At 40.0% G+C, this 1,123,127-nt stretch overlaps 13 protein-coding genes and 3 long non-coding RNA genes across 79 annotated transcripts; 7 read left to right on the forward strand and 9 right to left on the reverse strand.

Moving 5' to 3' along the window:
- Window positions 1-126,437: 126,437 nt before the first annotated feature.
- Window positions 126,438-180,208, forward strand: LRP12 (LDL receptor related protein 12). Its single transcript, XM_054818508.1, has 7 exons — window positions 126,438-126,811; window positions 158,884-158,940; window positions 166,109-166,244; window positions 167,878-168,080; window positions 171,971-173,072; window positions 173,699-173,831; window positions 176,977-180,208. The coding sequence occupies exons 1-7, from the start codon at window positions 126,733-126,735 to the stop codon at window positions 177,838-177,840; spliced, it is 2,574 nt and encodes an 857-aa protein (XP_054674483.1). The 5' UTR covers window positions 126,438-126,732; the 3' UTR covers window positions 177,841-180,208.
- Window positions 180,209-186,944: 6,736 nt separating this feature from the next.
- DPYS (dihydropyrimidinase) lies at window positions 186,945-223,790 on the forward strand. Of its 3 annotated transcripts, XM_054818510.1 has the most exons (10): window positions 186,947-187,331; window positions 191,195-191,353; window positions 193,530-193,709; window positions 194,872-195,061; window positions 203,412-203,568; window positions 204,554-204,695; window positions 206,390-206,532; window positions 216,365-216,572; window positions 219,288-219,393; window positions 220,901-223,790. In XM_054818510.1, the coding sequence occupies exons 1-9, from the start codon at window positions 187,062-187,064 to the stop codon at window positions 219,360-219,362; spliced, it is 1,524 nt and encodes a 507-aa protein (XP_054674485.1). In that variant the 5' UTR covers window positions 186,947-187,061; the 3' UTR covers window positions 219,363-219,393; window positions 220,901-223,790. The 3 variants fall into 3 exon arrangements, with proteins under 3 accessions (XP_054674484.1, XP_054674486.1, XP_054674485.1); XM_054818509.1 differs by lacking the exon at window positions 219,288-219,393 and having other exon boundaries at window positions 186,945-187,331; XM_054818511.1 differs by lacking the exons at window positions 219,288-219,393; window positions 220,901-223,790 and adding an exon at window positions 218,737-219,210 and having other exon boundaries at window positions 186,946-187,331.
- Window positions 223,791-230,198: 6,408 nt separating this feature from the next.
- On the reverse strand, window positions 230,199-244,329 carry DCSTAMP (dendrocyte expressed seven transmembrane protein). The gene is made up of 4 exons (XM_054818512.1): window positions 244,295-244,329; window positions 237,018-238,092; window positions 231,565-231,885; window positions 230,199-230,658 (listed from the first exon to the last, which is right to left on the reverse strand). Exons 2-4 carry the CDS (start codon window positions 238,041-238,043, stop codon window positions 230,575-230,577), a joined length of 1,431 nt encoding a protein of 476 aa, XP_054674487.1. The 5' UTR covers window positions 238,044-238,092; window positions 244,295-244,329; the 3' UTR covers window positions 230,199-230,574.
- A 40,036-nt stretch (window positions 244,330-284,365) lies between these two features.
- RIMS2 (regulating synaptic membrane exocytosis 2) lies at window positions 284,366-786,794 on the reverse strand. 50 transcript variants are annotated; one of them, XM_054816666.1, is made up of 36 exons: window positions 774,543-775,547; window positions 679,099-679,309; window positions 643,462-643,772; window positions 564,912-565,837; window positions 519,116-519,324; window positions 517,642-517,761; window positions 515,746-515,845; window positions 514,833-514,956; window positions 509,128-509,174; window positions 507,797-507,909; window positions 502,186-502,233; window positions 493,862-493,992; window positions 490,899-491,070; window positions 490,213-490,366; window positions 482,549-482,575; window positions 474,703-474,771; window positions 460,339-460,495; window positions 455,990-456,106; window positions 441,487-441,552; window positions 438,976-439,038; window positions 430,057-430,236; window positions 428,822-428,931; window positions 427,958-427,990; window positions 421,667-421,720; window positions 419,945-419,989; window positions 409,985-410,074; window positions 399,939-399,971; window positions 390,138-390,173; window positions 385,084-385,184; window positions 365,058-365,230; window positions 344,306-344,547; window positions 291,048-291,189; window positions 289,634-289,746; window positions 288,777-288,878; window positions 287,732-287,871; window positions 284,366-287,299 (listed from the first exon to the last, which is right to left on the reverse strand). In XM_054816666.1, exons 1-36 carry the CDS (start codon window positions 774,710-774,712, stop codon window positions 287,081-287,083), a joined length of 5,148 nt encoding a protein of 1,715 aa, XP_054672641.1. In that variant the 5' UTR covers window positions 774,713-775,547; the 3' UTR covers window positions 284,366-287,080. The 50 variants fall into 50 exon arrangements, with proteins under 50 accessions (XP_054672641.1, XP_054672611.1, XP_054672595.1 ...); XM_054816636.1 differs by lacking the exons at window positions 409,985-410,074; window positions 419,945-419,989; window positions 421,667-421,720; window positions 774,543-775,547 and adding an exon at window positions 786,640-786,794 and having other exon boundaries at window positions 390,138-390,170; window positions 399,939-399,968; XM_054816620.1 differs by lacking the exons at window positions 409,985-410,074; window positions 419,945-419,989; window positions 421,667-421,720 and having other exon boundaries at window positions 344,306-344,523; window positions 390,138-390,170; window positions 399,939-399,968.
- On the forward strand, window positions 420,964-423,411 carry LOC129202934 (uncharacterized). The gene is made up of 4 exons (XR_008575874.1): window positions 420,964-421,051; window positions 421,622-421,739; window positions 423,134-423,255; window positions 423,350-423,411. It is a non-coding gene; the product is annotated as an uncharacterized LOC129202934 (long non-coding RNA).
- A 9,162-nt stretch (window positions 786,795-795,956) lies between the features above and the next one.
- Window positions 795,957-824,089, reverse strand: DCAF13 (DDB1 and CUL4 associated factor 13). The gene is made up of 11 exons (XM_054815098.1): window positions 823,963-824,089; window positions 820,889-821,088; window positions 819,514-819,621; window positions 817,623-817,712; window positions 816,565-816,720; window positions 815,779-815,856; window positions 811,834-811,916; window positions 808,638-808,802; window positions 805,075-805,210; window positions 797,446-797,609; window positions 795,957-796,511 (listed from the first exon to the last, which is right to left on the reverse strand). Exons 1-11 carry the CDS (start codon window positions 824,030-824,032, stop codon window positions 796,424-796,426), a joined length of 1,338 nt encoding a protein of 445 aa, XP_054671073.1. The 5' UTR covers window positions 824,033-824,089; the 3' UTR covers window positions 795,957-796,423.
- A 25-nt stretch (window positions 824,090-824,114) lies between these two features.
- Window positions 824,115-842,653, forward strand: SLC25A32 (solute carrier family 25 member 32). 2 transcript variants are annotated; one of them, XM_054815100.1, is made up of 8 exons: window positions 824,115-824,407; window positions 828,249-828,399; window positions 829,471-829,556; window positions 830,674-830,834; window positions 836,797-836,910; window positions 837,479-837,624; window positions 839,254-839,391; window positions 839,495-842,653. In XM_054815100.1, the coding sequence occupies exons 1-7, from the start codon at window positions 824,239-824,241 to the stop codon at window positions 839,387-839,389; spliced, it is 963 nt and encodes a 320-aa protein (XP_054671075.1). In that variant the 5' UTR covers window positions 824,115-824,238; the 3' UTR covers window positions 839,390-839,391; window positions 839,495-842,653. The 2 variants fall into 2 exon arrangements, with proteins under 2 accessions (XP_054671075.1, XP_054671074.1); XM_054815099.1 differs by having other exon boundaries at window positions 824,234-824,407; window positions 839,254-842,653.
- Window positions 842,635-850,620, reverse strand: CTHRC1 (collagen triple helix repeat containing 1). The gene is made up of 4 exons (XM_054815101.1): window positions 849,935-850,620; window positions 846,501-846,722; window positions 844,487-844,703; window positions 842,635-843,100 (listed from the first exon to the last, which is right to left on the reverse strand). Exons 1-4 carry the CDS (start codon window positions 850,244-850,246, stop codon window positions 842,958-842,960), a joined length of 894 nt encoding a protein of 297 aa, XP_054671076.1. The 5' UTR covers window positions 850,247-850,620; the 3' UTR covers window positions 842,635-842,957.
- Window positions 850,621-859,187: 8,567 nt separating this feature from the next.
- Window positions 859,188-889,119, reverse strand: FZD6 (frizzled class receptor 6). Of its 5 annotated transcripts, XR_008575946.1 has the most exons (8): window positions 888,570-888,854; window positions 888,024-888,415; window positions 869,068-869,264; window positions 865,602-866,619; window positions 863,361-863,509; window positions 861,680-862,108; window positions 859,753-861,190; window positions 859,188-859,364 (listed from the first exon to the last, which is right to left on the reverse strand). XR_008575946.1 is itself a non-coding variant. In XM_054817337.1 (7 exons), exons 2-7 carry the CDS (start codon window positions 888,201-888,203, stop codon window positions 861,034-861,036), a joined length of 2,130 nt encoding a protein of 709 aa, XP_054673312.1. In that variant the 5' UTR covers window positions 888,204-888,415; window positions 889,023-889,119; the 3' UTR covers window positions 859,188-861,033. The 5 variants fall into 5 exon arrangements, 4 of the variants coding, with proteins under 4 accessions (XP_054673312.1, XP_054673314.1, XP_054673313.1 ...); XM_054817337.1 differs by lacking the exon at window positions 888,570-888,854 and adding an exon at window positions 889,023-889,119 and having other exon boundaries at window positions 859,188-861,190; XM_054817339.1 differs by lacking the exon at window positions 888,570-888,854 and adding an exon at window positions 888,907-888,952 and having other exon boundaries at window positions 859,188-861,190.
- An 11,491-nt stretch (window positions 889,120-900,610) lies between these two features.
- On the reverse strand, window positions 900,611-934,718 carry BAALC (BAALC binder of MAP3K1 and KLF4). 3 transcript variants are annotated; one of them, XR_008576106.1, is made up of 4 exons: window positions 934,441-934,715; window positions 915,465-915,634; window positions 906,311-906,415; window positions 900,611-900,704 (listed from the first exon to the last, which is right to left on the reverse strand). XR_008576106.1 is itself a non-coding variant. In XM_054818497.1 (3 exons), the coding sequence occupies exons 1-3, from the start codon at window positions 934,604-934,606 to the stop codon at window positions 906,377-906,379; spliced, it is 375 nt and encodes a 124-aa protein (XP_054674472.1). In that variant the 5' UTR covers window positions 934,607-934,715; the 3' UTR covers window positions 905,595-906,376. The 3 variants fall into 3 exon arrangements, 2 of the variants coding, with proteins under 2 accessions (XP_054674472.1, XP_054674471.1); XM_054818497.1 differs by lacking the exon at window positions 900,611-900,704 and having other exon boundaries at window positions 905,595-906,415; XM_054818496.1 differs by lacking the exons at window positions 900,611-900,704; window positions 906,311-906,415 and adding an exon at window positions 907,531-911,701 and having other exon boundaries at window positions 934,441-934,718.
- On the forward strand, window positions 922,809-927,563 carry LOC129203677 (uncharacterized). Its single transcript, XR_008576107.1, has 3 exons — window positions 922,809-923,042; window positions 925,381-925,866; window positions 927,322-927,563. It is a non-coding gene; the product is annotated as an uncharacterized LOC129203677 (long non-coding RNA).
- A 26,584-nt stretch (window positions 934,719-961,302) lies between the features above and the next one.
- On the reverse strand, window positions 961,303-983,645 carry ATP6V1C1 (ATPase H+ transporting V1 subunit C1). Of its 2 annotated transcripts, none has more exons than XM_054817886.1 (13): window positions 983,519-983,645; window positions 978,009-978,191; window positions 976,514-976,581; window positions 975,276-975,361; window positions 974,199-974,293; window positions 969,111-969,202; window positions 967,956-968,054; window positions 966,587-966,655; window positions 965,115-965,207; window positions 964,933-965,026; window positions 964,303-964,400; window positions 963,083-963,209; window positions 961,303-961,912 (listed from the first exon to the last, which is right to left on the reverse strand). In XM_054817886.1, exons 2-13 carry the CDS (start codon window positions 978,138-978,140, stop codon window positions 961,817-961,819), a joined length of 1,149 nt encoding a protein of 382 aa, XP_054673861.1. In that variant the 5' UTR covers window positions 978,141-978,191; window positions 983,519-983,645; the 3' UTR covers window positions 961,303-961,816. The 2 variants fall into 2 exon arrangements, with proteins under 2 accessions (XP_054673861.1, XP_054673862.1); XM_054817887.1 differs by lacking the exon at window positions 983,519-983,645 and adding an exon at window positions 983,065-983,248.
- A 32,293-nt stretch (window positions 983,646-1,015,938) lies between these two features.
- Window positions 1,015,939-1,042,727, forward strand: AZIN1 (antizyme inhibitor 1). 2 transcript variants are annotated; one of them, XM_054817884.1, is made up of 12 exons: window positions 1,015,939-1,016,259; window positions 1,021,989-1,022,126; window positions 1,029,911-1,030,108; window positions 1,032,189-1,032,362; window positions 1,032,657-1,032,829; window positions 1,035,851-1,035,985; window positions 1,037,781-1,037,862; window positions 1,038,965-1,039,039; window positions 1,040,177-1,040,342; window positions 1,040,950-1,041,068; window positions 1,041,220-1,041,434; window positions 1,042,057-1,042,727. In XM_054817884.1, the coding sequence occupies exons 3-12, from the start codon at window positions 1,030,007-1,030,009 to the stop codon at window positions 1,042,166-1,042,168; spliced, it is 1,353 nt and encodes a 450-aa protein (XP_054673859.1). In that variant the 5' UTR covers window positions 1,015,939-1,016,259; window positions 1,021,989-1,022,126; window positions 1,029,911-1,030,006; the 3' UTR covers window positions 1,042,169-1,042,727. The 2 variants fall into 2 exon arrangements, with proteins under 2 accessions (XP_054673859.1, XP_054673860.1); XM_054817885.1 differs by lacking the exons at window positions 1,015,939-1,016,259; window positions 1,021,989-1,022,126 and adding an exon at window positions 1,031,041-1,031,211 and having other exon boundaries at window positions 1,029,978-1,030,108.
- A 10,737-nt stretch (window positions 1,042,728-1,053,464) lies between these two features.
- Window positions 1,053,465-1,064,784, reverse strand: LOC129203424 (uncharacterized). 3 transcript variants are annotated; one of them, XR_008576023.1, is made up of 3 exons: window positions 1,064,714-1,064,784; window positions 1,058,365-1,058,521; window positions 1,053,465-1,055,256 (listed from the first exon to the last, which is right to left on the reverse strand). It is a non-coding gene; the product is annotated as an uncharacterized LOC129203424 (long non-coding RNA). The 3 variants fall into 3 exon arrangements; XR_008576024.1 differs by having other exon boundaries at window positions 1,058,365-1,058,539; window positions 1,064,714-1,064,745; XR_008576022.1 differs by lacking the exon at window positions 1,064,714-1,064,784 and adding an exon at window positions 1,059,667-1,062,025.
- KLF10 (KLF transcription factor 10) lies at window positions 1,064,744-1,070,636 on the forward strand. Of its 2 annotated transcripts, none has more exons than XM_054817882.1 (4): window positions 1,064,744-1,064,996; window positions 1,066,971-1,067,210; window positions 1,067,313-1,068,210; window positions 1,069,121-1,070,636. In XM_054817882.1, exons 2-4 carry the CDS (start codon window positions 1,066,980-1,066,982, stop codon window positions 1,069,378-1,069,380), a joined length of 1,389 nt encoding a protein of 462 aa, XP_054673857.1. In that variant the 5' UTR covers window positions 1,064,744-1,064,996; window positions 1,066,971-1,066,979; the 3' UTR covers window positions 1,069,381-1,070,636. The 2 variants fall into 2 exon arrangements, with proteins under 2 accessions (XP_054673857.1, XP_054673858.1); XM_054817883.1 differs by having other exon boundaries at window positions 1,064,897-1,064,965.
- Window positions 1,070,637-1,096,946: 26,310 nt separating this feature from the next.
- On the reverse strand, window positions 1,096,947-1,100,746 carry ODF1 (outer dense fiber of sperm tails 1). The gene is made up of 2 exons (XM_054817725.1): window positions 1,100,508-1,100,746; window positions 1,096,947-1,097,259 (listed from the first exon to the last, which is right to left on the reverse strand). Exons 1-2 carry the CDS (start codon window positions 1,100,744-1,100,746, stop codon window positions 1,096,947-1,096,949), a joined length of 552 nt encoding a protein of 183 aa, XP_054673700.1.
- Window positions 1,100,747-1,123,127: the final 22,381 nt, after the last annotated feature.

The following is a 1,123,127-nucleotide window of genomic DNA, read 5'->3' on the forward strand; positions in this document are numbered from 1 at the left end:
TGGTAGTTAATGTAGTCAATCATTTTCCACAGCTACACCACTGTATACATTTGACTGACTAAATGCAATCCTGCTGCTATGACTTTCTTGATATCCAAGCTGGTTTTTATTTTGCATTTTATTGGTGTTAAGACAGCTACTTAATTGCACTTAAATAATGATTATTAGTTCCACGTTATTACACTAAGCAAAATATACTGTGATAATTGTAATGGACTTTTGATGTTATTTTGCTTATCAGTTACACCATTTTAGTAGTTTTCCACGTCTGTAAATATGACACTAGTTATTCTCTGGAAGTGTTAATTAAAGAGGAAAACAGAACTTAGAATAATATATAATCTCTGCAGCATGTGCAGCAACAAACTATGTGAACTATCTTTATCTCACATTTCTTTACATAGTGATGACCTTAGTCATATATTAAAATAAAGTTTAGTTGATGTTCATTTCTAATAAAAGACTTAATTCCTTTGTTTCTTTGTCAACATTGATTTTATTAACCTCAATTTTCAGAAATGCTTGTTAAATAGTCAGCAGTTATCATAAGGTTATGTAAATGAGAAACAAACACAATGTTTTCGTATATTCCAGACTGGAAAATAGTGCAGTATCTCAGAGCCCACCCTTGCTAAATGCTTTTCCCGAGTTCCTCACTTTGGTATTTTTTTTCCAATTTTGTTATATAATGTAATTAAGAGGAGTGCTGGAATTAAAATACAGTGTTTACTTTTAAAGACTGACTGGTCTCAGGAGAGTATCTCAACAGATTTGGTACTTTAATACTTGGGCAAAATTCATTCCTGGCTTAACTCTTGGTAGATACACCCAGGGATGAGCTGGGCCCTTTTATTTTGCAGAAATATATTGAACTGATTTATCCCTCCTTTATTCAATTTGGCATCTTCCAAGACTTAGAAAGATGTAGGAATATTATTGACTATCACTTTAAATCCCATTCCACTCAAAAATCCTTTGCGTAAAGTAAGGCAACTAAATTTAAAGTTTAAAATAAGACAATCCTTGCAGGAAAAATCAGTCACTTATCAGTATACTTCCATGCAGCTCATTCGGAATTCAGAATTTGGAACACAAATTTAGAATATTGAACATGGCATTATTCATTACCTGGCACACACTCATTCAAGGCAGTTAGCCAAACAAGCTATCTCTCTACTTACAGGTGAAACAACGTTTTTGAGAATCTTAAAAATTTGAAAACATTCATAAATCAAAATACGAGGGTTTCTAAGAGCGAAGCTAACATCATGCCAATTTTAAGTATACTGGATAGGAAAACAAGTCAGCAGTTTAAAAGGCTTCTCTGACAGGCACTTCCACTTATTCAGACAATATCAATTAGTGTCTGTAGAGCGGACTTACCAACGATGATATTTCAATTGGTGTGTTTTTCAGATGCAAGGAGACCCTATTTTTCCTCTCTTTGTTCTAGACTGCAGCAAAAAGAACAATTAATATTGAAGGTTAGGACATGAATTGGGGTATAGAATAGGTGCTTTAATATAAGTTTGAAAACCTGTCAGGTCCAGAAACTTTTCCACAGTGGTCATCACCACCCCTCACAGTGATTTTCTCTACCAGCAAGCTATTTTTTCTCTTTTTTCTGTGGCCGTACACTGAGAAGCATGTGGCAGTACTGCAGTGGTGGGAAGGGCTGGAGGGAAGCGGCCCAGGCGAAGACAGAGGGGTGGCCCCAGCCACATGACCTGGTCCTGGGGGAATGTGCAGCCTGCCAGGCCGCACGCCTGCGCCTCAGCCACTGCGCTGCTTCCAGGCCCTTTGCCCTCGCCTTTGTGCCTGCAGCCCATGAGCAGTGTTTACCGGGGTGGTGGGTGGAAGTGAGCGCTTGCCACAGGTCCAGGAGGACTGTTCCCATCCCACCGAGCTGCTGTAGACCCAGGATCTTCTTCCCTCCCTGTCGCCTCCTCACAGCACCACAGTTTTGGTAAAAGGAGAAAGACTTGGGAATTTGACATGAACATTTACTTTGTCACAATACTAACTGCTGACCAAAAGGAACAAAGCCCAGATGGGACTTAGAAACACTAAGTTGTGATTTCCAGGGTGGCCTCGTGCCCATGCAGGCAAGGAGATCCAAAACTAAGCTGTCAAGTAGCCCAGTGACCCTTCATTAAACTCCCTTAAATGTCTGCTGTGCGATGAACAGAGGCAAGGTTAAATTAGTGGCTCTGAGGCACCCTTCTGTTACGGTGCCTGTGCTCACCTGCCTCGCCTTACCAGCAGCGTAATCCTGGCTGAGAACGGAGAGAGACCTCTAGGAGAATTTGGACAATTGCTGTGGCTGGAAGAATGAATACAAGAAGTGCTATCTGACTAGTTTTTAAAAATAAGCTGTTAACACTCTTCAGCTCTTTATTTCTGCTGCTATAGCTGAATCTGTTTTAAACTATGCTGAAAACTGCCACTTCATTCGTAATGTCCATGATTCCTAAGACTGAGTAATTTCAGCATGAATATTTATACTAGTAGGGTGTTTTAACATTCACATTTCATCTTTTAGTATTCCTTTTTTTGGGGTAGGGGGCCTTAAAAAGTGTCAGCCATCTATCAGGAATCCAGAGCAATAGTGTAAGGTTTAGATGACCAGTTATGCCCCATGGACAGCAAGCACTAAGTATGACTGGCCTCCATCAGTGCATCAAAAATATATTGGTTGTAATAACTTGCTGAGAAAGTCAAAAGCAAATACTTGCAACTAAAATATATCTACATTAATATTATGCTCAGTTTATGATAGCCTTTATGATATTACAACGACGACAACAACAAGAAACAGAAAAAAAGTCCTAAATTCATGGGAAAAAAATCATTCATAACAAAGGATTTAATCACATCTGCAAATATTATTCTGTCTGCTTGGAATCCCCTGGAGTTTCAGCTGGATTAGTTCTCCTTCACTTCCTGTCCTAAACATTTGTTTTATGTTTCTGTCTCCTGTTAAACAGAAATTGCCTTTCACCTCAATGGATGCCAGCATTTCAGTGATGCATGACGAGTTTCACGTATGTATCCTATACAAAGTTAGACAAAGGGATAACAGATAGATAGATAAATGGGCAAGTATGTCGTGTGTTCATTAATATAAAAGTCAACATGTACTATGCAATGCTTATAACCTGGGTTGGATTCATATCAGTAGAAATGGGTATAGTTGCTGTAATTTCAGTACAGCTAGACTGATGTACACCCTTCTATACATAGGACACGCTATTTATGTAGGTCCTTCAATTCAAAAGGATCCTAAAGTGCTTTGTGTTTTAGTTAAAATCTCTTATCTGTATTATAGCTGGGTGAATAGTACTTAAGGAATACATAATCTAAGAAATTTTACCATTTTTCATCAAATAATGTGTTCAACAAGTAGTTTTATGAGGTGTTAGAGTAATTCTATGTGTAGTGGAATACTATACATCCCTGAATGAAGAATTCAATAAACAATGGTAATATTTATCAAAAATGTGTTCAATTATTTTGTTCCTCTAAAAATGTGACCAGCTTCGATTAATTTCTAGATAAAGAATTACTAATACAACTCTAATACTGACCACCTTGTAAATTTTGATCAATCTTTTTTTTCCCCCCTAAGACAATAAATATCTGAATGAAGTCTCCTATTCTCCTTTTGCAGACCTGAGATACAGGGATGTGAAATACAGACCTTGACTCGGATTTTTCTCATGTACACAAAGACACAATAAGTCCTTCCTAGGACCTGTTACCTGCTTACAGGTGACAAATGCCAGTAAATAGGATTTACACCTTAGACACCTCAGCAGAACCAGTCACCAAGAGGTGCTGACAAAGGGTGGGTGCTTCATACCCTGCGGGCCCTTCCCTCGCTCGGAGCTTTTCCAGGGTGCCTTTGTCCACCTGGGGTGCACAGCCTGGCTCTCTTGCTTTCCTATAGCCCATCCCAGCTTTTCTTTTAAACTACTGTAGCCTCTACTCATGCAACCTACCTCTTGTAAAATATCATTGTGATTAGCCCCTCAAACAAGAAAAGTTCAGACTTCTTTCAATGCCCAACTCACTCTGAAGCAACTTAAACATGTTTGCCACTGGTCAGGAGAGTAGACTGGTTGGCTTGGGAAAGGTGGGGTTGAATTTTAGACTCTGCTTAAGAACCATTTCTGTATTTAATACTGAGCAAAATACAGAAATAAATCTTGAATCAGGTCTTGGAAGGCAGTCGTCCCTCTTCTGTGCTCTCCCTCCCTCCTCGTCTTTTACGTCCCTCTCTCTCTCGCCAGAGAAGCCATGTGTTATTTTGTTCATCTGCTGCACCCTCAGCAATAAGGTAGGAGGTCAAATCCAGGCCTGTAGTTATGTACTAATTTCTGGATCAGCTGTCTTCCCCACTTACTGATACAGACAGTGTATATCTAAATAACAATGTACCTCTGATATAGACATAGCTCTTTTATGAGGAGCAGTAATAATTTAATGAAGAAGCAGCAGACATAGTTTGTTAACCTCTTTGGGATTCTGCACAATGAAAAGTGCCTTATAGGTTACTATTAGTGGTACTATGATTGCTACAAAAGCCTCCCTAGTGTCTCATCCTGGACAGATTCTTACAGCAGAAAAGACAAGGATATATTCAGCATTTTAAAAATTGTGATCTACCATGATCTTACCTAATTTTATCTTATTGGGAGTCTTCTGCATACATTTAAATAATGATCAGATCTTCCTTCATCTTTATCTTTTCACAGTGCTCATGCAGCCAGAATGATATCAAGGTATTAAAATTAAAGCATTATTCTTTTTAAAACCGATTTTTCTTTTTCTGTAAGTGTATGGTTTAATTCCATGTAAATTAATTTCACTCAGGAAAGTATTTTTTCACTTGAAGTATCTGTTAAATGCTTCTTTTTACACCCAACCTGCTGGCAAAAAAATTAGAAAGCAAACAAATGAGATGATTTGCAGTGAAGAGACGGGATGCCAAAAGAGCATAGTATATAATTGGAAGAGCACAGGAGAATGTTTAAAATAAGTTCAAGAACAGCGATAAGGCTAAAGATGATGTTATCTGTTGGACAGAAGAAGCCATTAACATACACCAGAGTGTTTTCAATCACTTAATCAGAAAACCCTTTTCCTGAGCACTGTTTCTTGTCCATGTGCCATGAACAAACATAAATATTTTGGATTTCCTGCATCCTTCACCCTGATAATGGGCTCTTAACTGTAAGCCCTTCCCACCTCAAAGAAGGAGCTAAAAACAAATGATAAAACATGAACCATAGAGATGATTTCTAGACCAGATGAGTTATGGAATTCAACTGCATGTTCAAAATGGCTTTTGCACTACACTGTTAGTCCGAGTTTACTATGAATGTAAGTTAAACTGAGAGACAAGGAGAAAAAGGCTGTGGATGAGGATGAAACTCCTCCCAGTGAGCTAAAATGACTGAATTATCACTGACTGCAGTGCTATATGTTCAGCAACACAGAAACAAGAGCTTAACTGTTCTATTTTTACAGCAAATACCCAATTTTAGTTTTCAATAAAATAACATTTGATTTCATGGAAGTATAATTAGAGAGAGAGAATCTTGTCCTTTTTTTTCCCTCTTCATACACATTTTATGTTGGGGGGGGGGGGAATGTTCGGGAGCTCAGATATGTACTTATTCCAAAGGAAGTCTCTGAGAGATCTTGAGGATGTGTCATTGTCTCTCCTGCTGGAGTTTTTTCCACCAGTTTCTGATGATTCAAGGAGCAAATTTAGGTGAATCTACCTCTTCTATAGAAACAATGATGTAATTATTTCTGTAACTGCACATCTCCACCAATGCTTCTTGCATACATGCTGCACATAGTCACTCCTCTTCATTACAGCTGCATGGCATTCATGTATCCTGCCCCACGCTTATAGCACTGCAATAATGCATCCAAATATTGCATCAGGAAAGGGCAGGACACAGTATATTATCAGAAACATCCCGAGTTTGGCAACAGCAGTATGGCTTCAGGAGCTGTTTTCAGATAATTCTGACACCACCGATGCAATGTTTTCCTTGGTCCAAATGAGCTGTATCAGTCATTTGAATAATAATGAACTAGAAACTGCACAGTGTGTTTCAACAAATAAATCAAAGTTGAATACTTGGGCATCAGGTGAAACTAACTTTAAGTGATCATTACATAGAAAAAAAATAGATCCATTTTAAAATGGTTTGGTACTGCTTCACATGACCAGGAGACAAATTTGTTTGCTATGTTACAACACATAAAAGAAATCACACACCACATAGTAGATTGATCACTAGTCAAGATTTAACTTCCCAGAAGTTATAGAAAAATAAATAGTGCTGAATAGTCAGCTGGTGTAAACAGCATCTGAACAATACCAACTTGCATCAGGTGAGGATCTGGCTGTTGCACTAGTTCAGAAACTTGAAAGTGGTAATTTGCATGGCTTTAAAGTACACACTTTTGGACAAAAGTTGTTTTAAATTCTGAATTAGACTAGAAGAATATAAAATGTATGTAAATAGAAAAACAAAAAAGGAGTATTCTGGCACTGAACCAAAGTCACAGAAAATAATTACTTAGTTCCACTAAAATATTTGGAAATATACCATTGACTTAATGTGCAAAATCTGCCTTTGCCCAGACAGCATGTAACAGCTATTAGGTTTACGCTTAGGTATAAGAGGTCATGAGTGACATTTTGCCATCACAGAATCTATTAATGGGCTCACACTTGTATTCCAAGTAAAACCGAACAAAACCTCCTTGAATACATGGGGAACGCAGAATGCAGAATCGAGTTGATTCAGTGATTTTGGTGTATGTTCCCTTTGTTTATGTGTCTGAGCTAGCAACAGGAAAATGTATGCGACTTTCAGATTTATGACATTTTCCACTTGTTTTTCTTACAGGTGAGATGCACTTTTTATAATAAAAAGGTGAAAAAAAAAATTCAGGGGAAACTGCTAAGGAAATCTGATGGCTCATTAGAGACAGTTTTCTCATCATAAACATTTCCTCTCATTACTGAGAAAACTGCCACTAATCAAACGTATTTCTGAAGTACTACAAAAGGATTTGGCATTAAATTTCAAGATAATGGTTGTTAAGTGCGGCTTGTTTCCTTCTTAGTCTTCATTTCAGTCTGTTATTGCTTTATTCATTTTCTGTACACTGGAAAATGTGCAGCATTGTTTGTTATGGAGTGTGGGGCATAAATATGAGTCAAACCTGTTTACATATGATTTTGATTTGGGGGGGAGGAATTAATTCTCAAAAAATCAGACTTAATAAGTGCTGTGGAAATGAACAGAATGCAAAGTTGGTTTGTTTTTTCATTTTAAAAAAATGTTGGTTGAATCACATCAAAATCTCAAGACAATTCCAAGATGAACTGACTCCGAGAGTAAATGACCTCTTCATCTCAGTGATAAAGTTCCAGCCAAAATATTCTCTCGGCCTGAGACGTGATTCATTAGAAATATGTGCATGGTGTGGAGCTCTACTCTCTATCTGGCAGAGTCCGGCCTGCAGACTGATAAGAAGCAAATGCAAATGTCCTGATAAGAACTGAATGCAAATATTTATGATATGATATTCCCTGGGAATTATGTGCAGATAAAACAAAGTGTATTATTTTCCCGCTTCTCTTTCAGGTTTGCCAAAATGCCCTTTTTCGCTTTCGGAATTTGCATTTCTTCAAAATTGATTCGGCTTGCGTATTATGTTAAGCTATTTGTTTGCTAAGGATGGTAATTAGTTACTGTAATTACAGCAATGACAGTTGCTAAATTGTTTTTAAAGCATTACAGTGAGCCTGTGCCAGAAGATTGCAGTATTTTTTTGGATTTAAGCAGAGGCTGGAAAAACTCCCACTCTAAGGCCAGCATGGGATTTTCAACTACAAAGCTGCTTTTCCTGATTGAAATATTTTTTTTAAGAAATCATTAATTTGCATTGATTGTAAGTACTAACTTTAAATTTTGGTTTATTCACAGATCACAGAAATATTAGTGATAGTGGGCCCTGTGGGAAAGGAGATACAAGGGGGACTCCCATCGTAAATAAAAGTGAAAGCTGATAGCAGAGGAAAAATGGTATAACTATTACTCTGAGCCTGTTAATTAAACTCTTTAGCCTGTTTTTAGATAAATTAAAAACAATTTAAAAATGCCTGATTGAAAGTCATTCCTGAACTTTTCTGAGGTGCTCAGAGCTAAGTAAGAAACTCAGAAACAACTATATTCACCAAGTCCTTACTGTATAGCGCTTTCTGAATCGAGACAGAGCAGAAGAAGGACATCGACAGCTCTTCCAAATAAACTCACAAAGTCACTTGCAAATAAAGGTTTTTTCTATGGTGGCTTGAAACTGTAGTCACTGCTTTTCCATTCTTATTTACAGACTAACACCGGACACTTGCATCCGGAGTACGTCCAGGGTGAATATTTGGTGATAAACCCAGAAAGCTCCAAGTTTCATCCTTTCCTCCTTCCCCCTAGCATTTCCTCCAAAGGAGGTATTGTCACAGCAGGAAGAGTGTGCAGCTCAGCAGTGGAAGAGCCCCAGGCATCTTAGCACGAGCTCTTCCTCTTCCAAGACATGTGGTCTCGGGAGATTAGCTGGTGTGTGTGTGGGAACCCTAAGGCTTTCACCCATCTCTTCATTCTGTTCCTCCTTCCACTCCACCCCCGTATAATCTCATTCCCCACAGTTTATAGGAATAGACATAATCACTGCATTTTTCTTCCTTCAGAGAAAAGGCAGTCTCCTTTGAGGCTTCAGTTCTGCTCTGTAACTAGGAAGCAGAACACCTGCAACCCACCTTCCATCACCTTCATCCCTCTCTTGGATGCCAATTCACCTAGAGCCCTAAAGACTGAAGCGCTGGGATTTATCTGAAGATTCCTCCCACCCCTAAAACCAGCCTTTCTTGGCTGGTCTTCACCATCAGTCTTGCTTCATTTTCTTTTCAGTCCCATTTTACCTCTTGGTGGCTCCTGCCCCTCTGTTGCAGATGGCCATTGCACAACACCCGTAAGCAGCACACGCTGCTGTGTTTGCACATGTGTGGAGTGTGCTCTTCTACTGAGCGTGCTGTCACTGTCTTTAAATTGACAGCACTCTGTGAAAGCAAAATTTGCTTCATGGTTTGCAGGCCTATGTTTTCATTTCAACATAAGAGTCAGTCTTTCAAAGGTGCACTGCTTTGCAGTATCATTTATCTAGTCTCCAGTCAATAGACATTTCCAGCCGATTAACTAAATATCCAGTTCTTGCCTCAGAACACCAGCCTGAATCAGCTATTGTCCTTATGCTTACACAAAATTCCATTTTTCTGATGATATAGAAGTCTTACATTTGTTTGGGGAAAAAAAAAAAGATAAAAAAAAGATTCTGTGCTGCATTGTCTTCATGAAGTAGCTAAAGATCCAGAGAAATGCACGTCCCCATGATACCACTGGATCATTCAACACAGGGGAATCTTGCCATTTCTAATCACGAGGGAATAGCATGCTAACAGCTCATGAGAAACACATGGTGTGACATTCTGAGGTCACTTTTCTATCCCATATATAAACTTAACAGTAGTGGATTTTGACTGAGCAGTATCGGATCAAAGAACAACTTCAGGAAACATAAGTTAAGATTCAAATATCAGCTAAGTGATTGCTTAGCTACAGAAAGAAAAACATCTCTCCTGAAGTGAGAGAGTTTTCTTGTCCTGAGTTTCAAAGGCTTATTCTTTACAAAGTTTATTGGCTTATATTTGGATTATACTCTTCACTTTGAAACTCCTACCAAGGATTTACTCCCAAGGCCCTACACTAGTTACATAGACAATATCTCAGGATATAAGAGCCCCATCTGCCAGTGAGTAGATTTGTATCTGATTTATACTTTTATTTGGATGATAGTGTTTTTAGAGAAAAATGAGAGAATATCTTTAAGCATTATTTTGGATCAAACTTTATATGGCATTTTCATTTTAAAATGGAAAATAAGTTGATAGTGTAAGCATGCATGGTATGTCATAGACTATTCTCAGAATCTCTATTAAAGGAGTTGTGAGAGATGAATATAAAAACCCTAATTACTCATTAGGCTTTGCAACAGCTCATAAGTATTGATAAATCATTTATTAGCACATCTGGTAAACATTTAGTACCATTTATTGGCCATTTATAAATCAATATATGAGATCTAATCAAGTGAATGAGAACTGTTCATATATTGTTGTTCATTACAGAAAGCGAATTGCTATCTGCTTTGGGTTTCTGAGAGCAACACAATGGCAGAATATATTTATATTTAATTTACATAGGAAACTAGCAAATATATTTGATTACTGCAAGACTGAGCATGACTGCAAAATGACATTTTAACTCTCTAATGACTTTCTTTTGCCTTGTGTGTGTGTATATATATATATAATGCTATCATTTGCATTGTGCATGCAGAGCCTTAAACTGTACTACTTGTGAGTTTAGCAGACATCATATACCCAGATGCATAGTTAGATGCATGTGAAAATATGCAACGTAAAGAGTGATATACGTATTTGCATAAACACACAAAACATAGCAATCCACTTTTTGAAATCAGGACCAGGTCTGTGGAAACATGCATTTGTCCAACTCAGGAGTTAGCACAGCAGGTTATAAAGGACATATGCAGGTTATATATAGCCAGCTTCATTTTATAGTAAAATTAGTCTTGCAAAACACTGTGGTAACAAATCAGTGTCTGCTTGATTTGTTCCTGGGTTACAGGAGGGCGACTGGGTGAGGGGAGAGCCCTGGAGGGAGGAGGCCGTTGCCCTGCCTCGGCAGCTGAGCCGCCCGCCCGCGGGAAGCTGCTTCTGAAATCCGGGCTGGCCGGGAATGAAAAACCCCGGGAGTCACAGAGAGGGTTTGGGAGACTGCAGCTTGGGAGGGGCTGCTGGGGAGAGCCAGGGAGAAATGCACAGCTAGGCTTTCGAGGTGATGGAAGAAGAAAGAGGCTGGGGATTAAAGAGGAGCGTGCGAAACTGGTGCAATCCAGATGCCAGTTTCTGAGTGGCCTGAACGAAGTGGGGTTGCACGGACAGGCCTGGGAGGACTCATGGTTGCAGGAAAGAGCTTTCTTCCCTCCTTGTTAATTCTGTGCACTCTGGCCTAAATACTTTGCTTTTTCTCTGTATAAGAATTTGTTAATTACCCTAGTTTAGATTACAATAAGACCTGGCATTTTGAATTAAAAGTCTTTGTTTTGGGTGGGGGTTGTCACTTGCAGTGTATAAAATGTAGGCAGATGCCTCTCAAAGGCCTGACTAAATCAGGATTCTGTTACGCTCTGTTATGGGGGGTTTTGCTGGGTTTGGGTTGGGTTGGGGTTTTTTCCTAAAAGCCTCAGATCTTGGAATAAAAAAATAACAGAAATAGAAATACATTCATTAAAAAGGAGTTCCCAGACCATGCAGAGGCTAAGGAAGTCCTGAAATGCACCCAACTGAAACCAAAGTCTCAGGAAAGAAAAGATCACAAATGGGGGAGAAAACCCCTAAACTGTATTCCTTTTTAAAATCTTGTTAAACTAGTCTCTTCGTAAACTTGAGGTTGCTAATGCCTTGACTGTTTTACTTCTGTGCTATCAGGGGACTGTAAACACAGAGCATCACAATACCATAACAAGAAGTTTTACACTCCCTGAATAATAAAGTGAATGCTTAAATAGATTTCTCTGATGTGATGCATTGTTTAAGGTGCTGTCTTCCTGTGTGCATCCTGGCAAATGATAGGGATTAAAATCCCACACAGCATTTAATTAACACCAGTGCTCTGGCTACAATAAAAGTTGAACAGATAGATACAATGCTTAGAAATGGGTGTTTATTTTCTAGCTTGAAACACATGAAAAGGATTAAGTTAAAAAAGGATTGCAACCCTCTCACTTGACCAACGCCAGTAGACCCCGATTATTGTAACAACTGTTGGTTTTATTCTAAATCAAATACAGAAGATTGTATCAGCACTTAAGTGCAATGTTCTGTGATATTATATTCTAACGCGACAAAATATGGATGCCTTGTCTCTGCCTAGGTGTTCGGAATCTGCTGTGGTTTTGTTCAATAAAGTCTCTTCTAGCATTTCTGTCACTGGTTAGCACAGGTTTGCTGGAACTGACAATCTATCAGGGAGGACTGAAAAAAAAGAGTTATGAAGTGTGGATCATTATTAGCGAACAACCTGTCGTCAGTCCCATGGTGAGCCGGTGACTAGATGCAGCTGTGGTGGGGACAGGGTGGGGAGCAGACTGTAGAGACAACACGGGATCGTTTCCCCAAGTAGGGCAGGTCACGCTAATGGGAGCTGAATGGAGAGGGACGAGTACAGGTCCCTTTGCACTTTCTCCTGCACCCACAGTAAATCCACCACTGACCCTGTTTTAAGTCAGAGCATCGTTACATTACTGCCTGAGGTGTTGTGTAAGTCCTTGATCCTTAAAATCTGACATTTCACTCCAAGAAGCTGCTTGCTCTCCACTTCAGCCTTCTGTACCAAATTTGAACTACAAATACTAGTTTGGCAGGAATTTTCCACCTGAAGTCTTTTTTTTCCTCCTCAGAGAATCTTCCAAATGATCAGTTTAGATGTTTTTCTCACATACATCATGAGGTCTAACTCAGCTCTAATGTGTGATTGTACTGCCGCTCCTCCATCACGTGACATGGAGCAAGCCCGCTGCACTAGAAGATGCTAAGAGGGAACAGCCTACAGCCTCTTAACCGAAGAAATTCTTAATAGCTTTTTCTTATGGTAAATGCTTTGCAGAAGTATGGTGAATTTGACAATTTCACATCAATACACAAAAAGAATTTCAGTAGACTGGAGCAGGCTGTTAGGACACGCTAGTCTGCCAGATTCAGTGACTCTGGGGCAGTACTGCCTTGGACTACCTTGGCCACATGGACTGGAGAGCTTCCAGGTTCCCTGCCAGCTGACCGCAGCTTAGAGCTGCCTGCACCACCTGCTTGTGATGAAGCTTGGATCTCTGTCGTAGCCAGGAGAATGGAAGCTCTGCAGGACTCGGTTTGGATTGTGACTTTCTAGACTTGTATCCTTCCAGCTTTGAGACAGGGGGCCTCCCTGAGTCATGCAGACCTTTCAGACAAGTCAGGTTTCCCCAGTTAAGTCCCATTAGTGAGAGACAGCTTCTGTGTCCTTTTACTGGGGACAGTGCGATCTGTTCCCAGGAGCTGGGATACTTGGCTTCTCCATCTTTTCCTAGAAAAATGTAAAAAAGCAAACCATTTTTAAAAAAAAAAAAAAAACAAAAAAAATGTGGCTATTTACTGAACACACAGTAGATCTCTGCTTTAGATGAGCTAAATCACTCTTTAGGCTCTAGTAATTAGATCCTCATTAACTATAATGAAAGCTTAGGCACTTAGGGCCCATGTGGGCATCTGCTGGTGGAGTCCTGAATTTAGGTGTCTCAGCCTAGACCTGACACCACTAAGAATAAGTTATATCGGTAGTGTGTAGATATTTACCACCAGTTCCCCTTAGTGCAACACCTATTTTAAATCACATAAAGGGGAATTGACAGCGGAACCCACACTTTGCAGCTGCATCTAACCATTTGATATAAAAGAAACTGTTCAATTGTCTTATTTGCAAGATTTTCAGTTGTTAGCATAAGAACACCATTTGTGGCAAAATAGAGTCATTTACGAATGAATTGTCTGAAGAAAAGCCATGATAGATTTTTTGATGACTCTGTGCGGGTATAAGGAATCTACATTTATTTTAGCTTACATCTATAACATTAGAGTGTTAATCGCACATGGTGCAATGTCTTAATGTGCAATGAAGACATATGTAAATAGGATAAAACCAAAACCAACAAGCTCGGGTACCTGTAACAATTCAGCTATGGAAGAGCAGGGATTGGAATTAGCTAATATATCCTGCTTTTCTACAGTCTGTTGGGTAGATACATCGTTATAGTTTTACAATGACTTATGATTAGGATTGTGCTACAAACACAAATACAATTTGTATGTGTACAAAGCACAGCAGAATTTAGCAAGGAAGATAACCTTTCTGATCAAATCACTAACAAATGAGTGTAGCCGAGGCTAACATTGAATGAACTCTGAAATATCCATGATGTGTCGAAACAAACCAAGTGCTTGCTGGCACAAATTTGAAGATGGGTCTGTTGTATTCCATTAAGAGGATGAATGTGTCCTAATCACAAGTCCTAAAATAGTCTCAAACTCCATCAAAAGAAATTCATTCAGTCCAGGTGCACCTCTTTTCCAATAAAGTTTTGATGGTAGATGATAGATGGTAAATATAAATTAGCTGTACTGGATCAAAGACCAGCTGTAATGATGGGGAGAGAAGAATGGCTGCATTCATCATATCATAAAGCGGAGAGAGACATAAAATGGTACTAGTTAAGCTGAGCTGAGAATATGTGAAGGGGAGAAAAAGGAAAGGAAAACTAAGATATAGAAGAGAGACTATGAATCATCACACACAATCAGTATCCATATCTTAAAAAAAAATGATTACAGAAATGTGAAAAAGCTATTATTTTCCAAAAGGACTCTGCAGATCACTTAAGATCATTTCATTATCCTTGTACTGAAACCTCTAAAAATATTGTGAAAAGAGATTGGAATCCTAGTTTGCTTTTGAAATGTTGCATGTTTTAATAGTAGCATTAATTTTTTTTATCAAAATATAAAATCCAAATACAAGCTATCAATAATCTTAAATGTTTTGCTAAGAAAGAAATCTGCCTGAAAATGAAGGAAAAACAATTTTTACACAATAAGAAAAACACACATACTATGGAAATTTAAGCACTTGGGGTTTTTCCATATGAAACTGTTTTGATTTGCGAAATCTTATACTAAAAGGAAAAAAATCAAGTGGCGGGGGGGTTGGGGTGGGGTGGTCTAATCTGACCGGTATTTAACACAGCTAAATGATCCCTTTCCCACAAAACTCAAGATGCAGTCGGAAACAGAACAAGAATTGCGTCCTGCTTTTCTCCTGGACTTCATTCATCTTTTGTCAGTAATTGACTTTCCTCAAGAATCTGTCCCTTTGCACAAAAGCTTTACTCCCTCCTGAAGTGCTTAATGATTCAAATTTATTGTTCAAAACTAGCAGCATTAAGATCCAGCCTCTGAGTTTCATTAAGCCTAATGACACAGACCTCAGAACTTGAAGGATATTGGGAATGTAAAGGGGAGTCTAAGTTGCTCATGGTAAAATGGCCCGTTGTGGGATATCAAAGACTGAAAAGAACACAAAGCTTTTCTCTAATGCTCAGAACTGGCCAGAGAAAGTTGATTTGAATGGATAGGAATTGCTTATGTTTGCATTGTCTAGTCACAAAAATAAATTATAAATGTATCATATGTAACATATCCTAACTACAGTAAATATATATATTAGATGTCACTGATTAACGCTGAAAGTCAGTCTCTCCTTTCTTCCTTTTCTGCATACCTGACTGTTGCTAGGGTTCATCACCTTAACTAAAGCAGACCCAGGGAAGATTGTACTAAGTTTGTGCTTTGTAAGCCTTTACGTCAGGGACCTTCTGTGTTTATATACCACTTACAGAAGTGGGGTCCTGTCTTATCCCAAAATTAGATCAAATAATTATAATAGCAATAATAGTCATGACAGTGGTAATAGCAGCCCATCAGGCTCACCTGACAGCTATATGTTAGCACGCCTGATGATATTTCAATTGATAGCGTGCTCTTTGAAGCATTTGAAAGCTCCTGGTGTTATGCAGGATTTCTTTGGCCTTTCTTTAAGAGCTATGCTGAATAAGGACACAATGGATCTAAAATGAATAGATAATTCATTTCCACACTTATGCAAAACAGTTTAACCTCAACACACAGTAAAGTCATTGAGGGTTTTATTTGTGCATTTCTTTGTGATTATGCCTTCGTTGTGAAGAAACTCTGCTGCTGACCTACTACCTGTGCCTAAGAACAGACTGGTTCTTCCCAGGACCTTGGACCTGTGAGCTACCTCTTAGATCATCCAAGACATAATTTACATATTAAACAAATTCTCCTTAATATGAGCAAGTGATGACAGAAGAAAAATCGAGCTGTTCATTACAAACCTCCTCTTTGATAGCAGAGAAGTACTTAAAAAGTTAACTCTGCTTCTGATTACCTAGTAAATAGGTAAATGTATTTGTCCTTCTGATAAACTATTCAAGCCTACCTGGAAACAATGCAGAAATAAGTTCATGGTTCAGCATGCTTATGGGCTGACTGTGTTTCCCAGGTTTATGAAAGATTTCTACCATGCTGTAGATGTTGTAAGACTTTACTTGAGTTTCCTTCAAAAACTATGGGAGAAATTTTGCTGCATACCAAATATTTTGTTATATTGATGTGGTTTACTGCAGTATAGCTGAAGTACAAAAATATGAAGAGGGGTTTTTATAGCTGTGAATCATTTCCTGGTCCCTAGATGGTAGCGTATTAGACATACTCTAGCACAACAGAGATAAATTTTGTCTGTATAATATGATGTGAATTATTTTCCCTATCAAATGGGTTTGATCCAAGTTAAGTCAGTAACAACATCATTTTGATGGGTGCAGACTTAGGCCCTAATTCAAGCAAAAGAGTAACAGCATGCCTAGGCTTCACGTGGCTTGTTGTGCTCTACATACGCTAGAAGACAATTTCAGTTGTTCATGTCCCACCTCCTCATAAAATGAGTCAAGCTGTACCTATCCAGTGATTTTTCATTTCCTTTAATGATTGCCTTTGACAACACTGATGAAACAGCCTCCTTTGAAAACAGAAATGCTCAAAACTGCCTTGGCACAGGGGTGTCCATATCGCTGTTGTAGCCACAATGGTCTGAAAATGCAAATGAAACCAGATTTGTGAATGACTCAAAGAAGAGGCAGTGCACCTGAAAGCATGCCTGTTTTTCCAGCTACTTATTACCTTTTCTTCAAAGTTGTGTCTCTCATGTGCTGGAATGCATTTATATATGCTCATGGACATTGATTCTGATCTCTGTTATCATTCACTCAGGAACTCTGACTATATTTTCCCATCAGCTCTCACATTGATACAAGGTCTTCTTCCTAACTTGTCTCTTTCACAGCTTCTCCCATAACAGTGTGGATGAGAAAAAGTTAGAATTTTTTCTGTGCTTGGCAATGCTTTGCTTATATGGAAGCGTCTTGGAGCTCCAGACAATTGGATGCAATTTAGAGCCATTTTAAGACAATCCTAAATTATGCTGTCAAGGCTCCCGTAGGAGCCCAGGAATGAATGCTGGCAAAGAATTGCTCCCCTGCTCCTTATCTATATGGGACCTCACTTCATCACCTAGTTACACATTTAGATATATTCTAAGAAATTAAAAAACCCACATGTTTACCTCAGAAAATACTAAATCAAGTGTGTACAAGTGATAGCTGTGATTTTTACCTGATGGCTGATTTAAGAAGGCTTAGTGAACTTCTTATTCTGAAAATGTGATGGCTACTTTGGATCTGATCAAATAAACGTTTCAAAGGTTGTGATTTCTATTCAGAACCCTTTAATTGCCTTGGATAAAACAGGTAGTTCAACAGAGTGAAATCTGCCTATATTTCTTACTTTTTTACACTTTGCCAACATTTGCACAGTTGGCTTGCCAAGCTACTTTCTTTCTATTGAACTGAAATGCACAGCTTGGGAAACACAAGTAGTTCTTTTTTTGCTGAGAAAAACATCATTCTGTTGGTTAATAGTAATCAGAAGTCATTGAAGTGTTTACTAGATGGCTAAGCAATGAGACTTACTAATAGCTCTTCCTTCAGAAAGGGTTATCAGCCTCTGCCTCACTTTCATGTTTTGTGTCTTTTATCTGAAAAGCACTTTTTAGGCCTACAATTCATGACAAACATAATGAAGGTCCATGCAGATTTCAGATTGCTAATCAACTCACTTAATTTGTCAATGAATGCCAACCTATCATATCTACTTAATGTATAGCATGCTTAAAATAAGCAGAACTGCAGTGTATATTAACACAAAGGGGGTATTTCACTGCCAACAAAAGACTGTTGTACACAAGTTTTTAACAATGTGTTACTGATTCCCAAATGGTGTGTTACTGATAGTAAAACTAGTCTTCATAATCGTCCCTAGAATGTGTAAAGCACAGCACTCTTGCATTTGCTGAGCATTACTTAGCCGTTTGTCTTTGAGAAAACAAAGCATTCCAGACCAAGATTCAAAATATTGGGTAGCTAAAACCTCGTGTTGTTGAGTTAGTAGTAGGTAAATCCTTTACCAAAAGATTCACAACTAAACAAGGAATTGCGGACCTCCCAGTGCTGCAAAGAAGATCATGCAGTTATCATAAATGAAGATGAAGCTATGCCACCTATGTCAAGCAGATTTGGGACACAGGCTTTTACTTTGGAACTACTACATCTGCTGTTACTAAGAATCAACTTTCAGCAATGTTTATAAGGGATATAAAGGGCTGTTATCAGGCTTATGGTATTTTTTTAAATTTCAGAATGCTTGGATTTGAGCTGCCAACTGAACAGCCATGTCAAATACAGAGTTAAAATTTCAAAACCAAAACTGGACATTCATGTACTCTCTTTGAACACTTGTAAAACTAAATGTATTATTGCAGGATTATCTTGGTAAAGGAAATATGACAAATGTCCATATGGTATTTTCTACATGTTTTAAAAGCGAACGCTGCTTAGTGTATATGTAATTGTTGCCAAATTATCATGTAGTTCTGCAGCTAGGCTGAATTTCTATAATACCATTTTGTATTGACAAATCCACACATCTTACACATCTGGTCAGAAATACTGAAACAGTAACATAGGTTGTAGTTTAAGATCCCTTTTCATGTTAGTATTGTTATAATACTTCCCTTGGCAGTGAGGGTTTGAAATTCAAGACGCTTTAGACACAAGCTTAGAAGTATGATTTCAAACTTATTTAACAAATTAATGCAAACTCCTTTGTTCATTTAGGAAATTTTCTATGACATGAACTGCCTTACTTATTTCGGACAGGGATGCTCACATGAGAAAAGAACACCCATGTGAGTAAAATTAGTAGGACAGAGGCCTGATTAAATGTTTAAGATCCTTGTGAAAAAGGAAAGTTCTTAAACCAGACTCTTTCTACTGTAGGCAATTTAGCCAAGGAGCTAAGCTGTCCTCTTTCAAAATCCAAAAGCCACAAAAGCCACAAGGATATGATTGATCATGTCAGCGCAAGGCTCTGTCTGAAGTCCATACATTTTTGCATTAAGCTTAGTTTTGCTATTGGCTGTGACTTGGAATAAATTGTATAGCTCCTTGGTACCCGAGCTTCGCTTTTTGTAAATGCAAAACCAACTCCTTTTTTTGCTGTCTACTGAGGTACACGATGCTAATGCTCATAGAACATAATGGTTTGCTACTGCTCATAGAACAATGTGAAAGTCTTCGACAAAAACTAATATGAAAGTACAACATATTATTTCAAGGACAAAAACTTTCAATAAATTATTCAATACAAATCTCATATTCAGACCACCCACCAACACACATAATTAATGTATTCATACTTATCATAACTGCTCCTTTATCATATTTTAACATCAGTCCTGAGTTGAAAATGGAGTTGTTAAGGAAGCTATGGTAAGCCAAACCACACACTAAAACTGCTATTCCCAACACCTGCCCCTTTACAGCTAGTGCTCTTCTTGGGGTTTAGGGCTAGCCAATAAATAAATAAAAAAAAAGAACAAAAGATGGGAAAACTGGGAAAATTAACAGAAATGCAAACTGAGAATATTAAGCCGATATTAGAATTATCTTCAAAGCTTGCCTGTTGGTATTACTGGCCTTTAAGCATATATTTGCAAGTTACATAAAGCAAAAAACCCCACAAATGAATGTTCCAAACCCTAATTGTTGTAACTTATCCATGCATTCCAGCAAAAATTTTCAGTGCTCTTCAGAAATGTTTGTTCACTTGCTGCAAACCATGTCACAAATCTTCAGTGCAGCAGCTAATATTTTACAATTGATCAAATAAACTGGGATATGTATTCTAAATATGTGACTTAATGAAAACAACTTAAAGATTTATGCTCCATTTAATGTACTTAGCTGAAGTCTCATGGGATTGCCAAAGGAGATAAAAACTGCAACATGGGTTAATGCGTAGTTATCTTTTGGTTAACTTATATAGCTTAGTAATCAAAGGACATGAAAGGAAAACCTTTGATAAAAATTAGCCTATTTTAAAATTCCACAAAAGACAGCTGCCTTTAAATACAATACAATGTAAACTTCTCTACTTCCAAACAAGAGCTCATAGCTAAACTTAATTTGCAATTTTTAGACAAGAACAGTATTCGTAGTTGCTTGGTATCCTATTAAATGTAAAAATGAGTTTGGGGAGAAAAATGAAGAATGTGAAATGATAAGTAGTGGTGATATGTCTACGTATCTTCTTCTTCCTGTTTTTCCCTGGCTTTTGCAAGACAATAGTGGAAAACGAGATTCTGCAATGTAGAATATTACTGAAGAAAGAGAAAGAAAGAAATTATGAGTAAATAGTCTTCAAGGTCTCTCTCAAATTCTCAGCATTTTGCAAACTGAAATAGAAGTATAAAATGTATTTGCTTAATCAGTCCACTGAAGAACAGTGTTATTGATTTTTATAATTATATCAACTTGTGGGTGAATATTGCTGTTGATCTAAAATGGTCAAGTAACACTGCTGTTACAAATGTTAAAATAAAAATCGCTCTATAAATAAGAATTGCACCTGATATTGATTCTATCTTGAAACCAACATGCCAACCCTCTCAGGATCCAAGGCAGACCAGCTACTCCAGATCTGCTTTCAGTCTTCTTAAACGCAGTGTTTGTGTTCAAATTCAGCAGAAAAACCAAATGCATATGTTATTAAGTACTGGTGACTGAAAGACTGTCTTCCTGGGATTGATCAGTCTACATACTAAGCAACAGAGGTTGGAACTGAAAGATTTCATTTGATGCCGTTATGCAAAATATGGTGGGAGTAAACACAGGGGATCAACCTATAGATGAATATTCCTTACTCAAGTGTTATATTACACGAAGAAAATAACTAAGACGACACTTAAGGTCAGAAAAAAGAAGAGAAAATGTTCCACATTTTTCTCTATGGGTGTTTTGGGGGGGAAGGAGTTGCAGGCTGGCCTGCTACCTGTGTGTGTATCTATCTGATAAATTTCTTTACTGCTTGCCCATGTATACCCATGAATCCTATCCCATTTTCATTTATGCATCTCACTTTCACAGACATGGCAGAAAATGATTATTTCTCTACAGTTTATTTGCTCTAGTGAGTATGAGGCTGAGCTTGCTGGTTAATAGTAATATGTTAATCCAAATCATAATAGTCACCACTGAAGTCTAGTGGCTGCTGTCAAATACAGGTTTTGACATTGAGAGATTTGGGAGATCCAAAAGAAAAAAAAACTTTGGAGGAGCTGTAGGACTGTATGCCTTGTAATATTCATTGTGAAACTCCATTTTGATGTTTGTGTCTTTTCCTGGTTTTGGCTGGAATAGAGTTAAATTTTCTTTCTGACAGCTGGTGTAGTGCTATGTTTTGGATTTAGGATGAGAATAATGTTGATAATGCACTGATGTTTTAATTGTTGCCAAGCAGTCAAGGACTTTTCAGCTTCTCATCCTGCCCTGCCAACGAGAAGATGGGGGGCACCCAAGAAGCTGGGAGGGGACACAGCCAGGACAGCTGACTCAATCTGGCCAAAGAGATATTCCATACCATATGATACCATGTTCTGTCTATAACTGGGGAGTTGGCCAGGGAAGTAGCTGAGCATTGGTTCCAGGTGGTGAGCAATTGTGCTGTACATCACTTGTTTTGTATATTCTTTTATTATTATTATTATTATTCTCTTCCTTTTCTGTCCTATTAAACTGTTTTTATCTCAACCCACGAGTTTTACCTTTTTTCTTTTCCATTCTTTCCCCCCCACCCCACTGAGGGGGGAGTAAGCGAATGGCTGTGTGGTTGCTTTAGCTGCCTGCCGGGTTAAACCACAACATGGTTCTAAAAGGACAGAGTTGAGGAAAAAAATTCTTTTTGGCTGTCCAAGCAGACAAGGAGAGACAGGAGGGCATGCTGAGAGGCTGTATCAGTAACACTAGGCTTCCCCCTTGCTGGCTTAATGTCAGCAGGGCTGGTCTTGTTGAAATTAATCCAGTCACAATAATGGCATAAAGACATGCATTTATACCTCTATTGACTTTTCACGTTCACAGGATAATTGTTGTAACATTTTCTTAAAGGCCAAAGACCTTTTGATGATAAATATATCTCATTACATGGAATTTTGTATGTAATCATCACATGAATCTCAGTGTAATTCAATGGATGTATTTACCATATGTTAATCCCAGCATAACAAGCCTTTAACCTATTTGACTTAATTATAGGCATATCATCATATTTATGGTAAAAAAGCTTTTTTTTTTTTCACATCTGCTTTTAAAAGCCTTTTCACTTTTTTTAACTCTTTGGTGTATTACCTGTCAAAGAGTCCATCTTGTCTGCTCCTCACCTTGCTTGAACACAAACTGCAGGGATGCATGATATCACTATTTGCTCAGCTGATATGAAGATAGGCAGAGCTAGAGAAGCTCCTGAGTGGAACTTTTGAATAAATCCAGACCTGGCAAAGACTTGTACTGTGTTTAATTTGAGAAACCTCCCAATTTGGCAATGTATAATTGATCAATTCTGATGAGATTTTTCAGTCAGCAGTGGTGATTACATTTTCATTACTTATGCACATGACATGTAAGACAATGTTTAAAGTCTTCCTTAAAAAGAAAAAATATGGATACCAAACTGTTTTAGCAACCTAAATCTATGGACAGCTAGAAATGAACAGCAGATACAAGGAAAAACTGAAGGAACTGTGTTTATTTAGATTAGAAAAAATTCAACTGCAGAAAGCTAAATTGTGGATACATATGAAAATATCCAAATGTTCTCCTTGACTTCTGGAAGAAGAATGAGATCACAGAATCACAGAATGTTTGAGGTAGCAAGGGACCTCTGGAGGTCATCTGGTCCAACCCAGCTGCCCAAGTATGGCCACCTAGAGCCAGTTGTCCAGGATCATGTCTAGATGGCTTTTTAATACCTTTAAGGAGGGATATTCCACAATCTCCCTGGGCAACCTGTGCCAGTACTCAGTCACTCTCACAATAAAAAAGTGTTTCCTGATGTTCAGAAGGAACCTCCTGTTTTGGTTTTTGCCCATTGCCTCTTGTCCTACCACTGGGCACCACTGAGAAGAGCCTGGCTCCATCTTCTTTGCACCCTCCTTTCAGGTATGAAATTGCCTTAATTTGCAGAAAAAAAAAAAAAAGAAAAAAAAAAGATTGGTTGTTAGCAAAAAGCAATCAATAATGATAATTGTGAAATACTGTGCTTTGATGGAAACTACATAACTTTTTAAGTTTTAAGAGCTGGGTATAAAATGTCAGCTGGAGCTTGTCTAGTCCCCTGTGATCTTCCTTCTGTGAAAATGGTTATACTGCACAATCTCCTGAGGTGTCTTTCAGCCTCACAGTTGAGTAATTCCATTACTTTCCTCCTGTTAGTTTCCCCATCTGATTTCTTTTGACCAGTTTTAGTGCACTACTTTCACTTGAGCATAGACATACTCCTGGGAGCCAAAGCTTTTCTAAACTAGTGCTTTTACCATATGGCCTCTTTAAAATGTAAACAGCTTTTTAGATATTCTTTCAAACACATACTTCAACATGGCAGAAAATAAACCACATAAAACCAACGCTTCTTGCATGAAAATGCCATATTCATATGATAGTATCAGCAATAAATTAAGAAGAAATCCAACAAAATCTTAATTAAATTAGGATAAAGTCCCAGTACTTACATAAGTTATATGTATTCAAGTTTACAGTGCCAAATGTTATTCAGCCACTGGGCTGTAACGATCTATATGAAGTACTGTCTGGATCATCAGTGATTGTGCCCAAGATTTTGTCAAGTATGGGGGAGGTTCCAGGGTACTTAGAAGGGCAAATATAGTAACTATTTTTAAAAAAGCAGAAGAGGACCTTGCAATTATAGCTCAGTTAAAGACAGTCAGAAAGAAACACCAACAAATTATTAAACAATCCAGCTGAAAGCACCAAGATAACAAGGTGAAAAGAAACAGCCAGCATAGATTTGTCAATAACAGATCACATCAATCTAATTTCTTTCTTTGACAGAATGACTGGATAACAGCATAGCAGAAGGCAGAAGATTTGATAAATCCTGACTTCAGTAGGGCTTTCAACACTGCTCTGCATTCTGTTCTCAAAAGCAAGCAAGAGAAATGTGGTCTGGATGATTTCATGGAAAGATGTGTGACCAAGTGGTTGAAAAACAGTACCCAACATAATAATTAGTACTGATTCTCTGTCAGACCGGAGGATATTTCAAATAGGATCCCACAGGCACAGGATCCCTGTGCCTCTGTTCTAGTATGATTTTCACTGACAATCATCTCGATGGTGGGATGGAGGACACGGTTATATTTTTTATACCTGACATTTGTGGGCAATGTCCAAAGAGTAAGTGGAATGAGACAAGAACTGCAAAGCATACTGGCAGCTCAGTCCGAACACAAGCTGCTCTTCAAGTCCTGGAGAAAGCATTCACAAGTGAATCTGAAATGCAATCAATATACATGTAAAATACTGAACTTCTCTAAGATATATGAGCAATTGTTAAATGAGGAAGAAATAGACAATATTAATGTAAACCAACCAAACTTAGTGTGCCATAAACTAAACTATTTCTTGCTGTTGCAATAAAGTCTGGAGCTCAAGTGGAAGTCAGGAGTGTTGTGTACAAGCTGTTGGAGGTGATGTTCTGTTCTCCTTGGGTATTGCTCAGACCTCAGCTGGAATAATGTTTCCCATTTTGGTCACCCCATTTCAGAAAAGATACAGACAATGTAGAGACAATCCAGAGGAGAGCAACAGGAATGATAAGAGGTTTGGAAAATGTGACCTACAAGGAAAGGTTGAAGGAGTTGGATTTGTTTAGTCTGGGAAAGGGAAGACTGAGGGGAAGCGTGATAACGTCTTCAAATATATAGAGCTTGTTAGAAAGAGTACAGCGATCAATTATTCTCAGGGCCTGAGTGGGATTTGTACAAGAAGAAAGCAGTATAATTTGCAGCAGAGGAGATTCAGGCTACAAGGTTTCCAATTGAAAGGGCAGTTAAGGGTTGAAATAGTTCACTGAGGCAGGTTGCAGATTCTCTTTCACTGAAGGTTTTTAAGAACAAGTGAGATATGTCAGGTTTGTTTTATGTACAGTCAGGATAGGGAATGAATTAGCTTATGTCTGTAGATACCTTCCAGCCCTATATATCTGTGATTCCCATGACAATGAAGCATTGATTCCACAGACACACAAAAGGATACTGTGGGTTATATCTATAGACTGCTTCTTGACAGTCATTTGTATGACTGCATTGTGGACTGTCCTGTGTGTCCCAGAAATTAAAGAGCTCAAATGTCCCCAGTAAAGGTCTCTACTATACTTGTTCTTCAAATAATAAATAATGTGAGTTTATACACATGGATAAAATGAGTAAAAAGATGTCCTATTTACTCTTCATATAAGTGAAATGAACACATTTCTCTTGGAAATATGAAATACGGAAATATTTTGTTTCTTAGAAGAAAAATGACTGCTTGTCAAACCGTGAACCAGTAAGTGGCTAAAATGAACATAAAGACAACATCCGCTGGGTTGGTAGCCTCCTATCTCATTACGGAGCATTAGATACCCATAAAATTCTGTGATTTTGTAGCTGATAACAAACACCACATAAACCGAGACCAACATCAGTCTTTGATCAATGGCAGGAATTCACTGCAGCATCTGAACCTTGGAGACTAACGTAGCTGTTCTTCCCATGTTCAGATGAATGTCTAAGTATAAACAAAGGGTGATGTGAGCCAGAATATGAACTAAGTACTGTTTTGCTCTAAGTATGCATAAGCATGTTTTTGCATTATCACATGAAATTTGTTAATGGTAGTGAAAGCTGAACTGCTCCCATGAGGATCTCAGAAGGGGAATAGCCCTGTTTTGGTAAATCAGCAGACAGGGATGCCTGATGCTGTCTTACCGACACCAAGTACTCAACACTCATGAGTCAGGCCCCTACAAACCATGAAATCGGCATTAAAACATGACTTTAAAGTGACTTACAAGGTTTGTTTCATTTGCCTTCTGGGTTTTGAGCCTGCAGTATAGACCCAGTTCACATTTTCAGTCTTTTCTCAACAAGCGTTAGAGACTCATTAGCTTTTTAAGCTTTGTAGGAAGGAGGAAAAGAAGTAAAGAAAAATATATATTTGCAATCAAATCTTAATACCAGTTCTCAGGATACTTCACTCTTCTTCCAGCTGTAGGTGAACTGCTTTGCCTTGGTGGACACGGTGACAGCCTGGTTTTCAGCACTATAATACACTGCTTCACTGCCCAGCAAAATTTGCACTCATGCCATTTAGTTTTCTTTGTGACAACACCTGGACGTGGCTTCTGTGACAGCACAAGTCAAGGACCAGCCTCAGGACAAAACAGAAGAGAAGCTGAAATTCTTAAGTAGGACCAAGAGCGTGCTTTTTGCTAAGTTTTACTTTCATTGGCCTAAGTAAGAGAAAAGTATACAAAGTGTGTGCACCTCCAAACAAAGCTAAGTGACCAGCACGCTTCAAAATCCAGATGCTGAACGCTCCACTTAAACTGCATGCAAATAAACAAGAAGGAAATCCTGCTACCATTAAACTCCCGCTGGCAGTATTTAACCTCTGGATTTTCACACTGAGCTTTATTGAACAGGAGGATTGCTATTGGGAGAAAGAACTGCAGTTAGTTCAAAAAGGAAGGAAAATATCACTTTGGACTTCTCCCGTCCTACATTATGGTTGTGATGGAAGACAGGGCAAGCTGGACACCACAGCCTTCATACAGAAAATAAGAAAATACAGTGAATAAATGCAAAGGGACATACTTATATCACATATAACCATACACAGCACATTAATAAGTAAATGTTGTGCATTTAGACCTAGATTGGTGTCACATTTTGATATATATTCACATAGAGATATAGACACAAACAAATATAAATATGGGATATATTTATAATCCAAAGCCCCTTCCTTATCTCCAGAGCACCCCTCAACAACAGCACAGTTGTAGACTTTCTTTAAACCTGTTTGAACTTTCCCTTTCCTGTGAGGACACTAAATTAACTTTAAACTAACCTCTAATTTGGGATTTCATTTCATACAAAGCAAAGTCAAAAGCCAGCAGGTTACCACTGAAGCATTAGAGAACACGGCATCTCCACTGATACAGTGGGTGGGGAGAGGAAGCTATTAACATGTCTGTAACACTTTGCTTTATACACAACTACCCTGCTTTTAACTCCAGACTTGGTCGCTAAGGTCAGGCAAGACAGAGCTGACTAATAGTGTCGCTTTTCTACTGCCTTGCAGCGTTCACCCCTGCCACAACATGACAGCCCTGAGCTGGAGGGGTAGTGTAACACCCAGCCGGGGCAGGGGGGAGAAGAGCTAATCAGGGCTTTTCATTAAATGGTGGATGTTAGGGAAATAAGTGTCCTACCACCATAGCTATAAAGCTGTTGAAAAGAGAGCTACTTAGCCATTCACGAAACATTGTTATGTTAACACAATAATGAATAGGACAAGGTCCCTTATTGTCAAGCAGGTGGTGGACTTTCACTCCGCATGAAGGCATCTGAGTGCCCAAATTGCTCTAACCAAGTGTAAAGCGGCTCACAAAACATAGCTGCCAGCCCATTATTTCAAGTTTAAAATAAAAGTATATGTGATGAAACGCTCCAACAGAAATTGAATCTTCCGAAGTTCCAGTTCATAAATGCATCCTCTAGACTGCTCTATGCAGTGGGGCAGTAGTATAAAGGTATAAACTAGTGGAGCATGAAGCACTCATTCAATCACATCGTTTTTTAATATGAAATAACAGCAGATGTTTTTTCAGAAATTTTAAGCATTCCTTATCGCTGTGGTTGTATTTGTGCCTGTCATTCAAAAGAAAAAATGAGCCACTCTGTAAGGAGCCCTTCTCAGGACGAGTCCACTGGCCCACCAGCAAAGAACAGTGCAGAAGACTGAGTGCTGCAGGCAATGCCTGCCGCCTCCACTTTTCCCCAACTTCATAACTTTCATGGTCAGCACTTCAATGTGGTTAAGGATCCAGTGCTCCCTACAGAAAACTTTCAGCAGGGAGGCAAAGTGAATTTCCCCCCACCGAAGCTGACTGTTTTGGCCATAGCTACTGTAGTAACTGGAAGACATGACTTGGAGGAATCTGGGCCAAACAGCACCGCAGAACTGAATCCATCTCTTAGCCTCAGAAAAATACCTAGACCAAGAAGGGCTGTCCTTCTTCTCCAGCAGAAGTGCTTGGCATCCTGAATCCTTGAGGCAAAACCCTTTTCACCACTCTTCTACGGTAATTCAGATTTCAAGAATTGGAAGGTAAGCGGTGTTAATTTTATAGGTGATCTTTCTGATTCATATTATTTTAAATCCTTTCAAGATTTCAAGCAATTCAAGATCCAATTTTCTCTTCCTAATACAGTTTTTTTATCAAATACAGCACTGGGTCATTTCCATTCATAGAGATCTGAATACACCACCCTTAACTAATGGGATAGAATACTTTATGCTAAATGCACTTGATATAACTAAATTTGTTACTCATGCTTATAATGCAATTATTGATGTAATGGATAAAAAATTGGTACCACAAGAAATTTTCTAGAAAATATATCTGGGACTTCAATAGCATTGTGAAACAGGAGAATTTATGCACATTTGCATAAAATATATCAATTAATGCAGAATCTGAATTTTTTTAATTAATGATCTTTACTGGCAAATGAAACATACATTTGCTTATGGTATATGCAGGATCACTTCTCTACTTTATAGAGAAAACTAAGACAATAGAATTATAGAATCAAATTATTTAAAACATGGCAAACACTTCTAAAATACAGAGAAAGAAAGAAAAACAGAATTAATATAACTGCTCAAAAATAATGTGCCAGATCCAAAATGGTTCTATTGGGCATTCTTCCTGAAGATAAAACTTTTTCTTCCATTAGGTATAAACTTCTGGTATTATATTTTCTCTACAAAAATAATGCAATATAGAATGGAAATGGGAAAAAAAGATCGCAATGACACTAAAAGGATTTCAGAGGTGTCACAGACTGCCCTGTGCAAAGAGCTGGCTAGACAAAACAGGATGGAGAATTAAACCAGAGGACTGAACCTCCCAATAAAACAGATTCTTTCCTGTACAAAGGAACAAGTAATTCCTTTAATGTACCCATGTGGAGCAGATTTTCTAGTTCTTTCCCCTTACAGTCTTCCAGCAATTCTTATCAGTTAGGTGAACTCACAAAAAGGGAAAGGGTATAACAATTGAAGTGCTTGCTTAGCCTTTGTCAATTAGAAATTTATTTTGAAAAATTATTCCTAGATTTAAAATCAGGCAAAAGACTTTCCATTTGTCCACAATACCAGATGATTCATTTTACTTTCTCTAAACAGACTCTGGATTAGATAGACATTTGTAGAAGATGATACACTGGGAAGCAATTACACATTCAGTAAGGATTCCTAGTCAAAGAATACAGACAGAGCTGAAGCTTAGTGAGACGTCTGACACACTGCATACAGTTTTGAGACCCCAGTGCAAGGTGGACGCTGATAAACCGGGGCCAGTTCAGCCCCAGGCTGGGAAGGCTTGGGCACTTGCCCTGTAAGGAGAGGGTGAGGGTGCTGGCTCCAGCCTGGAGAACGGGCAGTTTCAGGCACCTGAGAGCATCCTGCCAGTACCTGCTGGGAGGCTATGCGGTCTCCATCCTTTTTGTTTTTCAAGAACAATCTGGATAAAGCCCCATATACTAAAAAACATAATACAGACAATATTATAGCCATGTTACCCAAACCATCATTACTTTATATATATATACATATATATTATATTTTGTGTGGGCCTTGTCAATAGGAATCTTAAAAGCATAAGCCTAAGGAACTTCAGGCTCAAAAGTTTTTCCTCGCATCATTCACAGTCAATGGAGAGTTACAGGTTATGTCAGAGAATGATTCAGTGCAGCAGTCTCTGACTTGACCCCTGCAGGATATTGTTTCTCTCTGTGGATGGAGAGACGACAATATAACAGGGAGATTGATTTGATCACAAAAACTGGTCTTCCTTAGTCTCTCTATCATTCGTTCTTCTAGATCTCATGTAGTCAACTTAGAGCAGGAGGATTCTGAGTTAGCTGCACTTGAATTTTGCTGTAATATTTCCTTTTCTTTCACCAACGGTGTTCTCATAGCATAGCACACAGGTCCTTGGGAGATGCTTCACTACTTCAGTGTAGAAGTGGGAGTTTCAAAGACACCCCTCCTGCTACATGATTTAAAAAGCTTGGAAGGTCCTGCATAATGTGTCCAGTTGCGCTATTAAAAGAAAGCACTTACTTTTTCTTCATAGAGAGGAACTATTGAGTTAGGTCCAAAACCTCCTATTACTTCTGTGAGTCAACTCTAGAGCTGCCAGCCAGGGAGAGGAATCAGTCCTCAGTTTGAATGTATGAAGAATTTAATAATTTGTATAAATGTAGAAAAATTAAATTTTCATTTTCTTTGTGAACATTTAATTTTCAATGTTGTCTTTGATACTTACACTCCAGAAATCAATTAATGGGAACAGTGTGGCAATTAATGGGAACTGCAGAATTAGCGCAATGAACATCTGGATTCACTTAAGTGGAGTCAGTCTGAGTTTACAGCTGTGAAGATGGGTACAAAATCTGGCCTGTGTTTTCTTTTTCACTAGAAATTTTCAGCCTAAGAATGACACCATGGCCATCTTCATTACTTTAAATTGAAGTCTTTTCTCACCTGTATCACAGCTCAGTGGACAGTATTGGAGTCTGAGTATCAGGCGGGGTTCTTACAGAAAATCAAAGCAGTACTTCTCACTACAGATCCGGGCTACTGTTGTGAAGTGCAGAAATACTGGCTGAATACAATAAGAAACACCTGGGCTTCAGACAGCCCCTCATCAGGGGATTTATCGTTCTATTAAACATTGATCTGCACTTTTTAAATGCCACTCATCAAGATTCATAGTATTTTCAAAATAATGTAGATACTTGGTGAATCATTTCTGCCTTGGAACTATTTTTTTACCTCAGTTGTTTGCATTTGGTCACTGTCTCAGAATTCCAGAAAAGGTACATTTTTCTGACTATAAGGCTATTTGTAATGTGAAAAAGAAAACCACAAAACATAATTCGATAAACATATTCTTTGAACATGCCAGCACCCTGAATTTGTTCTTTTTTTCCTGCTAGTAACAAAACAAGGAATTTCTACTATATGGATAAAGTAAATGCTAATTAGCAATAAAATATAGGCCCCACATGGAAATGGCCAGGTGAATATATTTATTTTTTACAAGGCTAACCTGCTATAGACCTTAAATATTGCAAGCCTTGCAAAAGAAAATAGTCATTGTAAAGAGTGATTGAGTTCTCCATAGAGAAGTCTTCTAAAAAGCTTCAGACACATTTCAGAGTAGTTTGCATCAGCAATGCAACCTCACTTAGCTTCAGAAATGCCTGTGTCTACATGGGAATACATGTGCATCTGCCCTTGGGTCTTCAACCTATTTAGGTTTTCTGTTGGGCTGTGCTTTCAGGAGTTTGCTCCAGGCATCTCACTGACAGAGTGGTATAGACAGGATTATTTGTTCAGTTCAGGTCTTTCTCCCACCCCCTGCTTCTTATGCCAGCACATTTTTCATGACCTAGGTGTCAATAAGCAGTCCATCGGGACTTGATTTGCTGAGAAATCAGAATTCAAAGCAGGAACAGAAGAAGCTAGGAACAAAACTGGAAGATGTGTAATGATGTAACATATTGTAGTAAAAGAAAGCAATCCCTTTTTCTTCATCGTGTCACATGTGAGTCTCACAGAGCCTCAGGAGTACTTGCTGGCCATGGGTTAACAAGGTGCAAGTGGCTGAAGTGGAGGAAAACTGGGTAGGCAGGAAAAGGAAAGGCCATCAGAAATCCTCCTCGGTACAGAATAAAGAGTTGTGGTGCTGATAGTTGCCCTTGACTAGCTAAAATGGATAATAATGGGAAAGATATATGGGATAAGCTACAGCCACACAGTCCCACACATATTAGTACAATTATGACCAAGTTACAGCATACCTGTCAGGCCTTGTCCTTTCTTTTCTGTTTTTCATGATAATGTATTACAAGACTTTGTGGTAATAGCTAAAAAAATAGAAAGTAATTTTCTAAACCATTATGATTTTGAATACATTACCCCATCTCAAGCTCATTTCAACATTACTGCAGAATTAAAGGAAAATAGGAATTTTAACTGCACACTGAGAACAGGACTGGGGAAAAATAAAAATAAGGCAGCTGACCACTGTCAGGAGTGTCATGGATAGAAACCCTTCTTAACTTCTGTTATTCCAATTTGCATGCAATAGATTGTGGCTTAAATTTCTTACTCAACTACTCAGAGTAAATCAGTGAGATTTAAGCATCACTTAGGCATTGTTAAGAATATACATGGTGGATACAGAATTGTGTCCCAGATTTTTCTAGAATGACAGCGGACACTTCCTGGGCATGAGATTTAAAAAAATAATTAGAGGATATGTGAATCTATGCCTTACAAGTAGGCAAGTATATCATACAAAATATATGTGAGTCAGGATAAAAGGTCCTATTGAAATAGATTGCATTCTGGTATGGCAATTCTATGAATAACTATTTTGAAAGTTGGTTTAGAAAATAATTAAATGTAAAGTCATTTTAATATACAAATGTCTGACAGGAATTTGAAGTCCAACCCTTAACCCTGAAAAAAAAGATAAAATAAATTTAGATTAAAAAAGGATTTAAATTTCTCTAAAACCCACAGAAAATGTTACCATTTAGTAATGACATTCCCTCTCCATTTGACCCCAGCTTGACATGCTGAATTGCTCTGAACATCCACCACCATGTACAGAAAGTCTTACTTCTTAACTCTTGCTATTCTAATTTGCACACAAAAGTACATTAAAAGGGATGTTAAGGCTGTGACATAGAACAATAAAAGCAGCAAATTCATAAGTAATTAGGAAACATACTATACAAAATGTTCTCCAGTGCAAAAGGGCTGCTAATACATCACAAAGAAGATAGAGTTCTATGAGAAAACAATGGAGGTTTCTGATACAAAATGCCATGTCCCCATTTTACGGGGAAAAAAAGAGTAACTGCAGCTGGTAAACAGAGACTGGCATAGCTATGTATGCTTATAAAATAGTATGGCTAATTCAGAGATGAGGCCAGCACCATTCATTCAGAGGTGTGGAAAACCAAAATATTTTAGACCTCCATTCTCCTGTGTAAGCTATGTTTATGAAAGCATGAAAGGCACCTTCAATTCTTTCCTTTATCTTTACTCGTAGTTTGCTCCAAATCCCGTTGAAATCAGGTGGAGAGAAACAGTACAGAGCTGAGAGCACTTGATTCTTTGCATATATGAGCAGCTGTCGGCTTTCATGCAAGCAAGACTGAATGTGCTAGACTGATGCGAACAAAGACTTAGACACTTACTTTAATCAGAGGAATAGTTCCACCAGCTTCCCACAGGCTTCAGGCACCACCAGAGTTAAACACTAACATGTTGTCAGAAGGATGGCTCAGTAAGTAGGACGGGATTTGTTATTGGCCCATTGTCAGTGGGCTACATGATGGACCTCTGGAAGACGACATTGCAAGCTCTTTGGGAAACTGCTTTGAAGGAGAGGAGGAGTTGTTTTGGATTGTGCTTTTTTTTTTTTTTTTTAACATATCTGAAACACTCAGCCCAATTGTAAGAGCTAAATAATTTATCAGCGTGGTTCAGGAACATATAAATTTTGCCCAAGGGGGAATAAATTGATGATAGCATTAGCTACTTTTAGTATCATCCCATCAATTTATCAAGAAGGTATGAGGTCTGATATCCCTGAATACTGTAAGAAACAACAGGCAGTAATTTTTGCTTATATCTCCAAGCCTCATTTTGCTGGTACCTTTCCCCAGAGGTCTTTCACAGACACTTTCTCAAGGCCACGCTGTTTCTGCAGATGCAGCCCTGCCACAGCTTAAGACTGTCCAAGTTGGAGCTGCCATAATTACAGCCTGTGACTCCTCCAGTATCACCTATTTGTACTTCATTCACAATGATGACTCAGTAAAGGGAGCAGTGATATGAATGAAGACACAACAGTGATTATTTTTTCAACAGATTATTTCATTTCCTGAATCAGCGCACAGAGCAATTTCATGACCAAGAATAAGCAGCCATGAGCTGGTGAAGGGAAGGCCATTACAGATCCCACCTGGATGGGATCATGCCACTGCAGAACTGGGCTCTGGGTCTCCTCCTTCTTCTTTCTTGTGTTCCTGCTCTTTCTTGTCCTTGCACAAATTTTTCGGTAAATAAAAGCTAGTGAAACTCTTTCTATTTACACTTCACAAATATATTCTGGGTAGAGACATGTCTCTGTCGTTGGAAGGCAGGCTACTAGTTTCTTATAGACTGCATGCCGTTAAGATGGTGGTTACATATTCTTTCTTCAAAGGAACCCAACTCAGCCTAAAGCACAATTGTCAGCATTTGTTCATAGTACTTTGTTGGGTGTTTTCTGGGAATTGAGGAACAATGAAACACAGATTCATTTTTTTCCTAAATGAACAGATCAACCTTACGCTTATTCATAGGGTTACGGTGTTCATTTCTTGCAAGTATTCAGATGATCATCTAGTATTTGAGAAAATGTTTTCAGTTCTGAAATTATTGTACAAGCAGTATTTGTCTGGGAATGAATATCAGAACTGTATTATTTTTATTCACTATTTTTCATATGTCATTTTTCTATTTTAAAAATGTATTCCAATCAAAGAGCAGAAAAAGATCACATTAACTCAGGTGAAAAATGTCAGTCCTTCTACCAACTGGAAAAAGCAAACAGCCAGTTGACTAAATGGAACCCAAGTGAAGATACTCCTAATAGTTTCAATGGGATTTGTTATCAGGGAGCAGCAAGCATGAGGCCGCTCCTAGAGGGAAGACAACCCAGGAGATGATGACCCCAGCATAGGCAGAGGCAGTGCCCTCACCAATGAGATGCAAATAATTTTCTTAAGAGAATAATAGAGGTAAGAGGCAAAAAAAGGCCTTGAGCCAAATTTTCCTTCCAGATGTTAGTAAAAATGTTTTACCCTAGCTGATTTTGAGTATCTTAAGTAGTTCTGCCAAGGTTCTTTGTAAACACTTTCTAACTGCCTGAGTTTGGGAGACTAGTTTTTCTTCACAGTCCCTTCAAATTATCCACATTTATATTTCCTCATCCCAGTAGGCCTCCTAAATTATTTATTGGCTTTTTAACGTCACCCAGTAAAACAGTACAAGCTTTGTTCACCCACCAGAAGCTGAAATACACATACTCGGTTCTATGAACTCTTCCTCTTCGTTTAATGCTTCTAGAGTCTTTTCGGTATCCCAGGTCCCATATGCCTATACACATCTCATCATCCAGTTTGCTTTCTTCTATCACTCCTACATCTCTTATTCTATAACCGTAAGGTCTCTGATGCTATCACTCTGATAGCTCTTGTTCTTTCACTGTAAGGTCTCTTGTTCTCTCACCCCTAAATATCTCTTGGTATAGCAGGTTTCTCCAAGTTTCACCCACTCCTTAAGTCTGTTGTTGTCTGTTGTCTGTTGCTATCTGTTATTGCAAGCGTGAAACAACTAGAAAATTATGTATTTTGTTTGAAAGATAAAGTCATTTTGTTATTTCCTTGCCCACGTTTCTAACCTCTCTATGATCCTTTGTATCATTTCTTGGTTCTTGCAGTATCTCTCAGCCAGCTTAGTATACAATAATATTGTTAACATGCTGGCTGTTGCTTCATCTCGAGATCATTAAGTACACTATTAAAGGCTGGAGTTACTATTTAAGAGTACCACTGCCCTCCACAGGAGAGAATGGCAGACATACTCGTGTGTCCAAAATACCATCTCTGTAACAGCCATGCCTTATGGAGAGTCGTCTTCATCTCATCTGGCAGAAACCCTTCATTGTCTGAAAGGACAGAAACATGACAATGGTATGTTCCATGTATAGGTGAGATAACCTAGGGAATGAAGATTCTTAGAAACCCTGCCCATCTGTTCTCAACAGCCAGTACCAACTGGCTGTTGATTTTTTTTTTTTCTTCTGGGTAGAACCCAATGAATGAATACTCCTTCCTTAACTTTACCACTCGATCAACAGTAGACAGAAAAGTTAATCCTTTGCTCTTCTTCTCGTGAAAGCCTGCATCATGCAATTTCTTTCTATGGGTTGCCTCTCTGTCTCTGTTAATCTGTACCTCCCAGAGCAAACATTCCTTGTTCTTATGAAATGCTTTTTTTTTTTTTGGAAGCTCCTTACTTGCAGAGATGCCTTACTGTCTAGTCAGAAACACTTGAGCCTTAAAGCTGATGAAATAATTTAGTGGATGATTTCTCCTGTAAATCCAATGCAGTAATTATCCTACACTGAGAGATCTACACCTTCTTCCTCTCAGCTTTATCTTTACTGCAGAGACTATGAAGTGTCCCAGTCTTCTGTAAAACTCACTTTCACAGGGTCAGTAGCTGCTACTGAACCAGATCAAAGAGAAGAAAGCCCTTGGTGCTTTCTTAGTGCCACGTAGTCTACTGAACTGCATCCTTAGTTTGCTGTTATATGCTCTTGATTCACCACTACTCCAAGTCAATTGTACTGTAGTATGGCAAATGCTGAGTAACTGAATTTGAAAATAGGAAGTATTTTTCACAAGGTAACATTTCTTTGGGTGCCTGAATATTTTTCTCTTTATCTAGAAGCTACTGATTAACTGCATTACAAAAGATCAGTTCCCAACACAGAGAATTAGGACTGGCCACATCACTCTCATCAACATTAACAGACGTGCTCATCTATAAAGTCAGTCCTTCTTTACCTTTACAAGTACTGAAGTATTCTGAGATAAGACCATCACAGAGGGAAAGTGAGTAATATTCGCTCTTTCACTTCTGGTTTACCCTGGAGTGACTCCACCAACATCAGCAATGAGTTGTCTCCTTTTTTTTGTTCCCCTATAAATAAACAAGAGAGTGGCCAGTTTTGCTTCTCATTATTTATAAATAACAACGCTAAGTGTTATCTCAGAAGGGAATTTTGGTAGTGAAGTTGCATATCCTTTACAAGAGGGATTTATAAGGGAAATATACAGAAAGAAGCTATACCCTTGGTATTGTAATTAAGCTTTTAAAACATCTGATAATTTGGTGTTATTTGTTTTTCCTTTCTTTGATGAACTGATAAATGTCACTTGAATATTTACATGAACATTCAGTAGAGAAACTGCTTTTCTTCAAAAGAAAATAGCATGCACACGTATTCCTCCTCTACTGTATATAAATTCTAAATAGTACCTTGGCAGAATTATGAAATAAAAATGAATGCTTTTAAAGGCATTTGTGGAGTCTGGGGAATAAATGATAGAATTTTCTTATATTTCTCATATATGCAGATAACAGATACATTTAATGCAAGAAGGAAATAGAATTTTAATAGAATTTTTAACTAAAGATCTTGAAACAAAACTAGACATACATTTTAATTGAATTTCTGGCTCAAATTACAGCAAACCATTATAAATCATTAGGAATCAGTTTTAAAACTGCTTTCACTTTTACCCGTATTACAAACACAGAGGTAAGCTTTTACAGCTACAGATAAGTGTTAATAAATTACCCGAATTTCAAAATTAATGGCTGCCCGGCTGCTTTGGGGAGATATCATTGTGTTTCATGAATATTTTGATTTTGTGATTAGATCAAAATGCACTGAATTCCTAAACAGTCATAACTAAGGTCTGCTGATCATAAACTGTTCTTTTTTAACAAATTATATTCCTCACAAATCTGCTGATATGGAATAATTAGAAATTGGTTGCCTGCATTTACTGTAATATTTGCATGACTTTAGATCTCCACCTACTGATCTAGTGGCTGGCAGGAAATGTACATTTTGTACATTTCTAAATATACCTTGCCTGCAGAGATAATGGTTTATATTGTGATGTTAAGAAGGTTTTTATTTGCAAAAAACAAAGAGGTGTCACTTGCCAGTTCTGGAAGACATTGATTAGGCTGTTTATGTCATTCCTATTCAGAACTTATTATTTACAGCTTTCCTGTTTCCTTTCCTTTGTAGGAGATAATGATCTGTCTCTTGTAAACTGCTTAAAGTGTGCCTATTTTCTCTTTTTTAGGGAGTCTTGAAATACATTTTATAGAAGGCAAGCATATTGAAATGGAATGTAAACGGTGTAAAATACAGCATATTAATCGAAAACGATATCTGTCAGTATAATCTTTAAACTAAGTGGTATACAAATATTTATAGTTAGGGAAAATGAAAATTGCAAATCCATTTTTCATTGTGGAAGGCACATGTATCTGAATGTGATCCTGTAAGACATATATAGTCCATAATTAAATACACTTACATTTTGGGAACCATTCATTTTAACAGTACTGTACATGTGCATATCTGGTTTTTTGCTACAGATCTTCATTGAGGGAAGGGAGTATGCATTGCTATCTGGCATTCAGCTCTCAGGATGACCTAAGCTCACAGTGTCCCTATAGATTCTTTATAACCAGGTGCTTTAGGGCACATTTCAAATATAGAAAGGTGTCTTCACTTTTCTGGCATATGCAGTAAAGATTTAACACATTTGTTAATACTTACTGTACACTCTGCATCACAGAGGCAGGCTACAGCCTACTATATAACATACTTAGGTGATAGGAGAAGGACAGTATTTGGGATATTCGCATGCTAAAATTAGAATAATCCTCCATTTCAAAAAAAGCAAATAGAAATTGTTACCATTGCCATGGCTCTGTAATGTGAATGATGGATCAAGGAGAAAATACTGATGACAGGCAAACTCTTCAGCCAGTTCCCAAGACTTATAATTTATTCTAACGATACTATCTCTTTTTGAAGTAAAGTTAACCCTGCTGCCTATTTTCTCCCTATTGCTACTACAGTTGCTACTGCAGCCCAGTGAACAGCTTCTTACTCCCACACTGGACAACTGGTCCTGTAAACTAGAAGATATGTAAAACGATCAAGGACAAAGCTGTTAACTGCTCACAGTCATGCTCTTTTGATATTTCAGCCAAGTCTTTGTGCCTTTTATTTTATGGATATTTATCCCATTCTCCCTGGCAGTGTGATCTACTTGGATTAAAATTTAATATGGAGTTTCATCAGCAACGTATCATACACCGATTTCAACCCTCCCCCAAATTAAATGTATTTTCCTTTTTAAGATAAACTAAATCCGTATTGTAGAACAACTCCAGTGCCTCCACTTGTTGAATCATGTGTATTGATTGATGCTTTGTCATTAGCCCTCAAAACCGCCACAGAAACATTAATCTGTATAGCAAGTGCTTCTTCAACCCAGAAAAATCTCATCATTTGGCCAAGCACAGATTAATAAATGTGGTGATAAAAAAAAGGGAATCATATGTGTTACATCCTTTCCATACTGGAAATTAGATTCCCTGGTGAGGTCCTAGCCTGGCTCACTGGCTGCAAGTCTATAATTCAGAGTTTGGTGGTGTGTTGGCCCTACTTCAGCACATTGTTTCTAGCCTGTTGGTAACTTCTGGTCAGAAGCAAACCCAAATGGCAGGGTACATCAGGTGGAGGGGCTTTCTCCATCTGCAGAGGTAGGGCACATTGCCTAGACGAGGGGGTATGTGTGTGACCCACTGCCATTAGAGGCACAGAACGCAACAAAGAAGGAAGAGACTCTCCAGTCACCAAACCTTAGGTACTTCAGGTGCCTAAACTGGAAGTCTTTGGTTCTAACAAAGGTTTCTTCAGCAAATGTTTCAGGCAGGAAATTAACTTAGGCAGCCTAAAGTTTCCTCTAGAGGAGACTCTCTGTCTTCGTTACCTATATTGGAAGCTGAGAAAAAACAGCCTCCTGACTTAGGCATGCAATTTAGGCATCTAAAGTTGGCCAAGGAGAATATTAGTGAAAAGGAAAACTAATTATACAAATAACTAATAACTGTACAAAGACAGGACACAATGCAAATCATTAATAATTGAATTGAGGGTTGGGTTTTTGTTTTGTTTTGGGGTTTTTGTGGGTTTTTTTTCCTCTAGAATCTGAAAAACAAAACTGAAACAAGAACAAATAAATAACGAGGCTGATGTATCCTCCAGAACTCCTGACATCCAAGGAAATTTGGTGCTCTGTGGGATGGAGACCTATAGATAGAAAAAGCACATGGCCTAGACTAAGAAAAAACGTGTTTTACTTTGAAAGCTCTGTTTGACCAAGATATACTTAAAAAGTACTATGTAGGACATGAGAGCTGCTATGGTTACACCAGTGAAGATTGTCTTATTTGAATCTAAAGATTTCTGTGAGAATCCTAATTCTACCCTCAGCGGATATTGCTAACTCCCATTGATGTTAGTTCTTCATGGGACAAAGTTTAGGCTGGAGGATTGTTAACTGGTATAATTCTTATGAAAAGAGAATATACATTTCTTCTTGCAAAGAAATAACAAGGGATAATCTGAAGTGCTCTAAGCCACCATCAGGAGGAAGAATTATTATCTTTTCTTTTCACAAGAAAAAAGAACCTACATTTAAGCTAATATTGACAGATCTTTGCAGACCAGAAGAGAAACAATCCCGCAGCCTAAGCAAAGCAAAGAGATCAGTCTCCGACATCCATTCAGAGACCAGCTGCTGGTGAAAGAGAACAGAGGAGCCGAGAGACGGAGGAACAGATGTGTCTGATGAGACGTGTGCAAGGCATATTCCTGGGACCCAGTAAGTAGGCCTAGCTATTTAGCAGATTTTGTAAAGTACATTTTGTGTGGAGAATAAATAGACTAAAATATGATCCTGAAGATTTCAGGATCGTACATGGCATAAGAAACTTGGGTAGCATCAGTGTTCTGCTGCTGAATTATTTGTACCTGCGCATGTTTGCATTAGCGATAGTGACTTCAAAGCACTGTGGTGACAGTCATTCTGCATAATGCCAAACAGCCGAGCGTGTTTTAACAAGGGGGCAGGATTATATTTTCAACAGTTCTGGTGCTATTTGCTTTGTCCAAATGCTTAATTGTATGCTAAATTGACTGTAGACATGATCTATTAAAGCTTGGTTTTTCAAGGGTACCTCAGGGAGTTCACGTCCACCTCCCGGTGACATGCAGTGTGATTTGGGCAGGGAACTCCCTCAGGCTCCTGTGAATATCCCAGCCCCATTGTACGTTTCTGGGCAAACATGTGGCAATCATTGTCCTGATTGGGGTGGGCTAATTAGTTAATATTTATATTGTGTTCTGCAGACTGTGAAGTAAGAGAGAAGTGCTAACTGCTGTTGTTATTATTATTGAATTGCAACAAGACAAAGCTGAGGAAACCTCTGCTGGACCCCTCAAGTGACAGCTACGAGTCACATCCCTGTTTGCATGGGGTTTTGTTAAAATACCCAGCCCCAGGAATAGCCTGGGCAATTTTTTAACATCATATGTCTAGATGTGCTGAAGGTTTCTTTCCTTGAAATACAGGGAATTGCACACGTGCAAGGTGAAGAGGCAGCATTACGTCCTATTCCCAAGGAAACAAAGGCCAAATACCTTTTCCTGGGTCACAGTGAAATGCGGTGTTAAAGGTGGAGAGCCCTGACCTCTAGTATTGCCTAGCAGTACCCAAACGGCAGGACTACTTCAGTATATAAACCCAGTGCTTAGTCTGCAGCATGCAAACTTTGGGGATTTGGGGTTTTGCCTATATCTTTCCTAAGTCCTTCCTCAAGAAGCAGACTGATCCTCTTGGTGTCCTCCATTCCTACTTGGGCATCCAGAGTCTTTTTTCTTCCATCACTGGCCTGACCCTGTTCTCTGCAGATCTGAGCTCCCTGGACATGGTGATCATGACAATTGACCTGGTTTAGAGATTGGGAAGATTTTTTTCCCCTTATGGGACAATTTGGCAAGGATCACAAGGAAAGGACCAGTCAGGATTAAATGAATAGGAAGTTCATGTTAGCAGAAGACATGCAAATACTGAGCACGTTGCTACTGCAGTCCCCTGCAGATGAAGACAAAAGAGGCCAGTTGCCAGAGGTAACAGAGACGTGGGGCTGGTAACATTTGGCATATCAGAAGTCCCTCTTCATTTGCCTCCATTCCATTGGGACAGAGGATGGCAGTGTTCAGAAATGAACGGCATCTTTGGGACAGGATGAGAAAAGGCAATCTCTGCTTCTCAGTTATGTGGTATAAAACCTTCCAGCTCTTACTGGAAACGATTTAGTGCCTGATATGTGTGGGAACATCCCTATCATTACCAAGTTGAAATAGTATGCCTTCTGTTCAAATCCATTCTTGTGCCTGATTTTGTGCTTATTAATGCACATATTATTACAATGACACAGCAAAGTAAGATCATTCTGCAGTGTAAACCAAGATCAATTTAGGAAATGAAACCCTAGTCTCTACATACTTGGAGGCTTTGCAACAGATTAAGAGTGTTCCATGAAGTGGGAGAAATACGTTGCCTTGCACATACTTGTATTTTTAGAGTAGCCACTGACAATGGCTAAAGCAGGTAAATTATAGTTCTGCTGAAAAAGTCAGATGTGCAAAATACTAATGCATTACCTAGATTCTGCCTCACCAGAATGACAACTGGATATGGTAAAAGCAAAATCTGTTGAATAAGGGGAGCATTACCTATGAATATTTATTCATACGCATATGTGTGATAAATTTCTTCAAACTGCAGTTGCAATCATGACTGGCATGTGGAAAAGAGTTCACAAATCTGAAAAAGACTGAAGTTAGATAGAGAAAATCAAGGGGAAATGGGATATCTTTAAATATGTTCAATGCAGGAGAACAAATAAACCCAAGGCTAGACCCCTGCCCTAGCACAGCGGTGATCATCCCAGAGGCACCTGTGTTAAGTGTGAGCTGGGATGTGTACCCATACAGTAAAGAAAGATGCTTTGCCTGTTTGAGGGCAAGCTCCTTAGGCCAACATTTTCAAAATTAAGCACATCAGCCAGACACTTGAATCCACATTAGGCACTTCAGAGAGTGGACAGATTCCCATCATGTAAGAGCTATAGTTATCACAAGATTAATTTGGAGGTATTTGTGCTCAATAGCTTTTAAAAAACTAGGCCATTTTTATTTAGAGTCCTAAAGCCAAAATCAAATACTTAGCTTTAGGCAACTTCATCCTGAACCTTGGTTCTAATCTCTTTTTTAATTCTCTGCTAAGTAGAAGGATGCAAATAGTTACTGTGTACACAAATCAGTGTTGTTTCAAAGATTAGTTAGGCCTTGCAAAATGTTACGCAACACATTAAAGCATATCCATTTTTGTTCTGTACAGAGAATGAAAATAAAGGATAATCGCCTTTATCTATCTTTTTTATCACCCACATCACAGTATTATTCAAGTTGTACATTAAACTTGTGTTTTCCACAGGGGTTGACTCTCTCTAGAGTGAGAATGGAATTGTTGTAGAACAGTTGCTCTGGATCGTGGTTATTTTGTTTTAAATATAAAAGCTTCTTTGGGTTTCTGTGAGAGAATTGAATGAAGAAGTTTTCCATTTGCTAAGAATGACAATTGATGAAGCTGATGTGAAGAAGATCAAGAAAACTTTCATTCATACAGTTGAATGTTGGCATTTACTTCATGAATGAATGATAGAAGGGCCAAATAAAATAACACTAAAAGTATTTCATTTGTTGCTGTATCTAAACAAATAATGGCTAAATCTTTATTATCTTGGACTGGGGTAAAGATTTTTCCCATCTTCAAGGAGTTTAGAATTAGAGGTATGATAAGAGTTTTGAGTAAAAATTGGACTACAGAGTTTACTCTAAAAATCCTGGAATTTTGCCAGTAAATAATGAGTAGATCTTGGTGATAAGAGGGTAAAATAATTTAAGATTTTGGAGGAATCTATCTACATGAAATAATCTGTTCTTAAATTGCTCCAAGAATAAGTTAAATGTGTTCACTGGGCAGGCTTACACATAAATTCTGTTGTACGAGTAGTCTGAATTTACTTTGAGGAACACTGCAAACCCACAGCTCTGGTGATCCAAGTGGAACTACTTTTAGGAGTAATTACTTGCCAACAAGGAGCATATAATCAGGCTTACAGTCTTGTAACAGTGATTGTCTCTGATTCTGCATACCACCACTGACTCCAAATTGGTAACGCCCGGTATCTCATGGTTATACTATTTTAAAAAAAATAACTTTTTGCTAGTGTAAAGTAACCAACGAGGTTGATGCAGCTTTCTCCCCAGTCATGAATATTCATTGTTATTCATGAACATTAATTAGCCCTTTTCAAAAAATAGAATTATTTAAAGAACATAGAGAAAATTATGAATTTGAGGAAATCATGCAAAGGAATGTTGTCCAACAGAGGGTCAAGTATTAACTGTTGCTCAAGCTGTTTTACAGATGATTTGTGGTCTAAAAAGTGTATTTTATACAAAGCTCTCAATTTGCCCTAATGGCTAAAAAACCTTTAGCATCTCCAGGATATAATCATAACCTTTCAGTATTCGGTGGAATAATTGCTGGATGGTGTAAGGTCTTGGTAGAGCTGGGCATCTCTGACAGTTGGAAACACCTCTTTCACTTAAAAGTATCTCAAGGTCGTATGTTTTACCCCAGGAATCTGGCAGGATAATAAAAAAAAGGAAGATATATCATAGAACTTTATTAACCATAATGGAAAATTTCTCATAGGGTTTATTTGTGTTTGAAAGTTTGCCTATCGATTTTATATACCCAAGGTAAGAAACTATGGTGTATTTTTAAGGTACTTAACAGAACAATCACTCTCATAACAGGCTGCCCAGAGAGGTTGTGGAGTCTCCTTCTCTGGAGATATTAAACTCCCCCTGGACATGATCATGTGCAACCTGCTCTGGGTGATCCTGCTTTAGCAGTGGGGTTGGACTAGATGATCTCCAGAGGTCCCTTCCAACCTCTACCCATCTGTGATTCTATGATTCTGTAACATGCAATATTTAAGTAGGAAATACTGCTTAGAGAATACACACTTTACCATGTACTAAGCTAAGAAATCCATTGTATCATACCTGAGAGCACAGGTCTCTTCAAATGTATATACCAATAAGATTGATTATATTCAAAGCACTGCATGTTGTAATGGAAATACTATAGACCAATATTTATTCATTAAAATTAAATATTCATTTTCAAAGTAAATTAAGTATTGAAATCTTTTCAGCATATTTCTAAATCTAAAAAGTTATTTTAATTTGGTGGCTAATTCATGCATTCCCAGGCTGTAATGTTAGAAAAAATCATGTTGGTAATGTCATCTGACCTCCCACATGAGGCAGGTATATGGAAGTTAATATTCTTTATAATTAGGCAGGATTGTAACACCAAAACCAAAAAACCCAAATTCTCTAGTTATGTCTTTTCATTGAAGCATTCTGCATGTTTCTGCCCTAATTTCAGGCAAAGTCAGAAGAGATGATAGTAAATATTTTTTGTACTATACCATGAAAACAATCAATCCTTATGGAAATTTTCCGTATTAAGACAATTCTGGTGATAGTAGTTTTGCTAAAAAGTTGTACCATTTCTGCCAGAGGATTAAAGGCACAATTACAGACTAAGAGAAATATCTGCTCTAACAATCCTTTCATGCATCTGAAGAGGAGATACACCAAATGACCTTTCCAGCTCTTTAAAAAATTATTTCAGCAGTGCTACACAAGCAGCCTCCTGCCTCTGTTAGAAAGCTTTTGGCTTTTTGGGCTGCATATGAAAACTTCTATCAGGGTATCACATTTGGAATAGAAAAGAACCCCATCCCCTGCTTCCCACCTGTCATCATTCCCTCCTTGCCTCAACAAACGGCTTTGGGGTGGGACTGAAAAGAAATTGCATATCACTCCAAAATTTCTCTACTGTAGAGAAATCCCCAGTGATCCTATTATGGCAGTGTCAAAGAACCAGATACCCGCTTCTTGAAAAATGGACTTGTCAGTGACTTAAGTTGGATCCTAAAAGGAGGAGCTGCAGTCTCTTATTAATATATTAAAATTGGAACAATTTTTGAGGCCTGAAATTTTCAAATTAAGACCGAACTGGTCATGAGAAATACAGCAAAGTTTTCTTGTGTCATATGCTCATTTGACTAAAAATATTTAATGAAAAAAAGTTGGTGAAAAACACTTTAAAAATATGTAAGAATCGTGTTTTGATTTTTTCAGTGTGAATGTTTTACTTGTAAAGAAATTATTTATACATATATATTCATTTCAAAATACAAATATGCTTTAAAGATACCTAAAATATTTTCAATTTATTGAAAAAAGGATTCAAGTGGCCATTAATGAAATTTTAGAAAATGGTTTCCTCATTAAAAACCTATTTTTCTTTTATGTGAACCCCCAGGAGCTGCCTTTGTGTTCCTCCGTACTCAGCTCTTCACTTTCCCTTGCTGCTGCAAGATGACCCCTCTGTTCCCATGTAGGATGTAAACTCTGTCCACTCTTCCTTGAAAGCCGTGATTAGTGCCTGCAGGCAGCAGCACAATACAAATAATCAATACTCAGTAATGTTTTCTGAGGGACTGCAGGTGAATAACCTATGATCTGGGGCTTTTTCCCCCACATTCAATATGACCCTCACTCCTCTTTTCATATTCACTCCCTGTTTTCCTTTACCACACCTATTACTGCAGCATCATATTCGTGCACTCCTGACTTCCCAGAAGGTGAACACTTAGTGAAGACATAGTTATATTAAAAGCCAGATAAAGCAAAGGGAGTAAATTTTGAATAGGCCAGAATGTCTCAAGATGGGACTGGGATGCTCCCTTTTTTGAACATTTAAAATCAGCCCTCTGTCTTCACAAAGTGTGTCTCTGCCCCACAGAAAATTTTGGGAGGATGAATATTCTTCAGAGCATGACATATTTAGAGTTTATCAAAGGACTTACTGAATATTTGACAAAAGCTGATGATGCCAAAACTAGCTAGTAGCTGTTTGCATTTGAAGTCATGTATGCAGAACTCATCAAAAGGAAACAATGGTTTTGAGATGCTGGTAAGTACAAGCAGAGCATGGGGTTGACTGAGGAAACTGCTGGCTTTGATTGTACCTCAGTATGTCATTTTAGGTTGGATATTAGGAAACAAGTCTTCACCAAAAGTGTAATCAATCATTAGAACGGGCTGGCTAGGGAAGTGGTTGAGTCACCGTCCCTGGGGGTATTTAAAATATGAATGTGGTGTTTTGGGACATGGTTTAGCGGTTGGACTTGGCAGTGCTAGGTTAATGGTTGGACTCGATGATCTTAAAGGTCTTTTCCAACCAAAACGATTCTATGATTCTATGATTCTATTCTATATCCCGGGTAGATACCATTACACTGACCTCAAAAGTAGCCACAAGGTTATAAAGCAACAACTATTTTGAAGTACATTGTAGTCCAGTTGTCCTCTGGTGTTGAAGCTGTTCTGAACACCTGGCTTCTAGTCCTCTGCAATGGCAGCTTCAATGTGAAGTAATACCTATCACATGATCAGTCTTAAAAAATTCCACTTCTCTAAACCCTTTCAGAAATACGCCTTTTAAAATACATATCTTACGGGCAGCACAAAAACATTTTAATGAATACTAACATGTTTGTAAACACAATGAAAATGGTATTTCCTACTGAGCAGTATAAGATCATTTAAATAAAATATATGCCTTTGGACATCAGACCCTGCTGGTGATCCCAATAGGATTTGTGCTTCATTTTCCTATTGGAAAACACAGCATATATGGACATGTTTTATGAGAACTGATAAAAAGACAAATCTCTAACACACGACATCTGTACAGATTTCTCCTTTTTAAATCTCTGCATCTTAATAGACTTCCAAAATTCATCCCTGAAAATGTGTTGACTTGTTCTAAATGCCTCATGCTAAGAGGCGAATATCAGTATGAGAATTCATTATTTTAATAGAACTAAAGTTTGACAGAGGTAGGAGAGCAGAATGCAAATGTCAACATTGCTGGAGGTACCAGCAAACTGATAAAGCCCATTTATTTATATTACTATATTTTCAGTACAACAGTGTCACTTGAATATCTTCAGTCACCTTATGTTTATTCTAGTTTCTTTATAAAGTGACTTCCATCTAACACCAGAACCTGATGTCCTAACTCAGTAAATACTGAGTTCTCACTCAATAAAATATTATTTGGGCTAAATCCTGAAACCAATTAAAACTGTGAATAGAGACGGGTTTACGAGGTGCTGAGCCCTTCCACATAGTTTCAACACCCTTCACTCTGTGTTAGTGAGAGCTGTAAGTGAGAGCACATGAAAGTGACCACAGAACCTCCCAAGGTTCGAGCTCCTGGTTTTGGTGAGGAACCTAAGCCTGAGGGCCCTGGAGGGCGACCAAGCCTAGCCGCCTGCTGCCACCAGCTTTTTCACCCATCTGCTCTTACAGACCTGCTTGTTCTTGTGCACAGTGGCCTTTAGATTACATGGCCCCTCTCTCTGACCCCATTTATAGGCAGTAGTCATATCTTTCCTAAATACTGTAGACAAAGCAAACAAAGCTTTTTCTCTTCTGAAAGAGTTTCTTTTCTCCACACCCTACTGGTAGCCCTTTTTACACCTCTTCCAGTTGGTAGCCCTTTTTACACCTCTTCCAGTTTGGTTTAATTTTTTTTTTTAGATACCAGTGCCAGAATTTAGTACAGGGCAACAAAGGAGACTTCATTAGCATAGTGTGTGATGGCCCTAATATCTTTTTTCTCTCATAAGTTCTCTTCCGTATTTGCCTTCTTCATGGCTGCAGCCTCCCGGCAGCCTGCGGCCATTCTGGGAAGATGTGGTACACCAGGCCCTCCTCTGCTACAGGCATTTCCAGCTGGTGACCTCTCAGCTCTCAGGAGGGGTTCTGACCATATTTTTCCTAATGAAGACGAAGCTGAAACCGATGCATTGCTTTAGAAATGGCCCCGTAGGATATGAACTGTAGGTAGCTATCAAGTAGCTGTGCTTCAAACAACTTTAATTTCGTATGTTATAAACTGCCCAATCTGTTCAACTCACTATGAATTTTAATTTCTCTTTCGTAAAGAAAATATATTTAGAACTGATTTGTGGGGTTTACTTTATAAATATTATTTTTCTGTCCTATCGAGAAGAGCAGAAAGACTTAAATATATGTACCTGCAGCAACCGTATCTACTAGTATTTGTATAAGCCATTACTGAGACTAACGAAGAACTATTCACATCAATTTCAATGATATATATCCAGCAGCATAATTTATGATATTTGCAACACTGGATGGCTACCGACTAGGAAATTCTAGCTATGTGAGATACAGCACTGAAAAAAATCTGAAGGAACACATTTTTAAACGCAAGGTCTGAGTGCTGATTGACATGCTTTGTACGATAGTAAAATCTGGCAGGTGCATTAACTTGCATTCCTCTGATCTGTACACATCCACACTTGTCTTCTTAGGGTACTTGGTAATAAGCTTCTTTAAAGATCCCTGAGTAAGCACTGAAGATAATATCTGGAGTATGTAGCACTCAGTCCTTTTAGAATGGCTTTTTCCTGCTCCTTTCGTTTTCTTAAGAAAATGTCAGTTTAATCATATCTTAATGCTTTGATAATGCGTTTCTTTACATAGCTGTAGAACACTCACTTCAGTGTTTTAAAAGAATTAATGTAGATGTAAAAATGCCAGTTAAATGAGATTTCTTCCAACAGGCTAACAAAACTGAAGTGCAAGGCTTCAAAACTTGCAAGACATTTGCACAGCAACACAAACGTGCCATAACAGAGACCACTCCACACTTATCATTGTGGAAGAAACTTGTGTTCCCATTTGGCAACTTCAGAGACCTATATACAAGCTCACCTACTGTCTGTCAAATGCTGCAGCTAGTTTTTTCATAAAAGTTCACTTCTGATTTTTACCTAACAGTCCACAAATGTCAACCACCCAGGAACCCCGATGGCGGTTCTTTGGGACTAAATATTAGTTGCCAGAACTGGCCAAACTCATAACGGTGTACCCTTCTGTTGCCGAATAAAGCATTGTACCATGTTTTCACAGGCTCTTCTGTACCAATAAGTATGCTGTGAAACAAAAATATATTCTCTTAGAAGACAACACAATGAACACAATGAAGCCCCAGCATAGGTTGTCATCAAAGAGCAAGCGCACCATAGACAGGGTTGAGGGAAGAGCCTTCAGAGGCGGGCGCATATTCCTCAGCTGAATTCTGCTTGGTTCACAGGCTTCCAACAGATACATCTCAAACTGCTCGTATATGTTAGAAAAAGTAGCCATGATTTTACCTTTCAATGAATTTCTCCTTACAATACATGCTCAAATACAGCCCCCAAACTTTCTTATTAATTTACAGTATAAAATTAAATATTACAATGTATGTTACAATGGCATTCTTAGAAAACTATAGCACACTCATTTATAGATACATAGCAAAACAAGCAACAGGAAAAATAAAATCACAACCTTTTTTTTCCTGTTCCCCAGCTCAGGGAAGATTTATGCTATTTGAAATTTAACTTACAGAATCTGCATACTTAGGAGATTCTACAAAATTCCTTCTTCACCATTACATTTGAATATCACTAGAAATCCACTTTTTATTATTGATTTGTAGACTCAGCTCCTCTAATAGGTATAATTGAAAGGTTTTGTGAGTCTTATACATTAGTTTCTAAGATTAAAAGAGGCGCTTTGCTCCAGGAAAAGCATAATTTATGATGTACTGCAATATACATTGCATGAGATAAATTGACAACTTGCATGTCTTCAGCTGTAGTCACTTTCTATAAGAAAATATTTCTAATTCCCTGTGAGTCTTGTAAAAGGTAAATATCTACTCTGAAATCTAAATGCAATTTGGCAGAATACAACATCAAGTAAGATGATCCTATCTTCGATATTTTGCTTGAAATGTCAGCCAAGACTCCAGTGTTTCAGTAGATGTAGAACAAAACCAAGGAAAATCCTCATCCACACCCATATGAATTTAATGAAATTAATTTAATGGATGAATGAATACATGGATCTGGAATATTTGTGGTCTGGTATTATTTTTAAAACACTCTCACTGCAAATTGCTTTCATACGAATAAATGTTTGGAAGATGTGTTCTTCTTTTTATGCCCTATGTCAAAAGCAGCATGATCAAGGCTGTAATTGTAATAGAAATAATGAAACACAATGATTGAGAGTTCATCTTTCATTTATGCCCTTATCTAAAGCCTGCGGAAGTTAATCAAAATTTTTCCAATGATACAGTAGTCTTTGGATGAAGCCCTTACACGGACATGAATAAAAAAGAACAACCATGAAATCTACAAAGTTACACAGTTGTGTAACAAGTGAAAATGGGAGAGAATCAAGCCCTCCTTAACTGTTGAAGAGCCATTGTTCTTCACCCAGGAGGCTTAAAAAAAAAATCATGTATTGCAAAAAAATATATTTAATATCATTGTTTCAAATGCATTTTCTAAAGCAGTGATGGCAGCCTTGAGCTACTGAAGAGGCATTTTCAGAGAAACTATGAGCAGATTAGTATTTGAGCAAATTACATCTTTTCTTTTTGCTCCAAGAGGCTGGTTTATTCCTGTACTGATGAAATCTTCCACTGTTTTATTTTGTGATATGTCGGCTTGATTCCAGCTCTGTTGTTTAATGTCAATTCTTTTGGTCTCTTTCTTGTAACTATACAGGCAAGTCTGTTCTTGTTGGACCACATCATACCCAAGACAGTGCAGGCTGGATCCATCTTTACAATGCTTGGTTTGCATTAGGGAAAGGCAAGGCCACCTATCATCACGTAGAACCATTACTTCTTGGTGAACACTGTAAAGACTATTTTGAGGACTAATAATAGGACTGCTTAAGTAGTAAGTCAAGATGCACATATCCTTTTGAAACTGAGAACTGAGAAATGGTAACAGGATTTCAGAATTCAGAATAGAAATTAGAGTGATGGGGCTTTTGTCTTTAAACTCCAATATAGATATTCTGACAAAAAGTTCTTTGCCTGTAGAAGACATGCTTTATTGGCAATCCCAGAAATACAATTTCACTTAGATGAGGGAGAACAAAGCTTGGATGCCTAATGTAAAGTAGCAGAAGAAAGGAAATAGAAAGAACTACTACTGTTGAAACAAAGAAAGTACAAAATTTGACACAGAGATAAAGTCTTTCTAACAATTAACTTACAGGTTCTATTTCTTTAAGCTAATTTTAGCTGTTCTCCCCACCCTTCTCACCTCTTTTAAACTCAGTAGGGCTGAGCCTATGATTGTGTTTATATGGGTAAAAAACATGAGCCCAAAGATATCTAGATTTAGATTTCTTGCTTTGCTCTGCATCCAAATGTTATGGTTGGTTCTCATTTATAAAACAGGATTAATTAAGACTGCAGACTTCACAAGTATGTCTCAATAAGTTTGTAGGACGTAAGATGCTTAGAAGTAGACTTAAAAACTGCATTTTCTTCTCCCAAATGATGATCAAGGGCTATACTTGGTAGGTAGGTCTCTCACTAGGGTTATTGAGTTCAAATAAAATGTACTTAAAACACCTAAGAGAACATACTTCATCTGGATATCTCACATAAAGCAGATGTCACAGTTTTGACAAAAAAGACTTTTTATCAAGTCTAATGAATGCAAAGACCAGCCTTCCCAACTTTATCTGTACCTTCTTCACCAGCTCTTTTTGTCCTCCACTGAGCCAAAAGTTGTAAATAATTCTGAATCAGCAAATGATGCATCAGATTAAGGACGTGACCTTTTTATCATTACACACATCTAACATTCATTTTCTCCTGTTGTGTATTACATTGGCCTTACAATGAACAGCAAGTTCATAGGGCATGGACCACAGCATTTGGACTAGTGTGTTCTTCCAGTGAAAATCCAGTCCTGACAGGATTTACCATTGCATATATCAAGCAATCTTAAAAACTCAGTAAACTATTATGTTAATCTATCTGATTAGCCAAGACTATCTCCAACTGGTTTAGCTCGTACTATTTCATGCTGCATAAAGCTTTCAGTATATTTGAATGCTCGGTGTGGATTTGTCACTATAAAACTACCAAAAAGGAATAAAGATACCAGATAATTCAATTAACTTACTTTTGCCCCATTTCAATTAGAGGACCTAGATACTCTAAGGAAAATTTCTTAAGCGCTCCCCAGACGAGAAGTATGTTTCCCATGGTGAAAATTAGGGGAAAATACCTACTATTGGTAATTTTTCCTTAAGAAAAAGCATACTGCCAGAAGCATTCAAGCATGCATTTATTGGACCCTTACTCAATAAATCCTCTCCTGACGTTAATTTTCTTGCCAACTATTGTCTGATTGCTAAACCTCCCATTTCTGGGTAAGATTATTGAAGAGATGATAGATAGCAAATAGTGTCTAGCAGCATCTGCTCTTAATTTTTAGACACCAATCAGTCAGGCTTCAGACCTTGACATGGCATCTGAAGGGCATCAGTTTCAGTGACTGAAAATCTCCCTAGGGCAATGGGACAATGTTCAGTGTCCTTTCTAATAACTCCAGGTCTCAGTAACTTCCTATCTTCAATTCCAGAGACTGTCAGGTGCTGTTTATTTGACTGTGGAACCTGATGAGGGCTAAAAAAATTAGTTTATCCTTTCTTATGCTGGAGAGGATCCTGATGGGTTATGAACATTTGGTTTTCCTCTGTAGGGGCTTTTCTGGGGCTGCCTCTGAAGTACGGCCCTGACAGCCTCAATCCTTTTTTGCTGTGCTAAGGGGAAGACAAGCTAGGAAGCAGGAAAGTAATTTGAGCAAAACTAGGCAAATTTGCAAATACAGAGTTGATGATATTCCATTTGGCCTCCTATTTTTCCAGATCTTGGCCCTGAATTAAATTCTGCCAGGTAAAGGTCTTGGTGGCATGGAGGCAATGCCGGCAAAGGAAAGCCTAGTAGTGAACCAGCAAAACCTACAACCACTCCATTTAGGAAGAGTATCTCCCTGCACGTTTATAAGGTGCTGTGTAGATACGTGGTCATGCTAAATTAATTCTGCTTCTGGTTTCCCAAATAAAAAAAGGGTTCGTATACATGTTTCTGTTCTGCACTATGACAGAGGCAGATGTCACCATTCTCAGCCATACTTCTCTTTTGCCGGGGCTACACCACAACCTGCCTCACATATGACCTGCCCTGAAATGTTAGTGACATTCACATGCAAAACTTGGCAGCCAAAACCCACCTGTCTGGGAAAAAGTTCCTTTCTCTCTCTCTTGCAAACCCATCCGCCTACTGCTGTGCTGAGTGGAGCCAGCCAAAGAAAGGGTGGTTTGGTTGGGGCAGTTCAGAGAGCTCGTCTTATGTGTAAATTAAGTTTCAAAAATCCAGAATGCCATGCAGTAAGTACATGAGCAAAGGGTTGTGTCCAGGTGTTGGTAGCGGCATTTAACTTGTTCTGTTTTTGCTGTTTCCTCCCTCCCTGCCTGGGGGAAAGCAGACCTACCTTTGCCTTCTCCTGGGAAATGGTTGCTTGTTTACTCAGATGCAGTAGTGATGGATGTCTTGATTTGGGGGGGGGGGGGAGGGAAACAAAACCAAAAAACCCACACCACACCAAAAAACCCAGAGAGGTTAAAATAAGGATTAATGTCAACCAATGAGATCAAAGTAAGAAGCCACAGCTTTAAGACCTTAATGAGAAAAACAGATTCTGAAACAACCTCTGAAAAACCCTTGCTTGCATTGGGGGAAGCATCAAAAAATAGCTTGCTGCTGTCTCCAGGATGTGTTTTATGGACATTAAGGATTTGTGTAGCATTGTGAATCCTGAATCCCAGAATGACCTTCCATTTCCTTCTCCCTTCCCCCAGTGAGGGTGTCCTGTGTGATGAACGTTCCCTGGTTCCGGGTATTTATGATGTAATGTGGCTGTCAGCAACAGCACTCACCAGTCCTGGTCAGAGCCTCCCGCCTTTCACATCTGGGACACATTAGGGTTTTGGAAGTCTAAATCCCACTGGAATCAGTGAATGTGCAGCCTTCCCCTTCCGGCTTCACAGATTCAAGTGGTTACAGGAGACAGTTTATATGTAATCAGAGGGAGATCTAATAATATATGTTTAAATGTAATGATGAGTGGATTCCAATACATTCTTCAGAGTCTGCATAAGGCATTTCTTGCAGTACATCAGTGGCTGCAGTGCACTACCCTGAGAGATTTAAGGCATGTTGTATAATGAGAAGGGAGCAGGGGAGTAACTGAATTTGCAAATAAATAAGGAACGCAGTGCATATAGAGTTATAGGTATTGAAACATTATGGATTCTGAACAACATAAAATTTTAGTGAATTTGAGTCTTGCTTTCCTCTATTACTACCCCTGTTTGTATTATATCCCAAAATGCCCAGGAATTTACTGTAAGAGAAATCTGAGAACCTGAAGAGAACAGCACAGGAAAGCAGACCCAGCACCACAGGGGCACACAACCTGCAAATTCACATAAGGTATTTGCACCCATAATTCAACTTGAGACAAATCTTAAATTCATTTCCAGACAAAATCAGGCAAAAATACTCTCCTCGGATATTTTGACCAAAATTTTGTTTTGCAGACACATTTTCCTAGTATTAAATTGTTCTAAAATCATTGGAAATGTATATAAGAATAATTAAGGGAGGCTAGCATAATGGCTGGAAATATTAATAGCATATATTTTTCCAGCATAATGAGGGGTTCTTACAAATAAGAGACTGTATATCAGATTTATAGAATTCACATAAAAAGCTAAACATAACCAGAATGTCATGAAAAATATTGAAGAGTGGTGTGTGTTATACTTTGCAATGCTCTCTGAAGGGAAGTGTAAGAAGCTCCATCGCTTCAGTCTCTTAAGGCTGGATTAAGGAAAACAAAAATACACTTTGGGAGGAGAAAATTGCAACTGGTAGATGTGGAATACTAAACACTACTGTTGCAAGAGATCTCGTCTGTCTCCAGTTCTTTTTGTTTTATTAACGTGAGAAAAACAAAGATGCAGAAATATGCATCACAGCACAGTGTTACTTTCCACGGATAGAATTTCTCTGATGAGATTTAAAAAATCCTGGCGCTGCATTGGAGAAAACTGAAGCTCTCAGAAACCAAGCCGAAACCTGAACAGTATGTACCCAATTTCCAGTCTAATTATTCCATTCCATACAGTTGTGAGAAACTGAATAAGAACTCGTCTATTGAAAAGTCCTTGATTACTGCAAACAATTGCAGGACCACAGCCCCATTTAACTGTTTCTCTTAAAAGAATTGTCGAGCTTTTGAACTGCGAATATTAACCTGTATCTTTTGCCTTCTGCAACAATTAGTCAGTATTCCTGTTGTGGAGAATGTATAATAAATACCTCGATCACCTGAAAAACTGTCGTTTCAAGCCAGTACTCAATAATAGCCCTTTTACTCTAAGTAAAATTTTGTATGAGTGATCGTCAGATACAGGTTTCCTTTAACAACAAGCTACTGATAAAGCAAATTATTTTACAAGACACTTCACTGCAGAATCTTTTTTTCTCTATTGTCACTGCTGTTGTTTTTTGGTAAAAATCAATCCTAATGGTTATCTGTAACTGGAATATATATCTTTATTCACAAATCCAATATTTAATAATCTTTTGTACCCAGCAAATGATGTAATCACATCTCACTTCATTCCCCTGGAAAATGGGTGATGTCCTCTGCCCTGCCTCATATAGCTCAGCATCAAGCTTTGAGACCTAATTAGTTAGAGTCAGTTGAGTGTTTAAAATTCCCAGACAAAATACGTAGAGACAAACTGAAATCATCCTTGTTTTTTTGCAGGTGTCTTCAATTGTTCTAAATATACACAGAACATTTATTTCATTCATATTCTTTTTATTATTTTCTGATTCTGTCAAGGTTTTTTCCTTCTGCTATTTTAATATCTCAGGTTTAGGGCTGGGAGAATAAAAAGCCCCTGTGGATGTACACAGTGTGTAGCAGCAGCTGAGATACCACAAAATAAAGGTAGAGTCAAAGAAACACACTTACCTAAATAAAAAGGTGCTGGCAGGGAAAGTCAGTGAAAACCTTTACCCATCTTTCCTTGGAAATAATAAGAAAGGTATCAAAAGATTTCAACATTTCAGGATTTCAAAATAACTGGAATTCATAAGTCTTAAGAAAAAGGACTTTGCTAAAGTGAAGTAAGTTCAGTCTTTGCAATGTAATTCAAATTGCACTTGTAATTCAGGTCCTGGAATTAACCCACTGAAGCAAAGCTTGAAAAGATTTAGATTTACTCAGGCTACCAACAATACAATAATGTCTTACAATTTCACAACTCCCTGTCTGTTGGCGATACTGCCAAACCGCGGTAATCTGTCAGTCTGAGGCTCAGAGCTGCTAATTGTTAAAAAATTAACCTGGACATCAACGCTGAGTTTCTCTGCCTGAAAACTTATATGGACTCAAGCACTTTTTAATCAGGATGAGATAACAATTGAGCTCTTCATTGAGACACTTGGGGAATGACTTTAACGGTGATGTTTAAGTCCCATTTTTTACAGGAGAAGTGTGTTCAGGAGAGAATTCCTGCACTGTCCAACCACTGACTCTGATGAAAAGAGACTCTCACAGCATTGTCCTGCTTGAGGTACAAGTCATGTCACCTCAGCTACCGCTTTATTTCCAGGGCATTAATCCCTTGAGTAGTGAGCACGGGGACATTATTTCTTATATTATTTAATTATTCTAGTATTATTTCATTTTATTGTTGTTGTTGTTGTTGTTTATTATTAGTGATGATGTTGTTATTGTTGTAGTTATTGTTATTGTTGTTGTCGTTGATGATGATGATGATGATGAGAGTGGCAGGAACTAAGGAGGGAGAGGAGAGAGGGCAGAAGGGGCTGGGAGAAGGACCTGGTTGAGGATATCGGCATGTGGCAGAGCCCGGCCAGGCAGCCTTCCTTTTGCGGGGCTGTCCATACGAGCGATTTAGGCTAACTCTGCCATTGCACCTTTATCAAATTTGGCAACAGTTCAGACAGGAAAATAAATCGGGTTTAAAGCTTCATTTTTAATAGGTATGCTCTTTGCCTGCCTACCAAATAATGCTGCAAAATGAGTAACACTATTGTGACGAGGAACTTAAAATTTCAGCAACATATCCAGCTATTTTTAGAAGTTTTCATGATTATTTGGAAACCCATCTGAATCTCCAGGGGACACTGAAGCCATCACTTCGTTATCTTAACCTCCATCCCCAATGGCAAGTCAACTTCAGCTAACAGGGTGCCTCCACTGATTTCAGCGGGCTTTGGATCCGGCGCTCTCACAGTAAGAGAAAGCTGCAGTAATGTACTAAAATTGGTTCTATGTAAACAGCTAAAATAATAGGAAAACATAATGAGTTCAAAATTACACACAGACACAGATAATAAACAAAAAGCTTTGTGCAGATGCTATTCCCACATGAAAAAAAAACAAAAACAAAATAAAAAAAATATTCCTGGGAGTAGCACAAGGAAAGTACTGCTGGTGAAATCAGAATTCTTTCCAGCGTTTTATATGATACCCCTACAGGGATGATATTTGTTATCACAAAATATGTGTACTTTTTGTCTCATAAATAAGATATAATTTCGTATTAGAATATTGTATTTTCTGCTAAAAACACCCTATGCAAAGCAGTGCAGTTTTACATATATTTAGCTTCCTGCTTTCTCTCTTTTAAAACATTTATTAACCAGGAAGACCTCACTGACATGTAAATTTCATTTTCTATGCCCAGCAGATTAAAATACATCTGTTTCAGACATCATTCAGTAAAGAAATAATTTGAATAGTTCATTTTATTAGAAAAAGATTTATGTCAGCATTCAACTATGACAAGAGAGGGGATAGTGGCATGTGCACAATACTGGAAACAGATTTTCCATGAAAAGTATCTGTATTGAACAGAATTGTGCCAGAAATAACGTGGGCTTTCTATGAATAGGTTAACCTAGTAGGTTGTGGACAACACCGGTCTTTCCAGGTAGAGATATCCTGTTCCCGCCCTGGACAAATCACTCAGGCTCCTGCATTAGCAGCTGACTGAATCAAAGTACATTTAATACACGTTAGGAGAATGTGCATGACGAGGTAGATGGGAGTCAGTCCTGTCTGGCTATATGGAGCTCCACATGTCAAGGACAGAATATTTCGTTCTCTTGGGGGTTTAATTGTACTGTCTCAGGAAAAGTACCTTTTATTTTATTTTTATTTTTATTATAGTTTGCAACAATACCAGTAGGCTACACATAAAGGCATAGTAAATATAAAGCATAACAAATACAGGAATAACTGTAGGAATAATGTCAGGCTGCAGTATTCTGTGCTATATGATCTAGCAGCATATTATAACTGGGATATGAAAGGTGATAAAGTGCCATGCATGACTAGGTAGTTTAGGGAGTGATAATAGAATACAGATCCCATCTTATCTAGGTCACAAGTCTGAAGGCAACCTGGTTTTTTGTGATTGAAAGTCATTGCTATCCAATGGGGTTTTAGTACTCTACATGGGTTGAGACCATGATAACCTCATATTTTTAGAGAAAGTATTCCCCCTAACACCAGTTGAACTCTGATTTCTTCCAGGGCTGGACGAAAATGACTACTGTGTTTGTAAATATTTGATTCTTTTAAATGTCATGATAGTATGCATGCTATCATGCATTCATAATATAAATATAAAATAATTATTCAATTCCAGGCAATATTCACACCAAATTCAGGAAAATGCTAGAGCCTGTCAAAATTAAAGTATGCTTTTCGGAACTTGCCTAGATACAGAAGGTGGGAAGTTTTCTTGAACTGGAGCACACAAGGAAAAGATGAAGTGGAAGAAAGGATGTATCTGTTGACCAACTTATTTGAAAAAAAAAAAATGATCACAGCCTTCAATGAGCTGTTAGGATTGTTATTAAAACATACTGGCAGGTGAATTCAGAAGGGGGGGGGGGGTGTCTCTGCACCTCTAACGCAGTCATACAATGTTAGTAAGTCTCAGCTGTTGGTCTACAGACTAAATTACCACAAAACCTCAGATGCAAAATGCAAAATAAATATATGTTACACTGGTTGAGCATATTGCAGCATTGTAATGTGTTCCTGTTCATACAAATATTTGATAATAGTGAGCAGCCAATGCAGCCTGATAGAGAAAAACAGAGTACCAAGACAGAGGCAGAAAGAGAAGAACTTCAATACAGCCATCATTAAAGCTTGATAAAAAAAGCACACAAAAATTTTGCCTAGGTTGCAAATCCCTGCTTATGGAAGAGATCTTTTAAAACATATACACTCACTTTACATACCTATAAGATAATTAAAGAAATCTCAAGAAATAAAAAAATATGGATAGGAGATTGAGAAATTGAACTAATAAAATAGAGATAGAATGGAAGCAAATTTGGAGGAGAATGGTAAGGGCTTTTAAAGTGCTAGTTATGGTATTCAATAATCACCATTTGTGTTCTTTATAGACAAAGGCATACAGAAATTTGCCCCATGGAATCTCAAAAGATGTAAATCTCTGCATTGCTCTGGTTCCACCCTACTAAAAACAGCTGGTAAGGAACTGAGAATCTGGTGTGCTTCAGAACCCTCAGACTCAGCTTTGATTTTGACTAACTATAACTACAGATTTAGAAACCAGTTCCTCGCATTACAATACAGTTATAAATATGACCACTGTTACTCATGAAGGAAATCTTGATTTTGTACAACAATTAATATCTAAATACATTGAAATTCTCTCTTAAATAAGTTTGTTACATTTTCCTTTAAATATTTACATGATATATTTCCCATGTGTATCACTGTTCAATTATGTGTAATTATGTTCTGTAAATATATAAGCTAGTGTGAATAGTGAGATTGTGTTTAAATATATATTATGTTCTGTATATAAATACACAAACACAAACCATAAATTTTACCAACTGGGACTAATTTTACCCCAGTTTCATGCTCGTGTTTGGAAGCCATTACAATAGGTTGCTAAGGTATATGAATACTTCCCTATTTTCACATTAAAAAAAGGGAGTAATAAATGAGCTTTTGACCACGTTTTCCTCTCTGCAGTGTACTGCAGCACTTGATTAGAGATGTCCTGAGAAGGACATTTGTGATAAGAAGGTACTATATGTCTCAATTTAAGGATCATTTCCCAGTTAAATAAACCAAATTAAACTGGCCATAGCAAAATACCAGATAGGAAACTCTTTTGTACGATGTCAAACATCTGCATTCCTCCTTTTGCCATGGACGTCATTCCCAACCGTTTGTACCTCCTGAAGGATTTACAGTAAATGAGAAGTAGAGAAGATGGCCACTTCACTGTGAGGGAACAGGCTAGAACCTATACTCCATTTATTTCATGAATGAAAGCAGGTATGGCAAGTCTTGGTTTAACCCATTCCTGCTCTAGGCAATCCCTGTTTTATTCAACATAAAACAGCCTGAAAGAAAGCAGGCTGAAGAAAATCCTTCTGAGAACTGTGCATCTAAAGCTCTTTCCCTTAATTAAATTCTTGGCAATAAAAAAAATAACTTCTTATTATACCTCTGAATCAGATGCAGCGACATTCATCCAAAAGGACCGCAAACTGTCTCACAAAGCGTGTGTATGTGTTTGTCATGCCCACAGTTTCACAAGGAGGTGAAATTATCTGTCAGAATAATTTTCAGAACAATCAGAAGAGTTGCCTTTTAACACCGGCATGAAATAGGGTGCACAAAGATGCTGCTCGGCATATTTATATTTTTCTTTTACAAGAAGGAACCTGAGGGAGTTCCCATTGCACGGAGTTTGGAGAGAAAAGCCCAGATCCCGACCGCTGGGGCAGGCAGGTGGAGCCCCATGGCCCAGCTCGCAGGATTGGGCCCGAGCGTGCTGCTGCTTCTGCAGAGCGCCGTGGGGAAAAATTCCCTCGCAATGGTTTCATCACCCACACTTCTAGTTAAGTATCGTTCAATTATTAAGGCCTGTAAAAGTCAGAGAGACTAAAAGAAAGAAGAGATCTTGGAAAGATCTGAGGGGAAAATGGCATTTTTTATTAGTATAAAGATTATTTAACTTTGGAGCTCTACTAATGATAATTTCTGTGACCAAAAATGTCCCCTTATGATTAATCAATTATGCAAACCATCCCCATTTTAAGGCTAGTAAAGACTTATTTAATGACATTTTTCATGCATTTCATGTCTTTAATATACTATTTTTCCCTTTGCTCTGACAGAGCAATCTGCTCTGCAGAAGCAGCACTGTGTGCCATCAAATAAAATCATTCCCCATATCGAGAAACAATTGTTTATTTAGAATACATTCTAAAAATTGATCCTTTTACAAGAACTGATTCGGTGTTCAGCTCGTTTCTCTGCAGCACGAATTATTCCTCCATTGGCATGTTTCAGTACAGAGTGTTCCAACATTAAGGGTATGAGACACAAGAACAACAGGCCCACTGCAGGGCTGGTTTTTTTACTGTTTCTCCTTTCTGCTGCCCGAGGAATGATCCCACCTCACCTTGGACGTACCCTGTCTCTAGAGATGCAGCAAGAAGTCATTCAGCCCTTTCACTAATTTGTTTCTGGGTATCTTCTGGGCAGAGGCTGGCAATAATCCCCAACTGCGTGTTACACGGCGTGGACTAGCGTGTCCCTACGAAATGAGCTGAGACTGCCAAACTCATTTCAGTTCAGGCCAGTCCGTAGCAGTGTCCGAAGGGTTGCGGTCGGTGCCGTATGTGCTACTCCGCAGAGCAATTTGCAGAGCCCAGTTTACTGAAGGGAGGAGAAAGAATCCATCAAAAAAGGAACTATTTAAGACAATGGCTCTAAAATACAATTCACATTTTATGGCTGAGCTTGACATCGCATGAAAGAAAGAGGTACTTATTAAACAAACAACATGTTAACAAGAGAGATTAATTTATTATCGTGTGTACAAGTCATACGGAGTTTTGGGGAAGATTGAAGGAAAGCGGCTTTCACAGTTGTATTGCTCAGGTTTAGTTAGCACACAAAGATCCCATTTACGGAAAGAACAATGCTTGGGTCATCAGTACTGCCGCAAGTGAGCGACTCCGCCGTCTTTCCCCTTGTCATAATCTGTGCTACACGGCAGTAAGACAATTGTCACTGTAAACCGCATCCCGCACTGAAAAGTGAGAAAACAATTGCAATGTGCCATTGGAATTAAACAAATAATTAGGACGAAGAAGAGCATGTGCTCTACAGTTCCACATGCATTCCCCTCTCTTTTGAAAGATGCAGGGTAACCTTAATTAAACTTGTATGTTTAAAAGCAAATATTTATTTACTGTAGATTACCCTTCCACCAAAAAAAACCTTAGTAAAAATATAAATGCCTGAAGAGTAAACTTGCATTGCATGTACTCTGTCCATGATAAAACAGATTAAAATAAAGAAAAAGCAGGATAAAGGAGTCTCTTGCATGGCTGACTCAAGATCCCCATCTAGCGTCCACAAGAAGATTAACAGAACCTTTTAAAAACATTTTAAATTTAAAAAAAAAAAAAAAAAGAAAGAAAGAAAGAAAGAAAAAAAAAAAAACACCCACAAACCCAAACCAAAAAACCCCAACAAAACAACCACAAACAAACCAAAACCCAGATTTCTTTCTCTGACGTTTTAGGTCTCTGCATTTTATGGTACACCATGATATAGAAATTGCCATATTTCATTTTATGGCCACTGGCTGGTTTTCATCACTTTGCTTCTATTCTTTTCTATTTGATTCTGTTCTACTCTGCTCTGTTCCATTCATGTCCTTACACTGCCCTCCTCACCACTGCTTATGAGAATCTTTAAGGAGTACCCTAAGTGATATGACTAGCGTACGCCATGTATTTTACTCCCATCTTCTCTTCAGTAGCAAATTACATTTAGGGACATGTTTAACTAGGCTGTATCGTGGGGAAGAGTGGCTTGTAAGTCCAACTGGGTTCCTGTTAATTGCTTTCTCTTGTTGTCACTGCATACGCATATATTGGTCTGAATTTTTACCATAAAAAGCGAGATCAGAATGAAGTTCTCTGTGCTCACGGCAGCAGGTATCATGGTTTGAGAAGTTCCTTTTGCTACCAGTTGCACCTACCACATTCCCGTCCCATAGAAAAACCCAGCCTGATGCAGGGTGTGATGATCACAGGATGTTCCCACACCTGATCTGGCAATGGGCAGCAACACAGTATCAAAAATCTGGCAAATAAAAACCCCTAATATTTAATCCAAACTTTTCATACACACTAAAAACAGTCTTTAAAAAGATTTTTTGAAGTGGAAGGAAGGGATTTCTTCCATTTCTCCTCATTCTTGTTCTACTCCTCGATGCTTCCTATAGTTTGGGTAGAAAAACGGATGGGATTTAAGAAATCTTTTCACAGTATGCAGTACATACCTCTCAGCCAGCGTCCTGTAGCTAGCAACGTGGGAAGAAGCAGCAGCATGGACTTCAGCTCGGCTGTGCACAGGAAAGAGGCACTCTCCCCTCGGCTGCTCAAGCCCGGTGCTAGCTCAGCTAGACCCCAAAGTGCTGGCCCACACCTCCTGACTGCCGTATAGAGTCCTACAAAGGCTTGTTTATGGAGGGACACACGGGAAGTTACCCTTCTTTTTCCTGGTCCTGGATGAAGGGGTCTTAGGGCACATGGTGCCTTGATGGCTACGTGGCTCAGAGTCTCTCTCAGGTGGAAAGTTCTGGATGTATCTTCAGTGCTGGCCACAATCAACTCAGGAGAAGGCAGAAGAGCATTATGGGAATGCTAGTTTTACTTAAAAACAAACCAGAAAAGGCTGAGCTCCTGGAAAAGGGTTTTGGTTTGGTTTTGGTTTTGTTTTTTTAAATATTGTTTCCAACAGGTTTGTAATAATTATATAAAAATTTGTAAGAAAATTTCTTCTGAGATATTCCTGGACTAGAGCAGTCTGGATGAAATGAGCCTGCAGATACCTGGGTCTTGTGCTCCTTCCCTCCATGTGAACTAGAACACTTGAGGAGCACATTTGTAAAGCTGACCGTGGTTTTCATGATTTCATAGAATCATAGAAATATTTAGGTTGGAAAGGATGCTTAAAATCATCGAGGTTCCCAAGATTTTGCAATATTCCTTATATTGACAGTGGTGAATGCTCCTAGAATTGGCAATATTTCTGAAAGTGGAATCAATTTTTCAAGAGCAGGACTGTAACTAAGCACATTACAGCCGTGCTGAACTCAGCGAGTGAACAAGGCTCTCTGAGCTGGTTCCTAAATCCAAGTGGATATTCCGTAAGGCAAGGATAAAACACTGGGTCATTTCTATATTTAAACTTTCAGATCAGGAGTGGGCTTTCTTACACAAAAAGACCACATACTTCTGCTGCAATATATAGACTACTGCGGTAGTGCCTCCCAGCTCTGGTTAGAGACGTGTCCCAGGAGCTGCACGAATGCAAAAGATTTACTAGGAGTGAAGCCCACAAGCCCTATTAGCCAGAAGGATATAAACAGGCTTGAAAGAAGACGACAATTATTGCAGGTGATGGACAATGTTATCTATCTACCCGTCATCTCAACAGTGTCATATTGTCCTATAGACATCAAGTCAAAGGAATTTTAAGGATGGAGGTGAAGGAGACCATTCTCTCGGACATCTCCTAAGTCTGGGGGCAGCGCAGGAGAAAGAAGGAAGATGCTTCTGGCAAAAGGTAAAAGGAGGCAACAACGGCTGGCGTTCACAGGGTGGACGGAGGTGGGAATCCACCATGTGAAGACCAAAGCAAGACATGGAGGATGAGAGAGAGGACAAGTACCTGACAGCTGAAGTGAGTAAAACACAGGGGCAAAAGGAGGTGAGAGGAGTAAAGTCCCGTCAGCCTAGTGCGGCCAATGGACTTCATGGGGCAGAGCAGTGTCTTTCTTCCTCTATGGGATCACTAAAACGCCACGGGCTGAGGATCAAAGACGTGCTTTTGGCTATTATTAATAGTTATTTCTTTCTCAAAGTAAGAAGTAACCACACCTTTTAAAGAGTAACTGGAAAATTATAAATTCATATATAATTATAGTCTATATGCCAATATTCTTGGATTGTTAGAAGCATAAATATCTCCAAAACTTTCTAATTTCTTTTATTTTTAAACAAAAATTATTGACTTTTCCCATCGATCTGTCTCAGGGTAAAGTACTGTATTGCATATAAATATATACAGAGTATGTGTGCGTCCTTTAATTCACAAATCCTTAGCTTTTCCTTGTCTGCACTTACATAAACTGTTAAATATTTTGTTTAACAAAAATGATGGGGAAATGGCAAACTGACAAATAAAATGATTATTAACAAATTTCTCATGATCTTCTATGTACCAGTGAAATAATCACTTTGTCGCTGGTCACTACATCTCTTCCACCCATATCCATCAAGCCTTGTTATCTGTGCTCCTGGTGCTTTTAAGAGGAGTCTTCATATCCAAATTTCTTTCTTCCTCAGATCAGGTCTGGAATTCCTTCTCCACCACACTTTGCTTCCCTCATTTCCTATGATTACCCAAATCAGTTCTCATAGCTTCCCGTCTAGTATGTAAACATCTCCCCATTAGTAGTTTGGCCAGGATACATTTTGTAGGACTATGTGGTGCTGTTTGATAAGATAGCAGGAAAGAAGCTATTTTCTGATTTAAAGATAGGGTATCTCTCCTGACGGTTTGTGTGGCAGTTAAAAAGTTCTAAAAACATTTGGATTCCCATTAGCACTCTGATGGCAGGGCACAGATAAAACACGTCAAATTTTATCAACGTGCAAAAACTTCCTCAGTTCTTAAGGTGTAAACCAGGCCCGACTATAGCAAGCATGAATTCTTTGGCTAAACCAAAAGTCACAGAAATGAAGGGACCTGTAGGGTGGAGGAGACGGTATGACTAAAAGACATAGGCAAATTCTGGCCTTATTTGCAAAGGCTTTGTCCAAGAAAAGGCTGGCAGAAGCAGAGTGATCTCACTGCTGTTGGCAGGGTGGCCACTTTGCAGGGATTTCTTGGTGAAGAAGCAGCTTTCAGCTGTAAAAACTGACAAGGTTTGCAGTTACAAATTGATTCTCCAGTATCCTCAGTATCTGGCCACCTAGCACGCTGTCTCGCGAGGCACACTGGGATAGTTTTCCTGACAGCATTGTCAGCAGTCATTTTCTAGCATTGCAGGCTTGACACACACAAGGAGTATTTGCTTTCTACTGAAATTTTTCTCAAAACTTATAATTACATTCTTATTAATAATCACACCAGAGTGGTGTACTTTTCAAAAGTATCTATGGATTTGAGGGGCCACCTCCCACTGAATTTGTTGGAATGGCTTTGGTATTTGGGCTAATATGGCCTCATAGCTCATGGGTGCTCTCTTTCTTGGGCATGACAACAGTATTTAACAGTAAGCTCATGACCTTTTCTGGGGCTGCCCGTGCAGATTAAAAACTGCAGTAGTTTTTGCAAGCCTGTAATCTTTTCCTCAATTCCCTCCCACCAGTCTTCTTCTGATGACTTGGTATTATTAAGGTTATATTTATGTGGCCCTTAAGCGGTGTGCTATCACTCGGTACCACCACAAGTATAGTCAGATGCAGACAAAAGCTGTCTCAGACTCAGAATAAAAACAGAAAACAACATGCCCAACCCTCCACACTGCCAGTCTAAAACTAGCTGGGGCGCAGCCACAAAAGCTGTCGTCTCAGCTTTGGGTTGGTAAAGTCTCCCTGTGTGCTCTTTGTACCCCAGGGAAATCGTTACTCATCTCTGGGTATGAATAGTCAGGATCCGAACTATAGTTATATTTAAACCAGACATTGTTTATTCAAAAGAGACAGGGAGAGACAGAAGATACTGACAAAGCCAAGAAATAAAATAAAAGCCTGACCAGAGCCTTCCTAGAGGAATCTAAGTATCATTGTGAAATAGTGGTAGCAGTAACCTTCCACGGAGCTGACTCCCTTCCCAGTATCAGCAGTCCCTGACAGGTTGCCCAGAAGGGAGGCTGCTTTTCTTCATCTTCCAAAACATTTGGTACTTGCTTCCAAGAAGAGGCTGTGGCAATACCACCCCGGCTCCCCCGTGGGCTCCGGCCAGGGAAGCAGCTCTGAACTGTGCTCGTCTCAGACACAGCAGTGGACGTTGCTTGAGAACTGCTTTAAATCAACACATTCACCAGATGCTCGGCCCCGCCAGCTTTGGCAGCTGTACCATCTGTCTCAGTCCCCGTGATGGAGTAGACTTGGTGGGCTGCTTGCAACTCCCACGGGTCCCGCTGCACAGAGCGTACATCGCTGGGACTCGCTACCTGGGCTCTGCCAACAAAATGCGAGGAAGTAATCCATCTGAATGGCCCGGGGCAACAACGAGGGTGCTATCTGTTAAAAACTGTTTCCCTCAATCTGCATCCCAGAGGAGGTAATCTTTATTTTCATGTAGAACTCCCAGTTTCAGAAGAGATGACAGCCTTGGATTTAAAATCTACAAAGGCTTTTTAAAGTTCTACCAATTCATTCTTTCTTGTATCTTTTGGCTGAAGTCTGGAGAAATTATTATCACTTGCCCTTGGAATTCAATGCTTCTCTCTTTCCAGGCTGCCTGAAGGATCTTCTCCTTATCTCTCATTTCCACTAAAGTCACAAGCATTGTGTTCTTCGAAGGAGTACCCTTGAGTTGGTTGTGGGTGAGTATTTTACAGCATCAATCAATGCAGGAAACATCCTCATTCTCTGGCAGAATGTCATTTTTCTAGGAAATCCACTAGATCTTTTCTGTCAGTTCCAGCTGAAGATACTGAGACTTATTCACGCTGATGGTCTGGTTTAAATATCAGCTTGTTTCTGAGAATTTCAGCTCTCTGAACATGGATTACATGGTTCATTTTAACAGATCTTTGTTTAGCCTGCATGCAGAAGGCTTTTGTGTCTGAGCCATTGATCTGTGCAGTCAATCTGATTTCCCCCACATCGACGCAGAGCAGTAGTGCTCACTAACTTTGCTAGAAGCCAAACACCATCCATAAGACAAATCCAAGGTCTGCATCAGGATCTAAAGTAGCAATGCTACTATTGTTACTATTCCCTTTTCATTCTTTTTCTCTCCCTTACTTTGGAAATCAGTGAGTCATTGGCAGGGTATGGTGGATAGAGTGGGGGAGAAGAGAGTGTTGGCACAAAAGACATCTGATGGTATGTCATTTAATAGAATCGATTCAACCCTCAGAGGTACTTTTATGATCCAGAGTAAAAGCCGAGAGCTGTAATGGCTTAGCAATCTGCAGAGCTGTAAATTATTCACTTTATTGGGGGACAATCTCAGTAAACAGACAGAGGAAGGCAGGAGAACTGCATTCTGCTTCTGCCACCACCACTGACCTGTGGTGGGCAAACCACACAGCTATCAGCTATCAGCACCCCCCCCGGCCCCCTCCTTGTTTTGTGTATTTAGATTGGGGGTGGAGGGACATACCATGTGGTTAAAAAGAGGTTTCAATCTCTCAAGATTGCTTACAGTGCAAATTACTATTAATCATAAATTCCAAGACAAAAGAGTGTGTGTGACAGGCTGGATATGCACATCATCCCAAGGGATGCACATCATTTCCCAGCACGGTGTGGTGGGGAGCGCTGTGTACCTGACTGCTTTCCCCCCCATTTGTCTCTGACAGGGTTGCAGCCAACAGGGGTGTGGTGGGCTGACCCCCGCTGGAGGCCAGGTGCCCCCCAAAGCTGCTCTGTCACTGTCCATCCTCAGCTGGGAAGGGGGGAGAAAATATAACGAAAGGCTCGTGGGTCAAGATAAGGACAGGGAGAGATCACTCACCAGTTACTGTCATGGGCAAAACAGACTCAACTCAGGAAAATTAATTAAATTTATTTCCAATCAAATCAGAGTAGGATAATAAGAAATAAACTCAAATCTTAAAAACATCTCCCCCCACCCCTCCCTTCTTCCCAGACTCAACTTCACTCCCAATTTCTCTTCCTCCTCCCCCCAGCGGCACAGGGGGACAGGGAATGGGGGTTGTGGTCAGTTCATCACATGTTGTCTCTGCTGCTCCTTCCTCCTCAGGGGGAGGACTCCTCACACTCTGCCCCTGCTCCAGTGTGGGGTCCCTCCCACAGGAGACAGTCCTCCATGAACTTCTCCAACATGAGTCCTTCCCACGGGCTGCAGTTCTTCACGAACTGCTCCAGCATGGGTCCCTTCCACAGGGTGCAGTCCTTCAGGAGCAGATTGCTCCAGTGTGGGTCCCCCACAGGGTCACAAGTCCTGCCAGCAAACCTGGCCTGGCGTGGGCTCCTCTCTCCATGGGTCCACAGATGCTGCCAGGAGCTTGCTCCAGTGTGGGCTTTCCACAGGGTCACAGCCTCCTTCGGGCATCCACCTGCTCTGGCATGGGGTCCTCCATGGGCTGCAGGTGGATATCTGCTCCACCATCGACCTCCCCGGGCTGCAGGGGGACAGCCTGCCTCACCATGGCCTTCTCCACGGGCTGCAGGGGAATCTCTGCTCCGGCACCTGGAGCACCTCCTCCCCCTTCTTCTGCACTGACCTGGGTGTCTGCAGAGTTGTTCCTCTCACATCTTCTCACTCCTCTCTCTGGCTGCTGTTCCTCCTGGTGATTTTTGTTCCCCCTAACTCTGTTATCCCAGAGGTGTTACCACCACTGCTGATGGGCTTGGCCTTGGCCAGTGGCAGGTCCATCTTGGAGCCGACTGGCATTGGCTCTATAGGACATGGGGGAAGCTTCTAGCGGCTTCTGACAGAAGCCGCCCCTGTAGCCCCCCCGCTACCAAAACCTTACCACGCAAACCCAATACAATGGGTAACTGCAGGAGATGGAAGAAATTCATTCCCTCTCCTTTGGGGGCCTGTTCATGCAAAATTGGGGAAGTGGGGAGGGTGTAATAGCCGTCCTTCTGCTCTCTTTAGTTTCACCTGTGAGTAACAGAGAGGCAACCCTGCTCCTGTCGTTGGGTGCAGAAGGCCTGGCTGGGCAAGCTGTGCCTACGCACAAGCCATAGGAACAGCAAAAGCAGCAGAAATGTGGCTAGGAGGGGGCAGAAGAGAAGAGGACAGGGGACAAATCCCCCAGGGAACTGAATGGCAGCATGGCTGAGGGCTGTGAGGATAAGAAAGAAGATGATGTAAGGGCAGAGCAAGGGCAGACATCTAATGACAAACTCTTTTCTAGGAAACTTTAATCATAAAAGCTGACAATCTCTATTGAATGCTATAGCCTTCTGCTGATGACTACAGTGCCACTATATTCATTAACGTCTTCAAGTCATACTTAATTATATTTATTAATTGTCTCCTTTTCCTCTGTTATTTTCCTCATGGATTTCATTTCTTCATTCTCTTTCTGATTTTGCTTTCTGATGTTCATTTTTTCCTCTCTCTTTCCAACTTCATTAATTGGCTGAGATTGCAAAGATTTTGTAAAAAGTTTTATATAAAAATAAAGCATCCCTCACTGGGTGCCTGATAAAATGAAATTACATGTTAGTACGTGTTAGATGTATTACAGGAGTGACATCTTCACTGCAAAGTTTGAGATCTCACTTTGCTGAAGGGATGGAGCAGGAGAAATCCACAGATTCCCATTCTGTGACCCTCAGATGCTCAAAATAAAATGAGAGATGGGTGCAATGAATTCTGCTGTGTCACCTCCATGCCATGTCAGGATTACACCCAACAACCCCTTCTTTCACTGGATGTGGAGAGGAGCAGCCAGCCAGGGTGTGATGGAAACAACTGCATGACATCTCCACCAGCCAGAGCTCCCCTGCCCCAGGGATGCCACCGCAGGCACCTCCAGCTGCGAGCACTTTCTGTGCAACCCGTACCTTGTTGCAGACTAGATCGTCATCAGGAATAAATCAGTTTAGCTCCACTGACTGCAGGGAAATCATATCAGTGTAAATCAATTTGGAATGTGATAAAATCTTCTTGAAACTAATCGAAGTCGGCTTCATTAGGAAACTTTCAAGAGTCTAAATTGATTAAAATTAGGAGCTTATTATTTGAAATAAATCGCAAGAAACACATATATGGCAATTTTTACCTATTCCCATTTACAAATTAACAACAAATGAGTTACCAATTTGTCAAATATACTTATTATTTGAAGTCAGGGGAAATTTTATGAATAATTTAGTCCTCAAATCGTGTGTCTTCAGGACTTATTAAGAACTGAGTATTCAGAGTCTCAGATATTCATTTTTGTTTTGACTGAACATACAGATCAGTGATGGATTTCTGCTCATTAGTATGAACTTTATGTTGTTGCACATAAGATTTACTATACCATAAATAATATCAGCAAACTCATTTGTTAGTATAGCCTAACAAAATGAACACAAAAAGAGTGTAAGCACAGCTGAATATAATGTAGTTAGAAACTGGATAGTCACAGAATTTGACCTTTTCAAAGCCTCTTTGTATGAGTCCAGTTTTAGTACGTGGCGAAACAGTCAAATCTCTAATATATTTTGAGGGAAAAAATGTGAATTTATGTTCCTTTAGCACTTTATAAATAGTCTCAAAGGGAACAGAAAGTGTATGCTGATGAGATGCTGAGAACGTAACAGCTGGGGGAGAGGCAGAGACAAAGAACTGGGCAGAAGGTGGACCTTGGGCATGTGACGAGAAAATAATAAAGTAAATTCAATCTGTAAATATGTTCTGGGCTGAGGGAGGCAACACCTGCTCTGAGACTGCATGGTGAGCCAAGAGTCAAAATAGCCATGGCTGGTTAGAGAGATGGTGAGAGAAGATTAGCGAGGTTAGGAGCTGTCTTCTTTTTTCCACTCTCACCCCCAAGCTCTGCCCATTTCATGCCACGGTTCCTTTTTCTTGTGGGAATTTGCAGCAGCCATGGTGTCTTGCTGGAGGTTTTTCAGAGCTGAGGCAGCTCTGGGGTGCCACCGGGGTCAAGCCTGACCTGGGGTCTCGGAGAGGTGACCCAAGCCTCCCCAGGGAGTCTGTGGGGCTTTGTAGCTCCCTTGGGAATGCCTGTGCCACGCTCTGGAGAGGAGTATTTCATTTCCTCTGGGTCAGTTCGCTTCATTTAAAGCCCATTATTTTTGTTCTTGAAATAACTGCTCCTGCAGTGGAAGTCTCTGTTTGCTCTCATTTGATGTTGGTTTTCTCAGGCTGTTTGGTACACCATTATTCCAGTATTGCAAACAGTATTATGGCTGTCTTGAAAGCAGACATCTTCTGTCCAAGTAGTTTTAGAATTTGCTGGGAGCCCACCTACCTGAGCTGCTAGTAAAGGTATAGCAAGAGGTAGAGGGTGTAAATGGCTAGTTTCTCTCTATATGCAACTATAAAATGTCATGTTATGTTTAAGAACTAAATGGGGAAAAACCTTCTGTGGCTCTACCTGGGGTTTTTTCTTTGGTTGCTTTTTTTTTTTTTTTTTTTTTGTCTTTTGACTGAAGGACGTTCTCAGATGTTGACATTAAGGGTTTAATACTTCTGTCTGTTCTCTAAATTAGAAGTGTCATAGAGCACCAGGAAGCCCAGTGTAACAAATTTACATTGTTATGTGTGGATCTTGATGAAGCTAGTGACATGTGCTCAACTTACTTTCAGGGTTTCTGTCGCTCATCCTTCCTTCATGCTCCAGACTGTCTCTTTTCCTACATTACTTTTATTGAAAGATGAGAAAAATGCAAAGCCTCAGCTTACAAAGCATTTACAATCTCAGCTGAGAAATGAGTCATACCATCATGGACACTTCCCAATAATGCTGCAAGATTTGTGTGCGTGATTTGTAGTCATAGTTCGTAGGAGAAAGGAGAAACTAATTGTAAGTACATGTTGTTGGCAATGTTTCTCGATGAAAGATAGAAATACTGTCAAGGAAAAATGAAACTTGAAAGATCTTTTAGGAGGGAGGGAGTAGCTGACAAAAAAAAAATAATGGCGAGGTGGGGATGCCCTGGAGAAGCTGTGTCCTCTTGGACTGAGCCTGTGTTTGGAATTCCTCCGAGATGAGGTTGTTTGCGTAGCCCACTATCGATAAATAAAACATTCACAAACTAGGTCAAGATTAGAGCTATGAGACACTAACAAAACTGGATGATGAGCAGCTCTTTTATGTTGTTGAATAAATACACCAAGACTCATGAGCTGAAACCATTAAAAATTGCTTGTTATTAACTTTAAAAGTCCAGGGGAAAAATTAGGGCCATATGAAAGAAATCTCTGGAAAAATTCTTTAGGCAGAATAAGTATCCGGAGTACTACTGCACACATTTGGCTGAAGCTCTTCAGCTTCAGGAACTAGAACTTTGAACAATTTTTGTAAGTATTAAAGAATTTACAGAGATCTGTTTTGCATATTCAGCCTCTGCTGTAGAAATGAAATTGGGAATTAAATGGAAAACCATTCAAATAGTCATGTTTTGTTTATTGTATCACTACTCGACCTATATGATTCAGTCTATACAGTGTATAGAGAAGCATGCTTTGCACACCCTCTGTCCCTGAGGCTGGCAACTGGGACAGTGCCTTGAAGTTGTTTTCCAAGACAGTGATAACAAATAGAGGATCTCTCACAACAGTTTAGGAGACATCACAAATGGGGGCTGTTGGCTGGGATGAAACTTTAGTTGTGGTCTGGTTCCAGATCCAGACAGTGCAGGTCTGCTATGGGGTTGTTACGGCAGTTTAGTTAAACTGTGGGGTTATTACTGTTTCATTTCTCATTCCACAGTCTGTGTGCCTCTGGTGTTAGTCTCACACGCTACTCACACTTTGATTTCAATTTGTCTATTGCCTTAAGGACACAAATCATGCTTATTGAAAGGTTATTCAACCTCCAGCATGATGCAACCCTGTTCCCAACTCCAAAGCCGCTGACTGGTATACTAGTACGGATGGCCAGACTAGTGTGTTTGGAAAATATGCCTCAAGGGCTCGATTCAGAGCTGGTCAGTCCATGGATTTTCATTGAGATTGACGGTGTTGGTCTGCTGCAGGGTGTGCTCTGTTACCTGAAGGATCCACTTCCAAGATGTACTTCTGAAGAACCGCCCCTGTAGCTTGGGCTGCTTCAGCACGTGTAAATATTATTTACTGAATAGCTCAATAAATTGTAAAGGACAAAAGCAAAGTGTTAAACACATGGGATTCACAGATCTACACATCCGCAGAACAGACGTTGCATTTGGTCAGATAATGCAAATTGTGTGAAAGAGAAAACATAGTTTCATATCTTCCTTGATTTCTGGCAGAACACATTTTATGTTTATCTGTTCATTCACGAATGAATATGGATGTACCTGTTTGGCATTAACGAAGGGACACTAATCTGAGACGTGAGATAAACTCTGCTGGCAAATTGGCAGCTGATTGCCTATGCTATACTCTTCAGCAGGTTGTCTCACCCCCGCAGTTCCTGTTTCCCTTTCTCCCTGTTTTTGCTGGAACAGCGAGCGTTCCCCAGCCAGACCTGGCTCTGTGCACCTGGACGGGGAGCACGGGAACACGGGAAATTGTTGCCTGGAACAATGAAGTTAGCAGCAGGCTGACATGACTTACTTGAATAGGGATGGACTGCTGGACTAGGGCCAAAATCATGAGACTTTTAGCCCTGGTTGAGGCGTCTCTTAGTGAAGGGTCTGAGTCGGTCAGTGGGCATTCTCACCGCCTTTCTCATTCCTCCGGCTTATTTTAAAAGCCGCGTAATTCAGCAAGCGCTCCCAGCCGGTGCTGGCAGTTTACAGTCGGTGATGGGAGGCGTGTAACGGTTCACCAGCAGATTTTAACACGGAGTTTCAGAAAACAAGCTCCTTCACCCCCCCACCCCGCGCCGCGGCGGGAGCGCTGCGGGCGGGCGGGCGGGCGGGCGCCGCGAGAGGCCGCTGTGCCGCCAGGGCTGGGCGCTGCCGCCGCCGCCGCTGCCACCGCGCTGCCCGCCCTGCGCCGCGGGTTTCCCCCGCTCTTCAGCACGGCGTGCTGGCCGCTCCGGGTCTCACTTCTGGGGCAGGTAAAGGCGCGCTGGCTGCATTTACAGATGAGGCGTTTGACCAGAAACTCAAACAAAACATGGCATGTTTTGGGATTTTTTTTTTTTAGTACAAGATTAAATCCCTTATAGGATAAAAAATAGATAGTGTGTATATCTATAATCTATGAAACAATTCTAATAATCTGTGTTATTTGGGCAACCTCATATTTTCATGAAGCCACTGTAGTACTTACAACACAATGAACAGACGGAACCCATGCAGCAAGATTACGTGGAGAACGTAGGTCTTGCATCCCTGTTACTACTGTTCTTCCTCTGCAGCGACTGGTGAATCAGTGACTTACATAGGCACAGTTCTGTGTATATATATATTTGCACAGCTCTTGTGGACACTTTGCTTTCGGACACTTGGTGTAAGTTGATCAAGCAAAGCTCTTCCCTGTCACTCTGAACATAGGGATCTAGCTGATGGGCCTTGTATGCATGAGCTCGGGGCTTTTTTTAATTAAAAAAAAAAAAAAGTAGTTATTTTGTGCTTTAATATATGAACTTAACCAGCTCTATATTCTTACCATCATGAAAACTGATTTTCAAATCAAAATTCATTCAGCACCAATTTTTCTAAGATTATTTACACACTTGCGGTGAACTCTACGCTAAAGTACATATTAATGCCTCTGTGCAGCAGTGGTCCAAAATTACATTTTCTAACAAGAAAGCCAATTAAACCCATTTTTTTCTTTTTTCCATAACAGAACATAATTGTTTTTGTGAAACTTAATATAAATATATACATATACCAAAAAAAATCCATTAATTTCAGAATTTTCCTTTGCAAATCTGTTCAGTAAATCAAAATATGGGTCAGAATCTTAGCATCATGGCAACAGAATTGGTAGAAAAGGATTGTGTATAAGCCACTGCATGTAACTTTCAGCCACTGTTCTGTTGTTGAGCGTGTTGTTTCTTTCAGGGGTCAGGCTCTGACCATGATGCTGTTTGCACACTGAGATACCTTCGGCTGCTGCCGAGGGAAATTAATTACTTCTAAAGTTATCTCTGTGTCTTTCCGTTTGCTGAAGATCTGTATCTAGAATTTCAGAATTCTCCTTTGGAGACAGCTTTAGTTTTACAGTTTATAGCTATTGTTGCTAACAGTGTCTGGATGCTAGATAGCACCCTTAGTCCTTTGTTGCTGTTTGGATGTATGTGTATGTTTTTCTGTTTCAATGTTAAATTAGATTTAGTTAGAATAACTAAATCACACTGGAAAAACTCTCCAAAATCCTTTCCAGTATCTGACACCATTTATCTCACTGACCATGCTGGTTCCTACGAGTGAGATGGCAGACAGAGCTTTGTCTGTGCCTTGCTACGTTCATTCAGACTGATGGGGAACACTGTCTTTCTCTTCTCTCTTTCCAAGTTGCAAATACTACTGAGGGATTTTTGCATTTTATTTTTCATATAATCATAGAATGGTGTGCTGGTTTTGGCTGGGATAGAGTTAATTTTCTTCATAGTAGCTGCTATGGGGCTGTGTTTTGGGTTTGTGCTGGAAACAGTGTTGATAACACAGGGATGTTTTCGTTCCTGCTGAGCAGTGCTTGCACAGAGCCAAGGCCTTTTCTGCTCCTCACCCCACCCCACCAGCAGGATGGCTGGGGGTGCACAAGGAGTTGGGAGGGGACACAGCCGGGACAGCTGACCCCAGCTGACCAAAGGGATATTCCATACCATATGATGTCATGCTCAGCATATAAGGGGCTGGGGGAAGAAGAAGGAAGGGAGGGGCGTTCAGAGTGATGGCGTTTGTCTTCCCAAGTCACCGTTACCCGTGATGGAGCCCTGCTTTCCTGGAGATGGCTGAACACCTGCCTGCCCATGGCAAGTGGGGAATGAATTCCTTGTCTTGCTTTGCTTGTGCGCACGGCTTTTGCTTTACCTGCTAATCTGTCTTTATCTCAGCCCAGGAGTTTTCTCCCTTTTACTCTTTTGATTCTCTCCCCCACCAAGGCAGGGTGAGCGAGCGGCTGCGTGGTACTTAGCTGCTGGCTGAGGTTAAACCACAACAAATGGTTCAGGTTGGAAGGGACCTCAAAGATCATCTAGTTGCAACCCCCCTGCCATGGGCAGGGACACCCTCTGCTAGACCAGGTTGCCCAAAGCCTCGTCCAACCTGGCCTTGAACACTTCCAGGAGTGGGGCATCCACAACTTCTCCGGGCAACCTGTTCCTATGCATTCTTCAAGTCCTTCTCCTCAGGGCTGCTCTCAATCCATTCTCCGCCCAGCCTGTAGCTGTGCTTGGGAGTGCTGATTGATGAAAAGGTCAACATGACTCAGCAAGGTGCGCTTGCAGCCCAGAAAGCCAACTGTGTCCTGGGCTGCATCAAAACCAGCATGACCAGCAGGTCAAGGGAAGTGATTCTGCCCCTCTACTCTGCTCTGGTGAGACCCCACCTGGAGTACTGCATCCAGCTCTGGGGGCCCCAGCACAAGAGAGACATGGAGCTGTTGGAGCGAGTCCAGAGGAGGGCCACAAAGCTGATCAAAGGGCTGGATCACCTCTCCTATGAAGACAGGCTGAGAGACTTGGGGTTGTTCAGCCTGGAGAAGAGAAGGCTCCGGGGAGACCCAATTGCGGCCTTCCAGTACCTGAAGGGGCCTACAGGAAAGATGGAGAGGGGCTGTTTATCAGCGAGTGTAGTGACAGGACAAGGGGTAATGGGTTTAAACTGAAAGAGGGTGGATTTAGATTAGATGTTAGGAAGAAATCTTTACTGTGAGGGTGGTTAGGCACTGGCACAGGTTGCCCAGAGAAGTTGTGGCAGCCCCATCCCTGGGAGTGTTTAAGGCCAGGTTGGACGAGGCTTTGGGCAACCTGGTCTAGTGGAGGGTGTCCCTGCCCATGGCAGGGGGGTTGAAACTAGATGATCTTTGAGGTCCCTTCCAACACAAACCATTCTGTGATTCTATGACCTTGTACTTGGCCTTGTTGAATTTCATGAAGTTTGCACAGGCCCACCTCTCAAGCCTGTCAAGGTCCCTCTGGATGGCATCCCTTCCCTCCAGCGTGTCAACCACACCACACAGCTTGGTGTCGTCGGCAAACTTGCTGAGGGTGCACTTGATCCCGCTGTCCATGTCACCAACAAAGATGTTTAACAGTGCCGGTCCCAGCACCAACCCCTGAGGAACACCACTTGTCACAACTCTCTGAGTGCAACCATCCAGCCAATTCCTTATCCAGTGAGTGGTAAACTGTCAGATCCACGTCTCTCCAATTTAGAGACAAGCATGTTGTACAGGACAGTGTCAAATGCTTTGCACAAGTCCAGGTAGATGACATCAGTTGCTCTTCCCTTATCCACCAATGCTGTAACGCCATTGTAGAAGGCCACCAAGTTTGTCAGGCACGATTTGCCCTTAGTGAAGCCCTGTTGACTGTCACCGGTCATTGCCTTATTTTCCATGTGCCTGAGCATAGTTTGTTGTGAATTTAAGTTACTTTTAGCTTGCATACAGGCCTAAAAGGACTTTTGAAACTAAGTCAGAAAGCAGAAAAAATGAAATGAACTCTGACATGGACTGAATCATCGTCATGGACAAAGGAGCTTGAAGGGAGCAGAAACTGCCATCCATTCTTTCAAAGAAGCTGCCTCTGCTCCTGATGGCACTGAGTGAAGGAAAAACAGAGAATCCCATCCTGCAGGTGATTAACGCTGGTTTTGTCATTTCCCCGGGCTCAGAGGTTCATCTGCAAAACCACAGGGGAGCGTTATAGTAAGGCAGTGTAGGAGGGAGGGTGATAGGAAGGAAGTTTGTGGGCCTGAGTATGTTGGAACTGAACTGCCAGCTCCAGACCATTTCTGCGATAAAGAACATTTGATGGGGATGGAATAAAATATTTAATTTCAAGTTTCAGCCTTCAGTAGAAGGTAATTTTGAGAAATGCTCTGATTTTTGCTTCATTTGGAATTGATTTATCTTGAAAATATCAAAATAAATTTGAGATGAAATTTAGGGAAAAAATCTCAAATCTATTTCCTCCCTGCCTCAAATAAAATCGTTTTAATCTTTTTTTTTTCCTTCAGCTTTCTAAAGGGATGAGGAAATTTACCCCAAACAAATGTGTGTATTTTGCTGGCATCAGCTCATCACAGTGTGCATGCAGCATGTGATCCGGGGGTGCAGCTGATGGAGTGCTTAAATCTGGGAGGCAGGAGGGATAGCAGGCCTAGCATCTGAAAGGAGGGCAATGTACCACTCTGCTGTAAGGCACAAAACAAGTCGGGAATATGACACTAGTCTCAGAGAATTTGAGTTAAAAAAAAAAATGAAAAATGACTGAACTGTGAATTATTCTGGTGAATGGCCACCTTCTGCAGGATCAGGTTCCTCAGCTACATTAGGGAGGAAATGGTCTCTTATCTGCTTTGGTTTTTAACAGAACACTTTGATGAGAAACTGTACCTGCTCTTACAATATGGCATCTCAACATACAGCCACACTGATATTCAGCTGAGGACTGGATCCTGTCAATCCCTGTTTTAAGTAGCCATACCCACAAATTATCCTGCCCTGCATATAAGAAAATCAAGAGGTCACTTCAGTCTTTCCATTAGTTTCAAAAAAGCTCTTTCTTTCACGAAGACTCAATGCTTCTTACCTCCATCCTTGTCTCCTCCTGGCCTGCTTTTCTTACTGAAGTATTTGAATGCCTTCCAGTAACACATTAAGTGAACTCACTGAAGCCTGTCACATGTTGTTCTTTCCATCTTTTTCTCATTCCTTCCTTATGGAAAAATATTTATCCAACTTGTTGATTCATGCAGTTATGAAAGGTAAATAGCAGCATTGGAAGCAGGGCATGCAGGGTTTCACCTTTCATCCAGAAAGTCTTTTACAGACAGCAGGGTAGGGATCAAAACATGAGAAATACATTCCAAAATACAGAGGCTCACAGATTTCTCAACATCTTCAAAACCAGAACAGAGAATAAGCCATTGTAGCCATTCAATTGTTTTTCTGTTGTATTAGCATATAACAGGAATCAAAGCATATATAAGCAGAATTCTGATACTGTATTTCTGTACTGACATAAAATAGGACAGAAAAAGAGCACTCAGCATAGAGAGAAGGGACACATGCAGAAAGAGACTCACAAAACTGTTTTAGAAATAATGCTAAAAAGACTTGGCCAAGCCTCTGCACACGCTCTACATAGCACAGAGGAAAAGCACAGGCTGCTGTCCTTTATGGTTAGATACTGACAGTAGTTTTAAAAACCACACGTGGCAGGGAAGTGTCCAACTGATAGTGACTTTCAGAAAAAACTATGAGTTTAATAAAAAGAAATCACTTGGGATCCCATCCGGCAAGGTGGACCTCAAGATACACGTTAGCTGGCTGCTCTCCCTGCTCGGTGGGCGAGCTACCCGCCTCCCAACAGAGCACTGTATCGGGACAGCGTAAATGTGTGGGTACGCCTACTTAAAACACGTGTGGGTAGCGACAGCTGACACACCAGCTTCAGGCTGCTGTGAGCCCGCTCCCCATGTAGACCCAGCGGGGCATTTTCTGCTGCAGGTGAGACTGTGCCTCAGGGGAGTTTGAGGTTCAGCACCTTCCTGGCCTGAAACAAGTCTGCACCTTACCTGATCCAGAAAAGTACCATAACCACTGGGGTGAAATGAAGCTTTGGGGGACATATTTCTTCTACTGTTGAAGAACTGCCTCTGTGGGTAATGCAAACCAAACCCATGGGGTCAAAAACAGGAGTGCCATAAGAGAGAGTGTGACTGTAATGTAAGGACAGATTTTGCATTTTATACTAAACATTCATTAGGTTAAAAGAATAGAAATAGCCCAGGGAACAAATCCCCAGTTCTTTTCCTGTTGAGCTGACAAGTTCTTATCACTACTGATGCTTATTTTGGAATTTGACAAACGAAAAAAACCCATGTTCTTAGACATGAAAAAATTCAAGTGAGAAGTTACAGGAAACTTTAATGGTCATAAAATGTGCAGTCTCTCAAATTTGGCTGACAAAATCACTTCAGTTGACAGCTTCCATTGTTAGGGATGTAATGGGTTTAAAAAGAGATAGGAAGCAAATTATAGGCTCTCTACAAATCAAACCCACCCAGCACATTTCTGTGGTACGCAGCAGTCATTTCTGCAGGTCTTTGCCAGGCAGAGCCTGGGGTAGAAGGCATGCTGCACCTGCAAGAGGCTGACGTGAGACGTTTGTGAGATGAATACACTCAATCGCCAGAAGTAATTTGCAGGGACGTGGAATTAAACTTGTAAACTTTTATCCTTGGTTCACAGTGTTTAAGAATTTATTTTTTGGACTACATCACCAGGCACATACTTTTGAAGGACTGTTCCATACCCTCCCTGGACAGCATGCTGTAGTTTACCTTGCTTAGCTAAGGTAAATTTGACATGACCTTTTCCCCTCACCTCCACTGTTACTTTGAAAACCCCTTACTGGTAAAGCACGCTTGTTGCTGGGGAGCCGGTGTGAAGAGAGCGGGAAGCAGCGGGAGGAGGCAGCGGGGCAGGGCCGGAGCGGGAACCAGAGGGGAGGCCCCGGCTGGTTTATTCAGCGCCTGCTCCCCTCCCTCCAGCCACGCTGGGGATGGCAGAGGGGTGGAAGGTGCGTCGGCATCTGCTGCACAGATATGAGGTGACAGTCCCCTCCTGACCTCTTTCTCCACTCGGTAGTGGTGGCAAAAAGGTTGTGCCTGGCTTCGTGGCAATCATTCGCCATCACCATCTGATTTAAAGGCACTATTGCAAATGACACGCAGAGCTCGTTCCCGGGGCAGCTCTATTCAAAGTGGCACTTAACTGCGCTGAGTGAATGCTGATGAATGTCCTTTAATTAAAGCACTATAATAAAAAACACAGAACATCTGTGCCAAGGTGCTAAGTAATCAGTCTAAACAGATGTCCAGTTTTAAGCTCAGTCATATTACGGAAATATTATATAAAAATTTAAAATAGGAAATAGAGTTGCTGCTTTGCATATGTGCATTGTATTTCTCTTGACTCAATGCAAATCTTCTCAGCCTGCATTTGGTTTTATCTGAAGTTCAGTGAGCTATTCTCTTCCTTTGGGCTTCCAGTTAAGCAGCTGACATGCTCTGTTGGTAGAAGACTGAAAAAAATTCCCTTTTCTTTTATTGTGATTTGACATCCTAGTATTTATTACATCTAAAGTACTAGAAACAAATATACATGCAGACATGAACTTTTATGATAAATTTGGCTTGCAGAAAACATTTGGGATTGCTTGTGTTGCAAGCAATTTTTTTGAAAAAGAGACCTTTACTTGAAAAAAACTGACCTTGCTAAACAGCTCTGCAGTGCACCACGAGTCTCTCTTCTCAGTATTGAGCCTGTAGGCTCCAGCATAGCCTGACCGCTGACCTCAAACACACCAAACTGCAACATAATCCTGAACTCCGCATCAGGGAGGCAGCAGCCTGAGCTCTTCTAACAGGTGTCTTCTGCAAAACACAGAGCGAGATTTGATCCTGGAAGAAATTAGGTCAAAAGAGAAGAAAACTTATTTCAGGGAATCATCCAGCAGATATTCACAAGCCAGAGTCACGTATCAGCATCCCTTCACCCTGTTTATTTTATAGCCTTGTCTTCAGAAAGGAAGTTACAGACTGGTATACCTGCTGCTCCTCCTGTCGCTAAAACCTTTCCAGCTTCTACTAGTCACTAAAAATGCAATGACACCTTCCACCTTTAGATAAAGACTTCTCCTCTTTACATTTAAGGCTATCCCCGCTTCTGCTCCAGCCTCGGTATTGCAATTCATCTTGGGGCAAAATGCCAGCGCCGGTAGACTTCTGCTGAAAGGTCAGAGCTCTGCAGACGGTCAGCAGCCACCTGGGTGCCAGGGGAGCACGGGGTGCCCCGGGCAGCAAGGCACACTTGGTTTGGTTTTGGTAAAAGGTTTCTGAGATAAAGCCCTCTGCTAAAAATAGCTTCACTTAAGGTTTGTCACATTCTGCCACGGTTTTCCAGAAACCCAGAGAAATAAAAACATGTTTTGATTGTGCTTCCTGATGGCTGAAGCTTACCCCAGCTACAGCTTGTCACTCACTGCCCTACGGGGAGAATAACATGAAGAATAACATTAAAAAAAAAAAAAAAAAACCAAAAAACACAGGAAAAAACAAAAGGGGAAGTTCTCTAAGCAGAGGATTGTCAGCCTCACTTGCAAACCTAAATTATAATGGGAGGCAGAGGTGCCAAAAGACCTTTTGCCTGCCCGTTTTTATGTGAGATAGGTAGCTTTTTCCACAGGAAAGTGGAAATGACCCTGACACTCACCCAGTGGCCACTGGAGCTGTAATCTGGGTAGAAAAAATGAGGGGGAATAAAGCTCCTTCTGCTCTGGGGGGAAAGTGATTTGAGAAGGTGAGAAGGGGAAGGTGGGGGGGTGTAAAAAGAGGTGTAGTCTGTGTGTAGTGGAAAATTCAGAAAATGTTGAGTTGCCAGAAAGGACAGAAATGGTGCACAAGGATGACCGCAGCGGGGGGATGGAGGACCCACGTGCAGCACGGGCAGAGCCCTCCGTAGGTCAGGAGGGTGAATAGATCCAGATGTGGGGGGAGAGAGAAATTAGGGCAACGGCGAGTGAATCCCAGGGAGAAGTGCTGGGGCGGAAGAGACCAGTGGGATTGGGAAATGCAGGGAAGGCTGGAAGCTGGAAGGATTGGTGCTTTCCTTTCCCGATGGGCTGAGTGATCCTCATGTCCTCTGGACGGGCTGAAAGGTTGTCTTCTTCCAGACTACAGCTACTGCATATTAGGTTATCTCAGATGCATTCTCGTCCTGCCTGAAAACTTTCCTAGGTGGATTTTAATTTTTTTCCTCATGTTTGTCCCAGATTTCCTGGCATGCAGCAACCCGCTCGGAGCAATTCCCCAGGTATTCCAGCCTATGTGCAATGTGTCTGCAAATCCTGAGCAACTCCACTGCGGAGTGATTGCCAGCACTTTCAGGAAGAAGCAGCTGTGCTGCACATTAACTTTTCTGCACGAATGGGAAATCCAGGCTGTCCCAGGCCCGTCTGTATTCACAGTATGTGAACAGTGGGGGTCAGTATGAAGTTACTGTGGAGGCACCACACAGCCTGTGCCAGGCAGTCTTTGCATAAGGACCTTTAAAAAAGGCATGGGTTTGCTTGTTTTAATAAAACCTTCCTAGTTTTCTCTGTCGAGAGATGTAGAATTAACTCATGCCTCTGGCTGTCGATCAAGTAGGCCCCCATTGCCTCCTGGGAAAGCATTACTGAGGCATGCAGCAAAAAGCAGTGCATGCAATTTAATTCTTTTCTCCTTTGAATGCTCCTAGGCTATTTTCTTATGTTGCCTGAACATGGCAATTGGTTATGCCAGTGCCCCATTTCCTGCCCTTTATATAGTCGTGCTCTGTGACCTGGCCCATAATACCAAAAAGGAAACCCCTCCAAGGAAATCTCTGTTGCTCCAAGGAAATACCAGCTGAGCACTTACAGCTCTCTGCATGGGGTAGCAGTAAAAGGGAGGAGGCAGGGGCTGGGGGAGCAGATAATCCAGCAGGATGGGAGGACAGAGCCTGGCAGTCAGCTGGGTGCGATGTCCTGGAGGCCACCTGGTTTGCTGTCATGGCTGGGCTGCCGGAGCCCTGGAGCATGAGATCAGAGTGCAATAGCTGCCTCTCGTTTATGTCTGCAGTACCAAAAGTGCTGGGCAGCAAGGAGTAAGTGTTCCTGCGTGAATAGTTTCTAGAAGGGGAATGGCTTGATGGAATGAGAGGAGAGGAGATGAGCTAGAAAAGCTGTCACTTGATTTTATTGTGCCATTGACCCTGTCAGGATGTGGGTGCAGACAACCGGGTGTATTGTATTATGGCTCTACAGACAGCAGCTTGAGCTCTCCACAGCGCTCCTTAATCGATCCAAATGCAAATGGAAACCCAGTTCCTTGGGCAAGCAGCTACGCAAACAGGCAGCCGTCTCTCTCCTTCCATTACCATGTCTTAATGGTTCGTGCTTATGGGGCCTCTAGGCCTGAATGGATCTTACGTTTTTGTGAATGTTCATCATCTGGTCTTTAAGCTATGTCAGCCTTTGTCATTTGAAGGGTAATACTTTTGTCATCGTGAATTTATGGTAATTGCATGCAATTCCTGCAAATATACTTCTGCTTTTTCTTTGCTCTCCACAGACCTTCATACAGCCTTATCCAAATCTACCACAAGATTTACCTCCATTGTGACGCCCTGCTACCTGATTACAGCTTGGCTGCTAGTGAACTGAGTCGATTCCTTGTTTTCCATAAGGACCAAAGCAAGGGAAGACATAGCAAATGCCGTATTGATCTATTCTGTTAGTGTTTTGCAACTTAGCATACATAATTCTCAGAACAGCAAGCTTTCTAGAGCAAGGATTTTCTTTTTGTCCTTGTGTGTGTAGTTTCTAACACAATGGAGTCCAAATCCTTGATGTGTGCCTATTGTAGACCAACAAATTACCGTACTTTTTGGTAGTAAAGAGAATGAAGCAGACAAGAAGGAGATGAAGCTTTATTTCTAAGGGCAGTGAAGAGGAAATGACTCAGAGGAACATTCTGTGGTCCAGTGCACCTGAGTTTGCAGGTAGTATAAATGATCTCTTACAGGCTTCTTTGTCTTCATGCACACAGTGCAGAACCAGCATCAAAGAAAAAGAAAGTATAGGCTTACATTAAGAAATGGCTAGCACAAAAAAAAAAAAAAAATAAAGGTCTCTCATCCCAGCACGAATACTCTTCAGAGTGCTGCAAAGATCTGTGCTTGGATCTCTGCCACTTCTAACCTGCGTGAATGGATCCAGACAAATGTTCCAATGTGAACCAGTAAAAATATTAAGATCAAAGTGTTTGGAGAGCAGAATAAGCTCTGTGTGTATTAGCTGGAGAGGAGGAGATATCTGGAACAAATGGATTTTCAGAAAATATTTTCTGAGAGTGTGATGATATAATGGAGTACCAGGGAGGAGGCAGATACCTTATTTAATTAGACAGTCTTTGTCTTCTCTATTATTTGTTTCCTTTCCTACTACTTATTTATCTTAGAAAGTAATGCAGGAATTAACCAGAACAATGTAGGGAAAAAGTGACACTTGTGGAAAAACAAATGCTGATCGTACTGGCATAACGTGTGGGCGCAAAGGTCTATGCACAACCATGTGTTGACCGCTTTGCAATATCTTTGCTTTTCCTCTTGTTTATTAAGAAATTATAATTTAAGCAGTGAAAAAGCATCTGACTAGTTATATCCAATTCTGCTGCCTTTTTTTTTTGAAAGTGGGGGCGATTCACCATGTGGTTCATGTTTTGTAGGAATGCGGTAAGTATTTATGTAGCTCAAGGCCTTTCCTGGTAGCTGAAAGTCATGTTCGCATAACTGACAAGTCATAACATGCTCATTTTTTATTCTTACTGGGTCCTGAGGATGTTTAATCAACAGTATAATCTGAACAAGTCTAGAAAATTAATGTTCTTAATTAGTAACTATTTCAGTTGCAAAGATTGAGATGTTTCCAGTCAACATGAGTAGAAGACTATTCTATACCTTGAATGTTTTCCTATTTGATTCTACTTCAAAAATATAAATATTTAATTAAAATTGTTAGAAATAATAAACATTTTCCAGCTGCTGTGGTAAATAAATCCCATCAAGCCATTCAAAATAAATAATCTTTTCAGTCTGCAGTTGTTTCTGTTTGCAAACTATGCACAAAACGTCTTTAAGTCTTAGAAATGTTTGTGTGAGGACACGCAGCATGTACGTCAGCCCAAGGCTTCTTCCCCTGCTTTGGCTATTTGTTCCTCACTGTTGGTATATGGGCTTTGCCAAGTCTTGCCAAATGGGATTGCTTCTTATGTCTGGTCAGCTGAACCTTAATGAGGGAAGGGGAATCTGCGTATCATTAACAATAACTGAGTAAGCAGGATGAACTCGAATATGTTTTTGAAGTTAGCAGGTTAGCTGCCCAAATATCTGAGTTACCACACTTTGTGCAACTCCTCTTCCAACACTGTTCGTGAGTGGTTCTATAACAAATTTGACAACAGAGAATCATTCTCGTGAAGCTATTTTAGAAAGCAAATATAGCTGTGAGTGAGCAAATTCAGGGAAATTGAATTTGATAATAAATGTGGAAATTAAAAAGGCCTAAAATCAGCTAAAATGTATTTATTTTCCTAGCTTAACATTTGTACTATGCTTGCTGCTACCAATGGCTTCTTTCTTACATAAAATACACACCTGACTAATTGATACTAAACCATGTTCTTGCTGTTACGTTACTTCGTCATCCGACGTGTCCTGTCTTCATCACGCACTGATTTTTGTTGGTCTCATCCACGAGTTACAGATTGTCCGGCTGGGTGCCTGCCTGTTGTCTTGCATAACGCAGCTCCAACTTGCTCCAGCCATCTATGTACATCACAAAACAAATAATTACAGCTACCGTGCTCCACTATGTGTGATTTGTTTGAAAATGAAAATTGTCATACATCTGTGCATTTCAAATGAATTCTGAATGTCTGTACCATGTAGCAATTTATAGCAACTGAGTCTTTGCCCTTAATACTTGAAACAAGTCTTTTGTTGGGAAGCAAATTGAGGATCCTTCTACATCGGAAACTCATGCTTGTATTTTTTTATTGCACTCATGTACGCAGTGATTGCAAAAACACTGCTTTATGCATTCAAAAGGTGATACCAGGCACTGATCCCAGGAGCAGGAACTTGTCTGCCACGGGGACATCTTGATAATTAAACACGGTTGCCAGCTGTGGGCAGGGGCAGAGTTGGCGCTTGCTTAGGACAGCAGGCTGCTGAAGGCTGTTACTCGGCTATGACCCTCCTGCTTACCTTGCCTGTGGCAAAATCAGGAAAGTCACTGTTGAAAGATGAGGGCATGCGTGGGAAGCCCAGCCCCGCAGGAATGCCCAGTCCTCCTCTCCGACTGCAGCAAAACCAGCAAACTTTGTGCCTTCACCAGCTTCCCATGGTGGTTCTGCCCTTTCCCACGGTTGAAGGCCTGGCTCCTCCATCCTTGCAGTGGCAAAATTCAATTTTACAATGCATTTAAGGAGCCTTCAGCTGTCTCTGTATACTGCAATTCCACACTTCGTGATTAAAATCTTTCTCATCCTTCTCCAACACAGAGCCTTTTCTGTTGATGACCTCACAAAATTTTCTGCATGGCTTCTTTGGCCCAAAAAGCAGCACTTTAGGGATTTCTAAACTGCAGTGTATCCAGATTTTATCCAGCATTACAGATGATAAAAAATCCTGAAAGTTATGATCTTTAATCGTGAAAATGAGTGGTTGTGTTTTTTAAAAATATATTTATCATATGTCTTTTAATGATTATGAACAGCTAGGTAGATTACCCCTGGAATTGCATAATATAGCCAGCAGAAAAGTTAACATAGGACTTGATCTGAAAATGAGAATTAACCAACAGGTGATTAGATCATTATAACTATTTCTTTTAGCTCATTTGATGTTTGTTCAGTTCACCCTCCCATAAAGATTGTTAGACTGCATATGTGATCACCTTTTCACTTACCTGTTAAGGCTAGTAGGGAAGAAATGTAATTAACTCCTACTTTGTTAATGACTGCATGATTCTGGCCTGCTATTAATAAAGACAGACTTGATATAAAATCCAAATTCTAGATGTGGAGCCAAAGATAGACACCCGTAAAGGTCCATACTTGCTCAGAGCCAACTTGGGGATTAAGCTGCTTTCTAATTTTTTCTCAAAGATCAACTAGGCAAAGTACATATACTCATCTTCAACACCTTGCTCTCTAGAGGATCTATGCAACAATTCACCATAAGTTTTTAAATTTCAAAATTCTCCTCTTAAAATAGATAAATGGCCTGGCATCCAAAGAGACCCATAAGACAGCTAACTTAATACCATTTTATCATGCAGTTTTGGAAAACATTTGCACAACTGAGTATTTAAGAGTTATATAGATGCTTCATATGGTCCTTCTGAAATGTATGCAAACAACTTTCCATAATTACTGGCATGCTTAATTATCTGCATAATGATAATCTGCTTTCTTGCAGGGTTCAGGTAGATAACAGAAGTAGAAACCCGACTGTTCCGTGCCAACCTTTGGTCCTCGTCAGACTTCTGTGGAAAGGATTTTGCAGTCTCTCTCCAGAAGATAATGACAAATTCCTCCTGATCTGAGGGGCATGAAGGCTTCACTCAGCACACGCGGCTGCTGCCGGCAGGGCTGTGTTCACCCAGCCAGGGCATGAGAGGGATGGCCCAACACCTCGAGATCATCGATGACAGCATTGAAATGGTTTTGAGAGATCTCGGGGTTTATTGCTGTTTTTAACTGGGTCTCAGTTAATCAGTTAGCAAATGATACTAAGTTTTTAAGACCCATCTGGAGGAAAGACGTGTAAATGGAAAAAAGAGAAGCATATTTAGCCTTAAAGTTATCACTGAGTTTACTACCATCAATGTTGCATCGCTGCTTCTTTATAGCTTTGCAGTCTAGGAAAGAATAGTTGCTTGACTCTGGTTAGGTGTGTGTTGAATGTAATTACCTTGGTTGCTCAGCCTGTCAGGCCTAAAAGAGATTTAAAATAACAAAGTACGGCATAGGGTATAGTTATTTTCCATGGCAATTGTAAATATTCGCTGTCTATTGTAACTGTTCTTTGACTTTACAATTTTGAAGTGCTTATCCAAGCATACCTGGGATTTGTTAACTGGAAAGGGGCAGAATGAGAGGATATGGGAAGCTGTAAATAACGCAGCACAAGCCCTGGGGGGTGGAATTGCGTAGCTAAAAACTTTGGGCCGCACAACTTCTTACAACTGCTTTTATGTGTGCTGTAGTTCCATCTGTCCTACCTTTACCTACTACAAGATGGATGCAATTCACCTCTGGAAATGACATGCTGTGGCAGTCCCCAGAGAGGCTGACACACAAAATGCTCTTTCCCTGGGGGCACCTCAGCTGCCAGGGCTGGAGCAGAGCAGGAGGACGGGAGTGGCAGTGGGGAATTGGGGAGAGGAGCTGCAGGTCCTGTGCCTGAAGAGGCCTTGGCAGAGCTGGTCTCTCAGTTTTGTTTGGAGGGCTGAAGAAGGCAGACAGGAGCTGGGAGGACCAGATGCACAGGACATAGCTCGAATGCCATGCAGATGTCTCAGGGCTGTGTTCTTCCCCTCGCTAAATGAGGGCTTAGAGAAGAGTCTGGAAACCATCCTTTAATCCATCGATGCCTGTGAGATTTCTGGGTGCCATTCGTTTCAGCGTGACAGAGAAAAGGCTAAGGGCTGACTTGTTTCCCAATGATAGACTGTAATGGGAAATCGATAGGTGTGGAGTTTTCAGTGTTGGGGATCAAGATGTGACTGCTAGCCAGTAGCTCATGTTCAACAATATTCAGTCTAGAAATTGAACCCAGAGGCTTACTTCACTTCTTCATTTCATTTTTGTTTGAACAGTGATTGCAAACAATTAACCAATGAATGCTGTGGGTTGCCTACCACCTTTATTATTTTTTTTTTAATAGTTATGCACATTTTTAAGTGGTTGTTTATTCAAGGATATTCTATACTCTTGTCCATAAGAAAAGAAGATTATTGCAGCGGTTCATTCTAGCCTTTTAATCCAGAAGATTTTGTTGCTACTTAACATACAAAAGCAAAATTAATATGTATCAAACAAGAGTTTAATTTCCCACAGTGCCTGCCCACCAGTCTGGTGGGAAGAAGGAGAGACAGGAAAAAGATACACAAACAAATACCATGTGAACTAAAAATAGGATGCGCATAATGATTTTCAACTGGTAGAGAAGGGGTTTGACGAATTCCCACAGAATTGGGAAATAACATACATCACCCATTCTCACGAGGTCAGTAGTCATGGGGTGTTTCATCCTTACTCCTTCCTCCTGAAATCCACCCAAGGAAACAAAGCATAGGGGGGATACAAAAACCAGATAGAAAATATTCATTGCTGCCTTGTGAGATTTCCAGCTCTTGAACACTCTTCTGACAAACATAGTCAGGATAACCTTTATTCTGCTGGCTTCGAACCCATGTGGTACCTATGCATTGGTTCCAAAACTTCTTTGTACCTCACCCTGTGACCTTAAATTCAGTCTGTCGTGCTTATGTAGCTGGCTCATTTTCATTTTGCTATGGAGTACCCCTACCTATCACACAACAATTCTGTTTTGAAATCTTAAGGCCTGTAGAAATATTCCTGCGGGGGTTTTAATGTGTGCTACCACGGTGCCCAGTCTCCAGTCACTCCAGGATGCTGTTGTGTAGCAACAGTACAGAAGCACAGGGAGAAACAGTCCCTTTCCAACATATTAGCTGCTTAAGTAGCAAAGTGTTTTCCTTTCAGCTGACAAACGCAGAGTTATGGCACAGAAACATGAAGTGAATTGGTAAATACAAGAACTGACTCTGGGTTTTCTAATTGTAAACCCAAGCCTTTAATCTCATGGTGACCCAGACAATCTCTCTTCTAGCTTTCGGTTGTTCTTTGTTTAACAGAAAGTCTTTTCTTTATTATTTTCTTTTTAATTTTTAAGCAGATATTTTGTGCAGTGGTTGCTGCAGAGACCCTAATAGATAACACTTCCTTCATTGCGATCGATTGGTTTACTATCATTCCCCTGGTGTGACTGGAGAAAGGGTGATTTAAAAAGCTTAATGATGATAAGCGTATGCAAAATAACACTTATAAAACAAAATTTATTTGAGTCCAATTTTTCTAAAATGTATATACATAACAAAAACTTTCTGAAATCAGCACTGTTGATCTAATGATACATTAACTGCAAGTTATCTTTAATATAAGAGATTAATTGATACATCTAGTGTAGGAAGAGTGCTAATGTTCTTATTAGCAACTATATAAAAAGATCACTTAGCATAGTTATAAAGTATTGCTTTGTAGGATTTAAAAGCAGTTTGCAACTCTTAAGGACCATGCTATATAGCTAATCTTTTCTGTATGACTAGAAAATGTGCTTCTATTGAAATGTATGCAAATTTGACACATCAGGTCAGTTCTAAAAAAGTAAAGAAAAAAGATTAGCAGTAACTAAATTGAATGAATTATGTTCTTACTGACAAAGAACAGTGGTATTTCTAATCCCTTCTAAGGCTTTTTCTCTGTGTGCAAGATTATGGATATTTTTCCTGAATATCATAACATGTTTTCAAGGGTCCCTAAAGGCTGACACCTGAATCTGCTCACCTTTTAGGAAGAAGAATTATTTATTTAAATTATGGGGCATTATTAACACTTTCAAACTGGTTCAGAAAGAGATTAGAAAGTTATACTCTACCAGGCAAGAGTCAATATTTTTGAGAACAAAACCTACCTCCAAAGAAAATGAAGAGTTTCGTGTGGGGTCAGTGTATTTGTAAATCACACCACAATAGGCTTAGGTTGCCAACATTTTGTCAAACATCCAGGTCAAACAGTGATGAACCTGGCTTTTCCCAAAGCTCAGCAGTACTAGTATCAAAGACAGACAAACGGTTGCTGTTTATGCTAGACTTCAGCTGAACTCTTGGTGCCATCTTAGTGAAACATTGATATCTCCAGCCTTTTCTTCATTGAGTACAAGTTTCTTGGTTATTAAATATGTTGGCTCCTAAAATATTTCAGTAAATATCCAAGAACTGTTTTCTGGTCTAAGTAGTGAAGCAATTCACATTGGCATGATTCAATAAGGCTGAAGTACTTCAATTTAATTTTTATCATTTTAACTTTAGACTATAACTCTTCCATAAGTTTACTTTAGGTATGTCAGAACTTACTTTTTTTTAGATATTTTCTTCTTTGGGAAAATTGGAGGTTTTATTTCAATTTGGGGAATCTTGACTTGCTAGAATGTCCAAGGAGAAGACAATTCCAACTTGTGATGTGCTGATCTTTTAGCTTAAGCCAAAATATCATCATTTTTCAGGCATTTGAATATATCTGATGGACAAAATAAGACCAGATTAGAATGCAGGATTCTCATTTGAGGAAATGTAAGAGTCTTAAGAGAGTGTTGTTCTTCCTAAAATGTTTCTTTTATTTTTTTTTTCATTTCATTAATAAATAATAAGTAATTTTCCACACAGTCTTTTCTGAAACAAAAACCTCAGTTTATAAACTCTTAATGCAAGTAATTTTGACACATTTAAAAAATGTTTTTTATTTTGTCCAAAATCAGTTTGTCCATGCTAATACAATGTCATAAAAATTAACATATCAGTAATGTTTTTTGCTTTAAAGTAAAATATATAATCATAGAATCATTTACGGTGGAAAAGACCTTTAAGATCATCACCAGGTCCAACTGTTAACCTAGCACTGCCAAGTCCAACCACTAAACCATGGCCCTAAGCTCCACATCTACATGTCTCTTAAATACCTCCAGGGATGGTGACTCAACCACTTCCCTCGGCAGCCTGTTCCAGTGCTTGACAACCCTTTTGGTGAAGACATTTTTTCCCAATATCCAATCTAAATCTCCCCTGGCACAACTTGAGGTCATTTCCTCTTGTCCTATCACTAGTTACTTGGGAGAAGAGACCAACCCCCACCTGGCTACAACCTCCTTTCAGGTAGCTGTAGAGAGCCATAAGGTCTCCCCTCAGCCTCCTTTTCTCCAGGCTGAACAACCCCAGTTCCCTCAGCCGCTCCTCATAAGACTTGTGCTCCAGACCCTTCACCAGCTCTGTTGCCCTTCTCTGGACACACTCCAGCACCTCAATGTCTTTCTTGGAGTGAGGGGCCCAAAACTGAACACAGCACTCGAGGTGGGGCCTCACAATGATTCTAGTAATAACTCTGCAAAGCAGCCTGAGATTTGAAGTTGGAAAACTTTATGGGAATGTCAAATACAGTTAAAATGCAAGCACCAGAAAACCGTTTCATAAAGAAAATGAAACTTCATCTTGCTATAAAATACTATGGACAGCCTAATTTTTCAGATAGTTTGTTTCCTACTTCTACTGAGACCAATAAAGAAAGAATTGAATCAAGCCATAGAGAAGCCTGAATTCTTCTGTGCACTTTTCATCTTTCTGGCATACTAAACCAATGCTAGATTCAGAATTAGTTACTTCGGTAAAGCTTCTGTCATCATAAAACAACAGATAATTTAATATGCATTGATAATTCTCACAAAAACATGTAAGCTAGTAGATAATTTAATATGCATACTAGTAGATAATTATCGATTTCCCCAAACACTGTGCAATCAATAAAACAGAATTATTTTTTTAAAGTGTTGGGATTAACCTTTGGATTTCCAGCAATGCTGTAGTTCAGCAGCAGACTGAAACATGAACCATTTACAAGCCTGTGTGTGACAGCCTGTTAGTTCAGGAAGTTCAGTAAAGATCATTTTCTTCAGGAGGCAAGATTACACTTGCCCAACAATTTTTATATTGCATAGATGATCGTGTTTCAGCTTCATATCCTGAGGATTATAACTTGATGTTATTCCTAGGAACTGAAAGGATCTTTAATTCAGTATTTTGCGAGCGTGAATGACTCAGATTCCTTCCAGAACTGCAGGAAGGAAGGCAAGCTGGCATGTTAGTCCAGGCAATGGATGGCCTCGGACGAGAGCTGTCTGGCTTGCAGGGGGAGCCTGACTGGACTGGGATTTACAGTCCTCTGTTTCCTGGCAATTTCAGCAGCCCTAGCAAAGCACTGTTGGTTAAGTTCACACTTTATTTGTTCATGTGATTTATTTTCCAGATGTGACAAAGAAAAAAAGGAGACGCTATAATCTTGCTCCCTTCATAGCTACTTCCGCTCTCATAGAATCATAGAATCATTTAGGTTGGAAAAGACACATAAGATCATCGAGTCCAACCGTTAACCTAACACTGCCAAGTCCACCACTAAACCATGTCCCTAAGCACCACATCTACGTGTGTTGTAAATTCCTCCAGGGATGGTGACTCAACCACTTCCCTGGGCAGCCTGTTCCAGTGCTTGATAACCCTTTCAGTGAAGAAATTTTTCCTAATATCCAATCTAAACCTTCCCTGGTGTAAATTAAGGCCATTTCCTTTTGTTTGTTGTTCTCTGATTTCTCCCACACTTATTTCCTAATCCCCATCTACTTGGGAAGGAAGAAAATTATATTGGGGGATGTCCTCTTTTGGGAGGGAGGAGAGGTTTATTTAAGGGTAAGCAGCTGGATGAAGATGCAGCATTAGTAACAGTCACCAAAGAAGGAAGGTAAACCTCCCCTGGCACAACTTACGGCTGTTTCCTCTCCTCCTATCACTTGTTACTTGGGAGAAGAGACCAACACCCACCACGCTACAACCTCCTTTCAGGTAGTTGTAGAGAGCCATAAGCTCTCCCCTCAGCCTCCTTTTCTCCAGGCTAAACAACCCCAGTTCCCTCAGCCAGTCCTCATAAGGCTTGTGCTCCAGACCCTTCACCGGCTTCGTTGCTCTTCTTTGGATGTGCTCCAGCACAAAGGCAGAAGTTTCTGCCCCACAGGGTCTGCATGCGTATCGTCTCACAGCAGCGCTCCCTGTTCGCCCCACGCCTCCCTATCACACAGAGAGACTGCCGTCCATCTTGGAAATAAAATCAGTCGAGGTGCCAAGCTGCTAAACTCTGTGCTGGGCTTGCAAGCCTACTGACAATGGAGGGTGTGCTTAAAGTTGCAGTTGTTTTAGACACATATTTTAAGCATATCACCAAATAATGATCAGAAATGGCATTCATCAGTTCATATGGTACAGACAGAAAAATTGTTGCTGGACTGGAGGCAGGAACTTACAACTTTACCCAAGATGGCCCTAAGTGATAATTTCCATCGCTGCCATTTACTGGCTTAGTTAAACATAAATATTTTCTATTGGTCTTTTGAAGCATCACACGCTGCCAAACTTGTGCCCCATGGGCAGATCTGTGTTGTGGTTTTTTATGTGAATCTGAGAACTTCAGCTGAGAACAGTTAAGTCAAAACGAGCTTCATGTGCAAAGCATTTTTACACCTCTATTCAGATGCTGGCTTTGGTGAGCTTTCAGGGTACACAGAAAAGTTTCTCTCCAATTCTGTCCCAGAAGGGCTTGCTGCCTTGTGCATCAAAGGCAGAGCGGGATTTATAAGCAAACCTGTTCAGAAAACTTTCCTCCAGCAATGTCAATGTAGGGATTGTCCATCAGAAAGCTTTATTCTCAGAGTCATATTTCTTTGCATAGTAGAGCAATAGCCAAAATGGTATTTCTACTCAAAACCATGAAGCTACGATGATAACTTTTCAATAGGCAAATTTAATTTTTTTTTAAGGATAAAGCTAAAAAAAGGCCTTGTCTTGAATACATCTGATCTAAATTAAAATCTTTTGAACTGCTCTAAAACTTTTTATCTGAAGTCAGTTCAATCTTTAAGTGTTATGGATGGTTTCACGTATTTGTGCGAATGTTTTGTGGCCCTCCTTTCCTGTATGGTCTGAACTTCTCATTGCCTATACATCTCTCTCATGATGCATTATGGCATACTGTCACGGCAATCATGCACTGCAGGAAAGGCTGCCTAACCCTTAGGCAGGAGGGAGGGCTCTGGAATGACAGGTCCCATGAGGCACTTCAACATCACAGGCTGCTGCAACTTCATGTGGCCTTCAATAAACTTTTCTTCAGTTGGTTTAATGCAAGAAAATTAAATAAGTTGATATGAAAATGCTGAAATGTCTATTTCTGATTTCGGGGAAAAAATGCCTTTTCTGGGTTTTTTCCAAAAAATTTCAAAACGATTTCTCAGAATGTTTTGGTATTTAGTCTGTTCATGGAACAAAAGTAATATCAAAATATTTGAGCTTGGAAAACACTTGAATGAATGATTGTGGGACTCTCAATCATTCCCAAAAAGACGAAAAGATGCTCTGGAAGACAAATAAAGAGAAATTCCCAAAAGACAGTGATGGCACTGTGAAATGTTGGGTACGCAAACTGAATCAGGCTTTTATGTGAATGACAGAGAACTACTTGTCATCTATAGTTCAGTCAGTGAGACTGAGTGACTCTAATGGTCTTTTCTTAGCCTTTTGTCTAGGATGTGCTACTACTTGTTTCCTCTGTCTGGATGTACCTCCATAAATCCTCTTTTGATACCTGTACTGTGCTATTATTATTTTATTTATTTGAGTTTCTTGAGAAATTTTTTTTATTATTATTTTATTTTGATGACTAACACAGTCAATTGAAAGTAGCTGGATAATGTTTCTCCCAGCCTGTATTTGTGCTTGGGATTGCAAAATGTTTTAAGAGAAGGTCTCTCTCTTCCCCTCTGCCTGATGCTCCTATGGTAGTCATTCACTCAAAGAGGCAAGTTCTGAACCTGAATTAAGAAGCTGAGAGAGAAAAGTCTTTCAGCGAGATGTGATGTTCAACAAGGCCAAGTGCAAGGTCCTGCACATGGGTCAGGGCAATCCCAAGCACAACTACAGGCTGGGCAGAGAGTGGATTGAGAGCAGCCCTGAGGAGAAGGACTTGGGAGTGTTGATTGATGAAAAGTTCAGCATGAGCCGGCAGTGTGCGCTTGCAGCCTAGAAAGCCAACCGTGTCCTGGCCTGCATCAAAAGAGGTGTGACCAGCAGGTCGAGGGAGGTGATCCTGCCCCTCTACTCCGCTCTGGTGAGACCCCACCTGGAGTATTGCATCCAGCTCTGGGGGCCCCAGTACAGGAGAGACATGGAGCTGTTGGAGTGAGTCCAGAGGAGGGCCACGAAGATGACCAGAGGTCTGGAGCACCTCTCCTATGAGGACAGGCTGAGAGAGTTGGGGTTGTTCAGCCTGGAGAGAAGAGAAGAGAGAAGAGAGAAGAGAGAAGAGAGAAGAGAGAAGAGAGAAGAGAGAAGAGAGAAGAGAGAAGAGAGAAGAGAGAAGAGAAGAGAAGAGAAGAGAAGAGAAGAGAAGAGAAGAGAAGAGAAGAGAAGAGAAGAGAAGAGAGAAGAGAAGGGAGAAGAGAGAAGAGAGAAGAGAAGAGAGAAGAGAGAAGAGAAGAGAAGAGAGAAGAGAAGAGAGAAGAGAGAAGAGAAGAGAGAAGAGGAGAAGAGAAGAGAAGAGAAGAGAAGAGAAGAGAAGAGAAGAGAAGAGAAGAGAAGAGAGGGGAAGAGAGGGGAAGAGAGGGGAGAGGGGAAGAGAGGGGAAGAGAGGGGAAGAGAGGGGAGGAGAGGGGAGGAGAGGGGAGATGAGACTGTGGTGGGTTGACCCTGGCTGGGGGCCAGGTGCCCACCAGAGCCGCTCTATCACTCCCCTCGTTCATTAGACAGGGGAGAAGAAGTACAACGAAAGGTTGTGGGTTGAGATAAGGACAGGGAGAGATCACTCACTAGTTGTTGTCACGAGCAAAACAGACTGAACTTAGAGAGAAAATTAATCTAATTTATTACCAAGCGAAACAGAGTAAAGGAATGAGAAATAAAATCAAATCTTAAAACACCTCCCCCCCACCCCTCCCATCTTCCCGGGCTTAATTTCACTCCCGGCTTCAACCTCCGCCCCCCCAGCGGCACAGGGGGATGGGAAATGGGGGTTACAGTCAGTTGATCACACATTGTTTCTGCCGCTTCTTCCTCCTCAGGGGGAGGACTCCTTTCAATCGTTCCCCTGCTGCAACATGGAGTCCCTCTCACAGGAGACAGTCCTCCATGAACTTCTCCAACATGAGTCCTTCCCACAGGCTACAGTTCTTCATGAGCTGCTCCAATGTGGGTCTCTCCCACAGGGTGCAGACCTTCAGGAGCAAACTGCTCCAGTGTGGGTCACCCACGGGGCCACAGGTCCTGCCAGGAGCTTGCTCCAGCACGGGCTTCCCATAGGGCCATGGACTCCTTCGGGTGCCTCCACCTGCTCCGGCGTGGGGTCCTCCATGGGCTGCAGGTGGAATCTCTACATCCCCTCATCCTTCCTCCATGGGCTGCAGGGGGACAGCCTGCTTCACCATGGTTTTCACCACGGGCTGCAGGGGGATCTCTGCTCCGGCACCTGGAGCACCTCCTCCCCCTCCTTCTGCACTGACCTTGGTGTCTGCAGAGTTTCTTACATCTTCTCACTCCTCTCTCTGGCTGCAAAAGCTCTCTCTAACTGTTTATTTCCCTTCTTAAATATGTTATCACAGAGGCACTGATGGGCTTGGCCTTGGCCAGCGGCGGGTCTGTCTTGGAGGCGGCTGGCATTGGCTCTATCAGACACAGGGGAAGCTTCTAGCAGCTTCTCACAGAAGCCACCCCTGTAGCCCCCCCGCTACCAAAACCTTGCCATGCAAACCCAACACAGAGAAGAGAAGAGAAGAGAAGAGAAGAGAAGAGAAGAGAAGAGAAGAGAAGAGAAAAGAGAAGAGAAGAGAAGAGAAGAGAAGAGAAGAGAAGAGAAGAGAAGAGAAGAGAAGAGAAGAGAAGAGAAGAGAAGAGAAGAGAAGAGAAGAGAAGAGAAGTTATAGCAGCATTCCACTACCTGAAGGGGCCTACAAAAAAGCTGGAGAGGGACTCTTTACAAGGGCAAGTAGTGACAGGACAAGGGGTAATGGCTTTAAGCTGAAAGAGGGTAGATTTAGATTAGATACAAGGAAAAAATTCTTCACTGCAAGGGTGGTGAGGTACTGGAACAGGTTGCCCAGAGATGCTATGGATTCCCCCTCCCTGGAAGTGTTCAAGGCCAGGTTGGATGGGGCTTTGGACAACCTGGTCTAGTGGAGGGTGTCCCTGCCCATGCAGGGGGGTTGGAACTAGATGATCTTTAAGGTCCTTTCCAACCCAAAACATTCTATGATTCTATGTCTGTGTTACCACCATTCTCCAAAGCTTCCAGCCACCTTGCAGCAGTCCTGGCTGGAAAGTGTCAAGGGAAGAAAAGTAAATAAAAATATATGTTAAGTATAACTAATCTATTTTTCTCCACTCTGTCATGTAGCTATCTCAATACATGATCACGGGACGCTCTGGTCTCTGTTTATGTCACAGTGCCATGCTTGGAGCAGGGTTGCTACAGAAAAAAGAGTTGATGTTGGATAGGATGAGGTTATGAACTCTACTTTTTTCCCTTTTTGTTTTGACATGCTGCTCTCAAGTAGGTCTTCTAAGGAAAAAAGAGATGAGACTGTTAGAGAGGATTTCTAGGTCAGACTGGTATTAAATAGAAACAACTAAAATACTTGCATTTCATAAAGTATGGAGTTAATACTCCATGACATTTTGATTTAAAACTGCTTTGTTTCAGAAGTGAAAGACATTTTATTGTATTTATTAATACAAAGACCAGGGAGGGGAAGTTCCAGAAGGACTAAAATCCGTTTTTTAGGAACAATGCTATGCTATAAAACCTGTGCTAATTAAATTTGCATATCCTGCAAAGAGAGCTGAAATAACAAATTACTAAGTGATGGGTGTTGCTTAGTCAAATGTCACTTCGACTTTAGTGTAAATGTTCAGCAGAAAGCTTTTGTATGAGATTTAGATCTCTTTCGAAGAGTCATGCTTTATCTAGCTTCTGGGGGAGGGATTCAGCCTAAATATATCATGATTTGTACTCATCTCAGTCTGAAAGCCACTAACATTGAAAGTTCGTCCCCATCGACACTGTGAACTGAACCTAATAGCCATCCAAAATAAACACTAAATCTGTGAGGAGGTCCAAATAACAATTTGAATGCCATGGCTTATGTGTAATGTCTAAACTTTTCCTTCCATAGTTGGCAGCGTCTTAGATTTATCTCTATTATACTGCTGTCAGTGCTCATTGATTTTGCACAGTCCAGCTTGATGGACCATTTAATTAACATTAATCTGTTTTGAATATACAGCCTGCATAGGTAAGATGTGTAGACTGTAGTAACCAGTTTCTTGTTAAGTACTATCTTTATACAATTAACTCTTGATAGACTATACCTCATTTATAGATAAGCTCCTTATAAATTTCCTGTAGTGTGGCAATTCTTACTTTATTTTTTTTTTTAATGCAAGGTCACTGGCAAAGTTGTAGGTGTCATTTCTTACTGTAAAGGCTGACTTCTAACACCAGTCTGGTAACTGGACTATACAGCTGGTTCTTGAAGATAGGCCTTTGAATCATTTGCCATCTGGTTACTTGGAAGTTTATGGAAAATGAATTTGGTGTCATTCCCCAGATGTCCAGCCTCTTTTGCCATTTAAGTTAATTAACCCAGTTTGCTGGCCAACTCCAAAGAAGGGACAAAAAATGAATGGATTGTCATGATCAAATTTCTCTCTCACAGAAATGATTGAAAGGTTGGCAGGATGGAGCAGGAGAGCTGTCACTCTCATAATTTATGTTCCAAGAGGATTTCTTCTTGCAGTAGTCAAGGAATTTGTAGAAAATCTGAGATTTTTTGGGTTATTTAAAGAAAAGCTTTAATTCCCAGAGGATATGGTGTCTATTAGAGCAGTGGAAATGTACATTCAAGGTGAGCAACCAACATTAGCCAAGCTGAAAATTATTATAATGGGTCACAGAGGAGTAGCTGGTTATAATTTTTTTTTTGTCCTATGAGCAAGGTCAGGAGGGAAGAATTAAAGATTTATTCTAAGTTTTTCATGTACATCTGGAATAAAAAATTGTTATGAAGGAAGAACAGGAGTTGCCTACCTTTTCAATGTAGGTATCAAACTACAGAACCGTACTATCTAATTTGAATCATTCTTTAGGAAGAGGTGAATATAATGACTCAGAATTGTGGAAGGTGAACTTACCGACTGTAAAGAACATTAATATTAGAAATATGAAAAGATTTGTGGTATGCCTCCCTCTTATGAAAGCTAATCTCTCAAGTCACTGGGGTAAAAAAAGGATACCAATTTGTGATTTCTAGCTCTTTGATTCTAAGATTAACCAGGATCCAAGAATTTTTCCAAGAGGATAACTTCAGACATGGGAACTTCAATGTTTCTGGGATGCTGCTTACACTGCAGGCCTATGCAGACCATATCTTTACAGTGGTAGTCATGGGAAGCATGTAACTCCCAGGACTCAGTACAGTGGGGAACAAAATACACAGCTTCAGTTAAGCAAGTACAAGAAGTAAATCATTAGCTTTGCCTCAGGAGCTGATTTCTGTTTTTTAAAAGGATTTGCTAGGCAAACCTGTGATCTACATCTTAATCACTGCTTCTTAGGAGGATTGATTATTAAATGCAGACTTGTGATCCATATGGTAATCACTTTCAAAATTTTGGACACTCTTCAAGGCAAAAGGTCTTATGTCAGGTCTAGATCTAAAATCTCTTGGTATTTCACTGTCATTTTTTGGTTTATAGAGGCAAAGACTCCACAGAGATATGAAGCTAAAAAAGGGAAAAAAGAAAGCAGATGAAGTGCTACACTCCTTAATTCTGTTCTGGGAACTGGTAGCAGATGTGTCAGCAAAAATACTATTTTGCTGGTGTAAGCAAGGCTGTGGACATCCATCCTTGTCCAAGCTGGGCTGTACTGACTGGAGATAGTATTGTACCCAAGGTGCTCGTTGTTTGCCTGCCGCCATCCACAATCTTGCAGATGAAAACAGCCATGCCACCAGTTCTGACCCAGCTGGACATCCTGAAACTGGAGCCCTGGGTGGACTGAATACACTGGCCACGCTGGGAGCAAACAGAGAAGGGAAGGGACCCCTGATTTTCCGACCTGCAGAAGGGGATGGTGAAAGTTCCCAGCAAAGCGTAGGCAACAAACAGCTGGGAAAGCAACAGCACACTCAGCCTGCAGGGCTGGTGTGTAAAAATGTCAAAAGCTTATTTTAGGATGGTGTGCTGCTATGGTCGTTCCTGTGTAGAAGAAGGTTTTCCTAGTGAAAACAGGTTTAAAATATTCCATAGAAGTAGCATGAGAGTATGTGTTCAAAAAGCCTGCATGTAATGAATATGCAAGAGGTTGTGCAGACACATTTAACTGTGGCTGGTTTTGCAGTCTCTATGTATTCGGAAGATAGCTTTTATATGGAATGTATATATATAACGTACTTAACATAATCCAACGCTTTTTCTGTATGAAAGAGCATAAAATATCTTGACTTCCTGTGATGAAAAATTGCAAAAAAAAAATCTCAAAACTAATGTATTTAAATTGACTGATATAAAATGGAGGCTTTTTTTAAAAGGTTCTGAACATTTTCAGCAATACAGACACTTTAATTCACACTCTGTGCTTCACTAATGGCAGCTGTATTTGCCAAAATTGTACACTTGGTCCTGTCCTCCCACATGCTCTAACAGCTAACCAACAAAAGCTCTCAGGGGTTTAAAAATAATCTTACTGAGCTCAGGGCAAAGGAGGCTTTTACAGTGAAGATATGCTACAGGCCTTTTGTAAATCAGTTTATGAACTCCAAGATAAAGCTGCAAATCTAGAGATAAATTTTTAATTCTAATTATGCATGCAGTAATTATTAATAAACTGATGGACAGAAGTTGAGTGTTCATTAGGTACTGAGTATGAGTTCTGCAAATGTCTCATGTTGCTTTTAACATTCAGAGATCAAAATAAATCATTAAAAAAAATTGGCATTTCTAATTAGTGACAAACCTGGATGATTTTGATGGAGCCTTAATTTTCTGGAGAACTGATACTTCTCATCATCACTGATGCTAATTGACTGAGACCAGTGAGAAGCTTCACTGACCACAGTTTTATTTACACAATTAAGTTTAAGGAACCAGGTTTGAAAATAGGGTGCCTCATTTAAGCATATTTTTTGACAGTGTCATGTCTAGGACAACATACTGCTCAGAAGACAGATGTTTTAAAAAATGTTGTTAACAGTTGGTACAAATGATCATAACAAAGGGAAAAGAAGAAACCACCCCTTTTTCCTAAGGAAGCATTTATGTAGAAATTATATTTATCAGCAGTACTTGCTGTGTAAGGACATGTGTATTGGCACATGCTGCCTTGCAGTCATGGTATGAAAAATTCCAAGAAACTAGCCTGCAATGCACCCAGAGAAAATAAGCCGATAGCTAAAATATATTTGTATAAAACTATTTTGCTGGCTGTATTTTAGGTTTTTCAGGGGTTTCCCATCCATGTGGATGCATGGCATATCTCCAGCTATGTAGCAGCCTCTTGTCACTGTGTGGCCCTTTGTGGCACAAACAGTTAGTGCCTGTGTCACAGGCAGACTCTGTGTTTGGGGTGGCTCACCACCTCATCTTTCCTTCATGTTCATAGGAGTGCTGTGACTGTGCAGGGCACACACAGTCATTTCAAGGCTTTTATCACTTGGACCATCCATGGATTTATTAGATCAGGTTGACTAGTGTTTGACTTGATACGCATTTAGCTTAAGAGTTTAAGGGTTGCCCCTGTACCAAGGTCAGATCATACAACTGGAAGCAGGGTTGTAGCACTGCCCGGCACTGTTGGATAATCCAAATACCAGACTGGGGTCATCCTTGGGCCAGCGGTACACCCGTGCCCAGTTTACAGCTGGACTATTGTTATTCTCCTCTTTGTTAACCACTGCATTCAACTGTTGGTCTTTTGGCCAAGGGAAAATTTTGATAGACGGTTGTTAGGATCAGGATTAGGATCTGTGCTGCCAAACACAGAGGATGTGACCTTTTTGCTATGTATCAGCCACTAAGAGCAGCATCAACCTGATGTCATTTTGTGACAACAAAGTATAGTAGGGCCAACAATTTTATCATCAAAGGGCTTTCATATGTCAGACGTTCACCCAGAAAGATTTTGAGGGCTGGAGAAGAAGACAAGTCTGGGCAAACCGCAGACATTTGGTAGCCTTGCTTACATTCAAAGGTGTCCTGATTTACCCCTGGATTCTAGTGCAGTGCCACAGCTTGCCATGCGTTACAGGAAACAGTCAGTCACTCTTTAAGAGATGTCTCGTGATGCCATACGTGTCCTCCCAGCTGCGAGCTGCAGCTTTTCTCCTGCACCTTGACCCCATATGTAAAGGGGAGACACCTCTACATGTATATGGGCATGATGCAGAACTAACTGCAGAGTTTCAACTCCTTTTGAGCCTTACTGAGTCTGTGATTTTAATCACTGACAATATGGGAGTCTAATTCCCTTCCCCATTTGTGTTGCTATTGTAGTGCCATGCCAATGAAGTGCTTCTGGCTGCTGAAATAACAGGAGTTGCATTTAAAAACAGGAGTAGTCAGTGGTGAATCTAACATATGGTTTCTAACTGTAAGCAATTGCTAGAATTGAGCTGGTAAAAAGGGACATGAGACTAAGCAAGAGAATAGGGAAAAGTAGACAGAAATTAATGGCAGGAAGCTAGAAAAAAGCAGAAGGAAGGAAAGAGCCTGGGAAAATTAGGGAGGAAGAAAGAGGACAGAAACAGAAGAATCATTGCTGGAAGAGAAGGATGCATCGAAAGTGAACCTACAGACACTGGCAGCACAGGGGAAAAAAGAGAAATACAGAAAAAGAGGGAAATGAATAATGTATTCCTCCATTTGCACTTCAGTTCTGAAGTGGATTTTGGAGTTATTACTGCAATCTTAAAGTTTTCCAACTGAATTGGAATCAAGCCCTCACTTCACCCTTCACATCCTATTAGGCCGTTCTTAGATCATAACTTATTTATAGGTGCTCATAATCTCCCATCCTGACTATAGTAGCTTTGCTACAGCTTGACCTTCTTGAGCCTTAAATGTCTTCCCTCTGGCACAGACTAAACGCAGCCACGTCCACATCCATCTGAAGCTGGACTCCCTTTTCAACCTATTGCTCTGAGTTTCTTTTTCCCTTCTAGAATCTTTCTAACAAATTCTGTTTACCTCACGTCTTTTTGCATCATCCCATTGATTGTGTTTGTGAGGCAGGCTTCCATGTACAATGCCTGTCACATCTAATATCACATTGTCCTCTATGCCTTGAATCTCTTCTGAATACTCCCTTCTTCTATGAGGTCAAGAAAATCCAAACTGATATCACTGAAGTATGTTTTATGGACTAGAAGCTACATTTGAACAGAAGAAAATTTTCCTGCCAAGCTCGGTCTCTAAGATGCAGCCTGTTGTAAGCTGCATCCTTTCAAGTTCTGCGTGTTAATTTTATGCTCTTTGGGACAAGTTTTGCATTTTCTCCTCTGGTTGGAAAATACCTACCACATGGGCATGAGAAAACCATTTCAGAAAGTGCTGAAAGTTTTCATGAGTAATGGCCATGATAAACAAGCCTGGACTTGCAGCCTGGCTCACTAAGCTTTTGCTTTAGGCTACTGGGTTCTCTAAATCTCTCCAAGAAAAGGAAAAGTAGCACAAAGGTGATCTGATTTACAACTGAACGAGTTCTGAGACTGAGAAGAGACAGCTTGACTGCCCACCTCTTATCCACTTCTTTCTCACCTTTGGCCCTTCCACCGCCTTCACCTCTCCCTCCAGCACAGAGGGATTTAACTTGATGCACATTTGGTTATTTCATGGCTTGAGGTGAAGGAAAGACTTCGCTGCCTTCATCTACATGTGCCGTATAATGCAGGGAATTAGCAGTAGGTGGTGACACTGATATACCCTCTCTAACGCTGGAGAAAGGACTACCAGTGCAACAATTCACTGTTTTTGTAGTTAGCGGATTCCTGTGTCCTAATCTCTTTGGTGAGCCAAAGCTGTCATCACCAGAAACAATTTGCCCCACCAGCCCTACATCTGTTCACAGAGTGGACAGCCGGTGCTGTCCGTTGCACTCTTCGCCAAGAGAGGAAGAGCTGATCACACTCAGTGAGAAATTGAATTACAGTCACAGCAGAAGACCTGCTGTAATTTCATTTGTTTCTCATTGCATTCTTAAAATTAGTTGTTTGCTTTATTGTTTGGTTTCAGTGATCTAGCAGTCCAGAATTTTTAAAGTAAGCATTTTAAATATAATAACAAGATAAAGATGATAACACGGTATATATGATTAGCATATGATTCCAGCCTTTAAAACAGGAAAAATATGGGCATGGATAAGATGTCTGTAAGTCATCAAATCAAGTTGCTTTAATGGAATTAATATTTTTAAGCTCACTAAAATAGTCTTGTAAGCTGGTGCAGTTTGGGATTTTCAGAAAATTGAAAACTTCCGTTTGTGCTTTAGAAAATTGTCTTTGAACATTTTAATGACTAAAGATTTCTTGTAAAATTGTTTTGTATGTCTTTATAGTATTCTGACATTAATGGAGTTGCCAGTTAAAACCAGAACCATTAAAATGCATGTGAGCAATTAAATGTTTCCTTTGCACCAGGAAAGTCTGAATCCCAGTGAAATTACCTATTGTATCTGAGGAAATGTGATGTTATAAATGAGGAGGTTAAAGCCTGCTGAGATACTCAGCCCGTATTTCTTCTGTGTGTAAGAGGAAACAAGTGTGTGTGTGCGTGTGTGATGTTATTTAATATTTCCCCACAATCTAGAAGCCTTACTGAGTTTGTATTCAGGCATTGCTTCCATTGACTTTTGGAGACAGTGGGACCGCTACGTATACAGCCTGAAACTTAAGCACAAGAGCGTGGGCTACGTCTTCGGTGGTAATACTGAATGTCTAGTCTTACCTTTCATCTTTGTTGTGCACTTATTTCTGGTACCTCAGCTTTCTATGCTTGTCACATCAACTGGGGCACACTGAGATGCTCTTGTGGGTCCTACAAACCTTGAGGTCTTGTAGGCCCACCTAGTACACACTTTCCCAGCTTTATCTGCATCCCAGCCTTATCCACAACCCACAGTCACCACAAATCACTTTATCTGCCCCTTCACCAGACTGTTAAGCAACTGCATAACCATGCTGCCTCGTGCTCCCACGGCTGACAGCAAGTCGCATGAGACCTGGAAGGCCATATGATGCCTACTCCCAACTCACCTAGACTTACCTTTCCCTCAATATCAAAGGGAATTAATGCAGGTTATGCCACCCGGTAACCTGCTTCTGCCCACCCTACACAGCCAGCAGCTCTGGAGAGCCATCCCTGGGTGGAACTGCCATTGGGTAATGAGACACTACCAGCTGCTCCTAGGACCATGTACGCCACCACTCACACCTCCACATCAGGAACAACCACCATTATGGATTAGAATCTCTTTTTTTTTTTGTGACTACACAGACAGCAGAACTGAATGTATACCATTAGACTCATAAAGAATGTTTTCCCCTCTGCATAAAAATGTCAGCATCTGTATCTTTGGTATTGCTACAACTTTATTGGCCACCTAGCTCGTGCAATGAATGGACAAGTACATATAGGCTTTGACTCACTTTGGCACCTTATATTGATGTTATTTGACTTTGGAACAGTCCTAAGGTATTTTACAGTTCTGCAAGCATTTACAGTTTAAGGAGTTTAAGGCCAAAGTCTCCAGTCCAGGTTGGACCAGTGTCCCATCTTGGCAGCTTTAGAATAGGGAAACCAAAATGCATTAGTGAGACCACTTGCCCTATCGCATCTGCCACAACCCATAGTGTGCACAAAACCCCAAGAGGAGGAAAGTGTCCTCTCTTCTGTCTGCCAAGAGCCGACTCCCGTACAAAACCAAAGAGCAGACACTTTCAATTCAGCCAAACAGGGCAACTCTGCCTAATTAGCAGCAAAAGAAAAACCCATCTTTCACATCACAGAGAAGACAAATCTGTCCCTCTTAGCAGAATAGCCCTATCCACAGGGATGTGTGCTTTTTAACTGTTATTTTTGAGGTACCTATACCTGAAAAATCTCATTATCCTTCTCTCTTCTTCTTGGCCTGGAAATCTTTTAAAATATTCCCTCTGGAAATCAGGTCTGTGATTTCCAGAACATATGCTTAGTGTGGCCTCTTACTCTTTCAGATCTTAAAAAGGCCCAGATGCTCTGTTCCTCCCCATCCTCTGGGTCTGAGTGCTCTCCCTGACAGAGGCTGCTGCATGGGCATGGTGGCTGGGGGCTACAGAAGCCGTGAACACGCTGCAACACATACGCTCTGTTTATGGACAGTTTAACAGGAATGGGCAAAAATCAGGCACAGAAACTTGGCACTGATCTTCATATTTTTCATGTCTCCTACTTCATTGCCTTATCCTGCTAGTTCGAGCCTGTACTTGGAGATGCAAAGAAGTCTCCCATGAGCAAATCTTCAGTCTCTTTTGTCTCCCAATATGCTGGAAAAGAGGAGAGGGCAGACTCATGATTAGAAGTCAGGCTCCTGCCAGATCACTACTCACATTCCTTTGCTAAGGCTGGACTCATTTCTTTGCAGAGCTTGTACTAGCAGAATTGCCTGGAGAAGATCTCTGGCCCCAGGTGGCAACACCTGGGCACCTGGTAGAGATAGCTGTCTCCTTGATGGCACCACACTAATGGTACTACCCTGCTGTCTGTCTGTCTTAGATGCTTGACCTACATCTATGTGAACAGAGAACCTGTTGCTTCTTCATATGTCCTTGGTAAGTAAAACGGGCATTTGAGATTAGTGGAGCGATGCTGTGCTATGGTGACAGCACATCTGCTTAACTCTACGTTGACCCACACTGGACCAAAAAGTGCTCTAGCCTGGGGTGTTATAACTACTGCAGACTGTTGACCACAGCCCCAGGCACTCAGGTCTGCTCTTTGCCAGTATGCCATCCATAAACAGGGGTGTGCAAAGCATGTCCCTTCTCTAAAGACATTGTCTCCCCTTCAGCCTTGCTCCCCGCCCTGGCAGCGTGTGTACCTGCAGCAGCACGCTCGCAGAGCCATGCTGCAGAGATGGCTGGGCTGGGCAGCTGAGCTTCCCTTGCCCTGGAGGGGAGGAAAAGTGCCGCTGCCATGGCTTGGGAAGAAACAGTCTGTCTCCCATGTCTTGGAAACTAGTATAGATAGGATGGGTGATCTGGCTTGGTCATAGCCACTTTGTAAAGGATCTTGTCTGGCTTGTGGCAGCAAGGGTAAATCTGCTGAGCTGCTCAAGACTGAAGATTTTTGTCAGGGAACAATCATGTTCCACGCTGGAGTTTTATTTCAAAGTGAAATGATGTCCTGATCTGTGTGTACAGATTCACTACAACCAGATCATTGCTTGTGGGAAACTAGTGCTCATCCCCACCAGCTCTGCTGCTGTTACAGCAGGCGTGAGAAGGTGAGAGCTGCTCCATCCAGCACTGCATGTCACAGCACTGGGCACAGCCACGGTGCCTGTGCCTGGTGGCACAGAGCGAGGAGGGGCAGGATACCTTGGGGGGCGGCGGGCAGGCAAATCCGGCGATGTGCTGTGGCCGTCTGCGGATGCTGTGAAACTATCTGCCTGCCCCCAAACTTTTCCTCACAGGCATATTAACACGTAGGCAGTATGGATGACTGTGGTCTAGGACTCCCGCAAGAAATTCAGTACCTATTGCCACCGTCAGTGTTAAGAGAACTAAAGTCGTATTTTGTTTTGCAGGAGTCAGGTGATAGATAACTGTAGTTAGAAACTTAGCCAAAAAAGCATCAGGACATTATCAACAAGATCATATGAGAAAGCACTGCAATTCTGATAGAGGGGGTTTATGCCCTAAATAGTGCAAGTTTTCTTCTTTTCTTGGATGAAGTTTTGTGAGCAGAATCTTCGCTGAAAGGAATTCCAACTGCTTTTCCATCAACGATGCACGGTGCCAGCGCATATGTTCCTGTCTAAATTGTGAAATGGAGAAAATGGAATGTGAGACAGCTGTGACGAGGTTAATAGTAAATTAGCATTTTCCTATTGGAGTGTGAAGAGGGAGGTGAGAAGCATTGTTAATTCTCAGTCTCCCTAAAAAGTCTTAAGAAAACTAGTCAGTTATCTTGCAACTTAACATTTTGCAATGCTGCTTAACATTCAGCTACAGTAAGTGAAAGCCAGCATTGGCTACTGTGCTGTACTTATTAAAGCTAACAGAGCATTAAAGAAAAAGATTTATGGTTACTAGCAGGGAGGGAGGGAGTGTTTCCAACAAGAGGGAAAAGAAAATAATTCACAGTGCAAATGTTACTTTTATTTAGTTTGGATACTATCTATTATTTACCTAGTGCCCCAAACTCAAAATACAATGTTTCTAAAGAAAAAGAACCCTTCCATTAACGAAATGTGCTTTCATGTAAATAAGTGAATGACACACAATACAAATAAAGTTTTATATTACTGACCAATTGTCTCAAGATTGAAGACAACCATAGATTTAAACACTTAAGAATATAAACTGCTGTAGGTTACAGGGAGTAATTTCACTACGGTTGGTGAAGTTGCTTAGTGTTCACATCTCTATGAGGAAGATCTTTTGTTCCTCGCGCATTCAGGTGATACTGTACTCTTTTGACTGTAGCATGATAGTCTGTCTAATCTCGGAATAAAGCACAAGGAAACATGGGCTTATTGAATAATAATATTTATTTAGTGATATATTCTGAGTATAGGGCTTTATCAAAAAAGGCATATATATACATATATGTGCATAGCATCTTCTAAGTTCCCTGGGCTAATTGTGTATTGGGGTGTTACAGAAGAGAAGTGTTATGCTTTTGCATGATGACAGTAGGTATGGAGGGACAATTTGGGTGGTTTGTGAGCTGGAGGAAGCAAGCTGATAATGCTTTATATCTCTCCTGGTTCTTCAGCCCTCTGTGCCAACACAGGCCTTCGAATACCTCCCCTTCAAAAACAGTCAGGACTGGTATATGCCTTCCACACTGATGCAAAGATAAATAAACCGTGGTAAGAGATAACCACTCCTCTCGCTCCTCTTATGCCTCCACCCGTTTATTTGCCATCAGTTTCCTGCTTGTTAGGGGTGATTTTCCCATATAATCTGTATTTGGACTTTGCTCTGAAACCTGAAGAGGCATGAAAGAAATCTGCTGCAGGAAGCCAGGCTATCCCTGGTGTTTATGCTTTTCACATACCGGCAGTAAGAAAGGAACCTCTGAGAAGGGTGGCAGTGAGCACTGGGCATAAGGCTGGAGAAGAAATAAGTTTTGTAATGTTCCAGAATAGGCTTGAAAACATTCTTTTAGTAACCTTTCTACCAAGCTCAAAGCTTTATCTTGTTGCTTTTTGACTCAAATGCTTAGCCAGTATTCAGAGCTGTGCCCAATTACTCTGCTGGTAGGGGAAATTGATTTTTACAATAAGGTCTTCCTTTAGCGAAATTCAGTTTATTTACAAAGAAATCTACACAGCGTCCTGCTTGTGTGGACACGCTAAGGCCAAATAGCAGCAGGCAGTTCACTTCCTCACATTTCCCAAGCTGTCCTTTCCCGTGAGTTTCACCTCGGGAGCTCAGTCTGCTCCTTCCCCACACAGCTGCAAACGTGGCTCCTCAGGGTGATGACGCTGCCATCTCTCCCTTCTTCCCTCTTGCCTCGGATCAACAGATGCACGTGTCTGCTGTCAGTCCGTCCGCTGGTCCGGGCGGTTTAGCCATGCTCTGGCCCTGACGCCCTACCTTCTGACCTGCAGCTTCAGGTTCAATTGCTCCTTCATTGAGCAGGAACAAAGGCTGCCTCGCCTGCCCATGGACTTTGGCCAAGTGTCCTGCTCATGGCAAACACTGGCTTCTCCCAGCACACCAGCACAAATGCTTCCTCCAAAAATTCCGTAACTTCAATATTGGGAATATTTTTTTCTTTTTGTGCATGTTACCTTATGGCTAGTACCTGCAGAGAACATAAGAAAAGTCTGATACTGCCTGTTCCAGTTGATGTGTTTGTTGAATTTCTTTATATTTATGCTCACCTTACATAATGCATGCCTTTGCACATGTGGATTAAGAAAGGAACATGTTTAGAAGGGAAGTAGTGATAGGACAAGGGGTAATGGCTTTAAGCTAAAAGATGGTAGATCTAGATTGGATATAAGGAAGAAATTCTTCACCGTGAGGGTGATGAGACAGTGGCACAGGTTGCCCAGAGAGGTTGTGGATGCCCCCTCCTGGAAGTGTTCAAGGCCAGGTTGGATGGGGCTTTGGGCAACCTGGTCTAGTGGAGGGTGTCCCTGCCCATGGCAGGGGGGTTGGAACTAGATGGTCTTTAAGGTCCCTTCCAACCCAAACCTTCTGTGATTCTATGAGCACCAAGTTTGGGAAGAAATGTATGTGTCCCAAAGTAAGAGCCACAGTTTTGGTGTTGACCACCCCTGCTAACAGCTCTGAATTCCCGAAGATACAAAAAATAGGAGTGGGGGCTGTTTAATTTTATGCAAAAGACTCATAGATCCAGATTTTTTTAAAAGCACAATTGGATCACCTAAGAGAAAATACTGCAAAGTTTAAAGCAAGTATGAATGTGAAGGTTCCTTAGGGAAGGAAAGAGACTTCTGCTGATCACAATATGAGAAAACTTCAACAGAAGAATTGAAGTAAATATCTTACATGGTAATAATATCAATGACCTGTACTTAGAAACATTTGTTTTTATTATTTTTAACCTGGTAGCATTTAACCTATTACTGTTTATTGAAGGAAGTTAAAGAATTTAAGTTAAAATCCTAGGTGTGATGTCATTTTGATAGTATTTTTCTTCCAAGACTGTTGCCATCGTGTATTTATAATGAATAGGAATTTTTGTAATTGGAAGAGCTACCCAAAGAAACCCAGACTTTTCATTTCACAACTAAAATATCAATGTTTAGTAGCAGTCAACAGACTGAGCTATACCTTTGATACTGTAGTTATTTATTGTTTTAATTTAATAACTAAGATTTCAATGTGGCAGCAGTATGAAAAATACTGACTTTTAAAGTGGAGTGGAGGAGACTACCTCACTAGTTCATTTACACTGAAAATTTTCATGGTGTGACTTTCCCTAGATTTCCCACTGCTAAGGACATTATTGTTGTTTACGTAATGCTGAACTTAGTTTTTCCTGCAGGGAGTCCATGACAAACCAGCTGAATGTTTTAATAATTGTAACAACTAAATATGACGATGTTTAATTTTCTTCCATTTGTAATGAGACTTTGTTGACTTTTTAGGCTTGAATTCTTTTATAAAATGTTGCTGGCTACACTGGAAAAAATCACACCTGCTTTCTTCATATTCAGATCAATGCAGAACAGCATTTGAGGAAATGCTACGTCAGATCTATTATCAGTACTCTTCAAATTTATAAAATATGAGTGCTGCGTAGAGCTGGCAATATAATCTCCAAGTACACCATTTAAACTGAGTATTTACTAGAAAGACATAGTTTCATAGTATTACATTTGGATACCTTTAGACTCTACTAAAATTAAGAAATGGGCATTTTATTTTTTTATTTCCATAATTTTGTATCACTTGATTGCTGAAATTCTACCATCTGTATTCCACCAGTAAGCAGCTACAGCAGCATTTTGGGTTTGTGACTTTTTAAGAATTATGACAGTAGATCAAATGGTAAGTTGGTTATCTAATGGATGTTTTACATTTTTCAATTTAACAGTCTTTGATGATGTCTTGTTTCAAACAGTATTTTTCTGATTAAGACATTGTGTGATCCCTTTGTATGTCTGTAGCGGTTAACTTGACTTTTTTAATTTGTCAGTAATTACTCTTAAAGGGCTGTTTGCTGAGCCAGCTGAATAAATGTAGGTAGTCATTCCACCTGTGGTAAAACTCAGAGGTCCTGTGGTATAATCAGTACAAGCTACTCTTCTGAATTAAAAATGTACAAAGAGGAAGATTCTTACAAGTTAAGCTACTTTGGAGAGGATGAAATATAGGTCAGATAACCCGGCAGATGAAAGACTGGCAATGCAATGCTATGAAAGGGAAATGTGATTGTGACTTCCCTCCTCCTTGCAGCTGCTCATTGCCAGTACTGTCCAGACCACAGTATAAGCGTGTGTACAGTCAAGCTGGTGAGGAGAGGTCCCGGTATGGGCTCAGACCTTCTTCTTGGCAGCCTCTGCACGTCGGCATCATTGTAGACCTCCTTACAGTGGCCAAATCCAAGTGCTAGCCACATGGTATATGTGCCTGATTCCAGACAGACTTTACCGCCTGCCTCCACATGCATTGCAGTTTTTTGGTAAAGAAGCACTGGAGTTACCTGGAGGATATTTCCATGTCACCTCCAGAGCAAAGCGCACCACCCGGCACACATTCACTTCTGCCCCAGGGGAGCAGCTCAGCGACCACGTGTGACAGACAGTAGTCATCTTCCAAGATAGTCAGAGACCGCAGCAATACACGCAGTATAAAAATGTATGTTGAATAAAATAGCATGAAACATTGTCTGCTCCCACAGGAGCTCGTGGGTATTTTGCTGTTGACTTCAAATTCATGTAGAATTCCACTCATGCTGTTTCAAGCTAATTGGAAAGTTTTCCTGAAAATTTCTATCAAATTTGGAATTTTTTTTTTTTTTTTACCAAGGGCTTCCTCTGTATTTAACTAGGTAAGTTTGTATTTTACTGTTTATGTTTGTCATCATACTGTCTCACTGGAGAGGGATCTCAAATTCATGTTGCTGTTGACTATGGAATTGCTCCTCTCTCCATGACTCCTAAAGTCCTATGAGATTTTATAGCTGTATCAAATAGCTATCATCTGATCAAATTCTGAACTAAAATACGAAGGTGTCATATGCTTTTTGCATCTGCATCCTTTGACTTGTTGTTATTAGTCCTCACTGGTGTAGATACATATAGATTTTCTTGCTTATTACCTTAATGACATTTACTATAGTTCAAGATATGTTTAGCAAATTGTAATTACTAGTATTTCTTTATATATAACAAAACAATTAATCAGTCCATCTTTTCATTTCCAATTCCTTAGATATGATTCTGGCTCTCCCTTAGCTTACAAAATATAATTACAAATCATTCGGTAATTTTATTAGTGAATACCCTGAAGACTATGGGATACATATCTTCTAGACTGGCTCATCTTTATATATTCTGTTTCTTCATGTATTCCCTCACCTGCCAGATCACCAGATACAGTGACATAATCTTCATTACTTAATTATAATTATTAGTCAAGGGGTTTCTACCCCAGACATATAACTTCTGAGCAGTCTGTTGAACAGATTAGCAACAGGTTTAAAAAATAAACCGTTTGACGCTGGGGATATTACCTGGTAGTCACCTAAGAAGAACAGTAGGAGAATAAATACCCATTTGTTATTTGGAGAATGCTGTGTAATGAACAAGCACAGAGAATGAAGGCTGTATATGCATCCATTGCTAAAATTTATTCACTTTTGAATGCAGCTTAAAGTACTTTTTCTCTTAACGTATAAATTATGCAGGCATATATATGTATAAAAAAAAGTTTGTGTGTTCCTTATGTGGGCTGGGGCGTTTCTTGGAGGGAGGAAATTAAAGTGGGGGGAGGAGCTTGAAATTCCAATGAAATCTAATTTGCAAGCAATTTGCACTAGCAGTTATAAATTTCACTTGAGAGATTTCCAGGTGTTTGGTGCACATCTATACACGGGGAACATTTTCCCAGAAATGCGACTGAATTTTCATTTTCATTTCTTGGTTGCAGTACAATGAATCAGAGGCCTTATCTTGATGCAGGGTATTTGCGTCCCTACTCTCTGTGAATCTTTACTTCATGGATGCCTCTTTCGCTTTTGCACTGTCCTTATTTTTTTGAAAAGAAAGCAGACGAAGAGGCTTTCTACTATTGAGTTACGCTAAGAGCCTGCTGAATTGCCAGACATACATTTCATGAATGCACTTGTCTTTTATAAAATTCTTTAATTTAGTTTATTATACACATTATAGCATACTTGAAACCAGAATCCTTGAGCTATGGGGACTGTGCATTCACGGCACCATCAAAATCACCCCCGTTTAAATGGAAAAGGTGGGCAAAGGGGGATTATCTTGTTCTTTGCCTTGGAAACTGAGACTCAGAAAGACTTTGTTTTTTTCAGGGTCACGGAGGATAACTGTGGCAGAGTCAAAAAATTATCTCTTGACTTAGTGCCAGTTTGTGCCAGCTCCTGTGGAAGTCCTGTCAGCAGCATTCTGATCTTGTATTATTCTTGACCTTCCCTTTTTTCTTTTCTGGCAAAGCCTAAATGTCACAAATTGTCACAGAGCTAAGTAGGTCTTACAGCTAGGCTGGACTATCCTATGCAGAATTGTCTGTACTGAAAGTGAGAGTTTAGTTTGGGTCTGTTTAATAGGTAATTGGAGTAGGCAGCAAACTGAAATATATGTGATACATTCCACTTCTCCGTGCTCCTGGTTGGAAGAGCAAGGAATGAGTAGCTAATAAGCAGAGCTTTAGAGTCGACAGAAAAGTTGCAGCAATATGTGGAGCTTTCTGTGACCTTTCCTTTGTCAAGGACATTTTAATCCTTACAGCAACAAGCGCCATGTCTGTACGGAGCCTGGCCGGGAGAAGCCAGCATGATCGCTGTGCACAGCATCCGAGCTGGAAGCTGTCTTGATAGGTTTCTTGATGTCCCAGATTGTTGGAATGAAGGTTTATAGTTCTGCCCCTATTTTCAGCAGGTTTTATCTCCTCCTACAGGAAGAAATTGCCAGACCAAGACAGGGATTTGTTCCTGCACTTTATGTCAACATTCAGTCTAGGAAGTTGAAGTCTTCCAAGGAAGCAACCAAGTGAGTTTTATCTTCTCCTCAGTGTCTACAGCAGCTTCTCTAGAAAGCTTTATCTGTTTAGGGGATTTAGAGATTAACAGCATGGCCAGAGTGTATACTGTCTCTGGACACACAGATTAAGTGTGAGGAAATATTGGCTTCCCCTCAATTTTTATCCTTCCAGCTCTAGATTCGTGATGAATAAGGGGAGGGGGGGAGGCGCACAGGGGAGCGCAATGAGAGGCGGGTGCTGCAGCGTCAGCTAGCTGGGTTTCTGTGTCACAGACCAGCCATCAGGGACAGGATTGCAGAGAGTGATGGAGGGTTTATTACTGACAGAGCCTCTGTCTTTACCGTTTTGCTCTGAACAGTCGTGAATAAACAAGTAACATTTGAACACTGTGAAAAATAACAAAATGCCTTTCTGAATTTTAAGAGCCTCACGTGCTAATTCAGAAGAAAATGATCCCAGCTGCCAGCATTTCCAGGAGTCCCAGATATCTCCTGCAATGCAATTATGCAGGCTCAGTAGAAAACTATTCTGCACATTTGGAGCTAAAGGACAATATAATAAATGACTGCAGTGAACTACATTGCTATTGCATCAGATTGCATCTGAATCCACTACTAGTGGGTTTTCTGGTGCTGGAAATCTGCCCTTCAGGATCTCATTGTCCTCTTGTTTGTTTGCTTACATCCTCCTTGATACTGCAATACCAGTGTGAGTCCAAGGTAGATTAGAAGCAGCTGTTTTGTAGCAAACAAACAAAAGCCTTTGTCTATTAGCCGTTATCACTTTTTTCCAGTGGGAAAAAAAAAAGCCAGCTGTCTGCAGACAAGCGAAACTTCATCAAATGGTTGAACTTTTTACAAATGCAAAATTTGGAGCTTGATCCAGGAGTGATTTCAGGAAAACTTGGCATTAGCAGAGCTTCAGTTACTTTGGGGAACAATGCTAATTCCTGCAGTTCATGATACCGACTGTAGCTCTAAAATCTCTGAATATCGCCATGAAAATATTTCAATTTTATTGTGCTACTTCTCACTTGGAGGGTGTCAAAGACTTCTACAAGCCTGACAGGAATATATTGAAAACATCATTTCAATAAATAAGCAACATAACATAGTAGGACTAAAGCTTGAAAGGGAAAAATGAAGTGCAAAACTGTCTGGCACAGTGGAAAACTAAAATGTAAAACAACTGAGTCTAGTCCTAAAGGCATTTTTTAGTATATTGAAACGCTTCTCCAAATCTCTGTGGCTACAGAGGAGCAGGAATACGAGGCGATCTCTTCTGCTGTGGGTCTCCCACTCTCACTCACAGCAGATGCACGGAAAGATGCAAATGGGATTTAGAAACCCAGGCCTTAATTTACTCCTGTAGATTTAATGACTAGATGTAAAATGTACTGTTGGCATGTTCTCTGAAGAATAGGTGACAAAATGTGAATGTCATAATCCTAATATTCCTTTCACATTTTCTTGGTTTTTAATTAAAAGATGGAGAAATGCTAAAAAAAAAAAAAAAGAAAAAAAAAGACATCTTTCTTCACTACAAGATATCACCCTACCACAAGGTCCAATTAAAATATTGAATTATTATGCTCAAGACATTTTGTTTTAATTTATATTCATAGAATCATAGAATTGCGAACATTGTTCTTGAATATACTAACATACATCTTTTGGAATATGCACTTACTCTGTCTTCTGTGCAGTTTAATGTAGGTTTGATTTTACAAATAAAGTTAAGTTTGTATTTTAAATCCAAAAGCAGTGATATCTCTTAGGTGAATGTTCATGAGAACTGTGAGTCAGGTCATCTAACTAACTGTAGCAAGACCTTAATGTAACCCGAAGGTCAGCCAAGGTTAGAGGAGATGGCTTCTGAGCTTCTCTCAGGCTGCGAAATACAGACGCAGTAACTGACAGCTACTGGCTTGAGCAAAAGCATCCCAACGAGCACTACACTTTTCTGCCTGAACTACTGAACACAACAGTTACTCTGTCAAAGGTCCAAAATGATAGTAGATAACCACTAATGCTTCTCTAGTGCACTGGAAATCCTGTAGTAAAATAATGGTAATACAGCGGTTCTTAAGCCACTTCGGGGGCTGTTATTAAGGATGCAGGCGGAGGAACGAAGGTATCACCATACTTGTTGATCTTTGCCTGCCATCTAGGTCCATACTGCCCCAGTAAGAGTTAAGCTGATTTAGTTAACAGTAAGGAAAGAACAAAAGCAGTTTTAACGCTGGTGGTGTTACCAAGTTGTAGGTACTCACCTAAGCATTATGTTACGCAGTGTAATTGCAGGTTGAATTAGGTCACGCTTTGTCACATGGGTTATTCCAAATTGAAGTTCCTTCTGTTTGATTGTCCTTGCAGCACCAGCAATGCACTTTAATAAATGAACAACCTTGGGCAACATTTCCAGAAATGTCTAAAACTACAAAATTAGTCAATAGCAATTCATGCAGCATATGACAGAAGTGCTATTATTGTCAGGGAAACTACAGAGCCTGTGACTACAACTCATGATTTAATCTGAACAGTCAGTTGAACATAAAACAGTTGTAATAATATTTAAAGCATAATATCCGATACATGTAAGAGAGACAGTCCAGATTTGGATGACTAACAAGAAAAAAATAACTACTATTACATTAGAGACATGAATTACTTTTAACTGAGGTAACAAATTTTGTAGGCAGTTCTTAAAACTTGCTTGTACACAAATCCCTTTCTCCTGTGGGGGATCCAGTTACTCTGTTTAGGTTCCAGGCAAAGAGCTTACAAACTGTCTACAAATCTACAGTTCCCAGGTGACAGAGCATGGAAAAAGAGTACTGACTTACTCCAAGTGCTCTGCAGTGGTTTGAAGAAACCAGCGTGAATCCCAGAAGCAGTTAGTGCACCGCGCTGCTTAAACGAATATGCCCTACAAAATTAGTTTGGGTGCAAGCTACAGGGATGCAGCTACACTGTCACTGGCTCCAGACATACTTCATTTGCAGTTAACTGAGCTATATTTGGACTGTTTTCCACTGCAGAATGTACAGCACGTCCTGTTTGTACAGTCCTTAGCATAATGAGACCCTACTCTTGATTGGCCTCTGGACTGCACAGTGATACTAAAGATAAATATCAGGGAAATAAATGATTGCTTAACACATTTGATATATTTTCTCCAGCATGCAACAGCAATACTAATATGTACACCAACACAAGCAGATTCTGATGTATGCTATATATTTTTAACAGAATTGGCTTGACCCAGACATTTCTGACACCATCTTCTACTATATTTCATCATTTTGCAGTGAAGTTATGTAGAGTCCTCTAGATTTGAGGTAGCTGTGGTCTAGTATTAAAAATAATGTAGAATAAAAATCTAGTTTATTAGCACACTTGAGACAACTGCTGTACAACCAACTGTTTGTTAAAAAAAATAATAATAAATCACTGAATAGATGGAACAAATAATTTTTGTCCCAGTCTTCATATGCTGTCCGGCAAAACAAATGCAAGTCTGGGAGAGAAATCCACTTCCTCTGCTGCCTACTTTTTCATACTTTAAGTTTATAAATAATTGTTTTGGAAAAAAATAGTATCACAAAATAGGCCTATTTAGAATTCCATTGATGTCCTTTTTATGATAAAGTACTTGAGTTCTGCAAAATACAGGTGAAGTAAATTCAGATATGGTAGAGGTCTCACCATAAATTAATCACTGGTACTTATATGCCAACATTTCTATGACCTCACCTGAAGGGAGGTTATGGGACAGAAAGTAATGAGACTGGTAAAGGAAAACTATTGTTACTTCATTTAGCTGAGATCTAGTAAAAAACTTAAATTGTCTCCATTCTTATTGTGTATTAAAATGGTGCCGAGAGGTCCCAACCAGGGCTTGGCATTAGAGCGACACACTGTAAGATTTTCTCCTACAATTTTTCAGACAGTCAGAGCAGGAATAGAGAAAGAGGAATGAACTGGGGAGAAATTCTACAATGGGTCATAAAGCTGCTGTTAAATCTGTGGGTGGCATTTGCTAACAGCATAGTCTGAAGTGAGGAAAGGGAGAACTGCTGAGGAAGGGGTAGAAGAGAAAGAAGAGAAGATGGTGAGTGAGAAGGCAGCACGTGTGGCAGGCAGTGAAGTGACTGTAAACAACCAATCATTAAAACAATGGTGAAAGTAAAACTACAGGGGGGAAAAATCATATGCTGGTATCGTCAGTGGGTGCCTGATAATTCCTGCTGAAGCTGCTTCAGTAGCTTCATGTGCCAACCTTGAGCTTCAGACAGAAGAATGACTGCCTGTTGTTACAACGAGCTTGGTTTGGTTCAAGGTGAACCATGTGTGCACTTTCAGGATGTTTTATCTTACCTGCCTTCAAATACAAAAGAAAGATGGTGTCAATTTCTGTGCCAGCTTAAAATTATTCCTATTGATAAACTTTTAGTAGTCATCTTCTGATAAGAGTTAAAAAACCCCAAAATCCACAGTCATGATTAGAATCTCATTTATATAAAGTTATGTCTATGATTTACTGTGTACTTTTCAAGCACAGGGGAAACAATATTTTTCTGCCCAAAACATCAAAGAGATTAAGACAGACAGCTCTCAGCAGAGGCCACAGAAGGAGCAGCAAAAAAAGGAGTAAGATTTTTTACTCAGACAACTTTGCTGGAAAATAACTCTTTTGAAATACTTTAAAGTTTTTAGATTTGGTGAGACTATATGTGAAGATGTTGCTTGACATCTTGAGTGTCTTATCTGGACTACCAACACATTCTCTTTCCTGGACTTAGAAGATCCAGCTCACCTCATATGCAGGCAAACTGCTCCTGCAGAAGTTATTTCTTTAGATTATGACTTCAGTATCTCACCTTTTGCTTGCCAAGCTCATCTAGTACTGAGGCAGGACCCTTTTGCATATGATCCTTCGCTCTGTGTCTTTGAAAACAATGTTAAAGTTAAGCCCATGATGTCGGGGTTGATGCTTTGCTCTCCGCAGCCATGAACAATCAACCTGGGTACATGGTAATGAGTAGCCAGTAGTTTGTGCAAGTGATCGAAATCAGTTTTGCCAACAGATATATTTGGGTCGTTTGGAACAGCACTTAATCTGAAAAGGTAATTACTGCTGTCTTCTTTGTTGTGCAACTAAAATCTATGGAAAGAGAATCATATCGCATCACTTCTCTCAATAACATACGACTGGGTGGGAGAAACTGGGTTGAACTAGTCAGACCAAAATAACTTTGGGAGGAGTGGAGGACTGGTCCATCATGTCCTGATTAGTTTAATGTTGACCTATCTCTATGGCAGAGTTTAACAGGTTCCAGTAAGGACTTCCACCCAGCATGCACAGCCGTAATTACTGTGGGAGGGTTGGAAGTCCCTGTGTGTTTACAGGCTCCGTGTGGTGTCTGTTGATAAAAGCAGTAATGCTGCTCTCAGTGGCTACACGCCGGACTTCCTGAGCATCCTTCCAGTGCCCCATTGTTAATTATGACAAACAAAAAGAGGAATGGGATACACTGGGTGGAAAAGAGGATATCTGAGGTTTCACTGAAGAAGTTGGTTAGACTTGCAAGTGGAAAGAAGCAAAGAAGATTGTTGGCTAAGATGCTGTGAATGCCTTATATAAACCTGTAAATAAAGGTTGTGTTTTCTTCTCCCTTAAAGCATTAATTTTGTATGCATACTCATCACTTCTGAGAGGTGAACAGTCCCATCCCTCATAGGTTCAAACTGCAACTGAACAAATTTCCTGAAGATTAATCCACTCCACTGAGGGCTATTAAAACTCAATGATACCATCTTTAATATGGGGTGTTCCTGAACCACAACTTCTCAGACAGTTGGAGGTTTACCTTCCTTCTTTGGTGACTATTATTAATGCTGCATCTTCATCCAGATGCTCACCCTTAAATAAACCTCTCCTCCCTCCCCCCCTAAAAAGACATCCCCCAATATACTCTTCTTCCTTCCCAAATAGATGGGGATTGGGAAATAAATGTGGGAGAAATCAGAGAATGACAAACAAAAGGAAATGGCCTCAAGTTGTGCCAGGGGAAGTTTAGATTGGATGTTAGGGAAAATTTCTTCACTGAAAGGGTTATCAAGCACTGGAACTGGCTGCTCGGGGAAGTGGTGGAGTCACAATGCCTGGAGGAATTTAAAAGATGTGCAGATGTGGTGCTTAGGGACATGGTTTAGTGCTGGACTTGGCAGTGCTAGGTTAATGGTCAGACTCGATGATCTTATGCACCTTTTCCAACCTAAATGATTCTATGAAAAAAAGAGAGGAATAAGGAGAAATAGCATAGAGCATTCTCCGTAGCAATCACCATCTGCGGAGCAAGAACTCTGGTCCGATCCAACACACGTTCTCATGGTGTAGCTACAAAGCTCTACCAATGTAAGTTAACTTTTGCTTTTCTTAGGACTGGTAATATTTTCTTTTTCCAAGTAGATAGTTCATCTAGTGGAACAGAGGAAATAAACACTGCTCCCAGTCTGCACCAGGCACTGCGAAATTCAAGCTAAATATAGAAGTTGCACTGTGAATCCCACTTGCTTTTGACACTTGGTTAAACAAGGTAACTGTGCAACAGGAAAATGGTGTCATTAAAGGGTGAAAGACTGCAATCGTAATTGAACAAAAAGTCACGAGGAATTTCTATGGGATCCATAATTTTGGATGCTACACATCTACAGCGGTTACGCTTTTTGCTCCCAGGGTAGTTTATGGGTCTCACTGGTGAAATGATTTGAAGGTCAGAAACGCAGCGGCCGCCAGCTGCCGGGGTGTCTCTGTGCTTTAGAGACTGGGTTTGATTTCACACAGTTTTCTTCAGGGCAGAGAGCCAGGACACCCAAATACCCATTCCGTTATTTTGCCTGTAAGCCGGGAATCCAGGCTGCTCTGCCGCCGCACTGACGGGAAGAGTCACCCTCCCTCCCCCGTTTGAACTCTTCTCCTCGGCGGCCGCCTCCTCGGTCAGCGACACGGCGGCGCGGCCCGGCCCGGGGGAGGTCAGGCCGGCCCGCAGGGCCCAGCCCCGAGGGACGCTGCCCCCGCCGCAGCTCCCGGGACGGGGCGAGCGGAGCGCTGCCAAGGTCTCGCCGAAACCCAGCAGCGACGGCGATGGCGGAGGAGGAGGAGGAGGAGGAGGAGAGGGAGGCGGCGGCGGCGGCGGGGCGGTGCCACGCCGGAGCGTGGTGGCCCGGGCCCTCCCCCGCCGTCTGGAGGCCGCTGCTCCGCCCCGCCCGCCCGGCCCGCGGATGCCGGGAGCGACTCCATGCGCTCGGGCCGCCAGTGCGCAGCCGCGGCGGAGCTCAGCCGGGGAGGAGGAAGCGGAGCGAGGGGAAGGAGGCCGAGGCCGGCGGAGGTGGCGGCTCATGGCTCCGCGGACGGGCGGGCGGATGAGGCGCGGGTGTGCGGGCTGCTAGCGCTCCCCGAGGCAGCAGCTCCGGTGGGCGAGGCGCGGCCGGCCCCTCTCGCGGCGGCGGCTCCGGCTCCGTGTCGGGGGCGCGGCGGTGGCAGGTCCGGCTCCTCGTCGCTTCCCTGCGGGCTGGTGTTATGGCCCCTTGGGGGAGCGCAGAAAGCTCCCCGGCTTGGAGGTCAGCGCAGCTCCTGCTCCTCGTAGTCTCTTGCTGCGGTAGGTACCGGGGGAGTGACGCCACCCGTCCGCCTCCGTCTCCCGGCCGGGAGGCGGCCGCCTGCCGCGGGGGAGGGGGAACAAAGCGGCCTTTCTCCCGGCCGGCCTCCGGCGGCGGCCCCGGCCGGCGGTAGGGTCCCTCGGCCTGCCCCGGGCCCTGGTGCCTCCCGGGACCCGGGCCGCCTCTGCTGCTACCGCCACCTTCCCCGCGGCGGCCCTGCTGTGTCCCCGTAATTATCTTTCCCAGCCCCGTTCTCCCTCCGAGCTCGGCTGCTCCAGGACTCGCTCCGGTTTGCTTGGGTTTTTGTATCCGTGGGGGTGGGCGGAAATCTCCTCAGGGAAGTCCTTAAAACTGAGGCTGGGATTTGGCCCAGTTGCTCTCGGCTTTCTCTCTCGCAGATGTAGGTTGCCGAGAACTCCGGAGTTGGCGTGGGGCCGCGCAAACAATCCAACCCCAAATCCTCTGAGTCACGAATAATCCCTGTCTGTGGATAATGGGGATGCCTGGGAGATGTTCCACGTCCGGCTGGGCTGGGACAGACGCGGCCTGGGGGCAGGACGAGCCCCTCGGATCGAGGCGGGCCGGGGGGGGGCTGGTGCAGGGTGATGAGTTTGTGACACATCAGCGCAGGCCTTGAGGCCCTTCCAGGGACCTTTGCTGCTGCTCAGCCTGCTTTCAGTTCATACCCAAATGGCATTTCATTTATGGCCATAAACCCATCTTCAAACAGAACTGCCAATGAGAAATACTTGTGTAAGTGTGTTAAGGAATGTATTTACGTTGGTTTTTACAGTATGTGAATGGCCCAGTAATAAATGGTAGATCAAAACATAGCTACTTGACAATGAGCGTCATCGCATGTTTTCTCACGGAGTTGTGTTTGTTCTATGAACTCGAGCATAGGTTGTGTCTGTGGGTCCCCGACGCGAGAAGCAGCCTTTGGCACGGAGCTGGGCACGTGCCTTGCTCTGGAGAGGACAAGAGCAGGGGCCCTGATTTAGCAGTTTCTTAAGTAGGTCCCCTTGCTTTAAACGTGTGGTCGAGCATATGAAGTTGGAATGTCTTTTACTGTTTAGCAAAACAAAACTGGGGCCAGAACATCAAGATATTTAGGATTTGTCTGTGCAAAGGGCTTTGTCCAGTAGATGCCTGTGCTGCAAAGATCAGTGCAAACACTTGAATGTAGATGTACCACGTAAATTTGTAAGAACATTTCATATTTACACGAGTAGAAGTAACGTAGGCTTCTTCAAACAGAGCTACAGTTACACCAGTACGCATAACTGAATAGTTACGCTGGTATGGTTTAATATTTGAGGGAGCCTGCTTGTATGAACAAAGTGAGGTACTGACCAATCTTTTAAATGCACACAAAGTCAAGGAAAAGAGTTTTAATGTCTATATAGACTTAAAAATTTGCTGTGTCAAAAGCTAAAGTGAAAGCACAGCTGGAAAGGAGTTGGCTAATGTACAGGAGGAAGTGGTAGGGAAAATCTCAAGTCTGGATATATTAAGCTGTCCTTATGTTTGCATGCTTAGTGTACTTGAGAAATTTAATTTCTGTGCAAAGGTTTTTAACAAACACTGTATTCAGTTTATTATGCTTGCCACAGAATCGAAGTAAAAAGTCAAAATGGTAATTATGATATACCTCATCAGCCTGACTTCAGTAGAGAGATTCGGATTGGGATGCTGTAACTTAGGCAATATTGTCAGCATATCCACTATAAAAATGTAAACCACAAGCGCAATCTTCAGTTAGAGAAAAACCAACCAAATAAAATTCTTGCTGAATAACATTTGTCATAGACCTTTAATCAAGGCTTTCCAAACTGCAACAAAGAATGCAAGCTCCATAAGTTTCCTCTGCCTTGCTGAGAAACACATCGCCATCATTATTGCCACTGCCAGGAAGGAGAAGCTACTTCCAATTTCGATCAGTGTGCTGCCTTATCCTCATGAGGCATTAGTTTCTAACAGTTTTTGTTACAAACCTCTGAAGTTCTGACCAGTTTCGCTGCTCACAAGAAAAGAACTTTCTCCTCCTCAGGCTAGAGCATCCGAAGTGAAAGCAAGTGTTAAAGAAAAGAAAGCAAGTGCAGCAAAACCCTATCTCTACCTGTCATTTTGGTTTCTCCTGTTTGTTTCCTTTGGGAGAAGGAAGTGGGAGTGAGAACTATTCCCTATTAAAGCATTTAACCTTCCTGTACAACTGCTTTTAGCTCTTCTGAACTAAACTGATTTAATATCATCGTGAATTTGATTAAGGCACTTCTGACAGCAGTGCTCTGGACTGTGATGTTGATCCTGAGCACGGCCTTGTAGGTATCATTATATTACTGCGTGTTAAGGCTTTGAATACAGTAGGCGGGTGCTCAAGGTAAATGCACGCTTGGAAAAGCAGTGGTGCCTCGCTGTGGTTGCCTTCCATTATGTAGTTGCAAAGCTATAATATCTCAAATTTTCCACTAATTAAAATACTAAATTTACCAAGGTTGATATGTGGGCATTGAGCTCTCCAGAGAATGTTTCTCTGTTTCCCTGTAGTTAGTGGATTTTTCAAACCTTCCTTCTGAAGATGACTATAATTATAAAAATTTGAGAAGGAGGAATACTGATGAGTGAAATATTGGAATAGCACTGACTAATGAGAATTATAGCTTGGTAGGGTGTTGGGCAGTGGTATTTGTCTTTAATATATATGTCTGGCCTTCCTGTTGGCTTGAGAGTTTTATATCCAAGAAAGAATTGATTGTGTATGTGTCTATATAATCCTGGCACGGCTTGTACTGGGACAAATATGAAGACATTTCTGCATATCCCAAAGGCCTTGACAGTTATCTGAGTTCAAAACAAAACCGTATGTGGTGCAAAGTAGCTTCTTTATGGGAAAAATGTAATTTGAGAAATTGGTCCTCTTCTTGAGGGCAGTGTTTTTCAAAACGAAGTTTGACGATTGATCAGCTGGAAATCAAATGAATCTTACTTGTTTTCTTATTAAAACATAAGCTAGAGAATCAAATTCCTAATGTTACTGTTTTGTATGATTTTTATTTAACCCTTGGCAGGATGATGGTTCATATCTTACTGATACTGTGATGCAGCATTTTCAGGACCAGTTTGGGAGGGATTGGTGTTCCAGAGCAGAGGTTGAGTTATGAAAAATCTCTGAGGTGGTACAGTGCAAAAGCTACGACATGCATTCCTTTGGAATGGAGTCTGGAAGTGTGGGTACTCGGCTTTTTCAGATTTCTGCAAAGTCAAATTTTTTTATAGTCTTAACTATACTTGTCACCATGATATATCAATTTGAATTTCTGTCCCACAGAACAGAAGACTACAGGAAACTTTTATAGTGTTCTGTATAGTTGGTAGTAGTCAATGCAGTGGTACTGTAGGTAAATTTCCCTGCTTCTGGCTTTACCAGATGTAATAAGTATCAAAGAAAAGTATTTAGTAGGATAGCAAGACTAAACCAGTCCAAAGATAGATGTGGGGGTAGATAGAGATCAGTCTTAATTCTCCTTATCTCCAGGATGGGTTTGGCTTTAGTGAGTACTTCTTGAAGCACCAATGACTCAGAAACATTAGCAGAGATCAGAAAATTATTATTCCCAAAAATTGTAATTGAAACAATGTTGTATGTTCCTACTGAGACTGCAATGCTATTGACATTATTCTGGCCAGTTAAAGACAGACATATTACACTTATGTAAGCTTTAAAACACTTAGTTTTGGGTTAGAACCATTCCAGGTTTCTGTGGTACAAATGTTGCTTAACATTACAACGAGACTATGTATAAAATTCATTGTTCATTTGCTTTTAAGATAAAGTAGGTAAAATTGTCATAAAAGTTCACCAGTCAGGATCCAAATTTTACTTACCATCATTAGCAAACTGACATGTATGAGGAAGAATAACTAATTCTTCAGGTTCATTCACCTTGTTTGAAAGAATAGCCTGAATCATGTAAGCAAATAAAATCTGCCAGCTGGTTTATTTAATTTTCTAAAAAAGTTGAACTATAGAGCCAGAACAGACTGTCCTAAAGGAATGGCTTGGCTCAATAAATTATTGTACCTTAAACTCCTGAATGTCACTCTTCAGTGATAGTTTTGTGATAGTGATCTATCTATTTTGCTAAGCTATAAATAGTATTATTGGCAATACTGCTGCATTTAATTTATTAGAATGGTTTTGTAGTCCTTGAAGTGAAAATGTCCTGATTTTAATGGCATAGAAATTTATAATGTCTAATAAGTTGATCATATGTCTACTTGTGCAAGTACATATATACTCAACTGGCTGTTCAGAGCCATAGTTAGATCTGTGGTCAAAGTATATGTGAGATTGTGTGGACAATATTTAAAGTAGTGTTCATTCAAGGGGAGAAGAAAATAACTACATCCTAGACAACCTTGTAGCAAAGAGAGTTTGAAAATTTAATCTAGGGTAGTTGGCATGGTTGTTATTATGCACTAAATGAGAATGTCATCAGCCAGAGGAAGAGCGGAGAAGTACTTATAACAGGAATCAGGACAGAAACCACCTGACTCCATTCCTGTCATCAGAGCAAAACATATAATTAGCATGGCACTTTTGGCAGTTTCTGTCATTGCTAGGAGAGGAAGAGCTCTGCTGGGTTAGTGCTGGCAGGGCCCTACAGGTGAATCTGTTTGACTCATTTGCTTTAGTCACTCCTATTTTAGTATCAAATAGATGAAAACTATATGAGTATTATTTTCAACTAAGCCCTAAATACCTTGTTTTATATTTGTCCTGCCCAAAAATTGCACTTGTGATCAGTCTTGTGGTTCATTAACAGATCTCAAATTTTTAAACTTGGTATCTTTGGTATGTTCAGTACATCTCTGCACACATCATTTATCTTTTACCATATGCCTCAGTTTCCCAAGCTGTAGACATTATTTTCATACTTGTTAAGTATAATTCACTAATTTCCTTAAAATTGTTTAAAAATTCATGACTACTGTTTGTACTGTATAAATAGTGTGGGTTTGCTTTCCAAGATGTCTCTGCATTTTCTGGTTTTAGTTGTTCCATTTATATTGTCCCAGGTAGTTAACGATTATATTAAATATTGGAACAGCTGAGATATCTAGCTAGGCGTTAGTTGAAAGAGTGTGTGACTTGTCAACAACCCAGGATCTTTTTGGCTTGTACGCATTTCAGAATTACTAGCTGTAACGTTTTGCAGTACCGATTATTACTGAGGTGTCCGTTGGTCAGCAAGATTCAGCCTACTTAGTTTACGTGGTTGTAATAAAACACTGGTACCAATGCATTTGATACTGTGGAAGTTGGTTGTAGATCTGAGTTCCTGCGTTTATCCTCTCAGTAGAAATAAATGCTCCAAATGGTTTACAGCAGGCTATACAATACCATACTCTGAAGAATTGTGGTGTTCTGACTACATTGGGGTTTTTCTGCACTTGATTTTTTGCTGCAGTTGTTACTTTACTAATGCTTTATTACAATGAAGGTTTACAGTTGCATCAAAATATATAGTGTTGATTCTTGTATCTAAGTTTAAACTACTAAATTTAGCATAATTGGCAGATCAGTGCAAATACTTTCAAAAGCACTATTCTAAATTGTGGTTCCAACTTGTTTCTCTGAACAGATGCTTTAAATTTGCATATAACTTTTGCTACATTGTTAACATGATGATGATAGAAGTCTAGCTATCTGCTAGATTTTTTTTTTCCTGCTGTTCTAGTTGACAGTCTGAATTTTAGGTTATGAGGGAATTCCTGTATAACTTTCTCATCTGTATTGTGAGGAACAACTTTCTGGAAAAACTAGTCAGGAAAAAAAGTTTAGAATTTTTTTTTTTTTTCCCCTCTGACTTATTTGTTACTGGATCAAAAGTAAGTTAGAAGCAAGAATAAGAGCCCCCCAAAATAAAGAAAGCTTACAAGTAGAGTGTATTTTGAAAGGGGGTGGGGGGAAGAAGTCACACAAAAACATTTGGTATAGTAGCTTGAGTTGTCATAAGATGGTCGCTCTTTTCATTTAAGCATCTTGTGACTTGTCAGTACTTTCCCGGATACCTTTAGTTGGTTGTGGGATTTTTTGATGTGCAAGAAAGCTGAACTTGGTCACTCTTATAGTGAACTCTAAACTTTCTGCAAAGCAATGAAAGTGAAGTAGTTGTGTTTCTCTGTAAGTGGAAAGTACATTTGAACTACGTATTAGGATGTGAACTGCATGTTTTCAGTCATCTGATTGTGTGTCTGTAATTCATGACTACCCTTCCCTTAACCTCTGAGATGTTTCCTCTGCTAAGTGGAAGCCCCTGGGACTGACTCTGAGTAATCAGAGCTGACTTTTTAAGTCAGCTGCAGCCAGAAAACAGTAGAGTGATCCTCCAACAAGCAGTGTGAGCACACTTTGGCATGTGATGGAAGTCTACAATGAAGTTGCTTGTGTTTAAAAGTTAGGAAAAAATGACTCTCGTAGAGGCTTCTGCAACTTGGTTTTATTACTTGAGCTTTGTGTGAACCTATTGGGAGACATAGATAGGTCTCTCTGAAAGTACAGATAGTGAGAATAGTTCCTTCACTAAAAAAAATAGGATTTTGTTTTTCCTCTAATTTATACAGTATTGCTAGTAATAAGTTTGTTCTAGTCAATAATGTCTCTTAAAAATTTAGTGATCTTACTCATTTAAGGAACTGCTCCTTTAGAAAGAACTTTTTAGTAACTGAAGATGAGTTCAGAACAGAAAATGGAAGTCTCGATGCATCTTGTGCAAGGAACATGCTTTCATGTGCTCTGGCTTCTAGATTTTAGCTATATATGAATTTTCATGAGACTTTGAGCACCTTTTTCTACACTTTGTGAAGTGTATAAGAATCCAATGACTTGGTATACCCTGACAGGGTGTTTTCCTTCAATGAAATTGTATTTTGAGTATCTCAAGTAAAAGAAAGTAAAGTTTCAGTTAGGGATATTGCAGTAACTGGGACTGACACAGGTAATGAATAGGTCACATGCAGTAAACAAATCCATATAATTGTTCCTCTTATTGTATAGTATTAAGTGGAGGCTTTAACCCTCCCCTCCTTTTTTCCTGCACATAGAGCTAAATGCAGTATTTTCCAAAGAAAGAATGATTCTAGAGTCCTAATTAACATGCTGGTTTATTCATAATATTCTTGTATTTACTCCAGTCTGCTCTTCATACTACTAAGCAATTACATTTTTCCATTTGCTCTCTTCTGAAGAAGTGCTCAGAGGGAGTGCACAGGGATTTAACTCAAAATGCGTGTCTAAACTGTATGGAAATATTTGTAACTGGACTTGGGAGAGTACATTTTTTTTTTCTACAGTTGATGATTTTTTAAAAGTATGGAGGCAGAATATTTCTCCTTTCCATGATGTAAACATCAGTTTAAATATTCTGAAAGAAATCATAGAATTGTTTAGGTTGGAAAAGACTTTTAAAATCATCGCATCTAACCATTAACCTAGCACTGCCAAGGCCACCACTAAACCATGTCCCTACGCACCATATCTACGCGTCTTTTAAATATTTCCAGGGACAGTGACCCAACCACTTCCCTGGGCAGCCTGTTCCAATGATTGACAAACCTTTCACTGAAGAAATTTTTCCTGGTATCCAATCTAAACCTTCCCTGGCACAACTTGAGGCCATTTCCTCTTGTCCTATTGCTTGTTACTTGGGAGGAGACACCAACCCCCACCTGGCTACAACCTCCTTTCAGGTAGCTGTAGAGAGCCATAAGGTTTCCCCTCAGCCTCCTTTTCTCCAGGCTGAACAATCCCCATTCCCTCAGCCGCTCCTCATAAGACTTGTGCTCCAGACCCTTCACCAGCTCCATTGCCCTTCTCTGAACACGCTCCAGCACCTCAATGTCTTTCTTGGAGTGAGGGGCCCAAAACTGAACACAGCACTCAAGGTGCAGCCTCACCAGTGCCAAGTACAAGGGATGATCACTTCCCTAGTCCTGCTGGCCACACTATTCCTGATACAAGCCAGGATGCTGTTGGCCTTCTTGGCCACCTAGGCACACTGCTGGCTCATGTTCAGCCAGCTGTCAACTGCCACCCCCAGGTCCTTTTCTGCCAAGCACATTTCCAGCCACTCTTCCCCAAGCCTGTAGCTTTGCCTGGGGTTGTTGTGACCCAAGTGCAGGACTGGCACTGAGCCTTGTTGAACCTCACATAACTGGCCTTGGCCCATTGATCCAGCTTGTCCAGATCCCTCTGCAGAGCCTTCCTACCCTCAGGCAGATCAACACTCCTGCCCAACTTGATGTCACCTGCAAACTTACTGAGTGCACTCGATCCCCTTGCCCAGATCATTGATAAAGATATTAAAGAGAACTGGTCCCAGTACTGAGCCCTGGGGAACACCACTTGTGACCAGCCACCAACTGGATTTAACTCCATTCACCACAACTCTTTGGGCCCAGCCATCCAGCCAGTTTTTTACCCAGCAAAGCATACGCCCATCCAAGCTGTGAGCAGCCAGTTTCTCCAGGAGAATGCTGTGGGAAACAGTGTCAAAGGCTTTACTAAAGTCCAGGTAGACAACATCCACAGTCTTTCCTTCATGCACTAAGTGGGTCAGCTTGTCATAGAAGGAAATCAAGTTAGTCAAGCAGAACCTGCCTTTCATAACTCCATGCTGAATGGGCCTGATCACCTGGTTGTCCTGTACATGCTGCATGACGGCACTCAAGATGATCTGCTCCATAACCTTCCCCGGCAGCGAGGTCAGGCTGACAGGCCTGGAGTTCCCTGGATTCTACTCCCACCCCTTCTTGTAGATGGGCATCACATTGGCTAACCTCCAGTCAACTGGGAGCTCCCCAGTTAGCCAGGGTTGCTGATAAATGATGGAAAGTGGCTTGGTGAGCACTTCCACCAGCTCCCTCAGTACCCTTGGGTGGACCCTTGGCCCCATAGACTTGTGTGTGTCTAAGTGGGTGTAGCAGGTCACTAACCATTTTCCCTTGGGTTATGGGGGCTTCATTCTGCTCCCTATCCCTGTCTTCCAGCTCAGGGGGCTGGGTACCCAGAGAACAACTGGTCTGACCAAGGCAAAGAAGGCATTAAGTACCTCAGCCTTTTCCTCATCCTTTGTCAGTATGTTTCCCCTCGAATCCAATAAAGGATGGAGATTCTCTTTAGCTCTCCTTTTGTTGCTAATGTATTTATAGAAACTTTTTTTATTGTCTTTTATGGCAGTAGCCAGATTAAGTTCTAGTTGGGCTTTGCCCTTTCCAGTTTTCTCCCTGCATAACCTCACAACATCCTTGTAGTCCTCCTGAGTTCCTGCGTCTTCTTCCAAAGGCCATAAACTCTCGTTTTTTTCCTGAGTTCCAGCCAAAGCTCTCTGTTCAGCCAGGCAAGTCTTCTTCCCCACCAGCCCATCTTTTGGCACATGAAGACGGCCTGCTCCTGCACCTTTAAGATTTCCTTCTATGCTTATTTGTGAGTTAGGAAGATGAATGATAACATCCTCAGTCACCTGTCTCTTGATCACAATGACGTGCAGCTGGAAGTACTGACTGGGATGGATTTGAGTAGTTGTGTAATTAGTAGAAATTACTTCCCTCATCAGAGCACCTTCCATTGTTCATGTTTCTGATCTAAAGGTGCTGAAAATGCAACCAATCCGTGGCTAAAGCTCAGCTAGTGTCTGTGGTTAGAGATGTTCATAAAGACTGGAGAGCTGGGATGGCAAGGCAGGGAAAGACTGGAGCGTCTTGGGAAAGCACCTTCATGGCTAAAGGTGGCAGAACTGTCCTTCTGTGTGGAAGAGGAAGCCAAGCTGTCTGGGAGAGCAGCTGTTGTTTAAGAGGCTGTGCTAGTGGAAGGGAGGAAGGGAACCAGCCCTTTTATTTTAAGGGGTGTTATGGTGGCTGAGTGAGCATCTAATCAGTCAAGAGGTTACTCTTACAAGTTAGGAGCAAGCAAGAAAAGGGGTTTGAGTGCAGGAGGAGCTCAGGAGTCGCATGAGGTCTCACCCTCAGGCAGGGGAATGTTAGGGAAACAATAGATTGTTGCATTTTACCTGCGCTTTAGAAAGTAAGTGGATGAACAAACAGATTTTTTAAGCATTTTGTAACTCAGCATATACTTTCGTCAGTGTTTTGAAACGTCCTTTTTTGTGACCCTGCTGTGTATTCCTCTTTCTGGGTGATACTGGCATTTGGCAGTTGTGCACTCTTTAGCAGCTTTACTGCTGGATGTGCCTGGGAGCTGTGTGTTTCTAGAGTCCGGTTACTGCTGACCTCCCTGTTGCTGCTGATCCAGCTAATGCTGTTTCCAGTGCCAGTTGCCTAGGTGTTGTCTAGCTTGTCTCACTCCAGTCCCTGATTTCAGGTTATCTGTTGTGTCCGTCATTTGTGCATGCTGTAACAAAGCTTCAGTGGTATCACAGTTCTCATGTAAATGGCAATCCAGTATCCCAAAGCTGAGTGATAATGTTACTAATCTCTTGTTAACTCCACAATACTAGCTTTCTGGTTTTCATCCGTTGTGGAAATCTGGGACAGTACTGCCTGTACAGCCCTTTAACCTTTACACTGTAGATGAGAGAGGCTTGGGAGAAGGACTATGCCTTTATGCTCTTCCCTTAGTGAGGATCACAGTCTGCTTTCGCCACTATCTGTTGGAATCACACAGCTTGTGTGTAGTGACTTTGGGGTCGATGAGGAGTTTTCCTGGGTAAGAGATTCTTTGTTATAAATGTGCAGATTAGGAGGAGCAGCAGTGCTGCAGGCTGTCCTATGCAATGACATCTCCCAGGGATGACTCCCTTGCAAGTCAGATCTGCCCAGAGTGAAAAGTTAAGGTTGTGGCTGGGGAGTTGAGAGACCTCCTTCTGCACTCCTAAATAACAGAAGGTTCTAGTGGTGCTTGATAGTGACTGTTTGCCATGAATATCATTAAATATTCAGCTGTACATCTGTCTTAAAATGTTAATTAAAAGCATGGAGGCCAGGAAGATGTGTGTGGGAATCAAGTGAGCAAGTCTACGTTTGAATCTCTTTCACCAGTTTTCTGGAACTGACCCTAGTTTGTGGCTTTACAAGGGACGTTGATCTGAACTCTGGACATAGCCATTTAGAGCGTTGGACACGAAGGAATTCGGCATAAAATGCAATAGCTTTCAGAAATTATTAGTGACCAAAATAAAGCTGAATTTAAATTTTTAATCTGAGATCCTGCTTGCTGACCATACTGCACATTTGGAAGCCAATAAAGTGCTCAAAGCACCTAACTTGAAATAAACATGCAATTTCTTAGACGTGTGTGTTATTCAAGTAAAATGATCATATCAGTTTTTTTCAAGGGAGATGAATTGCTCTGATGGGAAGGAGGTCTGAACTAGCTTTAAACTTGTGAGTTGTTGAACATAGTTCTGTTCATTGCTGTGAACGTAAGGATCATGGCATCAGATTCTTATTGAGCAACTCCTTCATGCCTGTACTGAAATACTGTGTACTTTGTGGTTTTGAAGTATCTGAAGATATTTTAATTTATTTAGAGATGTAGTTGGAGTTTGTGTTTTGCAGTTTATGGGATTCCATTGTTCCGGGTCTGCTTTTCTCCCTATATCTGGAAATATGCTATTAAGCAGGAAGGACCTGTACTTGAGGGATATACTTCACTATATAAAAGCAGATAAATAGAAATTTGAACATGTAGGCAATATGTCTCACATTGATCTTGTACTTGTCACCATGCTGTGTCACATTTTTTGCTATTTTAAAATTCAGTGCCTCCCTTTAAAAAGGGTGTAGGAGCAAGTGCTGAATTTTGTTAGCAGGCTGGCTTTTAATAGAGTGGAATGTCTGCCTATATATGTAATTTTTTTACCCTTTATTTTACAGCTGAATTAGTGCGTTGAAGCCTAATTTACTCATTTTTCTCTTCAAGCTACGTTCCTTAAAAAGGAAACCCATAGCTATTTGAGCCTTAGAACCTTTCTGTAGCAGTATGGAGTGAAGCATCCCCTGTTGTAGCATGGTCATGATTATTTTTTAAAAGAAATATTACCAAGTACTGTATTCTTCAGTTAAACTTCTCAAGAGATAGGATTTGTGTATTTGTGCACGGCAGGCTAGGAACTTCTGTGATTAATCCACAACTCTGTTTCCTAAGCAAAGACTAACTTCAGGTTGTCTCCTGTTTTGTTGACCGTTGCCTTACCCCTTCCTTAGTGAAGTTAGTCATTGACTTCGTCCATAATTCTGTGTCAGCGGAAGTTGACAAAATCAAGGTAAATCTTTGGTTTTCCAATGCGATTATGATTTTGTGTAAATACTACTAAATCCTGTGGTTGCTTTGAATATGTATATACATATTTGGAAGGGGTAGGGTGTGGAATTTTAATCCACACTCAGCCTTGACTTTGCTGTGCTTTGTTGTGATCAGTTTGAATTTTACTGCTGGCATCAATAAGATCAAAGTTGAATTGAAATGTTTGCTAAAATGCTTTTAGAAGTGTAGTAAAATTGTTACCTGCAGTTTGATAATTGTCAGCCATGAAATTAACTTTAGACCTTAGGAACTTTCAATGGTGTGTTTATTCATTCAAAATTATCTTTATAAAAAGCTGTATTTGAAAGTTTTACCCACCCAGGATTATTGTAGGACGTTTATCTCTTGTAGGTGGTTGACATTAGAAACCTATACAGTTTGTTTTGCTTTGAGAGGACAGAGGCCAACAGGAATACCATCCGTACCATCACTTTTAGCTACAGCAAGCCTAACAGTTACCTTCTGGGGACTGAACTGGCTGAAATACTTGAAGAGTGAATACACAGATCTCTTGAGAAATCATGTTGTCTTGGTGCCCCAACACTGGTAATGATGGAATCCACGTAAAAGTTGTCTTGTAATGTCAGTGCTGAGCCTCTGAGTACTTCTGCAGACGATCCAGAAAAGAAAATCCAGTAAATAGTCAAGTGGATAACAATCAGTGGTGAAGTATCAACAGTGTAAGAATTTGCAAGTATTCTGTCTTCACAGTATCTGCTTTATCACAAATAAGCTTAGCTCTTCAGTTTTGCAATCTATATCAACTTGAAAGTACTTCCTAATTTTAGAAAGTAGTACATGAATATACTATCAATAAAAGATGAGGAATGATTACCTCAGATACCATGAAATATTCCAGACTTCCTTTACACTTCTTTCCCAGAACTGTACCTCTTGTAGGGATATCCTCTTCCTTTTTTGAATAGCCAACACACAGTGAAACCAATGCCCTTAAACTGCAGTTTATTATTATTCATTAGGCAGAGTTGCCAGTAAGGAATTGTAAGGGATGTAATCTGCTTTCATCAATGCACAAGTGTAACAAAGCTTTTCATGCAAATTGAAAAGAAGCTACATCCAAAAGAATACAACTGCCTGTCACGTTTGGTAAATGGTATTAACATAAAAACTAGTATCTTTTTCACATAGCTATTTTTCCAAAGCATTCTTCATCCCTTTCTTCAAAATATCATTTTGTTTCATTCATACACAGGTTGAATCTGAGTGTCCCAACAAATAGCTGCTGTTTGAGTTTCTTTCCCTAGCTGGCTGTTACTTCGTATGTGGCATCTCTTTGTAAAAGAACCCTTGTGTATCAAGCAGTGACTTGCTGGTACTGAGCTTTCTTCTTAAAAATAGGCTTATACCAAAAGAATATTATAAACCTAACTCACATCTAAATTTACAGTGCTTTACTGATGTGACATGCTTGGGAACAAACCTTCAATGAATATTTTTCTTTTAAAATAATCTTTGTGTAGATGCCTAAAAGCTCTTTATTATCTGGGGTTTAAGTATTAAGATAGACTAATAACCCCTCACACTGACAGTATTCCTGTAAAGTATCGTTGTTTGCAGGGTAGAAGCTGAAGCACAGAAAATAAATAGCTATTCCATGGTTGTGCGTGAATAGAGTTTGTTATTCCACATTTCTGGTCCTATGCTGATTTTATGTGTGAATGTGAAGTGGGGAGTATTGGTTTGGCTTAACTTAAGGCAGAGTCTGTGGGAAAAGTCAGGCTTATTAAGGGCATGAGAGGCAACAGGAATGTGACTTACTGATCTGAATTGCTCTTCAGAGAAGTCTCAATTATCGGTGTAGGGTGGTCCTAAAGTGTTTAAATGCAAAGAGCACCCTTTTGGGAAAGATGCAGTTGCTGAGTTTTCATTTAACTGGAAATAGGCTACTTTGCAAGCAACGTGTCTGTTCTACTTTATTTAAAACTCCAACTGCTACCCTTGTCTGTTTTTACAAATGTAACTGCCAACTGATTTCATCCCCGAAATGCCAATCCTCTTCTGCTCATAAGAAGCACAGTCCATTGTATGTTTTTGCTATTGTTTCTTAACCGAATGGATGCAGACTGCTTTAAAAGCTTTAGTGATGATCTGCCGCTGCCTCTTAAGAGAGCTCCTTCAGACCAGCTGTCTTTTATTGGAAGCAGAGAGGTAGAACATTTTTTTTTTCTCATGGATTATTGTATTCTGTGTGAAATCTCTTATGTTTAGTAACAAATTTTACAATGAAACCTTTACATTCGAACAGAAGTAGAAATGTTTAATTTTTTCGTGAAATTCTTACTAAATTCTTACTAAATCCATTTTTGGGACTGTTACTCTTCTGCCAGATGTGGTAGAAATAGTCCAAAGTATTTGGAAGTTGTGGGGAATGTACAGATGTGCACAACTGCTCTTATGCTGTGTGATCCATGGGAAACTGGGCTCAAGCTGATATTCAGATCACCAGATAACAGTGAATATGCACAAACTAAACAGCTGAAGTGGCTTTTGGAGTATCTGGTTGTGAAGTGGGTGGACAGAGGAGTGGGCAGTAATTATGTAACTTGACCTTCAGTCATCTGGTGTTTATCTGAATGATTCCTGGTGGGGATTTCCTCAGAGGAAGAGCCAAAACAGGTTTTGGTATAGCATCCCATGTATTTAATAAGATTTTTTTAGGAAGCTGGAGTGCAGGGAGAAAAAAAGAAGTTGTTAAAACTATTCTCAGGAAGGAAGTTAATGACTCATGTAAACGTGTAGTGAGAATATGTTTTGGTCGAGAAAGGAAGAGTTTGTGTCAAGGCAAAAGTGGAGAAAAGGTGTACTAGGTCTAGGGTAGTGTACTGGAATGTAATTATATAAATATGAATGTCAGGGTAAATGGTGATAAGGATTTTGGAAATACCTGTTAGATCACATTCTCTTCTCCAACGTGTTCATTCCTCTCATTATGTTTAAGCCTCTCTTCCTATTACTGCTTTTGTCACAGGAACCCTGTCCCAGAGAGAGCGCGTGCACGTGTGTGTGTGTGTGGTTCTTGGTGAACATCCCAGGACCTGGAGGGGCTGGGGAGCACGTGCCTGTGTGAACCCCCTTTCCTGGTTCTGCCGGTGGGACTGGCACGTGGATAAGCTCGAGGACAGGGGTGTTGGAAATCGGCAGCCTCACACCAGCCATATTGAAGCTGAGAGGGATGGTACAGTCCCAAGTATGGCTGTGTTGGGGTGAAAGGGGGCAGCTTATTTCTTTGTCACTCATCTCCATAGGGGTTTTCCATTACGGTGGTAACATTAGGTGAAAGTGAATAGGCCAGTTCACACCTCTGTACATGTGCCTATTTCAACTATCTAATTTCTTGGAAATCTGTTTCCTCTTTTGAATTGCTATGAACTTACATCTAAAACAGGAAAGTTCAGAGTGCATTGAGATACCAAATTTGGGTTTATTTGACCCAGAGATAAACAAATAAAGTGTGTATCATGAATTTTATAGATGTTTCCAATTTCTTGCAAAGTGTTCTGACTGAAATGATGATTCTCCTGCGCTGGGGTACACGTGTATGGTGGACAGAGGCTCATGGTGGGAGCATCTGTGCATGTCTGAGAAGGAATGCAGGATGTAGTTCAAATTCTGTGTTACGAAAAACAGTAAGATAAAGCTGAAGGATGCGGGACTTCTCTTGCATTCTTAGAGCTACTGTAATGTAATAAAACTTGGGATTTTGTGACTTGTACAATGTGAGACTTTTTCTTACTGGCTCTATAGAGAGTGGGCATGGAAAGTGTGTTTAGGGTCATACAAACAGCCTTTATTGTAAATGATGGCATCTACAAGTCATTGTGATCTTTTAATTTCTGTAACAAATACTAACTTTGCAAAAACCCCAAACTAGAATCCATATAGTAATATAGCTGTGTGCCCACTTCAACACATTCAAAGTTTTCCAGTGGTAATTTGTGCATCTCAGGGATGTAGTTTGACAGCAGGGAAAGATATACTTAAGTGTTTTGAAACAAACTTTGTTCTGCCCTCTTCGACTAATGTTTTGTAAACTATGGCTGTCTTGAAAGGGTGCTGTAGTCTGCTGAATTGCAGCTGCCTAAACTGACTGTCAAGTCAAATGCTTATTCAACTCTACAGAAAGGATTTCTTTGCTCCAGTTTGCAATTGTGGAGTCATAGTACTATCCAACACTCTTGTTTCTAGTTCCTGATAGCAAAAGATGGTGTTTATCTTTCCTAACTACTGGGAATCCTTGTGGCAAGAGGCTCCAGTACCCTATAGTACGATGTAATATGAAAAGAAGTATTCTGGCTGTTAGATGTACACTTCTTTTCATCGCATATAAAGGTGGCAGTGTTAGCTATCTTTATATTGTCATTACTGTTTTACAGCTGTTTTCACATAAGCACTCCTGTCTCTGTAGCTACCTCCAGCACAATTAATGTAATTCAGACTTGCCCAAATGCTTCCTGAAGTTGCCACTTTGGGAAAGGGACAAGCCTTTACCTTTGGTGGTGTGTTGGGTTTGCGTGGCAAGGTTTTGGTAGCGGGGGGGCTACAGGGGTGGCTTCTGTGAGAAGCTGCTAGAAGCTCCCCCTGTGTCTGATAGAGCCAATGCCAGCCGGCTCCAAGACGGGCCCGCCGCTGGCCAAGGCCAAGCCAATCAGCGCCTCTGTGATAACATATTTAAGAAGGGAATAAACAGAGAGGGCTTTTGCAGCCGGAGAGAGGAGTGAGAAGATGTAAGAAACTCTGCAGACACCAAGGTCAGTGCAGATGGAGGGGGAGGAGGAGCTCCAGGCGCCGGAGCAGAGATCCCCCTGCAGCCTGTGGTGAAGACTATGGTGAAGCAGGCTGTCCATCTGCAGCCCATGGAGGAAGGATGAGAGGGTGTAGAGATTCCACCTGCAGCCCGTGGAGGACCCCATGCCGGAGCAGGTGGAGGCACCCGAAGGAGGCTGTGGCCCGTGGGAAGCCCACGCTGGAGCAGGCTCCTGGCAGGACCTGTGGACCTGTGGAGAGAGGATCCCACGCCAGGGCAGGTTTGCTGGCAGGACTTGTGACCCCGTGGGGGACCCGTGCTAGAGCAGTTTGCTCCTGAAGGTCTGCACCCCATGGGAGAGACCCACGCAGGAGCAGTTCGTGAAGGACTGTAGCCCGTGGGAGGGACTCCATGCTGGAGCAGGGGAACGATGAGAGGAGTCCTCCCCCTGAGGATGAAGAAGCGGCAGAAACACCGTGTGATGAACTGACCACAACCCCCATTCCCCGTCCCCCTGTGCCGCTGAGGGGGGGGGAAGGTTGAAGCCGGGAGTGAAGTCAAGCCCGAGAAGATGGGAGGGGTGGGGGGGAGGTGTTTTAAGATTTGATTTTATTTCTCATTACTCTGTTTTGCCTAGTAATAAATTAGATGAATTCCCTCTCCAAGTTCAGTCTGTTTTGCTCGTGACAACAATTAGTGGAGTGATCTCTCCCTGTCCTTATCTCAACCCACAAGCTTTTCGTTGTACTTTTTCTCCCCTGTCTAGTGAATGAGGGGAGTGAGAGAGCGGCTCTGGTGGGCACCTGGCCCCCAGGCAGGGTCAACCCACCACAGGTGTTCAGAATTTTTAACTTTCTTCTGAGTGATTTGGGGGAGAGAGGGAAGGTGAGGTACAATGACGAGTGTTACCACAGGATAAGTGTAAGTCAAAGTTCTGTTTCATTTGCTTTTACTATCCTGTTCATCTGCAGTGGGTCTTTAGTACTGATAGCTTTATCACTTATTAACATTACTCAAGTTTATCCATGCTTTCCTTTGTGCTTCCCACTGCTTGGGTAGATCTGTCCGTCAGAAACACAAAGCCATCATGTTTGCTTTCTTCAAACCCTCTTGACTGTGCTTGTGGTTCCTGTAAAGCACTGCCCTCTGATTATGTTTTGGTACCTGGTGGGCTGAGATTTCACATTGTTTTATGTATTGTGCTTTTCTATTGTCTTTTCCTTTACTTGATAAAAATGTAGCATATACAGTTTTCACAAAGTAGTGAGCTCTGTGGAGCAAGAGTTGTTTTTCTTGTTTGTACTGTTCCTAACACAATAAAGCTATAATCATGATAAATGCTTTAGTGCTGTTATGAAAAAATGCAGTAATATGTTACTGTGTTTTACAGATACTGTGACTAAAGAGACTAAACTTTTTGCAAATTTATTTTTATGACACTGCATAGTGTCTAAAATAAAAGGTGTTAAACCCTTTTTACAGGTGTATTCATGCTAATGTGTGAGGTAGAGCACCAGCATCATTCTTGCAGGACAAGAATCACAGGATTAATAGCAGATATTGTAGAAGGGGGGAGGGGGGGGGGAAATCTGTGTTCCAAAGAGAGGGGATAGAAATACTAGCTTGGGTCTTAGAGATTTACACCTGTTTCTCTATTTTTTTTAATTATATAAATAGATATATACTACTTCTACACTTCTTAAAATATCCATGGGGCTTCCTGAAGTTTCCTATTTTGAATTAACTTGAATCAATGCAGTAGCTGTAGCAGAGTTTTCTCAAAGTGTACATAGGTCTTGCATAAAACACTGGAGATAAAGTAAGTTTTACTGGATTATAAATTTTACTGGATATTTCCCTTATCATTTGTTTGCTTTGAAACTAGTTTGTTTGAAGGAAAGAATGTAAAAGTAGCAAGGCTGCCACACACAGAATTCTTACATGGTTGCTGAGCGTAGTCATGCAAGTATGTGTGCACGCATGTTCGTACCAGGAGTATGCCTTGGCAATTTTAAGATGTTTCCTAATTAAAGTTATTAATCTAAGTAAAATCAATTTCATATCTTGCAGGCAATCTGTCTTCTATTAATGTCTGTCTTGTTTGAATAGAAGCGATCCACGGTGCATTTTGAGGAATGCAGTATGTTATGACTGGCAAGTTATAGCAAGTTCAGCTCTTATTCTTCCTAAGTCCTGAAGCTATTTAATAAGCAGCATAGTTTCAGCAAGTCTCAGAAATTAGTGTAGCTAATTAATAGCCTTTACTATTGTAGTGATTTGAGATTTTGAAGCTGACAAGAGCTATGTGGATTGAATGTCTTTTTAATAGTGAGAATGGATGCATCTACATGTTGTGGTTCCCTCGAAACTGTGACGTCTTCACTTCTGTCTGCTATAACTAGAACAGATCAAATTATTCATAATAAATAATGAAATTAATTTTGCACGTGGGTGTTTGCATGACATTAACAAACAGCTTTGTTTTACAGATGTTGAAGGCACAGGCAAGAAGTGAGTTGCCTTAGGAGTTCTTCCCTCCTTTGGCTGTGTTTTTTACGGTGTTGTTGCAGTTCATATAATTGGTGGCATGCTGAGTTACATTGTGGAAGGTTACTTCTACACTTTAATTAGTTCAGTGAAGCATTAATAAGGGACAGAGACTCTGTCCTGTATTACTGGAAAATAGTTGGGCAGACTGCATGACATTTTGTGTAAGTTCAGTTTCAGTCTGAATAGGTGCTAGGGGTCTAAAAACTCCAGTTGCCAGACTTTGCATAAACAAGTCTGCACCAGTTCTTGCAAGGTCTGTGGTTTCTGTGAACTTTTTTTTGTAAATTAAAGAAAAGAAGCTTTCTTGAGAACTCTGCAGTGCTTTTTAATTCTATCAGGAAGAAACCAAAACACATTAAAAAGTATAAAAGGTTGTCAAAATCAAAGTTTTATTTCTAGTAATAAGTAGCAAGAAGGGAAGAAAACACAGTTTTATCTTTCAAATGAGGATATTTTTCCTAGATGCAATAAACATGCTGTGCTTTTATGATTTTTATATTTGATGTATGTGCAAAATGTGCATGTAAATATACTGCTGCTTCACCACCCTTTCCAGCAAACGGCTTGCATTCAATTCAGTCATGTCATTTCAGTGAGTGCACTGGGATGCTTTGCAGTTAATTCTAATTTATTGTTGTTATTTTCGTGAGGGCAGGGTTGAAGCTCAGCGGGTATATACTCTTGGCTCCAGAATCCCCTGGTTTACTCAGGCCAATGTTCCAGAAAGAATCTAGCAAATCTGGAAATCACGGTTAGATTTCTCAATCGCCTGCTTTTGCTCCTGTCAGAAGTATGAGATTTCTTCCTCGATTTCTGCCTGAATTGTAACATCTTCACCCATCTGTTGAATAAAGACTTAAAATAAATAGATTTTGTAATTTTATATTATGAATCCAATGAACTTTCTGGATTTTGACACCATTATTCTCTGGATGTATCTTAGGCGATGATTTTATTTTTTTCTTTTTTCTTCTGACGTGACTAGTGTTTTTCTGTCTCTTCTGTTTTGAGTTGCTGGTCACATGAAATGTAGGCTCCGTAATAAAGATGCAGCAGTGGAGCAGTGTTTTCCTTTTCAAAAATCCTCGTGATTCTCCCCCACCCCCTAATATCAAGTACTCCTACACTACTTAAGTCTTTTTTGGAAAAAAATCAGTTGTAAGTCTGAGTCATACTGTCATCTGGAACAAGAAGCTTGGGTGTTTTGAGGGTTCCTGGTAGGGATTCATGGGGTAATAGCAGATAATATTTTCACTTCTGCAAGCTTATAATAGATTTATGATGGCTGCTGTTATTAGTTTAGGAATAATGATTTCATTTCTTCTGTTAGCACTTTTTCAAGACAGAATAGAATTAAATCATTTGTAGAAAACAGGATAACAAGCTGTATTATATCTTAAGAATATATGACCTGAAGCCCTGCTTTTACTGTCTAACTTCTGATCAAAATCTGGTTGACTGTAGATGTTTGGGTTTTGTTTTGGTGGTGTTTTTTGTTTAAATATAATATACCAGCTATGTGTAAACTGTTGCCTACTGCCATTTGTTCCTGTAGTTATAAGGAATTAAGGTGGAAATCAATCTAAACCTGCATGGAGCTAAAACAAAACTAGTATTTTTACTGTAACAGTGATTTAAAGAAACTGTAGTAGATAAAAGTACAAAGCATGTGGAGAGTATGAATCAAATCTGAAATGCTCTTCCCCCTACTGTATAAGCACTGTGCAGCCCACACATTGAAATTTTCCCCTAGTCTGGCACTTCTCAAATGTGAAATACTTTTAGTATCTGAAATGGAATTTCAGAAGAAAAGAATAGTTACTGCAGCTGAACATGTACAAAGGCTCTGAGCAGTCCTTTGTTAAAATAATTGAGTTTTATTATTTTAAATATAGCTGTTTAAAATAGCTAGAAACTTTGGCTTTTTCTGGGTTTGTATGTAATACAGCAGTGGAATGTTTTCAAATAGGAGGGCAAATTGTTAGGTTCACGTTCATGATAGGGTCTAATCAGTTAATAGGCACCTAAGCCTTATAAAGGAGATGGTCTCTCTTGGCTTTTTTTTTTTCTTTTTTTTTTTTTTTGGCCTAGTTTCTGGTCTACTCCCTTTTCCTCTGATTTCCTTATCTTTTTTTAAAGTTACTTGAGATTTAGCTGTAATTTAGAAGATTGTATTCACTGTTTGAACTGTTTAATTGGTTTTAGTAATCTGATTATTTTTTTTTCTACTCTCAGTTTGTCTAATCTGAAATGCTGCATTAGACAACCACCTGAGAACACGTACGACTTGCAGGCAGTGGTCAGTCAAGTACTACCTTCATATCTGGCTGGGCAGAAGTACAGGGTTTGACTAGACCTAGGTTGAATAGAACTACTTATGTGCTTAAAATTGGGAATCTTGTTGAAGCTGAGCCAGTGTTTCTGCTAGATTTCCAATTTGCACTGCTTGCTGCCAAGTATATTAGAGCTGTCTATAAATAGTTTGTGGAATTTTTGAGTGAGAATAAAAAAAAAGGCCAGGTTCTTTTCTGTCCCCACCTTTTATAACTACAGCTGAGATATTTTAACTGTTCTTGCTGGAACTTTCTTCTTAAGTTGGTTTAGTTATTAATTTTAGCTTTTGTATTTTAATAACAATTTACTCAATTAAAAATTGTCTCATGGGATTTACAGGTATGACCCAATATGGTTTTTTCCACCTGCAGCATTAAATCAGAGTTGCTATAGTTACTACTCTAGCTTCTCTTTTGCAACCTAGGATAAAGGAACCTCGGGTTATCTTGCTAATTTGGGGTGCAAAGATCTTTCAGAGGTGTTTCCTGTTCTCTCTTGTGAGAGTCTCTCCTGCTGGTACACCCAGAGAAAAGGTTTGTGCTGCATTAAACACAACCAAGTACAGAACTGCTGGCTGCTTCGCAGTTTGATTTGCAATGAGGGAGAGCTGTCCCTTTCTATGGAAGGGAGAAGGAAGAGTGGAAATTGACTGAGAAGCCACCACACCTATAGAGTAGGAATGCAGGAGCTCACATTGTAGACTGTAGTATCTTCCAAATGTTTCCTTGATGTATCCCAGTGGTGCTGAGGGCTGTGTTTGGACACTCAGGGTCATTTGGTTGGCAGTATCTGTGTCAAATTTGCATTAGGCTAGCATCTTGTTATGGTTTATATGGAATTGTGTAAATTTTCTTTTGTGTGTTGCAACAACATTCAGAATTGGTGTAATATTAGTGAATAATGTATGCAGTGCTTAATGAATCCAGAAAGGGAACTTGTGTTGCTCACACAGAATGACCGCGAAGACTATGAAGCTTATGCCTGAAGTTGAGGTGGAGCCTCCTGGGCAGCACTGGAGCTGTGGTGAGCGAAGAGCACACCTAGGATGTTGGGTGGCTGGAAGTATCTCTGCATCGGCCTGGCAGGAGCGGGTTTGTGGAGCAAAACAAGTTATGGTGAAGATCTAATGTTGTATACATTGCTGAAGGGTTTTCCTTGGACTAGCTCTAGTGTGGCCCAGAGGAGTGAGTACCCTTTACTAGTAGGAGCGTGTCATCTAAAAGGAACCCAGTTTGGTGGTTCCAAGGCCACAGTGTGATGTGAACCAAAGCAGAGTAAGTGGACCAGATCAGGAGATTAAGAAGCATGCCCCTTATTTGAAATAAAATACTAACGTAGACAAATCCCAAGTTAACACCATAAAATTATCAGGAATAAAGGATATATTTGGTAGTTTTGGTAGAGAAGTTAATGTACCTGTTATGACCCGACTGTTGTATATTCTTCAAATTCAAAGCATTAACTTTGATTTTTTAGAGTATCTGTTTTAATAGTCAATTTTTGAAGAATGAGCACAGACTTTTTGATGGAGGGAATAATGTTACAATGCTGAAGAATGTAAAAGAATTGGAATATTTTTCTTTGGACGTTTTTAAATCAGTGTTATCAAGATTATAGGAATAAAAGTATGCGCTATTGTTCAGTCAAGTACTGATTAACTTTGGGTTTAGACTCTGTACAGTGAATGTAGATTTGGAAACTTCCTGGCTGTGCTTATTCACCAAGAGATGAATAAAGACTTGGTTTTCAAAAGTATCGTGCAGCTACATGTCATTTAAAATCCCTCTGTGAGGAGGAAAGGACAGTATAATAATGAGGGGGTGATACAAAAATGCAATGTTGGACAACAGGTTTTAAGTACACAGCGCAGACTTTCAGCAGCACCATACCCATTGTTTTATACCCAAGCAATAATTTTCTAAGCACAAAATGGTAGATATTGGTTGTTGTAAAAAGTGAAAATAAGAATCTAAAACCTACATAAAACAATTCCATTGCAGAATTGATTCTCTAGTTCTTAGTTTTCTAAATAAAACTAAATCACAGTTGGTCTAAAATAAAAATGGTACTACATATAATAACAGCATTGAGTATTGTAAACAAATGTTGTGCTTTATCTGTTTTTACAGTGAAATTTTATGTGCTTATTTCCTGCTTTTGTATCATAAACATATTTAAATAAGCCACTATTTCAGCATAGTTTCATCTGTTAGTCATTTTTATTTTTTCCTTAATTAAAGAAATTAATTATGCCATTGTAGCATTTGAGTACACAACTTTCTCATTTCAGGTGAACATTTGCTTTCACTGTTTGAAATTTTAGATATATTTACTGTATCTTCTTTGTAGCAGATGTTCTTCTGTTGTAGGGATTTGGAATAAATCTTGTCACTCTGTTGCTCAGCTTGCCTTTAGTAGAGAATTCTGGCTGATGTCTGCACAGCAGTACAGCACTCTCAATGTTTCTGTCTATTGCATGTGTAATTTTCTATTAAAAGCAATGATTATTTAATCCTTCCCGTACCTGAAGGATAATTTACATCTTGCTGCACAGCTTGATGCTGTTTTACAAATGACCACCTGAAATTCCTATGACTTCCAGTACCGAATCCTAAGGAAATATGGAAGAGATCTGCATATAACTAGCTGACACCAAACTCTTGATTTAAAAATAATACAAAATTTTTCTATAACTCTTGCAAAGATTCTGCAGCTAACCTGAAGATTATCGATCAGTTAATGTTTAAAAGTCAATACTGTCACTTCTCATGATGCTTCTCATTGTCATGAAATACATGAACTTCAACAAAAGCATGTGTTGCCCTTTGTCAAGGAAGTAAGTAGCAGTTGGGTGTAGGACAAAAACTTCTGGTCAAAAAGGCAATGCACTGTATAAAAAAGAACAATGAAAATGTGAAAATATTAGGTGACTGTAGATCGTTAATCTTATCTTGAGTAGTTAATCCAAACACCTGTTGGTGCACAAACATGTTAATTTGATTTCATGCATAACTCTAATCAAAAGGATGCAGCGATTGCAAACTAAGCCATCAGAAGGCAGGAAATAATAAAATGGTGTCACCTGTAAAGGCTGTGACTGGTTTCAGTAGGAATCTGGGAATGACACTTCTGCTTCGCTTTGTTACTGAAAATAGAGACATAACAAATGTTGCCTGGCTTCAGTGGACTGTGTACTCTGAGCTCTGCCGCACCTTAGTTTCAAGCATTCCCTGTAGCAATAATACTGTTTATTTCATGAACTGTTCGGGGAGGGTAAGTTTCAAATGCTTAGACTGCGCTTTTTTTTTTTGCTTTCTTTTTTTCTTTCTATTTGCTCCACTTTCAGTTCCTTGTCTCTCATAATGTTGAAGTGCACGTGTAGTTCTGTTCCTGTCTTCTGAGGAAAGTAAAGCCTGAATTTCTGTAATAGCGGTTTAGCAGTGGTAGAACATGTTTTGCACAGACAGAAGAGAAAGTACAGAGAAGCCAACAAGGTATTCTCAGAGGCTTTTCTAGGTTATAAAGGATGAAATAACAAGTAGAGTCCCTTTTGTACAATCACATTCATTTGAGATTATAGAAAGTGGGGTTTTTTTTCTCAGTTACATAATCTCAATTCACTGTCTACTACTGCTCTTGCTTTACAGTTGAGTTTGGCAGCAGTATGGCCATATGCCTGTGGACATACAGGTTTTTGCTGTTACAGCGTTAAAATCCCTGCAGCTAATGCATTTAATTCTCAATGTGCAGTAGTTTAATAAATATAGGTGCAAAGCGTTCAGGAGATGAGGAGGTTGTAAATGATGAGCCAAAAGACTGAGGAGGATCTTACCTAATTTTTTCGGCTCATTGACTGCATGTGACCTACATCTAAATAATTCAGTGTAGTATTTTGGGTTAAATGCTGAACAAATATTTTTATCATAGAATGGCTCAAGTTGGAAGGGACTTTTAAAGATCATCTAGTTTATCTGGAGGAAGGTGATAGTACTTGTTTTTCTGTTGATCTCCTGCATACTTTGCTCTGAGCTGTAACATCTTAACCTTAGATTAACCATAGGTATGACGGGTAGGCAGTTAGCCTTTGCACTTTTCTCCCACAGACTCAGCAGACAAGTGTGACCGTGGTTCAGCCTGACACACAGCGTCTTCACGTGGAACTTGTTTCTGCACAATGGTGCTCAGATATTTGCAGGAAGGGAGGAATGGCCGCTGGCTGGGGGTGTCACAAAATGTGCTAGCAAAAGGGGTCATTTCCAAGCAGCATGCTGGAATGTTACAGAGGCATCATGGATGTTTCCAGCTTCCGTATCTCCAGATCAAGAAGGATATTGCTATTTTTAGACTGGGGCATCATAGGACCATTGCTAAGTGGCTTTTTAGTGGAGTGATATGTAAGGCAGCACCAATTTATTCATGGAAGTGTACAGTAAGATTCTTATTTTGGTGGCATCGTGCACACTTGGTCAGTTAGAAGCAAAATTTGGTGAAGATTAATGCAAGGTAACTTCAGCTGACAAGAGGCAGCATAAACAGGTTAACTGTACTCATTGTAAGGAACAGAGTAGACAGGAATTTTGGAAGTAGGATGAAGAAAGGAAGTTGGGTCATGAAGTACATTGTCTAAAGTAAAGCAGGTTGAACACGTACCATGATAAAGGGTGTTTGGAAGCACATGGTGTACAGGAAGTGTTGTTGATCTCTTGATCCTGATAATTGCAGTTCAAGAGAAATACCCTGTTCAGTCTGCTTATATAGCATTCATTGTGCACCAGAGTACCTTTTAACTCAAGGTAGTTTAGAAAAAGCTCTCCCTTCATAGCCATTCAGTTACAGCAGTTCCTTAGTTTATACAGTTCTATTTATAGGGGGGGTTGTAATTTGGCTGTTAAAGCTAATGGCAGAGGCTTAATCTTGAGATTGAAGAATTTAGCTTCACTGGAGATTTGTGTGCATGATTTCTGTTGTGGTCTAACAGCAAAAATAAAAGTAACTTAAATGTGGTGTTTGCCACTATGGATTTTTTTTTTCTTATGCTTTTTCATTTCAACAGTCAAGTTAATTTTTCTGTAAAACACAATCTGGATTTAACGGAGTCCCAAGTACATGATGTTCTTCCAAACTGAAGATATAAAATTTGATTTTACAATCACTGTAGACAAAGTCACGTGTACCAGATTTTTTGGGTGCGCTTTTACAATGTTCATCACTTTGTTGTGCATTTGTATTACTGGTTTTAGTCTAATTGAAATTAAAATGGGGTTTTCATTTAGGAGTCATTATTTGCTATCTCAAATACATCAGTATTTAGATAAACTTATTGTTCTTTGTCTGAAACCTCCAAGTTCATGTATCTGGAATGTGGAAGCTTGTCTTGTTTAATCTGAATGCTTTGACTAAGAGGGACACATAATTATTGGGGGGGAAGGGGGGGAAGGGGGAGAAATCTGTTTGGCTATCCTTTTTGAAAACTGCAAGAATATGAGTGAAACTTAGAGGAGAAGCTCATTTCAGGACTGTAGGCTTAGTTTTATGCTCTGAAGTTATATGCAGATAATCCTTAGAGTCTGATATTCTTCCCTGTCTGAGAGCAAGCTGTGCTGTGTAGGCTATGGGGACGGAGGGGTGTAGAGGGGTAACATCCTAAAGTGAAGGCTGCTGCGTTGTGGTTAGCCTCCACGTTAGTCCGAGCATCCCTGCTACTGTCTGGGTTTCAAATATGTAGAACTTGGCAGCTATTTTTTCCAAACATGTCATGTTTTTCAAGTGTGAAAGCATTGTTTTTTCCGCACTTTCCCCTTATAGTTTTCCTCTGTAGTTTGCTTGGAGTGATTGCTGCTGTGATGTTTTCCTTGTTGCCAGCCTTGTTCCCACTCCCCTGTCCTGTGTATATTTTCCTATCTGTGATGAAACTCAGAAGACGTTAGCGAGTCAAATACCTTCCAAGGCTATGTTTTTTTTATCTTCCACAGGGTTTTGTTCTCCTCTTCAGACTCTGTATAGAAGTATAGGGCTCATGGCTCTTTGCCCAGGATGTTTGGAAGTGGCGTTGTGAGGGCGTTGGGTTTTTCAGGGGCGGGTGGGGGGGTGTTTAATGTTGTTTCATATAGACTGATAGGGGAGAAATGCCCCAACTGCCGGAAAACCTGAAGGCAAACCTCATGTCTTCTTGCCTGCTTCTGTGGTCAGTCAGCTGTGAGACACAAATCAAAAGGAATTAATTCAAGTGTTCGTGGAACTACTTGTTGTCTATTTCTTCCTGTTCCTAAGACAAGACAGCATCTCAGCTCAGAAGATTTGAGTGGGGTAGAAAAAAACTGATGAAGGTCAAAGGGACTGGCTTTGTGCTATGAAAATAAAATAAAAATTTATGGATGAGTCCATCGGAATCAGTGACCAAGTTTGACCATAACCATACTTTGAACATTTAAGAGATTTAAGTTGTTCAAGATAGAAAGGCACCTCAGAAATTGGAGATTGTTCCATACTGTAAAAACACTCTATAAAGAATCTAACTCATTTAATAACCAATTGGCTGATGCTGATTTTTTTTTTTTATTGCAGTCAAGGAATCTTTAGAGATACTACCAGTGACGGTGGCAACAAACCCATGTATGCATAAGTAGAAAGCCATTAAAAGTATTTTCCGTACTTTTGTTTAACATGTAGATTACCAGTAGTTTAACATATCATGTATCCTATTTGTCCAAGATTCTATTTTGATATTTTTTTTTTTAGAAAAAACATAGTAGACACTTGTTTTTATCTTGAGCCTTGTCCATTTGAATTTTTAACTTAAATGCAGTTGCTGACCATATCTTAAGCTGTAGGACTAAAGTTGATAGGCATTTGTGGTTAATACTACCTAAAATAAGCGATCCATTTGTATGACAAATCATAAGTAATTATAAAAGGATCTGAAGGAGATGGGTATAGTCTCGGTTACACAAGTGATTTTTTTAATTTTTTTTTTTTAAGAAATCACCAAAAAAAGTGATGGAAGATGTCAGGTTTTGAAAAACTAACTCAGTTTCTTGCAGGCAGAATGGATTTGTGCAGGAACTTCTTGGTGTGCATCTTCCAGCACTGTGCTATCACATGGACTTAACCAGCTCCTGTAACTGATGGGGGCAAATTTTGTGTTAAGTTTTGTTAGGTGACACCTGTTTCAGTTTTAAACTTCAGGTTCAAATGGGAATGAAAAATAAATATTTTTTTAAAAGGTGAAGAATAGGAAAGCTTACTGGTGGCCTAAGGAAAAAAAAAATATATACTCAGTCTGCTGTATTAAATAGACTAACAGGAATTTCAAAGATAATTATGTTCCCATATCTTAATGGGAATTACTGATCTGTTATCTGATATATTGATATTCTAGTGGGCTCAGTTTATATGGAACCATGTGACATAATTGTTGAGATCATATAAGGATCATTGCCTAAAAATTTCATAAAGGTGTCAGCAGTTAGTAATGCTTAAATGGTGTCTGAACACACTCTTATTTCAGTGACAATTTCCAGTAAAAAAGGAAGTAATAATCTGAAAGGTTTCTAAGGTTCATCTTTCATGTAATGAAGGATTATTGGGAAGGAAATAATTTAATAAAAACCACCTTATTTTGATATTATGGTACTTGGATCTGAGTTGAGGCTTCATCATCACACATTAGTGCTGCTTCTGGCTAATCACTGAAGTTAGTTTGACAATAAATGTGACATCACTTTATGTCAAGAGATTAATTGTTAGATCGTAAAGCATATTTAAATGGAAAATATTAAAGTGTTCCATTTTGGATATTGACTTAAGTTTTCTTCTTAATTTAAGCCATTAATTCTAAGTCAATGCTTATAGGATTTGGATGCGAGTTCCCATTTTAGTGTGCTTCTCGTTATTACTGATTTATAGTTTTTTCTCAATTTTTTATGTACACATTGCTTTTCTTTCCATCACTTCAGTGTAATGTCAGTATTATCATGTTTTGTTATTGTAGTTTTATCAGAACTGATATCATTAAAATTCTGGGGTTTTTGTTTTCCTGGCCTTTATGTATAGGCAGCCTGTCTGTAATTCAGATTCTTGGGCTATCAATGGAGTGCCCAGATATTGGCTGTCTTCAACGTAATTACTTTGGGGGTTTTCATATTTCTAAATATTTGTGAATTCCTTCTTTTTTGTCATGCTGCTCATTTGCAGTGTTCAATAACAACTACAGGTATAGCTGTAGGTGCTAATAACCCCTTTTTGAAAGTACAAAAAAGTTGAATAATCCCTATGGTAATTTGAAAAATGGAATACTGGTAAGCGATTTTTAGCTTAAAACAAGAGATCTTGAAATGTGTTAAAGTTTTCCTTATGTTGATGGAAATAATAGAAAACAAGACAATCAGAAATGTACTTCTGTGGAATCAGTTACAGGTAAAAACCACAGCAAAGATGGTGTTTATTTTGTAAATTTAGAGCTAAGTGTTACTGAAGACATGAAATAGAGTGGCAAACATTCCTTATCATGTCAGTTTATATGGAAAATGGAGAAATTATTTGTAGAATAGCTTTTTTTAAAACTTACAGGTATTTTAATTTTGAAAGTAATTCAATTTTAAAGTAGTTGTTCACTAATACAGTATTTGAAATCGGTTTTGGTTTAAAATACTTCTGTCTTTTGAACATTGAGAATTGTTACAGTATGGATTTTTTTTTTTAAGTTGAGACAAAAAACATTTGTGAATATATGCAGTGAAATCAGTACATTAAAAATGGGGGGGTGGAAGCCACAAATGCATCACTTTTAAGGGCTTAAGAATTTGTTTTATTTTTTTCTTTAAAGAAAAATTAGACTTGGTATTTTTCTACAAATTCTGATCATCAAGTTTCTGACTGTATTGTGTCTTTAGGAAGTAAAAAAATACATGTTTGTGCATTTGGTGTCAATCCTGGGAGCAATTTCCAAAACGTTTTATTTGTAACCAGTGCAATGGAGGAACATTGAGATGCTTGCTTAGGTGTGTATGTTCTAGGTCACCTCTAACAGTCTTTAAGCTTAGTATAAAAGGAATTTGAGTTTTCTTCATGTATTTAGGGTTCTTGTTACCCAAACATATTGCACTTACATTGCAGTGCTGGTAGAACAACTGATTTTCCATGTATGAAAATCTGTGTGACATGGCAAATCCTCAATATTACAAAACTTTGAGGGATTAAGAGTTGTGGTTTTAAAATTTGCTTAGTGATGTATTTTAAATTTTGGATTCACTGCCTATATTCAAAGCAGCTTGTTTATGAAAGTAGTGCTCTCCTCTTGAAATGCCTGGAAGTTTTTATTAAAGATTTGTTGTAAAGATTAAAAGAAAAGATGTTGAGTAAAGGACAGGAGAATGACAGCTGTTCAGTGGGGAAATGTGCACAAATACAACTTGATCTGTCGCATCATGTAACAGGGCTACCACTTCTTTTACTTTGGAGGGGAGTACAAACTAGTATGAGATTTGGAGGAATAACTTTTTTATCTCTTAAGTCTTGATGACCACATGGATCTCATTGTTCACCTTTGGAAGCATACTTAGTTTTAATTAACATTGATGGGGAGTTACTCTGGAAGGTAGCTAGTTCCTGGCTGTATCTGAAGCATCCTTCTGGCGGTAATTCATTATGAAGTAGGTGGATGTCTTCCCCCAGATGTCTTTATTTGCATAGCATTTACTTACAAATCTTGATCTAGGAGGAGATGGGGACGATGCATTGAAATAAACCTTTCCTGAAAAGAAAATAGCACTTGGTGCAAAATCATGCAAAATCTACCGTCTAAAATACTTGAAGTTTCTCAAAACTCTTTGCTACTATCAGTCTCTCATTCCTTAACTTTCTAGTATATTTAAATTGTTCCTAGTACACCAATGATGCTTGTTTTTTATTTTCATTGTATAGTAACTTTTTCTGTAGTTCTTCTCTAAGTTTTACAATAAAATGAACATAGGACCTTTAACGTTTAATATTAATTAAAATAACTTCAGTTTTGTTCTTTCTGTTCTGTAAAAGGGTATCTGAAGAATTTTTACAAATTTTATCTTGGAAATTAGCTTATTCATTATGTTTAATTTTAGGAAATGGTGCTCTTGCAGAACATTCTGAAAATGTGCATATTTCAGGAGTGTCAACGGGTAAGTCATTTTTTGTAATGTTTAAATTTCATGCATGACTTAAATAGTAAATATTGAAAGCCACCTGGTATCTTATGAAGAGATATTTGGCTATAAAAATTATTACTGCCTTTTGCAGCATGTAATAAGGAATGAAGCAACTGGAACATGGAAAAATTCTCATAAGATAAAATTGATACCTGCATGCTCATGAACAGATTATGCCTTTCTAAGTGGACTGCTTAATTATTTTTCCATACAAACATTGAACTAAGAGAAAAGTTGGTTTAAGTTGAATTGATATTTTCTTTCCACAGTAAAGTTTTTGCGAAATGAAATTTATTGAAATGTAATTTTGGACACTGCTACTATCAAATAATATAAATCCAGGAGTTATGCGTTTCACCTGATTAGATTGAAGCAGTAACTGAAACTACAGTACACTTGACTGCACAGTTTCCTTAATACAAGAAAAAAAGAATTTTAGAACTCATGAAACTGAGAACCTGATGAGATGCTGGGAGAATATGGGGTATAAAAGCAGCGTGTGTTGCTCAAAGGTTGCTACATTCTCTTCCAGTAGGTTGGTCTGAGGCCTTTTCTGGGCAGCAGCCACCGTTGGGACTGGGCTGTCTTAGTGAGGTGACCGTATATCCATTGAGGCATTAGGTGATACCGATATATAGCCTCTTCTTCAGATGGTAAGCAGTGCCAGCTAAGCCGGAGTCGTGTTTTATGATACAGATACTCAGAATATGTGCAAATGGGGAGACAAACACTCTTCTTCAGCTGGTGGAAGAATACAAGCCTGATTGTTTCCATAGGGAAGCTGCTACTAATCCCTGGATGTCAAACTGATTTTCACACCCTTCTCCTAAAATAGGAGTCAAAATGCAAACTTACCCTTTTTGGCAACAGCTTGCACATCTTACTGTAGTTATCCTTGCTGTGTCACTTCAAATATTACATTGCTACTTGTGCACACAGTTAAGATTTTGGATAAATGTGCGGGCAGCGGATGGTCTCTGTTACACCATACTGCCTTCTTTTTCCCTTCCATTGTTTGCCACTCAAAGACTGTCAAATGGCTAATTATAGAAGATCTTTGCTATCCACTCTTGTGCTGCATCATGAAGAACGTTGTTGCTTTTCAGCAGTAGTAATGCACCAAGGATCATGCGTAGTACATTTATGGCACACTGTAAATAATAAATAACAGCACAGGTACTTGCCACTGTTGGAACAATTATTGCTGGAATTGGATTGTTTGAGATACACAGGCAGCCTAAAATCTAGCTATGCAGCTTTCAGGATGCAGCCCTTCACCCCTTTGTTTACTGCAGTAGTCGTGTCACAGGTCACAATACAGGCAGAAAAGCATCTGCTGGGCAAGAGGTGAATGGAATTTTTGACTCTGCATTCAGTGCTGTGGCCAGCATGCTTGAATAGGCAGTGCCAAGAAGAGGAGAACACAGTGTACGTTCTACACAAGATAACAGCAGCTGCTAGACAGACCTTTAACTACTGAGAAGAAAGATCCAGTGAGGACTTCCATTTAAAAATAAATTAAAAAAAAAAAATATATATAAAAGTAGTTCTGGCTGTCCTGTGTTCTAAAATAGCTTTCCAGCTGGGGAAAAATAAATGTTTTATTCTTGAGTTTCTATCTTAATATAATTTGAAAATTCTTCACTGGAGAATTTTGAGATAATGGGGATGGGGGTGGTCTGTTAATGAAAACCTGAAGACGGTGTGTAGGCAGACCCAGTGGCATTTTCCTTACAGTTCTTTTGTGTGTACATCTTAAATGTTAGGTGTATGGCCCAAGTATAAAAGATGGGGATGGATTTAGATGATTTTTGAGTTCCTTTGAAACAATCTGGGTCTCCCAAACATGGTTTTGAACTTGCAGATTATATATTTCATCAAGCATACCTGGAGAGCTTTATATTTATCAGAACAATTTTAAGCGGAGTTTCTGTAAAATAGAACCAAAGACATCTGGCCTTTTATCTTTCTAAATCCAACTTCAGCTTGGTGTTGAAACCAAGCAAGTGATTTTCTTGGACAGTTGCTACTGAGAAGGGATTTAAAATGAAATGATTGTCTTGATGGTAGATTTCCTGTCATGCTGCCACTGTAAGGCTACATGACCTACCTTCCTAAATTATGTTCTAATAGCACAGACCTCTGTGGTCTTTGGTATTTATGCTTCTGCTGTATATTATATCTGCCAAGTTGCAGGTACACCTCTAATATACGAGCACGCTTTTTCTACCAACAGCAATAATGGAATGTTGTCTCTTGTGTGTAAGCTATCACTAGAGAACAAGTGTTTATGCCTTTAAAATCTGAACAATTGAGAACTATTTTCAGATCTGTCTTTGGGGTATGAAGCACCATAATTGTCACAACTGCAAACCCAATCCCCCCTGTTCTGTTTTAAAGAACTTCTACGCTGGTGAAAGCACTTGTTCACAACAATTTAAAAAAAAAAAAAAAAAGAGTCCTTTTTACTGAGTGTGTCTCTATTGCAGAGCAAAAGCCATTTTAAATTAAAGCTTTACAGCTTGACCTGGAGGCAAAGATTCCTATGCCTTCTTCCCCTGTAGTTCTCCAAATAAGACTTTCAGTGGCTCCTGAGAGTTACAAATGCAATAATTATCCTCCCTATTCATGGTTTAGACTTTATCGCAACATTATTCTCTTTTTACTCTAAGCTGTTTTAAACACCTTTAGATCATTTATCCAGCTGCATTCATGTCCTTACCATGTCCAATATAATGCATACCTTATCATCTTGTGGTTCACATTGAAAGCTAATTCTTTTATCTTTTCAACTAATCTCCTGGCATTACTGTGAAGATAAATCCCTAATCTCCCTCTCCCTGCTTTTCTGAAGTGACTTTTTTCCTTGACATGTTGTTCACTGTTACTACTGGTACTTTACTTCTCTAGATCTTGCTACAGAATTTTTGCATAGGTTTCTCAATTATTTTCTTGTTATAACTTGCAAGCTGAATTTTGTACTGTAAAGTTTCCATTGGATCTCTTCTGTTTACCAGTCAACATCCCGTAGGTAGTTTACGGTCATATTCTGTAATGTGGGGTGGTGAACAAATTTCAGGAAGAAGGGAATAAGGAAACAGTTGTACATGTTTTTTAAAAAGTCTACAAGAAAATCCATATACACCAGAAAACCACGTGCACAGCTTATCCTCTCAGCAGAGTTTTTGGACTGTTATTTTGTTTGTGAAACATCTTCAGTCCTAATTACAGTACTGCAATCTACTGAACAGAGTAACGGCAGACTAACAGAGTTGCAAATAGATGGTTAATAAAATAAAGGCTCACAAAGGAAAGAGTTTAAAGCAGGTAGGAGATGGATGAGCAGAATTGTACCAAAGAATACAGGGGAATTGAGAGGAATGTAAGCAGAGACAACACCCATGGAGAAATAGTTGTGCAGGAGGGAGCTGCTCCCACCCAAAAATCTTAACAACCAGCAGCATGAGATTTGAAAACATCTTGGGCATGGATCAGACTCTATCTTTGCTGCTCTCTAATGCAACCTTCTCAATTTGTTTTGTGCTTCTACCTCCGTTGCAAACTCATCTCCTTTTTTCCTGACTCTTCTAATTTTCATTGTGCTGTTTTCTTATGTATTTTTAATACTTTTAATAAATTATTACAAACCGAGTCAGTTTTCCTGTAATTTTAAGTTCCTATAGGTGTAACTGACCTGTATGACAAATGCCTGCAGGGCCACTAGCAATTGAAATTAGAAGTGCAAATTCTTCACAACTTAGTGAAAAGATGTTTGCCTCTATTCATACATGTCTGGTTTATGTGCTGTCAGTTGAATTGCTTTTTTTGATTCCCATGCCCTTCTTGATGTTGCTCCCATTCTCCATGTTTACAAACACATGAATAAAATGTATGTTACATTATATTCTCAAAAGCTTTAGAAGAAACATTCTAGTTAAGCAGAGGGTCAGGAATTGATTTTAAAAGGCTTGCTATTATCTTTATAAAGTAAACTCCTTTTAAGACTGTTTCTATTTCAAAAGGTTATCCTTGATTTTAAAAATCTGTGAGAAATTATTCTTTCTCAAAATGACAGCACTTCTGAAGTGCAGCTTCTACACAGTTGATCTTGACCTTTATATACTTTTTAAGCAAGTGGGAGATTTCTGTTGTCTCCTGAGTTATAAGTAAGAGATTTCAGTGCATGAATGTATACCAAGTATGCAAGTACATTTAGCTTATCTGGCTAACCTTCAGTTAAGGAAGCTGTGATTCCCTTTTCAAGTCCATTCCTTTTTTTTTTTCTTTTTTTGAATCCCCACTTTGTGATATGCAGACTTTCTTCAGTTTGGTTATTGTCTCTCCTACAGCAGAAGCGCAGTATCATTCACTCCACCCTGTATCTTAGTGCCTCTGATCATTCTTGCTTCCTCATGCCCCTCCTTAATCTGCTTCTCTCTTCCCATATTGCATGGTGCTGGAAGCGGTCCTAGTTTGCCCTCAGCTCTTTAACGTTAGCTTTAGTGGAAACAAAGGAAAAGCCAGCTTAAACAACAGGATATGGAAAATACAGAGATATGGTTGGTATTGCAAACAAAGGCTAAAAAAACTGAATTTGAGTAAAACTGGAAGTTTTCATGGTGCTCTGAAAATACCACCTTGGTTATAGGGGCTTCCCATGTGTAATTTCTTCTGTTTAAACTCATGTAACAAGTAACAGCTACTGCTTGTACTACTGGGGGGATTGGATTGAGTAGTTTATAGTTGTCAGGGTACGCTGTGCTGGCATAGGAAGTTGCAAAGCTAATTGCATAGTAGTAATTTACAGTTGCTAGCAGTGTTTAGAGGTTCCTGTTCACCAGACATATGCTGTACATACATGTATAGCAGGCTTAACTTTTAGCAGGTGAACTTTGTAAAACTGAAAGAACATATGTTCAATAGATTATCTTCTGGTATAAGGTTTTTGTTAGGGAAATTTAAAAGATTCCTTAGAGGTTCTCAGTGACAAAATCTCATATGTCAGTTTGTAAACATCAAAACCCAGGTGAACTTTTAATAGTATAAATTTCACCCAAAGGCAAGTTATTTTAAGCGGAGCACTATTTCAGTTGTAACCAAGTAGAGCATGGAATTGCTTGCCAACATCTGCGAGCTTGGTCCAAAATGTTTTACACATCCTTCTGGTTTTTTTACATGTGTTTTTATTTCGATTCTGTGAAAACTGCTATTTTACTTCAGCGTTTAATTGTGAATAACCCGGTTTTCTTTCCAGTCCTTCCATTTCTTGTCTGAACAGATGTAAAGTATATGCAGATCATTCACACAGGAGCAGTGTTCCAAAATATCCCGGTGTTAGAGCACCACCTATAGGGTTTGCTCAAAACTAAACCAAGAAATGTTCCAGGGAACAGTTGATTGAATATTCAAATAAAATAATTTCTTTCTCTATTTTGAGATTTTTTTTTTTGTCCCTCGATATTAGGGCATGTCCTACATTCTATAGCTGAAGTATGTTAATACTTAACTGTGCAGCATGAATAAAGCTCTAATAAAAAACCTGTTTAAAACAATGTTTTCTTACAACTGTACATGAAAGCAGTAGATTTATGGAGTTTTATTTTTGTTTCTAGAGTTCTATATTTACACTAATACAGAAAATGCAGGAATATGCCAGCATTTTTGTCTTTTAATCCTTTTAAACCTATTTTTAGAAATGTATTTGTCATGCCATATAGAAATATTTTTAAGTAATGATAATCATTTAAGAATATAACTTCTTATTGTATTGGAGCTCGTCAATAATTTCAGGTCCCTGTAGTTTTGAAAAATGATCTTAAAAGTTTGATTGTGGATAAAAATAGAAAAAAATTAATAACCTGTTTACAGATTACATTATTACAACTTTGGCACTATTACAAATGCAGTTCATTCTTCATCGTGTTTGTTCACTGCATCAGTTCTGATTTGTTATTTTAACCAAATACATATTCAAAATTTAAAAAAAATTAAAAGCTTTTGATCATCAGACAATAATGAAAATGTCTCCTCATTTGTAATAGTTCTTGTGTTAAACTAGTGTGCATAACTGATTGTGCTACCAGTAAACTTCAAGAGTCCACAAGTTTTGGACTAGCAGTGAGGAAATTGTAAAAGAAAAGCACAGAAGGCAATTAATTTTTAATGTGTTTTTTGACCTCTGAAACTTCTTCATAATTTCAGACTCTGTAGCGAGAGTATTCTGGCCTTCCTATTTTTGTGAAGGTTGTGAATATGCTTTGTGACAGATGTTGGATATAAGGGTGCTAAAGGGGAAAAAAAAAAAAAACAGCAAAACAAAACCACAGAACTAATATGTACGTTACTTGAAAGAAAATGAACAGAGCTGAGAACGCGCCAGTGAAAGGAATGAGCAACTGAGTTAAGGCCAATACAGAAAGCTACACCTATAATAAAGTAAGAATACAAATGGCTGAGTTACTTCAGTTGCATAGAATTAGTCCTATAAATACAAGCTTTCTAGTCCATTATTGGAAATGTAGTTACAGAAGTCCCTATTAAGAATAATCTCTTGTAAACCTAACTTTTTTAGTATCTGTAAATGAAGTGTGCTGCCGTAAGTGCTCTTTGCCTTCCAAGCATTGGAATCATGTGTATGAAGACAATTTCCATGCCAAGGGCTGGAAGGGGTATTTAAATGAGGGCCAGGAACAGGGTCTTCCTAAGACAGGAAATTTCAACTACTTGATTATTTTGCTTTAATTTATTTTTCACCTTCTAATGCATTTTTTAGTATAAGGTGTAAATGCGTAGTTAAATTGAACTGAGTCTTTGTGAAGGCTAAAACTAAAATTAGGAAATACAAAATCTTTCACATTACTGATAAAGTTGTTAAAGTCTGTATAGAGTAATCTTTTTTTAATCTGTAGTACTAATTGACATTAGTATAAACTTCTATACTGGCAACACTGGAAAACGTCTTTTGGCTGACATGTTGTGACCTCTGTCCATTATGAACTCCTTTACACATTGCTTTTGATGCTACCTCATCTAACTCAGTAGGAGATTTTCCCTGATAAATGTTGATTGATTTTTGTCCTACTGGCTTTTTAAAAAAAACGGCATTAATCAAGTTGCTTTCAATATATATGTATTTTTTTAGCTTGTGGAGATATTCCAGAACAAATTCGATCACCAAGCGGGACAATCACAAGTCCAGGGTGGCCCTCTGAGTATCCTGCCCGAATCAACTGTAGCTGGTACATCCATGCAAACCCAGGGGAGATCATTACTATAAGGTAACAGTGCTCCTGTATTAACTACATGGATTGAAGAAGTACTGACTAGACATTTTTAACTGTCAATTATGTATTTATTTCCTCTTCCTTCCTGTAAAGGTAGGATTTCTGTTTTGTTTGTTTTCTGCCTTTTGTTTTTTCTGATTTGCTCTTACACAGCCATGTAGCATTTGTTTTCAACTGGAGGGTTGGCAACTAGAAAAAGTTTCTATGTGCTCTTTTATTTGATTCTTGTTAATGTCTCTGAAATACAAGAATTTTGCATTAAAAAATGTGTAGGGGAAATTCTATAATGCTTTATTGCTATGGAATCTTGTGGGTATAAATAGTAAATCAATAGATATGATTGCAATTTGGGAAATGCTGAATTTTGGTGCAGGGAGCTCCTCACAGTTTCACGTACCTTATAACTTTTCTGAAGTAATGTAAAAAAGTTGTATCGTAGGTTCAGGTTCTCATGAGTTCATTCCCCATTGCTGCCACAAGGGAAATCTAGGCTTGTTTTAGCATCAAGATACAAATTAGCACTGCTTCACAGGCTGATCATGAAACTGCATTAGCTGCAGATTTACTTCAGTTTCCAGTACAGACCTGCTGACCTAAGAAGCAGCTCTTCATTATGAAGTATTTGCTTTGACATCAGTTACTCTTTTGAAGTACTGCTTTTTAATTTAAACAGCCTTTCTACTAAATATTAAACTGGCATAAATGCAATGTAAAGTAGGTAGAGCTGTTCATCTACTAGAATGCTTTCTAAACTTTTTCATACAGTTTATTTTTCATAAAAAACTTTTTTTTTCTCTCACATTGTTGACTTCCACTCATCTACCTAGCATACACTTCACATTTCATTTCTGGTTTATTGCTGTGTTGTCTGTACTGATCTGTTTTGCCCAGACTGTCTCCCCTTCACACTTCATTACCATGGCAGCATGTCTTGATATAGCTGTGGCCATACCATGACATACCCATTGGGTAACTGAGTAGTGCAACTGGGAAATTGCCTGAAATCATAGCTTTGAACAATTTAGCTGTATTTATAATGTCAAGTCATATTATTGGCTAAGTGTAACATTAGCTAAAGTTCTGATGAAATTTGGGTTAAATAAAACCCCTTAGTAGTATATGAAAGTCATTAAGTGAGACTCATAAAGACAATTTCATTAACAGAATTATTTAATTTTTTATTTTTTTTAGATGAAGGCTTAATGTGTTTTTTATAGCAAAACTGATCTTCTTTAAGTAGTGGATGCAATATTTAGGTTAACAGAATGGATTCTTCCTGTCCTAATAAAAGTATCATCACCACAAGGTTAAATCCTGTTCTTACATGGTTAGAGAAGCTGCTCTTTTTATTTCAGACCAGAAAAGAACTTACAGCTAACTTCCATTTTTATATGTAGCAATTCATCAGCTTAGAATCTTAGAATGGTTTGGGTTGGAAGGGGCCTTAAAGATCATCTAGTTCCAACTCCCCTGCCATGGGCAGGGACACCCTCCACTAGACCAGGTTGCTCAAAGCCCCATCCAACCTGGCCTGAGCTTGTTGTGTAATATCCAGTTCAGTAGCAATTTTGACCTCTTTTTTTTTTTTTTTTTTTCTTTCTCCCCCCCCCCCCCCCCCCCCCCCCAGCTTTCAAGATTTTGATGTTCAGGGATCACGACGATGCAGCTCAGATTGGTTAACAATCGGAAGCTACAAGAATATTGAAGGCTATAGAGCATGCGGCTCCTCCATTCCTTCACCATACATCTCTTCACAGGATCATGTTTGGATCAGATTTCATTCAGATGATAGCATCTCCAGAAAAGGCTTCAGATTAGCCTACTTTGCTGGTATGTTTCAAATGATACCTAGTTCAGTTTTATGGTTTCATTTTTTTGTTTTCTGTTTCAAGAACTACTTCCTTGTAGCAGAGTATGGTATATGCATTTCCTGTAATTGATTCAAAGCTTATTGGAAGTATACATTGTGTAGATTATTTTGATCCCATGCACAACTTGACTATTCAAAGCGAGAATTAGTGTTCACAGTGATAAGCAGAGTAAATGATTGGGGGTGGGGAGTTCACTTTTAATTCTAGGCAATTTGCAAGGTTTTTTTAAAATAGCTTTAAGATTTGAAATTTTTCCATCAGAATAAAATTAGTTGTTAAAATAGTTGGGTAAACTTTTGAGTAGCATAAATAGGGCAAGAGAAGGAAAAAATGGTGGCATGTTTTTACATTTGCATCATTTTTTCCCATTTCTAGAAGGTATACTCTCTTTTTAGAAAAGAACCCCCACAATTTAAAAACCTTTTAACATGATTAATTACTCTAGCCAAGTATAGACATGGTTTTGTACATGCAAAACTTTTCTTATATAACTCAAGTATGCAATATAAGCTGTTTACCAGTAGTAATAGTTTGAAACTGTTTTGTGGACAATTCTTGCTCTAGTAGCTGTTACCAAGAGAGTGGAGGAAGACAGTCCTAGGTGAATACTAGCTCCAAACTTTTTTGTGGTCTTACACGATACTAAGATTTTATATAATAGCATGATCATGGTTTTCTGTGTCCTGATCATCAAAAATACTCAATTAGATTCCTCTTTGTTTTCATAATGGTTTCACCTTCTCTTGCTTCCTCAGTGTATGCCTATGCTCCACACTCTGACCTGCTCCACTAACACATCTCTGTGCACTAACTTGTAACTCCTCTCCTCCATAAAACAATTCATACTCTTACACCTATCCACTGCCACCCATCTTCAAAACTACTCCTCCAAGACTGAGTAAAATGAGCCTTGATCTCCTCTAGCCTAAGCCATGTTTGCGCCTGTTGTGTTCTGCACTCTTTCTACCTTCCTGTGATGGTACCTTCATGGCTTCCTTCACCGTCAGTGCTTCACAAACCTGAAGTTTCCAGGCAGGCTTATCCCTTTCTATTGCATGTTTTCAAGCCTACAAAAAAGTTCCCTCTAAGCTTTAGCCTCTTTGCAGCTTAGCAAGTCTTGGGACAAGTCATGCAGCCTTGCGTTTGATGCCGGCTCAGCTTTCAGGGCAATGTTCTACCTGGGTTTTGCTTACTGTCTCACAAAAAAACATTATGAGGGAAAAGAAAAAGCCACTGTCTTAATCAGTCATCCCCTACTACTGTTTCTGCTAACTGCCCAAGCACATGCTGTTATCCTGTGTGAGGCATTGGCTTCTGCCCCGCTTATCTCCCTCTCCTCCTAGGCACAAAGGGAAGGCAGCATTCCTGCCCGAGGGGCTTTGAGCAGGAAGGACATTTTGGATAAGGGTGTGCAGTGGGCAGAGGAGGCAAGCCACAGGCGTAGTAGAGTTTTTCTGAAAATCCTTTCCTCTCTTTTCCTCCGATCTTGAAAAAATTTCAATATGTAACCCCTTTTGAAAGAAGCCTTAACATTTTCAACAATAAGTAATTTTTACTGTTACGTGATATCTTGTTAGCATCATGCAGTGGTACTCAGTTTAAAGTACTTAAGACTTTAATGTTTTGAAATGTCTTTTAAAAAAGATTTTGGTTTGGGGTTTTTTTTGTGTTTGGATCAGGATCAAGTAGGCAGTTCTTTTCTGGGATGTTTAAAAGCCTGCAGAAGGAAGAGCTTAGGTTGAAATCATACCCTGTTTTGTTACTACAATGTTGCCATTAATATTTACAGCTCCATGTTACAGCTTTCTACTCAACCTTTTTCCAGGTTCTGCAAGGTAGAAGCATTGAGCTAGAGTATAATCGGTACTTGAGCAAGTTCAGTGACTTCTTATGCATATTCTACTATATTGCCTGCCACCTGTGGGGCACAGTCATTCAGTTTAGGCAGAACAAGTCTAGAAGTTCACTTCTGCAAGTTTCAAATTGAAGGCCAGGGTTCATACTAAGTACTTGCCATACTAATATTACGAACAATGTGTGTGTGTGTGTATATAATATATATAAAAATACATACATATGTAAGAGAACAAGAAGATCATATCATTTATACTAGATCTGGTTTGGATTTTTTTCTTACTGAAATAAACATATTCTAAAACTTTAATCACTAGCAGCACATAAATTTTGCTCTCCTTTTACTCTCTGTCAGCAAATTTGTTGACTTAAACACTCTTCAGCAGCGCTTATACCATTTATCAGTCTTGTTGATTTCATTTTTTTCCTGCATTCATTTTTTAAAAACCATAGCATTTGTGAAATTTTTAAAATGTTGATGTTGCACCTTTTATAAAAAATTATTTCAAGGTAGAGTATTTCTTTTTAATGCTAAGATACTAAAATAGCAAAAAGGAGAACAGAGGTGTGATATGACTTGACCTATCACAGCAGATTAGTTGCAGCAGGGGAAATTCAGGCTAGATGCGAGGACTTGTATCACTTTGTGTGGTTAGGCATTGGAACTTTGAAAATACTTGATTGGACAAGGCCCCAAACAAACCAATCAAACTTCAGTTAACCTTGCTTTGAGCACATGATTTGATTTGGTGACCTCCAGAGATCCCTTCCAATCAGAATTGTTATAAAGCAAGATAGAACATTCTACTTCTGGGAAAGTCTGTATTTCAGTAAGTTCATTGTGCTGTATTTTCTGTTTCTTTCTTAAAACCCTAAGTATAGTGTTACTTAGATTTAGTATATATTTGTCTAATTTGCTTCCTCAATTACTGCTGTGTAGGACTATCTGCATTGCAGATGTTTTTGAAAATTTTTGGAGGATTGACCATGACAGTTTGTTTAATAGCCAGTTTTACAGTCTGTACCATGTTTTTTTAGAAATCGCAGTGATTTTAAATGATACAGCAATATTTGACTCAGCTAAGTAGTTGCAGAGTTGAAACAGCTTGCTTCTCAGGTATGCTTCAGTGTTTAACATGGTTGGAACTTTAATAAATGAATCCCTGAAAAAATATTCTTGATGTTATAAAAGTGTGGTAGTAGCCTGTAGACCACAGTTTCTTAAATAAAGGTGTCTCTTGACTTTTTTTTTTCAGAATTAAAAAAACCCCACCAACACCCAAAACAAAACAAAGCCAAACCAACCAACCAAAAAAACCCCAAACCCTACACTTCCATATTTTCTGGACCATAATTGGATTCTTAACTTTTAAACCATAATTTTGTATGGTTTTGTATGCTTTAAATATGTGTTTCTGCTTTTGCTGCACTCTTCTCTTAATTGCTGGAGGAGAGGCTGGAACAAACAGTGGGAAGAGGTGAGGAAAGAGGTTTCTCTCTTTGGTTGGTGATAACAGGTAATCTTCAACTGTCAGCTTCTCTCTTGCCGTAGAACTTTTGGTACCAAGTAGGAACTTACAAAAATAGGAGAGAGGTCTGACTGCTTTTACAAGAAAGAATTTGAGGAGGTACCTGGTACTGCAGGACAAAATGTTTCTGTATTTTGAGTGATACAGAGGAGAGAAACGGTATTTTTTTGACTTATTTTTCGCACCTTAGAAGCCAGATTTTTCAATCACTATAAATGAGCATTGTTTTCTTGCTTGGGTTAAAGTTATTTGACTGAAAGCAGCTAAGGATGAAGCTCATGCTGATACGCTGGCAGAATTTCAACTTGAAAAAAACTTTTATCTTGAAACTTACTGAAAGTTGTGATGACTTACAGAGAATTTAAATAGTTCTTTTGCCATTCTTAAATACCTGGTGCAGCAAATAAATATGCGACACAGACCATAAAGTACTAAACTCTGAAAAGATAATATATTTTTCTTTCAGGGAAATCTGATGAACCAAGTTGTGATTGTGACCAGTTTCATTGCGCTAATGGGAAGTGTATTCCAGAAAGTTGGAAATGTAATAATATGGATGAATGTGGAGACAACTCGGACGAAGAAATCTGTGCCAAAGCTAATCCTCCAACAGCTTCTTCCTTTCAACCTTGTGCTTACAGTCAGTTCCAGTGTCTTTCTCGCTTCACCAAGCTTTACACTTGCCTTCCGGAGTCTTTAAAATGTGATGGTAACATTGATTGTCTTGACCTAGGAGACGAAATAGACTGTGACGTGCCAACATGTGGGCAGTGGTTAAAATACTTTTATGGTACTTTCAGTTCTCCCAACTATCCTGACTTCTATCCACCTGGAAGCAACTGCACCTGGCTGATAGACACTGGTGACCATCGCAAAGTAATTTTGCGATTCACTGATTTTAAACTTGATGGTACAGGTTATGGAGACTATGTCAAAATATATGATGGATTAGAGGAGAATCCACGGAGGCTGTTGCGCGTGCTAACAGCATTTGACTCTCATGCTCCCCTCACGGTTGTTTCATCCTCAGGACAGATAAGAGTGCATTTTTGTGCTGACAAAGTGAATGCTGCACGAGGATTCAATGCCACCTATCAAGTAGATGGCTTCTGTTTGCCGTGGGAAATTCCATGTGGTGGAAATTGGGGTTGCTACACTGAGCAGCAACGCTGCGATGGCTACTGGCACTGTCCAAATGGAAGGGATGAAACCAACTGCACCATGTGCCAAAGAGATGAGTTTCCCTGCTCTCGAAATGGTGTTTGCTACCCTCGGTCAGATCGCTGCAACTACCAGAACCATTGCCCTAATGGTTCAGATGAAAAAAATTGTTTCTTCTGTCAGCCAGGAAATTTTCATTGTAAAAATAACCGCTGTGTGTTTGAGAGCTGGGTTTGCGATTCTCAAGATGACTGTGGCGATGGCAGTGACGAAGAGAATTGCCCGGTCATTGTGCCCACTCGAGTAATAACTGCAGCTGTCATTGGGAGTCTTATTTGTGGATTGCTGCTTGTCATTGCACTGGGATGTACTTGTAAATTGTACTCACTCAGGATGTTTGAGCGAAGGTAAGTAGGACAGATCACCTCGAGAACTTAAATTTTTAAAATATTTTCATATCTTTTATACTTGAAACATTTTTATTGACATAAACTTATTGTTGCACATGATTTCTGAAGGCATTGCTCCTTCTTCTTTGACAGTAAAAAGAAGGTAGTTAAAAGGGGATAGAAGTATTCTGATCACTTAACTATTGAGACTTAGGCTTTCAGATGTTGTTACCAAAAAGAAAGTTTGGAAAAACTGCATTTCTGCAACTAAATATCTCAATTCTGTATTTAACAGCATGTTTCTTCTATTGTAGACTATCTCATACTAGGATTACACATTCTTCAATTTTTACAAAATAATATAAGCATCTCATGGTGCCTTTGATATTTAGCCCTTGCTTCTCTTTTTTTAGGAATTTATTGTTGGATTGGTTTTGTTGTTCTTGTCACAGCTGGACAGACCCATGGACTGACTGCAAGGACTTATTGTATATTCTTTGTCAATTAAATTTCAATTAAATTAATAAATATTCATCTGCTGAAACATTATTTTAGATTATAATAATCTGATGTAGTTTTACTCTTAAATATATATACACACATCAAAGTCTTATGTATTATGAAATTTCTTTTCTCTTTGAAAGATCATTTGAAACACATTTGTCAAGGGTTGAGGCTGAACTGCTAAGAAGAGAAGCTCCTCCATCCTATGGACAGTTAATTGCCCAGGGTTTAATTCCACCAGTTGAAGATTTTCCTGTTTGTTCACCAAATCAGGTAAGATTCCAAAACAGCAGGCAGACCACTTAAATTTTAAGGACACTGAAATAAAGATATTTTAACTTTCATCTGCATTATTTTTGTCCTGTAGCATTTTCCTTTTCTTCTTTTCAGGCCAGTACTATTATACTAAGGATTAGCCATGGGATAAAATCATGATACGCTAGTACCACACAGTTTTCTTTGCAGGTTTTTTTCTTGTTAAAGAATGCCAGTAATGCACACTATAGAATCCATCTTGCATGAGAAGTAATAGATAGGTAGATCTAGTTGTATGTTCTGTATTGATGTTGTTGTATAAGTTAAGATTGCAAGATAACTTTGAAATTTGGGAAAGAAGAACAGAGACTTCTAATGCAGAATGGTAGTTCATATCCACTGTGCATATGTGTTTAGGTACGATCAATTCCACTATGCGTAGAAAAGATGATGGCAAAGGCAAGGTTGTAATATCATATAAAATTAACAGGAATGAGTAACAAAGTAAAAGCTAGTAAATGGGAGTTAGTGTCTAGCCATCTTGATTCTCGGATCACTAGCACAATTCTTATTTGGTTGATGAATGAATTTCTGTCAGAACAATCTTTTCATTTAAAAAAGAAGAAAAAAGACTTTCAGTTATAATGCTCTTTTGTCAAATAGAAGAAGAGTCTCAGTCTAGGAATCCCGCTGTAGTGCTGTATTAAAGTTGGCATTAACTTGTATTATGTGTTGCAGTTAATACAGCAAAGTTTGCTGTTAGTTAATATTGCTGAGCATGTAAGAAAAATAGTTAGAAGACCATAAGAAGGGAAATCTTTTTTTTTTTAACAGTACTGATTTTATTACACTTACTCTGCCATAGATTTCACTTAATCTTTCATGCATACATGTGCACAAGCAGCAGCTGTGATCCACGACAAAGGATTTTGCAGAGGAAGAGAGGAAAATAAGTTGCAATTTGCATGAGAGATTTTGAAAACATCAGAAAGAAGACATTGTGAAGATTTTTTAGTAGCTAAATTAGCACTAAAACATCAATGAGCTTATTAATGAATGCCTTTAATGAACACTGTAGAATCCCTCATTCTTAATGGATGGGATATCACGGTTATAATAAAGATCAGTATATTTCTATTTAAAAACAATTTTGTACTTTTAGAAATTTGTCTTGCTGTCCTCTTTTCCAAAATTAGGCTTCACCAGTTTGTGATGCAGCTGTGCTCACAAAACCCTTGAGGTAGGGTTAACTGGTAGGACAGTGCAGTTGTTGTGCCCAGATGTGTAAATCCTTCCGGTACAGGTAACTTGGAACAAACTAATGCTTCCTGCACATCCCTACCCCAGATGGGACACTTCACGTTTGGTGCACATGAATATGTTTAGGAACCATTACAATTTTCAGGCAAACTTAGTTTTTCATCATGGAACCTGACAAAGGTGGCCTAAAGATCTTGGATTTTACTAATATGAAATCTCCTGATAGAGAGGACAATTCTGGAAAACCCAGACATGTAGTAACTGCAGTCAGAGATTGGTACTGGAGCTTTTAAAAAGTTGTGCAATTACTGAAACTTTCTTTTATCTTTAGTTTGACTTGAATTCAATTAACCACTGTTGGTTTGAATATATTTTAAATTATTTTTCAGAACTAAAATATAATGGAATTTGAAAGACATACTGCAAGTGACAGTCTTTCATAGGGACACATAACAAAACGTAGTTGCTTCTTAGTCTTTCTATGTAACCATAATTTCACACGCCATAAAAATACTGATGCATGTACAGTAGTTTGGAACAGTGGAAGAGTGTTAGTAAGTTCCCATTATGAAGACCAGTATTTCAGATAAGATTTGTGGCCTTGAAAACTTAAGTAGCTGCAAGCAATGAGCTTAAGTTCATTCTGTGAACTATTGGAAGGGAAGAGGTAGGTTGCACATGAAGTACTGCTTGGATACCCGACTGCGTACGCCCTGTGGCATCTGAAGGATTGTGGAAGGAAGCTGAAGGTGACAGCATGAGAACACTCAAGTTCAGTGTTTGTAAACAAGGTGAAATATATGCATATATGTTAAATGTTTAATTGGAAAAAAAGACTATTCTGAAAAATATTCTGTATTTTAGCCATAATCTTCATTAAAAAGTTGTGGATATGGATTTTATCCTGTAATTAAACACATCAGTAAATATTTTCAGAATCATGGGCATCTGGCAGATCTTCCACCCTAGTGTTTGAGAATTGAGCTATTTAGCTGAGGTACTGTTTTATGTAAGTTTGAGTAAGGGAGTCCCAAGTGAAAGATGTTAATGTGTTCATGTTACTTTACCATTTAAAAGTTATACAAGGTTTTAAGCAGAAAAATTCAGGCATGCATTGTTCTATAGCTGAATGACTAGAAAATGTATACCAAATTTGGGAAATGCATGGTTTAGGACACCCAAGATAATTTTAATTAAACAGAAGTATTAAAGCATTTTGAAACTGAAATTAACTGATTATGCCAAAATGGGAAAAAATCAAACTGCAAGCCCCTGCTAGAGAGGATACTTAATTTAGTCTCTATTCTAGGCAGCCCCATGGTAGTGGCTAAGGAAAGGTCACCTCCGTTAAATCTTTCTGGAAGATTTCATTTTTAAATTCCAGACTTTTTGAGGCATGTTTCTATGTACTGTACTCTAAAATCCACAGTGACTACTTTTATTTTCTTGGTGAGATTGCATGTAACAGATCTTGCCTTCCTGCTGTACTATGCCTTCTGCACTGGGTCTGTGGCTCTGCTTTTCTGTAGTCAGTGTTCCATATACAGGTTATAGTGCATTTCTTTATTTAGAGGTCCTTGATTTGGGCAGAACCATACCTTAGATACTTTATTGCTCTTTTACTCTTCTTTTTCTTCCATACATATTTCTGCTTAATTTCCCTGTTCATTTTTTTTTCCACAGGAGAATCTAGAATTCTTTCATGCCTGCTTTGTTTTTAAAATAGCGTATTGCTACATACAGCAGATCTTAATATTAAAGACACTTTTTTTTTTTAATATTTAAGACTCTACATTTAACTTTGTGATGATATGCCATTTTGTGCAATAGTTGTCATTCTTCTTTTGTTAGAATGGTGCCAATGTACTGTCAACGCTTGATTGTTGCTTGTCTTCTTATTTAGGCTTCAGTTCTGGAAAACCTGAGACTGGCAGTACGATCTCAGCTTGGATTTACCTCAATCAGACTTCCTATTGCTGGCAGATCAAGTAACATTTGGAATCGAATTTTTAATTTTGCAAGGTCACGTCATTCTGGATCATTGGCATTGGTCTCAGCGGATGGAGATGACGTTGCCAACCAAAGTACTAGTAGAGAAGCTGAAAGAAGTAATACTCACAGAAGTCTGTTTTCAGTTGAATCTGATGATACAGACACAGAAAATGAAAGAAGAGACACAGCGGGAGCAGTTGGTGGTGTTGCTGCCACCTTGCCTCAGAAAGTCCCACCTGCAACAGCAATAGAAGCCACAGTCGGAGCGTGTGGGAGTTCCTCTGCTCAGAGCGGCAGTAGAGGTAACACGGATAGTGGAAGAGAAGTGACGAGTGTAGAGCCCCCAAGCACAAGTCCCGCACGTCACCAGCTCACTAGCGCGCTAAGTCGTATGACTCAAGGCTTACGCTGGGTACGCTTTACTTTAGGGAGATCAAGCTCAGTGAATCAGAACCAAAGTCCTTTGAGACAGCTTGATAATGGGGTAAGTGGAAGAGAAGAGGATGATGATGTTGAAATGTTAATTCCAGTCTCTGATGTAGCATCAGACTTTGACGTGAATGACTGTTCAAGACCTCTACTTGATCTCAGCTCAGATCAAGGACCAGGGCTTAGACAGCCTTACAGTGCAACACATCACGGTGTAAGGTCATGCAGTCGAGATGGGCCCTGTGAGAGCTGTGGCATCGTACACACTGCCCAGATACCCGACACTTGCTTAGAAGCAACAGTGAAAAATGAAACTAGTGACGATGAGGCATTATTACTCTGCTAGGTACGGATTGTTTAGGAAAGATTGTGTACAAGTTGGAGCAATATCTGTCATTGTTTTGTACTTCACAGTTAAAACTAGTTTTTAGTTTTAAAAAGTCCAGGAGAACATTATGTTAAAACTATTTTTAGCCTGTGTGGTTGATTAAACATTTCTTATACTGGATGACGTTATGGAACTATTAGAGTGAACGTTTTAATGGCTCTGAATACACGATGTGTGTATCCAGTATAATCTGATTACTCTTTAAACCGAAGTTATCCCAGTTAGTTTCAAATTTAGTTTATCCTGGTACTGTAGTTCAAACCAGAAACATGGCTGCTCAAGACTTATTTGGCTGCCTGTTTAACCCCATATTAACAGGTGAATTTGTACAGAATTATTTTCCTTTAGGAATTGACTCTGTTGTATTATTGCCAACATACTTGTAACTTAATATACTAAATGCTGGTAAGGATTGTTAATGTAAAATATGTACTTTTCTTTGAGTTTATACAACACTTTGTCTAAATATTCTTGAATTTCATCATAATGTGAACTTATTTAAAGGGAGGAGACACTTTCTCCAGGAGCATTCGTTTTCCTTCAGAAGTACAAAATGCAATGATTTGTGAAATTTAGATACAATAGATAAACTGGTGGCAAAAGCTTTTATAGCCCTGACTTTCCTAAACTGCAGTCTAATATGGTACAGCCAAATAGTACGTAAAATCCCCAGTCATTAGTCTTTTCGATTTGAAGTAAAACAAGGCCGAAGATATTACAATATGTGTTAGTTCTTTAAATATCCGATATGTACAAATACACTACAGAATAAGTTCCAACTGGTAATAGATCTTTCCCTAATACTGTAGGGTTTAAAGCTTGTTTGGACTCAAGGGATTTGCACTAAAATCATATTAAGGTCTCTAATGAGCTTAGTGCACAAGCACTATCACTTTAAGTACTATTATTGTCTAATATTGCAATGGCTATATATTTTCATGGCTCTTTTCTTGGGGTGTTGCATTTTTGTTGCAATTGAAGTTGCTTTACTAATTCCCCTATTTATTCGTTGTATTTAAAAACTGGTTTACTTGGTTGCAGACTGGTTGTTTAAAAAAAAAAAAAAATCCCTTTTAATGTCTTTTTTTAATGATATTACATGTTGGAGCAAAACAGATCAGTGGGAAAAGCGCTCATAACTTCCAATTTTGTAATAAGCAGATTAATATGTGGCTACTATCGTGACAACAAGAATCTACACCTTTTAAAAACAAAAATGTCAACTACTGTTTTATTTATTCTTTGCCAGTCTGTTTTTAGTAGGCTTAAAGATCCAGTATGAAATGTATTTGTGTGTGATTGTATGCTATTTATTAAAGTTTAAATACTTTGTTGAATGTCATTTTAAAGCATGTTTAAAGTCTTGTGCATTTCTGTCGTGTTATGCTGTCGGGCAGAACTGACTAAAATATTTTAATATGTATCAAAATTAAATTGAATTTTTGTTATGTTTTTGAGGTACTTTTAAAGATAAATCCAAGATCTGTCTGGCTTTTTTTTATTTTTTAAAAATCCTCATCTCTGAAGTACAAATCACATGCAGAAGAAACAAATAATTGAATGGATTCCAAAGTGTATAAATCTTCTCCCTCTTCTTTTCTTTCACCGACACTGGGAAGAGAAAAATAAACAATTTTACTATCTGGTTGATTTTATTCATGAGAGTTAGCAGGTAAATTCTGAGTTCAGGACAAGGTTATGTAGATTTGTGCTTTTGAGGAACTTATGTGCAATACAGTTGTAAAAGATTTTATTATAATGACCCATGTGGTTTCAAGTTTCAGAACAGATCATGTCACACTGGTACCAGATCAGGTACAAATTGGCCCATAATTACACATACTCGAGTAAACATCATCAATGGCCATTTTTATTCACATTGAATAATATCTAAATCTGTGGGTAATCTTTAGTCTGATTTCAGTAGCATTGCTTACAGAGCAGGCAACGTTGCAATATGAACCTGGTAACACACCCTGAAATACATGTGAGCAGTATGTCCTGGTATAAAATACTGGGTTTTTAAACCTTCCTAACTAATTGTCATCAGAAAATGGTTATGGAAATGTTGGTCCCCAAGGCAGATACATTTTGAAGAAAGAGTCTTCACAGAATACCTTTGGTGTTATACACACACATAGCGATCTAAATTTGTTCCATTAGAAGCCCCAAATAGCATGTACCTATGGACTCCATATTGCAGATGTAAAAAGAACACAATGTTTCATTTGTTTTAAAGGAGAAATGCTACACGTTTAACTGAGAAGTTGGATTTGATTGAGAATTTGGGAAATTGTAAATAAAATTCATATTTGTATGAGGCTAATTTGTTGCGGTGATTTTTTTTCTTAGTGAATTTAAAGAGAATGATCAAATTTTCTTTTGATTAATATTGGGTTTATTCTTTTGTTTGTTTGGGTTTTTTGATTGTTGGGTTTGTTTTGGTTGTTTGTTTCCCACCTCTCCCCCCCCCCCCCCCCCCCCCCCCCCCCCCCCCCCGAGACTTACATTGAGTCATGTTACTTCATTTCTTCTTTGGGAGCTGCTCTTGTAAGTGATTATTGGTTTAGCTGTGCTACAACGCTAGGGCATTTTGAAGAAAAGTCAGAACGATTCATTGTGGAATTATCTTACTTTCTGTAATAAATCACTTTCATCTGAAAGCTTTGAAGAACGCAGGTTATTGTGAGGTGAGGTTTTTCCTCATGTAAACTTTCTAAGCAAGGAAGGAATTTGTCTTTGTTCCTTTCCACGTACCACGCTTTTCTTGTCATTTGATTTGCACTGAAACATTAAGGGGGCTGACTTAGCCTCCGATGCTACAAGGGCTTGTTTTGTTTCTAAAGTAAAGTCCATTTTCAGTACAAGTTCAGCGAGTATTGCTGATAACTCTTCTTTCAAAACAGGTTCCTGGAGAGGATGCTGGAATTACAGTATTGTGTGTTCCACTTCCTATCCAAAGGCCAAAGCAAGAACTTGTGACAAAGCTTGGATTCAGTCTAGGAAAATCACAGTTCAAATCTGGGACACAAATACTTTTTCAGTGAGTCCTTACATTAAATACTTTCTGCAGATCAAAGTTAATTGTGGGTTTTCTTGTCGAGATGAGGTTTTTTTCCTTTCTGAAAAGTGAATGTTTACTGGCCTGCTTCATTCTCCCGCAGCAATTCACCTGCTGCAGTTGTCCTGAGGAAGTACTGCACATTTTCCATAAATCTTTAACAGCTTTAATCTTCCTGTAGTTCTGATGAGTGGGGGGTTTTTTGGCTCTGTCTCGTCTCTTCCTCACCTGTGAGTTTCTGAAAATAAGCAGTTGGTAACTGAACTCCTCCAGGATATCATCTACAATCCAATTGCCCAAAAGGGGATATGTTCTGAAAGGACAAAGGAGAAGTCTGTCCCATCCCGCTACCAAGTCACTGAAGGTACGGAGAGGTAAGCAGATGGTAGTTAAAGCTGCTTTCCTTCTATCCTCTTTTGGGATTTGACTACTGTAGTTAGCTTTCCCTCATCAAAGTAAATTAATTGAGTTCACGCATATTGGTCTTGATACCGAGAAGTTTTATAGCAGAACATTCCTATCATGTCAATATATTTGCCCAGTTGAGGCTTCCATTCACAACCAGTACGACACCGTGGTCTATCTCGTGAATAGTAACTTGGGGGTATTCACTGAACTGAGGTATTATTTAACAATTTGGATAGACAAGATTTCCTCCATAACTGATGGGAGAAATGAGAGAAGCAGCTCTATAAGCAATCTAGGTTGGTGATTCTTAATTGCACTTTTGAGAAATGGCGTTTGTGGAAAGCCAGCGTTAACAAAACATAGCTAATCTTTGTGAGTATCCTGACACAAATTAGTGTTTGCAATATTCCCCCGTCCTGAAATCTAGCAGAAGAGCTTAGATTTCAGCATTAGTTCCTCCTTGTGACCGAATTGTATCTTATTATCAAAGTACCAAAGAAAAGATACAATCTGAAAGAACTTACTGCACCTGCGTTCAGTTTGAAAGATTACTCTGCATTACAGTCGCCTTGTATGCTGCTTATGCAGGAAGGAAAGGGGTGGAACACAGGAGGCAAAAAAATTAAGATGAAGAGATGAGTCACTGTATTTTGATTTTGAATGATGGGAGAGCTGTAATAAGATGGCCTAGAAACTCTAAAGGAATATAATTATTTTTTTCCAGATAATGCATTAGTGAAAATAACAGTTTCCAAAGGAAGCTAATCTCTGTGCTTTTGTGGTTATGTTTCTTGGAGTCTGGAAAAATCCCACCTATGAACTGGCTTTCTTTGGCTGAGATTATCCACCAGGAAGCAACTGACATGTCTGATGAGTCTTTTTCCCAGAATGTCCCGAGACCTAGAATTCCGATGCCTAAACTGAACTGCCTTTGTGGTCTTACGGATTTTTAGAAGGTGGCTATTTTATTGGACCCTTAGTAAGCCACTATGGGAAGTAAATAGTGAAAAAAAGCATAGTATTATGATTCCTTAGATGCTGCTCTGCTGGGTTCCTGGTCGTGCTTTTTTCGTCCTTGTTTGTGCTGTCTGTGATCTATCGTTTGTGTTGACCAAGTTCAAGGAGCAAGAAGCACTTAGTCTTAGGGAAATGAGAGAGAACAGTCGCTACCGGTTGTCACTTCTTAAAGTAGGATGGTCCAGCACATGCAACAGCTTTGGCTGCCTTCCTTTTTGTCGCAGATGTGAGGTTCAAGGCTGGATGCTAATGGGCTGCAGCATCACTTCCAATATATTTGGGGAAAGACTGGCACTAGGAGCTTGGATGTGGCCCAGTAGTACTTATACTAAGGAGAGCCTATTTATAATTGTAGAGATGACATGGAACTACATGATTCAACTCTTTTTAGATTTCAATCTTTTTTAGCCTTGTTTTATTATAGAAAACCAATAGGATGTACTTACTTGCCAGTTTTGTAAAGCATTTACAACTGAAGAAACCCTTAGAGATTAGATTTTAAAATACCACCACTTGTTTGTGTCTGCAAATCCATCTTATGAAAGCAGTCAGCACCAGATTGTTCAGAAAATTAGTTATGACGTTTTCACAAGGGGCACCTGACTGCTCTCTCAATTATGAGGACTTTCCAGGTAGAATTACATGCAGACCATCTGATTTTATTGAATGAGTATTAAATTCCCACTGCAGAAAAGAGGGGTGTGAAAGTAAATCCCAGGTGAACAGGTGTTATGGATTTGTTGTAGGAATTGCAGAGAAATGCCTACTGAGTATTCAAAGTCCTGACTTTCTGACTATGGCAAAAGATAACCATTCATTCCCTTCTGCAGATCCAGAGTTCGCCTCAAACTGACAGTTACACTGATTCTCCAAACCCAAGTGTTTTATCCAGCTTTACCAAAAGTCAGTGGTATCCTTTCTGTTAATTTTCTTGAATTGAGTCTGTCCCCATCCTCTTGACATCCACCCTTTAGATATTTATAAGCATTGATAAGATCCTGTCGTGGTTCAGCCGCAGCTGGCAGCTGAGCATCATGCAGCTGCTTGCTCACTCCCCCCTTCCCTCTTCCCCCTCTCCCACCCCCGGCCCCCCCAGTGGGATGGAGAGGAGAATGGGAAGGAAAAGGCAAGACCTCCTGGGTTGGTGTAAAGACAGTTTACTGGAATAGCAAAGGGAGAGGGGAAAAAAACAAACCAAACCAGTACTTAACAGAATACACAAAACTGGTGACACACAATGCAGTTTCTCACCCAAGGACCGTACAAATCAGACTGCACGCTCAGACCCGTCCCAAAGCCGGACCGTCCCCGAGCCACATGCCCTGGAGCTGCTGCCGCCCCTCCCTGACTAGCCCCCCTGTCATAGTGAGCATGATGTGACATGGTATGGAATATCCCTTTGGTCAGTTGGGGTCAGCTGTCCTGCCTGTGTCCCCTCCCAACTCCTTGTGCGCCCCCAGCCATCCCGCTGGCAGGGCGGTGTGAGAAGCAGAAAAGGCCTTGGCCCCGTGTGAGCACTGCTCAACAACAACAGGTCCATAGAACAAAAACATCTCTATATTATCAACACTGCTTCCAGCACAAATCCAAAACACAGCCCCATACTAGCTACTATGAAAACAATTAACCCTCTCAGCTGAAACCAGGACAGATCCCCTCCCAGTCTTCTCTTCTCCAGGCTAAACAGACCCAGCTCTCAGCCTTTCCTCAAAAGAGAGATGCCCCAGTCCCCTCATCATCTTTGTAGCCCTCCAATGGACTCTCTCCAGCAGTTCCCTGTCTTTTTTGAGCTGGGGATCCCAGAACTGGACACAGAACTCCAGATGTGGCCTCACCGGGGCAGAGTTGAGGGGGAGGATAACCTCCCTCGAGTCTGAATTAGCCAGGAGGAAATCAGAGGAGGAAACAAGGAGCTCAACCCCTATGCTGTTCAGAAACAGAAGTAAATAGGATTTTGAGTCATGCTACTCTTCATGCATTTAGGTGTCAAAGGTGTGAAATATCAAATGTCAGCTTTTTCCTGCACAATACACACAAAAAAAGGGAACTGAATATCCTGATGTTTACCATAGTCTGCTGTGATGTGGCAGGCCTGCCTTCAAATCTCACTCTCCCCGGTTTTAGGGAAGGATTTCAGCAGGAACAGTTTACCACTGCCACTAGTCCAAGAATATACTTGGAGGTGATTATCTAGGTCTGTCACGTAGAAACTCAGTAGAAATAACTAAATATTCATTAGCGAGGGAGAAATAGTAAGAAAGTGACTATTTTAGGTTGGCAGTTTTGATACCGAGCTGGGAGATGCTGGATGAAGTGTCTTAGCCAATAAGTACTTAATAATTTGTTGATGTTGTTCCACTTGAAGTCATTAAATACCATTGGGGCAGGCACAGGAACTTGACTGCTGCACCCCGCGTGACTGCACACAATCAAATGAACCTCTGTCTTTGCCATTCCCTCTCCTCGCGTAACAAATGTCACTTATTCATACAAAGCAGAACCTTTGTACCTGAGACACAGCCATCTCAGACCCCCTGCAGTCCAGCCATTCAGGTGCCCATCTGCATGGTGTGAGATGGGTTCACAGCCTCAGCAGCAGCAGAGATTCACAGTATAGCCCTGTTACCCAACTTCAGTGCCCTAGACCTCTTCCATCCTCACGTTTTAATGTTCACAATTCCTATCTTAAGAGGACCATCAGTTGACTTCCCTCCTGCATCTTTCTTTCCCTGCTCTTCATCTGAATAATCATATTCCTGAAACTCAGCTGTTCCTGGCTCATCAATACCATTGTAATTAGTGAGCCAGAGTTCCCACCTGAATTCCCATCACAGTACCTTAACCCTTGTCTTTTTACCAGCTTTAAAGGCAGCAGACATGGTAGGTGCAGCTTACCCTTTCCTGCCTGTTCAGCACCACGCAGCTGCCCTGGGAGCCTTGGGGCATTGCACCTTCTGTTGTTCCCATTCTCTGCCCTGCTTTTCCAAATGAGTTTTGACTTTTTCTGCTGCTGTGTGGTGCGATGTATCCTGGTGGGTCTCTGTCCCGCAGCACAAAGGTAAGGCATCAGATGAGACAATTTGGGATGAGCAGATACAAAAGCAAACATCTGGTACTGCTCTCCTACACACTGGGACAAGAGGAACAAAGGCTGATGGGAAGATGAGCATTTTCCAAATCCAGCGTTATTTATCTAAGTGTCTTTTTGGTAGCATGTGCGCACACTCTCATGGCCCTCAGAGACAACATTCTGCCTTCTGAAGCCATCATCGCTGAAGTAGAAGAGGTGGAGGGGATGAAGATGCTGGTGCTCAGCAGATTCAGGGACACGCTTGAGTGTGCAAAGCTGGGTTACCGGAGGAGGGAAGAGGGAAAAGTCCATAGAGCAGGTGCCTCTGGGATGGTGTACAACAGGTCTTTCCTCTTCTTCTGCTCCTAGTTTTAGCTCATTTTCTAGCTGTCTTAATTTTACTTTCCCATATTCTGGTCCATATTCTGAAACGCAAAGCCGCCCCTCCCAGCCCGGGTCACGCCAGCCCCGTACGAAACCCACGGCAGAGGCCCCGACTTGCCCCTTCCCCTGGATCCTTGCCGGGCGGGCCCCGCCGCGCCGGGACTCGGCTGGGGGCCCCTCCCGGGCGGGGGAGGCGCGAGGGGTCGGGCACAGCGCGGCGGGGCCGGCGGTTGCTGCCTCCGCGGGCCGGGGCCGGGGCCGGGGCGGGGGGTGGGGGGGCTGCGGCGGTTGTGCGGGCAACGGCGCAGGGGGCAGCGGGGAGCGGCCGGGCGGGGGCAGTGGGGGCGCAGATGGCGCAAAGCAACAGCTACCGGAAAGTGATTTTCACCTGGTCCTTCGACAGCGGCCACACGCCCCTGGCGCTTGAGCCTGCTGCAGAGAGGGTGAGGAGAGGCCTCGGCAGCCTCGGGAACGCCCCGAGGGGCTTGTCCCTTCAGCCCGGTGTGATGTCCAAGTAGTGGCATTGGCGGGTGGGGAGAGCTGTGTTTGGGTCCTGAGCGTTGTGCGTCTCAAGTCATCATACGAGAAACGGCTGGGGAGCAGTTCCTGACGGCCGGTGTCCTCCAGCGGCGGCTCAGGCCCATGGCAGCGGAGGGTCCTCTGCCGTATCAGCCTGTGGGGGCTCAGCTGAGATGGGCGGGACGCGTGGACTGCCCTGCACTCTCCCTGTCCCTCTGCGTGGGCAGGACCCACAGGTCATCTTTGGGCTCCCCAGCCACCTCTGTGGAGAGCTTGGGTCACCCTTGGTTTCTTCAAACCCCACTGTGAATTGCTTGGGTCACCTTTGGGCACCACAAGCTGATAAATGGCCACATTTTCAAAACAGCCCAGTGTGTTTCAAACCCCAGTGTGTACAGGGCAGGCTGGAGCGAGCGCCATGAGAACCCAGCCAGACTTTCCTGAAAGCCTGACCCCCCCTTTCTCCATGCAAAGAGAGCTAAAGCAGGAAGGGCCTGAAGCCAGCCCTCTGCCACCAGCCTGTTGTGCTGGCTGGGCAGTGGTGCTTCGCTGGAGGTGGTAGGTGGAGCTGCCAAGGGCAGCCTGTTTAAATAGCAATGTGTGGTGTGTGTTTGGGGCCATTTGGAGATAACTGGCTGCTCTGGGAGAAGGGTGGGCAGTGAAATACCCTCAGGCAAGAGCAACTTTCTGAGCAGAGGCTTCACTTTCACCTAGGCTCCCATGCCGCCCCAAAACCTGGCTCAGCAGAGACTGTTGATCAAGGGGGGAAAAGTTGTGAACGATGACTGCTCTGTGGCAGCTGATGTGTATGTGGAAGATGGAGTGGTGCAGCAGGTGGGACCGAACCTCAACCCTGAGCCACCCACGGGACTCATCGTGCTGGATGCGACCAACAAGCTGGTGATCCCTGGGGGCATCGATACTCATACGCACATGCAGTTCCCTTTTATGGGTAGCAGGTCAAAAGATGACTTCTATACAGGAACAAAGGTGGGTGCACATACGCATGCCTGTGTGTCTGTCTGAGCTTTCTTAGAAAAGGATATCTGCTGGTTGTTCAGTGTTTCTTCTAAAAGAGAGAGTAGAGTGTGAATCAAGCACAGGTAATTGTTACTGTGCCTTGGCTGAGACACTGTAATAAGTGGTTGGGGTACTCCGAGGTCGACCTTCGACCAGTATGTTACCTGGGTTCTTTCTGACACTTGTCTGGCTGCGGGTGGCAGGTGTGAAGCGCAGTCTTTTACCCTGATTGTCGCCATGCAGACTACAACTTGCATTGCTACGTGCAACAAGCTTCATACCTCTCCGACCAAAGGTTAACTAAAGCAACAGTTTAACTGCCCAGTGCGTTGGGAGCGCTTCTCTGGTAATCTGATGTTTCTCCTCTGTTAGCATGGGGGAATGCACGCTTTTCTTCTGTCACTCACTTCTGTCTGTGTCTCTCAGTGAAAGTCCATTTCAAACAGTTTCTAAAAGTATCTAATTTCTCCCAGTTTTACACTTGGAGTGGGGTTTTTTCAGCTTTTTCACTGATCTCATTACATTCCCTGTATTAGCAGTGTATCAATTACTAGTGTTAACAGTATTATGCATCATCTCCATAGAGTAAAAATACTCATACAGCGCTCCCTAAAATTTGTAAGGTACTTTTCTAAGAGCTTTGCTGTGCAGGCTGAAATGCTTTGCCCACAGAAGGGATCACATTGCCCTACTTGCCTTGTCTGTTAGCCAGCATCCTCAGGGACCCTGTTATATCCTGCCCTGCTCACGGCAGAATTGGGGTTTGCTAAAAATCAGAAAGCGATGGTGCATTTTTTTCTCATGTGCAAAATACTAATTTACTTCTTTGAAATAGTTGAAATAAGTTAAATTCAACTCGTTTTAACAAACGGTGTGGTGCAGTAACCACACAACTATTGAGAATCTTAAAAGTTTGTAGTCCTGCTTAGATTGACCCTATTCTTTAACAGGAAAATTCATTTCTTCTTTGTCCCATCATGTCATGAGAGTGCAAGTTAGATTGAGTGGTGTAATTGTACATTTCCATACTCTAACAAAGATTTGGCTTTTTTTAATGTTAAGCCCAGAGTACTGAAGGGAGGATTACAAATGACCTGTATGCTATCCTTAAATTACTGGTATATTTCTTTCAATAACTATTTATTCCAACTCAAGATAGATTTGCTGGTGTTCCTGCTGTTATTTGGAATGAAAATATTTTACACTGGATAGTTTTAAGCACTAGAATTGTTCTTCTCAATGAGCACAGAAGTTATTGCCTGTCAGAGTTCAAGGAGCGTCTGGATGATGCTCTTAATCATATGGTTTCCTCCTGCGAGGAGCAGGGAGTTGGACTCCAACTTGAGATAATCTGTGATTCTCTGATTCTGTAGTGGCTGATAATAATAGACTATAATTATTCTGCAAAACTTTGACAAATAATTATTTTGTCCATCACAGCAGATCTTTCCTGCCATAGCAAAATGGCTGCTATATCAAATATATCTTGTCTCTCCAAGTCAAACGTAAGATAAGATATAAAAGGAAAGCTGCAGCATTGAATTTCCACCTCAGAACTGATAGACAGAAAGGAATTATAAATTTGGTCGTGGGAATTTTTTTCCCCAAACGAAGTCTTTTCCACAGCGTTCCGGTAGAAATGAGGGACTCTATTATTATATGGGCCTAACAATGCTGTCTTTTTCGTGTGTCTTTGTCATTTCAATAACTAATCGTAGTTACTGAAATGACTTCCACAAGCAGTTTTTGGTTTTCACACTGCTTTTTGTGATAAATGGAGAGAAAAAAAAAATCAAGTGCACAATGTCTGTTCTGCTTGTCTACAGACATCACAAAGTATGTTTCCTGGCTGAATGAAGTGCAGAATTTGATTTCTGGAATACTTAGTTTACATGATTTACAGTATACATATATATATATATTAATGTTTTGTCATTTTCTGCAACAATCCTTTATTTCTCTGTGAAGACCATTTTTGTAAACTATCAACAATGTATTTAAAGATTTGACATCACAAGAGACATTAAACAGATGTGACTTGAAGCCAGAAGATAATTTTGATTAACAGGAGAAAACATATAAAAGAAACAGCAATGACTGTGGCTTTCTCTTAAGATGCCTTCTTATGGTGTAAGTGATCCATTCTTAGTGCCTCCATTGACTTTAAAGAGAGCCAAAGATGCAGACTAACTCAGATGTAGGTGCCTACACTGTGAAGTCACAAAGCAGGGGAGATAAATTGTGTGCTAACTTGCAAAAAAAAGTAATTTTTTTTTATGTTTTGAGGGGGGTTTTTAATAACTTTTTGAAGCACTGGACAGGGAAGCTGCAAAACAGAGACTGTGTTCACAAAACAGGATGGCCAGATAGTCACTTTGGTGCCTAAAAGAAGTCTCTAGATCCAGCCTTGTGATCAGATGTCAAAAAGTTAGATATTGTGGACCTTCTCAACCCAGGTCAAAGTGTGAAAAGTGTTCAGACCTATTTACTCAAGCTCATCATCTGACAAATATTTTGGCAAGAGAATCAGGGAGACAAAGTTTTGTTCCAACTATTGCAACATATGCTGCAATGATTAGCTAACATTTACCCATTAAGTTGAATAAATAAAGGTACAGAATACCTCTCTTTACACAGAGAGGGGAAAACAATATTAGGGGAAAAAAGACTTTGAGTGGAGTTGTGGAACCTATTATTTTTTTTTTTCTTGATGTCTATAAATTAATTCTAAATCCTGCTGAAGAAATAAGAAGTCAATCTGTCTTGTTGACAAAAATTGGACAGTTTGAACAACTTCTCTTGGAGAAAATGTTTTGCTGAATTCATCACAGATTCACAAATGTTTACGTCACTCTAAATTTCTTATTTTGCAAAATATACTGACTTATTTGCAATTTTGCTTCTGAATTGCTAAGTGAAGGGACTGATTCATCTAGAAATATGAAGAGCAATATAGCATGAATTTGCACTGTGTATATTTTTATCTGAATTGGTTGTACCTGTTGTGCAAAGGGATGTTGTTTAAAGCAGGATTTCTCTGGCTCATCTGGAAAACTACAACAATTACAGCAAAGGAATTTCTATATTGAATCAATTTCTGTTAGTCGAGGATGTAATTTCTGGCAGTGACTAACAAAAATCCTTCAAAGGATAAAAAAAAAAAATAGTAATTCAATTGTCCATAAAGGAGAGTGAAAATTATTGGTTAAAAAGCAATTTTTGATCCTCATTCCATACATAAAATAAGATTTTTGTTTATTTACCTGTAAGTATACTTAATGATACCCTATCAGTAACAAAAATAATTTTAAACCACTTTAAAAACCCTTTTGGTGTCGGACAAGAGATACTGGATTTTCAAACTGAATCTGCTTTTTTTCATTGTGTATCTGTCCCTTAATACTTTCCTGCCACACAGGCTGTTTTTTTCAACTACATAGACTCTGAGGAAGCATTTCTCAAGTTGGCTATGATCTTCTGGTGCTCTTCTTTTTTGGTGATCCCACCCACTTAAGGAAACTCACTGATGCATGAATGCTCCAGACTCATCTCCAAATCTTTGTTAAGATTTTGTTCATGTGCAAAAACTCCTTCATTCTGAGAATTTCCCCATGATTCTCCTGAATACCTGTTTGAGACCATCCTTCTCAAAGGAGCTGAAATTAATCTCCACAATCATTTTACAAGTTCAGACTTTACTGAGGGAAACTGTTCAGTGGCTTTTGGCTTTTCAGTGTATCATCAAGATTAATTGTTGCACAGGGAATCAGAGGAGTGGGAGGAAATTTGCATTCTCTCTGATGATTGCTAAATATTAACTTTCTTGCTTTCAGGCTGCTATAGCAGGAGGAACCACCATGATCATCGACTTTGCCATTCCTCAGAAAGGCTGTTCTCTAATTGAAGCCTTTGATACATGGAAAAGCTGGGCAGACCCTAAAGTCTGCTGTGATTACGCACTGCATGTGGCAGTTACGTGGTGGAGCAACAAGGTAGACACAATAGCTGATTTTCAATTCTGTGAATTGGTACTGCACCTGCTTTGAATTAGTCCTTACATGCTAAATATAGCTTGCTGGCAATGTAATAGTATATTTTTGAGTGTAAAAACTACATTTGAAGTAGTCCACATCCTTCTAAAAGTACATGTATTTGAAAGAATAAAGAAAGTCTGCAGATAGCCTACATCTTTGGAGAATACTGCATAAAGTTAAAGGAAGTAGTTGTGCAAGACCAAGACCTGGCAGACCAGAGGGGGCAAGTAGTGTTTGCATAAATTTTGCCTTTTGTTACTTGAACACTTTATAATCTATGCTCCTGTTGAGTCTTGGTGTTGTTTGCTTTTGTTTTGTTTTGTTTTTAAGTAAGAATATAAATGAAAAATATGGTACTGTATTTTATTTGTAAAGGAAGAGTTGTATTCCTGAGTAACTGCAGTATTATCTCCTTAAAGCAGGACTGGAGCCAATAATTACTTAAATGTGAGATTATCTAAAAAGCCCTTTTGGAATTTACATATGGGAGAATCATCCTTATTGCATGAATGTTGGCTGATAACCTGAAAGCTTTACTGAATAAATTAACTTTTCAGGTGCCTGACATTTATTTGAACCTGACCCATGTTTTACAAAACCACTTTAGATCCTCAGAGAACTTGCATGAGTACATAGATATATTAAGTAAATTCCATTTTTAAATATGAAATATGAGTACTTCCTCTAATTTTTAACTTTCAAAATATATAAAGCAAAGCCTTCACTCTGCAAACGCCTCATCTTTGGTATTGTGTGCACTGAGCACTAAATAGACTGACCTCAACTTCTAACTCAAAGCAAAGACTTGAAATAAATTCACCAGTGAAGTTTGAGGAATGTGTATTTGAAACAGCCTTAGTAGAGAACAATGGAATTGTACTGAAAAATCCAGTAAAAATAGGGAGGTGTAAATCAATGAAATGTCATGGTTTATGTTAAGAACTTAACTGTTTTTAAAAGCCAAGATCGAAAGAACTAGAAAGATCTGATGTTTTGTAGCTGTAAAAGACCTGAGTAAAGATGACTTTGATATTTCATGCCCTTCTAATTTGCTATCATCTCCTCAGGATTTAAATTATTTATTATAAACGTACATTGTTTGCAATGCCTTCCCTTAGTCATAGTAATTGGTCAAGAAGAAAATAAATAAGACATGCCTCTATATTTGTGCCAGAGCAGGGCCTCATGTCAGGTATTTATTTGTGTGATAATTCCCATTCAAGATACGTTCCCATCCCTCCTTTGTATACTTTCAGAAAATTTCCTTGAGTTTTATATCAGTGTCTCACCTTTCTTGGGCAGATACAACCAGACTAATAGAGAGAAGATGAAAAATAATGTTTTACATTTTGAAAGGAATTTGTCCCATGGAAATTGTAATAGCATCACAGATACATGTCAATTACTATCACCATCCTTTTACTGGGAAGGAAGAGTCAACGTTAGGTAGTGGATAGTTCTAGCTAACCAGCTGCACAAGAAATCTTTGGGCTAAAATCTGCATCTTCTTTCTTTAGGATGTAATATTTTGCTGGGCTTCAGAGACTCTAGCAGAAGCACGGAATCCTATCAAGCAGTGCATATAAGAAAAGAAGCAGGCTTGCATCTAGAGTTTTAGAGCCATTTTGCCTGACAACAAAATATTTCCAAAAGGCTGTGTGTTGTTTAGAGTCAGGACAAAGCTCTAGAAGATAAGATCTTTTCTGTCACTCTGTTATTTGCCAGAAGTGGAAGCCTATTACAATCCAATTTTGAAAATCAGTTTTGCACAAATCTCCATACTCTATAAGTTGGATACATTGATCGTAATATTGGGCAGTGTGTTTTCAATATCAGGAGGTTTATTTGGAATAAAATTCTACTTCACTATCTTTTGTAAAAAGCATTCCCTTCCTGCAGTTATCTTGTGCCTCCAATATCTGCAGTGGTACTAGTTTATATATTTTGAGAATCAATTTGATAAAAGAAGAATAGTATAAGTCAGTCTTTAAATATGTGACTTGGGCGGTTTGGACTGAACATATGTTTGACTGAGTAAAAGCTCACCCTTCATACTTACAATTTCTTTATACAAAATTATTAACAGGTAAAAAATAATATTGCTGTTTTTTGAAAATTGCTGACGGTCTTTCAGGTAAAGGAAGAAATGAAAAGTCTCGTTCAAAGCAAAGGTGTCAACTCTTTCAAGATGTTTATGGCTTATAAAGATCTATACATGGTCAATGATGAGGAGTTATATGCAGCCTTTTCCTGCTGTAAGGACCTTGGAGCAGTTGCTCAAGTCCACGCAGAGAATGGGGAGCTAGTTGCACAGGTAGGCATTTGACATTTTGTCCATCAAAGTCAGGAATATAAATGATCCTGTTATCTAAGCACTTCAATAGATATATTAGTACCATCATTGTATCATAGGGAATGGCTTTTCTACCCTATTTTACCTCCAGGGAACTGAAGACAAACATCTTGTCCCAGATCCTAAAGGATGCTTGTGGTGGGCTAAGAAATTGTAACCTAGAGTCCTGGGTTCAGGGTTGTCTGGAGGCAAATGATCCTGTTATAACGAGAGTTATACTTGCTGTATAATGTATATACTTGCAATGTAATATGTATACTTGACTGACAAAGAAAGCACCAGTCAGAGCCTGACCATCGACGAAGTCAAAGGGGGAACACTTGGTCAAGTATTTAGACATCAGGTGTGTGATGCATTACTGTGGGTCTCTCCAAACATAGTCGGCTCATCTAAAAGGAATGGATCCAGAAGTACAGAGAAGGCTTCACTAACTGGGCACAAAGTCTCAAGGTCCCTCTGTGCATAGTTAGCTTCACTTCACACTTGCTACTGCCATCTTAGTGCTGTGTGGAGGCTCTGGGAGCATAACTGCACTGATGTCTTTGAGTTTCTTCAGCTGTTCTAGTCAATAGTGCTTTGACTCTGCCCCAGGTCCCATAATGGAAATTAATTGATTGCTAAATAATCTCAAATCAGCAAAGTATAAATTCCTGGAATTATAGTAGGGACAAAATCTTACACCTCTTAAAACCTTGGAGCCTCCTTCAGAGGCTCTGGATGTGTATCTTTATGCTTAGTAAGGATCCTTCCATTTTTTTTTCCAATGAGGGGTTAGGTACTGTCATCTCAGTTACTGACTGCGATCGTTTAAGAGTACATATTGAGAGAGATAGGATTTTCAAAAGTGGCGGTTTATCCCCGCAAGCCAGCGGAGAGTGTTCTCTGAAGTCACTTAGGTATTCTGAGACTTGTGTTTATTGAGAGATACATTGGATTTCAGATAACACAACAATAGCTTCTCTTGAAAAAAAAATCATAACTGCCTTACTGCCTTGGGTTTGGGTTTTTTTTCCCCCTCAAACTAGCTGCAGTGGCTGGTTTAGGATTCATTTGGTGGGCAGCATGATCATGACACCATGGTTGAACTTTAACTGACTCTTACATGTTTTTGTGTGGTGTTCAGGGTGCAAAGAAGATGCTGGCAATGGGAATAACTGGCCCTGAGGGGCATGAACTGTGTCGTCCTGAAGAAGTGGAAGCTGAAGCTACACAGAGAGCAATTACCATAGCAAATGCTGTAAACTGCCCCCTTTTTGTAGTCCATGTAATGAGTAAATCTGCAGCAAGGGTGATAAGTAATGCACGAAGAGAAGGTAAAAGTCCTAATTCTTTTGTGCTTGGGCAATGGCATTGGAGGAAGGGTCACAGAAAACCAAACATAGTATCAGTGTCCTACCTGTCATGGGTACCACAACCCTCACAACATGAGTGAATTTCTTGGAGTGCGATGTCTAAACTGTGTGTGTGTGTTGTGGGGCCCAGGGGAGCTAAGCAGTGTGGAAGAACAGCAACCGGGATTGAGACTTTCTCTTCTCCCCAGCACAAACTTTTTTCTCCTTCATACTGTACCTCAAAGGTCAAAGTGATGGCCAGAACAGCATTATTGCATTAAAAATGATGTGACCAGTACAAGATTACACATGCTCTGCTATCACCCTCCCTTGAGTTACAGTCTGCAAGCCAGCTATTTAGATGAGAAATTCTACAACGGAGACCACACCATGTTTTTACAGACAGTGCCATGACAGGACCAGGACTCCTATTCACTGAGCACTTAGAAATTGTGGTGATGATGGCAGTGTCTGAAAGCCTCAATTCCCTCCAGGGAAGGGTTTCTCAGGTCATGCACTGCAGGGTTCATAAATAATTCTGGTCAGCCAAGGGAGCCTGACCCCCTTGACCATCTGTTGGCCAGGCTAGAAGCAACCGGAAGGCTGTAGGAATTCAGGATGTTTTGCCTCCTCATCTGTAAGTTCATCCAGAGCAGCCTGTGGAACCAAAGCACTGTGAGGAGACATTATATGGGTGGAAGGAGCAGGACAGAGGCCCATGATTTGGAGGGCCTAAAACTTTATGGAATATCTGTCTTCATCTTTTTACATCTCAGCTTGTGTTCATCTGACCTAACATGAATTGGATACAGACCTCAGTTTCCTTATTTCTTGACTTTAGATAATGCTTGCACTGGAGGTGCAGATTATTAATATCAAAATGTATCAAAAGAGTATGAGAGTTTGACATGACCCGGCAATGTGCGCTTGCAGCCCAGAAAGCCAACTGTGTCTTGGGCTGCATCAAAAGAAGCATGACCAGCAGGTCAAGGGAGGTGATTCTCCCCCTCTGCTCTGCTCTTGTGAGACCCCACCTGGAGTACTGCATCTAGCTCTGTGGTCCTCAGCAGAGGAAAGACATGGACCTGTTGGAGCGAGTCCAGAAGAGGGCCACAAAAATAATCAGAGGGATGGAGTATCTCTCCTATGAGGAAAGGCTGAGAGAGTTGGGGTTGTTCAGGCTGGAGAAGAGAAGGCTCTGGGGAGACCTTAGAGCAGCCTTTCAATACTTAAAGGGGGCTTATAAGAAAGATGGGGACAAACTTTTTAGCAGAGCCTGTTGCAATAGGACAAAGAGTAATGGTTTTAAACTAAAAGAGGGTAGATTCAGACTAGATATAAGGAAGACATTTTTTTTTTTTACAACGAGGGTGATGAAACACTGGAACAGTTTGCCCAGAGAGGTGGTAGATGCCCCCTCCCTGCAAACATTCAAGGTCAGGTTGGATGGGGCTCTGAGCAACCTGATTTAGTTGAAGATGTCCCTGCTTATTGCAGGGGAGTTGGACCTTTAAAGGTCCCTGCCAACCCAAACTATTCTATGACAAAAGTGCAATCAAAACCAGCATGATATCATGATGCTAATAGAAATGGATATGTTTATGTGGAATATGTATTGATTATGACTTCCAGTAAGACTTAGCAGTAATTCAAGTTTATAAAAGAATCTACCAGAACATTTTTTACTAGCACATCTTTTGGTACAGTGCTATACTAGATTCCTCCACTAGATGACAGTGCTGCTGGTAATGTGGATTATATCTGTCAATGTACGGTTATTTGTACATTCACAGGTGTGGCGTCAACATTAACTACAAGAAGCTGTAACAACAGTTAAGATACCCAGATTAAAGATGAAACACTGACTATGAACATAAAAGAGCTAAGATAGGAGGTCGTGTTTTATAACACACTATTCAAGTACAAAATTCTATGCTGATAGTAAATACTGTAAAATATTGTGTTGTAAGAATAGTCTGCAGTGCCAGTATAATAACTGATGTGATAACAGTATGCTTCTTTGATGTGTAAAAAGAAGAAATTGGTACAACTTATGCTTACTGTGGTGCAAATTGAATTTTATAGCTTCCTGGGTTCATGCAGTCAGAATCATCAGTGCTTGCCTTTGTTAACAGCAACGTATAACATCTCTCCATAATTAATTTCTGTTTGCACAGAAGTATGCTATTTAGGAAACAGAAATCTAGGATTGATTAAGAAATTTTGAAAAGTAGCTAGTGTACCACAAAGATAGGTACAACAATTATAGTTTTTAATGAGACTGATCTGTATAAATTCTGGCAATTAGAAATTAATTCAGGTTAGTTTCAGTAAAAGTGGCTCTCTGTTCTTAAAAGTGGTAATACAAAACGAGGAGTTCCAGACAAAAAACTGAAATTCTCTAAGTATTGTATGAATGACATAAATAAAACCCAAATACACTGCTGAAAGATATTCAACTTGATTCAACTGAGCTCCAAGCTCAGGAGCGATGCATCCCAACAAAGAGGAAGTTGAGCAAATCCACCAAGAGGCCCCTGTGGATGAACAAGGAGCTCCTGGGCAAAGTCAAACAAAAAAAGGAAGCCTACAGCGGGTGGAAGCAAGGGCAGGTAGCCTGGGAAGAATACAGAGAAACTGTCCAAGCAGCCAGGGAGCCGGTTAGGAAAGCCAAAGTCCTGATGGAAATTAATCTGGCCAGGGATGTCCAGGACAACAAGAAAAGCTTCTATAGGTATGTCAGTAATAAGAGGAGGACGAGGGAAAATGTGGGTCCCCTCTGGAATGAAACGGGTGAACTGGTTACCCAGGATATGGAGAAGGCTGAGGTACTCAACAACTTCTTTGCCTCAGTCTTCACTGGCAACTCCTTGAGCCACACTGCCAGGTCACAGAAGGCAGGGACTGGGAGAATGCAGAACCACCCACTGTAGGAGAAGATCAGGTTCGAGAATATCTAAGGAACCTGAAGGTGCACAAGTCCATGGGACCTGATGAGATGCATCCGCGGGTCTTGAGGGAACTGGCGGATGAAGTGGCCAGGCCACTCGCCATCATCTTTGAGAAGTCCTGGCAGTCTGGCGAAGTTCCCACCGACTGGAAGAGGGGGAACATAACCCCCATTTTTAAGAAGGCTAAAAAGGAAGACCCAGGGAACTACAGGCCGGTCAGTCTCACCACTGTGCCTGGCAAGATTATGGAGCAGACCCTCCTGGAGACTATGCTCAGGCACATGGAAAACAAGGAGGTGACTGGTGACAGCCAACATGGCTTCACTAAGGGCAAATCGTGCCTGACAAACTTGGTGGCCTTCTATGATGGGGTTACAGCGTCGGTGGATAAGGGGAGGGCAACTGACGTCATCTACCTGGACTTGTGCAAGGCATTTGACACTGTCCCGCATGACATCCTTGTCTCTAAATTGGAGAGACATGGATTCGATGGATGGACCACTTGGTGGATAAGGAATTGGCTGGATGGTCGCACTCAAAGAGTTGTGGTCAACGGCTCAATGTCCAAGTGGAGAACGGTGACAAGTGGTGTTCCTCAGGGGTTGGTGCTGGGACCGGCACTGTTCAACATCTTTGTCGGCGACACGGACAGTGGGATCGAGTGCACCCTCAGCAAGTTTGCTTATGACACCAAGCTGTGTGGTGTGGTCGACACGCTGGAGGGAAGGGATGCCATCCAGAGGGACCTTGACAGGCTGCAGAGGTGGGCCAGTGCGAACCGCATGAAGTTCAACAAGGCCAAGTGCAAGGTCCTGCACATGGGTCGGCACAATCCCAAGCATGAGTATAGGCTGGGCGAGGAATGGATTGAAAGCAGCCCTGAGGAGAAGGACTTGGGGGTGTTGATTGATGAGAAGCTCAACATGAGCCGGCAGTGTGTGCTTGCAGCCCAGAAAGCCAACTGTGTTCTGGGCTGCATCAAAAGAAGTGTGACCAGCAGGTCAAGGGAGGTGATCCTGCCCCTCTACTCCGCTCTGGTGAGACCCCACCTGGAATACTGTGTCCAGCTCTGGGGGCCCCAGTACAGGAGAGACATGGAGCTCTTGGAGCGAGTCCAGAGGAGGGCCACGAAGCTGATCAGAGGGCTGGAGCATCTCTCCTATGAGGACAGGCTGAGAGAGTTGGGGCTGTTCAGCCTGGAGAAGAGAAGGCTCCGGGGAGATCTAATTGCGGCTTCCCAGTACCTGAAGGGGCCTACAGGAAAGCTGGTGAGGGACTGTTTATCAGGGAGTGTAGTGACAGGACAAGGGGTAATGGGTTTAAGCTGAAGGAGGGTTGATTTAGATTAGATGTTAGAAAGAAATTCTTTACTGTGAGGGTGGTGAGGCACTGGCACAGGTTGCCCAGAGAGGTTGTGGATGCCCCATCCCTGGAAGTGTTCAAGGCCAGGTTGGATGGGGCTTTGGGCAACGTGGTCTAGCAGAGGGTGTCCCTGCCCTTGGCAGGGGGGGTTGGAACTAGATGATCTTTGAGGTCCCTTCCAACCCAAACCATTCTATGATTCTATGATTCTATGATTAAAGAGGTTAAAACCACTCTAATGTGAAAGCTGTATAAACTCTGAAATATGGGAAGGCTCTCAAGCATTTGAGATATTCACTCTAATGCAGTTTATTCATCTTTTCAAGATTATTTCTCATTCTTTTCATGCTAGCTTCCTGCTATTTACAGTTGTGAAATTTTTCATGTTTCTTTCCAAGCACTTAGCATGAAGTACAGTGTGTGGGTGCATATTCCTCCCATCCCATGTCAGAGGAAGATTGATATCCCTTCCTATTCCATCACTGACCTCATAAGGGGAAAGATTGATCTTCATTGAGCGTAATCTATTTTCTGGGTGACAGTGTGATACCAGAGTTGAAGTATTGCATGAAAGTCTGTCACCCATTCCTTTGGCCAGTAACACCTATGAGTAAGCAAGGCTAAGAAAGTGTGATGTAGCGATATAAGACTTACACTGCCTCCCACTTAAAAAGGCTTTCATTCTAAGTGTACAACAGACTAGAGATCATGTCCCTTTGCCCATTTAACTGTGCTGTTACAGCTAAGGAAATAAGACTTTCTAGTGCACATCAGAACTGGAGAGCAGCATCTTACTAAAAAGTCATTTTTTAAAAGGGTTTTCCCTTTAAAAAATGCATATAAAAATATGTACTTGATCAGATTACAAGAAGCTTGCTTGGACTTATAAAGTTGGTACCTCCTACTGTCAGTCATGGGTTAGGTCTGCTCCTAGTGAGAGGAAGGGCATGTCCATAGCTGTGGGTATAGTATACAGACTCTCAAGCTGATTGAGCACAGGAGTGCAACTAAAAATGCCAACTTTTTAGCTGGCTTATGCAGGACAGCTCAGGTCCAGACTGTAGATAGCCTAATTGATGCAATGCTATGCCTGATTTGATAAACCCTGCCTTGCAGTTCTGCTTCTTTCAGATCATAACCGGTCAGTGAGTATCTTTGCCCCTTATGACCTTACCTTAAGTGCTTCTGAAACTTTTACTAGAATAACCACACAGGAACAAGTTTCTCAAGCCTGTAAATGTTAATTGGTGTTTCTCAAGATTACAACTCTTTTTGAGTTCTGATAGGTCGTAAAATAAATTGCATTTGCATGTTCTTCTTTGTTATTAAGTAATTTATGTGAAATTAGCTCTTGCGAGTCAGTTTGGGCATCTGATGAAGAAGCCACAAAATCCACAGTTATTTTTGCAACAGCTCAGAGATGTCGGAAAGACCAAACAGCAGAACACCTTCTGCTTACTATTTTCATTGAATGCAGGAAAACATAACAAATGGAAAGAGCTGATTTATTACCACATTACTCCAGTTTTATGCCTATAGGCAATAGCCAATCGAGCTAGAAGAACCTTAATGCAGAATTTCCTTGTTGGCAATCAAGCTAAAAGAGCCTTAATGCAGAATTTCCTTGTTATTTGGATTAAAGCAGAATCTTGATATTATTGCACCCTTCAGCCTGGCTAGTCATGGTCCAAATGAAATGCAAGAAATTGCACAGTCAGCAGAAGTGTCCAGATGTAGTCTGTTGAAGCTGAAGTGTTCAGACTCAAAATCGCTTGAGGAAATGGCTTGTACTCCTTCCCACTCGTGGGAACAAGGGGAGCTGCTCAGGTCAAATTCTGACTGCAGAAATACTGTCATCAGCTGTGGTACATGAGTTAGAATCAACTCAGCACATACGACTGTGAGCTTGGAGACTTCTTTTCAATTTTATGTTGTGAAACTGAGGTAAGAAAATTATTTATGGAAGCTAAACATTTACTCCTTTCCTACCATTTTAACTTTTATCCTTTATAGGTATGTCCTAATGATTCATAGTTTAGGTTTGGATGCAATTTTCTTTAGCATGTTTAGATACAAGAGGAAAGACACACACCATACTACACTTCCCACTCCTCCCCCTTCCACTGACTTTGCTCATGAAAAATCTGTGAAAAGCCTAATAGGTAAATATGGGAGATGATTGGTTATATATGCGGGAGTTTTTCTGTATATATCTAGGTTTGTGGCAGCCTGCCCTCAAATACTGTGTTTAGAGTTGCCCAAGGAAGGCCAAGATCCCCCTAACTTCTGCAGCAGCTCTAAATTAGGAAAACACTAATCTGACTCAAACCTCCTCATTCTCTGAGTGGACATATCATTTCCATGGATGGCCTCATATCCAGTGCTTTAGGTTTTGAAAATAAGATGCAAAAATTAGCAAATAACTGCTTAAGTCATGATTTCTCCCCCTGAGCCCAAGTGTAAACCTATAAATATGTAGATAAGTGGCACTGGGAGGTTAGAATGCTCCAAACCTAAGTGTCAGTACGAGATAAGCACGTACAGCATGTCAGAGCACGCTGAGATGGTTATAGCAAATTAATAATGCTAATAGGGAGTCTTTAGGTTGTGGCAGAAGTTATACTATGTGGTACTTGGAGTCAGTGTACAGTAATGTCAGAGAAGGTCTTGAAACCTTGTAGAAGTAACCGTAGAGCTATAGGTGTTAAATAGTATGAGGCCATTTTGCAAGTCTAGCACAGAAAATTTAAGGAATGGCACTACTGCAGTGGGAAACGTATTTTGCAAAGAATTGAGCTCTTCAGTAGCTACCTCTGCTAGTGTAGCAGTTATAATCCAGTAGCTTACAGAAGTACTAGAATCTAATGCACAGAGAGAAATCTGCAAAGGTTTGCTTTGTTGTTTTCTGACAGTACAGTGAATGCCTGACTTACATGCAGAAAGCCAGAGAAAGGTCACTGTCTTGTATCACTGAGCAATTACCAGCTGAGCCCTTGCTGGGGTAATGTAATGACAGACCTAATAAAAATTGTTCCTGAAGTGAAATCTGGGATCTGTAGCAAGATACTCAGTGTTTGTAGGGAGCAGGGAGGGAGAAAGCTCTTGGTGGGATGCAGCAGAGGCTGCCTTAACCAGCACCGAGCAGCCTATGAGTGGGTGTGTGAGGTCCCAGCTCGCTCTGGTTCTTTGGTGACCATCACAGCCAGGGGCATTACCACCTGTCACCTAGAGAACTGCAAAGTGGCTGGACCCCCTCCTCAGGGAGTGAAACACCTTGTTTCATCTCCCATCTTGTTCTAATGAGTTTCAAACCCATGTTTCTTAGGAGGAAAAAGTAGTTAAAATATGTTAGCTCTGTCCAAAGGCTAACAGCTGGTCTGGGTTAGTGTCCTTTTCAGAGGAATCTGGAATACTGTGCAGCAAAGAATTAAAGATTAACATTTGGGAAATATCCTTTAAAATGAAATTATTTATAGCTTTTTATTTGGGAAATGTTTTTATACTCTTTAAATTTATGTCTGATGCCATATTGTTCTTCCTGGAACAATTATAGCCTGACAATTAAAAGTACCACCCTGCAAAGTCTGTATGCTGTATATATTAACTTACATTGTTACATAGTCAGTAATTTCAGAGCACCAAACAGGTGCTACTAAGAAATATATGGATCTTGAACATAATTAATGCAACTGAGGACTGTTTTCCTTTTGAAATCTCAATCACATGCCTGGTAAACAATGTGTAAAACCCATTATAATATATCTGTCAACAATTTAATTAAAAAACTTGCCCAGGCAATGTTCTTATGAGGAAATATATTGGGAGATCACCAGAAGAATATTCAGAACAGAGATGCTGTGTTATAGCTTAGTTTATTATGTCCTTGCATATGCTGGTGTTTAATTTGAAACACTCATTCAAATTTAAATCCATTGCCACCAAAAATCCGGAACAGAGAAAATACAAGATATGCATTTTTATGTTGTTTGATGATGATACTACTGCTTTGCATTTTTCAGGAAAGGTAGTTTATGGGGAGCCTATTGCTGCTAGTCTTGGCACCGATGGCACCAACTACTGGAATAAAGACTGGGCTCATGCTGCAGCATATGTCATGGGACCTCCGCTGAGACCAGATCCATCGACTCCTGGTTTCCTCATGAACTTACTGGCCAAGTAAGCAGACGAACAAACAGTGACAGCTGATGCCCAAATACACAGCAAATTCTGCCTGGAGTATATAATAACAAGTTGATGCCTTGGAGGTTTTCTAAGTACAGAATGTTACATTATCAAGAAGGAGAAATGGAAGGTGAAGCCATGGATGAAAAACATTTTTTGTTACAGAAATTAGAAAGTGTTCAGATTTTGTTTCTCTGAACTCTTGTGGCCTTCTGTCCCCATTTGATTTTAATCAATAAGCCTTGCCTTGCTAATATTGCAGCAAAAATTGAAACATGACTGGGGCGCAGTACGGCTGTAAGTTGATGGGAAATGCATAAAAAGTGGGGTCACAGCCAGGACTTCTGGGTTTTGTTGTCAGCTGCCTTTTTTACTTGAAATTTGGATGCTCCATAAAAACTAAGTCTGCTGACTACTGAAGGTACATATAAGTTTTCCGCTTCATAACATCTCCTTCAGAAGGAAGTAGGAACAGAAGTATCCTTCAGACACTTGCAGTTAACAAAATGTGCAGTTTGCTGGTATTTCATTACCAATACAGCTTAACACCACAAAAGGGTTGAATCTGATCGAAGAGTCTGTGAAGGTATGCCTTAACACTGACTGATGGTTATGCAGATCCATAGTAATTTCACAGGGTATATGGAGGGACATAGTCTAAAATTGCTGTAAGTGAGGATGGAACCAAGCCCCTTGCTCTGGGAAGTGGGACAGATATTTTGACATATCCAAAGTAAAAGTGTTATTTTTGGTGCTTGGTTTCTTCTGAGGGGTTTCTGAAGAGGAAACTGCTTTATAAAGGAACTGGCTGTTACTGTGGGGCTACTCTTGGAGGATGGGACTGAAGACAGGCTGGTGGCACATATCACTTTTTCCTTGCAGAAGGGATGGCTGGATCTACCCAGCCTTGCAACAGATTTTCCTGTGTGGCACTATCTGGTACATGTTCTGATTCATAATGAAATTTGTGTTTCCTTAGTGATGACCTCTCTGTGACAGGGACTGACAATTGCACCTTTGACATATGCCAGAAAGCTCTGGGGAAGGATGACTTCACAAAAATCCCTAATGGAGTGAATGGTGTGGAAGACAGGATGTCAGTCATATGGGAAAAAGGTGTTGTAAGTATATCAAGATGTCTGAACATGGAGGTAATTGATTTCTTCAACAAAATATAATCTCTCAGCAGTATCAACTCTCCAGTTTTATCAAGTGTATTTATCACAGGATAACTCCTTTGATCAAATACCAGAACAGAGTCCTTATTAACTCTCACCTTATTGTCCTAGGAAGTAGAAGAAGATTCTTAGTGCTTAAAAAATAGCACTAGAGAATCATTTCTATCATTTAGTGGCAAAGGACTGCTGTTGTTTCAGTGGTAGCTCACAGTACATTTACTTGCAGCATTTTTTTAAACAGATGAAAGGAAAGTAAAAGGAAAGAGGTGCCCACAGTTTTGACTTGGTCAGTTTTGTATTTTTTCCTCTTTGATCTCTCTCAAACTTAGCTGTTGGAGGAGCTTCAGCACTGAGTGTATGCCTGTCAATTTTTAATTTGTGTTTTCAGCCAGAGGAAACAAAGTAGAGATAAATGCTTCTCTAATGTATGGCTCAGTCCTGTGATGTGATGAGCTGAGCACCTTCAAGTCCCATTGACTTCAGATTCTGAGGGCCATCACAAAAATGCTTGGTGCTTCCCAGGACAATGCCCTTCAGGCTCTAAACAAATATAAATATGAAAGCTAGTGGCCAGACTTTTTGGATATGGGGTTGTCTGATGAGAGGGGAGGTGAGGCAATCTGGTGAGGCATCTGCTGCTTGCTAGTTGTTACAATTGCTCTGGCTAATACAATACTGTTAAGTTCTGGAGGCTCTAGTTCAATTTTCTTATTAAGTTCTCTTGCAGTGGTGAAGTCTTGTTGATAATGCAAAGCATATTTATTTGTCACAGTAGAATCATCTACCTCACACACTTGGTAAGGATGTGGTTCAGAATCTCTCTTGTTTATCTGTATTTGGGATTCAGCTCCTGTTGGCATGTACAAAGCGGACTTCTGCCTGTATTCACCTGTGGCATAGCTCTAGTATGTTTTTATGACATTCTGATTCCTAGACTGACCTATGCACAATATTACTGCCAATGTATCTGGCTTTCCGAGCAAATAGCAGTCACAGAGGCTGGATTAAATTAGTTATGTAGCATTGTGCAGTCCCAAGACACATGTGTATCCATTATTGTTTGCCATTTTGCTGATGTATCACATCAGCAAATCTGGTTTTTATACTACTTGATCTCAAATGTTTACTGAACAGTACTATTCTCTGTTTTATTGCTGAAGAGATTTGCAAATCACCTTTTCTATATCACACATTGTGCCTTGCCTCTCCTTTATCATCTTCTAGGCTCTCCTTAATACTGTCTCACCATTTTCCAAAACCTAGATACTTGAGAGATGTTATGTCCCCTGAGGAAACTGCTGAGCAGGATTACAGATTCAAAGCCAGCTAAAACTTTTATTTCAGTTGACTTGGGACTGGATCCACAGGAGCGTTTGGCTTTAAAGTTGTCTTTTTGTCCCTTTGCTGTGGGACAAAGTAAGATAAAGTTATCATATTCAGTGAATGTACACTGCAGTATGTGCATCTGAGACAAATAGTTATTTTCTTTCTTTTAAACTCTTCAGTATGTCATTAAAAAAATATTTATGTGATGTTGGCAGAGAGCTGTCACTCATCCTAGCCTTTTCAACCAGAGCATTTTTTTTCATTCCTTGTTTAAAAAAGTAATGAGTTTGCTTTTGTGTACTCTTCTGCAGTACAGTGGAAAAATGGATGAAAACAGATTTGTAGCTGTTACCAGCACAAATGCAGCAAAAATCTTTAACCTTTACCCAAAGAAGGGGAGAATTGCTGTGGGTTCTGATGCTGACATTGTAATTTGGGATCCCAAAGCTACAAGGTATGTATGGGTAGTTATTTCCTCCCATCCAGTCTCTCTGCAGGAAAAATGTGTCTCGAAGACTCTGTACAGCAATAAACCTTTGGGGTGAGGTTATGGTGTTTTTTACAGGTGAATTATTTACAGCTTATTTGTCTCCTACAATAGCATATGTAAGCAGAAATCTTTGATCTCTAGATGGACTTAAAAAAATTGTCCTAGAATGCTGACCAACTGCAAAAATAACAAGGTCTGTACATTACACTACCAGGGCTTGGTATCCTAAGAGTAAAAATAACAACTTTGGGATCTTAGAGTAACTCTGTTAAGTCCTACAGTATGTTTAGCTTCTTTCTACTGCAAAGAGAAGGGAGAGGAGCCTGCGTTCCTGCAGGATGACCCATTGCAAACTTGTGGTTTTAACTTACAGCTACTTCAAACATATTCAAAGGTGGTCAGGATGGGTGGTGAAAGTGTGTGGTCTTGCCCTCCTAATGTCTTCTCCCTAGCTGATGAAGCAAATATAGTAGTAGAGCCGGGAGTGAGCTTAGTTCTGAAGCGCAAGCTGTGCATGCTTATGATTTTATTTAAGGAGTTTTCTGATTTTATGCACAGTAGGTCTGCTGGAATAGAGCTTATCACACCAACAACAGATGCACAAAGGGTGTGCTTATGTCTCAGCCTGCATGACTTGATGCCATGCTACATTTTTGCTAGAAAGGGTATGCAGTGTCTTTCTGGGAGCCTCAACTCACACAGCATACTGTACATTACAGCTGATTCCTGTCTTCAGGTATATTCACACCATCAGCCAGCTCTATACTCAGGCCACTACAAACATCTCAGGAATTATACGTCTTGAGTCTCGCTCTGGCTCTTGTGCCCATCCTGGTCTTGTTTAAGCTGCCTGGAAATGGTCTGGCAGCCACCTGTCACAGAGCCAGCTCACCTGGAGAGTTCTCTTTCTCAGCTCAGATGCCTATGGGCTGTGTGAGTGCATCTCCACTGTTCAAGTGCTGAGCAGGCTAGCTTAAATACGCAGACTTTAACAGCCGAGTCTTGCATCTGATCACATCCAGCCCTGCGCGTAGCAGCAGAAGGTGTGCTGGGACAGTGCTTTTGTCTTGGGCTCAGCTCTAGTGAGCAGCATGAGCATACAACTGCTCTGAAGGCACACACTGACCCTCCTTGAAATCTATTCATCAATGTCACCCAAATAGTAAAGCCACAGAAGATAGCAATCACTAACCCTAGGTGAGCTTTGTGGGGTGTTGGGCATGATGGCCAGCTTTCATCAAGGTATGAGAGCGTTTGGTGTTCCTAAAACCTGAACTGTTGTAACTCAGATAGCATTAGATTTTTATTTTTTTATAATAAAAAGACTCCTCTCATGGTAGAGGAAAGTTTTGAAACATAACTGGGCAAATCTGATTTTGGAAGCCAAATGGAGGAAAAAAAGCTCTAATCCTAGATTTACTTTGCACAAACAAAATTTTCTTGACCAATCTTCTGTTTTTTGAATTTTTGATAATGCAATTGTCACTCCTTTCAGTATACTCATGAGTACAAACAATGTGTGAGAGTGAGAGGAAAAGCATTCTGTGTTTTAAGCTGCAAAGCTTGAGGACATGGACTTCCTATTCAGAAGTCCCACAAAAAACCGGCAGCACCAGCAAAAGAAGTTTTAGGAGTGTCAACCTCAATAAAGTTAGAGGCCTACCCAGCGGTGGGTCAGAGAGATTTTCATGTGCATTATGCCTTCTGGCATGTTGAGCAAGCATATTTTGAGATACGAGCAATGAGCTATTTCAGGACAGTGGAGCTATGAACTCTGATTTAAAAAAATCTGAAGGATTCTTTTCTGAGCTCACTTCTGCTCTGCCTGGGGACAAATGAATCTAGAAGGACAGGAGAGTTCTGACATTGTTCTCAAGGTGCTTTGTCAGCTCCAGAAATTATTTATTCTTTTGACTCCCAAACATTCCTTCTGCCTCCCTTCACTCTATGCTGAGTGCTCTCATTGCCTTTTTGCCCATTGCAGCTGTGAAGGTGCAGTTTTTCTTCAAATATTTTTTTCAAACATTAAACTGTATTTTCTTACTGAGCAAACTGATTTTAAGTTCAGCCAATGCTTTTTTCTGATCTGGTACTGTTCCCATTGTTTATCCCTTTGGCCTTCCTGGGAACAAGCCTCTCTGCAGGTACAATTGTGTGAACTACATGAGGAAGTATAAATAAATCTCACTAGTGCTTGTCTATTCATTTCACTGTAAATCCTGAAGAGGGCACAAACAGCCCAGCAGAAAAAAAGGGATCTAGCTAATGTACTTCAACCATTTAAGATATTACACAAGGTGCAGCCTCATGTGCTTTTGTTGACTCTAGGGAGTGATTCTCAGTTTCACAATAGGCTTCCTCTTTCTTGCAAAATCCTTCCTCTTTTGAGCAGGACTGTTTTTCTTGTTTGTAAATCTAAATCTTGTAATAGAGGAAAATGCAATTTTCCAGTTCTATTTTGATGCTGTGTTGCTGTAGTCTTAAAATACTGGCTGATACTAGCCGAAAGAGTTAGACAATTGCTGAAGTATTGCTGTGAGGAACTGGTATTATCACAATCTGTCAGAGGAAGTCTATAGGGAAGATTCTGAAGTCATTCTGAAAGATAGGGAAGGTTTTCAAAATACAAAAACTTATATCCCTACAAAATCTGCTGCATTTCCCCTCCCACATCATTGCACAATAGCAACATGTTGGGTGCTATCTGAGCATTCAGGATTTTCTCTTTGTAGGTTGCAAAAACCTAGTGAATTCAATGTGACAGCTCTGCAAGCTGAGAGCAATTGCAATTCAAGGTTCCACTTCCAGCACTCTGCCACTTTAGCTGAGGCTTTCCTTCTACAGATCAGCTTCATTGACTGGCCTATTTCTGTAGCATTTTCTGGTAATTTCTGCAAAAATATTATATGAACAGTAATCAGATTTGCTACTGTATTTAAAAGCTTCCAAATACTGGTTTTAGCGTGTCTGCATGAAATCAAGCAGTATTGGGAAGAAACACATTAAATGTGTAAATTCATTAGAAACTGCATTAGAAAAAATGGCTTGTGAACTCTGCCAGGTTAGGTCTATTTCTTCACTTCCTTATACTCATTGCATATTCATTAAAGAACACACAAATACCAAAGGGACCTGTTGGTTTATTTGGTAGCCATGTGCTACTAAACATCATCTGGCAGACCTCAACACCCTCAGCATCCCAAGCACAGCCTGTGCACGCAGGATTGTTTTGTGAAAACAGCAAATTGTTTTGTGAGGCAGCAAATGTGTACTCTTTAATCTGTGCTTTGATCAAGAATGTTCCTTGACTTCTTTCAGCTGCACACAAATAATATAACAGCCCCAAGTCTGTGAAACAAAAGCAACTGTAAAGACTGTTCCAGAAGAAGAGGGCAGAGTAAGCAAGGAAAAGGGAATGTCACCTGTCAGCAAGTCAGTGTCCTCTACAGCTGATGCCTTTAGCTATTTGAAAGCAAGCAAGAATACAAAATCTCTAGGGCTTGTTTCAGAAATGCTTAGCAAGGAATCTAAATACTGCAGTACCCAATTCAGACTGTGGAAAGAGCTGAGCATCCCATGTAAAGTAGGGGCAGAAGGTGCTAAAGATCTCATAAGAGACATTCAGCTCCTGGCAGATATAAGGGCCCAATAAACTCACTGTAGCCTGTTGGAGTCTTGCAAATAAGCTCTGGATCAGGCCCCAAAGGCAAGACCAAATATCCATAAGGATAAAAAACCCTGTCTCAAATGGTTTTTAACTTTCTAAGTCTAGCCACTTCAATATAACAACATGCAGTCTGGTCAGCTGCACCCACCAGTGTTTTTCCGCTCACCAAATATAGCCTAAAAGTTAGCCTCTTCTTGACTGCAGAGGCAGAGCTGGCTGTGCAGGTACCAGTCTCTCACCCCATCCTCCTTGGAGTGGCCCTCTTTGGCAGGCCCAGCACGTGCCCCACGTGTGCCAATGGAGCTGAGCTCAACCCTGAGCACAGCAGTGATGGCTGCAGCCCAAGCGTACTGCTGCTGGAGCAGGATCCCTGATTAGCAGGGAATGCAGGAGTCCTGAGTTGAGGAGGAGAGGGAGGAAAAGGACATGTTACTCTCTAATCTACCTGCTGTGACATGACTAGGGAAGATGTGGTTTCTAGCCTGTTTGCAGTGTTGTTTATGCATTTTAGGGGAAACGGTCACTGGATGCAAATCAGTGAGAAGTCAGAGTGCCCCAGTCTGCTGGCATGTGTTCCCTCAGTGCCTTTGTGTGTAGATATCTTCATGGATAAATCTTTTGCATTTGTTAGAACCAAAATCTGCAGCCTATGCCTGTCTCATTTGTAGTGAAGTCTTCAGCCTCAAAGGCTTAAGTGGAAACAAATAACAACATTTAAGCACTCTTTGCCAAGCAACTGCCTGTAATTTTTTGTAATGTGAAAGAGGAAGAAACCAAGATGTTAGCAGATGATTAGAATAAATAATACTGCAACTGTCTTACTCTTTTGATAAATGAGCATAATTTTGAATACTGAGTACATGGATAAGTACATCTAGACACAATGAGGCAAAATGAAATAATGTGGCATACAAATATGTATGCATAGGACAAATATGTTCTGGCATTTTCAATAGCCCCATATTCTTTTGCACAAGTGCAAGCGTGTGCATGCATGAATGTACACTAATTCACTAGAATCAGAGTTCCTGTCAAAGGCCTGTTATCTCAAATTAAAGGGACATGGAGAAAGAAACAATAGGCACAAATTATTATGCAGGAAATTCCATTTAACATAAGAAATAACTTTTTTTTTGCTATGAGGGTGATCAGACACTGGCACAGGTTGCCAAAGAGATTGTGGACTCTCCGTCTTTGAAGGTTCTTAAAACCCAGCTGGATACGGCCCTGAGAAACCTACTTTGTCTGACCCTGATCAGAGCAGAGAGCTTGGAATAGATGATCTCTGGAGATGCTTTACAACCTCAATGACTCTGTGATTCTGTGAACTGTAACAAAATAAGCCTCTCTGAGAGAGCATGATGTACGTTTCCCTAGTAACTTGCTGTCTCGCAAAATGTCAGCTGCTCTCTTTAGAGAACTGAATCTTAGAAATTTTACCAAAAAAAAAATTAAATCTTTCTTATTTTCTCCTTACATAACCTTGCCTTTTTTCCCTGGTAATCACTTCCAGATCTTCCTTAGTCATTGAATAGACTAATTTGTATTTTCCTCTCTTTTTATGCTTTTCTGCAATCTTAATTTCTCATTACTGTTTCCCTCCTGCCCATTATACAGTTTGACAATTTTCACTTCCATCCCATATCAGCTTGGAGTGATTGATAGGACCAGACTGATGGTATTGTTAACAAATGAGTTACTTACCATAATCAGAAAAATAATTTTATTGTCATTTTGTACCCATCTTAAAATGATCAATTTTAGGAGGTATGATCGCATGAAATAAAGATCCCATCCCTCAGATAAGTCACTTTGACTTGGAGCTCCGAAAGATTAACTTCCTACCTCTTCTTCCATCTGTTATTTTATCTGTAAATCTCCTCACTTCATATGGCTACTCAAAAGCAGTGCTTATTTAAAGATTTTTTTAAGAGGCTAGGAATACAATTTTATGAATAATTGCCTGCATATATTTGCATGTGCAGTTATTGCAATTCCTTTATATAAAATAGGCCATGGGGGTTTTTAATCCACATTATAGGCTTATAGCTAGCATTTTTGCACATAGATTTTAAGACTTTCTCCTTTTTTGTCTTTTTTTCCCCCCTTCCTTTGCTTTTCTTTTTAATAAAACTGACTCATTAACAAAGTTTAACTTATCATTATAAATAAGTGGTGGCTCAGGGTAGCACAGAAATGTGTACAATCTATTCTTTTCTAGATTTTAGAAAAGCAGGTTAACAATATGGAGAGTTCAAAGGCATCTGAAAGTGGTGTGAAGAGGCAACTCACAAAGGCCGATACTATCCTCAGCAAACCGGCATTTCTCACTTATCCCAGCTCCAAAAAGCTTAGAGATCCTGTACTGTAAGCACTGAGAGAACTTGCTTACAGCTAAATATTCGCTCTTACATAAGTTGGTTTTCTATGGCAGATGTCAACAAAGCAGTTGTCTTCTCTTCAACAATGGACTTGGGTTATTTTAGCTACCTTTATGAATATGTTTTTAATTAATTAATTAACTAATTATAAAATAGGTGTCCTCCCTTTACTGAGATGTTGAGCAGCTTGCCTAAGGGCCGTTGACTACAGAATTCCTTTTTATTTCTGTACCTGGAATTTTTTAAGAAAACTGTGTGAGGTATACATCCAGTTTCCACTGAAAGTAATTAAATTCTTCATTTTCTTAGGCCCACCTTGATAATTAAAGTGATAATCCTCACAGCAGTCAAAGTTTAGGTTCTAGAGCTCACTCTAGTCCAACAGATCCGCCTTCACTGGGCTGAAGTAGCTTCATGTCTTATGCATTATGAGGGGTAGAAGATCACTGTAATGTCTAATGGTCTCCCTTCATCCAGTTGCCCCTCCTGCCTGACTGCAACTCACTATTTAGTATTTCAGGCTCTGACTGAGGCGTAGACATGTTTATGATGCTCCTGAGTTGTGTTTGACTTGAAATGAAAACTGGTACCTCTAACTCCTTAACAAAACTTCAGGGCATAATTTTTGAGCTGACCACCTGTACAGTCTTGAATTTCACCCTACAGCTTGCTGTGTTAGTCTAATATGATGCTTTTTTTCTAAATTTCAAACCTTAATTTGTAGTTTATTTAGATATAATGTTCCAGGAGTGACTATAAAGCCCTTTCTCACATAAAGCATAAATACATACAGGCTTTCTAGTCACTGATTCCTCACAGTCAGAAAAAATCTGGTAATTGCTCTTAGACTAAAATAATTGCTATTTGACTAAATTAGTTGGATACAAGCATTGGATTGAAATAAAGACAATTTCAGAAGCATGTCTTCCTCTTTGGTAGTAGAGGAATGACAATTTTTATATTGATAGCCTAAAACCTCTTTGCAAGATGGATGTATCAAAAGCAGCTGAATTACATGGAAACACTGATGTAAGTAGGAACAAAACAGGGCCTGATGTCTTTGCAGTATCCTCTCTGTAGAGGAGAATGTTCTTTTAAATGTTGAAGTAATCATTCTAATCTCAGTGTCCATTTGAGAAAGGATTGCTTGAAACAAGAGCCACTGTAATTTATAACCAGAATTAGAGAATTGTACAAATTTTATTTAAAAAAATCCAATACAGGTTTTTGAAGCTGGGAGTCAGAATCTACCCTCTCACGTGGAGTAATCCCTTATGTCAGGCATCACTTCGGATGCTGGAGACAGCTGTTACATTATACTTCACTATGGTGGCAGTCTTGATTTCTTGTATTGTAAGTAGGTTACAGCCATTCTTGCCATTAGCTGAGTGGTCAGACATTCAGAGCAAACGTTGGAATTTCGCTGAGATTCCTGGCAAGCTACTGAAATGGATGATACAGCTGTAAACAGTCTGTTGCATAAGGTTGCTGAGTTGCGAGCTTCAGACCCAAGCATACCATCTATTTCTGTTTTAGTTGGTTGCTCACTTGCTACCTGAATCTTTCACTGCCATTGATTAATGTCAAGGGGTTAAATAACAGATGAATTTTGGTGATCACCATTAGGGAGAGTGCGCTTCACCTTCAGAAAGAGCAGTGTGATCTAAGGGCTGTTTCAACAGAAGAGTTATAAATGAGTTCTATACAAGTTTGTTGTTGAGACAACCTCTGGGAAAAGTGTTTTGTCATACTGTAAGGTTTATTTGTACAAATGGATATTTCTTAAAGTTGTGCTAACTTCCATTCATTTTGTATCTTTTTATGAAGGATGTACTTACCTCTGAGGCATGTTTACCTCTAGTGATCCTGCTGTAGCACATTTAAACAGCTCACATGTTTAGTTGAAGGATCTTGCCTATTTTTCTGTTTGTTTGCTCAAATTACCTTTTCCATTTTTCTTTTTGTGTCCCAGTGCTATTGTGCAAATAGATATGATGTATACCCAGAGAATGCTGAAGATAATTATGTTACAGTTGTTCTTACTTACTCTTCTAGCAATTGGACCCATAAGGGTAATGCAATAAGCTAGAGGAATATGTTCACAAACTCGTTGTAGGGCTGTTATAACACCCATGGATAAAGTTGTTTGACAATATTCATAGAACCGGTGAATACAAGAGAGGTCTGACTTCTACTGCTCGCTTTTTCCACTCTGAATCAACAAGATGATGCTGACACTGATGAGCAAGCATGCGTAAGTTTTCTGTCCAAGGTGTGCTGAATAATGAAAAGTTTTTATTCCTATGGCCAGATTGGCCGTAGAGAGTATTTCTATATATACAGACTTTGAAAAGTCAGTTGGCACTGAGATTTAAATGTAGCCCTTGGTCGAACCAATTTTTCTTAGTTCAACAGATCAATATGAAAGAAAACCAAAGTATCCCTCCACAAATTCTTTTTTCCTCTGTATAAGTAATCATTTGAAATATTTGATATGTGATTACTTTTGAAAATGGTTATACTTCAAGTAAGATACAGATTTTGTTGTGGTTTTCTCATTTTGATAACTAAAGTTTTAAAAAAACCCTCTTATCCAAATAGATCAATATTTTAATCTATTAATATTTCATATTAGTTTTTACTTTGATAATTCTGTTGCAAAAGATGTAGTCTCTGGACTAACGTTAATACTATTTATGCATGATAGGTTTTTGATTGTGTGAGCACCCATTCTGGAAAATTCTGACTGCTAGCCAAAAGCATGAAGCTTCCTTCCTTCTAGAAATTACAGATGATAATAAAAATATAAACTCTCCAAATTATAAAAAATGATCTGTAGATTGGAAACAGGAAGTTAAAATAATTAACTAAAATTCAAAAACTTATGACCCATTTTAGATACAGTAGACAGTAAGTAGCTCAGTAGGGAAAATAGATAGTAAAGGAAGTATGCACAGCCTGAATTTCTAGATGCTAATGTCAGCTCTAGCATTGACTGTGCCTTTAATGTAGCCAGTTGTGGTTGGAGAAATTGGCTGGATAAATGGTCATCATAAAGAATGAGGTCTATGCATAAAGCAAGCAATAATACTGTAGCTCAGATTAGCACTGCTGAGGTCTAAAATTACAATTTGCTTAATACTCTTGGAGGAAAGGTATGTAGAAGTGTGATGTTGTCATTGTTATTTAGCAACACTGAGATATTTGGGTGTCAGTCACTGGATCAATCCAGCTCACATTAAGAGTTACCAAAATTCATTACCATCTACTGACTTTCCAGTGAAATAGTCTTTGTCTTATTTGTGAGTCTCAATCTTTGAAACATTGCAGCCATACTTTTCAAACTTGAAATTGCAAGTCATTCTGGCTAAAAGGTCAGAGCTTTTTCTGACCTTATTGTGCATAAATATTTGCTTGACAAGGCAGAATGAAATCATGTTATCCAAATAAAATATTACAACCTGATATTTTTTCCCACTAATCTCTTTCTAGTGGAAAATTTTGTGTTTCAAGGCTGCAGAGTTCTGTCCTTTTGACTCCCTCTTCATTCTCTTGAAATGCAATTACTGTTCAATGAAATGTTAATGCTCTATCCTATTTTTACAGTTGTTCCATGATGTACCGTACAATGTCGTAGTTTAATAATGCTGCTAAATTTTCTTCCTTTATCTATCTCTCAAAATTTTATAATGAAGTAAAATGCAAGGATCATAGTAATTTTGGGTGTTGTTTTGTTTTGTAAACACAGGACAATATCTGCAAAGACACATCACCAGGCCAACAACTTCAATATATTTGAAGGAATGGTCTGCCACGGAGTCCCAGTTGCAACAGTTTCAAGAGGCAAAGTGGTTTATGAAGGCGGAGCTTTCAATGTCACAGCAGGAGAAGGCAAATATGTCTCCCGTCCACCATTCCCTCCATATGTCTACAAACGAGTCAGGCAGCGGGAGCAGGTTAATTAAACTAATAAATCTCTGTAATGCTTTGTACAACATGAAGATAACTAGCTCTTGGGAAGAGAGGTTTGGGGATTCAATGGTAATTTCCCTTACTAATCAAAATCTGCCAAGGTGGGAGGAAATGAAACTTAAGGACTCAATTTTTATTGCTCTTTGTCTTACAGAAAAATATCATAGACTAGTTCCTGCTCTTCGGGTAGTCTCTACAGCTCATAGACTAAGCCTGCATACTTTTAAAAATAAACACGTCCCACTTGCAATAAAAGTGAACAAAGTTTTGCTCATATGTAATCTGACTAACTGCCAGATTTCATCACGATTTCACTGAAAATCAGAGAGGCTTAACAACATATGCAGGAAGAAATCTTATACTGAGGAAGAGATCAATAATTTTCTAACTCTTTCATGGATGAGATGTTTGGAGCTAAACCCTGTAGAATATTGAACACTTAGCTCTGTTCCAGCAAGAATGTGTTAAAAGCTAAACGTGCAAAATGTACTGCTGGACCAAGCAAGATAGCTGTGTTCAAGCTCTTCTTCTACTTTTTTTTTTTTAAAAAAAAGATAAATATTGCAAAATACATGCAGATTGAATTCTCAGTGTGTATTTACCATGCACACCTTCATGAAGAATGCTTTTGAGTCCGTAGTGTTACTTATTGTGGGTAGGATTTTCAAAGGCATCCAGACTAAGTATATTTCAAAATCACAACCTCAATCAGTGGGATTCACTGCTGGATCTAAAAGTTGAATCAGACTAGCATCCATGTGAGATATGGCCCATTGAAATGCTTCCAAGATAATTCTGTATATTTCTTCCTGCTGTTGTCTTGAGAAAGGCAGGTAAAAGTGGCTGCGTGAGGCTTTCCTCCAAAGACCATACTTTCACAGGAGCTGCTGGGCTGTCTGCAAGTTGATACACATAATACAGTGGATAGGCAGGGATGTCCCCTCATGAGTACACACATTTTCCCTGGGAACTACAAACAGAAAACGGAAGATTGCATTTTGGGGGTTTCCAAACATAAAAGAACACTTTTTTTTCTTTTTTTTCTTTTTTTTTGGTGCCAGTAGTCAGTGTAAATTAGATAAACTGGAGAGATTTTCACTTGCGTTACGTTAGCACCTAATATACTGTTTCTGCTCTGCTTTTTATTTTGAAACCAGATACTTCATTTAAATCCATCCACAATTTTTATATATTCTTTTCACCTTTGCAATGTGAATGAAGGTTAATGTTTCTAGGGGAAAAGAAGGGCAAAGAAAAGTGCCTAGACTTCCCAGACCTAGTAGAAGTGAACCAGTAGTCCTAACCGTGAATTTGTTCAGAGAAAAAAGTCTTGCCTTTCCACTGAACATTTAACCAAATTGAAACAATTGCTCCAAAGGTCATGCCATTCGATGGCCAGCTGCAGATAAGATTGTCTCAGAGGCTAAATAGTGAGAATTGTTCACCTACAGTAGACTGTTTCTGCATTTTTAATCTAGATAGATTCTCTTTGCAGTGTTCCTCCTAGAAATCATAGTCCTTTGGCTCTTCAGTGGGATATGTATCATGCACAAAATTTCATGTGCCTGTGAGTCTACTCCACTGGACATTGAAGATATTTGGTACTTTGTTAATGAGGGCTGCTTATTATTATAGTGCTGTCTTTGTTGTGCAATGTTGATCCCTTTGACTTTTAATGCAAAATAAATGCCAAGTAATGGAAATAGAAACTAGCCACTGAAAACAGATTTGTACTGGCATTACACCAGCAAAAACTTTTCATGTAAGAGAACATGCTGCAGTTATTAAATGATAATTAGGTGCTTCCTCAAGTATAGCTGAGTTTTAGTGACTCCAGATCCTGGCATCTCTGCTAAAGCCTTATATCCCTAGTTAGAAAAAGATTAGTATCAAACCTGAACTATAATTTATAAGAAATTTGATAATTATAGAATTCTGAAAGACTTCAGTGAACGTGGTGATTTCCATTTCCCATTAAAGCTAGAGAGAATTTTCCCTTAAGTAAAACATCAAGCACAACATGTCTTCAAAAGTGATTTTTCAACCAGCTCAACCTCCTGTAGCCAGCAGCTGGGATGGTGGATGGTAGATACCCACGCAAGACAGGATTCACTGTGTTTCACTGATGTTCATTAACCTCCTTACCAGTACTAAGAGCATCACTGGAAAATGTGATTAAGAAAAAACAAGCTTATAGCTTGAACATGGAGCGAGTCACCTGTCCTGGAGAGCAGCTCAGGTGTGTTTTCTCTGTACCTGTTCTCTCCTGGGATATCCTGAAGTAGCTGAACCAAGATTAAAGAAATATACAGAAGCAACCAGATTAACTGATTTATGATTGTGTTTTAGCATATCCTAATTATTTATGTGCCATAATCTCTGGGGTTTTGCCACTCCAAGATCTGTTTGGACTAATGAAGGGAGAAGCATCAGTAAAAAGAGGTGGAACATGGTCAGTTCCTTCTTTAAAAAAATGGGTTTAGAATTGCTCTGTTACAGTGCTGAACAGATTGAGCCACCCAGCTCCTGATGAAAGCTGAGAACTGTTTAATCCCAGTGTAAAGGATCTTTTCAAGAGAGAGGTTTGATGAAAGTGTTGGGATGCATAGCATACAAAGCTAGGTTATCATAAGATATCCAATTACCAGCTGCAAGGGGAAGACAAATAATAGTGAAAGATTTGAAATGTTTTATTGCAGGTCTGTCAGCCTGTTCCTGTTAAGAGAGAACCATATAAAGACGTGGTCTCAGGAACATCCTTCACACCAAAATAATAGGCTCATTCCCCAGCTTTTGCTCTTGCAGGTAAATGTCTCTTCTGATTAGTGAAAACTACTTTCATTAATGCTTCTCTGAAATTTCAAGAAAACAAAAGTGCAGCAGGCCATCTAGCTTGTGACAGGCTTTTTGAAATAAGCCCTCTCAGAAGCTGAGTTGTCTTGGTATCTTTAAATTTGATGAAAATGTGTGGCAGCCCAGGTGGGGAGGACCTCTTTCTGATTGAAGCCTTATTTTAAAAGTTCAGTTGAGAGAAGCAAATGGAGTTTAACTGCTATCCTGAGACATGGGTATGAAGGCTTATAGAAAACCTGAGTTCAGTTAGCACCAGGAGTACAAACAAAGCATAAATGTTTGGCTTGCAAATTTACAGAAAAAAAACAAAACCAGCTTGTGGTGAAAAATTACGTTCTCTAGTGTCCCTGTGTTACAGACAGTAACTCTCCACCAATTGTACTGTTTGGGTTACGCTGATAGATCTGTTTTGCAAGGACAACAGCTGTCTGTATGCCACAGAGGTGCTGCAGTCAATGCCTGCAGTGGTCTAATGGATGGTTGACCTACTGTAAGGCTCAGTGCCTCAGAGGCTAACAGGGGAATACACTTGTATCTCCCCTTCCCTCCTCTCCAGTGTCCACAGTGTGTAGCTTGGTTATTGACACTCCCTCACCTGTATACACCCTGGTGCTTGGTAGATCGTTCTCTGAGCTGATTTACTTGCTAAGCCAGCAGAAAACAGTTATTAGCTTCCTTTTTCTGGGCTAGTTTTCTGTTGGCTTAGTGAGTTGAACTGTCTCTCAGAAGAACCTAGCAAGGATCAGTGCGGTGCAACATACAGGTGGGATAAGACAGCTGAGGAGAGGGACTAGGCGACACCACCTCACTCTTTAACTGTTTAAGAAGCAGAAGAAATGCTTCAGGAAAAAGTAAAAGAACTAGGTAAGACCTTCAGGAAGCACAACTGAGACAGGATGCTGCTGTATGCCAACTGCAGCTGAAATGTTGTCTTCTACAGCAGGGGAGCTGATTAATATGGGTTGGGGGGGACAGCGAGTGGCTGTAAGCATGACAAAATCCAGGCTGAGTTTTTGGGTGCATATGTGTACCGACAATGAGATTAGCTAGTTTGAGAAATGATTTCCCAATAGATGGAGGTAATGCCCCAGTTTGTACCTCACATAAAATGGGTCTGTTCTTAGTGCTAATTAATATGAGGACAGGAACAAACCTGCAACGGTGGGAGGGTGAGGTTAGCTTTTCCACATTTCATTGTATCATTCCTTTAAAGCTCCCTCACAAGGAACCTCATCCAGGGCATCAGTAGCAGCAACAGAGTGCAGCATGCTATTTGTTTTCCTCTGTCATAAGGGAGAAAGCTTTTGTAATAGAGAGGACTAAAGGCTAAAGCTGCAATAGAGTGAGGGAGGCTAGCTCCTAGCACTCTTTCTCCATTATTACCTCTCTGAGTGACAAATTGCAAAGCAGAGATTTTCTTTTGAAAGATTGTATCATATTGTCTTTTTCTCCTCTGTAGATAAAAGCAAATGAAATTGACCCTGCTGTCCCCACCAAAGCAGTGCATTCTGGGTCCAACAATCAATCCGCAATCAACTTCTCAAGAGCCAAAATGAAACAGGAATAACCAATAAACATTATACTGCGCTTCTGCATGAAAGTTGTTATTGCAATTTCTCTTTAAAAGGAATTTCGTTATTAGAACTGGAAGATTCTTTTTAGAAAATGGAGTAATAAAATAATAACTACAATGATAATGTGGCAGCAGCTCTGTAGGTTCTTAAATGTAGGTAAGTTTGGGGATGCTATTTCTCAATATTTATCTTTAGAAGGTATCAGCTAACTTACAAAGTCAAAGCAATGAGCAATGTCCTTTAAGCACTTTTTTTACATTCTTGCTCTGTTAGGTCACAGGAGATGAATTCTAATTCTCTAGTTTCATATGTTAGGAAGATCTCTGTTGTGTTTTGCAATGCAGAGAATTATGATAGCAGATGCTAAATTTGGGTTTTTGATTTTCCCTTCCTGGGAAAAAAAAAACCCAAAACAGAAAAATGCTGATTCAGGGGAACTGTCACTATTTTAGAGCTGCTGCTACATCTCCCTGTCTCTGTCTTTAAAGGAGTTTATACATTTTGTCCCTGCCAGCTGCACAGCCAAGCATTTATTGGAGTGTTCAAGTGTTTCCTTTGTTATACCCTAGGCAGACCTACAATAACTATACTGGTGAACTCACCTACAATACTGTTTTGTGTTCTTGCTTTATGGAGAGACACACACCCATAACTTGAAGGCTTATGAAGCAGGATCACCAGAGCAAAAGCATAATGCATTAATTTCAAAAAACATTTTTTCCTGATGTAACTAATATTTTCTTTTTTGTAGGATAGGATTCCTAATTTAAAAAAATCTCATTTGCTCAATTTATCTGATTTCCCATTTGAGAGGTAATTGTATTCTTAGAAACATGACTCTGTTACCATGTCTAGACAGGTTTTGCCTTGGAAACCTAGAATGTTCTTTAAAGTTGTGTTTTCAGATGTGATAGCCCTTCTTTTTAAGCAACTGTCACTAGGGAATATTTAAGAGAGAAATGAGGTCAACACAAAAACACCTGTACAGTGAGTTTATTGTCCTATATGTAGAAACAATATAACCTGTACCTCTGCACAACGCATGGGCCAAACAGGCACAGAAAGTTGTTCATATTTTCAGACACAGAAAACATATGATAACTACTCTTAATTTTACAGTGAATGGCAGACTTGTAGTTCCTGCTATGTATGAGCTTGTATGAGAAACAAACTCCTACTAGGTCTGTAGTTCTTGTGTCTCTAAATAGCAAAGGAGAATTTTCTTTGTAAGATGGTGGAGGATAATCAAGGGGATGCTCAGGAAGAGCTAGCATGGGTTCCCATTTCTTGGGTTGTCTTTGGGGTGGCAGAACAGCAAAACCAGCATCCAGCACTATTACAATGACCATTACAAGGGAGCAGGTCACTGGTCAGTGTAGACTTCCACGCTGCAATGTTCTGCATCTGAGTTTGATGTCTAGTCTCCCTCTGTAATCAACAGAGAAAAAGGTGCTTCTGGAACACTGTTCATCTCTGCATCAAGGTCTAAAACAGACTAGATGAACCTGTCCAGAGTTGTCCTTCTTTGGGATGAGATGAGTAGTTTTCTTGCAATGCCACCGCCTTCCACCTAGCCCGTCTTTGCCTCTCAGAACTGAAACTTTCTGGTATGAAGGATGCCTGTCTTTTCTTCTATTTTATCTCACCAAGAGTGCATGTCAAGCATGAATCCATTCTGTTTAATCTTTTGCTACCTTAGAAGAAGAGCAGAAATTTGGGAAGAGTAGCAGAAAAAGCAGGAGGGGAGAAAGGATCTCTTTCTGCTTTTAACAATAACTTGTATCTGTGCGGAGACTATCATCTGAGGCTTCAGGTTTTAACAATTATTAGAGCTTTGCAATTACACGATATACCTGTGAAACAAGTAAATATAATTAGAAATAGTTTACAGTTGTGAGAACTATAGATGCTCAAAGCTCTGGAATCAGTCAAGTGATTGAATTTTCAAGTAGTTGCCTGATGTTTAACATCCAGTGTTGGCTTAAGTGAGTTGCTCAAGGTGAAAATGACTCAATTATGACAGAAATGAAACCCAGGAGTAAAGCCTGCCAGTCCTTTGGATACTGTGGATGTGCTCAGGGCTTGCAAATGTCCTTTGGGCTCTTGGGACACCTACAGAGATCAAAGTGATACAACAAACTGCAGATCATGAAAGCCCAAAGGAACAAAGTTAGTGATTTTTCTAAAAACAGATGTTTTCACAGTGTGATAACAGCAAGTAGTTTTATGAGTTATATAAACACCCATTTTGTAAATGCAGCTCCTGTCCTGGTTTCAGCTGAGAGGGTTCATTTTCTTCACAGTAGCTAGTATGGGGCTATGTTTTGGATTTGTGCTGGAAACAGCGTTGATAATATAGAGATGTTTTTGTTATGTGGACCTGTTGTTGAGCAGTGCTTACACAGAGCCAAGGCCTTTTCTGCTTCTCACACCGCCTTGCCAGTGGCACGGCTGGGGGTGCACAAGGAGTTGGGAGGGGACATAGACAGGACAGGTGACCCAAACTAGCCAAAGAGGGTATTCCATACCATATGACATCACGCTCAGCATAAAAAGGGGCCTAGCCGGGGAGGGGGGTAGCAGCTCCAGGACGCGTGGCTTGGGGACAGTCCGGTTTCGGGACAGGTCTGAGCATGCGGTCTGAGTTGTACGGTCCTTGGGTGAGAAACTGCATTGTGTATTACCAGTTTCGTATACTCTGTTAAGTACTGTTTTGTTTTGTTCTGTTTTGTCTTCCCTTCTCCCTTTGCTATCCCAGTAAACTGTCCTTATACCAACCCAGGAGGACTTGCCTTTTCCTTCCCATTCTCCTCCCCATCCCACTGGGGGGGGGGGGGGGGAGGAGTGAGTGAGTGGCTGCGTGGTGCTCGGCTGCCGGCTGGGGCTAAACCACGACAGCTCCCCAAACCATGAAAGTGTATTATCTGTGGAAAAATATATAATCTTTTCAGGTTTCCTATAGCTTTTTATTTGATTAGAAATGAGAAAGTTTCTCCCTGTACAATTAGCAAAGAGCTCCTGAACCCTATGTTGGTATTTACTGCTCTGTACCATGGATTAATCTCCTCATAGTGAGTATCCTTTGGATTTTGTTCTTAACAAATGCCTACTTTTTAATTCCAATGGCTGTTTTAACTATTGTGCAGATGTCATGGAAAAAATTACCTGCATATTGGGAACTGGGATTTACACCAAAGCATCTGCTGTATTTTTACATCCTTGAGTGCAACAAGTTATTGAGCCTGTCAGGTTTGTGAAATTTGTGAGTATTTGTTTTGTCATGACACATGCGGGCCGTAGCACCTGAATTCTGCCTCTAGCCACAAGGCGCCAGGTAGTAGCCCTTGAGAAACTGTGTGACATCAAAAGTATTTCAGCTGTGCTATTCAGGCACTACTGCTAAAGTTGACACTGTCAGGCTCCAAATCCCTGCGGTCCTTGCTCTTTTTCCACTTGTGTGGGGTACACGATTATATACGTAATTCTGGAACTGCCCAGGTCCCTACTCCAAAACGCCAGTACTGAGTGATAGCAGAGGCAAACACAGGAGGATGGTTTTTCTAGTAGCTGTATAGTTAATTTGGGATGAAGAGGGATTATAAAATGCATTTATATCAGCACGGGTCCTGAACTGGAGCACTGCAAGGAGCACTGAGTGGTCTCTCAGCCCTGCTTCAGTTTCTGGACCCTGACAAGACTTTGAATTTGTCCTACAACCTCATCCCAGCTATCGCTTGTTCATTACATTCTCATGAAGTTGTTGCTGGGGCTGTGGTATAGCTGTAGTCCTAAGACAACAGATGCCCCACGTTAGGTTGGAAAGCTGGTTTAGAGATCACTTTTGCAGCACAGTTTCCTTGAGCCTTTCAGGGGAAAGTTAAGACAACAATTTCTTTCCCAGATGTTTGAATCCTACCTCATGTAGCCACAGTTGTCAGGCTTCTCCAGCACCTACTGAGAAAAATGTTTGCTTTCTTTGATTCTTCCTTCAGTCCATTGGTCACTCAGCAAGAGTAGACTATCTCTGATTGCTTTGAGAGGTGGCATTGCTGCATTAAACCTCTTTTTTTCTCTGAAGCAATACATCTCAGTACACAGGAGCTGAGGATCTGCTTTGTGAAGGCTGAAACGCAGAACAGCCTTTCCTTGCTTAGCACTGCTCTTTAGGATTCTGCTGGTTTCACCTCTGCTCATGTATGGAAAGGTAAAAACTCAAATACATTGTTACAGTAAGGAAAAAACCTCTGTTAACTATATTTTTATCACTCTTCCCAGCCAGACAGAAATTTGGGATCTTTAGTACCCCATTCTCCCTGGTGACGTAGATTCCAGGGCCAGGAGCAGAGAAGGAATTTGGAGATCTGATCCTGGCATACCTATCATTGCTTTCACCCCCACCATTTGCCAGAGAAGTCCTCATATGACCAGGATGTGTTTATTGTCTGCTGGCTGTCATTTCACTGCCTGTGAAGAGCTCACAGCTGTAGTGCAAGCACCTGCACCTGCAGGGCTCTCTCTTCAGCCTCAAGTACCAGGGGATCCCTGCAGAGCAGCAATAGCGGGGCATGTAGCTTTAGTGCGCAGCTGGAGGGCAGGGCTGGTGATACATGTCATGACTGAGATGAGAAGGAAGTTGCTCTCATGCACGGCAGCACCCATGAAGCATGTTCACATATTTTGAAGTCTGTGCCCATGAAGTCGACAATAACATCCCCGTTTTCAGGCTTTATTTCATCGTCAGCAGAGAGTGATCCTTTGATCCTTACTTTCCACTTTTGCAATGTAAAACAGAACTACAGGAAAGGCTTTGCCTGTTCATTTCTTCTTTAATTACAAGCATTTCTGGGCTATTTAAACTCTGATGAAAACAATGTGAGTCAGCGTGACAACACTGACAGAGCAGGGATCAGGGTAAAAGCAGTTGCAAACCCAGCATCCTCTGACTTTGCACACCCAGCTGCCCACACAAAATGCTGCAACAAAACCAGCACAGATGAAAAAAAAATAAAGGCCTTCAGCTTAGCGATGAAGCAAGCCAAGTTTGGGAGTATGGGTGGTGATGAGGAGAGTTCTGTAGATGTGGTTGTTGAAAGGAAATAGCCTCGTTTGTATCGTGCTTCAGGAGGGTCAGGAGCGCTAGCATGTCTCTCTGAATTATCTTCACAAGACAATGAGGTCAGCCTTTCATTAATTTTGCAAACCAGATTTGATCCAATTGGGGGATTTTTCACAGTAAATCAAACAGCTTCTGCACTAGTGAAGGACGTTTAAAAAGGAAGTTGAGCTCTGTTGTGAGCTGGGGGAAGGAAAGGGATGAATGAGTCAAAAGCCAAATCCAGACTTCTCCTCAGACTCTTGTTCTGAACACTGTCGGCATATGAATACATTTCTGGCAAGCCCTAGGGGGGCACTTAGAGACAATGACCAATAACATTGAAAGATATTAAAAATTTCCATTAAGCCAATAAGTGAATAAATAAACCCCTTAATTTCAACTGTACCTGTAGTTCACTAGGGCTCAGCAGAAGGAAAAAATAAATGCTTTTAGGTATGGAGAAGAATGATCTATCGAAGCAGAAGAAAACATACCAAAACAGGAAAGAAGACTTTGAATGACAAAGGGGAAAAGAGACAAAATAAAATGTAGGAAATATGAGGAGAGGGTAGGCAAGAGGAGGAACAGAAATAATTGTGGATGGAATACTGGTCTTTTATTGTAACTTGTAGACTTTAAAAAAAAAATAAGAGCAATGTAATCATGTGTTTGAGGGTAATGGTAAACAGAGAAGCCAAGGGGAATAGCTAAATGACTTGCAGAGGAGACAGCTGAAGATAAACAAACCCCCAGAATTCCCCGGCTCACAGGACCCAAACAAATGGGAGAAAACAGAAACCCAGTAAGGTCTGCAGAGAGTGAGAGGTATGTCTTTGTGTAATGCCAGGGGAGAGACAGACCTGCCTTTTCATCTGTGCAACTAAAGAGGACCTCAGTTTAGTGGATGTTTCTTCTACTCTCTTCTCAACCATTGGGCAGCTAAAGGAATAGGCCTAATACTGTAGATGGGGGTAAGAACTGTTCTACCACTGAGATAAAACTCAATGTCTTTGAGGCTCTGAAGGTGAATTTGGTTTAGAATTTTTAAAAAAAGTGCACGATGTGCTGTTTTTCTTGGTACCCCAGGTGTAGGAAGATGGGGAAGAGCAAACATCTCCTTTGCCTGCCATTCAGCTCACCTTCAGCACATGGGTATGCATGTGTGTGGTCACAGCAGCAAACTGTGCATTAGTCCACTCAAGTGTGTGACTCCAGGATGAGTGTAATGGCAACGATATTTGCGAGGTGGCACCCTGCTGCTGGCACAGTGCAGTCACAAATTAACACAAGCTTTTGCTGTGCATGTCTAATATGTTTTCTACAATGCTTTCTGTAAAAGTCAACAAGTCACAGAGTGGCTGACGCTGATAGGCACCTCTAGAGACATCTACTCCATCCCTGCTACTCTGAGTTGTTGCTCAGGGCCATGTCTAGTTGGGTTTTGAGTGTCTCCAAGGATGGAGACTCCATAACCTCTCTGGGCGTTCTGTTCCAGTGTTTGGCCACCCTCACAGTAAAAAAGTTTTTCCTATGTTTAGGTGATATCCCAGTCAAGTTTTGTGTTTAGAAATGGCTTCCAGGGGAAATTGCTCCATCACCTTCCCACAGATTGCGATGTGGCTGAAAAACCTCTAGTTTCACAGATTCTCCTTCTTGTCCTTTTTGAAGATGGGAGTGACGTTCACTTTCTTCCAGTCCTCAGGAACCTCTCCTGATCACTATGGCCTTTCAAAGAAAATTGAGAATCACCTCACAATGACATCAGCCAGCACCCTCAGCATCTATGGGTGCCTCCCATCATGTCCTATGGACTTAAGTATGTCCAGTGTGTTTAAGTGCTCTCTAACCATGTCATCCTCCACAGAAGGTGTCTTCCTTGCTCCGGACTTTCTCTCTGCTCTGAGGGGCCTGGTATGGCTGAAAGTCAGTCTCACCTGTAAAGACCAAGACAAATAAATACCTTGGGCTTTTCCATGTTCTTTGTCACCAGGAGTGGTGTCAAGCATCTAGGTAAAGTGTTTACCAGAGCTGAACATTTTGTACAGAAGTACAATTAGCTTCCCAAGAAGGATTGCCTTTTATCACTGCCACGACTCTTGCCAATTTGAGGGAGCAAGCTAAGCAATACTCGGGAAGCTGCCCTGCCAGTTAGTGGTGGGAGCCCCAGCATTCAGGTACAACACTGTTCTTTAAACCCTGCAAGGTATCACCTATCCTACCAAGGCCTAATGGCTCTTTTTCACAATCAGCCATTCCCACTAGGCTTAATTTCCTTAAGTAAATACAAAGTACAGACATGGTATTGTCCTGAGGGTGTACTCCCAAACTCAACAACCTAACCCATTTAGGTTTCTATCCCAACCATTGACCCCCATCTGAGTCATTTCGATGAACCGTTCCCATGTGCTGCAAAGCTTTCACTTGCTGCTTGCAGAACAACAGAGAGGAAAGGTATGCTGGGTGGCTACACACCATCAAACAGGAAAGGCAAGAAACTCCAAGACAAATTTTGCCTCCTGATGCCAAGTGAAGTGAGTAGTGTTTTGTGGTAGTGCTGTCAGTCAGACCTGTCCCTGCTTTTGGGCACTGTAATCAGTAGGAGATCAGGGCTTCTCACCACCTTGTCCTTTGAGACTGAAAGGAGCACATCCAACTCCTACCAGCAATGAACTTAACAGGACTCAGCCAAAAATTCTCAGCCCTTGCTGATGTTTAACTCCTTTTCTCCTTTCATCTGCAGTGATAACAAAACTAAAGGAATATATCCTCTTGTCACTAGTACCTGGACATCTAGTCTGTTTTGTGAAAACAAATTTAGAGCACCCTTAATTTTGCTCCTTTTTCACCAAAATGCTGTTTGCTACTGGTCTTTGACAGTTGTACCCGGGATATAAATGATGTTCTACTACTATCCAAGGCTGTCCCACTTTAGCAGAAGAGAACATAGCCAGGCCATTCAGAGACATTCAGCACAACCCTCAATAATGCATGGCATTAATCTAGCGCCCCATTTTCTAGAGACAAATTGCTGGCAGACTGGCAACCTGAACCACCAACGTCCATGGAGGAGTGAGGCTTTGTTTGGAAGACTCCCCCCAAAAAAAGGCTTGGTGTTTTTCAGTGTTTCAGGTGGAAAATAACGTCTGAGAGTTGCTACAGAAAAGCTTTAAATAAATCGACATTGATCGATGGCTGTCCTGGGACCATGCACATATTACAGAGGAACAGAGCAGAGTTTGCTGTTCTTATGCAGCCTAAAGAAAGAAGTTGGCTGTGGCTGAAACTCAAGAGTACACTGCGTGTTGGGTGAATTTTTTAGCTCTTCATTAGATCTCTAAGGCCACATCAGTCAAGCCATTCCTATGTGTTTCTGCTCTTAGCATCTGTTCTTGTGTCATCTGAAGGTCACATCATCAGTGTTAGTTGAACAGGTGAAGCACTCAGTACTGGCTCAATTTTGTTTCACTGAAGTCAATGGTGCCTTTAGCAACATAATTAAGCCCATTTTTGCCACTTCTGCAAGCTCCCTCAGACTGTAAGATCTGAAGCATTGTTCACCTCTGCTCATATGCCCCTACACCTCAAAACCAGCTTGTTTGCACCCACAACACCTGATTCCTCTGTATTCTAGCTCTCGTGAGCATTCTCACTTCTGCGCATGCTACATTACCTCTCTCATGATTACCAAAGATACAGAACAATCTGCACTAGCAATGCAGTCTACAGACATGTGAAAGTGAGAGACTAAGACCAAGTGAGGAATTCTAGGTGGGAGACTAAAATGAGAAACTTCTGAGAGACAAATCAGCAAAAGTAAGTGGGGGGAGAAGGTGGGAGTGAGAGGTCAGCTAGAAGACTGACAGGGCGTATAGAGCACTGGCCCTGCAGAAGAGATGGCTGCAGAGGCAGGAGCAGGTATATGAAACTAGGGATGAGAAAGAACCAGGCTGAAGGGTTTGGGGCAGCTGAGGGTTGAAAAATAGATAGAAATGTCGAAAAACATCCAAGCCCTCTAGTTAGGTTTTTGGCCAGCCCAGAAGCCAATGGACAGTCTCTGCTGTGTCTTCTATCTTTGTGTTTGGCAAATGTGAAGAAGAAAAACCTGCTGCTGCCATGATGTCTTCTTAGTTCAACCCAAAGAGGTTTGTGCTGCAATCCTAAAAGCTCCAAGCTGTTTGATTGCTTTTACACAGAAGAACAGACCCTCCATGGCTTTCTAAAGTACCAGACAATGCAGACCCCAAGTTGAAAAATTAGTATTAATGCAACACGGAGCTCTCTGCAACGGAAAGCACACTATCTCCCATGACTTTTTCCCCCAACATTTCCAAAATACTGCTGATTAGCCTTTGATCCTATTTTTACATTTTAAAATTGAAATTCCTTAGGAAAGATGGGTGTAAAACACATGTCCCTGTGGAGCTAGAGCTTCTCGGCCTTTTCCAAAGATTCATTTGGTCTCTTTCACACCATGTTGTCATTTGCCACAGTCCTTTCTCTCTTCCTCACTGCCTGTCTTGCCTTGAGTATTGGAAACCAAAAGTTGACCTGAAAAGACAGAAATATGATGCTATGATCATAGTATTATTGAGTTAGGGGTCAGCCAGACTCTAATATCATGTATAGTCAGTATCAAAGGCTATTAAAAAAACAAAAAAAACTATATGTGTCTGCAGCTATCTATCTGGATTTGCCATAAATATATGCATGTGTGTTTGTATTTCCATTAGTGCATATATACATATATACATATATATACAGGGTGAATGTTTTTGCAAGCAAAAAGTTCTGTTTCCTAATGGTATTTGCAGTTCCACTCCCACTGTGTTTTAAAACAGAAATCTATCACCTTCTGTTTTGCTAAGCAACAACTGAACATCTTTCTCAACATTAAGAGGCTGCTCACAAATGCCTAACATTTGTTGTCTAGATTGCAGGAATACTCTTTGTGCTGGAGGTGCTTTTCATATGTTCGTATGTTCATGGCAGCCACATCCCTGGAAGTGTTCAAGGGCAGGTCGGATGGGGCTTTGGGCAACCTGGTCTAGTGGAGGGTGTCCCTGCCCATGGCAGGAGGGTTGGAACTAGATGATCTTTAAGGCCCCTTCCAACCCAAACCATTCTATGATTCTATGGTTCTATGATTCATGGAAACCAAGTTTCTTCTTTGGAGAGATCTAAGTCTGAGGGGTATTTTCTTGCCAGCACATAGTCATTTGGGTGTACACATGTCATGTCTGATGCATGCGAGTTGAAGGACAGAACAAAACAATTATATGATCTAATCTCACCAATAGACAACTTGTCTCCGGCCTCTGTGCAGGAGAGCACTGGGGAAAGTCTATTAGCACATAATTGAAGTTAACAAGTGTTTAAGTATTTCCTGGATCTGGCTACCACCCTGAGAGAGGAAGATTTTTTTTTTTTTTCTTTTCCCTAGAGCTGATGGCTTACCGTTCTAGCAAATGCGTTCTTCCCACTTTTCTCTTTTAGCTTTGCTCTTTTCTTGAGTAATTTTGCATGCAAATAAAGTATCCGTTTCATCTCAGTGTCAGGATAAAATGAAGTTGATATGAGTACTTTTAGTTGGGTCAGGAGGCCAGAGAATAACCCAAAAATTATTAAGAAGAAGAAGATGACTCCAAGCTGGATCCATGTTGTGGAGAGAGTGAGCTCTGGCTGAGGGATGCAGTCATGCTTAAACAAAGAGATCTTGAAAGGATCAGTCTTTGCAATATGCTCTCTCATACCAATGATAAAGCTGTTCTCATTCCTCTGCACAAGAAAAGGGGAAAAAAGAGTTGATTATAGTACTGATTCCCTCCTTTCTTAACATTTCTCTCATTGGACATTCAGATTTACAAAGGACCATAAATCCATCCAGTGTCTATATATGCTATACTCATAATAATATATTTATTGGCTATTTATAAATGTTTCAGACTGCATTTTCAACATTTCCCTTGGGAGATTGTCCCACAATTTGGACTGTTAAGAACTTACCTCCTCAGTGGCTGTGACAGACAAATACTTAGCTAATCTGGCTATAATGGTTTAGTATATTCCCACTGCCATGAATCTGCTCAGATCCTCTGTTGGAGGGTCCTTCCTTCAGAGAACAACAGCAGAGCAGAGTGTGTCCGTCCTTTTGGTTGTGGGTCAGTACATGATCAGCAGTGTTTCCCACCCACCTAGGTAGGTGAGGTGCTCTGATGACAAGGTTATCATGCAAACAAAGCCACCTCTCCTCCTTGAACAGGTGCCTTTGCTTAGAAGAGCTGATGTCTTGCACTGCTTGTGGACTGAAATGCTGAATGAGAGGGACTAAATTAAACATGCTGCTGGGACCAGTATTTCATACTGGCAGGCAACTTTCTGCTCGGCGTGTAGGAAAACTGAATCACCTAGCCCTCTTTTCTGACCATGTCAGGGTGGATCTTCTAACCACCTTACAGAGGCTGGGCGCTTCTGTTTGTTAGATCAGGTGATCAAAGCATGCTACCCATTTTCAGCCCGTTAGCCTTTCCTTGACATTATCCTGTTCCAGTCGATCTCAGTACATTTTACCCCTAAGCTGAACCAACGTATGAGCAAGGGACTCAATATGAAACAGCGGTACAAGTGCATGAAGAACTTTACTGTTCATACTGAGAAGAAACATCTCAAGAAGTCGCTGAGTCTGTTCTGCTCACCCAGCCAGCTTTCTAGACTGCCTGAGATCAGCAGCCTTGAGGCTTGTTGTGACAATGCTGTTGAAATTAAATTTTACATTTTAATGTGACTAGCCTTCCTTGGGGAACTAGAAACAATCTGATGATGGCATAATTTTCTGTTTTGGGAGAGTCAACCAGGTTTCCACAGGAGTGAACATTGCATTCATGTCATTAATGAAGAGGTTAAACAGTATAGGTTCAGTGTCTACTCCTGGGGGACATCAGAAGTGACTTTGTGCCATGAATCAGAACCTTTTGGGCCTGGCAGTTCAGCCAGTTTTCAGTTCACATCACTCTCCATTTATCTAGCCCATGTTTCATCAGTTTGTCAATGAGGATGTTGTGGAAGACAGCATTGGAAGCCTTAATAAATGCACCATCAGCATCCACTGTTCTCCCTTAATCCAACAATCCAGTGATCATATCACAGAAAGCTGTTAGGATGGCCAAGCATGATTTAGCCTTTATAAATCCGTGCTGAATAGTCCTAATAGTTGTCTTGGCCTTCACATGTTTGGAAATGGCTTGCATGATCATATTCTCCATCACTTTCCCAGGGATCAAGGTGAGGCTGACCAGACTGAGGTTCCCTGCATCCTCCTTCTTGCCCTCCTTGAATGAGAGTAACATGTCACTCTTTCCAGTCCTCAGGAACCTCTCCCAGGCACCATGATCTTTCAAAGACAATCAAGAGTGGCCTCACAATGACATCAGTCAGCTCCCTCAGCACCTTTGACTGCCTCCCATCAGGTTCCATGGACTTACTTGGTTTAAATGTTCCCTAACCTGATCCTCCTGCACCAAGGCTGTCTTCCTTGCTCCAGACTTGCCCTCGTCTCAGAGGCTTGGGATTTCTGAAGGCAGGTCTTCATAGTTAAGGCAGAGCTGAAGGTGACATTGAGTACTTTGGGCCTTTCCATGTCCTTTGTCACCAGGACCTCTACTGCACTTAGCAGTGGACCCACATTTCTCCACGTCTTTCTTTTGCTGCAGATAGACCTGTGGAAGCCCTTTCTGCTGCCCTTTGCCTGTCTCACTGTGTTGGGTTTGCGTGGCAAGGTTTTGGTAGCGGGGGGGCTACAGGGGTGGCTTCCGTGAGAAGCTGCTAGAAGCTCCCCCTGTGTCTGATAGAGCCAATGCCAGCCGGCTCTAAGACGGGCCCGCCGCTGGCCAAGGCCAAGCCAATCAGCGCCTCTGTGATAACATATTTAAGAAGTAGAAAAACACTTGGAGAGAGAGCTTTTGCAGCCGGAGAGAGGAGTGAGAAGATGTAAGAAACTCTGCAGACACCAAGGTCAATGCAGCTGGAGGGGGAGGAGGTGCTCCAGGCGCCGGAGCAGAGATCCCCCTGCAGCCTGTGGTGAAGACCATGGTGAAGCAGGCTGTCCATCTGCAGCCCATGGAGGAGGGATGAGGGGGTGTAGAGATTCCACCTGCAGCCCGTGGAGGACCCCACGCCGGAGCAGGTGGAGGCACCTGAAGGAGGCTGCGGCCTGTGGGAAGCCCACGCTGGAGCAAGTTCCAGGCCGGACCAGTGGACCCGTGCAGAGGGGAGCCCACGCCAGGGCAGGTTTGCTGGCAGGACTTGTGACCCCGTGGGGGACCCCACGCTGGAGCAGTTTGCTCCTGAAGGTCTGCACCCCGTGAGAGGGACTCCATGCTGGAGCAGGGGAACGATGAGAGGAGTCCTCCCCCTGAGGATGAAGAAGCGGCAGAAACACCGTGTGATGAACTGACCGTAACCCCCACTCCCCGTCCCCCTGTGCCGCTGAGGGGGGGAAGGTTGAAGCTGGGAGTGAAGTTGAGCCCGGGAAGATGGGAGGGGTGGGGGGAGGTGTTTTAAGAGTTGATTTCATTTTCTCATTCCTCTACTCTGTTTTGCCTAGTAATAAATTAGATGAATTCCCTCTCTAAGTTTGGTCTGTTTTGCTCGTGACGATAATTAGTGAGTGATCTCTCCCTGTCCTTATCTCGACCTACAAGCATTTCGTTATGCCTTTTCTCCCCTGTTTAGTGAATGAGGGGAGTGAGAGAGCGGCTCTGGTGGGCACCTGGCCTTCAGCCAGGGTCAACCCACCACACTCACCTGATTCAGCTCCAGGTGGGCTTTGGCTTTCCTGACCCCATCCCTATTCAGTCAGGCAGTGTCTCTATATCCCTCCTGGGCTCTCTGTCCCAACTTCCACCTCCTCTATGGTTCTTTTTTACGTTTGAATTTTGTCAGGAGCTCCTTGCTCATCCGTGTTGGCCTCCTGCTGCCTTGCTTGATTCAGCTGGGATGAACCATTCTTGAGCTTTGAGCAGGTGATTTTTGAATATCAGCCAGCTCTCCTGAATCCTTTTTCTCTCAGGGATCATATCCCAGGGGACCAGGACCATTTCACATGCTGGTTTGGTGATGCTAAATCACAGCAGCTGTGCAGCAACAGGGTTTATATGAAGCCTAAAGGATCTTAGCATGTGTAGTAATCTGCCTCGACACATAGTAATCTGCCTCAATATATCCCACATTAGACTGACTGACCAGATGATGAAAGCCTCTCTGCTTTTGCACAGGAATGTGACCTCTCCAGGATGGGTCTGACTTGCTATACATATGATGATTGCACAGTTACAGTGAATCCAATGGCTTTTGCACCTACCTTCCTAAAACAAAGTTCAGGTAACAATTAGAAAGGTAACAATTACAAATTGACAGCCTCCACTAGGAAAAGTGGTTTTCCACTGACACAGGCTTGGAACCTTTGGCTTATGTCTGCCATACAGGTACTGAATTTTTCTAGTATTTGTTTCAATAAAACTGGACAATAATTTAATTTTTATCCCATGGAAGAGTTTGATATTTTGATATACAATACAGAATATCATCATCTGAAGTATGACAGAATTTGACCAGCGGCCTGACTTAATTTCAGCTAATTTCATTAGTAGTTCACATTTGCTTGAAGTGCTCCCATTCCTCAAGGATGCTGTGCACTGTGTCTCCCTTCCCCTTCATGGTTCAGTCCCAACCAGATGAACATCCCATGACACACCATACCACCAGTCTACCATGGCACTGTGTAAGCTGAACCTGCAATGGTTTAGCAGCATGTCATAGAAAATGTGGTCTGGCTGAAGAAGCCAGCTCAGAGGTTCAATATGTCATGAATGGAAAGATGAGAACAAGAATCTCTCTGCCAAAGATTGTATGTCCTGTTCTGTTTGATTGCAATTTCAAACAATGCATTTATTGCATTGCTTAATAATCTTACTCTGTGGAATTATTTTTGGCTGGAAGAATTTTTTGGGGATGGGGAGAAATGGGAATGAATTCTCATTATTATGAGCTCTAAGAGGAAGTAACAGAAAATGCTGAGTAAGAAAAAATTTACAGAAGAAGGACCATATATCATATTGTACTAACAGTAAAGTGTCCCTTTGAAATCTTTTTATCTTGAAAGTATCAAAGGGTTATATGCTTTTGGGAAACATTTTAAGCCTGATCTTGCAAGCTATCAAACTGGGCAGTTTTCCTCTGCCCACACAGCATCACACAGGTCACACGCTCCAGCGGTGAAATCTCCAGCTTTGGAAGTATTGACAGACACATCCCTCAGCCATCTGATCTGACTCTGAAATTGGCCCTCTTTTGAGCATAAGGTTGGTCTAGATGGCCTCCAGATGTCTCTTCCAACCTTATTACTCTATGATTCTCCATGCCGCTGCTGCTCCTGCTAGAAGAACCTTGAGATTTCAGCAACATGTTATTATTCTGTGTGTACGCAGCCATGCTTCTTTAAACGACGAGCTCCTCACACTACTCAGCTAAAGAAAGGTAGGCATCTCTTACATCAGTGCCACAGTGGCATTTTGACTATAAAAGTGGTGCTTCACAAATGTCAGCATTGTGAGTTTCCAATTTTAAGCTTCCAGTCTTCTCCACATATATAAATGGAGGAATGAAAGTCCTTCTCCCTATATTTACCATTCTCTGGAAATATGATGACACTTTGGAAAGTGCAGAGAACTGTTTGGTTCCATCCAATGTACGTATCTGTAAAGGCAATGGCCCTTTTTGAAACAAATGATAATGCCATGAAAGAACTGATGGCTTATTGGCTGTATGTCTGCTCATGCAGCTGCTGAAGATGAAGGGGAAAAAGGGAAATTTTTCAACACTGAACTAAGTATAATGTACTGATAAGTACTTACTTGCTGAAAGAGGCTGAGTTGAATCTCTAGATCCGGTACTTCTTGGAGATGTTTATTCACAGAAGTAATTAACCAATAAAACAAATAATCTACTGCAGCAAACAGAAGCCAGATGCAAAGATGAATAATTACAGGGAGAAAAAAATACTGCATGTTTTTTCTGTCCTTCCTTGTGAGGCAGAAAGATGGGATTGTCACATAATCTTTTCTTTCTTTCCTGTTAAGTGGCAGAAGACAGGGTCTTTGCTGTTGCTTTTGATGCTCATCAAATGCGATGAACTGTTTTGTGATATAAGAATTCTTAAATTTGGCACTGTTAGAGCCCAAAATTTTTTTGATAAAGAGGCCAGTTCCAATAGAAGCTAGAAAAATCCCCACTATAGGCAATACTTTCTGGCCTATACAGGGCAGTACAGTCAGCATAAAAGATATCTGGTTAGCAACTCTCTGGATTTCTTGCTTTGTGTCATTTAGCTCTTGTTTTAATGCATCACCTGAAATTGAATAAGATGGTGTGAATTCATGCTTTAGGAATGCTATATGATTAGATAGTTCGGTGGAAAGCTTGGCCGCCTCATAAATCCACTTTACTGCCTCAACATAATATTTTATCAAGGCAAATTGCTCATACTCTAAATGACAGGTTATACTGTCTGCCAGAACCTTTAGGTTGTGAAAAATATTTTGGATGTTGCCAGCCACCACGACACCTGTGCCAGCAGTAATAAGAGCATTCCTGCCATTTCGTAGTCCACAAGAAAGAAGGAACAGGATGCTAAAACAGCGCAGGTGCTTGGAACAGGAGAGCGCGACAGAAAGCGAGATCCAGATGAATCCAGAAATCAGTAAGGGACACAAAGAGTGGGGTGTCAGGGAGAAGTGCATGCCAAGGAATAAGAGAAAGCTTGAGAGGAAGCTAACTGCAGAGCAAACTGCAAAAAGCTGCATCAGATACTTCCAACCAGGCTTCCTTTTGGATATAAAAATTCCCCAGGCCTTCTGGGCTATTGAGAGAAACGTTCGCATTTTCTTCTGATTGCTGCTGACACTGCGATGGCTCAAACTAAAACAGAAACTAAAAGGAAAACAGAAATACTGTTAGCTACAGGGTCACACTATTGACAATGATGTGCTTTTAACTGCCTGATCAGTAGTACTTCACACTGCAAAAAATGCAGGTCTGACTCACACGGGGGCTGAACCGCCCCATGTGAGACCCAAATCTTCATCCCCAGTATCACAAAAATAAACATGGAAGAGATGACTCTAAAAGGTATTCTATCTTTTTTTTCCAACCGTGTCCTGGGCTGCATCAAAAGAGGCGTGACCAGCAGGTCGAGGGAGGTGATCCTGCCCCTCTACTCCCCTCTGGTGAGACCCCACCTGGAGTACTGCGTCCAGCTCTGGGATCCCCAGTACAGGAGAGACATTGAGCTGTTGGAGCGAGTCCAGAGGAGGGTCACGAAGCTGATCAGAGGGCTGGAGCACCTCTCCTATGAGGACAGGCTGAGAGAGTTGGGGCTGTTCAGCCTGGAGAAGAGAAGGCTCCGGGGAGATCTAATTGCGGCTTACCAGTTTCTGAAGGGGGCCTACAGGAAAGCTGGTGAGGGACTGTTTATCAGGGAGTGTAGTGACAGGACAAGGGGTAATGGGTTTAAGCTGAAGGAGGGTCGATTTAGATTAGATGTTAGAAAGAAATTCTTTACTGTGAGGGTGGTGAAGCACTGGCACAGGTTGCCCAGGGAGGTTGTGGAGGCCCCATCCCTGGAAGTGTTCAAGGCCAAGTTGGATGGGGCTTTGGGCAACGTGGTCTAGTGGAGGGTGTCCCTGCCCTTGGCAGGGGGGTTGGAACTAGATGGTCTTTGAGGTCCCTTCCAACCCAAACCATTCTATGATTCTATGATTCTATTTTTGTCCTTTTACTTTTTGTACACTTTGATTTCTCATTTGGTATAAAGACACAGCGGCTCATATGTACATATGTTTGTGTATGTATGAGGAGAGAATGAGGGGGATGCAAGCCTCCTGTGCTTCCCCACAGACGCTGGCTTTGCCTTACAGGGGCACCAGGGTGGTGCATGGAAACTTCTCACTGGTACCCCAATGTAGGGGAGCGCGGCTTGACTCACGGGGAGCATCCAGAGCAGCTGCCAGGGAAGGAAGGACAAGTGGAGCAGCATGAAGCTGGAATGAAGCTCTCCTTTTTCAGCTGGAGGTAGGTCAGTACAGAGGGAAGAAAGTGTGTCTCAGAGGCATCCTTCCTTCTTTGGGTCTCTCCTGAGATAGCACAGCTACCTATTGACCCATATACATTTGTAACCCTAATTGCTTGTACTTGTCACCATCTTTCCTGCCAGTACCAGCATGCCCGTACAGTAAATTACAGAGTATGTCCGTGAGATTCAATTCGGTTTGATGGGAGACAGTCCAGTGCACACATCTTTCCGTCGTCTTTTACAATACAATATTTATAGCGCAATTTGTCCAAGCTGCAAGACTAATTTATATGCATATTAGACTTTTAACATACTAGAACAAATAAGATACTAATTAAATAAAATAAACTGTTGCAATTTTATCGTATAATAGGGAACAGTTGTCTTCGCAAATACATCCTGAAGATATTACTTTGTCTTTTGTTTAGCTTGAACACAGCAGGTAGCCAGGAGCTAAACTATTATTTTGTACACATACTGTATTTTACTGGCATTTGCCTTTATGAATTCTGCTAGCATTCACTGCACTATTTTCCCCTTCTTCTCTTTGTAATTAGTTATTAGTTATGTCATTATTGGCTTTGCATGCAGCAGGAGCTGAGGGTGATCAGAGGAGGCGTCTGACCCCAGCTGGGACCTTCTTGGGCTGCTGTGCTTGGTGTGCTACTTTTCCGTGGCCTCACTAGGACCTGATCCTTTCCAGTGCTGAGGGCTATCCTGAAAGGTGCTGAGTGTTTTAAATAGCTTCAGTAGGGATTAAAGGGGGGCAATAGCTGTCAGGGTGGGCTGAGTCCCTGGCACTATCACTCTGCTTGGGAAGGCTGAGGAAATTCCTTCCCTCCAGGGCCTCGGTGAACTCAGCTGTAAAATGGAGTATAACAGCAATTAGAAGCTCCTTCACAGGAGCAAAATAAGTTAATTAACATCCCCCAAATATGTAGAAGTCACCATGTGTTTGGGAAAGCGGTGCAAGCAAAATGGGGAGGAGAGGTAGCACACAAGCCATGGGCTTTGCGGTGAGCACAGCTATCCTTTGCTTACGTGGAGTTTGCTTTGCCCTCTTCCTACTGAACTAGAAATTAAGGAGGCATTTTTAGGAATTAATTAAAAAGATGTTCATATCCTGAGGTTGAGCAGGACCATACCTAACAGCCAGTGAATCCTGAACTTCTTAGGTCAGATCCTTAAATGGAATGTGATACCACATCTTCTTGGTAGATCTAAGAAAAGTTGCCCTGTATTTTGAATAGATCTGGAGCTCTGATCTTGAGTTAAGAAGCCATAAAAAAATCAAATGCTAAAAAGATAGCACTTATGTAATATTCTGCAAAAACTTCCGTGTAAGAAAATAACACATTTTGATTTTTCTTTTGCAGCACTGATTTCACAGCTGTTCTCAAGCATAGTTTCTGCATGGTTTTGTGTGTATGGGTGTAGTGTATTCCTGTTAATGTTTATAAACATTCGGTAACTGGCTGCAATATGTGACTGGGAGATTGGCATCACTGCATCTAAGAATTGGAGAGAGAGTCATGAATGAAGCCTTAGAATTAACAAAAGCTGTACTTCTGGACCAGGAGGCTGGAAACTTGCAAAATATGGACAGAATTTAAAAATAATAAAAAGTCTCCTTTAATGGGCAGAGTCAAAGCTGTTACGTGAGGTCACCGCATTGCTCAGCACATCCATGGCAGGTTTGTCCCTAACCTGCATGAACCCAGAGTTTTAAGGCAGGAAAGGCATCATAAGGAGCCACTGATTTTTGGAGCCTGTGCCATGGATGCTCAGGTGTCTCTGAGTGATCGCTGGAGGTTGGGAAGGGAGCGTCCCCATCCCCGTCCCCTGCAGAGCCTGTCTCTGGGCTCAGCCACTGCCGGGGTCAGAGTCAGGCTTGCAGCGTGTATCTCTGTGTCTTGTCTGACACCTCTGTTTTCCCCCATAAGACATCAGCAACAGAAGTAAATATTCAGCACGGGAGAGTCAGACAAAGGATGAAAACTCTAAACCTAAAATATGCAGTGGCTGAAAATTCTTGTATCAGTAGGCACTTAAACAGCTGTGAATGCTTGGGAAGGGAAAATAACACTGGTTCAGAGGTACAAATAAATCTTTGGCTCGACTAAAAGAGGCTAATTCAGTGCTTAAAGAAATAGTAAACCTTGTGAGATTTCTGGAAGGATTCCTCTTGAAAACATAAATCACAAAAGCTCTCCTGAAGCTGCTAGGTGCAGATACAAATTCTAATAGGAGGCTGGCAAGAACAAAACCTTCATTTCAATTGCAGTCTGAAGCAAAGCATTTTTTTCTTCTGTCCTATAACATGAACTAATGTGGGGGTTGCTACCACTATTTATGTAGCATAAGGAAAGAATTATTCTTAGAAAGTAGTTTCTTGCTCTTAAGTGCCAGTTTCTTTCCACTGTAGTTTCTTGTGATGTAGATGTAGAGAGGAAATGCAAACTCTGCCTTTGAACTTGATTTTTCTGTAGGGTCCAAGGGGAACCTCTCTATACCTTAGTTTCCCTCTGTAGGAAAAACTCAAATCTGGAAGCGTGATATTCATCTACCATATGGCATGCCAAAAGGAGCAATTATGAGAACCAGCAAGGATTTTGGGCCATACTTCTTAAGGCTTGTGATGTACTGAAATTAATGCAATATAATTAAGAGGTATTTTTCTAGTTTCATTTTTAAAAGAGGAATATTTTAAAGAGTTTTTAAGATCCGGCTTGTGATATTTCAAATATTTGCTACAGTTTTTAAGTAAGCAGAGGATAAGTACATAGCATCAAGAGTCCTTAGAAAATGTCTTTCCAGCTGACCCAGGAGCCCTGTGCTAGAGCTATGTCATTTTTATACAGTATGTGTTCACACCGTGTATGATTTCTTCCCTACTTGCTATGCAGACCCCTCCATATTCATTGTCCAAGAAGTGGTGGCCATCTTCACCACCAATTTGGTCCTCTCCTAGTCCCCTTCTCACCCTGTATCTGATGGTGGCTTGCTACAGACGAAATGGAATGGAATAGTTCAGTTGGAAGGGACCTACAACAATCATCCAGTCCAACTGTGATAGATTGAAACTCCTTATATTGGCAGGGAGTATTTCTGAAACCTTCTCTACCCAGGCTACCGCTTGCTTAGAGGTGATCACCAGGCCTACATTTCTAGTACATGGATTAGCCACCCATGCAAACTCTTTGCCATTTTTTAATATAATGGAAGAAGCTAATGTCTCCTAAAAATGTATAGTGAGAAAAAGAATGGGATCTACTAAATAATTAGCTTTTTCAGTAGGGAGACAGCTGATTTGGGAAAGCATGACAAACAGTCAGAACTTGAAGTTTACTTTCTATTTTGACACAGACCTAATGCAGACAAATCTTGGGGACTACAAGTCCCGTTGAGTTGGGACTGCTTAGTACCACTCAGTTTCTGCGCCCTCAGCGAAGTCTGACACAGCTTTTCTCTGTGCAGCACTGCTGTTTGAGCTGATCTCAGGAGGAGTGTGGCAGTTTGGCAGGCCCTTTGCCCTGCGCAGTGCACAAGATCCTCATACGTAAAAATAAAGTCTTATTAAGAGAGACATTAGGCTAAATGGGAAACTTGTACCTCATTGATGCTAAAGCTTCAGCTATACAGTGATCTTTGCCTCATAAATCCTGTTTGGATTTTATACAGGAATTCAGGAAGAGAAAGGACACAATAAAAGTATAGAAAAAAAAAATTCCTTTTTTGGTAGTTTCAGCAGCCTTCTCTCCTAGCCTAGATCAGTTACATTGAAATGGAAGAGAATTACTTCCCTTTTTTGGATACCATCAAAAAATACATTGCAGAACTACCCTTTAGTAAGAGGCAAAAATACAGGAGGGAGTCCCACATTATTTCCTTTGGTCAATGCAGGGCATTCAGCAAAGAAACAAAAGCCCCATCAGATAAACAGCAACTTTACTGTAACTATCCCCAGGGCTTCGGTGAGACCCCTGTCATATCATGTTCATATTATTTGCTTTTAACTGCAACGGGAAGGAGAGTAAATGGTACTAAACACAACAAACACAGGCAAGGACTAAAATATCTAATCAAATGTGTGCACACAGAAACCTGAAATACTAAACAACACATCAATGCGAATAAAACAACGATTTATACACATGCAAAAAAAACCAAAACAAAAATAACGACTGATGAAGATCTCTTTTTCTTTATGTATTTAAAATGGCTTAGGAAAATTCTGAACACTGCAAGATATGACGAAGTCTGGACGATGCCACAAATTGGTTAAATGTCATCTAATATCAGATATTAATAGCATAATGTCCACAACTGAGCTATCTGTCTTTATGTCAATGAGGAGAAAAGGGCAGTTACCCAGAGCCATACTTCAGACCTGTTTTAGAAGTCCAGCCTCGCATGAGATGGATTGCATCCTGTGAGAGTTTTTGCTTTATCTCCACTATGAATAGAGTCTGGATAACTCAGACAGAGCTGTCCAAAGTCAGGTAAGATGAACCTCTCCCTGTGCTTCTCCATTTCAAGCACAGGTTACATTTGATTGAGCCGGGCACTCAGAGCAGGACACAGAAAATGTGTCCTGGGCATTCATAGAAAATGGACAGCTATGGAAGGAACATGGGACAAAAAATCAAATTTTCTCACTTATACCACTATGGGCCGAGTTACATTTGGAAGCTGTGATGCAGCAGACACACAGACCTATGCTTCCCTTAAAGTGCAGGCAGAGGCAGGAGTAGAGGTAGGGTTTCGGAAACTCAAATGGTTGTTTGCCTATTGACAAAAAAACCCTCTACAAAACACAGAAAATTCCACTGTGAGGGATGGAAGGGAACATGAGAGGTTATAGTCCCTTCTCCTACCCATAAAATCACTATACATAGTTCTGGGAGAGCTTAGGACTAAATTGCTTTATGAACTTTAGGAATAGACCCTCCAATCAGTAAGGTGACAACAATTAACTTAAAGCAAGTCCTTTTACCTTAGAACAGCTAACTCAATCCATGATTACTATCCACACTTCCTTGATATTAAAGCATTACTTACAGGCCCTCCTGTAAAGCGCATGAAGGATCTTCACAGTGCGGTTTGTCTCTTGATTTTGGTGAGGAACCGAGATGGGCACTAGTAAAAGAATTCACATGAGTAATTTGTTTCCTATACCCTCCCTCAATGAGTCAGGCACACTACAATTTTGAAATTATTCTGGTTTTGACAAAGATTTATGAGGAAGTAACTTATGCACAAGACCAAATTAGTATATAATTTGCAAGTGCCACTTTCTACCTTTTTTCTGGCAGAGTAATGGACATCAGCAAATGAGTTCTGGGCCCAGATTTCAAAGACTTAAAGTTATGTTGAATAATGCCTTAGGTCTGGAACATCTAAGCTATTTTGGTGCTTCCCATTGAAACTAGCAGCAACTCAGTGCCCAAATAACTTTGAAGTTCTAATTGTTTTTACCCTACAAATGTTCCTACTGAGATCTGTGTAAATAGAGGTGGACGCAAGGACAGGTAGCCTCGGAAGAATACAGAGAAACTGTCCAAGCAGCCAGGGAGCAGGTTAGGAAAGCCAAAGCCCTGATGGAAATTAATCTGGCCAGGGATGTCAAGGACAACAAGAAAAGCTTCTATAGGTATGTCAGTGATAAGAGGAGGACGAGGGAAAATGTGGGTCCCCTCCGGAATGAAACGGGTGAACTGGTTACCCAGGATATGGAGAAGGCTGAGGTACTCAACAACTTCTTTGCCTCAGTCTTCACTGGCAACTCCTTGAGCCACACTGCCCAGGTCACAGAAGGCAGGGACTGGGAGAATGCAGAACCACCCACTGTAGGAGAAGATCAGGTTCGAGAGTATCTAAGGAACCTGAAGGTGCACAAGTCCATGGGACCTGATGAGATGCTTCCACGGGTCTTGAGGGAACTGGCGGATGAAGTGGCCAGGCCACTCGCCATCATCTTTGAGAAGTCCTGGCAGTCTGGCGAAGTTCCTGCCGACTGGAAGAAGGGGAACGTAACCCCCATTTTTAAGAAGGCTAAAAAGGAAGACCCAGGGAACTACAGGCCGGTCAGTCTCACCTCCGTGCCTGGAAAGATTATGGAGCAGACCCTCCTGGAGACTGTGCTCAGGCACATGGAGAACAAGGAGGTGATTGGTGACAGCCAACACGGCTTCACTAAGGGCAAATCGTGCCTGACAAACTTGGTGGCCTTCTATGATGGGGTTACAGCGTCAGTGGATAAGGGGAGGGCAACTGACGTCATCTACCTGGACTTGTGCAAGGCATTTGACACTGTCCCGCACGACATCCTTGTCTCTAAATTGGAGAGACACGGATTCGATGGATGGACCACACGGTGGATAAGGAATTGGCTGGATGGTCGCACTCAAAGAGTTGTGGTCAACGGCTCGATGTCCAAGTGGAGAACAGTGACAAGTGGTGTTCCTCAGGGGTTGGTGCTGGGACCGGCACTGTTCAACATCTTTGTCGGCGACATGGACAGTGGGATCGAGTGCACCCTCAGCAAGTTTGCTTATGACACCAAGCCGTGTGGTGTGGTCGACACGCTGGAGGGAAGGGATGCCATCCAGAGGGACCTTGACAGGCTGGAGAGGTGGGCCTGTGCGAACTGCATGAAGCTCAACAAGGCCAAGTGCAAGGTCCTGCACATGGGTCGGCACAATCCCAAACACAGCTATAGGCTGGGCGAGGAATGGATTGAAAGCAGCGCCGAGGAGAAGGACTTGGGGGTATTGATTGATGAGAAGCTCAACATGAGCCAGTACTGTGTGCTTGCAGCCCAGAAAGCCAACTGTGTCCTGGGCTGCATCAAAAGAGGTGTGACCAGCAGGTCGAGGGAGGTGATCCTGCCCCTCTACTCCCCTCTGGTGAGACCCCACCTGGAGTACTGCATCCAGCTCTGGGGGCCCCAGTACAGGAGAAACATGGAGCTGTTGGAGCGAGTCCAGAGGAGGGCCACGAAGCTGATCAGAGGGCTGGATCACCTCTCCTGTGAGGACAGGCTGAGAGAGTTCGGATTGTTCAGCCTGGAGAAAAGAAGGCTCTGGGGAGATCTAATTGCGGCTTCCCAGTACCTGAAGGGGCCTACAGGAAAGCTGGTGAGGGACTGTTTATCAGGGAGTGGAGTGACAGGACAAGGGGTAATGGGTTTAAGCTGAAGGAGGGTCGATTTAGATTAGATGTTAGCAAGAAATTCTTCCCTGTGAGGGTGGTGAAGCACTGGCACAGGTTGCCCAGAGAAGTTGTGGATGCCCCATCCCTGGAAGTGTTTAAGACCAGGTTGGATGAGGCTTTGGGCAACGTGGTCTAGCAGAGGGTGTCCCTGCCCATTGCAGGGGGGTTGGAACTGGATGATCTTTGAGGTCCCTTCCAACCCAAACCATTCTATGTTTCTATGATTTCTGTAGACAATCTGTCAGAATATGGTGCTTAGAATGGTACCCACCTTAAATATCCAACAAAGACACACAGATTATATAGTCTGTAGAGCAGGATGGTCTCTAAATTTAAAATATTACTTTTGTATGAGATTTTAGAATTGTACTTCAGTATTTTTGAATGAGAGATAAAATAGCATAGATATTGATGTGGCACCTGCATTTTCAAAATAATCTACAAGTATTAACTGATCCTTGCCACACCCATAGTCTAGCAGGTATTCTTTCCTGTTTGAAACATCTCATTATTAATACTTATTATCTTTATTAAAGAAGACCTCTGCGGTCCTAGTCCCAGTCTAAGTTTGCCAAGAAACGACCACATGTGAACTGTGGTCATAGCCGACCAGACAATTAACGATTGTCAGGCTTTAATTTTTGTCGGGGTTTTTTCCTTCTTTACTTTTGTTTTACAAATATCCCAAGAAAGATAAGAAACGAGAAGTTCACCCATACCCCCAGCATTTATTTGAGAAGAAATTCCAACTGAATTTGACTCTGTGGTGATAAATGACTTGTGCTTAGTTATTGGTAGGAAAGAGAAAAAACAGCCATGCTGCTGCATTGGGGGTCATAGGAGACTGTGTGCTTAAACAGATGTCCCAAAGTTTTGGGGTCCTTTAGCATAAAAAATATTTGCAAATTAAATAAATTGAAATTATTATCTTTATTAACCAAGGACTTGTTTAATTCAAATTGTTTTTCTAGTCTTGGCTGCTTAACAGAATCACACCATAGGGCAGATTTTATGGCACTTAAAATTTTACTTTAAATAAACTATTGATTTCTGCAGACACTATAGTTTGTATGCATATTTGTTTGTATGGGAGAGAAAGAAGATACTTCTGGACATCCATCCTTTCCATTTGAAATGGGTCACATGGATCCTACCAATTATTGGATTGAACCAGTCAGTCCTTTCATTCAGTTGTCATCAGGGCCATCTGATACAGAGGACTACAGATTTACTTCAGAGGAAATCAAAGGCTGATACACTACTTTTCAAGGACAAAGTAACAGAAAAAGTAAGAGGAGTCTTATCCACAGTCTACTAAGTACTTATGATACCTTTCAAACAACATCCTCCATACCCTGTCTCTTACAGCCACTTTCAGAACTAACTTGTGATTAGGGTTTTACTGTTTATATTTAAACTTCCAGATCCATTTTTAGAATAAAATGTATCCTTTGGTTTTCTGAAAAATGTCATAGGTGCTTAGGTCCATTGCAGAGATGTTACCTACTACACTGAAGGAATTCTAAATTGGAGATTGACTCTGGTTTAGACTCTGATTTCAAAGATCCAGGACTGTACATCAGGCTCAGTTCTGTCCTCAGTATCTTTGTAAAGTCCAGTCCCATCAGCAACTACTGAAGTGCTGGCATGAACATTATCTATTTGCCCTTGGTTGAAATGTCCCTGCATGTAATTTTCCAGACAGCTGGTTTTCCAGCAGGTACCGATAACACTGAAGTAACGGGTCTTACTGGCTCACCGTAAGACCAGGCTTCCCCTCCACAGAGCAGCCATACCCCTGCTGTTTCAAAAGCAGCTCCTGAACAAGTTCAGAAAGCTGGCAGGCAGCAAGATGAACATAGCATAATGTTCACAGCATCTAAATTATGCATAATATAAGGGTATAATTAGACACAGTGGACCATCTATAAATGGAAAAAGTCTCTGTTCATTATAGGATGAACAAATGAAATGATCTTTTAGCAGAACATATCCTTTATAGCATTATATAGGGGGAAATTCTGCAAAGTGGTCCAGGTAAGTGTGTATTAAGTCAGACCAGGTCTCCATTGACCCTAGCATCTCAACCTTGATAGCCGCACATAGCAGATGTTTACAGAATCACAGAATGGTAATTCTGGACCATCTGGACATGGTCTAGGTGACCCTGGATGAGTGGAAGGGTGTTTGGATCAGATGACCTCTAGATGTCCCTTCCAACCTCAACCATTCTGGGATTCTGGGATTGTGAGATTCTGTGACAACTGAGATCCCTGTTGGTGCACTTCTCCAGCCTCTCAGGCCACTATAAATGGCAGCACAACAATCTGGTGTATCAGCCACTCCTGGTTTCTGCAAACTTGCTGAGGGTGCACTCTTTCCAGGTCATTAATGAAGAAAATGATCAGAGGGATGGAAGACCTCTCCTACGAGGAAAGGCTAAGAGAGTTGGGGTTGTTCAACCTGGAGAAGAGAAGTCTCTGGGGAGACCTTATAGCAGCCTTCCAGTCCTTAAAGGGGGCTTATAAGAAATACGGGGCTTATAAGAAAGATGGGGACAAACTTTTTAGCAGGGCCTGTTGCAAAAGGACAAGGCGTAATGGTTTTCAACTAAAAGAGGGTAGATTTAGACTAGGTGTAAGGAAGAAATTTTTTACTATGGGGGTGGTCAAACACTGGAACAGGTTGCCCAGAGAGGTGGTAAGTGCCCCATCACTGGAAACATTCACGGTCAGGTTGGATGGGGCTCTGAGCAATCTAATCTAGTTTAAGATATTCCTCCCTCATTGCAGGGAGTTGGACTAAATGACCTGTATAAGGTCCCTTCCAACCCAAACTATTCTATGATTTTATGTTATACAGTGTTGTCCCCAGTATCAACTCCTGGGACACACCACTAGTGAACTTTGGCTGGACATTGTGCTGCTGATTAAAACCCCCCTGAGCCCAGCAGTTAAGCCAGTTTTCAATCCATCTCATTGTCCATTTATCTCATCCACACTTTGTCAGCTTGTCTATGAGGATGTTATGGGAGACAGTGTTGACAGCCTTCCTGAAGTCAAGGTAAAGAGTATCGACTGCTCTCCCCTCATCCACCAATCCAGTCACCTCGCTGTTGGCTGTCAGGCTGGGTAAGCATGTCTTCCCTTTTGTAAATCCACCTTGAATACTCCCTGCAAATAGTTTCCAGGATTAGTTGCTGACTGTAGTTCCATGGATCCTCCTCCTTGTCCTTACTGAAGATGGGAGTGACATTTGCTTTCTTCCATTCTTCAGGAACCTCTCCCATGTTCCTGAACGGAGATAGATAAAAGATAATCAAGAGTGGCCTCACAATGACATCAGTCAGCCCCCTCAGCACCCTTGACTGCCTCCCATCAGGTCGCATGGACTTACTTTGTTTAAATGTTCCCTAACTTGATCCTCATCCACCAAGGCTGTCTTCCTTGCTCCAGATTCGCGCTCTGGTCTCAGAGGTTTGGGATTCCTGAAGAGAGGTCACCTGGGATGCTGTCTGTCTACTAGTCAAATTTTACACAGTGAATAAAATAATTTATAGGCATAGGTTTTACCTCTCAGCGATGGAAATTTTGCAGCACTTCGTAACCCCTTTGGGGCTCCAGGAGGGAAAAAGACTTCCACAGCATCTTTACAAGCAGTGGCAGTGTGCAACAGGAGTTTTCTTCCATGACCAGCCTGTTAGGGCACTAAAAGTTCATTCATAACAACCCAAATGCTGGCCAGGTCAGCAGCTTTTAACCAAAGATCTGGGCCCAAAGAGAAGGGTGGGGAAGTAGGAATTTTTGCATCCGCTTGGGCTATAATGAGAAAGAACATAGTTTGCGGTCATCTGCGTGGAATAACTTTTTCTACCCTTTATGTTTTCAAGAACAAGTTGTGGGCAGGCTTTACACATACTTGCCATTTTGAGTTGAATTGTGGCAGTGACTGGCATTAGCACTCCTAGCCCCTGCTAGAGAACCAAATAAACCTGTAAAGTACATATAGACAATGCAGAAATCAATCCTGCAGCTTGAAGAGAGTTCTAGCATTTCAATTACTTAAGGCCATAGCTCTCCTCAGTGATACAGCATGCTGATAAGGATCCTCATCTGGTCTTACCTAACCCATATGCTGCAACCAGGGACACCTCTCAGGTGTGCTGGTGTCACTGGGTGGTTTTTTGGCAGTTCCTTTAAAGCAGAGTATTTTAGTGACCCACTTACAGTCCACCCTTACAAACTGTCAGTACAACTGTGTATTGGATTTGCATGGCAAGGTTTTGGTAGCGGGGAGCTACAGAAGCTGGTAGAAGCTTCCCCTGTGTCTGATAGAGCCAATGCCAGCCGGCTCCAGGATGGACTCGCCACTGGTCAAAACCGAGCCTGTCAATGACGGTGGTAGTGCCTCTGGGATAACAGAGTTAAGAAGGGGAAAAAACTCCTGTGCAACACAAAGAGCAATTGCAGCTGGAGAGTGGAGTGAGAAGATGTGAGAGGAACAACTCTGCAGACACCCAGGTCAGTGCAGAAGGAGGTGGAGGAGGTGCTCCAGGTGCCGGAGCAGAGATTCCCCTGCAGCCCATGGAGAAGGCCATGGTGAGGCAGGCTGTGCCCCTGCAGCCCGGGGAGGTCGATGGTGGAGCAGATATCCACCTGCAGCCCATGGAGGACCCCACGCCAGAGCAGGTGGATGCCCAAGGAGGCTGTGACCCCATGGGAAGCCCATGCTGGAGCAGGCTCCTGGCAGGACCTGTGGCCCCGTGGAGAGAGGAGCCCACGCCAGGCCAGGTTTGCTGTCAGGACTTGTGACCCCATGGGAGACCCACACTGGAGCAGTCTGCTCCTGAAGGACTGCACCCTGTGGAAGGGACCCATGCTGGAGCAGTTCGTGAAGAACTGCAGCCCGTGGGAAGGACTCATGTTGGAGAAGTTCATGGAGGACTGTCTCCTGTGGGAGGGACCCCACACTGGAGCAGGGGCAGAGTGTGAGGAGTCCTCCCCCTGAGGAGGAAGGAGCAGCAGAGACAACGTGGGATGAACTGACCACAACCCCCATTCCCCATCTTCCTGTGCTGCTGCGGGGGGAGGAGGAAGAGAAATTGGGAGTGAAGTTGAGCCTAGGAAGAAGGGAGGGGTGGGGGGAGATGTTTTTAAGATTTGGTTTTATTTCTTATTATCCTACTCTGATTTGATTGGTAATAAATTAAATTAATTTTCCCCATGTCGAGTTTGTTTTGCCCAGGACAGTAACTGGTGAGTGATCTCTCCCTGTCCTCATCTCGACCCATGAGCCTTTCATTATATTTTCTCCCCCCTTCCCAGCTGAGGATGGACAGTGACAGAGAGGCTTTGGGGGGCACCTGGCCTCCAGCCAGGGTCAGCCCACCACAACACAACACACTTTCTGGGACCAAGGTGGATGTCTGCTGGCTGGAGGTGGCCAAGGCCACCGGGTCACAAACTACAGCATGAACCTCTGTTGGGGGAATATTTTCTCTAGCTCACAGCAGCTGCTGGGGCGGCCTGGCTCCTGGACTTCCCTGCTGATATCGTCCTGTATGGGCCACTGTAAAATGGGAGGAACTGACAGTTTACTAATCTGAACAACAGTACGGTAATGGCTGCTGGTTTTTTCTTCCACTCTGCCAGTGCAGTATAGATCCCTCTGTCTGCACTAAAAAAAGTGAAGATGGTTTCAGAATTAGTGCATTTCTGACCTCATCTCCCATTTTTCTTCTTAATCCTTGCAGAATTACTAGCAAACTTTGCTTGCACATACTAAGTATTAAAAATGTCACTGCACAAGATCCTACTGTTCTGGCAGTTCCTTAATGCATTTCAACTGATAACGATGCTGTGATTAACATAGTTTTGATAATGCTGTCCTTCAACTGTTGTAACATTTCTTTGGGTTTGTCTTTAGGGTGCTGAAGGTTCCTTCCTTTTGTGACACATCTGTGTGCTGCAGGAACAAAGCAAGTTCAGAGCTGTGTTGTGCTGAACTCACTCAATACTTTGCTCTGCCTGCTTCTGCCTAAGGAAGATCAGCTAGCAGCTAATAGTCCTTCCTTGTGGCTGGCTTCCAGAGGGCCAGGAAAGAAACAAAGATCAGCATTTATAAATATTTGTGCTCTTGTTTTTGAGTCATGGTTTTAATTACTGTTTCTGTTTTACTGCTACAGCAGAAATTGAGATTAAAATAAGACAATTACATTTTCTTTTCTAAATATCTGAGGAAATGAAATAATGACAGTGGATCATTACTCACAGTGAGCAGAACTCCACCGGATGAGCAGTATGTCTGGAGCCAGCGACACAACAGCTATGAGTAAACAGTTCTCAGAGTGAATCAGGATTGCAGAAACTCACTTCTGACGGGCTGTAGTGAAAAACTTGATCCAAATACTGCTGAGCTTGGGTAAAGCTTATATCTGAGGCCAGTAGCTGAAGCTAATCTTTATATGATATAAAGGTAGTGTTTGAGTCACTATGAAAACACTAACTCGATGCTTGCTATAAAGAACTGCTCCTGAAAGTTGAGCTGGGAAAGGTTCCTAACAGTCTCCAGGAAAGCAGTTTAACAGTTTTCAGCTGAATAATCATCATTGATAGCCATGTAAATGCTCCTGACTTGGTCTCAGGAAAATGAGATCTTGATACCTCTCTATGGAGTCTTGACTGAGTGCCCAACGGATATCATGAAGTGACTGCCCAAGGCACAGGTTTGTCACATCCTTCTTTTCGTGAAAGGTGGAAATGCCTCTTTTCACTGCTGTAAGCTACTTCACTTTATGTTTCATAACTTGTTTTGTGTTGGAGATGCCACTCCCAACAAATTATGCAGCCAGCTACAGCTGCTACCTCCAACTGCAGAGAGAATAGGTGGTTTTAATGAAACATAGGATCAATGTTTAAAAAAGCACTGGTAGCAGTTTCACAGTTCTAATGAGGAGTTGTGCCTGCCTAACCATCTCTGCTAAAAAGGAGAACGGAGCCTGTGTGAGACCCTGGGTTAAGGGGTCTGTAATAACAACCTTATTCGGAAATAACTGCTTGCTGGGTCATGGCTGCCCATGGGATTCCTTCCCTTCTGTCCACAGGCTGAACTCTTGGGTCAATTCATGGACACATGCTTTTGGGCTGGAGCTTCCCCTGGTGCAGTCATGCACCTTGTTTTGGACTCATGTGAGTCCCTGGTCTGAGCATTAGAGCCATGTGACCGATGGCTTGTGTATTGCTGGTTTAACCCATTTCAAAATCACATTGCTTAGGAAAAGTCTATTATTAAATTACCTTAAAATAAGTGGTTTGACACTGTTAGACTAGCTAGAGATTGCACAAGAGGTTATTCCAGAAAATCTGAGAGGGGAAGTAATCTCTGCCGCGCCATAATGATGGGGAGGGCTGAGGAGAGCAGGGCAAGTTCTTGGGCTGAAGATGGTGTGTAAGCTCCTGCTTAGTTGGGGGACATGTGGGGATACTCACAAAGCACATTTTCCAGGAGTGGGTTCCAGATCATTTTCATCAGCTTAAAGTAAACTCCAAGCTATTCATACATTGATAACTGATTTTTCATTCTTTTTTTTTTTTTTTTGTGTATTCCTGCTATTGTTCACTCAATACCCTATCATCTTTTTCATCAAAGCAAACGATATGCCAGACAAAAGAACTGACATTCTTAAACGACTCTAAGGTAATGAAAAACAAATAGGATACACCACAAAAAGGTTTACAGTTACACTGTAATGAAATACCAAACTATTCCATTCTAATTTCTCCACAATATATGCTATTCCAGATAACTGAAGTCAGCATTGCTCCAGTGAAGGTGCCCATACAGTAAAGACTGCCAGAGTGATAAAAGAAAAAGGTTATATGAAAAAAAGAGAAAATTGTAATAACAGCATTTGTTGGACCATATCTTACCAGGAAATCTGATACATTATGAATAAATTCCTTACTGAATGCTATGAAAAGAATCAGTGAGATAAGGAAAGAAATAATGTAGCCAAAGAACAGCAACTGTATAGCAATCTTTGCTTAGAATAATGTAAGTAGAATTTATAATGGATCTGTCAAAGCATCTGGCAATGTTGCTATAAAATAGGTCTGGCATTTCCCTCTTTACCCCTCAGTTACTTTGAAGGAGTTTATAACTTTGCTAACTTGATTCAAACTTGCAATAAAGTATTATTTTCCAGTCTTGGATGCTTTGGTTTTGTTAGTGACTAGTAAGAAAGTTCCTTCTGACAAAAAAGAAAAAAAAGAAAAAAGAAAAAAAAAGTAAAAAGAAGAATTAAAAAGTAAGTCAGCCTAAGGCTTACAAGACAATACTTGTCACTGTTCTTCCCAAAGCCTTTCCTTGTGTTGTCTTCTTCTGGCCAAAGACTAAATTCTCTGTCTTCTGTTTTCTGATTCTCACATAGTTTAGCTAAAGAATGGCTTCTTTAAATTAAAAAAAAAAGGGGGGGGAGGAAGTGGTTGGTGCAATAAAGTTAGTTCTTGTGCACAATAAGTATATGATACTAAAACCCGGTATAGAAATAGAGCGTTTTCAGGAAGAAGAACTGCTAAAACAAAGGGGAAGGCACAGAATGAAACCCACAAAGCATTATAAAACAAACCTCAACACATAACAAGAGTTATGGAAATAGTTAGAATTTCATTAGACATTAACATGTATAGTGTTATGGGGGGTTCCCATCTGTCCTGTAACTTTACGGGGCATGCCACCTTCCCAGACAGTCACAGACTATATCGGCTACAGAAAATATTAACAGTACTCTAGCCGTTCAGCAATGAACATCATAGCTCATCTCCTCAGAGGTATAAAACCAAGGACGTTTTGAGCCTGAACTACTTAGGAACTGAGAATATGCATTAACCAGCAGTTCCTCCAGTTAATTAGGGCAAAACCCTGTAGTTTAATGCTTCTGCATGGATGTGGAAAGGGATAGTGGTGCCTTTATTTTAGCAAGAAGAAGAAAGAAAAGAGAAAGACATGGATAGGAGAGGAAAGGGAGTGATCAGCATATATATGGTCCTAAAACTTAACCTTGGCCCTCCCTGTGATGATCCTCCTCTGCAGACAGGTTCTGGGGAGCCCCCGCAAAAGGGGGGACTCACAAAGAGCACCACTGTTAAAGCGATGCTCCCGTTTCTGCCTCAGCAGGGCCTGAGCTGCAGGACACCCAAGGGCACCGAGAGAAGACAAATATGATCAGAGCTATCCTGGGAAGGACCCGCAATAAGAATGATGACAAAGTGAGATGGGAAAGATTCATATCAGGCCATTACAGCTTCTGTAATGGATTAATTTTTTTTTTAGTTTATTTGTTTTGTCTGACTGGAGTCAATTAAATTATTCTTCATGGAAACAAGCAAAGAAAGACGGCATACATTCTACCAACTGGAAGTTGCAGCTCATGACAGTTCTGGTCAGAAGGAAGAAGATAACTCAAATATGGAGAAGTTAAATGTTTATTTATAAGTAATGTTACAACAGCAGTACAAAACGAGTACCTAGTGATAAAACATGAAAAGTAGTATGCCACTTTTCTTTTGACCTACCCAGAGATTTGCTGACCCCCCAAATTCACTAATAAAATCAGAGGATTACCTGTATGACATTTTCAGAGAAATTTGTGTAGTGCAAAAGTAAAAGAACAACTTTTTCTTATTCATGATAGCAAACGCAGGACAGTACTGCTAGCTGGCTGCAAAGAGGGGGAATGGAAGAAATTTTCTGTGGTTACATAATTTTTTGGTATCTTAAACCAATTCATTATAAGTTTTGAAATAAGAATGGTTAGGTTAACAGTTGGACTTGATGATCTTGAAGGTCCTTTCCAACCAAAATGACTCTATGATTCTATTGTATGCTAATGATGGCAGCAATTAATTAAGTTGTTACAGGTAAGCACTCTTAGCATACATCTAATGAAAAGAAATACAAAAAACAACACTAAATGTTAAAGTATGTGATTTATAAGAAAAGGAGTTTCTATTCTAGCAGATTTACTTCCTTCTGCATTTCTATGAAAAGCAACATTCAGGCTTCAGTATATTATCCTTTCTTCAGTAATCACAACTTCAATTACCATTTATCAACATTTGTACTTTGTTAGGAAGAAAACAGCTAATCAGCCATTTCCTTTCCTGTAATCAAGCAAAGATTGTGTTTAAGTTGAGATAAGCCACTTTAGAACTACAAAACATACTGTAAATATGGGAAAATTGGGGGAAACATACATTTTATGATCAGCTAACAGGTTGCAGCATGAAAGATTTCACAGGTAATAGGGCATTTGACAGAAAACAGGGGTGTGAGGAGGCTTTGAGAAAGTGTCCAGCTGAAGTTAGCCAGAGTTTTTCTCCAAGTACTCAAATAATACAGATCATATGCCAGCACTGGGAAAATACGGTTAAAACTTCTTTTAACTGAGAGATTTATAGGAAAGGTAGTTGTCTTGAGGACACATTTGTGTTCAAGTGTAATTACTAATGGGCTGAATTACACTGTGCTGAAAGAGCTTGATAATAACCATGACGCTAATAAGGATTGTTTGGAGACACCAGCCTGGAAGCAGGACAGGGAGAGAGCCTCAGGCTGGTTCCTCTCTCCTGACGTGAGGACCTGCGGCAGTAGAGAAGTACTTGGCAAAGAGAGTTAGCCTGGGATATGCTCAAAATCTGAAACATAGATTATAAGTAAAAAGCTCTACCATAAGAGAATTAAAATCAATAATTCTTGCTGAAAAACTTGCTCCTAGCTGACAAATGCCCTATTATGTACTTTTCAACGATCCCAGAGAAAGAATCAGTGCTATGACAGAATTACTGCATTTTCTTTGCTTCTGGCATGCTGTAAATGTTTGAGTCAATTGGATAGGAGTAAAGGAAGATGCTCAATACACTGTAATTACTTTTCCTTTTTCCTGATTTACCAGTTCTCGATGGATCTTCCCCACTCATCACAATTATACTGAAAGCTTTCATTCTATTTTCTTTAGCTTTTCTATGGAGATTGTCTAAATATTAATGAGGTGAAATGTCTGTAAAAGGAAATGCAACCAACTATTCTCAGTATAAGTTGGCGAATATCCTCCTTGTTTCACTGAAGTTTCATAAGAAGATTTATATCTTAGTTACTAAAGTATTAGGTAGACAGTACAGCTCAGATTAGGAAAGAAAAAACCCTTGTCATTCTTTTAGTCAAATTGATTTGCTACCATTTATTTGGAATACCAATGCCATGGAAAGTTTAATCTTCCTCCAATATAATGAGCCTGTAACTACTGAAGTCTGTTACGTATTAACTCTTCATTTCCTGTTGCTTGCTAAATGTTCATTCTCTTAAGACACAATTAGTTCCTTTCACATTGTTAATGGAGAAGCTTTTTTTTTTCTTTTAAAGTGCCACAGTCCTGATGTCCCTACTAAGAGAAAAGACCTGGTTCTTTACATCATTGGAATTTATGCAGGAGGTAATTGGTTTGAGCCAATTGGTTTGTCCTCTTTTTGGCAAAACTTTAGGGCAGTTGTAACTCACCTTCCTCTACAGCTCCACTCCTCCATCCAAGCAGAAAATCTAGTTTTCAATTAAGACACATGATGTCTCATAGCCACACAAACTATGTTAACATTTCTAATAAATTAATGATTTCTTTCTTTATGCAACACAGACAAGTCATAGTTCCAGAGAAAGCAATAAAATACACCTTCCCATGTCTCCATGCTTCCCAAATCCTGACTATGCTTCAGGCTAGCTATTTTTAAGAACTTTCTGAGGAGGGAGGAGGAAGGAGAGCTTTAGCCTTGGCCACCAGCCCTTGTCCACTTTCATGCCACTATCATTCACATACATCGTTCCCTCTTTAGACAGGGTCCGGGGGTCTCCCCCCTCTCCAACCCCCACAGCTAGTGTCAGCTGTGTGGTCAGGCTTCCCAGACTAAAGTTGTGTGTATGATGGAGAAAAAAAATGAGGAGACCTTGTGCTGTGAAGCACAGACCAGATAGTCCTGGGGCAAGACAGCATGATGGAACAGGCCGAAAGACAAGACAGGCAGGCAGGCAGGCAGGCAGGCAGGGGTGGTGACCCTCTCCCCTGCTTTACCTTGCATGCTCAAGGCCATGGTCACTCCCTCTCTTCCTGGGATTTTGGTGGGTTTGGGGGTTTGTTTTTCCTGTCCAGGCTACATTTCTCCTTTTTCCTGTAACATAAAGAAACCTCACATGCTGCCTTGGCTATCGACAGCTGGGCTTTTGCTGGGAGAGAGGAGCTGGCTTCCAAAGGGGTCTATCAAAGGATTTTGCCTCACCCATGTGTAAAGCTGTGTAATAACTCTATGCACATTTGAAGTTTACTTGGCTTTTTGTCAGTAAAATGCCTACCTACCCTTTAGGGCTCTTCTTTGATGGCCCTTTCTCATACATCTTTGAATTTAATGGATTTTTTTTTCAGTTTCTGAGTGGCAGGGTGTGCCTGGGTGTTGGTGTGTGTCAGAAGAAACATAAGACCCTTTTAAAGTCCAACTGAAATGTCTTCTTTCCCCTTGTCAGAGTGTTTTAAGGAATAAGAAGAATAAAGCATCTCTTCAGTTGATCATACATGGTGGATGCCAATACGATACACATTACCAACAGCGCTTGGTGCAGACAGTGCCCTAAGGTGCATCTGGGTGAGCAGACACGGTCATCCTGGGGTATCCCATGGTAAAAGAGTCCACTGTGCTTCCTATTCAAAATCAGGGTTACTCAGTGTGTACGCCACTAAACAGATTTGAAATCTCTTTGCAGGTGTAACTCCATGCATCTGGCCAGGATGTGTTCTGCCCACACCCTAAGCTTAAACAATATTTTTAATATAGCTGCAAAATTATAATTTTTGCTGAATATTATAATTTTGTTTATCTAAATATGAAATACTTCATTTATTTATTTATTTCCCTCCCTTTAAACTGCTAACCAATACTCGGAAGACAATACAAAATGGCCTGCAGATTTTTTCCCTCAAAGTTCTTTACTTAAAAAAGGTTTAGATAAATGGCCTTAGTGATACAAATGCATCACATTAAAACCAGTTATTAGCCTGTGTGGCAAAAAACAATGGGACTTGTTTCTGTTTCCCAAACTCAAAATTATTGTGTGTGTTTGATTTTGTTTTTGTTTTTAATTAAAACTCTAGTACAGCATCTTTTGTGTTTGTGGTAATTATTCTGAACTTTGTATCCCAAAGGAGAAACGTGTAAATAGTTCACTCTTTTGTGGCTATTTGTTCCTGCTATTAGCTCAGGAAATGTGTTTTCCAAGCTCTGCATTAGTTTAGCCAACTGGTGACAAAAGTAGTCATTTCTGTTAACACAAGCAGAGCAGAGTTAAGCAACAGAATAGACTACATTTCTGAGTAACATAATATGACCATCTGAGGAAACAGTAATTGTACAAAATGTTTTGTCTTAAGTGTATTCTTTATTATGCATGTGCTAGTTGTCAATGTGGATGGAGAATGGTTTGTAAATCATTGACAGCTGTCACTGGAAACGTGCATATTTTGAAGACTTTTCAATCTGCCCTGCTGTTCTTGCAGTCAACGTGGGCACTACTCTTGACTTACACTGCAACAAGCCAGGGGATTTAGGTTTTATCCAAACGTACATTGTGCTACCTGCTTTGGATTTGACAGATCCACTACCACCTCAGCCCCGAAAGGTGGCTGAGGCTCTGCCCTGAGCCAGCGAGGCTGCAGCACGTGAGCAGCGATACTGAGTGCTACCAGCCATCAGAGGGGAAATAACCTAGTGATCCTTCACCAGCACAAACACAACTGGTAGGGCAGCATGGCACAGCCATTCATGAGCTACCAAATCAATGATTTTGGAGAAAAAGAGGCGTAGGTAAAGCCACATTCATCTGAGACAGAAACTCTGGAGTCAGTCCAAGTCCATCAAATTACAGTGAGTCCCTGTGGAGGCAAAAGTTACAGTACAGACACTTTGCACGCTTTGGGTCCATGGAGAGTCCAGGGCAGGCCAGGATCCCAGCAGTGCTGTGGGAGTCAGGGCAGTGATACCTGCCTGGCAATGGGGACCTGCCCGCAGAGCCGCCCGTGGTTGCTGGAGAGCCCCGCGGTGCTCCTTGGTCCCTGCCAGCTCACTGGGACACAGCTGGGGACACAGCCTCTGCGCTCACGCTGTGCTGACAAACTCCTGCGGGGCTCTGGAACCCGCCGAGCTCTCCTCCTGGCCATCCTCCAGCTCCGCACCCTCCAAGCCCCTACTCCCTCCCCACATCCTTTCCCTCTCCCCACTTCTCCCTTAGGGACCCCTTCCGCTGCCACTTCTGCCACCTCCACTGCCTGCCTGCTATCTTGGCTGATCTCTGATGAAAGGCCAGCCTGAGTTTGGGCTGGCAGCACCCATGTCCCTGCGGGCAGCCTGCCACCACCCTGAGCTCCCGGAGCTCCCAGGCCCATGCTGTGCCAGCCCATGCCTAGCAGAGCCTCTGCCCCATGCCAGGCAGCTGCCTGCTTCTGCAGCCCTGGAAATCCCTTTCCGAGGTGCTTCCCAATTTAATATCAGGAGTCGGCATGGAATAACGCCAACAGATTATTTAGAGTGGCAGGTATGCACTCTCTCTTACAAACACCACCACTAAACCCCTATTGGTTGATGGTGTTTCAGATACTTCTGTTTTACACCAAAGCCAGGAGCTAGTCCTATAGCCAACTATTAAGTGCAATAAATCTTGCCAAGTAGTCTTTTGCAGTAATCCTGTAGGTTAACATTTCAGCACAATTTGCACTTCAGAACTGGAATCTCGTAAAAGGTGAGTGGTTTCTCAAACACGTGTCATGTCAAACTGAAGAGCCTCTCATCCCAGCCCATCCTACCAGGCCATGTTACCTGGACACTGATGTCGATACCCTCTCAAGTCCCCTGCCCAGCAGGAGGCTGGACTAGAGCCCTACTGAGGTCCCATTCAACCTGAATTATCCTGTTATCTCACGATTCTACTATTCCTCCCCAGGTACAGGACTTTGCATTTGCCTTTGTTGAATTTGCCCTTTTGGCCCATTTATCCAGCCTCACTGAAGGGCAGCACAGCCCTTGAGCATATTGGCTGATTCCCAGCCCCCAGTTTGGCGTTGTTTGCAAACTTGATGACAGCAGATCCACTACCTCCTCCAGGTCATCAATAAAGGTGTTTAAGTGGGCAGGTCCCAGGACAGACCCCCTGCAACATCCTACTTTTTACCAGCATCCAGATGGATTATGGCTCATTAACCACTGCCCTCTGAGGCTGACCACCCAACCAGTTTCTTACCCATTAAGCCATCTACCCATTCAGACTGTCACATCCTAGCTTTGATACTTGAAGGACTTAATGTTTGGAAAATGGACCACATGCTCTGCCAGCTCTTACTTCTTGAGCTTCCTAAGAATTGCCATGTGAGTTTGTTCGTCCATTTTTCGTGTTAACTCTAGAGCCTTTAAGAGCTTCATTGCATGTCCTTTCTTTGTCTTGAATGTGTCTCAAATGAGTCTGGCACTGCAAAAACACAGACCATCCAAACTTTAGCTGGAGTTTAAAGTCAGAGTCATCTTACGTGTCAACTAGGTTTAGAAAAACATTACATTGCAAACACCCTAAATAATGACTATTTTATTGATTATTTTATATGACGTTGCAGTTGACAGCTGAGAGTTTTCTTGTCTGACTGTTACCACTGACCTGTAACACTTGTATGTTCTGTAATGAATCAGGGACATATCAACAAGAGAAACTACCACTTCTCTGCCCCTCACAAAATACTGGTCTTTATAACAGAGTGTGCTAAGGAAATGAGACATTTGGGAACTAAAGACAAGCAAGGCTTGGCTGGTTTTGTGCTGCTTTGGCAATGCAAACATCGTTTTGCTGGCCAGTGTGCTCTGACTGTTTTGGTCTGTTCTGAATCTCTCCTTAAAAGTTGAAAAAATTTGAGTGGTTTTACCACCAGACTCCATAACAGCAAAACATTAAAAATAGCAAGGGATGTTGTTCAGTGTTTATTTATGAACTCTTTGCTAACTTCTAAAGCCCAAAGATATTTCTAGACAAACATGCATATTAAAATGGAAATAAAGCTCATCAGCAAGATAAAGGTAAGAATGAAACACATACCCTAAACAACCTATTCTGAGCCCAGAAAATTGAAAGCTGAACTCTTTGAAGTGAACCATGTTGACTGTTACTGATGTATCGAGACATTCAGAAAAGCTTAATGCTTCCCAGCAATGACAATCACAGAATCAAAAGAGTACTTGAGGCTGGCAGGCACCTCTGGAGATCATCTAGTCCAGCCTCCTGCTCAGAGCAAGGCTGGCTACAGCAGGTTGCTTAGGGCTGTGTCCAGTCAGGTCTTGAATATCTCCAAGGATGGAGACTCCACAACCTGTCTCAGAAACCTGTTCTAATGTTTGACCAACCAAACAGTAAAAATTTTATTTTCTTATGTTGAAATGGAATTCCCTTTATTTCAGCGTGCCCCCATTGCCTCTTGTCCCTGGACTGGGCACCACTGAGAAGAGTCTGACTCCTCTTCTTTACACCTGCCCCCCAACAGGTAATTACATGCACTGATGAGATCCCCCAAGCCATCTCTTCTCCAGCCTGAACATCCCCAGCTCTCTCAGTCTCTCCTCATAGGACAGATGCTCCAGTCCCTTAATCATCTTCTTGATCCGTCACTGGGCTTGCTCCAGTATGTTCTTGTATCTCTTGTACTGGGGAGCCCAGCACTGGCCACAGCACTCCAGATGGGCCTCACCAGTGCTCAGCAAAGGGGAAGGATCACCTCCCTCGACCTGCTGGCAACACTAAGCCTCATAAAGCCAAGAATACATTGGCTTCCTTGCCGCAAGGGCACATTGCTGGCTCAAGGTCAGCCACTTGTCCACACTCCCAGGACTTTCTCTGCAAAGTTGCTTCCCAGCCAGTTGGCCCCCAGCCTGTGGTGGTGCATGAAAATCCTTTTAATCTACTCTGTCAAGAAAAAAATAAAAGCAACATTCAAAATTACTTAGGCACCTCAGAGCAATTAGGTGAACCTTACATACCTGTGGTCCTAAGAGCCCTTCCAGTACTGCTTTCAGGTCCTGAGAGGCTGTAGGAGTGTGACTGGCCTCATCTGCTTTTACATCTCTGCATGCACGCTTGCCACTTGCAATTGTCTTTATGGGCAATGTGCACACGTAGGGTACAATTTGTCCTGACTGCTTTAGGTTGAAATGGGTCATATGGCGCAGCTGCTTGTGTCCTTCCATCTGCTGTAAAGGGAATCTAGGTGACTGCTTGGGTGAAATGAATCCATCCCTAGGTCTCCATGCTTTCACTGGAAAATGCAGAACACTAGATGGTGCTACTTGTTCCTTCCTTTTCCTGTGATTCCCACCCTTCACTGCCAAGCGAGGACATCACACTTGGAAGTCCAGGTGATGAATAGGGAACTGCTCTGGGCTGAAAATAACACATAACAGAAAATGGTTATTTTTTCAACTGAGCTATGTTTCTGCCCAAATAGTTGTATCCACACTGGGGAAGGTGGGAACCAGCAGCTGCATGAGCAGAAGCAGATCTACAAGGAGCTGCAGCTAAGCACAGCCTAAGTACACCCCAGCAAAGTCATCTTGGAGGCCTGCTTTTAGGAGTGCGCTGAGCATCTGACACATGCTGACAACAAATTGTCCAAATCCCACAGGTGTGATGCTGCCTCTTACTGCCATGGCTGTAATGGTCTGGCCTCAGAGGCATCAGAACATATTGCTTCTCCTTCATTCATCTGCCCTTCCCCAAGTTTCCCTGTGCTGAAGGCATTTTCTAGGGAAGAAAAAGAAAAAATTACTTTAAATCACCTTAGATAGTGCAAGGAACAGACACAAAGCCTTCCTTCACTGGGGAACTGGGCAAAAGATACACACAATGGCTTCTTTCCGGCTCAATTTTTAGGGCAAGAAATGTCAGTCAGTCATTCACATCCAAAGAACGTGGCTGTGCCAAACCCAGTCCCACAGAAGTGCCTCAGGGTTGCAGGTAGGTACTTGTACCCAGGAAAGACAGAAAGAGGAAGAAAAATCAGTTGCTTCTTGAGAGTTATAATTTCTTTATCTCTCTTTTTTTCCTCCCTCTCTAGGCTTGATGTGCTGATGCCAGCACTCTCTCAAGACAAATGGAATGGCTCTGGGTTTTCATCTCTGCAAGGCAGAGGTAAGGATATTTGGAGGTTTTAAAGATATTTTGGGTTAGTTCATTTCAAGTTACAATCCAAATACCAATTTCCAGGTTTGTAATGCACAGTTTTAGTAAATTTATAACTTTGTGATGCTCTGTCCTTCCTTCACTGTCTTCCTGCAAATCCATCTTAACGTGTTTAGGAATAACATAAGCAAACCAATTCCTGTTTTTCTATGAATTTTAAACAAATAAATTGCAAACATAGTTATTGGTAACTAAAGCTGCACCTTCCTCTGCAAGTTCTATAAATACACATTCGGTACTAGGACTAAGAAAAGTTCCTCAAATTCTGACTATTCTTGTGTCCTGGTTTTGACTGAGATAGTTAGTTCTCTTTGTAGTAGGTGGTATAGTGCTCTGTTCTGGATTTAGTGATAGGACAAGTTGTAATGGGCCTAAGCTGAAGGAGAGTAGATTTAGATTAGATATAAGGAAAAAATTCTTCACTGTGAGAGTGATGAGACACTGGCACAGGTTGCCCAGAGAAGTTGTGGATGCCCCCTCCCTGGAAGTGTTCAAGGCCAGGTTGGATGGGGCTTTGGGCAACCTGGTCTAGTGGAGGGTGTCCCTGCCCATGGCAGGGGGGTTGGAACTAGATGATCTGTTGTGGTCCCTTCCAACCCAAACCATTCTGATTCTATGATTCTATGCTGATAACACACTGATGTTTTTAGCTGTTGCTATGTAGTTGTAGTGTCTATACTGAGTCAAGGACTCTTCAGCTTCCCACACCCTGCCAGGTCCATGAGAACCTGGGAGAGCACAGCCAGGACAGCTGACCCAGACTGGCCAAAGGGATATTCCCTACCATATAATGTCATGCCCCATGTATAACTGGGGAAACTAGCCAGGAGGCAGATTCGCTGCTCGGAAACAGGCTGGGCATCAGGTTGTTGTTTTTTTTCCTTCCACATGTGGTGAGTGATTGCATTTGTGCATCACATGCTGGTTGTTGTTGTGGTGATGGTTGTTGTTATTATTGTTATTGTTGTTGTTGTTATTATTATTATTATTAATATCATCTTCCTTTGTAATCCTATTAAACTGTCTTTATCTCGACACAAGAGGTTTTTTCCATTCTCCTCCCCATCTCACTGAGGGGGGAGGGTTGAGCAACCGGCGGTGTGGTGCTTAGCTGCCAGCTGGGGCAAAACCATGACATCTTGTAATAAAGCACTTGTATTACTGAAGCTATACGTACAGGAATGACTGAACTACTGAACCAAGGACAAAGGGTTGGAGTTTTTTTGCCTGGAATATGTATGAGCCACTGAGAACTGCAAAAGCTCAGGGTCAGTCTAAGGCTCTGACAGTGGTGCTGCCCCCTTAGAAAGTGGAAGTTCCTCACACGCAGAAGAAGCTGTAATGACTCAGGCTACAGGATACACAATGACTGCAGGTTATAACATCAGCCAGTCAGGAGTGATCAAAAAATATCTTCTGAACCACCAAGGGTCCCAAACTGTGTTCGTGGTGATGCCACATTGAAGCCAGAGCTGATGTGGCTTGTTTCTGTTTCAGGTCTTGTCTGAGAGTGGGCGAAATTCCTAGTGTGCGCTTGTCATGCTACCTGAGCGTTGTAATGGCAGTTTCTTCTTTCTTTGACTACAAACAGAGAACACGCTGTACTCTATTCTTGATAGGACAAGGGGTAATGGGTTTAAGCTAAAGGAGGGTAGATTTAGATTAGATGTTAGAAAGAAATTCTTTACTGTGAGGGTGGTGAGGCACTGGAACAGGTTGCCCAGAGAAGTTGTGGATGCCCCCTCCCTGGAAATGTTCAAGGCCAAGTTGGATGGGGCTTTGGGCAACCTGGTCTAGTGGAGGGTGTCCCTGCCCATGGCAGGGGGGTTCGAACTAGATGATCTATTGTGGTCCCTTCCAACCCAAACCATTCTATGATTCTATGATTCTATTAAATATCACCAAAATCAATGATCATGCCCATGGGTTTCTAAATTCAGTGTGGATTTCATGTTCACAGCACCTGATCCTAAGTCTATTATAATGAATGAATTTCACATAAGGACTAAGTATAGAAAATGATGTTAGAAATGTCAGGTCAGATACTATAGCCAAACTTTTAACAGAGCTTATTACAGTTCTTAAACTCATGCTTTTTATGTGTGAGGCACAGCAGACATAGTGGCATAAACCAGTTGCGCACCAGTGGGGTCTCAGTAGGAACAATAAGTGACTCCTCAATCACACCAGCCTCTTCACATGGAGACAAGCTATGCAAAGCTCCCTTCCCAGCTGAGGCTGCAGGGATCCCCTCTGCCAGGAAGACACCGGGACAGCAGAGTTCCCACCACATTTCTCGCATAGCCCAGTTGCCAGAATGGCTCACCTTCGAAATCATAACCAAACCCACCCCTTTAGGAGAATGCTATGTCTAACTCCATGCTTAGGATTAGTGCAACAGTTCTTGGTGGGAAAAGGCTGTGTCCTACATTGACAGCGCTGCTTTTCTGCTCTGTTTCTCAGAGTTTCCCTGCCAGCTTCCTGCTTACCCTGAGACACCCCACTCAAACAGGCATGGTTCAGCTCAGGAAAGATGGATGAAACCAGAGCACATGATACAGCTGGAAACCATCTGCTCTCTGGACTTAGCTCTAGGCAATAGGACCTACAGATGTGTAAGCACGTGTTGCTACAAAGCACAGAACAAGCAATTGTATGTGTTGTGAGGCTGAAGCTGTGCATGGGAACAATTAAATAAGTGTAGAGGCAGAAGCAGAAGTAACTCCAGGATTTGTGGAAGCAGTGCCTAGAGCATGGGTCTCCACAGCTGTGTAGCAGTGCCCTGACCTGGTGCGTCTCTCTGGCCAGTGAATATCTGATTGTTACATGCAGAATAGAGGACATTTAACGGCATGGTTAGTATATTCTGAAAACGCTTCTTAGTTTGTGCCCCTCTGCCAATGTAGGCAGAAGATCACCTATTTTGTGGATTCAGGTAGCACTTAGGCAGGCCTAACTAAATCTTCAGATGCCAATGCAACTTTACTGTTTAAAACCTGACTGACACCTGAGGATAACTGTTAGCAGTTGCCTGAAGGGGGTTTTGATGTTTGTAGTGGCAGTTAACAGAGGGTAAGGGTAAGTGCACCAAGGTTCGGCTCCGTTGCTAAGGCGATACATGTGAGCTGCTCCTGCTGGGCAGCTCTGAAGTGTGGTGCTTGAAGCCAGCGTGGGTCCCTGGCACAGCAGAAATCCCAGGGCAGACCTGCCCTTAGGGTGAAGCTCTGCAGCCTGGGTGCAAGCTGCTGCCAGGGGAGGTGGTTCCTCCCTGCCCTTACCCTGTGCCAGGTATTCCCAACTCCACCTTCTGCCAGCCCCAGATCGATTACTGGATCCATCAGAGAACTAATGAGAGCTAATCCTGGGCATACTACAGCTTACTTTTGTTGGCAGCATGGCACAGTTCAGCCTAACCTGATCTGAAATCCCACGCAGATTTATATGCTTCACTTTGAGGGACAAGGGGCTGTTCAAATGCAATATCAAACCCAATATAGAGTGGGTAAAAATGACCTGTTATCATTCCAGAGGATCACATGCTGACTGTGTGAAGAAGTGGACTCATCTTTTCCTGATACCAAAATAATTACTGAAGGGAATTTGCGGATTGCTAATATGAGCTCTCTCTGCCAGTCCTTTTCTCAAGTCTCAGCTCAGGTTTTTATAAGGCCTCATCTGGGCTGATTCTCCTCCCTTTATCGAATAAGAAAATCTTAGCTTTAAGTTTAAAGGGAACTGAGTAAGGTCTGTATAGCACAGTTCCTCAGGTAAATATAAAAATACAAGAGTGTAGGTGAAAGTTGAAGTAAGCCCTTCTAGAGGCATCAGAACATGATTTTGAGTAGCATTTATCTGCTAATGATCCCTTAATGGTTGTGTCTGACAAATAACACAATGAGAGGAACTTAAAAAATGTCTCTGCTGATAGCTATGACTACTGTGGTAGGAGATACAGATCTGTCTCAGATGAGTCAAAGGTAGGGTATGGCAAACATTACAGTGGCAAGTACTTGGTTTCAGATGCTTCTCATGGTCTATGGAGAAACACCAGTTATGGAAGTGCTGCATTTCATCTGACCCTGACACTGTAGGAAGACAAGCTTTCACAGATCGGGGTGGGGATTGTAAATCTTTTTTCCCTTGCTTTAAAACACAATAGCTGGCTCAGAGAGGCAATCTTCACATTTTTGGTTTGGCTGCAGAACATGTTTGGCTGCACAACATAGCTGTGGTTTTCCTTCCTATTAAAACTAGGATATCATGTATTCAGCTATTACATTCCTTTATTTTTGTTATGTAAATGTATAATACCCAGTATTACAAGAGTAATACAAGAGTATTACAGCATGAAAACTACGTGTTATTCAGAAACCTTCCCACCAGCGTGAAGGAGAGCTTCCAGCCCTACCAGTCACCTCCTGCTGCCAGCGCCTGTCTACCACCACCACGGAGCCAAGCACAGGGTGCTCTCGCAGCCCTGGGGGAGGCTGGTAAAAGTAATTCCTTAAGCCAGATGCATTTTACATAAAGTGTGGGTATGGGAGATAAACCATTTCTTTAGGCTCCTCAGAGCTATGTTCTGGAGGAACCATTTTCCTAATCTTCCGCCAGTTTGTTTTATAGCGTTTTTTGTTTTCACGGCTGACTTAGCAAAGCTAAAGATCATAATTTATAAACATGGGAGGAGAAATTGCAGAGCAAACTCCTGTAAACTGAAGGCCTGGTACCTCAGGACTTTGTAGGCTGTGGTACTTTAAGTGTTTTTTCCAAGTTTTCTGCTCCCTCTAGGTTATGGAGGCATTTGCCTACATGTTTTGTGGAGTCATTCCAGAGCCTTCACATGATTCTTTTTCCCAGCATCATTTTGGCCTTCAATATTTACAGCAGAGGCAGTTTCTGAGCATAATGTTGGTCACACATTGTCTTAACAGGAAAAAAACCTCAGATCTGCTTCTGCTGTTGCTTTTGCTTTTGCTCTGCTTTCACTGACACAGGCAGCACATTCCCAGACCACAGCACTAGGACATCAGGGGACTGCGTAACCGTGTAGCCCTGTACTACAGGACTGCTATCACTAGTAACAGGCCATAAGCTCTGACACGAGTCTGCAAGGCCTCAGGACTGAAGCTGGTCAGGCTTGCCTTGTCTGAACTCTCCCTGACCTGCCTGCAGCTCAGGTTTACTTGGGTTAGCTGGGACAGCAAGGGCTGTAATTGTCCAGGTGTCTATGGCTAATGTCTTTTACTTTGTGTGACACAGCCCTAGATTTAGATGGATACCAGGCAGTAACAAGCAGTTACTCTGCACTGAATGAGATATCTATCACTCCAACACTAGGGTGTAGTGCAGAGAAATATCGACCTGGTGCAACAGCAGAGGTCTTGAGAAGTAGGACACAGGATGCAACGCAGAGGAGCATGGGCAAGGGGTGATAAGAGATGGGGTGCAGGCTGGCACCAGAGACCCTCTAGCTTCAAACAGTTCCCTAATGGTCAGTTAAAGAAATACAGAGCCGGAGCTAGAGAAAACTGGTTTTAGGGGTAACAAAGAGAATGAGTAGTATCTAACATATGTAGAAGGCACCATTTACAGTAAATTTGGATAAAATATGGAGCTGCAGACCGGTGAAGAAAGAATAAAGGTGCAAAAGCATGTTTGCAAAGGATGACCCCAGCTGGATCTTGGAGAGAGGAAGAGGAAACCATCAACATGAACATCATATTCCTCCAGAGCGGCACTCCAGGTGCTGGAAACTCCTCCTCCAACACCAGAATTCAACCACCAACTTCAGGACCCATTGGAGCAGCAGAAGGGTGAGTGGGGAAAAGGGTAGAAAATAAAAAGTATGTGCATAACAATTTTTAATTGGATTCTGGTTTTGGGAAGTACCGTCTAAGCACAAAAGCGAGGTACACAGAAATGCTCTGTGCTCTGAGCTGTGACAGTGTTATTATTTTTTTTTTTCTAAATTGGGAACTGAGGAGCACAGGAATGTGTTTTGTGTACTTAGATATGCCTTCAATGACTATTCCATGATTTCACAAGGAGTCTGTGAAAGGCAGGCATCCCAGAAAGGGTCACTGAGTACAGTCCTTCCAGTTATAGGCACCACATCAATCCCATTAGAAACCTGTGAAACCTCTCATGGTCTATCCATACAGAATTGCTTCTATATTTACAGAAAACTGAACCAGTTATCCCTCCCTCTTGACATAGAGCTTCAGTTCTTTCAGTGAATGTTTATACCTTCTGACTTGCTATTAATTTTATTATTATAAAATATATTCTTGGCACTAAGGAAATAGGTGGACAATATTTTATATGGCTACTGTATAGCATCTGGAAATCTCATGTTTTATGTCTCAGTCTTAACAATTCATGTAAGCATCCAGTTCCAAAAAAAGTCCCAATAGCCACAAAATCCCATTGATTTCTGTTGTATTCGGGAGGTCTGGAGCCAAGATTTTAGCGCAAGATTGCTCCTGAGATGTTTTCTGGAAATAGCGTAAGTGGTTTAAAGCCTACCAGCATCCAGAGACAGTGTGGGGATGCTGGCATTACTACTGCATTAGTGGGTAGAATGAAGACTTTACTGCCCAGGGCTATCAAGTCAGCCCTAAGTTTGTCTCCAACAACTTCAGTTCAGTTTGCTGAGAGAAGAGTTTGTGAAATCAGTTTTAATTATTTCAACAAGATGACGAAGGGACAAAACCCCCTTGCATGGTCAGTAGAAATACTCAGGCAATTTTCAGTGATGAAAGCAGTGATTTGGCATTTGCCTTCTGAGCAAAGCTTTGAGGAAATTTCAGCCAAGCAGCCACTGATGTTACAGCCCAGATATTTATCAGTCTGAAACCTGTTAAACATTGAATGTCCATACTATGACTGCATTTCTGAGGTTTTTGATCCCCAAACCCTTGGAAGTTAAAACCGGAACAGAAATCCAGTCCAGTACGGCATATGTGTTGTACACAGTTGCTCTTGCCTCATAGTCCAGGGAGACACTGCTGAGAAGTGAAATTTGTTGCTGCAATTAGCAGAGGTCAGTGCTTGTGAAACAACTGCACCATCTTAACATCAGTGGTTTGTAGAGCTTAGGATTTAGCTTTCTCAGTGTGTGAGATGAATAACTGAGCAGAAAGTAATGTAGCCTGAGCAGACTGCACAAGTTTCTTTTGTCTTCCCTCTCTTTCTTTCTCTCTCATGATTTCATGGCTCTCATTTGTTAAGTATTGATTCTTTTAAAACTGTTAATATGAGATTTTCTTCCAAGAAAAAGGTCAAAATATAAAACCATGTAGTCTAGCGGTCACATAACAAGGCTAAGTGGGACAGTGATGCATTTTACATCTACTGAAGGGGAAAGTGCCATCAGAGCCGGAGGATGGAAGAGAAGGTGTCAGGACCTCATTGAGCAGATGCATTTCAATCCATAGCCTGTCCGTACACTGGTGTGCCTGTGTATGCATAAGTCTGACTTATGCTGTCAAATACAGCATATGCATAAACATAATTCTGAATATGAGGGAAAGGTAGAATATAAAAAACTCAGAGAGAGGCATAAAAGCCTATCACTAAACAATGTTCTGTTCTAGCTGGAAAAAAGCAGTGGATGTAGCACAGTTCAGCAAAAGGCTTTTCAGAGAAGTGCTGTGATGGCTGAGTGCCTGGTTGCAGCCCTGCTTTCCACGGAGCCTTGCACTTGAAGAGCGAAATAATCCAACCTGCAGTTCATCTCCATCCTGCACATCATGTGCCTGGGAGTGTGACTGCTGAGGCTGCCACGGACAGGCAGCCAAGCAGGCAAGGGCTGTGTGCGTGCTGGCAGGAGAGGCTGCTGGCAGGAGAGGCTGCTGCCAGCCCGTGGGTCTGCTGGCGTGTGCCAGTAACACTTAGCACAAGCATCTGATGTAGAGACTTTTTTTTCCCTTTGAGTATGCTGTGATCTGCAGTGGAATAAATTAATCCTCCAGTACAAAACCACTATGAGAAGGAGAGCCTAAACCCTTTCTCCACAGGCGAGGCAGAGCCCTCAGAACTAATTAGCAGGGAACAAACTGTACTGCTAACTCTCCACTTTCCCTTTCCTGGGGCAGGGAAAGCAAAAAGATTCAGAGCAGCATTAAAATTGAAATTCATTGTAGGGAGCAAACCTTTTAACATAGGAAATGGGAGGCTTTAGTGGAGATAAAGCCTTTTACGTTTTGGTTTTCTGCCACTCCTCAGTGCACACGGCAAGCCTGTTATCTCCCACCAGTTTCCTGGGGCTCTGCAGGTCCCCCAGTGACTCAGAGCAGAGGCTGCAGATCTTCCTCCCATCCAAGACCCTCAGCTGACTGTTTCTTTTGGTGGCTCTGTCCTCAGCCAGCCTGGAAATCGTTTGCCCCTCTCAGCATAACACTTTGTTTACCTTTGTTATATTCTGGAGAAATCCAGCGTTTTAGCAGAGATAATGTATTACACTCAACAGCTGTTGTCAACACTAGTTTATTAGCAGGTAATAAAACTTTTATGGAAGTATTTTACAGTGAGCTGTCCTAAACCAAAAGCATGTTTAAGAGCATCCTTTTGAACTCCGGAGCCAGCAAACTGATGTTACACCACTGCTGGATCTGGCCCCTCCACTGCTCACCCTGACTGGCACAGAGTCCTGCTCTCCTTTCTCTGCTAAACCTTAGAGGTAAGTTTTAACAGAAATGAGAATTTTATTAGAGGGAAAACATTCAAGAAAGTGTCTTTTTGTGTTGCTCATCTTAGTAGTCACCATATAAAAACCCCAACTTTGCATACTTTTTTCCATTCCCAAGTGAAAAATCCTTAAAAGTCAATGGACAGAAGTCCACCGGGTACAGTTTTAACTGCATCAGTCAACAGGAATTTTGTTGTTGACTTTGCTGAAATAAGGATCTGAGACAGACATCTCCAGGGTGGGCTCCTCAAGTTTAAACAAATAAATTGTTTTTTAAAAAGAGAGTACAATTCTGGGTTGGTTTCTGTGTTCTCAGCTTGCACTGAAATCACAGAGGCTAACTTGCAAGTTCTAGTTCCTTCCTTTCCACAACGTCTTTTCTACAAGCCAGGGTTCAAAATAAGGTCCGAGTTAAATAATAGTCAGTTCAACTGAAGGTTAATAGCAGAGCCAGAAGATGGCCAGAGAGAGAAGCATAGATAGAAATAATGACATTTGGCTTAATTTCAGCTGCTTTAGAGATAATATATAATGATAAAAATAAACCTGCACAAATCTGCTCTCCAAGGTAACAATTTGTTGTTTACCTACATACCTGCACAAATCTGGTTTGGATGCCATGATCATTTCCTCTTCCTCTGAGGGCAAAGGAAAAGAGATGAATGTGAGAAGGGACGAGTGTATTTAGGCCACAGAACCCCTCTCTGAAATTCCTTTATGAAGCCACCGGTCTCCTCTCATGCTGGAGGATATCTTCTAGTACAACATCCAGACTTGAAAGACTCACAGTGATGCTGAAAGCACCATGTCTGTGGGTTAGCTGTGTCATTAACTGATATTTTTCTAGTGTTTAAGAAAAAACAAAGGATGCCATTTCATCATTGGAAAGTGTCAAATGCCTTAGCATTTTGCCTTTAGTCTTGCTAAACCTTTTCTGTAGGACTGGAGACCTGCTTATTAGCAGAAGTTTTGTTCCCGAGTAGACCAGCTCTGAAAATTTGGAAGGGAAGCCCAGGAGTTATTGGTAGCATATAGAAAGAACTTTAGGAAATAGAGATAGTGTATTTCCCTCAGTGTGTTCTGGCTTTCTCTCTTCTAGTGTCTATTCGGTTACATGCCTCTGGAGCAGCCTCACGAGGCACCGCTCTTCCTCTAATTGTGCTCTATGCTAGAGCATGGTGCTGCCACCTCCTTGGACTTGACTGGCCTCTTGATATCCACAGGATTCACGAAGAAACCTTTCTTACATGTCCATGTTTTTCTCAACCAATGTCATACGTGAAGTTTTAGGCTAGGGTCTGTGTTACAAAACCGGTCCACTAAACTCAGGCTCAACCTGCAGGTGTAGCAGTGATTTCTGCAGTCCTTACACAAGCTGGATCCCCTTTAGAACAGCGCCATAATACAGCCCCTACAGCCCCGCGTCCTCCTAGCACTGGGTCTGCCTCCTAGCACTGGGGCTGCAGACATCTGTCTTTGGGAGAGATGCACCCCAGAACCAACTCCTGAACCCCTATATTTTCAGACATATCCAGAGATGTCTTTGCCATCTCTGCTGAGTTAGCTCAAGACACTTCTTGCCCTGCAGCCACTGAGGTTATTTCAGCTGCCATCCTGCGGCACTCAATACGTGTCTCTGGCAACCTCGGACTGGATGCCGCAGTGGTGCCTCTTCTGTGCTGGAGCCACGTAGGAGGCTTCAGTCAAAAGCCCATTTGAGTCAATAGCAAGACTCAATTAATGGGATTCAGCTGACGAGATGTACATTTGAGCTATTCCCTTTATAGTCAGTGATGAGAATAGGTACAGCTAAGCTATGATCCATTTCTATCTTAAAGGAGACATCTAAAATGTCAGATAAATTTGGTTCTAAAAGTACCATTTCCACTGTCTATACAGGCAGACCATACTGAACCACTCAGCTACACACGTCCCCCGGGCTGACCTCTGAAATTAGGTGAGATGAGTCCTATCCCTAGAGGCTTGCCAGACGGCAGAGCACCCTCCAGCTGTACGTACCAAGGGAGCTTTAGTACCTAGGTGAAAGCACTGTAAAACACAGAGCAGGGAGCTAGGGGAAGTGGTGGTAAAGTTAATGTGGTGACACATGGAGCATGCATAACCCCAGATTAGACATTTATGCAACCCATGCAGCAGGGAATAGAGCTAAGAGCCAGGGTATGAGGAGAGCCCAATCCCTAATAGGGATCAACAGCCACAAAATCTGTCCCATGTCATTAGAGGCAAAAGCTGGAACAGTCCCTTCTTGAAGGAACGCCTATCAGAGCAATATAATGTGCCTCTTTTATGCAGATACCAATGGGCAGTAGGTAGACATGCCCTGGGGAGGCCCAGTCTGCTGGGGGACTGGCGCACTTGGCAGAGGGCACTTCTCAGACGCTGCACTGAAAGGGTTTGCTGGATATAACATAATTCAGTGCTGACTGGAGCAATAATTAGAGGGTAGGTCTTGCCCCACAACTCATGATGCCTCCATATCACTTGAGAGCCTAGAAGTCCTTCCAGCTCCTCCTTACCACCATCTCACTAGTCATTATTGGTACCTGCATTTTCTTTTTCAGAGAGACATCTAAACATTTCTAAAAAACCAGTGCTGGCTACATGCTGATCACCATCTAACTCAGCTGTGCCCATCATCCCTGAAGATCTCAAGGGATCTCTGTGATTTCACATTCCCACTAAGAGGTTCCTCTGAGGCTGACTTGAGCTCCTCTCTCAACAAAAGAAAGTTCCAGCGAAGGCTCAGTGGGAGACAATTGCATCGCAGCTTCTTCCAGCTGCTTCTCCCCCTGCGGAGCTTTGGGTAATAGTTCTTCTTAAAACAAATTCATTTTTGTTCACTTCCAGGGGAGATGATGTATGGGATTTGGCGTCATTTGACAATGGCCCATTGTGGAGCCTTGCAAGGCAGGCACTTATTCCTTAACTTTTCTTTTCTGCATGACTTGTGAGCTGTTTCCTTCCAATTTGCCATTTTCTTCTTGGCCTCTACCCAAGACAATTTTTTTTTTTCAGAGAAGAATTTGTCTTGAACAACTCAAGCTTTATTAACAGTTATGACCTGGATACATGTGCTCAGTAAATAATAGGATAGTAAAATAAAAACCATTGCCACATTTAGGTGAAAAGGAATTTGAGAAAGAAAGAGGGTGTCAATTGGAGACTCATAAACATGATCTTTACGCTATCTCTTTTCACTGTTATTTGGCACCCTTAAAGACTGCAGATCAGCAGCAAGATTAAGGCTAGAAGACCATGGGAGTCACCATCCTGGATCCCAGCCTCATGTTTCATCTCTATTTGACAAGTACCCCTGCTAAATTCTTCAAAAGAAAGTACGTGACATTCCTCGGTAGATAGGAGCAGGATAACTTGCACCACCAAAAGAGCTTATCCTTATCTCTGGTGCTTGGAGATCAGCTTCAGCGCTGAAACTCAGGTAACCACATCTCTTCCAAAAATCAGTTAGGAGCAGTTGTGGTATCGAGGTCAATGATGGCTCTTTATCAGAAAGACCACCTGTATGCTGGTTTGTTTCTTTTACCTGTTGAAATTATAATAGGACAATATCACAGGTGCTGAACTAGACAAGACAACACCCAGGTTGCAGCCAAAGGATGGAGAGGAATGAATTAAATTGCTTAGTAGGGTTGGGGTTTTTTTTCCCCTCTCCTTAGGCTTTAATTACTTTGCTTAGTTCATTCCTGTTATCCTTGTTCATTGTGATTAATTGGACATGAGTCTGTACTCTTCTTGTAAACTTGTACAAGGAGGACCAACTTGAGCAAGGTAAATATTTGGCCAGAACAGTGGACTTCTGGGAAATTGGAAAATGGACCCTGTTGCTCACTTTTTCTGAAGCTGGTCCTCAGCAAGCTGGCTGGCTCTTACCCTTCCTGCTAATGGTGGGCAGGATATGTGCTGTAGCCCTTTCTAGTACCCCCTCCAGCTCCCACACCACCCATCTCTCCTCTGGTGGCAGCAGCACATTGTGGCTCTTCAACACCACCCAGATGTTTCTTTTAACTCCACATAGCTTGGCTCTCCTGGGGCAGGGGAGAATTGGCCCTTGTACGCTTGGGTCCAAAGCCTCCACTTTTGCTCACAGTGCCTAGGAGCCTGGCTGTCTTACAACAGCTTTCCATTCCTGAAATTCTTGTTGAATTCAGTCTTTCTCCCTTAACAGAACTGCATTTATTTAAGCATTTATTTAAGACCACATTGAGTAAAGGAACAGGCTTCAAATCTGGCAAGAAAGGTGCCATGTTCCCAGTTTGTAAAGGACTGATCTATCCTTTGCTCATCCACTTGAATTCCCACCTGGCTCTGCATCCCTGCATGCAAAGGTGGACAGGCTGCATCTGTAAGCGAGGACGGGCCATACCCTAAAGCTCTGGCTTGTACCATCTGTACTGCGCCATCGCTGGCATGGCCCCGGCCATGGTTTTAACCCATCACCGACAGCGCTTTCTCAGGAAATGCTTTGGGGATAGCATAGGCCAGCAGTCTGGGAGAGGCAGTCTTCTTTGAGGAGGGGAAGGGAAGGGAGAAAGGAAGAGAGTTCGGGTGTACGGATGCAAAGCAATCTGTGCTACTGCGTCTCCGTGCCTGCAAACGGGAGCTGGCGCATTTTATTGAGTAGTGCAGATGTGACCTAACTGAATGAGGTCCAGAGGCTGAAGCAAGGCAGGGACGCCGGGACCGTGCTGTCGCAGGGCTCCAGCAGGCGGGTGGCATCTTGCCTGTCTGCAAGTGAAACTCAAGTAGCTGTTTGAGAGCAGAAATACGACCAGTCCTCATGCCATGGTCTGTCACCGAGGCCAGGGTCAGCCACAGTATTAGTCCAAAGTTCTGAGGTTTGCAGGGTGGAGAAGCTTCAGTGGGTACATTTTTTCACTTCACTACATTTTTGTCTTCACAACATTCAAATTCATTGTTATTCAAGTCTCAGGAGAGAGACTTTCCCAGGCGTTTTCTGGGAGCAGAACGTACTGAAGGGAATAAGCACCGGTTATTCTTTTATGTCTTATCCAGAGGGTGGCATTGTCATTTTGGGAGCTATCTGCATGGCCTACCTTGGAAGCTGAACTGCCTTAGGCCTCCGATGCAGCTCATAGTGAAAGGTGCTCAAAATGGCTTTCCAGAGGGTCCTAAATTAGAATTACCCTGGAGGGCCTCCTGTCTCTTTCCACTGAGTAGAATTAAATAGACTCTTAATTTTTGCCCTCTGAGTTTCACTTAAATTAGATGTCTGAAGACAGCCTGAGTATCCATCTTGGGCTGTAAGCGTGGCTTGCTGAACTGCACTGACACCCAGCTCTCACAATTAAGTTTGTTAATCAACACTGGTTAGGAAAGCAAAGCTGCTGAGGGAGGGAGAGAGAAAACTATATGCGAGATTATTCTGTATCTGTTGCCTAAGGCATCTGCTCACATTTTAAGTATAAACCAGACACATATTAGATGTGGAAAGGGCACGGGGAGGCAGCTCAGCCCTGCTCTCAGTTTACGGATTGTTCTTAAAGAAAACAAGGAAGTGAAAACTGTGCCTAAGCAGGTAAAGAAAACAGTTACTATAGAAAAATAAGTTCTTAGTTGCCTAAGTGTGTAACTAAAGAAAACTAGACCCACAGCTGTACAGATACTGTGATCTTTACTGATACCTCAGCATGTTAATTGAAAACAAGAAATCCCGGGTTAGAAATGAATGTAGTTCACGGAAATCTGAAATGGGGATTCTTGTGTTCTTTTTTTTTTTTCTCTTTTTCATCTTACTGAAACTTTGAGAGTTGAGAGCTGTGCCAACAGGGATTTTTTTTGTTTTGTTTAAGGTTCTTTAAGGTGCTGGCAGGAACATGTCACCTCTGTGTCTCCGCTCAGCATTTCCTTGTCTAGCACCTGGCTTGTGTTTTTGGGGGACAGGTTAGAGATGCGGTTGGTTTTTAGCTGATTTGGTGGCCTGATTCGCTTCATGAGATCCAGACACTTCTTGTCTTGACTCTGAGAACTACTCTTCTTAGCTCTCACTTTGTTTCAATGGCCAAAGTGCACAGGATATATAAAAAAATGTCTTTTTTCCAACTTGTATCTTTGCCAGTGAGGAATAAATTTATCTGCTGGCGAAGTGCCATATTACCCCTGGGCCGTTCCTCGGGATCCAGAGCTGTTGGCTTCCAGGCAGTTGGGCTTGTACAGCCCACAGTGAAGGATGGGACTCATTTGTTCATGCATGCGGCTGTGTAAATATGTGCATTGACGCCTCAGGCATGTGGCAGGTGGTACCTAAGGCTTCTGAGAGTCCCACTTAGCAAATCTGAGAGTAAGCAGTCTTGAGTTCTGACTCCGAAACAGAAAGTCACAGTTTGGAAGTTGGTATGGAATCAGAATATGGGCTGAGAAACTGTTAAATAAGCAAAATCTTTGTGTCATTTGCAGTGTGTGGTAGATTGTAAGGAGGCACTTGAAATGTCCCCAAGCTTCTTAACTGAGTTGCTTCCCATGCAGCAGCACTCTCAGCATGCTGGTCTCTGGGAATATATATGATATAATGACTGTTCCTCATCTTCAGGGAGCTGTCTGCCACTATTCAGGAATGCTGCAGCTAAAGTGCTAATTAACCAGAAACAAAATAGGGAATCAATAAAATATCTGCCCATTGTTACTTTGATAATTTCACATTCCTACTTCATCTCTCAGTCTTCCCTAAATCTACTTTTTATTCTCATCTTGGGGATAATAATTTTGGCCACTATTGGCATTCAGACTAGGTTAACATGCACTGGCAAGTGTAGTACCGGCCTTTTCTTTATGTGTCAGATGCACTGTTTGCATAGCAGGACCCACTGGTTGAGTTTTGGCCTAGTAAGTGTTGGTATTTTGTTTTGTTTTCATTTCAGTGGGTGGTGTCACCTTAATATAAATATCATCTTTAAAACACTGATTGTTCCCTTACCAAAACTGCTGCTAGACAGGAGGACTTTGACTAGCAGCTCTTACAGTAGCCCTGCTAACAGCTGTCCAGAGAAATCACAGAATCATAGAATATCTCAAGTTGGAAGGGACCCATAAGGAGCATCGGGTCCAACCCCCTGCTCCTCGCAGGACTACCTATAACTAAACCGTATGACTAAGAGCATTGTCAGACGCTCCTTGAACTCTGACAGGGTTGGTACCGTGACCACTTCCCTGGGGAGCCTGTTCCAGTGACTGACCACCCTCTCAGTGAAGAAGCTTTTCCTAATGACCAGTCTGAACTTCCCCTGACACAGCTTCATTCCATTTCCTCATGTTCTGTCGCTGGTCACGAGAGAGGAGATCAGCACCTCCCCCTCTGCTGTCCCCCTTGAGGAAGCTGTAGACTGCAAAGAGGTCACCCTCAACCTTCTCTTCTCCAAGCTGAACAAGCCAAGTGACCTCAGCCTCTGCTCATAGGTCTTGCCCTCGAAATAGTCTACCAAACCTGCCCCATCTTGTTGAGGTATCCTAAACCTCCACGTCCATAAATCTAATGGCATCCGGTGCCACTCACCCATTCCATCTTCATGCCAACAACAGTTCAGCAACATGTACATTTTGGATGGTATTTAATAAACTGTTCTCAGTTGCAGGAACAGTCACAGAGGACAGGCATTTATAACAAACTTTTCCTCAGTCATGTGTCATGCACTTTCTGCAGATCTAGGGTGCTCTTTTCTTTTTGTGTGACCTCATGTCAAATATATTTTGGGGCATTAATGCCCTATGGTTTAATTAGTATGGCTGTTTCTCTTTCTCCCCAGGGCTGGGCTGAGGAGTGACCTGACAGGGTAGTGTGTCAGATCTGGGAAATTAATTCCCAGCCATTTCCTCTGTCATCAGTCATGAGCTGCCTGCTGCCCTCAGACCTGATAATTATACAGGCAGTTCAGGTAGGACTTGCTAATGAAGGACCATGGAGTCTTTGTTCTTATTCCTGGCTGCTGAGTCTGGGTCCACTTCTCCTATGCAAAGCTGCTGTCAGGTTAGACATTCAACCCAAGTCAGTCATCGGTTTCTGCCTCTGTGGTCAATGGGGAGAGAAGGAGAGAATCTGATTTCTCCAGAGTGACTCAACCCATCCTAAACAAGACACCTAAAATAGGCAGGTATTAAGCCAATAACTCCAGAAGTTAATTTGTCTTTGGTATTAGTAGACGTATGAGGAGAGGCTGAAGTCCCTAGATTTGTTCAGCCTCGAGAAGAGGAGACTGAGAGGGGACCTCATCGTGGCCTACAACTTCCTCACGAGGGGGAGCGAAGGGGATCTCCTCCCTCTGCTGACCACTGATAGAACCCGAGGGAATGGCATGAAGCTGAGACGGGGGAGGTTTAGGTTGGATGTCAGGAAAAGGTTCTTCACTGAGAGGGTGACGTGAGGGAAGTGGTCACAGCACCGAGCTTGACTGAGTTGAAGAAGCATCTGGACAACGCTCTCAGTCATATGCTCTGATTCAGCTGGTCCTGTGTGGAGCCAGGAGTTGGACTCGATGACCCTTATGGGTCCCTTCCAACTCAGGACATTCTATGATTCTATAAGGCATATAGCTTTATTTTTTGCCAGCTGAAGCTAGCTCCCATTAATCTGTCCTAAATGTGGTCCGTTCTTGCCTGTGAAAATGTGCATCTTCTTTCTCACACAGCTGCTTGCTCCTGGTAAAGGCTCACTGTAAATACTTACCAAGGAAGGGACAGAGAGGGTAGTCACAGTTGGAAGGTTGTTATGAGACCTACGGCTCTGGCGTCTGCTCTTGGGTGCTTGGGTGAAAGGGAGGTGAGCTAAGGAAACAAATATGAACTGCTCTAGAGTCCCTCACAGTATTACCTAACTTTGTGAGGAAGCTGTGAAATCTAATGCTTTGTTAAATTTTATGTCATATTAAAGCATTGGTATTTAACCTTCTATATAAAAATGCTTATGTTTTAATTAGTTATACAGTTGTGAACAGCTATTCGATAGTAGCAGGAGGCTATGAGAATGCAGTGGTGTGCTGGTTAGCACATGCTGGCCCCACATTCACCTTCATCACGGCAAGAGCATCTCACTGCTTAAGCCTTGAAGACCTGCAGTAAAGGCATGGAAGCAGAAAAGCCCCACAATTATGGTGACATAGCATTTTACTGCATTTTTTATTGGCACAAACACTTCCCAGAAGAACAGCATGAATCAACTATCTGAACCAATGTTTAGTAGTCATGAGTAAAGCAGGACTGTTAAGATTAAAATGACCTACAGTTTAGTTTTGTTTTGTTTGAAATTAAGTGGAGGTGGGCAAGAATGTGTCGGTGAGGGGAAACAGCAAGCAATCTTGAGAAACTGTCTCAAAGAAGAAAAAGACCCTTTAGAAAAGTAGTATGTTGTGGGTTTTTTTTCCCTGTACAGCTGTATCAGCGTGCCTTCTCAAGTATTTGCTGCATGTAATTATGTGTATTTCTAAAGAGTGCCAAAGGCAGATGAGCTCTGGAGTGTTCAGCGCGGGAGGAGGTGGGTTTGCTGCCCTGCTGCCCATGCCACTGCAGGGCTGGAGGTGATGTGCTTCAGGGTACGGGACAGCCTCACCTGCTGTCACAGCCCAGCTCCCAGCCAGGTACCTGCCTGCCCTGTCACCCTTGCAACAGCAATGGAACATTAGCAGAGGAGAAGAGGGACCTGCTGGGCTGTTAGTTGTTTAACATGCCAGAAATTTGGGTCTGTTCCCCCAGCACCCCACTTTCAGATGCAGTACAACAAACGGAGTTTCCTTCCTCACAGTTCCCACCAGCGCTCTGCCTAAAACACACTTGCATGCTTTCTTGGTGGTTTTATCTCATGACAGTACTGCAGTGCTTTTCTTTTGCCTCCTATCTGGAATCAAATACATGCATTTTACTGTGCAAAGCACCAGCCAGCCTCTCAGTCTTCAGTAAATTTCCAAGGCATAGGTACCTGACTTTGTGGCAGTGCTCGTGTCACCACTGCTCTCTGAGGAGTCAGGTAGAGAGAAAAGCCTCCACTGCCAGCATCTCCATCCCCATCTTCACCCCCATGCCCTCACATAGCTGTAGTGGTGTTGGACCGCTGCCTCCTCCCTGCTGCAGAGGCTGCAGAGCCCCAGCAGCCACCACTGCCAGCTGGGTACTCTGTCCTCGTTTGTGCCCTGCTCATAAAAAAAAAAAAAAAGCAGCTAATATTAGGTGGTACCTAGGGATAGGGCGGAAGCTTACAAACTTACTCTTTTTACAGTCCAACCTGGTTAATATTATAGTCCAGTAGCTAAAAATCTAAGGCTATAGGTTTCCTAGTGAACTAAGCAGTGACAGGAACCGTACTTGGGCAGGGAACACAACTGGCATTGCTCTGGGGAAGTTAGGCAGTGACTTCCTGACACACTCGGGAACAGGACAGGCATTTGATCCACAACCATCCCCAACAGCCACCTTCAGTGTGGCCACCCTGTTTCAAATGCTGGAAGTTTAACCGGATGGCAGGAATGCTCCAGACCAGCTGGCGGTAGCACTTCACAGTCCCAGCACATTTAGTGTGCTGGTGATACCGGAGTTCAAGCGCGTCCCTGCAGCCAGGTTGGTGGCTGAGAACCAGCTCCAGTCCCGGAGCCACGTGCCTGTTTCTGCATGTGAGAGCAAGAGCACGGCCGGAGCGCAGAGCCCGATGCCTGGCTGGGGGACAGCCAGACCCAGCCTCCCACTGCTTCCCTGATGCGTGCGCACACACAGTCCGAAAACCTCTGGCAGTGAACGTGTTGTCTTAAAAATGGCATTTCATTTGCAGCACTGTTATGAGAGGAAAAGCTTGCTGGTTCTTCAGCTGCATGTGCTGTCACGAACTCCACTGAAGGATGATGCTGACCATCTCAGAGAAAAGCAACGAAGCGCTGCACACAAGTTCTGTAAAGAAAATGTTTTATTTAAAGTGTTAAATACCATCACCAGAATGAGTTTGATTTACATTAGTTGGTGTTCATTACAGGCCTAATCTGCCCCCTTTTTTTTTCCCAACTGTAATTCCTTTTAACTTTTTAAAACGGACTATGTACAAGACAGCAGTGATCACTGGAATAGTGCTATTTACATGACTAAACCATAAGTAGAGTTGCAGATGTGTGAAAATTAAAAAAAATACAGTAATTTTTTTTAAAATAAATACTGCATAATGACAAGTATGTACAAACCTTCCATGCGTCATGTCCTTGATTTTAAAATTTGAAATAATTTATATAGGACTATGCATACAAGAATGTGTGAGCACATCTCACAGTATCAGGAAAATGGTTATGTATTTTTGTTTAATATCCTAGGGGATATTGTAGACTGCATGTTAGTAGCATTTATTCGCTGCTGGTAGACAGGTGTCTAAATTACTTCCATAAATATAATTTTACCAGTCCGTCCATTAACTTAACAATAATCCATTATATAAACTCTGAAGACAAGACACAATCTTGATTTATATGATATTGCACAAAGTAAAAGGCATTTTAAGTGATACTGTTATTACTTTTGCCCTCTTATGAGGCATGTACAATTTCTTAATGGGAAACTTCAATAGATTTTCAAATAAAATCAGAGTAATTGTGTGGCCTTAAAGGTAAATGCAATGTATATTTCAAAAATTATTGCAAGGTTTCAGTATTAAACCTTAAATAGGTATTAAAGGCATACAAAGACCCAGAAAAAATGATATTTTGTTATTAAATGTTAGCCAGTTACATTCTCTTTAAATAATGTAATTTAATGAGAAGCTTGAACTTGCAGCACCACCCAACGGTAGTTACTGTCTGCTACAAAAAACAGGTTTTTGAAGAGCCATTGACTGCAGTGAGGGTTCTGGTAATGGTGTCAAATAGCTGTCCGAGTGGTACTGATAAGCTTTCTTTAAGGCTATTTTACGAACCAAAGACTGATATTTTCAAGACTGATATTACCTAATTATGTTTTTTGCAACACAAATGTAGTGTATGAAAATTGAACTTTACAGCAGAAGAACTGTATGAATTAGTAACCTTTGTCACTTTTGTAATCTCAGAAATGTAGTAATTAATTTGGTTTAGTGCAAATAAAAGTGTTTAAATTTATTTCCTAAAAATCAACCAGGTACTTTATTTTTCATCTTTCCAAAAACCTTCAAGAAATGATAGTTCAACCTTTGAATGAAAGATGCTGGTGCTGAAAACAAATTTATTGAAGACATCTTACAATGGCCACATGATTCCAGTATTTTGCTGTAGAATTCAATTTGAAGGTGAGAAAAAATGAAAATAAGTTACCATGCACTGTACAATAAATTGCAAAAAGTTCAAATATCTTCTTTATCAAATACATGCTGAATTACATTAATGTACTCCCAAGCCATGTTGCAAAATCCTTTTCAACATGCTTGAAAAAAAGTAAGTTCTTAAACAATATTTTTCTCAAATAATTCAGAAATGCAGAACAATCTGCAACCCTGAACCAAATATGGGGCATAAGAGAGTACTAAGTCAAAAGGTAGCCATTTTAGAATATGATGATCATCCTGGGAGGTAGAGGGGAAAAAGAGCAAAAGGAAGAAGGGAGACTGGGAGGAGAGATAGAGAAAGGAGGAGGTAAAAGAAGTGTACAATTTGCACATTATGTTGAACTTTACAAGGCTTGTACCTTTTACATTTAAATAAATTTAATATATTACACTTATTTCTTGTCACATAAACAGAATTTTAAATATTTGCTAGAAATTATTTTTTATTTTTAATATACGTCTGCAAAAATACAGACCATGACTGGTTTAAAGAATGATAAACGTGGTGTGTCTTTGTATCACCCTGTTGCATTCTCTTCCCTTTAAAACCATGCACTAGTGAAATTTATTTTTAAAAATAATATAAATTGTTGAAAATGGCTGATTTATTCTTTTTTTTTTTTGCAAGTTGCAGCCCCAAGAAAATAATTTAAGTGTTCAGCTAAATCTGTGTCCATGCAAAAAAGTTTCTTTAATTTCATACAGTACAGTATATCCACAGAATTTTATTTTTCAGATAGTCCATCACATCTGGGGTTTCACTGTATCTATAGCTGGAGGTATGAAGCCCACCACTTTAAGTCTTGAACTGTTTCAGTATGAAGAGTTTTCGGATCTCAAGCAAACTGTTTCGAGTGACAGCTGACTCTTCCAGCATCCTTATATTCTTCTTTTCTTCCAATGTCTGCTAATCCACTGACTTGTAACATGGCTTCATGGGAGCGTAACTCCATTTCTGTGGCATAACCAAGCTTTAGGAGGGGAGGGCACATAAATAAAGAAACGGGAGCAACAAAACAGATATGCCATTGAAAAGGACTTTTGTTGCATGAAACAGATTGATTCCTTTAGTTTAGTCCATGGCTTCAGATTGGACCAAAACTGAGTGTCCCTGAACTCCAAACCTATCAGTTCTTCATGACTTCAGTCCTTCACCTGAGGGCCTTCCGTAGGGCACAATGTGTGCAACTTCCTTGAGAACACAGGATCGCGTTGCAGCCCTAGAAACAGGCTCAGAAGACACAACATTAAGCATGCAGTGTTACCAGGGTTTGCGACCTGTAATTTTATTTTTTTTGTAACGCTGGTTGCTATGACAACAGTTTCACAGCTGCTATGAGCGAGCATACGAAGGTCCTGTTGAACTTTCAAGAGATGATTGGGAAGCTCTTCTAGTCAGAGGAGCTAAAGTTGGGTCTACTAGGGAAGAAGGAGGGAAGAGTTTGAACCACCCAATCACCATGTTGGACAGGTCCAGTTCATCTAAAAGTATCTGTGCCACTCCCATAAAGGATTTGTGATCCATACGTCCATAGTCTCCCCAAACAATTATCTGTTAGCAAAGGAAACAGAAGAAAAGAGAAAAAAATCAGCAAAAACTATGACAGCTTCCATCTGATTCGTCACGTCTCTGCTTATTTAATTACAGCAAGGAATTAAATACTTGACTGCTGACATAGTTTAGTTCTATGTATACTGATCATGATGCAGTGACAGAAATGACCTGGGCAGTTAACAGAGCAGTTATCCATGATACTGAAGAAGGCCCAGTGAGAGAAGGAGCCCATACAAATAGTAGAAGCAAAATAATCTACTCAGCACTTTCTACTTGCATGAACAGTTATTACTGTAGTATTTATCTGCTCAACAAGTATCTGAAATAGCAGAACTTGCCAAATGAAGCATGAAAGGAAGTTTGAAATTCATTCAATGAAAACTGTACAGGTGATATTTTCAGATTGAGAAGAATATCGATGGAAGTTACCTGTAAAACTTTTCCTTGGGGACTTTCTTCGAATGATAGAAGTTGCTGATAAAGTGGTTCCAGCGTTTTTCTTGCTACCTTTGTTTTCTTTTTGGCTATGCAGACTCCATTTTCTAATAGATACACCTTTACATATGGTGCTTAGAAGAAAGAAAATAAAGAACAGTAAGTAAAGAAGTCCAGATTTTTTGCATAACAGATGCCCTGTTCTACTGCCATATGATAACATCTGCCCTTTACTGGATGTATAATTTATATGAACAAATCTCCACAAGCAATATTAACATTTCTTCACATGCAAAGCATCCATGCATTTATGCTGGCATAATTTTTCTTTGCTTCTTTTTATATGTCTCTTTTGGCATGAAACAATTCAGATTTTGACCTGGAAAAATCAGATATTCCTATATATAGTATCCCTATACTGTACAGTATGCAAAATAGGCCTGTTAAGTAAATGAATGACTTGCATTGACTTTGGTGAGATTTGGATCAATGCTCCAAATTGTTAATAATTAAAAATTATCTACAAGGTGAAAATCAGGGAAGAAAAGACTCTGACACGATTTCTATTTTGGCAGAAGAGCTTGCTAAAAATATCATTATATTGTCCTTTTCACATAGTGTTATAGGACATCAGATTATAAAATAAGGAGTAAGTATCAAATACTGGTCTACTTTTTGAGTAGGTACCTATTCCACACCTCTTGTTGATTCCCTCTTCATCCCCAAGGTTCCTATATCACATCTTCAGTATAGACCTTCCTTCTACACCATAACCAAGGATGTATTTGCTATTACTAACTTTTGTGTCTTCTGGTAGCCCAGACACCAGTCTGATTTTTTTTTTCCTTCTGAAGTAGGGTTGGTTTTTTTGTATACCATTTCAATACATTATGCATTTCAGTGTACAATATTGTAATACACTGATATGTGAATTTTCTAAGAGTTTACCTAAGTTGAACAGTAAAGCTTCAGGAGTTGGGGGTTTGTGGGATTTTTTTGGTAGAACTCTATTCTTGTTGCTAAAATTTTCCTTCCTTACCTGGCAGTGTCTTTGAACCTGGTTTTACAACAAGGCCACGGGCTCGGATTATTTCTACTTCCAGTTGTCCTTTCTTGTCCATCATTCCCACCTGTATATCTCCTAGACAACAAAAAGAAATCCTGGCATTGTAATTCAGAAATAACTAAATATATGAAAAGCTATGGGAATTTCTAGGATGAATATGTGATGACTTGTATCATCTGCATTCCATCAATAACTATGATCCAGATTTTAACACTACTACAGAATTTAATACTTATCCTCTTCACCGCTATTTACATTAGTAAACAATTTAAAAACCCTGCAATAACATCTTGTCTCCCATTTCCCATGCCCCTATCACTTCAAATTACATTCTTTTGTTTTGTCTTAAGAGTTTCAGATTTAAAAAAAGCAGCAAGAGTATTAGTACAAAGCAGCTCTGTAAAACTTCTTGAAATCTCTTCACCATGCCTCTAGTTTAAGACAAGGTATGAAAAGATAGCTTGTGAATATAAAAAAGTCTGTAAGCACAATAATAACGAATACTTTGCACCTAAATTCCCATTTTTATTCAATACTATCCCAGTGATTCAGAGAAAGGACTGGTCTCATTAGCCACATTTTAAAGATGGAAAACTGAAGAAGAAGAGATAAAAGACTGAATTTTTCAAAGCACCTTTCTACTTTTGAGTGTCTTAATGAGCATCCACAATTATGTTCAACTTTGGCTGAGGTTACAGTTTTGGTCTTAATTGAGTTGTTCAAAACCACATGGGAAATCCATATTTAAAGACTTAGAATCTAGATAATTTCTATGTTCTAATTACCAGACTCAGTAGATTATATCATATGTATAGGACATAAATGCTTACCCATTGATGGTGTTGCCAAAGTCTGTCGTCCCACAAGCTGGGCAGGACCAAGTCCATCCAGAAAGTCACTGAACTGGCTGTCTGCAGCCAACCTCACACCAGGGAAAATCAAACTAAAAAATAATATTGAAAAAAAATACACCTGAATTTGCCCTTTTTTGTTTTCTAGATGTTTTGCATTTAGCATTTATGTTTTTGGTACTACTGCTAACAAGGAGCTTATTTACACTGACAAGATTACAAAACAATTACTGTAATTCTCAAAACTTCAGTGTTCAACAAGCAGCAATTTGGCCTCCAAAATATAAACAAACAGGTGAAGGAAGTACTAATCCTCACTAAGTCTAATTTCCACAGTAATGTTTTTCCATCATGCATTTTCCCAATACGTTAAAGACTACTGTTAATTATTGTAGTATTCATATGACACCAGTTCAATAAGATACTAATACATGCCCTTACCATAATTTAGGTAAGTAAAATTGCTCACATTTCTCAGTCAACGTGAACTTAATGGCTTAATGTCAAATGTATCCAGTGATATTATTACATTAGACTGAACACTGGTCACTGTTTTTAAAATCACCTTTTAAAATCAGCTTCATTATAAAGATTTTGTTAAAAATGTCTTTGAGAATGACATCTATTCAATAACAGAATGAAATCCATTGTGGCAAATGACCAAAGTAACTTAAAATTCAAATTCTTGCCATGAATTATCTGTGACCCATTACAAGGCAACAAGAACTAATGAGATTTGTGATGATCAACCATAAATAAATGTCCATCTCAAGTGCATATAGTGCCTCAACTTGGACGTGTAAGATATATTGTTCAGTATAGGTGTATCATCCAGTGCTGTGAATACCACTAATAAATCTATCCACAGTAAGATTTTTCTGGGCAATGTCTTTGGACATACCACTCAGAAGTCTTTAAACTGAGCTTTTATGCAAAGCATGATACATGACAGTCTCATATTTCCGCCCAGATGACTTCTTCAGGATTAATTAGCAGAATCTTGGAAAAACTCTTGAGCCCAGTGAATGACACCTGGAAATGCTCTGGAAATGCTTTGCTCTGCAAAGCACAGACGTATGCGAGGAGTTTTCAGAAGACAACTGTGTTTTACCCAGTGCACTGGATGTGCCTCTCCTCCTGCCACACCGCATGTTGGTGCTCTCACCCACCGGGTGCCTTTCTCATGGCACGGCAGAAATGATCCTCATCCTTCCTGCACCAACAATGGGATACTCTTTCGGTCACAGGGGAAGACTTAGGCTTGTTCCATCAATGACACTACCTTGTGAAGGGAATTCTGACTGAACAGGACCTACAGCACTCACTGCACTTTTGTCTAACTACCAGTGTCATGGAGAAATGTCAGGTAACCACAGGGATAGCTGCTGCTTACTTTCCCTCAGAGCTGTAGCTGTTCATGCTCCCATCTGTCGACTCCCGGCTGGCCTGACGGGTCATCCAGTTCCTCATCTCCACAGCCAGCCCTGTCTCAGTGCTCCTCTGGACGGTGCTCCGCAGCTTCTTGCCCCCTGCTTCTGCAGAGACAAAAGAGAAGCCCCCATCGCACCACGCTGTCGCACTGCTGCGGGCAGCACACCACCACTCCACGTGGCACAAAGAGTGGAAGCCAGAAACTAATGACTTGTACCAAAACTGCCATTTTAAAATTACTGTTTTTTTAATAACAGGCAAGCAGCATCATAAGTCTCTTAGTTCTGTCACCACCTGCTTTCCAAGGGCAGACAGCACACGCAAAACACAAGTCTGCCCACGGAGTTAACCAGATTTACACTATCCGCAGTCTACTGTGTTTAAAATATGTTTTCTCTGGATGAATATGTCCCTCCTAGGAATTCAATTATGTCAAAACCTGCAGTGTCTGAGGAATGTTCTAATTCAGATGAATTATTTGATTTAAAAACATTTGGTCATTATCTGCTAAATCAAGTTACAGATATCCATTAGTGAGAACAGTAAACAACAAATCAAGAACCCTTCCCATTCTTTCTTCTCTATTCACACTCTTCTCATTTCACTAGCTGCTTTAACTTAGTGTCTAAAAATACAGTACTGATTTATGCACAATATGTAACTTTATTTCCACCTCCAAGACTAACAATTTTTGTACCTTCTTGCATAGTTTAATTTAGTTGTAAAAGCAGCAGTGACAGCTGAGCATCAGACAATGGAAGAAATGCTCCAAACTTAATGCAGTAGCATTTTAGTGTAGGACTTTTGATCAAGACCTCGGCTGGAAGATATATTGAAAGTGCCACCAAAAAAACCCTAAACTACTGAGTGGGAATGAAGCCTTGCTTTTTCTTTCATGAATAAGACAGTTATTCCATGTCATTTCTGATTTTAAATTCTGTTCCCTGCAATGGTGCAGGGAATTCTGTATTCCAATTTCAATGGATAAAACACCCTGACTTCAGCACAGTGATGTGTGATATATTGATATCATAAAAGAGAAATAACTCTAAATGTACATGACACCAAATGATACGAGAATTCTTAAATATCAATACAGTGAGGGTAGAGTAATATCCAAGATCCTAGGATATCTATGGACTCGCCCTCTTCTGCAGTTGTTTGTAGCCTCTGCTACCCTTTCACCACCTCTGGCTCAGCACATACCAGATGGCAGAAGAACTGCTGGACCTGTCTGGTCGGTGAAGCTCTAGGGATCTGAGAAAGGAAATGACCAAGGGAGGAGACTGTCCTGGGATAAGGACCCTCACACCCCGAGGAGGACGGGTGAGCACACGTGCTGGCTTTGCATGAGAGGACCTGCACCCTCGGACAGGGAATAGGAGAGGGGCATTGATTTCGATGTGCCTACTCAGTGTCCCTCTGTCCTACAGGCTGCAGTGTGGGCTGACGTCTCCCAGGAGCATACCCCAGGCCCTCCAGTCAGGGGGAATATCAGGTCAGATAAAGAACATGGGAACTCTAGTGAAGTGGGAAACAGACATCCAAACCACTTTGAAAACCCACTGGCCCCTTGTCAAGAAAGATTTAATAACATTACAATATTTAGCAGTAGTGAGACATTTCTATAGCAGTATCATGAATGATTCAAATCATATTGCGTATTTCAAGCTTTCTATGCATTCCTTAATACCACAACTTTTAATCAGTATATAAAAAATAACAGAAGTAATAATTTTGTTCTAGAACTTCAGCTACCCACATGAATTTAGTACCCGACAGAGTGAAATAAATTTTTTACTATGTCAAAACTACTTCTGAAAACCCCCATCAATATCTGGTACAATAAATACAAATAAAAAAGATACGAGGCTAACATGACATATGAAAAATGAAGTGCAGAAGTCAACAATTTCATTTCTATTGGGTTGTACTGTTCCAAGTGTCTGCTGGTTTTATTATTTATATTAAACTAATGAAAGCTGGCAGCTGACTTCCAACACTGGTCCAGAGTTGTTCTAAAATCCAATCACTCATATCAAAGAAATATTCCCACAAAATTGCCTCAAAAAAACCATGCTATAGTTTTGCAGAAAAGGTACATGGTGTGTCATAATTACATGTGAAAAGCACACAACTCCTGAAGCCCCATGCTCTTTTCATTAAAGTATTGTTACAGGATGTTACTCTTCTATTGTAAGAGCTCTTTTGATTATTATGCATTCATTTTTGTTCAGCCTTATTGAATGGTGGTCATTCTCGGTTCATTGTTGCAAACATGAATTCGCTTATGCAAATTTAACAGAACATTTCCATCCTGCATGATTCTTCAATCTTTTCATATCATATCTTTCAAAGATTTTGGGGTTTGGGATAAGTATGAGTTTGAATATGTCGGTTGAATATGTGATATTTAAAGGAGTATATAGTAACTTTTAGTAAATAGTAAGACAGATTTTTTTCTGAATTAGAATTATGTCTGTATGCCTTTAGCAGAATATTCACTAAAAAAATCAACACATCTTTTGCACATCAATTTACTGAGGAATCAAGGCAAAAATGCTGCAATTGCCATTCAAGTCTTCATAGAGGCACATGTGTTTCACCAGCTGTTCTTAGCATCCCTCTGAATCTTATTTTTAAGCAGTTTTACTTTCCTGCATTCATTTTAACTGAAATAAGTGCTCTGGTTCACATGAAGACAGTCTGACAGCTGAGAAGATACAACTTTGATACAGCATGAAAGTTAGGCATGCATAGTATATCCAACTTTGTGTGTAAGTGTGGGTGGTAAACAGTAATTGTTTTGACCTTAACACTGAATTTAAGGAGGGCCGAAAGGAGGCTATGTAAATAACTGTTTCCCAGTTTTCAACAGAAACAGGCAGAGCTCCCTGATAGTCCCAAAAGAGAAAGATCTGACCTTTCAGCCAGAAGGCTCCTAATCATGATGTTGATGCTTCTTGAAATAAGAATTGAAGATTTAACAGCAAAATGGCAATTTGGAATAGAAGTCAGAAGAAGCCCCAGTTCACAGACATGACTCCTGCACCACTGCTTTGGAGATGAATATTCTTTCAGATTAAGCTTGGCTAAACTAATATGTAATAATACGCGTGAGAAATATCTACACTTCATTGCCCACAATCCTAGCAATACGTTGGTCCCTGGAAAAACATAATAAATAAAATATAATTCCACCATTCCTCAAACAACTGAAAAGCAAAACCAGTATTTATATAATCCATATTTTGTGTTTCATAAATTCAGCATTAAAATACTTAAAAGGTTGCAAGTAGCAATGAAAATGCAAAGTAGTTGCTCAACTCAAAGAAATAGCCTTTGGTGCCATACTTCCAAGCTGTAGCTGGTGGAAGGTCTGGTTCAAGGTTTTACCACTCCAGTAAATCCAAATTGTTTTCCTTCATCCCTGCCTAGAAATTAAAACCTCCTCAATTGTTCTGATTCAACTACTTGTGTGGCTGCATTCTGTACTGGACCCAGCCCAAAAGGAACCAACCAACAATATGCTTTAAAGTTGTTCTTTTTCTTTTAACACAGATCATTTCCCAAAAACATTTGTGAAAACAAACACACAGCTGAATGAGTCCAATTGAGGTGATGCTAATCTCTAGCTAGATGAATAACTTGGGAACTAACACAGAAGTAAAGATGTAACTGGTGCCACTGTAAAAGTAGGGGTTGGTTTTATAATCATAAAGTATTTATACATATACACTCACCTCATGCACGTCGGTTTTAATCCTACCAAATGAAAGGACGCAGAAACAAGAGAGTCTAGTAGTGTACTTTGTTGCTAAGTATCTTGCTGACCACCTACACTGAAAATCATTTTACTCACAAATCACTAAACTCTAATAAAGAACATTGAAAATGTTCTCCAAATTAGTATCATCTAATTGCCCTAGAAGGAAGAAATTTCTCTCAAGTCCCCATCGCAAAATATGGAATATAGTATCTGAAAAACACTAGTTCAGATTCTTGCAGCCATATTGTAAGGAATGGAATAAATTACCAGAAATAATTGCTTTGGCATTTATGAAAGCACACTCATTCTTACAGTTAATCATGCTGGTAATTTAACTAATATGGTTACTGCAAATAGACTCCACAGGCCACATTTTCTGAATTATACATGGAATTATTTGTTCCCACAACTTGGAGTGCAAATCACTTGCAAATTAGGGGTGCAAAACTACCGATATGATCTTCAATATGAGATGAGGACAAGTCGAAAACTGCAGCGAATGCAACAGATTACCTTCCATGATCTGGGATCTAGCCAGATGAAATCTGCCTCCGGTGGGGAGTGGGAGAGCTCTCAGCTGGCTCTCAGCAAGAGCTTCCAACAGCTGCTCACCAGCAGGCACAGAGCCCCGGGGAGAGGACACCGCTGGCGCAGGCAGAGGCAGGCTGGCTCTGACGGTCCCCAGGTGGTACGTGATCTCTTGGTAGGACTTGTACTGAGTACAGAGGAGCCGTGGCTTCAGAAACACACTCAAGTGCTTGAGGTGCCTCTTCTCTGCTCTCCCCACCTCACCAAAAAGGCTGAATAAAACCTGCTTCAGTATTTTCATTTGAAGTCAGGAGTTAGATCCACAAAGAGAATAAACCGCCTTTAAGAGACCATTTTTCAAGAGTAACGCTCTCTACATATCTAGAGATCTTCTCTGGGCATGTTAAGAATAGGCTAGATAAAATCATCAGAGACAGTCTGAGAACATTTGATCCTACCTAAGAAAAGGGGGACAGGGTAGGTCTCAAACTCCTTTGCAGCTGCCCAGTTCTGCGTCTGGAACAGCCCAGGTTTTGGCCACACTGAACGAGGGATTTAGCTTTTCCTGAAGCACTGCTTGGAACCACAGCTGAGTTGTTTCTTTCCTTGCGTCACCCACAGACCCCAAGCATTAGATATGGATTAGGAATTTAAGCATGATTTGGGAAACCCATGTTCCACTGTTACCTCAATTTGAGAAGCTTTGAGCCAATCTCACGGAGTCTTGGAGGCCAGTGCTAACCAGCAGCTTAGGAAGTGTTGTGTTACAGCCCTTCTGATGATGTTTTTTCATAGTGCGTGCTGTCAGCATTTATGAAGCCCAAAGAGCATTTGCAGGGCCAGGGAGAAACTGTCACCAGGGGCTTTCCCTTACTTTGCACTTGTAAGGAAGAAGGGAAGACCTGTGTTACAGTTCCTGCTCCCATGAACATAAAACACTTGAGAAATTCTGACTGGGATGGGAATGGCCTGCCTTGATAGCCAAAAAGCAGAGCTGCCTTCAGTTGGGAAGCTCTTCAGCATGGGAGCAGCAGTTTGCAGTACACATTTTTAAATTTCTTGGGAAGCCTCACTAGTTTTTCATCTTCAGTCAAGAAATACTTCACTCTTGTCCTGTGCCTTTGTGTTTCCTTCTCTCTTTCCTCTGGCCATACTGGAAGCATGGTTAATTAAGATTAAGGTTAATTAAGATGGTGTCTAAGAAAAAGTGGAAGAAAGAGAGAACTGAAGGAAATAATCAGCTTCAAAACTGTTGCTTAAGCTTCTAGTCAAAGGCTGGCATAGAAGCTTTTGGGTCCCGTTCTTGCTGAATCCCCATACACAGGACCCAACAAGAGGCAGCCATCACGAATCTCGGTTGTTCCTGGGGTATAAAGCTTTGGCCAGATTGCAGCATCCTTTGTCTGCATTTCACTTCCCTTTCATGGCAACACCGGTTGTACGTTCAATCCGGAAAAGATCCCCCCAGCTTGCTGTGGCCGCATGATGTGAAGTCAGTTTACCACACGCTGCTCCCAAGCAATGCTGTGGTGTAAGGCGGGCACCTGCTCCTTATTCTCTCCCACTTTTTAATGTCTTTAAAGTTGTATTCTGCCACTTTATATTCACTGCTGTGCTGAAGTCCATTCTTCAGTCCTAACTGACCCTTCAGCAAATTCTTAAGAGCATCAGACAATAGAAATTGCTTTTGTCTCCGTGGGGCATCCATCAGTTTAAGCTCTTCAACACTTGTGATCCCAGAAGTTTCTGAAATATTTTTACAAGCCTGAGTTGTTAACAAGAGCTTTTTTTTCCACATGCATGGTAATTACTTAATGTTTCAAAAATTGCTATCTCCCCTGTATTATTATTCAGAATCACTACTGAATATGCTACATATAAAAAGGACAAATAGCCGTCTCTGACAGCTTAGAGACAACTTCAATGCCTGTGCTATGTAACACTCATTGGAAATCCCAATTAAGTATATACAGAACCACAGCACGCAAGTTTGCGGCTTGGCCATTGCCTTGATAAAATTTTACCTCTGATAACAGACTTAGAGTCATCCCAGGGAAGCAAAAATAATTAACCACAGCTATCTGGATGAGAGGTGTTAGCAGTGATGTGATTTCCAGTTCTCTTTTGGTTACTTGGCTCTGACTATATAACAACAAACTGGCTACGCAGACTTCTGGTTGAATAATTTGTTTTACAGATGTTGATTAAAGATCTTGATTGCAATACACAGTAAGAAAATAAACTGTTTTTTATCTTTTTTAATCACCTATTTGGTACAAGAAAGATCAGGACATCTCTAGTAAGTCTATGCCATTTTTTTAAATGTGTGACTGTAGGACCAAAAAGCAATGGTTTCTTCAAATTTCTTTAAGACGTATTTCCAAGTCAACAGATATATTGAGATTTACTGAGCTAGTAAACTATCCCTTGGCTAGCCAGTCTAACCAGAGATCCATAAAGGTTTGAATCTAACTTGGAAAAATCCTGTTGCACACTGGAATTAAAAAAAAAAAGTTTAGTTCTGATGCAATATAAAACCAGCAGACATCAAATACAGAATTAATACGTTATCCTTATTACGTGTATTTAGAAATGCACAACTCCTGACAGTGAGATGTGAATCAGGAACACAACTGCACGCTTCTGCAGCAATCTGTTTCTGTTACTGATAAGACCATTGGTTTTCTAAGCGTGGTCAGAGGATGCACCTGCCAAAAGCCTTGTTCGATTGCTGTAAAACTGAACACAGAGATAGGACAATGAAGAAGCACATGGCTTTGCAGCCCACAGCTCTATGTCCCACGTGCCAAGTGACCTGAATGAACAGTTTTTCAGGAACCCTCATTTACACCAGTTACGATCTCCACACAGAGAGATGCTCTTATCATTCAAATATAACAGGTCTGACTTTGTGCACATTCTGGGCATGTGTGAAAACAGAATGGTAGCATTTTCTATCCACTTTGTACATCCTGTACAACAATCTACATGACTACAAAAAGTGCAAAGCAGTGGGAAATCAGCCTCATCCCTAAGCTATTAAAATCCTGAAAAAATAGAGCAAGCAATTTTGTGGAATTACATTCTAATTTTATATGCCATTTACCTAAGGAATCACTAAATAGGTGCACATCTTCACCACAAGAAATCTTTAAACCCGGTCTTTGATTCGGCCAATGACAAAGGGTGACCATCCTAAGTAAAAAGAAACCATCACTACAGTTTTGAGTTATAATGTTTTTATGTTTATACGTACATTCAATTTTCTGGATGTATAGCATTCTTATGCATTTATTAATAACAATTATTCCATGCAGTGCCAAGAGCAGATCAAAACTTCTTAAACAGTGAAGAGCGTATATATTGAGGAGCTTAGAACTGCTTTTTTATTTTTGTATTATATGTAATGAGAGATACTTTCTAAATACGCAATAATGACAGTAACACCATTCTTTAACCCAAACTTGATTATTTTTAGTATAGCTAGGGTCATTACATACAGTATCAGATGGATCTGTGCAGCATTTTTGAATGATGTAGCAAGTGTGTTGAAACAATTCAACACCCTCTATTAGGGTTTAATGAGATAGATGGTGCCAAGTAGTTGGATGGCTACTGAGATTACACAAATTAGAAACAGTTCTTCCTCCTAACTTTGTCTAAGATGAGTAATGATACTATGCAAATATCATTATTTAAATAACCACAGTTCTCAAAACTCTCAGCAAATTTCACACTGTAGTGACCCATTTTCAAACTACTGCTATTAAACATTTACCTCTCCAGTTGAAACAACGGCAACACAGCGTGCCACTGCTCTGACTACCCTGTTTGACCTTGCCATTGAAAAATGACAATTACAGCATGTAGTTATGTGAGACAGGTTTTTTCAGGTTTATGTAGGTACCATCAGAGATGAAATCTGTCATACACTGTAGCTTCACTGCTGCTGTTACAGCCATACCTGAGATATCTGTAGCTATTCAGGGACATGCTGCAGTGTAACTAGCAGCTAGGAAGAGAAATACAACAAATGTAAGAGAAATGCAGCTTTAAAACTCTGTTGGGCATTTCTGTTATATAGTCAGGTTGAAGTATGCTGTACTTTGAATGTCAGTCCTTCTGCAGTCTCTTCTACTTTTCTGTTGATTTTCCAGATGTTTCCCAGAACACACGTGTTTCATTTGGAGAACTCTTTAGTTCTCCAGCAACAGTATAGCTTCTTCTACGCTTCTTTTTTAAAAGGTCTTATCCATCTTGGCATCTACATCTACTTCATCAGTATAGTACCTCAGTGTAACTGGTAAAAACACTTGGGACTGGAAAGAGAGATGCAAATTGCTGGAAATGACTTCTGTACTGCCTCCACCCTGGAGTCAGCCCGGGGAGCTGCAGAAGCGGGAGAGACCCAGCCCCACCGCACAGACGGACAGGCTGCCTCAGCTCAGCCCCTGAGCAGTGCCCTAGCAGCAAGCATAACAAATTATCAATCACAAACAGATTCTGTACGGAATCATTATTATTCCATATTCGGAGTCATTTTTATCCTCTGAGATGAGCCACCCCACTGTTGCATGAGATGAGCAGGACACAATCTCTGGCGTGCTAGCATCAATCAAGCCAAGGTCTTTAAAGCTTCATCTTTTACAACAGATACCCTGCCACAGGGCAGTATACCCTTCTTTCAGATTCCACCTTGGCTCTGCCTACGAACATTCGACGTAAACAAGGTCATCTTTACCACCAAGGCCAAAAAGTAGGCCAATTCCCCCAAGAAGACATAGTTATTCTCATTTTCTTCATTGCCTGATACTCCTACTATTACTTTATTCTTTTTATGAGGATAATTTTAAAGCATAACTACTTCATGTGCAGGATTCTCCTCACTTTAATAATTACTGTGTTAATGAATTTATTGTTACTACTTCCCTCATTTTCTATTTCTGGTTAAATTATTGTCTGCTTGTTATTGTCTACTGGGACCTCCAGAGGGACAGTGTGATCTGGTGGCCTAACCACAGGAACAGAATCCAGGAACTGCCAAGCTTTATTCCAGCTCTACCAACGAGCAATGATTAATCGGTGAGAAATGCCACTGAAGCCAATAACAGTGCTCAAGTGAGCAGTTCAGCATACATGTAAGTCCTGACCCTTCACTCACTAGCATCAATGGCAACACTCCTGCTGATATCTGTGTGGGATCGAACAACCCCTTGAGCAAGTTTCCCAGATAGTTATCAGCCAGGTGACAGGAGCGTATAATGTGCTTCTATTCCTGCTGAACTCCTGCAGCAACGCTCAGATACTTCTGTCGGTAAACATCAATATGCAAAACTGTAATGTATCTTCTCCTCAGCTAACACAACTAATTCTTGCTATTTTTGGCATGACTGTCTTGGACTGAAGAACATTCTGTGGCTTTTTTTTTTTTAATTGCTTTTTGTTTTTCTAACATACTGGGAGACCAAGATGCTTTCCAGTTCTTTCTGAATTAATTTATGTCTTAAATTGTCATAAATTATCTGTTGAATTGTCTTCAGCACCTGCAAAGCATTTAACTTTCCCCTTGAATCTCATAGCTACACTACCACCCAAAAACTTTGGCAAAAGAAGACATTAAACTGAAATATGCTCCCTTTTGGAGGGCATAGTTCCTCACGCAGATCTTGCCGTGACTAGCAGTTCCACAGCAGCACTCCTGGCAACCTGCTATTTACGCAGCAGTGCTGTTTATATCAACACCTCAGTGTAAACGCAAATCAGAAGTGGATGCAAATAGAGTATAAAAAGGAAACTGCAGCACAAATTTATTACAGCAAACAATACACACAGTGTAATTTGAGGAAGCACCAAGTTAACAGCCCCACTCAAAAATAGACATAAGCTTTCTAGTGACCACATGCAATCTGAGCCTCTCTCTCCTTTTCTCAGTGCATGTTGGATAACTGTAATTCTTTTCCAGTAACCTTCCTGTACATAAGAATTCACTTGCTCTAGCACATTTTCCAGTTGTCCACAGGAAAGTTTAGTAAACTCATATCCATTACTTTTAAACATATTATGTGCATGAAATGTTGCACTATGACTACACAGACATCTAAAGGGACGTCACACACATTTACATTGGAAATCCCTTGGTCTTTTGGGTTTAGTGACAAAATTTCCTTTAATTTTAACATAGCCAGGATTTCAGACAAAATGTGATGCTTGGGACCCTTCAAGAGCATTCAGATAGGTACTGATTTGCCCTCTGTCCCCACACCTCTTCAACAATTTCCACATAATTTAAATCTGTTTCAAGCATTATTTGGTGCCAATTCTCACTTTACTATGCAGGCTGTACACTTTATCATCAACGAATCTAACAAAAAATGCAAAAGATGCCCTTTAATAACCTCAGTACTTTGATAACTTACATAATTTGCTCTGGTACCATATGAAATGTTAGTTCTGTGTATGCATATGCACACACACCAGAAATAAATTAAAGATGAAAAAACTGATTTTTCAATGCCTTTTACTAAACACAGTTAAAAATAATAAACTCCTTTAAAAATAACAAATGTGAATAAACTTGAAGGACTCTTCTAACTGATCAGCAAGTAGGCAACACTACAGTGAATCACAGTTCCCTGTGCTGCAAACCTGGCCAACCATGGCAAGTTCATGGCTACCAACCAGAAAACGAAGCCTTTCCACAGCCTGCTTCTTCAGTACATTACAGCTTGGATGCCAGGGCTTAAGAAGTCTCCTTCTTTAAGCAACTGACACTCAAATTCAAAAATAGTCTCTAAAATTTTTCTTATTAATACATTGTATTCAGTTACTTACTATTCAGTTACTTCTGAACTTGACAGTACACATATTCTTTCATACCCAAAGATCCACCTCTGGACCAGCGTATTCATTTCTGCAGTTAAGGAACAAAAGTCTTCAAGAGAGTATCACAAATAAATGCCTCAACAGGTCAGATTTTCTATTTGTATTAAAAATGTGACTGAGTGGGAAATGTAAAAGCATCCCTGTACAGGTTATCTTTTTTTTACCTATCCATCATATGCAGAAACAACTACATCTTGAAGATCTATCTTTTTCAGATTAAACTGTAAAAGAGCATCAAGTACGCGAACATGGGAGTCCATGTACCACACCCACTTACAGACACTGGTGGTACATAAATATAATTGCAGAGAAGCACTCAGAAGACAACAAATTCCAATTTGAGTGCAGAGGTGACTTGCCATTAAAAAAACCCCATCACATTTTTTCTTTCTAATCTCAGTGACAGCCCTTGGGAAAAGTTTAGCTGTCGTGCCTGTCATTCCCTCTGTAACCTGTTATGTCTGAAATCTCAGGTAGCAGAAACGCAGCTCCATAAAAACTCATAGCAATTTTCTCTCCATTTTTTCATTGGAATTACATGAAATGCATTTTCAAGTGTAGCCTACTTCTAAATAGGATCAGAAAACCTAAATCAACACAACACGTCAAAAATCAGTATATGTTCTTTTAACACTTCTGTTTAAATAACTTGCCAGCAAAAACTAAATAAATCATTACAAATACCCTTAAATTAATAGATATTCCTCCACTGACTTCCATATATCTCATATTTTTTTGAACCAGTGAACAGTTTTAAACATACACAGATCTCAACTGAGGAATAAGTTAAGTGTTTCCTAGAGAAGTAAAGAAAACAGACTAGAACAAAACAAATCAATACTCTGATTTCACACAGGATTAATGCAATTATTGTAATTAATAATCAGGACTGAAGAGACAGCTATTCTGGAATGATAGAGAAAAAAATCTTTAAGGAATACCTAAGCATGTTTAGCATAATTTATGATATTTTCAGTGTTTTAAAAAGGCATGTTTTCAGCCACAGTGTGTATTAGCACATCAAAAGACTAAAACTGTCCTCCAAGCCTACCCTGCAGTCTATTGGCAATTCTTTGCAGTTCACTTCATTGTTCAACGCAGAGAACGGATGAGAGTACTGAAGGACAGCACGTTGCACCCCAGGGAGCAGCTCCCTCTTTTCTGTGGAAAGGGGCAACCTGGCCAGCCCCAGAGTAGTGCTCAGGGGAAAGGTGAGGGACACACCTCGGCATTCGCTTCAGAAAAGGAAAGATGCTCTGGAGGAGACTTCAGGGACTGTTGCACATGAAATCGAGACATGTGAAGACTGGCGACAAACATTTGCCACTGAACTCAGCCTGAACGTAGAAGGTGATATATGCATATGCAGATATTTTAAATACAGATTATGAATAGTGTACATACATAGCTGACATGTTTGTCTAGCATTGCACAATCTTAATTTGATATTGCTGAAATGTTCTGAAGGTGCAATATGCTCAATTAATCTTAATGCAATTAAAAATCTTGAATTAGTTCTGATAAACACTAGGAAGACTGTAAGTTGATTCAATATGTAAACACACTTAAACACACCAGATGATTTTCTTTATGAAACCAGTATTTTCAAAACAATCTCCTGAAACTCAAGTTCTGTCCTGAGCAGTGTGTGGTGGCATGCTTAACTATACATACACATTTATTACCCAAGGTTTTCTGATAGCTCACTTAAGTTCTGGGTTTTAGGGTGTTTTGTGTGTGTGTGTGTGTCCTGCAGTTATACAGAAAATCCATTGCATTTCTTTGTTATGTGAATTTCTGGTCCTGCAACAAATATATGGAAATTACACAAGTATTTACTGGTTGGACTTACTTTTATTAACTGTGAGCAAGATCTGCAAGGTCTACTTGTACGCAATAGCCCTCTACCTACACCGCTGTTTCTAAGAAAAAGTTAACCAGGGACAGTATTTAATTGTTCAAATCTGGCGTTCTTTGTAAATTATGTAGGATACCTGAGCAAGTCCATGTAGTGCCAGAAAACCACCCGTGAGGAAGCACAGTTTGTTTTCCTCATGGTTTGTTTTCCTCATGAATGAGCAGAAAATGGAAAGACCCTGTACCCCCTTTTTTCTTTTTTCCCCACATAACTAAAGCTTAGCAAATAACTTCATTTCCAATGTGATGACAAACATCATCTGTTAGATCACACCTCACTCTCCAGCACGAGTACTGTGTCACCGACCCCCCTCCTAACAGAAGTAACTCTCCCGGAGCTGTGCCCCCGTACCGAGCCCCGCGCTCAGCACCGCCGCCCGCCCGCCCGGAGAGGGACGGGGCGACCGACCCCCGGCCCTTCCCGGGGTGCCACCGCCGGGCCCGCCCCATCCCCGGAGGCGACCCGCGGGGCCCCGGGCGGGGGTCCCTCCCCGCGCACACCTGCCGCCGCCTGCCCCTGCCCCGGCCCCGGCCCGCCGCGGCCCCTCACCTCCGTCCTCCTCCTCCAGGGAGTTCATGCAGGGGAAGTAGACCGCCAGCGCCTCAAAGGAGGCGGAGAGGCTGCTCCGGCTCTGCGACCGCTGCATGCTGCGACCGCCGGCCGCCGTCTGCCGGCCCATCTTGGCCGAGCGGCACCCGCCTTTGGCGCGGTACAAGAAGCGCGGCGTCTTGGCGGCGGGCGGAGCGGCACAGGGGCAGCAGCGGAGCGGAGAGGTGCGAAGGGGAGCGGAGCCCTCTGCGGGCGCTCCGTGCCGCGGCGGGCTGACAGCGGCGTAGAGCGCTGGGCGGGATGCGCGCCGCGGAGCTCCGCTGTGTCCGGCTCTGCCCCGCTATGCCCGGCTCTGCCCCGCTGTGCCCGGCTCTGCCCCGCTGTGCCCGGCTCTGCCCCGCTGTGCCCGGCTCTGCCCCGCTGCCTCCGCCGGCGCCGCTGCTCACGGCGGGGCGGGCCGCCGCAGCCAGCACGGGGCCGCCTATCAGCGGGGTAAGCCGTCAGCCGGCGGCGTAAGTCACCGGGGCGGGCGGGGGTGGGGGGACGGGACACGGCGCCCGTCGTGCGAGCCTCACCGGCGGGGCTGTAAATACCGACCGCGCCGGAGGGAGGACCGGGAAACGGCGCCGGCCGGTAGCGGCGGGCCGTCCCGCAGGCACCGCCCGCAAACTTTGTTCCTCCCCGCCCGGTTCCCGCTGGGCCGACGGGCGGCCCTAGCGCGGCAGGAGGCGGGACGGGAGCGCTGGGGCCGGCCGGGAGCCGGGAGGGAGGCTGCCAGCGGGGAGAAGGCCGTGGGAGGGGTGGCCCCATGCTTCGCCCAGGCGGGGAGAAGCCACCCCATGGCCCCGAGGGCAGCTGGGGCCCGTGACCGCTGGCAGGACACACCTGCAGCCAACGGGCCAGCGTCTGCTCTCTGGTGCTGTTCGTGCGGATCACTGAATGGCTGCAGGGCTGAGGTGGGAAGGAGCCTCTGGAGGTCAGTTGGTCCAACGCCTCTGGCTAAGCAGGGTTGCCTAGAGGCAGTTGCCCAGGTTTGTGTCCAGACAGCTTGGAGCGTCTCCAAGGATGGCGACTCCACAGCCTCTCTGGGCGACCTGTGCCAGTGCTTGGTCACCCTCACAGTGCAAAAGTTTTTCCTGATGTTCAGAGGGAACCTCCTGTGTTGCAGTGTGTGCCCGTTGCCTCTGGGCCTGTCAGTGACCCAGCATCTGGAGAGAAATCGGCCCCGCAAGCAACAGGCAAATCCTTCACCTCAAGCAAGCTGTTTACTCTAAAGCGCACCTGCCTCCTTAGCAAATGTGGGTGCATCTTTTCTGAATTCACAGAGTTTACTCATAGCTACAACACCTAGTTTTTATTTTTGATTCAATTTTACTTCCATATTTTCCTCACCACTATTTAACATTACCTTTCTTTTCTGTTTATCCAGTATATTAATGGAGTGTATAGCATTTGGCAACCTTCCCCCCAAAATGATAAGAAACTAAAGCACTGGACATCATTAAAAAGAGCTACGAGCTACTGTAGCAGTCTTTTGCAGTATCAATAACTTAGTCCACTATAGTTCATGACAGTGCAAAAGTGGTATCAAACCTTGCACACGGCTGTCACTTTCTTACTGGCCCTTTAAACAGTAAAGATAGTAAAAGTGATTTTTTTTTTTCAGTTTTCTTTCAAAGGTCTTTAACTCCCCCAGAATAATGATAAACAATATTTAGGGTTCTATCTAACAAACAAACAAACAATGCCAGTTTGAAGCCAACTGAAACTTTTCATGAAGAACGTGTATAGAGTCACACCTCTGGAGCTATTTCATTGAGTGGATGTTTGGAAAGGAATATTTGTGCCTCGATAATAAAAGAGATTATGAACAGGCAACACTATTATTCGCATGCTTTGCTAAGGAATGAAAACTAATCAGAACTTCAGCACTCAAGGATGGAACACGTCGTGACTCGATCTACAGGGAAGCAGTGAGTTTCGACAGCTATTTTTACAATATGCACAATATTTTCATATCTAGATAACTATAATCTCGTATTCCTAATAAAGCATGTTTCATGTGACACAACAGGCCCTTATTTTAGAACATCAATCCTCTTTTCCTCTGCACTAGCTAGAAATGATGTCCAGGGCAACTTGTCTAGGCTCTGACATCTTTGAGACATCTCATTCAGGCCACACTCTAAAATGTGGATTTAGTTGGTCATTCTAGATAAGTTCATGTTTCTCTGGCTGCACGCCAAAGGTTGTCACCTTCCAACGTATCGGTGACTCTTTGTCGGTTATCAAGAAGGTGAGCTGCTGGGACAGACAGACAGACACCTCCATCCTATGGCACAGGCGGGCCCGTGGGCAGGCCACGAGCACAGAAACCTGCTGAGCCGCTCGGGTTTGAGGTGGACGCCTGGTTAGCCCGCAATACCTCCAGCACTTCATTTAAAATCACCCTTTGCATTTGTACCAGTGCTACATCACATTAAAGTATATTCGAGTTGCAAAGTGAACTTCTGTTTACGGATTACTCTAAAAAGATGTTACTAAAAGACTATAAAGCAAACAGCTCTAAAATAAATTATAATAATAGTAATACTAATAAATCTCTAGAATACAATTAGCATGTAATTGGCAAAAATAAAATGTGTTTAAGTATTTGTTAAAGACATTTCAGAAAGACTTAGTGACTATAGAATTTTTTATCTATAAACACTAAAGCAGACAAAATAACTTCCTTCAGCGTTTTTATCAATGTAAGATACAGCAGAAAAGTAAACGTCTGTGGCTTGATTAAATAATAGTTCACGACTGCTTTTGGGAAGTTGGAAGCAAAAAAAAAGTTAATGTTCATTACATTTCAGCTGAACAATCAATGACTTTCATAAAAAACAGCTGAATAAAAGTGAAAAAGATGACAAGGCTGCAGAGAAAGGCAAAACAACAGTTGGATGACTTGGAGATATTTACAAAAATACAAGCAAACTCTAGAATACGTATTCAAAGAAGAGCAACTGATTTGTAACATCTGTTTAATCTACTTTCACTCCCATTTATAAATAGTCCTTTTGGAAGTACTCCCTTTTGAAGTGTCCCTTGTAGAAGAAATAACACCTGCCTAGGAGCCAGCAAGTTTTCAAGCAGTATATTCTTGTTTTCCCTCCCATCGAAGAGGGTAAGCACCTGTGCCACCACCCCCTAAGCTCAGCAGAAACTGGGGGTCCCCCTCTGACAGAGAGGCCTGACGTGCTGCCATGACGCGGCCATCGCGGGAGCGGTCGGCACGCCGCACCAAACGCGATGCTAACGGGGCACTTTGTTGGTGATGTGTGGCCTCGGTGGGAATTTGGCTGCGCCCTGAGGGCTGTGCCACAATGCCAGGCCCCCACATCTCTCAGCCCCTCAGCACTGAACAAGACCTAGCAGCCACAGCGAGTATAACGAGTTGATGTTTTTGCTAATATTGCACAGTATATAAAAAAATCAGCCTCTACCAAGAAAATCACTTTAAATACTCCACAATCTGTAGTCAATTCCAAATTACCCCAAACGGAGGTTGCGATAGAGGACACCTGTTCAGCAAATCTATGACAAAGCACCGGATCGTGATCCTGTCCAAGCTTCCTCGATACACTTTTCTTTGCTGATTTTCTTTCTTTAAAATAAAGGCTTAAAGGGAAGGATGAAAACAGAGACAAAGAACTGAGATAAGAAAGCCATAAATTGTCAGGATTCTGGGATTTGGAGAGGCTCTCCTCGAACAGTTGCTAACGATTGCATTATACAAATAACTTAATTGTCGGCCATCTAGACACATGCCTTGACTGCAGGAAACAAGATTACTACCCTGGCATTGATAACATCCCCCAGCTGTTTCGCCGATTTTTTTTTTTTTATTTATTTTAACTGCTACTCATTGATCTGCACCACCAGTTGCAAGTGAATCAAATTCCTGTTAAAGGAACTGCATCCAAACTCCCATCTCAATGCTAAATATCAAGACAAAGCATGAGGCTCCCAGGTATCATATTTCTTTAACATTTTCTGATAGTTTGCTGAAAGAACAGCACGTTCTAAGAATCCAGGTCAAACAGAACAAAGTCAAACATCTGCTATAAATGTATGCACTGTCCCGAGGCAATTCTATTTGCAGAGTTGGATATATTTTCAAATGTTTTGGTGGCTCATCTACTGAACTAGGAAAGCAATTGCTTACTAGTTGTATTCCCTGAAAATTACTGAAAAATGTCATGCAACATGGCACTGGATCTTCAGTGCCAACCTGCTCTAAATACAGGTGACCAATCATGGGATTCTGGATTTAATATAGGTATCTTTCTCTTTTTATATAGATATAGTATGTATGGTAATGAAACACAGGAAAAAATAATATGGAAATTAATATATTCTCCATCTTTTTCCATCTTGAGATGTGACTGGGTGAATTTCAGCAAGTGTGCTCCAACTAACCACAAATTATTAGACTTTAAATGAGGATACATGGGAAAAAAATGATTGGATGTTTCCTTCATGAAAACATATTCTGGGGAAAAAAAAGGAAAGTTTCTTTACTGCCTATTGTTACTTCTGTGTATGGAACCTGGAGGTCATAATTTCCTGGATTTGAGGAATGCAAAATTATTTGTGCAGATGATTTTTTTATTATTACTGTCTATATTATGAATTAATTCCTAAAGCCTGCTCAGTCTCCTGAATGCAAAATAAAAGCACACGTTGCCATAAAGAGGTTCTTAAGGCCTCGCGCACATTTTGGAGAGGATTCTTCAGTGCAGACACTATGGAAAGGTGATCTAAAGTTTCTGAACACCCCCTTTTAATGCTGTGATTAAGGAAGGTGTTCGGGGAATGGGACTGGAAGGGAGTTATTGCCCCTTTCTTCATCACCTTTTCTGCTCTCCTGTCAATCATTGCTCACAGATTTCTTTTTTTTGCTACAGAAGGGATTTGTTTTGATCATGGTTGTCTTCAGAAAAGACAGTGCAGCTGCCTAGCTTTTTATATGTTAATTATCTGTAACTTGCCCTACACCTATCAACTACTAGGTGTAAGATATTATAAGTGTAATTCAAACTCTTTCATGGCTTTCTACCCAAAGGTTTCATCACTTAGGAAAAACTTTGTGCCACGTGTTAGCCACGAGAAGGGTGAATGGCTTCGTCTTACAACGCAAGGGATAGTACCCCCACACCTCCCACTGGGGTGCAATCCAGACGTGTTTTATTTAACTGAGTTTTGGCCGCCTGTCATACGCTCAGCCTTCACTAAGCAGAGACAGCCAGTGCACTTCAGCAGAGAAGAAACACTTGGTCAACATCAAGGCCCTCAGAAAAAGTTACCTGAATTATCTCCCCCTCCAAAAAAATAACCCAGTTTGAAACCTCAACACTTAACTAATTCTAGAAAGACAGAAAAAGGAAAATAAATACCAGTATTAATGGGAGGAAATATTATTCTCCAAATAAGTTATTATTCAAGGAATTTCCAGTAATTTGTCCAGGTCAAGTATTGCTGGGAGATAAGACTGCAATTATTACTGAATTAAACTTTTTTTTCTCTTTTTTAAAAAGCTAAAACAATACACTGAAAAGATCATTAAAAATACTGCCCAGTCAGTGTAAAACAGTGTTTATGTATGAAAACTTGTAACGTGTAGTAATAAGCTGCTACTTACTGTAATTTGCTAAATGTTAGGACTGTGCTGGCTGTCCCCATACCTACTGAGAGGGGCCTGTGGCAACTTCAGCCAAGCACTCGGGAGGGGCAGATTCCAGAAAGCTACAAGGTCCTTCACCAAGTAATGGCTGGTTTTACTGTTTCCCATCGTATAACAATTCACTATTCTTGCCTCAGTACTTTCTTTTGATCATGACTAACATGATAATGAACTCTGTCCCAGGGCAGTGGCTCCCAATCCACGCAGCACTAACCTTCAGTGGTCTCCTACGCTCCTTGAAGTTTCATGACATAATGACCACTCCTACATCATTTCTATGCCCAGCAATTGAATATGTTTTCTAAATTCTATTTTTTTTTTTTTTAAATCAATAAATTTTGGATTTTCTGAGCATTCCCTGTTAAGCAATCGTGGAAAATGCAGCCACGCTTTTCCATCTGCTAACGTGGTAACAGTAAATTTTTCCATTCTCCCAATTCTTTTGGCATTTTCTACTTTAAGGTCAACTCCACTTCAAACATAAAACTAAGTACACAGTACAGATTTCTACCAAAATGGCTTTACTGACTGACACAGCTGTTCTGGGAGAATTCCCTAGCTGTTAGTGCAGGTGCACTTGTATCAGCAAACAGCATTCTCCTAGAGCTGCTTGTTTTGCAGCACATTAGGACTCATTTGCTGGGACCTGATTCCAGTATTCCTGCACTGGAAAAGTGCTCCCACTGTTCCCCTCGCCTTAACAGTCTGTGCCAGTGGAACACTACCTGTGCGTAATTTAGCCCTTATAAGGATAATTTCAAAGTCTTGCACATTTTCAGAGGATATGGATTTGAAGACCTGAAAGAATATTGCTTATTATGTCTCTTCCTAAAACACAGATTTCAATTTCTGAAAATAAAATGGAAATTTTAACATAAAACTCTTTTAAAAGGTAGAGATGGAAAAGTAAGAAGATTTTTCTTCCTGGAAACACAGGAAAACATGCTTTCAGATCTGTGTAAATACCAGTTTTAGTTTCTTAAACAACATAGTAGGATTGCTTGTCCAGCAGCTGACATTCTCTTCTGTATTATGCCTTCATTAATGAGCATGAAGGAAATCTGTAAAAATAAGTCTCTGTTGCTTTAATGCTAGTATTAGTCACATGTGAAATCTGTCTGTTCTTATTTAAATAAAATATATTTAACTTTCCCCTCCAACATTTATGATAAAACCACAAAACCAAAATAAAGTCATAATTTTTCTAAATAACAAAAGGAGTTGTTAATGGACTAGCATGCAGCAATTCAGTGTAGCTAGCTTACAAGCAACTAAGAGGTCAGAATTGGAGCAGAAAACCTTTACGCAGCTGAGTATTTCTGTTTTGATAAAAATAATTTCACACCTTCGTGATCATAAGACAATCTGCAAACCACAAGGTGTCTTAGAGCTCAGCAAAATTTATTACTTCATAATGCTTCATCAGAGTGAGAAACAAAGAGCACAGAATTAAAAATGTACGTGCTCTTCTAAGGAAAAAGTGCTTTTGAGAAAGAAACTCACAGGAAACAATATCAAGCTGTAAAAAAACCCAAACCAAGTGTTTGGATTTTTTTTTTTTTAATGCATACATAGAGGCTATCTGCTCTCTTTAGATCCTAATCCACTTTTTTGTCTCTGAGAGTAACCTTCTTTATAATTCATCAGACCCATCAGCTTAGAAACAAGCTGCAGTTATTCACGTATACTCTTAAATATTATTACAGCTGCCTGTATACCCCCCTGAAGTTTTTCAAAGCATTGTAGAGGAGGGCAGCATACTTAGTTTCTGAAGCTGTAACTTCATGAAACATGACTTGTTCCCCTCTATAATTTAGTCTTCAGTACAGAAGGAACAAACCCAGTACAGAACTATTGGCACTTGCGCAGCCTGGGGAGCACCCGGTGCTGCACGACGACTGCAGCCAGTCAATGCGCCGCTGTTGATGCAGCAGACTGCTTGTCTTACTTAAGAAGATATACTGGGGAACAAGCACCCTATGATCTTTATGCTTATATTTTTTTCCAGGAAAAAAGTACAAAAAGGAAAAAAGTACTGAGATGAAATGTTTTGCAAACAACGTGTGAAAATGACACGTGGAAACACGAAGACGGAAAGCGAGGTGTGTACCTGTCACGCACTGTTCTCTGCACTCCAGGGCTGCAATGTCTATAGAATACATACTTTGCTGAGGACGTTGCCACTACATTGCAGGTCTGGTGAGATACGTTCATCGTATAAAAGTATTACATTATCATCGAGTGGTGAAAGCTTTGGTGAGTTCGAATGTCAGCACTGCAGAGAGACATTTGACTTGTGAGTCTGTAACATAATTTTGACATAACCTGTAGAAGGTTAATGTTTATTAAGCAGGGATGATTTTGCAAAGTTCTGTGCCTATTAAGTTACCTGTTTTTCTTGAGAACACAGACTGCATTTATTGGAAACACTATATGCCACAGTCCTGTGCATTATTTTACTGCAAAACAACAAAACAGAACTTTTCTGAGGCTTCTTCATAGCCCTGCAGTGACTTACCACGTCTATCTTGTAAAGCATCCTCTTTCAAATCGCCTGCCCTGTGTACCGGATCCCCTCCGGCCAGCTGGCCTAGCTGCCACTTGCGTCCCTACGGCTAGTGCTGCCTGGTGGGTGGGAACCTGGAAGTGCCAGAACTTCAGTGGAAGCCACACCATTTTAATGAGGTAATGAATTTCACTTCTTACGGGTGCAAATATGTGTGGTGTGAAGTCTTGACAAGGATTTTACAAGGGGACCATATTTACAGAGTTCAATTCGCTAATGAAACACCTTAATTTTAATGGCCAGCTGTAAACTCACTGACTGGAGTCTGAGTCAGTTGCTGTGCACTGGGATCCGTCCATAAATAACAATAAAAAATACTCTCCAAGCAAAGTGTAAATGACCAAGAAGAAAGGCATATATTTTTATCTACTGATGTCATGTTTAACTGACAAAATCACAAATTTTCGTTTTACTATATGTTTTTACTCTGTATTTCTGGCAGAGGAATGTGTGCTGTTGTCATTACCCCGCTCTCGTTTCCATGGCGTTTGAGTCACAGCAGTGTCTTTTCAGCCATGATCACACAATCACATGAATCCCAAAATCCTATTACTGATGAAAAAAATATTTTCTTTTTAATTTGTTTTTATCCTGATTATTTTACTGATATATTTTTAGAAGAGTCTCTAGCACAGCATCGGCTTGAAGTTCTAGAGCACCTCCAATAAAGTCCTGGTTCAGGAGTTAAAATGTTCCAGAAATCACTTCCAAAAGTCTGAACTGGAGAGTAGGAGAGTATCACAGTATGGATTTGGGTAGCTCTGTGCCAGCTGGACTCTATGCCAGAGAGCAACTCTCTGTGTTTTAATGCTGTAGTACAGCGGAAACCTGTTTCTCTCAGATATGACACTACTACAGATTTAAAACTGCCAGGCAGGAATTGGATTGCAGGTACAAAATATGAAGTTAGCTTGCCAGACAACTTATTTGGCTTCAGAATCACTATGCTACAAATAACTTAGGAAACAAGTTAGCTGTTTGAAAGCCAGTTAGCCACACTATCACTATATAGTTGTAAAATTCCATAAGACTAGTATGCTATTACTAGTATTACTGTTGTTACCGCCACTAGTAGTACTAGCTAATATTGATCGCAGACCAGATGTGCTGATACAGATTTGGCCCCAGGCATGACCTGTGAGGATGATGAGGGGACCGGGGCATCTCTCGTATGAGGAAAGGCTGAGAGAGCTGGGTCTGTTTAGCCTGGAGAAGACTGAGAGGGGATCTCATCAATGCTGCTAAATATCTAAAGGGTGGATGTCAAGAGGACGGGCCCGGACTCTTTCCAGTGGTGCCCAGTGACAGGACAAGGGGCAACGGGCACAAACTGGAACACGGGAAGTTCCATCTCAACATGAGGAAAAACTTATTCACTGTGAGGGTGACCGAGCACTGGCACAGGCTGCCCAGAGAGGTTGTGGCGTCTCCTTCTCTGGAGATACTCAAAACTCGCCTGGACGCAATCCTGTGTGACCTGCTCTAGGTAACCCTGGTCTAGCAGAGGGGTTGGACTAGATGATCTCCAGAGTTCCTTTCCAGTGTCTACCTTTCTCTGATTCTGTGTATCCTGCAAAATGCTGAGCAACTTTAGCTTCTTCATCTACATTGGCCTTTAAGAAATAAAATTTGCTTCTCCAGCTAATAAGATCATCCAAGATGACCTAAAGACAACATAAAATACAGAGGATGTCTAGAAATACTGTAGAATGATATCGTAAAGGTGTAATAGACTACAAATTGCAAGCCACAATGATAGCATTTAAAACATTTGTACATCATAATCATAGAACCATGGAATCATAGAATGGTTTGGGTTGGAAGGGACCTCAAAGATCATCTAGTTCCAACCCCTCTGCCATGGGCAGGGACACTCTTCACTGGACCAGGTTGCCCAAAGCCCCATCCAACCTGGCCTTGAACACTCAGGGAGGGAACATCCACAGCTTCTCTGGGCAACTCGTTCCTGTGTTTCACCACCCTCATTGTAAAAAATTTCTTCCTTATATCTAAGCTAAATCTACCCTATTTTAGTTTAAAACTGTTATCCCTTGTCCTACTACTACAGACCTTGGTAAAAAATCTTTCTCCATCTTTCTTATAAGACCTCTTTAAGTATTGAAAGGTCTCCCCAGAGCCTTCTCTTCTCCAACAGCCCCAACTCTCTCAACCTTTCTTCAGAGGAGAGGTGTTCCAGGCCTCTGATAATTTTTGTGGCCCTCCTCCATGGACACAAACATTTTCATGGCCCTCCTCCTGTGCTCCATATCTTTTTATATATACACATTCACTTTAAATGTGTTTTTCAGACAGGTCCAATTCCAGGTCTAAATTCTTAGCACAATAAGGTGAAAATATTATGTAGAATGGCTATATTTTCTTTTTCTAAGTTAATATACATAGAACCAAATCATACCAATCATCGATGGTTATCATTCATCACATAATTCAGGCACTTTTGACTGAAACGAATGCAGTGACCCAAACGCTAAATGAAGAATAACAATATCACGTAGTACACTGCCATGCAGCTAGCAGATCCAGGAACTGTGACGCCAAGTTACAGGTTATGTTGGGCTGCAAGGATTACCTCTCCTGTAACTTGGTTACAAACAATAAACAAATAGCGCAGTCGGATTGCACACTCTACATCACTGAGTCATAGAAAAAGATGCAAAGTGAAAGTCCTAGGAAAAGTGCTTTGTGATTGCTAGGGTTTAACATAGCATACAGGGCTTTAAGCATCTCCTTCAGTCTTCCACAGATAATGAACTAAATCAAGTCTGTTGAGAAGACTGAATCCTTGATGTTCGAAGTCTTGCCACCTGTTCAACGCTATACAGCTCCTCTTAAATTTTTAGAAGAATCACTTTCGAGGAAACATTTTTAAAATTGCTATAGCAATATGCACATGTCCGAAGAGGCAAATACCTTCAAAATATTTTTCAAACTGCAGTCTGCTAGTAACACCAAAGGAAATTCATGAAGTCATAAAGTCCCCAGACCTGCTCTGCTTCTAAAGAAAAATGAGTGTGTGGAACAGAATGTCTAGAAATCGCTTTGCTTCAGCTACCTGAGCAGTTCCGGTGTGTTGAAAATACACACTGAGCACACAGCTCATGCACATAAGCAATACCTGTGGCTCACATAAACTATCAAAACAGTAAATTCATGCACCGATTGACTTTCCAAAGCTCCCTCAGATATGTAGTTCAATACCTTTCAGGCATAATTTAGGCTGTCACAAAGTATAAATGACTGAAAAGAAAAGATGTGAGAGAGATATCATTGATGTCAACCTCGAGCCACTTTTGTTCATCTGCAAAACCACACGTGAGCATAGGTCTGTGAATAATTTTGATCAATTTCGATCAATTTTCCTAGGATTATGCCATATTTGCTATTTGCTATATGACTATTTCAGAATGTTGGTCCTTTACTTTCAGCTGTGTACTTTTTGTTGTCATATTTAGTCAACATTTGCATAATGATAAAGCTAAATGACCGAGACAAGCTTGGACCCAAATATAGAAGACGCTGTATGAACTCATAGTTTGAGTTTTTGCTCAGAAGAGCTTAGAGTCTGAAAGACACAGTAGATAAAAATCAGAGGCTATAGAAAGAAATGGCACCAAATTTACATCATCCTCAGTAAATCAGAAGCAAAAACTTCCTGCCATCTGGATAACATCCATCAGCATACAATATTTCAAATATATTAGCAAATAACATCCTACTAGTCTTTGCCTACCTATATATATTAAGAGACAGTTTGTATCAATTTCCATTTCACTAATGTAAATTCAGACTGGCTTACTGAAGTGAGGACTATGATTTCCTCAGCGGAGGAAAAGTGAAATGTGTGCCTTTTCCCTTATCTGCTTGTATTAGCTATTTTAAACAAAAAACCAGCACTGGTGTAATTCTAATAAAGAGTGGTCCCTTTAACAGTACAAAATCCAGTAATTGTATTCTTTTTCAATGGTCACGGCAGTCCCCATTGCTAGTGGTACGTGACTCATCTAAGTGCAAAGGTGTTTCTCTGGATTAGAGACTTGTCTTGGTTTCAGCTGGGATAGAGTTAATTTTCTTCCTAGTAGCTGGTATAGCGCTGTCATTGGCAGTAATGACCTGGAAAGATGGAGAGGAACCAACAGTGGATGAACTGGCTGGCCAACTCTGGCAATACGAAGAAAATCTCTCTCCCTCCCTCGTCTCAGCTGTGGAGAAACTGGTCCAGCAACTCAAAGAGATCCTACTTCACACCTGTATGGACTGGTATCTCAGCTGTTGGGAGTAAGTGTTCCTCTGCTCAAGAGAGAGGATGCAGTAGGCCCACACCACTCTAACTAAAAAGAAAGAACAGATCATGCTGTGTGACATAATGTGTTTACTTAGGCAGCACAACGGAGCTGGTACTTTAGCCCCAGCTTGGGTAGTGGAAACTGCATCAGTGCTGGGTTTGGCTAGGCTAAATAGTTTTGCAGAATATGTCACTTGTTTGTCTGGAGTCAGCTCAGGTATTTGCGATCCTGCTATGCTGTGTGGCACTGACAGGCACCAAGATTCCTCTCATTGCGCTTCCACATATTAAAAGTAGGAGTCCAGTTTAAGCCAGCTGCCTAAGCTCCCTCTGCAGTCAATGGAAAAAAATTTGAAACAATCTGATTGTAGCAGATTGTAATGCCAGAGGACCAACTATGGCAAATGAATGAATTTTCAGTCCTGGAGAAGTTAACAGCCAATGTTAACTGAAAATAGAAAACCTATGGACTCAGTTAGGAACAACATACAGTCATAAAAATAATAGAATCAAATCTAGAGGATGACAGAAACCCAAACGACCAATACTGCAGGTGACTGTCAGCTATGTAGAAGATCCTATCGGACCTTTTTGAGCTATTGGACTAGTATAGTTAAGGCACATCAAGTTTTGAACTCACCAGAGCGCAAGGTAGTACAACACACAACTTCTGACTCTCTCACCCAGACGCTCGTGGGCCAGTTTACAGACAGACCAAATGGGCAGGTTGCCTCCCACCTCCCAGCCCAGGCGGAGCTGCCCAGCTACACTGTCACTGCTCCTTTGTGGTATATGCATGTGTGTCTGTCTATATGCACGTGTAGATTTATATACGTATATAAAAATACACACCCACACAAGAAATGCTGTTTTGTGTTTCTTTATACACACTTGCGTCTATATCATATTTTAGTGGTTTTATACTGCAGAAAGTGTAGGAGTTGATGACGGACTGAAAAAAACCAATCGGGATGACAGCCTATCTGTTTGCCATATCTCACAGACAACACGTATTTAATTTGAAATATCTTTATATATAAATGTTATGTTAAAAATAACCCCCAAATTATCAATATAACTATGTTTTCATTAAAAATATATGATTGTTAAGCCTTCCTCCATAAATTTCAGCTGAATTCTACATAAACTATTTTGCAGAGGAGCTGAGAAACTCTCCCTCCCACTTTTGGAGAGATCTGTCAGGAACTCCGGGTTCTCAGAACCCTAAAAGTCAAGCCAATAATTCTTTGCTTATTTCTTCCCCCCCCTACCCTGCTCCTTTTGTTTCAGAAACAAAATAAAATAGATACACATTTTGTTAATTAAAATTCCTTTTTTTTTTTTCTGTATGAATACTGGCTATTGTTACTTTCTAAAATAATCTTTTGTGGATTTAACAAATGTCAGACTTTCATCAGAATTCTGTACCAGCATTCTTGTTTAGAGAGTTCTACAAAATTCAATTAGAATAGAAGCAACCCACTAATGCAAATGAGTTATTTGAATACAGTTTTTCTACGTCTGCCTATTATGTAGTGCGTCAAAGATAGTTGACTTAATTTTTACAATGTGGGCCTTTAGTTAATGTTTTAATATAGTTTAGTTAATAAATCTCTCCTGATTTTCTGTATATGCTACCCTCATTCAGTCCCATCACGTTTAATAATCTTACTATCTTTGTGTTTAGTTTGGGGGATATCTTTAGATTCAGGGTCATTTAATATACAGATTAATTCAGTCCTGTACACATGAAAAAAGAGGAAAAATGTTCTTTAAGCACAAATGTGACAAATGACCACATGAGAACATTTTCTTCATGTAAATATTTAGAGAACATTTTAAATTTGAATTTAGACCTTATTTTACTCTGTGCAACTTGATATATTACAGAAAGGTACAGACTGCACAGGTAAACTGTTGGTGCCAATGTCTACTAAAGACATGGGGCCACCTCCTGGCTTTGCTTACACCTGTGAAAATATGTAGTTAGTCCATGAAACTCTCTAGATTAGCATTAAATTTGAGGTTTCATAGAAATATGTCAGGGAAGCACAGAAATCAGCTGAGTTATGCACCTATTTGCTTTAAAATCTTTTATAATTAAGGTAAGATCATGGTTAGAATATTGTTCTTAGGGGAAAGGTAAGTATTTTTAAACAGGATTAAAGACAAATAGCTTAACACAGTGTTAAGTTGTTTAACTGGGATAATGAAAAACAGCTTTAATACGAGCTACTCAGACTTTTGCAAAAAGCCAAATAAAATTTATAATGGATGAAATCTTCAGAGTGAGGAAAAAAAAGAGATGTTTCTTTATAGAGCTGAATCTGCCATGCTGGATAAATCACACAAACTTCTGGTTTCCAACATGCGTGACTGCTGTTTTCATATACCAGACCAGAGACAAATATGGACAAAACATAAGAGAATAAAAATGGCCATATCAGGAAAAAACAAAAGTCCAATTATTCAATAACCTGTCAGCATGGCTAGTACCAATGCCTAAGAAATGAATGTAAGGGAAAAAAAAAGTATAGGAAGGAATGCCTCTGTCTCACTGACCACTGGGTTAGAGGCTCTCTGAGTTAGAGGCTTTTGTGTTTAATTGCCATTGCAAGGTCCAGCCCACCTCTTTTTGTCTAATCTCTTTTTGAGCCAGTGTATACATCAGGTCCATACAGTATCTTATAGAGTAAGTCCCACAGTTTAAATTTGTACTGTGAAGTACTTCCTCTTGCTTGTTTGCCTGGTAATTGCCTGCAATGCCCCAGTTCTTCCATTGTGAGAACAGTGAAGAAATCATTCTGTAGTCACCTTTTTCACAGTATTCCTGACTTTACAACCCTCAATCATCTCCTTCAGTCATTTTTTTTCTGAACTGAACAATCCTGTTGCATATTTTTCATCACCATTGTTGCATCTCTCCCTACTTGCTCTAGCTCTGTGCGCTTTCTGAGGCTGTGGGGCCATCAGAGATGCATATAACAGGATAATGATATTTTCTGGTCTGCTTTGTTCCATTATTTTCCTAATAATTGTAACTGTACATTTGGGAAAAAAAACCCCAACCCCATTGGAGTTTGACTGTGGAGTCAAAACAGAGGCAGGAAAACATTAAATCACACTTTCAATTTGAGATGACTTAATAAGAAATATTTTTTCTTATTTTCTTAATAACTCCTAAGCTGCAAAGAGTGATGAAAATATTCGCCTTCTTTTTTGGAAAGCCTCAACACTTAAAAATCTGTGTTCAGACAGTGGTCTGGGAAAGCAGTGACCAGCTCCGGGTGCTTGAACTCAGGGACTTGTGCCTCTTTCAGTATACAAATTTTGACTCAGGTTCTATGCTTGCTTTGTGTTGCATCTGGCATGACTGAGATGTATCAGATAATCCCATTTCAAGTTCATGTATGATTGTACGAGATAGAAAGGTATAAACCTGGACCATTTTACTGCCGTATAACAAAATGAACCTATAGAGAAAAATGGGAAACTTTTGTAGGCTTCCTAACTACAAAAGTCTTTGAAGATAAATAAAATTTTGTGACAGGATTAAGGTAAATTAGTGGCTAAGGTGTTGGCAAACAGGTAATGAGATCCATCAGACAAAGCCAGCAAACAGGTCTGGAGAGAACTGAAATGTTAGGTGAAGATGATATGTAAATGGATGACAAAATAAGAGCAATTGCTTTTTAGGCAGACACCCACAAATGACAGAGTCAAAGATACATACATTTAAATAGAAAACACCTCAATCCAGGATTTGATGCAAATCATGCAATTAATTTTTATATAAGACTTGGACAAACCACTGATCATCACTGCCAGATTTCAACTGGAAGGGAAGAATCACAGAACCATATAATCACAGAATGGTTTGGGTTAGAAGGGTCCGCAAAGATCATCTAGTTCCAACCCCCCTGCCATGGGCAGGGACACCCTCCACTAGACCAGGTTGCCGAAAGCACCATCCGACCTGGCCTTGAATGCTGCCAGGGAGGGAGCCTCCACAACTTCTCTGGGCAACCTGTCCCAGTGCCTCACCACCCTCACAGGAAAGAATTTCTTCCTCATATCTAATGTAAATCTACCCTCTTTCAATTTAAAGCCATTACCCCTTGTCCTATCACTCCATGCCCTTGTAAACAGTCCCTCTCCAGCTTTCCTGTAGGCCCCTTCAGATACTGGAAGGCTGCTATAAGGTCTCCCCAGAGCCTTCTCTTCTCCAGGCTGAACAACCCCAACTCTCTCAGCCTGTCTTCATAGCAGAGGTGATCCAGACCTCTGATCAGCTTTGCGACCCTCCTCTGGACTTGCTCTGACAGCTCCATGTCCTTCTTATGTTGGGGATCCCAGTGGACGCAGTACTCTAGGTGGGGTCTCACAAGAGCAGAGTAGAGGAAGAGAATCACCTGTCTTGACCTGCTGGTCACGCTTCTTTTGATGCAGCCCAGGACACGGTTGGCTTTCTGGGCTGCAAACACACACTGCCGGCTCATGTTGAGCTTCTCATCAATCAACACCCCAAGTCCTTCTCCTCATGGCTGCTCTCAATCCATTCTCCACCCAGTCTGTAGTTGCACTTGGGATTGCACAACTTGTGCTTGGGAAGAAACCTCCCTTCCATGCAGTTTGGGCTAGCCAGATGAGACTGAACTAGAAGGATGACTGTAGCCAAGTGCCCATTAAAATCTTTGGCTTAAGTCACATAAAGGAATTTGTAGACACAAACCCTAATGCCTGCAGAGTCCTGGTGATACTAATGAAAGTCTGCAGGGATATAAATGCTCCTGGACTGCCATTTGCAAGATCAGCACCCTAGGAAAAAGGATTTTTGCCATAGGCAACTAAATGAACAGGCCAGCTGGAAGACAAAAAAACGGGTGCAGTAGTTCCTTTTGAATTCAGTATGAGCAAGAATAGGCTTTCTTCTAGAGGAGAAAAGATTTTAAACAGGAGAAGTTAGTTGTGAAAGGGAACTTCAGTAAGCATGTGAAAGGTGGGCAAATGGAGAAATTTGCAATATATAGGCAGGGAAAAGTAGACAGAGGACACGGACTGTGGCAGCTGCAGGAGATTGCCATGGGAGGGTTATCTCCTGAGATTTGTGGAGCCACTGTTGAGTTCAGAACAGACTGAATTTATTCTTTTGGGGACTGGGCGAAACTAACAGAGGAACGTACCTATTTTTATTACTGTGATTCCATTACAGAAACCACAGAGGCTTTGATTATACTCTGGGGTCCTGCTGAGTGCCCAGATAACACACACAACTCACATTATAGGAAATTTGACTTGGGTTTCAGTTGACTAAAGCATCTAGTCATTGCCTTTTCCACTGCCTTGGGTCCCTACCCCATGCTCCTCAAGGTGCGGGGAAGCAAGTCCTTCCAGCTGGTACTCTCTGACCAGCTCTGCCTTGCCAGCTGAGGTGCACCCATGGGACAGAGACCCAACAACTACACTGCAAAGCATGACCTCTGGTTGCTGTGAGGGAGTAAAAGGGCACAAAAGAGGGGGTCTTTGCTCGGCACCTAAGATTGTCTGATACCAACAGTCTTCAAAAGTGCTTTTGCGGGTATCCCAGCCTGCAGCAGGGGGGTTGGAACTAGATTATCTTTAAAGTCCCTCCCAACACAGGCCATTCTATGATTCTATGATTCACTGATTTTCTGTGAGTCAGATTGACATTTTCTTTTGTTTGCTTGTGCTTTCTCACTATGGCCCTACATCTTGGCATTGCATCCAAGGTTACTGCTAGAAGGCTGTTTCATATACACATGAAGGCTGTTTTCTGTCTTATAAGAGGGCATCGTATCTTTGATTCACAGTTTTAACTCAAACACACAAATTAGCACTCAAAAGCTACCTAAACAGACATTTTTAAATTATGAAGACTTACGCATTTTGTGTCATGGCTACCTCAAGAACTACCTCTTCCTCACTACTCTGCTAGTGAGTATCAGCTGTACCGAAACTATCAAACAGAAAAGATGTAAGAGGAGGGTATTTTTAGGAAAGGATCCTTCACTTTCAAATGTAGTTCCCCTTAGAGCTCAGAAATCGCTGATTTTTAGGGGAGTCTGTGAACATTTTCATATTCCTTAGGATTCTGAAGAGAAGAACGGGAATTTAGGAGGGAAGAAATTGTAGTTTTTAATCCTAGAAAAAGTAATAATTTAATTTAGACTTTGTAAAAAACTATCATTAACTCAAATATAGAATGATTGAAATTTACAAAATAAAACAATTTTTAATTTTTAAAAACAGCACTATGAGAAAAAACCCCTTTATTTCCAAAGAAAAGAAATTTGCTGAGAATCATAGTACTAAATAAAGTTTGCTCTGTGAGACATACAATAATTGACTGTACTTAGACAACAACTGTTTCATTAGAGAGGATTCTTTAGCTTCAGTTTATTTCAGGTTCAGTTTGAATAAAAAATCTGACCTAGTACTTTGATTGAGGGGGAGAGGGGAGTCCAGAACACATGGCTGGAAGGGGCTTCTTGGGGGTCATTGAGGCTGCAGGTCCCTTGCTGCAGGACTTTTGAATCCATCAAGTTTGAAAAGACAGCATTTGCAGGTGGCCATACTAACATCTTTCATTTTCAGTCTCTCATCACGAGGTATTAGATGCTCTGCGTCAACTGCCCTGCTTCATTGTACTTCTACAGGAGTGACAAAGGCGCGGTAAGCCTCAGAACCTGATTCCTTGCAACAATCCTGTTTAGGAAGATTAACTAATGAGAATATCTGGACCTGACTGCAAAACAGTCTTTTCAGTCAGCAAGGTGGTGAGAGGAAACAGTTAAATGCAGATTAATTAGAGTAAGAAATAATGATGCTGATACAAAATAATATTATCATCATAAGTACTGAATATGATACATCTATGTAAATGGTCATATGAAAATCAGGTAAACAGATTTCTAAAGGAGCTTTGGAGTTCAATGGCAAGGAACACATCTGTTCTTCCTCATGACTGAGATACTTTTAGTGACCTTTTCTTTAAAAAGCTGCACTCTCAAGATCACACATTTATTATTTAACATTGTATTAAATATTCCTGCAAAATCAAAAGATAATGTACGTGCTCAGAACCTCTAAATGATGAATCTGAGAGTGGAATGAAGGCGCATTCCTGTTCCTTTTATGGTTCTCAAATGTCTGTCTGTACTGGCGATTTATTTTCAGAACAAAGAGAAGTAACAATGTAATTATCCTTCTATGCTAACAGTTTTTGTATTGTATTAAAAATGTTTTAAAAGGAACACATGGCATTCACTGGCATAAACACTTGTATTATGAAATGGCTCCACTCTGCTTAAGCCTGCTTCTTTGCCGATATAATTTTCTGGCATTATGTCTATATTGTATTTCTATTACTGCAAGTTACCCCTTTTATGAACAAATACAGTATTGTTTGCTTTCACAAAATAGAAGGAAACACAGTAGTTCTTCTCTAAATTATTAAGATTATATTATGTAATTACTTGCGACATAACTTGTTAGTTCTGAGCATTAATTATGACCAGATGAAGTAAAATACAATGATGTTTGGAAAGGTATCAAAACATCACCCGTTAATGACTAGGATAAAACTAAAATGTGGGGTTTGGGGTATTATAAGGCAAAATAAGGTGCACAGATGTATGAGTAAGAAGTTTACCGGCATACAGTTAATGCCCATCAGATGATATGAGTGGAGGTTCAACATACATTCAGGAAGTAGGAAGAGCACCAAGTGTGCAGAAAACCACATTTCTATCAAAGCGGTCAGGGAGCCGATGACATAACGGAGGTGCAGGTCGGGCAGAATCATTTTAGACATTCGGTACACTTTACGCATCAACAGTGCACAGGACTTATCTTCTAATGAAAGTTACTTCTGCTGAGCTCTACCCTGCCTGATAGGTCATTTATCCATCACTGAACAGTATCCCCCAAAAAATTTCTTTTCTGAATGTTCATCTTACCTCCCTTGCTGAATTATAATAGTCTAAGTGAAATGTAGTTCTGTATATGTAAGCAGAGTGAGTGAGAGAGAACAATCCTTTTCTTGTCCTGTTCTTTTCGCCTCCTTTCTCTCATGGGGAGCAAACACTTTGCTCACATGCCCCATTTTGTTTCCTAACCACTGAACAACCATGTAACCCAAGCCTGGGGGCCTAAAATTGTAAAAGAGAGACCATGTACCTAGTTTATAAGTGTGCAAGACTGTATTTTGTAATGAATGATGTCTAAATAGGTATTGATAATACACTCCTTGCCATGGTCTACCTGCAGTTTTGAACAAATATAATTTGCTAATTTTTATTCAGTCTAAATGCTATCCGTGCATCTAGCTTTGCTGTCAGAGTGAAAGGAACAGAACTTGATGAGAAACAAAACTGAGTAAGGATAAGAGGAAGAATCCTGAAAGATGTTGAAGTTCAGGACACTGAGGTTAAATTTATGGGGATAAAAAGGGGGAAGGAAAGTCTGTCAGAGCAGTAGGCAAGGAAGATTATTTTAACTACTGAGTACATGAGGGCATGCCAACATACTGGAGAAACCAAGATATTCTGGGCTACAGAAAAGAAGTGCATATACAGCACAGAACGATACAGCATATGAATAGGACTTGCCTACTTTGGGGGAAGGGTGTTACTGTAAAATAGTTTTTTGCCTTAAAATACATGTTGTTTACATTTTTTTCTACAGGCAGGCCAAGACTAATCTCTTTTTGCCCAGAAAGCAACAATATCAAGTCTCATCGTTCCCGTGTCATACTCCTGTCTAATAAAAATAAGCACTCTGTGCTAATTAAGCTAAGCAAGGATCAATCATGAACTGCTGAAGAAAGTAAAAGAAAAAAACCAGCTCCATGAATAATCAATGGTGAAGTATTTCATTTCATTTCATTTCATTCATTCTTTCAATTGATCTTCTTCCTGCTTAGGGCTTGGACTTTTGCATAACAAAGACTTAGTGCATTTTCAATCTGATAAGGAGTGGGTGGGAGTAATAGTCATCACTAAGAAATCATTTCCACACCTCCGTGTGAATCTCACCCTTCTCTCTTGGAGCATTTCTGTGGCCTTCTTCACTCACGCCTGAAATATATTAAATTTTGTGCATGCTCTGCATATGAAGAAGGATCTGTAGATTGTCTCTGAAACTGTCTCTTGACAGATCAGAAGAAAAAGGTTCCATGGCCTTGTTGCTACAAATTTATTACAAAATGAAATTAATAACTAACACAGTGCAGAAGAATTTACACGGAAAAGTCACAGAAATCAAGCTGTTGCTTGGCTGCCAGAGAAAGCGTCAGTGGAGGCACTGTTACACGGTGACTTTCTCACCATGTCTCAGTTTGGAAGACAGGAATGAAGCATTTAAATCAGAATAGTATCTATCACATATATAAAATACCAGTTTTCACCGGGAGAATTACAGAAATTAGAAACAGAGCACTCTATTAATCCAGCTAGCCATTGCCAATGCCTGGGTAAGGGTGTTCACTCTCAGGCAGCCCATTCAGGAAAGGACCAAAAATCCTACCAGCATGATGCTATTAGTTGCTGTATGTTGCATGAATTACATTTTTAAGAATAACTCAGCACGTCTACAATATACTATTAATTGTTAGGTAGAAATTAATTTACTAGCTTCATTTACATAGATTTGGCTTTAAATTTGACTGAGAGCCCAATTCATGACATAATCCCTCAGAAAGACATAACAAACTTCATGACCAAGCATCCAACACAATTCATGCATCCAGCTGGCAATTCTGTGCTCAGCCCAGGCTGAGAGGTGAGGTTGAGAAAAGCTCCATTTCAGGACTGAAATATGCCATCAATATTGATTATTCTGTCCTGATGCACCAAGAGCCCAGCAATGCCTAGTGCTGCAACCTGACAGGGTGTCCTGGTTTCGGCAGTGATAGAGTTAATTTTCTTCCTAGCAGCTGGTGCAGTGCTGTGTTTTGGATTTAGGATGAGAATAATGTTGATAACACACTGCGATTTCAGTTGTTGCCAGGCAGTCAAGGACTTTTCAGCTTCTCATCCTGTCCTGCCAACGAGAAGGCTGGGGGTGCCCAAGAAGCTGGGAGGGGACGCGGCCAGGACAGCTGACCCAAACTGGCCAAAAGGATATTCCCTACCATATGATGTCATGTGCAGTTTTGGCCGGGACATGGCTTGGCTCAGGAACTAGCTGAGCATTGGCTTCTGATGATGAGCAATTGTGCTGTGCATCACTTGGTTTGTATATTCTTCTGTTGTTGTTGTTATATTATTATTGTTGTTGTTATCATTATCATTATCATCATTATTATTATTATCCTCCTTTCTGTCCTATTAAACTGTATTTATCGCAATCCACGAGTTTTACTTTTTTCTTTTCTTTTTCATTCTCTCCCCCATCCCACTAGGTTGGGGGGAGGGAGCAAACTGCTGTGTGGCTGTTTTAGCTGTCGGCCAGGTTAAACCACAACGCAGGGTAAGTGCAGCTGCCAGGTACAAAACCTAAGTGTGTCATTTCTAGACATCTCCTAAGGAAAAGGTTCTTACACGGACGTGCTGTCTGCCCACGTGGACGTTCTTTTCTCCTTACTAACTTCTGAACCAATGGAACACTTGCATTCAAGTTCCACAGTAGATACAAAGCTTAAAGTTATTAGGTTCCTACAGGTTTAATGAAAACCAATGGCTGCTAAGAGCTGCAAGTCAGTGGTCCCGTGAAGGAGCCGGAGCTCAGGCGTGGCTTTGGCAGTCTCCATTTGCACAGCTTGCCGCCTCCTAGGAGGGGATGTGGGAGAGAGAGAAAGCTCCAAGGGATTGTGGAGATTTGATGAAGAACTGCAGTATGCTGAGTAAGAGAGGCGAGATTATTGTTGAGAGGGGAGGTGAAGGCTCCAATACCTCTAATATTTGTAGAACAACTGAAATTAGGAAGCAATAAAAAACTTAAAATATGTATAGAGAAAATATATATGTGTGTATATTATATACATATACCTTTGACAGAAGTGTGTACATCTGAAACACATATTTAAATCAGGCTTGCTTTCTTTGAGATTGTGGAATCTAAGTTTTTTTCAAAGAATTGGACATTTTCTCTCTACTTTTCATTACCAAATTAAAAGAGATACTTCAAAAAGGCACCTTAAAAGGTAACATAAAAATCCAGATGAAATTTTAATTCAAAATAAATAGAAAATTTAACACAGATGGCTTATTTTAGTTTATTGCATTGAGGATGTGCCTGTGAAACTATAATCTGATTTCCTGTCCTGAACAAAGCAGTGATTTTCAATTACTATTTTTGCTTATTAGAAACTACAGCATTTTTATAACTGTTTGATATTAAAAACCAACAGGTGATACACTAACAATAAATAATTACTGAGCTCAAACAGTAGCAGAAAATGAATTAAGGATTAGAAGGAATGGGGGAGAAGAAAGCATGATACCTAAAAAAGAAAAAGAAAAAAAAAAGGAATTTCTATCTGAGTTGCTCATGTACTCTGCTTTCTCAGGAGGATTGTCCTAGTCACTCCAAGCAGTCCTACACAGTTCTCCTTCACAAAAGCTTTTCTCTCTTGTTATATTCTTCCCCAGCTGCTATTCTTCCTCTAACTCCCTTGTTCCTGATTCCCACACTCTAACCCTCAGCCAGACCCAAGCTTTCATTTAGTCGTCTCCGGTGCGTGCCTACTTCTCCTTCTTTCACTGATATAATTGCTGAATTTCTCCCTACTCCACTTCCCTCACCTCTTGACTCTTTCTCTCACATTAAAGTCTGCCTTGCTGCCTCCTGCTGTTCTTCCTCACCAATCACTTCTGCTTTCAGGCCGTGGCTCATCTTTGATGAAAATCTTCTCAACAGGCTGTCTGTTACCAGCTGCAGATGCTGCGCCCTTCATCCTGGATCTGTACATTTTTACCAGTCAGATATACCTTGCTACCTTCCTTTGAAGTCAATATTATCCTATAATATTAATACCTTCCTTTCATACCGATTTAAGACCAATGTCTTACTAGCCCCTGTTTTCATAAGAACTGATAGAACAGTTTCTTCTTAGTATTTTTAATTATCGAGTCTTCTTTCTGGAATCTAGAAAATTCCTAGGAGGTCACCGTTTTCATGTCTGCCTTCATGTCAAGGCTACTTACTTTCAGTGAGATACAAACTCTCTCTGAGTTGAAACCAAAAAACCAACAAAATGTGTTTACTTCTCTGGTATTTCGACACTGGACATACATGCCATAACTCAGGATGAGAGGTGGAGAAAAAGCAGGAACCGATGGGCTGAAGGCGGAACTGGAAAATGCAGTTAACTCTGCTAAAGGGAAGGAATGCAAATTAGCTAAAAAATGGCTAATTAGCTACCTACAAAGTATTTTCAGATGAGAACAGAATTCTTGGTGATATGTCAAAAAAATAAATGGAAAATAAGTTCAAGGGTTTTAATGAGTTTTACCTGTGTGATCACTGATTTCAGCCACTTGTTTCCTGTCCACACTAACATATATGTAAAAAAAAAATAATTATGAAACTCAAAGCTATAAAACTCAGAATAACGAATATGGAGATAGAGGCTGCAGTAGGATTTACATGCAGGTATGTATTATGAGCACATGGCTCTGCCATCTACCTTATCCTCCTGAATTTAATTATCTTTGTGGTCTACTCATTCAAATGTAGATGAAATTAGCTCATGCATTATAAAACTACAAGGTGTTATGGAGGGTGCCCACAGGCAAATAAATCTTCAGTCATGGAGGAGTGACTGCATGAAACTTATTTTCTTGGGCTATATTTATAGTACTCAAGTCTACAGGGGCAGGACACTGATTTATAACCATCCTCATGATTTCTTAGCCCACTCCCTGCTATTTTGACCCAAACCAGCAAAGCTTTCCCAAAAAGCAGTTCAGGAGACAGCATGGGCATGGGAGGATTCCAACGGATGTTAGGGATGAGGCGATCCTGTTCTGAGGAAAACCTAAGATAGGTTAGCCATGTGGACATCAGCCAGATCTTGCTCTCAGACCCAGAGACAGATCCTGGTTTTTTTATTTATCTGTACAAATGCAACCTTAAGTGATTGTAAGATTGAGAACTTTAGAGGTCTCTCCAGAAGGAGACCTTCAGATTCCTTTCCATATATACTGCACATCTTCAAATGCCAGATGAGTATAGGATGGCACCAAGATAGAATCAAACGACTGAAAGTTTCTTCCTCAATCCGAAAAAGCTGAGAATACACAACGCGGACAAAACTGGCACATGCTTATGTGCATCACCCCACTGAGAAGAGACAAGCATGGTGACAAAAGCCAAGATCCAGCTTGGACCATCCGAGAAAATTCATTTCAAAATTGCAAAGAATCCTTTCCCCAGTGGGGTTCTGTTCAACAATTCCTATAATCTGCCAACACGCTGCATGAAAGCACTTGCTTAAACGGAATAGCAAAAGGCATGCAAGTTAATGACTTCTGCTGTGCACTGAGCACTTACAGACCTCTCCGTAAGGAAGCCGCTGAACTGACTGATCTGTTCATTTTCCTGCAGCCTGACCTCTAACAGATACCTGTTGCTGGCACCCGGCTTCTGTCAGTACATGAACGGCATATGAGGAATCTCAGCTTGCACAGTAGCTGAGAAGTGTTGCTTTTAGAGGTAACTCCGATGGCAGTATGGTCTTCAGCCACAGGGGAGCTGATGGAACAGCACAATGAACAGTTCTCTCCAGACTTTGATGTATTTCACCTATTTAACTGCAAGTGATTTTCTACGCTTCCTGGCATTTCTGTCCCTTTACTGATGAAGACATGACTTTGGCTATTGATAAGACAGTGAAGTGAAACCACAAAGTGTAGGAATGGCAGCAGCAAGACAGCTGAAGGGTTTCTCTAGTTCTCATCTAGTTCTCAGTGGTCCTAGCAAAGAAAGAGAGCTGAAGCAGAAAACAGGATTGCTTTTCTGTGAAAAGTGGATTCACATGTCTTCCCTCCCTTTATGAGGGTCGGTATCCCTCAAATGTACCACTAACTTCAGTGGAACTACTCATATGCTTAATAGCAAACACATGTACTTAGCTAATTTCCAACATTTATAAATAATATTCAACCTCAAAAATAAAATCAAAATGTCTTTACAACAGGCAAATAATAAAAAGTCTGCCTAAACCTTTTTCTTCCTCCAAGTTACACGTATTCGTATAAAAAAACTTTTGTTTCCATCCTCTGGATGGGAGCTCAATTTTCAGTCAAGTAATGCAACTCATGGTATACAGAGATCATGAACTGAAACAATTTTTCAGTTGCCTGCAAACTCCACCAAGGAACCAAGTGAAGTGCCTGCTCTGCAGGTGTGCCCGAGAACAGCAGGGAGCTCGGTACTGCTTGTGAGACAAAGAGGACATATCCAGCTGAGAAACAGTGACATAGCAAGGAAATTTAGCTGGTAGCAGGGAGAAGAGGTTCTTCGCCCTATTGAAGAAAAAGCACATTTCAGTGAAAGCCAGGCAATGCTTCTAAGTAGTCCTTCAAATTCAATAGTGGTCCTATTTTACTTTTGAATACCCTTTCAGGATGCATGAGTTTTCCGAAGATAATGATTCCAAACTGTGAGCTTAAAGTTTCAAAAATACTGTCCAATCTTCTGTAGTCTTGAAAGACTGAAAATATTAAAACAAATATTTAAAAAGTGATGTCAAAATTATAAAATGTTGACATTTAATCAAGTCTTAATGTTTTATATGAATGCTTATTGCAAAAAGAAGGTAATTGTTACTGATAAAATTCAGATATCAATGAGTAAATTCAGTTATTAAAACAGATCTGTAAAGAATTTTCTGATGTTCATATCTCATAACATATATGCTATATTAAAACAAAAATAGAATATTGCCTTGCTAGAACATGTAATTTATAGATTTTAGAACATCTACATTACAGTTTCTATAAAAATCAGTTTTATTTTGTGAGGTGTTACTATGTTATCTTTTCCACTTAATATATTAGTTAAAAATGGCACTGCCTTAATCATGGCAGGTTTCACACTAAATATTGCATTAATTTTACATTTTGAAAAATACTTAAGATATCTGCCTTATAAAAAGCTCAATAATGTTGGTAACTAATAATTAATTTAGTTAATCACAGGGAAGTAATTTTTCCTTCACAGTACAAATTTGTTCTTGACAGGTTCTACTGCAGCAAGTAGTAACAAGAAGAGTACTTATTACTGTGAATATTTTCAGTTAAGTCTCAATGTGATTTCATAGACTGAGCTAAAAATAATTTTTGCTGGCACTGAATTCTACCTAGACAATGGCAAAACCTAAATATTAGAGTACTATAGTTACAAAATGGGATAAAATCTGAATGTAACTTTTGGAGCAGATTTTTAATTCATATAAGATAACATATATAGTTAAACATTTCATATTGTAATGAAAAGATTATGCCAGTAAAAAAATTCAATGTCATTCACACCAGCACTTTCAAGCATAGGAAAAACTCCTAAAAATAGTTATAAAAAGACAAACCCCCTCCCAATGTTAAGGAGACTATGTTTTGATTACTTTACAATAAGAAGTAGCACTGCTAAGAAAATATCTCCCAAAGGTTATGTTCATCTTATGCAAATGCACAAAGAACCATACACAAATTATTTAGCTGATGAGGAAACAAATAAATTTTTGCCTCTGTTAAGGAATCATTCACCTTTTCCTAAACATGCTCCATTAGGAATGAGAACAACCTGCATGTTTTTTTCCTTCTGTGACATGTTCCCAGTGACAATTTTTTGCTCCTTAATATATTCCCTGAGCAGGAAGAGAGAGTTTAACTGAACTCACATATGCTTAACGGTATTAGAGAAAATGCTATCACTTTGTTTAAGCAGTAATTAAAATGCAGTAACAAAACCTGTACTGACATTTAAGAAAAATCTTGGAGCAATTCCTCAGTTGTAAACTACTAAAATATAAAAAAAATGTAGCAAAAATATACAGTTCACCAGTGCACTCTTTGACCTAGTTTCTCAAGTTTCCACTGAATTTAGATGCACTTGTGATGTACACCGAGAAGGACAGAAAAGATAATTTCACAAATTCTTTTTTGTTGTGTTGCTAAAGCATGGAATAGGGACTTGACAAGTTTTAGGCTTATATTCTGGCTCTCCGTTGACGACTTCTGATCGCAGGTAACTTCTCTTTTCTGTTCCTCTCTTGTCCTCACCCATGTTTGTCTCACTTCTCTCTACAGACTGCAAAGGTCAGATATGAATTAAAAATGGTTGAAAAATGGATACAAGTGCCTAAAATGCACAGGAATTTGCCATCTCATTCCAAAGAAATAAACCTGAAAAATCCTGCTCGTAGCCCAGGTGGTGCCTAAGTTCCCCCAAATCAGCCTTTTTATCCTATTTTTCCCTCTAATTTTGATTCTGTGCATATTGAGAAGCTACTGACTCTTGCCAGCATGGAGATGACAGGGACCTATCCTACACATGAACATTCAGAAAACGCAGGTCCTGCACATTCTGCCTCAGGGACAACTCTGGTAAGTGTTACAAACTGCAGCTACAGGACTTTGCTCAAGAAATGTAGTTTTGGCCACTGCTTTCTTTTATTGCATCTCTAGAGAAGCAGAAACTGACTCTCAGTTTTATATTGCAACCAAGAGGCTGTATCCATGATGGAGGGAGATCTCAGTTCAGACACCCTCCCCTGCTGGAGAAGACTAAAACATTTCCCACTTTTTCCGAGAGTACCTGGCACACACCATCTGACACATACCTGACAGACACTATTTTTCAAACTGAAGTTTTGCTAGCACCCAAAAAAAGAAAAAAAGGAAGACCCAATAGGCCAAATGAAGCATTGGTGGGAGAGCTGTGACTGTAGGCTAGTGGTTGTGGTGATTTGTTTGTGAGTAGAGGGTTCAGCTTCCTGATCCAATGGTTGCTTGTGTATTTTCTGCGAATCCTCACTGCTACACTTAGCTAATTATTCTGTTGTTAATATCATTTCTCCTGTAAGAGTTTTCTGTTAGTGGCACATACAAGTTTTGAGTGATAGTATCATCACACTTCTTCCATGGAAGACAAAGCCAATCTAAATGGTCTGGAGATGCCTAGGAGGCATATCCCAGTTCATTATGAGGGACATCAGCATGAAGAGTCCAGAAGTATGAAGAGCCCACACAACTGTATTCTCAGTATCTGCATGATTTCCCATGAGTTTTATATCTTGTATGGTGTTAAAAAGTGGAAGTATTGTAATGTTTACCTTCCCATTTTGTCCTATGGAGAGCACAGATTACTCTTATTTATAATACAGGCATACAACAGCCAGCTGAAATGGGCAATATGAAAGTGCACGAAAAAGCTTTTTTAATTCTGCAACATCCACATAAGTTGCATACCAGTTGAGGCCAGAGAGCTATTCTGAATTAGTCTGCAAAGCATGAATCTAATAGCACCTTTACTTCACTTCATGATTTTTTACTTTCAGGTAATTATTTTATAAATTACTTTCTATCCTTAGGAAAAACAAATCATTTATCAAAAGGGTATTAATAGTATTGCTGATGGTATGGGTAGTGTTAAAGACATAAATTCAATATTGAGATATGTCTTGCTAAAGGACCTTCAATATTGCATTCTGTTTTAGTACAAAGAAGGAAAACCTGTATTATTATGAAATTTTAATTAAAAAAAAGATGCAGTCCTAATGAATCTGTAAATATAAATGTCATATGTATTTATTTTTGGTGCTAAAACAATGCTTCTGATAACTGCCCAAGAGCAAAGTGCAACAACCATTTCCTGCTGGCCTTTGGAGATCTAACTAAAACTCCCTTCACGGCACATCATTATTTAGTGAAGGTGGTTCATAGAGCAATGTGTAGATGAGTGTTATCCTTCTGGAACAATACAAATAGTAGTCATTCAGGTGGCTATGTAAAAATTTGACAATACTAGAAAAATTATTTCAACTGGAAAAAATTAAACTGAATTTTCTTCCCTAAAGTATAAACTACATAGATACACAGAACTGTAACTACACATAAATATCCTAGACATTTCAGGCAAACTGAAAACTGCATAATTGCCAGAGTAAAAGTATGAAATTGCCCTATAAAGTCCTTTTCACTCTCAAGTTTCAGTAGGATGAAGTCAGAGCCCTCTTTCACAGAATATCCAACAAGAAATTCAGCTATATAATATTGCATGTTAACTAAGGGATTATAAGCAATCATGAAATGATAGAGCTTTCGATCCTCAAAGAAGTAGGGAGGGGCGGTCAGCAGAACTGCTATCTTGGACTTTCAGAGAGCAGACTTTGGCCTGTTTAGGAGCTTGGTTGGCAGAGTCCCTTGGGAGGCAGTGCTGAAGGGCAAAGGAGTCCAGGAAGGCTGGACATTCTTCAAGAAGGAAATCTTAAAGGCTCAGTGCTGGGTCCTGCACTTAGGTCACAACAACTCCATGCAACGCTACAGGCTTGGGGAAGAGTGGCTGGAAAGCTGCCCAGCAGAAAAGGACCTGGGAGTGGTGGTCGACAGCTGGCTGAACATGAGCCAGCAGTGTGCCCAGGTGGCCAAGAAGGCCAACAGCATCCTGGCTTGTATCAGAAATGGTGTGGCCAGCAGGACTAGGGAAGTGATTGTCCCCCTGGACCCGGCACTGGTGAGGCCCCACCTCGAGTGCTGTGTTCAGTTTTGGGCCCCTCACTCCAAGAAAGACATTGAGGTGCTGGAGTGTGTCCAGAGAAGGGCAATGGAGCTGGTGAAGGGTCTAGAGCACAAGTCTGATGAGGAGCGGCTGAGGGAACTGGGGTTGTTTAGCCTGGAGAAGAGGAGGCTGAGGGGAGACCTTATGGCTCTCTACAGCTACCTGAAAGGAGGTTGTAGCCAGGTGGGGGTTGGTCTCTTCTCCCAAGTACCAAGTGATAGGACAAGAGGAAACAGCGTCAAGTTGCACCAGGGGAGGTTTAGATTAGATATTAAAAAAAATGTCTTCACCAAAAGGGTTGTCAAGCACTGGAAGAGGCTGCCCAGGGAAGTGGTTGAATCACCATCCCTGGAGGAATTTGAAAGCCATGTAGATGTGGTGCTTAGGGACATGGTTTAGTGGTTGGACTTGGCAGTGCTAGATTAACGGCTGGACTTGATGATTTTAAAGGTCTTTTCCAAAGAAAATGATTCTATGATTCTATAAAATCCCAAAAGCAGTTTTCAAATTGAAACTTTCTTAAGGAAAGCCTAAATTATTCTGTTGAATAGCTCTCACATAGCCTAAAAAAGCAATGATATCCAGACTGAATTAATTCAGGAAGGACTTTGATGGGTTTTCCTTATGTAATAACACAAAGAAAAATCTTGTTTACTGTGAAAACAAAAATAAAACAGCTTTAAAGTTTTTTGATGAGATGTATAATTTTTTTAGCAGGGATCTTAGGAGAATTCTGCACTGAATAAGAAAAGATAGCTTAGCAGTATTCTTACCAAGAAAGATCACCCTACATTTCTTTCTCTATTTTTACCTCTAATTATGGAAAGAAAAAAAAAAAACTTGTGGAAGGTCAAGCTAAATGTTCTGATCTCACTTATAGCTTTTTCCTTTTTTTCCCTTATTAATGAGATCAAGTGGTAATATAAGTAAGTTGCTTTTTAAGGAGAAGGTTGGCAACACAGAAAATAATTTTTAGAAATATTTGTAGAGGTTTTTATTCTTATAAATGCCTAAAACCAGGGGGATTTAGTTTTACTTCTACCACAGCAGCTGGATATCTCACAGGTGTGTATCTCACTGACTTGGTAACTACATATTACAGAGAGGAAGTTCAATGAGTAATTCATTACTGGGGCAGTATTGCTGAGTTGGTGTACATGATCTGCACATTTTGTCCCAGAATTAAGCCTTTTATTCTTATTTCCTAGTCTCATCACAGGATTTCCTTCTCATCTGCCTGGAATTTCTGCTTATATATGGCATAAGGTGCCTCCCACACTTTGTGTGTGAGAAGTGTCTTCCAGAGGACTTCTATAAGATCATAGCTAGCACTGCCTGGAGTTCAGTTCTGACACCCCAGCTATATATCTCTTTTCACTACACTCGTCTCTCACAGAAGCTTTATGAAAATATGAGGACTCAAACATATACCTACCCCTCCTCTACAGAAAATCCATTGAGGAGAGTTGCATAATTTTTGTACTGCTTTATCTTCTTTCCTAGTCTTTTCCTACATGTGGAAGAAAAGAATTTTAAAACAAAAATCTATCACCTTAGAAAAATATATCTAAAAGCCTGTGTGGTCAGCCTTTTTAGTTTGCAACTAGAGTCTATTTATTTATTAGCATACTCTCTAGAGTTTATTTAGGAAAAGCTGATTAATGCTCTTGGTAATGTATTTGTTACAATGGTACTTTCTCTTTGGTAAAGGATTCAGGTCACGATTCTCAATTAATCAGTAGGACAAATTGGCCTTAATCTCTTGTCAACTGCTAATCCTATATTTCTATCAATGTAATATGGATTTATTTTGAAACTAAATCAGATTACACATCAAGAATACTGATACAAGTATAATACTACACGTTCAAGCAATTTATTAACATTAGCAATCTATCTCTGGAATAGGAGAGGAAATAAAACCCCAGACAAATAGCTTGCTTCAAATCACCTGATTTATATATATGATTTTTAAAAAAAGTTAAAATACATGACCAGATTAAAAGTAGTGAATGATAATTTCAGTTGCCATTTTGGCCACAGAAATTAATTCTAGGGATAGAAAATAACATTGTATATTATGAAAACAAACACACTTTTAGTTCAGTAAGTTGTTTGTTTACCATATTCTACCTCATTTTAGACAATGAAAGGAAATCAATGTAGTTTCTCCTTTAGTTATGACTGTTGGAAGTGATTAATCATCTTCTTTTTAATAGGAAACATATGTACTCTATGTGTGGCAGAAGACTGGTTTTAATATGAATCCAAACTTTGAATTGAGAAATGTGAAATTCCATACAAGGCCAAGACCAATGTTCCCAGCAGATACCCTTCAGTTATTCCAGTAACTGAGGAAATTGCTCTACCAGCTACATGGTTGGTTCATGACAGACATTACTGAGACTCTTCTACTAATGAATACTGCACTTTAGACACCCTATAAACCATATAGAATACAAAATTTGCCTTTTAACACACAGAGAAAATAAAATTCCACTCAAACGTTTTGCTCTGAGAGACCTACTTTTCTTACATTTCTTCTAAGAAAAGATGTAGACATAAAATATCAAAATTTCAAAATACTTTAACCTTATTTCACTGGGGTTACCCTTTGGACCTCTCCGGAATTTGTTAAAACAGAAGTGCCTCTTTCTGATGAATGTTATTTAATTCTCTCAAGAGCGATCATCATTTAATTTGCACTGAATCAACTGATTTTTGTGCTTTTTTCTACAGAGAAATATAAATTCAAGAATGCAATGGCATAGTTTAACCCCACCAAAATAATAAAGAATATTATCTGACCTCAGAACACCATGACACAGTCCCAAAACTCTACTTTTACAGCCTTGTAGCTTCACGCTACATGGGGCATCTTGCCAAAGTTTGCCTTCCTGCTAAAGGAGGGACAACCTATATCTTGGTCATTAAAAAAAAAAAAAAGCAGCTTTTTTTGTTTTAATGAGATCTTAATAGATTTTAATACTTGTCTATGTCTTGGTTGACCTTGCATGGTTTTCCAATGCTTTCCTACAACTTTTATCTTGGGAGAATTCTCCTGTTAGAAAGAGTAATTAGCTCTCATGGAGCAACATGTCACCACAGAGAAACTGAGATTCAGGCAGCATCAGTTGACCCCCAGCATCGTCTCCTAGGTTTACGTCTGCAGGGCCCTCCAGAGTACTGTACCTTGGAGTAATACTCTAGAGAGACACACACAGTTTATTGCTATTCAAACACATGGTTACACCTCTCTGCAGCCACTACCGCACCGGTCAGTCTCATGTCATTACATGCTTTTTGTCATCTGTTTTAACACGTCATCTACTGTGGTCATATACCCAAAGACGTCATGGGACTCAGTCTCTGAGAACGCACTGGATTCTTACATGCAACTGAATGTATGTACACAGAGGAAATGTTTTAGTATGTATGGTCCGTGGTGTGGTCCAGATTCTAAAAAAAGTCTTGAAAACATAAATTAAACTGAGTAGGCTTTTGGATATGGCCAGTCTACAAACACAGTAGGTCTTGGCTAACTAAAGAAAAGACAAAATATTTTCCCAGCTAAAGGAGAAATGTCAGCTAAATAAGGGAAGCCAAGACACTTAGGTATCCACCTGCCAGAGACAGTGCATGTAAGTTGAAAGGGAGCTCTGAGATCGTGTCATTAGAGGAGGGCAAAGACTTCACTCATTAACGAAATATAACCGAGAGTTACAGGTCTGCACCTGTATGCAAGCCTGACCATCAGTTCCTTCAGGGCTGTCCTGCAGGAAGAAGATTGCATTCCATATATGAACAGCTAAGCAAACACTGTTAAGGTGCTGCTTGGGATTTGCATTTTGTATTTTATTTCCCTCTGTAAAGAAAGCCAGCTTTTCCACTAGGAAGAATGCCTGTGGAATCAGGACCTGAAGATTGCCATATAAACACTTTCTAAGCCACCAAATGTTAGCTTCTAGGAATGATTGCTTGACTCAAGTGTAGGGAATATTTATTTAGCTATTTTTTGTAGCGCTGAAAAGGTACAGGAACCAGAACTAAAATAAATTCTTATTTACCTTGCCACTCTACTCTATAGTATCTTGTCTTTTACTAAAGTCTTATCGTAAGTAAAAGTTACCTTAAATAAAATTATTTTTGTGTCATCTAACCATTAGTTGATTCCAAGGTTAAAGAAATTGCAGGAATTTCCAGGCTCTTTGGTTGGTTGGTTGGTTGGTTGGTTTTCTAAATTGCTTTGAAATAAAATCCATTCACAAAATACTGATCCTGTATATTCTCACACTTAAAATTTTCATTAAATCAAGTAATAGGAAAGAAATATCACAGCAGTGATACATATTGTTGAAAGGAACATGAACTTTTTAAAAAATAAATTGCAACTCTCCTTTAAGCCCAAACGGAAACCAGAGAAGGAGTCTTATCTATTTTTATTAATGTTTTCTGTATTCCCATGGTCTTAACACTGACATTTTTTCTGCTCGCTCTTTTCCCATAACAATAGTGATCCACAGAGCAGCACTTAAGAGGTTTTCATGTAATGGATTTGGATTCTTTTGCTATGACAATCTGCAACGATCAGTTCCTCGTGCCTATGTAAATGAGGTCAGATCTTTTCAACTTCTTGAATTATTATTCCACTCTCATAAATTACCCTTGATGGGCTTGCTCAGCAGTTACTGGATTAGCAATTTTCTAGGCATTTAAGACTGTATATGTCTGATGAGAAAAGAGCATTGTGTATTCAGGTTTTTGTCATGTTTCAGATGTATTCAATTCTCTCTCTGGAGGCCTTCAAACACAGAATATACACTAGCCATAGCTGAATGAAATCCAAATACCATTGTTAGTTTATTATTATTATTAATAATAATAACAACAATTACTCCTTTTTCTCCCACCTGTAACACCAAATCAATATACCCTTTATCCACAAAACCCCAAACTGTTCCTGCCTGAATACACTAAAAGAACTACAGACCAGAATAAAAAATACTTTGTTGTATGTATTTTGAGTGTCAGTCTCTTAATGCTATGCCAAATAACAAGAAATAACATAAAATTAATTTGAAAAGACAGTAAAAACAGACCTTTTAAGGCATTTATTGTGAGCCTGATTCACAGTCCTGAAAGCAGTTATGATGACCTACTTTCAAAAAAATTTCTGGCATGGATTTAGTTATAAAATATGAATGAAGAAAACCACTGAAATACAATTATGCTTTACAAAACACTTGAAAAAGTTTCAGAGATACTGATGGGCATTTCTTCACTGACTTCATATGAACACACAGTTTATAAAAGCCTAGTTACTATAAATACGATCACAATTTTCTATAAAAGTAGTATTGTTATCTCATGATATCGGTATGCTCTGTCAAGCCTGGTATGTAAAGACATACTTAGCTGATCAATTGAATGACATCATTTCTTCAGAAACTATGTAAGAACCCTTTATACTTTGACCAATTTCTAGGCAGTACAAGTGCCTTGCCAGCTGAGTATTCCCTGCCTCTCAGTTCCAGAAGACTTTACTTACAGGATGTCTACAGCACATCAGTGTTTGATTCCCAGCCCTTGTATCAATGCTTGTACCAATACACAACTCCTTGTGCAGGCACGCACCATCTGAAAACAGGAACATGATGAGATAAACCAGGGAAATTTATAAATTCATTAAATGCATTAACTGCAAGTTTTAAACCTCTGGTGTTCATGTGTAACACTGGTGTCCAATGTTTTCTTTAAGATGTGCTGATGGATGCTAAAGATATGCAAAACACTTCATGATGTAACCACGCCCACCCAGCAGGCCATCACCTTGTACCACTGGCGACCCAGCACCGTACACATACTTCATCCAGGGCTGACATGTGGCCACAGGCTTGCTCACCATATGACCAGCACGCTTGCATGACCCAACTACTTAAGAAGTGACGCATGTGCCTGTCCTGTTAGGTGCAGCCACCTGCGGCCACCAGACAAGGCCCCTCAGGAGCACTGTCAAATAGGGCAGCAGGAGCTGGTGTGCGGTGACAGCTCTACAAAACAAGCCATATCCAACCGATACACAAGCGGCCTTTTCAGAAGAAGGCAGCAGGAGGTGCACTGGCTGCTTTTGTCGGGGCCAGGCACAGACCAGCGCTGAGCACAGACCTCTGCCAGGGAGCAGCCGAGGGAGAAGGGCTGCTGGCCAGAGCAGTGCCCGCTCCCCTGCTTTCTGCTGCTCCTCTAGCAGCGCTGAAATACAGATCCTTATTCAAGAGTTTTCAGAACACTCCATTCACAGTCAGTGGGTCAAGACACCTTGCATACTTTTGAAAGAGTTACATTTCACATTTGTCTCTGGCTTGAGCATCTATTCAGTTGTTGGGCAACTGATTGGATATAACAGACAGAAAAGCTTCAGATTAAAAGTCCCAAATAACTAAGACAGCGCGGTATTTAAATCAAATCTAGGCAAGCCACACAGTACAGAATCTCTCTAGTGCTGAGACATACTTGAACAGTATACAAAGAGATTATATCCTTCATTTACTATCTCTTACAGTACGAGAGACCAGATTAGATCAGAACTAGTAATGTAGTGCATTGTATTTGACTTGATATTCAAATACATCAATACAGTTACATACCTATCTACTATCACACAAGCAAAATTTAGATTTCTAGATAAGCAAGTGGCTAAGTTTTTTTCTTGCCCAACCAGACACTTCCCAGACCTGTATAAAGATGACTTCATCCTTTGCCTCACATTCATTTGAACTCAGAGAAAACAGAAATGCTTATTAAACTGCCATTTTCATAACCCACAAGTGAGTTGGTAAAACATGAGACTGCTGCAAAGATTTACCTACTGATGGAGTCATCAGTGTCTGCATGCTATTCAGAGCTTTCACTATACATGTTCTTTCCCCTCTTCTTCATTTCCTCCTGCCTCATATTGCATTCAGTAAGACGCACACTCAAGCTCCCTGCTCTCTTTCTGTATTCCTCCTTCTTCTGCACTGTTCCCCCTCTTGCGTAATCTTTTCCCCTCTTTTTTACTTCTACTCTTTCCAGGTACTTTAAGTCCTTCTCCTACCAAAGTTTACTTACAAAATTTACCGCAATTTCTGACATTGCAAATCATCGGTTTGCTCCATTTACCTGTACATTAAAACTCTTAACACTTTGGCTTCATGATATAAACTGCAAACTTTCCAGAGAACTGAAAAATTTCTAATCGATGTTTGAATGGTGGTTAGCACAATGGAGACCTTCAGGTGGGACCACACACGGCTGAACACTACAAACTTATGTTGAACCATACGATGTTACAACGGTTTTGCTTAAATACTGTACATACAATATATCTTATGTATATACCTTGAAATATATAAATATATAACTATGTTAATTGCTTAAACACTTTTTTTATATAAATGTCATTTAAATACAAGTAATCTCTTCCCATGTAATATACACTTGTCCTATAGAACTTCCTTAATTGACAATGAGAGCTTTTCAGAGTGCATTATATGGATTTTCCCTGAAATAGGAGGAATAGGAAAAAAAATGCATGAGATTTTAAATCCTTTAGGTATCAAAGCAGAAAAACTCTCCATTTTTCCTAGGTAGAAAATTTCAGTATCAAATTTTAACTGAGATGAACAGAAATGAGGAAAATTTCTACTGATGGTGAATACACTTGTTGGCTGAAAAGGAATTAATTAAAAATCAATAAAACAGTTGTATTAAAGTAATAAGTTATACCATCATTTTGTTCAGGAAAATTGTTTCATTTCAAAATAAGATTGTATGTTCAAATGTGAAAAAAACCAAACCTATTGAAATATGCAAACGGCATTTGTGACAAAAGCAAAGGAGTTTTGCAACATTTCAGCAACCCTTCACAAACTCGCAGTAAGGATTCCCCCCAGACAGAGGTACAACAGCTCATGTTGGCTCCTGAGAAGCAAGGAATTAAGTGTATTAAGCAGGTTCCAGCAAGCAGAAAAAAAAAGCCTCAGTCCAACCTGAAAAGGATCTTTGCTAAAAAAAAAATAAAATAAAGGTTTTAGTAAATGTCCAGAGGAAAAAGGATGTGTGACCATTTTCTTCATTCCATAGAATATTGTTGATTAGGCAATTTCGACAGGATATCCAAGTGATTAAACAGTAATACATATATATTATGTACATCTAAATGATAATTTGAGAGGGGAAGAAAAATTCTGGTTCCTACCAGTTTGGCTGAGTTGTGACGTGCTACGGCTTTTTCGCGAGAGACCCACGATGGCGACCATCTTTGCACCGATGCTGGAGCGTCTCTTTTTGCTGCCACCGCCAACAGTGCCCACTGCCGTGTCCGACTGGCTGCCATCATTCTTCTCCAGTGTGTACATGTCCCCGCCGATGCTGGTGCTCTTGGTCATGTTCTTTCCTGAGGCGCCCATCTGTCTGCTTTGCATTTTGGATGTAAAGACACTGTCAGCCAGTGGATGGATAAACAGCGCAGACAAAGAAGAGTAAAAAGGGGAAGACAGAAAAGGACAGGTTTCAGATGGGAGGTTTTGGGAGCCTGGAGGGTAAAAGCAGCTAATTCACACAGGTAGGGTTTGGTTTTTGAGAGGTAAATAGGAGCAACTTTAATTCTAGGTTCCTGTTTGGTCTCCCGTAAACATACTTGACTCATCAAAATTTTGTTTTAAATAACAAGTTCCTGTTTACTGATCATCTTAAAATACATTGCCAGCAAAGCATATCGAAGAATTAATACATCAGTATATCGTATATACATTTTTTCCTTGGGAAATTTAAGTTCTACAATCAGTGGTGTGTCCCTCTTTGTCTCACACATATACACACAGATAATCTATATTCCTCTGGGAAACAGATACTTGATTCAATACTGAGTGGAAAAGGATATCAGTCTGAAATCTAGCTTTGGTTTCTAACATTCAAACATTTCAAGGATGTTTTCAGTAATCTGATTTAGCTCAGTCATCCTGTGATTTTGATGAAATTACACAGTAAAGAACAGCCGCAGGTTTTTTGCTCCCTCTCTTCGGCATTACTCATTACTCATAAATGAAATTTAATTCTAATGTACCTTTTTTTACTCATGTACAGACCGCTTCTACACTCTCTCCATGGCTGCATCTAAATTATCTGCTGCAGCATTTCACACCATGCCCCAGGGGACCTGATCTCCCAGTGGTCCAGGCTGAGGGATCTTTCCTTTGCACGGAAACGACGATCTACAGTGAGGACAGCAGTACCTACCCAAATTTTGCCCTGACATCTAACTGGTAGTGTCTGGCCAAACATCCAGACCTGGAAACTCTGGAGTACATGTGGGCCCGAGACTACAGAGGGAATGTTTCTATTTCAGTGAAGCTCTTGCACAGAACTTAAACCTTTATTATTCTGTTCAGTACAGTGCATCTCACTGAAAAGTCCCCAACCAGCAGTGTGGGGTTAAATCACCAGTATGTAAGGACTAACAAAGAATATTTCTACTTTTTAAACAGATTTTCAAAAACATGCAAACGCTGTTCCTAGAGCTTTACCACTCAGTAAATGGCTCTAGAGTAAATTTTAGTGGGTATAACCATAATCCTTTCCCCTTACCTATAATGGCCTGAATCTATTTCAAACAAATGAAGGGTTTATTACTTCTTTATGAAGTTTTTAGAATACATGTTCTGTCACACAAAACTTATCTATGGATTTAATGCAGTGCCCTTGAAAGCAAATGGTCTCTTCCCACTGACTCAAGGGGAAATGGGATTAGGCGTCAGATTTGGAACAACAATGCAGCTACTGAAGATATTTGAGAGGTACCCCTAAAGTGCTTTGCTCTTGAATTGACAGCTGCATGTGCATGAAGGCACCAAATGCTTGAAGTTAAGCCACAACCCAGAGGAAAACATAAGAACTAATTTATAGAAGAAATGGACCTCTGCTATCAAATGAAAAAAAAAAAATAATCTTGGGTGTGCTTCTGAAGGAAGTTAGGTATAAGGGGAAAATATGAAGGAGAGTTTGGATCAAGAGATGGAGAGGCACAAAACAAAGCTGAGAGAGAGACTTAGCAGCCTTGCCTGGACAGACAATAACAAAAGACTGCAACACAGTGGTAACCTGACAGTTTCTTTCTTACCCTGTTTGAACTCTCTTTGTTGTTCTATGTTGGCGCACACTGACTCACATTGGTACATTTAACACTAAGGCAGGAGTGGGGTAGGAAGTGAGTAAAGAGGAATGCAGGGAAGGAAAAAAAAGTAGATCCCTATTTCTGGGGCTTTTTAGCACTATAGTAACTTAGATATATAAATATATATATATACACACACACATATATTATATGCTTTATTTTCTTTCAAACTAGCACCTTTAGGGATTGATTCACAGAAACGAGATGCCAGAGAAACTAATTCTCAGTTTCAACACTACCTTGCATATGAGAAATACTAGAGAGATCTAGGAAGAACAGTGTTGGGAAGAGCTCGTATCTTCAGCTTTATCTTCTGCAAAATTCTTCTAAGAATCAAAAAATTAGAGCCCCTTATCCAGTAATTCTATTTTCAACCCAAGTTCTCCAAGGAAATATGATTAATGTGACTGTGTTTTCTGTCAGGTCTCTCTCTTTTCAATATTTTTTTTAAAATCAGTTCAAATTTGACACAAGAGTAGAAAACTAGAGCTATTTAGTTTCTAAAACTGTTTTGAAAACAGATTCCTGGAAAGAGATCTTTTGAATGCCCCTTTGGGGAAAGACTGTAGTGTAAGTCATTACTGAATCTCTGTTATTTCATAAGGGACTTCATTTGCACAGCACAGACTGATAGGGGAAGTAACATTTTTTACTGCTTGCAGAGCAACCTATTCCAGTGATCCATTTTTCAAGAATGATATCCAGAAAATCAGTGGGTTCCTGTCATATTTACTAATAGGAAATAATAATTATGGCATTGCTTTTAAGTGATACTAACATTTTAGGAAAGGTCTTATGTCATAGTAGTGAAAACAGAAATATTCTGTTTTCTCATAAAACTTACACTGAGGAGAAAGTTCCCATTTCCTGAGTCTAATGTGTCTTTGAGGTGCTTCATGTGTCAGTTCCCAAGATGTATAATTCCATTTAAATGCAATGGATTACAATAATTACCCATATTAAAGAAACTGATGTGCTTAAAAAGTTTGGCATGCAAACAAATTTGCTATAATTTCACTGTGCAGTTAACTATGGAAGTACTATGCATTAGAAAAACTTGGTGTTTAAAGGCATCTGTATCACAAAATAAATCTTTGCTGTGTACACCTGCCAACAATGAGGTAGACTTCATTGAGCCATGTTCTTTTGACCAACTGAGAAAAGTAGGAAAGAGTATTCAAGTAAGGAAAAAGGGATTGAGACTGAGATTTAGATTTGTGTGGACATACCAAATACTAGTACAAATGGCTAATATTGAAAGATCATTCACAAAACATTGTTTTTTTCCATTAGAGTTCTAGAAATATTTGCTTTAATTAAAGGTTTGGGTTTTCCTGCCCCCTCTTTCTAAAAGCAGCAGAGAAGGCATCTTTGTTATGCTCCCAGCTAGCAAACACTATATGGAGAAAGCCATCACATAACAGAGACCTTTTTTTTTTTTTTAATTCCTCTCAACAAAAACACTTTGAGAAATCAGTACTAGGAGAGTTCTGAGTGGCTTATAGTGCCTCATAGTAAATCTGCAGTGGTCACAAGCACCTCCTTTATAGGCACTCTGAACCCTTTCGGGCCATCCAAACCTTCACTCACTATTTATTCTTGGTGGATGCTTGGTATCCTCACCAGCAAAGCTCTACTTCTACCCAGACTGCCTTTTGACAGTGCCAGAAATGGATTATTCCCAGAAAAAATAGGGAGCTGTGTCAGGTTTGGTTCCTTTCTGAAGTAACAGAAATATAAGATGAACTTCAGAGTAAATCCTACAACTTTTTCTCTTAACAGGAAACAGAAATTGAAGTTATGTGTGCATATAAACAAACACAATCACGCACACATCCAGTTAAATATGTACAACAATACTTTAAAAATTACATTAAATAAAAGTAATTTATAAGATTATATAAGTCAATGAATAGATAATGCACTAAAAACAGAGTTCTCAAGGTGCCTTATAAGATATTAATCTTAAAATATTCTCTGCAAAGAGAATATGCAACCAGGTGGGGAAAAAACCCTACAAATTAAATAAAAGAATTAACTGTGCTCATCCCAATCACATGTGAACAATGACATAATAATCACCCTTATTAGGATCAAAATAAGAACAAAGAGCAGGGTAATGGGCAAAGCTCACGTTGCTTCCTGCGTTACCCCTAAATCCAGGAAACCACCTGAGGACACTGAGAACCGCAGACAGGTCTCTGTCTGTATAAGTAGGCTAGAAACTCTAGTCAGGTGCTTCAGTTTTCTGGTGAACAGAGAAAAAGGAAAGATTTTCCACTTGGTCCTTCACTTCAATCACTTTCTTTTCTAGTTTTTCTCAATTTTGAGAACTTTGTATGCCTTTCCTAAAATACAGTATTCCTCTGTAATCTCATCACAAACAACCAGAGGGAATACTCAAATGCAAGTTAAATGACTAATAACCACTAAGTGTAAAACAGACCCTGAAATCTGATCATAAACAGTCTACTTAAAGCAAACTCAAGACAGGTATTAAGCATATCTATATTTTCCCAAGTGATAATTATTCCAGATAGTCAGGATCAAGTTGGGCATGTCAGCTACCTATGTATTTTACAGTACATTTTCTTAACTTTAACTGTTTGTTGCCACCCACACTATGGCTAAATTTTAGACTAATAAGTTCTCGAAGCTAAAGCAGAAAGTTCTTTAAAACAAACAAGAAAAAAACAACACATTAGGAAAGAAATTAGAATAAGACATCTAAAAATATTTGTAATTTAAAGCCAATGGTGGAGTACAACAACCCCAAGGACCAGATATTAGTGAGGGGAGTCAGACTGAAAGATACCTATGACAGGAAATTTAATATGGTCCTTATTGTCATGAAGAGCTCTGTGCCACACCTACAGTGGTTAATGAAATGGCTCAGGCCTGTTCTCTGACCTTGACAGCCTGCACACACACAGCTAGCTTATATCCGTCCCAAAAAAGTGTTTTCTCAAAGCTAAAGCAGAATTTGAGATTCAACAAGGCTCAGTGCTGGGTCCTGCACTTAGGTCACAACAACCCCATGCAATGCTACAGGCTTGGGGAAGAGTGGCTGGAAAGCTGCCCGGCGGAAAAGGACCTGGGAGTGGTGGTCGACAGCTGGCTGAATATGAGCCAGCAGTGTGCCCAGGTAGCCAGGAAGGCCAACAGCATCCTGGCTTGTATCAGAAATGGTGTGGCCAGCAGGACTAGGGAAGTGATTGTCCCCCTGGACCCGGCACTGGTGAGGCCCCACCTCGAGTGCTGTGTTCAGTTTTGGGCCCCTCACTCCAAGAAAGACATTGAGGTGCTGGAGTGTGTCCAGAGAAGGGCAATGGAGCTGGTGAAGGGTCTAGAGCACAAGTCTGATGAGGAGCGGCTGAGGGAACTGGGGTTGTTTAGCCTGGAGAAGAGGAGGCTGAGGGGAGACCTTATGGCTCTCTACAGCTACCTGAAAGGAGGTTGTAGCCGGGTGGGGGTTGGTCTCTTCTCCCAAGTACCAAGTGATAGGACAAGAGGAAACGGCCTCCAGTTGCACCAGGGGAGGTTTGGATTGGATATTAGGAAAAATGTCTTCACGAAAAGGTTTGTCAAGCACTGGAAGAGGCTGCCCAGGGAAGTGGTTGAGTCACCATCCCTGGAGGAATTTAAAAGCCGTGTAGATGTGGTGCTTAGGGACATGGTTTAGTGGTTGGACTTGGCAGTGCTAGATTAACGTTTGGACTTGATGATCTTAAAGCTCTTTTCCAACCTAAATGATTCTATGATTCTGTGATTCTCAGGCATGCTGCCTAGAGGACACAGACCTCAACTCATGCTGCCTCCTGAATTGTGCCTGGACTGAATCTGGGGCATGTTATCTGTGCGTCCTGCGCAAAGCTATGATAAGGAGGACACAAACTGTTTAAACAATATGGCTGATCATGGGTTGGTGCTTAAGACTATGTCTTGGCACTGTCTACTTTATTGGTATTGGCAGAGCCTTAAGTTCCTTGATGATACTACAAATCTGAGATTGTTCTCACATTGATATTCTACAGGCCAGTTCTAGACTGTAAGCTTTTTCTGTATACTTTTAAAGAAAAACAGTAAGCAAGTACAAAATTTCTATTCATATATAGCCTTCTGGAAAATGCAGTGTTAAGTTTCTGGATTTCTTAAAGACATTAATCTTCAAGATCTCTTTGCAGAGACCCACTTGTTTTCAAAACAGGGAGTGCAATTATTCTCTGGAATCAAATTTTCTGTCAAGGTTTTCCAGACTCCTACTATAGCAGAGAATCAGAAACTACCTTGTTTTTCTCCCCATTTTGTCAATATCTGTGTTGAATTACAGAAACATTAGAAAACACTGGCAGATAAAATCTCCCAAAATACAGTACCTAGGACTGGCTATTTGGAAAAGGATGGCTTCTGGAGTTGATGCATAGCCAGAGGGGAATACCGCAAAGTGCCCTAGGAAATTCTCACAGAAGGGAGGCAGAGAAGTCCTGTAAGATCTTTGCTTCAGTCTTGCTATCTCCTGCTTAGACCATCCATTTCCTTGATGTCTGACCAAGAAGGAAAGCAACTGTTTGTGAGGTTTTGGTTGAGGAGAGGGATGATTTCACAATGTGAAAGGATCCTGCCCTAAAGGCAGAAAAACTACTTTGAAACCACTTTATATACAATGGTATAGCTGGTAACTTGCACCAGGTAAGATGGACTGTCGTGTGGGCAAGTGCCCCAGATCCTAGATAAACAGGTTCCAGATTAAAACTTGGTTTAATCAACATGTTTGGATGTTAAGAAATAAAAAAACAAGTCAGAAACTTCATCCAACCTCTCCCAATTTCTGGCTTATTCATGCTTTAAAGTTGTTTAATAATCTTACAAGAAAATACTAGTTTTAGAACTAATTGATAATATTGTTGGCTGCTGTTATAATTTCCACAAAGCAGTTACAGACACACTGAAACCTCATTGTTTCATATGTACCAAATAGAAAGTCTCATCCTGTGTCCTGCAGTATTTGGCTGCAGCTTTTGAACCAGTCGCAGAGTCGGATGGCATCTCACTAGTTTGTCAGATTCTTGACTATGGAAACAGAAACTTTTTATAGAAACTGGCTGATTAGTACAGTAAGTGCCAAATTTCCTCAGGAACCTTTTGTTTAGACCAGAAAAAACAAAACAAAACAAAACAAAACACAAACTAAAAAAAACCCACTGACACCTGGGAGTCCTTGTGCTTTATCATCCCTGTTGAGATTTACAATATGTGACAAACCAACCAGAACTGGGATGGAGAAACTAAAGACAATGACTCTCCTGAAAGCTGTTACTGCTATAAAAAGAAATTATGAAGTCCCACAGGTTAAAGAACCTCATTAAGATTTTTGCAGGCATCCTATGGTGTTGCACAGGGCAGTACTGTCCATTCTTTCTGTACATTAAGCAGTCCAACAGGCAGCAACAAGAGAGGCTGAACAAGGAAAATACCCTGACTCAGTCTTTCTCCGTAGGCAAGAAATACAAATGACGAACAGGCCCAAATCTAAATTGTAGGACAACACGGTCATTCAAAGAACACAGATCAGATCTGTTCAGATATCCTCTGCCACCATCTCATTTTTCTCTCTTTGACGTATCAAAACAATAATCGGACTCTTGTGAGGTGAACACTTCTCTTTCCCTGCATCTCATTTGTTAAATAATTTCATAATCCATCTGCCAGCTCAGAATAAGTCCCAGCGCCAGGAACCCCAGCTCTGTAGCTCAGCTAGTCACTCGCTGAACTGAGCAGTCATTGCCCATAACCCATAACTCTTACCCAGCATTTTCTCCCATCTCTTCCTCTCCCTGCTCTTCCTTCTGTCGTCTTCCTCACTAACATACCCACAAGACAGACATTTTGTGTTGGTAGATGTAGAAAAACTTCCTCTTCCCTTTCCACTAACCTATCACATCAGCAGGTGTTCTGCAGGAGTAAAGTGCTGCTAATGTTATATAAAATCGACTTTTAAATCAGGGCCTGGCCCTGAACCATGACAGTCTGTGGCAGAAAGCAGCAGAGGGAGCAGTACAGAATCCTTACACCCAGTGACTCCATGATCACTGACAAATTACGAAGAAAATCACTTATTTTACAAGGAATAAATAAAAATGCTATTCTAAGTATGAATGATAGACTAAAACTGTTATGACAATCTTAATTGTGTTTGTTTTTCACTTACCAACAACCACATTTTACTAAAACAATATTATTCATATTTTTAAATGCGAAGGAGAAGATATCAATACTATCCATTATACCATATATTGTTAGTGGGATTTTTGAGGATTTTGTTTGTATTTTTGCAGTCTTATTTACAGCAGAATTGGAAATGAAAACATATAATCTTGCTGCTCTGTCAAAAGTGTATGTATTGGAGAATCAGATTTACACTTAAGTCATTTGGTGGATCTTGCAGGTTTCTTTTTTTCCCAATACAAAGTCAATATTACTACTTCCCTGTCATTTAGCTTTGTTCTCTGGTAATAATCTCTAATGAAAATAAAGCACCTGCAATAGTAAAAATCCACTTTGCCAAGTGTAGAGTACAGCTGTGTGCTGTGATGTCTTAGGGAAAGGATTTTAACAATTTTTCAATTGTTATAATAGATATTTTCTAACACGTGTCTCTTGCGAGACTGGAAGGCCCGCTGAAGATTTTGTTTACAGCTTTCTACAAGCAGGAGAGGAATTTTAATGCCATTCTTAATAGACCTCTTAACTCATTTGGAGAGGCTCTCATTTCATTAATTTGCCAAAGAAATTTAACAAAAACAGCATTATGGGGACAGCTGTGATGTAGGAAATAACATTTCCATGGGAACAATGCTTCCAGCCAACGCACGTACTCATCTGCCAATTCACATCAGAGAGACACTGCAGGTTCAAAATTGTAATGACTTAGTCTCCTGAGATTCACTTGGTCAAAAATTATCCTATTAACTCATTTGTGTTATAACTCTCTAATAGCTACTGGACTTACTTAATTATTAGGTTTATTTTATTGATATTATAACAAGAAAGTTGGTGGGAAACAATAAAGCAGTGATTATAATCTATTCTGTTATGTATATTATTATTGAAAGAAAACTTGTGTGCACATCTCAAAATAAAAGTGACAATATTTTTACATGAAGTATCTGTTTCAAAGGTCTCTTTCATTATAAATCAGAAATACCTCACCTGTTACAGTACTTAGGTTGACTTGAACTGGATCTTCCCCACTCTGCTAGATATCAAGCTGTGCACACTGCTTCATTATTACAAATTAATAGAGGCATATAATAGAGGCATAGCTTTTTCTGTATCATGCCTAGCATGGTGGGGGTTTTTTTAATAGGAATAAATTTCAAAATAATTTGGGATCAAGTCATTGGGTTACTTACCAGACATTACCACAACAAATGAGTGATGTAGAAAAAACACTGTGACAGGTAACTGTTTCCAAACGCTAGCAGTTGAATTCCTCACAGAGTGTCAGAGATTTTTGATAAAAGTTGTCATCATCTCTGAGAGAATAATTGGTCTTTTTTTTATTTAAAAATACAATTTATAACATTTTTTAAATTTACAGCAACTTTTAAATTTAAATTAAATTATATTAAATTTATAACAAAATTTGTGATATTCGCAGTCATCTACTGTTGATAAACTTTCAAGTTTTCCTTTACAAAGTTACAGAAAAGCTGTATTACCCGGCTAACAGTAGTGAACCTTTGCAGAAACCCCTTTCTTTGATACAGTGAACTAAACCAGCCATTTTCTATGTGTGAATTCAAAAGAAGGCTAGTGAGAAAACTAGCTGAGGTCCAGAAGTCTTGCATTAGTCAGCTGTCATATTAATTTGATATTAATTTGTAAATAGAAGCAGTCCATATGAGCTCTGAAGGCTTGGCAATAAAATAAGTATATTCCAAACAAAGACAGAGTCAGTTTTGAATAACATCCAAAATCTTTGAGTTTAGAAAGCATCTTCTTGAACCTAGCCTGGCAAAGGAGGAGTTGCATTTGTAAAAGCAGGGTAACAACAAGCTCACCAAATTAAAACTGACAGTGGGCAACCTGATTTAATTGAGAGTGTCTGTTACAGAAATGCACCTTGCATGTACTTAATCTGAAAGTTAAATGTTATGTGTTTCTTCAAACACACTGTTGAATTACAGTCATCCAACAGAGATGGAGGAGAGGAGTCATTCTGTTTTCTATATTAACACTGCTGACTAAGTCACAAGCTATACTGCAAGCTTGCTTAGCGCTGCCCAGATTCCTTCCTTGAAGGGCTGAAAAGAGCTCTATGAAAAGAGAAGCAGGCAGTGAATTGATAAACCAGACTTTAAACCCACTATGTGTCCCAGACCTAAAACCACCAGAGAAATAATATAAAATCAAGTCTGGAAAGTGAGAAAAAATTCAGAGTTGAAGGCAGAAATTCTCAAAAATATATAGAGATAAGAGACATCCTGTATTGCCTCAGGATAAGAGGAACCATGATTTATCATCTTTACTTGCTAAACTGAAATTAGGTCTAAGGAAGATTTTCTTATTTAGAAAACACTTTGACAGCTAGAAAACTTTGAAAGATAGACATGCAGGAACTGGATAGGATGCGCTACTGAGATTACATTAAGGGGTAAATCACATAATACACAGGGAAGAGCCAGATGTCCTGAAAGGGCTTTATTTAAATAAATTGCTGTAGTCAATATGGATTTCACTATAGCTGCATCTGTACTTCACTTACGAAAGACTGTAGTGCTTTGATTAGTACTGATGTGGATATGCTCATGCTCCTTGTACTGCTTATGTGAATGTGTGTAGCAGCGGGCGTCTAAAGAATAAAGCAGCTCTGACGTTTACTTCATTCCTTGTAAATTCAGGTTGCTTGAGGACTCCAAAAAATCAGGGTCAGAATAGGCACTGCTAACATTCTCACAAACCCACAGCATCTCTCTGAATTGATCTTCTGGGACTGAGAGCTAAACGGACACGAGCAAGAGATCTGAAGCCATAATTACCTCAACCAAAGAGACATTATCTAGGACATCGTGATCTTGCCTGTCTGACTTCTGTCACTTTGACAAAATGACTTTGAGTTACTTTGGGCCTCTGGGGGAAATTAGAAAAGCATACAGAACACCTAAGACAATCATAAAAAGAAAATATATTGTGAGGAAACTTGGCTTACATCTTTCTGAACACAAGTCTGCCAACTTTGTTTTTCTGACCTGGGGAGGACAGGTCTATGACCAGAATTCCCTGCTGAGATGATGTGCACGTTGCACACCACGCTTGTTTGGAGCAAAGGCTCCTCTTGTTTACCTTGGGTCTCCACAGGAATAGTGCTTATATTATGGCTACAGCGTGGGAAGCACCGGGCTCCCAGTAGGGAAATATATAGGTTTATTTCCTACTAGAGGTCACCCAATGTCACATCTCCCAGCTTGTTTAGGTAGCACCTTTATAGGACTTTGTAGACTGAGTACGAACACCATGCAGGTACAGTGACAGCAGTGAACCACAATGTTCAGATGCTTGGTCAAATAACTTTAAAATCAGATAGATGGGCAATGTCAAATCATTGGAGCATCATCTTACGGTAGGTATTAAGTAAGCAATAGTAAGACCAGCACTGGGCCCTGGACCCTTAGTTAAAATATCATACTTGCCAGATGGGTCTGGCAATGTGCCTCAAAGGCACTGACGCCAAACCAGTAATTGTTTTAGAAATACTTTTAGGAAGTAATGAGAAGGAGTTTATGATTGTTTCTCAGAAGGCTAAGTGATAAGCTTATGAATTATTTTTAATGAAGTACATTTAGAGGAATCAGAAAAGGAACTATATTATTTTTACATTTCAATTTTCTATTAAAATAGTAGTCAGGTAAAAATAGTGAAAATATACAGCACTAAGACAGAACCATAATATCAAAGAAAGAAAAGCCTGATGGGCTTCAACATTCAATTCCTTGTTTTTCTAAGTTCCTACCCCACACTTAGTTGTTGCTATTGCTATTCTTGTCCACAGACCTGTTATGCTCAATCCTGTACAAAAAAAGATTAAAAAGTCTGTCTATTGAAGAATTTATGATTCAATCTAGTTCTAAATATCTTCACAAAATGAGTCTCTAAGACCCTTGAAAGTGCAAAAACTAATTTCAACATTTATATTTGCTTCAAATCCTCGTTTTAATTTTTCCCTTCATCACTACTTCAGTGCATGTCTACAGGGCTTTCCATCTGCACCTCTATTTTTTTTTTTAAACTACTGGTGCGCTGTTTTTAAATAACCTTTAGTAACAGGAGTAAATCAGTGCTTTCTGGATCACAGGTCAGAGCTGACTCAACAGAGGTTGAAGTGCAGGCTGCATTTCACAGAGAGGGAAGCAGTCTCAATGATATTGTGCTGCTGTCAAAGAACAAATGTCTGAGTTCCCTGCTGGGCACCATATCTCAAAGCTGCAGACTGTTTCAAATGAGGTACTTTCACTGTTCACCTACTAATAATGTGTACTTCCAAATTCATTACTTTATTACTGCCTCTATTTATTACCCCCTCTAGTCTGCTCTTATGAGACCCCACCTGGAGCAGTGCATCCAGCTCTGGGGGCCCCAGTACAAGAAAGACATGGACCTGCTGGACTGAGTCCAGAGGAGGCCCACAAAGGTGAGCGGAGGGCTGGAGCACCTCTCCTCTGAGGACAGGCTGAGAGACTTGGGCTTGTTCAGCCTGGAGAAGAGAAGGCTCTGGGGAGACCTTACAGCAGCCTTCCAGTACCTGAAGGGGCCTACAGGAAAGCTGGAGAGGGACTGTTTACAAGGGCATGGAGTGACAGGACAAAGGAGAATGGTTTTAAACTGAAAGAAGGTAGATTTAGATTAGATATTAGGAAGAAATTCTTTCCTGTGAGGGTGGTGAGGCACTGGCACAGGTTGCCCAGAGAAGCTGTGGATGCCCCCTCCCTGGAAGTGTTCAAGGCCAGGTTGGATGGGGCTTTGGGCAACCTGGTCTAGTGGAGGGTGTCCCTGCCCATGGCAGGGGGGTGGAACTAGATGATCTTTGAGGTCCCTTCCAGCCCAAACCATTCTATGCTTCTATAATATGATTCTATTATTCCATTTCCCAGTGGATCAAAATAAGTTTACTAGCTGTAAAGGAGTCTATACATCTTTTGTACTTACTCCAAAGTAACAGGAAAAAATGGGTCTCCAAGGGTTCGATGGATTGTGATGAATAACTTAGAAACAGGTGACTTGGCTAGATTTCTTAAATAATTTGTATTCTACTCTCAGTATATATTTCACAACAAATAAATGAATTCATATAATTCCTTTCTGAACCATTGACATTTTGTATCCTTTTCCATGATATTTTTCTAGAAGGCACAGATAATTTTCTTCTGTCTGTCATCCACAAAAGTGTAAAAAACCAAATAGCTAAATTATTGACTGTTTGTGTTGCTTGCAGACACAGTAGCTGTGTTAATTTGCAGCTTTTGAAGATTTGCCTCATTTTGGAATACTAAAGTTAAAAAGCTTGCATTAAAAACTAGTCATTTTGAATCTATGCTCCAAATGGGGCAAGAATTTGCTATGAATTGCTAACAGACTCTACACAGCCCAATAATACTAATGAAATCTTACTGAAAACCAGTTTATTTCAGGTCCTCTGATTTCAGAGTCACAGACTGGCAATACGTTAGCAGCTTTCTGCTTTTGCAGTCAGAAGTAGGCAGAAGAGTTACGTTGGGGGATGGAGAATGAAGTTGCCGCTTTTTGTTCAAGGACTCAGTCCATCATACCTGCCCCGGCTGCCTGAATAATGAAACGTTTTGCAGCTGAAAAGACCTGGTGAACATTGTACTGCAACCTGTTGTTCTCATCCCAGGAATGGCAAGGTCACTGTGTTGTGATGTTAAAAAAATTGTTACACCGACATCTTGGGTTGAGAACTGCAGGAAACTGCATGCTGACATGTTTTCTCTGAAAAATTACATGAATATTGACATAACTGTACCCAAGTTCTCTCTCCCCCCATGGCAGAAATTACACTGGGTGGATGTTATATGTATATATACATAGCTAGAGGTATGGGAGCACAGACTGCCTGTACTGCAGTTTTGCTAAGGGACCGATCACGCAGTGGGGAAAGAGTCTCAGGCTACAGCTTTCCCTTATAAACCTATGTCCTGTTTGGCTAGAAAAGTTAGGCACAATTAAATACTTTCACCCAGTGGTGCAGTTGGAGCAATCATTATAATCATTCTGAAATAGCTTTAAGAAACCAAATAGCATATGCACATGGAAAATGGATTCTTGATGCTTGTTATCTTGTGCACAGTTTTTGGTATTTTTACCAGACTATAGATTTTCAAAAAATGTTATTGGCTTCCACGCCTGTGAAGGAGCTTGCACAGACTGAATTGACAAGCTTTTTCATCCAGCTTTGCAAAACACTACATTTATCTGATAATAGCTGCAATCACAGTGGAAAGCTCATAAAACCTGAAATACTAAGGTTACAATATAATGAAAACCTAAGGAACAAATACACATCAGGAATAAGTTTTAAAATGTACAAATAAAATTCTTTAAACTTTTTTTGACTGAATGACACAAAAAAAGAACTAGAAAGTTAATTTGAAATGAATCTTTATACCTAACAAGGGAAAGGGCACAGCGAGCGTGAAGAACCATGAGGAAGAGCAAAAGTTTTGTATCTGAACCAATCCATTACTTAAAGCTACATCCTGCATTCTGTTTCTGGTATCTTCAAGTGCCTTTGAAAAACTACACCACAGCTGACTTTTTCTGCTACAAATTCTCCTTCCTCACTTGTGTCATCTTCCTACTTAATCAGCTCTATTTCTTCTACTGTCCTTTAGCATTCACTTCTTTTCTTTACGAGATATCATTGATTTCTTCTGATACCTAGCAAAACATATGACCGATTCTTCTGTGCTGTCTCTGCATTCTCCTCTTTATGCATTTCTCTCCCCTTGCTCCTGTCATGGACGCAGAAATTTTTCACTGGATTTTGTCCTCAACTGTTTGATTTGCCTAAGTGATTGTATGCTATCTTCTCATTTCCTTCCCCTGCCATGCCTTTTTCCTCATTCTTACCTCTAGCCACCTGGTCATCACTGGCTCTTTCCCTAAATCATAGAAACAAGCTTTAGCATATCCCTTTAGAAAGTAATGCAGAACCTCTAGTCTTGCTCTCATCAGTTCTACAACTACAGCCACATCTCCTTTCTCCTGTTCATATCTGAATTAATTGAACACATCGTTTTAAGTAAATCTCTTGAGTTCTTGTTTTCCAATTACATTTCAGACCCTTTCCAAACAACTATCTTTCCATTTTTGCATTCAGTTGAAACTACTCCTGCAAAAGTCTTTAATGACTTCTTAAGATTTCAAGAATACACTGTTTTCTTCTTTGCTTCGCTACAATTAACCATGCTCTAATATGTTACTTCCCTTAGTTCCACAGTTCATCGCTCTCATTTTTTTCTCTCTCTAACCTTTCATTCAAAACATGCTCTGGTAGATTCTCATTTTCTGCTCACCCAGATGGTCCCACAGGGCTGTAGCAGTGTCTCCTCTATTGCTATCCCTCAAACATCATCCCTTCATCAACACTACATCAAGGCATTATCTTCTCTGCAAGAAAAACTCCCTCTCACCTCCCCTGTCTCCTCCTGCCCACACTAAAATCTCTTTCTTTAGCACCTCCTTTGAATCACGGATCTCAACTCTGTGCTGTTAAATTCACTATTTCCCTACAAGACCTCTCTTCTGCTTGTTCTCCCAGCCATGTGGATCATGCGTGTCATTCAGACCTGCTGTTTGGCAGGCCTTTTAACTCAGGCTTCATATTAGGTCTACTTTTTTGTGACTTGCGTGTGCTTTCTATTTCACACCTTTACCCTCTCTGTCTGCCCACACAGCTAATTGTTTTGTCCACTCTCTCACCATTTCAGATGCCAGCCACTGCAGTGCTTTTCTCCAGCTCTGGCAATTTACCTACCCTAACCCCTTCCAGGATACTGTAGGAAAGGTAAGTTTCATAACCTTTCAATTTGGCTGTGTCATCTTTCTCCATACATTGGTAAAAAGCTATACTCTCTTTTATCCGGTTGTATGTAATTAATCTTTATTTTCTAGTATTTTAGCAGTCGTTCCTTATCACATTTATCTTCTCAGATTCAAGATGGAAAGATCAGCTCCTGCTGCTCATCGTACTTGCCCCATCATCCACTTGATATACTTTTAGTAAGCACCTCGTGTTTTTTCCTCATTGTCTCTAATGCTTGAAAAGAGCTCTCCAGAGACATTCACAAAGCTATCTCATTTTCTTTCTTCAAATATCCCTTTCACACTCTCTGTTGTCAAGATGTCCCCTACCCAGTATTATAACTATCTCCTGTCATGTGGAACATTTCTTAATTCTCCTGTGTTTCCTTCTCTGGACTCACATGTCATCTCATGATTTAGACTCTGTGTGCTTGGAACAGAGGTTGTATTTTTCTTCTGTACTTCAACGGTGTGTAGCACAGTGAAATCCTGCTCTGTGATTACAATTGCTGTGTATTCGTATGATAAAACAAAACTATCGTGACTACCAGAATGAATGCTTAGGACTGATATTTAGAAAAATGTTAAGGAAGGTTAAGATTTAGAGCAGTCTTAAGCAGATTTCCCGCAATAAAAATTATGAATGCTCACATGTTAGATCTAAGAGGGCTTTTTTTTTTTGTCCCTGATATCATCAGGGAGCCGGAATTAGAAATAATGTCGGGGAACTGTACGTAAGGGATCCTTAAGGATTGCAACAGGGAAGCTTGATCTGTGCTTTCTCTTTACTAACATATATTGCCAAGAAACAACACAATTATGTTTTCCCTATAGGTCAACCATATGCCAAGGTTTAGTTTTACAAGGTTTAATGAAGGCAAAATCTGATGCTACAGCTATTTCTGCCAAAAAAAGATTTATTGATTTACTGTGCTGCAGTGCTCCAAAAGCTAATGCAGTTTAATGCACTGAGGAACTCTTTAAAATAGGCATGGGATAATCCATGGTGGATATCTGTCTTCACAGTCACACTGAACCCACTCATGATCTCAGCAGATTGAAGCCCTTGGTGTGACTATTACCATTGCTCATAAAGTATATAAGCACAGTGACATCAAGAGGTATGATGTATCCTTAATGAGCTAATTCTTGATGGTGGAATGATTGAGAGCAGCCCCTGTGTTCCAGATTGCCCAGAGGAAAGGTGACTTCTGTTCAACTGAAGATACACCTCTGAAGTAAAAATATTTGTTGAAAATTCCCATCTGCAATATAGCTTTTATTGATGCCCAAGATCTCAAGAACTAGATGATAATTTAGTACTATTCTGTGTTGGATGAGCTGACTGCTTTGGTTCTGTTGGGCCTCTCAAATACCTGTTGAGATGTTTAATTTCTAAGTGATGCTTTGGTGATTGTTTAATATTGGTGGCGGGTCTGAAAACATTTTTTGGAAAGCTGAAGCTGTTAACTTATCTAATAACTATCTTATAAATTGCCAGGTATAAGGTATCTCATAAATTGCCAAACAAGAGAGCAGAAGGCACTGAATTTGCAACAATGCTTAGGATTAATCCTGCTTTCAGGATTATCCACTGAATACACAAGTCACGATATTTCAGTATGTTAATGATATACAACTATGTGTGTATATAAATGTGTACATATACCTGTAGTTATATGGGAATCAATCTGTGCTTTTCAGTTTTCTTCTTACCCTAGAAGAATATTTAGACAATACTAAAAAGATGGGCACTTATTGTACTAGGGGAAGGGAAGGTGGATATAAAGAAACTTTCCTTTTTATTCACAACTTGCATACTAAAAGTGGTCAAAAAGGACAAAGTGGGCAAACAATAACAGAGACTGATTTTCATGTCGGGAGCCAGAACGTAACCCAAGCAAAAGTCACTCCAGAGAAGCCACTTAGTAACATCTTGTTTCTCCATGAAGAAAGGACTCCTGACTTGGGCTGCTTCTTCCTGAAGGCAGAGAGCAGCTAACAAGCAGAGGAACAAACTGGCATGGGGAAAAAGAGTTTTTTTCTCCGAGGACTTTACTTTCTGTGAGGGACAGCATTTTGGCTGAAGACTAACCTGAGCAGAAAGCTGGAAACCAGGAACAGGGTCATGCTTTTTGAGAGGCACGACTTCCAGATCCATTAAACTGGGAACTTAGTGGGAGCCAGGAGAGATAAAGGTCTTTATCACATCCTTTCCTTAGCTGTTTCTAAACAGCTGCTTTTGCTGAATTCTAAAATGCACTCACATGAGTGAAGGAATGGTGGCACCTAATGTTTAAAGGCAGTAGTATGGCTATATTGGCCCATACCACCCCAGACTGAACACTACAGATTTTGATTCTCTTTTTGTATCACCTTTGCTTTGTGCATGTTCACATGTGTGTGTATGTACGGGCATGTACATATGTAAGTTTGTAGCAAAGGAAGTGGATTGCCATAGCGTGCTCTGTGCTTACCCTAATATATATGAGCACAGTTTTACAGGCATAAGTTTTCTATAGGTAGTGCAGAATTAGCAGGTTAAAAGAAAGTATTTTTTCCTGAGATTTTCTGCCATTCTTGTGTAGGTGAGAAGGGGTTCAAGCATATTCAGCAAATCTCAAACTCATTTTTTTGCTAATGAAGAAAGAAGGAATATTGTATTTCTCATAATGCAAATTACATGGATTTTGCAATACAAAATGTCACTCGTTTACATTAAAAGTTCAAAGGAATTGTGGTAAAATGTTTAAATCTAGCATATTATCTGATAAACCCAGAGCCAATTGTGCTGAAATGTTTCCGGACACAATACAGCAGCAGAGGTACATGACCCCTCCACAATACAGCAACCCATGACAGTTATTCACGTGGAACAAGAAAAGGGAAGGCTCTGCTTATCCATGTTGATTGTCGATCAATATGCACATTTATCAGCCTACACAAAGAGGATTAAAAAAAAATAAATCCAAATTCTCATCTTTAGTACTGCCACAAATGAAAGTAAAGATGGTTTTGATACTGCTGAGATATCACTCAACAAAAGATTTTTCTCTGAAATAATTCAAGCAGGGAATATAACAAGGAATCTTATAATTTCTATTGTTTATTATAGTCAAAGCCAAGCTCTAGTCTAAATCAATTTAAAAAATAATATGCTGTTGTCACATGCATAACAATGAATCAAGTTAGTGCGCTGCATCATTTGGTATGCAGAACAAGTTCACTGAAGCTGAGAGTGCAACTTGCTTAAATATGAAAACATCGTGATTGAAAGCAAAAAACCTGCCGAGAACATAGACAATAAGCTAAGCGAAGGGGGGGGAAAGGGAAGGCAAGTAGGGTCCTGGTACAGGAGGAAGAAGAATAGATCTATAGAATCAGAAGTATATTTTACCTGTCATCCTCTTTCCCTTCCTCAGCTTGGTCTTCTTGAGCTTTTTCATCATGCCCTGATCCTTTGATTTCCTCCTTATCACAGTTCTCTGTCACCTCTTGCCCTTCCCCTTTTTCATTAATTTCTCGCTCCTTTGCTTTTTCCTCCTCCTCCTCTTTTTCTTCCTCCTCAGGAAATATTCCATCTTGTTCATCCCCTTCCAGCCCTCCCTCTTTTTTTCCCTCTATATCCCTTGTCCTTCTGAAGTCAACAAAAATTGAAAAAGGCGTGCAAAAAGAAAAAAAGAAAAGAATAAATTAAAGTTAGGGTCATGGAGAAGAACATGCATGAACTCACAAGAAAGGAAATGCAAAAGAAATGGAATAAAAACTAGAAGAGGGAAGCAGTTGTAAGTTAGACCATGCTGGCTAAGACTCCAGTCTACACTAGAGAACCTTGGGACATTTCCTTAGGACAGTCTCTAAGTCCCTCTTCGAATAAAAGTTGCATGGCAGTACATCACATTTAGAAATGTATACATAACTGCATGACAGAAACAATGTGGTCCTAAGAATGTCCATATAAACAGATGTTTAAACAATCTTTTCAAATGCATCATTTCTCTCAAGAGGACAATTTTCTGAGACTTAATATAGGCTGACATTGCATTTTGCTGAGAGATGGAGGTGGGTTACACCTTCCAAGAAAAATGATCTTTCATTCCTTCTACAGCCAAAGCTCCTCTGAGTGTGCACAGGGCGCAGGCAAAGGAGATGCTGTGTTGTGCTCACAGATACACTGTGTACAGCTTGTTGAAGAGTAATTCAATGGTTGTACACCTACAGTTAAATTGGACTAGTGTATTAAAGAAATTGAATTGGTCTGTGTAAGTATTAAATAAGACTTCTATAAAAGTTCAGCAGCTCTAGTTTAAAAGGAAATTAAGATACCTCTGACATTGCCAGCACAAATTTTCAAATTAAACTGTCTTTTCAGCCATACTCAGTATTTTACCAAATGGTTTTCAGAAAGTGCAAATCTATGTGTGCCTCATGCTTGCTGACAGCATATGTGCGTTATTTTAGTGTATATTAGTATAACCTAAGATGAAGAACTTGGCTAAAAACAAATACCATGAAGACTTCAAAAAGCATTAGGTGAAGAAGACATTTAAATGACTATTTTGCAAATTCCCTGCAAATTTCAACATAGGTAAATATTAATTTGAAATATCATTACTGATAAATGTTCAGTTACACAAATAGCACTGCTATGGCTGGCATTACAGCTCCTCATGCTCACCTTATTTTCTTGTTTCCTCTTGGTCGCTCTGACTGGACAGACATGTAACTTGTGCTGCTGAAACGTGAAGCACTGCTTGTCCGTGACACAGCTGAGACATCACTGACATCGCTGTCTGAAGACTTATTGGAAACATTGTCTGAGCCTCGCTGAGGATCCCGTCCTGACCGATACTGTAAGAGGAAAGGGACAAAGATGCAGATGTTGTCAGTGACATTACCACAGATCAGCTGTGGATCTGGTCCCTGATGCTATCTAAACTGCCTTTCTCACCAGACTGCCTGAATTTTCGTAATGAAGTTTTTAACTGATACAGAATACGAGTTATGTCTTGGTTTCTATTAATTTTACTCTGCTTTGTTATCCCATTCAAGCTATTAGGTCCTCAGCTTCATCTATGGAGTGACTGGTACAAAATTTCCAACTCTTCCGAGGGTTTCACAAACCCTAGCAAAGACATCTAAACCATCACAGAACATTCTTACCACAACTGTTTCACCAGTACAGGAAAGCAAAGCGGAGAGACTTAGTGACTTGCCCATGATTACTGAGCTCATGAAAGATTGAACAGGGACAGAATGTGCTTCATGCTAGCTATAAAATATATATCTCTTTTGGGGCCTAGCCTATTTACAGGAACTTCTGGCTGACAAATGTTAACAATTATTTTTTTATTATTTTTATTTTAGTAAATAGGTAGATGAGATTATCAAACCAAAAGACAAAGCGATGTTGTAGCTGTGCAAACAAACCCCGCATCTTGCTGAACTGCTGGGCTGGGAAGTTTGAAAGGATGGGACAGGACTAGAGGTAATTTGCACGGACAGTGTACAAGTGCCTCAGAAACTAAAAAAATTACAATATTATTTGAACTTGTTAATAGTATAGTCCAAACATGGAACTGGCAGGTGACTGGTGGTCAGCAGTAAGCCCATACAATGTAAAGCAGTGTTGTGCAGAGCTGTTCAAGTTAGATTTGAACAAAATATTATGGTTACTTGTTCTTGTTACACCAGTTAGCTCTAAAGTAATGCTAAGTCTCTGCCGCTCTGCAGTGCATTATGTGCAGATATAAAAAATAGCAGAAAGATATTTTTCCCCTCTCCATGTACAGACATTTCTGTTTATGCAGAAATCTGATGGGCTACTTTTCAGAAAAACAGTACTGCAAGATGAATTGTCAATGATCGCCAGGTAATTGTTGGGCTGACACGGAAAGAAGACAGTGTGGAAAGATGTGAAGAGAAGCACAGGCAGGACTGAAAGAAAACAATGGGAGAAAATAATCTGCATAATACATCAGTGGCTTGTTGAACTCTTAGGGGTAGCTACATTGAACTCAGCCACCTGGAGAAAGCAATTCATAATGTAAAGTGTCAGACCTGTGTAGTCCTGCAGAAGAGAAGGGTGTCCAGGTTTGGCTATCAAATTTATCCCTTTTTTATAGTTTTAGAATAACCGTCTTTCGTGAAGTACACATATCATTTGCTTCAGTTCTCTTGCAAGGAATGCTACACTGGGAAATATTCTGAAAGATTGTGCAGTGTCTAAATAGCATTTCAGAATAGCACCTGAGTGCCTATTTATCATAAATTAATTTTAGTCTTAGAAATAGTAAGCTGTTTTGCCCATTTTAAGACAGGGAAATAAAATAAAGACAAGAAAAAAATGCTCATGCAGGTTACACCGTATACCTGCAGCACAGTCTGAGCTGCACGCTTACCCACAACGGCTGCATAGGCTGCAGCTGCCTGCCTGACCTGCCCTAATTTACAGTATCTGTTTTCACTGACACACCACTCGAGCCCTCCCGAGCCTTTAAGTGTGAGGGCACTTAGCCAGCCATAAACTCACAGAGTATCTCTGTGATTACATCTTTTAAATGTTGTAATATTTACTGACTGGTTTTATTGATGCCGTTAATATTTTTGCTTGATAAAGAAGACACTATGTCTTATTATTGATATATTCATTTGGGAACATAAAAACAATGATTAAACAGCTGTCGTCATCATCAGAGATAATGGAACATTATACCAGAATAAAAGGATTGTTCTTTTGCAGCAATGCCTTTTAAAAGAGCAACTACTTAGCCCTTTGGAGAAGAAAAAAATAACTGTGCCTAGTGTAATCTGTATATATTGAGTCTTATCTATTCAGTTCCACCCACCTCACCCTCCCTAGAATAATTCTGCATTGAAGATAAAGTTGTGAGTGTTGTTTGTGTTGATTTAGCCTAAAACTACCAAGATTGGGAAGTACAGCCTGGTGTACTGGGCTGCGACCACGCACTATAGAAAAGGCAACGCAGAGCTGCCCTCAAGCCCCCAGCGTTTGCCGGGGGTCCCAAGCAGATGTACCAACCATGCCGAGCCCTGTGCTGCCAGGGCTGCCCTGCTACTGGCTCCCAACAGAGCTAACGTATCGCCAGACCGTGCGTGCCTATATGAACAGCTGTCATATTGACAGTGGCTGGTGACCTCAGGGTAGCCACACCGCTAGCCTTACAGACCTAACGTGGCTAGCCTCTGGGGAAAGGAGACAGACCGCACTGTCAGAGGTAAATCATTGGTGGAATTGTTAATTACATTCCAATTAAGGGATAGATAATTACTTGTGGTGATTCATAGAATAACAGACCTCAACGTGCAGAGCCCACACTGAGCTTGCCAAGCAGCCCATGGAAGCGAGCCCTTCTAAATTAAATGCACGCAAACAACACGAAGCAGCAAACGGTATCAGCACTGTGCAAAGTTACTCCAAAGAGTCATTCTGCAGCATACTCGAAGTTTCAAAAACCTATGGTTTTGATTTTGTCTGCTTTATTTCCACACCTGGAGAACATCGCTTCTTAAAATACGTTTTTCATAGCAATGTGCTGTATATAATAAATCCAGACATTTTCATAAATAAAACAATCTTATGGTATTTTTTTTAAGGCTAATGCAATAGTAATAATCTATTGCAATGGAGAAGATTGAGAAGTGCTATGGCAAGAAAAGCAACTTAAAGGTAAATTATTTTCGAAATATAATGTGAAAAACAGATCATCAGATCATTACCTTGTCTCTTTTTTCTCAGTTGTATGTAAAGGTACTTCCCATCAAATGTTTTCAGTTGGGTCAGATGGCACAGAAATATTATTTGACCCTTACTATTTCAGAAGGGTTTAGATTTGAAATTGGGAAAGTGAATTGATCCTTTCATTAAATCTGAATGTCTTAATATACAATACTTGTTTTCAAAAGTTTTATTTACACATTGTCTGAGCTACACTCCCGGCATCTGCTGGCTGCCTAACAAAGAAACATCTAGAAACTGAAACTAAATTGTCTTTCTTGCTGGACAAAGCTCAGATACCTCATATTCACGCATTAACTCCGCTCCAAATTGCTCTCTATTCTGATGCTAAGGTCTACTTTTGACCTTATAGCTGACTTAATTCTGTTTGGGAAATGGATTATAACAGTAAGTGTATTGCATGTTAGTGTTTCAGTAACTGCAGCACAGCCAACAAAGGAAACATACTGCTTGTCTGACAGAAGCTGTGCTGGCATTTCAGTTTTACATTTGTTTCTTAAACTGCAGTTCTATACAAGGCAGTTTCTGAAGTGCTCCTTTGCTCTCTGCCTCAAAAGTATAACGGCACTTCCATTGTGTGAATACTGATTTTTAAAAAGTATTCGGTTCTTTCATGTCATGTACTCTGACTGTGAAACACAACCATTTTTGCACAATTTTGCACTATTCTATCTTCATTTTTTATGTGGCTAAAGTTACCCAAGGCATTACATCTTCATATATTTCACATACTTCCTTGTTTTCATCCTCCAAATTTCACTTTCTTTTTTTTTCTAAATGTCACCAACTGTATGATAAGATCAACTCTTAGACTGAAAAGGTCATTATTAACCTAGTGCGGCCCACCCATTATGTCTGAAACACCGCTACCGTGTCCCGTCCGTCCCACTGCTGTCCCTGCATACCATGCTGTAGGAGTTTGCACGGCCTGAATGCACCCTGCTGGGTAAGCGCAGCCCCGATCCTGGCTGTAGCATGGCCACAGGTTTGGATCTTCAGACCCAGCTACTACCCTGGGTGCTCCAACTGCCCTCAGAAGAAAACATGGGCATGAGGACAGTAAGGGAGCCTCATGTGCACTGATAGCTCCTCTGGTTTGGACAACCAGGAGGTCCGGACTGTGGTGAAGAGCATCTGCCTACTATGCAGGTTAATTAAATACTGTTTCTTCCTTTTTTTTTTTTCTTTTTTTTTTCTTTTTTTCTTTTTTAAGTAACAGCCATGGCAGTAGGAAAATTATCTCCTGACTTTCTCAGTGCTGGAAATACAAGTCTCTCTTATTGTAATAAAGTTAAAACCCAATCAAGACTCATAATATAGGCAGCATTCTGGACTTTATGACCCATAAAGCTGTAAGAGTACCCAGCCTGTTCAAGCTGTTTCAACAATAGGAAGTCTGCTGCAAGCAGAGGGGTTGATTAAAAGTTGCTTTTGCATTTTTAATAGTAAGATGATTTTGTCCTGTTTTGCTGTGTTGAAGAAGGGGATAAATTTAATGATTACAGATTCTATCAACTAAGGTTTAAAGTTTCTAAAAGCCCTTACCTCTGCATTAGTAACATAATCAGGAGGAGACCCTAACAAAGTGATAGGTGTTTGTGCCGATACCTTGTAACTGAAATAGATGACTTTCCTGTAGTGACAAATTCAAGATTATTAAAGCTGAACAACAAATACCTGTTCTGCTTCCTCATACAACCACCTATGCAAATGTTTTGACCTGTTTGTGAACTACCACTATATGACTGACAGGCCACGTAGAGCTATAACTGCTCTGAAACTTATTTCTCGGAAGAAACTGTTTTAGAACTTCTAAATCAAAGGGAGTTTTAAAGTGTTTCATACTGCTTTAATCTATTGTTACCAGTCTTCCATCTTGGACTATACAGTCATGCAGTTGTCCAGGCAATTGAAATTGTCAGTGATTTCCAACTGTCTTTCTATTTTATTATCTTTTTTTTTCTTTTCTGTTTTTATAGTCTATTCACCAGCTTTTATTTGCTAGCATTTACATAGGAACATGCAAATCTGGTCAATGTTTTTACTGATCAAAATGTTGGGAAGATATTTCAGACAATTGTCCATTGTGCTACTACAAGAAGATTAAAGAACCGTTCTGGACTGTTTCAATAGTTCTTCGCCTCGCTGACAAAAGCTCTCAAGCAGCCAGAGCACAGCAATTGTATGAAATGTTCTGTAATTTCATCTGTAGCTTTTGGTGCAAGCTCACAGCCTCTAAAGGCATTGCAAATTTTAGTTACCACACATCATTGGAATGAATGTTATTGGATTGTTTGATTCTTTCTAAAACCTTTGTTAATGGCTGCCTAATGAAATGTGCCATTAAGAATAAAACCAAATACTTACTAATATATACAACAATTTTACATTTATATAAAGCAAAAGATTCTAAGTAATTATTACAAAATACTATATACAAACAAATACGTAGAGAAAATATATGTTTATCTGTAGCTTGCATACACACAAACCCAAGATGAAGGCTACGATGAATCTGCCCTTACTTGTAATTCATACTTAGCCAACTCAATAATCTGTGCTTACCATTTGTCACTCCTGTCAGGCTCCATCAAGGCAGCTGAGGTACAGCTAGCCAGGTCAGCCTCTGCCAGCCCTGCTGTAGCTATCAGCTGCACATGTCATCCATCAGTCCCTTGGGAGATTTAAGGACTGACCAGGGAGCTTAATTCTTGCAGTGCTCTGGTATTAGGTATATAATAAGCTCCACAGTTGCCTTGGGCTTCTCAATACAGAGCTGCAATCAGTTCTAGCTCATACTAATTCTTGGCTGCCAATCCTCACTTCTGCTTTGTTGTCCTGGATCCTATCTTATCTTCCTCCCTTTTATTCCTAATTCTTGGATCTTGCTTTCTTAGCCCTATATTTTGCTTCTAATGAGCCCCATTGGCATTGTTCCAACCCTGTTCTCCCTTCAGCCAGTCCCTGATTTGCATTAGGCACCCCTTGATCTCCTGACTCTGGCCCTACTGTGCCTCTCTTGGCGTTCTTATACTGCATTAGCATAAAAGAAAGAGCTACACATGGTGCTGCTACTTCTGAGCAGTATGGTGCCTGAACCGATAAATCTAGCTGGAGGTAGATTCATTCCTTACTCCCATTCCTTATCCAACATATTTTTTTCCCATTATTCGGAACATTCCAATCTACTACTACCTTGAAATAAAGAACTGACTGTAACCTGATTTGCAACATCCGTCTTCTAAACCATCCTAATCTCCAATAAAGTTAGGCCACCAATTGAAACATGTTGGTAAAAAGGAACACACATATTTCTATTGAACATGTGAAAAAAATCTATTTCAAAAGTTCTCGCATCTTTCCCTTAGTGGTTTGGTGCCATCTGTTTATCTATTTCACTAACCAGTGCTCATATATAGAGTCTTACAAAGGAGCTCCTAAATCCTGATTTTGCTACAGGACTAAGCCATGTTGCAAACAGCATCCTACTGCTAAATTAATAAATCAAAACAAAATGATGGAAAAGATCAAGCAAGTCAGCAGTGGGCCTTGTCAGCAAAGAAAAGCCTTGGTTGTATTGACTGGAACATAACCAGTAGATCAAGGGGAGTGACTATTCCCCTTTATTCAGCACTCTTTAGACCACATCTAGAATATTGGATCCAGTTTTGAGACCCAAAGTACAACAATGACATCAATAAACTAGAATGAGTTTATTGGAAGGCCACCAAAATGATGGGGGCTAGAGCATTTGCCCTGTGAAGAGAGGCTGGGGGAGCTGGGCTTGTTCTGCCTGGACAAGTGATGGCTTTGGGAGTACCTAATGGCAACCTGCCAGGTCATACAAGGAGGATATCAAAAAGACAGAGCCAAGCAATTCACAGCAGCTATGACTGGTATAAGGTGGCACATTTTTACCATATGTACAGTGAAGCAGTGGATCAGGTTGCCCGGAGAAGTTGTGCAGTTTTCATCCTTGAAAGTTTTCAAAACATGACTGGATAAAGCCCTGAGCAACCTGTACTGATCTCACAACTGACCCTGCCTTAAGCTAAGGGTTGGACTAGAGAGCTCCTGAGGTCCCCTCCAACCCAAATTACTCTGTCATCCTATGGGTCAAGGTGAGCCAGGAGCTGAATAAGAAACTGCAAGGCCAGCAGTAATGCAGAAGCCATCAGTGGATCATTAAGGACAACTGGAAATCTAAAGGGAGGTAGTCTGGAGGCAAGCCAAATCAAAAGACAAAAAATCACCTGCTTCATATATGTTGGCATAGGGTGCAATTTTTTTAAGAACTCCCTAAGTGCCCAATATGAAATAAATATAGGAGACCACTAGGAAATGTTCTGGGATTACATCAAGAAGAACTTACAGGACTTGCAAATATTTGGTAAAGTAGAAAGCTGTACGGCTGTTCTTAAGTATTTAGGTCTTGTAGTGAGCTTGAGAATCAGCTTGCCAACAGGTTTGTCTTCCTACAAAAAAAATCTGTTCCTGCAGTCAGTTTCAAAACACCAAGTAGTTTCTTGTTCTGATGATCTTTTCCATACAATACGACTTTTGGAAGATCAAGACAACCTCTAATTTCAGCTGCACTGATACCTGTTCTGGAATCAAGGTGTTATTGATGCAGAATTAATTCACAAAGATAGCTTCATCCTGTCTGGGGAACTAAGTGTTCTTATTTCACCTTACTTTAAGTCAGGGCCAAATTTTACAAATTTTGAAAGAAGAGAGCACTGCAAACTTTCTGCTGGGGTATATAAAGTTACTACATTCTTCCAAAGACTTCAAAAGCACAAAGACACTTTTTAAAATTCCATCTCTTCTATGAAAAACACAGTGGGTAAAACACCTGTTGTTTAAGGTAAAGTAGAAGACAGGTAAAACAACACGGGAACAATTCTAAGCATCACCTCAAAAAAATTCTTAAAAAGCAATCCAAGATGTGATACACACTGGAGTGAAAATATAAGGTTTATAATAGCCAAGCAAGCGTCTCATAATTTCTCATCAAAAGCTACCTTAAAGTCACGACTCAGAGTGAGAGCTTCTACTCCAAATCATCAAGTCATTGCAACAGGACTCTGGGACATGACATTTCATAATAACAAGAAGCTACCACCACTGGCCTGCGGCATTCGGTAGTATGCTTCATGTACTATATAACTAGACATCTACTTTAAAACCAAAAATAACTGATTTCTATTATCTATCAAGGAAAGTAACTGAGAATTTTAAGAATTTTCTTAGTCTGAATATTAAAGTAAGATGATCTTTTCCATGGTTCTAGTTGATTCTGACAGATTAAATGAGGTAGAAGAGAGATCCAAGTATAACATACAGCTAAGGTGAAACAGCTATAATTGCCTATATAAATTGGAATGAATAGAAAATTTCATCTCCTGTGGATGGACTTCACCTTGTTACAAGATCTGATGATTCCAACATGCCTTAACAAGTTATAGATGAACCACAGAATCCTCTCATATAGCCAGAATATTCCCAACAATTTTTGACCAAAAGCAAAGATCTTGAAGAGATATGAGTCTCTCTATATGAGACAATAGCTTCCAAAGAAGAACCCTTTAATGAGAATTAAGGGTAGAAGGATGTCCAAAAATCAGTTCCCCTTTTCTAACATGAAAGTAATTCAGGAAAGCAGGCGAAAAGGAAAATAAACCAAAGCTCTTTCTAAGATTTATTTGAAACATTTTCTATCCAAATTCCCTTTCATACTGCTGACCTCCTGATTTTTAACTGCTATTTAAAACAGGGCGGAGTCAGTCACCAAGTTTCACTTTAGAGAAACAGGTCCACAGCCCGGCTTTGTGATGATGAGTTATAAAATCTTGATGTAGATCTCAAACTTCCCAGCATCTTTTTACCTGCCACACATTAACTTTTTGACTGTCTTATACAGAAGGAAGAAAATCTATTTAAAAAAGAGATCAGTAATGCTTTAGCATTCCAGAACACTGTGCCAAGTCCCCTGAAGATGCATCATCATGGGCACTGCTCATTGTAAAAAATCTGAGCTGTTCAAGTCAGGCTGGTTACGAAAATGCAGGTGTCCAGGGCTTCACAATCTACTGTGCAATTGCATTTAATGGTAGCTCCAGTGCTTTATCTCCTGGTGCACATTTGTTAGGACAAACTGGTGAGCCTGCCTATGGTTACTCACTTGCTCAATGGGTTCAGTTTCAGTGATAACTCTTAATTCTGTTTCTGGTCCTTTTTGGTCTTCTAACTCTAGTGAATCCTACTTACATCAGATAAACAGAGTCAAAGTGTGCTTCCTGTATCTGTTTCTGTTCCTCAGGTGGGTCACATGCCATTTCTGTCATCACTTCATTCAAAATCTCTTGTATTTCATACAGTCCTGCCATCCAGGCAACAGCTTATTTTTTTAAAGAGGGTAAGAAGACGGGATTTCTGTTTAAAGAAGTCCTCTTTTGTCTCTGATTGTTCTACCTAATTTGGGCTTAAGACGTTACTTTGCAAACGCAAGCTAGGAAGTCAACAATATCTGTTTTAAAGAGTTCTCATTTGACCTGGATTTTAAACTACATTTCCATAATTGTTTTTTTTTTTTAGTCCTTGGGTCTCTCATAAAAACAAATAAAAAGAAGATGGAAAGGCAACCATCTTTTCTTATCACAGAATTTCTGTTTCATTACACTTTATTTCACCCCAAAAGCCTGTTAAGTATTTCAGCATACCTGATGGATGAAAACAGAGATATGAACTTCCCCCTTAATCCTACTTTCTCTATGTAACATTTAAATATGACTTTCACCAAATTTGTCCTGGGACACAGCACCTTCAAAGGAATTCATGCTGAAGGGAACAGCTGGATTGCCACATGGGCCATCTGGTGAGTGCTTATTCCTGTAAGCAGAAGTGCCTCAGGACCATGAGTAACACAATTGCTCAAGAACAGGATATAAATATATCTCTGTATGATTCCACTTTATAAGTCCTTAAATCCATAGATAACAGAGGGTAGCCTCCAAAATCAAGCATGATTTGAGGGAAGGTCCAATTATCCTTTTTCTTAATCTCTTGTTTTCACTCATTTTTGGGATATATCTTGGAAAATCCCTGTATAATAAGACATGTGTGAGCTCAGGTCTCTACAAATTTTCTGCTGATTCATCTCTAGCTAAAGGGGAAACAAATCTGCAAGAGGTAGATACCACCATCTCCTTATCCCTCCACGGGCAAGTTAAACTGCTTAGAAAACATTACTTTTCCCTAAAATGTATTTCCTCAGCAGCTTTACCCTTGTTATATTGCAACTAGGGGAAAAAGACTGCAGGGAGATCCTGAGCATGCAAAGCACTCCCAGGGAACAGAAAAACTGAACTCTTTTTCTCTTTAGTCATTGTGCTTCAGTTCTCAAAAAAGGAGTAATTAGAAAACATGTATTACTTACGTCTGTCTTATCGCATTGTAAATATTATAATAATTTACCTCTTTGCTTGCTTGTAAGGTTAATTTGAATTCACTTTTACAGAAAATATGCAACATCTATTAACGTTACTTACAACTTCAACTTCATCACATAAACCACTTTAACAGTAGGATAATTATATGTAACATTTCTGGGAGAGAAACAAAAAATAATTCAGTTGAAACTGTATGTGAAATTTAGATCATTTCACAAGACAGCTATCTATATTGGAATTATTTTGGCATCAAAACCTTCCGTGAATGCTTTTGAAGATTTTAAATGTCTATGAATTATTAGAACCCTTGAAGTTATTTTCATTTTACAGATGTTTCCTTAGTATAGCATTAGCATCTCATTTCCTAAATTTATGTGACTAGAAACTAGCTTAGAAGTGGGAAAAGAAACATTTCTAACTGCGTCCTAAAATCCACCCAAATTACTTCTTGAAACTGAATGCCAGTCTGTTTACCAGCAGTGAATTTACGTTATCGTCTCTTAGATACAGAAAACTATGTCAGAGTGTTTTGAATTTTGTTTTTAGAAAATCATATTCAAACTAAGTAACGTGCAGATATTATTAATTAGCTAGTTGCTTCAGATTAGACTGCAGAAGTATGCAAATCACCAGAACTGTTTTTCACCTGATGGCATGTGTCACTGGAGAGAACAGAACCAGGATGATGCATCCTGGTTCTCTGAAATTTAATGGATCTAAGATACTCTATACAACAAAATGAATATAACATCTTTTAAAGATTTTACCTAGTTTGAAGAAAACACAGATTGAACTCCATGACAAAATTGTGTATGTTTGGCTGTATGATAGATGAATATTTTTCCCTCCAAATCAACTGACTCTGGAAGAAACAAAATTTTCAAACTTCTTTTCAGCATGATACTTAAGGTTATTAGATGAAAAATCTATATATGTTCAAGGCAAAGATTTAGGACAAGAAGCTCTTTTAGGAAACAAAAAAGAGGTTTTGTTTATGTAGATTTTATTTGATAATTTTGTCTAAAATTTCATTTTCTACTGTCGTGGAATACTAATAGTAGAATAAGTTTGCTGCAATACTTTAACTATTCTACTTTTTGTATTACAAAAATAAACACTTTTTTGGGTACATCATTACTGTGCTCAGAATTAAGGATTAAATTGTCAAAACTGCTTCCCCCCCACTCCCCACCCCACCCTTCTTATTTTCTGTTATTATTTGCTGATTCCAGACTGTCAGTGAAAGCTCCGGTAAAATAACAATTTCCATCTGCAGGAGGAAGATAATATTCCTTCTGATGTATTACTAAAGAAGATATTCTACTGCTTAACACTAAATCAATATTAATTCTTGTAAGTAAAGATTTTACTTCCAACAAATGACAGTCAGAAATACCATAGGTTAGAAGGGCCACTGAGAAAATTTCACGTTTTAGTAATATTTTCCCTAGAAATGTTGCTGAAGGCATTAAGGCTTTATGAAGGAAAGACCTCTCTATGCTGAGACTCCAAAGCCCTGACCCTACTTTGATTAGCTCCGATGTGCAGAACCAGCTTTTACAGAATAATGGTGGTGTGTTATGTATCCATGCAAACCCTCCACGCATACCACTTGCAATACAGATGCTTGAAGTCACAGTTATAGTCACTAAAATTAACTGCAAGACATTATGTGGTACAAGAATCAAAGAAATGCAATGCCTTGGGGAAATCTGATAGAGATACATAGCTTTTTTCTTGCATAACAGAGAGCAAAAATTCCTCAAAACCACAAATCTGTTGTTTGGATGATAAACTGGCAAAATTTCCACTGATAACTTTGGGGCTGCTATGAAAGCAAATCAACCCATTTAATAAACAGATGCACTTGCAGATGCTGGACCTAAGAAAATATCCACACTGCTAAAACCACTTCACAGGTCTCATCATTATAGCCAGAACGTTTTCAGTGAAGAATTACAAATGATAAGAGTAAAACCTGGGGGAACCCTCCATACCATAAGGTATGTCCCAGGAGTACCTTCTCAAGGTGCCGCAGCCCAGGAGAGGGGCTCGGTGGCCTCTGAACCACCCCCTGCAAAGCAGACCAGCAAAGGTCCTGCTTCTTCGTTTTGAACCCTACACGTTTAAGCAGGCTCCAGGCAAGCGCTGCACTGGGACTTCAGGTCTATCCTTTCTACTTGCATGCCACGCTTGCCTTGATTTTTCAAGGTCGCTAGCCTAGCAAATTGATCTAGCAAACACGTTTCCATCTAGCTGGAACCACTGCTATGCCCTTGTTATCTTTCAAATGTGAATAATGTCCTTTTTGCGCCTGTTCTGCCAGCCACAGAGTTAAGTAACACAAACTGCAGTCTGGTGTGATATATGTTATCATAGATTGCTATTCTCATGCCTTGGAGTTCCCTGACTGTTGCAGCAATTCAATTAACTTCATATATTTTCTATTTTTGAATGTCACACTTTGGCACCCAGATATTTAGTACATATTTCCCAGTTAATTTTCTTTCTTGTTTTCTGTAGATTTCCTCATTTATTATCAGCATAACATCAGTTTCAGTACATCTTAGGTAATTAATTCAGGCACAGTCACACTATGTTATACTTTAATTGTTGCTCAGTTCAATAGCGTCTTGGCAGTTTGCAGCTTAAATTCATATAAGAACTGTAAACAGAAATAATTGAGTTTACTATGAAAAGATAGCCATTCTGAACCAAAACAGACTAACGGTTTAGCAATTCATGTGTCTCTACAAAGCAGTTCTGAAAGGAAAAGATTTTCTGTTACAAGAAGGATAAAAGGATATAAGATAAATCGCAGTGATTACTCTGGCTGGAAATTGGTCAAAACAGCACCCAGGTGATTTTTAAATGTGATTATTAAGGGAATGGTTACAATTACTTAATTGAATCTGGCTTTGATATAAATCTTTTTATTTTTATGTATATTTGATACATATGTGTTTGATAATTTTTTTTTCTGGAAAATATTCGCTTTTTGCAAAAGAATATTTAATTCATTGCTGTAAGAGTAAAACTCAAGACTCTGTGTTACACTTAGTATTTTTAGTGGTTTTTTTTTTTTTTTAAATGGAAAAATGTAATTTTCTGCTGTTGAAATCCCTTTTTTCCAATAAACTCCACTAACCAATGGATATTAAGAGCCAAAATAGACTGACGATTTTATTTTTTACTTTTAGGAGTAATTTTTTCTCTTTGAGATTTATTGTAAAATTATAAGGTACTTTAACAACATTTTATAATGTATTTAACCTCTGCTTTCTAGATATAAGATAAGCGATAGAAGCTGGCGCAAAAACTAAGAAAATGGCTGACACCAGAAAGTACCTGCTGACAGATGAAGGCAGCCAGTATCAGTCTACTTTCAGATGTTTATACTTCAGCCATCATCATATGTGAATGCAGTATTTATGTTAACCACGGTACTACATTTAAGAATACCCTAAATCTCTGACAGACATGCAGATACTCAAGACTGAAAAATAAATTAGAAAAGCATCAAAATCAAAATAAATTAAAAGAGACCTCGAATTAAATGAAAAAGAAAAAAGCAACAGAAATCTTTTCTGAGAGTTTGCATATCATTGACTAAAGAAGAAAATACTAGAAATCACACCAAATCCACATCTGTATTCAAAGTCACTAAATTACTTTCACCTCATCAGCACAATACAGTTTGATAAAAATAGAAATGAAAGAAGAGATGTTTTCTACATTGCTATGCATATAGAACTCAAATCTAGAATTCTGAATTTGTTTCATCTAGCTACATTTTTAAGTCTTATAATTGAACTTTAAATCCTGTATTTATGGGAACCATAACTGCAACATCAGCAATTTATTCCATAAAATTTTTATATTAAAAATACAATAAAATACTTGATTGAAAATATAAATGCTATTAGCACTGTGGGCCAGAGAGATTATCTCTGCCATTGAGTAGTGTATTCCTTACATATAGTGTTGAGTAATGTATTCCTTACATATAGCGTTGAGTAATGTATTCCTTACATATCACAAATGAGCACGATTGGTTAGGCAACCTGAGCGCTCACAGGCTGTTGAGAGTGACAGGACCTGTCCTTCCAGACCAGACAGCTGGTTTAGCCACCATTTCTTGTCCAAAAATACAATTACTGACTAGTCCATAGGAAAGCACAAAAACCATGGAACAGGCAACAAATAAATAGTTTCCTCATATGGAAAAATCTTTGTTAGTCTAATTGGTGTTTGGTTTATTTCCTGAAGCAAAGAGCTTATTGGTGTGGAGGTGGGGAAGGAGAAGACGAAGGGACCCAGTAAAACTACGCAGAGTTATTCCCATTTATAAGCCTATCGAATGCTGCTGGTTAGGCCCTTAGTTTTACAGGTATTTTATAGAACTTCACTGCATGGAATATTTGTGTGTTAATTTTTGCCACCTTAATTATTCTTCAGCATAGCTCCATTCTAATTATTTCGTCTTTCCAACTTTTATCCAGATATCTAAAATTTTAAAATTTAAACTGGTATGTGAAAAAGAAATGTATACAAAATAGATTTCCAATTTCTGCACTCTTTTGAGGGAATATGGATATCTAACCTAGACTCCATTTTTCATTTACTATTTTGAATATTTCTAGTTACATCCTTAACAACAGAAATTGTAAGAAACAATCATAGGATCAAAGAGATATTCATAATTATTATAAATTATCAAATTATTACCCGGCATATCATGAGTTTCCCAGAACTCCCAAACTCTAAACTTAAATTTTCAAAAACAATTGCCAATTCAAAACCAGTATAAATCAACTACAGCTTATAAAGAGTAAGAATATCAAAGGTCTCATCATTCTATTAGCCTGGAAGTTTGTTCAACTCCTTCTCCGCAAGGGTTTAAAGAAGAAAAGTGACAAATGTTTCTGCTAGCAATCTTTTCTGCCCTGTGTACTGCTCTGTTTGGACTTTTAAGGAGGAGACAAGGGCATCCCCAAAACACCATCAAATCAAATGTTTTAATCAACAACACAGGTCAAAGGATACGACAGGTAGCTGTACCAATGACACAACTACTTACTGCAGGTTTCGGAGGAAAAAGGCACTTCTTGGACACTTTTGCATATTGTGACAAGATTCAGAGTTAAGGAGAACTGCTTTTGATGTATTCAAACTCAACGTCCTCCACCTCCAGTGTTACAGCTCTTACCTTTTGCACATTCTCTCACACAGGTAGACCACAAGGTGGTACTCGATTCATTGCTGAATCAGTGTCTCAGTCTGAAGAACTGCAGCTTTTCAGTGTCTGCGTGCTCCAAGGGCATTTCAGCTGCACCTACATCACTCAAATGAACTGAGCGCATACTTAACTCTTCTTTTCCACAGCTTAATTTGTCTTGGTCTTGCTAACAGGTTAGAAGACCGCAAAGTAGCACGCTAGTATGCCTAAAACTACTAGTCTCCTACATCAAACACAGAGAATTATGTTCATTTCTAAAATCTGAATGGTGGTTATTAACAGAAACTGCAGCATTACATATGTCTGATGATGTAGAAAGTTTCAGTCTTATCATCAATATGAATCATTAAAAAGGTGGAGTTGGAAAGTCCTCTTTGGTGTCCTGTATTATTCTCTATTTGGTGTACTGTTTTCTACATTTGGCTAAATAATCTTGTCACCAAAATTTCAGTTTTTATCTGGTCTTTTACCTCTTTTACCCCAACTTTGTTCCTTGTTGCTCTAATATACTGTATTCCTAATTACTACATTACTGACTATTACTAATTGCTATATTATATAACTGGATCTCTCTGCCTTTTTGTAGGTCATTATTTTCTCCTAATAAAACAAATAAAATGAGCCTTATGATACTTTGAGGTTTAAATGTATGTCAGCTAGTTGCCAGTCTGGTTTACCTTTGCTTCTAAACAAAACAATCATTTTTCACTATTCTAACTCCTACATAAATCCCACCCCGTTTAGTCTGGCATTCAACACCTTTAGTTGCTCAGACCCTTTTGTAGTGGCTAATATGACCCGAGCTGATGGAATTCTCTCTTGATTCTACACTGATTTCACATTGATTGCAAACACTTCTAGGGCTCCACATACAAGAAGTATCTTCTCTCTTTTTTTCTCACTAGCAGCAAAGCTTTTCAACTCTCCCTGGTCGATCCACTGGGCACGTTCCAGTCATGGGGGCAAGGAGAGAGGAATGGCATGGTTCCTCCCAGGCTTTATGCTTCAGTAGGGATTCCTGAGTCTGAGCAGTGGTGGGAATGGCATATTGATTTCTTTGCCAGAAGAGCTAATGGCAGCAGAACCAAGCAAGAAGCGAGGCAGAGAGTTTCAGAGAGGTTTTAAGAGGTGGTTTGGGAATTGACTTCAAAAGCCAGATCAACCAAATGAGTCCAGAGTGAATCTAGCACGCTGTTCACTCAGCTTCTCTGGGCACCCATTGTGGTCCTTCCCTCTTCACAGTGCATCTTGCCTAAACACTTAAGGACTGGGAAGCTTAGTTTTTATACAAAACAATAAACTAGTCCTAGAAAGATTCTTGAGGAAAACTACATAAATCAGGCTAGTGTGGCAGAGCCACAGTATGGTAAACGGCTATTTTTTCCTCTGGTGGAACACTCTTGTGCTACTGTGCTTTTTTTGTGCATTACCAGAACTCAGGTTTTCCTGCATGTCAACTTCCAACAGCACTGCAATTCAGACTTTAGTATATCTCCTATTTAGTACAATTCTACTAGTACTCAATATTCAGAGTATTTTTACCTAATCCTGAACGCCTGTGCTGTTTTTCCTCTCATTTCTCCTTAGTTGTAAATATGTTTATATGAAAATCAAATATATCGCTTGCTTTCCTTATATCTGTGCTGAAACCATACTTAAGCAACTTCTGCATTTAAGGAAATAACTCTTTTACACAATATATTACCTGCCAAACTCATGTATACAAAATATTACGGAAGCAAAATTCTTAGTTTTCAAAAAATAGTGAGGCATGTATATGAATAATAAAAATACAATCTGCAATTTTATCAATCATGAGGAAAAAATAACTTCTAAGAATACAGATATCTGGAAATAAACTTTTCCCACAAGTCTCTTACTGTATGACTATGCACCATAGAAGTGCACGTACCTTCCTCTAAAGTCTCTAGTACAGACTTCCAGAGGTAGAATAAAGCTAGAGAGGTATAATACAGGATGCCTATTTTAATATTTTATATAACTTCTACTGTTATAGGTTCTGCTTTCTCATCAAGGGAGGATATTTTTTCTTAACTCAAAGTAATCATGAGGGACATCCAGTTGCTGTTGACTTCCATTTAAAGAAAGAAATAGAACAGAAATGTGAAAGAAAATTCTATGTGCTTGCTTTCCTGAATGTTGGTTCATGCCTATTTAATGACATTTTTCTCAGGCATGGCACACTTGACAGCCTGCTTGCGCCGGTTGACAGATTTAAAAAATCAAAGTCACTGTATAGTATACAGAACATGAGATTTCAGTCAGCATTTGACATATGTGTTTCAGTTCATGATTCCAGAAGAATTTTTATAGAAACCAGGTATATAAATTGTACTTACTCATTTTCTGTCTCTAGATAATACAAGCACTTAATTAAGGGGAATTGAAGCGAAGCAGTGGTAGTAAAAAAGCAAAGACGGAACTCTCATATGGCTTACGAGAGTTATGGTTCTCATATGGCTTTAAAACTACACAATTTTAAGAATGCAATTCAAATTAATACATATATATGAATATTCAGTGTCTAGTTCCACAAGTTCATTGATAGAAAAAATAACTCATTTTCAAATACTGAAACTACACTTTGGCAGAAGAGTAAATTAACTGTTTATTTCTGGAGACAATTTGTTTGATGTGTGCAATAAATAAATCATCATTTTCATAAAATAATTCCATTTATAATTTTCCTTTTTAATACATTCCAATAATACTGAAGGTAAAATTTTAATAAAAATATAAAAGATGTAGAGTGAGGCCCAATAATATGGTTTGGGTGAAATGGAAAAACAAGGGTAGGAAATATTTCCTTAGGTAGTTATAGTCTATCCATCTCCTTCACATGAGAGACCATTTATTCTCTTTACTCCATACCAGTCCTACTTCTGACTTAAATTTCAGTCAAGCATTGAGGGAGCAGGAAAATTAGCAGAATAAGTCTGGTTATACATACAGTACATAAAGTCATATTTCTGTGGTACATACAATCATAAGACTTGCGAGAAGGTCTGCTCACAGTATTATGCTCATATCTAAAAGGTCACACCTTTCAAAGTCAACAATATAGACACACGTGAAAATAATTTTGCCAGAAGCGTCAACATAAAACAAGCATCTAAACATGACAGTATACCAAGTCCCTTCTACATGTTAATAAAAATTCCTATGCCTTCTGTAGTAAAAACTACATTTGTAAAATACCCAGAGAGTCATGCAGTACATCTACAGAGTTTTTAAGTATTTTAAGCCTTTTTCACAGTTTTCATTTTGTTTTGTCAATTCCAACTATTTTCATTATTAGGGTTTTCCATTTTGTCATGGGCTTTGCTAAAGCTCTTCCTCTATTTTCCCCACACTGAAATGTATATCATAATTATATCATGTATATCAGTCTACATTATCTGCAAAACTAATACTTAATAAATTTGATGATTTCTTTGTCGTCAGATATTAAGTGGCTCAGTTTACAATAACTTTGCCAATCCTTGGATCAAGGAACTACATCTTGGAAATAAAAGTCTAAAACAGACTTCTTTTCCTCAGCCAGCTTTTATAGGTCAGAAGTCTCGTGTTTCCCACTCGCAATCTGACCTCAATTAATGAAGTTTTTTTAGAGGACACTAAATTATTTTTGTATAATGGAAGTTTAAATTGAAAATATCTTGATTATTTTAATTAACACACTGTATATGACATGACCCTGTTCCAGATAGCAGGAAATTTTGGATAGTATATTTGGGGCTATACTGCTATGAAACAATTCAGATTTTTGGCACATTGCCACAGCTGTGGAGGAAGCTTGTGTTGATGGACAAAATACTTTTCCAAGAGCTAAACTGTCATTATTAAACTAAGTAACAGTTTTCAATAGATCAAGATAACCCTGTGTTCAACTATACGAAAGCCGTGAGCAGGTTTCAATAGCTCTCATTCCATCTGTCATTCAGTAAACCCCCCTTTTCCTTCTCTTTGAGCTTTTAAATCATGGCCCTATTGTTCATTCCAATGGATAATTACACTGCCACTTTTATTTGATTTAACTTCTCCTTTTTAAATTTTAATAATCAAGAACACTCTGTACTAAGGGTTTTGCTGCACGTTTCCGATAATTTTATTATAGACACACAAGAAACTTTTACTGAAGAAACCAGCTCCCACTCATCTATTGCTTTCTAAAAGGATATTGGATATTTCAGTTTAGCATATTTTGTTGCTTTTCAAAACAAAACTCCCTTGCCTTAGAATGATAATCTTGTTCCAGCCTGGAATCTGATCCTGCTACCTGTTTGTACTTGCTCATTTTCATTTGGCGATTCCTCTCTTCTACATCCATTGCACCTGTTAAGTTAAAAAAAAAAAAAAAAAAGAAAATAAATACACAACAGTCCTCAATTCTAAGTTTAATGTTATGCTCATGGAAGTTCTAACAGAAAGAGATGAAATCTTATTCACTTAAATTACAGCGTATGAATTTAGTTTCTGAATTACAATTTCGCAGAAAAACAAAAAATTGTAAGAGGAGGAAAATAGTAGATAAGTATTTCAGCAGAATCTTAGTAAGTGTTGTATTATCTACACAGTTCAAATGAATCCAACTTTGTGGAAGAAATGAATGTAAATGGAACAGGATGTTTCCACAGAATAGAATTTTACTATTTCAAAAATATTCAAAAGAAACTGAGTCTTTAATTTAAAAAAAAAGAATGCAAAGACAACCTGCTTATTTTGGGTCAAGATCCTGATTCTGTATCGGTTATAGTGCGATACCAGCATTTTTATACCAGATTAGTAATCAAGTAACAACCACAGGCTGGCAGAGTTTCTGTCTACCATTTGCGTGTATTCTTAGTACGCTCAAAACAATTTAAAGATGTGTAAAGGAATGTTAAAGAGCCACCCAGTGGCATCACTGTATTACATTCTAATGACACACAACTTCAAGGATGATTTCAAGATTCACTCTTGGACCAAACGCATAATTATTCTCAACTGGGGATAGGTTCTTACTATATGACTCAGGCAGCAGCTGGTTTCAGCCAACTGGTGCTGTAACACCCCAATTTACTAGGTAAAATAACAAGGAAGTAAGTGCCAAAGCTGAGGTGGAAGAGTGAGAAATAGAAAAATGAGAGGAAGACAACAGCCCAAAATTAAAAAGAGATTTTCAAACAAAATATAGTTATCTATTATACACACACAGGCTTGATTCTCTTCCACTTTAACATTGTATAAATCAAGAATAATTCATTATCAACTGAATGCTAAAAAGCATTCATTTTGACTGACATATGTCTTAAAGTTGCCATAATTTTAGAACAAAAGGATTAACATTTCAGAATCCCACTAATCATAAATGGAAGTTTCTGTACATTATATATATTGAACAACCTGGACTTTTATTTATGGAACTGAGATGGGAATATTAGATTCCAGTGTACTATATAAATCTGATTTAAACTCTTAATCTCAGTTTTAAGTTGTAATCTAATAGTAAAGTGGGGCTTTGCACAGGGCTTTGTATTTTCTTTCGTGACAGCAGTAATCGTAGTAGCACATATTATGAGAGATACCTGCCTGCTAAATCTTGTGGCACTTTATGGGAAATCTGGAAGGAAGAGGGTGAGAGGAAGAGGGAAGGGAATAAGGCTAAACTGTACCGTTATCTATAAACTCTCTGGCTTCTGATTTTTTTAATTCAAACTCTTCATCTTTACTCCCTACAAACAACATAAATGAAAAGCCTTCATCAAAACTTTTAAGAGAAATGAAAATCAACAAAAATGAATGAAAAAGAAAAAAACAGTGTTTTATAGGGAGAAACAAAATGAAAAAGACAGCAGCAGATGAAAATTCCTGAAATAAAATATAGCTAGTTTTTCCTATCACAATTTTCCTCAACCATTATAAAAGCAATACTTGCCAATTTATCATTAAGATGCAGTCATTTTTTTAAGGATCTAGTTTTAAAAGCTCTAAAGATATATTTTCTCTCTTGAAAACAAAAATGTTAAACTGGAAAATGATATTTTTCTTTTATCAGTGACAGAAGTCACACATAAGTGGTTTTGAAGTAAAACACTCTAACCTTTGCTTAAAGAAACAAATAATCTTTTGCTGAAATCATAACATTCTGCAAATCCACCTGTCATTCTTCAGTAATGTAACAAAGAAGATGTTTTTCACCAGAAGGGAAATTTTGTCAATTTTTCTTTTGAAGTTTTCTTATGAAATCATCACGTATGTTATTTTTCCCCATATATTCTGCCAAATTTCAGGAAATTAAAAGACATGATGAAATAACACCTCTTGAACATAATTTATAAATTTCACAATTACTTGTGAAAATATTCATTCTTATCTATGATCTTTTGGCAAAGTGAAAGTTAGGTTTCAAATTGCTCATGGTCTGCAAAACCAAGAGCTCTGAAATATGCAGTTAAAAGGGAAGTATAACACATAAGCCCTCAGTGTGAGTCCTCTGTAGCAAAATAAGCAAAATCAGTGGCATATTTTAGTCTCAAGAGAAAAACAAGACAGTTAAATTTAGAAAAAAAAATATTCAATTCCCATAAAAGCTTATTAAAAGAAAATCTAACTTGCTATGTATTTTTGAAACTGCCTTTAACAAGTAAGTGAATTCAGTTACATGCAAAAAGAGGGAGTCCTGAGGGCAATGGAAAGTTCATAGTGCAGAAGATCAGCTTGGGTTGTACTATGCATGGAGCTGACATACAGAAAGAGTGTGTAGGGTTACTGGCTGCCGCAGGCTAATCTCGATGTAACTAAAGCCAGATGCAGCCGTGATCTGGATGGGAGTAGGAAAGGTTGAGAGAGTGTCATGGCACTTGCCGTTCACATGGTCCAGCGTGCATGCATGCCACACTAAGTGGTGGAAATGCAGGGCTATCATCGTCTCCACTTCTGCTGGCAAATCTATGCTTAGCTGAAACCTATGTCTGGGGGTTTAGGAGGAGCAGAAAGGACTTCCAGAGAGTTCAGTAACTGTCCAGGTGCATTAGGAAGCTTCAGCTCCTAACATGGTCTTGGTAACCGAGGCTAAACATCAGTCCTATACCAAGGACTCCACTGTAATCAGGAGATGTATAGGGAGTGTGTGCAGAGAAATCACAACTAACCTAAATCTAACTAGTAGTTATCAACAGTGGCGAAAATGTAGGAGCGTACCATGTCACAGTGGTAGCACAAGGCTACTTCTGATATACTTTCATGTACTGCCATGATGTACCAAAGTGTATGTGACCAAATTTTGGCCAGGCAAAAGTGAGTTCATTTGTACACTTCTGCCTTAACTTCCTTCCAGAATTTTGCTTCTAGACAGTAGCTGTGCCTCCAACAGAAATAACAAATGAGACCCCAAACCTCAGCCATAGGAACACAAAAAATTAAGAAAGACTGATAGAAGAACAAAGCCTGATGTTGCTCACCGAACGCAACTGGGATCATTACACTGTAGGCAACATCTTGGAGTTTTGCTTATTTTGATCAACTCCCTAATGTTAAAAACCCCATGGCCTGAAGGTTAGCTCACTGGGGTTTTCATCAGCACAGAGAAATTCACGGCTGACAGAGCCCAATGCTGATTCACTACCAGCCATTCTCCGTATTTTTAGAGGAGAGCGTGCTGAGGGAAAGCAGCACAACTGCAGTGCAAACACAGTCCTGAAATGCCAGGGCAAGGCACCCAAGTGCTGCGCACAGCAGTTAGAGACTAATTTGTGCCAGAGCTTTAGCTAGTGACTAAAGTAAATTAAGCCTTAGGCCACATGAATTGTACTTTAACCTTTGTTTTTATCTATGGAAATGCAACCCATAGATAAGGAAGTGTAAGTAAAAGTTTAACTACAGGATATTCTGTAACAAGAGATAAGGAAATGTCTCCAGACACAGACAAAAAGGATGCCTGGAGGCTGTGGCAGTAAATCAGAAGAGAAAATCCCGGACAATTTGAACAGGACTGGATGAGCAGAAGTGCCATCAGGAAATCAAGTGACCTATAGAGACTATAAAATCCAGTAAAGAATCGACAGGTAGGGCCCCTCTTCAGAGGCACCCAGCTCAAGTTGTAACTACTATTGTAGAAGAAGGAACTCTGATTCTTTTATGAAAGTGGAAGCTAGGGATGAGCCCCGTTGAGGTAACATCCGCGTAATTCCTACCACAGTTTAGGTGGCAGCTGTATAATTCCTACAGGACTCAGGGCAGGCACTAGAATCACTGCTGCAGCTTTGAATGCAAACCATTATTTTCATGTTTTAATTTGAAATAAGATAAGATTCAGCTACTTCACCATTAAAGCTTTCCTCATAACTGAAAATTAAATGTTTTTAAGGGGCTGTAATCAGTGGTGTTGTTAATACCTAACTTTTCCTGACCTCAGCTGCTCATAGAGTCACATTTTTACAAGGAGATAAGCAATCATTCAATTCAGCCTGGAGCTAAAGACTGTTATTTGCTCTTCAGGTCAAATATTGGTTACTCTCTAGAGTAAGACCTTCAGCTGATAGCCTGTGGTCCACACCAGAGACAAAAGGGACAACAAAATGGCCTTAGTACCCAGCTTAGCCTAAGGCAAATCCACCTATTTAAAAAATAGAAACAAAACCAGCTAGGATCTGTGATCTTTCATTCTTTCTTTCATTGCCTTCTCCAGTGGGAATTATTAAACTATTCTAGCTACTATAGATGCTGGCAATGGTGATGTCTTTGGGGAAGGAGTTTGCTGTACAGTGGGGCTTCAGGGGCACAGAGAGTAAAAGGGAAATTGGGGTATGGAAGTAGAGTGGAGTTTGTCTTAAAATATTAGGACAGATTTCGTTTTGGATAGGCATGGGCAAGAGGGATACAAAATTTGGGAGGCACAGCAGCGCAGGCATGGGGGAAAACTAGTGATGAGGGGGCTACAGAAATACTGAGATTTGGAAGTCAGAAACCTGTAATCTCTCTAGGAAAAAGACAGTGTACAGGTGAGCACACTCTCTGCCTGGAGTGGGGAGGACAGAACAGAAGTCTTAAGCTGTACAAGAACCTTCTTTAGCTGATTCTAGTCTCTTTCCTGCAATTTCTCACCCTAATTTGGCTCCCTTAGAAAAACAAGGGAAATAATACATTTGGGAAAATGCTTTCTTAGTTTCCGTTTCCTAGTGTCCATTCTGAAATCCCAAAAATACATCAAAATTGAGATCCAACTCTATGGTACACATTTGCTTAAACATAATAGATCAAAAAACTTCAGGGCAAAAACATGAAAATATTTTGAATAAGTCACCCTACCTGTATCCCCATTCTCTGGATCTGCTTTCTTTTCTTCTATAAACAAATGAAAGCAATAAGTAAAACAAAAAGAGGAGGAGAGAGAAAATGCAGAAATAATAATAAAAGTAATATAAATCATGCATTAAAAAGGAAAAATGAATAAACCCCACCAAATTAATTTAAATTTATGAGTTTAGTCAACCAACCAAATATAGTGCTCTACATCCAGAGGCATATCCACTGCATGCGAGTGTATACATTTGTGCACTCTTATTGAAGACTTACTGGAGGGAACCCATGGGTATTTTGTGCACTTCCAGAATCGTTACCACACTCAACACAAAAGAGAGCAAGGCAGGTGTCAGACATAGTTACTTTACAGTTTCCTTGAATAGGATGACACAAAAATGAAAGTAAAAAATTTGCTTGTGCTGTATGTTTTATGCTTTGTGCACACAATATGCAGTCTAATAGTTGAAGCATAAAAATTGAATGTGTCTGTCAGAATGGTTTTCAGTAATTACTTTCAATCTTCATTGATTTAATCAATTCTCATAGCTTCTACAGGTTAAAAGGTTTAATAATGACATTACTGTAGCCTGTCTTAGAGTTAAAAAATGATGAAGAACAAAAGACACTAGCAGCAATACTCAGAACTCAGTTCATGCACATAAATCCATCTAACTGATGCCAACAAATATTCTGAATGCATATCAAAGGTTGTAAATGGCTCAGGGCACTCTGTCACAAAGAAATGAAAATACATTGGATTCCTATCAAATAGTTTGGCAGCCCATAAATACTGCACTCTGAAATCCAAGTTTGGTAATTAATGTGAAAGAATTTTAAGTCAAATGAAATTTACTTTAATTAAAAATACATTAACTTTTAAACAGACTGTCTGTTTCTTTTTCTTACTGTAAGCCAAGATGATATTAAATTCAATTAAAACAATCCCATGAATATGGAGCAAGAACCCCCAAGCTACAAACCAAAAATAGCATGTATTATTAGCATTAAGAATTTTTCCAGAATTATTGGTTATTGAGGGTTGCTCACAATATTATGATCTACTTTATAATACACAGCCTGAAGAGGGAAACAGAGCTGTTATATTTTAAGGAAATATCATTTTGTAGATGGGTATCAAAGCAGGGGATGAAGTCATACTTAAAGAGAAATCGTACTGGAGCAGGGTAGAAGTGTAAGAAAGAAAAATATTGTCCTGCAGAGAGCATAAACAATGCACCACACTTCGATAGGATCTGGCATCCCATCCTGTGTGGGATCAAGGTTGTTCTGCTGGCAACTCCTAGTGGAACTATTAGGCAATTTAATGGGAAGCAGATATGGCAAGTGATAAGCCTACACTTTTGGAAATCAATGGATACCAAATGGGTTCTTGAAACTTCCTTCTCCCATTCCCTGACCTTTCCTTCCCCATATTGTACACAGTTTATAAATAAGGTCTCTTGCATACTTCTGCTTTGGCCTTTGGGTAGCCTGGCCTATATTATCTATGTGGATATTGCTACAAAATAAGGAGAGAGAAAGAGCTGTGTTTGCTTTTCAAGCTTGCTTTTTTTTTTTTTTTTGTAACGTTGCTGTCACCAATAGAAAAGCTGCAAATACAACACTGTCTTCTACTGCCTCATTACTTTCTAAAGCAGAAAGCTATTTGATAGCCATAGCACTGATTCAACATAATGCAAAATAGATGAAAGCAAAGAGTCATTAAAATACCCTTGAGTTTGAGCACAGACAGAATGATGACATTTCTAAGTTATGTCATACGCATGGAGAAAAGAAGTCTTTACTTTGCCTGAAATATCGTCTTAATACAGAAATCTAATACTATATAGGAGAATTCCTTTTTTAAGATGCCTAGAATTCCATTCATTCATATGTCTGGGCCATAGAGATTTTCAAACATGAGTATTTAAATAAAGACATTGGCAAAATAAGAGAAACTTGAAACCTGCCCGACTTTCACTTGTTCTTGTCCATGTTTAAAAAAGTATATAGAAAAATATTTCCAAATTGACTTATAGAAAATAATACCATAGTATTAGCAAGGATAAAATTCTATTAGCTTCTTGAATTTAAAAGTGTAATTGAAGTGCTGTGACATTTATTACAAATCTCTGCAATACATAAATCCTTTAGTTTTGTACAAGAAAGGTCAGCACGGTGGATCCTACTCTCCTACTCTCCAACCTGAGGTTTCAGTTGTATTGTGAAGAGCTGTTTGAAGAAGTAGTAGAAGGAACAGAAGATTGGATTGAGAAAGATCTCACTTGGACGGGAAGTAGCAGAACTGAACAATATCAGCATTGTCTATTGACCAAATAAAACAATGATAACTTCTCAACAGCAAAGATCTTCACAGCAGCTATGGGCCTAGTCATTGCCTCTTAAAAGAATTCAGAGCAGGTCCAGAATGTTGACACTAAAGTAATTAATGCTTTTGGTTCCCCCAGTTGTTAGGTGCTCAAATTGAAAAAGCTACAAAGATCCTTAATGTCTTGAAAATGCTGAAAACCAATAATTCACTATAAGGTGATTTTAAAATGTCTCAAATTGAATAATATAAAATGTCAAAGTCACCAGTCACTCCTATAGTGTATTTCTATTTACATGATTTCTTCAATATCTTCAATGGTTTTTTTTACATCACTTGAATTAACCTCAGTTTACAAAGTGAAAAGCATATACTGTATCCTGTAGTGTAATGATCTCAATTTAAGAGCTGAAGTTTTTCAGAATTAAACAATTTGGAGAAAAAAATCGGTGCTTTCATGAAGGCAACATTTCTGTACACTACAGAAATATCTATATATTTTCAGCTTAATCACAATACACATATATTGAAGCATATTGGTGAAATATAGAGATGAAATATAAGGACAGAGAGATAGAAATGCTGAAAGATCCTCTCCCAAAACTTTCTTCCACCATCAGAGTTGACATGCTATTATAATGACCACTGACATTTCACAAAATAGTAGACAGAGCCATGTTCCCTTGGTCCTGTAAGGGTTTATTCCTTCTAACAGGTACTAATGTATCTAATAGGTATCTAACAATCTAACATGTGTCCGGAAGATAAAACGAACAGAAAAGAATTCTAATCAAGAGACTCAAGGAATGGACTTAACAAGAACTAAAACTGATTTTAAATAACCTTGATCAGCTATATTTTCTGAGAAATGACTCAGTGAGCTCTGCTGTTCTGATGGAACCTGGAGGCCAAAGCACCCCAGCAGGCTTTGCCCACCTGACCCCGAGAAGTCCCATGGAGTAGGGACCCCAAGTCCCTTGGAGTAGGACATGACCATCTCTGTACATGTCCAAATAGAATAACAGTTCTACAGAAGAAGCAGGAGAGCAGACTTTTCCCTAGCCATGCATAGTGATGGCAGCATTGAACGATTGCTCAAAAATTGCCGGCTTCCTTGGGAGGATAAGGGGGAGCTTGACTTTGCAGCCTTAAGGTTACAACTAGGAGGTACTGGGCTTAATAGTCTTCCTCCCAGGGTTCCTTCTTTCTCTCACAGCTGACTTCCCCAAACATGAGGTTAGAACCTAGTTGTCTCTCTTGCAATGATTTTTAGCTGTGCAGGAATCAGTTCAAGAAGTTGGTTCAGGATAGTACTTTCATCTGGGAGCCAGAAGAAAGAGATTTGCATCAGCTCAAGCTGGGGCTCAAAATAAACCTAGACTTCCTTGCTTTGAATTAAAGAAATTGCAGCCCCCAGCACTGGAGGATGTGCATCTTATTACAACAGACAGGCGTGGAACTCCTTGTTTGTCTCTGAGTTTAGGTATAAGATATGGCAATGACATAAAATTTTTATGCTTCTGTTTTTTCATTTGCAGACACTTAAAATCAGCAATATGACTACAAATTGTATTTAGAATGGATAAATTAGCTTCTTAGGTGCTTTATTGAAAATTGAGTCTGATTTTTCAAAAAATAGTGCAAATTATTAAATAACATGTCATTTTAAAAACCAAATTAATACATAGGACCCTAACTTTTGGTATGCACTTTTAAAAATGCTAGTCAAATTTCTTACTAGAGATTTTTCTTGAAATGTTATTTATGAGAATACAGGAAAATCAATTTTATACTGGAAAAAAAGAAAAAAATCCCTGAAACAATATTCCTATCAAAATAGGCGTAGGAAACAAGATTGTGTCCTAAAAGCAAAATCTAAAAGTTATTTGCTTTGAACATCAAAACTTGTCAGTTAAAGATCTTGCACTCAAAGGATTAAATTTCCTCCTATTTCCAGAGCCATTCAATTCCAATTCCACCTCTAAGAAATTAGCTCTAAATTTTGTCATTCTGGCTGCCTACAGTGTGAAAAATATAAATGGTTGCTGAACTTCACTCCAGGACTTTATGTCCAATGTGTGGCAAAAATAAAGTTATAGTTGCAGCAACCAAGGCCCTTCCAAGAAGTCTGTGATCCACACCACAGTTTGAATGAACAGAATATGGCTGACACCTACAGAAACGTGGAACAAAAATGAAATAAAAGGTTGTTTAAGTGTTTTTATATTACTGTTTAAATGACATTGAAGTGTTAATTACTGTCCTTTAAAGGGAATGCTAGAATAAAGACAATTTCAGTCAGCCAGCTTCCCAGTGGGGGAGCATGCCTTTGCATTCCTGTTTTCTATTTGAGACTTGCTTGATGGTTTTGTTGGGGTTTTTTTCTTCTTGGCTTCAAACTTGACACACTAAACAAAGACTGAAACCCGGGGGACATTTCTCACCAATTAAACAAATTTTTATCACAATGTTTAAACCACGTTAACAATGTTACTTTGGATTATTTGCAGAATACATGGCACTGCTTAGGGAAAGAATTGAAGAAGATGGTGTGGTGATCTAAGATAGAAAATTAAAGTATCTCTGGAATCATGGGTTCATAAATTGACAGGGTCAGCTCAGGTCTTCATCACTAGGGATAGATCAGTGCAGCCAGTAAAGAACAAAGGTCTTTTGAAGCAAGCTAGGAAGTTCTATTTTGCATGTTTATTAAAATAATGATAAGTGTTATGACCAGCTTTTTTTTTTTTTATCAGTTTTTTCCAAACTGATTTTTGCAGGGTATTCTGTGATGTTTGTCCTTGCTGCCTCATACAAAGGTGTACATACATTTTGGTGGCCTTTGAAAAATACTGAGCATCTACATGGAAAAAGGAAGAAAGAAAGAAGCAGCAAGACGAATATTACCTAAAGCACCCCATTCCAATTCTCCAAAGAATTCTGGCACATCTTCCCTGGATGAATGATGTGCAATAGGATCTTGAAAATGTAAAAGAAAAATATCTGAGGGGTCAGTGGACCCTTAAATTCTGTACTCATAAAAATCCATTTTGATCAGTCATGCTATAAGCTCTGCATTGTCTTCATGAAAGCCTGAGCACAGTCTTATTGTTAAGCTCTCCAACATTCTGTTTGCCAAGCATGCAAGCTCCTCAGAGTTCCCATCACTGGTATATTCCACAGTATAACCACAGAATATTTCACATTCTGATACAGCCACTTCAAAACATAGGCACAAACATTTGATGATAACTATGTCTCTGCTTCCAGAAAAGCAAACAGCTATTAATGGAGATTCTTCAGCCATCCTAAGAATGCAAGACACCTTCATTAGCATCTCAATAGCCAGAAATATTGTCAAAGATTTAACCAAAGAACACAAAACCAACATATACTATATAATCTGGTATTTTTACTATTTTTCCTTCAGCAGACTGAAGATCTGCCTTTATTTACGTGGTTCAGTACAGATGGCTATTTTGGAGATTGGATTTCGAGGCCTTTAGTTTCTGGTTTTAATTCTAATCAAAATTAAAAATAAGGACAAAGAGCTTCCTAGCCATCCAATATGATACATCTATTAGCAGCTAAGTACCTTCAAACTGAATTCGGAGTTTACCTCTCCCTTTGGTTTTTGTTGACCAAATACAAAGTTAAGACTCTTTAAATGTCTCAGTCACAGTCTAAGGCATCAACACACCTGTCAAACTAATCATCACAGAAGCCTTCAGAAATGCACAAGTCATTTAATCATATTTGTGCTAAAATGTTACAAATTCCATCCAGAAATTTCTTTTCAACACAAAAAAGATAGAAACAAAATAAAGCTCCATCCTGGTCTTTAAAGGAAACTGTGTCACTGAATACTGACTATAACAGTAACTCAAAAATAGAGGAGTGTCATGTTTTGTTTATAAAGAGTAAGTATATCACAGTAGATTCACCTTGGAAGGCTTTAAAAAACCTCTCATGATACTGTAAGATAAGAACAAATCCAAATAACTATGCTCCTTGTCTTCTACTGCAGTTGATCTGTTAAACTCTCTCAATCATACAAATTTTTTGCCCTTGCTTTCTCCAACAGTTTATTTGCCAGACCCTTCTACTGCTTGTCCTTCCACTATCCAGGGCTACAAGATCTTCCACTTTGGTCACCCATCTTTAGTAGGGCTTTGTAGCTTGTGTATGCTTCAACCCCATCAATCGTTACTACAAAGAAACATAATTTTCCATAAAAATGATAAAACACAGAGAAAAACATCTTTCAAAGTCCTTGTCTACTTGAATACAATTCTCAGTTAGCAAAACCTCTAATCAATCCTTCGTGTGCCCTTAACATGACAGTTTTGCTCCAGATGTTGCAGAAAAGAGCTGGAATCTCTATTTCCCTGCCTTTCATGGCCTTTTAGAAATAGAGCTGTCCCCACTACTCCAACTTCCTTCTGCCTCCTTAGAAAGAAGCAATGACAGAGCATCGCTATTCCATCCCTCCTCATCCTGGAATAAACCTCAAATTTATTAGCCAGCACTATTTCCGCTACCTGTACACTGACTGCCTTTAAACTGTCGTGGATGGGCCTTTCCATAGTTTTGGTGATCAATTTTTGAGTATAGTTATTTGAGTCCGCTCACATCTGGGCCTAGGTTAATTTTACAAGCCTGAAGAATGTTTTCTGTATCTCAGTCTCATGTGTTTGAAGACCACAGTAAGTATTACTTGCAATTGCAAGGAACTGTTGGCACAACGGTAACTGGTTGGTCTGAACCATCTTACTGATGAGAAGAAAGGTGTCTGCTTCATCTCTAAGGTTCTTTGGCAAGCAGGGGCTTACTTCCATTGCTCATACTGAATACACAGGAGGGTGAACAGGCATATGTCTCCCTAACAGTTTTCACAATACTTAAGTCCTATGAAACATATTAAATTATTTCCAAAATATGATTTGTAAAAATTCACAATTCACAATTTCACAAATTGTGAAAACTCTGCATCGCAAAGCTCCTCCTTCATCCAAGGAAAAGAGGGTTTAGTCATTAAGGATGCTATCAAGCTGTACCGCTGTCAATAACAAAATTTATATAAAAATATTATGGCTTGTTAGCTTTCTGAACTTGCTTTTGTGCTTGAAATATACACCCTGAGCTTTGCATGCACCCTTATAGGACTTTTCAATTTAAAAAAATCTAGATATTTTTCGGAGAATAAAATTTTCTCATTTTTGCAATTATAGATTATAATGTCCAGAGAGAGGAAATGGCAATATTTTTCCATCAATACAATATTCACATATTCAGATATTTAGCTTTCACAACATGTTTTGGTCCAATAACACCTAAAATCAATAGCTAATCCTTTAATTCATGTGAATGTTAGGTAGCACGGTAAAAACCGTGAAAAGCGCTTCCTAATGAAACCTGTAAATGGATTATCCTAGTTCCACACTTTTAAAAGCAAATTCCAAAACAATGGGAAAACATCTCCTTCTAGAGGTATACTTTTGAAATGTCACCCTTGCTTTTAGCTGGGTGCACAGCTGCTCAAAGTGCCTAGTACTGAAATGCATAAGCTATTTTGTCATTGAGGTGAAACGTGGAAGAGTATCCATTTGAAATGTACATCTCAAAATACATTACTATGCACAAAACAAACTAATTGCTCCTGAGTTTAAGGGCAGTAATAATTTTTGCAACTGCACTGCTGATCATGCTTTTGCGCTTCTGTGCTAGACTTACATTTATCAGTGCCTAATACTTTTACTTAACACTGTTGGTGAGCTAAACGGTGTCTTGCAAAAGTGCATCAGAATTGAAAAGACAAAAAAGTTAATAATACACAGGTACTGCCTTCTCATATATGTTCGAGAAACATAGGACATGAAAATATGTGTTTTTCTGAGACACTAGATATCATTTTAAGGTCTGACTTCTTCCAACCCCAAGAATCATATGAGCTTATTCAATATTTTGATTCAAAAAGAATGTTCTTGAATAAAAAGGTCCACAAGTTCCTTTTCTTTTACTATGAACAAATAGGAAATGGGTGACCCAATCCTTTAGTTTCACTTTTTTTAATGAAAGAAATTCAGAATCACTGCACAGGCACTGGGAATGGATCCTAAGCACAAAGTAGTAAACTCACTCTTTCTACAGCATAATTTATTAATTTCTAATAGTGGTGGTTTACAGAAGATGGAATTCAGATCACACTACCAGTTGTCTTCTCTATCAACACTCAACTTTTTTTTTTCCCTGTAATTTAAGTGATTTCTGTCTTGAGATTTGTTTAATATGAAAACCACAGCAGGTAACATCTGCAAGATTCCACAAAGACAATCTCTGACTCTAGGAAATTAGGACAAGAGTGGTACCAAAGGTAAAACTGAGTTCTGAAGGAGCCAGCCATAGTAGAAAAAAAAGACAAAAATGTTTGACAAAATACCACCTAATTTTAATGGACCAGTCAATGTACCCAAAAACTACTTCAGATTTTAGAAGCTAAATGGCATCCAAGTGGCTTCTCTAATTTGTTCAGATAATAGCGGAGGCACAGGAAATTAATTAGAGCTTTGACACAATGATTGCAAAATTTAAATTTTATAGATGAATTTAATTAACTTGAATATGGGGAATTTTGTTATTCTGGCATACCACAATTCAACAGACAGGGAAGTGTGAACAACTACTGCATTTTCAGAGCTAGGATATCTTGCTAGATACTAGTTTTCTGCCAGTAATATAAAGTACATGGACAATTCAATAAAATGGCAGATTAAATTTTGATGTGAAAGATGAAAACACAAGTAGTGCACAATATGAAAGAAAAGCCATGAACAATACAGCTAAGTTACAGATCCTTCAATGTTTTGACTTCTCGCTCTCTCTTGTTATCATAACTTTATGTTTTACACTTTTTGGCATGAGAGAATAGCTTTTGATCACTAACAGCTCTACCGTCTTTATTTTATTTATTTATTATTTTACTAGGTTTTATTCCATGAAGCTAAGTTTGAAATTCTAGTGCATGAAATTTAACTTACTAAAATTATTAAATTCTCAAATCATATCCTCCCCAGGGTGAAAAATAACTTGTTATATCAGAGTTTCCATAATTTTTGTAGAAGTTTTCAAATGCAAATGTAAAACAAATTATAGATGGTTTTCATGTACTAGTTGGAAGCTTAAAGGCTAATTTACAGATAATGGAGATGGGAAATAAACACTCATAGGATACAAATTGAATTTAGTCTTAAGGTATAGCACACGTGTCATCAGTTACCTTTTAACACTTACTTTTTGTAGAGTACATAGTTTATGGGTAATAAAAATTACGTAAGTATCTTGAATTCTTACAGTTTGCCAATATTTAAATATATTGAGGGGGAAGAGAGTGAAAAGTATGTGAGGTGAACTGTGATAAAATCTATAGGAAAGGTAAAATGAAAAAAATAACACAGAGAAAAGCAGTAGAAGAGACAGACCTGAGTTTCTTCTCCTTGAAGATTCCGCTTCTTCTGTGAGCACATCGTGTAATGGACAGACATAGACAAAGGAGATGGGCGTGAGAGGATGTATTCAGAAGGTTAAAACTGACACTGAGGGAAAGGGCCAAAAATTGTTTTAGAGAGAAGTCTGCAGAGCAGAGTTAGTAAATGGGGAAAAAAATAACACAGACACCAGAAGGGAAAAGAAAGCTGAAGAAGAAGTGGTTAAACTACTGTTGTTGAAAAAGAACAGTAAAGACAGGGTTAGTATAGGATCTGAGGAAATAACAAAAGTTATAATTGACAGCAAAGTCAATCCTTGCAATGAAGCTGAAGAAAAAACTGGATAGTAAAAGGTATGTTAACTAACATAAACACTTTTGTTCATGACTGTTCAACTTTTTAGAACGTTATCTACTGGAACGCAAGTATTATTTTTCTCTTTCAAGTATTGAACATTCAGTTTAACGTCACCAATGGGAAGTGTATTATTAGATTTTTCAGTTATTAAGTTATTGTAAATTATGCTGAATCAAACTTCACATATCCAAAACAGAAAACAAAAAGGAAACAGATTTTTTTGCAAAGGATATACAAGTTCAGGAATTTTATAATCCACATAACACACTCTGGAAAGGACTGCATTGATGTAACAGTCTGCCAAAGGCAATATTATCAAGACCAAAACACAGAACATGAGAAAAGAGAATGTATAGCTATTAACTCTCATGGGCAATTCAGCAGATACCTTTTCAGAACCAAATGTTACTGTCATCTTGCGGAAGTTTAAGTTACTGCAAATGCATGCAAGTGAAATGCCAAAGCAACTATCTCATTACTTACTTTATTACTTCACATTCAAAAACACACTGCCATTTCAGACATGGAGAACATCTGAGGGACAGTGTCATTCTCTGTACTGAAAATCTATTTGTAGCAAAAGAATGGGAGGAATTCATCTTGAAAAGTAATAATAATAATTACAACGGACTATGAAGCTACCATCATTAGCAAAACAAGTGCATTCTTCCAAAAATCATCAGAAATAATAATAATAATAATAATAATAAAAATATATCTATAAGCCCTAATCTAATTTCAGCTTGCAGTTTGTTAATGAGTCACAAAACATTGCTCATAATTCATTAACACTGCATATGTTAGATTAAGAATTCCAGAAAAGTTCATACACCACAAAAATATGCTATAATTTTATCCACATTTTACAGTCAATATCAAGATACCATTTGAAAAATGCAAAATTAGAATAAGTAATATAAATCAATAAAATGAAATGAAAGACAATACTAAATTTCAACTGATAATTACTGTGTTTTATAGTTAAACAATTGTATTCTATAACTGGCAGATTATAATTTTCATCTATTGTCAAATGCCAAGACTGTACAAAAACTTTGTTTTAAACGCAAGCAGCTTGTAACATATAGATTTAGAATGGATTTTTAGGCAATTCAGTTTGATTACAGAATTAAAACATGTAAGTACTGTATATGAGATACATAATATGAAAGCATAACAGCTGAAAGTTTTGACAAAGAATGCTATATATCCACACATTAAGAAAAAAGTAATAGCATATGAATATCTTTTTATCTGGGCAAATATAGTGAATCCATAGGATGAAATACAAATAAGTGAATACAAAGATGTACTTATCCTTGGTGTATTATAGCTTGTATCAGTATAATGTAGCTATAATTGCTATAACTATTAAATCAATAAATCATTATTACCACCACCAAAAACCTAACTAAAGTACTTAAAATTCTCTGGAAGTGTTTTCTATTATATCTCTATAGCTCTGAAGCAAGCACTCCTACCATGTCAAAAGCAGTCACTAAAAAGTCTCTATCATGACCTTCTTATACTTCATTTATTATTTTAAATATCCATAAGAACGCATAGCTTTGAGACATATACTGCATTAAGATAAATCCTTCTCAGGAGGTTTTCAAAGGATGTTTGGCATCACATTATTTCCAAATCAGGAATAGGCCTGGTATGGTAATGCAAGGCATTCCAGTAGTGGCAGTGGGGACACAACTGAATACCAGGGAAGCTCCCTTTGCAGATTTTAGAACCGAATGACCAGTATTTGGCTGCATATCAGTCACATTTACCAATACTTTTTAAAAACTGCGTTTTTAAAAGTCCACGAGCAAAGTATACGTTACGAAAAAATTATTTACAGATCAAAGTCGAAAAAATAATTTTTTAATTACAAATATTTTTCAGTTTTTAGTTTTAACTAATCAAATATATTAGAAGAATAATTCTAATAGAAGCCAGAGAGGAAATAAAAGATAATAGGTATCTTCTTACTGTGGATATCTGTTCAGCTGATATCTCATCTCTTGAGATACACGGCTTGTAATATTTTTGTATTAATTGTTGTAAATATTAATGAATTAGTAGAAGTTGCAGCATGGTAATGCACCAATTTCTTTCAAGCAATGATGATAAGATGGAAGTACTAACAGATCAATTAATTTAGACACAATAGCACTTATTTGAATCAATCTCCTCCTGATTAAGAAGCCATGCCATAAATCCCAAACAGCAGTTTGAAAATTCTCTGGCTCCGTAGATTGTAATCCACTAAAATAGATCTTTGTTGATAGAAATACATTAAAATCTGAGAACAAAATCATGGAATAAAATTCTATTAAATATATGTCATGTCAATAGGCAGTCTTCATTTGCATAGTTATTGCTTTGTTGTGGAACTAGCATTTATTTGGATCAATTGTTCATCTTGACATACAAGAGTGGTATGTCTAAGGGTTTTATATACAGATTTAGAAACAAATGAGACTCTCAATGAATAAACTTATAAAGTAAATGAAAATCAGGTATTGTACTACAAGTCTGAATAAACCAAAATAAGTACCATCTATTTTACCATGCTTTGATACAGAACTTTTCATTGTAAGTAATGATGTCACTTATTAAAGAGAAGTATTTAGGAACTTAGTGTTCAAAAAAACATGCCTGAAACCTTACACAGCAAACATGCCCATCGGAAATTCTAAAAGCAGCATAGGACAGAGAGATACAAGTTAATTACTCTTTTCCTTCCCCCCTCCACCCCCCCCCGAGGCTTTTCTCAATTTCAGTTTTCTATTCTCCTTAAAAACAAAGATCTTTCACTGCATACATGGTCTCAGAAACTTCTGTGACTTACAGATTTGGAAAGCCTCATTTCTGTACACTCTTCACAAAATCAGATGTGCAATAGCACAATCAAATAGGCGTAATCTTAAAACACGGAGGAGAATTTAAGATAGAAATGTTCCACGGAGTCTGTATGTTCCATAAATATGTGTCATTAGTCTGGATGTTGTAATTAGACCTGAAGAATGACATAATGCATCTCACTCTAAGGAAAGGTATTCCCTGACACTATTCAAATTCTGCAATGTTAAGGATACGGGTAAAAGAGGAAGAGTAGATAGCAGAATAGTTAAGAGCAAAAATATTTGTTAAAAGACAATTTAGAATGAAAGGCTATTTGACTAGAGTGAGGTGTGAATAAAATCAGTTTTCCTCACTCTTCTTTAATAGCATTAAGCCACATCTTCCTGCTACCTTTCCTGTTGATACAAAGCCTGCTCCACACTTCTGATTTTTTTTTTTTTTTTATTGAGGTAATTCCCTACGAGTTAAAGGTGAGTTCTTTATCTTAAAGTATAAATCCATACACACAAAATCATAGCGGTATACTGGACAGATGCTGACCTTTTTGCTCACAAATATAAGCAGAGGACTAACTAGGGTAAAGAAAATACAGGAAAGACAGAAGCAATACATTTAAATTTGCAACTATATATTATATGCTATATACAATACACGCTAGCTAAAGACAGTAAGACGGAAAACGTGGGTTATTCCTACCCAAAGATAAGGATAGTAGAGAAGAAGTTAGAAAAACAACATACAAGAAGAAATCTTAAATATTCTCACTAGCATGAACTCTATAAATCAAATGAAACCATGTAGACTGCATTACTTGTTCACAAGTCTCAAGAGATAAAATAAATGAGGAATTGAGAGAAAGAGCTTTTGTGATTTTGTTTCTCTGAATAAAGTTCATATTATAATTGTAAAAGGGGGAAAAAGACAAAATAGCAACATTTCAAAATATTAATGCACTAGAGTTACACATTGGATTTGAAATATCATAAATCCTGAAAAGATAATAAATCTCACTAATAAGTTAGGTGATTTAGGTAGTCATACATCAATACGACTTCAGAAGAGATACCTAACGGCATAGATACAAATGCACCCTCTATTGTCAGTAAAGGACAGCTGAGGTATCCCAAAGCAGATATCTCCCTATTCTAGATCTGTTCTCACCCTAGTGATGTTGAGAAGTTTCACCATCTACAGAATCAGATTGTCCAGGAGATCACATAGTTAAGACTGCGGGAATGGTTTCCAAAACATGAAAAAGCAGTAAAAGGTTATATACAAAAATGTGTGTGGTTTGTTAGACATTTTCAGGCCACTTCACTATTTGTGATCGATTGTAAATTACAATTATACCCTGACTTCATGCAATTTGGCTAGGAAACTGAAGTGCAATATTTGACCACATCTGTGCCCTACTCACACTGGGACTGCAATTCCCAACCACAGAGTCTCCTTTTCTCTCTTTAACCTAATTCTTTGTTACTTTGGTACAGACTAGGCATATTATTGTCTTTCAAAGTAATATAGGAAAAGATGAAAGCAAATTTTAAAAGAAGCAAATACATTAGAGGACTATCTGCTTTAAATACACCATTTATTAAGTGCAGGAAGAGTCCCTGGAAAGTGTGCAAATGCTAATTTTTTTTCAAGAAAACAGTTAGTCATGCCATATAGTTGATCCGCATTACTTCTCACTTGTCACAGGTTAAACATTCCTCATAGATGCAACATGTAGCTCTTTTTGTAAATTCTGCCCACTTCACTGCTTTTCAGATCCCATAGCATAGTCATAGAATCATAGAATCACAGAATCATAGAATCATAGAATGGTTTGGGTTGGAAGGGACCTCAAAGACCATCTAGTTCCAACCCCCCTGCCATGGGCAGGGACAGCCTCCACTAGATCAGGTTGCCCAAAGCCTCATCCAACCAAAGATGGATATTCACAAGATCCTTTTCTGTACCTTCTTCCCCAGGCCTACCACAGCAAATTGAAACTTGCATCAGGGCCATGGACAACTTCTTTTTCCCTTTCCCAGTCTACTTCTTTTGCAAACTGTTCTACTGCCCAGTCATTTTTTTCTATTCAGCAACGGTAAACTAGTCCCTGACTCCACTCTACTCCTCCCCTTTTCACAAGATGATCTTCTTCTTTAACCATAATTTTTGAGTTATCCAATGCTTATGATATAAATTATATTAAGTACTAGTGTGCTCTCCTCTCTCTGTGCTATCATTACTTTGTCTTTTCCAGCCTCATTCATTCCCCATTTCTAACCATATTGCCCTTTTATATTTTTTTTTAAAAAATATTATAATTTTCCATCTATCATACTTTCAATTCTGACCACAATTTTCATATAAAATAACCACCACTTTGTTTTGAATTGTTTTTGACTACTGATTTACTACTTCAACTGATTCCATGGCAATAGATAAACTACAAAATTATAGTCATATTAAAATTATTTCTGAAAGGCTTTTTCTATGTACACTCAAGGAATACTTCCGCCCAGATATAAATGTTCCACGGATAAAACAAGCCATTATTCCCTTCAAATTGAAAGCCAATCAGCATATATATAAAGACTTACCACTTGTAAGCATGCATTAACTTTGTATTTTCTAATGTGTTTAACCTACCATTGTTATGATTCCTCTAAAACTTTAGTACTATATTAAAGAAATAGGGCTTTCCCACAAATAATTACAAGGACACTCCATTTTTACTTCATTACATTCCAAGATGTATAAATCAATTTCAACTATTCTGTCTCCCTTTGGTCAATCATATTAAAATATATCAGCACTTGCCCATGGTTCTGTTCTTCAACTGTTGCTTTGAAATTAAAAGTGTCTGTGGCAACGGTTGGATATTTGATGACACTGCAATCTTCTCAACAGACAACAATAATGAAACCATAACAGGATGGTTTCCAGATAATAACCATCAAATCTACTGGCTCCAAGTAGGAAAAACAGGGGAAAACAATAGTGTTTCCTTCATTATCTCATAAAGGTAGTTTCTGCATTACCTGTATCATCTCTGGATGGAGACATAGTTTTCTAGACTGCATTCAACTTCCAAAACTGTGGATAATGAGTTTGATTGAACACTTCAAAAACAATTGGCAGGGAACAGAAATGAGTATCATTGCCTTGGTACCCAAAACTATCTGCTTTCTCCCTTTAAATAACCCTGATGGGTTCAAGAGAGACTAGTGATGATACTAGTTGAAAATAATTGCTTTCCAAGAAAAACAGTATCTTGCCTAACCTTATCTCTATCAGTACAGGACATTCCTACCCATAGCCTACTTCTTTTCCAACTTCTCTTAAGGCATCACATATAAAAATGCAAACCTATGTGAAAATGTTTGCATGCTGTGCTTTTTTTTTTTCTTTTTCCTTTTTCCTTCACTGACCAAGGAAATGTGATTAGAGGACTAGAGCTTTATTCACTTTCTTTCATATGCCATCTATTACAGCTCAAAGGCAGGGGTGCTGAAAGTAGAAATGCTTAATAATATTAGATAGGAACAAATAACTATTCCACATGCTCTTTGATTTGGTGGTGTCCTGAGAATGTAGTGTTCTCTGACAGCGTGCTGACATCGGCTAAAGGAAGGGCATACACATTCAAGACATGGCTTGAATTTTGATGCTACGCTTACCTATGATTCTGCAATTTTGCCCTTCCAATCCTTCAAAATCTTTGCATAAATACAATTGAAATATAATATATTGTAGTATTTGTAATATGCTGAACAATGGTTTTCCAAATTGCCTCAAAACTTAAAGATTACAGGGACTGTTAAGAAAACAGGTTGATTTCTGGTATTCAGAAACAGGAATTTTTTCAGCATCTTCTATTGAAAAGCCTGAAACATAAGAATCATTTAACTACTTTATTTAATGACCTTAAATTGTCCTCCAGCAAATTTGCTGATCTCATTTCTAGTCATGCATATTTCTTGAATATTAATGCTTCACATGATACAGTATTACTGTTATTTTTTCTGGTATTTGGAATTATTTTTAGTATTTATTTGTTTTTATCTACAATTTGCTCACAGTCTCAGTTCTTCACTCAAGGTATTTATGTAATCAGTACCTATTTTTTCTCACAGATTTTCTTAGCTATAATATTGCTGTGGCTATTTCCATGTGACTGGTTAGGTTAAATTCTTAATAGACAAACTGAACTTAAAAACAAGACAAGCTTCCATAACAGGCCATAGCAGAAAAATCTTTGTATGAAAAGGCAATCAAAGCAGGGCAACGGCAATATGAAGTGCCCATATTCCTTCTTGCCTCTATCTGCAGACTGCCAACTGCAGCCAGGGACTATGTTGTATTAGTATCACCTTGCTGCTTTCTGTGCAAACAGACCATTTAAAGCAATCTCAGATGGAAGAGAGCACAGTCCTGTGCAGAGAGTAAATCCCATATTGGACATCTTCAGCTTGAAGCTTCCTTAGGTAGATTCCATCGGGCTACATCACTGGTAGACCATGGTCACAGATACAATATATCTCAACGGCCAGGGGTGAGTACAGTGGTATGGCAGCTCCTTCTGGATGACCTGACTGCTATGCCCTGAACGTAAACTTAGCGCTTGTAATAACCTAGGGATGTCTATAGGGGACAGCAGTGTGCCATGCATAGCAGATAATGCAAATCCTGGAAGCTGCATGGATTTGTTACGCTGGTACGCCTTCACTTCTACCACTTTAGTACGCAGGGCTTTTTGACAAACAGAATCAGTTTGTTAAAGCATCCTAGGAATACAGGTATGCATTATCTGCTTCCCATTGTGGAGTGTTCAGAACCACCTCGGATGTTTCTGCCTCACATTGTGCCATGTGAATATATCATGGAAGACATTACTGGCAACGTTAATGAGAGCAGAATTCGTGATCTTATTAGGCATCAGTCCTCACAGAAAGACCTAGGACTGTAGAGTGCAGAACACAATTTTTACTCAACTTTATATCTATTCTAGACTTCAGCAGTTGTGACTGGCTTTCCAAACCAATTCTGTGTATTTCCTGCAGCACTGGATATCAGTGGTACTGTTCCAGAGGGAAAAATAGATAAAAATCAGATAAATAAATTGTTTTAATATACAAAACACTCCTAATGTGACAGGCCTTTAATTTCCATATTTGTTTCTGATTTCTATTCTTCTATCTGTTCTTTTTGATCTTACAGAGTTCACTCATGTTCCAAAAATCTAGAATGCCCCAAGAGCAGGCAGGCATCTAACAAATTATGGCTCCCATTTCTAAAAAATGGGGAAGGTGGCTCTAAACAAGTATTGCTAATAACTATGAATGTGCCATCTGCCTAGACCACAGTTCTAAGCCCACCTCAGCTGGGAGATGGAGATAATGTTCTTACCTAGCTACTATATAAGGGAAAAGTTTGGGCAGAGGCATTATTCTGCAGAACTTGCCCTGGAAAGGCAACAGTGAAGATCTGTAGACATTATGTTTTTAATCTGTCATGCAATAGTTAAAACACTCAGTTGGAAAAGAAGATACATTACATTCTGATCCTGACTCTTATGAGCAGTACTTGTTTTATCCTGTAACTTCCTCTGATCCATTAAAAAGTCAGGGAACAGGAAATGCAACTGCACGTCTGGCCTTTTGCAGCTAGGTTCCCTAATTCCTAGGTTACAGAGCCAGTCCAGATTTTGCTGCTCTTCAGTTCTGACTCCTGCACTTTCAGCTGTACAAAAAACTTGGAAATGCGTGTAGGTGAGCCTAAAATTGAGATTACAGCATTAATTTAGGAGGTGGCATGACTGGCCAATCTTGTAAACTTGTGTAATTGGGAAAACAGTGTTATTAGAGTGAGACAACTAATCTGCCCAATAGAGAGAGATTTGCAGCCCAAAACTGAACCTAAGTATTCTCGGAACTGAAAAATTCCCATTCACTTCGGTAGACATGGATCGACCTTTAAATAGAGGGTGAAACCTGCAATCTGAAGATTTCTGGTTTTTTCTCCTCTCCTCTCCTCCTTACAGTGTGCTTATCACCATCATATCACAGTGCCTTTTGCAAGTGCATAAATTAACATGATTAGGAACTTTTATTGTCTGATTCAGAGAAGAGAACGATACTATTATTATTATTATCATCATTATCATCACGATTATTACCAGGTTTACTTTCTATTGCTATGCATTTGTAGGAACGAAGATAGACTCAAAGAATTGCATTTTATGTTTGGGGTGGAAGAAAGTTTGTGATAGCTTTTAGTTTCAGAAGAAACCCATTCATGTACAGGACAGAGGAAGGAAGAGCTCAGATTTGAGAACTCCAGCTGTATGGAGATAGAAAATGCAGCTTGTATAAAATATTATATTGGAACATTATTCCGGCCATGTGTGATGGTGCAAGAAGGTTTCAGAGTCAAGTCTTTAGAAGATGACTTTCCCACCATACATGCAATAGATACCTTGGTTTCGTCAGCTAAATAAGAATCAGCATAACTCATACTTGGATTCCTGAGGCTTGCACACATAGATAAATCAGAACAAAAATCAAAGCTAAAAAGCAAGCTAAGTCTAATATTGTGCTAGAACACTTCTTTTCTAATGCATGTGCATTCTAATACAATTGTTTACAAAAGCAGATCTGTTTTGGCTATTCTAAAACAGAACTATGTAATCTAAATAGTCTCTACATACTAAAAATTTCACACCAAAGTGAAAAAAAAAAAAAAAGGTACATCAAGCACACACGCATTACAAAAGCATGAAATGTGTTTTTATAGTCTCATGCTTTCATGTGGTTTTCCAAACCCTGACAAACCTGGCTCAGAATGGTGTTTCTTTTTCGGCAATGGTTTGTCATCAGTTATTGTACCATTCACCTTTTTCTGCTGGTCTTCCCATGTAACTTCTAGTATAAACCAAAAAAAATCAGAAATATTATGTAATTTACATTATAAGACACCTGATATAATTCGGGACAACTTGATCTAAAAAAATGTACTATCATTAATGTGGCAAAAATTTAGATTAGTTCTTTAATTTAGAGGCCTATGGTGGAAAGAATTAGTAAACATCTTAAACACAGAAAAGAACATACTATGCAAAAGCTAATATATGTAATTTGTCAAATATTCTGCTCTTTTTGATATTTAACAATTGGAATAAAACCCCAGGAGGTTATTTACACAATAATTTCTTCCATTTCTAAAATTTAGTACTCTATATTCTATAGCTTCTTACAATACCTTTGTGTTTCTGTGAATTAAAAAGGAAGTTGAAAATATTTTGGTAAAATTCTTTGCAAAGTTATAATTAAAAACCCCCAAACAAACAAACACTGAAAAACCCAAAACTGAACCAGCAATCATGCATGTTTACTTTAAATTGACAAAGTATTTTTACCAATGAATTGTTAAGCCAAAACTAGGTTGGATTTACTTTCTCAATCTGGGATTTGATTTAAATTCAGTTTTTATTTTAGGCAGATTAAGTTAATCAATAAAAACTCTCTTGCTAATTATGGATTCTATACCATGAAACTGGCATTTCTGACCTAACTGCTCAGAAAAAGAGCTATAATGGGAGCACATACACTCTCCTCCAGGCAGACACTCCATTCTCCAGACTTGCAAGACATTACTCTTTCTGATGTTGTCAGATATTTTTGGTCTACACTTTAATTCTCCATCTTGTTACAATTAAACTGGGTGGTTAATATTATACAATAGGTTTTAAACCTTTTGTTATCTCATGCCAAAGCCACATCTAGACCAATTAACTAGACGGATTCAATACCCTAAACTCCATTTTTGCTTTGGGCTGTTAAGAATCTGCTTATTTTGCTCATCCCACAAACCACAAAGTTCCTCACAGCCGTTGTCCACAGATATAACCACTTTTATGATCACAGAAATAGCCAGTGATGGAGAAGAATATGATAGATATGGAATACATTTTCAATCTTATAAATTCAAAATAAATTGACATAAAGTGATATTAGCCTATGACTTTTTTTTTTTCTTTTTAAATGAGACTGATGGATATCTGGTATTCAAAATGTTAACATGTAAAAATGTTATCTGTGGCCTCCTGCAGCCCTCTTATCTGTGACTGTTGTTGTTCTATGACAGGCTGCTGTCCTATAAATGATGGCTTTGATTTTTGAAAATGATGGAGTGATAGGCTTCAAGTAATACATCAATAATATTATCAATGTAATGATTTCAACACACCACAGATAGGCATGCTGAAACAGAAACATCTTTGAAATATCATGTGTAGTAAGTACTAAATAAGAAATTTTAAAAGGAACATTTTGTTTCCAAACTTTGGAAATAAAATCTTATTATTTTTCCTCTGAACACAGAAGTTTCTTTTTCTCTATGAAAATACACATTTAGCATTAAAATATTTACTGATGCCATCTATGCTTCGTTTTTCTTGGATGACTCCAGAAGTGTCTTAACTAATACTCAAAAATTCAATGACCTTAATAAATCTACCTTTGAATTTAAGGAATAGTCACTGCTAGGAAAAAATAACATTAGACAAATAGTGGAGATACTTAGAATTAGGTAAACACGGGATTTTGTCAGGATATATAATGAATAGTCTAAATACTGAAGAATATCAGGAAGCCCAGAGTGATTTCCATGTTAGCTTTATGGCAGTTTTAGAAGACAGGACCTTCAGAGTTCTTTCTTTCTTAGAACTGATTCAGTTCTGAACCTAAAACCTGGAGCTTGTTCAGTCACCAGAATCACTTATCATACCACAGTTCCCTACCAAAAGAAAAGTTTTCCTGAGCCTTGCTAATTTTTTGAGCTGTCTAGAAAATAGTTAACCAACTTGGGAGCACTCTAGAAGTGCTTCTATAACACTTGACTTGACAAGCATGATGAAACAAATATCAAATAAAAATATAACTCTTTGAATAAGTACTTTTGCCATGTGTTAACCTTAAAAAAGAAAAGAAAACAAAACAAAACAAAAAACTATTATAAAAGACAGGCTACTTTTTAAAGTTTATACTAAGTATGAGCACATAAACACTTTCAGAAAAGGTTCCAATGACCATCCTTCTATAGTTTTAGTTATCCTTACAGCATGCCAGTGTTAAATTCAAATGGCTGTCTGATTTTACCAGCAGTTAAGTATAACTCTTAGATTGAGTTTATGCAGCTTGGAGGTACTCCAGATCAGGTAAAAAGCTTCATTGGCTTCTAGAACATTGCAAGAGTTTGGCTAGTAATGGTTATTATTTCAACCGAGAAATAAAAATAGATTTACCCCAACATTTAACCTTTTCTTCACCATTTTCTAATTCCATTTCCATCTCCATGCTCTACAAAGCTACGAAAATGCATTGCTAAATGAGAGCTTTCTGTTTGGGAGCTACTAAGAGATGACTAGGCAAAATCCTAAATGTCAGTGCTGTCCATATCCTCTCTGGTTAGATCAATATGCATTATAGTCCATAAAATCTTTTTTTCCCCAAGGCAAAGGACCACCATCTATCCCTTTGTTGTTTTAACCACAGCCAACTTTGGTCAAATTGCAAATATATGGAAAGAAACCATAGAGTTTTCTAATTCATTATTCACCTCTTACCACTCTCACTTCCCATACAGATGAACTTCCAACCTTCTTCTACTGTGATAATCAGTTTTGACTTATGCATAAAGGTGCAAAATTATTGAATATTTATACAAAAAGACCTCATACAGATTATATAAAATATGAGATTGTTGAGTCAGAATATTTTAGTTATCTGATGCACCTTTGGGGCTGAAGGATTTGACAGGTGCACTGATCCAGATTTTTCCCATCAGTATGAAAGGTACAATCTTTAGATGCAGCTGTTTTATTAGATGCAGTGGTTGCACCTGCCCACCACAGTGAATTATGTAGCGGGGGTCTCCCCGCTGCATGTCATGATGACACTTGGTTGTGTGCCATTCCCTCTTGAGACTCATACTTGTGCTCCTGGGAGAGGGGGGTGGTGTGCTCCAGTACATCTAGTGTTAAGTACGACCTCAGCAGTTCTTACGTTTTTGTTTAGAATATTCAATATGAAAAATATGGAAATAATATAGGATAAGGATAGTTACATATCTCCAGCTTTTCTGAACTTCTAAACATGCCAACGTAGCACCAGCAACATTGCAGTAGAACTGGAATGATGCAGCAAACTGCTGAAGTCCAAGATGATGCAGCAAAATCCCAGATGCTGATGATGGGGAATTTTCTTATGGAAATAGTACCCTCCTCCTTTCTGTTCTCCACGCTACAGAAAGTAATAGCCTTTTCACAATTAGCTTGTGCTTGAAACATTTTTATATACTTTCTCTGTTACTTGATTTTGTCTTTTTTTTAATTAAATCTACTTAGCTTTTATATTCTTTTCAGCACCTAAAATTTCTGTGAACCAATTTTTATCAGTGCATTTCTAGTTTTAGAATTTTAATTAGGTTATCATGAAGTCCTCAGTTTTTCATTAGGACATACTTAATTTAGTCATCTTTTCCTGCAAATGAAAAATCCTCAGCACTACTTTCTAATTTTAATTTTATAAGATGAATGCTCAGAAAGGAATTATGTTCTTAATAATGTATGGTGACAACTACTGTAAAAATGAGTCAGAAGTGGATTTGGCCAGTGCTTCTTAAACACAAAGCAGCACAATAATAAGCCATTAGAACTGTGGGATAAACTGTCAAAAGCTGAGAAGCTATGTTTTGAAGCAGATACTCAAGATCTTTAACTGATATATTAAGAATACAGGAAGAAGAAGAATTAATTAAAGGCATAGAAAAGGCTAAATTCATGTTATACACATTTTAATTTAGTCCCTACGAAAATTTAAAAAAGCCATCAGTCTCAAGAGTTCACACAGAGATAAATATTTTCAGCTGTGTCAAATCTCTACCAGGGGAAAGTAAATGGCTTCAAGTCATGATACACGAATTGTCCCAGATGTACTACATTATACCTGGAATGAATCCAGTCCCACCGTGCACCACCAGCATGCTGCTAATGGCATCAAGGCCAGCTCCAGGTGACACAAAGTCAGCCATGAAGGCTTTACGCCAGGCTGCTGCTGCTCCTACATCACAGAAACCTTCGGATGTCTCAATAAAACAGGGCTGATGTTCCCCTACCCTGCTGTAACAGGAACTACACTTGTCCAATACCTGAAGACAAATAACATCACACATAGTCTTTTTCTGACAAATTTAGAGCAAGACCTCCTGTCTGTCCAGGTAACATTCTACAGCGAATCTGAGGACCCCATTTTTTAGCTTCCCCTTTTGACGCAGTAACTGTTCATCTACATTTTTTCCTCCATACGCTGGAAGAATATTTTAAAGAACGACTCTGTACATTAGAGCTCAGAGCATTCACCTGAGACGTGATGATCTCTTTTTCCTTCAAAGAGTGAAATAAATTTGGGTCTTGCATCTTAGAGCATTGTCCTAAATGCTGGTAGAGTGTGGGCCGTATAGAGGCAGGGACGACCCCCCTCCCTTGTGCGTTTTATGAGCCAGACAAACAGCGTGTGCCCGCACACCCCCCCACACCCCTTCACATGAAACCAGCTTGTGAATTTGTCCAAATCAATAAATGAATGCTGGGATATGGTAATAACATCTTAAAATAAATAAATTATTGTTCATAAATGGCTCTGTAAGCCTCATTTATGTAGTGGTTTTAACTAATGCAGCATTCCAATAAAAATTCTGATACATCTTAATTATTTATTATTTTGATTTCATCTTCCTTACTGAACTATATATTCTGAAAAAAAACCAACCCTGGGCTTCATTCCCTGGGGCTGCAGTGGGAATACATTAAAAGAACTTTAATGAAAGTCATTAGGTAGGCAATAAAAAATATTGCCACATATATACATTTAATATTATCATTACTAGTGTAACAAAAATGATAGTGCACTGTAGGTTATTCCTTTACTACAGAAATGTTTTCTCCAAATTGACTTCAAGGCTACATTAATTATTTGTAGCTGTAAAGCACTTAACAAGTCTAGTCCAGTGGCAGTCTCTTCTCATCATATTCCCTAGCTGCAAACCCCATCAATTCCGTTCTAAACCTATTTTTTAAATTTTTTACTAGTGGATTTCTCTATATGGGTAACAAATTGATTTGAATCTTCTATCACTTATCTTAAAGAAAATTGCAGATGTACTGAAGCAAGGTCACAGAGAGTACTTATTGCAATATCACTTAGTAAAATCACAGCCTACCTTTAGCTAAAAAATCCAAGTATCATGTTGCCACTTTTATAAATATAGTAGAGTTGCAAAACATGAAGAAACACCAGAAAAACTTAAATGCATCAGATTAGTCAGAAGAAAAAATAGTTAGTTAGTGATACATTAAATACGTGTATATTAAATATGTGTATATTAATATTTAATAAAGTATATTCACATATCACAAAGTAAATATATTCTTTTTAAGCCACTCTCAAAGCTTTTTTCCTGGACTTTTTGAGGCAGGGGGAAGATTTGTTTGTTTGTTTCATATCTTCTTACATGTTTTTAAAATATGGCAGTTTTGCTCCCTCTTCTGGTTATACGCCTGAAACATGTTAGAAAGGAATGCGATAGAGCGAGCCCACTGGCCTACTATGAATAGGCATATTTTGGATATCTCAGAGGAGTAGCTCTACCGAGTCACCTGTCTGGTGGATCAGCACTGCAGGTTATGTCGGCAGGACTGATTTAAGGCAGGAGAAAGGGCACAGAGAGCCTGCGTGGGAGAGGAAGACACCATGTAAAGATACCACGGATGTTTCAGTAGTTTCCCGAGGCACAAGTCATAGGAGACTGGGGATGTGGTGTTCTGGAAAAGGATTACTACACACTTTTCCTGCTTATATTCCTTTCCCCCAGCATCCCCCCCTGGTCTGCTGAGGACCAGACACTGGGCTAGAGGGATTTTTGGTCAGACACGATATGGCCATCCTCATACTGCTGTGAAAGGTAAACACAAAGAAAGTCAAAGTATCTCCGGACTCTAATGATTAATGAATTTAAATAAGGCAAATTACAAGTAATGGCCAACATAAATGTGGAGCAAAATGCAATCTTCTGCTCTGCACCTCTCTCCCACAGTCTCTGCTCAGTTTCAGTTCCCATTCCCTGGGTGTGATCGAGGGCTTTCTGCATGCAAGGAAATGTGAACAGCTTACAAATCCACCCTGCAGAATGCAGGAGGTAAGATTTAGCTTGGTATAGGGTTTTTTTTTTTCAAAGGTTGTATTTATTCTTTACTGGAAAAGGTGTAATTTAGAGTAAGTCTTCAAATATTTTTTATGCAGAAAGGCAATTTATTATTATATGACCATACACCTCACACACGCGCGCGCGCGCACACACACACCCCAAAAAAACCAAACCCAAAAACTCTGCAAGCAATCACAGGTGTTCTACCCTTGTCAAGTGCAGTTAAGACTGAAGTTTATGGCACAGTTCTAAAATGTTAAAAAATTTTTCAGTCCAAAAAATGGTTCTGAAAATAAGGCAGTAGTTTTAAGGACTAATACCAATCAATAAAGAAAATATAATAAGTGGCTTACAGAAAGATGAAAAATATAGATTTGTTTCTTCAGAAAGCTCTAGGTTCTTCAGAATATCAATTATTACTAATAAACTTTAAGTTATCTTATTGCTCAAATTTACGTGCAAATTTACATGCAATTTTTACATGCATCTTTACCTGCAAATACTGTCCGTAGCAAAACGCCTGTGCCATTTTTCAGCATTACTTACGAAATGTTAGGCTAGTAACCAGACAAACTATGTTTGACTAGCAGAAGAAATGACATCACATTGTCATGTACCAGTCTTAGAAATGCTACTTTATATTGTGATGTAATTTTGAAAGATGCCACCTCACATTTTGTATAAATAAGTCAAATTTGAAGCTATTTATGGACAAGTCAGTAGTTAGACTCTTTCTCATCTGTCATATTTCCCTGGTAGTTTTAGAGCTAAATTTGTAAAATAGTCACCTATATCATAAGGAATTTCAGCAGAATGTAGGTTCTTCAGTCTGGAGAATTTTCATCTTATGTGTACTTTACTTTTTCTATTTTGTGTTGTTGTGTTGGGTTTTTTTATTTCACCATTTTCCCAGTCTGCAGATTGCAGTTATGTGCCTGCCTACAAGTACCACAGTCTCAACAGGTCTATACCTTAAACCTTACTTTGCTTGAACTAAATTTAATTAAAATGTAGTATTACTCTAGGTACTCATAACACATATGAATATGTTTTCTCACAGCATACATAGAACACGTATCCAGTATAAATTTTTGTGCAAAATTCAGAAGCTGCCATGGTCTCTTAGCAAAGTCTAGAGTCAGCGGGCCAGGGGAATAGAGAGCGTGCAAGACACTCACGGCAGTCACGTTTACCAGTTCAGGCAAAGTGTAGGCCCCATTTCTAGGAATCCCACATGGTCTGAGATGGAAGAAGATGCTCAGGTCAGCCAGAAGGACGTGAGTTCCCTCTGGCATGACAGACACATGCTTGTTTTTCAAAAAAGCGTATGTATACACTATTCCTGCAAGTCAGTTAAGCAGGTCCATCTGTCATCACTTCTTTGACTGGGGTCCCTTTATTCTGCCTAGTTTGCACTTCAGTCACCTAAATTCTTTAGATTGTGCCTAAACTGTGCAGCAAATCTAGAACACAACATACTTTCAATTCTAGTCCTCCAGGTACCCAGACTGCTCCCAGGGTGGTGGGGCGCCCATGCGTGCAGAAACCAGAGTGCACAGAAAGGGGAGGGCTCCGTGACTTGGGTCTCCTCTTGGTATAGCTTCAAGATACAAATAGGCTCCAGACCCTGCTCAAACTGGGAGATGAGAAGTGGAAAGCATTCCTGATTCCCATAATATAGACAAAGCTGTTGTGTAATTATGTAAAATATTCTAACAAGTGAGGGAACTGATAACCTGAAAGGCTTAAAATTCTGCTTCGGTAACTATAACATCTTTTATGCACCCTAAATTAAGACAGTAAAGGACTGAATTACCAGGAGCCTTTCTCACAAACCCAAATGATCAAAAGATGGCATACAAAATACATGAAGGAGAAATGCAAAAGACCTGAAGAAAAATTGAAAAGGATAGTGGTTTCGGCAATAAATATTTGAAAATGAACATTAGGCACAGACCATTCTTCTGGAGCAAAGGAGCTCTGCAGAAGAAACTTATAAAACACAAAATGGACATCTTAGAGAAAATAAATATATGAAAACAAACTATGTTAAATACAGGTTAGTGGTATGTAGTTTATTGTGCAAAGTACATCTTTCAGGGTCTATCATTAAGTATATAAAATATTTGTGGTGTTGGAGGAGTGGAAGTTAAACCAAGAATGAAAACAGCTTTAGCCTGACTTACTCACTGATTATTGGTATGTCAACCTCATCAAGTCAGTGGCAAAAGCCTTCAACTTTACCAGCACTGGAATTTGGATCTTGAAAGTATAAGATACTGAATTATCTGGTAATTAGCATGCATTACAGTTACAGCAGCAGACTTGCAGCGTTTGAATGCACTCGGGGCTGTGCTGGCACAGCCGCTGGTGTAAGGAGGTGACCCCGGGCACTGCTCTGCTGGGCTGCCAACACAGCAACCTCTCTGCAAAGGCACCTCGTTCCGTCTCTCTGCGCTGGATAATAAGTGGCATACTAACAATGGTGTGGTTTTCCCTGCAACACAATGAACTAGCACAGGTAAAACTGAATTCCTGCTCTCCCGATACCTATATTCCCTCTGCTAAGTTATTCTAGGGAAGAGAAAAATAGGAATAGCCCGTAATCGTGTTACCGGGGCTGTGCCCCACGTGGGCTCCTGGTAGAGATGAAAGTGTAAGGTGGATAGCCAAATTTTAATAAAGCCCGGGCATTATCTAGATGATATTTCATTCACTGGCAAAAGATACTGATGAAACAAAGTCTAAATGTAATATGGCGTTAGAAGTACATGGAAAAATAATAACAGATTTCTTCAAAGTTATCAAAGCAATTTAGAAGCATGAACTTGGATAAAACTTCGAAGTAAGCTGCGGTGGTTCATCACAACTTTCCTGTTTTATTCTTAGATAATAAATCTAAATCTCCATGTTAACATTTCAGTGCTTTGAATTAAGCTTATTTCTACAGCATTTGAAATAGAAGAGAATATTGAACATAAGTACTAGACAATAGAGACGATTGCTAGTAACAAGCCTTTCTCTACCAGTATACGCTAATTAAAATGGCCCAGCTCTCCTGTGACTAACAAAAATGTGCCAAACTTGTAAAATATATAGCCAAGTGACGTAAAAGTATATAGACCTGGTAAAAAGTGGAAGACAATACAGACAGTTTTTGTCTGCAAACTGTACTTGGTCTTTTAGGGCAAGGCAAACTGGGAATTCCTAAATCAGCAAAACTACAAAAACTATCCCACTAATTCCAAATAGGCAACATGATCACATATCTAGGTGGCATAAATTACAGCTTCAGTAATACAGTTAGCTGTAAAAAGAAATAAATCTGGAGCTTTTGATTCCAAGAAAGATTTTAAAACCATAGTTGAAAATAATTAAGTGCAAGAAGTAAAACAACACATTAAAATTGAACATACATGAACTTGCTAATTTTGAACTAGTAGAACTAAGCAACACACACACATGCAGCAAAAAATAAGTAAAACTTCTCAAACACCTACAATTCACTAGCAATATGATCATCGACTTGCCTTTTCGCCCATTAACAGGTGGGGTTTGATGTTTTTCCTCATTATCTTTACAACATTAAAAACAGACAATGATGATTAACAATTAGAACAGCTACTATGACAAACAATGTAACTACAGCACACACAAATATTTTGCAAGCTAGGTTAGCACAATTCCATGCACTATGCTTGGGTTCTCACACAACACAGCGAGTGAACAGCACGCAGTACGCACACCACTGAACACTGCACACTTAGAGACAGAACTGCAAGAAAAGCAAGAAAAATGTAAACTGTACTATAATGAAAAATGGGAAGGCAAAGACCTTAAAGGACACTTTGGATGCTTCAGTGAATTAAAATAAAATAATAAATAATAAAATAATAATCCTGCTTTCCACCTGCCAAATCTTGAAATTACTCCAGCGTCCAGGTTTCTGTAAAAGTAATGAGCCCTATCACAGTAATTATTCCTTACTCTGTTTTAAGAATAAAATAGTGATCCGTATTTTCCTTTCTTAAATAACAATGGGAGTAGGGTCCAGGGCATGGGATTCCAAATAAACTGTGTTTCAGGCACTTACGCTTTTAAGCAGGGATGGCGTTTTAGACATACTTATGTTTAGCTAGTAATTTTTCCTACCAGCTAGTACCAGATGTTTTTCTTGCTCAGCTTGTCATTTTTTTGGGCCACCCTTCTGGAGCACGCAATTCTCTCCACATAACTGCAGTAATACCCTCAGTGCATTATCCCTCTCTGGGCTTTGCTCCGTGGGCCTCGAGGTAGGGACCGCAACGCTTACTTCTAGGCAGCTAACTTTAGCACTGGTCTAGCCTCAAATATTTATAACCAGAAAAGCTTATCTGTGCTGCTTTTCCATATCCACCACAGTTGATGTAATGTCACAGACAATTATTAACAGAAATAACAAATTATTTTTGAGAAATATTTAACTTGTAGAGCTAATAGAATGTAACCTATTAACAGTGCATGTAAATGCACATTCATGCTTTTATGATTCTTCCTTTGAGAAAGAAACTTAAGAGCAGAAACGTGATGATTGAAAAAATCTTTAGATCTCTGCATGTCTTTGGACCTGTACAGTGTGTTTTTTCTGAAATCAGAAGGTAAAGTTATATATTTTAATCCCACGGTATTTGAGTTGAAAAAATATTTGCATTTTTTGATCTGATTATCATCTCTCAGTTCTCATCACACTAACTACCCTTTTCTACCAACTGAACTGTCTTCCCAGCAGGATGAGGGGCATTATACAAATTATTCAAAGTATTTTAATGTAATGCAGTCTCCTACTATTTTTGTTCAGCATCATCAGTCCACCTACGCAAACTAGGGAAGAAAAAGCATCGTGATACAATAATGTTTACTTCTCTGCTTGTAAAAAGTATGAATGTAAAGTAGAGGGTAGCACGTGTAAGGGGTGTCCACCCAGCTCTACTAAGGCTGTAACTTGATCATAGTGACAGAGTACTTTTATAAACAGGGATTAAAAAAAAGTAAAAAAGTTAAGTGATTTTTGCAGGTTGACCTATTTTAAGCTTTCACAAACTGGTAAATAAACTATGCTATATTGAATTTGTTTGTCTTGTTCCTACATAAAATGATATAATTATTGTTTGGATTTTGATTTTTAATATATTTACAAGCTGGCTGATAAAGCTTCCCTACGTGCTCAGGGGAAAATGTTTGTACAGGAGATAGGCACTTGTGGTCAGACAGACCTGCCTCGACCTCTGATTCCTGAACTCCAGTACGCTTGTTTTCTTCATCTCCTGCTGCATTTGTATAAGCAAGGTATGACGGGGGGGAAAAAGCAAGACAAAAACATGCATGCTTTGTTACAAGCTGTTCAAATAAAAGATAAACATCAAACAAAAGACATTCACAGTAACATACAAACCCTCAGTCTGTGGCATAAATTATTTTTTGAGTGAATGAAAGATTAAATAAAACCTTGTGTTATTTTTCATTAATATCTCTGGTTTACTGCAATGAGATCCTTCTGCAAATAATGATGGTCATATGCAGCCCTTAATATCCCCTGTTGCCAATTTCTTATTAAATTATTGAAGCACTGGAAAGCAGACAATAAGTACCAAAGCAGAGAAAGCAGACATATATTGCTATATAATTGGTTCTAACATATCTTCTGCTTGGTTTTGCTTTAGCTTTTCTAGAAATAAAAGTCCAAGCCTCTATTCTTGAATAGCATATTTAAAATTGTGCATAAACCTTAAACAATTGGGCATACTAGGTGCCTTAATAAGTGCAGAAGAAACAATGCAAATGTTTTTCCAGCTTGGGAAAAAAAATCCTCAATTTGTCAGAAATTATATTTTTCACCTGCATTTCAGAGTAGTTAGAATTCAGCAAGAAAGACACTTTTCTATCAGTAACTGCAGTTGCCTAGAGCATATCTAAATATTAGTGAACACTGAAATAGCTGGAAACAATGATGGCAATACAGTTAATGATAAGCAACACAAATATATTTCTTTTACGTCATTAATAAAGAATCATAACTTTCCTTTGTGACAAACCTCATCTAAAACCAGGCTAACAACAGTAATAATATAGAAGAGTATTGAGCTGAATAACTGGTGTACCATATGACTGCTTTAATTTAAATGTCAGTTATTCATTAAACACTGTTTTCATGTGATGCAATATACTGTAGTTTTTCAAGGTTCAGTTTTTGATTACTTATTGATTTTTTGTGTTCTCTGTTGCCAGATTTTTTCCCATTTCTCTCATTACCTGTATAAGTTTATGTGCAACTAAATAGCTCATTGAATTATTTGACTTCAGGTTTAGCTAGCATGTAATGATAATTTTAACACTACTTATTCTAACAGGTTATCGTTAATATGGAGAGAGATTTAGGCTATAATCAAAGCCAATGCAATGGAAACTAATCTTTACATAGATTTCTGCTCTATATTCTGTGATAAAATCACAACATTGAGAATTCCAATTAAAATATTCGGCAGGGACACCATCTATACGGTCAATCTTCTCTCATAGAAAAGAATATATAGAAGGTGTGCCAAAGACTTTAAAAAATCAATTCCAGTAGAATTAAACTAAAATGTTGTTGGCATGTTGGTAACCTGAAATATAAATAAACACCGACTATTACGGGCACAGCCTTATGAATCTTTACTCATTTTCCTTTACGCCTTTTGTAGTCTCAGACCTAGATGGTAAGACCTTCAACTGGTGGTGAGAAAGAGGTGTTTAATTCCTCCTTTTGCCAATCCAAGAGAAAATTATGAAGCATTACTTCCCGTGAAAGGTCGGAACCTTTCAAGTAAGCACCTTAAGCCCTGTGTTACAAGTAACATTTGTTCAAGTTTTCTATGGAAATTATACTAATCCTAATAAAATATTTTAATATTCTTCAGGGGCTGAGGACTCTGCCACCTCTCAGAGGAGTGAACTAAGCATCCACAAGTAAAACCCAAAGGTATATTTTTTGCAAATTCCTAGCTGAAATCAAAAACCCAACGTAGATTCCTGCATTAGCCTAAGGCAGCCTTGTTACCGATGTTAACTAAGCTATTCCCTTTATTTTCTTGTCAAGTGCATATAATGCAAGTTACCCTGTGCAAGTGCAAACGTTTCTAACATCATACATTCAGTACCACAGAAATACCCCCACAAAAAGGGGATGGATACAAAGATACGTATCTTCATTTTTTTAGACTGCTGTGTTTCACTACACCATCAAGTTCCTAGCCAAGCTGAAGGCAGTCCAAGTTCCTGTCCTATCTTATATACATGTGATCAATCACCTTTTACAAAACAAACTCCCTGTATGCCATGTATTTTTTAAAACCTGTGAAATCACAGCTGACAGAGTATGATAGAATTATGACCAAGGTGAATACAGGTTCTCTGCAATTGCATTATAATAGTCTTTCTCTGTCACCCATCAAACTATGATAGGACGCTGGAAAACACACGATAAAATTCCTTCTCATTTTGCAAAATTATGTCTCATTTAATAGATAAATTATGTTCTGAACGAGTCAAAACCCCTTAAAATAAACAGTATGTCTTTCTGTCTGTCAATAGTATCTGTTTTCCTAACCACCAGAGTGTCTCAGTAACTTGCACTCCATACTGCATGAGTTGTAACAACAATACAATTGACAGTATAATTATTTTCTTTATAACGATTTGAAATTGTATCTGAGAGATATAAAAAACTAGAGTTAAGGCTGATAGCTATCCCTGATTAAACCTAATCAACTACCCCTGTAAATTCCATTCGTAGATAATTTTATTCTGGAATAAGATCACCCATACCTGAAGTTAAGGGGGGACAGTTAATCAGCATTAATGTCAGCTTTAACAGCCTCTGAAATTACTTTCCCAAGACACAAGATTATTATGAGATCATGTAATTAAAGTCTGTACCATAAAGCATAAATAGAAGGGCAAATCCTCCCTGAGCTCTACTATTTGCTAAGTTTCTGAGCGCTTCATTTTTTTACTTAAAGGTTTTATTACATTTGTTTGGTCTGACAAAATTTTCTAGGTTTTTTGGTTGGGGGGATGGTTGGGGGTGTTTCTGTAGGGATGAAGAAAGAAAGGGCTGTGTTTATTTTTAAGAGGAAAAGGAAAAATAATAGGAAAAATACTCTCTCTCTGATTAGTAATTAACAACAAATTGAAAGGGCTAATACTGAATACTTTCAAGAGCACTTTATGGTGTTCCATTTTAATTAGCAGCAAGCAGTCATTGAGTTCATCCTTCTACCAAGGCGAGTAAGAACAAAGAAATATATTATATCCACCTATAAATGAAAAACCTCTTGTTAACCTTGAAGAAGTATAAATATTCCAGTATTCACTTATTCTCTGTAGTGCTAATAATACAGAACATTTAAAAGCACTGCTAAAAACAAGTTGAATTTAATACTACTGTTTTACAATAGTAAAACATTCATGTTCATTAGTAGCAAAACAAACAAGTTCATTAGAAACAAGATATCGTTATCCCTAGCATAATTTAAAAATATACAAGCAAAAGTTCAGCTAAAAACAAAAAGTCTTCTGGCATGTCAGTAGTGAAAATCCGGTAAAACCTTAAGTGGTCCCAGACTTCTTTTCAGATCTATTTTCCAGCCATGTAACACGAAAATATACTAAACTAACAGTGTAAAGCAAAACCCAAACTGCCTAGATGCTTATGATATACTCCGGCTAGATAAGATCATGACATGCATTTCAGAGATACCCAGTCTTTCTTTTGAACAGGTAAATCTGCTACTGGCAGCAACACAGCTGTGGGAAGCTAAGGAATTAGCCAAAATGTCACAACCATAAAAGATTATAAAGGCAACATTGCTAACGATATTTGTATGTTCTCCTACTGAGCGCGTGGGACACTGAGAAGAAGATACATAGGCCAATACACTACTGTTAGGAATGGTCCTTCATAGCTACTCGCAGCTAGATTTCTTAAAAACAAACTTTTCTTGCTATTTCAGAATTTTGAAATAAACTATTCTGGGGAAATCTATGTGTCCTGGAGCAAAAACCTGCATCGCATAACACAGTTCACTGAACTAAATCTATCCCAAATCAATGTCTTTTAGTTCTGATCCTAATCTGCAAAGCAGTTACCCAGAGGTTGTTTTTCTCCTGTAGATTCCTTCCCTTCCAGTTCTAGTCACATCGCCATAAGCACACCATATTCTACATTATACTGAGTGTTGCACTATAACAAAAAAATCTCCCCAACTGCAAATTACTCCCTTGTTTCTACTTGACTCCCTGCATTTCTCCTACATTTTAAGAAATGGTATGCAGTTTCAACCCTGTAACAAATACAGATTATTCAAATGTATACAGACTAAATGAAACTGCTGCAGGAATTACAAACATAGACATTTTTCTGCTTTTAACAAAACTGACATGACTCCCATTCCTTTTTTGTCTGTAATGTATCTTTTACTAACTGTTTTCTTCAGTAGGATTTTAACTTAATCTGGTCAACAATACAGAACGGTTAATCTTCACAGCATGTTTCCGTGAGATATAAAATGCCCTCTCTCATTTCAGTCAAGTATTTGCTGCTATAAGAACGAAAGGACTACCCTGTGACGATGACGTTTTCCAGTATGGTCACGTAGCCTTCCCAACAACAGACAACTCTTTTGATTATCACCAGGGCATACAGTAACACATAAAAATCTACTCAAATGTCTATAAAGTTCTCAGGTTTACTTGCTGCTTTCTTTGTTAAATAATAACATAAACCCCTTCTACCATAGTCAGCGTTTTTGATTCTACTGAATTTCAGCTTTTATCACTGGTACTTCATTTGCTTAAAATAACTTTTTGTAAAAGTCAATTCTCCACAGTAAAAACTGCTATTAATCGTAATTATGTTCTGTCACTGACAGAAGTCAGGTAATCTGCTGTTCTTGTAGACCGTTATTCCTTTTAAAGAAAATGATTATTCCCCTTAAAGAAAAGGATTAGAAAATCCTAAAAAAGGATAGAAAAGGCCTCAGAGTAGAACTATATTGTTATTAGAATACGAGCTCTTAATTCATAACAGAAAATTATATAGAATACTGTGTGAAAGCTGTATCTATGGATTATGTTTTTAACTACAGTGTTTACCACCTTTATACATGTAAAATTCAACACAAAATGTGTCTGGGTACTGTATCTTGAGTCACTGATGATGCTTTGATTGTATGTTAAGATTCCAGTATCTGTGGATTTGACAATTCTCCATAACCCAGATTTTCCAGAAGACTACTTTAGACAGAGGCATAGGAAAATATTACTCAGTCTTCAAGTAAAACAGAGTTCCTCAAGTCCCAGCAGTACTTACCAGAGCAAACAATTCTAGCACTCCTATAAAAAATAATTATTCCATTGTATTTATTACATTTCTCTCTATAGAACCTATGATGTAAATAAGACTGCTACCCTCTCTAATCAAACACAGTGAAAATATGCAGTACTTTTCACAACTGTGCCCTAAAGAGCTCACAGTCTAAATAGATATACTAAGCAAAGAGCAGGGAAGAGTGGTAAAACATAAAAGCATATACAGCAATGACAGTAAACATTGTGTGATTAGATGTGATTATTTCCTGGCATAATGTCCTGGTATCAGCTGAGAGGGTCCTGAAACCAGGACACATATCTAGACTGTATTTCATACAAGCATTTCACAACACATAAGACGACAAAGAAATGAATATACTAGGGTGATAATCTGAGAAAACAGAGTTTTCTTTTCATGAAGTTTTGCTTCCAAAATGGAAATAAACACTGTAAACATTGTAAATACCAAATTAAAAAGTCCGATGAGACAGATACAGTAATACTACATATAGACCCTCAGTGGTAGAACCAAGGACTGCAATTGATATCTTGTGGCTTGCTATTAAGAAAATGAAATGGTTTTAATGGTATAAAATATAAGGGGATTTAATGTTAAGCAAGAGTATTATAACTTTTTGAAAGACCATCTTGATTCGATTAATTTTTGTTCCTATATTATTTGGAAATTACCTAGTAATTCACCAACCATATAACATTATAACATATTTGCAATAAAAACATTGCTCTGATTAAATGCATGGTTAACATTAAACATGTCAAATAGCCTCAGATGCTTAAATTTAAATTTGTGCCTGAAGTGCTAAACCTGAAAAGGTACATACATACGCAGGTTAACTGAAATACTCATTTGCTGCAGTGTAAGCCCTCGGTATTTAAAAATGGGTACGTCTAAGTACTTTTTTAATGATGATCGTATTTAGATAGTATTATTTATATAGTCTTTGGTTTTGCATGTAGAACCCTGTACAATTTCTGAGCCACAGGTCTGAATATGAAAAAGACTAAATAATTACGACAATAATTCTGACTATGCCTGTGCAATCAAGTAACATCAATTGCAGTTGGGTTTATTTTTCCCTATATAGCCTCTCAAAAAGGCTTTCAGGTGAAAAACAAACCCTCCTTTATGTACAGACCTTCATAAGATTCTATCTCCTTGTCTCCATTATCTAGGGAAAGTAACAAAAACAAAACAAACAAACAAACAAACAAAAAAAGGGAACCAAAGCACAGGGGTTAAAAATGGAAGTCTTATAAAAGATACAATATATATGTCAAGAAGGATTAAAAAAAGGAGTGTATATGGCCATTTAGACTGATTTTGCACAGCACATCTAGTTATCAGAAGTGGAAGAGTGAACATGTATTTGCTATCAAATATGTGTTTATACTCCTCTGTTTCTAAACATTTTGGAAAATGTTTCCATTGACCAGTGCTTTTATAAGACATTAGAGATAAGCACAATTACAGTACCGGTAAAAACATGAATCATGAAATATCTTGCTGACCTTTCCTATTTTAAAGATTATTACCTCTCTTCTTGCTCTTCCTGTTTCAAGACGCAGAGGTTTTATATTAGCAATCTGTAACACGTTCCATGTGAACCCACAAGTGATCAGCTATGCTCCTAACTCCCAAAAGAGCCAGAGTTTTATCACTAAACAGCATACAAAAGATCATTTCCTGTGCCTGTTGAAGTCAACGACAAAACACCTATTGAGTTCAAAAGGAACAGGATCATGCTAATAGTTAGTCCATCTTGGTTCATGTGTATTACACTGTTGATGATTATTGTACTGCTGATGATTCACTTCAGATATTCAGATATTAAAACATAATAGAAGAAAATACAGTACAAAATACAATACTGCTATCAAATCCTAAATCTTACACAAAACCTCAAGAGATTTCAACTATAGCACCAAAAGAAAAATAATAAAAATAATTGACCTTCACGAGCAATTTTGAAACATCATTAAGGAGAAAACCATACACTTACTTCTCTCCAACGTCCCCTTTGGTGGGAGCTGCGGTAACTGCCTGCCCCTTCGCCCTACTACTGGAGTACTTGATGGACTTGTCTGAACAGACCCAGTTCGAGGATGTGACCTATGAGACACATATCAAAACAAACCACAGCCATTAAATGACAAAGTCTTCCTTAAATACCATCAAGAACTGATAACATGACTAAGCAGGCTTTAGAGCACTTGGGACCCTTGCAGTCCCATAGTGAAACTGTTATCTCTTTTCAGAAAAAGACCTAATTAAAAAGAGAAATCTACGTGAAAAAGAAGAAAAGAAAGCCAAACTAAGGCTGAACATTCATAATGTGCTTGTTCACACAGTCAAGCCAGAAAATGTGTGTATATTCACGTGCATATGGATATAATACCCACATACACATAAAATTATCCACAGGTCAAATTCAATAATCTTTACTCAGCTTGTATTTGGTTAAATTACCATTGAGTGGCAATGAAATTACAGGGATTTGCCTAAACAAAGTAATAAACTGAGAAAAGACACTGGTATTTGTCTCTAACTCTCACTGGGGATTTGATGTTACTAACTCTCACTTTCAGAAAACAAAAGAATGTATTCTGCAGTTCTAAAATAAGGAGAGGCTTTACTGAACATCAACTAGACCAAAATGTACTCATCTTTTTATTGTGTTATGTTTAAGCTAAGGGTAATGTATAGAAATCTTCAAGATGTCAATCAGTAAAGTATAGGACTCAAACAGGAACAATACAGACTATGGCACAGTAAAATGTAGTCAGAGAAAATGGTGGTTAAAATGGTGATTAATAGACAAAGTTAGTACATTCCATTTAAAGAAACTTTTTTATTAAAAAAAAAGTTTCATTCGATGTTGCTATGATGGTTGTTCCATAAGCGATGTCTGATGAACACAAACAATTTTTCATTCTTAAAGAGAAGAATATGATAGTTATGAGGGGCTTTATGTGGGAAACCATCCAGGATTCCTGATAAATGAGAAATCACAAAAAAAAAAATGTCGTTAAATACTGTTAGCAAACAATTTGCAATGGCAGCCACACCATTATATCCAGAGCAGAATATAAATAGTGTGTTGGCACTGAACGGGTTAGTATCTATTGCTACTAGTGATCAGCTAAGGATGAGGCGATACCAATTAGCTACTGGGAAAATAAAATGGTGAGCTGGTGGGGCAGAAGGGGATTAGTCTGGTTGATTTGTCTGTTTCACCTCGATAAGGCAGGTGAAGGAGGGGCAGATCTTCCAGTCATTAATGAAGGCATCGACCTGATGAGGTTTGAGTCAGGACGCTCTGTGGATCGGGAGCGGGAGTTGGTCCGCTCTAGCATAGGACGTTGCTCTGTTGATCTGGATCTTTGATATGGCTGTCTATCTGCTGCTTCACAATTCCTGTAATGTTAGTCAAAAAGCAGCTCAGTTGACCTTTGACTTTTTCTATTAATTATAAAATATGCTGCATGATACTGGTTTGGAGCAAATAATTTTGCTAGGTACATTTTGGGGGGTAAATTTTCTGAGTTCGCTTCTTGATAACATACAGTTTTTTTATACATGTATGATTTGGCTTGCTCCATACTCTTGATAAATGGGCTGAAATGTTTCCAATGTCTCAGTAATGACTATCCATGCAATAGTCTGTTTCCTGGCAATTTCTGGGTAAAAATATTATTATTTTGTAAATTAATACATCAACCTCAGAGGAAAAGAATAGCTGACATAATATTAAGTCTCACTAAAGCTAAGGACTCATTTAATTGTGCAGTTTAATTGAGCATTTTTACTCACACCACTAGATTTTTTACAGACAGTATTATCTTTAGAGGTAGTACTCTTGTTTGTAGGAAAGTCCACGTGCCAGATGTTATAATTACCATGTGCACTGTTAACTATTATTAGTCTCAGGATGTCTGTCAAAATATAGGCTAGGCTATAGTGATGGATTCATACGAGGTGTCTGGACTGCAGTGAGATGAAAATCTACATCGTTAGTACTTGCAGAGGTTCCACCAACTAGACAAAGTTTGGTTTGTAATAAAAAAAAAAAATAATCTTCTAACCCACAGCCTAAAGAACTGTGCCAAAGCAGCAATGGAAAAAGTTGCTATTAGAGATGCAACAGGGAGAAAGTTGACCGAGTAAAAGAGAATTTATTGATCAAGCAGTCTGGTCTTCTACTATCTTAGGCAATTAATTGTGCCATTACTTTCAGAAAATAATCAAGCCCCACCTTTTTTCACAATGGGATTGGTCTGTGTGCAAGGAGTAATATTTGCTAGCAATATCCTAAAATACATAAAGTCAAGGTAATTTTTAAAATAAAATCCATACCCTGATGAAACTACTTACTAAATTCACACTCCTCCCAGTTCTCTTTGAGTAACTGAACAGCTATAGAATACAAATGGGGAACATGTACCCTTCAGGACTTTTCCTTGAGCGAAGTCATGCATTTTACAATGAAATCAGTTAATACAAAGAGTGACTGGATGGTGATTAAGTGTAACAAGAAGTCGAATTTTAATTAGTATCAAAAAAGAGAGAGACATAGCACAGCCTCATTATGAAGAGTCTTATGTTATTAGCAGCATTTTATTTCTAAAAACCATATTGAGACAGAGTAAAGTTGTCTCTAGGGTGGCTAAGTTTGCTGGATGCGTTGATAAAAGATTCATTAAAACTAATGTCTCTTCAGGCCTTCCATGAGGTAATTATTGGACTCCTAGAGCATACGAAGGAATTGCCACAGACAGGTTCAGAATAATACCATTCACCACAAGCCTACAACTATAAGCTCCTAACAAGCAAACACACCACAGTGAGACACATAATGGTAATTATAAGCTGAGGCACTAAAGATTAGAGGAAAAGTACAATGAGCCTGGCACAAAACCACAACAAAATTACCTCACTTCTTCTTCTATCAGTTCTGTTTCTGAATGGGAAGCTTCATCAGCAAAAACATCCACTGTCTCGCTTCTTTTACATTGTGGACAGACAAAGAAACACAACCTTAGCTTTGGTATGAATGTTGCTTAGTTTAGATAACTGTTTAAGAGAGGTTTCAGTGCTATGGAAGGTGAGAAAGGTGTCAGCCATCTGCATGGTGGTTAAAAAAATGACCATGGGAATAAATTCTAAGGAAAAAATATTCCTAAATTCAGCAAAATTACAAAAGAGAATATAACCAACATCCAGACAACCCACTCCTACCTTGTGTACCCACATGTTTAAGAAAATCAGTGAGCCCACTGAGACTTTCTTCTTTGGGTCTGTCACAGATAGAGAGCTAGAACAACCCTTCTCCTGCCAGTGAGTGGGGGACTGCTGGAGCACACGGCAACAGGGACTGGGCAATACGGCAAGACGTATCGGTCCATTCCCTATTTCTCTCTCCTTCCAACCGCAAGTAGGACACACAGCAGAACCAGGGAATAGCCACCACATGATTCACATAAACACTTCATGAGAGGTTAAGCCTCATTCACTTGTTACTCCTAAGGCCTCATTCTCTTTAGCTGTTGTACAAAAAGTATTTTTTAGGATGTTAGGGAACTGACCCGTTGCCTGTATTAGAAGGCAGGGAGGCATTTTAACATTAGGACCAATACTAATGGCTTAATGGGCAGGTTTTGTATTCTGCAGAGCATCATGGAGGCACTATAGCTAACTACTATGCTAACAGATAAAGGCCTCCGAAATTTCATATTCAGTGGTTAATATCAATATTCAGTTTGCTACAATCCACAGCTAGCATTTACTTCAGGTGGAAAAAGACACAGAGGTTCCCAGAAGTGGAGGAAAACGTGGATTTTTGCAGCGAACCGTTTGCTTTTAGAAGGAGCTATGGCACCACTGTTGTTTTGTAGACCGAAGGATTTGAAGACTAAGTTGAATCCTGAGGTGAAACTGAGTTGTTTCCCTCAAGTTACAGACTACATGCTGCAAACCTCGCAGTACCCACAGCAGCAAATGGAGGGCTGTGTAAGCTTTCTGACAGTCTTCCACTTGAAAGCTTCACTGTGTGGTTTTAGATCATACACAAATAAAGAACAATTCAACAGTTACTGTCTGGAGTGAGAGAGGCATGTTCTTTGTCCTCACTTATTTTCTTGTCCTTTTAACAGTAAACACGTGCTATATGATCCAGGTCTTCAGAAATGAACCGTCCCTTTTATAGAAAAAATATGCCCCCAATAACCTGCTTGAACAGTAAAGCTTCTCATCTACCACAGTATACAACTATGCATTAATATCACAATTCAGCCATAAGCATGGAGGGGGAGTTTTTAAAACACCTCAGTGAGTTAAAACCAGAAGTTCATAACTTTTCAGATAACATTCTTGAGGGCTAATGCTCCCAAGTTATCTAGATGAAAGTTTCCTCTATTCTCATTATAATACATATTGTATGAATTACTGATTTTTTTATAATAGTCTAAGTTAAAGTATTCAACATCCACATACTATTTTAATGTACGCTAAAGCTGTTTATCTTTGCTAACAGACTTTTCATTATAAAAAATACAGTTAATGAAATGTCAAGTAGTGACCTCCTCCATTTACTATTGCCTTTCATAGCATCCTTCTACCTCTGCTAAGGAAAACATGCGTGGTAGGTGACCTGTTCTCCTGTCAAAGTCCAGGAGACTTGCGAGGGTAACTCTCCCCCACACTGAGGAAAGAACACAGCAGTAAGTGTTTGCTTCTCAACCAAGCACGCCTATCACTCTGAAACTGTTTGAGCTCTTTGTAAGCCACCATGCGGAAAGCTCTGTGAGTATTCACAAATTAGTTTCATATTCCAAACCCATCAAAATTTAGAATTAGAATCCCATACTATTTAGGTATCACTGTAAATTCTAGTGACTACAATATCTAACCAAAGGTGCTACGACATTTTGTATTAACTACTGATTGATCTGCATTGTTCTATGTTCATATTCTGGAAATTTCAAAAGCTAACTCTTTTCCCAATGCAGAAAATAACCATTTCTAATTTTTAATTTTTCAGATTTGTTACTTTTCTTAGCAAATAAAAAGGAGAATTTTCCACAAATGAATACATTCATTGATCTAAACTTATATATAGAGAAAGCTTTATAAAAGAGGAACATTTTTCAACAGTAAGCAATCATAACAGCTTACAACACAAATAAGAGTTGGGGCTTTTCCCCCCAAAATAAGTGAAAGCAGTTTATTTCAAAGCCCATGTTAAATTCTTTTACCGTGTGCAAGACTGACAAAGCAAGCTATGAGATCATGCCAATCACAATTTTAGTACTAGGTTGTTCTTGTAACAAAAAACTGAAGAAATAAAAATAGAATTGCTGTAGGATTACAGTACACTACAATTCAGCTCCTAGTACATCTTTTTTCATCTAGAAACACTGAGCACAGAACAAGAAAAATACAGCGATACATTTTCTAATGATCATAAATTCAAACTCCAGCTAATATACATTGGTAATACCTGTCAGTGTCTGTGGATGGCTGCTGGATTTCAATCCTTGGACATGTTATTCTTCTACTAGCTATAGGAACTTTGCTGTTTAGTCACAGACACAAGATCCTCTGTTAGCATAACATAGATAAGCATGTCTACAAACAACTGAGATTTCTAGTACCAAGCAAACTTAAATTTGAGTCATAAGTATTGTAATAGAAAATGAGAAAACGGGAAGGAGCAGTATACTGCCAAATATCTAGATAAACTGGTGACTGGATATCTCACCAAACCACTCATCTATACCTATAAAGAAACTTAATATAAAATTATGTGTTGCTACAGTTTTTAAAAGCCAGGAACGTAATGCTTTTAGGTACTCTTGCAAAATAAACAAAAATAGGAAGCAAAGCAAGATATTTTTTCCGCAGTAATATTCTATCATGCTTTATATATATGTGGTATATATATCTATACACATACATGCACACACCCATACGATCTATTCACATGCACATTACACTGTGGTGTACGTGATAACTACAGGTATATCTACATGACCGTCACAGGCATGACTAAACTGTAACATGCCAGTATCTGAACTACTTTTCTGCTGCCTAACTCAGCTAAGCAGGCAAAGCAGAGAACTCAGCTGCCATCCCAGGCACACTGGGCTCCACACTGCTATGTGGAGACTGCTACAGCTACAGAAACTCAGTTGCTTACAGCTTGCTTAGGTATCTGCACATGACATTGCAGTCACTTCGGTGATTCTGTTGTAGACACATCTAATCATGCTAACACATGATAGCATGACACAACCATAAAAATGCTTAAAGAAAACTCATACAGCTATATCTATTGAGATTTCCTCTCCAAAATATGTTTCATCATCAGTAGATGGTAATGTTGTTCAATTACTGAGGAATAGGAAAGCCCTGCTTTAAGTAGGGGGTTAGACCAGATAGTTTTTTCAAGGTTCCTTCCAATTCAAATTAGTTTATGATTCTATGGATGCAGTCAGAGGTTTATGCTAGTTCTTACAATCAAGTGTCAATAAAACCCATACGTAGTGTCATTCCTGGAACAGTTAAGACTGAAATGATGTGCTGAAATATTTCACGTTCTCTTTATAAAATCAGACCCAATGAATTTGGTGTATTTTGGAGGAATAGAAAAGCAACTTGTACATTTGAAGGCAAAATAGCAAAAATACGTAAGCAATTTATTCTTCATAGAAAATCTCAACATTAAACAAAAATAAGAAGTGATGAATGCTTTTGAGGAAGAGGCTTCTGAACTTCCAGTTAACATTATTTGTAATTGCATTCAAATGAAAGCAAACACAGCAAATGAGCTAACAATAATACTAATTTCACTTAACTAGTTCACTTTAAGTAGTTTAAGACTCAGTTTCTAGTTATTTTAGTCAAAAGTAATTTCTCAGAAAATTAACCTTCCAGCCTACCATTTCCTTACACAGAGGTGAACCAAGGAATGCAAGCAACGTATATGTCGCCTTATGGCTTACCAATTTATTTGGCTTGCACTAACTTTATCATATTAACATTTATTCATATTTTTATTCTGTGCCTACAATATGAAATTTTTGGAGGTATTCTTCACTACTAATTTAAAAGTCTGAGAGACTTAGGCAGATTTTTGCTATAACGTAATATGTTAAGTAGTTTTACATTATCGTTTCTGGTACTTGTAACATACATTTTCATTTATATAGCCTTTTATAATACCTTGTATTTTGCCAAATACTTCCAACTTTGGCATTTTTCACACAGACCCTCCACTGACACACACTAAAGAATCACACTGCAGGAATACCTCCATCTTCATGAGATGACTCGCTGAAGATCATGATAAAACTGATTAGCATTCAAAGCTGGGAGCTCGAAATTCTCAAAGAAGAGAGCTGAAATCCTCTTCTCCCCCCCCCCCCCAGCTCAATTTTATAACCGAACATAGTGCTGAAAACCTCTCCAAGATAATATTCTAATTTTAATAAAAATATTAGAAATATTTGAAAGTATAAGTGTTTTGGCTTTATGTTATAACTTTATTACACATTTTTTTTCATTTCAACATACAATATTTCACTTTCTCAACTTGAATGTTGTATCATAATGTATGAGCAATGACAGAAACATTCAAGGGTTTTAATGAACATGTATTTCATGACTGAAGAGTAAGTGGTATACAAGATAATGCATAGAGAACCTTGAGAGAGTAGCAATGAGAGAGAAGCATTCCCTAGGAGGGCTTGAATGTTCAAATGCAGTTCAGCTGAGCACTTAGACTACAGAACAATCAAGTGAAGGCTTGTTCTAGGCTCAAAATTAAGCATGTACCTAAATATGCCCTTGTACATTGCAGGACTAAATGCAATATTTGAAAAGTACTTAGTTCTTTGTGATTTTTTGTGTGGTTTTTTTCCTCAGATCTTAAATTTAACTCTACTTGTACACGGCACACTGTATTTACTTGGCCTCTTTTTTCCAGTAACATTTTAAAAGACCAATAATATGGCAGACATTAAATGAGTAAAATATCATAAATGGCTTAATACTGCAAATAAATACATATTTATCTGTCTTCTTAACTCTTGGCAATAGACCTGTAATTCTGACCTCACTGAAGTCAACAAGAGTTCTGTCACTTGATGAAGTCAGGATTTCAATCAGATCATTCCAAGATAAGCAGTTACGTAAGACTTTATTATCTTTTAGGCTCATAAATTACGAATGAGCAAAATAGCATACTATTTCTGTTAAAGGCATTCTGTAAATCCATTGATCTTAACAGAATCTGATCCATTTCAGTAGTCTTCATTCTATTAAAGTATGTTCTGTGCCTTATGGTCTACCTAAAAGTCATATTGATTCACAGCAAATGTTCTTATCTTTCATTTCTTTTTCCACAGCTTTTTGAGCTAAATTTAAATGGGGACACAGAGTACTAACAAGTTTCTTTTTCAAGTTACAAATCTGTTTTTTTCGCCTGATATTTACCTACGTTAGCATCTATACAGTACTAAATCTAAGACAAGTGATGTAAACCGGAACTATTTAATGTGACTACCAAAGGCAAATACAAAAGCTTTGTTTGCACTAAGCACTTTCCAGTCTTCTTCAAATGTTGTCCATTTTCAGCATGCACTTTCCTAGGAAGAACAAATATGCCTGGCCCTTGCCGTAAGCACAAATTAAGTGTATACTTCAAACACTTAACATTGAAGAGCCAGCAAACAGGGGCACTCTGGCCCAAAAAGCTGGGGAGGAAATATGGTCTCAAGTAAGTCTCTTTGGCTGCACTAATGTTGAGCCAAAAGACTGTTACAAACCTCTCCTCTCCAGAGGAAAGAGAAACTTGCATTAAAATATTGAAGGATTAATTCTGGTTTTTACCAGATTTTTTTAGTTTCAAGACATCAAAGTCACTTATGTTCTCCTTCAGTCTCTGAATTCCTTAAACAGAATTCCTGTATTAGTCAACATATACAGCACAAATATGAATCACAATTTCCTTTAAACAGCCTTAGGACTGCAGGTGAACTGTGACAAATCCCTTTTATATATAAAATATAGATATATACTATCATTTTATATAGTTTGTTATATTCAACTGAGTATAGTCTAACAGCCTTCCAGTGATCTGTTTTAGGTACATAACTATTTCTCCAGAGAGAGATATTGACTTGTATCACCACAAAAGAATAAATAGAAGCACAAAATTCAAAGAATGATCAGTAATTAATTTACTAGTAAGTAATTCACTATTCATGCACAATTTACATGTTATTAAGTATTTGTATGCACAAAATTATAACATTTGAGATACCAACGTATAGTAATATTCTGTATAATTTCACAACAAATATTTTTGAAATACAGTTTTGTAACTCTTAGTCCTCATCAAGGAAAAGTTCCCAGTAACTCTGTAGGAGTTTCACTTAAGAACTTCTGGATTTACTAGCATTTTGGATCCACACCGTATGTTTATTTGTTTTAGTCAGCCAAAATATGCCACCGGCATACTCCAGCTCCTACTTACAAGATACAGGAGGGCAGAAAGAAGCAAGCTCTGTGCAAATTTACAAAACAAGTAAGTAAAAATAAAGAAGAAAAATGTTGCAAGAGCAAGAAGAAAATGAGGGAGAAGCTGTAAAGTCAAAGGACTAATAGCAAAGAAAATTTGTGTGCTCCCTTGATCTGGAGTCAACTGCAGCTGGGAAGAACTGAAGGTTGTAACTTACGTAGCACTTTGCATGGGTTATGCATCAATCTCACAGGAAGATAGGTTAGACAGTTAGAATTGGGATTATTTCTAAAACTAAAATGTATCACATCTCAAAGATACATTCCCCAACGCTGTGAATGCAGGCGGGTATTATCAGTCAAAAAGCCCTCTTTCATTAAAGTGGCCCTGAACAGTGAGAACATATTTTAAAAATAGTTCAAACATAATTGCTGTTCTTTTTCTATTTGTAACTGAACAGCTTAATCTTGGAAAAAAGAGTAGCACATAAATGTGCCTTAGTTCTGAGTCAAGACAGACATCCATCAAGAAAAATATACTTATTAGGAATAACTTTGGTACAATTAAAAATGAACTCATTATAAAGATTAGAAATACAATTTAGCTATATCTGTAAGGCTACACTCTTTACTTACCCATAACTTTCAGCTGAACCATTGACTACATGATCTGCCCATGAACTTGCACCATTGTACCACCTTTACAATGCAGTTAAAATAAAGAAGTGTTATAAAGAAACATGTATTATTAATAACACTCTAATTCATATGACATGACCATTTCTCAGTAAAATGGGAAGCTTTTCAAATGTTTCCAAATAATTTTGTAAATTTTTTACTTTCTCTTAGGTATGAAGAAAACCGTATCTTTTTAAATAAAAAACCAAGCAAATTCTGTTTAATTTTTCCTTATATAATTCTTAATACATTTCACCTTTATTCTTTTCAGCAGCTTAGCCATGAATTTCAGTTCCAAAAAGACTAACTGATCCCTTATCTTTTCTTACACAAAAGTCTCATGTTTTCAATGGTTATTGAGTTTGTGGAATAATTAAAAAATAATTGTGGAAATATAACATTAACAAAATTAACATTCTATGTAGCAATAGTTTAAAATACTGCTTTTAACTTTGAAGATCTAACTTTTAAAAATTTATTTTTCTATTTGATAGGGTGGGTTTTTTTACAGTTATTTAAGAAGCAGAAGAAAACTCACTTCACTCAGATCAAGCAATGAAAACTAATTACATTTTCTACTTATACTATTCTTCCAGATACTGAACACAGGCTACCTAAACATTTGCAGCATCATTTCAGCAAATCAGTTGAAGACAACGTAAAACACATGTAGAAATATTTTATCTTGAGTAGAACCATGGAGAAAAGAAATAACGTGACAAAAAAGCTTCTCTCATTTCAGAAACCATGAGATAAACTGTTTATGTGCCATTACTCCAGTATATTAAGAGTACATACAAATAATCCAATATTTGGTTAGGGAATTTCAGTTGGATCTCTGGAGTTCCAGATTTTCAGGATCCTGCATGGTCCTTGCCAACTGCAATGGTCCCACTACTCAATGATTTCTACATGTCAGTGAGTGAGAAGCAAGGCAAGGATTTTCAGAAAAGATCAATGGACCACCATGCTATCAACTTGGATATAAATCTTCCTTCGTCTGTACTGAAAATCCTAGCCAAAGTCTGCAGAATGAACTTTTTAATGGCTTGAATACACTTATCCAAGAGCTTTCATGAATCTGTTCCCAGGAATCACAGCAGGATACATGAAGTGGTTTTTTGCATGACTCCATTTTTCTCCAAACTTCTCAGATTTCAGAATCTGAGGGGTTTGATATTTTTACAAACTAATTGACCCCACATCTCCTGATCATTATATTGACGCCAGACAGTATGGAGTGCAGTATATGTGAATGTCAGTCAGCTGCTCTTGTTCCTTCCATATCAAATTGGATGGCATGGGGAATGGCATTTTTTTGCATGGTTTGTAGCCAGATCAATGACTGGATGGAAGTTACTTTAGTTTAAACTAATTTAGTTTTAAATTAGATTTAGAATTAGTTCAATCTAAATTAAAATACAGCTGGAGAATGACGGATCTATCTTTACATTCGCCCTGATTGTCCGTATCCTTAAAACTGAAGCTAGTCTCTTCAGTTACCCAGTAGTTTAGGTAAGATTCCACTATCTTATAGACATCATAAATATATAAGCATGGCTTTAAAATTGCAGTGCACCTTATTTTTTCTTAAATATGACCGTATTCATAGCAATGAAATAAAATCAAAATTTCTTGCTATTCATTAGAACATAATCCCTGCTATATCTGCTCCTGCACTGTAGACAAAAATCAGATACTGACTTAAAAATGGGCAGAGAAATATAGAAGATCTAATTGTGCAAAGGGAGAGGAACATCAGCTTCTTCTTTCTTCAGATTTCCTTCTTTTTGGACTTTGCCCAGCTCTTTAAATATGAAATGCTGTAATCAAATAACTATTTCCAGAGAAACTCTGAAAGTTTTCAGATTACGTGTCAGATTTTACTTATATTATGTTCGCTGTGATGCACTATATGCATACCAAAATTTAGGAAAAACAATAGTACTTTCAGTCTCAGCACAGCAAGCACCCAAAATCAATTTGAAGGCATTTAGTTCGTCATCTTTAAGTCAATATGGGCAGTAACATGTCAAAAGCTGAGGAGCTTCTTAAGCGACTCAGGGTATTAAAGAATGAAATTGAGGATTCTAAATTGTCCTGTAATCACGGCTAGTGACTGAAAAGATTAGCCATTAGAAATATGCTGTAGTTAAGTGGGGAAAAAACCTTCAGCTGGACCTAGCTCCTCTGTACTATTTGGTTTTCCTCCCACATCTAATGAATAAAAAAATTTCCAAGTTAAGAATTATGCTTAAAAAAAATCCAAAGTCAAGTTAATGGAGAGCTAAAATAAAATGAGGTACTTAAAACTATGGAGATTTGTTGTTCTGTATTTAGAAAAATACTGCAGAAAGTGCACTGTAAATTTAAATATCACTAGTCTAGGCCAATTAAAAATTTTAGACTATACTTCATAAAAAATGTATTACTCAAATTTATCTATTTTTACTATATAAATTAAAATACCTTTCAGGAGTATAGGTTGTGTCGTCATAATATGAATTAGGCACTCTTCTCTCCTGCCTAGTCCTCCTGAATATGGAATAAACAGCACAGATATTTCAGACATTTTAAAGGGTGCTTCTCTTCTTTCACGATGTCTTTCCCCACTGTATTATTAAGGTAGTGATGAACATAGCACACATTTATCTACAGTTCAGCAGTATCTTCTGAACATATATTTTCATATATATGTCATTTTAAACTGTTACTTTCAAATTATATTCAGAAATAATTAACAGCATATTAAGAACACTTGATCAATACACACATATTTCATATGAGTGAAAAGTTACATCAATAGGTAAACAGTATTTGAGCAACTGAGAAATTTCACCAAAAATAGAATATGGATGTTAGAAAATTTCTGACTATTAAAATGAAAGCCGGAAAGCAAAATGGAAGCAAAAGTTTATTTCCTTAGGTGAAGCAACAGAAATTCTGCCTGAAATAGACCTCACATCCCGCACAAAGTGTGCACAAACCAGCTTTTATTGCCTTCTAAACACTAACTCCACAGGCTAAGTGAAAAAAAATGAAAATAGCACAGTGTGGTGTTCTCAGTGACTAAGCTGAGCTCTGAGATAGGTAAGTTGAGGCAGAATTTGATACAGGGAAGTTTTCAGCAGATATTTATTTGGGAGGGACTACTAATATTTAATTTTAAAAACTATTGGGCTAAAAATCTCGAGAACATTACTCTGTCACTGAGATCATGTGCATGTCAGCCAATTTAAAATGGGTGAATGTCAAATTGTTAACTAACATGTATAACTCTATGGGATCGTGAATGGAGGGATATAAATAAAAGCATAAGTAAAGCCATGTCCAGCCATGATGTCTTATGTATGTTGAACCCGAGCAGCTGCAGCAGTGTGACCCGATACCAGCTCGTGCTACCATGCTGGCTGTCGCATTAAAGACTCAAGGAAAATTGGAGTGGGGTACTGAGCAGCAGGATGTTCTTGAGAAAGCACCAGGTCCAAAGGGCGCTGAAGCCACCGAAGCTGCACACGTGCCTACTGTCTGTCTTAGGCATATGCTGGGGTAAGTATCTTCCAATGCCGCCTCCGTTTCCTTTGTGAGGGAAACAGTTGGACTTCTTCAAAAGGGGGGAACTATCACAAAGACAAAATGATGACTACTGTAGCCTAAGAATGAACTCAGAAATTAAGGGGTTTGAGAATGTAAATATGTCATAGAACTAATGAACTAGAGACTATAAAATCTGATAAACAGTAACTGAAACAAACTTCAGCAAAGAAAAGATAAAAAGAACGAAGTAGTCATTCTGTGTGGGAAAAAAAAAAAGAAAAAAAACTGGTAGAAGAAACTACAAGAGTTATTGGGCTGGCTGTGAACGACTACAAGTAAGCAATGAAAGGATCCATGAATAAAGAAGAAGGCAAGTAATTTTGACCAACGTATCTGTATGACATATTTGCCTGCAGGACATCCACACTGGTGGATTCACAGTGACTTAAGATACAAAATTCTCTGTCCCAGATGAGAGACTCTTCCCTGAATGCTGGACTTTGCAGAACAATGTTTGCTATTTTGATGAATAGTGGAAACTGGAAAGTTATTTCATGTGCTTAATAAAGTGAAAGAAAAGACAGGAAAAGAGGTGGTTGCTTGATATCAATATGACACTGATCAAGCAGATGGAACTAAGACAACAGGACTAACACCTTGACCTGCAAAAATATGTAATTTAATTTAAGCATTAAACGGGGAAAAAGTGTAAAGACAAATGATGAATTATTGTTTAAAAAGTCATTTTTTATATATTTCAAAAAAATAAAATAAGGAAGAGGAAATTACTTAGTGTTTTTCAATAGATAAGGACGAACTGGCTAAAGATTATGCTTCCAATGGTCCTTAAATACCTAGAGAACTGCTATTCAGAATATGGAAAGACAAAAAGAATGAAAAACTAGGAAAAATGATAGTGGCTGTGAGGTACTCAGAGTAGTTCATATCTGGTAAGATGACTCAAGTAACTTGAGCACTAACGTTACCCACAGGCAGCCTGTATTCAAGAGGACCAGAGAGTCCAGATGAGTTCCTAGGCCCAAGGAATCTCAAGATGCTGCTCTAACAGTGAGCTAGAGACATTCCACTTCAGGTCCGATTTTCCTTTCTGACCCCAGGAGGAATTAACTTTAATAGTCTTCTCTTCAGTGAAGCCCTGGAAAAGATTTACTGCATCTCACTGCTTAAATCCCAGCTTTTTAATCTTTATGCAGTGCCGTTGCTTTTGCCCTTTATTTTCATTGATTTTACTTTATTTTTGAGAAATTAATTTCTGTAGAAACAAAGATTAAGATGTGCAAGTCAAGATCCTCAAACTAAGAAAATTTGATAAGAGCTTCAACTTTCAACAACATCTGAAGTGTCACAGATACAGCTGGCAATCTGAAACAAGTTCAGATAAACTAATGCAAATGTGAGCATATAACTAAGGCAAAAAACAGTACAGAAAAATAAACTGTTGAATTAGCACACATATGAGCACATTTCATCACATATTTTCAGAAAACAAACCAAAAATCCCTCACCTTATTACAGTTTCTACACACAGACTGAACTATTTACACACTTTCTTTATATTAGGTTTCATGTAAATCAGCGTCATTTCAAACCAAAAGTTTAACTGACTTCTAAAGGTTATAATGTCTATTATACTACAGCTTTGGAGAATTTCTAAAAAGCAGTATTTCTTTGGAAGGAATATTTCTGTGATACTATAAACATTTTAGATTCTATTTTGTTTCTGCATCCAAAAGTAGTTTTACACTCACTAAAAATATGGTTATTTATGATCTGAACCCAGAGCGAACCTTAACGAACTTCTGAGAGGAGCTCATATCTACAGTGCAGCCATGAAGTTAATATATCAAAAGTTCTTTAGTTCTTGCTATGGAAAACTTTTCATGGCCCCTCTTGTAAAGCAATAGCCATATCAACCGTTATATCTGCTGTTTGAGATCTGAAGCCACCACTTATTTTTATTGGCTCACAGTTTATGAGATTTATATCCTTATTTCTATTCACACACAACCATATAGACTTTTTCCTGTTTTGCAATATTTCTGAAAATATCATAATTGCAGTAGTACACTAGCATTTCTTATTGCTCTCTTAAAAGCTACTGTATTTCAAGTATAATTATTTCATAAAAAATCTTATGGGCTCAACTTCTGTCTGGAATGTATTTCATATATAAATAGGAACTCTAGTGTTCTGTAATCACACACAGGTATTGTGAGTGTATACAAGTACTCATAAATTACAGAGCAAGCACTATACAAATATCTACAACCTAAGCTTATACTTTTACATTTCATTCTATTTTTCTGTTCAGCGACATATGAGATTTCAGAAAGACTCTGTTTCTGTGTACTTTGAACTGGATAGGCTTTTCCTCATTATTTCAAAGAGAATAATAAGTTCTATAAGCACTTTGGAAAATTCCAGCAAAAATAACGGCTATACAAAAACACTTCTATATAATATCCATATAACCTAATTTACGAAACTGACTTCTATAATCAGCTTCTCTTGAGATTTACCCATAGTCCTGAGTAGTCACTTTTAGATGCATGCATACTCACAGAGTATTATAAAACATCCTCACTGTATGTTTTATCCCTTAAAACATAGATCACATTCCCAGCTAACCACAGTACTGTCAAAGTATAAGTGGCAGAGCTAACGATACGCCCCACATCAATTATACCTCTCAAGATCATAGTAAGCACCCTCAGAATAGGTACGGCACATCTTACGGGAGCGAAGCAATCTGATTGCATCTTCACAAAATAGAGGATACATTGTGGGATCCTGGCTGCCAAAACATAAAGGGTGAACACAATGAAAAGCAACACAAAGATGAAATGAGGACAAAACAACGTGAAAAGCAAGCAATGTCAGCAACAGAACAAAACACTGGAACAAAACTCAGCTGGAACTTGGGTGGATTTTGCAAAACTACTTTTAAAAATTAAGGTATATTGGCCTGCAGCTGAGACTACAAGGTATCACACTCTGGTTTTATCTATTGTAGTCTTTAACACAGCCACACACGTATGACGTTCTGTACATGAAAATCACAGAATTAGCAGGTATTTGTGTTTGTTGGTTTAAATAATTTTCTTTACTGACTTTTAAAAAGACATTAGAATGTTGTAAATATAGCATCTTCATGAACCACCAATTACAGACTATTGGCAGTGAAAAAAAATATTTTAAAAGTGAAACATATGAAGAATTACCCATTGTTTGTCTACAGCCTATATTAAGAAAGCTAATGCTGATATTAACACTTCTAAATTTTCTAGCACTATACAGAGACTAATAAAAACGCAAGTGGAAATGTAGGTACACAGAAGTACATGCATTATCCACACAGTCACACAGAGGAAAACATATACCTGGCATCTCTGTAATGGTGATCTGTGGATTGGGTGTATCGGGAACGAGGTAAAGTAACATAATGACTGAGCAGATGGCAGAAAGAAAAATACAAATATGAGACAATAAGATGGAGAAGGAATGATACACATCACACAACAGAAGACATAAAAATGGGAGAATACAGGAGCTACAAAAGCATTCTATAGAGTACTGAAATTATTAACAAAATTAGAAATCTGATGCACAGTTCTAAAGGTAAAATTATCTAGATGATTCACACATTTGTTCTGAGAAGCCAGTAGGAGACTATGGATCAAACAGATAGCTCAAATTTGGGATTTTCTACATTATTTCAGTTAGGAGGAAAAAAATGTATAAATCTCTGTCCGAAAGCAATCTCAACAAGTCAGACTGCTCGTTCCCTTGCCTGAAGGCAGTGATAACTTCAGTATGAATAATATCTTTGGCAGACATTTACCTAGTCTGTCTGAAAGGCATTAGGAAATCTGTCTCCACATAGCTAGCTTCAGAGCTTTCCATTTCTGAGTGTAAGTTTTCCTAATATTTCTCCTACTGTGATAAAAGATGAATTTAGATGAAAGCCCTTTTATTACTTAAAAAACTAATGAAGAGATATAACATCTGTAACACCACACGCCAAAAAACAAATGCATGTATTTCAAAATAATTAACCCAAGATATTTATATTTTGGTTGTACTTTGAAATTATGTCAAAATTTATGTATTTTAAATATACCTGTATTTGTTACAGCACTAGAAATTTTCCAATTATCAAAAATAGAAGAATGCTATTTCTCTTGTAATATAAATGTATGCAAACAGTACAGGAAAAATGGTTTTGAAAACAGGTTTTTCTTCCAATTTACAAGGAATTATAAGAATGAAAATGTGTCCATAGTCTACAGGGACTGATAAACGGATTTCACAAGAAACATGGAAAACTTCATGTTTATCCTCCACTTTTATTTTTCATATCTTAATTTGCTTATAATTAATGATTTTCTAGTAATCAAACACATTGCTACAGGTAGCTATAATACCTACACTATCTATCTTTCCCTCTTTTGCGTGTGGATAAAATGCATCATCAGCCACATGTAAATATTCTTCATAAGCATATTAGGTTAATTATATATAGTACAAGAGGTCTTTGTGCTCACTTCTTGTCAAACAAATGCGAAAGCATAGTCACCACTATATAAAGCTTCTGACTTAAGTCCCTGAGTATGCAATTTAAACTTTGCAATTTGTTACAAGAATGAGGAGCCATCCACAATTCAGTAGGACCAAATTTGACAATGGTACGCTGAAAATTTGAAGATGAGATCCTAAGAAGGACTAACAATTAAGAAAATAATCACAGAACTACACTGCAGGCTGCAAAAAGTATTACAGTTCTTAAACGAATGCACAGACCTGAGTACCAAAAGCAGTCTACCCATAACAGCCTGACAGTCAGCATGTTGCCAAGAAGCATTAAAAAATAATTCCATCATGTTCTTACAATTTGCTTTAGAATATATGCACACCCACGGGAAGGACAATCAAATAAAAATGTAGGTGTCTACCCCACGGCAGCTATGATATGTGTGATGATGGCAAACAACTGCAACCCAGCTCATTCTCACCGCTACTCGGTGACATTCTCAGGCTATATCCACATGAACACGGCCTTAAATGATTTAGGTGCAACCCTGGAATTAGCACTACAAAACTGTTGCAAATATTACATTAGTATTAATGAGTAATTAAGTGTTTCCAGCTGGTAGGTGACATTTTAATGTTAAGAATTCACTTTCACTTCCCCTTTTATCTCTCCAGTGAATTGTTGACAAGTTTTCTTGAGAGCCTTTCAAAAATAGAAGACATCAATAAATATCTTCAACCAGTTTTTAAAGTGCAAAGCTTTAAACAAAGCTAGGACTTCAAGCAGAACATACACTGCAGAACATGAAATTTATGGGAATGCAACTGCTGTTTGCAAGCAGCTTGATTTACTCGCCATGAGAAGGATCACCCCAGACTGTTCCCTTCACTTACTTGTATGTGAATGAAACTGTTGGTTAATGTCCTGCTTAGGATTGGAGTCCTAACTACTTTTCAAATCCCCACCAAGCTATTTTAAGTGCCCAATCTCTGGTATCATGTTTTTTCCTAATACTTCTAGAAACTCAGAGGTCTAGTGTTCTTATCAAGTTCTGAGACTTTTGCTTCTGAATGCTCATTACGAGGCAGCATATCTTTCTGTATTTCAACATGCAGAGCAAAAAGCTTAAATGCCATTTATCTTCTGAGCATCAAGTCAATACTCCACTATGTGTTTCTTTATTATTAATACTTTATGTATTTGACTTAAAATCAATTCTTTATTTTTTTATAAATATGCTAACAACATAACACCAAAAATGCCCATGACATTCCTAATTCTCACTGTCCAAAACTGAAACACACACAACTTTCATTTGGCTAGTAGCCAGTATAAAACACTTAAAATCATAATGTAAATAAATCATAATATAGTAAAATCACTAAGCTGTGCATTGCCTAAATACAAAAGAACTCCAGAAATGTTCCAGATCTGCATCTATAACCAACATGTCTTTTGAGTCGTTCATGAAAATCATGATCTTTTATGCACATGTAGATGGGAATGCTCGGAAAACCATGAAGACATGGCTAAGGTTTAGATATAGCAGATTTTTAAAAAGACAAAAGAACTCCAAGGTACGTTTGGGGTTTTTTGCAACCTTCATTTAGACTTCTAGCCTTTTACCACACAGTCCTTATTTGCTACATTATAGTAGTCGGTGGCAAAACTATATCAAATGATGGTATGGCAAAATGAAAATATTAGTCTGCGTCCTCACAGATTTCTGAAACATTACATATTTTGGTACAGATAGCATAGACAGAAAATCTGCAGCCGCAAATAATTTCACTTATATTAAAACAATGAAGTTAGTCTGATAAGGCAGTACTGTAGGTTTTGCAAATGACCATTAATATACACACACATCCCCCCCCCCACACGCCCCTGCATCAGATGAAAACAGATTTCCACTATTCCGATAAGAAGATTCCAGACATGTAGGCAAACACGATAACTTCTCCTTTTTAAAGCGAACAGAAAATGACAAAATTTTCTGATATCACTCACCTATTTGCCCGTATCCTTACACCTTCATGAAAATTTAATGAACCGTGAGGGTAACAAAACTAGAGATCAGTGATTCAGCGACCGCTTAGATTGCCTAATTGGAAGTACTTAGTTTCCAGGAGCAGGCTTGCCAGACGGGAACAGCCCCAGAAACACACTTGAAAACACTCGCGCCTATGCAGAGTGCCTCACCGAACCATCCACGGCACACCTTTCTGTTCTTCTTACTCTGCAAGGAGAGTTTAACCTGGTCTTTACTGCTAGGGATACTCTCCTCAACAGTAAAGATGAGGCATTATAACCTATTCCTCTCAATTTTCATTCGCCGTGACCAGGTATCAGAATTTTGATTAATATTATAGCTTCCCTATTAGAGTGGGAAGTTGACTCCCAAGAATTTCTGTGGACAATCTTGTGCTTATTGGAATGTCCATAAAGAATTCCGAATGCAAACCAAGACTTTCTGTTCCACTGTTAGTGCTTGCACGACTCAAATCCAGTTGACACAAGAAAATTCTATCATCCTATTACCGTTTATCCATTCTGATAGTCAGTTTTTTCCAGTGTATTATCTGATTGTCATTTACTTTAAGTGATACATTGTATCATTGGCAACACTACTATCCTCCATTTTTAGTAACACTCTTTTACACTTTTTCAGTTGAAATAGTAAAAGGTATGGCAAGTATGAAATTATTAACATTGTTAAAAATAAATATAATTTTTTACTGGTATGAATTTGCCTTCAACCAAATACTCCCAAACTTTTCAAGTTACAATTTTCTAAAAATGTGAAAAAACCAGGGATTAGTTCAATCCTACTGCAGAGTAAGAAATAGGTGCTTCTTTGGGATGAATAGTTAGAAATTTAGGGGAAAAAATAGCCACTGAAGGTGGTAGCAGGGAAAAGAGAGAGGTCTGGCATATGAAGTTTAGGGTAAGTACTGTGGAATGGAGTGAGGTAAAAAAACTGGGCCTGGGATCGAGTTAGGACCGCAAGATTGAGCACAGAATTGTTCAAGGGAAAAGGAGGCTGGAACTAATAAAATTATGTGGCTTCATGGAAAAGGTGTCCTATAATTCCTCATAGCAGCTTACTCTTTCCAACAATGGTAAGTAACTACTACAACTTGTTTTTCCAAATAAGTGAGGCCAGTGATATGGTTCTGAAAGTTTAGATTCTCATCTGTACAAAGCAGGAGTTAATGTGCTCTGTGGCAGAATGGTTTCCATGGTGCTTCATAAACACCTGGGAAATCACACCTAAAAACTACATAAATAAAACGTGAAGTCAAGCTCTCAACCTCTAGAAAATGGCAAATGCCATTCAAGAGTAAAACATTGGTTACATAATTTCCCCTGCTACATTTCTTAGAAAAGATTAACAGTGTAGTTTTATTTAATAGTTTAGGGGTTTTTTAAGAAGATCGCAAATTTTCTTTACATATAAATATCAGCAGTTTTTCTACCAGTTCCAGTTTGTCACATCAATTGTATAGAAATTCCTTCATCTCCTGGGACAGATGAAATCCTACAAATATTCCAACCAATTGCAATTGACAGTTTGAAGATTTTAGCGGTGAAACAACAGCAATTATCAGCGGAGAATTTGTGAACTGACATATATTCGATCAAGATCACTTTCAACAAGAAAATCAGTATCACGTTACCATAATTCTCCCCAAAATCTATCTTAAGGCCTCACTCCAAAGGGCATAGCAGTGAAGTCTTTTATCAGAACTGCATTATTTATTTAACATGGGCATTTTAGATGTGTATTTTATTCTGAGGAATGTATCCATGACTTTTTTGTTGTTGGTCGGTTGGTCGGTTTTTAATTCGGCTCAAAGTTTCTGAATCACGAGTCCTTACAGATGTAGCTACATTTGCTAGACAGCACTTCTCTTGCACCTTCCTACTCCACCCCTCTGTTGGAGGTTACCAGCCTTCGGCAGACGCATGGAGGCACCGCGTGGGTGATGCGGATAATTGTGCAGTTATACAGTGATTTCGCTGTGAAGTAACGTGCCCACTGTGAATAACAGCAGCTAAAGACAAAACACTCTCTGCCATCCTTACTGCAAGGCTAAAACATGGCAGCGTGCTAGGACTGCAATCCCTCCAGCGATTAAATCCATCAGGGCTCAGGAGTGAGAGCCCTGGGAGAGGAAATTGTATTTGGCAACATTATAAGTAACCGGAAAGAGAATCTGTTAATGGAAAGTGTAGCATACTCTTTCCTATAGGAATCTCTCTGCTGGTACAATCTGTAGTATGTTTGTACTTGCAATTGTAGGCGTAGATACACAAAATAGTTAGGAAGTGCAATATACCATTAATGCACTTGGTAAAATTTTGAAAGAACTTAAAGAAACACTGCAATTACTGTGATTTATGTTGATGCATATCATTTTATAACACAGCTATAAGCAAATTTTCAGCAATACATTTCTTTCACTTTACTGGGTATTTGAAGAAGCAAAGAAATGATGACATTGCATATCCATATATGGGTATGTACCCACATGACATACAAAACTAAAAATTGAAAATATTATCTCAGAATTTCCAGATAAAGCATCATCTACCCTTTATACGCTACAATATCTTCGTATCTGTAATATAGACTTAAATGGTTCTACTGTAAAATATGAACTAAAGAATAAATGATTACTTATGAATAAATTATTATTATCCAGCTGTGTATTTAATAAAGAATATATTAAAAAAAAGTTAAATTTTCTCTTTTTCATTACGGTGCAATATTTCAAAAAATTCTTTTCCTAGTTTGACCAAATCTGGCACCTAGCTATTAACAATGTTGGATTAGGAGCCTGCTACTTATAGATAAAGCAACTGCTAGTGTGAGAGGACTGTGTGAAATGTAGAATTTGTATTGCTTTTGGCCACGTTTAATTTTGTGTTAAATAATGGAAGCAGCTAATTAAATGGCACCTTATCTAACATGCAGCAGACTCGTGGTAGAGAATTATTTTGGTCTTCTCTGGTTTGATTATAGTAACCAGAATTTTTGGCATGTATTTTGGCATTTACTTTAGGACGTGTTTAAAAAAGCCACTTCTTACAACAGCATGAAACAAACAAAGCATTCAGCAGAAAGTCTGCATTGAAATGTGCTATTGAAATCATCTCTCAGCAACAGCGGTGGGATACTCACGCTAGTCCCAGCATACCAAGATATCGTCTCTGAAGTGATTTAAAGATAACGGAGAATATTTCTTTAAAAAATCATGGCTATGACTACCTCATTACTTTAACAGAGTAGATAGCAACTTTTGTTCTTTAAAATGGAAACTGTGCAATAGTCCTGATGAAGGGATTGCAGAACCAAAATGTTACTTGCTTTTTCTCTCTTGTTTGCTTATGCATGCCTAGTAGAAAACCATTACACTTTGGGAGTTTTTTCACATTTCCACTGCAAGACTATTTGAGTTAGGCATCCTCCGAGTGCTCTGGCCTACTATATCTATGCTAAATTCACCATCAGCGATTTCATGCCTCAGGGAGAGCACATGTAGGATAAAGAGTATAGTCAGATTAAGAGTTGCTAAATGGTATCTAAGCTGGTTAGAACCGTGGGCCTGAGCACAGTTTCTTTACGCTGTCCTGGTGTTTGTTGTTAACTGCCGATAAATGTTAGAGAATGTAATACGCAGGTAAAGTGTTGGCAGACATCTTGGTTTGGAACTACGCTAAGATTCTCATACTGTTCCTCTAATTCACCTAATGATATTGATAGCTTAAATATAAAACTCTGATGTCAAATCTGGCTGTTTCCAGCATTTTCTCTATAATTTGATTAAGTTCAGTTTCTGAAGTGAGGTAAAAGTCTGCTTCAGAGAGTTTGTTAAAACAAGTCAGACTGAAGTTTACAAGGTTATCCCATTACAGAGAAAAGATCCTACGGAACCTGGGGCTGTATTAGGTCATAAGCAATTATATTTCTTTCCATTACAAATTTAGGGTATTTTATAAAAGTGTGGGTACTTGCAAAAAAAAAAAATCCTTGCATTTCGACAAAAATGAACTAGTACATCTATATTAAATATATAGGTAACAATTAACTTGATTTCCCACTTTGAGTTACCAGTATAATATATATACACAGTACAATTCTGGTATTTTTGATAATACAGCAACAGATACAGATTTTAACTGTAACATTACCCTGCCAACAAAAATCAGTATATGATTTGATAGCAACATTTGACATATTTAAAGGCTTGGTGTTTGAAATTAAAATTATCATAGATTCAATTTTTAAAATTATGTCTTTCAGCTTTTTTAAAATTTATTTGATTTTCACTTCTAACTATGCGTTCAGTTTTGAAGGATTTTTTACATTGACTTGAGGTCATTAGGCATTTTTGCATGTAGTTTCAACTGACTCGTTAGTGCCATATACCTTAGAGAACTTTATGTTGAATTATCTAGAAAAGGAAGGAAAGAATTTTCTTACTCATATTCTCAGTCATATTTTAACTTAGCAATTGAGCTTGTCTACAATAAGGTACTTTTTCAAAGTTCCTTTTTTGCAAACAGCTCCAAGGGATAAAGGGACCATGGAAACAACAAACCATCAGAGCTCTGGGAAAGCAAAGTGTGATTTGTTTTTTTTTTTCAGAGGTAAGTGTGGAACAAAACAAGGATGAGAAGTAGAGAGATTCTAAACCTATACAACAGTTCAGTTTTTCCACTCCTCCAAACTGCTTGCAAGCCTGTCAGTTTTCAGAATCATTACCATTAAAGAGTTACTTCAGGGATTTGTTTCTTATTATGTAACACAGGCAGTATCACAAATATTCACTAACAAAATTTGAAGTCTAATAATCTTTCCATTCATAAAACCACTGTCAAGCTAACAATGAATATAAAACATGATAAATGTTTGAGAATAGTCTGTTTCTATTCTCCCGAGTGTTGCCTAAAACCAATATGCTTCAGAGACTGCATGTTGCAACAGAGGCAGAACTATTCAACAGTCTGCCTACACGGGCAACCACTCACCATGTACGTTTTGGAAAATACAGACGACGTATAAACCTGTGTTCAGAGATTTAGAGCACGCCTAACAAGCAAATAGTCGTCTAGAACGGTTGTGTGAAAATTCAATAGTCTCATCACCAACAACTTTCAGACTTTGTTTTTCTGACATATTCTAAAAAACCAATTCTTTTTCTCTCAGCCAAGCCAGCCCAGTAGGTGTTATTTGATTGAAGTGATTCCATAAGGCATATACAGGCTCTAAGGACAAGTTTAGATCCTGTTTCAAGGTTGACTTGTCTAAAAATCACCAATAGTATCTCAAAAGCATTCTATTCTTCTCTTTAAGGAAACAGCTCAGAATTCTTAAGTTATTGCCTTCTGTATGAAAATCAGATAGCCTCATGAGCCAACTAAATAGCATTCTTCTGTTCTATAACGTAAATAGAAATATTAAATAGTTTAATGCAAAGAAGAGGTTCACCTGTGATCTATTATACTTGTAATGAAAGCATTCTGGATGATAAATACTTGGTTGTTTTTCAGTATCTTAATTTTTTTTACCCATTTGACTTTTTTTTGGCCAAATTCAATTACGAATCACCTGAAGAAATAGGTTTTGGGTTTTTTTCCCCCTTTTTTCTTTTGGTGCTCTTTTTTCTAACTTACCTAATTAGGAACAATTAATTTTATTTTTTATTTTCTGAAGAATTTTGTTTTAAATTCCTTACAATCATTGAACATCACATTAATGTTCTTTTTAGACATATTCTGTTCAATATTGCTAGCAAAAAGCCACTGATTTCTTAAATTCTTTGTATTACAGTTAGCAACACCAATGATGTGCTTTGATGTTGCTTGAGGAATAACCTGTAATAATCACATGTAAAAGTATTAACTTCGAATACTAGTCACATAGCACTCAATAAGACTACAAAATATATCTGTATTACTCCTTGCTATATGCAATTATGAAATGAGACAATATCTAGCAATCATGTCTTTCTGATTATAATGTGCAGGTTTTCAATTTGGTGTGTAAGAAGGTAGAAGATTTTCAAAATTAAAGGTAAAAAATGCTTTTTCTTTTGATTCTCTGTCCTGAAGACAATGAGGCGGGAAAAATCTTATCAATAATTTTTTTTAATGTCACAAAGGTACTACCACAATTAATTCAGTAAAATTAACTACATTAGCCAACTATTGCCTGCTGTTCTTTTTTACATAATTAAAATTCACAGAGGTTGCTACAGCTCTGCTCACTCTTTGGGAAGTTCTATCAGGCAAAACATTAGCCATGATAAGATGTGCCTCTAAACATAAAGATCTCAATTTCGTTCTAACAGACATCGCCATAACCTTTTTTTTTTTTTCCTTTTTTTGTTTTCATGAAAACAGCTCATAAAGTTGAGAAAAGACAAACACAGTGCTAGAATATACTTTCTTATGTCTGTGAATTGTACTGTATCCAATGGGAGCATTACATTAATAATGAGCTGAAATTATCTGGGTTTATACCTCTTTATTCAGCAGCAAAAATGACCAAATCTACTGTTAGATTTTTTTTTTTAAATATTCAGCACTTACTTAAAGAATTGATTAATATAGTACATAAAAATAGTTTTATAGAAAAGGACAATTAAGCTATTTGTCTTTTATATTGTACAACTTGATAGTTTTGTCAGCTTTGTGCGCACTGCATATTTTTTAATCTGTATCATGTAACCAGTGGATAAACAAGTAGGGAAATGCTCATCTGTAGGATTAGGTAAGTAATTTTGCTATTTACTTTAGTGAGCTACCACGCTGAAGTAATTCACGTCGATGAGTGTAGGCTACAGCTGTTTCTAATTCCAGTCAGATATTTACCTCTCTCTGTCCGGGGAGTAGTGGTCATCTATTACACGGTGTCTATCCATTCGGTTCAGGGTATTGTAATGCGCAGGAGTAGATCGAGTCCCTCGTGGTCCCTGATCCACATTCCGACTAAGGATAAAAGACATCAGATTCTGAGTTCTGGGTGCGCCTGGACCACATCCTCTCACTGGTTTGTACAGACAATTATTAGCAAACGGGGTGGTAATGAGATGTGTTAGCTGACCTGTCTTTTGTATACATTTATTCTGATATAATTTTAAATCTCACGGCAAAAAAAAAAAAAAAAATTCTCCTACAGGAAAAGGTGCTAAGTTAATGCTAGGGACAGGGTTTTTTTCTTTTGTTTCGATGTTTGTTTGTTCTGGTGATGGGAGGATAACATTTTTTTTTTAATTAAAGAGGTTAATTTTAGATGAAATTTCAGTAGTCTTTCCAGACCAGTACTTTCAAGCAAAAATTCCTTTATAGCTTAAACATACATGCTAAAGAATTTGCCATAAGCTCCTTAATTTGGCTATACTGTTACGGTAGAGTGCAGCCTGCTGAAAACATTGCTGTCTGAATTGAACAACAGATGCTTGTTTTGCACTGGAAAGCTTATTCTGTAATCTCACTAGCATAGAATCTGAAAAAGACAGAACTGTTTAATTAGGCATAAGTGGTACACAGAGTGCAGGCTTCGTTAAAGAGCACCAATCACCTTTACAGTTGTGTACTATCTGAGACCAAAGCTTTGCCCGTCAGTTGCTTTACTCAGTTTAACCATTGATAACTACTGATACACACTAATCACTTTTTCTGCTCTGTGAAACAAGTCCACCAGAATAGGAAGATAGAAAGACAACAGTTAACTGTAATAATTATTGGATAATTAAAACATAATTGTTTTGTATAGATTTGAAAATAACAGTTTGCATGCTTCCCTCCACGCAGATTCAAATTTTAGACCTATAAATTCTTCTGCCTCCTGTCCTTTCCTGCAGTTTTCCCTAATGTGGGCCCCATTATATTGTTTTTCACTTTTATACCATTCAGTTCCTGTGTCTTTCCTTATCACTTTGTTCGTCCTTTTGGTACCTGCCATCTTTATCCTTTGTCATTTGCCAGTCCCTGATTAGTGTTAACCTCTATGTGTATCCTTCACTGCTGCTACCATGCTGTTATTTATTTCTGCATATAAGCGCTGTGAAGATGTTGAACTACACATAATCTTTTGTCTTCAGCTCTACTTCATTGCTCATAAAGCATTTCTCCACTCTGGCTTTCATGGAAACCTAATAAAAACTTTACTCTTGCCATATTAAAAGTCAGTATAATTGTTCTACCTTCCACTCTCTAACTCTTTCCTTCAACAACTTCTCTGCACATGTTTTAACCATGTTATTTATACCAAAATGATGATAGAAAATCCAGTATAGCCTTTACCCTGGCATTGGACTCTTTCATGCATATTTGTACACTAAAACGGACATTGGCAGGGCTCCTCTGCTGTTCTTTGTTAACTTTTTTACTTTTCCCAACAACCAATTCTCATTCCTCCTTTCTGAATTCTAGTTTCTGTCTGACCCTTTTCCTCAGGGTGTCATTTTGTTCAGATTTTTTAAAAAAACCTAAACTTGAGGTTTTTTCTCTCTATAGGATTATCATCTTATTTTACTTATCTCTTCTTTTGACTTTAATATTTAAGCATTCTCGAGCTGTCATTTCTTTGCAAAACTTCCCAAAGATCTGATCTTTGCTGTCTGCCCACACAATCAAAACTCCTAACTAAACTCTGATTATAAGCCTTAGTCCTGAAAACTCACTACCATCCTGTCTGCTCAAATCACTTTCAGTAAGATTGTGTTATTGGCTTATTGTTCTAAATAAACGATTTCTTCTTTAAATTTCTGTATTATATCAGATTCTGACTTCATGCTGCTTTTTAACCTCCTACACTACCGTATTTCTTCTGCTTCAGGGTGTTACTACTATTATTTCAGTTGTTTCACTCTGCTAAGGATACCTTTGTCAGCCAGATTTACTATTTAACGGAAAATTACACACTTTCTCCAATGAAACTTGTTCTATAAGAAAAGTTGCTTTCCCAACATATGTCATCACTCCTTTGGAACTTTCTTGAAGTTGACAGAACATGTACGGAGCAACCAGATAACAGGTAAGCAGGTGAAAAGGTGTAATTGCAGGTGGTGATGGTAGAGAATAATGAGCATCCTACTAAATTTACCACACCATTTTGGCCTAGCCACTTTCTATAGTCACCTTCATCTTGCTTTTTCAAACGCACAGTCTTAGAAAAAGCTAAACATGATGTCGTTCAGTGCCTGCCACAGTCTGATCTACAGAGAGAATAGTAGTCCATCAAATATATTACCTGAAAACATCACAAAAGGAGTAATAATTTATTGTCAGCTACTCTGCAATGTGGCTTTGGTGGAGTTTGTTAATAAGCTCCAGTAGAAGGACTGAGGACTGCAAAATGGCTTCTAAGATATAACAGCAACTTGTGCCTCTCTGGCCCACGAGCTCCTGCCTGCAGAGGCATCAGTCAGTGACCGGGAGATCTCTGGGCCTGCAGCACGCTTCCTGCACTTAGAACACGTCTGTAGCAGCACACGTGTAACAAACTCAACTAAACGTGGGGCAACTGCGATTAACAACGCTTGCAGCTTTGCCAAGTACACCTGCATTTTCATTAGAAATGAAAAAGATGTTTCTGTAACCCAAGGATTATGCTGCTCTTCTACAAACTCTCAAGTTCTGGCAATCTGATTCTCTGGGCTTGACAAGTCCTCAAAGAAATGATTTGGTGTGTGGGCAAGGAAATATTACATAAATAATGCATTTGAATGCGACTTTGTAGGAAACAGCTGAAACATTTCTCTGTAAATTCAAAATTCTATTTAAAAATCTAGCTCTAGGAAAGTCAGGAAGCAAGAAATATTTCCTACATGTAAAGAAATGCAAAATTACAAGGAAATGAAGAGAAGGATTTTCAATGGTTTTAGACAAGTGTTAATTACTAGCTTGGGTAGAAGTTCCGCCCAAAATGCACAGAGCATGCACGCGCGCACACACACACACACACAGAGAGCTTTTGTGCACATTTATGTCTATATCCAAGACAAATACCGCCAGGAGATTTAACACAGGCAATTACTTAGACTGAAATCAGTATAGTAGAAATTAGAACAGGCCCCTCTGTGTCTACTGTTTATGTCTCATTTAAAGTCAGGCTGTATTTACGTATGGGTTTAGATTTCAAGCAGAAACTTACAGTTTCTGCCTGTTAGCTGTCTGTGATGATATGGGATAAATTGGGACCGTAATACCTCACTAATGCAAAAGGATATCATTTCGTCTGTATCTGTTAGAGGAAATGGTAAGTAAACACGGAAGTAAGAGAATATGAAGTCAAGAGAATTTTAAGCTAACAAAAAGAACAAAGGTAACAGAAAGGAAAGCAGAACACAAGAGAATCAGAATGGCTGTAGAAGAAAGGGATACACACATGTACCTGACTGGAAATATCGGATACCAGGTATTCAGTATTAAATGGGAAATGTGAACATTATGTGCAAAGAAAAAAACTTCCTCTTTTATTCCAGCTGAATTACACCAGCTGGAAAACTACCCACACACAGTGACAAAAATGCTGGAAAACAGGTTTTGTTTCCCTTTACAGCTATCCTTCTGCTTCCTTTTAAGAAAACTTATCAATGCAGGAAAATTTTAATACTGGCTTAAACAGTATATTCAGTCAAGTAATAGTCGTTATCCCAAATGGCTAGCTTTTGGAATAAATGTCCTGATCTTTGTTTGACAAGACAAATAGTTATCACAGGCTTTCTAAGATCAGGAATTGACATTTTTCACTACAAAATTGTATGCCTGTCAATTTATTCTTGATGTTTTACAAGTCTGAAAAAATAGTAGATAGAACGCTACTACAAGCAGGAAGTATGGCTCTCCCAGAACCTTAATTCTACGCAGACAAAAGGGTTGAAAACAGCCACTGACAAATGAATGCTAAGAAAATGTCAAACGGTCACATGCTATAAAACATGGCACCTTCTAAATAGCTCTTGAAAATGAAAATCTGGAGAAATATTTTTCTTTCATTAGATTGGAATGTACTGATTTTTGATGAAAAAGAAGACAAAAATAGGTAAATTTTTGCACATCAGTATAAAGTAAGAAGAAACATTATTGGCTTTACATAATTGCATAAGATCCATCTAATCCATTACCATTTTGAAAGTCAGGAGATTCTTTCCAGTATTGTTACAGGATCGATACCACTTAAATTTATATACCTGCATAGTTAAATAACAATTTACCTTTGCGGGGGAGGGACACTGGGAGACCACGATCTAGTCCGTCCTATACTATCTCCACGGTGAGGGGACCCTGATCGAGAGCAATGATTAGATGACATAACTTGTTCTGGCACTGATAGCGTTGAACTTTGAAGATCTCTCCCATTGTGTCGATAATCTAAAAAGAAATGCAAATATTCAATGAATCTGAAATTGCAGTTTTTAATTTCCTACCGTATCTGTAGCAGTTGGAAGCATGATACAAGATGGAATTTGATCAAGAATGTTATCATGTCTTCTTCTTGGTTTTTGTAATAAAAAATACATACATAAAGTTAATTCCTCTTGTTATGCATAATTTAAGCACAGCTATAGTTTCTATAGATATACTTTGGAAGTATACAAATAAATTGCCACGCACCAAACTGGGGATTTATAATAATCAAAATATCCAAATTTACCATTTATTTGTGGTTAATATGATGCATTAATAATAAAACTAATAAAACTGACTTTTTCCTTAGAATAACACACAAAACTTCAAATAGAAATGTCCACAATTAAAAACTAATCCAAAGTTCAGTTTAAAAATTTGGGATAGGGAAATACTATGGGGTTAAATGCAGAGTTTGGGTTCAAGAAAGATTTGTATTTCAGAAACAATTAAAGTAACAATGACTCAATGATAGATTTCACTCACATGTCTGAACTTAAACAACACGATTTCTTCACAAATATACAAGCTAAAGCCACGCAGACACCTGCTTACATCCTGGAACTAATCTTGAATTAGGATAACAGAAGGCATAAATGGTCTAAGCAAAAGCTTTCCCAATTATAATAGCTTAAAATGCTACCACATGGACATTTTACATAGGCTTTTAAGAAAAACCTTTTAAAAAAGCTGGATGTATTAAAGTGATTGTCTGCATCAAATTGAAAAAGATGAATTTACTGTCCCATGGTACAATACCTTCTGTGAAAAAATAGATGCCAGATAAACTGCAGTTTCAAAGAAGTTTTCACAAATTTTGTGAAGATCAAATTAATATACAATGATAAGAAATGGAAGAATTGCAAATCTTAACCTGATGATAATGTTTTGCAGAAATAGGTCTTCAAACAGCTCCTGGTGGCTATGACAACTGATATAACTGACTTTTTGTTCTGAAGACAGTAACCAAGTAACTCTTTAGACAGTTTATTTAGACATCCACCTGGCACCGGAAAAATTCTTTCTCATAAAACTGTAATTCTTTTCCCATGAGAAGCTTCTGAGAGTCCAAAAGTATTTGGACTTCTACTCCAGATTATTCATAGTTTTATTCCTGGAAAATGTTCAGTAAGCACCTAAGCAAAACCTCATTAATTCAGTCCATTTTATGGTTCCAAGAATGTTCGATAGTTCCAACTAAGTATTCCTATTCATTGTATGCCTTTAGGACCAAGGATATGTATGAACCACTCTAATTCATAAATAACTTCTTCCTCCTATGTTTAGGTTTAAGCTGCCTTGTGCGTGTGTATGTGTGGACATAAAGGGAAAAAATAGCACATCATCATTACATTACATTAATAGAATGATGTTGAGGATCAAATACTCCCTCATCACTCAAAGCAATCAAGTCACGTTACGTGTAGTCTCAGGTGAGAGCCAGTAACGAACTACAGGCTTTTATCCAGTGTATGAAGTAGATTTATCAGCATACACACTGATAGAGCGTGTAAGGACCAGTGCAACACAGTTCTGGGTGAAATCGCCAAAGGAGAGACGGGGGAATTTATCTGTGTTTGAAACAGGGTGTTGTTCACTAACCAGTCAAGTACAAAGATACTGGTGTGACAAAGACACTTTCACCTCTGAAGAAAAGAAACAATGCTTACTTTAATTAAGAGGAAAGGCCACAAAGTCTGGTGGGTAAAAGGGAATACAAGCTTAAGCTAGTTACAGGACTCCCCTCCCACGACAAGTTAAAGGAGAAATTTGTTGGGAGAAAGGGAATGAGCTGTGATCAAGGCCAATAAATAAAGGAAAGAGCTGTCTTTTTTTACCAACTCATCATGTAAATATTTTCTCTCTCATTTCTTGTCTAATGTATCTTATAAATATTTTAGACATGTTTTGTCTATGTCAGGTGGTGTAACTGAATGTTTTCATCTGCATTCAATCTTAATCTTGCTTTTCATAAGTGCCACTTTACTGCAAACAGGTATCCCCAAGGCATTCATCAACCAAGGCTATCCCAATCCATAAAGGAGCCATTAACTACACTCTGGAAGACGTTCGCTGGAGTACCAAGCATATAACCGCTCCATGCAGCGGCACAAGACAAGCGGAGAGCTGGCATCAAAGGGTCAGCAGTGTTTCTCAGCAACTGGTGATACATAGGAAAACTATGGCACGTTATCAAGGTAGCCTTAAGCCCCTTGTCTCCGTAGAATGGGTCACAGCAAAAAGAATATAGTATAAAGTCATCTTAAACCAAACACAACCAAATTTATTCTGTGAAGCACAGCTTGAACAGCTTGTTCACTAAAGGGGCAAGAAATTCAGACCCTGATATATAGACAGTTAGTAAAGTATAGAAGATCTCTGAATGGAGTTTTTGCAAGTCAGTCTGGCAATCAATAGACTCTGCAATTCTGCAAATCTAACTAAAAGACAAAGAGCTACAGTAACAGCTGAAAATTCAATAATGTTAAAATAAAAAATGCAACAAAGCAATAACAAATTTCTTAAATAAACAAATCCATGAGATATTTGCTGGGTTTATACACTAAACAAATATTGTCCTCAATACAAAAACAATGCACAGAGAACTCCTTATTGATAAAACCAGCATTCTAGAGAAAGCAGGGAAAGGCCATGTGAGATATTTATTTTAATTTGCCAGGAAGTTGGAAGAACGTGAAACGCACTGCAGAGCACAGATAGGCAGGAAAATGAAGAGGATCATTCTGCAGGTTCTTTGAAGACTCTGGTCAAGATGTTACGAAAAGAAAAATTCTACAGGTAAGAAACAGGCAACCAAGGGAATGCAAGAGACCTGTGAAGAGCTTTGTCGGCCACCATCTGCTACCCCAGAGAGCAAAAGAGCTATAAGCAATTCTGAGAGTTAAGACCACAAGTGAGAGCTCTGCAGACTGCTTCTGGATAGACTAGAAGTTATTTTTTCTATCCTTAAGTGTTATTTTTTTATATTGTACTAATTTTAATTTATGGTATATATCACTAAGGCAAGAAGTTTTGTGTTTCACTGAACTATTTAAAAGACATTGTGTATAGAGTAAGAAACGTACTGAAATAACCAGCAGTTATTATGGTACTGTATCATACCATATACTGAAATAAAACAATACCCCAAACACATATTTTCTACAGAGAAGCCCAACTGAAATTGGAATAATTTAGAAAGGCTTGATTTTTTACTATGACAATAGGTGATTAATTGCAAACAACATTCTTACAATGCAAAACACATCTTTTCTAATTTCACAGTGAACAATTTATCCCAACAATGTTTAATATTTTCATTTAAAAAAAAAAAGAAAAATCTGGAAAATGGCTTGTCAGTTATTTTTTCTGATTATATTAATTGAATGTTATTGTAAATAGCAACAAGAAATAAACAAACTTCTAAAGATAACCTTAAAATGGCAGAAAGGTGTTAATCTTTAAAAGACAAGTTGATATGTTTGGGGAAAATAGGAAGTTATCTCCAGAAAGGTATAATCTGAAAACACATAGGTGAATAGCAAGTTAGCATGAGCTTATATATAATGAAATAAAAATCATGATTTACAGTACAAGTACACATAACAGAATATTTTCTGTTATTATCCTAACAGCACATATCTATAGATACAAAAACTGCAGAGATGGTTCTTAGTATTCTGCACACACAGGGAGCATTTGTAGCATTTGGACATGAAAAACATCATGAAGAGCAGTAATATGAAGAAATGGGAAAGACCTTTTAAAAAAATCTAACATTTAAATCAACAGCTTTATATAATATTTGGTATGTACATTAGACACCAAAGTACAAGGGGAATGAGGGATATCATAAGATGTTCTACCTGAATGAACATAGTGAAGGGCAAAGAATTCAAATAATAAAAGACAAAAACCCCTACTCTGTCTAAAAAATTCCTAAAAGTGAGAAATAGTAAATCAAAATAATTAAATTTATTAAATCTGTATGCATAAACAAATTAATTACTTTGAAACAAAAAGTCTCCTCCAGCTCTAACCTGTTATTGTAGTTGTCCACTTGCACCCTATTGTTGCAATAAATCAAAATATCTAATTAATCTAATCTAATCTAATTAAATTGTCAATTATAATCCTGATAAAAACTGGTTTACATTAAATTGGAAGCAGATATGCAATGCTTTCTGATAACTTAACACCAGTAGTGCTTTCTTGTAACAATTTCAAAAGGCAGAAACTATGAGCACTCCTAATAATTTTGCATCAACAAAACCAGACATGTTAAGCTATGTTCAAAGAAACACATTAATATTACCTATGCTTTGTTGCCAGAAACTAAACTTTGAAAATTATAATTAATTCACTCAAAACAAAACCTACTATGTTTATAAACTTCTCTTTTGCCAACAGGTCACACACTGAAAAGCAGCAGTTTCAGCAGGGCAACCAACTAACATGGGTTAATTCCAAAGTCACCCTTCAGTTTTGCAGAGTTAATGTAGCTCTCTGCCTTATTTCACACTATGTATTTTCACTAGCTAGGAGTGAAAGCAACACAGAATGCTATCTCATACTGGAAATAACCATATCGGACTCTCACAGAAGATACGTTTCTGTGAGCATCTGTAGAACTGAATACTTTTATTCAATACAAAATTCCATTTTATAAGTTGCAATACCAGGAAATATTAACATGTGTTTAATGTGGAGAGAAAGGAGTTCAGGAATAGATCCAGTAAGGTTCTTAGGTTTCTGGAGTGTCGTCATTATCATTCTAACACTTTACAGCCAGAATAAAATCTAAACTGTAAAGGAAAATATTTTCCCTGTATGAAAGCATGAGGAAAACCAGATATTTCAGAAATATTATCCACAAAACCTACACGCTGTTAACACAGCCATGCAGATACAGCTCACAGAAGATGCCATGTTTTGAACTTAGTTGCCAAAACCAAGGATGCAAGGAGGATGCTTCCACTCACTCGGGATCCAAAGCCTGGCGTCTTCTCCTGACATAATATATCTTAGAGGGGTTTTTTAAAGAATTGAAGAGGGATAAGGTGAAAACTGTTTTTTCATTTCCTGGAAATCTAAGGAAACTGCTAGGCTTACGTAGGAGCTAGCTAACGAGTCACTCAGACTATGCAGTTCTGAGAAACACATTTGGAGAAAAAGGTATAATTTTCAGATCCAAAAGGTAAGAGCTTAGCAAGTTTCTTGATGAGTTTTGACTTAAGCAAATCTGCCTAAAGCCAGCTGTGGCACAGCAAATAGTTCGGAGTTACAGTGTCTGTCCTGAAGGCACCTGGTCCCAGAATATCACAGTTTACTAATTCATTGGGTTTTGAGACTTTATTTAAAAATAAGCTTTATTTATTTATAATAGTGAAGAATTTTTTTTAAATATTAGGGCTTTATTAAAAATGTCATTGGTTTATTGTTTTAGTTTTACAAATAAATGCAGATTTTCAAGCTTCAGGGCCAGTGTAATATTTCTTTTACTTTCTGAACCCAGAGATCAGAATTCTACAGTTAAAAGAAAAGTACAGTTAATTATATCTTTCCTTTTTTAGCATGTGACCATTACTGTTCCAGAATGAAACAGTTGTCTATGCTTGAATCACAGAGACAGCACATGTTATGTGCCCAGCCAGTGGGACACACCATGGTGTTATGCCACCTATGCACACATTTTTTTCACCAGATGAAAACAGATGAAAAAGATGGCACATACTAGACTTTACCTTGAGACTTCAACTAATATGGGGTTTCAACCCAAAATTTAGAAAGTATAACAAACCGCCGTAGATCCAGTGGGATATGCTAGGAATATAAAAAGTACCTAAGAAATAGTTTAAGAATGAACTTCCCAAGATAAAGTGTATCTGCTGATACTAAAATAATTGATTCAATCATCTTTCACTTGTTTATTCTTTCATTGAATTCTAATGCCTTTTGTTGCAATTACTATTTATCAAAAAAAATACTTCTGCTTAAAGGAAATTTGTGCCTTTCATTGACACACAAGCTTCAGAGGAAGGACAAGCAATCTGTGCCTACTCTTCAGCCACAAGAGATGCAGAGTGCAATGGGCCAGCTCCTCAGTTACAAACCTTCAGGAAGATGACAGAAACACAAACCTTCCATTGGAGGCTTAACAACAAACCTAGCACCAATCCATACACCACAGAAGTGGCCTACACTGTAATAAATATGTCTAGCAATCAACGCTGGAGTTCTAAACCCCAAACAGACTTTAAAGCAGCTATTGATGATTGACTGACCGTGGGATATGAAGTGGTAACTTTGGTACTCCTGACTTGAGAACTTAACTCTCTCTAGAAGAGAGAGAGTTGAAACATTCATGTCTCTCTCAAGACAGGTGACACTCCAAAAATTATGGTGACATTCTTGATTGAAAAAGGTATGGTTTAACTTCCAATTTAAAAAATATTCCATGTTCTAGAAGTCAGGTTAGAGAAAGAAAGTAAAAATATTTTCTTGTGGAAAGAAATTATAGACAGTAAAAACAGGTCATAAGTGCAACTTGACCAAGGAGCTGCTATTGAGCAAAGCAGATAGTTATTTATAGCAGCAGTAAAAATAGGATAAACACTGGAATCTGCTTGCAGCTATAAATGTTAAGTCATTACCATAGAATCAAAGGCTCTATAACTATGGCAAGCCTCTTAAATCAACATACAGAGCATACAGAACCTGATAATAAGTATAATCAGTGATAAACAACTGAGCTGCAGACACCTAAAAGATGGGCACATGACAAAGATATCTGCAACGCCACCACCACCTTCTTTTCATGGGAGAGTTTCATTAAAAACTATGATACACATCTAATGAGGGATTTTACAAGGCACACCAAATATAGCTTCCTCTGAGCTGAAGTTTTAATTTTATCTGTTTTAAGAGAGAATATTAAAACATTTAACTTAAAGTATTCATCCACGCAGTATAGCTGTACTATGCTGATATTATGCTATGCAGGATGCATGTTCAGTAAATACTAATATTAACAAATTCTCATCAAATTCTGTAGCCTTCAGGCACAAAATTACAGAAAATCCCAAACCTCCAAGTATGAGGTTCGCATCAACAGCACTAAAATAAACTGGAAAAAAACCCAACAGAAAAGTACTAACGAAGCTTTTAATTTAGATGTCTTGCTGCTTGATTGACTTGAGAGAAACTCTTTGTATGAAAATTGTTCTAGAAAAGCAATATTAGAATTGCTGTTCATCACAGGCAAAATAATTGACTTGTTTCAGACACTGATGCTAAGTGGTGTTTTCTCTACTTTAACATCTGTACTTGATTGAAGCATCAAGCTTTCTTTTTATCAGATACTTAATTTTTAAGACTCACTGTAGTTGGGCCTAGAACAAGCACTAATTAAAAACAATTATATAATCAAATTGCCAGAAGTGCTTAACATACCAAGATTTCACACATGGGCACTTTGGAGACCGTTCAGTTCTCTTATACAAACGTGCTCAGCTTCGGTGGTGGTTTGAACATCTAAATGCAGAATTTGGATGTCCTCTGAAAAAGTACTGACAGTAACTGATCAAATAAACTGACTATCTGAATACTTATAAACTGGAGATACATTATGGGTGGGTTTGGAGATTTTTTTGCATTAAAATATTATTCTACAAATACGGAAAGAATCAATATATAGTGAAAGGATCCAGAAAACATTACAGTAGGAACACCTGGTTACTTATTGCATAGTAACTCAGTTCCTCAAGATTGGCTTCTAGCACTACAGCACGAATGGTATGTATGGGCCCATTACACTTGAGACAATTCTTTTGATCATTAATGCCTATGAAAAGCATTCCCACACAGTAATAAACCAGAGCTTGCTGAATTTTCAGTGCTGTCCCTACACTTAGTATGACATACAAAACTTGAGAACAACACAGCTAATATACAGATAATGTTTCTTCTTAGTTAAGTACTCATCCATGTATATTTTCTGCTGTCCAGCAAGCCCCCAAATTAGCCTCCTCTTGACACTGTCCTTTGGAACAGTTTTGTTCATGGACCATTTTCTTCTTAGAACTGCTCGTCACCACATTTGTAACTCATCCCAACCAGGCATTCCCTTATGTGAGAACTATCTGTCAAGAGAGTCTCTGATAGGAGTGCAACCTCCTTGCAGCTTCCCGTTATCTATCAGATGTCTCTGTCACTCTATAAATATTAGGACTGTGGCAGAACATGAACTAACATGCTGAGTTCATATTTGCTTAACTTTACTTGAAGAAGAGAATGCTACTGATAATTACTTTTAGTCTGCAAATAAAACTTAGATTTAATTACGTCTTTACTTTCAAAGTGGAGTGATACAGCTTATATTTAAAAATATAAAACTAGTTTTTTAAAAATTGTATTAATTGAAAGACTTTTGATGTTTGAAGAGAAAGATGTTTTGTCAGCTGATGAAATGATGAAATGAAACTAAAGAGTTCTGGGGGTTTTTTAAATAGTAAAATTATTACTAAACTTTACCTTTGATACATTAAAAATGAAACTAAAAAAACAAGGAAAAGCTTGAAGAAAAATCCCTCTGTTAAGAACTGTAGGCATAAAGTTGTAAATAATATACACCTCACTTGTTTACAAGCAAGAAAAATGGTTAAAGACCCCTTAACCTAAGGGCTCAGCATAAGGACTATTTTAACATTGCTTGAATTTCACTTCCAATTTTGGGGGAATTTTCGAGACACATAGACACTAAGCTATTTTTTACTCAAGGAAGAACCCACAAAGAATAGATTTTAGAGTGGGGGAATGGGTATCAGCATATAATAAATGAAAAAAGCTGGTCAGTATCTGTGTGTGTAGTTACTGGGCTTTTGGGGCACTACAGGATCCCATTTAGGGCTAGCTGGCCACCTACAATGAAATCCTTGATTTTAGTAAAAGTAGAAGATACCCACTTTATGTACTAATGCTGTAAGATGTCTTTCAATAGGCAGCTGATCTCAAGCTGTAACAAAAGCATTTGTGCGTTCTGTATCTGCTTTGAGCAGCAATCATCAACAGAATCCAGGTATAAAAATTCAGATCACATTATAAGCAAGTAGAGAGAGGGCCTTTTATTTCCTCTGCGGGGAAGGCTGCAATGTGACAGTGAAGGAATTCTTTTGAACAAAGGACTCCTCAGGTGTTTTCAGAAATGAAGCAAAAATGAATAATGCTTTTGCTTTTCATTTTTCTTTAAGATCAGAATCATTTTTGTAAGTTCAATACGAATTTCTTTACCAGTTGTTACTATTTTTCCCAATCTACTTAGCTTTAACCATCCTCTGAATAAATATTGTATTTGTATTATTATTTGCTCCTGAAACGTCTTGCTATCTTTTGCATAATGAGAAAAAACTTATCACTATAAATGTTTTTCTTCTCAAGGCTGGAGACTGCATTCTTTTACTTGGAAAAACTCTTCTCTGTAGAGACTTGCAAGGCAGTTTATGCAGAATTCACCGCCTTACATTCTTCCAGAATTCATCTGCTGAAACATAGCTCAGATTACAAGTGTCTCATAAAATGATGCAGTGCAGATGAGATATTGGTGTAGAACTGAATTTCAGGCATTAATATCTCACTCATTATTTAAGTTTTACAACAATGATAGGTGAGACTTTTTATGATTAAATGGTCTTGACAATACATGTCTCTTTCTGTCCATAAAGCCAGACTCAGTAGGTTACTTGTACTTCGTATGTTACAGCAGGTTCAACATGCGCTATGAGGAAGTACCTGGGAAGATAACTATTTAGAAATTACCGTCATATTCATTGAACTTCATTACCTGTAATTCCCATTCAACTTTGGTCAATATAAAGAAAAAAAACCCAAACCACTCTGCTTTTCATTGAATTGTATTTAGTATTATGACAATTTAAATGGTGTTTTGTAAAGTGCTCTCAAAATTTTCTAAAATCAATTTAAAAATACTGTACTGCTTTTATCAATAAGCACATAAGAGCATTCTAAGGGGCACGTGAAGATGCTGATGTGCACCTACACAGAATTGTTGATGACAGACAACTTTAAGAGGGCCAAAGTTTATTGTTCAGGACAACAAAATGAATGCTTTAACTGGTTTGAAGGCTACGTACAAGCAATCTAAAAGACAAAACCAGAACTGCTAGTGCCTCTCCTTTTGCTGTCCTCTGCTAAGATTAAAGGCAGCAGAGATGAGATATAACAGAGATTCTGTTCTAGTGGTTTTGATCCCAAGATGAAATGAATGTATATTGTATATGGAGAGCTCTTTTAAAATCCTGCCAAAAATCACTTTTGCATACTTGTTTAAATACATAATATACTATAACCCCTTCTGACAGCAGCTGGCATAGAATAAACATATGGCCAGAAAAAAAACCACATTAAAGTTTTTCAGTTGGTTTATCGTTATTTTCTTAAAAGCCTTTCCTGTTGACAGAAAGAATACTCTCTTTAATAAGATTGAAGTTTAAAGTTTGTCTAAGCATGAGAAGATGCAAGCCACCAGAAGTGATAGCTCTTATGAATAATGTTTCCAAGAGATGTTTGAACTTTTTGTAAAAATTAAAGAATAGTATGGGAAATAGATATAAATGAAGCATTTCATCATCAGGAAATCAAATTAGTGGATCCAAAGTACCACAGCAGTGACAAACAGCAACTGCTGACATTAAAAATAAATGATGATGCAAGGAACTGTAGCTTATAAAGTTCCCTCTGTTTCAGCAAATACAGTCTAACACAATCTTGCTTACAGATGTACATTAAGAAAGGTCTTTTGTTGGATTTCTACCTATCACCAGCTTATCCAAAGACAAAGTCAATTGACCTTATGGGACCAATACCAGAGAAGCTATATAAAATAGTGTTTTGGAGAAAAAGAAAATCTCAGCTGTGATCAGGAATATGACGAAGCCAGACAGAATATATCTTCCAATGAACTATAAATAAATACATAATGAGATCAAGAAAGGTCCATGCATGTCATAGAATCATAGAATGATAGAATGATAGAATGGTTTAGGTCAGAAGGGACCTTTAAAGTCATCTAGTCCACTGTTTTGAATAAAAATAAATTGCAGAGGAACCGAAAGAGAATTCTTGCTCTTCTTAAAGGTTTCTCGAGTTTAGTTCACAGGTCCAATACTTTGAATAAGCATTATTTTCATGGAAAGGATCAATGAGAGTTCGCGACAGATGTTAGCAAACATACTCGATGTGATACAGTACTTATATGGCAGAAGGAAAATGAGCAAAGTGAAGTGTCACGTTAAATAAAACCTGAAAATACAAAATGAAAGAACTGGGGTAAGTAAGAAAGAAAGAAAACAGAGAGAGACAAATGGCTAAAGTATTACACTTCATGCAAAGAAGGCATATATTTAAACCAAGATTGTGATGAGTCTGCAAATGAAGAGAAGAAACTTAAACAAGAGAAGGATGTGGATGATAAGACAAGGATAAGTCAAAAGGCTTGCAAACATAGTGACAGCAGCACAAAAAAGAAAGGCAATAAATAAATATTTCAAAACCAAAAGAACATCAAACTTTCCAACCCACACAGCCAGTATGAATTAAAATGCAACTAAGGTGTGGAATTGTCAGCAGAAATCCAAAAGGTAAAAGATCCTAAAGGAACTAAAGGTACATCAAAAACTCAGGTAAGAGAAGTAGACTCATTCACTGAACAGTAAAAACCATAATTTTATAAGTTGTCAAAAGAGGAGTTAAACAATCTATGTCCTGTAAAAAGGCTAGCTAACAAAGGGCAGGTTTTAATGACCTTTTAATGACATTATCACAGTCTTTACATGTGATAATGGAAAACAGACAAAGAAAATCTGTTCTTTAAGCAGGATTTTCAGAAGAGAATTGATAATACTGCTAGGAAAAACAGACTTTAATAGCACTGGAGGATGTATGGTCATTCAATATACTGCGTTAGAAAATCAGATGTCATAGGTGTCCGAAAAGAAGAAATCTATCATCTTTATTTAAAAGTCAGCCTTCACAAAAAACATGGGAAAAAATTAAAGGGCTTAGTATGTTTCAAATATTGTATGAAGTAAACAAAAAATGTACTGACAAAATTGTAAATTCAGGTGTTTCACAAGAATCCCACTGATGTTCAAGAACCTGGTAAAACTTCTGCAAAACTCAGTACCTTTTTCCAGTACAATAGAAAGACCATACCGGGCACTCCAGACATATATCCATCAACCCCCCTTTTTTCCTCCCTTTATTATTAAACTCCAAAGTTAGGTACATTTCTAATTTAACTGACCAAGAGGGATATGAAAGTCCTTCCCTTTGGGAGGACAGGCAATCTGAAAGCCTTAGTGACTACTAAGCATACGTGGAAAGCTGACCAACCTAAGACTGAAAGTACAGTAAGTAGGAACAAGGGACTCGTGAGGATCACTGCCTCTCTGCTTCCAATACTTCACACCGCTCTGGCCACCTGTCCTTCCTCTCTTCTGACTGTAATAAAACAAACAGGGGAGTGGGAATATAAAAATGCCAAAAGTTTTCCTAAATATCTTTCTAATTAAGGTAATAATCTGCAAACGGAGCCTGTTACTGTTTGAGGATAAACTATTTAAGGAGAAAATTTAGTGCCCTTGCATCTGCAGTGTTCATTCAGTCTCTGGTAAAATTGCTGGAACCTTAGTGTAGAACAAAACTTTTGAGCAGAGGTTAACAAAAACCAAAAATCTGAATGTTTATGCAGAAAAGATAAAAAAAATATTCCTTTGCAATAGAATAAGTTTTACTGTGGAATACCTGCAAAGTTCGTGTTGTTCCAACATGAACAAGGACAACTTGTGCTTAAAAATGTCTTTCTAGATATGCTAGTAAGAGATCTACAGTGAACCACAGCCAATAAATTTGCTAACAATATGACTTGCCATGTTTGTACTGCAAAGTCTGTATAATATCATGTTAGTTTAAAAAAAAGGGCTGCTTCATAAACTTTACATGCTGGTTAATAAAAAATCCGTTATCCCATTTTCCCAAGAGACTTATGGCAAGGGAATAGCAACATAGCAGGGTCAAAAATTAAGTGGAGTCTAAGAGATAATCATGAAATATCTGGAAATACAGGGATGACTACATAGACAACACAGAAATGCATCCAAACTCAGACTGGTAACAGTTTTTAAACTCAAGTAATTAGGTAGCTCACTAAATATTTGGATTTATCAATTCTTGGCTGCACCCCATCTTGCAATATCCAGGATTGCCTATTTTACCTCCTTTTTTTTGTATTCCTCTGACTCCTGTTTCCTATATACCCTTCCTTAGCCTGCCAGCAGCATGTAGTACACCCGGTGTAAAAGCTGCGCGTACGCTGGCGGGTGGCTGCGTGGCAGGAGCACGTTTTGACCCAGCAGCTGAGCAGTGTCTTGCAGCTGCTGCACAGACCAGGCAGTACGTACTGTTCCACCTTTGGGAGTAAGGTACACAAACCACTAGATAGGTACACTTTAGCTAGACCTGAGCCAAGGGAACCAGAAACCATCTAACATAGCCTACGCTGAGCGTGGCAAAAACCTCAGTAGAGCAGTAGGGAAACAGAGTACGCACTGAGCTCTGCAGGCAACTCTGTGGTGGTACCAGTAGCCATCAGTACTGGTTTAACGGTGTCATGGCTGCACCCTAAATACATTCTCTGTTGTAGTCAGCAAATGCATCTAATTCTCTGATTTTATTGTTTTCAGCTATGATTACAGTATTATCTTTTCTCTTAGAAGAGATGTTCATGTTTCAGACCTTTGGCAGTGCTATGATTCCACCATGAAGTGTTAAAGGATATATCAAAACCAAATGTCTGTCAAAAAAAAAATCAAATAAACACTGCAAATAAACTTCAGATTTAATAAAAAACCACTTTTGTGCTATTTTTATAATTTTATAAAAGCAACAAAGAAATTTGCACGTTGATTTTTTTCCCTCTGTTGGTAACTTTTGTAGTTAAATATGCATTACCCATAATACTTATTTTGTGTGTTGGAAAAACACACACTTAAGTTCCACTTATTTTTCACCAGAAAAGCATTGTAAAATTCATAGTAATAAATATAAATAAGAAAGATGTCTACCAAACCTAGAAGAGTAAATTTAGACAGTAATACCTGAAACAACACCAATTCCATCATCACAGTCATAATCAGAGACTTCACTGTCGCTGATTCTTTTGGACCCTGCCAAAAAAAAAAAAAAAAAAAAAATCAGAAATGTATCATTTATTTTCCCGTAAGTTAAAACTCTCCTCAGCCAACAACAACAAATAAATGTAAGGATTTCATACTAGACAATGAAACATTAATATAAGCAATAACAGAAATTATTGATGTTATATTACTGCAAATGTATTAGTGTACCAACTATTTTCGTCTAATTGTTTAATGTAACATATAAAGAAATGCTGAAATACAGCTCCACAGCATTGCTTTTATGAAATATTTTCATCTACTTCATATCTATATGTATTCATTCCATACAGAAACTGGCACCACACTGTTCATCATCTAAGTTTTAATATACAAGGCACTGTATGTGGGGTATCCTCCCCAAAGTCTTTGAACACCAGAAAACTAAATGATAGCAATAATATTAAATGAATGTCATATTTTCTTTAGAGTATTAGTAAGCATTATCAGGAGAACAGGCAGTTTCACACATATAGTGTGTCCTGAAAAACAAAATTTCTCTGTGATACTTTAGAGGAAGCAAGCTATTAAATGCTCTATAAGAGCACACCTGTCAAAATAGCTACAGCTTAGTTGGCAAAACCAGATTCCACATCCACAATTAGAGCCAAAATGTAGGACAAATATATGTGTCAGTTTTGTGTTTAGCTTAATTTTACTTTTGTCTTCTGTGGCATCTTTTAAACAGCATTTGATTGCTGCCATCAGGATTAAGCATCAGCATGTGAATGATAATTATTCAGGTATTTGTTTTAAATGTGAAAATCCCTGTTCTTCAGCAAGATGGTGTGGCTGTTCTAATTCCCTGGCCATCTAAAAATAGGTAACTAGTAGGTAGAAGATTTAATCTAATTGTCAGCAAATCTTCAATCATTCGCAAGATTTTTTTATTCCTACCACAGGATGATTTATTCTGAAAAACACACACAAACAAATACCAGTAAAAACTGGGAGTAAACCTAAAGCAGCCCAGGACAAAGCAGGATTAATGTTCTATCTGCTTGCTTGGTACAGAAGGATCCCACACTCCTTTCCCAACAGAAAGCTGGGAGAACAAGCTGTAAGAGGATTTTGACAAAAATATATAGAAAGTTATAAATGTAAAGACATTTTAGAAATTATTTGAATCATAAGAACTGCTGTTGTTTGTCAGAGAAACAGGGGAGAGTGGAAAGTCCTTCTTTAATGGACAGAGTGTGCTTACAAGATCTGTATGGAAAAAGTCTTCTCTGTTGCCCCCTTCCAGCTTTCAGCAGACAAGGGTCCTGGCAACTGAGACTTCTCCAAAGTCATCCTGTTTACCACAAGTCATTAATCAACCCATTCTCCACAAATTCATATAATTTCTTTTTTAGTCAGAGTGTTCTCTTGGCCTCCGGAATATGCTGTGTCTGTAAGTTCTGCAGTTGAATTCCACATTGTGTGAAACAGACTTCCCTTTGGTTTATTTCTATTGCACTATTTCAGACAACGCTCTCCAAGCTTTTGTAGTCTGAGAAACATGAATCAACATTCTGTATTCTCCCGCAGTCATCTCTTTTTTTGAGTTGAAATATCATTCTTTAGTTCCTTCGCACACGCAAACCATTCCATATATCTGATTGTTCCTGCTGTATTTGTTTGTATGTTTTCTAGTTCTTCTGTGCCTTTTATGAGAAGTCAGAAGTGATTGCAGCAATCAAGATGTGGCTGTATTTCTCTGTTAAAAATTATTCAACTAGAAAATGGTTTAAGTCTGATATGTGTTAATTCATAGAAAACATACTCTAGCCTGCCATTACATTATGCCATTCCAGTAGAGCAATGTTAATTATTGTTATTTAATTTCAGCAAAGGTTGGGGGGTTTTGCTCACCAATAGGAAATTAAAATTAGTACAAGGAAAGCCATGCTTTGGTTTCCTGTGCCCTGCAATTCTTAGATGGTAGAATTGTTAGTTCAATTTATTATAAAAGGTTAGAAATAGCCATGCTACAATGGGGAGGGCAAAAGGTGTCTTTAAATTCAAGAAATACCAAGAAGTAAAATCTTTCTCTGAAACAAGAAATAGCAAGCAAGTGATCACAATTAGCACTCCAAGAAACCTAGAAGATGAGGGCAGGAGTGAGGGAAAAGTTTTCAGCCTCCTAATGGACTTTCTGAGAATCAGTACTTCTAAAAGCAATTAAGTCTGACAAGGACAATATTCAATCTGATTATTTTCTTAATTATAGTATCACAGAGGCCCAATGAAAATCTCTTTCTTCTCAAAGAGCATCCATTCCGCCTGTGGTGCTGTTCCTGCTGCCATTTTCAGCAGGGCCTTCTACTGCTGTGGTGATATACATGCCAGTGAGCAAGAAGGATTAGTCTCCATTCCCCTTCACCACTAATCCAAAACCAGGCCATCAAATAAGAAGGACAATATTTGTGACCAAACGCTAAGCAAGAGAGCCTCATTAGTTTGGCTGGGATCTAAAAGGCCGAAGCTCCCAAAGGGAGTGCAGAGCAGTGCAATTTTGGTAACCCTGGTACTGATCTGGCAGCGGGAGTGGGGCTGCTGTGCAGAGATGCCAATAACATCACTCTGGTGCTGTCAGAGAGAGAGGATTGCGGGATGGGAAGATGAGGGCAACTGAACAGTCTATTGGTGCTCACCACGTGGGTTCTTGGAAAGGTTTGTATCATGAAAGATGTAAGAGAGCTGACTCAACTATGATTTGAATGAATGTCATTTACTCATGATCTAATTCATCCTTCTGAATGAATCTAATTAATTACAACCGAGATTGCTTTCTGTTTATTTTTATATTTACAGCTAAGTACATCTGCTTTAACATATTTTTAGAATATTATATTCTGTATTCTGGAGAAATTATTTGCATCTCTGAGGATGAAAATAGCCAGCTGTTGTCACAGTGGACTCTAGACTTCCCAGTTGCATAGCTAAAATTATATGTTGTACTAGTCACAGGATATATGTGGCAGAAAAGAAAGACTGAGAAGCTTCAATGGACCACACGTATAAAAGAGAGCGGTCTCTCTCTCTGTCCCTTCAAACCATGTCCACCTCTTCCAGAATCTCCTAATAACTCAACTCCAAATCACCTTCTAGGATCTAGAGCCTCTTTTCTGTTTTTATATACAGACCTCTGTCTTCACTCCCACCCAAGCTGCAGGGAAGAGACACGGCATGGAGAAAGTGAACGGGCCAGGATTGACACCTGCCCTAAGGATGGGAGTAGAGAAAGAGTAGAGTCAAGGGAAGATTCAGATTTCAGGGTTTTCTCCAATTGCATTTGCTACTGCAAAGAGGAGAGTCTCTTTTAATAGCTGACATCACTTAAATACGAAAACTTTTTCTCTTTGACTAGATACGAAGCTCATTCAGATCAGATCATCTATTCTATCTCCTCAAGCAGAGGCTGCCTTAAGCCATCTCTAACTACTGACAGACTTAGACCAACTGAAATATAATCATGTTTAAGTAATATTTCACATTTACTTACAAATGTAAATTTAAATGCTGGTTAAGAAGTCAGAAGAAATTTAAACCAGGATTAATTACTTGGTTTTATCTTTGGAAATCAATGTTTTCAGGAAGGACAGCGGAAGTAAAGCATGTCAATTAAATAAGTAATATCAAGAAGTACGGCCTGGAATATGTAACTTCTGCAAAGGAATCAGATTATATTTATTTTAAATGTCTTCCATGAACTTCAGAAATGGAACAAACTAGAAAGTGCACAGGTCAAAATCCTTTATTGAACTAAGCATTCAAAATACCAGTATAATTGCTGGCAGCTTAGTTTAATATTTCTTATAATTTTTGCAAAAGTAATTTCATGTGCTATATATTATTTTTAGATAGTAATTTTCTTTTTAACCTATTGGCAATGTAAATTTGAAGATAAAGGCTTCAGTCCCACCTTAGTCACATCTTTTCAAAATACCACTTCATTATCTAAGTAATTTTAACCACTGACCATAAACCAGAGAAAAAACAGTTCATAGTTTATCTGAGGAATGTGACAATGAAGCCTCTCACAAATGATTCCAAATGAATATTGCTAATGAAACTGTTATTTAGTATTTTAATGAGTATCTTAAAGTGTTTGACAAATATGTTATTAAATATGGGACTTATTTAAAGAGTAAGAAGATTAAATCCATTCTAACATAAATTCAAAATTTAGTAAAAATTTTAAGCATGTAACACCCAGGACATCGGGTGCATCAAATAAATGCATTGGTGCCAATGGTTTGCATATAATTAACTTTTTCTTTGATGGATTTTAAAGGAATGGCATTAATTAAGTCTCACTGCTATTGCACTGGAAAATAGCTTATTAATGAAACATTCTTAGGGACATTATTACCATTTTGTCTGATAACGGGGTGGTAACAGATGGTAGATATGGACTTTGGAATGCCTTCCACCAGGATTAATGGTTATTACAGTTATAGACTGAAGGCAAAAAGGCTCCATGCTGTATGCTTAGCTAACGTAAGCCACACAAAAAAATGCCTTCATTCAGCATAACCTCTGCCCCAGTGAAATCAAAAGATATATCCTTATTCACTTTAGCAGGTTTTGGTTCAATAGCCTGAAAGTATTGTTGTCCCAAAACTTGGGGTTCATTTACCTGGTGTGCAATATGCCAATATACACACAGAGTAGAGGTATTTTATTGCATATATGCGCAGATATGGGTGTCTGTCCCAAGACAGCACACCAAAGCTCCAAATCAGTGATTATTTATACATAAAAATTAACATACTCATCTTTCTAATACATATGCATTTGGGTTAGATTTCTTCGTCTAGCATGCAAACTAGAATGCATGCTCAGTTCTTTTCTCCACCTTTATCTTTTGAGTAGGTAGTATAATTGGGGTAGGTAGTCCATGGGTCACTGGTCGCAATTCCCCCTGCCAGAATTACCTTTCCCCTAGTTTCCCGTCACTTTTGGCAAGTCCAAATAGTTCTTTGTGATTTACTGACTGAACTAGTAATATATCAGTCAAGCTTCAGCTTTTAACAATCACAACCTACTTATCAGACACAGGTATATTATTTAGATACTTCTTCTCTGGCCTTAGACCAGTAAGGGTAGGGCTACACAATGGACTTTTGCAGCAGCATGACAACTTGATTTATATCACATTTTACATTTGGTTTTACTGTAACACTATCAATAAAACAGTTTTACAGGAACAGCTTACCTTGGGGACAGTGTAGAACCTCCCCGTCAGAACTTTTTAACCCTCAGCATCCTCCTGCACCTACCTACTCCTCCCCTACCGCTGCTGCACAAGGTCCCATCCCATCCAGCATGACAACTCTCCCTGAGGATGTACACACTAGAACTGGAAGTTTACAGCACTTGCACTGTAGCTTTCATTGCAGGGTTGGAGGAAAAACCCCACCACCTAAAAACCGTTAGACTCATTATTTTCACTTTCCATTTAAAAAGTACTTTCTATTTAAATTTTTACTATTTTACTATTTTTATTATTTCCATTTTTACTTTCTATTAGGCAGAAAATATTTTAAACACAGTAGTTTCTTAATGTAAAAACCTTTCCGTTTTTCATCTTCATGGCAGCAATAATGTGAAGAAAAAAGTGAGGTCGCTTAGTCCATTTTATGAATCAAATACTTATTTTTCATTAATTTTTCATGTTGGTGGCCATGGAAAGCTTAAACCACTTCTGAATAAAAATAACATGGAAATCATTGAAGAAATTTTTACAGACTCTTCTTTGGATGCGCCGAGCCTGGCAGTGTTTAAGAGGCATTTGGACAATGGACTTAAAACATGCTTTAACTTTTTGTCAACACTGAAGTGGTCACGCAGTTGGACTTGACAATCCTTGTAGGTCCCTTCCAGCTGAACTATTGTACTGTATTCTATTCTATCCTATTCTGACAGAATCACATTTCTCTCCATAACAACATTCTAAATAATTGGAACTCTTCCAAATGAATGAAACAATATGCGATCATAAATATTTTCTTGGTAACCTAAAGGGCAACCTAAATCTGTGGAGAGCTCTGAAAAATCTTCTGACTTCCAAATGACAGCTGAAGTTGGCACAGAGCTGTGCTCCACTCTATTATTAATACACAGGGGAAACAATGCAAGATATAATACCTTCCGGGCTTCATATATTGCCAATGGATATTTCTGGTGTAGGCCTCAAGAGAAGACCAGCACATTAGGTTCAAAACTCTACTAAAGCCTGTACGACCAACCAATATAGTTATCAGAACTAAGACAGGGGATAGAATGAGAAATAAAATTAAGGTGAGTCAGCTTAAATACAGAAAGAAGTGCCAGATTTATGGCTCAGGAGTTCTGTTTTTCTTGTAGAAAAACAGAAAGGAAGAAGAAAGCCGACTGAGCTCCTGAGCTGGGCATCCTGCCCCTTACAATGCAAGAAGGTTTTGTGGACTCCTTGGGGGAGCAAAGGGTAGTGAAGCATGCTTATGAGCTCCTTCCCTCAAGCTCCCAGAAGGCCTTCACAATCACTTAATTTAGCATTGCCTGTAATTGTTCTGTGTTCAAAGCTGACCCTAAAATCAGTCTCTCAACAACTGTCTTAAGAATTTACTCTCATACTCATCCCGTCTGTGCCTGGGGGTTCTTAGTGTGAGCTAATTTCTCATGCAGTCCCGCTGTCTCCATGTCAATCTGTCACTTCCTCCTCCTGCACATAATAGTGTTTTTTTAAAGTTTTTGACTAATTTCATTTACATTGACAGAGGGGTATAAATACCAAATTTAAAGAAGTTTCTACAGATCTTTGAAAATGGTTTCCTGAAAGATGAAAATGATACAAATGAGAACCCCTTAATGAAAAAGAAGCACTATTGGGCTAAAATTTGTGGCTAATCCACACGTGCACACATCCACAGTCACCACAGCAAACATGGTCTCTTCCCCTTTGTAAAACATGAGAAGAATGTGGGATTATTTCAGGAGAAAACTGAATAGAAGAAACATGGGAGACTAAAGGGAGATGTAATGGAAACTGGGTTTTATTAGTACTACTCTCAAGAAACATCCTGTGGGGTTTTTGTTTCTCTCCACCATGGTATTGGATCTATTTTCTTAACAATGTGTGTTTCATTTTTTAAACAAAACTAAAAGATAATTAGATGAACCAATTCTCAAAGAGATTCCCATAATTAAAACTGCAGGAACTGCAAAAAGTCCCACATGAAATGCACTACAAAATTTAAGCTTTAAAAACTGTACATTATTAATTTATTTATATTTAATTAAGGCAAATTTCTCAGATATAGCAACTGGATTTATAACTGGGGATTTAAATCAATATGAAACTGTAAAAATATGTATCAGTATAAATACTGATTTTGCCAGCACTTCACTTACCCCATGTCTGTACTCTAAAAATACTTACACTACTTCTCAAACAGCTGTAATACAACAGTGCTCCTTTTAATTCAGCTTAAGCAAAATAGCATTTTCCTAGGATAGTTAATAAAGCTCACTACCGTTTGCCTACCAAAGCTCTACCTAAAATAAAGGCAGGCAAAGCAAATACAGTGTTACAATACTGCTCCAATATCAATACTGAGATGTTAAGAATAGTGAAAGCCAACAAAAGACCTATGACTGAAAAGCAGACAAGAAAAGCCTAGGAACATTCAAGCGATTTAGCATCTGCACAGTAGGTAACAAAAGCACACCGATAAAATATCAAATTAAATTTTGCATGTATATGGAAGCAATAAGCATTTCTGGCATGCTGAAAATTTACCTGAATTATATGAATATAAGCCTTTATCTGGAAAACAAATATTGAAATGAAGTAGTGTCAGGGAAAAATACATGAATCAATACATGTAACAGGGATGGTTAGAACCTTAAACTTCATTGCTGCTGGAGAGTGAAGAATTTGATATTGTAGGCCACATTCATTCATAACAATAAAACTCAAGCAGCTAGGAGGAATTAAACCACAAAAATGCCAATCATTTCTAGATCAACATTTATATTCAGTAGTCACAGAGGATTTGTAGAGCTATTACAGTCATTTTCAATTCTGAAATACAACTGCACATTTACTATAAGCAAGAGTTTAGGTTTTTAAGGGCAAAATGTATATTTAACCAGGCAAACAATATGGGCTGCTATGCTTAAAGTAACTGCACACTGCTGTTGGCACCTCAGCAGGAAGTTATTAGTAGAACTTTCCTGAGATGTAGCTATGAATCCTACTTAAATTTGAACAGACTCAGAAGTGATGTTCCAGTCAATCTTCTGTCTCCAGCTAGGTCTTAATATGGTAAATATGTACATACATTAATACCTTATCTACATAATCATTGTTACCAGTAAATTTAACTACTATGAATCTACTACTTACGATTTCTGTCTATTTTTTCAAGTTGGGTTTCTTCATAAACATAATTAATTTTCATGGCCCAGCTCCAGAATTCCATTAGGCTATATAATTTGAAGGTGAATAATAGGGTTTTCTCAGCATAATTTACAAACTTTTGGATGTGAGCTTTACCGCATAACTTCTCTAATATTTGTATTCCTTGGTACTGATCTGTTCTGGTTATGAATTTCATGAGAAACCAACTACAAAATTAGGAAAAATGGAGTATGGGGAAGTCTTCTAGTTTACTCCAGTAACATCAGAAAGTCACCAAACATTTAAGTATGCCATCCAAAAAAAAAAAAAAAAAAAAATCAATTAACACAGTCTAGAAATTATTTATATAATTAAAAATTATGGACTTTCTGAATTTAACTTCTGGAAAAATCTGTAAAAGGGTAGAGCTTCTTGAAGAGCACAAGAATATAAAAATACTGAAATTATAATGGCAGTGAGGACTAAGGAAGTCATGTTTGTTTCTGTATTGTTATAACACAGGAAGGAAAAAGTCAGAATAGTATTAAACCCATCTGAAAACTTCATCAGAACCATCACAGTTACATACTAGTTTATTATGCTTCAACAATTAAAAAAAAATTACACAGTACCTTTAGTCAGAAAAGGAAGCAACTGTATGGACCTATATCTTTTAGAATCTTTTTAAAGGTCACCTAACTTGCTATTTATTGACTGCCTAGCAAGCTTACTTGACCCTATCCGCTGAGTTATTTCAACAAAAAGAACATCACTTTTCTGTCACCATTACATGACAGAATAGTTTAATAACATGATTTTATCAAGTAACCACAGCAAATACGTTACAAATAATTGAACTTCCTTAAATGGAAAAACAGGATTTTATGTATTTTTGTAGTTTAATTATAATTTTATAACGTTTATTTTACAATTTTCAAACAGCACAGAATATCTTAAATGAGTTTCTTTTGTTAGGAAAAAGAAAAATATTTTGACAGTTTAAGGCCTTTTCAGACACCCCTGTATCATGTTAAATACCTTTTAATTAAAGTATTTAATAAACCATAGATGTACGATAAATATAATAAGTAAATCATAGGTGTATAATACAATACTGGTATATATATCCATATTCTATGAACAAAACATCAATGCATGCAAACAAAGATAACATGCCCAAGGCCTGTGGTCCATAAAAGAAAGAGAAAAATTAAGGAAGAAGCATGAAAGAGAAAAATAAGTGTTATTCTCGCTCTCTAGGGTAAAATTCTTATAATACATTCATCATTCATAGTCTGTGCCACTGACCATAAAATGCTCCATATTATAATTTGAAAAAAAGTCACTGATGCATGTTTCCATTAAGTACAACTTGCTTACCTACTAGTGGACAGCATTATTACAATTCCTTCAAGTAAGATTCATACAATCACAGAAGGTTTGGGTTGGAAGGGACCTCAAAGACCATCTAGTTCCAACCCCCTGCCATGGGCAGGGACACCCTCCACTAGACCAGGTTGCCCAAAGCCTCATCAGTGAGGCTCATTTAGTGACATTGATTTAAAATTATCATACTGACTTACCATATTCACAATGAGCTAAATTAAATTGCTGAGGCAGCAAGATCCTGATTCTGCAGTAAAATGAATGTCCACAGAGTTCCACCAAAGTCAATAGCTTTCATTGGAAAACTGAGGTTTGAAATGCAGGTGCTCTGGTTTCACAGGGTAAAGTTTCCAATACATTGTAATTGATTATTATTAAACTTTAATGATTTTGCTACAACCAAGTGTACCTCTTAATGTTTTACAATATAGACCTGAAAATTTTAACATTTAAATAATGTAAGAGAGGGCTTGAATTAACAGTTATAACATTCAACTCATCTTTGATTTGATGGTACAGCCACAGAACTGAAAAAAACCTCAAACAATCCTCAGCACTCAGCAATGACAAGTCCATCTAAAAATGTTTTTCAAAAATTAATAAGCTATGAGATCCTTTATTTGTGAATTCAGTCTATCAATTTGTGTTTTCTAGTCAGATGTAATAATTTTTAGCAAGTTAAAGTCTCAGCATTGCCCCAGAAAATATAGTCTGACTTGGGAAAATGTATAAAACTGACAAAAGAAGATGACAAAAACTTTCATTTGATTCAAAACACTTTGCTTATGCATTACAGAATTTTTATTCCCATCTGAATGAATAAATAAAATTCAGAAAAGGAATGTTATAGATAGGTACTATATGCAGGGGTTTTGTAGAACATAACTATACTCATTTTTTCCCCATACTTTAAATACTCATTACTGTAATTTCTCTCCCTCCAGAGTTTTTCTAATATGCCTCAAGAATCATGAAACTCAATGAATGGGGTCATCAATTACCTTAATTCTAAAAGTAATGAAAGTCAAATTCCCTTTGAAAGAAAGCTACTTCACAGTCAATTTATTTACAATTATTTTGGTCCTGACTGATTTTTCTGGTATTCAGTTCTTGAAAAAATACAATTTGCTCCACCATTTTGGACTTCTTTATGTTGATTTCCAAACACTGTCATTTCTAAAATCTCTTAGACCTTGTTTTCAGCAGACTTTATCTTACATGGACTTATTAATTTTCCCCGACTGAGGATGCTCAAAATATAAAACTTCACTTTTCTTTTTCAAACCATATTGTGCATTCTCATGTCAATTAAAAGCTCTCCTTCCACTCCTGTACATACTTATGCTGCAACTAGAGACCTGAAAATGTCTGGTTTTACTGTTCTATTCACAGTTCTTCCCCTGTTTGGGCATTTAGTTGTTATCTACACTGTACACCACTCTCTGTGGTCTGTAGATCAATAATTCAGACAGCTTGGTTTTAAAGCCGCAAAATCTGACTTAGAAAACTAGTGACAGTTACTTTTTAGTCCTAAGGAATCTGGAAATTCTTAAAATATTTGAAGCAAACCATAATCTTCTTCTAAAAGACATTCAGAGTCAATATAAAACTAAAAATAATTGTTGTTCTTCAAAATGCACAATAAACCAACTGAACAGTGCCGGCTCACACTGCACAAATGCGCACATTACATGGGCATAACTGTAAAAGATTGAATAAGAAAATCTCGGATCCAGTTTGATGTCTCTTATCTCTGTATTCTGGGCTACACGGAGAGGAAGTAATTTTTTATTTGCAATCACATGGTATAAAACTTGCTTGATTTCTGTATCAGTTCTCAATAAATAGGAATACCAACAATAACTTCCATCCCATTGATCCTAACAGCTATGAACATAACATTCAAACCACATTCAATTTTCAGCGTAATCTATAGTAAGCCTCTTATCTGATGTGAGATGGAACAATAATACTGTGGCCTAACCAACAACTGGGATTCCCAAATCTTTTTTAAAATAATCTTTAATTTTCTGTTTACAATCTCTTTTCAGAGGCAATATAAAAAAAGAACTTCAGTTTGTCTGTAATTCTAATTTATGCTGTCTGGAATTCTTAATGTATGGTTGATTTTATGTCAAGTGTTACAGAAAATGAAGCCATTTTTAAAATTAACTTCAAAACTTCAGCACAATAAGTACAATAGACCTACTCATTGCCTCACATTTCACCTAAGAAAAAGCTTAAAATATACTGATTTGATAAAAACCAGTCAGTTTATGAAAATCTGAAATATAATTAGCTGAAAGGCCTAGTAAGTTATAATCCTATGTTCTATATTATTTCCCATTTCTAAGTAGAAGTCTTTCAGAAAATACTAAGGAAAAAGCATGGTAATGATCCTTCGTCGCCAGGAAGTTAATGGATCGTATGGACCAGAGGACTGGGCAAGAGAATGTGGACAGCTGCCTTAGATCAGTCTGTGCCACAACATAATGCCCACTCGAAGATATCGAGAGATAAATATATGTAGAAACTAAGCTACTGCTTCTGAAATCGGGTTCCTGAAAAAATGGCATACGGGGCTCTGTGGGAAGCTTGCACTTTGCTACTGGCTATACATAAATATAGGAGTTCAGTCTTCAGGGCTGACAGTCTGCTCTTCTTCAGGAACGCTACGATTCAGTGATATTTAAAAGAGAATAGAAGTAAGTGGTAAGTGTAGGTGGTTCTTTTAAACTACCTTTGGAGAATAACGTTTAAGTATTGTCTTCAAATACTGTCTTCAAATGTATGTATTTATAGCTACTTGGCAATTGTGAAGATAAGAAAGCTTAAATGCGTAGATATGTATTTATACAAACAACAAACCACCTTGTAATTCAAAATCTCTCTCTTGTTATTTCTCACATTAACAATTTTGGGGGGCATGCAATAAAGTACTTCATATTGTACTCACTAATTCTATACATAGAGGCATCACAGAAATGAACAAAAGGTGGGAGGACTGAACTGCCCAGATTTTGCAGCCCCAGAAACTGAAATCAGCCTAGTGTGTAACAGAACAGTAAGTGTTCTAAGATGTCCTTTGAAAAAGATAGTTGAACTTGCTAGACATGCCTTGTCTTCATTCTGGAGATTTTTTTCACGTTGTTGTAATGTGCAACTGGACAACATCTTCTGCTTCATCATATAGAAGAGTTATTATTGAAAGACAGAAAAAGAGCTTCATACACAAGAAATTAAGATATTAAGTTTAACTGAATAGTCTTCTGAAAACTCAAAAAAAGAAAAAAAAAGTAAAAGAACCAGACTTCTGAATGTTATTAATATATTATAAATATCTCACTTGGTGAAGGCAAACAGTCATAAGATGTGCTGTCTGCCCTTCACCAATCGCCTGGTGATGATGTTTAGGTTGGAAGGGCTTTTTGGAGGTCAGCTGGTGCAATCCCTCTTTCAGGCTTGGCCAGCTGTGTAGCATTACTTACAGCCTTGTCCAATTTAGTTCTGGATATCTCCAATAGGATATACTACCATCTCTCTGGACACTAAGAAATACTTTTATTTCCATTCTAGAGGTGTGACACCAATAAAATAAAAGAAAATAATTTTTAATTGTTAAATGGATACTGCCACCATTGCAGAACTCTGACCAGACACTAAATTTCCATTTGGATGCCTTTCCAGTCCCAGAAAAGGAGGGGTTTTAATTCCAAGAGACCTTGTTCCCTATACTTGTACATGTAAAACTATCTGTTCAAACTGAAAATCATTTATGACACATAAGGATTCAAGGAGTGTATATATTCCCAGGACACTAGAGAAAATCCTTCTTTATGGGATCCTGATCACAGTAGGAATGTGAATAGAAAATTTATTGTAGGAGTATGTGAATTCTCCAGGAATCACAGTGAATGTCTGACACTGCTTATTTGGTTGAAGTTTTTAGAACCTAAAGTTGTCAAAGTACCACTCTGGAAGCAGTCAGACTAAATAATTTTAATTGAAAAGCAGGACTTCTACACCAAATCTTAGTGCTTCACAAACCAGAAGATGTGATAAGTATTTCCTTCTACATTTCCAGACAGACATATAAGATTGTTCATTTGACCATTTTATTAGTATTAGCATTAGTATTAGTATTTAGCATTTAGCATTCACATTAGTATTATAGTAGTATTAATGTTATTAGTATTAAACTTACTGACTCAAATTTTTAGTCAATATCATTGAATAGATCTTTAGTCAAGTATTACTACAATCTTTTCCAAAATAAAGCAGTTACTGTTTTATTCATTCTCAAAGGCAGTTATTTATTGCACAGAGAGGAATTATTATAAACAAACAGGGTTTGTTTGCAGGACTGAGTATTTCCTGAAAACCAGAATTTCACTAACTTCACATACAAACAGATACTGAAATGTCCAGCTGGTCTGTGAAAGTAATTTTGCATGGAAAATTTAGCTTCCTAAAATGTGTTACGAGGTGGCAGAAAACATGGAGGAAAAATAATTTTAAAACTTTACTTAAGCAACAGTCATGCTACTTGGGAAGACTGAAGAGGATTGAATTAAAGCAGAACTCTTTACCTGTTAACTCTCCCTTCTTTCCTCCTTTTGTGGATAAGTATAATCTTACAGTTTGAAGGCTATGCACTGTAACTCTGTTAATTTACCTATCTCAGAATATTATGATATGGAGCATTTTAATCCTTTACACCACCCAGTGCACAGACACAAAAGCTGTCAACTACTTGAAATACTTATATACAAGGGATTATTTAACAGAGAATCCACATAGAACATATGAAATATCCAAGCTTGTTTGCATGGCTACACATGCATATGTTTCTGTGAGTTTGTGTAACATATACACACACACTCTCACATACAATGACTCAAAAAACCCAAAGAATTTTTAGAAATACTTTTTGGGTTGTTGGGGTTTTTGGGTTTTGATATCAGTGACAGTTTATATTTTATAAAGTTCATTCAGTGAAGAATATCTTTAAATCACTGACAGTACTGAGCAGTTAAACTAGAAAAAAAAAAATGAAGTATTCAGGAAACAGGTTTTCACCCTTTACTGTCTTATTCTTATGTATTTATTTTTTTTAGCATACTGTATATAATCCATTTTTAAAATATCTACTGATAACATCAAGCTACTGTGGATCAGTATACCAAACTCTACAAAAGAGAATTTTAAGAGAAATTCCATTTGTGAATGTAACCACGTAAAATAGTATCCAAATAAGGCAACAGTCCATGGTATTCATTTAGCTACATATGATGTCATATACAGGTCACTTTAAGACGTATGAGCTAAAGAGAAAGGTTTTGCACATTCACTTTTGGTTAAACAATGAAAATATAAACATAATATAGGAGATAGGACTTCAAGGTAAAAACAGCACATTGCAAAAGACCAAGATAATTTGCTCAAGCTCAGGATCTGAACTAGGTAGTTTCATAAGAAAAACCTGCTGTATGGCACAGTGTTCAATATTACCATCTGTAGCATGTCAGGTTCTCATCAGTAATCATAAATGACCTAACTCATAACAGCTACAAATGAACACACAAATTCTGTGAGCTTCCGATCTACAAGAATTTAATATCCCTTACACATTAATTCAAATTAACTATACACAATGTGTAAAACTAAAAACCTACTTTGTAACCTCCTTGTGGGACTCTCGCCATGGAGTTGTCTGCGTGGCAAATACGGTGAGGGATGGGGAAGTGGCAATGAAGAGACATCATGCGTTTGAAGTTTGTACCAATGAGGTTCATCATCTAGTAGTGCTGTCTCTAACTCAATAAGAATCTATAAAAGAAAAAATGGTTAAAAGTAGGAAAGAATTACATAACAGAACATTTTAAAATAGTTCATAAAATTTATTCTATTATTCGCTTATTGTTAAGGACTTTGTCTGAAGTGTTATAAAAGCCTTGCATTTAATATGCAAGGAGTTCCTGTGCCTTTTACATCACTAAATATACCAAAATCTTTCGCACAACCTTTATTACCTTATGACAATCTTTACAGCATTCAAATATCTTGTAGCAAGTTAGAACCAAAATGTTGAAATGTTGCTGAAACAGCTATGGATAATATGGATTTTAACAAACAGTTCTAAAAGAAATTGAGAAACCATGTGCGTGATGTTACTAAAACAGAACAAACACAGAAAGAATCTCATATCAGTACCAGGTGATAATTGCGAGATCATTACTTGTTTAGTGCTAAGTGAAATAAGGACAAATACAACAAGTTTTGCTTTGCTATATTTAATACTTTTTTCAAAAATACTGTATCTAGACATGTATTTCTATAATAACTACCAATAATTGTATACCTCTCCTAAAAATTCACTTTCTTCCTCTCGAACTCGTGCTTGGTCCCAAAGAGTAATTTCTAACATTCGTTCTCTAAACTCTCTCCGATGAACTGGAGAATAAATGAATGTCTGGTTCCACTTAGGTTCCAATGTTTTCTTTACTGTTTTTGTTCTTCTTTTATTTTTATCACTGCAAAAAACAACTGAATATTAAAAGCGTTCAAAACACCGTTACACTGTAATAAGTATATCATGGAAAGTAGGAAATCTTAAATCAGCAGTACACTTTGTAGTATTATGGGCACTGTAATCTATGTCAGGACTAGTTCTTTATGATAAAATAAAGTTCAGCACATATATTAAGGATAATTCATAACTTCATATTAAAAACTAAATTTAGGTGGTTTTCAGTTCATGTGCCAATTCCGATTGTAAGAAGTTCCATGAGAAACAGAAGTGTTTTAATACGTTTGCTTTGGAAACAGCATTTTATAAAGCAAAGTATAATTCTGTAAGTGGGATTTCCATGAGGCATAGTCTGACAGTAGAACACATATGCAGACAACATTGGGCATAGCAAAAATCTGCATTTCAGCTAAACGAGCCAGCTGGTTCACTCAAGCTTCCAGTGGCTGACTCTTAAACTGCAGAGCAGGAGGGAGCCACTGGCCTACATGATGGTTGGGGAGCTGCGGGCAGTGCAGGGTCTTCTCTGCAGGGTTTTCCTGACTAAGGGCTCCACAGCTGGGAAACCAGAAGCCCTGAGAATGAGTTACATGTCTTTTTCCAGCACCACTGGAAGGAAAAGTGTTCTCAAAACAGCTACCAAAATCCTTTGGGTCACCCCAAGGATCCACCCAGGTTGAAGGTGGATCTCCCCTGCAAGGTTGGCCTTCTGTTTCAGGGCCCAGTGAGGTCTCCATGCAAGGCTACCATGGAACTCCTGACCGGCTCCAGGGTGTGGCTGAAAGCAATGTGTTTTGCTGACTATTTCTGCTGGAAAGAATTAATATTTTCTGATGGAAACAAGTTTCACGGGCAAACACCCACACTCCTTCAACTGAGATTACTGACAAGAGTTCTCTTAACAATGCTTAATTTTAAACCTGCTGATTGCTGCATAATGCAGCTGTGGTACTAATTTATGTGGATTTTTTAACATGGCAATGCAGATACTGTCCATTTGCTAATACTGGCAATTGTAATATGGTTAGTGTATTTCCAAACTGTTACTTAGAAGCTGGATCAAAATATTAACTAAGAAATAATCTTTTTAGACACGTCGTTAAAACAAATAATGTAATTATTTCCATTATACTAAAGATTTGTTTACCCTTGAGAACTGAAATAAGTTACATTGGGCAAGCTTTTCCAATGAAATTTGTTTAATCAAAGGCAGTTCAGTATCTTCATCTAATTAAACGGTTGACTTATTTAAGTGTATTTTACCTCTAGCACATTTCCTTCTCCTACACAAGAAATATATTGTTGCTTACTAGCTTTTACTTCTAAGGAAAGGAAAATTAACTTGCACATCAGACAAAAACCACAATTCAATAAGACAAATTTCTGATTCTTAAGTAATAGAAAACATATAATAATTAAATAAAAAGTTCTGAATACTTCACATAAATGGGAAACACACATATAGCATAATAAAATCTCATGTTATGCAAGTTTTCATATCTGTATACTTGAAAATATTTAATTAAATATTTTTCTTCTATGTATTTTCAGTTATTACAACTTACATTGTGAAGCATTCTGAACACAGAAATTTTTGGTAGCTTTATTAATCTTGAAAAAGCAGATAAGATAATTTAAGCAGACCTGATTCTCAGTTTAGCACAGTTTCAGCATCTCCAAACGCACTACAGCAATTTGAACAACTAAGAAACTAGTCCAACAGTTCAAGTATTGGTGAGTCCAAGACAATACATCCAAAAACTTTTTGTCATCAATGACACAGCAAATTATGCAGTCACAGAAAATTTTCTTGTCAACATATGGTATACAATGAAAGCGGAAAAGCAGTGTCCTCCAAAATACTGAATAGCTTTAATTCCTGTTGAAGTCAATTGGTACTGAAGGCAGTTAGCATCTTCCCAGTTTAGATATTAGGAAAAGCAAATGATGTAAAAATATAAACCATGAAGTCACATCCTATTTTACAGATTCAGCAATGCACTGGTCAGTCTTTTATATACTGAGTTAGGTTAAAACTTTGAATTGTTTGGTTGATACACTACAAAATAAAGCTAAATATTTTCCCCTACTGACACAATCTGAGCAAATATCAATTAAAAAAAATCAACTGGGGAACACATTATCCCCTTTGCTGTTCTTCCCACCACCTAAGTGGAAATGGCAGAAAATCATGGACTGAAAAATGAAGGAGCTATTCAGAAATAAGAGTCCCTACCAAAGTTTAATTTTCCCTAAATGTATATATAATCCCTGTCCAGATTAAAATCAGTTTGGGGGAAGTTTTCAAGGTGCATCTGGGAATTCTCAGCTGAGTCTCCTTCGGCCTTAACTCATACTTTGATATGAAATCTACATGTTTTAGATGCCCAACCTGTTCCTGCTTTGCTGTGTAAAGGTGTGGCAAACCAAACTGCTGGACTGATCAGTCCAAAATCTGTGAAGCTAAATTTGTAGCATTTTCTTTGCACTAAACAGGAATAACTGTCATAGGAAATAAGGGCATTATAAACCACAACAAACATTCTTTGCAAATAACAGATCCCCACGCAATGATGTATGTTTACCTTTCCTTTTCTATTTGGTATTTAATAAAATATCCAGTAAAACTGAGTTTGTGTTTAGTGTTCAATGACACATTGCTGTTACATAGCATGTTCAATAAAGAAACTCCAAACTGTAAGATTTTTCCATATGACCAGTAAACTCGGCTGTGTGTGCCACCTGAGTATCAGACATGCTTACTCAAATGTTCCTTGCCTTTGTGTTCACCCTACCTTCTGTCTGGAAGAAAGTAAATTTTAACATAAGGATTCCTTGGCCTCCCATCTTCCCTTGAAGGAAGATCCTTTGCTCCCAATATTGTCACTATTAACTGATGACCAACCTTGTCATACCACAGTTTTATCTGTAATGAGAAAATATTAATTAGTGAACCCATTTCTACAACAAAGTAGCATATAAATCTTTAATTTTGCTCATAAGCTCCTATTTATATTGGTTACTTAAACAGAAAATATCATGTTCTACACATAACAATAAATTAACACTGTAATAGCATCAGTATGTAACAGGAGTTCCTCTTTTTTAAAAACCTTGTACAATAAGTACATTATTTCATACTAATTGTTTTTCACATGGTGCTCTGGTTAACATTATTCTCTCTTGGAAGTGATATTGTATTACTTGCATTACTGATGTATGGTATTCATAAATGTACATTTCTAAGGAGTTTATGTACAATGAATGAATTAATTTTTCATGTCCTGTTGTGCTGGAAAGACTATGGGATAAGACCGTAAATATTTCGAATCTTTAAATGTTTTTCAAGATGCAGTCTCATGCTGAAATCATACAAGCCCTCCAGAAACTGTAAGAGAGGGAGACTCAGTAGTCCAACCCTCTTTGCAGTCCAACCCAGCAACAACAAGGTGAAAACTACTATTAGTCATCTGTAGAAGTTACTATTAATCAGTCTTAGACTTGGTCTGCTATCCTTTTTTTTGCTACAGGCACTAGAAGCTGCTATTTAGCTATTTCAGTTTGAATACTATCGCTGCAAATACATTATTGAAGCAGAAGATATACCTACTTTAGAGCACTCACTGTGGAAGGGGGAAATGGTGCAGTTAGGACAAAACAAAGCTTTCCAAATAGCCAGGGAGTCATTACATGGTGGTACCACTGCAATGTCATTAACTACAGCTGACAGAGGAGGGTCTCTTCATGGGGAGTTTGCCCGAGACAGGAGACAAACTAGGACATCTAAAAGAAACACTGACCCTGCCTGAACTTAAGGGAATCAAAAAGAATAGTGCCCAACTTCACACCTAACCAAGCAGTGCACCTTTAGGCATGAATATACCCTAGCTCAGGTAAACGTAACCAGGGGAAGGTGCACTTTCTTGGAGCCCATCTCACATCTTTCAGAGACAGGGTCTCCATCTGCTGTCATAACTCATCTTCAGGATTTCAGTCACTTAAAGAAAGGTCTTGATACAATTCTCAAGACTTTTGACCCACCAACAAGAGGCTGATTTAGCTTTCTGCCATTCCTAACATTTCAGTAACTGAGATTACACTGACACACCAACTCAATCAATGGTGGCAGTGTACTTCTTCCTTATCCACTACTTTAGATTTGCAGCTCCTGTAGCCACCAACCAGCAGTGTTTGAATGGATATTAAAAAGGGGAGGATACTTGTCCTCTACTGTCATGCCGTTGGCCCTACTACTGACTTGATAGGTCAGTTAAAGGGCTCTATGGGTACTAAAACAGAAAACTGTGAGAGAAATTATCCTCAATAAGTTGGATTCAAGAGAGTTCTAGATGCTGTTCCTACATTCCTGCAAAGCAAGGGGCTTTGTCAGTGATTTTTCTAAACCGAGAATTATCTGGACTATCAGGTATCTTCATCCAGCTACAGATCACAAGGAGAAAGCTTTGCACCAGCTGTATAAATCCAAAGCAAAGCTTTAATGACCTCTGAAGTGCAAGTCAACTTAGATGTTCTCTGACACTGAATGTATCTACCCAGAGGCTTCCTTGGGAGTCCTTGAGCAAAGGACAGACTTGGCTAGTCCCACACCCCAAAGGGAGTAGCACTGAAGACAATCTTGTTTATCTGCTTTTTAGGGGAAAATTGTCCTTGCTTAAGCAGAATGCAATATATTTGTGATCCAGACACTGTCACAAACTGTGACTGAGTGAAGGTGAGGTAATCCAGACATGGGTGCCAAAAATATAACCAGAATTATTCATTCCTATTCAGGCTAAAAATTTCTTCGCCATATTTGTTTCAGACTGGATTTTTGCAGGAAAACTTCAGCCAAAATGTTTGGAGAATGACTCTAAGTAGAAAGTTAAATCATCTGACACCATTTCTTTGAGATGCTCTAAAATCTGTGGTTTGGAACAAGAACTCAAAATTTTCATTGACTTATACCTTCTACTTTTATCTTAATACTCAGACAAAAATTTGGAAAAACTTGTACATAGTGGGCATATTTTCCCTGTAATTCGACTTGTTACAGGAAAGGTCAGGAGGCAGAATTATGACCAGAAGGCTCGTTCTCTCCTGTGTTCACACTACTAGCACTCCAATATACAGCACAGGCACTTGTAACGCAAGAAGTCATTTGACTTGGATGCAAAGAGAAGGAGGAAAGAAACTAGGAGTAAGAGAATGGACAAAGAATCCCATGGATGGGAGGATGGGATTGCATTCTCATGGGCTTAGAAGAAGTAAGAAGGGACAAATCAGAAATTGTTTTAGAATTATTGGGAAAGTAAAGGATGCAGGATGCTTCTTGGTGAAACACAGGAAGAATGGAACTACCAATGTCATGGACCATAGAAGAACAGAAGGGCAAAAACAGACTGAATAAGAAAAATGGAATGAGGTGACAAAAGAACCAGCCATTCTGTAACTGGTACAAAATATGTTGCACAGGGAGACTGGGATGAAAGAACACCTGACAAGTTAAGGCAGGGAACCAGAAAGGAGAAACAGAGTTAGACTAGCACAGTGATCATGGAAAATGAGTTTGGGAATAGGACTGATCTAATTCTGACTCTCCTGTGCGTAAGTATTATGACAATATTCAGATGGTATATTTTCCTACAAGAACCTTGTCTTTTCTTTTCACAAGGAGAGAAAGGGCAGCCATTTAAAACAGCAAGGTGCAGTCCAAGAGGACTGGATTCCATCCCTTCCTCTTTACCAGAGCTTTTGTGTATTGACGGGTGGATCCCTTAAAGCATTTCAAAGTGTATATACAAATTGCATATTCTTCATTGTCTGGGAGCCTGGCATGAGACCCTGGGGCCTGATTTGTAGTGCTACGTAAAGCATTGGAATTGAAGTCTGAGGTGTGTATTATGGATGGACAGAACCTGGTTGTCTCAGACTCTGATCATACTTTTTCAATTCTTAATAAATGCAGGACAATCCTACCACACCTCATAGAATATTATATAAGTTTTATGTTGTGAAATAAACATGAGATAGCATATATATATAACAGATAAGCTGATGAGAAAATTATTTTTTTCTTTTATAGCTTTGTTGAGTAGTATGCAGAAAAGATTCCTAACATCAAAAAACGAATATTGAATTATTCAATCCATAGGGTGAGAGTCCCACAAGAACATACAGGTGTGATGCTCAGCACTGAAAGATTTAAGCAGCTGACTAACAGAGCAGAATCTACAAACCTCCCATTCAGCAGTTTTTTACACATCCAGGAATGGCACTTTTAAAAGCTTAGAGCACCTAAGAAACTGTGATGATGAAATCATCATGAAGATAAATAATAAATAAGTAAAATACACCACAGGAAAACCATGCTGGCTGATGCTAATGTGGAGGCTAACACCTGTAAAAACCATCTTGAATAGGACTTTGTCTACCTAGACAGTTTAGGATGTAAGCACCTAAAATTCACTTAGAAAGTGATCCAACCTGAATGCTTTCTAAAGATCTTTGTACTTAGTGTTGAAGTCCTGGAAATGTATTTGCTACACACATGCTCATAACACTTTCCTTCCCTAGGCAGGTGTGAATCTAATTCTTGACTAAACTTCTGTTGTAACCTACATTCAGGCAAACAGGCGTCTAAACTCAATGCTTCCTGAAACTGCGAGATGGTCTGTCATCCATAAAGTGGCGCATCTGCTGCGCTCCTTCAGACAGGCTTCCAGGTAAGAATACCTGCCATGCAGAGTGCAAGAAACAAAAACTCTTCTGCAGTCAGGTGATGAAAGTAGTCATCAGGGGAAGCAGAGATGATGAACTGGTCCCAGCTTTATAGGATTCTTTCTGGTTTTTAACCAATAGTGGTCCAATACAAGATCAATACACATTCTGGGTAACAGGTCTGTAATCTGCTACACTAAACTTAAGCTGTCTTTGCTATCACCACACACCTATATGCCCAGCCATACAGCATCTCAGCTTCAGATAAGACTTCATATTCCAGAGAAGAAAAAGATGTGCAATAGCTTGATGATAAAGGCACTTTTCTGAGAGACAGGCTCAATCTCTCCAGTCTAAACAGGGCTTAAACCACAGATGTCCTGCTTCTGGAATGAGTCTCCTGCACACAGAACAGTATATAAAAGCTGACTGCTGGTGTTGCGTCCTAAGTGAGTGTGCAGGTACCTAGTATTCCTGTTTGGTCCTCTGTAGCCTCAGAAGACGACAACTCTCTCTGGAGAATCGACTCACCCTCTGGAGCAGCCTAAGTTTCAAATAGAGTTAATGGAGATAGGTGTCCTTTATTTAGGCTGGATCACTCACTGCAGATATTGAGGTTCTTAGTTCTTTCATTCAAATGTCCAAGTCTAAGCTCCTCCCCAAGGCATCTCAGACTTATTTGAAGCTAGCGTAAGTTAAGTTGTATAAATTAAGCACATGAATTCAGTTTACTAAATTTAATCCTTTTTCTTTTAGTTCTCATCTTAACTAGAAATTTTATTCAGAGCACTGATTGAAGTCAGAGTTCTAGAAAAGAAGTAATCATGTAATTGGGACCCACACTCTAATACATATGCATAAGGGGAATCAGTTAAGAAAATCTAAGTAATATTATTATTGGCACTTACTATATTCCTATCTCATGAATGCTTGGCTGTTTGCTAAACTAAGCAATTCTAATGTGTTTTTGTGTACAGCATATACAGGCATACTATATCGTAAGTGATAGCTTTAGATTTAAAAACAGAATATTTGAAGTTTTTAATTCTATGCTACATTTTATTTCTTTATTTGTTATATAAGGTTTCTTCATGAATCTCATGGAAAAGAGATAAAACTTGTGCCACTGGAAGAGACCACTTGCCCTGCAGCTTGATTTCTATCACCACAGCCTACTCAAACATCACTGGCTTTGACAGACAGCTGGCCAGGCATTTTTGTTCTTCTGTTGTTCATTATAATTTTTCATGCAACTTACATAGCTGTTTATTAGTGTAATATTTTGAAACTGAGATACTACTTTTCTTTCTTTCTTGCATTATTCTGAAACAAGAGATACACCAGCAGAATCTGTTGTTGCAAAAAAAATATTCTTGGTTTAAATGCTTACAGGAATTTTTTTTTGGGGACTTAAGCTTATGTAGATGCAGAAACTGTTCTGAGGTGGTAAAGTCTTTGATGTAGTTGAGGTGAGCTTTGGTTGTTGTTAAACATACCTCTAACAAATCCTGACTACTGAGGGTTGCTAAACCAAACTATTATTGCTATCTGCTTGGGTTGCTGTCTGGTATGCTGGAGCAAATACCAGAAAAGGCTGTCAAATTGAAGAGCTTCTACGATATGAAGGCCAGAAAATTATGGAGGTGTTTAGGTTGCCCTAATAGAGATTTCTTTTAAAATTTTCTTTTTTAGTGGCTTCATCTTGATTGCAATAATGCCAAATAGACTTTTGCATATATATTTTTATACATGATCAAATATACTGATGTTCTGTATTAAAGCAAAAAGGATGTCTGAAATTTTTGAAGTTAGAAAAAAAGCAGTGGTTTCATGTCAACTCTGGCTCAAAAGGAGTCTCCACCACGTAAACAAGAGATACTGCACAGAAAACACCAATTTAAGAACAGATTATTCCCTACAAAGATATTGCAAAGCATCACTCTGTAAGTTAGAAAATTGCTAAACTGAATCTAAAAGTTCAGGAAATAAATATGCACTTTTCCAAGTACTTTAGAACTAGTAAAAGTTCAGGAGAAGGGTGGATGTTAGGGGAAAAAAGGAAATTGAGTGTTTTTCTTCCCAACAAAATAATAATGATAGGTTTTAAATCATCCAGTGATACAAGAGCTACAAAGTGAATGGAATGACACGGAGAGAAATGTGGAAGAGGAACTTGGGCCAGAATCTGGCACATTATCACCAGGATCAGTTTCAGACTAACAAGTAAAGAAGATGCAAGCAAGAATAAAGATGTGCATTTCCTGTTGAGAGCAATGAAACAAATAGGTATAAACAGAAATGTTTGGAGATCCTCATTCCTGTAGGGAATTCTACAGACGCAGCTATACCACAGCCCACAGTGTAATGTAGCCTTCCTGACCACCAGAAACAACAGCTTGGAGCTCTGAGTTAGCTAAATTCTCGTGCCAAAAAGTAACCAGAGTTCTGCAGTGCTACCAGAGTGCTTCTAATCCCCTTGTTCTGCTCTTCCCTGCGGCCTGAATTGTAAACAGGTCTTAAATTAATCCATTTTAAACTATGTACCATCCCTACTAAAAGTGGGCAGATGGGGGACTTCTTGTTTCAGTCTAGCTGTAAAGATGCTGCCAAGGTTTGAGTTCTCCAGTAACTCTTGTAGCAAACACTATGCTTAGCTTTGAATGTTACTGAGCTCTGCAAAAACTGTTAAAGAGGTGCACAATGACCCCACAGACATTGTGCAGAAACAAAATTGGGACTAGAGACAGTTCTTATCTACAATACCAAAAATAACCCAACCCGAGGTGAGAGAGTAAACCTCGTACACTTTCACCTCTTGCTGGATAATCTCTGTCAAGCATTACACTTGTTTTATTTTCTTAAATGACTACCATAATCATTTGATCAAAGTATTATTTTTTCATTAAAGGATATTAGTCTAAGTAGAACTGATCATTTTATGTCTATTTATTTTAGATAATGGGATTAAAATAAGGAACTACGACATGTTACTTCTACATTACAGTATTTCATGAAACATGCAGGTTTCAGGTAGAGGTTTCCTTTTTAAATTGAAAATTAATTGTCATGTAATTTCTTAATTTATTTTCCACATATCTAAAAAGAAAATAAATATTAAAAGACTGCTTATGTCATATACAATATTTACCTTTATGAACTACTTAGCAACTTGTGATTAAATCTGTACCCCTTTGATTACATTACCACGAGTAGAAGCCAACTTTCTTAATCATGCTAAAGGAAGTTTTAAATTTTAATAGAAAGTCAGTTTATGTCAGTAGCACATAATAATATGTTAACCTAAAACAATACTATCAAGACATTACTTTCTTAATCTACATTTTTTTCTTATATGTTTTGTATTTTGAATTTACATTTAAGCAGTTGTAAAGACTACTTTTGGGAAATAATATATTGTGAAAAAAATTGCACTTTATCAAATATGAGTCATAATCAAACCACTTCCTACAATCTTATTTAGAATTCCTTTATAATTATATATGTGATCTTTTTTCCATTTCAATATGAAATTTAATCATCTCTTTCTGATCATTTAGATCATCCTTTACATCTTTCCTTGAGCGATTGAGCAAGAGAAACATTTATACAGCTCCCACAAAAAAAGATTAACATCTCCATAAAGATATTTTGTAAGAAAAACAAATATTCTATTTACAAAAAACTGAAAATCATGCAGCAAAGCAAGATAAGCATTGTAACATATTAGTAAAACCTACTTTTGCATTAATCTACAGTACCTTAGGAGTTTCCTAATGAAAAAAGGCAAACAACTTGTACCTAAACAGAATACTAAAGTTAAATAAATTCAGTAACACAATGGAAGAATTCATTTTTTGTTTAAATAGAGTTTTGGTTATTTTGACGTACTTTTAAAATGCAAGAACCAAGTTTCATACACAAGAATTTTCTTTCTTTAAACAAGGTACAAATTTTTTGCCTGTCTTCCACTCAAGGCGCTACTATTACTTGGAAAATGCAAAAAAAGGATGAGTTAAGTAATGATAATGAATGATTTAAAGAGACATTCATCTTTATATAATGACCTCAGGCACAAAATTATTTACTGCTTAAACAGTACACACATTTTGTATGTGGGATGCATAGCCATCATCACTATCGAAACCTATATGAGTTTAACATTGGGTAAACTGCAAAGCAAACTAGCTGTCTCTTTAAATTTTAATTTAATATTTTAACCCTCATGCAGAATTTTACAAGCTGCTCACAAGATGACATGAAACTTGTTAATATGGTTTAAAGCAACACACTAAAAATATGGGAAAACGGACTATAATGTAACGTTTTCCTACTATGCATTTTCCATAACAAACAAAAGAAAAAACCACAACTTTAGTTTCTGTCAGGCAGACGAAGTCTTTACCTGAACCCTAGGAACAAAAGGCGTTGTTCTTCTACTAAGGCTTTGGCTCTGGTAAGCAAAATTAAAGAAAAAGCAATAAAACAAAACCAAAAAGGACAACACGCTGGAAACTAAAAGACCAAAAGTAAAAACAAAGACACACAACTATTACTTTAAACACAGCTTTACACCAACGACATATTTATCTAACACAAAGTTATTTTAATGCAATGCATAAATTAAATCTGAAAATCTGTAACCAAATCAATCAAAACCCTGTGATGGAAATTCTGGCCTTAGGGAAGTCAGCAAGAATTTTGCCATCAATTCCCCCAGGAGCAAGGATTTCGATTTACAAGACCACAGATAACATTTACAATAGATTTAGAAATAACATTAACAAAAGGAGCAGGTCAGCAAAGTGTGATTTAAAAGTGGGGTCAGAAACATAAGTTCAGCTCGACCATCTCTTTCAGGAAGACCACAGATGCATATTCAGAGACAGAAAAAGTACAGTTCATGCACTGACAACTTTGGTTGCATTCTAGAGTAAAGCAAGTAAAGGAAAAGGTTTTCTCTTTTCTGCAACTTTAAGAGACATTTGTATAAAAAGCCCTCCTAAATACTTTAAAAATGATTAAAAGAAAGTTAGTGCTATCTGGTATTAGCGTTACATGGGGGAAGGTACAATCAACGTATTTCAATTCTCTAGCAATCATGACAGAAATGACATATGGTATATACAAAAAACTTTGCATGAAATGGGATCTAGAGCATTTAGCAAACTTAGTAGTTGCACTGCACGCATAGATACATTTATAACTCTTATTTTTGTGAAGTAACACTTCAGACTACATACAACCTTGTGGCTTCCAGTGGCTACATCAAGACTACATCAGCACAGGCAACACTCCCCAAGTTCCTGGACTAGCTACAAACTCCAAGCAACTACTCTCCATCTTCCGCTGAGGGCAACAGCTACGGGAGTGGCACAGCGAGGGTACTGAGCATGGGAAATGGACAGGACCAGGAGCACGTGTTGGTACCACAGAGAGGGCCGATGAGCGGGGGAACAGGAGCATGGGAGTAGGTCACAACCACCACAGCAATCTGACAGACTTACATCCCCTTTACTTCCCTGCTTGGTTTTCCTGAGATTACTGATCTATTTCAAAGTGATGGAAAGAAGCTACTACTCAATATTCACTTCCGTAAGAAATGTACCCAAAGTGTGGAGATAGGCATTGTGATGATGGTTCTGCCACCCTCCTTACTTACTTGGCATGCACAGATGCTGGAGAAATCTGTTCCATAAAATGTGTGAAGTAATCTGTTCTCACACCAAAGCAAGAGGATATATAAGAAAATTTGACAGTCTGGATCACGGGTTTTATCTGTTGTGCTCCTGTGCCCTGCGAGGTGCAGCAGCTGCGCACTGCCCCCGACTCTGCACAGGCAGTACTGCAGAGCCCCAGTGTATGGGTGCCAGAATGTGACCTACTCACAGACAATAAAAGTAGATCTTCAGCTTGCTTCTGCTCCGTATTACAAGAGAAATAGAGATATTCCAGAATACTGCAATCCTAAGAGTGATAGAATACCTCCCACCATGCACCAAGCACCCTCACCTGCCATATTCTGCCTTGGAAATGGAGAGCAATAAGCACATCGCGTGCACTACCTAGAACTTTCCAGGTTTTGACGTTAGAGCAACAGCCATTTACTTGTGTAGAGGTAGAAAGAGGAGAAAAGAAAGGGGAAAAGGAAAAAGTGAAAGGGTGAAGAGGAGCATATCTCATACTTGACCTTGTGCCCCCAATATGCAGACATATTATGTCCTTCACAATGTACAATATCCGCTTTCTAACATGCTACAGATAATACAACTATAATTAATATACCTGTAATTTTATTGCTTTATAAACTGTGTATGGAAAAATCTACTGACATGGTTCTGTGGTTCAGCTGTATAATGAAATAGATTAATTTAAGAAATGACATCCCCTTACTGTTAGAATTTCCACCAGTACAAAAACGAAATATTGTAATTTTATACCTGTATTCATTTACACATTCTTCTAGTCATGTTATCAGCCTCTAAACCTAACTATCGCAAAAGCATTCCAAGTTATAGTTTTCATGCAGTATTGAAAAAGTAGCCAGAATGCAGTAATGAAGCAAAGAGCTCCAACACACAAATAATACTGACTTTTTGAAAATGATATTAAAGGAAAATCAAATTAGTGAAAAATCACAGAAACAGGAACCAGACAGAGAAAATAATAATAAAATGATAATTACAATAACAGTCAGATACTCCCCTGAAAGAACAATGTGGATCAAAAATGCCACAAAATAAACTGCATGGAATACAGATAAAATATTTATATACCTTAGTAAATTACAACATAAAATATTTTACTGTAGCTGCACATAATTTGTTCAATTATATATGTATTTGGGCAGAATAATTATTAATGGAAAGGAGATTTCCTAGCTATGTGAGATGGTTTGCTTCACGGGAAGTCCTATTCACCAGCTCTGGAGTGTCTCTAACCTCGACAGAAGTAAGCAGGTACGCAGACCAATGCTGATACAGAGGAAAACACGGAACACTGAACAAAGACATCCCTGAATAATAGAGAGGCATCACTGCAGCTAAACTCGCTAAAACCATACTGAACATAAAGGAATACATTCCAAAACAATATTAATATAAAAACCCTTGTAGCACTGTCTGAATAAGGATGCATATATCCAAGTATTTATCCAAATCTTCAGACCTCCATCTGAACTGTAGGTATCTCCACTTGCCCACAACTCTTGTATTTCACAGCCTGTTACCCACAGCTGCCCTAACAACGGCCCATCAGGACTACATGGTTGTCTCCAAAAGTACAGAAAATACAGAAAACACTTCCAAAATCTTGCCTATAATCCGTTCCCTCAGATTCATCACACGTGTCCGAATTCAGCCACCATCGCCCAGAATGTCAACTGACCCACCACTTCCACAAAGAACAGCATCTTGTCCCCACCTACTGCCAGGGCTCTGCAGTTATTCTCCTGCCTATTCTCCACTCACCATAAAGAGCACATTCCCAATTACATTCGCAATTTAGTATTCCTTCCATTACCATCTTACTCAGCTGTTTGGAACAAATGAGTGTTCCATTCTGTCGTGTCAGAGAACAGCTGATTAAAAACATGGAAAACCATAATACTGAAGCTCATCCATTTTGTAGTGTTCAAGCTAAAATATTTTTTGGAATTTGAGGAGATTTTTAAAATTCAATTCAATTTTTCCTATTACTTCACCTTTGCTAAAGGTCCAAAATTAGAAAATCTCATAGTCCATTCTAATTTTTCAAAACATCTCCAACTCTGCAAAGATTTTTCAAAACTAACTTGAAGTATCAGATCAAAAAGAAACTAGAGATATTTACTGTTTCAAAAAAAGCAGTTCCTGTAGAATACTTCAATTCTCTTAAAGTCATCTTTTTCTGTTTCAGCCTATTCATTTCAATGTGCCCAGTTAGGTGCCATGTTGCTATCTATCCACACCATCTTCAGACATTGTGAGAGCCACCCTTCCTCGCAAAGCAAAAGCTTTAGCACCAGTCTCCCAAAGCCTTGAGACAACAGCAGCAGGAGCTGGGTTGTGCGATTAACATGATTAATGTGAAATACAGCTTTTTCTAACTTTTCTTTAGCTGGTGAGGTAAGACAGCTGTCCAAATTTTCAAACTGTCTACTAATGTTGGGTGTCTACATTGAGATAGTGGGACTTTAATTTGGAGAGTTACCGAGCATTTCTGACTTCAGTGTCAATCAACTGGAGCTGTGCTTTCTCAGGTATCAGCTGCTCTCTGAGGGAAACAAGAATATTGTGTAGTAGGGAGTATTGTATATTATTGTATATAGTATATAAGGGAGTACAAAGAGGACAAGCATAGGAATGATCATTAAATGTGTCCCAACATTATTTGGTTCCCTTAGATGGAGATAAGTGTTATAAACTTATTAATAAAGGCTATTATATCTTGAAAACAAGAAAAAATATTTAAAAATAGGAATGATACCTTCTTGAGTTAAACACTGAATTTATATGCCATTCTGAGACATATAGCCTTGTGAATTCTGTTATTCTCAGTAAATTAAAATATACCTCCAAATCTCCCGACACTATTCTTATGCAGCTCAAATTGCATTATCCTATTGAGCCACAAAATCAACAGACTTACTGAATTTACTAATAAATCCTAATCTTAAACTCCTCAATTATTTTTTTTTTTTCTGACACTGAGAATGTGAGGAAGTGAGTTCTGTGTGGTTCCTATTTGGATTATCATTCCGCAGTGTCCGTGCATTGGATATCTGAGCAGCTAACTCTGGATGTTGAATTTTATGCTGGGAGCTAGGAACCAAAACTTTTTGACACCCTATTCTTTTATGAGATTTAGCCAAAAGAGATTTCTTTCCCTCCTGTTTCCACTATCAATAATTTTTGCTGTCTTGTTTTTAGAAACCTCGGTTTGTGTATTTTGACAGTTCACGTTCATGTTCCCTTGTCATAGTATTTTGTGTAAAGCATTCTGCATTCTGCCATCAAAATTTCTAGTTTTCCATTTATCCAAAGGATTGAGTCTTTCAAAGTAGTTAAGTACAACAGTTAGAGAAAAATTAAAAATTACGTAGTGTAGAAGGCTGGCCTGATGAGCAAAACAAATAACGTCTCATGCATTGCAAAATGGAGCCAACATGGCTGCTGAACAGGCAGAAAAATATTTCTTCCCCTCCTCTATGAATACCATAAACCATTTCTGTGAGACCTATAAACCATCTGCTTAGATTTTATGCATATTTTTATGGCACACTCATTATCTTAACACAAACAACTTGGAAGAAATATGAATGTGACATTTTCAAACTTGTTTAACACCAGTTTTGCACTGCTTCCATTCCATTTTCCTCTCCTTTTCAACTTACAGCAGGCCACAACTGAGCACTTTTGAAAAATCACACTTTGGAGTTGTAAATGACACAGAAAGGTGTACAAAACCCAAGTTCTTCAGTTTACTACAAAAAATTACCCTTTTAAAGAAAACATTCAGGTAATGAACTTTGTTCTCAATGGGAGTGAAGAACAAAAGTGAGTAACACTGGTACAAAAAATACAACATTACTAAACAATCAAAGGGATATCTGGGGAAAGATATATAGATCAAAGCTAGTGCATAAGAAATAAGCAATATTAATGTCCAAGCACACAGGTAATAAAATCTACCAACTGTACATGTAAGTGTTATAGTTGAAAAAGTGTATACACTCAACAGGACAAACATAACTGGAGGCCAAGATTAGGCCTTTCTGAAAATTTTACTACCAGTTTAGCTTACTACATAAATATACATATATATATATTATTCAACATATAGAAAATTTCCAAAAGCTAATAAAATGGAATGTCCTTATGAAACTATGACCCTGCCTACACTGAGATATATAGCATTAACCAAAAAATTTAGCTAGTTCAACAAGAAATTTATGTTAGAGATAGCCTGCACTCTGCCGTCAGAGTTATATATCCTGCAAAAAGCACAACACTAATATTAATGAAATGTTTACATACTGAAAGTTGTCCAGACAAGAACTGTGGAACATCCCTTAACATGCCAGGACTCATAGGAGAAGTCACTGAAATAGAAGGTCGGTCCATTTTTTGGGATTCAAATGAACTAGAACCTGTAATTATAAATAAAAAAATTTTATAAATAAAAAAATTTTATAAATAGTAGCACTTACGCATTTTTCACAATGTTCTTTAAAGGAAAATTATACAAATATAACCTAACATACAATAAAGTTGTAATAAATATCACTTTTTTATCTGTTTAAAATTACCAAATAATGATACTCAATCTCTTGGTGCTTAAATGCAATCTAAAGATTTACAAGTTTATTATAGCTGCGAAATGTCATCTGAAGCATATAGAATAAAAAATAGTTTATTCAGATATTTCTGACTGTAATTATGTCAGTAAGTTGAAGGTCCAAAATTCCTAAATAGTAAAGTAAATACTGTGGTCAAAGGAATTCAGTCTTCTGAAGGGCACTTATCTTGTACAATCAGACTAATTTTTAATTAGATTTTTACAAAAACATCAAGATGCATGTAATGTTTTTTGTGCATTTTGTTTCAAATCTACAAGGTCTGCAAACTGTCAGGGGACAAGTTTTGACATATAAAACATAGAGTAAAAGTAAAGTATTTTTATAAAGAGAAAAGATGTTCCACATCTCAGAAAACATAAAATGGATTTTCTTTTAAGACTTGACTGATCAGTGAAAAGTTATTGAAGGAGTTTTTCATATTATTGTAATCAAGTTTATGCCACTGCATTTATTCATAGCTTCTATTATAAAAGAGTTCTAAAACAATGATAAAAAATAGCTCCAGGCTGAAATCCATCTTATCAGATCTAAGCCAAAGCACAAGTTATTTTTCCCCACATGAAATACTGATTTAGCCAATTTAGAGAGTGCTGAATGGTTCTAATAAAGTAGAAGTACTCTGCTTTCAAAGTAGCTCTCTCTCATGTTGTAAATAAAGAACATTTCATCCCCATTTTTAATTTATAAGGTTCAATTGAAATGCAAAACAACAAAACAGGAAATTAAAAATCACTATTAATGTTCTTGTATATTAGTTAGAATTATGCTTTTCTTTTTAAACAAAAATAGCCTTAGCTTATAACCAAATGTCAAGTCTAAATCAAAATATCCTGACTTTTGATAGTTTATTATTAAACAAAGATAGATAGATACTACAATAAAATGACATATTGAGACAAATATGGACAAAGAGATGAGAGCTATACTGACTGTAGATGACATTTTTCAATCTATTTGTGCTTACATAAAAGAGAGAGAAGATTTTCCTACCCCACAATTGAAACTTACTGGACTCCAGCTGTGCATGTGTGCTGTCAGGTATTCTGGGAATGTCCCTGAAATCAGGAAAAGTAAGACAGGCTGATCCTTTATCTAACAAGCATATTCAAATTGCAGTTACACTATAACACTTCTCAAGCCACCATGGAATGCCTCAGGAAAGGCGTATGATCTACTGACTGTCTTCAACCACGGGGAAGATTTCTCTTTTATCCAGCATAAATAATTTCAGTGGCAAATTAAAGCCTACAGAACAAGTGGTTTGGTGAATGCAGGAGAGAGGCTGCACTGTCACAAACAAAATAATTCAGTAAATTAAAAAAAAAAAAAGAACAATCTCAGAGTTAATGGAGACTAAAACTGTGAGTAGTAGACTTTATTATGACATTGTATATCAATTAAATTTATTGGACGATCACGGAAATGTACTAGACTGCCAATAATGGTTATCCCAATATGTCCTTTACTGTCCTTGAACCCCAAATTTGGACAATCTTACCTTTTCCATGACTAAATAAAATGTGCAATTTCCTTTGGCAAAATAGCATACCTGCATATACATGAGAAGTTGCATCACCTATATTAAATTGTGTGTACAGCCATGTAATTTTAAAGCACTCAGTCGCAACGACTAAGTACCTCGTTACGCCCACCCACCCCCCAAAGGAACACATTCCTCCTATGAGGGCAAACATTACTGTATGCTAATAAAAACTATCAATATGCTAATAAATCATTTTAGAGGTATTTGAGCAAAACCAAGCAAGATGAAAAGCTTCAGCTGAGTCACAGCAAGAACAATATTTAAAATCATAATGTGTGTTTCAGTGCACTTGGTTTCTTCAAGGTTGCATTGCGTTGGACTTGACGAGTGTGGCCAGCAGGTCAAGGGAGCTTCTCCTCCCCCTCTACTCTGCCATGGTGAGGCCACATCTGGAGTCCTGTGTCCAGTTCTGGGCTCCCCAGTTCAAGAAAGACAGCGAACTACTGGAGAGAGTCCAGCGGAGGGCTACAAAGATGATTAGGGGACTGGAACATCTCTTGTATGAGGAAAGGCTGAGAGAGCTGGATCTGTTTAGCCTGGAGAGGAGAAGACTGAGAGGGGATCTGATCATTACTTACAAATTACCTAAAGGGTGGATATCAAGATGATGGGGCCACAGTCTTTCCAATGGTGCCCAGTGACAGGACAAGGGGCAATGGGCACAAACTGGAACACGGGAAGTTCCATCTCAATACGAGGAAAACCTTCTTCACTTTGAGGGTGACCGAGCACTGGCACAGGCTGCCCAGAGAGGTTGTGGAGTTTCCTTCTCTGGAGATATTCAGAACCTGCCTGGCCACGATGCGGTGCAACCTGCCCTAGGTGATCCTGCTTTAGCAGGGGGGTTGGATTAGATGATCTACAGAGGTCCCTTCCAACCTTCACCATTCTGTGATTTTTAAAGGTCTTTTCCAACAAAAAGGTTCTATGAATCTATGATTCTATGGGTGTCGGTGCCCAGGTGCTGGCAGCAGGGGTGCAGAGCGGCCTCTCTGAGGAGGGACCGGGGCTGCCCCATGCCAGATACAGCCAGCTCCAGCCGGGTCCAACAGAGCCACTGCAGGGCACAGCTCATCGTCTCAGCCACGGTGGTGGTGCCTCTGTGATAATGTATTTAAGAAAGGGTAAAAAACACTGTGCAGCAGCTGTGAGAGAGAAGAGTGAGGAAAAAAAAACCAACATGGGAGAAACATCCCTGCAGACATCAAGGTCAGACAAGGAGGGGGAGAAGGACTGACCACAACAGCCATTCCCCATCCCCCTGCGCAGCTCGGCGATGGGGAGGCAGAAGAGCCAGGAACGAAGGAGTGAAGCTGAGCCTGGGAAGAAGGGGGTTGAGGGGAAGGTGGGTTTAGTTTTGTTTTTACCTCTCACTATCCTATTCTATTATTAATTCCTAATAAATTAAATTAATCTTCCCCAAGTCGAGTCTGTTTTGCCCATGATGGTAATTGCTGAGTGATCTCCCTGTCCTTATCTTCACCCATGAGCTTTTCTGTCTTATTTTCTCCCCCCATAATACTGAGGAGGGGGAGAGAGAGAGCGGCTGGGTGGGTGACTGGCAGCCAGACAAGGTCAACCCACCACAAAGGTATGTGAAAAGGAAGGGAAAGTTAAAAATACTTTCAGTGATCTCTACTGTCTCATACAATGAAAAATGAGTCTGTATTATACATAAATAAAACCTATCTAGTTCCTTTTTGGTATATGGTTTCCAAACATTTTTCGAGACTCACTAGAAAGATAGCTTTACTAAGCAGATTGAGGAATCTTTCCAAGTGAATTGATGCACAGTACCCCATAACTGCGATTAATCAGAAGGCATGCAACTGGTGCAACTGCCCACTGTAGACAAGAAAAAAAATCACTGTCTCTGTTCTTAGTAAGCAAAACTTGCCAGAAACTTACAAGAGCTATTGAAGTAAATATTTAATTTTGCATATTCAATATCTGTAGAATTTATAAAGGGACCCAATACTTGCCTATTACTTTACTCAGAAATACACTCCTGAACCTAACCTGTAATTTTAAAATATTTCTATTACATGAGTTTGAGAAGAAAACTTTGAAAACATGCATCAGTGTGAACAGATTAAATATGAGTTTTCTATAGATAGCTAAAATAATGAACTTGAAAGCTTTGAACACTATCATTTATGTTCCTAAAGCATACAGATCCCAGTATTTCACAGTAGTGTGAATGGTATTTCTTACAAGGAACTCTCACTGAGATAAACAGATGTAGGAGAAGCAGAAGTCCTTTTAGGCATCCCTTTACATTTTAGGATAGCTTCCATTGCAAGCAGATTGTATAGAATAATTAATAAAACACAATGCATCATTCCTTCCAAATTCAAAATGGTAGTAAGTGCATTTTAAAATAACTATTTCTGAGAATTAGAAAGCAGAAAATAGGTAAGTTCTTGTGTAAAAGAGACAGCCAGCTCACACAGAATAGCAACTTGGCCATCAACTTTTATTTTAAGATAGAAAAAGGGATAAACTGCATGCTAAAATGGTATGATCATTTTTTTAAAGGAGCTTTCCATTTTCTCTTCCTTTATCAGCTTAGCTTGCCATCTTCAGTTTCCATAGCAGTCAGCTCGTAATGAAATGAAGAAGAGCTAACAACTGTGTTTACTGGCATTTGGTTTTGTGTTCAGAATGTCAGGATATGACAACAGGTTCTCTTTCTCAACTAAGTTAGTTGCCAGTAACTGAAGATTTCTGGCATGAGTTAGTGCATTGCCATGAGACCATCAAGAGACTCTCTCTGTAAGTAATGGGACATACTTCAATGCAAAAGTGAAAATCCTTCAAGCGAGCACCAATTATTCTAATCGAAATAATTATCACTTCAGACATCTGGTAAATCTGAACTATTAGTGATTTTAAATACATTGAAACATTATTCCCTGGGGCAGAACACAGACCTATGGTGTTATGTTTCCTTGGGCGAGCATAAGTTCTTAATTTCTATAGTGTATTTGATTATGAACAGAAATCTCCTAAATTGAGAAGATAATATGGTATTTCCAGTTCATCAGCTCAAATCTCATGAAAAACATTTCTGAAGTTCTGTTTTTAATATCACAATCCAGTGTGTTACATACATCTAGCCAGAATCTAAAACCTTACCAACGTGCAGAAAGTATTCATCACTGTGAACTTCAGTTATAAACTCAGATTAGTAACTGGAGTTTTGGAGGTAAAAACGGTCTTTTACATCTACTGCAAAAAGTCACTGGGAATCAAGTACACAGAACAACTTTTTTAGCCCTGATCTGGCTCAGTTCTTCAGACTATGTGGCAAGCAGTTAATGCTGAAGAATGTATCTTGAGAGCCCACATCACTTTCTTTGAGGAAGTTTAGATGAGCTGGTCTACTGACAGCAAGCAGAGCACATGGTAACATAACAGAAGACATGATGATAAGGAAGGTAAACAACAGACAGTAAATATAAAAGTGCAGGAAAGAATACAGGAGGTTTTGCACAATAAAGAGAATGCAGAAAGAGGAAAAAAACGAGTATTTTCAAGAAGTGAGCAGTTCCTTGAAACTTTTGCCATAAACTTTGTTTGAGAGAAACTATGAAAGATCTTATGCCTGTATGAAATTAATTTGAAACCTCCTTTTCTGAGACAATATTCTTCTAGCAATGTAGTCTGTCCCTTAGCATTACTACTATACTTACAACTCCCAAGTTATGCAATGGTTTTTAAGGACAAGACAGATGATACAGCCTTTACCCTAAAGGGGTTGCAGTTCGATATGTATGTAGGAGATAACCTCTCATCTCACTGACAAGATAAAGCAGTTTATTGTTATTATCAAGGTTGTTTAAAATTGTCGAACCAAATTAAGTTCCTACACGATAAGTTCCTGATGTGTCAAACACATTAAGTTCCTATTATAGCTGAACCCATAACAAATAATGCTAACTAAAATTCCATCCTCAGATTATATGGTTCTAGATTTTTTTAGTACTTCTTAATTTTTAGTTGTTGTGTTACCCATGTGTTCTCATATGAAATTAAGATAATTGTGTGCATCTTATACAAAATAAAGGGATAAATATATTTATTAATTATAATTAATTATAATTATAGAATCATAGAACATCTCAGGTTGGAAGGGATCTTGAAAGACCATCTGGTCCAACCTCACATGGCAAAAGAAGCTTAGATGAGATTGCCTAGTACCCTGTCCAGTTGTGTCACATGCATCATAATAAATACTGTGGAGGAAAAGAGAAAATTCTTAATAATTGTAAGCATCTTCAAATTCAGTGACAAGCATCCCCCTCTTTACAGCCCTGGTGTGATCAGCTATGGAACTTCCAATGGAGAAGTAAAAAAGGGGTGGATGTGACTGTAGGCTGTAGGAACTTGGAAGAAAAAGAACAGATGAAGAAGTGGAAGTATTCACAGTCTAATGTATCAGAGCAACTAGAAATGCCCTATTGCTATGCAAGAGAAATTTAAGTTTAAACTTTGAGAGGTAGGTCTGAAAGTTACGAAAACTGGGCAATGTAAAGCACCAAAGAAAAAAAGCCACACAGTTTAGACAAGCACTAGTGCTAGCTATTTATTCAGATATGTTCGGTATTAGATACAAGCACTAACTTAATAGATTTCATAAATGAAGATGATGAGAATGTGGATTAGAGACTTTCCAAAGCATATTGATTATGTCATTAGCGTACTCTATTTTGGGCAAAATTCTACATTGCAGATTCTCAGTAAAGAGAGTTCATCATCAGTTCAAAGAGTAAATCTGAATATATAATTTTCTACATTATATAAAAATGGAATGGAAAATAAAAATAAAAGTCAAGTTATTAATCAAGAATTGCAACAATAAAGAGTATAAACACAGTTTCAGGGCCACTATAGGCTAGATCACCAACTAAACCACAGAAGGGAACCTATTTGTGACCATATTAGCAGGTAGTGCCTGGGACTCCCTCTGAGAATACAGGATTTCAGACCAGCTCTTTCTACTTACTGGCATGATCTATCATTCTAGCTATGCTTTTGGTTTACAGAATTTTGCATACAGATTTACTGTTTACAATGTTTATGATTCTGTTTGATATAGTCTGCCCTAAAAGTGAAATTTAGCAACATTTTTATCATATTTAATACAAAAAATCATGAAATTACTTACCCTATTGGTCTTGAAACGACAAGCTCCACTTGTGGCTCAGGTTTGGATTCTAAAATGATGTTATATACCTCCTCAAAGGTGGCTCCTTGTAGTAGCCTTCCATTCCATTCTAATACTTCATCACCTATAATTTCAGTAATAACACTCTGCTTAGGACGTCTGCTGTGATCTGTACTTACAATAACAATTTAAGCCATTCTACTGTCAGTTTACTGAATTGTGAAACCTGTGTTATAGAGCAAGTTTGGAATCCTTCATACAGGAAAATACTGAGTATTAAAGGTTTTCTGCAGCTCAGCTTTCAAATATATAAAGTTTAGTGAAGCAATAATATCATCAGTAGGATCCCTTATGAATCAGATATAGCTCTTACTCACTTTGGTAGCTGTGGCTTAAAAGAAACCCCAACATGCTCTTTAGAAAATGCAGATCTTTAAAACAGAATATCTCATCAATTTCCTATTTTGAAGATCCATTTACCTCTACAAGTTTAGTATTTAAGGTTCAGATAGTTCTTACGTTAACAGTTTACACTTGCACATTCTCCAATCTAGCAATCCATGGTTTGCATGTGGGGATAGAAGCAGTTTCTAGACCAGCTGGTTCTGTTGGCACATTTGTAATAGCTTCGTTTGCTCTAAATAAAATATACACCACTAAACAACTGGGCAGGACATCAGTGGAATATTATTTTGAGTATAAAAATGTGAATAAATATTATTTTGAACAACACGAGAATTTATATATTTCACAAAAGCAGTAGTGTCAATAATCTAGTAACTGAATGTAAGGTTGAATTCTGCAGTAGTTCATCACACCTATTTAACATCATTTCACATCTAATTAAACTTGCTCACTTGTTATCACCTTTAGAAAAGCAACTCAGCAGTATAGATCTACAGTACATACATACCCGGTCTAAGATGCCCCACTGTATCTGCTAAGCTTCCTTTTTTAACTTTGGTGATAAATGCGCAGAGTCGACCTGATTCAGTCATCTTTCCTCCTACTACCTGTTTCAAAGAGGAAGCATTTTCACAGAATGAAAATTACTTTAAATGACTTAAATGTTCTGGCAACAGAAAGAAAAATTCAATTATGTCTTTGGTTTTCAGGTAGACCAGGATAGACAGATAAACTTGGAAAAATACTACCACAAAATTTTGGCTAGACAGGTTATATTTGTACCTGTTCAGGCTATTTGTGTAATTATAGTATTTCACTGTATTATAACTTACCACCCCAAAAAAGTAAGGTATTCATCATTATACTGCTTATTTCAATACATTTTAACTGAAAATAGATATATTAATATAACAGAACTCCTGAGGTTCACACTAAGCATCAAACGTCTCTATCAATTAATCAAATCCACTTTGGTTGAACAAGTCAGATGAAAATAATTGTCATACTGAAGATTTCTCTATAGGAAACTTCAACAGGTTTGACCTTACTATTTATCTTAGAATCAAGAGATTCAAATATCAGAATTTGTTATAACTGCATAATCTTCAAATTGTTTAGGTTTCTTAGCAGTCTTCATATTGGGATTTTAAATTTGCAATACTAAATCCAGTTTAGGTTACTTTCAATAATGTAAATATTTGAAAATTCAGGTCAGGAATAACTGCTGTAAATCACTCTTTTCAGATGTCTATTGAGATTAAAAACTAGTTGCTCTTGAATCTAAACTATTAATGAATACCAGTGAAGAGTTCATCTTTATAACAGAAGATTTTAGAATTTTAAACATAGAAGTTTAAAGAAAAAGTAATTCATCGTGGCACTGTTAGCATCTCTTGCATTTTCTGACATTAAGACAATAACACACATACCTCAAGTGATGCTCAAGTGCCTTCTCCACCAACTTCAAAACACAATCATTTGTCAATTAAGTAAAAAATTCAAAAATTTCCAAAGCATGTTAGTATATCTTATAAGTAACTACACTGATTCAATCCCTCTTTACAGTATATGACTGTAGTCTAATCTGTGTACCCAACGTGAAGTCAGTGTCATGCTAAATAGAAAATGGAGAATTAATCAAACTTCTTAATGATTTCTCACAACAAGGACGTGATTCAAAATAAATACATGCTTGTTTCTTTTGCTGTATATTTGTTCTCATTCTTGTACCAGTATTGCTGGAACTGTAAATAATAATATCATACAAAAATGAGATCAAGATATGAGGTAGCAATAGCTTCATAATGTGTTTGAAGAGTACTGCATCACAAAAAAATATGCAAACACATTCCTCTGTGATAATATACAATAAATACTAAATAATTTTCTGTCTTGTGCATTTAAAATGTAGCAAATCAAACAATAAGAGGGTGAAAAAAATCCAGAAATAGGCTCTTCCATTGACAGACTCTGCTCTGGATTGAAATGTCATTAACTTACAGATGGCCCCCAGATCTTCAAAAGAGATAATTTATTTTTCACATTTCTCCTCTCTTTTGGGGACAGAAGTTATACCGTGGTGCAATGCTGAATACTGAAGAAAGCGGACAGGGCTTGGCTTGCCCAGCAAGGATGGAGTTACTACCTTGCAGAACAGACATTCTCAGCAAACTTGTGAAAAAATGTCTAGTCTTTCTGAAGAATACAATTTTTTGAACCTGTCAGGGACCCTGTAAAATTACTCTTGGTAACTGAATATAAAATGTCTCTATATTTTAATTTTGAGAATGATAAGACATTATAGATATCAGTATATATACACTATACAATATGAGAATACTTTCATTATAAAGGTAGCTATTTTAACTGAGAGTTGTTAGTTCCAAAATTATTCATCACCAACCTTCAATCCAAGCATTGCTCCTGAGTCTCTAGGCACACTTCCATCTTTCAGTCGTTTATTTAATAAAATCCGACCAATGAGACGGTCTCCATCTTTGGATGGTTGCCATGTTACTGGATGCTATCATATGGTGTTAATAGAAAATACAGTGAATAGGATTTTAAAGAAAAATATTTTAGTAATACTTTTCATTTCCTGGTATATTTTAAAAATGCCTTGAAAGTATTATGATTACACATTACATTAAGATTTAATGTAATAGATTGACAGAAAACTGCATTGGAAAAGATTTTTTTGGACATCATTTAGTCAATGACTGTATTTCTAGTATTTAATAACATTATCTATTTTACTAAATCCAATTTGTAAATGTCTGGAATGATCTTTGCACCTTGATGATTAGACAGATACAGACAACTGTACAAAGTTATCTACACACAATGACCATCACGTCTAAGTACTGACCAGAACAACTGTAGAGGTCTAGTATTAGAGTAATACTGAAAAAGAAGTTTAACTCAAAACAGAAATTTGATGTAAGACGTTTCTTCTTCCACTATTCCAAACATGTCAGTTTTCTCTAAGACTGACAAACTTTTTCAGTGTTTAACTTTCTCTCACTAGTAGCATACTAAAAATTATAGCATACATTAAAAAAGGTATAGTCATTGCTCTATTTAAAGGTATTGGGTTTTTATTGGAATAATTACTTCACATATGAAGCATACAGTGAACATTATTATTCCATTACTATACATGGGCCCTGTTACACTTGTATATTGGCATAATTAATAAATTTTTACCATTTTATTTTGTGTAATCATAGCACTTTTTCACAGATAAATACTATTTCATGCTCTATTTCATGCAAAATTAGCAGGCACAGAAAAATCTGCTCCCATTACAACTAATAACTCTAAAAAGATTTATCATAATCAGCACCAAACAGAAAGCAAAATTAAAAAATACCAAAGCAGATGGCAAAGCCTTTAATTCTGCACAATACTGCACAAAAATGGCATGGCAACAAAACAAAAGAACAACCATGACAGTGAAAGGGAAAAAAGAAAAACAACTTTTCTGTGCAGAGAGACCCAATTTTCTCCCTTTTGCACCTGGGGTTTAAACTATTAATTTAATTTCAGCCCCAGGAGTTTGAATGTAGTAAATCAAATAAGCCAATCAGTAGAATCCTTGTTGTTAATTACTTGAAGGTAATACCATGATACGCTATTATGCAACCATAAGAACAACATTCCTTTATGCCTCTCAATTTTTTTCTTAGGCTGCCAAACAGTAAAAGCTGCAAGCATGCAGAGACTTTTCATTTGTTTTTCTTTTCTGCACCTTTAGAAACGTTACATTGTCTCTAGAAACACCCTATCTTTTATTTTATGCACTACTTTAATGAGTGACAGAGAGCAAACAAAGACCAAATGAGCAGGTTAAAATGCAGGCTCCATAATCTCAGTACCTTCTCGCTATGGCTATGTTCCTCGTTTAGAGTTGTGCTACTACACGTATCTACCCCAGAGTCTTTTATCTGAGGCTCAGACCATTCCAAGTCCTCTTCCAAAGAGTGGCCACCAAAGCACACCATTTTCTTTTGCCTCTCGGATAAGGTGTTAGAATCCGACAAAACTGCCTGCTCACTAGTTTTTCTTTTTCCCCTTTGACTGTCCCCTATAGGTGTGGGATAAAAAAAAAGATACAAAAAAGAAAACATGCAAAGGTGTAAATAAAACAAAGGAAATGTGAAATGATAAAGGCAACTAAATGGTAAGGCTCCACATGTCTCACCAAAGACATTGGGGATGCCTCACTGCTATGCCAAGACGTATGGTCCAACCAGTTGTAATCCATGTCTCCTGCGAGAATCAGACAGACAAGATAGTGCAGTAAAGGAAAGGTGAAAGAAAGGACAGACAAAGATACAGCAAAACTGTAAAGACTTCTGATTATCCTATCTGATTCATAACCTCCGCTAGCAGGACTTGCAAAGTGCTTCCAAGAAAAAGTTAAGGCTCCAACAACAGAGTACATGGAATATGAAATACAGTGAGGCAGGAGGTACGTCTGTGTGTGTCTACGTGTGAACAAAATTATGTACAGTGTAAAGCATCATTGAGTCAGAGTTCTTAACTGTTCCTATAAAATTACTTACAGTAAATCACATGAAAAGGCAAATTGTATTGTATTCCTATCAGAATTTTCAGAAAGGAAAGCATTTGAATATGGAATGAGTTTTCATCATAATCTAAAGAAACAGTTTGGTCTTATGGAATGTATTTCTTTGCTTTTCTAACACAAACTAGTATTTATTCTAATAACGTCAATAAAATACATTTAAAAATGGTACTCTATATTCAGCTGTACAGTAGATTTAGCCTTTAAGGAAGGCTAAATGACCTGTTAAATATGATGGATTGATAAGAAAAACAAATATAGAAAATATTTTTAGAATAAAAAGCATATTAACTTTGCTTGAAATTCCCAGAGAAATGTCTACTGGTTAAATATCAGGAAGAATTCTACCAAGTACAGGTACCTCATTACCGAGAATAAATCTGTAGGGTTTTGAAAAAATGTGTATATAGAGAGAGATAGATGGATATTATAGAATCAGAATTTAACCTGTATGGCAGACACAAGGTAGGAAGAAAGGTTTAAAAAACAGTTTTAAAGAAAAGGTCTAAATTAATGCTGCTGTCCATAGAACTGGAGAATGACTCATGTATTTTAATAAAATATTCTCTTTTATGTAGGTACTTTAAATTGTAAATTATGCCCACACATTTTGCATTATTACATTTCTCTCTCTTTTTTTTTTTTTTTTTAATTGTTACTACATGTTACATGAAAAATATTTTGTTACTACATGCTACATAGTATTTTGATACTATTGTATGCAGGAAAAAAATGTTGGCTTCTCTATCAAATTTCATGACCAAAAGAATACTAAACCAAAGCAGTTCTGCTCTTTTTAGTACAAACCACAAATGACATTTTTCTGTTTCCATTACTTCAGATCCTGCTTTGACATTGCTCAACCTATTCCTTTGAAACTACATCAATAAGTTATTAAAATATAACTAACAGGTCTAATCACAGTCTTAACACTTGTCTAGAAAACTTTACAGAGATGATCTGAAGATAGAGCCCCATAAAACTACGCTACAAAAAGCTAATATATGCTTTAGAAAAGTAAAATACAGTCTTCTCAGAGGGATATTATGTACAATGAGAAATATGATCTTTTTTCACTTGTTTTCTCCTAATATATAGACTTGCATATGCTATATGGAAAAAACCAAGTCTCATTTTCATTTTAAAGAAGGAAATGTATGGAATACAAAGGTTTTATTTTCAAAAAGTTACTTTGAACCTAGTCCCTTACATTTTGCAGAAATATTGTAGAATATTAAGTATCCTTTGATTTCATAAAAACAGTGCTAAGGGACCTCATGAAATTGTTTTGAAGCTTTAATTCATTCATATTTTCTACATAATAAATGGGCCTGCTGTAAATGCATTAACTGTGTTTCTTGATTCTTGAAAGGAAGGTAACATTTTAAAATGGGGAATTATCACCAAAACTGCTTTCTCATGACAGTTAACTTCTTGACTACATTACAGATAGAAGTGTGCCTATCCTGCTAAAGGGAAAAGAAATATTCTTCCGAATGCATTTTGCAAAAGGTACTTCTGGCATGGAATTTCCAGTGCTGTCTCACCTCTGTCTCTGCAGACATTGCTTCAGAGGAACTGAGTGAAATCATCATTGAGGTCATGAAGATCTAGCCTTTATTACATAAATACGAATTTAGAGACGTCCAGAAGATCACAAGAATTCCAGTCCACATATTGACTGTTTTACAAATCCTGGTCTTAAAATATATTTAAAAATGGATCTTAAGTGAGGAAAACTCAATTACAGTAATGATGACTGCTCAGCTTTAACTGCATGAACTAAAGGCGGATGAGCTCATACTGGTGTTTCCCAGCAGTTATTTTCTGTGCCATCAATACAACTGCTCTACCCAAACCCAAAGTCTGACTAAAAAAAGTTGTAAGTTGCTTCCCTATAACTTGGTACCTAATTCTAGGAGCAGAGCACCGAAATAAAATGGGGTTTATAAGCAGAACAGTTAAAACTGATCATTCTTACTGATTCTAATTCCCGCCTGTTTCTGAGAAATGGTGTATTTTCATTGAAATTACTAAGTTTAAATGCAGATATACCATTAGGCATTAAGAATCCACCACTACAAATTACTCGTCATTTTTTAAGGTTTTAAAATTCTTAGCAACAATCTTCACTATCACTTATAATCCCAGAGAAGCCACTGGCAAGGAATCCGGGAGTATAGCTGTTATGTCCTTGCTGTTCTGCGGTGAACACAGCACTTTACCTGTACTTCGTGAAACCCATCATGGCTTTGCCAGCTCTCCTGTTCATGCCTTTTCCCATAGCAACTCTACAGTTTTGTATGAGCAAAGTCAAGAGCAAAGATTCCTATCCAACTGAATTTTCACTTGTGTGTCTACATAGAAAACAAGTTCTTAAAAATAGGAGAATGTTACTGAAAAGTTGAGGCCCCTGAGATGTACTGACCATGTACACATTCCCACTGCAAATGTGTGCATACCTAGTCACCAAAATCTGGTCCAGTCTTCACTTGCCACTTGCATGTCCACAGTATGTGCATATAGCCATACGCTCAAAGACAGAAATTAAATTAGCTTTATGGTAACTATACTTTACCATACAGATGTGCTGTACATACATAACTTCATCCTATAGGCGTTTATATGAGCAAATATTGAGCATTGTTGGGCTCAGTATGACGTATGCACTCACATTTGAAACATGCACACTGACTTTCAGTTAGAGAAATAAATTCTGGGTCCTTTTTTGTTTTTTAATAGAGCTATCCAAATTAGTAATCTACATACATTAATGCATAGAATAATATGTGATATTATTGATATCAAACATTATTTATTGAGAGTGATAAATTATTGAGAGTGATAACTAAAAATTTTAAAACCTTCCCATTATACGGTAAAAATAAAACACATTTGGTTATTTTCCTACTATAGAACTTCCAATTTCTGTCTACTACCAGTTATTTTGCAGCAACGGTTGATCTTTATCAAATGGTAAGCCCTGAACCCAAACCTGTGCAGAGGAACACATGCAAAGTTGAGTCTGTTGCCTGATGAAAGCACTCACACTTCTTGCTCTACTATTTTCCCCTCTCCTTTTCAGTCAAGATGTAGAAAGCTGACTTTCTTTTTAATTTAGTTGTGTCTCACAGTAAATACTGATTATTCTAAAGTTAAAATGATAAGAAAGACATGTATTGCTTATTACACCCATACTTTTTTGAGGTATAATGAATGACTTGATAAAATCACTGGACATAATTTTTTCAGTGCAAGTTCTATAAATATTAAAATCTTGACTGTGTAAATGATTTGTGAAATCTTGTAAAATTAAAAGTAATACATGTAAAACACATAGATCTTTGTTTCTCTACAAGAAAAATTGTTAAATCATATTTTTTCCATAACAAACACACTGTAGTTTTAATTCTGACTACCAGAGAACGCACTTGCTGGTCTCTCAGATATTTCTCTTACACAATAGCAGATGCTTTATTATTGAAAATGCATGCATTTATGGCGTGCAGCAGAAAGGACTCAGGAAAAAATGTCACCTCATTGATAAATTATGTAAGCTATAACATCAAAGCCATCTTTTATGGAAAAAGGAACTAATATATTACTAAGCAAGATACAATCTTAGCTAATGGCATTATAACAGCATTCAGTGCCTCATGAGTTCAGGAGTGCAGCTGGATATGAGAAAGGACATATGCGAGGTCTGCTCTTATTAATGTCAGTGAGCTCTATGTGTATATGGAAAGCTTGCCTGGACAAATCAGGTTGGGAGAAAAATCACATCAGTGACCTAGCTTCTGTATAAATGGTGTTAAGCTGAAACCTTTGTAAGCTTACTGATGTTTAATGTTTTGCTCATTTTCTTTAGCCAAAGCCAAATAGGCAGAGGAAGAGCTTTTCTCCCATAGTGATGGGAACCTTGAATGACAGTGTATATTTAAAAGAATTCCGTTCAGTTTCCATTCCCCGTCTATTTTAATGTTTCATTGTGTATTTTTTTGCTTCTTAGAACAGCTTTCCCACCCAGAAATATGGTATTTTTTAAGAGGCATTAAGTAATTTGAATCTAATCTACACAGGATGTATCTACTCTTTCTTGAGTATTCTCAAAGTTCATGGTCAAGTCCAAAGCCATTTATCTTCCAAACAGTTTAGACATAAGATGCTCAATTTAGTCAAGCGTTCTACATACAGAGTCATTTGGGATGCTCTAAATTGCCCAAAACCTTCACATAGGATACATGGATGACCCACACCCTTCCTATCTGAACCAGGACCTATCTAAACTGGAAAGTTCTTTGCTTGGCAAATTAAAAACATCTTGCTTTGAACCAAGTAAAACAAAAACATGTTTCCTTAAATCCAAATCTCACGGCCAAAAAGGACAGAGCATATAACTACAAATTTTGCAGGCTGTGGAGTCTACCTGACTACTACTGCATGCTGAATACATACCACATACTGACTCCATGAGCTGATGATTGTGCATATGTGTCGTTACTCAACACTACGAATGATTTAGCCTTGCAATTGAATGAGTATATTCCCCCTCCAAGCTGATTTTCAGCATGAGGCTATAGTGAGCAGAGAAACATCCCATGTCACTTGATCCTCTTAACTGCAAGGCTCCCAGTGAAGCCCGACACCAGAAGGGCTCTGGAGGGAAGGGGAAAGTGGACTACAGCTATTGAAGAACTCTCATTTAAGCAGGTTACTCTCTGTGTTTGCAATACTATCCATCTAGACTGCCACACAGTGGGTGACTCCATAGAGCAGCTACACAGCCAGAATTACCTGAAGTGATTATACAAGTGCTTAAGCAATCGCTTTGTCAGCTCTGGACACTTCAGTGACATGCTAGCATTTGGTGCAGGAACAAATACAAAGTTGGCTGGCACATGTAAAGCACAGAAATACTTTTCGGCAGAGTCACTAATGCAGTTTGAGCACTGATGACAAAAGGATGCTGCTTCTTGCAGGTCTTATAGTAGGTTTTGAAACTTCCTACCATGCATTTCAATACTTCTTGTTGGGAAATAATTATTCCTTTGGATTTGTCAGCTTTTGACTTGGAACAGCCTAGGAAAATGTCTGAAAGATCTGGTCCTACCAAAACAAAAATAGAACCACTAAGAAAAAAAATCACTATGCACGATTCAGCAGAGACTTCTGATGTGGACCTTAGAATACTAGCAGATGTTGTAATAAGTAGGAAAGTGTCCCTCATCTGAAAAGTAGAGACACCCAGAATTCATCTCAGGTAGTTTTAGAATAAGAAAAATAGCTAAACTAGCTATTCTTGGCTCCATTCATCTGAACTTGTTTTACACAACCACTTTAAGGCTGAGATGAATTTTACTCAAGAAGTGTCTGTTTTTCTTCAATGACTGTAGAAGTCAAGATAGTTAGCTTGGGTGTAGATATCTAGTTAGTGGGTGTCTACATTTAGTCAGATGGAATCCCAGCTCTGATATATGGATCTGCAGATTTATTGGACCGCTACATGTGATAAAGGGTCTAAGAGTGATTTGTGTGACCCTGCATAACTGCCCTTGTCAATAGTGAACATTCATTAACACTTGAAGTTCTTATGGCCAAAAAAGAAAACCATAAAAGAGAAGCTATCACAGCTGGAAGAAGATCCTGAACAGCAGAGTGCTCCAGACCACAATGAAGGTGAGAGAATAAATTTGGGGAGGGGGGAGCACATAACAATGCCTACTGATGTGGCAAGAATGGAGAGCATGAGGGCATTGGGGCATTGACTAGAAATACTGTCACCAAAGAAATTTCTCTGATCTACATGGGTCAGCCATTAAGAATTTTTTATTTTTTTTAAGAGAAACTGTTTAGGGAAAGTTGTTATTAAAAATGCAGACCCTGGTTTACCCTCAAACAATATGTAGCCTTGTTTTCAACTACTGCTAATATTGCTCAACAAAAAAAAGATATTACTCTTATTGGAAAGGATTATCTAATGTTTCTGGTAAAAGGGTTTCAGCATGACTTTTTTGTTCTGGCTGTCTTTCTGAAGCTGAGACTTAGCATCGCTGTTGATAGAGGAAGGTTTACTGGAAGCATTTTCTTTGGTATGTTTTGCTGGAAGGATTTAAATTACGGTAAAGACTTTCTTCAAAATTACATTTTCAAAAACAGAATTAGGCTTAGTCTATTAGTCAAATATATTTTGATAAATGTCTTCCTGGAATAAATTGAAAGAAAGCATATCAATATGGCAAACACATTTGTATGATAGATTGTCTACTTCCTGTAGAAAGCTACTGCATATTAAAGCCTGTGGGCTGGAGCTAAAAAAAAACAAAGAAAAAGAGAAAAAGAAATACCAGAATTTCTTAATGGAAGTCCACGCTTACCACACTGCCACTGGAAGAGATGCTTCCAGTCACAGCACAGTGCATGTTCTAGATGACCTCATACACTCACAGCCATGCCTCTCATATGACACCTGGAGTGTGACCCTATATGCCACACCATGGCCTCTGTCATGTGATCCTGTACACAAACTCATACTCTGGGCCACCCAGAAAATGGACTGTTAAGAAGTCATGGGAAACAGCCAGACATTTTATACTGGGGACCCAGTTCACCACTGCCAGTTGATTAATATTAATATTCAAGTTTCTCAGATTTGCGCACCTTTGTGGTTATGTTCCTTGCTACTCTACTTCTAATAAGGTCAAGGAAAACTGGAACTAATGAAGGATGATGTCCTATCGATTTCTCTCTTGTGCAATTGTCTTTAAGACTTTGTCTTAGGAAGGTATTTACTCCAAATTTCACTTTTGACCCTGTTTCTGGCCTCTTCACTTTTCCATTTCTTCTTTCTCTTCTGTTCTCTCTGTAGGAAGTTTTGAGCCTATGCCTGGAAAAGGAAATTCCTTCAGCAGAATACAAAGGAAAACACATTTTGGAGAGCTTAGAAAAGACAGCATTTCTGGATCATGCCCAGTAGTAAGTAATCAAAATATTTTTATTATTATTACTCCAAATAGCCTAAATTTTCAATCCCTTCTTACAGGATATGCCTCTTTCCTTTTTCTTCCCTATTCACATCTGCAAAGACCATACATATGTTCATGGGCTGACCTCACACATCTTCCTTGCTTATCTGTCATTACCATGCATCCCTCCACCCTAGGGTTCCAACTGACAGCTTCATTGCAATTTCTTCACTGTCTCAGGCTTGGAACCAATACCAGCTTGCCTGCACCTGAATGAGGGACTCATTTAAAGAGGAACCAGGCACTATTAGTAATGCAGGGGAGAAGAAAACCTATTAATAACATTAAAGAATTCCATATCTGGCCCTTGTTTCAGCAGCTCAGTCTTCTGTAACACTGTGATGATATTCCCATCAACTAAAATGTCCTGAATGAGCTTACCTCTCTTCACCGCCTAGTCTACTGAAAGTTAACAAGCTCTGGGATATAATGCACATAGGAACTAAGTGGTGTCTTGAAGGTGAGAAAAAAGCCCTGTGTTTCCCAAATTGCTGGCTCAGAAAAATGAGTCACCTTGGAAAATGACTGCTAAGGAAGCACAGAAGATCCAATGGTTCTATGATGTGTTGGAGCTGCTGCACAACTGGGAACTGATCTGCACATGCATAACAAATTCCTTCCTCAGATTTTGAAAATAGTCCAGGGAAATTCAACCGTCTTGCTGCCAAGAGCAAGGCAACAGTAAAACCTGCCAGGCCAGTTGGAACTCAGTTCATAATTGGAGCACTATGAAAATTTGTGAGAAACAGCTGCAATGTTTAAGAAACAGGTTTGGGTCTTGTGTGCTCATGATTCCTATTTCTGTTAGACTTTTCTTTTCATTACCATTTTATTTACACTCACTGAAGGAGGCTTGGTTAAACTGAAGAAATAAGTAGCTTCAGGAAAACTCTACTTAGCATTAGTAGACATATTTACTTATGCAGTACACTTTGTGCCGGCTTATCCTATATTCAGCTTTCTACAGATATACACTCTTTTTACATCCTGAAGTTGCGACTTTGGCAAAATGACTGCCAGAGTAGGTCCAACAAGGCTGCATGGCATCTGGAAGTCTCAGGGGCATCGGATTTACTGCACATGCCCTGAATTCTAAATATGAGCCTATTTCTGTTTGGACATTTTGGACAGACATAAGAGGTCTCTACCTTTAGAGGCAGTGTTTAAGCAGGTGCATTTTAACTTCTTTTAGAAATGGGCATCCGCTGACAGGGAGTCTATACCTATATTTTCTTCAAATAATACATTTAAGGCTACCATAACAGCTGAAGCCAATGCAAATAATAAAAATATATATTTATTTTCTCGATAGGTATACGTATGCAAAGATCCTTCTAATACTTACTAGAGACAGAAAAAAAATACAGAAAAACTAACCCCTTATATTGTGTATTTATTTACTTTCAAGCTTTAGTGCTTTGATGTCAACACTAATTATTACAGAAAATAACCCTAAGCTACTTTGAACCCTAAGTAAGCCTCAAATTTACAAAGTGAAGACAACAGGAGGCCATGAAAGACAGCAAGGGAATGGATCCTTTATGAGATGTGATGTCAAATTCACAAACAAGAACATAAACTTAGCATGTCAGTGGTACTCATGACAGACCTGTATTAATTTCATCAAGAGAACAGTCAACCATAAGTAAAGCTGAAATAGTGAACATGTCAGGAAGGAAAGGAAAATCTTCTTAGCTTAGTTTGAAAGAAACATAAATATAGTAATTCATAATAGCTTTCTATATTTTAATCCCAAAGTCATATAGACATAATGAAAGGAGACACTACTAACATAGAGATGCCTCGTATCGTAGGCACATCATTATCTAGAATCAATTTCCATCATCAGCCCAACAGCCACCCCCGTATCATGATCGAGGATCAGCCGGTTGTTTCATTGATCACATTTTTTTGCTTTCTCTCCACTAATTCCAGTCAGGATCACTGACATCTTGCTACCAAAAAGTGATATTAAGAAAAACTCATCTTGTGTTTTTCAGTACAAGATAACCAGTGAACAAATAAGGTATCTGTGTATCTAATACACTAATACAATAAAAATAAAAATAATTTTAAAATAAAAATATTTAAATTTTTTAAGCAAAATTATCTTATAAAATAATCAAACCAATATATAAGTTCCAGTTCACCGTTGCCTTTTTCTGTTCAGTTATTAGGTTTTGTTTGGGAGGAAAAAGTATCCTCCACTGTTACCCTTGGACATAGCTGTTATCCTATAAGGACAGCTGGAGGGAAGGGGTACAGCAAAAAAGGTCCAGTCCACATTTTTGAGCACGGTATTACCAATAATTTGTTATAGACTTTCAGTGGATACAGAAAAGGACTCTATGTTTTAGAATAGAAATAAGAATAACCTTAAAAAAAATCTTCTGTGTTAGATACTTGAACAGCTATGCATTTTGAATAGCAAACCACCACTCGGGAGTTAAGGTGACTTATTTTCTTGTCTGTGATTCTCAGTTTGCATTAGGCAGAAAGCCAGACACAAATTTTAAAATTCTACTTAACAATCAAGAGGGAAAAACAACTACTTTGGTATATGTCACCAGTTTTAAGATTAAACTATTTGTAACAAGGAAATACGGCATTTCAACACAAATCATAGCAGCTTTTTTGTTTAAAGCTGATCTAACATTTCACATGTGTAATACTAATAATGGCCTTTCTGATGGTCTAAACAAGTGTAATTTTTAACTAGTTCAACCTACTAGCTTCTCAAAACTGATTTCTAGACTGCAGCAGACACAATACAGGCTAACTTTACTGTTAAAATTATTTGATTTAAGAAACAAGAGCTTAATCACAGCAGTAAATCCAAAGTATCGTCCACCCCTGGCAGCACATGTGCCATAAACATGCAGTGCATCCGCTGATTCGGTAAGCTGGAGTGGCAGCAAAAAAAAATCAGTGCAAGAGGGTTTTTCATCACCTTGACACAGCAATAAAAGCCTCTGTAAACTAGTAATTGCATCATTAATTATTGACCTCTCCTTTAATACTCACAAGGAAGAAAGTAATTTGGTATATATAAAAACATTTATTGTTTTGAGTTTGGCTACATGTTATTTTTGTCAAACCACCTTCTTTGAAGGAAATTAATTACCTCCTCAAAGAGGAACAGAAAACCTGAAAATGAAACTCCAGTGGATTCCAGAAGTAACAATCATAATGAGCTGTCTAATTTAGTTTCATACCTTCTATGCATAAGCTTGACAGCATGATACTATATAATCAAATTAGTTTAGAGCAATTATCTGTTATACTTGGGTTACAGTTTAAAGAACAGATATGCAAAAATAAAATACCAATGACTGTGGTTGTTTTTTAAGACACCATAGCACCATCAACCTTATTTAGTGTCTATATATGTTTACAAGTACATATGTACATGCAGGAAAATTCACATACTTGTCATATTAAGAGGAAGGTTAGGTTGCAAAATGAAATATTCAGAAGGTAAGAATGATATGAGACTTAGTTTGCCATGGAGCATTAATTTAGTCCCTATACAAATTTATTAATGTATAATCTTTCATAATATGATAGCAAACTCCCCCCATCCCCCAGGACCACAATCATCTTCTGTACACAGAAAAAAGGGTGTAGATTAAATAAGTAACTAATCAATATCTGTTTCTTCAGTTAATGACCCCTTTCAGTAGTTACTGACCATAATCTAAAAGCAGATCTAAATACAAAATTATTTGTCTCCTGAGCGTATTTCTCTGGTGCTCTCGGAGTATGTTAGTTCTGCAGGAGTCAGGGTTAAATTCAAGAATTTTATTTTTTTTCGTGGCCTGTCTACATAATGAAATTAAGTGGATGATACAATTACCCTCTTTTAAAGTGAGCTGCTGACATAGAGACATGAAAGAGAAAACTGTGAAATGTTCCAAACAATTTTCAGTGCCAAACTTGAGAAAGATAGGACTTGATTTTTCTTCAATAATTTATAGGGTTGTAGTTCTGCCTTTCCCTAGCTCTATTATACTCATACTTAGTAAATGACAAGAATTTATAAAAATCTACTTACCAAACAGGCATTAGATTTTATTATATGATTAAAATAAACAAAAAATATCCTCTTCCCAACATCCATCCAGGACTGCTCATGTCTATGTATACAAACTGGATGGAAACCTCCTTTGAATAGAAATTGTCTATGGATGTTCTTCAACGGGAGCCAATATGGTTAGTAAAATGTCATGGAGATATAAGGCTAAGATTATTAAAGTCATATATATATATATAAATTCACATTCTAAAATTAATTTTGAATCCTAATGCTGAAAAGTGGATTTATTAATTGTAATTTGCAGTGTTTTCTTGGTTTCAAAAGAACACAGAACAATGGAATAAGGCTCCATGAAGGAATAGTTGGTTGATGTTAGCTCTGTAATTATTTCATTTAGCTGAATACATAAATAAGCATGTTGCTCAGGGACCTTTCCACAGTCAACGAGAACTACTCCCATAATTATAGCCTTCATGGTAGCTGAAGCTGTAATAAAGTTACATAAGGGATTTAATCTCAGTCTCCTGCTTTTATATGATCACAATTATCTAAAAATATATCTCCTGAGGCTAAATGTTTCCAGAATGAGTTTAAGCAAAAGGTCAATACTTTTCATTACTTTTTAAGGAAAATTCCCTCACATCCCCCCTGTTCATCTTTAAATTTCCAGAAAGTTGAGGTGAGAGGAGAAAAAAAAAGGCATAATACGTAATGCCTGCAAAAGCAGCAGGGAATCTCACCTCATAAATTGGACCAGGTCCTACATTATGGAGGCTCTGATTGGACTAAGCAGTCCTTCAGCCAATGTAACTTGTGTAGCTCAGACCAGAACATACTTTCCTAGAATCCTAAAATGGTTTGGGTTGGAAGGGACCTTATAGTGTAGATAAGCCTGGATCACCAAGACTAGCAAAGCAAAATGCTTCAAAAGCCAAGTGGCTTCAGCTAGAATTGTGTACGGCACTTGTGGTGCAGCCATTTTCAAAAAAATCCTTTTCTTCCTTCCTTCAGTTGCTCATTTCCTTAGGTGCGCACCTTACTTGACAACATAATTCATCCAGACTAACACAGCTCTTCAAATAAAAGGCTTTTTCCATTTGCCTTGTGGCTCTCGACATCAGTTTTAGCTTCAAATTAACCGCTATTGTACTAACCCACTGCTACCTAACGAAGATTAGCAGCAAATGCATCGTGTTTCTTTTCCAACCTAACGGTTCTCTCCATTGCCTATGCTCTTCAGAGATTTGTGCACTTCACTCATGAACTACTTATTTGTCTCTGCGGAATATGAAGCTGAAAGCCTTTGATGGGAAAACATAACAAGAAATATGAAAAATAAAGAAGAAAATTGTTTATGTAATTTAAGTTAAAAGTATCAGAAACCTATTGAAATCAAGTTCCATGGGATTCCCGTTATTCAAATATTACTGTTAAGGAAGAATTTTTTGTTGCTTTTTATAGTAAAGGAGAGGGAAGTTGGGCAGAGGCTGTCTCTTTTCCTCCTCGTGCATTCTTGATATCTCTGTACAGGACTCAGATGTGAAAAAAATAGTTGTGTGCTCCAGCTGGCACAGATGTCATCACAATGACCTTAACAGATATGGCCAGCTGACTTGTAAACAACAGAAGGATCATTCTCCTGATTTAAATCTGGCAGGGAACACTTGGAAATGCACCCATTAGTCCCTTGACAGACTGCTCAGCAAATTTTTCTTAGAACTCCCCAAAACACTCTTCTTTTCTGCCTGTGTCTGCTCAGCACAGACAAAATACCATAGAGCATCTTTGCTGTGCTGTAAGAACTACAGTCCTTGCCCAAGTCAAAGTTTTATAAAAAAAGCAAAGCCTTGAATAAGCTAGAAGATAATAAATTTATGACAATTAGAATATTTTATTACCTGAATCTGTCATTTTAAAAAAGTCTGCGATAATATTTTATTTATTTTACTGTGATTACAAGTAATTTTAACCTCATTATTCTCCTGTTGCTGTTTACTATTATGCAAGTAAATTTGGACTATTTGTATCTATCAAAAGAAAATAAAATTAGCTTAAAATGAAATCCTGATTAGTAATACTGCAAATACAAATAATGACAATAAATTAACATTTATTACTATAAATTTCATAATGGACTGTGATTTGTAATTCACATTTCTAGAATTTATTTGTTGAAAGAAATTGAAACAGAGGTTTTTGCAAATGTAGGATTGGCTATGCTCATAGCTATACACTGTAAACAACACAAGCAGTTAATGACTTTTTAGGGTGACATTGCTGTTCCTGCCTATTTTTTTTTTTAGAGCATCCTCTGTCAAATCCAATAAAGAACTGGCAAGTATGACATGCTTTGGGAATAACAACTTTGGCAAACTACATGTCTCAACAAAAACAGTTACAAAATTTAACAGCTTCTCTGCCACATTTCAGCATCTTTTCTTTTTTCTTGTTGTTTTTAAAATATTATCTTACGCAAAAAATGGCTTCCACATTTCATATATGGCTATGTTCTTAAGATCGGCCTCTTATAATTTTCTTTTTTGTTTGTTTTTACATCCTTTCTTTTATAAGCAAAGTATAATAAGCAATTTGTTACTTATTTTAATAAAGACAGAAACAACAAAGGTTGATAATACAAAAAACCCTACTCCCTGGCCTTCATATCTTTCCAAGTATAAGAGTGTCCAATGGGGGAAAGGTAAAAAAAACTTACTGCACTTGTTCTTTAGTTCCTGGTACTACACACATGAAGACTTTAGTAGAAGTTTGCCTGTTCTTAGAGAGAATAGAAGGAGTTCAATAGGACCTTTCACAGTCTTTTACTAAAATGTCCTTTACAACTATAAAATCTTTTCATATCTCCAAGATCTTCTATTTTCTCCAAAAACTCTGTCACATGCGATCAACATCATGTAATCCTACATGGGAGCTAAATAAATAGGTGAATGCAATGCTAAAGATAACTTTGGATACAAACTTACTCAGCTACAACAGTTGTCTCAACCTTTATCAAACCATGAGAAAAGTTCATGAGGCAGTATGACACTGCAGGCAATGCCGTAATCCTCTCACCAGCAGCTGCAGCTTTCATACTTAACTCTGCATGGCCCTGAACAAGACGGAAGCATTGCAGGCAACACCTAACTGTAAGCCATAGGTTATGAGTTACCAATCCACAGTGTAGCAGAAGACCAAAGTGGCCGTTGACATCGTCTTGACAGCTTGGGTACATTGAGGATTGGGAGTTATCTCATCTATGACAGGCATAATAAAAGAGTTGACTCCGCAAGATTCATGCACTTTTTTGCTTCTGTGGAAGCTGTCTATTCTGGTAATAAACAGTTTCAGAACTGTTGTGTAACCAGCAAAGCGGGTATGGTGGATGTCAAGACTCTGCAGTTCTTTCCCTGGCTTAAAGGCCCCCATCAGGTAGGGGAATAGCACAAGCGACTACTGGTGTGGATTGTTCTTTCTCAAACACTGTATAACAAAGGCAGATATTCCACACTGGAGACTTCAGGCCCTCTTCCCAGCTCTGGCCTTGTACAATGTCTTGGTTACTTAATCTGCTAGAAGAGATAAATCATAAAAAGAGTAGATGTAGGAGAGCTTTGAACATAGCAAAAAGGGTATGAAGCCAATGTACAGGAATGAACAAATGCTAGTGGGGCTAATAGAAGAGAGTCAAATGGGTATCACAGAGAATTTAGAAGATTTTGATTTTTGCAAAATCGTACAAGACACAGAGCAGACCAAAGGAAGAAGACTAGCACACAGAAAGTCAAAGAATCAAGCCTGGGGGTTAAAGGGAAGTGAACTGAATGCGGGGGGGAATAGATCTATTGCTTTGTTTAAATGCTTTGTACCTGAACAGAACATCACTTCAACCAAAATTTTGGCAAGTGACCCCCAACTGAAATCTAACAATTATAACGAAGGTTAACCGAAATGTGAATCTTCAGTTCTTCCCACAACAGTAATGAGCAATGAGTTCAAAATACAAGGGATCTGAATGCTAAGCCTTGCTCTAACAGTGATCCATTGATTTCCAGGCCATAAAATCAAGATAATAAAGCTTTCTTCCACCTACAGAGATAAAGGAATGAATGTGAGCTACTAAAATACTACTGTGATGAGCGCTCTGCAAAAGACCATGAAAAAAAATGGACAGCTACTATAATCCAGGCTCTTTCAATAAGAATTAAAAGAATAAATATCTGTCTCATATCTCCAGATACCGTACATTCCCTACAATGAAAAAGGCAGAAGCCTGCTGAAAAAGGACCATGGGGTAATCAAATTAAAGATATAGGTACAAAACAAATATTTAAGGAAGCAAAGTACAGCTGACCATGCAATCTGGTTACCAAACTTCTTTAATTCATACTTGATTCTGAAGCACAAAAACGTATGCAGATTCTAGTTCAAGGCAGAAGTAATCAGAGATGGGATCTGATGCACGAAGGCACAAATGTCTTCTCAAAGGTGAATGCTTAGGTTTGAGACTCCTCAGGCTGGTGCACAGAAGTTTACTTGGTCAAACTGTGAATTTAGTTTTCAAGAGTAATCTTAATTTTTTACATCAATACTTTTTTTTTTTTTTTTTTACAAAGCTCCTATTTACAGTTCTTGTTTGCTTTTCAGATAAATGATATTCTAGCAGGATAATTAGGAAAACAGAAAGAAATCACATCAAAAGTTTGCCTGGTTCAGCTATTTCACATAAAAAGAATTTAAATTCAATTATTTAGCCTATGCATTAATAAAATGAAAAAAAATAAATGTAGTTGCAGCTTTATGTTTGGGAGTATACACACATAATTTTTTACTCAGTTTGGATATTATTTATTTCAATATTTAAACATCTTCATTATACCTTATCAGGTACCATATTCTATTTAAAAACATCAAAATATTGTTCTCAGTCTATATTTGACATCAGCCAGAACGTTGTCAGCTGGCATTGCAAATACAAATGTAAGTGAGAATCTGGTCAGCATTTCTCAAATTGTATTTATACAGTAGGTTTTTTCTTTTGGCTTAGGAAAATACTTGGCTTTGGTTTATATAAATATAGCCCTTTTAAATGCATACATTGCAAGTGTTGATGGGGATTTTTGTTTTGTTTTGTTTTGTCTTCTGCTACCATCACAGAAATGAGGATCATACAAACAGAAGTATCCTCATTAATTAAATTACATTAAATACACTAAACATATTCACGGACACACTTTTTTTTGTAGAATAGAGAGGAAAAAATTGTTTCTTCATACACAAGATTCTCATTTTGGAATTTATAAATTACTATAAAAATTAGAATACCTCACTTTCATCTGTCAGGAGTAATTATTTTTGTAGTTTGAATAAAATCGCCTTGGGTGACTAATGTCACATGGGTTATACTAAGCTGAAATGTGTAAAGTAGCATTGTTACAAAAGCCTTATGCTAGTATTCACAAACCTTTTGGTCTTTCTGTAAGCACATAATGCTGCATTTAATGAAATTGTTCCAGAATTTCATCATTACTGCTTACAGTAAAAAACTATACATTTTTCAGATATTGAAAAATGCTTAGTTACTCCATTTACCATCAACATCAAATATATTTTTATTATTTTGCTCTTCCACACACAATTCACGTAAGTCCCCAGCCCGTTTCTCATTAGAACTTTCTGAAAAGTCTACACTACATTGTGCAGCCTATAGGGAACAAAACACAATTGATAAAGAAAAATTATAGTATTATCAGTCTGTTTCACCATTACTATCAACAGTCAGCATTTAAAAGTATTGCCACACTGTTTCAATACTTATTCCTGGAAACATGTTTCATATGTTTCACATTACCATATTATTTCATACTGTTAGCTACTGGAGAATATGGAGTAAGGTATAGGTATAAACCAGTTCATTAAATTCCTAGATTCGATTATACATTCACATTATACTTGTTGAAAAAGATAACCATAATCCATATAAATGCTCCCAAAGGAAACAGGTACATTCTCAGCTGACTTCTGAATTCATGACTTGCATATTCTGCCCTTTGCTCTGCCATGTTCATTATTCCCAGCTCAGGATAACGGATACTGGTCCACATTAACATTTCAAATTGAAAAGTGAATTCAATTTTTGAACTTTTTCCTACCAGTGGAAATATTTTTTAACTATAGGCAAAAAGTGGGTTTGTGCATATGCTAAAACACTTCTCTAAAGCAAGTTCTGTGTTTTAATAAAAAGCTTCCCATAAGCCAACATTAGATACCACATACACCTCCCACGCTGGATTTCCACTCTCAGTTGCTAGTATTTCTCAGCCATTTTCTTTGCAGTGTTGTAAATGCCTGGATAGGATGGTGGGTAAAAGAAATCAAGCATCTAATTTCTTAGGAACTGGCATAAGTGGAAACTTTTATACAGATCTTACTTTCAAAACAAGAATTTCAGCAACCAAAACACCAGAAGAAAGCAAAGGTGAGTGTCCCAGACAAAAATCAAATGTTGTCAACAAACATCACAAGTAGAACTGCGATTTCCAGTAATTTCTCAGCTGAAAGGCCCTATAAAAATGTGGAGCTCCACACTGAACTCTCAGTGATTTCTGGATGAAATCTGCCCATATTACAATTTTAAATGGCAGTTCTTGTCACTGATTTGACAGGAAAACCAACCTCCTCTTCAGGATTGTACACTTCCAACCGTAAATTGCTCTGCAAGTAGAACTTTGCTGATGTTTGGCAATGAGAAGGAAACCAGCTCATTCTCCCAGCGCTCTGGGGTGCTTACAAGAAGCACAGCAAAAACCAGGCTAGCAGAATGGAGATTTGACAGGGGTAGAAGGTCTTTTGATGAAGATGCCAATTTTACAGTTTCCTTTCAGAAGTAAAAAAAAACCCTTTCAGCTGTAGCCAAAGAAGATGCAATAATTCATTCTTATAAATATGAAGACCACATAACAAAGTATTAAGAAATGGGAAATGCTTTGCTGGTGTCAAGTTCTCTGTTTTGTCTCTACTTTCCTCTCTATTTTTTCAGCTGTGAGTTCTGTGTAACACTGCAGAGATACCAGGTATACGCAAAAACATATACGTAAACTGTATAGCAAGCTTAGGCTATTGCATAGACATATTCTGCATCTTTTCTAATTATTTGATTGCTTAGGAAAAGGGAAAAGTGGCTTTATCATTTTTGTAAAACATTGGATTTTTCTAGTTGTTCTTGAATTTACTAATGTTTCTACATTTTTCCTTTTGAAATAAACTTATTTGTATTGCAATTTCAAAGTTTGCAATGAAAGTCTTCACTGATAAATTTCTCTGGTATAACAGACTCATTTCATATAAAAATATATTTTATAAAATATTGGTAATATTTAGCATGTATTTACAGATTGATTAGGACTGCTGTTATATATCTGCATATTTTCATCATCTAACACTAATATAGCAAATTTCACTCTTAGATCTCAGAACTTTGAAAAGAAAATCATACCATTCACGATATATTTCAGATTTGAAAGATTAGGTAAAGAAGAACATAAAAGAGGGAATTTGTATTTATTTAAGAGTCAAGCTTCTAAGAAACATGAGGGGAAATAAACTTTAAGTTTTTCTCATAAATTCTCTCAAAATTTATCATTCATATGTTAAAAAGAAAGTAGAAGGAAAGAAGTGAAGCATACATTTACTTTCTTTGTAAAACTGCTTATTTGTATATTTTAGTTGTTGAGCCGGAGGTCGGATTAGTTTGATCTGACACACACGAGCAAAAGGATAAACGTTCAGAGTAGAAAATATGCCCCACCCCCACTACAACTAATTTTCTCTTCAAAAAGATATATCACTCCACGCTACTTGTTGACCAAACCATCACTGAACTTCGGGAAACAGAACAGTATTTCAGAAGCTGAAACTGCAAGAAAAGATTCAAAGTTTCAAACCCAGACGATTTGATTTTTCTCTTTTACAGTGGCCATGCAGTGAGCAACCATGAGAGAACCTGGAGGATTTGCATTAGCAACGCTTTTAGCCATTTTAACAGTCCTACTCATGTCAATGACAGGCATTAACTTCACGATCGCTGTTTGCTGCATTGCAATTCTGTAGTCTTACGTGCAAATCTAGGGTGTTAGCCCGGATTTACTGCCCTCCTATCCTACTACGCAGACCTAGATCAGCCCTGTGTCCCAATTCTCTTTGTTGCAAATGCCTCTTGCCAGGTCCACGCAGTTCCCATTTCTCTTCCTTTTCCTTGCTATATTTTTTTTTTCTCTCTGCTCTCCAATCCAACTGTTTTATTCCCTTTTCTTTACTAGGGTGCCAGAAAAAGCAAAGACTGATTCTGCTGTATGACTCTGCCTCCTCAGGTTGGCACACACTTTCTGACTATCTCATTATCCAAATTTTTTCATAGCATTGGACCATAGTGGCATCACTGTTAGGAAATAGCTTGCCAAATGTTTTACCACAAAAATACCGTGGAAATGAATCCACTGTGAACAAACTGTGAGCAAACCAACATAAATTTTTGCCCATGATATAAAGGTTCCAAGTTTTTCAATTCCAGAATGCAGTCCTAATTTAATCTCTTTTGTGGATATGAATACTTTGCTGGATCAAATCTTATCCTGTGGCAGAATGATTTTTTGAAATTTACTTAGGTCATAAACAGCCTTTTTTTTTCCCCCTCCCCAAAAGTTCCAGTTTCTCTGTTTGCTAAGAAATATATATATTTGTTGAAGAAAAACTAAAATCTTCTTAATAGTGTTATAAACATCTTACAACACAGCTATTACATTGAAAGTCTATTTTCTTAAGGACAATGTTTAAACCAAGACTAGCAGGGAAAAAAAAAACCCAAACACATCAACAGCAAAAACCCAAACACAGAAAAGACTAAAGATTAGACACAGAAATGTGTTCAGATAAAAGGTGGTTAATCCCAGCCAAAGACTTGAGTTATAGAGGATTATGGGGCTCCTGTAGGGCAGATGTTTGTTTATTGATGTCACAGAACATAAAAAGCAAGCAGAGGGGAAAAAAATGCATATTTTTTCAGTGACTACAGATTTTCCACATCCTAGATGCACCTAGTAATAAAGGCAGTCTTCAAAACCGCTCAACAAACTCTGATTTGCTTACAGACTTTGTAAAGGTATTAAGGAGTTTTGTTTTCTCAGTTTTCAGTTATATCCCCCAACTCTTTTCCATAGTTTTTAATGGTTATATTGCAACTATCATGTGTGGCAAATCTTTACAATCTGCATGCATAAAGAAAATCATTAATACTCAGACAAATTATAGATAGAAAGAAGGTCACAACTAACAAGTCTGCCCTTTTTTCACCTCAGTGAACAAGCACTACATTATAACGATCGTATTCTCTTGTCCTTTCCATTCTTAACAAAAAATGTGTTGTGCTGTTCTCCTCACTGCCTTAGGAGAGCATCCCGTCCCAAATGAACTCTTTCAGTGAATGTGAGTAATGTCAAACAAAATCTAAGAATGTGTAGATTGTCTATTATTAAGTTTATAATAATTTGTGAAAAATAAAAGTCCCTGGAGATATAAATAACTACAATTGCAAAATAAATTCTGGGACAGAAAACTGGGAGATTAAGTTAAACACAATATTTCATTGTCACTTTGACTGAACATAATATTAAACATTCAAAGTCTAGAATCACATTATCTCCGCTTTATCATACTTAAAAATTTGTTGGGCCAAAACACCATTTTATTCTTTTCTAGTCAAAGTGTCTGACTAAAAGCAAAATATTACTTACATTATTCAGACTTTGAGTATTTTATTCCGGGAGTAATGCACATCAAGGAAGCAGAACACATGTCATATGCACACTTCTCAACTGTATTACAGTCCTACATTGTATCATGCCATAAATCAAGTGTTATGACACAACCTACTTCAGAAAAAAGCATGTAGATTGCATGCTTTTTACTGCTTAGTCATATGTGTGATGCCATAAAAAGATGTAATCCTTACAGCCTCCTTATCAGAGAGAGATTTTAACCCTGGACTTCAAAAGTGCATCTGCTATCCACCATCAGTTTGAATTTCCCTGGCCTGAATATTACTCTTCCACCGATATACTTCTCTCTTGCACTGCTGAAACTACATTTGTGATGATATTTTTTCTAACTACTCTCAAAAAAAGAAACTGTCAAAAAATCATTAAGATAAGGGCCTTCATTTGGGAGTATTTCTATAAATGTAATTCAAGCATTGTCTCTTACAAATAATATTGTTGCACTTGAAAAGACTAAAAATTTCAATCAAAGATGAGGCGTAGCTTTACAAAAACATTGCAGTCTGGGCACAGATGCAATTCATAATTATGTGCAGATGATTTTCACAGCGGAGGTACAAATGCTTTACTTAGCCACATGCGCACAGGCATTTGAGAACAGATTTAATCCGGTATGGCAATTCACTATCATAACTCTTAACAAAGGTTTATAATACTATTAATTAATCTGATTTTTTTTTCCTCTTAAAGGAAATAATTAGAGTTTTCTTAAAGGCAAAAAATATTTCGTTCAAAATTGTGGCTCCCTGAAATTTTTTTTTATTTTCAAGACTTTTTCAAAATAAAATTTAGGAAAGAATAAACCATGTCGTTGAAAGTGTGCAAGCAAGCAGAATACTTTCTTCTTTATTTCTCTTTTAAAGTTTTGTAGGATTAAAAATATCAAGCACAATATACTCCAGGTATTATATGGATCCTCCACATAAACGTGCACTTGTCAGACAGATATTTAAATATGTCTATAGCTTTACCAATCTTTTTTCACTCTTGCTTGTGCCCAATATTTTAATTTTCTGCCAGCTTCAATTTTGTTGTTTTACTTGAGAAGATTTCTTAAGAAATCGGAGTCAAATGACCACTACACAGTTTCACAAACTGTATTACTGTGATGGTCAGCTTCTATTGGCTTCTACCAGAAGGTAGGCTGTGAGCACTAATCTTTGCAAGAAAGTGGCTGAGCATTTGCATTTGTTAAAACAGGTTAACTTGAAGGCACTTAGATTAACTGGATTCATTTTTGCAATTAAAACAGAAATCCTCATTCCAGCTGATTCATATGAGAGATTTCCTGCTAAATCCAGGGATGCCAAAAATATTCTGAGCAGACAAATTCAACAGAAAATAATCTCAAAGTCTAAATCTTTGCATAAACTCTTCACGTTAAAGTATAAATTTATTTAAAAATACAATGTAGAAACCATATTTTCTTACAGTAGAATGGGACACTTTGGTGACTTTATAATCAGTAACAACACCCCTCAACATCTAGACTGAAACCTGGCTACGCTTAAGACCATAGGGAAACTCCCACTGACTTGAGCAAAGCCCAGATTTCACCATTGCAGAGCAACTCGGGGATAACTACTGGCCATCGGGGATCTGCAACTCTCATCTTGCCATGCTGGAAACAAAACCTTTGCTTTCAGATTCCTTTACTCGCCATAACTCATGCCACAGCTGTTCTTGCTGATTAGCTACATCAGCCAGACCAGAAACCTGTGAGGTGGTCAACTGGATGAATGTAAAACAGCCTTCAGGAATATGGTCACAATCACTAGTACATTTTCTCCCCTCACCACATTCAATTTTCTCTTCTGTCATTTTCTTGACTTCTATATAATCAGTTCTAAAACCGTCCAGCTTTTGAACTGACTCCGTGCTATCATCGCCATCCTAACCAGTATGAGAAGCTCAGATATAATAAGCAATATTATCCAAACTGATAATAGAAGGAAAGGAGGAGAAAAGGCAAGGCAATTAGTGTAGCCCCAAACTGAAGTCTGGAGACTGAAGCCTACCCATTCGCAAACAATATGTATGCACAGTCCTGTACCTATTGCACCAAACAAAGCTATCACCAATGGGAAAAGACTTTCGCTATTTCTCTATTGCCTCTCTTCCTTTTTTTATCAGTACTATGATCCTAAATTGAAGAAATAACTTTAACAAATGTAAATGAGCCAAACCACCTTATTTCATTGCCTCTCCTTTTCCTCAGTAATAACAATTAGCACCTGTGAGAGTCCCTTTAGCAGGTGGTTGGTTTTTCCTTTTGAGGATGTTAGCCAATATGGAAGAAAAAGAGAGTTGTTAAGTATTTAACTTTCATATTCCAGTTATTTATTATTTTCTGTTTGTTTGTAGGTGTTATCAATGTCAATAGCAGTAACTAAAAGAATTATTTTTCTGTGAAAGAAAACCCATTATCAAAGCCCCACAAACCATAATGAACTGTTCTGCTGCTGCAACGGTGAAAGTAAAGTAGTACCTTTACATATATTATTCAAATCCTAAGAACAGGTATCATCTATAGAGTCAAAGGGAGCAAAGTTGATATGCTGGTTTAGATTATGATCTGCTGAACTTCATTAGAAAGGCATCTACTCACACTTTAATCCACCCTGTCCTGCAGAAGGCTAGCAGTATTAGCAGATATGCACAGAACCAAGAAGCAAAGTTTCTCAACTTTGTAGACAGAACTGATTTTTCCCACACTGAGGGCTAGTGATGTCCTATACTAAGGGCCAGGGAGGCAGAAGAGGTGGAGCTGAAGATGAGGGTGAGAGTTCATTCAGAGCCAGGTTTGTTGTTCCTGCTTCCTCCATGCCATGGCTTTCACTGCAGCTTGAGGAGATCACTCAGATCATCTTCTCCCTGTCTCCAGCAGCAACCAGTAACCTCTCTTGCAGCAGCAACAGCAAGCTCAGCATGCAAAACAATCAACTGGGCAATTTCACCAACCCTGATTATCCTGGGCTGCTGCCTACTCAGATTAGTCCTGAAACCCGTCCAGGACATTATCTAGACAATCAGCTGCAAAGTCCTACATGCTTACTTCTTCCACCACCTCTGCCAAAGATGCACAAACAAGCCCTCGATTGCAAAGAGCATAATTGTATTTATGCAAACTGTGATCATGCTAGTAAAAGCAGCCATTCTACTGAGCTTATTATCAGTCACATACTAACATGGGGCGACGGCTGTTGAACTGGGGTTGGCAAATGCCCCTCTAGTTGAGAGTACAGAAGGGGCTACCACTTAGCTCTGTGGATACGTTCAAGTACTAATTTCACCCATTTGCATCTTGCTAACAGTTCAAGCCAATCCAGGTAACAGAATACATCAATCTTAGAGACACAGAAAATTATGTTCTTTTTAGCAAACCTGAAATACTTGGTGCCATATTTATTTTAATGGTCTCAATGTATTACTTCTACATGAAAAGGCCTTTTAGAGTATGTGATGCCAAGTTTACTGAGTATCCATAGTTTACCTAAACTCTAATTTTTGCTTTGGTTCATTGGAAGTACCTGAGGATAGAGAATACCTTTACAAAGCATTTCAACCTCGTCTCCTTCAGGCTGGTGTTACCTGGTGCATTGCAAAAATGACTGCAGCTGCTCGCACTTTAGGAAGCTATGTTGATTCAGCACAAACCCTCCCTGGAATCAGCCTACAACAGGATCTCTTCTGCCACCAAAAGCTTAGCGTTCACCCCACAAGAGCTGGCAAGAGACTTGTCTTCTGTTTCTCATACTGCCACCCCCAGCGAGTAGGCTGGGGTTGCACAAGAAGTTGGGAGGGGACACAGCTGGGACAGCTGACCCCAGCTGACCAAAGGGATACCCCATACCACACAATGTCTTGCTCAACAATAAAAGCTGCAGGGGAAGAAAAAAAATCTGAAAGAACACAAATTCTTCTGCAGACCAGAGGAAAACTACTTCATGTCTGTTCTCACTCTTTGACAAATGTATTCATCAAGAAATGGATGATGAAATCAAACTCTTTTATTTTCTTTCTTTGACACTTGGCTTTCAGTTATCACAAGCTTATTTTTTTTTTACCTTTTAAATATTATCTGAACATGTTTGGGATGAGTGGCTTAGGGAAGAGTGGCTGGAAAGGTGCCCTGTGGAAAAGGACCTTGGCATATGGGTCACTAGCTGGCTGAATATGAGCCAGCAGTGTGCCCAGGTGGCCAAGAAGGCCAACAGCATCCTGGCTTGTATCAGAAACGATGTGGCCAGCAGGACTAGGGAAGTGATCGTCCCCCCGGACTCGGCACTGGTGAGGCCCCACCTCGAGTGCTGTGTTCAGTTTTGGGCCCCTCACTCCAAGAAAGACATTGAGGTGCTGGAGCGTGTCCAGAGAAGGGCAATGGAGCTGGTGAAAGGTCTAGAGCACAAGTCTTATGAGGAGTGGGTGAGGGAATGGGGATTGTTCAGCCTGGAGAAGAGGAGGCTGAGGGGAGAGCTTATGGCTCTCTACAGCTACCTGAAAGGAGGTTGTAGCCAGGTGGGGGTTGGTCTCTTCTCCCAAGTGACAAGCGATGTGACAAGAGGAAACGGCTTCAAGTTGCACCAGGGGAGATTTAGATTGGATGTTGGGAAAGATTTCTTCAACAAAAGGTTTGTCAATCATTGGAACAGGCTGCCCAAGGAAGTGGTTGAGTCACCATCCCTGGAGATATTTAAGAGATGTGTAGATGTGCTGCTTAGGGACATGGTTTAGTGGTGGACTTGGCAGTGCTAGGTTAACGGTTCAACTCGATGATCTTAAAGGTCTCTTCCAACCTAAACCTTTCTATGATTTTATGTTAAGTCAAATTATTACAGCTTTTAGATTTGCATGTAGTAAAACATGATATTGAACTTCAACCAGTTACAAATTAAATAATTCCAAATAAATTTCTAGTTTTCAAGTATATAATAAATCTTTAACAAATAATTTATTGAGTCTAATTTTAGAATCTATATTTTCTCCTCATATAATTTTAGGAATGCCTCTCCTCACTTATTTTAAAATCACTAAGCATACTTTTCTAATAAAACGCATAGTGAAATCATAGCATCATATAACATATTCTCTTATCACTGGAATGATTATGATAGACATAACCATTATCCTCTGATTTCTTGGATCCTCATTTTAAATGGCAGGAAAGTACTTAACCTAAATGCAATTGATTTTGAAATTTTCCTTCAAGAAAACTTACCATTTTCTTTTCTGTAGATCTTTTCCTATATTATTTTTTATTAAATTTTAATATTTTATTTAAATTATATTAATCCATTTATATGTTTGCTAACTCCAACATCTAAATGACTATACTGAAAGCCTAAAGCAAATCAGCCAGTTCATACATAGCACACAACAAAACATTCTCAAACAGAAATGTCATTATTTAATTAAAACACAATTTTATTTCCTCTGTTCATGTCTTCACACCTTTTAAATTCAAAACTGCTCATATTAAAAGGTGGAAGAGACATGTAGCTAAACACAAGAGCAGAGCAGTTAGGAGATCTGTTTAGGGATTGAACTAGGAATATTTTATCTTTTTAGTTAGGCTGAGTCCTCATAATTATTAATGAAGATGCATCCAAACTTAATAAGACAAAGTTTTGCCATTTGCCGTAACCTTAGGAGCCCAGATTACATACAGGTATGAGTGTTGCTCTCTGTTTCTGTTCCCACACAGTCTTAGGAAAATGCAGAAACTTACACTTTATGATTAATACCACTGACTTCACCAGGATGATCTAGAATGCATAAAACTAAGCCTCTGCATTTTTCAAGATGAAGATTTAAAACACGCGCAAGGCTAGATGAATGTCTGGAATCTAAATCCTCTCCTTAAATGACAACAGAAATCATCTATTGAAATGAACTATTAAGAGACATCATAGGTTCTCATCTCTCCTTCGCACAAATGCTGGATGCCTTTCAAGAAATGCCCTTTGATCAAACACAAGATGTTCTTCAGTCATACAAGTTATTGAGCTCAATAACAAATTAACGGCACGACACTGAATGGACTGTGATAAATAGCAGGCTGTATTAGATGTTGTAATGGTAATTATTAATTTCAAATTCTGCTAAGCTATCAAAATTGTTTAGAAAAAACCAGCAGAAATACTACACAAGCACTAAAGCAGACCTTTCCTGCTCAATAAAGCATTGTCAGTTGACCAAGTTATACTCCTGACAGCAATATATTAGTTCTACTGCAATAGTACCTAAAAGCAGCAGTCAAGGATTAGGGCCCTCCTGAGTATGCCTCAGCCTGTAATATGGAAATCCAGCTACTATTTTATGCTTATGTTTTTATCATAAATTGTTTGCAAGTACATGATCTGATGGGGCCGTCTCGTTCAGCAAAATCTGCTTTATTTTTACAGGGAATATAATAGCCAAAGCATTTGGTGGATTATGCTACACAAGACCAAATTTAAACCTCTAATAGGCAGGCCAGATCCCTGGCCTTGAAAAAGACCTACTGTGCACTCCTAAGCCATCATAGCAGGCTTAGCTAGCCATCTGACAAATTGGCCAGTGTGAGAAAGTTCTGGGGGTGTCATAGGAATGAAAATGCCAGGTACTTGGCATATACTTGTGGAACCAAAATATTTCTGCATGACAGCAAGCCTTACCTACCTAATAAAGTATAAATTGGAGAGGCAAAAGCATATTTACCTTTCCAATGAACACTAGGACATCACAAGCTGATTTGATACACTATAATCACAGCTGTGCACCTGTTAGACTGCAGCTGTATCCACCATGAGTCACACTGAGATCCTATCCGCCCTGTCCCCCAAGAACAGTAGAGCTTTAGGGAGCTGTTGTGTATATAAAATTTCAGTTACATATTAAATAAACAAACATGATGAGTAAAGATCTACAAATGAATACGGATCCAAAGCCTGAAATGGAGGCGAAAATGCAAATCCATTGATTTATCTTCTACAATTGAGTTGAATTCCCTGGCCTCATTCACTATTAGACAATCCTTTTCAAAATTATTTACAACCCCTCTTGACAAATATGATTAGAAAAGATTTGCCAACTGTACTAGCTGTTCTCATACAAGGGTAAATCTTTAATAACTTCCACTCTTGCAGCAGCAGAGTTCTCAAGAGGAAGTTGGAGAAAAAACATCCAGCTTGAAGGATCTAAGAAAAAAACTCAGAAAACTATACAGCAGCAAAGAGAAGAATGATGAAATATATTGACAAACTAAAAAGTATTGAAAATTGTTTCACAGAATTAGTATCTGAAGTTCTGCTTTCTGATCTTGCTGATCCCATTGCTATAATCTGATAAGGACCATGTTGAACAGAAGAAACAGTTTCTATGGCTTGTTATTGCCATAGAAATCACTTAATAATGCTGTTTAGTGCATCTGTATCAGAGGCCTTGACTGTAGGAATTTACTCAGAGAACAATATTTTTACAAATCAAAATAAAATATCATAATGAGCTTAAGTAAGTCACAGAAAGTACTATCTGAACAACATTTGATATATAATTCTCCCTAACCAATATAATGAGTAGCTCAGTTTAAGCATGGGTTCCATAAGGAACAGAACATTAACACAAAGTTTTGTCTGAAAGAGGTGCTGTTTGAAAGGGTATTACACTATTTTCCTTTAGTACAGTAAGAATTTAATATAGAGCTCTCACTCAAATCTCTTTAATTATTTGGTATAACTGCTAAAAACTTCCTGTTTGGAGCATTTTTCAATTTGTCAGAAAGGATCTACCATCAACTGTGCAGACAGAGGGAAAAGTGTTTAACTTTTCTTGAGGTATTATGGGTGAATGAATCTCATTTCTCTATGCACATTTCTTCCTTCCTCAGCCTTGGCTTCCCCTTGAGCCAGAAGCATTTTGAACATTGTAACAATTCCTCATATGAAAAAAACATATAGCAGGGGCTGGAATCAGGTAGAAGAAGCACTTGTTCAAGACTGCTAAGGGAATGGGGCCTTGCAAGAACGTACTTACTGTAGAAAACATGGACCAGCAGTTCAGTTCAGATCTGCATAACTATAGTGACATTAATGGTAAACAAAACATTTATTTTCCTCTTCTTAGAGTCATAGAATCATAGAATCATTTAGGTTGGAAAAGATCGTTAAGATCATCAATTTCAACCATTAACCTAGCACTGTCAAGTCCAACCACTAAACCATGCCCCTAAGCAGCACATCTACACATCTCTTAAATACCTCCAGGGATGGTGACTCAACCACTTCCCTGGGCAGCCTCTTCCAGTGCTTGACAAACCTTTTCGTGAAGACATTTTTCCCAACATCCAATCTAAACCTCCCCTGGTGCAACTTGAAGCCGTTTCCTCTTGTCCTATCACTTGTTACTTGGGAGAAGAGACCAACCCCCACCTGGCTACAACCTCCTTTCAGGTAGCTGTAGAGAGCCATAAGGTCTCCCCTCAGCCTCCTCTTCTCCAGGCTGAACAATCCCCATTCCCTCACCCACTCCTCATAAGACTTGTGCTCCAGACCCTTCACCAGCTTCGTTGCCCTTCTCTGGACACACTCCAGCACCTCAATGTCTTTTTTGTAGTGAGGGGCCCAAAACTGAACACAGCACTCAAGGTGGGGCCTCACCAGTGCCGAGTCCGGGGGGACGATCACTTCCCTAGTCCTGCTGGCCACATCGTTTCTGATACAAGCCAGGATGCTGTTGGCCTTCTTGGCCACCTGGGCACACTGCTGGCTCATATTCAGCCAGCTAGTGACCCATATGCCAAGGTCCTTTTCCACAGGGCACCTTTCCAGCCACTCTTCCCTAAGCCTGTAGCGTTCTGCCCCAAGTGCAGGACGCGGCACTGACCCTTGTTGAACCTCATACAGTTGGCCTCAGCCCATCGATCCAGCCTGTCCAGATCCCTCTGTAGAGCCTTCCCACCCTCAAGCAGATCAACACTCGTGCACAACTTGGTGTCATCTGCAAACTTACTGAGAGTGCACTCAATCCCCTTGTCCAGATCATTGATAAAGACATTAAAGAGAACTGGACCCATACTGAGCCCTGGGGAACACCACTTGTCAAAGGCTGACAACTAGATTTAACTCCATTCACCACAACTCTCTGGGCCCGGCCAGTTTTTTACCCAGTGAAGAGTTCTTAACACCAGAACAGTTAGGAGAAACAGACGAGCACTATGTTAAAGGTCTGTTCTACCTTAAAAACCAAAGTATTTCAGAAAAGCAGAGCAAGTAGGATAAAAGAGAGAAATAAATAAATAATGGATTTATGTACTTGCTTAATATCACAATAAGCTAAGTTTAACAAACATTGTATCACCTCTGTTCAGCTATATTCTCTAGATATCAAATCTTTTTGGTGTTACTATTCAAACAATAATGATAAAAACGAACACAAGGAAAAGAAGAAGAAATGCAGATACAGTTGTAAGATCAAGTGCTCAGAAAACTGGGAAATGGCACTGTTCATACAATCCCAGACTGCTTACCAGCTCCAGATTCCCTAGCTAGCACCAGCCCTCCCCTCTTCCCCAACCGGTCCACCCTTGAGTCAGCAGCCCCCTCTCACTCCCACAGCCTTCTGTATCCTCCATCTACTCCCAGGGACAGTTTCCCCATCCATCTCCTGTCTCTGCCACAGAATTCTTGTCCCAGTTTAGTGGTTTTCCTCCTGAAATTACCTTTTGTTCACTTTTTAAGTCATCTGTTTTTCCTTCCTGCAGTCAGCATGTGAAGAACACAAAATATATAGTCTTTCTATTTTACTCCTGTACTGTCGTGGTCCAGAGCAGTTACAGGGAAAATCCTCTTGTGTTTATGAGTACCCAGCAGAAAAATAGCTACAATTCCTTAGGAAAGGTCCCTATATATTTTGGTTATACACAGGAGCTATGAGAACCTTCAACATGTTCAGCAGAGCCACAGATACTAGCAACTGAATACTAACAATTCTCTCCTAAGCCTACGTGAACTGTGATTTTTTTTTTTTTTTTTTTTTTTTAGTTCAGAGGCTTATAATGCAGCCAACTCTGTGCCAGTTTTCATAGTGACATAAAATGCACACACCGCACCCCCAGAATGAAGGTGGTGCGCCACTTCAAATGAATGTCTTAGTGTTTTAACATGGAGAAAATTAGACATTCTCCTCTGGACTCACCCTTCAAAATGACTCAATTACTTTTTCAGAATTAGTATTTTTTAAAAAAAAAAATCAGCCTACAGCACAAACAGCCAAGTCTCACTGAGAAAGAAACTACGGATAAATAATCTCCAAGTAGGAAGTCTGAGGAAGTCTTAATGTCAGGCAGTGCTACAACCTGTTTTTTACAGTCCAGGTGACCTGCAACTGTTGTCTATAATTAGCAACTAAATTATATCAATACAATGTACTTTCATAGTGCTTACAGCACATTTACGGTTGTCATTAAAAAGAAACAGCCAACTTCAGCTTCACCCAGCTCTGTAGAGCGCTCAGTGATGTGTATCTGTGCAGTCACTGAAGGTCATTGCCTTCACAGGGTGATGGGATTTCACACTCACACTACACAAATGTAAATCACGCAAAGAGGTAGGGCACTGTGTACAAGTCTCTCTCCAGATTTTTAAAAAGAACAAAGCTGTTGACTAAGCACTCTGTGCTCTCATTGAATTTCATAGGCTCACTGAGACTTTAGCACTTCTGAACAATACAGCTTTTATCTTCCACTTTGATGCATCTTGTCTAGTCATCTGATCTACTGTAAAGTGAATACAAGGAAGGCGTTAATGTTAATGCTAGCAAATCAGAATGGTAATGTTTTACACCCACTTTTCAGTCACTTTGCACAGATAAAAAGGGAGTGGAGCAACAGAAAAACAGGCTCAGAGGATGCTGAATGAAATCATGTCAAGATGCCCTTTTGTATATCTATTTTTACCACATTTTTCCTTTCTTACAGAAAACTATTAGTGAAAAAGGCAACAGCATTGAGCATGTGTTAAATTTTTCGGGACAAAGTTTGCCATAACCATATATCACTGTGAACTTAAGCCATAGCAGTAACACAAAGTATTGCCATTTTCGTAGATGCTTTTTCTCATCTTATGAAGGTGCCATAACTGATTCTTATTTGCTCAAGCTGACTGCTTAGAGAAGTCATCTTCTTCCAGAGGCCAGAGCTCAAAGCCGCTTATCTCACAAGGTATCTGTACACCAGTAGTCAGCCTCTGTAGTAACGAGGACATAGGCATAGCACCTCAGCACGGACTCATCACGTGAATATTTACCCAGGGTCTCAGCAGTCAGCGTTCCCTGCAGCTCCAGCGCTATCAGTACTTTAACTACTGCCCTCAAAGCCAGCTCTCATCTGTCAAGATGAGCTGCAGTCACACTTTGGACTGCAGTGCAGCCCTATCTTTAGATAAGATATGTGATTTCAATATTAGGAAAATAGGAATTTCAAGAGGCTCTCACCAACTCTGTCACCTCTTAAGACGCCATATGCATCGCCTTTTAAAATTTGCTTTTTTGCCTATGATGTTGCCAGTGTTGCTTGGAAGTCATACTATTATTTACTGCTTAGTGCAAATGTGGTCCATTAGATGGCTGAGTTACCTAACAGCTCATTGTCACTGGACACAGCTGTCTTATTCCTCTTCTCCATGCTGCTCCCAGCAGCGTGACTGTGCTCTTTTGTCACAGGCCTGACAACGGTACAACATACCACAGCAATTCTTCAGCTGAGCAAAGTGAAAGAAAAGTGTTCATTTGTTGTAAAGGTTTAGTTTTGTACTGGTGTAGTGACTTAAGCTGGCTCACTAAAAGTTAGGTAAATATTGGATTTGGTCCAGATCAGCAAGCGTGAGCGAGGATGAGGAATGGGGCTTTCCTTCCAGAAGGCAATGAGCTGCTGGCTCACCACAGCTCGCCTTACTCAACTGTGCTTTGAGACCAAACATTGTGCTCTCTGTCCGCTCAGCGCTTGAAGTGAGACATTACCACTTGGTGTCTTTTCAGCTTTTAATGAGGACTTTAAATTGGTTCAGCCACTCTATTGACCTTGGGTTCCATGATAATTTTATATTTTTACAGTTAAATTCCTGGTTTGGATTGGATTTATCTCTTCTTGCGATCTGCAGCTAGCCTTAGTTATACTGAATTGCGTCTACGAAGATTTCAACCATGGACCAGCCGTGGCTTTTGTAAAGAATCATAGCGATTGACATGAGGCAATAGATTACATATGTCTGAAAACAAGGAACTTTCAGCCTCATAAATGTATTTTTCTACACTGTAGAGACAACAGCAGCCTTTCAAATTGTTCTCAGATGATTAGTCTGAAGTTCAAACCTAATTCTGGTGGCCCTCATCAGTCAAAACCTTTCAAGAACAAATTCAGTTCATTCAAAGCATCAATATGCTAGCTTTAAAAAATGCTTTTTGTTGCAATTATCTTTTTTAAAGTGTATTAAAATTTCAGGATGAAAGCAGAATAGGAAGATTTTCAAAGGAACTCAGCTTTTAGAAACTCTCAGTATGAACAGATTTTCAGAACTGAGCTTAGAAGAATTTTTAAATCCAAACTAAAATATGCAGAAGAAATGTTAAAATTCTCAAAAATTATAAAATCTTATGAAATTTACTGCATGCAGTCACTTCTTACATAAGGTACCATGTAGTATCTAGACACCCCGCATAGTGCATCACAAGCCAAGCCTTTCCTTCTTATTATAGATGTATATAAAAATGGCCTATAAATATGCATAACAGTAAATAGTAATGGAGATTTGTGATGAAAACTTTTATTTCTTATTTACATTATGTAACTAATGTCCATATATTTCCATTTTCCAAGTAAACAGATTATATAACTCCGGCCCTAAAAAATACTCATAATCTAAATGTTCAGAAAGGCTGAAAGTAGAAACACTGGAACTATTTCTTAAAGAGTTTCTCCAGAATACCATTGATCTGAGTACATTTCCATAAGAACTCCTATCTTCAATCTGGTCTAAATTTCAGTGTGTGACACAGCTATTTTTTATGTACGTATTCATTCAGTTCATCTGTCTTTATACATCTCAAAGGAATATCTTATCATAAAGAATGCTGCTGCATGAACACAGGCTATTAAATTCACTTTTCTATTGGAACAGATGAGACATAAACCAGAACCTGCATTACCACATACCCTTCTATCGCAGTCTACATCTCCATGCTCATAAATGCTACTCAAATTTTCCTTTACAAGTTACTTAATCAATGAGGTAAAATGAAAAAAATCAGATACGTGTGACTTCCCACAGTACATGTGACAATTTAGCAAGCTAATTTTCAGTTAAATAGTAACTGAAAGATACTGTTTTAATGGTCTCTTCAAGTCTGAAAGCCTGTAAGTGCTGCAGCATGATCAATCAAATCATTGCCTAAAGTACACGGCTTCAAAAAAGAGGGAAGGAAAAAAAAATAATGTAAGAGAGAAATTACAAATTCTGTCAAGGGGAAAAGCGCCACTGAGTAGCGTCAAGATTTTGATGGGTTATATGAAGTGGGAGAAGGCTGGTGTGTAAGTAATGGCAATCTTGCCGTGAAGAACTCAGTCAAATTTTTATGCAATCTCTCTCCATTTTTCCCCTCTCTCTTTTATCTGTAATGGTTCATTTAATATGTAACAATGCTCACCCGTACTCACCTAGTAGTTAGGATTGAAAGACTGCTGACTTGATTTGTCCTTAACATATCTAGATGTTCTATGATGTAAACATTTTAACAGTAGAACATGATACTTTTTCTAGGAAATATTTTCATAAATAAATTATAAATTATAATTTTCAAATGCTTTCACATTTCAAAGCCATGTAGAGAACTTTATAACTAAAAAAGTGATGATTTATAGCCAAGAAAAAACAATTCTGGGGTAAACATTATTCTCGGCTTTGTTTTCTCTGTGCAATAGTCTTTAACATTTCCATGACAAATAGGATTAGTTCAGAAGAAAAGGTGAAAATATTAGCATAAAACTTCACTCTTGGGAGAGATGTAGGTATTTTGTATCCCAAAGCAAAATAAATTCTTAATGCCACTTTACAACAGAATCACTGAGCACTGATTTGATAGACTGCAATAAACCAATTCTCTTAAACCAATTTTATTTAATATTTTCTAAATTATCAGAAAAGTCATTATCATTGCATCAATTTTTTCTATCTTGCCACTAAAATTAGGATTTTAATATCAAAACGGTGGACCATCACAGAAGAAACACATTAATGATCCTTTGAAATGAATGAAAGACACCAAAAACTTCAAAACACATTTATAGGTTTTTAAAGATATTTTCAAGAAAATATTACTGTTGGAAAAAGTTAGCTAGAATTTTCACAAATAGGGTGAAATTCCATTCCTACATCAATAATCAGATTCCTAGGCAGGTGGCCTGATTTTCAAAGGCACTCATCATTCGGCAGGTTGATTTTCACTGGTGGGGCAGTGGGGAGATGCAGCGTTTCATCCTTTTGAAAACCGTGGCCACCTCCTCAGGGCTCTGACTGAGAAGTGGGGACAGATTTCTGTAGGACCACAGCTGTGACGTTTCCTTCCCTAAGCTGCCTGGCTCACCCCTCACACTTGGACTATTGCCTTCATCACAGGACCGGCTCCCATGTTATACAGCAGCCCCCGAACAACTGCAGTTGAAATTACAGCCAGACCCATTAAAGGACACAGGAATCGGTGCCACTTTACCTAGGTTATTCATGCCAAATATTTCTGGTGCCTAGACTGTGAATTGCAGTGGGTGAGGTTTGGATGGGGAGGGAACTGGGAAACGATGTAAAGGGTATGCTTTCCTCTGGCAAACATATGCCTCCAGCTCTCACCTTTGACGATATTCAGTTTAATCTCAAGCAGCTTCTGTGACCAATTCTGGGTCTTGGATGGCACATTAGGGGAAGCTTGGGGTGACAGGGCTAAAGGACACTTTTCAGGTGAATGACTTCTATACAGCCCGCTCTGCTTATTCCCCCTCCACATCTGTTTCTCTATTTCTTTCCTTCTGATTATCATATCCTTAATGAAATACACATTAAAATAACAGTAGAACAAAAATGATGCTTACATTTTTAAAGAAATTTTTTTTAAAAGCATACCATATTATTGATACATTACTCCCAACTAAATAATTATTTTTTAATTAAGTAAAATTATTTGACAATGGCCCTTTTAGTTTCTGAAAGTTAATTGGGGAATTAGCAAAATTACCTGCAAAATCTGTTTAAATATGTCATGGGAAAGCACTAACAATTTAAAATTACACTGAATCTAATCCAGTTATTAGATCTATGACAGATAGGTTTGAGTGTTTTGTTTTACTAGAAGAATAATGATTTCATCAAAGTATGAAGAAAAATGTAAATTGAAAAATACATGCTCCGTGTATTCTGGAGACATTACATGTCATTTTTATTGCTGTTGTTATTTCTGTTTGCTGGAAGTCCTCTGTGAAAAGACTACAAACATCACAGTATTGAGCTAAATATTCTGAAAACTCGAGAGAAAAATTCCATGATGGCTTTTTACTCTGCCATGGCATTGTAAAGAACTGAAATGTTTTACACAGCATCCAGCAGGTCTTCGTGTTGGCTTATCTCTACCAAATCTTTGTGAATTAACAGCACTTATTGCTGATGCAAGACTCGGACCACAATTCCCAAGTTTCTAACTTAGTTAAACTGAAATTTTGATAAGAAATAAGTGGACCAGGCTGGATAAGATAAGAACTACCTCCATAGGAAGCCTTGCACTTCATAGGATCAACCCCTTTCCAGGCATGTTTAGACAGTAATTTCTTTCATTGCTCTTTACAGTAAAAGGTCAATGAATATTTACTGAGTTTATTCAGCAAATATTCCAGCTGCCAAGATGTAAGGGTAATGGGAAATTATTTTTAAACTATAACACAAGTATCTTTTGTTTTCTATTTAAAATTGAAAAAGATAAAAAAGTGCTCAGTGACAACTATAATGCTTTTTAATGATACTTTTAAGAATGGTCACCCAGACAATTTAATGGCTTACAGTTTCAACTGAAAAAGAAAAAAATCTTTATCTTCAGAATAGAATTTTTTTTACAATTTCCAGGGAAAAATACTTCTTGTAGTTAGTGTTAAAAATATAAAGCTAAACTGTAGATAAGTTTTAATGATAAAAATTTTCCCCTAAGTTAAAAATATTTAAAATCATGTTGTCCTATTAATAATCAACTTAATCTCATCTGGTACCATAAATAACTACAACTAATGCACTAAAATAGTTTAACAATAACTCATAGTTCTTCCATCACATCGTATCAGGAGAGAATTAATCTGGTGCCCGCACAACACTTCTGCTATAGCTGTAATTCCAGCAAAGACCCAGAGTAAAAGGAAACATGATTAAGGAATTGCAGTCTTAATGGTTTGTTTATTTTTGCATGTAGAAGGTTCAGGTTGTAATTCAGTCAAGATTTTAATCAATAAAAATAAGTATTAGATTTTTTGTCGGAATTGAAGTGCTATGAAATTATTCATCTTCTTATAAGAAAATATTCTGTCTTCTCTGACTATTATATGAAAATATTTCTTCTTCCTTACTTCAGCAGATCCCTCCCTATCTTCAGATTCTGATAAGGCATATCAGTTACACATTATTTTTTCAGCATGCACTATAGTATCTAAGAAGACATTCAATATCATTTCATAAAGAAGCTTTAAATGTTAATATTTACCATCGTTTTGCCTAATTAGTGTTACCCCACAAAAGTATCCTGGCTTGATGCAGTGTGTACCTGCCCGAATGCTTCTGCCAGCAGAGTGAAAGGAGTGATATAAGGATGTGAATATGCAGGCAAGAGTTGGGAAAAGGCAGGGCTCTTTCTGTGAGGGATATTATTGGCTTATGCTAGGTTTAAGTGACTGCAAATTTAAAATATTACACAGTAGATTTCTTCTAAATGCTGGAGAAGATCATATCCCTTCCCTTTATCTTCTATGGAACACACAAGTGTCTAAGTAGGGGAAGATTTGGCAAAAATATAAAAAAGCCTTTTTTACTGTTAGAAATCTCTGCAACTTTAAACATTCTAGTTCTGATATCATGTATGCATCTACAAAAATATTTTTGTAGGGAAACTATCATAGTCAATACTAATGTTTTAAAGTAGTAAGATTAAAAGTTGCAAGAAGTACTTTAAGCGCAGTAAATTTATTTATTGCTTAAACACATATAAGGAGAAAAGTGTAATATTTCCTATCCCTTACTATTTCTTATCTTTGCACTTAAAAGAGAGGCAGTTCATAGGGGAAAGCTGGGGGAAAAAAAAAAGAAATCGAAAAATAGAATTCTGAATCTCCAGTCAAATTCCTTGTACATCGAAACCACATTTTCCTTACCTAAGATGTAGAGGCCTTTATAGAAAAGGAGGATTTCTTTACAAATGCAAAATACACTCTCTTACCTTGCAATACTAAGTGAAATAATAAGAAGAAATTTCATTACACCCTCAAATCTGGCTTTTAATAAAACATGTCAAACATTTCAGTGTTCTAAATAATTATTCTCCTTATGAAAATTCAAAATTTAATACTTTGAATTCTAAGATATCTCCATACTGAAACTGTGTGGAATTTCAAAGCCTCTTGTGTTCAAGACAAGTGCTGCAGCTCAATCCTGAAATTTTGCCTTCTAGTAGAATTTGTTCCAGTGAAGTCAGACTTTCAGGAACTCTCTAACCTGAATGAAGCAAATTTTAGAAACAATGACCTCATTCTGATTTAATTTAGCTCAGTGTAAGTTTGAAGTCAAAGTTGTTGAAGATGTATGAAACTGGCACAAGTAGGATTGAAATGAGGTCCCCTATCTCTTAGAATTTAAAAGTGAGAGCACTGTGACGGTATTCCACTTGCTTGGCAGCTCTGCTCATGTAAGACATGCACTGTTCTTGCAGTAGCGCTCAGAAAGTGTGCTTTCTGCTCCTCACACCATGAGCTACCATACATTTTTAACTTGTGACGAGCATATTGTTTCCAAATAGACTTTATTCGCTGCCAAAAACTGAAATGTATCTCTACCAGATTGGTTTTAATATTGCAATAAACAAGTAGGTCCTGCAACCTGCTCCAGACATGAGGACCTTTTTAACTTCTATAATGAAAAAATGCAGTTATTCATATGTTTGTAAATGACCATCACAGAGCCAAGGCAAGGCTATATATCCATGTTTTCAATGCACTTAGTGACAAAGAACAGCATATTAACCCCTTGTCCTGCATACACACATTTCTGCTCACACAGACTGCACTCTGCAGCTTTCAATCAACAGCACAGGGACATTGAAGTATAGAAGATGACTGGAGCCTATCATCCACATGTTATATGGTGGTATTGGTTGACAGCCGGCTGAATATGAGCCAGCAATGTGCCCAGGTGGCCAAGAAGGCCAACAGCATCCTGGCTTGTATCAGGAATAGTGTGGCCAGCAGGACTAGGGAAGTGATTGTCCCCCTGGACTTGGCACTGGTGAGGCCCCACCTCGAGTGCTGTGTTCAGTTTTGGGCCCCTCACTCCAAGAAAGACATTGAGGTGCTGGAGTGTGTCCAGAGAAGGGCAACAGAGCTGGTGAAGGGTCTAGAGCACAAGTCTTATGAGGAGCGGCTGAGGGAACTGGGGTTGTTTAGCCTGGAGAAGAGGAGGCTGAGAGGAGAGCTTATGGCTCTCTACAGCTACCTGAAAGGAGGTTGTAGCCAGGTGGGGGTTGGTCTCTTCTCCCAAGCACCAAGTGACAGGACAAGAGGAAATGACTTCAAGTTGCACCAGGGGAGGTTTAGATTGGATGTTGGGAAAGATTTCTTCACCAAAAGGTTTGTCAAGCACTGGAAGAGGCTGCCCAGGGAAGTGGTTGAGTCACCATCCCTAGAGGTATTTAAGAGATGTGTAGATGTGCTGCTTAGGGGCATGGTTTAGTGGTTGGACCTGGCAGTGCTAGGTTAATGGTTGGAATTGATGATCTTAAAGACCTTTTCCAACCTAAGTGATTCTATGATTCTGTGGTTCTATGCATATGAGTTTCTATGATAATAAAAATGGGCATCCATCTATCTATCTATCATGTTTTAGTAAAAGAACAGTGAAAGCTAACACTAAACTTAACTGCACCTCTGACAAAACACAGATACATTTGCCTTTCCCACCACAGATTCCACCCACATCAGATGTCAGTCATCGTCTGTACAAACAGATATCTCTCCCAGGGTGCTCTGGAAGGTGGCTAGGAGCATGGTATGCATGTATGCCTGAACTGTTTACCACCATTGGAAAATCTACTATGTCCTACTTTATATTTAGAGCAAATGAGAGAAGTTAGAGCTATCATGCACCTAGATTTCCTTGAATGAATTCTTTTTTGTCCATGTAGGGATTCTCTCTTGCTGGAACCCTGAAGTTTGAGAGATTTGTAAAGAATTGTAGGACATCCAGGACCCCCAAATGTTTGGGGAAGGAGTAGAAGGAACCCCAGGTCCATCACGTCACCTCTCCATTCTTATGTTCTGAGTGGGGGTATGACAGCCCCAGGGACCACTGGCTTTCCTGAGCATGGCTGTGGCAAGTCTCTTCAGTCTGGCATTTCAGCGGACTGCAGGTGTGACAGAATTGCCGCAAGGAATATATGGGCAGTGGTGCTGTTTGATTTTCTAATCCTACCTGGAAAGCCTGTAGGCACGCAGAACAAGCCTGTAGCACTCTGCTTCACATCTGCTTCATGCTGGCTGACAAATTATGGGGGGCCTTTCAAACCTGCCCTAAGGCCTATTCCTTACAATCGCACTGACAAACATCTAACAGAAAATGCAAATAAAAAGTTATTTAATATTCCCTCACAATAGAAGGCACTTAAATCAGACAAGCAACGGAGATAGCTTGGCCTGACCTGCACACCACAAAAGACATAGCTTCATTTGGAGCTTTGTAGGTGACATGGTTCAACGTTCACTTTACTGCAATTAACACCACAACCATTCTTACTTTATAAGGCATGTTTCTCAGAGCCTTGAAACTGAACCAAATAAACTGCGATGGTTTTGAGACAGAATTGGTGAATTGAACAATCTAGAACATTTAAAAATAAATCATTATGATCTTTATGTTTACTGATTGACGATCCATTTTACTACCATTTAAAATTTACGATTTCATCAAATACCTAATATTTTGGTCCAAAACATATGATCACCTTCTTTTTGTTTTCCTCTGCAAATGTATTTCCTAACACAGACAGGGAATCCCGTCATGGAGATATAGCTTTGGACTGTCTGCTACCCTAATCTCCAGGAGTGGCAACAAGTATTGCAAATGCAGACACCTCCTCTGCGGTTTCAGAAGCCTGGTATTCACAGCAAGAGTAAAGAAAGGTCCATTAGACAACTTGGAAAAAATTTCAAAGCTTCAGAAAATTTTGAATACCATAATAAATGAGAATTGTTCATCCTATGCACAGAAAAAGGCAGAGGACATCTGGTAAATTAGTAAACAGTTATGCCACTAAGGACTGTTTTAATGTATACGAAGACTTGCACAAAATTCAATCTGCAAAATACGTCTAATTCTTGCACAACCTATGTTTCAATAAACAAGTTTGAAATCGCAGTTATGTCCATTTACTAAAGCTGTCATGCACTGTTTCCTGACCTTCTAAAGAATGAACTGGTCTGTCACTCCACTGGATCCTCGCCATAGTCCTGCACTTCTCACCTCACCAAATCAGTCTTGGAGCCTCAGGCAGATGCTGCCAGACTCCTTGCTCAGGGAGTACCAGTCCCTCTCTGCCAAAGCTCCCAAGCCCAGCTCAGCCCTCCTGTCCTCTCTGAACATCCTTTTCCCAGCCATTCACCATCTCTCCCAAACTTCTGCTTCTGCTTCTCAACCAATCTCACCATCCTCTAACCTACCAGTCAGGAAGCTCCAGTTCTGACCTTACCAGTAATTCGTTACCAGATCTGTTTCCTTTACTTTATCTGTTCTTCACAAACTACAGGTCACAGGTTTAGTCTGCTTGATCTACCAGTTTTGCTCCCCCTTATTCTTCAACCTCAGTTTCCATCTCAATCCGCTGGTTTCTAGCAACCCAATGACATTTTGTTTTGCAGTTCCTAAATTTCCTCCCCTTGTCTGCTCAGCCTCCTGAAGCCACCTGATTCCCATTCCAAAATGCCACTCCTCAGCCTAGTTTATGACCCAAATTTTCTGGTCCAAATATAGTTGCATTATAAAACCTATGCAGTATCTTAAGAATCTAGCTCTTCTCTTCTGCAGTTCAGTCTCCATCTAGAATGCTTCTTCACCATGCCTGTGTTTCACGTGGCTGTCTACTGGGTGTCTGAGTGTTATCTGGGTGTTCGTCAGCTTTCTGTGCTCACAGTTTCCCTTGTCACCCTAGGGAGGAGGCAGGAGCATCCCAAGGCAACGGTTTCTCTGGCCATTACCAGAAACATGCAGAAAAATAATTTTGCCTCTCTCCCTCCCTGAAAACAACCAGATTACATTTTTTAAAATCAAGGAAAAATTTACCCTAAAGCAGACAGCTACTGAAATGAGATCAAACACAAATAGTTAAAGTCACAGGCATTCAGTAATAATTGATGCTCTTCCCAGAGCTCTTAATCCAGCAGCTGGTCCATGTCTCTGTTGGACTTGTAAAATGAAATGGCTATCTTCATTTCGTGTGCATATATTTGTTTCGACCTTTTCATTTTGGATATAAGCTTAAGAAGGCAAATTTTCACCCCTTTTAAGAACATATGATTATAATTTTTCCTACGTTTTCAGATAATTCATAATTTTCAGACTAGTTTCTCAAAACCAATGTCAAGACCTTATAATATCTCAGATGTAATTCAGCGAACAGCTGCTCCTGCAGCTCAAGCCCAGGCTCATCCTCAGTTGTTAATATTTATTTGCAGAATCTGTGAAAAGATATGGGTACTCCATATAGAAAGAGATGGAGAACAAATTATTTTCCTCTTTTGGAAAACTCATTATTACTGCATCCAGATTCTCACTCTAACATTGCCACCCTTTACCACTCCAAGGCCAAATGTTTTATATTTAGCATTATATCTTTGGCCAAACAGACTTTGTATGTGGCTTACTTGTAAGCCACATACAAGTACAAGACAGCTGAGAAATAATCAGGTCTAAGGAGTTTCAGAAGGGCTGAAAGTGAGTAATTTGGGGGGAGGAGAAACCCATTTTTATAGGAGGCATTTAAAATAATTACTTGTATTTTATCAATTAAGGAAATAATGTACTGCAATACCAGGAAGACTGATGGGGGTTTATGTGCCAGATTCCTTTTGGTGGTATTCATGAAGAAATCACTTGCTTATAGGGATTCTGAGTGTAGGCTGGGTTACATGGTAAGAGAGATTCATGAAAATAAAAAGAATGAGGTAAGACTTTGTGGGTCTACCTACAGCAGCTGTGAAGGCTGGATCCAGGTTGTAAAACCCCCTCAGAAGAGATCCTAGCAGATCTCTTCTCTCCTCCCCCACATCTAGCAGAAGCCAAATCTTCCCAAATCCACTCAAACAAATGCTTTTCTGGAGTGGGGGAGAAGTGGAGGAGTGGAGGAGAAGTATGAATGGGGCTGAGGATATTGTGTGATAACATGACCAGGGCTGCTGAGGCTGGCACCAGCTGGCTCTGGCTCCGGGTGCAGGTGTTACTGCTGGGATGGCTGCCTGTTCCATGCACGGTGGCTGCCTCCAAGCCCATCGGCAAGGGAGGAAACAGGACCCACCAGCTCAGGCTGGAAGCAGGCACAGTCAGAAGCAGTCAGACCTCTTCCCCAGTTCAAGCAGTTGCTCTCTTCCTTTGTGAAAAACCAAGGCTGTTCTCAACACTGGTTCCAGCCACAGGCCACCACTGGGCCATGCTGACACAGCTACACTCTATGTGTCATGAAAACTGCTTAAAGTAATTCAGTCAAGAATAACAAAACATAAAACAGCACATTTTTTTTCCTGTAAAACTTTGCAAGCTTTTTTTCATTCATTTATAAACTACATGCTCAATTTAGCTTCATTCACTACCTCAGAAATCAGCACAGACATGACATTATCATTAACTATTGATATCAATAACAATGTTTTCTTTGGCAGTTAAAATACAAAATTATTTAAGTGAAAGCTATAATTTATTACAATTAATTACTTGTTTCAGAACCAATTTGATAGCAATATTAACAACAAATAGTAGCAATTTTTCTAATCCCAATCCACAACAGCAGATGACGATTCATGACAATTGGTAAAGGTGCACTATCCTAAGAGTAATAACTGAAAACAGGTTAGTTATAACTACTGTACTTTAGACCAACAACATACATGAAGGTAAGCAAACTAATATTATTAATTTGATTCAGTCTAAACTGATGGTCCCCAATGTTTTCATATTTAAGTCATACATTACCTTTGGATAGGTTGGGTATCAGTTCAACTAATCTTAGCTTTTCTTTCTGCCAATGGGGTAACTCCACCATCATGAATCCTAAAAAGCGCTAAAACTGAAAAGCACCATAGCCCCACAGCAAAAAGAAACATCCATTGGTATAAACTGCATCAGTCATTTTAAATTTGTTTAAAAACTTGAATGGGTTAACTTTATACACATGGGGGTTTTTGCAGATCAGATGCTCTTTAACTTGCAGCAGCCAGCATGAAACTGGCATAAGCTCTGTATCGTGTGCTTTAGTTAATTCAACAGAAATGCAGTCATGCGCCCACACTCGATCCAGATCAAATATGCACTCATTGTGATCCAGGAGTATGCAAATCTGGCATTAATGGATGTGAAACCATGGCCTTATAGGACAGCCCAGCTTTAGATACTTTGCAGATTTAATTAACAGGTTTTTCGTGCTTTTTCCTCTAACATATCCAAATACATCTAGTAGCTGTGATGTTCTTTTCCATGTAAATCATTAAAGTTAGATCTAAGTGAATGAAACACAAAATCAGAAGAAAACAACTCCCATCACAACAAACTTGAGTCACCTGTGAAGTTCTGTACATATGTGGTTGCAATTGATTCTAATAGGTAAAATAAACATACAATGGAATGGAAACTAAACCACATCTATATATTGAAATAGTCAAAAAAATAGAAATCTTACCTTTTTCACTAACACTTTCACTTTCAATCTCTACATCATCACAACTCGTATACTCTGGAGTGGACGCCAATTCTTCTTCTGAGCTGCTTAATGAAACCTGGCGCATTTTACCTCCCTTTTTCGTTTTATGAGGCTTTGGTGGTGGAGGTCTGACAGATTCAGACTGGTCTGAGCTGAGTGAATCATTCCGTAACATGGTCTCCATCTTTTCACGTTTTGTTTTCCGTACAGCAGAATTGGGATCCAAATGGTGTTGTTTCCTTAATGAATCAGAGCGCCTCATGTCTGGTCTTTCCAGAGGAATTGGACTCCTCCTAGGTGTAGGAGGGCTATGATTTGTGGTCCTCTGACGGTTGGGACTTGGTCCCTGAGCCTCTCGAGTTCTTTCCATAGAGTATGAACGTTGATTTTCCATGGCAGCCCTGCGCTCAGACACTGATCTTTGTCTTGACGGTCGTTCCATCCTCAGCATAGACATCCGAGAATCTTCCAACTCAGTGTTTGCCAATGAGACATCACTATGTCTCCGTTCATGACGTGCTCGGGACACTTCAGCATGGATACGCATTTGTTCCTCATACGGTTGTGGCTTGACTGGATAACGAGCCAAATTAGGATCACTTCGGTATCGTGCCTGGTATTCCTCTTCCCTCCGCTGCCTTTCATATTCTTCCCTGTTTTGTGCATCTTCTTCTTCTACCGGATACTCCTTGGAACGCCTGCGACTCCTTCTGTTGGAATCTCTATAATCACCCAGTTCAGGTTCTTCATATAACTGAGGCCCACGCTGCGACCGCCTATCTGAATAATCTGATGGTGACCTGGGCATCGCACTGTCTGATGTAGCATACTGTGAATATTCGTCTCTCTCGTCCCTTTGGTCGTATCTTCTGTTCTGTTCTCTTGATATTGATGGGCTTCTTTTCCTAAATAACCATGACAAGGAAAAAGAAAGATAATACTGTCAATATTTCTTGTAGCACAAATATACAGTTAATGCTAATTAAATGATAGAATGATCAGCTGATGGAAAAAAAAATCAGTTCGTTGCATTTCTTTGTGAATGTTCTTGCGCATTTTCTGTACTAAGTTAAAAAAAGCATGTCATGCTACAAGTCTGCTTATGGTGCACAGTTTAAATCAAAAACAGCTTTAAAGGAAAAATGTTTATACAGCATTATAAAATATAGAATACAAATACTTACGCTCCTTTGTAGTCATAACTGCTTTACAAGTACCAAAATTTTATAAACCTTTGTAATCATTTTACAGAGGTATAACTTGACCATATACTTCTATTTCATAGGGTTCTGTAATCACTCTAGAAATTAAGGCTAGCTGGATCATTCAGTTAGTTTGATCTTTTAGTAGCCATTATTGGCTAAAAACATACATTTCCATTTCCACAAAACTATAATGTGTGCCAAGGGCAGAAAACAGGACAGATAAAGATCCAATAGCAGCACTTGTCTAAATTAGATGAATTCAGAAAACAAAACATTTTTTGTGTTGCATAAGAAGGGAAAGAGCTTCAAAGTCCTGCCCATCTAACTTGGCAAAAAAATCCTTGCTACCCCTATTGGGATGGCAATACATCCAAATGTCCAAGCATTTAAGCAAGATACACCAGCCAGATACCAGCATGAAACTCCTGTATCACATTAAGCATTAACTCTTTATCATAGACAATATCTAGCCATAGACAACCTCTGCAGCTTCAGAGGAAGGTGAAAAAAGAATTATCAGTAGATACTCTTTCCTGACACTGACAAGTGATTGACTGAAGCACATGATCTTATCGTATGCAATATTTTAATAGAGGGTTTGTCTGGAATATAGTATGAGTGTTATATGTTTGTTTGCTACAACATTGTTTGCTACTTGATTAAAAAAAGATCAATTAAATAGTGACTAGTGATTCCTAGGGAAAAAACAAACTGGAGCTTCAGATCCTGCCTTTATCAATTCTAACAGGGTGTGGGAATTGCACTTACCCTTTACATGACACAGGGTAACAAGCATTTAAAATGCTACTTCCACACATGTCCAGATTTGTGCTTAGTTTTTTCACCCCAGATCTGAAGGAATTACCTGCAGGAAACTGGAGCAAATATCCCAGATGTGGATAAAAGAAACTGAGAGGTGGGCCTTCTCTGGGATAAGATAGATCAGCTCAAGCTTTAAGTAATGAAAATATGTATGTGAACCTATTTGTGTTATCAGCCCTTTCCTTTTATATTTAGTTCTAGCTTTATAATTAAGATCCCTTTGAAAATGTTTTCTACCCTCACAAATGGCCACTGATTCTGAAGGACAGCTTGGCAGGCAGCAACCAGGAGATCCTGCCTAGTGTCGGGAAGCATGGCAAAAGGGAGAGCAAAGCGAAGGGATAAGGAAAGGAAAGGCTTCAACTTAGTGAAAGGGAGAAGGAAAAACAGGCTCACCTTGGTGCCCAGGAAAGTAGAAAGGGCTTTGCCTAGCTGGTAGGAGAGAAAATGCTCTACTCACAGCCAGAAAGGAAATGAAGTCTCTGCTCAGCAAGGGAAAACCACGACTGCGTGAGCAGAGCGTGCGCAGGGGAGTGACTGGCAAATTGGCATCCTGTCTAGGGTACCATACAGGGTCATTAAACTGTGCTTGAAAGATTTGGACCCCGTCTTGCCTTGTAAATATTAAAGTCCTTTAGCCTTACAATGGCATCTGCAAATGAGGAAACTAATTCAATCTTGCAAAAATGCAACTCTTCCTGTGAAGCATGACAAGTAATATAAGCATCATTTGGATGCCTATTTGCTTATGGTGAAGCTAAGATGTCCTATCTGTCTTATTAAAGTGTCATGTTAGTACCAGCACAAATCATAACCTCTGTAAGTTTAACAAAAACTCTATGGATTCTGCTACTGGGGAATCAATTTGAATCGTTCTAATGTGACACGAACAAAGTTTCATAAGTCTAAAACCAGAACGGCCAACGGGAACACACAATTAGGACAACAGAACTACCAGAAAGTTTGCAAAGAATACAAGTTTTCATTAAGACAACACAGATTAGATGTGGAAATTTACCTTAAGTAAGATAAATATTTTTCATTTAAATACGTCAGCTGATGAAACATATGCTACATGCCAAAATAAGTTGTTCCAAAAGCAGATTATCTACATTGCTGAAAATTTCTGCCATGCCTATAATAAAAACTGTGCCTAATTCCCCTCCCCAATTCTGTCCCCCATGTAGGCAAAACCTTTTATCTTTACGCAAACCCAATTGGAATAATTGGCACTCAACAGATATGGCATTCATCCATGTGGATCTCATTGCAAGATTGAGACAAATATGTGTGCACATGGAATGTACACATACTCTACTGTTAATTCTCATACTGTGTATACTCAGTCTATATTACATATGAATCAAGTTGTAGTCACAGCCACAGATTTTTGCATGGATTTGATCCTCCAAGACATCAAAACATTCTAGGGAGTATTGTTTATAGGATCAGCTCCATCATGAACTGTGTAACACATGAAACCAGACAAATCTCACACATCTTAGCGCAGACCAAGCGTACATTCTTCAGGATTAAACATCTGTCTACATGTATCTATAGCAATATAAACAACAGAATAGTAAGAATTGTTTTAGCCACATATAGGAGATTATACACACACACACACGTATGTGTGCGTATATATATAAATATATATATGACTCCATGTCACAGTGTTCTCATATGGATGCAAAGAATATTGGAGAAATCTCTTCTGGAAATGTCACTGCTACAAAGTCATAGGGGGAGAGGCTGGGGGGATAAAAAGATGGAATTTCTGTATGAGTAAAAACTTTCGTATTGTAGACTTTTTGCTGAGACAAATGTACTTCTATCAGGAAAACACATCATCTGAGGAACTGGCACAAGATTTACTAAAAAATCCACCCTTTTTTCTAGCATGAACTATGTTAATGAGAGGAGGATGTGCCAATTTAGCATTATATTTTTATACCTCTTACACAAAGATTTTCTAACCTTGTCTGTTACATTTACCACAAGCAGTCATTGCCTTTCCTCCATTTTGTTGCTAAGACGTGAATATAGGAACACCACCTGCGGCTGACAGTAATGTGAAGATCAGATAGGTCTTCAATCTATTCCAACAATTTTGGGAAGGAAAAAGCTTTACACAGGTGCCTTGTATGTTGCAACTACTAGGCCACATGCAAGAATAAGAACCTTCCTTAAAATGCAACCTTTTTCTGCAGAGAAAGCAGCCTAATAGATAAAAGTAACTAATTTAATTCCTGACCTGTGTTGATTGGCACTATCAAACTCCCTTTCTAGTTAATTTCATCCCTGCTGAAGGGATCTAACTTCACTACCCGGATCAAATGCCAGAAGTTGTAATCCCATCCATCAGAAATAAATTAGCTGTACCTGTACACCTGATCAGCCAGAAACCTTGCTGGCAGGAGAGGACTCATCCTGCCCAGCAGTCACCATACCACTTAGTATTCAAACCTGTCATTCTCTTTACTGGTCATCATACCACAATTAGCCCCCCTTTACCATTAGTCACTTTTATTCATTTTAAAAATACCTGTGACACACATAGTTGTACACATCTTAAACCAGTATTAGTAGATCATGGTAGGAGGAACAGTACTTGTGAAAACTTATGGCCAGTCACTACTATTAAAAATCTGCTGTTATTTTTAGATCACAAGCTAATTCTCACTCACCTTCACCAGCCTTTGTCTAATCCATTTCTCACCATTAACTACCTTAAAGATAGCTTAATAAAAGCCTTTCCTCATGTACCTCCAGCTAGATACATCATGGAAAATGACTACTCCTACGTTTCTGGGACTTTCCTGGAACATTAAAAGTTAAGAGAACTTTAAATGTGTGTCAACAGCTGTGATATGCACCATCCAGCTGCCAGCTCAAGTAAGCATTGTATATCTCTTGTCAGAAGGATTATCACCTTTTCTGAAAAGGTTACCACAGCACTGAAAAATCCTCGAGGCCATTGTGATTACTGCTTCATTGAAACAATGATAAAATAAAATCTCTGTTATGGTTAGAAAACTCTAGAACCTGCACATGAATCTCTTCATCAGGCACATTCTATAAATATTATTTTTTCAGATATAGAAACTGAAACTCATTTTCTACTAATTATCACTGTATATTTATTTTTTATTGTAATTTATCAATACATTTAGTCTTTTAACACACAACTCTTAACCTTACACGGATGGAAATCTTATTTGCAGTGCATTACAGATATCACAAGCACTATGAAAAAGCAAATAACTTGACTGTAACCTCACCTCCTGAAATTATTCAACCACCCCACACTACAATAGGAAGTACTTAAAATACGACATAGAAGAATATAAGACAGCTATTCTGCTTTGATGGCTCTGATTTCAGTAATGGAACTACATAGCTTGAAAGTGTTTGACTTTCATTTGTACTCTTCCTTGAAGAGAAAACACTCTTCTGTTTTGATTTAGATTTTTAAAGAATTAACCAAAGCGTAGTAAGGAAAAGGAAATTTTAAAAGGTAAGTTTCAAAAACACTGTAATATGTAAAGTATTTATATCACCAGATCTTCCTGGCTACTAGTCTTGTTCTCAAACCAATAGAAGACACATCTGAACTGGAGAAAACTTTCAAGAGAATATCTTTCTAAAGATATGTTCAAACATATAGGTACCTGAATTCATCTATATTTACTTGGAAACTTTTATAAATAAGTATGTTTGGGTCAATTAAAAAATAGTAAGGGCTCAGTGGGCCTGAGCCATCATCAGCTACTTGAAAACTGAACATTGGTCACCTACTTGTAAGACCTAATTATAATTTACTAGACAATACTTTAATATTTTGTTCTCTGTTTCCTATAAATTAGCAAGGAATAAAATTGACTGGAAAATTAAAACTGAAATTTTTTCTCCTGTACATATCGTAATTTTGCTTAACTGTTTTCAAAATGTGATCCTTTCAGTACATGAAAGAATGATTCAGAGTAGGTAAAAGTGCACGGTTCCCACTGGAACTCTGTGACAAAAGCTTTGCAAGAGACAGGGTTTCTTGTTAGAGACCTTGTCAAATACACCAAGCACAGCTTTGTCTCTCCTTTACTATATGGCTTCTGTCAGGAAAACAGCATTTGTTGCTTCCTGAATGCTCATATAAGACTAGTTCTACTAAACTTCTGTACTTAGAATCATAGAATCATAGAATGGTTTGGGCTGGAAGGGACCTTAAAGATCATCTAGTTCCAACCCCCCTGCCATGGGCAGGGACACCTTCCACTAGACCAGGTTGCCCAAAGCCTCATCCAACCTGGCCTTGAACACTTCCAGGGATGGGGCCTCCACAACCTCTCTGGGCAACCTGTGCCAGTGCCTCACCATTCTAACAGTAAAGAATTTCTTTCTAACATCTAATCTAAATCGACCCTCCTTCAGCTTAAACCCATTCCCCCTTGTCCTGTCACTCCACTCCCTGATAAACAGTCCCTCGCCAGCTTTCCTGTAGGCCCCTTCAGGTACTGGTAAACTGCAATTAGATCTCCCTGGAGCCTTCTCTTCTCCAGGCTGAACAGCCCCAACTCTCTCAGCCTGTCCTCATAGGAGAGATGCTCCAGCCCTCTGATCAGCTTTGTGGCCTCCTCTGGACTCGCTCCAACAGCTCAATGTCTCTCCTGTACGGGGGCCCCTTCTATGCGCTGTATTCAGCAGAGAGTCAGGCACTTGTTTTTAAACAACAGTGACAGGGGGCAGATAAAACACCATCATCACACCTTGCAAAAACGTTCCTAGGCTGCAAGGAGATGAGCTGAACACACTCCGGACCTTGCAACCAAAACTCCTGTGAGTGCAGTGAACCCAGAAAACTTGCCGGGCAAAATTAAGATCTGGCTGCCTTTCTCAGGGAGGTTCCTACTCTCTCACTGTTAGGTACTCCTATGAAAGCGTTTCCACACACTTCCTTTGCCATACTGAAGAATCTGCAAAATGTTTACCTATTTTTGGCAGTGTTTCTAAGAGACTAGCTGGTATTGAATTAACTCCTTTCCTCATTCTCTGCTTATAATTTTTGCTTTTGCTGAGTCACATTGTGCATGAGAAATCATTCTGCACACTCTCCAAAGCAGCTATGGCTCCAGCTTGTTGAAAAAATAGCTTTTTTTTTTTTTTACTTCTAAGCAATTCCAGTTTCCACCAAGATCTCTTTTTGCAGTTCTTCTATGCTGTCTAGTTTTATACTAGATTAATCTCCTGATCTGTCTGTTCCCCTCTCCTTGAATTCTCACCTCTCCCAAAAAAAGAAAGAACGTAAGCAACCAATGCACAATTTGCAAGCTAATTCATGTAAAACAGCCTACTCTGATAAAAAGGTAAGGTATTTATCACATTTCTTAACCAATATAGTTTTAAACAGGCTGCCCTGAAGTACATCTAACACTCAGCTAATCTAAGCAACTCACTAAGTTCATCTCAGACGTTATTTCATTTCTCATTTCAGCCATGCCTTACAAATTTTATTTTATACCAACCATATCCTGAACCATTAAAATACCTTCCAGCTAAATATCTCCAAACAATAATGAATTAAGTTTACAATGATGATTATAAAATTTACTGAAGCATGAGGGCGATGCTGCAGATGTTGATCTCTGTCAGATTTTATCTAAAAATATAAATTCACTGACTGCAGGCTGGGATCAATGGAATGAAAGGAAATCTGTAGAAACAAAACATTAACATAATTAAATTCACCACTGATAACAACTTTGCTTTGAACTTGACAGGATTGCACAGACATACAAAACAATACAAATACTTCCAAATCACAGCAAAAATTCAGCATTGCACCTTTCAAGGGCTAATTTCAATTTGTGTGGGGAAAAGAGTTGTAACATGGAAAAAATGAGGAACTGCTGAACAAAACTAGTGATTTTAAGTATCCTTTACTAATCTACAAATATTTAGGTAATAAGGTTGTTTGACGGTTTTCTGTTACATCAAGAACATCACAGATGATAGGAAAATGAGACTACAAGTAGAAATTACTTCATCCTCCTATATTTTCACTGACTTTTCAGTAGCCCTTGTATCATACAATTTGATTTTAGAGAACTGTAGAGAGAGAAATAAAATAGCTATATTTTAATTTTACTGTTCATTCAGCTACATTGATGAATGCTTACCTTTTACAAATAGGTTAAACATCCTGAGATTTTTCTTTATTTCTTCTTTTGAATATTTTCAAAATTATTATTTTGCTAATTAATTCCACTTAACATGTAAACAAGAAATATCTCACCTACTTTTTCAGTAAAATCTCTTGTTAAAAAATCTAATCATAAAAACAATGCTAAATGGATTAAATTGCTTTTGAGAATAATTGGTCAGAATACACATTCTACTTATCTGTCTCAGTACTGATGACATAGAAATCATTTGCAGAAGGGTGGAATCAATTAACAGCTGCCATACAGCAGGATTCAAATGAGTTTCAGATCAAAGTGTTAAAAGAATAGTAGGTCACAGAAACATTAGAACATAAGAATGAGTTAATACAATACTGAATTGTTACTAAAAAGGGCTTAAAATATAAAATACAAGAAAATTCCAAAATTCTGCATATACTATTTTTATGAAAAGAAATCCAATTTTTCAAGAAATATTTTTTGTCACAAAATATAATACAATTTAAAATACTAATTTAAAGAAAAGTACAAGACTTTGTTAAAGATACTATTCTCATACATCTGAAGCACAATAAGAAGTTTTTCAGTACTTCCATTGAGATTTTTTTGCTAAAAGTAAAAAATTAATCATCCCCCAAAAGAACAAGAAATGCTGAGCATTACACATTGTTTTCACACAACACATTCAGCATCTTTCTTCCCTGCTTTACCTTCTGATCAGCCACTGCACATCTGGGAAGTACGAAGCCTCGGGTTCATGAGAATACATCAATTTCTGTTCTGGCTAGGTCTTTCATTTAATCCTCTAGGTTCAGTGAAATCATATGAACAGTCTCTTAATTTTGAGACATGATTTTTTAGATATATTTTACAATCCTTTCCCTTCCCCCAAAATGCAATTACAAATTATAAGGCATCTAGGAAAAAAAAAAATTTTTAAAAAAAAAATTTTAGTATATGAAACAACAGCAGTTCAAGCCAGAGAGCTGACCCAATGGGAAGCTATTGAGAGCATGAGAGGAGTGTTATAGTTTAATGCTGTTACCATGTGCTGTATATAGCTGGAGGTCAAGTAAGAATTTACCCTATAAGGAGGATTATGGTACTTAGCTGATTAGTGCCTTGCCACAGTACTAGTGCCTACAAATGTACATGCTGGTCAAGGCATTTAGTTTAAACTATTTTTTAAATTGTGCAGTTTCAGTATTTCTTGTTTCGTGTTACTAGGTCCAGCGTTTTCTTTGTGTTCTAGGTCTCAAATGAAATTATGCAATATTTATTTTTTTTAGTTTGTAGCAAGTCAAATTTTGACATAATTTTCAATGGTTAGGCTAAAATAGCTGTAGCATCTACTTCAGTCTGATGTGCTAAACATACTGTAGAACTAAAAATACTTCTTTTTTTACATACCATTTAAAAATAAACAGTGAAAATCAATGGACTAATTATTTCTAGCAACAGTCATCAGAACTCACTTTCAAAATATGGTAAGAATGTGAAAATAATAGAAAGCAAATGTGTAAACAGTCTCATTGGCATTAAATAATTATAAACAAATTTTTCCACAATTTCACAAGCAAGGTATCTTCTACCTGTGCAAACTAGCTTATAAATAAATTATGTTTCATATAAAGCACCACACTCCAGCCAAATTTGACTGTAATAAATTTAAGCCGTGATGAAGTGGCATGACATGGGAAAAATACAGACTTGGCAGCAACCTGGATTTTCTCCACCTCAATAATACTAAGTTCATACTCCTAGAAAAGGCATTCTGACACCACAGTTTTTTCCCTCAGCCATCACAGAGAATATATCATAATACACTTTGTCTGTACATCACTGCATCTAATTTCGAGTCTAATCTTTTTAAAGTGTTTCAGTTTCTTACCACAGGGATCGTGCAGCAGGTGCTTTTCCCAGCAGTCGAAAGTATTCTGGTTTTTGAAAGGAAACCTTTAAGTCTGATGAAGAGGAGAATTTTCTTTCAAAGAAACACTCCATTATTACTAGGGTATTATCACCCTTAAATAAAAAATATAGCTACTTCAATAATGATCAAACAGCAAGAAAATATCAGCAACACGGACAGTCATATCAGAATTGTTTTGCCTAATAACATCTCTGCAGGCTGTTTTGGATTGTTGAACTCCTAAAACTGTAACTTTACTAATCAATGTGAGTCTGTGTATCTTTTTTTCTCTCACTATTGTAACCACAATTACAATATATATGTGATATCATACAATGAACTTCAGTTTTAAAATATCTCTGTGGTTCACATTTCAGTCTGGAATAGATGAAAAAGGTCATACCAAGCTGTTTCGATACCTCCACAAAAGAGCAAGCAGAAAATAATCGCTGTGAAAATGTCCAGTTTCTTCAGTAATGTGAGGTAAAGGCCCATTATTAAATACAGTGAATTAAATCAGTGATGGCTCATCAGTGAATGGTGGGCTGTGTGCAGAAGTTTCTCCAAGACAAAGCTGGCAGGCTAAACGTGTTCATGCTAGGGAACATCAGCTGGACCGCTATGACATGAGACAGCTGCGTTCCATAACTCTTGGAAATTACCATGGTACATAAAACTTTAAATTTCAAATTCAACTGTCATTCTCAACATGCTGGTGAGATGGAATTAAACATGTATTTTTAAAGCAGCATCTAACTCTATATGACATAGAAAGAGACCACAAAGTTTACAGAAAAATAATTTGTGTTTCCGTAAAAAGCTATTATGTATTGGTAGGACATGACTTTGCAACATTTTTCAAGTTAAAAGAACTAGCTCCATAGTAGTTCAAGTACTGGGCTTGATCAGATCCCTGAAGTAGGTATTTCTGTCAGAGCTACTTTGCTTTTCTGCAGCGCTAAGACCAGCTCATAAATACCCCCTTAGTTTCTGATCTTAAGAGATGTCTGCGCTAAAGCAAGTCTTCCATAAAAGAGGCTCAACATGCAGCTTTCCAAAGAAGAAAATGTCTTCCCAGATCTTTGTAAAAATCCATAGGGAAGTTCACTAGCTACTCTAGAAAGCGTGTGGAAGTGAAAAGGGTGATCCTGGCTGCCTAGCAGCTTTGATATGGAAAGGTAGCATCCGGTCAAGATGACAACAGTATAGAACATACGGAGGAAAAGACCAACCTCTTCTGACAGGAAGCACACCAATGTTGAACAGTCCTTGCAGAACTACTAGAAACACAATAGCTGAAATATATAACCAGTTCTTCCAAGAAAGTTTTGTGGGAATCAAAGGCACTTTAAAATGAAACAAGTTTAAGATAAATCTAGTCTTGTAATATAAACGAGCCCTTAGATGCATTCTGCATTCTGCTGCAATGAAGGTAAACTTAATTACTCTAATCTTACTTTAAAAAGAAAATAAGATGCCAGGTTTTTTTTAATATTCCACAGGAGAAATGAATGCTCATTTCGTAACTCCATGTGTATATAAACATCCCAACTAATTCATGCTTTACAGTTCCTGTTACCACCATAATCTGCTTTACCCAACAAGTTATTTTTCAGTAGGATTCTCCAAAGTCAAGATACAAATGATGAAATTCTAAATAAAGTCCAGGGATACTTATTAGAAGATTTTGGACCTAACATTGGTCACTTCTTCCATCAACAACAGTGTTTCTAGAAGAGGTAAGAGAACTAATAAAAAAGAAGGCCAGCCGAGACCAACTAGACCCAACTGGCAAATATCTGAGAAGCACTGAGAGGGAATTGTTCAAGCCGTACAGGTTCTCAGCACCTTTGATAAGACAAGTTTATTACAAAAATTACAGAGTACTTTCAATAACTGAGTCTTAAGTAGAATATGAACAACCAGCTAAGAAAACACAGTAAAGAAACAGGGAAAAAAGCAATTAAGGAAAGTGGTGATTTAAAACATTTGGTAAGGACACTCAGGAAAGGTTTTACAGGTTAGTGATGACTTCACTCTCAGTACTGTTATTGTCAGATTGTTGGGATCGGCAGTATTTTTTAGTTAACCTTCACTTTCATTGTTGAGCTAAGCAACAAGAAAGGTTAAATGTGTGCTCACTGAAGCACTTTTCAAGCATGAGAGCAACTGGATGTCAGGCTGGGGAGCTGGGCTAACTTTGTAAGAGACTATAAAAGACATTCAAGATGCTTGAGTTGACGGAGCAGAAAGCAAAGATCAAGATTCTGTAATTTTACGGGAGAAAAACAATCAAAATGGATAGTTGGACAGATTTGGCTTTTACAATTGGCAAAGAATATTTCATGGTATATAACAATTCTGAAATGCATATCCAGGTGAACTAATACAAAACAGTTATAAAATTAATAAATTCATGTATAGTAATGAGAGAAGGATAACCACGATCACATAGTTTGATGTCCTTCCTCCACAGGATGTTTTTTCCAAAAATTAGATTAATGCTGGATATAACTGAAACTTTGCTGAGAAGGAAAAACAAATCAAATTAAATTCCTTACATTTGGCACTGAGGTCACTTATCCTCATCACTAGTGTGATATTTCCCAAAGCAATGGATTAGATTATTTGGATTTATATGGATGATATGCTATTAGTAGCACAACCTAAAGAACTTTTACCTTTCCACTATCTGGCTATTTCCCTACATCCCTACGTCCCTACATCCCTACATCTGTAAGTCCTGCAGCAAGATGATAAGAACCAATGGCAGTCAGTTAGAATTTTGAATTTGATACATAGAAATTTTGGGGAGGGGGAGAGGGTGAGGGGACAGAGAGAAGTAGAGGGGGAAAGGAAGTGAATAATTATAGCCATATTAGAAAATTCTTACTCAGATCTGCAGATAGAAACACTTAAAATATGGATAAAATCTTAGGAGAATTACCATCATCAGAAAAAAAAGGGTTTCTAAAAGCTAGTTTTGTGAAAAGTGGACAGAAATATATTACTGTGCTAGAGGTTATAGATATTTCTTCTCTATCCCCTTTTTGCCTTTTTAGATTAGTTTAGAAATACCTTCAATAATGCATTAGAGACTATCTCTGAATGCAGAATTCAAGTGCAGTTACTGATCAATAGTGTAAAGGCTAAAAACTGACATTAATGATAAGGAAGCATCTTCTAGCTAGCATTGGCCCATGAAGAAAAATTACAGTTTAGCAAAAACATGAGAAGAAAAGGTATTAGATCAGTTTAACTGAAAGTAGAAACATTATCTATGACTTCAAAACGGTATTCCATGTTATAAAAATACAATATTAAAGCATAAATTTCTTTTCAGAAACAGAGGGACTTTATGACTTATTTTCTTTTTCTCAGTCATTTAAACTAACAGGGAAGCATTTTATCTATGCTTTATGCTGTACCGCTGCTTTACCTTGCTGATTGTTTATTCTGCACTAGGAACTGCTCTTGTGCCTTGTGACAGCTCTGTTCCTCTACACAGTTTAACCACATACAGCAAAGGGAGACTGCAGCAGCATTAACTGCAGCAGGACAGCCCCTCTACATGCAACATCCCTAGAGACTTTTAGAGACAAGTGCCAGCCTAGGATCGATCACCTACTCTGCTTTGACAAGCACTGTAGCTGCCCTATTCCATGCATACTTTTGCCATAGCTCTACCTTAAAGCACTGGCTTAAGGGAATGTTGAGCGGAAATTTTTATGCTACTGGAAGAAACACGAGAAAAAGAAGTCAAACTTCTAAAGTCGTTAGGAATAACACACATTTCTGCAAGACAGGAAGCAACATGGAAAACACGTTCATAGCCAAGAGATTCAACATTTTGCCAGACATTCTGAAAACTCTTTGTCGAGAATCATCAAAGATACAGGCTCACAGGCAAAGGCTGGTCCAGCAAAATACTTGAGGACTTTGCAAGGCTGGCAAAGACTGGCAATTATGTAATTCAACTTAATTCAACTTAATATGAAATCCTATCTTCTCTCTTTCTCAAAAAGTTGCCTTAGGAGAACACTTACTGAATCAAAAGCCATTTTCAGATCAGGTCAGCCTAACACTGGTAGGACCATGTTGTCTCACCATCTGCAAACGGTAGTTTTTGAGTTCAAAAATTCTGGATTTAAGAAAAAGTCTTTCACTTATACAGGAACCTGGAGTTGACGTTTCAGTTCCAGATTATGAGGCATAATACACCTATTCATCACGCAAAATAAAGTGATTAAAAATTGTAGCAGAAACAGTGAGATGACTGACATTTTATGCAAATTATGTATAATCAGAGGGACTAACATAGGAGCCTATAAATACTGCAAGGACCTGGACTGGGAACATGTTCAGGACTACTCTGCTATTATCTTAAAAATACAGGGGACCTGCAAACGAACAGAGAGACATGCATTTCAACAAAGTGGACTAACATGCTTTCATTAATTATTTTACTTGGGAGTTGTATGTCTTGCTGTCAGTAGTCTTGCTCTAGTTGATATGTTGGGCAGAGAAGCTCATGAAGGAATGAAGAATATGATAAATTCAAAATCTAAGGAAGTAATACTCAAAAAGATAAACAGATTTTGCTTAATAACAATTTGAAAAAAGATAAAGCTGTAAATCACCATTACAGCTTTATAAATACTGCCCACATAAAACAAACAAACAAACAAAAAAATCGGTGCTAGGGAAGACGGACATAAAATAAAATGCAGTCCAGGATATTTCTAATCTAAGCTTCTGTCATTGCTTTACATTCTCTGTAATAGCAATGCTTGTGGGAAACAAGAAGGGAGTGTTGGACATTGCTCCTGCACACTGTACAGGAGCTGGGACTTGCTGGGTGTAAGCACGAGCTCAGTACCCGTGCAGGAACAAACTGTGATACTTTGGTTTATTTACTTGCCTAGATACATGCCCAGAAATATTCCTGCTTTCGAGATGTTTCTTATCATTCCCACTCCCAAATTTTCGAATATCATTTTGTTAGTTTATTCATAAACTTTATCTTCTAGCTTCCTATGATTAGGAATGATTTGCCCCTTATTCTTCCTTCTTAGAATGAGTATCGCCACAAAGACTCTTCTAGGCTGGAATAGGACAGCATTTCCTGCCTACAGTATTTGATACCTCCTTGTCTATGAACTCAAAGTAAAGGAGAGGGTTAGCTGAGAAACGTAATCAGCCTTAGACTAGCAACATGACAATAATAATTTATTCCTCACCATTTAAAAAAAAAAACACCTTTGCACTCCAAAAATCAGTGGATGGCCAAGATTAAGAATTCAAGATCATAAGGGCCTTATCATATATACTCACAAACACTTTAATTTTCAGTAAAATCTCCTTGATAGAGTTTAACAAGAAGGAGTATAAGTCTCCATGTTTCATCGCTAATGGCAAGCTTGAAGGTGCCTTAAAATGTCTCTAGGATGATTATCTCATAAAAAAAGGGAATGACTGCATGAGTAAGGTTAGTGCTAGTACATCAGTGCTAGGTATCCCTATAAAAATGCTCATATGAACAGCCTTTGGAAGTGAAGAATCACAAGTGATTTTGATGGGGACATGTGAAAAGTTGTTTTATCATCTGATTCAGTGATCAAGCTCAAGCACCAGCACAAGAAGAGGAGGGGTTTTTTAATATACGTTACTTCCAAAGATCAAGAGAAAATTAGTACTCTGAACTTCTTTCTTAAGCTAGTTGACTATTAAAGGGAGCTTCAACACAGACGTGATTTCCTTTCCTGATTCCCTCTGTTGTCAAGCTAACTGCTGTCTAACAGTAATTATGCTAGTGTTTCATGTAGTACAGCAAAATATAAATACTTAAAATATTCTAGTACATGGGTTCATTTGTTCTGGTGCCCAAAAACCAAACATAGGTTTGTTCCAGTAGCACAACCTGGACACCAGTTTTATTGCAAAAACAGTTTTCTGCTTATGCATTTTTTTAAACTTCCCGGTTCTTTGCACATTCCATAGTTGACTGGAATATTGAGGCCAATAATACAAGATGGCAAAAGAGCAAAAAGCGATAGATCTTATATAGATATGCATTTCATTTCTTAGTTACTCTTCCTGAATCCACACACATTCCTGTTCTTTGCCATCAAAAGTATCTTGTGACCATGGCAAAATCACAACCTTGTCAACCCCAGGGATCCAGGACCTATATAGTCCTATATCACCTTTTAACAGGAGGCCTTTAGCTTTTAGGCACAGTGCTGTGATTGTGTCCAACTGCACATCAGATCTCTTCCATTAGAGAATCTGTTTGCATCAGGCCTTCCAATAAAACATATTTTTAAAACAGTTATCTTCAGAGCCTTCTCCTGAGAGATCATACTGTCTTTTCAGGTCGTCTTTTATGACACCCCATTCTGAGGGTAGGCAACAAAAAAGTAGACTTTGAGTTGAACTGTATCTCTTCATAGGGACTGGAGTTATGGAGGCTTTTCTCCAGTAATGATTCAAGATCAGCATGGGAGATAAAATTGAAACACGCTGATATCAGAAGTGGATACAAAGCAAATAGCAAGATGAAAAAAGGCAATTTAAATTAGAAGACACCCAGAATTCTTGGTTTTGGGTGGCCTGCACATTTTTCTTACAGTAAGTAGTACACTAAGGAATAGTGGTACAATTACTCTAAAATTATTAATAATTACTTTTACAGTTGATATGATTTAACATGCTATCTTCACCATTTTTACACAATATCGTGTGGAAGATACCTAGCCTTGAACACAAGTTCAGGGTGAAATCACAAGTATGAGAACACTTAAGTAGCAGTTTGGTATGCAACGCCTCCAATGTTGCAGCCGTATGAGGAAGTTTCAATGCTGATTGTCCATGTTCTCTTGTATGGAAGCCGCATCACATATAACACCAATGAACACTTACTCTGATTAGAAATAACATTTAAGTCTTCTGAATTTGTTACGTTAGTAACAAATGGATAAAAAAGAAATAGGTCCACGGCAAAGATAAAATCTTATTTGGAATTCAGATGGATAATGCAAAGGAGGAGGGGGATATACAACTCAAACTTCCCGAAAATTTCAGACAAGTAGTTATGCGATGGATGGGCTACTGCACATCCAGGATGTGAGCACCTTCAGATTATTCCTCTATGCCTTCAGCATATGAAGGAATGGAGAGACAGAAGAAAGAGGGAAGAATACATCTGCAGTCCCGAGGTTCCTTTCATTATATTAGAAAACCTGTGGTTCTGATATCACCAAATTTACTCCAGCTAGGAGTCTGAGATTCTCAAAAGTGCCTAACATCTGCATCCATATTTCATGGCTTTTCCCAAAACCATTACTTTAAGACAGATCTTCTTCACAAGAAAAGCTATTTTCCTCTTATTACTTATATCTCAGTAGAAATGCTGCTGTTGGGGATTTAAAATCTATTTATAACTTTTCTATAACACCCTGACAAATAGCAGTCTGAACTTCAGAAATCTATTTCTTAAAATAATAAGCCCTGGCTATAGTATGATTGTTTTTTGCAGAGTAAATTGTAATATGGCAAAACACTAATAAGTCTGAACATTCTGTTGGAAAATTCAGTATACAAAATTTAACAAAAAATTGAATGGTTGAAACAAAAATTGTTCTTATATTCAGACTACTCTTTAAACAACATGTTTATCTTCTTTTTTAAAAAAACTTCATTATGCTAAACACTAAAAACTATTCTAGTATCACCAACAATTTTCTGTAGGGTGACTACAGAACATGTATTGCCTCATCTTTGAAGAATTTGTCATCCATTCCTTGAGAGGCGACATTCCTGTCACACATTTTGTAGTGGTGGTTAATAACACAAAGGTTATCCAGTCAGGATAACTATCAGGAGCCAATAAGTTTCAAAGACTATTGAAAATGAAAATCATCAAATCAAGCCCACATACTCAGTCATATCCAGAGAATTCAAAAGATTTCAACAAGATTTAAAGCTGGGATTTTTCAAAAGGAGAACTGACAACAGGAAATAATTATTCTGTTTCACTGGGGTTTTTTTGGTTGTACTTGTCTTTGCTAAAACTTTTGATTTGCTCCTTGCTGTTGCTATAATAAAAAGAAGACAAAAAATTAAAAATATTGAGCCAAATGCAAAATAATGCATTTATAACACAACTTAATCTGACATTTATTATCTGTGACTATCTCCTACCAAGATCACTGTTAACAATAATGCAGCATCCTCTAAAGAAATCCAGACCCCTAAATCTGAAAAAAGGCCAGAAAAAAAAAGAGATATCTCATTGCTAAATCTCACACTAAGCAATATTTTCTGATGAAAACTAGAAAATCAGAAAAATTGTCTATATATGGATTCAACCTTTATTTCATGCAGCTAAAACTGGGTATTGGTGGGGAGCCTGGTTTTCAGAAGGGCAAAGATGTCCAAACAGACATAACTTCAATTGTAATTCCAGGCAGGAGCAACGGACGTTGCCAATTTTTAAAATAATTCCAGAGACCTGTCAGTGAGATGAAAGCTGGCTGAGACAACAGGCAACCATGCCATAAGTTTAATAAAGTTTTAAATCTTTTAACCAGCAGAGTGTTGACAATGCCATGAGACAGTTTCACTGTAAGCCAATTTTCCGTGCTTAAACAGCTAATATCAAAACCTTCAATGAAGTGCATGCTTATGAACACTCTGGCCCACTCTAGATAGATTTATACCTTTATATAAATCAAAACATTGCTATTTTATCACATTCTGTTCAGTAAAACAGATATTTCTCTTATGTTTTCAACAATGAACATATAAACAAACATGGCAAACAAATGTCTTCAGAATTCAAGTATCTTTTCCTAAATCCCAGATCACATTACTTCTGAAATAGAAAACAATTTACAAGTACTTGTAAAATACTTTTGAAATAAATGAAGGTAAGCTTAAGCATGTTATGCTCTTGTGATTAAAAAGTGCAACTGCTTTTCTTGTCAGGATCTAATGGGGACATTGTGCAGGGCATAACATGACTGCTGGATCAAAAACCCAAGAGGGAGAGAAGAAAGATGCTCCCTTTTCTCCTTTGGAATATTGCATCTACATTTGTCACATTTCCAAAGACATTTATATAGAAATTTCTCAATTATCAAAATTCAGTATTCCCCTAAAGTATGATCCTCAGGCTTAGAGACCCTTGGAAATTTTCACTTATGTTTTCTCTCTTGAAAATCACACTACAGTGATTTTATTAACTTGAGGTCTGTACACATCATGGCTTTTTAAATCCATAGCATCCCTTACTTCCAAGCCAATGAGGTTGGACAAACTTGTATTATCAGTTTAGAAAAGAAAATATACTAAAATGCAAATAATTATATTTTTCTAGTATTCAGAAACAAAATTATTTTTACAATAATTATTCAAATTATTTCATTAAAACTTACAGACTTCTGGCATAGACTATTTGAATCATTTTACCTATCTTTCCATAAAATTAATTATATCATAGTGTAATTGCTGGTTTAGTGTCAAAGTGGTTTTATATTCTACTAATGCATATATTTTTTTTAGAAGTTAAAGGGTGGGTTTTTTCAGTGAAAGGACAGTTTTTAAAAATAACCGTAGTATTTAGTTGATATTCTATAAAGCTCCATACTTTCCATGCCATTATCTGAACTAGAGAGTACATGCTGGGGCTGCATTGTACTTTCTGGTTGAAAGAACAGCAAAAGGAGACAACTGCACATTTACTCTGATAGACACTAGGAAAAAAACCTTCAATCCCTGCAAAACAAAAAGCATGCATGTTCACTCTGAGGGACACGATAAAAATGTGAATACAAGATCCTTTCAGCAAATAATGACTCATGCATTTAGTCTTTGTTCAATTTCTCTTACGGCTCTCATGAAATGCTACAAAATACTGGGTCACTGAATATACAAAATGTAACTGCACACTTAGTATCACAAAGACATGCTCCTTTACAGACTCCTTTAATAATAGGATGCAGCTAACCAATTCAAAATATGCAATGCAGTCTACTGAATAAGCCATAAAAGTGATACGCCTCAGTCTATATTAGTGACTGTGCTTAAGAAATGTAATTAAGTGGCCAGGAAACGACAGAAGAATCTAATCAGAGCTGGATTTCTCAGAGAATTCAGTGCCCGGTACAAACACACAGGTTTTCAGCAGAATTCTCACAAAAAGCCAGTGAAAATAAAATCATCAGAGGAAAATATACAGTAATATATAAGCACCCTGCTTTTTATTTATTTTCCAAGGCGCAGCCACCAAAAGAGAAGAAATGTCTACAGTAATTAAGTTACTGGATCAGTTATTCAGGAGCCTTCTATTCCAAGAATATTTAGGATGACCACAGATTTTAAAATGCCAAAAGGAGACTGAGATCTTTTGAAAACTAGTGACTTTACACTTCTATGAATCACCAGATATTATGCAATAGCTCTGGATGTGTCAAATTGTTCTTACTTCTTCTACCCATGTCTGTAATAACAAATATTTAATTTATCTACTTATTGTTTAGCCACTGCAGATCAGGGAGGTATACATAAAAATTTCACAGGAAGAGGCAGACAGACTTTTTGGTAGTTTATTTTTAAGAGCAAAGGGTAACAAAAAATATTCGAAATATGTTTTTACAGCTAGTTTTTGCAGTCATCACTTTTGCACATAATCTCTTTTCACTCTTTCATATATGGAGATTTTGTTTGCCTGTTTCTCGTATTTAAGAAACATATATCTCATATACAGAGATCAGTTTGCCTGTTTGTAGGAATAATCGTGAGAAGAAAAAAAAAAAAAGAAAAAAAAGAAAGGATAATTACTTACCTTACAGTAATTGGAGTCCTTTGAGATGTATCACTTTGATGCACAGACACCTCAGGCACTCAACATGTAAGATTAAGGCCATCGATATTTGTTGGGGCTGTACCTGACTGCTCCCACCCTACTCCCTCCGAGGCACGAGAAGGGCGATGTGAGGACCTGCAGCTCCTTTGCCACTGCAGGATCCAGATGGGAGATTCCTCAGTGGTGAGGATGGAGGAAGTACCGTGCCTCCATATGCACAGGACGCCTCAAGGAACCACAGGTACTGACATCCACTTTCTTTTTCAAATGACTGGTCATCAGCAACTCATTTTTGCTGACTCACAAACAGTAACCTGAGATGCAGAATCAAGATGCTCCAAGTCTATCTAAAAATGACTCATACGACTCAGCCAAAATGAGCAGCATACCTATAAGCCTTTATAAAGAAATAGTATCCCATAAATGTTCATATTAAGCCTCAGAGAGCAGCTTTTTGAGAAAACCTACCACCCAGTCCTGAAAGTGAGGACTCCAGTTCCAGCATGTACATCTTCATTTAGAATAATTCATTGAAATATTAAAAACCAACCCCTCTCTGCCCCCAAAATATCAAATCACCCAACTTTTCACAGTATTTTATTCTGGGCAGAGTGTCTTCCCAGAAAGGACAAATAAAAGGGAAAAATGCTAATTCTGCTTCTGTAAGCTTGTTTAAAAGTAATTACAGGGAAACATCAAAGAACATCTTTTCACTCAGGGTTTAATAAATGTGATGAAAAGGGTAGTCATAAATAAAATCTTTTGTCTTCTCAAATTCACTACAAGACTAGACTTGACCATAAAAGTAATGCTGTCAAAGGGACATTAAAATCCAGTCTTGCTAACAAAGAAAAGAATGATTTTCTATACCATTTTGCTTATTGTGCCTCATATTAATCCAGTTATCCTTATTGGTTTAAAATAATTTAATTTATATTTTACTGCCAGATGACATCAGAAAATGTAAATGCTTAATTCAAAATATATTAAGAATGCATACAGAGGGATTGTATTTTTGTTTTATTTTAATATGTAGATGAGGTACCTATATAATCATATTTTAGTAAATCATGCTTACCTACCTAAAAGTGAATAAATACTATGCCTAACATTATCAAGACTACATAAAGATAAAATTCAGATCAAGATAAAATTCGTAACTGCATACATTTTTGCTCAGTTCAGTAGCAGTAAAATTTGATCTATAATGTAATAAGAGTGTGCATGTGTGTGTGTTTGAAATCTCCTATCTGAAACTCAGCATATCTGGAAAAAAGAACTAGAAGACTAAATAACACATGTACCAGAAACCATATCATTCTGTACCTTAAAATAAAAATCAAATATAGCATATTTTACTCTAGAATTAACAGATTTTACTCTATCTGACATGCTGCATTGTGATACTGCTTTTAAAGATGCAAAGAAAATAGATTGAGGTCTACTATCTCTGTACAATATGGGACAAGAACCTTCATTTTCAACCTACACCTTAATGGGTGCACACTGACTTGCAAATGCTTTCAGAGCATTAGATTTTGTCTCTGTACTTACATGGGGATATCCAAACACCCCTTAAGTTAGCTCAGAGAATATGGTCTCCCCAGGCTCCTTCTGCAGTCAATGGAAAGAGGTAGATGACTCTAATGGGCAATTCAGAGCAGAAAACGAAGTTTAGGTTCTCTGACTCATCCCCTAGAGAACCTGTCTCTCTCCATCAGCTATGAAGGGAGCCAAGGGAGATGAACTTCAAGCTAAAGTCAGCGTTTATGAATCTGTTGAACAGTATCAAATTGTGTAAAGTGTGAATAAACTATCACAGTCCTCACGGCTAAGAACTGGCATCTACATCTCTTTTGGACAATGCTTTGTGAAAAATCAGAAGAATCATTCGTTTATATATGGCAGTTTCCAAAAATACTAAATGAAATAATTGAAACTTTTGCCTGACACTGAACATTACCTGTTAAGATGTTCAAACTAGCAATCATCATCATCATTAAGACTCAATTGTAAATCCAGAAAAAAGCAGCCTAAAGATATTATCCATGTGGTTTTTGATAGAACAGCTGCCCTTTTTACATTTTTATTTAAAACAAAACTTTTTTTTTATTATTTTAAATTTTCTTTAAATGGAACAACAAACCTCAGGCCCAAGGGACTGGGTGATCTCACCTAGTTTGAGAAAACAGCAGTTTAGGCACTCCACAGCAAGCTCCCTAAGTCACCAGTTACTCCCTTAGAGTTACTAGAAAGAAATGGCACTTGTGGAGTCCAGGAAATTTTAGCTATCTATCATGGTAAGAGATAATTTTTTCCCCAGAAGTACCTATTTCTCTCTGTTTACTGTGAAGAAAGACTAAACAGCTAAGATACAGATTTCTACACTGTAGATTTTTAAAGCCAAATGAGATAAATTCAAATAAAGGATACCAAAAGCACTATTCCAACAAACAAAAAACCCACAAAGGCAAACCAATCATGTAGAGAAGTAGGAAATATAGGAATAGGAAAGCCCTGCTCTAAGCTGTGAAATAAGTGACAGAAAAACAAGTTTTATCAGGATCAGAGTGCAAGGAAAAACCCTATCACTAACGTCAGCACCATTATGGTGTAGGTGGAGTATGGCTGATGCAGCTGCTGCCTCATGAATTGAGACCAATAGCATATTGACCTAAAACTAAAGTAGTAATACTACATGTAATCTTACCTGATCTGGATGATGTTTAAAAGTCTGCCTATTGCTAATACTCTCCAATGCTTATATAAGTTATCATGACATGAAAAGTCAAAAAACATTTAAACAATGTTAAAATAACCTGTTTAATAGGATCCCTCTGCATCTTGGTCTCCTTTTGACGGTGGTTTCACTGAATAAGAAGAATTGCACAGGCTGCTTATTTACTACCAGGATAGACAGCATTTCACAGAACCATAGAGTGATTCGGGTTGCAAGGGACTTTTAAAGATCACCTAATCCAACCCTGCTGCCATGGGCAGGGACATCTTTCACTAGATCAAGTTGCTCAAAGCTCCATCTGACCTGATTTTGAACATTTCCAGGGATGGAGCATCCACAGTCTCTCTGGGCAACATGTTCCTGTGTCTCACCACCCTCACCATAAAAAATTTCATCCTTATGTCCAATCTAAATCTACCCTCTTGCAGTTTAAAACCATTGCTCCTTGTCTTGTCACTACAGGCCCTGATAAAAAGTCTTTCTCCATCTTTCTTATAGGCCCCTTTATACACTGAAAGGCTGCAACAAGTTGTCTCCAGAGCTTTCTCTTCTCCAGGCTGAACAACCCCAACTCTCTCAGCCTTTCTTTACAGGAGAGGTGTTCCAGCCCTCTGATCTTTTTTGTGGCTTCCCTCTGGACCTGCTCCGACAGCTCCATGTCTTCTTGTACTGGGGACCCCAGAGCTGGATGCACTGCTCCAGGTGGGATCTCTCAAGAGTGGCGTAGAGGGGGAGAATCATCTCCCTCAACCTTTTGATGCAGCCTAGGATACGATTTGAATCTTTATGGTACTCTGCAAGAACTGAATAATCAATCCTCATCCTACATGATGAGGAAAATGTGGCATGCTAAACAATGTCACAGATTTTCTTATTTTAAGAAAGTTCCACTAAAAGGTTGGAACAGCTGTTCTAATAGCCGAAAGACTTGGTGCAAAACCAGAGCAAAGAATCAGGATATAGGATTATTTTACCAAAACTTTAATCATAAAACCTTTCAAAATCAGTGTCTTTCATTTTCAGAATTACACTCTCATTATTGGATATGTGATAAATAAGGAAATTGGGCATTTCTAAACATCAGCAGTCCTCAAGCTACCAAAGAAAAACTAGTCTGAGCATACTGACAACATAAAAATGCTGTTTTAAGTTGTTGCTAGGTAGCTGTAGTGTCTACACTAAGTCAAAGACTTTTCAGCTTCCCACACCCTGCCAGGTGCACAAGAAGCTGGGAGAGCACAGCCAGGACAGCTGACCCAGACTGGCCAAAGGGATATTCCTTGCCATAGAACGTCATGCTCCGGATATAACTAGGGAAGCTAGCTGGGAGGCAGATTCATGGCTTGGAAACAGGCTGGGCATCAGGTTGTTGTTTTTTTCCCTTCCACGTGCGATGAGCAATTGCATTTGCACTTATTATTATTATTATTGTTATTATTATTATTATTATTCCTTTGTAATCCTATTAAATGGTCTGTATCTCAGCCCAGAAGGGGTTTTTCCATTCCCTTCCCCATCTCCTTGTGGGGGGTGAGGGGTGACCGAGAGGCTGCATGGTGCTTAGTTACCGGCTGGGGCTAAACCACAACAGTGGTTCATCTATACATGTATCTTTAACATTACTCTTAAATATTTCAGGATTAATTAGAGTCTTAGAAAAACATAAAATCTCTTGTAGAACAAGAACTAGAGTTGAGAAAATATAGTGTATTTTTGCATCACTATTTTCCTAGTGTTCCATCTTTGTACGCTGTAAAGCCTAGAATTAACATCTACATTGCTTCCTCAGATGCAAAGGATTCCTGCCTTGCATTGGTATCATTCCATTATTCTGCAAGAAAAACGACTTAAAGTATCTGTTTGACATCTATTTTTCTTTCCTCCATCTCGTTTCTCTTCTTGCTGCCTAACTCACATGCTGTCTATCACCGTTACATATCTGATAAAAAGGATGAGACCATCTGGCATGAATGTTCTTTTCTTTCTCAATAACTGACAGCCAGGATGACGACATTGCCCTCCAAATGTCCAATATGAACTTTCAGACAAAAAGAAGATTGACTCAGACCTTGCCAGGTTTAAAGCAGGATCTGAAAGCAAGGCCTTTTTCCTTAATAACGCCTCAGCTGGTTTTGGCTTATTTTCCAAAACAGTCTGAAAGAATTTTTTCAGAAGAACTCAGAGAGCTTTGAATTTATTTTAATAAGTGGCTTCACAGAATAATTTAAATGTCAGGAAATACTGAAGGACTAATAAGAAAGTTGTTATAGGATAGATGTATCTTGAGTAAATGTTTTTAAACTTAAAATATATCTTTTTAGTCCATATTAACAAGACTTAATGACTTCTGAGCAGGCAAATATTGTTACATCTTTTTATCAAACATTCATAAAATTTTTCTGAAAAATGGCCCTAAGCCTAAAGATGTTTTGTGAACTGAAAGAAACTGAGTATTTTTAAGTGCTTCTGGAGGCTTCTGATTTTTTAGTTGATATTTAATAAAATTATTTTGCATTATTCACTCAATTATTCAGTTTCTGACCTTGAATTATGAACATCTCAAGGCTCTGTCTACAAATATGAGAATTATTTAGTCAAAATTAGTATTCTGGTTATGTTACAGCATTTTAAATGACACACAAAGTGAATCACAGAATCACAGAATGATTTAGGTTGGAAGGGACCTCAAAGATCATCTAGCTCCAACCCCCCTGCCATGGGCAGGTACACCTTCCATGAGGCCAGGTTGCTCAAAGCCCCATCCAACCTGGCCTTGGGACACAACACTTCCAGGGAGGGGTCATCCACAACTTCTCTGGGCAACCTGTGCCTCACCACCCTCACAGTACAGAATTTCTTCCTAATATCTAATCCAAATCTACCCTCCTTCAGTTTAAAACCATTGGCCCTCATTATCCCTACACTCCCCAATAAAGAGTCCCTTTCCATCTTTCCTGTAGACCAACTCCAACTCTCTCAGCCTGTTTTCATAGGAGAGGGGCTCCGGCCCTCTGATCATTTTCGTGGCCTCCTCTGGACTCATTCCATCAGATCCAAGTCCTTGTGTTGGAGGCCCCAAAAGCTGGATGCAGTACTCCAAGTACTGGAGTCTCATGAAAGCAGAGTAGAGGGGCAGAATTACCTCTCTTGACCACAATTCTTTTGATTCAGCCAAAGATACGATTGGCTTTCTGGGCCACAAGCGCACATTGCCTTGAACACTGAGAAAAATATATATTTCTAAGGTGTATCGGTGCTCATGAAACAATCCAGATTACTGTAACTATTTATTGATACCAGTTTAGATAAAATTAAGTGATGCCCATTGCATCAAAGTTTTATGGGAAATTCTAGATTTTTGTTAAACAGAGAAGACACTTTTGCTTTCGATTTTATTAAACTGATCTGCAAAAGTAAAACAGAGGAATAAACTTTAAAAGTCAATGGTTTTAGATAATGTAATATTTTCCCGCCAATATGTTTTTAAATAGTATGCTGAAGTAATATATTATTATCCCAAATACAATAGCCACTCCAACAGAACATTTCCAGCCAATTTACAAAAGCTCTATTTAAATGCTATTGAGTATAACAATTTTCTCTACTAAATGCTAGCAAAATATAAACTAAATATTTTTCTGAGAGACATTCAGGTACCACTTATTACCTACTGACCTGAGTAGGTATCTTTTGCAGTCAGTCTTGAAAACTCCATTCCCTAACAGGGTCTGTTTCAGAACTTGGATGCCTTCATTAAGACATTTTACTGAGTTTAAGCATTAATGTGAGCTGACAGACCGACTGGCTCATGTTCATAAGGTCAAAATGCAGGACTGTGTTAAATACACATGGTTAAACACTGCAGGAGAGAAGAAGGGGTTCTTTGTGTGAGTTAATTCCATCTCAATAGAATCTGTGTTGCTTTATTATGAGATGTGAACTTCTGCACTTCCTAAGAGGTTCTCAGAGGGTGAGTCAAGAAAACCACGTCCCTTAAACAAGTGACACTTGGAAGTCACACACAGTCATTAAGGAACCATTTTTTTATTACTACCTATAATTTTTATTTACTGAGATTATATCCAATAGCACTCACAGCTGTATCAAAGATTAGCTATTGCCCCTTATCTGATACACTGTATCTCCTCCTTAATAAGCATCTTCAGTCACCTTTTTTCTCTTTATTCAAGTTATTTAGTCAGAGGAGATATCTTGGAAACTTGCTAAGGAAAACAACTGCAAATCATTTGCACGCTTCCTATGTGTGATGCTGCTAAGAAGAAAGACCAATTTTGTATCATCTAATTATACATCAAGCCAAAACACTTGGATCAAAGGGTTTAAATTTTTAAACTTCCACTTACTTTCCACCCTTCAATCAGACTGCAGCACTTTCTCCTTTAACTTCAACACGTTCTCATGCTAGGAAATTACAGTACTATTCTAGTTCCAAAAGGACTTCATTGAAACTTGATACCTGCATTCTTATATAGGCCTCAGAATCCAAATTTAAATATTTATTTTGTGTCTGAAAGAGAAAATGTGAAGTTAAGTAAGCAGTTATTTTTACACCCATCAGGTATAAGGATCAGATGGGCAAACATTCAGAAATCTGGGAGACAGCTTAGGTAAACCTCCCTTTCCCCATCCTCAGTCAAAACATACCTCGGTATTATATGCCTATAGACTTTCACAGGAAGAAAAAAAAAAAAAAAGATATTATGCTTTGAAGGCAATTCACATTTTAAAAAGCTATGGAAGCCAGAATAACATATATTTAGAGCCCATCAAGAAAAAAAAAAAATCTTGTGTCAAAATTAAATAAAACTTTTAGAAAGTAAAGACTTTTATAAGAACACTAAAAAAAGAATAAGGAATATTTTAGGAACAAATTATTTCTTTAAAGACAACTGAAGGCTTAATTTCTAGTAATACTTGCAGCATGTACGCTGGCCCATAAGTCATTTACTGGGAATGGGTACATGGTTCAGTGTTGGATTTCAAATATGTTACATGAATATTCCAGTAATACAATTCAATTCCATTCAGAGAGAAAAAGATGTTTCAGTAAAGAAAGTATAGTCCAATTTAAATACAGTATATTCAGATTAGGTGTTCAAATAATCTAGTCACTCCAAGTTAGGAAAAACTTGTAGTTACAGTACAAGGAAGTCTGAAATATTTTGCATTCTGATCATTCTCAACATTCTCAACTGTGCTTTCACAGCTCACTGCAACCTTAGTCAGCTATTCATCTCAAAATAACATCAGCTTCAGCTAAAATTTTAGCATCTACATTTTGTTCTTTCAAGTTACTAACAGTGTTAATTCACTGTAAAGCAATTTACAGGAAAAAAAAAAAAACAAAACAAAACAATAAAAGCTCGATTAAAATTCCTCTTTTTCTGCCATTAAGGAAAAACCCCTACCTTTTTGGTAAAGGAATATTATAATATGTGCTTTCCTACATTCTATATTATATGAATATTGCAGTTTAACATACTTGTGCCTCAGATAAAAAGCCCGTTCAACCATTCAGCTATTCAAAAATAATGTGAGCAAAGTAAAATATCTTCACAAATTATGCTTAATGTCTTTTGTCCTTCATACTGGGACTTGTCAAGTGAAAAAAATCAACCCACAACCAAAAAATGTAAGAGACACAAGATATAATTATATGTTTTCATCTGTAGGAATATCCACATTCAAGCCATAGGCTACATGAATACATTACCAAGCAGAAAACATGATGAACTAGTTAATTTACAGTCTGATCTCATTTAAAAATCTACTTCCCAGAAATAATATTTCAGCAAGCAGTGACCATTTTGCCCCATTTACTTAAGAGGTATAAGTATTGGGAGTCTGTCATTAGTCAAAGAAAAAAAAAAAAGACAAAAAAAAAAAAAAGACAAGTAACAGGAGAAGGTAAGAGATACCTATTTTAGCTGTGTAAGCATTATATATGTATAGCAGTTTGTAATTCAGCCTGACAAATGAAGTAAAAAAAAATACAATGGTACACAAGGGATTTTCTCCTAAATGAAGCTTCAAACAAAAGCTCAAGCTGCCTACGGGAGCTAATTACATAGCCTTCAAAGACAGGTGGTGTAGGTGTTTAAGGGCATTGAGGGTAAAAATAGAAGTCTGAAAAACTAGTAAAAAATCAGTTTGTAATGGGGTGGTATCTCTAATCCAAACTTTTTTTAAAAAAGGTAAAAAAAAAATCTATATATACTGTACAGAAGCATAACTAACAAATTATCCCTAAGCAACCAAAAGAATCAAAATTTAGGGCACAGATTTTCAGTAACTACTATCCAGTTAAGATGTATGAGGAAGAACAACGTAAAACCAATTCCGTTTCTTTCGTAGTGTAATTTCACTACAATAAATAGAAGTCCAGTAATGTAGAAGTGGACTAACACGTTATCTCTGACCTTTATTAACAGATATTCTTTTCACCATAATCAGATACCAATACCAAATAATAGAACACAAAGCTACGGCCCAGCAGAACCCCTAATGGGAGCAGAGAAAGTACGGGGTACCCAGCATTGTGCACCCAGTTCTATGCTTTCAGTTTGACTCAACTGCTGTTCATTTATTCGGTGTCTAAAAATGCCAGAAGTCATCCAACGTGCTGCTCAAGGGTGCGCTGCCTGCCTTGAAGGACCTGTGAACGAGCACTTCTGCCCAAAGGGATGGTAAACTGTGTCTATAGAGGCGGGAACGTGTGAGCCAGGATATGGGACAGATGAGAACGGACAAAAGAAATTCTTCAACGGTCAAAGACAACATGTCATCGAAGCTGCAGTCTGAGCAGGCTAACTGATGACTCACATATTCAAAGTTAGGCATGTACTTCATTATCTCCCTGCACAGAGGTAGTCACTTGCATTTTTAAAGCCATATTTTATCACATTCATTTCATTATAGATGGTATTTTTCTAGGGCTTATCCTATTTGACCCTTTTTTTTCAGCTCCAGTGTTAGCAACAACTCTCATTTAGCATCATCAAAGTAATTAATGGAATTTTAATTTCTAGATACTGTAATAAAAATGTAGCACGGGATCAGATTAAACAAATCCATGTGTTACTCATCTGTCTCCCACCCCAAACAGTATCCAGGTGATTTGAGTTGAAGTAAGACAACTTAAGAGATTGCATTGAACTCTTCTGCAGAGCACAGTAAACTATGCATCCTCTTTATCCTCTTACACAATTTTGTCAAATCAAATCATTTGTTAAGCAATATACTTTCTTCCTAATTTCAAACTAACGATTTTAGGGCTCTGTACAGATTTACAGATCTCTCAATTTATTTTTTTTATTATTTTATTAGGAATTGAAGCTGGATGTAGGAGATGGAATTTGGCAGGTTTACATGCTGTAGTTTTGAAGATTCATACTACATATCCTGTCTCACGCACCCCCCCACCTCACCCCCCACACACACACACACACAATTTTTTGGGCAACCTGGTCTAGTGGAGGGTGTCTCTGCCCATGGCAGGGGGGTTGGAACTAGATGATCTTTGAGGTCCCTTCCAACCCAACCCAACCCATTATAGGATTCTATGATTATTAACTTTTAAAGCTGTGCAAATCCAAGATACAGCAACTAGGTAAATTAAACTGGAATTCCTTTTGGATATTTGAAATCGCCAAACTAGTGAATAAAGTTGGAGAAAGGTAACAGGCTCCAAGAGAATTAAGAACAGGGTCTGACCCATCTCCTAGTGAAGACAGTGGAAGAGTTTCTATTGATCTCAGAAGTCGAATTAGGCTATTAAAGCAAAGGCGGTTGAGTACGTACAATACTAAGCGTAATGGACTGCAAAGAAGCACTTATACTACCACGGACTGGGTGTCTGGGGACCGCATTTGAAGGAAGAAAGAAGCACTTAGGAAAAGGAAAACTGTGCTTCTCTACCTTTCTCTCTCCTTCCATGACATTACATGTTAAAATGACCTGGGGTTTATATAATCCTTAGAGTCAGTGGTTGCAGGGTGGGGGGAAAGTTACCAGACAGACTCGATACTTAAGAAAAAGGGTCTTTAAAAGCAACAGAAAATGCAAGCGTTCAAGAAAGCAGAATCAGAGAAAGATTGTTCTTCTTTGAGCAAAATGTGTATTAGATAACTTATGATGGAACTAATCCATCATGTGAACTTGGGAAGTTTGGATGGATAATAATGACTGTAGAACTGTAAAAATGCATACCTAAGTTCCAAGTTTCCTGTTTCTTCTTTGTGGGCACAAAAGATGTATGCTGATAATATTCAGTGTAATTCAGATAATATTCAGATGACTTCTAAACAGACTCAAATACTGACATGACAGTTTTCACAGTTATTTAGAATACAATGAAAATTGACTGCGAAGAATTACAATAGAGATCCTACTATAATGATTGGATAATAAGCTGTCAGATAATATTAAATGTTAAAAAATATAAAAGGGCAAAAATAAACCTAACCAGACTTAACTTGAAAAAGACCATAAATTAGCTTTTACCAGCTCAAAAAACTGAGGCATTATGAACATTTTTCTTAAATATCAGCTTAGTGGTCAATAGTGGTTAAACACACAGAAATAATGTTTTGAAATGTTGAAAAGAAACAGGGAAGGCTGATAGAAGGAGATGTCAGTTCATAAAATCATGTATGAAAAGGAAAAGATAAACAGGAAACAATTAGTCACTGTATCTCACAAAACTGCACGTACCTGATGAAACTGTCAGATTACAGATTTTAAAACAAATAAAAAGGAAGCAGTTTTTTCCACAAAGGACATAATTCACATGTTGCAGCAGTAGAATGTAGATGCCAAAACACTAACTGGATTAAGAAAATTATTAAAAAATGGGAAATAGGACTATCAGAGACAATCCAGCCATGACAATGCCTCAAGAAGTCCCTGAACTTCTATTTCTTGGCAGCTAAGATGTTCTACACTTTCATTGCTGTTCATATTCCTCCCTAAACCTCTGCTGCTCATCACTGTCATAGACAGGACACTGAGGTACTCAAATCTCTAACCTGACAAATCAGTCATGAATAAACTGAGACTAAAAACTGAAAAGTTACCTAATCATCTATGAAGTACTGCTCTGGGACTGCATTCCAAACAGTAGCAGAGGCATGAAACCTACACTGTTTTACAACAGAAACAGTAATTTTAAACAAGGTGTCATCTGATCATGATGTAGAAATACAAACTTGAGATATGTGCACACAGAATTCTGTTTAAAGTCTGTTTAACTACCACAGAGAAGGAAATGTTGAAAAACAAGGCTTGGCTCCTGCTTGTTCCACCATCTTATTTAACAAGTCCTGTACTTTGTGACTTTCAGTGCTTTCTTGTTTTTCCAGAAGTATGACTCGATTTTAGGTTTGCTAGACTTTAGTTTTCACTGATGTGTGAGAATTTGGCTCTATCTAGCAACAGATTTTTGAGAGGAGGACAAGCATGCTCCAGATGGTATGAAAAAAATCTCAGCTGTCTTATTGTTACATCTTCCTTACCCTTTCATGGATAGATTAATTGACGCAATTGAGGTCAAGAATGAATTTTAGCTGTGTTGGATTGGCAGGGTCTTATTTTTTGTCTTTCTCTGGAGTACAAAGTATGGTCTACTTTCTAAGGTCACTTGGCATTCTTATCTATGGGTGTTACTCCTTTTGCAAAAATATAAGATACTGGTAAATCTCTTGGTCATTCCTTCCTTTCTTCTGAAATTGCACACTATAGGCCTTATTTTTCTGAGAGGAGAGGAGAGGAGAGAGAAAAGAAAAAAAGGAAAGGAAAGGAAAGGAAAGGAAAGGAAAGGAAAGGAAAGGAAAGGAAAGGAAAGGAAAGGAAAGGAAAGGAAAGGAAAGGAAAGGAAAGGAAAGGAAAGGAAAGGAAAGGAAAGGAAAGGAAAGGAAAGGAAAGGAAAGGAAAGGAAAGGAAAGGAAAGGAAAGGAAAGGAAAGGAAAGGAAAGGAAAGGAAAGGAAAGGAAAGGAAAGGAAAGGAAAGGAAAGGAAGGGAAAGGAAAGGAAGGGAAAGGAAAGGAAGGGAAAGGAAAGGAAGGGAAAGGAAAGGAAGGGAAAGGAAAGGAAGGGAAAGGAAAGGAAGGGAAAGGAAAGGAAGGGAAAGGAAAGGAAGGGAAAGGAAAAGAAGGGAAAAGAAAAGAAAAGAAAAGAAAAGAAAAGAAAAGAAAAGAAAAGAAAAGAAAAGAAAAGAAAAGAAAAGAAAAGAAAAGAAAAGAAAAGAAAAGAAAAGAAAAGAAAAGAAAAAAGAAAAGAAAAGAAAAGAAAAGAAAAGAAAAGAAAAGAAAAGAAAAGAAAAGAAAAGAAAAGAAAAGAAAAGAAAAGAAAAGAAAAGAAAAGAAAAGAAAAGAAAAGAAAAGAAAAGAAAAGAAAAGAAAAGAAAAGAAAAGAAAAAAGAAAAGAAAAGAAAAGAAAAGAAAAGAAAAGAAAAGAAAAGAAAAGAAAAGAAAAGAAAAGAAAAGAAAAGAAAAGAAAAGAAAAGAAAAGAAAAGAAAAGAAAAGAAAAGAAAAGAAAAGAAAAGAAAAGAAAAGAAAAGAAAAGAAAAGAAAAGAAAAAGAGAGAAAAGAAAAAAAAAAAAAGAGAAAAGAAAAGAAACAAAAAAACCCTCCTCAGTGCTTAGTAGTAAGCAGTATTTTGTAGACCTCTCAAAAGTATCTACTTGCATCCTTAACCACAATGTAAGGGATTGGACTCAATTGTAGTACCTTTCAACCTATGGTCTATCTGAGGATATATGACCACCTTTGAGAACCTTTACACATTTCTGAAAGTGAGATGTTAATTAGCAGCACAAGCCAGCCAAGAAGAGCCAAAGGATTCTCATCTGAACAAAGACTGTAAGATAGCTTTCCCCAAATCAGAAATAAGACATTAAGTCAGAGTAAGCATGTTTAGTAAATGGGTGAATTCAGCTACAAAAAACTGTTCTATAGACTGCAACATCGAACATGCCTGAAATAAATGTGACCATAACCCCTGCTTAGCTGAGCTCTTTATACACTAAAAATTTATGTGTTCTAGTGAGTTTTATTACCTGATCTCATTCATTTGGAAAACCTTCAAATGGAATCACCTTTGCACTTTTCCCCATAGGGTACAAACATTACATTTTAGTTTTTAAAGGTCTTTGTTCTCTCTTTTTCAAAAAAAGGATTCTTTTTCACATTAAGGGCATGCAAAGGCTGGTGGGTTGTTGCTTTGTTGATTTTTTCCCTGAGTAGGCAGGAGCCTAAAGGAAAAGGACAGAAAGAAAAATAGACTGTTTGACTTGAAAGTGTGCAAATATTAGGGAAGTAAGGAAGAAAGTGACCTAAGGGATACTTCATCTGTATGTCCTGTAGTGAGTAGTAAACTACCAGGAATTTCAATCTTGTCAAATATCTGCCAGGTATTATTATGGCTATAAGAAGGCAGTTTTATGTAATAATTGTGCAAAGTAACAAGGTTTTGGAGATTCAAATGCTGCTTGCAGTTGCATTTTAATCCACCAAGTTTAATATCAAAGAAGAGGCTGGGTTTCTCACTAGTAGAAAAGTACAGGCAAGGTCTTTTCAAAGTCTCTAAACTGTCAGACAAGTTTATCCAAAATGTCAGTGAAGAAAACTGCCCAAAAAGGTAACCATATCTTGCTCACTGGAATGGAGTAAACTACAGAACATACTTGTTTTAACAGCTACCCAGCCCAAACATCAAGACAAAAAACACGTCCATAGAGAGAACTATAAATATCCAAGTGTTGTAGTTTAACCCCAGCTGGCAACTAAGGCTCTCGCAGCCACTCGCTCACTCTCCCTGACAGCGGAATGGGGAAGAGGATCTGAAGAGTAAAAGTGAGAAAAATTGTGGTTGAAATAAAGACAGTTTAACAGGTAAAGCTAAAGCCACGCTCACAAGCAAAGCAAGACAAGGAATTCATTCACCACTTCCCATGGGCAGGCAGGTGTTCAGCCAGCTCCAGGAAAGCAGGGCTCCATCATGCCTAACGGCGACTTGGGAAGACAAACGCCATCACTCTGAACGTCCCTCCCGCGCTTCCTTCTTCCTCCAGCTTTATATGCTGAGCATGACATCATATGGTATGAGATATCCCTTGGTCAGTTGGGTCAGCTGTCCCCGCTGTGTCCCCTCCCAACTCCTTGTGCACCCCCAGCCCACTTGCTGGTGGGGTGGGGTGAGGAGCAGAAAAGGCCTTGGCTCTGTGTAAGCACTGCTCAGCAGGAACAAAAACATCCCTGTGTTTCCAGCACAAATCCAAACCATAGCCCCATACTAGCTACTTTGAAGAAAATCAACTCTGTCCCAGCCAAAACCAGCACACCAAGAGATAGATATGGTCTTTGATGATCTCTGTTGATAGAATGTAATGAAAACTTTAAAAAAAAATCTGCAAGAAATAGATACACTACTGGATGCCATACTGCCTTCTAAAGTCAAGATACAAGATATAATTATTGCCTGATGCACTTCTGCTGCTGGTAATGACACATATGAGAATTAATGACACTGCCACACAACACCTTTGTAGGTTATAGATGATTTCAGAACACTAAGAACTACTGACTATTCTTGAAGACATTATTGATCACATTTTGGAAGTGAACTTTTGTCTAGGTGTTGATTTATAAAACATAAATGCAGCATCTCTAAAAAGACTCATTTCTTCATACAATTCATGCCACTATATGGGAGTCAGATAATTCACTTTATTAAATGAATTCCCTTTAGGTCCTTTACCTACCTTCTGTTTACTGAAGAACTTTCAGTGAGATTAGTTCAAATGTTTTTAAATCAATGTTTTAACATATAAAAACCAAAGACAGACTACAAGCCTGCTGTAATTTCCCAGCCTCCCATGAGCATCACCTAGTAGGCACATACTTTGTGTCCTGTGACAGGGATCGATCAGCTGTACCACTTCCAGCTTAAGGTTGTCGAGCTTCAGACTAGCTACAAAGCATCTAGTCACACTAGCTAAGTAAATTACAAATTCATTAAGACTCATCTATAGGGTAACAAAAGAAAAGCTTTTTCATAATGGGGAAACATCAATATAAGCACATATGCCACACTGGAAGTCTCAGGCTATGAATGCCAAAATGTCCCTAGAATTTTTTAGAAAGGTAGCTGTCAATAGTGAAAAAATAAAATAAAATAAAGAAAAAAAAATATCGGCACAAGACAACCTTTCCAGACATCATCCTGAGAGGATGAGGAACTGGAACTAAAACTTAGTAACATACTAGGTACAAATGATCACAATTACTTTGTATTTGTTATATGATTCACAGTCAAGTCCAAGCCTGTAATATACATGCAAGAGGTTTTAAAGTAGTCTGTGCCTCAAAGCTGAAAACAATTCCAAATCAGGATCCAAATCAAATGAGGGGAAAAAATGTGAACTGAAAAGTGGAAATTCTGACTGAGTACTCTTCAGAACATTTTAGTAGCTATCCTTTACTTCAGCAGTAAGTGAAAGCAGGTACACAAATGTAACAAGTGGAAAAGAGAGGAAGCTGAGAATAACTAACATAAAGCTAGAAGTTAACAGAAATCTAGTAATGGCACCAAAAATAAATATGGAAAATCTCTTGTCAGATGAGATGAGAACAAAAAAATATGAAGTATTTCTGCAAGTATTTTAAGAGCATTATATGAGTCTGTTATGAAATGGAAAATTTTCAGTTGTCAGACAGAAACGCTCAGTAAGTGTTGCTCTCCTGTGGTTTGGAAGGAAGCCAGATGATATGTTGATATTAGGTGGTGATGGTCATAAATATTTCCCATTCCATCAGTAGCTAAGGAAATTTCTAATTTTAGTGATGCTTGGTTTACATTTTTAAAGGATACAGAGTTTATAAGTTTCTACCCAGTAGATTTAAAAGGGCTACACAAAGAGCAAGGTGGTGCGTTAACAGTGATTTTCAAGATCCTGAAGCACTGGGGGTGTTGTGCCAATAGTTACTAACACATTGATATTTACATATATCCCAAGTAAGCATGACCTTGTCAGGATGACACTGTCTGAATGACCAAAGGAAAGGGACAACTTCAGAAATTGTGTTGCAGCACAGCTGAATATAATCTTAACAGCTAGGAAAAACCAGGTAAGCCGTATCTTCTCAATTTAGGAAAAAGAGTAAGATCTAATACATGGAAATGGGAACTAAATGATGAGGTCTGCTCCTTTAACACCGCTCATAGAATTGGAATGATTTTGATGGATTGTAATGAAAACTGCTGATTGAAATATGAATATTTTCTGAACAATATATATAATTTAAGCCATGAATCCATTTAGTCTCAGCATTTATGAGATGAATTGATAAGCATACAGATAAATTGATGAGAATCATCATAAATATTTTTATGAGGGCCACAGAAAACAGCTACCTGTGGCTGGAGTGGTGAATCAGCAATACCCACCATCTGGGCAAGCTTCTTAAAATGCACAGAAGTCACATCCACCCTCCACTCATTTGGACTGCTAAAATTGAACATAAGGCATGCAATGCATATGAAAAAAACATACAGCAGTACATATGTAAGTAATAAATTAGATTTAAAATTACATTCTCAGGTAAGATAGCTAAGACTTTAAGGCTTGTTTTAAAACAAAATTAATGCTAAAATCAGTATTACTTGGAATGCTTGCTATGGAAAAATTGCTTGAATTAAAATATCTCTTCTTGATTGACTGCAGCTGCAAAAAGCATTACTAATGGGTGTCAAAAGAAAAGCAAAAATTTCTGAAACTCAATAATCTGCTTCATTGGTAAAGAAGAACATAACACAAAACAAATGTCTTAGGAAAAAAATTAAATAACATCATTGTGTATAATATTTCATTAGCAAGATGATGGTTAAAATTAATTCAGAAAGCTTCCTTCAAAAATGGAATAATGTTCACCTGCTTGTGCCCAATTGATATTTCTGCTTTTTCATGTTATTGTTGATAAATACGTATCAGTTCTTCTGTATAGATAAAACAATACAATTGGAAGAATATTATGTTCACAAGAACTAAATATAAAGACCATTAAATGTGGGAATATCTGGGGAAAAAGATCTATCAAATGACCCTGATGCTTGATACATTGACAGCTTTGACCTGCTGTGTGTCCATAAGCAGACCACATTACTTCTGCTCACATTTCCACTTTCTTCCTATATAACACAGTTTTAGCTCCACGTGGACACTTACTTCCTTACTTTTACTACAATCTTCCTTATCTCCCTTTGTCTCAAATCTTTGAGGATATAGCTTGCTTTATAGATTCTTTTTCCTCCACTTAGCTTTTAGTTAGTTCATAAATTAAATTCTAAAGGAATTATTCTTATCAACCCATATGGTCTCCCAGATTACAAAGACGAGAAGATTCCTTATATCAAGAACATAAATTGCATTTGAGTTGAAAAATATGCTTCTGAAAAAACATTCAGTTGTGATTTAGAGTCTTTTGATGTAAAGTCCCCCAATTCTAGGATAAAAATTTCTACCTTTTTCTAGTCCGAGATGTTGCTTTCCTTTCAGCTAATGGATTTTGTTAGACCTAAGAAAACTTTTCAGGAAGCAGGCACCTATCAACCATTATCAAGTAAACATTTCACCTTCTTTACATATACTACATCTTCAGCCTCTTAAACTTTAAGGCAGGTTTTCCAGACTTTGAAGTCCCCCTGCAGAGCTTTCTTAAGCTCTTCCCAGGAGTGAAAATCCCTTTGGAAGACCCGAACCTAAAATTGGATACAGTTAATGATCTTACTCATGTTTTTCACACTTATCTCCCACATGGGCAAATCTGGTCATACTTGATTTGTGTTCACACCTCTCTGAAAGACAGAATTTTGTCTGAATGAAAGACTAAGTCATGAAACACGAGCCTACATTCAACAAAAAAAAAGGTACTGACTTGTCAAGCCATTAGGAACTCACCCATTTGAAACTCTTCCTTTATTACTTTTCTGCCCAACAAATTGTCCTACAATTTTATCTCTATCATGAGTCGACTTTGGGATTGCAACACTCACATGAGCAGTTCATTAAATGTTAGCAGTCCATTCAGTTTTTCAGATACTCTTGTTCTTGCTCCAAACTATACCTCACCTCCAGTCCTGCTTGAGCCTTCTCCGTTCTTTCCTTTTTCTCACGTGTAAGATTTAATCACAATAACCATAATAACATAACACAATACCCATAACAATGATAATAAGCCACACACTGTTGAGAAGGTGACAGATTTTTTGCATGTCACTTACAATACCCACAGACAGGGTTCTTCCGAAGCCAAAGCCACAGGGAAGGGGCTGATTCTTCCCTGCCTCTTTCATCCCCTTTCATTAACCCATCCGTTCCCATCCATCAGGCTGGCTATACTGACTGCACTTTTCTGAGGCCAGCTGGACACCATTTAACCACTTCCCACAGTATACTGTGTGGGAAAAAGATCTACCTTATTATTGTCTTCCACGACTTGTAAGCAGTTATTTCTGCCAGGGTTTGATCACCTCAAGCTACAGCACTGTATGAGACTACAATAAATATAGCAGTGCTCTGCAAGTTTATACAATAATATTCTACTTATGTATTAACTAATTAATAATTAATAATCTGTTTATGGATGACAAAGTAATAGTAAAATAAGTTTTACACTGGGCCATAAAACCTGAAAATAGAGAGTTGCATGGAAATTTTTCGCTTCTGTTTACAGCTAAATCTTCACAGACAGGTTTAGACAAAATGTCAAGACATAGTTTCTTTCTAATTTAAAAATTAACCTCCTAATAGTGAAAATAGAGACATATTTTTTTAAATAAAAGGAAAAGTTTGCATGATATGTCTATGTCATTGCCAGTGCTTACCTTGTCACCTGTAATCTATGGACAAATGGTTAACTAATTTGAAACTGATAACAGCGTGTCCCTCTGCGCTATTTCTGGAAGAAAAACTCGAAGATTACTGCATCAAAACCCCAAAATATGTTTGATGACAGTCTGAACATGCATTTCAGATACATAATTCCCTTTCAATGAAAGCATTTGACTCCGTTCTGCTTCTTTCATGCTGCCCCTGACAAATCCCCTGCTTTTCAGGGTTTCAAGACCAATCTCACGCTATGGGATGTCAAAACACTCTGACCAACATTCCTTCCTCCATCCCACCATCCCCGCTGGCCGTGGCTGCTAACTCACTAAACAGAGGAAAACAGAAGCAAGATAACTCCATAATTTTCAGTATCTCTTGCCAGAGCCTTAACTTACCACCCTACCATCTAGAGCTGAAAACCAGGAAAAAAGATGCTGGCAACAGAGAAAATATTACCATTGTAGATTAAAGCCTGACAGGTATCTTTAAACTTCCCTGGTAACATCACTGACTGAGAATCCTTAGAAGGAGACTCCACTGGTAGTTTAGGATTCCTCTGAGCTCCTTTGAAGAGCAGACAGGAAGCAAGGGTGACTAGAACAAATTGCCCTCAAGTTATGGCTGTGATCTGTTGGGATTTTTAAGATACAACATTCAGCCCATTTGGTCAAAAAGCTGGACAATATTTATCTCTGTACTATATAAAAACTTTGTTTTCCATTTCTTCCTTCAATCTCTCCATCAGTAGAGACCTGGCATGTTTTGTATTATTGTATCTTTCCACAAAAAAAAAAAAAATATCTACAACATGTTGCTTAATGTACTTAGCAAGTAAATTTTATGCAGTACGTATTAACAGCTAAGAAGATGTTTAACTACATTTATTGAAATCTCAGCATTTCATGTAAAAGAGATGGAGTATATAAAACAATATATCAAAGTAAAATGAAATAACGGATAAAGTATTAATTATATACACTTTCAATTAATCTATAAAGATTCCTTTATTTTCTCCAATTTCTTTCTAAGTGAGCGTGTCCACAGTCAGTGTGCCTTGTGCTGGCCTCGGGGCTCTCTGCTTGTCCTGTGTGTCTCTGAGCACGCCTACCGCATCAAAGAGCGCCTCACTTGGGAATCCCGTACGGTTCTATACGTTTGTTAGGTGACAGGATGTTCAGATCCGCAAAACTGGTAGGATCTTCTCAGAACTGCAAGCAGTATGTAAATTTAGTCATTAAAGTGTGGGTGTCCATGATCTATCAGCTACCTAAATACTCATCCACAGATTTCTAGGAACTCTTTAATTTGAAAGATGCAGACAGAATTATTTTTCAAAATGTAAGAAAATAAACAAAAAGAGTAATTCTTCTTTAGGACAGTCATAAATTTGTGTTAATTATTAAATGTACTTTAAAATGTGTGTGTGTGTGTGTGGTTTTGTGTGTGTGTGTATATATATACACACACGCACTGAAAAATATCCTTGATGGATTTTTACAATAATTTATAGTCTAGCATTGCATCTCTGGATGACTGAACAGAAAACTTATCTGGAACCAGTCGGTCTGACAGCACAGTTGGATATGTGTCCTGAAGCACTTGGCAAAGTATGTTTTTAACTTGAATCAATTAATTATGATTGTCACTGTACAGTATTTCAGTGATTCAGTTAAATTTTATGTGGTTTCTACTTTAAAAAAATTATTATAAAATGAGAAAGTTCTGGAGACTGCAGCAGAAGATGACACAAAATCAGAACAGAAATAAACAGCTAATGATAAATCTAATTTTAATTTTAAACATTTATATTAAATTTTTCTCCTGTGGCTATTCTTTAAATACAATCAGAATCAATGTAACCATCTTAGATAAATAAATCTCTCACAAGCATTGCTTATTACTTTTAATGAATTAATAGTCTTATTTTTCTTTTGGCACACAGAGCCTAAATGAATATTCTGGAAAATGTGGGTATATTCTGTGCTGATTCTTTTTCATTTCAGTGGTTTGGCTGCAACAGCTGCTCTTGACAGCCATAAGGGAAGAAAAGGTAGGCAGCACTGTAGTTATTAGACTAACACAAATGTAGAAGAGATTTAAGTGAAATTTAAATACATTGAAATACATTCTTTTAAAATGTAGCCTCTTTGGGAGTATGATGATTTTTTTATGTGACTGCAATATTTTCTGAGAATTTTTTTGTGTAAGATTATATTTGATATTTTCTCCTCAGTTTAGAAATCATACTGTCTTTGTAAAATGCAGGAACTTGAGTGGTGTTAAACTAAACAGTGAAGGCATTTGAAAAAATAATTCTAAGTCTGAGAGCAGTCTGTTGATAATTAGTATCGTTGGAAATAAGCTGCTTCTATGGTAAATGATACAGTATAAAGCTCATTTTTGGCGAACCACGTTAAATTGTGTTTGTAGTGAATTGTCTGACAAATTCACGTCCTGAAAAGCTCCATTGTTGTCAAAGCATATGAGGATAGGCAAATATTGCTGCAGGCTTGGACCCCCACTTAAAAGAGGGATCAAAGTGGAGTGGTTTTTTTATTTCAGTAGATTTATTTTAGTAGCCTCAATCAAAGTTTTAGTTTTCATAGACTCAGGCTGTGGTAATTTGAATTTCATTAATCTTTTATTTAATTTTTACATAATATTTTTGTGTTTATACTCTAAGCAGCACTGTTCCTCCTATCAACAACCATAGTGGCTAGATGAAAAAATAAGACTTTTTTTTTATATAGACATTACATCTCAACTACTAAGGGAAAGAAAAGGATAGCATTTCTCTCTCACACTATTTGAGAAATTATTTTTTTTTCTATGTATGAATGTTCTTACAATCTAAGTAGAAGGAACTTCCTTTGCCTAATGAAAAATAAATAAATTTTAATGCTATAAACAAATATTTATTCTTTAGCACCTTTTGTTTTCTTTAGAAGTTACATCATCGCTAAATGTTTCCACACATTCTAATGCCAAAATAACCACTCAAATCACTGTAACGAGGATACACCGACCTCATTTAGACAACTGATCCAAAATCTGGGTGCATCTAATAGTCATATTCGTATGAGGTATTTAATATTTGCCTCATGCTCCTTTTCTCCAAATACTCTGTTTCCTTATAATTACCATTAACTGGTTAATTATCTTCAGCATGTAAAATGTTAGACATGCCATGTGAGCCAGGGACATTAAGGCAGGACCTAGGCAGCAAGGAAATTTTCAGGGAGTGGTAGTAATTGCAGCCTTTGCACTCACATCCCTCTGTAAATGCTAGCTCCCCAAAAAGATGAAGCTACTACTACCTCACCTTTCCTGGTCAGCAATACACTTCAATTAATGTAGCTGCCTAAAACACGTCAGCTCGTTGCTGCTCTGAAATATCTGTGCCTCTCCACTGCTAAAGCGGGAAGCCGACGGCGCTTGGAGCAGCATCCGAAGTTAGGCGAGACAGAGCTGGGCAAAGGTCTCATTTCCTTCCGCAGCCTGAAACGTTCTTGGTGCCTCACAGCAGCCTCCTAAGCTCAGGCTTAGCTTTTGAAATATTCCTTCTAGATTTTGAACTTTTCATACAAGCTCCATTTCATGTGTTTGTAAATATACTGTCTGACTCAAAAAGTTCATATAACCGAAAACTGTTTTAGCAATGCAAAGGGTAAAACCTTTCTGCTGAAAACTTAGAAACTGCAGATAAGTGCAGCAAGCATTAAAAATGCCTTCAGAATCTATACATTCTGTCCCTGGGGGTTTTTTGCTATTTCTTTATATAGATACTTGACTTCTGAATTAAGTCTTGTAAAGAAAGACTAAATATAGAATTGGAATTTAAGCAAACGCAACTTCTAATGATGTTTTAACTATGAACTTCTCACGTGATCAGTGACAGTTTCCTCTTTGGAAAAAGGGCTGTTAGATTGATGCTAGGTCAAATTAATTTTTAACCTTGTGAGAAGAAGCACGTATTTTATCTGTAATATTCTTTAGAGAATCTTCCGAGCAAATTATTTACTCGATAAAAGCTTGTGTAAAAGGTAACACATAAACACAGTCCAAATATTTTTCTGAAAACTAAGTCTTTCCTGTCAAAGGGATGATTTACATAAAGGATAAATAAAATTATTTCATTTTAGTCTCAGCTCTATGATTTGCCTTGCACTGGACTGAAAGACAGTAGAATTAGAAGAATATCATAGAAGTGATGCTTGCATGATGCAGAAAACAACAGAGATAGTAGCAGTAGTACTTGCTTGGTTGATAACACTATTTAGTTCATGTGTTTTAATTAGGCATTCATGTACTGTCAATAATAATTCATACTAGTCTTCATGAAAGATAAACTTCCAGAGAAAGTACTGAAATCTCAGCTGTAAGTATACTATGCTGTATTGCCAGACAGTAAAAATAATAAGAAATGCTTTCCTTTTCTAACTTCACCTGAAAATAAATGGCAGAAATAGAACATAGCTAGATATGGAAAACATTTATTAGATCATCTAGTTTGTTTCCATGACAATGAAGGATCTTTCCCCGCAGTACATTTTCTAGAGTTTTCTCAATCTAATTTCAGAAGCTTTTATTTTTTTAAGGCTTATACCATTTTCTGTGTGATTCGTTCTATAAGGTGGTAGATTAAGAAATTTGAATAGGCATTCAGTCAAAACCTCCTATTGATTACATCACACTTCAGGATTTTTTTTTAAATCTCATAAATAAATCTCTTTCCTTCTTGCTGTCTCCTTTCAACTCTAACTAAACCAACCTGGACATATTTCCATTTCTCTTCAGTATTCTTTTCTGGATTTTTTTTTAACCTCCTTTTATTGCTTTTCCGAAATCTAGATTTGCTAAAAATGTATGTCCAGAATTATGCACAGTGATCCCAGTGTCAGTGTCTCAGAGTTCTTCGGGACAGCATGTTCCACTTTGTATTTAACAGTTAGAAATGTACTTCAAACCTCAGATGGTGTTCAAAACTTTTAATTTAAAGTGATAACCCTCCAGTCATGGTGAGCCCCAACAGGCACCTGTGGGCTCTGTGTGGGAAATATTAAATTTCCATTCTACAAATGATGTTTATCTAAAGTTCACTGCTATTTTCCGAAAGTCTATATTATCTCAATCTCAGTTCCTGAGCGACATATAATAAACAGATGTTCATCACTAAGAGTTTCAATATGAAGCTCCTTTTTCCAACTACTTCACTAGAAACCAAAATTCTCATCAACGTATAGAAAGATGGTTTAGAGAAGGAATATAATGATGTTTGGGAAGAATACTGTAAGAGCCTTTCATGGCAAATTGTATACCTATTTTATTGTATTAGATTTACTGAGGACAACAGTAGATATCGTAATCCTCTTTTAACAAATACATTATTTCTGTATATATAAGAAAATAATTAAACCACCAGAGTAAAAATAATCTCTATTGACTAATCGAGATCAATAACGATTCATGAAAAGCAATCTTTAGTTAGCCAGTTTTAGTCTGTTTTAGTTAGTAGATCGTATGACTACAAAGCAGCTGAAAAAGGCTATACTAGTACCTTATTCTTTGTACTGTTTGTACAGAGTTGGAAAAAAATGATTCAATATGTACATATTTAAAATATTATTTTACAGGATTAGAGATGCTTCAAGATACTCAGAGACATCTAGCTTTCCTGAGAGAATGCTAGAACGCTGGGAATACCTGAGATTTTTTGTTTCCTTCATACAAGCAAAAAAATTAATTTTTCTGCTTCAAAAGAAGAAAAAAAAAAGTTTTAACATTAACTATGGAAACATAATTAATCCTTGATAATACATGGATACCTGTGTAAATGTAGTATCATTCCTAATTAAGCATTCAAACTGCCTTATTTATTACACATGATCATATACCATGAATAAAATGCAGCAGCCCTGCAGCAGAAAGTGCAGCTAATCAGCACAAAGTATATCATAGACAGAAAATGCGATCAGGGGAAATGGAGGCTATGCTTTCACTGCAGAGTTATACAGACTTCTGCTGTGATATTGATAGTATCCTTCCTCACAGCTGCTCTCATAAACCTCTTCTTCCAGTTCAGTAATGCTGCTAAATCGGACTTCCCGACATGTTTTGAGTACAGCCAACGTCCCGGTATATGGTCTATATGCAAAGGTCTCTACTATGACTGTATCGCTGTCATGCTGGCATTAGTCAATTTGCAATCAGTATAAAGTCCATTAAAATTAATCATTGTAGCATTTTCTTATAATTCTTTCAGTGTATCCAGTTCAGTCTTCGCTAAAACACATTCTAAAAATACAATGCAAAGAAGTGATTAAGTACAAACCTTGTCAAAATAATAGAAAATAAAATTTCTCTTTAGATCTGTTCAGTAAGTAGACTAATCCAGTACAGTGCTGACAAAAATCTGAAATTAATATATTGGCCTGAGAACATGTTACCTTCTCTTGGTTTTGATTATATAATTAAAGTCGCACATCCTTTTCTGAAAATAAAAAGAGCCACCAATGGTTATTAGTGCAAAATCATTTGAAAAACTGAAACGAAGACAAGTTATTTGGTTTTAGCTAGTGACATGAGCAGGGAAAGATGCTGAACTTGGAATGAAGTACGTTTTCTTATGCAATAGAATGAGATTCATCCTCATATAAAGTAACCAGGAAAGAAATGAAAGTTTCTGAATTGTGTTATTTAGGTATATGGAGATAATGAAATATTCCACTCTATTGCCATAGTTTAAAGTTTGCATTGCATGAGGGATGCTTGACACATGATTTAACGAGGATATTCTATTATTTTGAAGCATTTTCTTGTCAGAGGAGAGAACTGAAGCAAAAGAAGGAAAAAGTACAGATAGGCAAGAGAGAGAAATAACGCGCTGCAACTCAGTGAACAGGTCTATATGATAAACTCCATGTCCTATCTTATCTCCACACTGTTGCACTCCTTAGATTTCAGTGTACTTTTCCCACACATTTTCATGGCAATTACAATGAGTTAGCATTATTTTCTGGAAATAAAACCGTATCACATCACTAACGCATCACTCTAAATTTGAAATTGTTATAACGAAACTCCCAGAATTCCAGTAAAGCTGATGTATTGCCAAAGACCTGTTAAAAATGTATTTTTCTTTCTTTTTGCTTTTTAGTTAGCTCATCTCACTTCAGCTGAAGCAGCAGTAGATTTGAGATTAGTTCTCAATCTGACCTAAACTGTTGTTTCAATATCCACTTTCTGCAATCAGAGGTGAATATATGCAAGCGACTTTTTTCTAAATGACACAAGAACAGTTCAGATATCGTCCACATGCGATCAGAATGAAATACTGATTAATGTACCTTGCATAACTTCAGCAGAAAAGTGATTATTGAGACAGCATTTAGACATCAGTGATTATTCAAAAGGTTTCCCAGCTAAAGGTAAGTAGGAAATGTTCAAATTTCTCAGCTGTGTTTATTTCTATATTTAGCTGTGAACTCTAAAATACAGACTTATTCATGGTGGATTACATCAACAGGCCAGAATTCAGTAAAGATCCCTTTGCATTAGTTGCCACACAACACCCCCTGCAAATTAATGATTTTTTTTTCTGTGCTTAACAGGAGAACAAGGTATTTCTGTACACTAGGGCAATCTTGTGAGCGTAGTCTCTATCTTGTACAGTTACCCAATTTTTTAGTGTCTCCGTTACACTTGGCAAATATTATCAAACATGCACAACATCCTCACGCTTCTTAAGAATTTCTTTGCAAATACAAATAGATTTGCTTCATTTGTATTTGAATAGAGAACTGAGAAAATAAGTTCAATTCTTAAATTAATGAAAAAAACTTCTGAAAGACCTATCTCAAGATAAAAAAAAAATCACTGTAGTGAGGACACATCAGCTGTGTAGCTGACAGTATGTAAGGAAATAATGTAGTTAGTAATACGATGTAATTTGCAGCTGGTATGACAGAGGGCATCCTTGGTGCAAGTGAAGGGTAAGGCGCAAAATCCTTGCACATCTCTAAGATATTTAAGTTAATCTCCCACATGGCCCAAAATCTAAAGATGAACCTAAATTCCCAGAAAACAGAATGCAAATTTAATTTGATCTTTCACTAGCATACACTTACAAACCCAGGATCATGAAGACTTTTGCGAATATTTATAAATTAAACTTCAGAGGCTCCCATGAAGTATTAAATATGAAATTTATCCCAGAAAACTCCAGCAGTGAAGTTTACATGATTTTCCTGGCACTACAAAGGAAATGTTGACAGTGGCAGGTGTAGAAATCAAATTCCTGCACCCCCCAGTTCTTTGACTGAACAACACTTGTACCTTCTTCTCATGCTTTATTCCAAAATAAGAGATTTTAATTACTGTTACAGGTACTTCTTATACACCGTGATTATGCTGTGTCCTACAAATGAGCACAATTTAACATTAAAGATCCATGCTGAGCACAAGCAAGCTTTTGTGCACATAAATTATTTGAATTGCTGTGGTTTTAATGTCGTAATCTTTTCTGTCTTCCCTGACACCTTTCCAAAACTTCCAAAAGCATGACAGTTAGATGAAGCAGGTTCTGCTGGAAGAGTTCTTGAAAACAGGGCACTTGAAAGCTTTTACTATAGGTTATTTGAATAATGATCAGTGTTAGAGTCACTGTGATACAGAAGAGCTATAAAATTCAGGTTTTCTCTAAAACTCACATTTTTCTTTTAATTTTACAGCAGAACAATGCCACAATTAGCAGTGAAAACCAGAAGTCCTCAAGTGACTGAAATGCTGACTGCCCCTGGGGTCCTAATATCCATGCAAAGTGCACTTGCTTTGAGTGCAATCTGAAGGCACAGGAGCAACACCAACAAAAAATAATACTGGGAAAATCAAGAAATGTAAAGAGAAAAATTGGTATATAGAAAAGGAGAGGGTAAGAAGGGAGGAGAGATTTTATGCTTGCAGTTTCATCCAAGGTTTTTAATGTTATCCTAGATTTTTTAAAATTATGTTTGTATATCTATACTTGCAAATAAATTTTGTAGGACTAGAGATAATAAATCAATAATTGGAGTGTAAAGTCTTGAAATTCTGAGGTTCCATCTTTTAGGAAGGTTTTATTCATCATCTTAAGTCACTTTAAAATAATATTTTGAATGTAGAGAAAAAACACTAAAATATGCAACAAATATTCTCATTTCATTATCTACTACTTATTTAATAATGAAGTGAGTTATTATTTACTTACAAATATATGTACATAATACAGGCCAAAAGGTTCCATCTTTGGTGGGATTTTACATAGTAAACTTATTTGTGTTGGAATATTTCTCTGTGACTTTATGTATGATTTTATAGGTTAAAACCAATAACTATTTCAATGCAATTATCATAACTGCATTACCTTGCTTGTCAACTCAATTTTCTGCACCTTTTAACAAGGTTATTTTTCATATTATAATATATATGGCTATTATTATCTAAGAGACATGGACTAAAAAACTATTTTATTGAAAATATTGATGAAGTTTCATGATAAAAAATTATCTTGAATACCAGAAGATGGGAATTTGGAAGTATATTCCAGTCAGAAAGATAAGTCCAAAATTGCAGGGAGGACAAAGTGTATTAATCAAGACATATTTCATTCTTCTAAATAAAGACACCATGCAAATTCACTCTGATTTCTGTATGATAAATCCCACTCAATTCTTATTCTAAAACCAATAAAAGTTATGTTTCGGCAATTCAATCTGTAATCCCTGTCATACTTAGATAAATTTGGGACAAAATTCTCCAATACACAACATTTTAATTTCATTTCTCATTCTCATAGTTCTTTCTTGTCAGGTTAAGGGGGGAAAAAAAAAAAAAAAAAAAAAGCAGACCCCAAAAAGCAGCTACCAGAAAGCACAGAAAGCAGCCTTTTCCTCCCTATTGCAAAGCACATGCCGAAGTGAAGCCAAGGACTTGAAATACTTCCAACTTCTGCTTCAAACCTTTTATCTCAGGGCAAAGCTAAAATGATACCGTCACCTCCAATATTCATCTCGCATTTCACAGTTTTTCAGGGGCCAATATTATTTTTTTTATTCCTTTCCTCAGAACCTTGTACATCACCTGAGGCCCAGATACCAATCTTTCTTGAACTGTTTTGAAACATAGCGTTTTCTATGGGCAAACTTCCATCCTGCCTTTAACTTTATAGTGCAAAGTGAGCTGCAATACTGTTCTCTCCCATCCTCCCCAGTTTAACGAGACCTACGCAAACTCCCAATTTTATTTGTGCTATTCTGTCCACCTGTAAGTTGTGAGAGCAGAGGTTTAAACACGTTTAAAAACTTCTCTGTCAAGGAATGCAAAGACATATCTCGGTTTGGATGAGGAAAGCTTTGTTTTTCGAAGCCCCGTGTTTCTACAATGTATTATAATTACTGTTACTGACCTGGTAAATGAAGAGTGCCATTAGTAGGCACGTTGTGCCATAAACGTGCGTGTGATTTAACTTACTGACCCAAAAGGAAAAGAGCTAGAAGAATAAAGAAAGGAGTGAAAACAAGATGAGGGACTACATGAGTGCTACTAACCATTTTTTACACACTTGGTACTGAGCAAAGCAGGACTGGTGAAGACTCTCACCAGGAGCTTTTGGCCGTACAGGTGGGAAAACTGAAATATTTGTCAATATGTGTCGGACCAGCTACAGCAAATGGTCTGGCGTATTGGCTTTGCCTCATACCAGTATACCAAACTCTAAACTGGGGCAGCGTGGAGCAGATTCGCATAGCATTCATGCCAGTTTTACCGGAGTGACAGCACCCTGAAGAAGGGTAAAACGGGTAGCTGGGGCTAGTTATTGTTTCAATCATCATAGCTCAATTTATCCCCAAATGCATCTGTTACCTAATCAAGGCTCACAACTAGCAACTTTGAGTTCTGGATGTCCGTGTTGGAACATGCAGTTTTCATAAACCACTGGGCTCTTGTCATTGAACAAACCTCTTTAAAATATTTCAAGTTGAGTACACTAAATCACTAATCATTTTTTAATATCACGGCCTCTGTGTTTTCTTCTCCCAGAAAGAGAAGTTAATACCCGCATCTTATGTGGATGTTCTGAGGAATGGCAGGAATTATCTGAGCTATTCAAGAATGGAAAGCGATTCTTTTTATATGTTCTGATCAGAAAATGTTGTACTTGGTAACTCAAATATAGCTTAGATTTCTGTTGCTCTCACCCAGGTGAGGAAAAACAAAATCAAGTTATAAGGCATGTTTAATCATTTCCAAATTTAGGATGATTTAAATTTGTCCATTTAACATACTATTTGAATTGAGATAAACTATCCACCTCTGACCCATCCTCTTTTTTCTTCCTGGTGGGAAGTTAAGATCATATGCCAGCTAGGATTTTATTACCATCATCAGATAACAGCAGCTGATGCACAATGAGAATAGAGAGAAACCTGTTATGGCTGCAAATATCCACAGCTCTGTGAGATTCATGGAGGAAGCATATGTCACCTTATTAAATCTGTAGCAACTGAGGTGGAAGTAACAGAAGGTATCTCTCTCCAGAGCTGGAAGAGATGGGAAGAGAAATGGTTCTGTAAGGAAATCTCTTACTTTTCTCTCTCTGAAAATATCTGTAACAGGATGTTACAGGGATGATTTTTTCCTAGAAATAGGGATTTAAAAAACAAACCCAAAACCCAACAGCTGCCAAGACAGGATGGAACACAGAACTCTTCTTCTCAGAAAGAAATAGCTCTGGGGCAAGTTAGTACGTTCAGTTGCTTCCTCCAAGGGAAATAAAAAGATGAGGAGAAGATTTAAAAACTCATTCTATTTGCCCCACTTTCTCCCACAGCAGCAAATCAAGGGGCAAAAGACGGATGGTGTTAGATGTACTTATCTGCAGCTCAAAGAGGACATAGAGTGCTCTACAAGAGGGACACATGGCAAAGGTGCGAAAAAGACCAAACACACAGATGTAGGGGTCTCTGCCTTTTATATACAACTTGCTGTCCCAACCAGTCTTCCCCTCATGTTTACAGAAGTTCATATATATATATACACACACACATATGCACACAGGGATTAACCTGAATATGTCTTATGCCTCTACTTTAAGGAAGAAAAAATATAGAGGATCATTTGACATGGATAACCTCTCTGAAGTAATATAAACATCTAGGGCTGGTGTTAGCTTAGTTTTGGAATTCTGATTGTGTCTGATGCAAGACACAAACAGTTGAGAACCAGGGGAGGAAATAGCTTTGCTATGCCTTAACTCATTAAGGAAAAGAATTCATAGTAGGAATACAAACAAAAGTTCTGGATTTTTTTCCAACATTGCATGGTATTTCAATTGAGAAAGAACATCAGCTGCAAATTTGAGGAAATTATTTAAAACAGGATTATATGGATCTAGTTTGGAGGTTAAAAGGGAGCAGATGTGAAAATCCCAACAAACTAAATTTTTAAAGGTAGTTGTAGACAGGCTGGTTTTTGAAAGTGAGGAGAGGCAGTTTCAGTTATTATTCACTATTGTGTGTCAGAATACGGACAATACACTCGCAGTTCTAACGCCATCAGTGTGCTTTTATTCTTGGCACTTAGACTAATAGTATTTGAAAATGCAATATGCTCTCAGAATTAGAGCTTGCTTTGTTGAACTGATACAGAGTCCGAAAAAGCCCTCAAATCTATTCTAGAGAAATATCTCGACAAAATTGTTTCCCAACAAGGAAGAGAAAATGATCTTTTTCCTTCAATGTCAAAGTAATCATTACTTGCACCATGACAAATAACAATTGTGTGTGCCAGTAATTCTTGACATCATGTGATGGCTTCATTATAAAATGGAGCATTAGTAAATAGCTCATAGGTATATTTAGGAAACAAAACAGAAAATTAGATCATGAAAATAAATCATATGCTTCTGCTAAAATGATATTTTCTGTGTAAACATCTGGTTTCACAAACAGGCTAATTTATTATGTATTTTAGTAACCTTTTGAAAATCAATGTATTTATGTAAAAGATGCTTACCAAGAGATTGAAGAAGTGAAAACTCTTAAGAATCTTTAAAAATATTGGGGTTTAATTTAATGAAAGAAAATACAGTTTACTTTTTTGAACTAAGCGTGCCCAATTTTAAAACAGACCATTCCTAAGTCTCTGCTGTACATAGAATGTGCGAGCAGCCTCTGTACTATTTTTGCGCCGAGTATATTAGTTATCTTATGCCCCTGTGTGGCCAATCTCGACAACAAATTCACTTTCACATAGCTGTAACAGCGAAGTAACAACGTGTCGTGGGAGAAACCAGGCTTAGGTAAATCCACGGCTTTCCATTCTCGGAGAAAAGCTGTTAATATATACTGCAATAGTAAAATTGGCCTGATACTGTTCTGTACAGTTTGTATCAATTTTAGTCACAAAGGATACTCGCCATTATGCAGTGATGTGTTAATCTGAATATTGCCCAAAGCAACTGTGACTTCGCAAAGCATGCTCCTACGAATAGAGCATCTGACAGCACCGCATCTGTACGCTAAACTCTCAGTGAAGAACGGCAATCAGAAAATCCAGCTTATCTGATAACTAAAGGTTTTTAAAGACATTTAAAAACTTTATTTCATTGTCTTCAGTCATTTGAATTAAAAGTATGTCACCGAAAGTCATCAAAAAAATTTTAGAGTGCAAAAAAACTGAAGGTCCTTTAGATGCTGCTTTGGAATTTGGGTGCAATGTAAGAGCTTAGTGTGTTTTCAGAAAAAGGTCTCCCAATTTCTTTTCCAATGCTTTCTTTTCCCATACACATGAAGAATTTATTCCACAAACTAGCTATTTACCAAATGCTAAGGATGCAAAATGATTCTTGTGACTTCCTGACATGAGGTAATTCTAATCATTTTTCAACAGAAAGCAACCTCTTACACAGGAAACAGCACTACAGTCCCCAGCGTGGCTGAAACTCAATTTTGAGGTGAAGCCGTAGCTCTTACTGCTTCACCTGGCTGGAGCTGGTAGTGTCAGACAGAGACGTGCAGGACCCGGAGGAAGGCCCAGTAAACCACCTTTTACGCTCAGAATAGCACCTTACAGCAAAGTGTTGCCGTGTAGCTGGCAAGAGGGAACTGAACTGCAATGTTCCTCCGACAGAAGCTGTTAGCAGAGGATACCTAAACCCATTTCAGTGGTAAAATCAATCTAACTCAAGAGGAGTTTAATACCATTCGGGTCCTCTCACATCAGCTACTGCAATGCACAAAATACGCAAATAAAAACCCAACTCATCTAAGGTTTCTGTGGGAAATGATATAAACCAATTTAATATATACTCCTGTTAATGTTTGGTATAATATCAGAAAACAAAGGATGAGATAAATGGCTTTCCTGCCACAAAATCACAGCATATCTAAACTTTCAGAAGAACTGAAGAACTCCAAGAACGATGATGTGAAAATTAATAGGAATGTATTTTCAGTTACAGTCATATGCATACTACCTAGTTCCCTATAACTTTCTGATTTATATCCCATTATCTACTGTACTGTTAGTATGCATTAGCCTGTTTTTTTCACATTAGTACTTTGTGTAAGAAGCAGTTAATCATTCTGTGTTTAATGTTAGCTGTTACCTTTCTGGACTCTGACTTTTACTTTTTAGATGTAAAAACAGAAAGAAAAAACCTTAAAAAGAAAAAGGATCATCTCTTTTTAGTCTGACAAAATATTTAACTTCAAAGTCCAAAGAGACAGACCACATTATACCTCATCAAAGCACAATCTTTTACATGCTCGAGGTATTTTTGTTTTCCTTACCACAGTTCTGAAACATTAACTCTTAATGCATGAACAATTCGTTTTTAGCAAGTGCGTTACATTAATTGTGCAAAGCTTTAAGTGAAAAATCTACCTAGAATATAGTTTAATTAGAAAAAATAAAAGACTTTTTTTTAATCAGTAAGACAACAAAAAGGACTAGCCTCCAAAATAAATGTCAGCAAGATTTTTTAGTGACTATTCAATAGATGACTTCTTCAAAGCCCTTTTATCAAGATCAAGTTTTAAATACTAATACTTATGCAGAAGGAAGAATCTTTTTACTCAATAACCTTAAATAACTTTCAACTAACTTTAACTTCAGAAGACACAGAAAGCATGACTTAGCCTCTCGTCATCACTGCTGCATATTGTTGAAAAATTGCACAATGTTTTCTTGAGGCCAAAAGCATCGGTACCTAGAAAAACACAACATTGCTCCTTATAAATATAGAAATATCCTCATCCTAAATAAGAAAGCCCATACTAGGTAGGAGGCTGGGTTTCCTAACAATCCTTTCTTGTTTGCCAGTCTTCTAGAATAAATATAAATCTAAATCTTAGGCACAGCAAATGCAATAAAATGATTCTCTGATGTCTTTTGGTTTGAAACTGATACCATATGCAGCGTTTGCCAGAGACAAGCAACATACGCACCTAACAGCACCATGCACATGTATCTGTGAAAAAAATTAACAAAAAGCATGCACCTTGATCTGCAAAAAGCATGCATTTTGATCTGCAAAAACAGATCCGGAGAATCAGGACTTGGTCTGTAGCTGATTAGAACAGTTGCTAAGGGCTTTGTTGGTTGCTGCAGGCCTGAAACTATGCACTTGGAAATATGCACGGTTTTACAATCACAGTTGATAACACATAAATTATTGCTCCATTTTGTAGCGCTTCAAAGATTTCACTGCACACCAAAGGGATGTGAGAAAAATCTCATGGACTACAGATTTCATATATATCTAAAAAAATCTTAATTCATTAAAGTGATTATGATTACTAAAGCTACCTCCATAATTGTGCATGCCTAATTAGAAATTCATAACCTATATATCAAAACTTGAACACAGTAACATTAAATAAAGATTAAAATATTTAGAAAGGAAACACCAGCAGTAAGGGAGAGAATCCTTACCACAACGTTCTGGGAAATAAAATTATAACAGTTTTCTGAAGTATTAAGTGCAAATATCACTGTCTTTAAGAAATAATGTCCCATTTAAGAGGGATTTCTCCCACAGATACAGAGAAGAAGAATAAAATGCTGGATATAGTCTCTGCAATATTACTTCCACCCTTTTTCCAGAACGTTTCCATCAGTGCACTATCTTTATAAAAAACTACAGGATTCTTTTTGTCCCTGATCTGCACTCACACTCTTTTAGATAAAATCCTTAATCATTTTTACTGTCAATATTTAATAGCAGTATGAAAAAGTTCTAAACACCAGTATTATACTATGTTTACTGAATAATGCCACAAAAATGAGTCATTATTAATTCAGTTTACCCCCCCCCCAAAAAAAAATCCTAAGAAACCAATTTAATAACCATCTCACACCAATAAACATCAACTTCTCCCTCTCGTTTCGAATTCCCACAAAACAATAGCTGTTCAGAAAAGGATAGCCCACAGAGCTGACTGACCTGCTGCAAAGCATCCACTGATCAGCTATAATTTGGCCAGTTAAACAGATTATTGAAAAGCGTCGCACACAGAATCTAAGTCTTCTAAAAATAAGAAACTGCTTTCTGCCTATTTTGCAAATGGTATGCAGGACTACTAATTTACATCTTCCAGCAAATTATGTATGGTTAAACAGACACATCTTTGAGCATTTAATCCTTTCACTGCCACATCCACATAGAAATCATTTTCTCAGACAAATTTGTTTATGAATATTTAATATGCTTTAAGGATTACAGCTAATAATGCTAGCTTCTAATGGTAGCTAATGTATTTGAAAGATACATAACCATTTTAAATATTTTATTCTATCTTTATTTCTGCAGATTGAGTTCTCATTTAAATCCTTACATAAAACAGAAAAGCACCAACAGAAGAGACTCCCTGCTACCATAAAAATATTAATATCGAAGAGTGCAATTATAAAAGTACTCCACTGAAAAACATGCAAATAGATTACTATCAGCATAAGCATAGAAATGGTAAGGCAAAAATTTCATTTCTACTCACCTAGTGTTGTTCAACGTTTGTCCAAAAAGATCATTTTGTAAAATATTTGGAGGGGATGAGAAAACCCCATGAAAATGAGATAAAACAGAATTGCAGACCTGGCGCAGTGTCTCAAATTGCATTTTCTCTCTTTCCTTCCCTTCTATTTTTCTTCACCACCTGTCTTAAAAGTCATCTATTTTGCACACACCATCAAATGCAAACATGCCAATCAAGTTCCATATTTCTCCTGATCTCTGTAAAAACTGTGCCTAAATGAGCAGGGGCTGATAGTTAATTGTACAGTCATTATTCTTCTAATTCAGTCGTAGAAGATTTAGTACCCGTGCAGCTTTCTCCTGACTGTAGCAAGAATTCTAAACAGCAGTAAGCTTTTTGGGCATTCCCAGGCGAAGTGTGAAGCCGAGCTGCTTTCATGTACTCTACTCATATTTCTCTAAGCCTATTAAAAACACGCAGTGAAGAGATGCTGTCGTCAGGAGTTTCAGCACATCTGGCTGCCAGCAATAAAATCTCAGAAGTAAAAAAAATGAGGACAAGGCATCCTCACACTGTTACTACTGTCTAAGAGGAGGAGGATTTCTGCATCTTCCCCTCCTCCTTCCCTCCCCTGTAAAAATGACTAACATCGGTGACCGTGTATGTAGGGTTTGGGGGGGGGGGGTTAATGTGAAGGTAGCTCTACAGGACAGAAAGACCACTCTAAAAATATTCTTCATGTAATAAATAACATGTAGCACTGAGACTGTAACAATAGACCTTTCGTCTCATATCTGAAAAGCTATACCGTACCTTACATGAGACAACAGGGTTTTCAGTGCAAATATTTAAATGCAATATCAATTCATGACTGAAGCAAACCGTATACATTCTGTTCGTAACTACTCTGTTAGGTGCTGCACGTACAGCACCGAGGCGATGATTTATCACACAAACTTGAACAATCACTAGAAGGAATGGCTGCATTACAATATGTGTTACATTTCAAAATAAGAAGTCTTCAGCATCTTTTAAAAGTTTATTGCGCAGAATCAGCCATGATGGAACCCAGCAAAATCAATCACTTCTTTGGGTGCTCCATACCTGTCTCCTTCCAGGAAAACCCACTGTCTTAGGAGCCTGCGTCTCCGGTACACATACAGTATAGGAAGTCAAAGAGCAAGAAGCAGAGTCAGTCATCTAACAGAGCACAGCGAGATTCTGCAGCATATTATGCAGGGTGAATACCATTAAATGTACAGAAAATAAGTATCCCTGACTACAAAACATATTTTTTCCTCTTTTCTTTCAATGCGTGTGCCAGAGGATGACATTCGATAACATTACTGAATATATTCTATCATTGTCAAATTGAAAAATAACAATTAAAAAGATTTTCCCTAGAATATCTCATTTTCTATCCACAGCTTTAACATCTTAGCACTAATTACAAAATCTCCAAATAAACCAACATGAAATGAGGGCCATTATTAAAGCTCTTCCTCTGAAAGCGATTTTAATCCCAGAAGATATGGGAATAAGCAACCTTCCAGCTAATTAAAGTGTTGTATTGATGTGCTCAGAAGGGAGGACCCATCCAGGCTTCTTTGGCCAGAAGGATGGCAGCTACAATTCAGATTTTCAAGCAAGAAAGGAAATAGGAATTAATTCATTTCCAGGCCCCTCTAAAAGAGATACAGAGGACTCCCTACTAACACCCATGTTAAATATTAAAAAAAAAAATCGAGAAAATATCCGCTAATAAAACTGTTCCCAAAACTCCTGTGAAAACCTACAAAGTACTACACAAAATAGTTTTTAATATCTGTTTTTATGCCTATAGCATACAGTGCATTATGGAAATATTTGTTGAAAAATGTATTACAATTTGTGGTAAAAAGTACTAGGCTATATGTATGGCAAAGCTGGTAACTGTTGAGATCCTGGAGTAGGAGCTAATGAGTATTTATGACTATCTTGCTATAATAAAATGAAAACTTAATACTTGGTAACCACCTTGCCTACATTACAGAGAATTCATGTTTGTAATATAAGAAAATTTGCCTTTACATTCATTCCATCAAAAAGACAAAATTTTCATATCTGCTGCAAGAAATGGAATGATCTTACAAACGATTCAAGCTATTCAAATAATTATTAGTCTCATATGCACAACTTAACAGAGACAATGTTGACCATGGAGCAGGTACAAGACCAATATTTTACCGTATATTTCAATTATATCACCATTTTGCTGTATGCCTTACGAACGGTCATCAAAGCCAAAATGCTCCTGTAGTTGCAGCCAAGGTCTGAATTTGACATTCACCTTTCTATGTCTTCATTTTCAGATATTTAAAATGGAAGTTGTGACATACATTCTTTTTTTTTGTAAAATTGTTCTAAAACTACTGACAAAATGGGATACATATTTAAAACTTTAATTTTTTCATTTAATTATGGGGTAAGGAATGAAGAGTACTCTGCAGGTATTCATGCAAGTAAAGCCTTTAATATGGAAAAGATAAAAGTAAAAGGATAATTTTAAAGGCAAATACTCCATAGTTGCTACTAGCAGAAAATTCAGCTATAATGACAGGGAGGCTGTGCAAATACACATTTTTTTTTGGACAGCTGGAATTTTCATCAAGACTGAAGTTACTGTTGATTAGAAATCTACATATTTTTATATCAAAAAATAAATGGTACAGAAAAATAAACAGAATGGTCTTTCTTTCCTGATCCTTCTATTGCTCTCCAAGAGACCCTTCAGCCAATATACAATTCCTTCCCATATTTACTATATGTGGCCTGTATTATTGTATTGACCCTATAATGTAGACTTATCACTAAGCCCTCTTCTTAGGTACTTCCACCTTTTCCAAAATAGAATCATTTGGGCTGAGAAGAATCAAGGAAGCAAAGAGGCCTAGCAAGAAGAGGTTGGAGGGGATGGCATGAAGTAGGCTGTGCCCACTGAAGTCCTTTCAGAACCAGAATGGAACTGACAATCAAAAGAAGTCAGTGGAACCACACATAAAATTTATTTCTTGTAAACTAACACTGTTTGAGAACAAAACAGTATAGGTACTAGTTACCTTCTGTCAATCTTGTTCGTGATCTTCTAATGTGTCAGTATGTTTTGTATTAACAAGTTTTCTGTGGTGAAGAGCACAGTGATTTAGTGTCATTTTTAAGATTTAGCAAATTATATCCTCAGTATTCCCAGATTAAAAGCCTCATGTAAGAATTCTGAAAAAGACAGGAATTAATCTTTTCCCTATTTGATATTTAACTTCCTTACACTTGAGCTCTCTTTTTCTTTTCTTCAGATCATTCACTCTACATCCTCCAATATCCGTATTAGAAGAAAAAGAGGTCCTACATGCACAGGCTTCTTTTTTCAAAACACTCCTAGTTGTGTACTCCAATATGCACGAGGTAAGCCAAGGCCTTGTAATTCTGGCATTTCCTAACATTTGAGGGCCTGATTCGAATAATTTTGATAATGATTTTTCTTATAGTATTTTGTGTATTTATACTTGCATATATATGTACACACTCTTGCTAATTGTGGTTTAATAATAATAAATTTCATTTCTACACCAGTTTTACAAAGGTTTCATAGATATGAACACAAAGTGCTTTAAAGATATTGCACAGAATGGGAAAAAACCTACCAGATGATAGTCTAAGCAACTGCCTGACATGGCTGACAGCCTATTTCAAAATGAAAAGACAAGCCTGGGAAAGCATCATTGGATCCATTAAGCCAGGCTACACTGAGATCCATACAGATACCCATTTCTCTAGCCAAGCTGAATCTTAATAAACACCCTCCAGCTACAAGTAGTTTGGAAGAAAAGTTGTTATTCTAGAAAGCTCCCAAATATGCACGGACATTTTCAGTTTATATAAAACATTTATATTTCAAATATAAGATTATACATCTTTGAATTTTATTCCAGAATTCAGAAAGCTCTTAAGGTAAACCTATTATACAAAGAAATTGGACAATATGTACAAGTATGTTATCTCAAACATTACTTATAGGCATGACTTCTTTATTACAGCCACACAGAAAAGACATTTCTCCGAAAGCTGTAGCTTAAACAAGGTAAAGTCATGCAACCTCATTACAGCTATAGATTATAGCTCATATGGCAAAGATTGTTCTGTGACAAAAGATACTATCAAGTACAATTTTGGATTCAATTCCATTCTAATTTACTGTATATTATGTAAGTATAGTTTGATAGAATCACAGAAGAAAATGGTAGAGCTGAGTCACTTGGAGTTTGGGGGTAAGAGTGGGGTTTATTAAATGTACAGAAAGTCAAACATCTATTTTTTTCATCTAGACGCTAAATAAAATTGGGTAATTAATAGCACATACCATTGCTCTCCAATATGCCCTTACCAAAGCATTTAGCTAAATATTTAGGATTAAAAAAATTTGACTGTTTAAGTATTCTCATCATGAAAAGAAAAAAGATCTGAACAAATGCTTTTCAGACAGGTAAATTAACAACAGTGGTCTTGCACATTGGATGGTGTTATATTATTACAGTTAATAAGACTGCTCATTTGGGGTCCGACTAGCAAACTGGTGCTCCAAGGTGGGACATGGTTTTAAAGGACTAACTTAAATTCAAGGATGGCCATTTCACTTTGCTACCGCAAGTGTAATGCAACCGGACTTTCTTTTGGGGGAAAGCACACATTCATTTGTATTTCATCACATCAATGTTCAAAGGTTCAGTTTCACAAGAGGAGTTTAGCAAGAACTAAGGCAAAATCTACAACTGTAAATTTAATCACGTAAGAATAGGAGTCATAGAAGCCGGTATCCTGAATATCTAGGATAGGTAATAATAAAGAGAGGGATGTAGGTAAAGCCCCAACCCCAAAAGGATAAAAGTACCTAATTCCAGGCTGCAGGGAAGCATCAGTCTCTGCCCAAGAATTGTAATAATGAATCCTCTCCTTGAGCTGGCGCCTGAGCAGTCATTCAAAACGCACCCTTCTTTTTATTACAGGAAGTCTGGCAGTTAGAACAGCATCTGGGAACACGGAAAACTGAGTCCTACGTTTCTCTTGTGCCTTCCTCAAGCATGCCCATAAAGTCCTCATCAACACCCTCTTGGTTATTCCAAAGGGAATTTGTCTTTGCTGTTGAGGCTGTTCCTTCTCCCGTAAAATAATTAAATATTGAAAGAACTATTTAATTCACTGAGTTAAACATTCATTGAGAATGGAAAAGTGATACTGATTTTATTCCCTGGTAGTCAGGTCACAGATCTTCAATGGAAGATACTGAAATTCCAGTTAAGAGACCAAACCTTATTATAAAAAATATCCACTAACAAAGTATAGTAACATAAAAGACAGTCAATTCATCCTTATGTTCAACCATGAAATATTGTTTCTTCTTGCTTGCATTTTTTATCTCAGTATCTTCCACATTTCCCTGTTTCCTTATTTTCATTTTTGAATCATTCTATCCATATTCATATAGTTCTTTTCTCATCTTCCTCCCATTTAGCCATTTAATAGTACTCTATACTCTCCTTCTAGCCTAAGTTACAGATTTTAAACCAAGGATTTGAGACTTAGAAACTTGGACAGTCTGTTTATTCATTTTTCTGTCTGTATTACCATCTATCATCATGATTAATATGCTTGAGGAGACTGGGTAATTTTATATGGGCATAATATTAAAATAGCTAAATTCCAGCAAGCTGTGTGAAAACCAGCATCATCATAGGAGAAGAAAGTCAGTGAGCATAGAGGAAGGGTGGGCAGAACTGAACCATTACCCATTGACTTTGGCAGCAGAAAGACAGTCAGAATATGGTCAGTAAAAAGCAACATCATTGCCTTCTTAAGTTTGACAAAATTATCATAAGTGATAGGAAAAGGTGCTTATATTATTGTGATCCTCCACCACGTCACAGAGGAAATAGGATATAAAAACATGAGACACCATTATAGGCTGTATTGATTTTGGTGCTCATGGAACCACCAGTCTCTGTTGTATTTAACTCCCTCATTCCTCAGCTTCCACTGGACTTGCTGCTAATGGTATCCCATGCACAAAGGACTCACCAAAGTTTATCATCTCCTGTTCCACCAGCAGTAATACCAAATAATGAAATAATAATAATTTATCCTTAGAATGAGCTTTACAAAAATAGTTGATCAGCACAAACCTTGTAAGTACGTTATCTATTAAATACTTTAGGAAATGAAGGTAAGTGATCTGGTTCTGGTTACAGATAAGAATAGTGTCAGTGCTCCAGATAAGATGTGTGAACCCCAATCCATTCGCTTACTTGCTGTATTTAGGGTACTAAAACTTTGCTGTTCCAAAGTCTGTTGAGCTACCATTCCCTGTAGCAGCAACTGTTCCGTAGCCTAATTCCAGTGAGATCAGGGATAACACTGCATGCCAACAGTCTTTGGATCGAGGCCCAAAAGCACAGTTCAGCACTACGCCTCTAGCGCGTTTCCAAATATTGGAACCGCTCTGGTGCCAGTGGAAGCAGTCTGTGCACCGTTCCTCAGTCACGGACGCACCCAGCAACTGCCATGACGCTCCGAATGGTTAAGAGGATGCTCTAATTACTCTACTTAAATTCAGGATAAAGTACAAAGACAAGCTGTCAATTTACATTTTGCACCTTTACAGGAATCTGGATATTCCCGTCTCTGAAAATTCTCAGAACACAAAGCAGGGGAAAAAGGCAAGCACATGTCTATTTTTTAATGAAGGACAAAATTAGCCTTGACACGTATAGCTTCCCAAGAAAGTCAAGGAGTATAGACTGCATCAGCCCAAAAGGCCAAGTCTTGATGGGAGATTCTAGATGAGCTTTGGACTTCCTAAGCAGGAAAGTGCCAGCTGCCCCTAACCAGGTGTGCTGAAGTTCTGTGATGAGACCAAACAATTCATTGCCCTGTGTCTCATCATGGTCTAAGTAAATGACAGAAATAATCATGATCCTCTGATCAGTATGGATTTAAAACTTTCTAAAAGGTGGCAAGCAAGTTAAACATGAAATTTTACCTGCATACTTACTAGTTTGGAAAGAATACATTTTACAAATAAAATGTATGGAAGCTGAAATTTTATCTTCTTTTGACCAGTTAGGGCTTAATTAAATTCTAAATCTATTAAAGGAAAAAATGAAGACTTGTGAAAGTTAAATGGTAGGTGACTTGTTTATTGTAAATAGTTTCAGTGTCAAAAAAATCTATTTTTTTTAAAACCCAGATAACACAATGATAGGTCTGATTTTGCTTCTTATGCAGATACTAGGAAATGTGCCATATGTTCACTTGGAAAATCCTGCTGTTAGGCCTATTATGGGCACACAAAAACTGGCACTGACCATACAAATTGCACGTTCCAGGGTGAGTAAGATAGAAGAAAAAAACCCAAATAGATTGGACAAGGGATATATGAAAACTGTCATTTAAAATCCTTTTGTTATTAATGATGATAGACTATACCACAAGACTTCTTGAAATGAATTAGTAGGTATGCCTCAGAACCAGGTATACCTCCCAGTATAATTATTTTTAAGCTATCTTTAACATGAATAACTTTGACTTATTGGTTAATTTCCTTTGCTCAACATAGATTATGGCTTCTCCAATCTCTCCACGGAATTCTCTTTAATACATTAGTTGAAAGGCAATATGGGAAATTTTATTTAAATATGACAAGGCATAGAATAGTTGACAATAATTACATGAAATGTTTAATTTTAATTATTTCTCTTATCTCTGTCCTTCTCACCCTTCTGAATATTGCACAATATATACAACTTGCATGGTGAAACAAAAAGCTTCTATTGCTAGGGCACATCACAAACTAGAGAAGAAGCACACGTTGCATCTTGTGACTTAAAAACATGAAATGGTATAGTGTTGAGTTTGAAGGTTTTTTCCAGCACAAGTGGAATAAGGCACTTTGGATTTTGCTATTTTGATAATAACATTATATGCCACGTGGCATGTTCACAAAACCAACCCTGAACGCTAAGTTTTAAGTACATTGTTCCCTACCTCTGGCCTACAACAAGGCTCCAGTGCCTAGTTCCTGCCTCACTTGCCAGATCTGGGCATTTCCAAGTATTCCTTGCTTAGGGAATCCTATACTTAAAAATGAAGATGTTACTGATTATAGGCAAATTCAGAGGTTGAATTTAGACTGTCTAAATCATTTTGTCTGAAGTTAATAACACAGACACCCCTATTCATTCCACTTAAATATAGATGACTAAAGTGCATAGTTTAGAAGCCTAGCCTTTTTCTTCCTGTATAATCAATAGAGAGAAAGAGGAGCATGAAAAAAAAAAAAATTCATGTGACCAAAAATTGCGTGAGTGCCCAAAAATAGGTTTAATGAAGTGTTCTTACGCTTGTCTAAGTACCTGATTTAGGAGGTATGAATATAACTCTGTGGTTACATTTCTATTGCTGGATCTGAGAACACTTTCCAGTTCCTGCCTTGGCTGTTTTCTGACACCATGTCAGAAAAAAATCCAGGTGTGCACATTCTCTCCCTTTTTCCTAACCGTGCATAGAGCCAGGCATTTTATGGAACTGCATGTTTTCTAGCAATATTCCTACTGATGGTAGATCTTCCACATTAAAAAAGAAGCCCTAAAATCTAGGGATACTTTTTTTTTTTTTACCCGCTGCCCTGACCAGAGAAACATAATTTATCTAAAAATCTGGTGGGGCGAAAATTGCATTTGTCTAATAAATGTAGAAATTACTTCTTCAACCTGAAAGAACATGATTCTAGTTTGTACTAAAATAATTCATACATACTGCTAATTTTGTTTCATATCCGCAAGACTGGTAGGCTTCCTAGAGGAGAAATACATCTGTTTTCTCCATGAAATAATATCTAAATTCTAGGTCATAGAATGATCCTGTAATCAGTTCTCCACTTTCCTCAGAGTGTCTGACAGTTTACTGAAATGGCTGTATACCCTAAGCTTTTAGTGTGAATATATACATTTGTGCATGTTCATACATGAGGTATAAAATATATAAATGAAATTTTTAAAAGTGTTAAAGGACTACTATTAAGATGGAAGAATTGGGCAGAGTTAGAAAAGGTCTAGCTGAGCCTTCGTTTCCCTGAGTAAAGGAATACCTGCATTACCTGACAGGGACAGAAAGCTGTTGTACTCTGGTTGAATAAGCAGAGTACGTGTAATACACGTTGATACAGCAGGCTCAATATGCAGTAGATGCTGCACCTTGCAGAGTGCGTAGTTTAGAGTAGTATATTTCAACCAATTTTACCTTCCGCTGACTCACAATCAATTGATATTTCTTTGCACCTCATTACAGTACATGAATCCTGCTTTATGCCTCATTTGCAGTTCTGGATGGTTCACCATTGAGATGTGTCTCACTAGTCAAGAAGTGCTGGCCTAGAACAGAGATTTGATTGATTTTTGAAACAATGCATTGAAAACTTCATCTGCTACGAAAGAGATATTTGTTCTTCACTTTCACCAAAAGTTAACATTTGTCACCTTTCAAAAAAACAAAAGGTGATTTAAAATATTACTAACAAAGTATTATGCATGATTGATAATGTAAAATACTAAAAACAGAAGCTGAAAATAAACGCACTAGCAGTTTTCAGACATCTGTCTTTCCTTTCCAGCTCTGGATGACGTATTCAAGGTGAAAGTTGATTTCCTCAGTGCTCGCAGGCAGTTTGTACTTATATCCCTTATTCTCCAATTTATACCAATTTAAGAGAGGACATGATTAGCACAAAGAAGACCGCAAAAATTGAGTCCTACAACAGTCCGCTGATGATTACCAACAACATAAATGCACCCAGCACAGTAATGACTTCAATATACAGACTCGGGTAAAGAGAGAACGTTTTCTTTGTGAAATACACAGTTATCATCCTTTTGGGATGAGATCCTTTATACAAACACTTCTTTGAGTGAGCAGGCTGATCATAAAGCTCCTTATTATGCAAAGAAAGTAACAGTTACATTGATCTTGAAGCCATGGTGGTTATACATTGCAGAAATTGACTCTCATTCCCTGTGAACTTGGAAGTTTAATTAATTTTAGAAATTCCTTTTAGTCACATGGAAAATATCTTAAGAGATTTATTGCAGTATCTCTACTTTTAGATGACTGATTTGGACCTTAAAAGGCCTCCAAACTTGTGTTGGGTGTCAATGTGTCCCGGTGATCTGTGATGGAAACAAAGGCTAAGATGTGTGTAGACTAGAAGATAGAACATTGTCCAAATGACAGTAAGATTAAGATTAGCCTTTTCATTTTGTGAAACAGGAGCTGAGAGGACACATCTATGCACTGGATTGTTTATTAATTTCTGCTGTTCAGTACACTGGATAAAAGTTGGAGCCTTCCATATCTTGGGAATGAGTTCAAAGAGACTAATTTATCTTCCTTTCATGTCATTATAAGATTTATGGTCTCCTGGGTTGCTCCTATCTTCAGCTGATTGGAAAACCAGAATAATATTTTACTGATGATCACACACCTCTGGAATTCATTTCCTTTGACAGTGTCATGGAGCCTGGCTTTTGTAAGCATTAAGGCAGTGTAAATATTTTACTTTGGAAAGATTTCCATTTAATACTGGAGTTTTGTGTTAGTGGAGTAAAGGCAGTCCTGGCCATTATGTTAAAAGCTTTGGGGAGGGGGTTAGGGTTAATTTCATAATTGATTATCATAACTATAAGGCTTCATGATACTTGGCGATATATCACAGTATAAATTTCCAAATAAAACTCATTTTCAGAGAGAAAAAAATGCTTCTGGAAGAAGTACCCATATGCCATATAAAGCATGAAATTTGAAATGGTTGTCTTGAGGGAAATCTCCTGGTTTAGTGAGCTTCACCAGGCTTAACTCTGAAAATAACTGACAGCTTTTGTGAATACCTACAAATGGAACACAAGCATTCTTATAAATGCTCTTAATTACTTGAAGGAGGAGCGAAGAATTAAAGTAGGTAAGAATGAATGGTCCTGATCTACACCAATGCATCAGTCATTACTGAAATGTAGTTTATCGTCATCCAAAACGAGTTTGTTGAGGAGGAGAAGCTGAGACACTACTAGTACTGGCCTTACTATCCAAAGCTCCAGAGTTTGTTTTGAGTGATTCTCATCTACAAAGTATTCCTCCCTTTGCAATTGTTTAAGTGACATTCCTTACTCTTTTCCTTCTCACTCTGATTCTCAGGGTCTTTAGAATTGGTGTTCTCATTTAGGGAAGAATCTCTGCATCAAAAAAAAAATCTGCTGAGTAGCAACTAAATTATTTTGGTTTTCAAACTTACTGTATTCAAAGATCCGATATCTTGCTTCAAATATTGATACATATTTTCTAAATGAAAATAAATTCTCCGATCATTGTATTTACTTGAGCTACGAGACACAGGAAGCACCCAAAATATACATTGTTTTTTATGAGATGCAAACCCAAGTTTCTGGTTTCTTTCAAGAATTCCTTTTTATTCCAACCCCTGTTAATGAATGGTACTGGAAGATGAATCATTACATGTCCATTTTAGGAATAAAATGCAATTATCTCAGCATCATGAGGAGGAGAAATTGCTGAACTAACTATTGAGTTGTTGAATTTTTTATATTCAAGAGGTGAGATTGTTGAACTAATTGTGATTCCTCTTCTAGCTTAAATATTTTTCCACAGTTCTAACTGAAGCATAAAGATACAACTGAGGTAGGTCCATTTTTGTCAGCCCAGCACCTCATGCCAGAGTCAACAAGACTTAATTAAAATTAATCTACCTCTGGGAAGAAAAAATGGGTTTGTGCACTGATTTGGAACTTTAGAATGCAATGTCCCTCCGAAGCTTCCCAGTTTATTTGGAATTACAAAGAAAATAGATGCTTTCTTCTTTAATCTCATCTGCCTTGATGACTACTTTTTTATTTATTTTTTTTAAGTGATCATCAGGGAAGTTTATCATTTAAAGTCCAGGATTTTCACAAAGTCATTACAGAACATAACCTCTTGCAGCTAAAATGCATTGCTTTCTATCGAGATATTACCATAAGAACTGTTGTCCTTGCTGTTTTCTTTTTCTCAAAGAAAATGGGATTTCTGCAGCAAAGTTCATGGTTTGTCCTATTACAAGCTGCATAATAACAACTTTGGCAGATAAACTACATCTAGGGACCCAGTCAAACGTGTACTATCAGCTGACAAAACACTGGACCACAAATTGGGAAAACTGCGTTTGGAGCAACTTAACCTCCTGTTAGTCTATGAAGATGATACACTTACTGAAGTCCCTAATAACATTTCCAGGAAGCACAGTGCTGCAGAAATGGGCACTTTCTGATGTCATTTTCTGAAACACCAGGGCGTGATTACAGGGGACAGCGCTGCACAGTGCAGAGATGCCGAAATAAGTTGCATATACGCAACCCACTGCATACCATACATAGATATTACCTTGGATTTTAAAACTCCACTCTAAGTTAGGAGTCACTGACTTCAGGTCACCTACATTTTCTACTTAACTTGAAATGACATTGTATAGAATCAAAGAATCATCATAGAATCATTTCGGTTGGGAAAGACCTTTAAGACCATCACCAGGTCCAACCGTTAACGTAGCACTGCCAAGCCCAACCACTAAACCATATCCCTAAGCACCACATCTACACGTCTCTTAAATACCTCCAGGGATGGTGACTCAACCACTTCCCTGGGCTTAGCAACACTTTCAGTGAATAAATTTTTCATAATATCCAAGTAGTCCTGCACTACTTGGCTGGAACAGGTCACTATTCCCTTAAAATGTCTGTGACTGTCTTCCTTTTGGTTAGCAAAGAACGCAGTGAGGCCTGTTCTTACCGAAAGGCACAAAATTAAGATTTCTCAAAGCTTAGGAGAGAAGCTTCCTCTTACTTTACCATGAATCTGAAAGGGCACTTATGAATGCTTGCAGAATTGTTGGAAATTGAGGAAGAGAGGTGAGCTAGAGCTAAGGGAAAGAAAAAGAACTGAGTTAGAGAAGAACAGAATGTCTGTCTTAAAGTGAAGGAATACCATGGGTATATCTTCAAAAACACACTCAACGTCTAGCCAGAGTTTGATAAGAACTTGCACCACTGAGAAAGAGATGATGATACACAAAATAAAATGAGCTAATAAAATAAATACATAACTAGATAAAGACATTCCAGAGTAGATAAAGGGACAAACAAGAATTTGGCTTGAAGAAGGGGCAGAAAAAGAAACAGAATAATCAAGCTAAAGTCAAGGAAGAAAACAGAATAGTATTGCTTAATAATGTAACTTTTAATTATAAAAATATGGTCACCCTGGTCCTAATACATTCATTTTTTAGTAATATTTTTTCCTTAGATATGACTTAATAAAATAGATTGACATTTACTAAAATTATTAAACTTGCCATGTAAAAGACAAATGACAGCTAAATTGCACTACAGAAGTGATTGCTTTATCATTTGTGACTTCTAGAGGCACAAAGAGCGAGCCAAAGAAAGAATTTGCACCAGTAACAATTGTTCATTCTCATATTTTATTTTAATTCAGTCTATATAGATATGGTAAAAAGTATGAAAATAAAAGGCCATTCATTGAAATGCCTTCTGCAGATTCCAGAACCACGCTACTGCCAGAAACTACAAACTTGGGTTAGCAGAGTCCTTCATTAAATGTTAGCCATTTCCCTCAGCTGCACTCCACAGATGTAACTTATTCACCTTTACACACCAATTTTGTAAATATGAAATTCAAACAAAATCTGTTATTTATACTTCTGAAGGGAAATTAACCTCCAAAGAACAGAGCACAGCACAACTAAGGATTATGAACAAACAGTGAGCTCTAACATTCATGTTTGTGCAAGGTCAACAAAACAGCACTTTACAAAGACAGGCTCAACCCAGAAAGGTACTGGCCTTGTTCATTTGAAAAATTAAATTCAAAATGCTACTACCTTCAATTTTTTTCTGGTATTGCTTTCTTTCAGGGTCAATTTAGCTAAAAGCAAAACTACATTTAATTCCATAAATGTTAGTTGCAGTTAGCACTTAATAAAAATGTTCGATATTCTGATACAGCTGAGATCTGTGTTCACAGATTTAGACTGTTAATGATCTTGTAGCACAGTTAAAGACATAGCTGTGATATACAGAAGCATAACTATGCAATGCAAGGCGACATTCTGCTTCAAAGATACCAAATATCAGCACTGAATATCAAGACTTCCCTGAGCTCATTCTGCGTAAGAGAGAAGTCAAAGAGGAAGTGCTAGCTTACAGCAAGCGGTATGCAACAAATATGCATAATTAAGAAAAAAAATCAAGTAATCAGTAACAGTAAGCAAAATACAAACATCATGTTGCAATGGAATTATTTTTGAAAAGGTCCTCTACAGTAAACTGTGAAAATGAAATTCCCTGCAACCAACATGAGATTTGCTCACTGCAGAGAATGATTACAGCTGAGTTCAGGTTGTCACTTAAAGCTGGAAGTCAATCTCTTTGTTATGTCTTTAATTAAAATACTCTTTAATGTTTGAAAAGAAACACGGCAGTTTCAGACTGTTTATTAAGGTAGGTTAGCTACATTTAGGGACGTTTCTTCTCTTTCTCTCTTCTCCAAACAGATTAGCTTTCCCTAAAAAAGGATCCCAAATTGTATCTACCGTTGGTCAGAGGCCCAACGCCACTCAGTACAGATTCTACAGCTAGATAAAAGCTGGCTTTTACAAAAACAAAAAAGTAATAGCATTTCTTGTAATAAAACATAATCAGAAAAAAAATCCAGAACAGCTAGCTTATTGGTTGTTCTGCTACTTTGGGGAAAATAAAAGTGGAGGGAGGGAAGCAATGCACAACTCAGAAAAAGCACAGTGAAGTGACAGTGTAGCTACACATGCCCGGAATGTTGTGTTAGTGTCACTGTTCACGTGAGTGGGAGACCCACAAAGCCGACGTTAAGAGACAAACAGAATTGTACAAGTAGTTTTGTTTCTCGGAAGACAGACAGTTCTGCAAAGGTAATGGAGGGAAAAAGCTCCCCCTCTTTTCCAGAAGTTAGAATAGAACGGAGATGCTGCAACTCGTTGCAGCTTATTAATAACAGGTAGAAGCACAGTACACCCGCCATAGGTAGTCTGGGCTGTTAATAGACAACGTCAGCAACATTCAGGAACTTTTTACAGAGACTCTGCATTACAGATGGTACCAAACTTCTTACTCATCCTCATAAGTAGGTGTAGCTTAGTCCTTGTCATAAGTGTCTAATTATTTCATTAAAATTTCTGCACAAAGAATATTGATTCAATTTTAAACTCAACCTGCAAAACACTTGTACAAAGTGTTAGATTTATTCGTGAAGTGGAAGAATATCATTATGCTTTCTCAACAATTGTGGGGGTTTTCCACTGCGGTGGTCAACAACGTTAAAAAACCAAATTCATGTCAGTTAATTCTCACATAAAGAATTCTAAAAAGTTCAGAGACACTGTTGTCCTTAATGGATACTTCTGAACACGAACAAATCTGCACACAGAATTGTCAGTCTGACTCTTGGATACCAACTCCCTTACTTTAAACACTGTCTCTGTACGATTCTTTTAATAATTCTCACTGTCTGTAAATACGGCAGCAGGTAGAAAAAAACACAGGTAAAAAGTTAAAATGCCTCTATTTTACTTGAGATTGCTTTCAAATATGCGTAGTTTCCACAGGTTCGAGTAAAGATTGTACGCTTTTTTAAGACATCTGAGCTAAAGATCTATCAACTCAGGTACTCAGAAACAGAAACAAACAAAATCAGAGGCTGCACCACAGTGCTGTGTCATAGGTGTTGCAGAAGGAAAATAGTGATAATCTTGGGAAATGGCCAGGTTTCAGCCTCTCAGAAAGAAATGCAATTGACTGGTTCTTTAACGTTACATTGTCGTACTTTAAATTGCAATTGACTGCCAGCAGTGATGCTCTCAGTATCAGTTGTTCATAATCCAGCAATTAAAGAAGAGCCCTTTGAAAAAGTTATAAAATGAAACAGATGGACGCACATTTTCATTTATTTAATTCATGCTGCTCTTTGATGTTTCTCGGCTACCTTATGCCTGCTTTTTCCTCTCTCCTCCTCTTCCCTCTTATTTTGGTCTCTTTTTCCTCCCTGTTCACACCCCGACATCCCCAACTGCAGTCCCAAAAGACAGAGCCTACGCTGCCAACTCGTACTGGCACTCCTTCCAAGAACGGAATCAAAGGGACACAGAGGACCACTTTCATTCTACTGCCATTGGTAACGCAATAGAATAAAACCTTTATATGTGGAAAACACCTGTATACATTCCATAAAGAATATATGCACAAAACCTGCATCTCCAGACCCAAATAGCCTCAATGGTCTTGTTTGCAGTTCTTACTCAGAATAAAATGCGTCCTACAAACCCCCTATGGTGTGTGGAAACCACCATAAAATCCTCTTTTTCCCTGAGATAAAAGGGATGATAGAAAATGAACCCCCAAAATACATATGTATCTTTGAAAGGAGAAGGGAAGGAAGAGGGAAGGAGGATATATTTTATCTGTGTCTGCTGGCCTGGAAAATAAATAGTGCTGTTGTGGCACTCTGCAGCTGCTCACTCTCTCAATTTGTTGTTTTCATTCTGGTTTTTCTGTTTAAATCTCATATCCTTACAGCTAATCTGAAAAGGGTTCAGGCAGCTTTATTCATTAGTCTTGCTTCAAATCATGATCTTACAGATCATGATCTTTACAGATACCAAGAACCAATTCTCTTTTTTGTCATGGTTCACCCTCTGATAGTTGCAGCAATAATAAATTGACTCATGAAACACGAAAACAAACTTTCTCACTTTTTTTTTTGCATTGAATCTCATGAAAAATATACTTGAGGAGAGCTTTTCTTACACTAATAGAATGCATGACAAATATATGTTGTAAATTCAAAGTTGAAATTTTCAGATTTTGGAAAGCATTTTGGACTCATACAGGATGGATTAGGGGAAGGAAAAAAACCAAACAAACAAAAACCCCACAACACGTAATCATTCACATCTACCTGAACTACATAAGATCATTTCATATAGGCACTAGAAATAGTTACGGGATCATAACCTTGCACTGGGAAGACGCATGGGTTGTTTCCTAGTTCAAGAGAGCTATTGCTTAAAAAGGATTGTGAAATGCCATGTATATAGAAAAGTGGTTTGTGAAGCAACACTTCTGGAATGTCAAAAAAGATTTACAGTTTAAAACACTGAATTCCTATGTGGAAAATGACTGAAATGGTTTTACAATAAATCCTACCAAGAGCAGGAAAAATAATTATTTTACAACTCAAGCATGGCCACACCTCCTAAAGATCTAACGATTCAGGCAAACAGAATGCCACATAAAAAAGCTTTGTATCAGCATTGAGGTTCCCTATTCCCCAGCTTTTATTATTAGGATGTTGTACACATTTTAATAGGACATTATAAACATTTGCTTTGGCTTAGGCTTTGGAATGAAGAAATCAACCATTTCACAAGCTGATTGCCTGCTACAAAATGACTGAAAAAAGATTATGTCTATTCAAATAATATTGCTGCTAGAAAGAAAACACAATGTATTGAATGACGGGTAGCGTAGGTCTTGGAAACAATAGAGTACGTGAATGTTTTTGATCAAGAATAAAATAAAAAGGACCCTTTTGTATAACCCAGAATTAATGTGAAATTGAATAGTAGAAATCAAAGAACCGCGGTGCACACAGCCATAAATCTACCATCTGTGCACAGCAGACCTCAGAATGGACCTTCTGAGCCTATGGATTACATAGAGTAATATGTTGCATTTCTTTGATTCACATCATTTGGTAGTTTTCAGGGAGTCTAGCGTTATACTACATCAGCATCCATACTCTGCTCACAAGGTTAAGTCTGTGAAAAGCACTACATATGGTTACTTCTCAACTGCCCTTAGAATAAAATCTCCATGTGATACAAATTATGCTAGTCTCACCTCAAACAATGTCGACTATAAAACAGTCAGTTACTGAATGTAATCTAACACTGGTTCCTATGGTGTGCCTGCTGCCTCTGCCTTCTCCATGGGTTTACTACACACACAGAAAGCAGTAAAAGCACTGTAAGGCAGATTATAAATATTGATTATGAACCAGAAAAAAAAAAAAAAAAGAAAAACTATTCTGCTGGTGGTAAATGCAACTTCTTCCTGAATAGTTTTTGACTTCTCTTTTCTTCTGTAACGGATCCAATACAAGAAAAACTTCCTTGACATCGTGCAAGATAAACAACAACGACTTCTACATATTTGAGACTTTTTTTGGCTATTTCCCTATTATTTTGAGCATTTTGAATGGCCATGTTTTTCTCCTAGAATTAGCTTATCTAGACAAATGATCTACCATACTAGAGTAGCTCAATTTCTGCCTAGAATAGAAAAAACCCCTGTCATGATGATCTCCCATATAACACATTTCTCTACCGGCTGGCTCTTTCAGTTAATGTTTAAAAAACAAACAAACATAACACGAAGCATTCAGAAAAGAAGACAGAAGACCAGAAGCCTTTAGGAAAAGTTATATACAATTGCTTGACCACAACTGCAAGTTTCAAATAGATAAAATGAGTTTTCTTAAATTGATCAATAATAATGATAATGATAATAATGATAATAATAATAAGCAGAACATATAGGGATTTATAAATTTTAATATTAAAATTATAACAAATTATGGCACATATTCTATGCATTACTTCAGTAGAAAGATTACATTATCTTCTGCTTTTAACAGTGATTGAATGTAATAAAATTGTAAGCCTTCCCAGTCTTATTGCTGAGAATAGCAATGGCACCCCAGCATATACAGGTCCAAACTTAAGGCCTAGCCTCATCCTTGAATTCTGGGATAGTCTCTCTCAGACATGCTGATATTCTTCTCGACCAATCAGACATTGATTGGGCATCGAGGAAGAGTCCTTTTTGTTATCTCCAGCAAAGGAAAGACAGTTAATGTGAGCAACATTAGGGAAGAAAATTATTCAGAAGACCCTTTAACCTTCAATAGCATGTAATATATATCATAAATATATTCTAAGCATACTTGTATATGTTAATTAGGGAACACTAGTATTAGTATCCGAATAAAACAGGAAGAGGATAACGACTGAAAAAACAATCTGGATTTAAAATATATGTTGAGTAGCAGTGATCACAATCAGCAGAATTGTTCTGCTCTCAGGCACAAAGTCTACATTGTTCCTGTTTGTAAATATTACTTCATACTGTCCATTTTTATCACATAACTCTTCTTAGAGTAAATGCACAGTACATATCTGAATTATATATTTATTTGTATTTCCCTCTCTCCCTCTCTCTTTCTGCATGCATATAATATAAAAACACTTGCAGAGTTAAATTATTGCTGAGAACAAGAAGGGTGGGTTGTTGGGGGTTTTTTTATCATCACATTGTGTATGATACCATTTTCCTGGCAAAATTAAGGAAGGAAAAAAAAAAGTACCACAAGAGAATCAGTGTCCCTCTCCTGCTCCTTAGCATCAAGTTAAGCTGCCGGCTGTATTTCTCAGAGACCGTACATATAACTGAGGAGCACTCAGAGCCACTGAGTGCTGAACCCATCAGCTGAAATCAGAGCAAAGGGCAACAGACAGAAGTAGTTAAACAAAAAGGGTTAGATTAATTGTATTCCCTTTGTTCCCAAATAAGACCAAAAACAGGAAATAAAATATGGTGGAATACAAGAGGTGAGGGAAAAGGAAAACAATTTTAATTACATTAGCCATAAAAGATATTACAGCTGTCTAACTTGTTTCAAGCTTGCGGAATAAATATTGTAACGAGGTCATAGCTGGGCAGCAGAGGAAGGCTGCCAGATTATACTGCTCTGGCTGCCAAATTCCAGGGCAGGTGGAGGTCTCTGGAAAGAGAGGGTATTATTTCCATGGAAACACGTGAGCAAGCTCACTCCCTTCTTTCCCTTCCCACCATATTTAAAGTTCTATTCTGGTCTTGCTTAGAAAGAAATTAAGTTTATTCAACGAAACAGTTTTTACTTTTGTGTTCCAGTAAAACGTAGCCACAGAGGTTGGGAGCCTTCTGGTGCCTTGTGGTACAATCACATCCAGAAAAAGGGAGGGAAGGTCCGGCTCCAGCCTCTGGCTAAACTGGGTCTTATACTGCATTAGCTCTGAAACAGCCACAGTTTCAACCAATGCCAGGTTACACTGAGATAAACCAGTGAAGAAAAAAATTTTCATACCAATGACAATAACTAACAGTAAGAAACTGAGAAAACATGAAAAGATTTAGGTCATCACACAAAGATTTCACCATCTTCAATACTATACACTGCAAGTGCTACCAGACGTTTTAATTCGGTAGTCTGAACAGCCACCATCTTCCATTAACCTGCTTTTTTGAGCCCTATTTTGGATTACAAAACTTCTGCTATAAAGTTAGCGGCCACAAAAGAAATAGAGTAACATTCTGTACAACGCAATGACTATGATTCAACAAAGTTGCAAGCACATGGACAAGCTCTGTCACACTGCAATTGTCATTTTCCATGTTGTTTTTTTAACAAGAAGCAATGAAGAACACACATTGTTCATGACCATCTGAACACGATAAGAACTCCTCAGCTACTGCTTCTTAGGATTGTTTCAAAAATCCCAGTATGTATTTTATAGGCTACAGAATAAAAATAAGATAAAGCTTTAAAAGATAAAATAAAATTTGTAGCATAAATTCGGCAGATCTTATCAGTATAAACATTAAATACTTTCTTACCTGTCTGATGTTGTGTCACTTGTTACTTGATGCTTTACTCCTGAACCATTCTTAATCGAGTCTTGTCTCGTGAGCCCTTGAGATCTGTTTTTGTCCAAAACTTGTGTGGATATGTCACCTGATGGTCCTTGGTACTGCGAATGCTCCTGCAGCTTTGCTTTCTTTTCTTGAGGCGCTTCCTCGTTCCGCAGAGCTCTAATACCTTCTTGGTCAGGCTGTTGTGGTGCATTTGATCCACTGTTGTAGAACCAGGCTCCTGATTTTGTGAGGATTTCTTGTTGTTTTCGGCACAAGTTACATACCCACATTACCTGTTCAGACATATTTAAATGGAAAACCTGTTAGCTTGTAAACACTGTATACGAAGTTTTCATCAAGCATACATCAACTGATTGCTGACACTTCCAAAGGCAGAGAGAATATTACTTTAATTCATTCTATTAAAATTACAATAATTTATCCACAGCAGAATAAAATACATTTGTACAACCTTGGAGGAAATTGTTTTAGAAAAAAATACAAACACAAAAATACTTTTATTCTATTTTTGCTTTATCATTTATAATACAAGGGAAAACCACAGATAGTAGCCATATAAATGTAAATGATCTACATATTGACATTCCAATGGCAGTAAATGTAAGATCTGAAAATGAAGACTACAGGTTGAGGATGATAGGATGACACAAAAAAAGGAATAAAAAATCCATTAAACATTTAATCCATTCTCTTACCAAGTGATAGCATCATAGAATGGTTTGGGTTGGAAGGGACTTCAAAGACCATCTAGTTCCAACCCCCCTGCCATGGGCAGGGACACCCTCCACTAGACCAGGTTGCCCAAAGCCCCATCCAACCTGGCCTTGAACGCTTCCAGGGAGGGGGCATCCACAGCTTCTCTGGGCAACCTGTGCCAGTGCTTCACCACTCTCACAGTATGTCTAATTCCTTATGTCTAATATAAATCTACCCTCTTTTAGTTTAATACCATCACCCCTTGTCCTATCACTGCACATCCTTGTAAACGGTCCCTCTCCAAGTCAGAGTAAGGAACTTTGGAACAGATCCTCTGCTGCTGCAGACAAGTAATTTTGTAATTCTTGAAAATGCTCTGCTGATTTACTTCAGCGGTGGTCTGTATCTTATATTTACATGAAGAAACTGACTTCAAGAGTGACCTGATTTGCAAAGCTATTGTAAATTAAAGCCATTTTATAAATAAAGTACCACAATATGTAAGGTGGTGAGTCTCTCCACTTCATAGCCAAGATTTAGCTTTCACTGTATGCTTACTAAATTGTTAAAATGATTACAGCTGCCCAGTTGTGAGATCCTGCACGTAATAATGAGATTTTTTAATATTCTAAAACGTACTTGCTTGCAAAGCTTTTGTATTCAATCACCTTTGTCACATGGCAAGTCCAGGAAATTGCCAATGCCAATTATCTGTAAGTTAATTTCGCTTTCAGTTCTTATGTTCCATGAGTATAAATCAGGATGTAATGAATCAAATACAACACACCAGTTATTAATGCAATGGCATGTTCAAACTAGTTATTGTGTTATCTTAAAATTTGGATTTTAGATAGCATTAATTCACTGCAAGTTTAGTCCTTCACTCCTTAATATTCTTTTTTCTTCAACCTTAACTCATGTCTTCTGTTCATTATATATTTTTGTCTTAGTTCACAGACAAAATTGTATCATTTTTACTACATGTTTCTGAAATATCTACACTTAACCTTCGATCAGGTTATCATGCCTCCAGTTCTAGTCCTACCCCACACTACCTCTTTTCCAAGGGTTTACAGTACAGGACATTGAAAGGCTTACAGTAATGCTATTCATTATTCTTTTAAATGCAGCTAGCTCAATGGTTGAATCACATGGAAAATAGTTTCTACCTACACAATACATCTAGCTCCATCCACCAGAAAAGGTTTCAGAAGCTGCAGTCTGTGTCTTACTTTTATTCTCCAGGCAGTTATCTCATAGAAAATTTGGACCATGCTGTCTAGTCCAGTCCCACCAAAAATGTTTTGATGAAAGTTTCATATAGAAGGCTACTTGGATACAAGGTTCGTACTCAAATTAAACTCACTGACTGCCTCATTCACAAACTGCCAGGCTGGGGCAGGAAAAGGAGGCATCACTTTTCCATTTAATAGTGGCAATATGCCCCATCCTGTTAAACTTCCTTCTTAACCGTTTATAGTGCTGATACTCCATCTATGAGAACTCGTGTCTGCTCATTTCAGCAAGACAGAACAAACTATCAAAGCGCTGAGGGTAAAAGAGAGACTCCCTGAGGAGCAGCTTGCTGTCTGAAGTAGGTTAGGTGTCCTGAGAACAAAGGTCAATATGGTATGCTTCAGGTATGCTTCAGGCCTGGCCATCATTCAAATACACATTTAAAAGCAGGTCTGTTTTAGCTTTGCTAACTAAGTTAGAAAGTACACAAAAGCTCCAAACTGAAATTTCAGCCCCAAAGACAGAAGTATTTTTGCCCTCTTTAATCAATAGCAATTAAAAACCTTTCGTATTTCTGTATGGTTTGTACACAGCTGAAAGAAGTTCTAAACTTTCCATGTATGTGTCAGCGCAATGAAAGGACCAGAGCTGAAACAATTATTTAAGTATAAAAATATATAACAATTTGAATGACTGCAAGATAACCCCCCCACACACAAATTTTTTGTATGCTATTTTTCCTTCCATCAGTAGATGTTAAAATGTAACAGAAACTAGATAAGTCTAAACACTCGAGCAACTACGTCCTTGACTGATAGTCACATGTTCTTGCAGGACACTGCACTCTGGAATGACCGACATTGTTCTCCTGTACCCAACAGAATGAGAGGTCCTTCTGAATGGATATGATTTAATATCTCCTCCTCTAAAGGCAGAATCAGGAAGAGTACTCCTGACCTTCCCCATGGCACACAAAATTTAGTGATCTGTTTCAACATAAACCTCGGGTCCTGCCAAGCTAGGTAGATGGTGATGTAGATGAACAGAGCAATGAGACAGAGAACTGTCAGTGCCATGAGAGCCATATGAAACAAGTAAACATTTTATGATAAGAGTCTGATCAAACCCAGTCCCTTATTAAAGATGCTATGCCTATCTTTGTTGTCACTATCTACAGTACCATCATCTGGTATTTTATTTCCTTCTCTACAGCTTGGAAGCTGTTTTTTCACTGCCTGTCAGTGACATTTCAAGGAAGACATCATATTTTTCTCCCAGGCCCTGCTGAAGTCAAACTGGTTCCAACTGTTTCCATTGTGCAATGTTTCTTACAGACTACCAAAGTAATTGTGTCATACCTGCGGGAAACAATATGAGCACTTAAACTGAAAGCGCCTCATGAAACAAAATTAAAAAAAAAAATTACTTAAGGTATTTCATGTTGGAAAATATATGCATGAAAAATGCATATATTTATGTATTTCAAAGTTTTCTGTCTTTCTAAGAGTGTTTCATAATATTTATAGCTCACACTTCTGATAAAGCCTTATTTCCAACGTACTTTCAACATGTAGACTTCCATCGTGTTGACCCAAGCAGTTATAATTTTAGCTTCACATAATCACACACAGTGAGCAGAATGGCATCTGTCCCGCACACATAGAAATTTAGGTGCTTTCGGTGAGCACCAAGAAATTCAAGCCCTCAGCTAGTACAGGGCTAAACTGACTTCTCCATCTTATCGTAGATAAGATTGCAATCGTTGTAATTACCCATAAAAAATATTGGTAATTTACAGTTCAGACCTCTCAATTAAATGACAGACATCCGTGTAAGATGGCATCGGAAGAGCGCAGACGGGAAGGCGGCATATTCCTGGACAGGATTTCTGCTTCTGCGACAGAGCTCTGAGCGGCTCACACGCAGGGCAGCTCTGTCCCTGCCGAGTCCCGCCAGGACAGAGCGTTGCACGTGCCTGGGACAGCAGCACAGCAAACGGAAGGGGAGAACACGCGAGTGGATTGCACGCTTAATACACGCGTTTTGACATATCCGCAAAGAAGAACCGCAGAAGCTTCCCTTCTAAAGCAGTCGTTGAAAAAGGGCTAATGCCTGTCATCGGAAATCTGCTCTCTAAAGTACGCATGCTACTTACTGCGCCCATTTTCAAATCTCCTAACCTCCGCTTTGAAGACTTCAACAGTTGTGATCGTATTTTTTACATGAAGGTCAGTGTTGCAATTCATGGGTGTCAGTTCTTCCTAACATGGGAACGCTGCCAATTTGAAAAGGAAAAAATGGACAAAAATCTGCTCTCCAACATCTCTAATCATTATTTCAGTACCAGTTTAAAACGAGAATCTAAAGCGCTCGTGGCTCTGTGTCGGGCTGCGCATTTCGGTACGAAAGGCTGAAACACCACCTTGTGCCCAGGATAAGAATTGCTGAAGTTCTGAAATAAATTTCTCCTGTAAAGTGTGAAAATATATCTAATCTGACATTTTCACATTAACTCTTAACTGAATTTGTTTCGTGAAGAGAAATTTCTTTTATTACACAACACTGAAAAGAAGTATTCCGAATTTGGATTAGACAGATTTGCCTCAAGCCTTCCACATGCTTTCCATTCACAAAGATTAATTCCATACATGGAACAAACAAGTTCTCCCTCATTTTTTATTTCTTCACCATTTTTTACAAGATTATTCATAATATGCTTTCACTTCTGCTAACACTTTCCAAAAGCTTTCATCAGATAATATTAGCATTTTTTATTACATAAGCCCACAAAAATAAATTTTGCAAAACCTGCCATAATCAGCCATTTCACATCTACACGTCAGACACTGCACAGAAAATCACTGCTTTGTATTGTCCTAAATAAAACATTATAAATTTGTCTATTAGATGAAATTCTTCAAAACACATTTCACACACCACTTTAAATTCAATAAAATGGAAAAAATATTTTTAAAGACATTACCTCTGCGGACATTTTAAAGCAAAAATATGTAATAAAAAGGATATAGTATGACAATCATTTTAATATTTTCAGATAAATTATGTGAAAAGACAGCTACCTTACAAAATACCATTCACTGTTCCCCTAAGTATAATTACAGATGGCCTAACACAAACTTCTAAGAACAAAATGGAAATCTTACTTTATTTAGATTAAAAGGCACAGTATATTTAATTACACACTGGCCTGACTTTGACAGTTAGACACTACCATCTAAGAAATAATTACACCAAATCCTCATCAGGAATATTACTTTGAATTACAGGTGTGCAGAGGTGCAAAATCGTACTGGAAGGCTTCCATAGGACAGTAAAATTTATTATTATGGTTTTATCAAATCTCTTAGAGTTCATCTGGTTGCAGAAGCACCTAATATATTAGCATTATATTAACTGCTGTGCTTGCTGCTAGTGTTCTTCAGAAAATTTCACTTGGTTTAAATATATATGTGGTGGGTTGGGGTTTTTTTTCCTCTTATTTTATGTAAGATACAATTCGTTAAACATTATACAAGGTAACAAGAACACAGCATTGAAAGGAAGGGGAACAAAAATGGAAGAGTAGGAAAACTTTGCTTGGGTGCAGCATCAAGGTAACTAATCATGTTTCCTAACATACTACAGTTAGTTTTTTTTTTCTTTTTTCAGTCTGTCACAGATACAAAACAATGTCGTTACATTACGGAGCAGGGCAATGTTTGCAGCCACCCTGTATCAAAGAATTTTTTTTGAGGAAGGAGTACTTTGTCCCTTCAATAGTCACTACGTCGATGTGGAATAGACACTGCCAAATCAGCACCGGCACTCAGTGACACGAGTCACCTTCCTCTGTAGTCACGGAAGTTACAATTATATAGCAAATCTATACAGCTTTGGCTAATGTGGCCCTGGTATAAGTAGGGCCCAATGGTATCTTCCTTACCTCTGGTCCCAATTTCTCCTGATCTTTCCCCATTTTGCCTATTTGAAATATGGCAGTGTTTCCCAAGAACTGTAAGTTTAATCAGTCTCCTGGTTCTGGGGCTGTGAGGGTCACTTTGAACATTGTCTCCCCAGAAAATGAGACTGAACTGCTTTTCTCATTATTGGTTAGTTTCTGAATACATTAAAATCCCCCAAAGTCTTCCAGTAAAATAGCAACAGCACTATTAATTGCCCCTGTTAGAAGTAAAACTTTTTGGTACTCTGCATATTACTTAGAGTTCAAAGCTCTTTAAATTAGGAGACTTGAAGTTAGCTAAAATATAAAATCCTATCTATTTGGTTCTATATACCGCCAAAAAAATGGCTGATGTTTGCTCTAGAAAACAATAATTCACTTCTCGCTCCTTCCCCCCGCCTCCCCGTCTGAAATCTGTATTCTTACAGCTGAGTACTGATTTCCATTATCGATGAGGGAGAATTTGTATTGCTTTCTATGAGGTGCTTCCTTTAATTTTTTTAATTTTGATATTCCTTTTTAATGGAAGCAACTGCCTACAACTGTGTAAGACTTACACAAAGCATATGCTATCAATAGCCAACATTCATATTTCTGGAAAACACAGAGGCTTTTACAATGGCTGGAGGATTTAGGGCTCATCTACAGAGACATCATTCTAGAGGTTCAGGTCCAGATTACTGATGCTTCTTTTGTAGTTATTAAGAACTATTTTAAAGACACAAATTCATTATTTGGGAGTGAATGGAATAAATCATACCTACTTTATGCTCATGCATTGTAAACAGCAGCATCTAGATATATTTTTAATGAAGCAGAAACTTTTCCAATTCATATTTCTGCTCTGACTGTACAGACAAGTCATCACCATGTAAACATGAGGGTCCCCCCATCATTAATTTCTACCTTTTTTCAAAGAAATCTTGTTTTACTTTTTCTGCTGTTTTCTTTCTAAGCATCTACTCTTTTTTGAAACTTAATAGGTTTTCTCTTTTCTTTTCCAGTGTCGATCCTACTTTCAGCAGGATGTTGGACCAGATAAATCCCAGGTCCGTTCCAAACTGAATGATTCTATGATCATTTGCACCTGCATTTTGGTAACTATTTTTCTACATAAAAATAAATGCCAAACAATTGTTTCAAGGTCAACAGAACAACTCTTGATTTATTTGATCGTAACTAAGAACAAAAACTTGTAGTAGCTACAGTACTGTGAAATATTTCTTAAAGATGGTTTAGGTTTTTATTTTATATCAATCAACTTTACTGCTTCTCTTTCAAGGCAAAATGAATCTGCAAGATTTCATATCCTCTAAAAAGAAATTAATTATATTATTGACATTGCCTGGTAGGTTGGGGAGGTTCAGACTGGACATGAGGATGCATTTCTTTAGCAAGAGGGTGGTCAAACACTGGAACAGGCTTCCTAGAGAGGTGGTCGATGCCCCAAGCCTGGCAGTGTTTAAGAGGCATTTGGGCAATGCCCTTAACAACAATGCTTTAACTTTTGGTCAGCCCTGAAGTGGTCAGGCAGTTGGACGAGATGGTCGTTGTAGTTTCCTTCCAACTGAAAATATTCTAGTCTAGTCTAGTCTGATACTGCACTATAGCAAACAGAGGCTAGACCGTACTATTCATCCATGTAACTCTACCTTATTCATTCAACCATACCTGTGGGACACCTTCACCTTTTGTGTCACACCTTTCCCTTCTGTGAAATTAATGCTTTTAGTCAGTGAAGTATATTACGGGAGCAAAAATAACCTCTGGATTTGTGACTGTTATAAGAGCTGATAAAGATTACCCTGCTTTTCAATTTTTTGCTATGCCACTAGTCTGTGCTATGGTACTGACTTTCACTTTCATGCAAGTAATAAAGTTATAACCAGTTTGACAAAATGTGAGAACTGCTATAACCTTTATTGGCCCTATATCCATAATTGCAAATGGATACCCATCCCCCAAAATTCTGTTCAATACCACAAGGATTCCAATACCAGTTAATAAAAGTAGGAAAGCTTGCGATACGGGTATGACACTAACATCTCATATATTCCTTCTTGTGCGTGCGTTTGATACAGTATATGTAGTTACATGGTTCTATCTTTTAAGCATAAGAGAAAAATATCACAAGTGACTACAATTTTAAAAAGGTATACTCACTCTTTTGTACTAATTCTGTTTGTCATCCTAATGCCAGTGCATCTCTCTTGTATCAATTTTTTAATTATCCTTAAGGCACATACTAGCTATTTTCTTCAAACTTTTTTTTTATCCAAGAGTACAATTAGTGAATAAGACTTTTGACTAGGAAAACATATTATTTATGTTCAAAAAATGTGAAAAAGGCTTCCACATGCACAGTAGAACTAGAAACTCTTAGTTGGAACACTAATCTAGGTGGGTTAATATAAGCCAGAGCACGTTCTTCCTCAATTATACTGTATAAAAAGAAGTAGTTCACACATAACATAACTGATATTCTTTAAGATCTGTAAAGGCACTGATTTGCTTTTTTTCATTATGGCACAGGCACAACTCAACACTATCCAGTCCAAAGTGTTTCTGTCAATGCCACTGGAAATAGTGCATAATTCCTGCACAGTGCCATACTGACCATACACAACTCCTTCCCGAGCTTTCATGATTTCGTGAAGAGCTAGGTGGTGTAAAGACTTCCAGTGAGGAAATGGCTAATGTGAAACCAGGTGTCATCTGGACATAGTACACACGAGTGAGTGTTACATCCCAGCAAATACAGCTACGCTGCTTCCAAAATGGAGTTTCTAAGCCCACACAGTACTCGCCAGGGCCATGAGGGCTCATTAAATCAGTGCGGTGGGTTTGGGCATGAAATAAACCTGCCATAAGTGAACAGAATCCACAACACAGCTCCACGTGGTCTTTCTTTAACCTTGGAAACTTGCATAATTATGTAATATATTGAGAATGTACAGCTGACCAAGCTACACCTCTACTGAAGTTTCAGATTTGTAACAATCTTAGGAAAGCAAGAGAACTGAGCATGCAGTCGCTGTCACTTTTCTCAGCAAGTTTAAGCTCATTAAGTAGGAATACTGGATAGGAAGAGATCTCGTATATTGATTCCAGTTGCCTGCTGCTTCAGGCAAGGGTATTTTTTTTAACAACTTTATAATTTAATAAAGTTCCATCTTAAAATTAACTAGAAATAATGAGGCCAAAATCCGTCAAAACGCTTTTCCAAATCCTACGGCTAGAATGGAGAGGATGTCTTTTAATTTCCAGTGCTCATTTATTCCAAGCTAGTTTATTGCTATTTATTCTCATACCATTTAAATAGCTCCTTTCTCTCCTCGGCGTTTGCTGCCTGATGTTTTCATAGAGAGCAATCACATACCCTCTCTGTTTACATTTTTCAAGACCAAACAGATTCTGCTCTTTCAGGCTATGCCTATACTAGCAAGACATAACCACGTCACGGAGCCAGGTGCTGGCCCGTGATTGCCTGTTAATTCTTGCGCTTCCTGGCACAGTCAGGCCTTGGCTAAGCAGCATCTCCCAGACAATGCCAGCACACAGCGCAGGAGAACAGCATGGAGCAAGAACTGCTCCCAAAAAGCAGCTTGGACAGAGCCACCCTGCTATGGAAAGCAGAATTCAGGGCTGTTGAGCAGGACTGAGCCACACAGGAATCCCTGGCCTGTAGTTCAGAGTAGAAATTCTTAGTAGTCCTTAAATTTCTGATTTTACACTTAGTGCTATTTAATCTCACTCATTTAAACTACTAGAGTTCACAAGGTCATCTGGTTCTTTATTATACAGTATCCCCTTGCTCCCCTGTACTGATAAGTATCCAACTTTGTGTCACCGGTGTATTCAATTACGGCATTCTTGTTCTCTGTGCCAAGACCACTAGTGAAAATATTAAAGATCTTCCCCAGTATTAATGCTTGAGAAACTTGGCTAGGGAGTTGCTTATAGCTTTCCCCCCTATATCATTATTCAATTAATCCTTATTGTTTCAGTTTAACCAGTAATTTCTAGGTGGTGTTGTATCACTTAATCTTCTGCAAAGAAATTACAGTTAATTGTTGTACCCTAATCCCTAGCCATCTTTGCACACAAACGAGTTCCTTGGACTGCTCAGTCCGATTGTTTTTGCCTCTTTGTTCCTTTAATTCCTCGAAAAATAATTCTCTCTGTAGACACTACTGTTAGAGCAACTTTGCTGATGAATTAAAAATTTGTGATGGAGGAAAGGCAGTTAAATTTTTTGGTAGAAAAATACAAATAGGCAGTCATGGATGGAGTAAGGTAATATAAATAGACATTAGAATTACTAATTTTCAACAGTTTTATAGAAAAGTGATTGACGCTAACAGTTTATAACACAAATACAGGGTGTCTAAAAATATTAAGTTTTATTTAAGAAAGGATTATTACAACATTTTTTTATTTTCTTTAAAATTTTTATAATAATTAATTCAGGCAAAATAAGTACTGTGTTCCACCAGATTTGGCACACAATATCCAAATGACAGTTCCAAGTTGTTTTATTTTACAAAGTTTTTTGCTCTCAAAGGCACTGGTAAAAGTATTAAAATACCTTACAGTCATTTGATTTTGAGAATTTTGTTGCCTGAAAATCTCAATTAGATGTTATTTATGCCACTTTGTGTTCAAAATTCTGTACTAGTGTCACAGCTTCATTAAGAACCAGCTAATAAAAATAACAAATGATCTACAGCACAGAGGTGGTGAGCATATTCATTAGTTAACACTTGTAAACAGTCTGAAGATGAATAGCACTAAGTGTTCACAGGTTATTTAGTACTACAAGACATGATATCAACATCAATAAGAGGCCAAAAAGGGAGCAAATGTGACAGGACCACAATAAGCCTGGGGTATGTATGCAAATAGCATTAAATTGAAGTCAGCAGAACTCCACCACTTACATCATCTCTGTCATCACTCATTACTGAAATTGTCTAAGAAAAATGAAAGATCCAACTGTAATGAAATGTAACAGAATGGTAATAGAAAAATTGAGATGCTTATCAGGCAGTTACTGCTGTATTGAATCCCACATAGATGTTCTTCAACTTACCATAAACTTGCTGCCTATACCCTGACAATGTAGTCACAGCAGCACAGCTCTCAGTGCAAGCTGCAAAGCTCAGACAAAAAATAAGACACATAGAGTCATAGAATCAAGGAATATCTCAGGTTGGAAGGACTCATAAGGAACATCAAGTCCAACTCCCTGCTTCTCACAGGACTACCTAAAACTAAACCATATAACTAAGAGGATCATCCAGATGCTCCTTGAACTCTGACAGGGTTGGTGCTGTAACCACTTCCCTGAGGAGCCTATTGCAGTGACCGACCATCCTCTCAGTAAAGAACCTTTTCCTAATGTCCAATCTGAACTTTGCCTGATGCAGCTTCATTCTATCTCCTCATGTCCTATCACTAGTCACCAGAGAGAGATCAGCAGCTCCCCCTCCATTGCCCCCCTTGAGGAAGCTGTAGACTGCGATGAGGTCACCCCTCAGCCTTCTCTTCTCCAAGCTGAACAAGCCAAGTGACCTCAGCCGTTCCTTGTAAGTCTTGCCCTTGAGACCTTTCACCATCTTGGTCTCCCTCCTCTAGACACACCCTAACAGTCTGATGTCCCTCCTACGTTGAGGCGCCCAAAACTGCACACAGTACTCGAGGTGGGGTGCGGAAAAGGGTGGGACAATCGCCTCCCTCAACCAGCTAGCTACGCTATGCTGTCCAGGCTGGTAACCTACACTGAGTTGCATGCTACAACAGCTACCCATCTTATGCCTACATGAGATGCAGCCACAGTTAACTCTGACGGAACAGTAAGAAAAGTTAAGATTAAAAAAAATATTTTACATGTATGCCACTATGTCAGAATTTCAAAATAGAAAAGGAGAACTAGGAGTAGAAAAGCAACAGACTGAGTGACACCTAACACAGTCAGGTATATATTACTTACCAACATGCTGAAGAGAACAGCCATATTTTACAAAAGGAAAAAGGAAGTTATTTCCAATGAAATAAAGCTATTTTTTTTAATTCCGGTGTCGAATAACCCCCTTTGTTAGGAAACACATCTAATTAGCCTACGTTTCTACTTTATACCTATTGATAATTCTCTGTACTTCCAAAATTATTTCTTCCTTAAAAGTATCTACAAATTCCACGTATGCAAAGTCCTTCTGCTACTTCAGCAGCCTGTTGAAGTAGCTAGGTGAATGCTTCCCCTTCACTGCTAGCATAAATTAGCAGGCTTTGAAAGTGTTACGAGTGAGAATTACTGCCTTCCCTAAAATAAGTACTGCTTCGCATTTCACTCAGATAATTGTATCTACAGTTTAACAACCACTTTCTGCTTTATTGTTCTTTTGCATCCTTCCCTCTTGTGGGGAAAGAGATAGAAGGCGGTAAAACTCTTCACGTACGCAGTATGTGTATGTGAGCTGACAGCATAAAGCAGAACAACTCAAAGTCTCACACCTCAAGTCCTTCACGTCCTTCCAAATTCCTAATATGAGAATAGAGATGAAGTAAGAACAGGAAACATCTCTCTTCAAAAATCCACACTACGATTTCAGTTTGCAGCTAACGACTAGCAGACTTTTCAAAGAGTATCGCCTAATTATAAAGGTAATTCAGTCCTGACAAACTTCGCATCAGGATTTGAAGTTCGCATCAGAATAAAAGGCTTTCTAGAAGTGTATCCTGGAAACTATGTCTGTGCCTTAGAAATGACATGCAGTTTGCCTAACAAAGAGCATGGAATTTGTTGGGAAATCTTTTTAAATAGGCTGTGCAGTTATTACATTCCAGCTCACAGCTGGAAGTTCTTATCAATTTACTCTGATAAACCAACATATCTTACTATTATCATCTCCATGAGGCTTCTGCTTCTCCCTTCATTTTTTCAGTATACACTACAGACAATGTTGAGTGAAGCAAGCCAAGGTCTGTGGAGACACTACATGTAGCCTACATAAAATGATTGAGGCTTCAGAAAGAAAAGCAGTTAAACAGGCACTTTTGCTGAGATTAAATCCTGACACAATGGTTTCTCTATGAAAGAAATTTTTATCTTCTCAGTATGTGAAGGTATATGTGTTTTCATTCCTCATTCTGGACCAGATCTAACCTATATTTAATTCTACTGGAAGCGAAGACAGTGGTCTATTTATCTCTGACAAAGCCATCCCTTTCTTCCCTAGTTGTTACGTGTAAGTTTGTAACTGCTGGCATGCTCTACCTCAAATAATCACCTCACACAGCAGACAGCTCCTGCTTCATGGATTTGGGGCATGAACAAACCCTTACCTATGACAACTATATGACATGCAGATTAGAATGTGCCATAAAGGACACAGCATTACGTTACACTTTCCTAGACTTGGATGAAAAGTAGAAATGGAAATCATCTGAAATACTGACCTGGCATCATCATAATAAAATATTTCTGGCTCCCTCTAGTGGGCTTTAGTCTGGTATCGCGTGAGCAATGGTGCAGCCACGCACCAACAGCAACAGGCTTCGGAAAGTTGTAACAAAAACTTTGAAGTCTTCTTTCAATACTTCTAGCATTTCTGTCAACAGCCTCTAAAGTTAGCCAGATTTCTCGAAAGAGTCCTGTTTCATTTTATTTTTATTTTATTTTAGATTTCAAATGTAGATACTTGAAAGGCTTAAAGGCCCTGTATTGGTCTAACACCTAGCTTTAAGTATTTGAATAGTTGCACCGTATTACAGCATTTTCTGATGCAATTGTTGATGCTATAGCGTCAGCTTTTCTATAAACAAAACTAAATTTAGGTACTTTAGGATTTCTTCAAATATATGAAGTACAAATTTCCACAGTGCAAATCCTTGAATCTTTCTGAATTTGCAAAATCCCCTGTGTCAACAGTTAACATTGGTCAAAGACCAAGATGCTTTAACTACTTTTATTCTTAGAACAGTTTGGTTTGGTTTCATCTCTTTCTTTTCTTTTTTTTTTTTTAAAAGATTTTTTCTACCACAACAGTATCTAGTTTAGCTTTAAAATAGCTGGTTCCAAATAAAAGCCTCATTTAACTATATTAAACTGACCAAAAAACTGTAAAGATTTTCTTGTATTTCTGTTGCACAGCTCATATTATCAGATCATTCAGTAGCAGGAACTCTCAAGTTCCAAATTAGAACCAGTTTTGGTTTTTGTAATTGACTAAAAATATACTTAAAGAACTTTAATTTTATTCCCTAATTTGAAAGCTCTTTCTCTTTTTTCCTGTGTCTGCCAGTACAAAGAAATCAGATGTTTGAAATCCTAATTTAAGTGTCATAGAAGCACTGACAAAGTTTTGTGTAGTCTTTTGGTTGGTTTTGTTCTTTGTTTTTTACGATTAGGACACTAGCTGCAGTAATACGTTTAAATCAAAGCGGATGACAGATGATGAGTATGCCAGTAAACTGCCTCCTGGTTTTATGTAATGGATGACCACAACTGAGCTTATGAAGATCAGCTTACTGTCGTGGATTCTAGACCTGAAATTCCAGCCCATTCTTCAAAATACACTGATAGCATTTCAAAAGACTTTTTAAAAAGTGGTAAATTGTAAAAAGAAATTCTGAAAGACTGAGGGTCCCCCGCACTACAACTAATGTTTGCAAAGGCAAAATTGCTCCAGCTTCAATTAAACTGCTGCAAAGAGAAAAAACTCTCAAAGACTGATTCCATGTGACTCATATTTGCAAATGGGAAAGGAAAAAACTCTTTTACCAAAAAAAAATATTAATTTTAGATCAATATTAGTTAAGTGTGAAAGCAATAAAGCTACCAATAGACAACACAGAAGACCTGATATAATACAAGAAAAGGGAGATGGTATTCTGTTTTTTAACGTATCTAACCTGAAAAACACGTTCCCAAGACTCAGCTGATGATACACAATTTACAGCCTGCTGTACCCGTCTGTGATTCAGCCAATACTAATGAACAATGGAAACTGTCCTTGGTTTTGAAGCAATATGATAGAACTGCACTTTTCTTATATCACGTTCAGCATTAGATGGTGCCTGAAAAATGTTTCTTGAATAACGCTGTTTTCAAGAGAGTACCTCACAGATAGCTAACGTCACTGTAGTAAATGCGCACCTGCTCTGACTTCTGAAAGCAAACAGTACGTACACTTTCAATTTTTACAAAAGGAACGTCAAAACAATAAGAATGCTGCATAGTTTCTTCTCATGTATTCAGAGCAGTTCCCTGAACATTCTCAAATGTCCTATCAGAAAAAAAAAAAAAATTTGGTTCAGAGACAAATTACTTCAAAAAATGAATTACAATTTTTTTTTTTTTATCTTAGTGCAGTTACACTACAACCAAAAGAAGTGAAAATAGCAGTTCTTCGGCCTAAAATCAGAATCTGCTATCTTTATTTAGAGGTCAGAAAATGGTAAAATATTTAAATGGATGAGTAGAGGAGCGTGCATTCGATAAAGCCTATTGAGTAAGGATATGCACTTTTTAAAGTTTTCTATGATTTTTTCTATATTTGCTAACATCCTACTCAAAAAAACAAGTCAATAAAACTAGATACTTTCATCATTTTCATCCCCTCAGATAAGGGTCCTCACATGGACATAGCATTAAGTTCATAGTTGTAAAGGATGATTTCTTCAAAATATAGACGTTCATAATACCAAAATTATGAAATACAGGCAAAAAACCCCACCTTCATGGAATTTTACTGATTGTTAAAGAAAAACAGGGTGAAGATGAAATAAAACTTCAGTAACTTAAAGGATTCCTTGGGACCTAGGTCAAAGCGATTGGAAAGGCAAATATTTTTCATCTGCTAAAGATTTATTTGCAGAATTACTTGGGATCAGTTATGTCTTCATTCCTGTTTGACAAGTTGATTTTCTGTAAGCATAAGGCACACAAGACAGGGGAAGAACTGGTCACATCAAAATTAGCATCACCATGCATATAACTATAACCGGCGTTAGAACGTGATCACACACAACTACAAGGATGAAAGGCACAGGATGTAGTGCGTTTGGCTGGGACAAGTTAAATTTCTTCATAGTAGCTGCTATGGGGCTGTGTTTTGGATTTGTGCTGAAAACAGCGTTGATAACACACTGACTTTTTAGTAACTGCTGAGCAGTGCTTACATAGCATCAAGGCCTTTGCTCCTCAGAGTGCCCCACCAGCGGGTAGGATGGAGGTGGTGCACAAGGACTTGGGAGGGGACACAGTTGGGACAGCTGACCCCAACTGACCAAAGGGTTTTTCCATACCATATGACGTCATGCTCAGCAATAAACTGGGGGGAGGTTGGCAGGGGCGTGCTGCTCAGGAACTGGCTGGGTATCAGTTGATTTGTGATGAGCAATTGTTTTCATTTGCATCACTTGTCTTTCCTGGGTTTTATTTTCCTCTCTCTGTTACTTTTTTTTCTCTTTTACTTACAATTTTATTTTTTTATTATTACTTCTTTTTAATTATTAAACTGTTTTTATCTCAACCCACAAGTTTGTTTCTCACTTTTACCCTTCCGATTCTCCCCCCAACCAACCGGGGCCACGGAGAGAATGAGCGGCTGTGCAGTGCTTAGTTACCAGCCGGGGTTAAACCACGACCCAGGACGAAAAAGCTTCTATTCCACAGCAAAATCACTTTTTATGGACTTACAATACTAACAGCTAAGGTCCTTACCTAAGTAGCATGTTTGCAATGCTTTCTAATCAACTGTAGAAAATCTAGTAAATGCCAAGATTTATGAGACAAGTCTCAGTAACTTTTTTATATCCTCAGACTTTAAGAATAATAGCTGCAGCTCCCTCACTGGGCAACCACAGTTGTAAAGGCATAACAAAGATCTTATTGCAGAATTTTCAAATGACAGGGGCAAGAACCTGACTTGCCTTTTTACATTTCATACAACATCAGGAACTTTCTGAAGGACTGCTTTGAGGTTTATTGTAACCAAACAGAAGCATATAACCAGCTCTGGACCAAATTATTTTGATATATATGGAAAGAGTTGTGCATCTGCTTTGAGTAAAAAAGGATCCTTCATGTCTAGCAGTTTTAAAAAACTATCCAAATTATATCAGGGGTGTCTAAAACCAAAATATATTTAGGTTCCATTAATTCCCAAAATTCAGTGTTGGATTCCTTCTCATGTGCCAGGACTTCTGCTAATAAGATAAGAAATAGTGGCTTTGAAGAGGTCAGTAAGAGGAAACTTGCAGATCTATATACAGCTCTTCTCCTTCTGGCCCAGAGACACACTCTTTTCAATTCAGCATCAGCTGTGAGAACTACTGCACACTTAAGGGAAAAATAAGAGAGAGCATGGATGTGAATTTACAATGTAAATTACAAATTTACAATATGTGCATGTCATCTAGCGCTGCCTTTCCACATCAACAGATGTGAAGAACACACTTTCCCAGGTTAAGGGGAGGCTGGATAAATGTAGATTACTACAGCATCTCACCCACTGAGAGCATTATCACAGTGACAGGAACAAGGTGGCACATTGGGGCAGCGGGTTTGGATCTGTCATCTTCACCATCCTTGAAGGAAGTAATGTTGTGTTTCCTGTGCTCACCGATTTCATCACTGCCAACTACATCCAGATTTACAGTACTATTATTCTCAGTTGGCTCAGACATTGTATGCTTTCATATCAAATGCATACTTCTCTAGTTATCTTTCTATTCATTTATTTATGAATATTTTTTGACAAAGATACCCCAAAGATTTGGGGGTTGGACTAGATGACCTTTAAAGGTCCCTTCCAACCCAAACCACTCTATGAAAGATCTGAAACAGTGACTGATCACAGAAGTTTTATGAAAATTCTGATTTAAAATATCTTGCAGCAGATAATTTCTTAAGGACATATGCTTCACAGATACGCTCCGCTGTTTATATACAGAGCCAAAACAATGTATTTATGTTAAGGCCTGGATCTTTTTCATGAAAGGACCCGGTCAGTTCACAGCCGCCTTTGTTCAGGATGTCACCTATGCCCTACAGGAGGCTTCAGCTAACAGAACCCCATGCTGATCTGAACGGTAACCCATAAATAAAAGTATACCTATTTACAAACCACCAAAAGAAGGGCCATGTCTTTACTAAAAAAGTTAACATGTTTCATTTGCAAGACGTTTTCCTTAAATAATCCCCAGATAATTTGTGCTAGTAGTGTTGTACTAAACCTGAGAAGGAAAGATTAATAAATAAAGTTAATAAAAACTAAAAGTTATAGGAAAAGGAAAAGCCTAATAAAGCTAATATTTATTATTAAAATTTAATTTTAAATTTGTGACATAACTACAATAGAAGTATCAGAATCTTATTCACAATACAAAATATACCTATGGTATTTTATTAAGCTTTTGGCACAATGAAATTACAGAAGTCTAATGCTGCAGGATCATAGCTATTTTATTTCCAAGTGTCTTATAAATAGCCAGTTAAGATAAATAAATAAAGAAGCTATAAACCAAAAATAGTTAAGATAAATAAATAAAAAAATAACTTTTTTAGACATTTTTAATGAGCACTTGAGATAGATGTCTGATTCTATACGCTAAATTGTGAGCCAATTTTCACTTTTTGCCACAAAACAAATATGTTAATAACAATGCAAACGATTATGCTCTTCCCAAATGACTGAGGCCAGACATCCACTACAGTGAAAGTTTTCTTTGGCCTTTCCCAATGATGTCCATGACAAAAAGAAAACAAAACCAGGATTAAATAAAATTAAAAAAGAATTTAAAGCAGATTAAGAGAGATATACGAGTTTCTCTCCCACGTACAGAGCAAAACCAATTTGTTAAAAAAATATACAATAATAACAGTGCTATAGTTTAAAAATTAACTAATACTGAATGCAAACAGACAACTAGACAATTGTACACATGGAGAAAAAAGCATTTGAACCCTGTATTCAGTGTAGAGGTAAAACTATTCTCATCTCTTGGAGAGATACCATATATCTCCTACCTTGAACTGTAAGGAATCCAAATCGGTCACAACAATAAATATCATCTTTCATAATCACATGACCAAGTATCTGAGAGCAAGAACACCTTAATTAACCAGGTCATGACTCTGAAGTTATGTAGCAATTACACTGAAACTGAAAGATGAACAGGTTAAATGAACACTAGTGATTAACACTGCCCAAGAAGTTTAAACATTTAAAGATAAATGGGAGGTGTATCTGTATACATAGTAAACTAAATGACTAAGATTCTAGCTTCAGTTAATAAAGATACATCTACGATTCTATCAGTATAAAAAGACTCTAGGGATTTATTTCATGAAAGCGTAATATCCCCAATATCAAACAGAACTCCTGTTAATTTTTTTAATGTATTTGGTTTACAAAGAATAGTTACTTTATTTCTTGCAGATCTAAAATGGTAAGAAGGACTTCTTGTGAAGTATATGAAACTAATTCACAAAAAACTACCGACATTAGCAGATATCAATTGACTGAAATTGAATTAGCTACCTGAAATCCAGGCGTTTCCGTAGATCTCCTTGATGCTGAATGAAGGCATCTTTATAATAATTCAAACCAATGAATTTTTAATTTTCAAATACCCTCCTATTTATACTTCATAGATGACATCTCATTTAAACACAGTACTTTTCACATTTATTTTAATTTCTCCATGAACGCAGTGAAGTCCGATATCTGCTGAAGTTGTCTATATAAAGTCACTCATACTATGCTAAATAATTGTCTTGCCTGTGCATCCAGTGTTTGATATATTTCCATACAAATTCCTTCTTTCACACAGCAGATCTAAACAGCAAACAGACAATATTAACCCAGGTGCAAGGCCTTTTTCATTTAATTCCTTAACCTATCAATAAACTGTTCCTTGAAGACACTATCTAAATAAAGCTCTAAGTAAACAGTTGAGGAAAAAAAGAAAAACCACAAAAAACCCACAACAACCAAAAAAACCACCTTGGGAGGTTTGCGGCTTTACTCTATTACTAGCAATGTCTTCATTATTTATATATATAGACATCGGTTTCCAGCCACTGAAGCCAAATCTAGATAATTAAACATTTATACCATCCCCTGCTGTGCCATAATGTCTAACTGTGTCCAAAGAGTCCTAGGTGTGCTGTTACACACCTGGGACTGGAACAAGGAATTTGCTGAGCTACCTTTGATAAAGGTCTACACCTGGAACTTAATAGCACATGATATGGTTTCTGAATATTGCAACAGGTGGCAAATATAATTTACTGTCCAAGAACTGTTTCATTTTCTGGTTCCAGAATTGCAGATAGCTCTATTAATTTGAACAAAAATGAAAGCAAAAATTTATTGATGTGATAAAGTATATATTGTTATTACACTGTTTCCATACACATTTTAAGACTGGATTATTTTAAGATAGCTTGAAGAAGAAATTAAATCGAACATGGATCTATTTTGCACAGTTTGAAATTAAAAGATAAATTTCTAGTGCTATCAGGATGGGAGAAATAGTTAGCAAAATGAAAGCCAGCCCCTCTAATTCCACCAGGCTCTCTCTAAATCAACACTAATGCTTTTCCGAAATTCAGTACCATCTAACCAATTACCTGTAATTTCTGTACAATGAAATTACACCACCAGAACAAAGCTTACAGGAGTAATTAGTAACTTTTACACTGACTGTTGTAGGTGAACACAATATATAAGCTTTTGGGCACATAAACCTTTGCTCATCTGATATAGAAGAAGTACATATATGACTGTAAAAAGATTTTCAGATTTACTTACTCTTCTAGTTAGCTATCTGTTTGTTCTCAAGCAAGACACATCTCTGAGTGTGTTCTTCAAGCATGGAGCTTGCTAACAAAAGCAAAGTGTCACTACAGAGATAGACAAAACCCCATGTAGTCATTAGGTTCAACTAGTTAAGATCATTCTGAGGCTCCATCACGTCAAGAAGTTGTTTTATTTTTATTTTCCAGTTAAATTTGAAATACAAGAGAATCTGGAAAAAGAGACTGGCAGTTCCTACGACCACATGCTCCTTTCTTTGAACACTGTGAAGAGTATGCCATTGATCTGTGCATGGGCCAAAGGGCATTGTGATGAAGAAAAAAAAAAAAAAGAAAAAAAAAAGAAGATCACTCATTCCTTCCTCCTACCCCCCAGCTTCTCCAGCAGCTCACAGAAGTACATACAAAGTTGGACTACAATGTAGTGTAATCTCCCCGTTCCTTGCCTGTGATGGCAAACACAGAGTGTATCTTGGTATAATAGTAAGGCTGTCAAAGTTAACAACATGTGGGAAGAGATCTAATTCAGAGAAAACATTTGTATGCAAATTTAACCATCGGTATGATGCATTTACTATGTGTGCTCTTCCGCAGGGTTTCAGGCAAGTTTAAATCTGCAACTTTAATACGGTGTATGTATACCGACTACATTCTATTACATGTCACATCGTGACAGTCTTGAAAACAGTGAAAACAGCTAGGTAATATATTTGTGAATAGAGACCATGAGTTGACTGTGCAATCAGAGTAATTTCAACAGGGAGAAAAGAAGCAACTTAGTATTTAAATATATTTACAGAGTCCGTTTTACTTATGTTTTGCAATCCAACTCCAAGAGATAGAAGAGAGAAAAACCGTGGGCTTTCAGTGCCGTTTGTTAAAAGCACCTTCTGCTACTGGAGGTGCACTCTGGAGTGATGAAGGAAACAAGAGTGAGCTCTGAACACAGTAAGATAAAGGAGAGCAGCTTAGACAAATGGATACATGAGAAATAGGATCGGAGAACACCCTAGGACAAGTGGCCCAAGACAGGAAGGTCTACGTTGCCAACTCTCTGAATTACTTTCAGAGATCCCAATCTGAAAGACAATACTCAAGAGCTGAGGAAAATCATTAAACTTCTCACAGCAGAGATATCTCAGAAAACAATCCTAAATAATAGCAGGTACAGCAGGCTTTTGTCAGAGGTATTCTAACTCTAGGAATTATGCTATTGGTTTTGCAAGTCTCTCTGTAAAAAAGTTTTTTCCAAATTTCAGTAATCTGGAAATTAACATATTTTTTTCTTAAAAAAAGAAAACCATATCCTTTAGCACATACACAGCTGTGAAATCTCGATGAGACTCAGAGTGTGTTTCATGAGACACAAAGTCAGTCAGAGTCAAGTGACAAGAACACGGTAAGAGTTCACCCAAACAGATATTTTTCAATAGTAAGAAGGCAGTGGCAGGAGGAGCAACCTATGGTTTCGACAAATACTCAGCACATTTGTGCAATTCCAGGTGAGAAAGTTGTAGGACACTGTGGAGGTACAGATCTGCAACACACATGTTTTAGAAAAAATAAGATTCTTGGTAGGGGCCGGGACCTGTTCAGAAAGGCAGAAGTAAAATGAGAAAAACTTTCTCTCTTGTTTAACAGTGAAATTTCCACAAAATGACAGGAAGCATTCTCACTACAACCTTGGTCTCTCCTGTCTGGAATAATAATATTAATTACTCTGGGACACAGGGAAGGAAAACTGGGGAATAGGAAGTTTTAACTGTGGTAAGACAAAGGGAGGGAGAAAAATGCCCTATGATAATTGCTTTTGATCTTTTCTAATGTAATTTAAATAGAACTGTTTTATGAGACTTATTTGCTAAAAATAACTGCCATTGTCTGAACTCTGTCTAGGAATCTCAAAAATTATTAAACTTCAATTTAATGATTAAAGTTCAAATAAAACTCCAAAGTCAGTCAAGTTATTAGGGAAATTAACCAAGGAAACTATTCAGGAAATACATTTGATTCTGAATTTACTTAGAGAAGTCTTTGAGATGACTTTATAAAAAAAAAAAAAATCTACAGGTTCTTAAGACTGGTGAAGGCTGAAGACTTGATTTTTAATGACAAACTATTTGTCTGTGTCTTAAGTATTTCGAAATGCATAACATTACAAAGGTAGAAGACTGACTTCAGGAGTGTTAAATGTTTTATCCACTTCCACAGGAAATAAAGACAGAACGAGGAGGTAGTTCCCTAGCATGGCTCCTTAGGTTTATCCTTTACAAAATTATAAACAGTTCTGCTAAAGACTTTGATTTACCTGTAGCAGTTTAAAACAGTTTCCCCAAAAACAACTTCCTGAACCCACTAAAAGAGATGAAGGAACAGAGAAAGTATCAGAACCTCCTAAGACCAGGCCACTGACTTGCCCATTTCATGTCACTTGAAAATGACCACTTGAAAAACACGAATTGATGTATCTAAACCTCAGATGTCCACAACTAAACACTTTACAGGGATTTTATCAAAGTTTTAAAGAGCCAGATCATGACCAGCAAGTGAAGGAATCTAAATCAGAAGAAACCATGTTTTCTCCTGCCAATTGTTTCCAAAAACTTCCTGTATTAGGTTGCTTAATTATTTGTTTTCTCCAGAAATATCAGTGATTACTTTAAAGCCACTGCCTCCAAGGAAAGGCATGTAGTATATAATTTCATTTGAATTCAGGAAAACATTCAGTCAAAATTAAAATATTCTACTTCTTCTTCACTATTTGCAATGAAGAGATGTTTTTACACAAACTGTATTGCACTTGTTAGTTATTTTTAATTAGACCTTCCATGATCTTTGATGATATAGCCGTACAATTTCATTACTCTAGCTAATAGTATCGCTCATTTTAATGAAGTTATTTGGTTAGGAATATAATTGTCAAAATCTAAGTAAAAGGAATATGATCCTGTGAATCTTTAATTTTTGAAATAAACTTCATTTCAATCAGCCTTAATAGGCTCTGGTTTCTGAAAGGGCATTCCTCTACCTCGTAGTCACATTTTGATTGAATAATAATGACACAAATGCAGGAAATCCTTTAAAATGTACCTTTGTTATTTAAAGAAAAAAAAATCCAGAACATGGAAAAAAAAATCTCTAATCACACTATTTTTTAATTTAAAAAGTCAATGGTTTCCTTCTCAGAGGTGATCTTATTCTTTTATAACTCAACATAAATTATTCCTTTCTGACACATTTGGGTCTGCATTTTGCAAAAGTACTTCTTTATGTACTGCGATAGCAAACTAACGAAGGACTGGGGCATTCATTAGTCATTCCCAAGTTCTGTGTGGAAAAAGGCACAGTGAGCTTTATACTCCAAAGTGGTATTAGTATGTAATATGAGTTCCCTTCCGTGCATGTTTAATGGTGCAACTACAACATTACAACAGAGCTAGAACTCACGTCCAACTCCGTTCCCCCCACCGTCAATAGCACCAGCAGACTGGCATACGATTGTCACAATCATTCAACACCAGGTGCTGTCCCAGCTTTTCCCTACAGTCTTAATCTTTATCAAAAGATGTGACAAGATTTCTACAGGGGACATACTAAAACGTCTTTCTTCTCTCTAACTCCTCACAGACCTGATGCTTTGAATACGCCTCATTTCTCCAAATCTGTGCTGTTTAATTTGGTCAACATACCACCAAGAGTCATCAAGTATCTATAGCTTTATCTAGGAGCACTGTAGATTGTGCTTGCACATTCTATGGTTACAAAATACAGAATAGGTGTCTTAAGAAATACCGGAATTCACAGCTTCTCTGATGTGCTAACACCGGAAAATTAAGGATAATTTTAAGGATTCTCTTAAATGGGTTGACCTATTGATAAATGCTGTATCACACTAAATTAAAAAAAAAAAAATCCTGTTTATATTGAAGTATCTGTTTTGATGATATCTGCATAAAATATAGAGATTGCTTGCCCACTAGTAAAAATAGATCCTAAAAGGTAACAAGAGCAGATGGCTTACTTCTGTATGAAGCAATGTATTTCTGAACCATACGTGTGAGTCAAATGTGAGCCTTGACACTGCTATCAGTAAGAAAAAAATTACATTTCTGTGTATACATTCACTAGATGTACATGAACGCTAAAGAATTTCTTTAGTCCATCTAATATAAGAACTCACTTGCCAAGCACTACAGGGCAGGTTGCTTTTGCAATTGCAATTCTTTATAATACACTAGAGATTTTCAAGGAAGAGCAGATTTACACTAGTTCAGGTAGTTTTCTCAATTGTTTTTTGTTTTTTTTTTTAAATAATCACATTTAATTTGGTAAAATATTGAAATATATCCAGGCTTATTCTCAAATTCAGATTTATACTATCTTTTCCAAACATAGGTAAAATAAAATCAGATTAAAATATTTATTGTAGGTGTAATATTAGCAAGACAAACACAGTGTCAGTGACATGCATAACGTCTAACATTATTTCAACATTATGCTCAATACAATATGTGCACTGCATTTTAGGAATGCCTGCATACCATTTAATTTAGAAAACATTTTATATGCTAATGGATAACTCCAAGACTTTTCTGGCATATTCCTAAATGTTAAAAAGAAATATGTTTTCTTAATGTTTACTGGTATCTAGTTGTATTGTCATTAAAAATGAAAACTCAACTGCCATGCTAAAAAAAAGTTACAAGCTAAAATGTTTAGTGCACACATATCAATGATACAACCATCACTACCACAGGGCGCCAAAATTATTTTAATTACTTTATGCCACTCTGTTAAAAATCACTTGTATTTTTTTAAGAGAAACACCTACGAGACCATTACCTATTTCATTTTTTTTAATTGTGCACATATCATATTGCAAAACTAAAGGCAGAGTAGGGGCATGCTCATGAAAGCTGCAAACAGAGAGGAATAGCATGCATAATGTTCACAACGACTCACAGACTGTTAGTAAATTATCTGAAAAACAGGTAAGCTTCTCATGCCAAACATTGCTTTCATTTTCATGACAGTAACTCCCCTTGCCTTCAGCAGGAATTACACCTGTGTAAATGAAAGCAAAGGTAGGCCAGGAAATAAGTCTACCCATAAAAGAAAAGAACTTTAGACAGAGAAAAGGCTCTAACCACTTTGTCCTCCTGGAGTTCATATCCACGAAAGCAAGAAGGAAAGGACAGAAAAAAAAGACAAAGAAGGAAAGAGTCACTTTCATTCTGAAAGCAAGCAGTAGTATTTGTTAGTAAAACAAACAAACAAATATAAAAGGAATTAGTATATATCTGTCTCACTTCCCCTAGTAGTGAAGATCTAGTGAAAAATATGTCATTTTAATAATTTTCGTAATCCTTTCATGCATTAAATCGAGACGATTTTATATCTCCAAGAAAATATTTGTACAAAAAAACTTGCACAAAGAAAATTATTTTCCTAAAAATAATTTAGGATTCATGTCCTAATTACCTTAATAAAACAAAAGGGGCATCTCATAAAAAGGATGCAGAATTTAGATCTACATGCCTTGGACCCCAGTATTGCAAAAGATTAGCATGCATCAACGCTCTGCATTTGCAAAGAGTCCAGTGAAATGAAGAATGTTTGTTTACTACAGCCACATACAGGGTATGCAGAATGGCATAACTACATGTTAGTCATTCAATGCATCTTTAAAATAGTAGTTTTAAAGCATAAGTAGACAGAGTTTGTCACAAGTGTTTACTGTATGTCATGTCAGATCTGTATTATTTATACGTTCTTTTTCATACCCATAAATATTAAATACAAACATTCCCATTGATCATTATTTTCCTTGAAGGAGTTGTCTTTTTAGCTGTCTAAAATTGTAAATGGAATAATACTTTAAAAAAAAAAAGTTAGAAATGCCTTCAGTCAAAACTATTTCCCATTTTTGTGAATGAAGAATGATGATTTTTTCTGGTATCTTAATTTCACATGCCAATGCAGAGACTAAATCTAGACATGCAATTAAGCACTAAGTCGTGTTGGAAATACAACTGTTCACCAAACAAGGGTGACGACTCATTTTATAACTTTGTTGTTCGGATACCTATATGACATGTAACTTTATGCTCCTGTGCTCCTGTAGAAGTTTTAGACTCCCCCCAATACTAGACACACAAACAAACAGGAGGGAATACAACAGAGGCCAACCAGGGCAGTCAGGGCACTAGAGCACACGATATACAAGGAGAAGCGGAGGGAGATGGCTTGTTTAGCCAAAAGAAGGCTGCGGTAGGGAAGGGTGAGGGAAGAGGGGAACTACTTGCATTCCTCAGCTACTTAAAGGTGAGCTATAGGGAAGACAAAGGCAGAATTTTCTTGAAGATGCACAACTCATGGACAAAATGCAGTAATCCAGGGATTGGATTGGATGTAAGAAAAAAACCAAAATCATAAGAGTGGTTAAGCACTGAAAGAAGTTGCCCAAGGAGGTTACAGATTCTCCACCCTTGGAGATTTTTTACAACTCAGTTGGACAAGATCTTGAAAACCTGGTCCAACTTTGAAGTTAATCCTGCTTGGAGCGGGAGATCGGTCTAGATAACCTCCATAGGTCCCATCTGACCCAACTTATTGTATGATGATCCTATATACAGTGGTAAAAGATTAAAGCATTTTCAACGATGCTACAAGTTTCACTGGCATTCTCAGTTATACAAAGAGGAAATATAATTGAAAGCTATCTAAATCAAAGGACTCCTCAGCATTAGCACTCACTGTGCAGAGACGTATTTATCTGCACAGCATAAGGTGCTCTGCTACTTTCCTAGCAGGACTCCTGTCCCACTGCAATAATATTTTGAGTGGAAACATCTAGTCTTTGGTTTCTCATCCTCACTTCTGAAGAAGATAAAGATTTTAAATACAGTAAACTTAAAAAAAAGTAAAGGTAGCAGGTTTCACAAAAAATGGGAAACAGACACAGTGATATTTCAAACTAGAAAAAAGGAACATCTCTAAAACAATCGATAACAGATGAAAAATGTAGATATTAAGTAGAAGAGGTTAAAACTTATAGAAGGTTTTAAAAGGGGCAAGATCCTTAAGAAAACAAATTTTGACATTAAAAGTATCTTGACTATTCGATTTTTTTTTTTTAATCATATAGCTTAGCTTACTGTTCTACCTGCCTAGGCTGACTATTCTTTAGAGCAGAATCACCCATTTCTAGCACAGTCCTTAATGTCTTAATAACTTAACGTTTTACCTTCTGTTTTTCATATCCTACACTGCACCACTATCCCTGAAATTTTAAAACAGACTATAAATAAGGCTCACAACGTTTCAAGAAAATGCTTAGAAGTTGTGCTATTTCCTTATAACTTTCACTGTACAAGACTCATAGTTGGGTCATTTGATGACAAGCAATATTATGTGTAGTATTCTCCTCAAAGATACACATTGAAGCGTGGGACAAAAGGCAACAAATACATGTCGGAACATGGGAAATTCAGATCAGATATAAGGAGATTTTTCTTCTGTTTTTTAATCATGAGAGTGGTCAAGCACTGGAACAGGTTGTTCAGAGTGGCTGCTGAATCTCCACCCTTGAAGATTTAAAACTCAGCTGGGCAAGGCCCTCTGAAAACTAATGTAATTCAACATTCTTTGGGCAACAGGTTGGATGAGATGGCCTCTGGAGGTCCTTTCCAACCCAATTATTCTACAATACTTTTTCCTCACTCATGCTGAAAATCTAGCTATATTATCCCTTTTTAATAACTTTATCCTACATACAATACATCTACACATATTTAAACATCCTGTTTTGTCATATGGATTTCTTTCCCAATTTTATTTCTATCCCAAAACCAATGATTAATATAATTTATCTATTGTCCTGACTACTTTTATGCTGTTCTAACATAGTATTCCAGTATAACCAAATCATGTTATAATTATATATAGAAAATTTTACCTATATAATTATTCTAACAGTCTTCTGCAAACACACAGATGATCTGCACTTGTTCATACTATTAATTATGTTCTAATCTATTTTTTCCACTCACTAGTTTTCTCCTAAGATATGATAATTTTTAAAACACTTAGGAGGAGTAAAACCATAATACACAAGAGAAAATGTAAATTCAGACAAGAAAAGTAAATTCAGATGACAACATAAGGGAGTATGCATACGAACCAGTAATAGAGACAACTCGGAAATAAAAAATTTAAAAGACAAACACAAATTCTTACTACAACACTTATAGATATTTTAGAGAGCACAGTTTAAGAGTTTTAAGATCATTTTTCTAATATCTACACTTGTGCCATGAGGTTCTAATGTTAGAAACTATTGGCTCATAAATATTGATCAGGTAATACTGTTCTGTTACATTACTGTCTCATTTTGTCAGATCTTACTTTGTGTTCAAATCAAGAGTTTCCAAAAATCAAACTTAACTTTAATCTGCAAAGATAAAATACGTACTAAAACACATCCTAATATTGTAAGCAAGGAGAACGTACCAACTCATTTCCTAAACTCTCAGACTGTATTAGTGAAAATCATGGTTATTCAGTAATTCTCATGTATCAAAGATATTATCAGTAGAGACATCTCACTCTGTTAGCTCAAATGATATCCCAAAATACAAACACCACTTAGGCAACAATTAAAATAATATATATATACACATCTATTTATAAACTGTATATTAAAAGAAGATGAACGATTTCTCTTAGAAATTAATGGCATAATGAAGAGTCTCAAACTCCAACACAAAGCAGTAATTCCAAAAATTGGTGGATTTGAAAGTGCAGTTAAGATTCCAAATCCTGTCATTCACACTGTGATCATAACAGTAATCAAGTCTTGGTTCACACAATCTGCCTATGCTGAATAACCTCCAGGATGAAGACTCTCCTTTCAGAAACAGGCTATGAAATATGAAGATATGTGAAGTTCAAGACAAGCTGTCACGCTTTACTAGACACCTAAGACTACCTCCAGCTTCTCAGCTGCCTCCCTCACATTGCTGTCAAACATTCTTGAGTTCATAGTAGTATAATTTAAGCAGTGACATGACTGACCATATGAGAGACAGTCTAGTCAGTCATTTCAATAGCAAAGGCATTTAAGAAATTACTCAATTCAGTTCTCAAAGAACTGATGCTAAAAAAGCAACAAGTCAGTCAGACTTTGGTGGTATTTGTTCTGTTGCTTTACTATCAGTTTTATGGGGAAAGGCCTTAATGCCATGAATATTCAGACACACAAAAATGTTAGCAAAACAACTGTAATTCCATCCCATACTCAAAATAAATCTAGAACGAGTCAATATCTACACCTTATCCTTTTAAAAAAAAATCTGTTAGAAAGTCAATCTGGCATCTGACTGCATGAGCCAAAGCGACTCTTCAAGACAGTATTTCTTCACCTTAAGTGCCTAAAACTATCCGTTTGTCTAAGATTATCAGTTCTTCATTGTGCCAGGATCATAATAACCTCTAAGGTTTTTGAAAGCTTTGAAACAGTGAAGAGTTCAAATGTGCCTAGTCTCTGCTGAAATTGAGACCATCATGTGCTGTTTAATGAGATTCGAAACAGCTGCCAAATGAAAATAGTTTCAAATAAAAAAAATTAATAACAGAAATAGTTTGTGCAATTGTCATTTGAAGGGACTGATCATATCCACATAGTTTGTATTGAAATCACAAGGTTCTTTTGAAGAATCAAGAGAACCCAAGGTGTCAATACAGAAACACAGATTCTGAATATCGGTTCTGCTAGGCATCTCTGCAACAGAAGTTTACAGGCTGGAAAGGAGCAATATCTCCTGGATCAAAATGATTGTTGTGGCAAGGTTCTTACTCTTACTATTAAATGCAGCAATTTGAAGGAGTGTTTTGCTGGGACAGCGCACTTCTATACTGTCCAGGCACAAGCAGGATCAGCAGCTTGGGGAGGGCCAGGAGCAGGGTACAACAGGTGACATGAGGCAAGCCCACCTACAGGGTTGTGTCCCACAGCACGCATGCAAGAGGAGTAGAGTACGGTCCGGAACTGTAACTAGGGTCAGCAAAGAATTCAGGTCCCCAGCAGGTCCAGGTGATGAAGCAGAGCCAAGACCTACAGATTCGGGTCAGTGAGGGACCCGGACAGGCAGCAGCGCGCCTCAGGCAGGGACTGAGGTTGAGTGCCTGAGCCGAAAGGCGGCTCCCAGGCGAGGGGGTGGAGGTTCATAGCAGCCCCTTCTCCCACAGCTCTTTTCCCAAGGCTCATCCCAGGTTACAGCCACCACATCAGAGCTGCCCGTGAGCACAGGCGGCCAAACCCCGTTTGGAGAAGGAGTAGGGGATGGTACTAAGGACCGTGATGCGTACTGGCTGAACCGTAGTCCTGGTAAGTTTGGGTATAACTTTTGAAAGAATAAAGAGGCTGATCACCTCAAATAAAAAGGAGTTGATCATTGTTTAGAGTAGTCTTACCAATCATAGATGTTCACTGTGGCATTAACATTGCTTTCATATAATCAGGACCAGATTTCAGATTGGAAGTCTTAAGTACATTTGATAATACAAACTCTATTCATGGAGAGACTGAGAGGTGAAATTCATCCTAATTAGAAGGACAACTTTTACAGCCTCTGGTTGTGAAATTTACAACTTTACACTTTACAACTTCTAAATAAGACATTGTCTTTCAATAATTTAGCATCTGACTTTCCCGTCTTTCAGATATATTTGTACTGAGATTCTCCAGAAAGATGATCACAGTTGTGAGTTATCAGATTTTACAGGTGTTACATGCAGTGGACTGAAAAGAAAAAAATTAAAAGAAACCCACACTTGGTTCACAGAAATCCTTTCCCTAAATTTGCAACGTCACATGTCTTTTCTAGAGAAATGCAGAATCAAACCATGTCCCCTAACGACCAACTTATTTGTATGCGATAGGATATCACTGAGTTTATCTCAAATCCTTGTGACTTAGAAATCCTGACTGCGACAGACTAATTCTTTGGTTCTTGCCAATTGTCAACAGAATGAAATGGATTACACATTAGCAGAAGCATGCTAAAATGTTGGTTGGTGACTCCATAGGGATGGGCATGGTGCAAGTCCTGCAGTTAGAAACATTCAACAAAGAGAGAACTTGATGTTTTTCTGAAAAATCAAACATAGCCCAGAGAAATAACCAGAATGCAAAGCTTTCACAGAATCAGAGGGAGCTGAGAGAAGTTCCCTACTTAGACCTTATGTGTTTCACATGCAGTTGCTGGGTCCTGTAAAACAAGTGAAAATCTCCTACTTCTACTGTTCAAAGACAAAGAGAGAAGGATGTTTCAGTGGCTGCAAGTGATTGCAAACACTCTGAAAGAAGGTATTCAGCGTGTATCAAATTAAGTTTTCAGACAAGTGTTGTTTTCTTCCTCTACAAGTGAAATGTGGGTTTATTGAATTGGCATTCTGAGCTGTTGAAATTTATATTCACTGCACACAAAGTTATATCTATCTGGAAGCTTTATTTGTCCAATATTTTAGCATGTAAATTTCTCAACTGCATAAATGTCATTCTACAGTCTATTGCCTCATTCAGTGTGCATTTCCTTATATAAATCAGTATATAATAAAAAAAAGCAGTATATTTTGTATATCAGTGGTACCTATATTACCAAGAACGATTATTGCTTGCTGTCATGTGTTTTGTTATTTCAGTTTTAATCAATCTGAAATTGTTCGTAAACACAAAAGATGACTGTTCAAGGTCCCTTTCTCCCATGAAATTTAAGCCCCCATCCTGGCTGAAAACTCCGTTCACTAAGATAATAGGCAGTACAGAAGCAGCAGTACCACCATTATTAATTTTATTTGTTTGATCTAGAAGGAACTCGCACATAATGATAATTTTTGTACAACCTGAACTGAATTTTAATGCCTATATTTCAGGCACTGTAATTAAACTGAAAAAGGAATAAATCATCCAATCATTCTGAGAATCCTAATTTAATGCTCTGAAACCAGTCAAACGTTTCCAAGCTCTGCTCCTACTCTTGACCATGAACCTCGTAAGCAGTAGTCCTCCTTGTGACCTTTGAAAGAGAAGTGTTCTTTGCAATTCTACATCATCTGAGATGCGTGCTGCTAACACTGGTCTGTACTAAACTATTTAGTAGCAGAATCTCGTGTAAACAGCATGAATTTGGCTTGTAACTTGATATAATGAAAAAGATCACAAACAGATCAAATGGCTCCATCGAAGAACATTTCAGAGAGTTTAAGAATCACCTTATACAAGGTCCAAAGCAGACATGTACAACCTGTCAAAAAATGTCTACAAAAGCCAAAGAAAATCTAGCACAGTTAAAACAGGAAGCTATTAGAAGTCATCCTTCAAGACGTTGAAGTTGTATCCATTAAGGAAAATGGAAAAGAATGAATTCTGGTAAATTCTGGTAGACCAAAAATAATTTTCATGGAATAAGGTGTATAGGCATAAAAGAGATCATAAATAGGAGCCTGCCACAGTCTGTGTCTGAATTAATTCTTTTGTATTCATTTTCAGGGTGATTAGAGACATACTTCCTCTAGAGAATTATTTTATGCAGAATCAACTGGACGATATACTTCGAACTGATATTTCAGAAAGAGAAACTATAAAGTGAATCAATTAAAAAAAATCTCTAACAAATCTTTAAAATCAGATGATAATCGGCGTAAAACATCTCAAGTCTAAAATATGTAACTATTAACCATAATACAGAGTCTTTCATTGACAAGAAGAATAAAAGGTGGCAAATATAATGCCAATGCATTCATTTTTAAGGAATTTCAGTGTTAAATCAACTGAATAATAGAAAAGTGAGTCTGACATGCTCATTGGATGGATTTATAGAAAGCAAATTAGAGAATAAAATTAGCAACATATGAATAAATTATGATAAAATGTGGGAAAGTCAGAACGGTTTTAGTAAAGAGAATTCATGTCTGTTACATGTATTAGAATTCCTTCAAGGGCTCACAGAGAAAGTGAGTAAATGGGATTTGTTCATACTGCTGAGTTGGGCTTCCAGGCTTTTAAAGAATCTCAGCTGCCATGGAATAGGAATACATTCATCCATGAGAAAATTAATTAAAAGACAAGAAGAAAAGAGCAGGAATAAACGGACAGGGTTTCTCAAGGGAGAGGTATCACCAGTGAAGCCTCACAGGGGATCTGTCTGGAGATATTCTGTCCAGCATGTTCATAAATCATCTAGAACAGAAGTGAATGAGAGACAGAAAAGCTTATTTATCACACTAAATTATCAACATTAGTAGTAAAAAAGCCAACTGAGAAGAGCTGCAGAACAGAGTCACAATACCGAATGGAGAAGTCAGCTTACAGAAAGACAAATTTAGGCTGGACAGTAAGAAAAGCTTCCTACGGTGAGGATGGTGAAGCAGTGGAACAAATGACCTAAGAGGCTGTGGAAGAATCTCATTGGAAATCTATCAAGAGAAGCCAGACAAATATCTGCCAAGTTCACATGATCAGTGCCAAAGACAGTCTAAATGATGTATCAGAACATTTCATTAGGAGATGAAGCCTTCCTCCTAATGCACTTTTTCTGTGTTTCTCAGTACATAGACATAATGACTCAAATACCTGTCCTGATTGCCTTTTACAATCAGATGAAATTAATACAGAAATTATCATATCTCTTATTACCAGTAACATGATTTAGTTACTTATAAAAAGCAATAAAAATGTGAGCTTACTGAAGGAAAAATTTTAAAATTACCTTAACAAAATCCAAGGCAGTTTGAGAGATTTACACATAATGTCAGTTATTTATATCAGGAAATAGCAGATTATTTTATACTTTGTCAATCAAAAACTTGAGTCCATTATTTAAGCCTACCTTTCAATCTTGGACAAAGAAATACATAACGTTTATACGATTGTCTTCTACCTTCCAAAAGATAATATTTGCAGATTGCATGGTATTTGCAATTATCAGAAAAAATATATTTATGGAAATAAATAATGCTGAAAATATTATATTAATAAATAATTATTACATTATTGTATTGATTTACAAAATAAGTTTCCACAAAAGACCAGCATAAGACATCTTAAACATTGTCATGAACATTCTACAACTGTCAGAATCTGAGAAAGACGTGTATCAGATGTGAACATTTTATCTAAAATGTTGAAATAAACTGATCTCAGAATTGTTTTCCGTGACAACTTCAGTTGTGCTAAATTTTTTACTCTATGATCAAACATATTAAAAAAATCAGATTTCTGTTTTACCTGTTGTTATACAATAAACACCAGTATACTAGTTGTAACTCTATCTTGTTAGTGCATTTAATTTTTTCCTAAAAGTACTTTGACGTATGCATGCGTATTTATATGTACATATATATAATATATGTGCATTTGTGTAATAGATAATAAACATTTTAAAACTCCATAATATATTGTATATACTGTTCTAACACTAATTTTACAATAATTTTGTACAGAAGAGCCTGGGCACGAAGAAAAGAAACTAATCCTTGCTCTAACTTGCAATAATCAGTCTCTCAACATGAGCGTCACTAGATCGCCAGGTATACAGCCCTGTCTCCAATACCGAGATTCAATCCTCCAGTCAAAGAATTCTATTTTCATGAGTCTGTTAGTAGAAATGTGGCACGTATTAACTTAAAAGCCACAGTCCCAAATCCACCTGCAGATGGAAGTTATTTGAAATGAGGACAGATGTTTTAGAAGCCCCTAAAGTAGATATCATTACCTCCTTAACGGAAACCCGCGTCCGTAGCTAGGGGATTTGAATGCATAAGCAATGAGATGCTGAGTTTACAAGCAGCTTGTTACTGAACTTTCATAACTCCATACCTTATTTGACCGTAAAGACACTCTTCCTCCACAGCGCGCGCAGAATTTCGTTTGGCAATATGAACAGTTATGGCCACAGCCATCAGCAAATTTTGTTTTGTGGCAGATGCCACAGGTTGGGGCATCACCCTTCTGCTCCTGCTGCTGCTGTGATTCTTCACCCATCTTCTTCACTTGCTCCTTATACATTTCAAACTGCTGATGTAATTTTCTGCAGAAGAGAAGAGATCGTTAACAGTTGTTTTATTTAAGCCCACAAATACTTTGCAATCACTAAATTGCAATTTCAAAACACAAATGAGAGATAAATACTGTACTAAAGAAAATATAATTAATGATGCTTCAGAAGCGTAACACTTAAGAATTACTTCTTTTTCACTGTAGCTAAACTCTAGGAGGAAGCCCAACACTGATAACAGCAGCACACAGTCCAGCTGTTGCAAAGAAAAGTAACTTTGCTTTAGGATGTGACCAGCTGTTAGCTGCAAACACAACAGTAAAAAACATGGGCTGAGTGATCCAAGAGCCCATGGCACTAGACAATAAACTGGTTAGTAGTAGAAAAAAAAATATCTTATTTATTCTTCCAAGTGTACCTTTACTTAATTCCACCAGACAGATACAAATAAATCTTCTCTTGACATAGCTTATCTTCATTTATCCAACAATACTGCACAGAACAACGATTCTAAGAAGTTTTTTAAAATCACTTTTCAAGCACTGGGTGCAAGCCCATGACAAGTTACCTCTAACAAGTTCTTATAAATCATTTAAGCCATTCATATCATAATATATGTACTGCCATTCCATGCCGAATGTACCTTAGGTGTAAAATCAGGACAGTAGTTTCAGACACACACACACGTTACCTTCCATTCCCAGGGCACTAGGAGCACATTCATAGTCAGCTGCCATGTGCATGCAGAACCGCAATGATTCTTTCAGGCACGCTACTCCGTTCGTATTTCTGAGCCCCCAATAATCACATCTCCATATACAAAAGTTAAAGCTCACTACGACCAAAGTTACAGATACACTTCATGTTCCATAATGGCAGATTTTTCTCAAAGTCCCTATTTCTGAAGGCAAATAATGTCATGGGAAATTTAATTTTCATGGTAAAAAGTTATATTTTTTTAGCTCCTCTAGTTGCTGAAAAAAGCTGGAAAATGTGACATAGCATATTGTAAGAGATTAAAATGCAAAAAGAAAACAATAAGAACTTTGATCTCTTTTTTGTTTTTATCTGTGTGATTTAAAGGGGTCTGAACAGCGATCTTTAAATTCTTAGCATGGAATTCGACTCACCTGATTTTGCTAATAGGACTGTAAATTTTAGCAATCTAAAAATTATTAAAATAATTTAAGCAGGTTTTTTAGCTCCCTGAATAGACACAAGCAAAACCTCCAAAATGAAGCATTTTCTATGAAACATTAAAATGGTATACTTAGCCAAAACATTACAAGTGCAAAAGAGATTTATTTTTCTTTGGAATTATCCTTCCAGAGTTTCTTGAGATGAGGTTATTACAAAACACACATGAAGCCTAAGATAGACCAAAGCATAACCTCATGGGGGAAAAAAATAAATGCAGAAGACCAACTTCCTTAATGCAGAAATATATCCTTTATATAGTTCAGAAATAAACTTATTTCATCAGAAGTGTCGGAGAGGCTCTTACCAACACAAATATTACACCGAGTCAGTTAAAAATTATCTCAACCAACTATTTACCACGCATATTCACATATACGGCAAGAATTGTTGGGATTTGCTTTGTTTTTTCAGGAAAACTCCCCTAAAACGGTACTTTACATTATAGGATAGAGGAGTTGTAGGAACTCTCTCCCTCAGGCGACACAGGAGTCTGGAGGCATGCCTCCTCTTCTTGCACCAAAGCGAGAGCCTCGAGCTCTCAGCTGCCACTGACCCTCTTCCAGAAAGAAGGAAAGCAGGGTTACTTCATGGTGCTCATGTGTCATTTTTCTAATCCTCCTGCTCTTGCCACTTGAGTTCGACTCCGAGTCCACAGGCCATCCTCAAGACATAGCAGTCGCATGTTTTTCTCTCGCTTTCAGCCCTTTTCCACCCCGACATGGGCAAGCCTCCTGGCCTGTAGCAGAGCAGTGAGAGGGGTCATGTCTCTGGCCTCCACGAGAAGGACGTGAGTGTCGTCCTTGCCCTAGCAGGAATTTGTGGAGTCAGGGGGAAGCGGCTTCCTCTGCCTTCTCACTGGGACAAAAAAAGAGTTCACTGTTGACTATTGAATGGGGCAGGACACGAGCTACTAATAAGAAAGAGCTGAATGAAGTTGAGAACAATATTTGGAAATCTGGGAACGTGGCACATTTCAACGTTTTACACTGACAACAGTGTATAATTGGTAGTTGGTAGTCTGGCCCGTTTCCATCAATAACATATGTAATCTCTGAAACCTTGCTTGCCTTTTAATTTTGCCAAACATTGCGTTCTTCATTTAAAGCATATTATCTATGCTGAATTTCAAGTTTATTTTAGGTTACGTTCAGTTTTGTGGCTTCCTCATAATCTACAGCCTTTGTTTGTATGATTATTCGCTTACCAGTCTCACTGATGCATAAAAAGCACAAGCCTTTTGCCAATTCTTAAGCCCCATGTACTGAAATAATTTCACTTTTGTTTCCTCTTGGGTACAAGAATCTATGTAAAGGCCACAACTTTTGCCTCAAAGTATAAACTTTTCAAGGTTATACAGAGCAGTTTTCTAAAACCCTTGTTCTAGCAGCAAACAAATTATCGTCTGCCAAAATAGTTTGTTATTACATCTTTTACTGTTCCAAGAAAAATACTACATGTATTGATAGCTGTCAGAAAAAATTAAACACAGAAGACTAAAAATCTATTAAATAATCAGTTATACACAACATGTGTTCTACTTACTGTGCAGAACCACTGGAGATGAATACACATACTTGAAACCAAATACAAAGTATTCATTTTAGGAAATCCATAAAAAACCCAACCAAACAAAAAAAGCCCCACAACTTTCTGATCTATTTTATAGATATATAATTATTTTTTTATCATCTAGTCTGCAAAGGTTTAAGCCAAAAACTAAACTAATAACTTGCAGCAATAATGAGGTGGTTAGAATAGCACAGTATTTGAAGCACATTTAGTAAAAATTGTATAACATATATTTTTCGGAAAACGCGATGCAAATAAAACTCCATTTTGTTCAAGTTGTCTGCACTCATGTCTCCACTCAGAACATTGCTGCCTGAGAGGGCTCAGGAGTTCAGTTACCAGGGAAGTGAAAGTACGGAGTAGCAAGGCAAACTTCAGAGCCTGGACCTGAACTCAGGTATCCCAAGAGTACGACTTCCAGTCCCCATGCTCCAGCGAGTCGCTCTGGCAATGCAAGTGGCCAAGATCCGTGCTGCAAGACTGAAAAACGGGCTCTGCGGATGAGCTGCATTTTAGGCCAAAATGCTTATCCGTACTACGAATCTTATTCTTAGGCATGATAGGGGTTTTTTGCCTGTAAACCCAGAAAATTGCATCAAACCATATAGTAACAGAACATTTAAGCAGAAAACTCAGCAATGCATACCTATAACCCTTATATTTGTGTATTTTGACAATGGCCTCAACAGCACACGCCATCTATCTGTACTGATGCAAAATCTCTCTCCTTTTCTACATTCTACATTGCAAAAATACAAGTATCCACTTTAATAACTGCTATAAATTTTAGAGGAAAAGAAGTTGGTATAAGTTTATGCAATCGCCTAATGATAATGAAAAGTTAGGCTGGAAAATTGATATTTAAATTCTGCTTATTTTCCTCTCTTGTGAGAATGAGTTCCCTGAATCACACTCATATCAGCTGGAAGTTACAGTGGTGAAGTTCATGAGGCTTATATGACTAAGTCAAGACTTTTTTTTGTACTGTACTGTACCCAAGACAGCTGCATAGGGGACTTTTCAGTGTCGAAAGCAACTGTTTGTAAGAGCTTGGATTGCTCTGTCAAGGTCAAGAAAGAGTTTCTATTGGAATACTTGCTTTGTTCTGGAATGGAGTTAATTTAATTTTGTTTATTCTTGGTTCCCCACACCTTTCTGGAAATTAGAAAATTCAATATCAATCAAAAAGCAGCAGTCCAGGGGGGGTCTGATGATCCATGAGCTACTGCCAAAGGCGAGTGAAAAAAACAAGTCTGATGTCTTTTGTTGTTACACAGAAGTTTCTCCTGTTCTCCAAAAACGCCCACAAAACTTTCAGCTTTTTACCAAAAAAAAAAAAAATCCTTAATACTGACAAGAAGTTCCAAAACCATTCCTGCCTTCCAAAAGTTCACTTAAATGTTTCTGAAATTTCCAAAGCTGCTTAAAATCTGCCACTAGAAGGGGGACTGTTAGGCAAGTATCCAGGATGTTGAGGCCAGACGTAAATGTAGCAGCCACTTCTCATTTCCTGGCTACACTTCTCTCAAAGTTTTATTACTGATTGTAGCCCATGCCTCATTTCCTATTCCCAGGCACGGAGCACGGATGTGGCTGGAATCCAGGCTTCAAAAAGGATTTGTTCGCTTTCCGTTCTGCCAAGTCCATTCATTCAATGATTTTTCTGCCTGGTGGCAATGACTATCTGGTAACATACAAAGTTCTTCCCTGTGCTGTATTAAACACTTAATGCTTTCTACTTTTACAATAGTGCTAGCTAACCAATCACTGAGTACACCTACTTCTCTTCTGAATAGACGCTATTCTTATACACATAACCCCATGTGTTGGTAGAGGTTAGGAAACAACTGGCTGATCATCAGCTCTGCTGATAAGAAACCCTGGAAAATACGGTGGAAACCAGGCTATGAGCCAGTGGTGCGTGTGCTTTCCTTACAAATTGGACAAATCACGTATGGGGCTACATTAGCAAGAGTATGAGCTGCAGATAAAGGGAAGTTATTTTTCCCCTTTAGCTGGCAGTGGCAAGGCTGCACCTGGAATATTTTGTCCAGGTCGGGGTCTGCCAGTTCATGAGGGATGTTGACAAACTGGACCAGGCCAGGGTCAACAACAACAAAAAAATGGTCAGGGTCCTAGAGCATGTAATCTGCAAGGTGGGAATACAGAAGCTGGGTTTGTTCAATCCAGTGAAGAGGAATGGACTAAGGAGCGATCTAACACCTGCCTGAAACTATCTATCTAATCTAAACATTTCCTGAAAAAATTACAGACCCAGATTCTTCCTGGTAGTCGCAAATCCAAAACAGGGGTCAAAAGGCACTATACTGGCACACTGGGAGGTTCAGGTTGTCATTAGGGGAAGGTTTTTTCCCTAAGAGAGTAGTGTAGCACTAGAACAGGTTGTCCCGAGAGGCTGTGGGATTGCCATCCCTGGACGTTTTCCAAACTCGCCTAGACAAATTTCAAGCTGCCCTGATCTAGTGTTGGCGATAACCACGCTTTGAGAGGGTCGTTGGTTCAGAGATCCCCTTCAAACAGCATTTCTGTGATTATGTACTTGACAATGGCTTTGTGGAATAAGACAAGAAATATGAAGTCCAAACTCAAGCAGAAACATAGGGAAAAGTATTCAACAACAACTATTTGGCTCAGCAGTGCGGGGAAAAAAGTGACTTTTTACCAATAGTTAAAACAAAACAAACCAAAACAACCACAAACTTCGTCATGCTTTTTATAAACTCCTATGAAAATAGTTAACTTTCTCAAAGTTTGACTGATGACCTCACATGTATTTTCAGATCCATGTAATGCAATGGGCAGAAAAAACTTGAGTGTATGCTTTCATACTGATGTGTGGAGGCTAGGAAAAAAAACATTATTTCTTAAAAAACCACTGTGTTCAGCAATGCAAAATAGAACTTTTCTTGATCACCAGATGACGTTTTTGCCAATGTTTGACTGAAATGAAAAAGGGCACAATATAAAACTCCTCTTCAGAAGACCATGATTCTACTTTAAGTCTAGCAGACAAAGAAAAATCACTGAGCAATTACAGACTCAAGCCTAACTTCAAACAAGAACCTCACATCCGATTTTGTTTAAATTTAATGGATTAGTGTCCCCAGGCAGACAATACAACTACAGTCTTGATGCCATTCACAATTCAGAGTTTTCAGCTTTCATATCAGCGAAAATGAAATATTGACAGAAACTAGATGTCAGCAGAGATCTCTACATTCACTTAATCCACACCACTAACTCTCTTGCTGGCAAAATGAAATCTCTACAGTCTCATTAGAACTGACATGCTGCTTTAACTGTCTGGTTCCCTCAAATAAACAATAATTAACTATTTTCTACTGTCAGTAGGTTTAACTTCAGAGCCATCTACTTAAGTGAAACGTCTACACTTTTAAACTTGAGCTTAAAAAATTCTACCAAAAAATATTTAGGGAATGCAAATTGAAAAGAGTTAAAAACCACAACTGTAGAGTAAAATGCCACTTTTAAATCTATGCCCTGGAATTTACAATAACAGAGAGAAATCCAACATATTGCAAAGAGCTAGTCAGAATTTTCTAATTAAATAGTTTTTCATTTGAGGCACTTTGATTTACTGGCTGAAAGTAACAGTTTTAGCTAAACTTTCACTAACATTTTTTTAATCTCAGATATAATGTCCAGAAAATAAAAGATACCATAAAATTCAATTCATTTGGGTATTTACTTCAAGTGTAAGAGAGCTAGATTTTAAGTTTCTACCTGTCCTGAATCCCAGTCTTCCACAATCTATGCAGGAATAGCAACACCCAAGCTTATCTCAAAACTGTGCACAGTGTCTCCTATGGGAGTTGCTGCACTTTGCATGAATAATCTGATTTTTTTTAATCTGTTCAAGTGAAGAATGTAGGGGAAAATGAACTCTTCACTATTTTTTTCAGCTGGGAAATGCATTTTTTTTCCCAACTCCAAAACAAAGCTTAACATATACAGAGATTTTTGCTAGCATTTTAAGTATTTTCTTTAGAACAAGGAGGTTAAATATAAGCCATACAATGACAATAACAGCCATGTTGAGCGGTGTCAGTGCAAAAAATATTTCACTGTATTTTCTTTTTCTAAACATAGAGTAAATCACCCTGAAATTGTCAGTAGAAATAAATCTCTGAAATTTTTAGCTTTTTCACCTACATATGGTTTGAGTTGGTTTACAGATGGAGCTAACTGGAATAAAACATGATTTTCATGTTTCCCATTCTCTAACTTATTAAGGAATACGTACATCAATTATCCTGTGATATTCATTAATTTGAAATAGGAATGGATCAACACTGATGAAACTTCAAGTACAAGAACATGTTTAAAGAGCCTATGAAATAAAGTAGTCACAGAATAAGGATGTCACAGAGGATCTAAACATGGTGAAAGACTTACAAAAGAAATTACTTCGTTCACACTAAGAAAAATACTACCTGTCTCACAAATCACAGAAGTATTTCTTCATCAATTCAATACTCTTACTGAATTCACATGAAAAACACAAGGTGGCCAAAATCTGCATCCTAGATTAAAAAGACACATATGCAGTTAAAAGAAGTTACTGCAGTTCACACATATGGGACATTATGTTTCTGATAATTTCACTGCAAGAACTATTATAAAAAACCACGTATTTTTCTTCTGTGAGTATATATACCCTAAATCCAAGTGAATTACACTGACTGTGCCTGAAATGCTGAACAGAAGAAAAAGCGCTAAGGAAATGGAAAGTAAGGAGTGTGGTTGCTAAATGCCCTTGCCCTTGGTTTGTACCAGCGCTGCTGCTCACTTGTAACTCAAGCAGGAAAAGCAAGCTACAGCAAAGCTAGTGAGCATCCAAAACGAAGATCTCTGTTTCAGCCTCTCCTTGTCACGCAAAGGAGCAGGGTAAAGACGTCCTATTATGCCCTAACAGCATTTGCCTCACGCTGAGGAATGGAACCAAAAATTCTCTGCTGGTGAGAACTTTGTATAAGCCACTCGTAGAAGTAAAAGACATGGCCAAGATGTGGTCTTCGAGCTGCCCTGGCTCTCCATTCTCTCATTTCTTCACTTACAAGGACTTTCTGCAAAGGCTTCCAGTTCACTCTTTACCACTCTCTTGTTCTCAACTTATTTGACCTCCCTCACAAAAGAGCAAATATTCCTCTCATTGCATTCTTCCAGTGTCATAATGAATTAATTAATTAATCTGGTACGTCCCTAAATAAGTTTGTAACTACAGATGAAGCCACATCATTGAACCTAGTTTATTTAAATACATTCAGAAACTCAGTAAAAAGACAAGAAAGGATGTGGGGGGAAAAAAACCCCAACACCTCAGTTTTAATAACTGAGTAGGATAGGACTCTGTGAATGAATCAACAGATTACTTGTCAGCTAGATAAAAAGTCTAGCTGCAACTGGCAGGATTACCTTACCTGTCTATTTTTTTCTGTTTATAATGCTCAGTATTGAATAAAACTTCAGCCTTTGTTTATTAACTTTGCCCTCTGCTGGCCAGGTAGCAGTGACCAATAGCTCAGTACAGTAGTCCTGTGCAAGGCTACAAGAAAAAGTGAACATGGAGAAGATGAACATATGGCCAATTAATGGCTGACCCAATTAATGTTACCATATTTCTGTGTGGTTTTAATGATATCAGGATAGAGCCAGACAATATGTATACAAAGGAAAAAAGAAGTCAGTAAGTCCTGGCTATACTTATTCCTTCCAGGTTTCCTCAGAACAACAGAAGACACTTGCTTCTACCTTTTCTGCAACAGTTCAAACTAATTCCAGGATTAAACCGAGAAGTGGTATCTTTGTTACTAATTGTTTCTTCTTGTTTGTTAAAATTAATCTCTGAATTGTTTATTTTTACAATCTGTAATATACAAAAAGCTCTAAAGTTCCAATTAAGGCTTAAACAGGCAGAATATAGTCACACATCCAATTCATCTAGGACTTTTTCAATGCTCTTTTTTAGCTATAATAAATAGAGGGCCCTTTCAAAATAAAGAGAATACCACATTCCTCCAATAGTTTAACAATGGCCAAATCATTCAGGAAAAGCTACCCAATTTCTCCATGACTGACAGTTATGAGACTAGCCGCCTATGAGTAAGGGACGTTCCTTCATAACTCCAGATGGAAATTACTTTACACCTCTGAATATCTTCATACCTCTCTGTGGTTTATTTCAGTGTAACTGAGAACATTCTAATTATCCTCTTCCAAATCTTATTTAAAATCCTAACTTACAACAGAAGTTTCCACAACTTTCATACAAATATTTTGGTGATTTTACTGGGATCTTTTTTCCTCATTCCCATTAGCTGCTCCTGTATTAGGAAAAAAAACTGTAAAAGAGCTTCTTAAATCTACTATGAGTCTATAGCTTCCCATCATGTTTTTCTCATTTGTTTCTAAAATAAACATCCTTAGCTAATTTTTTCATTCTTTCTCCATAAAAAGTCTTCATTATTCTTCTAATAAATTTTGCCATCTATTTCTGTACCTTCTCCACCTATACTGGAAATATAAGTAGGACTCCTTTTTTAATGTTTAAGTTTCAAGCAGGCAAATTAAATCCATACTGTTATACACAATAGTGGTAGTTTTCCTTCCACTCTATAACCTTGTGACAAGGCCGGCACTTCACAGGTAATTTTAGTTCTCATTCGAAGTAAGATTAACCATGCCAGCTGTAATTGGAAAAGGGAATCTTCCAGTGCCTGACTCTCCCAGGAAACTCCCCAAGTTCATTCCACAGCTGCAGTACCTCAATTAAAAATATTTTATCTCCAGTTCCATGGGCCTCGTCCCTGTGTTTGCATTCCACACGATCCCAAAGGAACTGCTTTGGTAAAGTGCTGAAATTGTAAGTCCTAATCCTCAACTGACAATGAAGCTCAGGAGCAAGTAGCTGAACTTCCAGTAATAGTAAGCTGCCAGAAAGCATATGTGGCAGAGCACAAGAATAGGATCTTTAAAGATGGGCATCTGTACTGTCATTTCATTTATATTTCATCCCTGCTATAGTAAGTAAAAGAAATTACAAGATTACAGATTAAAACTTACAGATAATTATGGTCAATTATTTTTTTTTTTTTACTAACTCGTTACGAAAAAAGATGTAAGCAATCACTCTGTGTGCCTTATGTATCCAGATACTTTCAACTTCACTTGACCAATTTCTGTCAATTCTGGTGGGAAAGAACAATTGTCTCAAAGACAATTGGGGTTAGAGTTTGGAAAAATAGCCATAGTGACAGAAGGGAACTATTGGAACTGTCACGTCTAAGGGTGAAGATGCATCACGAGCTCCAGTTTTAGTGAGTATTAGAAAGGATGCAATCAGAAAGAGACACCTTACGATAGGTGATACTATTCCAATCTTCAGCTGTACTGATACCACAATATCATCATGTATTGCTGCTGCTAAGCAGTTTGGCCAAGTGGTAGTGGAGTTTTCAGAAGCTGTGCACAGGAACAATGAGTCTTTTTTTTTCAGTATTCGGTCCATGCTGCTGATGACCAGTATCTGTCCTTAATTTCTACGAAAGGCACAAAGGACAGGAAAAATCTGTAGCATGTATATTGCTGTAAAATACGAACATCAACTGTAGCATCATATACATTTAAAATCATGATGCTCATGACTATCGCCACTTGCGGTAGTCTAGGAAAACCCCAACGAGAACCCAAAATTTTGTAGGCCTGTAAGTCAATCAGCCACAGCAGTGTCCCAGGTAGAAAGAAGAGTCAGAGCTGCTTGCTAAACACAAGGGAAATAACATCTTATGACTTATTTTGTAACAGAAAACAACGTTATAAACTAGAATTAGGATTATTTTGCAGTTACTGTAGCACCCTTATTATGTTATAAGCTTTATGCAAAAAATTAAGATTCCTATTTGGATATTTTCCATGCACAGTTGACAGATGTACACAGACATTCATCCCCTACACAAAAATTCTCACCTGAAATCTAAATCACTGAGGAATATACTCAACTGAGACTCTCATAAAAATTTCCTTTTACAGTCTATTTGTATCCTATCATTCTACTTTTTATATTTAAAAACCATGTGGATTTTTATAGCTACTGTTACACGTTTCCTCCTGATTCACCCACTTGATTGAAATGTTTTGTAAAAGAAATATTACATTAGTCTAAAAACATTAGAAATATAGTTGCATGTTGGCTATTTCTACATTTTTTTCTGACAACCTTTGTGTTAGGAATTCAAATAAATATCAGTTTTAAGAAAGCTGGGCCACACTTCTATACTTTTTCATTACTAGACCTTTATTTTTTTTAAACAGCCTCATTATTAAAAAGTACACAAATTACTATTCTGTCCAAACAACTCACAAAAAAATTTCAGAGTTTATCATGTATTTGACTTGTTTTCATAAATCATACTTTTATTTACTTTATACTAAATTTCATTTTAAAGGTATGCAATATTTACCAAATGTACCTTACAAAGAGGCTAATTCAATTGCTGGCAATTAAGCACATTGCAACATTATTACATTTATAAAGGGCATCTCCAGCAGAGATAATATTTCTCACAGTCACTCGGGTTACTTTATTTGCATCATCAGTTCACTTTTACAAAAGGAAGCCAGTCACTTCACACCTGTAGTTTTAGAAATGCCCAAAATAACTAAGTTACTGCGTTTTAAACTTTTTTATCCTTACTATGAAAGGTAAAATTACTTTTTCATTAGACATACTGCCAAAATAAATACATGCTAAATAATAGGTCAGACTGTCTTGGCTCCGAAATGTAACACCTCCTGACATTATAGTATCATGATTAGAGCGAGTTCATTCCACATTGTTTACAACATTCATGAGCATTTTCAATTATTGAGTAGCCCCTATCTTTTTACCTCTGCGACAGGATTGTTCCTATCTTGATGATTTTCCTATTTTAACAAACAGGAAATAACTTTGAGCAATGCTAGGAAAGCTAGCGTAACCGAGTCTCAGTTGCGCTCTCTATATGGTTGTCTCAACTTCATCTAAGCAAAGTGCATCAACATGCTTGATGCTGAATCATCACCACCAGAACTGGTGGCAGTAATTTGTTGTGGTGCATCTTGGTTTGGATTGTATGAGTATTCTCACTGCAAAAGTACCACCAGTGGAGCCATATTGCTAGCAGCACTCTAGGGCGAGATCCTCTTGAAACAGTTTCCCAATTCTCAAAAGACTTATTTTTCCATACTGTTCATATCTTAAAAGTAACAGGAAGCAAGGCCAAAAGATAAATTATTTTCACCATGTTAATGTAACCTCTTCTAGAAACAAACAAAAGAAATGGGTCTTGAAATGGCAATTCAAATATAAAAATAATTACGATTTTTTATGAGTAAAGAGTTTGCAAAGGGAGATGCTGTCACCTGCAGGAGAGATTTTTTATAAGTACATGAACAAGGTGTGTAACCATTATTCCCATACTAATTATACCTAAACCCATGGCTCCGTACCTTCTCTTTACTCAAAAAGTGCACAGAACTCAAACTTTACTTCTCAGAAGTAGAATATAATGTTAATGTAGGTTACAGCAGTATTTCTCCATTTTAGACAAACAGTATTTGATAATGATTGAAAAGATAAGAGATTTGTGCCTCAAAAACTGCGTAAATAGTAGTTAATCTAATACTATTTCTGAACAATAATGCTTGAGTTTTCCAAATAATTGGAGTTTTGCAAAACTACCCAAAAAAAAAAAAAAAAAAAAATCAGTGCCAGAGAGAAGATCAGAATTCGATCCTATATTTAAATCCTTTAACCTCTTAATTAAAGCTTATTAATTAACCATTAAGAGCTCAAAGCTACTGGGTATAAATGAGGGTTGTAAGGGAACAATGGCGAGCCACCAGCGGGCTTGCTGATCGTGCTCCGCTCTTCGTAATCCTGCAGAGTGGAAGCGTGCGGTAATGGCAGGCCCCGTCAGCTAGCAGAGGGAGCAAGGGCACCGTGACACTCAAAGGCCAGGAACTATCCCAGAGACAGCTCTGTGAAATTCTCTTTTCCTATAAGGCTTGAACACTTTTCTCTGCCAAGATTTTGATATCAGTTTATTAAAGCCATCTCCTGGCGTACTTCTGTTTGGAAAAATGGTAAATAAAGCCAGATTCTACTCGCATGTGGGTTAGCGTAATTGCATTTCAACAAGAAGAACAATTCTCAGTTCTGCTCTTCATCAACCAATTTTTTTCCTGTATAATAGTTCTCATGCTCATGCATTCTATTTTTTCATATTGTTGAGCAGGGCTCGTAGCTTACTATATTGTTAGGTCATCATTTAAATTCCTGATAAATCTTTTTGTTTAAATAATGAGATCTACAGACCTAACCCCTGAGAGGGTTCAGCCCAGCTGAGATGTTTGCAGCAAATCAAACTTGGCAGAAGGAAAGCCTTCCTTTGTAGTGTTGCTCTCCTTTTGCCCCTTTTCACCGAGGTATCATCAACTGCCATGGCCTTTCAACAAATTTACTATCCTAAATTAAAGACATTGTGGATTATAATTGGGAGAAAGTAATATCTATTACCAGCCCTACTGCAGAATATGCTCAATTCCACCTAAAGAAAATAAATCCAGATGTCCAAAATCAATTGCCATTCTTATTTTAGATAAGTCTTTTGCATCTAAGATTGACCAGACATTACTATTCAAAGAAGGCACAATATCAATACTGATAAATTTCCAGTTCTTCTTCCTGGTAACGTAATTAACTTGTTACAATAGGATCTCTGTAACAGTAGGTTTCCAGCATTGGAAGTAGGATCTTTCTTTAAATATGAACACCCAAAAATAAGTTGATTGTATATACACATCTCTCTTTCGTCTTTCCTTGGCCTCGAAAGGTAAAATCGAAAAAAAGGCAAAGGCATTGGCTAGGATGTAACAGCCAATACTTGAACAAATCACCAGAGGAGACAAAGTTGTGATCCTAGGATTATCACAACTCATCAACGTTACACGTTTAACCAAAGAAAGAATATTTATTTAGTGTGCCCAGGTTATTAATATTGTAATAGCTAAGAAATATACACAATGGAGTCACAAATTCAATAGTAAATCTTTTACAGAACAGTTTCCAACAGAACAGATAGCATAACATTTTCTTAAGAGATTCAATAGGGATACTGTAAAGAGGCAAATGCAGTGCCATCACTATATATGATGAAACATGGCTGGAATATATTTGTTACCTTAAATACACATTTAATGTTGAAATAGAAAACATTCTGCTGTGTCAGAAGTCACCTGTTAATCAGACTTCTGTCATACAAATGTTAGTGGTTTTCACCCTGTTGGTAAACACTGCACTAGAAACAATAAAATGTGTTTTGCTCTTAGGTACATAACTGGGAGATGGGGGGTCCACAACTGTTCCAAAACTGTTTCCTGACACAGGCTGTATCCATGGACGAACTACACCAGAGATGAGAAGTCTGACTGCGTTCCTGTTGACAGAATCTAAGTTCTCTCGGTTGAATATCCTTGCACTGAACCAAGAACGTCCCTTCCCTAAGATAAAACTATCCTTAGTAATCAGCTGTGGAAGCAGGGAATACAAAATGGATGTAAAGCTTCCTATAGGATGAGAAATAGGTGACACATAGAATGGATAACTGGATTTACTGACAAGCTTTCAAATTTTGGAATCATTGAATCATGTTTGTGACAGATCAAAATTCCCAATAGGCCACAATAAAAACTGGAATTTTGTTTCTGTGAGACTGTTGGGGTTTTTTTGCTCTGTGACAATCTTCACCGTCTGTTAATGTTATTCATAGATGAGACTTTGTACCCAGTAGTACTCATCCTCACCCCAGGCTTCTGATCGACTCACCCTGGCACCATCTGTCTATGTTTGTTCTGAGTCCAAGATACTCCAGGAGCCACATCACTATGAATTTACTTCAGCTTTCTCTCTATACAGAACGTAATCAGAAAAACATCTTTAGGAAGAGATAAGTGAATTTCCTTCTTCTGTAAAATCAATTACTTCTACTACGATCACAGAAAGCCACCCGTTAACTCACATGTAAATGCAAATGGGAATGATTACGTTGAAAAATTAAAAAGATTCATTCATCTGTAAAATAGCAGACCCGACTGAGGGTTTCATGATACAAATGTTTTGAGGAGTATGTTCCTTTTGGAACATAACTAAGATGTCTTGGATATCTGTTCAGTCATCCTCAAGTCTCTAAAAGCAGAACTAGAGTGATGACTACCAGCACATCACAAAAATCTGCACCTGGGAACAAAGGACTACTGTCTCATCTAGTGTGTCTTCCCTAGGAAAACAAGGCAGAGCTCCACATCCTGTAGTCAGCCCTTCTAAATCAGTCTGGTCCTTTCCTGCCTTAAATCACAGACAATAAATAGACATTTCTTTCCCCTAGCCTTGCTGTCTCTCCACACCTCTTCAGTTAAAAATAAAATGAAGTATTCATGCCTTATCTAATGAACTGACCAAACACTCCAACTATTCCTTATCAAAGGAATAAAACAAGAAAACTGTGAAAAGAACACTTTACTCACCCTCATTCACTCTGAAACATGTAATACTTTCAACCACCACAATACATCAGAATAAAAGCATATAACTGAGAGGATAAACTCTTCCAAAGACAAACACAACACTGACCCATAGCTGTCAATTAAACAGAAATGTTATTGATAGAGAAGTTGTGGGTTTAAAAGTACGTAACCAACATTTGAACTTTCTTCCAAAAAGCTCTGCAGCTGGGAAACCTAATTGTATTTCCAGCAAGCCTAATTATGTTTCCTGGCTCCAGGGGACAGGAATTCCCCAGATATTGATAACTGACAGATCTGGTCCTGCTTTCAACCTGCAAGTAAGCAAAAATACCCACTGCTACATGAGACTTAGCATGAAGACCCACCGCTGTTTCCACTGGTATCATTAGCAGCTGGAAGCGCTCAATACTTCATAGCAGCACGCAGCACGACCTGCAACTGGGTCATTTGCAGAAGTCATTTGCACAGGTACAAACTACTCTCAGTACTTGCATTCGATAGCAAACATTAAGACATAGGGCTTAAACCACACAGGTTGCCTTTGTGAAATGCCAAACATCTTTCAGTACCAAAGAAACTTGATGGAGTTAAAGGTATCCACCAGCATTTCTAGAGTTGTCTCGCTGTTTTAGAACCTACTTCTTGGTCCTGAAATTGGTCATTTGTTCGTTAACCTGATCTTTTCTTTTTTAGAATTTGATCCAACTTTTTGAGAGTAGTTATGCAGTTATGATGTTATAATTGATTCAACCATGATTACTAAATTGCTCCTCTCTCCTGAAAAAGTTTATTCAACAGTGTTCATTATGCTCTTTTCATGTCTTAATATCAATCACACATGATGGAAAGGGCTGCTAGCATTTATTTGTTTTAAGAATAATCTTGACCTTTGGTGCGAAATAAAAATATTTAGAATCTTTTATATCTCAAATTACCATTCATTAAAACTACCCTTTTGAAAGTCTTTCTTTATTACACCAATCACTACTGATTTAAGAAGTCTGATGTGTTTGATAAATATAATTCTCCAGCACAGTCACTCTAATTGTTTCAGGAAATGTTATTTTGACTTCCAAATAACCTTTTATACATCTCTGACCTCAAATTCTTGGTCAACTTTCTTCCCAATTCATCCAATAATTAAAAACATGTCTCAGTTATTTTCAGAAACTTTCCAACCACTGGGTAACATGTACAACACAGGAAATGAAGGTATCTTTTGTTCATGCTTTCTTACTATCAGTTTATATGGAAAAAAAACCAAAAACCAGGGAGTGCTCTTGGAGAAAGCTACTGCTCTGCAGAAACCAAACAAGTCACCACCTCTACATTAGTCCTACCCCTACTCGTGTGTGATACTCAATATTCTGGGGGTTTATTCCACTTTGGTAAAATCCATTCTGAGTTTTTCCAGGTGAAACCTAAGAGAATGAAAGAGGTCAACGAAGGTGAGAAGAAGGAATAAATTGAGGAGATGTACTGAAGGACTGTTTTAATCTACACCCTCGTGCAAAATGTCTGGAGAACCAACCCAGGAGAAAGTAGCTCTTAGCCTATAACACTAGGTGAACATATTTACAAGAGTGGAACACAACAGAAAGCTCAAGTCAGCAGTTTTCACATGAAAACAGAAGCTGTAATGCCAAAATGAGCCCAAGTTAACTGTGTCATAAAAATATTTCCCAAGCAATGAAGAGAGACACCTATATCTGCTGTCTTGTGTGAATGCTTCCTGAACATACTCTTTACATTTACAGCGCTACTAGGGCAGCGACATGACTCACAGAAGCATCTTTTTAGGGAAGAGAATTAAAACACACACTATATATGTATATGTGTGTGTATACATACATATAAATATATATATCAGTTCCACTGATGTCACTAACAAGTTCTAACATCCTTTGACTTTGTGATTCTAACCGCTAAGCTTCTTACTGTTTCGTGGAAACCTGAACCAAAAAGAACACTAACTAATAAGAATCTAATTTGACACATTTTTAAACTAGGTAATACAGACAACACCATAATGTGTTGAGCTGTTCTTCAAATCCACTAGTATTGACTGAAATTTAAAATGTTTGGAACATCACAAAAGTGCTCAATATGTCACTGAGGCAAACATTGTGGGCTGAAGGCATTCAAAAAGAAAAAAAAAAAAAAAAAAACAACTATTGGAAATACTATGGATTAATTGCTTTCAAAAGTTCCTGAACGTCAATGTCCCTGATGATTCATCTAGTGAGAGCCACTGGAATAATTGAAAGCCATGAATCTTGTGTAATTAGTGTTCCAGACAGTTTAACCTCATGATGCCATGTTCATATATATGCATCATAGAAAACACTGACAACAATAACTGATCTCCATGGGCAAGAAAACTGTAGTAGAGTGGACAAAGCTCTGAGAGCCAGAAGGATTATACTGGGAAATAAAAGTTGCCAGAGAGCGATGGACACAGAAATCTTGAGTTTGAAAAAGATGGTCTACAAAAAGTTTTTTTCTAACCAGAGCCCAGAAATACTTCAGTTAGTGATGCCAATTGCGTGCTGCAGATCTCGGTTCTCCACACACCGCAGGGGTCCTATTTCCGTGTTTACTCTACAGTAAACATGAAGTCTGGGCACACTGACTATTTCTGTCAGAGGTCAGTGTGTAAGGAAACAATAAACAACCAGTTCAGCTTTCAGAGTCACAAACAAACATACAACTTCACACTCTGTTGCTGACTTCAGATTCTTCCTCTTACATGGCTATATTTTTTATTTATGAGGACATTTAAGACACTTTTTTCATACACTCAAAAAATTAAAAAAAGTTTTGTTAATTGTGTTCTATGTTGCAAGGAAAAAAAAAACCACATTTCTTTATAGGGATTTGGAATCTCTGTTACCTCATTAATTACTGCATCTTGGTCTGATGTAAGTTGTTACTAAAAGTACCATCACCATTACTAGCTGGTCTTCAAATTGTAGCAGGATCAAAAGTTGTTCAGAGAATGTAGTAACCCTTCCAATTCTCTCCCCCATCCCACTGTGGGGTTGTGAGCGAGCGACTGTGGGGTGCTTAGTTGCTGGCTGGGGTTAAACCGTGACACTGAATTACATCATTACACCTTCAGATCATACACCAAGCACAGTCTGGCTGTACCATATGGTTTTCTCCTTTAGGTTTCAGGCTAGGATTCTGACTATGCAGGAATGCTGTAGAACTGCTGAGCTCCCAAGCTTCCCTTCAGTTTCAAGCAACTTCACTGTATTTTCATATGATAAAGTTTTTGTACTGAGCCGATACTCCCAATGGGAATATTGAATCAGCAAGAAAAATATTACTAGAGGGCAAAGAATGATTTAAAGCAAGTGACTTAGATAATATAAACCCCATGGAAATTCAGACTTTGGTATTCGTTAGGTTCACAATGACAGTCACGAACCTGGCCACTATCCATCAGTGAGATACCACGTCCTATATTCTTTATTTTCTACCCAAGTATCAGATGACAAATGCTCCCCACTTGAAGAGAAAGCCAAAAGTAGCAAAAAGATGACAATAGTTTCTATCAACCTGCAAACAAAACATGAGAACCAGAAAGTATTCTCTTTTTCTTTTCTTTTGCTTAGTCTCTGCCAACTCACCTCCATGAATTTGACAAAGAGATTATTTTAACAAAATAGAAGCTCTATAAAAAAGCTGAGAATATGTTGCCTGTGACAATATTTCACTGGTTAAAAAAACCCAGTTATCACAAGTTACTTCTGCAACCTTGGATTTTCCTTAAAACTGACATTAATAAAAAATACACATCTTGAGTGGTTAAAAATTGAGACACGATCCATGAAAGATACTCTATACATAGCAGCAGCTATGGGTGCACTGAATAGTCACTTCTAAATAAAAATCCAGATGTCTCTACAGTGAAATCTGTATTTGCAACAACTAATAATTACCTACACTTCCATATATGCTCTACCCTGAAAGTGAGTCCACCCTTTGTAAAAGTCAAAGCTTTTTTTTAATATTTCCAGCAAGGTTTAGTCAGATTGCCTCAGCAAAAACAGCCATTCCTTTACCTGACAGATACAAAAAGGAAATAAAGGAGCAGGTATCTGTAAGGGACTGAAAATTGCATGGGAAAGTAGAAACATGTTAGAGGAGGGAAACAAAAATGTAAGTAATGGATATTCACACCCTTCAGCCATAGGAGCATGAGGGAAGTCGCTCACTTAGCACCAGAGATGGGATAGGAACGATACCAAATAGCCACATGTTGTTACACATGTAAATAATCATTTGCAGTTTAAAATTATCAAGAACATTAGAGAAAGCAAGGTTCACATTTTATTTGGCAAGACAAAAACATCTTGTTCCATTTTTTTTAATAATTTCTGATAAAAACAGAAGTCTTGGAAGTAGTCATATTGCAAGTTAAAATAAATTTCACATCACTTTTAGTCACAAAATATAGTTTGCCCTGTAATTTTAAGGAGAAAGTCTTTAAATTACTAAGAATGATGCAGAGCCAGTAGACTGCAGCAGCTGTGATATGACCGTCTCTAGTTTTGACCTTCCTAAGACATGATTTGATAAACATCATACAAATTGTGCTTGCTGTATGTCCTTTATCATCAGTTCTTCACAGAATGAAATACACGCTGCTTTGGGGGAGAGAAAAAAATAACCCACACCAAACACACACCCCCCAAAAAAACCCCCAAACATCCGTTATGGTTGCAGTCAATGCCAGAATGAGTGGACAACCTCTATGTCTTGCAAGAACCCCTTTTGCCACCATTGCAAAGGCAGGTTCCATTGGAGACTGAGGTCACTGATTCAGCTGCATGCTCAAGATGCTTTCCTCTTACTACAGTACTGCTGTCTTGTTTAAATTAAGCTGAAGCCAGCATTTTCTAAATCTATTTGCTTATCTCATTCACACAACCTGTCATCCCTCTAGGGGTACTGTCCGTTTCTTTTGGAAAGCAGTTCAAAGCAGGATGTTGTCAGCATATTAGTAGCACCACAGCCCGTGACATCCACAAACTCTGAGAAATTTCAAAAAGAGAGAAAATGCCCTCACACAAAGCTTGTAGGAGCTGCTTTGATTATGCTATAACATAATGAAGCCTGTATTGTCTAGATAGAACTGGGTTTATTTACACCTGTAAGTATATACATATGGAAACATTCTGTTCTTCAGTCACACTAATTTTTTTACTTCTTATTACATTGGATAACACAAAATATCTAGAGATTTTAGCATACAAAATAGTTCAGATATAGCTCCATTTCAGCTCTACCTTCTAAATAAGTGGAATTATTTTCCTTTATTATTATTTTAACTCTTATTTGAGTAAAGTACATACATTTGGATTGTCTCAGTTTGGGGGGCTTTTTTCACCTTTACCTTGCCAATAATGTGAATTGTTGGCCAGGTAAGTATTTTTGGTTGTGTTCTTCTCTCTCTACTTGCAAGTCTGTTTTTTTAATTTTGATCCTCATTATAACATACTACCCAAATTTTGTTTAAAGATTGCTCTTTTTCTTTCACAAATAGACATTTTCTTAAACAACAGGTTCCTCACATTGTCCCTGAATATTTTTTATTTCCTCATTAATAAGACTTCTTAATTTATCAAAAATATGAAATCTATTATCTTTGAGCTATTGCATTCATTGGGTTCATCTGCAGAATTACAGATCTCTGTATATTTTAGGATTAAAATAGGTCAGTTACATTTCTACATTTAACTTGGAATCCATTTCTTATGATCACTATATTTCCCTATCCCCAACACGTTTATCTTTGCCGTCTGATAAAACTGACATTCACTATATTTGTCTCAGCCTCAATAAGATTGTGAACAACCCAACCTATTCTTGTATTAAATACTGTGAGGAAAAGATGGGAAAAAGTCTATGGCATCTTTATAAGTCAGGCAACCATAATCTTATGCTGCAAATGGTAAATTTAATGATCTCATAACAGTAAGAGTCATGATCAGTCATCAGAATCCCACAACAGAAGTACCTCATATTTACTTTTTTATAGAAACAAAACTAGTTTTATAGTTAAGAAGGTATTTTGTGAATTTATATTTGACTTTAAGATATTTACAATCTCTCTGGGTTTTTTTCTACTGTAAATTATAATTTTATTTTTAGTTCATTTACTTTCCATTTTCTTCCCATCTCATTGTCTAAGAAAATAAACATGATAGAGCACTAGAGTTCTCATCACTCCAATTTCACAAGTGTATTAGCTGCAGAAACATATTTTTCTCTTTAAGAAAAATATTCATTCAAGTGGAGTGTGTTATGTTCAACAGGTTTTATTAAAAACCATATTGAACAGGAACTACACAGACTGCAAAAAAAACCCTGGCTATATCTAGTGTAAATTTTATTGAAGAGTTGTTTATGTGGGCTTGCTCTCACACTCGGGGCAGATAATCTGAGGAAATTCAAAGCTACCTAGTGGTTGGCAGACATTGTTTACATAGTAAATTTAGAATACAAAAATAATGATCCATTGATTTATGTTAAGTATTTGAGAAATGCCAATCTATTTTAACTAGAATTCATTAGAGATTCTTATAAATGGAGCAATCTATTTCCAAGATTGCTTTAATTCAGACACTGACTAAAATATCCAGTAATATTTCCTTACTAGACATTTCTAACTTTATGAAGAAAATAATATATCTAACCTAAGAAAGTCTACTTGTCAAATGCTTAATTTGGGGACTAGAAAGACTGAATTTGCATCATAATCCAAAAAAAATCTTGTATCTATTGCATCTTACAATTTATTCTGCTCTTTTGCACAACTTTATGCAACAGCACCTTAAAGGAGATGTGGAATAATGACACAGTCTTCTTTATAAATACAGTACCTGTTCTTTACAGTACACATATTCATATACTGACAACTTTATGTCTAGAGCCATTGAGGTGCCGATCTCTTCTCCCAGGTATCCAGTGACAGGACATGTGGGAATGGTTCAAAGCTGCTCTAGGGGAGGTTCAGACTGGACATGAGGATGCATTTCTTTACCGAGAGGGTGGTCAAACACTGGAACAGGCTTCCTAGAGAGGTGGTCAATGCCCCAAGCCTGGCAGTGTTTAAGAGGCATTTGGGCAATGCCCTTAACAACATGCTGTAACTTTTGGTCAGCCCTGAAGTGGTCGGGCAGTTGGACTAGATGATCACCGTAGATCCCTTCCAGCTGAAAATATTCTAGTCTGTATCAACAGGACAGGCCATGTTAACAAAATTATGTGTGTGATCACAGAGAATGAGTATATGTTGTGAAAATTATTCAACATTTCAACTAGCAAAGGGATTAACATGTAAAAAAATCAAGCATTCTTGATGGATAATTTCTTTCATTTGCAGTTGTTTATGGAATTAAAAAAAAATCTATCTATCTCCTCAAGACTACAGGAGAAGGCATTTTATTGAAAAATATACTGGTTTGTTGGAGTATTCTACCAATAGAAAAATTTAGTTTACAGAAAAATGTACAGAAAAATGTTTTACTAAGTATCATTTTACAGTAATTTTCAATCTTCATTTCCCTATAATGACAACATAACTTCCGGAAAAACATAAAAATATCCATTTATTAACAAGCCATTTTTAACAGAAAAAATCCCCCATGTTGTGCTAAGCAATGTAAATTTTTTATCTCCCCCAGAATTAGTCTAGTGAATGTGCAAGAACGCAATTAAATATTTTAATATATTTATTTTGAAATATATTAGGTACAAAAAGCATTATGTTGATGGCTTTTGATGCTGTCTGTATTTTGTCTACTGATTATTAATAATGTCCTCACAATTATCAAAGCAAGAAGAAAGGCGCAATTCCTGCAGCCAAAGTCAATGATAGTCCTCTTACAGTTCATAGCAAGGCACCAAACCAACCAGAGACTCACTTCCAGCCTGAAAATAAAAAAAAAAGTTCACGGGAAAAGGGAAAATAGCCCATCATCTTTTCAATATTTTGATATCTTTAAGCAGCAAACATTAGAAACTTTCTTTCCTAAGCCACTGTGTAAAATCACAGAGTTCTCATATCTTGGATACCATGAGTGATGCTGGTCACCCTTAACAAGTTCTAATAGAACTTTTAAAACAAGACAAGGTAACAAGGATGACCAGAAGTACAGAGTGCCTTTCATAGAAGGAGAAAGTCTAACTCTTCAGCTTAAAAGGATGACCATACGGAATATAAAAGACTGCATGGAATATAGTAGAAATGTGTAAAGATTATGCATTATAAAGACAAAGTACGTAAGGAATTACATAACACAAGACTAAGACTTCCCAATGAGGTCAACCGGCAGCAGGTTTAAAGCAAACAAAGGGTATCAACTCTTCTATACAGCACCATAACTAAATTGTATAATTCATTTTCATAAAGTTCTGAACCAAAAACTATAACTAGGTTCAAAATGAGACTGAAAATACTTATGGCAGATAGATTCCTAATAACCATGAAATAAACACAGCAGTATGCAATGCAGCCTTTGCCTCAGGAAACCACTAAAATACGTGAAGTCAACTGGCTGTATCAGAATTAGTCTATGCAAGCCCTCCTCCTTACGTGTGTTCTTAAATGGCCATTGCTGGGCACTGCCAATACACTGTTAGGCTAGATGAATCTTTGGTGCCTCCTAGCATGGGAATTCCTTTATTTTAATTGGAGCTTAATACCGTTACATAATGTTCCAAGATTCATACAAAACAAAAAAAATAAACTCCAAGTCAAACCCTTAGGCACAAAAAACACCTCCAAATCCTAATGAGGAACAATCTGAATATACCTTTTACAAAATATGTGCCGTATGAATCTGAAGAAACAAAAATTGACAGGCTAATTGCTGAGCATCAAAAGCAGTTGCTTCGGGGGGCAGCTAAGGATTTCTACTCTCTAAAGATGACAACATGGAAATATCTTGAGCACTGCAGATAAAACTCATGATGAAGCACACATGAGCTGGAGATAAAAGTATTCTTTATCAAGGAAGACCAGATATGCAAGACCACTCTCAATAATCTTTGAATGATCCTGGCAATTGGGAGAGGTGTCTCATGACTGGAGGAATGCAAATGTCACTCCTACCTTCAAGAAGGGCCAGACGGAGGACCCAGGGAACCACAGCCTCACATCGATCCCTGGAAAGGCAATGGTACAACTAACCCTGGGAACCTTTTCCAGGCACATGAAGGACAAAAAGGTGAAAAGGAGTAGTCAGCATGCATTCACCAAGGGGAAGTCATGCTTGACCAACCTGATAACCTTCTACAATTAAATGACTGGATGAGGGGAGAGAAGTGAATAGTGTCTACCTTGTCTTCAGTAAGGCTTTCCAAACTGTCTCCTATAAGATACTCACAGAGAAGCTGATGAAGTACCGGCTGGATGAGTAGACAGTGAAGTGGATTGAAAACTGGCTGAATGGATGGGCCGAGAATGTGGTGATCAGTGGCACAAAGTCTGGTTGAAGGCCAGTAACATGCACCGTACCCCAGGGGTCAATACTGGGTCCAGTCTTGTTCAATTTCTTCATTAACGATCTGGATGATGGGACAGTGTGTACCCTCAACAAGTTTGCAGATGACACCAAACTGGAAGGAGTGGATGATATACCAGAAGGTCGTGATGCCATCCAGAGGGACCTCCACAGGCTGGAGAAATGGGCTGACAGGAATCTCACAAAGTTCAACAAGGGGAAGTGCAAAGTCCTGCGCCTGGGGAGGAACAACCCCATCCACCAGTACATACTGGGGGCTGCCCAGCTGGAAAGCAGCTTGGCAGAAAAGGCCCTGTGAGTCCCGGTAGTTAAACATGAGCCACCAGCAACGTGCTTTTGCAACAAAGAACGGGAATGGTATCTGGGATGCAGTAGGAGGAGCGTTGCCTGCAGGTCAAAGGAGGTGATCCTTCCCCTCCATTCAGCACTGGTGAGGCCACATCTGGAGTACTGTGTCCAGTTCTGGTCTTCCCAGTTGAAGGGAGTCAGGGACATACTGGAGAGAGTATGGAAGGAAAGGCCACAAAGATGATTAAGGGACTGGAGCATCTCCCATATGAGGACAGGCTGAGAGCTGGGTCTGTTTAGTCTAAAGAAGAAAAAGTTCAGAGGGGGAATCTTACCAATATATACAAATAACAGAAGGGAGGGTGCAAAGAAGACAGAGCCAGGCTTTTTTTCAGTGGTGCCCAGTGACAGGATCAGAGGCAATGGGCACAAACTGAAACACAGGAGGTTCCTTCTGAACACCAGGAAGCACTTTTCACTGTAGGGGTGACTGAGCACTAGCACATGTATCTCTAGCCCAGAAAGGTTCTAGAGTCTCCATCCCTGAAGATACTCAAAAGCCATCTGGACATGGTCCTGGACAACTGCCTTTAGGTAACTCAGCTTAAGCAGGGGGATTGGACAAGGTCCTCCAGAGGTCCCTTCCAACCTCAACCATTCTGTGATTCTGTGGTATGGAATTCATGTCCAACAGTGTCAGACTAATCCTGCCTCTGCCCATAAAGACACATGATCAACCATTCTTCAAAAATACTTTCACCAGAGCAAAATTGAAATGTGTAACACGATACCTTGTGTTTTCAACCACTTTGATGATTCCTTTTCTGCCTTCTTCCACCATATTTTATCCTCCCCAGATTAACTGTAAATAAGTTTTTTCATCAGCAAAGTTCGACACCCAGATGTATCTTGAAGTCCATTACAGACTCAGATACTGACAGTGATTTCAAGTGCAGAAAGCCCTAATATGTATGGAGAGTAGTAAAAATTTCTCCAGACATACAGAGTTCCACGCCGCTCCCCAGCATCCCACAATGTTCCCAGGGACAACAGTTCTCTGCAAGCCATTAAAGTCAGAAAAGGAAATTAAATAAAGAAGTTGCACCATTAGTATTCTGTTCTATTTTTTCCCTGAAAGTTTACAATACTCACAAAAATAAATCATGTTTATTAATAAATGAATGAAATTATGACAAATAAACAGTGCTGAAAGACACTTTACAAAAATCACTTAGTCTGTTCTCTTGTCCCAGCCCAGGACCAGCTACTCTTGTGTCTCTGCTAGCAGATATTTGCTAAACCCATTCCTTAAGATTTTCAGGGACACAGCTTCCACTCAAGCCCTAGGCAAACTATGCAAGCATTGTAAGTTTTCTTTCCATTAAAAAGTTTTCCCTACAAAGCTGAATCCTCCCTGATGCAACTTAAGTTTACTCCTTTCTGCTTCACCACCAGAGGCACGGAGAAGAGATTATTTCTTTCCATTTTCCAGCAAGGTTCTGCATAATTAAAGATTTGTCCATCTCCTCCATCCACTGAGATTTTCTTTTCAGGAGGCTAAATCACCTCATCTGTTTCAATCTTTCCTTATACATGCCACGTTTCTTAGACATCTAATTATTCATTCTTATTGCTCTCCACTGAATTCCAACTGCTCCACATCATTTTTGAAGGATGGTGTCCAAAACAGGGCATGCTATTCCGGGTGAGAACTTACCAAAGCTTAGCAGAGTGAAAACTTCTTCAGAGTGCTTCCAGGCTAGTGTCTATACATTCCAGTACGACATTTCTCTCTTTCACAATACTGGCTCCTGCTCAACTTACATACTATTATGGCTCCCAGATTCTCTGCCAAAGGACTTCTACCTACACCATTTTTCTCTCTCCTATGTCAACCACAGAAACTATCCCTACATAACTACACCACCTTGCATTTATCCTTTTGAATGGCATCATAACATCATAACCATAGCTTGGATTTTTCAGGATAATTTTGGAATATAATACCGCTATTAAATGTTACACTTCTCCCAGCCTTGTGCCATCTGTAAATTCAATGAGTATACAATTTAATTCATTTCTTAACTATTTAATAAAAACACTGAACAAAGCTGGTTACCAAAGAGATAACTGTTCCAAAAAAAAAAAAAAATCCTTCCATAATAACAGTAACCATTTATAAATACTTTTTGGCAACTATAACTCAACTGTTTACACTGACTACACAGTATTTTGCAGTTGCTTCAAAACCATATGCTTCATATATACAACACTGGCAAGCAGAACAAACTTTGCTGCATTAAGGAAACTGGGAATAAATACAAAGGGAAGTACTGAGGCATTGCGAACAAAATGTAATATTGTCAGTATCTAACAATAACCAATAAAGAAAAACTCCACTATTAATATTATATGTGATTTTATAAGAACTTAAGCGAGGATATCAGAAACAGAGCTCAGAGTAATACATTGCTTTACAAAATATCAATTTTATGGCCTATTTCTCTGTTTAATTTTGTGAAAATTTCTCACCATTTATTTTCAAAAAATAAGTCACAGCTTTCATGGCCTGCAAGTATGAAACTCCACTTGAATATACATATTTAAAAATAAACTAAAACTGATTCTGCCTGGAAAATCATTAACAACAAATAATATGCATGTTTTAAACCAGTTGTGCATGGGTTCAAAACCAAACATTTCTTTTATCATGGGAACTTACAGGGCATTCCCTTTTAGAAGAAAGAAAAGACAGCAATTTAACTGTTTAAAGCTCAAATAATATCAGAAGTCACAATTTTGGAATTTTACAATTTGAAATAATAAATATTTTTAATTTGTTATTATGAAAAGAATATTTTCAGCTCCATGCTTTACCTTCTACTCTCAGACTGAATGTCCTAGCTTTGCCAGTTGCTGTTGAATCGTAACATTTTTCGTATGGCCTTCATACTGGCTTAGCACTCTAAAGGGTCCATGGATGAAATACTGGCCCCATCAAAGTCAAAACTCCCTCAGCTTTGACAGAACCAAGATTTCACCTATATCTGCTAAAGTTTTGAAACTTTACAGATATTTTGGAAGCATGAAAAAAATGAAATGACATTTTCCTGGTCCTTAAAAAGTTGTTCATACATATTATGTAGATTTCTATAGCATTCTATGCACGTCCAATATCACATACACCATGCATGTGCATAGACATGCTGTATATAATACTACATGTCTTATCATTCCAGCTTCTCATGCACAGAAAACTCATCACTTCACTGGGAGTTTCATGTATGGAGTATTTGCAGAAAATGGCAAACGGAGCAGTAGTAACTCCTCATATTGTATTCTAATGTAATCACTTAAATTACTGATAAGGAGAGTACAATCTGATTTTCAGTTTTCCCTTCGCAAATAAGGGGTCAGAAAGCAAACGATGCCCGCTTGTAAAACGCCCTCAGCAGGATGTTCTAAATGGGCAATTATTTTGAACATACTCTCCGGTGTGTTTTAATGCTATACAGACATTACTTAATCTACAGAGAGCAGCTTACTTACGTCTGGGGCTCCTTTTCATTTTGCTGTTTTTGCTGTGGTTGAAGAACGTTATTTACCAGCTCAGTGATCCCACTAAAGGGAAACCACCTGTTTGAATAAGCAAATAATGTGACTGAATAACCAACAAAACCACACTAGTTTCAATGTTTTCTCATCCAATGTTAATAGAAATATACAGGCGGAAAAGGCAGAGCCAAAGGGAGTGTGAGCTGCAGTACTAAGTCAGCCACTAAGGATGTAAGGGAAATAAAGTTTTACAGATCACCAGTTCACAAGCAGGCAGCAAGAACCTACATCCAGCTAACATGTGGATGAAGTAAGAAGCTGCAGGCAGCTCTCTTACAAAGCCAGTCAGGAAGCAGATGACAAACTACCTGCAGCCTCTCAGGTATTAGTGAAAGCTAATACCATCAAAGGTGCAGAAAGCAGAACATGGCAAAGGTAGAAAAGTCAAGCCTACTGCATTTTTAAGATATTTTACTTACTGTGTCAGCTGTGGTTTTTGCTCTTCTTTGACCCTAAAAAGATAAGTTTGCACAACTGAGTGCAACATGTTGTAAAACAGCTACCCTGAAGTTCTATAACCTCTATCAAATGGGCAGGAGAAAGTTCTTTCTTTGAGTTAAAAGGAATTCATTTAACATTTCTCATAGGTTTATATTAAGTTGTATTCTCTGCTTATTTCCATTTAGGTTTAAAAAAGGGAAATGCCAAGTATCTACAACTTTTAGTTACAGAATGAAATCAGTAATGTTCTATAACTGGCTTCCAATTCTTTGGACAGAATATCATGTTTCTACATTTCCAGCAATACACTCAGCTATAAATGCAAAGGAAGGTGCTTTGATTACGTTAACTATAATCCTTTTTTTTTTTTTAATTATTTAAAACCAAATTGCCTATCATAATTCAAGGCGAATTTATAACATGTAACATGCCATTTAAAATGTAAAATCCTGAACTCATAGATTAAAGGAAAACCTGCACTATATTTATTAACCTACAAGGATGTCAGGGTCTGCATACAATGTAACTCTAAGAACTAAGGAAGGAAAGCTAAGGAATTTTACTCTGAGTAAAATTTACTAGGACTTGCTAAAAGAAATAATTAGATAATACATAGAGTAGGTCTGTATAGTACTGATTAATATTTGTTCATTGCCTTTAGGAAAATGTTCTATCTGTAATACACGCTTTAATTTAGGTGAGCAAGCCAATGTTCTATGCAATTCCTCCCCACCAGGCCCAAGAATGGACATATATACTCACAGGAATATTTACATCCTCTAATTGCAGATATGTGTCTTAAATATAAAGTTCTAGCTCCTTTATGTGTTCAGAAAAACCAAAAAGGTTCCTAAATAGATACTCTGAATGTCTGAATGGAGAATACTCTCTTACCTAACCAAGCAGGGAGTACAGGCTCTCAATTTAAGCAGATGCTTAATGCTGACCAGAAAATTAAAGCTCACTAAAATAGCTCCACGTCTCCTCCTCCATATGATATCACCGTGAATACCTCTATGAACAGGGTCCAGTGCCTACACAAGAACTAAATAAGTGGACACTAAGACACACTAAAAACTTTCCAAAACTGGCTACAGAAAGGGAAAACTGCAGATGCAGCACACAGTAAAAAGTCTTCTAGCATGGTTTTGCCTCTTCAGGACTTTAGAAATTTATATACAAAGAAATGTTCCAGTACAAAACCAAAAACAACAATTTAAAAAAAACAAACAAACAAACAAAAAAACCCCAAACCCACCCCCCCCCCCACACACACACAAAAAACCACCACTCCAAAACTAAGGAATATGAAAATAAAAATTTCTCATGCAGTCACAATTCCACTCTAACATGCATCTTAATCATAACACTATCTTTCAGCAAGAGATGACATACTAGTTTCTTGACACAGGAAATTCAAAGGGGGGGGGGGGGCGGGAGGGGCAGGGAATCAAAGTATATCCATACTTTCTTCATTAGGCAGCTTAGGATATTCAAATCAGATCCCCCAACATTAAGAGACTAAAAGGTCTTTATGGTCAACTGCGAGAAGGAGACACTCCCAGACAATGATTCAGAGCTCCTAAGTCACATGCCTAGAGGTAGAGGGTGTAACTATCACCTCCCTGGTAATTGGACAAGGAAAACTGAATATACAGCTAACCCGTGGTTCCTTTTATTCCTCTCCATACGTCACTCCCAAACATATTTACTGGACACTTTTAAGTTATTACTGCATTGTGTTTTTTTTCTATTGAACTAAACAAAGGAAATCTGAACACTTCACATAATCAGATGATAGTCAACACCTTTCCTTTGGATAGTGACCGTGCTCAATATCTTTCACATGTGAACTGAGATCAAAATAGAGTAAGTTCGAAATTGCAATAGTGCACACTAATTCTGAGTGTGCCGTTTGAAATCTTTGGTATGTTTTTTTTCCAGAGGATCTAGTATCTTTACGTAATAGTGTATGTTTGGTGACTTCAGTTGCAGCTGCAAACCCTTGGTATTTTTGAAAATCTTACAATCAGATTTTTAGTTTAGCACCATTAAATAAAAAACATTGCCCATTAGCAGACATTTTGAAAACCTGCATTTAAAATTATTTTCCCAGCATTTTATAGGAACAGTGTGTTCTAAGTCAGGATGCAATTCGACCCCACGATTCAAAATATATCTCCTATGCAATAATCTTTTCTCCTCCTACATTTCTGTGTCTCATCCACTATACAATTTCCAACACCGCAGTTACGTGAGGACAACAGCCTCCATTATTATGTAACTGTGACGCATTCCTTGAGCACTCTCCATACATCCTTCGGTCCCTGGATTAGGCAATGAACTTCCTTGACTTTATAACAACCATGGAGGGCAAGCTACAATTTGAAAAGAAATCTATTGAAAAAAAATTGATTCTACCATATGAACTTAATATTGACGTTGGGGATCAACAGGCCTGGACCCTTCAGGTGTACAGCACAGATATTTATCTTTCAAGGTCAGGGAGCAGATGGACATTCTGGGTCTAAATCAGCAAGCAATAGGCTCTCTTTCCAAAAGACTCTTCAATCAGATTAAATTAGGAGTAGAAGTTGTAGTAACTGATAGAAATAATGACATATTAGATGAAATACACAGAATGCATTTTTAATACAGCTGTGGTTTAAACAGCTTTTTCTAGACAAAAGACTGAAGACATGTTTGGGGAGATCCAGATTTCAGAATCGGCCATCCTTGGCAGGGATAAACATCCCAATATCTATCTCAAAACCAAGAGCACTCTCAAGATTCACGACTTTGCCATTTATGGACCCACAAGCACAAGGAGATCTGATCTGCAGGAATAGCCCGGGTATACCTAATGTCTGCTAGAAACACCGAGTTGAGCATAAAGCATATAACATCCTATGTCACTTTCCTTTAAAAATGAAACAGGGCAGTAGTTACAGTCCTTTTCTCAGTGGCTTTCTATGCTCTCCTTAGGCTGTGGGGATCAAAAGCATATCCCTTATCTCCTAACCACCTCATTGAGGTGGTTAGAAGAGGCTAGGCTGGGATGGAAGTTTCATTGAAGCTAAGAGTACTGGACATACAAATCAGTCTTTTGTTTGGGATTCTGATTTTCTTCATCCATGAATAACAACATCTGGATTTTTATTCATTATTACAATTAATGTTGTCATTGATGTTGTCAGTATCAATTTAATGAAGTTGTCGATGCTTCTACAGTAGCTATTTTTATGAAATATATTGCTTATGAAGTCTGGAGAGTGGGAGACTTGCATGAAATTTTAAGCTTAGAGAACACAAAGCCTAATGGCCCAAAACTCAAAGCAGAATATACGTACAGTAGTCTCAATGAGCAACACATGTTATACTAAACTTGACTAAGAATTAAGATGAAATATTAATGCCCAGAACTATCTGGTTTTCCTAACCCAAATCATACAGGAACAAGGAGGGGTAGTCTCAGATCTATAAAAAGAATCATCACATTTTGCTTCCTCTGCAGATACAATACTGTCATTGACCTCCAGCTGTGTTCACAGCAAAGAAGTAGAGAATAACTGAGAGAAGACTGCAGCAAATAATCTTGTCTCAAATATAGATTTCTAGTTATGTACATAAAAAAACATCTGTAGAGCTGCTATCTTTCAAATAAAAACAACAGCATGAATGCTAACTACTTGACACCAACATTTATTATAAAGTGAATTAATCTGAATACTATACTCAGGATTTGCATTTGTTCTTCTTTGCATTCCAGACCCCACTAGCCCAGATGTCAGTACAGAGCCAGCAGCTCTCTCAAGAGTCAAGATGCCAACACGCAGTCTTTGAAGGGAAGACCGTATTCTCTCTCTCGCTCTTCAGTAACTGTCCCCAATTATTAGCCCATTTGAACTATTCCAAAATCATTTGATAATTAGCAAATGCCTTCTCAAGGCAAACCTAGTGAAAAGCAAAAAGTGAAGACAAAAGTATAAATTCAGTTTACAGGTTTTAAGTTAGATACTGCTATTTCTTGCACAGAAGTCTAAAAATGGAGATAGTACTAATTCACAGGACTACTGTGACTACACCACACTATAGAGTATTCTGAAAAGGAAAAAGGATTATGCAGAAGCCATGTCCCATAAGTAGCAAAAAGAGGGTATCCCTGTGTTTGTGATGCTTGTGATAGTTGCTAGAAAAGTGAAAAATCTTATGAAAAGTCTATTACTAACTAATACCTATCAAGGAGATATTTTTAAAGCCATCCTTTACAAGCTGATGCTTCCATCACCTGACCAAAGAAGTTCTAATCCATGTGAAAGGCAAAGAGACTGTGTCCTTTGGAGCACACAGGTTTAAATGAAAGACACTTCAACAAAAAATTCATAAGCAGATCAAAACCAAACGCAACTTAAATTACCTTAATACACTAAATTGTGTAGGTGCCAAACATACACTAGATGAACAAATTTGTTCATGTTTTGTGGTAATATATGCTGCTTACCAAATGTCTGTGAAAGTCTGTAAAAACTTCAGGTTACAGGTAAATCCTTGCCATACTTACAAAGGAGAAGAAATTACTCCTGCCACTGGAAATGTTTAACCAGATATCATCAACAAGCTGGGATTTCTGCATTTTGTGGCTCATCACTTACCCTCCAAAACCCTGATTGCACATTAAAGGAAAAGAGTAAAAAGGATATCACTGTCGAATCCCTCCATGAAACTTTTCACAGATTAAAAATGCAATAACTAAATTAACACTTTGCAACAATCTTCAAAAAATATAGCATTATCCAACACGAACCGGGCTGAAGACTGCATGGGAAGCTGGTAAGAAAAGAAAAAGTGAGTGATTTCAGTCTTCAGCACTTTTAAAAGACTTTGATTAAGGTATGTAACTGTTTCTCAGGATTTTACACATTCCCATTCTCATAGTACATGATCATAATCTTTTAAAAGTGTTTACCATCACCAGTATTCTTAATGTAGAAAAACTTTCTCCCCGGGATACTCTGGAAAATGTTGCTGAAAATAGAATGGGATTTAAAGATCCAATGACACAATTCTAACCCCCCCCCCCTTCCCCCTGCCTCCCACTCTTTCTCACCAAAAATGACATTCAGTGGGTAACTGTATCTAAACCTCTGTAGGGATGCCTCTTCCCTTGGTCTAACTAGGGACTGTGCTGAAAAAGGGGGAAGATTTTCAGCTCCAGCCACATTCAGAGGTTTCCACCACCCTGTCTTAGAGTGGTCCTTTAATCCATTTTCCTAGATTGCCTGCTGTGGACTCTTTCTTTTCCTTTTAGGAACCTTTGTAACGGTATCCCGGTGATATGCCCTGGACCAAGAGGCACTTAAGAAAAAGGATTAGTATGCAGTGACTATCTGCTCATATGTCAGAAGTCGAGATATATGACACATACACAATATATAACTTTGCCTGTACCCACTCTTGACAAAACAGTGGAGTTAACACAGTCACACAGTTAAATATGTGTAAAATCAGCTATTTTCTTGAAAGAGGGCACCTCTACAGAGTGGTAAGTTAAACCATAAATATGTTTAACTCCAAGAAAAGAGAGTTAAGGAGGTTAAATATAAATGCCATGTCAATTGGATAACTATAAAATATTTACATATTAACTGAATTGATTCCCTGCGTTGATTATCCTATTGATGCTATAAGAACATTCACCATAGAACATTCAGCTTAATTATTTTTGATCAAAATTAAAGTCTTTATTTTACATGACTGCTCCAAGTTTTTTATGAATTTAGAGAGTATAGGTAGTTGAAATAAGAAGGATCATATTTTTGACAATAAAGCAATATCTTTTCAAAGGAAAGATTTTCCTGAAGAAGTGTGTAGGTGATTTTCCTGACTAATTTTGACCTGTTTGTAACAAAAGTATCAGCAGTCTCCACAAAAACACCTCCAAGATCAGTAGCTGAGAGGTGACCGGACATTTGGTATTGGCAAACAAACAGGTCGAGAAGTTGGGTTCTTGGTCTAGAAACAATATCTATAACACAGAATCAATTTAAAATCTATCTAAATCCAAGCTGAAGAGGTTAAACATCATAGAATCATAAAATCATAGAATCATAGAATGGTTTGGGTTGGAAGAGACCTTAAAAATCATCTAGTTCCAACCCCCTTGAAGTCCAATCTGAAGTGATGTTAAAGATAAAAGAGAAACAACAAGAAAGCACCATACACGCTTTACGGACAAGCACAGATCTGTATATGCTCCTGTATAATAGTCCCAACTGAATGAGCTCCATGCATGAATCTCATATGAACACCCCCCATAAACACAATAAATTCTGTAAGACTAAGACTACTCTAACATTTAGATGAGAATTAGAAATGGAATAGTTTTATCAAATGTTCCAGACGAACAAGTCTCAAGGTGAAATTTTGACACTGATATTTTTAGAAAATATATACTGAAATGTGGTTCACTGCAACTGAAAACTTAATGCTCAACAGCCCTGTACTTTCATCTCTAAAACTGAAGAGTCTGACAGTATGTTTTGATTATTTCAGAACCAGCACAATAAATCAGACTCTGCTTATCTTAGGATATGAACTCTTCAGGGCAAAAATGTTTCCTATTATTTGTTTCTGGAGTAAGAGATAAAGACATTGTGTTCTGCAAATGAAAGCTCCCACACTTCTCACACATTTCCTAGTTTGGTCAGACTTCTTCCTTTCTGTTATGTTGCTGATAGTAAAACCATAAAATAAGTGTCAAAATCACAAATCTGTACATGAGAAAATGACTGCAATAATAAATACTACACTGAATGGTAGCCATTATGTTATGTGCCATTCCAATAATTAATTCATGGATCAATGCTCTCTTTTGAAGGTTATCCAATATTGTAAGCAGGAGGCCTCAACCAGGGAGGTGATATTAAAAGGTCAATGTTAAAAATCTAGTATTTGTCCAAACCTACCACATTGTTTAAAATGGGCTACTGCAGCTCTTTCCTATATTTAGCAAACAAAAGATTATTTTGGTGATCATAGAGTAAGTGGGCATTTGTGACCGTCAGCACTATAATTGGTTGCCATGTGGAATACGCCAGCTGCTTCCCACTTGGGTATCTTGTGTCTGCTGAGGGAACAAGGCATGTAAAAAACTAGGAAAGAAAAATTATAAAGCAATAATTAACAGAAAATCTTGGATCAAGCAAATTTGTCAAAGAGGGGCAATAAAAATAGCTAGAAGACAGCAGCATTATTTAGAAGACAGTAGTATTATTCACCCTGTATAAACACATTAACATAAGAAAATACATTCAGTGAAGAATTGTCTTCCAATCTTAAAGTTCCAGAAGTTTTTTTCAGGTTGTCACAATACCAACTTTCTTGAACTAGGAGTTTTATCAGTCTGATCTTCTCTGGGTAAATTATCCATTACCTCTTACTTATTCTTCTCTGACACCACACATAATAGCCGCAAGATCTAACTTGCAAGATGTAAAATCCAAAATTAGCCCGTGTTAGAAATGCAGTAAGAGCAAAACAAAGATCCGGTTAATGGATATGACGGCTGTCAAGGGTAGCAGTTAGAGCAAGCAAGTTTCAAGGAGGCCTTGAGCCTTAGTAAATACGTCTGTAACAGAAGTTTACCTATTCAGTTAGGCTCATTTAAAGAGCATTACATAATTCTTCACTAGAATGAATTTCCAAATCCAATTTCAAGGACATGAGATACAGGTAAATACCTCCTTGAATTTAACTGGATTATTCTGTCAGTGGACTCCTTTCTAGACACAAAAAAAAGGACTACCTTCCTACAAATACCCATTTTCTTGGGACGCAATAGTTTAATCATTTGTCGTCTGTCCTGCAGAGTATTTGGTCACCCTGCTGTGTCTCTCGCACAATCTGAAAATCCCTGATTTCTCTATAATCTCAGTGTCCATACTATACGCAGGCTGAAAAGCCTTACGTTGGAGCCTGACACTTCTTCAAGGCCTCTACGTAAGCAGTAACTGCCTTCACTCAGGATGTTCAGGGTGTTCTAAACTATACTAGCAAAATTTTAGCTGGTTAAGCTTTAAAATCATGTATATTTAAGTTCATTGGGAGAAAAAAAAAGTTTTATTTAGGTTTAACCTTTTCTTTCCAATTTAATAAATGTTACTCTCATAAATCCTGATATGCAGATATTTCAGGTAGGTGATTTATAGAGAAAAAAAATACTCAACCTAAAAGAGAAAGAGTCAAATCAGAAAAGACTCCTGGACTTTCCTCTCATTTTCAAAGAAGGGACACAGGCCAATTTGTCCAATTATCATGCAAGATTTGTTACTAAATGTAATTCTGTGTAATTATGGGGACACCATAGCAAGTCTCAGGTGAGATTCAGGTTGAAAATGTTTGAGTTACATATACTGTTACAATCCAATCTCCCAATAAAAATTCATTTTTGACAGCTAGAATTCATTTGAATGTATCTATTTTTAAACAAAATTGAAGAAAAATCTCATTATCTTTTACTTTATCACTGTTAGTTTGAATTTAGCCAGGTTTTGGTTTTGCTTGGGTTTTTTCCTACATTTTTAAGAATGGTAACAAACAGTCAACTGGAAAGAATATTTTCCTTCAATATAAGCCTTAAGTCAAATACTCTACTCTTACACCTCATGTTACTTTAAAAAAAAAATCACGATTCACTACAGGCGTGCTGAAAAAGCACTTAGGTCTGCCACCATAGTCTTTTAATATTTTGTGTAACAGAATAAAAAAAGTTTTATAGTCTTGCCTCTGAGATGTGTGAAACATATCACAACAGCTGCATTACAGAAAGCCATCCTTTACTTCTGGAAATGAAGATGACTATAACGCAATGACTGTGAATTATATTGTCCTGTTCATGACCAAATTGCAAACGTTTACCAATATCATTGATAGTAACAACACATGCATAAATATATCCCAGTGTAACAAACAAGTTTGCAAGACTACTCAAGCTTGAGTAAATCTGCAATCTCTGTGCACAATTTTACCGGTGAACTTCAGTAGCAGATAATCAAATACCATTTTAGTTGTTGTCCTATACTTATTTTTCTTACAAAGACAAAAAAAGTGGGGGTTTTTTCCAGAGAAAGGTCTTTCTCTTAATATTTCATTCCATTTAAATGAAAATTGCAATCATAATGATTTTTAAGGGATATTTATTACAGTGTCTGGATTGCAACTTTCCTCATTTAATGTAATTTCTATTAATTCTATATTGGAAAGATGAGACTTTATATTTTACTTATGCTTCAGTCTGTTTTGCAACTAGCTGAAACTCATAGGGAACTCATTAAACAAAGCAGAAAGCCTAATTCTAAAGCCGATACAAAAGCTAGGATACTGAAATCAAACACATTTAATCCCTTTTCAGAGCATTAGTTGAATTCTACATAATATATTTTAAATATTCTGCCAAAAAAAGATAGCCTCACAAGTAATGAGTGTCCAGATGTAACAATGTAAGTAGAGTTTCCTTTTAGAGCAAACTACTCCCAAAAAGCAGGTTTTGTTAGGGATTTTGGTTGGGGTTTTTTTACTTCTTCAACAGTAGATGGCATTCCAAGCATCTCCTGCAGAAAGTGCTTTCCTAGGTGCTTGTTCTGTCACCAGCTGCTTCAGCCAAACGTGCAACCCTGGGCTCAGCTGCTAGCAGGTGAATTAAATAAAAATTCATTTTAACTCTGTAATTAATTTGAAATGCATTGGTAATTACTTTGGTCTTGATATGTTATTTTGCCTGTTAAAGAAGGGATTTGATAACATTATTAGCTATAATATATTCACCAGGTGAAAATCATGCACACTAAAGAGCTTAACAACTATACAACAGATAGTAAGGTAGTATTTCTCTGACTGTGCCATTTAATCACATGAAATGGATTCAGATTTCTTCCAGAGCGCAAGCAATCCTAGAGAAGGATTGCAGAGGAAATAACAGGAAGAGAAATAACAAATATCATGAATTTGTTGTTCTTGTTCTCAGCCTCTTCAACAATCAGCCTTACAGAGAGCCCGTTTGCAGGGCAGACTGAGGTCCTGCATCCGCTCCTACACGAAGCTCTGAAGGACCACCACGGAATAAACAGTGCTATTGGCAGTATAAGTGCTTCATCAGTAAGGCTGGCTTACTAAATGGCATGAAAAATCCAAGCTTGCTACCAAAAAAGAAACACAACACAGCTTCTGCTGTGAAAACAAGATTAGGTTCTAAGACTTAAACAGGAAATGAAAAAACAGGAGAAGAAAAATAAATGAGACATACAACAGTAACGCAGAATCTATTGTTCCATGCAAATTGTGTGACAATACTTTCCAATAGATTTACTTTACTGTACCATCTTCTTGTTAAAGAAGAGAAAATGTGATTATATATATCTATCATAGATATGGCCATGTTTAATAGCCAATTTATCAAGAAACCACTCATTTTTGCTGATTTGCTGTTGCTGTTCACATAAATCTTGAGAGGTGGAAATTGTATTATTGTTGAAGAAATCTTTTTAAAACTTTCTGAGGGAATAATTCCAATATTCTTAAGACCTTCTGTTATGAGAATAAACCATAAAATCCTGTTTTTCTCCTGAGAATATAATTAACTGAATAAAAATATAAATGGGAATACTTTTAGCTCACTTTGAATTTTCCAGTGATAATCTACTATATCTATTGAATTATCTACATACTCTACAGAATTTATTAGTTTCTGTCTGGGAAATCACTGGAAATTACTGTGATATAATCTCATCTATCTGTGTTATGATCTCCCTATCTACATGAGGTATTTGAGGTAAATACAATGCCCAGTTTACACGCTACTGAAATAAAACACAAGTGGTTTTATTTAAAAACAGATGTTGTCTAGTGATTCATTTGATGCATGGAAGAGCTAGAACCATAAATAGAATACTATTATAAACTGTCTGCATAACCAGTTATAATAACACAGTTTACAGTAAGGGAAATGTTCTTTTCCATGGGTTTTATAAGCCTGAATCAATGTTCCACTAAGAAATAAAAGATATCAGTCTATTTTTATTTTTTTTTCACAGAATGGTTTGTTATTTCTGTCTACCTGTCTGCTTTGATCAGCACTCTGTTGGGGTTTGTTTACTATTTGCATCTTTATTTTAAAGAGAATTAAAGTTAGAACTTTGGAACTCATCAAATTTTTCTAGATGTTTTCTGATTCTTTTTCTGAGTCCCCTTGCCTTGTACTCATTGTATGAATACGGCTCTCCCTGTCTGAAGAGTTTATTTAAAATGATAATTTTTGTGGAAATTTTTATTTCTTATGTTGTACAGATGTTTTTACAACTAGCAAGCAAAGTGAATCTAATCTTTATCACAGGTGCCAATTAAACTAGAGTGTTCTAATTTTTCACAATTATTTTTATCTAGTGACTAAGCATTAGGCTCAGGAGATGAACATAATCCAAAACTATGAACATAGACAGATTTGGAATTACTGATGAATTTGCATACATTCCACTCTCTCTACAGTTCATTTCAACTTTTAAGGGCTTAAATCTGATGTTCAAAGAATACTACCTGTCTTAAAAGAGGAACTGCTTTGGTAAAAATATTCTAAACAGAAACCAACTCATCTGGTCTAATTCATGAAGTAAATGCCACTTCAAAAAGAAAAGAAAAGAAAAGAAAAGAAAAGAAAAGAAAAGAAAAGAAAAGAAAAGAAAAGAAAAGAAAAGAAAAGAAAAGAAAAGAAAAGAAAAGAAAAGAAAAGAAAAGAAAAGAAAAGAAAAGAAAAGAAAAGAAAAGAAAAGAAAAGAAAAGAAATAAGAAAGGAAAAGGAAAAGGAAAAGGAAAAGGAAAAGGAAAAGGAAAAGGAAAAGGAAAAGGAAAAGGAAAAGGAAAAGGAAAAGGAAAGGGAAAAGGAAAGGGAAAGGGAAAGGGAAAAGGAAAAGGAAAAGGGAAGGGAAGGGAAGGGAAGGGAAGGGAAGGGAAGGGAAGGGAAGGGAAGGGAAGGGAAGGGAAGGGAAGGGAAGGGAAGGGAAGGGAAGGGAAGGGAAGGGAAGGGAAGGGAAGGGAAGGGAAAGGAAGGGAAAGGAAGGGAAGGGAAGGGAAGGGAAGGGAAGGGAAGGGAAGGGAAGGGAAGGGAAGGGAAGGGAAGAAAAAAGAAAAGAAAAAAGAAAGAAAAGAAAAAGAAAAGAAAAGAAAAGAAAAGAAAAGAAAAGAAAAGAAAAGAAAAGAAAAGAAAAGAAAAGAAAAGAAAAGAAAAGAAAAGAAAAGAGAAAAGACAAGAGAAAAGAAAAGAGAAAAGAAAATAGAAAAGAAAAGAGAAAAGAAAAGAGAAAAGAAAAGAGAAGAAAAGAAAAGAGAAGAAAAGAAAAGAGAAGAAAAGAAAAGAGAAGAAAAGAAAAGAAAAAAGAAAAGAAAAGAAAAGAAAAGAAAAGAAAAGAAAAGAAAAGAAAAGAAAAGAAAAGAAAAGAAAAGAAAAGAAAAGAAAAGAAAAGAAAAGAAAAGAAAAGGAAAAAAAAAAACTTTTGCAGAACACATTGGTGAGATTAATCTTTAATGATTTTGATGTTTTTGGCCCGGAACTAAAATTCTTTCAAATAGCTTCCATATCACAAATTGCACACTAAGCAGAAGCTTAAAAGCATTTAAATGATCTGCTATAAAAATTAATGAAAATTATTTCTTTCAGCCTAAGACGTAAGGGCCTCTGATCAGAATTCCTTAGCCTCTCCAAAATATCTTGTTTTGGCTGAGAATACCAATAGTTTTAAAAGCTAAAACTATTTAATTTGGATTAATTTTCATTAGCTCCTGCCGCATATGAACCTCTGCAGTGGCCAGTGGCTGACGGTAACTGAGACATTCTCTGGTTGAGTGAGCCGGGGTTTTATTCAGCCTATTAAAATCTGGCTACACCAAAACTTGAGAAGTGTGATTAATGTTTTGGGTCCATTAGATTTGATGTTCCAGAATACAATGTAGGTTGATGAATCAGGCTGTTCTAAATTTCAAGGCTGTAGTGACATCATATATTTCTTTTCTCTTTGAGTGTTAATTTCCTTCAGGGACTTTTTACAGGTTACCCAGCAAATTGGTTTAATATGCAGTGAAAAAATTCTTAAATTTAATATCTCTCTGCATCATAGAATGAAGAATGAAACGAGAATCTGATCTATGTAACTATTCCCATTGCTCAATAAAAGTAAAATATCTAGTCTTGAAATAGGCTCCAGGAAAGAACCCTGGAATCCAAAAATGAAAAGCCATAACCACACAAAAACGGTGTTTTACAATTTCGTAAACTGTGGTTTACAATTTAGTAAATTCTGTGTTTATTTACAGTCTTTTCACTGGCTTTCATAGGACAACTACTCATACACAAGTATAACTACTCCTCTGAGCAAACTATCTAACCTCTGTGTTCTTACATAAATTATAGTCTAAAACAATAGACATTGTTCAAACATTTAATTTCATTCTTCTTCTGGTTCAGCAATACATCACAGTGGTTCCCAAAATTAGTACAGACTTTTCTGTAAAAATCAAAATTCCCTCCCAGAAGTGGTGAAAAACTTCAATTGGGTGATTACTTTTAACATAGATTTTTAAAAATATAAATAAAGTATAACTGAAACTGTAACAGTCTTATAGATTTCTGTCTGACTTTGCTTTCTTCTATTTTTTCCTAAGATTAACTTTCCTAGTCAGGCTGCAAAAAATCTTCCAACGGTCAGAGGCAAAATCAAGCGTCTAGGTTGGTAGCCTTTAAAGCTTTTCACCAAATACCAGTGAAAATTCTGTGTGCAATTAAACATCATACTCTAATTAAATAAAACTACAGTATTCTTTCAACAATTAATATTTCAGTGCTGACTCAACACGTAAACTTCCTGAAAGGCTGTAACATCTCTTGCATGGTGTTATAAAGAAGAATCTGAAGTTTGCCCCCTTTTTTTCTGTTTCCTTAGAATAAATTTAGGGACCAGTTAAGAACGCAGAACCCTCTCCCTGACTTACATGTTATCTATCTGGAACACTCATTATTTCTTTGTAAGAGTGATCAGGTTTGGATTCCAGAAACTTAGGATTGGCCATAATAGGTTAAAGGCACTTGTAGGGGGAAGGCACGGGTAGAAAAAAAGAACTTCAGTCCCCTCAGATCTCACATGCTTCCTCCAGCAAAACTACACCTGTACTAGAGGCACAAATGGAATGCTCCCTGTAGAAATACTTCCCTTTCTGAGCATTGTTCTTCATAAAGATATGTTATTCAAACTCTTCTGTGAAGAGAAGTTCTAAATGTTTAATAATGGAATTCTGAATCGCAGCTTTGGATGATCATTTAACTCCTAAGTCTTTATTGTAATGCAGACACTCATTGTTCTCATTTCCAGCTAATTACAAGCATTCATTCATGTCTGTTTGCAATTAGGGGGCATTTAAAATGAATAGAACTGCCATTCATGAAGACACTATATATAAATGAAAATTAGTAAACACGAAGTGACATCAAAAACAGTCCAGACAATAGTCCTATGATTTAAAATGTAGCACATGCTAAACATCCTTGAAAAACTCAGTGGCTCACACGTTTTGCAGAGCTACAACACTAGTACCATTTCTAATTGGGAGTATGAAACAAATTTTGTAAATTCAGCATTTTCTTAAATCCACACTTGCAGGAGGAATCAGAAGTAAAGGCAAGCTACAGAAAACAAGTTTGAAAGTGATTCTCAGGTTCATAATTGTGAATTTGTATGCTGCTGCTTTGTAAGGAAAATACTAGCCCCTTTCTTCTGAGGAAGGAGGTACACACATTTTTGCTTAAAGAGGCAGTGAGAGAGAATAAAATGTATTTCACACATGAAAAATCTACCCAAAATCAGCACAAGGAGTATGGTTTTCAAAACTGCAGAAATTCCTGATGGGAGGATGCTTACTACATTTCAGGATACTACATTCTCGTTAGTCATTGTCTATCCCAAGCACAAGTTCAATACACACAGTCATGTGTGAGGGGCAAATGAGAAAATAGGGCATTAAATAGCTTAATGTGTAATAAAAATTAGACCTACTACTACCTTCTGTCTTGTCTGAATCTTCCAAACTGCAATTTAAGCTCAATACTTCTGTCCCGTCATCTACGGGCATGAAGAGCAGCCTTTCATTTCTTCGAAAATCTTAAAGTTCCCCTCAGTCTTCTGTCCTGAAGCATATCAACGTTGTTCAGCATCTCCTCACAGCATGTTTTCGAGAGATCTCACCTGGACTGCTGTCAACTAATCCATTGCTATTTTGAGCTGCAGTCTTCAAAACTGGACCCATTCCAGCTGGGCATTTACTGGTGCTGATTAGAACTGAAGGACTGCCTCAGAGTTTTGTAGGACGTAGTAATGTTTATGCAAGCTATGATGGCAAATACCCTTTCCATAACAACATGGACAATTCAAGTCCATGTTCAGCATAAGAGGCAGTTTAGAGCCTAGATATTGCATTTGGGAATTGCCACCTAATCAGTTGCTAACTTCAGTTTAAATGTATGATTACATCTAAGCATAGTACATACTGAATAATGTCCTTGTTTAACATCATTCAATAATTTTAGACCATATCTCTAATTTGTCAAAACAATTTTAAACCTCTTTTCTAACAGGCGTGTAAGTGCACCTTATTCCATCACTGTGGACATTAATGAAAGTGCTTGACAAGTTCAGTAAACTTTCATTTAGTCCATCTTTCTGTTTAGACAGAAACCCATCCACAGATAGTAAGTAAAACTTTCTGACTGTTACTCATTGGTATGTATTACTATTCTACAGCAGTTTTCTCTATATCATCTGCCCCGGCTTGCTTAGGAATATGTTCTGCAAGATGATATTAAAGCCTTCCTCAAGTCAAGATATGTTATCTATTGCTACTTCTCTGTCTACAGAACCTGATACCTGTTGCAGGATTAAATTAGATTTTTTGGCATGATTTGTTCTTGGTAAATCCACAGTGTCTGTTATTCATTTCTTTTTTATCTTCTAGATACTTACAAGAACTTGCTTATTTCGTCCACTGTTTTTATGGGAATTAAAGTGGGCTGATTCACTTCTAATACTCTCGCTCTTCTTCCACCCACAGCAGCCCCACTTTTTGAAGGGGGATTCTGTGTTTGCTCTTTTCTAGTCCTCTCTGAGAGCATATCCAGAAAGGAGATTCCATCAGATTTCCTCAACTCTTAAAATAGCTTAGAATAGCATCCATGAGACCCAGCTAATTACTAATTGTATTATTACTTTGTGGCTCACAACTACATTTGCATTCACAATTTTAGAGATCTCCTAGCATCTCAGCTAATTAAAACACTACTTTAGCCAACAGAAATAGAAAACTACTTTCTAAAGCCTTGTCTATTCAGACCATTCGGTCTGAATACAAATATAAGTAGAAAGTTTAATCTTGAACTTCTAGGATCAAAACAAGGTATAGAATACCTGTGACCACTTTTAAAATTTTTGTCATTCCCATTCCTGAAAAAATTGCAACAGTTCTCTGTAGGTATGGAACACTCTCTCCTATAATTAAAACACTTGTATTAACCAAGAAACAAAATTTAAAACTGTTTAATACTAGTGGGCAACAGTGTCTTGGAAAGCCCAATCGTTTCTTCCTATGTACAGGTGATCCCTATTCACCAAAGACAGAGGAGGTTCATCTGTCACAGCCCTGCCAGGCCTGTCTGTGGCACTGCTTGCCTATAGCAAACATTTCACTTTTTTTTTTAACTTATCTGGCCTATTCCCCCAAGATCTCAGGATTCTTAGTCACGGCTGAATTCTTACTTGAAGAAGTGACCCTGACGGAGAACAGAAATTTCACAGAGAGATGGATGTGCTTGTCACAGCTGCAGAAACAACACGTTTTGAAACTGAGCCTTACTTAGAGTCTCAATTTTTTCATATAGAAAATAATACTCATTTTATTTTTCCTTCGGAAGAGACACCAGCTCTAAGGAGAAGAAACTAAGTAGCTAAATTGAATCCCAACACTCACGAAGAAGGTATACAATTAAAAAATTTACTTAAACTTTTCTTTCCAAACAATGTACAGCAAAAGAGGGGTGAAAATAGTGACCAGCAAAACTGCAATATTAAAGAGTTCAGAAAAGATGGGCAAGAATGGCATGAGGACTGGCGAAAATGTCAGTGAGACCTGACTTTAGGATTTTTTAACCTTACTGGAAAAGTTGATTTCAGTCTTATCCATTTCTATATACACGGGAGACGTAGACACCCTTAAAGAGTGTTTTGACTGTGAAGGTGGTTCATTTTCTTCTCCACTTTGGCACGTTAGCTCCTCGATCATCCAAAGTACACATATTAGTTTGCAGCCAGGCCCCTTATGGTCCAACCAAGCAGTCATCTTGATGCAGGAAAAACCAGCTATGAATGAGAAGATGATAAAGATTGGTCTGCACAGTGAATACAAGTACCATCTGGCTTGGAAGCGTGGGCTGGTTTCCTAACATATATAAAAGGACAGTATCGATATAGACTGAAAAATCTATTCTCAAGGAGCAGAAGGGGGGGGGAGAGATTAGAACAAAAATGTAAATTTTAAAAGGTGAGCTTTTTAAATATTGAAGCATTTTACTCACAATAGTAATGAAACTTCACAATTTTAAGTCAATATTGGATGCATTTCTAAATATGTTCTATTTCAGTATCATTTTCTTGATCTTGATGCAATAATTGCTCACAGAAATTATATTACATATGTGATGGATAAAGTCAGATCACAATGGTCCCTCCTCTTAAAAATTTTCCCATGTGTGTGAATACAAGCATGCAGCCTTTTTCAATTGATGACCCCCCTCCAAGATAAGCTATTATGTCCTAATCATATATTATTAACAACCATCTAACTGAAAAGTGAGATATATCTGAAATGAACCTTATGTGACTATTTATTTTTACAGTTACATAAATATTTTTTAAAAGGATTAATAATAACATGCACTGAAAAAAAGAAAGGTTGCATTCTATGCACAGGTTATATTTTAAATTAATGCAACACCACCACAGAAATTTAAAGTTATTTCAATTGTATACTCTACAGTTGATATTTAAATAACAATGAATAACCTTATCTTAAAAGATATGGGGTTTTATGTGTTCATTTTATTCATGCATTGTCAAACAAATCTTTGTAGGTTGCATAGCAAAAAGTATAGAAGTCGGGTTTTTAGTTTGCCTAAAATTATTTTGTTTCAACATCTCTGATAATAGCAGTAATACAAGCAATGCTAAAAATATTGCAATATTATCTCATTGACTGCAGTGACTAAAAAAGTAGCATTGTGGGAAAAAAAAAAAAAAAAAAAAGGATTCATTCAATAAAACCAGATGAAACTATAAAAATATAAAATGACTGAACTTCAGAAAATAGCAAAAGGATCTTTATACTTTCTGGAGAACTCGTATACAGTGGTTTATAATGCAGCTCAAAGAAGAGATCGTACCTGGAAGAGAAACACTTAGAAAATGGAAGTGTGAGAGCAAGCTCATTTCTGTGCAAAATAAAGACATTCTAGATTGACCTATAAAAAGCACATAAAATTACTACCTAATTAATTACACATAATGTTTTTACTGCTAATACAATGCTGCAGAATAACACTGATTTGCAAAATGTTCTTAGAACAGAAAGCAGTGATGGAAGTACTCTGCCTTCTTCCACAGTTCTCATAAGGAAATAGCAAGCTCTTTTGATTTCAATAAAATGGCATTCTATAAATAAAATGTATTTATATCTTTGCAAATAAGCACATGAGTTACACTGATCATGGCTTTAGAAATCTTGCCTAATTTTTCTATGATGCTTCAAAGCCCAGCTTAGCATCTGGATGTGCTGATTTTTATCACTTATAACGATAACAGGGTTTCTCTACTTGAACAAGATCTCTTCAGGAATGAAGAACAGCTGGTGGAAGCTGAACAAGATTAAGTGAATGGGCAGAAGAGACCACTTGGCAGCTTTTGTATCCCTATTGTGTTGAATATATATATCCTCAAACTGTTAACTCAGTCAAATATTTAAGAATTCTCTTGGAATTCCTCTTGATAATGGCCTACCAGACAGCACCTACTGCTGTTTTCTCCTTTCCTAGCTTGTCAGGAGATTCCATTTCATCTTTATGGGTGCCCTTATTTATCAGCTGCCATTATCATTACCTATCTCAACCACAGTAATGCAAAATTCCTCAGCACAAAACTATCAGCCATTATCAAATTCGCAACAACATCTTTCCACAATGAGGGCTGTAGCCTCGTTTTTTACTCTCTGCATTGCTTTTTAACAGAAGAGAGCATTGAGTGGAAAGTTTCATTTCTTATGTTCAAAAAGCTCAGCATCTTGTGACTGACATGTCCAGGATAAAGATCATGGCCAACAATTTCACTCCTCAGGCATAATAATGGTTTTAATCTACACAAAAGGAGACAGAGCTTTTCCACGATAATCCTCAACTAAACCACCCTGTCTTTTGTTCTAGCTGCAAGGTGCACTCATCTCACCTCTTCTAATATGAACAAAAGGAATGTACATATTTTAAAAACCCCACCATGTTAGAATAAACCCCAGTAACTGCACATGAAATTCCTCCCCCAGGCAGAGAATGTGAGAGAACAAACCAAATGTAACAGATGTTAGTCATGTCATTTAATGCATGACTGAAAGACTGAAGATACTATGTTGATGAGGACAATGTAAGAACCTCTGCAGAACAGAATGGGATTAGCAATTCAGTATCTATTGAAAAAAACGAGGGAACAGTATAAAATAAAAATGAAACAATTCTCTTTTTTACATTTAATTAAATTGAAAACTATAGAATGCCCAACAAAGATGCTTCAGGACTTCTAATTTGCTATAAAGCCTGCCAAAACCTCATTAGACTGTGATACAAAATTAACATTAAATCAGCCACAGATGACACAGCACTGTGGTCAAACTGGTCGATACTAATAATACTCTATTTGTGATGTCTTGTGTTGTTCCTGTGCATGATTTCAGGATGTAAAGGGAGAGTAGAGTTCATTTTGAACACTACACAAAGTAGTTACTGAAACCACAAATGAATGTCAAAATTCCTAGAATCATTTTATTATTAATTATAGGTATTATCACAGCAGAAAAAAAATGATTGTGGATTCAGACTTTCTTTAAACAAAACAGGATATTCGTTCTGCACATCACTGCCACTAGCTTGGGAAAAAAGCTATAATTAAAAAAATAGTAAAAGTGACATCTAAAAACAATGTATAATAATTGTATTATTGGCAGTTACTTAAAAACCTCAGAGTTCAACCCAAACTCCCGTCAAAGGAGCACTTAAAGTTTAAATGTATTTAAATATCATTAAAAATATTTGGAAAATGCTAACCACTTTCCTCAATACTAGTTGAAGTTAAGAGAATTACTACAGAAGGTGGTCAACTAATAGTTTTTAAAAATATATATGTCTGATATGCAAACATATCTGTGGAGTGGCCAGTGTAGTCTCTTCTATTATGAAATTTCAAGTAGACAGGAAATGTAAGCTATTTTGTTTAAATGGAGTAGAACAGCAGCACCTGTGATGACACTGTTATAATTAACATATTTTATCTTAAATCATCATCTCCATGATAACTATACAATAAATATATTCTGGCTGGAATGTCAATGACTATATAAAAGTTATATAGCTCTTGAAATACAAATACTTTGATTGTGGATACCGTAAGTCACTTTTAAAAGAAACAAAACACAAATTCTTTATCAATCATCCCCCCAGGAAAGAAGGGCAAATTCCTTATGATCATTCTCGGTAGGAATCATATCGCAGGATTCCTAGCCTTATATACAATTGATAGCTCAGAGCTTTTTAGCACTCAGAGACAAAAATCTTATTGCAATAGCCTTAGACTTTCCAGGTTTCTCATTTAAAAATAACAGCACCATCTTATCCATGTCTGTTTGACATTTCTTACTAAATCAGGGGCATATTCATGTACTGTGGCCATAGTATAGACGTGGCTGTCAGGCAAGCAAATACACAGGTCTTAAAAAAGGCAAGTCTAAAGCAGCCTTCAAGAAACAGAGTAACTGCTCAGTTAGCTTTCCAACAAAAATTATTATTTTTCTGCATTATGACAGCACATAGAGGCCCCAGACAACTCCCTCCCGCCACTTTTATGTTAAAGTCCATACATACAGCAAGAGAGAGCTGGAGGGCTCTGTTTTCAAATAAGTTGAAGGTCATGCTCAAAGACTGCAAATGTTTATCGAGAGGCTTAACTTTACACGAGTGTCTGCACAGGCAAAGACTAATGGCAAGATTTAGTGACTACTGTGCTGCATTCCTACAAGGCCTAAAAAGTACCCCAGGAAAACTGTTTAAAATGCCTAAATTATGCACTAAGTATAGCTAATGAAGTTAAGTATCCTCAAACCAGAATCCAGACACTTGAAAAACTGACAAAGAGCCTGTATGGATCTAGCCAACAGAAGGAATGGACACTGCTCTTCTGAACTTCTGTCTCTTCCACGAATTTAGGTACCTGACTGAGGCCTCTCTATACCTTTGAAATTATGTCCAATAGTACCAAGAATTGTCTTTTCACAGAATAATCTTGGAGAAGTCAGAACCTAACTGAATGGATTCATTCTTTTTATAAACATGGTATCGATCTTTTATAGCTTGTCCAGCCAGAAATGAAAGTAATGGAATGGAAATCCAGACCTTTTCACTCTCCCAGATGAAGTCTGCACCTGCAGGGCTACAGAGCCAGGCTTTCCAGCTTGCTTTCCTGTCAGCCTCTGAGGCTTTCTGCATTGTCTGCATAACTGGGATAACAAATGTCCTATCAGGCTTTTCACCTAATTCTTGTAGGACGTGTGAGTCTCAAACATCCTGGGTGGAAGGTTATGGAGCAAATCCTACTGGAAGCCTTTTCCAAGCACAGGAAGGACAAGAAGGTCAATGCGAGCATGCCTGAATTACCTGATTGCGTTCTGTGATGAGATGACTGGCTGTGTGGACAAGTGGGGGGCACAGAAAAGATGGAGCCAGACTCTTGGAGGTACACAGGTGTAGGTCAAGAGGCGGCAGACAATTTGGAACATGGGAAATTCCAACTACGCATAAAGAAAACATCTCATGTTTTGAGAGTGGTCACATACCAGAAGAGGTTGCCCAGAAAGATTGTGGAATCTCAATCCTTGGAGATGTTCAAAGTTCAACAAGTTCATAAACAACCTCATCTACTTGATCTTGCTTTGAGCAGGACCACTAGATGACCTCAAGAAGTCCATTCCAATCTGCATGATCGGCTTCTACTCTGACCACCCTCTCTCATTCCCTTATAAAAATGTAAGATGTTTTCAATCAAATATAGCCACATTTGCTTTATGGCAGACTCAAAGCCATAGATATTCATAAGGTGAGCTCACTGTATCTCCGATGATGCTCAGAGTTTAGGAACTTCTCTGACTAGTTTTTGTAGTATGACAAGCTGAATCTCCTCTTTCCTCACACTAAGACACCTCTGTGCACATGCTAGTGCCCAAACTTAGACATGCAAGGGGCTTTAGAACAAATACCTGGTTGTGTAACAATGGTTAGGTGTATGTCAGAAGATAAATTTCTTAGACATCGGACTCTTACATGTGTTCCTAAGACTGTCAGCAACCTTAGCAATTTTAGAGATTATTCACTTCATTGAAGTTAAGCATGGCTGTTCAAAGCAAAGTAGCAAATCAATTGTTCATTGATAGTATCAGTGTTGTTTTGATTTGATTTCAAACAGAAATGGCTCATTCCACAAATAAGTATGAGCTCCACTTTTGATATTACATTTTATTCTGTCATCATTCGTTACACTGTCCATTCATTTACAGTTCTTAATGCAGTTTACAAAAGCAAACATTTGAATATGGATTCAAAGAAGCTGCTGTACAAATAAGACTTGCCATTTTGCTAAATGATAGATAAGTACTAGTGTAAAAAAAATAATTATAATTTTCATTTATGTAAATACTGTCCAAAAAAGAGACACATTATCAATTTAGCTTTGTCATCTGAAAAGCTGAAACAGCAAAATCTATGCATGTTCCATTTTTGTGATTGTTGGAACTTATTACAAAATAGACTAGCTGTAAAAAAAATTTAATAGGGTAATAAATATTTGTACTGACATGTGCAAACACAGTTCTTGTAATTGTTCTTACCTAAAGCAAAACACGTCTAACAAGCAACTATATCAAGCAACATGACAGGTGGTTTCTGACAGATGCCATTGATTCTTCTTTGTTTAATACAGAACAAGCTGTCACTAAGTGACAAAGTGAACATAGCATTCCTAACGTTTGCTTTTTGAAGGATACACCACAAGTGGCAACAAGTGGACTGGCTACTTTCATTTTTTAATTGTTTTTAATATTTTCAAAGCATACTGTACAAGAAGGGTAAATTCATCATCTTGATGTCCATGGATATCAAACAGGCATTTCCACTTCTTCAGTTCACAGAAGCTCACAGAAGTTATCTAAGACATTTCAATGCATTGAGACATAAAAGATGTCACCCTTTCTAGTGGAAAACAGGAGAGTTACAGTTCCAGCAGTTGTCCCACTATTGAAAGTCATTCAGCCCTGGGGACTAAAATAAGTAGGCAAATGAAACATGCCCAGGAAATGTGCATCTGGACAAAATCTATGACAGAGTATGTTTCACAACTTTTTCTGTTGACAAACATTTGAAAAACTATGTGCATACATTAATACACATTTGGAAGACAAGAAATCGTGTGATGTGTATTGATAATAGCATGATTGCTAGCTATTATCGATATTTCTTTTTAGTTTTACAACAAAAGCAGACAAATGCTGCTAGTCCTCAAATGACAAAGTTTAATATCTAAAAATAAGAAGATATAGCAGACTAGGTATTTCTAGCTAGCCCTCATTGCCAAAGTTTTTAACACAGACCACTACAAAAATTCTACAATCTGTTATACAGAAGTTAGACCATATGGTCATACTGACTCCTCTTTAGGAAGAGCTCCTCATAGCTTTAAAATCTATGACTGAACATTTTAACTATGAACTATTAGGATGCATGCTGAATTAAGTTTAAAACAGCTTGAAACATTGTGAGTAAACTGACTGGTGACAGCAATTTTGAATGTCTTTCTCAAGAGAAAGCCTAAAATGTCACATAAAAAAAAAAATCTTAACTCTGTCAAATAGTGACTATTGTTTCATTAGCATTATTTTTTTAAGTACAGTTAAGTTTCTTTTCTCTCCTACAATAACAAGTCATTCTTCATTTTCATGATGATTTAGTGATCACATACAAATGTACTGATCTTTCAATATGAATCTAATACAGAAGACTACTTAGAAATAATGATGCTGGTAAGTAGACTATTTAGAAGTTATCATGAATAAATAAATCAGCACAACTATTCCCCTCTAAATATTTGGTTGAATTAACTTATTTCTATGGAATGTTTTTAGTTCCACTAAAATGTATTTATTTTGGTTTGAAAAATTTTATAATACGAAATGGAAATCAGAAAAAAAATAAAAAATCTCACTTTCAGTAAGCAATTATTACACTCTGTATGATTATTGTATACATTCTTCCATTTACATATACAAAAGTATAAAGAAGGTATTCTCAAAGTTGAAAAAGGTCAGCTTACACCAATGCAATCCTGGTTTTCTCTGCCTTCAACAGGAGATTAACGTGACAACTGCCACAATGGTAAGTGTGGGTTAAAAATAAAAATTAAAAAAAAAAAAGAAAGAAAAAGCTTTTTAAGTTTAACGCTAGTTTACAACAGAGTCTGACAAGATTTGGAGGCTTAAACGTCAACTTAAGATGCCAGCTCGGTTACTGTATTGGAAGTGTGCTTCTTGAAGTCTCCGTTGGTCTGTCACTGTGCTTCATTCCTAATGAACTCAGGATATGAAGATGGTGAACAAGAAGGAATTCTACTTTTGCAATAAATCAGCAATCTTGCATATTGAATTACTATAAGGACTCTTAAAATGTCATATATCTTAGAACAATTAATATTGACAAGAAAAGATAGAAAAGGCAGATAAAGTGAATTAGCAACTGAAAAAAACTTTCAAAAGACGCTTCTGTCACCAAAGGACAGTGTGTTAATGATGAATGGTAAACTTATCAGAATGTCAGAAATTAGCCTTAAATAATGGAAAAAATACCAACTGAAGAATGGGCTATGTTGGATTATTTATTTAGTCATCATTTGCCAGAAGGACAATTTTCCATCCCCTCATCTCCCGCAGCCCAATAACCAAAACGCTAGGAACAAGCATTCATTGGCCTGATCCGAAAAAACATCCCAACCGGATCAAAATTGTAGAAAAGCAGCTACTCATAAACCACAGAAAAAAACTTGAAGGCAAGACCCAAAACCTGTCTCAACGGTTCTTTCTCTTCTTTCTTTGCCTTTTACGTCCTCTTTCGCTTCCCTCCTCTTGCCACCACCAGATCGGAAACGTCCTCCGCGGCCGCAGCTTCGTGGCTGCAGCACCCCCATGAGCCAGCGGTGAGTAAGACAGCTAGAAGCGATGACTTAATTACCTCAGGCTAACAAGACTTCGGGCTCTGCCTCTGTTTCCCCAGCCGTGAGTTGCAAATGAAAATAAACACAAAGATACATCTTTTCTCTTGCTTTGTTTTAACTTTCCATGTACATGTGTTTGTCAGTAAAAGGAAGAAGAATCAAGCTAACAATGGTAGCTAAAGCCCATCATTCCTTCTTCCTAACGGGACATCTAAAGAACTGTCAGATGTTGTGAAGGAGAATTTTCTTTTTAAAAATTCCCTAGGTTGCACGAAAACATGAAAAGATACTGTTAAGTGTTTAACATTTTACACTTTTAAATGTCTTACCTGTTCGTTCTTTCCCTGTCACTTCATCAAGAGCTTTTGAGGGATTTTTGTGGTCATCCTTTCCATAGGAATTAAGCAGGCCCAGGTCTCTCTTCCCAAAACTTTGAATTTCTTTCAGCTGATCAGCAATACGAAGCTATGCTATTACACTATTTGCTAAACTCATTCATTGCCTCAAAACTGACAGAATATCACTGCTCTATCACAGCTCAGCTAGTCTATTATTATTAATCTGCACCCCGCCAGCCTCCTGACTGTTAAATGCTGGATGAAGTATAAGGCACCACGACCTCTCCTACACCAAATCAGAATTTTCAATCACTAAACAGAAAAAAGACAGGGGAAAGTAATACAATATACAAGTTAGTAATACCATATACAGACAGGGTAGGTCACCACCATGAGGTCAGAAGCACAACTTGCTAACTCAAGGCTGTTGCAAGATCAAGCAGCAAAATTATGTTTCCCAGTTCTATCTGAGCAAAATCAACATAATTTAATGAACAAAGAAGTGAACTGGAATTTGTCTTTCCTAACTATCGATTACATTGTGATCTGGCAGTTATTGGTTTGTTGCAGAGACAGAAAGGCCTGTTTAGCCTTCCATTCTACCAACTGCCACAATGTTCACGTTGTAGTCAAATAATCTATTTTCACAATGATATAAGACAGAGTAAATGGCAAATACATGTTATTTAATTTTTATATAAATATTAAGTGTACTTTAAAAAGTTAAATCCCAGTTTCCATCTCAGAAGAAAATTACTGCCATCATCTTTTGATTTACTGCAAAAACTTTTCAATACAATTTAGGAGATTATTTAGAAAGGAAATGTACAAATTCGTATAGCGGGAAACGCTGGCTCTTCCTGTGCTTTAGGCAGGCTGTGTGCATCACAGCTGAGATACGCAGCACCGCCTTCCTAACCGGGAGCCATCCATGGGAAATGACCATTTCTGGTCCGCACTCCATCGTGCAAATAAACACATTCCGAGTAATACAGAGCCTCTGTACTCACAGGCTGGCGTGGAGATTGACACCGAAACACTTTATAAGAATCGTAAGTCAGCAAGTCAATTATTTTATTCCATCTTTACACCAATCAAGCTCGATGCTCTCTTAACTTCAAATCAGATTATATCTGCTTCACTTAGCGTACTTTAAAAAGATTAACTCGCTACCGTATTTGCTACTTTTTCTCTGCTTTGTACTCCTTAATAACATGAAAGGAAATGTTACATAAAGCATAAACAATTCATGTAAGAAATACAGACGGTTAAGCAAACTATCCTACCTATTCTCAATAAAAACTAATTTCAGGACACAAAAACATGCATAGTTAAAAACAAATTGAAATTTTCATGAATTTAAGTATTAATTCTCTGTAATGTGTGAAGCCTACCACTTTTGTAGTATAAGTATACATTCACAGACAATAATCTTCTGATTCTGCCACAAATATATTCATAATGAAAAAAAATTCCTTCACAGGAGAGTTGTTCTACAGTTCTCCCAGTGCTTCCAGAGACCAGAAAATAGAGCAATTTTTTGTTTACGGTGTATAAAATTTTTTTAAAAGTTAAAATTACTGTCTTAATATGTTCTCTTTGTGTTTTTTAAGTCACACTCCTACTTTAATAATTACATTTTTATGAATTTTCACATCCACTAACATCTCCAACAGAGCATTGCTCTGACAATGAAGCAACTTTTATTTCAATTTACTGGCTGATCGTTCACTGTCCTATATTTTATGTTACCTGTAACCTCTATTCATTTTTAGCAGAATTATTTATTGAAATTCCTTTTCCTGATATCTGAGTTTGTTTATGATGAAGAACATAAGGGAAAAAAAACTATGAGTTTAATTTAAAATTCCCAGAATTTAAAGTTTAGCAGCTATGAAGCACTAAGATTTTGTTTCAGGGCTTTTGGGTTGTCTTCTTTTCTGCTTTCTGAAAGCTGATAGATAACCACATGTACCTGCAACTCCATACTGCCTTCAAAGCATAACCACATGATGGGTCGCCTTTAGCCTCTACTGTTCTCATATACTGTACCAAAGACATACAGAGAGCACCAGCCCCTACATCCTAACAAATGTAAAATTAATCTTATTGAGTTTTTAGAGTAGATTTTGGATTTTATTTTTAGCAATGTGTGTGCCATACTTTCTCATAAATTATTTTTCTATGGTAAGAAAGCAAAATTAATCAATTAAGACGTTATAATTAAAAAAAAACCCAAAAAAAGATGTATACACACATATGAATCAGGCAGGTATCAGTTAGCAAATATTCTTCTTTCTGACCATGCGCTTCCCATTATACAATACTGTTTCCAATTGAATAAAACTTTGTCACTTTTCAACCATTTGGCCCGACATTCCACATCACAGGTTTTACTTCACTCTGCGTTTCTTTAATAACTTCATTAAAGGTTTCTCTTTTTACATAAAAAAAGCTGCAAGTGAACCAACTGCTTTATTTTCAAAAAAATGACCAAAAAATCTGATGATATCATATTGAGCAACATACTTCAGAGGAATGCCTTAACATTTGACAAAGGATGTGCTATTAGTCATCATATGGAAACAAAAAAAAAAAATCTTTGAGATTAACTTCAGATCATACATACTAAAGAAAATTCTTAGATTTTAGAAGCCAAATCCTCCAAACATTTCATCTGCAAGGAGAATCTTCTAACCTGGGCTGAACAAAACCATATCTGAAATGATAGCTCTGAGATTCTATGAGTCATATCAGGTTTTGATCCAGACACTTGAAATGAGAATAGAAAGGCTCTTTCTCCAGAGCTCCCTGCTGGGATCAAGCATCTTACAGAAGATCCATTATAACCCTCTATAAATCCTAATATGTATTACACTTATTTCCCACCTCAGGTAAAAACTGAACACACAACTATCAAGCATTCCTCTGCTCATACTGCTGACGGTCACTGGCAGCATATGCCATCACGCGCTTTCTGTGCATTCAGGCAGAAACCAATTGTTGTGGTTTAGCCCCAGCCAGTAACTAAGCACCACGCAGCCACTCGCTCACCGCTCACCCTCCCCAAGGGAATGGGGAGGAGAATGGGAAAAAAATCATGGTTTGAGACAAACACAGTTTAATAGGATAACAAAGGAAAAGGATAATGATAATAACAACAACAACCACCACCAGCACAAAGTGATGCACAAATGCAATTGCTCACCACCCACGGTTTGCCCCAAGAGAGAGGGATCCACGCCTTTTCAGTTATACACGGGGCATGCCGTTCTATGGCAGGGAATATCCCCGTGGCCAGTCTGGGCCAGCTGTCCTGGCTGTGCTCTCCCAGCTTCTTGTGCACCTGGCAGGGTGGGAGAAGCTGAAAAGTCTTTGACTTCATGTAAACACTACAACTACCTAGCAACAACTAAAAAGATCAGTGTGTTATCAACATTATTCCCATCCTAAATCAAAAACAGCACTATACCAGCTACTAGAAAGAAAATTAACTCTATCTCAGCTGAAACCAGGACACCAATGAACAGTCACCGTTAATACCTTATTAGCTCCTGTAACAGAGATAAGAGTTGTCATTCTAAAGGTTCCATCCTTATGAGGATCAATGCAAGGCACCCTGATGTGCTACATTCACACATCATCACTTCTGTTTATAAAAAGAACCGAAGAGTTAGAAAATATGTTAGAAAATATATTAGAAAATTAACATTGTTTCTGTGATCTCTACTTGCATGTGTTACAATAATTACATGATCACAGATCGTTTTTACCAAAGATCCTATGCACCACTTAGTGTAGTTCAGCTAAGCAGCAGTTATTCAATATTTTGTGGTCTTCTCGTTTCAGATTTCCTCATTTGCCCCATGCTGAATTTAATGTACACTATTCAAATCCTGCTTTCACCACATAATTCAGTATTTGCAAGAGACTTTCCAGTTATCTTTGATATTATAATCTGGACCTTTAAAAAAGGAAGGTTATTTATCACTAGTAGGAAATTCTTCAAGATATGTAATCTACAGACAGGGTCCAACCAAGTATGAGAATCACTAAACACTTAAGATCAAGGTTTTTAGCTTGAGAGTTCACATGCATTCCACTATTCCCTGTGCTGTTCACCCACGGCTTTATGGCAGAACTTCTCTGCCAGATGCTGCATCACATCTGGAGGTCACTGAGGCATAACGCTTAGCGTGAGTGGTTGATCCGCAGATCTCAAGGATGCAGGTTCTCTTTGCAGTCAATACTATCGTCACTGCCTCAGGCAGTTGAGCCTCACTGCCAGCATAGCTAGTTATTTCTTAGTGCTTTCATACCAGTGAAGAAACAATTTTGATAGCCTTTACTGTGAGGGTCTTCAGGTACCTCTGATTCAGAGACAGAAGGACAACAGAATTTTGTTTAACATACTTAAAATGTAAATTATTCTAGACATCCAGGATGGAAAGTGACATCCAGGATGTGAAGCAACATCTCAGTTCTGGAACAGCATAAAATAAAAAAGGGAAGAATTATCTTAACTGAAAGAACACATTAGAACTCATCCTGGATCCCTTCCTAAGTGAAACCTTACTCAGAAAAACATCATATAGGGAGAATTATACATAAGAGTCTTTCTACTTTTCAGGCAAAAATGACAGCCAGCAGAAAAGATGTGTTTGTCCAGATATGAGGAAGTTACTTTATTGCCAGAGAATAAAACACAGTGAAGCACATGGGCACCAAATGAATCTACTATCACCATCGGTGATAACATCTATCAATGTCTGAATGGAAGACAAAGGCCACCTCAGGGCACAATAGTGAAAAAATTACTCATGACGAAAACAGTTGAGGAACTGAAAGTAGAACAAAGGAATGACGCCACAGTCTCCCAACCACATGAGTAGCCATGTCACAAGTTAAAGAGGTTTCTTTGTTCCACATAACACTGCTAGATTCTGAATAATCTTCCATTCTCATATCTCTGTAGTGGATCTTCTTAGACAGGAGCTCTGCAAGTGTACTGGGTCTGGCTGGGATGGAGTCAATTTTCTTCAGAGCAGCCTGCATGGTGCTGGGTTTTTTTGGATTTGTGACTAACAGTGTTGATAACACACCAAAGTTCTGGCTATTGCTGAACAGTGCTTGCACAGCGTGAAGGCTTTTTCCCAGTCTGTCCCTCCACAAGTAGGCTGGGGTTGGCAAGAAGCTGGGAGAACACACAGCTGGGATAGCTGATCCACATTGATCAAAAGGATATTCCATACCATATGACACTTTGCTGAGTAACAAAAGCTCAAGGAAAGGACAGGGAAGCAGGGATAGTCGTGGCTAAGGTGTTTGAACTATTCTGTGTGCTGAGTTCAAGCTTACCAGAAATTGGTTAAAATCTGCTTGCCAGTGGGAAGCAGTGAATAAATTCCTTTGCTTTGCTTGTATGTGTAACTTTTGCTTCACCTATGAAACTGTCTTTATCCTGATCCACAAATCTTCTCACCTTCCTTTTATTTTTCTCCCCATCCCATGGGATAGAGGAGGGAGTGAGCAGCTGTGCTTAGCCAGGGCCAACCCACCAAAGCAGGACAGGAAGACCATCCTCTAGTGCCTCTGTGCTTTGGGAAAGAGCATGATAATAAGGTCAAAATGATGTTCTAAAGACCAGTTCTGCAGATGATACACACTAGGTATTAGACTAATTTTGAAAATTCCTCTCTTGTTCAAGCACAAGTCCAGAGAGAAGTCCATCTGACATTCTAAATAGATTGACCTAAACTGCCAGATTGGAAATTTATCTAGTGAAACGCTCAGACAAGTAGTTTTGAGACTTGTTTGCAGCTCCTTCCTATTTCTGAGCTCAGATGTCTGGCAATCACTACAGTTCTTCCAAACATATCTTCATCCAGACAGACATCCAAGAGAGTAAGAATGGCTGTCTGTCAGAAGGATGCTATACTGCATGCCAAGCAAGGCCTGAAGCCAGATGATTTTTTTGAAGCAGCAGCTTTGTAAAGAAAAGGAACTAAAGTCCGGGAAAAAAGTTATAAGAAATTGACTTCCCCGCTGCATATGAACAGCCAGGGAAAGAAAATTAAAGTAAATAAAATGTAAGTAAATAAAGCAAATACAGAAACAAACAAAACAAAACAAACAAACAAAAAAGAGGTTCAAAACAAAGAGAAGCTGTTCCAACTTAAACGTATGGCAGCCAGGATGTGTCTCGTTCATTTGCATTTCTGAGGAAAGTGTATGGGGCTGAATAGGAGTAGAAATCACTAAGGATAACAAAGTTCTTGAGACCATTATAAAAATCACTCAGTCAATATCAGGAACTGTAGAATCATAAACTAAAAGGAAATAACTGTTGCATTGGTATTATTCTTCACCGTGTACCTACAGATACAATGCTTATTCTTGTTTGGAAAGAATCAAGTAACAAGAGTTCTGGCAATACCTGTAATAGACTACCCCATAAACTATGTCCTCATTCCTGGAATATTTTTTATTACAAAATAGTGCCTTTTTAAAAATTCTTCTCTTATTTTCTTCTAAAAATGTGTAAACTGCTATATTCTTCCCCTTTTACTATCACTAAACCCTGTAATAATGTAAAAAAAAAGGAAGAATTCATATTCTTGGTCCTTTCCCAGGTTTTTGTAAACAGCTTCGTATTTCTTGAACAACTTTTAATCCATCAATTTACTTCTGACCAGGGGGCCTTAAAAGTGAATGCGATATGCTAGCAAATGTCACACAGAAAATAGCAGGAGAGGAATGGTGATTAGGAATGTTTTTCATGGATAAGAATTCTAGTATACAACTGAAAAAAATCTTACTAATTAAGAAAAAAACTTGTTATCAGAGAAAGACTATACTCAAAGAAAATAGTCCTTTCTACTGAATATCCTATCCTGCTTTAAAAAGTTTGTGTGTCTCCATTCATAGTTTTGCCAGCTCATTAAGTTGTTAATTACATTTTTATACCACTATTTATACTAGCAGAAGTCTGATCTAAATGTCTGTGATGCTTCTAAATGTTTAGATTACTTTTGGGAAGTTACTGCTCCTTCTGGTTGCAAAAACAACTCCGTATTTACCGGGCACTCAGCAGACAGATCTACCTCATGTCCGCCTCTACCTTAAGTGTGCTTAGCAGTGGCAAGATAAAGTCAGACTAATTAAAGTTAAAAATTCAAACTAATCTTTTTTTCCTTCAAAACCAGTTGATTTTCAAGGGGAAAAAAAAAAAAAAAGAGAATTCGTCAGATATCAGTAAACTTTTGAGCTACAGCACAGGGAAATTAATTAAACCAGTCAGGAACTGGCCCAAAAAGATGTCATTTTACCCTATTAAAAGAGGAAGCATTAAGCTGAAGAAACATAAATAGTAAAGTTCCTCTAGAATCTATCTTGGGAAGATTGGTTTTTTTTTTTTAATTTATCATTAATCTCCTATGTAAAATAAGAGCACATGTACTTTTGCTGACACCACCAAGTTAGGCACACCACTAGAACTAAGGCAGATCAACACTTTGTGCAATATAAACTAGCTGACCTAAAATAAAACCACAACAGAAGTGGGATGTGATCTGGTGTGGCAGGGTCATATGGGGCTGGGACCACTGAAAATGTCATTACTCTCCAGTGACACCCCCCAGGACCAGCCTGGGACCCGCAGCCTCATGCAGCTGCTGCCACCAGCCTGTGGAGAACCTTGCTGCTGGACCTTGTACTAACAAAGAAAGAAGGACTGGTTGGAGATGTAAAGGTTGGGGGCATCCTTGGCAGCAGTGACCATGAGATGGTGGAGTTCAGGATCCTGCATGGAAGAAGCAGGGTAATAAACAGAATTACAGCCCTGGACTTCAGGAGAGCTAACTTTGCGCTCTTCAAAGATCTGCTTGGGAGAATCCCATGGATTAGGGCTCTAGAAGGTAAGGGGGTTCAAGAGAGCTGGTCAATATTCAAGCACCACTTCCTCCAAGCTCAAGATCGGTGCATCCCTATGAGTAAGAAATAAAGCAAAGGAGGCAGGAGACATGCATGGATGAGCAAGGAGCTTCTGGAAAAACTCAGAGGGAAGAAGGAAGTTTACAGAATGTAGAAAAAGGGACTGGCCACTTGGGAGGAATACAAGAATTTTGTCAGAGTATGCAGGGATGCAACAAGGAAGACTAAGGCCCACTTGGAATTAAAACGGGCAAGGGATGTCAAGGACAACAAGAAGGGCTTCTTCAAGTACATCAGCAGCAAAAGGAAGACTAGGGAAAATGTGGGCCCACTGCTGAATGAGGTGGGTGCCCTGGTGACGGGAGATACAGAGAAGGTGGAGTTACTGAATGCTTTCTTTGCTTTGGTTTTTACTGCTAAGGCCAGCCCTCAGGAATCCCAGACCCTGGAGGCAAGAAATTCTGGAGAAAGGAAGACCTTCCCTTGGTCAGGGAGGATTGGGTTAGAGATCATTTAGGCAAACTCAACACCCACAAATCCATGGGCCCCAATAAGATGCACCCACGAGTGCTCAGGGAGCTGGCAGATGTTATTGTTAAGCCACTCTCCATCATCTTTGGAAGGTCATGGAGAACAGGAGAGGTGCCTGGGGACTGGAGGAAAGCCACTCCAGTCTTCAAAAAGAGCAAGGAGTACTAGGGAAACTACAAGCCAGACAGCCTCACCTCATCTCTAAGCATGTGGAGGAAAAGAAGGTTATTGGAGGTGGTCAGCATGGATTCACCAAGAGGAAATCATGCTTGACCAATCTGAGAGCCTTCTATGATGGCATGACTGGCTGAGTGGATAAGGGGAGAACAGTGGATGTTGTCTACCTTGACTTCAGTAAGGCTTTTGACACTGTCTCCCATAACGTCCTCATAGGCAAGCTTAGGAAGTGGTGGTTGGATGAGTGGACAGTGAGGTGGGTTGAGAACTGGCTGAATGGTAGAGCCCAGAGGGTTGTGATCAGCGGCGCAGAGTCTAGTTGGAGGCCTGTAGCTAGTGGTGTGCCCCAAGGGTCAGTGCTTGGTTCAGTCTTATTCAACATATTCATCAATGACCTGGCCAAGGGGACAGAGTGTACCCTCAGCAAATTGGCTGATGATACAAAACTGGGAGCAGTGGACAGAACACCAGTAGGCCGCGCTGCCATTCAGTGAGATCTGGACAGGCTAGAGAGTTGGGCAGGGAGGAACTATATGAGGTTCAACAAAGGCAAGTGTCCTGCACCTAGGGAGGAATAACCCCAGGCACCTGTACAGGTCAGGGGCTGACCTGCTGGGAAGCAGCTCTGCAGAGAAGGACCTGGGAGTCCTGGTGGACAGCAAGGTCTCCATGAGCCAGCAATGTGCCCCTGTGGCCAAGAAGGCCAATGGTATCCTGGGGCATATTAAGAAAAGCGTGGCCAGCAGGTCAAGGGAGGTTCTCTGCCCCCTCTACTCTGCCCTAATGAGGCCACATCTGGAGTTCTGTGTTCAGTTCAAGAAAGACAGGGAACTACTGGAGAGAGTCCAGCGGAGGGCTACAAAGATGATGAGGGGACTGGGGCATCATCATCAATACAAGTAAACTAATCAAGCTCTACCTAAAAAATAGTTATGAAATGGACTATTAAGACATGCTTGTCAGAGCTATAGCTTGGACTTGGTGACCTAAGAATCATTCATTCCTTCTAGGGACTCATCTTCCATTCAGCTACACACTAAAAAATCAGGAATGAAGAATAATTATCAGTTTTCCTTTTAAAAGCAAAGCAATCAATGATTTTTTTTAATTATAACATTTGGTACTAAATACGTGTATACGAGCAAAAACTTGGCATTTTTCCCCTTTGCCTCAAACACTTCCATATCTTTATATGTGCATATGTCCCGCACATAAAAATATCTACATTTTCAATAGTTGGTTATAAAGGTGCCTTGGATATTGAAGTTTACTGATGAGACTTAGAAAATAGTCTTCAATAAGTATTTCCAGGTGTTATGTGGAATCCTCTTGCTTGTAAGAGCGCAGCACAATTTTCAAGCACTGCACTCACAGAACACAGTGCAAATGCAGTACAGCAGGTGCTTTATAAGCTTCCCAAAGCTATCAGGAAACACCGTAATGCCAAATTTTCTAAATGTTACCAAAAAAAACCCCAGCAATGGAAATGGCTATTAAAGATTTAAATAAATAAATTTTAAAACATTAACACCTGGCAAGAACAGCACTCCATCTGTTCCGTTATCTAAATTATAGTCACATATACCATTTTAACAAGATTTCCAGCTAAGTAAATAAATCTCGTACTATGACCATACACACATGGTCTATATTCTCTAAATTGTTCCAATTAGCACTGCTTTACTCCTTTTTAGGCAAATTATAAATTCTTTACAAAAATTCTGAACAAAAAAGATGACAAGTTTTACTGCATAAAGTTATAATCCTGTTTAGACCATATTTTTTATAATTTCTCTTTCATTTGCATATGTAACTATTACAGTCCAACATATAATAAGAAAACTCAGTCTTGTAGTTCTGCGGTGCAAGAAGATTTAAGTTCAGTAACTGGTACATTAGAAGGTAGGTGAGTAATATTCAAATTAACTTCTTATCAATTTAATAAAATTATCAAACTACAGGAATTCCTCATCGGTACTGTACAACATAGATCTGAGAAAACCTTCATATGGGGCATTAAAAAGTTTAATTCAAATACATGGGTTTAATCCCGTATTTAGTGCATTCTCAGTTTAAAATGGCAGTTCTCAAAGTTTGGATATTGTCATCTAAATGCAAGGTAAATATGAAAAAATAAACTTGTGACAGAATTGCCCAATTGTACAAAGTTACTGGAATTTGAAGATGATTGAGAAGAATTGTAAGAAGTCTTAAAAGACTGAACAGGCAGGTAACTAAATGTTAGATAATATTCAGTGTGGGTGTGTACAAAGTAATGCACATGGGAAAAATAACCCCAGCTACAGATATAAAGCTCCCTAATAAATTAGCTATTATGTTTCAGGAAAAAGAACTTATAGTAGTGGTCAAATAAAAGCAAAAGCTGTAACTTTGGAGGTCTATTATGAAAGACAATATACTATTACTATATCACTTGATAAAAATATGGTATGCTCGTTTCTTTAACCTCTCAGTTCTAGTTATAACCCCTCAGAAAGAATAAAATTTATTCAAAAAACTAGCAAGAAGGACAATAAGGGTGATCAGAAGCAGAGAATAATTTCCATATTGGAAAATCTATAGATGATCCTTTTAAGGACCCAAGATCAAACTGAGATAAACTGAGATTGTCTAAACTGTAAAAAGAAGCAACTGAGGGGGGATATAAAAAAAAGGTATTTATTAAATAAATTATTTATTAAATAAATTCAAAGAGATTTACAATGCACAGGTAATCCAGATCATTTCCCACTCTGCAATGAACTGCAAAACCAGTGAGGATCAGTCTCCTTAAATGTCAAGATGGAACAAATGAGATTTTGTTCCAACTCTTACAGAAAATGTAGGAAAATGCAGAAAAACATACTTTTATTCCTGTTTGGCAGGGAAAGGAGGGAAAAGACATGTGTCCTCTAGTATTTAAAGACTAGTTCCTGAACTCCACTGTATGTTCTTACTAAGTCAAGTTACTACAAGTCAGAGAAACAATAGCCTCCTTTCTTATTTCAATTCCTGATGTCTCTGATCTCTGCAATATCTACATCAAGTTATATATCAGAAGACTCCAAGAAAGGTGTACTGCACTGTTTCTTTCCCAGCACATTTATCAATGAACAATCAATAAATACTTAGTACAGAATTTCAAATACTTATCAACGTACTAAACCACATGTCTGTCTTGACCTCATTTTACTATTGCCTGTCTATAATTTCCTGAACAGAATAGCAAACTTAGTACCTCATATTCCTCTGGAAGTTGAAAAATACTACTTTTTTTTCTTTAGCACTATTGGTGGTGAAAATATTGGAAGCCTAAGGATGCACTCACATGGCATCCCTGATGCTGAAGGTTGTTAATCTCCATGGTACACATGACTGTATCATTCACTGAATTAGTGAAAGCCTCCTGTGGCCCCAAATCAAAACAAAGTCTTATTTGCTTCTTCTGCAAAACCCCATTTTCGCTGATACATCTGCAATGTTCTACACATTCCTCTTGAATAAAAGATCATTCCATAGCAAATAATATTCCAGACACTATGTGTTTTAAAAATAATGAAACAAATCAATATCTATATCCCCAGCTTCATCCAGCAAGTTTCACATTATTTTTAATTCTATTCCTCACCCACCAGTGGAACAACAGGGGCTAGTGTTACACACCTGATACTAAAATTTATTGTAAGCTACATGACTCATGCCTAGTAAACAGATCAATTGATAGGTATTACAGAACACGAAACATATTTAGTTTGCAAAATCACTTCAGTTGCAGTGCCTTCTTGTAAAGCTGCTGGTAGGAAATGAAAATAGTCTAGAATTAGCAAACTTTTTGTCTTCATGCATTGAGACACATCTATGACTATTTTGCCTCATGAACTAATTCTTTGTGTCCCATCAACACTAGCTTCTTGTATGGTCTTTACCATAGGATATCCTGAAAAGTCTGAGAGATGTCATAACATTTCTTCATGTGTCATGTTCGGTAAAGAAGCCCTCTAGCTTACCCCCTAGTTTTTTCAGTCTCCGACTCTGCTATATCCTTTTTCATATATTTTCTTCAACACTTCAGAAATCACTGTCCTAGCAACATTAAACCAAGTTCCTAGCTGTGACAGTCGTCACAGGCATGCATACTAGTAAATGTGATTGCTTTCTATATCATCTTATACCCTTAATTTGGGAGATGATTACTTTTAAAAATTTCTGTAATATAAGAATATTTAATGTAATATGACCCTCTGTTTAACACAAACTGGAATTCCTACTGTTCCCGAGACACTTGAGCCTTATGAATTGACAATTTTTAATCCATAATTATTTTAGCATTTGCAGAAAAATTAATATCTTAGTTTATCATGGGTATTGCAAGCCTCTGCAAGCTCCCACATTTTGCATTTGCAGTAAAGACAGAAAGGCTTTTCTAGTTCCTTAATCCCTCAGGGGTACAACAGCACACCCAATCTGTAAATGCTAGAATATACAAGTGAATCTAGGTCCCTAAGGATCCCAGAAGTGGCAAAATAGCATTTTGGAAAGACCCACAGAGTCATTCAAACACAACTGGCAATGATCTGCCAGGGCTTGAGCACTGTTGAGCTTTAGGTCAATAAAGTAAGGAAGATACAAAGGGTGAAACAGGAGCTAAATATAGGCATGGCTACAGTACATTATAAAAAAAAAAAAAAAAAAAAAAACCACATGATAAAACATTCTTGGTGATTTTACATGGCCATATTACCAACAGACTTTCTGATCTGGGCTACTTAAAAAAAAAAAAAAAAAAAAAGAACAACCAAAAACCCACCACCTCCCTAACCTCCCTAAAACTCTCTCAGAAAGTACTGAGAAGTCCTTTCTTTAAAATGAATGTGCACAACATGGCACAAAATATTCCTGGTAGATAGTCATATAGCTATTTGGGTGGCCTCTCTCCTAAGTGTTCTGTAGGCCAAACAGAACACACCAGATGCACACAGCATTAAATAGGAACCCTGAGTAAGCCTCTAAAAATTTATTATGCTAACATCTGACAAAGATCTGATATCCACTGTTTCTTCATTCTCTGTCTGGAACAAACGGGCAGTGACTAGACTCTAAGGATGCAAAGTTTTTTGATGGAAACCCAGAGATTTCCCAGTGGTCTCATGTGATCTTCTACCTTGTACTTGAAGGAAAAGAGCCTGCTTTTCAAATGAGGACACGAGGAAATTTCAAATTTTCTCTTTATTCAGAATTCTCCAAATTTCTCTTTATTCAACTTAATCTTCTGTCATCTAGTCCTTCATCAGACTCTTTGGAGTCTTTCTAACAGAAACTGAAAAAAGAAAAAGAGAATTTAAATAACCAAATTTCTGAAGGACAGAAAGAACACGCTTTCTGTTCCATCACTATATTCTACTCCAGACAGAAAATCTTCTTGACAGATTTCTCATCTTTGAGGACAATGAGCTTTTGACGGTCAGGCACCATCCAGGCACATAACCCTCCCCAGAAAGCCCAACTCTTATTTAGAATGAGCAAGGAGTTCAAGATGGGAATAAAGTATCAAGCTAAAAGGTGAAAAGCCCAGTTTGATCCAAATTTCTTTATATGTTTTTGGTCTGCCATGGTTATCCGGTACAGAAACTGAAGCCAAAAACATTCAGAATATCAAAACAGATCACCACACCACAAATGATTTCTAAGCTCATAAAAAAATTCCTCCTCAGTTTCAAGGATCTTCAGGGGGAAAAAAAAAAAAACAAAAACCACCAAACATTTTCAAGAAAATGACTGTCCATCTGTAAGAAAGAGTCCTGGCAAATTTGGTTTTATTTGCTATTTTATCAACAGCACCAGCACCATAGCGCTCCATGCTTTCACACAGATTTGCATGTGTAGCCTGAAAGAAGGAAAAAACACAATTCTGGAAAAACGTACCATAAAATCATTCAGGCTTGGAGCAAGAGTGGTGAAAAAGAGAGGGAAGGAGTTATATTCTCCCAAGTGGAGATGAGCAATTTGCTTCATGCACAAGTCAAGCTTCAAGCTTTTTTCATTTGGAATGCTAAACAAAGACAGGAGAAAATATGAAAATAAAATCTTCCCGTTTTTCTTAGGATATCGTGATAATTTCCTCAATGCCAGCATGGGAAGTGAGAGTAGACTGTAATTTAATCCTATAATAAGGTGTAAGACCACATCCTCAGCTACTATAAATCAGCATCTTCCAAAACACTTTTCCGACTAGGACACTCACTCTTCACCATTTGGAGCAAAGTCCAAAGACAGTACGGGAGAAATTGCATTTTTCTCCAAGCTGTTTACCTGCGAATACCTCAGAGAGATTCCCCTCCATATTCTCTTGCCTCTCGTTGTGCAGCTACCCGTGCTTTTTTCAGAGACTGACCCCTGACTACGGGGGCAGCTGCTCTGAGCCTATGGAAGTGTGCCAGTTAAAGTAGGCCTGGGAGTAGCGCCCGACGTGAAATTCAGATGGTGGAGGAAGCGATAAACCAGGAAACAGAAGGGAGCTGTTCTCAGGCCCCAACCTCTTTTAGAAAACTGTTCCAAAATTTGAAAAATTCTGACAGTTACAGTGACAAAAAAAAAAAAAAACCAGACTAAAAAACAGGTGAAAGCGTGAAATGCTGCTTACTTTTCATCTGAATCTATTTTAATAATATCTGGTGATAAACAGAAAGAAAAAAAAATTCCACCATGTGTCTGACTTAGTAATTAGCTCCAATTATACTTAAAGAAACTGATTAACAAAGATGCAGCCTTCAAAGAAATTTAAGGTTGAAATTGGTATTAGTTCTAAGTGTTATTTACTATTCTCCTGTTTCATTTATAGATGTTTATTGTTGCCTCTTTGTATGTTCTCAGCATGAGCTCTCTTCTGAGTTGTCCAAAAAGAGGTATATTTAAGAGCAGCTCCTTTGGGGAATGTCAATCATAGTTACATTTTAAAACAAACAAACAAAAAAAAAAACAAACAAAAAAACAACAAAAAACCCCCACCCACACTTGTAGAAAGGCAAATAGTTACCACAAATTTTAGCATAATCCAGAGTAGACACGCACTTCTAAAACTACAAAAACTCCTGTGAGCTGCCCCCAAATGCTCACAACATAAATTAGATAAGGAAGAATAGGGAAAGGTAGGCAATTAAATTTGTTCTTTGTTATTCTCTAAGCATGGGACTAATTTAGTTTTCTGAGGAGTTAAACAAGTTTCTTGTTCTAAATGAGACAACAGAAGGCTATTTATTAAGTGATAACAATAATTAGAAGTACATTTTGTTTGCTGGCTGTGTTGAATACACAGAAAAGAATACTTAAACACTACAGAGTATTGGAGTTTTTATAGCAGAGGCTTAGCCCACTATGCTGTCAGATTGATATAATGATGAAGTGTTGGCTCAGCAAGTGATTTTAATCAAATAGATAATAGAACCAAAACAATTTAACATTCTGCACGAAAACTTTGTGGTTTATGTAGTTTCAGTAGTTAGTTGGGAGACTCCAGTCCCCAGTAAAGACAGAGGTAGAGTTAAAAATAATCTCTTACTGTATAGATTAGCTGGGCTGAATTGTTTTTCTCACCCAAGAAATATGTCAGATCACACATTCTTAACAATTCAATATTTTCATTCATATTTGTGAGAGTACTCTTAAGGCGTGAACATTGTTCTGTAACAATTTTCTGTAAATGACGGAAGAGAGAAAGGAGTTACATTCATTTGAGATATCAAAAAAATCAGGTACAACATTCAAAAGCCACATAAGGAAAGGAAAATACAAGGTTCAAACTTAGCAGTGATTCTGTTTTGTGGAAGACTGAAAACCAAAAATTCAGAAATTTTCCACAAAATGGAATTACTTTTTTTGACCCAGTTTAACCGGGTGTCTGGGTTTTGCAACAAGCCACCTGACATGCTGCCCAGAACTGAGGGTCCTGGAAGCCCCAGCTGTCTCTGTTGCTGAAGAACCGGGGACCGAACAACTCAAAGGATGCAGAATACGGCTTCCCACCAGCCTGCCAGTGAGGCTGCCAAGGAGCTGGGGAGAGGAGCTGGCAGAAATTCTGGTTTCTTCCAGCAGAATCCAGATATCAAAACTTGTCTGGCTTCTAGCAGCACTTGAAAATTTCTGCCAAAAAAAAAAAAATCCTGACAAAAATTGAAAAGATTTTTTTCCTTACCTCAGTGAACATGCAAATCCCAACTGTAAGTTGAGAAGGTCTAATGAAGCCTTGAGTACGTCCAGACCCTACTGAGGATGTGAAAACGTCCCAAGGAGCCCCCAAGAATGTGCACAGTTGTAGTACTTCTGCACAATACACGGCAGTAGGAAATTCTATTGGTAGAGTTTGAAAATAAACAAAACCTTAAAACCTTGACGACTCTACACAAAAAGGTGCTTTCTCCTCTCAAGAACTTCCTAATGTCACTTTTCACTTGGATCTGCCTTTCAGCAGTTACACTGAACAAAACCCAGACACTTCCTTCTGCCTGCCTTGTCCTCACGTCTCCTCAATGCCGTATCTGATACTGCATGCCATTCCTACAAAGAAAAAAGTCACTGTAGGAGCGGAGTAACAGTTGTATCATAGAAAGCTCTTACAAGGAATAAGCACGGCAGGAAAAAAAGGGAGAGAGTGAAAGGAAGTCGAAAAGAGAGACAGTGAATGGAGAAAGAAAAGAAGTGCTCCCCAGTTCTTGCAGTCAAAATAGACATAGTTTATCCTTAAATATTACACATCAAATAAAATCTTTCCATTATCCCATTTAAAAATATACAAGGAATTTTTGCTCCCATTTCACACAGAGAGCCCTAGAAAGATAACATATATTGAAATGGAGTGTTAGACCATAAAAGAAATTGAAAAATACAAGGAAGAGTCTGAGGCTCGCTGACAAGATCAGGAATGAGTAATACTTTGTCACAGATCACTTCTTTGATCACTTCAAATGAAACCAGAGGAACTAATAGCAGCCAGATTTAGTGCTGTGGTTTCTCCTTTCCTTGCCCTTTCTTTTCTTTATTTTTTCCTTTTTTTTTCCTCCAATGTTATATTACCTTTATTTCTGACCCAAAGAAATTTATGGCAGTGAGCTAAATTCATCCATCATAAATGCCCTCACAAGAGATAGCCTGGCTTATAAAAAGGGTTTTTTATACTGTGTACAAAGCCTGAAAGGACAGGTCAAATAAACCCCACCTAATAGTATTCAACAGTAAAACTGTTAAAATAAGAATAAATGCCATTATTCACTACTAGACTACAGCTAGGGGCACAGCAAGCTAATTGCTTCATTACAATGGACGGATTAGATTATTAAGAGTGAAATGATTATCAAGTGCACAGTCATGGGGTCATACTGGATTCTTCATTTCTCCTGGAGGCACAGTTGTACTGATGACAAAGAGTGTTTTTAAAACCTTAAGTATTCAGGAGGCTGCACTTTTTCTTTTCAAATGAGGACACTGTCACTCTGATTCACGCTTTAATCATTTCCTGATCAGACTACTTCAACTCTTTCTAACGAGGATGAAAAAACACAACTTGTATAAAATTCAGCACCCTCCTTGCCAAACAGGACCAACCAGGGAGAACACACCTCATCGCACACTTTACAGTTAAAAACATCACTGGAGGGCAAACTACAGATTTTGCTGCTATAGATACTGCTATACTACATAGACAGTAGGTACTACAATGCAGTGCACGCTGCAGGTAATTGAATTCAGGAGAGGACTTAGGATGAACCTAAACAAATCTTCCGTTGTGCATCAGGACCCAGATATCCTCACCTCCAAATCATCCAAACCAGATATTTTTTAATAGTATGCCGTAGCTCTCACCTGACGCACACAGCAATGCTTCCCTTTTGTGGAAACCCGGACACAGGGGAACTGGAGAGAATTGGTACACACTTTCATTTTGTCCTATTATGGAGTAAAACCTCAAAGTTGAGTTGCATATCTGGATCCAGAGAACTGGAACATGTACCAAGCTGCAGATATTGGGAAATGTATTTTGAGAAACTCTTGGATTCTCAGTATTGAGAATTGGATTCTCAGTTTGGAACACAAGTTTTGCAATTATTTATTTTCAACTACTAGACTGAGCTCAAATTCATATGCCCCTTAAAATGAATGGCCCACGTTCCCACTGAAAACCTTTTCGCAATAATGACATCCTTCCTCAAGGACGGAAAATAACAGAAGCAGAAAGAGAGAGACAAAGATGAACACGGTAAGATAAGAGTCTCGTGGATGCTGTGCGTTTGCTCTATTTTTACTAAATGCCCAGAGAAAGGAACAAAACCTACTTGTGCTGCTTCAGGGGCAACATTTGTTCAAGGCTGTGAAAATGTATTTTGGGAGCGCAAAGGGATAATCTAAGTCAGATTTGTTCTTCTTTCTAATCACTTCCTTCTTTGTGAGAGTGCAGACAATCCCAAAACTTGCTAACAAATGTTAAGGTCAACTCCCTCTCCACCTCTGCCCAGGAAACGCCCCCAGAGCTGCTGGAGGTGGAGAGCAGCAGCCTTCCTTCCCGGCCCCGCAAAGAGCTCTGCACCCCTCCCCAGCACCGCCGGGACCAGGGCTGGCTCATTGCACCGCACCTTCAGCATGCGGGTGCCATTCGTACGAGCGCCGTGACTCAATCTATCCATCTTCTGAAGAATATAGATGAATCTGCTCTAACTAAAACTGGATAAAACAGCTTATTAAAATAAGGAAACATGGGAAAACAAAACTAGTGTAGAAACGGAGACTACAACTTCCTTTAAGCGTGTCTGACAGATTGAGAGAGCACAAGTAGGTTGTAGCAAAGCGAGAAAGCGAATAAGCAAATGAACAGAAACTGATAGCATCCAGGCTCTCGCATTTTGACTGGCACGGCTGTCTGTCACAAGCAAATTAAAAACAGCACTTCAGTTTGAAATGGTGCAGCTGACAGTGCAAGAAGAAAAAAAGCTTCAGCTATCAAACGCCAACTGTTAGAAATAACGTTAATTAAATATGCCCTTTTCAAATTTCTGTACTTTGATTCTTACTTGACTAAACTGGATAAATTTAACTACAGACAGGAGTTAATTTTGTTAGCACCCATGAAGATGTGTTCCTTTAGCAACAGACATACAGGGATTTGCCACCAAAAAGAGCTAAAAGAAAGACAGAGGGACAAAGATAATTCAAGACAATAAGACAACAATTTTTACATATTATCTACTATAGCTAAAATAATGCTAAAGTGTTTTATAGTGTAGCACAGACAGCAAAAAACTTGCAATCAGAAAGAATTTCTTAATGAGACCACAAAAGTTACTGACTTTATATTGCTTATTTTTCAAAAATAATTGTGATTTTTCATAAAAATCACACATACACGTATACAGAGGACATTTTAGATTTTTAATATTAGAAAAGTGCATGCATAATTTCTACTTTGCAGTTTATTAATTAAATAGCTTTCTTTTAGCTTTAAATCAGAATTATTCTTCAAATATTATTAGATTCCAAAAAAAATTTGTGTAAAGACTGATTCAAGTAACTCAGTGTGCTCTGAAGGCTAATTAACCGGCTGTAAATCAGAGAGAACAAGAACCACTGAAAGCCCTACTGTCCTCCCTTTATCTACTGCAAATAAATAAAAACCTAAAGCTATACCTATATACAAGATGATGTCATAAGCATAGATATCAAGTTGCAATTTCCTTCAACTCCCTTACTTTTTATTATTGCAAGCACAATCCTTGCTACACGTGATTATTCTTGAACTTTAACCCCAGAGCTTTATCATGTTTGTGGAATGTACCCTAGTTTCACTGTTTATTAAAATGCTGACCTTTATACTGTGCATATTCCACACACTGATATTACACTAAAATATCTGGAGGTAGCAGAGTAGCCAAAAGTGGATGAGGTCAATGCAGTATTTCAGATTTAAAACAAACAAACAAACAAACAAACAAACAAACAAAAAAGAACAACCAAACAAAAAAAAAAAAAACAAAAAAAAAAACAAAAACCCCACCACCTAGAAAGGAAAAAACTCTAGAAGCAACAGTGAGCGCAAGAAGTGCTGATGCTACAAGGCTTGCTAGCTTCTTCACTACTTCGTAGGTTGATTTTTAACAGGTACAGTGAATAGCTTGATTAATTTCAATAGTTAGAATGGATAACCATCGTTTTACTCTCTTGCTAGGGCATTCTAGGCAAATTGTCTCACTTTTCTGTATTTATTTTACAGATTGTATCCACTTATCTACGTTTAGTGGAACACTAGACATTATGATGTTCATCCACTTATAAGAAGGGAAAACATTATCAGTCTCTGAAGAAATTACCTTCAGGTGAAAACACCTTACTGTGTAAGAATAATAAAGACATCGGCAAAATATGAGCACCAATCTACAATCCATGTTTTCAATACTTAAACCTCCAGCTCAAGCAGTATTAACAGTAAACGTAAGAAAATTTGGAAGCCTGTACAGGGATTATGACAATCCAATAAAGGTCCTCTGTATCAAGTGAGAACAAAAGCCTTATGAGACTGAAAATACTGTTCCAATGTGACAGAATGGGGTTTTACTTGTTTCAAGATTTCCCCAGGATGGGCACTACGCCTCACTTCGGATTGCTGTTCTCTCCATTGCTCTTCCACAGGCAGCAATGCCAGTTCTGGAACTGCAAATTCACTGCTTCCGTCCTACAGGAGAGGAGCGAGGCTGGCTGCAGTCTCTCACTCCCGCACGGCCATTATAGGTTTCGACATAAATGATGAGGAATAATGGGTCTCGTGTTTTTTCTTTGACAATAAGATTAAATCAGAAGTCATCTAATGACATCAGTAGACTTACCACAGAATAAAAGAATGCAAGTTAAACCAAAACCTGACCTAATCATTTTATTATGGAAACAAAATTTTCAGGAAAGCATCACAAAAAAAGCTATAAACTGTTTTATTTGCCAGTGATATGGTCTAACCTTAATATTTTCTTACAAGTTCCATCCATAAAAAATGAGTTGGAGAAAGTCTGTAATTTAAAATTAACCTGTATTAAAATCTATATGACTGGCAGAATTAAATGGTCATCTCCCAGAACACTTTCATATATAAAAAGGATATAAAATTACAAAAATTGGAAAATCCTATCTTGTATAACCTAAATGTAAGTAAAATTAAAAATATTAAACTAGCACTTACATAATTTAAAACATATTTGGAGCAGTGGAAGAAATATATCACTTTGTGGATGGAAAAAGAAGTCTTGTTTAAGATGAACATGCCCTCCACAATTTCTTCCTCTTTTTCAGAATAATTCCATTATCATCTCAGATAGATTTCTATTGAAGTTCCATCCTCATTTTCTACAGAGAGAAACCTCTAGTATAAGTGCATCTTCTTTACATACACCATTAGGAGGAAAGACCTTTTAGTATTTCATTTTACAAGAACACAGGCATTCAAGGCAGCAGTACAAACCGGTAATGGAGTCGCTGTAATCCAGTTAGACACTGGACATTTGTTGAACCAGGCACTGAAATAGTCTGAACATTAACCTGTGAAAAAGTAAAAACCTACCATACCCTCCAGAAATACGTGTCTGATATTTACAGAAAAAATGTTCAAAAGGAAGTTAGTTTTGATAAAATTGCTGGCTTCTGAGTGAATGTGACATTTTAAAAATGTATAATTTATTCATGTTTGGGGGCAGCAAATCATTCCAGAAGAGTGGGCTTTGATTCTGAAAGGAGGACCATCACACTCATTTGGGAGTATAACATGCGTTAACATGTTAAAGTATTGTTTCTGTAGTAATTTTTACCAGCATTCGAGAGGGGAGGCATAAGAAAGGGGACAGCTGTTTTATTTTTCAATAAAATGCAGATCAAAGACGGCTGTTATAGCAATCTAAGAAGGAAAAAAAAAAAAAAGTCTAACCAATAGTAGAATGTAGCTCCTAATGAATACTAGGCTAATATTAGCAACCAAGTACTACAAAATATGTGAATATTTAATAGTCCTACATAATAGTTCTAGTCTTAATAGATTCATTTCTCTTCTGGAAGAATGAAATGTCCCTCTAAATATAGCATTGCTTAAAAATCAGATGGCTAGGTAGGCATTCAGAAAATTGCTACTAGCGTGGTAGTATTTTTAATTGCTATATTTCTCAAACAGTCATTTTTAAAAAAAATTCCATTAAGTCAGTGAGGCTACATATCAGATGCACAAGTAAGTCTGCAAGTCTATAACTTAGCAGAATCAATTGCTTTTATTACAATTAGAAAAAAATTAAATGCTTTGATGCAAGGTCTATCTTTTTGTTATGTGTTGGTATAGACAGTAGCAATGTTAAGTTCACGCTTTGTGTTTACACAGATTCACAGGTTGGTAGGGGTTGGAAGGGACCTCTAGAGATCATCTAGTCCGACCCCCCTGCTAGGGCAGGATCAGCTAGAGCAGGTTGCACAGGATCGCGTCCAGGCGGGTTTTGAATATCTCCAGAGCAGGAGACTCCACAGCCTCTCTGGGCAGCCTGTTCCAGTGCTCGGTCACCCTCACAGTGAAGTCTTTCCTCATATTGAGATGGAACATCCCTTGTTCCAGTTTGTGCCCGTTGCCCCTTGTCCTGTCACTAGGCACCGCTGGAAAGAGTCTGGCCCCATCCTCTTGACATCCACCCTTTAGATATTTATAAGCGTTGATGAGATCCCCTCTCAGTCTTCTCTTCTCCAGGCTAAACAGACCCAGCTCTCTCAGCCTTTCCTCATACGAGAGATGCCCCGGTCCCCTCATCATCTTTGTAGCCCTCCGCTGGACTCTCTCCAGCAGTTCCCTGTCTTTCTTGAACTGGGAAGCCCAGAACTGAACACAAAATTCCAGATGTGGCCTCATTAGGGCAGAGTAGAGGGGGCAGAGAACCTCCCTTGACCTGCTGGCCACGCTTTTCTTAATATGCCCCAGGATACCATTGGCCTTCTTGGCCACAGGGGCACATTGCTGGCTCATGGAGACCTTGCTGTCCACCAGGACTCCCGGGTCCTTCTCTGCAGAGCTGCTTCCCAGCAGGTCAACCCCTGACCTGTACAGGTGCCTGGGGTTATTCCTCCCTAGGTGCAGGACCCAACACTTGCCCTTACTGAATTTCATATGGTTCCTCTTCGCCCAGTTCTCTAGTCTGTCCAAATCTTGCTGAATGGCAGTGCAGCCTTCTGGTGTGTCGGCCACTCCTCCCAGTTTTGTATCATCAGCCAATTTGCTGAGGGTACACTCTGTCCCCTTGGCCAGGTCATTGATGAATATGTTGAATAAGACTGAACCAAGCACTGACCCTTGGGGCACACCACTAGCTACAGGCCTCCAACTAGACTCTGCGCCGCTGATCACAACCCTCTGGGCTCTACCATTCAGCCAGTTCTCAACCCACCTCACTGTCCACTCATCCAACCACCACTTCCTAAGCTTGCTTACAAGGATGTTATGAGAGATGCTATCAAAAGCCTTGCTGAAGTCAAGTTTCAAGTTTCTCTATGTAATCTTACAAACTTTTGGTAGTTCACGAGTTCATGACCCTAGCATACTGAAACTCAATCACAATTGTCATCTACAGGATTCACTATTTAGAATGATGTATTAATAACAGATTAAATTATAACAAAATTATTTACATATCCTCTTTTTTTAAATATCCATGTAGCCTATATTTCAAGTAAATTGCAAACAAACTTAGAGCCAAAGCCATCACATAATTTGAACAATCAGAAAAAGCTTATCTCCATACAAAAACTGAAATCCTAGGGGCAAAGCAGCTCTCCCGTTACTTTACACAACAAAAACAGTGTCCAGTCACCTGTGAAAATATAAGAGCTTGTGTGGGCAGTAATTACAACTAGGACCTTTGCTACACATCTTTCATTATTTATGGCCCAGATCACAGTGGAAAATGCAACAACACAGCTTTCTAGAGCCCATTCACTTAGCCAGCTTCATCTAAGGTGTTTCCTCTCTCCTTTCTTTCTGTGTCCTATGAGCTGAACAAACTTACTCCATTATGTCAGAAAATCAGTTTTTAAAGTGTCTGTGAAAAAAACTGCATAGGCTGTTTGATATGGAGACACAAAACCTCGTTCTATCTGAACTAACATTGGCAATGGTCTTCCAACTCCAGTTATTCAACAGCAAAATTTTATGAGCATTTTCTTTGGTTTCTTCACTAGAAAAGCTCTGGACACTAATTTTGGCTGCATGGACTCATAGACCTCAAACATCACCTTCAAAACCAGAAATGATTTTGTATGTGTTGACTGCTGCTTTTCTCAGTGAATGCAACATGACCAGTCATTGCAGATGTAGTAATAATGGTGGAATAAGTCCTTTGCTCCCAGAAACTCCAAAAGAACTGTAGCTAATCTCTCCCAGCCCCTCAGTTGTGCTAGCTCAGCAGCTTGTGGGACTGTACAATAAACCAGATCCGTTCCTTTTTGTAGCTTAAAAAAATGCTCTGCCAAAATGTTGAAGGGGAAAATATTTTTCATTAGCTTAACTTCCCTGAAGCAGTTTCACTAGACAGTTCAGCAGACACTTGCACCAGGACCATGATGGTGTCATGGAGGCAGGAAGGAGCAGCTGGCCTGGCGATGGAGCTGCCTGTGCTGCACTGACAGCAGAGAACGGTGCGGGGCTCTGGAGCTGAATTTAGCCTGTCAGAGCTGCCTTCTGGAGAAGCCTCTCTTTCTCTTGCTTTGTTAATTCCACAGGGAATCCAGGAAAAGTGGTGTCACTGGCCTCAAGTTAGCCTTTGTAAATATATTTGCAAAATACTGTGGTGGGTTGACCTTGACTGGCTGCTACACACCCACCAAGCTGCTCTCTCATTCCCCTTCCTCAGCAGGACAGGACAGAAAATAAGATGGAAAACCTTGTGGGTCGAGATAAGGACAGGGAGATCACTCACCAGTTACTGTCACGGGCAAAACAGACTCCACTTTGGGAAGATTAATTTAAATTATTGCCAATTAATAACAGAGTAGGACAGTGGACCTTATCCCACCCCTTCCTTCTTCCCAGGCTCAGCTTCACTCCTAAATCTTCTACCACCACCTCCCAAGCAGCGCAGGTGGAAGGGGAACGGGTGTTGTGGTCAGTCTATAACACTTCGTCTCTGCTGCTCCTTCCTCCTCATGCTTTTGCCCTGCTCCAACATGAGTCCTTCCCACGGGCTGCAGTTCTTCACAAACTGCTCCAATATGGGTCCCTTCCACAGGGTGCAGTCCTTCAGGAACAGACTGCTCCAGCATGGGTCCCCCACAGGGTCACAAGCCCTGCCAGCAAACCTGCTCCAGCGTGGGCTCCTCTCTCCACAGGGCCACAGGTCCTGCCAGGAGCCTGCTCCAGTGTGGGCTTTCCACAGGGTCACAGCCTCCTTTGGGCATCCACCTGCTCTGGCATGGGGTCCTTCACGGGCTGCAGGTAGATATCTGCTCCACCATTGACCTCCATGGGCTGCAGGTGGACAGCCTGCCTCACCATGGTCTTCTCCACAGGCCGCAGGGGAATTCTGCGCCTCCTTCTGCACTGACCTTGGTGTCTGCAGGGCTGTTTCTCCCACATTTTTCTCACTCCTCTCTCTCACAGCTGCTGCACAGCATTTTTTATCTTCTATTAAACATGTTATTGCAGAGACGCCACTCGTGTCACTGATAGACTCAGCTTTGGCCAGTGGCGGGTCCATTTTGGAGCTGGCTGAAACCAGCTCTGTCTGACATGAGGGCAGCTCCTGGTGTCTTCTCACAGAAGCCACCCCTGTAGCACCCCCCCCAGCAACACCTGGACACATAAACCCAATACAAATACTTACTCCATACCAAAAAAGAAGTGATATAACTTTTAGTTATAAATCTAGTGAGCTACATGCTTCCATATAAATTCTTATGTAAGTTTTCAATTATTATGGCAATATGAGCCTAATTACAAATTAAAAAGAGAAGAATAATCGGGTCGATGGGCAAGACTTCAACAACAATCCTTTCCTCCCTTTGTTTCACACACAGAGAAATTTTTTGAAGAAAAACTTTGTTAAACTGAAACTAAGGCTAGAATACATTTCAGTAATGTAAATATAAAAACTATTACACAGATGTTCAAACCATCCCTAAAAACAAGTACTGATGATGACCAAACATATTAAGCAACGGAAATGCACAGTAGAGCTCTTGTATAAACCTCCTTTCACGTCATGATAATACCATTAAGTAACTTTACTGAATAAAAGTTATTTACATCCAAGATAGAAGATATGTAATGGCAATTTCCCTGTTTTAACACAAGCCATCACCTTTCTTGTGGGCAGCTTTACTGAACACTTAGCAGTGCCAATGGGAGCCAGGAGCTGTTTTAAAATAGGTCATCATTATTAAGGAAATGCTTAGTCTTACTTGTGTTAGGAACAGCAGTCCCTTTGAAAGATAAATTTTTCATAGATTACTATAATAAAAGATTCCTAAGTTCTTGTTAAAGAAAAACTTTGTGGCTATGAAGAGTGACAAAAAATGCTACCAATTCTAAACTACTCTTTTTTTATTTAACCTAAGAATAAAATTAAGAGTATATCATTGTGCTGGTTTTGGTTTGGGTAGAGTTAGTTTTCTTCATAGTAGCTACTATGGGGCTGTGGTTTTGTGCTGGAAACAGAGTTGATAACACAGGGATGGTTTTGTTACTGCTGAGCAGTGCTTACACAGAGCCAAGGCCTTTTCTGCTCCTCACCCCACCCCACCAGCAGGATGGCTGGGGGTGCACAAGGAGTTGGGAGGGGACACAGCCGGGACAGCTGACCCCAACTGACCAAAGGGATATTCCATACCATATGATGTTATACTTAGCACATAAAGTTGGGGCAAAGAAGGAAGGGAGGAGGCATTCAGAGTGATGGCACTTTTCTTCCCAAGTCACCGTTACCCATGATGGAGCCCTGCTTTCCTGGAGCTGGCTGAACACCTGCCTGCCCATGGCAAGTGGGGAATGAATTCCTTGTCTTGCTTTGCTTGTGTGCACGGCTTTTGCTTTAGCTATTAATCTGTCTTGATCTCAGCCCAGGAGTTTTCTCTCTTTTACTCTTCCAATTCTCTCCCCCATCCTACTGGGGGGGGAGTGAGCGAGCGGCTGCGTGGAGTTTAGCTGCCGGCTGCGGTTAAACCACAACAATCATTCAACTATTTCAATAATAACAACAAAAAATACACAACAGTGACTTTACTTATTTGATGACCCACTGAACTGATGAATTTTACCAGTAAGCTTTCAGGAAATCCTCTCTTATTAAAAAAGTAAATGTTGGAATTTGTGAAGCATATTGTATATTATTTATACGCGCAATGGTAAAAAGCTTTAAAAAAGCAAACTGATTACTAACTACTGAACCATGACTCAACTTCCATAGTGAAACTTCAGTTTCAGTGTATGCTTTTTTTTATTATTTTAAACTGTTATTAGACAAAATTATAAAGTCTAAACAAAGGCACTACTTTAACCCATATTCCTTTTAATTAATGAATCTCTTACTTGTAAATAACTGGTCATACTGAGTTAAGAAATAGCTCTGTATGTCTGAGAAGTTAGGGCAGTGTGATCATGGCCTAATTTTACAATTATTATCACTCTTGTTTGTGCAGAACAAATATGACCATTCATATTAATAGTTAAAAATCTAAGTAATTTTTTTCTTTCTTTCTCCAAATAAAAGCTTCTTTTATACAAGAGAATATCTGTGTTGCAAACACTTTACAAGTATATAACTCAGACCAAATTTTAGACAAGAACACTCGGTAAATTCTGCGGAAGACATGTTCATATAAACACTACAAAGTAGCTAAAACCACTTATCTTCCAACCATGCCTAAATAAATTAAAAATATATAAATGTACATCAGTGCTCAGCTATAATCCATTAAATTTCATTCATCTTTGGCCACCTGCATGTTCAGATATCAAACAGACAGAAGAATTCAACACTTTCAAAAAACAAATACTTTCTCCGTACTGTACCCTGAAAATACCTTTTCTTGGCTCAGTGCCTTCCCTGCACCCTCTACAGCATTTTTTCAGATAAACTATAAACAGGGCAGGAAAAAAATATATTTGGCTTTTCTGGTACATATTTTTAAACATGGAAGATAAAATTTTTAAAAAGAAATGTGGATACTAGGTAAAAATACAATTTCTTTCAATCATATTGGGGTTTTGCTTTACAACCGGCTAACTTTTGAACTTCTGTGGTATTTTTGGTAAAGTTCAGCAGAATAATTAGAATTACTGCTTCACTTGAAATGTCTTCTGATGTGATACATATTAGCATGGAAGTAATATCAGCATTTGAGAAACAGTTCCCCTTCAGTTAAATTTAGCTCCTCAAACCTACCACTTATATGTAAATCAGACTATCAGGAAAACATCTACAGGCATAATTTTACGACCAATCCAAAAAGCCAATAAATTACTAAAAATCAGAACAAGAAGCTCCATTCTATTTATAAATTAAAATTAAGTTCTTATTTTTAAAGTGTTCATATTGTTTACTATGATATTTCATATCTGTAATGCTACAAGTAGTTTGAAAAAAGTAAGATCTTCCCCAAGCATTTTAACTTCAGTACAAAACACGTGTTCAGTAAAAGTATAATCCTCAGCCTTCTAAACGTGACAGTGATGCTATTTTTCTAGCTGTTAGATAATACATGGTTCAGCTGTCACTTACTGTGCAGCAGTCGGTTACACAGAATGAAATGAATCATAATCGCAATGACTAACCAAATTAATGAAAGCATGCTGAATCAAAACCCATGTTCCCAAACTGTCTTAGGGCTTGATTCAGCAAAAATCTATTTGATTTCTATACCACACAACATCTTCCGCAGATACCTGTTTATCCAGGCTTTTAAAGCAAGAAAGTGCTGAATTCAGATTGCATAGCAATTCAATGGTGTGTTTTTAACAGACTACTATCAAAAGTGACCTATCAACTTGTAAATACACGGTAGCTAAATAAATATAGTTAAAGCAAGGGCTAACTGGCAGAAAAGCTGACATTCTAAGCATAGAAGGTATTCAAAGCATATGTTGAAATGTCTCTAACTCCTGTTGATACATAGCAAAAGAGAGAGAGTGTGTGAGTTTTGGAAATAAATGATCAATTTAAATTGAGTTTACAGAGTTTTCTTTGAGTCTTAACGTTACACTTTTAAGTTTACAAGTAGTAGACAAATCCTGTGTTTGTAACTTCTCATTAGCAATCAGACTAGATTCAGCTATGAGATTTTATCTTCTGGCTTAAAATATCCACTAATCATTCTTACTGGTGAGTGGCATGTGAAAATTTTCTTTACAATGTGCTTTTGTGGATTTCCCGCATGTTGGAAAGCTCTTGTATTCCATGAGATTCTTTTAGATCTCATTCTTTGAAGGCTTTCTGAATTTAGTATAAAAGATATACCAAATCCTAAGAATAACCTTCGACTAGAAGGGAAACATACTCAGTTTCCCAGTAGTGAGTCTCAAATAGTAAAGATACGTATAAATAAGTATACCCTAATAATAATTGATTGAAATATAAGCAAAAGATGCAGATTGACAAACAGGCTTCTAAAGAAATCTAGAGAACCATAGAAGTCAGTGCCAGTAGGGAAGGTGGCTATGGCATTCTTATAAGAATAGTGGAGAGTTACTCTCAAAGGCAGAACTCTGAGGATGAGATTCAACTTACCTAGCTCAAAATGATCTGCAAGGTAGACCTTTACATCTGACACATTCATTCTATCTTCTTTTTAAGTCCATAGCCAGAAATAGGCTCTGCAATTCATCCAGCGTATTTGAAATGTCTAATTTAAGATGAGATGGATCACATCCTAAAGGCACCTCTTTATTTCCATTTTCTTTAAATTAGATCTAAGCGATTTCAGATGTAGATGTCTTACACTGTAGATGTTCACATCTGGTCAGAAGAATCCCAGAGATTCTCTGGGCTCAATCCTTAACCCAAGCTCTAAATGTTGTAACATGGGAATGGAAAAGATACCAAAACTGAGGCAATCATTTTCATTAACCAAGCAGTTCCATGAGTACTGAACTTAAAGAAGTCTGGTTTCATGAGGACTCACAGCTCATGATTGACTTATTTTTATGTCTATGATTGGTTCTCCCATTAAGGATTCCTTGGTATGTAATATGATGTGATCAGACTTTTCCACAGCCAGGAGTGTGGACAATCCCTTTCCGCTACCCATCTACTTATTTTCATTAGACCCTTAGTACTCTAAGTATCTTTGGGACTTCAATTTTTTTTTTCAAATTTGTTGTAAGTCAACCAACAGCTCCCACAAACTGAATAAATATAGCAGAGGACGCAACTGTTTCCTTTACAATAGTGTAGCAGTTATGCCTTTCCAAGGAGGTGCAAGACCTGTGTTGTAGACCCTTCACAGCTTGAGTAGATTTGAACACAGCTCTCTCTTCCCTAACGAAGAAGCTATGAGCAAAACTGGAATAAGATTATTCTGCATTCTACCAGTGAAGTTGTGAAACTGTGCAGTCAGGAATGTGAATGTATGGACAAAGAGAAAGTCTAAATAGCTCTGTGATGAGGATACTCTCTAGAGGCAAATCCTCATTCTTGCTCCAAGGGCTGTTTGTGCATTTTATTTAAGCACTCTAATGCAAAATTCCTAAGAGGCACCTGATACAGACACAGTACAACTCAATGGGGATGAAGACAAACACGATGCATAGCGGAGGGAATCAACTTCTGCAGAAAAGTTTGTCGAAGGTGTAGTAGGTCACAAGCTGACCATGAGTTCATAATGCTATATGACAACAAAAAAAACCCCAAACACACATGACATTGACTGCACAAGGAAAGTGTTCTGTGCAGGACACGTGGTGTTATCCTTGTGCTCTGCCCATACACTTTTGTTTGCAATGCTGTGTCTGGTTTTGGACATTGTATTGCAAACAAGATGAGCTAGAGTATGTAAAGAACAGCAACAAGAATGGTCAAAAGTCCAAAAAATATGACCTGTTGAGTCTACAGAAAAGAGATAATGAGAATCTACAGGACAAGATATGATCACATTTGTGAAATATATAAAAGTTTGCTGCAAACACGAAAAGTAACAGGCTGCTCTGCATTTCCATTGAGGACAGCATAAGTAGCAAATGGAAGGAAAGAGGTTTAGGTTTAACAGAAGGGAAAAAAAATCTAATGGTAAGAATAATGACTCTGAGTAACTGCGACAAATTATCTAGGGAGTTCAAGGAATCTCCATTCCTGGTCAGGTCAGTAGTTGGATTCATTGTTCTCATACCTTTCAGCAGTAAACTATCATTTGAAGAAAATGTAAAAGTTCCATACTGGATCCAAGAGCTTTACTCTAAGATCTGTTTGGCCCATGCCTCCCCTTCTCCTGTGTAGGCAGCACAGCTCTTGCAGAACTGATTAGCTCAAATTCTGTGTGTCATCTGTTATGTGTCCTTGCCTCGGCCGTGAAGCCTATATATTTCACTGGCTAGGTGGGCCCTCACAGCTGGGAATCACTAGATTAGACAAGTAAGTGTCAGGAATTGCTATCTTATAGTTGGTCTTACCTCAAGGCAAAGGATAAATTGGAAGACCTCTTGAGGTCCCAGCCAGCCCTATTTTTTATTATTCTATGTGTTATCAAGGTTTTAAACAGCTTTAAAAGCATTACTTCTCACTCATCCTTTCTGTAAGGAGAAAAAAGTATAAATGCACCAAGAGTTAGAACTACAGTATATTGAAAAAAAATTCTTGCTGACACGCTGGAGTACTGATTTCTGAAAAATTATATGAAAGATGGTTGCAAAACATTTTCCAAAAAAGGCTGACTGCTTCTAACTCACAATTTTATTTAAAGGTCAAAACATTTTATGTCCCTTATATGCTTAAGATAATACACATTCTAAAGACAGACTGCCCTCACAAATACATAGAACCAAAATGCCACGTTATATCAAATACCTAGTAATGCTATATGACCTGTGAGTTAGTCTATGTACAAATACAATATAATATTTGCTATTTAAACAACTTCATATGAGATTTAAGAAGAAAGAACCAACCCCATAGAGACAGTAAAAAGAAAATAACTTTTTTCTGTTTTATTTAAAGTTTAAATATTTTCTTTGTCAATTTTCTAAATAGAAGCGCTCAGACTTTTTTGAAACACAAGTTCAGCTCTCACTAACTCCTGCTAAAACAAACAGGATATCTCACTATGGTTTTAATAAAAGAGTTTAAAGTCTAAATCAAAGATACTCTTTAGGGTGTCACATCAAAACTTCAAAACTCCAAAAGATACCTGAAGTAGACCATTATAAAATCGTCCCCTATCAAAATGCATTAATTTCATTTCAGTTTATCAAAATGCAACTCAGATCACTCTGCAAACATGTTTAGGCAGAGAAATGTGATGACAGCTGATATTTGAATTCAAGACTATAAAAGAAGTGTCTTGCACCTTCAATGAAAACAGCAGAGAACAGTATAAATTACTTTGAATTCTTACTCTCCAAAAGTGATATGTATTGACTTCTTAAATGCATTACTATTCCCCTGTACAATCTTGCACTGTTACATTAACTCTTATAATCTCAGTCCTGACTGATCCCTTTGCAGCTTCAAGACAATACCTTGGAGAAACAACGTGAGGAAAACAGTCAAACATAATATCATGCAGAAGCAGCTTTTCAGCACAGCACTTATTCTGCAATTTTATTGCATCACCAGAAGTTTTACAAATCACAAGATGCAGTTGCCGGAGTTTACTAAGTTTACAAAAGCACTACCAGATTAGATGTAAACTGTTCTTATTAACGAACTATAATATACCCTCAACAGACAGTTATACTTCAAGGACGTAACAGTTCCTCCTGTTACACCACATAGTCCTGCAAAAGAAACAAAATCTAAACTCAGTAAGCATTGAAAACAATGTGGTTTGATTTGAACTTGAGATGTCTAATATGAATTAATGTGTCTGAAAGACAACTGGTTTTGAATGGCATTGTTAAACAATTAGCATTTAAAGAGATTTTCCTGCTTATGAGTCTAAATTAAGAAGACTCACTGTTGCTCACTTTTCAAGATATTAGGTTGTCTATAACTTGTAGCTATTAACCATGCTATAGTAAGATATATGATTAAGACAGCCCACATGATCTAATCTTAACTCAAAAATCATCCCCACCTCTAAGCTCATTGTTAAGGTGTAACATCTGTTGCAGTCAAACAAGTATAGAAGAGATCATAACTCATCATTTCTTGTGTTCTTTTGGGGTTTATCTCCCCAAGTTCCTGTCAAAAAAACCACCAGAGAAGATGTTCAGAAAAAAAAAAAAAAGAGGAAAGATGGCAACACAAAAAAATCCTTCTTGGAAAAGGTAGGCCTAACGGACTTAGAAACTTTCATAGCCTTCTGATTAACTGTGAATACAACAATCAAACTTTAAGGAAGCCAGTAAAGCAGAGGGGTGAGGGGTGGCATTGACTTGAAGAAAATTCCCAAGACTATGAAGTCTACCTTACAGATAAAAACTGAACATTTGTATACATGGCTAATTTCACATTCCGCTGAATTAAACTTCAAAGTTCAAACCATTGTATTACTTTTTCCTTGTTATTATGGAACTTTGAATATGCTGCAAGTATTTTAAAACCTCATTAGCAGGGTAAAAACTCATTTTATATCAGCTCTGTAGCAACCTATCACTTCTGTGTATTTTTGCACTTACAATATATACACTAATTAAGCTGTTGTTTCGATGGAAAAATCAATTCTTTGACATTCTCAGTTATTTAGATGTTACTCGGCTCACAGATGCATGAAGACAGAATCCAGAATGGACCATTCAGCCCCCTAACCTCACTTCCAGAGACCACTGAATTTTACCCAGTCACCACTTTCTAGGGTACCGTACCAGTGCCTTATAGTATGATCTACACTCTTGTCTTGAAGAGGTAAAAGTAAATGTTTTCTTCTTTTTATTTCCAAGAATGCAAAAGCAGATTTATTTGACGAGATTTCAGAAAGCACGTACTGGCTGGTGTGAAATATCTATTTTTGGGGTTCTTTGTTAACTAAATCCTGTATCAGCTTTTCTATTTTTCGGCCCCATATGATGTCAGGCCTTTCTACATCCAACCCCTCCTGCTTGTATTTTTTGAATGTGGGAACATCAGCACTATGCCAGCCTTCTGAAATTTTACTCAACATTAACATTAGCAAACCCAGTAATTAGTGTAACTGCCAGTCTGTATAATCTCCAGATACATTCTGCTTAGTCACTAAGAGGAAGTGCTACTGCTGTTATTTGTGGACAGTACCCAAAAGTGTGCTGGATGCCTTAGAGAACAGTTGTAAACATTGGGTCTTCTTGAAGAGCAAATGGTACAAGCGGTAACATCCTGACAAGTATTATCTACAGTATAAAATGTCCAAGCATGTGATAAGAGAGGCGAGTAAGGAATAATGACAATTTTGAGAGAGGCCCAAAACCAGTCCAAATTGTTAAAACAAAAGAAAGGGGAGATGATCGAGAATATTAGGAGGGTGTAGAGAATGAGATAGTAGGAAGGGAAAAGGGCAGGGAAGAGGGAAGAGGGCAGGGCAAGACAGGGCAGAGAAGGGGACAACTGTTGTCCTCAACTGTGTCTTTTCATATAAACTTCCACTATCGCTTATTTTACACCACATAAAGTTATTACTTTTAAAGTCACCTTGACCGTATTTTATTTTATAATACATAGAAACAAAAGCAAAATGACAAGTGGTGTAGCAATGGACTGTTCTGATCAGCACTCCATATTCAGACAAAATGCAGTGTAAAGTTATGGAAGCATAACTTAAACAACTAACATTGCATGGAGTCCTAGTTCACTATGTAGCCAAAAGCAAATCTTTTTTGCATTACCCTATAAACTTTGAAAATTCCCATATATATATCTATCTATATATCTATATATCTATTTTCCAAAAAACAAATAATCACCTACATCTCTGTCATCCCTCCAGCCCCAAAATCCAAATCCTAAACATACAATGTTTTTAAAGCAGCGTAAATCAGGTTGATTATTTATAAAGCAGGATAATTATTTATAAAGCAGTACAATAGCCTCACCCACGGTGCCATACAGAGCCCACACAGTCTAGCTTCTCTGAGGTCTGCTTGTCAGAGATTTCGTTTCAGTCAGTGCAGCTACCCACTTCTTACCATGGCTGTGCCACCACGGACACAGCAACTGAGCACACGCATGGCTGCAGTCAGCCGTGACTTCCTAAAGCTTACTCTTGACTTGACAGTGGTGGTTGATGGAGAGCCACCATTCTCTAGCTAGCCCACCGTGTTTCCATCTGTCTTCTCCTCCTGGATAAAACAGATGACAATGCCAACTGATTTCAGCCACACACACGTACAAAAGAGATCTTTTGTAAGGACCTCGTGGTAAATCTGTGATGTTTTGTAAATATATGAAAAGCTGGATGGTTTCATAATGAAATTTCTCTTGGGAAAACTTGTCTTCTGCTGCACCAAACTGTCCCTACCCATGAAAAGCTGAAATGCGTGTATTTTCATTGTAAAGTCTGACTTTACAAGGACAGCATTTTATCTTTAGAATAGTTAGGCAGAGGAGCTGGAAACTCACGATACTGCAAGTAGAAAAGTGTATGTGCACATCACACAGGCTGAAACATAAGTCTTTACAAATAATGTCAGCATCCTAGCATCTTCTACAAATCTTTTTTCTGTGTGCATCCTCTCAAGCCAATGTTTTGATATAGAAATAAAGTACGAATGAAAAGTAAAAAACCATAAGACTGATCCCATAAATCAATCTGTATGGAGGAAATGTGCTAAGATCTGTCAGAAAGCATACACACACAAAACTAGAATTTAGAAGAGGAAGGACATGCATAATGGAAAGGAAAAGCCATCATCAAAAGTTCTATGCTAGATGCATGAAAGTAAAACACCCACAAAGATAAAAGTTGAAAATATGTAAATATTCCTATAACAGCAGAGAAGGACCTACGCCCAGTGTACAGACATAAATTCACTCTCTCTGAGTGTCATGTATTATGCATATTAAATATTATGCAAAATATACATTCAATAACCTTGCCAAAAAGGCACCTTCTTAGTACATGACATTCAAAATGCACTCCAAGGATCCGAAAAATTCCAGAAGAGAGACAGAGTTTGCTGCCCATCCTTTTTAAAGCGGACGCTCTGCCACGAGAACACAGTGCACAACTGTAGCTCGGCGTATTTCACAGACCGAACCAGGCCAAAGGAGAGAGCAAATCTGGAAAGCTTCTGCTTTCCATGCCATCATGTTCCAGCAAATCCTGGCAAGAATTCATGCTGACCCGATCACTATTAGTTGCTACAGATTACAACTCAATACCATCTGCATTTCCTTTCCCCAAAAAGAGTAAAACAAGCATAAGGAGAAGAAGTTATGTATCTATTTTAAATCCACACATATTTACCCCAGGGAGTGAAAGGAAAAGAATAAATAGTCCACATTACAGATGTGAGTCACACTACTTAATGCACTTTTGGAAGACGCTCAAATACCACAGTGATGGGCACAGCAAAAGAATTTGAAAAGCACAAAATAGAAATAGAATGGAGAAAGGAAGTAGAGCTCAGGGACTAGCCATTCATACTGACACTCAATCACCATAAATTATCAAAAAAATTAGAGGAAATCCATGCTTGCCCCTTTCTACAACATTCGAACAGTTCTTGTGATAATACCTCTAGATGTCAACTCTTGTTTTCAGCATCTTTTTTTATCCTCCCATATTTCTCCATGGAATGAAATGACACAATTTTATTGCTTAGTCAGACAAAAATACCTTCCACTTCAAAAGGAGCTTGCCTTCGAGGAGAATTACACTTGAACAAAGACTGCAGGATTTAGCTCTATATTTATCTCTATGCAACAACAGTACTTCATTCATATAAATATGGGAGTTTTTCTTTCTTCTTCTTTCTCTTCTCTTGACAGAAGGAAAACATCTGTCAAGAGAATTAAACTCAGTAATACCTACCTAAAAATGCAGAACAAGTTCTGGTAAGACTGGTGGAGGGTCGTGCTTAAAAAATCTGTAGATATTTTCAGAATAAAAATGTACCTGATGGTTCAAGGAGCCACCTCACTTTAAGAAAAATGAAACTAGTGAGTTACTCATCTGACTCCAGATCACTTCTCAGTATCCTGTAAAATATTGTGGGCCATCTATCCAAATTCTATTGACAACAGCATTTTCCTGAGAGTGCTGTTTCAGGCTATCCTTTGTATATAAACTTTATGGCATACCATTTCCCTCACGGCTTACACAGAACTCAAGAGGAAGCTTTAGTGAGACATAATGAGAAACTAAACCCCACATGAAGGTTATAGTTTATCTTTAGATTTGATAAAGACCTTTCTTTTGTCCATTGTCCTCTTCCAAGATTCTGAAGATTACAAATGAGGACAGTTCTGTTTCATTTCTTAAGTTGGTTTTATCTTGTCATTACTTGAGAACAGTTTATTCTTCATTTGTAAGCTTAATAGTTTAAGCTGATCCTAGTATCATACCGAAATCGTACTTTATATTGGATCATAAATATTATCATCTGCAACAGAAGCCAGGAACCTTCTTTAAAACTGTAATGCTATTATTACATATTTAAACTGCAACTTGAATAATTTTCCATTTCCTTCTTTGTTAATGATTTTTAAGAGTGTAGAAATTTTAGAAAAAAAAATTTGCATTTATTTTGATATGACACACAATTTAGCAATGTAAAGGAGTTTAATTGCTTTAAAATAAAAGTATTACAATAGTAAGTAAATTGTATAGCATGAGACTGAGAGGTATTTAGAGATAAAACAAGGAATGGCACTTTATTTCCAGTGCTCACACTACACTGGCATCCATCAAAATGCTCACCCAATTTTTATTTTTTTTTTTAAACAGTCATTGAAATGTTTTTAGGAGATCACATCACAGTTTAGTAGCTGTCACACAAATGATACCTGAAGTTTTCATTATGAAATGAATCTTGGAAACAGACTTCCAAAGTCAGCAACTAAAGCCCAGAAGACAGCTTCCAGGTACTGTGAAGGGCCAGCTGCACTTAACATGTCCAAGACACAATACTGATTTTGGCATAAAAAACCGCTTAGTGCTTCAGCTTCAGCGCACTCATAAAAGTCATGTCCACTATAGAAGTAGCTTTGCTTATTTTTAAGCCGTTAGAAGTCAGCGTGATTACTCCGCCACGGAGGGAGAACAGTTTTCTCGAGTTTGCTTGCAGCCAAGCTAGGAAAAGACACGACCCGTGCCCCTCGCAAGAGCAGGACCCCCGCGCCCCAACAGGCCCGGTTTCCCCCTCGGGGCTGGGGCACAGGGCAAGGGGAAAGCTCACGCTTCCCCGTCCCCCCGTGCTCCACGCCGCGCCCGGGCAGCAGCGGCAAGACGAGACCCAGCGCCGCGCAGGGCTGCAGGGGCGCCGCCGCCGCGGACAGCTCCCGGTGCTGGAGCCGGGCCGCCGCCGCGGACAGCTCCCGGTGCTGGAGCCGGGCCGCCGCCGCCTCCCATGCCCACGCCGGGCGGGCGGCTGGGCGTCCCGCTTCCCCCGGCGCCGGGGCTCACGCTTGGAAAGAGCAGCGGGGCGGGGGCGGGCGGCAGACACGTTGTCGGGGGAAGATGGCGGCTGTGGCAAACCCACCCAGCGAGACGGCCGGAGCGTAGGCCCCGGCGGTCCCTCTCCGCCCCGGGCGACCGCGCCAGGGCCGGGCAGGGCCGCCGCCGCCAGCCCGGAGCCCGCCGCGCCCCCGGGAAGGGGCCCGATGCCGCCGATCCGCCCCCTCCGGCGGCGCCAACCGCCGCCTCGACCCACCCCCCCTTCCTCCTGATGGCACACGCCGGGTGAGAACGGCACCTGTGCGGCCATGTTGGGCGCCTTGCCCCGGCCAGCACCGGGGCGTGCGGAGCCGGAGCCGCCGCCCGCCCCTCGGAGCGCGGCTGAGGCAGGCGGCGAGCCCGGGCCGCGGCGCCCTGACGGCCCGGCGGCCTCCCGGCCCCGTCTCTGCCCGCTCCCGCGGCGGCAGGTCTCCCCCGCCGTGCCCCACACTCTCCCGGCGCCGAGGAGCCGCCGGGGCACTGCCGCCGGCGAGAGACACCCCTGCCTGCCCGCCCCCGGCCGCCCGGCTCCTCTCTCCCGCCCCGGCCGTGCCGCCCCCCGAGGCCGGGGAAGAGACCTCCGCGCCCGCGACCGTGGGCCGGGAGGACGAGGAAGGGATGCGCCCGCCCTTACTTGAGCACGGATTGCTCCTTCTCCTCTTCCTTCTTTTGGCGGTCCATGACGGCCAGAATGATCTTCCGCTCTTCCTCCGTGAGGTGGCTGAGGTCGGGCATCTCGGGCTGAGGAGCCGGAGGAGGCTGAGGAGGAGCGGGGCCGCCCCGGGGCCCGGCGGGAGCCGACATGTTTGGTGGGAGCTCAGCGCCGCTACGGGAAGCGCTGCCCTAACTCCAGCGGCCGCGGCGGCACCAGCGGGAGCGGCCGCCGCCGGCGCCGGGAGAAGCACATACAAATCAATACCCTGTAATCAACCGGCAGCCTAATGACGGCCCCGCCGGGGAGGGGCGGGGTGGCCGGCAGCCCCGACCTCGCACCCACCCGCCCGGCCGCCGGCTCGCCGGGGGCAGCGGGGAGGACGGGGACGGCGGGGCCCAGGGGGCGAGCAGGGGGAGCGGGGAGGGGAGAGGGCAGCGCCGGGAGAGGAAGGGCCGGAGGCGGGGTGTGGAGGGAGAGGGGAAAGGGCAGGATTAGCCGCGGGAGCGCTGTGGTTTGGGTGCGAGCGAGATTATCCTAACTCCGAGCACCCAGCGGGGAGACGGGGGACGGAGCCAGCGGTGGGGCGGGCAGTAGACGGGGGCAGAGGCTGCCGGGGGGGGGGGGGGGCGAGGCGGGGGGCGTGCGAGAGCGGAGCCCCGGCGCCCCGGGGCGCTCAGCGGGGGAAGCCCCAGCGGGCGAGCGCCAGTCCCGGCCGCCTGCCGCGGCTCATAATTCCTCGCCGCCGTCCATGGAAGGGGCCGCGGGGCGCCGCGCCCGCCTCCCGCCGTCGCCGCCTCCCGCCGCCGCTCCTCGGCCGGGCCGCGCCGCTTCCTGCCGCCGCCTCTCTTGGCTGGTGCCCTCTCGGCTGCGGGATGGAGTCCGCCTAACCCATGGCATGGCGGAGAGCCGGAGTCACGGGAGGGGGCTCCGCATCGTCCCACCGCCTCCCCCACCGGAGCGGCGCGGGGCCCGGCTGCCGCCCCTAGCGGCGCCGCGCGGGCTGGGAGGCGGGGGACGGCGGGGGGCGGGTGACAGCTGTCCTTATTTATTTATTTATCCCCGCACAAAAAATGGACGCGATAAAAATCACGCGAGGAAGGACAAGGAGGAGCCAAGGCGCCGGCGACGCTCTGAGAGGACCGAGCCTGGCGGCCGCGGGGCGGGGAGACGCTGCGCGGCCGCCGCCCCCGCTGCTCGGGCTGCCCGGGGGGGGGGGGGCCGTCCCCGAGAGCAGCCCCGGGGCGAAGGAGCCGGCGCGGGGAGCACCGGTCCCCGGGAGGAGGAGGAGGCGGCAGCGGTAAAGGCGACGGGGGAAGCGGCCCGGGAGGGCGGCAGGGCCGCCACTGCCCCGTCCCCTCGAATGCCCCATGGCACGGTCTGCAGTTTAGGCTGAGAACCGGAGAGCAACCCGGAGGGAGCGGCGGGGCGGGCACCGGGCGGGCCTCCGGCTCTCCCGGGCCGGGAACGGCACCGCTGTTCGACCATGCGGGTCCAGCCCAAGAGAGCTGCAGCTCCACGATCGCCTGTATAACGTCCTGCTGGAGCATCCTTCAGCCAACGCGAGGTATGAAGTTCGCCCCAGCATCTGTCTGGTCAGATTCCTCCAACCCAGAAGAGCAGCAATGTGACACCGATGAGAGAAGGCTGGAGAAGGAATTCCTCCTCCCACCCTGGAAACCAGGTGGTAGTGGATAAACCTCTCAACACGCTTTTCCACCTGTAAATCCCCCACCTGAGCAGTCATTTTGATGGCAAGAAATAACGTCTGGACAATCCCCAAAATGCCATCTTGCCCAAATAAATGGGAAATAACCTGTCCAAGAATGCCAAAGAAACAATTCAATCCAGATCCATGGGTTTTCAATGTCTTTACAAACAGTAGGGTTCTACCTGCTATTCTCTCACACAAGACATAACTCCCATTTCACATCAGCATTGGATATTGTATAAGTGTATGTAGCAATAATAAAGTCATTTTGTAAGGTTTGGTTTGGGCAGTTTGAAATCTCCACCACAGATACATTCCTGGAGCTGGCACTATTTCTAATGGACTATGACATCAACTTATAACCAGATACAAAGGCCTGAAAAAAATGTCATCTTTCTGAAAGTATCCTGGTCCTCCTTAGCTGTATTTCCACAGAGAGTAAATTCTAGGATGTACCTTCATTAGCTAAAGAGTACTGCATGCAATGTTGGGCTGAAGACATCATTCCTTTGGGAAAACAAGTTCTGGAGGAACAGGTCACCAAAGGGACGTGATAGGTTGGCTGTGGTAAAGCAAGTCTTAGTAGTAATCCATACTTATTATCACGTACATATATTCATCAAATTTTAATTTTGTCTAAGAAATGTCATTGGTATCCTTAGCTGAAAGGAACCTGTTCCATTTCTTGATGTAAAATTATGTATAATAGACCCTTTGTTATTATACATACACCATCGTAGAGAAACTGAGCATACCATATTTGAGCAGATACCCTTGTAAAATAAACTATATGATTTTCATCAAATCCTCAAAGCATTCAGCTCTTCCAGTCAACATCACCTTCACCTTTCAGACTGGCTTCCAGCCAGCTGGCTCTCACCCAGTTCCTTGTTTCTTCCAGGCACTAGATAAATCTGGCACTGAAGTCAAAAAAAGGAGGAAATGTAGAACTGTGTGTCATCAGATTACCCAAGATAGTACAGTCCTGATCAATCTATAAATGTTGAATGGAAGAATTAACTGGACTGATCCCTATTGGGAAACTACATTTTATCCTAGCGAAGTGAGGAAAGAGAGAAATCACTCAATCTCCTCTAAGAATAATTAAAAAGAACCAGACCAGCAGTCTGTCCACCCTGTCAGGTTACACAGTTGTTTCAAAAATATTTCATGCCTATCTCAACTGTAAACACTAAGAGTATTCTGACCACAGTTTTGGTTGCAAAACATCACCACAGTTCTTTGTGCATTGCTTCATTCATCTGAATTTCTTGCCAATGGATATTTACCTCTGAACTTTCTGGATTTACAGTGCCTGCTTCTGTAATCATTTCGAGGCGCTTATGATTTTTCATCCACAAATTACGAATACTTGCTCTCAGCATGACTGTAGAATTTCAAGAGCTTTCTTTTCTCCTTGATATTTGCCCTGTTCCCACTAAATCCTGTACCATTAAGTGGGTAACTATAAACAAACAAATCCAGGGACAGGAAATGTAATCCCCATACATTATCTAGCTACTTGCTTTGAAAAGAGGGAGCAGATTCAGAGCAGAAGACATCCTGTGACTCACTGAAGAAATGGTTTTACTTGACTTTTCTATGCTTCTACCTTCCTTTCTCCTCATCAGTTCCACCTGTCATTCCTCACATTTACCTGCAATTAAATTTAAACATTATTTGTTCACGTTCCTGTCAGCCTGCACAGAATTGTCTCATGCTGTAACTTGTATTTACATTATCCAGGTGTGCTGCTTTTTGGCTGGGATAGAGTTCATTTTCTTCAGAGTAGCTAGTACGGGGCTATGGTTTGGATTTGTGCTGGAAACAGAGTTGATAACACAGGGATGGTTTTGTTCCTGCTGAGCAGTGCTTACACAGAGCCAAGGCCTTTTCTGCTCCTCACCCCACCCCACCAGTGAGTAGCTGGGGGTGCACAAGGAGTTGGGAGGGGACACAGCTGGGACAGCTGACCCCAACTGACCAAAGGGATATCTCATACCATATGATGTCATGCTCAGCATATAAAGCTGGGGGAAGAAGAAAGAAGGGGGAACATTTGGAGTGATGGCGTTTGTCTTCCCAAGTCACCGTTACCCGTGATGGAGCCCTGCTTTCCTGGAGCTGGCTGAACACCTGCCTGCCCATGGCAAGTGGGGAATGAATTCCTTGTCTTGCTTTGCTTGTGTGCACGGCTTTTGCTTTAGCTATTAACCTGTCTTTATCTCAACCCAGTTTTCTCACTTTCGCTCTTCCGATTACCTCTCCCATCCCACCAAGGGGGGAGTGAGCAAGTGGCTGCGTGGGGCTCAGCTGCCAGCTGGGGCTAAACCACGACACCAGGTGACATACGGATGAAAATATACTCAGAGCACAGACTCCCTACTCCAGAGTAATGATGTCAACAGTAATCTACAATGAACCAATAAGGCAAATTATTATCATGTAGTATGATCATTTATGAAACTTATTCTTAAGGAATGTTCATTTGTAATTCCCTCGGTAGTGAAATATCTATAAATTCTGCCCTTCACATTCACGGGTCTGCACGTCCCTGCCCTTCTTGTTGACCTCAGCTCTCATTCCAAACTCACCACCATACTCTGAAAAAACAGATTCCCATTCCTGGTTTACATTCTTCTGTTGAAATTGTTCTTCCACTGTATAAGCTGCAACTAAAAAGTCACTCCAATCATATACGGAAGGTACGTGATACTTTCTTTTGGTGGCTTCTCTAAGTCATGTAAATGTGCTGACATCAGCACAGTTATTAATATAAGTTTTCTGATAACCATTTTTTCTGTTCCTTTCTAGTTCTGTTAGACAAGATGGATTCCCAAGGAAACAGAGGTATTTTAAACTCGGTTTATATATCACCACAAAATGTCTTTCACTAAGGGTCTCATTATACTTACTCCCATTTCCTTCCTCATAGCAACTACAAGAGTAAATGAGTTGGTAGATTCATCGTTCAAGCATGCTAAGGGTAATTCTTTCCTGAAAAGGTAACACTAACACCTGCTTTATACTGTTTTGTATAAGGGAAAAATCCAGTGTAACTAATTCTTTCTGTTATTTTTGTCCCAAGTTGAAACATTCACTTGGAAAACAACTTTACGTAGCTGACATGAAAGGAACTTTAAAGTATTCCGTTATGGATCAGTGAATGGAGAAAATGAAAAACATGTTCTTGGTTGAAAACCTCCAGTACTCAGACTCTCGATGGATCACATCAGATGTATAACTAGCAAGAAATGCGTCCTGTAGGACTCTTCCTGGAGGCATTTTGCAAGGGACTCCGCAAATTCCTGTTGAGGGAGGACAGAGCTTTACGCTGTGACGATCTGTGATTCCCAGGTCCTATACTAGGTGCTATCAACCCATCAGGGACTGGTTTACTGGTGCAGTCTTGGATCCTTCCCAGCTTTCCCCTGTCTAAATTGAGGAAGTTAATAATGTTGTATAATGTCACCTATATTTTAATTTGGTTTCTTTCAGGACATTTTTGCTTATTCTATATGCAATTCTTTTTCTGCTCCAAGCAAATTTCTCTTACTTGGATACTTCCCCACAACTGATTTGAAAAATGACATATATTTATGAGTAGAAGTTAGTTGTCTTTATTTGCTACTCTCACGTCTCATAAAACAGGGTTATCCATAGTTTACACAGCACTTTCTATACCCCTGTGTCATCTATACTTGAAATAGCCCTTCCCAGTTTCAACAGTGTAAATGATCTCTCTGCAGTAGACGGAAAAACGTTGGTCTTTTAGCTAGTGCCCCCACTTTTTCCTGCATGCGATCAGCATCTTCACAGACTCAGAAGAAGGGTCAAGTCCTTAAATTGCTCTAAGAATGCAACTTAATCCTACCCACCTCCAAACTCTTTCCTGGCTCAGCTGCTCAGGAAAAGCCTTTTAGATTAGAGGAGCAGGGGCTCGCCCTGGGCATCGTGGTGGTTGCTGGGGGTATGAAGGAGTTTTGACTTTATTCCCAAATGGGCTTGGGTGACAAGGGATTGTTTTGCTCCACTCGGTGGACCGAGGAGCCGGTATCCAGGTTGTATTTTGAAATGCGATGTGGGAGAGGCCCTGGCACATAGATCTTTGCTAAGCACAGTTGGCTGAAAACTGTAGAAAGGCTCAGATCCGTGAGACTGTTTTCTGAACGGGATACTTGAGTATTATGATTTCTAGAGTTTGGGATGTTCTGTCCAGAGCAATTATACACAGCCAAACAATTTATAAGATCATAAATATGATCAATTCTAATAAGTTTATCATGTCTCATTCCTGTAATTCTGTTTACGTGCTCAGTTTGAAATATTCTGACTGAACTAAGTGCAACATATAATAGGCTGAATTAAAGGTGTAGGTAATAGTCTTTACAGAATCTTAAAGTTATTCAGTATTTTCTGAATTGGACAATTCAATTTTGATTGTTGTCAGTTAGTCAGTTGAAAGTCAAAGGAGGCATTTTTTTAAAGAATCTAAGAATTCCTGCATAATGACAGTTCTTTGGTTATACATTTCAATTCTTGACCTGCACTGTCAATGTTTCTAAGTAACTGGGCAGTAAGTGAAGTCCTGTACTCCAACAGGCCGAGATAGTAGTAAATCAAGGATTTTGTTTTCAGCACTGTAGCAGTCGTCCAGCTAATTTTCAACAATCCTACCAAACCCATACAAGAGTCTATTTTTAGTGGTCACTCACAGGCCATTCACTGGTATTTAATAACTTCATTGGTATTAAAAATTGTCCCCAACTTGGGCACTTTGGTTTCTATTTAACTGTTCTGACTTGTCAGATACTATACGGGTTTCAAAATTCAAACTAACGAGTATGTAGATGTTATTCAACACATAAAGCACAGGCTCACATTGGCACAGTAGGTGCTTAGAACGTTATCGGATGTTCCTGTGAGGTATGGATGGATGCAGCGTTGCCTTCCCTGTTTGCTGCCTTCTAATCCCTCTTCCTTGACCCCTCCTACATTTCTGAAAATCAAGCTGCTTCAGAACAAACACCAGTATTGTTAAATCCCACGTGATTTTTTTTTTTCATTCAGTCATAAGATTGTCCTTCAGAGTTGGTACAGAATATCCTGTATCAGACCTCAAGAATATATTCATTCCTATTGTAGTGACAGCTTGAAAATCCCAAATCTCCTAGTTTTCTACAAGATAGAAATGAGTGTTTGCCTTTTTTTTTCTTTTTTTTAATGGAGACACCTATGTGTTTCTGTCTTAATTAACTAGTCATTATTAAAAGTAATAATATCCTGAATTATTATCATTATTATTATTATTACAGTAATGCCTAGAAAGGCTAGTCATGTATGAAGAGTCCAGTGCCTTAGATGTTGATACAAAAAATAGCACAGGCAACAGCCTGTTGCCACAGAAAACTCAGAGTGCCATCGACGAAACGCAACGGGTGGGTAACTCAGATAAATGCAGTGGGTTGAAATGAAAAGACAGCATTCAGACAAAGTTAGCAACATCAAATAAATGGAAGGTGACTGGTTTTTTCATTAACATTATTGTAAGACGGGGTTAAATTGATCTTTGAAGAAAAATAAGGAGAGAGGGGTTTGGAGGCAGAGCGGTATTGCTGGAGGTGAACGGCTTAAACTTTTCCCAAAGTCTCACACAAGCGGAAAGTTCTCAAGGTGCCGCAGACCTGTTCAGCAGAGATGGCAACATCCATCCGTGCAAGGCCAGCCCATTACTGAGGTCCTTCTTTCACTGCACCCAGCTTAAATTGTGGCCTCTCATGTTGGCAAGAGAAAGAAAATGCTGGTTTGACTGCTCATTTTCCTCAAAAGCCAGAGGCAGCTGGGCTTTAGCTGTTTGGATTTGCAACTAAGGTTAATTCTCGCAGACCTGGAATATAGCAGCTTTGATAATGAAAACATGTCTGAAAGGGATGATAATTAAAGCTTAGCATATGGTATTTTCTATCTAGAAATCTACCTATCTAGCTTTCACATCTGCCAAATGACCAGAAAATTAATCAGGAAGTTAAATTGATTCAAATAATAGGTAAAAGCAGAAGTGGTAGCACTGCTAAACTGCTTCTGAAAGCATAAAGGTACAGGCAATCTTTCTTTTTTTTTTTTTTTTTAATTCAAGCAAACAGTCTTTCATTACAATTTTAGCTCCGGTACATGAAGAAAGAAGCCAGTATTTTGTGAAAGTTCATTTTATACTCCAGAGACAGAAGGCACTAGAATGACAAAAGCTAATGTGTAATTGGAAAAGAATTTCTTTCTTGTGTATTGAGATCACTAGCACTCATTTGACACTTTCTAGTACTGTTTTCCTGAAAAAGCTCCCTATGATTCTCGTTGACATGCCTTGGATAAAATCGAACTTTGCAACATGAAAAGTTTATGAAGAACAGTATTAATCAACATTAATCAGCTTTGGCATTTTACTAGGCTAAGGGAAAAATTGCATTAGGCCAAATGAGAGTCAGCAAACGCATGGTAACACGACGATGCCTGCTTTGTGTTCTGCTCTCCAGACCAGGATTCTGCCGTACTCAAAAGCACAAGTATGATTAAAACAAGATTCATTCTCTAGCTACATTAATATAATTAAATTCATAATGATTTCCTAGTAAGTAGGAAACCAAAACATTCTGAAAAGAGATTCATGTGCACAAAAGCTTGGCTATTGTTACTAGCAATATTAATCTAAGAAAACATATGACCTTTGAGTACAACTATTACCTTCCCTAGTATACAGTATCTTACAAATTTACATTAGGATAGTTAAAATACTAATGGATCATAACTTTATATTTTTACTTTTATTTGCAGTTTTTTCTGATGATAGTGAGGTGGAAGAAGCAGCAGCTTGGAAACATTATCTGTTTTTACAGTGGACAAAAAAAAGCATTCTTTATGAAGAATTGTCTTGCAAGGGAAGGAAGGGAAGAGGTAATAAAATATTAGCTAATTTCTGACATTTTGTCTTGTGTGTCAAAGACATCTCAAAAAAGGAAATGTAGTGAATTTCCTTCTTGGAATGTAAAGGGAGTTATTTCACTCAGAGTGTGCAAGGAACCTCTTAGTGTGACAGTACTTGAGACTATCAGTGGTTAAAGCCTGCCTTGTCTCTCATAAAAGGGACTACATCCACCATAAAATTCGTGGATTACACTTTCAAGAGCAGGGGTTTTATTAGTTGGAAAAGAACAGAACCAGTACCTACCCTAACACCTAGAAAGTACACAACACTGAGCTCAAACTGCTGCATAGCTTCTATTTCATTAAACAACGTACTACAATTCAGGTTACTGCTACAAACTTGCTGTACTGAAAAGCCCAGGGAGGATATAGCTGTGCAGAAAGACTTCCCACCCTCATCTCTACTTTTGCATGCACTTCCCCAGCGAATTTACGTGCCCTCCCACAGAGAGCAGGCATTGAAGCTTTCTAGCATTGACCACGCTAATGGATTGAGTTTGTTCTACACGTGAATTTAGGGGGGCAAGAAACATGTTGCATGTGCAAAAGCAAGAAGGTACCCAGCTGCACCGAGGGTCAGATGTTTATAGTTGCTTCAGTAACACAGTCCTGTCCTTGTCTCATTACTGTTGTACTTCTCTCCGTAACAGTGGCTAGATTAATAATCTTTTTTATTTTCCACCAATGTGTTAACTGAAGAATTTATTTGGATATTTACTGTTATCTGGGTGCATTCTTTCCTATATTTGTCTTGAATATGAGCTGTTCTGATGAGTGCACCTTTCTGTATGCATATTTTCCCATGCCAGCTATTTCAAAGGATAGCAAGCAAGAAACCATCAATAACGATTGATGGCATTTTGTTGGTGATACTATGGATTTCATAGGTATTCACCCATCATTCACTATCATTTTCAAAAGCATTAATGGCAGTCAGCAGTTCAAAGACTATAAAGAGTAGCCCATAACACACTCATATCCAAAACTCAGTCATAAAAGATATAGAAAAATGAGTTATATATGGAAATAAAGCATTGCTACCTATGTAAAAATCACTGTGCCCAAGAGTAGCGTGGGACAAATCAACATTTTACAAATCAGTGTAAAAAATGGGTTACTCTTCCGGTCATCTAGTTTTAATGAAACTGGCAATCTGCCTTCTCCAAGGAAATAATGATTTACAGCAGTGACCCGGGGCGGGGGTTCACTAACTATACGGACCATGGATCCAGTCTCCAGGTTGCAAGCTTTACCAATGATGTCTTTGGTAGAATAGAACAGAATACACTAATTCAGTTTTAAGTGACCTACAACAATCATCTAGTCCAACTGCCTGACCACTTCAGGGCTGACCAAAAGTTACAGCATGTTGTTAAGGGCATTGCCCAAATGCCTCTTAAACACCAACAGGCTTGGGGCATCGACCACCTCTCTAGGAAGCCTGTTCCAGTGTTTGACCACCCTCTCGGTAAAGAAATGCGTCCTCATGTCCAGTCCAAACCTCCTCCAGCAGAGCTTTGAACCATTCCCACACGTCCTGTCACTGGATCCCAGGGAGAAGAGCTCAGCACCTCCCTCTCCATGTCCCCTCCTCAGTAAGCTGTAGAGAGCAATGAGGTCGCCCCTCAACCTCCTTCTCTCCAAACTAGACAAACCCAAAGTCCTCAGTTGCTCCTTATAGGACATTCCTTCCGGTCCTTTCACCAGCTGTGTTGTCCTTTATTGACCAACAGATGAGACATTTGATCTGATTTCAAAGACAACCCAATTAAATAATAAAAAAAAAGTCATTTAGGCCATTGTCCGCAGCAGAAAATCGACAACCTCATTTCAAAATAGGCAGTCAGATTTTGCTGATCTGGTTATTACTGAAAGCACTTCCATTGCTCAACACCTCAACCTTTCTGTTACAGAAGAAAGTTTAATTCTTTCTATCCTTCAGCAGGCGCAGCCCAAGAATTACAACAGAAGAGCTGCTTCTAACCCACAGTAGCAGATGACTGCAGGCCAGGTAGTGACAACACTGCTGACTCACATCCTGAAAGCAACAAGGACATGTTGGACACATAGCTGCTTGCTTCTCTCACAAGGAACTGTTTCTCGTTTCTAGTCAGAAAGTTGCCTCCTGTGCCATTGTCCACCCGATGTAGCATCTTAGGTTTTCATACATTCATCTGTTATTGCCCTGAAGTCTACACTGCTACCATCCATGATTTCATATCCAGCAACTATTTAACTCCATTGCTCCGTGTCGTGTTTTTTTTCCCCTGTATCGGTACTTAGGATGAGAAGCATATGCAAAGATGTCTCAGCTTTGCTTTAGCCTTTCACAGGATAGCTTCAAGAGGAAGAAGCAAACCTGTTCATTACCTGACTAAACCATTTCAGAGGGAAGAGGCATCAGAGGCATCTTTATCTGATGATGCCCACGCATGCTCATCAGTGATGTTTTGCTGTGCTCAGATCTTCATCTTCAGAAGCAGGATGAAGGTAGCATGAAGGAAGTAGCAAAAAGAATTCTGTTTGTGTTTACATTAACTTTTTTCCTATTTAGTTCTACGTCATGTATATACTGATCGCCTCTCGTACTTCTCCAATTTTGGTACAATGAATTCTACGTTATTTTTTAACAAGAAAAAAAAATCAATACTATTTGTTTCCCCAAAATGAAGTAAAAAATACATGACAACAGAGTAGGGTGCAACAGGGCTAATCATTAGAGAAAGCAAGATCTGGGGTGATAGGAGGCAACATTTGCATGACTCAAGAAGGAATAGAAATTTCTACAGGGCACAGATTCATGAGTCAGAACCACATATAGGAAATAAGCAACAGAAAAATTTTGATTTATAGAGATATAATTCTATTGAGAGTTTCTGTTAACTGGACCATAAACTATCTGAACTTCACTCCTGTGGTTTATAACATCACTGAAACCTCTTGTTATAGTCCATTATGCATCTTTATTTTCCCTCATATTCTCACACACACAAATGTAGGCGTCTGTAGGACCTGAAGGATTAGTTAAATACTGAAAGGACTTAATTTATCAGATATCTAATCTCACGCCATTTAAAAGCATTTTACTTCAAGACATTATGTGAAGAAAAAAGCATTTTAAAAAAATGATAATAAGATAGTCCACCAGACAACATAACAGTTGTACTATTTTCTATGTAAATTAAATTAGCTGATGACTGAGAATAGGATTTTCAAAATCCTCTAAGCACCAGATATGAACACATAGAGGAAAAGCTAAATTAACCTGCTTAATTCCGGGTACACTAGAATATAAATTGCCAGAATTATGCAGAGTACACACACGCGTGCACACACACACCCCACACACTGAGGCAAACCCACATTTTTCCCCATTTCTGAAACTAGTACCTTGCTGCGTTGGGTTGCTTAGGAGAGTTATGTCAGCAGGATTATGTAAGCTCCCGACAGGTCTACCACGGTGGGGTGCATCAAAGACAGAGGCCAGACAGAAATTTCTCTCTCGGTTCTTCAAGCGTGGGAGCTGGATGCAAGGCTGACCACCTTCCTCTTTAAAAATATTACTGGCTCAGTCTTCACTTCGTCTCCATGACAATTTCCATCTCAGATCCTTGGATTAGTGGATAGTCCCAAATGAATTTGTGCAACAAGCATCAGTCCGATCCTGCCTCAGCAAGGAGCTCAAACCTTGAAGTAGCTGCTGCTCCGGAGTTACTCCATGTTATGTATAAGATTCTGGCATGTAGATACAATGCTGCAAGCTGGAAAAATCAGCTCAAGTTATGAGGGAGATGGAAAATTACAGTATTGATATTCTCAGCATGAGTGGGTACAGATGGTCAGGAACAGATTGTATCAAATTGAAGAACAATAATAAAATCATGAACTACTCAGGTTCCCCAGCTGGAAGGAAAGAGAGAGTTGCGCTGATTGTGAGTGACACCGTGTAAAGAGCCCTGCAAGACAGACGAGGAACCAACTAACAGCAAAGGAGCAGGTACACAGTTCAAGGTAGTAGGTGAGGATGAAAACCCTCCAAGTGCTACCATAATACAAAAACACTTTCCAAAACATCTTGCAGAACCTTATTACCAGCAGCACACCCTTGTTAACATGGCTGGGCATGAATGAGAGAGTGGGGACAACTAATTATGGACTCAGCGTGACTTGGGTACCTGGAATTTGTTCACACAGCAGCATCAATGAAGACCTCATCCAACTTTGATATCTAAATCCGCCATTGATGGTAAGAACATGCTCTTCTGGCCACAAAACGACCACAGACTGGTTGTAACAAGAACACAGGCATAGCAGGTTTTAACCTGCAGAAATTTTTGTTTGTTCCTCTGAATGTTTGGCTGTGTAAGATGTATGTGCTGACAGTGAGTACAACATATGCGCTGCCATCATGAGAACAGATTTAAAGCAAATACTTGCAGAAGAAACAAATAAGAAAATCACCACTCAAATGTATGGAATTGAAATGTCCATTCTTAAAAAAAAAGTTTTCCACAGACAGGCATAGTTTTCAGCTTTCACATAAATGAATTTTGAGAATCTTTAGTAAAACATGTTAGCATTTTCTGGTATTTTTCAATGGCTAGAAAAAGGCAGGGTAGGTCACTGCAATGCTACAGAGTGGCATCACTAGAGGAGGGCCGGCAAAGCAGAACCTTCCAAACGCTCAGGCCAAAAATACCATTAAAAATAGAAAAGGACATAAATGATTATGAACAAAAGACAATAACATTGGCAGACAGCAAAAAAGGGGGCTCCTGAGTATTGTCTTCCAACCACAAAGTGCTTGCAGGTGGTTTTAATCATAGTTAGAATGAATTAATAAAAAACAAATGAGGAAGTATTATTTACCATCAAAAACCCCCCTACCCAAACTAAAGAGGAGAGGAGACTTGCACTGCGTACTAAAGTTGCCCTGTCACCTGAAAAAAAAAAAAATCAATTTGGATAATTCAAATAAGACAATAACTGTGAGAAAATCATCTCACATTAAGCTGAAAGTAGCTTTAAAATGAAGAACTGGAAGGCACAGCGAGGGTAAAACAGATCAGGTATACTCAAAGAAGGCAGCAAAAAGGAACACAAAATGCTGCTCTTATGCTTAGGTCAAGATTAAGAGAATGAGACCACTGTACAAGAACGTAGAAGAAAAACCTTCAAAAAACTACCCAAAAGACATTGTTAGCAACTGTAAAACTGACATAGCATCACAGTCCTCTCCAGAAAATTCTTCTATGTACTTATGCTGAATTGGATTTACAACATTGCTGCGTCTTCAGGTACTTTGAGAACAAGAGATTACTTTCGGTAGCCTGATCTTATGCTGACCGTATTTCCAGGCTGTGCACTGAACAGCCAACGCGCACCAGCAGCACGTGGCACGTACCAAACGTACCTAGACTGTGTTGACTTTCAAGAGGATCTCTGAAAATTTTCAGTGACTCTGTACAATACCCAGAAAATTTTGCGGTTGTCCTTAAGACACCAGATGGGCCAAGATCTCTAACCAGTTAGTTTGGAGTTAATACTGAATTTACCGTATTTTGGAGGTAACAGATCTTCAAGGCAGTGAAATTCTGTGGTCAGGTCACGCACATGTAGGTTTGGACACTGCTGATGGTATCTGCCTCCTGGAGACATTGATAAAAAACATGCCGCTAAACAACTGTCAGAACTGAGTAAAATGTCCTGAAGTCAGAAAGTCAAAAAAACAAAGGTGGTGAAAACCAGCGTGACCTCGGATGATTGTATTGCTCTGTAAGAGCTTAAGAAGTGTTATTAGCCCACTTACTAAAACAGCAACTTTTCCATGATTGCATCTGTAAATGACTCAAGTGGAAAGCCTTGCTTTTCCATGGCTGGCCTCCAGCAGGGAAATCTAACGCCCTCCACAACAAGCTAGGAGTCTTTTGTAGCTATGCATTAAACATACACCTGCGGTCAGGAAGGAATGGATGGAAAACAGCATTGGCATTCCCCTTGGCTCCTCAGAGAGACGTAGTGGCACAGAATAAAGCAGGCCCTGGTCTTGGGCTGGGTGCGCCTTTACATCGTGGCCCAAGACACACGGACTTTGGCATCCCCAAAGCCAAGCAAACCAGAGGGACGTTTTCAGCAGAGCATTCACTGAAGCAGCAGTTTTGCAAGAAAACTTGAAAAATTGTGAAAGCATTGGCTTGTGATAGTACAGCTTAAAGGCAGCTGAACTCTTACGCTTCTGATGATATGAAAAGTGGGTTGAATTAAGGCAGACGGATGAGAACCTGACTGATCTGCAGTTTTTTTCCTTCAGATCTCCCTCTGCAAAACTAACCAGGTTAGTTTAGCATCCCACTGCATACTGTTTCAGTTCTTCCCATCTTGCAAATAAAGTCTTTGGTTAATAAATATTTTAACAAAACATTTTTTTAGTAGATTTTCTTGAGTGTTTAGTTCTGAGCTGTTCTGCCACATTTTTCTGTGTCTGCCACCATAACACCATAAACGTACCCCTTAGCATGACTACCCAATTGAATTTTGACTCGGTCCAAAATTCACTATAACATTTCTTCAATGTACAGATAGTGTCACAATCTCTGTCTAGAGCAGTTCACGTAAAAGACTCTCCACAGAATAAGGCACGAAAGCCATAAGGGTATTTGTCTTTTGAAGAAAATTACTGCGCATTGTCCATAATTTAAAGAATTGTCACTGAGCCAGATTCCTGTTTTTATTCTTTTTATTCCCGGGGGAAAAAAGAGCCCTCTGCTGATTAAGCCCTAGTTTCAAATCACATTTAGACACCCAATTACTGTATTAAGTTTATTCCACAGTTTGACATCAATATCATAATCCAGTTACCTACTCCATGCCGCTTTAACTTGTGATAGTGAACATTTTCTGTTCCAGGATATTGTACCGCAGCCACTGGACAGCCGTAACTGACAGGATTATGTAAAAACAGTGGCTTATCATGAATGTCCTAACGTTTTCTGATGTTAAATACTCACTTGAGAATGACGCAACTGCAAATATTGCCAGTGGTTTTGTTTGCCAAGGTTATATTTTGCCTTAAGTGATGCAAAAGAACACAGGCTCCATTCCTGAAATAGCTGGTCTATAAATATGATACCTTTAGATATCCAGCTGAGCCAATGAATCTTCTGCCTTCAGACTTAAATCCTGGATTATCCCCTTTGTAGGGGAAAAAAAAAAAAAGTAGGCATTTTACATATTTTGCCTTACATTCTTATAGCATAAGAGAGATTGATTTTTTTTTTTCCCTATCATCTTTACTCAAACCAAGTGAGAAAACTGCTGACACGCTCCTTCCTCTTCCATCTGTGCCTCGCAGCTCCCCCGACTCCTGCCATGCCAAACCCCACCCCTTTGGCCAGTTTGCAAGACCTTGTTGTATTCTGGTAATAATTCTTCCCCTTTGGTTCTCCTTTCTTCTCATCCTCCAAGCATCTTTGAGACGAGGTTTCCTTTCCCCGAACACATCCCAAACACCGCGCACACCATAGCATAGGTTCATAGGCATCCGCAAACGATTAAAGCCACCATAGGTCTTCCAGAGCTTAACGATCCTCATTTTTGGAGGGGTTCAGGGTAATGTTCCACCAGATAATATTATATGGTAGAAATAACGTCAAGAAAGAAGTATTTCTGTTTTCCGGTCAGCAAAAGCTAAGTGATACAGCCAAAACAATGATGACCACAGAGAAAGCAAGAATTTCTGAGGTGCTATTTCGGGAAGCAGGGATGTGAAGAGAACAAAAACAGAAGAGAAAGAAAACCGTAATGCTGGAAAATCTGTAATCCTCCGATCAAACCAATTTTATACACACGAAGAAGTGATTCCATCCTCAGGTACTATTCAATCTCTACCCTAGATTGCCAAGTGCAGAAAAACAGCAAACAGCTGTTCTTGCAGGACGGAGTGAAAGGGAAATGAGCACTGGCCAAATGCTGCTACCTAGCTACCCAGGGATGTTTGCCCCGGATCGTAAAAGCCAGAGCGCTCAGACTGAGCCCCTGCAGCTGCTATAAGGTGGGGCTCCATCACGAACTAGTGGGACTTGTCTCATGCAGGTGTTTGATGCAGTGGCCTCTCTTCACAGACCGAACAGATCCCCTGTCCCTTGCTACCTCCCACCGTTCACTTGTACCTTGTGCCCTGACAGCTTTTATATGCTGTTTTGTAAATTAATGGTGTTTTTCAGGTTGCTGAAAAAAAAATTGTCTTATTCTACAATAAGGATCTTAGGAAAAAAAGTCACATCTTCAAATAATTCCACTTTGCTTGAACACAAGTTAGAGGCCTGGATGTCAGTCTTGTAATAAATACATGAGTGCAGCATGTCTACTAAATCTATATTAAATCTGTGGTTTTCTATCATATTGTGGTTTTCAATCACATTTTTACAATGATGGTCAAAATACCATCTCCATCCATTTATCTTCTTAATAATCGCAATGCTCCTTTGTCTGCTGGAAGATCTTTGGTTTTGCCCACACAAGCCCTAAAAGTAGAAAACATGATGCAACGTGCTATAAACTCCTGATCACATCCATCTACCCACTGAGAACTCATCATTTGCATCTGCTGAAAGTGCTCCAGACTTGGACGAAACAAAATCACTAAGGATACTAACATTTATTAATATAAGAAAAACTTCGAAAAACAAGATCTTCCATTTCATATCCTAAAATCCAGAGAGATAATAGATCAAACTTTCAAAACACTGAATAACAGCAGCTCTGCTTAAAGTCCGTATAACAGTAATTACTGTATGAAAATAAGCCCTTAAGTTTGTATCAAACTGTGTATAAAGAACATGATCTTCAACTTAGAGGAAGCGTGTATTTTTATTTTTTTTTCCTCGTTTAATATAGTAAGGAATGACACTTTCAGCAGTTTTTAGTTGGTGGTATTTGAACAACGATCTTTGATTTTGTCCTAGAATTCTTCACATACCCTCGAAAGCCCCACAAGTCCTAGGTGAGCACATCAGTCTTTTCTTTCTAATTAAAGTCCCTCTTCTTCAAACGCCTTTCCATCTTTCTCTAGTGTAACACTGAGCTCTTCAAGTTTCCCACAAACTATTATCCACAGAAATTTCTTTGTCCTCAGTTACAGCACCTCATTCATCTCCCTTCAAACGTTTTCAGACTTTTGTGATGCCAAAGAGCAGACAAGAACTTCCAGAAGGTCTTCACTTGTCACTGGTTTTGCACATCTTAAACCTAATTGCCTCTGTGTGCGATTCTCTCCAAACCTAGACAGACATTCACAAGTTAACTAGCTGCCTTTCGTATCATAAAGTTAATTGTAAAATAAAGTTTTAAATCATAATATAGATGTCTAAAGTATGGGAGAAGTGTCCCCTGAAATGACTATCTCCACCAAGTATAGAGCGAGATCAGGTAGGCAAAGCTGTTCACAGCCTGTACTGTAGACATCTAAGGTTAAGCAAGACGCATCCTACTCCAACCGCCACATTCTTGGTCCAGTAACTAGGATCAGATGGCACTGCAGACATTTTCATATAACAGAGCACATTAGGTTATCTGATTAAAGGCTAAGCAAATTAAACACAAAGCCATGGCAAGGATCAGAAGAACAATTAGTGAAAACCAAGCACACTGACTCACTAGTCCTAAAACCATTGAAGGAAAATGATTCAGATCATGGTTCTTGGTGCAAGAGCCACAAAAAAAAAGTGTAGGAAACTCCCTAGAAAGCTGTGCAAGCTGAGGGATTACCTAAAGGTGTAGAAGACTTCTTACAGGACACAGGGGTATGAGAATTTAGGGACAGAACAGAGAGAATTTGGGAACTATGTAAAATTTATTATGGGATTTTTTTTTTTTTTTTTTTTTTTTAAGGAATTGCATCAGTGTGCAAAACATACTATAGGATGTTTAAGGGAAGCAGCAAAGGTGTGTAAAGGGAGGGACTAAGGTAAACCAGAGAGAAATAAGCATGAAAAAACAAAGACAAAGAGGATAAAGGGGGCCAGTCCCATGTAAACAGCTTACGGATTGCACTTCAGCACATGAGCCTTGCACAGCCCCAGCTGAACTTCACCCTCTCCCTCCTCTCCAGCCGGTGAGGATCAGAGCTGTAATACCTGAGTGTAGCCTGTGTTTACCCAGGTGCCAGTAAAGGCACTGTGCTCTCCACATCTTGATTTGTGGCTGGCCACGTGTTTACTGTTTGTATGTGCGCAGGTGTGGACACGGGTATTGTTTCATATTATGGGCTTGCGGATACAGAGTCACAGCAGCAGATTTAAATATTTCTGCATCAAAGAAGTTATTTCTCTTTCAAAAAAAGTCTTCCCAAAATAAGAACACATACAGAAGTTATCTGTTTTAATCAGCAGATATGCAAGCACTGCATTTGGTTTAGAAAATAGTCATCTCCCCCCCACAATCAATCACACCAAAATTTTGAAGGCAATCATTAACAGTTTCCTTATATTTTCAGTATCTTATGTGATGCTAAGGATTTTATTCTATATACACTGATGTATACATACTGCAGATACATGTATCCATATTCTTTTTGCATATAATGATTTCAATAAATCTAGGTAACTCCTTTAAGGGGATTTAGATGAGGCTTAATTACACCTCTCAAATCATTGAGGGGAAGAAAATAAAAAACAAACCACCAAATAAAAAAAAAAAGAGCTCCAGCTCCTTTAATGTAATTTCCAAATCATTTCAGTGATGGCTTGTGACAGACTTACGTGAGCACTTCTTGCAAGCAGAGCTACCACTCAACAACTACTTTTAAATATTTAAGTTTAAAAACCCTACTCTTAGTATTGCGGCATCACATATTTTTGGTGGATGGCCACAAGTGTTGGAGACCAACTGTAAGGTTTTCCAAAAGGGACAAATCAACAGCAGCTAGCCCAACAGCATACAAATCCATGGCCAGGGATCATCTGAACAGAGAGACTGTGAACATCACCTGCAAAATTCCAAATGACTGACTCCCAACCAGAAAGCCCCAGACCACACCTGCACTGGTTTTACAACTAACATGTTTCTAGAAGTCATGCCAAGACTTGATTTTGGAAAACAAGATTTTTTTCCTGGAATGCTAAGAGCGTGCCCCACTTGATGACAAGACCAAGATCTCTGTACAAGACCACACCCATTAAATTTGGAAAAGGCATTCATATCCAAATCACAGCCTCCAAGTACCCTAACTTTAAAATTCCTTTTTTTTTCCAGCACGCTCTTACAATCTCTTTAGTAAGATTTTTAGCCAACCCTGATCCTTTGAGTTGCTCCACTTGGGGGCCTGTCTGAAAGCCAGAGTACACAAAGGTCTTTGAACATCAAGAGATCCTTTGAACGTGGCTAATGCAGTAGAGCTCTACACCAACACCAGCCTGTAACTAAACTAACTTCAGAACTGAAATCCCTCTAGTTACATTCAGAGTTCTGCACCAAAGCTAATAAATTCCAAGCAGCAGGACTTGTTCACACCAGAGGTTATCATGACTCAACAAATCAACCACCAACTTCATCAACCCAAGCTATACTGACAAGGCTGAAAATTTTTAATCCCATTCCAGAAGATTAGTCTGGTTTTGCAAATTGTGCAAAACTTGACTACAGCTGTGTCACAAGCCATACTTTGGACCGCACATTCTCCCTCAATTTTCTCAGTGTTTCAGGAAGGAAATAAACTGTATTTGGCACAGACTGCACTGTATTAGTACAACAGGCACACAGCCAGCATCAGTCTATTCCCTGATCTGTTCCACTGCTTCTCATCATCCTACTTATAGCTCTTCAGATCTGCTTCTCTTCCTGTATCACCCCATAAGGTAACCGATCCAGAAGGTAAAAGATACATTATGGCCTCTTATCACCAAACAGCCATAATTTTGCCAAGATGATCCAGGAATCTTGCCCAAACAGTGCTGATAGAGACAAGTGAAAGAAATGCATATGGATGTCAGTGTCAGTAGATGCCTTCATATAGCATCCTGTTCAACGTAAGTGCTCAATTTCCAGATTAAAAAAAAAAGTTAAACTACAAAGCTTATTCTAATTGAGTTCGTAATTTTTTTTGTGTGCATAAACTCAGGGCAGGGGGGAGTGTAGTTACAGACTGCATAGTAGTGCAAAGGCTTAAAAAAATCCTTTTGTGTGGAAGATGTTAAGCAACACTAACAGTTATTACATATCTCATATTTCTGCAAGAGAAGCCTTCAGCCTAGAAGACCTAGTTGAATTGTTTTCTGATCACCTTAATATCTTCAGGAAAAAGCTAAGTCTATCCCACTGGAAGAGAAGCAGAACATTTCCCAGACAAACAGTAAAAGAACTTTGAGCTACAGATACCTTGTGGAATGTGAAGTTTTTATTTTTTTATATAAACTTAAAAGAAAGGGCTTTATGTCATCTTTCATCCAGATTTTAGCAGCTTTAAATAAGCTAAAGAAAAAAGATATTTATTCAACTATGCTATTACTCATATTAGCAACTTCAACAGTCTGAAGTTTTGTCAAGTCATGTAATATTAGTTAAGAACACAGAACAAAACTATAAATATGTTTACAAATGTCTGAGAAACCCGTTGAATTCCTTTTCCATAAAAGAAAAATAATACGTAGTATTGTAGTAAGTATAATGCAGTATATTTGTCAGTTGGAATAATCAAGATCTAGTCCATTGCCTTAAGGTCACTTAGTTACTTTATTAGATTTGTTTAAAAAACCAAACGTAAGGACAACTGGTTTTATAAATCTGTATGGAGAAGGTTTTTGTGCCTCTGACAAATCTGAATTGATTTCATCCTTCTTTTGTAGTAATGGTACCAAGGAATAGGATTGGAACTACAGATACCCTCCACCAACTTCCAAGTTACCTGCTTATATCAAAAGGGTCAAACTCCACTGCAGTACACAGCGCTGGGCCAGTAACATCAGACAGGCAAATGGCAATAAAAGATTACAGGGCCAATTCTTATGACTACCCAAAGCAGACGATGACTTGAGAAACCAGAGCATGTGTATACTTCAAAGAAAAGCCATGTTTCTGGAGCCATACGCTGTCTTACCAATGTCCCATCAAATTTTGTACAGTGGATTCATTCAATAGTGACATTTTCTTTCATTGTGACATTTTGTACACGTGAAGACAATTATTTCACTACTGCCACAATATGCTTCTTCCTCTCTGACACAAATGGCATAGATCCTGGTTTGCTGTGCTTCCGACGATTCAGCTCCCTAGAAACAAAAAACAGGAAAATGAAGTTCAGTAGTCAGCACAAAGATTTAACTAATATTAGCCTCCTCCTTAGGCTACTAACAGAGATATCCCACAATTAAAAAATAAGCTAAGAATTGCTCTGCTTTTATTAATCCAAAGCCCCATACTTCCTCCTTTCAGAAGAAGGATTGTCCCTTTGAAAAATAAAACTTCAAAAGTTTCTCACTTTTACTCTTCCGATTCTCTCCCTCGTCCTGCATGGGGGGAGCGAGCAAGTGGCTGTGTGGGGCTTAGTTGATGACTGGGGTTAAACCATGACACTAATTTAGAAAAGTTTCAAATCAATCCTCTTTTTAGGAGCTCAGCTTACTTGTTGTCAACAGGATTTGCTGCTCAAGTTTATAGAGTCTTTCAGCTGAGAAAGATGACTAAACCCCACCACTTTTTGGTTTTACTGTTAATTTAATGGCTACAGCAAAGTATGTCACCTTCTGCTCCTAGAAATTCCAATATAGCAATGATCCAGGTGACAGTAAACACTCATCTTGGAGTCTGGCATTAAAAAAAACAACCACAAAAACCCCAAAACAAAAACAAAAAAGCCTCCAAACACAGAAAACACTCCATTCTGTTTCCATTGCAATGTTGCATCATGTCATGCTTAACAGAGCATTGTGGCTCCTTCCAACATGGTATTTGCTCTCATTTCTTCAGTGGACTTTTGGGAAGCAGCCAGTTCTCACTGCTCCTGGCTCTCGTCTACATTTTCCTTATAATCAAAGGTTAATCAATCCAGTAGTTCATGTTCACTCATTCAGATGTTAAACATAGCTCATATTTGTTCCTCCCACACACTGTAGCTCTATCCCTCCCACGCACCACTGCTACAGCACTGCAGTGATACATTTTATTAAGACCAAGAGAAAACAAAGCCAGAAGTAGAAGACATACTTTCGCCGACGAGCTTCTCTCATGATACGTTGCTCCTTAACTTGGCAATATATACTTTTAGGCAAGTGACGGTGTTGAGCTATGCGTCTGATCTTTGGGTGATACTGGAACTTCTCCTTTAGCTTCTGATTGTAATTCATAGCTGCCTTCTCTCGTGGTGCAAGCTATGGGGAAAACAAGACAGACAAGCATGTTACAAAAGAACAGGGCTTTAACTGTCACGATTTTCTCTACAAAACAAAACTTTTAATTCAAATGGCTTCCTTCTAGCAAATGGCTGTAACCACAGGAACTTCAGAATTAGGGTATTAAAAACCTACAATTTCAACAATACCCCAATGCTTAAACACAAAACATTATCGGTTTCCAAGTTCAATGAAGTAACTGAATTTACTCCCTGAAAATCAGATTTCAGTGTGCTGTAGAGAAAACAAGAGAGAATAGAAATAGCTGACAGTAAAACATCTTTGATCGGAGTCTGCCTGCTTTCCTAACTGCTGCTGCTGATCAACTTTTGCTGTGAAACGAAGATTTGCAGGCATTTTAATCACTAGCCAGTGTAAGTACGAACACTATAAATGAATTGTCTTCATGAACAGCTTTACAGACAGCTCTTCAGGTGGCCTAAATCTTAGCCAGCACCTTGATCCATTAGGAAGCACAGTGCACGTATCAGATTTCAAGTATTAGCTTGACTCTATGGCACACAGGGACTTCCAACTTTCATCAGGCAGCTAAAAATATCTTAGTATCACAAACACATGAAATACAGGTGAGCTAGTAATATCGCAAAAGACTTTAATTTTATCCACGTTTAAAATTATGATGGTCTGAGCCACCATTAGAAACACTGAAAGTAAGAAATGCTTTTTCCTGACGGCTAACCTACACAGGATATTTTTTTCAACTAGGCACATTTCCTTTAGCCCTAATGCTTATTTATCAGAAGGAAAAAAAAAAATCCTGTGTGCGCTGTGGTTTTGTTTAAAGCATGCACTGCTTCATGAGGAATATCAGTGTCTCTATATTTTGAATTTGATCAAGTTGCATTTCAGACTGGTGAGCCTTCATATAAACAGAAGGTCTGTTAATATTAAATATTAACAGAACATAATCCTATCCTTTCTACCCTCCTGCCCAAAATACACTATATAACTCTAACACTTTAGACATTTTAAAACCCTTCACATTTTCAAAGTGGCACAAGTTTTTTTGCCCTTCCGCATTTATTTCATCCACTACTACTTGAGCTTAATGTATTAAAAGCAAAACAATAGTTCAGATAACTTCTATTTATTCAGCTTTGCTAATGACTCAGTTTTACTAATTTACTTTCTCAAGAAAAAACAGAACCTGAATTTCAAACACTAACAACAAAAAGAAAGCAGTAACAAAACCAACAACTTTATTACACACGAAAATTTGGAAATTCCACCTACATTATTATGAAACATGCTTTTTTCCCCCCCTTTGAAATCAGCAATCAGCTATTTCTTCTCCAGTCTGGAGGTCACTTTTAGAAGTGACTCCTGTTAGAATATTTCATGAATTCTGAAAAAATAAATATCATACTCAGATAATTTTGGTCTGAAATATCATTAATGGTCTGACAGCAAGTATTAATAAAACATAAGGAAAAGGAGTTTCTCCTTTGGGACAATAAAGAAACCAGGTACCAGATGCAGAGTTGCTCATCACTCAGAAAATTCCCATTCAGGCATGAGAGATCTTGTTTCTCCACACCTTCTTATTTGTAAAAAGAGAAATCCCTCTGCTTTACTTACAGTTATCACAACCTCTCAAATTTCAAGTGAGTACATTTTACAATCTTAACCCACTAAAACTAAGACACATACACCACCCTTTACTGAAACTCATTCTAGCAAGCCAGCCTGAATAGCTGGTTCACTCTCAATAAATCCCAGGTGTTCCCACTCTGCAGAAAACTGCCAACATAATCCAAATTAAAGAGCTTTTATTTTAATTAAATGCAATGATTTTTCCTTTAATTTAAGGAGAACAAATTGCTGCTGATTTAGTATAACCTTGATGATTATACAGACAAGAGGTGAATCTGTAAATTAAAGATACATCCAAGATATCTTATTTAAAAAATTAATATAGATTTAAAGGTGGTTATGTTTGAGTCTGATTCCATTTTTACGTGTAATGTGGTGTACAGAAAGGCATGCAGCTGGTGAATTTCCATCCAACTACACAATGCCAACTCCCCATATACCAGCCTGCGCTAAGTCCACCCATCTCTACATGACGGTAAAAAAAATTTTGCAGTAATGACAAGTTTCTGTCTATTGATGAGAGACAGCCAATAGCTAAGAAAGCAGACTGCAACAATGCACTGAATTCCAACCTCTCTCGTGCAAGTCATTTTACAAAGGACAAGGTCAACAACTGAAGAGAATGGCATTACTGCCCATTCTGCTTTGAGCTGGAGAAGATGCCGTAAACATAGCACGATTTAGCAGGATTACAGAGCTTGTATACAGGGACTAGAACACCTACAATATAATAAATTAGGATTTATATGACATCGTAAGTGGAAGACATGCTCAAAGATGACATATGACCCTTTTTTTGTACATTCCAAAAGTGAATGTGCAACTTCCTATATGAGGGAAATAGGAATTGTGTGGCAGAAAGACAGCTGATTTGTACTATTACCACAACAGCACTTCACAGCAAATACCTAGAGTGAAAAAGGAGGACAAAGAACTCTAAAATGCAACCAAGTTATCAGCAATAGGAAAATGTGTCCTCGAGTAAACTGCCCATGCCTCTCTCCTCCCTCCAGATGAAAGAGGCTGGTTATTTTTCCCATTAAGCAGAAGGAAGGTAAGCATTTTTCCAGAAACCTGATTGAAGAGCTAAAACCACCTTTAACAAAAAAATTCTCCTGTTAAAGAGGGCTGTATTTGTACTGTGCAGTATTTAAAACTCCACACTATTAAGATTCCTGTAATTCAGCATGAGAATATGAAATGGCTGTTTATCTATCCTGTCCAGGTTGCCCTTCTAGGTTAGGGCAGACAGCACAGACGCAACATTTTTAGAATGCAAACGCATCCCAGCAGTTTTCTACACCATGGTTTGTCTTTATTTTTTTTCTATTGCTGTGCTGAAAACACCTTCCTAAATTTATTGCCATAAAGTTTATTACTCATTGTTTCCTTGGACCAAAACTGTATGGCTTCTTTACATCTAAATAGATGACAAAAAAGAAAAGTAATATAAATGTTAAAAGCACAGAATCATAGCTAAAGGGATGAAGTTACATGTGCACTGTATCCCAAAAATCACTATGAAAATAATGTCATGTCACACAATATCTGGTACTGCTTGTTATCAGCCTTATCTCACAAAATGGAACTGTATACTAGAAGCAGACTGAAAGACTATACAATTACTTAGACAGCTTTGATGCACTCCTGCTAATGCACTTTGCTAGATCAAAAACCAAGACTTGTAACCGCACTTTCTCCTTTTTCAGTCCTCACTCAAAAGCTCTTATTTCTGCATCTTGTAAGAAAGCAGCAAACCTATGCTCCACTACTCTTACAGTCACTCCTCATGCTAGTTTCACACTTCTAAAATACAAATCATTCCCAAGCAGAAAATTTTCTTCTTCAATTGTCCAGTGCTCTAATTCTTAACTACTTTGGAAATGTAACAGAGAAATTTTGCACCTGTTACTCACAGAAGTAATGTTACTAAGCATTTACACTCTAAGAACTCTGAGCGCAGATCTTGTTTAACTGAGTCTTTTGCTTCTGGACATGCAGAGCTAGATGTTTACTGCTTTAAAAATAACACCTGTTAAGTCCTATTTAATAACATTTATTATTTAATCAATTTTTACTGAAAAAACTAAACATTGCAAATTATTTTAAAGCAACTTCTGCAGTAGCTCCAGAGAGAACTGGGGTTTTTTACCACTATGTAAAACCTTGCAGACTTAACTGTCAGTGGAGTGGAGACACAGCATGCCTCTGGCTCCTCCAGAGACTTCTATTCTTACTTTAATGTTTCACTGATTTTGAATTATGAGTGCGATGCCAAATATATTAAAATCCAGAAGAAACATGCATGTCAGAACTGATGACTGCAAGGGTAGCCACGGTTCAGAAAGTACAACTTTCCAACTGGATAAATGTTCATCAGTCACAACATAAGCACTGTATATTCACTACAACTTCCTTGGAACCCAGCAATGCTAAAAACAACTAAGTACTCAAAGAAAAAAAAAAGTTTGATTACCATTTTTCTTTTTCTTTCAGGATGCTGGATTCCATCCACCCCACCCCAAAAATATCCGTCTTAAAATACAATGTATTACAAGATGTTAGCATTTTATCAGAAATACAGTGACCTTTGGATGAGTCATTCAATCAAATCTTCTCAGCAAAGAAAAATAGCAGACCAAGCAACTAAGCATTTAAGACATTCTGACACTTCCGACAGAATTACTGAATGTTCAGCTTTGAATATTCAAAGTGTTCAAAAAATAGCCAGACTATGGAAAAACTGGACATTTATAAAATGAGCAAGCATATGTCTGTGAAGATAAGAACATCAATCTTCTAAAAAAGGAGCAGGTACTAAAGAAAAACAGTGGAACCTAATAAATAGCCATTAACAGTTGCAACGTTAAGAATCACAGGAACTACCAGGTTGGATCAAACAAGGATTGGCACAGTTGCCTGAATCCAAGCAACATTTCCAAGGTATATCCAAGAACATGGTAAGCCATAAGGGTTCCACTCTTAAGTCCTATTAGCAACAATTACTCTCTAAACATCTGAAAAATAAAATTTCATAGTGCTTCTAAAAAAACCAAAAATTTAACAACTGTAGCAGCTTCAGACAGTTACTAATTTAATATCCAAATTCAGCATCTTGCTAAATTCAAGGTTTCGACACCATCATGCTTGAACACATTTCCACAGAAGATATGGGGATGTGAAAGATTATCTCTTCTTATTATAACATAATTCTTTACAAGTTCATTAGCATCATCCATGTAAAATGACAGCAGTTTCACTATGTCCCTTTTAAGTTCTTCCTGTATTTCTAAATAATTTTGGTTCCTCAAGATATCTTTTGATGCTGCAAGGTTTGTTTTTTTTAAGACAGGATGACAAGTTTTGTCTTTTAAATGATGGGATGACTTTCATTTTTGATAGGAAAAAACACCCCCAAAACAAACAAAAAAATTAAACAAAAACAACAAATCACATGCCACTTGAGCTGTGTGTTATAGTTAGCTATTGACTTAGTTCTCGTGAGCTGATAGCCAAAGAGCTTTGACAGAAATGCTTACAAACCCTTACACGCGTGCACACCACAAAAGCTGTATTTGTAGGATCTCACAACAGCAGAACTGAACCGTATGCGCAGCCTCCAAGAGGTGTGGCAAGCAGAAACACCGTACTTACAAACAGGAGAAAAAAAAAAGGACAGGCTATTTTATGTAAGATTCGCTGTCAGGTCAAGGAAGACAAAAGTATTCATGTGCAGACGACATTCAACACCCGAAACTCATAATTGGTAGTGCCTTTTTTAGGCCCATCCATGCCCAGTTTTCACTGATGCAAATACTACAGAAAACAGCAGAAGGTAATTTACCATTCAACATTTTGAATACTTAAACAACAGCTAAGTTGTCCTTTTGGTACGCAGTACTTCTATGATGCAGGAGTTTGCCTATTACTTCCCAGAGCCAAGATTCTTTACTCTTTCATAAGAAAAGGAGCCAATGCCACCTAGTAGTCAATAGAGTGACTTTTCTGTTCACACCTGAAAATATTAAGCATCATTCTATATTAAAATAGTATTTTCGACATTCTTTTTACCCACTTGTCCTTCACACAAAGGGCACAGAGTAATGCATGTCAAAAATATCAGGCAATTCTGTTATAGAACAACATCTTAGAGCCAGCATGCTCTCTCACTAAGAATATAGTGAATAAAGAGAGAAATTTTCAATTAATACTATAAAACTAGGTGAAAAGGGCGTTGCCACGAGCATACGGATACAGTAAGAGGAAAACAAGTAATATTTCTGCCCAAAACCACACTGTCTAAGCAAATTCAACATAAAAGTTAAATCAAAAAGTAAAGTCTACAGTGAGCTTTGTGGAGTCCTTGGAATTAGCAAGTATGGGACTGAGATATTTAAGTGTTTGACTGAAGCACTACATGGGAAAATCCCAAGAATCAATTCAGTACAGGAAAAAAAAATAGCACCCTCAACAAAAAAGTTATTCCATTAACGAAATTCAACTGAAATAGTAGTTTCTTGTGTAGACTGTAAACATATGTAAACATAAACAGTGTACAGGCTACAAAGTCGTGGATTTTTTATCTATAGCTCTACAGCAAAGACGAGAAAAATAATAGGACTTCCAAATACTTATGGTGGGCCATAGCTAAAGATACACACATTGTTTTAGCTGTGCTACTCCATATCCAGTGCTTCACAGTGCACATGCAACAGTCCATGAATGATCCCATTCCTCGTTGGTAGCCCTAAGTACTCCCTTCACCTGCCACCTATCCCAGCTCCGCTCCACTTCCCTCCTACACAGATACTGTAACTTGATGGAGCATTTGGTAAACACAAGCAGCCCTAGACTTAACTATGCAATAGATCCATCCCCTTAACTGTACAATATTCTCTGAATTACAGCTTCCCTCTCCTCCCCTCTCAATCTTTCACAACGTCAAATAGAAATTCCCCCAAGCATTATTTGACAGCTATGCTGATGGGCTCAGAAAAAGCAATGTAAGCACCTCCAAAATACCATAACAATATAAAGCAACATAAAGGGATTACTCCCAGCAGACAAAGTGTCAAATTCATTCTCCAAAGTCATTCAATACTTTAATACAACTTTGCAGATGAATATATGCAAGTGGTAACTGTAATAGAACATTTTGGCTTTGTCTATACATAAACATTTGAAGAAGTATAACTGAAAAGACATGTATCTAATTAGACTGATGGCTGTTCCTACTAGGAACACTTCAACCAAACTGACTTACATTGAATTAAATGGACTTCAGACACCACACTAGTTTGTCCTTAACCTATTTAACTCTCAGCTATCAAGTGGGCAATCTCAGTTATGCATCCATCGGTGAAAATGGACTATTTTACAATGCATATGCTTATCACGGTATGAACTGCACATGAACCAGTCGCATGCTGATGAGAATTTTTTAAAAGTAGTAACCCTAAGCTTCAGTAGAATGACTTATGTATGGCAAACCATAATGTTTTTCTTTTTCTCTAGTGCAAAGAGATGAATTCTCACCTGTACCACCTAAGTAAAACACTCTAATTAGTTTAGGTAGAACTGATGATTACTGTTTACATTAAACAAGACCCAAAAAAAGTCACCTTGTGTAGCAATGAGGCATGTAACTTTATTACTATAAGCTGCAGTAAATGCAATGAGCTACACTGCACATCAGTGCTGATGTCAAATTCTTAATTTTACATTTTCCCTTTAGAAACAAGTTTTTAGAAGTTGAATAGGCTAACCAGTTGTAATAACAACAAAACCCCCAAATGTCTTGTGATAACGAAAAGCAAAATGCAACTCTTACCACTCCCAGTTTTTCAGAAGCATTAGCTTTCCACAGACGAATATTCATCTCATCTGAGCCACACAGAATATATTTGTTATCTGAAGTCCATTTTACAGTGATGACATGCTGCATTCGTTTTGTATGATATACCTCCCTAAAGCAAAGAGAAACATTTTTAAATGATCTATCATCACTTCTCCCACCAACATTACCTTTCAAATAGCAGAAAGCATTCTGTTCAAGGCAAAACTTTTTATTCTTTTGTTAGTTTTAAAATCTGATTTTTAAACATTGTGCTGACCTTAAATGTATATAAAGACATTCAAATAAAGTGTGATGGTTAGACTGATAAAGGATCGCCTAGGATAAGATGCTTTTTAAATAAGTGCTATCATAGAACCATAGAATCATAGAATGGTTTGGGTTGGAAGGGACCTTAAAGACCATCTAGTTCCAACCTCCCTGCCATGAGCAGGGACACCCTCCACTAGACCAGGTTGCCCAAAGCCCCATCCAACCTGGCCTTGAACACTTGAGGGGGCATCCACAGCTTCTCTGGGCAACCTGTGCCAGTGTCTCACAATAGAAATTACAGTAAATAAAGAATAACTCTTTTTGCAAAACATGCCTTGGGTATACAGTGCAATATGCATACTGTTCCTGAAATCATTTTCACTAATATGCTGTTACACCGATCAAGCATTACAGAATGGGAATGCAGAAGAATGGGTGCCAAAGAATCTGACACCACCGTTACGAATAAGAAAGAGAACAGTAAATAAACCCCTCCAGCTGCCCATTTATGACATGGCGGTGGACTGGTATTGTGATTTCCCTCCCTTCCCCAAAAATGGGCTTATTATCTAAAGGACTCGTAGGAAAAATTTTAAAACCCTAAAAACGAAAAGAAAAGTCTCCATCCTGCAAACAAGAACTCAACAAGAAATATCAGCCAGTAAAAAAAAGGACTCACAAGTGCTGGCATGTGTTGAAAAATGTTTCTACATGTTACATTTAAACCAATATTTAAACTCTTATCTAGTTTTCATTAAGTATGTACCAAACAAGCAGAATAATATTTATTCTTTTATTTCTGCTATAAAAATACAGGACTAAGTATACTTTTCTCATAATTTTAATTATTTATTAGCATTCTAAAGGTGAAGAATAAGTAAGGCCTACTTATTGTCCACTAATACCCACTCCTTTGGTATATCAGTCACACATTGCAGCTAATGGACTAGTGGTTTTGGTTTTTGGTTTTTTTTTTTTTAAAAGTAAAATCCAAGCAGTAATAGAAAGGAAATATGGAAACACCACCTATTCAAGACACGTGGAAAAATTAAACTGGGGTTGAGCTAGAGGGGTTGTGAAAAAAACAAAAGTAATCAATATATCACCTTAAATAAGCTTCAGTAAGCTTAATTACCTCTTGTAATTCACACTCAAGTGATGCTCTACAAGAACAGCCATGTGGAAGACTAAGCACAACGACCTTCAGAAAACGTTAACACTCACATAATTTCTTTTACTGATGCTGATGTTTAATAGCATGTGTGCACATTACGCATTTTCATAAGCATTTTTATGTTTACTTCCATTTTACTATCTGGCTCAGTAACAAAGCTTTTCTTCACCCACCTTTGGGGAACTAAGTACTTTTCCTTCCCTTACTCTGAATTTTCAGCCTTTGTCTCTCCTGTTGCTGTCATCGCAAGTTATTAAGTATCTTTCTCAGGGAAAGGAAAACACACAAAACATAGCTAAACAACCTGGATCTGTCATTTTAAAAATTCGCACAGACATCTGGTTCTGTTTACCAAGAATTTACTAAATTTAATAAACTTCATAATAAATCTTATTTCTTATGGCTAATCAATTTCCTAATTTAAATTTTCAATTTAAAATAAAATAGAAAGCAATGGAAATCAGGAGTTTTTCAGACTGACAGAAGCTCAAAAGTCAAAACTGGAATACCATCAGGATCCTTGTTTACAGATACTCCTAAGCGCCCTCTCAGTTTTCCAACCGAGATCAGATCTTCCGTTTGGAGACTTTTCTCCATTCCATGGGATTCATTTCAACTGTGCAATTCTGAAAAAGCCCAGCTTCTAAAGAATTTTAAGTGTCCTTGGATGCCCCAGTGCACCTATATGAGGCTACATTCTTTATTTGTAAGGCTTTGCCTCACTAGATTTATGGTCACTGCACAGAAGGGGAAAAAAGGGGAACCAAAGAGGAAAATTGCTTCCACGGGCCTTGGCAACAATCTGCTATAATGTGGAATAAAGTCTTTTACTGTTGCATTACAGGGTCTGCAAACTTCCCCCCAATTATGTGCTTTAACTTTGTATATCACCACTTTTGTGAACTATTACATAGAAAAGAAAATCTGTAGAACACAGGAGCTCCTAACCATATTGTTTAATAATACAAGAATAAAAAAAATAAAATCAAAACAAACCCACAAAGGAACTGCAATACCTAATTACATTTAAAATATCATTTCAAGACAGGAAGAAAATGAAAACTACTTGTAGATTACATACAAAGGAAAATGTATACAGGCCCTCTCCATCTTTAATGCAGTATAGGAGCACACAAACAGTTATGTTGAATAATGCATACATAAATGCATCAATAATAAAAATATACTCCTCCCCCAATCAATATTTCAACATTTCCACCCCGCAAACCACCTAGAACTTGACTTAGTAGCAACTTTTTGGGGAGCCGAGGTTGGAGAAAGGAAAGCAACTACAAGTAAAATAAAGTTAGAATAAAGGAATAAAAAAAAAGGGAAGAACTGACAACAGAGAATAATGAAGGTAGGTTTATGAAAAACAAATGATACCAGACAGATCTGATAACTTGCTTCAATTTTCATCAAACTGAAAAAAAAATAATGGAGACACAGTAGATGCAATCTGTACTTCAGCAAAATATTTAATACACTGCCTTATGAAATCTTACATGAAAAACTAATTTAAAGTGAATTGTATTCAAAGCATTGTCACATGAATCAAAACCCGGTTAACAAAATATGACCAAAAGGTAATAAGCATACTGAAACAGATCACAAAAGTGTCCCAGACTTATACTGAGGAATTCATAGAAAAATGCTTTTCACATAATGTCTTTAGCAATCATCCATATAGGATGAAGACAGTCCCTAGAAAACCAAATGCTATAATGTGTAAGGCACTGCAAACTTAAGTGGTGACAGATACAGTACAAAGTGACCTAAAAACATTGAAGATACCTATAGAGGGAAATAAAATGAGATTCATCTTGGTAAAATACAAATGAGTACACTCAAGCACAATCATCGACTAGTTTTAATCCAAAACTGCATAAGTACTGCTATCTGTTAAGAAGAAGTTCTACCCTAATACATACTCCAGAATTATGTCAACTACACGACCTGTCAATCTCAAATTACACACAGAGTAAGATTTCAATATTCACAGAAGTGAATGCCCCAGTGAAGATGTTAATGAATGAATGAAGAATTCTGAGGACTAGAGAGGGAGGTCACTGGAATGAATGACAGCAAGCAACAAAGGTGTAAAATCACTCACCTGCTGTGACCTTTGTCTACAGGAAAAATGCGGACAGACTTATCAAAGCTGGCAGAGACAAATTCTTTTCCAGTGGGTGAATAATCCACATCAAGAACAGCAGACACGTGATCCATGTGCACCATCACAGGTGATTCAAGAAAGCGCATATCAAAAGTATACAAGCTTTAAAATAAATACACCAACAGCTTAGTATCTTAACAACTCTTAACTAAATAGTACTTTTATGCTGAACAACTACTTTAATCATGCGTAAACCACACTTAAGGGTAGACCCATATAGCAGAGGCAACTCTATAAAACTGCTCATAACACATGAAAAGAAAGAATGATACATTGTTTAGGGCTTGAAAAAAGTTAGTTAACCAGATGCTTTAGTTACTGGATCAGACCTAGATTTCTTGCTCACTGTCAAAGAACAGTCTGCACTGTTCCCTTCATCATCTGTTCATGGGTCACTGACCAAACCTCTCTCTCCAACCACCCACACTGTCCTCCTTTACTCCATCTTCAGATGTAAGCATATAACCTGAACTTGGACAAGCATCACTGAATCATTATAGCAAGCCTCTCAACTCTGCAAGGTTTCTAGATATTTGTATTGGGTTTGCATGGCAAGGTTTTGGTAGTGGGGGGCTACAGGGGTGGCTTCTGTGAAAAGCTGCTAGAAGCTTCCCCTGTGCCTGATAGAGCCAATGCCAGTCAGCTCCAAGATGGACCCACCGCTGGCCAAGGCCGAGCTCATCAGCAACAGCGGCTCTGGAATAACAGAGTTAAGAAGGGGGAAAAAAAACCTAGTGGGAGCTTTTGCAGTCAGAGAGAAAAGATGTGAGAAACTCTGCAGACACCAAGGTCAGTGCAAAAGGGGGAAGAGGAGGTGCTCCAGGCACTGGAGCAGAGATTTCCCTGCAGCCCATGGAGAAGGCCATGGTGAGGCAGGCTGTGCCCCTGCAGCCCAGGGAGGTCCATGGTGGAGCAGATGTCCACCTGCAGCCCATGGAGGACCCCATGCTGGAGCAGGTGGAGGCACCTGAAGGAGGCTGTGACCCCATGGGAAGCCCGTGCTCGAGCAGGCTCCTGGCAGCACCTGTGGAGAGGAGCCCACACTGGAGCAGGTTTGCTAGCAGGACTTGTGACCCCGTGGGGGACCCATGCTGGAGCAGTCTGTTCCTGAAGGTCTGCACCCTGTGGAGAGAGAACCCACGCTGGACCAGTTCATGAACAACTGCAGGCCATGGGAAGGACTCACGTTGGAGAAGTTCATGGAGGACTGTCTCCTGTGGGAGGGACCCCACACTGGAGCAGGGGCAGAGTGTGATGAGTCCTCCCCCTGAGGAGGAAGGAGCGGCAGAGACAACGTGTGATGAACCGACCACAAAACCCATTCCCCGTCCCCCTGTGCCACTGGGGGGGCAGGAGGAAGAGAATTCGGGAATGAAGTTGAGCCTGGGAAGAAGGGAGGGGTGGGGGAAGGTGTTTTAAGATTTGGGTTTATTTCTCATTGCTCTACTCTGTTTTTTCTAAGTTGAGTCTGTTTTGCCTGTGACAGTAATTGGTGAACAATCTCTCCCTGTCCTTATTTCGACCCATGAGCCTTTCATTATATTTTTCTCTCCCTTGTCCAGTTGAGAAGGGGGAGCAATAGAGCAGCTTTGGTGGGCACCTGGCCTCCAGCCAGGGTCAACCCACCACAATATTCCCATATTGGGAACTCCTAGTAATTCAGAGTCTACTCTGAAGTTCCCATTTGGTTAGCACCCTTTCCTACAGCCTAACTGTCTTTAGGCCAGACAATGCAGGAGTCCAAGGAAAGCTTGGTCCTTCAATACATGGAGATACAAGCACATTATCTGTAGAAAAACATTACATTAAAAATAAACACATAGCTGCTGGACCACAGCTGGTTTGCTCTTACGCACTTCAAAGCTCAGGTGAGCTCTACCTGTACTCCCTTTGAATCAACAAGCCCATCAATACATAGCAAGGCATAGTAACCGAGTAGGTCATTAATTTGTCTAGTGCCAATAAGTAAACGTGCTTTACAAAGCATTTAATGAAACATGCTTAAGATATATACTATTTTAGAACTACTATATTTAAAATTTGTAATTTAGCAGGTTTCTGACCCTCTTTGCTGCAGATGAATGCATAATTGGAATTAATTCAATGTCTCTTATTCAATAGTTTATTGGCAACTATTGCTTTTTCCTTCTAAATTCCCTAAGAAAAAGTATGCTAGCATCATATTCAAAACCACTGCTACATAGAATCAGCTAACACTTGCATGTGCATTGTTGATATATACATTTGCCATTGTGCTTATACTAACTGCTTCAGTTTTCAAGAGGACAATTTCTCCTGACAGTAACAGCTAACACTTTTAGTTTATCAAAGAAAAAAATATAAAAAATGTATAAACAAACAGATTAGGTAGCCTTACCATACCATAACCAAAATAGGTGAAAAGCAGTACATGAGATACAACACTCCCTTTCAAGGTCTGGGTCAGATTCCACTTCCTTGGAAAAACAGCCTTAAGATAAGTGATAAAATGTATATGTTCTAGAAGAAAACAGTGATCTATTGTTAGATCACTGACTTCTTGGGAAAAAGGATATGGAGCACATTTTGCAGTGGCCTAGTTTTGAAGAGACAGCTTTTTCAATATCAGATTAGCTATTCACATGAATAGTACTGTTCAAAAGTAAAAAATTACTCTGAGACATTGAAAGGATAAGTATTGCACTCTCTGGAACCGTTTCATAAAAGATTACATTTTTTTAATTTATTTTTTTTTTAAAGAAACGTTCTCATCAAAATAGCTGATCAGTACAATATATCAAGCGTCACAAGAGCTGGCAAGAAAATAAACACTTATATTGCCTCAGTTTGGACCAATAGTACTTATTTTCCAGGTCCCATTACAAGTTACACTTGCACTGGTTCAGCGACATTTTTTCTAAGTTACACTGCTTTTTCCACCCCAGGTACTGAAATACAGAGAAAGAGGCAGTCTACTATCAATTTTTTTTTTTTTTTTAAATCAGTGAGCCTATAATTCTCTAGGTTATTACTTAAGTAATTCAAATGTAGAGTTTAGGTAGTTTTTTAAAAAAAATTCATTTTAGCACTATGATAAATCACCAAGATACAGATTAAAATGATCAGGATTATCAAAAAGCAAGGCCACACTTACTTGTAATCTTCATTTGCTGCAGTAAAAATGAAAGCTTCCATGGGGTTCCAACACAGTGTATTTGTCCTCATGTTCAAGATAACCTGAAAGATATTTACACATTGCTACCTTGTTATAGGCAGTAAAATACTCCCTACAGTTCAAAACTTCCTATACTACTGGAGGGAAGCACTTTACAGAATTGAGACAGCGGAACAGTGACATGACAGAATGTTTCCTTAGCAGTGTTAGAATTGGAACTCGAGAAATTCCTGTCCTTCATCATATGCTCACTGCTTTGTGGTACACAACAATTAAATTTTCCCCTGTAAGTCATCTTAGAAGCAAATTCTTCTAAGTCATCATTTAACATGCAAACGTTAGTGGTCAACATGTAAACGTGGAACTTCTGAAAAAATTCACTTCATATTTACAGGAACCTTTAGTTAAGTAATCTATTGGACTTGATGATCTTAGAGGTCTTTTCCAACCTTAAAGATTCTATAAACACACCTAATTAAATGGTTATTTCAAGGGATATAGTCATTAATTGATGCTGTGCACCAGCATTTGCAAAGCTATTATAACATTTTTATGTTTTCCTAGTTATTACTATCCCTTCATTATTTTATCTCTGAAATTGCAGTTCATGAATCCTCCAGGACACTTGCCATTTCTTGTTGAAGTGCCAAGCAATGTATGTAGAAGCTACTGTGTTGTAATCTACTCACCATTACCACCGTATTAGCAGTGTATTTTCTACACACTTGTAAGATTTGCTTGCTGCTAATAAGCATATGGCTACAAAGGGGCCAGTCTGCCTTGAAGTGAGAGGAAGGCAGCTGATGACAGCCTAATAACACCCTTCTCCTATGCTAACAGTGAATTAGACAAGAGGTATTAAGAAGCTGTATGTCGGATGCCTCCACCTTGGAGGACAGCTGTGGCAGCAACAGCTGGGCCCCTATGGGAGAAGGGGAGGCAGGGAGGAGGTCATCTGACACCCCGTGCGACACAACAGCTTTGGCTTCTGCAGAGTCTTGGAGGAGCTTTCAACCGTTGTATTTAAAAATAAATCACCTACAGTACACCTGACACAAAGTAGATGTACAATTACAGAGCAACTTATTAATGAACTGAAGAACTCTAAACAGGATTTTCCACAATGCTCCAGGCCAGCCATAATCCTACTTGAAAATCCTGAAATTTGGGTGTTTAACACTACAGTACTCCAAACTCATTTTATTCTCAGCTTATTATACCAAACACCATAAATTTACATACATTTAACAAAATATAGTTGTGACATTATCCTGTTCAATATAAAGTCTATGCTGCAAAATACTGCTCATTTCCAGAAACTACATGCATCCAGAACTGAATGTAATCATCAGATGTCTAAAGTGATCTCTGTTTTTAAAAGTGACTTTACTGAAAGGGTAGGCCACTGAAAGGCCCTATGTTTACAGTAATATGACAACTAGAATTTGTTCTGATTTCAGTATTGTTCTTCTAGTTATAAACCTTGCACATATCTGGGAAGCTAATAATCAAGCAGGGTTCTTCATTCTTCCCTGTCCAAATTTGTCAGCGACTGCAAAATGAGTACGATTAATGTTAACACAGTGTATGTATAATAAATATTTCAAATCACGCCACAAAACTCCAACATTGCTGAAAAATCCAGCTCTTTTTCAAAAGGGGTCAGGTTTTGTCACAGACCATGCTCTGCATCTTGCTTCACTCTTTTCTCACCCAAGTTTACAAGCATCCAGTTTATTTCAGCAGTGGCATTTGAAATTAAAATAGTGCATAAGAAAAGGATTCTTTGTACAGTTCTAGCCTTATATTCAGTAACAGCTATGTAAGGCGACCTGGGCTGGAAGTGATTTAAGCTGCTGTAAATACATTAATAATAGCATTTCAGAACTATCTAAACCCAGAGCAGAGGCATCTTTTGACACTATTTTTAATCAACTGTAAATACACTTAGTCATTTCATAAGTAAAAGCCCTTATTAAGGCAAGTCAAAGTTGTGAAGTCCTTGAAGACTTGGCTATCTTGGTTTGTTTATTTTAACTGTGAGCACTTGCTTACAAAGAGCGTCAGCCTGGAGATTTTGCAATTACTTGAACACAAAACCAGATCACCCAAATAATTAATCTGTCCTTCTTTACTACCTACAAGGTATTTGGTTGAAGTGAACAGCTAAGAATGTTATAAGCAATGGATAACACGGTTCCTGTCAGCTGTTAAAATGCTAAAGTCTACCTTTAAAACACCCTGAGCTCTCCTGTGATCCCACAGGTTGCACAAGAATAACTTTTAGTTTTCAAGCGTACCAACTTCTATTAAAATATCGTCCTCTTGTCATGCAACAGAGTGCTTCCCTTCATCTTTTTCCCAGATTTTTTAGACTAGTTCTTATTTTGCACTTAGGTAGCATCTCACCATCTTATCCATCCCTCTTTGAAATTAAGACTTCAAAACTCACAGACAGGAAAAATGGGCAAGAGAGCTACCGCTTCACGGTGTGGAAAGTTGTACTCCTATTTCTGTTAAGGAAGGGACTCCCACTGAGTTCCAAATTCAAGGTAGTGTGTGAGCTACTTTGCTGATCAAACACCAGGAAGGCAGTGCTAGAAGCTAGTGCCCATACATGGGTAAGGTACCTCTAATAACCAGCACCCTTCCCTTGAGAGTTAGAGCTCTTAGCTCTCAAAGCAGAAACGGTCATTCAACCTGCCTCTCCAAGGGAGAGTCATCCCTATCCCAGCAGGAAATCCAGCACTGCATCCACAGATGTAAGGAAGTGGTCAGTGTTTTACTCTTAGAGCAGGAAATGCACCTAAGCATGCTGCTTACTACACGAGATACACATATATAAATATCTGAACTCATGTATATACACACATGCATATATACTTTTACATATTTAGCATATACACATATGTAAAATTCTGTTAGATCCAAACTTCACAAAGGCTCAGACTACATCCTTGTAAATGCAGATCTACAGCACTGGTTGTGTTCATTTCAACATTCAGGTCTCCAACTGGTGTCACTGACAAGTTTTTACAAGCATTGTCTCAGTGGCCCAAATGAAACCTCATTAAATATTGTTGGGGCACAGGGAGAGAAAGAAATACTGTTATGCCAACAACATTCCTATTTCTACAACTAAGTTAAGTACTATTATAGTGTTTGAGTGTATATCACACCAGTGCCACTGCAGACAGTACATAACATACCAGAAGGATACCAAGTGTATATTCAGAAGCCAGAACTTGTATTTCAAGAAGAAAATTGTTAAGATAGTTCTGGGATTCAAAACTACTGAACTTGATCAAGATTAATATGCGTGTAAGCTTCTTGTTTGAAATAAATACATACATTCTCTTAAAGATAAATAGGAATCTTCATGCCATTGGTAAATTCCACATATAAATACAATTTTGATTCCACTGCAAAGGATTTCTGAATGTCTATACTAGATGCATAGGGGAGGGTTTATCTCCCTGGGGAAAAAAAAAAAACCAAAACCCAGCCAGCTTTTCAAAGGCAGAGCAAGGCTCTCCAATTGCAGAAAGGAAATGCCTTAGGAGTTACCTTGTTTCCTTCTGGCAAGGAGGAGGAAAGAAAAAAAAAAAAATTACACATAGACAGAATGCAATATAGGAACATAAAGTTCTTATTGTGAAATTGCTGTCAGGTCAGGCACTTTATCAAGAATTATAACAGAGTGAGCACGACAGGCGGTTTGAATGCAGAAAAGGGCCCTTCTAACTGCATGGTTTAAATCCTAACTTTAATTCAATGTCAGTTGAAAGACTCAAAATTAGACAGTGAAAACTCAGTGAACTCACAAGTTCAGAACTTCCCTTTCTCTGTTGTCATCAACAGTTACAGACTATTTACATATTCAGTATGATTATTAGTGCCATAAGCTTCTGTTAAAAAGATTACCTTCTTTAATGGAGTTGATTTCCTCATATCATATAGCACAATATTTCTGTCAGAAGCACAGCTTCCCAAAAGGTATGTCTAAAAAAAAAAACCAAAAACAAAAACCAGTGTGTATGGTCTTCTAAATACTTCTAGAGTATGGTTAATGGCTTACATTAGATACCTAAGCTATTTCACAAATCTGGTAGTCAAACAGTTCCTTTTTCAGTCAAGGATATACATTCATCGTTCTTTCTATGCAGCTAATTATTCGGCACAAACATTTTAAATAACTTCCTCTGTAAGATTCAGGATCTACCCAATCCTCTCTACTTCAGAAGTAACAAGCAATTCCTCATAAGCGCTTAATCTATGAACACAGCCCAGCCAAGAGGTATACAGGAACTGCTCTAGAAGATCAAATGCAATTGTTCTGCCATGAAGCAGGGTAGAAGTCTTGGTCACAGGGGGTACAGTACTGGAGCAGATGAGAGCTCCACAGTCACGTAACACCTACATTGTGTGATTGAGGCATGGGATACGTATTGCTGCGAGCAGAAAGATCACCCTACTTTTCTTTTTCCTCTCCGCCACTAACAGGGACAAAAGATAGAAGGATTAAAATATATGGTACTACATTCCAAAGCAATATAGCCATAAAAATATATGTATATACCTCCCCTAAATATTAGGTTAACACATATATGAAAATCTAAATCTGGAAAAAACATCAAAGATGGTGTTAGAGTTTAGATCTTACACTAATCAAGAAAAATATTGGTTTCCAATATATAACAGAAAGTTTACCTCAATGGGATTAAATTTTACACTGCTTATGCTATCAAAACCCCATGTCAGAGAACACATGGGACTTGTCCTTTGCTCATCCCAAATGTCCACTTGATGGCCACATGTGGCAAAAACAGCTTCCTTCCAGTGGTGATCAATTCCTGTATACACTGTCTTTAAAAGAAGGAAAAAAAAACACTCAAAAAAATTTACAAAACCAATTATATACATAAATATGCAAATATGTTCTGTCACAAAAAAACCCCCACCCAACAAACTAACAAATCATCGCATATCAAGTTTGCCATGTTTTTATTCATTTATATTACTGAAAACCAAGTCACCACTGCTACCAGAAACTAAATCTTATCAGATGTACCCTTACAAAATAGACTAGCTTTCCGTGTACTCACTTAGTGTGCCCACATGCATTTCTTGTTAATTTACAATGGAATCAGCATTAGAAGCCCATTTACAAATTCCTGGCTGACTTTAAAGCAAATGGATATTTTAAGGGTACAACCACAAATTTTCAGTGGGGACCTGAACAGATTCCATAGACGTTACAATAATTAAAAGTTTCAAACTATCTATTTACAAAAAGCATTTAATGTTGTTCTTTAAAAATATATACTTTCAATTTATAAGTTGATTTTGTCTGCTTTTGTCAAAAAGAAAGATGTAAAGTTAAAATTTTGTATTGAATGACTGTGAGGTATTGGCATGAAAAGAAAGTTATTTAATGCAGACTAAGCACTGGCAACACATCTGAAGAGAAAGAGACTACAGAAAGATCTGACCAGTTTGCAGGAAAGAGATGATTAGTAGAGACAGATCTAAGCAGTCTCTAAGAGCATTTGAGATATTCCTTTGCGGTTACATGTAAATTAAACATAATAAAAACTTGAAGACACTTTAAAAGTGCCATTATAAAATTTGATGCCATCACCTTACAATCCATTATGATAACCAGTGATATCAAACTGTTTCTCTCTCTTCCAAAAGCTAGGTAAGAATTGGTTCAACCTTAATTCAAAAGAAGATATGTGGGAAAAATCAAAACTTAGATTTACTACCTTTCCAAGAATTGTATGAATAGGTTCTTCCTCTTCTCCATATTCCGGGCTCTCCATTTTCCACTGCTTCACAGTTTTGTCATCACCAACCTGGAAATATTGGAGAAAGCACGTACAGTTTTAAATAGATATTTTCTGTTTATTTTACTAGGCGTGCTTTGCAATTAAGTACAGGCAACCTTTAAAAAGGGAATGATCTATGACATACACAGAAATAAGTGCGCTCTCCTGCCTATTCACTGCTCCTTTTTATACCTCCAAGCTGAAGATTAGTTCTCCTTGTCATAATATTTCGCCAGAAACTGAGAAGGTACACATACATCATCTGGCTGCAATGGAGTTAACATTCTTCACAGCAGCCCACATGGCACTGTGGTTTGGATTTGTGGCTAAAACAGTGCTGTTCAGGCACCAGTGTCCTGGCTATTGCAGAACAGTGCTTGCAGCGTCAAGGCATTTCCCCCACATATACACACAGTCAGTCATCACCCCTGCCTCCTCCATTAGCAAACAGGCTACATGTGGGCAACTGACTAGGAGACACAGTCATGACAGATGACGCGAATCAGCCAAAGGAGTATTCCATACCATATAACATCATGCTCAGCAATAAAAATTGGGGGATTGGAAGAATAAAGGGGAGGTGGGGGCTAGCTTCCAAAGCAGCTGCTGCTCAGAGACTGACTGGGGATCTGTCTGCTTGTGAAAGGAGGTGACTGATTTCCAGTTTGTCACTGTTTTTCCATCACTACCACCTTTCCTTCATCTATTCAACTTTCTTTATCTTAATCCACAAATCTTTTCCAGTTTTCAAAAGAGGTATTTCCAGCGTTGAATGGCAGAAAGGTGAGCTGGAATCATCACTACCTTTTTTAGACTACATTTTGTGATTCTTAATCAAATGGCACCCTAAAGTGCAAATTATCTTCTGGAAGTCATTTTGATCAGCATTGAAAGAGGTAAAAGGCACTTTCCACCTCAGTTGCTCCAGTTGCCTGCTCCTAACACCATGCTACCTCTTGCACTATGCCAGCACAAGCTTTTGCATGGCTGTGCAGTGACCTGGATCAGGCAAACTGGACAAAAAAAAAAAAAAAAAAAGAGTTAGCTATACAAGTTTAACTTCGTCTTCTGGCAGCACTACTACTGTTTCTTCTTCCCCTCTCTCAATTTTCAGGCAGAGGGATTCTCAAAAGGGGATTCTAATTTGGAGTCGCTTATAATTTTTTTTTTTTTTTTTTTTTTTTTTTGCTATGACTTCCCCTACATCCTAACTGCTGTCCTCATGACCTGGTATGTATTTCAGAAAAGATAAATATATAGTAGTGAAAATAGTTCTTCTATGCCCAGCTCAAAAGAAGCGAAACCTCAGGACACTCACCTTCAAAACCAATTCTTTTTATTGTATCTCATCTTAGAATTGTTTTAGTGACAACAGGAAGACATACTATTTCCAGACAGTTTATACGCAACTGAATTAGTTGTGACTGATATAAGTTAATAAAGCTGAATTAACATGGAACCATCTTGACTTAATCAGCTTATCTTTAATCATAGGATAGGCAAATGATTACTTTAAGTGTTTGCACTTCTTCCAATGAACATAATCTATCTACTACTATAATGAAAACCAGTTTGCTCAAATTTTAATTACCTGACCATCCATTAGCAATTTTCTGGTATTTATCCCTTCCATAGTCTTGATTAACATCCATATCACAGCATCAAAAAAAATTCATCAGAACTAGAATTGTCAGGTTCACTGACAAATTTAATAAACGTATTCATACAATATTTAAATATTGTATGGCAGAGAGTAAGTTGCTCTCTGGAAAACAGATGGTGAACAGGCACTCTGTACTGCTACACTAAGGCGACACATTATACTTACAGTAAAGAATGATGTACCGCAGAAACGAGCACACATGCCTCGAACAAAGCCTTCATGGGCTTGTATAGTACGAATACATTGTCGTTTGGTCAAGTTCCAAATTTTAACCTGTTAAAAACAGAAAAGTATTCTGTTATTTACGTTTTCTAAGCACACAACTGCAGTTCATAATTCAAGTACAAGAGGTCACGTGTTGTAACAAAACGGAATAGCTGGCTTGAACATTGGTCAGATTTTATAATGTTAAAACTACTTAATTATTCCCTTCCTGAAAAAAATTTTTAAAAGTGTGGCTCTTTCCTTCTCACCCCTTCCCCCCAAGCTGTATACTTACTGCATTTTTGCATTCCTCTAATTTTGAACTAGAATTCTTGCTAAGAAACAGCAGCAGTGATAATTTCAGCAAAAAAATACCCCTCTTAAGAGAAAAGCACAAGCCTTTGGAACTAACAATGTTTTCAGTCCAGTTGCTGTACCATTTTACACAGATGTCCACCTCTCATAGAGGTTTCTGTTTCAAAGCATTTGGGCCCATTTAAAAAACAAAGAAATGGAGGTCAGCTTTTGTATGTATTTATAGTATCCAGTACTTTACTCGCTCTATCAGTGGATAAGAAATCTGGCCAACATTTCATATAAATTTATTCCTCTCCTTTCTAAAAAGGTTTATCTCCCCTATGCTACTGCATGACAAATGCACCTTCTATAAAGAGCAGAAAGCAACCAGTGACTCAGAAGACACCTTTAAAAAATACAAGTACTATCAAATGAACAACGTAAGGGTGAGAGAGGACAGAGAAGACAGGCAATTTTTTTCTGCAACTCACTCCAATTAAAGTGCCCTTGCTTGCTATTTGTAATATTTATGTAACATAATCAAACAAATACAGGGTTAGCGGTTTTTAGGCAACATAAGTTATTATTCCAAAAGTTTTTTGGTTGTGTGCCCCTTCTCTCTAGCTCATCTGACTTCATGTAATCATCTTAATCTGCAGCAGTTTAACTTCAAGGGGAGGAGGTGGGTCATGTGGGCAGCAAAAAGCAATCACTATGGGCTGTATATATTAATGTTCACTGCTCCATCCTAAGGAGCCAAATGTCACACCCTCTGCTCACAGCTAAACAGCTGAAAGGTGCTGCCTTTCCGTGCTGGGAGACTACAACCTGCAGTTTGAGAAACACTGCCCCAAACTGGGTAAGCTGCACCTTCTGAGAGAAGACAGGGTATCATGCTGAACAAAGACATAAAAGAAAGGTAAGCATCGGGCATTTAAAAAAATAATTTAAAGACACACACACACACAGAGGAGAGAAAGAAAAAGGAAAAGAAGAAAGAAAGGTACCTTGTTTGTTGTGGTTTATAACCGCAGCTTACCTCTCCATCACAAGCTCCAGACAGCACTGTAGACAAACTCTTTGGATGTTTGGCCATGCAATTAACTCCATCTCTGTGGCCATCAAGTGAGCTAAGAAAGGGTTTTGCAAACACGCGTTCTAGCTTTGTTGCATTCAGAGCTCTTGTGTACTCTCGTGGAACCTCAAATGGATGCAATGCAGGGTCGTAGTTTCTTGGAACTGCAGTAAGAGTAACACACACGTTAGAAACCCATGGTATGTAATGTAGTTCAAGGTAAGCTGAATACCCAAGCTCTTCTCTTTGATATTCCTGCCATGGGAGAATTTTCTGCAACACTAAGATTTTTGCCGTTCCTACTGTTTTGGAAATGGCCCATGGAATCGGTAGTATTCTCACTTAAGCTCAAAGTTAGTCTGAAATAACTCTGAAATTATTTGACTTCTTTTTCAAGGGAAGGTGTGAATGTACACAACAAACTGGAAGATGCAGATACCTTACAACTATGATTTAAAAAAAAAGGCAAAAAAATAATAAAAGAAACAATACCAACCTCCTACCACCAAACTCTAACGTACACAGAAAGAACACAGCTACATGGACACGCACAAAGAGAGGCAACCCAGCTCTCTTCGTGTTTCATCAGCTGCAAGCCAGCCCTGGCTCACAAATGAGACTCAGTCTCATTAGTTTCAGGGGTCAGTATTGGGATTGGCGCTGTTTAACATCTTTGTTGGCAACATGGACAGTAGGATTGATGCACCCTCAGCAAGTTTGCCGACGACACCAAGCTGCGTGGTGCTGTCGACACGCTGGAGGGAAGGGATGCCACCCAGAAGGACCTTGACAGGCTGGAGAGGTGGGCCCGTGAGAACCACGTGAAGCTCAACAAGGCCAAGTGCAAGGTCCTGCACGTGGGTCGGTGCAATCCCAAGCACAACTACAGGCTGGGCAGGTAATGGATTGAAAGCAGCCCTGAGGAGAAGGACTTGGAGGTGTTGGTGGATGAGAAGCTCAACATGAGCCGGCAGTGTGCGCTTGCAGCCCAGAAAGCCAACCGTGTCCTGGGCTGCATCAAAAGAAGTGTGACCAGCAGGCCGAGGGAGGTGATCCTGCCCCTCTGCTCTTGTGAGACCCCACCTGGAGTACTGTGTCCAGCTCTGGAGTCCCCAACACAAGAAAGACATGGACCTGCTGGAGTGAGTCCAGAGGAAGTCACAAAGATGATCCGAGGCTTGGAGCACCTCTCCCATGAAGACAGGCTGAGAGTTGGGGTTGTTCAGCTTGGAAAAGAGAAGGCTCTGGGGAGACCTTAGAGCAGCCGTCCAGTACCTGAAGGGGGCCTACAGGAAAGCTGGAGAGGGACTGTTTATAAGGGCAAGTAGTGATAGGACAAGGGAGAATAGCTTGAGGGTGAAGGAGGGTAGATTTAGATTAGATATAAGGAAAAAATTCTTCCCTGTGAGGGCGATGAGACAGTGGCACAGGTTGCCCAGAGAGGTTGTGGATGCCCCCTCCCTGGAAGTGTTCAAGGCCAGGTTGGATGGGGCTTTGGGCAACGTGGTCTAGTGGAGGGTGTCCCTGCCCGTGGCAGGGGGGTTGGAACTAGATGATCTTTAAGGTCCCTTCCAACCCAAACCATTCTATGAGTCTACAGTTCATTAACTTGGTCCTCTGCTAACACTATCTGGTTTCCCAGACAAGAATGTTTACATCCAACAAGCTTCAAACAAGGGTCTCTCTGTATCCACCTGCATAGATAAACCTTACAATAAATTGAGAAAGACAGTGGATATTGACATTGTGCTTCTGGTTTTTGTCTCTTTCATTCCATTCCATGCAAAAAGGTTCAAAAGCCAGTAGAGCAACTGACAACAGATTATTCATTAAGAATTGATACTTAGTCCAGTCTGCTGGTTTCAAAAGACTGATACATATCAAAACCTCTAAAATTTCTGATGAAATGAAGTTCTGTATCACCCTGTAATATGACAGAGAAGTTGATTTAACAGCTAACAAACCAATGCCACTTAGAAAATTAAGATGTATTCAGCTACTGTCCCAGTGGGTAACTCCAATAACATTTTTCCATGTATATAACCACAATTAAATAACTAGAAAGTGTTAGTTATGGTACTTTGCACAACATAGCCACCTACCTCTAATTCAATCAAATAACAAAGCATAATGCAGTTTAAAATAATACAGGTCTACTGTCCTGCTCAAAATAATACATCCAAGAGGCCCATAGTTTTTATTCTTGCTCTTTCTGACAAAGAGTGGCTATTTTACAAACTTTATTTCTGACACTAGGCAGAAACTAAACCTCATTTCTATCGCATTACAGAGGTGAAACTGTACAACTGTGCAAGATCAGTTCTATGGAGCATGAGCAGGACAGGGCATGGAGAGCCATCTCACCTACCAGGCTACAGCTGCTGCATCCAAAAGAGAGTAAATTCTACAGGATTTTCACCAGTTTTAACAAGGGATATGCAAGAGGTGGGATGAGATGTGTCAAGAAAGAAACAGTAGTAAGTGTAGAAGACTAAAAGATTGCTAAGAGTAACCTAGGTAACAGTAAGGGTAACCTCGGAGTACCAGAACGGTGACTAACCCCCCCAGCCCGGCACTCCATCTCTTAACGCCGTTTCCAGACAACGCTCTGGCACCCCGAGTCCCAGGTTTCGGCAGCCGCCAGGCCCGGTGACAAGGCGGCGAGCGTTCTCCTCCGCACGCACCCCGCCGCCTGGGACAGACACTCGCAGGCCTGCCGGCGGGCAGCGCGCAGCAGAAGCCCCGCGGAGCGCACGACGGCCCTGCCCGCACCCCAGGCCCTCACGCGAGGAGCGGGGCGGGCCGCCCGGGCGCATGCGCACCGCCACCGTTACCGGCGACGGCAAGGAAGGAGGGAAGACCGCAGCCGGCCAAGCCCTACGCGGCTCGCAGCTGGCTGGCACCCTGCCCCGAGGGCAGCTCAGCAGCGGGACTGGGCCGGCAGACACCTGAGCCTGCCTGCCTTCCCTCCCTCCGCCGCCACTGCCCTCCCGGGCGGGCGGCAAACGGGCCGAGCCCCGCCCCGGGCGCCCGCTCACCGCGCTGCAGGTCCAGCTTCGTCTCGCGGACGTAGTCGTCGGGGTTTCGGCTCAGCACCTTGACCCGCATCCTCGTAGCCTCCGCACACGCGACCGCTTCCGCCGCCTTCCTCCTCGCACGCCCACGTGACCGGATGTACCGAGCGGACTGTTCTCGCGGGACCCTGCTCCCTGCGGCGCCGGGATTGGCTGTCAGCTCGCGGCGGGCGAGGGAGAGAGTGAGCGCCGCCCCGCCCCCTGCCCGCGCGCCGCCGGCGTGGGCCGCCGCCGTTGGCGATGAGCGCCCAGGGGCCCACGTGCGCCGTGGGGGAGCCGGTGGCGCCGTCGCCCGTCCGGTCCCTCCTCCGTCACGTGCAGCTGGAGAACCTGGCGGCGGGGCTGAGCGGCGGCGTCGTCTCCACCCTGGTGCTCCACCCGCTGGACCTCGTCAAGATCCGCTTCGCAGGTGAGGCCGTATCGGCCGCCCCCCACACGCCGGGCCGGGCCGGGGAGGCTGCGGGCCCTGCGCCGCAAGGCCGCGGTGCCCCAGGCCGGGGCTGCCGTGGCTCCCGGAGGCGGAGGTCGCGGCTACCCCCGCGGGGCCGGGGCGCCTGCTGGGGCGGTGGGGTTTGCCGCCGGGGAAAGCCCCCGGGCCCCGCTCCCCGCAGAGCTCGCCGCTGCGGGCGACAAAGCGCGTACCGATCTCGCTGAGCCCGCCGCTCCCAAGCCAGTGACCCACCGGCTTTTTTTTGAGGGAGAGTGCGGCCAGATGAGCCTGCACATTTTTGCCCGAGCCTGTGTGCGGCTACGTGACAGCAGGCGCTGGCAGGGTGGCCCCGCGGCTTGGAATAAACGGGCTTTGGGCGAGAAGGGACGGTCTGGGGCTCTTTTGCCTCCTGTCCCAAAGCCTAATCTTCCTGTCGTGTCTCGGGACTGTAAAACGTGCTGTGAGAGAGCTGCTCGGGCTTCTCCCTGGGTCCTGACCACCAGTGCCACAGGACGCGGCAAGATTGTCTGGTTTTGACAGGAGGATTGTCTCACGCCAGCGTTCAAAGTTCACCTTTATGCCAAAGATTTTCAACACTCAAAGCGTAACAATAGTTTTATAATAATCTTGGTGGTTAACAGTAGTGGCATTGTTTTACAGAAAACTCTAACTTGATTGTTTTTCCGCAGGGAAGCATGTCGGCTTCTCCCTATTGATTTTGCTGTTAACGTGAGAAACACGTTGCCCTTTTATCACATTCTCTTTTATAGAGGTGGGAACATTTTGCTGTGTTTTTGGATTGTTATCTAAATGGATACATGGGTGTTCAAGATATCAAACACAAATAGTGAACTATCACAGAGACGTTTTACAAAATTTAAAGCATTACATTTCCCAACAGACTCCTTGCAAAGTTGGATTTAAACACTTGCCTGCAAGGGGTAATGGCTTTAAACTGAAGGAGGGCAGATTTAGATTAGACATTAGGAAGAAATTCTTCACTGTAAGGGTGGTGAGGCACTGGCACAGGTTGCCCAGAGAAGCTGTGGATGCCCCCTCCCTGGAAGTGTTCAAGGCCAGGTTGGATGGGGCTTTGGGCAACCTGGTCTAGTGGAGGGTGTCCCTGCCCATGGCAGGGGGTTTGGAACTAGATGATCTTTGAGGTCCCTTCCAATCCAAACCATTCTGTGATACCCTAGCGCAGGCATGTCCTGTGCTGTGTTATGAAGAGCATAGCTAGGAAAAGTGCTCCTTTCTCTCTATTTCACACTTGTAAGACTGTGTCTGTAGTACTGTGTCTAGTTTGAGGCTCACCAGTACAAGGAAGACATTGACATACTGGTGTGATTCCAGTGGAAGCCACCAGGCTGGTGAAGGGGCTGGAGCACATGATGTAGGAGGACAGGCTGACAGAGCAGGATGGGTTCAGCCTCACAAAGAGAAGGCTGAGGGGAGATACGTCGGAGTCTATGGCTATGTGATTGGAGGACACGAGAAAGTGGAGACAGATTCGTCTTGGAGGTGAACAGTGATAGGGCAGGAGGGAACAGGCACAAGTAGGAACATGGAAGATTCCACTTATTTATTAGGGAAAAGGATTTTTACTGGTGAGAGTGGTCAAATACTGGAAGTGGTTATCCAGAGAGGCTGTAATCTCTTCAGCCTTGGGAATGTCCAGGAACTGACTGGACATGTCCCTGAGTAACCTGATCTAATTAGATCTTTTGAGCAGAGGGTTGGGTTAGATGACTTTTGGAGGTCACTGCCAGCCTAAATTACTCTGTGATTCCATATGACGGTTTCAGTTTTGTTCCTGATTTCCATCTGTCAGGTTTTGGTTGGACTCACCAACACTCGTAGCTTTTTTACAAAAGTTTGCTCTGAATCACTGAGATCTGAAGTCCATCTTTTAACAGAATAGCTCATGTATTGATTCTTGATACCCAGAGGATACACCTTTTGGCACAGGAGAGAATAAGATGCTGGTATGCTTTGAGTTTAGAAGTCATTTAAGGATGCAGGCTCTTCCTCTCTGCTGCGTATGAGTGTCATTAACAGCCCTTTCTTTCCATTACTGGAGGCCGCACTGGTATGTTTTTGAACGATACCCAAGGTATTTGCTGGTGCTCCAATGTTAAACTTAATCTGCCTTACCTCCAGGTAGCTTTTTAGTCAGACTGTACAGAGAGAAAGCAAGGGATAATTTCACATGCTTGTTTGGGTTGAAAATAATGATTCCTAAGTTTTGTCTTCAGTCAGGAAGAGCTGAGATCAGAAGTCAGTGTTGTGAAGATTCTTGGCAGCATCCCTGGCAGACAGACTTGCATTCATGTCTCTGATTTCCCACCTTGTTTAATATGTTTATAAACCCGATTTAACAATAGCATGGTAAAAAATTCAGAAAAGTCTTTGGGAAAGGTCTAGCAGTGCTCATTCAGGAGGGAGAAAAGAGGCATTTAATTTGTGTTTGAGTTTTGAGTGATTGTCAAGGTGTTGAGGCCTAGTCACGGTGTGCTCAGAAAAAACATTTTGTCTTTAGTCCTGAAGTCACGATGTACAGTACTGTACACAAAGTTCAAAGGAGAATGAATAATAAATGTGGTACTGAACAGAAGACATCTGAAATTCATGATTACCAGGATGAATGTTGATGGGGACACAAAATCTGTGGTGACTAAAACTTTGAAATTAATTTTCAGTAAAATTGCAATCTAGCCTTATGTCTACATTAAGAATGAAAGCTGCTGCTGTGTTGACATCATAGAGTCATTTATGTCAGAAGGGACCTATGGAGTTCACCCCCTACTCAGATAAGGTCTGCTTAGATCGGATTGCTCAGAGTCTTGTCTAAAGTTTTGAGTAGCTCCAAAGATGCATCTTCAGGCAACTTGTTCCAGTATTTCACCACTCTGATGGAGAAAAAGTTCTGGCCAGAATTGCCTCTGTTCCAGCTTGTGTCTGTCATCTCACCATGCGCTGTCTCACGCACGTCATTGGTAACCAACTTACTCTCTTGCTGTTACAGCAGGAGCAACTTACCACTGTAAGTTGCACGAATATCTGTGTTCTAAATTAAATGTCAAACAAAAACTTGCATGTATTTTATCTCGTTGACAGTCATATTTTCTGAATATTTGGACAAGCAGCTGTTTGGTTACTTGTTGGGAGAAGAGTATGCATTTAGTGTTTTCCTGCAAATCCATTCAATGAGAATAGAAGGAGAACATGAAAATTTTTGATGGAAATAACCTTTGAGCGTTCTGGTAAAAACCGACTTTGGAATCAATAAGACATGACCCGTTGGAAATATTCAGATCTTTATGGAACATTTCAAAGAGGAAGTTTGAATTTAAGAGTTGTTACTGGGGGCCTGTCTAAACTCCTCATAGAAATGTGTTGTCAAAGACCACGCACGTATCGCTGCAAATATGATGTGAAATTGCTGGGGTGCTAAAAAGAAGAGACAAAAAACGTCAATTAAAGCTGCTACTCACCAAAAATGCACAGCAATGCATTTGTTTAGCCTTGTCAGATTGATGGGAAATTTTCTCTTGCAAAGCTTAAAAGTTAATTTTCTTTTACTTTTTTTTTGTTTCTTTTTCTAATTTTTTTAAAGTTCCTTAACTCTGGACTTAGAAAACTGTAAACCCCAACTCTTGCATACTTTTAAAAGAGCACTTTTAAATACAGCTAATCAGTTAGGTTTCATGTTCCTTTCTAGCTTGCTTTGGAGGCTGTGTTCTTCTGTGGTGGCTTTATACAACTGAACTTCATGCTTCCTGAAATGTTTTTCTGTATAATTTCTTTCTTCCTTTTGTAGTAAATGATGGATTGGAGCTGAGGCCAAAATACAATGGGATTCTCCACTGTATGACCACTGTCTGGAAGCATGAAGGACTACGAGGCTTATATCAAGGGGTAACTCCAAACATGTTGGGAGCTGGAGCTTCCTGGGGACTTTACTTTTTCTTGTAAGTAGATCTGTAAAACATGTCACAGCCTGTGCAATGTAATGTTTGGATATACATGGCATCTTCTTTGGGGGGTATAAAAATGTGCTAAGTGGCTTATAAACTTGTGATTCTTTTAGTAAGTCCACATCTTTATTATGGTTTGCTGGTTTAGAATTTAAGCAATTTGAGTCAGAGACCTGTTACTTTGTCAAGTACAGTGCATTCCCTTGGTACTGTGAAAATGCTAAGGAACTTGAGAGATAGTGACGTAATTCATGAAGAATCATCTGAAAGTGCCAATACACTGTGCTTAAAACCTCACAAAAAACAAAACCCTAACCTGACATGTTAAGATTAGAGAACATGATAAAGTTTTCTACTAAAGCTAAATGTTGAACTGATTTTTAATAATTTTAGTGGCGGTCGGTTCTTTCATTGCTTTTGTGAGTTGATGGGCTTTGCTTATAAAGCCTGGTTTTTAATACTCAATCTTTGCTACTTTATTAGCTGTGTAACTGTGACCCGATTTACTGCTGATCCCTATTAACTGAAACACTTCAGGGAACAGTTAGTTGGTATGCCTATGCAAACCTAACTTGTCATTTGTCTAGACTCTGTTATTGTTGTACTTCAGTCCTCAAGCTTTGCTATTGACAGTTCGGCTCCTGTTGACAGTTGCTCAGTCCACAAAGACTGGAAACTGGATCAAGAGAAGAAAGCTCAGTGTATTTCTGAGCTAGAAGATAGATACTTGTCACTGTTGCTCTCAATAAAAAGGAGGCTATCTACTCAGTTTCTTTTAGAAGTTGATTCTTGAAATCCGATAGCTGTTTCAAGGTGCAGTCCCATTGATACTGACAGTGATGCTTTATCAATTTAAATATGTATTACCATAGTTCACTTTAAGGAGCTAACTGCTCACAGGTTAATTAATCAACTAAACAAAGATAGTTTGCTTAGATACCTGTTTTCAAAGGCTGTGTACCACCTAGTGTTTTCCACGATATTGAGTTGTTTTGTTGTTCTGGGGTTTTTTTAGTGATGTAGGTTTGTTTTCACCTTTACCAAAATGTATTTTACATTTTCTAGTTACAATGCCATCAAAGCTTACAAAAAAGAAGGGAAGCTGGAAAGTCTCAGTGCAACCGAACACCTAGTGTCAGCTGCAGAGGCTGGTGAGTTTAAATGCAAAGAAGATTAATGTTTGCTGCTAGCCTTTCCATATGTTGCCCTGCCTTTGTGTGTCAGTGCTGCTTTCTCTTACAGGTGGCAAGTGTAAGTGGTCGAGTCCAAATGCAATCATTTATTGTCTGTGAATAAATTAATGATGTCTAAGATGAATAGATGGATCACTGTGGTCTTTTCACTTTTGCTCAGAAATAGCAGTTGTTAAAATACCTTTTGACCTTGTTTTCATTGTGTAGAAGCAGTTTCCATATTTAGTACTATATTGAGTCCCAAAATATAACTCTATAAATCTGCTGCTATCAGCTTGTTAACTCATTAAATGTTTAACACTTAGACCTGGAAAAGAGAAGGCCTAGTAACGTTAATAGAGTAAGTGAATTGGTCATTGGTCTTTGAAATCTTTATCTATGGTCCAAGTTTTCTTAAAAACTAAAGACCTGAAATAAAAATACAACTTCTATCAGCAAAACTTTTAATATATTGTTTATAACATGTTCTTGTACAGGCTTCTGTGTTGTATTTAATCTAGACAATTGGGAAGACTTTATTGGGAGGTTGGAGCATTCATTTAATGTTGAAATATAAGGCATGTTGTTTGATGTGAAAAATAGTAATGAGTTATTTTACAACTGTATTTTCAATAACCTATAAAGCTGTTATAACAGGTTGCTTCTATTAATCTGTGATTATGATTAAGCAAATTTCTCATGACTGATGTGTCTATTAAATTTTGAACAATTGTATACCCAAAGAATAAGTCAGATAATCAGGAGTACATGAAGAAATTACTTATGTTTCCTATCTACTACAGATTACGCTACTGATGATAGAAAGGTGAGGTAAAAAGAGGATGTACTAGGAGCATGCAAAAAGCCGTACGCTCTACAGAAGTACCCCCAGCAGGAGTAGGTTGGACTTGATTGTGAGCTTTGAAGGCAGAGAAAGGGAACAATGCTGTGCATAAACTTAGCCTGTTTTAAGTAATATGAGTCCTCTTGTAGGATAAGTAGTTTTGTCATTGTAGAAGCCTGTGTTACGCTGGACTGAACAAACTGGGACAAGCTTTGGAGTTGGCATAACAATCTAACTTCCATCTGTTCTCAGGAGCCATGACTCTCTGTATTACAAACCCAATATGGGTAACGAAGACCCGACTTGTGCTACAATATAACGCTGGTGTTGATCCATCAAAGCGGCAATATAGAGGAATGTTTGATGCTCTTACAAAGATATACAAGACAGAGGGCATACGTGGCTTATATAAGGTAATAAAATTTAAGAAAAATTCCAGGATTGGCTGGCACTACTCAGTAGCATGGCGAGACTTGTAAATACTCGTCTACAAAAAAAAAAAGCAAGTAATTTTTTGTATTAGCTCGCTTACTTTTATTCTGAGTCTTCTTTCCCACTGAAGAACTGCAGCGAAAAGGCTTAATCAGAAGAAAAGCTATTATACTGTTGAAATGTAGGAAATCATTGAAGAATAGAGTGTAAACTTTATGGCTAGGCCATCTTCTATTGGGTGATAATGCTGAAATGAGAGTAAACTACAAGCTGCTTTTTAATTTTTTGGAGTCTTCCTATAATTAGAATTTGGATAAGGAGGGCAGCAATACTATAATCTATCTTGCTGCTAGTGCTTTCTTCCATTTCATCCCTTATCTCTGTTTTTCTGACATCTTGTGGAACATAACACATGACTAAAGTAGTTGCTAATTTTTTCTTCCACAATGGATGGTTTCACAACTGCTCATTTGCCCTCTAGTTATTGAGGTCTGTAATCTGTCATCTCTAGATCCATAAAATTTGCAGACTTCTAAATATGGTCTGCGTATGTGTGGGGTTTTTATTCCTTTAATTTAGGGAAACAGATGGCAACTGAGTTTGGACTTTTTGCCTCCTCCTTCCTTCAGGCCATGACATCAAGATGCATTCATCATTGCCTGGAAGGTGTGAAGAAACCTATTTTAGTTCAGTCTGGCTCCTCTCCTGCAAGTAATGCTATAGAACAAGAACACTATCTCTCAGGACTTGTCCTGATTACTGAACATTAACTTCTTTTATTTGCAGTGAAAAAGATAATCCTTCCTATGCTGGAAGACGAGTATGCCACATACCAATGAATGTCGAATTCTGACACCAGGAATAAGGCACCTTACTTATTCCTAAATTGACATTGTCAGGGTTTCTGATTTGCCTGCCTGGATGTCTGCTCTGTTCCATGTAGATAAGTTCTAATTTCTTGTCTCTGTTAGGGTTTAAGATGTCCTTCCATTGAGTTACTTTTCAGATTACTCATGCATGTAGCATGTTGTTGCCTTTGGCACTAGACACTCCTTTGTAGTGTTAATCTGCAAGTGGGGAACTAAACCTGGTAATTCCTTTGAAAGAGCAAATTACTTGCTTAAATCTGCAAAGAAGGTGACCTAGATGGGTCCTGAGTCACCTACATAACTATGCACACTGAGCAACTTTCATTTGATGTCAGGATTCTCTCAACTTTGTCTATACTGGGAAAAAAGGTACCTCTTCAGGTGGCTTTTTGACTTGTTCATACTTTAGCCTTTCTCCATTTTCTAGTTTTGGGAGAGTTTTATTTTTTTCTCTTTCCTGCTTTATTTGAAATTTGATGGCTGAGGTTTTGTTCCTTGCCCTGTGTTGCAGGAGCTGTAGTGCACACAAATGTCGTCTTCTTCCTCATAATCTTAATTTCAGAGTTCCTTATAGCAAATAAGGGGATCTCAGAGAATACCACCACAAGTTGGAAATAGAATCTGGAAGTAGTTTCTTTCAGATTAATTTGAGATTAGTCTTCTAAAGAATGGTATTTCTGTCCAAGCAATCCCATATCTTGCTCTCCATTGCACAAGATGCTGTTACTGCTCTGAGCGATTCCTTTGAGTCCTTTGGGGTACAAGACTAGTAATGGCAGGATGCATCAATCTTTCTAGCAGGGATCAAAGCTGTCTTTATTAGCTCTGCTGGGTGTTGTTCGTTCATTAAACTATCTTTCATCTGAAGCTGGGTTCCTCAATAATTTGTTCTTGAGTTTGGCCTGGTTTTGAAAAAACAGGAGCCTTTCCTTCACCAATTATCCCAGTAATCATCTAGTTAGTGATCTTCCCCACCCTCCATCCACTGGGCTTTATCCTTTGGCCTCCGTCCAGCAGATGACTGGGGAGAGAACTGCTCTGCCACACACCAGGCTGAGGAAAAAAACATGCCTATAGAACTGTTGGAGATCTGAGCTCTAAAAATTACTTTGCCATGAAGTTGAATGTCATGCAACCATCTCTGTGTTAAGAGTGCTGTAGGTTCTTTTCAAGCGTAAGGCAGGAGAGACCAAACATTGTAAAATAATAGTAAGATTGCAGGAGTTGGCACTTTTAGAAAAACATAAAATATCTCTGAGCTTTTGGGAAACTGTTAGATGTCTACTCGAGGGTGACTGACTACTAAAACATCAATCAAGAATGCAACTACCGTTCTTCCTGGCCTCCATGCTTCTGTATTTGTATTTTCAGTTTTGTTCTCTTTCAACGATGATGTAGAAGCAGCAATTAGAAATAGAGCAATGCATAATAGACAACAGTAAAACAAACAGAAAGTGCAGGAGATTAAAGGAAAATAGAGTCATCAAGACTGGGAATAATAATGCAGTATGCTAACAACAGCAACAACAAAATCCTAGCAGTAATGTATGTGTGTTACCAAGTGACATAGATATATTGGACACTTCTCTATTGCCATTTCATCTTTGGTAGCAAGCCGGCAGTGTGTGCTTGCAGCCCAGAAAGCCAACCGTGTCCTGGCCTGCATCAAAAGAGGCGTGACCAGCAGGTTGAGGGAGGTGATCCTGCCCCTCTACTCCGCTCTTGTGAGACCCCACCTGGAGTACTGCGTCCAGCTCTGGGGGCCCCAGTACAGGAGAGACATGGAGCTGTTGGAGCGAGTCCAGAGGAGGGCCACGAAGCTGATCAGAGGGCTGGAGCACCTCTCCTGTGAGGACAGGCTGAGAGAGTTGGGGCTGTTCAGCCTGGAGAAAAGGAGGCTCCGGGGAGACCTTATAGCAGCCTTCCAGTACCTGAAGGGGGCCTACAGGAAAGCTGGAGAGGGACTGTTCGTGAGGGAGTGTAGTGACAGGACAAGGGGGAATGGGTTCAAGATGAAGGAGGGTCGATTGAGATTAGATGTTAGAAAGAAATTCTTTCCTGTGAGGGTGGTGAGGCACTGGATCAGGTTGCCCAGGGAGATTGTGGAGGCCCCATCCCTGGAAGTGTTTAAGACCAGGTTGGATGAGGCTTTGGGCAACGTGGTCTAGTGGAGGGTGTCCCTGCCCATGGCAGGGGGGTTGGAACTAGATGATCTTTAAGGTCCCTTCCAACCCAAACCATTCTATGATTCTGTACTCTGAGAATAAAGTATTTTTTTCCAGTCCGTTAATGTCTAAGGCACTTAGCTCTCTTTATTTTGCTGTGCTTTTGCTCATGCAATTTTCCTCCTCCTTGCAAATGTAAAGCTTGTAAGTGAAGTGACTTTGTATGTCTTTGTACTTGTATATAGCAAAATCCACTGAGATTTGGCCATCTTGATTTTAACTTTACTCCCGGGTTCTACAGAGAGACAGAAGTGTAAGTAACTTTGACATAAAAGATGGTGGTGTTTTTCACCATGAAGGCATCAAGATGTGTAGGGAGATAATGGCATACTTCCAGTGTCTTTCTGCACAAGTTGTCAGAGCAGGGCACTCTGATACTACTGGTCTTCGGCACACTGGGAACCCAAATGAAGACTACACTACACAGATTACAAGGGAAATCCGCTACATTCTTTTGAAACGTAGCAGAGGCTGCTCTGGCGTGAGCGCTTTCAAACACTTCAGGTAGTGATGTGAGTACCACATCACCAAATCAATCTTGTTCCCTACTGTACTAAGAACCATAAGTTTTCCTCTATATACATTTGCGTATGTTCCTTTTCATTGTGACGAGCAACCTTTGAAACACTAATCAATGGGACATTTTTCTCTTGTCCTGAATCTTCTGGCACTTACAGCTGTTTAAGCCAACTTTAAAATACAATTTTTTTCCCACTGTCTACTGTTCAGAATTATATGCTTTACCATTTACATTTCTAATTATATATTTAATTATGTCTATTGTTCTAATCCTCCAAAAGAGAATTCAAACAGGACTTCTTCGAGCAATCATTGATCCTGTCAAGCCCTCCTGGCAAAAATCTTCTAAAGATGTGTTTTGAATATTAAAGTAAAAAATAACAGGAGGTACCTAAAGTCAGCTCTTATTTTACTGAGGCATGTTGGCCAACAGTTGCCTCACTGCCTTCTAGCATTTTTTTTAATATTGGCCCAACATTAAAAGTCCTTCAGTCTTTGGAAGCTTTTCCCCATCAGCACAAGACTCGGAGTGTGCTGGTACTCATTAACAAGTATCATCAGTAGATACTTTAGGACTCTCAGGTTCAAGTTGTCCAAATCTGCTGGCTTAAATTTAAGAGTTTAGCACTCTTAAATGTTGTTTAACATTTTTCTTTTGTTGGTGGGGAAAATATTACCTCATTCTCCTATGATATAAGTACACCATTCTAATTCTTTCCAAGTAGAGAGCAGTTACTTCCTCTGTCTTTTAACAGTTTTACTGTCTAATCATAGGCAAATGTTTGTGAAGATTTTCCCTGCTATCACTATACATAAATTTCCTACTGTTACTTGTTCTGCTGACCCAGATAATTTTTTCTTTGATATTTTTGATAATTTTGTTTTTCTCTGTTCCTCCTCTTCTGTTTTTATATTACTGGTTAATTTTCTTTTCTGATCCAGGATTTCTGAAAACCAAAGTTGTCTTTTTCCCTCTGTTGTTGCCCTTTGGCTTCAGACTTCACAAAATTCTATGATTATGCTCCAAGTTGATGAAATAAAGATGTTTGGTTTAATTTCACTTGTTCTTAATTGGGAAAGTGTTTTTTCTGAGACCTTAGCTAGTCCTTAATGCATTTTATCAGTTCATGGTCACTGATGATTAGTTCATCACCATTATTTTCTACTGTAAGAAGAAATTCTTCCTAATTTATGAAAGAGATCCTAAAATTCATGTTCTGAATGGCTGTAATATCATAAACTTAAGAAATCTATGGCACGTGGCATGCAGAGGGCTAATCTCTGAAGTGGTAGAAGCTCTGTGCAGTTTTTATGCCTGCTGTTGGTTTAGGGTTTAGGATTTTTCCTCAAGTTAGGAGAAAAGGAGGCTGAGCGGAGACCCGATCACTCTCTACAACTACCTGAAAGGAGGTTGTAGCCAGGTGGGGGTTGGTCTCTTCTCCCAAGTAACAAGTGATAGGACAAGAGGAAACGGCCTCAAGTTGTGCCAGGGAAGGTTTAGATTGGGTACTAGGAAAAATTTCTTCAGTGAAAGTGTTGTGAAGCACTGGAACAGGCTGCCCAAGGAAGTGGTTGAGTCACCATCCCTGGAGGTATTTGAAAAATGCGTAGATGTGGTGCTTAGGGACATCGTTTAGTGGCAGACTTGGCAGTGCTGGCTTAACAGTTGGACCTGGTGATGGTCTTAAAGGTCATTTCCAACCTAAATGATTCTATGATTATATATATGCGCATACATTTTTTATACAGAAATGTATATATATCATAGATACACATATAGACACACACACGTGCACACACGTACCTATCTATCTCCAGGACTTGATCGCAATAATTTTTTTCTACCTCTACTCCTGATGGCCTTCCTCACTGAGACCCCAGCTTCTGTTATTGCCGTACCAGTCTCAGGTGGGAACTGAACAGCTTAGTGCCAGTCCCTGGGAAGGGCAGGCACTGAGCAGCACATTGCCAAGACTGCAGCTTAATTTGTATTCTTACAGTCCTGATCCATTTTACCAGCATTTTAAGACCTGTGCTTGTGCTCTGCGAGGTGGAGTCCCTAGGCCACTTTGTTTTATCTTGCTCACTCATTAGATGTCTTTAGCCTGTATGTCATCTGGAGAAAAGTAACATTTATTATGCTTTTGTGTGATGCCTGCCGTTAAGAATACCAACCCAGAATCAGCTTTGAGTCATACTGCACAGTGACAGTTGTGCAGTCACAATTTGTAAAGGAATGGAGGACATATGTATGTGTGTAACCTGAGCTCTATCAAGTTGTATAGGTTTTGTGCATTGCTGTTTAACCTTGTCTTATTCCTATTTTTTAGGGATTTGTGCCTGGTCTGTTTGGAACTTCACATGGAGCACTTCAGTTCATGGCATATGAGGATTTGAAACTGAGATACAACACATATAGAAACAGAGTATCGGATACAAAATTGGTAAGATTCTTGAGAAAAAAAATGGGTGGTGGCATGTGAATAAGCGGAAATTTATTCATTTGTCTAGGTTGTAGAACAGCCAAATGTCAAAAGTATTGATACTTTAATTGGAATGTAGAATATATAGAAGGCAGTAATACTTTTTTACTTTTTAGAAACGAGCAAGTGGTTAGAGCTGTTTTCCTGTAGGGAAACCAACTTCTTATTTTGGCAAGTGTTTTGAGAATTTTAGGGGGAGGAATGTTTTTTTGTCTTACTTTGTGGAACCATAGGTGGTAGTCTTAAACACTTAAATGGAAAACTGGTCAGGTTCAAGTTGGGCAAAGGTAGTTACTTTTAGAAGAAGTGTTTCACTTGATGGGAATGAGAGGGCACAACACAAGTTTTACAATTAATTACTTGTAGTGCTATATATAGTAAACAATGACATTTTTTAAAATGCGTGTATTATAAGGGGGAAAATCTAAAGTATTGTTTAGTACAACATTTAAAAATCAAATAAGATTTTTGGAAATTGGCTAATTTAAACCATACTTAAGGCAAGCCTGGTGCTTTTTGTTGCTTTTAGAACACTGTGGAATACATAATGATGGCAGCTGTATCCAAAATATTTGCTGTGTCAGCAACATATCCCTATCAAGTTGTGCGAGCTCGTCTTCAAGATCAGCATAATACGTATTCTGGTGTGTTTGATGTGATCCACAGGACATGGAGGTAGGCATGCAGAGTTAAAAGCTTACGTCTTGGAAAGTGGGTCTTACAGAATCAGAACTATGTTTTCTGGCTTCCATGCTGACTTGCAGAACCAGTGCAGCTCAGAGCAAGCAAAATGTTAGCTGTACAGTCATTTTGTGCAACTTGCCACTAATGGCAATAATCTAAGGACAAAGGAGGAGATAGGAGAGGGTCAATGCTAGCCTGCGGGTTTCTGTTGTTTATTCTGTCTCCCTTCTCTCCTTCCCAGCAAATTTCACGTACAGGTTAAAAAATAACATTGAGTTGGCCGTTTTGGGGCTCGTAAGCAATGAAGTCTCACTTGAACTGCTTTGGATTATCACAGGAGTGCTGTGCTGGGAGTTGTGGCTAATCCAAATTCCTGGCAGGAGGCAGTGAGCTAGCCAGAGCTGTTTATACTGATGTCCCTGGGTTACCCCGGGGCCTGACTACATTTGTAGTCTAGTCCCAGCTTCTCGTAGGACCTTTAGAGAATTGTTACTCCACAGCTATGCAGGTCTCCTCACAAACCCTCTTCCCTCAGCTCCACAGGGCATGTGGCCACCTTTGCAGTGTGCAACCAGTGTTAATCTCGCTTTGGACAATGTTTCTGGGTTGCGGCATATTGCTAGAGAGACATGAGTGGAGTCAGCTCGCTCCTGGGGTATTAAGAGGTGCCACCTGAATGAGGGAAGGAGGCTGCGTTGTTCAGGACCACCCCTGGCTCAGAGGCAGTTGCAACTATTTTGACTGAAGGCAATTCAAAGCGAAAATAGCTCTGATGTCTCAGCGCTGTGCCCTTCAGTCCCGCAGTCTATAGGAAGGCTTACTAGTTCTGATAAAGCGTGAATGTATACAGCCATTCTGGGGCCACTGCTGTCCCGACTGTGAAACAAGTGGAGCCTAGAGCCCTAGGGAGGGTAGTGTAAAGCACACCCGAGCACTTTCCAGGATCTGTGTGAACTGTACTCCTGGCTCCAGGTGTCCTAGGCCTCTGTGAAGCTGGAAAATACAGAACTGAGTTTAAAAGTCTTCGAAACTTTTAACAGCCCTAACGTGAATACTCTGATTCAAACTGGGAGAAGTTAGATTCTCATTTATTGGCCCGTGGAATCAAAATTCTGGAGGAGGTGCTTTAATTCTCTGAAAATACATGCTGACTTTCCTTCGTTATGTTGACCCGCAGCTCACTTGCTGTTACATGACTCAAAACCACCAAGGCTTTCAGCCCCACTGGCTTCAGTGAGATTAAATATGTAAACACTTCTTGAAACAGGCTGCAGAAATTTTGTGTTATTTTTACCAGTTCTTGTGGCATGAAGAAAGATAGTAAATTGCCTCATACTTAGGCAATACCAAAAAACTCCACAAAAACCCACCCAAACCTTAGGCTAATTAACTGACCTACAGAATACTATTGTATGTTCAGAAGAGAAAATGATGGGTTAAGATTTGATATATTATGGCTCTTTAAACACTACAGTAAGAAATTAGTTTGAAATTGTTATTCCTTACCTGAAGTACCTCTCTCAGTGAGAGTGTGAGAAGTAAAATGCCAGGCTTTGGTTTATGTCTGATTCCTATTAAAAGACATTAATTAAAACTAAATGTTTTTCTGTATCTTTAAAGGAAAGAAGGAATTCATGGATTTTACAAAGGAATTATCCCCAATGTGATCAGAGTGACTCCTGCCTGCTGTATTACCTTTGTTGTTTATGAAAATGTGTCTGGTTTTTTACTTGGTTTTAGAAAAGAGAATAATTAAAGGTACGAGCTTGTGTTCATAAGGAATCTATCCTTTATTTTTTTTATTTATGATCTGGGAGAGATTTAGTTCAGCAGTCTTTTTTGACACTCTGAATTGATCTAGTATTTTGAGGAAAGAACCTGGAGATGGTAAAACCCTGCCAACATCTCTTCTGCTGAATGTTCTTGCGTTGCTGCCTTCCTCTCTGAATCAGCTGTGTCTGCTTGAAACAGATGTCTCTGCAACTGTGAAATCATAGCACTGTGACTGGGTGAAGGCAGCTGTGCAGCAATTCAGTTCATCCTGGCCTGCCTGGAATGACGGACTAATCTGTTTTGACAAGTCTCAAGATAATCAAGTTGGTCAGATTCTACTCCTACAGAAGTGGAAAACTTTATTCAAAAGCAACTCTGGGGTCTGTCGAAACTTTCTTAAATCTCTGAGTCTCATGGAGAAACTATGCATGTAGTTGTTTGCAGCAATGGCTTCTGAATCCACCTCTGTGTTATTTCTCAGATTTTAGGATATGGACTGCTCCAAATTCCATTGCTCATCCAACACAAAAATGCTGCCTCAGTGGGGTGTAGTTTGGAAACTCAAATTGTTTTGTAAAACAGCTGTCCATTCTTGGGTTTGCATAATTGCCAATTTGATGAAACCCAGTTCTTGTCTCATACCAGGACAGACTTGCATTGTGGGTTTTGGCTTGCTTTTAGCACCAGACCAAAGTGTATGTTGTGTGCATCGCTGGCCACTTAATTCATTTTCTCTCTCTGCCCTGCCTGCCGTCTCTCTCTCTCTCAGCAAGAGGTTCTGTCTCCATTACCAATACATCTGACCAAGTATTACTGAGTAAATGCATATTTGAAAGAAGGCTTACATTTTAAAAATGAGGGGGTTTTCTAGTAATCCCATAGTGATTCAGTTTTCAAACCACTCTAATAATAAATATGACCATGCTTATTTTCAATAATATTCTCTGGAAAAAAAAAGAAAATCCCATTAGTCTAAAAAAATATTGTGCACAGGACTTCCTTTAAAAAAACACAAATCAATCCATTAACGTCTTCTAATTTGATCTAAGGTAAGGACTGTAAGAATATATTGATTGCTAACTTAGTGCTAAACTAAATTACAGTACATCTCAGTAAATTTGAGTAATAGTGATGTTTATTTGCATGCCAATAATTGCTGTCAAGGATATATACTTTTTGGAGATGTGGGTTTGATTTATTTTTTTAGTTCTTTAAGAAAATACATTATTGGCCATAACATCTGCCTTCTGCTGTTAGTAAGAAGGTTTTAAGAATTATCTAGAAAATATCACTTAACTGAGGAGGAAATAAGTTAGCAAAGATCATTCGATGGGTAGGATAAATAATCAGTTTTGTAAGGAGTGGAGGATACTATCCAGCAAAACACCTGAATAATCACTTAGAGAAGTTTCCTGTTTAACAGAAGACTAACCTAAAGCAGAAATAAGGCTTTTTTTAATAAAAAATTAACAGATGAAGGAATTGGTTTCAATTTTAAGTTAAAATCTGGAAGACTACAGAAACTGTTCAATATTTTGAATCTTAATTCAGCAATCCACTTGCTTGTTTCTGTTGATCTTATTGCCACATACCACATTTTGTGTGTACTTTATTAATAATTTACACTTACTCCTCTGTAGTTCCATCCCCTCTACTGGTACAGTTGACAATCTCATCTGAAAAGGGCATGTGGCTGTTATGGCTGGCTTTGGGTTTTAGCATAAACGTTTCTGTGTGTATTTAGCTGAAGATAAATTTACTGGAAGTTTACAATACAAATTACTGTATAGATCCCTAATAGCTAGTAACTTATTTTGCCTTTGGAGGGCGTTAACTTGCTTTTGTGTGTTTTCTAGTACGCGGAATGAATTTAACAGAACATTGAATTAACTCTGCCACCCAGAATCCCAAAAATCTTGTGAAGACATATGAATAAATCATACAAAAAGAATAAAAGTTGTGCACTTACTACCCTGGATTAGTGTGCTCTAGGCCCAGAACAGTTTACTCGTGCTCCAGGGTAAATGCAGACGGGCTACAAGCATGTACACAGTTACTCTATGTTAACTGACATCCTGTAAATTCACACCGTAGCTTAGCTCATAGTAACTTGTTTGTGTTCGGATACCTTAAAACCCATCGTCCAAGCCAATGAAAACAGTGCAGTTCTTCAGAGACAAAATACCAGCTGTATAATTTGCTGGCTTGCAGCAATATCACACATAAGCTTGCAGTTGCTCTCCTAGCTGCAGGTGTGTCCCTCTAGCATTCGTAGCAAAAGCTGCAGGCAAAAGCTACCAATTTGAGAGATGCCTAGGGAAAATCTTATCACCTGTTCCAAAAAAAAGTTGAGATTTAATCCTCAATGGCTGAAATAAATTCCTCATCTCAGATTTAATGTTTTTTTTCCTTTTAATTTCTGGGAAGAGTGTATATGTCTGCATGTTGTACATGCTTTTTCTTGGGGTTTTTATTTCATTAGTGTAAAATTGATTTTGTAATCTAAACATGACTATTGTTCCCCTTTAGAATCTGTAAAAAATATTTGAGTATGTCACTTGTTGCATTTGGAAGAAAATACTTAAAACACTGAAACTAATGCTGTGCATCATCAGTGTTGTCCAGTCTGGAGGCTGACGTCAAATATCTGTGACATCATTCTTTAACTTTACCAATACACTTTGTGAAAGCCAAGGCATTTCAACTTGCCTTATTTCTGTATCTTTGAAACTATTTAATATATCTAGCTTGAAATTAACACCAAAGTGAATGTATAGATCTGAAAGGCTAAATCCAGGAGAATTATTTTGTTGGAGCAATTAAATTTTGTAACTGTAAAATGATTTAATATCTGCATGCTAATAGTGGAGATCAGTAACAGATGTTTATACTGAAATCCAGTCTGTCAAGAAGGGAAAGAGGGAAGGAAAGCTTGGACAGTCTATTTTTACTTAGTTATTCAGAATGAGGCATTTAACACTTAGCACATCATCTAGGTCATAGTTAAGTCACCAGGTGTTTGTTGAGAGACATAAGACTGTAACAGCAGAGCGTCCTGTTCTGTAGTCAGGGGCACAGGAGTAGATGTTACGTATGTTTTCTGACGGCTAAAGCCAAGCCCTGAGTTTACTTTCTTAGAACTTTCTGTGAAGTCTTCTAAAAAAATTGTGTATTGTAACACCATGTAAAATGCCTTAAACAATTTGATGATCAATAAAATAGCCTGGATTTTTTTTTTTTTGTAAAAGGTCTTATTTATTTGATACAAAAAGTTACAGTTAATTCTTAAAATGGTGGTGGTATATTTTCATACATCAAACAAGGAATTAAAAAAAGTTAATGAACTTGGTTTTGATATTTATATTCTAAAAAGATTATTATAAAAAGCCTCTGCAATGTGCAAAAAAAGGCTAGACAAACACTACAGATGCAAGAGTTTGGTGCCTTTCGGTCAAATACTTGCATCCAACTCTATAGAAATAAATTCTGAAGAAAATTGTACAAAATAAAAAAAAACCAAACAGGGAGAGATTATAAAAAGGGAGGGAAAGTTACTTTGGCAGTTCTTCAATGATGATTCGGGAGACTGAATTCCATCCAGTAGAAGCATCTCCCCTTGGGTAATCTGAGCAAGTCCCGACCCAGATGGCAATATCCACCAAGCCGGCGTTGATGCCTTCACACAGACCTTCCACTGGTTAAAGACAAAAATCAGGTTACCTCGGCAGAAACAATCGCTTTGTGTTTCACAACTGAGGGTGGACACAAGTAGTCAAGAACATCATTGCAAGCTCATGCTATTTAGTTAAACCCAAACAGCATTTTTAGAAATAAAACTATTACTTAGAGATGTGGCAACACAGATTAGAGAGTCATGCGCTGCCTTTATCCATGTTGCTTCTTGCCATCTGTTGCAGTACCTGAAGCAGATCGCAATCCGCAGGATGGCTAAATGGGAGGTACACCTGCTTCTTTAAATGTCCAAATTTACAAACTGGTAGCGGGGATATGGCTTCAATCCCATCCAGCCATCCTTTTCGCAGTGATGGGGAGGGAGGACAGACACAGCCACACCTGGCTCCCACAGCTGAGCCCTGCAAACGTGATTGCCACTCTGTAATCTTTTCCACTCCCAATTCACTGCTTCTGTAGAAAGTTCCATTTTTATTGGCCTTTTTTTTTCCCCCACTAGCACCAGTAGTTGGAGGTGAGGTGGGTTAAGATGACAGGCGGGTCCTACCCCTCCATGAAAAAAACCTATCATAGCTAGAGACATTAGATTTCATGCAGTCGTGAAATAGCACAGGGAGAAAAACAGCCTTTTGCGATGAGCTGGGCTGCTGGTGTCACAGTGCTTCAGCTCTGTTCGACGCTGAGAGCAAAATACAGCTTCAGCCACTGATGGGATGTGGAGAGTATTCATATTAAATTAATGCAACCCTTTTGGTTTTAGAAATACTTCTCAGAGTGTAAGTATCGACCATCAGAAAGGAGACAGAGTATAGACTTGACATGAGTCCCCTTTTCCTAGTATCACCCACTTTGATGTTGAATGACTTCACTAATCTGCCTTTTGCTTAGCAACGGAGTAATTGTTCATAGCTATTTCACTTTGGAGGTACTGTTGTGACTCAGCTGAAAATTACAGTAGAAATTCCAGGAGGAGTAAGTCTCACTTTATGCACAGATGAAGTGCAAGTATCAGTATTTTAAGCCAGGATGACAGTGTGTACTTGGCAGTAAGGCAGTTTCTCCATGTGCTAATACATGTCTCTGTATTCACGGTGTAGCAGAGATCAATGGAACTGTCTGGATAGAAACCTCTCCCATTTCTAAACTGCAGGATGTAAGTACCATGAAATACCACAGTAATAAAGCACCATTTAATAAATAATTCTAATACTGTTACTATCGATAATCAATCGTGAGACAGCAGAGTAATAAGTGTTAACTGGCCGCTCTTCTGCCTCTTCTTTCAGCCTTTTGACTTCCTATGACAGACTGTACTCTCTGCATTTGGTAACTCAATTTGCTATCAGCTTCTACTCCATCTCTGTTCACGCAGTCTTGGCATACATACCTGAAGAAGTTCGGTGTATATTAATAGTAGAATTCAGCTCTGGGCTTCCTTGATCTAAATATATTATGGCTTCAATAGGAAGTGGCCCAGCACATTCTGCTCCATTAAAAGTAAAGTACCAGCGCTGACAACAGGCATTCTTGCATTTTAGCCGAAGCGATCCACTGAAGAGAACGCGGAGAGCACTGTTCGAGCGCATCTTTGTAAATGTACATTCCTAAGAGGAGACAAAAATGCTTTGGTACCAACCTCGGGGTTGGAACCTATTTCCTATAATTGTTTTCAGAATGTTTTGGCTATTCTTTTTAGTCCCTTCCCTCTAGGGGACAAAAAAAAAAAAAACCCAAGAAAAAAAGAAAAACTAGTGCCTAGTAAATAGCATATGATGCAAAGATGCAAATCAGAAACAGCACCTCACAGATGATCATGGTAAAGGGGGATTATGGAAATTCTTAATTTTATTTAGACACTACCTGCTGCTAAGTTGGTACCCTAGTTACCGTCTGGGGTTTATGTAAAGGGGTATGAGCTGTGTGAAAGCTGCACTCAAGTCTCTGCATGAGAGGACAGCACAATTTCTGTCTCTCTTCCCAGAAATTCTGGATTTAACAGTGCTCACAATATTTGTCTGGGTTTAAAAAAAAAAAAAAAAAGGCTTAAACTCTAATAAAAGCTCCACAGCTGACTAAGAAACATTTTCAGGTTTTTAAGAGGTTGTTATTCTGCCTTCAAAACGTTGGATATTGGCGGGGGGGGGGGGGGAGCTAGGGACAGTTCTGCAAGAACAAGGCAGTGAGAAATGTCTGCTCAAAAAACACATTGCTTCTCACTCTAGCCACAGCAATAGCAGTTAAATGAATCCAACCAATCTGGGCATTGCTTCAGAGCTGGGATTGAGCTGGGATTTCTTCCCCTCTTCTAGGCTCGCACCCTTGTGTTTGAAAGTTTGACATCCCGGGGCTGCAGAGGAGGACGGGCTGTTTGGGTTAGTCTGGGTAACGCTGGGTAACGCTGCTCCTCAACAATGCTGAGCCTCTTTGCAGGAGCATCCTGCAACTGCGCTTCAGTGAACAACCATCGTGAAGCGGGAGTTATAAAGACAGGTACAATTAACAGATTAAAGATGTACGTCTCTCCTGGTCCTTACAAATGAAATGGTAAGAACCTTGCCCTACTCTGGGCAAGCTGGAGGTACTTCATCGGTATTGTGACTTTTAGCCTTAGTGACAGATCTGGTCTTCTAAATGTACTCTTACACCAGCCACACCATTCTTTTCAAGCACTATTACAGAAATAATAGTGTTGGTGAGGTCACACGGGAATATTGTGTCCAGTGCTGGGCTCCCCAGTTCAAGAAAAACAGGGAACTACTGGAGAGAGTCCAGCGGAGGGCTACAATTAGGGGACTGGGGCATCTCTCGTATGAGGAAAGGCTGAGAGAGCTGGGTCTGTTTAGCCAGGAGAAGAGAAGACTGAGAGGGGATCTTAGTAATGCTTATCAATATCTAAAGGGTGGATGTCAGGAGGACAGGGCCAGACTCTTTCCAGTGGTGCCCAGTGACAGGACAAGGGGCAACGGGTACAAACTGGAACACGGGAAGTTCCATCTCAATACAAGGAAAAACTTCTTCACTGTGAGGGTGACCGAGCACTGGCACAGGCTGCCCAGAGAGGTTGTGGAGTCTCCTGCTCTGGAGATATTCAGAACCCGCCTGGATGGGGTCCTGTGCAACCTGCTCTGGGTGATCCTGCCCTAGCAGGGGGGGTTGGACTAGATGATCTCTAGAGGTCCCTTCCAACCCCTGCCATTCTGTGTATCTGTAAATGAAATGGGCACGTAGCTGTAAAGCACAGCTGAGATGGATCTGAAGTAGGTAAACCTTTGAGAAGTTCACCCTTCATGTAGAAAAAGGCTCCAAAAGGAAATCTGTGCAATTGGTACCACCCAGCTCAGAGAGGCAGATCTAGAACCTGCTGTGGTTGAAGCGCAGCATCCCAGGCAAAGCTAACTTACTGCTATCTTCCCAAGATCGATGCCGTAATTAAGTGCACTCCACGAACACTGCTTGAAGTTGGGTGTCCAGGACTCCTCGATGCTCTCGCGCATGCACTCGCCCTTCTCTCCCTTCAGCCCGTCCCGTCCCGGGATTCCAGGTGTCCCGGGGATCCCGTTGGCCCCTGGGTTTCCATCCCGTCCAGGAACGCCACTGGGGCCTTGCAAGCACACGCCGTTGTACTGAAACACAGAACACATCTCGCTGCTTCTGTCCGTTAACTCTGAGGCTAACCAAGTTACACACAAACAAACATCAACAACAAAACACAAAAACTCCTACTGCAACACAACTTAATGGGTTATTTCTGGGTCACCAAGAAAATGGTTCCAGTAGAGGAAAAAAGCAGGAAAAATAAACTTTCTAAGATAAGCAGTGCCACTAGAAGTTGCTGTAAATTAAGATGCCAATTATTTTATAAAAATATTTATAAATCTTAGAATTAAAAACTGTCCTAGTCCAAGGATTAAAACTTGGTAGAAAAACATCAGGAGATTCAAAACATTTCAACACAGAAACAAAACAAAAGAAAGAGTTATATGTTAATAGTTACTTTCTCCTAACCCACCATTGCTTGCATAACTGTCTTGGCTCATAAGCTTTCATTATTATTTTTCCCTTTCTTTTTAAAGTAGAGAAATTTTTGCACTTCATAGAGAACAAAGGTTAACACCGGTTTTCTTCTGCCACCATTCCTGCAGGACAGAATCACGTCGCGATAGTCAAGCTCCAGAGCGCCCGCAGCGTGTCAGTGCTGACGCAGACATGGGAGCTGCACGCTGCCATCAGCCTGAACCCTGGATCGCCATCCATAGCGGTGGGAGGGCACGCGTGGGAGGACAGCACGCTAACATCCTCCCTAACATCACAATATTAGGAAAGGTCAATTGTTGCCCTTCCAAACTGCATGTTAACACACACTGCCTTCATACCTTATGAGACTTGGCTTTCCTGCCCTTGGCGAGTAGGTTTGTGCAGCCCGGAGCTCGTTCCGCCAGCGGCGCGAGCCGGGGGAGCACACGTGTGTGGAGCCGGTGGAACAGCACAGAAACGCTGAGCAGGGGCTGGCGGTCACAGACCTTTTACTTTAAATGCTCTTTCCCATCTGGTGCCTGACTGGTTCCTCCAGTCTTCATCCCAAATCCTCACACATAACTGTATTCTGCTCTTCCCCTCTCTCACACCTATTTCTCTTCATCCTTTTTAAACCACCTAATCCCTATTTGTTTCAAAGAGAAAGGATCGTGCAACTATTCCCCCTCCTGCAAGCCATGCCACTATCTGTACCACAGGAGCTGTAAACCACAGCCTCTGGCCTCTCTCCTTTGTCAGACTGGTGAACTTTCTCCTTCTGGGGTTGTTCCTTTTCCTGTATTTTGGTGCAAAAACCAGCATGGGCATCACAGGCTCGGCTGGAGCCACGTTATAAATAAAATCAGTGACTATATGAGTTCTAGTAAGAAGCAAGATGGGAGTTGGACTAACGGATGCTGGCATGACCTTACTACCTTCACCAAAGAAAACACTGTTGGCATATGCCAGTGGAAATAGTGGGATGTTATAATCTAGAAGGCCATGTATAAAAAGTTAGCTGGAGAGAAGGCTGCTTGGCGAAGCACACAGCGACCTAAGGGCCACGAGAATGATGCAGACATTTCTGTTTCACACAGCACTGGTTATCTGCATTTGCTGCTGTTTTCCCATTGAACTTTATTTGCAGCACTGACTGGCTCTGGCTTTTGCACGTGGTTATTCACAAGGATGTGCAAATCGGTGAGAGCTGGGACATGCCAAGGCTCAGACCCGCTGCCCTCCATCCCCTGGCGGCACCACGAGGGTGCAGGGCTGCCCCAAAAGAGGAGCTGCCACCCCTGCCGACTACAGCTGCACAGCTTCCTTCCAGAGAGAGCAGCTTAAGCTGTTGCACACCCAAAAAAATTGATGTGAGCGAAAGAATTACCTGGGCTTCGGGCTCTGCTCCAACTAAATTCACCTACGCTTGCCAAATCAAGCCTTTTTTCATGCTTTCTTAAGGTAGAAATGCATAAAACATCTTTTAAAATGAAAATGTCCACTGAAGGCAGGATGCCCTCTCAGGCATGCCCTCATTCTGCCCTGGAAGGGCTTTAGCTGAAGCAGTCTGTACAACCGGGCTGTGGCTGACTCAGCCACCACCTCTTTCAGTTACCTGTGCTTTGCCCACTCTGTTGCGCCCGAAAGCACAAAGCAAAGGAAATGGCCTGGACGAAGGACCCTAAAATACTGCTCCAACAGAAAACATAAGCTCTTCCATGTGTGCAAACTCCTTATTCTCGACGCAATTCAATTTCCACAGTAAAAGTGAAAGAGTAATGAGGTGGCGTGAAAGGGAAGGAGCTTTGCCCCCCCCCATGGTGCTTCCAGCACATCACTTTTGGGGATGTCTCAGGAGATCATGGAAGAAATGGCCATGCCGCTGATTTACTATAGGAGGTGGATGGCAGTCCAGCAACTCACGTAAATAGCTTCACATCTGCTTTCTACATTCCAAGGACTGGAAAATCTCTCTTCTATCCCTGCAATGGGATAGACCCAACGCATTCAGGTTTCTAGTTGCAATGGAATTGCAAACAGAGGTATGCAGTCCCAGGTGCCAAAGGGAATAATAACACGACTCCAAGGAAAAGGGGGTTCAGTAAGCACGCAGAAACACTTCTCACGGTATCTAACGGCTGCTAAAGAGCAACCCTTTCATTTCTCTTTTTGTGATTTAGTACTCATTCACTAGCCCGTTAGGAACCAAGCCGCACTGACTACTTATGTTGCAAGGGCTGTAAGATGTCAGCGTTGCCCCTGCAATGCGCGGAGGGCAGGGACCAGCTCACAGCGCCGCCTTTATTCCCGCCGCGATGCCTCGCTCGGCCGCGCGGACATGACGGGCAGCTGAGACTGTGCCGGCGTCAACCGCAACCCCCACGGGCTCTGACAGCAGGGAGAAAGCACGAAGACACGCACCCAGCCGCACTGCGGTTTCTGTCCGAACCCGTCCAACCCTTTCTCAGCATTTTCATGATTCAGCACAACCAGGGAGGAATAATTAAAAAAAAAAAAAAAAAAAAGAGAGAGAACTCAAGCGGCGGATGGCCCGGCGGCGCAAACCGGTGGTTTGGGTTTTTTTGGTTGGCGGGGTTTTTTTTTCGCAAACCGGTATTTCTTCCCCGTTTTTTTCCAATCTTTGCAATGAAAAAGGAGCCGCGCGGCTCCTCCGGCCGCCCCACCGCCCCCGCACGGCGCCCCCACCGCCTCCCCCCGCCAAGCGCCCACCCGCCCCGCTCCCGTCCCCCGTCCCGTCCCCCCCCCCCGCCCCCGGACCGGCCGGCCGCGGCCCCGCGCCCCGCTCTCCCGGCGCTCTCACCACGTCCACCACCTCCCGCTGGCGAAGCGCCTTCTGCTTCCCCTTCGGGCTCTCCGAGCCGCCGGGCGGCGGGGCCGCCGCCAGCAGCAGCGCCAGCAGCAGCAGCGGGGCAGCGGCGGCGGCGGCCGGGGCGCGGCGCATGGTGCGGGCTGGGGGCGCGGGGATGCGCCGGGGCCGGGGCCGGGGCCGGGGCCGGGAGAGGCAGCGGCGCAGGGGCCCGTGTCCGCCGCTCTGGGCGGCAGCGCCGGGATAAATGAGCCTTTCAGAGCGCGGAGCCCGAGCTCCCTCCCCGGGGAGGCCGGGAATTTCCATCCTGTAACCGAGCGGGAACGTCCAGGCAGAGCCATCCCCCCGCAGCCATTGGCACGGGGGCCGGGGGGCTCCCGCCCCCTCGGGCCAGGCCCCGCGGAGCTTTCCCCGGGCGATGCCGGCACCCCCGGCCGCGCCGTGCCGGGTAGGGCTGCGGGGGGCGCGGGCACGGCGGGGTGACCCTCCCGTCCCTCTCGGAGCACCAGCTAGCCCTCTTCCAAGCCTTCAGGAACTTGCTCTGCAGACAGACGGTAACACCTTTCCGATGGAAGAGCTGTTGTGCCAAGAAGTCGCATAACGCCACGGCAGAAGCCTGATGATGCACCGTGAATGGAAACGGTGATAAACCGGCAGCTGGGTATAAATCACTGGTTTCATTTAACAGAAGCACAAGGTAAGGACACAAAATCCTTCTGAACAGCAATGGAATTTGGATTTCTGTTGAAGAACTTGGTATCGTGTGACTGAGCATTGTCAGTTTAATAACACAAGAAAAGCCCTCAGCAACCCAGCGTAAACCATCTCATTTTGCTTTCATTTAAAATAATATTTTATTTTTCATGATACTAGAAGTGAAAGCACTATAAAATAAAGAATGCTTTATGTCCTTAAGCATTAAAAATAGAAATAACAAATACTTGAAAGATAACTTATGTATGCTGCAATCTTTGTGGGCTTTGTAGAGGTAAAGTTTCCAGAAGGGGGAGATAAGCTTCAATACATTTTTTTTTCCGAAGTATTTAACAAAAACACACGTTCCTGCATGTTACAAGATGTTGAGCCATTCACACTAGACTGTGCAGAACCAGATTTTTTTACGCTAAACCTCTTCATGCTGCCCTGACTATAGTTACCTCTGCTCTTTAAGCTCCTTCTGTTTTTCTGGCTTTTCCACGTCCATCCTGGCTGAACAATAGCAGTGAAGTGAGATTTGCACTGCAGGTCGCACTGCTATCACCAACCCCGTCACAGACTGTCCTGAGAGCTGGGACTGACGTCAGCCGCGTTGCTGAGGTGTGGGCTCCTGCCACGTGAAGAAGTGCTGCGATACGCCCAGCCGACTTCATAAAACAGCTAGTGAATAATAATAATGGTTCCCTAAACACATTGGGAAAATTTATGGAATTATGTAAATCCCTAATTAAAACAATTGCTCCTGTAACAGCCTCAGTGAACATCCACAAACATGCACATGCAGAGGCTTCATTGTGCAATTGTGCGCTGCTGCCAGCTAACCCTCCTGCCTCTGGTCCGAGTTGGTGGTAATACTGTGAAGATGGCAATGTATGACTACTCCGTAAGGTGCGTGTTCACACAAGCATCGTTTCCAAGTGGCCGGGGATCCCCAGCATCACTACGGGCTGTTGCTAAGGCACGTCCCTTCCCAGACTGCCAAACTTCTGTATTACAGGATTAATTTCTTCAGGAGCTGTGCAATACCTGAAGCACACGGCACAGCAGCCCTGTACACCTTCCTAATACTCAGTATTTTAGATAACAAAATTTGCACATACATCCATATCCATTTCCTCACCTGGGTTCGCTCACCATTAGAGTTTGGGTCTGGGATAGACACTTCTCAATCCCAAATGGCTGGCTTTGCCAGGGGAAGCAAATAACGGTGGAATGTCTGCTCTGAGCACTGAGTGCACTGTGCACTTCTTAGTGCTCGTTTCTCTTGCAATGTGCATTACTATCTGGAAAACAGAAATATCAACATCCTCCTTAGCCTGCTTCAGTCTGAGCAAGCCCTCGCCATCTGCTAGGCTTGTGTTCTGTGGGCTTTTGATGTGCTTAAATCCCTCTGAGGGCAGTAACCATTGCTCAACGTTGGTGAGATACTCAAATTGGATCAGAACTACTGATCTACTTTGCCTCAAGTGCTTCCAGGACAAAAGGGGCTGCTGTAATAAATTGCCTGACCATCTTCAAACCAGGATCCATAATGCATCAACTAGTGATTCCTTCATCTTACCTATACTGCCACACGATACAGAATTTATCTTTTACAAGTGGCTTTACACCCATATCAGCGAAGACGATGAGATACACCCATCCACCATTTAATGTCACTAAAAATTCCACATGATCAGTCTGCTGCTGCATAACCCAGATGGGCTCATGCGAGGTCACCATGGCGCCATCAGAGCACCGTACATAGCAGATGCTCACACCACCGGGCTGGTGCCATGAGCGCAGTCTCTCCGCTGTGACTTGAGCTGGTTTCCCCCCTCACATAGGCTCTCAGCATCCAAACACCAGCCACATAAGCTTGGAGAGGACAGTGTGCTCATACGCACACGTGTTTCCATTCACCTCAGCTATAAAATGTTTAAATTCAAGGGTCTGCCCACTGGGACGCCGGGTCTCTCCACCGTTCTTGTGCAAACTCTTCCAGTTTATGAATACTATTTATTATAGCATTGGTTTGAATTCAACCAGTAAATTATTGCTATTCATTCCTTGGTCTTCACAAAGTGAAATAATTGCAGTAGGAACGATCAGGAGCATTTTATCATGGAAACCCATTAACCATGGTTAATGCAGAGCCTGGGAATAAAAGACTGCGTCCATATTCTAAATCTGGTAAAAGAGACCCAGATCTGGTAGAAGAGTCTCCTTAGACAGTGAGGAGAAGCTTTAACCACTCAGAAATGGATTCTTCTCAGGTAGGAAATACATTGCTTGTGGCTTTTCACAACCAGGAAAACCAGGCTTGGGTGTCTAAATATTACAGAAGGTTCGAGGCTGAGGATCCTGAGCCAAAAGAGGCCCAGTGAGGTAAGTGCCAAGACCTGGACCTTCCATCTGCTTTTAACTCTTACTGCTTTATACATTTCCCTGTTCTGGCAATGTCTGGGGATTTTGCCTTTGATTGGCAGCTCTATCTATGCATCGCTTTGGGGAACACCTGCGTACCCCAGGGTGAGCAGCAGAGAGCTCAGGCTCAGCAGCGCTGTGCTCAGCATCGCAACACTCGGGATCTTTGCTGATCCACCCTGGGCGCTTTTAGTTGTGGAGTTCATCGTTTAGCTCTTGTTCACTTTATCGCTGATATTTTAGAGTGAGTTGTAAGTCGGTGTCAAAGGCTGAGATCAGAGAAGACCGCTGAATTTCTCAAATGGCTCTTTGCAGCCTGCCTGGCTGATCAGGGAAACAAAGAGCCGTCTGTGCTGCTGTAGAAGAAAACCGAAGTAAGAGCTCTCAGGGAAATTTATTACAGGTTTAAGAAAGAGATTTCATTTTCTTCCACCAAAAAACATCTTTGGAACTGTATAAAAATCAATGGGATTGTGGCTTTGATCCCTTCTAACACCTTTTAGTTTAAATATATTATTTATATAGCATGCTTAAGATTTTAAAATAATCCAAAACTTCTCTCCCTCTATTTTGTTGCTTTCCTAGCGCAGATACACCTATTGAACAAACCCTCCAGTAGCTTCTACATAAACATGCTAAGTGTGGCATTGCAGTCACAGTACTGCTTTGCAGGTACACGTAGTAACATTTGAATCTCAAAAACTAGTTTGGGGCAGATTTTTAATGGATCATAACACTCACTGATGTCCTCTTTCCACTGCTGAGAAAAGCTTAAAGGTATAAGTCGTATCAATATTCTACTTTCCGAGACTCTGTACCTCCAGGTGACAGCGAAGCCATGCTAGGAGTTCACTGTGCAAGCCATGAAAAAACCCTCAAACCATCATCTGAATGACAGCCAGAAAGGACGGGCAGAGGTTAGAGCACAATAACGGAGTTTGACAAGGACAAGAGGGGTGTACCTGACAGGAAAGCACATGCTAACCCTTCAGAGGCTTGTCTGCAGAAGACGATTCCTGTGTTCATATACAGGAGGACGGCATTTTCGAGTGTGAGAGAAAAATCCTGCAGGTAAGCGTTAATTCTTTACCTCTGAATAAGCACATGGCAGTTCTTAATGTTGCCATAGGAAACGTTGTAATTTTGCACAATAGAAAACACTAGAGAGAGTAGTAACACTTTTTATTACTCAGATTGATTTTCTATTGAGATAAATTTTAACATTGTTACCAACGAATCAAGACGAGGAGTTAGGTCAGATACCAAGGAGCTCATCTTGTGGAAACAGCTCCTTTCGTTGCCTGCTGGGGCTTCTAGGCAGATCTTTTTTTTTCCATCCAAGTCATCAGGTGATTTATAGTTGCATTTCCCTGTAGCTGTGGCTTTAATAGCAATAATTGAAGCATTGAATATCTTAAACTAAACACCACTCACAAATTGTCAGAGTTAGATAAACTTTAATAAAACTATTTGGAAGAATTGTCTGCTTCAGGGATAAAGGATGTCTGGACGTATCCATGTTGTAAACATCATGATGAAAAGCCCGTAGCAAGACCTATTTTCACTTGACTGCTGGCTGAAAATGTCTGACGCTGAAGGAGTCTGGTCTGCACCTCTGCAAGTGCAGCCAGCGCAATCCTGGCTGCAGCTATGGAAACGTCTGGGTTGGAAGGGGTGTCTGGAGCTCATCTGGTCAAAGCAGGTCCAGTTAGATCGGGTTGCTCAAGGACTCGTGCTCATGGTAGAATGGGAAAATTAATTCAGTCCAGTTTTAAGTTAAATTCTTGAAGAAGACAGTGATTATAGAGAGCAGAATAAATGTACAGGCAGCCATCAACACATGAAAGGAGAGAGCTGAGGCTCAGGAGAAACATTTGCTCGTTAGAGTGGTTGTGAATTAGTCAACGGTAGAAAAATTACTTGGCTGCCTCATGAATCCTCAATAAATAGAAAGGCCTTCTGCAGAACAAAAAGCTAACTTTCCTTGAATCCTGTGTTAGTAAATAGTTATTAGGATGTGAAATACAACGGTCCATTCAGACAGGAAAGCTTCTTCAATGAAGGGAACAATCTTGGGTTTTCTACAGCATTCATCTAGTGCACTGCCATAGATCTGTATTTCCAGTTCTGGAAATGGCACCTTGAATTAGTGATAAACCTGAAATTAAAAGAGTGGAGTTGAACTTTGAATTGTTTATTTGTATCCAGCAAGCCCTTTGAAAAGGAGCTCCTCAGGATAAGCAAGGCAGCAATGAAGAGTGGGCTACAGGCTGAGAACGGGCTGCGTAGAACTTTGGGGTGGCTTACAGAAACCAGAGGTCTACAGCCACCATAGCTGGCACACACAAAATACACAGAAGCCTGTGGATGCAAGAGGATTTGGTCTCAGAAACAAAGGAATTGGCCCAGGGCACTCAACGGTTACACAAAACTTTCTGTCTCAGAGGAGAGAGAGAGAGGGGCAGAGCCACAACAGCAATGACAGATCTGCGCATGGATGGTCGCTGCGGCTCTGCCTGTTGAATGTAGCGGTGGAGCCTGGAGCCCACGGCATTCCTGAGACCCGGCTTCTTACATCCACACTGTCCCCACAGGTGGCCTGACAGCGAAGCAGCACCATGGCTTGCTGCAAGCAGGGCTCAAAGCTTCTGGGCAGCACCTGCCTCATCTGTGCAGTGATGACCCACTGTCACCAAAAGGACAATGGATTTACAGAGGCTGAGAGAGGTTCAGTGGGGTCATCCCATAGCTAGCCACGGGGATAATTCAACAGATGCACTCTTGCACTAAAATTACTGTATGTGCTAAAATAGAAATCATATTTGACTTGCATCAAGACCTGACTAGTGCAACGGTGCTGGAAAGGATCGAGCACAACACTGAATCCCTGGCTCACATGGAGATGAAATTGTGTTTGGCCAGAACAGCGAAAGACTTATCAGATTCCTGTGAAGTAAAATGTCTTTTCAAGTCCTTGTTTGAGTTATATTTTTTACAGTAGGTGCTCATCTAACTATGCTTTTGTGAGGCATGACTTTGTTTCTGGTGTGGTTTCCTTACTTCTGTCCTTGTAACTTTGCTGTAATTACAGCACCTCTTGGCTGATTAAAAATCTCATTTATGAGTTCACAGTTTCCCATTGCCAAGTAGAGAAACTTTCATTATGCGTGTCCTAAAAATATCTGATGCTGTTTAGGTTACATTAATTTAAAAGGCAAATTCCTCCCTTGTTTTTTATTGGGTGTGCTTTCTTGGGTTTTCCTACTGGCTTGGTGACTTTCCATTTCCATAAGGAACCTCATCCCGACTATCAGTTTCTCTCTCAGTGTCCATTCTCAGGATGATCTTGCCTACTAAAATCACATTTTAAGAAAAAATAGGTCCGATTAATTTCCATGGTGAGTCCTGACTTCAGCCAGCCCAACACATTTGCACCTCATCCACTCACCGGCATGTCACAGCCCTGTCAGTGCCATCTCTTCACATTTCACGGAATGAAACGTGTCTGGGTTGTTAATCCCTGTAGTGCATCCACTTGTTCTTCAGTTGGAAGTCTGGATGGCAGCCTAGCCTGTAGGAATCTGGGAAGAGAGCAAGTCCCAGAGAGGACGGTGTCCAGTGGGCAACATCAGTGACTCAAACCCAGTGCCAAGAAACCTGTTCAACTGCTTCAGCATCCTCAAATCCTCTGTCTTCGGCTGGGTCATTTGAGGCTTGCATGCACTCTCAGAGAGTAGGTACGATGCTACTACAGCTGGGTCTGGAGAGAATGCAGCTCCCCAGCTAGTTTATGTGATCAACCAATGAAATAACTTACTCATCATTTTCTCAAAGACCTTATCTGGCAGTGACTTATTTTTGTCCCCATGTCATTTTTTGTTATCCAGTTTTATGTGGCTGAGCAGAATATCAGGAAGATAAACTGGGATACACATTATCTTCATAAAAACACAGATACTTTACTCATCTTTCATACACAACAAACATGGAACATAATTTTGTCCTGTTAAGATCCCTTTGGTGGCCACATCTAATGATCCCACCATCATTTCTGTAAGTTACAAACCTGCTCAACAGAAGTAAAATTTCTTCTTACCCTTTCTCTTCACTTTGTAGGTCGAGACCGAGTCCTAAAATATCAGTGTATTCCTCTTCACTTCAAATGCCTGATGTTCTCTCGTGCCTATACTGACATACCCAAGAGTACGCCCCGTAGGCTGGAGATCAGTGTCCCCCCAGCTCTCCTACACCCACTACCAAGCGCCCATTTAGCACTTCCCTTCCACAAAACTGACCTTCTTCCACACAGCTCTTCTTGCAGAGACTATTCTCCTCTCCAGCTCCCGTTTGCGCTGAGAAATCAGTTGTGAGCCATGTAATGAAGGTAGATCTTTGTACATTTAAAGGTATCTTGCGTTTGTCACTACTAAGACCTCAAATAAAGCAAACTTTTATTTTAGATTTAGTTTTGATGAACAAAGTTGAAATACAGGGAATAAGCATTAATGAAGAACTCAGATAAAAATGTCCTGGCATGTTTTTAATCTTTTAATTATACTTTGCATCTCAAGTGCTTTTTAATAGGAAGTAAAATCTGGTTAACATACAGAAGCGGATTTCATAGATGTACGTCAGAAAGATACTCTGAGCTCCGCTTCTAGACATTCAAAGCAGACAGCTCACAAAGGCGTGGTATAGGCTGCCCAACTTCTTTATTTTTAATTAAACTCTAGTCCATTAAAAAAGTATGACAAGGGGCAAAAATAAAAGTGGAAGAAGCTCAAAGAAGGTAACGCACAGGAAATAACATTTATTCTTGTGAGACTCCAAAAGACCTTTGGTGCCAGCCATCTAAATTACCGCGAATACCAGTGGTTAATCCTGGCAGAGATCTTTACCAGCGAGGGCGGTCGGATCCCTTCAGACACGGATTCAACAAGCGGCTAGTGTCGAGGGAGGGACGTTGCATTTCTCCTTTGATGTGCAGGACCTGAAATCGCACATTGAGACTGGGTGGTCAAACTTCAAAGGGAAACATGATTCCTCATCCTATTCAGCTACCGCATTTTTCAGTGCTTTGCAGAGTGCTAAACTTATTTTTATTAAAGAAGTTCTACTGTTCATAGTTAAATGTTTTTATTTTGCTTCTTCAACTGGACTTGACCATCTTTAAACCAAGTATATTCTGTACTCTGAATAAAAAGGACCTACAGTTCTCTGTGAATCAGCTGAACAACTGTCAAAGAAAATAGAATGATGCTTCAGCTCATTAGAGCTCCATTATTGCTGAATTATTTTTCGCCTTAAAAAAACAGAAGGATTTAAAGAGGTTTTAAATACTGCAGATATTTTTCTCATAATCTGCTGACAGCACCTTTTAAGTGTTACAAATATAAAACAAAATAACCGTTTATTTTTTTTTTTAATGTCCTGGGTTAGTTTCACAAACATGGACTATTTTTTCCAAATATGTGCATAGCTTTATTTTGTACTCAAGGTAAACTGCATCCCAATTTTCACTAAAAAAAGCAAAATAGGACAGTAATATACTGTATTGGTAATCTCGGGTGCTGTTTATATCACAAATTAAATTATTTAGAATGTTGAATTTATCTAGTCTTTTGAAAGATTTTCTATGCAACCTGAAAACTCAGCATAAGGCAAGGTAATGCATATTTTGAAGTGATTTATGACAGAGAGCCATTAAGAAAACAGAAGTAAAAGGCCATTTGGCACAGGTATTTTAAGGCTTGGAGAAGTTGTGTATCAATATTTTAAGGCGGCTCAGCAAGAGTACAGTGTAGAAATACATACCCCATGTAATCTAAAGCAGGTCTTTAACCAGAGGTTATGAAAGAAAGAATGCTCTAACCGCTAGGATGAAAGAACTAGTTCAGTTTCTCTCTGCTTCCTAACTCCCCATGTTCACATGAACAATTCCCACCATTGTCCTGTCTCAGTTTTTCACTTACAGAGGAGGGGTAAAAACATTGAAATATTTATTACTTCCCACAGCTCTAAGAAAAAAAAAAATAGATTGAAGTGTCTTAGGTGCAGAAATACCACAGTAATACAGCAACAAACATGCCACATATAGTTAATAAGAAATACCAACTCAGAAAGCTCTTACTATACAACAGCATATTTTATTACTAACAAAGACAGTAATAACAAAACTACTGAACACATGTATAAAGTTACCCATTTGCAAACACGACTACAAGAATGAAGGGTACTTCGTGTGCATTTTCACGGGAGACTTCTCAGATCTTTCTCACTGTCCTTCTCAGCAGCAAGAATTCTGTATATTTTAAGTGGGAAAATTATAAAAGAAATAGCATGTCTTATTTAAGGCAATAAATTACAAGTGCTAAAATGCCAATGCCATAATATAAAGGTAAATACATTCAATTTTTAATGCATGATGGATAAAACAAATAGCTTTGGTCTATCAGAACACAGTTCCTGTTGATTCAGCATTTACGTGACCTTTGTACCATGCAATTTTGCTTGATTGTTCAAAGCATCACTATGAACGCTGCCCAAACTGGAACACAGTAATTTCTCCACATAAAATCAAAGTACTAAGAAATGTTCTTACTAGTAATCAAATGCAAGATGCTGAACGGTCTTACAAAATGCATTGACATTTAGGTTTAGAAAACAGCAAAATACTGGCTCCAGATTACCTCAAGTAATAAATCACATTGACTTCACTGGAGCCAGGATTTCTTCAGAACCAAATGATAAAATTCTTATCCACGTCAGTAGGACTTGCTCTTGAGAACCACCCTGTCATAAGAAAGGCTACAGGTATAAAGACCTTTTTGATTTAAAGAAAATATATTGCTGTAGTATATAGAAAATTAAGCTTTGTAGAAAAAGTATCTTGTTTTCAGTAAATATATTGTTAAACAAGCCTATATATTAATAACTCAACAGCTTATTTTCTGCAAGATATTTCTCTACAGAAAAAAAAAATTAAGTTACTTGCATAGAAACAAAGTGAAACATTTACTTTCACTGCAGCTCAGTAAAAAAACCCCAGAGTGTATACTTCAGATTCCGTCCCCCATGCCACCAGGGACCTGAAGTGTTTTCTTCTTTGGCACGATGCTCTGGAACACCACACCCAGAGGGGCTCCGAGAAGGATTTTTCTGAAGCTGCGCTGCATCTAATGCACTATCCCTGTAACAGGACGCACGGGCGTCTGACCAGTCTTGCCCCACGGGCACAGCGTACGGTGCAGGTTACGTAAATAGGTACAACCTGTTTTACTCAGCACTAGGTAACATTGTCTGACCGCCACAGGACTGCTGACTTTAAGAATACCTAATGGAAGCACGTTAACTTTGCCAAGTTTGTACAAGACATACAAAACAGTAGCTCTGAGTATTGACCTTATGCTGTCAGTTATTTACAAAATTTTTATGTACAAAATAAATCACTAATTCCAGATTCCCTTTCATATTCAGTGTACAAACTACCATAAAACAGTGCTATAATTGATACATTATGACACATAATTTAGAAATATTTATAAATCTGTGTATCCCTTAAGTGATACTGCTAAAAAAAGAAAAAATTAACAAGTTTTGAAAAATATCAAAGATACAAATGTAACTTTTATGCCTTGAAAAGTAACAGTGCTTTCTAAGCATTATTCTAATGCAATTCATTACAAAGTGTTCTTTTTAGTGGGAATAATATTTGTTTCTCTCATCTTTTTCTTAAATTACTGCTAGTCAATCCGGCCATGTCCTACAGAACTTCAATTTCCATTATTCCTGGATAGGATTAAATACAGTACATTATTGCTAGCTGTCCCCACAACAAAATCTACATTTTTAAGTGCAAAGCAAGATATATGTGTTTTTTAATAAGGCACATAATATCAGTTATTTCCAGTGTAACACAGAATCCACATCAGTTTTATACATTGAAAATGTTCGTATAAAGTTTCAGCCTTTCAAGGGTTGGAACTGTTTCCTGAATCCAATTCTCTTCTGGTGTCTGAAGCCGAGTAGACAAGTAGTGATATGGAAGGTGACTGTGAGACATCAGGTATTTGGGAACAGCTGCTTTGTAAGGGAGAAGGATCAAGAAAATCATTTTTAGGAGTTATTCTGTAAGTAACAAGAAATAAAACATTAGGGAGTCAATTTTGCAGCATAGCGCACTGTGCTTAAAAAAATACATTTTTAGCAATGAAATTACAATTTATATTAAGCTACATTCTTTTCAAGAGAATGCAATACAGTTCTGTACACTTTTCCAAGCTTAGGTCACCATTGTTCTTTTTCAGACTTGTCACCTCTCAAAATGATTGCTTTACTGCCACAGATTTCTTGAGGGTCACTGTTCAACAACACAAAAATATCTTATGAGCTAAGCTCCAGCACTCAATGGTTAAAAGAAAAAGAATCCCCCAAAATGATACAATAACTCATATGCTAAAGATACATGGCCACATGAAATAATTTGTAAGAATTACAGCAGTTTTGACAGCTACTGAGGGTTACTCTTATACTGATTCTTCAGAGAAACGAGAAATAAAAACCTCACAGAAACGGTGGTAATATACATAAGCAAAAGATTGAGTTAAGGAACCTTACCTTCCTTCACCTACTCTCTTCATACTCTCAGCCAAGCTACCCATATCACACGTGCTATCTGCTTTGTTTCTTTTTTCCACCTGATCCACAGTCAGTTTAGAACTAGATAACATTTTATCTCCACTGTTTTCGCCTTCCTCGACTCTTCGGGCTGATGTTCCGTCTGCCTCTATCTCTTTCTCAGATGTGTCTGGAGAGGTTTTAATTTCTGCAACAGTTTCTTGGCTTAAATAATCATGATTAGTGATTGCTACTGCAGAAGTTCCATGATTTGTTGCACCACCCGTACTAGTCCCCATTGACTTCGAAATGACTTTCAGTCTGTGCGAAGTTGATTTGTAGTGCTTCTTTTTATGTTTAACTTTGGAATTGTGCCTTAAGAAAAATTCACATGATTCTTGCAGCACTCTTCGACTCTCACTGATTGGACTGAAAGAAAATACAAACATGTAATTGAATGAAGAGGACAACCTTAGATATAGTGTAATATAGCTTCGTACAAAAAAACGTGAAAGAATAGCAACCAACAACGTAATCTGAGCTGCATGTTAATGAATACGAGGAAAACAATTATATGTGAAAAGAGGAGAAAAATCTGATCATAATGGCTCCAAAGTAATTATGCCTGTGGAACAATTAAATAAAGCTGACTTCTACATTTCTTACTTCTGCAAGTAGGTCCAATGACTTCAGCAGATTAATCATCTACGAGAGGAAAGCAGGATTAGCTCATAAGCAGCTGTATTACCAAAGTAACTTTATGTAAGCCTCGTTCAAGTCAAAAAAAGGTAAGCATTATAAAATTGACTTCATTATTTTTAAATTCTTAAAGCTGAAAGTAGTTAACATCTGAAACACAAGAAAAATTATACAGGAAATGGAAAAAGAGGGGAGAGGGAAAGGAAGCTATAAGCTCACCATCAAGGAATGCAGATGTAAAATAAAAGGAGCTTAAGGACTGCTGCCTTGGGAAATCCAAAGAAGTAGAGAGATCTAAAAATACAGCGTAATTTATGACTAACACAGATAATCTAAAACAAAATAATCAAGGAATAAAAAGGAATGGAAAAAATGACAACTCTAAGAAATGGAGATGACATTTATAATCTGCTTAAATCCGCAGATATAAGTTTACTAAAATTAAGTAATAAAACTGAATTATCCTGTTTCAGAAAAAAGATAACAGTAGATTAATACAATAGAAGTGATACTAAGGAGGGTTCAATGAAAATTAATTTTAAAGTAAGACAAGCCTGGCAGAGGAGAAAAGCAGAGGATGTTATTGTTGCGTGATAGTAAACACAACTAAGTACTGCAGTACTGTGCCAAATGAAGTAGTCAGAACACATGAAAGGATCTGAGTTGATTGACTGGAAACCAGAGATGTATTAGCCAATGCTAAACACAACAATGTGTCTTCTGCTCTCTGAAGAGAGCAAATCAGCAGAGGAGAGTATTTTCTACCTTTTGAGAATGTTGTCAAAAAAGTCTTTGCGTATGTGAAACTTCCACAGGCTCCGACGGAGCTTTGCTGATGCCTATATGCAGCATTTAGGTTCTGAAGAAGAAAGGGTCTAAGGACATTTTGATTACCTGAGCTATATTTAAAGAAACATGTCTGAAATCCAACTTATTTTAAAGTATACACTTTAAAAAACAAGAATAAAAAAATTGTTCTTACTCTCTCTTGCGGTTTCTGTTGAAGAAATTGGCCCATTCAGAACAGGTCTTTTTGCTTCCCACCCAGAAGACTGGAGATATGCCAACAATCAATGTCAGCAAATATTTCATCAGAAACAAAAATATTTCTGGTCTTGCTAGTGCCTTTGCCTAGAAGATAAAGTTTAATAAACACAAAGAAGAAAATACACTTGATTTATTTTTTGAATGCAGAAAATAAACAAATTACATAAAAGAGACTTTTTCCTTGTGGCTGTTGTTCTTTGTTGAGGCTTGTACAAATGTTAGGCATGTACAGTCAAGTCGGACCTGGTTAACGTCTACAGCTGAATACATAGAGAGGAGATTAGTCAGAACGAAATATTTTTCTTTTAAATTGAAAGGAAAGATAATTTTGTGGATAATAGTATTACAACCATGTTCTTCAGAGATAGTTTGTATGTATAAGATTTATTCCTTCAACTTAAAAGAAACAGTAAGTGGATGAGTTGGGAGTTAATCAGATTAGACAGCATCTTCAAGGAGCCGCAGGGAACTACATAGTAGTTTTCTGTTTATTGCAAAATTAATCCACCTATTTGCAGAACAGGATCATAGGAGCTGAGACATTTAACTCAGTAAGATATTATTATGTTCTGCTCCCATGCTGCAAGTTTAATTTACCTTATCTGGCTTATCTGCCAGTCCCATCTACGAAAGTCACTATTTTTGTTAGCCAGGTAATGTTAGCTACTAAAACTGAACTTTGTTTTTATTTGGTTTTGATCTGGCCAACGTAATAAAGGTCTAAGTGCTAGCTCAGGTAAGCCAAGGCCAAGCATGCCACTTTAAGCTACTCCATTGTTAGCACACCTTGTTTATTACAGGGACAGGTCCCATCCGGTATGTCTTTGTGTAATATTCCCTGCTGCTATTTACTCTTTCCAATAGGTTAATTAGAGGGTGAGAATACATGCTCTTTCTCCTTATTATAGCAAGCTGTTATATTTAAGCACTACAAGTGTTTTTTTTAAAAAAGCATAAAAGCCTTGTTTTCAACCTTGTATATTTTGGACCATTCTAGTCGATATACAGCTCAGTGCAAAGCCCACTTAAGACAAAGCACACTTGTTAAGAATGGTAATGGAAGCAAAAATAACCAATAAGTCTGTGAGCTGTGCTACTCTCAGCTTACACCAACTTCAATACAGAGGATGCTTAAGAATGTAGAAGGGTCAAGCCTTGTCATTCCATAATGCCTGTGTTTATATTCCTGTTTATATTCCTCTTTTTAATGATGGTTTATTGCAGCAAAAACATAAATGGTAAATGCAAAGCAATGAAAGATGACACAAGGCACTTCCATTTCTCTTAGCAATGGTGTCTTTTATATTTGTTCTTAAACGGAAAGAAACAAACCACAAATTACTTGCAATTGCAGGGAGTTTTATGTACTCACAAGACATTTAATCCATAGAGAGTACTGAACATGGGCAGATTTACTTTAAAAGCCTTTCCAAGGAAGTTGGTTGATTTTGTTTTGGGTTTTTTCTTTTTTTTTTTTTTTTTTTTTTTTTTAAAGAGTCAAATGTTAAATATGAACACCTCTGCAATTTAAAGTGCTGTTAGATTGCTTGGTTCTTTTTTTTTTTTTCTGTTTGTTCCGTTTTTTTAAAGATTTACTCACATTACTGAAAATCAGCCTGCAAGTGACAGCTATCATGGAAAAATATACTGGAAATTTGTTTTGTAATTTCAAGTGTTTTATAGCTCTACACTTCCAAGAAAAAAAGACAAAAGTGATTTTAAATCTATGGTTATAAGCAACATTTTAAATCCAATTTAGACTCAATTTTCAGGAATGATTATTTCAGCTTCAACTGAAATTGATGCAAATTCACCTTAGGTACTTTGATACTGAGCTAGGCACCCAAATACTGAGCAACTTTAGAAATAGGTAACATGAAGAAATGATCCTCCCTCCAACACAATTTGTAACATGAAGTTCAAATATTGTAAAGATTAATATTACTTTAGACTTGCAAGTTGGAATTTAACTGCTGAGTGCTATCAATTTGATTAGTGAAAAACTTCAAAGCAAAAGTATGACACCACCAGTTTTGGCTTAAAAAGCAACTAATCACTATGTTCTTGAACTGATTACTTAATGTGAAAATAATTTACTAACTACACGGCAGATATGGTGATCATAAGGCTTTTGCTAATTAACTTTCCAGTATTTATAAAAGAAACTGCTACTTGCCTGATAAGGACAAGGAATATGGTACTGGTCACAGTGGTCAAATACCCAAGTCGTTTCCCAGATTTTCCGGTTCACCAGTTCATAGACGTAACATCCAAGAAGTGCTACAAGTGGCACCAAGTATAAACCACTAAAAACTCCAATTCGGATCATAAATTTCTTTAGCTTCTCCTGGTTCCTGCCATCATGCTGTATGACTTGCCGCACGTGATTTAAAGAAATAATACCAGCTAAAAGAAGAGAGAGACCGAAAAACACACAAAGGCACAATGGCAAAAGCACAAAGTACAGAGAGGCATCCAGATCATAGAGACCCACAAAACAAACTCCACTGATATTGTCCCCTTCAACTTTGTTCATTGCAAGGAGCATAATGGTGAGAAAGCCAGGTATTCCCCACGCAACCGCGTGGAACCACATGGCTTTTTGTGCAATAGCTTCACAGCTCCATTTTCTTCCAGCTGCAAGGAACCAAGTGATTGTAAGAATCACCCACCATATAGTTCCTGCCATAGTGAAAAAATACAATACCATGAAAAGGACAGTACAGGCTTTGTTTTGCGAGCCAAGGACAACTGTTTCACCAATTTCTAACTTATCATCTGCCTCGTTACAGGCAGTTCTGTTTCCAAGTAAAAATCCAATAAAGTACATTAGAGAGACTATGCTGTAACAGACAGAGTAATATATGATTGGCCTCTCTGGGTACCTAAACCTTTTAACATCAATCAGAAAAGTCAGGAACGTGAAAAGCGTAGCACAGAGACAAAAGATCGAAACTATTCCAATGAAGCTTTTCGCAACATCCAATTCATAATTTTTGAAGTACATATTAGGACATGGAGGTGCACACTGATCAATTCCTAGAAACTTGTAGCCTTGTCCATTGCTAGTGTGTAGGTGCCGTGGACACCAGAATCCATAATCCCTTCGGGTCTGGCCTGGGGTCTTCTGAGTTCCGTGGATGTTTGTGGTTACAGCAGCAGTGGCAGGAACAGTCTCATCACAATTGACTAGTCTACATAAACAAACAGAAGAGGAAATATCTCAGTAGCCCTCATTCTCAACTAATAATTATTTCTTAGAAATATGAAAAAAATCTGATTCTAGACAGTTAATTTTTTTAGATAATGCAAAATGGGCATTATATAAAAAAGTTAGCATTTTAAAAAACAGACTTCAAATTTTTCAGTTTAGAATATTCAAACACAGCTATTTAACTGTGCTCTAGCTGTTTTATTGTTTATGAAACATTACTCAAATTGCAATTGTTCTTTTAGAGTCTTAAATTCTACTAAACTTTTACAGATGTACATAAAATATTTACAGTAGCTGGGTTTTTTAAAAACCTGCATAACAGTAGACCATTTGAGACAGCAAATTATCCTGCCAAAATGTGAGCTTCAGTCAAGGGACACAGAAAGAAGGCTGACAGTATCTAGAATTAACTGATGACTAGTATATGATTATTATTATAATTTTGTGTTATAGTGATATTTTATCATCGACAACAATAAACCTACCTAACTGAAAAAGACAAAAACAGAAGTATTGTAAAAAATTATCATTATTTTAGGAATTTTTTTTTCTAGTTCCATAATGTTAATTTAAAAATTGCTCAAGACTCAATTGCTCAAGGGTTTAATTGGACACAATATGTGAATTTTTATGGTTAATACAGTATTAGCAGTGTTGGTCTATCTTCAAACTGGATTATGTAAGTATAACTCAAACAGGCAAGCATTTACTCAAAATGGGAGAAATGTTTATATGCATTCTGAGTTTAAGCATATATTTAAGAAGAACAAGTTTTGCATTCTAGCTTTTAAAGTAAGATTCTGCTATCTGAAAACATTCTTTGGCAAACACTATAAGAGTCCCTCAACATCAGTTTGCAAGCTCAGCTTAAGCTAGAAAAAAAAACCAGAACCCCTTTAGTTCTTTGTTTCTCTGCATTATCCTGCTGTCCAAATAAATCCAGACTAATCATTAAGAAAACTGATTCTGTAGCAGATTCTTTCTTTAACCATGGGCCGCACCAGTATGCGCAGGAACAGCGCGAACTTTATTCACCCGTGTATTCATCGGCATTATGTTTGTCTGTAAGAATACAAGAGCATGAATCTCATGATTCCAGTTACTGCCCATCCTCACACCAGCTCTTCTTCCACAGGCTCCAGCAGCATGTCTGCTGTTTTAAGAACATCCTGCATTACATGGACTTCTCTGTATCGGCTATTGGGCAGACATCATTTTACACATGAACAGAGCAGGTTCATTTTCAGTAAGCACTAGCAGTAACAGAATTAAAGCTGCAGTGATTCCTGCAAAAAAAAAAATTTGATTTAAAATGTCACTTGGAAGATAGATTAAGTAACTGGATTTGCTTGTAATTTTCCTAATTCTTCAGAACAATTCTTGAGGACATTTGCTGTGCTGAGTGGCACTACTGTTATACAGAAGCTTACGCTAGATAGGAAAAGTTGATGCCTTCTCACTGTAAACTCCCTCGACTCTCAATTCTCCTGTAGAACTAAAGGAAATGGCATTAATGCCATCTGTCATATTCACTCTGATATGGATTTCTACCACGGGACTACTGTCCCAGCTGTCCTTCAGCCCTATCACAGATTGGCAACTGCATGGGGGTTTGAAAAGTTATTTGAGTTTCCACTCACTGCTCCTTTTCTGTATTTCTTGCCCTGACATGTGTTTAAAAAAAATAATCAAAAAACATCTGGCCTTAATAATTTATAAATATCTGCAGCTGAAGGTCAGAATCTCAAGAAGATTACACTGGAGCATTTTCAGTGGTTTCCATTTAATATATACAGACTCATCTTTTCCCCAAATGTAATATTAACTGTCTTCTCTCTGGAACAGACACCTGAACAACCTTGAGAAAAAGGTGAAATTTCTTAAAAAATGAGACTTTTGGTAGGCAGTACAGGAAAAGCAACACAAGATTGGATTTGCACATTTAGGCAGTTAGGAGTAAGATAAGGCTTCTACTATTTAATGCTGTGTGTCCCATTCAAATACAGAATATTTTGTATTTCATTATTTTATGAACGATTATTTATAAAAACCCTGTGAAGTAAGTATGAACACCCCTAGTTTAGAGATCAGAAACCAAAGGGAAAAAACCCTATGCTGTAATATTTAATATTTTAAATTGTAAGAAACTTATAGTAAAAAGCTTATTTTTGCAGGGATCTCAATACTGAAAAGAACTGCTGCAGAACTTCATTGCAAAAAAGTCGCAAGCAGGAAATCCAGGTGATCATTTAAATAATGAAAACGTTTTAATAAATAAATAGTCCTATGCATAAGCACTGTAGGGTCACCAGCGATAGGGAAGCTACAGCCAGGTGATATTGAACATTCTGCCTCAGATTTTCAACTCAGTCTACATCAAATATGACAATATCACCCCCACCACCTGCCAACATGAAAAATTCTCCACCTGCTACATTCCAGCTCTTCAGGCCATGTGATTCCAAACGTGTCCATCAACTGCTTACAGTCAGAATACACTTTCTCACAGAGGCTTCGACAAGGGTGAATCACATGAACTTGCTCCAGGCAGGCAGGGACAAAGGCTTTGCACAGAAATGTGTGGACGTCTGGTGAACAGTGAAGATTCATAAGTGTAAGAAAAGGCTATGGGGAAGAAAAAGGCTTTGGTTAATAATTTTATAAAGATAATTCAAGGCATCGAAACTAACTTTGATCACTACTGCTCACATTTGCTCCCCTGTAGGTTTTAAAATATATTAGAAAATAGTGTTTGTTCAGCAGTTGTGAAAGAGCAAAACCCCGTGGCCTGAGCAGTGAGCAGCTCCATAAGCACTTCTAGCCCAGCCTCTGCCCTGGGATCTTGGCCAATCTGTCACTATTCAAACCTGATTTTTCCAATTTGACAATATTAGAAATCTGAAAGATATTACAAAAGCCCGAGATTTTTTAAAGAATAGGGTAAAGCATTAAGTTCCTACATTCACCAGTCAGCTTCTAAATAAGCATCCTGAGATTTTTAAAGGTGGCCTGTCCCTGTAGTTCCTGTTAAATTACATTTTCAGTCCTAAGCAGTCTGTCACACTCACCATCTTCTCTCATGCTAAAGAAGTTTGAGGTTTTTTGATTAAGGAGGTCCAAATATAATTATTCCTCATTTTTAAAACACTGCATTTCAAAAGTCTCAATACAACTGAATTCCTCTACCTGGTGCAGCTTATTGAACGAAGCAAGCGATGACACACATCACCAGGCACGCTCCTGTACTTTTAAGTGGGCTGTATGTCTAAAGCAGCAGGGCCAAGAGAAGGGAGCGGAGGTGCTGGGGGCTGCGTACGCAGGCTCTCGTGTTCGCGAGCACAGGCAGAAATAAAACCAAAGTCAACCACTTGCCAGTGACCTGTTGCTGATTCTGGACACATGGAGATGACAGATCAGGTAGGGTCACGAGCTGCCAGGCATCGCCAGCTCTTTTTACACAGGCTTTTTGATGAAACACTTCTCGTATTTCAGGAAAAAGGAATCTCTGTATCACACGTAAACAGTCAAATTCATGCATCATGAAAGCTGAAATATTTAACATACTTTGAAATGTGCTGATAAATAGGGACACTGCACAAAATTTTTGAAGGCAGCAGAACTTTAGTAAGATTTTTATTTAGTAAGAATTTTATTTAATTCTTTGCCATTAACAGCTACATGTCTCAAATACTAAATAAATTACTTCATAAGTAAAGGAAGGATCAGCTTCTGAGACCAGAATAGCATCTTTATTTTTTTACAGCTTTTAAATATCCCAAATGTATATATCCACCCATACTCCAAGAGCAAGTCTTAATACTGAGCATGCATTTTAAAAGGAAAGACATTGATAAAACAAATTTTCCTCTTCAAAATGGAATATCTACAAATCCTCAAGGGACCTCAATAATAAACACAGGAATGTGGGGGGGGGGGGGGGGGGAAGGGAGAAGCTAAGATAGAGTAAGAACAACAGAAGAACACTTTATGAAAAACAAAAAAATGTTGGCACCATCCCCCAGAGCAGTCTGGCTGCGTGCTGCATCTGCAGATGCCATTACAGCAGGCGCACAGAAGTCTGATCCCTCCTCTGGATGTCTGCTCTGGAGCTGCCTTCCCAGGAACCCAAGACTAGAGTACTTTACGACAAGAAGTATAGCTCTGGTATAACATGCTCCAGTTCCACGAGTTGGATTATTTCCTAAATGCTATGCGGCTTCAGATGTAAAACAGTCAGAAGTTAACCCTAAATGAATTAGATTTCCTTCGCACAATTACGATGCTTGTTTTGTTTCCAATTAAATTTTACTTGCTCTCATGTTTAATTTAGGTTAGCTCTGTTCTTCCTGGCACTTAGGATAAAATAAAGTTAATAGTCTGGGTAGTCATATACAACTCCTATAGAAGGTGAGTTCACTTTTGAAATTAAGTCTTGCAGACATTGTCTTGATTGTTATGAACTCTTCCATTCTGTCACCCACAGTTCATCTCAGCTGATAAAATTAATTTTCCAGAGCAAGTTTTAGGGTGCCAAATCAAGAACTTTTGCAGACTTAAGCAAAATGGCAATATTTTCTCTAGAAAGCAAGAATTTAAAAACCCCACAATATTCATATCTATGAAACCAACTTTATCTACAGAGATATTTTACTAGCTATTTTACTAGCTATTTTGATTAGCAGCTAACACTTTTTAAATAGCACTTTCCAACATAGCTAATAAGGCTATCTATTGTAAGCTTGTTCCCTTGATACAGAAGGAAGTCAGGACATAAACCCAACCTTTACCATACTAAGAGAGTTTCTGTCAGTTTTACTATAGCTTGTTGTTATTGGCTAAATACTGTTGTTTAAAGAACATATATAATTTAAACACAAAAATACCTTGACAGATAAATGCAAAATTGTAGGAAGAAAGCTACGCTCAGCCTGTAATGTAATCAGAGCAGAAATCCAAGGACTTGACTACCAAGGGCAATTGTTCTTACAATATTTCTTTCAGCTTGCTAAAAATATTTACTTTTTGGCACCTGAAAGTATGAACACAAGCTTAGAGTAGTAAGTTTGATGTTCTGAAAACACAAGCAGACGTTCTGAGTCAGACTAAATGTGCATTTAGCTGGCCACCCTGTTCTCACCATGGCTGCTAGCAAGGGGGGTTTAAGACAACAAGCTGATATCCCTCCCAGTATCCTACAATTAATGATTTAGGAAACCAGCTGCAGGTTATAACACCACCACTGTGTTGAAAAGACACCAACATACCTCTTTTCTTCCCAGAACACATCTAATCCTTTTTTCAATCATTTACACTCATACCCTTTGTAAAATACTACAGTACTAAGTTATATTGCATAATTAAATCAGGCACTGCTGAGAAAATACTGCATTTTATTTGTTTATTGTAACTCCTGGTTTTGCAACCTAATTTATGTTTTTACAGACAGCTAACAGATTACTCTCTACTTTTTCCATGCTGTTTTGCCACCCTCCTATTATATTTACACAGTAGCATAATAATGTTTTAAATTTTGATTTCTGTTCCTTTCATAATATACTTTGCCTTCCATTTTCCTCGACAACATTTGAACACTGACCTCACATTTCCACAGTGACAACAAAGATTCTTTTCTGAGTGACAGTAACTAATACAACACTGTGCCCACCTACCTGTACAAATAGTGGGGGTTATTTTTCCCCATATTCATTACTCTGCATTTACCAACCCTAAATCTCGCCTCCCATTTTATTGTTCAATTGCATCTATCACAAGACCTTTCTGCAACTCTTTAGTTGATTTTGTTTTCTCAGCAAATTCACTATCCATCCCTCTTCTAGGTCATTTATGAATTAGCTGTGTATCAGAGGTTTCAGTACAGAGGACTAGGTGGAACCACCCTAGTCATTTATTTGGTATAGGATGAAACTAATGGCTAATGATTTAATACTCTCCACTATGACAAAACATTTATTTATTCCTACTTTTCTTCTTGTTCTTTAGGCAGGCATTGGAAAATAAAGTCCCTGTTAGGTTACCAGCATGGTTTCTTTAAAAAAAAACGAAGGGCATGATCACGTTGAAGCCTTTTTGAAAACTGAAATACATAATATGCAGGCTGAATCACCATTTTCAACAAATGTGTTGAATCCATCAAAACACTCCAATAGATTTCACAGGCAATGAGTTCCCTCGACCAAAAAACCTCTACAAAACGTAAAACTTTGCCTCAAGCACACACAAATGGGATTTGTAAAATACAGATTTATTTTCAGAAACTGCCTGCTTTTACCATTTAAGAACAGCAAAAGAGGTAGTAAATTGCGCCTGGAACTCTGCTAACAATTATGTATCTTTAATGTGGGCTTCACTTCCAGCTAGCCAATTTGGAAATGTTTCATTACAGAAAATGACAGGTCTGCATTTCCTGGCAGACCAGAAAAGCAAAATCTTACCAAAAACCCAAAATATTTGCTCCTCCAGCTTCATGGCATATAAGCAAAATCTGTAAAGCCAAGATCACGAGCCCACTGACAGTAAGAATCTGCCTGAAGGCTGAGTTATCTGGACCATGGGTGTCCCAGCCATTTTTACCCAAGTGATTAGCTGGGTAACCTGCACACATGCACATGCTGATATCGTGAGCATCCAAGTCTGGGATTAAACTCAGAAACTAGTACCATAGTCCTCTCCTCTTCAGGACATTCAGGATCTGCAGGTGGCAAAACCACATGAAACAGGCTCTTCCAGGAAACCAAGGCACCTGGCATTTCTAGCATTAGCAACCACTGCCCTGTCACGTGAAGAACAGAGATTAAAACCTGCAGATTTGGTGATGGCAGTGCTAAAAATAGAGTGAAACCAGACAAAGCCAAGAATGGAGCCTCCCAAAACCAATCCAAGTCCTAAAATATAAATTCTCATCGTCCTGCCAATGGGAAAAAAGAACCCAAACAGTAAATGAGGCAACTAACAATCTACCAAAAAACCTCCAACCAAGTAATCACAACTGTAAAACCAAAGATGACGTAGTCTGTAACAACAGGAGAAGTGCTGCCTCAAGCAACAGTGGTGAAGAACCGAGGGCTGTGAAATGCAAACTTTCCACTGCACTGTCAGTGCAGAGTATGAGAGGGGCACCTGGTGCCCTGTACAGAAACCTCCCAGCGCAAAACGGTCTGTACTGAGCACTGTGACACATACGTGTATGTGCTGTGGACTGGGAATATGGTCAAACAATCAAAGGGAGTAGAGCATGACTAGCCAGTGAGAGGAATATCCTCTGCACTGAACAAAACACCAACACCTTACTCAGTAAATCCTAGATTCATTACAAAGTATGTCTATGTTCTATTTTATCCAGAGGCAAACCGCCAGACTATCTCAGAAACCCAGTTATGGTGTGGTCCTACAAACAATAACACAACTGAGATGAGCAAAAAAAACCAGCGGAGAGTACAGAATAAATGGCTACATGCAAACACGCTTAAACATGCTTTGCCAGCAAGTAAATTACAGCCTAGAACTGTATGCGAATCTCGTGCTCAGCATGCTTCTCTGTTTTGTGCTTAGCAGGCTTCCAAGTCCAAGACACAACAGAAACAAGTTCATTATTCCAGGCAGATGGTGCAGATGCTCCGTTCCTACCTCATCTCAGTTTTATTCTAGAGAAAAGTATTACCAGAGATGATCAGATGTGTCTAGGGTTGGGATGTATGATAACTATTAACGTATGTCAAAACAAGCAAGTGAAAATGTTCTTCTGTACTCTGTTGATTAATGTCACAGGCATATTTAAATAATATAGAAAACAGTGGATCAAAATATTGAGCTCTGTTACAATCAGCTATGACAAACCTTGGTTCTAAGAGCCAGGAAATATCTTGAATTGCTGAGATACAGAGAGAATAAGAGCCTTTGTTCAGCCATTGGAGCCAGTTCCTTAAGACAGTAAAAAGCTAGTCTCCTAATCACTGAGGTCTAGCTACCAAGTTAAAACATTTAACCTCAGTGTTAGCTAGGTTAACTAAGCTAAGTTAACCAGTGAGAGACACCAGCTGTCTCACTGTTAAGCAACAGTAACCATTTCATGATTTGATAGGAATCTTGTGACCTAAAGCACAAACATTACAACCTTGTCACTTAACTGTGTCTTTCAATCATAGAAGCGGAACAGGCTTAAATCTCAATTTTTACAATCATATCACACAGCATATCTCAGATTGCTATCTATATTAAAGATACACATTGTTATTCATGAAACTTTTTACCTGTTTTAGAGGAAATAACACCTCACCTCCTCACCTTAATGATTAATAAATAACAATTAATAATTTACAGCACCAGACTCAAACACAACTACTGCCCAGTAAGTGTCATTAGAGAATTAAAGTACTACCTCAAAACCTAAACACAATATATTTTACATATACACTTTCATATGTAATATGTAGGAAATACAGCCAGTGTCAACCATTGTGTATATAAACGGTGTCAAAAGAATAGGTAGTAATTACTCTTTATACTCACAGAGCTACATTAATTGTTAATCTTCACAGTATCTTTAGCTACTTTTATAATGATAATGTTTCAATTAAAAACAGGGAAACAAGTATGGCATGGTTGATTTAATCCTACACTATTATTTCAATAGAGCTATTATTGGCTGGATGCGAATGAGATTAGCATCATACCCAGTGAGATTAATGCCTTCATACAATTCCCAGATGGGCTGGTAAGGGTGGTAATTTGCTCGTGGCCACCGTGAATCAGCTGCCAAGAAATTCTGACTCCTAATTCATGCACAATTAAGTCACGATAAATAAATAAATAAGTGTCCTGACACATGAAACTAAATGAAGGATGAAATTTTCAAGTTTGATTAGATGCAAAGCAATGTTGAAAAAAGACTAGGTTCTTCCAATTGGGTGCTTTATTGATGGATTTAGATCAAAGGCAAGTTAAAGACACTTTTAAGTTGGTATGTAAGGATTTAGAAACTACTTTGGAGGAGGCTAAGGCAGTTTAAGTGTCAGCGTCTTGTTGCTACATGTCTGCCAGAAGTTGCTACTTCAACAGCAGAGCTGCAAAACAGAATGTGGGTGCAGCTTATGAACATTAGTGCAATGTCAACCATCCTTTAAGCTACCAATGAAGATGGTATGCACTAATTTGCTATTGATTTAAGGGGGCCCCCCAAATACTCCACATCACTACTTGAGCTGTGGGTAATAATCAACTATTGCTGCCAGCAAGTATCAGTCATAATCTGTATTTTCTAACCTCACTCACAATTATATGGGTAACTCCTCTAAGATAAATGTTTTTCAGGACTAAAATTCACTGATAGGAATAAAATATTTTAGATATGAATATGTATAAGTTTAATATGCATCATTAGTGCATGCTAGTTTGACAGAGGTAAAAAAAACCATTGAAAGCACGAGTGACTACTAAAACTAGTTTTAAACAAAGCAGAATCACTTTCTTAAAACAGAACTAAGGCAAATACAATCATATTTAATTTAAAAGGTTGTCAAATGGTTTTTTTAAATGTAATCAGTCTAATGTTTACAGAGATAAGAATGAAATCTTTTGTCAGAGTAGAAATCAGGTTACCCCAGTAGTTTAAAATACACAAATAGTTGAAGTTTCCTACTCAAGGACAATATGGAGTTCAAGGAGCTGGGGTCGAGGGCGGGTAGGAAAAAAAAAAGTAGTAAACTAGCAAGTGGATCAAACAATGCTGTTCTGCAATGGAAGATGCTTGCAAAGATACCAGCTTTCATCTTTGTCCTCCAGCTGAACAAAGGCAATGCACGCACTTGGACTTTCAAAGGCAACAAGTTATTTTAGGGCTCTGAACAAAGTGTGGGGACAGTTTTGCAAGAGTTGATAAGCTGAACTGTTCCCAGCAGTCTGCTCCTCCCACAGCCATGCAGGTGTGGGACCTGCCCAACAGTCAGCACCTGAAGCATCATAATTTAGAAGGCAAAGTCAGATGGCAGCTGATCTTAAAAACTCTGTGCTGTAAACTGCAGTGGCTCAGGGACTGACCAGCCAGCAGTTAGATGCCCATGCAGCACAGAGCCTGGGGGGGCCAGACCTGCATCACCACCAGCCAGCCAGCGACAATCCTAGGCTGTGCAACCACTCAATGAGCCAACTTATCTCACCATTCAATGTATTTGCAACAAAATCATGAGTATATTTGAAAACTCTTCACCACCACTCACCCCTACATCTATATAGGCAATATACTTTAATACATATTCAGTTGTGAACCTTCTACTAGCTGTTCAAAGTTGATGGGACTGTTTAAGGAGAAATCCAACCACAGTAAGGACAAGGCACATGGGTGAAAGTTTTCAGAGGTCAGTAGGGCAGCAAGACACTCACTTTAAAAAAGCAAACCAAAAAACCACTCTACCACCACAACTGGGCACTAAACTTGCCATCGCCATTAACAGTATGCACAGACACGTACACAAAAAGATAAGACAAGCTATTCTGCTTTTTACTTCTATATGCTCTGGACTGTTTTGCATTAACTAGCAACTACAGAAAGAAATTCTGTAGTAAAACAACTTAGTTCCATGATTTCCCTTTAAGTATTTCAGTACAAAAAAAACCATATATCCCTATATTTCTTAACTATAACAAAGGTTAGAAACAACAGGAATATTACATCTCACTAAGAAGTTACTCTGAAAAAAAAAACCCTAAAGTACAAGTATTCCAATACTTTCCAAAATAGCTTATTAGCAAAATTCACTGCATTTTGTGGTTCTAACCTAAATTATAGCTTGACTTAAATTATAGATATTCCAGCCTCTGCAATTTACAGTCCAAAACAAACATGAGGGAGTTTTCCCAAGCATTATAGAACTGAACTATTTACACAAAGCTATCAATTATATATGGGTTTATCTCCATGTATACTATACAGAGCATAAAAGATAAATGTAAGTTAATTGAAGGAAAGTATACTGCAGGCCCTCAAACATCTGAAGTCTAGACAGATCTTCATTACATCTGGACTGTGGTAGCAGAACAATGTCAAAATAATCTTAAATTCTTCATGTATTTGCCATGTATTACAGGAGTAAATGGATTTATTACTGAACTTTTTTGTGTAGAATACAATTTAGAAGATTACCAGTAATACTGTTGATAGATTGCCTGTTACCTATAACAAGCTCCTCATTTGAAAGAGATTCCAGCAGAAGTTGTTCCTGCTCTGGTTCCAAAAAAGTCAGACCGGATTCATGGTTTCCCCCTGTCTTTGGGAGTGTGGACACACACTGTAGTGGAACACCACTATGCAAGTTACCGGAGTAGTAACGCTGCACCATGCTTTCTTCCTTGCCTACCTCACATATAAACTAAATCAGGACTATCTCAGTCACGACAGGATTGATCTTCTCAAGCAATCTTCTGTCAGTCTTCTGCAACATCAAGTAAAGCAATCAAGAGCCAGTTCCACAAAGGGAACTGGTTATTGCAGCAGAAGCTTGTTATGCCTAACTCAGGTACTTCAGAAGGTCCTCACAGCAGTTGCCCTGTTGGATGTCCACAGAGAGGCACCAGTGAATGGCATTCAGAGAATTCAGGAAGCAGAGATAGCCTCACAGCCAGAAGGAAACACTCAAGGGGAGCAGAAATCAAGTCATACGTATTTCCAGAAGATAGGCAACTAACGCCAAGCTCTGAGGCACCATTTATGCAACAGACTGCTTACTATCCAGAATGCTCAGAGATCCATGTCAGACACCTCCTTTGCCAGTCTATAAAATAAATACTGAGTATTTCAGATAAGGTGATACAGATGAACAGAGAAAAGCAAGAGACATTTCCGTGCTAGAAAGCCATACAATCTGCAGTTAGAGATGTGCCTGTCACTGCCAACCCAGCCTGCAAGGGACAACCAGTTCTATTCCCAACAAGTTACTCAACTCTCCTTTTCTAAACCCAAGCCGTCCTAATGTTAGGAGAACACCAGAACACTCAATGCCCTTTACCATCATAGATTTACCAAGATGGCAAGAAAGTCCATTCTGTGGATGCAAAGGCATCTGAACCAGCTCTGCACAAACCAGCACCAGCCCAGCCAGGTGCCATTTCTACATGGCTGCTGATCCTGCTCCGAGTTCACCCAAAACACAGTTATATGGCACAACAGGTTTGGCTCAAAGCTGACCCCATTAGATCTGAGGAAGCTCAGCAAGAAGCCACACTCTTGCCTGCATCAGGTTCTCCACTCTTTGCAGACCTGGGCTAGCCATGCCATTGGTTAGGTAGGGCTTACATGGGGCCAGAGATATTGTATATAAATTGGAAAATCACCTGGCTTATGAAGTTAATTCCCATACTAATGGAGAACAATAAGCTGCCACCCTAGCCTCCCAAATCCAACAAAATGAAAAGTATCCACATCCATTCATTTCTTGCCCATATCTCAAAAATGAGACATAGCTTGTCTCATGGCCAGCCAAGCAGTATGTTAGTGTCTCAAGGTATAACCAACTGGAAATACTAAAATCAGAAGACAGAGGTAAGAACTGCAGGTAGCAAGGTAGATAAATGCAGCTTCATAGGCTTCAACTCAGTCATCTGACTTGTGCATGTCTGACTGATGTCTCTTGCATCACAAAGTGAATGGATTAGTGAAAGTTTACAGACATTAGTAATTTTAATAGTTTTCATGCAGTACAGTATCAAATGCTTTCCTGAACTTCAAACAGACTTTTCCCCAGAAAATCTGCACAAGTCGCTTCTGTCATGGACATGGGTTAACAAGGATGACAGGATCTTCTGAATGAAGTCTCAGTAACACAGAAGCATAGATCAACGCAAGTCAGACACAGCACTAGAAATGAATGACCCGAGAGTCTGAGCCACAAACCAGAGACAGTTCAAAAGAATGAAAAAGTTGATGGCAGCCTTGGTTTGTTTGTGTTTAGGAAGCTTTCACCACATAGCCAACTTTCTCTGTACTTTGTGTCTAACAGCTGCAATAAATTTTGATCCAGAGTAATTTTCTATAAAAATCACTGCTTCTGGGAAAAATCAGCATGCATGCAAAATGGAAAACCAAGCCTTCCACTTTAAATTCACTTCTATAGCTATCATCTTCACTATAGCTTGAAAACAAAGTTAATAATAATTAATAATTATTATTATTCAGAGTAGATCATTATTGTAATGGAAAAGTACTTAAGATTTTAAAAAAGATATACCTAAAATCTCTTTCTGAAAAAGTGACACTTCCTAAGTATTTGTGGGAAATAGTTCTTATCTTCCAGAGGCATACTTTTTGTGGCATTTTTGTTCAGTTATTTATTTTTATGAAGATAAAATATCAAAACCATTATAACCTGAATAGTTATAGATTTTTGCTCTGTAGACATATGTATGCATCTTAATTAAATTACCTTTTTTCATAGCAGCAATTGGTGGGGCAGATGCATGAAGGCCTATAAGAAGTCAGCCCAATCCTAGAGAGGGGCCTCCACCCTTATCAATAACTGCTATTCACCCCCATCCACAGGCACCTAGCACCCAAGGGAGGGTGGCAGGCAGCATGCTCAACACAGCCAGGCAGGAGCTGGGACCCCTTCCTGTTCTCCCCAGTTTTGAATGCCTGTATTAGCCAGTGTTTTCTTATTGTTAGCCCACAGTACTCATTCTGTTGGCCATGGTGCCTTCCTCCCATTATCTTCCTTATTTCTCCTGTTCTAAAACCTCAAGGCCACCTTTTCTTCTACCCTTAAGCAACAATAGTTACTAGGACTGAAGAAGTCTGATAGTGCAGGCCCTCTGGGGAATACAGCATGGGTCAAACTGGGAAGGATGCGCTTACTCACTGAAAGACCTTGATCTACCAGAAGTTAAGCACAGCAAAGATTAATGGTTTTGTTTGGTTTTTGGTTTTCCCCTCCCAGGAAGCTCTCATCTATCTCACTACGGGGATGGAAAGAAGATATCTTTGATAAGAGAATATACTTTCTATCTTGCAGAGCCTGATTATCCAGGCCTGTCCCCTGTGCCTGTATGTCATAGCAAGTTTCTCTCCCCCCATTTACAGTAGCTGCTTACACAGCTCTTATGCTCCCCATCTTCTAATACCTAAGCAGACAGCAAGTCTCCATTCATCTCTACTATGTAGTTCAGGAGAAGGCAGACATGCATCTCCTACTCTGGCACACAAATTACTACTGTGATGTGGCAATCGCAGCTGCACACAATACACAGAAAAGATCCAAAAAGGCAACAGGAGACAAAGCAACCATGTTTGCCCCAAAGGGTTGGTGAATCAACAGCAAACCGATAGTGAGAGATAAAAAGGCAGCAAGCTTTGTGGTGCAGACACTCCTATCCCCTCCTCTGAAAGGGGTAGAGAACTAAAGAGCTGACACAATAGTAGTTCTAGAAATTGTTATATTTAATCATTGCATCACCACACTGGAAAAGACAGCATTGACATTTGACCACATCCCTTATCCCATGCACTCCTTTCCTTGACCATTTGCTCTTTGTGGTCTTTATGAACAAAGGCATAGATAACATCCTGCAGCCAAGTTGTCATCCTGAACATCACATCCATCTTGCAAAAAGAAAACTAAACTCGCATTCCACCTCCACCTGCATGCAATAAGGGCCTGGGCTCCATACAGCCTTATGACCCATGCAGCACTGTGGACAAACAGCATCTCAGTTGCAGGAAGGCACCTAAACACTACAAAGCCCTCTTCAGAAAGAGGACATCAGAACTCTCTTCCATTTTTAGGCTAGATTTGTAGAAGACATAAGCATCATGAGCCTTGCAAAGATGTCTCCAAATGTACCTTGGTGGTTCACCAAGGCCTGCAAGACAATCAAATTGCTGTTGCCAAAGCTGTCGTGGGCCAATGTACCGGATGTGAGCTGTTAATGAGATGCTTGATCCCATAGTTTGACAACTCATGAACAGCAGAGGGAAAACAGTGTGGGCCATCTGTACACAATGGTATACAATTTTGTCCACTTGTCTACTATTAAAAGGAAGACAGTGTGAAGAATGACCTTTGAAATCATGGTCACCACACCACCCTTAACAGACTTGTCCCTCCCTAATCTGATTTGCTACTGACCAGGTGAATTTCACAAGGTTCCACAGGGCAGCAGCCACTTCCTTAAAAACACAGAGATGATCTTGAAATTGTATGTGACAGTGGTGAAGTGTAAGGACAAATACCAGCTTCAAATATACCTTTCTATGTCTGAAAGCTTTGTACCCACTGCTGGCTTTCCCTGACTCCAAGGATGATGTGTTCCCACCAGTCTGGGCTCAGCTCCCAAGCCCTAACTGCCTCGTATCAATCAATGAAGGCAAAGCAGCTCCAAACTCAGCAGCTCTGTCCATGTTTTCCTCTTTTACATAAACAGCTTTAGGGAAGCTTGCATGACTCCATTCATTCACTCCACACCTATGGTGCCTTGGTTTAGCCAGTCACCACACTTAGCATACGAGTGTGGAGAAGAGGGGGTCCAAGATGCAGGCTGCACCATGAGACTCAGAAACCACCAAGGCTTGCAGCTACACGTGACCACCAGACAGGGCACTATGGAAAGGACAGCAGTCTGCAGGGGACCATCAACAGAGTACTATGGTATATCCCTGAAAGCTCTGCTGTTGAGAAATATCTGGAAGAGAGCCTTCTGTAGGCCAACTTCAGACCTCATGCACAGTAGGACTGGCCTAAATCTAGTCCAGAGTAAAAATCCCTCAGTCTCATGCAGCGGACAGGCAAGAGGTGTGCTAACAACTTCTCCTAGTGATCCACTCCTGTAATGCCAAATTACTTGCTAGTGTAGACATAGCCCCTAAACATGGATAAAGATGAGGCTCTGAGAATCACACTGTCAGCACCATCTCAATGAACCCCAGTTAATGTAAGGTAAATACCCTCTCCATCAAGCATGCGTTACTTTGGACCCCCACGCACTCTAAGCGGAATCTTAGAACAAGGGGCAAGGCGGTACTATTCACATTGTCAAGTTGACAAGGAATGCTGTTCAAACAAAACAGCATTAGATTTTTACAGATGACTGATACGCTTAAAGCCAGTGTAATAGGATTACACACATCCGCCTGTCTGGTTTCAGACAATCTGCACAAGCTAATCACACTTGATGAAGGGCCTCAGTACTACACGTAACAAACACTTTTTAGTGGCTGTAATTTAGTGTACCCACAGGAATCAGCAAAGGCTGTTTATAAATGTGTTGCCCTGAGAACCACTGTAAGAACTAGATGACTTAGATTTCTTTGGAACACCTGAAAGCAAGAGAGTACAAAAATGAACACACAGTTCCCAAATTGTATTATATTATAAATTATACATATCTGTGTCATTTTTTACATGTTTGAGCCCTTAGCCAAAGCTTTTCTACAAGTGACATGGTGATGCTCAAAACAGAATTATTCATGCCCAACTATTCTGCATTTCTAGAGACTTACTCAGTAGAGAAGTCAGTCATACCACTGTGTATTTCCCTTGATTCATATGAAGTGTCTATTAAAAAAAATACTTTGGCATTTGCCAACTTTAACTTAAAAAGCAGAAATTTAGCTATTTCACCACCAAAATCTTTTGTGACCACCACTTTGTTCTGATAAGCTAGAAAAGTTACCTTAGTTTGTCCTAAGTAACATATGATGTACAGCATACATTTACCACTTTTTATACAAACCTTCCCTGCCCGCTAGTACCTGTAACACGTGCTAAAGAAACAGCAGAAATTTTACAAGCAAAATATGAACTAAAAAGAGGCCCTTGTGCTTGTTCCATTGGCTCACTGTCCACACCTCTGTACCCTTTCTCCAACTTAGGCTCTGAGGCAGCACCAGAGACAAAAATGTAACTCCAGGCAGATAGAGAATATTGATTGCTTTCTTAATTGAAACTGAGCTACCAAAAATTTAAGAGCAGAGAGATTTAACCTTCAAGTTTTAAGTACTAGTTGTTCACATATTAGACCGAGCACTGCTCATGTGGAGTAAGAGGGAAAGGCATGATGTCTGTCTGTAGAGGTTTCAGTAAATTCATACCTGTGCTATTTTACAGAACATCCTAGTAACAACCTTCTACACAAAACAGCACTGACCTCCCCAAAACTCCCAACCTACAGAAGATGGACAGCTTCCTCCTCCCTGTGTGTATACACACACATACATAAATGTACTGATTTAAGCTTGCCAGACACCAGGTTTTCAGTTTTTGGAAGTATCTTCATAATGAATTAATTGCAAATTTATATTTAGTGGAAGCAAATTAAGTGATTCAATTAAAAATTTTAACTCGCAGAACTTGAGTATCAAGCTGCTTAATCCACTTCAAACTGGTTTTGTTAATTTAAACCAACCCTAGCTCTCATACAATTTCTCCCACTGCTGCATCCAGTTGTACTGAATTCTCCATAAACACACACGTGTTCTGGCACATGGTCATGAACTCAGAAGTGAACGGAAAACTCACTACTACATCAGTTTTCCAGTCTCTGAGGTACTTCATTGTTCTCTGTGGGACATTTTCCAATGTTTTGTATAGTCTACTTTTAAAACTCGCTGGCAAGCTTTTTGCCTTTGTACTTCTACAGACCTGTAGATCTTACCCAGGTCAGGAAGTCTTAAGGGCTTGTCTACGGTGGACACATTCCAGAACGGCAGCAGAACAGATTAAGAGATATGAACAAAAAGTTACAACACAGTAATATTCTCTGCCTTGCTGGAATAATGCCTTATGTTGACAACCTATTCCAGGACAGCTAAAGTAGGAATTACTTTGGTATTGGAAGTAACTTAGTTTTGAGGATGACCACGAGGGGGAGAGTTACACCTATTTAAGTATAGTTGTAATGAACCAGCTATTCTGCTCTGTCCATCCATTTTCCTCACTAGACAAACGCTAGATCTTCAGCCTCCCAATCTGAGCTAGTAGTAACATGAGCAGCATTACTGTTAAACTGCTTTGAGACACAGATACTGTAAGCATCTGCAAACAGATTCCACTGACATGCAGCTGTTTAGCTAGCAAACACAAAACTTCACACCACAGTTTTGTGGGTTTACTTTACTTAAATCACCATTTGTTATATAAACAAAACATCCAAATATAAAGCAAAACTCAAGTAGCCTAAACTCAGTCTGCCAAGCTGAAATCTCAGAATGAAAAAAATAAATATGGGGGGGAATGGAGGGAGCAGCTTCAAATGATGAATTTTCTGTTGCAGAAAATAAGATTCCAGGGGGACGATCGTCACTAGCCAAAACACCCATAACAGAGGCCATAAGATTGAGTTAGTCTGAGTTAGTCTTTTTTCCTGCTCTAATCAGTTCAGTGTTCTGGTTTATAGCACATTATTATGAAGAGTTGATACACGAGGCAGAAATGCAAGATCACAGATCATCTGGTGATCCAGCTGATTTCCTGGAGGACAACCACCACCTGAGACAGTGGCTCCACATCAACCTCTCCTGGAGGACTACTATGAAGACACCATCCCAGAAATGCCAATTTAACACTTTTCTGGAAAGTACAGAAACTGTACAGAAGCCTTTGTGCTCCAGCAGATGAAAAACACAGCTCTGCTGGCTATGTAAGACACACTCCTCCACCTCAAGCAGAACATGCCTGTAGAGCCTTGAGAGTGGGATATAGGAGTTAGTTACTACTGTTTTGGAGAGTGAACTTCACCTTCAGGTAAGGCTCATCACCTTGACAATTTTATGTCCTTTCTGGGAGCAAACACTCCATGTAAGATGACATTTCCAGAGGGGACAGAAGCAGAAGAAAGGACTAACATCGAGGGCCTTTCTGCACAATATACTTCGATTTCTTGAAGAAGTCTCTGCCATGTGCCCTGAAATGGCATGATTAAGCAGCTTGCTCAAAAAAAGTTAAGATAAGCAAGGAAATATCACAAGCCTCAATCTCAAACCCAGTGTTTACATCCTAAGACCATGCCCAGTCTTGAGAATAGGCTGTGGGGAGGGGGAAGAGAGAGATGGAATGAAGAAACAAAGCCTTTAAGCATTCCTATGGAGGATCAAAAGAAAGTTTTAACCAACATAATATTTAAATTCTTTCTTTGGTATGAACAAAGTTTGAACTACCAATTACAGAAAAATTCAAGCTCTCAAAACAGAAGTCTCTTCCACCTCCCAACCAGCTGCCTCTTTATGGCTGCAAAGTGAAATTAAACACCATTCCAGAAGTCATTAGCTCCTCCTCCTCTGCTACAACACCAAATCCCCTGAAAAACAGAACCCTTTGACAATCCTGAGAAGGTTCTCTGTCACCATGGACAAACTATACTGGTGCCATTACCAAATACCATGTAGAATCACATCAAAGTGTGTAAGTGACATTGGTATGCACTGGTCTCCCTCAGAGAAAAGGCCCAGCAATGAACCGCCCTAAGCTTACCATGTTGACTCCAATCTAATCACCAGCAGCAGATTCAACACAAGCTACATACAGAGTGAAAGGAAACTTCCTTACCCTTTCACCAGTAAAGCAGCTGTCTGAAAAATTCAATGTGACCAAGAAGCCAATCAGCACTGCTGAATCACAAATAAAAGCAGGCAGATCAGCACACATACACATTAGGTAGTTTAGAAATGTCTGCACAACGCTAGAGTAGCAAGGTATACCAAATTAGAGGCCAGACAGTGGCAATGACAGGACAATAGGAAGCAAATGAAACAGGGTAGGGAAATCAAATCCTAATAGACACTGTTGTTCCACATAGCCACCCCATCAGTCAGCTGAGTAGTTATCAACCACTGCAGTAGTCAGAGATGGTTATAAGGGAGACAGGACAGGAAGAGAGAGAAAACAACAAAATTTCTCACTACCACATAGTTTTTAATGAAGTAACTATATGAGAACAGGTAAGCCACAAACCCTTTCCAAAAGGAACTCCCTCCATGCAGAAGGCACACACTGGGCACAGGTTACTGACAGTTCAGAAAAGTCAGTCATAGCAAAAAATAAAAATGGCTCTGTGGTCTCTCTGCTCTAACAGCAGCATGACTGGAAGGCATGAATACTGACAAAAGCTGGCTCAACAGTTGTAGTTAAGACACACCAAGTAAGAAACAACAGCGTACCTGACAAGATAAAGTGACAGAGGCTGTAGAAAGCATTCCTGACAAATGATGACTGGAGAAAGCACTGCACAGAGTTTACAGCTGAAGCCTATAGCCTGCCTTCCAATTTAAAAGCCCACAGTTTATCCAAGATCTGCAGCTGAATTCAGTTGCTTGCACACAGGTGTCTTAACATTTGATACCAGAATTTCCCATACATCTACACCCGGCTGGCAAACGTGATGTGAGACCATAGCCTGTGCCCTTCGAGGCTGGCAGCTAGAGGCCTAACAGGGAATCCTGGCTATCCCAAGCAACACTAAAAAAATGTTCTGGCAACTGAACCAAGCTCCTCCTCCAAGCTCAGTAAAGAATATATAAATAAAATTTTAGTAATAGTAGCCTATATAATTTTTTTAAAACCAGAAGTTTCTTAATTTTCAACTCACTTCTGTTTCATTCTGCACAGCACAAGATGGTAAGCTTTTCATGACCTACGTTAAGATGTTTCCCCCTCCTCTTACCAGTGAAAGCCATTACTGAAACAGGTTTAAAACTTGTTTTACAAGCCTCTCACCCAGAGAGGCTCTCGCCCTTTATAGCTATTCCTGTCGGCAAAGCCTTTCCACAAGGTGGCATATTCTCAAGGGAGCCGTATGTTACAGTCAGTTCAGGTGAGAAAAATGTTTGTTTTCAGTTTAAAAAAAAAGTTGCTCTTTCAGTCAGAAGTTCCAGCATCCAGTCAGAAGACAACAGAATCCAAAAGCCACAATGGAGAATAGGGCTAAGTTTAAATACCTCTCCTTAGTAGACATAAGCTAAAAGACGAACAAAGAGCAACTTCTAAACATTATTTTTGCACTACCTGAGTTCAGGCAGGCCAGGATATCATAAGCTATGTCTCCGGAGAATTTCCAAGATTCGCTTTGTTTATCAGTGACGTGCCTGGGCTACATGCGATCAGCTCTGCCAAACAGCTCTGAATAGCCACATCGCTGTGCTACGCCCATTCCTCTTCCACTCTAACACAAGATCCCAGGCGGGGTGGGGGAGGGCGTCTATAGCTCCCTTACACAGTGCTTATACAACCAAGCAGCTCTAGTGCACTCCAAAAACATTTAAAGAAACATCCAGTCACTAAACATTATCTGCCTTGTCATTCAGTGCAACAGATACCACAAACCATTTCTCAATGACAAGAGAGGTTGTTTCATAGTGTTTATATTTACATACGTAGGGGTGGGAGAACTCACCTCCATTTGGAGAGCAGCTGTGTCCTGATCGTAGTGTCCCATGATGTTTGGGAAAAAAGTCATATTGTAGGGCATTCCTGAGCATCTGGAAATAGTAATTGGCTCACATGTAAATAAACTGTGCCCTCGCACCAGAGTCAGAAGTAAACTGCAAGTCGCAGAGAACACAAGTACTCCCATTTTGTCAGGATCGCCAACTTCAGCACATAGCTCCCTTCAGTAGTTAGGCAGACCGGCTTTGCAGAAGGATAAAGACACACATCTTCCCCTGCAGGTTCTGGTGCAAGGCAGGGACACAGGCAGTAAGGCAGACCATCGACTCCTCACCGCTGCTTTAGGTATTTTTCCATTTTGGCTGATCGCGATTTTACTAAATCCCTTCTTCCCCGAGCCTATACAGAAGCAGGAAAAGACAGGTCAGAGTCATTAACAGCCGAAACAACCCGACCGCGACCACCCGTCCGAAGGCCGAACCCGGCCTCCTCACACGCCTGCAGGAGCCAGGGCAGCTCCCGCCGGGACCGCACCGCGCCCCCCGTACCCCACCTTCCCGCTCCGCCGGGGGGCCACGGCACGGCGCGATCCGCGCTCCCGCTGCGCCCCGTCCCGGGGAGCGCCGCCTCACCCACGGGGAGCGGTGTGCTTGGCCACCGCTCCCGCCCGGGCCCCGGAGCCACCGCTGCTCCCAACGCCCCGTTGTCGGCGCTCGGTTCCCAGCCCCGCCCTGGGAAGCGGCGCCCGCGGGGCCGGGCGGGGAGCCGGCCGAGAAGTCAGCCCAGGAGCCGGGGCTCGCCGGGCGCGGTCTCGGCGCCGCATCCCCGACACGCCCGGGCCGCGCCTCCGCCGCCCCCTCACCGGGACCCGCCTCCCGGCGGACGCTTACCCCTCGGCGGCCGCCCCGGGGCGCCGCGCTCCTCTCCGAGGAGGAGCCGCCGCTCCCCGGGACAGGGCCCGCCCCGGCAGCGGCGCCCCCGTTTCCCCCCTCCCCCCCGCACTCACCCGGGCCAGCCCAGCAGCCGCCCCCTCCCCGCCGCGGCTGCGATGGCCGCGGCGCCCCCCGGCACGGACAGGATGTGGCGTCTGGCGGCGGGAGGCGCTCGCGCGATACTTGGCGGGCGGGGGCGGGGCGGGCAGGTGCGGGCCGCCCCGCCTCCCCGGTGCGGGCCGGGGTCTGCCCCGGGCGGGGCCTCCCCCTTGCAGCGCGCCGGGCTCCTATCGCCACGGGGCGCAACGACCAGCCCGGGCACCGCCGGCTAGGCCCGGGGTCCCGAGGTCCCGAGTCGCGCAGGCCTGCCCGTGCCCCAGCGCAGGTGCAAGTTGAGCCTCGGCTGAGAACGTCCCCGGGACTGAACGCAAACGGCATGAAAAATCCTTCCGAACAATACCTGGTGCTCTAGTTTTTCATAAAAACACTCCATATTGTCTCTGCAATACACTAAATAAATACTAAGAAGATTTACACACTTTCAAGCGTCGGGAAATGAACTTAACCCGCCCGTGGAAGCGATTCTGGGGCTTGTTGCCAAACAGGCGCGTGGGTTGCCAGGAGGTGTGAGGTGAGAGGGCTCTGGGGCAGCTGGCGGCCAGGCTAGCACTGTGTGCCCTCACCGCAAAATGCTCCTGCAAAATGCCCGAATCCTCACGAGACGAGGGGTGCAGGCGCTCGTTAGATGAGGCTCAGGCTGAGGAAGAGTTTCATGTTAGAAGTCGATGTGGAATGATTGAATTTAATGAAGGAAAGGGAAGTGATTTGAGGTGTTTGCTGAGGAAGGGGATGCTGTGGTGGTGTGCTGGTTTTGGCTGGGGTAATTTTCTTCATAGTAACTGCTATGGGGCTGTGTTTTGAATTCGTGCTGGAAACAGAGTTGATAACACAGGGATGTTTTCATTCCTGCTGAGCAGTGCTTACACAGAGCCAAGGCCTTTTCGGCTCCTCACCCCACCCCACCAGCGAGTAGCTGGGGGTGCACAAGGAGTTGGGAGGGGACACAGCTGGGACAGCTGACCCCAACTGACCAAAGGGATATTCCATACCATATGATGTCATGCTCAGCATATAAAGCTGGGGGGAAGAAGGAAGAGGGGGAACATTTGGAGTGATGGCATGGTGGAGCCCTGCTTTCCTGGAGCTGGCTGAACACCTGCCTGCCCATGGGAAGTGGGGAATGAATTCCTTGTCTTGCTTTGCTTTACATATTAATCTGTCTTTATCTCAACCCACGAGTTTTCTCTCTTTCACTCTTCTGATTCTCTCCCCCCATCCCACCGGGGGAGAGTGAGTGAGTGGCTGCATGGGGCTCAGCTGCCGGCTGGGGCTAAACCACGACAGGTGAGAACAAAGGGAAATGAGTGTTCAGACAAAGGAGAAGCACCCAGGTGACTCTAGTGCTCAGGCTACCGCTGTCTTCCAGAGACTCGTCTCAAGGATGTGTGAACTGTCATCCTCCTGCACCCACATCTGCTGCTGGCTGAGACCACACACACCAGACAAGTTCGCGTCCAGTAGCACTTAGCTGTGTTCACAAACACAGGCCTGAGCTAATGAGACCTAACTATAGCAGTGCTGAAGGTTACTAGGCAGACATGACCGAATTTCTCTATGTGGAGCTACCCGAGGTCTCCTCAGGCTGCTGTTCAGCCATGCAACTCGCTCTGTGCTCCAGGACTGGAACAGGAAACACCAGATGCCGAGACATGCAAACCAGATTTAGAAATGGTTTGACAACATTCAGGCAGCACTGCCTTTCTGCTAATGAGCCCCAAGATAGTCTGTGCAGTCAGGCACATTTACCCAGAGAATCCATCCATGCATGGTGCAGAGTGTGAAGCTGCATGTGGTTATTCAGAGGACCACAAGCATCTAGAAGCTCTCTTTTCATGCAGATATTTTGTGTATCATTTCCTGTGTCACCCTACAGAAACACAAAACCCCTCCAGATTCCCTTACACAAAACCATTTTAGCACCTCTATGAATCATGGGGAGGATTATACCTACCTGCGGCAGATCCACATGGCTCTGCCATTTGAGAAAATGGAGTGACTTGATAGCTGGAATTAAATTTGCTGTACAAACAAGCAACTGAAATTAAATGAAATGTTGTTTGCACGTTGTGGAAGTTAATGTGCTCTAGTGTATGAAAACACTCACCTACATTATCCTTTGTCATCGCTCCAGTTCTCATCTCCCAGCTGGCTTCTGTCCTAGTCTCCCTCGGTAGCTCTTCCCATCCTAGAAATACTACATTTTTCTTTTCATGAGCTCTGAGAGGCCGCACACTCTGCAGGTCTGGCAGTGGGAGCACCAGGAGCATGCAAGAGGGAGTCTCCCCACTCATGTGTGCAGAAACCATTCTAGGGAAGTTCTTGCTCAGCTCTTGATGAAGTTGCTGAGTTGCTCTCTGCTCCAGGAACACCATCAGACACACTGAAACCTTGCAGGGGCAGGAAGTGTTCACTGCAGATTCACACTCCAGCAGATTTCTACTGAATTCTCTTTCCTTTCTAGTTTCATTGACTAAGCCTATAGACATTTTCATGGAAACAGCAGCAGAACTGTCTAGGACCATCTATACCAAGTGAAAAGTCTCTGCTTCTCAGTATGTAGGGTCAACAATTTCTCAGACAAGCTTCTGTTATAATTTTAATATGGAAAAAACCAGCATGTCTTACAGGATTTTCATGAAAACTTAATATGAAATTTTGCTGAAGCAACCGGACAAAAATCCAAGGTGTGGCAATTTCAGCCAAACCACAAATTCATCAAAGTAACAAGCACCTGAAAATAGGGTATTATAAGGAGTTTAGCAGCCTTAACTGTAAGCTCTGCTAGCATCATACTGTATAAATATGGCATTATATAAAGTGATAGCTTAATTACTTCCATCGGAATGCATTTTCATACATAAATGAAATCTCTGAAAAACAGATATGGCAAATTAACATTATTTTAATTTCTTAAAGATTCTTGTGTTTTTGTTAGATGATGGGAAAAGGCAGAGGAAAGGAAGGACGAGCCCTTCCTTCAATCACATTATTAATATATTTTCTTTGCTCTCAACCTAGTTGCTAAGCAAGTTATTCCAGAGGCTGGTTCTCAGAGCCGTGATCTAAATATATTTGTTTCTGGCTCTGTAAAGGTCTTGACTAACCAGAGTGAGGAATGTGAGCACTCTCACTGGTATCTAGCAAAGCACCTTTAAGAATAATTAAGTATTTTAAGCATGTGCTCAAATATATTGCTGTTTAGGGATGCAGCTACTCGGATGTGTAAGTACTTCGCTCACCTGGCACTGGAGATATTGTTAACATTTCAATTCATGTAATGTTACTTTGCTGACCTTTCTCTGGCACCACTTCAAACGATTATAGTTTAGCAATATTTACTACAAAGAGTTAAGTGATTTAGAGCCTTGTTTAAATCCTAGGTCATCTTCAGATGCCTTTTGACAAATGTAGCAGAGGGGGTTTCAGCAGCGGCCGACGGCAGCTCCCTTCCAAGCTCTGCTGGCTCCTACCACCCTTGCAACAGATGTGGTGGAACAGATTGTGTACCATGTCCTCCATGCCCACGCTCAATCCAACTAGCTTAAACCCATCCTCAGCAGAAACGTTGACAGCTTGCCCGGGCTATGAACTGAAGCACCATTTGCTCTTCCAAATTTTTGTGGGGACATCCCTCCAGGAAAGGTAAACGTGACCGTGTTTACCTGCTGCGTGAACGTGTTAGTGCCCCGTGTGCTCATGCACTAGGGAGGAGGGATCTAAAATGGTCAGCAGTTGTGAGGAAGCAGCCTACCTCTGAGACAGAAGGGGTACGTGTGCGGCTTCAGTGCTCGGAGTCTGTGCACGAGCAGTTGTACGCTGGCTCAAGCTTTCTCCTGTTGGCACATCTAAAAGCTTCATAACTGAATTACGCTGTTGGAACATTGTACCAAAGTTTGACTTAATGTAATTTAAATATTACAGATTTGCCAATTACATAGTTCGATGTTAGCTGATTCAGTTATAAGGTTCATAATGTTCTTATTATTCTGCATTTAAAACACATTATTCATAATTTGGTGAAATTTAAAAGGACTAAATAGCCAGTAGATGGCACCAATAAATCCTGTTGTGAGACTTAAAATTGAAAAGTGTAATTCTTGTCTTTTTCTCAAATGCATTTTGGAAATGAAAAAAAACCTACACAAAACAGCATTATTGATATAATTTATTCTAATTAGTTTACAGTAATAGTCAGGGAAAACATTTCAATTTACAAACAGAATGTGTTTCCTAAGTCAACACTCTACCATTTAATTGAACACATAAACTTGTGAGAAAGGTTTAGTAAGAACATATAGATGTATTACAGTAATTTCCTACCTATTTAGAAAATCCAGTCGTTGAGGAGTTAATGCCTTCTGAGCACTTCTCCTATCTCATGCAGCTGCATCAGCTTAAGCCTTTCTTTATAATATTTTTTTTCCATAAAGCCCTTAAACTGTAACCCCCTCAACCTCCAACAGCAATGAAAACCGGGGAAGGAAGCATAGTGAGAAAGCCAGGTTTATGCTTTGCTGTGTGCTAACCGCATTACTGGGTACTTGGAACCCTTGTCGTCTTCTTCCCTGAAAAAAGTATGACCTATTTAGACTTCAGTCCTTCAAAATATTATGCCTGTGTGGGTTGTGCACCCCCACATAAGAAGATGTTGATTTCATTTATGCTAGAAAGATGTCATCTTTCAGTTGTCTGTAAATGGCAACACTGTGCCTTCATAGCATTGCTTTAATAAAACAGTGATTATGCTAATAGTATTCCTTTCCCAACAGGTTACCTCACCTAACCTTGGATATTAAGCACAGTGTAAACTATTCAGGAAATATGCTTGTAAAGAGTAAACTTTCTTAAGAATGATCAAGAATATTTCATTCCTGGTAGACTTTTAGCAGCCACCTTCACTCCTGCTAAATGTGCAACCTGTCTTCTCGGGTAACAGTAACAGCGATGGCGGGTGTTCTTCCTGACAGAGCCCCCCTTATCTCATTCTTTCTGCGGCTGGGGCGGTACTTAGCTTTGGACATTGTCACAAAGGCTGGGGAAAATGAAATCTGTGCTACAAATTTCCAATGGCAAAGACTGATACCAACCAAGCACTCTGTTAGAGTGGAAAGGCAAGGTACAGGTGATGCTGACAGCAAAACAGAAACTCCTGACTTAATGGGGTGTGTTGTAGCTTGTTCTTTGCTCCCTCCAAAACAGTGATATATTAACTTGAGTTGAACTGTGCCTATAATACAATGTGCAATTACCAAAGCGGGATTGACTTCACACACATTTCAAATGCTGCTTTTTTAAGTTTGTAGTTCAAGATATTTGTTGAAACATGGGGATGCCAGGGATACAAGAGAACAATAGTTTTGGAAGCTCAGGTGCTAACTACTACAAGGTCATTCTAAAGGTACTAATCAACATGTTAAAGGCAGACTAACACAGCACTGTGTCCAGGGGACTGGTAATTACACCCATCCCATACCCAGTAATGCATACCGTCTTCCCATGGTAACTGTCCTGTGCTACAGCGACTTCCCAGGTTCTGGGGAACTATGTGGTTTAGCCCCAGCCGGCAGCTGAGCCCCGCGCAGCCACTCGCTCACTCCCCCACAGTGGGATGGGGGAGAGAATCGGAAGAGTGAAAGTGAGAAAACTCCTGGGTTGAGATAAAACAGTTTAATAGGACAAACAACAAAAAGATGATGATGATGATGATAAAAATACAAACCAAGTGATGAACAGCACAACTTCCCACCACCTGAAGTTGACGCTACGCAAAACCCGCAGCTGCCCAGCCTCTCAGCCCACACACACAAGCAAAGCAAGACAAGGAATTCATCCCCCACTTGCCATGGGCAGGCAGGGCAGCCAGCTCCAGGAAAGCAGGGCTCCATCATGTGTAACGGTGACTTGGGAAGACAAACGCCATCACTCTGAAGTCGATGCTGCGCAAGACCCCCAGCTGCCACGCCAGGCCCCCAGCTGCAAACGGAGCATGACATCATATGGTAGGAACATCCCTTTGGGCAGCTGGGGTCAGCTGTCCTGGCTGCGTCCCCTCCCAGCTTCTTGGGTGCCCCCAGCCTACTCGTTGGCAGGCCAGTATGAGAAGCTGAAAAGTCCTTGACTGCTTGGCCACAACTAAACCACCAGTGTGTTCTCAACATTATTCTCATCCTAAATCCAAATACAGCACTGCACCAACCATCAGAAAGAAAATTAACTCTATCCCTGCTGAAACCCGGACACAGTACCGTGTACAAAACCCCAGATCTGTCTGTAAGTACATCCTCCTGACATCTCCTCCCAGTGGGATTTCTGGAGTGACAGATTCACTATTGGCTAAACTGTGAAGGAAGAAGTTCAGATAGGAAGTACAAATTTTTGGTTTTCATTGCTTCATAATCTCATATTCACCTTTAATAGCATGTCTTTGAAATTCTGTGGAGTAAAGTTATTGTTAATGTGTAAGAATTAAGTAGAAAGCACCATGATCACTCTATCCATTGTCTTTACAAATAGAACAGCAAGGTGTTTTCTGTCAAATTTTTTGTCACTGTTTATGATAACAGTAAAATTATTGGAGTCTTACAGTTTTAATACTCAGAAATAATGAATGGATCTGCTTTTCCTAAGCTTCTTCACAGGTCCTCCCAAGCTATTACATGGAAACAGCATGCAGAATACTAAATATGTTTTCAGCTGAGATGTACAGTTCTGCCCAAGATCAATGCAGAATACAAAAATGAGTCACACTTTAGATCTTAGGGTAACTGCAACCACATAACAACTCATTTCTCTGGTTAATAAAATCTGCTGCACACCAGGACTTGTGTCAGCATTACTGCTTTAAACTAGGATTTGCAAAATATGCTTATGGAACCAGTTATGCCACATCCTGGGAGATAGTGCTGACCACTGTTAAGACTTACAAATTATATAAACCTCATTTTCTCAGTCTCCTTCCGTGTCTTTTCATCCTTGCTGTTTAGGATCAACCATTATATCACCAGTCAATGTCTGGAAATGAAGCCTTTCCCTCCAGGAATTTGTAGTCAGAAAGATTATGGAGCCACCTGTGTTGAGTGTGAAAGCATCTCAAATACAAATTAGGGCAGGAAAATGAAATATGAAATATTGTTAGATCAAAAAAAAAATTAAAATAGACAAAGCCAATAATGAATGAGAAAGGAAAGGCTTTAGCATGTATCAGTAGTAATGTCAGTAGGTCGTAAACAGAAAAAAATGCTTCATTAGCAAATTATTGATTCTAAGCACAAAAGTACATTTTCTTGAGTACGTCTAGTTAACATTCAAATTTGTCTTCCCACCTGGCATAGCAGACTTTTGGTAATTCAAAGATATCATCAGCTGTCAACTGACAGATGATTTGAGAGAAGGGGAGTCAGAGAAGGGGCTAAACACTATTCTGTTATGCATTTTTACATGATTTTTGTAACACAGTGTACTTGTTCCATGTTTGTGCCTTCATTTTCTTTCTTGGACTTTCTGCCATGTAACTGGATGTGTTCAAGGGGAAAGAGGAAGCCAAAAGCCAAAAAATAAAGTTTCAAATAGAGAAGGGAGGCCACGAGGCAAGGAGGAAGGGACGAAGGGACAGGCATCTCCGAGGCAGTGGGATGAGAAGCAGAGGAGAAAGACCAGGAGGCTCTTTGCTTCTCTGAACAGGGCAGACAGGAGGCTGGGTGAGAGTTTACTTGCTGGATGGGGATGGAACGTATAAAGCTCAGCTCTGGGCAATTGCTAAGGATCTTATGAAGCATCCAGAATGACAAAGCAAAGCAAAAAGTGGCATATAAGCAAGAAGAAAAGAGAACCCTGAGATGCGAGGTGGGATTTATGCATGTCTGTGACACAGGAATCCTAACCTGCCCTTCTCAGAGCATTAGTTCATGAAGGCCTGTGGTCCTGATTTCCAAACTGGGAATATGGCTGAGAAGTATCCATAAAGCATTCCCTCTTATAAAGGGAAAGTGAAAGGCACTCATACTATCACCTCCTGGATCCTAGAGAGCTTCTGTGAGGCAAAGAGATGCTTAAGGTTCATGGGAGAATTCTCTGGCCTTCCTTGCCAACAGCAGCCTGATCGTCATGGTTGTCTTTGTCCTTAGAGGACCCAAACTGCCCTTGAATGATAGGGATGCTCATGTCTCCTTCCACGGAGGCACTCATGTACATTGATGTGATGTCCCGGTCCCACAACAGAACACAGTTCAGATCCTCGCAGTAGCAGAGGACAATGACTTAGCAATGGCTAAATATTCATTATCGGTTTTAACTGTCTTGCAACTCTGCCTCAGGGCCTTAGTTTTACTCTTGCACTTCTGTAAGTTGCATTTATACCTGTGCTGGGCCATCTGGGCACAAATGACTATGGCGAGTCACCCCATGCCACCAGTGGTCTCCCCATGCACTGGTGAACCTTTACTCAAACTTTCAGGCAGTTTAAGGACCATCTGAGAGGTTCAGCTGGGATCATGATATGCTAGAAGTACACATTCTCCTGGAATATTGTTTTTAATGGTTGCATTAGGGATAAGTTTGGGATGAGGTTCTATGTCTGGTCCAACTTTGCAGTGGTACCATGCTCTAGGACCGATGACTTTTATAGTGAAAAGTGAAGATAAGCAAAACAATCCCACCATAGTAGTAGAGGACATAGGTCTACTGAGCATCTAGATGGAGAAGCTGATCATGGCTGGTAGCTGAGACAGACCTAAAGATACTGACAGCACTCCAGGGACTAGGCCAACCAAGCAGTCCGTGTCTCTAAAAAGGGGAGCAGGGACATCCAGGGATGGCAGCACTGTTTACAGAGGTCAGAAAGAGAAGGGAAATTCCATACCAAAAGTACTGTAATGCAGTTCCTGGGACCTTTTCAAGATGTCAGTAGAGCAAAATGGATAGACAAGACCAGAATCAGTTTAACTCACCCAACTCAATTTCTACTGGAAATGCAATTGGAGTAATGTAGCTAGGATTTTTCAGGCTAGCCCTTGGATTCATAAATCCAATTTTACTGTCTCTTCTTTGTGCATCAAATGTCATAACAGCTAGCATAGGGTAAGAACTGAAAATAAGCATCTAGGAACTTCTTCACCACTCAAGAACAGTTATTTGCTGCTGCGTGAAGGGACTGAAAATAAATTCAAATCAGTAATAACAGACAAAGATAGTGTTTTGTTTCTAGTCTCCTCTCTGCACTTGCATTATACTAACACATGCTTCATTATACTTTGCACGAAATTAATCCAGCTTCCTTTGCAAAACTCAAGTGAAGGTGTATAAGCAAGTATTGTGGAGCAAATTATATTAAAAAAAGATACTAACATTTTTAATAGAAGACAAAGAACAAATTTTTTTATCATATAAAATTTTTTAACATATTCTTTGATTTACACTGATATAGCTAGCATCAGGATTTAATCCAATGTACTGATTTATCCATAATTCCATAATTCATGTTTCTTTCATTCCATTCTCCTCTCTCTGCCTGTTTTGGCAAGATATACATGTTTCTGCATCTCTGCCAATTGCATTGTGTCTTTTCTTCAGCCAATAGCAAATCCAAGGTTTCTACACTTCTGGGAGTAAAGAGGATAATTCAGCTAAGGTTTTGTTCGAGCTCTACATGAATTGTGTGAGTGAAACTGTCAGATGCCAGGAAAAAAATTTCCAATTTCTATCAATTTGGAAGAATCTAAAACTGCTCTATGTTGAGGAACTCTGGCTGTGTCAGTTCAAGTGCTGGTTTTAACCTGTTTCTGAATTTGAAAGCAATAAAAGGGGAAGAAAATCAAAGCTGCATTACCAGAGCTTTCTACTTTCATACTAATTCACAGTAAAGCAACATGGTTTCTTCTGGATTATAGACTATTGTGGGAGAACAGCAGCAGCATAATACACGTTGAATGAATAAAGAAAGATGCTGTTTTCACCTGTGAACACACACAAAAGTAATTTATTTTTATATTGTATAAAATTATATAAACAAAAACCTTGGAAAAAATACAAACCCATTGATTTTGTCCCACAGTTAAGTCACCTTATACCACCTTTGCAATACAAAGCTATTCATGAAAATGTGCAACAGACACTCCTTCCAAAGCCTTTTTGCTAATAATAGACAGTGTGTTATGCAATGGTCTTAGTATAAGTGAAAATCAGCGTCACTTGAACAAAAACTTTTTAAAGAGGGTAAAAAAGGAAGACCTGAGGAACTACAGGCCGGTCAGTCTCACCACTGTGCCTGGCATTGGCAAGATCATGGAGCAGACCCTTCTGGAGACTGTGCTCAGGCACATGGAAAACAAGGAGGTGATTGGCGACAGCCAACACGGCTTCACTAAGGGCAAATCGTGCCTGACAAACTTGGTGGCCTTCTATGATGGGGTTACAGCATCGGTGGACAAGCAAAGAGCAACAGACGTCATCTACTTGGACTTGTGCAAAGCATTTGACACTGTCCCACACAACATCCTTGTCTCTAAATTGGAGACACATGGATTCGATGGATGGACCACTCGATGGGTAAGGAATTGGCTGGCTGGTTGCACTCAAAGAGTTGTGGTCATCATCTCAATGTCCAAGTGGAGAACAGTGACAAGTGGCGTTCCTCAGGGATCAGTACTGGGACCGGCACTGTTCAACATCTTTGTTGGCGACATGGACAGTGGGATCGAGTGCACCTTCAGCAAGTTTGCTGATGACACCAAGCTGTGTGGTGTGGTCGACATGCTGGAGGGAAGGGATGCCATCCAGAGGGACCTCGACAGGCTGGAGAGGTGGGCCCATGTGAACCTCATGAAGTTCAACAAGGCCAAGTGCAAGGTCCTGCACATGGGTCGGCACAATCCCAAGCACAACTACAGGCTGGGTGGGGAATGGATTGAAAGCAGCCCTGAGGAGAAGGACTTGGGGGTGTTGATTGATGAGAAGCTCAACGTGAGCCGGCAGTGTGCGCTTGCAGCCCAGAAAGCCAACTGTGTCCTGGGCTGCATCAAAAGAAGTGTGACCAGCAGGTCGAGGGAGGTGATTCTGTCCCTCTACTCTGCTCTCATGAGACCCCAGCTCTGGGGTGCTCAGTACAAGACAGACATCAGTATATCCTGAGCTAATAAGAAAAGCTCATTAATTTACCACTGGAGAGGTCCGTAAGGCAAAGATAAATGTGATAAATAAGAACCAGCAATACCTCGTCTTCGAGAGCAGCCTTCTGCCTGCCTCAAAAGAATCCAAAATAAAAGCCCTTAGTTATTAATACCTGTGACAGTGGACTTCCAAAACAAAATGTGCTTGAGACAGTAAGAAAGACTCCTCCATTAATCTAAGTGGATAACCACAAGTAATCAAATGCATTTGAGAAGTTACCACTCCTTGGTTCTGAATGAATGAGCTCTCACCCGAGACAGGGTGTCTGATCATTCCTGGGGTAACTTCTCATTGCTTTGCAATGTAATTCATGTGCTTAAACCACCAGTGGAAGGTTCTCTAGTGTATGAGAAGAACAAACTTTGAATCACTGCAGGATCTTCCAAGGAGAGCATAGAGACTGTGAGTGTGGATCACTTGCTTCTGTCCTGAGGCGTGCTTAACTCGAAGGGTGTTGAGTCAGAGAAGCAGTGCTGACGTGGCCATGAGAAAAGATGAGAAAAAACTTTTCAGCAAATGTTGGTCACACAAGTGCTTGGAGGCATTAGAGAAATTATCTCCCATTGCTCCCATCCTGCCATGGCCAGGGCAACCTGACTTTGTATACTCTCTATAAATAAACAGGACTACATCACAGCTGTCTGGATCTGTCATCAAAATATCCACCTAAATGAAATGCCGTGAATTATGCTAGTCACTTTGATCAAAAAGGGGTAAAACATGGTCAGTTCTGGAAGGATTAATTTATCGATTTTCCCAGGTATATAATTAAATGTTACCCAGACCTTACAAATTTATAAGACGAGATAAATGAAAAACTTTTAAAAAAACCCAAAAAACCAAAAAACCAAAACCTACAAGCACAGGGTGACAGCAGAAGCCTTCGAGGTGCAAGGCAGATTGATACTTAAGGTGCCAGGACTCTAAGCACAAATCACACATGATCAGTTATTAGTTGCTGTGGATTGCGTTAAACCCTGTAGATTGGGTTAACCATGTTTTAGGGATAACAAAGAGAACAACGAGCCCCCAACATAAGTAAAATATGCTATATATAGCAAATTCAGCAAAACATGGAATTGCAAACCAATGAGGAAAGAGCAAGTAATCAGACTGCATTAGAAAACCTATAAAAATTACTCCAGACAGAGTAAGGAGGAAGATGCCCTCCAGCATCAGTCATACTCCTCCTGGAGAAGATGAGGTGGAAAACTATGAACGCTAACATCATATTCCTCCCTTCCTTCTTGGAGCAGACCGGTGCCATTGACCCTAGGATGCAGAGGGGCCGGGCAGGAGGACAGCCCCAGACAGCGGGGTGGGTGCTGAGCAGCAGTACCCTTCCTGGGAGTGAGCTGTAACAACTGCACAATCTGGACTATCGGTGTTAGCACGATAATAACTGGACAGATAGTCATTCTTTTATGTGACTGTTAACATTTTTATTAGACTAATAATAAATTACTGGCTGTGCATATAAGCTGTGTTTCTTTAGCCCCTGGAAATTGTACTGACCGTTTAGTCTGGTACCCTGGCCTGGAGGTCTGGCAGTTAAAATTCAGTACAGGCACCGATGGAGGACATGGAGAGCCCTTCTGAGAGCCCTGTGGCATCTTTGTGAACAGCCCCTTGTAGGCCCAAGCCTGCAGTAATGACGCAAGATAACAACTGATTCTACCCAGACTGTAATTTCTGATGCAGTGGGGTAGCCCTGGTGACTCGAGCACAGTGACTGTGTAGGTGAGTGGAGAGCATCCTTGTATGTAGGTGGACAGAAATGTGTGATGAATGAAAGAGGAAAGAGTGTTGTGTTATGGGGAAATGCGTTTGAACAAATGCAAGATCCGAGGAAGGATAAGCTGGGGAAGAAACAAGAAATGTGTGCGGGGTTGTTCTGCCTGGAGAAGGAGGATGGAGATGTAAACGCTAAGGGCTTGGACTGCTGTTGGGCTGCCCAGGTGGTGTTCCCCAGGAAGCTGGAAAGGAGGAGCTGATAGAAACTGGCTTTCGCAATGTGTGAAAACACTTTTCCCAGAGTAACTAAAGGATTGCTCTGCAGCTCAGAGAAGCTGTTTATAACCTGCTGCCAATGCTCTGTGAGACGTGCCCTGGGGCATAATGTGATGGGCATCCACGGCTACGCCAGGCTGAGACGCCTGTGGGGTGGTAGAGGTCTCTGTAGGGCAGAGGGAGAGAGACACAGCGCAACCCGTGCTACCTGCAAGGAGCAGCTCCTGGGACAGCCCGGTTTTACCACAGAAGGAACAGTTTGTTTTGTTCCCATGTTTGGTGGGAGGGAACATGCACGTGTGCTTAGGTGAAGTACAGATGGTCTGGGACTACGATCCAGGAGCAAGCGTTGGAGCTAAGTGATTTGGCAGCGTAGATTCACCCCGTGATAAAAATGCAGTTGCAACATGAAATGCCAGTGAGAGCTTATTAAAGGGAATTGAAAAATACCTATATAGTGCAGGCTTAAGAAGCAGCTTTCTTACCGTGGTCGCAAGTGATTATAATGTGTTGTAAGAGAACACAGCATGCAGACAGGTAAGTAGCAGTAACAGCAATGTTCTGCTGAAAATGTGGTCCAGTATGTATTCTGGAAGTTAATCTGTTGTATTTATTAATTATTCTTCTAAATTGTCAAAAGATTGCCATGATATCAAACACAGACAAGGGACAGAAAATCTTTATTTGCTAGGTGTGAAGTCCCAGCTAGAGCAGTAAAGAACTGCACTCCAGGAGTGGGTGTAAAATACTTGCCTCAGCAATGATTTTAAAATTGTTAGTTCATCTGAAAGACAGTTTTGAATCGGAAACATGAATAATGAATATCATTTGCATAGAACGCGATACTTGTCCATTAATATTGAACTCTCTACATCCCAACAGTTCCCAGAAGTGATGATACTACTTGGGTGAGGTTGTGGCTGGACAGTGAACCAGTGAGAAGAAACTTTGCTCCTGTGCTTGGCAGTTTTGACCATGAGCTTTAGCTTCCCCAGGTCCAAGTCAGAATCAGTAAAATTATGGTCTCTATAATATATTAAGGTGTCTAATAACATGCTGCAAAAATTATGTTATAGTAATACTCTGAATGAAGTGGCAAAAAATGTGCGGGGGGGGGACAATTTGAGGGTAAGGCAGATGCCACAGCACTACAGAAGGGCTGGCTGAAGGCCATGGGCAAGACTCAGCACCTGATGTTTTAGGTTCAAATCAGTCCTTCAGCCCTTGAGCCAGGCAAACTGAACATTAAATCGCTTACTAAGCGTGACCTGGAAAGTTCTATCTGCATTGCATGAACAAGCCCAATATTTTTATTTCCTGGTAAGAGCAGATACAATTGACCATAAATATTTTCATGCCTTTTGCATTTGACAGCTCCTCGTAGCTGGTAAAGAATAGGCTGCTGATTAGCTATGGTGCCTTTTCTTAAGCTGCTTTTTGACTGTGAGCAAATTGTTCTTTCTATCTGTGCAGTAATGCCCCAGACATATTTCCTTGAATCCAAACATGTGGGTGTTTTGCAAAGGTTAATGGAAATTAAATTAAAGCTGAATAATACTGATTATAATGCAAGAGTGTGCAGGCAAGGCTAATTAATACAACTGGCAGCACAGCTCAGTCCTGACCTGTGACACCACTCTTTTTCCTTCTCCCTCAACCCTATTTTTTTCCTCAGCAGCCACCCACAGCAATTTAAAACTGCTCGTTCCAAACAGTCTGTTAAGCTTGGTAGGAACGAATTTACAGAGATATCCTACCACTTCTTTCACTCAGGACCTAAATGATGTTCAATCCTCCTGAAAGAAAAGATACTACATTCTCCCTTCTTCCTTCTTGCTTATGAACATCCTAATTCTACCATTAAGATTAGAGTATTTCCTACATTTTAGTGTTTGAGGTTTTCTGTGCCAGGAGCTATTGTAAATAAACTTGGATTTTATCTTGTTAAAGTGGCATATGTTAACAAATACCTTTTCTGGTGAATCAGCTCACTTTTTGTCCTAGATTAATGATCCAGCTTTGCCATTAGTTTACTCATGGACTGGAGAATGGCTTTTAACTCTGGATAATATGCACAGGCTACCCGAAAAAAAAAATCTGAAAATCAGGCAGGAGGACTTGAAAACCCCGGGATGATAACGGGACAGAACAAGAGATCTTGTACCTCTGCATCTTAGACCACCACATCTTATTTCTTTCTGGTACCTGTTCCACATCCTTCACTGAGAAAATCTGGGAAGGAGGCACCTGGGAAGGCTCTAGTGCAATGGGGGATGCTTGGCCTGAGGACACCGAAGATTTAGTTTCGAAACATCACAGCATATGAAGTTCTTCAAAATATGAGGCCAAATTTGCCTCACTGTGGAATAAAAAGTTACTGTGGACGCACTGTGGACGCAGCGCTGTGGAACACATAGCACCTCATAAGCTTTAATTTCAGAAATGCCACCTCGGCACATATTCCTCAGAGCCATGAGAGGAGCCGAGTCCATTAAACCCCAACTGCTTTGGGGGCTTCACCTGCAACGAGCTCTCCCCCTTCGTCACTCCCTGCAGCACCAAGGGCTCTGCTTGCAAGGCACAGTCTGACCCCAGAATTCGACACATCCCCATGGGCTCTTACACGCCTGACTGCTGGACTACGGCTTCCTCGTGTCCCCAGATCCTTTTGCTTTTTGGCACATCCGAAAGTTGTTCCTTTGTGCTGTTCTTCCTTTTCCACAGGAAACAAACCAGTTGCTGTGTCAGCAACTTGGCCAGGAATCAAAGAGAACAAGCTACTTGTCAGACAACACCCGAGGCATAGGCAATTAGCATGGGGATGATATTTCAGCAAGAGTAACCCTTTCTGGCACTAAGGAAAATTATCTTAAAAACTTAGTGTAACTTTGAAAAACAGAAAAATGCTATTCGTAAAATTTATGAGTTTGCTTCTATGGCACAGGTTAAACAACACAGCAGCTACTTTATCCACCCTGTGCTTTCCAGTTCAGGCAGGAGCAAGGATCTTTTATTAGCTTTGTATTCTAGTTGCCTCATACATTTACAACACCTGCACCGAATAAACAGGGAGAATAAACCGTATCTCTATTCTCGCCCCCCGCACTGATGCTCTTGCTGGACGTGAATCAGGCTGCCGGCTGCTAATCCGTTGCCACCGGAGTCCTGGAGACCTCCAATCTTTTCAAGAGGCAGTTAACAGCTTTGCTGCTAGCACGGGCCGTGCAATTTCTCTGGCAGGAGCTTTGCGCTGTTTTCTTCAGCATTGTACTTGGCTGCCATTCTTTCCACACTGCTGGATATATTTCTGCACTAGGTACTGACTAGAATTTGTCATTATTTCATTGATTATTTTTTTTAAGTGTCACAGAAAACTCTAAACACCATAGATATATTGCCTTTAATGGGGACTCAAATGCACAGCCCTCACTAAAGTAATGTCTATATTGGTATGTCACTGGGGCGCATATAAAAAAGAGCTTTTTACACCTGTCGTGTATAGCAGGGAGGCCCCCAAGCAGGATTCTCTTCTTGCTGTCTCTTGTGGTACTTTTTAATCCTCCTCTCACATTTGGCTACCTTTGCAGCAGGCACTCATTGCATGCTCAGTTTACCACATTACAGGAAGGTCTCAAAACCACCAGAAATTATTAATATCTTGTGCAAGAAGAAGAGTATATGGCTATATCAAACATATCAGAAATGCTCAATATCTTCTGCATGAAGAAAAGGATATAGCTATATCCTGAAGCCTAACTGGGATTGACTCTATGCATTCTCCTACTTGGTTTTCCACAGTAGCATTTTTGATAATGCCTTTCTGATGACTATAGCATGTCCTGTAGCCATTCCTATGTGAGCACTGAAGTGTTTCCCAAGATTCAGAAATAAATGTCTTTTTTTGCAAGTTTGAATATACACCTTATTTATCTATTGCCGTGCCATACAAATTTTCTCCGAGATTTCAAAACATTCCTCACCAGCAAAACACTCCTACACGGGTAACATACAGAGTCATCCTTCTCCTTATCTCTCTCTTTTTTTTTTTTCTGCTGTTGATCATACTCACTTTCCATGTCTTGTCTCAGAGAACATTCTGTGCCCCTTGGGACAAGGACTGTCTCATTCTGTGTTCTTACACAGTAATCTCAATAATGAATCTTCTGGGTGCAAACTGGTAAAAATGACAAGAGAGGAAGGACAAAGAGCTATCATTACCACCAAAGGAGAAGTGGAGATTTCATGAGCATGTCATGCCTGTTAAGAGCATTTCAACCCTTTTCCCCACAGTCATTATATTTGGATGAGCCCTGAGTAGTACAAGACTAATACCGTACGTCAAATGCCTTTTTTATTCACAGGTTACTTTAGGGAAGACCTCCTTGGAGAACAAGAGGTTCTAGAAAATTGAGTAGAACTGGAGTTTCTGTGGGTTGTTATAGAACAACACGTGAAATGAAAAATCTGTTGTCCTTACACCACATGGCAGGTATCCATCTACTGTGACCTTAACAAACTTTCCTAAACGATCTGTCAAATACATATTGATCCTCAGTTTTTTATTTTCTAGCATTAAACTTTCCAACTTCCTCTTAAGTCCATTTCTTCTTGTCTTCTTCCCAGTCAATGTAAAGGAAGACCAGAAGCATGCTTCCATCAGTGCTCTCTCGCGCTGAGCGGGCGTGCTTCCTCGGACGATCCGGGGGGACCGTGCCTCCGAGGCTGCCGGTTGCTTTTGCTCGTCTCTTCCCGACTTCCTTAAAGTGGCGTGCCAGAAATAGCCGTGTGCTTCAGCAGGGACCTGCCCAAGGCTGCGTAACGGGGAAGGATTACCTCAGCGTGTACCGACTTTCCCATTTACAGAGGCAACTCTGAGCTGGCTCTGTAACTCTCAGTTCTTGGTCTCCTCTCTCTCCCCCAATAATATGACATCTTACTAGAGAAAATGTCTCAGATTCCGAGTATCTTCCACTTTAGCCATGACAGCAACCACAAACTCTCCCATTCCTAATTAGAGAGCTGAAATTCCTCTCATTTTGACCTCCTAAGTCCTCTTTGGCACATACAGCAATTTCTTCTGGGTAATATATGTATTTTGGCTTCTTTGATGTGACCAATACAATCCATGAGCCACAGCCTGAGGACATCAGACACAGAGATATTCTGATTCTATGAAGAGAGGAGGTGGGAACCATTCGTTATGCCTTCACAGTCTTTGGTCTTAGCTCTTAAAGATAAATCAGCCACAAACACAGGAATGTAAAATGCATGGAGTAATTAACAGACACTTTAAAAATTTTCTTTATTTTAATTTTCAAGTTCAAGGTCAATCTTCAATAATTTGCTGATAAAATGAGAGTACAAAAATGTTCCTGTTAGTCTAGTTTGAATTTAGATAGATTATTCGTTATTTCCAAGTAAAACTAAGCCTGTTTTTTCAAACACCATTTCTGTTCACAAATTACATAGCTCATTCTTTTCATAAGGCAGGTAAAACAGATTTCAGTTCAAACATTAAAACATTTTACACTTGGGTGTCAGAATTAAAAACAAAAGTAAAAGGTTTGCAAAAAACCATGCCTGAACTGCAGAACAGAAGGACACACTAAAGACGTTACAATGTACGCACACAGAAACATGCACTGATGAATATATGTGTATCTGAAGGTACTAGGAAGATAGAAAATATCTGTTTTCTGTTTTGTATGGGATCTCAGACATTTAGCTAACAAGAATACACGTTTAACTGAGTCCTCATCTATTGCTTACACAATAATTACACTTTCCTATTTTTTCAGTACAAGATCATTTCTGTCACACAGAACTTGTATCTTGTAAACTCGCGTCTTCCAGTCAACGTCCTACAGTAATGGTGAAACGATGAATGACATTAAGGAAGCATAAGGGACAAGATGAAGGAATACTGAAAGATAAAATGGCACTGAGTCTTTGAGAAGATGAATTTGCCCAATGATGTCTATAGGTAACTGTAAATTCTCTCCTTTATCCGATGTCCACTTTCTTTTGAGTGATTCCATTTCTCACATAGTGAAAGAAAATATATATAAACATCAGAGGAAAATCCTACCTATAGGTTGTATTGGAATTATGGAAACATAACAAAGTAAGTTTGTTTCTGTTTAGAACGTGAACTCAGGTAAATCATAAAAACCTACCAGAAGTTGGCAAATCATTCCATCAGAAAGCATCTTGTTTCAGGGTAGCTGTAGAAATCCTCATGTGCAGCCAAGGGACATCGAGCAAATTAAGTGGCATAATATCTTTTTGGGGAAAATTAAATTTCAAAAAGCCCATTATATAAGAAGACAGAGATGTCTGCAGGTCCTTTATCTAAAAGTCTATGTCTTCTAATGTGGTTATTTTATTTCCTGTATTTGAGTCGGTTATATTTGAAAGATGCTACTTGAGGAACAGACCCTGTAAATAAGAATCTTCGCTCCTAAGAAGGCCACTTGGAGTGAAAATGTCTGGGTGATTCTTTGAGCTTGCTTCTTCCACTAAAGCAGGAAACAGGAATCTATTTTTAGGACTTTCAATTGTCTTAAGCAGTACAGACTAGATTCTGTCACCCTTAATTATAGAAAGTGGAATATTATTTTATAAACAAATTGGTTGTTTCTGCTGGTGGTTGTCTCTAATAGAAGGAAAGTAAAGAAAACATAAACATAACCCTACTTATGTACAGAGGCAGGATCCACATCTCCACAACATGCTCTTAGTTTTATTAAGGTCATTGGAAACGTACACATCAAGAACTAAGAAGCCACCAGAGACATAATGTAATTTCTTTTCAGTTACCACCTGATGAATAAGAACAGTAATGTGTTACATGAGAAGGGTTTATAAAGTTGCTTGTAACTAGACACAGTTTACGTCACTGAAGTTGGATCCAGTCTTTGAATGCCCTAAAGTTGAGTTTCAGGATATAAACAGGTTTGTGGGATCTTGAAGTAACTCAGGAAAGTCATCGTGAGCAGACAGAGGGGCCATCCAGAGCTGTCAGCCTTCACCACTCCACAGCTGCCACCCTGAGGGGGGATGTGGTCAGCATAAGCAAGGTCTGTAGCATTGCCCAGATAATCGTGTACCAAGGCCATGTCCTGCTAACCATCCTGTCACATCTCATGCTTTGAATACAAGAGTCAAAAACTGCCTCCCTGCTGAGTGCTGACACGCAGCTGGGGCTGTTTCTCATACCGACGTGCCATGCAGCACTGCAGGCTTGCTCCTGCCGTGTGACCCAAGCCATCAGATGCACCTGGTCAGCACATCATTACAAAATAATTTCTTAGCTAGTAAATCACCTCACTGTCAGGACTCCTTTATTCTTGCATCTGCTCACCCTAACGTGGTGACCACCCAAGGCAACTATCTGTGAAACAGCTTCTTACACAATGAGCCTTTCCTTTTGCCTGCCTTCGAAATCCCCCCTACCCTTTCACGCACCGGCATCGTTAGTCGCTTTCTGTGGCTTTCCTGTACCATATGGGTTTATGCCGCACTCTCTCTGCCAGTAAATCCTTTGAAACAGAAGTGGGTTTCAAGTCTGGCACAGATCTGAAATGGTTCATCTTCCGCTCTACGCAAATAACGCAGAATCCTGAACTTGTGCTTTCAATTAGGTCCGTACACAGCCACCAGCAATGGCTATCCATTTCTAAATTAATATTGCTGAGCTGCTGCAGCCACTGTTTATTGTTAGAGTGAGTCAAGCCCCTTCCCGTCCTGTGATGTTGCCAGCAAGCTGGCAGAATGCCACGAGTTGGAAGGACATACGCAGGCTGCCGTTGTCTTACCCATACAACACCGTTTTCAGCATTTTGTAGTTCTTCTCGTAAATGTGCAGCACGAGATCACTTACCAGATAACACGCTGGCCTGCAGAAAGGTTAGCACAAGTTCTTTGCCCCTTTTTAGGACATCTAAAAATCACTATTTCTTATACGTATGATATTGTATGCAAAAATCTCGCACTGACTCTGGATTTCAGTTTGCCTTTGTGTCAGAATAATTAATAAACAATTCCTTATTGCATTGACTTGTACTCCAAGGAAATTATTAAGTACTTACACACCTAGCAGCAAGTTATTAAAATGATCCTAATACGGAATAAATTAGGATTCAGTCCCACAATACTGTTTATACTTATTTGCCTACGTGCAAAAAGGACTTCTTACAGGACTTCTTACTTCATGCATGGATTTTCTTCCCAATGCCATCTGTTTGCTATGAACAACTTTTGAACAGTTATTTTAAATGGCCCTCTAAGTATAGTCATATATGTCTGATGGGGAAAGCAAATAAATTTACCTCTTTGATAAATATACAAACTATACATACTTCTCTATTAAGAAGTAATATGTTGAATTAATTCCTGGTCTTTACTACACCAAACATTTATATTCCTTTTAGCTGTATATTTATGATAAACACAGAGTACTATGATACAGGATGCTTACAATGCAATTAAATAAGTTCGGCACAGCAAATCAACTATATCTGATCAAATAAAGTTAATTTTTGGAGTTGTCATTGGAATATAGTTTTAAGAATTATGGTTATTTTCATGTAATGTTAATGATCACTTTTTTCCAAGTCAGTTTGGGCCTCAACATAATTAAAGGGGCACATATAAATGACCAAGTAGCCAGAACCCTGCCTTACACCTAAGACTAGGAACTTCAAGTAAGGCTGATCAATATGAAAGTTACCATTTTTAAGACCTAAATTTCCTCAATACAGAAAATAAATTTAAACTAAGTAATTAAAATATTGATATATAAAAAGGTTACTATATGACTTAACTATATATAACCAATATATATTGTTTAAGAGAGATTTAGTGGAAGTCACTTATGTGTCTCTTTCTGAGATCTCTGGGTTTGAGTTTTATGAAAGTGAGCGCTTTCAATGAACTCCTCGGGTTTGAATGCACACGCTCAAATCCCCGTGTGACTAAAATTGCAGATTCATTTGTTCATTTCCTTTTTTTCATTTTAAATGTCAATGAACTGTACCTCTTATCACCCAGCCTCATCCTAATAGCCATGCAGAACAGGACATACACAAGTAGATGACATAGGCCTTAGTAAAAACCAAATGGCATGAATTTTGGCGTATGTCTGCGCAGCGCCACTGCTTTATACAAATGACATCTGAACATCCTACAGTGTCTGCAGCTGGTTTCTACAAGACTTGTTTCTGAAGGCACTCAGCAGCAGCTGCCTGCTGTATTCAACGTGGGACATCTGGAGATCTTTGTATCTTCAGCAACTGATGACATTTAAAGTGCAGCGAAGCATTGTTAGGTCCATCCTCACCTGCGCTTTCCTTCGTTAATTGACACAATTCTTTGTTTTCCTTCTGTCACTCTGTCTGATGCTTTTTGTAACGTTAATGGTGACTTCTTTTGTGGACGTTTTCTGTGTGTCCCATTTACTCTGTGAAAGTTTTAAACAGTACAGTGAGTTCCACGCCGACAACACAAAGAGTCATTGACGATTACCTCCTAATTTATGAAAGCAGTTCTACTTAATAAACAGAAAGACTCTAGCATTCTTCACATAGCGCTGTGATGTGGAGCAACTTTCTCATTCAGCATGGACGCAAGCTTTTATAACTGCTATAAAGGCTGTGGACGTCAGTGGACTTTGGTTCAACCCTCTTGGCTATAATTATCATCTCCGCAAGTGTGTATTCTAAAGGTGGAGCAAATAAATCTGGTTTCAGTCCAGAAGTGGAAATTAGAGGTTCCGTTTGATGTCACTTGGAGTTGAGTGTGACTAGTCTGAGACAGAATCTTATTTTATGTTTTTTAAGTGAAAATATAGTTTCAAAATAACGCTTAGTTCTGCCTGCATGTAAGACCCAAGTACCATTTATACCTGTCAGAGCTTCATCAGATTATTTCCAAATATTCAGAAAAGTCAGTCTGTCTGAGGCATGCGAGTGCATCCCTAATTTAAATTTATCCTTCTCCGTCGCCTAGTCTGTCTGCTTGTTGCCATAAGCAACGCACTATATTGCGCAGTAAACTGGGTAGGTCTAGCAAAGGACATTCAGAACCGGGCTGATAGAGACACAGAGCCGAGTTAGGCGGGTTTGATTATTGCATTTCCAGTGTTACGTGAGACAGTTTGTAAGGGTAAAGAATGCCAGGTAAATTAGGCATCATTTACACTGTAATGACGCCAGGTGGAATAATGCCTGGTAAACTTCCACTGACATGAGTGGAAGGTACATATCGATCTGAGAGCAAAACATGGTGTTTATTTGCTGCTGTGTATGACTTCACATTTCTGCAGCCCGAATACGCCTGCTCCTTTGCTATCTACCCCCCCATGCTCCTGTTCACACAAGGCCCCTCCAAAGACTATACATATCATGAAAATCAAACCAGGTTATTGTCAGCCAGTGACATAATCTGGATACCACCTTTGCTTTTGGGGTGCCTGACCATTATATTGCCTTCACTGGTATGAGGGCTCCTTTTATCAGCAGCATCTTTTACTTCCAAGCTGTTTCGACATTACCTTCAGGAGAGGATACTAAAGTTTCCCAGATGCAGCATGTGTCAAACCCTTTCCCTTTCGACACCACAAACTGTACTCTGTCACTGTTGTGGTTTTACCCCAGCCGGCAGCTGAGCCCCACGCAGCCGCTCGCTCACTCCTCCCCAGCGGGATGGGGGAGAGAATTGGAAAAGTTAAAGAGAGAAAACTCGTGGGCTGAGATAAAGACAGTTTAATAGCTAAAGCAAAAACCGTGCGCACAAGCAAAGCAAAGCAAGGAATTCATTCCCCACTTCCCATGGGCAGGCAGGTGTTCAGCCATCTCCAGGAAAGCAGGGCTCCATCACATGTAATGGTGACTTGGGAAGACAAACGCCATCACTCCAAATGCCGCCCGCCCCCCTCTTTTCCCCCAAGCTCCTTATAAACTGAGCATGACATCATATGGTATGGAATATCCCTCTGGTCAGTTGGGGTCAGCTGTCCTGGCTGTGTCCCCTCCCAACTCCTTGTGCACCCCCAGCCATCCCGCTGGCAGGGCGGTGTGAGAAGCAGAAAAGGCCTTGGCTCTGTGTGAGCACTGCTCAACAACAACAGGTCCATAGAACAAAAACATCTCTATATTATCAACACTGCTTCCAGCACAAATCCAAAACACAGCCCCATACTAGCTACTATGAAAACAATTAACCCTCTCAGCTGAAACCAGGAGTCACGTAACCTGCGGTAGGGGTAAGGCAGTAGGATGCTTTAGAGCTTGTTGAGAAAATGAGAAACGGAGAGGTAAAAAGTGATTTACCCCCTGCTACCCCATGGGGCAATGGCAGAACCCAGGTCTCCTGAGAGCATCATGTGCTGCATCACGTTGTGTTCTACAGCATGTAGAGGTAAAAGAAAAACTGTAGACAATGTGAATATTCAGATGAATGAAATGGGTACATTTTGAGTTGGGGGAGATAGATAGTCACATTCTCAACTCCAGGCACCGAAACTTTAGGTGTCCAAATTGGAAACCTGCTCATCTTACACTTCCCTAAACAGTCAGTGGAGAATCAGAGATTCAGAATGGCAAACCAGAGCTGGAGCCTAACTTAGATACTACACTTCCACTGTAGGAAAATACATTTCTTTTTTGACTATAAGAAATTTAGATAAATTACCTTCCTTTCTTAGACACCTGCATTAGATGTGTAAAATAATGTAAATCCCTACTTATCATCAGAAATTTCTTTGCACTGGCTATATATTACTGAGTTACTATATATTGCTGAATTACTATATTACAGCACCGATATACATTACTGAATGTATCTTAGCTAGAAAAAGATAGGAGGATAGAGCCATAGAGCCCCAGGTCAGGAACTCCCGCTTCACTGAGTAGTCCCGTTACTGTCAACACTCACATTATTAATATGTTGTGGGAATTTGCCCATACTTCCTAGTAAGTCTAAATACAGAAGTAATTTTTCAATTCCTTACAAAATTAGACAAACCATTTTCTCCAACAATATGTCAAGTATACACTATAATTCTCAAGTGTTGCTGAGTCTTTTTCAAATTGGATTAATAATTATGTTAGTTCTGTTCAACCATAGCCAACCTGACCGATTCATTTTTCTCCGTGGGCTAGTGGTTATGACAAGCATTGATGTTTCTCATTTACAGCAAACCAATGGCTCTAGATGTCATGCTGCTGTAGAAGGTGTCCCTGTGCATCTGGAGCTGCGGTATCTCGTGGAAACATCCAGCAGCATCCATGTCACCAGGGAATATTTCTGTACTACAGCAGATAATACAGTGAAGGTATAAAATAAACACACATGTACCAATGTGGTGTTTGTTAGCAAATGCAAGCTGAAGTTCAAATTCCCTTTTCATTTGCTCGGTCCTCCTGGGTTTAAATTTGCCTCTCCCAAGGACATGACTCCCAAGAGGGGACAGCTTCTTATGGGGTGGGTGTAGCGGTTCCACCACACGCCTGAGTGCTGAGAGGTCTTCCCGTCTGAGGAACCGGGGAAGCAGTAAACCAGCCGCGGGTTTTGGATTACTTTAATCTGCAGCAGCTCAGCAGCTGCTACACAGACAGGGCAGCGGGTGGAAACCTGTGAGAGACAGGACAGAAGTTTGGGCTTTGGTCGAGCCCCAAAGCCTTGGGGTCCCACACATTGTTGTTACACTGGATGATCCTTCGACAAAGCGTACAGTCGGTAAGGGGGAGAAGGGAGGAGGAACGGATCCAAAGCCTGGTGAAGTTACTGAAAAGACTCCCATTGACTTTTTCGGGCTTTGCATCCAGCCTTAAATGAACCAGAATTCATGCAGTGCACATAATTTAAGCAAAGCAGCAATTAAGGAAAAACACATTCCCTTTCAGTTAATTCATCTAAACAGTTTGCACAATACATGCCACAGCTGGACGGAGCTGAAAAAAAAATAAGTGTAAGGTTTTTTTGCTGTAACAAGTGTGTGTGTTACTCCAGTTGCCAAATAAATCATGGATTTTGTGGCCACTGAGGCGTGAGGTGTTGTCAGAGGTGCTCGGCTCAATCATGCTGTGCCTGTGGTGCAGCCATTTTGTCTTAGCCCAAGGCATTAAATACAGTTTGACTGCAGTGAGGATGATTGTCACAAAAATAAGTTTGACCTTGTTGAAGCTAGTGGTGAGCATCAGGGGACATAATTATACTCTTACCTCTGCTGCTCTGAAGCCGTTCTGTCTCTGTGTTGAAGCTCCCGTGCCATGGACCGTGGGGTTCACACACTGAGGACCACCATTGTTCCTCTTCTCGGTGTTCGGCATTCCAGCTGTGGCTGATGCTGTAGTTACACCCGTTGGCGCTGATTTTCCATCCTCCAGAATACCTGGCAGGGACACATGAAATTGTGCAATTAATCCTGAGGAGCAGTTTACAACTCTATTTCACCAGGTTTTTGTGATAGCGCAAGTCGTGGAAGGTGCGGTACGCTACTGCAGTGGGAGCAGTCTCCCTCCTTTTGTCACTTTTATCCTCACACTTCCCGTTATTTGGCCTTTCTCCTACAGTCCACTGCTCCATGAAAACATGGAAAAATGGTTAACAAGTGCAGCATATCAGTGGCCTGTTGGTCACCTGCAGATCTCCATTGGCTTCTCCACACACACAGCTGCTTGCATGACCGAGGGTTTAGCTAAGGACCCAAAGGCGGTCCCCTTAAATCTGTTTTAATTCTGGTAAATGAAGGGATTAGGTGTGAACATGACAGATGAGACCGATGCAGATGGAGAGGTTGCTCTATTTATGGCCTTGAACATTTTTTTAATCAGAAGTTGAGGAAAGAAATTAAGAAAAAAATATATTTCATGCTGTTTCAACTATCAGTAATCAAATAAATGATTAATTTGCTTTCTGCTTTAGCTGCGTGGATAGGACATACATTGTACAATATGATATTGCCCAGCCTAAAAGAATTTTCTTATCTTATTGCATTAACAAAAATCAGTTGTAATTTATGGTGAGCGCAGAGCACTAAATATCTGGTTGCAACGCTGCGTCTGAAATCCAAATACAAAGAGCAGGTGGAATGCATGATTAGAGCTCTCAATTTTATTTACAGAGAGCTTTGCTTTATGTTCAAGTAGAAAAAACAAAACAAAACAAAACAAAAGATTTACTAACTAGCAATGCAGGTATCAAAACTGGAGGAAGAAGCAAGGAGTCGCAGATACTCAGGGAAAAATAAATATGAAGAAAACCAATGACAATTCATTGCTACTTGAGGTGTGTGTTGTGTCAACAAAACCTTCTGCCATGAATCGGGCGGGAATTCAAGCACAGTACTGAGGGTATTAAAAAGGAAGCAGAGGAAGTCCTGAATGCTTTCGCAGAAATCTGTAAGAAAAGACGATTTATCAGTAGAAAGCAACATCAGTAGCAGCTTGCAAAGGCAATGACTGAAATCAGTAAAGCTTCAACCAAACATTCAATGTCTTGATATTGAAAATGTCTAAAGCTGGGTAAGAGTTAAGAAGTCCAAATACAAACTAGTCGCTGCATTTCCCTAAGAAGTCAGAAGGTGGCGTTAGAGCTTTCCTAAGACGGTTTAACTTGCGGTGGTGGTCACTAAAAATAATGCTAAATCATCTATTTTTTGATAGAAAGAAACTTGTGTTGGAACTTGAAAATATTACATTATAGTTTATTAAAAACAACAACAACAACAAACCCTAACAAACTTCAGTCTTTGGAAGCTGCCGTTTCCTGCCAGATATAAAACTAATGTCATTCTCCCACCTAAATCTATGGGCAACTTCCCGTAAGACAAGAGTAAACCTCACCTCTCCTGCATTTCCCAAAAGCCCATATCTACTCGTGCTTTAGGTCTTATCTCTTCCTACCACTCCACGGTGCGAGATGAGAGGCAGAAAAATGACTCGGTGCAGAACGGTAAGTGGCATAGACTGATACGGTAGCCAAACCCAATTGTCGGGCAATTAGCCACGTATGAATCAGAGCTCTAAGCCAGGAGTCATGCCGTCGTCTCCTGCTTCACCTCGCAGTGGAGCTGTGAGAACAAGTTGGAGCACAGCTTTGAACAGGCAAAATGCTCTAGGCATGACATACTAATTCCATTAATTGAATCTTGGATGTTTCAAACATATACGAATTACGAGTTTTTCCTTCTGCGGAGTCATCCTAGTAAATTACTTCCCATCGTGTGTCCCTTTGGCCATCTGGCCTCTAAGTAAGTTGTCTGGAGAAACAGCTGTCGGCTGAAAAGCCACTTTGTTCAAGCACAAGTGCTCATTTATCAGATTGTGTTGCATCTTTTTGTCTCTCTCAGAACAATTTTTCTTACATCAGTCCATTTCTGGCGGCTGATGGAAAATTGCAATCCTGAAAATGGTATATCTGGTTGATTTTTTGTCCTCTGTTAGTTTGCAGCCCGAGCATCCTTGTTGCATCCTGCATTGCAGGGGTGAGACTTTTTTTTTTTTTTGCAATACTTGTCAGAAATGAACTAGGCATCAATATGTGAGCCTTCCACTATCACTCCACTATATTTTTATATGGGTGACCTAGTGGTCACCAATACTAGTGCAAAAAGCTTTTTTATTTTATTCTGTAATATGTTTGCTATTCTGAAGTTAAGAAATTTTTAGATTTTTTTTTCATTGGCAAACAGGTGATTTAGAGAGTGGGCAACAGTTTAAAGGCTTCAATGACTTGCCCTTTATGTATGAGCACTGAGCAGAAATTACAGCGAGAATGCCTGAGCAGTGGAAGTAAGAGCACGAGATTTGTTGGCAATTCATAAAGTGACACCTATTTTATAGACTAGACATATAACACAAAATGCTGATTGCAAAACAGAGACGACATTAAAGAAAAGATTAGGAACACATGTTTGGTTTTTAAATAGAAAATATTTTTGCATTGCTCTTTGAGGTTTGCAACCATACACAAAAATGGAAAAGTTAACTTTTTTCTTCTGTACAACCGAGAATTTGCAAGCTAGCAGGGTGGTAATGCTCAGGGTCTTGCCTCAGTGCCACTTAAACCGAGCTAACTGTCGAGGCATTTATATCATCCTCACAGCGTGGGTTCGGTAAATAACCTCCTCTGTCTTTCACTGTAAAGCTTCAGTAGAAATTTAAACAAATGGGTTCAGTAATGTTGTTTTCATTCTCATGTTCTCTGCCAAAAAGTCTGTGGGCCTCCTGAGGCCAGAGAAAACAGCAGATCCCATCACAATGCTCCGTCAAATCCATGTATTTTATTTTTAAATGAACTGGCAAGCCTAGATTATTCTTATGGCTCCATTCCCAAAACCTGAGTTTCTGGGTGATCATCAAACCCCCACCAACGTGATGGTGACCTTTCCCTCAGGAATGGTCCGCCAGGGTTTGGGGGACTGCCAGCCTGTTCCCATTAGGGGGAGGAATGGATAATAAGAGGCAGGTATTTCATCGCGTGTGATCAGGTTTATTCGTAAGGAACATACATGAGTTCTCTCTCAATGGATGCAGGGAGAATACCCAAGCAGCAGCCCCATTGCTTCCAAATCCAAGTCTATCATTCCAGCAAGAAATGTGCTTAAAGGAATTTGCCGTCCCATGGCAATGCTCACTGTCGCCTTCCTTTTCACTGGCTTGCGAGGCTGCACGGGCGAGCTAACTCTTGCCTTTCCCACCAGCCCGATAGAAATCCTTTCGCTGCGGTTTGACAAACGCTTTTTTCAGCAGCACCAGGAAAAAAAAAAAAAAAAAGAAAAGGGTTATTTTAAACTGAAATCAATCCCTAGACTTTATTCATCACCCAATGATGCAAGCAGTCGGACTGGCACAACTTGGGAGGTAGCACAGGAATCGAAACAAGCGGCAGAAAGCAGCTTAGGTTGGTGCGTTATCCGATAAAACAAACCAAACCCAAACCCCACGCATCCAGCTACACCCGTTTTTCTCATTGAGTTGCCCTGCTGAGCTATCTAAATCCTCTGGACGTACAGTCACGCTGCTCCCAACCACCCCTGCGTCAGGGGACGTACGTTCCTTTCACCCATTTAGCCTGGATTCATCAAGGATTCCTGTTGTCTTACAGGAGAAACAGTGTCCTAAAGACTTCTAAAGAAGTTGCTGGCCCAGAGTGAGATGTGATGTGACTGATTACAAATAATCTGTACAAAGAAACTGCATTTCGAAAATCTCTTTCACTATGAAATCTGATGATTTAGACCAAATGATGGCAGTCCAAATAATATTTTTTGTGCATTTTCAAATTCAAAATTTGAATAGATTTTGAAAAATCAAATTTGCCCAAGTTTTCCCCCACTAAAATACTGGCACTGAATTACTGCCTTTTTTTTTTTTTCCCCAAATTTCCCAAAATACAGAAGTTTTGGAAAATTTTGATATGGACAAAACCCAACTGTAGTTACTGAATTTTACAAATCAAAACTAAGAATCAGTCTCTAGGATATCTGGGTATGTTTTAGCTGTTCCCCAGTTTAAAAGGAAAGCATTGAAGAACAGTTTTACAATTATATAAATGTGTAGTGAAAGGCAAGCTACCTAAAACCAGAGGCATCTCAATATAAGCATGAAGACCAGCAGGACAGGACAAACCTGTCTGAAATACATATCCTGCGTGGAGAACAACAGGCATATTAAAGGTAATATAAACTGCTGGAAGAGGACAAAGAGAATAGAACATGACAGTTGTCAATAGGAACACAAAAATAAAGACACTGGTATTTTTAAGTAGCCCACATAAACAGTATAAATAAAATTAACTCTCCAAGAACTGCTGCTACTCATAATTAAAAGTTTATCCTAACGTTGAATATTCAGACTGCCAGTAAGACACCAAGTTTTTCCAGTCTTTCTGAGATAACCTCCTGTAAACATAATGAAAAATTCAGTGTGTCCAAGCAAACGTCAAAATTAGTTTTTAGAAGGAAGACTCTGAACATATCAACGCTTCTATGAACAATTCTATGATTATTTTAATTCTATCCCTACTTTAAAATTGTCTTTACTAATTAACCATAGTTCCCATCATCATGATTCTTTGTGTTTCAGACTATTAAGTCATGTATTATTCACAGGTAGGACATGACCATTTTGTAAAGAACAGTTTTTTTCGGGAAAAAAAATTGTGGGCTGTAAATAAAGGCATATTTCAGTCCCTAAATGCCACTTGGCAATCTGATGCAAATTCACCAATGCATTCAGAGAAATCTGCCTGTGATGCTCTTCTTTCTCTGCTGGCCGTAACATGCTTATGCCTCAACTTCTCTCTCTCAGCATCTCCCTCTCTGCCTCACTTATCTTCCTCACTTCTCCAAGAGCAAGAGTCACCAAGTCCCATCTCCCACCATGTTCTGCGAGACCTCTTAATATGTGCTGCCACGTGTTCTTTTGTCTACAATCCTAATAATTTTTAATTTTTGAATGAGTTTTCAGAAATCCCAGACAGCAGCATCCCTCAGGTGTTTTTTAATTTAGGAGAGATATACTTAAAAGTGTCTGAAAAGTTGCTCACGGATTTGCAAGCTTATGTCCGTTCCAAATAAGGCATGCTTAAATCATATTTTAAAACTCTTAAAAGGAGGGGGGAGCATTCTGAGGAAGATTTTAGAAGAATCATTTTAGTAAATAGGATGTTCATCACAGAGAAGTGAAAGAAAATGTAAAACATGGAATGGAAATTTTAGACATTAGACCTGTATTTCTGATTTCTTCCGTTATAATGACAAAACCAAGGATAAGCAATGCATAGATGCTGCTGTAGTTCTTCATACAGCCTGGTTACACCTCAGACTTCAAATGATCCTTTATGAGAGTGTCTCATAAAGAGGAGAGGAAATTTTTACTCTTAATATTTAACTCTTTCTAACCAGAGTTGAGTACAGAAATAAAGAGGATGTGAAGAGGTGGAAAATGATGTAATTAATTCAGATTGTGAAATTAAAACTAGAGAAAAAGCAAAATAGTGGCATGGATTGAGAGCTGGCACAGAGAGACGGGGGAAAAAGGGAACTAGGGGGTCAGTTTTGTGCATGGCAGAAGATAAAGGCATGACTTCCTCAAGGGTTTTTGCTAGACCTTATCTATGTATTAGGAAGCTAATACATATTTGCTAATGATCAAGAATGGGAGAAGGAACCAGATAGCGACATTTAGGGGTAGCCCTTAATGATCAGGACTACAGGAGACTTCCCAAACCACAAGTGGCATGAAGGCAGGTCTGCCTGGATCCCTTTGCACAGACCTCGTCCAAAGAGCAATATCTTCATGAGATCCAAAACTGAACTGAAAAATTCTGCGACTAACAAAAATCAGCAATGCTGCAACAGCTAATGCCGTCAAGAAATTTGGAAGGGGTATGGAGCCTCGTAGTACAGAGGCTAAGTCAATCTGAGCCAAAAGAATCAGACCTTTGTGGAGAAAATTATTCCACGTGCTTGCCACAGTATTCTCCTATGTGATTTTAAAGCAGCAGGTAGTGGCCAAAACAGGGCATGAATCCTGACCCAAATACGCTATCGATCTGACCCTGTGCCATCACATGCTGTGCTATAGAATAACAACCCTGTATTTGTTTAAAGTGTGTAGCTGTTGATTAGTATGCTAAATTTATCTCTTTGGAATTCACTATGAACAAACCAGTAAGGTTCAATTTTCTGGTTCAGCAACACCCTTTTTTATTTATTGTGGCTGTTATCTCATGAATAATGCATAAGATGCTGGTTTCGAAAATGCCTGCATAATAAGATATCGCATTGTAAAAATGGACTCTGAGAAAACTCACAGTAAAGACGAATGCACAATGTTATCACAACACGCAGCTGATTCCAGAGGAAATGTGCATTTGTTACCATCACTTCCTTGCTTTTAATGCTGCAGCGTGAGAATAAGTATAGAGAGCACTGAAATACCTGTTTTCCTGATTTGAAACTATTCACGTTTGGGAAAATGACGTATCTGCAGGCCTGAGTGCTGGTATGTACTTCTGCTGCAGAAATAAAAGAGAGCCTGGACACTATCAAAAAATTAATGGAGTGGAGGTTGTGACAAAAGTCAAGTTTAAGTCATTTCCTCCAAAGCAGAAGCCTCAGGGATGGGGCCAGATGCTCAGAAAAATGGCGATATCTTTTTTTTCCTGACAAGGAAGAATTTAGAAACTTTCAGGCACAGCAGAGAGTGGGTTTGTAAGGCAGGATGAAGGATCTAGAAGATCTGCAGAGGGAGGACCTGCTGCAGCAGGAAAATGTCATCAGAAACAGTGTTTTGTATTTATTGAATCAGCAACCACAATAATGCAATAAATTTACTGCCCAGAGATTCAGAGAATCCAGAATTATTTATCTGAACTCTAATGCACTGTGACTCTTAGGTGGTGAAGCAAAGCAAACCAAACCAAACGTATTTGCATCTTCTACTCATTCTGCAACAGCCACTGAAATTCAGCGGAGTCTCTTTTTAGAGATGCCACAGCAATGCCTCCCCCGCGGGCTGGGAACAAGGCAGGGGAAGGAGATCTGTCCTCACACGAAGCCCTCCACGCGGGGCAGGTCCCTCCGAAGCTCACTTTGTCCAGGCAGGGCTGAGCCGTGCCCCGGCGCGCAGCTGGCGTACGAGGGGCGCGGGGAAGCGGGAGGGAGCTGTGTTCCTTCCTCCCTCCTTCCGTGGGATGCTTATTTGAACGCGGCTCGCCCTAGAGCACTGACAGCCTCTTCATTCTAAGGAATCCGCTTTACTTTCGGCTCTAAGGGAAGCAGGCGACAAGAGGTAATTCTATATTTATGCATGACAACGGGGCTCAGATAATAGCTAACAGCAGAAAAAACAATTCAGACTTTTAGATCCTGTTCTGGCCATGGTTTTGTCATGCTCAGGAGCCTTATGGAATTATGTTCTCTGTAAGATTATGGTATTAAAAGTCTAATTCAGTACTAAAAGAGCTGGCTCACAATAAATATATTTAATGCTTTTAAATGACTATATGCGCATTGGAGTCCTGGCAAAACTGGGAGACCAAGCACTACATCTCGTGACAGTTTTGGCTGGCAGGTTTGCTTATTTTCCTATTTCCCACCGCTTCATTTCTGAGCATAAAACAAACAAGAGTCCTACAGATTTCTATATTTCAAAACTTCTTTTACCATTGCCATTTTGAAATGAGGCGAGAGGCTCCTCTTTGTTAGAGAAAAGGAATTTCTAAAAGATTTTAAAACTGGAATTTAGCATGCACAGATAAGCATACGAGAAATAGCTCTGAAAGTCTGATCAGATTTATTACTAGAATATGAAGATTTCTATTAGAGAGTATTCCAGGATTCTAACAGACAAGTAGAATACAAACAAAGTAGCATTAAAGCTGCAAACCTTGACATTCCTTACATGGCCTGATTTCCTAGGTACAGGCAGATGCTAAATCTTTGCATATTGGTATATTTTGATTTCAAATTGTGATACAGAATCATGGTACAACTATCTTGTAAACAAACTCAATAGTGTTGCAACTACATGTAAGAAATAAAAGGGAAATATAAAATTTATGTTTATTCCAAATAGAAAAAGCACAGTGCAACACTCTTTAACAATGTGTGATCATGTCAAAGGACACTACATGGAAAATAGACTCCAGAATCAGAATAAGGGGGGAACTGGTCTGACCCTGAAGGAAACATAGGAAATACAAACTTGAAAGAATTGTAGTCAGGGTGCTAGAAAAGGGCTTAAAGGCAGAAAGACAACAGGGCTTGATGGACAAACATAACAATTTTAATAACTGGAACAGGAACGAAGAACTGAATTTTCACTATATTGTGGAATAAGAATTGGCAATATTTTGGAAGAGCCTGCAAATAAATGGAGAAGTCAAAGACGTGGAAGGCTGAGCGCATTTTATGCCTGGGAAAATCACAAGACTGAATGGATTAATAACTTAGTAGTGCCACGTGAGGTACCAGAAACAGATCGCTCATTCCCCCAAAGTGAAAAACTAACATACAAACAGCAAACCTCCAAAGTGCTTTTCATAATACTGCATTTTAGAAGGACAGGCAGTGCAGGGATCTGCTTCTCCACAAGATACAGGCTTATGTTTCAGTACTGCCCACGAAAAACTCCCCTTTAAAATGATACCCTCCATGTGCAATACCTTACATCATGGGTGTCCAACCGAAGTCAAGTTAGCCCGTTTTCCGAAGGTGCTGGCTTTTGGCTCAGTTCCTGTCTGACCCTTTTCTTAAAACACAAAGGGAGAAGTTCCCACGATAGGAAGGCGCTGTGTGAGATGGAAAATAAGCAGCAGGCTGCGGTCCCCCCCTCAACCGTCCTTCCCACAGCTGAACCCACCCTGGTTTAACACAGGTTTTTAACGGTGGCTTAGATTTGGAGATGTTCGCGTGGTCTTTCCTTCTCCTTCGGGATGTGGTAATGAAACATCACTCACTATGTTTTAGACTAATTCCCAACACAGAAATGGAAAGTAGTATTATCACGCTCATTACCTCGCTAATCATGCATGGAATTTTAAGATGAGTAGATAGCAACATTTCAATTAATCATACTGAGGAGCAGCAAAAATATTTAGGCAGACTACACAGAAATCCTTATGAAAAGCATCTATATGTACATGAAACTTGAGCTGAAATGACTCTTCAGTTTTGTTCACCACGGTTCAGCAGCTGGAAATTGAAGCTAAAGGTTTCAGGTGAGACATTAGACAAGTATTTTAACAATGAGTGATTAGCTACTGGCCTAATTTACAAAGGCTTAGGCAAAATGTCAGCCACTGAAAAGCTGTAAATGAAGTCTGAACATCCCAAAGGTATGATCCATATGGGAATTAATTCATGAAAGACCAGTGTGTGGCCAGCTGACATTTCCAGCCTTACAGACAATGAATATATGAAAGGATACGGATGACTTATCTGGCTCATAGTATGACTGCGATCATAAAATGCTTTGGTTTAAGATACCTGTATGCATGTGAAAAAGTTATCGCTCACGTTTAGTGTTCATCCTAAAATGAGGGCAGCAACTGTGTTAAAACCTCACGTCATCAGCTGTTCACAATCTACTAGATAAATCCATGACTTTTTTTTCATCTTTTCCACAGACTGTGCTAAACACTCGGAAAGCACTCAGGCACCAGCTTTATGCAAGTGGCAGAAATCCGTACTGTTAGCGCTGCAAGTGCTTAAAACAATTCTGATGGCCCACCTGGGACATACTAGCAGTTTACACGAGTGACAATTGCAATGTGAAGACAATATCCAGATGAAACGTACAGAGACAGAAACACAACCATATGCATTGCCAGGAAAATGGTTTAAAAAAATAACAATAAAAATTCAGTGAAGCAATAGAGGGACTGGCTGATTATTTTGCTCTTCAGTAGCCAGCATCCACCCTTAGCCCGAGTCCCTGATTTTCCAGGAGGAGCAAGAGTCTCGGTGTTACTTCTTTTTCATCAGCTGCTTAAAATTTAAGGCTCAGTCAAGCAAACAGCAATGCAGAAGCAATCTGGAGGGGCTCGGTGGATTCAAGAAAACCGTCAAATGGAAAATCCTGCCTCGCAGCCCTCAGCTGCCCATGCTAATTGGTAAAACGTCGCTCCCCCATCTACCTGTTTGTTTTACTCTCAACCTGTATTTTTCCTAAACAGAACAGAACAAAAAAGGCAGCGTGGCAGCCTAGGGAAATAATTATGCATGTACTCATCAGATAATAAAATTGGGATAGGAGCACGTTACTTATTTGCACACAGTAAAGGAACAAGCCACTTTTTTCGCGCAGGGCCACGGCCGAGAAACGCACGCGGCCGCACAGCTTTCGAAGTGTTATGCGCATAATCTAGAAAAGAGTGCTGCTTTATGCGAGTCAGACACAAAGCCTTGCAATAAACTCATGGTTTCGATCATTCCGTTTCTGAGTCTTAACTATTACTGTATATCGATTTAAGGTAAAACCCAACTTCAAATCTCACATTTTTTTAACTGCAATTTATTAAATTTTTAAACTGCAGAATACCAGTTAAACTGTTCTGTTTCTGTTAGGAAATACATTTCTATACCTGGCTACAAGTACAGAAAAGACAGATTGCTGTCACTTGACTGCTGGATTACTGCAATATGTGCTCAATGTGAAAATTTTGGAAATTTTAATCAACGGGCAATGAGGTAAACTGCACTCTGAGCTGTGTTTCCTGTATGAAATACATTACACCTCTACTTTGAGATTGGCAGGAGTCTTCACTTAATGCTAATTCCATTTTTAAGTGTTAGTTTTGAACTATACATTCCTAAACTGGAAAATATAGGGTTAGAACTAGCCAGAAACTGTAAATTAATTCCTGAGGAAAAGAAAAAAAGATTTTTTTAAATATCCTGAATCAGGATATAAAAGATGGAAGGAAAGGATAGCTTTTTCCACAAGAAAAAGAATTTTGCAGAGCAATTTCCTTCTGAGCATCCTGCAGGCAGGACCTGTCATGGACAAAACCCACCGCACAGGTTTCCTTCCTAAACTCTTTCAGACGCTCTCCTTTTCTCGCCGTCCCCCATCCCCACCGCCTGCGGCAGAGGCAGAGGGCAACAGCTCTTCACGTGGTCCATGGCAGCCCTTTGGCTCTCAGTAACAAAGAAAATTTTTCACATGAAAGATTTCAATGCTGCAAGAAGGATTTTTTTTTTTTGTTCTGCTGGAAAATTTTCCAGAAAGAAGGTTCCAAATCATCTCTCCTGCAAATCATCTCTATTGATGCTCAACAACCTTTCTCCTTTCTGGTACTGTGACAGCTAAGAAAACCTTTCATGTAATTCAAGTGTTCATGCACATCACATTTTTAGTGAATTTATTTTATCTGCGGGTAAATGACTATACTGAGGTAAACTGTGGGTGATCAATCCTAGTAGGTCTGCTTTAGGCTGCCAGAGGGACTTAGCAAGACTGTTGGCCATTAACTAAATGGGAATTAATCAGAGAGTAAAAGACCTTGCGGAAAAGTTATCACAGTATATTTTAAAATATTTTTTAATTTTTTTTTTTTTTTTTTAAGCTTTTGCAGTGCTTTGAGAGAATCCTAGAGGCAGCAAGTGCAATTAAGAGCCTGCCAAGGAAGGAGCAGGCAGCTGGATTGTCCTGCCCAGCCCCTGCCCTCCCCGCCTGCCACAGGGGCACGGGGCAGCTGCTCCCGCCTGAGACACCAGGACCTTTCAGGAGGCTTCGTGCAGTACCTGAATGTCACCAACAACCCACCATTAAATGAGATTGAAGTGTTTTCCAGCAATTGAGTCACGAAATGGCAAGCTGAAGGCTCACAACAGAAGAAATTTTCTCATCTATCAATTACCTCCGATACTTTTAATAAAATTTTCCTTGCTATGGACTCTTCCTTTTCATATGGCAGTTGATATTTATTAATAAAGAATTCATTTAAAAATATTTTTAGAGGTGGTGGAGGCAGGTTGCTTAGTATTTTCTGATGGGCCAAATAAGTATCAGTGACATTTTTTTAACTGAATCAATCAAACAAAATAAATACAACACCCGCAAAGCATACAATTACACAGAACAGCCATAGTGCAAACCAGCAGCAACACTCCCATCCAAATTACTTACATTCCCTGTACGTTAACGCAAACAACATTTGCATCTGTAACAATCCTTCTCTCATAATTTAACAAAAAGCTTAAGCACAGGTGGTCTCACTATCTATAGGACTTTTTCCATGCTTGAAAACAAGGAGATGTTTAGTTTTGGGGGGTGGGATGGGGATGAGTGGGATGACCCAGGGACGTAAAATGAAAATGCCGAAGTTCTCTGACAATATGCTGAAATATTTTGTTGCTTCCAATCTGTATTTCAGCTTTTGTTCTTAAATGACATCCATACCTATGTGAAATTAAGACGGTATTAAACTATCAGATGACAGCAAAGATGAAAATGTACGGACTGGAAGAATTAACAGCAATGGTTGGGCTGAAAAATATGGTTATTACAAAAAGTTGTATTTATCAGCTGAGTCTAATTTTTCTAATAACTTTAATGCTGTCTTGTGGTGGAGTAAATACTGGTTTAGGCCAGTTCTGGAATCTTTGACTGTGTTCTGTGCTGAGCAAACCCCGAGTATATATTGAATGAAGAATGGCAATGTTGGGTAACTTCAGGTCAGTGGGTTGACAATCATCATTTATTACAGAGATTATACGTTTAATTCTATTGTTTTCTTCTACTGCTATCTAAGGTTCTTTATCATTCCCTGATTCATAGACTGATGTCATTTTTTACTGGCAAAAAAATCGTGATTTTTCCATTTCTGAGGGAGGCATGCGGCTGGGTGCTGCATCAGTGCTCTTTCCCTTCTACCCTGCAACACTCCCCGTCCCTCTCCCGCAGATGAGCTGGGAAAAGTTTGACCAGAAGTCCCTAGAGCATACGGGAATGGTTAACTCCTCTGAAGCAGCGTGGGCTCCGGGCTTCTCCTTCGCTTTGGTTTACCTCCACGTTTGGTACCGAGTTTGTACTTTCAGCACTGACAGTGAGGTTCACTATTTCTGTGGTCTTCCAGGGGTGCGGTGAGGCACAACACAGAGCTAGGTGCCATTTGGAAAGAAACCTTTCGAAGAGTAACCCTGTCAAATCATGCTTTTAAGAAAGTGATTTTCAGAGGGCTCTGACCCGTATCCTCTTCTGGTGGAGAAGGAAGCACCTACACAAACCCACTCTACAGAGGCAATTTACGTATATAAGAAGTCTGTTACCCATCCATGTAGGTATTAACACACAAAAAGTTGGTATACAAAGTTGAGCAGACACCTAAGAAGGCTGCTTTCTGAACGCTAGATGTTAAAAATTAGATCCAAAAGCTTTCTCTCCCGACTCTATGAAACATCCCACATGCTGTTTTAAATTTCCTTCCTCTTTTTGTGTGATTTACAAAGGTTTCCTCAGTACCACACTCCATACAGAGGCTCCTGACAACTGAAATTGAAGAGACCATATCATTAAAATCCAGAATCAATATTCAAATGGGATCCTTTAGCAAATACTGTATCATTACAACCAAGGTCTGGACTAAAGTGGAATAGGGGATTACTGTAATACGTCTACAGTCCGAGAAGAGGCTGTATTTATTCACTTTTACTGTAATTCTGAACTGCAATAAGGTTATCTCCTGAAAATATCACATCAGAATCACTGCTATAATTGTTTCTTAAACATACCAGATTTTGAACCAACTCTTTAATAAAATCACAGTAGTAACTGGGCGTAAGAGCACAAGGAGATACTGATATACCCATATTATGCGCTGGCAACAGTGGTCCCTCTTTGGCTCTTAAGCTAAAATTGCTTTTTTTAAATAAATACTTCTCTGCGGTCCGATTTATGAGAAACCATCTGCTGCACCGAGTTCTTCATTTACAACCTGACGCTTGCTTATGCATTTCTGTTCGGCTTTTAACTTTACGTATACCTGGTAAATGCGAGCAGATGACTGCGGCTGTGGTCCCAGCCAGCACCAGTCCCGGTTGTTACGGCAACTGGTGTTCACGCAGCCCTGCTCTTTGGCTGCGGCTCCTTCCAGTCCTCCTACTATAAAGGATGGAAAAGCAATTTTCAAAAAACTTCTCAATGAAACGTTACCTCTCAAACCCTGTCTTCTGCACAGGGAGTCTCGACCAGAGGCTAACTGCAAAGATGAACCTGGTCTATAAAGCTTCCCGCCGTTGTCAGCCATCGGAAAATAGAGCAGCAGCGCAAGCCAGTCATTTAATTCCAGAGAAAAGAGCAAGAATTATTCACAAATGCACAACTATATTAAAGGCAACTATGCAAGATAAACTGTTAGCCAGCCAGGTTGCTAGATACTGATAAAATTTCTCCTGTATTCCTCTGATTGTCTTTATTTTACAAAGGACTCAATTCTACTCCCATTCCATAGCTATTTTGCAAATGTCTTCACTAGGGCATGAACCACTCCTAAACTGCAGCTTTCATTCCTGCCAGACCACTGACTGCAGGTACGTTTGCTGATGCCATGAGCAAGTTTTTCTCTCAAGTGCATCAGGTGAGGCTGTGGGAAAACTGGATAATGTTTTCCTTTAACACGCTTCAGGAGGAAAGACTTTGCTATAGAAATAGTGCAAAGTGCAAAGAATAAAAACCAATTGCTTTTAAAGCCTTAGCTGATACTGTGAGTCAGGTGATGATGAAAAATAAACGAATGTTTTATTAGTTGAGGCACTGGGCAAATGAGTCCTGAGGCAATCAATATGCAGCTTTTCAGTTCTGATGCAAGAGAATTATTTTTTATTCAGTTGCTACCTCATTTAAAAATTTATTATTTTTATTTGCATTTCAGTAACAATCTCCAGCCAAGACCAGGGTCTTACTGTGCTGGTTGCTGTTGGAAAACAGTAGGGACAGATCCTGTCCTAAGGAGTTTGCAGTCCATGAGCAAAATCATGATTGTAAGGTCTCTGTGACCACAAGGTAACATGCTGCTTTATCCACTCTGAGGAACTTTCAAGTATAATAAAGAAAAAATAATTTATTACAGCAGCTTAGTCACTGAAAAATGGAAATAAATAGAAATAAGATGAATTAAAGCCTGCTTTAGACAAAAATATTATTTTTTGTTACAGTTACTACTGAATGGGCTTATAAAGCACTTTTACAGTACCTGTTTGTGGTAGGAAATTGTGCACCTTAAGCTACTAGCCTACACATATCCACATATCAGCAAGTTATCCCAATGTAACACAGCACAATATGCAAATGTGTTCCAAAATACTTGACAGTTTTTGTGCAGGTTTTTATTAATTCAACCTTTTCCCCACGGTTTGCTCGTAACCCAGGGTGACTGCCCTGGGGACTCTCCCGCTCCTGCAGATCCTTACTTCCCCAGAAAGTCATTACTTGGGCTAACACTTCCACTTAGCCGAATCAGACCCTCGAAAAGAGAAGACAATTTGTGCAAAGGGTTGCAAGGATCAAGGAACGGTTACTAGGCAGAAATGTAGCCTATTATTTTCCCCAGCTATAGCCTACGCAGTAGCTGAATTTAGTGAAAAGTTCTCTGCTTACATAGCAATGGATGCTCTTAAGAGAAACTGCTCTGTTGTACGGGCTCACTGTGAGTCTTTCCTCTTTGCCTCCCTCCTGGAAGCCACTCGCCCTATAAACAGTATGTGTGCTTATCTGCTAGGCGATGCCTTTTAATTTCACCACCTGCAGTGCTTCATCAAGTTATTTATTACTTTTCCACTCCTCTTCAGCCGTAAAAATTTACCCTGCTCATCACTGTCAAAGCCTCAGCAGCGTACTGCAACAAGTTGCTACCTCCTATATTTGTAGCTGTTAGGGGCTTGTCCTGAACCTAGGAAAAGTTGTCTGACTTATTTTAGCTATATTGTAACAACTCTTATTGTCCTATATGGAGAATGCAATACACTTTCTTAAAATGGATGTAAAAAATCAGTTAGGAAAATGAGCAAATATTCTGAGAAAGGATCAGTTGAAATAGGAAGAGAGGAAAAGCAAAGGGAAAATTAAAAAATCTCATGACTTCCTTTTTAATTTAATACTATTTTAGCTTTCAAAATGCGATACTAAAGATACAAACATTTGGCTACACAAATACATATATTTCCATTGAGAGCTGACAAGAAAGCTAAATAGGCTGGCTGACAAAAAGAGAAGGATATAATGAAATTTTGGGGTGGGATGAGATTACTAAGATTAATATATGGTAGTTACTAGCCCTTTCCTCATTGATACGCTTGCTGATAATGTATACCATACATTTTTTCACCCCTGAGCGATTTACCCCTCATTCCATTTTGCTGTCCTTTGTCTTTTGCTGTTCTTTGGCTAGTGTTGTTTTTTTCACTGAATTGAAACATGTTGACAATCACAGCCACCTTTTACTGCTTTGGCTTTTTCCTGAAATCTTTCCTTCAGCCTGCCTCCACTTCTCTCTCTTCACAGAATTTCACCAGCTCATTCCAAGTGAAAAATGGCAAACAACTTCATCCTCTTCTCCCCAGCCGCCTTTGGCTGGTCCCCCCCTCCCCAGCCGCCTCCTCCCTTTCTGTGTCCCAGTTAGAGAAGTTTCCTACCTCCACTTACACCAACGTCACGTCCCATCTCCTCATCGCCCCCATCCTGCACTTATCCCCTCCCTTACTCTTCCCTTTTGTCTCACACTCTTAGGTAGTTTTCAGTTCTCACAATAAAGGCATGTTTTCCTCTTCAGGTCATACTTGACCTCATATGCCCCTCCAGTTGCTGCTTCTTCTCCCTTTCATCTGTAAATTCACTGAACATGCTGTTTCTAGTCCCCAGAGTACCTCTCCTTATTCCTTTCCTGTCCTACCTCAAGCCTTACCGTACAACAGCTCTCAATGAAGTACGTTATGACTTTCAAGGCACTAATTAGGACCAGCGTGCATTCCTCAGGTTCCTTTTAAGCTGCTGCCACCATGGCTTTCTTGAAGAGTGAATCTCACCCTTCCTGAAGTCCTACTACTCCTTCCTTTGTTCCTACTAGTCTGTCCTCTCCTCATTCCCTTCTCCAATCTCTTTCTGCATGGTTTTCTGGTAAAGAGTTTCTCTTACCCTAATCAGTCTCTACTGGACTTGAGTGTTGTCCTCTTCTCCTTATCTCTGGTATTCTCATCTGTAAACACAAATTCAATTATCGCATGTTTCTAGGAAGAATACTTACTGATCTACCTCCGTATCTCCTCCCATTCAATACCAAAGCTTGGACTATCTGGCTTCTGTTTATGATGTTTAGCCACCAGTTCAAAGTAACCATGGCTAAGGTTATGCTAAGTGTGGGTACAGAGGTAACACTCGCTGAGTTTAGCCTTCTTTGCTGCAGACAAGATTGTCACCTGTCATTCAAGCTCACTGTCCAGTATCATCTTGAACCTCTTTAAATTCCTTATATCATCTTCTTTAATACAGCATTTCATATACCAATTCACCTTCAAATTCTCCTAATTTCACATGTGATTACTACAAAGTCTTTCTTTAGCCTTCAGGAGTACAGCATAGATTTTATGACTTCCACCTCCCTGTCATATTTTGGTCATCATTTCCCTATTCAAATGAGTTGTCATTTCCCCATTCCAGTCGGCCTGTGATGCCCACCTTTGTGAATTTTCATTTCTGCACTTTCATGATTTCTTCCTGGTGCTTTGTAGGTCACTATAAAAGTCAGCAAAGCTACTTATTTTCCTCTGAAGCTGCCTATAGGCATTTATTGCTTTATATGCAAATTGTAATCTATCTGGGGCAGCGACCATTTTCATGTCAGGTTTGTACAACATTTAGCACAATGAATTTCTGAACCTAGACTAAGATTTCTAGATACTACTGCAATACATAGTAGTTCTGAAAACATTTTAAACCCCACATCGGATCAGAGCCCCTCATTCCTTTTCCCATCTCTGTCCCTACTGTAATACCTCAGGTGCACAACTAAGAATGTACCACACTGACAAGAACTGGGAAATTCAAACTTGCAGGTCAGCTCCTGTGCAGCCCACCATCTGATCAGTTTTCTTTTCTGTATATCATCCTAGTTTGAGGTAGTGTGGAAGAAGGCTGGCATATCACCACCTCTTCCTTAGTTTAAACCTATTTCCTAAATCACTTGTTTTGAAAAAAAAAAAAAAAAAAAAAAAAAAAAAAGCCACGTATGCCACAGCAAGAACCTCAAACACCAAGTTCTCTTCCCTTCTGGTGACGTTACTACACAGCTGATGGCACTTACAGGCCCTCTCTCATAACCAAGCACCCCCGTGAGAAGGTCTCTAGGTACGGAGCCCGCTGGTTTACAGGAGAGGTCGGACTGCGGGTGGCCGGTCCCGGCGCGTTGGCCGGGAGCAGCGGGGCCGGCAGGGACGGGCAGACGCTCTGAGCGCACCGTGCTGCCGTGGTGACCCCACGGGATTTTTAAGCACTGACTTTGGCATCTACAGGTCTCGGTGGGGATAGATAAAGACGTTCTCCGAAAAGCAGGTAAAGCGGACAGATAGGTGGACAGACACGCCTATATACACTATATATGTGTGTCTGCGTATATGTATATTACAGTCTTGCCCCTTCCCCGCCGGCCGGTCGGCTGCCGGCGGTGCCCACCCGCGGCGGGGCCCCCACTCACCGGGGCGCGGGGCGCCCTGCTCCCGGCCGCCGGCCTCGGCGCTGCCGCCCTCCTGCGGCGGGCTCTCGGAGTCGGTGTTGGTCAGCCAGGTGGACTCGGTCTCCCGCGTCCAGCTCTCGTAGTAGCGGGGCTCGATCGCGTCGGCCCTGCTGCCCCCGCAGCCCATGGCGGCACCCCGCTCACTGCCGCCGTCGCTGTCCGGGCAGCATCGCGCCGCCGGGCACGGCCCCCCCCCCTGCCCCGGTGCGTCCCTCCGCCCCCGCTGCCCGCTCACACCCTCCGCCCCATCCTCGCTCTCCCCGGCTCCGCTCGCCCTTCTCCCGCTCCTCCCCGGCTTTATTATCTCCACTAGCCCCCCCTCCCTCCTGGCTGTTCCCTCCCCTGCTCCTCCCGTTACCCCCTTCCCTCCCCTCCCGCTTCTCTCCTCTCTCCCATCCCACCGCCTCCCAGCTCTTCCCAATCTCTCCCCACCTCTCCCCATCCCCGGCTCCCGGGAGCCGGCGGCGGAACCCCCGAGGAGAGGGGGCATCGCTGCCTCCGCTGCGGCGCTGGCTCTGCCCTGCAGAGCCCCTCCGGCTGCACGCGGGCGGAGCAGACACACGCCTCGATTTATATATAAATCCCCAACCTCTTCCCTAGGTTAGGGATTTTTATATGTAGGCGGACAATACATGCCAGCCTGCCATAGCTAACATTGCATAGCAGCCCCCCCCGGCCTGGTTTTGCACCCCATTTATGCACCCTGATTGGGTCTTGCACCCCATTGCATAAAGCCATCTGCCCCGTCCTTGATTTAGCTGGGAGAGCCTTGCTTCCACCTTTGGCGTTAGCTGATTTGCTGCTGTATAACTGGGAACTGAAGATGCAATACTGAACGCTTAACTCCAGAGAAACTTCCACTCTTTCCTCTTAGATACACGCTTTGGAAAGCAACTGAGAACATCCTATTCCTGCAAAACAGACTATAATTTATGCTATTGCGAGTAATCTAGATGACAGACACAGAGAGAGATTTGACACTGCTTTGAGTCATATTGATGGGTGGTTGTAGATTGTATCGCAACACTTGCTTCTCAAGGTCCCTGTCAGGGATGGAGCAAGCCCCATGAACACGAGGTGCTGTGGGATCACATCACAAGAAGGAGACTTCATCCCAAGTAAATGTTCCTCTCCTGTAATCATTTTGTAGTAGAGCAGGAGGTATGACTAATTCCCTTAAGACAACTTACAGAGTGATACAGAAATCATGTGTACTGCACTTCATGCCATTACACAACGCGGCTGTTGAGTAAAAAGGATACGTCCAGTGAAATCTGGAGAAACTCAGGCTGTCCTGTGTTTTTTAGAATTGCAAGCAGAAGCACAAACTCTCTGGAGCTAAAAGCTCTTGCTCCTAAAGGCTGGTACAAGATCTTTACGAGGATCCAACAGGCCTTAGCTTTGCATCCCAGCCAGCAGGTCCCACATTCTGGTTCCAAAACAATTCAGGTCGGAGACTGCTGCCCGGGTTGCTGAATCACCCATTATGCTTCCCAAAGCAGATGACTACTGAGATGTTTCTAAGCAGCTTCTCAGCCAAATACTGACTCACGACGATCTTACTTTCCTACTGAGATCTGCTGAGATCCCTCACAACATGGCAGTGCTGCTGATATTTATAGCCCATGTAGGTACTTGTGCTACCAAGGTCCCCGGATTAGCGGGGCAGCGATCTGAGAGGAAGCAGCTACTTTTTCATCACTCTGATAAGTTTGTTTTTGGTTTTTTTTTTAAAAGGAGAATCCAACAGAGGTTTTGTTTCAATTGGACTGTCCCACCAGCAGATAGTCCCTAGGGCAATAGAATATAGTGGTGTCTGAAGCCAGTAAAGGGGTCTAACACACATCCCACTTCCCAGGAGTTATGTGTGCCCTAGGTGGGCATAGGGCATGGGCCAGGAAAAACTGCCAGACATGCTTGAGTCTCCACATGAAAACCTGAGTGACACAGTCAATGTCTGGACCGAAAGCACTAAACAATGTACACGCTGGAACAGAACCTGAGGGGAGTCTTTTAATTTTGTTTAACTTAAAAGTCAAAGGGCTCTGGCAGGATGCCGTCTCCTTGCACGTGTACCTTCACATCGCTTAGACTTCAGTTCTAGCGTACTTGTGGGAGCTTCATCTTCCAACATATTTTTTCTAGCACAATTCTCAAACCCTTGAAAAGCAACTGGCAAGAGAACGAAAGGCTTCTCCTTCTTTTCTGTTATCCCTACCACTGCTAGAGAGGAATTAGACCAGAAATGTAAAGGAGGTTCCTGAAGCATTATATCAAACCACGTTCATTTTCCTGGAGCCCTACAGAGGTGCCTGTTTTGCAGTTGTACTTTGCATCAACTTTCAAATTTCTGCTTTTGGTGGAATATGGAGCAAATTAATGCATAAAAATAATGACTATTACTGCTTTCATATTTAGGCAGCTAGTGTCATTTTTGATTGGTTTATTAAATCACTTGGAGAACAGTAAGACCTGATAATTTTCACTCTCAAATATTCAGGTTTGACAAGGTTCAAATGAGTTTAAAAAATCCTTCAAAATAAAAATGTTTGCATGACTAACACAGACAAAATACATTTGCTAGCTCTAGTAAGTAAATGGTTTAATTATATTTTAATCAATTCCTAGTGGAACTGAGAACCCCCTTTTGAAACTGAATTTTCTTTCCACAGCTAAAAGAATTTTTATTCTTTGGTGTCTTTTGAATTAATTTAAGAGACTAAGAGGAAAAACAGACTTTTGTATTCTTTCGTTAAAAGAGTTGAATGCAATCAATTGCAGGTACCTTTGTATCAAAATCCATTCTGATTAATTAAGACAATTACTTCTCACTGGCCAGCGTGTGGGGCACAGTGTCCATGTATCTGCACCCTTCTGATTCACTCCTGAGCTAAAAAGCAAACTTCAAGGTACACAGCGGTTGTGTGCGTGGGCCTGTGCTGCAGCTATGAAGTACCACAACCTATGGCAATGAAACGTGTTTTTCTTTGCACGTTGGCTGGCTTGAAACAGATGGTGGCAGCTTTAATACAGCAAGGTGACCGTACAAGAATATTAATTCGATAGCATAAATTTTGCACTGAAAATCATATCAGGGAAGAAAGTGGACAGAAAAGAAAGTCTGCCTTCAGACATACAGAAAATACCCAAAATCAGATGAATCCTTGGCCTGAGTCCGTCTCCTCCGAATAGGAACTAATCTGCTGGTGAAGCCGGGTGCAGAGCGACCGGTGTAGAGCAGGAAGAGGCTGATGGCAATGTGTGAGTGAAGAATTGAAATCTGCAGAAATCTCGAGGGGAGAAACTTTACAACTTGTTTTTCTTCCTTTACTTCAGCACCTGAGGTGGTGTAGCCTAGCGGGAGTAAGATTAAGAATGCAATTTCTGGGGTCTCGTTTAATTTGTGATGCTGTTACCTTCATGCCAGGAAGTGATTAAGGCAGTAAAAATGTGACCTCTCTCCATTAATCATTAGCAAAAGGATGGTCTCCCAGAGATCCTGTTAGTGGAGCTCGGACTGTATTTTAGCTGTTCTAGTTTTGTGCTGCCTGATGCACACCATGCAGCGATGCTTTTCCTCCTCGTGCTGTCAGTAACGTCTGCTCTGGATCTGCCAGTTTCTACAGCTGTTCCCTACTCCAAAATCGGGAGTAGGAAGTAAAGGGGCAGGGTGGGCAGGAGACGAGCAAGGGAAGGGACTCTAGGGGAGTTTAAATTTATAATTTTTCTAAAATAGGCTTAAAATAATTTGGGTTTGTTTTTTTCCTCTTAAAATCCATATGGAATTGTAGTATTATTAATTTCCCCCTCCAAATTACTGGGTCAAATTAATTCTTGTGTACCCCAATGGCAATTACTAGGTGTATGTCAGCTCTTCTATTTGCTTTCAGTGTTAAGTGCAGAAGAAGCAATAGCAGGTTTAGGCAAAAGATGTCCTACCTGTCTTCAGCTTTTTGGGTGTTATCTCCGCTTGTTCTATTAGATGTTGCTTAGCAAGTACACCAGTTAAACCTGGTTTTAGGCCCCAGCTTGTCTCATAGACCTGTTCACGCTAGAAAGCAGATAGGAGGTCAATTTACTGATTTACCTAGGGACCCCTGTGGTTCAAGGGCATCTCTAGGGGGGAGTGAAGAGTTTGTATTTAAAACTTGATTTTTCTAGGCAAGTATTTTGTGCATCTGAGGAGAAATAAAATGAATTAGCTGTGTTATATCCATTTGACATCATCACTCCAAGCTTGCAATATGCCTGGAAGCAAGATTGCCTCTGAAGCTTTCACGCTGTATGTTTGAGTCAGCTTTCCTCCTGAAAGCAGATATTTATTTCAAGTAAATGATAAAGCATTCATCTTTCCTGTGTGAGTACTTGGAAAATATCATTTTCTTGGCTTGATTGCTCAAATATTTCTCTCAAACAGTTTTCAAATGTATACCATATAATTTCCACATCGCTCTGCATTAATTATGCATTTCTTTCAACAAGGAAACAATAGCATTAATTTATCTCATATGGCCATTCAAACCAAGAAAGTTTTCAATTTAGTATTCACAGCTTCCTGTAAATGTATAGGCGATAGTCAATATTAGCTACAGCTGAACGTTTGGTAAGATGTCTCCAAACCATTCATAAGTAGGGAGGAGTTAACTAACTCGCTCTTCCACTGCATCTTTTTCATGTTTGAAGATGACTCTGACACAGAACCTCAAATACCAACATCCACATAGTCAGAGAGCAAGGTGTTGAATTCCCACATCCTAGCCTGCCAATTTCAGTTTAAGTTGGATTAAAAACCCCAAAAGAACCATTTTCCAGACTCCTAATTGTGAATAATTGTGCCCCAACAGCACAGAAATTTCCCGAGATGGTGTACTATCGTGAAAATTTTGTGGTCGTTTAAACTTCCCAGGTTTCTCAGCCTTTGAACCACAGCTGGACTTCAACCCTGAGCTGTCCTTCTCAGCTGTCCAGTCTCCTCAAGCAAATGTTTCCTGGTGATCCCACCACAAGTTTTGCAGAAGCCAGAGGTTATTCACTTTCCCAGCAAGTAGTGGAAAACTATTCTGTAGCAGGCATCAAAGTGTCCTCACTACGTGGCATCTTACTGATATTTTATGACTGGAAATTGGGTCAGATGTGCATGTTTGTGCTGCGTCCATCGTGCTTTTTGATGTGGTGTGCAAAGAAAATTTCAGTATTGGTATGTGGAAAGACAAAATCTGAGGTTTGCCTCCATTTAACTTCTAAAACATTGGGAGTTCAAACATTTTAAAGTTACACCAGAATATTTGCTTCATTTGGGAAGTGGGGGTCAGTATGTTTTGCTGCAGTTGGAATACAGCGTCATCCTGTTTGCAATCAAGGATGGAACGTGGATTGCACCACTCAACAGAGGCAGGGATTTGGTGTTGGATGGAAAGAGATGAAGAAGAAGAGAGGCAGAGATGTGGATGACGATGGAAACTGGGTTTTCAGGAAAGTGGGATGTTAGATATAGGGATAGCATGCTTGCTAATGGCTAGACATATATGCCCTCAGAAAAAATATCTTCTCAAATACTTTCCTGTGAATTCATACAGTTTGAAGGGATCGAGAGAGGAAGAGGTATAAAAATGGGCACAATAAAGAAGGTTTAGCCATATTACTTTGTAACATTGAGAGCTGCTGGTTGTTCTAAATAGCCATTTCCTTCACCAGAGTGTTTGAAGGGCATAATAACCGCCCATGGAAACACATCCTACAAAGTATTGCTGGGCTGAGATCTCCTCCTTCTTAAAGAATGTAGAAGGTCTTCCAACAGTCCCTTTGGGTGTCCCAGACCTGTCCAAATAAACTGGCAGCTAGTGAAATAAAATTATTTTACAGGAAAAAGTTTGTCAGCTGTGTGCCAGGCTTTATTTGAGAGTGTTAAAATATCTATTGGCTAAGGAGCCTGAGTAGAGCAGATCAAGTGTAATATCCAGCAAGGATATTAAGTGTAAGTGCAGCAAAGGGTAATACAGAGCGAGGCTCAACATTGTTCACACGGGGAATTTGTGGGTGGCACTCCCCAGAGGAAAAAGTTATTGAGTTTATCACTAAAAGGGTGCAAATCAACCACTGCCACCTTGCAGAAGCCGGCATTGGCACCAACCGTAAAGTTGCTGGAAACCTCAGACCGCAAATGGAGTCATAGCAGTATGCAGTGATGGATTTATTCTCATTTACTCGATTCTCTGCAGAACTCCTCCACATAAAATCTGTTTACCTTGTGGTCTGTTCCAAGACTACACTTTGTCCCTAATTAAGAAGGTAAATCATAAAACCTAGTTATGAAACCAGTATTTCATGTAACTAAGTATCATACTGGGTAAACATTTATCACTTAAGATGTTCCTGGCAGAGTGAGTCTGAAATTTTATGGCCCTAATACCTAAATCTTAATTAAAATAGCTTTGACTTTTTCCTTTAGATGCATTCTTCTCTCAGCAGGTATCACAAGATTAAGCAGGTACTGCTACGTTTTAATTGCTTATAGGTAATCCATTTGTTTTGTTACAGACTAGATGCTCTTAACAGCCCAAAAGCAGCAGTGCAGGGAAATCTAAATGCAATTAAAAAGCAGGCACACACTCCATTAGTTGTATATGGCATTAGGAAACTGTAAGCTGAGGAATTGCTAATTCTATACATACAGGCTCCATTCAATCAACTATAAACCTGACAAAATACAACATTTTGCTCTCTTCTCTTCTTAGGCTTTGTTTCCATTCCCTACAGTGCCAAGAGGATGGAAAATAAGGAGAGGGAAACTGGCAGGGTTTGGTTACGTTTGTGTTATCGGTGGGTAAGAAAGACGTCAATTAGGAGCAATCACGTTAACTTTTTAAGTCATGTTTTGTCATTTAATAATGAAAATGTTTTAAAATGAGAGATAAAGGTCATTCCCATTCAATGAGCACTTTTGAATATTTCTAAGCTTCAGCACCACCATTTCCTGATGTATGAGTCTTCCTTTTAGCTCCGGTGCTTCTGCTGAGTTTTTTTTAAAAATGAAATTGAAAACTTACCTCGGTACAATGATTTTGAATTCAACCTCTTTCTTTATAAATGTTAATTCTGAAAGAGCCTGTCCTCCTGTTCATGTCCTCTCTTATTCTGTCTAAGCACTGTGGAGTCTAGAGCAGCTTCTTCCCAAGACTCCTCCAAAGTTTTGACTCCTCGGCATGAGGTGGTCAGTCCCAGGGGAAACCGAAATAGCGATACAACACCAATACTCTTTTACACAGAGATGTGAAATGCAACTGTAAATATTTTGAGGTTTCAGCCCTTTTAGGTTGGTACACAGCATCTGACTCACCGGCTGCTGCACAGTGCCTGTGTTTGCTGTTGTGTGTCAGTGCAAGAAGAGAAAGCAGATGATACCGGTTTATTATGCAAAATCACTTCCACCCACCCTAGTGACTCACCAGCACGTCACCGAACAGGATTTACATCAGTTTCAAAATATATCTCCGTTATCCATTCCCATCTCAGCAGATTATTTATTTCTTCCTTCCACTCCTCTGAATGACGACAACACGGCTATGCGTTTTCCTCTCGGAAGCGGAGCAGAGCTGGCGGCTGTGCCTGGCTGGTTCAGCTCAGTTTGCCAGAAGCAATGGTGTCTCGCTTATGGACAGAGCAGAAACGCCGTGTTGCAAGGGCCGCATCTTCCTTCTCCATTGAATGACCGAGCGCTTTTCCTGTGATGGAGGTTTTCTTCCTCAGTTAAGATTTTTTGCCTCTCTTAAGAGCAGGTCCATTCGTTTGTATCTTAAAGAGTTGACTCATTTGTGAATTGACATAAGGTAGCGCTGATCTCCGCTTGCCGTGATGTGCCAGTCTGTGAATGATGATGACTCAAGGGCTGTTTAACTTAAGACAGGCTCATTTGCCTCAGTTTAAATTTGCTACAGCTTTTAACACCTTAGTCAAACAAACTGCAGTGGGAAGTCAGTCAATTCGGGAAAGTAAAATGAAGATAATCTGTTTTAGAATAGCTAGTTATTCTCCGGTGGTAATATGCTGTGCTGGTTTTGGCAGGGATAGAGTTAATCTTCTTCCTGGCAGCTGGTGCAGTGCTGTGGTTTGGGTTTAGGATGAGAATAATGTTGAGAACACACTGATGGTTTAGTTGTGGCCAAGCAGTCAAGGACTTTTCAGCTCCTCACACTGCCCTGCCAACGAGAAGGTGGGGGGGGAGCAAGAAGCTGGGAGGGGACACAGCCAGGACAGCTGACCCCAACTGGCCAAAGGGATATTCCCTACCATATGATGTCATGCTCCGTATATAACTGGGGGGTGGGCTGAGAGGTGCGGCAGCTGGGGGGTCTTGCACAGGATTGACTTCAGAGTGATGGCGTTTGTCTTCCCAAGTCACCGTTACACATGATGGAGCCCTGCTTTCCTGGAGCTGGCTGCCCTGCCTGCCCATGGCAAGTGGGGGATGAATTCCTTGTCTTGCTTTGCTTGTGTGTGTGGGCTGAGAGGCTGGGCAGCTGGGCGTCTTGCATAGCATCGACTTCGGGTGGTAAGAAATTGTGCTGTTCATCACTTGGTTTGTATTTATTATTATGATTATTATCATCTTCTTTTTTGCTGTTTGTCCTATTAAACTGTTTTATCTCAACCCAGGAGTTTTCTCACTTTCACTCTTCCAATTCTCTCCCCATCCCACTGGGGGGGAGCAAGCAAGCGGCTACGTGGGGCTTGGCTGCCAGCTGGGGCTAAACCACGACACACGCTACCTCGGTACTGTGGAATTTTGACCTGTTAAAGATATTAAAAAATTAATTGCATTCTTATTTATTTGAGGAATTCTATTAAATTATGAATTTTGTGGTTCTCTGCCATACTTTATATCTAAGTGTAAGTAGATGACATTTGAATATTTGGGTGTAAATTAAATTGAGATCAGATGGATTTACAAATCTGAGCATCTCTGGAAATTTGGAGGCTTAGCTCTGCACCTCATGTCTCGAAACTGCAAAATGGCAACATTCTAGCCTTTGGGTTGCTGCCAAAATAAATATACACACATTGTATGGGATGCCATGCTGGTACACAAACTAGGACATAGCGTGTAAAAGCAAAAAGATCTATCAAGAGGAAGATCTGTCCTGCAAAAGAGCTCGGCTGCTCTCGAGGAGGCACGGGCACGCGGAGCCGGGGGACTGCTGCCCTCCGCAGCAGCTGCTGAGCCGGAGCCGCCCGTCCCGCTCCAGGGACCCCAGGGATCCCTGCCTCTGGTTCAAATTTGCCTTCATCTGTTTTCTCCACCAGTGATGGAGCTCTCAGGTCTGGCTCAGTCTGAAGGCCCAAACCTAAAGAAAAACCCACTGGAAGAAGCTTCACTCACCCGCCCTGTAAGCTGGGCCATGCATACTGAAACGTGATAGTGAAATGCGATAGATAAATATTTGGCCCTTCCAAAATTTTCCACAATTTGTTATTAGACAATCTCCATGCATCCCTTTCCCTTACATGTACCTAAGTTCATACCAGTTTTTAGCTGTCAGGAAGTTTTTATTTTCTTCACTAACTTTTCAGGCCTTCGGATCCACATAAAACAATACGTCTTCTTAAAAATCTCGAGGATTTACCTTTCCCTAGGAATTGTTTGCAGATGAAAGCTAGGTGTTCCTACTCTGACTCCATTCCTTACTTTATTTCTTCTTTAAACATCTGTTTGTAATTACAACTAACCACAAAAATAACACTATGCAGGAGCTTCTCATCAGCCAGAAAGCTGCATCCCAGCCCTAGCTGAATTCCTTTCAACAGACCATTTTCTTCTTGACTAGTCACCACATACACTTTGAACAAAGATCTGCATGCAAATACTACTACTACTATTACTAACAACAACAACAACAACAACAACAACAACAATAATAATTCAATTTTATTGTCCTTATTTCAAGAGCTTCATCATTAGATATTGGTTGGGTTCTGAAAACCAATTTCAATATAAGTAACTTTATTTATTAGTGTGATGAATTTTCCTGAGTTCGAAAACAATGATTTACAACTTACTTTCTGTGGTGTGGTTGAATGATGAGCTGAAGTTTCTGCTTTTTTACACACAGCACCAAAATTTCAACTTAACCGGTTACCAGATTTCACTGTAAGACATTTTTCGTAAGTGCTGCTTACAGTGCTGTGATACTGCTGTTCTCCTTCAAAAGCACAACGCAGAGGAGATGATACACAGTGAATGAAAACCTGTTCTTTTTAAACACTATAGTTTTCCTTTTAGGTTTTCTTCCCATCTACTTTTTGGCATTTTAACCTGGCAAATCCCATCTGATATCAACACGAGAAGAAGTTGGTTTGCTGGGATACAGCTGACCTCAAATGGCTGAAAACTCATGCTAACACAGAAGAGCCAAAAAGGAGACAAATTTTTATTTTCATTTTTAAACAGAGAGGATGGCACCGCAATCATTTAAGTATAACTATGGCTTGCTGAAGCGCTAATCTATTCAGCTGTTTAAGACTACATGTTTTACCAGCAATCTCCCTGGTACGCCTACCAGGCGTTAGCTCAGTGAGCCACTTTGAGCCAGCTGCAGAAGTTACTTGTTGAAGTTCTGTGAGCTTTGCTACACATTGCTGTCCTGTTGGGCTTAAACACATTCACGCTCCAGTCTTCATCAAAAGAAATTTATAGTCATGACTGAATACAACACAGATGTTATATAAAAGCTTGACAGCTTTGAATATTAACTTCTGCTAAGAATTATCCGTATCTTGCTATTCAGTTTTAAAAGGGAAGCAGTTTGTGTTACCTATGTACTAAACCATCAGAGAGCTGCCTGCGAAGAAGTTGTCCCACCACGACACGAGCGTTCCATCAGCTGTCTTCCACTTTGGGCCTCCTACTAGTCGTCTCTCTTGGTTCATGAGATGAACTCACCATACTAGAGGTCTTCCCTCGAGACGGCATCAAGGACTGCAGATTAAGATAAAATAATCATGACTTTCTTTCCAATCTTCTTTGATACTAGCCTAGCACATGAGATGAAACATAACAGATTTGTAGAGTCTGAGCAGACCCAAACCTACAGGCTAGGGAGAGGGGAAATGAAGCTCTGGTGATTTCTGGCAGTGAAGACCCTCATGCAAAAACATGAGGAGTCCTGCTCAAAATAAATCAGTACAGCTGTGAGAGGAGGTTAGTAAAGTCAATTCTGTCCTTACTGACGGAACTTTTTTCTTCTCTCATCCTTCAGGAAGAGTCAGAGGTTTGTGCAAGATTACATGCTGCAAATAGCGTCGCCTGTGGGAAACGATCCAGGAAAGAGGCGAGGAACTCATGCATGACCACAGTGTTAGTCACAATTGTAAAGGCTTCGAGGCCTATTTTTATACTCAATGGCACGAGCACTTCATCTCGGTCAGCCATGTAGCCTTCTGTAACTGCAGCCTGGCTACAACCCTGTTACTGCTAATGCCAATGCAAGTCAGAGAATGGGAGAAGCCTGATTTTGGATAAAACTAGAATGTTTCTTCCTCTGCATTGAAAGAAAAAAATGGGGGTAAAGAAGAGAGGCCAGAGAACAAGAGCGATCATCCCAGTATACTCAATCATAATCATGAGGTTACACTGAGTGCAGCAAGGAGACAGAGATTAAACAGTTATTTTAGTGAAAAATCAGTCTTCTTCAGATGTCACATAACACACGCAAAGTCCAGTCATTCACGCCAAGAATGTTCCCCGAATTTTTGATTTACTCAGCTGCTGTTTTGAGAAGGACCTGTGCTACAGACCAAAACACTGCTGGAGGGCATTGCCTCGCTTGGCCATTAAGTCTATCCACGACGTCACTTCAGCACACAGATTATTTATTTGCAGTTTCACTCTGCACCTGGGAGCCCTCACCGTGCGCGGTGGGTTTATTGTACTACATCTGTGCAAGCAGAGCAGCCTGCGTCAGCTGGCCTCAGAGGACTCATAGCTGGGGCGGGGGCACTGGTTGTTGTTTGCTCTTTGTGTTTCTGATGGCTGAGACAAAGTCGTGAGCCCGAATCTGCTGCCAGTGGCCACAGCTGTATCACTGATACCACACCAGTGCATTCAACGTTCAGCTGGGTTTGCAGGCAACAGGGCGGTAGCGCCTTTGTTTCATGCTCTGTGTGCAATTCATCTTAAGGATAGGGAGAAAAAACGTCAATTTAGATAGCTTCAACAACAGCTAAAAAGCAACAGCAAAAAAAGAAGGCTCCATCTTGAAGCAGCCTGATGTAACGCTGCAAAACAGTGATTTGCAGAGAGTGTAAGGGCTGCAGCTTGAGACAGGAGGTTGGAAACATCGTAGTACGGAAACAAAGCCCTCAGGATTCAGTTAGAGACGGAGACGTCCAACCCTATCTACGGCCCATTACAGTCAGTGGGGACCTAGGGAATAGCTTGGAGAGCCGTTCAGCTGCCGGGCCAGAGGGACTTCCAGTCGGGTGGATAAGCAAAGCCCCTAGTGATACAGAGGGGATCCAGAAGGATATGGGCCTCCCGCCGGCCCCACGACTTACCTGCCAGTCCTACCAGGGTATCTCAGCTGCCCTGTGGTGCGTGAAATGGCACCAGACACCTCTGTTTACACAGCTGTAACAAACTCTGCATCTCGGTTGTCTACGGTGAGAGCTTAGACATCCAGCTTATGTGTACACAACATGATTTTTGCTGCCTGGAGCTGAATCTCACACCTCGTCTTGCTTGGTGAAACTGCCTGCTGTCTGCTAGCTCTGCTCCTTCCAGTCTTTCACAGGAGATGTTCATGCTGATAGAGATTCCTTTGCCATGTTACGCAAAGAGGTTGGATGCATAAAATTTATTGCTTTGAGATATTATTACTATTTGCAAAGATTTACTTAAATCAAGATACGGCAAGGTATATTAACTATGTGAAAAAAATGTATAGTAGTACTTATAAAATCGCTGATCCGTTTTAAAGGCAGTTGTGAAATTCATGTTTATCTTCTTTTAAAACTCAAACTTCACAGTTTGTTTTGGTTTGTTTTGGTTTTTAATTATTATTAGGTAATAGTTCAAGAGGAATAACATCCCCACATAGTTATTTTAAACACAAATGGATTTTGTATTATTGTTCAGGTTAGACTATTCAATTCCTTGGGGTTGGTTGTGTGAAAGCCAACGAGAGATACAAAGTCCTGAATGAGGAACCTGAACTGTCTTCCAGCAAAACAGAGCAACAGGAAAATTATGGGTTTGATTCAGCACTTCTTTGAGTGTAATCCTAGCCTGACTGAATCAAGTGCCAAGACCATCATTAACTGAAATGGGGACGGTATTTAACTCATTCATTTTAGCTTTTACAGTTTGGAAGCTCTAAGGTTTGAAGTGCTTGTATATTTAAATAAGGTAAGTATTTTTATTATTACAACGGCTTTTTTCACCTAAACGCAAAAGAATCCTTTTCTTCCTTTCCTAAGTAATACCTTTTCAGAAGGTCAGCTTAAGTATTTAATAAACCTAAAGCTGGTTTTTAGGAATTTAAAACCTTTTTTTTTTTAAAGAATTTGAAGTTATATTTAGACTCTACCTAAATAATTATTTTAATATATTTTTCCATTTGAAAAAAATAGAAATTAGAAATTTATTATCTTCTTTACATTACCAACCATATTAATTATTAGGAAAATGCCAAGATGCACATACCATGACCCATTGCGGTATCAGCAATAATTTAATTATAAATTTTCCACAGAGTTTGGTCCCACTTGAAGACACTCAGAGCACTGGGTTTGGAATTGTTGTTTGTATTAATAGTGACTACTACTGCGGCCATTCTTTTGAACACGACAGCAGGAACTCTCTACTCAGCACTTAAAACAAATCGGCAGCAGGCTACCTGTGTAGGTGTTTCAAAGATGGCTTTAGTGTTGTCCTCTCAGAAGCATGATTCTGAAAGGTTCGGCTCTTCTCTCATTCTTCTGAAAAAATAAGGCATCATTTGTATCGTTTGGACCACCTCACATCTTCAGCGGAGGTTTGCTGGTGCATCCGCTTCGCAAGAACAGTCAATCAGAACTTTCTCTACCAAGGCTGAGGAAAGAAGCTTGTTCTAAGCCATGGCATTGCCACAAGCTGACAAGTCCAGGTCAAGACCAGAGTGAAAATTACGTCAAAAACACCTTCACCTGGTAACAAAGATGCTCATAGATACACATTCACAAGCGCTTTTCTAATTTTTTATGAGAAGTTTGTCACTGCAAGGGGATCACTTAGGCATCTGTGGAAACTAACTGTTTTGGACAATGTAAGAGAATTTACATTAGACTATTTTGGTATTTGGGAAGAAACTTTCTATTTCTATTTCATTCTGCTGAAGTAAGGTAGTGTTAAATTATATTCTTCAGAGTTATGTGCCCCAGTTAAAAATGTGACTGATTTACTATTTAGCACAAAATTGTTCATCACAATTCATTTCAGATTTTGCTGCCATCAGTAATTAAAATCTGATTTTTTACGGTTTTTCTGTAAGTACAACTACATGGGTCAGCCTGACAGCATTCTGCTGAAATAGTAGTTTTGTTGGTATGAAAACCAGTACAGCCATGATACACCAGTATAGTAATGGTGTCAGAACTAACCTTTTTCTCATGTGGAAATAAAGTCAGCAATTGCTACTGTGGCATATTAAGGCAGACCTCACCACTTCACACCGGTGTAGCTCACACAGCACAGATTGCGTGCAGGTCAGAGCAGCGGCAGAGTAACCCCATCCCACTGGTTCCACATTCATTCATTCATTTTTAATGGGAAATTATCTGCTGGGGGGTAGAAAGAAGCCAAAAATATTTGTTAGTTTAAAGCAAACAACAGCAAGGAATTTGTCCGGGATGGGGCTCTGCACCACGGGCATTTCTCTCTGTGCAAAGACTACTCGTCACGATCTGAAAAAGTAAATTTACATTCAGGCCTTCCAGTGTCTGTAAATGTGCCGAGCAGTTCTAAGCAGCCTCGATGCCCAGTGTGTAAGCGATGGGCTGATAACGCCTGCGGTGCCCTGTTGGCACTGAGCCCCCTCCTGCAGCAGCACCAGCAGCGGCACAGGCTGGTCACTTTGTGATGAACCAATCTTTGGTTGCATTTGCTGTGCGTTTCCTATTGCAGTCATCTAACCTCACAACGCTTATTTTCACATTCTTTTCTGGCACCTAGTTACTGAACCCTAACCTTGAACGGAGCTGGAAAAGCACCAGTGTAGGTAATTCTGATCCACAGCTTTGCAAGGGGCAACCGGGATCTTGGGGACAGTTTGGCTTTAGTGGCTGGTCAAAACTTTGTCGTTTCGTCTTCCCTCTTCAAACATTTTCTGTACTATTGGTAACTGAAAAATCCATATATAATTTAATTTTTCCAGATCCTTAATCAATGGAGCATAATGAGTAGATTGATCAAATAATTGGTCAGCATACGCTTTGTCTTATGATGCTTTGGAGCACTGATGATTGCTGCAGCACGATGGACTTCAGATCATGGGCTCCGGCATCTGGTCCAGATCAGAAAAGCACATACAAGCAGGTTACAAGTCTCTTGTAACAACACGGTCAACAAGTATGTTGTGAAATGTAACCAATTCTGAAACAGAATTGTCCAAGAAATAGTTTTACTAATGTCCACGAAGTTTCATGTGGGCGAATTTGGCAAGTTCGGTTGGTGTTTAGCTATGGGAAAGACAAAGATGCATCTGAAATTAGGACAACCAAGCAGGGATTGCAGATACTGAATACTTCCAAGAAAACCAGGCTGCTGAGAAGAGAGGCAGAATATCGTTTAGCAACATGAAAACATTCAAAACTGCAGCCCCTGGTAGAGTGGCAGTTTGTAAACCCAAGAGGTAAAAGGAAAAGGAGCAGTGGAAGAATGAAAAAGAGTGAGAGCAAGGGGAAGGTGGGAAAGTTGGAGTAGGTGAAGGACAGAGAACTATGAGATTGAATAAAAAGGATGCAATGACCTACAACAGAGTGATGCAATGACCTACAACAGAGTGATGCAACCAAGGTGGTAAGACAGAGCAGAACAAGACTGGGGAGCCAGCAGGGCTAAGCCATTGCCCTTGGCTGCTCCGGTGTGGAAAGCGAGTCCTCACTGAGTGAGGATGTTCTGTGCTTCCCAGATCGACGTTTGTTCTTAGGTTTGCTTTCTCCATGTTTACAGGTGAAGTTAAGCTGAAAACAGTTTTTCTGTTAGCCAAAGCAGGTAACCGGTGCGTGCAAAAGCAGGTGGGTTTCAGCTGGACCAGCCGGCAGATCTGCCTTGGTCTGACACTATTCCTGACACAAGGTAGAGAATGGCAAAACAGACATATGCAAGAATAAAGTAACCATGTAATCATGTCCACAGCACCTCTGTCTCCAGGCACCATGAATTTCTCCTGAAGAGTCTGGAAGTAAAAGGCAAGCTTCTGCCAGGCTCTGCTAGAAGTTATCAAAACCCTAAATTTTGAATATTTAACTTAAAATCTAAGTTTGTTGCAGAAGGAAAACCTGATAGCTCAGGAACTACAGGAATATTTTCACACATCAAAAAATGGAGAAATCTACTTAAAAGGTTAAAAATAAAAAAGGTTAAAAGGCCTGTAATGTTTTACAGCCTTCAGTTGCAGGATCACTCTCTCTTTTCCCAATGTGGGTGTGAGGCAGGGTATGGAAGGTGGAAAGTTGAAGATTTTTTCTTTGATGGAAAAGCACACGGTTCCCTTCATTTAATGTTTGGTAAAATCAAAGGAAATAGTAAACAGTGCAGTCAAATAACCCACTTTTAAAATATTGAAATGTCATAATGTACCTGAAATTAGATGTATAAATTTTTAAGTAGCAATTCTGAGTGCACCAGGATTCTGTTGCACTGTTGGGACGTGGACATGTCTTCTTCAGGCTCTTCAGTGAGAGGCTGTATATGTGCGTGGCACTATACGAAGCTCTAGGGAGTATGGGGAAGCAAAGCATCATAATTATGTACAATATTAAAAATTTCCTTGGTATTATGAGACCACGAGATGAAATCATTGAAAGATCAAACACTTTAGTTCAAACCCAAATCATTCAGCAAAGGCTTTGCGAGAGCTTTACCCTGGCAGCTTTTCGAAAGTAGCTCGAGATCGCTCTCTAGAGGTGAAAAAATAAAGATTTCGTTTCTTAATGCTTTCTTCTATCAAAACAATCCGTTAGAGAGCACACACGCGGACATAATGCAAGACAGGAGAGGTTCTTAATGAGCCTACATAGGACAACAGCTAAAACCACCACATCTTCTAGAAGAGTGATACTGGGACCAATAAAGAGCGAACAGCCCTATGACATTGTGCACGCTTGCGCTTCTTTTTGTAACTCTTTAACATAGAAGTACAGTACTGCCAAACAGCATTGTCTGTTCAAAGCTGGCTCTCCACCATCTACTTTTGCTTAACTTAGCTTCCCCTATCATTTTCCTGTTGGCTCTCCCCAGGGCAGGCCTCTCCTCCCCTCGCCAGGCAGAAGGCAGCAGCCTTGAAGAGAGGAGTGAATGGAAGCAAGTCCACACGTGGCGTGGCAGGTGAACCTTCTCCTCCTCACCCACCTCACCTTCCCACGTACCCCTGTGCAACAGGTACAAGGCACTCAAGCGAGGATATGGATGACAGTCAAGCTACACCAGAGGTAGCATCTAGGCCAAAAAGGTCCATGCCTCAGGTCATGACCACCCCCACAAAGAAGAAAAGGAGGGTTACAGTTGTAGGGGACTCCCTTCTGAAGGGTACAGAGGGCCTGATATGCAGGGCAGACCCTCCTCTCAGAGAAGTCTGCTGCCTCCCCGGGGCCCGTGTCAAGGACGTCACTAGGAAACTCCCCAGCCTGGTACGGCCCTCTGACTATTACCCGCTGCTGCTCCTCCATGTGGGTGGGGATGAAGCAGAGACACGCAGCACAAAAGTGATCAAAAGGCACTTCAGGCTCTTGGGACAGTCACTGAAGGATTTGGGGGTGCAGGCAATATTCTCCTCCTTCCAGTTGAGGGCAGCAATGCTGGGAGGAACAGGCAGACACAGTCCGTAAATGCATGGCTCCGTGTGTCAACGCCACAACTTTGGGTTCTTTGACAATGGGACAGCCTACACTGCACCAGGCTTGATGAACTTGGATGGGATTCACCTCTCTCAAAGCGGGAAAAGGATCTTTGCCCAGGAACTAGTGGGGCTCATTGACAGAGCTTTAAACTAGGCTTGAAGGGGGAGGGGGATAACATCAGGCTTGCCAACGACATGTTGTGGGACAACGTGCCCAGGTTGGAGGGACAGGGTGCTGGTGAGAGCCATCAGCCTACTGCTGAAAGATGTGCTGGACACACTGCAGCACGCTCGAAGCCTAGAGGAGATGAGCTGGGAGCTCTGGATGTAACAGGAACCAACAGGGAAACACTGGGAGTATACATCAAAAGAATTCCAGCCACCCCAGCCAATAAGTCAGCCTCATCTGGGGCACAACTGAAATGCCTCTACATGAACGCATGGAGCTGAAGACATGTGTGTGCCTGCAGGGCTATGACATTATTGGCATTACAGAGACATAGTGGGATAGCTCCTATGACTGGAGTGTTGGGATGGAAGGGTACAGGCTCTTTAGGAAGGACAGGCAGGGCAGGTGAGGAGGGGGCATCACCCTCTATGTCAATGACCAGCTGGAGTGCATGGAGCTCCACCTGGGGATGGATGAGGAGCCCACCGAGAGCCTATGGGTCAGGATTAAAGGGAGGGCTGGGGCAGGGGACATCATAGTGGGGGTCTGCTACAGGCCACCTGATCAGGGGGATGGAGCAGATGAAGCCCTCTATAGGCAGATAGGAGCAGCCTCACGCTCACAAGCCCTGGTCCTTATGGGGGACTTCAACCACCCCTGATACCTGTTGGAGTGACAACGCAGCAAAGCACAAGCAATCCAGGAAGTTCCTGGAATGTGTCGATGACAACTTTCTCCTCCAAGTGATAGAGGAGCCCATGAGGAGAGGTGCTAGGCTGGACCTTGTTCTCACCAACAAGGAGGGACTGGAAGGGGATGTGAAGGTCAAGGGCAGCCTTGGCTGCAGTGACCACGAAATGGTGGAATTCAGGATCCTCAGGGCAGCAAGGAGGGCGCGCAGCAAGCTCACTACCCTGGACTTCGGGAGAGCAGACTTTGGCCTCTTCAGAGATCTGCTTGGTAGAATACCATGGGACAAAGCCCTGGAAGGAAGAGGGGCCCAAGACAGCTGGCTAATATTCAAGGGTCACCTCCTCCAAGCTCAGGAGCGATGCATCCCAACAAAGAGGAAGTCAGGCAAAAACACCAAGAGGCCCCCATGGATGAACAAGGAGCTCCTGGGCAAAGTCAAACATATAAATGAAGCCTACAGAGGGTGGAAGCAAGGGCAGGTAGCCTGGGAGGAATACAGAGAAACTGTCCAAGTAGCCAGGGAGCAGGTTAGGAAAGCCAAGGCCCTGATAGAAATTAGTCTGGCCAGGGATGTCAAGGACAACAAGAAAAGCTTCTATAGGTATTTTAGTGAGAAAAGGAGGACGAGGGAAAATGTAGGTCCCCTCCAGAATGAAATGGGTGACCTGGTTACCCAGGATATGGAGAAGGCTGAGGTATTCAATGACTTCTTTCAAAGAGGTTGTGGAGGCCCCATCCCTGGCATTGTTTAAGACCAGGTTGGATGAGGTTTTGGGCAATGTGATCTAGTGGAGGGTGTCCCTGCCTATGGCAGGGGGGTTGGAACTAGACGATCTTTGAGATCCCTTCCAACCCTAACCATTCTATGATTCTATGATTCTTTGCCTCAGTCTTCACTGGCAACTCCTTGAGCCACACTGCCCAGGTCACAGAAGGCAAAGGCAGGGACTGGGAGAATGTAGAACTGCCCATTGTAGAAGAAGATCAGGTTTGAGAATATCTAAGGAACCTGAAGGTGCACAAGTCCATGGGACCTGACGAGATGCTTCCACGGGTCTTGAGGGAACTGGTGGATGAAGTGACCAGGCCACCCTCCATCATATTTGAGAAGTCCTGGCAGTCCAGAGAAGTTCCCACTGACTGGAAAAGGGGAAACATAACCCCCATTTTTAAGAAGGGTAAAAAGGAAGACCCAGGGAACTACAGGCCGGTCAGTCTCACCACTGTGCCTGGCAAGATCATGGAGCAGACCCTCCTGGAGACTGTGCTCAGGCACATGGAAAATGAGGAGGTGATTGGTGACAGCCAACATGGTTTCACTAAGAGCAAATCGTGCCTGACAAATTTGGTGGCCTTCTATGATGGGGTTACAGCATTGGTGTAAGGAAGAGCAACAGACATCATCTACCTGGACTTGTGCAAGGCATTTGACACTGTCCCGCATGACATTCTTGTGTCTAAATTAGAGAGACGTGGATTTGATGGATGGACCACTCAGTGGATAAGGAATTGGCTGGATGGTCGCACTCAAAGAGTTGTCGTCAACGGCTCAATGTCCAAGTGGAGATCAGCGAGGAGTGGAGTTCCTCAGGGGTCGGTACTGGGACCGGTGCTGTTTAACATCTTTGTCAGTGACATGGACAGTGGGATCGAGTGCACCCTCAGCAAGTTTGCTTACGACACCAAGCTGTGTGGTGTGGTCGACACGCTGGAGGGAAGGGATGCCATCCAGAGGGACCTTAACAGGCTGCAGAGGTGGGCCAGTGCGAACCGCATGAAGCTCAACAAGGCCAAGTGCAAGGTCCTGCACATGGGTCGGCGCAATCCCAAGCACAACTACAGGCTGGGCAAGGAATGGATTGAAAGCAGCCCTGAGGAGAAGGACTTGGGGGTATTGATTGAAGAGAAGCTCAACATGAGCCGGCAGTGTGCGCTTGCAGGCCAGAAAGCCAACTGTGTTCTGGGCTGCATCAAAAGAAGTGTGACCAGCAGGTCGAGGGAGGTGATCCTGCCCCTCTACTCTGCTCTTGTGAGACCCCACCTGGAGTACTGCGTCCAGCTCTGGGGGCCCCAGTACAGGAGAGACATGGAGCTGTTGGAGCGAGTCCAGAGGAGGGCCACGAAGCTGATTGGAGGGCTGGAGCATCTCTCCTATGAGGACAGGCTGAGAGAGTTGGGGCTGTTCAGCCTGGAGAAGAGAAGGCTCCAGGGAGATCTAATTGCAGCCTTCCAGTACCTGAAGGGGCCTACAGGAAAGCTGGAGAGGGACTGTTTATCAGGGAGTGGAGTGACAGGACAAGGGGGAATGGGTTTAAGCTGAAGGAGGGTCGATTTGGATTAGATGTTAGAAAGAAATTCTTTACTGTTAGAATGGTGAGGCACTGGCACAGGTTGCTCAGAGAGGTTGTGGATGCTCCCTCTCTAGAAGTGTTCAAGGCCAGGCTGGATGGGGCTTTGAGCAACATGGTCTAGTGGAAGGTGTCCCTGCCCATGGCAGGGGGGTTGGAACTAGATGATCTTTGAGGTCCCTTCCAACCCAAACCATTCTATGATTCTATGATTTACTCTATCTGTGATTCTTGCAGTTAATGCCATAGCACAGAAAGTGATGGAGTTCACTTGTTTATACCAAAGCAAGGTTAACAGATCCCAGGTGGGGATCCCATCCCCACAAAGTGAAGGGTTATGCCATTTGCTTATGATTCATCTTATGTATTGTGCCCTTAAAGATATTTAAGTCAGTATAAGATAAACTACACACTGTCTGCCTGAAGACAAATACTAAGCTGCTGGCAAATGTTAGTGTCTTTCTTTGTAAGAATCCAGTCCTAGGTAGGTGGAAGACAAACACTGCATTTGTTGACATAAGCGATGGAGCAGAATTCAAACATCCCCTCTGCAGTGGGAATTCTGCCAAAACTCCCCAAATTCACATAAAAAGGTATCTGGGAAGAAGTTACCTTCTGCTCAGGGATCAATCACTGCATGCAATGTTTTTCTGTATCTAATAGTTCAGCAAAATGTAGATGCATTTATCTTCCAAAAAGCTTTCAAAATCATTAATATCTTTATGAAAATTAAACTAACAGAGGTTTAAAAAGCTGTGTGTCTCAAAACTATTATATAAAAAACAATCAAACCAAAGATCTCACATCCGCTTGTCACTGTGGTTTGCCATGTTTAACAGCTATATTCCTCAAAACAAAAGCAGCCTCAGAAGCAAGTGCTTGAATACTGCAGGAGCACTCACCACCCTCTGCCCAAGAGAAAAAGTCATCTCAGGAGCATCTGATCAATGTTTATGAATAGCTTACGGGACAGTGTAAAGAAGAAGGAGCCAGACTCTTCTCAGTGGTGCTCAATGGGCACAACTAGGATGTGACATAAACACAAGCAAGCAGTTTTACCGCAAAGGTGTTTAAACACCGGAGAAGGTTGTCTAGAGAGGTTGTGGAGTCTCCGGTCTTGGAAATTTTCAACACCTTAGTGGACACAGTCCTGAGCAATCTGGTCTAACTGATCCTGCTTGAGCAGGGGAGTTTAGACTACCTGATCTTCTGCAGTGCCTACCAACCTCAACTACTGTCATTCTGTGATGTCATCTCATCAGTGCTGAGATGAGGGGACTAGTCACGCTCATCCCCCCGTTGGCAATGCCCTCCTTAAGGCATACTGTTGGCCTTCTCTGCTGCAAGGGCGCATTGCTGCCTCGTGCTCAGCTTCTTTTCCAAAAGGAGCCCCAGGTCCTTTTTCTGCAAAATCTGCTTCCCAGCCAGTTGGCCACCAGTCTGTACTGGTACATTCTTCTCCAGATGTGGGACCTCACATTTCCCTCTGCTGAACTTCCTGAGGTTCCTGTCTGCCCATTTCTCCAGTGTGTCAAGGGTCTTCTGAATTAGGACCATCTGGTATATGAGCCACTCCTCCCAGTTTTGTATCAGCAGCAAATTTGCTGAGGGTACACTCCCATCCCATCATCCAGGTCATTAATAAAAAGCTAAGCAATATTGGCCCCAGTATTGACCCCTGGGATATACCACTAGTAACCCACCTCTGGGTGGACTTCATGCACAGATTACAATCCTTTGAGCCCATCAGTTTGCCTGGTTTTCAGTTCACCTCACTGTCCACTTACTGAGTCCATACTTCATCAGTTTGTTAATGAGGATGCTATAGGAGAGAGTGTCAAAGGCCTTGCTGAAGTCAAGATAAACACCATCCACTGTTCTCCTTTCATCCACCGAGCTAGTCATCTCATTGTAGAAGGCTATCACGTTGGTAAGGTGCAAATCCACACTGGCTACCCTTAATCACCTTCCTGTCCTTAATACAGTTTATGCCATCATCTTCCAGGGGATCAAGGTGAGGCTAACCGGACAGTAGTTCCCCAGATCCTCATTCTTGCCCTGTTTGTTTTCTTCCAACAAGTTAGTTTGTGGTTCATTTTCCTTAAGTTCACTGAAATTCTCTCCCACTCTGTCCTCAGCTATGGCAATGCTCCCCCATACCACTTCCTACTCAATTAGAGTTACTAGCTCTTTTCTGCATCTGCCAAATGGTCCCTTCTACAAGCTCCTAGCTAAGAAACTTCCCTCCTCTTCTGCCCAGTTCTCCGCTCTTTCTCCCCAGTCCTCGTGATCCTGGAACTCTCTGCACATATTGCTTTCTTATACAATTTCATTACTAAGTTTTATTTGCCAGTTTTCAAATGGTGTCCACCAGCATTTCAAGTTCTAAGATAAAATAATAGTACATTGCTATTTTAGATACTTTTGCTGTGCAGTAGCTGTTTCCACTTCTCAGATTTTTGACTAGAAATGTAAATTGTGACAATCCAGTTATGTCTGCTTTTCCTATTACAACATAAATCATCTGTTACTTACAATAATAAAAACAAAATTCCATTACTCCTCACATTCCAGAGTAGCCTATGTTCTTCATTTCTTCCACAAATTACTTTCTATCTTAATCACCTGGCATGCTTCTGAGAAACAGAATGAAAAATTTCCATTTCTACACAGTTCAAACCTTGTTCCATTTGCCAGAAATCTTTTAAGAACCATAGAAATAAAATTAAGTGTATAAAGAGGTGGTTTTGGTTCTAGCCTTTCTCTATAAATCAAATCTAACACAGACTAACTCCTACCCCTTGTATCCAAAGTATCTCTCTTCACCACGAGGAAAGCCCAGTGGTATCAGACATCTGCTATTCCATGGCTGGTCACTAACATTTCATATTCTATAATCCTCCTTTCCTTGTAAACAGGAATTCTGAGTCTGTTCATCCACAGATAACTCCAGTCCAGATGCATCAGTGAAAGAGAATGCACTGCAGGTATTTCCCTGCAGTCCACAGAGAGGACCACAGTGGAGCAGGTATTGTCCTGCAGCCCCGGGAGGGACATGCCCTAAAAGAAATGTGGCTCAGAGGACCCACACTAGACTAGGTTTATCCTGAAGGACTGCAGCCTGTGGAAGGAGCTGTGCTGGAGTAGGGGAGAAGCGTGGTGAGGAAGGTGAAGCAGAGAGGATCTGGTATGCACTGACCGTAACCCCACATTCCCCATCCCTCTGTGCTACTGGGCAGAAGGAAGGAGGTTGGGAATAAAAGAGTGAAGTTGAGCCTCTGAAAAAAGAAGAGGGATAAGGTGTTTTATTTTTTGCCTGCTTTGCACCCTCCAAATCTATTTTAGTTGGCAATAAACTAAGCCTTCCCCAAGTCAAGACTGTTTTGCCTGTGACAGTAATTGGTAAGCAATCTCCCCGTCTTTATTTCATGAGCTTTTTCACCTTTTCTCCCCCATCCCGCTGAACAGAGGGACTGAGAGAACAGCTAGGTGGGCAACTGATAGCCAGCCAAGGTCAACCCACCACAGCCTCTAATGAGAATTTCCCGTATTCAAACTTGTGTCCTCTGCCTCTCATCTTATTACCATGCACCTCTGAAGTGCTGGGGCACATGAGAAAGCTCCATCTTCTCTGTATCCTCTGCTCAGGCAGTTGTAAGTATCAGTAATATCTGCTCTTTGCTTTCTCTCCATCTCTTCCCCAGTATGAAGAGACACAATTCTTCCAGTATGTCATGGTGCCACATGCTCCAGCCACCTGACAGGCTTGGGTAGTCACCACTGGACTTCCTCCACTGTGGTACTCCATTTATTGCACTACAGAGCCCAGAAGTGACCTCGCAAGTGCCAACTATTGGGAAGTGCAAGCAGCCCCAGGTGCTTCTCTGCAGAGCTGCTTCCTGGCTGGTCAGCTCCCAGCCTGTACTGGTGCGTAAGGGTCATCCCTCCCCAAGCACTGGACTCTGTGATTCTCTTTGCTGAAGTTCATGCCTGTCAGCCCATTTCTCCAGCAAATCCACATCCCCCTGAGCAGCAAAAACCTGTCTTTCAGCATATCAACTGCTTCCCTTACCTTGGGTGGTGTTGTCATTCTTTTGTCCAGTTGCCTCTTGCTTCTCTATTCATTCGAGAAGAATCTAGTGCTGATTTAGCAGGCACTAGGTACCACGAACAGGGCAAAGTATAGAGCAAAGCAGCTTGTACCATACTTACTAAGCCTTTACACTGCACTTGTTTGTAGGAAGGCTTTGAAAATAAAATCAAAAGAGAACTGAGATGAAGAACAGAGACAATAGTTTAGCCTGATTCATTCTGTGATCCTGGAAGCAGGATTAAATGCTTCCAGTGGACCAAAGAAAAACTGCTTAGTGGTAAAGTTATTTATCTCAGTTACAGTGGGCTCAGAACCAAGACAACTATCTTTGTACGTAGTAACAACGAAAGCCAGTGGAAGAGGTGGAGCTGGGTGATAAAGGGGAAAACCCCTTCCACTTGCTCGCATGCTTTAACAACCTGGTCAACACAGTAAGCGGCTGTTATCTTCTGTAAGGAAGTGAGTGAGAGCACGGGAGTGTGAGCACAACTGAACACTTGATCTCAACTCTTTCCCCTTTTACCTATAAAAAAAGAAAAGCAAATATAATTTTACGCAGTAAATATTTTTTTTATAGACTTCAAACCCCATTTCGTTATCAGTAGCTAGATGCAACTCGTGCACTCAAAAGCTAGCCTTCTCTTTTAATAAGTAGAGATCTCAATGTTGGCTTATCAAATATAGCAAATTCCTCAAAAGTACTTCTGGTTCACGACTACAGATTCTATAGCTGACAGCTCTATACTGCTTAGATTCACAGTACTGCTATTTTCAGTTAGGGACCAAATTAAAAAAAAAATCCAGTGGTTACAGTACTTCAAATACTCATTTTGACAAATCCTCAGTCTCAGTCTTTAATTCCAGTCAGTTTTGAAAGGTACTGCAGTTTCTACCACATATTTAGCAACTGGAATACGTAGAATACTTGTAATAGCTGTGATAACTGCTACTGAAATAAACAACCCCTCTCTATACATATTAAAAGGAAGCTGTCGTATTACCTGTATGGTAGAAAGGATGCTACCCCCCCAAAAAAAAGTGAGCATCTCATAGTACAGTATTCAAAGCCATAAAGTAATCCCAAGCTTCAACTGACTGAAAAGAACAAAGAATTATCAAAAAATCCCAGATCAGCCTAGCTTGTCAGCATCCCAGGTTACTCCCATCTTCCCAATAATCATTTCCTATTTTCTTTAGTCATGAAGACATAAACATGAAAAACATTCATACATAGGTTTGGTGGCCAAACAACGTACTTGAGCATTTCTGCACACAGCAAAAGAAATACCTGCACCTCTTAGAAGTATTTGTGCTGAAGTCAACTGCATTTCTGTACCACTGCATGCAGGCTGCAGCATTGGTTTTAAGACTGAATGCATTGCTTCAGTTTAGGCACAGGTAACTACAGTAATATGTGGTACAAGAAAGTGACACATTTGCACAGGTATGTTTATTTTTTCCTGTGTTTACAGTGCTTCAATTGTAATTTTAAACCATTCAGAAAGCACAATTTCATACCAATTTTACATACTTTACATCACAGTTCAACAACGTTAACACAATCGTATCTACTAAATCAAATGAACAAAATGGCCATGAACATTTACACTATTCTTCTGTAAACAAGTTTTTTAATAAACAATGGTAAATGGAATTAACACAGACCACCATATGAAAGAGGAATGAGCTTTTCCTTAAATAAATCACTCTGTTTATAAATACTTCAATTCTCTCAATATACATTTACAGACATAATCGATTAACAGCAGATTACCTACACTGTTCTTTAAAAAGAAAACGTCTAGAGATGGACCACTGTGTGTTAAATTCACCTAACATAAGCAGCAAGCAGATGATTAGTAGAGTGTTAAAAGTATTACTGTACTTCAACCTCACTTCTGTTTGTTTACACCAACACTGAGAAGATTGTCATGTTAGGGAACTTCTACTTGAATTCCAGCAAATTACAATCGATCTTGTAGTACACATATGGGTAGTACTCCTGCTGACTGAGGTTTAAGCCTGGAATATCCATAGTTGCCTGCAAATAAAGTTTTAAAACCAGTTATACCCTTACAATTCACACTCCTGTTCAGAAGTAGATGAAACATTCACATGTTTTAGAAGCAAATAGGCAAGCTTAATTTTTCATGTTCAAGTGACTGTTTGAGCAACAAAGTTAGAACTTTGACAAATGAATAACAGTATTTTTCAAAATGAAATACAAGCACTTTTTAAAAATCTAGGTAGCTTTGTATCAATAATTCACATTTGTTGCTATAGTAAACAAACTGTCATAAAATGGAAGGAAAAGTACTGCAATTAAGTTTTACTACTTCTAAACACAGATAGTTTATGAAAAGAATGATACAGGGTGCTGAATGATCCAGGAAGTTACGTGAAGTTCAGCATCTTTAATTTTCACCTTAACTCTCTCTCATCCCCTTTCCCCAAAAAGAACTGGAAATACTTTGGAAAAACATCATATTCTATTTAATGTTATGAAAAATTCCTTTTAGTCTTTTAAAATTCACCTAAACTAATTCTGTGGTCTATTGTTAGTTAATCTTTAACGATGAAAAGCACTGCTTTTCAATACAAAACAAATTAGTAGAACAAGCCTCCCAGCAAACCAGTTTTAAACATGAAAATGAGACCTCTACTGATGGAAAGCATGACCCTAACCTTGGCATCAATTCAACCTCCTTCAGCAGAGGATGACAACTATGTTAACTTAAAAACAAAGACAGCAATGCAACAACAGAAAAAAATTGTTTCAGTATTAAGGCCACTGTTACCATAGACCGTGGACAATTTATATATTCCTTCTGGGCTCAAAAAAAGTTCAAGTTCTGTAAGTCTAGTTTCAGATCAAAGCTGACTTTGAATTCTTTAACAATATGAATATGTATACAGTCTATAAGATATCTTTCCATCGGTAGGAGGAAAGAATGCAGTAAGAAGTTACATGAGGCTTTTATACTTAACAGCTCATCAAATGCATTGGTTGCAACTTTAAATACCATCTGCTTTGACAAAATGTAAAATAGAAGTGGCATTTTTATAAGGAGACAAAATTTTCTGTACTGTGACAGAATGATAGAGAATATGGAGAGGTGTAGCTTTTTAATAAAGCCAACAGACTTTTTTTTCTGTTTAAACAGACTAAACTTAATATTGAAGAGGAGTAGCAGTTATAAAAAATACTTACATCAATGATAGCTGCTGCACTGCTGTCAAGGTGTTTGTATAAGTCATACAAAACCTCCCTCAGTTTCTTCATTGTTTTCTTATTAGGCTGAAGCAGCATTGCCTGGAAGTTAACTGGCAAACCATATCTGAGGAAATCAAGTAGAAAACTGTGAAAACACTGAAATAAGCCTTCTTTTATCCTTTCAAAGCAGAATTTTATTTTATTTTGAGAAAGAATTCTATTGCTGAAGAGGAAATTCTGCTCATTTTCATTTTTGCAAGACCATTCTGTTTCTACAATTCATAAGGCATCAATAAAGTAGAATTTCTTTCTTCAAGTTTAAAGTAACAAAACAGAAGTCTAAATGCTTTTAAAATCATTTTAAATCCTTGAGTACTTAGCACAATTCTCAAAATCACCTGAAGTCTCAGACTGTTTCAAACATTCCAATTAGATTACTTGAAAGACTTTGCTTATGCCACTAGGTGGAGAATCTAATCTGTACTCTATCCTCCTTTCTAGATGTGTGGAAACATCTGACAATATTCAAATCAAGTTCAGCTTTCTTCCTTACCCAAGTTTGTCTTCAAAATAAGCCTGTAGCAGCTATGAAACAGACTAGTATGCAAGTTAATGTGGTTTTTTTTCTTTTTCTCCTCTGTCTCCTTTATGACAACTTATCAAAAAGGCTAAAAAACCTTTCCATTTTCTGACAAAGGCAGAAGTCCTTTCAACTCTAAAAATCCAAGTCCCTCCTTCTGCAGAACAACTACAGCTCTTAAGTCAACTTAGTAACTATACTTCTGGATAGGGATGAAGAAAAAAGCAGAGAAATTTTATAGTTATAATATTGAACTGTTTAATACTGAAAAGTTTAGACAACAAAATTTTTAGAAAGGCATGTTTTAGAGAAAAAGCATACATTTCAAGATGTCAAGCTATATTACTCAAAGCCTGAATACTTTTTATTCTGAACTACTCACATTTCCTACTTCAACAGAAAATATAGTAAGCTCTTTTTACAACCAGCTCATAAAGCAAACTAAGAATCAGCAGATATGCCTTGCTGTAAAGTACAGAGTACCTTTAATTCCTAAGGCCCTGGCTCACTGCCCTACTTCTTGTTCCCTCCTTCCTGAAAGAGTGGCATTCACACACCTCAGTTTGATAAACCCAAGCTAGACGTAAATTCACGCAAAGTCCAGGGAGAAAAGCGCTATTCAGGTCTGCCTCATTACCTTAAAACAGATTCAACAAAAACTCTTAGTGCTTTCACATGAATCCACGCAATGAAAGCTTCACTGAAATTAACTTTCAGCCACCGAACCAGAGGCCCCTGTGAAAGTGAGGAGGAAAAAAAAAAAAAAAAAAGAATTGTTATTCAAACTTCAGAAAAAGATTCAGCCCATTAAGCATGTTTAAGCAGATACTCAATATCCGTACCATGACGATAAAGACAACTTAAAGACAGAGTTCAACATGGACATAATGGCTCAAGGATGTTTCAATACTAATTAAAGAGAAATTTAATGAGACTTATGTCATCTCTTCAGTACACCACCTCGGCTGCCATGGGTTAACTATATTAAGGACCATTTTAGTAATATCTGATTATTTCATTCAAATGCTTGCCCATTTTCAAACTTCATATATTATCAGCTGCAATATCAGTACTTGGGTCAATGCAGTGAGGAACATTTGTTCTACAGGAAACTCAATTATCCCTGAGCAGATTAGCTGGGTGGCAGGCTATGTCATGTTATCCTTGCAACGCTTTCTCAGAATCACAAGTTCATGAAATTGTTATGTAGCAATAACAAGTCTTAGACATCTCATGTTTCTATAATGACTAGTTTATACAGACTTACAAACTGTTTCTTCTTGTCAGTTGACAGTCTATTCATTTCTTCTTTATCTGCTTTCATCTCTTCTTCATTATACTGGAAGTCACGGACCACAAATCTGCATTTGGAAGTGAATAAAATCAAAACTGGCTATATGGAGATCCTTCAAAGCATGAGACACAGAACAGACACAAAATAAGCCTTACTTATATTCTCTGGCTTTATGCTTGAAGTCATCCACTGCCTTCCTGAACAAGGTGACGTTACAAAGGTAACTATCTTGATCCTCAAAGAGTACACTACACAGAAAAAAAGTGTCAGAATTAATAAGGTTCAAGTCACCACAGATCAGATGTACAGCAGCTCAAGTCGTACTTTATCGCTACTCAGGCAGGAACATAAATGTAGATAATCACATGTGTTTAATTTGGGAAGTAATCCCCTTATAAAGAAAGTAACAGAAACTTTAGCAACTGCTCTTAATTACTCCCTTTGTAAAGGATGTCAGTTTCCATTTCAGATTTAGAGACTTCACCACTCAAACACTTTATATGTGTCAGGGTATTTGTTCATGTTAACACAATTTTAAAGAAAAAGGAACTAAAGCTGGTTTAATACTGAAAAATTTGGACTACAGAAATCTTAGAAATGTGTGTTTTAAAGAAAAAGGAAATGGATTTAAAATAGAAAAGGACACAAATTAAAGAGACATAGGCTGGTAAGCAAAAGTGCTTCTTAGGCTGTAAAAACTACCCCTAGATTTACTATTTTATAGTCCAAGACAATACTGATTATTTTGAGACTTCGCCTTAGGAAAAAAGCTTGAAGAGATTTAGACTACTCCTCAATGCCATACTGTCTTCAATACAAGCACTGCCCCACAGTTTAACAAGCCATCTCTTCTTAAGTTATCCCTAGGTCATAGTTTTCCAGTAATTAAGTAAGAATCATTAGCAGATCTCCCACTAGGCTCAAGTTGATTCAACTCAAATGTCAAGTTAGCCAGAGCAAGTTCAGATTTTATAACTGGCACAGAGCTGGTAATACCAGATCTGCCTGATCAAAACTTCACTCTGTCAGTTAAAATTAACACCACATCAATGCTCTGTGCTACACTTTGACTCGATTTTCAATGTGGTTACAAGATTGCTAAAGCAGCTTAACAGTATTAGCAAATCTGGGCCTCAGTCTTGCCCATCACAGACATCAAGCACCAGCTTGGTACCAAGGACCTTTGTCAGCCAGTAAGAGACAAGTTACTTTTCTTCACACACAAGAAAGCCATCTATGCTTCCAGTTCTTCATTTTTTAGCAGTTTTCAAAGGGTATATGTAACTTTTTTCAAGTCCTCGGGCATTAAGCTTACAGTGTAATAACAAATATTTGTTGTTAAACCCACCATGCACTAGCTTGAAGCTGAATATGCCTTACCTGACCTAGATCAACTTTTCAATTCTTTTACTCATCCCACATTAATTAGTCTGATAACTTTGTTAAACCTAGAGTTAGAGACCCTTTGAATTTTTCCTCAACTGCAACATAATCAAGCTTGATCAGGTATAGTTATAAAGCTAGACATTTTGACAAGTTTTTGACTTATCTTTAAAATTTAAAGTTAGTGCACATAAAGAATACTTCTAGCACATGCAAATACGAGATTTAGCATATAACAACTTACTTGCTGGAACGTGGTACAACCATCTCTGCTAGTGTTTCATATTGCTTAACCCAGTCATTATAATTTAACCTAGAGAATACACAGTTAGACCTTTAGTACTGCAGTAAGAAATCTTAGATTAATGAATCAAGTTTTTTTAAAAAAAAAATGCTAAAACCATTTAATTATCTCATCTTCCAACCCAGGTGTAGGTTGTCAGAAATGCACAAGACATCAGGGACAGTCCTCCTCCTCAAGCTGTTTTTAAGATTATTGCTAAATAAACTATAATTATAGCAAAAGTAACATATTTTATCTTTGGTCTTCATATAAGTTTACAAGTGTAACATTTGTGAAATCAAAGAACTAGGAGATTAAATTAGTCATCATTAAGTACAGATCTGAGGGGACCAAATGGACTTAACTTTCAAGGTTTATCAGAAACTCCTTAAGTAACTCAGAAGAGCAAAGTTACAAAGAGGAATACTTTTTACACAATTACAAGTGGGTTCCTCAGAGTCCTGCACTTGCCTGAAGGACTGCTGAGAATTTTGGAAGCCCTGCCTTTCTGTAGTTGGTGAAGAGGTTCCACCCTTTCAACCCCAAAAACAAGTCAAAGGTAAAAGAAAAATAACAGTCAAGATATACTAACCACCTGTTTTCTGCTGAAGTCACTGCAAAACTTCAGCAGTTTTGCCCAGCCTACTGGCTACCTTCAAAAGTTAGCAACTCTGTTTCCAGCTCCAGAAAAATATTCTAGTACCATTTTCTCATTTTACAAGAGGATTAAGGACACCTGTATCACCATTTTCCTTGGCCAGGGAAACGGGTGGGGTTTTGTTGTTTAAACATTTCAGTCAGACACAACCTGTTCCCAGCCATGTGGCATAAGCAGTGTTACATTGGTAGAGACTTCGATAAGTAAAAAAGCAGTGTTCTGGCAATCTGAAAAAGTGCAGAGCAAAGTAGTAAGGAGTTCACTTCACTCACTAAGTGGTGAAAGCCAGCATAGTCCTAACCAGGGTAATTTAATCATTAAGCCTTCTAATGTAAAACAAGTCATGTTTTTACCGAGTACTTATTTTCTTAAGGATACTTTCTGCAACATGACTAGCCATGGCTGACATTAGATAAGAGACATAAGTCTAATTTCCAGTTTCTTTAAGAAATTCACAAGCACTCAGTATTCCTTATTATGAGTTCTCATGAACAATGCAACACACACTCATTTGCCTCTACAAAGCATCCAAAAGTTTGTGTTAATTTATCCAGGAAAACCTCAAATTCAGATGTCATTAATGTCCAGTATTATAGGGCTGTGTGATCTATTATTTGATTTTTTTTGTTATTATTATTTTTATTCTGGTTTTAGGACAAACAATAATCTTACTTTGGTACAATCACTAATAACGTGACCAAATATTCTGAATCGAGTACAAAGTCCTCTTTCTTTACAATATCAGCAAGACTTCTGGTTAGCAAGCTTCCCCTGCAGAGAAACAGACAGCCAGAGTAAATACACGTTTAAGAATCAAATTCATCTGGACAACAGTTTCCAGTGCTTGATAATACAACATTTTCAAAAATATATTTTACTTATGCATTCATTATCAGCAGAGCAAACAAAATGTCTTTATACACATTTTATATCTTACTGTCTAAAGTCACCGAAAGCTTTTATCAGTAGCTACGCTGCTGTGCGTCATTTCCATATTCCAAATACCTCACACACTTAAGAAGCCAAGCTCTCTTTTAAAAGAAGTGATTTAAAAACACAAGAACCATTAAAACCATTAATTGTGAAGTCCAGTATATGGAGTCTCAGAGTTACAACTAATCTAGTACAGACCTACACACTGGAGAACCTCAATAGAAATTTAAAGCAGCATATTACCTTGTATTCACAAAAGACTAAGAACATACACATTTAATGGAGCTTAACTGACAAATTACCATGGCTTAACACAGAACTTATGGCTATCATTAGTATGACCCATGGTTCTGAATCGGCCAGCAGGCTTGTACCATTAACCATAATGGTAGGGTTGGGCCAAATTAATCATCAGAGCTACTGTACCTCACCTGTATTTCAGATAATCATCACATGCACATCACAAGACAGCACTCAGTCCTTGTTTTGTTTATCTGCATGTATACAACAGCTGTCTCACTGGGTTTCTTCCCTCAAAATTAACCAGTAAATATTGATATGCTCGAAGCATAAGTTGGAGTGAAGGAAAAGATTTCCTTGTTTAGACAGACACCTAAGTAGCAGTGTCACACACCACTAACAGCAAGCTTCTCTCAATGGCTCCAGCAATTTATACTATTTGTACGTGCTTTTGTGTATTTCATAATTTCACAAGTGAGCTATTACCAGCAAGTCAGTTGGTAATAAGTGTTCTTTTATGACAGCTGCTATTCAAGATTGATAAACATCTCAAAAATACATTAAGGTTAGAGCCTGTACCTCCTCACACACTACTAAGTTTTCATGGTTAAATAACTATTCGGTGCTACATTAGCAAAAAACAATGTGACTTACGCATTCTTTCTTTCCAAGTTCTGAAGGTTCCCTTTCAGATTATTGTATGCTGAGGCTCTTGCTTTTAGATCATTGTCAATCTGGTTTACTCCCTTAAAGATAAAAATAAAAGGAACAGTATCTAAAGGACTGGAATAGTTTTTAAATGATTTCTCAGCTTCAAAGCTTAGATCTGCCAACAAGAACTTAATGAAAAATACATAAGTTAAAAACTTTATTTCTCTAGTGCTTGACAAACTTCATTCAAAACTCAGAACACTCTAAGTCAGAATTCCTTTAAAGGAAAGGCAGCCAACAACAAAAGTTGCACATCCTCTTCTGGTATCAACTGGACATGGTTCTGCACCCAGCTGATCATTACTCCATCACCTTGAGGCTACCACCCTCCATCTCAGCTGACAGGAGAGATCATTTGAAGTTTACCTTCCTACTGTGATACAAATACACTTGTGAACACTGGGTATTATTTCCTCCAGCTGTTGCCTCACTTCTCATTATACTTTTTCCTCATTAGAATTTCAGTGACAAAAATGATAGTATGGTTTTATGAGTAGCAAATCAAGAATTAAGTAACCCAAAGCACTATTGCTTTGCATCATCTACAACTTAAGAGGAGAGACTGTTGCACTGTATTTGCCTACTGCAATTTGCACCTTTCCTTCAGATAAACAGCCTTGGTCACTCAAAGACAGAACGTCAAGTAAATGCATCATCTGCCTGATTCCAAATGGCTGTTACTATCTGCAATTCTAAATGTTATCACCATTATTTTATGCTTCCCCCCCCGAAGACAGCTATTTCCCATTTTGTATATTTGCAAAGGAAAATACAATACGTCATATCACCATCTCTCTTCAAAGTCATCTTTTATGCTGCTGTTTTCCATTGGCAATGGCTTATAACTATAAAGAAAAATCTGGTTTCTACAGACTTTCTTCATTTAATAAAAACTATTATTTTGGAATGTCAGAAGTTGCACAGAGCCAGTTCCAGGGCAGACAGATAAACAGTATTTCAGACTTGAATCCAGTTTATTTCAGAAAATAAATATGTCTAATCGAGTAGAGGCAGCATTCTAAGTTTAATGTCACTGGCAGCCTTCAATCATCTTTCAAATTTTGATATGAAAGTTCCAACTATATTACTGTTTAGACTCAGACTCACATTTGGCTTGCCATTCCTGCTCAAATAAACCCTCTATCTCAAATCCATCCTCCAGGACTAATTAGAATGATTACTAAAAATGATTCATTCCCACCCAGGTAACTTGGCAGCAAGTGGAAGAACACAAAACAAATTAAGCAATTAGTAGATCTTAAACATCCAATCACATTCCTACCAGCATGTACCCTATAAAAGGAAGTATTGTAAAATCAATATACTTAGTTGGATAACTGAAAGAATGTGGTATAGTATTTGTCTGGCATCATAATGCTGCCTATTCCCTCCTTCACTGCCTCCTCACTGTGATATGCAGGTACAAGGATGTAAAAATTCCGAGGGCCAAGTATCTGAACACAGTCAAGGGACTCTCCCTTTATTTGGACTTAGGCCACTGACAAAACATTTTGTTTGCATACAACACTTCATCTTGGGGATCCAGATATGACTTTATTTCCACAAAATAAATCTCTCTAAAACTACGTCACCCAGTTATACAGTGACCTTGTTTATGTAACATGGAAGTTCACTTGTTTGTAGCAGGAAGAAGTCATTAAAAGCATGAACATTCTGGCAGTTTCACTTGGCAACATGTTAACAGCTTGCACCTTCACAAATACAGCAAAGCTTTAGACAAAATACTGTGAAAATAAGACAATCTACTTCTTAAACATGTGAGTATTTAAAGTTATTTAACTTCTTTGACTGATATAACCTTCAGCAAAGCATATGGAACAATTCAGTAGGCATCACAAAGGACGCATCTTCATGAAAACTTTTTTATACTACAAGAAATGGCACTAACACCTTTTTTTAATACAGCTAGAAGACAGCATTAGGGAAAAAAAATAATTAGAAGCTATTAAGCTAGTCCCTTTGTGCATTTGGACTTTTCCCCAGACCGACAACCTTCCCCTCTGCCTTTTCCAAGGATCAAAACTTTCAACAGTCTAACTATGCATTGTTTAATGACAAAAAACAAAAACCATTAATACCAAATATTGCCTTTAGGAACCGGTTCCATTCTTCTGTCCTAATTGTCAATACCCTAATTGCTCTCATTTTTAAAGTCAGTAGCCTTTTAAAAGATGATTGCTTAGACAAAAGCCTGTTACTGCTGCACTGTCTGGAGTTTACTGTAAAGAAGAATCAGCTTTGCTTCCTACTCAGCAAACCTCAATGTCACAGCAAAGCTCTTGAAAATATATTTGCGTAAAACTGTCAAATGAAGTGACAATACAAACTTCCTTTTGGTAGCAGAATTGGTGGATAACTCATAAATGTAATTGCAAAATGAGGCAGACAGAAGATACTACCAGATACTACCAATCTAACATAGTGGGCCTATTTCTACAAATAGCAAACCCCGGATATTTAAACCACTTAGTGGCTGGCAATACCTGAGTGTCTTCTGGTAACTACGCAACAGAGCTGTTCTACTGCAGTAGACACTGGGATTGGTGAAAATGTTGGACACTAAGGCTATCGAAGTTGTCTCCTTGCATAGCAGTCTTATGACCATAACTTCAAATACGAGGAATGATTAGATTAAGTGACAGCTCTCACATGGCACCGATACCATCTTCGAAGTCTTCAGTATTGACACTGGGGTTCACAATACTTCTGAAAGTTAAAAGCTGAAAAAACTTGATGGATACATTCAGCAGATTTCCTTTTATTTTAAATGTTTCCAATGCTGCTATAATTTTGCCTCAACGGACAAACTCCCCATTGCAGTTGCCATTACTATCGTTTTGGCAGACATCAGAATCTGCTGCTATAGTCAGTGAGGAAGATATAAAACCATACAGGAAAAATAGTATCTCACTATTTGACATGCTTTTCAAGTTATTTTCACATCAACATGTCAAGAGGCTTCACAAAATTTATTTAATGTAGCTCTATCTATTTTCCTATATCTTCATGTTAATCACATGCCAGAGTGAAGATTTTAACTATGTTGGGGGCAAAACTACTTCAAGTCCTGTGACATTATCTCCTACATGTCACTTCAAGAATGTAAGGCAATTTCAATCATCTTCCTTCTCTTTGCCACATTAAGGACACATCTGCGACTCACCATTGAAAGCATTTTTTAAACTATTTGAAATTAGATTTAATACACAGGTGTCCTTGAAGCTGTCCTTATAGAAGATAGGTACAGCTAAACATGCAGAAAAATGGAAACCTTCAACAGGATGACTCATGCTGAACTCCAGCAGACCTGTTCCTCTGCATTTAGTATCCAGTCTAATAATTCAATGAGGTCTCTAAAATAGATGGAGAAGAACGTAAGCCAGTTATCTAATTCAAAGTTCAGGTTCTGGAGTACAACTTTGCTGTAAACAGATGATTTACCTAGCAAACTCCAGGACACAGGACAATGTGCACTGAATCCTTGATAATATTTCAATAAAGAGCAAAAACATCCCTTCATGTTCTTTGCTGCTTTTTCAACAAACTTAATTGCTACAAAACCAAGTTCTATATTATGGCAACAGGTAAGTTCCAAAAATGAGACAAAACACAGTTGAAGATTTTTCCCCTTTTTTTTAAATTCAGTAGCTTTCACTCCTATTCTAAGGCCAAACCAAAGAAAAGGAGCTTTTTCAATAACCACTTACTTGATAAGACTTGTAGAAAGCACTTCACCCTGTATCTTTTGGTCTCTCTATCCCTCTTTCCCCATCAAGTTCCTCTTCTCCCAACTTAAAACTTCACACCTATACCTGCAGTGAACAGCTGAATGCTTCATTCTGATACCTTCTGAAGAAGCAAATGTTTATGTACTTAGGCAGTGTCAGATATCACGATTATTATTTTAAATCTGTGAGATATTTTTAATGTGCAAATCTTAAGAGTCATAAGTCAGTCTGTGTTCCTCCAACAAAGTGCCATGCCGCAGATGTTTTCCAGGAACAGCTACTGAATGTAATTTATGGAGTAAATTCAAGATGAGTAGGTTCAAGATAGCCCCGAAGCAAATATCAAAATGAAAGCATTAATTGCATTCTCAGTCACCTATGTACCATATATTAAGATTCTGTAATCTCAGCAAAAATTTTTAACTAATAGTTTCAGGAAAGAAACTAACATCTAGAGAGCCAGCAGTTATAGCAAAGCCAGCACTCATCTCTGTCCCCACCCTAATTATAGTTTCCACAGATCCATCACCAAAGACTATCTCTATAGGTACCCAGAGCAGCTACTTCTTTTTTCCAGGTTATGCATTTTATTGACACAGATAATTCCAAGAGCCAGTTTGCAGATTACAGAAAACATAAAAGAAAAAAAAAAACTGAAAAAGCTGGGAAGATATTAAAGCAAAGGTAGATTACAGAGAACTCTTCCACTGCTTGGATACAGTTAGGTCTCTGCTGAGGGCCCTATCTGTGCTCACAGCAAGCACAAATCAAATGAAGTCCCCAAAGTGCAAAAAACTACCAAGGTAAAGACGGGGAAAATCTGTGACACCACTCAAATGAGCTTTCCTTACATACAACATTGAAGGCTCATTTTTCCCTGTCACAACTGAGTGCCATAGCTTTCAGAAGGTAGATAAGTTCTCTGGTTCACTGCTAATAGCCCACAAAGTTTGAGAACATCAGACAAATGGCATGCCAGTACAGCAAAATTTACATGTAAGTGACAGTAATTTGCTAGCTATTTATTTGTTAATTCAGTGATCTTAGGAGACAAAAATTAGCAAAGACAACAAAAAGGCCTTGAGGGAGCACTCTCCAAATCTTATCCCCATCCTAATATACTACTTTGATTACTAACACACAAACACTGCTACCAGGTTCACTGCTATTGATTAAAGTTAAATGAAGCCAACAAAAACAGACAAATACCTTTGAGTACCAAGTTTTGCACATAGATATCTCAAGTTCAACTAGGAAAGTTTTATAAAACAAACTACCTTACCTTTCCAATAATTTCTGAAATATTCTTTAAGGACTGCTTGATTGGGTATTTGGCCATATCCCACTGGAACCTTGTTATATAGGTGACCAAGTCAACTAAAATTGTAAAGAACAACTTTGTTAAGATAGACAATAAAAAGACTGATGTAGGATATTCCATGTAGGACTGCTGTAACAGAAGAGTACTGTAACAGACTGTGGACCTTCACATGTGTGGACCCTGCTGCTTAATTGTTTATTTTCAAATTTCTTAAGTTTTAAGTTATCCATGACCTCTGCCTTTAGATATTGGTTTCGCCACCTCTGTAGACCCTAAATAATAATTATCTGTAAGTCAACAATGGCTGGAGAAGCACAGACAAGACCAACTATTTTTTGCTTTGTGTGAAAAATGGGTGGGAGAAAGGAGGGTTACAATGGAAAAAAAGGTGGAAAGTTCACATGGCTCACCTGAAGCAACAGTTTTGTAAAGCTCTCTATGAGAGAGACTACTCCAAGCCCCTATCTAAGCATAACTCTGTTAATTAGGACCGTTGTACTTGTCTTCACGTTAAGCCACTCATATTAGCCTCTCTTGTATCAATATAAGCTGTGTTTTATGAATTGGCTATTGAAAACAAAACATTGATTTAGAGACCAGTGCAACTCTTTACTACGATAAAATGGACAAATATTTCCATGAGGCAACTAGTTTTATAAAGACATTTATTACAATTTGGGAACAACTGAGTATTCCAGCAAAGCTTACATCATACCTATTCAGATGACAGGCTAATACAAAGAATGTTTACAGTGATCAGTAGCAGTCATTTTTATGTTCCACCAGAGACCAATGATGACAAAATATAGCCTTAAAGGATCAAAAGGCTTCTGTCAGTATTTAACACGTAGATCTAATTTCTTGCCGTTCTGAATCCTATAACTTGTTTCAAGGCAAATGACTCATGAAAAAACTACTTCGCATGTCTAAACTAGGCGTTCAGAAAGTCACACAAGGAAGCAACATTTAGTATGTTTTAGGACCATTGCCTTCCCTCCTGTCACTTTTAGGATGCACATATTGTGGTTAACACTTTACCTCCATTAGCCAGAAGATTCTCCTGAACTTTATCTTTACTGTCTTCTAGAACATCAGCCATATACTGGGCCACTTTCTTTACAACACTGAAAAGTGAAAGAAAGATATGAAAAAAAGAATTAAAAAAGAGCCATTTTGAGAAATACCATTCATGAAACCGATCTGAAATTGCCTGGGAAAACAATTAAGAGATTGAATCAAAAAGGAAGAGTTGATTGCTTTACATACAAGCTTTCCAAGAGCACAAACTGGGCTCATTATCTGAAGGAGATCAATTTCTCAGATACATGCCAGACCTTTATTTAAATCCCTCTAAAGTGTTTCTACTCATCAGTTCTCAACAAGGTAAAGCTACTTCCCTTGGCTCCAAGTAATAAAGGTTGACTTCAGGTGTAATCTCATTATACTTCAATCTTTTTTTTTTTTTTTTAAGTTTGTGGTACTTTCAAAATCCTAACCCCTTTTTAAAAATAGATAGCGAGGTAGAAATCATCAATAATCCAAATTAAATACAAGGCAACCATGACAATGAAACACCAAAGATAACTGAAAAGCTATGGAGAGCCATAAGCCCTCATGAGATCTCACACACAATACCTGACTTCCTCACTAGAAAAGCTATGTTTAATATTACTCACATGTGCCACGCCAAATAGTTTCCTTTTCTATTTAAAACAACTACTTAACACTTCTCTCCTTGAAACAGAAGATGGCTCCACAAGTTCTGGTTATGTGAAGTTTTGTTACATTTGCTCAAAATCACTTTCAAAGGACCATTACTTTCTTCAAAATGAACAGCTTTTGCATTTTAATATTAATGCTGTTTCATCATCTCTGTGGATTAGCAAACAACGTGGTTACCTTCTCAAAGTCTGTGAATAGTACTCTAACTTGCTAAAAGAACAGGTTTTACTCCATTTCATCATCACTTCCTGCAGCTGGCCGGCCAATTCTTAACAGTTCTCCAGGACCTGGGAGCACAGAGCACTACTATAGCAATAACCATCCTTCATCAATGCATAAAGTCCCACTATTCCACAAGAAGTTCACTTTTTTTTTCCAAGTACAGATACTAGGAAAAACAGCAGCTTAGCTTATTGAAATCTTAGCTTGCTGACTGCCTGCAGAGGATCACTATGAAACCAAAAAGTTGATTATAATCCATGTATTGTTAGGACTTGGCAAACCATCACATCATGATTCTAATATTTTGCATGCTAATAAAAATAAACTATTACCTCTCCACAAACGCATCCAGTTTAGCCAGCTCATCTGACAAACCAACCAAAACATCCAATGTGCCAACCTAGAAGGAAAGATCCAAATGCATTAGCAATCATATATAAACATAGAAAGATAAAACCAAATTACAATAAAAGCTAAGTCGCATGAACAGGTAGCTTTTCAAAACTACATAAAATACTGTACTCCAAGATTTCAGACCTCAGTTGCTTTAACGAAGTCACACTGTTTCATTTGCTTAAGATACCCCTAAAGCACCACTGTATCAGACATAACTCACTCCAGTCTGGTGTAGAGTTTCAGTCCTGCATTCCAGCCATCCAAAACATGTTAAAACAACTTTTACATTGTGAATTGGCTGCATTTCACACAAAGTCACTTGCTTCAGCATTTGATTTACTACTTTAGATCAAATCTGAAATTTCTGTAATCAGGTATCTCAGTGCTGGAGGCAACCAGAACATTGAACTTTCAATATATGAGTACTGCAGCAGTCAGACCAACAAGGGTCCCTCTTCTTACCTCTACTAGTATATCTCTTGAAATAACTCGGGACAGTCTAAATGTGAATATAAGTTATGGCAGTTGGAAGATCATCTTAAAAGACACACTGAAGTGCTTTGTGCCCCGGGCCCATTCCTTAGCAGAGACAGGAACAAGGCATCACGCCACCTGAACTTAATCCTTTCTGTAGACAGAGATTGGTGGCTTATCTTCATTTTGATAAGCTTTGGTGAGCTTTCACTCAGTTAAACTGAGCTCACAATTCTTGAACAAGAAACATTTGGGTGTCAGGATAGACCTTTTCTTAATGAAGACACTGGCTCATAACTTTTCCATGCCTTGATAGTTGTATTAAGCCAAGAGAAACTGCTTTCAGATTTTGTTTCTCTTCACTTCTCACAGTAATAGAAAATAGGAAGAAAACATTTTGAACTATAATGCACATCAGCAGGTCACACTGGAATGCTCTGCTGGAGACAACCACTACTCTAACAGAAGAGTGTTACTTCTGGACAGAGAAAAGGCAGCAGCTGGTTCATCAACCCCTGTATTTTAAATTGAGCCTTTTCACTCCATCTCAACCAGAAAAGGAGAAGCAGACAATTCAGAAGTCAAAAACAAGCAAACAAACAGGAAACCGTATCATCTGAGTATTCAGATCACAATTCTCCATTTTTCTTCTAATTTTCTTCTCCAGCTAACTGTGAAGTCGAGACTACTATCCCTAGAAAAACTGCTGTATTAGCTGAAAGAACACAGCTTGCTGAACCTTTAAAACTTACAGAGTAATGAATTTTTAACTCAGCATTTCAGAAAAAAGATAATTGTTCTCTAAATTATTTTTTAGATCCACACATAATCAAAAAATAAGTCAGCTGTTCTCTCTAAAAGGTCTGCAAGTATTCCCCATCTACAGTTTTAGCCTAAAGAAACAAAGATGATAAAAACCAAACATACTTCTTAGGCCATGAAATGGCGCTTACATACCTTCAAGTCCGGAATATTGAACTTTGAATTAGTAGAAAGATTGTTGTTTTTTGTAGTTGCTGCATGTAGTTTCTCCCATGTCTGTTGACAGGTTTTTTCCCCAGGAGCAGAAATCAGCCAAAACTCAGTCATTTTTGTGTCTTTATCTTGATGCTTTCTGCTTCTCAAGATAGAGGCAAGATGCTAGAAGGGAAGCGAGGGCGGGGGGAGAAAGAATATCTGCCATTAGTTTCGGATTCAAAGCTTTGCCTGAAGAAAAACATCTCATTCCATGTTACTAAAGTGCAGTTTCAGCTGCTGTTAGAGACTTTACCAAGATTATCATGTGGCTCCAAATTAATTTTTTCTATCTTCCAAATCACATTTGCACAGTTGGAAAGTCTTTTTAAAATGCCCATCCTGCAAGTTAAAGTGGGCTGAATTTGCAACACTAGCATCTTTCAACTACAATTCCTCAAAAGATTATAAGCAATCTAACTGAAAATAAATCCAATAAAACAGGACTCAAATCATATTTTCACAGCTGTATATATTTTCCAGCATCTGTACAACAGACAACTTTTTCTGAACACACAAGAGGAAAAAAACAAATTTTGACTCTGACATGATAGCTTTTCCAATCACTTTTCAGATTAGAACAGTGTTAAAGTGAGTAAATGCCTAAAAAGAATATTTAAACCTGATAAAATTTTGCATGAAAGAACAAACTAAGGTTCTCCTGGCAGCTAAAAGTTTCAGCAAAGAGGAGGACACGTTCTAATCTTGGTATCTCTGTTGTCATTGCAGACCTTCAGTAATGTTACACATACTGGCATTAGTCAGGAGACTATAGGTACTAAACACAAATTACGTTGAGCTACTTTGCAAATGACCTCAGGAAGTTAAGAGTATATATGTTCTTCTGTCACTAAGAAACAGAACAAGTCAGTTGAGAGTTACTGGATTTTTTAATAAGGGGGTGAAGAACAAAATCAAAGCATACCTTGACAGAATCTAAATGTCAAATTTTGATATTTGCAATGTCTTCTGTAGCAGCTTTGAAATAGAAACCTATATTTCATAATGAGCACAGACTACAGCACTCAATATTTTTCTTTTTGAGAGAGAATCAAATATTGTATTTTTAAGAATTAAGACACAGTAGCAAACTTTGCCCAAAACCACACCCGTAGATCCTTCATCTGTGTAATAACGTCAACAAGTGACCAAGGGTGTTGAAGTTAGAGATGAGCTAAAGCAAGGCCTGTTAGCTGATTCTTTTGTTCAGCTACTCAGGAAGCCTAAAGCTGAAGAAAGTTTACCAACCGTTAAATTAATACCATGAAGCACATCTTGCCACTGGCATAACAGCCATCCTCCTTCAATTAAGGGGCCTTGTTTATAACAAGAGATGATGACATCCAGTTATTGATGCTCTTGATACTGCGCACTCCATGTCTGACACTGAATTACCAGGTAGTAGCACAGCAGTGCTATCATCAGACAATGCCAAGGTGGGTACAGATATTTAAGAAATCAGAATATTTACAAGACCAGACACATGTTCCACTCTGCACAAGCTTGTCCGGCCTGACCCTGCACAGTTCTGGGCACTCTCCTGTGCTGGGGCCACACACCTGCACAGCTAGTTATATTCACCAGCAGAAGGTTGAGGACCTGGAATTTACCTCTGCTCTCCCCACTGGAACTACTCCCTCTTCTCCCCTAATTAGTTGCCAAAGCAGGTTGTAAAGAGAAGGGATAAGGAGTTCTTTGCTCCTGGAAATAGTATGGATAAGAAAAGGGGTCCTGTCTCCGAGAAGGACAGGTGAAAAGACTGGGTCTGCTTCCTCCCTCGTGCTGTGTCCCTGACTGCTGGGGGAAAGTCCATGAGAGCAGAATCAGAAGGGGGCACAACCCATGCTGACAGCCCCTCAGGCATCACCGGCCCCTCACGCTCACAAGCACGTACTGTAACAACTCTGTCATACCGTACTGATGATTTTGGTATCGGGAGGTGTGAAAAATTAAAGCAACATCAGTCATCACCATGTTACAGGGCTCCTTTGTTTAGGAAGCACCAACTGGATTATCTCACATAATGGGCCTCCACAGAAGGTCTACTAATTATCAACGATTTGGAATGAGACAAAATTTCCTCTTATTCAGACTACTTTGATGCATTATCTTCCATAACACATGCCAAACTCAGTGAATCCACTGCACATAATATTTTCCTACATTTCACTGAACTCTGGCCCTATAAAAGACACAACCAAGTTTACAGTAAACTTCACCCACACAGGGAGACACTGCCACAGCTGACACATACAGTCAAAGTGTTTAAGCTTTAAATTGGTTTTGGTTTGGATTTGACTAGACTAGGACTGGAAGAGGCTTTGAAATAAATGTTGGATAAACAAACTAGTTTAGGTGGTGGCAGCAACAGCGTGCAAATATCCAAGTAAAAGATGGAACAGCCATAATGCAGAAATCCAGAATCCTATTCTGTAAGACAGAAGGAACGTTGCATTCTCATGTTTTCCACTAAAACATAAATGGTCCCTAAAAATGTGTATAAAGTTTCCAGAGATTATATCATCTAAGGAAACAGTTACATGTTTACAATGACACAGTCTCATTCCCTGCATTAGAGATTGGGAAAATCAGTTCACCATTAAAAAGCAAAGCATCTTTTCCAGGGGAAAAAAAAAATAAAAAAAATCTTTAACAGACCCATTGCAAAGAATAATGGCTTTCAATAAGTAAAGGTTTGCAATCTTTTAAAGTTAGTTTTCAAAGGTCAACTGTTCAGACTTCATATGATGACTACAAGTCTACCATAAACAAGCCTTAAGTTACAAATACCTGACAGACTTGCAGCAAATCTTTTTTTCATGCTTAAAACCCAATGAACTTGAGCACTTCATGATTCTTCAATATCAGAGGCAAAAATAGATTGTTCAACTGAATAACCAGGGTCTTTTCACTGCTCAAAGTAAAGAGGTACAGGTGGAACAGTTGTGGCTCCCAGGAATCTTTCAGCTAATGGACTTCCCTTCCTCCCTCGCCATTTCTGTGTGGTTGGTTTTCCTGAAGCTCTGTTCCATTTCTAATAGCCATGGGAAGTAAGATGATTCCCCATTTTAGGTACCTACTCAATGGAGGTATTGTCAAAAAAAAAAAGCTTGGAGGAAGAGTTTTATGTTTGTATGTTTGTTTTAAGTGAGGGGGGATGGAGTTTGAAACCAGAACTCTGGGGAATAATGAACAAGCAGTGGAGAAAGGACAAGTGTTACAGAACGGTAAGAAAAACAAAAATAAATGCTAGTCAGCCAAAAAAATACATACTGACCCACTGTAAAATGAAAGCCATGAAATTTAAAGAGAAGAATCAAAGAATAAAGCAGGAAATACCAAGTGTTCAAATAAAACCTAGAATAAGCAATAAGAACGGCCAAGTGAGCTGTTGTTTGCACCGTGTACCTCTATGATCAGCACTTTTTTGTAATGAACTTTTGAGCAGAATTTGTCATAGTATAGTTCCACCTAATCACTATTAGCTATTTTTGCTATTTCAATTGCTTCTCATGTATATTCAAGAGAAGAAATATTCATAAATGGATATATGCATACATAAATAGAACTGTCTACAACACATAAATCTACCAATTTAAAACCATTCAATACTATAGCACAACTATAGTTAATCAAGCTAACGCTTTCAAGGTGTTTTTTTTTCCTAAACATTGTCTGTTCAGTACCCTACCACACTATGATATTGAGTAGAAACTATGGTCCTAGTTCTGCTGAAAGTGGATAAAGCTACCCATTGGGTGAAACTGCTTCTGGGATGCCACTGTAAGCATTTTCTGGCCAACTTCAACAAAAAGTGCATTAAAAAAAAAAGTCAGGAAAATGAGAAACAGTTTATACAAAAATATCTCTACAGACCATGCTGAATTAAAGTTCAGAACTTCCAGAACAGGTTCTGGAATTCCAATTTCACATACAGCACTGAGCTAGCTACCTTGATACTTACAATTCCACAGGTCATGACATTACTATCTTAATACTGAATGACCAAACTACCTGCACCTCCAAAAAAAAAAAAAAAAAAAATTTGACCTTGCAAGACCAGCACTGCTTTGACCCATCTTTATCTTGTTCAGGACTCACTAAGAATGCAAGTTCTCATTTATCAGGGCTTAATACTAGAAATTCATTAGAACACACTTTTCTCACTTTAGATTCAACAACTGGGCAGCATCCCACAGAGTTTCCTTAACACTTTCTCATGAGCATACCCACAACATAACATCGAAGTGTAATAGTCTTCCACGTGCTATTATAAAGAGATTTAAGTAGCACAAACACATTGCCAAGATGTTCTGCTAGTCAAATAAGCAGAACTTATCTACAAAATGCTTGAAATATTTAACCCCTTGAAGCTTCCCTCTAGAGTACCTGTTTTTGAACCCTAACTACTCTAATGCCCCAAATAAGTTTGATTATTTAAAATGTATTTTGCATTAGTATCCATAATTTATACTGCTTAATTTCTATGCTATTAGGAAAAATGGATTTCCAAACAAAAATCTCTCATGCAGTATACTATAATCTACGCAATAAAAGGGCTAAACAGCAGTGTCGGTGCTGTACCTGGAAAAACACATAGTGATGTCAAAACAGAATCTCAGCTAAGACTTTTTGTATTGCATTTAAAAAAAAAAAAAACAAAACAGGACTAGGGGGAGGGGGCAATTGTTTCTTCATTCCTATTGAGCTCGACAGGAAAGCTCAATTTACTAATGTGACTTATAACAAGTAAGTCTCCCAGTATCCAGCACTAGGTCCCCAAGGTGTTATTTCCTCAAGCTCACTCTCAGAAACCCATTCTGTGCTTGGCCTTCACTGCCTCCACATTTCATAAACAGCAGTGGCCACAATGAGGAAGCCTGAGCTACGCCCGAGCAGATTTCACAACCAAGAGCTCGCACAGGCCTTGTGCGGAGGCGACCCGGGGCTGGCACACGGGGCGGGGGGAGCAGTCTTTACTCCCCACAGAGCCGCTGACCTGGATCACAGGGATTAGATGACAGCTCCCATAGCCCGGGCAGGCAGCAGCTGCCCCGGCAGCCACCGGCGCAGGCTCCCAGGACCGCGCTTTCACTTCGCCCTCCGGAAGACAAAAACCCCAGAGCGGCTACCTCACTCCAGGCGGGGGAGCCCGGCAGAGCGGCAGCACGGCAGCCCCGACGCCCGGCAGCTCCCGGAGCGGCGCCGAGGCCTGTCAGAGCCCCTGAGAGACGCTGCGGCGGGCAGGGCCCCCGCGGTACCGCCGGGCCCGGCCGGCGCTGCCCTTCACGCCAGGCCCAGCGCGGCCCGCTGTCAGGGGAGGCCTCAGCGCTGCACTAGCCGCTCGGGGCGCGGCGCGGCCCGGCCCGGCCCAGGCCCTCCGGCCCAGGCCCTCCGCCTTCCCCCCCTCCGCGTCCCGGGCCCCGCCGGCGGCGGCTCCCAACGGCGTTTACCCGTTACTGCTCCATCCCCCGCCGGCAGCTGCAGCCGCGCGCCGCCCGCACACCCGCCAGCGGGTCACGTGAGGCACCGAGTCAGCTGACGCCGCCGCAGCGCCGGTCACGAGACGGCGGAGCAGAGGGGCGGGGCGGGAGCGGGGCGAGGGGAGGGGGTGATGACGCACGGCGCAGTGACTGACAGGTCCGCTCGGGGCGGTCGCGGAGATAGGGCTGTGGGTTCGAGACCCAGCCCGGCCGGTCCCGGCGCGGTCATCCCTTCACTCCTCCCCACCCCACAGCCAGGGCTCGCCCGGGGCACCGCCGCCGTCACGGACACCGCCAGCCTCCTCGGGGCACCGAGCCGAGCATCCTGCGGCCGCCATGGGCGCCTCAGGCCAGCAGGCACGGGCAGGCACCGGCCGCCTCAGGGCCTTGGTCAGCCCTGGCCACCTCAGGGCCCAGCAGCTTCCGACCACTTCTGATCAATCTGGGCTTGATTGGGGAATTTGTGGGAGAACCAGTTATGGATCGGAGTGGCCTCGTTCACCACAAGGAAGCAGATGTTGTTAAGAAGGCTTGATATGATTTTGCCGTTAGGGCAGGGAAGGCTAGTCAGGGTTGAAAGCCTGTGTGTTCATTCTTGGTGCGGTCGGCTAATTTTCCTTGGGTCGGCTCTTGGAAAACACAGAGTCTTGGAAAATGCAACGGAAGTTCAGTGATCAAAGCGATCAGTATATGTGTACTTAAATGCTTTACTGCCATTGATCTGCAGTGAAGGACCTGGGAAAGGAGACAGTATGCATGCAGGGGAAGAGTGGGAAAAGATGGACTTAGAAACTGCTACTGTTTTCTTTTGGCACCGAAACCCATTTTTCTTAGCTTGCACAGTAATTGATAAGTGAAAAACAGCAGGTTGTAAATTGCTTTATTACTAGCGGAGTTAATTCCTTTTACTGTGTGAAACTGCTTATCATCTTAATTCACAATAGTACCTGCAGAAAGCAGGAACCATATACAAAAAGCAAACTACTTCAGTTTGCTGGTTTTGGTGAACTGAACGATTTGTTCCTATTTTTCTTCTTTTTTTCAGGTAGGCAAGAGTTGGGGCCATCCTATAGCTGTGGGAGGCTAGCGGGGAACTGCAGCACAGAGGAGGCACAAATATGATCTCAAATACCAAAAAGGTGACTTCACGTACTTACAGCCCTGCGAAGGACGTGGCTTCATGTCTCTGGGAGCAGCTCCTCTGGTCCAGCGGTCTTCTCCCCCTTGCGTATTTGTAGACCTAGCAGCTGCAAACTCTTTGACAAGTTCAAGGTGTGAATGCTGTTAAACAACCCCTAATGTGGCAGGTCACTCTTCCTTCAGCCATTTAGGTGGTTCTTCAACCACCAGAGGCTTCCAAAAACATTCCCATTACTGAACTGCCCACAGCCATTTATAATTCTCTTGGCATGCTCCAACTGGTACAATTTAGTTAGAGAGACATTTCTCGTATCAGTATAGAAAAGCACATTCTAAAATAACTCAGTAAACCAGAAACTTACCCATGTTAAAAGTGGGCAAACATTTTTAAATACCTGCATTACAAATTCCCCCAAGAATCATTTTTTAATGGCTGAATTATTAACATTCAGTTTTCAGTGGAAATCATTATAAAACTTCACAATAGACACATTTTCTCATTATTATTGCAAGCCGTTTCCTCAAAATGTGGCAATATATGCCATATGCCAGCACTAACTAGCAAATGCAAGTCATTATCTGTGTTATTTTTGGAACAAGATAAGATTTTTTTTGAGTGATCCATAGCTCCAAGCTATCAGACGGAAACTTGGCATTAACCCCTACAAATAAACAGAGTAGTTAGTAAATGATACTATAAAATCAGTACTTAACAGAAGAACAGGAAGCATTTCTAACCTGCGTGATGAAAACAGGCTTGTAAAACTGCAGGAGGGGATTCTGAGAACAAGGACCTATGATCTGCCACTTAAAGTCCACTGCCTAACATGGTTGGGTTTATTACAATATTTGCCATTCAGTTAATTAAGATCGAGGTGGTACAAAGCAGGCCTGTAGGCGATCTATAACTCTTCACTAGAAAACAAAATAAAAAAAAAACATTAACACAAATTAAATAATTGGGATATTAGCACCCTCAGAATAAACACACAGTAACAGTGAGCTGCAACATGGTCTTTAAGCGAGCTGTCAGTGAGAGACCCAAGCCAGGTGTAGCTGGAATTATAAATGGTATCATGGAGAACACTGTGAAGAATAACATTTAAAACTAGAGCTGCTGCGATATGAGTGGGTATATGATAGATTAAACAGATATGTTCACTAATATTTTTATAAACGTACTTGCCTGTAACATTGCTCCATCTGGCCTGACAGGGATATTTTTATGAAGACTCAGAAGCCTGAAAGAAATAGTACGCACTTTTTTTTTTTTTTAATGGCTTGAGAAATGTATTTGTTGAAATTTCATTTGGGGAAAGGGAAACTGTAATGTATCTTTTTGACCTCAATTGTTTTCTGTTTCACTTTTTGAAAAAAAATTCTCTCTTTAAATCCTTGCACGCAAATCTCATTCTACAACCCAAGTCTATGTCAAAAAAGCCCTTGGATTGGCTCTCCACATAGGCCTGTATTCAGCTTTGAATATCTGAATAACTCATTTTTGTGCAGGAAAACTCTTATGTACAGGCTAAACACAGACTGACTTGAGTGTGCGCAGGGGTGCACAGAGATATTTGCAGATAAAACTACTTAGGACTGAGAAAGCTTTACCTGGGAGTTAGGCAAGAGGTGGCAGGGGGACAGGATTGACCTTACATCTGATCTTTTACCAGCCGTGGAAAGTGGTCGCTCTTTTAGATTTGGAGAGGGAAAATAAGAACACAAGAGATGGGTTATGAAAGTAGCCGCCGCTGTTTGAAAATCCTGGTGATGAAGTAACACAACCCAGGGCCAGAAGAGGCCCACAGGGCTTATATGACCCCGAGCATGTGTGCTGCACCAGGCAGCCATGGGGAGTCCCCAGCCGGGGAATCCACCACGCCTGCTGCACCGGAGCCTCAGCCAAAAAGCCAGGCAGGCTGCTGTCAGAAGCTATCTGAGGACTCCGTCCCGTGAAAGCCCTCTCATTTAGAGTCAAGGTTTCCATTCCACATTCCCTTATGACAATGAGTGTTTCCAAAATGAACGTGGTGAAAGGACTTTAGCTTTTCGTTCCAGTGCAGTGAGCCCTCGACATCTCCAAGCATTTCTGAGGGAAATACAGATTTTATTTGAATTCTGATTATCCACCCATTTTCTTTCTATTTATTTGTTTTGATGTGTAGCCAGCTTTTCTGCAATGATCTCTGCAGAGCTACGTGTTCTTCTTTGGTATGTAGATTACATACACAACAGAGATTGGCAGAAAAGGTATAGATTTCCCTTGCTTTCTGGCATTCTCTGAGGCCATGTTCCTCAGATATTATACAAATAAAAGCTGACATACTGACTTCCTGAAGACAATGGAAATATTATCATCTGTTTTAATGTGATCAGAATTTTATTCACAGTTTTATTAATGTGTCAGTTGGATTTTTTTATTCTGGTGATAAAGGTGCTAAAATGAAGATTGTGTAGAATTTGCAGGGGTAAAGCCCTAAAAATGCAAAGCTGTATTTTCTAAAGCTTGAGAATATCTGTAGATCAAAAGATAGAAAAGAATAATATTGCTCTACATATATCCGAGCATCAAGTTGCACAGGATTCCAATATCGGAAAAATAAGAAGTGCAATGGGGTAAGATCATGACGTTCTGTGTAACACAGGGCAAGTGCTGAATAAGACTCCATCCTCCAGTATCCATCGGTTTGGCTGATAGGAGAATGAAAGAAAAAATATTATGGCTTTCCAAAAGTTATGCAAAGAAAGTGGAGAGCAAATAAACTTGTATTACTTTGTTATTTACTTTTATTTTTTCTGGAGGTGGCTTTTTGAAAGCATTTTAATAAAAGATACCTATCAAAGCACATTGCATTTTAATCTTTCTTGATGTTGCCTGGGAGACACAAGCCTTAAGATTGAAATTTAAGCCTTTGAAAAAAAGATGTTTGCAAACCAAAGCAGAAATAGTGTATTTTCCTCAGCCAAGCTTTGTGAAGGGTACAGAATGTCTCTTCCCTAGCTGCTTCTCTGTTTTAAAACTGCCTCCCTGGTTTTCAGCTTCAGATCAGGGATTTGATAATCCATCAATAATCCAAGGACAAGATAATCCATTTGAATTTTACAAAAATTTAAAAATTCTTGAATTACCTCAGTTGAAGTCCCCATTTATATGTATTTAGGCGTATGAACATTTAATTATTCTATACAACGTGGGCAGCATCAGGACAGGTGCAGAAAGACTTAAGCCAGCATGCCTAAAAAGCTTTGGGGCAGGTCGTACTCTGACAGATTTGAAATCCACACCCAAAGCCTTGTTCCAAATCAAGCAGACGGAAGTTCCGAAGAGCTTTTGGGATCCCGAGCGCACACTCTACGTGGACAGCAGTGACGCTGCCTCGCCTCAGGACTCTCTGTCCTTGAGTACCCTACTCGGCATGCAGGACTCAGAGACGAGGTATTTGGGAGAGCACCTGATTTATGGAAGGGGGCACCAGGGAGCTCAGTGCTGTCATGAATCTGTGTTTCAGAGCCTCTGATTTAGAGCTCTGTGGTAGAGATGAACTGACAGGGGCTTATTGTTGGGCTCTAGCTCCAGGCTTGGATCGATGAGACAGGGCTGGGAAGTAGCTCCGTATGGTCAGCAATGCCCGGAGACACATTCAGCTGCGCGGCTCTTCCATCCGCACGCTGCTGCATCGGGCTTCGCGTCAGTCCCGCTCTCAAATAACGCAAACTCAGGCAGCGTCCTCTTTGGCCAGCACACCTGCGTCCGCGGCAGAGCTCGGCTGGCCTGGCTACGCCAGCAGAACTTGCAGGGTGCGCAGTGTTTCAGGCAGAGGCAGCTACGAATTTAGCCAGCAGACCCCGGCGGGGGGGTCTGTCAGCAGAACGGTTGGATGCTTTGGGACCTGTGGGACCAGCTTCACTGGAGTGAAATGCCTGAACCCCGCTGTGAATCTTCACTGAATTAAAATTCTGTTTAGGTAATTTCAGTATCACAGAATAGTATTTAAATGAATTATACGTCTGTATATTCTGAAAAAAATGGAAGCGATATATAATCACAGCTGTAATAGCTATAATGGATTGGCAACTTACGTTTTATGAAAGATTGTGAAGATACAAGTGACAATAAAGTGCTAAGTGTTATAACTTGGCACCCAGCTCTGCAAGCGCTCACTTAACTAAGCCGGACGTCCCTTGTGCCTTTGTGGATGGTACCTCTGAACACAGAAGTTGCTGGCCAGAGTAGAGATAATACAAGCTACTACCACAGTGGTTTTGACAGGTGAAAACAAAAGCCCCGTCTCACTCCTATATACTTGTCCTAGACATTTTTCCTTTAAAAATTATTTTTAAAAAAACAATTTTAATAACTGACTATATTATCTTAAATTCTCAGTTTCCTCTCATTCAGATCCTTTGGTTATAATCCTGGTGAAATATTTGCCCCATCACAGCATTATATTAGAAAAATTTTTAGGGCATAGTTTGATAAGAAACTGTTTGACATCAGAGCTGGCTTACAAAGTCATCGTCTCCCTTCTGTGTCCTTGCCTGCTGGTCCCTACCCAGCACCACCTCTCCTTCTGCACAGTGCTGCACCAGCACAAGACTCATGTGGCTGAAAACCCACCTTTTTTCCACCCCCTCCCATTATTTTTCAGTTGAATCGGTTCTTTAACCTGATATATTCAGGGGCTGTAAATGTGCCAGCGCTTGGAAGGAGAGAGCTGGTGTGAGAGCAAGAGGCTCAGAAGGGACAGGAGCACTGAGCTGTACAGCTGATTCGTGCAGAACTTGCACCAAACGGCTAATCGTGTCCTCACATAAATAAAATTATGTATGTATTTATGGTTCATATAGCATTATATGTTTCTTATGCTAACTATGACAAAAATATCTGCCAAATACAAAACTCATAAATCATGTAAATTTATCTTTACTTAGAATTTCTGATAGAGGGCAATGTTAGTACAGCTCATCTTGTGATTCCCAGTTCTGCCCTCATTTCTCAGAGTCTATAAATGTTTGGCTCTTTACAGACATGCAGCAAAGCTAATATTTCACTTGAGGTTCCCGGGAGCAGAAGTCTCATTTCTCCCAGCAAACCTCCAAGGCGGACACATGGACTATTTGACACTTACATATCACTGCCTGTTTATTTTTAATTTGCCAAAAGGGCAGTGTTTTACCTGCTGGTAAATTTAGATCTTTGAGTATATTCCCCAAGTGACAGTGGAAAGTCTTCCCTCTCTTCTCGCAGTGGGTTTTTTACCAATGGGCAGATGGACTAAAGAGTCCAGGCTAAAATCCAGGCAGTATATTGGAAATGCTCAATATGGAAAATACAGCAAGAATGAGCAAAGTGAGTTAAAACCAGCAAAGCTTCTGTCCAAAGCACAACTACATCTTCATTAGGCTTGATGACCTGTGGCTTCTTTTGCTCATCTTTGTATTATTCAGCATTTCTTGGTCCTGTTTAGTAAAAGAAGCAACCTGCAGGAAAAGACTCGGGAAAGGCTGGTCTCAGGGCAACGTGAGGGTGCAAGTAGGAGCTTCGGTGAAAAATTAACAAGAACTGCTGTTGTTCAGTGTTTGAAACAGATGTTTCCAGCCCTGGTAAAAGCAGGAAGCATCAAAACTTTGAAGAGTTTTGTAGCGGTATTATGGTCTCCAAAGAGTGAGCTAAGTCCTCCACCTCACATTTGCTTTCTCACGGGATGTTTTTTCTGGCTTTGCTGTCACTGGGCAGGAGGATTCAGGGGGTTTATTCACAAAAACTGAAACACAAGGCTGTGTTTTTCCAGTCTTACAGAAGCTGCAGGTGAACACATTCATGTTGCCCATTAATGAAAGTGCAGGAAAAGCCTCGGTGTTAAGATGATGTTCAAATGAAAATGCTGCTTGGTCTAATGGATTTTCTTAAGTACTTGCATGGCCTTCATCAGTATAACATTCAAATGTTTTTGCATAGCTGTTGAGGTTCCTCTAACTTAGGGATAAGGTTAAGGTGACGAGTATACTCTGAAACGGGCAGTAGTTAAGTCGTAGACATGGAAACAAAGCCTGGTTTTGAAAATTTTGGATGAGTCTAGGAGAAGGCTGTTGCCTTTGTTGTGTCTGAAGAAACATAAAGTTAAATCCTGCCAGACTAACTGAGCTGCAAAGCTTCTGTTGAATGTATGGAATAGCATTACACCATTGGGATACAATGTAAGCATGTTAAAATTGCAATCCGTGTATGTGCAAGAGGTGACTTTGAACAGCAAGGCCCAGATGAACAAACATTCATACCGTCCAACCTGCTACAGTCACAAGCCGTGTCATCTCAGATCTCATTTTTTACTGCTGTGTAGCACTACATTGATTTTTTCCTATGAAAAGGAGACCTGAAACACAGCTAAGCTACTGGTGTAGCATTGTGTATTAGCCAAAGTGAGGTAAAAAAGATTGTTTTAAAGGTGAGTTACTGTGTGTTCACAGCAGAGTTTGGGAGTCCAGACAGGATGTTTGCTGCCAGTAAAATATCGCTTGTTGAGAAGACACTCATTCCTTTACCAGAATGAAATTACTTCACAGAAGGCACTGGAGTTTATTGTAGCGCTTACTCCATATTTAAGAGTGATCACCCAGCAGTGACATTTTGGATTTTTTATCTTTGATACTATTGTAAAAGTATATTCCAAAGTTCAGGCAAGGAGTGCATTTTATTCTCGCTCACACCTGGAATGCAGAAACACAATAAACAACTTTCAGTTAATTCCATCACCATCATTTGCATCATGCTACCCTATGTTTATTCTGCAGCTGAAAATATTCAAGGTCTCTCTTTTTGCTGGGCTTTTGTGGACTTGGGTTAAATAATGTGCTAGCTTCTTCCATGTCAAATTCCTTTGAATCACATTGGGTGAATTAGTAAATGGATCAACTGTGTTTCAATTAAACAATGAACGTAGACATGAACTTGCACTGAATTCCTTGGATTTGGAAAATAGAATATGAAACAAGACCTTCTTAAGATAAGGCATGCATTGAGAACAAGATAAATAGCTAGAAGAACTGTTGACACTTGTTGAATGAATTGGAGGCAGCTGTAAGATAAGGAGGCACCTTTTCTTGCCTAAAGCACAACTTGGATGGCAAACAATCAAATTTGGTAGATGCAGTGATGAATTTCATGCGAGGTAATACCTAACACATTGCAGGTGAAAAATGAGATGCAAAAGTGTGAATAATAATAATAAATAACAGCAACAATATCTCTTTAATACCACTTTCATTTGTAAATCTCAAAGTGATATGCATCACTCGTTCATCTTTGTTTTATGGATGAGGAGAATGAAGCACTGGGAAGGGACCTGACTTGCTCCTGTAAAGCAGTGTTAAAGCACAGACTGAACCCGGGCCTTCAGCCCCAGCTCAGGGTGAGAATTGCCCCACTGCAGGAATGGCTACCTTCTCCAGGCTGTCTTTTCTCATCAACAGCAGAAGTTTAGATTTAATGTGAAATGCAGCTCTACTAGTAGGACTGCTGCTTCTTACCATGCAAAGGCTGGCTGAAAGGATGCACTTACCAGTAAAGGAGAGCTTAGAAAAGGACAGAAAGGGTACAGTTCAACTTAGAATCACTGGATTTGGGGTACTGGTGGATGAAAAGCTGGACATGAGCTGGCAATGTGCGCTTACAGCCCAGAAAGCCAACCGTGTCCTGGGCTGCATCAAAAGAGGCGTGACCAGCAGGTCGAGGGAGGTGATCCTGCCCCTCTACTCTGCTCTGGTGAGACCCCACCTGGAGTACTGCGTCCAGCTCTGGGTTCCCCAACATAAGAAGGACATGGAGCTATTGGAGCAAGTCCAGAGGAGGCCACAAAGATGATCCGAGGCTTGGAGCACCTCTCCTATGAGGACAGGCTGAGAGAGTTGGGATTGTTCAGCCTGGAGAAGAGAAGGCTCCGGGGAGACCTTAGAGCAGCCTTCCAGTACCTAAAGGGGGCTTTTAAGAAAGATGGGGACAACCTTTTTAGCAGGGCCTGTTGTGATAGGATGAGGGGCACTGGTTTTAAACTAAAAGAGGGTAGATTCAGCCTAGATATAAGGAAGACATTTTTTATGATGAGAGTGGTGAAACACTGGCACTGGTTGCCCAGAGAGGTGGTAGATGCCCCATCCCTGGAAACATTCAAGGTCAGGTTGGATGGGGCTCTGAGCAACCTGATCTACTTGAAGATGTCCTGTTCATTGCAGGGGGGTTGGACCTGGTGACCTTTAAAGGTCTCTGCCAACCCAAACCATTCTATGATTCTATGATACTTGAAACCAACTGTCTAAATGCTGCCTTACTAGCTGCATTACAGGTAAAAATGTGCTCGGGAAGGGCATAGTTGCCAAGGGGAAAGAAATGGCCTCTGGCCATGATGGAGGAAAAGGTCATCTAGCTGGACTCTATGGAAAGCTTTGGTTCTTCCCATTTAGAGAAAGGAGACTTTTTGGCAGACAGTGCTTCTGACAATGCAGAGTATATATTGCTCACAAAAGTGCTTCGTGGATCACTTCCCTTCCTCTGCAACTGAATGAGGTCCCTATGCTAACCGCAGCAACTGTTTATAAAACAAATTTATTAGGAAAGCAACTATTTTTTCCTTTCTTTAACAGCGTTTTGTGTGGTTTATTTCTTCTTTGAGAAAGCTAATTGCTCTTGACTTCTTCCCTCCCATCTGCTTTTCTTCTTCTCAGTATGATTTTTTCTATTTGCAGATTCAAACTTCTTCCTAACACATTGCGCATCAATCTGCTCCTCTCCCGCATGAGTTGTCCAGGGAAATGCTCTCCTACAAGTGAGGGACCACTCTGGTTGCTGTGCTGTGATAGTCCTGATTTGGGGATGGCCCTTGAGTTTCTTTCACTCCTCTTCTTAAAAAACAACAGCTCCTGGAAGCTTTTGGCCCAGAGGCTCACAGGTTTCCAGGGTACCAGGAGCAAGAGTTCAGCTTATCCTGATCTGGCTCTCTAGTTGCATCACTGGGTTTGGTGGAGTTACACGTATCTGGAATTACATTTATGCTGCAGCTTGGTGGGAGCTACTGTATGCTATGGCCACGAGGACAGAGTGTGTTGGGAAAGCCTGGATGTACCTATAGAGCGTGAGATGCAGCAGCAGTGCAGCGCTGCAGGGACCAGCCAGACCTACCCTGAAACCCCCAGCAGAAATAGGGCAGCCTCACCGTGAGATATCCTTAACCTCACAAAGCAAAACGCTCAGACCTGCCTCCACTTCTTGTTTCTCTGGCTTTTAGAGAAACGAAAGCAGAAGCCCACTGAGATATTCAGAGAGAAATGCTGAATAATTTAGGTTGGAAGGGGCCTCTGCGGGTTCCAAGTCGGACTCCCTGCTCAGAGCCAGTGTGGGGTGAGATGAAACAGAAGTGAGAAGCTTGGGGGTCAGGGCTGGAGGTCTACAACCCAAGGGAAGGAATTGGAGACCTGTGACCCTCCAGCTCTCGGCAAACACCATGGACCAGTCGGAAAGTGCCATCGTAACAAACACAGCAAGAACGCTTGGGGCTCAGTGCCTTTCATCCAGGGGCTTCACACACAATTAAGCCTGGTTAATAGAAACAGGCCTTGTTATAGACACAGTAGAGACAGGGAACATGAGGCCTTGTCTGAATTACTTAAGTTGCAAAAATCTCACTATTAAAATCTCACATTTTAAAATTGATCTAGTTAAAGTAGGGCAGGTTTTCCATTACAGGCATGCCCTAGGGCATGGAGGGATTGACATTGTGCTTCACAATGTCTGGAGCATCTGGAGCTCCTGTTAATTTCATTTGGGAACGTGAATGCTTAACATTCATGAAAATCTGGCCCTCAGCAATGGGCCTGAGGACACATGTACTTTTTGCAGTGAGCCAGTGATAGGAATGAGAGCAGAAATTTGGGGTTCATGGCAGGGAAGGGGCCGAGGAAAACCATCAAGCAGCTCTGTAGGATGGCTCTGCTCTCCTACGTTCCCTGTCCTCCATAGACAGCCACTGCTGGTCATATACACAGGTACATCTATACCTTCCTGGGGTGATCCAGCTCTGCAGTGCCCTGCTCAGAGCTGCATCAGCATCAGGAGGTGTCCAGGGAGCCAGGATTGGTGTCTGGGGTACACACAGCATATCAGCTTGCTTTGCCATGTTAGCTTGTTTCTGATAAAAGTAAATTATTTACATCTCCGTGGTGAAGTGGATCCCATGTCTGTGTGAAGAACACACAGCTAAGCAAGGGCTGGCCAGGCGGAAAGAGTAGGGTGCATTTCTGTGCTTCATCGCTCAGAACCATAATACTGATAGTAATGTGCAAACTGCAGCGTTGTCAGCTCCAAAAACCTCAAAATAAGTAATTAAAACCCCCCAAACTTATGATTTCATTTTAGGGATATTAGTCCTTTCTCATGCCACTAACAATCCCCACCTTTGAGTTTTTCTATCCAGCCCATGACTTTTTTCCTTTAATGAACACACAGATCCTTTCACTGCGGCAAGCAGGCAAAAACCCCATGTTACATCACATGCTCTCGCAATCAGCAAGCGTTGTGACACTGCGGCTGGCTCGCAACGTTTGCAGAGAGACCTTTTGCCTCGGTAGCTCACACATCCCGTTGGTCTTAATGTCCTGTTGCCGGCACAATGCATTAATCCTGACTTTGTGATCCGATAAGAGCTGGTGCTTGCAGGGAAACTGGGATATTGGAGTGAGATCTAATACTTGATATGTGCTTTGCTGAGCTTGCGATGTGCACAGACTGCTGGATGTTTCTGCTTATGTGATTATTTTTTAAATTTGATTTCTTAATACTCAGAGAATGTTGTTTTTACAGAGAGTTTATCTATATCTAAATACGTTTCTTAGAAGTGTCTCTTTGTGGAAAAGAAGTGTGCAGGGCTAATTATGATTGAGAATTAGCGGATCTCTAAGGCCATAACATACCTGTAATCTAAGACATCTAACTGGTTTTAGAGGGCAGTGAACACTCCTTCCCCAGATTTGAGATTTTTTTTTGATTTTCACTTTCAAGTTATTCATTAATTTATATGAGAAGTAAAATATAGAAGTGAGTGGGAAACTACTGAAAAGGAATACCAGTGTCACCAAGGCTATACCTATTACAAAGTCACACCATTTTTTAAAGCATCATTGCGTGTGTGTCACATCAGCTGTTTTGCTGGATTAGCCGCATGGCTCATATAGTCCTATATCCTTTCTCTGACAGTAGTCAGTAGAGGAAGGGGCAAGAAATGTCCTAATCCTGATTAGCTGAGGATTGGGATAAACCCTGGCTACTTTCAAAATTTCAAACTGTTGCAACTCTGAACACTCATGTTAGTATTCCTGCCCTTACTGACTCCTGCAGAGTTTTTGCCATCGGTAACATCTAGTAGCTGGGAGTCCCACAGTTGAACTATCCGTCATGAGAAACAACCTCACTTCACATCACTTCTGAATGTGTCGCATTTTAATTTCTTCATGTGTCCATTTCTCCTTGCATCATGAGAGAGAATGGCAATCCATTACACACCTTTTCTATGTTGTCATTATCTGATGCATTCCTGTTACTCATGTTTCTGCGTTTAAGCATCTTTTCCATCTTCAGGCTTATCCACCCTGGAAAGAAGCTGTTGTCAAGTAAGTGAGAGTGTGAATTCAAAGTGCAGTACCATTTTGCACAAGCTTCTTGTGTGGCCACCCCTGCTCCACACGTGGAAGGCGTTTTTAAAATGTGTTCCAGCTCACTTCTACTGCAGACAGAGAGCACGTTGCAAAACTCCCAGCTTACTCCCCGCATCTTTTCCCGCCATACCTCAACAAGTGCCGAGGTACAACTGCACAGCAATACCATCTGGGGAGGACGACCATGTCCCCTGGCAACGTCCACCGCTCTCCTCGCGCAGGCAGCCTCTCTGGGACATTGCTGCTGAGCCCCTCCAAAGCCTCCTTTAAGCCCCTCTCACTCCATAGTTCCTGAACCAGGCTTAAGTGTTGTCATCGGGTGTGTAGGGACGGCTGGGCACAGAGCAAAAGGAGAGGCAGAGAGGGTTGTAGAGACATTACTTGGCTGCAATTTTAAAAATGCTGGGTAATACGGAAGATTGGGTTTTAAGCGATCAAAAAAGGAGAAGGTAGGACAGAAGTGTCCCTCCGTTTGTCATCTCTGCATTTGCTGTGCGGCCATAAACTCTTTGGCATCCTGGTTCAAGGAGAATTTTATTATAGGGGTTTGGAAGGAAGCTGCATGTAATTCCTTAGCTTTCAGAGCAATAGCATGTCCCAGGTGGGAATCTGCAGAGCTGTCAATTTTATTTGTTGGTTGGGTTGGGTTTTTTTTCAGATTTACAGATTATCTGAACATCTGAGCTATGACAGGGATGTGGAAATCTTTTATTCTGTAAGGACTTTCCCCTTAAAGGCAAGCTCACAGCATAAAAGGTCTCCCAGGCTCTGCGGAGAGCTGGCAGCAGTTTCTGAGTGACGGCCAAAAATATGTTCTTGCAGCAGTGTTTCCACATTGATGGCACTACAACAGAGGCAGCTCCGCTAGAGACGGAGCAGGCAAACCCACGCTTTGGCAGGATGGAGAGTTCTTCCTGCCTAGACGTAAGGGTAGCTGTCATCTTTGCAGTTTTATTTGTCTTCGCCTAAGGCAGTGGTTGGAATTATGTTCATACAGCAAATAAAAATAGTCCTAGTAAAAATATCCTAGGTCTTTATCCTCCGCCTTTATCTTACCCAAGAGTTATCCGCATCGCTTTGGAAAGCTGATACTCTCTGAACACAGCACAAGCCCTATATAGCGTTGGGTGCTGCGACTAATTACTGGGTCGTTACAAGTGCTGAAAAGAGGGAAGGAGAAGAGAAACCCCCTGAACTTTCCACTGTTTCAGTCTCGCTTTAGCTGCCGTGGATTTAGCACCCTTTTCAGCTGGGGCCAACAAGAGGTTTCAAATGACTCGTGCAAACGGACTAAAGTTTCAGGGTAGCACATGCCCGAGAGGACATTCTCTTCTACCTAGCTAATTCCCAAAATATAATCGGCAGGCACCGGCTGAGCCGAGGGAGCCTCTCGCCTGTACAGTGCTTTACCCTGCCGGGTGACCTAGTTGTTGGTGCGGGGAGTCACACACAATGCCAGGCCTGTTCCGCGGCTGCAGATTTCTTCGCGCAAACAAGCAAACAAGAAATTAAAGAAAAGCTTCAGCCATGCTGATAAGCTCGTAGGGGCACATAGGGCTTGTTTGTTTGGGCTGGGGTTTGGTTTGGCCTTTCTTTGAACCCGGTTTAAGATGGAAAGCTGTAGTAAGCTTCAGTGCGGCGCACGAGGCCGGAGGAGGCTGACCTGCAGCTCTCCGGCCATTCGGGGCTGGCAAGAGCCTGCACAGCATCGGTCCTGCTCTGTATGTCACCTCCTCCAGTGCCCTGGAAGTGTTTGCTCTGTCATGCTGGTGTCTTAGAGAGGTAAAAGGAAAGACCGAAACCGTCTGTGTTATAACACACCCTGGTCAAAGGCATCGCAAGGTTTCTGCGAGACAAGTACCGTCAGTGACGTTTCCATGCCTGCCTACCCGTGATTTCCATATCACTGAACATTAAAGACACTTTGAGCAACGTTAAAGGGACCTGAATTTCAGAGGAAAAGTGCGTAGCAGTTTGTGATCAGTTGCTCTGTAAGGACTAAATCGTCCTTAAAGGATGAGCTATGAACTTACAAGTGCTGGTCTGAATCCTTTTCACTTCTAAAAGCACACAATTATAAAAAGTGTCCTGTGCTTGCAAATACTGCTTGTACTAGCCGTATGTATTTAGGACCGTGCCATGTAAGTATTTTGCGATGGCATTTAAAAATAATTTCAGTAATACTCAGAAAATTATTTTCAGTCATAAAACTTTCTTTTCAGCATGAGGCATGACCCACGAAGCGTAGGAGCTTATGGTAATTGATGGTGATGCTGGAGAAGTGAGGCTGGCTCCTGGAGGAAGCCCTTGTTTGTAGCCTATAACACAAATATGAAAAAAATGGTTTAATGTTCTATCGTGAAAGATTCTTTGTGAAAACTTTAAGAACTGAGGACAGGATTTACAATGCACAGAGTGAGAAGACGGTTCTTTGCTCAGCGGTATTACTGCCCAAAGAGCCAGGCACTTTACTAGGTCATTTGTTGCCTTGACCTTTTTCAGAATATTTTCATCAGGTTGCTTTCTTGTTTAATATATATCTTCAGGCAGAGGGAAGTGGCCCCATCATTCTATTTTATTAAAAAGAAAGCCCATGAGTTTTCCTTCTCAATTTGGCTATACCTATGAGGCAAGTGCCGTGTATGCCCTGTGGGATTGGATAGAAGACTACAATGCATGGATAATGTTCAAGGCAGTGATGCTTTAGATAACTGTGATAAGCCAGAGGCAAATAAAGCTGATCTGCATACAAAATATTCTCTTAATGAAAAGGCAGATGAAGGAAGGCAGATCTTGCTCTGTTACAGCTACATTTTCGGGATCCTGAAGAAGTTCACAGGCTCTTTTTGCAATATTTTTTGTGAGACATGAATGCTCTAGAAACCATTCTTCCTATAAAAGATGCCAGCATGGATGGAACCATGGAAAGAATCTCCTTGTCACCAGCAGGACAAAGTACCCACAGAGAACTGCTTTTTATTTGTAATATATTACACTGCATAAACATTAATGGGCCATGGATGCTGGAGCCAAACCTTCTGGAGCAGATCCAACAACTGCAGGTGTTACCACACTAGTTTCTCCACCAGCTTCAAAGCAAAGTCTTCTACTTGAGCAGCTCCACCATGCTGGCTCATGTTCAGAACGTGGGGCCTCAACTCAGTCCCCCAGGCCCACTTTTCCTACACAACTAATTATTATCCTGTCATGTACCTTGCAAAAGAATTGCACAGCCACAGCAAAGGTTTGTGCTCTCCATAACAGTGCTGTCAACAAAAGGTCTCTTTGCATGGCTTTTGGGTCATATTCTCAGAGATCTGTACTTGAACAAGGTCCCTAGGGAAGAGGTCATGGCCCCAAGCCTGTCGGTGGTCAAGAAGCGTTTGGACAATGCTCATAAATATATGGTTTAACTTTTAGGTTGCCCTATGTGGAGTCAGGAGTTGGACTCAATGATCCTCATGGGTCCCTCCCAACTCAGGATATTGTGTCATTCCATGACTAGAGTGTTTTCTGCTTTTCTCACTTCCCAATATATGGCTACAAGAATATTAGTGCAACAGTTTGGTGAAAACTTAAAGATCGCTGGGTGCAAGAAATAATAATAGAAGACAACTTAGGCTGGTGGGTTTTTTTAGCTTTTAGTCATACACAAATACCAAATAATGTTGCTCATTTACTATGCAATAGAAGTATCATCTGTTAGAGGAGGACAAACAAAGAAGCTAGTATGCAAACTCAAGCTGTCCTCCAGTGCGTGTTACAATGGCTGGTCAGATTTTTACAATCTGCCTCCTCTGCTCTTGACACTTTACTCTGCCTTGGAAGTCTCTACTCAACTGTAAGTGTTGGTAACTGATCAATGGCCTGCCAGAGCCTGGATGCCAGCCGTTCACAGGCTGAGCCCAAAGTGCCAGTAGCAGCAGCTGGCTGAGGGCCGGCGGTGGGAAGAGGTGTTCCTCCATCTGTAAAGAAAATCGTAAGGCGTGAATAGTGAATAAACCCAGAGCTATTCCAATATCTTATGCAATGTTTTTAAAAGGGCATTTATTGTAATATGTTGTGAATATGGAAATCTCTCTTTTTTTTCCCCCTTGGAGATGTGTACTACAACACAGAAAACGTTTGTGGCTTGTCGTATTTTTTCATTTGCAGAGTTTATTCCTAGAGCAGGGCTTTTTACACTGTGATCCTCTTCAGTACAGGTGCTAGCTAGAGGGTACTTACTCTGCACCTCTGGTGATGTAAGAGGCACCATTTGTTTTATGGGAGGAGGCAACTGCAAGGTTTAGGTTTCTTCCTAACAGCTCAGTAGCTGCATTACAAATAAGACCACCACTTATATTGCCCATATTTACATAGTCTAAATATCTCCAAAGAACATAGGCTGCAAGAATCTGGGCCTGAAAGCATCACGGAAGTTCCTTTATCTCTCTTTCTTAAGAAAAGTCTAGTTGTGGTAAAATGCTTTTTGCTGCAAATTACATTTAAAGCACAATTAACATTCAAGGTGTGAATCTGGAAATGATTCAAAGAAGGATTTCTGTCCTGGGGTTCTTCAAATTAATTCCTTGCACGTCATCTGTAACCATTAAGTCCTCAGTATTGGTCTTGTTTATGTACGAAATTGTGATTGTGCCCTGTTGTGAACCAAAGCAATGCTTTCATACAACGTAGAGGATTGAGATGATACTCATTATCACATTGGTACTGGTTGTGGATACCACTGAAATAGCTTTTATTAAATTAACCACTTCAGGAAACAGGTAATATGTGATTTGACTTCTCAAAATGAGTTATTTCTCCATGATCTATTTGTAATTTGATTGCTTGCAAGAGATGAAGCTAAAAAATAAGACAATTATATCTTGAATTAGCACCACACACCTTGAACTTGGGCTTCTGTTATATCTGGAGTTGTTATGACAAGTTTAACTGCAGTGTGGCCTTTTGGGCCAAATCCTATTTCAGTGATGGTGATAGTAAAATTAATGTATCTGAAGCTTCTGTAAAATTACTCTGCTGAATTTGGGCAGCTAGGATCACCTATGCTTGAGCATGAATTTTTTAGAAAATGTTTCTCTCTCTTTGGAAGCACAATTATTCCAACTCCATCTGCAAACTTTTCTGGTTGACATTTTTCCCCCAGTGAGCTGTAACTTTCACCTAATTGAATGAACGGATCCATATTTCTTTGCAGAGGTTTGGACAGCTTATACTCCGTGTTTAGGACTTCTTAACCTAAAACATTGCAAAAGAGGAATTGAAATGTTTCCAGTGCCATCAACTCCAACTGTAATTTCAGAGTCCCTCTGATCTTTCCCAGCCTCCCAAGGTATACAAAACACAACGCGATTCCTTGAAACTTGGTGTGCTTCTTTCCAAAGAGCCCACCTGCTGACGAGGGGACACGAATGACTGCTAACGCATTCTCTGCTTCATATTTTATCTCCTGAAATACTGCATTTAATTTGGTTGATTTTGCAATTATTGTAGTGGATACTGATATTGCAGGGGGTTTATTATTATAATTTCAATCACGTTATTTTTAATAGTCTTCCAGCATGTCAAATTCTAAGCACATTCCTGGCAAGGAGTCTCTGTAGCTCATAGCTCCTCCTCTCACAGCTGAGCAGCTTCAGTTGATGCTGTGACTGCCATTACAGTGACACTTTCAGAGCACTTTTCACTCAAGCACATTAATGCAGCTTTAATTACTGATATGGTTACCCTGCCAATATACAAAGTCCACTGTACCATCCAGATAATTCTTTGTGGGCATTTATGTACCCGCAGCACAAAATCACTTGACCTTTAGTAAAGTTTGCTGCTTTATCTCTCTGTATCACTCTCCATACAGTCCTCTCAAAATGTATTCCTTGCAGGTTTAAAAGCCATCATTTCCACTGTCTTATTAGGAAAATCTAAACTTCTGATCTGAGGTTTGGGTTGACTTTTTCCTTTTCTATTTTCCCTTGCGGTTTCTTTAGAATATCAGGATTCTGATCTGCCTGCAACCCCCAAGCAGTTAAATACAACTTCGGGCAGGTTTTCTACTTAAGGGCATGATTTTGGGTTGCTGGCTATGACAGCCTTGCAGTACCAGTTGTTATCTGGCATGGCTAGGTATATAACTTGGTATTTTCATTGGAATCTTACTCACTTATTCTCTGTTCTGTGAGTACTGGAAGCTTAACTTGTCATTAGTATTCTTTGCAGTCTTTTGAAAAATATCAGCTAAATCATTATAACACAAGAAAAATGAGTACCTCTCATATTTGTCTCAAGTTTCCCTCCTATTAGGGCATGAAAACTATGTGAAAACTTCATTTTTCAGCTTGAGTCAAAAGCAGTTGCACGTAGCACTGAACATTAGTGAAAATTAATTACGCCGTCCTCAGCTTCCCGGCAGTGGAAGAAAAGAGGAGTTATCAGAGGAGGATGAGCCAAGAGAATGACCTGGTTTTCCAGCGTTGTGCACAGAGAGACATAAGCCGCGGCTGATGAGGAATGCTAATGGTACCGTGCAGCTGGCATCTCGTGCGAAAGCAAGCAGCCGCAGCGACAGCTTGGTACCACTGTCAGAAGAAATCAGCACCCGTCTTGCGGGAAGCAGAGCTGTGTGCTTTCTCATCAATGTCCTAAGGGATTTCACTGCAGCACTTTATTATTACCTTTATTTTATACTCCACTCATTGGCTCATTAAGGATGCCATGTGAACGCGTGACTTAAATCTCCCACATGGGACTCTGGCGAATGGAAATGTTACACGGGCCCCATGGCTTTGTGGTGTCACCATCCCATAGAACCTCACCTAAGCTGTGGTGGGAAGAGACAATTTGCTCCACAGACAGCAGCAGTAACCACATCTGCTTTCCATGATTTGTGCCTTATTTTTCATACTCAGTAACCGTGTCTGCTTCCCACAATTTGTGCCCTATTTTTCATGCTGCAGAAATCCCAGCTCACCTTATCACCTCCCTGACTCCTCCTTTCTCCACAGCCCCAGGTTCTCCCCATATCCCCCAACACCCCTGCCCACGGTAGCCTGCCAAGGACCAGGGAGGAGGCAGCGTGTGCTGCGGCTGCTCCAAGCCATTGCTGTCCAGCTAAACAGAGCAGATGATCGCCGAGCTCCCGCTGACACCTATCTTCGTGCAAGCAGCCATTCTGCCGCAGACAGAAATGATGAGCGGAATGTGAGTTTTATCCAGTCCCCTCCCACCAAAGGAAGAGGACTCTATTCGCTAGATAAATCCTTTCTACCTGGAAGAAAAAGCAGAAGACGAGACCTGCTGCAGGTGGGACTTTTAACATGACTCCCTAGAAAAAGACAGGAGCTACTCTGGAGAAACACAGAGACTTTGGAGTGTTAAAATCACAGAGCTGTAACTGACCGGAGCCAAGGGGAATGTATAGTGAATATGATGGATTGACTTTGCTGCAGTGATAGACTGCTGCTATCAGTATCTGTAGCCTTCCCGCAAAATGAAAAAGAAGAAGCTGTCTGCCGCTTTCTGGTATTACTGTTGGAAAACTGAAGTTTGGAAGTCATGTATCATCAGTCAAAAATCTTTATGAATATGATAAATGCAGGACTGATGAATACATACCACAGAGTTTTGTGGCACAGAAGCGGAGCTTGCTGTTTCAGGCAGCCCTAGCCCAGTCATGCAGAGTGTGTTGAGGGCTCTTTTATTGAGATGGAGAACCTCAGGAAAATGTTATCCAAACCAAAAGGTTGGCAGGAGACAAGATGCCATCTGAATATTCTTCTGACCAAAATTTAGAAACCAGACAGCTTGCAGAGACAATAACAAGACAAAGCTTTAAAGGGTACCAAACACAGCAGCGTCTTAGCTGTGGTTCTGTGGTTCTGCAAGTGGGATTACCTGTGTCAAATCTTCCTGTTGCAGTTGCCGTTTTTATTCAAGGTGGACTGAGTTATGAAGACGTTATAGGGACAGCAGAATAAGAAGGATGATTTGCATGTCTAGTTCATTTAGTTTTCTCCTCAGGAAAAACGCTAAGATGCCCTTACATCCCCATTTCTATGTAGTCCTTGGCAGGAAGGACAATCCCTGGGTGCTAATTTTTAAGATTTTACTGAGAACAATATGGTATTTGGGGTGTTTTTAAGTGTTCATCACAAAACACTGGTACATTTTCTGAGTTTGCCTTTATCCCTTGTGATCACGTTTTCCTATAATCTTCAGTGGAATTGAATGGGTGAGGAGAAGAGTCCCCTGCATAACAAGGAGCAAGAAAATATAGAGTTCAGTGAATGGGGGAAGGTGCTAGGATAAGAAAAGATCCACAAGGAATTAGATAAATAGAAGGAAGAAGAAACATTAGGGAAATCGCAGACGAGTGTAAGACTAGAGACATGCCTGGTGGGGTTGTAGCCAGGCGTGGGTGAAGGGAAGGAGGAAGACTGGGAGAGCAAAGGGGGCTTGCGGGGGGCAGGCAAGTGTCTGGGGGGTGACTGGGGCAGAGCACCCCGGTGTATGTGGCCCAGGGCCTGGCTTGTCAATAGTAAGGTAACCACAGAAAGGGGAATTAAATGCCCCTTCTGTAACCCCTCATGTTATGAAAGGAAAGAATTTTCTCTAAATAACAACCAGAATTTGCTGTGCCTGCATGTATTGGGTTTGCGTGGCAAGGTTTTGGTAGCGGGGGGGCTACAGGGGTGGCTTCTGTGAGAAGCTGCTAGAAGCTTCCCCTGTGTCTGATGGAGCCAATGCCAGCCGGCTCCAAGACGGGCCCGCCGCTGGCCAAGGCCAAGCCCATCAGCGCCTCTGTGATAACATATTTAAGAAGAGGAAAAAAAAGTGCAACACGAAGAGCATTTGCAGCCAGAGAGAGGAGTGAGAAGATGTGAGAGGAACAGCCCTGCAGACACCAAGGTCAGTGGAGAAGGAGGGGGAGGAGGTGCTCTAGGTGCTGGAGCAGAGATTCCCCTGCAACCTGTGGAGAAGACCACGGTGAGGCAGGCTGTCCATCTGCAGCCCATGGAGGTCGATGGTGGAGCAGATATCCATCTGCAGCCCATGGAGGGCCCCATGCCGGAGCAGGTGGATGCCCAAAGGAGGCTGTGACCCTTTGGAAAGCCCACACTGGAGCAGGCTCCTGGCAGGACCTGTGGTCCCGTGGAGAGAGGAGCCCACCCCGGAGCAGGTTTGCTGGCAGGACTTGTGACCCTGTGGGGGACCCACGCTTGAGCAGTCTGTTCCTGAAGGTCTGCACCCCATGGAAGGGACCCATATTGGAGCAGTTCGTGAAGAACTGCAGCCCGTGGGAAGGACTCATGTTGGAGAAGTTCATGGAGGACTGTTTCCCGTGGGAGGGACCCCATGCTGGAGCAGGGGCAGAGTGTGATGAGTCCTCCCCCTGAGGAGGAAGGAGCAGCAGAGACAATGTGTGATGAACGGACCACAACCCCCATTCCCCATCCCCCTGTGCCGCTGGGGGGAGGAGGGAGAGAAATTGGGAGTGAAAAAGGGAAGAAGGGAGAGGTGGGTGGAGGTGTTTTTAAGATTTGGGTTTATTTCTCATTACTTGACTATGATTTGATTGGTAATAAATTAAATTAATTTTCCCGATGTTGAGTCTGTTTTGCCCATGACAGTAACTGGTGAGTGATCTCTCCCTGTCCTTATCTTGACCCACGAGCCTTTCGTTATATTTTCTCTCCCCTGCCCAGCTGAGGATGGACAGTGACAGAGCGGCTTTGGGGGGCACCTGGCCTCCAGCCGGGGTCAGCCCACCACACTGCATTATTTTGAAACCTGGAATAAAACAAATCAAGGTGGGATGGACCTGTCCCTTGATGATAGGAGGAACTTTGAATATGGATGCAAAATATGAAGAAATTATTTTTTTATAAAGCTTCCAGTTGAATTTTAAAGTCCCTGTGGCAATTTAGTGTTGCTCCTTTTTTTGTAAAGACTTGAGGTTTTAGCGTAGTGTGGCACATTTAAAACTCAATACTCATTCCACTGTAGCAGTTAAGTCTGCAGGAAGACTTTCCACGGTCTTGGAGATGTGGTATTTTATGTGTGCCCTGCTTTTGCCACCAATGGAATTTCAACGGGCATCAAAATATCAGAGCCTGACATTTACAAGGTAGTTTTAATACTTTGCAGAAATGGTAAAATTTGGGCAAGTCATTTTTCCTTAAGTCTGTTTTCAGCCAAAATATGATTTCTGGGATCAGGTGCTCTGCTGCTACCTGTTTTCAGCTTTTTATTTTGTAAGGCATTTACAGCTGGATTAGGAGCACCTCTCCTATGAGGACAGGCTGAGAGAGTTGGGGCTGTTCAGCCTGGAGAAGAGAAGGCTCCGGGGAGACCTTACAGCAGCCTTCCAGTACCTGAAGGGGCCTACAGGAAAGCTGGAGAGGGACTGTTTATCAGGGAGTGGAGTGACAGGACAAGGGGGAATGGCTTTAAACTAAAAGAGGACAGATTTAGATTAGACGTTAGAAAGAAATTCTTTACTATGAGGGTGGTGAGGCACTGGCACAGGTTGCCCAGAGAAGCTGTGGATGCCCCCTCCCTGGAAGTGTTCAAGGCCAGGTTGGATGGGGCTTTGGGCAACCTGGTCTAGTGGAGGGTGTCCCTGCCCATGGCAGGGGGTTGGAACTGGATGACCTTTGAGGTCCCTTCCAACCCAAACCATTCTATGATTCTATGGTTCTATAAGAAGGCATATACTGAAGGAAAGGGGTGATACGGGAAATTCAGAGTGCAGAGCCATTGAGTAAGCTCCATGGCAAGCAGCATTGCAGTGCAAGCGCTAACAATTCATAAAACCAAATACTTGTATTCTGAGGGACTACACCCTCTTCATGAATTTGCAATTGCCATGATAAGCTCATGATAAATTTCAGGGGGAAAAAAGTAATAGTTATCTTGTTAACAATTAGAAGAGGTATTATGTTAAAAATGCCACAACAACAATTAAATTCAGACATTTTCCTTAAGATTATATAATAAGTGACTGTAAATCACTAAGAGGCAGCATAATTAAGATTTTTTTATTTATGTAATGATGAGAAATACATACACAATTCTTACAGTTTAAGATTTCTTCGTGAAAGTGATGACTTGGGCACTGACAAGGATTTATTAGATGAAACTCATTCATGGAATGACTTTTTTTCTAGACTTTAATATCTCAATTTGAAACTTATCAGTTTGCCACGGTTTACAATATATTAGACTTGTTAAATGCAAGAGTATAACCATTAGCTTTAGATAATAAATGGCCTGTTGTAAGAAATAATTTAGCATATCATCAAAGCAAATAGTAGAACTAATTGCATTCCATTTATCATTGGCTGTGTCAAATCTGGTGTGGTGGTGTGCTGGTTTTGGCTGGGGTAGAGTTAATTTTCTTCATAGTAACTGCTGTGAGACTATGGTTTGGATTTGTGCTGGAAACAGTGTTGATAATTCAGGGATGTTTTCATTCCTGCTGAGCAGTGCTTACACAGGGCCAAGACCTTTTTCTGGTCCTCACACCACCCCGCCAGCGAGTAGGCTGGGGGTGCACAAGGACTTGGGAGGGGACACAGCTGGGACAGCTGACCCCAACTGACCAAAGGGATATTCCATACCATATGACATCATGCTCAGCAATAAAACTAGGGGAAAGGCTGGCTGGGGGGCTGCTGCTCAGGGACTGGCTGGGCTTTGGTGAATTGGTGGTGAGCAATTGTTTTCATTTACATCACTTGTCTTTCTTGGGTTTTATTACTCTGTTATTTTTCTTTTCATTACTATTATTATTATTATTGATATTGTTATTATTATGTTTCAATTATTAAACTGTTCTTATCTCAACCCATGAGTTTTCTCACTTTTACCCTTCCAATTCTCTTCTCCCCACCCCGCTTGGGGAGAGTGAGCGAGCGGCTGTGCAGTCCTTAGTTGCTGGCTGGGGTTAAACCACGACAGGTATTTAAAAGCAAACTTTGAGAATTAGATGGAAGTAATTGACATTGATTACACTTATGATTGTGTTTACATGTGGTACAATCTCAGAAACACAGTCCCTAGATATTATTATAATAATTCATTTAAACTCTGCTTCTATTACAGAAAATGGTAAATGTTGCTTTGGCTTCTCAGAGTAAACCTAAGCCCAAAGCCCTGCCCCATAACTAGAAAAATACTGGGATGTCTTGAGTAAAGAACCATCTGGGAGGCGGTAGCCTTAAGTACATGCTGCTCTAGGCATTTCTTTCCCATGATGGATGATGCTTGGGCAGCCACCTCTCCTCCCTCTAGCTCCAGCTGAGCTGCTGTGGGCATCCAGTTCAGCTGTGGGACTGCAGCAGCCTCCCAGATGCCATGCTGGGTCCCTGCCCCACACTTCCAGGCAGCAGAGAAGAGGGAAAACAAATTCTAAATTATGCAAGAAAATTATATATAACAGGGAAGTTTGGTTGTTTTTTTTTTAATTTCAAGAATGAACAGCAATTATCTGCCCCTTTGGAAAACCACCTTTAACAACAAACCCCCAAATCTCAGCTTTGGAGCACCAGGCAAAGTTAATGGCCAAAGACCAGTTTCAGCGGTGTTTTTCAGGAGCAGATGCAGGGTAAGTAGACCGGGAGCACCACCGCAGCATGCTTACTGGTACCAGTAATAGCTCCTTGAATAAGACCATCTCTCTCCTCCTTGCAATGGTTGACCATGCAGGGGCTGGGCACTTTGCTGTCCCCTGGCCTGGGAGCTCTCTGCGGGGAGGTAAGCAGCAGAGGCACGGCCCAGGCAGGACACCGTGGTTGGGAGAGGGCCGGGACCCCCAAGGACTGCCCAGGGCTGAAGGCTCAGCTCTGCACCTCTCAGCAGCTCAGTCCTCCTGCTCTGCAGTGACACATCGGGGCCCCGGCTGCAGCTCCCACTGTCCCAGGGACCTCCTGGCTGTGCGTGACCCCACTGCCCAGCACAATGTCTTCCTTGGGGCCTTGCCTTGGGGTTTTGGAGATGTCAAAACTAGTTGAGATCTTCTGGCTTAGCACTTATGTCTTCTGGTTTGAGTGCGCATGCTGAGCCGTACGTTCTTGCTGCTGAAACAGGACATGACAGTGAGATTTGGGTACTAACCAGAAGACACTGTCCCAGCCTTGCCTGGTCCTTGCTTCATGTTCAGCTTTCACTTGCATTTCGAGCTGGTCAGATTTGGAAGGTACTGACTATTTTGGCCAGCTGCGAGGAAACGGAGTGTAATAAAAATAACCCAGCCCTGGCTGCTTTGCTTTGCTAACTTTCCTATCACTTCTGCAAATCTGGCTGGCAATAGCTAAGCCAGGGGATAGCACTGACAGTATCCTGAGCAGATGATATCCGTAGATACTGTTTCACTTCCAACAACGTTAGGTCTGATCCAAGACGTTGCCCCACATTCTTGAGCCAATGGTGGCTAAAGTCCAAAACAAGATCAGGGATTTTAGTGGCAGCAAAATTAAAAAGGGATTTCCTTCCTCATTTTTGAGGACCACAGAAAGGCTAAGCCTGGAAAAAGAAATGGCAAGCTACAAATCTTAGCATTAAGGGCCAGCCCCAAGAGAGAAAGAGCGACAGGTACACAAACACAGTCTTCCAACAGGCGAAGATCAAACTTGGTTGCATACAATTAGGGACTCAAAGTGCATTGACAGGCCACCTACTTGAAGGCCCTGAGTACCAACAGCATCACTACTGCAGTGGTCTGACAAGTGAATGCACAAGTTCAGAAGCTGTTCATTCCTGTATGTACCTGACACGGATCCTGCAGATCCTTCTGTATGCTCTTAACTGTATTATAGGGGTAATTATTCCATGCTGGTCACTACCACCAGCCCATCATCTGTGGGTTTCCGGTTTTTAACACATTCTTTTTGAAAAGGTCTGTCAACTTCTAAGTGAAGAATGCACGCGTTACAGAAAATTCAAATGCAGAGGGAAGTGAGTAGTGCCACATTCTGCTCATCTTCCTCCTGCTAACATTAGCAACTCTATTCATGCAAGCAAAGTAAACAGGATTTATCTTAAATAGCTCAAATATTTTTTTCAAATGTGTTGTCACTTGCTTTGAAACCAGTGAAAGAATTTGCTAGGGTTTTGTCTGTCTAAGAGTCCTGCCCCTTTTGCCCTGGTGGAAAAGGCCTCTGCCTTGACTTGTGGTTCTCATCCCAAAAATGTGTGAGACAACATTGTCAATGAAACAAAAAATACAAGTGCATGTTTGGAGGTGTCTCAGATGGCACTGGAGTGCAATCTCAAGAGACCAATTTCCTTCTTGCTGCTCTTGGATGACAAGGGGGAGATCACCATCACCTCTCAGAGCTGGGAGGGTGATGAAAGACATTGACAAGTGGAAAGTGCCTCTCCAGGGGTTAGCTGGAAATCTTCCTCTTGAAGACTGTGAGTCTTCACTCTTGATGAAATGCCCTACCAGTCAAGGAAAGCTCAGCACAACTAGGGGACTGCTGGGGGACACTGTACCTAGAAATCATGAGAAGAACATGTACGTGTATGGAAAGCTGGAACACAACTGACAAGAACAACTAGCAAGCCAAATAGCCTGAAAACACTCTTAATCATTGCATAGAGCTAGGACCACATTTGGGGAAGACTACTTACACAAGAACCACAGGGCTGAGAATAAACATCTGGGAACAAAACCCCCTTGCAAGCAACAAAAACAACAGAGAGTATTAATTCTGAAAGAGTTAATAAAAAAGAATCTCCCGGTTTGGTAACCACCAGTAACAGCACACGATACGCATATTTTCAATTTCCTTGCATGGTACACAGACTACTTTATCCCGCTTTAGTGTACGGACTGTTGCATTTTAAAGTTGATCTAGTCTTACCACTGCTGACTAGACCACCGTCTCCTGTTCATCCACAGAGGGAAACCCCATGCCTCTTCTCCTATCCAAAGATATCTGCAATGTCACCCTTGGCCTCCAGCTGATCCTTCAGGTTTTAGTGATGATCCATGACACGTGAATACTGGTAACTAGAATGCATGTGATTAATACAAAACTCAGTACCTATCACATAATGAGCTCAAGTCATTTCTAAGCTGGGCTGGACTTAGGCACTTTTCCTAACAGTAAAAAGTCTGTACCCTGTTGCAGGTACTGAAAACTTTTGAGTTTTCTTTACCAGTTAATGTGGAGTAGGCATGCAGGTGTGTAGATACTCAAGTAATGCTCATATTTGAATATTATCTTCAACAGTTCTCATTTAGTAACTCAGATATTTAGTTCACACTCATTTTCTTTTAGTCTCTGTCCATCCAAGTTTAGATTTTTTGGAGGTGAAAACATTCTAGCATTGGCCTGAAAGGAGCTTAAGGTATATTGCTGGATACTCCTAAACCAAGACTGAATTTTGTCTTGCTCTTTCCTTCTACCTTTGATTTTGTAGAACAAACTCAATTTAATTTTACTTACTTGTGATATCTTTATACATGCTTTGAGCTGCTGTTTGCATTAACTTTGTGTAAACAACTTAGCACGAGTATGAGATCTATTCTATAACTATTCTCTGTAGAAATCACACTTAAACCATTCTTCTTCTGAAACCAAACTAATCTATACTAAAGTTGGGACCTTACTTCTGCCCCAGTTGTTTTGATCCAGCAAACAATTCAGTAAATATAGGTGAGAGGTCACTGCTCCATCTGTGTTACGGCAGAGATATCTTTCCTCTCACCACCTCTGGTCTTTTAATAATTACGAATCACTCCTCCAGCTGGTTATCAGTATTTCTGTCAACTGGACAGGAACAGTGATAGCTTCAAAGTACACAGCAATGACAAAGGTCTGAAGATCAGAGTATCGATTGGTATTATTTCCACAAGGTCCTATTTATAAAGGTCTTTTTACTAAAAAGAGGGGCTGTTGAAGCTCTAGTATTGCTACAGCATTGTGGGCATGAGGGATCCAGAGCTGTCACAGCCTTCATTTTCCTTTTCTCATGTCCCTGACCTGTGCACGGGTGTTCCTGCCCTGAGCAGCTCAGACAAAAATGCAATTTGGACTGATTCTTTCCTCCCACCGCAACGGGTGGGTGCCCTGGCTGGACGGCTACAGATTGTTAGCTATACCTGGCAATGAGTGCCGCTGCCTGTAAGAGAAGCCAGGAGAGGGACCAGTTCAAGCATTCAGAAATCTTAAGCGACCTCTTCCCTGCATCTAAAGGTGGATTGTTATTTGTATTTGTCTTCTGTGGTGCTGAGTTTTCAGTAGCTAGGGACATTTTATTCTCAATGGAAGATGAAATTCCTGCGTAATCACATAATTCCTGCACCTGAGGCTTTAAGAAAAAACACCGATTGCTGCAGGAGTTGGCAGCAGTGGGGGAAGAGGAAGAGGAGATGGAAGAGGAAATAATCTCATTCTCTCACCTGCAGGAGCGGAATCCGACCCTGCTGCTGACGCCTGGTGATAGAGGGTGCATCAGAGAGGCAGAGGAAATGGAAGAACCAGAGGAGAGAAGAGGCAGCCTGTAGGAAGACATAAAGAGAAGGAAATACTTGGGATTAGTGGGGAAGGTCATCGGGCTATGCAGCCTTCAGACATCTGTCCAAACTGATTTGAAGCTCCTGACCGCTGGGTTGCCTCACCAGCGGGTATTTTTTGCACTCCAAAAGACAAGGCGGGGAAGGGTGTCTTTCCTGCTCTGGTTTATCTGCGTCATAGGGATAACACCTGATTTTGTCTACATCCAACTGGGAACTGTGCTGAAAAGAAAATGTGGAGGCAAAAAGAATGGAAATATGGTAGAAGTGCCTCATAGCTGGAAGAAAGGGGAACTCAGGGCTGGATATGTATTTTGTGCTCTGCTGCCTTTTTATCGTCGGAGAACAAAATGTGAATTGTTACTCTAGTCATCTATGAAATGTGTGTATGGAGCCATACAAGGTTAGGAATTCAAATATTAAAACTGAGTGTAGAGAAATGCTAATGAGGCAGAAGGAAATTATGTTAGCTTTTTTACATTTTGCCTCTCCAGACAAAACAGGACTACTGATTTGTGTAGCACTATACTAAATATATATATAAAGATTGAGCAGTAACATCAGATTTCTAGTTCCGCTTTAATATCACCAGTGGTAGTGGAAACACTGTATAAAGCGTTCATCCATCAATTTCTTCTCATTTTGTATACAGTGACTACACAGTTCAGTCTTGTACTCTCCCAAATAGTGTGCCACTCTTTTTTTTTTCCAGTAGATTTGAGAGGATGAAGTTTATGTTTCTGTTTTCAAGTGTTGCTTCCTCCATATGAGCAGGAAATCCTCCCTCCATACATTTTTAAAATAGCTGACAGTGCCCCCAATTAATTGCACATCAAACTGAAGTTCTTTTTCCTGTCCTACGTGACTGTCCTCCTCTCTTAAATAGTCCATCTGTTTTCTTACTCCCAGTAAGAATATTAAAAACATCCCCTACCTACCAAAACAAAACCTTTTCTGGGAGGACGAATGTAGATGAGGTGGCAGTAACTGATGTGGCTGTTACATCACGCATGTATTGCTGGGATATCTTCAGGTATTACCATCATGAGACATCTAACAACATAGATAAAATACATAGTTCTACATAGAACTAGTGTTGACTTATTCTTTGCTTTTTCTCTGCTGCATCACTTTTTGGCTGCACTTAACGCCTCCAAACTAGTCAAGTCCTTCTCCTAGTTTAAATCCATTCCAAAAATGTGTTTTTAAAAAATCTGCCTTCCCAAAGAATACAGCTTTCTGGATTGCTCCTCTGCATGTATCACTATAACCTTTGTCCTCTCCTCTAACCCTTCCTCCTTTCTTTGCCTGTTAATGATTCACATTTATTGTACCATGTCCAAGCTCTGCCCAAATCTCTCTTCCTATCTCTCTGTACCTTTTTTGGTTTGGTTTGTTGGGTTTTTTTTATATACTCTGATTCCTCCTCCTGCACTTGCATTCTGGAATAGGAACCCAAATGAACAGGTAAAATCACCGATGAAGGGTGCAATACAGAACATCCCTGAGAAAAGAACAGTGTAAACCACTCCATTTTTAGTCTTCAATGCAGGGTTTGTTGCAAATATACATAAGAGATCTTTGACTTTCTAATCAATGTGCCTGCTTTTACTGACTTCATCCATAACCTACTAGCGCTGTTATCAGGCAAGATGAGACACTGTAATGAGACTGCATATATTTGTCAGTTCACTTCCTCCTCATTTAAAATGGCTTGCAAAAGAGAAGGTGACAACAGATGAAAAGAGTAAACAAGCTCCATCCCTGCATGCTGTGGAACCTCAGTCTCATTTTATTTCTGAAGAGATGGCAGCTATGTATCTATTCACATCTTTTCTAAATTCTCTGCTATAAAACTAAACAAACCCAGTTTTGCTTTGGAAAAAAAATATCCAAACTGTACTAACATACCTTTCTAAAAAGAAAATGAACGTGTCCTGAGATGAGCAATTACTTTCCAGAACAATTATATCTTTTGGTGGGTCTCAGTGAACTGGATAACTATTTTAGTGTCCGGAAAGAATTGTGATTATTGGAGTAAGTTTTTTAAAAAACAGCCCTGTGTGGTTTGGTAAAGTCAACATGGCAGACTGGGGCTGGCAAATCGGGGTTCATCCTCAGCTCCACCATGGAACAGTTTTGTGACGTTTTGCTGAGGCACCTGGTCTCCGAGTGGCTCTTTTCCACCTGTGGTTGAGCCATGCTTCGTCACAAGGGTGTTAGGAAAGTTGTAAAGGCTTTGGGAGGTGCTGAAGATGTGAAACTCTGTGAAATATATGGACCAGCTAAATCCTTCACCTCATGTATTTACTTACCAGAGTCCTGAAGGCCCAAAATTCATGTAAGCTAGAGGCTGCCAGGTATGCAATGTGGTTAGTCTCCTCCCGTGAGCGTTAACAACAGCTTATCAATGCTCAGTGAATCAGGGCACGTCACCAGGCTGTAGTTAACCCGGTGAACGAGGCTTCTGACTGGCCACTAAGACCTGGTTTCTCTTCCCACCTGCTCAAAGCTGTAGTGACACAGGACGGGTCTTATTTTTGTGGAAGCCATTACTGAAACACAGATTCAAGTTGCCATATGAACTCAACTGCCTACCCTGGATCCCGAGGACCGCCTTTACCTGAGCCCTACGCGGTCCCTACCCTGCCTTCTGTCAGGCACTACCCCGGCCTCTCCCGCAGCAGCCACGGCGCCAGCCAGGGAGGGCGGCCCTCCGGGGACACCAGCTCCGCCGGGCGCTTCGCATCCCCCAGGCCCAGCCCCGCCCCGCCCGCACCTGCGCTCGACCCGGCCATGCCAGCAGCGTACGGGCCGCCACGCTGCCTCCATTTTGGGCGATGGGGACCGGGACAGCGGCGGCGGTGTCCTGTTGCCCGCCGGCGGCGCTCGGCGCATGCCCGCACGGCGCTTCTCGCGACCCGGCCCGCCGCGGGCGGGGGGGGGGAAGGGGATAGTTTCAGCGGCGGCGCCTCCCGCCCCGCGGTGCGGTGACGCGTGGCGCCGGGTCCCTCCCCCCCGCCCGCCCTATAAGAGCGCTGCCGGCGCGAGCCCCTTCTTCTCGCCTCGCCGCTCGTCCAGCCGCCTGGTGGCCGCGCTCCCGCCTCCGCCCCCAGCTGCCGCAGCCCCGCGTCCCCGGCCCGCTCCGGCTCTGTCTCTCTCTGCCTGTGCCCTCTCGTCCCAGCGCTGCGCTGCGCTTCCCCTGCCGGTCGCCCCCGCAGCCTATGGCCCTGGAAGGCGCCACTGCCGCCGCCTGTATTTCTGCTGTAGGTTCCCACATCCCTCTTTAAAAATTCCGCCTAAAAAGAGAAGACGATTTACCAAATCTTTCGGGCCGTTATCTCACGTGAGTACTGGTGCCGGGAGTCCCAGTGCCCCCGGCCTCCCCGCCGGGCCGGGGCTCCCGCCGCGGGGGAGACGGCGGGCGGGAGGGAGGCGGTGACGCCCACCGTGAGCCCCGGAGCGGGCCGGGGCGTCCCTTGATACCGCTGGCGGGAGGGAGTGGAAGGGGCTCTCCCCTGTCCAGGGCTCAGGGAGGGGCAGGCCCTTGTTCCCCCCCCCCCCCCCCCCCCCAGTGCAAGGAGGGGAAGTGGGAGCGGTGGCCACGGCACCTGGGAAGGGCGGAGAGGCGCCCGGCGGGCAGCACCGTCGCCGTGGCGGTGCCGGGCAGGGAGGGGGATGGGGCCGGTTCCTCCCGCTGCCCTTTCTCTGCTCGCCCGGCGGCGTGGGGCGAGACCGGCTGCTACTGGCGGCGGCAGATGGAGAGCGGCGGGATGAGTCAGAGCCGAGGCTCCCCCTGTCCCCGGCGCACAGCGAGGCGCCGGACGATGCGGGGTCGCCGCCCGGGGGGCGGACGGGCGAGCGCCGGAGCCCCCCGTGCGGCGGTGGCGGCGGGCGGAGGGGGTCAGTGGCCGCCGAACTAACATGGCGGACAGCCCTGCGTGTGAGAGGCGGCGAGGCGGGAGGGGGAGGCCGGGCATCAGGACGAGGGCTGCACCGGGGCCGCCGTTCCCCCTTCTCCCCCAACCCGCAGGGTGCAGGAGGGCGGTGGGGCCGCCAGCTCCACGGGGAGCGGGGGCTCGGCGGCCGCCCTAACATGGCGGATTCCTGCGGAGGGGGGCTGTGTGGTGTCTTCCCCCTCAGCAGCCGGGGCAGTGCCCTGCGGCGGGAGACCCGTTCCCGCCGCGCGTTGCTACCTCTCGCAGTGCGTCCCTTCTTGGGGAGGGGGTGAGGGGCGTCCTCGCCTGGACCCCTTAGGGAGAGGGGCTCCCCCGACCCCGGCGTGCCGTCCTCTCACCCTGTAGCAGCTGTTTGGGCTCAGGAGCACTGACTCTTGTGCAGGATCCCTTCCCCTCGGGTGCACCCGCAGGCAGGAAGCCCTGTCAGGCCCGGGGGGAGCAGCTGTGAGGCCAGCCTGGCTGGCAGGAGGCACAGAGGCTGGAGAAGTGCTCATGGCACAGCCGTGGTATCTCTGCTCGCCTGCTTCTCAGAGGCCATGTTGTGCATCTGTAACCGTGGCTATCCATCCGGGCTTCCACTGTCACGCTCCTCTCTCCCCCTCACCTGAGCCGTGCCTTTGGGCGCGTGCACGGGGTCTCACCCTGCAGCACGGTAGACTAGGGACATGCCAGGGAGCAAGGTGGCAGAGCGAGCTGTCACGGCGCTGCACAAGTTGTAAGGCCATTGCCCAAGCAACACTTTCCGGGACAAGTGCTGGGATGACGGGGCAAATTGCCTTCACACAAAAGGGCCAAGGGGTCCTGCTGGGTATGGAAAGTGGACCCCATCTCTCCTGCTCAGCAGTGTCTTCCCTTTGATGGGGTGGCTGCTGGTTGTCACAAGGACGCACATTTTCCCCTGTGGTCAGTATGTTAGTGTAGCAGTAGCAGATTTGGTGCTGCCAGTCCTTCTGGAAGTCTCTTGGTTGAGCCTCAACCTCCTTGTCTTGGCTGCCTCCACTGGTATTTGTGGTCCAGTCGGCCACTGCTGTACTGGTGGCTTTCAGAAAGTACAGAGAAGAGGATCCAGTCACTGTTAAGCTGCCTGCAGGGCAATCCCAAGTGTGTGTGTGTGCACTTGCTGTGGTGCCATTCCCTGTTTGGTGAGAGGTCAGCAGAGGTGCCTGTTACTGGTTGTAGGGGAGCTGGAAGTATGGTGTGGGAGCTGGGGGCTCATGCTGGTGAGGGGGGTGGTGCAAATGCAGGAACGCGAGGCAGCTGGCATGGCTGAGGAAGATGCTGTTATGTCTCATGACTAGACAGCGCTGCAGGTCTTTTCCAGTCAGCAGTCTGTGCTCGTTCAGAGCCCAAAAAGATACACGTTTGTGCTGGGGGGGACCGTGGTTGGGGTGAAGAAGAAAGAAAGTGAGCTTAAATCTTCTTTTGAGCCTTTTCTGAAGTGCATCTCCAGTAGTGCAAAATCCTGCACAGCCGACATGTGCCAGTAGGCAGAGGAAGTGCCGCGTTTCAGACCTCTGCAGCAGTGTCTGGTGACGGAGCAGGGTTTGATTGTGTAGTCCCAGTCGAATATAGTTGCCCTGAACGACAGCACTGTGTGGTGCCCAGTAAAGCGGGTTAGACCTGCCTGCCCTCCCTGCCAGACATGTGGCGGTGGGTTGGGGGCACGGACCGCTGCCCCACTTCTTCTGCCTCTGCCCTGGCTGCTGGATTTTTGGCTCTGAGGATACTGCGCTTGCCTGCTATTCTTCCCTGGATAAATGTGGGAGGCAGTGGTGCTGGGGGTTGTGAATAATGGTGATGGTAGGAGGGGTTTGTTCCAGTCTGGACTGGTCCAGTCTAGTTCTTTCCTTCCTGTCACCGTGTGAACAATGCTGCTGCCGCCGTGGCTGATGCTTGCAACACGGCAGCCCCCTCCCCGTGTGCTTCAGGCTGTGGTGAGCTCCCTTCCCTGCCTGCCCTAGGCTGAGCCCCCTGCAGCCAGCCAGCCTGCTGCTCCCCCCCCCCATCCCTCCTGCTGGGCCTTGAGCTCTGGGGGAGGGTTGTTAAACCCCAGAAAAAGAGGGGTCTTTACAAGACCTTGGGAGGGGAATGATGTTGTTTGGCGATGAACAGCAATGGGAATGTTTCTCCAGTGGGGACAATTTTATTGGAGGCAAGAGGCAGGCTTACCTCAGGCAAGCAGCTTGTGCCTCTTGCTGCTCGCTGTGCTGGAAGGCTGGTGCAGGTGTGTGTTTGCAGCAGTGTTGGGCTATATGGTCTGGAAATGATTCCATCTCTCCAATTAAAGAAGAGACAGAGTGCTCTGGAAGGGAATTAAGACTGTCCCTTCCTGAAAGAGAGGCTTAATTGCGTAATGGACTAATTCGGGTATAATGGCAAATTTCAGTTCAAAATGCTGTTGATGTAGAGCAGGAGCAAGAGTATGGTTGACGGGAGAATTTGAGACCTGTGCTTCCTTCAGGACCTGCTGTCCCCCAGGGACTGCCTTGCCACAACGCCCTGGCCCTGATCTGGAAAAGGCCTATTGTAACAGAAGAATAGCTGGTGCTTTTTGTGGATGAGAGTAACTTTGGTGCCTCCAAGTCTGTCAGTTGGTGTAAATATGTGAGGTCATTATATTAGTGGATTTTTAGGGTTTGCTTAATGGATATTTTAACTAGGTCACTAAACGGTCTCTTTTCAGAAATTGAGAGATGGCAGTGGATCACTTTTTTCAAAGAAAGTGAATCAATGCCTGGTTTTGTACCCAGCGTGGGGACCTGAGGGGGCCAGTGAGTTGGAAAGGGGCTGGCCCTGACTGGCCTGCTAGCACTCATAGGGCTTGCTGCAGGGATGCAGTTCTTCTGGCAAAACTATGCGCTGTGGACAACTTGGGGTTATTTTGTTCCTCAGATGAGTGTTACTATTTGAGTACAGAGTACAGAATTGCTGGTCAAGCTGCAGTCAAACTTAAGGCACCTGCTAGTAGAGTATACTAACAGATGATATATAAATACGTGCATATAGGTGTCACTTGAATATTAAAAGGCAAAGCTGCCTTATTGACTATTGTCGCAACTCAAAGCTCACTGTTTAGCAGATAATGCTTTTATACCTGTTTTAAGACCCTTAAACAATTAATGCTTCATTGTTGCTGATCATGTGCAATTCTTCTAAAACTGGGTTTGTCTATGGGTTATGGACATCTAATGCACTTCTGCTTAAAATGGTAGTCCTGCTCTGCCACAGTGCAGCAAACTAACTCTTTGTGCTGGTTAAAGCAGAGTAAAATTACTATGATTTGAAAGGCTCAAATCATATCGGTTTCATCTCTGAATATTTAATATCAGCAAACCTGCACGAAAGAGGGCAGTCAGACTATTTTCTGTACATTTGTGTAGATCCTTCAGATAAATAATTCTCACTTAAAAGAAATTCTGAAGGGTAGTTAGAACTCGGTGCAGCTCAGAGTTGACTTGCTACAGAAAATGATTGATTTTCATTCCAGCTTCATGGCAACTTTCACTGCACACTTCCTTTTCGGGACATGTGAGAATATTTATTGAAATAGTACTGCAGGTGATATTTGTCTGAAGCATGGTGCTTTAAGTTTTAAACTAAAGGTCATGTGCTCTCCCTCCAAGCACCTGTTTTTGACAGTTTGTTTTGCTGGGAAGGTAATTTTAATTCACTATCACTGGAAAATTTGTACCAGTTCTTAAGTATAATCAGAACAGCACTAGAAAACAGTGGAGCTACTAGTTAATTTTACAAAAGCAAAATGCTGCCAGCTTTTAAAACTGGTGTGTGCATGCTCAGAGAACAAAATGTTACTGGCTTTTTGCTTTAGTGAAAGAAAGGGATAAGATTAAATACACTGCGTATACATTAATTCTGTCTGGCAAAATTCCTTAATATTTCAATTAATTTTGAAGCGCTGAGGTTTATTTTTAATATAATAAGCTACTGAATGCTAATTTATATGGTAAAGCTGACGAGATTGCTCTGTGGAGTTGCTGTGAAACAGTTACTCTCAAGTTGCATTCGCTCTGTTTGTAATTCAGTACTTCATAGAGTATACCAGTTTAGTTTTCTAATAGCGAGAATAAGTGGGAAAATACACTTCAGCAGTTTGCTTAACTATAATGCGGTTGAAAAGACGATCATTTGGGTTGGGTGATTCCCAGAAGCTAGGTTTTTATAGTCAGCACATGTAGTCTCATTTAAATAATGAGAGCAGCAAAAATTTATTTTTACAATAGGCTGGTACATTCTGTGTTTCATGCCATAGACCACATTGAATTTGTAGAAACTTTATTGTATGTTGGGTTTACACATGACCAGTTCTGTACCCTATTTAATTCCATGAAAATGACAGTTCCTTTTAGAAGGAATAACAACTTAGCAGGGCTCGTTAATGTTTTCTTGACTGCTTTTTATGTTCATTGTACTGTTTTGTGTGATTGTTTCACCTTAATTTGAGTAAGCTAGCCTTGTACTTCAAAATGCTGCTTTGGTGTTGTATGTAATAGCCTTTAAGGGCCAGCTGAAACTTTTCCTCATTCCTGAAGGCAAGCATAAGTTTCTTTCTTTTTACTGTCTCGCTCATCTCTGGATTTGTCTGTATGGTGTTCAGTTTCACTATATAAAGCACTATTTTTCACCCACATGCTGTGTTCATTCACAGCAGAGGAAGAAGGAACATGGCAAGGCAATTCTAAAATAGAAGGGAAGTGGGGAGGGGAAGAATCACAGTGGTTACAGGGTTAAAAACACTTCCGGGAGGGTAGTCCAGTATTAAGGTGTGCTATCCTAAAGCAGGATCACGTAGAGCTCATTGCCTTTAGTTTTGAAAATCTTCCAGTTCAGACTATAAAAGATAAGTACAAACAAGCAGTTTTTCATGTGCTTAGTTCATGTGTTTTAGCAGTTCTTCATGCAGTTGACATGATCTGGCTCAGAGTTTACCTTCACTCTTGAAAACTGGGCATTTTATGTGATTATAAACTTTCATGGTGGGGTATGGCAAGCCTCCTTAAAAGCACTACTGAAAAGGCATTTGTTACATGTTTTAAGATAAAGCTTTTTATTTTGTTCTGGCTATGAAATTCATTTCTGTACACATTTTTTCCCACAGGGCAAAATCTCTGATCAAGTTTACAACTATCCAGAGGGCTTAGGAGAAGTGCTTTATAGAGAACAGTTCGACTTCAACGCTGAGCCACCTTGGGAACCTAGCTGATGATAGTAGGGTTCCATCTCCTAACTTGTCCATGTAAGTCTCTCTGCCTTCTCTCTTCATCTGTATGCAGGAGGATAAGCACTTCCAAAAATGCAAACAGCTTTTTAGATAATCAAGAGAACTGCCTTGATAAAGATTATCAACATTTGAAAATAGTGGTTTGTACGTTATATGGGGCTTTCATTCAAGGGAGGACTGTAATTTTTACTCACCTAATACTTTTCTTTCAGAAATTCATCAGATAACTGTTGAGATTTAAACATGTGTGAGTAAACTTTGTAAATAGTTACTTTTCTGAATTAGGGCTGTTAGCTGCAGAAATCCTAAAATAAAATACTGTAACTTCAGTCTCTCAGTGGTAATTCTGAAGTCATGAATTGGCACTGCATGACTGTTAACATCAAACTATGATTTTTCTGAGTACTGTGTGATTTCTTAGGATATTTTATTCTGAAATAGTTAAAATTTGCTATTGTAAACAGTTACTAATGCTGATCATGAAGGGTGTGCCTTCTCAAATGCCTGTCTCCATTATTTGCTAATTACTGTCCACTTCCACAAATAGTTGTAGTTGAGCTACAGTAGAATGTGGAATTCTGTTTTGGATGGAAATCATGTACCAATTACAAATGTCTTTAAATTTTTAAGAGGCAAATAGTTATTAAAGAAAAAGAAAACCCATGATAACTGAAAACAAATAAATGCTTATAGCTGATCTTAAGGAGCACAGAAAACTCTGGCATGTATGTGGTTATCCTGTTCTGTTAACATAAAACAATAGCTTTATGTGGTTTTAACAATAGCTTTAAATGCATTTGTAATATCTGAGTTAAGCTGATTTTATACAGTATTACTTTTTTCCTGTCTAGCTGAAGGCGTTTTTGTTTGGCATAGTGCCTATAAATTATATAATGCTTTTTAATGTAAAACTTGAGAATGAGGATGGTTAAGTGCATCTAACTGAGCCAGGTACTCTTTAAAGACCGCAAAGAGGCCAAATGCCAGTTGTGTTAGTATGTCTCCTAATAAGGTACTTAATGGAGATTTGAAAATACTGCAGTAAGGGAAGCACAGGGTGAGCTTGGTTTATCATGATTTCTGGCTTTGTCTCCAGAGGTTATGTTCTTTTTGTTTTGTTTGAAACTTACTGAATCAACTGCATACATTTGGTTCTATGTAGATGACTGCTTTATTCAAGTGAATCCAGTTAACAATGAAAATTCTCTGAATATCACTGTCATTTTGTAGGTGTCACATGATTTTTGTAAGCAAAAGATCCAAGAATATTGTTTCTCTTGTTCAGTTTCTGAGTTTTGGCTCACTCTTGTACGTGGGTAGAACTCTTGCATGACATTTTGCACTTCAACTTTTTGCCCTTTAACAGGAATAAAGTAGTAAAAAGATAGGAAAGGCAGAACAATTGTTAGGAGGAAAGACTGAATAAAGTATAAAATCTCAAGGTACTAGAAATGCGTTTTAATTTCTAAAACTGTTCTGAAGGAAATTTGGCTTTGACCGAAGTTTTTTCTCTTTGAGGAAAAGGCTGTTCTGGTGCCCTCATTGAGACTATTCTTTCTCTAACTGGTAGACTGATGTGCTGTGGCAAATAGAGCAAGGTATAGCTTGTCCTAGAATGGAAATGCCACTGGATCTGCTGTATCTGAATGTTCAGATGATCTGTGTGTTTATTTTGAGCTTGGACCTATTATGTCTTCAATAATAACATGTTGTACACAAATATAAGTGGTTCAGTATCAAATGTAGTGGTGATGCAGGTAGTAGTTGGCAAGTGTTTGCCAGTAAATCTGTACGTGTTTTGGTGTGCTGAAGCACAGCTAATTGCTTCAAACACAGCTAAGATGTAAGTTAGCCAGCTAATTGGTAGCTTGAGTCTTGTTCAACTTGTAAAGTGATTTAATGGGAAAAAGGTCAATTGAGCTTTTAAATATAATTATTATGTTCCAGTGGAACTCAAATAAAAATCTTCTGTGTGAAGGTGTACTTACATTCCCATTAAACTTGCTTCCTTTTTATAATTTTCTCCCTCCCACTTTTGTCCTTGTATTATACTGGCCAGGGAAGAACTTGGGATTTGGTTCTCTTGCTCTTCAAGCTCTGACTTCCTGAGCACTCTGGCAACTGTGGTCTGAAGTCTTGCTCCTTTGAACATCTTTTCTATGTATTGCCACATCTGATGGATGGGAAACAGAGAATTAGTGATGGAAATCTGATCTATTAATGAGCCCTGCCTATGCCAAGTGGAAGCAGCAGTTATCAGGGCTGGCTTGCCTTTGAAGCTCTCTTGACTTTCTCTAAATGGGACTGGATGGTGATGATGGCACAGGAGGGCTAGGAGCTTGGAGGGCTGGCGGGCAATGAGGAGGCCAAATATTAACATTGGCTAAGCAAATAAGAGGATAGGGAAGTAACTGCTTGCACTGTAATGAAAGAGAAGTGCTGGTATGGTACTACAGAAGTATACATGCACTTACAAGTGTAGTCATTTTTATAAGCTTTGCTAACTTACTGGCTTGGAATAACATATTCAAATTGCAAGAAAACATGAGATTCTTGAAAGCATGGTTCCTGTAGATGATGTCAGATGAGGCATCATTTTTTTTAGTATCTACCCCCTTTGCTTGCTTACTTCGGCAGAGATGGTCTTGTTACATTGCTAACTTAACTGTGTGGAATACTCCCAAGAGAATGGTGGGATGCAACTAACCTGAACTGTCCAGGTACTCTGCTATGACCCTCGGTGGATTTGTACAGAGAGGCAACTTGGGTAATGCACAACGTCCTCTGCTATTGTAAATAAAGACGCTTGCTTCAGCACTTCCATCATTGATTGGTGGCTGCATTCAGCTAACTGAATGATAAGGATGTAAGGTGGTGAAATGGCATCTTGGAATATTTTTTTTAAAAGGTACTCCCATTAAAAATAGCATTTCCTGTGCTGGAAACAGAGGACTCATGTTTCTGCTTTTCTAGTACACCTATTCTGTACTTAGTTACCGATGTTAGTGACAAAATGCTTCTACTTTTTTGATCTGTTAGCCCCAAAGAACCAGTATTGTAAGGAATGTGAGATGAATGTGTCTTACCTCTTCATGATCTTTGCATCAGCATAATTAGTAGTCTCATAAATATTTATTTTGCTTAATAAGACATCTCGTTGAAAGGCACTATTGGGAGCCTGTTCGGTTTACGGAGACTTTGTTCTTTGCAGAGGAAGTTTTTCATGAAAGAACCAAACCTCAAGGTGTTGGTTTTTTTAGGCCAAACAATATGCAGTTCTGACAATGTAAAGAAAAAATAAAAAATGTTTGTTATGGATGCTTGCATATGACCAGCATGTGTTTTATTTAGTCACTTCTCAGAGCATTTTAATTTCTATTCCAGATGGCAGCATTAATTGTGGTATTTAAATATGTAAACTTTTATCTTAAAGTTCCTCATCTGGGAAGTCATTGTGTTACATCCTCAGGCTCTTTAGGGTTTAACTTACTTCAAAGAAAGCAATTGCATGCCTACTTAGAAGTCTCATACCACTTGACAGCTTTTGTTTGCCCTGAAATACATGTCCTGGAGTGTTGTGTAGACTAACATTACAGGTGGTAAAATGGGTGGTGTTACCACACTAAGTCTGTCAAATTATGACTTGTGGCAAATCAGCACTTCCAGCAAGGACTGAACTCTGTACTGTAATGATTTCTGACTTGTCTTACAGACATCGAAGAGGTCTTAAACCATCGTCTTGACTTCCTTCTACATGTGTTCATTTGATCTCTCATGAATTTTATCATTGATTCTCCTCTCCCCTCTGAAGGGGTGCCAGTCAGAACAGAGTGAGGTTACAGCACAATCCCAAATCCTCCTGCAGATATTAACCCCTTAAAGAAACATTTCTCAAGTGTGTGCTGTTTTGTGGTGGTGCTGTAGCAGTGCTGGTAGGAATTTCAGTTTTCTTTGTAGAATATTCTTCCTATCTTCGCAACAAGACTGAAGAGAGGTAATTTTTTCCAGAGCAGGAGAAACAGGAGAGGAATGGGCTGTAACTCTGAGGACAGAAGTTGGTAGGCTAATGCTAATGCTAGATAAATTTTGCTAAATAAGCTTAGATGTCACAGACATGCTTAAAAAAGCAATTGCTGTTTAGCAATTTGGGAGAGGTTGTACTAGGTTGTTTATGGTTTGTTGCAAGCTATTTTATTAAGTCTGTACTAGCATGGATTACTTTTCATCCCTGCCTCTTGAACCATAAGATGCTATCAGATGAATGAACTACAAGAGAGGTCTGTTTTAGGAAGTGACCTTCATAGAAGCTAACTTACCAGATAAGTGTTCTTTTTGTTGTTCTTTTTGGGGAGTTAGTGGTAAAGAGCCTCCTCCCCCCATGCTTTACTTAAACCTGTTCTCCCCCTCCTCCCTGCAGGACCTCCCCAAAAGTAAAAGGGCAGCTTTTGGAGGAAAGTATTCTTCTACACCACCTATCTCAAAGCTACAGACACCAGTCATTAAACAGGAAAAAAAACTTTCTTCTAAAAGTACTACAAAATTAGCTTAAACCTACTGCCACATAACTCAGATGAACACCAAAACTTGAAGGAAAAAAGCTATCTGGTGTTTAAATTGAGCTTCTTCATTTGAAATATGAGGCACAAGCAATTAGCCTGCAGGGGGGGTGTGTGTGTGTCTGGTGAGTCTAAAAATCTATTCAGTGCTGTGACTGGTTCCATTGGGTGTACTGAGACCTCCCAGCAGGGCAGATCGGGGGTGTGCATTCATTCCCTCAAAGGGACTCTTGACCATCTGCACACTTTGGAGTGTAGGAAGTGGCTTTTAGTACCAAAAAAAAAAACCAACACAACCCACCAAAACTTTAAAATCTAGCTAAGTAGTACCCTAGTAGGTACAGTCAATCCTTCAGACTTTAACAGGTTTGTACAATATGTCAGGGAATTGAGATCAGAAAGATGGAACTTGTCCAGCTTGAATAAATAATAAGAAGCTCAGATATGAGGCTTCTGCCAGCCCAGTCACTTCTCATACGTAGTCAGCTCCAGGTACTTACAGTATTTACTGGCTGGATGTGAGTGGGAAGGAGGAAAGAGGAACCAGGATCATGAAAGCTCATCCTGTACAGAGTTACTGTGTCAAAATGTTGCTGCTGAGTTTTGTTGAACTTTTTCTGAAGTCACAGGACAGATCAGATGTGTAGTAAAAGATGTTACAGATCTAGATGCAGCACAAAACATATTTGAAATCATAAAATTTTCCTTTAATACCCTTCCGTGTCACAAAAGGATTAAAAAACTTGTGGTTTTTGAATGGTTAACAGATCTGCTACATTTGAATAATTTGCTGAAAATGGAAATTGCTTTGCTTTTGCATGTGTTCACCAAGGTTGGTTTACTTATTCCTCTCTTTGGGTATTATTTTTCTTGCAAGAAGACAACAAAAGAGCTATTATTGTAAGAAAACTTTAATGTGTTTATTACACAACCAGCAAGCTCCTGAGGATGCATAAAGTACTTAAAACTTTCATAGTATAAAGAAATTATGCTACAAGAATTAAACTGTTAGCTTTTTTCTTTTGATCTTTACCTTTTGGATACTCCACAACTACATCTAATTTTCAGTGAAATGCTGATGCCAGCTTTTCAGGGGGGAAAAAAGTAACCCAAACCCTTTTTGTTACTCTACTCCAGGGAATCACGGATATTTTATGGAGATGAGCATGTTGAGGACTTTGTGCTAATCAGCTAGCAAATCAAGGATACTGATGAAGTACCTGGTCAGAGGGTGACAGTAGCTATGTAAACATGACTATGGTGTTCATAATGGTTTCACTGATTCCAAGTCAAACTTAGTTCGCAAGCTTGTCCTTTTTTTTTTGTTTGGTGTATTTTGAAAAAGTTTTAGCTGTTACTCACTCAAACTAAGAAGTGACTGAAGACATTTTTCCTGGTTGTCTACCACCTAGTCATTGTTTTTATAATTGTAATTTACTTAATTATCATATTGATGTAAGGATTTATCTTGCTCTTTCATGATTGTTTTGGATCTTCAGGATTCACTTAAATAAGCATATGACTCACTATATGTGTGAGAAGTACGTTCTTACCCAGCATACTTATCTTTATCATTCAGCTTCTGAATATAATGGAAAATTCTCACTGCCACTGAGTTAAGTTTACCTGGCAGTAAATAATTCTGTTAAACATAGGTGGCATACTTGAGTTATGCAGAAAGCATATAAAACTCCACTGGCTCTTTTCGCCGTTATTTGGTGTAATGACAAGCAGGAGTAACTGCTGCTTAGTTGTCTTAGTATTAGCTTGAGCAAAAGTAACTTTGCTTTTATTAACAATGTTAACCAAACATGTTGCAAATTGTGGATTTTTTTTTTATTGTAGGGAGGTGGGGGAAGAAACATGAGGCAGTTGATACTGTGGCCTTGTGACCGTTTGAAGCCAGAATTATCTTCTTGGCTTTTAGAGTCCTAGTGAAGCATGTTTTACCTTCAGCTGTAATGTTTCTGGTTTCTATCAACACTTTTAATTAGACAAATAATTTTTTTTATTTTAAAGCCAAGTACAGGTGGCTTTAGAAAACAACCATCACTTTTTTAATAAATACTATGCAACTTCTGTTGAGAGACTAAAAAGGTCTTGGGTGTTCATGTAAGGAAGGAATCTAGTTAGCTGGCTAGTTTTGATCAGTCTTGTGTTAGTCACAAAGATGACAGTTGAAACAAAGTCAAGTCAGTTGCTATAAACTAACAAACTGCTTTTAAACCAGACCTACAACTCCAATGGAATGTAAACTGCAGATTGTTGTATTCATCAGTAAAGGCTGATGAAGGTATATGATCAGCTGTTGGTAGTTTCCTGCTGTCTACTGATTTTTACTTGAGACTATTTAATCCATATTCTAAAACTGTGTATAATGAACAATGTTTTCTGTCTTTGGACTTGGTTGATTCAGGTTGTCTTCTGGAAAACACTGCTTATAAACAACATCTAATTTGCAGTAAAGGTTTGAGGATAAACAAGATGCAGATAAAGCTAGGCTATAACTGTTGCTTTCTTTTAATACCAGCTCTACCTACTGAGTTTAATTGTCACTTTTAAAAGTACTTCTAGCTAGTGGGTTTTCTGTTAACCTCTATTGAAGCGAAGATTAAGTGTTGTAGGTAATCTTACGAACAGAACAACAAAATAAATGTCTAGTAAATACAATGTGTAAAGGCAAAGGTTATAAATTAGCATCTAAACAAAAAACAGAATGTTAACACAAATATGTGAATCTAAGAAATATCAATGCTAACATTTAATCAATAAACGACAAATTTTCTTTAACAAATTCAGAAATGTTGTATTACAGACAGTCTTCCAGTTGCATACTTGAATACTAATGTCATACTGAAGAATAATAGAGCTGAGGTGTTCGTAAAAGTATGCTACACTTATGGTATTTTCATAGTTTGCAGGCACACTGAACCATGTTCAGCTTATGCAGTCTGGGATTCTTCTCAAGAACAGCCTTGCATCAGAGGTTTCTTACTCGTCTTTAAGTTAGTATCAGATGTAAAGTACACAGCTTCTGTTTTATTCTTGCCTTCGGTAGAATTGCTCTATCCTTATTCCTGCCAAATAGAGGGTGAACGGAGTAAAAAAAAAATCTCATTTTTGTAGAGGGTGTGTGTTACTGTTTGTAGTGCATCAGATGTAGGAAGCCCTTTCTAATTTTTAAATAGTGGCATAGTGTGTTTTGTGCCTCTTTTCCAATTGATTTATGTTTTCTTTGTACAGTTTGTTGCATAATTTAAGGACCCGGATATAAGGCTTGGAAGCCCATCCCTTGTGTTTCTTGGTTTATGACTGTCGGCTTTGTGGAATACGGCTGAGATGAAAGGATTTCTTGAGGATGCAAATTACTCCATTGGCCTGTTGGATGAAGGAGCAACTCTTGCAGATGTTATTGACAACTGTATTTATGAACATACTCATGTAAGTTTTATAAGTTTTCCAAATCTTCTGGTTTAGTTCTCGAAGACTTGAAACTAGGTCAAGGTATTTAGCATTGATGAGCTGACAGCAACAGAGGAACAGTCAACTAAAACTCACCTTATAAAGTGGTTTCCTGCTTTTAATCTGTTATTTCCTGCAAACTACTACTTTGCTGTTTGTTTGCCTCGGGCTGAATTCTGTTGGGGAAATTTGGGCAACCTCCCTGAGTGTGGCTAGCAGGAAAGTAGACTTGCTGATGTAATTGAATACAGGTTCCCATCTCATTGTTTGAAGAGATTTTTATTATCAGTGGGGTTTAGACCAGGAACCTGAAATTGGGCAAGTGGGTATTGCTGAGTTAGAAACTTTTTTGCTCTTTCCCTAAAAATATGCCCAAGTTTAGACAAATGTGTATGCTGAGCCAGTTTAAAGCAATGTTTAAAATTTCTGTGGTTGATCACAGTTGTGTGGTTCTACAGCTTCCTGTTACCCTTCTCTCCGTTGGAAATACGGGTACGAGCATATTGTGAGGTGCTACCTTTTTTCTTTCAAGAAAGTAAACTGGTCTAAAAGCTATTAATGTTTAGCAATCTCCTGGAAAGACACTTAAGTAATTCTGTGTATACAATAATAGTTTTATTGAATAAGGCTTCACTCACTTCTTAGGAGGCAGGAAGATGTTATCACCTTTGTTTTATAGACAAGATTGTAGAAAGAAAGAGCTTTTATTAAAAAAAAAAGTTTCATTAAGCAAATACTGTATCCTTAATATGCCATACCTATGAGTTGTTCACTTTTCCCTTGATTTAGCAGAACTCATATTCAAATGCAAGTGGTCAACTGTAGTAAAGCAAATAGCTAAATCCCATGGCCTTCTGAACTCAGGTGTAGGATTCCCAAATCCTGATTCCTAATATTCTTTTTCTGTCTAGCAAATAAATAGGTAAACTACTGGCAACATGTCATGTCTCCAACCACTGGCTGGCTCACAGAGGATAGCTGCCTCCTGCTGCTTTCATTTACTCCTTTAGCTCAAGGGGTAGAGGCCTGTGCCATGGATCTAAAGCTCCAGATCCCATTCCTGCTGGTGACCCGTACAGGGGGTCAGTATGCTTCCACCCGATGGAATTTCTATTTGTGTTTTTTAAACAGAAATAAAGACATTGTATACAATAAGCCACAACATAGTTTTATATCTGCAAAAGTCAAGTGCTAGAATTAACATTTGATGTACAGTCTTAATTTGGATCCATCATAGATCTTGTGATGGTCTTTAATTGATATACAGTAGGCCATTTGTTTACAGGAATTTTACTTGAGTGCGCATTATAAACAGATACGGAATTATCTGTTTGGATTTTGATCCACTACATCCACATCATGACTTGATATTGAGAAAGACTATGGTAACAGATGCACAAAGGGGACTGTTAACAGTGTCCAGAGAAGTGTCTGTGCATTTTCTTTAAGATTATTTACTTGACTCTGCAACCTTAACACACAGAGTTTAGTTCTTAAAATTCTGTTTGAACTTTGTGCTTCACAAGATGTGAAGAACGGTCTCAAACTTGACTTCCTGAATTAAAATACTGTCAAACAAATTTTCAGTAAAATAAGCTATTAGCTAGATGTTAAAATAATGGTAGATTTTATTCCTTATATAATAAGCTATAAATTATGTTGAGACTGTGGAAGCTTTCATCCCAGTGGATTTTCTTCCTCCAAAAATTCTGAAAATACAAAGTTGGAAGAGATTTGTAACCTAGTCTGTATTTTTAGACAAAATCAGCATTTGGCATTCAAGTAGTAATTTTTGTTCAGGAATCTGAGAATATTGTCTAAATAGCATTCGTAATATCTCTGAAGTGGTAGGTATTCCCTTTGATTATTTTTTAAAAAACTAGCTCAAATTGCTAGGTGAAACTAAAACCAAAAGCATTGTTCAAGGTCAAACCTAAAAGTTAGTAGCAGGGTGAAAAAAATGTACATAATGCTGTAAGACTGTTTCATGTGTTGTTTATATTTTGACAGCAAACCAACAATTTCAGACATTTTATTTTCCTATTCTTCCTTTTTTTAGACTGGAAAAAGAGCATTTTATGTTGGTGATCTTGGAAAGCTTGTGAAGAAGAACATACAATGGCAGAATGTGATGGCACCAATAAAACCATTTTATCCTGTAAGATGCAATTCTACTCCAGGTGTACTTGAAATTTTGGGAACCCTTGGTGTTGGATTTGCATGTTCCAGTAAAGTAAGTTTTTTCTTTTCTGTGTATCTGTGTGCCTTTTCTTCCATATGTCTGCTGTTTTAAAATCAGCTTTTTGGTATCAAGTTCCATGGTTATAAGTAATATAACTTAAATTGTGAACTCCTCTGTAACTGGCTGTTGAAAATCTATACTTCTACTCTAGAAGCAGTGGAAAGTTTTTATTTCTTTTTTTTGTGTATTTGATTACTTAGTCCAGTACTAGAGCACATGTAATAAAAAATCAGTAAAGATAGTGCACTGGATTGTGTCAAACTCTGGTTTGTTCCTGTTTTTCAGTCTGAAATGGCATTGGTGCAAGACCTGGGCATTTCTCCTGAAAACATTATATATACAAATCCTTGCAAGCAAGCTTCTCAAATAAAGTATGCAGCAAAAGCTGGGATAAACATCATGATTTGTGACAATGATATTGAGCTGAAGAAAATTGCACGTAACCATCCAAATGCTAAGTAAGTGTCAAAATTCTGGTTTTGCTTTTCATGTGAGGGAGACTGAGTTTTGCTTGTATTCTGGGTTGTTTGAGTTGCAAGCAATGTACATGGTGGCTTTAGTACATTTCACTTCTATTTTTCTCTTGTCTTTGTCTCCTTTGAAGGTAGATTTTTTCAACATTTTCCCTACTGGGTCTCAGCTTCCTAAAATGATAGTAAGGCCCTTGTTTTGGGAGAACTCTTGCATTTTGATTTCATAGGGCAGCCTTCATGTAAAGGTTTCAGTGATTAAAGTTCAGTAGTCTGGCACCTTATCTGCAAGTACATCTTTTTCCTGCTCTGTTGTGGCTTCAGGGTATTCTGCTTGGATATTAGTGACTTGGGCTGAGATTATCAGCAAATGAGCGTGTGCGTCGGGTCATCTAGGGTTTCACACGCTCTGCATCAGAGCACATTAAGAAACTGAATTCCTGACATTCTTTTACAAAGCCCTTGGTTCTACACAGTCCTTATTAAAGCATCATGTCTTCTCCCAAAACTGTGACCATAGTTGTAGAATTGGAAAGATTCTGCCACATTTGGTATTGGAGACTTTGCTCATACCACCTGGTTTTGGTTTTTTTGACTACCTTGAGAGTGAACATTGCTGTTGCTAATGATTACACTTCATCCTCATGGAAGCCTGTCAGTGCTTTTCATACTGGAGAGTACTTCCTGTGCAAAGAACATCATCTGTGATAAATAATTTTGTGTGTAAAATCTTGGCCTTGACATACTCCATGTGTTTGAAAGCCTTAGCAATGCTAAAGCTGTCTTTTTACGTCAATAGTGTTTTACCACTGGTGGCTTTAGTGTTTTGTTAGTTTTTACATTGATTTATTTCCTTGAGTCTAACAGCCTCTTTCAGAAGATGATGTCTGTTGTAACATCCACAGCAAGGGAAGTTAGGATGTACATTTTCTTGAGCCAGAGAAATTGCAAAGCAGGGATACAGAATGAAGGAGTTTCATGAGCTAAACAAAACCAGCATAAACCCTTTACTTCTTTTCAAGGATCCCATAGCCTAATATTTGAAAAGTTCCTGTTTACCAAGGACAAGAAACTTAATTTCTCCAAAAGAAAGTCAAAACCTGTATATAGCCTTGTTCATCCTATGTGTCGTTGTAATAGCTAGGTTGTCTTTTTGCAGATAAAGCTAACTATGCTTTGGCTGAGAAAATCCTGCGTAGAAGGCTATAACTCTCATTTTCTGAAAATTCTTGTAACTTTCAGCACTAAACTCAGTAATGTGTGGGTCTCTTTTTATAATTGATATTTCTGCCTTTGGAAGTATTAGTAATGCGAATGATTGAAAATTCTTTTTAAGAGGAGAAATGTAAGGAGCGCTTAGGCTTTCATTTCTTTATACCTTTGGATTTTTCCAGGCAAAGTTTAACTGCTAAGGTTGCTGGTGTCCTAAGAGCCCCAGTAGGGCATGGGTGTTATAAATATCAATGCTTCCTTAAAAGTAAACAAACAAAACCCAAACCCCAAACACACATTGTCCTCTAGCCCTGCTCTAACTGGCTGAAACCCAGGAAGAATACTACTAGATTTCTAGAAATCATAATTACACTTTTTTCAGTGGTTTACACTATAAAAATATCTTGACTCACTTCTAATGCTGCCATAACAATTCAACAATGAAATTTAACATCGGATGTCTTTAAGGAATGTGATGTTACAAACCATAGTATTATGGATTTGAAACCTTTTACATTTTAAAGAGTAACTTTTGACATTTTTTTATATCTAGCACTCTTTCCAAATGCTTTACAAAATATTGTTGGACTACAGATTTCTTCAACAGAATTGTCTGCTAGTGGAGAAGCAGGAAATGAGAGGCTAGTTTCTCAAGATGAAGTGGTATAAATGAAAACTAACAAGGATTACTGGGCAACCTGTGTGAGAACTTAGGATTTATTTTGCTCTTTACAAGAGGCATTTAAAACACATTGAGACATTTGGAAAGGACTTTTATAAGTCAAGGTAGCTGTTAGGCCAACATGTATTTTGTAGTGGCTAGGCTAAGTTTGCTTGTTGCGTGTGTTGAAAAGAACTATTTCGCTTTTGGTGCAGAGCTTCTACCACTTGTTTACGCTCTCCATCCTGATTAACTGTAACGTGCTCTGTGCAGTCTGCATGTAAGTCATGACGCAACTTCTGTTTAGTTTACCATATGGCTAATCAATTGATCTTTGGGGCAGGGGGAGGAAGCCAGTGACTTTCTTAGTGGACAGCAGTTTGAATTTGTAAGTTTTGGGTGTATGCCTCTAGGGGTTTTGATGTGAATGTGCCTTTGCCACTCAAGTGTTACTTTAATGTAGAAAACTGTCCACACTGGCACTGCAGTTTGCCAGACCTACCCAGAAAGAGGCTTTGACTGGAGGGAGGAAGCTGTCTTGCTGTGTAAGACTGCAAGAGATGGTACTTGTTGCCTCCCTGCTCCACAGAGAAGAAGGGGCAGGGAATGGACTGACACCACCAGCCCATCCCCAAGTCCACATGCTCGGCCAGGAGGGGAGGTGGAGGCACGTGGTCAGGGTGTGCCCTCAGTGTGTCAGCCTGGTGTTCTCCACATGCTGAGTTTAACCAGATCTGATACCTGACTGACTGAAGGGTAATCTCCATGCTCTCCTCTTGACTAGAAAAGAGGATGGAGATGGCAAAAGCATACTAAAGTCTTAAAGTATATTTCCTTGTAAAACCATTATTAGAAGGTAACATTCTCTTTTATTACAGCACTCAACAGACTCTTGCTGCTACAAAAGAGTCTTAGTTGCTGCATTTCGAAATCCCTTGTCCTTGTTGGCTCCATGTTTTAGCCCCTAATTGCTAGTTTTTTCTCTGTACAGGATTGTTTTTATTAGGTTCACTTGACTCATCCATCGATGGAGCTGGAGTACTGACAACATAATCAACACACTTCTGACAGTCTTCAGGCTTCACATGTGCTGATGATGTAAACCAACTGCCCCAATCATCTTCCCCTTCTCTTAGGCTCTTACTGCACATTGCCACAGAAGACATTACTGCTGATGAGGAGGTGAATATGAAGTTTGGCACCACCCTGAAGAACTGTAGGCACCTCATGGAATGTGCAAAGGAGTTGGGAGTCCAAATAGTTGGTGTTAAGTGAGTAACTTTATTGTTCTCTGCTGGCTGAGCAGATGTTTGGATGATAGACTTAGAATACAAAAGAATTCCTCCCCCCCTGCTCTGGCACTATTTTACAGGTTTTTGGGTTGTTTTTTTTTTTTTAAAAAAAAACACCACAAACAACTTTTGGATCATGAGTTCTTGCTTGCAAGCTAAGCGTTAATATCAAAGTAGAAATTAGTATGCAACAAACTATTACAGACATCAAAACTATGAGTATCAGAAATTCTTCTGTTAACATAAAACCAAAGTTTAGAAGCCTCTCCTATTTTCTTGCCGTACTCTTCAACTTCTGTGGTAATGTGATTTGTATTTTTGTAGCAATAAACAGCATAACAGATCAGTGTGAGTATAGCAAGGGATAGCTTGGACAGACTTTGAACAAGATGAACATGGGGTTTGATTTTTCTCAGAGTTAGGTCCGATGTCACTCTTTGATCATATCAAGACAAAATACTCAGATAAGTTTGACTTGCAGATGGCAGGAATGAATCCAAGTGTTCTGAGAGCTTCCAAATGATCTGTGGTATTTTAATTTGAAGTTTGACGCAAAGTTTTTACTATATGGAGGAAAAATGCACACACAAGTCTGTTCTGTCTGCCTTCAGCTACTAGTGCATCACATGCTCATGAATGTTTTAAGAAAGCAACCAAACAAGTAAAAGAGGGTGGGTCATCAAGACAGTAAAAATAGTATTTAAAATGGAAGCCAGATTTTGAGGATTTAAACCACAATTGTTTTGATATAAATCAGCTTGAAATTGATGTTAAAGCACAAACATACTGTAATCCTTACAAATGTATTTAAAAATCAGATGATACTACTGAGAAAATGTACCTCTTCTATATAATGTCTAACAAAAATCACATGGCTTTTTTGCATTTTCTTTATTTAAAATTAAAAAAAATCCACATGCAGATTCATGCAAGTAAGCTTAAAAGTGACCTTTGCCTCAATGGCATTCCTTAAAGAAGTGAGTAGGCTTGGACTAGAGAACATGGTACCTAAGATGGGTATGTGCGCGGCTTGTCCAGAACCAGCAGACCATTCTAGTCTTAAGGAAACACATGGTAATGTTGGTGCTTGCTTTAGCACCTCAGTTACTACTGGTATTATGGCACCACTTGAACCTCTTGGAAGAGGAACCAGAGGGGATTCAGGAGCTTGTGGGAAGCATCTGTACTTTTCTGCTTCTGATGACCTGCTCACTGGTCTGTTCAGCCTTGCTATGAAACTAGGACCTGGCCTGTGGTGAAGAGGCTTCAGATTGGGGTGGCAGTGGGACACACCTCTACTCGCCTTCTCCTGAGTGTTGGGGAGTAGGGAGTGCGAATGGTAGAGCCCTAGCTTTGAGAAGAAAACTGGATGGCCCAGGAGAAAGGGGACACAGGCAAGGCAATACAGAGTAGGGCAGGAGAGGGGAGACTGTACAGCTACCGTCTTAGCATTGGCACCCACTCAGAACAGATTTTAACCACTTTGATAGTGAAGGCTGAAAGGTTCAGGAAATGTGTTATTTCTTAAAGATGAGAATATTGTAGGACATTCTCAGCATTAAGAGCAAGAATGGGCCTCAATTGCAAATTCAATGGAATAGAAGGCAACCATCTTGTGAGCTTATTCTCTGCACAGTTACTGTATTATCACGCAAGCTTGTCTTGAGCCACTTGGAAATGAATTGCTTCCATTGCTGTTCTAGATGGTGAAACAGTTTGCTTGGTCTGAAAGCTGCACGGTTCAGTGTACTAACTGTGCTTTTATTTCTTTCAGATTTCACGTTTCAGGCTCTTGCAAGGAACTGCAAACATACATTCATGCTATATCTGATGCTCGGTGTGTGTTTGACATGGCTGTAAGTAGATATATATGCACATGAATTGCTACGGTAGAGGATCTGTTCTAATCATACTAACAAGCCAACTACATTATTTCCAAAATATATCCATGTAGGAAATGGAACTTTTAGTAAGGGACTAAATACTCCATTGTGAGATGTGTGGCAGAGATAAAACAAATTTTACTATTAGTCCACAATTAGTATTATTATAATGAATACTGTACTGCTGACAGGCAGTAGCCTTGTATGCTATTTAAAAAAAAAAGTTTCCTACTTTTGGTAAAGGCTTTTTGAAATTCAAAGCTCAGTCCTGCACATACACAGTTAACAGTTAAGTTACATTAAAATATTAAGCATTTGTGTGCTGGCATTTATAGTGTTACAACCACTAACTTGGTGCATGTGATTTCTGAGATTAACTAAGTATCATGAGAAATAAAGGTGTCATATTGGGGGGGATATCCAATTTTGGATGGACAGGAATGGATTTGTTGGATGTTGCAGATGACTCGTGAGTCTTACATGTTCTGTGTGTATTTCTCACATTGCAAAATTCAAAAATCCCTTCTCTGAACATCTGTCTTCCTATAAATGAGAAGCTTGTAAACTAAATACAGAAGACTGCAAATCTTTTTAGTCTTGTTACTGCAATTAGTGCATTAGCTGTGACTGGTAACACACGGAGGGCAACAGAACTGAAGTTCTCACTGATCTTTGTGCAAATTCATTGTAGCAGTCTTGTTGTGTAAGCATTACCCAAAAAACTTGCATTACATATATTTATAAATTCCTAAAACTTTCTTTAGTTGGAATGCACCACCCTGTTCAGTAAACACTGTGTGAGTATAACAAATGCTGCAAAATGGGAGTTGACGCTCCTGTGGGATTTGTACTTGAGAATTGTGTAGCCAGCCTCTACTGACATCCCAATGCTATTACTATTAGGTTTAATGGAGCTATACTAACTTTTATGATGCTGTTAGTCCCTTGCTAGACATACTCTGCTAAATATGCTCAAAAGTGTAAGTACATAGAAAACAACCACAGTAAGGACCAACAAAAAATACTTTTATGATTACAGTTGTTAATGTGCTTACATTCTGCCTATGCATTTTAGGAAGAATTTGGCTTTAAGATGAACATGTTGGATATTGGTGGGGGCTTCACAGGTTCAGAACTTCAGCTGGAAGAGGTATGCAATGTGTTGGAAGTTGAAACTTAATTTTAATTTAGGAAGTTGAAGTGTTTAACCGTCAAACCGCAGCTAATGTTGATAATTGAAACCTATTCTAAATTCTGTGTTAGACTGTAATTCATAAGATGCAAATAATTGGATTTATGTTCTTTATCATGGGTCGTGTAATCAGTCCTTGGAGGGAGGTGATCACTATTTCTTTTTAATCCTGTTCATATTGGGTGAATGCTGACTTAAGCATGTCACAGATTAAATTACTATCCTAAGCCACTTTAACAGTAGTAATTTAGGGGTTTTGGCAGTAGACTGTTGTTGTCCAACTGGCTACTCTATTGCATGGTTTGGGCCAGGATTGCTTAGCACGCTTTGGGTCATAAACCATATTGCTACTGTATGAAAGTTTCAGGTACTTTGCTTTAGAACTGAAGACCAAAGGTCTTGTTTTTCTTTGCTTTGCCTAGCCTTAAATAAAACTATTAATACTGATTTGGCCTAAATGGGATCTTTAGTATGCAGTAGCACATAAAACAGAATAACCTGTTTACACTGTTATGTTGTCTTAAAGACAAACTCTTGAATACAGGACAGTGAAGGGGATTCAGTGATAAGTTAGTAACAACAATCAGGGCTTTTCTTTCTTAGTTCTAACTGTTCTGTTACTTGTCCAAAATATTTGTTAATCTTCAAATATCTGGCTTAAGATTTGAGCATCAGTATTAAATAATTCATTCAATTTCTAACACAACTTTATTCAGAACTGATCGCAAAAAGGTGCTTTTCTTGTTCTTTTGGATTGACACATAATTTTACAGTATGTGGTGTGCTGGACAAACTTTGAAATTGCTTGGGCAGTCTTGAGTGTACCACAACTTGAGCCTGGGTTGGGAGGAGGGACCATGTAGTATTCAGATTCACGGTATTCAATCTTCTGTCTTTAGCAGAATGACATATTTTCTCAAGCACTTCTGTAAATTTTGGACCTTGGGTAAGGGCACTTCTTGGACAGTAAGAGGAGCAGAGTAAGCTTTTGGTGTGCTTGCTAGAACTGTTGCCGACTGAAACTGTGTGTGTGTGTATCTTGATATACATATAAGCCGAGTTTCATTAGTCTTACCTCTGACTTCAATTTTCTAGGTTAATCATGTCATCAGGCCATTGCTGGATGTCTACTTTCCTAAGGAATCTGGTGTTAATGTGATCGCAGAGCCTGGATGTTACTATGTTTCATCTGCATTTACACTAGCAGTTAACATCATTGCAAAGAAGACTGTTGAGTATGATAAACTTCTTCCTTCTGGAGGTGAGGGTCATATTTATCTCTTGCACGTTATGAGTTGTAGAATGGTTTGGGTTGGAAGGGACCTTAAAGATCATCTAGTTCCAACCAGTAGAGATAACTACCCGCTCTTAGTCACAATGGACTGGTTTGCCTCAGCATATATTTAATACATGCCCTTATGCTTGCATTGTAATTCACCTTTTGGGTTCTGACTGTGTTACCTGTGTATCTCACTCTGTTACATTTCTGTGGCACTTGTTTCTTTACTGGGTTTGATTTCTCAATGGTTAAACCTATATTGGGTGCTTCACAGAAGGTGTGTTAGAAGGTTCTCTATTAGAAGAACCTAGAAAAACATCCTGGAGCAAGCTGCTTCTCTGCTACAGTAGAAATTGAATTTATATTCTTAATGGTGATTATTAGTGAAAGTATTAATTTTATTAAGCCTCACACCTAATGTTGCAACTGAATTTATAATCTGGTCTCACACAGATTACTCTGCTCATAATTCTCCCATTGCAGTATATATGGAACCCCCTTGTCAGGAGAAAGCAGTTGACTTAAGTTAGATTGCAAAAGGACTACTTATGACAAAAAATGCATGCGAGAACTTCTTTTTTACTTCCAGTGGAGCAAACCAGGAATGATGATGAACCGGTATTTACATATTACATAAATGATGGTGTTTATGGTTCTTTTGCAAGTAAATTGTCTGAGAAACTGAATGCTATCCCCGAGGTTCACAAGGTGAGTCCTTCTGTGTTTTTCAGAGATAGTCCTTATTAGCCTTATATTTTTAATATAACAATATATTATTTATAAAATTATCCTTATGTATATTTGAAATTTTTCTTATTAAATAAATGAAAGCCTAATTACCTGGGTCATTTCCACATAGAAATACAAGGAAGATGAGCCTCTGTTCGCAAGCAGCCTTTGGGGTCCATCCTGTGATGAGCTTGATCAAATTGTGGAAAACTGTCGTCTTCCTGAGTTGAGCGTTGGAGATTGGCTGATCTTTGATAATATGGGTTCTGGTACCTTGGGGGAACAGTCTACCTTTAACGATTATCAGAGGCCACTGATTTACTACATGATGTCTTTCAGTGACTGGTAAGAAAATCCTCTTGATAGTGGCAAGATTGTTTTTGCTTCCTTCAAGAGTGTGCTGTTAAAGCCAACTATAAACTATTTTTGATGGCAAATACAGGAAGATGCAGCTGAGCACAAGTGTGCCTTTTTAGTTTGGGTTTTTTTACTATTCTGTCTGACTCTGCTAAGACTAAACGGTAAGCTGTGATAAAATACCTGCTTTGCTTTGGGGTTGACAAAGCAAAATATGCAACGTGGACTGGGTTTAATGATAGTTGCTGCTGAGTAATAGCTTTTTACTGCTTGACCTCCACTGTTGAGGTTTCCTAATACTAGTAATTGCAACTTGCGTACAGCACTGGCACAGTTGCAGGCAGGAAGGGCAGTAAACACTGTTGTGGCGATCATGAGAGCTGGGTAACCTGTTCCAGTAGTGAGGTAGCCAGGGCCGTGTGTTTCTGCCAGCGGAGTCATGGCCTTTCTGTGTCCACCAAGCACTTGCGCAGCTGAATCACCTTCTGCTGAGACTGGGGCTAACTTACCCAGGGGCAGCAGACTGCAAATGCTATATTCAAGGCTGGTTTCTGATGTGAAATTGTATGTGAAATTACTTTATTACAGCTCTCATCCTTTTGTGCTGCAGGGATGAGATGCAAGATGCTGGAATTGCTTCAGACACATTGATGAAGAACTTCTTCTTTGTGCCTTCTTGCATTCAGCTGAGCCCAGAAGACCGCTTTTCCACTGCAGCTTAAAACAGGCATTAACGCTTCATTTAGACCTGCAGTTGCAAGTCTGTAGTTTGTCTGGTCAACATTCCAGTGTGGAAGAAATGGAACAATCTTGAATTCAATTCATTCTCTTCAAAACTTGAAAAAAATAGTAATAGCTAATGGGGACCAGGCAAAACAAGCTACAGCTACAATTCACTGGGGGGGTGGGAGGGTTAGATAATGGCATCCAAATTTAAAATCAAGTTCATTCAACCCCTGAGCGTTTAAATATGCAACAAAATGGATGACTTAGTGGAGATGGAAACCCATCACTTGGGTTCTTCAACAGTTTACATACAAGTACACAGTTTTTATACTAAGGATTCCTGTTAGAAAAGTCTTGTAAAGTTATTGTCTTTCGCCCAGATATATCAAATGTCAGTGGGAGACCAGTGTGACTTCATTAGATGTTTAGTGTATTTAGAATGTGTAAATTTGTGCTTTGAACTGTAGTTTAATAAATGTAAAATTGCATCATAGTATTTGTTGTATTTGACCCTTGATGTATCCCTTGTATGATTGCAATAAAACTTTGTGTAGATTTTACTGTTTTTCAGGCTAACTTTGGGAGGGACTAGGCAGAAGAGGTAGCTTTAAAATAGGCGTGTACATGATTGTTTTGAGAAGCTGCCTTTTCTCTAGCCTATTATTTCAGCTTTGTATTAAACCATAAATAACTTAAGCCTGATCACCCTCTATGAACTCAAAGTTGTCTAAGTTCCTGGAAGGCTAAAAGGCAATTTTGGGTGGTTTAAGAGTATGACCCTAAATCAGTTCTTAACACCAACCCTGCAATAGATACGGATGTACAGAGAGAGGCAGTCTTTTAGCTAGGTGCATGTAGTGCCCCCAAGGCAGCACGGGTTAATACGGCTCTGTTTGTCACAGAACTTTTAGTTCTTTTTTCTTTTTTAATACCGTTTATTGAAGAGTCTAGCTTTCAGGAGTCAGCACTATACAGAACTAGCTGAAGCTAAGAGAAGGGCTACACACATCTTCAGAAACCTCAGTGCTCTTGCGCTGGACTTTATTGAATGAAATAAATCCACAAAGTAAAGGTAGAGCATGCTACTAGAAATACATGTGCCAACTGCATTGAGTGGAACTGCTGAAACAGTTACTATGTTACTGAGCCTCTTCATTTCTTCAAGGTCCTCTTGCTTTCTCATTTTAACTTCCCCTACTTGAAAACTGGGGGAGGAGGAGAAGGGGTGGCATGGCTTTGACATGGAGCCTTGCTGTCAAGGGGGACTTTTAACACTTCAGTTGAAGGTAAAATTTCTACCTTTTGTTTGCAAATGTATTTTACATGAGTGCCAGCTGGTGGGAAATTGTAACTTCTGGCTCTGTAAAGCAAAGATTTCATAAAACTTGATGAACTTTTACTTGGAAGTAAAGAAAATTCTATTTGGACTCAACTTCTCAAAACAGTTTTACAGGCCAGCTAGATGAGGGAGGTACAAAATGGCTTATGTTTTAAAGACACAGTCCAAGAAATATTTATTACTGGAATTAAATGTGGAAGTAGGAAAGGGGGTAAATAGTAGTGGGAAAGCCGGTTTGTTTTTTTTTTTTAAACCTGAAGTTACAAGCCATCCCCATCTTTGAAGAAGCGATACATACCTCAGTCTGCCAGTTGAGGTCTTTCTCTACACAAAACAGACCACTGCATGTTTGGGGTTTTTTTTGACTAAATATAAATTACAATTGCCTAAGATAATTCAACAGGATACTAATATGCAGTCTTGGAGTTGTTTTATGTTAACTTACAGATCAGTTGGGAAAAATTCCTCTATAAAGGATACGGTGGTTAGAGCAGAAGTATTCATTGTACTTGAGGACAGTTTGCCATTAAAAACAACTTGGAGTTTGAACACAGTATGTATTTCGATTTGATTTGCTAAGTGTTACTATTTATATTGTAATTCCAATTCAGAATTTTACTCAAAATATAAAAGCAGAAGGGTTTCCACATAGTACTCAGAGCTCATGTAGCTCTGTTGTACACAGTACTCATCTGCAGCTCCCTGTTGACTGAGGCTGCTACTCTTGTAGCCCTGCTGGTGGGGCTGGCTGCAGTAGCTGCTGTCTCTTTGCTACTGATCTATGCAAACAGCATTTTGGTGTATAATATAATTACTCATTGTGCATGCTGAACAGATCCCACCCTAGTGGTGCCAGTTACCCCTCAGGAACGGGAGGAAATGATTCTACCTTCTCCTTGTGTGTCTAAGCTGCTGTGCACCTGGCTTGCGTTGGCTTGACACAAGAGTTAGATGTGTTGCCACTTTATATACTCTTTATTGCTGCTTTTGGAGTACTCCATTAGTGAGCTTATACAGCTTTGAACCCTGCTTTAAAAAAAAATTTAAAAATCCAAAACTAATCAGAAACAGATGTTTTAAAAGATGGAGCATGCACTGAAAAATAGGTTTGCAGGTGTACTTGCATCTTGAAAACACCTGCTTTTAGTCGCTGGTGGCTGGGTAAGGGCCCTGCTCTGCTCTAGTGCTTGGTCTTGCTGCTCTGCTCTCTGATCCACTGAGACCTTTGGTCTCCTCTGGGCGAGGCGCAGAGTGGGTGCTGGGGGCTTTGCCAAGGCCTGAGGCAGCCACTGAGCCAGAAATATGCCCCTGTGGAGAAGGCTGCTCGTAGCCGCAGCAAGGCTGGGTGCTGCTGCTAAAGGGGGCTCTGCTGCTCTGCCTGTCCTGAGGGGCAGGCTGGGTGCTGCCTCTGCCAGCTGCCTGCCTGCTCCTGAGAGGAGCTGGGAGGAGAAATGGGGTACGTACCAAAGATGGTTTGTCATTGCTGTCTGACTGAAGGAGGAAGTAATTTCTGTGACTGCTACAGTTCTCCAGTCCATGCACTGAAGGAAGGCATTGGACAATACATGTTTAATCTTTCCTTACAATGGAAGCACTGTGACTGCGGGCTTCTTGCTTATTCCCTGAACTCTTATTTCCTCCCTGTATTAAAATTCAAAATTTCAAGTAAGCAGTGGCATGTAATTCACTACCACAAATTACTACTAATTTATTGCTTTAATACATGATGAGAATCTTGCGCTTCAAGTACTCGTCCAGAGGATTAGGGAAGAGCCTGTGCCTGACAGGCACCGCTTCCCTCTGGCGAGGGGGAGCAGGTTTTGTTGGGGTGCTGGTACTGAGACCACCAAGGGAAGGCAGGTGGAGGTCTTTGACCTAGGGCTGATCCCTGAGAGCCTGACAACCACAGGACCTGTTCCCTCTGCAGCCCTGGGACCCCCTTATTACAGTCCCTATCCTTGGAATAATGAGCTTTCACTTTATATTTTAATCTCTTTGCAACTGCAGAGTCTTTAATCTGAATTAGGGGCTTTAATAGGATTACCCTGTCACTACATAGGACAAAGCTAATTGTGCTTGTCAACCTGAGCCAGAAGAGAGAAGCTTTTGGGGAGGGGGCAGCAGGAGCCGGTTCCCTGTCCCTTTACCATCTGCACCGGGTGCCAGCAGCCTCCGGATACAGGTAGGTCTTTCTCCAGGGGTGATATGTGGCCATTCCCCTAAGTCCTGTTGAATATAATACCGTAATGTTCTCTGACCAAAACGCTGCCGTAGGCAGTTGTGCAGACCATGACCTCTGTCAGCTGTGCATCATGTAACAATACGTGTCCTATTATACTACATCAGTATGGGTCAGATATTTGGTATCAGTCAAAAATGGGAGGGAAAATTATTTCAGGCCCAAGAATTTATGGTGTGGTTTAGTGAGTACCTGCATGATTTTAGATCCTGATTATATGTTTTGCTTAACTACACAGTCTCTGAATGTGACCCTTCTTTGTACCATTAAGAAAAACACTCAGATATTTGTGTCATGAGTTTATTATGCTTCTCCAATGGACATACCTGCTGTTAAGATGGTGAAGCAGAGGGGAGCTGATGCTTTGGGTCCTAGCAGCAGCAATACAGCCTGAGGTCACTCGTGCATCGGTTGCTGTGGCCAGTTAGGTGAATGCAGAGATGGCAAATGGCTCTGCTGGGCAGCAGCGGTTTGTGTTCAGTGGGAGCGATGGACTCCAGTGCTGTGCTCTGACACCCTCCTCCCAGTAAATTCCCTTAAAAACCCTCAGAAATACCTGGCGAGCCCTCCTGTAGCTATTGCCGCTTCCGAGCGGCATCGGGGCACCAGGGCCAAGCTGCCTCAGCCTGTACCCGGTTTCCAGCTGCCGGCTGGTTCCCGGGGCGTCCCGGCCGGCGCGGGGAGCTGCGGCCGGCAGGGAGCTCCACCCGCCCGCCCTGTGCCCGGCCGCCGTCACGGGAGCTGCCAGAGCCGGGCTGCGGCGGGGGGGGGAAGGGAAAGTCTGCCCCCCCCCCCCGCCCAGCTCCTCTCCGTGACTCCTCTGCACGATCCTGCTCCCAGCCCCGGCCCGGTGCTCGGCACCGATCGCGCGTGTCCTGGCACCCGGCAACGGCTTTGCCAGGCAGGGCGGCAGCCGGGGAGGGCAGGGAAGCCGTGGAGGCAGGCTGTGTGCTTTCAGAGCCCGCTGGAGAGAGTCACAGCCTCCTGGTTATACAGGTTGCAGCCCCCACGTAACGTTTTAACCCGCTCCTTGAATGCCCCTGGAAATTCAGACGGGGGAAACCGGCGGGATGCGTTGGGCATCACACCAGGGTGCCCAGCGAGGCTGCCGCGCTCTGGGCCCGGAAGCTTTTCCAGCCCCGACGGGATGAAGCCCTGGGCAGCCTGGTCTGACCTGATGGCTGACCCTGCCCAGAGCCAGAAGCTGGACCGGAGACCTTGCGGGGCCTCTTCCCCATGGAATTGTCCTGTGATCCTGTGACACCAGATCACAAACCCTCCTCCCAGTTCGAGCTGTGCCACTGCCCTGCCTGGGCACATCCAGCTGGAGCCGCACTAGTGGATGGCGTGGACAGGGCTGGCTGGAAAAGCCATTTCTCTTTTGAGGTGTCTGAGGGTTCAAAATCTTCCTGTCCTGCATGGGGATATGGACTGACTGACCCGTGCTGATAAAAAAAGGGCATGAGGAGGGCAGTCAGAGAGCAGAGGTGGGAGACACAGATTCTGGGACACAGGAACAGGAACTTGGTCTCACACACGGACACTCCCATTAAAAGTTTCAATTTCAACAAATAACTATTATTTTCCAACAACAAATGCCTCAACAGCAAGTCCCCAGCCAGCTCTAGGTCCGGAAGTGAGTGGCCCTGGGACACCGACGCTGAGGGGAAGGCTGAGGAGCAAAAACGTCTCCTCCTCCAGCTGCCCTTGACCCTGAGGTGCTCACAGCCACCCGCTCCTCTGCTGCAGTTGCCATCCCACAGGCCGCCAGCCCGAGGCGACCTGCCCTGGTGTGGTTTCAAGGCCTGAGCCGGCAGCAGGGCCGGGCTGGCAGCACCCGCAGTGTAGGCACAGCACTGCCAGCGACGTGCTTCGTGCCATTCCTGCGGGACGAGGACTGGGACCCACCAGCCACCACACCCGATAACCTGCTGCTACACCCTCCCGGGCTGCACTGGGGTGAGCGACTGCTGCTGGGGAGGGTGGGCACAAGAAGGAAAGCCATGCCTCGGCACCCAGGTAGTCCAGGATGGGTTTTTTCCAGGCTGGGAGGTGTAATGGAGGTGGCGGCTGCCATGCCGTTTGAAGGCTGCATCGTCCCCCGTGCTCCCCCTGGGTTCAGGTTTCCTTTCTCTCCCCTCTGGAGCCGCTGGCTGGTGTTACAGGCAGCCGCTGCCAGACCCATCCCTGCCCGCGTGGCAGGCACGGGCGCCCGCGCTGAGCCATCCCTCCCTGCCGAGCGGAGCCAGCGGCAGCCAGGCCTCACCTCCCTTAACCCCGCCGGCCTAAATCAGTTCAGCTGAAATTTTCCACTTGAGACACATGTGAGACCAGAATAGATTTTCAAGCTCGGGTTTGTTTCCCCCCCCCCGCCCCTAGCTAGAGGAAGGCCAGACAATGCCCTGAGATGTTTGCTTTTAAAACATCCTCCAGGTGGGTTTAGGGAGTCCCATTGCACAGGCAGCCCTACAGGGAAGAGCCCCTCAGGCTCCAGCGTGCCAGGCTCGGGGCGCCCGCTCGGCCGCTGCTCTCCCAGCAGTCCCAGCCCTGCAGAGCCACGACACGGTTTTTCCACGGCGCTGCTGCAGTGGCTGCCGGGGCCTGGTCGGATCATGCGAGGGCGTGGGCAGGCGGGAGAGGGCTGGGCTGCCGCAGCAGGGGGAAAGGCAGAAACAGAGAGGGATTCCCAGCTTCAGCTCAGCTCCCAAAGCAGCGTTTTATTTGGTGGCTTGTGAAAAAAATCCGCAAAGCTGGTTTAATTAGCGCATTTTGGCGTGCTGTTCCTCTGCTCCTGCCAAATCTGTTTTGCAATCTCCCCGGAGCGGGGGCTCTCCTGTCGCCTGCGCTGCCCAAGGGACGGGCTCTTGCTCCAGCGGCAGCAGGCAGCCTGCAGCCCCGGCCCCACTGCACCCCAGTCCTCCTGCACCCACAGCACACACCCATCTGCACCCACCTCCACGAGTCGCTGCAGCTCTGCCTGCACGGTGGGGTGCAGCTGCTGTCCCCCATGGTATTGAAGGATGCCACCTGCTCAGGCATTTCTGTGGGGTTCGACCATCTCAAGCCTCAAACCAGGCTGTTGGCAAGCTAAGAGGAGTCATCCACAGCCTGGCTATCAAAGGGCAGGCACGTAAAGCCCCACAGTGCCCTTGCTGCCCGCTGCCCACGCACAGGTCTGGCTCCGGACCTCAGTGCTGAGGACTCGACCTGCTGGTGTTGCTCACCTGGCTGCAAGCACGCGGGGCTGCGGCTCTGGGTACCAGCCCTGCGCAGCCACACAAAGCTGCTCCTGGCCCAAGCAGTCACTGGCAACCATGAGGCAACCCCCCTGCCCAGAGGGGGGAGTTTCTTTCACGTCAAACCTCTATTAGAACTGCAGACCAGGTATATTGGTTGCAGCTTGGGCAGGAACAAACTCCTGCCTCGGTGCAAAACCCCAGAGAAGGCCAGAGCTAGGGAAGTTTCAGAGGAGAGGACTCTGGCTCACCTGCCAAGTGTCCTAACGTGCACTCATGCAATACTAAAGCACCCAGATGATCTGCACGCTGAAGCCCTGCACCTCAGCTGTGGCCAAGCAGCAAGCCTGGCTGCGGAGGCACGGGCACCCTCCGCACTCGCCAGCCAGAGCCACGTGCTCGCCAGGACGGGGCTCAGCACTGCGGGGCACAACTCTGGACGTGCCGTGGGCAGTGGAGCAGAGGAGAGAGGGGACATGGTGCCACTGGTGCTCCTTGCCACGCCGGGGCCTCCCACGGTCCATTACGGCACCTTCCTCCCAGCAGCGCCAGGCTTTTCTGGGAGCTGGAGCAGGGTCCCCATGCCACGGGCTGAGCCCTCAGCGCTGGCAGGGCACAGGGGGGCGGCTGGGCTCATTTCTGCCGCCTGTTCCCATGTGATCACATTTTCTTTCTCTGTGTGAACTATTTTTGCCTTTCCAGTGACTACTTAAGATCCCTTGAACGTGGGTTGACATTTTCCCTTCGAGCGTCTGGGGTTTGTCTCACACTGTAGCAACTTCACCTTAAAACACGCTGTCTCAAGCTCTCTATTTACACCTGTGTTTTACACACAGATATACTGCTGGGCTTTGGGACGCTTCTGCAGCACGTCCCCGTGACAGACATTCAATCAACCAGTCATGTCTTTACCCAGTACGGTTCCCAGCTTCTCACTGATTATGCACTCAAATGAGATCTAAGGTTATTTGTCACATTTTTAAATTTTGAACAAACAACTGCAAATCCCAGGAGCAGGGTTTCAGACAAGGCGTACAATGGAAGGGTGAAGTTGAGGACATGCGCCATGACATATAAATCGGCCTGGTCTGGGATAAGCTAAGCTCAAACTAGCTGAAGGCCCTGACAGTATGTCAGAAGGGATTGTCTCAGCATTAAGTAGATATTGTTAATTTTTTTCAAAGAAATTCGTCTTCTGCATGAGGCTCTCTTGCCCAGTTGAGAAAACTGATAAAAGCAAGCAGCAGAACTGCACTGCTCTGGAGGAAAGCCTAGAGTTTCGCTTGGTACCTAGTTCATAACTCATGTAAAGTTTCTATGCTGTCTATAAACGCAGGACAGGGTGAGCAGAGACAGGCCTATTAAATATTCTAGCTTTTGTGTTCTTTTTAAAAATCAGCGATTGTGGAGTTTCACAGTAGATTTCCAAAAGACCCTTTTGCCGTGGTTCACAGGCTGCCCTGTGCCTGCGGAGAAACAGCAAAGGAGTGATGTGGTGGTTTGCCCATCTCCCTCAGGCCTCTCTGGAGCTGGCACGAGTTGTGGATGAGTAACCGTGTCCGCAGGCGCTCCTGAAGGATGACAGATGCGGCCGTCGAGCTCTCACTCCCTGCATCCGCAGCCGGCGCTTTCAGCCCACAGCAGAGACTCGCGGCTGCTGGGCACTGCCCGTGCCCCCGGCAGAACGCGGGGCTGCTCTCGTGGTGGGCAGTGAGGGAGCAGGGCCCTGGGGAAGGGGCTGATGCCTCCAGCCCACTCTGCGGCCACTCCTGTTCGACTGGAGTCCAACTGGAGCGTGTTTGGGGGGCACACAAACCGACCGCGTCCTCAGCCTGGCGGTCCAGGTCCCGCAGAGGGGCTCACGCACACGGCAGGTACCACAGACTGCTGGGACAGCCACGGGCTCCTCTCCTGAGCGTCACCGGGGCCACATGCTGGGCTACAATTAAGGAAAAGAAAAAAAGGCTACAGGACACGAGTGTAGGAGAAGGTGCTTGTGCTCCAGGCAGGTGGCTGGCACTCCACAGGAGCACTCAGCTCCTCCTGTCGCAGGGGCAGCTGCGGGGCGTGTGGTCCTTCCAGGGCTTGGGGACTGACTTGTCAGCTCTCGTGCTTGAAGACTGAGAGGAAATGGGGGAGGGGGAGAAAAGCCCCTTATTTGGGGACAAATGGTCTGTGAGCATTTTCTTTAACAAAACACCTGCACTATTTTCAGCACTTGCAAGCAAAACAAAATCTAAGGTCCATGGCATTTCAATACTTGCAGGGAAGGCAAAGTGATGTTTAAAAACTTGTCTAAACCCTTTCATTTGCATCTTCCTTCATGCGTGCCTAAAGCACGGCGACCCCCGTTCACTCTGAGTAAAAGCAAATTCCACGGAGTTCTGTTTATTTCAGCATGTTACTCCCAAGGAAACCCACTCCTCGGTGGGCATAAACCAGGAAAGCATCACCCTAAACCGGAACTCAAATCCAACATTAAAAGAGTGGCAACAAGGCTTAGACAGGCACACTCTTCGCTGGGTAAAAAACTGGCTGGAAGGCCAAGCCCAGAGAGTTGTGGTGAACAGAGTTAAATCCAGTCAGCAGCTGGTCACAAGTGGTGTTACCCAGGGCTCGGTACTGGGACCAGTTCTGTTTAATGTCTTTATCAATGATCTGGACGAGGGTATCGAGTGCACCCTCAGTAAGTTTGCAGGTGACACCAAGTTGGCCAGGAGTGTTGATCTGCTCGAAGGTGGGAAGGCTCTACAGAGGGATCTGGACAGGCTGGCTGGATGGGCCAAGGCCAGTTGTGTGAGGTTCAACAAGGCTCAGTGCCAGGTCCTGCACTTGGGTCACAACAACCCCACGCAACGCTACAGGCTTGGGGAAGAGTGGCTGGAAAGCTGCCCAACAGAAAAGGACCTGGGGGTGGTGGTCGACAACCAGCTGAACGTGAGCCAGCAGTGTGCCCAGGTGGCCAAGAAGGCCAACGGCATCCTGGCTTGTATCAGGAATCGTGTGGCCAGCAGGACTAGGGAAGCGATTGTCCCCCTGGACTCGGCACTGGTGAGGCCCCACCTTGAGTGCTGTGTTCACTTTTGGGCCCCTCACTACTAAAAAGACATTGAGGTGCTGGAGCGTGTCCAGAGAAGGGCAATGGAGCTGGTGAAGGGTCTGGAGCACAAGTCTTATGAGGAGCGGCTGAGGGAACTGGGGTTGTTTAGCCTGGAGAAAAGGAGTTGAGGGGAGAGCTTATGGCTCTCTACAACTACCTGAAAGGAGGGTGTAGCCAGGTGGGTGTTGGTCCCTTCTCCCAAGTAACAAGTGATAGGACAAGAGGAAATGGCCTGAAGTTGCACCAGGGGAGGTTTAGATTAGCTATTAGGAAAAAATTTTTCACCATAAGAGTGGTCAAGCATGGAACAGCCTGCCCAGAGAGGCGGTGGAGTCACCATCCCTGGAGGCGTTAAAAAACCATGTAGACGTGGCACTTCAGGACATGGTTTAGTAGACATGGTGGTGTTGGGTCGACAGGTGGGCTTGATGATCTTAGAGGTCTTTTCCAACCTTAAGATTCTATGATTCTATGATTCTAAGACCCAGTCAGGTCTGAGAATGGGTTTGTTTTCCCCACACGTGGGCTGGCTCCAGGAGACCACAGTCCCTCAGCTCACCTCCGCCATCACCCAGGCAGCTCAGAAAGGCAACGCTGACCCCATGCAGCCCGAGACCATGCTGTGTAGCCTGGCTAACAGGGCAAGGAGGCTGGCGTCCACCTGACCACAGCCTCTTCCACATGGAGACAAGTGGGGAGAAGACGTGAAGAGAAGCCCCTTGCTTGCACTGGCGTCCACTGAGCTGGGGACTGGCACTTTCCTTGCAGCAGAGCAGCTGGGAGGGCACCCCGACGGTATGCCCCGAGGCTGCAGCTCCTCCGAGCTTCACGCAGCACCTCGCCAGACATGGGGATTAGCGTCACAAGCCACCTTGGGAAGCGACTCCGAGACAGGCTGTGCTTTCCTCTTCCTGCCCCAACAAACCCGCCCGTGCAACATGAGCGCTTCCCGCTCGGGACCCATGTCAATAGAGCACATGCGGCCCCTGCAGCCTTTCACCTACTAAACTCTGTTTACATGTATCACTCCTCACTTTTCTCCCCACGCTGCAAACCAATACCTTTGGGGATCTGTGTGTGTGTGCGGATAGCGCGTTTGGCAGGGCCATATGGTGTTTTCCTGACATATATTTGAGGCCAGATACGTAATTGTGCTGCTGAGAGATTTAAGATGAGAAAACCTTTCCAGGACACTTAAACTGTATAAATAATGACAATAAAAGGCCTTTATAAAGCTGAATGTTTAGTTCTGACAAGCCCCTTGCTACCCTACTCAGTATGAAGTATAGACAAACTGTGACTAAAGAACTTCCTCAGTAAACAAAACAGCAAATGAGTAAGATAAATTGATGTCTAGAGAAACAAATGCTTCTAAATATTCCGCTTAAACACATTTTTATTTTATGTCAGCAAGAAAGGAGTACTTAGAAATTATTTTAACAGGGAAAAGGTCTTGCCCTGATGTACTAAAATAAGCAAAGAATTATGACTGAGATTTTCAAATCTGCCTAAGGGATTCAAGTCTCCAACTAAACCAAACAAAGTGAGCATCCAAATCCTTTTAGCAGCCTCGAAAATCCTCCTATCCGTGTGTACGCGGCTGTGCATATAAAAGTATATAGAGTTACATGAGTAAAACATTTACTATTTCTTTCACCAAAGCAATTATTTCAAGGGCTTCTGAGTATATAAATACATAAAAATGAACTCAAATGAGCTGCGGTATTTGAAAGAGTGCTTGGTTGGTCTGTCATATGATCTAATCAATACTCATTGTTTATTTAACAAGAGTAAATTTGACCCAAAAGTTTCTAAAGCCTCGAGCTCTCCCAACACCAGTGCCAGCAGGCTCATTTAAGGGCATTCACCCAGAGTTGCCACACAGCTCTGCAGTAACCAAACAGACCTGCACACCATTGGAGTTTGGGATGGCCAGCCCCTGTGCTATTAATAGTCATCCCAAAGAGGGGAGAGGGGTCTGTGTGTGTAGGGCCACACATAGGTCTGCTCCTAAAAAACGTGGCTTTGCTGTGTCATCTGTGGCATCCTAATTCAGATCCATAAAAGCTTCCCTCAGCATAGATTGCTATGCTGTTTCTTTATTTAACAGATGCTTTCCAGACACAGTCTTATTTTACATATATGTATGTTAGTGTCTCAGCTTTGCCGACCATACGCATGCCGACCAGGATGGTGTATCACTGATTTCACTATGACTGCAAGCATTCACAACGCCTCTGGTTGCTCTTACATGAAACCTGAGCCTTTAATTCACTGCATGCAAGGAAACAGATCCAAACTATGACATGAGACTGACGATGTGTGACAATGCAGCCTGCACAGGGCAGAAAATACTGGGTGGGGGAGAAGGGGGTGTCACATCAGCTTTAGGAGTTCCCAGGAGTTCTCCTCTAGAAGCAGTCTGACTGAGGAGCAGGCAAAGCTTTCTGGAGAATTATGGATGTTACCTGCTCCAGAGAGCTATACATTACAGCTTATACCCGTGCATGGTCTCATGAGGTTGACCTGGATGTGAGGTTAACATCAAAGCTTCCTGAGGACCAAGGAAGCCAAAGGACTTCCTCCTGTCCTCACATTTCAGCACTCATCCCAGCCAGTGCTCGCTGATTGTGAGCAGGACCCATGAGTACGGCATCCACCGCTTGTGCATCCAGGTACATGCAGTGGAAGCCTGAATACACAAGCAGAACAACTGCGCGGAAAACGTGTGGAAAAGGTTTTGATAAGGTGGGTGACAAGAACCCCCTGAACCTCATTCGCTGCTTTCTGTTCCCCTCACACATCGATGCTGGAAATGTCCCTTTTTGGAAGGGCTCTGAAGACAGTTCCTGGTAAGCGCATGATCCTGACAGCATAGAGCAGGATGGAGCTGTTTTCTCATAGTTAAAACTGTTCCAGCTGCAAAACAAACACATGCACACACACAGATGTTACGACATCAATGTTTCTTTTACAACTGGTACCACAAAACAAATGAAGATGGTCTTCAGGAGCGCTTCTTGAAAACTGGATGCAAGCTTTGTTCTGGTGGAGATCTCTCTTTCACATTCCGCCTTTCAGTCCTTGCTCAAAACAGTTCACTGCCCTGGGATCAACAACTGCAGGATCACACCCTCTTTCCTTCTGCCCAGTATCTGCATTTTCAGTACCTAAACAAAGGGAGATGAAATAGTATTTTGCAAGAATCATTTTGTCCTGACACTCCTGCAAACCAGACAGTTACTTATCAACAGCCCCCATAAAAAGGCTTCATGGAAGTTCATGCTGAAAATGAATGGGTCAGTCAAGCTTCAGTCAATCCTCTTGGCATAGAAATGGAGCTTACCTGCAAAACCCACCTCAAGTTAACTCAGCAACAGGAAAATACTAGAAAAATGAAAAGTGAAAGAAAAAAAAAAATTTCATAAAACCAAACATTTCTGGAAGTAGTGACAAATGAATGTCAATTCCCTCCTGAGAGAACAGAGCTAGTTATATGCAAGCTTTCTCCTGAGTTTTTAAAATTATTTTTAAATACAAGCTATGCTTCTGAATCAGCTCCGAAAACTGCAAGGATCACAAAGCTTTTGACCCCAAGCTTATACCTACACCCAAAGAGACAGACCCAGGGGCCTAAGAAGAGATTCATGGTGGACATGTTTCTAAAAACCCAGCAGAATAGAGCCACTGCCCCTCAGCAGAGCAAACCTCTGAGAGACAGTGACAGTCAGCTGCCACGCTATGTACCACATCAAGGTGGAGCAGGGCAAAATGGAAGCTTCTGACACAGGATAGAGACAACCAAGCTGTTCCCTGGTTCCCTACAGGGTCTGAAACTGTCCTCTACGTGCCCCATCTCAATAACTACAGCATCCCTTCTTCTCCACTTCCTTGGTGCCCCTGCAGGATCCTCAGGCTTCCTCAACTTCTCCTAAGTTTGTCCCCCCATCACAGTATCTCCTTTCTCCCCACAGTTTTTACCCACATCTCTTGGCAGCAAAGGGCAGTCTGTGCTATGTCCAAGTTGCAGCCGTGCACGTCAACACCTACATGCCAGCAAACCAGCAGTTTCATCCTTCCACAAAACTCTCCTCTGCCCAGCTGATGGTTCTCGTTGGCCTTGTAGGCACTCAAGGGGGGGATGCACCTCATCTCACTCCACCTGCTTTGTAGATTCACCAACTGGTGGTAGCTGCCCAGGCTCCCGTTATCGGCACGGGAGATGGAGTCATCAGAGCTCAGAGTGCAAATCATCCCACATCAGGGAAAACCAAAAAATGCCTAAACCCTGAGGTTTATATTTGCTAGCAGTCCACTGACTATAAAAAGAGATGCTTGTGTTATTAGCACCTAATCTTAGATGAACTCCACCCATAGTGACGCTGGGTACATTTATATTCACTTTGCTATTTGAACCCGAGAACAACCTTGGGCCCAGGGTCAAACAGTACAAACTGGCTTGCTTCCCAGCTGCTCCTCACAACAAAGGTCCTCTGAAGCAGATGATTTGCACACATGGAAAAGATGAGTGAGAGCATGCCAGCACACTTCCCACCTCCCCAGGCCTCCTTGGCCTCCCATGCCAGGGCACTCACTAGCACAGGCCACACTGCACAGCCTTCTGTGGCTGTTTTGCAACAGACATGAGCCTACGCATCTACACCCTTCCAGGCATTGACCTCGTCCACCATCCCTTCTTCCCCTCATGGAGACTTTGGACCAAGGAGACAGTGGTCACAGGTGGGTTCAGATTGATGATGTCGTTATAGGGCTGCCTGTCAGCCCTTTAACTTTGGTACATCACTCACTGGGTCCCCGTCTCAACGGACCGGAGAATCACCAGCACCCTTTGGTGGCTGGCAGTCACTGCAGAGTCGTGGGTACCAAAACCAGCTACATGGGCTCAGTCTGCACTGCAGATCCTGTTGGTAAAGCACTCCCTGTCTACTGTGGACAAGCCAGTGTGTTCTTCTTCTAGAAGAGCTTCCATGAGGTCAGGGTGCCACTCTGCATGTCACCTCACAGTCCCTCTCCTTGTTACTGTGGCTCCTGCAGAGTGAATGCCTGAGGGACCAAGGTGCAGTGTATCTCCATGGATGAGTTGCAGGACAGAGGTGACTCTCTCCAACAGTGAGCCACAAGACCAAAGTGCGTACCTCCCATGGGGAGCTGCGGGGCTGAGGCACTTATCCCCATAGGGAGCTGCAGAAATGAGGTGCATGTCCCCAGAACTGAACAAAGCAAGCTGCACAGAGGAGAACTCAGGGAGTGGCGAGATGCCAGCACCCTGCTGCCGCGCACGTGGTTGGGATGGGTTGCACGTTGCATAACCTGCATGATTTCCAGCTAAACCACTCCATAGGGATCTGCAAAGTCCAGGGGTTTGGCACACCTGATGAAAATCTTTGGGCAAGTTTTTCTAGACCTGATGGCAACCCCACTGACGGGGGTTCTCTCTTTTGGTCTCTGACAAAGCCAACACCGTCTCTCCACGTCGTGCGTTTGGAGAGTAAAGAGGGATCTCCTCTACAGCCCCTTGTGCAGATCTGAGATCACAGCAGAGATACTTGCACTGAGCAGCACCAAAACTGGCTTTCACAAAGGCTCTTGTTTTAAAAATTTAAAGTAGCATTGCTCAATCTTCACATTGCTGCCAAGAGACTATCTGACCAGCAAAGCTGTGACTCTTTAATGAAGAGCTGACGTCTCTTTAAATAAAACACAAGGCCTTGATCTCCATGGGTCCCTCAAGTGTGCCCTCTGCCCTTAGTTCCTGTGACATCTTATGGGAAAAAAATTGAAATTAATTACTAATAGCAAGCAGATTGCTTAACAGCATGCCAGTGGTGTGTTTTGTACATGATGCCAAGGGCGTGGTTTGTGATCCAGGCATTTGGCAAGAGACAGCAGCAGGATATGGGAGAGCTCAAGGCCTGCTGACACATTCAAGAGGAGTGTATTGGGTGCAGGGAGCCAAATGGCATACAGTTTAGTCTGTATTGTACATGCTACCTGCATTTTTCTATCAAGAGACTATTATTTGCTTGCTTGAATATAAACTAACAGGTATGCAGTGGGGGTGGGTTCAAGTATTAGCATCAACAAATTCACATTGCACGAGCTATTAACTTCTCTATCATCTCATCTGTCACATGGGGCTGAAACTAGTGAATAGGTCAAAAATTATTAAAGATACATAGGTTTAAAGAAAAGAAGGACCTTTGCTCACATGACTTCTATCAAAATACCTATAACTGGAGGTGTAGAAGTGCTGTTACCTGTGTTAGGAGGAAAGGCGAAGCTGTCCCTGCTGACTTCCATACAGTATTGATACGTCACATGAGATACCCCGGCCATATCACCGTCTCATCTCCCTCCTACCTCCAGGATTTAGCCCATCAGAGGAACTCTTGAAATGCAGCTGCCATTAAGTCACTGTGTAACAAGTAAATTCTGTTTTGGCATGAAAAAGCACACAAACATGTTTCTAAAGCTTACAGAAGGAAAAACATTTATCTGATCATAGCACACACAGGTGGCTTTGTTAGCTACACAAGCTCATTCTGCAATGCTTAGAGGCTGTCTCCTTCTCATCTTACTGGGTGACAGTTCAGCTTCTAAGTATTTGATTTTGTTAGCAGAAATTCAAATTGATCAGTTAGACTTTATACTAAATAGTTAAATAAATCATGACACTGGGAAAACTCTGAATATAATGAGAAGAAACACAGTTCTTGTGACAAGCACAGGACCTGAGGAAAGTTCTGGTTGGCGTACAACCTGATCCTGCACTGAAGGAATTGAAAATAAAACCTCTCACAATCCTTAGTGGATAATGAAGCAATCATTTACTCACCTAGGTTCTTTCTGCTTTGACTAAAATAACCATCTAGCTCACAGTTCTCTGTGAAACAGGTATACGTCTAACAGCAGAGGTTAAAAATACCCCTTGATGTCCTGTCACGAGAAGTGGAAAATGGCTCTTGCTTATTAGTATGTAGAAGCCAAGAGTTTAGGATAAAGGAGCAACTTAAAACGCCTCCTTAATTCCACATGCCAAAGCCGAGATAAGCCACAGATAACAGAGCTGTATTTCTTAAGAGCAGGGTGAAATTCAGGAGATGAGTTTCGCCTGACTTAACCTCAGTCTCCAGACTGCTGGACAGGACTGCAGTTACACAGCTGGCCACTAATTTACCAGCCATGTTGCCAATTCCCTTCCTTAATTTATCTTTCCAATCCCATGACAATTTAGCTTTCCACATCAGAAGAAAATGACCTGCAGGCTGGATAAGCGGTTTTCTGGGAAATTTAAACTTAAGAGATAGTGTAATAGGCATACATAAATAACCCACATGTGCTTAACAGTCAAAATCCTAAACATCTTCCCAATGAAAAACTCAGACATGTCCGTTTTCTCCTGGGTGGCATAAAACCACATCCCCAGCTTCTCTGGGAAACCGAATGGAAAATACAAATACATGTGAACTGACAGTGATCCCTCAGCTGCTTCCAGTGATTACCAGAGAAAATCAGTTTTACTGAAAACTGCTCATTTGCCAACAAGAAGGTTCTATTACCTGCCCCAGGCTTCATTAGGGGTCTTTGAGGTATTTTTTTCCCCTCACCAGACTGCCTCCAATGGCAGCAGTGCAAACATCAGTGCTGCTAACAGCCTCTGAAACCTTCCATTGAACGGCGCTGAGAAGGCATGGCAGGACTGGAACTGCAGTGACTCAGGAACAGCCACAACCGCTCTGGAGAAAAAGGGCCATGAGCAATACTGTGTAAAATGCACGTATACAGAAACTGGGGTTAGTATCATGTAGGGCCAGGGAGGAACACAGTGCTGCCAGCCAAATGGGACTTGCTCTGTCTGGCAATCAGACTGGTAGAGCAAACTAAACCACATAAACTGAAGTCTTAATGACAAGTAAGTTCTGTTTTTCACCTGGTATTCTGATAAGCAATTGCAGAACCAGGACAAAGCAGGATTTTCCTAAGGCTGGAATGTGTAAGGAAAATGGGGTATGAAGAAGAAGGGAAAGGAACTTAGAGAAGACAAAAAAAGAGACAAGCTGCCTTGTTGCTGATTATATGCTCCACCTCCCCAGTTATCTGATATAGAAAGCTCTGCAACTGCTGTCTGTAGCAGCAGAGACACTTTTCCAATTACTAATAAATGAACACGAGCAGCAGTAGGCATGCCAGGGAAAAGAGAACAGCTCCACACTGTACAACCCTCTCCTGCCCTGAACTCTCTGTCTGCTGCCTCCAGCTCTCCTTCTCAGTTTGCTCCCTTCCTTCTGTCCTTCCTTCCTTCCGTCCTTCCTCTCGTGTTCCCCAGCTGCCACACTTTCCTGCCATGTCAGAGCTGCCTTTCCCTGGCCACCCCCTCAGCCTCAGCTGCTTTCAGACACCCACCGCATTGCTCTGCATATGAAAATGAGCTGAAACATTTTCCAGCCTCTGAAGCAGAGATTATTTTTGAGAGAGGTGGTTTTGACAGTTCTGCCCTGCAGTTCACAGGCAGAGCATAGGGTGGGCTGCATCTGTGCAGGGGGAGAAGAGGAAGGAGGGCACGGCAATTCCACACACATGCAGGGCTCCTGGCTGTGTGCTCAGAAAGGGCTGAAGGTCTGTGGGGGGACATGAAGCTCCCGTGGGGTATGGGAGTCAAGGAGCAGTTCAGTCTCCTCACTGCCGAGGGCTGCTCTTTCCCGACCCAAGGCCAGCTGCTGGCAATGCTGCCACAGGACACGTCACTGAGGTGACACAGCCGAACCTGCCTGTGACAGGCACAGCGAAGCCCCTCTCCACCCTCTGACACTACATCCCTCACACCGGCTGCACCCCTATCACTCCCAGGCGACCCGGCCATCTCTTAGAGAGCCCATACTCCCTCCCAAGTACCACAACCAGCATCCAGACCTCATCTGAAGATCTGGCTAAGGATCTGGTCTAAGGACCCTGAAGAGAGAAAGTATAACAGGATTTTGATCTACCAGTCCAGCCCTAGCCACTCTGTGCACTTTGACTGCAGCTGGTCAGCGTATAACGTGAGATCTGTGGGGCCAGAAGGTCCTGTGGCACCTGGACGGTGGCAGCAGAAGACAAGCACTGACGTGGTGGGAACAAACCCTGGGGGTGAGAGGAGACACTAACGCAGGAGGAGGAAGAATGAGCAGGAGGTTTCCCAAGGGACCAGAAGAGCAGACTGATGAGAAGAGCAGCTGCAGAGGGTTGCTCTGGAAATTGAAGCTGAAATGAGTTGGTTAAAAGAAGTAAGATGGCAGGTAGGGAGGCAGAGCTGGGAACACCCTGGGATGGAGTGGCTGGAGAGGAACAGATAGGCAGGATCCAGAAATGACTGAGGAGGTGGCAGGGCAGGATTGGCTGTTTGTGGTGCGGAGCAGGCTCAGGCAGGCACACTGGGAATGGCCACGGGGGGAGGCTTTTACGGAGCGAAAGCAGCACAGATGTCATGGGAAGGAAGGTGCATTAAGAAGTATTAAGTATTAAGAAGCAGGGGGTGTGCCAAGAGCATGAGATTAGCAACTGGGAAAGGTGAGCTGTGAGGGCTCGTGTGAAATAAGAGCTGGAAGGGATGCTGCAAGCAGCAAGGGTGGTCCTGCAGGACCCACAGCAGCAAAGGCAAAGAGCCAAGTGGTCTTACCGGGAAGCCAAAGCGAGTATGGACAGGGAGGTAAAGCCAGGACAGGAGGAGAGAGAAGAGCAGGAAAAGAACAAAACAGAACAGGCCACCTGAAGCGGGAGCTGATACCACGAGTCAGCTCTTGGTTATTTTCTCATAGTTATGCCACAGTGGAGTCCAGAAGTACCCATCAGTGTTGGGTCACATCCTACTTCATGTTTCATAAACTGAGAGATACAGCCAAAACTCCAAAGCATTTACAACAGCCTTGCTCAGTGTCCCCTGAAAGCTACCCTGATGACAAATCCAAAAGGCATGTGATCCAGCTCAAGCATTGCTATACTAATGTCTTCATCTTTCCATTTTATATGAAAATAATTGTGTTTTCTCCAAAGAGCAGTTTACCTCTAGAAAATTACTGCAGAATCACCTTAACTTCCACAAGTAGCCCAGCACATACCTCCAACCTCTTTAGCAAACAAACTAAATATGGTAACAGTATTGCATGTTACAGACCTTTAGTTCATGTTGGCAACTGGATTTTTAACACTAAAATTCTCACTATATCAGTAAAACTTTTGTGTATATGCATTACATACATTTAAGGGTGAAAGAGGTGACAAAGATCAGCCTACTTTTCTGCTGAGGTGCAGTAGAAGCTCTTAGTTTTGTGAATTAAGTGATTGCATAGGATTAAATTGTAATGCTGGTGCAACTTTTACGGATTTAGTTTTAGGAGCAATAATATGCTTCAAAAGATACTTAAAGCATCTTAAATAAACACAATTGCTATCACAAAAAACGTAACAGAATCAGAAAACACAGAATTTTACCAAGAACTATTGTGTATTAGTCTCACGACCTTTATTTCAGCCGGAGCGGATGCAGACAGATGCACTTATGAGCCTAGAAGTCTTTCCCCAGCTGTGCCTTGTGTGACGGTAGCACCTTTTGGCAAAGGAGAGCATGTTTTGGGAGTCAAGCAACCATTTCATCAACATTTTTTCCTGTTGATTTCAGTGTGAAACACACAGTAAACACACTTTCTCCTGTTAAGACACCCAGAAATGTAGGATCCACTGGAGTAATTTGTAAACAACTGTTTGCTACTACTAGTGAAAAGGATTTGGATCATCCTGAAGTGAATTGTCTTTCGGGAATTCCCTCTAGATAAGGCACTCAGGCCAATCAGTTTCCCTGCAGGCGCGTCAGGGATCTTATAAAATCTGGCCAAAAGGCAGATGCTCAGGTTACGTAAGAAAAACAGAGGACGGGAGGCACAGATTTCCCTCTGTCAAGCGGCATCATTTTCCCAGATGCGGGAATCATGGAAGCTGTTCTCATTGCTCCAGCAGCAGGAGCAAGTAGAGAGGGATCCCACCAGCACTCTGGTGCAGGGGGGCACAGCAGGGGAGAGCATCCCACCAGACATGCATGTGGTGCCAGCATGAAGCCGAAGAACAGACATTCCAGCTGTACAATGTATCAGTGGAAACACTGGAATTAAAGCAATACCAAAAGAATGTGTCTTCCTGAGAATAAAATTACCACTCCTCTGTCAATATGCAAGCTTTTTAACTAATTAAGAATTGTTTTAAATTATATTATACTCTGTATTCATGTTTTGCAATTGGTATATCCTCATTCTTCCTTCAGGCTGAAGAAACTGCTTGTTTGCTATTCTTGTAGTGTTTGTTTGTTTTTTTCACTTTCAGACATAATTTAACATTCTGGGAGGTTTCCAGGCAAGTTACAGGAGGATATAACCTGCTGTCAGACCCCTTCTGTTAATTGGGATCTGCTGATAAGGGCAAGAAGAATTAAGCCGAATGAGAGAATACTGGACCACGACACCATTGAAAAGGGGGAAGAGAGGAAGACATATTTTAGAAGAAAAAAGAAAGAGTAGAAGAATGCTCTGGCTGAACGAGGCTGGGCTGCCTAGTAGGAGGAGGGGAGATCTCTGACGTGTAGCTGAATAAATAGGAGATGGAGCTGAGCCATAACGAAGTATCAGCCGTATTTCTAGAGCAGAATGGCACTCTGGCACAAGCAGCACTCAAGAGCTGTAGCCTAGCTCGGGATCCTGCTTCTCAGGTGCTGATACACACAGCCACCTTTTCTGCTTTTTTGCTACAACAAGAATCCGCCTCAAACTCTGCATCGAGCTGAAATGTATCGAACAGCTCTCGCCCTTCTAGAGCGCCGCAGACTGCAGTGTAACGTAATTAGCTGTGACCCAGCTAATTGGCAGCTGTTACCCAAGCTGGCTGGTTGGCAGCTGTCAGGAAGCTGGGCGAGGGCGCCCACGGAGCTGCGGGCAGCGCGGCTTGCTCTGGCTAGCCGGTTTACAGCAGGACACAGCCGGGCCGCGACGCCCTCTGGCCCGCGGAGCCGACATGCCCGCAGGCCCCGCGGGGCTGGGGTTTCCCTCGGAGCTCCAGGCCGCGACAGGGTTCATGCCTGATACCGGCAGCGCTCGGGAATAGGCCGGGGCCCTGCCCGGCCTTCACGGGACGCCCCGGGCGGCTGCGGCCTGCAAACCCGGGGTGATTCCAACGCGTGGCAGCAACCCCCCCACCACAGAAGCGGCTGCATGGGCCTCCACCCGGCGTGGGCCCGGGGGTGCCGCCAGGACACACCCGCGGGTACCCAGGCGCGCCCAGCCACGGTGTTGCCTCCGGAGGGGGAGGGGAAGGGAAGGGGAGGGGGGGCGCAGAAAGGCCAGGGGAGGCCGGAGCGGCCGGGCCGCCCTCCTCCCCCCTGCCCGCGGCCCCGCTTCACCTCAGCCCGGCGGGGAGCGGGCGGATGGGCGGGGGCCGCGCCGGGGAGGCTGCTCCCCCGCAGCCGCGTGACCTCATGCGCGAGGAAGCGCCGGGCCGCCCCCGCCGCTCCCACCCGGAGGCGGGGGGGGGAGGGAGGGGGGAAGGAAGGGGGGAGCGGCACTGACTCAGCCGGCGGCAGGGACTTACCGCTGCCCGCGCACACGCCGCGCTGACACACTGGCCACGCCGCGGGGCAGCCGCCGATCACGCGCGGGCGCCGGGCGCCCATTGGTCGCCGCCTCACACACCTTTGGCGGCGATTGGCGGCGTGCGGCCTGGAGCCCCGCCCTCCCCCCCCCCGCGCGCGGGGCCGGGGGAGCCGCCACCTGAATGGGGAGCGGCGAACAAAAAGAGGAAAATAAAGGCAGGAGGCGGAGAGCGGCGGCGGCGCGGGCTCCGGTCAGCCTCGGCTCCCTGCCACCGGCCGGCGGTGAGTGACCGGCCCCGCGGGGGGGGAGGAGGCGACCAGGGCACCTCTGGGGGCGTGTGGGGACGGGGTGTCCCGAGGTGGGGAGGGAGTCCTCGGGGGTGGCGCGACAGGGGGATCCCGAGGGGACGCGCGGGAGGCGGCCGGAGGTCCGGGCGAGAGGAGGGACCGCGAGCAGCGGCACGGGCGGGAGAAGGGGCTGAGGGGGCGGCTGGAGGGAGCGAGCGAGCCGCGGCGGGGGAACCGGGGCTGCTGGGTGGCCTGCGGGGTGGGGGGAGCGGGGGAGCCCCCGCGAGTAGATGGGGGGTGCGGGGGGACCCTGCGGGGCAGGCGGGCGAGGAAAGCCGCGGGAGGGAGGGACGGAAGGGAGCTGCCGGGAACCTGTTGGCACCGCCGGGCCGGCGACGTGCAGCCTGTGTGCCTGCGTGCCTGGGCGCGCCCAGCGCGGGGGAGCGGCGTGGGCAGGCGGGCGGCAGGCTCCGCGGCCGCATGTGCCAGGCGGCGACCAGGGATGGAGGGAGGGAGCCGGGGAGATCCAGGAGCGGCGGGGGTGGGCGGTGCGGGGGCCGGGAAGCGGGCCGGCGCTGCGGGGAAGAGCCAGCCGCAGCTCCTCCGCCCTCGCTGGGCGCTGGCGGAGCCGTGCCGCCAGCCCTTCCCTTCCCCCGCGGCGGGAGGTGCCGGGTGTGGTGCCGCTGACCGTCGCCCAGGCTCCGCCCACTGTGAGGCGAGGCGGCTCCCCCGGCCGGGCTTCCCCCCGCCCTGCGTGGCCCCGGGAGGCGGGGCCCTGATCGCTGTGGCGGGCTTCCGTCCCGCCGCCTGGCTGAGGGCAGGGGCGGCCACGCGGGGAACTGGGTAAAAGGTCGGCGCGCGGCAATGCCCACGCCGCCGAGCAGGCGCTGATCACGCTTTGTTCACATGCCCCCGCCCCGGGCCGCGCCTCGCCCCGCGTCGGCCAATGGACGCCGGCGCGGAGCGGCGCGAGGAGCCAATAGGAGGAAGGCGTGGGCGGTGCGCGCGGCCGCACGGCGCGGAGGCGGGCGGCGGGGAGAGCCGGAGGGGTGCGCTGAGGTGAGGGTGGCGCGCGCCCAACGGCCGGGGGCGGGGCTCGCGCGCCCCGCCCCGTCCCCTCAGGCCGCCGCTGTGGGGCCGTTAGTGACAGCGGGGGCTGGTCTCCTGCCGCACCGCCCGGGGCCGGCCCGGCCCTCCTACAAAGGTGCTCCTTACCCGTGAATTCAGCTGCCTCCCGGAGGCACCGCTTCCAGAACGGCGGCTTTTCCACCCTCGCCATCTCATCGGGGGGGTGGGGGAATTCGCCGGCAGCGGCGAGCGCCGTCCTCAGAAATCGAAAGCTGTGTTAGGGAGGAGTATCGTGGCACATGCAGCCTAGGAGGCTTTCTGCGTGGGTTGGTTCTGAGAGGTGATCTACGATAATGACTATATAGTGATATATATATTTCAGTTCTCCAAGTTGGTGACTTGCATATATATGCATGTGAGAGACCTTTTGAGTATTTTCTGGAACGTTTTTGGTAGCTAATACCTTTTGAAGAAAATGTGAATCGGTCCCAAGATAGTCCTTTCTTGTGTGTCAAAATAAGCACAGTACTGAGGGCTGTGTTTAAAGCAAAAATGGAAGGAGGAGGAAGTTTGGGGGGTTTTATGGTGAAGATTTTTAAGCTTTCAGACACAACACTTGCAACATGGAATAACTTAAAGTGTTGCTCTAAGTTCTTTTGTCTCAAGAAACTATATAATCTTCACCAGATGGCCAGATTTTTCCACTAATGACTTCATAAAAATATTATATAAATAAGACAGAAGGCAGGAAAATACAGGCATACTCCCCACATGACCAAACGTATTTATCTTGCACAGGTTGCTTTGTTTGGTTTTGCCTTCTGATAACTAACTGCAAAATGTTCAAACTTAGCATCAGGTTTAAAGTTTCCTTTTTTTTTTTTCCTCTAACTGAAACAGGAGGAAGAAATGGAGATGATGACTGAGAAACAGAGAGATACTAGGTATTTCTGGAACAATACTCCTGAAAAAAGCGATTATGAGGCTGTAGAAGCCCTTATTTCTATGAGTTGCAACTGGAAATCAGACTTCAAAAAACATGCAGAAATGAGACCTATAACTCCAGCATCTGATATGTCAGAAGAGAGCGACGAGACTTTGCTTCCTGGAGCAGCGGACTTCAATGCGATACCAGCATTTGTAAGTTTTTTAATTTGTACGCCTGTGTGCTTGTTTTTAACCATTAGTGTGGCGATGTGTCGGTAATGTGCCCCCCCTTACTGTGTCTCTCTCCCTGCGCAGTGCCTGACACCCCCCTACAGCCCTTCCGACTTTGAGATGTCGCAGGTGACGCATCCGGGGGCACCCGTGCCCGCTGCGGTGCTCAGCAAGTCGCCAGCCGAGGCTGCTAAGCCTTTGGCTGCACCTTGGAGAGAGGCAGAGAGGCTTTCAGCCGCTGGGCCTCTGAAAGCTCAAGCAACGAGTGTTATCCGCCACACGGCTGATGCCCAGCTTTGTAACCGCAAAACCTGCCCGGTGAGAACAGCCAGCGTGCTGAAATACCAGGATGGTGTTTCGAGGGAAACAAACAGTAAACAAAATGCTGAAGCAGAACGGTCAGCATGTTCAGCCATGGCGCCGAGCAGGGCCAGTGATGAGAGCGGTGAACTGCCAGTGGCAGAAGGAAAAACTGCAGAACCAGCTGGCGGTCCAGTGCCCTTGACAAAGCCCTCAGTCAGGAGACATCAGCCTGCCCCTGGACCAGCACAGCAGCCGGCTGCGGTGGCACCGCCGTGCCCTGCCCAGGGCAGTGGAGCACCCCCCATGCCAGTGATTTGCCAGATGGTCCCGCTGCCCACAAACAACAACGTTGTCACGGCCGTAGTGCCCAACACCACGCCAAGCCAGCAGCCGGCTCTCTGTCAGCCCATGGTCTTCATGGGTACCCAAGTTCCCAAGGGTGCCGTTATGTTTGTTGTGCCCCAGCCAGTTGTGCAGAGCACAAAGGCTCCCATTATTAGTCCTAACGGCACGAGACTCTCTCCCATTGCCCCTGCTCCCGGCTTCATACCTTCTGCAGCAAAAACCACTCCTCCGGTTGATTCTTCAAGAATAAGAAGTCACATTTGCAGCTACCCAGGATGTGGGAAAACATACTTCAAGAGCTCCCATTTGAAGGCTCACGTCAGAACACACACAGGTTGGTCACTGTTGCTGAATGTTAAAAAGTAATGTAGAGAAGTCCGGCTGTATACACAACTTGTTAAGGTTCTAGCGATTACCGGATTTGTTCATGGAACAAATTGTGGGGCAGCAATGAAATACTTTTTTTTGCCGGCGCACATTATAATGCTGCCTAACCTCTGACAGGAAATCTCCCGGAGGGGAAGTTGACTCAGCAGTTTGTTTGTGCTGGACTTGCTTCGTGTCAGACAGTGTTTGGTAATGCTTCTCACCAGCGTGGAAGCAGGGCCTTGCCCAATGTTGAGTAGGCTTTTCCAGACTTAAAGACGCCTTATTAGGCTTCTCCACAGGAATGCCTTTGTCAGACATGGGTAAAACTTAGAGATTCTTTTATGAAAGAATATAAGGATCCACTCCAAACTATTCCTGCCTTGGTTATTTCAGAGTAACTTCTCCACGTCTCAGCTTTTAATTGCAGTAGCAAAAAGAGTGACGTGTGTTTTCACATAGGCTCACAGCGCGCTACCAGAGTTCTGTTATGTAAAACGTTATTACAGGTTGCATTTCAGAGGGTAGTTATGGGCGTGCTACGTCATCATCATCTGCAGTTCATGTGGAGCTGAGAGTTAAAATTGGCCATCTTGAGACATAAAGAGCATCTCAGACTATTTGGTTCCAGAGAATTACTAGCCCTTTGTACTACTTAGCCTTCATGATAGTGAGTCTGCATGTTTAAATACTGATATAAAAACATTTTTTCACATTCCATATATATAAAAATAATTAACATTTATGTAGGTTTTGGCTCAGCTGTCACAATAGAAACATTTCTTTAAAAAGTCAAATCCTGCCAGTCAAGGCAGCAGTGTTTGTTGCTCAGTTAGTATTCATGGGGTTTTTTTCTTTGTCCTTTTTTTTTCTTTTAGGAGAAAAGCCATTCAGTTGTAGTTGGAAAGGCTGTGAGAGAAGGTTTGCACGATCCGATGAACTGTCTCGCCATCGCAGAACGCATACAGGGGAGAAGAAGTTTGCCTGTCCGATGTGTGAGCGGCGGTTCATGAGGAGTGACCACTTAACGAAGCATGCGCGTCGCCACTTATCGGCTAAGAAGTTACCAAACTGGCAAATGGAAGTGAGCAAGTTAAACGATATTGCCGTGCCGCCAACATCTGCAACCGCGCAGTGAAAGGACTTAACTCTGAAGATGGTGGAATTAACTGTTGTCGCTGGGATATGCCAGCTAAAGAAAGGCTTTTGCTCCCGGTCCGTGGTTCTCCCGTGCCGGCTGCTGATGGCAGTGCAGCAGAGAGGCAGAGGCAGCCTGTGCTCGTCACAAAAAATGTTGCTGGGAGAACCGGTGGCTGACTGGAATAGCGGGTGTCTTTTGCACTGGTAAGGAGAGAGAGAAAGGGAAGGTTCTAGAGCAGAGCAGCACACATCGTGCCAGTTTTGAATTTTGCAAATTATTCATATTTACTGTAGATCTGTCATGCTTAAGTGGTCTTGAAGGCTTGCTGCTGATGCTTCAGACCAACTCTGATTTTAACTTTCAGTTGTGAGTCTTCAGGACAGCACAGACTAGGAGGACAGCAGTGTACGGGTGTAGGCTTGAGCGCCCGGAGCGCACCTGCATAAGATAACCTAAATCGCTTTTCCTACTTCTGCCACCTTTTCTTGGTAGGAATCTTTTCCTCCTATCCATTCTCTGGCACCTTCATGCACTGTGATTTGGTGCCAAACTCCTGGAGATTTTCGCCCTGCCCTCCTGCACGGGGTGTTTAAAGCACCCGGCTTTGTGCTGTTGTCCTGGGGGGCTCAGGATGGGCATTCAGGGGCACTGCATGGGCAGCTGGAGGGCAGGAGCATTTCTGAATCCTCGTTAGCTTTGTAATATTTTCCCAGCTGCTTTGGCAAGCTTTGTGATTATTACAATTGGTTGTACCTGGGCATCCTATGATGCTTCTGCTTTTGTGTTGCTTACGGTTTCCTTTATGCCTTCTCACAATTCTGTACCACTGTGTTTTTCATAAATGGATACAGTGCACTTTTAAGAGAAACAATGTAACTGTAAACTACTCGGGTTGATTAAAGAAGAAAACAAAGAATTTTAGGCTTCTTGATCATGTTATTCTTTGAAAGGTGGTTTATACTAAAAACCGAAATGGATATATTATGTATTGTATTCAATTAGAAAGTTGTGATTCAAAAAGTAAAATGAGGCAGTAAAGACACCAGCCTAGAATTTAAACTGTAGCTTTTGTGACAAATAATGCATCAACTTCCACTATTTCTATTTTACCATGTTATGTTGAGGACACATATCAGAAAGTGAACAGTTTGAAAATAGTGTATTAGATACGCTTTTTGTGACTACTTTAAGGATTTGCACATTTCTTATGTTGTACTTTATACTTTGTTTACAATAAAACCAATTTTCTTTAATATAGACCCTTTTTTTAAATTCATGGCAGAACTTATCCCTTTGCAAGGAAAAGAACCTCAAAACAAACATAGTGTCCATCATTACATCTCCTGACCAATGCAACACTGTCTCTTAAGTTGTTATATATGGTTTTAAGCTCCATAAAGCCAACAGGAGTGGAATCTCAAGTCTGCACTTATTACTCTGAGTCTCTGTTTTGTTGTGGGTTTTTTTCCTCCCCCCTTCATCCCCCCTCCTTTTCTTCAAGCACCCAGAGGTAAACGTGCTTATGTGGGCCATCGGTGAACAATCGTGAACAATCCTTCCTCCTCGGTGACGGAGCGCCGCCGTTCCCGTGGCATTTCGGTGTTCGTGGGGGCTGCCCTGCCTCCTGCCCTGCCTGCCTGCAGGCATCCCCGGATTTCACAACTGCGTGGCTGACTCACTGCCTTGGCCTGTGGGGTTTTTGGGGCAGGGGCACTCCTTACCTCGTCCTGTCTGATGCAGGGCACTGCATGGGAAAATTTGAGTCATTGCCCTTTCTTCTTGTTCCAGGAGGAATACGACATCATAGCCCAACACAGGAGACGCTTCCCCTGCAGCCTGAGTCCCACTCCACCTTGCTTCAAGGTATTTTACATTTTGTGGGCATAAGATAAAATATTTTAACAGCTCTGGGTCTGAAACCCTTCCATACCTGCAACTAGCCATTGGGCTAGGAAGCTGGGTGCCCTCTCCAGCTCTGTCTGGCACACTGAACCTTGAAGCCAGTTTTGTCTTGTAGCCCCGCATAAGGGGGGCATAGAGAAAGTGCCACCCTGTCATTATCCTGCCCGACTGCGGCTCTCCTTGGCAGCACTACAGTGGGCTTTGAACCCCCTCTAAGCTCAGCAGGGAGCTGAACTTAAATCTGACCTCCCAGGCAGGTGCTCTCGTGCTGCCCTGCAATAAAAGGGGAAGAAACGGAGTTTCCGTGCCGTGGCTGTCTCCGCTGCTTATGTTTTCTGAAGAAAATCAGCTGCTGGCGCATTTTGTGCGGCATCCAGCCCTGGAGGTGTGCGTGGGGTGTGCCCTGAGAGCACCCATGGGCAGCACCGCATCGCTGACGAGGCTGCAGAGGAAAGCCTGCTGCTGGCGGTGCTATGAGCTGAAGAAAAGAGTTTCTCACTCTAATTACAGAATTTAACAGTAAGAAGTGCACTTCTGACTGCCGAAGCCAGAGCTGTAATTGCGAATTTACCTCACATGCCATTTTTTTAAAGCTTAACCGTGGAAGCCAACTGGAAATTAAACCAGCCATTAGGGGCTTCAATTCAAGTCTAACCTGAAAAATGTAGTTGAAAGGGCATTATTAGCCACCTTTTCATTGTTGACTTTATTGTGCAATCAAATTGTGCGGCATAGAAGGAAACTTAATTTTTATGAATTTGCTACAGATTTCTGGCAATAATTAGGGTTTCTTTACTCCTGTACGTAAACCAAAAGCATACCTCGTGTTTTGTCCTCCCACTTGGGTTTCATGATGAAGCCAAACAGAAACGCAAACCACAACGCTCTCAGCAAACCCCTGCGATGGGTACTTGGTGTGCTACCGCCTGCCGGGGCGGCCGCTGCTGTCGTTTGCTGTGCAGACACCCGGCTCCGGGGAGCCGATCCAAAGAGATCCAGCAGATCAGCATATATTCTTGGAAGCAGATTTCAGAAGTACCTATAAACCCTTCATCTTGCTGCTTAGCGCTGATCTCCGAAGTGATGTGCACAGGTAAAAATGGATGTTGCAGCGGTGACATCAATAACGCGAGTGGGAGCAAGAGATGTTCCTCATCCCGGCAGGCAGGGACGAGCAGTTGGGGGGGGTCTCACAACAAGTTGTCCTGGGAAAGGAGGGAGTGAGCCCAAAGCAGAGCGATATAACCCCATGCTTGGTACACCTACCTTGCCGATGGGCGCTGGAGGGGGAGACGGGAGACCGTTTGGAGGGGCAGAGGGTGCCTGCCTGCCCTGCGTGTTGCTGCGGGAGGAGCAGCAGGGCTGAGCAGGATGCACTGGGGGGCTCGGGGTCTGGTTATTCCACGCCCTGGCTAGATCAGCATGGATAAGCAATAGGGGACTGCAGTGCCAGGGCTCCCTGTACGTGCGTCGAGTGCGCCTTTGCCAGTGCTCGGGGGATTTCAAGCTCTTCAGAGAGGATGGAAAGAAGGCTGGAAAAGGCAAGCATTTTCCCTTGTGGTTTGGAGAAGAATAATTTCCATTACAGCAGGAGTATTTGTGGAAGGCTTAGATGCTCTACGAGTGAACTAATATGTATTTTAAAAGAACAGGGGTCCTGAGCTGGGGCAGCTCGTCTGGAGCCACAGCCACAGCTAAGACGAGAACCAGGGCAGCCTGTCTGCCTGTCCCGCCTGCAGAGCTTGGGTTTTTGAGGTTTTTCCTCCCAAGCTTCACCATCCAGCAGTGCTATTTCAAGCCAACCTTAACTAACTGGTCCCGTGGTCCTGGCAGAGGGTCCGTCCAGCCTCGGTGCCAGGGTGGGTGCCACAACGCAGACGTGGCACGTGCCCGAGAGCCCAGAGGAAGGGCTTTATCATCGGCTGGCCTAAGATGCACACCGCGTGCAGAGGCATCAGGTATTCCCCTGGCAGCTCCCCATTTTTACTGTAAATAGATGATTCATTTGTCTGCTTTGGCAACAAACTTAGATCACCAAGGAAACACTTGCAATCTGTCAGAAAAGTTAGAGCACAAAATCAGGTCAAGAGAAATGATGAATGAATGAATATGTGTATTACGGGTGCAAGCTCCCTGCCGTTCTGTACCACAGATTTTCTGCAGAAGTCTTTGCTTCCTCTGAAGCATGTGGTCCGGTGGGATAATATTCAGCTAGAACAAATGCTTTTAGAATATGTCTTACAATGTAATTGAGCATATCACACAGAGCTTCCGTATCTTTTCTAGGGATATTGTGATCTGGAATGCTTTCAGTTGTCACCAAAGGAAAATGTGATACTTAAGCAATAAGAAAATGAGAGCAAACCACGTCTTTAGCCATCTCATTATATTCACACGAAGACAGGGGTTAAACTTGCTAATGCACTTGCTGTGCTGTGATATAAATCAGGTAACAATCATATAAAATGCGTTAAGTAATTCAGAAGCTTTGTTAGGATTCCACAGTTTTGATGAAACTTTATACGTGCTTGCGTATTCTACTCTGAAAGCCAAAGTAATTATCTGGTGAAAAAAATTCTGCTGTTACAGCTACTTCAGCTACTGAGAAGGTTTCGGTAGGTATCAAGCGTGGCAACAGCTTCCCGAATAAACCAATGCGGCAGTCGCGGGGAATGCCCGTGCACTAACAGCTGCAGCGAGGCACGAGCACACCCTGCCTCAGCTAAATATTCCCAGGGCCTCTGCAAAACTTAAATGGCTTTGAATAGTTGAGGCATATAGCGTCTCCTCTCTGCCCAGCTCCTCTCCTCTCTGCTTCCAACACATACAGGTGGAAATGATATTTGTCAAGTCTATTTTTTTTTTAAACCTTCACAAACTTCTCATTTTGTTAATGCTGGTTGGGCTGGATTCCATCCCGTTGTCATCATTTAATTGTGAGGGCCAGGATCTTTGCAGCGATAACTAGGGGACTGGCACGGGGTGCTCACTGTGAACAGCAACCTCAGGCAGTTTAAACACTTCTGCTTGGGAAACAGAGCTTTTAATGTTTAATTGACTAGTAGGCAGCTGGAAAGTACAACCCCCACCTCTCCAAAATGAAAAGAGAAAGGGAGTAACGCATGCCACCTGGGCAGAATTAAAGAAAATATAGAGCACAGAGTACATTAATGGCCTAAAATGCAGGGTGGTCAGATGAAACCCTCATCAAGCAAACAATAAAGCAACTCCCCAACCACCTGTCAGCCGTGATGTAACACCACCAGTCCTTGCAGTCACTAAGTAAAAAGATAGTTAGAAGCTGCAGCACTGCAAGAGAACGGAGCAGCCATCTTCAAGCAAGCTATGCAATCAGCTTAATGAAGACGTAGTTCTTGCTCAGCTACTAATCGGTACTCACCGGGTAATCCTGACTAGGGGGAGGGAGTGCAAAGGCAGAAGCGAGGGCCAGGGTAGCCGGAGGGATCCCCCAGCGTGGCAGGGATGGCCCCAGAGCTCCTCCTGCCCCTGGGGCTGTACAACCTGCACCCCGCTTGTGCATCCTGCCGCTGCGGGGGTCTGATTGCTGTGCAGGTTTAGGGAGAAGTTGCCTTTAATGCTCTTGGTTGAGCGTAAGCGGTTTTATTTCCTTTTCTTCTCCCCACTGACATTACTTGCCTTCACAGTGCCACCCAGGCACTCTGGGCCTCTTTTGGGCTCCCCAGAGCTGTCTGGGAGCCCAAAACTATGCTGGCAAAAGAGTCTTGCCATTTTCTGAAATAAAGGGGAAACTGGCAGCCCTGTGAAATTCTCAATGCAGTACATGGGTCAAAAATACCCATCATTGAACTAAGAAGGAGAAAGAAATTGTTACTGCCTGGAAGTACCCAGAGGGAAGCAGAGCAGGTGGAAAGGCTGAGTACTTAGAGATTAGCTGGCCTAGACAGCATCGCTTCTGTCTCACACCGATTCATCTTAACAAGAACCCTCCCAGCCATGGGACATTAGGAATCAGGTCTTTCCATTGGAAAACATCCTAAGTGGTTAGTTGGTAATCTGCAGCTGGGGGGATCTCTTTATTATTTTGTTTTCCATTTATGCAAGAGACTTTTCAATTCCCTATTTAAATGAAGCAACAAGTATGATGAGTCGATGATGAATCACCAGGCCAGGAAAAAGGCTGCAGGAAGGCTGGACTATTTATAAAATGTAAAAGAAAAAGAGGAAGTATATTCTAGATGAAGATAGATCTGGAAGGTGACTCCTGCTTCTTTTGTGGGATCATGTATTCCCAGGCACCAGACAGCAAACCACCCAGGAAGGAGGGGGGAAGCACTGGTGGGGCCTGTGTGCTTTTTCGGAAGGGACTCATTGACGTTGCACAGAGCAGCACACGCCGCAGAGCCTGCCGGCCCCTTGCCCCTGACATGGGAGAGCTTTGCAGCTCTCCTCTGAGGGGCACGGCCACGCAGCCACGCTGCCCCTCATCCACCGCCTTTGCACGGGCTCCCCGTGCCGAGCAGGGAGGTCAGGGTAAGGCAGCCCGAGCTCTCTGCGGCGGCAGCACAAGCGTTGGCTGCATGCGCCGAGGTGGCTCATCGCGAGTAAGGACAGGTACCGCCGTGTGAGTCACCGCCGGCAGCGGCGCAGGTGTGGGGCTCTGCCGGGAGGGCGGTGGCGGAGGTGGCTGGAGGGGTTTCCTGCACCGCGGCCGCTCGCTCTCTGCCGGGGCCGTGAGCAGGAACCCTCTCCACAGTTCAGCCCCTCTAGCTCTTGGCTCATCTGGCTTCCGCCACCGTACTGCGAGGTGGGATGCGGAAGTGCCACTGGGAAACAACCAAAGAGCAACAAAGCTATTTGGCGGGAACTGTGAAGCCTTGGCGTGGCTGGCAAGGACATTTCGGAGTGCGCAAAGTGGCCTAGGTGATCTCAGCCTGCAGGTACTGTTGCCCGACGCTGGGCTGGGGCAGTGGAAAGCCACAGAAGCTTCACCTCCACCAAATGCTGCCAGAGCTGTCTCCAAAAGCATGTGCAAGCAACGTGGCACGGCCTCCTTACACAGCAGATGATCATGCATCTCCCTGGGTTTTGAGTGTTAAATTCCGGATAATTGTAGCTTCTCTGGGATGAGGTTGGGTGGGGGTGGAGGGAAGGACCCGTTGCCAAGAAGACAAAACAGCACCTGAGGTCTTGAAAGTCCCACCTGCCAAACACGATCGATGTCTGTCAAATGAGGTTAGACTGCACCAGTACGTGACGCTTTCGGAACAGAGGGGTCTGCAGCCCGGGCCATTTAGGTGGCCGACACAGCTTTGCCTTCATGTCCCTGTCCTGTGCTCACATCATCCCTACTTCCAACGCTGGGTCAAAATCCAAAAGCCTGTCACAAAACCATGTCACGGCACAGTTAAACAGGTGCTTAAGGAGGACACACAGGCTGGAAGGTGATGAGCTTGCTTTATCACTTTAGACACGGATTATGTGCTGGTGGCTTGATTCAGCGCTCACAGTTTTCATCCAAGACATGGTTTGGTGCTGATGTTCAGCGCGCGTCCCAGTTTGTGGAATACCTGCATACCTAATGACATTTAACGTGTTTAGGAGTTTATTTAGGCTCTAGTGTCATAAAGCACTGGATCTGGGGAAGAAGGAGGGTGGATCTTTAGTGTTTAAAAGTGAGAATTTCTCTTGACTAAGTGCACACAAGGTGAAAAAATGGTCAGTACTATTTGCACACCATTTCAGGCTTTGAACAGACACCAATTCAATGAGTAGATAGTGAAGCTGGGTGACAGCTCCTCAATTAGTGTATGTTTAAAGAAATCACCCAAATCAGTGTGTTTCTGGGGGGGAAATCAAAGCGATGCCTCACATGAGAAAAGTTAGTTTTGTTTGCTAAAGTTGTGAGAGTCGTCTGCTTTTGTTACCTACAGCCTTCAAGTTAAAAAAAGTGGGCACCCAATTTGTGTGTGCTTAAAATATTGTTAGCGTTAGTAGGTAACAAGAAAAGAAAAAGAAAAGCATTCCTGCAAAGGTATTTCAGTGGTTTTTATCACCACTATCAATGGAAACTTTGCAATAATGTATTAACAGATTCAGTTTTGCAACACTGCTGCTGGGAAGGAGGAGAATTCCTCAGCAGCGTAACGTGGTGATGTCTTGGCTTCCTCATGTCATATCTAAGAAATACAGGCCCTGCCTCCTGAAAGCCTTAAGCATGTGTTGAAAGCCATTCCAAAACTAAAGCAAACTTTTAATTGTCCTCAAAGGTGGTGTTTTCCAGAATCACTTAAATAAAAATCATCCCTGCAACAAGGAATTGGTCTGCTTTACTTCTGTGCCTTGCTAATGTCCTAAATAGTCTATAAAATAAACCATTTCTTTTGCTTGAGCGGTGCCGTTGCGGTAGGCAATCTGCGATGGCTAGGAGCTCTTGGGAGGGCACAGCCTTAGTCCACAGAGATTTTGCAGGGCTTGATGGATCTGGCATCGTCCAACTAGGTTTCAGACGTTGCGATATCCGCTGCTTCACTTTGGTGCCAGGCAGGACAACCTGTGGTGGAATTTGGAGACAATTTGCAATTTGGCCTGCAATTTGAAGACAAAGCTTGGTGTTGGTATCTGAAAGGCGATGATTTAGGGTTTCTTTCTCCTGGACTCTCACCTACCCGTCTTGAGCTCTGAGCCTTTGGTATTTTGTTACTTGGTGAAAACTTCAGATCTTGTCTTACTGACAACTACGCTAGACTCGCTTGGCAGAGCATTGTGGTTTTTAGGAGTGTCAATAGGACCGAGCATCACTTGGGTTCAAGGGCGTGGGGCAGTTTTCACTTCCCCCCTTCTTCCTCCTTCTTCTGGGTGTTGACTGGCTGGGGAGGAGGGAGCAGCACTTTGTCCTCCCCACGCTGAGCCTCTGCACTAACACACCTCAGAAGTGGGGCTTGGCGGGGGGAGGAAACCAGGCAGGAAGAGCAGGGGGACAGGGCCACCCCCTCACCCACCTGTGCCAGGAACCACGGCCAAGGCACGGCCTTGCCACTAATTAGTGTAATTAATTCCCATGTAACAGAAACTCTTTACAACCCTGAGCACTGATTGCAGTGCAATTTCAGTGCTGGGTTTGAAGCCACAGGACTCTCTCTTAACGTCACCAAAGTAAAATAAAATGTTGCTATTAATTAACTCTTTTGCCTTTTGGCCACTTTTCCCCTGATACTCTCCATTTTCCTCACTGCTGCCTGTTTCTTTCTCTCTTTAATGCATATCGAGCAAATTCAATTCCCCATCCTCTCGGCAGTCACCATTTGCAGGCACGCTGCGCAAGAGGAAGCGGGATGCTTTGATACGCTGCGTTGGATTTTAAAGTTTTGACAAACACCGATATTTCCCATGGCAACAACCCCCATACGATTCAGCACCCGGCACAAACCTTGCTCCTTGCAAACAAACGTAGCTCTACGGTGTCGGCTGCTTTCTCAGCAGATGCTCAATTGCAGATGAGATACGAAACGGGGTCCTGGGCCCTGGGCGGCGGGGGGGGGAGCCCCAGGGGTGTGCTGAATGTGATAAAATTAACCACAGAAATTTACTGGCAATGACCTGGAACTCTGCAAAATGAAGAGTTCGCAGCTTTTGCTAGGACAGTAGTTAGTGCAAAAACCTTCTCCAGAAAGTCCCCCTTGCTCTGCCTTATTTCTGGGTCCCGCCAGGCACTTGCTGCCTGAGACATCGATGCATTAGACTGAACAGTCATCCGAAGGAGGGGTTTCCAGGTGGCACAGGGCGTGCTACAGCGGGAGGCAGCTGGGCCCTGCCGAAGGCAGGCTCACTGGCCGCAGCCCGGCTCTCCGGCGTTGGTTTCCCTCCTGGCTGGCCGGGGTCAGAAATTCAACCGTGCCACACCATTTTCGTTAGGGTCAAATTTCTAAGGAGATCTTGGAAAACCCTCTTGTCTCAGAGAAAAACATATAGTAGTGTGTCCCCCTCCCCCTTTTTTTTTAAAGAATGTCCCAGATAGATAGTTTATTCCTGACATTTTATTCCTAACAAGCATTTACACAGTTGCTTGCTGAGAGGTTCCTGAAAGGGACAGCTTTTCTACATGACGGTGTAGGACACACCACGTGTCTTCGAAGGCCTCACAAACCTGCCTTTGCAGGCGTAGCCTCAGGCAATTTGTTTTTTTTAACGCAGGGTTAAAAGAGACCATGTGTTAAGCACTGCTATGGACTTGGGGATCGCAGCCTGAACTCTTTGCCCTGGGAGGCACCGATGAGTTCATGGCTGCAGCTGTGACTCCTCGTTTCCTTGCGGGCTTTGTCCCCAGCGTAGCCCCCAGGCTTTGGGGACATGGGGACTGCCGGAGGATTGTGCAACAAGTGAGGCAGCAGCCAGGAAAAGGGTGTTGCAGAAGGACAGCTTCGACACCGTGTCCCGTGCGCGGTGGGCGCTGGGTGGGGGTGCCTGGGCACAGCAGCTCCCAGCCCCGGCTCAGCAGCTGCTCCGGCCACCACGGCACGGCAAATGGAGTTATGCGAGGAGGAGGTCCACAGGGAGCTGCTGGGGCTGGGGAGGCTGTGCGGGTCCCGGGGGTCTGATCGTGGTGCAGGAGGCTTGTGGCCCTGGAGGGGGGGGGCTGGAGGAAGGCAGGAGTGCGAGGCCGGGGGGGCAGGGATTGGGAAGGGGAGAGCGGGTCCCCAAGGAGTGCAGGGGATGTGGTAGGAGGGGATGTCCCCAGGCATGCTGGTATTTTGGAGTGCTGGCTCGGAGGATTTGAAAATGTGGTTCCCTAGGACTATGCAAAGCATAAAAAGTATAGAAATGATGAATTCAGCTGTAACTCTGCTTCCCTCTCTAATTATGGCATTTTTAATGAGCTTTATGTGAAGAATAAGCCCAAGTAATGTTTTCCTTTTGTTGTTTTCTTCCTCTGCTCTACTTCAGCATGTTGGCATTCCCCACACATTCCTCTAGTTGACTCAGACCCCTGGGAGAGAGAGCCCGAGAGGGACGGACTGGGGCGAACGCTGCGCCGTCTCCAGCTTGGCAGCACTGAGGTCTCAGCTGCCGTGCCGTCCACGAGGCGAAGGCCGGTGCCACGATGCAGGGCTGCAGCTCAGTGCCATCCCCGCTCCTGTCCGTCACGCGCTCTGGAAAGGAGCGTAGGGCAGAACCGTTGTTCAGAGATTGTTTTTCTTGTAGCTGCTCTTCCTTTTTCCCTTTTCAGAGTTATGAAATCAAGGGCATGAACTCTTCCAGCAGGGATCTAAGACCTTTTGACGGGAACATCTGCATGTCCTTGGCACAGGGAGGGATGGGGAAGAAGGGCCGAAGATGCTTGTCAGGAAGGGAGCAGAGAACAGAAAAGGCGGGAGAAGCAGCTTCGCTTCTGCTGCTGTTGAGCTGGGAAAGCCGCTGCCTGTGGCTTCTCTAACATCACCTGCAACCTCCTGCCGTAGACAGGAGTTGCATCTTGGCGATGCCTTTAATTTCCTTCTGTATTTTTTGGTAATCTCAATTTTTGTTTTTTTTTCCCCCTCCCCAGGTAATCCTAAAATCAAGCAAATAGGGGCTGAGAGGGGCTTTTGTAACACACAGCATCTGTGCGAAGCAGGTAACAGGCTGCGCTGCCAAGGCTTCGCTCCCCGTCCTTGCTGCAACTGCCTCCGCCTGCGCGTTAGTCCCCACGAGCCGCTGTGGCGAGACAAAACAGCGTTTGTCACGTCTTGCTGAGAAGGGGCCTCCCCGCAGCACTCGGACCTCCTCCTGCAGCTCTGAGCGTGATGCGTGGATGCAAGGCAGCCTCCCTCCTCCCCTTTGGGTTGCCATGTGACGGCCCATTTTGCAGTTCAGAGGAAAATCAGAGAAAAAAAGGCTTGTATTAATTTTTATTTTGGCATTAGAAAGGCAAATTGCAATTCTCAGCAGATTGGACCGATCTGATTAATTTCAGAGTGGTGCCTGTGCTGATGGCAGTACTTGAGGTAACTCAGTGGCAAGCCAAAAAAATACTGCTTTGCTAAGAAATCCAGGAGGTTTATTTTTCAGTCCCTGTAGCTGCTCTGAGAATATTTCCTTAAAAAAAAAACCCCAAAACCAAACCTTTTCTGAATATGAATGTACTGATTTGAAAACGAAGCCATAAACTATGAAGTCACTCATCCTTAGACCTTGATGTCTGGGACACGGCCACGGTATTTTGGAAGGAAGGTCACTCCATTTCATGAAGTGAGGTTTTTATTAGTCAAAGCTGACAAAAAGCCTCCGGCCTGATTCTTATCATCCTCCTGGAGTTTCCAAGGGCATTTAGGGGATCATAAATACAACAAGAGCCTTTAGGAAAGTTTGTTACAAAGAAGTTTTTAAGCTATGGTTGACCCCCAAAGGCGGGAAGAGCACTGATAATTACATGGATGCCTGAATTTACGGAGTTAATTCTCTAATAAAGTCTGTGCTACTAAAAGATGAAAAGGCAGACCTTCACGCACCCCAGCAACACTGATTTCCTTGCTATTGCACTGCTGGAACAAATTTAAGCCAGCACAAGAGCAGGAGGTTCCTGGCAGCCAGAGGGTTGTTCAGCAAGCGGTGCAGCCTCTGGGGGAGGTGGGTACCTCCAGGGCCATCCAGAGCCCCACAGTGAGGGCTGCACCTCTCTTGGTGTACAACCCAGGTCACCCCACTTGCTGTTTGCAGCTCCTGATGCTGAGCCTGGGGATGGTGAGACACTGGAACAGGCTGCCCAGAGAAGCTGTGGATGCCCCCTCCCTGGAAGTGCTCAAGGCCAGGTTGGATGGGGCTTTGGGCAACCTGGTCTAGTGGAGGGTGTCCCTGCCCATGGCTGGAACTAGATGATCTTTAAGGCACCTTGCAACCCAAACCATTCTATGACTCTATGGTTCTATGATGTCTTCAGCATGAACTGGTGTGGGGACATGTTGGCCCCAGTGTTGGACATTTGGGATTTGAGACGGCTGGGCTGGGTCAGCCTGCCCAGGGACAGAGCCTGGCACGTTTCTCCATGCACGTCCAGACCCCAGCCCACAGATTGCATTGCCCAAGTAAATGCCAGAGCTGCTGGAGTGGCAGCGAGGGAGCCGTGCTCACTCTCTCCTGTTCATGTTGGTCGTCATGTATCTGGAGAGGCCAGCTCTGGAGGGTGGGAGTGAGCCTGGCTCGGCACCCAGGACAGCCTCCTGATGACAACTCTGCATCTGGTGTAGATGCTCCTAAATGACTACCCCAGGAGGGGTCCTTGCCCCAAGGCAGCAGTCAGGAGCACTTTGTCTGTTCCCTGCTGCGGGGCTTTACTTGCCCAGCTCTGCCCGTGCTGCCATGGAGAGGAATTGCTCTCGGCTTGCCTGCTGCCAGCTATTGCCTGGTGGGCTCCCCTGGGGAACGTGAGCTGCAGGGCTGGTCCCTTTGGGGCAGAACAAGGCCTAGGACCAATTCTGCAACCTCCTCTCTGTGCATTAATTAGGGCGTTGCTGCAGAAAAAGCCCTGGCCAGCACCTACAGCAGAGTTTTGGAAAGAAAATTACTTTAGCTGGCTGTGGTCAATGTCCAGCAAAGTCTGGGTGATGCGGCCTCTCCGGGAATTTCAGCTCTGTCCCAGTCATCTTCCGATCCCGGGAGAGCAGAGCTGGGAGCAGAGCACCACAAACCACGGTGCTCCTTAGCAAACACCGGAGTTCGTGATGAAGCTCCTGATGAACTTGGTGCTCCCTGACATGTGGATGCCCATGGTGTGCTGAACGAGCACTTCCCTGCATCGTGGACACCCTATGTTCAGCCTGCTCCGACATCTGGCTCTCTTCAATGAAGAAATTGGAGCCAGGTGGTCCAGGCAAAGGACAATTATTTTTTCCTTTTAGGCCCATGGACTAAGCAGAAAATCATCTTGTGCTGCAGATGTTTTTGCATGCTCCTTCTCTGCAAATATACCTGTATCCAAAACCTGAGCTGTGGCTTCTCTGCGCCAAGAGCAGTCCACAAACAGCACCTGCTGCCCTTCTGTACCCAGAGTGAATGCCCTAAAATAAACAAGCGAAAAATAGGGGAAGAGAAGAAGAAGAAGCTTGATCAGAGGGAATGTCAGCTGATAAACTAACAAATCCATTTGGTAACGCAACTTTTACAACCCCTGAGAACCTCAACCAAAAATTAAGCAATTCCCGTGCTTCGCTCTGGTGCCAAGTGACTTTCAGTCCGCACCGGCTATATTAGCTCACATGAAACTCTCTTACTACTGCTTGGTTCACAGAAGAATTTTAAAGCCCAACTATTTTGGTGTTTTAAATTTGAATTACTGTGGCATCCACTGGTGTGGCTGGCAGAAAGCACGAGCCTATGCAGCTTGCTTTTGTTTTTTATTTTTCTTTATTTGGATATGTTAAGATTACCTCTTTGCTCAATCAGTGACATGGGTGATGGTCACCTTTCTTTCAGGTTAAATGTGCGTGTTGAGAGCCTGCCGACAGGCTGAGTCGCTTCTCCTCTTGCGTCCTCCGTGTGTTACCTGCCAGAACCTGGTGTCACTACCCAGCGGGAGGTGACGTGAGTCAAGGCTTCCCTGGTCAGGAGTAACCAGCCCTGTATGCTCAGCATGGATGGATTTGTAATCTCGTGCCTTCAGTCCTCAGCGCTTAACGGAGCTGCAGCTGATGCGAAAGTCGGTGTGGCCCGCTGCATCCTGCCAGAGGCTCTTCGAGCCGGCTTTGGCTCTTCTATATGGTGCTGGGCATGTCTTCGCAAGCGTTTATGTGCCTTCCATAAACATCATGTAGGAACAAAAGAACAGGTAGGGTATGTGCGAAAGGATATACCAGCACTTCCTATAAAAATGCTAATGCTGCTTCAGGCCTCTTGAGGGTGTTCAGTGATGGGCAATAAATTACTTTTATATGGCTTTGTGAGCAGTTGTGAATTTAACACTGTTTTCAAGGAGCGAGAAGTGTCTCTATAATCACGGTCAAGGAGATGGAATAAAAACCATTCCAGCCAGCAAGCATAAAAATATCTGGCCTTTACCTTTTGAGTCTTCCTGATAATGTTTGAAATCCAGTTAAACCTCTATACCCAGGAGAAAACTAGCACAAATAATGTCAGAGAGATTGATGCTAATGCTAGGCAAGGGAGAGAGCCTCTGTCTCTTCAAACACATTTAGTTACCTTTCTTTCTGTAATAATCAAAGGAATATTCTAAAAATGTTAGATTATTAGAGGTAAGCTCATCTCCCTACTTGTTATTTCTGATACTCTGCTCCAGTGTAATGAATGTAAGTGATGAGCTGCTGTTTCTGCCAGATCTCATGGGTCTACCCACACGAAGCGTTGGAAGCAAACTGCTCTTCATTTGTAAATTGGGCGTGGAAGAGGTCGATGGGTAGAAAGCTGTTAATAGGTCAGAAGGAATAAGCTGTGGTCTGGAAAGCTACATGAATTTAAGTCAAAAGCCTGGGTCCCCCTGAGGTGGAACAAAGCAGATGGGAAGGAAAGGTGGTGGTCCTCTTCCAAGCCAGTCCCTGTGGCAGGATGGATAAAGTCAAGTCTCCGGGGTGTCATCAGGAGACACTCCTGTGCAGATCCTGAGCCTCGGATTTACATTCCTGCAAAGCACGGGTGCCCAGGACTGACCCGATATTGCTGGAAGAGAAGAGCTCAAGGACTAGAATTTAGGTTCTAGGGAAACCAGAGGCTTCTGCAGGGGGCTGCAAGATGTGTTGATGTGATTTAGGAATTAAGAACTGATTAAACTTTCTTGTGTGGACATATCTGTTGTGCAAGAAGGTAAGCATTGAACTAGTAATTTTGTTTATTTTCCATTTGAAAGACAAAAATTCCATTACAGAAAATGAACTGTGCTGGGACTTGAGCTATTGCTGTCATCAGCAGAGGATGGATGGGAGCTCCTTCTTATGCCCTGTGGCGGGGCTGCCCCAGGATGGATGTATGCTCAGGAGAAGCTAATGAGCCTTTCAGATTGACGGGCACCAATACACTGTATTTCAGACCATTACACCTCAGCTGGTTATCCTTGAACCAAGCTAAATCTTGTGGTCAACTTTGGTATTTGGTGAGAGGCGTCCACGACTGCCATGACACATCAGCAGCAGGAGGAAATCCCACCAATGCTGTTGGCAGCATGTTCCAGTCATTGCCTGCCTTTGCATCACTCTTTGGTCTGGCTTCGGGCCGCTGCCTTTTCTAAAAGGGACTGAGAGACCTCTGGGACCTGTTTTTACCCCTGGATATGGGGGCTGGCCAAAAACGTGGGATCTTGCTGTGCTCTAGTGAGGAGAGATTGCCAAAGGGGTGAATTACTTTTGGTGCAGCCTGGGTTTGTTTACAGATATATCCCAAAGCCCGTACCTCTCCCCGTTTTGGGGCAGGCTATTTGTGCGGTCCTTGCTGGGATCTCCCTGCACACTGTTTGCATTGCTCCAAAGTCAGCTCTCCTCCTGTCATTCTTGCTTTAAATTTTCCCCTCACTCTAATTCCTTCTGAAGTTGCTTGGAACCTCTACTCTTTTCTCCTTTAATATTTCACTCATGGTTTTTCTTCCTCAGATGAGATATAGATTTGAGCACTGTGCACCATGCCACGCTGGGTTTCAGGCATATAAGCCCTCTGCCAAAACAATTAAGTACTGAAGGCGGTCCTTGGGCAGTCTGAGGATGCAGCATCTCCCAACACAAGGACTTCAATGTCCTCAAGCCTGTGCTCAGCTTTTCTATGGGAATTCTGATCTGAAACTGTTTGGGGTTTTTTCTGACACAGTTGGTCAACCTTATCCTTGTTCTGTCATTAAAACATCCCCAAAGAGATGGTCAGAAAAATGGAAAGGTCGCAGTGCTGTCCTGTGTGCATAGCTCAGGTGTCACCGCTCCTCATCCTGGGTGACTCCTGCCCCAGCTGCTGGGGACGTGGCACGGTGCAGACCCACGGTGCTGCCTGGCATGGAGCAAGGGCCATAATAATCTGGCTGCAAACAAGGTGCAGCTTTTATTTCAGGGACACCAGCATCCTGGGGACAGGCTGTCACCGATGAATTCCTTTCACTGAGGGTGCAGAGCTGGGAAAGTGCTGGACGGGCATCCCTGCACCATCCCTGCCTGGGAGCCAGGAGGATGAGTGCCGGTTTCCAGGAGCTCCTGTGAAGGCAGGGCCCAAGCTGCGGGCAGCAGGACCCCTGCCTCCCGGGACCCCGGGCAGCCTGTACAAAGCTCCGTTAGGAGCCGGCGGGATGCCCAGCCCCGGGGGCCCCAGTCTGGCCAGTGTTTGCCGTGGTATTTACTGCTTCTCCCTGCGTGTGTGCAGTCATCCTCTGCCACGTGGTGGCTTGCTTTACCCCTGTTTTACGGGGAAAGTAAGAAGCACACATAAATGGTTGAATAATACGACAGTCCAGGCATTGCTCCTACTCCTTTTGTAGCTGCACTGGGGAGTAAACAGCGAGTGCTTCCTCAAGGTTCCTTTGCTGCTTTAATCTAATGCAAAGCATTGTTCTTTGCACACAATTTGCATACCCTTCCTAGAAGAAACCCATCGTATTATCATGAAACCAACTGCACCGCATTTAAAATGTCATCGTGCTAACCAGACACCCAATCTAGACTGGAGTTTATGTGGTACAGTCCCTTGGGCTATTTTTAAATATTGGGGTCAGGGTCACATTACACTGGTGCATTAACATCCATAAATATCTGTGGGTGACAGCCCTGGATTTCGAGCTAAGTGCCTGGCTCTCTAGGCACACTGAGCAGCCAAGGAGGGATGGGGACCTGGTCGGGGAGGGTGGGTTTTTGACACTTTCCCCAAGATGGCAGAGTTTTCCACGTGCTTTGCTATTCAGTGCACCACTGGAAGGCATGGCAAAGGAGTTTCCATCATGAGCTGCGATGGATCACAAGTGGTGTGGTTCCAAGTGTGCCTTGCCAAACCAGCAAAATAGCCCGGCAGATGTCGACGCTCGTAGCCCTGCTGGCATGGGCCTCTCTGTAGGCAGCGTGCGCTTGGCTCTGAGCAGGAACACTCGCTCCTGGGCGTATAAACATCTCGCTGTTTCCCCAACGGGATTAACTTTGCAGGTATTCACAGTAATGGTGCAGTTCTGCTGCGTGCATTTATTGTCCAGGGAATTTAATGGGAACAGAAAATGCTCAGGACCTGCCCATGAGTGGACCACAAATGCTGGTATTTTTATTGATTCCTCTCTTTTTCGTGACCTGCAGCCTTACCGTATTTTGCAGTCAGTAAAACCTGAGCAAGACTGCATGACTGGTAGCTGCTACATTCTGTTTTTATTGCCTGCTACACAGCATGCTGTTTTCAATCATTCTCTTCCACTGCCTCTCCACCAAAGGATGCTCTTTGCTTTTAATGATTTATCTGCACGTTCTCCTTACTCCCAACTTGTTCTCAAACCTCACATCTGTTACATCTACTGCCTCCTGCAGATTCTGCTTATATTTAAACATTTCTAGCAGGTAACCAAAAGAGAGGGAGAAGCCAGGACACACACAGCAGTGAGAGATGCTGCTCAGCACAGATGTAGCTGCTGGCCTGAGCAGGAGGCAGCGGGCACTGCAGCACCTTGGAGATGCTCTGACGGGGACTGTGCCTGTGCTCGAGTGTCTTCAGTGCACCTGCCTGGCCCCAGTCCCTCCTCTTCTCCATCCCGTTTCTGTTCCCTCGCGGGAGCCTTCCCTGGCTGCTCGCGAGCACTGGGCTGAGCAGGGGTCTGTGCCGGTGGCAGCCCGAAGCGCTGGGTCCCGCAGGGCTCTGGTGCTTTGCCCGGTGGGACGCTGCCCGTCGCTGGGCTGTGAGCACCCTTACCAGTTCTCCTGGCCTCTCTGTCAGCGGGAACACTGACATAACTTCTGGCTCGCAGTCTCCTCAAAATGCTTACCAGGCCACGGCCAGACGCGCTGGGTAGTGTTCCCGGTTCTGTGCTTGCAGGCACACGACCCTACGCCCCACAGACACATGGTGGCCGGTGACCCCCCCGATGACCCCCCAGGGCAGTGGGGGATGCGAGGGGACGGGGCGAGTGCCGTCACCACCCGCTCGCATGCTCCGGCTGCTGCGGGCCCCTCTCGGCTCAGTCCGGATCCGGGACCTACCTGGGCTTTGGGACCCAGACCTCAGCGGGGAGGGGGTTTCGTCCTTTGCTTTATCTTTTGGTGTGTTTTTAAGTGCCACATCCACTTGTGCAACCGCGAGGCAAACAGAGCCCTGGCAGCTCTCCCTTTTGCAGGCTTTTCTGCACACGCGGGCATAGATGCACAAAGCTATGTCAAAAAAAAACAAACAAAAAAAGAGGCTGTGTTTTATTTTTCTGGCAAGTTCAAATCTGTTCTACTGAGGTGCAGGGGATGATGATTTTCCCTGTAATTTGATTAATGGTTGTCGTGGTTTAGCCCCAGCTGCAGCTCAGCACCACGTGGCTGCTCGCTCAGCCCTCCCCCGCAGTGGGATGGGGAGGAGAATCGGGAAGAAAAAGGTAAAACTCGTGGATTGGGATAAGGAAGTTTACTGGCACAGCAAAGGGAGACAAAAACAACAACAGTACTGATAACAGAATATACAAAGTGGGTGATACACAATGCAATTTGCTCACTGCTGGGAACCCAAACAGCGACCCCTCCTCCCTGGCCATCCCCTTCTTACATGCTGAGCATGACGTCATATGGTATGGAATATCCCCTTGGCCAGTTTAGGTCAGCTGTTCTGGCTGTGTCCCCTCCCAGCTTCTGGTGAAAATTAACCCCATCAGGACAATGGTTTATAGTTTTTTTCAATTATGGCGTTATTTTCACTTGCAGGCCTTTAAAGACCACATGCGATGCCTCAGGTTAGGGACTAGCATGAGGGAACAAAGAGGCTGAGAGACCTTCTATTATTTGTAATTAATGTTGAAATTAAGAAGGACAATTACATGCACATGTTTTCACACCACCTATATATAATAGAGTAATCAAGAGGATAATTGCAGGGACAGCCAAACTTTTTTCACCTAGACTGGGATTTCAGTCCTAGAAAAGGGCTCCATCTTTCAAGAGAAGAAAACCCCATATATCACTTGCCAAAAGAAATGCCCAACCTGCAGCAATTGAAGTGGAGGGGGACAAATGGGATGGCAGGGGGAATTAGAAGACAACCAGAGATGGAAAAATAACCTTTTATTCAAGGGACTCTGGCCTCTTCAGAGATCTGCTTGGTAGAATACCATGGGACAAAGCCCTGGTAGCTGGTTACTATTCAAGGATCACCTCCTCCAAGCTCCGGAGCGATGCATCCCAACAAAGAGGAAGTCAGGCAAAAACACCAAGAGGCCCCCATGGATGAACAAGGAGCTCCTGGGCAAAGTCAAACATATAAATGAAGCCTACAGAGGCTGGAAGCAAGGGCAGGTAGCCTGGGAGAAATACAGAGAAATTGTCCAAGCAGCCAGGGATCAAGTTAGGAAAGCCAAAGCCCTGATAGAATTAAATCTGGCCAGGGACATCAAAGGCAACAAGAAAAGCTTCTATAGGTATGTTAATGATAAAAGGAAGACTAGGGAAAATGTGGGCCCTCTCTAGAAGGAAACAGGAGACCTGGTTACCCAGGATATGGAGAAGGTTGAGGTACTCAACAACTTTTTTGTCTCAGTCTATACCAGCAAAGGCTCGAGCCACACTGCCCAGGCCACAGAAGGCAAAGGCAGGGACTGGGAGAATGAAGAACCGCCCACTGTAGGAGAAGATCAGGTTTGAGACCATCTAAGGAACCTGAAGGTGCACAAGTCCATGGGACCTGATCAGATGCATCTGCAGGTCCTGAGGGAACTGGTGGATGAATTTGCAAAGCCACTCTCCATATTCGAGAAGTCCTGGCAATCTGGTGAAGTTCCCACTGACTGGAAAAGGGGAAACATAACCCCCATCTTTAAAAAGGGTAAAAAAGGAAGACCCAGGGAACTACAGGCCGGTCAGTCTCACATCCGTGCCTGGCAAGATCATGGAGCAGATCTTCCTGGAAACTATGCTCAGGCACATGGACAATAAGGAGGTGATTGGTGACAGCCAACACGGTTTCACTAAGGGCAAATCATGCCTGACAAATTTGGTGGCCTTCTATCATGGGGTTACAGTGTTGGCGGATAAGGGAAGAGCAACAGACATCATCTACCTGGACTTGTGCAAGGCATTTGACACTGTCCCGCATGACATCCTTGTGTCTAAATTGGAGAGACATGGATTTGATGGATGGACCACTCGGTGGATAAAGTATTGGCTGGATGGTTGCACTCAAAGAGTTGTGGTCAACAGCTTGATGTCCAAGTGAAGACCAGTGATGAGTGGCATTCCTCAGGGGTCGGTACTGGGACCGGCGCTGTTTAACATCTTTGTCGGTGACATGGACAGTGGGATCGAGTGCACCCTCAGGAAGCTTGCCGTCGACACCAAGCTGTGTGGTGCGGTCGACACGCTGGAGGGAAGGGATGCATCCAGAGGAACCTTGACAGGCTGGAGAGGTGGGCCCGTGTGAATCGCATGAAGTTCAACAAGGCCAAGTGCAAGGTCCTGCACGTGGGTCGGTGCAATCCCAAGCACAACTACAGGGTGGGCAGAGAATGGATTGAAAGCAGCCCTGAAGAGAAGGACTTGGGGATGTGCATTGAAGAGAAGCTCAGCATTGATTCAGCAGTGTGCACTCACAGCCCAGAAAGCCAACTGTGTCCTGGGCTGCATCAAAAGAGGTGTGACCAGCAGGTCGAGGGAGGTGATTCTGCCCCTCTGCTCTTGTGAGACCCCACCTGGAGTACTGCATCCAGCTCTGGGGACCCCAGTACAAGAAAGACATGGAGCTGTTGGAGAGAGTCCAGAGGAGGCCATGAAGATGACCAGAGGGCTGGATCACCTCTCCTATGAGGACAGGCTGAGAGAGTTGGGGCTGTTCAGCCTGGAGAAGACAAGGCTCCAGGGAGACCTTACAGCAGCCTTCCAGTACCTGAAGGGGCCTACAGGAAAGCTGGTGAGGGGCTGTTTACAAGGGCATGTGGTGATAGGACAAGGGAGAATGGCTTTAAACTAAAAGAGGACAGATTTAGATTAGATGTTGGAAAGAAATTCTTTCCTGTGAGGGTGGTGAGGCACTGGCACAGGTTGCCCAGAGAAGCTGTGGATGCCCCATCCCTGGAAGTGTTCAAGGCCAGGCTGGATGAGGCTTTGGGCAACCTGGTCTAGTGGAGGGTGTCCCTGCCCATGGCAGGGGGGGTTGCAACTGAATGAGCTTTGAGGTCGCTTCCAACCCAAACCATTCTATGGTTCTATGATTCTATGACCAGAAAAGGGACCCGTAGGGTTAAAGAGGAGGAACAAAGGCCAGTGCCCCACGCTCTGGCAGCTTCTCAACAGTCACACCGAGCACACTGGAAGGATCAGCTTACTCCTAACCTAAATCCAGTGCAGGATTATTTATGAGGTGACAAGTGCAGGGTCCAGAATGACAGCAAATCCATCAAGTACAGAGGCATGCTTGAAGCCATGGGTCCTGCTCTGTCTTCTAAACTCTTGGTGCTTTCTCCAAGGGCGATGACAGAAAATATGCTTGGAAAGTTTATCTAAGAAACTGAGGTGCCAAACGGCTTAGCAGGGACAATGGTTAAATTTGCCTTTAAGCACAAATGAAATGGATGGATGAAGTTTCTCACCTCATGTGGAGAGCGGCCGTGCCAGCCCCACATGGCTGGGATGATCCCAACAGCCTCGCCATGCTGCTGCTCGGAGGATGAGGAGCGGAGGCATGAAGAGAGGGGCTGGCCCCTGTGACAGGCACCAACTTGCTCGTTTGCAGAACAGCCCTTCCGCGCTGGTGCTGCCTGCAGAGAGGGCGGGAGCTGGGGCAGTGCCGGTGCTCCCAGGAGCAGCAGCGTGCCGGCATATGGGGAGAGGAAAGCTGGGATCACTTTGCACCTTCCTAGTGAGGTACCACTCTCGCTGGTTTTGCAATAGGTAGGAGAGAAATAACATTTTTAGACGAGCTAAGCCCACAGAGCAATGCCTGGCTGTAGGAAAACCCCTAGAAACGCGTGACCGAAGAGATGCCTGGAGTTAGCATCCTCAGATGACCTCCCGTTACAAATTCTTAGGGCTCTAGCTATTTATAAATTCTCCGATAAGGCTAGAGTTCAAGAATGCACTAACGTTTATAACTGCAGAGCCAAGTTGCTCTCTCAGCCATCTTCCTTGTGCCAGGGAATTCCGAGAGGGTATTTGCTGTATGCGGATGGTCAAAATTGGCCCTCAAAGTAATTTGGTGCAACGACACGTTGAAGAATACATTAAATCCTGGAAATCCCTGTTCAGGCTAATAGCTGCAGTAGACCTGGGATGCTGAAGCAGATGGAACTTGCCTTATCCAGGAGCCGTAGTCTGGGGGGAAGAGCTGCAGGACAGAAGGTCGATACAATCCAGGGCAGAAACCTAATGTGATGGTGACCTGTCACGAGGGCTCCTGCATGCCCAGGATCTCAAACTGCAGCTCTAACTCTTGGCTTCCTCTACATTTGCTATTAATGCTGCAAACAAAATGCCAGCTGCCCCGCATGCCAGCCTTATTGCTTTGTAACACCACCTACATCGGGTTTGCTTTTAACAGTTACACAGTGGTAAACTAAAAAAAAATAAATAATCTGCCACCTAGTGGCACAGGAATTTCTTTTTGGGAGATGCTGATGTGAGCACATCTTGCTGTGATAATTGTAGTTTTCCAAAGGTGTTTTCACTTAGCAAACTCTCATCTAAGTGGTATTTGGAGGGTACAGATTTTGAGACACTTTGGGGTAAGTCCCAAGGTATTTACAGCATGTAGGTATTCCCAAAACTGAGCGACTATTTGAGTGATTTGCTTCTATTATGGAAAAGGTCCTAAAGATGCTCCTACCAGACCAGACTAGCATTTCATGGGATATAAAATGAATTAGGAATTTTCTTCAGAATGGCCCCTAAGATATGCCTCCCAGCCTGCAAGAACTCTGAATTTAAAAACTAGGAGTCCTAATCACTAGGAAAAAATGGCTATTTGTGGCTCATTTCTATCAGAAAAATTACAAACCAATTTTTTTCCTAAATCTTCCTTTAATAACGGAAGCGTGCTTACCCCTGGATGTTACTTTACGTCTGCTGGGCAGTCACGCCAACCTTCTCCATGTCTGCAGCGTGAGGAGGAGCAGCACAGGCCACCCTGCCAGGCTGCAGCCTGCAAAGGGCGCAAGGGACCCCTCCGGCGAGCTGTAGGGCTGACAGTGAAATGGCCATCCGGCAGGAAAACCTCGGGCAACGCAGCGTCAGAGAGATACAGAGGCCTTTCCGTCCTGGGAAGACGATAAAAGAGCCAACACCGTGTTTCTATCTCCGCACGCTGTATTGGTGGGGTGGAGAGGGAATTACTGCAGCCGGTCCCAGTGGCTGCCTTTGCTGATGGCACCGAAAACTTGAAAAAGGGGGCAAGAACGAGCTAAAAATACTAAAGAGTTGGACACCAGGTCTTACAATGAGAAGCTTCAGAATTTCAAGATTGAAAAGTGACTTGCTTACAATGGAGTAGAAGTTCATAGCTGCTACTGAGTTACTACAAGGTCAGCTTTGAGGGCTTTTGTCATCTGGCAGAGGAAAAAAAAAATAACTGATGATGCCAGACATCTCGTGTTAGCAACAAGGCACGACATTTAGTTACAAGGAAACTAGCCATTGGAGCAAAATACAAAGACAGGTGCTGGAGTATGTCTCCTGAAGTCTTCAAACAAAGACTAGATACCTTCCTGGAAGTGAGACTTTGGGCAGTTTATTTGCGGTATAAAATAAGAGGAGATTACGCCAGATGATCCGATGGTGCCTTCTAGTTTTGAAATCTGGGAATGAAGTCATATCTGTCAATAAAGTCCTGCTGCTCAGGAGTGTAATTTGGTGTTAGGAGCTTAATTTAGGAACAAAGTGTGAAGAACATGTGTTAAAGGATGAGCAATAAGGATAAGAGCAGTCGTAGCCAGCCCTATGATCGCTGCGGGACTCGATATATTCTGCAAGTCTGAAGTCACGGGTGGATGGGAGGTGTTGAAATATGTTTCTTTTCTGCATGCTTAGACAGCTTCTGTAGAAATAGTTACAAAGTGAGAAGACTGTATCCCAAAGGGGTTTCAGTTTTATTACTTGGTGGGTTGCTTCCTAAGAAGATGGTCTTCTCCGGGGGTCTGTAGCATCCCCAGTCCCCGTCCCTGTTGCCTGCTCTCACAGGAGGCTCCCTTGCAGCCTCCTAGTTGAGGTACGGCTTATTTCTAAATGTCCTCGACCAACATCAGCAGAATCAGTCTACCTGTGCATAGGCAGCCTTTCAATACATAAAGGGGCCTCATAAGAAAGATGGAGAGAAAGTTTTTACCAAGGCCTGTAGTGACAGGATAAGGGGTTTTAAACTGCAAGAGGGTAGATTTGGATTGGACATAAGAAAGAAAATTATTTATGATGAGGGTGGTGAGTCACTGGAACAGTTGCCCAGAGAAGCTGTGGATGCCCCATCCCTGGAAGTGTTCAAGGCCAGGTTGGATGGGGCTTTGGGCAACCTGGTCTAGTGGAGGGTGTCCCTGCCCATGGCAGGGGGTTGGAACTAGATGGTCTTTAAGGTCCCTTCCAACCCAGACCATTCCATGGTTATATGGTTCTATACTGACCCAGCTACACACCAAGCCCATAAAGCTTAAAATTTTTTATCAAGTGGTTTTTAAGTGCTAGCTGGATGCTGAAATGCCAGAAGCAGCCCGTTTCTTGCACCAAAGTTAAATTACCTACCTGGTTACGGCCAACCCAAACTGATCTTCAACTGCTTGCTGGGACCTTTGACTGAAGGAGCTGTTTCATGCTGCTGGTGATTTTGGGGAGATGCTTGCAGTGAGCTGGCCTAAGGGGCTGTGTTCACTCGACAGGAGGCTGAGGTGCTGCTGACTTCACCAGCCTGGTCCAAACACCATCAAATTGATGCAGAGGGCTGCTCTGAGCATTTTGAATGCGTGGACAAGGATGGTTTTCCCCCTTGCCAGAGTATGTCTCCAGCCAGGTAGAGAGGAGCTGGGGGTGGTGGAGCCAGGGGTCCCCCCAGCCATGGTGCTCCCAGCTGCTGACTCGCTGCTTTGTAACCCGTCCCCTCTGATTTCACCACCTTTGTAGGATGAATGTAAATTGTGAAAGCGGGGCTGGCTGTTTGCAGGCCGAAAATAAAGGACTGGCGGGAGCGTTTCCAGGGTAATATCCCCATTGTAGCAGTGGGTGGGAGCCCTCGGCACCGGGGACCCCTGGGCTGCCCAAGCGCGTTGTCCCAGCAGCGTGGGGGTCCTGTGGGGGCTGGGGTCTCCCTGTGCGACAGTGGACAGCTGCATTTCTCAGCCAGGCTAATGGCAGGGGATGACACCCCACTTCTCAGGGGTTTTAAGTGAACAGCACAGCTGCACGGCGCCGGCCCGTGGGGTGCCCACCCTCTCCCCTGACAGGTTAGTTAATGTCGGAGGTTCGTTTCTGCGCCAGCACAACCCCAAGCATTAGGTCCCCCGCCAGGAAAATCTGCCACGGGGGAGCGCGGCAGAAAAAAGAGGTGCCAACCTTCCTCCCCCCATCCCAGGGGGGCTCATGAAGCCTGAACCATGTGGTGCTCACTGGAGAAACCGCTTGCCCAGGCGGCTCGCAAATGCAGGCATCAAGTGTATTGTCTCATTACCTGCCTTTCTGCAGTGCAAGTTAACGCGGCGTCCCGCAGGAGTGCGTGCCCAAGTGCTGCGGCCAGGGCAGCAAATGCAATCCCTGGCAAGGCTGTCCCTTGGTGTCACCCCCTTCCTGCTGATCCTGCTGGTCCCTGTGAGTGAAGGCTTCAGTTGTGTGAGGTCCCACTTTGTACTTTAAAGTTTCTGTTAATATTACCTTGAAAAAAATATATCAACAATTCTCTCCCTCTTCCAACATGAGAAATGTTTTCTTATTAATTTGGAGCTATTGTTTCTCTCCTGGGCTACAGCAGGTAATGCTTTAGTCATCCCCTCCTCTGCTGGTAAATGCTCTGCCGTAGTCCCAACATCTTCTAAGGAAAAACTCTCTGTCTTTCAACGGCAGCTTTTCCCAGCCAGGCAGCCTCTGCAAGAACCAAATCAAGGGGACAAACGGCACAGCTCATTTTTTCAGGAGGAAGCTCCTCCCCTTTATTATCGAGGTTTTCTTCCTAGAAATATCCTATGGCTAAAATGGAAGTGATGAGATTGAGAGAAGTGTCCGTATTACAGAAATGTGACTGATCATAAATGGTGCCTTTCAGCCTTTAAAATCCATGAAATTCTCTGCAACATCAACACTTGCCCTGAACAGCGCTGCCTCCAGCCGTGCCTGCGGTACCCAGCAGAAGACCACAAGCCAAATATTGGCAAGTAGGCAAGTATGCACAAAACCATCTTTGCATTTTCCTGATGGCACCCTTCCCCTTTTGCCCACCAAACCCCTTTGAAACGAGGCTCACACACATCTGCTCAGAGTGCTGTCTTTTATTTCGGAAGAGGCCCGCCGAGCTGCTGGTGCACGGTAAGCGGGGCAGACCTAGAGCCGTCGGGGAGGAGGGATGCGGCAGAGGAACGACTGTGCCCGGGTGCTGCTCCCTGCTGCAGCTCAGCGTCTCAGGAGACAAGGGTAGCACTTGCACGCTGTTTCGATCTTCACAATGCTATTTGGTTCCAGCGAGTAGGTCACCTCATCCTCGCTCACCCTTGGTGGCAGGCTGATTTCCCTCGTGATGTTTCTGTAGTTATACTCCTTCCCTCCTGCAGTGGTGTGCTCCTCCTCGTGCTCTGCTGACACCTTCACCTTCCCGTCTTTCACCGTTACAGTGACTTCCTTGGGGTCAAAACCCTCCACATCCATCAAAGCCAAAAGCTTGTGATCATGGGAGGAGTTCAACATCCTGTTAAGCCTTCTTTGTATGCTGGAATAAAACCAAGAGGACAGCCTTTCAGTCCAACTCATAGAGGAATGGGTGGACCACCTTGAGGACAACAGAAGTAAATGGGAAACTGTTGGATCCATCTTTGTGCTGATGCACAGCATGTGAGGTGGTGTCTGCACCATCAGAAGGAGATCCCACCTGCACTCCGCAGCAGTCAGGGGTGTTTCAGCATGCCCTCTTGGGATGGGGCAATTGTGGAGCTGAAAAGTTCTTTCACCTAAATATAGAGAAGCCACTGCTCCCCTTTCACATGTACATACGCCCACTAAGCCATGCATGTCCATCTGACACGTTGTCCTACATTTTAAATGCGTAGTTACAATAGATCACATTTTCCAGTTCAGAGTTTTGTTTAAAGCAATCAATGGATAAGAGACACATCTGGCAAAAAAACCCAAAATGCTCCTGCAGAGCTGGGCTGGAGGCTCACTGAGCCATTAAAATGATTTCTAACACTGTCTAACAGTGACTCTGCTCAACCAGAAGGCTGGCTCTTATTCAAGCCATTTGTAAAATACACAATGGAAGGGTCACCTCAATTCTAATAGCTAAATTGGACACAAGGCACCAAATTGAAAAGATAATGTGTGTGATGGAAGAGGAAATAGGGCAAGCAATGAGGGAATGGGCATGACCAATAACGTGAGAAATCCCTAAGGAGAGGTTCGTTAGCAAGGTACACCCATTTCAGCAATCCTATTTAAAGCTTGCAATGATTCAATCTTGTATGGTGATTTTGGGATGCTTTTTCTGTGCTCTGTGAGGGGTGGCTCCTCCATGTGTCCCTTTGTTGGTGGTTGGAGGAGCATAAATCTAGTCACTCAAGGTGTTTTGGGCATTTTTTTTTGTGGGAAGGGGATGATTGAATTCCCCTGTGCAGTAGGCTGAAATCCTGCTGTGGTGTGATTTCAGATGGCAGCCCTGTGGGCTCATGTTAAAATATGGAGTTGTCCTGAATGTGGCAGGGCTGTGGAGCCTAGCGCTCAGGGAGAGCATGCCCTGGCATCCCAGAGCCTGTATGGAGACTTCCTGGCTTTCATTCAGACTGGATTTCCATTCCTTGACTGGGATTTTGGTTTGTGATGGTTCTGCAAAGGGATGCTGAGCCTGCCCAGCTCTGGTACCCAATGTGCTGATGAAAATCTGGATGTGGACACCAGCTACTGTAGCACACGAGGGCCCAGACCTGAAATCTGCTGCTCAACATCCCTGTGTGAGCCACAGCCACTGGGTAAGCTTAACATAACCTCACAGCAACTTTTGGTTTTACTAAAGTGTAAAATTAACCCAGTGGCTAGGCTTTTTCCTCTAACTTTATTGCACCCACTAGATAATGCATGTGGCAGACTGTGGGCTGATACTTGCTGCGCTATGGGTAATGAAAATGTCACATTTTTAATCGACAAGACGAAGGTCTCGTCATCTCCAGGCGCAACACAAGAGAACTCAAAGAAGCTTGAGTCTGGGGAGAAAATACCAATGCCACAAATGCAGCAAGAGACTCACCGCTGCTGATGACCAAGGGACTTCTTAGCCCTTCTGGTCTTTTAATGTTTGGTTGTGCCTTAACCCTTATGGTATGGGTTTATCATTCAACAATTCCCTCCCTGAAGGGTTTGGGGTTTTATGTCTACTCGAGTCAATCTTGAACTCCATAAACCACACAAAATCATCACACCCGTGGTCAAAATGGAGATGTAGAAATCCTGACACTTATTCCTCCTACTGTATGAGGTGGTGTGTTGGGTTTGCGTGGCAAGGTTTTGGTAGCGGGGGGGCTACAGGGGTGGCTTCTGTGAGAAGCTGCTAGAAGCTCCCCCTGTGTCTGATAGAGCCAATGCCAGCCGGCTATAAGACGGGCCCGCCGCTGGCCAAGGCCAAGCCCATCAGCGCCTCTGTGATAACATATTTAAGAAGAAAAACACTTAGAGAGAGCTTTTGCAGCCGGAGAGAGGAGTGAGAAGATGTAAGAAACTCTGCAGACACCAAGGTCAGTGCAGCTGGAGGGGCAGGAGGTGCTCCAGGCGCCAGAGCAGAGATCCCCCTGCAGCCCATGGAGAAGACCATGGTGAAGCAGGCTGTCCCCCTGCAGCCCATGGAGGAAGGATGAGGGGGTGTAGAGATTCCACCTGCAGCCCGTGGAGGACCCCACGCCGGAGCAGGTGGAGGCACCTGAAGGAGGCTGTGACCCCATGGGAAGCCCACGCTGGAGCAAGTTCCTGGCCGGACCGGTGGACCCGTGAAGAGGGGAGCCCACGCCAGGGCAGGTTTGCTGGCAGGACTTGTGACCCCGTGGGGGACCCCACGCTGGAGCAGTTTGCTCCTGAAGGTCTGCACCCCGTGAGAGGGACTCCATGCTGGAGCAGGGGAACGATGAGAGGAGTCCTCCCCCTGAGGATGAAGAAGCAGCAGAAACACCGTGAGATGAACTGACCGTAACCCCCATTCCCCGTCCCCCTGTGCCGCTGAGGGGGGGGAAGGTTGAAGCCGGGAGTGAAGTTGAGCCCGAGAAGATGGGAGGGGTGGGGGGAGGTGTTTTAAGAGTTGATTTTATTTTCTAATTCCTCTACTCTGTTTTGCCTAGTAATAAATTAGATGAATTCCCTCTCTAAGTTTGGTCTGTTTTGCTCGTGACGATAATTAGTGAGTGATCTCTCCCTGTCCTTATCTCGACCCACAAGCATTTCGTTATGCCTTTTCTCCCCTGTTTAGTGAATGAGGGGAGTGAGAGAGCGGCTCTGGTGGGCACCTGGCCTCCAGCCAGGGTCAACCCACCACAGGTGGGAAAACACGGACACACGGCTGTGGTGCATCAGTGTTGCATCTCACCGCATCCAGGCACATTTTGGCTACTGATGAAGATAATTACATGTTTAACAGACTTAAACTGAATTTATGTGGAAGATGGACTTTGTTCCACAGCTGAACAATTTCGGATCTAGTAATGTATTTTATTTTAGACCCAGTTTGTGCAATGATTAATGTCACAATGCCATAGTCCAAACCCTTTCTGGCACAGGCACTGCCTGTGTGGTTCCTCTCGAGCTGCCTGGCTGAACAAGCCGTGCCTTCCCGTTCCCCTTTCAACTACTTTCTCCAAAAATGGTTATTTCTCTCCTATCCCGCCTATCTGTTTCCACCTTTGCTCCTGATACCGATGCCAAACCTCCTTTCATCCTGCCTTAAAGGATGCCAATGCACGTAGAGAGCAGGCAAATATCTGTTACCTGCCCAGTTCTTGCTCCACATCCAGCCTTGCGGCGCGGGCCCTTCTCTCCCAGGGGCAGGAGTTGGGTGGGTGCAGGCAGCAGGGGCGCGGGGGCAGGCTGCGCAGGCAGGATGCAGGCAGCTCCTCACGGAGCTGCTGCAGGTGCAGGTCCAGCAGCCTCATCTGCCTCTGCACCCTTCTCTCCACCTGCCTCAAATCCCACTTGGCGTCTTCCAAAAGGTGATCATGCGAAGACATCGTCACACCGCAAAACGCGTCAGGGCACGAGTGTGGCCGTGGCAGCCTGCACTCATGGGGAGGAAAAAATTGCCTCGAGAGTTTTGTCTGGAGGTGAGCGTGTGAGCGGAGCGGCAGGTGCTCTTGCAGCCTTCCAGCAGGTACCTTATGACATTATGGGCCTGCTGACACGTCACAGCTCCACGGTTGCCATGGGAAACGCAGCCTAGGTCCATGCGCAACCCCACCCCGCCTGTCGCAGCTCCCACCCGCAGACCAGGGAGCCCGTGGCAGGGGGACGTGCTGGGGGGCTTGGGGCACGGTGGGGGTACGTGTGCAGTGGCCGGGCAGCAGAGCCACGGGCCAGCAGGAGCGTGACGTGGGTGCGGTTTCATGCACAGCGTTGCTTCAGCACGGCTGCCCACGCTATCCCACTCTATCCTGCCCTGGCACACCAGTGCAGAGAGAACGCAAGCCGCCTCTCTCCACTCCCCGGCAGAAATCCCCATGGACACCACCCAGGTCTTCACTCAAGCTTTTCAGCGTGGTCCTCTCTTGAAACTGGTCCTGACCACCACTGCCGTGGGAGCATCCCTTCACCTGGCAGTGGGCTGCTGCCAACCTGCTGCAAAACTGGAGCCCCCTGCAGCCTCCCCTTCCTCGCCGTTTTGCTGCTGTTTACCACAGCCTTAAAGAAAATGTGTAAATTAAGGAGAGCTGCAATTGCTCTTTATGTTTTTTCCTCCTTTTGCAAGTGCTTTGCACAAGGTGTTGGATGTGTGATGCCTACGTACATTTTTCACTGTAAGCCAGCATAGCGTTAGGTGAAGGCTACCAGAAGCCTTGGCTTCTGGTTTTGTGCAGTGGCTACAAGTTTCAGATGTGACTTCAAACCCACTGTTCTCCCTCTGCCCGTTAGCTCTCTGCTTTTGTTTGTTTGTTTGTGTTAATGGGAAAGAAATGGGAGGTTCTCTTTACATCCCTTACTGACAGCTGCAGTTGAGGTACTTCTGGGAACACTTTGAGAACATGTACCCTCAAAAACATTTGTCATGCTCTCACATCATATTAAGCAAACAAGGTGCTAAGAAAAGCAGACCCAGGTATGTGCTTTCCCCCTTACAGATGTTACTCCGCAGCTTTCACCTGCCCGTGCGTCAGAACAAGGTGCTGCCTTGGCAAGGGTGGGTGACATGAGGATTTTGGTTGACGGAAGACAGCAAAAAGGATGCTGCATCCTGCAGTTATTTTACAGATAAGGAGACGGGGCACATGCACCGTGCACACTCAGGGCACTGCTGCAAGCGCTTGCCTGAGCTGACAGTTTCACCTTAGCAGATCCCATGTGTGCTGCGATCTGTTGCCTGCTTGCTCAGTGAGCTTGAGCAGGGGTGCCGCAGCCACCGGCTCCTGCCTTGAGGACTCCTGAAGCCATCGTGTCCTGTCAGGCTGTTGCATCAGTTTTTCTTGAGAATGACCCACATGGGTTTCAGTGTCAGCGATGCTCGTGGCACGGATGGATCTGCCTGGCTCCCTGAAAGGCGCCTGTGGTGTACTTTAATCACAAGCAGCGTTGACACCAAAACCTCCCGGGTCTAATACTGATAGAAAAACTAAGAGAAGACTAAGGAGTGGGGAGTGCTTCGTGTTGCAGGGAAATCTGGTCTTTAAGGGCTTGCAGTGGATTATCAGAGGGAAAGCATAGTCCCTGTGTATTTAAGAGAGGAGGAGAAGATCCCTCAGGAGCCTGGGGGCTGCTCTACCCTGCCGGTACCTTCCCGTGGAGGAAGCACCTTCCAAAATTAGCTGTATCTAAAAGCCCAGGTAGCCCCAGACACGAAGATATCCTCTGCAGCCTCCGAGGAGGCAAAGTCAAGCTGGCCCTGGGGTCTGGTCCCGTGGGACTGCTCTCCTCCTGACCGCCTGGAGGGAGCTGGACCTGCCGGTGGCCGAGCGGGGAGTGTGAAAGGGGGACCCCAAGCACAACAAAGGGGAACAGGTCACATCTCGGGTTGGGTGAAAATATGTGAGGCTTCCTGTTGGACATCACTCACATTCAAACACTGGTGTATTGTATGCAAGAATAAATGGAAACATTCAGATAAGATTATACACCTAATTATATTTACATATACCAGCAATGAAAAACCTTTGTTAAAAGCCAAATGCTTAATACGTACTTACAGTGCAAAACTTCTCAACAACGGCCGATTCCCAGCAATGATACTCACCATCAGCTTCCGTCCCATCATCTCAGGTCAGTGCTGGAGCCCAAGACATGAACCGTATTCCCTCAGACTGGCCTGTGACACAAAACCTAATCCCAGCCTCAGCACCACCAACACCCTCATCTCTCAGGCATCTGCAAACTGGTGAGCTGGATGATGTGTTATTTTCCCAAGGCGAAATACGGGTTTGGCTTTTCAATAAATCAAAAGAGCCAGCTTATTTTATATTGAATGGTAGTTTCATCCAGAAAAAAAAAAAAAGAAAGAAAAAAGAAATTGCTTTATGCTTTATTACTCATAAAAGGCATCACTTTTTCAGTCTGAAGACAAATCTTTTATTTAAAAGCTGAATTCAAAGGCTGCCAACATGTGAAGGGTCCCTCCTGTATGAAGTTTGTATACCTTTCTGATGGCAGTATTTTGTCTTTAAAACTCTGACACTCTCTAGTCTCTTTGGCTCCACATGAAAGAGTCTTTCAGGAGGTCTCTCTTGCATGGTGAGAGTCTGAATCCTTTATTTCACATAGGAAGTTTTGTTTGCCAAGTCCCATCTGAAGGGAGGAGATCTGGAGCAGACCAGAAGGGAGCATCATGCTAAATCTTCCTGTCAGAGTCCTGGGGGTAGGGACCGCAGGAGCCATTGTGAAACAAAGACGCTGAACACAAGGATGTGTGTCAAAACAAAATTTCTGCAGGAAAAGCTACAGTTGGAAAACATTTTTAAATTAAACCTCCCTGGCGCATGAAATCAAGGGGTTTGAGGATTCATCACGCGTCCCGCAGGAGAGCAGGGAGGCTGTGCAGGCAGGGGTGTCTGTGGGGTGCTGCCTCCTTCGGGGTGCATTTTTGTGCCAGGGGATGTGAGCTTTTCCCCGCAGGCATGCTCACCCAGGGAGTTCGCTCCCAGACCTGGAGAGCGTCATCACGGCCCGCGACCTTGAGCACCAAACAGAGGGACCTGCATACAAAATGAACTCGGAGGACCTCACCACACACCCTACATAGGATAAGTAAGTGTCTGTGGACACAAATCAGCCAAGCAGAGATTTCCTGAGCTGCTACTCTCCTCCTCTGCCCCCTCTCCCATCCCACCATAACAGGCTGAAGCTCAGCGTGCAGCACTGCTCCTGCACGGTGGCCCGGCTTCGGGAACAGCGCCTGCTTTTCCTTGTCTTACCGTGTCCCAAAACCTCCCGGGAAATCCTGCAGTAGGACGAAACGCCGTGTCAGCGAGTGCCCTCTGTGGAACCCATTAACCCAGGGGTAGCAACGCTGGTTTACAAAGACTTCCCAAAACACCTGTGCACGGAGCTGCTCATCCCCAAGGGCGCTGTCACACCAGCTGCATATCTTCACTTATATTTTCAATCAGTGTTTAAAAATCATAAAAACCTACCTGCTGACAGGACAGGTTTTTAATGCTCTGAAAACTGGCCTTTAGTTTTTAAAGCAAAAGGAAATACACAGCGCTGAAATTAATTTGTAGCCTTGTTTCCCGTTACTGCAGTAGCTCAGCAAGATTTGTATGCTGGCAGCGTGCCTTTTCATGCCTCTGTTGCTGTTTTTAGTTAAAACCCCCACACTTTAAACCTTTGGTCTTCCCCGTGTAAATCATTCACTTTGCACTTATAAGGGATGGATGGGTGGCTAGAACAGACAACTTAATAGTTATTTTTCATTTTATGATCTTTCTATAAAGATCTACATTGTGATAATCCTTACTGTGACTTCCTCGGGGTTGAGCAGAAGTGTGCACCTGCTTTGGCTGCAACAAGTGACTCTCTTGATCATATGTACTTGAAAACAGTTTTGGAAGGCGGCTGCTGCCTCTTTCTAGCATTTAGCACTGTTTGCAGATTACAGCAGCTGAGTACTATAAATTTAGATTCAGCATTCTCAGTCGTACGTGATCATTTCCAGTAGTGTCCCCATAGAGTTTACTGTCTGTGAATGTCATTTTTAGGAAAGGGACCTCAAAAGCATTCAGAGGAGAAAGACTGATGTGGCTCTCTTGGTGAAAGAAGGCAGCAGATGGGTTGCCCAGTATCCCTTTCCAGGCTTTCACTCCCTTTGGGTGCTGGTGTCATAGAGGAACCCACGGTCTTAATGGTTCAAAGGAGACAGAGCAAGATTTTTCCTCACAGATGCTAAGCCAACGGTCTGAGTCCTTCTGAGCATGGGCTTGACATATCTCAACAGGTGGGAGAGAGGTACATAGATGACCCATAAACTGACTTCAGTTTCTGGCTAAACTCTCCAAACCATCCAGAATGTGAGTCTTGCCTCCCTCTACCCTCTGCCTTTTCTCCCAGACTTCTCTCATCATCTTGCTTCTCTCTGAAAAGATCACAGTGTAGTTAGCATCTTCTGCAATGTCACTGTGAGTAGGTGACTGATGAGGCAGCTAAGGATATCTTAAACAACTCAGTGCTCAGTCAAACTCCCCCAGCCCCGAAAAGCCTGCTGAGCCCATGCACTGGGCTCATCATTGAGTGGGCAACAGCTTGCAGGGCCGCAGGGTCTTCCATGAGCCTCCAGGGTGACAGTGGGCCACAGGCTACTCCACTCACCACGGTGTTTGTCATGCTGAACTATACAAACAAAAAGAGCCTGCATGATGCCTTGTGAGAGATGGTGGCCACAGACTCCACTGGGGAAGAGTTTCACCTCTTTCCACAGAGCAGAGCTAGAGGCAGGTGAAGGATGAAGGTCCCACTTCCCAGGTTCTTCCAGCCTACCCATGGTCTGGGGTGAGGGCAGTCCCTCAGCTATGTGCTACCACCACATATCACCAGATGAGGACAAGAGACAAGCTCTCTCTCTGCCACGGCTGTGGGATCAACCCCCTGAAGGCAGGTACTGTGTCTTAAGGCGTCACCATAAACAGGTGAAGAGACTTTCTGAGGCTGCTGGGTCTCCACCAGAGACCTGCATCTGCTGCTGCAGAGCAACAAGCGGGACTCAAGGCATCTCCAGGTTAAGAGAATGAAGAGTATTGCAAGTGGAGCTGCTAAGAAGGCATCTCTTCAGCAAAGCTGGTGTAGGAGGTCACCAGCCTTTGCCTTTCACTCCCTTATCAGAGGAGGATCAGGGTGGGAGGGCACCTCTTCCAGGGCAGCACCACGCTGGACCACCTCCAGCTGCTCAACGTATGGAGCTGGTAAGCTGTGGAGGTGGCCCAGGAACCAGCCAAGTAAACGGGAAGTGGGGCCACACCAGCATGTAACAGCTTCTCCAAAATGCCTGCTACTTTTTCAGCAATTTCTGAAAATACACAACTCTGTAATAAAGGGTTGGGCTCCTGACTCATAAGGAGCCGTTTCATTTACAGAAGCAGCTCACTCCTGAGGCAAGCTAATCTGCCGTGCGTTAAACAAGCATTTCTTGATGGGCTGCTTCCCACAGCCAGAGCCATGTCCACTCCTCCCCTTCCTCCCCAACTCCCCAGCATTGACTTGCTGGCCTGGGCTTGACCAGCCCCAGATGGGAGAGGGCTGGATGGCCAAGCTGGAGCATGAGAATCACGCTGGGAAACGTCACCCACCATGAGTAATGCTGCCAGACGTATCAGGAAGAGCTTTGTGCTGCAGGAAGGTGAGCTGCTCTGTAATTATTTCCTGTGATCTGCGGGACAGCTTGCCTGCCCTTCTGGGCATGGATGGGTAATTATGGGCAGACACTGGAGGAGTAACCAACCACGTGCAGGTGATTTGGCCAACGTCACCGCTGTGGAGCTAGTGACTTCTCAGGCACGGGGAAGTGGCACCCACTCTTATGCAGGTCTGCCTACCTGGCCCCGCTTGAAAGGGGCACCAAACATGGCTGAGAAGGTATGTGGATGGATGGGAATGGCTTTGAGCACAGGTCAACTCCACCTTGAAGGTGTGCTGAACCAGCTCAGCTCCGTTTCCCTAGGGGAAGGAGGGACTTCTGCCACGTGGTGTGTTACTCCAGCTGCTGGTGGGGTAGTCCCAGTACTCCCTCTAGTAAAGAGGGTCTTTTAGTGGTTCTCCTTCACTGCAAGTCACCCGGTGCTGTAGATGCACTGTGCAAGTTGCTGGCAACATGCTGATATATGGATGCTGTGTGTTATTGGGACATGAAGAATTACTGGGGTAAAACGGCTGTGGTATGATGCAGGCTTCAGCTTAATCAGGTCCCTGCCCAGTGAAGTGAGGGTGAATTTTGACTTCTGCTAAGATCAGGCAATGAAACATATTTGAGGCTGTCAAGGAAGTGAGTCCACTATCAAGCCTAACTTGCAAATACTGTTTTGAAATTGTCTTTTCTTATCAGTGGAATAGGACATCCTCCTGCTTTGAGTCTGCTGCATTCATAGGGACCCTGCACAGTCAGATCTAACCTGGCATGAGGAGGATGAAGGAGTGCATATACCGTAGCATCCATCTCTGATCTGGCCCCTGTCAGTCTCACAGATTGTCCTGAACTCACTCCCATGGTGACCTTAAAGGCAACAACATCCCAACACAGCTAAGTCTAACACAGTACAGGTTCTTTGGCTCTTTGTTTCTGAGCCCTTTAATGTCTCTGGCTGTCAAGATCTTCCTGACACCCATGAAGCTGAGAACCTTTCTCTTAAAATATAAAAGCAGAGTGGAGGGATGGAAACTGGAAGATGTCCTTCAGCCCACTGCTTACTGCCAGGTGTGGTTGCCTCTCCCTGTCCTCAGCACAGAGCCAGGGACACCCCCAATCAGAGTCCACCTTGTCAGGGGAGTCCATAGACATGGACTTTAAGATACTCGAAATGGCATGAAACTTGCAACCACTCCCCCACCCAAAAAGCCCCCACAACCAAACCCCAAACTCCCCCAAACCCAAAATCTAACCCTAAGGGCTGGAAGCACTGCTGCCTTCATTGCCCTTCCAAATATAATGCCTGAATTAGCCCGTTCTTTCAAAGCCTCTCTTGGTCTCTTTTGAGCAAGAGCAGATCAAGTACAGCAAGTACTGATCAATACAAACAGAATTTGGTCAATATATTTTCAGACCTAGCAGGTTTTGACAGTGTCTGACACACTGGTTTACAGATATCAGCCAGAATTTCTTAACACCCCAACCACGTCATTAAGTGTGGTGTAAGGACATCATGTTAAGCCCAGTCTTGTACAGAAAGCCAGACATTGTTTAATTGAGAGTGCAATTGCATACAGAATGCTGCAGCCACACACCAAAATCAGGTAACCATGTGCTCAAATGGATAATAATGATCATTTTCCCCTCTCCTAATTTCCGCATGGAACGGAAGTAATTAGCCATGTAACTGTGCACCTATGTGTCCAGCCAAGTCCTGCTGAAAGGCTCGGAGCAGACCCAGGGCACCAGGCTCCAGCTCAGCCTCCTGCTCCTTGGAGTGGCATTGACTTTCCATACAAACCTGTAGAATTCACTCCTGGGGATGGTATTTCTGGATTCCCAACACACTGTTTATGTAAATGAGACAATCCTTTGGTATCCTCTAGGTTTTACTGACATATTTAACACTCTTTAACCTTCATGAGAAAAGATATTCATGTTATATCAATAGCTGCTTTTTATGTCTTTCCTGAAGGAATTCCTTCTCCACTTGAAACTTATAATGGAGCAACTGAGTTCCTTCAATTCAAATTTAAATGATTCGTTGAATATTTTACACTGACTCACTTCTCACTCTGCTGCTCAGACACACTGACGCTCAGTCAACTTTAAAAGGGTTTTCTTTTCCTTGTTTTCCTAGTGCTGTCATAAGGTGTCTTCCTCTCAAATAATGCCTCCTGCATCATCCCGGGCTCTCTTCCACTCCTGCTCTCTCACTGACCTGAGAGCAGGGTCACGCTTTCTTACACCTAAATGAATAAATGTTTCTCTTCCTAGCAAAGTCAGGTCTAAACAGGCCAGGTGGAAGAAAATGAGTGTTACCCTTCCCTTTTATAGCAAACCAGTTAATTAATTGCTGACCTGCTCACAGTATTATTCACTCTAGCTCTGCATGCTTGAATACAATTAAAGCAGTGACAGGTCTTTCCCCAGCGCACTTCGGGGCACCACTGTATCCAGCTTTGTTGCTAAAGATGCTTTATCCCATGCGTCCACAGGACCTTGACTGAAACACCCCGCAGCACCACACCTTGGAGAGCAAAAGCCCATGGCATGCCTGTCATGGCATGTCAGTTGTGTTCACTAAGCTTGCCCTTTCTAGAGCCTCTTCTAACCCCAAAATGTCCCAACATTCCCCACCTGCTCTGGCTTTCTGCCTGCTCACTGCTCCTCTCGTGTGATGGCCTCTGCAATAGCCCGGCTGTGCCGCCCCTGCCGTTGCTCCTGCGCTGATGGGGCGGTGCAGACCGCTTGGAAAATGCACTTGCACCAGCTGCTTGCCATCATGCAGATTTCGAGGGGGTGATGCTATGGACGAGCATCTCTCTCCCTCCATCAAGCCAGTCCACTCTTCCCAAAGGTAGTATCTGAAAGCTGCTGCAATGCTCAGAGAACAGCCTGCTGATAAATTAAAATTTCTTCTCTCTGTCACAACCAGAGTCGTTTCGAGGCATCCACATCACCCTTCCGTAGCACAAACAGGAGGACTGCAGCAGTCTTCAGGCCCTAAAGCTGCTCTGAAAATCCCCTTGCTTCAACTTTCATTTTCAGCCAACATTACTGTATTCCTACTGCTCCCATTTAGTTCAAATAGCTCAGCAAACGGCGAGTCCGGCACCCAGAAGAGATGTAAATTGTGGAGCAGCTGAAGACGGTCGCTATCTGTGCTTTCCAGCTCTCTGGTGAATGAACGGGAGAGGTGGGTACTACGCAGCAGCGCACAACTCGCCCCAGGGGTACAAACTCCCATCTGAAAACAAGCGCCAAGAGCCATTGGTGCCTCCGTAGTTTAGTACGTAGTGTATTTGCTGGGTCTTGTTCTTCCATTTTAGGTATCTTGTCTACCTAATTGTAAATAAAGAACAAAATGTTATTCTCTATAAAAAACCCACATTTTATGTTGTTAGCTAACAGTCTGACATCCACTTCTGTTCAGGACAGTCCTCTGCAAATGGAACTCAGCTTTGCTGCAGGATTAGAAATCAATGTGCCAGTGCAATGTAAGAGAGAACTCTTTTAATGAGAACTCTCTCATTTCTACAACACCCATGTTCACTTCAACAGAAAATAGCTTGTACGTGCCAAGGCCACCTTTTGTTTTCTCCTCTGTGGGATGACGGTAAGTCCTACCCACTTGTCAGAGATGTGCCCAGGTTTCTCGAACACCGGTGAGGACCTCTGCATTTCCATCAGTGTGCTGAAGAAAGTACTTCCCCAAAATACAGTGTGGGCAATCGGTGCTGCTGCCCTGGAAGATGCCCTTGAGCATCCGATAAGAAGTGAATGAGAATTCCCTTTGTGGCAGGTGTGCTGGACTGGCCGCAGCATCACTGAGCACGGGAGGAGACTTGCCTGTCAGCAGGGACCACTGGGCTTCTTGAGGCTGACGCAAGGATGCTGAGAGCTGCGTGGGTCTCAGAAGTGACATTTTCTTGGGAAAGTTGATTATTTCAAATCTCCTTTCATTCCAAATTGGAATGTAATAGAAATATCAAAACCAAGCTTATTGAATTCCTTTGTTTAGATGCTGGCGTTTTGATAATTTATGGGATTCATATCAAGTTGAAAAAGATTTAAAGTGCTTGATAATTCTGTCATATCTCAGTGAAATCAGTGATTATGTGAAACATTTCCACTCTCTTCTTTTCTGCTAGGAAGAAAAAAATCTGTCAGTTTTAATGAGAAATGAATTACCAAATAAATCTATACCACTCACCAACACTGGCTGGACACTCCAGACTATTAACGATGTCTTTCTCTGGCAGTCAGTTCTCACCACCAGCCTTCCGTCATTTCTATGACAGCTTCTCTCTGCACAGGTGGAAAAAGGCATGGGCTCTGGTGATGGCAAGCAAAACCCAACCCTAATTTTGCCTTCCTTTTCTCAAGCTGTTCTTCCCCGTTTAAAGAAGGATGAGCAGTTCTTGTTTGCAACGAGGATCTCCTCGGCAAGGTGCAGCAACGGCAGTGGGCCCCGAAGGACGAGCTGTGCGGCTCCAACCATGGGCCACCTTTAGCAGCGGTGAAACGGGAGCTGTGTCAGCCTTACTTTCTCCAGTGAGTCTATCCCAGGGCCTCAGAGATTTTATCTACAGCATCCTCAAAGGAGATGTAAATAACTCGGTGGTCAGAAGCGGAGGGCTTCTGGTAGTTTGTTTCTGCAGCGCTAGCAACAGCGGTGAGCATAAGGAAAGGCTGGTTTAGGGCCGGTCATGGGGATCTGAACCTCTACCTGGAAATACCTCTAGGCATCAGGTGCATCCTGACGTGCAACTCTGCGAGAGACGCATTCACCACTTAAGTATTGTGAAATATGAAGTTCCTCAGTTTATGGATTTTTCTTTCATTCTATTTTTTTCTCTTTTCCATGGCTGGCTTCCTATTCGCAGAATACCTGGACACAAAAACTGAATCAACCCCAGAAGAAGCCAGGTCTGAAGCTACATGAAGCCGGCAATGGCTCCTACCAAATGGGGCTGGAGCTTCAGAGCAGCGATGGTAGCACAGGTAAACGTGTCACCGAACTGCAGCTGCACGGGGAGGAGGAAGAGCGCCAGACATCTCTGTGGAGCGTTGTTACCCAAGATTTGTTTGAATCGATTTTCATCCTCTGCGGGTAATTATCAAATTACATGGTTTAAGAATGAAAATTGGAAAAATTCTTCTTCAAGAGGAAAGAAAAAGTTAGCCTCGAAGCTTGGTGTCCTCTCCCAAGAAGCCTGTGAAGTACCTCTTATGATGTGGGAACAGTAATTTGATTGTATTATAAACCAGACTGGAAAAATGCACAAATCGGACTGACAAGCACTTCCAGACAGCGGTGATTACAAAAACCCCCGCTCACAGCATGTGCCCTCTCTAACCACATCCAGGGGGTTGTATTTGTGAAAGGGATCAAAGACCAGACAAAACCGTTGTTCTCATCATCTTCATTTTAGATTAATTCTGAATCCCTCCGTATGACACTACGTGAAATTCCAATTATTTCTCTCCTCCTTTGGCAGCACTGTTAGGATGTGAGACAGGGTCAGACAGTAACTTCTTGTATTACTGAGGAGTTTAAAATTAAGCCTGTGCTTTGATGAACCGTAACGATCACACCCTATTTTAGAAGCATTGATCTCTGAGATGGCCCACACGCGTCAGGCAGAGCGGGAGATGCTCTGCAGCTCCCAGGCTCAGGTCTCTGAGGGCTGCTGCTTTGGAAGAGGCAGTTACCTATGCACATGGAGGTTGTGGTGATGAGCAAGGGTTAGGTTTGCTTTGCCTCTAACAGTCCTGCTTGTGCTGGATGCTTTGGAGAAGACCCTTTCTCATTTCCAGCTGGAGATATACAGTGCCACCACAGCACGTCCTGATGCGAAGGGTCTGATGGACACCAGCGGGTTGCATGGGGCTGTGCCTGCCATGTGCAGCAGCTGCCGTTGCTGCTGGCTTGGTGTTACTACCGTCACCTTCTCCTTTGTGTCACACCTGCCCTTGAACTTGCCTTTCCTGTTTCTCCTCGCTACTCAGCAGCTCTGCATCCAAGCGGGACCTGCCTGGGTACTGCTCTGCTCTGCACCAACACCAGGCGCATGGCCGCAGTGAATGCAGGGATCCAACAGACATGTAGTGACACATTAACATCTGTGGTTGAGGAGATGATTCATGGGAGGAGAACATCTTTTGCTTCAGGGCAACTGTCTCTACCAAAGGGGCAGGATGAATGGCTGCAAGAGGCAACTGCTTCAGCCATCTATCTGACACCAAGCGGGACCTGCGAGTCGCCCAGCATCCTGTCCAGGGCGGTGCTGCCTTCGGAGCAGGGACAGGCAGATGGCTCCACAGCTGCAGTCAGCAGGAGCCTTGGTGGGGTTCACTCACTTCACTTCAAACCTCTACAGCAAACACAGCCACTCCCCTCTAAATGTCCTCTGCAGCCAATGGAGAAGAGGTGCTCCTCGGGCACGGTTAAGCCCACCACCAGCTGTGCAGCTGAGTCCGTCGGGTCCCTGTTTCTCCCCACTGGCTGTAAAGAAGGTGCAGGGAACTAGCTCGGGTGTGGGCATCACTGCTGAAAGAGCAGGTAAGGTGGGTGCTGCTTTCCGAGTCCCGGAGTGTGGGAATTGTGAGTCTTTGGACGTAACCTTACTCCAGAACACCACTGGAAATGCTCTCTGTGCATGTACGTAATCCTTTCTGAAATGCAGAAAACCTGCTCTGAGCTAGGAAAGCTCCAGATGTTGCTATAGCTCTCGCACAGTTTTCCTGCTCCCGAAACTATAAAAGCTTTTCTTTAAATTAACAAATGAGTTTCTCCCATTACAGAATGTTTTGGAACCCTTCCTACCCCAGCATCACATGGGGACACAGCTAAAAAACACTGCTAGACCATCAAGTGCAGAGCTAGTCTAAACCTGTCAGGAATATCTAGGGCTGATTCCATATGTTAATTATATATTGTGTAAAAAAGGATTTCCTAAGAGGTTTTTTTAAGTTAAACTGAAGATCTGGATCTTTCCTTTTTTTATGTGTCAAGGGACTAGATAAACCAGAATGGAAAATCCTGTGACAGCCACACTTCACGTATCAGCATTGCATATCAGCGTCACATTTTCTCCGGAGTGCCTCCTTTGCCATTTAATGAACCCCTGTGTTTTAAAATGAATCTTTCTTCAAAGGAGCATCCTCAGGCTTAACATGTATTCCTGGTTTCTCCTAATATATCGCTCATCTTTGAAGGAGTGGAGATCCCAGGATCCACCTTCCGAGTGCTAATGGCTTTTAGCTGTGATGGGTCATCCTGATGGGTGGGCAGGAAGGAGTGGGCAATGTGCTGGGCAGGCTTTTGCCACGTAGAGAGGACTAGGTAGTGGCAGGCAGGAATTTGCCGGTGCTGCACCATTGGGGGTTCCCACACAGAGGGAGTTTCATGGAGATTCTTAAACCATGGCCAGCTTGCTCTGTTCATCGTGCTCATGGCAGCCATCACTCCATCACCGTGCCTCACACTGCCCATTTTTGGAACAAGCCACCAAGGAAGTCTACAGACAAGCAATCCTAGCAGTACCTGTCTTATCCCAGTCACGAGCTGCACTGACAGATGACTTCATGATGAATGAAAAATGTGTCCTTGATGATTCCCAAATCTTTCAGCTACCAGCTTCCTCATAGAAACAGGCTTAAATGGGTGTGTTCAGCTATGAAATCAAGTGTTAGGAGGATTAAGATATCATAATTACGACTACTTGGTACAGACATGGGGCCTTTAACACGTGCACGTTGACACTGTGGACCTGCAGCTTTAACATTTTCCATTGATTCACCTCAACTTTCTGGAGCATCCCCATGCAGAACCGTCCCTTGCCCTGTGAGGCAGCAGCACGCCTGCCTGAAATCTCTGCTGGCAAAACCCACCCTGAGTGCAAAAGAGATGAGACTGGGTGGCCCTGCATCCAGATGGTTAGTCTGGCTTAAAGTTACCTTGTTGAAATCTCAGCATGGGCAAGGTTTGAGCCCACGGAAGCAAAGATCTTTGCTAAGAACCTCATTAAGATGACTGCAGGCATGTGCTAGCAAAGCAGCCTGGTCAGACCTTGCCTGACACAGCAGCCAGGGCTTCAGCGCTAGTGTGGAGTCTTCAGGGATGGCTCTGGGAATGGCTTGCAGTCCCCTGAAGCTGCACGGATTTAAAACAGGCTGTGAGGCATTGCCTGATGCTTCATTTCTGTAAATAAATGTGCCCTGTGATTTTGCACAGCAGTTTTTGGGAAATGCTCAGGCTGGCAGGTGGTGATGACTCTCTTACAGGTGCCTGCACTGCAAAACTTCCCCAGTGCACTGTGAGGTTTCCTAGCAACTTCCTTCCATGGTCTTTGTGCTCAGATTTGTTTTGAGATGTGGGCCATCATAAAACAGTATTTCTGCCTCTTTAAACTAGTTTAGTTCTTTTAAGCTGGCAAGGCAAGCGCAGTGCAGCAGCAGTGTCTGATTTATATCCTTTTCAGCTATTCCCTCCAAAACTAACAAAAACTTGAACCAATGTAGGTGAGTTTCCTGCTTTTTTTTTTTTTTTTCACTAATCATATCACCAGTCCATTGCTCAAATTGCTGAGCAATAGGAAAGCTCCAAATCCATCTTAAAAAAAAATACGTGGGACCAATATTTTCTCTGATCTCTGCATCTATCACATTCTTGCCGAGCTTCTCTGGCATATCGGAAACTAGCAGATGTTGATCATGTGCTTTGAAAAACTCTTTCCAAATACATGAGAGACATCACATTTTTGAGCTAAAAACGCTCTTAAAAACAAGCAAAACCAAAGTAGCTAAGCCGTGCTAACCTTTGTGTGCATGCATGTGTATCCAGTTTAAAATTGGCCACAGGTTTTATTTAAGTCTGTAAATTCACTGATAGCATCCGGGTTTGAATATGTTGAAGTGTTTATTCAGAATTTTGTACTGGCTCAGACAGTCAGCTTGAAATGACACCCTTAACTTGAAAGGAAGCGAGGGAGCAACTTGGTGAGTGGAGCAAACTTGAAAGAGTTTGGGTGTAAGGGGATGCAGGAGAGTAACCCAGCTTATCCCTATGTCCTAGAGCAGCACCGAGACATTATTTGTTACTGAAGTCATTCACTACACAAATACATATTTCTTCAAAGACAGCAGAGGGGGAAAAAATCACTCGCCCCCTAATTTAGCAACTGGAAAACGAATACCAAGTGCCTCGGTGTTTTCCTTGGCACCTGCGCTGCTCTGTGAGCTCTCTGACAGAGCCACGAGCAACTGAAGTGCAAGAGGAAATGTGGAATGAAGCCCCTGCCGTGCTGCAGCCAGACCCGTTCCTGCCCTCAGCAGGACCCAGCCCTGCCTGGTGCTGAACAAACCCCATATTCACAGGGCTTGGCACCTCACCTGGACAGGGCTGAGGCACAAAGCCTGCCCTTCCAAAACCACCCTACGTGAACTCTCTGCCTTTCTCCCCAGGCGTGGCTGCCACCATGACTTTTTAACCCAGCATCAGGCATCTCCACCAGAGATAAGCTGCACTTACACCCTCGTGCGTGTCGGGGATTTGCCAGCTCCTGCTGTTTGCCGTACTTCACTGCTATAAAGCATTGCATTTCTTGCTCAGCACTAGCGTTTGCACCAATGTGGCTATGTCAGCTGTTGGCATCAGTTGCAGAGATCAGGGCAAACTTCCAGAGCAGATCAGGCCTTGGCTTTCTATCAAAACCCATCTGTTCCAGGCTGAGAGTTATTCCCATCACCTTTATAGCTGGGTGGGATAATGAGCTACTGAACCCACAAATTAGCACAACATGTAGCTCTTTTAATAGCCCTCCTCTCCAGAAAGTCAAGGCGGCTACCGCATCTTGTGTACACCAGCCAGCCCAGTGAGCCACGACTTGGAGCTGACAGTGTCAATTGTTTTTAAAGTGTTACTGCACTGCTGACATTTGAAAAGCAATTTAATATTTCTCCTGTGACAGTCACTTCAAATACTCTGGAAACAACTTGTATGAAACAGCGGCCGACAGCCACGATGCTCGTCCTTTCCGAGACACCTGGGTTGGATTTGGGTACAGATTGTGCCGGGCAGGACTGCGAGGTGAATGTCACAGCAAATACACCTCCTCCATCAACCTAAACCCAGCTGTTAATCAGGCGTGTGCAGGAGGGTTAGCCTCATACGTCAGGCCCTGCCACAGGAGCGTTGTGATTAAAGAGTGCAAGGGCTGAAATGAATTCACGCAATGCTGTTGTGGCGGCGCTCCCTCCGCAGTGAGCCGCAGCACCAAGGGTTAACACTCTGCCGCCTGCCTCCACAAATCTGCATAATGCCTTGCGTTTGGCAGCTCATTTGCATAATTTTAAATGATTCTTTTGTCTCGAAAATAAAATCTAAAACATAGCTTCAAAAATAAGTGGTAGATATTAACGTTGCATATACTAAGACGGCTCGGTTAAGTCTATTTGTCTGAACTCATCAGTTGAGGTTGTAAAAATAATTTTAACAGAACGATGTTGTTTCTTTATCACAGAGCCTTGGTGTTCTTTCCCGGGGCCATTTTGACTACCCTAAATAAGGTCTAAGGTGCTCGCCCACCTCACGGAGAGAGGCTGAAGCTGGCCTACACGCTCAGACCATCCAGAGAGCTCAGCAGCTCCAGCCTTTGCCAGGGGGGTCCAGCCCACCCCTCTCATTAAACTGGAGAAACAATGCCAGCAGCTGGAGACTGAATCCCTGTCATCACCACGTCCTTATCGGGGACGGGCTTACCTCCAGGCTGCAGATGTGGACCCAGGTGGGCACACCGGTGTGAGCTCAGTGTCCCACCTCCCACTGCCAGGAGGGATTCAGCTCACGCGAGGATACCTACATCTCCTCAGCTGAATCACACTCCCAGCTCCACTGACTGCCGTAACTAAGACTCCACTGACTACCGTGGGCGATTAGACACCTAAATTCAGGGATATTGTCTGGATTTGATTCCCACTCCAAGTTCAGTTGACAGCCTGTGAGTCGGTCTTTGCCAGCTGAGCCCTGTACCTCTCAGCTCTTCTCTCTCTCATCTTGGGAGACAGATACAAAGCATGGTGCCTTTTGCTTGCAGTGATGCATTTCAGTGTAGGAGAAGGGGCTGTTAGCTTGAACTGGCACTTCAGCACTTTTAAATCATAGTTTATCAGAGCAGCAGAATAAATCCAGGAAATCTGAATCCAAATGGATAAGACACAAGTTTAACATTAACCCCACCTGTCATCGTTATGATTGAAGCCTATCTGAACTCCCACCCCAGTGTCTTACATACTGTAAACTTCTGTAAATTCCTCAGGCAAAGACCTGCAATTTCTGCATTAAAAATTTACAGCATTTCTAAATGGGACATCCCCAAACAAAGCACTTGCGCTCATGACTTTGCAGTCCCAAAAGCTAGGAGACACCAGAAGACACTTCTCACTCGACACCGTCTCCCCCCGGCAGTGTGCCCGGCAGGCACCCTGCCCAGAGGAGCAGCAGAGGGGCAGGAGGGCTTGCCGCCACCTCCCCTGCCAGCTGGAAGGCACCGTGTCAGGGAACGCTTTAGGCAAATCCAGCTGGGTCTAGGAAGCTTGTACAATCTGTACTGGGAAAAGGACAAGAGTAGGTACATAATCCTGAGTGAATAGATCTGTCAAATGCTAACAAGTTTCTACCTGGCATATTTAGTTCAGTTTTTCTTTTGCTCATAACCCAAATTCAAGTGAACTCTGAAGTTTCCTGCAAGTGGTAATATACTGAATGCCCTCCTTCAGACTCTAGTGGCATTACAGTTTTTAATAAAATGTTTCAAAGACGATTTTGGGGTAATTTTTTTCTATCTTCATCTTTTGCAATACCTGAACCTTTTACTCGACACTTCTGTTAAAAATTAGACAGAGGCAGATATGCAGTATTAAACCTTTCAGCCCAATAATTAAAGCCTGATAAATTTACAAACACCCCAGTTCATCTCAGTTTATAGCAGTAAGCAACATTCATTGCAAGTGAAACTACCTGTACGTTCAATTAGTAGCAAGTAATTCCGTATGTGCAAATCTGCCTGCAGTTTCATGTTTACTACCTACCTATCTCTATAAATACACGCACCAACACATACGCAGGCATACATAACAGGCAAGTGTTGTAACTGCTGTTACTCACAATAAAACGTTCATCCACCAGTTAACTGTGTCCCTTTCCTCTTACACTGCAATGGAAAAAAAAAACAAACAACAAGCCTTCCAGACTACTTATTCGTATTTTCTTTTCTCCATTAGTGTCACTGAAGCTAAACGTTAACTACCAAAGCAGTTCCCAACACAGGTCTCCATGTATGGCATCTCTTATTGTCCATGGCCCCCACTGCACTCTATGTTGGTTTTTTTTTAGCACTGAAGCTCCATCATCACCATAAAAACTCTAAAACTTTATTTCATGGGACTTCCATCCATTACAGTTGCCTCTCTTCACATTAAGTCAATATCTTTTTTTTTTTTTTTTTTGACATTTAATCACTTCCGTGACTGGTTGTGATGACCCAATGCAATTATGTTCTCAGTTTGGGAATATACTACAGGGACCTAGAGGAACATTTAAAAACCAGCCATCCTGTTCTATGTAAATGTCCTTAGTGATGTAAGGGGGGGGGGGGGGAAAGAAGAAACAAGCTTACAAGATTTTTAGCAGAATGATGAGATCTTTGCTGAAAGCAAAGCCCATCATTTAAAGGGAATGGGGTGCTCCAAGAGACAAGAACATTTTCACTCCCGGAGAACTGTGTTTGAAACCATGCCTGCATGCCCGTGACAGGAGCCTCTGGCTGCTTGAAACGTGGAAGAGCTATTTCAGAAGGGCCGGTGAATTTGCAGCCTCTGTGTACACTCATTCTGTACAGGCCAAATTTCTCCTGAACAGCCACTGTTTATTGCTTCTCAAATGACACAGCCTCTGGTTTGCTTAAAATGCCAGCTGTAAACACAGGCTGCTTCGGAGCTGTTTCATGAGCAGCTCACTTTTCTCTGTGTGTGCCTGTGTTATCATTCAAATCAGGAGTTTGGACTTGAAACTCGTCTCGCTCTCATCACCCTCCGGTTCACGTTGCGGAGCAGCCTGAGAAAACACAATCTGGCCTCATTTGGGGTGAAACCAAATGGAAACCTGCACTCCTGAAGTGCAGCACAATCCCTGATGAAGCTGTGGATGTTCAGTCCACGAGGCACACCTAGAGCTGGCCAACACAAATCCCCTCAAAATGCAGCATTGTGGATGCTTGGGCACTCAGCACTTGCTGCTTTACGCCACAGTTGACGCCTCTTGAATTTGTTAAATTTTAATAATTTTTCAAGTGGAATTAAAACCAAATGCAAGAACTACCTACTATTTCTTTCTAGATTATAAATAGCCGTCCATGACAGGTGGCTATTTGATGGCAGAGGAACAGCAGCTAAAAAGTAGGCTACTACACAGAAAGGTAAATCCTGGCCTCATTGGAGTCCATGGAATAATTCACTGGCTTTTGCCCTGGAAGGTCTCCACTTCTTTCCCTGCCAGAAACAAATTTACTCTGCAATAATTCCAGAAGGGAGTACATGAATCAAGGCCATACAGAACTATTGCTGTAAGGCAGTTCACCCTCACAATTTATAAAGGTGATTTTTTTTCAAAACTGCCACTTTTGAAGGTAAATATGGTTAAGGCAAGAGTAACTAACACAATCAAATGGAACTAACAGGGAAATAAAACCCCTTTTTTGTCCCAGTTAATCATCCAGACTCCCTTGGCAGCCTGCAGACAGATGAGGAGGAGAAGGCAATTCTGCAGGGAACCCAGACAACCTGCTAGGGCCACATGCCTGTCTTTTAGGTTGCTAAAGTTCAAACAAATTCCATCTTCCCTTACCAGGAGCTTACAGGAAGCCGCTCTGATGTAAATGAGCATAACTCTGCCTTTCAGCTACCTGCCCAGGTGGCACAGCCGACACAAAGCCTCAGAGATACACCCACTGCGTACACTGTGCACGCCAGCTCTGCCCACACCGCCTTCCAGGGATGGTGGCACAAGGTGGCTGTCCATAGCCTCTGTTCCCAGCACGTTCAGCACCTGCACAGTGCCCGGGATGCCTGGTGAGCTCCTCTTGTCACGCTCAGCTGCATTTGTCAGCAGACAGGTCTGGTCTACACGTACAAAAGCCATCACATAAACTTTGTGGTTGGGTCTGGACAAGTAGAGATGTCCGGGATGTCTAGTCAGAAAGAAGAGATGTTCAGAAGTGTCTCTGTGGGAGCTGGAAGAAAAGGATGCAACTAAAGGGCTACAAAAAGGGTGAGGAGCAATGTCAAGTGAAGGATCTACCAAAACAAAATCTCAGTCTGCCAGATACTGGTGGATCTACAAACTCCACCGAGTACTTGGCAGAGACCTCACCTTGATCCAAGACATACCGTGCCAACTGTCATAAACAGAAGAAAGTAACCCTGGTTGTACACTAAAGAAAGGAGAAACAGATGCAGAATCCTAATTTCTAGCCCAGGACTCCTTCACTGCAGAGCCTGGGAGAAGAAATGCCGAGCCGCTCAGACAAGAAAGGGGAAGGGAGATCAAGTACCTGCAGTATTGCCTGATTTTAAACAGCTACCTTTCAGTCCCTGTGCGGTAGCAAGTGTTATATCAGCAGGCTGAGTGTCAAAGCGTCTAGCTCACCATATTAACTTCTGAACATCTGAGTCTCTTTCGGCCAAATTTTGACACAAGGTTCTGGTCTCAGAGGTCTCTGTCAGCTTAATTGACCCAAGCATCAGAGAGCGGGGAGGAGAAATGATTAGTACTGCAGCTAAGGGAAAGACCGCAAGAGAGCTCAACTTGTTTTAGTCACTAGAGAATCCACAGGGCAGAGAGAACTGCTATGTGCACTATTAGACACCGAAGAACCCACTGTAAGAAAAAAATCCATGGGAAACAAGTTTTCATCAGCTCTGAACCTTACCAAGCTATCTGCTCTTTTGTGGCCTTAAACAATACTTCTTAAAGACCAGCATGGTTTTGTGCACAAATGTTTTTTCTATTACAGTGACCTCTTCAACTGGACAGCCAGGTACAAGTTAGAAAATAAGAGATTATAAACACTTAATACCTGGCATCAAGATCGTTTCAGCTGTCATAAATAAGCAACATAAAAAAAAAATAAAAATCAGGCTATAAGAACCTGGGACACGAGCATGACAAAACATAGCCCAGGACAGCAGAAAGCAAATGGCTGGCAGCGCAGTCCTCCTCAGCTGGAATTGTTTGATTTCTTGTGTTAACTTGCAAACTATGCAGGTACTTGTGTTGTAAAACACATGGATGCGGTTTGAAAGCCTGATGTTCCCAGCTCCAAACAAACTACTCTTATGCTATACCTAGACAGAGGGACAGCAAGAGGCAGTGAGGGACCCACTTTGCTTCAGTTTGTGGCACAAGGTGCTGGAAACATTTTTTTCCTTGCAATGTACTTTGTTGCTCACTATAGGAACTTCTGCTCAGCCTTGGGAACAATCTAGAAGCTGCAGTTTTCTGCATAGCATTCTTGTTGACATTTTCAGGAATGTTGGCCTCATTTCTTCCACAGCAAAATACAATCTTATGCCGCCAGCCTGATGTCATCTCTGTTGACATCTGGAGTTAACAGCCTGGAAAGCGCGTACTGGCGCTCTCCTTAGCTGCCCAAAGCCTTTACTTCTGCTCAGCGCCTCCTCCCCGAGTTCAGCGTGTCCCATCAGCCGCAGGCACCACTGCCTGTGATACACCTGCCAGCATCTGCGTGTGCTGTTTACAGAACAAAGTCCCCTGCAGTCCTCCTACCCTAATCCTCCCATCTCTAGCAGGTCCGCTCCCTCTAGGACTAAGAGACTTCTGTGCAAACCACCAGGTCTGCAGCTGCCAAGTGAGTTTAGTGAGCGGTTGGGAAGAAGTCTATCGCGGTGCACATTATTCAGAAGTGGTTCCTGGTAGGAGAGTTCCTGGTCTACTGGAATTGGACGTGCGTAGAGCAGGAGGCTGGATGAGATGACCTCCAGAGGTCCCTTCCAATCCACGTGCTTCTACCAGTCTGAAAACTTCAGGAAATGCCCTACTCTCATCAAAGCTCGATTTCAGACACAACAGCAATGATCCCACAGGAGTTATTTTATATGGTATTTCCAAGCTGGCAAAAACTCTCGCACAGACAAGTACACCAGCAAGGAACTTGTTCTGCTGGTTGGGTGTTGGTGTATTTATAGCTGCACCTTCGTAAGGAAGCTGCTGCTTTATCAGTAGGACTGAAAATAGCACCATCTATACACCAAGGAGTTGTGCAACACAGGGAACTACATTTCTTAGGCCAAGACAGAAGTCCTGTCTTAAAGATACATTTTGTAAAGAAAGAAAGTCTAGTTCTGCTCCTGATTTTTTTCATGACTTGGAAAATATGAGTTCTTACATAGCAATTTAGGATTGGATGTTGTCATCCAACAGACTTAGACAATCCAGAGGACGTGGGGGAAACATCTTTTATTTTGAAGTTCTTAAAAAACAGAAGTTGCAAGAA

This window comes from Grus americana, chromosome 2, assembly GCF_028858705.1.
Source record: "Grus americana isolate bGruAme1 chromosome 2, bGruAme1.mat, whole genome shotgun sequence".
Taxonomy (NCBI): domain Eukaryota; kingdom Metazoa; phylum Chordata; class Aves; order Gruiformes; family Gruidae; genus Grus; species Grus americana.

Coding starts and splice junctions, on each gene's coding strand:
- FZD6 (XM_054817337.1), bottom strand. CDS start 888,203: ATGGGAGTACTTGTGTTCTCTGCGACTTGCAGTTTACTTCTGACTCTG. Junction 862,109..863,360: donor AACAGAAACCGCAAGAGAGA/GTAAGAACAATT, acceptor ATTTTCTTTCAG/TCCAATCAGTGAGAGTCGAA. Junction 861,191..861,679: donor AAGAGAGTAGGTGAAGGAAG/GTAAGGTTCCTT, acceptor TGTTACTTACAG/AATAACTCCTAAAAATGATT.
- LRP12 (XM_054818508.1), top strand. CDS start 126,733: ATGGCCCCTTGGGGGAGCGCAGAAAGCTCCCCGGCTTGGAGGTCAGCG. Junction 166,245..167,877: donor GGGGAGATCATTACTATAAG/GTAACAGTGCTC, acceptor CCCCCCCCCCAG/CTTTCAAGATTTTGATGTTC. Junction 173,832..176,976: donor CTGTTTGTTCACCAAATCAG/GTAAGATTCCAA, acceptor CTTCTTATTTAG/GCTTCAGTTCTGGAAAACCT.
- SLC25A32 (XM_054815100.1), top strand. CDS start 824,239: ATGAGCGCCCAGGGGCCCACGTGCGCCGTGGGGGAGCCGGTGGCGCCG. Junction 829,557..830,673: donor AGTGTCAGCTGCAGAGGCTG/GTGAGTTTAAAT, acceptor ATCTGTTCTCAG/GAGCCATGACTCTCTGTATT. Junction 836,911..837,478: donor GAGTATCGGATACAAAATTG/GTAAGATTCTTG, acceptor TGTTGCTTTTAG/AACACTGTGGAATACATAAT.
- DCSTAMP (XM_054818512.1), bottom strand. CDS start 238,043: ATGCGAACGTTTCTCTCAATAGCCCAGAAGGCCTGGGGAATTTTTATA. Junction 231,886..237,017: donor AACTCAGCCTCTTTCAGCAA/GTAAGTACTTAT, acceptor TTTCTTGTGCAG/AGGAATGAGAACAGCTTTAT. Junction 230,659..231,564: donor AGAACGCATTTGCTAGAACG/GTAAGCCATCAG, acceptor CTGTCTTTTCAG/GTCAACTTTTGGTTTCCAAT.
- RIMS2 (XM_054816666.1), bottom strand. CDS start 774,712: ATGTCGGCTCCCGCCGGGCCCCGGGGCGGCCCCGCTCCTCCTCAGCCT. Junction 427,991..428,821: donor AAAGGGGACGTTGGAGAGAA/GTAAGTGTATGG, acceptor TACTTTCCCTAG/ATAATGGAGACAAGGAGATA. Junction 291,190..344,305: donor GTCACAACTCAGCCAAACTG/GTAGGAACCAGA, acceptor TTGTCTCTGCAG/AAGCAGGGGGCAAGAAGCTG.
- ATP6V1C1 (XM_054817886.1), bottom strand. CDS start 978,140: ATGACTGAGTTTTGGCTGATTTCTGCTCCTGGGGAAAAAACCTGTCAA. Junction 975,362..976,513: donor CTGGATGCGTTTGTGGAGAG/GTAATAGTTTAT, acceptor TTCACTTTTCAG/TGTTGTAAAGAAAGTGGCCC. Junction 961,913..963,082: donor GTGCAGCAGCTATCATTGAT/GTAAGTATTTTT, acceptor CTTTATTTGCAG/GCAACTATGGATATTCCAGG.
- CTHRC1 (XM_054815101.1), bottom strand. CDS start 850,246: ATGGAAATTCCCGGCCTCCCCGGGGAGGGAGCTCGGGCTCCGCGCTCT. Junction 846,723..849,934: donor AGCGGGAGGTGGTGGACGTG/GTGAGAGCGCCG, acceptor TCTGTGTTTCAG/TACAACGGCGTGTGCTTGCA. Junction 843,101..844,486: donor TATACACCGAACTTCTTCAG/GTATGTATGCCA, acceptor GTCTTTAACCAG/TGGAAGGTCTGTGTGAAGGC.
- DPYS (XM_054818509.1), top strand. CDS start 187,062: ATGCCGCCCCAAAACCTGGCTCAGCAGAGACTGTTGATCAAGGGGGGA. Junction 193,710..194,871: donor ATGGGGAGCTAGTTGCACAG/GTAGGCATTTGA, acceptor TGTGGTGTTCAG/GGTGCAAAGAAGATGCTGGC. Junction 195,062..203,411: donor AAGTAATGCACGAAGAGAAG/GTAAAAGTCCTA, acceptor TGCATTTTTCAG/GAAAGGTAGTTTATGGGGAG.
- AZIN1 (XM_054817884.1), top strand. CDS start 1,030,007: ATGAAAGGATTTCTTGAGGATGCAAATTACTCCATTGGCCTGTTGGAT. Junction 1,030,109..1,032,188: donor GTATTTATGAACATACTCAT/GTAAGTTTTATA, acceptor TCCTTTTTTTAG/ACTGGAAAAAGAGCATTTTA. Junction 1,032,830..1,035,850: donor CGTAACCATCCAAATGCTAA/GTAAGTGTCAAA, acceptor CCCTTCTCTTAG/GCTCTTACTGCACATTGCCA.
- DCAF13 (XM_054815098.1), bottom strand. CDS start 824,032: ATGCGGGTCAAGGTGCTGAGCCGAAACCCCGACGACTACGTCCGCGAG. Junction 815,857..816,564: donor TAAAATTTAATCCCATTGAG/GTAAACTTTCTG, acceptor TTTTTTTTTTAG/ACATACCTTTTGGGAAGCTG. Junction 811,917..815,778: donor AATCAACTCCATTAAAGAAG/GTAATCTTTTTA, acceptor AATATCTTTCAG/GTTATCTTGAACATGAGGAC.
- ODF1 (XM_054817725.1), bottom strand. CDS start 1,100,746: ATGTCTTCGCATGATCACCTTTTGGAAGACGCCAAGTGGGATTTGAGG. Junction 1,097,260..1,100,507: donor GTGGAGCAAGAACTGGGCAG/GTAACAGATATT, acceptor GTTTTATTCCAG/CATACAAAGAAGGCTTAACA.
- BAALC (XM_054818496.1), bottom strand. CDS start 934,606: ATGGGCTGCGGGGGCAGCAGGGCCGACGCGATCGAGCCCCGCTACTAC. Junction 915,635..934,440: donor GCAGGGCGCCCCGCGCCCCG/GTGAGTGGGGGC, acceptor TGTCCCTGCCAG/GTATTCTGGAGGATGGAAAA. Junction 911,702..915,464: donor ACGGCTTCAGAGCAGCAGAG/GTAAGAGTATAA, acceptor AAACTTTCACAG/AGTAAATGGGACACACAGAA.
- KLF10 (XM_054817883.1), top strand. CDS start 1,064,897: ATGGGGAGCGGCGAACAAAAAGAGGAAAATAAAGGCAGGAGGCGGAGA. Junction 1,064,966..1,066,970: donor CGGCGGCGGCGCGGGCTCCG/GTCAGCCTCGGC, acceptor TAACTGAAACAG/GAGGAAGAAATGGAGATGAT. Junction 1,068,211..1,069,120: donor TCACGTCAGAACACACACAG/GTTGGTCACTGT, acceptor TTTTTCTTTTAG/GAGAAAAGCCATTCAGTTGT.